This window comes from Anabrus simplex, chromosome 2, assembly GCF_040414725.1.
Source record: "Anabrus simplex isolate iqAnaSimp1 chromosome 2, ASM4041472v1, whole genome shotgun sequence".
Classification (NCBI taxonomy): domain Eukaryota; kingdom Metazoa; phylum Arthropoda; class Insecta; order Orthoptera; family Tettigoniidae; genus Anabrus; species Anabrus simplex.
Window position 1 is genome coordinate 426,407,469 of NC_090266.1, and position 1,153,433 is coordinate 427,560,901.

Sequence of the window (1,153,433 nt, forward strand, 5' to 3'; positions counted from 1 at the left end):
TCACCAGTATTGGTCAAACACTAGTTACAAAGATACCAGGAACAGTGTCTATTAACACTGAATACAGTTCACTTACTGTGTTGTTTTCATACCCCGCAGATAATGAAGTTCTGCTTAAAATTTAAAAAACCTAAAACATCTAGTTGTGACATTTATGGAATAAGCAACAACGTAATTTTAAAATAGGCTCCAAGCATTGTTTCTTGTATTACGAATTTGTTAATAAATACTTCAGCCAAGGTAAAGTCTCAAAGAAGTTTAAAAACTGCTGAAATATTGGTTATATATCAGGGTGCCCACCCGTCCCTTGCTATATAGTTTATGCAACCTGCCGCGTTTATTACAATTCTGAAAAGCATAGGTCCCGCACTCTAATCCGAGTAATATAATGAGATGTGTGATTACAGGCTAGAAGACAACAGAAATTGTGAGCACCACTATTAATTCATTACAGGTACCCTGAATGAACCCGTTGAACGTTCATATTCTTATGGACAGCATAGATAGCTGCCTTGCCTCGGGTATCATGAACGAGACCACATATGGCGTGCCATGCGATCTCTGAAAGTTACAAACTGCCCATCGTGGAATCCCTGACGACCACACGGAGCGAAATTCTAAAATAAAGTATGGACTTCTGAGGTATGCGCCGGGTTTTAACGCAGGAGAACCGTATTATTGTTCAGCAAGATGACGGAAAGCAGCTGCATATTGATATACCCGGTGAATTGAATTTACACATGAGGCGGCTAGGTGGTTTATCGGAGTGTTGAAACCGTTGTGATGTGCCTTCTCAATGTTATTGTTTTCATTACGTATATGTGCGTGCTTGTGTGTGAGTGTGATATGTTAACCAGCCAGCGGTCCAGTTAATAAGGAAATCGAGGTAATACTTCTGACTTAGTTCAAACATGTCTGCTAGACAGCTAATTACGGGATCTCCCTCTGAAAATGACCGTAGCTAGAGTCAGTGCTACTTTTAGGTTTGTAGAGACCGGTCTCATACAAAGTGTAATATTGATAGATGTATCTGTGTGCTCTACATTTTTGGGGATTTCTTTACTTGATGAATGCCAATTTTTATGCGATTTCTTTTTTACTGATAGACGATTAATTTCGGGACCATTGGCCAAGCATGGGTCGCGCTTATCTGTGATTACATCTCCGCGCTATAGTGGCATCTCAGTTTCCAATGAGTTAGGTTAAATTCATTGAAGGTTCGAGACCCTATCGTCATTTCTATTGACGCCGTTTGATTTGTAAATTGATATGTTATAGTGTAAATGTACATAATATTTAGCTTTTAATTCATGTACATAGATCAGTGTTTATTGCCATACTTGTTTTCCTGTTACTTTATTATATATATTGTGTTCTATTATGCATTGGCTTATATTTTTCAGTTTGTATTTTACAACTTTTCCATTCTGATTTTGAACTCTTTCTGTTTACTTTTATGCACCGAATTCCTTTTCTTTCGTTTGTCGAGGTCTCCTTTCTTTCTTCGATATCCTTTCTCCAAATCTGTTATTTATAGTACCTGACCACATTATTATAATCATTCCTCGATTTCTTTTCTTTCTAAGTTAATGAATTTATGCTTGTTCTAGGCACCAATTTATTCTTGAGGGAAGTTTATTAACTCTCCTGCACGTTTGTTTATAACTGTGCTATGCATTTTTAGCAACTCATTTGTTTTCGGGAAGTGTTAATAAAGGCGCTGAACAGTTTCAACCAGGATGTGACTGTTGTTGATATCCTTGTTACGGGTGCTTTGTTGGAGAACAGTGAATTTGTGTTTGTTTATTGTTACAGGCCATTAATGTATTACTATTCTTAGTTACTTCTGACGTAGATAGATACTAATTTTTTATTATTATGATGAAAAAAATAAGTGATCTTACACCAAGGAAAAAGGCTGCCATTTGCATGCTCGAGAAAAGCGATTGTCCGCAGCAGAAAATAGCCCGGAAAAAGGGCATATTCCAAGCGTCTGTGAGTTAATTCAAGAAAATGTTAGAAAGTGGGAAAGATTCAGTTTGCCATTGTGTAGGAAAGTGCGGTGCACATAGGAAGACATCGCCGCGTGAAAAGAGAACCATAGTGACAGCCTGTAAGGAAAATCGGAAGAAGTCCATTAATCAGCTAACTAGTGAACTCAATCAGCGGTGTGATGGTATCTGAAACACCTGTGCAAAGGGGATTGTTTGATCAGGGCTACAAGTGCCATCGTCCATCTAAACGCCATTACTCACCACTGCCATGATGAAGAAGCGAATCCTGTGGGGAATACAGCACAAACCATTCACTGTGGAAACTGAAAAAAGGCAAGTATTGCACAGTAAGGTCCAAAAATGTTCAAAATGGTGTAGTTTATAATGTCTTGTTCAATTCTGTGCTTGTTGCAACTTTCAATACTTTCTTACTCAGGTGTGTTTATCTGATGAATCAAATTTCCAATGTCTGATGGACAAAACAAAATTCATACAACGCAGGACAGAGGAGAATCGGAACTACAGGTGCATCGTTAAACTGTTAAACATCCTGCATCTGTTATGGTGTGGTCAGTAGTATCAGGGAAGGATTGTGGTTACCTTTACCTTGTTGAAAGAACGATGAAACAAGGCCAGTATATCAGTTTGCTAGAGAAGGGACTCATTCCACAGTTAAGAGACTGGTTCCCAAATGGCTAAGATTACATTTTCATGCAATATGTGACACATTGCCATGCGGCTAAAAGGGTAAAAAAATTTATACTGAAAAAGAACATCCAACTTCTGTCATGACCGAGTAACTCTGCTGACTTAAATCCCATCGAGAACGTTTGGGAACTTCTGAAAAGAGACGTTGCCAAAGAACACATAACAAGTAAAATCATAGTAATTGTGAAGGTTATCCAGGTGTAGAACCATCGTCCTAGGATCCAGGATGTAGTTCAGACCTGCATTGAAAGTATGTCGCGAAGAACTGAAGCAATAATCGGTGTAAAGTAGGACACACAAAATATAAACAATTGACATTGAGCTTCATAGAATTGAATTTTGATCTATTTTACTAACTAAAAGTTTTTAAAAAGTTAAAAACTGTCGCAATGTGTATGTATATTTGTATGTAAATCTTTATGTAGATGCTCTTTAGTGTTCATTGAAAAATTACATAAATATAAGCAAAATTTACAAAAATTGCTGATGGTTTTAATAATGTGGCCAGGTACTGTAGCTAAGTTAACTTTGATTTTGTAATAGAATAGGACATTTCTATTCCATACGTTCATCCGTTAATTTACGTGGCTAAGTGTAAGAGAGAGCCACGATCCATAACTTTGCCACGGCTTAAGTCAAAAATAAATAAATAAATAAATAAATAAATAAATAAATAAATAAATAAATAAATAAATAAATAAATAAATAAATAAATAAATAAATAAATAAATAAATAAATAAATAAATAAATAAATAAATTAATAAAACGAGCAGAGATACGAAGACCACGTACGTTACAATAGGAGGTGCACATGAATACAAGGAAGAGGTACTGTAAACGTTGGGAACTGCCCGCTGCATGTCAAGCCTCGCAATAGCTCACGGAAGTAATGGTTATTTTTTAACCGCTAATTGCCTGAGACGTGGCAAGGTTGCATACTTAATAGTTTCTATAGACTGATTTGCTTATGTGGCCCTGAAAATGGCAGTTGATATCGTTGCATAGGGTATGGAGCTAGATTGGACGAAGATGAGGAGGTGATGGTCTTTGGCTAGGACACCTGCAACAAATATTCCAGTTAGCTACAGTGTACGTGTTCCAAGCTTCGTAGCAAAGAGGTAGAGCAAAGTGAAATCAGAACGATAACAACGTGTGACGGTAGTAAGTCTGTAGCTCCGCACACTCCTCTCCTTTGAAGCAGGTCACAACACAATGCACAGCGTATTCACTCCCCGTGATGAATTCCAGCGACGAGTATATGGGTATGTTACTTATCTATGGAGAAGCTAGACAGAATGCATACCTGGCAAAACGCCCGTATCAAGAACGCAATCCGGATAGGCGACAACCGACAGGCATGGTATTTTGGAGTGTGGAAAAATGGCTGCGTGCAACAGCATCCCTGGGAAGGACACAGCTTGTTCGAGATCATCCCATGACGTCTGCTCACTATGAAAAGGTTGTGTTGGACCCATCCAGCATAATCCTCACATTAACACACGGACCATTTCACAGGAGATGAACATCAGCCGAACGTCTGTTATGTGGATATAGCACCGATCGGTTTCACCCGTACCATCTGCACTTACACCAGGAGCTCCATGGTTATGATTTCGAAGACCGGGTGGCGTTCCACCAATTGACCGTACAGCATGTGGACACTGATCCCGTCTTTCTAGCGAACACATTATGTACAGATGAATCGCAGTTCCACAACAATGGAACCGTTAATCGCCATAATATGCACTACTGGAGTGTGGATAATCCCCAGTGGGTACGACAGGCAGCTTTTCAGGTACAGTGAAGCGTGAATGTACGGTGTGTCATCGTGGGCGATCACCTCATTGGTCCCCATTTCTTTCAGCTGACGAGAGCAAGCTATTTGCGATATTTCCACGATGTTGTTCGAACATGTGCTGCTCCTTGATCGCTGCACGATGTGGAATCAACATGCCGGGGCTGCACCGCACGCGGCGATGGTCGTCAGGAACCATCTACATGCGACGTATCCTGACAAATGGATACGAAGTGGAGGATCGGTACTCTCCAGATCGCACGATCTTACGCCCCTAGAATTTTTCCTGTGGTTCTGTGGGGCAACATAAAACAACTAGTGTATGCACATAGCCAGGCACTCCTGGCCACCTTAGACAGCTCATCATCGAGGCATGCCGAACCATTGCTCCGGAGTTGTTGCAACATGTTAGATGGTCTTTATAACATCACACGCAGGCCTGCATCCACCACGGAGGTCGTTAGTTCGAGCAGATGCTGCGTTAAATGACGTAGGTAAACGAGATACTTTCACATGATTCCTGGCTCGTCAACCCAGCTCCATACGCTATACCACGATACCAACGGCCTTTTCAGGGCCACATAAACATATCAATCTCTGGAAACTATTAAGCAAACAACCATGCCACCCTCCAGGTAATCGTCGGTGAAGAACATTACTTGCGTGGGATGTGAACCTCCATGCTCTCCAGCACTGTCAACTATCATACTCCAGCCGCACTCGAACATTTTGAGCTATTGCGAGGCTGTGCATGCACCGAGCATTTCCCAGATTATACAATACCTGTTCTTGGTCTGTATGTGTACCTCCTATTGTAACGTACGTGTTCTTAGTATCTGTACTCGTCTTACGGGTTAAGTCTGGATATCTATAATTAATTAATAGTGGCACTCACTATTCTTGCTGTCATCTTGCCCGTAACCACACATTTGGTATTATTGCCCCTAATTAGGGAATGGGAGCGATGTTTTTCAGAATTCTAGTTAACGTCACGAGTTGCATAAAACTACGTCGCAAGGGGTGGGCGAGGCACACGGTATAAGGGATAAGATAAAAACCATGTGAACAGCTATAGATCTATTTCTATGCTTCCAATATTATCAAAGAAATTGGAGGCACTGGTCAAAGAAATGTCACGAATATTTCTCTCCAAGAATAGCTATTCCTACATATATTAGAATGGATTCCTACCTAAATCCAATACAAATAATGCCATTGAACATATATTTATTAAATTACAAGGTGCTTTATACTCAATAAATGTAGCCTCAGGATTATATATTGACATGAAATAATCATTTGATACTGTTGATCACGATCTTCTAATCAAGAAATTAGAAGCAATTGGAGTTAGGAGTATTGCATTAAACTAGTCCATTGATTACCTGATAGAGAGCAATTTGTCTTTAGCAATAATGTAAATAGTAAAACACTGCCCATAACAATCGGTGTCCCACAGGAATCTCTTCTTGAACCAATATTTATCCTAATCATTATAAATGATACATCATATATGGTTCACGGTGTGGGTTACTGTAGTTACGTCCTAGTTCGTGAACCATGGGGAACGGCTGAGTGACCTAGTAAGTGGTCCTAAGAATCAGGATACAGTGGCTATGAAATTGGAGTGGATATCTTGGACATATTCTGAATCATGACCCTCCTTGTGCTTATGGCGGCTAGGACTATACAATCCACCGGGGGTTCCTAACCCGTTTGACGAGCGATCCTCACTTGGAGTATGTGTAAGTATGGTAGCATCTTACTTCATAAATTTACCGAGCTCAAAATTTTTAAGCAAGCCTAGGACCTATGGGAGTAACGCCGTCCCCTCCCCTAATTAACTTAAAGTTGATAAGCAATAATCTTTTTTAAATCAAATTCAAAATTGGCTCCTAAACCCGCTATAAATATAGTAAGACCGGCTATAAGCAATAAAAATTTAGACAATCAAGTATCAACGAACGCTCTATTAAACCGAATTAATAAGTAGACCCCCGCTGTAACCAACGTCGACGAATGTACTAATGCTGATACGGGTGTTGGAGCAGCTATGGCTGCCGGTAATCATGAAGAAAAAGGAATCTGAGCACTCTTAGTTATCAGCCAATACTACTATAGTACTAGTTATTATAATAATGAAAGAATCCTTACTAAAATCGAAATAATATACATAATTTCAACTCCTATTGGAAACAACATGGTGAACGAAATGGAATTCAACGGGGAGCTATCAGTATCAATGGGGCTTATGGAAGAAAGAAAGTATAACTGGCTGAGTCAGCAAAGAGGATGCATCTGAATGTGCTAGGAGTAAATGCTATTCGTCTAAGGGGAGATATTAAGGAAAAGATAGGAGACTATAAAGTGTACTTGACGGGTTTAAAAAAGGGAAGGGCAGAGTGCGGGTTTGGGCTGTTCATCAGGAATACCATTGCACGCAACATAGTTTCTGTCAGGCACGTAAATGAGCGAATGACGTGGATAGATTTGTCAGTTGTAGGAATTAGGACGAGAATTGTTTCAGTGTATTCAGCATGTGAGGGTGCAGATGAGGATGAAATTCACTAGTTTTATGAAGCATGCAATAGTTGGAAATAGAACTGAAGGATACGAAAGGGTGATTGGTAAATGTGGGGAAGTTATGGAAGCTAACGGGAATGGTAAGCGTTTGCTGGGCTTCTGTGCTAGTATGGGTTTAGCAGTTACGAATATATTCTTCATGCATAAGGCTATACACCGCTACTCATGGGAGGCTAGGGGTACCAAATCCATAATAGACTATATCTTAACCGTCACTGAATTCAGGAAGTCTCTTAAGAATGTACGTCTTTTCATGGGATTTTTCGATGATACAGACCACTATCTGATCTGTAGTGAACTAAGTATCTCTAGGCCTAGGGTAGAGAAAGTGAAATTTGTCTGCAAACGAATAAGGGTAGAAAATCTCCAGGACGAGGAAATTAGACAGTTGTACATGGATATTATTAGTGGGAAGATTCGAACAGTGGACAATAAGCAAGTTAAGGATACAGAAAGAGAATGGGTGGCATACCGGGATGCTGTAGTTGAAGCAGCAAGAGACTGCCTAGGAACAACTGTGTGTAAAGATGGGAAAAGTGAACATCTTGGTGGAATGATGAGTTAAGAGCAGACCGAGCTCGATAGCTGCAGTCGCTTAAGTGCGGCCAGTGTCCAGTATTCGGGAGATAGTAGGTTCGAACCCCACTATCGGCAGCCCTGAAAATGGTTTTCCGTGGTTTCCCATTTTCACACCAGACAAATGCTGGGGCTGTACCTTAATTAAGGCCACGCCCGCTTCCTTCCTACTCCTAGTCCTTCCCTGTCCCATCGTCGCCATAAGACCTATCTGTGTCGGTGCGACGTAAAGCAACTAGCAAAAAAAAAGAAGAAGTTAAGAGCAACTTTTAAACGCAAAAAAGAAGGCTTATCAGAAATGGCTCCAAACAAGGGCCGATGCAGACAGGGAATCGCACGTAGATGAAAGAAACAGAGCGAAACGAACTGTTGTTGAATCCAAAAAAGTCCTGGGAAGATTTGGGTAATAACCTGGAAAGGCTAGGTCAAGCAGCAGGGAAACCTTTCTGGACAGTAACAAAGAATCTTAGGAAGGGAGGGGAAAAGGAAATGAACAGTGTTTTGAGTAATTCAGGTGAACTCATAATATACCCCAGGGAATCACTGGAGATGTGGAAGAAATATTTTGAATATCTGCTTAACGTAAAAGGAAACCTTTCTGGTGGTGTCGCGATCAACCAAGCTCATGGGGAGGAGGAAAATTATGTTGTTGAGATTGATGATGATGATGATGATGCTTGTCGTTTAAAGGGGCCTAACGTCGAGGTCATCGGCCCCTAATGGTACGAAATGAAATAACAAAAAGTTCGAATTCATCCACTAACCAAAATAAAATGAAAATATCATGAAGAATGAACGGATGGACATGAACCCAACAAAAAAAACAAACAAACAAACAAACAAAAAACAGTGGATCAGACTAAAAAAAATCGTGAATAATAGTATTAGACCAAGGGACCACTTATAAAGCACAATGATGCTTGATGTCTAAAGGGGTGCAAAATCCAATGCTAAGGCCCCACAGAATGGTACGTGTCGCGAGTAAAGTAGAACCATGGTATTGGTCATGTTGGGGTACTAATCAAAAGTAGCGAAGACTCACGGTGTTCCACACAAGATGGTACTACTCACAAGTATTGTACTTCGTACAGGGAACGCAGACCTATGGTGTTTCTCACACAATGGTGCCACCCACAGCCAACGCAAACCGATGACGCTCCTCACCTAGGTGTACTAATCACGGGCGCCGGTATTCCCGTGGTGTTCCTCACATAGTGGGTACTAATCACAGGCAACGCCGACCGACGGTGTCGCTCATATAGCGGTACAACTCACAGGCTACGCCCAGACCCGCGGTGTTGCTCACATGGGTACGATGCACGGGTACTGGAAACCACCAGGCCAGCCTCTTTACTGGTACTAATCACAAATCTCTTTCGTACCTAATTTAGTAGTACTACTCGTAAGGACAGGCAACCCATGGTGTTCCCCGGATGATGGTACGAATCAAAAGTAGTTTCATGGTTCTAATTCAATCATCCCTTGGTCGCCCCTTTTAGTCGCCTCTCACGACAGGCAGGGGATACCGTGGGTGAATTCTTCGTCTGCCTCCCCCACCCACAGGGGATGTGTGTTTGGTCCGCGAGAGGTATTTTATTTCCCTCAAGTCCGCCGGCAAGCTGGTTAGGACTTCCCTATCCGCCACCTTGGACGCGCCACGTGGGAGTATCACATCTCCCCCTGCTATGCCTGCGTAGCAGGTTCGTGGTTGGTGGGATTACGCTTGAGAAAGTGGAAAGGATGGTAAATAAATTCCATTGTCGTAAATCAGCAAGCATAGATGAAATTAGACCTGAAATTGTGAAGTATAGTGGGAAATCAGGAATGAAATGGCTACATAGAGTAATAAGATTAGCATGGAGTGCTGGTAAGGTATCTTCAGATTGGACAAAAGCAGTAATTGCACCTATCTATAAGCAAGGGAACAGGAGGGATTCCAAACACTATCAAGGTATCTCATTGATTAGCATACCAGGCAAAGTATTCACTGGCACCTTGGAAGGGAGGGTGCGATGGTTGAGAGGAAGCTGGATGAAAACCAGTTTGGCTTCAGACCACAGAGGGGCTGTCAGTATCAGATTTTCAGTATGTGCCAGGTAACTGAAAAATGTTACGGGAGGAATAGACAGTTGTGTTTATGTTTCGTAGATCTAGAGAAAGCATATGACAGAGTATCGAGGGAACAGATGTTCGCCATACTGGGGGACTATGGAATTAAGGGTAGATTGTTAAAATCAATCAAAGGCATTTATCTTGAAAATTGAGCTGCAGTGAGAATTGATGGTAGAATGAGTTCTTAGTTCAGGGTACTTAAAGGGGAGACACGGCTGTAGTTTACATGGATCATCTGCTGAAAGGTTTAAAGTGGCAGGGAGGGATTCAGGCAGATGGAAATGTAGTAAGCAGTCTGGCCTATGCTGACGACTTGTTCTTAATGGCAGATTGTGCCGACAGCCTGCAGTCTAATATCTTGGAACTTGAAAATAGGTGCAATGAGAATGGCATGACTATTAGCCTTTGGAAGACTAAATTGATGTCAGTAGGTAAGAAATTCAACAGAATTGAATGTCAGATTGGTGTTACAAATCTGGAACAAGTAGATAATTTTAAGTATAGTAAGTGAGATTGAATCAAGGTGTAGTAAAGCTAATGCAGTGAGCTCGCAATTGCGATCAACAGTGTTCTGTAAGAAGGATCTCCAGGACGTAACCATCTTCACATCGGTCTATTTTTGGACCATCCTTGCTTCATGGGAGCGAAAGCTGAGTGGACACAGGATAACTTATTCATAAGTTAGAAGTAACGGACATAAATGTAGCGAGAATGATTGCTGGTACAAGCTGGTGGGAACAATGGCAGTAGGGTATTCGAAATGAGATAAAGGCTAAGTTACGAATGAACTCGATGGATGTAGCTGTACGCATAAATCGGCTTCGGTGGTGGGGCCATGTGAGGCGAATAGAGGAGGATAGGTTATCTAGGAGAATAATGGACTCTGTTATGAAGGGCAAGAAAAGTAGAGGGAGACCAAGACGATGATTGTTAGACTCAGTTTCTAATGATTTAAATATAAGAGGTATGAAACTAAATGAGGCCACAGTACAAGTTGCAAATAGAGGATTGTGGCGACGTATTGTATTTTCACAGAGGCTTGCAGATTGAATGTTTAAAGGCATAATGGTCTATAATGATAATGTATGTATGTTTTCGTTGATAGTGGCTTTACATCGCACCGACACAGGTAGGTCTCATGGCGACGATGGGATAGGAAAGGCCTAGGAGATGGAAGGAAGCGGCCGTGGCCTTAATTAAGGTACAGCTCCAGCATTTGCATGGTGTGGAAATGGGAATCTACGGAAAACCATCATCATGGCTGCCGGTAGTGGGATTTGAACCCACTATTACCCAGATGCAAGCTCACAGCCGCGCGCCCTTAACCGCACGGTCCATTCGCCCGGTGTGTGTTGGAGTCATCAGTCCATAGACTGGTTTGATGCAACGCTCCACGCCACCCTATCCTGTGCTAGCCTTTTCATTTCTACGTAACTACTGCATCCTACATCTGCTCTAATCTGTTTGTCATATTCATACCTTGGTCTACCCCTACCGTTCTTACCACCTACACTTCCTTCAAAAACTAACTGAACGAGTCCTGGGTGTCCTGACGTTTATTCACACCATGGGTACGATCACGGCACGCTCACGCCACCGTCGCGGTCCAGTCAGATATTATTGAACTGATTTGATGGGAACTGTACACACTTGCGATCACAGTACGGTCACGGTACGAGCACGAGCAGGCTACGATCTTGCAAAAAGAATATTTGACCGGAGCGTGATCGTACCGTTCCATGGGCGGACCGACAGTGTGAACACACGACGTGCAAGCTACGCACATGCGAGCGTACAGTAGTGCTTGCGCATTTCAGTCCCCACCCCAGCTTCTGCCTTGGAGTTATGGCTTCTCAAATTGTTGACTTTGTTTTCTGAAGTTCGGAAGCAATTTTTTACAGGATCATTTCGAAGGTACCAATGTTCATACTAAAGTACGGTATAAATTTTGCTTCCATCGTCCAACAAATAAGGAAAGAGAGTATAATATTCCCCTTCATTTTTCCTATTAATTAAACTTGGATGTATCCAACATGTCCTCCTTTTACATTTTTGTTCACATTTCTTCTTTCTTTAGGCAATAATTGCCAACTCTCTCGTAGAGAACTCGCCTGACATCGTACAGCAACAACGCCCTGATTTCAACTGACTGGTCAAGACCGGAGCTTGCCCTTAGGCTGCTCGTCCCAATGTGAATACCTACTGCTTGTGATCGGACTGTGACCGTGGCGTGAGCAGACCGTGATCGTACCCATAACGTGAAGCATCCCTTAAGATGTGTCCTATCATTCTATATCTTCTTCTCTTCAAATTTAGCCAAATCGGTCTCCTCTCGCCAGTTCGATTCAGCATCTCTTCATTTGTGATTCGATCTATCCATCTCACCTTCAGCATTCTTCTGTAACACCACAATTCAAAAGCTTCTATTCTCTTTCTTTTTGAGCTAGTTATCGTCCATGTTTCACTTCCATACAATGCCACGCTCCACACGAAAGTCTTCAAAAACATCTTTGAAGTGAGCAAATGTTTTTTCTTAAGAAAGCTCTTCCTTGCTTGTACTAATCTGCATTTTATGTCCTCCTTACTTCTGCCATCGTTAGTTATTTTACTACCCAAGTAACAATATCCATCTACTTCCTTTAAGACTTCATTTCCTAATTTAATATTTCCTGTATCACCTGCCTCCGTTCGACTGCACTCCATTACCTTTGTTTTGGAGTTATTTACACTGACTGACAGAGCAAATGCAACACCAAGAAGGAGTGGTCAGAACTTTATGCCAATTGCAGGGTAGACTGACGTCACTGAGGTATGCTCATGATGTGAAATGCGCCGCTGTGCTGCGCACGTAGCGAACGATAAATGGGACACGGCGTTGGCGAATGGCCCACTTCGTACCGTGATTTCTCAGCCGACAGTCATTGTAGAACGTGTTGTCGTGTGCCACAGGACACGTGTATAGCTAAGAATGCCAGGCCGCCGTCAACGGAGGCATTTCCAGCAGACAGACGACTTTACGAGGGGTATGGTGATCGGGCTGAGAAGGGCAGGTTGGTCGCTTCGTCAAATCGCAGCCGATACCCATAGGGATATGTCCACGGTGCAGCGCCTGTGGCGAAGATGGTTGGCGCAGGGACATGTGGCACGTGCGAGGGGTCCAGGCGCAGCCCGAGTGACGTCAGCACGCGAGGATCGGCGCATCCGCCGCCAAGCGGTGGCAGCCCCGCACGCCACGTCAACCGCCATTCTTCAGCATGTGCAAGACACCCTGGCTGTTCCAATATCGACCAGAACAATTTCCCGTCGATTGGTTGAAGGAGGCCTGCACTCCCGGCGTCCGCTCAGAAGACTACCATTGACTCCACAGCATAGACGTGCACGCCTGGCATGGTGCCGGGCTAGAGCGACTTGGATTAGGGAATGGCGGAACGTCGTGTTCTCCGATGAGTCACGCTTCTGTTCTGTCAGTGATAGTCACCGCAGACGAGTGTGGTGTCGGCGTGGAGAAAGGTCAAATCCGGCAGTAACTGTGGAGCGCCCTACCACTAGACAACGCGGCATCATGGTTTGGGGCGCTATTGCGTATGATTCTACGTCACCTCTAGTGCGTATTCAAGGCACGTTAAATGCCCACCGCTACGTGCAGCATGTGCTGCGGCCGGTGGCACTCCCGTACCTTCGGGGGCTGCCCAATGCTCTGTTTCAGCAGGATAATGCCCGCCCACACACTGCTCGCATCTCCCAACAGGCTCTACGAGGTGTACAGATGCTTCCGTGGCCAGCGTACTCTCCGGATCTCTCACCAATCGAACACGTGTGGGATCTCATTGGACGCCGTTTGCAAACTCTGCCCCAGCCTCGTACGGACGACCAACTGTGGCAAATGGTTGACAGAGAATGGAGAACCATCCCTCAGGACACCATCCGCACTCTTATTGACTCTGTACCTCGACGTGTTTCTGCGTGCATCGCCGCTCGCGGTGGTCCTACATCCTACTGAGTCGATGCCGTGCGCATTGTGTAACCTGCATATCGGTTTGAAATAAACATCAATTATTCATCCGTGCCGTCTCTGTTTTTTCCCCAACTTTCATCCCTTTCGAACCACTCCTCCGTGGTGTTGCATTGTCACTGTCAGTCAGTGTATTTTCATCTTGTACTCCTTACCTAAGACTTCGTCCATACCATTCAGAAGCTTCTCAAGATCTTCTGCAGTCTCAGATGAAATAACAATATCATCGGCAAATCTCAAGATTTTGATTTCCTCTCCTTGGATTGTGATTCACTTTCCAAATCCTCTTTGATTTCCTTTACTGCCTGTTCTATGTAAAAACTGAAAAGGAGGGGGGACAAACTGGAGCCTTGCCTTACTCCTTTCTGGATTGCTGCTTCTTTTTCAAAGCCCTCGATTCGTATCACTGCAGACTGATTTTTATACAGATTGTAGATAATTCTTCGTTCTCGGTATCTGATCCCAATCACCTTCAGAATCTTAAATAGCTCGGTCCAATCAACATTATCGAATGCCTTTTCGAGATCTACGAATGCCACGCACGTGGGCTTGTCCTTCTTGATTCGATCCTCTAAGATCAGACGTAAAGTCAGGATTGCTTCACGTGTTCCTACATTTCTCCTGAAGCCATATTGATCTTCTCCCAACTCAGCTTCAAATTGTTTTTCCATTCTTCTGTAAATAATACGTGTTAAAATTTTACAGGCATGAGATACTAAACTAATGGTGCGGTAGTTTTCACACTGTCAGCACCGGCTTTCTTGGAAATAGGTATAACAACATTCTGCCGAAAATCAGATGGGACTTCTCCTGTCTCATACATCTTACACATTGAATGGAATAACCTTGCCATGCTGGTTTTTCCTAAGGCAGTCAGTAATTTCGAGGAAATGCCATCAATTCCAGGTGTCTTGTTCCTATTTAGGTCGCTCACAACTCTGTCTAACTCTGACCTCAAAATTGGGTCTCCCATTTCATCAGCATCAACAGCCTCTTCTTGTTCCAGAACCAAATTATCTACACCTTCACCTTGATAGAACTCTTGGATATGTTCCTGCCAACTTTCAGCTTTGTCTTAATTCCCTAGAAGTTGCTTTCCACTGGTATAAATTATATAGTATTTATAAAATTGAATGGGCAGCTACCTCTATTTGCTGAATACGAATGTTTTTACACAGGTACATGTAAATAAAATCTTGAAAATCAGATGCAGTCTGTCATAGATCTTCTTCAGTGAAATTCCACACACCAACGAATAAGGGGTTACTAGATGTTACACTCACCTTCTTCGATTATCCTGTACCTAGAGTTAGAGGGACAACTTTTCCAGGGTTAATCACTGATGAACTTGTTTCTCGAAGGTAGCACGTAGATGAACTATGTAGGCAAATTTTACACGCTATTCGACTGCTTCACAGACTTTAATGCAAGTTTGATAAAAGACCATTAAAATCAATCTTTCGTGGCTTGATTCAAAGTCATGAAACGTATACGATACTTATCTGGGCATGTAACAATGACTTTATGAGGGCGTAGTAATCTTGCATAAGAGCGTTAAAAATACTCTTTAGGCTACCTGTGTTGACTCCTACTGAGCAATTGTGTAAATATTGTATCATGCTATAACTCACATCAGTGCGGCGTGGGACGAGGTGGCAGAATATGTATGTTTCTGTCCTAATCGATTTCATGGCCACACACCTGGAAAAGGTCATGCACAATGGCGGTGCGTTGTCCTCTTTCTGAGAGGACCACACAATTGCTCTATTTAGGGCAACAAATAAGCCCACTCACTGTCAATAATGAACTGAAAAATCTAAGAAAGTTACGTGACCCGTCGTATAAGTCAGTGCAGGAATAAAAATAAAAATATTTTACCACACCGAGACTCGGAACTATTGACACTAGAAGCAAGCAGCGGAACTTATTATTTTGCACGCACGGTTACCACCTTGGCTGACACAGCTTTCAGGTTTGGAGGCACTTTGCAAGATTATAACAAGACCGTCGGGAAAAATAGAGTGCATATATTATACCATTACGACCAATGCGGCCACTGGACGGATATTATTTGTCTCAGGCCGAGAGACGTAACAACAGTATAAGGACAGCGAAATGGAACGTAACTCAGCAAGCCATCCATTCACCTGAATGTGTTGCGGGGATGCTCATTTTCTGTCGGCAAGTGTACTTCATGTGTTTATATTCGTTAACATGTTTAAAATTTTGTCGTGTTTTGGAAATATAAGGGGCGATCAAAGAGTTTCCGTTCGAGGGCACCCCCTGCGGGTGGGGGACGCACATATAGAATACACCCGTGGTATCCCCTGCCTGTCGTAAGAGGCGACTACCAGGGACGATCAAGGGATGAATGAATTAGAACCATGAAACTACTCTTGATTCGTACCATCATGCGGGGAACACCATGGGTTGCGTGTATTTGCGAGTAGTATCACTAAATTGGTACGAAATTGGTTTGTGATTAGTAGCAGTAAAGAGGCTGGCCTGGGGGGTTTCCAGTACCCGTGCGTCGTAACCATGTGAGCAACACCGCGGGTCTGGGCGCAGCCTATGAGTTGTACCACTATATGAGCGACACCGTGGGTCTGCGTTGCCAGTGATTAGTACACCTAGGTGAGGAACCTCATCGGTTTGCGCTGGCTATGAGTGGCGCCATTTTGTGAGAAACACCATAGGTCTGCGTTACCTTTACGATGTACAATACTTGTGAGTAGTACCTTAAAGGTTGGAACACCGTGAATTTACGCTACCTTTGATTAGTACCGCAGCTTCAGAAATACCATGATTCTACTTTACTCGCGACATGTACCATTCTGAGGGGCCTTACACCTGGATTTTGGACCCCTTTAGACATCAAGCATCCTCGATTCAGGATTGTGCTTCATGAGTGGGCCCTTGGTCAGTAATGAATTATCTATGATCTCTTTTAGTTGGATCCGCTCATTTTTGTTTGCTCGTTTTTTGTTGTTGTTTATTTGTTTTTGGTTCATGTCCATTCATTCCTTCTTCATGACCTTTTTTATTTTGGTCAGTGGATGATTTTGAATTTTTTGTTGTCATTTCATTTCGTACCATTAGAGGCCGACGACTTCGATGTTAGGCCCCTTTAAACAACAAGCATCATCATCATCGTTCTAGGGCCGTACAATTCTGAATAGGGATACCAATCAGGCAAAATCTGCATTAGCATTGAAGCACTCATCCCACCGACGCACCAAGTTGAAGATCCCCGTGTGGAAAAACACCGTGTCCTGCTGCGTGAAGAAGTCCGTAATCGCCTGCTGCACATTTTCGTCCTAGAGGAAGCGTCCACCCTTCAAGGCTTTTTTGAGGGGACCGAAGGAGTGATAATCGTATCGGGAGAGATCAGGACTATAGGCCTCATCCACCGCCCGCTTGTTGGATGAGGCTGGCCTTCCAGACAGACCGGCGACTTGTGCCAAAACGCGACCCGCACGGAACTTGGTGCACCATTCCACAACGGTGGTTTTCGACGGGCATGCTGCTCCATACACAGTCTTGATTATCCGGTGGATGCCCACCGGAGTTGGACCTTCGGCAGCCAAGAAGAGAATAACAGCACGTTGGTCCTGTTTGGACGAATTTGGTAATAACGTCACCATAGTTCATGTGACCGCATTTAACGCACGCACCTCGGCACGAGACGACTACCACATTGATCCCTTTGCCTACATGTCCGTGCTTATCTATCCGCATCGGAGTTGCACTGCGTTGCATGTCCGCTGCAGCAACCCCTCAAACGGACATTTTTTGATCGCGCCTTATACATTGCGTTGTCCCCAATGCGAGCTGGTATTATCCGCAAGAGTGTCTGAGACCATATACCATTATAATACAGCATTTAATGTAATTTACTAGCGATTGTTTGGTTTCAAATCACCTGTGAGTATTAAGACTCCTCCTTGCGTCTTCCTTCTTTGACAAAAATAAAGGAAAATAAAATGCTGTGTCGCTTAAAACTCACATATTTCGTAAGTATAGTTTCAAGTGCAGCATTTTCCATGTGGTTATAACTCTTCCCAACATTGACCTAGACCGAGCTCGATAGCTGCAGTCGCTTAAGTGCGGTCAGTATCCAGTATTCGGGAGATAGTGGGTTCGAACCCCACTGTCGGCAGCCCTGAAAATGGTTTTCCGTGGTTTCCCATTTTCACACCAGGCAAATGCTGGGGCTGTACCTTAATTAAGGCCACGGCCGCTTCCTTCCCACTCCTAGCCCTTCCCTGTCCCATCGTCGCCATAAGACCTATCTGTGTCGGTGCGACGTAAAGCAACTAGCAACAAAAAAAAACATTGACTTATGTTGTTTGCTATGTTTTGTTTGCTTCACAGTTTCCATCATTCAAGAATGTGGTTGATTAACGAAGTTGCCGGAATCCGTCGTTCCTGCTAGCATCTGCAGTTGTGTGACGGAGCTAAGTTAAACTTGAAAGTTTCACATGCACACACCAAGAATTAATTAAATTAAGAGGCACTCGAAAGAGCGATACGTAAAACTGAGGCATACGATGTAATTAGTTTTCACTATAGACTCTGATGGTTTTTGTTCCTTTTGCACACGTTATTAAGTGATAGCGGTCACACTTCCCTTTACACAATGAACATATACAGTCTTCGTTAGGTTGATGAAACCTGTGTGTTCGGCAGACCTTGCGAGGAATGCCATGAACAGCAAGTCTAGTTACAACATGTCTTTGGTCCTGCCCAGTCTCTGCCCATTGCCGATCTATCATTGAAGCTGTGCCATAGAATTCGGGGTCGATGCCATTCCTCTTCCTCCGCCGTAATTCGAGATGGGCTTGGTAGGGACCGATAGATGGTAGCATGAATTGCAGTCTCAGCTCCTCTATGAAGAAGCTTTCCCTTGCTAATTCATAGACAATCCTTGAGGGTGTTTTTATCCCAACTCTTAGAGTTCTCTTCACGTATCTTGCTTTCACACTTTCTAATCGTGTGAGGTCGCTGTTTGTGAGCTGCTCCTATATTAATTCTATTCCATATGACACAACTGGTATTATGACTGCCTTAAATAATGCCATCGCAGTAGGCAAAGTGAGTTTGGTGATATTTTTAATTCTATGTATTCGTCGCCATAAGGCCTATCTGTGTCGGTGCGACGTAAAGCAAATGGCAAAAATAATCTATGTATGGCTTCGTGGCTGCTGATACTCTCCCTTGAATGTGTATCCTGTAGGAAGACAAGGTCCTTTGTAGGTACACTCCTAAGTACCTGCATTTGTTCATAGTCATTAGTATATATCCTTGCAGGAATAGGTGGCCATCATTTTCACACCAGGCAAATGCTGGGGCTGTACCTTAATTAAGGCCACGGCCGCTTCCTTCCAACTCCTAGGCCTTTCCTATCCCATCGTCGCCATAAGACCTATCTGTGTCGGTGCGACGTAAAGCCCCTAGCAAAAAAAAAATAGGTGGCCATCAGACGCTAATTTACCTCCTTTTCTGAAGATCATATGCATTGTTTTATCTTTATGGATCTTTAAGTTGATTTCGCCAGCCCATAATTCAAGCTTCTGTAGCGCAGCTTGCAGGTCGCCTTTGCACTGTGATCCCAGTGCCATGTCATCTGCGTACATAATTAGTTTCACTGTGAGGTAGTCTCGAATTGCGTCCATAATGTCAGCTGTTAAGATGTTAAACAGTAGGGGACTCATGGGGTCGCCCTGGAGTACGCAATTCGTCTGCCTGACCTGCTCTGAAAGGACGACGCTATCGTTTATAAGTATGTGGTTGTATGCTAAAATTACCTTGACTATTCTCACCAGAGAGTGAGAGTCTCCCAGAATCCCTTTTAGTTTGTGTATGAGGGTACTCCGGTTAATTACGTCGGTCTATGAAGACCACGTGGTATTTGCCTTTCTAGTGCCTCAAGGCCTGTTCCACTCTGCTTGCAGTAGTGCCACTTCTTGTAGAGTGCTCCTTCCCTCTCGGAAACCGAATTGGCGGTTTGGTATGAATATTTACACTTCCTTGGTTAGTCTATTCGTTAAAATTTTGGAGAATAGCTCGACTATTGTAGGTTCTAGAACTATTCCTCAGTAGGAATTGGAATCTTCCGTGTAACCTTTGTACAGTATTGTCATTTGAGCCGTTCTCCAGCTGACTGGGAAAGTACCTATTATCAAACACTTATTGAACAGATCTGTTCATACTGGGAGACGTAGGTCTCGTGTCTCTATTATGTGTTCCACGAATTCCTTGTCAGGTGCTGCTTTACCCTTCTTAGCAGTCGTAATATTGGTTTGTATTTCCGATGGGGTAATTTAGATGGCCACTGTAGTGATGGTATATGTAGCTGTGATTGGATGGTCTGTTGTTGTTCTATTCTTGTTGAGGATCCCGGAGAAATGATTCACCCATGTCTCTATCAGGATCTCTCTCGCCTTGGGGACTTGTGACTTTCTTAGAGCCAAGAAGGGATCTGTTATCGCTAATTCTGCTGTTTCCCTAGCATCGGCTTCAATTTGTTCAGTTATTTTATTCTTAAAGGAACAGTTTATATTCTTTCCTCCTCTTGGCGTATTTTTCTATGTCTCTTCCGTCATTTGTGCACTTTGCTCTGTACAACGCACGCAGCGTTGCTTTCCGGGTGATGTAGCACTCTGTATCAAACCAGTTTTGTGTGTGTCTCTTTCTTCTGGCGACGAATGCTTTACTGATCCACCGACTGATACATTGTACAACATCATCTAATTTATCCTGAGCGATGAGGGCGTTTACTTCTTCTATACTTTTGGTGTCCAGCGATTTTCTCAGGTCTAAATTTCGGGAAGGACATGGATCTGGAGACGAGTTCACTAATGCTGCGTGTGGTGCTATTTCTATCGCTGTACGTACTGAGAAATAGAACAATCATGGACATGAGTTTTGAGGAATTTCAGTCAGCGGTTCTGTATACATTTGAAAATTTACCCTTTCATGATCTTGAGGTCTCTGCACCGGTCTAATCCTTCTTAACCTCTCATCCGTTCGAATCGATGATTCATCATTTGTCCCACATAGAGAGTATTAACGTGCATTTCTGTGTTTTTGTTCCCCCATATGTTACATGAGAGGCGCAGAAATCCCGGGCGCCAGGTCACCACGGCGACTGTGTTTTTGTTACTGGCGCCTACCTTTTGGCCCCCCGAAAATGTCTGTTTTCCGTGTTTTCATACTTTCTTTCTTCTACTACCCATCAATATGCAACAAAGGCCCCGTGACATACGACGGGACGTCACTGAACAAGTTTAAAACCACGTTACAGCAGCAGAACCTTTGGCGGAAGAACTGAGAACGAATTACTTCATAGTGACATGTAGTCAAAAGTGCTAAGAATCTGAACCACTGTGTTTACATGTTAGCGGTTGTACGCGTGTCCTTTGTTATTATTTAAGATTGAATAAATAAAAGGCATTGGCCTGTTAATCATAAATAGTGTGTTTTAGCGGATGTTTAATATTGTGCTAGCCTTCAAACATGAGCCGCAATAAGAGACCCGAGTGTGATGACCAATCAAACCAGGCTAATTTGACTTAATTCTTCACAGCTCCTAACAATATGTACTGATCTCAACGCTAAACAGCGCAACTCGATTATTTTTAGGTATCAGGTTGGTGGGATTCTTGCTGGTGCCTAAACTTTTGTGCTGACTTCCCAGTTCAGAGAAAATTTCTGCGTCCCTGAAGTTATACGACACTCTTCTTGTTCATCTCCTCATCTCTTCCTTCAGATTAATATTCATATGGCTGTGGACTGGTGGTTTCTCCCTCCCATCACGCCATGCCGTTGTCTAGAAGAAAGCTCTGGTGAAGTTAGCTGAGGAGTAAAAGGTTTGGTTCTTGTTATCTTTCATCCAATCGATGATGCAAGATACTTTTCTTTTGCTAGTTGCTTTACGTCGCACCGACACAGACAGGACTTTTGGCGACGATGGGATAGGAAAGGCCTAGGAGTTGGAAATAAGTGGCCGCGGCCTTAATTAATGTACAGCCACAGCATTTACCTGGTGCGAAAATGGGAAACCACGGAAAACCATTTTCAGGGCTACCGACAGTGGGATTCGAACCTACTATCTCCCGGATGCAAGCTCACAGCCGCGCGCTCCTAAGCGCATGGCCAACTCGCCCGGTACGCAAGATACTGGGACGGTTGTCAAGGAAATGGGTCACGTGTACGTGGGCGAGCGTATCAATGTTTGAGATCATATACCTTTATAATGCAGTACTTACTGTGCAGTAAATTACTAGAGATCGTTTAGTTTCTAATCAGCTGTGAGTTTTATTACTCCTCCTTGGGCAGTTTACGAAACGCTATTTGTAATATTAACACGACGTTCGACCTGGTATGTAAAGTATTAATTGGTTCTGCCATTGACATTTTGTAGTACGTTTTGCGCTCACTTCACAAAATTGACTTTTACGTAATTCCCATCCCATCGTCGCCATAAGACCTATCTGTGCCGGTGCGACGTAAAGCCCCTAGCAAAAAAAAAAAAAAAAAACCGTAATTCTGAGTCATTTCCTGCCCTGTGGGAAATGTCTGCATATACAGCTGTGCACATGTTCAGCGCTAGTTCATTGGAGTTTTGTTCGCACTTCAGGGAGCCGATAATCATCCATTGTTCCACCTGCTATACTGCTTCAAAGAATCACATTTAGCTTCCATATCTTCTTTCAGTTTGCGGATATCCACCTCCTCCCTCTCAAACTTTTCGGTTAACTTAGACAACACTTCGTAAAGGCATCCGGCCGTCAAACTATGCTAAATCCATACAACGTGCCAATCCCAGGTAATAGGGAGATGTCCAGGCAGAAGAAAAAATGTTAGTTGCTGTGTGTGTGGAATTTCAAACTAATGTTTATAAATACGCAAAAATCGGCAGCAGTATGGTGGTTGTTGATTTAATTCAAAGGGAGCTTTCTATATACTGTAAAAAGTGAGATAATCTTCTCTCGGGTAACATGTTATAGACTGTAGGTAAAAGAAAACATAACCGCAATTTATTCCGCACACTAATTTGCTGCAACTGTAAATTGTAGGGAGCTCCAAAAGTGCTGACTGACAAGGGATCAGTAAACAGTTCCTTAGTTTTACTATTCATTTTTAATATATATGAAAGCCTACTCGTAGTCTATGATCACACATAAATGCATTCGTTCATTTGATTATTATTATTATTATTATTATTATTATTATTATTATTATTATTATTGTACCGGGCGGTACACCTCCACGCCGCTAATTTAAAATGTGCGCCAATTGAAACTCCTCTGCTGGAGGAAGTCTGAACCTTATTGATGGTATTAATTTTCAAGTTTCTCAGAAGATGTCACTACCTGTAAATTTTGGAGTTTTAGAACTGTGTCATTTTTGATGTGTTTTTGTTTTGCTTGAAGTAAGAAGTGTGAACTTTCTCTTCTAGAGGACACTACTGAAGATCAACAATAGTGCACCCTAGTGCGGAGTGAAAGAACTGTTTTTTTGGAGAAATTTTTATTTCAAAAGTTTGTTTCTTGTTAAATTTCTTTCTGTTATTGTTTAAGTTGGCTGTATACCCCTCTCTTTCCCCTTGTTTTGTATGTATCCAATCCCGAATTTCTTCAATTTATTTCTGACCAATCCGAGGTATCTTCCCCCAACTTGAATATGTTGCTGTATCCTACCCAATAAAGTGATTGTGGGCGGGTGTTCTCATTCCCCTAACGCCTAGAACCTTCCGCGAGAGTATATAAACTGCTGATTTTAGGGTCTCCGGGCCACTTCTGTTCCATCTTTCTGTGTGTAAAGTTCATAGCAGGGGGCGGGAAGCGCCTCTTTCTCCGGCAGCGGTCAACAACAAGGTAATGGCCGATTAATTACTTCTTTTCTTGCTTGCTCAGCAGTTTAACCCTCGGGGCGGGTCCGAAGCTTTTTCCATTATGTAACCTTCCTTAAAATGTAAAGAATCTTGTATCTATTTCATCTTTTAAACTGCGTATTGGGATAGAGAGTGCTTAAACCTCTCGATCTCCCACTCATATTGTTTTGAGGTGAACCTTTTTTTTCTCAACCTATTCTTCCTTAACATTATGTAAATTTGGTTCTTTTCTAAAGTCACCTCCGTAGTATGGGATTAGCCCTTGCATCAGTGGCCTTAGAGCCAAATTAGGTTTTAAAAACAAAGTGTATTAGGAGTGCAGATCGCCTCCTCTCAAATTGTTATTTTTGAGGTCATGTAATCAACCTTCTTTTCATTTAATAGACCTCAGTAGGTTGGGTATTTTACCCCTGTGTCTATGTCCAGTGAGGACAACTCGAAGGTGGAGTTTGGTGTGGCCTTTGAGAGGCTTAAAGTTGAGAGCGAGTGGCTCTTTTTGAAAATTGAGTGTTGTATGCCTCGTGGAGGCTTTTCAGTGTAATTTGGAGCAAGGGCTCCTAGGCCTGAATGGGGTTTTCTGCCCCTCTGTTGAAACTTGTGTTTGGGGTAAAACTGAGCTGATTGCCCAAGCATTGTGAAGTCAGGGCGCGAAGCCCAAATCCTGTAAATATTGTAACTACCCTTTTGACTTGCTACTTTGTACCTGCCATGCTTGTTATTTCCTTATTTTGAAAAGAAAATATAACCTTGTTAAATTTTAAATTAATTTTACTCTCGTAGCTTGAGACCCGTTCACACCCGCACCTTCTTTCACCTCTACCTACCGCTAAAAAACGGTAACAATTATTATTATTATTATTATTATTATTATTATTATTATTATTATTATTATTATTATTATTATTATTATTATTATTATTATTATTATTTAGATAGATAGCCCTAAACATTAGATCTGCTGAGCATGTGTGCAAAGAAGGAAGTATGAAGAAGGTGCATGGAATTTAATATTCCAAAGGGTGGTGGGTGACGTGACTTAAAAGTTCGCAGACCATTGCTCTAGAACATAGAGCTGATTTAAATGTGCAATGTTATTTCCTTAATCCTTATTTCCCAGGGAAATAATATTACATATAACATTTTCCCCACTGAGCGAGTTGGCCGTGTGGTAAGGGTCGCGGAGCGAGTAGTATTAGCTTGCATTAGGGAGATAGTGGGTTCGAACCCCACTGTCTGCAGCCCCGATTACGATTATCCCTGGCTACCCATTTTCACACCAAGCAAATGCTGGTGCTCTACCTTAATTAAGGCCACGGTCGCTTCCTTCGCATTCCTAGCCCTTTCCTATCCCATCGTCGGTATAAGACCTATCTGTGTCCGTGCGAGGTAAAGCAAATTATAACAAGACTATATGCCCTTTGCTTACTCCGTGTGTAACCTGTGTTTGAATGTGGCATTACTCGAGTAGGCACCTGCTATTTAGACAAAGAATGGAAATAAAGCGGCCATGGTCGGATAAGCTGCAATTGACTGGAGTCGAAGGGGAAATCATTTTAAAGATCCATACGCAAGGAATATTGTCCGGAGTTTTCACAAAATTAACAGTCTAATCTATATATATATATAAAGTAACTTGTCCTAACTGACTGACTGACTGACTGACTGACTGACTGACTGACTGATTCATCATCGCCGAGCCGAAACTGGACATAGAGAAATGAAATTTTGGGGATGCATTCATATTAATATGTTGGTGCTCGCTAAGGGAGGATTTTTGGATATTCCGTCGCTAAGGGGGTGAAAAGGGGGGTTAATTTTTAAAATGAGAATATCCATATCTCAAAATCTTAAAGGTTTAGAGTAATAAAAATTGGTATTTGATTTCTCCTTTAAAAATAAAGAAACACGTATTTTTTTGTTTTCGGAAAATCCGATGAAAGGGGGGTGAAAAGGGGGGAAAATGGTTGAACACCTTTTATGTGGAGACTTATATCTCAAAAACTGAAGATGTTATAGTCATAAAAATTTAAATTTGGAACCTCCTTTAAAAATAAAAGAACACTTTTTTTGTTTTTGGAAAATCCAAATAAAGGGGGTGAAAAGATAGGGTGAATTTTTAAAATGAGTGTATCTATGTCTCAAAACTGTAAAAGTTTCCAAACGTAGAAAATGGTATTTAGTATCTCCTTTCAAAATAAAGAAACACGTATTTTTTGTTTTCGGAAAATCCCAATAGGAGGGGCGAAAAGGAGTGAAGAACGGGTTGAATGCCTTTAATGAGGATACTAATATCTCAGAAACTGAAGATATCACAGACCTGAAAAAAGGTATTTGGGATCTCCTTTAAAAATAAAGAAACATGTACTTTTTGTTTTTGGAAAATCCAAATATTGGAGGGTTGAAAAGGGGGTGAATTTTTAAAATGAGTTTATCTGTATCCCAAAACTTTCAAAATCTACAGATGTAAAAATTGGTACTTAGAATCTACTTTCAAAATAAAGAAACACATATTTTTTTGTTTTCGTAAAATCCCAATAGGAGGGTTGAAAGGCGGTGAAAAATGGTTGAATGCCTTTAATAAGGATTCTTATATCTCAGAAACTGAAGATGTTACAGACCTGAAAATCGGTATTTGGGATCTCCTTTATAAATAAAGAAACAGATATTATTTGTTTTTAGAAAATCCAAACAGTGGGGGTTGAAAGGGGGGTGAATTTTTAAAATGAATGTATCTATATCTCAAAACTGTAAAAGTTTACAGATGTAAAAATTGGTATTTAGAATCTCCTTTCAAAATAAAGAAACACGTAACTTTTTTTCGGAAAATCCCATGAAGGGGTGAAAAGTGGGGGGAAATAGGTTGAACACCTTTCATGAGGAGACTTATATCTCAAAAATTGAAGTCATGAAAATTTAAATTTGTAACCTCCTTTAAAAATAAAGGAAAACGAACTTTTTCAGAAAATCCAAATAATGGGGGGTGGGGTGTTAAAAGTGGGGTGAATTTTTAAAATGAGTGTATCTATATCTGGAAACTGTAAAAGTTTACAGACGTAGAAATTGGTACTTAGAATCACTTTTCAAAATAAAGAAACACTTATTTTTTGTTTTCGGAAAATCCCAATAGGAGGGGTGAAAAGGAGTGAAAAATGGGTTGAATGCTTTTAATGAGGATACTTATATCTCAGAAACTAAAGATATTAACAGACCAGACAGTTAGTATATGGAATCTCCTTTTAAAATACAGAAACATTTACTTTTTTTGTTTTTGGAAAATCTAATTAATGGGGGTTAAACAGGAGTGACAATTTGGGGTGATTTTTTAGAAAGACTATACCTATAGTATATCTCAGAAACGTAAAATGTTACAGACGCAAAAACTGGTATTTAGAATCTCCTGTTGAAGTAAAGAAACAGGTATTCTCGGAAAATCCAATGAAGGGAGGGGGGGTGTAAATAGAAAAATTAATTGAATTAATTGTATGAGGATACTAACATCTAATAAAAACTAAAGTTGTTACAGACGTGAAAATTGGTAATTAGATCTTTTTTAAAAATAAAAGGACGCGTTTGGGGGGGGGGGCTGGAATCATCTTTGGGGGCGGGTAAGGAGTTGAATTCGTTTCATGAGGACACATATCTCAAAAACTGAAGATAATCGGTATTTAGAAGATCCTTTACAATTAAAAATGAACACCTACAACCTGTTTTCCAGTCATTGGCGGGGCAGGGATGTAATGAATGAAACTTATATAGGCTATTATCAGAATGGGGTCGCCACTCCCAAGATGATTTATTAATGAGTGATAAATGCTATGAAATGATAATGGAGAGTGTTGCTGGAATGAAAGATGACAGCGAAAACCGGAGTACCCGGAGAAAAACCTGTCCCGCCTCCGCTTTGTCCAGCACAAATCTCACATGGAGTCACCGGGATTTGAACCACGGTATCCAGCGGTGAGGGGCCGACGCGCTGTGAGCCAAGGAGCCTCTATCCTTTACTATTAAAGAAACAAATATTTTTTCCCGGAAAATTCACTTAAGGGGGAGTGTGAAAGTAAGTGAAAAAAGTGAATTATTTTTATGGGAATACTTATATCTCAAAACTGAAGTAAACACACGTGAACATTGGTATTTGGAATCTCCTTTAAACAAAAAGAAACACGCCTTCTCTTTTTTGGAGGGGGGGGGTGTAAGTCAACTTAACCGCGGTAGGGTGAAAACGGAGGTGGGACCAATTGCTTTTACTGTTCCTAATGTACTTATAAGGAGCCTCCGTTCACTCCATGTGAGATTTGTGCTGGACAAAGCGGAGGCGGTACTCCCGTTTTCCCCGTCATCATTTATTCCAGCAACACTCTCCAACATCATTTCATTTCATTTGTCATTCATTAATCATTGCCCCAGAGGAGTGCGACGGGCTTCGGCAGCCGGCACAATTCCTATCCTCGCCGCTAACTGGGGGCTTATTCATTCCATTCCTGACCAGGTTGAATGACTGGAAACAGGCTGTGGATTTTCAATGTACGTATTCTGATCATAAACCGATCATTTTTAATCTTTCCTGGGTTCGTTTTCCAGAGCCATCTTTTCCTTTGGAGAACCTTCTTAGATTAAAGTAGATTCTTCTAGCATATAAATAAAAATTTAAACACATTTGAAATAAACGATAGGAATGAGATTGACCGTGCAATTGTTCACCTCTTAATAAGGTCAATAATGCACGGAAGTGTGTCATTCGTATCGCCAAAAGTCCTGCGCACTTGCCTACGGGTGACAATGGTGCTGGTAATACTGTCATCATTGACAATGGCAGCAGATGTAATTTACCGCCAAGTAGCGGTCTTACATCTTGCTGTGGAGTCCAGAACAACAATAATAATAATAATAATAATAATAATAATAATAATAATAATAATAATAATAATAATGTTCGGACCGCGCTGGAAACGGGTCCTGAACGGGTAATGACTACGATTGCAGTCCGGCCGCCGGTTCATTACTGCCAAGGCACCCAAGACGACACCACGCCGGATCTCCTCAAGGATATGATCCACATTAAAAAAGCTTATAGGAAAAGATGGCAAAGATTTAGGGACCCAACTGACCGGGTGGAATACCTGGACCTAGCCCGCGAAGTACGAAATCGATTGCTGGAAAGAAAGATTGAAAAATGGGAGGAAACTTGCCGTAATCTATTAGAAAACGAGTCAGATCGCGAATTTTGGCGAATTCTCTTAGAAAACCACTCAGATCGCGAATTTCGGCGGATTAAGTATAAAACAATAAGCATTCAATTATAAATTTCATTATAATGCCGTAGCGAAGCACGGGTATCTTGCTAGTATGCATATATAATTGTTTTTAGAATATGTGGAAAGTTCTCACCTGTGTTGTGAGCATTTCTTAGAGATAGTTCATAAAAATGTGTCTCTACCATTTGTGGCAAATCCAGTAACTGAGTGAAAAAAGGAGTCGATCCCGTTGAAAGAACATTTTGTTCGGTCACCTGTAGAAATGAACAAAGGGTGAGAGTGTACTGCATTTCAGTGCTGCCTAACGGAGACGATAAATGCCTGCTCGGTTCAACACATGGGTTCAATTCCCCATCAGAAAACTGAGACCTTATAAAAGGGGACTTCTGCTCCCAGAGGCACACATGGCCCAGGATTCACTCAGTCTACGACATAACATGAGTACTGATACCAGGTTTTTCCTGAGAGCAAAGGCGGCTGACCATTCTATTCCACTTAGTATCGTGGGTACGTGTAGAGGAAGTCTTCATTTTTCACTCTTCACCATGGTCTTTACGCTGGTAAGTAAACTCGTGTCCTCATCCCGAGATGCTGCAGCACTTTTCCTGCACACCTCCAAAGGAGGTGAGCTTCATGTACCATTTCAACCACATACCAGCCCTCCTGCCATTCTTAAATATCTGTAGTACCGGGATTCCAACCCGGACCTCCAAAGACGGCAGTTAACAACGCTATCCGTTACGCTACGGAGGCAGACTTTACGATGATGATTTCCTTCTTTCTTTCTTTCTTTCTTTCTTTCTTAGCCTGCTTACCCTCCAGGGTTGGTTTTTCCCTCGGACTCAGCGAGGGATCCCACCTCTACCGCCTCAAGGGCAGTGTCCTGGAGCTTCAGACCCTAAGTCGGTGGATACAACTGGGAAGGATGATGAGTACCTTGTCCAGGCGGCGTCACCTGCTATATTGAACAGGGGCCTTGGTGGGGGATGGGAAGATTGGAAGGGATAGACAAGAACGAGTGAAGGAAGCGGCCGTGGCCATAAGTTAGGTGCCACTTGCCAGGAGGAGAAGTGGGAAACCACTTCCAGGATAGCTGAGGTGGGAATCGAACCCAACGTCTACTCAGTTGACCTTCCGAGGCTGAGTGGACCCCGTTCCAACCCTCGTACCACTTTTCAAATTTCTTGGCACAACCGGGAATCGAACCCGGGCCTCCGGGGGTGGCAGCTAATCACACTAACCACTACACCACAGAGGCGGACACGATGATGATTTACTGTGTTTAACCCGTAACTTACATGGTTGGGTCCCTGGGACCCATCTGTGTAAGTTACGGGACATTCCGTAAATGTGTGTGTCTTAAATTCTTGCTTGAGTTTTTTTTTTTTTTGCTATTTGCTTTACGTCGCACCGACACAGATATGTCTTATGGCGACGATGGGATGGGAAAGACCTAGGAAATGAAAGGAAGCGGCCGTGGCCTTAATTAAGGTACAGCCCCGGCATTTGCCTGGTGTGAAAATGGGAAACCACGGAAAACCATCTTCAGGGCTGTCGACAGTGGGGCTCGAACTCACTATCTCCCGATTACTGGATACAGGCCGCACTTAAGCGACCGCAGCTATCGAGCTCGGTGCTTTTGTTTGGGGCATATAATGGTACTAACTAACGATGAAGTTCGTGTTTTATTAGAGGAGGATACAAGTGACATTTCGGACTGTGAGAGTGAGTTTAAATTCAGTGAACATGATTCCAACAGTTGTGAAAGTTTTGAAAGCGAGGACGATGTTGATACGGAAAGTGATCAAAACACACCGTCAAGTTCATTTTATGTTTGAAATAGGTATAAATGGTCAGCAACACCGTCAGTACGTGGGAGAACCCCTCAGCATAATCTCATGTTGAGTCGTTTCTATTTACCTGGCATCGCAGGCCCAGCTTTACGCCTTACATCAGCATCAACTGCATCTGAATGCTGGAGTCTTCTATTTTCAGATAATATGCTCTTTGAAATTGTCTCTTACACAAATGAAAAAATTAGGAAAGTCACCGCCGATCTACAAAAGAAGTCTTATCAGAGTGGAACGAATATAACAAATTACGAGCTTTTCTTGCATTATGCTATTTATGGGGTGTTTTCAAATCCCACAACGAAGACTTGTCATCATTTTATGCAACTGATGGCACTGGAAGGGATATATTTCGCGCAACTATGTCGTTAGATCGGCTCTACTTTTTAACTACGAGGGCCATCCGGAAAGTAGTACCCGTTAGCGCCGCATGAAACGCTGACGACTCGGGTAGCCGCTGGCAAGGTCAGACCGCGTCAGTGGCTTGTTTGCCGGCTCTGTGCGAGGTTGCGTGACGCTAGCATTGCCTGTGTTATGTCTGTAATCGTTTAAACTGTTTAAACAAATTGAGAACCCCGCCAGTTGTGAAGTGAGGGCCGTGATTAAATTTCTTAATGAAACGTTCGACCTTGTGTTATTCATCGCCAATTAACGGAGGTGTATGGAGACAGTGTGATGGACGAGTAGTATGTTCGGCGCTGGTGTCGCAACTTCAACCTGGGAAGGGGAAATACACACGATGAGGAGCGTTCAGTGAGACCATCTGTCAATACAGACCAACTGCTGAGCGCAGTAGACGAATGCGTGAGGGACGATCGGCGCGTCAAAATTGATGAACTCTGTGAACATTTTCCTAATGTGTCTCGAACAATTGTTCATGAAATTGTCAAAGATCATCTGCATTATTCCAAAATCTGTGCAAGGTGGGTCCGTCGCATGCTTACAGAGGAGCACAAAACCAAGCGTATGGCTGCAGCACTGACGTTTCTGGGACGTTATTCCGATGAAAGAGACTCTTTCCTGACTCGCATCATTACTGGGGACGAAACATGGGTTTGTTATGCATCACCTGAGAGTAAACGACGGTCAATGGAGTGGCATCATGCTCATTCACCAACCAAACCAAAAAATTTCAAGACAGTTCTGTCCACCAGGAAACTCATGGCAACCGTTTTCTGGGATCGCCGAGGTGTACTGCTCATTGATTTTATGGCCCGTGGAGACACAATTGATGCTAATGCGTATTGTGAAACATTAAGGAAATTACGGCGGGCAATATAAAATAGACAGCGAGATCTATTGTCTACAAGCGTCATTTTACTTCATGACAATGCCAGGCCTTATGCAGCTGTGATAACACGACAACTTTTGCATCAATTCAAGTGGGAAACCTTCGACCACCCCCCGCATAGCCCGGACTTGGCCCCTTCGGATTTTCATCTTTTTACGAAGCTTAAAGACTTTCTGGCGGGAAAAAGATTTGACAGCGTTGAAGAACTTAAACGAGCCGTGACTACGTATCTCAATACGCTGGCGGCGGAGGACTATGACGCTGGAATACAAAAACTCGTCCCACGTTATGACAAGTGCCTAAATTTGCTTGGAGATTATGTGGAGAAGTATTGTAAAATATGCTCTTTCCAATAAAAATGTGTACATTAATTAATATTTACTCCTGTGTCTTTATTGCGCAAACGGGAACTACTTTCCGGATGGCCTTCGTAGATGTTTCAGATTTGACGACTTTTCAACAAGAGATGAGCGCAAGAAGAATGACAAATTGGCATATATTTCAGGGCTATTCAACAAGTTTATAGCACACTGTCAAGACAACTACTCTGTGGGAGATAACACAACAACGGACGAGATGCTAGTAGGATTTCGAGGGAAGTGTCGATTTCGAATGTTTATACCTTCAAAGCCTAGAAAATATGGCATGAAAATTTTCATCTTAGCTGATGCCAAAATGCACTACTGCCTCAATGCAGAAATATACTGCGGCAAAAGAACAGAAGAAAGTTCGAACGCCTGTAAGCTCATAAACCCAACAAAGGTTGTCAAGATACTTGTACAACCCATTGTTGGTTCCAATATAAATGTGATCGGAGGTAATTGGTTCACTTCAATGGAGTTATTGGATGAACTACAAAAGATGCATCTAACCTATGTAGGGACTATACGAAGAAACAAGCGAGAACTGCCAGTAAAGTTTGTTCATCCTCGAGGAAGATCAATACCTTCAACCACCGTATTTGGCTTCTCGGGGAAAAAGACTTTGCTATAGTTTGTACCTAAAAAAGGAAAGATAGTAAATTTAGTGTCAACTATGCATCACCAGGCTTCTGTATGTCCTGAAACCAACAAGGCAGAGATGATTTTATTTTATACCGATACGAAAGGTGGTGTAGATGCCCTGGATGAAAAGTGTCATAACTACACACTCAGAGATAGCCGATGGCAATTTTCTTCGCTGTTCTGGATATCGCTGCTGTAAATGCTCATGTAATTTACAATGGTATTATGCCAAGAGGAAGGGATACACAACATAGGTCATTTTTGCTGCAGTTGGGAAAGCAGCTGATCTCTTCACTCCTGGAACGAACCCGAGACTCCCACGGAATTTACGAGGTATGGTATTCCACTGTCTGGGTAAAGAGGAGCCGCAAGGGATCTGTTTGGCGCCATCCAAGCCAGAAAAATCGAAAAGAAAAAGATGTTTCCAATGTCAAGTAAAGAAAGACAGAAAAGCCTGCCGAGTATGTGGCAAGTGCGAAACTGCACTCTGCGGGTCTTGTGGAACAGTGATTTGTTCAAAGTTCGCTAAAATGTGAAGATATTTTCAAATTGGTTTTGTTATTTGATATTCCAATGTCACTACCTTCATGTTTATTTGTTTTGCTTTTCTCATTGGTTGTATATCAACACTGTTGTGAGAACACTTCAAGCATACATTGAAATGTAATATTTTCTAGTATGAAGAAAACGTTTGTGAATTTTTTTTTTCGTGAGATATACTGGATTATTTCAAAGACGACCTAAAACTTGCGTCATTTTGTGACAAAAGTTTGTTAATAATATGAATTTCAATAAACAAATGACTCCAGGAAGAGAATTTTTATGGGCATGGTTTTCACAGTGAACACGTAACGTAAAAATTAATTAAATAAAAAATGTGAAAAGATAAGGAAATGTAAAATCAATATTTTCATTCCAGATTGAGCGTTATAACGCCTGAAATTGTAGAAAGTATCTGGAAAGTTACGCTTTGCGAGAAAAAAAGATAAATTTGCCCTCGAGTCCTTGGGACCCATCGGTGTAAGTTGTGTAAATTTATTTCACTGTGTAAGCTACAGGTTAAGTTTTCTAAGTACCTTGAGTAAATCAATACCAACAAGATCTTAGGATGTAGTTATAGTTCAAGGAGGCTTCTTTTGACAGGAATTAACAGCATCACCCTACGATGAGGAAGCAGCTGTGACAAGCTCTCTCCTGCACACTCCCACAAATCAAAATGCAGAATCGTTCTTCTAGTAATAAAATGACACATAAGACGACAGGCACTCTGATTAATTTGTGACATCTTGGAATTTCTGTGTACTTTCGTCTTTCTTTTTTTTTCACAATATTTCTTCTCAACGTATTTTCGTTCTTCCTGTACTTCCATTTTCTTTCTTCCTCCTTGTACTGTCATTATTCTCCTGAAGTTCGTTCGTACGTAATCTGTTTACCCTCCAGGGTCTGTTTTTCCCTCGGACTCAGCGAGGGATCCCACCTCTACCACCTCAAGGGCAGTGTCCTGGAGCTTCAGACTCTGGGTCGGGAGATACAACTGGGGAGGATGACCAATACCTCGCCCGGGCGGCCTCACCTGCTTTGCTGAACAGGGGTTGTGGGGGGATGGGAAGTTTGGAAGGGATAGACAAGGAAGAGGGAAGGAAGCGGCCGTGGCCTTAAGTTAGGTACCATCCCGGCATTTGCCTGGAGGAGAAGTGGGAAACCACGGAAAACCACTTCCAGGATGGCTGAGGAGGGAATCGAAACCCCTCAACTCAGTTGACCTCCTGAGGCTGAGTGGACCCCGTTCCAACCCTCGTACCACTTTTCAAATTTCGTGGCAGAGCCGGGAATCGAACCCGCGCCTCTGGGGGTGGCAGCTAATCGAACTAACCACTACACCACAGAGGCGGACATTCTCCTGAAGTATGTACTGTAATTAACGACATGCAAGGAGCTATACGAATTGACTCTAATGAATTATTGTAAGTTGGAAATTGAGTCCACATGTTTCAAACACACTCATCTGAGATATCGTGGGTGAGTGAGTGAGATGATTATTATGATGATGATAACAATGTTACGGTTTCTTCAATTGGTTTTGATTTTGACAGACGCCAAGGTGCCGGAATTGTGTCTATAAAGAACTCTTTAACGTTGCATAAGTCAAAATCACGATGTTGTCGAATTTGAACAACCAAACATTCCACTAATCACAGCTACAATCGAGCCCACAATCTTGGAAACAGAAAGACGTCCAACCCACTGCACCACTGCAGTTATTATTATTATTATTATTATTATTATTATTATTATTATTATTATTATTATTATTATTATTATTATTATCACCGGGCGAGTTGGCCGTGCGCGTAGAGGCACGCGGCTGTGAGCTTGCATCCGGGAGATAGTAGGTTCGAATCCCACTATCGGCAGCCCTGAAGATGGTTTTCCGTGGTTTCCCATTTTCACACCAGGCAAATGCTGGGGCTGTACCTTAATTAAGGCCACGGCCGCTTCCTTCCAACACCTAGGCCTTTCCTATCCCATCGTCGCCATAAAACCTATCTGTGTCGGTGCGACGTAAAGCCCCTAGCAAAAAAAATATTTTTATTATTATTCCGGGTTTTCTGTTGAACGCAGAGGTGAAAGAAGGTGCGGGCTGGAATGGGTCTATCGACGATAGTCAAAGATTAATTTAAAACTTTAAAATAAAGGTTATATTTCTTTTCGGATATTAAATGTTAACAATATTATTCACTAGTTTGGTACAAAATCGACAAACAGAAAAACCAAGAATTGGTAAGTTACAATTTTGAGCTTCAAGCTCCTAATTTACAAGGTTCCAACATCGCTAATGTTGCGTTTAGTTAGATAGAGAAGGAAAGAAATCTCCTAAAACACAATTTTCAAGAGCACTTCGCTCCAACGGTTACAGGTTACGGCATTCCAAAGGCACCACTCAATATTACACAAATAGCTGTTACATTACAAGGAAACAACTACAAATTCTACCAAGGAGACTGCGCTCCAAAACTCTTACGGCCTACTCAAGGCAACTTTTAACTTTTACCTTTGCACAATACTTTACAGGGGCTACCTGGCCGAGGCGGTAAATGCGTGATGGGTTCGAATCCCCGTCGTGAAGTCGTAAAATTTAAGAAACGAGATCTCCACTTCCGGAGGTGCATATGGCCCTGAGGTTCACTCAGCGTACACCAAAAATGAGTACCAGTTTAATTCCTGGGGGCAAAGACGGCCGGGCATAGAGCTAACAACTCTATCCCATCACGTGCCAAGGTTACGAATGGTGGAAGCCTTTACCTTCCACCCCTCCAAGAGCCTTCATGGCCTGTACGGAGATGACTTTGCTTTGCTTTTACAATACTTTACGATTTCTGGCCTCTCTTGGCACAACCTACATTTGACAAGACTGTAGCAGTTGTATTTAAGAACCAATACAGGAGTATCGAGTACCCATAATACCGGGCCTTCGTGAAAATGAACAGGTTAAATTACAGGCCCAAACTCAAAAATATATGGAGGCGTACACTTGCTCTCCTAGAAATCAAAGGTTAAAACCTTACTTGGGCTTGCGGCCCGATGATGCAGAGGCTAATCGCAAACTACTTACGTGACTAGATGGACAAGTTAGTTTACAATTTACAAGTGAAAGACCGTAATTAAAATCGTAGTCACCTCAAGGTTAATTGAAGGGGAATTCGAAAGGGTAACGCTCTCTCTATCCCCGATATACAGTTAAGTACGTCTGACTTACTTGAACTATTACATGGGCAGAAAGAAATGTTTACATTATAGAAAATTTACGGTTACATTACTAAAGATATTGAACCTTCCCCTCGGGTGGTCTTGCGGAGATAACTACTGTGTTAGAAAATAGTGGCCATTACCTTAGCTGATGTTCTGTCTGCCGATGAATGAGGGCCCCGCCTCCTGTCTTAGCACACACACTCAATAACGCGACGATCAGTAAGACAAGTTAACTCGAAAAAGCGACAGCTTTTATACCCGAGAGGAAGGTTCGAGAAGGCTCTGGACTAAATCCGGACACACCCTCTCATTTTATTGGACAGTAAAAAAGTTACAAGAAGCCTATGATTGGCTGAAAATTAAATACACAAAAATTATTATTGGCCAGACTCCCAAGCTGGCGGGATTAGTAAGAAGTGTTGCAAACCTTGAAGTATCAAAAATAAGGAAAGTCAATTCAGTTCAGAAAACTTATAACCCACAAAATTTCTTTAAATTTCTAGTTATTCCACTTTGTACCAGAGTGCATGACGTCAGTTCTTAAAATAGAGACATCTATGGAGAAAAGTCCAAGTTTCTTGAAATAGTTGTTGCAACCAATGATACATCAAAACAAAACAAAATAAATCCAGCCAGTTTAGGAACCTTAAGATAAAACATTACTCTATCACTTTAGTAGTGACCTCTTTGGGTCAACTTCTTGCACTAGGTGTTTCAAGTTTTGTAAGTTAGATAGCGTTCTTTAAGGTGCTTCCTTTAAATGCACGGGAATGAGGTGTACCTCCCGGGACAATTATTATTATTATTATTATTATTATTATTATTATTATTATTATTATTATTATTATTATTCTACTGCGTTTCCCCCACTTGTGGGGTCGGGATTGCGAACTGTGTCGCACATGTGGATTTGGCCCTGTTTTACGACAGGATAACCTTCCTGACGCCAATCCTATATGGAGAGATGAATACGAAGAGAAAAGTGTTGGGAAAAACACAAACACCCAGTCCCCGAGCCATAAGGATCAATCAGACGCGATTACAATCCCCAGCACAGTCGAGAATCGAACCTGGGACCCTCTGAACTACATGGCGTCCTAAACCTCATCCCTCCATGTGTTCCACCATTTCGTTCACACTTCGTAAATCCCCTGTTCTACAAGAATATCACTTGCTGAACCAACCCGCTGCTCTTGTTGACAATCAAAACGACTTAGGAGTGCATTTTGGCAGTAAATTTTTGTTTGTCTCGCACATAAACAGGGTTACCTCACGTGCTATGTCACTCATTGGTTTACGCTATACGTTTTCTGACAAAACAGATGTAAATGCCCTCAGAGCATTCTACGTTTCCTGTATCTTGCCTATTATTGAATACGCCTCTCCAGACTGGTCCATTCCTGCTTCTTCAAATCTCAGCCACCTTGACCGTGTACAGACTTTTTTCTGTGCTATCGTCAGAGCCAGGGTCCCTGCATGTCGCAACGTAAGCACTATCCAAGTGCTTGGGAAAATGAAACTTAAGACTCTTTCTACTCGGAGGAAAGTAGCCGACCTAAAGCTGCTATACAAAGCAGCTAATGGTCTATTTAGGTCTCCAGATTTAGTTTCCTTAACTCTCCACGTCCCATCCCGTAGTACCAGAATGAAAACACTATTCCATATTCCTTACTCCCGGCTTTCTCTCACCCAAAGCTCCCTTCCTATATGCAGTCCAGCAATGTTTAATAGATTATCTATCAACAGGTACCGTTTCCTTCCTTCTGTCATGATATTTCTCATATAACTTAATTTTCCTTCTTGTTCTTTCCTGTTCTGTTCCTGTATTTACTGTAAATGTATTTTCCTTGTTAATATCGTTGTTCATGTAAATATGTATTATATACGATTGTACTTTTTTACTGTGTATATTAGTGTTCTTTGCAAATTTTTATATATCTTTCATTTTAGATTCATATCTATTGTACATAGCTCGGATCTTTGTAATTCGGCGTTATGCTGTTGCTGATCGTGAACAAAAAATAAAAAAGAAGCGGCCGTGGTCTTAGGTTATATCCCGGCATTTGCCTAGAGGAGAAGAGGGAAACCACGGAAAACCACTTCGAGGATGGCGAAGGTGGGAATAGAACATTCCTCTACTCAGTTGACCTCCCGACGCTGAGTGGACGCCGTTCCAGCCCTCGTACCACTTTTCAAATTTCGTGGCAGAACCGGGAATCGAACTCGGGCCTCTGCGGGTGGCAGCTAATCACGCTAACCACTACACCACAGAGGCGGACTTGAACATATTATGTAAGAAAGAGTTTTATGTGGCATAGTGATTCGTTCTGTTCCTGCGTGTTTCCGATTTCAAATGTACTATGTAGTGTTGTAGAATACGAGTTCTAACGTGGAAATAAAGCGCTTTCGGATCCATGTCCATATAACATACTAGCAAGATACCCGTGCTTATCAACGGTATTATACTGAAATTTATAATTGGATGCTTTACGTTTTATATATTGAACACATGACCTTTGTGCCCTAAAAACATTATGCATAAATTGACAAATCATTTAGAGGTTCGATTCTTGATAGCATGGATTTGACACGTGACGAGGGGGTGATTACCTTCGGTCCCACGCTCTGGGATACGTGACGTCAGCCACACGTGTCGACGGCGGAAGAATCTCAAGTATTTTTGTGAACTATTTCAAAGCGCGTGTACATGGCGTGACCCAAACCACGTCAAAAAATATAGTGCCTATCAAAGGAGGTCAAGTATCCTACAAATCGAACCCGTATAAATTTTAAATGTCCATGAACACTACCGCCAGAAATGTAGCAAGCATGTAGTCACTTTCAAAACTCTTGAAATTACAGTTTAGTTAAGTCAGAAAACTTATAGAAATTTTCTTGGCGGCAAAGGGAGATTCCCGAAGAGAGGGGGTAACTGGTATAAATATGAAGGGACGCCATGACGAAGTCTCCTTCTCCGACATTTAGAGTACGAAGCGGACGAAAAACTGTTGAGCTGCTCTGTGAAATCAAACAACAAAAGTAGACTGAGTTCAACTGCAGATTTTAGCCAATGTGGCTGGGGTCTTGACTCCATGTGGAGATAGTTTCTTAAGTGGAAATAATTGTTCCAAATAGGACGGTCAAAGTACTGAATAAATTCTAATGTGATAAAGTAATTCGTGTGCGGAAGTAATTATAGTCCATCGTGTGCGCTCCACAAACAAGTGAAGGGTATTTTCTTTTTTTATGCTTTATTCCAGGAAACCTGAAGAAATATAATAATGATCTGTAAAGCCATGAATATAAAAATGGCTAAATAAAAATGCCAGGGTCACAGGTGAGCCCTATGACGAACAATGGTGTGACTACATAAAGTAATGTGACTTTCCATCTTACTACCTATTATATCTTGTTTCGTGATCTCTAAAGTATTTGAATGGGGATATACGACGCAGTGGTCACCCCTATTAAATTTTGTAAATGTGAGAATACGACTAAAAGAGTTATTTGTTTTATTTTTCACTTGGATAAAATTTTGAAGTCTTGCGAGTGCCGTATAATGTTGAAAAAAGTTATTGAATAGGGTTTCGAAGTGATATCACGTCCAATGTAGATCGCCATTTCCGTGTGTGTGTACTGCCTATAATTTGTGAAGTCAAATTAAGATGTTCATTCGACGTAAAAATTTTCTGTCTGTAATTTTGACGTTAATAATATAGAAATCCATGGTTACTCATTTTCAATCGAGTGGAAGCGCGCTGTCGGGTGAGAGAAGTGTGATGAGTTTGGTCACGGAGAGAAACGTTTTCTAGGCCCATTTTAAACTGTGTCTGACTGACAATAAAAAGATCTAGAAGAATGTTTCAGTCATTTCTTCGTAAAAATCAAGTTATTAAAATACGATATCATGTTATGCGAAGTTATTCATGATTAATGCATTGTGCGATATTAGACGTCGAGATTTCTAGTAAGGATTTTATTCCAGTTCTTTGTCGGTGATAGTTGTGGAGTTGGGAAACAGAGGTTAGTTTGTCGTATGAGTTGAGATAAGATTTGTGAATCAGGTTAGACCTGTCATTGAAGCCGGGACATGATAGCCCGAGGAATATTTATAATGTTGGGAATGGAAAGAAATATATAGAAATCCATAACGGTATTGATTTGCGACGCGTATATTTATTGTGGGCATCTTGAAGCATAATCTGTGCATTTTGTTGGTTAGAATATCGTATTTGTTTAATTATGTCGGCAGAGTTTAAAAGGGAGCATTTTGAGAAGCCAGTCAACTGGAATAAACCAGGTGTTTCATGTTACTGCCAAGCGAACTTGGGGACGAGAGGCCTCAGCTAAGAGGGTTACACCGTAGGATAACGGGACAGGCGTGGAATTGAGATTGTATTCTCGGCCGGGGAGAACGTTAAAATGCTGGATTTAGTTGAAATTCATAGCCGGTAATAACCTGAGTATTGTGGAATACTGTAAAATTTGTTTAATTGGGGACGTAACGAACATTTGAAATCACGAACTTCGAATATAAGGAACAGAGTAACCAATTCAGGGTTGTCCAAAATATAGAGCGATGGTTGTGATTATGGTTTGTCTTGGAGGGGTGTGCAAAATTTATAAATGGTACGACGAGATATGACATCGTAATTATATGGGGAGTTGTTTGGTTTGTACGTAGATTATTAGGATATCCATGTGTTAATAACGGTTAGGACTAGATTAGATTTAAAGTGTGAGATCATGAGACAAGATATATAACTGGACATGAATTATGTAACAATTCCTTTCCAGCCAGATAAATATCACAAGATTGAATTTACATCACAGCTGCGTAGGAATTTGTGAAGAAACCAGAGTCCACGGAGATAACATTTACTGTTCTTTAACATTTCGTTAAATCATTTAAATTTATTTAATTATTAAATTCAGTGAAACCGCATTTTGAAATAACTTTAATCAAGCAAATAACCTGGGGATTCATTCTGGAAATGTTAATTTGTTGTCTGGGGAATATTTAAATGGTAAAGAACGATTAAGGGGACATATCCGAAGGAAATGGATTTTACTGCCACAAAGTTTGTGAGCATTGCTATTGTTGTAATTATTGAACTTTGATTGATTGAGCAGTGAATGTGCTGGGGATAGTAAAGTGGAAACTTTGGTCATCACCGATGTAACTTAATTGTGTTTAGCCTTCAGCCTAGAAACTTGGATGGTCAGGGGGTCATCAACCTCAGTGACTTAGATTAGGGCCATATGCCACTGTAGCATCATTTTCCTTGCGGTCATCATCCACAATGACTTTAAAGTAACTTAGAAGTTTAGATGTCGGTCCATGACATAGATGCAGGTCACATCGATTCAATTAAGGGTCCATGCCGTAGAACCACTGTGTGGCACACACCAATTGGACTGCCTTAATTATACCCAGAGTCCAGAGTTCGTGTTACGTGGGCTGGACCATAACGAATCACTATGATGGTACATGTGGTCTCACATGGAAGCCGAATTTAAGGATTTCCAGACTTTCCTTTCTTAAATAATTAATAATTGAGACAATGGTTTCTAGTAAGAATGCCCATCAGGCAGTTACGTTAAAGTCTCACACCAGTGTTCTGACCTTTATGTAAAAAATGATTTTGGTGTCCAGTGGACACAATTGACTTCTATGATACCGTTGACATATCAGATTGCTTCAGAATTTTCCTGAATAAATAGGAATCTTTTAAACAGACCTTTCATTCAACTAGATAGATTATCTACTGAACCCCAGCTTATACCTCGGCAAGTAACGACATTAAAATGGCTTCCAACGTGGTGGCTTCAGTCACTTAAGGGAGGGCCTACGTACATCGAGAGAAGAACTACAAGTTAGGTTGACCGGGCGAGTTGGCCGTGCGCGTAGAGGCGCGCGGCTGTGAGCTTGCATCCGGGAGATAGTAGGTTCGAATCCCACTATCGGCAGCCCTGAAAATGGTTTTCCGTGGTTTCCCATTATCACACCAGGCAAATGCTGGGGCTGTACCTTAATTAAGGCCACGGCCGCTTCCTTCCAACTCCTAGGTCTTTCCTATCCCATCGTCGCCATAAGACCTATCTGTGTCGGCGCGACGTAAAGCCCCTAGCAAAAAAAAAAGTTAGGTTGGTTGACATCAGTGAAATGATGACCAATTGTAGGATTGTTATACGTTGGTCGACCAGTAAAATGGCGCCAAACGTAAGGGCGTAAGTCGCGATAACGATGATTGATCCTAAGTCACGATAACGATAAATATATTTTGGAAAAATCGTGTACTAGAGGAAATGAGAAATAATGTTGAGGCTATGCCACATTATGGTTGATAAAATCGTGCGCCAGAGTTGAGAGTGAACTCGAAGAAATAGATAAACGCCCGATGAGTAAGGCTAGGAGATACCACTATGAGAATAATTTATCTACTGAATGAAAGGTATAATTTAAGTATGTGTTAGAGTAATTTCCAAAAATTTTGAATACTGGTTTGAGGGTTTTGACCGATCACTTTGATCGAGTGAACATTGAATTTCACATTTTTATTAAATAAATTTTTAGAGAATTTTGCATTAACAGTGTGATGTGTTAGATAGGAGGATGTTGTGATGTTTATCGTTGAAGTCCTATTATACGCCGTGGAAGTCTCGGGCTCACCGATGACCTATCTTTTTCTGTTAAATACAGTATGTCTATGCAAGAGGGAGAATTGACCCAAGGGCAGGTTTTCCAAATTATGAAGGACATGAAGGAGATGGTAGAAGCAATGGAGGTTAGACTAGACAATATACTTGGACGGCTAGGTGACATGAAGTCTCTCAAATCAGCGTCACAACTAGTTAAGCATGTGGAAAACCAAGTGAACATCGTAAACCATATCCAAGAGAGTAGACCGGATAGGGATGTTTCGCAGGCAGTCATACAAGAGAATAATGGGCAACGGTTTGAAACCATACCAAACCAGGATAGTAAGAAATGGGAACAACATAGCTAACCGTACGGAAAGTGGAATGGACGCCGTGATCCATGTAGAAGGAACCAGGGTCGATGTCGGGCAGATTCTTATCAAAGACGCAGACGCCGTCGTGGAAATGAAGCCGATAGAAAATGGAATAATTACAAATCCAGACATTCTGATCTATAGCATGGGTCTGAAGAGGAAAAAGCAAAGACTAAACGATCTGGTGCCAATAAGAAGAAGAGGCCTAAGAAAAGCAGCAGTGATGACAGGGACGAAAATTCAGACGGGGATGCCAGCGATGACGATTATAGTCCGTCAAGAAAGGCTAAAGCAAATGCGAAGAAGTGTAAGCCAGCTGCTAAAATGAAGAAGATGAGGATGATGAAGAAGAAGAGTAAATCAGCTGCTAAAATGAAGAAGATGAGGAGGATGATGAATAAGGAGGGTAAGCCAGCTGCTAAAATGAAGATGAGGATGATGATGAAGAAGAAGGGTCAGCCAGCTGCAAAAATGAAGAAGATGAGGAGAATGATGAAGAAGAAGAACGGTAAACCACCTACAAAAATGAAGAAAGGCAGTGACAACGATAGTAATGAGGACAGGGATTTGAACCCAGAAACTTCGCATTTTGATGTGAATGCAAGTTCGTCGAGAAGTTGGAAGGACAAACCACCTAACTTCCAATAAGTCAACTACAATTCACTGGAGATCTACCCCGCAACCCCGAACTCGCCAAGTAACTAAGACCTACCAGGAAGCTGAAGGCATCAACCAACATCCGTACACCAGGAGATGAACAACTGCATAAGAGAGAAGAAAGGAATTTATGTTCAAACGTCATGTTTCATCAGACGTCGAAATTAGAAATTTCACCATCTGGTTTGTTTAAAGGAAATTCCTTGTCACTGTACGAAAGGAATTCGTGTCTTGGGGGAAATATGAACCCATGACCTTTGTGCCCTAAGAATATTATGCATAAATTGACAAATCATTTAGAAGTTCGATTCTTGATAGCATGGATTTGACACGTGACGAGGGGGTGATTACCTTCGGTCCCACGCTCTGGGATACGTGACGTCAGCCACATGTGTCGACGGCGGAAGAATCTCAAGTCACTTTTGTGAACTATTTCAAAGCGCGTGTACATGGCGTAACACAAGCCACGTCAAAAAATATAGTGCCTATCAAAGGAGGTCAAGTATCCTACAGATGGAACCAGTATAAATTTTAAATGTCCATGAATACTACCGCCAGAAATGTAGCAAGCATGTAGTCACTTTCAAAACTCTTGAAATTACAGTTTAGTTAAGTCAGAAAATTTATAGAAATTTTCTTGGCGGCAAAGGGAGATTCCCGAAGAGAGGGGGTAACTGGTATAAATATGAAGGGACGCCATGACGAAGTCTCCTTCTCCGACATTTAGAGTACGAAGCGGACGAAAAACTGTTAGCTGCTCTGTGAAATCAAACAACAAAAGTAGACTGAGTTCAACTGCAGATTTTAGCCAATGTGGCTGGGGTCTTGACTCCATGTGGAGATAGTTTCTTGAGTGGAAATAATTGTACCAGATAGGACGGTTAAAGTACTGAATAAATTCTAATGTGATAAAGTAATTCGTGTGCGGAAGTAATTATTGTCCATCGTGTGCGCTCCACAAACAAGTGAAGGGTATTTTCTTTTTTTATGCTTTATTCCAGGAAACCTGAAGAAATATAATAATGATCTGTAAAGCCATGAATGTAAAAATGGCTAAATAAAAGTGCCAGGGTCGTAAGTGAGCCCTATGACGAACAATGGTGTGACTACATAAAGTAATGTGACTTTCCATCTTACTACCTACTATGTCTTGTTTCATGATCTCTAAAGTGTATTTGAATGGGGATATACGACGCAGCGGTCACCCCTATTAAGTTTTGTAAATGTGAGAATACGACTGAAAGAGTCATTTGTTTTATTTTTCACTTGGATAAAATTTTGAAGTCTTGCGAGTGCCGTATAATGTTGTAAAAAGTTATTGAATAGGGTTTCGAAGTGATATCACGTCCAATGTAGATCGCCATTTCCGTGTGTGTGTACTGCCTATAATTTGTGAAGTCAAATTAAGATGTTCATTCGACGTAAAAATTTTCTGTCTGTAATTTTGACGTTAATAATATAGAAATCCATGGTTACTCATTTTCAATCGAGTGGAAGCGCGCTGTCGGGTGAGAGAAGTGTGATGATTTTTTTCACGGAGAGAAACGTTTTCTAGGCCCATTTTAAACTGTGACTGACTGACAATAAAAAGATCTAGTAGAATGTTTCAGTCATTTTTTCGTAAAAATCAAGTTATTAAAAATACGATATCATGTTATGCGGAGTTATTCATGATTAATGCATTGTGCGATATTAGACGTCGAGATTTCTAGTAAGGATTTTATTCCAGTTCTTTGTCGGTGATAGTTGTGGAGTTGGGAAACAGAGGTTAGTTTGTCGTATGAGTTGAGATAAGATTTGTGAATCAGGTTAGACCTGTCATTGAAGCCGGGACATGATAGCCCGAGGAATATTTATAATGTTGGGAATGGAAAGAAATATATAGAAATCCATAACGGTATTAATTTGCGACGCGTATATTTATTGTGGGCATCTTGAAGCATAATCTGTGCATTTTGTTGGTTAGAATATCGTATTTGTTTAATTATGTCGGCAGAGTTTAAAAGGGAGCATTTTGAGAAGCCAGTCAACTGGAATAAACCAGGTGTTTCATGTTACTGCCAAGCGAACTTGGGGACGAGAGGCCTCAGCTAAGAGGGTTACACCGTAGGATAACGGGACAGGCGTGGAATTGAGATTGTATTCTCGGCCGGGGAGAACGTTAAAATGCTGGATTTAGTTGAAATTCATAGCCGGTAATAACCTGAGTATTGTGGAATACTGTAAAATTTGTTTAATTGGGGACGTAACGAACATTTGAAATCACGAACTTCGAGTATAAGGAACAGAGTAACCAATTCAGGGTTGTCCAAAATATAGAGCGATGGTTGTGATTATGGTTTGTCTTGGAGGGGTGTGCAAAATTTATAAATGGTACGACGAGATATGACATCGTAATTATATGGCGAGTTGTTTGGTATGTACGTAGATTATTAGGATATCCAAGTGTTAATAACGGTTAGGACTACATTAGATTTAAAGTGTGAGATCATGAGACAAGATATATAACTGTACATGAATTATGTAACAATTCCTTTCCAGCCAGATAAATATCACAAGATTGAATTTACATCACAGCTGCGTAGGAATTTGTGAAGAAACCAGAGTCCACGGAGATAAAATTTACTGTTCTTTAACATTTCGTTAAATCATATAAATTTATTTAATTACTAAATTCAGTGAAACCGCATTTTGAAATAACGTTAATCAAGCGAATAACTTGGGGATTCATTCTGGAAATGTTAGTTTGTTGTCTGGGGAATATTTAAATGGTAAAGAACGATTAAGGGGACATATCCGAAGGAAATGGATTTTACTGCCACAAAGTTTGTGAGCATTGCTATTGTTGTAATTATTGAACTTTGATTGATTGAGCAGTGAATGTGCTGGGGATAGTAAAGTGGAAACTTTGGTCATCACCGATGTAACTTAATTGTGTTTAGCCTTCAGCCTAGAAACTTGGATGGTCAGGGGGTCATCAACCTCAGTGACTTAGATTAGGGCCATATGCCACTGTAGCATCATTTTCCTTGCGGTCATCATCCACAATGACTTTAAAGTAACTTAGAAGTTTAGATGTCGGTCCATGACATAGATGCAGGTCACATCGATTCAATTAAGGGTCCATGCCGTAGAACCACTGTGTGGCACACACCAATTGGACTGCCTTAATTATACCCAGAGTCCAGAGTTCGTGTTACGTGGGCTGGACCATAACGAATCACTATGATAGTACATGTGGTCTCACATGGAAGCCGAATTTATGGATTTCCAGACTTTCCTTTCTTAAATAATTAATAATTGAGACAATGGTTTCTAGTAAGAATGCCCATCAGGCAGTTACGTTAAAGTCTCCCACCAGTGTTCTGACCTTTATGTAAAAATTGATTGTGGTGTCCAGTGTACACAATTGACTTCTATGATACCGTTGACATATCAGATTGCTTCAGAATTTTCCTGAATAAATAGGAATCTTTTAAACAGACCTTTCATTCCAGTAGATAGATTAGAATTACTGAACCCTACCTTTACCTCAGCAAGTGACGAAGAACCCGATACGACCCAAGAGACAGATCTCATGAACTTTGCTGATAGGTAAGAAAGGTAGGTATCCCTCGATATGGACCAAAGGGTTCATTAAAATCCGCCAAAATTCGCGATCTGACTCGTTTTCTGAGAGAATCCGCCAAAATATGCGATCTAAATCGTTTTCTGAGAAATTACGGCAATGTTCCTCCGATTTTTCAATCTTTCTTTCCAGCAATCGATTTCGTACTTCCCAGATATTCCACCCGGTCAGTTGGGTCCCTAAATCTTTCCCATCTTTCCCTATAAGCATTTTTAATATGGATCAAATCCTTGAGGAGATCCGGCGTGGTGTCGTCTTGGGTGCCTTGGCGGTACTGAAACCGCGGCCAGACTGCATTCGTAGTCATTATCCGTCGAGGACATATTTACAGCGCGGTCCGCACATTTTGACGACGGTCCAGGACATTATTGTTATTATTATTATTATTATTATTATTATTATTATTATTATTATTGTTGTTGTTGTTGTTGTTGTTGTTGTTGTTGTTCTGGACCCCACAGCAAGATGCAAGATGGCTACTTGGCGGTAAATTACATCTGCTGCCATTGTCATTGCTGAAAATGTGACCAGTACCATTGTCGCGGTTAGGCAAGTGCGCGGGATTTCTGGCGATACGAATGACATACTTCCGTGCATTACTGACCTTACTATAGAGGTTAACAATTGCGCGGCCAATCTCATTCCTATAGTTTATTTGAAGTGTGTTTAAATTTTTATTTATATGCCAGGAGAATGCCTTTGCTGGCAGGACCAATTGTTTACAGTGCACTATGTCTTCTGGTATGGCTAGAGCAATTTTGTTACTTTCATTGATCTGTCTCTGTCTTATCCTTGATTTTGACAAAGTGAAAGTGACTGAGGTATGGGCGATGTTAGTAATGCCATTCCTTATGCAGCCAGTCCCTGGTATGAATCGTGTGAAAATGTTGCTCATAGGGGTCGGTTGGTGCATGCATTTCAGTGGGCTTGGCAGACTGATTTTAATAGCAACTTCTGGCTCGGTGAGGAAAGCAACGGGAAACTACCTCACTCCTCATTTCCCTAGTACGCCTCTTCAGCGATGCCTAGGCCATCTCTGACAGCTGATGGCAGAGCTGTTGAGAATCCAACCAGCCTTAGGGCTGAAGACTGAACATACATACATGCCAGGAGAATCTACTATAATCTAAGAACATTCTCCAAAGGAAAAGATGGCCCTTGAAAACGAACCCAGGAAAGATTAAACATGATCGGTTTATAATCAGAATAAGTACATTGAAAATCCACAGCCTGTTTCCATTCATTCGACCGGGTCAGGAATGGAATGAATAAAGCCCCCATCTAGCGGCGAGGATAGGAATTGTGCGCCGGGTGCCGAGGCCTGTCGCAATCCTCTGGGGCAATGATTAATGAATGACAAATGAAATGATATTGGATAGTGTTGCTGTAATGAATGATGACAAGGAAAACCGGAGTACCTGGAGAAAAACCTGCCCTGCCTCCGCTTTGTCCAGCACTAATCTCACTTGGAGTGACCGGGATTTGAACCACGGATCCCAGCGGTGAGAGCCGGCACGCTGCCACGTGAACCACGGAGGCTCCTTATAAGTACATTATGAACGGTAAAATCAATTGGTCTCACCTCTTTTTTCACCCCACCGCCGTTAAGTTGATTTACCCCCCCCCTCCCCCTCCAAAAAAAGGAGGCGCGTTTCTTTTTGTTTAAAGGAGATTCCAAATACCAATGTTCACGTCTGTCACTTTCAGTTTTGAGATATAAATATCCCCATAAACATAATTACCTTTTTTCACTTCCTTTTAACACTACTCCCCTTAAGTGAATTTTCCGGCAAAAATACTTGTTTCTTCAATAGTAAAGGATATTTTAAATATCAGTTACCACGACTGTAACATCTTCAGCTTTTGGGATATGTGTCCTCATGAAAGGAGTTTAACTCCTTTTCACTCCCGCCCCCCAAGATGATTCTCCCCCCCCCCCAAAAAAAAACAACGCATTTTCCTTTGTTTTTAAAGGGGATCAAAATACCAATTTCCACGGCTGTAACAACTTTAGCTTTAATTAGATGTAAGTATCCTCATACAATTAATTCAATTAATTTTTGAATTCTTTCACCTCCGCCCCCCTTCATTGGATTTTCCCAGAATACGTGTTTCCTTACTTTTAAAGCAAATTTCAAATACAACATTTCACGTCTGTAACATATTCAGTTGTGAGATATCAGTATCCCAATTAAAAGAATTCAACCACTTTTTCAGTCACTTCCCCCCCCCACCAAATATTTTTTCCGAAAATTAAAAATACACGTTTTTTATTTTTAATAGAGATAAAAATACCATTTTCAATTCTGTAACATGTTATGTTTATGAGATATACTGTAGAAATTCTCATTTTAACATTTCATCCCGTTTTTAGTTCCCCTTAAGTGGAGTTTCCAAAAACAAATGACTTATGTTTCTTTACTTTTAGAGGAGATTCCAAATATCAATTTTACGTCTGTAACATTTTACGTTTCTGAGATATACTGCAGATATAATCTTTGTGAACGTTAACCCCAATTTGTCACTCCTGTTTAAACCCCATTAATTGGATTTTCCTAAAACAAAAATACGTGTTTCTTTATTTTTAAAGAATATCCCATATACCAATTTTCAGGCGTGTAATATCTTCAGTTTCTGTGATATAAGTATCCACATTAAAAGCATTCAACCCCTTATTCACCCCTCCTATTGGGATTTTCAGAACACATATAAAGTAAATGTTTCTTTATTTTTAAAGGGGATTCTAAATATCAATTTTTACATCTGTAATCTTTTAAAGTTTTCAGATATAGATTCACTCCCTTTTAACTCCCATTATTTTAATTTTCTGAAAACAAAAAGTCATGTTGCTTTATTTTTAAAGGAGATCCCAAATACCAATTTTCAGGTCTGTAATATCTTCATTTTCCGAGATATAAGTATCCTCATTAAAGGCATTCAACCATTTTTCACCCCTTTTGACCCATCCTATTAGGATTTTCCGAAAACAAAAAATAAGTTTACTTTGTTTTTAAAGGAGATTCCAAATAACAATTTTTAGATCTGTAAATTTTTTAAGTTATGAGATATAGATACTCTCATTTTCAAAATTCACCCCCCTTTTCACCCTCCCATTATTCGGATTTTCCTAAAACAAAAATGCGGGTTTCTTTATTTTTAAGGAAGATCGCAAATACTAATTTTCAGGTCTGTAATATCTTCAGATTTTGAAATATAAGTAGCTTCATTTAAGGTATTCAATCCCTTTTTCACCCTTTCCCAGACCTCCTATTGGGATTTTCTGAAAACAAAAAAAATGCGTGCTGCATTACTTTTAAAGGAGATTCTAAATGGCAATTTTTACATCTGTAAACCTTTAAAGTTTTGAGATATAGATACACTCATTTTAAAAATTAATCCCCCTTTTAACCCCCTTAGCGACGGAATATCTAAAAATCCTCCCTTAGCGAGCACCTACATGTTAATATGAATGTATCCCCAAAATTTCATTTCTTTATATCCAGCAGTTTTGGCTCAGTCAGTCAGTCAGTCAGTCAGTCAGTCAGTCAGGACAAGTTCTTTTATATATATAGGTTTTCTTCCCCTACGTGTGAGGAATGTGTCCTGAAAGTTTGGCCGAATCTTATTGTTACACCCTTTATAGGGACTTAAAATAGTGTACTATTTCAGTATATTGTTCAGTTCAATATGGTTAGATACTGTTAAGACCACAAACAGGATAGCTTCTCTCAGTGCTGGGATTTGAATCTCAGATCTTTGAATAGTGTATTTGTCAGAGCTATGATGGAGCGTGAGTGAACTTGGTATAACAGTACAAGTACTACGAGAGCGCTCTCTATAATGATTACGGAAATATCTAGGCTTGCGGAAGGTGGTCTTATCATCGCTGGCCACGGTACACTTCCTATCCATCTTGATAAAGTACAGGGTCTCCGAGCGAGTTGGTGGTGCGGTTAGTGTCACGCAGCTGTAAGCTTGTATTCGGGAGATAGTCGGTTTGAATCCCACCGTCGGCAGCCCTATAGATTGTTTTCCGTGGTTTCCCATTTCCACACCGGGCAAATGTCGGGGCTGTACCTTAATTAAGGTCACGGCTCTGTCCTTCCCTCTCCTACGCCTTTCCTCTCCCATCGTCGCCATAAGACCTATCTGTCGATGCGACGTAAAGCCAATAACTGTAAATAAATATACAGATAGAGCGTTGTCAAAGAGACTATTTATTTTGAAACAGTGCTCAGGGATTTTTTTTACCCAATCTGTTGCACGAAATCTGCCTCCCCCGCGATTCGACATCACGTGAAGGAACATGGTTGTTATCATATGAACGTACGCACGGTCATACATAAATTAAGTATACACTACTACCAAGCTAAAATCTAGTGAAATGGAACATCAACTGTCCCAAGGTAGCGAGCGAAATGATCATACATTCTGTAAATACGGTTCTCTGTGAAATGAAATTCCTATTGCAAGCCTTAGGAGTTTCAAATTATTTTCGATGAACATTTTTGACTACAGAAGGTGCTACACCTAAATATACAGAGTGCTCTAAGGCAACGTGGAGTAGAAATTCGGCACCAGTCTATTTATTTCAAAGACAAGTAGAATGGCCTCAGACATGTAAGTTAAGCGGATAGATCATACACATATTAGGCCTAAATGTGAATTGTCTTGCACAACCCCCGTGGTGTAGCCTGCCTCTTAAGTGGATGTCCCTGGTTTGATTTTCGCCCAGTCCAGGGATTTAATTCTGGACTGAGGACTACAGTAGGGTTCACTTGGCTCAGTGAGACCAACTGAGGAGATCTCTTATACGAGGGACAGAGGACCCGGTCAAGAAAGCCATACCGGGCTGTGGACGTCACGTTGATTGTGTTTAAATCCAATAACTGTATTTATCTATCTGGGCAGCAGTCATTTGGCGGACAAAGAGCTAAATGTTTTCTTTTTAACTGTGTTGTGAGATGGAAGCAGTATTCATGCACTTTAGAAAATTAATGTATGCAATGAACATGTTTGAACAAGTCATAAAAATTAGCTTCTATGACGTTATGAAACAGAGGCGCAACAAGAAATGGTTTCAAGAATTATACCTGAAATTTTTGGATCATTTCTCCTCCAAGCTTGCTATTGGTTTCACGTCACATCGACACGGGGCGATGTGATAGAGCAGGGCTGGAACTGGGAAGGAAACGACAGTAAAGTAAACTATTTGCTTGGTGTGAAAATGGGAAACCACGGAAATACATTTTCAGGGGGTACCGGCAGTGGCGTTCGAACCCATCACCTTTCGAATGCAAGCTCACGGCGACGTGACCCAAACCGCGCAGTGAAATCGCTAGGTCTGCTTGCAAGCATAATGTATAATTCGCTCTCCAATAACAGGAAGTAAATTTGATCTATTTTGGCACTACTGAAATTTTCAGTAATTGTGTTATCGTGAAGTTTCCAAAACGGATTGGATTTCTTTTGGTTTCGTTTTTGCTGTACATCAAGAAGTTTGGACACTTTTCCATAGATATCCCTATCAAAAAACTATGGTCATGCGCTCTGGTGCAAGGTAAAGGAAGTTGTTTTTGAAAGAAATTTTGTGTTCATGGGTTTTCTTTAGTAAATTAACTTTCATTTGTTTTTCTGATATAGTTTAAGGTTTGTAACACTTATCTCTCAGTCCGCCAATTTTGAAGTTAGCCAATTGGAATTTTCTGTAATTAATTTTGAGCTCATCACAGGCTTCGTTTTGGTTCTTTGGGTGTAACTTTTATGTCTGCCAATAAAATTGAGAGGGTGTGTCCGGACTAGTCCAGAATCTCCTCGAACCTTCCCTGAGGGTATATAAATTGCGGCTGCTCTGGCTACTTTGTCTCATTGATCGTCGTCTTTCTGAGGGCCGATGACCTTCGATGCTGGCCCCTTAAAACAACAAGCATTATCATCATCATCATCATCACGTCTTTCTGAGTGTGTGTGTTAAGGCAGGAGGCGGGACGCCTCATTCTTCGGCAGGCAGAACATCAGCCAGGTAATGACCACCAGACTTAGTTTTCTGTAGCTACCTCCGAAGGCTTATCCGAGGGGAAGGTCGAATTTTTAACTATGCAACAAACCTTTTCTAAATGTAAAGTTTCATTCGACTAATGTAATATTTCATAAAATCCTTAAATGTAAATCGGGGATAGAGAGTGAGTTACCCTCTCTAGCTCCCCTTTAACTTGGTTTGAGGCGACTACGATTTCATAACTGTTTTCTTTCCTGTAATGTATTAAATTAACTTTCATTCGAGTCACCTCAATATCTTGGGATTAGCCCCTGTATCATCGGGCCGAGAGCCCTGATAGAATTTTAATTCCTCATTATTTAGGAGCGTAAGTGTACGCCTCCATTCACTTGGTTTTCGGGCCATTTATTTAACCTGTTCCTTTTCCGAAAAAGCCCAATAGGTTGGGTACTAGATACCCCAGTGTAAAACTATTTCCATTTGTAAATTGTGCCTTGTGAGGCCAGGGGGTGTAAGATTTTGAAGTAATGTTGCCTTGAGTAAGCTGTAAGAAATTGAGAGCATGTAAACTCTTTCATAAGTTTTGGTAATAGTGGAGGGTGCCTCTGGAAGGCTAAAGATTGTAATCTTTGGAGCAAGTGCTCTTGTATTTGAGAGACATCCCTACGTATATAACCAACGAAACATTTGAGAAAATTGTAAATTTGGAGCCTGAAGCTCAATACTCACGATTGTTAAATGCCTTATTCTGGGGTTATCTATTTTAATCCACAAATACCCCGGAAGAAATAGTGGCAGAGCGTGCTTGAATGGGTCTAACTTAAGCCCCTTTTGTCGGCTAAAAACAGGATCCGCGCCAAACTCTAAGAATTTTCTCGTTCGCTGGGTACTTGCGCAAGGAGGAATTGACTTACGAGTTATTACAAAGGTCCAATCTGGAGGCACGGTTGTGGCAGATAGCGCAAAACTAAAAGAATCCCTAGAATTGCCAATTTGTATCCCAATTTTTGGGGAAAAGGAAATTGATGAGGCTCTATCCACTATCACGGACAACACCACCGAGCTAGCATCTGTAGTAAGTTTTTTGAAGTAAGCGATCTACCTGCTAACCAACATAAGAGGGTACAGGCTAGGCTGTTTCACTTTTATAACAGGGCTACGGACCTATTGTCTCTCAAATTAAAAGAAGATCATGCTAAGGAGGCTAGTAATCTTGTTGAACACCTTTCACAAATGTCAAATAGAGTCAGTCAATTCTTGACTAGGGCAGCTGCTCCCAAAACTGATCAAGCCCCTTTGATCAACTTGCCTGCTGAGGAGGATTCTTCCAAAGTTGTAGAAAGTAGAAAATCCGTGGTTACTCAACAAACTTCTGCCCCATTGGATACTGAGTCTGGTCATCCTAAACAAATTTCACTTTTTGTTTTGAACAATGCTGTGGTTGAGACCTCTCAACCATCTATGCCGTCACCAATTATGTCACCGGGGTTCAGTAGTTTGCCCCATCCTTTGGCTATGTTGCTGAAGGAAATTTCAAAATTGTCAGTAAACTCCACTAATGACGTAATCTCTTTTCTAAGGTTCTTAGTCGAATTTCAAGATCACGCACTAGTGTTTTCCCCTCTCATTCTCAAATCCTTCAAATCATGTATCCATATTCAGTAGGCGTTTCTCGGACAAAATAGTTAAGGACATTGCTGATCGCTCATCCATAGAAGACTTCCACGCCTACCTTTTGGAAAATTTCGTTTCGGCTAGGGCAATGTCATCTTTAATAAAGAAGTTTTATTTCAGATTACAGCGATTGGACGAGAACCTTGCCGATTTCATCCAAGACATTAAATTCTACACTAGGATGTTCGCAATCCACTTTTGGGAAGACCAAATAGTGCAAACTATTGTGGAAGTTATCTCTCCGCCTTATAGGTCTTACTTATGTTTCGCGTCTCGTCCCCAAACTTTTGCAGAGTTAGAGGCTATGGCGGTGTCAGCAGAAGGAACCCCCACCGTCTCTAATAGTTTTCGACCTCCACTTCGCCGAACCTTCACCACCCGCAAATGATACGCTTGTGGGACAACGGAACATTTGTGCAGCGGGTGTCCATTGATAAAATCCGGTGGGACAAAAAATGGAGCTATTTTTGTTTGCTATTTGCTTTACGTCGCACCGACACAGATAGGTCTTATGGCGACGATGGGATAGGAAAGGCCTAGGAATGGGCTGTTGTGAAAATGAGAAACCACGGAAAACCATTTTCAGGGCTGCCGACAGTGGGGTTCGAACCCACTATGCCCCGATTACTGGATACTGGCCGCACTGCAGCTATCGAGCTCGGTAAAGAATGGTGCAGGGTCATTAAAAGGTTGTTTCAAATGTGGCTCGTTTACCCACCTCGCCAAGAATTGCCCTAATGTCAATAGCACCCCCTCCTGCTCAACTTCTGGTGCAACATCTCCTAACTCCAATAACAGAAAGTGACTAGTGTCATCGGCTGAGTCGGCATGTTCACCTTCCCAAGACTCAGCCCCTGTTAAACCCGGCGAAAGCTCTGGTAAGGTTAAAGGTTCTTCTAATCTATCGTTTGAAGGCCCGAAAGAATGCCTCAGAATTGCGGCGGAGACCCCCGCACTTGTACCATTTCTTAAAATTGAAGTGGATAGTGAACCTGCCACTGCTCTACTAGACTCAGGGAGCGTGTGTTCTATAATTTCGGCTTAATAGTATTCTAAATTAAATACTGTTTGTAAGTTTCCTGACCCTTGTTCGTCTTCTGTCAAATGCGTTTCGGCTAACTCGTCTCCATTAGAAATTTTGCGTTTCATCTTTGCTAAAATTCGTATTTCTGAATTCACCTGGAAAATAAAATTGTTTGTGGCTGAACACTTCTCTTGCCCTGTAATTTTGGGGGCAGATTTCATGTCGTCTACTGATCTCGTGCTCGACACTCAGAGCAAGTCGTGCACCTTCAAAATTTGCTAATAATTGTAAAGTTCCTTTGTTAAAGTGTAACTCCTTATCATGTTCATCTGTTTTTCCTACCCAGGATGAGATATTGTTAGAACTTAGACATCTACCTGAGGAGCAGGCTGAAGGTATTCGTAAATTTCGTAATTTCTGTCAGTCTCTTCCTGATGTTTTTTCGGAGACTCTTGGTGTTACTGACCTTATCGAATACAAGATTGAGGTTACGGATTCGATTCCGGTTAGGTTTCCGTCTTATAGACTGTCCCCACCTAAAATGAAGGCTCTTAAAGAGATCACCGATCAAATGTTAAAAGATGGTATTATATGACCTTCTACATCGGTGTATTCATCGCCCATTTTTCTTGTGCCGAAACCCCAAGGTGGCTTCAGGCATGTGATAGATTATAGGGCTTTAAATCGTAAGGTGGTGTTACAATCTGTGCCCCTTCTTGATCTTCATTCTTGTTTTTCATGGTTTCGGAAATCCAAGTTCTTTACCATCCTAGACCTTAATCAGGCGTACAATCAGATCCCCCTAGCTGAAGAATCGAAATATCTAACTGCTTTTGCCACGGATTGGAACCTGTATGAGTACAACCGCGTGCCTTTCGTGCTCCCCACGGGGGCAGCTGTTCTCACTAGATTGCTAGATAGGGTCTTCTCCGACATCAAATTTGAATACTTGTATCACTATCTTCATGTTGTGGTATTTTCTGAGACCTTTGAAGACCACCTAGATCATCTAAAGGAGGTACTCAATCGCCTTCGTAAAGCTGGGTTGACTGTCAAATTATCCAAGGTAGCTTTTGCGGAGCCTTCCATGTCGTTCTTAGGGCATATTGTGTCGCCCAGTGGTGTGTCCATTGATCATTCTTGAACACAGGCCATCCGTGGATTTCAAACCTCATAAGGACATCAAATGTATAACCAGGTTTATAGGCATGGTGAATTTCTTCAGGAAATTTATTCCTAACTTCGCTAACAGAGCGGCGCCCTTGAACTTACTCCGTAGGAAAGGTGTCAAATTTGAATGGGGGCCGTCTCAGCAAGCCGCTTTTCAAGATCTGAAATTAGCTCTTTGTAACGCCCCTGTATTAGCTATGCCAGATTTTTCGAAGAAATTCATTGTCCAAACCGACGCCTCGTCATTGGCGGTTGCTGCTGTCCTTCTTCAGGAAACGGAACTCGGAAGGCAACCCATAGCTTATGCTTCTAGGACTTTATCGGTTCAAGAGGCCAAATATTCCATCTATGAACTTGAGGGTTTGGCAGTTTTGTTGGCACTAGAGAAGCTACGACTCTATCTGGAACATGTCAAGTTCGACCTAGAAACAGATAACCAAGCTTTAAGTTGGATCATAGCTAGGCCTCGTCGTACTGGTCGTATTGCCCGCTGGGCCATCAGGATTTCCGCTTTCCAGTTTGATGTGAGGCATATCAGAGGATCTGAAAACGTAGTTGCGGACGGCCTAAGCCGCATGTTTTCTCATGACGTGGAGACCACCGAACAGGAAGATAGTTCTCTTCCCACGACCATGCCTTCGGGCATTAATGCCATTCTAACTGATGCCCCCATGTTATTTCGGGATATTGAAAAAACCCAACGTGAAGATCTAGTGCTGGCTCCAATTATGGAAACAATTTCTTCTGGGGAACATGTCGTCCCTTATGTGTTGAGAAACGGGGGTTTTGTGTTGCCCGTCGATGCATGATCAGAAAATGAAAGTAGTGGTTCCAGCTGTGCTTGTGCTTATGATCTTCAAGTACTATCATGAGACCCCATTAGGGGGGCATTTAGGCATCTTCATAACTCGGGAAAAAATCCGAGAATTGTTCATTTGGAAAAGTATGGACAGCGAAATTCGAGAAATGGTAAAAGCTTGTAAACCTTGTTTGCTTAGTAAACCTACCTTGTCCAGTAAGCTAGATCTATTGTCATTTCACCAAGCGTCGCGCTCCATCATGGAATGTCTATATATAGATTACGTCGGACCTTTCCCACAATCAAAGGGGAACGCAATAAAATTATTCTAGTGTGTGTAGACGTTTTCACTAGATTTTCTTGGTTATTTTCTACTAAGCTGGCAACCGCTCAGTCCACTATTTCTTGTTTGAATACCATATTTGCTTCTTTCGGCCCCTGTCAATACATAGTTTCCGATAATGCTAAGGCATTCACATCCAACTTATTCCGTAAATTCTGTTTTGACCTGTCTATATCACATGTAACTACTTCAGCTTTTTACCCTCAACCATCTTTGAGTGAGCGGGTCAATCGTAATCTTAGATCTGCTCTAATTGAATTTCATCATGAAGATCATGTGGGATACGTCCCTGCATTTGTTGGCCTTTGCTTTAAATTCGGCGGTTCATGAGTCCCATAAGTTCACGCCAGCTTCTTTCACGTTGAAATTTGTTCCAAACACGCCGCTCTCTAATCTTTGGTCACTTAATGATATCTTACCAGAGACAATATATCCCGATAATATTAGAGATGTATGGAAGAAGGCTAAAAACAATTTAAAGGTTTCACATGAAAAGGTTAGAGAAAGATATGACCGTGGACGGAGGCCCACCAATTTAAAAGTCGGAGAACAAGTCATGGTCAAAACTTTTGTTCGTACGGGCAAGCTTGCCCCCAGATTCTATGGGCCATGTGTTATTCTAGATTTTCTGACACCAGTTACAGTATTAGTCAGTAACCCAGTCACAGAGAGGATCTTTAGGGTTCACCTCTCTCAGGTGAAACCTGTGTAATTTCATTATTGATTAAGTTGGCCATCAAAATTTGCCATGAGTCGAAGGTTATGTTTCTTTGAATTATGTTAATTCGAGGCCTTCTGCCCCGTTTTTTAAAATAAAATTTTGTGTATTTCCGGATATATACGATCTTACCATCTGATTACTCCTGTCGTCAATTTCCTGGTTGCCATTACCAAGCCCTCGTCTCCTGCATCCACACATTAGTGGCACTCTCTCCTTCAACGCCACCCGCACCTCTGCCTCACACCAATAAAGATCGTACTCTCAAAACTCCCGCAACACTTATCTGTCGCCCAGTTATTATTGTTTCAGTATCCCCTCAGCCGTCAGCGGCCGTCGTTCTACATCTGGTGAGAGATACCGGAGTGGGGTATGGACCCACTCCAGTCTAGTGAAGACTCTTCGTGGAAGGTGGGCTGGAGCTCCAGCCCTCCGGCAAGGGCTAAAGTGCGGTATCAATACCGCCAACCCATCTGGGGACTGCACATCTACATCTTATCTGCGGCGACCATCACCACGACTATCCCTCTCATAGTAGCGGGAGTGATGTATCTGAGGGTAATTGCGTGGTCCAGGCGACCTCACCTGGGTATCGTCAGCGGCGTCAGGTCTTCCCGTCAAGCCTATCAACATGTATTTAACTTCTACGACCACAAGGACTTTTTAAATCTGGATTTACAAATTTTTCTACGAATCAACTTTGGGAAAAGACTTATAAAAAAGTTACTATGCAAACAAATTTGTTATCGCTCAAAATCTTTCTGCGTCACCCCAAGGAAGTACCCTTTTGGGGGGGGGAAGGTCTGTACTGGGAGGTACACCTCAACGCCGCACATTCAAAAGAAGCCCCTTACGAACCCCTCTATCGACCAAAACGTGAAATTGCTACTACAGGAAGTTGGAACTTTAATCAGAAGATGTCACTACTGAAATTTTAAGTAACTGTGTTATTGTGAAGTTTCCTAAACTGATTGGATTTCTTTTAGTTTCGTTTTTGCTGTACATCAAGAAGTTTGGACACTTTTCCATAGATGTCACTACCAAAAAAATTTGGTCATGCACTCTGGTGCAAGGTAAAGGAAGTAGTTTTTGAAAGAAATTTTGTGTTCATGGGTTTTCTTTGGTAAATTAACTTTCATTTGTTTTTCTGATATAGTTCAAGGTTTGTAACACTTATCTCTCAGTCCGCCAATTTTGAAGTTAGCCAATTGGAATTTTCTGTAATTAATTTTTAGCCTATCACAGGCTTCCTTTTGGTTCTTTGGGTGTAACTTTTATGTCTGCCAATAAAATTGAGAGGGTGTGTCCGGAATAGTCCCGAATCTTCTCGAAATCTTTCCTGAGGGTATATAAACTGCGGCTGCTCTGGCTACCTTCTCTCATTGACCGTCGTCTGTCTGAGTGTGTGTTTTAAGGCAGGAGGCGGGACGCCTCATTCTTCGGCAGGCAGGACATCAGCCAGGTAATGACCACCAGACTTAATTTTCTGTAGCTACCTCCGCAGGCTTATCCGAGGAGAAGGTCCGAATTTTTAACTATGTAACAAACCTTTTCTAAATGTATATTTTCCTTCGAATAATGTGAAATGTCATGAAATCCTTAACTGTAAATCGAGGTTAGAGAGTGAGTTACCCTCTCGAGCTCCCCTTCAACTTGGTTTGAGGTGACTACGATTTCATAACTGTTTCCTTTCCTGTAATGTATTAAATTAACTTTCATTCGAGTCACCTCAGTAGCTTGGGATTAGCCCCTGTATCATCGGGTCGAGAGCCCTGGTAGGATTTTAATTCTTTATTATTTAAGAGCGCAAGTTTAAGCCTCCATTCAGTTGGTGTTCGGGCCATTTATTTAACCTATTCTTTTTCCGCAAAAGCCCAGTAGGTTGGGTACTACTCGTAGATACCCCTGTGCAAAACTATTTCCATTTGTAAATCGTGCCTTGTGTGGCTGTGATGTTTGGGATATTACTGCATGTATTAAATTATTGAACTGTATAATTAATTGATAAGATGTATATATTTAACCACTGGTAGGTCATTTTTAAATTAATATATATAGGGTTTTAATCATCCATTTCACATCATCATTTCATTTCTTTGTATCGCGGCTATAACGTATTCTGAACGAACAACTTATTGTGTAAAGTATTTCAACATCATTCGTATTAATATCTTGCAGTAAATTTTCCAATAGCCGTAGTGAGGTGACCAGAGTCAGCAGGCTAATTTCAGCCCATTACAAGGAAATGTACGTCATCAAGCTTACGAGAGACCGTACCCCTTTCAAACTCTGAGGAGACAGTTTGAAACCTGGTAAAAGTCTATTTTTCGAAGTTCGCTACCTGACGCTTCATTTCCGCGAGAAAGTTCAACCTATGTGAATGGACGTAATGAAGCAACGTGATGGATTCATAGCAATGGACAGGAGAAGGGATGGTACATCAAATCTTATTGAACCATGTGATATGGTTGATGGAGGGAGACTTTGGTACCTATGTACTCTTGGACACTCGCACTTGGAACGATAATCAGACTCAGACACTCTTGGAAGGACACTCTTACGACGATTCTACGTCTGCACATCGGAGAAGATCTTAACTTAGATCACTTCTCATCTGAGGAGTGCACTACTAAAACGTTACTCTCACTGGGACCTGTTATCTCAATGACGAGAGGTAAAGTCAACGGGAGACCGGTTTTGACTCGTATAGGGCAGGAGAGATTTTGTTATGAATTTAGTTACGCTACTGTTCCGTAATACGGAAGAATACAAGTGTATTCTCTCCATGAACGGAACCCGTGGTGGTTTTGTTATTAAAATTAGGACTCATTACGACTTTATGTCAGGAATACAGTAGGAAGTGTTACAGGCAGGAAAGTCATAGTACAACTAGTGTACTATGCACAAAGCAGAAGTAGGACTGAAATCCACAACAAGAGATGACGCCGCCTGTACGAGAGATCCATCAATCATCAGCTACTACATAGATCGTATCCAGATAAGAGTTTACAAATGGTGAGCTAATGGCATAAATTACTGCAATTCTACGCATTACACTTATGTTCTTAGAGTTTATTTCATTCAATTTTTCTTTTGCTTCCGTAAGTTCAAATTACGTTAATACGCCGTTACGTCACGTTTCCATCCTAATAAATAGATGTTTTAATTTGTATTTTTCTGAAATTATTATTAATGATCTCTAACTTCCAAGTTAGTGTACTTAATGGATAGTGTTCCGTCACCCCGCCCCTGGGAGTCTTCAGAGTCTCATTACGTGTTATTATTATTATTAATTTTATTATTATTATTATTATTATTATTATTATTATTATTATTAATTATTAACTATCGTTTTCAAGCCATAAGCTTGAAGGTTGGCGCCCATAGGATATTGTTTATGGAGAAACAATGAGATATCATTTATTCATATTAATATTAAGGTGACCTGCCACGTCATAATTTTGTCACACATCTGTGGGCAGAGTGGGTACGTCACAAGGCCAGAGAGTGTAAGATTTTGATGTAATGGTGCCTTGAGTAAGCTGTAAGAAATTGAAAGAGTGTAAGCTCTTTCATAAGTTTTGGTAATTGTGAGGGGTGCCTCTAGAAGGCCAAAGATTGTAAGCTTTGGAGCAAGTGCTCTTGTATTTGGGAGACATCTCTCCTTATCTGATCAACGAAACATTTGCGAAAATTGTAAATTTGGAGCCTGAAGCCCAATTGTTAAGTTTGAAATTCTAAAAGAAATATAACCTTTATTTAAACTTTTAATAAAATTCTTGATATTGTAGTTAGACCCATTCAACCCCACACCTTCTTTCACCTCTCTGCGTTCCACAGATACCCCGGAACAATTATTATTATTATTATTATTATTATTATTATTATTATTATTATTATTATTATTATTATTATTATTATTATTATTATTATTATACAATTGGCTTTACGTTGCACCGACACAGATAGGTTTCATGGCGACGCTGGGACAGGAAAGGACTAGGAATCGAAAGGAATCGGCCATGGCCTAAATCAAGGTATGAAAATGGGAAACCACGGAAAAACGTCTTCAGGGCTGCCGACAGTGCGGTTCTAACACACTATCTCCAGAATACTGGATACTGTATTATTATTATTATTATTATTATTATTATTATTATTATTATTATTATTATTATTATTACTTCCGCCTCCGTGGCGTAACGGTCAGTGTTGTTAGCTGCCGTCCTCGGGGGCCCGGGTCCGATTCCCAGTACTGCCAGAAATTTTGAATGGCAGGAGGGCTGGTATGTGGTTCAAATGGAACATGCAGCTCACCTCCATTGGCGAACGAAACGGAATTCGATGAGGAGCTATGCAGCTCACCTCCATTGGCGAACGAAACGGAATTCGATGAGGAGCTACCAATATTAATGGGGCTTATGGAAGAAAGAAAGAAAGTCGAACTGGCTGAGTATGCAAAGAGGATGCATCTGGATGTGCTAGGAGTAAGTGATATTCGGGTAAGGGGGAATAACGAGGAAGAGATATAAGATTTATAAAGTGTTCTTGACGGGTGTTAGAAAGGGAAGGGCAGAGTCTGGGGTAGGGCTCTTTATCAGGAATACCATTGCACGCAACATAGTTCCTGTTAGGCACGAAAATGAGCGAATGATGCGGGTAGATTTGTCAGTTGGAGGAATTAGCACTAGAATTGTCTTCGTGTATTCACCATGTGAGGGTGCAGATGAGGATGAAGTTGACAAGTTTTATGAAGCATTGAGTGACATCGTGGTCAGGGTCAACAGCAAGGATAGAATAGTGCTAATGGGCGATTTCAATGCGAGAGTTGGGAATAGAACTGAAGGATACGAAAGGGTGATTGGTAAGTGAGGGGAAGATATGGAAGCTAATGGGAATGGGAAGCGTTTGCTGGACTTCTGTGGTAGTATGGGTTTAGCAGTTACGAATACATTCTTCAAGCATAAGGCTATTCACCGCTACACATGGGAGGCTATGGGTACCAGATCCATAATAGACTATATCTTAACTGACTTCGAATTCAGGAAATCTGTTAGGAATGTACGAGTTTTCCGGGGATTTTTCGATGATACAGCCCACTATCTGATCTGTAGTGAACTAAGTATCTCTGCGCCTAGGGTAGAGAAAGTGAAATCTGTCTGCAAACAAATAACGGTAGAAAATCTCTAGGACGAGGAAATTTGACAGAAGTACATGGATAAGATTAGTGAGAGGTTTCGAACAGTAGACAGTAAGCAGGTTCAGGATATAGAAAGAGAATGGGTGGCAGACAGGGATGCTGTAGTAGAAACAGCAAGGGAATGCCTAGGAACAACTGTGTGTAAAGATGGGAAAAGGCGAACACCTTGGTGGAATGAAGTGAACGTAAAAGGAAGGCTTATCAGAAATGGCTCCAAAAAAGGGCCGAGGCAGACAGGGATTTGTACGTAGATGAAAGATACAGAGCGAAACAAGTATTTGTTGAATCCAAAAAGAAGTCGTAGGAAGATTTTGGTAATAACCTGGAAAGGCTACGTCAAGCAGCAGTAAAACCTTTCTGGACAGTAATAAAGAATCTTAGGAAGGGAGGGAAAAAGGAAATGAACAGTGTTTTGAGTAATTCAGTTGAACTCATAATAGATCCCAGGGAATCACTGGAGAGGTGGAGGGAATAATTTGAACATCATCTCAATGTAAAAGGAAATCATCTAGGTGGTGTTGCGAACAGCCAAGCTCGTGGGGAGGAGGAAAATGATGTTGGTGAAATTACGCTTGAAGAAGTGCAAAGGATTGTAAATAACCCCATTTTCATAAAGCAGCAGGAATAGATGAAATTAGACCTGAAATGGTGAAGTATAGTGGGAAGGCAGGGATGAAATGGCTTCATAGACTAGTAAAATTAGCATGGAGTGTTGGTAACGCACCTTCAGACTGGACAAAATCAGTAATTGCACCTATCTATAAGCAAGGGAACAGGAAGGATTGCAACAACTATCGAGGTATCTCATTGATTAGTATACCAGGCAAAGTATTCACTGGCATCTTGGAAGGGAGAGTGCGATCAGTCATTGAGAGGAAGTTGGATGAAAACCAGTGTGGTTTCAGACCCCAGAGAGGCTGTCAGGATCAGATTTTCAGTATGCGCCAGGTAACTGAAAAATGCTACGAGAGGAATAGGCAGTTGTGTTTATATTTCGTAGATCTGGAGGAAGCATGTGACAGGGTACCGAGGGAAAAGATGTTCGCTATACTGGGGGACTATGGAATTAAAGGTAGATTATCAAAATGAATCAAAGGCATTTATGTTGACAATTGGGCTTCAGTGAGAATTGGTGGTAGAATGAGTTCTTGTTTCAGGGTACTTACAGCGGTTTGATAAGGCTGTAATCTTTCACCTTTGTTGTTCGTAGTTTACATGGATCATCTGCTGCAGGGGATAAAATGGCAGGGAGTGATTCAGTTAGGTGGAAATATAGTAAGCAGTTTGGCCTATGCTGACGACTTGGTCTTAATTGCGGATTGTGCCGAAAGCCTGCAGTCTAATATCTTGGAACTTGAAAATAGGTGCAATGAGTATGGTAAGAAAATAATCCTCTCGAACACAAAATTGATGTCAGTAGGCAAGAAATTCAACAGAATTGTATGTCAGATTGGTGATAGAAATTTAGAACAGGTCGATAATTTCAAGTATTTAGGTTGTGTGTTCTCCCTGGATGGTAATATAGTAAGTGAGATTGAATCAAGGTGTCATAAAGCTAATTCAGTGTGCTCGCAGTTGCGATCAACAGTAGTCTGTAAGAAGGAAGTCAGCTCCCAGACGAAACTATCTTTACATCGGTCTGTTTACAGACCAACTTTGCTTTTCGGGAGCGAAAGCTGGGTGGACTCAGGATATCTTATACATGAGTTCGAAGTAACAAACATGAAAGTAGCAAGAATATTTGCAGGTACAATCAGGTGGGAACAATGGCAGGAGGGTACTCGGAATGAGGAGATAAAGCCTAATTTGGGAATTAACTCGATGGATGAAGCTGTGCGTATAAACCGGCTTCGGTGGAGGGGTCATGTGAGGCGAATGGAGGAGAATAGGTTGCCTAGGAGAATAATGGGCTCTGTTATGGAGGGTAAGAGAAGTAGAGGTAGACCAAGACGACGGTAGTTAGACTCGGTTTCTAACGATTCAAAGATAAGAGGTATAGAACTAAACGAGGCCACAATACTAGTTGCAAATCGAGGATTGTGGCGACGTTTAGTAAATTCACAGAGGCTTGCAGACTGAACGCTGAAAGGCATAACAGTCTATAATGATAATGTATGTATGTATGTTTGTATTTATTATTATTATTATTATTATTATTAATAATATTATTATTATTATTATTATTATTATTATTATTATTATTATTATTATTATTATTATTATTATTATTATTATTATGCCATTACCGGCACATTTCAAATCCTCGCCGCTAGATGGATGCTTCATTCATTCCATTCCTGACCCGGTCGAATGACTTGAAACAGGTTGTGGATTTTCATTATTATGCCATTTATTGGATCTCTTCCTAAGTTTAAACTGCAGCCGCATCTCCGACTGTTGTGCTATCTAACACAGACCTGTCAAAACTTCATGTCCATGAAGTTCGCTATACTTTAGCAAGATGTTTCTACTGACGAGTTTGTAGTGCTATCTAGTGTTATGTTTTGAAGCTAATTTATAGGGAATATTTAAGTTTGGAGTTCTGGTAACCTGATCACTCTTCAGTTGTTTGTTATTTTTGAGTTGTTACCACTGTCTTAAACATTTTATACCAAACAGATCTGACTTATCACGTTAGATTCCACCAATGGGGAAGCACATTACGTCATTGTTGTAGAACTATATAAATAATGTGGGTTTTTAGAGCTAAGGTGTCAATCTGCATCGAACCTTTGAGTGTTTTACTTAAATGAGAAGGTCTCCGTTGGGAGATGCTGAGGCTGGGGGCTGGCGTGGGAAGGTGACATCACCATGTGAAGGCAGAATTTTCATCTATGTGAGCCTTATCTACGTGTGATAAAAGTGAAGATTCCCTCGTTCCCCTTTAACATTTGACAGTTAGATTGATCTGCGCTTCTTAAATTGTAATTCCCTTTGCACTTAAGATGTAGGTTTTCTAGGCAGTATTAGAAGTTAAATTAGTCAACCCTTAATGGGGATTTGTAATATGTAAGGACGCACGTGTGTGTGCCCTCGTTTCCCTTCTTCACTTTGTTTTCTGGTGAATAGTTTTCGATTTTTTCTAATTTTTTTTCATATTTTAACTTCTTTCCTTAATCACCAAGTAGTTTGGCTTACCCACTGCGTCATCGGACTTTATGCCCCCTTAAGTGTTATATTTCGTCTTATTCTAGAAGCATTTGTGTGGTTTCTTTAGCCTCCGACTTCATTTTGGGTTCTCGGTCGTTTACAATCACCTTCATTCTTGTCCACGGCCGTGTAGTATGGGCTTCAGCCCCTGTATATTTTCTGGATGTTTCGATCCATTTTGTATGATGGCTCCTCTACTACAATGGGATCTAAATAGCGAAAGCTGTTCAAGCTTTTACTCCGAGCTCGATAGCTGCAGTCGCTTAAGTGCGGCCAGTATCCAGTATTCGGGAGATAGTAGGTTCGAGCCCCGCTGTCGGCAGTCCTGAAGATGGTTTTCCGTGGTTTCCCATTTTCACACCAGGCAAATGCTGGGGCTGTACCTTAATTACTGCCACGGCCGCTTCCTTCCCATTCCCAGCCCTTCCCTGTCCCATCGTCGCCATAAGACATATCTGTGTCGGTGCGACGTAAAGCAACTAGCAAGAAAAAAAAAACAAGCTTTTTCATCTGCTGTAGGTGCACTCTTTTAGTGTTGTTTGACATAAGGTCATTTCTACTAATGCAATGTAAATTAGAGGCCTCTGAGGCCATTCTGAACTTTAAATTGCATATTGTGGTTCAGGGTTCGTGACTCTGCCTAGGTAACTTCATTCTAAAAGCTACGGCTTCTTCTTTGATCTGAATTATATTCCTCCTGCTAGGGATCTTTTGTAAAGGGTAGCCTATTATCTTATCTCTGTAAAATTACAAGACCTATTAGTCTGGGTTTCCACTGAAAGACATGTATTTAAATGGAAGCCCCTATCCCCTGATTGTAAATTGACTAAGCTTATACGCTTTCTTGTATTTCTTTCTTATGTTTACATCCTGCTAAATCTTTGTACGTGTTTTTAGAAAGATCGTCTTATTAGAACAATAAATAAAAATAATTTCAGTAGATTTTGTTATCAAAATTTAAACTTTGGTCAATTCTTTCTCCTTTTCCTCTTCTTTTCCTCTCTAGACCACGGATATACCCAGAACAAGTGGTTGCATAGCATGGTTGAATGGGCCGGGAAAGAGCACCTTTTGACCGTTTTTGACAACATTTTCGAATCGATCTCTGAAAATTTCAATTTTTCCAAATGTTTTAAATTTTCGAATTTTTCTACTTTCATCATGTCTAAATCTCGGGATGTTGTAGCTTCTTGGTATCTCCGTAAAGAGGAGTTCATTTACGAGCTGTGAGTTGGGAAGGTCCTAGGTCCTACGTGGACGTGGACGAGCCCGTCAATCGCAATCTTCGATCGGCACTGATTGCCTTTCACCACGATCATATTCGCTGTGATACTTCCTTGCCCTGGCTTTCTTTTGCGTTTAACTCTCTTATCCACAAGGCTCACAAGTTTTCACCCATGACTCTGAAGTTTAATTTTGTCCCGAACTCGTCACTGTCCAATTTGTGGTCAACTGTTTTGTTCCCTCTTTTACGCGATAAATGTGTGCAGATTTTTATATAGGGTGTCCAGAAATTAAGTTTCGATTTTGTAGAAACAGGAATGTGTGAGTAATATTAGTATGTCAGTGCATTGCAGGCGTATTGCAGATGTAAACTTTGCAGCTGCTGCTGGAATAGGGGCATTCATTTCATGACCGCAGCTCAACATGTGTTCTGCTGTTGCAGATACCTGAACGTGCATGCTGTTAAGTGTGCCAGAGACGGTACCCATTGCAACTTGGAGGTTACAAGGGTCCTCTTATGGTTAGATTCGGACGAAATTTTATCGCCGATTCCATAAACCTGAAACTACAGACAAAACAAACTGGTGTGAACAAGTTAAAGCGCAATGGCCCGCTAAGAAAAAGCCCGGACAAGGCCGTCCATCAATCTCTGATGACGGAATTGTGGACATAAGGACATCCATTACAAAATGAATGGCCCATTCGTTTTCCCCGAAAACACCGCTAATGAAATGATATACTTGGATATGCTGCAAGAGTTTCTGTTACCACAGCTTGGCCAGGATGAGCGTGTGAACACCGTCTACTTCCAGTAGGACGATGCACCACCCCTTTATGCCCTAGAGGTTCACACATACAGTATTTGAATTACGCAGGTTCCATGAGCAGCGTGTTCTCTGAATGGACACATTTTTTGCGAGGTTCTGTCAAGGGACGAATGTTTTGCCAACGCATTACCACATTGGCGGAGCTCCGAGACCGAATTCGACAAGCTGCTGCAGCCGTAACACCACGAGTGCTTCCGAACATCTTTCGTGCCACAATCGACATGTGTCACGATATGAATGGTGCTCATGTTTAATGTAACATGTGATAAACCCATATCATTATGAACATTAAAATTTACGTCACTGTTTCAAGGTAATCAGTACTTAATTTCTGGACATTCTGTATGATGTTCTGTTTCATTTAGGAGTGAGCGATATCATTGGAAACGTCTCAGTCTCCTTACCGTTTCCAACATGTCCGTTTCATATTCTGTATCACTGAAGAGCTGGTTTGAGAAATGTGCTTCGTGGGTTGAAATGAGATACTCTACGAGAAAATACCTGATGTGAGCGAGGAAAAACAAAAAAATCAACTTCAGAATAACCGCGAAAAGCAGCAAAGATCTGAGGTACCGCCCTTCAGCATTTCATGGTCCGTGTCTCAGATCGCACAGTTATGGATAGAGGTTTAATGTCTGCATATAAAGAAATTTAAAGTGAGCACAGATGGGACTGTTATTTTTAAGCCAGGATGGGTAGCTCAGACGGTAGAGTACTGGATTTTGAGCTCAAGTTCGTAGGTATTTTAAGGTGCTCAGACAAGTCACTTCTTGTCGGTAGATACGCCAGCACTTAAGATGACCTGGACGTGAACGTGGGGGCAAAAATAAATGTTTTAAATTTTGTTGTAAATGATAGAGGAGGTCTCCCTGAATCAGAATATTTATGGTTTGTATAGTTTAATATCGTCCGCCTCTGTGGTGTAGTGGATAGTGTGATTACCTGCCACCCCCGGAGACCCAGGTTCGATTCCCGGCTCTACCACGAAATTCGAAAAGTGGTACGAGGGCTGGAACGGGGTACACTCAGCCTCGGGAGGTCAACTGAGTAGAGGGGGGTTCGATTCCCTCCTCAGCCATCTTGGAAGTGGTCTTCCGTGGTTTCCCACTTGTCCTCCAGACAAATGCCGGGATGGTACCTAACTTAAGGCCACGGCCACTTCCTTCCCTCTTCCTTGTCTACCCCTTCCAAACTTCCCATCTCCCCACAAGGCCCCTGTTCAGCATAGCAGGTGAGGCCGCCTGGGCGAGGTACTGCTCATCCTCCCCAGTTGTATCCCCGACCCAGAGTCTGAAGCTCCAGGACACTGCCCTTGAGGCTGAAGAGGTGGAATCCCTCGCTGAGTCCGAGGGAAAAACCAACCCTGGAGTGTAAAAAAATAAATTAGAAGAAGAAGAAGTAGTTTAATGTCTATCCATTGACTGGAATAATTGATCATGTTCGATACATTACCAAGTCCTTTGAAAACATTTAAGGAAAGACGAGGTTAATAACTGATAGGGAATCTGTCACCTGGGCGACAGCACTAAATGCAGATCATCGAAGACTGATTGATTGATTGTCTGTGGTTGGTTAAAGTCCTTTAAATGACATGCAAAGTCATCCATGCTTTTGACACGCTCTTTTTGAAAGCCTTGAATCTTGAAATAAATTGAATGTTCTATAATTACATTAGATGGACTGTCATTGTGCTTTGTTAATATTCACCCTTTGCGTTATGATGTATTTTAAGCAATTAAGCCCATATATAGGGGTCATTCAAAACCCTCTCTGATCTCAAAGTTATTTGCATGGCAAAGCACGAAATCCAAACGAATTTATTTACATCATAATATGGGAACGTTTGCCAAAAACAGTCTTTGTTAGCCTCAAAACTACAGTTTCAATGATGGTGCCATCAATAGACTTAAAGTTATGGACTCACCGGGGATCAGGAGTAGACCTAACATGGGAAGGACACTTCGGGCCATTGACCTTCAGCCACTCCCACAGTCAGAGTAAGATGCCCTGCAAATGTCTAAGGATGCAAGACCTAGGAGAACCTTGCAAAGAAGGATCAGGAAATTGATGTGGAGTTCGAAGGACAAAAGAAGTATGGGGCGGGATTGTTCGGAAATTGATGTACGTGAGTTTACATTGGTGTCAATTGTCTTTCTCTATTTACCGAAAATGTATCATTCTGAGTTATAGGTACATTTTTCTCATGAACTACAAATGCTACACTACTGACATTTGGTACACCTACTTATCATGTTCCCGTAGTAAATGTATGACAATAGAAACAACGTTGCTCGATTAATATGGCATATTATTAAGCAATTTTATTTTGAATAAGTGAAAATAAATATTCACTTCGGTTTTGAATAGTAAATATTCAATTAAATTAGTAACATTGATACGGGGTATTAAATAATCTCACTTAGTTTCATGTTAAATTCTTAATTAGGTTATGGGAAAACTGTACCTAAATAATATATACAGTGTGATTCAGCCGCTCTTTCCAGTGTAGTTTTATGCAACCCACAATATTGATCATCATCATCATCATCTGTTTACCCTCCAGGTTCGGTTTCTCCCTCGGACTTAGCGAGGGATCCCACCTCTACCGCCTCAAGGGCAGTGTCCTGGAGCTTCAGACTCTTGGTCGGGGGATACAACTGGGGAGTATGACCAGTACCTCGCCCAGGCGGCCTCACCTGCTATGCTGAACAGGGGCCTTGTGGAGGGATGGGAAGATTGGAAGGGGTAGGCAAGGAAGAGGGAAGGAAGCGGCCGTGGCCTTAAGTTAGGTACCATCCCGGCATTTGCCTGGAGGAGAAGTGGGAAACCACGGAAAACCACTTCCAGGATGGCTGAGGAGGGAATCGAACCCACCTCTACTCAGTTGACCTCCCGAGGCTGAGTGGACCCCGTTCCAGCCCTCGTACCACTTTTCAAATTTCGTGGCCGAGCCGGGAATCGAACCCGGACCTCCGGGGGTGGCAGCTAATCACGCTAACCACTACACCACAGAGGCGGACCACAATATTGATTCCGTCCTAAAAACATCTGCCTTGCCGGTATGCTCGGACAACACAACCGGATATCTTGGCATTTACCGCCTCACCATGATACTACGCCGTAATGGTATACTCGTCTTAAACACTGGAAGACATGTGTGTGCTTTCTAGATCATACGGACATGACACAGCAGCGAAACACTAAAACTGTTATAGTGACGGCAGTAAACCTAATACTTCCTATAAGCTGCCCATTGCACTGCACGGAATCATAGTGTAGGTGGTAAAGGCGTGGGAGAGCGGGCTTGCATGTCAGGTGAGAGGTTCGAGTACGGGGCGAAGATCATAAATTTTTGAAACATTTTGTTTAATATGTACCGCACGCATTGTGAGTTCAATACCCACTTTCATGCAAATTGTGTCTGAATGAATGTGTTAGTGGCCCTAAATAGGGCCGATTAGTTAGCAGGCCGGACAAATACAGACCGGAAATAACAGGATCACAACTACCCCGACAAAGTTTTATCACAACAAATGCTCAATGTGATGACCGCTATGGTTTATGAACATTCGGGCCCGGTGTCCAATAGATCGTCTTGCGCGCTGAAGCAAAGTCGAACGTGGTGGAGCTCTATCCTGTTGCAACCATATCATCAAACGATCGTACAAGGGCACATCCTCCAGCAGCAGTGGGAGTTCCTTACGCAGGAAGTGCAGGTAGCGTGGGCACGTCCAATGACCCTCAAAGAAATACGGTCCAATCAGGTGATCCCCCAACATTCCACACCATACATTCACTCCCCATCGTACTTGATGGGCCGCCTGTCGCACCCAGTGAGGATTGTCCGGACTCCAATAGTGCATGTTCTGGCGATTGGCGTTCCCATTATTGCGGTAGCGCGATTCGTCCGAGGACAAGGTATGCGATACGAATGCTGCATCATTGTCAAGTCTGCGTAATAGCCACTGGCGGAACTCCATTCGATCTTCGAAATCCCGCCCATGGAGCTCTTGGTGTAACATAGCTGAAGATGGTATGGGTGAAATTTATGTCCATGCAGAATTCCCCAGACGGACGGCTGGCTGGTGCTCACCTGTCGTGCAATCGCCCTTGTACTGATGTGTGGATTATTACGACATGTCTCCAGAACGCCTCTTCTGTTTCAGCCGATGTAACGGGCCTATCGCGGACTGGTGGCTGGTTGGAAATCATGCCTGTTGTCCTTAGGCGTCTTTCAATACGGCGGAATGTCGAAGCAGCCGGGTGTCACCTGTCGGGATACCGTTCCTGGTACAGACGTAGTGCCTCGCACTCGTTTTGTCTTGCTTCCCTATAAATGAGGAGCATGTCAACGTATTCCTCTGTGAAAAACATGCCGAATAACAGCAGAGATAACAGTACATTCAGGCCCTAACCAGCGGAGTATGTGCAGGGTACAAGATAAATAGCAGCGTCATTCTGCTGTTCGAATGTGGCAAACGTGGGGCTGTGTTTACATATTCAAACATCATACCGATGCAAACATATTTGAATGATGCAGGTTTCGAACCGCCGCCGGCACATTCCGTCGATTGCCAGGAGAACGCCTAACCACATCCGCTACGCTACACTCCTGGAAACATGCTGGTAGTACGAGGAGAGCAGAGTACATACGCCAACCGGTTCGGTGATTAAGACATTAATTACTGCACTGTTACCTAGGTTTATACATTGATTCCTCATTTCGTTACACCCGGTCACGAGGCACGACACATTAACATACGTAGTTACATGGTAAAAGGACGTTGTTACATGATTTCAAGGCGTCATGTTTTGCGAACGGATTATATAACATTTTACTCGGGTTCAGAATCGTGTGCAAAATGTGCTCACTGAAAATTAGTACCATACAGTACGCCTGCGGAGGAGTAGGACACCTGTAACAATGTACACGTTAGTTGGGCTGCAGCAAACGATATTGGATGAGGCTGCTGAATCACACAGCAGCAAGTTGTCTAAGCCGTAATACACCATAGTCAACAAGTATAGGTATGAGTTCTTCCACATTAGTGCACAATAGGCCTACATTTTACGATATGTTTAATAATTTACACACCACTAGGTGCCACAGAACAAAACTTACATGCTCAGAAATCATCATCATCATCATCATCATCATCTGTTTACCCTCCAGGTTCGGTTTTTCCCTCGGACTTAGCGAGGGATCCCACCTCTACCACCTCAAAGGCAGTGTCCTGGAGCTTCAGACTCTTGGTCGGGGGATACAACTGGGGAGTATGACCAGTACCTCGCCCAGGCGGCCTCACCTGCTATGCTGAACAGGGGCCTTGTGGAGGGATGGGAAGATTGGAAGGGATAGGCAAGGAAGAGGGAAGGAAGCGGCCGTGGCCTTAAGTTAGGTACCATCCCGGCATTCGCCTGGAGGAGAAGTGGGAAACCACGGAAAACCACTTCCAGGATGGCTGAGGTGGGAATCGAACCCACCTCTACTCAGTTGACCTCCCGAGGCTGAGTGGACCCCGTTCCAGCCCTCGTACCACTTTTCAAATTTCGTGGCAGAGCCGGGAATCGAACCCGGGCCTCCGGGGGTGGCAGCTAATCACGCTAACCACTACACCACAGAGGCGGACTGCTCAGAAATCACTATATATATTTCAATACGTTCACAATTACTGTAGGTTCCCTTAAAAGAACCCTGCGAGCCATAATTACGGCACCTAGGCGTCTCCGAAAAACATAAAATTAGTTTTCTTCGAAACGGTTTAATATTTTGCTACCACATAGAAAGTTTTCGGTCGACGACGCAAGGATGGGATAAGACTGGGATTGGGAAGGTAGCAGCCACGGCTTTAGTTAAGGCTTAGTCCCAATATTTTATGGGTGTAAACAATGTGAAACCATAAAAAAATTCTTCAGGGGTGTGTACAGTGGAATTCGAACGAAATATCTCCCGAATGAAAGCTCAAAGCCATGCTTAGTATATAAGTAGTTAGCGTGAGGTACAACCGAAATTATTAATGTACCGGGCGGTACACCTCCACTCCGCTAATTTAAAATGTGCGCCGGTTGAAACTCCTCTGCTGGAGGAAGTCTGAACTTTATCTACGCTATTAATTCTCTACTTTCTCAGAAGATGTCACCACGTGGAAAATTTTGAGTTTTTGAACTGTGTCATTTTTGATGTGGTTTTGTTTCACTTGAAGTAAGAAGTGTGAACTTTCTCTTCTAGAGGACACTACTGAAGATCAACAATAGTGCACCCTAGTGCGGAGTCAAAGAACTATTTTGTTGGAGAAATTTTTATTTCAAATGTTTGTCTTTGCTAAAAAATTTTTTTAGTTATTGTTTAAGTTGGCTGTATACCCCCCTCTTTCCCCTTGTTTTGCATTTAACCAATCCTGAATTTCTTTGAGTTATTTCCGACCAATCCGATGTATCTTCCCCCAACTTGGATATGTTTCTGTACCCGAGCCAATAAAAAGTTTGTGGGAGGGTGTTTTCATTCCCCTAACGCCTAGAACCTTCCGCGAGAGGATATAAACTGCTGATTTTAGGGTCTCCGGGCCACTTCTGTTCCATCTTTCAGTGTATAAAGTACATAGCAGGAGGCGGGAAGCGCCTCTTTCCTCGGCAGCGGTCATCAATAAGGTAATGGCCGATTAATAAATTCTTTCTTTGCTAGCTCAGCAGTTTAACTCTCGGGGCGGGTGCGAAGCGTTCCTCCATGTAACCTTTTCCTAAAATGTAACGATCTTTTCTTCTATTCTCTTTTAAGCTGCATATTGGGATAGAGAGTGCTAACCCTCTCGAGCTCCCACTCACATTGTCTTGAGGTGAACTTATTTTCTCAACCTATTCTTCGTTAATGTAAAACAAATTGCTCTTTTCTAAAGTCACCTCGGTAGTATGGGATTAGCCCTTGCATTAGTGGCCTAGAGCCAGATTAGGTTTTTTTAAAACAAGTGTATTAGGAGTGCGAGTTCGCCTCCTCTCAAAATGTTATTTTAGAGGTCATGTAATTGCCCATTTTTATTTAATAGACCTCAGTAGGTTGGGTATTTTACCCCTGTGTCTATGTCCAGTGAGGACAACTTGAAGGTGGAGTTTGGTTTAAATTTTGATTGCGGGTGGCTCTTTTGAAAATTGAGGGTTATATGCCTCGTGGAGGCTTTTCTGTGTAATTTGGAGCAAGGGCTCCTAGGTATGAATGGGGTTTTCTGCCCCTCTGTTAAAACTCGTGTTTGGGGTAAAACTGAGCTGATTGCCCAAGCAGTGTAAAATCAGGGCGCGAAGCCCAATTCCTGTAAATATTGTAACTACCCCTTTTGATTTGTTACTTTGTACCTGCCATGCTTGTTATTTCTTTGTTTTTGAAAAGAAAATATAACCTTGTTAAATTTTAAATTAATTTTGCTTTCGTAGCTGGAGACCTATTCACACCCGCACCTTCTTTCACCTCTACCTACCACGGAAAACTCCGTAACAAGTGGTAGCAGAGCGTGGTTGAATGGGTCTCAATTTAGCCCCTTTTGACGGCTAAACATTGTTTGTTCCGAACTCTAACTATTTTCCCAGTTGCTGGAATTTTTTGAGTTTTTCAAAATTGTTCCGTCACCATGCCCGGCCCTCGCGATGTTCTCCATCTTAACTATTTGCGCAAGGAGGAGTTGATCTATGAATTGACTATTAGAAATGTACAATCTGGAGGCACGGTTGCAGTAGACACAAACAAGCTTAGAGAGTCCCTAGATTTGCCCATTTCCATCCCCAATTTGGGAGAGAAAGAAATTGACGACTCTCTTTCCACGATCACGGAGAATATTACTGGGCTAGCTTCTGTAGTTAGTTTTTTTGATGAAAATGATTCTTCTCCTAATCAAATTAAGCGTGTGCAAGCTAGGCTATATCATTTTTCGAATAGGGTTAACGATCTGTTGTCTCTAAAGTTGAATGACGTTCAGAAGAAGGAAGCTAGTACGCTGCTTGAAAATATGTCTGAATTATCTAGCAAGGTCACTCAATTGTTAACAGGGGAGGTTCCTCCCAAAAGCGATCTACCCACCACAGTGAATGCAGGTAGTGAGGAAGCGCCTCCCAAGGGAGAAGTTAATAGGATAACCGTTGCTGCTCAAACTATCCCTGCCCCATTGGACAACGAATCTGAACGTCGTGCATCATTGAGTAACATCCGTTCTGAATTAACTTCTTTGCCATTGAAACCTTTACCTACTATGTCACCCGGGTTTAGCAGCTTGCCTCATCCATTGGCAATGTTGCTCAGAGGTATCTCTAAGTTTTCCGTTAATACCACCAGTGATGTAATTTCTTTTTTAAGATTTCTAGTTGAATTTCAGGATCATGCCCTTGTGTTTTCTCTTTCTCCATGTCAAATTTTGCAAATTATCTATCCGTATGCTATTGGTATTCTCTCAGATAAAATCGTAAGAGCCATTGCCGAGCAATCATCTATTGAGGATTTCCATGCCCATTTGCTAGCTAACTTCATCCCGGCTAGGGCCAGGTCCTCCCTTATTCAGAAGTACTATTACCGTGTACAACGCTTGGATGAAAACTTGGCTGATTTCATACAGGACATTAAGTTTTATACTAGGGTGTTTGCTCTTCATTTCCCTGAGGATCAGATTGTACAGGCTATTGTGGAAGGGATTTCACCACCCTACAGGTCATATTTGTGTTTCGCGGCGTGTCCGCAAACTTTCTCTGAACTTGAAGCATTGGCCGTCTCAGCGGAAGGAGTTAGATACGCCGATTCTTTGCGTGTCGCGAAAGAACCCCCGCCTTCCTTTAGTAATACTCGGCCTCCACCTCGCCGACCAGTCAATCCCCGTAAATGTTATGCTTGCGGGTCGCCTGACCATCTGCGCAACAAGTGTCCACTGATCAAGTCAAGTGGGACAAGGAATGGAGCCGGGTCATCACAAGGCTGTTTTAAATGTGGGGCTTTCTCACATATCGCCAAGAATTGTCCCAATTCGAATAGCACCCCCTCCTGCTCAACTTCTGGTGCAAATTCCACCTATGCCAATAACAAAAAGTGACTAGTGGCTTCGGCTGAGTCGACTAATCCATCTTCCCGAGACTCAGCCCCGGGTAAACAGGTTGTAAATTCAGGGAACGAGCAATTTTCAAATTCATCTTTTGAAGGTCCCAAAGAGTGTCTTAGGATTGCGGCGGATTCCCCCGCACCGGTCCCCTTTCTCAAAATTGAGTTATAACGAGCCTATAACAGCTCTCTTAGATTCAGGTAGTGTTTGTTCTATTATTTCGGCTGATTGGTATTCAAAATTGAAATCTGTTTGTAAGCTTCCTAACTATTGTTTGTCGGCGATCCAATACGTTTCGGCTAATTCCTCTCCATTAGAAATTCTCGGTTCCTTATATGTCAAAATTCGTATTTTTCAATTCACATGGAAAGTTAAATTGTTTGTGGCCAAGCATTTGTCTTGCCCCATTATATTGGGAGCGGACTTTATTTCCCACACTGGTCTTGTGCTCGATCTTCAGAGTAGGTCTTGCACTTTCAAATTTGCCTCTAATTGTAATATCCCTCTATTAAAGTGTAATTCTGCATCATGTTCTTCTATTTCGCCTACCCAGGATGAGATGTTGTTAGACCTTAGACATCTACCTGAGGAGCAGGCTGATAGTATTCGCAAATTGTGTCAGTCGTTTCCCGAGGTGTTCTCTGACACTCTTGGTGTTACTGACCTTATTGAATACAAAATTGAGGTCACGGATTCGATTCCTGTCCGTTTTCCACCTTATAGGCTATCTCCACCTAAAATGAAGGCTCTAAAAGAAATCATCGATCAAATGTTGAAGGACGGTATTATTAGGCCCTCTAAGTCAGCGTATTCTTCGCCTATTTTTTTAGTCCCGAAACCCCAAGGAGGCTTCAGGCCTGTCATTGATTACAGGGCTCTCAATCGGAAGGTGGTGTTACAATCTGTGCCCCTTCCCGACCTTCATTCTTGTTTTTCATGGTTTCGTAAGGCCAAGTTCTTTACTATCTTGGACTTGAATCAGGCCTATAATCAAATTCCCCTTGCCGAGGAGTCTAAACATCTTACAGCGTTTGCCACGGACTGGAATTTATACGAATACAACCGCGTGCCTTTCGGGCTCCCCACCGGAGCAGCTGTAGTCACTAGGCTACTAGATAGGGTCTTCTCCGACATCAAATTTGAGTACTTATATCACTACTTGGATGATGTCGTCGTATTTTCAGAGACTTTTGAAGAACATCTAGATCATCTGCGAGAAGTTCTCGATCGCCTTCGTAAGGCTGGGTTAACTGTTAAGTTGTCCAAGGTTGCCTTTGCTAAGCCCTCTATGTCTTTCCTAGGGCATATTGTGTCACCGGATGGTGTAGCAGTCGATCATTCTAGAACACAGGCCATCCGTGATTTCAAACCTCCCAAGGACATTAAAGGTATCGCCAGGTTCATTGGGATGGTGAATTTCTTCAGGAAGTTTATTCCTAACTTCGCTAATAGAGCGGCGCCCTTAAACCTTCTTCGTAGGAAAGGCATCAAATTCGAGTGGGGACCTTCTCAACAAGCCGCTTTTGAAGACCTTAAATTAGCACTTTGTAATGCCCCTGTACTTGCTATGCCTGATTTCTCGAAGAAATTCATCGTCCAAACCGACGCGTCGTCGTCAGCGGTAGCTGCAGTCCTTCTTCAAGAGACTGAACTAGGGAGGCGCCCCATCGCCTATGCGTCTAGGACATTGTCGGCTCAAGAAGCCAAGTATTCCATCTATGAGCTCGAAGGTTTGGCAGTCTTATTCGCCTTAGAGAAGTTCCGTCTCTATCTGGAACATGTCAAATTCGACCTGGAGACAGACAATCAAGCCTTAAGCTGGGTCTTAGGTAGGCCGCGTCGTACTGGTCGTATAGCCCGCTGGGCCATCCGTATTTCTGCCTTCCAGTTTGATGTTAGACATATCAGAGGTACCGAAAATGTTGTTGCTGATGGACTCAGCCGTATGTTTTCTAACGACGTCGAGACCCACGATCCGGTCAACAGTTCATCACCTTCCGAGTCCATACTATCTAAGGTTAATGCCATCCTAACAGATGCTCCCATGCTCTTTAGGGATATCGAGAAATACCAACGTGAAGATCCGACGCTGGCTCCGATAATGGAAACCCTTTCTTCTGGGGAACATGTTGTCCCTTATGTTCTGAGGAATGGTGTTCTATGTTGCCCTTCGAGGCATGATAAGATGATGAAAGTTGTTGTTCCAGCGGTTCTTGTACCTATGATCTTCAAGTATTATCATGAGACCCCATTAGGAGGGCATCTTGGTATCTTTAAAACTCGTGAAAAGATTCGTGAAATGTTCATCTGGAAAGGTATGGACGGGGAAATCCGTGAACTAGTAAAGGCTTGTAAATCCTGTTTGCTTAGTAAACCGACCATGTCCACCAAGGTAGGCCTCTTGTCTTCTCATCAAGCGTCGCGCCCCATGGAACGCCTGTATATTGATTATGTAGGACCATTCCCCCAGTCAAAGGGTAATGCCAACAAGTTCATCCTTGTGTGTGTAGATGGTTTTACCAGATTTTCTTGGTTATTTCCGACTAAGCTGGCTACCGCTCAGTCTACCATTACTTGCTTAAATTCTATTTTTGCTTCTTTTGGTCCGTGCCAATATATTGTATCTGATAATGCTAAGGCTTTTACATCTAACTTATTTCGTAAATTCTGTTTTGACTTATCCATCTCTCATGTAACTACTTCTGCTTATTACCCTCAACCATCTCTGGCTGAACGGGTTAATCGTAATCTCAGGTCCGCACTTATTGCCTATCATCATGAAGATCATTCCAGGTGGGACACGTCCCTGCATTGGTTAGCTTTTGCCTTGAATTCGGCGGTTCATGAATCTCATAAGTTCACTCCAGCTTCCTTGATGTTCAAGTTTGTTCCCAACACGCCGCTCTCTAACCTTTGGTCTCTGAGTGACATTCTACCCGAGACAATAGATCCGGATAATATTAAAGATCTTTGGAAGAAGGCTAAAGCCAATCTTAAGGTATCTCATGAAAAGGTTAGAGAAAAGTATGATCGTGGACGGAGACCCACCACTTTGAAGGTAGGTGACCAGGTGATGGTCAAGAATTTTGTTCCCGCGGGCAAGCTTGCCCCCAGACTTCATGGGCCATGCATCATTCTCGATTTTCTTACTCCGGTTACATTGTTAGTAAGCAATCCAGCCACCGAGAGGATATTTAGGGTTCACCTGTCCCAGGTGAAACCGGTGTAAATCTTGTGTCAACTTGCTTCATATAATTTGATAGGAATATGAAGGTTATATTTTTTTTGAGTTCCACTCTTAAGGCATTCTGCTCCTTCTATTTTATTTTATATGTAAGCATTTCTGTAAAACCTCCCCCGATTTGTTAAACTGCCATCCTGTTCTTGCCACGGCCATTACCACGCTCCCGTCTCCTGCTCCACTACACACAGTGGCTGGCTTAGATGAAATGCCATGGATATCTGCACGCCGCTGGCCCCTCAATCTCTCTACATGCCTGTGCCCTCAAAAGAAACATGATGGTCCAACACAATTCTGCCGCCTAGCTTAAATGTTTCAGTGCCCCCGCAGCCGCGCGGCGCTGTGCCGCGGCTGGGTTCGAGGACGGGCCCCCTCGGCCCCAGCGAGGACGACATGTGCACGGCGAGCCGGAGCTCTCCTCCCGGCCAAGGCTGATGTGCGGCGCACGACCTGCTACTTGCCCGCAGCCTGTATATGTTCACCGCGGGCGCGGCGTGTTTCAACACCTCTGCTCCCCTCATAGTGCGGGCGAGCGGTATCTCAGGGTACTTGAGGGGTCCGAGCGGCCTCCTTTGGACGCAAGCTGCAACGGCCGGTCTGGCCATCCAACTTCATCAACATCAACTACATGGACAGTTACGATAAGCAATGACTACACTCGGGAATTCAACAGTAATATTTGGTGGACATTGCAAAATTTTTCATCACTTTTAAGTATTAAAAGTTTATCCTCAGAATTCTACTTCTACAAACTTAAAAACTATTCTTCATCTGCAACAACAAAATTTTGAAACTAAATCAAACCAAATTAAGAAAATTTTATAAATTTTTTTTGGCAATTAATCTCCATATCTACATCAAAACTTGGACCTTGTTTTCAAACAATTTCATGTGTCACCCCGGGAGGAACTTTTGGGGGGGGAGGTCTGTACCGGGCGGTACACCTCCACTCCGCTAATTTAAAATGTGCGCCGGTTGAAACTCCTCTGCTGGAGGAAGTCTGAACTTTATCTACGCTATTAATTCTCTACTTTCTCAGAAGATGTCACCACGTGGAAAATTTTGAGTTTTTGAACTGTGTCATTTTTGATGTGGTTTTGTTTCACTTGAAGTAAGAAGTGTGAACTTTCTCTTCTAGAGGACACTACTGAAGATCAACAATAGTGCACCCTAGTGCGGAGTCAAAGAACTATTTTGTTGGAGAAATTTTTATTTCAAATGTTTGTCTTTGCTAAAATTTTTTTTTAGTTATTGTTTAAGTTGGCTGTATACCCCCCTCTTTCCCCTTGTTTTGCATTTAACCAATCCTGAATTTCTTTGAGTTATTTCCGACCAATCCGATGTATCTTCCCCCAACTTGGATATGTTTCTGTACCCGAGCCAATAAAAAGTTTGTGGGAGGGTGTTTTCATTCCCCTAACGCCTAGAACCTTCCGCGAGAGGATATAAACTGCTGATTTTAGGGTCTCCGGGCCACTTCTGTTCCATCTTTCAGTGTATAAAGTACATAGCAGGAGGCGGGAAGCGCCTCTTTCCTCGGCAGCGGTCATCAATAAGGTAATGGCCGATTAATAAATTCTTTCTTTGCTAGCTCAGCAGTTTAACTCTCGGGGCGGGTGCGAAGCGTTCCTCCATGTAACCTTTTCCTAAAATGTAACGATCTTTTCTTCTATTCTCTTTTAAGCTGCATATTGGGATAGAGAGTGCTAACCCTCTCGAGCTCCCACTCACATTGTCTTGAGGTGAACTTATTTTCTCAACCTATTCTTCGTTAATGTAAAACAAATTGCTCTTTTCTAAAGTCACCTCGGTAGTATGGGATTAGCCCTTGCATTAGTGGCCTAGAGCCAGATTAGGTTTTTTTAAAACAAGTGTATTAGGAGTGCGAGTTCGCCTCCTCTCAAATTGTTATTTTAGAGGTCATGTAATTGCCCATTTTTATTTAATAGACCTCAGTAGGTTGGGTATTTTACCCCTGTGTCTATGTCCAGTGAGGACAACTTGAAGGTGGAGTTTGGTTTAAATTTTGATTGCGGGTGGCTCTTTTGAAAATTGAGGGTTATATGCCTCGTGGAGGCTTTTCTGTGTAATTTGGAGCAAGGGCTCCTAGGTATGAATGGGGTTTTCTGCCCCTCTGTTAAAACTCGTGTTTGGGGTAAAACTGAGCTGATTGCCCAAGCAGTGTAAAATCAGGGCGCGAAGCCCAATTCCTGTAAATATTGTAACTACCCCTTTTGATTTGTTACTTTGTACCTGCCATGCTTGTTATTTCTTTGTTTTTGAAAAGAAAATATAACCTTGTTAAATTTTAAATTAATTTTGCTTTCGTAGCTGGAGACCTATTCACACCCGCACCTTCTTTCACCTCTACCTACCACGGAAAACTCCGTAACAAGTGGTAGCAGAGCGTGGTTGAATGGGTCTCAATTTAGCCCCTTTTGACGGCTAAACATTGTTTGTTCCGAACTCTAACTATTTTCCCAGTTGCTGGAATTTTTTGAGTTTTTCAAAATTGTTCCGTCACCATGCCCGGCCCTCGCGATGTTCTCCATCTTAACTATTTGCGCAAGGAGGAGTTGATCTATGAATTGACTATTAGAAATGTACAATCTGGAGGCACGGTTGCAGTAGACACAAACAAGCTTAGAGAGTCCCTAGATTTGCCCATTTCCATCCCCAATTTGGGAGAGAAAGAAATTGACGACTCTCTTTCCACGATCACGGAGAATATTACTGGGCTAGCTTCTGTAGTTAGTTTTTTTGATGAAAATGATTCTTCTCCTAATCAAATTAAGCGTGTGCAAGCTAGGCTATATCATTTTTCGAATAGGGTTAACGATCTGTTGTCTCTAAAGTTGAATGACGTTCAGAAGAAGGAAGCTAGTACGCTGCTTGAAAATATGTCTGAATTATCTAGCAAGGTCACTCAATTGTTAACAGGGGAGGTTCCTCCCAAAAGCGATCTACCCACCACAGTGAATGCAGGTAGTGAGGAAGCGCCTCCCAAGGGAGAAGTTAATAGGATAACCGTTGCTGCTCAAACTATCCCTGCCCCATTGGACAACGAATCTGAACGTCGTGCATCATTGAGTAACATCCGTTCTGAATTAACTTCTTTGCCATTGAAACCTTTACCTACTATGTCACCCGGGTTTAGCAGCTTGCCTCATCCATTGGCAATGTTGCTCAGAGGTATCTCTAAGTTTTCCGTTAATACCACCAGTGATGTAATTTCTTTTTTAAGATTTCTAGTTGAATTTCAGGATCATGCCCTTGTGTTTTCTCTTTCTCCATGTCAAATTTTGCAAATTATCTATCCGTATGCTATTGGTATTCTCTCAGATAAAATCGTAAGAGCCATTGCCGAGCAATCATCTATTGAGGATTTCCATGCCCATTTGCTAGCTAACTTCATCCCGGCTAGGGCCAGGTCCTCCCTTATTCAGAAGTACTATTACCGTGTACAACGCTTGGATGAAAACTTGGCTGATTTCATACAGGACATTAAGTTTTATACTAGGGTGTTTGCTCTTCATTTCCCTGAGGATCAGATTGTACAGGCTATTGTGGAAGGGATTTCACCACCCTACAGGTCATATTTGTGTTTCGCGGCGTGTCCGCAAACTTTCTCTGAACTTGAAGCATTGGCCGTCTCAGCGGAAGGAGTTAGATACGCCGATTCTTTGCGTGTCGCGAAAGAACCCCCGCCTTCCTTTAGTAATACTCGGCCTCCACCTCGCCGACCAGTCAATCCCCGTAAATGTTATGCTTGCGGGTCGCCTGACCATCTGCGCAACAAGTGTCCACTGATCAAGTCAAGTGGGACAAGGAATGGAGCCGGGTCATCACAAGGCTGTTTTAAATGTGGGGCTTTCTCACATATCGCCAAGAATTGTCCCAATTCGAATAGCACCCCCTCCTGCTCAACTTCTGGTGCAAATTCCACCTATGCCAATAACAAAAAGTGACTAGTGGCTTCGGCTGAGTCGACTAATCCATCTTCCCGAGACTCAGCCCCGGGTAAACAGGTTGTAAATTCAGGGAACGAGCAATTTTCAAATTCATCTTTTGAAGGTCCCAAAGAGTGTCTTAGGATTGCGGCGGATTCCCCCGCACCGGTCCCCTTTCTCAAAATTGAGTTAAATAACGAGCCTATAACAGCTCTCTTAGATTCAGGTAGTGTTTGTTCTATTATTTCGGCTGATTGGTATTCAAAATTGAAATCTGTTTGTAAGCTTCCTAACTATTGTTTGTCGGCGATCCAATACGTTTCGGCTAATTCCTCTCCATTAGAAATTCTCGGTTCCTTATATGTCAAAATTCGTATTTTTCAATTCACATGGAAAGTTAAATTGTTTGTGGCCAAGCATTTGTCTTGCCCCATTATATTGGGAGCGGACTTTATTTCCCACACTGGTCTTGTGCTCGATCTTCAGAGTAGGTCTTGCACTTTCAAATTTGCCTCTAATTGTAATATCCCTCTATTAAAGTGTAATTCTGCATCATGTTCTTCTATTTCGCCTACCCAGGATGAGATGTTGTTAGACCTTAGACATCTACCTGAGGAGCAGGCTGATAGTATTCGCAAATTGTGTCAGTCGTTTCCCGAGGTGTTCTCTGACACTCTTGGTGTTACTGACCTTATTGAATACAAAATTGAGGTCACGGATTCGATTCCTGTCCGTTTTCCACCTTATAGGCTATCTCCACCTAAAATGAAGGCTCTAAAAGAAATCATCGATCAAATGTTGAAGGACGGTATTATTAGGCCCTCTAAGTCAGCGTATTCTTCGCCTATTTTTTTAGTCCCGAAACCCCAAGGAGGCTTCAGGCCTGTCATTGATTACAGGGCTCTCAATCGGAAGGTGGTGTTACAATCTGTGCCCCTTCCCGACCTTCATTCTTGTTTTTCATGGTTTCGTAAGGCCAAGTTCTTTACTATCTTGGACTTGAATCAGGCCTATAATCAAATTCCCCTTGCCGAGGAGTCTAAACATCTTACAGCGTTTGCCACGGACTGGAATTTATACGAATACAACCGCGTGCCTTTCGGGCTCCCCACCGGAGCAGCTGTAGTCACTAGGCTACTAGATAGGGTCTTCTCCGACATCAAATTTGAGTACTTATATCACTACTTGGATGATGTCGTCGTATTTTCAGAGACTTTTGAAGAACATCTAGATCATCTGCGAGAAGTTCTCGATCGCCTTCGTAAGGCTGGGTTAACTGTTAAGTTGTCCAAGGTTGCCTTTGCTAAGCCCTCTATGTCTTTCCTAGGGCATATTGTGTCACCGGATGGTGTAGCAGTCGATCATTCTAGAACACAGGCCATCCGTGATTTCAAACCTCCCAAGGACATTAAAGGTATCGCCAGGTTCATTGGGATGGTGAATTTCTTCAGGAAGTTTATTCCTAACTTCGCTAATAGAGCGGCGCCCTTAAACCTTCTTCGTAGGAAAGGCATCAAATTCGAGTGGGGACCTTCTCAACAAGCCGCTTTTGAAGACCTTAAATTAGCACTTTGTAATGCCCCTGTACTTGCTATGCCTGATTTCTCGAAGAAATTCATCGTCCAAACCGACGCGTCGTCGTCAGCGGTAGCTGCAGTCCTTCTTCAAGAGACTGAACTAGGGAGGCGCCCCATCGCCTATGCGTCTAGGACATTGTCGGCTCAAGAAGCCAAGTATTCCATCTATGAGCTCGAAGGTTTGGCAGTCTTATTCGCCTTAGAGAAGTTCCGTCTCTATCTGGAACATGTCAAATTCGACCTGGAGACAGACAATCAAGCCTTAAGCTGGGTCTTAGGTAGGCCGCGTCGTACTGGTCGTATAGCCCGCTGGGCCATCCGTATTTCTGCCTTCCAGTTTGATGTTAGACATATCAGAGGTACCGAAAATGTTGTTGCTGATGGACTCAGCCGTATGTTTTCTAACGACGTCGAGACCCACGATCCGGTCAACAGTTCATCACCTTCCGAGTCCATACTATCTAAGGTTAATGCCATCCTAACAGATGCTCCCATGCTCTTTAGGGATATCGAGAAATACCAACGTGAAGATCCGACGCTGGCTCCGATAATGGAAACCCTTTCTTCTGGGGAACATGTTGTCCCTTATGTTCTGAGGAATGGTGTTCTATGTTGCCCTTCGAGGCATGATAAGATGATGAAAGTTGTTGTTCCAGCGGTTCTTGTACCTATGATCTTCAAGTATTATCATGAGACCCCATTAGGAGGGCATCTTGGTATCTTTAAAACTCGTGAAAAGATTCGTGAAATGTTCATCTGGAAAGGTATGGACGGGGAAATCCGTGAACTAGTAAAGGCTTGTAAATCCTGTTTGCTTAGTAAACCGACCATGTCCACCAAGGTAGGCCTCTTGTCTTCTCATCAAGCGTCGCGCCCCATGGAACGCCTGTATATTGATTATGTAGGACCATTCCCCCAGTCAAAGGGTAATGCCAACAAGTTCATCCTTGTGTGTGTAGATGGTTTTACCAGATTTTCTTGGTTATTTCCGACTAAGCTGGCTACCGCTCAGTCTACCATTACTTGCTTAAATTCTATTTTTGCTTCTTTTGGTCCGTGCCAATATATTGTATCTGATAATGCTAAGGCTTTTACATCTAACTTATTTCGTAAATTCTGTTTTGACTTATCCATCTCTCATGTAACTACTTCTGCTTATTACCCTCAACCATCTCTGGCTGAACGGGTTAATCGTAATCTCAGGTCCGCACTTATTGCCTATCATCATGAAGATCATTCCAGGTGGGACACGTCCCTGCATTGGTTAGCTTTTGCCTTGAATTCGGCGGTTCATGAATCTCATAAGTTCACTCCAGCTTCCTTGATGTTCAAGTTTGTTCCCAACACGCCGCTCTCTAACCTTTGGTCTCTGAGTGACATTCTACCCGAGACAATAGATCCGGATAATATTAAAGATCTTTGGAAGAAGGCTAAAGCCAATCTTAAGGTATCTCATGAAAAGGTTAGAGAAAAGTATGATCGTGGACGGAGACCCACCACTTTGAAGGTAGGTGACCAGGTGATGGTCAAGAATTTTGTTCCCGCGGGCAAGCTTGCCCCCAGACTTCATGGGCCATGCATCATTCTCGATTTTCTTACTCCGGTTACATTGTTAGTAAGCAATCCAGCCACCGAGAGGATATTTAGGGTTCACCTGTCCCAGGTGAAACCGGTGTAAATCTTGTGTCAACTTGCTTCATATAATTTGATAGGAATATGAAGGTTATATTTTTTTTGAGTTCCACTCTTAAGGCATTCTGCTCCTTCTATTTTATTTTATATGTAAGCATTTCTGTAAAACCTCCCCCGATTTGTTAAACTGCCATCCTGTTCTTGCCACGGCCATTACCACGCTCCCGTCTCCTGCTCCACTACACACAGTGGCTGGCTTAGATGAAATGCCATGGATATCTGCACGCCGCTGGCCCCTCAATCTCTCTACATGCCTGTGCCCTCAAAAGAAACATGATGGTCCAACACAATTCTGCCGCCTAGCTTAAATGTTTCAGTGCCCCCGCAGCCGCGCGGCGCTGTGCCGCGGCTGGGTTCGAGGACGGGCCCCCTCGGCCCCAGCGAGGACGACATGTGCACGGCGAGCCGGAGCTCTCCTCCCGGCCAAGGCTGATGTGCGGCGCACGACCTGCTACTTGCCCGCAGCCTGTATATGTTCACCGCGGGCGCGGCGTGTTTCAACACCTCTGCTCCCCTCATAGTGCGGGCGAGCGGTATCTCAGGGTACTTGAGGGGTCCGAGCGGCCTCCTTTGGACGCAAGCTGCAACGGCCGGTCTGGCCATCCAACTTCATCAACATCAACTACATGGACAGTTACGATAAGCAATGACTACACTCGGGAATTCAACAGTAATATTTGGTGGACATTGCAAAATTTTTCATCACTTTTAAGTATTAAAAGTTTATCCTCAGAATTCTACTTCTACAAACTTAAAAACTATTCTTCATCTGCAACAACAAAATTTTGAAACTAAATCAAACCAAATTAAGAAAATTTTATAAATTTTTTTTGGCAATTAATCTCCATATCTACATCAAAACTTGGACCTTGTTTTCAAACAATTTCATGTGTCACCCCGGGAGGAACTTTTGGGGGGGGAGGTCTGTACCGGGCGGTACACCTCCACTCCGCTAATTTAAAATGTGCGCCGGTTGAAACTCCTCTGCTGGAGGAAGTCTGAACTTTATCTACGCTATTAATTCTCTACTTTCTCAGAAGATGTCACCACGTGGAAAATTTTGAGTTTTTGAACTGTGTCATTTTTGATGTGGTTTTGTTTCACTTGAAGTAAGAAGTGTGAACTTTCTCTTCTAGAGGACACTACTGAAGATCAACAATAGTGCACCCTAGTGCGGAGTCAAAGAACTATTTTGTTGGAGAAATTTTTATTTCAAATGTTTGTCTTTGCTAAAATTTTTTTTTAGTTATTGTTTAAGTTGGCTGTATACCCCCCTCTTTCCCCTTGTTTTGCATTTAACCAATCCTGAATTTCTTTGAGTTATTTCCGACCAATCCGATGTATCTTCCCCCAACTTGGATATGTTTCTGTACCCGAGCCAATAAAAAGTTTGTGGGAGGGTGTTTTCATTCCCCTAACGCCTAGAACCTTCCGCGAGAGGATATAAACTGCTGATTTTAGGGTCTCCGGGCCACTTCTGTTCCATCTTTCAGTGTATAAAGTACATAGCAGGAGGCGGGAAGCGCCTCTTTCCTCGGCAGCGGTCATCAATAAGGTAATGGCCGATTAATAAATTCTTTCTTTGCTAGCTCAGCAGTTTAACTCTCGGGGCGGGTGCGAAGCGTTCCTCCATGTAACCTTTTCCTAAAATGTAACGATCTTTTCTTCTATTCTCTTTTAAGCTGCATATTGGGATAGAGAGTGCTAACCCTCTCGAGCTCCCACTCACATTGTCTTGAGGTGAACTTATTTTCTCAACCTATTCTTCGTTAATGTAAAACAAATTGCTCTTTTCTAAAGTCACCTCGGTAGTATGGGATTAGCCCTTGCATTAGTGGCCTAGAGCCAGATTAGGTTTTTTTAAAACAAGTGTATTAGGAGTGCGAGTTCGCCTCCTCTCAAATTGTTATTTTAGAGGTCATGTAATTGCCCATTTTTATTTAATAGACCTCAGTAGGTTGGGTATTTTACCCCTGTGTCTATGTCCAGTGAGGACAACTTGAAGGTGGAGTTTGGTTTAAATTTTGATTGCGGGTGGCTCTTTTGAAAATTGAGGGTTATATGCCTCGTGGAGGCTTTTCTGTGTAATTTGGAGCAAGGGCTCCTAGGTATGAATGGGGTTTTCTGCCCCTCTGTTAAAACTCGTGTTTGGGGTAAAACTGAGCTGATTGCCCAAGCAGTGTAAAATCAGGGCGCGAAGCCCAATTCCTGTAAATATTGTAACTACCCCTTTTGATTTGTTACTTTGTACCTGCCATGCTTGTTATTTCTTTGTTTTTGAAAAGAAAATATAACCTTGTTAAATTTTAAATTAATTTTGCTTTCGTAGCTGGAGACCTATTCACACCCGCACCTTCTTTCACCTCTACCTACCACGGAAAACTCCGTAACAAGTGGTAGCAGAGCGTGGTTGAATGGGTCTCAATTTAGCCCCTTTTGACGGCTAAACATTGTTTGTTCCGAACTCTAACTATTTTCCCAGTTGCTGGAATTTTTTGAGTTTTTCAAAATTGTTCCGTCACCATGCCCGGCCCTCGCGATGTTCTCCATCTTAACTATTTGCGCAAGGAGGAGTTGATCTATGAATTGACTATTAGAAATGTACAATCTGGAGGCACGGTTGCAGTAGACACAAACAAGCTTAGAGAGTCCCTAGATTTGCCCATTTCCATCCCCAATTTGGGAGAGAAAGAAATTGACGACTCTCTTTCCACGATCACGGAGAATATTACTGGGCTAGCTTCTGTAGTTAGTTTTTTTGATGAAAATGATTCTTCTCCTAATCAAATTAAGCGTGTGCAAGCTAGGCTATATCATTTTTCGAATAGGGTTAACGATCTGTTGTCTCTAAAGTTGAATGACGTTCAGAAGAAGGAAGCTAGTACGCTGCTTGAAAATATGTCTGAATTATCTAGCAAGGTCACTCAATTGTTAACAGGGGAGGTTCCTCCCAAAAGCGATCTACCCACCACAGTGAATGCAGGTAGTGAGGAAGCGCCTCCCAAGGGAGAAGTTAATAGGATAACCGTTGCTGCTCAAACTATCCCTGCCCCATTGGACAACGAATCTGAACGTCGTGCATCATTGAGTAACATCCGTTCTGAATTAACTTCTTTGCCATTGAAACCTTTACCTACTATGTCACCCGGGTTTAGCAGCTTGCCTCATCCATTGGCAATGTTGCTCAGAGGTATCTCTAAGTTTTCCGTTAATACCACCAGTGATGTAATTTCTTTTTTAAGATTTCTAGTTGAATTTCAGGATCATGCCCTTGTGTTTTCTCTTTCTCCATGTCAAATTTTGCAAATTATCTATCCGTATGCTATTGGTATTCTCTCAGATAAAATCGTAAGAGCCATTGCCGAGCAATCATCTATTGAGGATTTCCATGCCCATTTGCTAGCTAACTTCATCCCGGCTAGGGCCAGGTCCTCCCTTATTCAGAAGTACTATTACCGTGTACAACGCTTGGATGAAAACTTGGCTGATTTCATACAGGACATTAAGTTTTATACTAGGGTGTTTGCTCTTCATTTCCCTGAGGATCAGATTGTACAGGCTATTGTGGAAGGGATTTCACCACCCTACAGGTCATATTTGTGTTTCGCGGCGTGTCCGCAAACTTTCTCTGAACTTGAAGCATTGGCCGTCTCAGCGGAAGGAGTTAGATACGCCGATTCTTTGCGTGTCGCGAAAGAACCCCCGCCTTCCTTTAGTAATACTCGGCCTCCACCTCGCCGACCAGTCAATCCCCGTAAATGTTATGCTTGCGGGTCGCCTGACCATCTGCGCAACAAGTGTCCACTGATCAAGTCAAGTGGGACAAGGAATGGAGCCGGGTCATCACAAGGCTGTTTTAAATGTGGGGCTTTCTCACATATCGCCAAGAATTGTCCCAATTCGAATAGCACCCCCTCCTGCTCAACTTCTGGTGCAAATTCCACCTATGCCAATAACAAAAAGTGACTAGTGGCTTCGGCTGAGTCGACTAATCCATCTTCCCGAGACTCAGCCCCGGGTAAACAGGTTGTAAATTCAGGGAACGAGCAATTTTCAAATTCATCTTTTGAAGGTCCCAAAGAGTGTCTTAGGATTGCGGCGGATTCCCCCGCACCGGTCCCCTTTCTCAAAATTGAGTTAAATAACGAGCCTATAACAGCTCTCTTAGATTCAGGTAGTGTTTGTTCTATTATTTCGGCTGATTGGTATTCAAAATTGAAATCTGTTTGTAAGCTTCCTAACTATTGTTTGTCGGCGATCCAATACGTTTCGGCTAATTCCTCTCCATTAGAAATTCTCGGTTCCTTATATGTCAAAATTCGTATTTTTCAATTCACATGGAAAGTTAAATTGTTTGTGGCCAAGCATTTGTCTTGCCCCATTATATTGGGAGCGGACTTTATTTCCCACACTGGTCTTGTGCTCGATCTTCAGAGTAGGTCTTGCACTTTCAAATTTGCCTCTAATTGTAATATCCCTCTATTAAAGTGTAATTCTGCATCATGTTCTTCTATTTCGCCTACCCAGGATGAGATGTTGTTAGACCTTAGACATCTACCTGAGGAGCAGGCTGATAGTATTCGCAAATTGTGTCAGTCGTTTCCCGAGGTGTTCTCTGACACTCTTGGTGTTACTGACCTTATTGAATACAAAATTGAGGTCACGGATTCGATTCCTGTCCGTTTTCCACCTTATAGGCTATCTCCACCTAAAATGAAGGCTCTAAAAGAAATCATCGATCAAATGTTGAAGGACGGTATTATTAGGCCCTCTAAGTCAGCGTATTCTTCGCCTATTTTTTTAGTCCCGAAACCCCAAGGAGGCTTCAGGCCTGTCATTGATTACAGGGCTCTCAATCGGAAGGTGGTGTTACAATCTGTGCCCCTTCCCGACCTTCATTCTTGTTTTTCATGGTTTCGTAAGGCCAAGTTCTTTACTATCTTGGACTTGAATCAGGCCTATAATCAAATTCCCCTTGCCGAGGAGTCTAAACATCTTACAGCGTTTGCCACGGACTGGAATTTATACGAATACAACCGCGTGCCTTTCGGGCTCCCCACCGGAGCAGCTGTAGTCACTAGGCTACTAGATAGGGTCTTCTCCGACATCAAATTTGAGTACTTATATCACTACTTGGATGATGTCGTCGTATTTTCAGAGACTTTTGAAGAACATCTAGATCATCTGCGAGAAGTTCTCGATCGCCTTCGTAAGGCTGGGTTAACTGTTAAGTTGTCCAAGGTTGCCTTTGCTAAGCCCTCTATGTCTTTCCTAGGGCATATTGTGTCACCGGATGGTGTAGCAGTCGATCATTCTAGAACACAGGCCATCCGTGATTTCAAACCTCCCAAGGACATTAAAGGTATCGCCAGGTTCATTGGGATGGTGAATTTCTTCAGGAAGTTTATTCCTAACTTCGCTAATAGAGCGGCGCCCTTAAACCTTCTTCGTAGGAAAGGCATCAAATTCGAGTGGGGACCTTCTCAACAAGCCGCTTTTGAAGACCTTAAATTAGCACTTTGTAATGCCCCTGTACTTGCTATGCCTGATTTCTCGAAGAAATTCATCGTCCAAACCGACGCGTCGTCGTCAGCGGTAGCTGCAGTCCTTCTTCAAGAGACTGAACTAGGGAGGCGCCCCATCGCCTATGCGTCTAGGACATTGTCGGCTCAAGAAGCCAAGTATTCCATCTATGAGCTCGAAGGTTTGGCAGTCTTATTCGCCTTAGAGAAGTTCCGTCTCTATCTGGAACATGTCAAATTCGACCTGGAGACAGACAATCAAGCCTTAAGCTGGGTCTTAGGTAGGCCGCGTCGTACTGGTCGTATAGCCCGCTGGGCCATCCGTATTTCTGCCTTCCAGTTTGATGTTAGACATATCAGAGGTACCGAAAATGTTGTTGCTGATGGACTCAGCCGTATGTTTTCTAACGACGTCGAGACCCACGATCCGGTCAACAGTTCATCACCTTCCGAGTCCATACTATCTAAGGTTAATGCCATCCTAACAGATGCTCCCATGCTCTTTAGGGATATCGAGAAATACCAACGTGAAGATCCGACGCTGGCTCCGATAATGGAAACCCTTTCTTCTGGGGAACATGTTGTCCCTTATGTTCTGAGGAATGGTGTTCTATGTTGCCCTTCGAGGCATGATAAGATGATGAAAGTTGTTGTTCCAGCGGTTCTTGTACCTATGATCTTCAAGTATTATCATGAGACCCCATTAGGAGGGCATCTTGGTATCTTTAAAACTCGTGAAAAGATTCGTGAAATGTTCATCTGGAAAGGTATGGACGGGGAAATCCGTGAACTAGTAAAGGCTTGTAAATCCTGTTTGCTTAGTAAACCGACCATGTCCACCAAGGTAGGCCTCTTGTCTTCTCATCAAGCGTCGCGCCCCATGGAACGCCTGTATATTGATTATGTAGGACCATTCCCCCAGTCAAAGGGTAATGCCAACAAGTTCATCCTTGTGTGTGTAGATGGTTTTACCAGATTTTCTTGGTTATTTCCGACTAAGCTGGCTACCGCTCAGTCTACCATTACTTGCTTAAATTCTATTTTTGCTTCTTTTGGTCCGTGCCAATATATTGTATCTGATAATGCTAAGGCTTTTACATCTAACTTATTTCGTAAATTCTGTTTTGACTTATCCATCTCTCATGTAACTACTTCTGCTTATTACCCTCAACCATCTCTGGCTGAACGGGTTAATCGTAATCTCAGGTCCGCACTTATTGCCTATCATCATGAAGATCATTCCAGGTGGGACACGTCCCTGCATTGGTTAGCTTTTGCCTTGAATTCGGCGGTTCATGAATCTCATAAGTTCACTCCAGCTTCCTTGATGTTCAAGTTTGTTCCCAACACGCCGCTCTCTAACCTTTGGTCTCTGAGTGACATTCTACCCGAGACAATAGATCCGGATAATATTAAAGATCTTTGGAAGAAGGCTAAAGCCAATCTTAAGGTATCTCATGAAAAGGTTAGAGAAAAGTATGATCGTGGACGGAGACCCACCACTTTGAAGGTAGGTGACCAGGTGATGGTCAAGAATTTTGTTCCCGCGGGCAAGCTTGCCCCCAGACTTCATGGGCCATGCATCATTCTCGATTTTCTTACTCCGGTTACATTGTTAGTAAGCAATCCAGCCACCGAGAGGATATTTAGGGTTCACCTGTCCCAGGTGAAACCGGTGTAAATCTTGTGTCAACTTGCTTCATATAATTTGATAGGAATATGAAGGTTATATTTTTTTTGAGTTCCACTCTTAAGGCATTCTGCTCCTTCTATTTTATTTTATATGTAAGCATTTCTGTAAAACCTCCCCCGATTTGTTAAACTGCCATCCTGTTCTTGCCACGGCCATTACCACGCTCCCGTCTCCTGCTCCACTACACACAGTGGCTGGCTTAGATGAAATGCCATGGATATCTGCACGCCGCTGGCCCCTCAATCTCTCTACATGCCTGTGCCCTCAAAAGAAACATGATGGTCCAACACAATTCTGCCGCCTAGCTTAAATGTTTCAGTGCCCCCGCAGCCGCGCGGCGCTGTGCCGCGGCTGGGTTCGAGGACGGGCCCCCTCGGCCCCAGCGAGGACGACATGTGCACGGCGAGCCGGAGCTCTCCTCCCGGCCAAGGCTGATGTGCGGCGCACGACCTGCTACTTGCCCGCAGCCTGTATATGTTCACCGCGGGCGCGGCGTGTTTCAACACCTCTGCTCCCCTCATAGTGCGGGCGAGCGGTATCTCAGGGTACTTGAGGGGTCCGAGCGGCCTCCTTTGGACGCAAGCTGCAACGGCCGGTCTGGCCATCCAACTTCATCAACATCAACTACGTGGACAGTTACGATAAGCAATGACTACACTCGGGAATTCAACAGTAATATTTGGTGGACATTGCAAAATTTTTCATCACTTTTAAGTATTAAAAGTTTATCCTCAGAATTCTACTTCTACAAACTTAAAAACTATTCTTCATCTGCAACAACAAAATTTTGAAACTAAATCAAACCAAATTAAGAAAATTTTATAAATTTTTTTTGGCAATTAATCTCCATATCTACATCAAAACTTGGACCTTGTTTTCAAACAATTTCATGTGTCACCCCGGGAGGAACTTTTGGGGGGGGAGGTCTGTACCGGGCGGTACACCTCCACTCCGCTAATTTAAAATGTGCGCCGGTTGAAACTCCTCTGCTGGAGGAAGTCTGAACTTTATCTACGCTATTAATTCTCTACTTTCTCAGAAGATGTCACCACGTGGAAAATTTTGAGTTTTTGAACTGTGTCATTTTTGATGTGGTTTTGTTTCACTTGAAGTAAGAAGTGTGAACTTTCTCTTCTAGAGGACACTACTGAAGATCAACAATAGTGCACCCTAGTGCGGAGTCAAAGAACTATTTTGTTGGAGAAATTTTTATTTCAAATGTTTGTCTTTGCTAAATTTTTTTTTTAGTTATTGTTTAAGTTGGCTGTATACCCCTCTCTTTCCCCTTGTTTTGCATTTAACCAATCCTGAATTTCTTTGAGTTATTTCCGACCAATCCGATGTATCTTCCCCCAACTTGGATATGTTTCTGTACCCGAGCCAATAAAAAGTTTGTGGGAGGGTGTTTTCATTCCCCTAACGCCTAGAACCTTCCGCGAGAGGATATAAACTGCTGATTTCAGGGTCTCCGGGCCACTTCTGTTCCATCTTTCAGTGTATAAAGTACATAGCAGGAGGCGGGAAGCGCCTCTTTCCTCGGCAGCGGTCATCAATAAGGTAATGGCCGATTAATAAATTCTTTCTTTGCTAGCTCAGCAGTTTAACTCTCGGGGCGGGTGCGAAGCGTTCCTCCATGTAACCTTTTCCTAAAATGTAACGATCTTTTCTTCTATTCTCTTTTAAGCTGCATATTGGGATAGAGAGTGCTAACCCTCTCGAGCTCCCACTCACATTGTCTTGAGGTGAACTTATTTTCTCAACCTATTCTTCGTTAATGTAAAACAAATTGCTCTTTTCTAAAGTCACCTCGGTAGTATGGGATTAGCCCTTGCATTAGTGGCCTAGAGCCAGATTAGGTTTTTTTAAAACAAGTGTATTAGGAGTGCGAGTTCGCCTCCTCTCAAATTGTTATTTTAGAGGTCATGTAATTGCCCATTTTTATTTAATAGACCTCAGTAGGTTGGGTATTTTACCCCTGTGTCTATGTTCAGTGAGGACAACTTGAAGGTGGAGTTTGGTTTAAATTTTGAGAGCGGGTGGCTCTTTTGAAAATTGAGGGTTATATGCCTCGTGGAGGCTTTTCTGTGTAATTTGGAGCAAGGGCTCCTAGGTATGAATGGGGTTTTCTGCCCCTCTGTTAAAACTCGTGTTTGGGGTAAAACTGAGCTGATTGCCCAAGCAGTGTAAAATCAGGGCGCGAAGCCCAATTCCTGTAAATATTGTAACTACCCCTTTTGATTTGTTACTTTGTACCTGCCATGCTTGTTATTTCTTTGTTTTTGAAAAGAAAATATAACCTTGTTAAATTTTAAATTAATTTTGCTTTCGTAGCTGGAGACCTATTCACACCCGCACCTTCTTTCACCTCTACCTACCACGGAAAACTCCGTAACAATTAATATGAAATGAAATGAAATGGCAGTCCGCCTCTGTGGTGTAGTGGTTAGTGTGATTAGCTGTGATGCACGGAGGCCCGGGTTCGATTCCCAGCTCTGCCACGAAATTTGAAAAGTGGTATGAGGGCTGGAACGGGGTCCACTCAGCCTCGGGAGGTCAAATGAGTAGAGGTGTGTTCGATTCCCACCTCAGCCATCCTGGAAGTGGTTTTCCGTGGTTTTGCATTTCTCCTCCAGGCAAATGCCGGGATGGTACCTAACTTAAGGCCATGGCCGTTTCCTTCCCTCTTCCTTGTCTATTCCTTCCAATCTCCCCATCCCCCCACAAGGCCCCTGTTCAGCATAGCAGGTGAGGTCGCCTGGGCGAGGTACTGGCCATTCTCCCCAGTTGTACCCCCGACCCAGGGTCTCACGCTTCAGGACACTGCCCTTGAGGCTGTAGAGGTGGAATCCCTCGCTGAGTCTGAGGGGAAAACCAACCCCGGAGGGTAAACAAATTAAGAAGAAGAAGAAGAAGACGAAATGGCGAATGGCTGTTAGTGTCGGGAGTGTCCAAGGAAATGTTCGGCTCGCCAGGTACAGGTCTTTTGGTTTCAATCCCGTAGGCGACCTGCGCGTCGTGATGAGGATGAAATGATGATGAAGACGACACATACACCCAGTCTCCGTGCCAGCGAAATTAACCAATCATGGTTAAAATTCCCGACCATGCCGGGAATCGAACCCGGGATCCCTGTGTCCAAAGGCCAGCACGCTAACCATTTAGTCATGGAGCCGTACATGATTATAATAATTATTATCATCATCACCATCACCTTATTTTAAGTATGCTCGTGCGTACCTTGTTCTCCAGTTCGGGAAACCAATGGTGATGAAATGTCCAGGAAGATGGGGAACCGATGTTACAGAGTGAAAACAAATCCATAAGGAATTCGGTCTGGCCCCGCTTCCTATGAAGTGTAGTACTTTGTTCTGGCAACGGATCTGCGTTAGTCACTACTTCCGGTTAGTCAAGATTCTGAGCTGTCCACATCCACACTGTCCAACTTCTCGAGTCTCATCATTTACACGATTTGGCACGTGTATCTGTGAGGAGACTGACGAAACTGACATTCCTTGGCTCGCTCTCACTTAACTTTCGATAGCATCACTCTATTGAGGCCAGGAAGTATTGAACTGCATGGTTCATTATTAGTATTATTATTATTATTATTATTATTATTATTATTATTATTATTATTATTATTATTATTATTATTATTATTATTATTATTATTATTATTATTATTATTATTATTATATTACGGAGATTCCTTGGCTCATAGAGGTGTATGGAGCGCCTGGGTTGAATGGCTGGACAAGGAATTAACTAGAGCAGAATTTAACACAACAAATTTGGACATTTTATTTCTTTCCTTTTCCAAAATTGACAGATAGGGAATCTGAATTGAACAACAATCAATATTAATTAGCTCGTCAGCTCTAACAATATCGGGGACTTAGAAGTCCGAACATCAGATACAAAACTTGCGATAATTACATGGAGAAGAGCATTGTTCCAGAAAGGTACAATGTTTTACAAGAGCAAACTTTGCTCCTACCAGTTATATTACACAGGAGTCTGAGCTTCAAAATACGCTGGTCTAGCCTCGCAGAGGCACTCAGCTTCATTAAATGCACTGCAATAACTAGGCTATCCATCGGGTGACCCCACTTTAAAGTATTCATCAATTGCTCCACAATAATAATAACTTTAAGCACTGTCCCGAACGGAACCAAAACGTAGAAACAGTTACAGAATAAGTAGGGCATAAATGTCCATACTACGTGGCATTAAAGGTAGAAAGAAAAATGTTACACATAATCGGCCATAAACAAAAGGCAAGGAGGCAAAACACCCGCACTCCTTACAGAAATTGCTAAAACCCTAAGTGGGCTTATGGCTCAATGATAATTAGGCTAATCCTATACTGCTAGGTGTGAATGAAGGAGGAGCATTTAACGCCGAGACAAGATTAATATATTTTGCGGGTAGAAAACTTTAGCCACCCAGTGCAAAGTTGAATGGAAGACAGCAGAGGGTCATCAACATCGTTCCCTTACATTACATATTTCCCAGTAGAGAATAGAAATAGGGTCCTCAGCCTTCGCCGATAATTCTACATTAAAACCACCAGTATACAAAATTACATTAAAAGAAGACGGGAGAACCTCCCCCATCCCTCAAATTATCAGCAGGCGCTATCACATATCTAGGAAAATTCTGCCATTGCCTTGTGTCGCAGGATCCTCCTCAAGCATGCCTCGCCCCTGCTTCCTGGGCTCATGTCAAGATGCACTCCCAACCACTGGAGCAATTGAAACGACCCTAAAGTGCCCTGACTTATAATTCCATAAGGGGAAGCTTCCAGAACACTTTGCTGATTGGCTGGATTCCTGTACATACCCCCGGATTTAATTGGATAGAGAACATATTTACAAGCCTCAGATAAGTAGATTACAATCGTGGAGGAATCAGCTGAGGTGTTGACAACTTCGGCATATTAAAAAAAACAGTCCTCGGAAAAAGGTTTGCCAGTAACAAACATGAAATTTCCTAAACTTTGGGTTAGTTTTTAGTCCGTGAGAGTGCACTAATAAATCGATAGCAGAACCATCTAACGGAAGAAGATGACAGTTTTTGGGAGTTTGCAAGTTCAAGTCAGTTGGCATAGATGGCCGTAGAGAAGACGCGCATTTTCAATAGCTGAGCAAGGTGTACCCCTGGTGCAATTAATATTACACTGACTGACAGAGCAAATGCAACACCAAGAAGGAGTGGTCAGAACTATATGCCAATTGCAAGGTAGACTGACGTCACTGAGGTATGCTCATGATGTGAAATGCGCCGCTGTGCTGCGCACGTAGCGAACGATAAATGGGACACGGCGTTGGTGAATGGCCCATTTCGTACCGTGATTTCTCAGCCGACAGTCATTGTAGAACGTGTTGTCGTGTGCCACAGGACACGTGTATAGCTAAGAATGCCAGGCCGCCGTCAACGGAGGCATTTCCAGCAGACAGACGACTTTACGAGGGGTATGGTGATCGGGCTGAGAAGGGCAGGTTGGTCGCTTCGTCAAATCGCAGCCGATACCCATAGGGATGTGTCCACGGTGCAGCGCCTGTGGCGAAGATGGTTGGCGCAGGGACATGTGGCACGTGCGAGGGGTCCAGGCGCAGCCCGAGTGACGTCAGCACGCGAGGATCGGCGCATCCGCCGCCAAGCGGTGGCAGCCCCGCACGCCACGTCAACCGCCATTCTTCAGCATGTGCAAGACACCCTGGCTGTTGCAATATCGACCAGAACAATTTCCCGTCGATTGGTTGAAGGAGGCCTGCACTCCCGGCGTCCGCTCAGAAGACTACCATTGACTCCACAGCATAGACGTGCACGCCTGGCATGGTGCCGGGCTAGAGCGACTTGGATGAGGGAATGGCGGAACGTCGTGTTCTCCGATGAGTCACGCTTCTGTTCTGTCAGTGATAGTCACCGCAGACGAGTGTGGCGTCGGCGTGGAGAAAGGTCAAATCCGGCAGTAACTGTGGAGCGCCCTACCGCTAGACAACGCGGCATAATGGTTTGGGGCGCTATTGCGTATGATTCCACGTCACCTCTAGTGCGTATTCAAGGCACGTTAAATGCCCACCGCTACGTGCAGCATGTGCTGCGGCCGGTGGCACTCCCGTACGTTCAGGGGCTGCCCAATGCTCTGTTTCAGCAGGATAATGCCCGCCCACACACTGCTCGCATCTCCCAACAGGCTCTACGAGGTGTACAGATGCTTCCGTGGCCAGCGTACTCTCCGGATCTCTCACCAATCGAACACGTGTGGGATCTCATTGGCCGTTTGCAAACTCTGCCCCAGCCTCGTACGGACGACCAACTGTGGCAAATGGTTGACAGAGAATGGAGAACCATCCCTCAGGACACCATCCGCACTCTTATTGACTCTGTAGCTCGACGTGTTTCTGCGTGCATCGCCGCTCGCGGTGGTCCTACATCCTACTGAGTCGATGCCGTGCGCATTGTGTAACCTGCATATCGGTTTGAAATAAACATCAATTATTTGTCCGTGCCGTCTCTGTTTTTTCCCCAACTTTCATCCCTTTCGAACCACTCCTTCTTGGTGTTGCATTTGCTCTGTCAGTCAGTGTATTCATATTATTTAGATAGGGAGACTGTATTAGCTGGATCTTTTCAAGTAAATAAGATGTGTTCTCCCATGATGGTAGTTTAGTAAGTTATATCGAACAAAGATGTAGCAAAGTTAATAAAATGATCTCTCAGTAGCCAGTATTCTGTAAGAAACAAGTCTACTCCAGACGAAACTACCTGTATATCACACTACTTGCCTACATGAGAGTGAAAGCTGGATGAAATTAGGATATCTTATTCATAAGCTGGAAGTAATATACATGAAAGTAACAAGAATGATTGCTCGTACAAATAGGTGGGAACAATGGCAGTAGGATACTCGCAGTGGAGGCTTAGTTAGGAATCAACTCAATGGTAAAGTTCTGAGTACTAAGTGGCTGTGATAGTGGGAATATATAAGGCGAATGGAGGACTATATTACAGTATTTACCCATAAGGATAATGGAGTCAGGCATGCAGGACAAGAAAAGAAGGAGAGACCAATGCGACGGTGGGTAAACTCAGTAATTTTGTGTGTTAATGTGGAACTAAAGCAGGTGTCAGAACTAGTTGCAAATAGAGGATTGTGAGGGCTCTCAGTTAATTCACAGAGGCTTGCAGAATGAACAGCGTAACAGTCTAAAATGAAGATGTATCTAATAATGTTATTGTTTTACGGCCCACTAACTACTTTATGACAGTTTTCGGAGATGCCTAGATGTAGGAATTTTGTCCTGCAGGAGTTATTTTACGTGCCAGTAAACCTACCGACACGAGGCTGACGTATTTGAGCACCTTCAAATACCACCGGACTGAGCCAGGATCGAACCTGCCAAATTAGAGTCAGAAGGCCAGTTATGTTATAATTTATTAATAATTCTACATGTTTAACGTTTCTTTAACTGCCATTAGATTTACGAGACGCCGGGCTTTAATGTTACAGTTAATCGACAGACACACGGGATTCAGTCTCTCAACCTTGAGCGTAGGAGTATAACGTCCAACCATCACGCTACCCAGTCGGGCATCATGGCATAATTAAAACGAAAGCAAGGATGGGTACCATCTCTCTGAGAGGTCGTTATATAAGTTAGCCTGTTATATACAGTATATTTATAGTTATATAATTACAATTTCATATTCGGTTAAAACTAATATGAAACCGATTGACGAAAGCGGGACCAGCGTGTACGGACACAATCGGAATACACTTAATAACGATTTTTTTTGCTTTACGTCACACCGAAAGGGCTTACGGTGAAGATGGGACAGGAAAGTCCTTGGAGTGGGGAGGAAGCGGCCGTGGCCTTAATTAACGTACATGGCTGCCGACAGTGGGGTTCGAACGCACTATTTCCAGGATGCAAGCTCACAGCTGCGCGCTCATAACCACACGGCCGACTCGCCTGGTGATAACAAATCACACTACTCCATTGTGTGCTCGAACTGTTCTTCAAAACTAATCTGGCATTAGCAGTTTTCTTCCGGAGGAGTTTCAAGGTGCTGAAATGATGTTACTTACTTTATCTGTTTACCCTCCAGGGTTGGATTTTCCCTCGGGCTCAGAGAGGGATCACACCTCTACCGCCTCCTGGAGCGTCAGACATTGGGTCGGGGATACAACTGGGGAGGAGGACCAGTACCTCGCCCAGGTGGTCTCATCTGCTATGCTGAACAGGGCCTGGGTGGGGGATGGGTAGATTGGAAGGGATAGACAAGGAAGAGGGAAGGAAGCGGCCGTGGCCTTAAGTTAGGTACCAACCCGGCATTTGCCTGGAGGAGAATTGGGAAACCACAGAAAACCACTTCCAGGATGGCTGAGGTGGGAATCGAACCCACCTATACTCATTTGACCTCCCGAGGCTGAGTGGACCCCGTTCCAGCCTTCGTACCACTTTTCAAATTTCGTGGCAGAGCCGGAAATCGAACCCGGGCCTCCGGGGGTGGCAGCTAATCACACTAACCACTACACCACAGAGACGGACACTGAAATGATGTTATTGGACATAATTATGAGGAAGTCTGCTCACACCGCCACTGGGCACCGTTTGTCCGGCGTTCGCTTTAAAACAAGATAAGATAACGATTTCCCCCGCGACCTGAATTTCTAATGGAACTGAACCGATTAGATTACGACTGGGTTTCCAGTCTGCCAGTACGCTACTTCACTATCCAAAATCGTACCATTTTTTAAAGTAGTATAACCACGGTAATGGAATCGCGATAGTACAGGCCTCATGACCATTTCAATCGGGTATTCTCTGTACAGTACTCAAAAAAAAGTTTTGCAAATCCTGGATTAGTGCAATTCTTTTATTTTCCTATATGTACCCTACGTAGATTATACACAATGAAGGGTATATACAAGGGAAAACACATGCATTCAGCTATCAGAAACGCAACAAAAGCACAAAGTTGGTAATGTGGGGCTTTCTCTCATTGTCCGAGAGACCAATACCTCGTATATCAAAAACCCTGTAGCATGATTCAACACGACGACGCATACTCAACACCAAAGAAACCAACTTGTTTTGGAGCAGATTATCCCACTGTTATATAGTAACTTCAGTCTGTTTCTGATAGCAGGTTTAGGACGGTGGGCAATTGTTCTCTACAGTTCATGCCATGCATGTTAAACATAGTTTACGTCCGCAGAATATGGCGGCTATTCCATTCGCTGTACGCCATGTGTCTGGAGGAACTGATGGGCTCGACCATTATCATCCACTAGCGAAAAGCCATCGCCCACATTGGCAGTGAATCCGTAGCTACAAGTTGGAGGATGTTGTCTCCGTATGCAGGATCAGTCATGTTATTCTGAATACGGAGAGTCGTCCCAGTTAAGTTTGGACGACTTTGACATACCTTTTGTCCTAGGCGATTCCTTTTCTCCAGACCCAGTTGTGCTCGATGTAATAGTCATGGGCACAGAATAGTGCCCTACATCTCAATTTCCACTGTAGAAGACTTCACGGAGTACATGAAGAGTAATATTGCCCCATACCTCCTTGCACACTTTCCGAAGACCCTCAATAGTGCTGGGACGTCTAGAAGTAAGCCCTCTTTTCAGGAGACCGAAGGCACAGAAATCCATCGGCGAGGCATCCGGGGATTTGACAGGGATGTTACTAAATGGTATGACACGGACACCCGTCACCGCTTCTTTTCTCTCGTAGTAGGTGACTGATGATTTGGCAGTATGACTGGATGTTTTATCCATGCGGATCCAGACATTTGAAGCATCCTGACCGTACAGCCGAAGGATATCTTCTTCGAAATAGGGTCCATGTCATTCTTCTTGAAGTAAGTAGCATTGATCTTCACACGTTTTTTCGACACTTTGAGGATTCTGAGTTTACCCCGGGCACAATACCCTGCCACTACCATAAATCACCTAGCAAACTTTTCTTTCTTTTCCTTGACAGGGTGAGTTGGCCGTGCGGTTAGGGGCGCGCGGCTGTGAGCTTGCATCCGGGTGATACTGGGTTCGAATCCCACTGCCGGCAGCGCTGAAGGTGGTTTTCCGTGGTTTCTCATTTTCACACCAGGTAAATGCTGGGGCTGTACCTTAATTAAGGCCACGGCCGCTTCCTTCCAAATGCTAGGCCATTCCTCTCCCATCGTCGCCATAAGACGTATCTGTGTCGGCGCGATATAAAGCCTCTAGGAAAAAAAGTTTTCCTTGACGAAGTTTGAGAGCCACTTTTGGGCCTTTTGGGCGATAGTAAATTGCCCGGGGCTTGTTGGCGTCATCCATATCAACCATTGCTTCATCCAGGGTAACAGCCGACTGCCATTTATCCCTTGCTAGGTAGTTTTCGTATAATTTTCTGGCATTAGTGAGCCGTTCTATAATGTCCCTTGCTTTCAAAACATGTCCACGTGCCTTATGCTGCATTACCAGGTTCATATCTTCTCTAATTATACCGTAGACTGTACCTTTAGATGTGTTTGTGTGGCTGGCAAGGTATGTTTGAGTTGGTGGATTTTCCTTCAGGACAGCAGCCGTTACCTTCTTAATGATGTCCGGAGTCCTGGATGGTCGAACTTTCCTCAGCGGCTGTTTTTTCGAAGTTGTTTCTGGCGGGAAACCATTCCGATGTAATTTTATCGCATTGCCTACAGAGGACGTACTAGTGTTGGGACCTTTCACTGTATACTGTTGTACAATCCTCGATAATGAGAAATTAGCATCGGAAAGGCCAACAACGTAACCCTGACACATATCTGTAATTCGGCAGGCCATGGGTGGTGTGAATAAAAATGAGCACGCACTCTTTACTCGAGAATTTAGACCAGGCACTCGCAATGACGTGAATAAAAAACGCCTGTCGGTAGCATTCACTCACAGCAGACCTCTGACCTTGAGCACACACTCCAGTCGCTTGAGTAGCAGAGTGAACGCTCCAGATTTCTGGTGAATAAAGATAAAGCAGGCACCGTTTTCGGTAAGCGCCTGCTCATGTTTCCTTGAGCTAATTCAGTAGGTGACTCCAAATGATAGTGTCAAGTTCAATGGCATGGCAGAGGTTATAGTGGTTAATCAGAAAAGAAAATTATATAACCTTCGCAGAGAATCATCTCAACCTGATTACAGAGAGTTATATAGGTCCAGTAAGGAGCATGCTGAAGAGCCTCCTTGGCTCAGGCGGCAGCGCACCGGCCTTTCACCTTTGGGTTCCGTGGTTCAAACCTCGGTCACTCCATGTGAGATTTGTGCTGGACAAAGCGGAGGCGGGACAGGTTTTTCTCCGAGTACTCCGGTTTTTCCTGTCATCTTTCATTCCAACAACACTCTCCAATATCATATAATTTCATCTGTCAGGCATTACTCATTGCCCCAAAGGAGTGGAGTGAGACAGGCTTCGGCAGCCGGCACGATTCCTATCCTCGCCGCTAGATGGGGCTTCATTCATTCCATTCCTGACCCGGTCAGATGACTGGAAACAGGCTATGGATTTTCAAGGAGCATGCTGAATGTTTAGCGGAGCATTTCCTTGTGCACTCCAAAGAAACAAGAGGTGGTGCACTAACAATACATACATTATCATTATAGACTCTTATGCCTTTCAGCGTTCAGTCTGCAAGCCTCTGAGAATTTACTAAACGTCGCCACAATCCGCGATTTGCAACTAGTGTTGTGGTCTCATTTAGTTCTATACCTCTTATCTTTAAATCGTTAGAAACCGAGTCTAACCATCGTCGTCTTGGTCTCCCCCTACTTCTCTTACCCTCCATAGCAGAATCCATTATTCTCCTAGGTAACCTATACTCCTCCATTCGCCTCACATGACCCCACCACCGAAGCCGGTTTATGCATACAGCTTCATCCATCGAGTTAATTCCTAAATTAGCCTTTATCTGCTCATTCCGAGTACCCTCCTGCCATTGTTGCCACCTGTGTGTACTAGCAATCATTCTTGCTACTTTCATGTCTGTTACTTCTAGCTTATGAATAAGATATCCTGAGTCCACCCAGCTTTCGCTCCTGTAAAGCAAAGTTGGTCTGAAAACAGACCGATGTAAAGATAGTTTCGTCTGGGAGCTGACTTCCTTCTTACAGAATACTGTTGATCGCAACTGCGAGCTTACTGCATTAGCTTTATGACACCTTGATTCAATCTCACTTACTATATTACCATCCTGGGAGAACACACAACCTAAATACTTGAAATTATCGACCTGTTCTAGCTTTGTATCACCAATCTGACATTCAATTCTGTTGAATTTCTTACCTACTGACATCAATTTAGTCTTCGAGAGGCTAATTTTCATACCATACTCATTGCACCTATTTTCAAGTTCCAAGATGTTAGACTGCAGGCTTTCGGCACAGTCTGCCATTAAGACCAAGTCGTCAGCATAGGCTAAACTGCTTACTACATTTCCACCTAACTGAATCCCTCCCTGCCATTTTATGCCTTTCAGCAGATGATCCATGTAAACTACGAACAGCAAAGGTGAAAGATTACAGCCTTGTCTAACCCCTGTAAGTACCCTGAACCAAGAACTCATTCTACAATCAATTCTCACTGAAGCCCAATTGTCAACATAAATGTATTTGATTCTAATAATCTACCTTTAATTCCATAGTCCCCCAGTATGGCGAACATATTTTCCCTCGGTACCCTGTCATATGCTTTCTCTAGATCTACGAAACATAAACACAACTGCCTGTTCTTCTCGTAGCATTTTTCAATTACCTGGCGCATACTGAAAATCTGATCCTGACAGCCTCTCTGTGGTCTGAAACCACACTGGTTTTCATCCAACTTTCTCTCAACGACTGCTCGCACCCTCCCTTCCAGGATGCCAGTGAATACTTTGCCTGGTATACTAATCAATGAGATACCTCGATAGTTGTTCCAATCCTTCCTGTTCCCTTGCTTATAGATAGGTGCAATTACTGGTTTTGTCCAATCTGAAGGTACCTTACCAACACTCGACGCTAATTTTACTACTCTATGAAGCCATTTCATACCTGCCTTCCCACTATACTTCACCATTTCAGGTCTAATTTCATCTATTCCTGCTGCCTTATGACAATGGAGTTTATTTACCATCCTTTCCACTTCCTCAAGCATAATTTCACCAACATAATTTTCCTCCTCCTCATGAGCTTGGCTGTTTGCAACACCATCAGGATGATTTCCTTTTTCATTGAGAAGATGTTCAAAATGTTCCCTCCACCTCTCCAGCGATTCCCTGTGATCTATTATGAGTTCAACTGAATTACTCAAAACACTGTTCATTTCCTTTTTCCCTCCCTTCCTAAGATTCTTTATTACTGTCCAGAAAGGTGTTCCTGCTGCTTGACCTAGCCTTTCCAGGTTATTACCAAAATCTTCCCATGACTTCCTTTTGGATTCAACAACTATTTGTTTCGCTCCGTTTCTTTCATCTACGTACAAATCTCAGTCTGCATCGGCCCTTGTTTGTAGCCATTTTTGATAAGCCTTCTTTTTACGTTTACAGGCTGCTCTCACTTCATCATTCCACCAAGATGTTCGTCTTTTCCCATCTTTACACACAGTTGTTCCTAGGCATTCCCTTGCTGTTTCTACTACAGCATCCCTGTATGCCACCCATTCACTTTCTATATCCTGAACCTGCTTACTGTCTACTGTTCGAAACTTCTCACTAATCATATCCATGTACTTCTGTCTAATTTCCTCGTGCACTAACAAATGAAGAAAAAAATGTAAATCTTCTTGCGTTATGTTGGTGACTCTTGGTTTCAGAGTGGAGTTGGTGAAGACATCTCGGAGCATTGTGTCAAAAATATTTTCGCAGGTTTTGACATGATCAGAAAAGAAAGCAGATTATTAGATGTAATTCCAACAAATGTTGCTTAGATGCAGGAAGCATGGGCTAAGTGGCAAGAACGTTTTAGCTTCCCTTACGCTGCCAGAACTGTGGACTGCACTCATGTACAAATTCAGAAGCCACATGTTCATGGGAATGACTACATTTACAGAAAAGGCGTCCCTAGCATTAATGTACAGGCCACTTGCATTGGAGAGGAATAAGTCAACCAGTGTAGATGTATCGCAGCCTGAATCTGTCGATGACTCCCGAATTTGGAGGTACTCCGATGTTTGCAGAGTTATGACGCCTCTGTTGGAAGTCGAAGGAATGACAACTTCTGCAGATCTTACAACTTGCTTTACGTCGCGCTGACACAGATAGGTATTATGGCGACGATGGGATAGGAATGGCGTCGGAGTAGGAAGGAAGCGGCCGTGGCGTTAATTGAGGTACAACCCCAGCATTTGCCTAGTGTTCAAGTGGGAAACCACGGAGAACCATCTTCAGGGCTGCCGACAGTGGGGACCGAACCCACTATCTCCCTGATGCAAGCTCACAGCTGCGCGCCCTTAACCGCACGGCCAACTCATTCGGTCCTGCAGATCTGACTCCTTAAAAATTACATCCAATTGGCAATATATTATTTGCATCATAATTCATTTTTGTTATTTACGTTAAATCATTTTCCTCAATGTATTTATGTTGTCGTAATATTCAAAGCTATGATTTCCTACCTTTCAGCCGGCCGATGGTGGGGTTATTCTCCCCCTGCATCAGATTCATCAGCCGCTTCTCCCATTATTTTAACGATATGCATTTGTTTTGCGTACGCATTAATTCGAATTTATATTTCAGTCTTTTTTCATGTTTTGTGACTTTTTACCAACAGTTGTTGGACGGAAATATTTAAGTTGAATTTAGTAAGTAGTTCACACTGAACTGAATTTATTGCACTGTTTTATTGTGCCCGTGAATTTGAAAACAGAATTGTATGTTCCTTTAAATGAAGATAAAAGCGGACTGGAATTCCACACTGTTCGAAAGTCATCGAAGTGTTGTATACATGGCACGTGCACGACTTTGATCAGTGACACTGAGTGGCTGCTCCAAACACTCGAATTTACGCTGTGCTTCCGCTCTACATTTTTATTCACCGCAAATGCGGAGTGGAAGCTCATCGGCAGGAAGACACTCAGGCACTGAGGGAGCACACGCTCACTCGTTTAGACTCATTTTTATTCACACCACCCCAATAGGCAACAATGTTATAATATGACTGTATGCGCACTTTTCTAAATCATACTGACCAGAAAGAACCAAAAAGAAGAAGAAAAAAGCGGCATGCAGCTGCTTCCAGGAGCGACACATACGCCAAAGGTCTCGCCCTGTATTAACTGGGGCAACCCTCTGTAGGAGTTAGAGGGGTTGTGTCTTGATTGCGAACAAGAGATTAGTGTTGACGTGAGATACATAAAACAGATACAATTTTCAAAACAGTCTCATATGTAATTTTTGTTCTAGTAGTATTAACATTAGCTGGTACATTCTGTTGCTTTAGATAACCTAACCATGTATTTAAAAATATTTTTCTTATTGAAAATGTTTAATAATTTATTTTGAGGTAATCTTACCACTTAAAAGATTATCTGTTTTATTGTATAAAATAACGGTTTAGTGAGAGTTGTATTATTATTATTATTATTATTATTATTATTATTATTATTATTATTATTATTATTATTATTATTATTATTATTATTATTATTATTCCTTTTTTGCTAGTGAGTACATCCCCAGCATTTGCCTGGTGTAAAAATGGGAAACCACGGAAAAACATCTTCAGAGCTGCCGACAGTGGGATTCGAACCCACTCCCTCCCGGATGAAAGCTCACAGCCGCACGCCCCTAACCTGAAAGAAGTGAGTGGTTGCATCGGCAAGTCATTAGCCTTTAGATTATTGATGATGATTATTATTATTATTATTATTATTATTATTATTCAAAATAATACTTCTTCTTCTTCTCCTTAATCTGTTTAACCTCCAGGGTGGGCTTTTTCCTCGGACTCAGCGAGGGATCCCACCTCTACCGCTTCAAGGGTAGTGTCCTGGAGTGTGAGACATTGGGTCGGGGGATACAAATGGGGAGAATGACCGGTAACACGCCCAGGCGGCCTCACCTGCTATGCTGAACATTGGGCCTTGTCAGGGGATGGGATGATTGGAAGGGATAAAGAAGGAGGAGGGAAGGAAGCTGCCGTGGCCTTAAGTTAGGTACCATCCCGGCATTTGCCTGGAGGAGAAGTGGGAAACCACGGAAAACCACTTCCAGGATGACTGAGGTAGGAATCGAACCCACCTCTACTCAGTTGGCCTCCCAAGGCTGAGTGGACCCCGTTCCAGCCCTCGTACCACATTTCAAATTTCGTGGCAGAGCCCGGAATCGAACCCGGGCCTCCGGGGGATGGCAGCTAATCACACTAAACCACTAAACCACAGAGGCGGACATATAATGCTTCACCTACTCTAATTCTCTGAGTTTTATTTTCTAGAAATATAGCCATCCATTTAGTCACTCTTTTGTCCTGTCCAATTGCACTCACTTTGGCCAGTAGTCTCCCGTGCACTACCCCATCAAAAGCCTTAGGTAGGTCAATTGCGACATAGTCCATTTGACCTCCTGAATCTAGGGTATCTGCTATACCTTGCTGGAATGCTACAATTTGGGCTTCAGTGGATAAAATTTCCTAAACCTGAATTGCCATCTATCGAACCAGTTATTCATTTCGCAAACTTGCCTAATATAATCAGTAGGGCTCCGATGTTTAAGACCTAAAAATAGCCCAAATAAGCAAGCAAATCTGACCTAAAAAGTGACGAAGTATGACATCAAAAGTGACTAAATATGACCTCAAAGGTGACAAAATATGACGTAAAAATGACAAAATATGAACCGGAAGTTATTAATCTAAATATAGCCATTTTAGAGGAAGTTCCTCATAAATAGAAACGGCAAATCCTTTGATACATATTTGTTAACTACTTTATTCTTACTTTCATATTCATTTTCTGAATGTACATGTTTATCCGTTATTCACAGTGTATTGTCCTCGATTCACTTATCAAACATTTGTGAATACGTACCTATAAAGTACTAAGTTCGCTAAGATTATCAGATCACACAACATTTTAAAAGTCAGCCTGTACCCTGCATTGGTGGTTTGAAATAGGGGAAAACTAGAAATTGGAACGTTTAAGGCCAGATTACATTAATATTAATGAAGTGCGTTTAAGTTTAAATTGAGCACCACGAAACGAATTAAGTGGAATTAAGTAGATGTCTTTCGATACATTATGGATACATATAACACAAACTCATATAACTTTTTCATTCTTTTCCGCGAGTGAAATTTAAGTGTATGACAAGATTCATCCTCAAAGCATCAGACGCGAAAGACCTCCACTTATCTCTTAACATACACTGACTGACAGAGCAAATGCAACACCAAGAAGGAGTGGTCAGAACTTTAAGCCAATTGCAGGGTAGACTGACGTCACTGAGGTATGCTCATGATGTGAAATGCGCCGCTGTGCTGCGCACGTAGCGAACGATAAATGGGACACGGCGTTGGCGAATGGCCCAATTCGTACCGTGATTTCTCAGCCGACAGTCATTGTAGAACGTGTTGTCGTGTGCCACAGGACACGTGTATAGCTAAGAATGCCAGGCCGCCGTCAACGGAGGCATTTCCAGCAGACAGACGACTTTACGAGTGGTATGGTGATCGGGCTGAGAAGGGCAGGTTGGTCGCTTCGTCAAATCGCAGCCGATACCCATAGGGATGTGTCCACGGTGCAGCGCCTGTGGCGAAGATGGTTGGCGCAGGGACATGTGGCACGTGCGAGGGGTCCAGGCGCAGCCCGAGTGACGTCAGCACGCGAGGATCGGCGCATCCGCCGCCAAGCGGTGGCAGCCCCGCACGCCACGTCAACCGCCATTCTTCAGCATGTGCAAGACACCCTGGCTGTTCCAATATCGACCAGAACAATTTTCCATCGATTGGTTGAAGGAGGCCTGCACTCCCGGCGTCCGCTCAGAAGACTACCATTGACTCCACAGCATAGACGTGCACGCCTGGCATGGTGCCGGGCTAGAGCGACTTGGATGAGGGAATGGCGGAACGTCGTGTTCTCCGATGAGTCACGCTTCTGTTCTGTCAGTGATAGTCACCGCAGACGAGTGTGGCGTCGGCGTGGAGAAAGGTCAAATCCGGCAGTAACTGTGGAGCGCCCTACCGCTAGACAACGCGGCATCATGGTTTGGGGCGCTATTGCGTATGATTCCACGTCTCCTCTAGTGCGTATTCAAGGCACGTTAAATGCCCACCGCTACGTGCAGCATGTGCTGCGGCCGGTGGCACTCCCGTACGTTCAGGGGCTGCCCAATGCTCTGTTTCAGCAGGATAATGCCCGCCCACACACTGCTCGCATCTCCCAACAGGCTCTACGAGGTGTACAGATGCTTCCGTGGCCAGCGTACTCTCCGGATCTCTCACCAATCGGACACGTGTGGGATCTCATTGGACGCCGTTTGCAAACTCTGCCCCAGCCTCGTACGGACGACCAACTGTGGCAAATGGTTGACAGAGAATGGAGAACCATCCCTCAGGACACCATCCGCACTCTTATTGACTCTGTACCTCGACGTGTTTCTGCGTGCATCGCCGCTCGCGGTGGTCCTACATCCTACTGAGTCGATGCCGTGCGCATTGTGTAACCTGCATATCGGTTTGAAATAAACATCAATTATTCGTCCGTGCCGTCTGTGTTTTTTCCCCAACTTTCATCCCTTTCGAACCACTCCTTCTTGGTGTTGCATTTGCTCTGTCAGTCAGTGTATTTTGGTAAGAAGAGAAGGTCCTCTCTACGTCACAAGACGTTATTGGTGCATATTTAATGAATGTTAAATCACTGCTGTCGAGTATGCACTCATCGTGAAGTGTACTGATACCTTCTCCTCTAAGAACATCATTTATCTTGCACACACAGCGAAAACCGTCACTTCAATTAAGCACATTTTGAAGTTTCCGTTTCACACTGACGCCAACTATTCCATGTGATTGTTGTACTGAAACTTCAACACTTCTCGCAATTTCAATACTTGCATGAATTTCTAAGCTAGCAGCTTCCAAACGAGCGAAATTAAATGGCGTATGACTTTTAGTGCCGAGAGTGTCCGAGGACTCCAAACGAGTAATTGCACTTCATATAATTCCAAATTTCAACTTAATACATGCCTGACTTTCTGAAAAACTGCTACAAAACAATTCCTGCACAATCTTGATAAAAGAGTCAGAGCATTCCACTTGTATTAACTACAGATGTGATACAGAAAAGCAGTTTTGTGAATACTAGTTTCATTCGGTAAGTTGATGATGATTTCGCACTGCTATAGCTGTCTCCAAAACGCCGAAATATGACGTTTCTACGAAAATTGCTAAAAATATGACATTATGACAAAAAATAGCCAAAATATGCATCTATATGACAAATAAAAATCACTTAATTGTGAAGATAATCACCCGATTTGTACCAAAATCCAATCAGGCAAGAAAATAGCGACAAAGAAAAAATATGAATTTTCCTAAACATCCGAGCCCTAATAATCAGAAATACTCCTTTCCCAAAGGTTACATGTAACACATGTCAAACTGACTGGCCTGTAATTTTCGGCTTAATGTTTATCAGACATTCCTTCATGGATAGGGGCTACTGTAGCAGCTCTCATTTCATTAGGTAGTGCTCCTTCATGCAAGTAGTAATCAAATAAGTACTTCAGATATGGTACTATATCCCAAAACATTGTGTATAGTATTGTACCCGGATGAGATGGGCCATAGTTATCATGATTTGATATTATAATATAAATTCAGACATATGGGAATATTACATTATGTACAATGTCAGTTTGGTGTGGACGGAAGAATTTCAACATAGTCAGACGTATTCTTGACAATCTGTCGCCAAGAGTTAAGCCTGTCAATTATGGGTAGTATTATTTCTTTGTCGAAAGCTAAGAGGATTAAATCTAAAACTCACACCAACAGTCCTAATTGCAACAAGGAAGTGAGAGAGCATTTATTTCTGAACAAGGTGCAGCCGGTGTGACACAAAATACGAAGGAGATGACGAAATAGAGTTTCCAACGCCTCGAGGCATTTTGTCGTCAGGTTGCAAGGAAGAGATATTTGAACTAACCGCTGCGGTGTTAGCCAATGACAAAATGTATCAGAGACTCGCAGATGCGCCAACATAAGAGAAACCAAGGCGAACTCCAGTTAGCTTCTCCGATAAAAATAATTAAATTATTCCAACCACAAAATTGAACAGAGGGGATTTTTGTGATATCATCCCAATGTTGATTAATTGTAATAAATTAAAGTAAAGAATTCTTGGAAATGGCCCACGCTAGCTCGCCATTGGTCAAGATGATCACGCCATCAGGGACGCCGACTTAGCGCGCGAAAAGTGGAGGACAGAAATCAAGTGATATCTCCGTGATCGCCGAACGATATGAGATCAGAATACGACACGTGAATGTGTATCGCCAGTTTATTAAGTGTGATAAATTAAGAGATCCAAATTCACCTGCAAATGCCGATTTAGGATAACTAACCCCCTCCCTCTGGTAAGACCACGGATGACCCACGCGCGAAACCAGGTCGACCATATATACTAGGGAGTCGAGCTTCACATAAACCAGTTTTTTTGAAATAATTTGATACGCTGACACGGTGACTCTGTAACTCAGTACCAGAAAACGCATTATAGATTCTGTTAGAGTTGAAAGTACGTTAGTAGTCATGAAGGTGAAGACGAACAGTGATAATTATTCAGAACATCGGGTGTAAATTATCAGTATATCTGTATGTGAAAATAATATATTTCTCAACATTTCATGTGTTGGAATTTTAAGGATCGACGGAATGCCGATGGTAATTTTTGAAGGCATTGTTCAGAGTCTGAAATAAATATTTCATGATAGACGGTGTAACAATTATTGTAGCAGGGAACTGTAGGAGCGAGGCGATCACGAGACGGCCACGTACACATCAGGAAGTGCCGGATAAAGAACGCAATACGCGCCGGTTCGAATGAAACGACACTTCGTCGTATTGTGTCACATCCTGTGGTTCGGGCTCAAGGAAGAATATATTGTGCAAATGTAATGGGTCTAGAGGCACCTATAAGTGTTTTTTATTCTTGTATAAATTAGTGTAAATTCTCTAGTAAGGTATTAATCATGGGTAGTCGCCCAGAAGTGTTTTATTGTGTTAAATTTATAAAGTGCGATATGATGTTCGAGTAAAATTACCATGGGGCCATGAGGCTTCTCATCCGCTACGAGACAATGGAATTCTACATAGGAATGAGTACACAAATTTAATATTTGGGGATGTTATCGCGACAAAACGGGGTTCAGTGTAGATTAATCATGGTTACTTAACATGGTTCGCCTCCCGAATCCATGATTTTTTTAATAGACGGACGAACTAATTTATATTAACGTAATAATGGGTTAGATTAATTGAGTATTTGTTTATTGTATATAATGTAAATATGGGATATTTCTTTCAATTAATGCATGCTGTTTGTGGATACTTTGATTTAAGTTCATTTCAAGTGTTAGATTTCTTTTTGTGCTAACCCATTTATTTGATTTCAATCACTGCGGTGATTATTTGTATGTTAGTATGAATATTTGTTACCAGACAGCCAGATTATGACAGTGCCACAGTATAAAATTTGTGTCGCCTACGGAAGGTCTTAATAATAATAATAATAATAATAATAATAATAATAATAATAATAATAATAATAATAATAATAATAATAATGCTTTATGTGCTTTGTGTGTTCGCAAGTTCTGTAATAATAGTAATACTGCTGGGTGTGTTTGCGAGTGAGAGATAATAATAATGTTTGTGAGTTGGCAAAGGAAAGTAAACTAATAATAATAATAATAATAATAATAATAATAATAATAATAATAATTTAAGCGTTTGCAAGTTAAAGAATAATAATAATGACAGTGCTTCGTGAGTTGGCTAGTGCAAATAATAATCGATGTGGAGATGACATGTAGCGTTAAAGAATTTAATTCGGGCAGTAAGTTTAATTTTACGTAAACTGTTGATTTCACGTTTTTGGACTTTATCTTAACCATTAAAGTTCGTTAAAAAGCGATAGAGGCACGTTAATTAGAATGGTCACGATATGTTGAAAGCCCAGAGTGGTTTGAGCCCATATTTAGAGTTGGAAGTAATGAGGGACGAAAATCCGGCATGAAGTAAAATTGAGCCGTACTGTTTGTAATGATGAAATAGATGAATCTCAAGGCCTAAGATGATATAAAATACCGATTCCGGTGTTATGAGTGGCAGAATCCACGCACCGAGGATTAATTTACGAATTAAATGTTTGAGGAGGTCCAATGAAGAAAAAGATGGACTTCAAATTAATTGGAAGGAATAGTTTAGCAATCGCCGGCATTGGAGGTATTTGCCCAGCTGCGATGTGCCATAGGTTGTGAGATGTGTCTTAGGAGGACATGTGTCCCCATAAAATTAACGGCAGTACGAAACTGAAGGTGCGATCCCGAATACCGTGTTGTCCCGACCGATATAAAGCAGATCTTGGTGGTTCATAACGGGATTTAACATATGTGACTGAATTCTAGAGAGTGGACATTAAAATATAAACTTTCCATTTTAATAATAATAATAATAATAATAATAATCCAAGTGAATCTTGTCTTAAATCAATTTCTTAGTGCCAAAGTAGACCGAAATTGTAAAAGCTTATGCATTAACCATAAATATCGCTAACGGTAGTGTAACACGTGAAATTAAGTTACCATAATAATAATAATAATAATAATAATAATAATAATAATAATAATAATAATATGAAGAGGAATAATAGGAAGAATTTATTCGATTAATTTGAGAATAATTATGGTGAGATCAAGGTAAAATATTAAATCCATGATGAATAAGTGATGCTATAATGATAATCTCCACTGATGAATATATTAATAATAATAATAATAATAATAATAATAATAATAATAATAATAATAATAATAATAATAATAAAAAAAAAAGTTGAAGAAGCAGAAGAAGAACTTGCAATAGTAATTTGAGAATAATAATTATGATGAAAGGAAATTAAGATATTTTATGGACGATGATTCATTGTCACGAATATAATAATAATAATAATAATAATAATAATAATAATAATAATAATAGTAATAATAATAATTTATTAGGAAACTGATCATTAAATTGTGCGGATAAATTGCGAGGAAGAACGACCCTTCGTTTGAAACGTCGGCAAGGGTTAACATATAACCATCCCGGATGATAAATGATAATAATCAAATATAGGATTCTAATTGAAATTAATGATAATAATAAAATAATTGATGGTAATCACAGAATATGATAATGATCAGATCAAGAATGATGAGATTATTTAATTATCATAGGAGGATATGATAGGGACAGTCGTCCTGTGTCGAACTGGTCGGAACCAGATGTTGGGTTTTCACGGGGGTAGATACGAAATAACCCACGGACGACACATGTCTTCATTGTCAGAGCATAGTATTGAACCTTTCCGTACGTCTTGTATTGACAAATGTAAATATTGAGACAAGCTTTGAGTTAATGAGCATGTTTGTGAATCTGGAAATATAGGCTAGAGTTTTTCCGTACTATAAATTCCCGTTTTTAAATACGATAACATTTCCACGGTGGGGGTCCGGCTCACCAGAATGTACATGCCGGAAGTGTCTCATGTACAACGGAACGAGGAGATGACAGTAAATAATTACTCTCATGCCTTCGTCTCCGAAAGAAGATCTCCAGCGGTGAAACGTCCACTCATACGGATGTGGATTCGATCCCCAATAACCAATGGGGCGAATTCACCAAATATTGTACACTACCAGAGTAGTGAGGTGAATCCAAGTATTATGTCATTTATTTTTCAGGATGGAAGTGTCCCAATGTAATAATTGTCATCTTGTGCAGTTTGAAAAATAAGTCAATAAATTGCTCCTCATTGCAATTTCAATAGGAAACAGTTTCCATATCTTTTTATTGTAGTTAGTCCAGTATGCCCATGAAATTAAAGTTGTCACTTCCCAGTCCTATTGTGGAGTCTGTAATTTGTATCCATGAATGAGCCGTCCCCCGTTACCTTAATTGGCATGCCCCGTTCATCCCTGTGTTTATTTGGTGCGCCGATATATATTTTGATTGGTTTTTTAATTAAAATGTTTTATCTTTTACGAACTGATCACCCCTGAGATTAAGGCTAGTCTGGGACTCAGGAGGTGAGTGGGTGCAGTATATCCACAGAAGTCAAAGCAAGCAAGCAAGTCATATCCGTACAGGTCATGAAGGCCCTTGGAGGGGTGGAAGGTAAAGGCTTCCACTACCCGTAGTTTCAGCACCTGATGGGGTAGAGTGGTTAGCTCTACGCCCGGCCACCGTTGCCACCAGGAATTAACCTGTTACTCATTTCTAGTGTAGGCTGGGTGAACCACAGGGCCATGTGCACCTCCGGAAGTGGAAACCTCGTTAATTACATTTTACGACTTCCTGGCGGGGAAACGAACCGACGTCCTTCCGGGCGAACCGAGCACTCCTTTACCGCCTCGCCCAGGCAGCCCCTATATCCCCAGCAATCTTACCGTTTCCAGCTGCTTTTCTGGTTTTCAACTTTTGTATCTTATTGAAATTGTTATGGTAGGTAAATTCCAAAACTTGTCCGCCTCTGTTGTGTAGTGGTTAGTGCGATTAGCTGCCACCCCCGGAGGCCCGGGTTCGATTCCTGGCTCTGCCACGGAATTTGAAAAGTGGTACGAGGGCTGGAACGTGGTCCACTCAGCCTCGGGAGGTCAAATGAGTAGATGTGGGTTCGATTCCCACCTCAGCCATCCTGGAAGTGGTTTTCCGTGGTTTTCTACTTCTCCTACAGGCAAATGCCGGGATGGTACCCAAATTAAGGCCACGGACGCTTCCTTCCCTCTTCCTTGTCTATCCCTTCCTATCTTCCCATCCCCCGCAAGGCCCCTGTTCAGCATAGCAGGTAAGGCCGCCGGGGCGAGGTACTGGTCATCCTCCCCAGTTGTATCCCCCGACCCTGAGTCTGAAGCTCCAGGACACTGCCCATGAGGCACTAGAGGTGGGATCCCTCGCTGAGTCCGAGGGAAAAACCGACCCTGGAGGATAAGCAGATTAAGAAAGAAGGAAAGAAATTCCAAAACTTCATTGTTATTAGTCACCTCCTCTATTTGGGCATTATCCTTGTAACCAACAATCTTTACACACTGCTGACTGAAAAGTTCTGCCTTCTCGAGGTCCTCACATACACATTGCCCTTGTTCATTACGATTCCTGTAATGTCTTTCTTGGAACCTGTTTCTGCCTTAAGGTACATATACGTACCCTTCCATTTTTCACTGAAATGTGTTATGACTGTCAGTTATGCTTGCCATCGTCTTATCTTGAGCTGACTTCTTCACTAGTTTCAATTTCCTAGTAAGTTTCTTCAATTTCTCCTTACTTGCACAACCATTTCTAACTCTTTCTTTCCAACCTGCACCTCCGTTTTAGGCTCTGTATTTCTTTGTTATAATATGGTGGGTCTTTACCATTCCTTACCACCTTTAAAGGTTCATACCGGTTTTCACATTCCTCGACAATTGCTCTAAAATCCACCCTAAAGTCCGTTTACATTTTTATTTACCGTTTTCCACCGATCAAAATTACTTTTGAAAAAACTCCCTCACGCCTGTCTTATCAGCCATATGGTACTGCCTAATAGTCTTTCTTCTATGACTTCCCTTTCTATCACATTTAAATTTATCTACGATAAAAACAGCTTCGTGTTCACTACTACCATCTATTACTTCATTTTCTCTATAGAGCTTATCTGATTTTAGCAGCACCATGCTCAGAATATCCTTCCCTCTAGTTGGTTCCATCACTTTCTGATTCAGCTGTCCTTCCCAAATTAACTTATTTGTCATTTGTTGGTCATACTTCCTACCTTCCTAATTGACATCTGGCGGCCAGTATCCAGTATTCGGGAGATAGTAGGTTCGAACCCCACTGTCGGCAGCCCTGAAAATGGTTTTCCGTGGTTTCCCATTTTCACATCAGGCAAATGCTGGGGCTGTACCTTAATTAAGGCCACGGCCACTTCCTTCCCACTCCTAGCCCTTTCCTGTCCCATCGTCGCCATAAGACCTATCTGTTTCGGTGCGACGTAAAGCAACTAGCAATTGACATCTGGTGAATTGAGATCACCTGCTACAATAACGTTCCCTTCAGAATCGTTTCCCACATAGCTGGTTATCTTATCAAATAATTCCGAATCAGCGCCTGTGTAATCCTTCCCAGGTCTGTACACTCCAATAACATCAAGTTGCCTATTACTTTTAGAGATGAGCCTTACACCTAGGATTTCATGTTTGTCATCTTTAATTCTTTCGTAGCTTACAAATTCTTCTTTCACCAGAATGAATACTCCCCCTCGTACCATTCCTCTCCTGTATCTACGATAAACACTGCAGTTCAGTGAGACAATGTCTGCATCCATTATATTATTCCTCAGCCAAGATTCTACTCCTATTATAATATTTTGTAAGTATACATCTACTAAATTATGTAATTCTATTCCGTTCTTTACAATACTTCGCCAGTTCAACATTAACATTTTTATTTCACTCCTACTTGACGTCCAAACAAGGGCCGAGGCAGGCAGGAATTTGTACGTAAATGAAAGAAACAGAGCGAAACAAATAGTTGTTGAATCCAAAAAGAAGTCTTGGGAAGATTTTGGTAATAACCAGGAAAGGATAGGTCAAGCAGCAGGGAAACCTTTCTGGACAGTAATAAAGAATCTTAGGAAGGGAGGGAAAAAGGAAATGAACAGTGTTTTGAGTTATTCAGGTGAACTCATAATAGATCCCAGAGAATCGCTGGAGAGGTGGAGGGAATATTTTGAACATCTTCTCAATGTAAAAGGAAATCATCCTGGTGGTGTTGCGAACAGCCAAGCTCATGAGGAGGAGGAAAATCATGTTGGTAAAATTACGCTTGAGGAAGTAGAAAGGATGGTAAATAAACTCCATTGTCATAAAGCAGCAGGAATAGATGAAATCAGACCTGAAATGGTGAAGTATAGTGGGAAGGCAGGGATGAAATGGCTTCATAGAGTAGTAAGATTAGCATGGAGTGCTGGTAACGTACCTTCAGATTGGACAAAAGCAGTAATTGCACCTATCTCTAAACAAGGGAACAGGAAGGATTGCAACAACTATCGAGGTATCTCATTGATTAGTATACCAGGCAAAGTATTCACTGGCATCTTGGAAGGGAGGGTTCGATCAGTCGTTGAGAGGAAGTTGCATGAAAACTAGTGTGATTTCAGACCACAGAGAGGCTGTCAGGATCAGACTTTCAGTATGCGCCAGATAATTGAAAAATGCTACGTGAGGAATAGGCAGTTGTGTTTATGTTTCGTAGATCTAGAGAAAGCAAATTACAGGGTACCGAGGGAAAAGATGTTCGCTATACTGGGGGACTAAGGAATTAAAAGTAGGCATTTATGTTGACAATTGGGCTTCGGTGAGAATTGATGGTAGAATGAGTTCTTGGTTCAGGGTACTTACAGGGGTTAGACAAGGCTGTAATCTTTCACCTTTGCTGTTCGTAGTTTATATGGATCATCTGCTGAAAGGTATAAAATGGCAGGGAGGGATTCGGTTAGGTGGAAATGTAGTAAGCAGTCTGGCTTATGCTGACGACTTGGTCTTAATGGCAGATTGTGCCGAAAGCCTGCAGTTTAATATCTTGGAACTTGAAAATAGATGCAATGAGTATGGTATGAAAATTAGCCTCTCGAAGACTAAATTGATGTCAGTAGGTAAGAAATTCAACAGAATTGAATGTCAGATTGGGGATACAAAGCTAGAACAGGTCGATAATTTCAAGTATTTAGGTTGTGTGTTCTCCCAGGATGGTAATATAGTAAGTGAGATTGAATCAAGGTGTCGTAAAGCTAATGCAGTGAGCTCGCAGTTGCGATCAACAGTATTCTGTAAGAAGGAAGTCAGCTCCCAGACGAAACTATCTTTACATCGGTCTGTTTTCAGACCAACTTTGCTTTACGGGAGCGAAAGCTGGGTGGACTCAGGATATCTTATTCATAAGTTAGAAGTAACAGACATGAAAGTAGCAAGAATGATTGCTAGTACACACAGGTGGGAACAATGGCAGGAGGGTACTCGGAATGAGGAGATAAAGGCTAATTTAGGAATGAACTCGATGGATGAAGCTGTACGCATAAACCGGCTTCGGTGGTGGGGTCATGTGAGGCGAATGGAGGAGGATAGTTTACCTAGGAGAATAATGGACTCTGCTATGGAGGGTAACAGAAGTAGAGGTGGACCAAGGCGACGATGGTTAGACTCAGTTTCTAACGATTTAAATGCAAGAGGTATAGAACTAAATGAGGCCAAAACACTAGTTGCAAATCGCGGATTGTGGCGACGTTTAGTAAATTCACAGAGGCTTGCAGACTGAACGCTGAAAGGCATAACAGTCTATAATGATAATGTATGTATGTATGTATGTATGTATGTATGTATGTATGTATGTATGTATGTATGTATGTACTTGACGTCCAGATCCCCACACCATTAAGACCGCTCCCTACTCCACCGTTTCTCTGAATTAACGTCCCTATAACCCTTCTAAACAATTCAAAACTCAGGGACCGAGCTCGATAGCTGTAGTCGCTTAAGTGCGGCCAGTATCCAGTATTCGGGAGATAGTAGGTTCGAATCCCACTGCCGGCAGCCCTGAAATGGTTGTCCGTGGTTTCCCATTTTCACACCAGGCAAATGCTGGGGCTGTACCTTAATTAAGGCCACGGCCGCTTCCTTCCCACTCCTAGCCCTTTCCTGTCCCATCGTCGCCATGAGACCTATCTGTGTCGGTGCGACGTAAAGCACCTAGCAAAAACAAAAACAAAAAACTCATGGCTATTAGTAGATTTAGAAGCACGTAAAATAACTATTGCAGGACAAAATTTCGGTACATCGGCGTCTCCAAAAAAGAGTAAGAATGTATTTAGCAGGACGTAAAACCAATAAAATAAAATTAATGTTTTAACTAATTAACGGCGCTGTCCATTTAACATATCTTCAGTAGCTAATTATGTTAAGACACATCACATTCTAGATGTTTGTTCAGGAAACTGTTAATTCTCGTAGGTATGATAACCGAAAATCTAACGCTTGTTTTTAGTTTTTAGTATCTGTTAAATACAAACCACCTCTGCCAGGATTCGGTCTTGCAAACTTGGACCATGCAGGTGTGCGCTTAAATAACTGGCTAATTCAGTAAGAAGAATGCACATATGCTATGAAAATCCACAACCTGTTTCCAGTCATTCGACCGGGTCAGGAATGGAATGAATGAAGCCCCCATCTAGCGGCGAGGATAGGAAATGTGCCGGCTGCCGAAGCCTGTCGCACTCCTCTGGGATAATGATTAATGAATGACTAATGAAATGAAATGATATTGGAGAGTGTTGCTGGAATGAAAAATGACAGGGAAAATCGGAGTACCCGGAGAAAACCCTGTCCCGCCTCCGCTTTGTCCAGCACAAATCCCACATTGAGTGACCGGGATGTGAACCACGGTATCCAGCGGTGAGAGGCCGGCGCGCTGCCGCCTGAGCCACGGAGGCTCCACATATGCTATATCAGAATAAAACATGACGGAAGATACACTAACGTGTGAGAAACACACAGATACAGCGCTCGTTCTGCTCCGACGTACGAATGAATGGTTACAGCCTTCAATCTTGAAGTGCTGAAGGAGAAGTTGGAAGGGATTTCAATCTCAATTTATCTAAGGAAATTATGCACAGAAATACAATTCAGCAGCTGATCTCATGAGACTAAATATAGGCTACTCTCTTCCAACCCTCAGACCAGAATTTAAGTCCGAGGACAAGCAGGATTTTTCTTTCCATTTTTACTAGTGGTTCAATGTTGAACCAACGCAGACAGGTTTTTGGCGACAATGGGATAGGAAAGGGCTACTACGACTAGCTAAGAAACGATTGTGACCTTAATTGATATACAGCCTCAGCATTTTCCTGGCATCAAAAGTGGAAATCACGGAAAACCATCTACAGGGCTGCCGATAGGGGGATCCGAACCCACCGTCACTATCAACCCGCCCGAGCCACAACGCACTCGGTGAGCAACCAGAAATGCCTACAACCTGTAGCCTTCAATGTAAGAGAGACGCTACGCCTACAGCAGGAAGCAGGAGACTAATGCAAAGAAATAAAGAACATCATTAAGTTTAACAAATGTACGGTATCACTGTAAACAGGGGCTGGCACTAATTCAACATTAGTCACCAACACATGACGGTTATCTTGCGAAGGGATTCATGGTTCCCTCGACCTCCTCAAACCCTCTCTTTCTGCCATACCGTAGCTGAATATGTTGAGGTGTGGTATTATAATACTAACCTTCAGTAACTTCCATTTGCAGGTTGAATATTGTATCTGAAGATGGATGCTGGAACTACAGGAACCTAAGGAAGATGAAACATGGCTTGCCTTATTTAAAAAGGTGATGAATCCAAATAAGATTATATTAATGTATAATTTACCAGAACATAACGAATGAAAGGGGAGAAAATAGAGAGGAATTTAACAGTTTTCATTGTATTTCAATAATACTTCAGTGATTTGAATTCACGTTCAGTTTATTTCTGAAAGTACATTTGTCCACTATACATCAGTATCGAGCAATTTTCAAGATAACCTCTCTGTAACACGCAGTTGAAATGGAATGCATTCAGCAGGAACGGAGAAAATGTTAAAAGACTTCCCATCACTCATCGTTTTTAAAAATACTTCGTACGTATGCACAAAAACTGTGCAATATATGGAAAGTGATATGAAAGTAACTGGTCACTCCATGGGAATATTTTCATTTCAGTCTTAAATTTGAGTCTTCACTTTCATGAATCAGTCCCAGTTTCTCAATTGGCGCTGCAAGCAGTCGTGGAATTGAGATAGTGTTGGTTATCCTTTCCATCGATCACTTCTAATCATTCTCGATTCGACGTTGATCAGGTTTTTAATGTCACCACCAGAGTGTGCCAAAATACGACGAAGCAGTATTACTCGTACCGCTTGGTGCCACGAGAGCGCAGCACGCTCCACGCGAGCTAGTACGAACCAAGAGATGGCAGCATAGTAGGTCAACACGGTGTTCTGCTATAGATCCGTTTCTTCTAATAGGAAGTGTGATTGACGCGTAAACATTTCCATAGATATCTCCTATGATAGTAACACTGGGAATGAAAATAGTTTATGTACACGAATTTATTTAGCTGGTAAGCTTCTTATATAAGTTACAGCAATTCATTTCTGAATGACCCTAACTCATATGAGAAATAAATACTCCAAAGTTGTTAAACACAATCACCAGTTGGATTTATCAACCATAATACATTCAATCCATTCTCAAGTATTCTACAGCATTCATACATTTCTAAAGGAAAAATTAACTGTCCGCAGTTTGTGACCGGGATTTCAGCTAAACTATTGCAATGAAAGGTACAGGTGGGAATTCTTTAAACGCAGGTTGAAAAACGAATAGTTTCCATCGCGTTCGAGTAATATATGGTCATTCTCTCTGCCCAAAAACTGTAGGTACTCTTAAGTTTTTGAGCACGAACAGTCGTCTGACAAAGGTCCAATATAGTTCACCCAATTATCCTTTATAAAAAAAAAAACACGACATAAATAATAATAATAATAATAATAATAATAATAATAATAATAATAATAATAATAATAATAATAATAATAATAATAATAATAATAATAATAATAATAGATCCTTGCTTATTGTACCAATAACTGACAAGAGGGGGTTCAGAAACGTTGGGTTGCCGAATTTGTTTCTCTGTAAGAGTAGTTTGACTTGCGAATACATTTTTACAAACAATACTAGCCTATCGCATTCGAGTCATCCGCTACTTATCGAACCTGCGATTAGGTATCTAGCACTTAGTGTCTGCACAAGTGGGCCCAGCATATGAAGATAATGCAGATTAAAGAATAACTTAATAACATTAACTCGAAAGTAAGATTGTCAAATAATTTTGTTTTAGCGCACCGGGAAAATATACACGCCTGTGCGTCATACTGTCTCCCGAAATATTTTACTTGTTCAAGAGATTACGTTAATAAACAATATGATATTTTGAAATCTATTCCACAAATTCATTGGAGGCGAACTTTTTTCCTACTGCTAAATGCTTTTCTTTTGTTAGTTTTTAACGTCGCACTAACACATCGAAACTTTTCGGCAACCCAAGGAGCGGAAAGTGATAGCATTGGAATGGTAGTGCCCATGGCCTTAATTAAGGTATATCTCCGATATTTGCCTGATGTTAAAATGAGAAACCATGGAAAACTCTCTCAGGGCTGCCGACGGTGAAATTCGAACGCACCTCTCCCTGAATACAAGCTCACAGCTACGCGATTCAAACCGCATGGCCAACTCGCTCAGTGCTGCTGCTGTTGCGGCATGTTCTTTTTGAGGATATAAAGTTGGTAACTACAAAATGTCCAGCGCAAATCATCATTAGACATGGTGACAGTAGTGCAAATAACTTGTGTAAAGGGGCAAAAGATCTTTCTAGGTCGACACCCCGAACACATAGCGTTACAAAGAATTGTGTAAAGTCTTCCAACTACCCGAGAAGAATATTGACGCTTTTAGGAAATTCATTGACACTTAGGCCTGCAACAAACAGAGAACTGGAGACATTATCGTAAGTTATTCATGATTCCTACTTTCATATCACAATGCGAGAGGTGGTTCAGTGCAATGAATGAAGTAATTACGAAGAACAGAAACTAAACTGTTTTTAGATCTGGTGCTTATTTTCTGTGTTGGGCCACATCAATTCAGTTCTTTATGTCCCTTGGCTTTTGAATGGAGAGTGGTGAGTGGATGAGTTGAACGACTTCTTTTTATTCTTCTACACTTTTCCCACACCTTGTGGGGACGGGGGTACGAACAAGTCGCACTGTTTGAGTGGAAGATTGGAAGGGATAGACAAGGAAGGGGGAAGGAGGGGGCTGCGGCCGTAGCCTTAAGTTAGGTACCATCCCGGCATTTGCCCGGATGAGAAGTGAGAAACCACGGAAAACTTCTTCGAGGATGGCTGAGGTGGGTACCGAACACCCTCTACTCAGTTGACCTCCCGAGACGTTTCAAATTTCGTGGCAGAGCTGGGAATCGAACCCGGGTCTCCGGGGGTGACAGCTAATCACACTAACCACTACACCACAGAGGCAGACTGGTTTTAAAATACACAGTGATATGTACTCATAAGAAAAATCGGATTTGCGTTGGTCATGCAACACTGTGCACGTTAATACTGCAATTAGTGCTAAATTGCACGCAAGTATGTGTACGTATTTTATTTGTCTAGAAACTTTCATTTTTGTGTCATAGTCATGTTGTACTAGCTGTTGGTTTTTTAAATTAAAAACCTCTTTCAGTTAAACCTTGTGGGGCTGGAGTGGCATGGACAACTTTCATTTTTGTTGAGTCACGTGTCTAGGAAGCCGAAATGAACCGAAAGTGTACGACTCTCACTTAGGAGGGGTAATTATTTACAGGCTGTTTGACACATAAGTCTGCTTTTAATACTGTATTACATGTTTGAATCCCGCCATATTTCGGTATTATGGTTAACAAAAGTGACTAAGCTGGTTGTCTTTGGGTCATTGCTATATGCACATTCATGCCAGAGTGTTTGCCTTTAAGTTTAAAATTCGAATGTGTCAAGAAAACATATTGGAACACCTAGTTCTCACTGGCATGCAGACTACATTCGGCATCGTATTGCCTGTGCACTGATATCTATAAAGCAGCTGAATCTAAATTCCACATTACTATGAAAACTGCTGCAAACAAGGATTTCGCATTCTTCGCTCTTCAAAAGAGTAGTTTTTTGCAGTATCTGACATCATATCTAGATTCTCTTTTCAGTTCCGACTCAGTTAATTTTTAACTCCGTTATTTTTTTTAGATTAGTGATCCAATACCAATTGCCAGGACACTGTGGGACTGCTTGATGAACCAGGGGTTTTGCGAAGAGGTTTCCTGAAGTTCAAAGAACACCTGCAATCATTTTTGTAAAGTTCGAGACCACTAAGTGAAATTTACGCTAATGATGCTCTAGACTGCTGTAAACTGAAGAATGAAGGATTTATACTACTGACACTCCAGCAATATTGTTTTCCTTTTATTTCATATAAACTTACAATTCAAGGTCGGTAGATGCAGAGTGGGTCTCGGCCCTCAAGTGGCCACGGGAGGTCCATGGTCCGACAGCTCTACACTCTGACCGGCCAACCGAGCAAAGGAAGGGTGGCCACGGCTCTACCGTGGCTCTACGCCTCTGCATTCGGGAGACGGGACAGGGCTGGACCTCACGGCTGGCCCCAACCGTCGGCTGTCCTGAGAAGAGTTTACCGTAGTTTTCCATTCTCCTGCACTAAGGCGAATGCCGGGACAGTTCCTAGTATAGGCCACGGCCGCCAACCGCCTCACCTTCTCCGAAAATCTCCTTCACCGCAACAAATCTCCCGGCCTGAGAAACGGCGTCACCGTCTAAGAGGCCCGCCTCCCTGTTTCAGGGGAGGAATGAAAACAATTTAGTAGTAGTAGTACAATTCAAAATGACATCACAGATGTTCCTTTTGTTTGGTAATGTACTAGTGTTCAGATATATCAAATAAGCAATGACAAAATATATTGTCGCTTCAAATTTGTGTTATATTTGAGAAGAAAATTTTCATGAAAAGTGGGAAGTAACCCCGTGCGACGCATTACATAGCCATTTCCCACACTCATTGTACGTCTCTGTGGAGGTACTCCACTCAGCATATACACTCGTATGGCCTGATGAAGAAGATGTCTCGTATATCTACTGCCAGGACACTGTGGGTCTGCTTTGTGCTTGTTGCAGACTAAAGAGCCAGCAATTTTAGTTGCCGGAGTTTGTGCCAAGATGTTTTCAAGATAGCTTGCATTCATTGTAACGTTATGTTACATTTCTTCGTAAGTACCCTGAAGGTGTACCTAAACTTGTTTCTGTGAATGAACTAGTATATTACAAAAAATAAAACGAAACTAGACACACAAAAATGTGTAATCAGGGGCGTAGCCGGGGTGGTGGTGGGAGGGTTACTTGGGGGGGGGGGTAGAATCCCCCACTGTGGAATTTTTACAAAAATAAAATAAACAGAAACTGACAATAAACAATAAACTAAATAAACATACAGAGACATGATTGGAAAACCAACGGATCTGTTCAATCTATTTTATAAGAAGCCTCGAAAATTGGATTTTAGATAGTAAACTGAACGTACAATTCGCTATAAAACTGTTGGCACTGATCGTATTGTTCTTAGACATATACACTCTTATGACCTGATGAAGATGTCTCGTATATCTACTGCCAGGACACTGTGGGTCTGCTTTGTGCTTGTTGCAGACTAAAGAGCCAGCAATTTTAGGAGCCGGAGTTTGTGCCAAGATGCAGACTAACGTGACAGCGATTTTGGGAGTCCAATTTTGTGCCGTATGGTCCCTTGATTAACTGGTTTGTATTTTTAACTTAATTTTAGTTGTTTACACAAACAGTGGGTTGGCCGCGCGGTTAGAGTCTCGTAGCTGTGAGCTTGCATTCGGAAGGTGGTGGGTTCGAATACAACCGTCGGCAGCCCTGAATATGGCTTTCAGTGATTTGCCAATTACACGGCAGGAACATTCTGTGGGTTGTACCTTAATTAACACTACGGCCAATATCTTCTCAATCCTAGCCCTTTTCCATCCTTACGTCACCGAAAACCTTCCATGTGTTAGTGCGACGTTAAACCACTAGCAAAAATATTGTTTTCAGTTGGTAAAGTTCCTCCTGAGAGCACCTCTAGCCAAGAATAACCCTTGTACTGTATTTCTACACCTTTGTCCCGTTTCTTGATAAGGAGCTAACAATAACCCTTATTTAAACTAAATATAAATGCAACCAATCCTATTTAATAAATTATAATGAAACACTGGCTGGAAACTTGGCATCTATACAATACGAAATGTTGCGCAAGCTTGTCCTTGCTGTAGAACCGATAAAGATCAATGTCGCCGCAAAACCGTTTTATACCCTTAGTAACCACAGCCAAAACTTAATTACTGCTAGAATGAATATTCCTAAACATCCTCTCTTTTTTTTTTGCCAGTGCCTTTACGTCGCACCGACACAGATAGCCTTATGGCGACGATGGGATAGGAAAGGCTTAGGAGTTGGAAGGAAGCGGCCGTGGCCTTAATTAAGGTACAGCCCCAGCATTTGCCTGGTGTGCAAATGGGAAACCACGGAAAACCACCTTCAGGGCTGCCGACAGTGGGATTCGAACCCACTATTTCCGGCATGCAAGGTCACAGCCGCGCGCCTCTAACCGCACGGTCAACTCGCCCGGTAACATTCTCGCTCTCTACACTTAGTGCAGTGAATTATTTTCCGGTCATGCTACTTCGCTGTGCAAAGGACACTGGAAGAAATATTAGGATTGAGCGTGCGGTTAGGGTAGAACCGGTATGAACTTGCAATCGGGACATAGTGGGTTCGAACGCCACTGTCGACAGTCCTGAAGATGGTTTTCCGTGGTTTCCCCATTTGTACACCAGGCAAATGCTGGGGCTGTAGCTTAATATTAAGGCCACGATCGCTTCCTTCCCAATCCTAGCCCTTTCCTATCCCATAGTCGCCATAAGCCTATCTGTGTCGGTGCCACATAAAGCACATTGTAAAAAAGCGATATGTATTGTTTTATCTATATTGCCTCTCGTAAAATGTATACAAATGTCTATTTTAAAGTAATTTTGTACTGTATATACTAACCTCTGCCCAAAAGTTTCTACTGTACTTTACCGCTTTTAAGTTACAGCAAAAATGCGTCCGATACAAAATAATCTGTGTGATATGCCTTACCATCGGAAAAAAGCAACTTTCTACATACATCTCGCAATTTTTTTGCTATCTCGCATGGAGCACAGTATATTCCCTTCTGGTCCAATGGTACATTTGAAAGCAGTGAAATTCTTGAAGGGCTGGCGGGTTGCATAGGTCCATGTATGTCACGAAGAAAATGCAACTGACAAAGGAACTGGCTGAATAGCTTCAGTAAATATCTCCCTAAATTAGTAACAATGCCTGCCTAGAATGACCATACTTACAACCACGTTACAGTCCCTCAACGAAAATGCGAGAATCGTGTAGCGGAACACCTTGTCAATACACACTACCTTATCAATGCAAATGTGTCTATGAAGCATGGGATAAAATGTTCCACTCTCTGGTTAAAACAAACAACTCTTATGTGTTTCAGTGAATGTGAATGGGATATCATCACAAAAACACATCAGCGTCATTCACTGGACAGTTCACAATCGTTTCAGGAAAAGTGTGATATTTACAGGGAAGGGATGAATTATTTAGAGCAAGGCAAGCGTAATATTATTGTATGTATGTATGATAATCGAAAGATTCCAAATACATCCGTTCAACAAATCCATACACTCAATGACATGCACGCTTTTCTAAAATTTATGGTGGAATATTCATCTTTTACTTTATTACAATCCAGTATATAATCTGCTTGCCTCAAATTCACTTGAAATCCATCCCTTGAGTTCGATGTGACGTTTGGTCCCAGGTGGTGCCTCACAACGCGTGACTTCGCATTATACTAGCACAAAAAATACACAATTAGATGCATTCCGTCAGTTACTTTAGGCACATTTATGACAATTAATATCAACATGATTACCTCTGAAAACGTAAGATACACCTTTCTTTAATATCTTTGCCCCGTATTTTCAAGAACTCAACTGAATTTGTACACATCATGCTGGGAATGGAGCAAACTGGATTTAGTAAAAATAATTTACAAAACATTTGACTGATGTTTTCAAAAGACATTCAATTAACATGGATTTAAATAATGCCTACAATTCTCTTAATATTTCACAAACACAAGTTCTAATAATTTCGTTATTCCTTCAGAGGAAGTCAATTTCACACAGTTGCTAGTTCAACAAGCACGGTGGGTAGAAATTCGAAATAACTGGGAAAAATTTAAGTCATGGAGATAAGTTCCTCCGGAAATGTTGCAGTTTCTTCGGTTCAGCCTATCCACTATTAGCTGCAGTAAGAAAGTTTTCTGTTTAGAGGTCACCCTGACTTAAAAACACAAAATTCCCGAATTGTTCATTTGGACCCACAGAGCCAGCAATAACAACAATGATATTAAAAGAACCAAAGTGTACAGCAGCGTGTGGCGCTATTTCCCTGGTGGTCGAAGCGTGGAATTAGCATCTGAATCTTCTGGCATGGGGACTCCGAATCTCCGTAGATCCCTTAGTGGTGGGAAAGGTCGCCTGGGCCAGTACCGAGTAGATTTCAACATTTGCGCATCTCGTTGAAGTTGTTCAAGAATTTTCAAGTCTGGATACAGTCGTTGTTCAATCCATTCTGCAATCGTGAATTTATCGAACACGTCTTCAAGGGCATCACGGGCGCTTCTTACGAGTGCCGTCATGGTGTGATAAACTCGAGGATGGTCAGCCATAAGTTCGTCCATGCGTAACGGGCTGGAAAATTTGTGACGTACATTGTATTCTGTCAACCAACCTCTGCTATGCGTCACTGACTCAAGGAACTCCTTCACCTCCTGTTCTGCTGCGTGAAGGCGGTGAGTAAGTTTGAAGAAAGGAGCACCAGGAAAGAAACAACGACCGAATTTCTCCCACAGGTAAGGATCGCTATTGAGACTGACGATTGAGTCTACGTTGTTGTAACGAGTGTTAGGTGCCGTACGTGCACAGCCAAGACTGGAGTACAGTTTAGCGCGCAGACTCTGGTTGAAGTAGCCATTAGAAGTGGCAATGAGGTTTACTGCCAAAGACGGAACAGCAGCAGGAAGAAGCTCGCAGAGGACGGCAAAATGGTCATACCTGCAATAAAAGGAAACAGAGTGTGAAATACAGGTAAGAAATGAATTATAAGAGGCTTCGCTCGACATTAGGTGGCCAAAAAGTTAGACACTTTCATAAATAAATACACTTGTTGAAACTACTCTCAGTTAAGATAATCACTTGAGCTTTCCAGTCTGGTCAGCTCGTAACATATTTTCAGATTACGTTACGTGAGTGATCGATTTAAAACAATCTAAAAAGCATTCGTTAGATGGAAATGGATGATAAAATTAATAACCTCGATAGCTTAAGTACTACTGGAGTTGGTGTCTGAGACATTTGGTCAGGGGTACAACTGGAGAGGAGGACCAGTACCTCGCCCAGGTTGCCTCACTTACTATGCTGAAAAGGGGCCTTGTGGGGAATGCGAGGATTGGAAGGAATAGACAAGGAGAGGGATGGAAGCGGCTGGTTGTGGCCTTAAGTTAGGTACCATCCCGACATTTACCTGAAGAAGTGGGAAACCACGGAGCACCACTTCCAGGATAGCTGAGGTGGGAATCGACCCCCCTCAACTCAATTAACTTCCCGAGGCTGAGGGGACCCCGTTCCAATCCTCGTAACACTTTACAAATTTCATGGCAGAGCCGGGAATCGAACCCGGTCCTCGGGGGGGGGGATGGCGGCAGCTAATCACACTAACCACTACACCACAGAGGCGGACATACCTGTGTGTCATCACTGTAAAATGATCCATAGACTTAGCAAAGGAAAAACTACCATGCACAATTCCGCGCCAAATGCTAAAGACCATGCTGCAAACATGTGATTTATTGTGCCTTGAAGTAAAAAAAGGTACCCGTAATAGATCGAATTAGGTTATGACACGTGTTCTGTAATGTAAAGAAGTTAAATGAATACTGTAAAACATTACTGAAGACTCCGACACGGATATTAACTTTCGAGGCGAAACGGTTATACGTAAGTATTAAACCTCTAGCAGGTATCATGTATGTTGACTTCGAGGCCGAATCGGTTAAGGGGTGGTGCACAAGGTGTGTGAGTATCGACAGCGTAGTGGTTCGAATCCAGCATAGGCGAGTTTTTCAAACGACAGAGATGCTCCATCTGAGCGGGGAAGCAATAATAATCAATATTGTTTTTCCTGTTCGTTTTAACCCACAATTGGTCGCTAGATGTATTGCAAGACGAGTGGTCACACGTGAGACTTTCTCTCACATTAAACTACATTTAAAATAAATACATCTTCCGCAATTTTGGGAAGCGTAACGGTGAAACGGTCCGCCTCTGTGGTGTAGTGGTTAGTGTGATTAGCTGCCACCCCCGGAAGCCCGGGTTCGATTCCCGGCTCCGCCACGAAATTTGAAAAGTGGTACGAGGGCTGGAACGGGGTCCACTCAGCCTCGGGAGATCAACTGAGTAGAGGTGGGTTCGATTCCCACCTCAGCCATCCTGGAAGTGGTTTTTCGTGGTTTCCCACTTCTCCTCTAGGCAAATGCCGGGATGGTACCTAACTTAAGGCTACGCCTACTTCCTTCCCGCTTCCCTGTCTATCCATTCCAATCCTCCCCACCACCGCAAGGCCCCTGTTCAGCATAGCAGGTGAGGCCGCCTGGGCGAGGTACTGGTCATCCTCCCCAGTTTTATCCCCCGACCCAATGTCTCACACTTCAGGACACTGCCCTTGAGGCGGTATAGGTGGGATTTCTTGCTGAGTCCGAGGGAAAAACCAACCCTGGAGGGTAAAGGGATTAAGAAAGAAAGAATTAAATGATTAGCCGTATATTAGAGAAACAAATTACTAGTCAACGGAAATTAGTCATTAGTTCAGTCACATGTCAGTACGTAATATTCGCAAGAGTGCCAGGCTGAATGGCTCAGGCGGTTAAGGCGCTGGCTCTCTGAGTCCAAGTTGGCAGGTTCGATCCTGGCTCAGTCCGGTGATATTTGAAGGTGCTGAGAAACGTCAGTCGTCGATTTACTGGCATGTAAAAGAACTCCTGTGGGACAAAATTCCGGCGCCTCCACATCTGCGAAAACCGTAAAATTTAGTTATTGGGGCGTAAAAGCAATAACATTGTTATTAACATAGAACTTTCTGACAGACGCAATACGAATGCAAGAATAAAGTACAATAGGTCTTCTCTCTAGCATTTGAGTTAGCTGGAGTTTGTAATAGCGCTTGTTATCCAGCATTCTTCCTCGACTCATTTTTTTGAAGACTCATTTATCAGTAGCTGCAAATAGAGAACGCTTCGCGCGCGACTTCAGTCAAATACTAATGCCTACAACCAACTACAACAGGATAAGGTTTCCCTCTCGACTTCAACATAACACCAACGCCACTGGTTGCGCGAGGAGAGAACCTCTTACTCAGGGCACACGAACGCATAGGGATCATTATTCCGACTAGAGGAGGGGATGCTTACCATTCAAATTTGGATCGCCTTACTCACGACAGCTATCAACTCAGCTAGAAGAGGGAACAGTCACCTCCCTTGTATCATCACTGAGAAGTAAACTCACAGTATAAGAAAGTGAGAGAAAATCTCATATAACGACCAACCGCGGGTTAAGGGATGCGCTCTGATTTGACGTCTTTCCCTTAAGGGTGGGTGGGGGAAAGATTGGGAAGGAAATCGGCCTTGGTCTTTTACTAAGGTACCGTCCCGGCATTTGCCTGGTGGTGAAAATGGGAAACCGAGGAAAACCATTTTCAGGACGGGCCTCATGGGATTCGAATCCACAACCTTCCGACTCCAACGCACACAAATAATAATCCACACATACCAGGTCATATCACAGCACTTATTCATTTCCTCACGATGTATTGCTATGAAGAGTACGTTGAGTTGTTGTTAATATTTATGGAGAAAGTACGGTCGAATGTATATGTATACCACGTCCTCCGTAATGGTAACATACAAAAATGAACACTGGAAAGCATTAATGGAGACTTTGACACGGATATTAACTTTCGATGTCGAACGGCCATTCTAAAGTAATATCCTTCAGCGAGCGTTTTGTATGTTGTATACTCATGTTCATAAAAAACAGAACACCTTGAAATACTAGACATAGAAAGTTCATATTCATAGGACATGTTCATTAGTATGTTCTGCATAAAAGATTGGCATTTCAGTCACCTAGGTTCAGCATGTGTCTTGTTGCCTAGTAGGCACTGGGTCCTCCATGGGCACTGATAGCTTGTTCCATGCGTGATGGCATCGACGCGTATAAGGCGCGAATGGCGTCCTGGGGTATAGCCATCTGTGCGCATTCACCTGGTTCCACAGTTCATCTTTGGTGGTTGGCATTGGGTCACAGCGCCGCACACATCCTTTCACCATATCCCACACAGTTTCGATCAGCGACAAGTCCGGTGATCGGGCTGGCCAGGGCAACAGTCTGACATCCTACGACAACAAGAAGGCACGTGTTCGCACAGCAACATGTGGTCGCACATTGTCCTGCTGAAATATGGCGTCTGGAGTGTCGTGCAGAAAAGGTATGGCTACGGGTCGCAGGATGTCATTCACGTAGGTCAATCTGGTCACTGTGCCCTGGACACGTACCAACTGTGATTTGCGGTTGTACCCAATAGCACCCCTCACCATAAGGCCTTGAGGTGGCACTGTATATCTTGTGCGAATGCAGTCAATGTTATACCTCTCCCCATGTCTGCGGCGAACCAAAATGCGGCCATCATTTTCAAACAAATAGAACCTGGATTCGTTCGAAAACACTATCTGCTGCCATTCCTCTCCCCAGTGACGTCGTTCCAAGAACCATTGCAGTCTTGCATGTTTATGCACATTAGGTAAAGGTAGGCGGAGAAATAGATGACGCGCCGGTAACCCAGACCGCAATAAACGACGACGGACTGTCACTCCTGGTAGTGTACGATGTGTTACAATGTTCCACCGTTGAGCCAGAGCCGAGGAGGACGCAGATCTGTCTTGCAATGCCATTCGGATGAGGTGTCGATCTTCTCGCGGGGGTGGTCTGAGTGGCGCGACCAGACCCATCTGGTCGTGTTCTACGGCCTTATGTGAACCATTTTGTTCACACCCACTGCACTGCCGACACACTTCGTCCTACACGAGTAGCAATTTCACGGATGGATGCATCACGTTCTCTCATGCCAATAATGCGCCCTTTGAGAGTCATTTGACGGTATGGTTCTCGTATACGTCTGTGAGGCATCCTGCACGTCTGCTTAAGTCACACTGATCCATTATCTTCGGTTTATAACGATAACGAGAGCCGCAGGCACATTTTACCAGTCGGCGGTGGTGTGTCGATATATCGACGTTGACCTTTAACCTGAGGGCCGACATGGTTACAATGCTAATCATTTCTTCACAACATACTAATGCACATGTTCTGTGAATATGAACCCCTTCTCTCTAGTCTTTCAAGGTTTTCTGGTTTTTATGAACATGAGTGTATTTGTGGCTGAGTCGGTTAAGGACCGGTGACACAAGGTGTTTGAATACTAATAATGCAGTGGTTCGATTCCAAACTTATGCTTTTTTAATTTTCGACCGACTGATCTTGCCCCATTTTTTTGCTGGTTGCTTTACGTCGCACCGACACAAATAGGTCTTATGGCGACGATGGGACAGGAAAGGGCTAGGAGTGGGAAGGAAGCGCCCGTGGCCTTAATGAAGGTACAGCCCCAGCATTTGCCTGGTATGAAAATGGGAAACCACGGAAAAACATTTTCAGGGCTACCGACAGTGGGGTTCGAACCTACTATCTCCCGAATACTGGGTACTGACCGCATTTAAGCGACTGCAGCTATCGAGCTCAGTTGCCCCATTTTAACGGACACACAATGTTTACGCACACTTACCAGGTTACATCATAGCACGTATTCATTCACTCACGATGTATTCCAGTGACGAGTAGATTGATATGTTTCTCATTTATGGGGAAACAAGACAGAACGCAATCCAGTCGCAACGTCTCTATCGCGAGCGTTTTCCTGACAGAAGCCTACCGACTACCAATACATTCCGAAAGCTTGAACGAAGATTGCGATCAACTGGGACGCTTGGAAGGGCAACTTCTTCTAGAGATATTCCTATAACGTCTGGACCAAATGAAAAGGCCGTTTCGGACGCTGTCCTTAATAACCTACGTATATATTAGTACTCGGACACTTACACAACAGATCAACATTAGCCGGTCATCAATCATGCGCATACTGCATAACAATAAATTTCACCCATACCATCTGCAGTTACACCAGCCGTTCCACGGACGTGATTTCGACGCTAGAGTAATATTTTGTCGATGGACATTACGCAGGGTAACCAATAATGCAACCTTTCTTCAAGAGTCCTGTTTTCATACGATTCATTATTTCACAACAAATGCGTCGTGAATGGCCACAATATGCACTATTGGAGCACGGAGAATCCCCATTTGGTAAGACAGGGCCCATTTCAAGTGCAGTGGGAAGTAAATGTCTGGTGTGGGATCTTGGGTGACTACCTCGTCCGACCATATTTCTTGGACGGATATCTAATGGGAGCCTGCTGCCTTCAGTTTCTTCAAAATGAACTCTCACAGTTGCTGGAGAATGTACCACTGCGCGAGCGATTACGAATGTGGTTTCAACAGGACGGGGCTCCATCTCACGGATCATTAGTCGTCCGAAACCTTCTTCATGCTTCATATCCAAATAAATGGATAGGAAGGGGTGGACCCATTCACTGGCCCGCCAGATCACCCGATCTAACGCCACTTGACTTCTTTCTGGGGTTTCATTCAAAGCAGGTAGTGTATGAACAAGAGCCTGAAAGTAGTGATGGGCGAATGATACGGAAGTTCGAGCAGGCTCGAGTCGGCCCCATATGCTACGTAGGACCGATGCCGTATCGAACCTGTTCAACACCACACATCGACTAAGCGGAGCGCGGACGGACCATTCGTCGTATTAGATTACTACTAGGTACACTCAGTATATTTATGCGTGTGAGGTGGTGAACACAACGTTCTCAGTGAACGGAAAGAGCATTTGTTTAAGTCTTTCTGGCAGTACGAACAACAGATTGGTAATATTTATTTCGTTGAAATGTCGTATGGCTTTTAGTGCCGGGATATCCTAGGACGGGTTCGGCTCGCCAGGTGCAGGTCTTTCCATTTGACTCCCGTAGGCGACCTGCGCGTCGTGATGAGGATGAAATGATGATGAAGACAACACATACACCCAACCCCCGTGCCATTGGAATTAACCAATTAAGATTAAAATCCCCGACCCGGCCGGGAATCGAACCCTGGACCCTCTGAACCGAAGGCCAGTACGCTGACCGTTCAGCCAACGAGTCGGACTTTATTTCGATAATATGTACCTTTACATTTTATATTTTGTCCGCTCTTCAGAAATGCGTTTCTGTATAACTTTGTCGTGTTTTGCAGGCTTAATATTGTTAATCATTACTTTCAAGTACCGATAGTTAACATGTTTTTCGTATGCTACGAGTTACTATTTTCTCATTAATAAATAGTAATACATTATTATAACAGACGAATTTGTTATTACTTCAGACAGAGCAGACAATGGCAGGTAGGAAAAGGTCATGGTCTTAGGACTACTTTGAAGAGCTTCCAGACAAACGAGTAAAATGCACACGATGTGATAAATTATTAAAAACGGTAGTAAAAATACATCGACGATGATAGGACACTTAAAAACACATAATCATCGTCCTTCGTCGAATGACACCATTCCAAATGAGGGGGAGACACCTCCACATAAAACGACGTCGACATATGCAGGTAAAATATTCTTAATAGGCTCCGTTTTGTTTTTCATGAATAACACAGTTGACGGCCGCTCGCAAGACTGGTGAAAGGCTCAGAATGTCCGCTTGGACAGGGTCTACATAGTTACTCTACTGTTGAGGTATACAGTTTATACGGATCTTACGTGCGTAAGCATTACGTTATGAAACCATCAATTTATTCATTGACTGGCAATTAGTCCGCCTCTGTGGTGTAGTGGTTAGTGTGATTAGCTGCCACCCCCGGAGGTCCGGGTTCGATTCCCGGCTCTGCCATGAAATTTGAAAAGTGGTAGCCTACGAGGGCTGGAACGGGGTCCACTGAGCCTCTGGAGGTCAACTGAGTAGAGGTGGGTTCGATTCCCACCTCAGTCATTCTCGAAGTGGTTTTCCGTGGTTTCCCACTTCTCCTCCAGGCTATTGCCGGGATGGTACCTAACTTATGGGCACGGCCGCTTCATTCCCTCTTCCTTGTCTATCCCTTCCAATCTTCCAATCCTCCCGCAGGACCCCTGTTCAGCATACCAGGAGAGGCCGCCTGGGCAAGGTACTGGTCATACTCCCCAGTTGTATCCTCCGACCGAGAGCCTGAAGCTCCAGGACACTGCCCTTGAGGCGGTGGAGGTGGGATCCCTCGCTGAGCTAGAGGGAAAAACCGACCCTGGAGGGAAAACAGATGAAGAAGAAGAAGAGACGGTCAATTAAAGAAAACGATGCCGAAAACCGAAAAAGTAGCTAGTGGGTCGTAAAGCCAATAACGAACAATGGAGTTCTTTACTTCTATGGTCATGACCCCAAACAGGAAATAAACACCCCTTATATCCTCGCTTTAAGGCGCTGGGGATATCGGGCTGGAGAAACATAAGGGCCAAGAAAGAATAATCTTTTTTTTTTGCTAATTGCTTTACGTCGCACCGACACAGATAGGTCTTATGGCGACGATGGGACAGGGACGGGCTAGGAGTTGGAAGGAAGCGGCCGTAGCCTTAATTTAGGTACAGCCCCAGCATTTGCCTGGTGTGAAAATGGGAAACCACGGAAAACCATTTTCAGGGCTGCCGACTGTAGGGTTCGCACCTACTATCTCCCGAATACTGGATACTGGCCGCACTTAAGCGACTGCAGCTATCGAGCTCGGTGAATAATCATTTTGTTGGCTTTACGTCCCACTAACAACTTTTACGGTTTTCGGAGACGCCAAGGTGCCGGAAATTAGTCCCGCAGGAGTTCTTTCGCGTGCCATTAAATCTATCGACACGAGGCTGACGTATTTGAGCTAGTGATAGCCAAACGATACCCGTGTTCGAGCGGGATCGAGCCGACCCGATACGTGCCGAGGTTCGAGACCGTTGAAGGAAGCTCGAGCAGTCACGTGACCGAAGGCGGAGTCTGACTCGGGCTACAGCTAGTGATGGGCAAACGATACCCGTGTACGTGCGGGATCGAGCCGACCCGATACGTGCCGAGGTTCAAGCCTGTTCGAAGAAAGCTCGAACAGTAACGTGACTTTAAAACGTCGTGCTGAAATCTGCATAAACCAAGGTGGTCGACATTTCGAAAACTTATTACACTGGATATGCAGGGTACCCTACTTCCTACCCACAGACCATCATGTCGTAGTCCAACCTGGCTACGTAACATCGGATAAAAACGGTCCTTTTCAGGACCAAATAGATGCGTGATTTAGCCACCTTAACTACCGCGAGCCGTGGTGCAGAGCAAGCACGTGGTAGTCCTTACAGACACTTCCTGCCCAAACGTAAGATAGCGTTATTCGCACCTGTGATCGTTTAACACATTCATTATAGTTTGCATAATAGAAATAACACTACCGCTAATGATTTCTACCACAATCGCGAGCATTGTATAAACGGCATAGTGGTACTAAGGCCATAAAAGAGCAGGTACTAATGTTTTTCGGATTACTATGATGTAGGCGTTAGTTGGGTTACCTTCTTCTTAATCTGTTTACCCTCCAAGGTCGGTTTTTCCTTCGGACTCAGCGAGGGATCCCACCTCTAACGCCAAAAGAGCAGTGTCCTGGAGCTTCAGACTTTTGGGTCGGGGGATGAAACTGGGGAGAATGACCAGTACCTCGCCCAGGTGGCCTCACCTGCTATGCTGAAGAGGGGCCTTGTGGAAGGATGGGAAGATTGGATGGGACAGGCAAGGAAAATGGAAGGAAGCGGCCGTGGCCTTAAGTTAGGTACCATCCCGGCATTTGCCTGGAGGAGAAGTGGGAAACCACGGAAAACCACTTCGAGGATGGCTGAGGTGGGAATCGAAACCACCTCTACTCATTGACCTCCCGAGACTGAGTGGACCCAGTTCCAGCCCTCGAACCACTTTTCAAATTTCGTGGCAGAGCCGGGAACCGAACCCGGACCTCAGTGGGTGGCAGCTAATCACGCTAACCACTATACCACAGAGGCGAACTAGGTTACCTACCACCAAAAAAATAAGGGGCTGGTGACCCACCCGGTGTATCCCAACCAAGCTTACATTGTACATAATCATGTCAAACTTGTAAATTGTGCACGGTATATTATATAGTGTCAACATGAAAAAAGGATGCAAGAAACATTCAAAATTGTTAAAAAACAACAAAAAAGAATTTCTTACATATAAAATTTTGTGTAATCTTCTTGTTGTTTCAGGTATTCCTAATGCAAATAGGTATGTACAAAGGAACACAATTATAACGACGCTTACCTAAAGCCTAAAAAAATAATTGACGAAGCTTATTTACAGCTGATTTTAAACACGCCAAAATGATTTTAATGCAATCATAGTGCCAGTCCAAAGCCTGGATAAAGTGTGATACTAATCAGCATTTTGAAACATATAATTTACTGTCGACCAAATTATTGTATGTATTCGAGTTTGGAGGTTTTGACCCCTTGTGGTGGGGGACGCAGACGAAGAATAAATCCACGGTATCCCCTGCCTGTCATAAGAGGTGACTAAATTGATCCCCGGGGGCTCACAATTTGGAAGCGTATGTTGGCAGGATCGAACATGCCAAGTTGGGGCCAGAAGACCAGCGCCTCAACCGCACCACTGAGCCACTGAGTCCGGCATTTCTAATTCTTTCCCATCCCATTTTCTCCAAAAAATATGTTAAAGAGGAAATTAACACGTTGAGGACAACCTTTGAGAGCAACGGTTACAGCAAAGCTTTGATCTCAAGGGTTCTGAAATCGACACATAATAGGACGTATGCTAAGGAAAAAGATGTAAAAGGAACTGCTTACCTACCTTACATATCACGACGTATCTTATTGCTAAAATCTTACGTAGGTACCATGTACGAACTGTTTTTTGGAACATCAATTAAGATTAGGCAACTCCTGCGACCAACTAAGGATAGTTTGCCTAAATTGCAACAACCTGGTATCTACAGAGTTCCCTGCACTTGTGGCAAGGTTTATATTGGGCAGACTTCGAGAACGGTGTGTACTCGCATCAAAGAACATACCAGATGTATCAGACTCAACCAACCTGATAAATCAGCTGTTGCTGATCATGCCTTAACACCTGGCCATGATACCTTGTTCCAAGAAGTGGATGTTCTTCCCCGTATAAAGCAATAAAGCCCAAGAATTATCAGATAGGCGGTTGAAATACGTAAACACCCAAATAATTTCAACCGCGATACAGGTTACAACCTCAGTGAATCATGGCTACCTATTATCAGAGCCATTAGAGAGTAATGCTTTGCTGTCGCCATTCGTTGTCTCTAGCATGGGGCTAAAATGGCGTCCCTTTTACATCTTAGGGCACCATTTCAAGTTACTTGTTCCTTTCTCCTATCAACCATTAATTCGTCGTATCATCTATTTCTCTGTTGTCTCCTGACGAAGAAAGGCAAGGTTCCTTTCGAAACGCGTTGAGTGTGTTTACAATTAATTAAGCCCAAAATATACCTCAATGAATAAATAAATACATTTTAATAAATTATCGATGACCGGGCGAGTTGGCCGTGCTCGTAGAGGCACGCGGCTATGAGCTTGCATCCGGGAGATAGTAGGTTCGAATCCCACTGTCGGCAACCCTGAAAATGGTTTTCCGTGGTTTCCCATTTTCACACCAGGCAAATGCTGGGGCTGTACCTTAATTAAGGCCACGGCCGCTTCCTTCCAACTCCTAGGCCTATCCTATCCCATCGTCGCCATAAGACCTATCTGTGTCGGTGCGACGTAAAGCCCTTAGCAAAAAAAAATTATCGATGGATTAACTGTTGTTTTTCTAAAAATGAAGAACTGGTGTGGAATAAAACAGTGTATTTTACCCTGGCCCACCTTTAACAATTATTCCACGATAAATCAAAGCAAGTTATTTTTTGAATTAGCCTCTGATGTTTGTATATAAAAATACACTTTGTGTTGTATTACAGTTTAAATATCAAATATACCAGCTTGTATATCTGCGGGAATGTTTATATCGTGGTAGCCACGGGACCTATTCGTGATGTTGGTGATTACTGTTCTTGTGAGAAAGTAGAACGGTGGCACCATTCTCCCTTAAAACTAACCAGAAAAAAAGTCGAATAGATCCGACTCTCTTTTAGAGAAAAAGAAGGGATAAGCCACGAAGGGCGTGAAAATGTAAGACTGCCTGGGCTTGGCAAACATCGTACCGTTGGGATCGGAAGAGAACAAGAGTTGACCAAGAGAGGCCGGATAGGAAATCGAATAGAATATATTTATTTATCATCTACAGAATTGTATTTTACCAAAAACATAACGCGAATTGTTCTTCTCCTTTAGACACACCCAGCTGACACTTTCATGTTGACCTTCCCTGTACTTTCCGTAACGTACATATAACCATTTCTTGCCTTGTTAGTAACTGTCAAATCCATTACAGCACACAACAGTAAATAAGTACACCAGGACGTTTCGATATAGAATTGTGTTTGTGTCTGAATAACGCCCGCGAGAGGAAAATGTTGATCTGCAAGGAGCGAGCAGGAGATCAGCCAGGTTAGCGGGGAATCCCGAGATTAAACTAATGAAACCCACCCCCTGCTGCAATGACCGCAAATGTCCTGTGGCAACAGGGGGAATGTCGGTGACTGGGCACAAGTTTATCTCGTTGACCGCAAATGTCCGTGATTTTGTGAAGACTGCAAATGTCCGTGACCGCAAATGTCCGGACACCTTCAAAATGACCACCTCCTTCGTTAATACCTATCTGAGTACGGTAGAGGTGAGTCATTCTTGCTTGCTGCAGCGTATGTGGTCGAACCTGCCTGCACCTTGTAGTAAAGATTACTACGTGCTGTTTCATGTGCCCTACGTATGAAGTCCCGTCATTCTTCGAGTTGAACGTGCGCAGTTGTTTGGTTGATTGGGTGTGATATAATGCTGACAGTAAGTGCAGTGCGCTTCATTCGTTTTAGCCGTTTACCACATAAAAGTCGCATGTTATTATTCCTTTCTGATGTATGCTTTCTTTCTAAAGGTGAAAAGTGACTATTGTGACTTAAGGAAGTTCAACCTTAATAAGTTATACCTAAACTACGAATGCCTTAAGAGTATAAAAATAAAAATGAAAAGCTTGTAGCTAGATTCGAACTCTGAATCCGTCGGAAAAATCAAATGCTGGCTACGATTAGTATTACGTACCCACTCCACGCGACGAAGAATAGGTCTCCTATCTCTGTACTGATGGAATAATCTACTATCGCGTCGAAACTGATCATGTATGTTACAAGTTCTGAACTAGCGCAGGTAGGATTAACTTGCTGCAAACACCACAGCGTACTAAAGAATCATGTGTCTCTTATCCCAGACAGTTGCAACCTTTCCCTACGAGTAGAGTATGTACCTATTCTTTCTTAATCTGCTTACTCTCCAGGGTTGGCTTTTCCCTCGGACTCAGCGAGGGATCCCACCTCTACCGCCTAAAGGGCAGTGTCCTCGAGCATAAGACATTGGGTCGGGGGATACAACTGGGGACGATGACCAGTACCTCGCCCAGGTGGCCTCACCTGCTGTCCTGAACAGGGACCTTGGTGGGGGATGGGAAGATTGGAAGGGATAGACAAGGAAAAGGGAAGGAAGCGGCCATGGCCTTAAGTTAGGTACCATCCCGGCATTTGCCTGGAGGAGAAGTAGGAAACCACGGAAAACCACTTCCAGGATGGCTGAGGTGGGAATCGAATCCACCTCTACTCAGCTGACCGCCCGAGGCTGAGTGGACCCCGTTCCAGCCCTCGTACCACTTTCCAAATTTCGTGGCAGAGCCGGTAATCGAACCCGAGGCCCCGGGGGTGGCAGCTAATCACACTAACCACTACACCACAGACGCATGTACCTATTACTTGGTTAAATAAGTCCAGCATTATGCTTCAGGTAGTATTCGCAAGGAACATAAATGGAAAATTGAAATATACACTCGAGTATATAATTGGTACATTATTTTATTTATTTTTGAGGAAGGTAAGGATCCCTTTCACCGGCCGGGCCACGCCTACTTCAGATATTATCAGGACAACGATTCTATGAATAAGGTACACATAGCGACGTACTTATAGATTGGCTTTTGCATAACTGTCCGAAAGTTATAGAAACCCCATCCCAATCCCCAGACCTCAACCCGTGGCGATAATTATTATGTCTTTTTACTATTATAACTTCCTCAGAAGACTTCAGAAAAGTCAAGTCTTCGTAAAGGTTGCCTAGAAGAGTACGAAATGAAAATTTAATATGGCATGACTCGATATATCTTTATATAATAAAAGAACATGTCGTGACTGACTGACTGACTGACTCATCATCGCCAAGCCAAAACTACTGGACAGAAAGAAATGAAATTTTGAAGATGCATTCATATTACAATGTAGGTGCTCGCTAACGGAGATTTTTGGACATTCTATCGCTAAGGGGGTGAACACGGGGGGTGAAATTTTAAAATGAGTGTGTAAAAATTGGTATTTAAAATATTCTTTAAAAATAAAGAAATACGTATTATTTTTGTTTTGGAAAATCCCAATAGGAGGGGTGAAAAAGGTGTTGAATGCCTTTAATGAGGATACTTATATCTCAGAAACTGAAGATATTACAGACCTGAAAATTGGTATTTTGGATCTCCTTTGAAAATAAAGAAACACGTATTTTTTGTTTTCGGAAAATCCAATTAATGCTGGTTAAACAGGAGTGACAAATTGGGGTGAATTTTTAGAAAGACGATATCTACAGTATATCTCAGAAACGTAAAATGTTGCAGAAGTAAAAATTTGTTTTTGGAATCTCACGTAAAGGTAAAGAAACATAGGTGATTTGTTTTTGGAAACTCCACTTAAGGGGAACTAAAAAGGGCGTGAAATTTTATAATGAGCATTTCTACAGTATATCTCAAACACTTAACATGTTACTGGAGTGAAAAATAGTATAGTAGGGGTTGAAAATAAAGAAATAAGGAGTTGAAATATGTTTATGAGATACTTTATCTTAAAAACTGAAGCTGTTACAGACGTGGAAGTTGGTATTCTGAATTTCCTTTCAAAATAAAGAAACGCGTATTTTTTGTTTTCGGAAAGTCCACTTAAGGAGAGTGAATGGTGGAAAGAAGTGGAGAAGAAGAAGTTGAATTATTCTTACGAGTATACATTTATAAAATATCTGAAGGTGTTACAGACGTACAGGCATTAAAACTGGAGTGTAGAATCTCCTTTAAAAATAATGAAACACGTTCTTTTTCTTTTCGGAAAATCCAGTTAAGGGGATGAAAAAATTGGAAAAGCGGGTGAATTTTTAAAATGTGCCGCTATAGCTACATTATATGTCAAAAACTTAAAATGTTAGAGACAAGAAATTTGGTATTTGGAAAGTCCTTTAAAAAATACCTCTTAGTTTTGTTTTTGTTTTCGGAGAAGGCACTTAACAGGGGGTGAAAAGAAGTTAAAAGTAGTTTAATTATTTTTGTGAGGATATTTATATCTTAGAAACTGAAGATGTTACAGACGTGAAAATTGGTATTTGGAATCTCCTTTAAAAATAAAGAAACATGTATTTTTGTTTTCGGAAAATTCACTTAGATGGGGGTGAGTGTGAGGGTAGAACTGATGAAGGGGTTGAATTATTTTTATGGGGATACTTATGTATATCTCCAGAACTGAAGGTGTTACAGAGGTGGGAATAGGTATTTGGTATCTCCTTTAAAATAAAGAATCATACATTTATTTTTCGACCTGAGAGAAGGCTGTTTCTCCCATGTACAGTTCTGTCTCAAGGTCGTCTTTGCCCCAAAAGGTAACACCACAAACATGGTTAACTAATAATTTCTTGGGTAAATGAAACTCAATTTTTGGATGAGTTTTTATAATTTAGGATTGTTCAGATAATGTCTTAGTACAATACCGAGGAACGATTACTTTGATCAAATTACGAATTACACGCGAGCGAAGCCGCGGGTAATTGCTAGTCTATATAAAAATAACTTGTATTGACTGACTGACTGACTGACTGACTGACTGACTGACTGACTGACTGACTGACTGACTGACTGACAGATTCATCATCGCCGAGCCAAAATTACAGGACATAAAGAAATGAAATTTTGGGGATACATTCATATTAACATGTAGGTGCTCGCTAAGGGAGGATTTTTGGATATTCCGTCGCTAAGGGGATGAAAATGGGGGGTTGAATTTTAAAATCAGGGTATCTATATCTCAAAAACTTACACGTTTACAAACGTTAAAATTGGTATTTGGAAACCCCTTTAAAAATAAAGAAACACATAGTTTTTTGTTTTCGGAAAATCTCATTAGGGGGGATGAAAAAGGGGGAGAGGGGGTTGATCACCTATTATGAGGAGACATATCTCAAATACGAAAGGTGTTACAGACATGAAAATTGGTATTTGGAATCTCCTTTGAAAATAAAGAAACACGTATTTTTGTGTTTTTGGATAATCCAATGAATAGGGAGTGAACAAGAGTGACAAACGGGGTGAAATTTAAAAGAAGACTATATCTGCAAATTATCTCAGACACGTAACCTATTACAGATCTGAAAACTGGTATTTGGAATTTCCTGTAAAATTAAAGAAACATAGATAATTTTTTCGGAAAATTCACTTAAGGGGAAGTGAAAAAAGGGGGTGAATTTTGAAAATTAGCCTATCTACTGTATATCTCGAAAACTTCACATGTTGCAGACGTGAAACTTGGTATTTGGAATCTCCTTTAAAAATAAGGAAACACGTATACTTTGGTTTTCGGAAAAAAATCTTAACGGGTGTGGGGTGAAAGAATTGAAAAATTAGTTCAATTATTTGTATGAGAATGTATGTATATATACCAAAAATCTAGGGATGTTATAAACGTGAAAACTGGTATTTGAAATCTCCTTTAGAATAAAAGAACACGCATTTGGTGGTGGTGGTGGGGGGGAATCAACTTGGTAGGGAAGGGGATGAAAACGGAGATGAATTCTTTTTACAAGGATACATATATCTCAAAAACTGAAGATGTTACAGTCGTGAGAATTGGTATATGGAAGTTCTTTTAAAGAAACTGGTACTGTTTATTTTTGGAAAATTCACTTGAGTGGGGAGTGTGAAAGGAAGTGAAAAAATTGAATTCTTTTTCTGGAAAGTTATACCTCAAAACTGAAGGTTACAGACGTGGAAATTGGTATTTGTAATCTCCTTTAAAAATAAAGAAATACGCATTTTTTGTGTGGGGGGATACCAATTTTACGGACGGAGTTGAATTATTTTCATGAGGATACTTATATCTCAAAAACTGAAATGTTACAGACATGAAAATTTATATTTGGAATTTTCTTTCAAAGTCAAGAAACACGTTATCTTTTGTCTTTGGAAATTCCACTTAAGGGGGTGAATTAATTGAATAATTAGTAGAATACTTTGTATGAGCATACTTATTTAAAAAATTGAAGATGTTACAGACGTGAAAATTAGTATTTGGAATCTTCTTTAAGAATAAAGAAACACGTATTTTGGGGGGTGGGAGAAATCAACTTAGGAGCGGGGGCGGCGAAAAAGGAATTTAATCCTTTTTATGATGATACCTATATCTCAAAACTGAAGATGTTACAGTCGTGGTAATGGGCATTTGGAAGCTCCTTTATAAATAAAGAAACAAGTCTTTTTGGTTTTCGGAAAATTCACTTAAGTGGGGAGGGTGAAAAGAAGTGAAAAATTTTAATTCAATTTATGGAGAAACTTATATCTAAAAAACTTAAGGTTACACACGTGAAAATTTGTATTTCGAATCACCTTAAAAAATAAGGAAACACGCATTTTTGAAGGGGGGAATCAACTTAACGGGCTGGGGTGAAAAAGTAGTTGAATTCTTTTTATGAGGACACTTACATCTCCGAAGCTGAAGATGTTAGAGGCATGAACATGTCTATTTGGAATCTTCTTTCAATGAAAAGAAACACGTGTTCTTTTATCTTCGGAAAGTCTACTTAAGGGGGGTGAATTCATTGGAAAATTAGTTGAATACTTTGTATGAGGATACTTACATCTCAAAAACTAAAGATGTTACGAACGTGAACATTGGTATTTGGAATCTCTTTTAAAAATAAAGAAACACGCACTTTTGGGGAGGGGTGAATCAACTTAACGGGTAGGAAGGGGGATGGAGGAGGAGTTGAATTACTTTTATGAGGATACTTATATCTCAAAAACTGAAGATGTTACAGACGTGAAAATTATTGGAATCTCCTTTAAAAAACAACACCACACATTTGTTTTTTTTTCTTAAAATTGACGAAGGGGCGTGGGGTTGAAAATAAAGAAGTAAGGAGTTGAAACATATTTATGAGGATACTTTATATTAAAAACTGAAGCTGTTAGAGACGTGAAAACTGGTATTTTGAATTTCCTTTCAAAATAAAGAAACATCTATTTTTTGTTTTCGGAAAGTGCTCTTAAGGCGGTAGAGGGGCGGAAAGGTCAAGAAGAAGAAGAGAAGTTGAATTATTCTTATGAGTATACGTTTATCTCAAAAACTGACGGTGTTACAGACGTACAGACATGAAAACTGGTATTTGGAATCTCCTTTAAATGTAATGAAACACGTATTTTTTGTTTACGAAGAATTTCTTGGGTAAATGAAACTCAATTTTTAGGTGAGTTTTTATACAATAGGAATTTTCTGATAATGGCTTAGTACAATGCCGAGGAACGATTACTTTGATCAAATTACGAAATGCACACGAGCGAAGCCGCGAGTAATTGCTTGTATATATATATATATATATATATACCAGGTGGCTCACGGACGCCGTACTTTCTACTTATAAATGTCCCGCATGCATAAGTGATGTGTGGGGTGTCTACCAACTGATTTTAACAGGGGAACTACTGCCAGCGGGCAGGTTACGTCAGAATATGAAGAGATAAGAAACAGATTTACACTCGCAGCATGTTACTCAGCGCTGCCGGTCGAATGCATCCCTTGCATTCGTAAACATCGTTTTCGACCGCATAGTTCTAGGCTGGTGTATGGTACAGCCGCACTATATTTGCTGTCTGCATATCGGCAATGGCTAGTGTGATCAGCAGCGGTGAATATATAGACATTATTTTAAGCTGGACAGCCTGCTCGGAATGCAACAGAAGCTCCAAACAGACGTACGCCTTCTACACACATATTTCGCCGAACAGTATTCGTTTTTGTTCCATGCAATCATCTTTTTTATCGAGTTGAATGTCTACACGTGTCTAAATTAATAAGTTATTAGATTTCATTTACTGCATCTTTGGCGTGTCTACAAACAGTAGCGCCGGTTAGGGGGTGGGGTGAGGAGAGACAGTGGTGGTGGTGGTGGTGGTGGTGGTGGTGGTGGTGGTGGTGGTGGTGGTGATAAACTCTCTTTCGTACTACCGTACTTATTTTCTAGTTGTTCGTCCGGTCATTCTGGAATAAGGGCATTATTTTCCTTCAGTCAAGTGTAAGAAACTTACTTTTAGCTGGGGACGTGATAGTCGAGTAGTATCGTCAATGGCTTCTCACTAAGGTAGTCGTGGTTTGAATCCCAGCCAACCCATATGAAGTTTTTTGAAATAGAAGTCGCCTCCGAGCTTTTTCACATTTCACATAAACTTGAGTCTATGTGGCTATAATCACGACATCAAAAGCCATGTAAAACTACAAGCTTACTTGTTAATACTCTGAGTTCTTGTAAAGGCATGCCTTCAACGTCGTCTTAAATCTGAATAGCAATGACAGATCGTTCCGAGTTTTACTCATGCATAGATATAATAACCTATATTTTATTCAAACTACCATAGAGCACCAGCAATACTGCTGCTTGGTTTAGTTTCCATGGCAAATAACCCGAGAGCAGCCATCTGTTACATTGAGAGGAAAAGAAGACAAAACGAATGTTTTCTCTCTATCTGCAATGTGTTCGCGGTAGACTTCGTGTCGCAGTCGAGCGCTTATTGCTATCGACAGTGCTACAGTCCATTAATTTCCCACTCTTTCTTGCCTTGTGGCATGTAGTCCAGATATTTGTCTCCTTCTCCTCAAAACGTTTTCACCAGCGTATTCTATTGACAATTATTTGAAATTTGAATCAGGTTATTATGGAGTTTCCGTAAAGAGACATGCCCGCGTCGTCATTTTTAGCAGGTTTTGGAGTAATATATTTAGTATGTCCTTTAAGAATAATAGATGGACATCGCACATTAGAAATTTCATTGACTTGTGTGATACTGTGCTACGTCAATCTCTCTCATCATCCCTGTCAGCCCTCTATTGGTCTACTCGAATTTTCTTACTTCCGTGAAGTGCTGGATAAATTTATAATAATAGAAGTATGATTTTTAGGTTCCACTAACATCTTTTACGGTTTTCGGGGACAATGAATTGCCGGAATCTTTCTCACGTGAGTTCTTTTACATATCAGTAAATCTACAGACACGATGCTGGGGTGTTCGAGCACTTTGAAATACCACCTGGCGGCGATTAGCGTAGGTCATCACTTTCATGTTCTCAATATGTTGTATTATCCTCCTTTTAAAAGACTCGATCTTGAATTTAGCTTTCGTTCTTGCGCAAGGTAGACGAACTCTCCGTACTGCATAAATCTGTTACTCTGGATGTTAGCTTGTGTTCATAATAATTTAACTGGAATGATTATAATGACAGCCGCGTTACCAGAGATCGACTGCGCTGCGTAGGCAGTTTGTGTTTGCTTTATATGTAGAAGATTGTAGTAAGGAACACCATTGCATTTGGTTGGATTTTAACATCGCTCAAATGCGAGAGGCCCATGTCAGTACATTTGAAAGTACGTTAAAAATATTTTTCACAACAAAAACTCGACGCTGCAACGTCTTCTAAAATGTACAGTGATTAAAATGGTAATTAGCATAACATTATTGTTATTATTATTATTGGTCTGGGAATATCGTGAAACGCAGAGGTGTAAGAAGGTGCCGGGGTGAATGGGCAGACAAGGAAATGATCAGAGCATAAGTTAAAGCACTAAATTTTGAAATTTTATTTCTTCCTTTATTTATTTTAAAATTTGATAGATAGAAGATTAGGTCTGTTAGACTTAAGATTTGGAACAAATAACAGTTAAATAGAAATGAGCTCGTCAGCTCTGAGAACAACAGCGGACTCTACGTCCAAAAATCGGGCACAAGAACTAGAGAGAATTATCAACACGATAATATCATGGGATGAGCATTATAGCTCTAAACCGGTACACTATTTTTTTTTTTTTTTTTTTTTTTTTGCAAGTTGCTTTACGTCGCACCGACACAGATAGGTCTTATGGCGACGATGGGACAGGAAAAGGCTAGGAATGGGGAGGAAGCGGCCGTGGCCTTAATTAAGGTACAGCCCCAACATTTGCCTGGTATGAAAATGCGAAACCACGGAAAACCATCTTCAGGGCTGCCGACAGTGGGGTTCGAACCCACTATCTCCCGAATACTGGATACTGGCCGCACTTAAGCGACTGCAACTATCGAGCTCGGTACACTATTTTATAAGAGCATGTTTGCTCCACTCACATATATCGTCTAGGAGTTTAAGCTCCTCTTAGAGGCACAAGTTTCTTACGAGGTGATGCCTGACAAACCTTACAGTCACTTCTGCTCAACAGTTTATTACACACTGGTTTATAGACAATTACAATTTAAACAGGGGCAATGAGTGCCCATTCTAAATGGCCTTAATGAAGGAAAGAAAGAAAGAAAGAAAGAAAGAAAGAAAGAAAGAAAGAAAGAAAGAAAGAGTTCAACATAATCGGCCATGAACAAAAGGCTAGGAGGCGAAACACTTGCACTCCTTTTAGAAAAAAAACTCTTAAAACCCTAAGTGGGCTTATGGCCCGAAGTTGCAGAGGCTAAGCCCATTTTACAGAGAGGTGACTAAACGAGAAATATTAAGTGCCAAAAATGTGTTAAGAATTTAGAGGTTTAGAAAATTTTGGTCACCCCATACCAAGTTACGGGGTTGCCTGGCCGAGGTGGTGAAGGCGTCCTCGGTTCGCCCGGAAGGACGTGGGTTCGAATCCCCGTCAGAAAGTCGTAAAATTTAAGAAATAATATTTCCACTTCCGGAGGTGCATATGGCCCTGAGGTTCACTCAGTCTACACCAAATATGAGTACCAGGTTAATTCCTGGGGGCAAAGGCGGCCGTGCGTAGAGCCAACCACTCTACCCCATCAAGTGCCGAGATTACGGATGGTGGAAGCCTTTACCTTCTGACCCTCCAAGGGCCTTCATGGCCTGTACGGAGAAGACTTTGCCATACCAAGCTGAATGGGAATCAACACAGGGTAATCACACTTTGTTCCCTTAGTTTACATGTTTCCCAGCCGGGATTTGAACGGCGTCCTGAGACTTGCTGAAAATCTACATTTAGACCGTTAAATTAGGACTTTCCATAAAATGACAGAAATTTAAAACCTTCACCTCAAGTTATCTGCCGGAGCTATCACATTTTTAAGAAAATTCTGCCATTACCTTGTTTCTCTGGGCCTTCCGAACGCCGACCTACGGCCCCTGGCTCCGAATAACACGCCGCTCTCACTGAACTCGAGCGATGAAGATGACAAGACGGCCTTCAAGCGCCCTGCTTTTATAGCATTTCGAGGGGAAGTTTCCAGAACTCTTTACAGATAGGCTGGATGCCTGTACACACCCCCAATTTTAATTGGCTAGAAAATATATTCCAAAATTCTTGATTCGTTAGTAACTAGAGAAGAAGGAAACAGTAGTAGTGTTGACAACTTTGATACCTGAACAAAATAATCATCGAAAACTAAGGTTAACCAACATTGGAAATTGAAATTTCGTTAATAATTAATCCCGCCAGATGGGTACACTTCAGCAGTTGCAACTCCAAGTATCTTGAGTTACATTAGTTCAAGTTCCATAACATAGATGGCCTTATAGAACGCGCGCAGTTTAACAGGACGGAGAAGGTGTACCCCCGGTAAAATTATTATTATTATTATTATTATTATTATTATTATTATTATTATTATTATTATTATTATTATTATTAGAGTGGCGTGAGCGAAAGGATATCAGTGAAAGCAAATTTGAGACATTCTACAGGTAAGCGCAGGTAAGCGAGTACAACTCTCGAAGTAATGGAAAATGATCATGAGCAACGTAGGGGAATGGATGGAATAAGTGGTTTGACTGTTTGCAGTAATGTCCATACTATGCACAAGAAATGAGCGAACTCCTGTACGAAACAAATAGTGTCATTATCTCGTCCATTATAGGGCTTTTCATAAAAGGAATATTTTTTGTTTTACTCCTTTATATGCATATGCCCAATAGCCTACTGCACTTGACCTGTAAACTTAATTCATTTATGTTAGGTACGAGTATAAGAGAAGAAGGACAATTTGTGGCGAAGCGTATCATTTAAACATTTTCTAAAAAGCATAGAAGTGCACTTTTTTACCGGGAAAGTGTAAACTTCCATGTGTTAACTAGCCACGGAATCTCTCGGATAATGTGCGCCTTCCTTTCGGTCAAGCTTGTACTCGGGCGATGAGAATTTTCAGACTATTGTTTTTTGTGTCAGGAAGCGTAAAAGTAAGTGAACGCACGGGGTAATTCATGACCTCTAACACACAAGTTTACATGAAAATATAAATTGTCCGCAAGATACAACTGAACGAGCATATGCTCATTCTTTGTAGAATAGGGCATTATTTTCCCATTATACATAATGCACAACCACGTCAGCACATTATACATAATATACCTCGTCTCCTTGCAGTGATGACCTCAGTGTTTCCTTATTTATATACCAACCACCAGCCCCTTCATGCCACTGTCGATCATCCAATGTGTCCCCTCCTTCAATGACGATCCGAGGCATGTTCAGTTGGGTTAATATCTGGATAGACGTACAAGTTGTAATCAGTGAAAGAAAATTATTCCCCTAAATACCAGCCATAGAGTACCACAATGATTTGGAGAATTTTAACCGGTATTGAGAAACCTTGACACCGCTTTGAATGATCAGGACAGTCGTATAGTGACCCCCATGTCCATACATCACTAAGCCTTCACCTCCATGCCCCCCTTCTGGGTGGGGGTGGTAGAATTAGATCCACGCTATTCCCCACCTGTCTTACGAGGCGACTTAAGGAGGGACCAGGGGCTCTCAACTTGGGAGCGTGGGTGGCGTCCACGGTACCCCTATATGAGTCTGGCATTGCTTCCACTTACTTGGGCCAGGCTCCTCGCCTTCATCTTCCCTGTCCGACCTCGCTTGGTCAAGTCTTGCTCTTTTCCGACACGACTGCATTAACTTTGCGAAGGCTAGGGAGTCTTTCATTTTCACGCCATTCGTGGTCATTGTCTTTCTTTTGGCCGATACCTTCATTTCTCGAAGTATCTGACCTCTTCCACTTTTTTAACAGAGGATGAATGCCCAGTCGTACTTCATCTTAAAACAATAATCAACACCACCTTCACCTTCATGTGCTCGCTCTACACTGTGTCTGAGAAGTTCAGTTTTTCCGGATTATCTACTAACTCCAAACACGTCGGGATTGCCGTTGCCGGCAAGTGAGCGATGCGTGCCACGCAATTTATTCTCTTAAGTACTCAGCCCGAAGGCTGATTAGATCTTCGACAGCTCCAGCATCAGCTGTCACAGATGGCCTAGGCGTCACTGAAGAGGGATACAACAGGAGTGACGAGTGAGGCAGTTTCCCGTTGCTTTCTTCGCCGAGCCAGAAGTTGTTTTTACATATCAGTCTGCTGAAATGCGCGTATGGGGTGTAAAATATATATCAATTAAGACAGGTATATAGCCTATGTATTTTTACAACTTCAATCACAGTTGGTTAGACATTCGCCTCCATATTCAAGACTGTGTGACTGAATCTCGTCGGCAAAGCCATTTGAAATTTTAGAGCACTTAAATGTAAGTATGGTAATTCTACTGGCATATTATGTAACATCTTTCTAGAACGATAATCTGGCATTCTTTAGACATGATAATTGTGTTGGATTTACGTCCCACTAGCTACTTCTACGGCTTTCGGAGACGCTGAGGTACTGAAATTTAGTCCCGCGATGAGTTCTTTTACGTGCCAGAAAATCTGCCGACACGAGGCTGACGTATTTGAGCACCTTCAAATACAACCGGATTGAGCCAGGATCGAACCTGTCAAGTTGGAGTCGAAGGCTAGCGCCTCAGGCGTCTGAGCCATTCAGTCCGGCATTCTTGAGACATATAGTAATTTGAGGGACATTTTATTATTATTATTATTATTATTATTATTATTATTATTATTATTATTATTATTATTATTATTATTATTATTATTATTATTATTATTATTATTACCGAGCGAGATGGTTATGCGGTTCGGGTCACGTAGCTGTCAGCTTGCAATCGGGAGAGGCGGCCCTGAAGAGATTTTCCGTGGTTTCGCATTTTCACACCACGCAAATGCTGCTGTGCCTCAACTAAGGTCACGATCGCATCCTTTCCATTCCTACTCCTTTCTAACCTCATCGTCTCCATATGACCCGTCTGAGTTGGTGTGACATAAAACCAAGAACAAAAGATAGGACAGAGCTAGGACTGGGAAGGAAACAACCGTGACCTTGCTTAATTTGCCTGATGTGGGAAATGGGAAACCACCGAACACTGTCTTTAGGATTGCCGAGAGAAAAGTTCGAACCCACCATCTCTTAAGCAAGCTAACATCTACATAGCCAGAACCTCGCAGCCAACTCACCCGGAATAATAATGATAATAATAATAGTAATAATAATAATAATAATAATAATAATAATAATAATAATAATAATAATAATAATAATATTAAAATTAATAATAATACCAGCCCCGTGGTGTACGGGTAGCGTGCCTGCATCATACCGCGATGCCCGGAGTTCGATTCCCTCCAGTTCAGCTATTTTAATTCTTGAATATGGTCTATGACGGGGTTCACTCAGCACCATTTGAACAATTTGAACTGATAAGAGAGGCAGCAGAACCGGCCAAGAAAGCTAAGCAATAGCCAGCGGCTGGGGATGTCGGCAAGCTGACCACGTAGCAATCCAGTACCTGCAGGCTATCTGGCTGGGCAGCAATCGTATTGGCAACCCAATGCCCTAATGTGTTGTTAAGCGACGGTCGCAGGTCCTCTTCAGAAGATCTGCGCCACATGTTTAATAATAATGTAGCCTATTCATTTCACGCGCCACTAACTACTTTCACGGATTTCAGAGACGCCGGGCAGACAGAATTATATCCCACTGGAGTTCTTTTACTTGCTAGTAAATCTACTGACTCGAGGCTGACGTATTTCAGCACCTTTAAAAACAACGGAACTGTGCGGTAATCGAACCTATCAGCTCGTGCTGAGAAGGCCAACGCTCTAACGTCTGAGCCACTTAGCCCGGCGAGCTATGGGCTTGCCATTTGTATTCTTCTTCTTCTCCTATCATAATCAACAACAACCACCTTCCTTGCACATATTCAGTATGAACTGGCAGTTCCTTTCGTTACAGTTTTGAGGCATCGATGAAGAAAGCAATGCAAATACATTTTCGAAATATTAATATAATTTGAGAAGACTAATGAACGGTCTTGTGTGATCTTTCATTATTGGGAGATAACTGTTCTCATGTACCTAAATATACACATGGAGAAATAAGAAATATTTATAGGAGACACCTGATGTTGTTAAGAATGAAAAGTAGACGTTTCTCCAGTAAATTTCTAATTTTTTTCTAAGACGCTGTCTGCACGTGTTCTTTTATGTACTCCGAAACCCACTGAGCCGAGACTATTTTATCTGAACGTCGTCAGCATTTCTCTTCGCAGAGAAATTACTAGTGTTGAGGTCTCTTCTATTCCTTTGAAACAGCCAATACTTCATGGAAGTGCAATTTCTTTCTAATAAGGTACGCCATATGCTTTTATTGGATATCTCAAGTAGCGCATGTACAATATTTCCAATTAGTTCAAACTAGGTTTGGAAAAAGAAATCGACATGACGTTGAGAAGTCGTCCGGCTCCTTGCTAAATGTTCAGTACAGTAGTCCTCAGAGCCCCAGGTTTGATTCCCGGTCAAGCTGGAGGTTTTAGCTGAGTTTGGCTGATTCATCTAGCTCGGGCACTGGGTGTTTGTTTTCGTCTTCATACAGATCTTAATTTACAAACAACATACCACACTGCCAACCTCCACAATAGTGAATACATCCCTCCACACAGGGTTGGGGTAAGTAAAGTCATCCCACCGCAAAACTGGGCTTAATCCACATAAAGTGCCAACCCCCATTAAATTGGCAAAAGGCCAGGAATACTAAAATAATAATAATAATAATAACGTTGAAAAACCATCCTAATATTTTCCTGGAGTATTCGAAATTCGATGGCCATTCCACAGCAGGTCGACGATGAGATACGGATTCCTTAGTTTCCACGGTCTGTGCCACCGACTATACTGATAGGTAACTTTGATAGCTTACTCAATAAGGCAAGCTTGTTTTACTTGACAGCTCACATCGTGATCGTAGCCACGAGACCTCCAGTTTTATGTGGAATCCAGATCACAGATACGTGACTTTTCATTCCAAAAATCCCACACTTAATGGTCACGTTAACTTACCCTTTGTATGAATTATTTTATTATCTTACTGTAGATAACATAAAGGGAGGGTGACTACACGTTTCTCTGTCACATCTGAGTGTGAAAGTAGAAGTTGTTGGGAAAGAAAGAAAGAAAGAAAGAAAGAAAGAAAGAAAGAAAGAGAAAAATAAGAAAGAAAGGTTGGCGAGGTGTAGAGAGAGAGAGAGAGAGAGAAAGGAGAAGAGCTAAATTGTAATGCATCCTTTTGTGAGCCAGCTTCGTAAGGGCTATCTCCAGAGACGAGAACAATGGTTGAAGCGCCGGAAGCCCATAGAAGAGCCAATTAAGTAGCCAGGAGCTCTGTTCTTCCAGAAAGAATCTTAAAGTGAGCCAATTAAGGTTTGCTGTTAAATTAGTCTTGGTTAGTAATGAATTATGCAATCTGATTCCCTTAATGCTCGACCACAAAGGAGATATTGTACGATAACATCCATACAGTAGTTCAAATGTTTGCGCCTGTAGCAAAGGAAACAGAGTGATTCCTTCCCTTGTGGATCGTCCGTGCTCTTTGAATTTAACAACTGTCAACAAAGTGAAATAATATAGTATATAATATGAAACAACCATCATCCACCTGTTAGTTGAGGAACACAGATTTATAACAAACTGTTGTCCGGCTCCGTGGCTAACTGATCAGCGTTTTGGTCGTCGGGCCTCGAGGGCAAAGTTTGATTGCCGGCCAGGTCATGGGATTTCCCTGGCTCATAGAGTCTGTGACATAAGACTTAGGAACTACTTTTCTTCTCGCATGAATGAGGGATCTGCGAGACAAATGGAAATATACAGCCGGGAGTGGGAAGCGTAAGGTGCTGCGAAAGGTGCTGACTACGTTTACCAGGTGTATGATATAAAGCGATGAAAATGTCAGCCATGAAATCCTTGTGCTACCTAATGTTTATTCTCATAGAGTACTGTAACCTTTACGGAAAATACTCAAAATATTCCTCTAGATTGTCTACAACACGTTGCCAACGATCCGAGAGACGTCGGTCACCAGCGGCCTCACCATGTGCGAATTTTACAATCTCATGTTTCACAGCGTTGGCTATGTCCTCTCGTGTCCCAAACCGTCTCTCACGCAACAGTTCTTTCACTTTAGGGATAAGGTCAAAATCGCACGGAGACAGGTCCGGTGAGTATGGCGGGTGTTCCCATACTTCCTATCCCCAGTGCTGAAGTTGCCTCCGTACAGCCTCTGTTGCATTTGGTCTGGTGTTGTCATGGATAAGGATACCATTGTTGAGAAAATCGTGGCGTTTGTACCTAATGGCACGAAGTAGCTGTTTCTGAAAGAAGGTTCTGTAGTACGTTGCTGTCCACTGTTGTGCCATCTGAAAAGAAGTGACACGCAACTATGCCCCTGACGTCCTACGCCTCAGTGACCATCCATTTAACGGGCGAAGGGTTTCGGATGGACTGAAAAAGGCCTAGGTCCTAAAGTGTTCATCCCCATACCAACTGTGAATATTTCCAACCCTCCTTGACCATTACCTAGAGTGCTAAATGTCTCAATCATAGCATTGTTCACTTGGAAAGTAGGAATCTGTGAATTATTATCGACACTAACCACACAGTAGTTCTTTCACAAGTTTACTCCACACATCACTATGTACTAAGGTGTAATTTAGGGGCCCAATATTAGAACACTTAGAGCTAGGATAAGACTCAGAAAACGAGTCGATTTTTCATTCTGAAACAGTAATAACTGGAGGCGGTAAGACACTGGAACGAGGAACCTCCTCACTAGGCCTCATTGGAGCTGTACCTGGCTTTACCTCCTGATATTTCCTTGCTCAATATCTAACTTTCGCAGCCAGAATTTCCTAGAAGGGCGTGTCCTTCCTGACCTATAAAAAGTTGTGGGCCCCTTCTCCATCATAACAGAGGATGTGTGCCTAACCTAACATTGTAACTACCAATATAGTCGAAACAAAGCACTATCCCGTTATATAGGCTACACTGAATGTAAAATATTCACACTAGATATATACAATAAAATGATCTTAGGGTACTGCTTTTCACTGGATAAATAATTTTATCACTCAGGCGAAAGATTTCTCGTATAAAATGTATACAAATTCAAACAGGAACATGCTTCCACCACGCGACGTAAATAAATATTCAGTAATAAATCTAAACCAAGATAGAAGATAAAATATGCAACCATGAAAATACCCTTGTGTTGCAAAAATAAATCTACACTTATTTTGCAACACATTTGTAGTTCCCTTTGTTGGGCTAGTAGATTATTTCACTTATTTTGTTATTTATTTTGACTACTTACATCTTCGAGCATGCACTCTATGTCTATGCTCGAAGACATACATAGTAAACAAATGAAAGAAGACTGCGTAGCTGAATATCTTGCATCCTCGGAAAGAAATGTTTCGCGCAATATTCAAAACTCCGAACAAACAACTCAACAACAACGAAGACTGTGGCATCTCAGTAGAAAGAGGGCGTCGACCGGACATAAAATTCCACGTGCTCTCCTTTTAAATAGCCGCTGGAAGAACATGTATTACATTTCTGACAGAGAAAGGATGGAGCTATTCTTTAAAGAACAAATCAAAAAGTGATTTTTCTCCCCAAATTCCACAAATTTTGTCACCCACCCCTAGTATTCCGATACTGTCTAGAATAAATATGATCTTCCAACGAGCATTCTGCTGTATTGAAATATGACATGATTTCCACAAGTATTTTTCTGTTCACTTTATAAAAACAAAGTATTTTGTACAAAAAACCTTTACACTTCGAAGAAATAGCCTGATCGTCTAGGACAGAGGTGCTCACGCTGAGCGTTCCGTCCCGCGGGCGCCCGGCACTGTAAGTGGGCGGGCTGGTAGACGATGAGCGTATACTATTCAACCAGGGACGTTGTGGCTACGTCACAGACCGTAAAGGTTGGGCGAAGTTCTCCCAGTCACTCTCGATCACTGCGGCGATACCCGGGTTTGAAATGAAGGCAGAAAATAATGAAAGAAAGAGGGCAGAAATCCACGTCATTTTCAATGTATACGTTGTAAGAAATAAGTTATTTTTGTTCATTGCAGTTTATGTGTTTTGATCGGATACAATAAAGAGTTAGACTTACAAACTCAAATATTTTTATAATGCACGTAATGAGTTACAATTTTCACTATTACATTTTAAAGTGTGCTTTAGAAGGTGTAGTTCTAATATAATACGGACTTAAGGTGGATAAGCTGTGGCTTGTGGTTGTTTGAGTTTAAATTATATGATAAACTCGCCAGCATCCAATCATGCTTACCGGGAATAAAATTAGTGAGGTTATTTATTTAAATTCATACTATACATCTATCTGGTAGATATGTTTATGTTGTTGTACTTTAATCTTGGATAGTAAATATCTATGCCCTCACTCGTGATGAACATCTCTCTCGCCATTTATAGGCTAGCTATTGCCAACGGACGCGTGTTAAATTTTAAATACTATTTTCAGATATTCATTGAACGGGGAAAGTCACACAACACTACAACACTGTGCAAAATCATTGTTGCATTATTGGAATTATATTACATTTTGCTTAATGAATAACAGGAATTTAACATTTAAAATATTGAAACAATGTCATTCCCATCCTGGGAATTGTAAACCGTAGCTTGTAGGATTAAAACCTGTATCTTTGTAGATTGTAACACAAAAATTATAACGTGTCAGTTTTCTTTTAATGAATAAATATAAGAAAATAAAACAGACTGCTTGTATCGAGCGCAGTATAAGTCCAACCGGAATATCTTAAAAAGGTAAATTTGTGTTTGTTCCTATTTTAAAAGTTTTATTTTAAATAATCTACCCCAATCAACACTTCGCTGAATAGTGGGGGAGAGCTTCGTAATCACAGTCGAACGTCACTGCTCCCTCGCTTCTCTGTAAAGTGTGTTCGCTCTCTCGCTTTACTGTGACGTATGCTTCTTACGTAAGCCGCCCGCAATTACGTCACGCCAGCTCGGCCGCAATGGGCTAGCCCATGGCCGACTTTACACAAGGACGCGGCGTTCGACCTTGCAATCCCGCACTTCTCTATCCTGGGATGGCCACTACCAGCTCTTGGCACGCGTTTGTTTCGCTACGAAAGGAATTGAAAGAAGGAAATAAAGTATTTGTTATTATCAGTATTAAAGTGAAAGGATAGAGAGGAGTGAGCACATGGAGTAACAAAACCAATTTCCTCTCAATTTTTATCGGACATTTTTACAGAAACACAATGCCACAGGTAGGCCTACTCTAACAAAGAATAGCGAGTTTTCTGTGATTAGTACGAGAAGTTACCCGTTCAGTCCTCAACTTCCTATAATTATTTAACAAAATGTTACTCATTGTTAAGACAATACTTGTAACTATTGTCATAACATTACATCCACAGGCACAAGTTTTCTCGGCAATTTCTGACAATCCAATATCTGATAAAATGCCAAGTAGACTAACGAGTAAGATGCTGAATTACTTGGCGTTGATCGTTACATTTCATTTTAAAAATTGTTCCTCAAACTTATCAGAAATTAGTGGCTGCGTCATTCCAAGAACATGTTTACACACTGATATAATAAAAATCTGCAGGAACTGAAAGTCAACCCCTATTTACAGTATTTGATTGAAGTAACTGTCATTTATTTGCTCTTTATTTCCCAGCAAACCCAAACATTCTTCACATTTTATTTTTGAGCATTGCTTGAACGAAATGTAACCACATACATAAATAAAACCTGACTCATCAAAATGCATGTTTTCGGTATACTTGTCTACTAAAATACTGAAAGGGTATCGTCAATGGTAATTGACGAAAAGCTGCTTGTACTTTTTCTGGAATTTGTATCGGATGAGGACATTATAATTTCTTTCGAAAAAGTAACTGCCCCGTATCTAGCTGAATGAAGGCCAAGTACGCTTTTAAACCTTATTTTCACCGAGCTCGATAGCTGTAGTCGCTTAAGTGCGGCGAGTATCCAGTATTCGGGAGATAGTAGGTTCGAACCCCACTGTCGGCAGCCCGGAAAATGGTTTTCCGTGGTTTCCCATTTTCACACCAGGCAAATGCTGGGGCTGTACCTTAATTAAGGCCACGGCTGCTTCCTTCCCACTCCTAGCCCTTCCCTGTCCCATCGTCGCCATAAGACCTATCTGTGTCGGAGCGACGTAAAGCAAGTAAAAAAAAAACAACCTTATTTTCAATTCGGCCTCCATTACCTGGGTAACTGATACATTATAGTTTACCCCTGTTAATTGGCGGTATTGGCCAAACCTGGATTCTAATTGGTCACTCTGAAATTTGCTAGTTAGCACATAACAGGGGTTCACAGTATGTAGAGCATAAATAATAATCTCACGTAATACGTAGGTTGTAAGTTTCATTGGTTAAACAATTCTTTTTTTTTTTTTGAAGAAAAGCCAACCTTTTATCTTCGAGATTTTTGAAAGGCATTTGAAGACTATTACGCTTAACAACATGGGCGAGAGGCCGCTTAATATTAACAATGGACCACCACATTAGGATTATTCTAACAAAAATTGCAGTACCTTTATTATAATACTTGTTTAGGACAGAAACTGCAGATTCGTGAAATACGTTTGTAATCCTTTGACGTTCAAGTGGATTTGGATAAACACTTTTAAATGTTAACTTTGGTGCAGACTTAATCAGTAAATCGGACTCCTTTTTATAGATCTCCCTTATGTCACTGAATGATGCTTGAGTTACCTCTTTAAAATCACGGTTACAATCAACTGAACTTCAAACATTTGAAAATGAGTCTAAACCTTCCCATACAGGTATAATAAATGACTTGTTAATGCCACTTGTCCGCCTCTGTGGTGTAGTGGTTAGCGTGATTAGCTGCCACCCCCGGAGGCCCGGGTTCGATTCCCGGCTCTGCCACGAAATTTGAAAAGTGGTACGAGGGCTGGAACGGGGTCCACTCAGCCTCGGGAGGTCAACTGAGTAGAGGTGGGTTCGATTCCCACCTCAGCCATCCTGGAAGCGGTTTTCCGTGGTTTCCCACTTCTCCTCCAGGCGAATGCCGGGATGGTACCTAACTTAAGGCCACGGCCGCTTCCTTCCCTCTTCCTTGCCTATCCCTTCCAATCTTCCCATCCCTCCACAAGGCCCCTGTTCAGCATAGCAGGTGAGGCCGCCTGGGCGAGGTACTGGTCCTACTCCCCAGTTGTATCCCCCGACCAAGAGTCTGAAGCTCCAGGACACTGCCCTTGAGGCGGTAGAGGTGGGATCCCTCGCAAAGTCCGAGGGAAAAACCGAACCTGGAGGGTAAGCAGATGATGATGATGATGATAATGCCACTTACATTCAGCCAATTATTTCGTGTATTTTTCAATACATGGACACTCTCATATGAAAGAAAGGTTTTTAGGGGGTTTCCATCAATATGGAACCAGTAATTACTATCAGAATGTTTGGTTAGTTCTTTGATCATAGCACGATTTACAGCATTATTATCGGCTATGATGGACAAAATATTTAGTCCACAATCCTGTATTTGCCTGATAACACGTTTTGCAATATCAGCTAGTTGGAAACCTGTTAACTGTTTCACTGGAACTAATTTAACAGCCTCTTTCAAATTTTCAAAAGCAGAACTAACGAGAAAGGCCAGAACTGTCTTAGCGAAATCGACAGATCTATTTGCAGCAACACCAAATAAATGCTCATTTTTGAAACCTAAAATTTGTTTGACATATATTTCATCAATATGTAAATTTACAACCCTTTCTAAACTTGATAAATCTTTGACAATGTAACTTAAAAGGTTACTGTTCTCTTCATCAGCTTTCGGAGATATGGCGAAGGAAGTTGACAATTTTTGTAAAACTCAGGAATGAGGTAGGGATAAAATATGGTTAAACCTAATTGCGTTTTAACACTCTGTAGACTGCATATACATGAGGAATGCATTTAGAGTTATAGTGACGTTGTATCTAGGTTTCTTTAAAAATACAAGTATAAACTGATCATGCAGAAACGTTAATTTTTTAAACCGAATCTCTAAAGTTTCATCATCTTAGTTTTCAAGTTCAGATTTTAGGTTATCTATTAAACTGTTAAAGGGGCTGCCTGGCCGAGGCGGTAAAGGCGTGCTCGGTTCGCCCGGAGGAACGTAGGTTCGAATCCCCGTCAGGAATTCATAAAATTTAAGAAACGAGATTTCCACTTCCGGAGGTGCATATGGCCATGAGGTTCACTCAGCCTACATCAAAAGTGAGTACCAGGTTGATTCCTGGGGGTAAATGCGGCCGGGCATAGAGCTAATCACAGTGGTGGAAGCCTTTACCATCCACTCCTCCAAGGGCCTTCATGCCCTGTACGGAGGTGACTTTGCTTTGCTTATTAAACTATTAATCTGCACAACTAATGAAATGACAGAACGTTCAGGTACCGTAAGAAAAAGTCGTGGGAAAATTCTATTGCTTGGAACAACTGGCTCCACTTACTTAATAATGAATTCCGAAATATTACAGAGCCAGAATGAAGAACATTTTCGTTAAGAATTACGCCACCGTTGATATGAATTCCAACCGTAAAATCGTTGTTTACCCTAATACTTGATCTTATTTCAGGTATGTTTGACACATCTAATTTATACAAAATACAATAGTTTCCACCAGTACATACAGACCACTCAATGCTATGCTCCGCCAATTTGTTTTGTATATTAGAAAGAAAGGACTCAAAAGTCTTAATTTTGTTCGCTTCCTCAGCTAGGGTCTTCTTACATTCCTCTGCAGACTTTGTCCGTTTTTCTTCTTCTTCCCTTCTTTCACCTGGGGATTTCCTTATCTTGGTGGAGCACTTACTGAAGTACGATGGTAAGTTTGGAAATACATTTGGAATCACACGAGGTAACACTGCAGGCTTCTTTCCGTGTGAATTGCCGATTGTTCCCATCACCATCCTTGTATTTTTCAACATAGCTTACCTCTTCAGGAAGAAAGTGTTGAATAAATACGAACGAATATTTGGTAGGTACCCAATTAGCTCGAGGAATGGCACGTTCCCATACGACTTTCAATTGAGGATTTTTAGGAAACCCAAACACTGTCACAAATCCTTCCGTTTTTATCGATGAACGATAGTTAGACTTACAATTCGGCACAACACAAGTCTTTGGCATTGTAACCAATCACTATTCATAGGTAAGCAACGGTATCATTGAATTTAGTTACAGTATTTTGAAGAGAACACGAGCGCGAGACACATCTCCCATGTAACTCACTGGGCTACACGGAGCAGACTAGCCATTCACTGCGGGGTTGCCAATTTCAACTGATGTCACATAAACACATCCAATATCTGCACAAATCACCGCTAATTACATAGAATATGTTCACACCATGATCAGATACGGTCAAGCTGTTATCAGGTAGATCTTCCACCACTCTCATGTCCAAATTAGTTGGTACTCAACAGACAACGTGCTGCTATAAAGAATATTAGGAAAATAATTGACGCAATAATAATTCTCCTTCGTCTTCTTTATCTGTTTACCCTCCAGGGGGTTTTCCCTCGGACTCAGGGAGTGTTCCCACCTTTACCGCCTCAAGGGCAGTGTATTGGAGTTTCAGACTCTAGGTCGGGGGATAAAACTGGGGAGGATGACCAGTACCTAGCCTAGGCAGCCTCACCTGCTATTCTAAACAGGGGCCTTGTGGGGGATGGGAAGAGTGGAAGGGATAGACAAGGGCGAGTGAAGGAAGCGGCTGTGGCTTTAAGTTAGGTACTATCCCGGCGTTTGCCTGGAGGAGAAGTGGGAAACCACTGAAAACCACTTTCAGGATGGCTGAGGTGGAAATCGAACTCACCTCTACTCAGTTGACCTCCCGAGGCTGAGTGGACCCCGTTCCAGCCCTCGCACCACTTTTCAAATTTCGTGGCAGAGCCGGGAATCGAACCCAGGCCTCCCGGGGTGGCAGCTAATCACACTAACCACTACACCACAGAGGCGGAAATAATAATAATAATAATAATAATAATAATAATAATAATAACAATAATAATAATAATAACAATAATAATTGTACCGGGCGGTACACCTCCACGCCGCTAATTCAAACTTTGCGCCAGTTGAAACTCCTCTGCTGGAGGAAGTCTGAACTTTATCTACTGTGTTAATTTTCAAGTTTCTCAGAAGATATCACTACTTGGAAATTTTGAAGTTTCTGAACTGGGTCGTTTTCGACGTAGTTTTGTTTTGCCTGTAGTAAGAAGTGTGAACATTCTCTTCTAGAGGACACTACTGAAGAACTACAATTGTGCACCCTGGTGCGAAGTGAAAGAACTATGTTTTTGGAGAAAATTTGAATTCATAAGTTTGTTCTTTGTTAAATTTCTTGCAGTCATGGTTTAAGTTGGCAATATTAATCCTTTCTTTCCCCTTGTTTTGAATTTAGCCAATCCCGAATTTCTCGAATTAATTTTCCACCAATAATGTGTTTCTTCTTCATCTTGTGTAGGGGTTTTCTTGGTTAACCAATAAAGTTCTTGTGGGTGGGTGTTCTCATTCCTGAAACGCCTCGAACTTTCCGCGAGAGTATATAAAGTGCTGATTTTCGGGTCTCCGCGCCACTTCAGTAACATCTTTCAGTGTGTAAAGTACGTAGCAGGGGGCGGGAAGCGCCTCTTTCTTCGGGCAGCAGTTCATCCACAAGGTAATGGCCGTTTAATAACTTCTTTTCTTGCTAGCTCAGCAGTTTAACTCTCGGGGCAGGTCCGAAGCCTTTTACCATGTAACTTCCCTTAAAATGTAAAAACACTTGGTATTTATTCTATCTTTTTAAACTACAAATCGGGATAGAGAGTGCTTAACCCTCTCGAGCTCCCACTCAGTTGCATTGAGGTGAACTTATTTTCACAACCTTTCTTCCTTAACGTAACGTAAATTGTTCCTTCTATGAGTCACCTCTTTAGTATGGGATTAGCCCTTGCATTAGCGGCCTAGAGCCAGATTAGGTTTTAAACAAAATGTATTAGGAGTGCAAGATCGCCTCCTCTCAAATTGGTATTTTAGAGGCCAGGTAATTAACCTTTTCTCACTTAATAGGCCTCAGTAGGTTGGGTATTTGTACCCTTGTGTCTATGTGCTTGGAGGACAGCTTGAAGGTGGAATTTGGTGTGGCCTTTGATAGGCTAGAACTTTAAGAGCCGGGTGCTCTTTCCAAAATAAAAATTGTGTTTTCTGCGCGCCTCGAGGAGGATTTTCTGTGTAATTGGGAGCAAGTGCTCCTGGGCATGATTGGGGTCTTCTGCCCTTTTGTTGACTTGTGTATATCGTAAGGTTGGGCTTATAGCTCAAGAATTGGGTGTCTGGCTCTCGGAGCCCAAATCCTGTAATCACTGTTATTGTACCTTTTTTCGAATTGTGTTACGGCTACTGTGTACCTGTTCAATTTGTTATTTCTTATTCTTGATTTTGAAAAGAAAATATAACCTTGTTAAATTTTACCTTAACTTTAATTTCGTAGTTTGAGACCCGTTCACCCCCGCACCTTCTTTCACCTCTGCTGTTCCACAGATACCTCGGAACAAGTGGTAGCAGAGCGTAGTTGAATGGGTCTCAATTTAGCCCCTTTTGACGGCTAAACATTGCTTTGATTACAACTCTAACTATTTTCTCAGTTGCTGGAATTTTTACCTTTTCCTTTTTCAAAATTGTTCTGTCATCATGCCCGGCCCTCGCGATGTTCTCCATCTTAACTATTTGCGCAAGGAGGAGTTGATCTATGAGTTAACTATTAGAAACGTGCAATCTGGAGGCACGGTTGCGGTAGATACAAATAAGCTTAGAGAGCCCCTTGATTTGCCCATTTCCATCCCCACCTTGGGAGAGAAAGAAATTGACGACTCTCTTTCCACGATCACTGACAATACTACTGAGCTAGCATCTGTAGTTAGTTTTTTTGAAGAGAATGATCCTTCTCCTAATCAAATTAAACGTGTGCAAGCCAGGTTATTTCATTTTTCTAATAGAGTTAACGATCTGTTGTCTCTGAAGTTGAATGACGTTCAGAGGAAGGAAGCTAGTATGGTTCTTGAAAATATTTCTGAATTATCCAGTAAGGTTACCCAATTGTTAACTGGGGAAGTTCCTCCCAAAACTGATCAACCCACTACGGTGAATGTAGGTAGCGAGGAAGAAACTCCTAAGGGAGAAGTCAATAGGAAAACCGTTGCAGCTCAAACAACCTCTGCCCCATTTGACGACGAGTCTGAACGCCGTATCTCGTTGAATAATGTACGTTCTGAATTAACGTCTTTGCCACTTAAACCTTTACCTACTATGTCACCTGGGTTCAACAGCTTGCCTCATCCATTAGCAATGTTGCTCAGAGGTATCTCTAAATTTTCCGTTAATACCACCAGTGAAGTAATTTCATTTTTAAGGTTTTTAGTTGAGTTCCAGGACCATGCTCTTGTTTTTTCTCTTTCTCCATGTCAGATTTTGCAAATCATCTATCCCTATGCAATTGGTATTCTCTCAGACAAAATAGTAAGAGCCATTGCCGAGCAATCATCTATTGAAGACTTCCACGCCCACTTGCTAGCTAACTTCATCCCGGCTAGGGCAAGGTCCTCACTTATTCAGAAGTACTATTATCGTGTACAGCGGTTGGATGAAAACTTGGCAGATTTCATCCAAGATATTAAGTTCTATACTAGGGTGTTTGCTCTTTACTTCCCTGAAGATCAGATTGTACAGGCTATTGTGGAAGGCATTTCACCATCCTATAGGTCATATTTGTGTTTCGCGGCGTGCCCGCAAACCTTCTCTGAACTTGAAGCATTGGCCGTCTCAGCGGAAGGAGTTAGATACGCCGATTCCTTGCGTGTAGCGAAAGAACCCCCTCCTTCTTTTAGTAATCCTCGGCCTCCACCTCGCCGACCAGTCACACCCCGTAAATGTTATGCTTGCGGGTCGCCTGACCATCTTCGCAATAAATGACCATTGGTCAAATCTAGTAGGGCAAATAATGGAGCTGGTTCATTACAAGGTTGTTTTAAATGTGGGGCTTTCACACATATCGCCAAGAATTGCCCAAATTCGAATAGCACCCCCTCCTGCTCAACTTCTGGCGCAAATTCCACCAATGCCAATAATAAAAAGTGAGTAGTGGCTTCGGCTGAGTCGACTAATCCAGCTTCCCGAGGCTCAGCCCCTGGTAAACAGGTCGAAAATTCAGGGAAAAATCAGTCTTCAAATTCCTCTTTCGAATGCCCCAAAGAATGTCTTAGGATTGCGGCGGATACCCCCGCACCTGTTCCTTTTCTTAAGATTGAAGTAAATAGTGAGCCTATAACAGCTCTATTAGATTCCGGCAGTGTTTGTTCTATTATTTCGGATCAATGGTATTCAAAATTGAAATCTGTTTGTAAGCTTCCTGACTATTGTTCGTCTTCGGTCCAATATGTTTCGGCTAATTCATCTCCATTAGAAATTCTAGGTTCTTTAAATGTCAAAATTCGTATTTTTAAGTTTACTTGGAAAATTAAATTGTCTTGCCCCATTATATTGGGAGCTGACTTTATTTCTCACACTGGTCTTGTGCTCGATCTTCAGAGTAAGTCGTGCACATTCAAATTTGCTTCCGATTGTAAAATCCCCTTGTTAAAGTGTAATTCTGTATCATGTTCCTCTATTTCGCCGACCCAGGATGAGATGTTATTAGACATTAGACATCTACCTGAGGAGCAGGCTGATAGTATTCGTAAATTGTGTCAGTCGTTTCCAGAGGTGTTCTCTGATACTCTTGGTGTTACTGACCTTATTGAATACAAAATTGAGGTCACGGATTCGATTCCGGTCCGTTTTCCACCTTATAGGCTATCTCCACCTAAAATGAAGGCTCTGAAAGAAATCATCGATCAGATGTTGAAGGATGGTATTATTAGGCCCTCTAAGTCGGCGTATTCTTCGCCTATTTTTCTAGTCCCGAAACCCCAAGGTGGCTTCAGGCCTGTCATTGATTATAGGGCTCTCAATCGGAAGGTGGTGTTACAATCTGTGCCCCTTCCCGACCTTCATTCTTGTTTTTCATGGTTCCGTAAGGCCAAGTTCTTCACCATCTTGGATTTGAATCAGGCTTATAATCAAATTCCCCTAGCCGAAGAGTCTAAACACCTTACAGCGTTTGCCACGGATTGAAATTTGTATGAATACAACCGCGTGCCTTTCGGGCTCCCCACGGGAGCAGCTGTTCTCACTAGGCTGCTAGATAGGGTCTTCTCCGACATCAAATTTGAGTACTTGTATCACTACCTGGATGATGTCGTCGTATTTTCGGAGACCTTTGAAGAACATCTAGATCATCTGCGAGAAGTTCTCAATCGCCTCCGTAAGGCTGGGTTAACTGTTAAGTTGTCCAAGGTTGCCTTTGCTAAGCCCTCCATGTCATTCCTAGGGCATATTGTGTCACCTGATGGTGTTGCAGTCGATCATTCTAGAACGCAGGCCATCCGTGATTTTAAACCTCCCAAGGACATCAAAGGTATCGCCAGGTTCATTGGTATGGTGAATTTCTTCAGGAAGTTTATTCCTAACTTCGCTAATAGAGAGGCGCCCTTGAACCTTCTTCGTAGGAAAGGCATCAAATTTGAGTGGGGACCTTCTCAACAAGCCGCTTTTGAAGATCTTAAATTAGCTCTCTGTAATGCCCCTGTCCTTGCTATGCCTGATTTCTCAAAGAAATTCATCGTCCAAACCGACGCGTCGTCGTCGGCGGTAGCTGCAGTCCTTCTTCAAGAGACTGAACTAGGGAGGCGACCCATCGCCTATGCATCTAGAACTCTATCGGCTCAAGAAGCCAAGTATTCCATCTATGAGCTCGAAGGTTTGGCAGTCTTATTTGCCTTAGAAAAGTTCCGTCTCTACCTGGAACATGTCAAATTCGACCTGGAGACAGATAATAAAGCCTTAAGCTGGGTCTTAGGTAGGCCGCGTCGTACTGGTCGTATAGCCCGTTGGGCCATCCGAATTTCTGCCTTCCAATTTGAGGTTAGGCATATCAGAGGTACTGAAAATGTTGTCGCAGACGGACTCAGCCGTATGTTTTCCAACGACGTCGAGACCCATGAACCGGTCGATAGTTCATCACCTCCCGAGTCCATACTATCTGATGTTAATGCCATCTTAACAGATGCTCCCATGCTCTTTAGGGACATTGAGAAATATCAACGTGAAGATCCGACGCTGGCTCCGATAATGGAAACCCTTTCTTCTGGGGAACATGTTGTCCCTTATGTACTGAGGAATGGTGTTCTATGTTGCCCTTCGAGGCATGATAAGATGATGAAGGTTGTCGTTCCAGCTGTTCTTGTTCCTATGATCTTCAAGTACTATCATGAGACCCCATTAGGGGGGCATCTTGGAATCTTTAAAACTCGTGAAAAGATTCGTGAAAGGTTCATCTGGAAGGGTATGGACGGTGAAATCCGTGAACTAGTAAAGGCTTGTAAATCCTGCTTGATTAGTAAACCAACCATGTCCACCAAGGTAGGCCTGTTGTCTTCTCATCAAGCGTCGCGCCCTATGGAACGCCTGTATATTGATTATGTAGGACCCTTCCCCCAGTCAAAGGGAAATGCCAACAAGTTCATCTTTGTATGTGTAGATGGTTTTACAAGATTTTCCTGGTTATTTCCGACTAAGCTGGCTACCGCTCAGTCCACCATTACTTGTCTAAATTCTATCTTTGCTTCTTTTGGTCCGTGTCAATATATCGTGTCTGATAATGCTAAGGCTTTCACATCTAATCTTTTCCGTAAATTCTGTTTTGACCTGTCCATCTCGCATGTGACAACTTCTGCTTATTACCCTCAACCTTCTCTGGCTGAACGGGTTAATCGTAATCTCAGGTCCGCGCTTATTGCCTATCATCATGAAGATCATTCTAGGTGGGACACGTCCCTGCATTGGTTAGCTTTTGCTTTGAATTCGGCGGTTCATGAATCACATAAATTTACTCCAGCTTCTTTGATGTTCAGGTTTGTTCCCAACACGCCGCTCTCTAACCTCTGGTCTCTGAGTGACATTCTACCCGAGACAATAGATCCAGATAATATTAAAGATCTTTGGAATAAGGCTAAAGCCAATCTTAAGGTGTCTCATGAAAAGGTTAGGGAAAGATATGATCGTGGACGGAGACCCACCAATTTGAAGATAGGTGACCAGATGATGGTCAAAAATTTTGTTCCCGCGGGCAAGCTTGCCCCCAGATTTCATGGGCCGTGTATAATTCTCGATTTTCTTACGCCGGTCACATTATTATTAAGCAATCCAGCCACCGAGAGGATATTTAGGGTTCACCTGTCGCAGGTGAAACCGGTATAATTTCTGTGCTAACTTGCTTCATATGATTTTGAAAGAAATATGAAGGTTATATTTTTTTTGAGGGGTTTCACTTTGAAGGCCTTCTGCCCTTTCTATAATACTTTTTTTATATTTAAGCATTTATTGTAAACCCTCCCCGCACAGTTAAACTGCCATCCTGTCCTTGCCACGGCCATTACCACGCTCCCGTCTCCTGCTTCACAACACACAGTGGCTTGCATATGAAAAGAATTTCTCCACGCCGCTGGCCCCTCAACCTCACCACAATGAATGTACCCTACTATCATTCTGGTTCAACAAAATTCTGCCGTCGAGCTTTAATGTTTCAGTGCCCCCGCAGCCGCGCGGCGCCGTGCCGCGACTGGGATAGAGGAAGGGCCCCCTCTACTCCAGCGAGGTCGACTTGTGCACGGCGAGCCGGAGCCCTCCTCCCGGCCAAGGCTGATGTGCGGCGCACAACCTGCTACTTGCCCGCAGCCTGTATATGTTCGCCGCGGGCGCGGCGTGCTTCAACACCTCTACTCCCCTCATAGTGCGGGCGAGCGGTATCTCAGGGTACTTGAGGGGTCCGAGCGGCCTCCTCTGGACTCAAGCAGCGGCGGCTGGCCTGACCGTCAAAGTCATCGGCAACTGATATATTTAGTCAGTTACATGGACGTTTCACATCAACAATTATTACCTTTTTGGATTTTACTGCAATATCTGGTGGACTTAGAAAATTTTCTTCTCTTTCAAGAATTTAAAGTTTTTCCTTCTGAATTCAACTTCTACAAACATAAAGACGTTACATCAGCAATATCTATAAAGAATTTGGAAACTGGATCAAACCAAATTTAGAAAATTTTTATAAATGCTTCTGCAATTATTCTCCATATCAACATCATAACTTGGACCTTGTTTTCAAACAAATTTCATGTGTCACCCCTGGAGGGACTTTAGGGGGGGGGGGGTCTGTACCGGGCGGTACACCTCCACGCCGCTAATTCAAACTTTGCGCCAGTTGAAACTCCTCTGCTGGAGGAAGTCTGAACTTTATCTACTGTGTTAATTTTCAAGTTTCTCAGAAGATGTCACTACTTGGAAATTTTGAAGTTTCTGAACTGGGTCGTTTTCGACGTAGTTTTGTTTTGCCTGTAGTAAGAAGTGTGAACATTCTCATCTAGAGGACACTACTGAAGAACTACAATTGTGCACCCTGGTGCGAAGTGAAAGAACTATGTTTTTGGAGAAAATTTGAATTCATAAGTTTGTTCTTTGTTAAATTTCTTGCAGTCATGGTTTAAGTTGGCAATATTAACCCTTTCTTTCCCCTTGTTTTGAATTTAGCCAATCCCGAATTTCTCGAATTAATTTTCCACCAATAATGTGTTTCTTCTTCATCTTGTGTAGGGGTTTTCTTGGTTAACCAATAAAGTTCTTGTGGGAGGGTGTTCTCATTCCTGAAACGCCTCGAACTTTCCGCGAGAGTATATAAAGTGCTGATTTTCGGGTCTCCGCGCCACTTCAGTAACATCTTTCAGTGTGTAAAGTACGTAGCAGGGGGCGGGAAGCGCCTCTTTCTTCGGGCAGCAGTTCATCCACAAGGTAATGGCCGTTTAATAACTTCTTTTCTTGCTAGCTCAGCAGTTTAGCTCTCGGGGCAGGTCCGAAGCCTTTTACCATGTAACTTCCCTTAAAATGTAAAAACACTTGGTATTTATTCTATCTTTTTAAACTACAAATCGGGATAGAGAGTGCTTAACCCTCTCGAGCTCCCACTCATATTGCATTGAGGTGAACTTATTTTCACAACCTTTCTTCCTTAACGTAACGTAAATTGTTCCTTCTATAAGTCACCTCTTTAGTATGGGATTAGCCCTTGCATTAGCGGCCTAGAGCCAGATTAGGTTTTAAACAAAATGTTTTAGGAGTGCAAGATCGCCTCCTCTCAAATTGGTATTTTAGAGGCCAGGTAATTAACCTTTTCTCACTTAATAGGCCTCAGTAGGTTGGGTATTTGTACCCTTGTGTCTATGTCCTTGGAGGACAGCTTGAAGGTGGAATTTGGTGTGGCCTTTGATAGGCTAGAACTTTAAGAGCCGGGTGCTCTTTCCAAAATAAAAATTGTGTTTTCTGCGCGCCTCGAGGAGGATTTTCTGTGTAATTGGGAGCAAGTGCTCCTGGGCATGATTGGGGTCTTCTGCCCCTTTGTTGACTCGTGTATATTGTAAGGTTGGGCTTATAGCTCAAGAATTGGGTGTCTGGCTCTCGGAGCCCAAATCCTGTAATCACTGTTATTGTACCTTTTTTCGAATTGTGTTACGGCTACTGTGTACCTGTTCAATTTGTTATTTCTTATTCTTGATTTTGAAAAGAAAATATAACCTTGTTAAATTTTACCTTAACTTTAATTTCGTAGTTTGAGACCCGTTCACCCCCGCACCTTCTTTCACCTCTGCTGTTCCACAGATACCTCGGAACAATAATAATAATAATAATAATAATAATAATAATAATAATAATAATAATAATAATAATAATAATAATAATACTATAATAATAATATAATAATAATAATAATAATAATAATAATAATAATAATAATAATAATAATAATAATAATAATAATAATAATACTGGGCGAGTTGGCCGTGCGGTTGGAGGCGCGCGGCTGTGAGCTTGCATCCGGGAAATAGTGGGTTCCAATCCCACTGTCGGCAGCCCTGAAGATGGTTTCCGTGGTTTCCCATTTTCATACCAGGCAAATGCTGGGGCTGTACCATTATTAAGGCCATGGCCGCTTCCTTCCAACTCCTAGGCCTTTCCTATCCAATCGTCGTCATAAGACCTATCTGTGTCTGTGCGATAAAAGCCAACAGAAAAAGAAGTAACAATAAAATAGACTTGTAATCATTGTCAGCAAATTAATTTTACATCTCAAATTCACTTATTAATGTAACAATAAAAGTTCGTTTAATGTTTGCAGCTGATATTTTCCCCTCCAGCATCAAATAAATGAGAGTTAAATGTCACTGTCTTGGAAGTGTTAACTCTTCCATATTTCTTTATCCTGTAACCCTGATAATAATAATTAATAATTTCGTGTGGCCATTTCTAGCCGAGTGCAGCCCTTGTAAGGCAGACCCTCCGATGAGGGTGGGCGGCATCTGCCATGTGTAGGTAACTGCGTGTTATTGTGGTGGAGGATAGTGTTATGTGTGGTGTGTGAGTTGCAGGGATGTTGGGGACAGCACAAACACCCAGCCCCCGGGCCATTGGAATTAACCAATTAAGGTTAAAATCCCCGACCCGGCCGGGAATCGAACCCGGGACCCTCTGAACCGAAGGCCAGTACGCTGACCATTCAGCCAACGAGTCGGACTGTAACCCTGATCAGAAATACGAGTCAAAACTAATAATGTTTTGCAACCTCATTTCATCAGACAATTATTGAGGAGGGTGTGTGCGCGCTGGTTGAACGTGATTCTAAATATTCATATAACGTTCTAAATGTATAACCTTAATGAATAAATATGCCGTATGAAAGTAATCAAAATTCACTGCATCGTTCGTTGGGACTATGTGTTCTTTTTAATAATCTAGAGTAACAATGAAGTACGTGAAGTGTCATATAAATTCTGCTATCCGAAAACATCCGTCCATAGGATACATTCGTTAACGAGGCAAAGTGCGCATGGAACACAACCTTTGGAATACTAAACAAAGCGTGACTTAATTACGTCTCTTCGACATAGCCTCACTAGAATTACTGCAGGCAATTTCTGTACGTACCGAGATGAAGTAGGAACCAGTCGAACGACCTCGGTTTGTGTATGGCTACTCTCACACCAATAGTCCATGATAAATCCTGTAAACGGATTAAATAGGTCATATTTGGTGACCTCACCACAATTCAAATATTCTCTGTCCTTTCACTTCTGATCTACAAAGTAATAACGAAATTACGGTTAACTTAAACGTGAAAATCCGTGTCTACAGATATCAGAAATAACCCATCCTGGCCAAGTATGCTCCAAATAACATACAGACGTGTACATGGGGTAATGATTGCTAACTGTGGCTGGAATAGATTAAAGATTCTGTAAACTTTTTCCACCCTTTCACAGATTTTCCACCCACCTCTTCGTTAACTTACATCTCTATTTACTGAGCGAGATGGTTGTGCGGCATGGTCGTGTAGCTGCGAGCCTGCATTCGCGAAATGGAGGATTCGAACCGCACCGTCGGCAGCCACAAAGGTGGTTTTCCAATTTCTACGCCGGGTAACTACGGGGGCCCTACTTTCAATAACTTCACGGCCGTTTCCTTCCGAACGCATAGAAAAGCAAAGTACTTTGTTTCTCTCCAAGGCTATATTTTTGTTTGCATTTCTCACAACATAACTGCATATTGTAGGTACGTGATCAATGACAGGTGGAGGGGCTCCTCTGTAGTGCTGGCTACTGTGTGTATGATTCGAAGCAGTGTATGGATTCATTTAGCTGTCCGAGTGAATCGAATCACAGCAAACGGTGGGCTCACGTCGTTTCTAAAGGCCTTTGTTGCCTTTCCTGAGAGGAAACAAACCCCACATTCTTCTAACGACACCGTTACCGCCTCGGATAAGCACCCTCTCCTTTCAGTCCAAATCCTATACATGTTAATTTTTTTTTGCTAGTTGTCGCACCGACACAGATAGGTCTTACAGCGACGATGGGACAGGAAAGGGCTAGGAGTGGGAAGTAGCGCCCGTGGCCTTAATTAAGGCACAGCCCCAGCATTTGCCCGGTGTGAAAATAGTGTACCCGCTCATAGCCTGAGTCACAACCAGCATTTATCTCAGGGAGTGTTACGGTCCGAATCCATCACAACTAATACTCAATAAAAAAAATACTTTGAGATATAAGATCTCAAACTAAATGTAAGGGCGCCATCCAATCAGTACTACAGGGTTGAACGGGACACTCTAATCTTTAACTTTAAGGCTCATCATAAAACACACAAATTATATATATTCAGATCAAAGGGAAATCATGAAGGCTCCGTCCTAGGAATGGGGACGGATATTTAAACGGTCACCAAGGGTTTACTATTCTACAAGAACGAGAACCTGGAACTGTTTCCTTGCAAATGCTAAAGGAGCATTTATTTAAGTAAACAAATGAAATTTTACACACAATCAAAATCTGTTGACCCTTGATTTGCCGGTAATTTGGCAAATTATTCCTGAAAAATGATTACATAATATTTGTCACTTTTGACCACCCTTCCATTTTGGTGGTAGAACCGTTGATATCTGAAGGTATCAGATTTACCTTCGTTAACACCATGACCACATTTGATCATGGACCAAATACCTGTTGGCTAAGTAGGCGCGATCACATGGACCATGTTATCGCCTCCACTTTGATTGAGATGAGACCAACCCGGGAAACTACAAACTCTCCCCGGGTTCCTAACCAAGATATGCTAATCGTTAGTTGAAGGAAGACGACAAAGGGACTCTAACCTAATTGTCCAGATGTAGGGATTTGCCTTCATTTTACACATATTAACTTAACTTATTATTTACAACCAATTGACATTATTACGTTAATTCACCAGCTGACTTCCCTAGTATCATCCATCATCAGCATCCGAAATAATAAGAAAAATAAATAAAATAAAAAAAATATTTTTTTAAATATTATTATTATTATTATTATTATTATTATTATTATTATTATTATTATTATTATTATTATTATTATTATTATCATTATGTTTTGTGGAGATCATGATTATCGTAACCCATAATCATCCTCGGACTAATATTTCAACTTTTCGCGATTTTATTTATTTTCATCTGAAATAAATAAAAGTACCTTCGTTGATTATTCTTCTTCTCCTTCTTCAAATATTCTCATTTTTATTATTATTAGTTAAAAATCTCAAATTTTTCATTTCAACTCCCAACATCATTATTATGTCCAAAATTAAAAAAAAGTAAATTCTTCTTCTTCCAAAAAAAAAGTATTTTTGTTTATTATTATTATTATTATTTTAAAAAAAAATAATTTTCGCCTGTTACACGGTAGTCCACTCTTAATATGTTTAACGCATAACCCCTTTTACAATTCCGATTTATTTTGGCACTAATCAATCCAGATATGATTTACTTGGAATATTATTATTATTATTAATAATACTATTATTATTTCGAGAATCTTTATTTTTATTCCCCATCTTTATAATTTAGTCACATACGTTCCCTCCCAAACAGAAATCACCAAGATCCGAATTCACATCGGTCGGGACATAATAGGTTCGAACCCGCAACCTTATTTTCGTACTGTCGTTAATTCATGGAGACCATATGCTCCTAAGACAATTCTCAAATCCCATAACACCTCGCAGTTGGGCAAATACCTCCAATCTCTGCAAGTGTTAAATTATTCCTTCCTTTTCCATTTTGAAGTCCATTTATCCATTGGAACTCTTCATAACATTTTCGCAAATTAACCCTCGGTGTGTGGACTCTATTCTGCCACTCAATACACCGGTATAAAAATACAACCTCTATGTGGGCCTTAAGATCCCTCTATTTCTTCATCAACATCAGTACAATTCATTCACTTTCATTTCGGGCCGGATTTCTGTCCCACAAAACTCCAAATCTCAACTTTTGGCTCAAATCCCTCTGGATCTCAAACATAGCGTGACCATATTATAAAAGTGCCTATCTCGTTTCTACCAAAATTATTTATGATTACTATGGAGTCCAAAAACGTTAAATTAAAAATTGGTGTTAAAACCGGATTCACTGCACAAATTAGAATTATTCACGGCACATGTGATCTCCACATTTAAATTACTTTAATTTGCAATCATTTTATCCAACTAGGCCCGTGCCTTTATTCTCAAAGATTATTATTAAACACGCCTTTACACATTACCAAATTCTATTGTACTACGACACTTGTACATATTATTATTATTTTGTCCACTGGCGAACTTCGCGATATTTATAAACAAATTAATGGACTTCATTCCGTCCCATAACAATTTAAATCTCTTGGCAGTCCTACCTCTGGATTATCTTAACAACATGCCTTAATATCTATAAAAATTCCGATAACGGAAAAACACTTTGGAAGCACTCTGAAATGAATATTTACATTATCTCTACGTGAAACGTGCTCCATATTATATCAAACAACTCAAGCACTTGAATGAACAACTCAACCCTACTATACTCTATTTAATAATCAAATTGATGAGTGCTTGGTCTAATCTACATATTAATTTGTCCCTTTGTCTATCTATCTTTGAACTTATACGAGCCGTAACGGCTCGTTTCACAATCAAGTTACCATGATAAAATATGATTTCCTCCCCCTAACGATAGCAATCTATAAATACATTAAAAGGTACTCAACTCTGCCATTGTAGTCTGCTAAAACCGGACGAGAAGCCATAGCCCCTCCGGTTTTTAGCAATGCATTCCACTGGTATCCATGCCAGCTTGAAGAATTAATCCTTGACCCTTTTCAACTTTACACATTTTGAATAAAAACAAATAAATTAACTGTTGCACTTTGGAATAATTTCCACCCTAAATTCTATTCACAAATTTTACACTCTCGGCCTTGTATCTAGCCCACTTAATGTAAATATACATTCTTCATTCCTTTCCCGGACACTAGGAACATGGGATACCTCGGGTTTCCCTTTACAACGGCCCGTGCGCGCACTTGAATTTCCCGTCTCACGTTCGTGTAGCTGACCAGGTATCAGTTTAGAATCGACTGTTTACTAGGTGACATAAACACTCGTGACCGTTCTCATGTAACGCACTTCCGAATCTGTTGGTAGAATCTCACACTCCGTAAGTTATGCTTTACTGAGTCCTGTCTATTTGAAACACTTCATACTAGTAGACTGCTCAAGACCGTAATATGAGCTACATCACGTCATGAATCACTGTACTATGTAACAATATAACACTTCGAACTCTACTTTGAGTAAGTACACACTCGCACCCCTGTCGTAGTCACGGCTCGAACGCTATATCAGAAGTACTTACGCACCACTGGCGTGGTGACCGCCCGAACACAATATCAGAAGTACTTACGAGTCCTAGTATACGACCTCATATTTATACTTGTATCCCCTCTCTTCCGAGTTCAACGGAGGTCATCTCGGAACGCACAGTCCCAATATCTTCATACGACAGTTTGCGGTTTGGCCCGTGGCTTAAATATATGATCCAATGATGTAATTATGTTCTCAAATGCTCCATACCAATTCTCAACTATTATCGTTCGCTGGTAATGGATATATTCGCGAATTTAGCTGCCGTATCCCGGCTCGGGGTTTCGCGCTCTATTGTGGCGTCCTTTGCCTTCAGCCAATCAACGAATAGCGTCCATGAATTCTCAGAATTACACCATGCAATCTCCCGCAATTATTAACTTTTTATAAGTTTTATGATATAGTAAGGCTCCTAAATTCCACTTTATTCTGAATTGATATTTCACTTCTTTCTATCAGTTTAATCCACGGAGTTAGCCTCGCTAGTGCTTCTTACAATACGAAGTTGTCACCTTGCTTTGGTCAAGTGAATTTTTCCATTGGTCCACCTTAACCACGTGACCGGGAAGGCTCGTATTTTTTCTTCCAGTGCCAACCCCGTTTTCAACTCCCGCGAGTTACATGGAGATACCTCGCCATCATTTCTCAGAAATTTGCACCCGGCTCCCTGCGCTGTTGCTACTACCAAGACTGTCCGGGGCTATGAAAACTTTGGCAACAAGTTACCCTTTCTCTTTCCTTCGTTGTCCCAAGTTCTGAGAAACCTATTTCTGCCCCTCATTGTGTTTGTTAATCTCACTGGAGACAACATTCTGTGGTATGGTGAAACCTGCCATCTCGGCCTGGCCTGTTCTTACTGTATGTACAGTAAGATACTATTTATTCTGAACATGAAATATATATTCCTCAATAATTCATCATAAATACAATTGCATGACGCTTATCACACCCCCACCAGGGTGCAATAGGAAACCACGGAAAACCATTTTCAGGGCTGCCGACAGTGGGGTTCGAACCTACTATCTCCCGAATACTGGATACTGGCCGCACATAAGCGACTGCAGCTATCGAGCTCGGTGATTCCATGTTAAGAAACCAGTATTGCTACAAGGAGTGAAGCCCCGTCTTGGACATCCATAATTCCTGGCGATTTAGGAATATTATAATATACTTTATATTGTATTATGAAAGAAAGAAAAATAGATGTGGCATTTTTTGCCCGTGCGTTATTAAAAACGGGAACAGCCATCGCCTTGTTGCCTTCCTTCATTTTTCTTCTGAGTCCCTTTGGTGCATGTAACGCATAATCCGTTACTGTGTGAATCCTGGCAGCTTATTAGGCCTACTGTTCGGCTCCATGGCTAAATGGTTAGCGCGCTGACCTTTGGTCACAGGGGTCCCGGGTTTGATTCCCGGCAGGGTCGGGAATTTTAACCATCATTGGTTAATTTCGCTGGCACGGGGGCTGGGTGTACGTGTCGTCTTCATCATCATTTCATCCTCATCACGATGCGCAGGTCTCCTACGGGAGTCAAATCAAAAGACCTGCCCTGGCGAGCCGAACTTGTACTCGGACACTCCCGGCACTAAAAGCCATACGCCATTACATTAGGCCTACTTTTGTAGAGGTCGTCTATTTTTGTGTTGCGTATGATTTTAGTCTTTATATCAGAGCATACTTGTCTTGTATCGAGTTAGTGTTTTGTAATTAATTAGCCTATGTGTGCGATTTCTTTCTTTAACATTAATGCAGTGATTTATTTATTTATTTATTTATTTAAGGATGAGGCTGAGGAAGAAACAAAAGTAAACTGTTCAATTTGGAGCTTATTTTCTTCCCCTTTTGTCTTGACCTTAAAACTGAGTTGCACACATTTACCGGACACCGTTTTCCTGTGATAGTGTTCAGCAGAGCTTTTCTATATGATAACCTTATTGTCATAAGAGCAATGACCGGGCGAGTTGGCCGTGCTCGTAGAGGCGCGCGGCTGTGAGCTTGCATCCGGGAGATAGTAGGTTCGAATCCCACTATCGGCAGCCCTGAAGATGGTGTTCCGTGGTTTCCCATTTTCACACCAGGCAAATGCTGGGGCTGTACCTTAATTAAGGCCACGGCCGCTTCCTTCCAACTCCTAGGCCTTTCCTATCCCATCGTCGCCATAAGACCTATCTGTGTCGGTGCGACGTAAAGCCCCTAGCAAAAATAAGAGCAATGCTGATTTACTAAAATGGAATGACCTATAGGGAGAATATCTGAAATGACAACAAATCACAGCCGTGTTGTCGCGGAGATAATGGTAGTTTTTATATGACCAGTCACATATTCAACATCGACCAGTACTTCAGAACAACTGTAGAGATGAACAAGACTTCTTAGTTTAAGAAGTATCGGCGTTCAAACTTCACTATTTTTCGTCTCAAATTTGGTGATCTGCTTTTGAAGTACCCTGCGTACTACCGCTCGGCTGGAATATAGTAGTTGAGGTGACTACATGCCGTGTAGTGCGGCGACTTCCGTAAGAATCAAGCTAGGGCAGGCCTCCACTTGCTAACTGCCGTGTATACTAGTTGAGGACAAAACCAGAAAATATACCCCAGTTGCGTACCCGCAATGATTATGGGACATCCGAATTGCGCCAATGCCTGCATATTGAGACATTAGAGTTGCGTCTAGCTACATCAATCATTTCCCTTTCCACTTAATGAGACTAGCAGTGTCCACCAAGTGTACTAGGTCTACGAGTTATTAGGAGTAGTACGAACTTCGTGTGACATGAAGTCGAGCGATTGCGGCAGAAATTTGAACGAAATGGCGTTAATATATTGTAACTAGTAGACTTCGCCTCGTCTAAGTTGGGCCATTTTATTTAGAATAAGTCCTTCTTGTCTATTGATTCCTTGCTTTGCTTGATGTTTCTCACAATCGCACTGTTCACTTTTATATAAGACGTGGTTTTAACCTCGTTGATGGCTTCTACTAATATAAATATGTTAGGGTGTGAATGGCAGAGCATACCGTTCAGCTCGGGATGGACACTTTCGTAAGCATTGTTCATTCATGTCAGAGTGCAGGAGAATTCTGTACATAGCGAGGGCGGAAATTTACAATCAGGCTCGATGTAATTTTCCAACACATAAGCTGCCGTACAGCTTCGTCATGTGGTTGAATTTACAAAGCAATCTCTTGTCTCGTTAAGTAGGAGGAAAGGAATACCAAAGAATATCTTTGGTCGTGTACGCAACTAGTAAATTTACGTTTAAGCATGTAGGCCTATCCCCAATTCGGATGTTTATTACAGCACCTACAGAGAGTCCGTCCGGAACTAGTATGCAGCCGTTAAAGTACACGGAAGGAAAGTGTGACACGGCCTTCCCAAGTGCGGATCGCCAACAGCCAGGAGATGGTGCAGTCGAACTGCCTCCTTCCTGTGCATGCCTTGAAAATATTTTCCAGGACCTACGTTTGTTATGAGCTGCGACATAATAATAATAATAATAATAATAATAATAATAATAATAATAATAATAATAATAATAATAATAATAATAATTGTTACGGAAATATCCGTGGTAGTTAGAGGTGAAAGAAGGTGCGGGCGAGAACAGGTCTCATCTACGAAATTAAAGTTAATTTAAAATTTAACAAAGGTTATATTTTCTTTTCAAGATCAATAAATAATAAGTATAACAGGTACTCAGTAGCACATCAACAAATTAAGAATGTACAATTGAAATTTGTTAATGGATTTGGGCTTCGAGCCCAGACACGCAATCCTTGAGCAATGAGCCCAACTTTACCTATGTACAAAGTTCAACAAAGGGACAGAAAACCCCAATCATGCCAAGGAGCACAAGCTCCCAATTACCCAGTTAAGCCTGCTAGAGGCACACAGAAACCAAATTTAAGAAAGAGCAACCCGCTCTCAAAGTTCAAGCCTATTCAAAGGCCACACCAAACTCCACCTTTAAGCTGCCCTCCGGGCACACAAGAACAGGGGTAATGATACCCAACCTACTGAGGCCTATTCAGTAAAGAAACAGGACAATTACATGGCCCAAAATTCTGATTAGAATGGAGGCGTAACTTGCACTCCTAATACCTTTTTAAAACCTACTTGGCACTAGGCCGCATACACAAGGGCTAATCCCATACTAAAGAGGTGACTTGTATAAGAAGACTTTATTACATTAAAAAAAAGAGACGGTTGTGAAAACAAAGTCACCTCAAAACAATAGGAGTGGGAGCTCGAGAGGGTTAGCACTCTCTATCCCAATTTATAGTTAAAGAGCCGAAGTTTTTACCGAGTGTCTATTATATTTTAAGGATAGGTTACATGAGAAAAGTTTCGAACCTGCCCCGAGGGTTAAACTGCTGAGCTAGCAAGAAATAAAGTTATTAAACGGCCATTACCTTGTGGATGAACTGCTGCCCGAAGAAAGAGGCGCTTCCCGCCCCCTGCTACATAATCACACTAGGAGAGATGTTACTGAAGTGGCCAGGAGACCAGAAAATCAGCAGTTTATATACCCTCGTGGAAAATTCGAGACGTTTCATGAATGATTACAACCCGCCCACAAAATTTTATTTGATAATGGCAAAAACTAATACACCAGACGAAGAAGAAACACCTTATTGGTGGAAAATTAATTACAGAAATTCCTTATTGGTCAAATTCAAAACTGGCGGAAAGAGAAGGGTTATACTGCCAACCCAAACAATGACTGAAAGAAATTTAACAAAGAACAAACTTATGAATACCAAATTTCTTCAAAAGAAAAGTTCCTTCACTTCGCACTAGGGTGCACAATTGTAGTTCTTAAGTAGTGCCATCTAGGAGAGAATATTCACACTTTTTACTACAGAGAAAACAAAAACAAATCGAAACCGACATAGTTCAGAACACTTCAAAATTTACAGTAAAGACATCTTCTGAGAAACCTTAGAATTAATGTGGTTGTTAAAGTTCAGGCTTTCTCCAGTAGAGGAGTTTCAACTGGCGCAATGTTTGAATTAGCGGCGTGGAGGTGTACCGCCCGGTACAATAATAATAATAATAATAATAATAATAATAATAATAATAATAATAATAATAATAATAATAATAATATGAAGCAGAAAATTTAGAGAATTAGAATACTGGATTTTATAACGTCATAAATGGCAATTTATTCAGGACAAAGTCAACTGAATAACAAACGTATAAATTAAAATATAGAATATTGCAACAATGCACTGAACATTGTGAAAAATGATGAACATACCGTATATTTAAAGAAGTTTGATGGATCTTCTATTGTATCCCTAAATAACAAATAAAATGCAAAACGACACGCAGTTTCAGTACTGACATACAGGGTCGTTGAAAACAGCGTGAACCGGGTATAAGAGTGTTAGAGGGTTCGTCGTACTGATAACTGTTTTGAAAACAATAATTTGATATTTCACACCGTTGTCATTTTATTAGCTGCTGAAATTTAAGAGGAGAAATTGGGGCAAATGTTCGTTTTTTAGGAAGTGAAGTTAGGGACTGGAGTAACTTACCAAGAGAGATTTTCAATAAGTTTCCAATTTCTTTGCAATCATTTAATTTTTTGCTAATAGCTTTACGCTGCACCGGCACAGATGGGTCTTTTTTTGCTATTTTGCTTTACGTCGCACCGACACAGATAGGTCTTAATGGCGACGATGGGACGATAAAGGCCTAGGAATGGGAAGGAAGCGGCCGTAGCCTTAATTAAGGTACAGCCCCAGCATTCGCCTGGTGTGAAAATGGGAAACCACGACAGATAGGTCTTATGGCGACGATGGGACAGGAAAGGCCTAGGAATGGGAAGGAAGCGGCCGTGGCCTTAATTAAGGTACAGCCGCAGCATTTGCCTGGTGTGAAAATGGGAAACCACGGAAAACCAACCTCAGGGCTGCAGACAGTGGGGTTCGAATCCACTATCTCCCGGATGCGAGCTCACAGCTGCGCACCCCTAACCGCACGGCCATCTCGCCCGGTTGCAATCATTTAAGGAAAGGCTAGGAAAACAACGGAATGGGAATCTGGCACCTAAGAGACTGCCCTGAATGTAGATTAATAGTGACTGATTGATTTTTGAACAATATATCGTGGATGTTATCATTTAAACTGTTTCTACGAGCATAGGAGCGCATTATTTTATTGGCAAAGTGAACATAACCCTTCGAGTAATAATTAGCTGAGAAATCTCTATGAGTGTGTGCTCGACTTTAAACTTCTAAGCCCACGAATACAGGCATGGCCACGTCCGAGCCGGGCATTTTAACCATTTCTCCACTTTGTTTGTTTTACGACACGCCGACACAGACAGGTCTTAAGGCGACGATGGGATGGGAAAGGGCTAGGAGTGGGAAGGAAGCGACCGTGTTCTTAATTACGATACAGCCCCAGCTTTTGCCTGATGTGAAAATGGGAACCACGGAAAACCATCTTCTGGGCTGCCGACAGTGGGGTTCGAACCCACTATCTCCCGAATGCAAGCTCACAGCCGCGCGCCTCTAATCGCACGGCCAACTCGCCCGGTATTATTATTATTATTATTATTATTATTATTATTATTATTATTATTATTACTATGTCCGCCTCTGTGGTGTAGTGGTTAGTGTGGTTAGCTGCCACCTCCGGAGACCCGGATTCGATTCCCGGCTCTGCCACGAAATTTGAAAAGTGGTACGAGGGCTGGAACGGGGTCCAATCAGCCTCGGGAGGTCAACTGAGTAGAGGTGAGTTCGATTTCCACCTCAGCCATCCTGGAAGTGGTTTTCCGTGGTTTCCCACTTCTCCTCCAGGCAAATGCCGGGATAGTACCTAACTTAAAGCCACGGCCGCTTCCTTCCCTCTTCATTGTCTATCCCTTCCACTCTTCCCATCCCCCGCAAGGCCCCTGTTTAGCATAGCAGGTGAGGCTGCCTGGGCGAGGTACTGGTCATCCTCCCCAGTTGTATCCCCCGGCCCAGAGTCTGAAGCTCCAGGACACTGCCCTTGAGGTGGTAGAGGTGGAAACCCTCGCTGAGTCCGAGGGAAAAAACCGACCGTGGAGAGTAAACAGATAAAGAAGAAGAAGGAGAATATTATTATTGTGTCAATTATTACAGTTAAGTGCCGCAGACCGCGCAGTCACTTGTTCGGTAAACCATACTTCCTGAGGCTCAGGGATCAGGCGTTACTCTTTTTAACACACACCGCTCTACTCATAGCAATCTACACTGCCATCCTCGTAATAGTTGAATATACCGGGAGAATTTTCCGTGCGGTTAGGGGCGTTCAACTGTGAGCTTGCATCCGGTAGATAGTGGGTTCCAACTCCATTGCCGGAAATCCTGAAGATGGTTTTCCGTAGTTTCCCATTTTCACACCAGGAAAATGCAGGGGTTGTATCTTAATTAAGGCCAATGCCGCTTCCTTTCCATTCCTATGCCTTTCCTATCCCATCGTCGCCATAACACGTATCTGTGTCGGTGCGACGTAAAGAAAATTGTATAAAACTAGTTGAACTTCACATAGGGTTGGCGTCAGGAAAGTCATCTAGTCATCAAACTTGGCCAAGACCGCATGTGTGACACAATGTTGTGAAAAACGTGACGGAGAAGGAGAAAGGAGAAGAGAGTGGGTAAAACAAGTAGAAGATAAAAGTGTTACTTATCAGGGGTTGTTCATCTCCGTCGAAAAACTGCACTGGTTTAATTTATCCTGCCGGGATCCAACGTGTCTTACCGACTTCTGAAACATCCGAACGGTGCATCCTTTACCCGTAAGGGCTGACGCCTTATTCGCCCATTCAAATTTCTGACAACCCACCTGGTTGCCATAGCGGATCTCCTTTTGATTATACACTCAATAGGACGTCTCTATGGCGCGAACCTTCATCAACAGAGCTTCATAACTGCGATGTTCGTATGTGTGTGAAATACATGGATGCTCACGTTCAAGGTTAGCAGAGCAGTCACCATGGGATTAGACGGACCAATGTATATATATGCTAATTAAATTCCAGTGATTATAAAAAAATTCAACGGGAAATCATACTCTCAACAAAGAAACGTACTTATCACTGTAAGTATTTAGTCTCAGAATTTTATGACTACGAGCTACTGTATCTCAGAAAGTCAGGTTAATTAATTTCACTGTTGGTGTTTTATGTTTCGTACATGAATTTCTAGAGCGATTTTTTTCCAAGCCAATTGACCTCTCCTAAGGACGAAGGATGCGATGACTATACACTCTAGTCTAAATCATGATTTTATCCTGCTGTCTCTTTCTTTCAAGGAGAGATCCCTTGAAGTCGCAAATCCCGTGTCCCCTAGTGACGCATGGATGCAAACAAACAGCGGTAAAGGAGCGCATTTTCTTCTGTCTCCTGATTAAAGATGTTAAGTTGTGGTGCAGGTATCGAGAAATATATCAGAATCGAACCACAGGAAGTCACATGAGTCACATGAGTCAGTTGGGCGCCCGCTTAGGGTAGCCCAGTGCTGTCAGTCTTACGTATCAAGCGCACGTCATAGCAAGAGAGCGAGAACACTCGGTACGGGAGAGGAGCAGTGACGTTCGATTGTGACTATGAAGCTCTCCTCGCACAATTCAAAAAATGTTGACTGGAGTGGAGTATATGTACAGGACATCAATCGCAAGAAGGAACCGACCTTTTAAAAATATTCGGGTTTGATTTATACTGCGCTCGATATTAATAGACATGGCATTATTTTTCTACATTTACTCATTCAAAGAAAACTGTCACGTTACAAATTTCTTACAATGTACAAATAGACAAGGTTGAAGCATGTAAGCCGTGATTTACAATTTCTTGGATGTGAAAGATAGAATTTCCACTAAGAAAAGTAAAATTCCTGTTATTCATTCATTTATTCATAATATATATACATACTTCAAAAAGTTCAATGCTTGACTTTGCACAGTTTTGTGACATATCCTGTTCACTGAGTTTCTGAAAATAGTATTTAAAACTGATCATCAGACGTCCATTAACAACAGCCAGCCGTTAAATAGCGAATGAGTTTCATCTCAAGTGAAGACAGACGTATTTACTATCCAAGTACAACAACATTGTAACTGCAATAACACGCAGATATACTGTATAAAATGTTGGTAATATCGTGGTATATTGTTCGTTCGTTGGTGTTATTGTTGTACTAATGAGTGAACAATCGCCTGCAAAGAGCAGATGACACTTTAGTATAGGTACAGTTCATTTCCTTCTTTTCTTACAATCTGCTTCACGTCGCACCGACACTGGTAGGTCTTATGGCGACGATGTGACAGGAAAGGCGTAGGAATGGGAAGGAAGCGGCCGTGGCCCTAATTAAGGTACAGCCCCAGCATTTGCCTGGTGCAAAAATGGGAAACCACGAAAAACCAGTATATAGGCCTATTTCAGAAACTAATATTCTCAAAACTGATTTGAAGTATTAAGATTAACGACAATTTAATCAACATTGTTAAGATGACACAGTTATACAATATCGTGATATATTCATTAATACCGCGATAACTGTTTTTGCTATTTGCTTTACGTCGCACCGACACAGATAGGTCTTATGGTGACGACGGGGCAGGAAAGGCGTAGTAATGGGAAGGAAGCGGCCGTGGCCTTAATAAGGTGCAGCCCCAGCATTTGCCTAGTGTGAAAATGGGAAACTACGGAAAACCATCTTCAGGGCTGCCGACAGTGGGGTTCGAACCTACTATCTCCCGGATGCGAGCTCACAGCTGCACGCTCCTAAAAGCACAGCCAACTCGCCCGGTATACCGCGATAAGAGGTTGGTCATATCGTGATATTATTTCATAAGAACAACATACATTTTATGAAATGTTAATATAGGCAAGCTAAAAATACTGGTGCTCCTCGTACCAACCAACAGATCTTGCCCATATTACCTGTTGAAAGCTACCGACTGACGTATGCACTGCACATCTGAGTGTGTGAATGGCGATAGACTGTGTTTCTCTGGTATATGTAGACATAGTTGATAGTTGTGTAATACGTGCATTCATTTTGTGTGTGTGTGTGTTTGAGCAATATTATTTCGTATTGGCTAATGTACAGTATAATATTACAATTCCGTTATAAATGTGAGAGTGAGAGCATGTGTGTTAGCGTAATGTAATTCTCCTAAATTATAAGGTAATATATCTGCAGAACAGTATTGTAATTGCGATTATTAAGTGTAAGACAGGGTCATGCACCCTAACGTCGCCACTTGGAAGAAAATAAATAAATAAATAAATAAATAAATAAATAAATAAATAAATAACCGAGCGAGTTCGCGAGTTCAGTGTAGAAGCCTTCTCTGACACATTTCTCCTGATTGCATTGGTAACAGTTTCCCTTGGTCTTTCACTTTTAGAAACAATCATTTCTATTAGCGAGCCATTTGAAATTTCGCGACTTGCATGATCCTGCACTATGCTCCACACAATCTTATTATATGCTTTGTACAATCTTCAATTGGCATCCTGGACTTCCTTTAGAGCATACCTTCGCAGCTCAACTGCTCATTGGGCAGCTAAGCTGCAAGTGAGCCGAGTAACTGACCTGAGCGAGACAGATATGACGGAGTGAGTGAACAGCACTGTCAGGCGGGTGTTCAGTGTTCACCCGAAAGAGGAATGTTGGAGAGCCTATCTCGCCTATAATTCTCGTTGTAAATATCTATTTAAACATAAAATGGACTTCTTTGACTCTTTGACTTTTAAAGATAAATGAAAATTAAATATTTAAAATATTTGCTCTCAAACATTGCAACAAAGCGATGCCTGTTCATGTAGCCGTGGGACCCTTGTTTGGAAAAATGTTCATAAAATCGTAGAATCGTAGAAGATCGTAGAATAATACTTATCTTTAAGGACTGTATGGCACTGCAACCTGGTCAACTCCCTGTGCTCTGTGGTAGCGGGGTAAGATGTGCTGATTGCCACACGGGGTAGCGGGCTTCGCCGCCGACCCGCTCCAGGGAAACAGGTAGATGTTCAAAGGAGCAAGCTGGCCGTCATAGCGGAAGGACGTATGTGCTTTCCGCTTAGTTACTCTCCTCGCCAGGCTTTCCCGTACTCATCAGTACAAGCCAGGCAACTTGTACTTGTCAGTACAGCCAAGAGCAAGTATATGTCTGCACCTGTGCAGCTTTAAGTGCGATAAAAGAGCACTGCCTAGTCGAGTCAGTACTTGCTAGTATACTTCTCTTACAGGATTTCATTTCAGGTAACTACAGGAATGCTAGCAGACGACAGGGAACCCGTGTACGGCAACACGGCCCGAAATTCTCTGAGGACTATATTTTATTTATTTACAATTTGCTGTAAGTCGTACCGACACAGATGGGTCTTATGGCGACGATGGCATAGGAAAGGGCTAGGAGTTGGAGGGAAGCAGCCGTGGCCTTAATTAAGGTAATGTATTAATGTGCATACTACACAACTATCAACTAGGTCTACATGCTTCGTATACCACAGAAACACAGTCTCAGCTGTACAGTGCACACATCAGTCGGTAGCTTTCAACAGGTAATCTCGTCCGACTCGTTAGCTGAATGGTCAGCGTACTGGCCTTCGGTTCAGAGGGTCCTGGGTTCGATTTCCGGCCGGGTCGGGGACTTTAACATTCATTGGTTTACTTGGTGTGAAAATGGGAAACCACGAAAAACCATCTTCAGGGCTGCCGACAGTGGGGTTCGAACCAACTATCTCCCGAATGCAAGCTCAGAGCTGTGCGGCCCTAACCGCATGGCCAACTCGCTCAGTTATTTATGTATTTGTCTTCTTTCAAGTGGCGACGTTAGTGTGCATGACCCTGTCTTACACTTAATAACCAGCATTACAATACTTTTCTGCAAATATGTATGAGGCCAACGGCCGTAGCCGTGTTCAAACACCGGATCCCGTGAGATCTCTGAAGTTAAGCAACATTGGGCGTGTTCAAGATCTGGATGGGTTGCCACGCGCTGTTGGTGGGGGTAAGGAAATGGAGGAGCGGAAAGGAACTGGCCACCCTACCGCACGTAAACTCCGGCTCAGGCACACCTCTGCGGAGGTTGGGACCTGCCTTCGGGCATAATACACCCTCACCTTACCTTATAATTTAGGAGAATTACTTTACGATAACATACGCACGCGCTTTCACTCTCACTCACATTTATAAAGAAACTGCAATATTATACTGTACATGAACCAATATGAAATAATATTACACAATCACACACACCATTAATGTACATACTACACAACTATCAACTAGGTCTACATGCTTCGTATACCACAGAAACACAGTCTCAGCTGTACAGTGCACACATCAGTCGGTAGCTTTCAACAGGTAATCTCGTCCGACTCGTTAGCTGAATGGTCAGCGTACTGGCCTTCGGTTCAGAGGGTCCTGGGTTCGATTTCCGGCCGGGTCGGGGACTTTAACATTCATTGGTTAATTCCAATGGCCCGGGGGCTGGGTGTTTGTACTGTCCCCAACATCCCTGCAACTCAAATACCACACATAACACTATCCTTCACCACAATAACACGCAGTTACCTACACATGGCAGATGCCACCCATCCTCATCGGAGGGTCTGCCTTACAAGGGCTGCGCCCAGCTAGAAATAGCCACGCGAAATTATTACATTATAACAGGTAATCTCGGCAAGATCTCTTGACTGGTACGAGGAGCACCTGTCCCGGGGACTGCAGGTCATCCGAACGCCTGGTTGGCAGACCAGGCCAGGAGATGGTGACAAACAGGAGGCAGCAACCCAGACGCTGCAAGAGAAGAAGGCAATGTCTACCACCATCGCGCAGGTTGCTAGGAGACAGAAGAACAAGCATGTGGGCACGAACCCGTGCTTCAAGGCTCCCACGGAGTCCAGGACAACGAGAACCGATGTGGACGGCGACGCCCCCGAGCGCAAACCAGGACTGCCCCAAGGAAGACAGTTGAATCAAGAGCGAACCTGCAGCTGTGGCAGTCAGGTGAGATCAGAACGTCCCTCTCTACAGTTCTTGCACAATTTCCGTTCTATGAGGTTGGGGCCTCAGTCATATTAGCTGTGGGCTCCAAGTTCGCTGCAACCGCTGAGCTGGTGACCACCACCACACAACTTACTGGGTACCCAGGGAGGCGCCGGTATGCGCCAACTGCGCGGGGGCCATCCGGCCTTTTATTGTAGTTGCCCGATTTACAGGTTCATGGCCCCAGTGGAGAAAAATGAGGCCCGCCGTCATGCGCTGCAACCATCCAGCAGGTCACCGACTCGATGGGCGTGGTCTCGTTTTCCGGGATCGGAGACTGGGTATCACGGACCACAAGGAGAACGGGCTCTGCGGCAGGTCTTAGTATTTGTCGCCTCATGCCTCGGTAACCCGCAAGGTCCGTGCTAGTCTCAACAGTGCCCAGAAGGACTGATCCCCTGAATAATTGGACTGGCGTGGAGAGGGCCAATGACTTGTGCATGATACCTGTTTCCAAATAACAATACCTGGGTCTTTCTAGAAAACATACCAGTTTCTACCTGTAGGCACTTTCTATTTCCACCTATGGGTTTTTCCCTAGTCCTTATTACAAACCTCCAGTACCACACAACCTAACACTTAATCTGCCTGGTAGCATGTTGGAGATGGGGACAGACTGATACTTCCATACTATCACATTTTCTCAGTTCTCCCAGCTGTCTCTTTCTTCTCAGAACTAACAGCATGTCGAAGGCGATGTAGATTTGTGCCGATCGCCACGCGGGTGTGTGTGTGTGGGGGGGGGGGGGGGAGTGGACTTTGGGGGACCATACGAAAAAGGAAAGTTAAAGTCAGATGTTGAATGATCACTGTGTAGGACACGGAGATGCCGTGTACTCGTGTAAGGCAGCATCTGACGGAGTTTGAAAGGGGCTTCATTATGGATCTCCATTTGGCCGGCTGGTCAAATCGTACAATATCCAGATTTGTGGGGTATTCGGATGTGGCAGTGGTCCAATGTTGGACTGCATGGGAATCTGCGGGCAGGAATACTCGTTGTCAAGTTTCAGGTCGACTACGTCTGACCATCACACGGGAGGAGCACTTCCTAATCCCTTCACATCTGCGCCTACCATCAGACAACATTATGCAACATTCTCTGTTATAGCGCATCATTGGTCGGAGACTAGCAGCACTTGGACTAGGGAATTACCACCCATGCGTAAGCTGTCATTAACACAACACAAGCGGCTGCGTCTGGAGTAATGCTGTGACCGGAAAGAATGAACTGCTAATGAATGGCGTCACACTGCGTTCAGCGAAGAATTGCGGTTCTGCACTACCCCGTATGGCATTCGTCTGCGAGTATGGTGGCGGCTTGGGAAAAAGTCCCGTTATTCCAATGTTTTGGAGAGGCACAGCGATGTTACTCCTGGCGTCATGTTGTGGGGAGCCTATGTGTATCACTTCAGGTCACAGCTGGTAGTGACTGAGGGAACTCTGATGGCACAAAGGTACATCACGGACATCTTGCGTTCTCATGTGTTACCTCTCATGCGATAGTATCGTGGTGCCAGTTTTCTACAGGACAATGCTCGTCCACACACGGCGCGTGTCTCTATGAACCGTCTGAGTAATGTTGAAGTACTTCCGTGGCCAACAAGATCCCCAGATCTGTCCGCGATAGAACATGTGTGGGACCAGCTCGGACGTCACCTCTGTCCCTGTGCCAGTATCCAGGATATCAAGGATCATTTACAACAGTTGTGGACCCGCCTGCCTCAAGAGAGGATACAATGGCTTTATGACACCCTTCCCAACAAAATCAGAGCATTCATCCCAGCCAGAGGGAGTGCAACGTCATACTGACAACTGGGCTCGTACTGCCAAGTTCTTTGTAAATTTGACCCAATTTTGTAATCACTGAAGAAACATCACATGCCCTCTTAACAAGAAGTTACATTTCATTTCGTCCTCCTCTTCGGGGTGCTTCAATTTTTGTCAGGCAGTGTATAAAGGAATGCCAATGTTCAATAATAAAGTGTGACATAATCAGACTTTGGAAATATCAGTATCAAATTGCTAATTCATTTGTACAACGTGAATTATTTGATCATTATTACGATGATACCGACTGATGCTCTACGGGAGACTAACTATTACATTTTTGGCTCTTGTCAGGTATTATTACAAATACTTGAGGTAAAGGATAAATTATTAATTTGTGGGATATGATGAAAAACTTACGGTGTGGTAAAAAGCACAATGAACCTCTAGACGAAAGATTTGCTTGAGAATGGGACTTGTTTACGGTTCAACAGTTCCTTTTCATAGTAAGCCCCAAAACAAGCACCGGAAGGTGGTTAATGATGATGGTGGTGGTGGTGGTGGTGGTGGTGGTGGTGGTGGTAGAAGGAAGTACAAATCGGCAGCCATCTTCAGGTTAAGAGATGCAAGGTAAGCAAGCAAGGGACTGATTACAACTGACCTTATTTCTTCCTCAACAATGTAACTATGCGTAATTATTTTAATGACAAAGGGCCGATTGCAGAAACAATTACTAGTTTTAAGCCTTAGACAACGTCTACCTAAAGAACGTGTAAGTTATTCACGAAGTTCCATTGCATAAACAATGTTCAAACGGTGTTTAGCTAGACGTCATTTAAAGTTTCAATATTGGTTCGAAAATGGAAATAGAAGTATCTTCCATGCAATTATTTGCTTGTAGCAACCAATGAAATTCGTTGTTAGTCAGCTGTAGTCTTCGCATGACTTGCCCACAGATAAGAATATCGCTTTCGGTGGAAATGAAATCTCATAATATTACTGAGACTAAAGCGACAGGCCACCGTACGAGGAAGTGTATTCTCCAATTGCTCTGAACTTAACAGCTTTAGAAAGTCGAAAATTCTTTTAAATGTTAACGTATAATTGGGAGAACTAAAATGACTTGAGTTATCTCAGGAATTCACTCCGAGTCGCTGTGTACTTCAAGAAAATGGAGGCCAACACTTAGTATCATTATATGATAGCTGACAGACGTTGGAAACATGTAGACCTACCCACCACATTCTATTCAATATTTATGCGCCGTTGAATCATAGAAATTTTAATATCTCAATTAACTTGTCAAACAATGTTAAACCGTAGCTCTCAGTAGGAAGGAAGTAATCATTTACCTCTGCCAGCCCGTGATGGCGATGCCTCGGAATCCACCCTTAAACTTCGGTCCCTCAGCAGTCATTACTTCAAGCCAGCGCAAGTTGTTTTCAAGATGCCGCTTTACGTTTGGTATGTACAGCGTTTCTCCAAATGCTCCCTTGAAAGCACTGGCCGACCAGACACGGGGGAACACAGCTGCGTACTTATCCCACACCATAGTGGGAACAAAGCGATAAACATCCTCAGCGTAGACCCAGACCTGGAACAATGATACACAAATTATTTCAATATGAGTATTATTCTATAATATAATATACGAAAGGTATACAAAATAATTATATTACTGTCGCAATAAACTTGAAGACTTCTGACACCATAATGCTCTTTGCGACGGTAGAAAAGCATTTAATTAACGAAGCAAAGGGTATGATGTATTCTAATTACAACATTTATGCAAAGTCGTGTAAGTCAATTACCATTTTAATATTCAATGTGAAAATCTGGTCCCTTCCAGATGTAAAAACTACGCTCACAATAGCGAGCCTCCCAGTATTTTCTTTTCCATGTCTCTTTGCCATCCCTTCGTACTTGTCAGAAGACAATACCATCTTTGAATATCCAACCGGAACGAAGTGAGTTTCCAGAAAATAAGAGAAGTTCGAAATATCCTTAAGTAAATTAAAGGAAAAGAATCGAATATCAAATAGTTTTTCCTGAAATAGACATATAAATCACAAACATGATGTTTAAATGAAAAGTTTGATTATTTTATAATATTGTTCCCAAATCTTAAACAGCAATAATAGCGACACAAATAAACTAAGAAAAATACAAATTATAGTAACTGAAGCATTTGAACTACCATTAAAATGAAGCGTGACTTCCTGATATCGGATAATACTGTCTCATAATATTAGGCAACTCTACAGTATGTCTTACATGGTTTCAATTAATTCTGTAGACATACTGGGCAAATAAAATGTCTCCAAGTAAACACATCGGCACATTTTTCATGGCAACACCTCACATATTTGGAACATCGAAGCCACGTTTTCCAATTATTGTACTTAGAAAATAACCTAGAGCAACAAATACATTCATTGTCTTTTCCTTCGCCATCATCATCATCATCATCATCATCATCATCATCATCATCATCATCACTATTTGATGGAACCTCATAGTTTGTAAAATCCCATTTTCTTTTTATTCCATTACTGGTTGTGTTCTATTTCAGTGCTGCACTTCTCTGAAGTTCTCTTTTGTACGGAGATCCTGTTATTAACGCTGCTCTACCTGAACGTGCACCCCGACTAGTTTGCCTTTGCAAACAAGTCGAAGGCTTATCTCTGGCGGAGCAATGCCGCACCTAGAGTACGAGAGGCTTACACGTTCTACATCAATACGACTGTATTCAATTTTAAAAGGGGTCGGGCCACACAAATTACTTTTAGCGTCATGAAATTTAAACTTTCAAATAACATTCGATGGACGATTTCTTAGTCAGCACAACTATTTCAATACGGGGTTGAGGGCACAAAGTATAAATATCTCATTTCCGGGCGAAGTCTTTATAAATAAATCATAATTAATATTGAATTTGCTTACGGGCAGGAACACAGGATGCATAATGTCAGTTGTCTAATACTGCGCTACCCTTGGTATCCGATACAGGGATTACTGGCATTTTTAAATGTGGTGATTTGGCTTTCCCACGGTATACTATAGTACAATGAGTTACAGTATTTATAAACTACTTCATAATACCTATTTAATGAAACAATATCACAAAAGCTCGATTAAATACCCTCTGCAACACAAAGGGGAAAACACGCGTCCAACACAATACATTCTCACCTGATCTTTTTCAACTCAGCACAACTGAATGACGTCGAAGTGAGGTAGCGATTCGCATGAAGAACAAGAGAGTGCAGAACTTAGGAGCCAAATTTCCTCCATCCGATATTAAACTACTTCCCGATATTTGGCTCCTTTCCTCTATAGAGGAATTGTTCCATAAAATACGAAAGTATATTTCTTTACACGATGATAGGCAGCTAATTATAGTCTCATACACGTACGCAAATCACAGGAGAAAATTTTTATCTTCTCCAAGATCTTATGGATGAATCATCACTAAATAATGTGAATTATTATATAAACTGGGATTCCCTAATGTTTAATCAAACGTTCCCAGCTCCTTTTTTATTATTATATATTTTACCTCTGCCAGCCTGCGACGGCAATGTCACGAAATTCGGTCCCTCAGTGGCCATAGCTTCAAGCCAATGAAGTCGTTTTCAAAATGACGCTTTACGTTTGGTATGTACATGGTTTTTCCGCATGCTCCCTTGAAAGCAGATAGACTCAATGGAGTTTTAATTTTCTAGGACTTTTAATGTGGAATTTTATAATTTTGAAAACAATATTAAGTTAAGGAAATACGAAACATTTGCTACAACATGCATATCAATTTATTTACAAATGCTGAAATCTCTATGGATAATAAACCAATAATAAAATTATAAGGAGAGGTGTAGCGCATCAGAGAAACTGATATTGTCCAGGTTACAGTCACTCAAAAAAGAATGAGGGTGTGGTACTGAATAAATTCCTCACAAGTACACTTTTCTCAAAACCAATTGAACCTACAGACGCGATGTCTGTACTGGGTATTCACAAGGTTTGTGTGTAATAGAAGGAGAAGTATATTTTGATAATAATTATAATTTTAAATTCGGTCTAATAAAATATTAAATGCGAGGAACATACAATACCATACGTTTATTCGCTCTTTTTTTCTTTTCTTTTCTTGAGCGACTATAAAAGTCTGTCATGGCGTACCGCTGAGAATTGCGCTCATTGCTATACTGCTATTAATTATCGCATTTCTTTACCTTAACTGGTACCGTAATAACAATCCGCATTTGAGAATCCGCTAGCAACAAGGAGTTTTGTGGTACGACATTAGGCGTACTCTCGTAGAAAGTCACTGTAGGACCCAACCTAGGTTGCATTCGGGAGATAGTGGGTTCGAACCCCACTGTCGGCAGCCCTGGCGATGGTTTTAGTGGTTTCCCATTTTCACATCCGGAAAATGCTGGGTGTGTACCTTAATTAAACCCACGGTCGCTTTCTTCCCACGCCTAGCCCTCTTCAATCCCATCGTCACTATTAAGACCTGTGTCGGTGAGACGTAAAACATCCATTTATTTATTTATTTATTTACCTAATTTCAAAAAACCTTTGCGTACTGAAGTTACAGGTACAATTTGAGGATATAGTGTTAGAATGAAGATTTGCAAATATCAATATGAAGCATGAGGGAATTTAACACAAACATACTTCATTTGTACGAACTTTGCGCATTTAAAATTTGAGGAAGTAGGGAGGTTAATTATGAACCTGGTGAGTGATTGTCGAGCTATTAGCTTGCCACTCACCATCAGCTGCTTATCTGGCGGCCTTATAGTAAGTATTTCGTAGGCGACGGTCTAAACTTTATAGCTGAGAGCTCATTTAAAAGGGCTGCTTGTGACCAGATAGAGAAATAGATTATGTACCTATACTAGTATGAACCACGTTTTTAGACTTCCTTCAGAAATGAATTCACATGAAATTTATGCCCATGCGTTAGCTTTCAAGACTGCATCTTTGGATGCTCTATGTTTCTTGTCATACAAGTAGGGATGAGTCTGATGAGCTACAACCAGATCTTTCAAGCAACGACGCCATTATGCACATACGAACATCTGAACTGCAGCGTGTTATAGAACACAAGTTTTTCTTACAGATACTCTACTTCAACACCTCTTGTGCTGATAAATGTAAATGACTATTTTTTTTACTATTTGCTTTACATCACACTGACACAGAGAGTTCTTAATGGTGACGATGGGATAGGAAAGGTCTAGGGGTGGGAAGGAAGTGGCCGTGGCCGTAATTAAGGTACAGCCCCTGCATTTGCCCGGTATGAAAGTAGGAAACCGTGGAAAACCATCTTGAGGGCTGCCGACAGTGGGGTTCTTTTCTTACAATTTGCTTTACGCTACACCGACACAGATAAGTCTCATGGTGACGATGGGATAGGAAAGGTCTAGGAGTGGGAAGGAAGCAGCCGTGGCCTTAATGAAGGTACAGCCCCAGCATTCGCCTGGTTTCAAAATGGGAAACCACGGAAAACCATCTTCAAGGCTGCCGACAGCGGGGTTTGAACCCACTATATCCCGGATGCAAACTCACAGCTGTGCGCCCCTAACCGCACGACCATCGCGTCCGGTCTTTAACAGGGATCAACAAAATAATATTCTATACCCACTCCTTATTCTTTAATATGATGCCACCCGCATTTCAAAGACAACCTACTATACTGTATTAGTCTTTGCTGATGCGGAAGTGCTGCAATATATATGCCATTGCTTATACTGTCTGGCGGTCGGAAGAAAAGACCTTAATATTACGAATAAAACACTCTCTGTTTTATCCATCTAATTTAATTCTAGGATGACGCCATTAATATACACACGCACAATTCTATTCAACCATGAATGACAGATTCTATAAATTGCTGTCTATTTAAACGTCTCTTTCCTTCTCACAGCAGGCGTCCGACTTGCCAGTATTACCTGGGAGATGGCAATCCTGATAGACAGCTGTCCTTACTTTAACTTGGTCACGTACCTACAGTAGCTGCGAATAGACAGATAGGTTTGAGCACAATGGTACTGGCCACAACACACGGCGACTGTTTCTCGCTTCGACTCCAGAGAAAGTCCATCACTCTCGCGTCCAAACACAGTGAACTACTCATTACAGAGAACTAACTGCGGTCACACAACAGCAACATCTGAACAGTACTAGCTAGCACTACAATATTCTTCACAACAACGGCAGTTAACACTGCTCCAAATCCACCCATACCAACTGTTCCATGCAATAACTTCACTACGGTCTACAGTCCTTGGTAGTATATTCTACACACAGTACTCCGTACTCAAGAACGATGGTGCTCTGAATCCGGTGGGACAATAACGACAGCCAGCACTGTTCCTTACCCAGTCCGACTACTCACTCGACACTCCAATACAACAAGAACAACAACAGACAACTCTCAACACTACTCCTACACATGGTGTACTACGGTCAGTACTCCAAGGCAGTACACACACAGTACTCCGCTCAGACTCCGGTGGGACTCTGGTGACAGCCACACTACTGCCGCCCCAGTACAACTACTCCAGTTACTGAACTGTTCGCAATTAGCCTCCTTTTTATATCCTGATGGTGGAGTACTAGAACATGCGGTCTTGGCTAGAGGCGGAACATTTTCGTTGCACCTTCCAAAAGGTACACGGGGAACCAGACGGAGAGAACAATAAAGGGTAGAGGCTGTCACAGTTGTGTGAACGAACGTACCCATGAAATTTCATTGTAATTTTTGTCCTAAATGGAGGATAATAATTGCATTCACACAAATCAACAGTAAAATTAGCGGTAGATTAATAAATACCATTTTTACTAGAGAAATATAGATACGTAACTATGGCGATTACTCCGCTGTAGACACGACTCTCTTCTGCGCCATTTCGCTTCATCGTACCGCCTTTTGTTTCCTTCCTGAAGTCCAGGGCTAGCACCGATGGTTGGAAGTGCTGTGGCTGTGAATTTTCAATATCTTTGTCCATCATGACTAGCGCGGGCAGTTTAGACGGGAAAATGGAGGTGAAAAGAATATCGTAAATAATAAAATACAAAAATGATTTTGTTGAATGAAAAATAGCATGATCCCTGGACCAATAATTATATTAAATTATGAGTTACGAACACAAGTCAAGAAATCGCCCCACCAAGTAACATCAAGCAAAGCCAAAGAGCAAAGCAGAGGAGTTCAAAGAAGTTAAGTGAGCAAAGACTTCACACACAAAAGTGTTCCATGAACAAATGACATACTGAAGCGCTGTGACGTAGTAGAATTCATAGTCGTAAGGTAGCAATGTATTGCGTATGTGTGTATATATTTCTCTAGTAATAATCGTATTTATTAATTTACCGCTAATTTTACTCTTAATTTGATAAAAAGCAATTATTATCTTCCATTTAGGATAGAAATTATAACGAAATTTCATGGATACGTTTCGTTCGCGTACGCGGCTGTCACTATGCTCACAGGCTGGGAGCTCCCAGTTTACTCACTAGTTTTTTTCCTGGAAATATGGAATAGAGTTACGGGAGGGCTGGCATGTAACAATAAGGCCCCTTCACAATCCAAATTAAACGTAACGTAAACATAAACAACTAGATATTATATAACATAATGGACCAGTTCACAATGGATCACGTTAATATATTTAAAAAAACATTGAACTGAGTGTTAACACAGAAGCTTCCAAGGTACAAACTTCTGCGCTTACATTCACATGGAGCATAAGAAATCATTCCTTTCCTATCCCATCGTCACCAATAAGAACTATCTGTGTCAGTGTGACGTAAAGCAAATAGTACAAAAATAGTCATTTACAGTTATCAGCACAAGAGGTGTTCAAGTAGAGTATCTGTAAAGAAAACTTGTGTTCTATAATCCTAAAAAGTGCTAGACGAAATTTTCAGGAACAATTTAAGTGTACTGTACTTCAAATACTTCAAATTAGGTCAACACAAGTTTTGTAGAAATCTGAACTACTGTTGAGGACAATGTATGTGCTTATGTAACGCGAAAACTGCATTATGTTGGGATGAGATTGGCAAATTTGTTCTGGCAATAGTTAATACTATATTACTCGAAGTTGGCACCACTGCCATAGTAATGAGATGGAACTTCCATCACCGAATATTCGAGCACATAAACACATAACTTCCCAATGCTCCTTTTAAAGAAAGTATCTTTAAGTAGTTTAACTTGAATGCCACGGAAATACTATATTTCCACTATGAGAGCCAAACTTGTTCACAAACTCAACGGAGACAGAAATAACTGAAACATACGAATATAAGACATTTGGGATATTCTCTTTCACAGAGAAAAGAGGACTGAATTCATTCTAGGAAACAGGGGCAAGAGACGTGGAGAGTGATATTGCATTAAGGGTAAGAGACTAGTGAAACATAGCTTTCTTGATCCGTCTTTGCAAATGGCTTTCTCCATCGGAGAGCTATCTCAGTAATCCGTTTGCTTTGGAGTTTGAATATAAGCTGCTGTAGGAAAACCTGATACGACCTTATGAAATGAATGAACTGAAATGCTTTTCATCAACATATGGAAAATACAGTGTACACTCTGCGACAAAGAATTACGATATGTTAGACATCTAATAAATAACGCTCTTCAAAATGGTAGTAGATGATGATTATGAAGGAGTACAAAGAAGAAGATAAAAAGGGAGGAGAACTTAGAATTCCGATTATAATTTTATCTGACCTTACATTGTTGGCTCGTTTTAGAGGTTTGGCGATTGTACGTACCAGTGGCGGTTCGTGACATTTTACACTGGAAGGGCTGTGCCACCATCTCTTCCTCCTCCCCAGTCGGTTCAGTTTTAACTGACACAACCACGAAATTTTTAGCTATAATAAAATTAATGACAATAACCCGATGACATTGGCTGAATAGAAATCTCCTTCTGAGACAGAACGATCACGTAGTGAAAATCAGATAACATCGAAAAAGCTTTGAAAAATACCTAAGTAGTCAGAAGATTCTGTCTGAGCACCAGTTTAAACTGCCACAGAACTTAACAGCATATATTAACTTACTAAGAATCCAGGATCAACAGCATTCATTGCCAAATAAGAGTAACAAAGGAACGCATTCCTTATTTCTCATCTGGACAGTATAGAGACATCTAACAGTTGAAAACCAAAGTATCTCGTCAAACACCAGTGCAAGCTTGTTTACGATGATGGCATTAAAGAAGGCACGCAGTTTATCTGGGCGGAGAAAGTGTACCCCGGAACATTTATTATTATTATTATTATTATTATTATTATTATTATTATTATTATTATTATTATTATTATTATTATTATTATTATTATTATTATGTCCGACTCGTTGGCTGAATGGTCAGCGTACTGACCTTCGGTTCAGAGGGTCCCGGGTTCGATTCCAGGCCGGGTCGGGGATTTTAACCAGCATTGGTTAATTCCAATGGCTCGGCGACTGGGTGTTTGTGATGTCCCCAACATCCTTGCAACTCACACACCACACATAACACTATCCTCCACCACAATAACACGCAGTTACCTACACATGGCAGATGCCGCCCACCCTCATCGGAGGGTCTCCCTTGTTAGGGCTGCACTCGGATAGAAATAGCCACACGAAATTATTATTATTATTATTATTATTATTATTATTATTATTATTATTATTATTATTATTATTATTATTATTATTATTATTGGAATTCGATGGAGAGATATCGATATTAATGGGGCTTGTGGAAGAATGTATAACTGACTGCGTCAACAAAAGGAATGCGTCTCTATGTGTTAGGAGTCAATGACATTCGGGTGATGGGAGGTAACGAGGAAGACATAGGAGATTATAAAGTGTTCTTAACAGGTGTTTAAAAGGAAAGGGCAGAGTGCAGGGTAGGGTTGTTCATACTATTTATTTAGGGCACTAAACTGAGCGAATAATTTGGGTATATTTAGAAGTTGGAAGAAATGTTTTCATCATGTGTAGGTGCAGATGAGAATGAAGTTGACAAATCTCATCAAATACTGAGTGGCATCGTCGTCAGGTCAACAGCAAGGACAGAATAGTGCTGAAGGGCAATTTCAATGCGAGAGCTGGAAGTTGAAATGAATGATATAATAAGGTGACGGATAAATATGGGGTATATACGGAAGCTAATAGGAATGGAAAACGTCTATCAAACTTCTGTGCAAGTGTGGGATTAGCAGTTACGAATACGTTCTTCAAGCATAATCTATTCACCGCTACACATGCGAGGGTAGGGGCACAATATTCATAGACTTTGAATTCAGGAAATTTGTTAGGAATGTGCGGGTATTCCGGGAATTTTTCGAACATACGGACCACTATCTGAACTGTAGTCAACTAAGTATCTCTAAGACTAGCATAGAGAAAGTGAAATCTGTCTGCAGACGAATACGAGTAGAAAATCTGAAAGATGATGAAATTAGACAGAGATATATGGATAGGACTAGCAAGATACCCGTGCTTCGCTGCGGTATTATACTGAAATTTATAATTGAATGCTTATTGTATTAGATATATAATCCGCCGAAATTCGCGATCTGACTCGTTTTCTGCGAGAATCCACCAAAATTCCCGATCTGACTGGTTTTCTATGATTTTACGGCACGTTTCCTCCCACTTTTAAATATTCCTTTCGAGCAATCGATTTCGTACTTCCCGGGCTAGGCTCAGGTATTCCTCCCTGTCAGTTGGGTCCGTAAATCTTTGCCATCTATTCCTATAATATTTTTAATATGGATAAAATCCTTCAGGAGATCCGGCGTGGTCTCATATTGAGTGTCTTGGCGGCACTGAACCCGCGGCCGGACTGCATTCTTAGTCATTACCCGTCCAGGAGCCGTTTCCAGCGCGGTCCGCACATTTGACGATGGTCCGGAATATTATTATTATTATTATTATTATTTTTTTGCTAGTTGCTTTACGTCCCACCGACACAGATAAGGTTTATGGCGACGATGGGACAGAGAAGGGCTAGGGGGTGGGAAGGAAGCGGCCGTGGCCTTAATTATGGTACAGCCCCAGTATTTGCCTGGTGTGAAAATGGGAAACCATGGAAAACCATTATTATTATTATTATTATTATTATTATTATTATTATTATTATGTGTTGCTGGAATGGCTGATGACAGGGAAACCGGAGTATCCGGAGATAAACCTGTCCCGCCTCCGTTTTGTCCAGCACGAATGCCACATGGAGTGACCGGGATTTGAACCACGGAGCCCAGCTGTGAGAGGCCGGCGCGCTGCCGTCTGAGCAACGGAGGATCCTTATAAGTACATTAGTAACAGTAAAATCAATTGGTCTCACCTCCTTCTACACCCCACCGCCGTTAAGTATATTTACCGCCATTTACCCCCCCCCCCCCCAACAAAATTAAAAGAATGCTTGCTTCTTTATGTTTAAGGGAGATTCCAAACACCAATGTTCACGTCTATTACCTTCAGTTTTGAGATATAAGTATCCCCATATAAATAATTCACTTTTTTCACTTCATTTCACAATAATCCCCCCCCCCCCCTTAAGTGAATTTTCCCGCAAACAATACTTGTTTCTTTAATAGTACAGGATCTTCTAAATACCAATTATCACGACTCTAACTTCTTCAGTTTTCGATTTATGTGTCCTCATGAAAGGAATTCAACCCCTTTACACTCCCGCCCTCCAAGATGGTTTCTCCACCAAAACGCGTTATTCTTTGTTCTTAAGGAGGTTTAAAGGAGGTCCAAATAATAATTTTCACGTCTGTAACAACTTTAGTTTTTATTAGATGTATGTATTCTCATACAATTCAGTCAATTAATTTTTCAATTCTTTCACCCCCCCCCCCTTCATTGGATTTTCCGAGAATACGTGTTTCTTTACTTTTAAAGCAGATTGCAAATATCAAATTTCACGTCTGTAACATCTTCATTTTTGAGATACCAGTAACCTAATTAAAAGAATTCATCACCATTTTCAGTCACTTTACTCCACCCCCCCCCCCTCCACCCAAGTGGTATTTCCGAAAACTAAAAGTACACGTTTCTTTATGTTTAATAGAGATAAAAAATACAATTTTTCACTTCTGTAACATGTTAAGTTTTTTAGATATACTGTAAAAATTCTCATTTTAAAATTTCACCTCTTTTGAGTTCCCCTTAAGTGGAGTTTCCAAAAAAGAAAATCACCTATATTTCTTTACATTTACAGGAGATTTACACCCACTCTTTACGTCTGTAAAATTTTACGTTTCCAAGATATTCTGAAGATATAGTCTTTCAAAAAATTCACCCCAATTTGTCACTCCTGTTTAACCGCCATTAATTGGATTTTCCAAAAACTAAAAAATACGTGTTTCTTTATTTTTAAAGGAGATCCCATATGCAAATTATCAGTTCTGTAATATCTTTCGTTTCTCATATATGTGTATCCTCAATTAAGGCATTCAACCCATTTTTCACCCTTTTACACCCCTCCTATTAGGATTTACAGGAAACAAAAAAATACGTGTTCCTTTATTTTTAGAGGAGATTCTAACTACCAATTTTACATCTGTAAATTATAAAGTTTTAAGATGTAGACACACTCATATTAAAAAATTCACCCCCTCTTTCACCCCCCAATATTTGGATTTTCCAAAAACGAAAAAAATACGTGTTTCTTTACCTTTAAAGTAGATAAAAAATACTAATTTTCAGGTCTGTAATATCTTCAGTTTCTGAAATGTAAGTAGCCTCATGAAAGGCATTCAACCCATTATTCACCCTTTTACACCCTTCCTATTGGGATTTTCCGAAAACAAAAGAATACGTGTTTCTTTATTTTTAAAGGAGATTCTAAATACCAATTTTTACATCTATAAACTTAAAAAGTTTTGAGATATAGATACACTCATTTTAAAAAATCACCCCCTTTTCACCCCCCCCCCCATTAATTGGATTTTCCACAAAAAGAAAAATACGTGTTTCTTTATTTTTAAAGGAGATCCCAAACACCAATTTTCAGGTCTGTAATATCTTCAGGTTCTGAAATATAAGTAGACTCATGAAATGCATTCGACCACTTTTTCAACCTTTACCGCCCTTCCTATTACGATTTTCCGAAAACAAAATATACGTGTTTCTTTATTTTTAATGGAGATTCTAAATACCAATTTTTACATCTATAACCTTTAAAAGTTTTGAGATATAGATACAGTCATTTTAAAATATTACCCCCTTTTCGCCTCCCTTAATTGGGTTTTCCAGAAAAACAAAAAATACGTGTTTCTTTATTTTTAAAAGAGATCCCAAACACCAATTTTCAGGTCTATAATTTCAGTTTCTGAGATATAAGTAGCCTCATTAAAGGCATTCAACCCATTTTTCACCCCTTTTCACTCCTCCTATTGCGATTTTCCGAAAACAAAGGAATACGTGTTTCTTTATTTTTAATGAAGATTCTAAATACCAATTTTTACATCTGCAAACTTTAAAAGTTAGGAGATATAGATTCACTCATTTTAAAAATTCACCCCCTTTTCACCCCCCCATTAATTGGATTTTACAAAAAAATACATGCCTCTTTATTTTTAAAAGAGATCAAAAGTACCAATTTTCAGGTCTGTAATATCTTCAGTTTCTGAGATATAAGTACCGGTATCCTGATTAAAGGCATTCAACCCATTTTCCCCCATTTTCACCCTTTTTCATCCCTCATATTGGGATTTTCTGAAAACAAAAAAATACGTGTTTCCTTATTTTTAAAGAAGATTCTAAATACCAATTTTTACATCTGTAAACTTTTAAAGTTTTGAGATATAGATACACTCATTTTAAAATTTCACCCCCATTTTCACCCCCTTACCGAAGGAATATCCAAAAATCCTCTTTTAGCGAGCACCTACATCATAATATGAATATATCCCCAAAATTTCATTTCTTTATGTCCAGTAGTTTTGGCTTGGCGATGATGAATCAGTCAGTCAGTCAGTCAGGACAAGGTATTTTATATATATAGACTAGCAAGATACCCGTGCTTCGCTACGGTATTATACTGAAATTTATAATTGAATGGATATCGATTTATATATAATCCGTCAATATTCGAGATCTGACTCGTTTTCTGAGAGATAACGTTAAGTTCCCTCCCATTTTTCAATCTTTCGTTCCAGCAATCGATTTCGTACTTCCCGGGCTAGGACCACGTATTCCACCCGGTCAGTTCGGTCCCTAAATATTTGCCATCTTTTCCTATAAGCATTTTTAATATGGATCAAATTCTTGAGGAGATTCGGCATGGTGTCTTCTTGGGTGCCTTGGCAGTACTGAACCCGCGGCCGGACTGCATTTGTAGTCATTACCCGTCCAGACCCGTTTCCAGCGCGGTCCGCACATTTGACGACGGTCCAGGATATTCTTCTTCTTCTTCTTCTTATTATTATAGATGTTCTGGACCCCACAGCAAGATGCAAGACCGCTAATTGACGGTAAATTCCATGTGCTGCCATTGTCATTTTTGACACTGTGACCAGCACCATTGTCGTGCGTAGGCAAGTACGCGGAATTTCTGGCGATACGAATGACATACTTCCGTGCATTATTGACCTTATTATAGAGGTGAACAATTGGACAATCAATCTCATTCCTATCGTTTATTTCAAATGTTTTTAATTTTTATTTATATGCCAGGAGAATCTACTGTAATCTAAGAACGTTCTCCCAAGGAAAATATATATATATATATATATTTTGCTAGTTGCTTTACGTCGCACCGACACAGATATGTCTTATGGCGACGATGGGACGGGAAAGGGCTAGGAGTTGGAAGGAAGCGGCCGTAGCCTTAATTAAGGTACAGCCCCAGCATTTGCCTGGTGTGAAAATGGGAAACCACGGAAAACCATTTTCAGGGCTGCCGACAGTGGGGTTCGAACCTACTATCTCCCGAATACCAAGGAAAAGATGGCTCTGGAAAACGAACCCAGGAAAGATTAAAAATGATCGGTTTATCAGAATAAGTACATCGAAAATCCACTGCCTGTTTCCAGTCATTCGACAGGATCAGGAATGGAATGAATAAACAGTAAAATCAATTGGTCTAACCTCCTTTTACACCCCACCGTCGTTAGTTTCATCCCCCCCCCCCGCAAAAAGAAGAAGGCGTGTTTCTTTATGTTTAAAAGAGATTCCAAACTCCAATGTTCACGTCTATAACCTTCAGTTTTGAGATATAAGTATCCCCAGAAAAATAATTTATTTTTTTCACATCTTTCACCCCCCCCCCCCAACTGAATTTTCCTGCAATAAACTCGTTTCTTTAATAGTAAAGGATCTTCTAAATACCAATTATCACGACTCTAACCTCTTCAGTTTTTGATTTATGTGTCCTAGTGAAAGGAATTCAACTCCTTTTCACTCCCGCCCCCCAAGATTATTCCCCCCCAAAACGCGTTTTTCTTTGATTTTAAAGGAGATCCAAATACCAATTTTCACGCCTGTAACAAATATAGTTTTTATTAGATGTAAGTATTCTCATACAATTACGTCAATTAATTTTTCAATATTTTCACACACCCCCCCCTCATTGGATTTTCCGAGAATACGCGTTTCTTCACTTTTTAAAGTAGATTCCAAATATCAAATTTCACGTCTGTAACATCTTCATTTTTGAGATGTCAGTAGCCTAATTAAAAGAAATCAACACTATCTTCAGTCAATTTTACCCCCCCCCCCTTTCCACCCAAGTGGTATTTCCGAAAACTAAAAATACACGTTTCTTTATTTTTAATAAGATAAAAAATACAATTTTTCACTTCTGTAACATGTTAACTTTTATGAGATATACTGTAGAAATTCTCATTTTAAAATTTCACCACTTTTAGTTCCCCTTAAGTGGAGTTTCCAAAAACAAATCACCTATGTTTCTTTACATTTACAGGAGATTCCAAATACACACCTTTTACGTCTGCAACATTTTACGTTTCTCAGATGTTCTGTAGATATAGTCTTTCAAAAAATTCACCCCAATTTGTCACTCCTGTTTAACCGCCATTAATTGGATTTTCCAAAAACAAAAAATACGTGTTTCTTTGTTTTTAAAGGAGATCCCATATACAAATTTTCAGTTCTGTAATATCTTCAGTTTCTGAGATATATGTATCCTCATTAAAGGCATTCAACCAATTATTCACCATTTTAAACCCCTCCTATTGGGATTTACAGAAAACAAAAAATTACGTTTTCCTTCATTTTAAAGGGAGATTCTAAATACGAATTTTTACAACTGTAAACTTTTAAAGTTTTAAGATGTAGACACACTTATTTTAAAAATTCACCTCCCTTTTCACCCCTCCCCCATTATTTGGATTTTCCAAAAACGAAAAAATACCTGCGTCTTTAGTTTTAAAGTAGATCCCAAATACCAATTTTCAGGTCTGTAATATCTCCAGGTTCTGAAATATAAGTAGCCTCATTAAAGGCATTCAACCTTTTTTTCACCCTTTTCCACCCTTCTTACTGGGATTTTCCGAGAACAAAAAAATACATGTTTCTTTATTTTTAAAGGAGATTCTAAATACCAATTTTTACATCTATAAGCTTTAAATGTTTTGAGATATAGATACACTCATTTTAAAAATGTTACCCCCATTTCAGCCCCACCATGAATTGTATTTTCCAAAAACAAAAAATACGTGTTTCTTTATTTTTAAAGGAGATCCCAAACACCAATTTTCAGATCTGTAATATCTTCACTTCCTGAGATATAAGTATTCTCTTTAAAGGCATTCAACCACTTTTTCACCTCTCCTATTGGGATTATCCGAAAATAAAGAAATACGTGCTTCTTTATTTTTAATGAAGATTCTAGATACCAATTTTTACATCTGTAAACTTTAAAACTTTTGAGATATAGATGCACTCATTTCAAAAATTCACCCCCCTTTTCACCCTCCCGTTAATTGGATTTTCCAAAAACAAAATAATACGGGCTTCTTTATTTTTAAAAACGAACAAAAGTTCCAATTTTCAGGTCTGTAATGTCTGCGGTTTCTGAGATATAAGTACCGGTATCCTGATTAAAAGGCATTCACCCCCTTTTTCACCCTCTTTCACCCATCCTATTGGGATTTTCTGAAAATAAAATACGGGTTTCCTTATTTTTAAAGAAGATTTTAAATACCAATTTTCACATGTGTAAATTTTTAAAGTTTTGAGATATAGATACACTCATTTTAAAATTTCACACCCCCTTTTCACCCCCTTAGCGACGGAATATCTAAAAATCCTCTCTTAGCGAGCACCTACATCTTAATATGAATATATCCTCAAAATTTCATTCCTTTATGTCCAGTAGTTTTGGCTCGGCGATGATGAATCAGTCAGTCAGTCAGTCAGTCAGTCAGTCAGTCAGTCAGTCAGTCAGTCAGTCAGTCAGTCAGTCAGTCAGTCAGTCAGTCAGTCAGTCAGTTAGGACAAGCTATTTTATATATATAGATTAGTGGAAGATTCCAAACAATAGACAGTAAGGAGGTTGAGAGAATAGAAAGAGTATGGGAGGCATGCAGGGTTGCTGCAATGGAAACAGAAGGGACTATCTAGGAAAAACTGCGTGTAAAGATGGTAAAAAAAGAACATCTTCCTTGAATGAAGAAGTGAGGGCAGCTTGTAAACGTTAAAAGAATACATATGAGAAATGGCTCCAAACAAGGAGTGATGCAGACATGGAATTGTACGTAGATGAAAGAAGCAGAGTGAAATAAATAATTGTTGAATCCAAGAAGTCATGGGAAGATTTTGGTAATAACCTGGAAAGGCTAGGTCAAACGCAAGGAAACTTTTCTGGACCATTATAATTTTGCAAAGGGAGGGGAAACGGAAATGAATGGGGTTTTTGGGTAAATCAGGTGAAATCATAGGAGATCGCAGGGAATTACTGGACAGGTGGAAGGAATATTTTCAAAATCTTCCTAATGTAAAAGGAAAGCTTTCTGTTGATGCGACAAACCAAGCTTTTGTGGAGGAGGACAGTGATGTCAGTGAAATTTCGCTTGGGGAAGTTGAAAGGATAGCAAATATACTACTTCTTCATAAAGCAGCAGGAATTGATTAAACCAGACCTAATATGGAGTAATACAGTGGAAAGGCAGATATGAAATGGCTTCATCGAGTAATAAAAATAGCATTGAATGTTAGTAAGGTACCTTCTGATTGGACGAAAGCAGTAATAGAACCTATCTATAAGTAGGGGAACAGGAAGGATTGCACCAATTATCCAGGCATTTCATTGATCAATATACCAGGCACGGTGGTCACTGGCGGTTTGGAAGGGAGGGAGCGATCAATGGTTGAGAGGAAGTTGGATGATAACTAGTGTTCTTTCAGACCACAGAGGAGTTGCCAGGATCAGACTTCCAGTATGCGTCAGGTAACTGGAACATGATACTAGAGGAATAGACAGTTATGTTTATGTTTCGTAGATCTAAAGAAGGCATATGATAGAGTACCGTCGGAAAAGGTGTTAGACGTACTAGGGCATTATGGGATTAAGGGTAGATTGATACAATCAATCAAATGTTTTTATGTTGACAATTTGGCTGGCGTGAGAATTGATGGCAGAATGAGTTCCTGGTTCAAGGCACTCACTGGGGTTATACAAAGCTGTAATCATTCACCTTTATTGTTTATATGGATCATCTACTGGAAGGTATAAAGTAGCAGGGAAGGATTTATATAGAAATGTAGTAATAAGTTTGACTTATGCTAACGACTTGGTGTGAATGGCCGACTTTGCTGAAAGCCTGCAATATAATATCTTGGATCTTTAAAATAGGTGTAATACGTATGTTATGAAAATGATCCTTTCCAAGACTAAAATGACATCAGTAGGGAAGAAACCTGCGAGAGACCGGGCGAGTTGGCCGTGCGCGTAGAGGCGTGCGGCTGTGAGCTTGCATCCGGGAGATAGTATGTTCGAATCCCACTATCGGCAGCCTTGAAGATGGATTTCCGAGGTTTCCCATTTTCACACCAGGCAAATGCTGGGGCTGTACCTTAATTAAGGCCACGGCCGATTCCTTCCAACTCCTAGGCCTTTCCTATCCCATCGTCGCCATAAGACCTGTGTCGGTGCGACGTAAAGCCCCTAGCAAAAAAACCTGAGAGAACTGAATGTCAGGCTGGAAATACATAACTCGAACAGTTGGGTCGTTTCAAGCATTTAGGACGTGTATACTCCCATGGTTGTAGTATAGTGAGACTGAACCAAGGTGCAGCAAAGCTAAAGCAGTGAGCTCGCAGCTGCGATGAACAGTATTCTGCAAGAAATTAGTCAGTTCCCGGACGAAAGTATCTCTACATCAGACTGTTTTCAGACCAACTTGGCTGTATGGTAGTGAAAACAGGGTGGATTCAGGATCTCTTATTCATAAGTTAGAGATAATCGACATGGAAGTAACGGAAGTGATCGCTGGTACAAATAGGTGTGAACGTTAACAGGAGGTTACTCGGAATGTGGAGATAAATGCTAAGTTAGGAATCAACTCGATGGATAAAGCTGTACGCACAAACCGACTCTGGTGGTGCGGTCATGTAAGGCGAATGGAGGAGGATATGTTACCTGGAGAATATTAAACTCGCTCATGGAGGTAAGAGAAGTAGAGGGAGACCAAGACGACGATGATTAGACTTGGTTTTTAATGATTTAAAGATAAAAGGTGTGAAACTGAAAGCGGCCACAGAGCTAGTTACAAATATATGATTGTGGAGGCGTTAACTTCACACAGGCTTGCCGACTGAACGCTGAAAGGAATAACAGTGTACAGTGGAGTTATATTATTATGGTTATTATTATTACTGGTCAGGCCCATGGTGTAGGAGTAGTGTAGTGTACCTGCCTCTTACCCTTGGACCCCCAGATTGATTCCCGGCTCGTCCAACGAGTGTAATCTCAGAGTGATTGCTAGAACGAAATTCACTCACCCTCGTGAGGCCAACTGAGAAGCTATCTGCTGTGATAGGCAGCGGATTCTGCCATTAAAACCTAGTAATGTGGCTTAGGAAGTCATGGAACTCCAATAACTTTAGGCCATCCGGCTGGACAGCAGTCGTCCTCGCAGGTTATAAGTTGATTTATTTATTTATTTATTTATATTTATTTTGCTTATTTATTTATTTATTTATTTATTTATTTATTTACAAAGTACAGCTACACTGAGTAAATTTCACTTGTAAAATTAACAAATGTAAACTTTCACGTTAAAATATAATAAACGTAAGAAATGTATAACAAGAACAGGTACACTGACAACAAACAACCACCCAAATCGAAAACCATGAGAATGTCCATGTTCATAGCCAAGTCGCCGTGAGTCAAGATGACGGCATTGCCACTACATATGTACCGCGGGTAATTATTATTATTATTATTATTATTATTATTATTATTATTATTATTATTATTATTATTATTATTATTCCGTCTTTTGAATTGCTTCAAGAAGACACCAGTTAATAGGAATTTTATTCCGCAGGTGTTCTTTAACGTGCCGGTAGCCGAACGATATATAGTTGCCGTCTTCAAACAAACTCAAACCCCACTGACATCTGCCGAGATGAAACCTGCTGTCGTGGGATTACGAGAATAACGACTAGCAGGCAATCTATCATCACTGAGATCTATTATTACTTATCTTTTTATGGACGAATAATGTTTGAGAGTCGGGGTACTGCAGCAAAGTGTAAAAGCAAAACCACCTCCGTTCAGACAATGAAGGCCTTTGAAGAAGAGAACATTAAGGCTTCCACAATCCATAACCGCGGCACTGATTGGGATAGAGTGGTTATCTCTAAGCTTGGCCGACTTTGTCCCCAGAAATTAACATGTTGCTGTCCGGTTCCATGGCTAAATGGTTAGCGTGCTGGCCTTTGGTCACAGGGGTCCCGGGTTCGAGTCCCGGAAGGGACAGAAATTTTAACCAACATTGGTTAATTTCGCTGGCACGGGGGCTGGTTTTTTTGTGTCGTCTTCATCATCATTTCATCCTCATCACGACGCGCAGGTCGCCTACGGGTGTCAAATCAAAAGATCTGCACCTGGCGAACCGAACATATCCTTGGAAACTCCGGACACAAAAAGACACACGCCATTTCATTTTTCAACATGTGTAACGGTTCAAATCCCGTTAAAAGATGGTATCTGTATTTTTATTATTGTATGATTTTATCTGTATTTTATTATTATTATTATTATTATTATTATTATTATTATTATTATTATGTCAGTATTATTATTATGTTATCTGTGATATTGTTACTATTATTGTAATTATCAGTCCTATTCAATTCGATTTTGCAATGCCTGTTGCTTGCAGGATTGTACTTAGATGTATGCATATATACGTATGTGTAGAATAACACTCAATACCTGTACAGTGAGAATTGTTGTATATATCAGAGATTGGATGTGACGTTGGTACATTGTGCGATATTGCTGGCATTTCTGCCAAGTCATTGCCAAGTCATGGCTACGTCATCGTATTTATTGAGCAATGCGCTCAGAGAGTCGGCCGCCCCAGGCCATTTCACCATTACATGCAACAGTTTGAGGCGTTGTGGGAGTATGTCATTGTTATTTCTGGAGATTGCGTAGCTGTGTCAACCAACGTCTATAAAAGGTGGATGCATATTGTAGCGTCAGTCATTATTTAAACGGAAGCAGTACAGTGAACAAGTCTACTAGATGAAGAGGCCTCAGTCGGTCAGTCAACGAGTGTGAACGAGAGATGGAGAAGACTCAGTGAGCCATTAATTATTGGTCATTGAGAGAGTGAGGCCAAAGTTGGTCCGTCACTTAGTTGAAGACACGGACGCAAGGGCTTACCATGGAGTCAGAGAGGGCAACCCTGGACCTGCCAAGAGGTAATCCCATATTGACTTACAAAGAAGTCAGATGATATGGAGAAGAAGCAGTCACAAGGATGTATCACCAAGTTAGGCGTGACACATCTACAGTAAACACCAGATCAAGGGAATACGTCATAATTACACTCAAAGTGTTGGAGGTACAGTCAAGTGAATCAGTGAGGGAAATATTTCGTATAAATTGTTAAATGTCCGGTCAAGAAGAATTCAAATTCATGCCTAGTTTCTTTCAGTTGCAATGTCATAATTTCATATTCTCATCTGTTTTATCGCAACAAGGCTCACTAATTTTTATATATTATTTAAAGAATATATTTTGTTCTATCAACCGAATTCATAGTTTTATTTCATTGACAGTAAAATATCTTAACCTCAAAATTAATGGGGAAATCCAACGCCAATCTCCTTTTCCCAGAACTTATATGGTATGTTGTCAAAAGTAAGCTTATTACCCCACACCCTAGAGATAGTCAAGAGTCTCATTCTATTATTGCTCCACTGAGTGGTAGCTGGCGCCCTTCAAATAACGTATGTGTAAGTAAGCAGGTAACAAGTAAGTGTGAGTACAAGGTCCAACGAGTGTGTATTTTATTTAATGAATGTTAATTTTCATAATTTTCATGTTAAATGCAGATATTCAGATTTTTCAATATAAAGCCGTTTTATATGTTTCAAAAGTTAGTCGACGAGTTAGGAAAGTCACAAAGTGTCGACGCGACGTGGGACTCGAATAAATTCAGAATTTGTTCTGAATGACAGCATATCATAGGTTCATTTTGGGAGGAGTATGCACAACTAAAGCCAGCGGAAGTATTACCGGTAAATGTCAGGAGTGTAATTTTGTGATATATATTTGTATTTTGGGGATATGTCAAGGGATTTGAAGAGGGAAATTAATTTGAGATCGCGTACTATCACTAGTGAACCAAAGATGGACAAGGAAGACAATAACAAGTCATGTGACGACGAGGTCATTGCTTCTGCGGACATCCAAGGTGAAATTCAGAGTAGGGAGCAGGTGAATACGATGGAAGCTTCTGAGGTAATTCAGGAAAGTGTAGAAATTGAGAAGCACACTGAAACTCAAAAAGAAATCGCGGTTGAATGAACCAAGATTTTATAAATTTGATGATGGCGAGATTTACCGAGATCAGTAATGAAAATAAAAAACTGAGTGAAAATAATGAGAAAGAGATGAAAGAGATGAAGGAATTATTTAGTAGTAGTAGTGAAAATAGTCAGAAACGAATGGAGGAAAAGATTGATAGTAGTAATGAAAATAGTAAGAAAGAGATAAGTAATAAAATGGAACAAATAATTAGTAGTAACGAAAATAGTAAGGAAGAGATGAAAGAATTAATTAGTACTAATAATGAAAATTGTAATAAACAGATTAACTCTCTAAGTAATAAAATGGAACAAATGATTGGTATTAGTAATGAAAATAATAAGAAACAAATGGAAGAACTAATTGGCAGTAATAAAGAAAATTTTAATGTGATCAATGAGAAAATAGATGGGTTAAGTGAATCACTAAATTCTAAAATAGATACTAAGATAGTAGAGGTAACTAATCAGATATCTAATTTAGAAAATAAGGTAAATAAAGAGTGTGTTGACCTTAGAGAAGAAATGGAGTCGAGTCGGAGCGATTTTCATACTCAAATTGAGCAGGTCAAAGAAACATGTACAGAGAATATCGTAGAATTAAGTAATAAAATTTCTAGAAGTCGGGAAGAAATTCATGAGGTAGTCGAGGAAGGATTGGACAGGATTTGCAATGCAGTTGGGGAAGAGACGAGGGAACAGATTAGTAGAAATGAACAGATTGAAAGCAAACTTGTGGAGGTCACTGAACTACGGAACGAACGGGAAACGCTATCACAGCAGGTGAAAGAGAGAGAGGAAGAATTGCAGGAAAACGTGAGAATAGTGGAAGAGAATGCTGAGAGAGCAGCGGAAGAAGAAGAAGAAGAAGAAGAAGTTGTGAACTGCGAGAAAGGTACAGGTAATAATAATAATAATAATAATAATAATAATCGTATGGCCTCAGCTACCGTGTGCAGACATTTCGATTTGACGCCATCTGGCTGTCTGCTCGTCAATTTCGACGTTCCGTTTTACTCTAGGTCCGCTAGATGGCAGACAGAGTAAACCGGATCTCTCTTGGGCGTCTATGGCTGAGATTTAATTAATTTTGTCGGGTAAATACCAAATGTATCACCAGAGATCTTTTACATGCCGACATCGTACGACATGGAGTGTCGAATGGACTTTTTTCCGCCCTTCAAAAATCCGACTACCTCTGCCGGGTTTGAACCCGCTATCTTGGGATTTGGAGGCCGACACTCTACCACGGATCCACAGAGGCAGTTAAAGGTATAGGTGAGACGGCGAGAGAAGTGGTAATAGCGAGTGGTTTGTTCAGTAGGGATTGTGATTTAAACAAGTTTTCTGGAAAACAGTTTAATTCGATAGAATTTGTAAAAGTAGTTGAGAAAAGATTTGCAAGAAAGTTGAGGAATAATAATACTGAATGGGAATATGTGTTGGAGATTTTGTCGAATGTTTTTGTCGGTGAAAGTAAAATATGGTTTCGAGTGTACTGGGATAATATGTCTAATTTAGGAGAATTGAAAGACAAGTTCATTGATAGGCTTTGGAAAGAATGTGTGGAAGGGCGCGCGCTCGCGATAGAGAGCGCATGATGTCTGGGGAAAGTAGTATAGTAGAGAGAGGGGAAAAAATGTTAGCCGTGTATCAGAGGAGAGCATGATGAGCAGAGGATTAATAGTAGTGTTGATGGTGATAGGGGTCAGAGGAGTAACCAGAGAGAATCGGAAGATGGGAGGCGTATGTATGTGAGTTATGAGAGAGGTCAGAAGAGTAATCAGAGAGAATCGGAAGATGGGAGGCGTATGTATTTAAGTTATGAGAGAGAAGGTCAGAGGAGTAATCAGGGAGAATAGGAAGATGGGAGGCGTACGGATTTGAGTTATCAGAGGGATTATGATAAGCCGAATATGAAGGTTATCAAGGTGTCGTTATCGAGCCAGAGTATTTCAGATTCACAGGGAATCGGGTAAGTTAAGTAGACAGGCTGAAGGTAGTAGATGAACAGGTATTTAGTATAAGTAGTTATGTAGTGAAAGTAAATTTAAGAATAGTGTGATTGTGACCTAAGTAGTGTTAAGTGAGATATTTAAGTAATGACGTAGTCGTAGATAATGAAGTAATTAATGGTAGTAGTAAGTTAGACGTAAGAAGTGTTTTGTTAAGTATATAAGTACTTGTAATGCCGAGAATATGATGTAAGTAGTGAGGTGATAACTCCGACGATAGAAATTGTGATGTGAAGAAGGTACTATTAGATTTTATAACAGCCGTTGGGTAAGTCACAGTGAGTAAATAAGATGATAGCGGTAGTAATCACGATAGAAGATGATTGTAAGTTTCATCTATGCGTTGTACCAAAACTTGTGTATTCAGTTGTTTTAGGAGCTGTCTTGGTTACAAATCATGGAGGTAGAATAGACTTTAATTTAGGTAGTGTGTGTTTGTTCTGGGAGTAATCTAGCAAAGAAGTACGTATTAATTATGATGGTCTGAGGTAAGTGTGTTGGTGACGTGTGTTCTTTGAAATATATAGGAGGTAAGTGAAGTTGTTCCTAGTGAGAGGAAATGTTTTGTTGGGTGTGTTACGTGCCTGTACGACCAGTATCCGAGGGATAGTCGGTATGAGGCAGTGACGTGAGGTAATTTGGGTGAATTACAGGAGGAGTAATTGTGTTCGATATTAGGTAAGCATCGAGATGTATTTAGTGGTAAGTGAGGAAGAACACGTATTTGAACATAAATTTGTAGTACATGACCATTCATCGTTTGTGGGAGGTAAGTACCCCATTCAACTTAAAAATGCTAGTGACGTCTAAGAACAAATAAACATTATGCTGGATTACGGAATAATTGAACCATCTTGTAGCTATGGTATTGAACCTTTAATTATTGTTGCCAAGAAGGATTGATTTATTGATATATGTAAGTCAATGAGGGCAAAATTGATTCAGTTTGAGTGACAGAGTGCTACTCAGAGTTCCATTTCATCATCTGCAGAGGCGGGAAATATCTCGAAGTTATTTTTTGTATCAGGGGTATTTCACTATTGTGAACCGTATCGGGGAGTGTGCATATTCTTATAAATTCAGGAAGGGGATATTGTCGGTATTTATAGTATAATGAATGTAAAGAAGTACTTCACGTGAGATTTGTTGAGATAATAATGGTTAATTTTTGTAAGAAACTGGCAAAATAAAACTAACATCTGCGATTTGCGTGTGAACCAAGTGTCGTATTGGTGTATTGGAAGAATAAGTGCTACATTGTCATGTGTTGTGTGGAAAAAGGCGGAGAACAAGACATTGAACAGTTATCTGCGATAACAATATGCGAGAAAAGTTCTCATATAAGTGAATTTTCACAAAATATTTTGATATGTTAAAAAAGGAGAAGAATGTTGTATATTGATTGAAAATTATCTGTGTGTGTTAAATTAAGGGCTATGCTCTTGTGTATTGTATGAGAATGGGACACTGGACAGTTAACTGCGATGACAATGTGCGAGAAAAATTCTCATACCTTTGATATTTTATAAAATGTATGGATGTTGAAAAAGAAAATTATTGTTGTATACTCATTTAAAGTGTTTATATGTGTCAGTGTTATATTTATATTATGTTGTTCATAAATCAATCGATTCTTTGTTCTTCGATTTATTTATGAGGGAGGCGAATTGTAACGGTTCAAATCCCGTTACAAGATGATATCTGTATTTTTATTATTGTATGATTTTATCTGTATTTTATTATTATTATTATTATTATTATTATTATTATTATTATTATTATTATTGTTATTATTATTATTATGTCAGTATTATTATTGTGTTATCTGTGGTATTGTTACTATTATTGTAATTATCAGTCCTATTCAATTCGATTTTGCAATGCCTGTTGCTTGCAGGATTGTACTTAGATGTATGCATATATACGTATGTGTAGAATAACACTCAATACCTGTACAGTGAGAATTGCTGTATATATCAGAGATTGGATGTGACGTTGGTATATTGTGCAATATTGCTGGCATTTCTGCCAAGTCATTGCCAAGTCATGGCTACATCATCGTATTTATTTAGATATGCGCTCAGAGAGTCGGCCGCCCCAGGCCATTTCACCATTACATGCAACAGTTTGAGGCGTTGTGGGAGTATGTCTTTGTTATTTCTGGAGATTGCGTAGCTGTGTCAACCAACGTCTATAAAAGGTGGATGCATATTGTAGCGTCAGTCATTATTTAAACGGAAGCAGTACAGTGAACAAGTCTACTCGATGAAGAGGCCTCAGTCGGTCAGTCAACGAGTGTGAACGAGAGATGGAGAAGACTCAGTGAGCCATTAATTATTGGTCATTGAGAGAGTGAGGCCAAAGTTGGTCCGTCACTTAGTTGAAGACACGGACGCAAGGGCTTACCATGGAGTCAGAGAGGGCAACCCTGGACCTGCCAAGAGGTAATCCCATATTGACTTACAAAGAAGTCAGATGATATGGAGAAGAAGCAGTCACAAGGATGTATCACCAAGTTAGGCGTGACACATCTACAGTAAACACCAGATCAAGGGAATACGTCATAATTACACTCAAAGTGTTGAAGGTACAGTCAAGTGAATCAGTGAGGGAAATATTTCGTATAAATTGTTAAATGTCCGGTCAAGAAGAATTCAAATTCATGCCTAGTTTCTTTCAGTTGCAATGTCATAATTTCATATTCTCATCTGTTTTATCGCAACAAGACTCACTAATTTTTATATATTATTTAAAGAATATATTTTGTTCTATCAACCGAATTCATAGTTTTATTTCATTGACAGTAAAATATCTTAACCTCAAAATTAATGGGGAAATCTAACGCCAATCTCCTTTTCCCAGAACTTATACGGTATGTTGTCAAAAGTAAGCTTATTACCCCACACCCTAGAGATAGTCAAGAGTCTCATTCTATTATTGCTGCACTGAGTGGTAGCTGGCGCCCTTCAAATAACGTATGTGTAAGTAAGAAGGTAACAAGTAAGTGTGAGTACAAGGTCCAACGAGTGTGTATTTTATTTAATGAATGTTAATTTTCATAATTTTCATGTTAAATGCAGATATTCAGATTTTTCAATATAAAGCCGTTTTATATGTTTCAAAAGTTAGTCGACGAGTTAGGAAAGTCACACATGTTACTCACTTCTTGTGTAGACTGAGCGAACTACGTGTTCCTCCAGAAGTGGAAAACCTTTCTAAATTTTTCGACTACCTAACGAGTAATCGAACCTACATGCTTCCGGGTGAACAGAGTACACCGTCGTCCCGTGAGCTAGTTAGCCCTTCTTTGTATCGAAGGATGAGACTAATTGACCGGTATTTGAGCTTCTATGTTTTCCCAACAATGTGTTTCTGTGAGTGGAAAAGAGTTTGGGACAGTACCAGTTAAAATAAACCCTCGGCTCGGCATTCAACCATACAGCTTCAGATTTCTCATTGTATATCTCTGACTGTAGGATTGTGTTGACAGGAATTAAGAATATGAGAACACATGAGAACGGATCCGAATGTTGCACAAGGAAAAAAAAAACATGATCAGCAAATGTATGTAACGGAAATGCGGATGCTTCGATGGTCAGTGGGTGTCACCCTCTTGGACCTAGTGCGCAATGAGCATATACGAGGATCATTTAATACTGCCCCCATCAGTGAGAAACTGGAGGAGCAGCAGTTACGCTGGTACGGACACGTACAACGTCGAGATGAAGATCATCCCGTTAAAAGAGCTCTATCAATCGAGGAACCACGGAGAAGACGCGGGCGTTCGAGATCAACATGGTGGCATACAGCCGAAAAGGCCTTGAATTGGCGGAGACATCCAAACGCAGGGAGTACTCTCTACGGATCCGAAGAGCCGACCCTGAGTGATACTTGGGAGTGTCCATTGTGGGCACACGTACTGCCAGGGAAGAAGAAGAAGACGAAGAAGAAGAAGAAGAAGAAGAAGAAGAAGAACTTGGTATCATCCTAGTAAGTATGTCTGGCCCTCGATACCTGATCATCTCGGCCTTGGCGAGATTATTATACATAACCCGGTAGTTCACCGTAAATAAACTTTACGGTGTACTTATCGGAGCAGTCATCTTTTGCGAGACTAAACGACACCCTTTGGTTTTCCTTAAGATTGCTCTGGAGTGGCTTTGTTGAAAAGAGCCTACGGAACGAAACACAGATTTTTAAAAGTAGAATGAGATATTTTTGGATTTATAAAAGGTGAGGTGAGGGTGTATTCTGCCCGAAGGCAGGTCCGAACCTCCGCAGAGGTGTGCCTGAGCCGGAGTTTACGTGCGGTAGGGTGGCCAGTTCCTTTCCGCTCCTCCATTCCCTTACCCCCCACCAACAGCGCGTGGCAACCCATCCAAATATTGACCACGCCCAATGTTGTTTAACTTCGGAGATCTCACGGGATCCGGATTTATAAGAGTAGAAACATATTAATGAGAATTTAATGAGAATTTTCCACAACAGCAGAAAGTTAATTACTTGATCATTCTCAACTGAACAAATTTTCTAGTATGTTAAAGGGAAACAAAATTAAAATTTTATTTTGAAACGCACGACTGCTTTGCTTTCGTACAGAAGTCTGGTCGGAAGCTATTATTCTGTCTTATTTGTTAATCGGTACATTCGAATAGTTCTGGGAGATTATAACTTGTGTGATAGAATGTTCTGTTTTAAAACACGTAACATTTTCTTACGACTTGAAAACAGATATTTACCCGTGTATCTCTGGTAATATTCGATCGTGATCGGTATAAACTATCGACGAAAGTGTCTGAACTGAGGAATCGCGGGTCGTTCTGGAATTGCGCGCGTGCGTGGAGTGAGCTCAGTTGGACGGAACCGTGACCAAGATTAATTCTGAAATTAACTTCCTCTATTACTAGAAGGCATAATTAAGGTTCACATGCTTAAATTGGCGCGTCGGTGAGGCGTGTTTGACTGGCTGCGCAAGAAGTCGCTTCCTTACTGTACAGTACTCCTCGTACTCCAGCGTTCAGTCACTTGATCAGAGACGGCAGGTAGGACAGTATAGTTCAGTTCTTACGAGTTTCGATTTAACATATGAGCGCTGCCTTTTGGCGGAGGCTAAGTGAATTAATAAACAGCCAATCATTGGCTACCGATCGGTCCGATAGAGTGCGTTAGAATCTACTTCTGGTTAACAGTGTTGCCGATCTGTTGTTTACTGAAACCACGTGCTATCAGCTGTGTGTTGTATTGTGCTCAGTTCTTTTAGCGGTCTTTGTCAATTCACAGTCATACTTGACAAAGAACCAACAATGCGGCTAGAAATAATGAGCTGAATGAGAGTTTGATGGAGCACACTATTTCGGTTTGCGCTGTCATGACGAAGGGGGGATCTCACGCATCATGTAAAACAAAACAAGCCCTAGTACCCAGTTTGCGTGGTGGATGAAATAGCCAGAAGGCATGGGCATAAACTAGTTTGCCTTCCACCATAACATTCCCTCGCGTTTACCTGTTCGAGCATTGATATATTTTTATCTTATAGCCTTATCATAAATATGTGGTGTGTTATCGTTAATTTTATGTGAGTTACGCATGATGCTACAAAGAATATTTGATTCTGGACTTATATTCGAGTATACACATTTTCGTTCGTGTTGTGTGTCGTGGATCAGTTGTTTGTGCTTGTAACAATTTGGCACCAATGCCTGACATCCGGTTAACTGTCAAGTCGAAACTCACAAGAACGGAACTATAGCTTATATTCGTACATGGAAGTGTCCATGTTTTGAATAATGAATGCCAACACTGGAAAAGTTTCCTTCGTCTAGAAGAAACATACAGACGATGTTTTGAAATGCCTCTCAGCATTCAAGAACAGGAGCTGTTCGACAGTTTGGATGGTACGTTTATTTTCTTCCATTTGTTTCTCTATCTTTACAAGTTGCTTCTCGTCCCACCGTCATAGATAGGTCTTATGGCGACGATGGGATAGGAAAGGGATAGGGATGGGAAGGAAGCGGCCACGTGGCCTTAATTAAATTACAGCCCCAGCATTTTCCTGGCGTGGAAATGGGAAACCACGATAAACCATCTTCAGGGCTGCCGACAGTGGGGTTCGAACCCACTATCTCTCGGATGCAAACTCACAGCTGCGCACCCCTAACTGCACTGCCAACTCGCTCGAATTGATTTTCTCCTTTTGTGGCTTTCATCTTTTGCAAACAATGTGTTTATGTGTTGTGCTTATTGATATTTACAGGTATCATAAGTAGTTGCATGGAGAAAATTAATATAAACGTGGACAACTATTCTATACTTACTGTCGCCTCAAAATGAGCTATCAAATGACAGTACCGCAAACAACTCTGATGACGATAATTTGATTGCAACTGATCGCTCATGCAGGAACATGACATGAACATGAAAGGTTGCTCAGTGTTGGAAAAGTGGCAAGAAGCACCTGCTTGCCACTTCAGCTGTTGGTTGGAATCCCACTGTCAGCAGCCCTCGAGATGGTTTTCCGTGGTTTTCTATTTTCGCACAAAGCAAATACTGGAGCTGTACCTTAATAAAGGCCACGGGCGCTCTCTTCTCGATCCTAACACACCCCTACCCCGTCGTCACCACAAAACTTGTCTGTGTCGGTGCAACGTAATGCAAATTGTATATAAAAATAAAATAATATGTAAATCAACGTAAATATAGGATCTTTGAAATGGAACAGGATCCTTGATATGATGAAGGTCGCTTACTAGACTATAACAATAAAAAGGGAATAATAGTGAACCCATAATCCTACAGATTCCACAGAATCGCCGTGGGAGTCACAGTATTTGCAGCGCGGGAGGGTGAGCTTCCATGTTATCATATAGCGGGCAAGAAATCGATAAATGAGTTCCCTGTCTGGTTTTCTTCGTTACGCGTCACGTGACTCGAACGCCGATGAAAGCGGGAGATCTTCGGAACATATTCGGGTGTCACATAAGTACGAGGGCGTATCAAAAAGTAAGTTACACTTCCAAATTATGGCCATTTATAAAACCACCTACACATAGGCAACACGGCTGTGACAACATTCAATGTAAGTTCGCTTTTCACATGGTTCCCAAGAGACTGTAAACATATCTCGGAACGGACAACCAAATTTTAGATTTCGGATGCGTAGAAATCTCCTCCAGCGCTATGTAACGATCCGGAGACAGCTGCTTTCACCTCCTCATCGTTTCGGAATCGTTATCCACCGCGATACTTTTTCGGCTTACCGAACACATGATAATCGCATGGCTCTAAGTCTGGACTGTATGGAGGATGTTGCCATACCTCCCATTTGAATCACTGAAGCAGTTCGGATGTTTGGCGGGTCGTGTGATGTGTTGCGTTATTATGCAACGAAATCACACCGGTATTCAATTTTCCCCGCCGCTTTTCTTTAATTGCCTTAAGCAACCGGTTCAACGTTTGACAATACGAAGCCGAGTTGATTGTCGCGCTTTTTAGCATAAATCCCACTTGCACCACACCGTTAATGTCAAAGAACAATGTCGCCATTACCCTTCCTGCCAAAGGTTGGACCTTGGCCTTCTTTCGTGATGGCGATATGGTGTGCACCAATTCCATCGATGTTCTCTTTGTTTCGGGGGTGAATTGATGGACCCACGTTTCATCCCCTGTGATGGTTCGCCGCAGAAACTCGTTGCCCTCCAAAGAATACAGTTGCAAAAATGACAGTGACGATTGGAAACTTTGTCCCTTGTGATTATCGGTCTGCAGACATGGGACCCATCTTCGACACAGTTTACGAAATCCAAGGTGCTGGTGTACAATGGAGAACACACTGCCATACGAAATGTTCAGCATGCTGGCAATTTCCTGCAGTGTTATGCACCGATTCTCCCTAATGATCCCATCCACACGGTCAAAATTGGCAACGGTACTGGTCGTTGCGTGCCTGCCTTCGCGATATTCGTCCGTGAGATCCGTGCGTCCGGCATTGAATTGCTTACGCCACTTTACAATACCTGGGCGAGAAATTGCACGCTCACCATATACAGCAGTGACTTCACGATGAATGTCCGTGCAATTGAGCCGTTTAGCCCGTAGAAATCTGATCGTTGCACGCACCTCACACTTGGAGTGACCATCCAGTTGACGCGCCATTGAGCTTAGACCGTTCTGCACACACAACATGACGGGATACCACACCAACCTTCCTATCGGACGTGTCAGCAGTTGCTGTGGCCTACTCTGCATTGGCCACGGTCACGATACACAACGTGCTCTCGCGGCGAGCTAGTGTAACTTACGTTTTGATTCGCCCTCGTACCAATAATTAGTAACTAATGATCTGGAGACATTTCGGCCTACATTAGAAATCAAATTATTATTAGGAATGTATTGGAATGTTTTACAAGCTTTCATCTTACAAGGAGATATATTAGTTAATATGTCCATGAAAGTAGTTCATCAGATAAACACCAGGGAAGAATCCACACGTGTCAAGATTTCATCACCAAGCCGCGGGAATATTAGCAAAGGACACTTTGTAATTGCATTCGCAGGAAGAATGCAAAAAATCTTTGAATATCACCATCACAATGAATAAAATTTAAGGAATTCCCGGGGTTAAAATCTGAAAAAAAAGAGGGTCCAACGGTGTAAATGATGACGTACTATGGTGAAACAATAGACGCACTGGGTAGCGTTCCCGGCAAAACTTACAAAAACCCAACACCTTGAGGACCTATTCATTCTATATGGATCAGCAAAAGAGCTCCAACATGCAACGGTTAGCACCAGGATTGGAAAGAACTCGTGTAACTTTTCAAATGTGTGAGGTGATGAGCTTTATAACTTCTATAGTTAGAATCGGAAGATTACTGTTAAGTGCTGAGTGTCGTTTAGTTGGCGTAATTCCCGAGAACACACAATATTTCTCAGCAGCATAGTGGTGAAATATACTGTGTAAGATTACTAACTTCCGGAGGAGAAGTATATGTCACTTCATCCGCTCGGGTTAGCAGGCAGTCGACCGTATTTTGCTACCTGGAATCTGTCATATTGTTTTATTTCGGCAGCTGGGGAGAAGAGAATCGACAAATCCCCACAGTGCGGGAGATACAGCCCGCGCGCGAATTTATCGGCTGCAAGATTTTTGTGGTGTTGTGGTGCCTATAACAAGGTGTATTGTAAGTACTCTTAAATTCATTCTATTTTATATTTTGTAAATTCTGTGTAAGATTTAAGTAGTTTATAAGAAGAATCACAAACCCATCATGAAGGAAGTGAACGTGAAAAGGTTTACCGTCATCAGTATTATGACTTAAGTCATATCGAAGCAGCTGGATTAATGTGTAGTCAGGATGACTTAACTGCCAACATGCAGATAAACAGGTCTGTGCTCTTCTGTATTTATTTATTTATTTATTTATTTATTTATTTATTTATGACCTTTTTGTGGCGAAGTTACTGCTCTTGGCCCTCTCTTACACTTAAGCACATTATACGGCTTGATACTGAATACATTTGGTATATGTTCAAACTTAATACATGTATATAATGTAATAATATAACATTACATAGACTAAAACTAAAAGATCTACATCCTGAGTCTAAAATGAGCATAATTAATTCGATATTAACTACTCTACGTCAAATTCGTATAACATAACAGTAATTTATGAAAACATTTGGGAACTATTTGGTCAAGATATTCACTCGCACATTCACGCATAACTATATACACTCATGTTCATAAAAAAAACAGAACTCATTGGGAAACTGGAGATATGAAGCTCATATACACAGAGCATGAGCATTAGTATGTTCTGAAGAAATGATTAGCATTTGAACCATGTCGGCCCTCAGGTTCAAGGTCAATATTGATATATCGGCGCAACACCACCGACTGGTAAAATGTGCCTGCGGCTCTCGTTGTCGCTAGTGAGTTTAAATGAGGGCGCATTATGGGCATGAGAGAACGTGATGCATCCATTCGGGAAATTACTGCTCGTGTCGGCAGTACAACGGGTGTGTACAGAATGGCTCACAGAAGGTCGTAGAACACGACGAGATGGGTCTAGTCGCACCATCCAGACCACCCCGCGAGAAGATCGACGCCTCAGTCGCCGTTTATTACGGTCATTTATTACATCGTCCACTTCTCCGCCTACCATTTACTAATGTGCATAAACATGCTAGACTGCAATGATGTATGGAACGACGTTACTGGGAACAGGAATGGCAGCAGATAAGGTTTTCGGACGAATCCAGGTTCTGTTTGTTTGAAAATGATGGCCGCATTTTGGTTCGCCGCAGACAGCGGGAGAGGCATCACAATGACTGCATTTGCACAAGACATATAGCGCCAACTCAAGGCCTTATGGTGTGGGGTGCTATTGGATAGAACCGCAAATCACATTTGGTACGTGTCCAGGGCACTGTGACCAGATTGACCTACGTGAATGACATCCTGCGACCCGTAGCCATACGCGTTATACGCATCGAGTCCATCACGCATGGAACAAGTTGTCAGTGCCCATGGAGGATCCAGTGCCCACTAGGCAACACGACACATGTTGAACCTAGGTGACTGAAATGCTAATCGTTTCTGCAGAACATACTAATGAACATGTCCTGTGAATATGAACTTCCTACCTCTAGTCTTTCAAGGTGTTCTGTTTTCTTATGAACATTAGTGTTTTATAGCCTACGTATTCAAGAGGAACATTTTAGACTGTCTTTTGCAGGTAAGTAATGAGGAACGATTTCTAATTTCAGGGGGTAAAGCATTCCATATTCTAGCGCCAGACACAAGTAAAGAATTACTGAAAGTATGATGTGGAGGTATTGCAATTATTGACCCAGATCGCGTATCACGGTTTTGACAGGAAGATAGAAAACGGAAATTACTGGAGAGATATTCAGGTATAATTTCAGTCAAGAGTTGATAGGTTATGGTTGAGACATGCTGATTTCTGTGCTGCTCTACTTCTAACCAAGAAAGTTGTGCATTAAAAGGGGATACATGTGAGGCAATGTTCAATGAAGAAATAAATCTAATGCAGGAGTTTAAAGCTCTCTGCAGTTTCTTATTTTGTTCACTGGTAGCATCTACCAACACAGCGCCACAATAGCTAAAACTTGGATGATTAGTGGTGGGGACGGAGCGGTTCAGTTCGGAGCGAGTACTATGACGTCATTACTCGGTTAAACCGAATACAGAACCAAGTACAACTTTATAGCGGTAAATTTAAAATTTATACTGACTTTCTAAGCTACAGTTTACAGTTATTAAGAGGATTATCAATTATTATCAGTGGTACTATATTCCGTACTTCCTATTATTGGTTATTTGTACAATTTTAATAATGCAATACAAATTAAAAACATAACAAACATTGTACTTGCAAATCTGTGCTTAATATGAGGCATATCAAATAGACATAAATAAAGAAATAGACATACAAATAAATAAAATAAAATAAACATTAATGCATATGGATAAACGTATTCCATAAAGCATGTGATTGACAGAAGGACATCTAGTTCTTAGTAATGTTCCTAAACTCATACAATGTCAAACATTTCATTGATAACTATATGGTAAAATGTTAAATGACAAATCTGTTAAGATAACATCCGTAATGGAAATAAGTAAAGTATACAAATGAACTCAATTCTTCATCGTTTGACAAGCATTAAGATCAGACACAATACGTTGTACACAGACAGTGTGCGAAGTACCGTTGGTGCTCTTTATTGCATGGAACAGGTGTTATAAGGGAGGAATTTCTATTCAAGTACCAGAGTCTCAGGTCGATTTGCAAAAAGTGACGACATTCGGTCTGGAAGAATTTGTCCACCACATGAAAACCTCCTCTGCGGGCACAGATGTAGCAGGTACACTAAAGTAAGCAAGAACAAGTTCACTTAAGATATTTAAATTATTGCTGGGCCAATACGCAACCGGATCCGCAATACCTGGCAGTGGTTGTATTTCCAGAAATTGTCTCATTAAGATCGCAGCATCTGGTTGTACCGTTGATGTTTTGCTTTACCTGTGCCACCTTTACTTTCATGAACCGTACGAGATCATCTGCAGCCCCTTCCAAATTTGAAGACAGCATGTATGTACTTGCAAAATCTTCTGGCGATTTTGTTGCTCGCTATTTGAGAACAATTCCTAAGTCGTTCTCCACTTGTTGGCGAGCTTCTTTAGCCTTTAAAGGGACTCGGAATGTTATTTTCTTCTAGCGTGGGTTGACGAGTGGAGCACCCCTAGTTACCGAGCGGCTTTCATAAGGAAATAGCCTCCTAGAAAATGGCATCCAAAATTTGTATTTGGAACTCGAGCGCCACTTCAGTGAGCGACTTCCTCTCCGAGACCTGAAGAAATAGTCCGCGAACTAAAGAAATGATTTGGGAAGAAGTCACATACCGAGTTGCTGACAGAACAACAGTGCAGGATCGATGTTACTTCCTTCATGATTTGTGATTCCTCGGCTTTCAGGGCTTGAAGTGCATTCAGTAGTTCACACTGAGCGAGAATAAGTTGCTCCTAAACTTCCAGCGGCCTACTTATCATATTAAAATTTCTGTTCCATCTTGTAGGACATTGTTGAATTAAACGCAATTATTGGACGCCTGCCGCAAGTTGAAAGGTCTTCAGCTTTTCTTATGCCGTCTTGTTGTGCTTAAAATATGTGTCAATTCTGGAGCAAAGATTCAGGATATCTTCAAGAGGAGGAGTACTTCTGATACCGTCGTTAAACACCAAATGTAATGTATTCGCCACAGGACACATGCCATAGATTTAGCTTTATTATAGCAGCAACCATGTTTGCTGCATTATCGATGGTCATGGCCGGCATTTTTCCTCTTACCCCCAACGACATATGATTTCAGATAGACGATCGGCAATATTATCTACTGCGTTGTTGCTGCAAACTTCAAACTTATGCTGGGTTACAGCCAAATATCTTGTAATAATTCATGTACCAAGATAAATCTATTAAGCACGTTCTTGCCTTTAATCACCTTGATTATATCGCAAGGCTGCGTGTTTCAAAGATTGTCCCCACTCATCTGAACGTTATTTACTGAATAAACATAAACAAGATATCTTAATGATGTTATACATCTGCACCGATCACCACTAGGCATGAGTTCAAAATGTGAGTTTTCTCATCAGAATGAAGATGATCTCATATTCACTCAAAGCAATATCGGAACCAGTCCTAAATTTGGGTTAAATCAACGCAACTACACCTGTTACCTTCTTTACTGTTTACAGATAAATTATCTGCTTTTTAATTACGATATAATGAGCAAAGCAAAGCAAAGTCATCTCCGTACAGGCCATGAAGGCCCTTGGAGGAGTGAAAGGTAAAGGCTTTCACCATTGTTAACCTCGGCACGTGTTGGGGAAGAGTGGTTGGCTCTACGCCCGGCCGCCTTTGCCCCCAGGAATTAACCTGGTACTCATTTTTGTTGTTGACTGAGTGAACTTCAGGGCCATGTGCACCTCCGAAAGTGGAAATCTTGTTTCTTAAATTTTACGACTTTCTGACGGGGATTCGAACCCTCGTCCTTTCGGGCGAACTGAACACGCCTTTACCGCCTCGGCCAGGCAGCCCCTGATATAATGAGCACATCACAAAGTTAATCCCATTATAATTTTGAACACACTATTTAAAATAAATTTACTCAAGCAGCTCGAATAACTAGTCATGAATACCACTCTACAATAATTGAAATAAACATGTTTAGAGGAAAATAGTAGAAAGAGAATCCGATAACTTCAAATAACAAAAGGGAAGCTATCCAAACCCCATTGTGCAATGGCGCCAAAGGACCATAGCCTACCAAGCGACCGCCGCTCAGTCCCAAGGCCTACAGATTACGAGGTGTCGTGTGATCGGCAAAACGAATCTCCTTGGGCATTATTCTTGGCTTTCTAGACTAACGCCGCTGTCTCACCGTGAGATACTTCGTCACTTCTAATCACGTAGGTTGAGTAGACATCGTACTAGCTCTCATATCCAGGTAAAAGTCACATATCTGGCCAGGAATCGAATCCGGGGCTTCCAGGTGAGAGACAGGTACGCTACCCCTACACTGAGGGGCCGGCTCAAGAAAAGGAAAAATAAAACAGCACGCAATTGCACTTATGGTTGACGCCTTCACCCCATTTTCTCAAATATGTCTTTGTTAACAGTCCTTCGTCTTAGCTCCCGAATGTCCGACACGTTGGCTGAATGGTCAGCGTACTGGACTTCGGTTCAGAGGGTCCCGGGTTCGATTCCCGGCCGGGTCGGGGATTTTAACCTTCATTGGTTAATTCCAATGGCCCAGGGGCTGGGTGTCTGTGCTGTCCCCAACATCCCTGCAACTCACACACCACACATAACACTATCCTCCACCACAGTGATACGCAGTTACCTACACATGGCTGATGCCGCCCACCCTCATCGGAGGGTCTGCCCTACAAGGGCTGCACTCGACTAGAAATAGCCACACGAAATTATTATAGCTCCCGAATGCATCAGAGGCTTATTAGGATATCTTGATTATGTTGTGGATTGGATTTGGGTTGAATTCCATTTTTCCACTATGACGTTTCTGAAACTGGCAAACATACTGTATGTGAACATCTACACCTTTTCCAGTGTAATATAATAGGCTTCAATCATAAGCAGATGAAATCAAATATACCGCTCTACACTCTCATATGAATATTACTTTGCTAATTTCGTTGAATTAGACTTCTTTTCTTTAATTACAATATAAATGTACTATTTGAGTAGTTCGTTTTATAACAAGAGTAGTATTTGTACCAGTTCTTCGCACGGGAATTTGCAGTGGATTACATGTTACCTTCAGGAATTTATGCGAAGTAACATGGCTCTATTCACACGTTTAATGCGACATGTTAAAATATTTTCCCACGAGAGCGCGTGAGAGTAATGTGAAATATGATGAAGCTGAACGAAGTCGAGAGAGATTGTTTCCGAATTTGTTGTACGGTACAGTTCCTGGTCCGAAGTTGTGCAAAATTCTCCATGGTTCACAGGTTGCATATTGTATCTCTGACCACTGACGTGGTGCTCTGACATTGATGATACCTCCTTTAATATTTGTCCTATCAAAAAGAGTAAAATGGCTCTGTAGATTTTCCCGTTTCCCACCTTGAAGGGACATGCATGACATGCCCCATGGGACTTGGACTAAAAGTCCAATATTTCGTAATCATCTGCGTTATTATCCGTCGTACGATAAATACGTATATGCCATAAAGGAACGGAAATAACGTATTCTTAAACGTTTGCTGTATACTGTCCTTTGATAGGAAAATATTTGAGAATAATCTTCCTATAAGTACAAACTCTATGTGATTACCAGGTAACACAATCCTGAGTGAGTAGAATCCAAATGCGTAGCTCGGTTGATATAAGACCAGCAGTTTTCCACTTTTAGGAATATACAAACAGATAGATTACCAGACATACAGACAGACACGCCGACACCAAAGGGAAAAGTTCTACCTCCTGTTACCTCGCCGTTTAGATACACTAGGTGGGGGTAATTTTAAAGCCCAGAGAAATACGATGCATCCTCTGACTTTCTCCTTTTATGGATACTACAAATAAAATCTCTGAGAGTGTCCGTAATTGGCTGCAGAGCATGAAGCCCGTAGAAAATTGTAATTTTCTCCGTCATTTGAAGAATAAGCGAAATTATGTGCATAAAAATTATTTAAAATAAAAGGTCGTTTCATATATAGTCCAGATTTTGCAAGTAATCAATATCGTAAGAGAAAATTGAATAACTCTTCTGGTCTTCCTATAAATTCCCAGTCTTTTCAGTGATGTTTAAATGATATGCCTATCGAAACCTGCTTCTGGATGAGTAGACTCCAGATATGAAGTTTAGCCGAGATATAACCGATAATGTAAGATAAAATTGATAAAAAATAGAACTCTTGTGGTCTTCCTTTAATACCCCTGTCTATTTAGTGATTTTTAAATGATATGCAAATTGAAAACTGCTCCTGGATGAGTAGCCTTTAAATATGAAGTTTTGTCGAGATATAATCAATAGTGTAAAAGAAAATGAAAAACTCTTCAGGTCTTCGTATAAACCCGTAGTCTGTTCGGTGGTTTTTAAATGATATTTATATCGAAAACTGCTCTTGGATGAGATGATTCTAAATATGAAGTTGGGTGGGGATTAATCAATAGTATAAGAGAAAATGGAATAAAAACTCTTCTAGTATTCCTATAAAACCCCAGTCTGTTCAGTGATTTTTAAGTGATATGTATATCGAAACGTGCTCCTGGATGAGTAGACTGTAAATATGAAATTTGATCTAGATCTATTAAGCCGTTTACCCGTGATGGTAGAACAAACACAGAGACAAACAAACGGACAATTTTGACGTCGTGTTTCGTGGCAACGCGTAGTACACCACTGCTTGTAGACATGTTGAACAGTCCACTGCGATACACCAAGAAAGCCAGCAACTTCATGCACTGTATGGCCATGGACATGGCCAAACACGATTGTCCCGTTTTGTCACTCTGTCACATCCTTACATCTACCCATGTTGATGTACACTGTCCGCTTGAAACATCAATGTCTCACTGATTGCGGCTGTCTTATGTTACTTAGAGGAAGTACGCGTGCGGTTGAGCACGGGACCCGTTCGTTGTGCCATCTGTACAGGCTTAACTCTCCATCTGTGGGTGCGCAATAGGGTGGCTAAATTTTTGTCCGGTGAACTTCTAAATAAAATAGGAACACAAAATTCCTGTTCGAGCAGAGAGACATCCCTCGTAAGTGTAAGCAGTTCTTTTGTATGCTTCTTGTTTGGTTTTGATTCTTTCATATAACAATGAGAAACAAATATCCGTCAGCGTGGTCGATAGGAAGACCAAAATGGCGTGGTTGTTGTTCATTAAAGGGGTACTATTGTTTCACATATGGAATACAGAGTTATGAAAATTCTAATTTTCAGGTGATAGCGAATTAGCCATTAAAAGTTCGAAGCTTTTCGAATATCATCGGAAATTTTTTGGTATTGCCACATACTTCTCCTGAAGCTCTCAGAATACAATGTTACAAAAATGATATGGGTACCGGGGCATACAGGAATAGAAGGAAATGAGAAAGCAGGTGAACTGGCTAGAAATAGATCAGAATCACCTTTTTTTGCTAGTTGTTTTACGTTGCACCGACACAGATAGGTCTTACGGTGACGATGGGACAGGAAAGGGCTAGGAGTGGGAAGGAAGCGGCCGTGGCCTTCATTAAAGTACAGCCCCAGCATTTGCTTGGTGTGAAAATGGGAAACCACGGAAAACCATTTTCAGGGCTGCCGACAGTGGGGTTCGAACCTACTATCGCCCGAATACTGGATACTGGCCGCACTTAAGCGTCTGCAGCTATCGAGCTCGGTGAATCAGCTTTTATGGTCCCAGAACCAGTATATGGGATATCATATGGGCATGCCTGATTATATAGGTAAATGGGTACAAAAGAAGATACTGGAAAACTGGAAAAGTGATCCAGGATGCAGACTTGCAAATGAATTAGTTCAAAGTCCAAACAAGAAGCTTACAAAAGAACTGCTGGCACTTACGAGGGATTTCTCTTAGCTTGAACAGGAATTTTGTGTTCCTATTTTATTTAGAAGCTTCACGTACCACTGCTGTTAGGACGGTAAAAACATTCGATTATATTACTCTTAGTTTTCCCAATGTCGGATTTTAAAAAAATGTACTTGAAGTTTCTCAACAAAATGCATGAAACAGTATGGTGATACACAATAGGCACATTTGGCAAAATCACTATCCCGACAATCCTCAATCACACTCTTGAGCTGGAAAGTCAAATGCCACTTTAATTCTTTAATTCAGCAACATGAGCGGGTGTGTTGTACACAGGCGTTTGCCAGGAATACTGAAGCATAGGGTGATACACTGCAGCAGACAACTGGTTATGAATAATAGAATGCATTTTCATTATGAAAATTCTATTTCCTAATTTAGTTTCGAAGTCAATGCAGAGAGTCCTAATATAGTCTGTTATACTTGTTACATATAGTTTATATTCTCGGAAGAAATCTATATATATAAAATAACTTGTCCTGACTGACTAACTGACTGACTGACTGATTCATCATCGCCGAGCCAAAACTACTGGACAAAAAGAAATGAAATTTTGGGCATAGATTTATATTAACCTGTAGGTGCTCGCTAAGAGAGGATTTTTGGATATTCCTTCGCTAAGGGGGTGAAAAGGGGGCTTAAATTTTAAAATGAGTGTATCTATATCTCAAAACTTTAAAAGTTTACAGATGTAAAAATTGGTATTTAGAATCTTCTTTAAAAATAAGGAAACACGTATTTTTTTGTTTTCAGAAAATCCCAATAGGAGGGGTGAAAAACGGTGAAAAAGGGGTTGAATGCCTTTAATCAGGATACCGGTACTTATTTCTCAGAAACTGAAGATATTACAGAACTGAGAATTAGTACGTTTGATCTCTTTTAAAAATAAAGAAACACGTATTTTTTGTTTTTGGAAAATCCAATTAATGGGAGGGTGAAAAGGGGGGTGAATTTTTAAAATGAGTGCATCTATATCTCAAAACTTTTAAAGTTTACAGATGTAAAAATTGGTATTTAGAATCTTCTTTAAAAATAAGGAAACACGTATTTTTTTGTTTTCAGAAAATCCCAATAGGAGGGGTGAAAAACGGTGAAAAAGGGGTTGAATGCCTTTAATCAGGATACCGGTACTTATTTCTCAGAAACTGAAGATATTACAGAACTGAGAATTAGTACGTTTGATCTCTTTTAAAAATAAAGAAACACGTATTTTTTGTTTTTGGAAAATCCAATTAATGGGAGGGTGAAAAGGGGGGTGAATTTTTAAAATGAGTGCATCTATATCTCAAAACTTTTAAAGTTTACAGATGTAAAAATTGGTATTTAGAATCTTCATTAAAAATAAAGAAACACGTATTTTTTGTTTTCGGAAAATCCCAATAGGAGGGGTGAAAAGGGGTGAAAAAGTGGTTGAATGCCTTTAATGAGGATACTTATATCTCAGAAACTGAATATCACAGACCTGAAAATTGGTGTTTGGGATCTCCTTTAAAAAAGAAACACGTATTTTTTTGTTTTTGGAAAAACCAATTAATGGGGGGGAAGGGGGGAATTTTTAAAATGAGTGTATCTATATCTCAAAACTTTTAAAGTTTATATGTAAAAATTGGTATTTAGAATCTCCTTTAAAAATGAAGAAACATGTATTTCTTTGTTTTCGGAAAATTCCAATAGGAAGGGTGTAAAAGAGTGAAAAAGGGGTTGAATGCCTTTATTGAGGCTACTTATATTTCAGAACCTGAAGATATTACAGACCTGAAAACTGGTGTTTGGGATCTCCTTTAAAAATAAAGAAACATGTATTTTTTGTTTTTGGAAAATCGAAATATGGGGGAGGGGTGAAAAATGGGGTGAATTTTTAAAATGAGTGTAACTATATCTCAAAACTTTTAAAATTTATAGACGTAAAAATTGGTATTTAGAATCTCTTTTAAAAATAAAGAAACACGTATTTTTTTCGGAAAATCCTAATGGGAAGGGTGGAAAATTGTGAAAAAAAGTGTTGAATGCCATAATGAGGCTACTTATATTTCAGAACCTGAAGATATTACAGACCTGAAAATTGGTATTTGGGATCTACTTTAAAAATAAAGTGGCACGTATTTTTCCTTTTTTGGAAAATCCAAATAATGGGGGTGAATATGGGGATGAATTTTTAAAATGAGTGTGTCTACATCTTAAAACTTCAAAAGTTTACAGATGTAAAAATTGGTATTTAGAATATCTTTAAAAATAAAGGAACACGTATTTTTTGTTTTCTGTAAATCCTAATAGGAGGGGTGTAAAAGGGTAAATAATGGGTTGAATGCCTTTAATGAGGATACATATATCTCAGAAACTGAAGATATTACAGAACTGAAAATTTGTATATGGGTCCTCCTTTAAAAATAAAGAAACGCGTATTTATTTGTTTTTGGAAAACCCAATTAATGGCGGTTAAGCAGGTGTGACAAATTGGAGTGAAGTTTTCGAAAGACTATATCTGCAGAATATCTGAGAAACGTAAAATGTTACAGACGTAAAAAGTGGGTATTTGGAATTTCCTGTAAATGTAAAGAAACATAGGTGATTTGTTTTTGGAAACTTCCCTTAAGGGGAAATAAAAGGGGGTGAAATTTTAAAATGAGAATTTCTACAGTATATATCAAAAAACTTAACATGTTACAGAAGTGAAAATGGTATTTTTTATCTCTACTAAAAATAAAGAAACGTGTATTTTTAGTTTTCGGAAATACCACTTGGGTGGAGTGGGGGTAAAAGTGACTGAAAATGGTGTTGATTTCTTTTAATTAGGCTACTGATATCTCAAAAATGAGGATGTTACAGACGTGAAACTTGATATTTGGAATCTGCTTTGAAAGTAAAGAAAAATGTATTTTCTGAAAAGCCAATGAAGGTATGAAGGTGGGGGGGGGGGGGGGTGAAAGAATTGAAAAAAAAATTGATTTAATTGTATGAGAATACATACATCTAATAAGTATAAAGTTGTTACAGACGTGAAAATTGTTATTTGGATTTCCTTTAAAAACAAAGAAAAACGCCTTTTTTTGTGGGGGAGGGGGAACCATCTTGCGGGGCGGGACTGAAAAGGAGCTGAATTCCTTTCACGAGGACATATAAATCGAAAACTTGAAGAAGTTAGAGTCGTGATAATTGGTATTTAGAAGATCCTTTACTATTAAAGAAACAAGCAATTTTTTGCCGGTAAATTCACTGTGGAGGGGGGGGAGTGTGAAAAGAAGTGGATACTTATATCTCAAAACTGAAGGTAATAGACGTGAACATTTGTGATTGGAATCTCCTTTAAATATAAAGAAACACGACTTTTTTAATTTGTCTTTGGGGGGGGGGGGGAGTAAATAAACTTAACGACGTGGGGTGTAAAAGGAGATGAGACCAGTTGATTTTACTGTTCATAATGTACTTATAAGGAGCCTCCGTTGCTCAGGCGGCAGCGCGCCGGCTTCTCACTGCTGGGTTCCGTGGTTCAAATCCCGGTCACTCCATGTGACATTCATGCTGGGCAAAACGGAGGCGGGACAGGTTTTTCTCCGGATACTCCGCTTTTCCCTGTCATCATTCATTCCAGCAACACTGTCCAATATTTCATTTCATTTGTCATTCATCGCTCATTGCCAGAGAGGAGTGCTTCGGCAGCCAACACAATTCCTATTGTCGCCGCTAGATGGGGCTTTATTCATTCCATCCCTGACCCTGTCGATTGACAGGAAACAGGCTGTAGATTTTCGATGTACTTATTCTGATCATAAACCGATCATTTTTAATCTTTCCTGGGTTCGATTTCAACAGTCATCTTTTTCCTTCGGGGAACGTTCTTAGATTACAGTAGACTCTCCTGGCATATAAATAAAAATTTAAACACATTTGAAATAAAAATAGGTTGAGATTGACCGTCAAATTGTTCACCTCTATAATAAGGTCAATAATGTACGGAAGTATGTCATTCGTATCGCCAGAAATCCCGCACACTTGCCTACGCGCGACAATGGTGCTGGTCACATTGTCAACAATGACAATGGCAGCAGATGTAATATACCGCCAAGTAGCGGTCTTGCATCTTGCTGTGGGGTCCAGAACATCTAATAATAATAATAATAATAATAATAATAATAATAATAATAATAATAATAATAATAATAATAATAATAATAATAATAATAATAATAATGTTCTGGACCGTAATCAAATTGTGCGGACCGCGCTGGAAACGGGCCCTGGCCTGGTAATGACTGCAAATACAGTCCGGCCACGGGTTCAGTACCGCCAAGGCACCCAAGACGACACCACGCCGCATCTCCTTCAGGATTTGATCCATACTAAAAATGCTTATAGGAAAAAATGGCAAAGATTTAGGGACCCAACTGACCGCGTGGAATACCTGGACCTAGCGCGGGAAGTACGAAATCGATTGCTGGAAAGAAAGGATGACAAATGGGTGTAACTTTGCCGTAATCTCTCAGAAAACGAGTCAGATCGCGAGTTTTGGCGGATTCTCTCAGAAAACGAGTCAGATCGCGAATTTCGGAGGATTAAATATAAAACTTTAAGCATTCAATTATAAATTTCAGTATAATACCGTAGCGAAGCACGGGTATCTTGCTAGTCTATATATATATATCCTGACTGACTGACTGACTGACTAACTGACTGACTGATTCATCATCGCCGAGCCAAAACTACTGGACATAATGAAATGAAATTTTGGGGATACATTCATATTAAGATGTAGGTGCTCGCTAAGAGAGGATTTTTGGATATTCCGTCGCTAAGGGGGTGAAAAATGGGGGTGAAATTTTAAAATGAGTGCACCTATATCTCAAAAACTTTAAAAGTTTACAAATGTAAAAATTGGTATTTAGAATCTTCTTTGAAAATAAGGAAACACGAATTTTTTTGTTTTCAGAAAATCCCAATAGGACGGGTGAAAAAGGGTGAAAAATTGGTTGAATGCCTTTAATCAGGATACCGGTACTTATATCTCAGAAACTGAAGATATTACAGACCTGAAAATTGGTACTTTTGATCTCTTTTAAAAATAAAGACACACGTGTTTTTTGTTTTTGGAAAATCCAATTAATGGGAGGGGGAAAAGGGGGGGTGAATTTTTAAAATGAGTGTATCTATATCTCAAAACTTTGAAAGTTTACAGATGTAAAAATTGGCATTTAGAATCTTCATTAAAAATAAAGAAACACGTATTTTTTTGTTTTCAGAAAATCCCAATAGGAGGGGGGGAAAGGGGTGAAAAAGGGTTGAACGCATTTAATGAGGATACCTATATCTCAAACTTAAGATATTACAGACCTGATAATTGGTGTTTGGGATCTCCTTTAAAAATAAAGAAACACGTATGTTTTTGTTTTTGGAAAATCCATTTAATCGGGGGGTGAAAAGCGGGTGAATTTTTAAAATGAGTGTATCTATATCTCCAAACTTTGAAAGTTTACAGATGTAAAATTTGGTATTTAGAATCATCATTAAAAATAAAGAAACACGTATTTTTTTGTTTTCAGAAAATCTCAATAGGACGGGTGAAAAAGGGTGAAAAAAGGGATTGAATGCCTTTAATCAGGATACCGGTACTTATATCTCAGAAACTGTAGAAATGACAGACCTGAAAATTGGTACTTTTGATCTCTTTTAAAAATAAGGAAACACGTATTTTGTTGTTTTTGGAGAATTCAATTAATGGGAGGGGGAAGAGGGGCGTGAATTTTTAAAATGAGTGTATCTACATCTTAAAACTTGAAACGTTTACAGATGTAAAAATTGGTATTTAAAACCTCCTTTAAAAATAAAGAAACATGCATTTTTTGTTTTCGGAAAATCCCAATAGGAGGAATGTAAAAGGGTGAATAATGGGTTGAATGTCATTAATGCGGATACATATATCTCAGAAACTGAAGATATTACAGAACTGAACATTTGTACATGGGATCTCCTTTAAAAATAAAGTAACATGTATTTTTTTGTTTTTGGAAAATTCAATTTCTGGCGGTTAAACAGGAGTGACAAATTGGGGTGAAATTTTTGAAAGACTATATCCACAGAATACCTGAGAAACGTAAAATGTTACAGACGTAAAAATTGGTATTTGGAATCTCCTGTAAATGTAAAGAAACATAGGTGATTTTTTTTGGAAACTCCATTTAAGGGAAACTAAAAACGGGTTGAAATTTTAAAATGAGGATTTCTACAGTATATCTCAAAAACTTAACATGTTACAGAAGTGAAAAATGGTACCTTTTATCTCTATTAAAATTCAAGAAACGTGTATTTTTAGTTTTCCGAAATACCACTTGGCTGGTTGGGGGGGGGGGGTGTTGTAAAGTGACTGAAAATGGTGTTGAATTATTTTAATTAAGCTACTGATATCTAAAAAATGAAGATGTTACAGACGTGAAATTTGATACTTGGATTCTGCTTTAAAAGTAAAGAAACACGTATTCTCGAAAAATCCAATGAGGGGGGGGGGGTGAAAGGAATGAAACATTAATTGATTTAATTGTATGAGAATACTAACGTCTCATAAAAACTAAAGTTGTTACAGACGTGAAAATTGGTATTTGGATCTCCTTTAGAAACAAAGAAACACGTGTTTTTTGGGGGGGGGGATCATCTTGGGGGGCGGTATTTAGAAGGAGTTGAATTCCTTTCATGAGGTCACACAAATCAAAAACTGAGGAAGTTAGAGTCGTGATAATTGGTATTTAGAAGATCCTTTACTATTAAAGAAACAAGGTTTTTGCCGGAAAATAAAATTGGGGCGGGGGGAGGAGTGTGAAAGGAAGTGAAAAAAGTGAATTATTTTTATGGGGATACTTATATCTCAAAACAGAAGGTAATAGACGTGAACATTGGTGTTTGGAATCTCCTTTAAACATAAAGAAACATGCCTTTCTGTTTTTTTTTTGGGGGGGGGGGTAGGGTGTAAAAGGAGGTGAGAATTGTTGATTTTACTGTTCACAATGTACTTATAAGGACCCTCCGTTGCTCAGGTGGCAGCGCGCATGCCTCTCACAGCTGGGTTATGTGGTTCAAATCCCGGTCACTCCATGAGACATTCGTGCTGGACAAATCGGAGGCGGGACAGGGTTTTCTCCGGACACTCCGGTTTTCCCTGTCATCATTCATTCCAGTAACACTGTCCAATATCATTTAATTTCATTTGTCATTCATTATCCATTGCCCCAGAGGAGTGCGACAGGCTTCGGCAGCCGGTACAATTCCTATTGCCGCCGCCAGATGGGGGCTTTATTCATTCCATTCCTGACCCTGTCGAATGACTGGATACAGGCTGTAGATTTCCGATGTACTTATTCTGATCCTAAACCGATCATTTTTTATCTTTCCTGGGTTCGTTTTCAATAGCCATTTTTTCTTCGGAGAACGTTCTTAGATTACAGCAGATTCTCCTGCCATATAAATAAAAATTTAAACACCTTTGAAATAAACGATAGGAATGAGATTGACCGTCCAATTGTTCACCTCTATAATAAGGTCAACAATGCACGGAGTATGTCATTCGTATTACCAGAAATACCGCACACTTGACTACGCGCGGCAATGGTGCTGGTCACATTGTTAACAATGACAGTGGCAGCAGATGTAATTTACCGCCAAGTAGCGATCTTGCATCTTGCTATGGGGTCCAGAACATCTATAATAATAATAATAATAATAATAATAATAATAATAATAATAATAATAATAATAATAATAATAATAATAATAATAATAATTGTACCGGGCGGTACACCTCCACGCCGCTTATTTAAACCTTGCGCCAGTTGAAACTCCCCTACTGGAATTAGTCTGAACTTTGTCTTATGTGTTAATTTTCAAGTTACCCTGAAGATGTCACTACTTGGAAATTTTGAAGTTTCTGAACTGTGTTGTTTTCGACGTATTTTTGTTTTGCTTGTAGTAAGAAGTGTGAACATTCTCTTCTAGAGGACACTACTGAAGATCAACAATAGTGCACCCTAGTGCGAAGTGAAAGAACTGTGTTTTGGAGAAATTTTTATTTCAAAAGTTTGTTTCTTGTTAAATTTCTTTCTGTTATTGTTTAAGTTGGCTGTATACCCCTTTCTTTCCCCTTGTTTTGTATTTAGCCAATCCCGAATTTTTAAAATTAATTTCTAACCAATCAGGTGTATCTTCTCCAAAGGGGATATGTTGCTGTACCCTAGCCAATAAATGATTGTGGGCGGGTGTTTTTCTTCCTGAAACGCCTCGAACTTTCTGCGAGAGTATATAAACTGCTGATCTTAGGGTCTCTGCGCCACTTCTGTACCATCTTTCAGTGTGTAAAGTACATAACAGGGGGCAGGAAGCGCCTCTTTCTTCGGGCAGCAGCTCAATAACCAGGTAATGGCCTTTTAATAACTTCTTTTCTTGCTAGCTCAGCAGTTTAACTCTCGGGGCGGGTCCGAAGCGTTTCCACCATGTAACCTTTTCCTAAAATGTAACTACTCTTAGCACCTATTATCTTTTAAAGCTACATATTGGGATAGAGAGTGCTTAACCCTCTCGATCTCCCACTCATCTTGTTCTGAGGTGAACTTAATTTTCTCAACCGATTCTTCCGTAACAGTAATGTAAATTGTTTCTTTCTTAAGTCACCTCTTTAGTATGGGATTAGCCCTTGCATTAACGGCCTAGTGCCAAGTAGGTTTTAAACAGTGTATTAGGAGTGCAGATCGCCTCCTCTCCATTGTTATTTTAGAGGTCAAGTAATTAACCTTTTTCTCACTTAATAGACCTCAGTAGGTTGGGTATGTTACCCCTGTGTATATGTCCTAAGAGGACAACTTGAAGGTGGAGTTTGGTGTGGCCTTTGATAGGCTTAAAGTTGAGAGCGAGTGGCTCTTTTTCGAAAACTGAGTGTTGTATGCCCCGAGGAGGCTTTACTGTGTAATTTGGAGCAAGTGCTCCTGGGCTTGATTGGGGTCTTCTGCCCCTTTGTTGAATTCTGTATATCGTAAGATTGAGCTAATTGTTCATGTATTGTGGGTTTGGCTCTCGGAGCCCATCCTGTAACTCTGTAATTGTACATTCTCGAATAGTGGCTTTGCTACTCTGTACCTGCCATGCTTGTTATTTCTTAATTTTGAAAAGAAAATATAACCTTGTTAAATTTTGAATTCACTTTAATTTCGTAGCCTGAGACCTGTTCACCCCCCGCACCTTCTTTCACCTCTAACTACCACGGAAAACTCCGTAACAATAATAATAATAATAATGTTCTGGACCGTCGTCAAATGTGCAGACCGCGCTGGAAACGGGTCCTGGACGGGTAATGACTAAGAATGCAGTCCAGCTGCGGGTTCAGTACCGCCAAGGCACCCAAGAGGACACCACGCCGGACCTCCTCAAGGATTTGTCCAAATTAAAAATTCTTATAGGAAAAGATGGCAAAGATTTAGGGACCCAACTGACCGGGTGGAATACCTGGACCTAGCCCGGGAAGTACGAAATCGATTGCTGGAAAGAAAGATTGAAAAATGGGAGGAAACTTGCCGTAATCTATTAGAAAACGAGTCAGATCGCGAATTTTGGCGGATTCTCTCAGATAACCAGTCAGATCGCGAATTTCGGCGGATTATATATAAAACGTTAAGCTTTCAATTATAAATTTCATTATAATACCGTAGCGAAGCACGGATATCTTGCTAGTGTACATATAAAGGCTGTACGTATTTTGTTGTTTTTGGTGGAATGATGATACTATTGTGTCCTTGTGAGCACTCCAAGAATCACATAGAATTATACACTTCTGGTTACTTGCGACTTTGTCGCTAAGGTCATTCAAGAAAAAGGATTTTAAATGGTCTTTTGACATTTTCCCACTTGTGCTAACCTCCAAATGTGTGTTTGGTGGAGGATTGTCTCCATTTTCCTTTTTAAGTTCCTGGCCGAAAGTTTTTCCCTGAAGACAAATATACAAAGAAAGTTACAGGTGTCCACTCACTGAAAGTCCAACGACTATTGTGTAACTATGAGTTGTATTGTTTGCAGGCTGAACCAAGGCAACTGTTGATTTTCCCGTTTTTTAGATGTCCCTGCAGAAGTTAGTTTATAATTAAATGCACATTGATCTTTATTCCAAATGCAGTGTGGCTGTATTTGGAAACTTACAGTTTTCTGGTTTACTTCTTCGACAAAACGGGCCCCAGACTGACGAATATATTGGTCTTCTTGTATATCTGTGGTTGGCATGAAAGCAGTGATGTGTCTACGTCACATTCTGTACTCTTTCTTGAAACGTGCTATGAAAGATACAGAACATTTAAACTTTGTGTGTCCAATTTCTTTTGCTCTTTTTCATTGCCGAAAATTTCAGGTGCCAGTAATAGACACATTTTCCTTCATTCCTTGCTATGTCAAATTGGAATAGAATGTGTTGTTTTACCGCCATTTCTCTGATTTCCTTGTTTCCGCGAAATTGATGTTCTTTACGTTTTTCTCCACATATTAAAACATTACTGTGATTGTCGATGTGCTTTTTATAGACGGATGTCTCTTCAGTAACTAGCTCTAGGTCGAAACTTTACGTGCAGGCGTATGATAATCATTCAAAATACGTTCAAGACGTTCTTCCAAAAGTTTAGAGGACTGTTAGCTTCCCTGTAAGGAGTACTGTTTCCTCCACTGACACTAGCACTACAAAGACTTTTTCCTCGTCCGCTATCCATCCAATGTGCTTTCAGTTAAGCAGTCAAATAAATTTTCATGTTCTGAATAATCAAAATCCATCAAAAACATACCGAAAGTGTAATCATCCTGTCCTACACCGTCTTCCGTTGGATAACGCCTTCTTATGTTGGATGTTACAATATTTAAAACGTTCCAAATATTAATGGTTTCGTACACTTTTGCTGTATTTGTATGGAAATACTGACACACGTATAGTAAACACGTCAACTACTTGCTGAGGTAACTGATGGTGTTGACTAGAGTTCAATCGCTGTCGTGTACAAACCAAGTGAAACACAATCAAATGCCTTCGATGGCTTGGTTAGAATTGTGAGATGGGTCTGTGTACAAATTAGTGATGGGTGGCTCGTGAATGAGTCGTTCAAAATGAACGTTTCCCCTGCTATGAAGTGTGAACTAACCACTCAATTTCAGTGAACTGATAGTTCGTACACTTCTCAGTTTTCACACTTCATAACATTCACAACTTATTGGATTCGTCTATCGTTCGCTCACTCGTTTTCTTCCCCCTGTCACTATCTGTGTTGCTAATTACCTCTTCACTCCGAGGCCCATCCTACCTGTCAACTATGTTTTTACATGCGTTTCCTTCTTTATATGGGACAGGCTTCTCTATTTATCTTCTTCTTGTCCCTATCAAACATCATCTGGATGTTGTAAGCGGGTAAGCCATAGGCTGCCCTGAACACATAGCTCTGACACCTCTTGGTAATACTATTAAGTGTTGTGAAGATTTATGAGCGAGTGAGACACTGTGAACGAGGTCGCTGCTGAGCGACATAGTGAGCAGCTTCCTCAGGCTTCATTACTTCATGAGCGAACTACTTCATTTGAACGATTCACAGTAAAGAGTGTGAATGAGTGAAGTAATTCATACGAATGAACTGGTTCGACCCATCTACAGTCATCATCATCATCATCATCTGTTTACCCTCCAGGTTCGGCTTTTCCCTCGGACTCAGCGAGGGATCCCACCTCTACCGCCTCAAGGGCAGTGTCCTGGAGCTTCAGACTCTTGGTCGGGGGATACAACTGGGGAGTATGACCAGTACCTCGCCCAGGCGGCCTCACCTGCTATGATGAACAGGGGCCTTGTAGGGGGATGGGAAGATTGGATGGGACAGGCAAGGAAGAGCGAAGGAAGCGGCCGTGGCCTTAAGTTAGGTACCATCCCGGCATTTGCCTGGAGGAGAAGTGGGAAACCACGGAAAACCACTTCCACGATGGCTGAGGTGGGAATCGAACCCACCTCTACTCAGTTGACCTCCCGAGGCTGAGTGGACCCCGTTCCAGCCCTCGTACCACTTTTCAAATTTCGTGGCAGAGCCGGGAATCGAACCCGGACCTCCGGGGGTGGCAGCTAATCACGCTAACCACTACACCACAGAGGCGGCCCCATCTACAGTACGAATTAAAAAAAAATCTTGTTCGAGCCGATAGATATCCCTCGTTAGCAGAGAGAATACAAGATGGGTTATGGGGCTCTCCACTGGCCAGTATAATCTTATAATCTTAAATAAACCCAGACCGAGCGCACGGTGTTTGTACACTGCGCTACGGCAGCTGCTTCAGCCCAACTTACGTCGCGCGCGCCCACCCTGCTTTAAGCGTGTATACAATCTTATATGAAATATTATCTTGTAAAGGATGCTGGAAGTGTCGTCCTTCCTGGGTTATACAAGCATTGTGTCTAGAAACCACATTTTGGCTGACGCGAGTGAATTCTGCCACTGAATGGTTCTGATTTCATTCGTAATGTTTTCTTTCCGTTCCTCCAATGTGTGAAGGTTTGTTCGATAGACTTTTCCTTTCACTTTACCCAGCAAGTACAAATCACACACCGTTAGATGTGGAGAACGAGGGGGAAACAGACCAGCACTGATCACTCTGTCTGCAAGCACTTGCGCGACTGTAAGAAGCGAACCTTGTGCTGTATGAGCAGGGTCTGAATCTTGTTGAAACCACCCACACGATTTTTCTTCTTTCGTTAACTGATGTAAGAATGACGTCAAAATGTCATCTTGGTACCTCTCTGCTTTTCCTGTCGTCTCGAAACAAATAGGCCCAATTATTCGTCTTGCACTAACAGCACACCAAACACCAATCTTCCTATCATAATGAGGGACTTCGCAAACACCTTCAGGATTTTCTGCACACCGAAAGCGAGAATTATGGCTGTCCACATGACCATTAAGATGCAACCAGGCCTCATCTCAAAAGAGCACACGCTGTGGGTCGAATAAATGATCATTCAATGATGCTACTGGCTTTTACGTCGCACCGACACAGATATGTCTTATGGCGACGAAGGGACAGGAAAAGTATAGGACTGGGAAGGAAGCGGCCGTGGCCTTAATTAAGGTACAGCCCCAGCATTTGCCTGGTGTGAAAATGCGAAACCACGGAAAACCATCTTCAGGGCTGCCGACACTGGGGTTCGAACCTACTATCTCTCGAATACTGGATACTGGCCGCACTTAAGCGTCTGCAGCTATCGAGCTCGGTGTTCGATGATGCAAGGTACCACTCACAATATCTCACACTTTTGGCTGGATGAGCAGGTTTTAAACAATGGGCCCGTGTAAACCTGTATGGTTTGATATGTAACAGCCTTGTAGCTCTGTGTTCAGGATAAACCGAAAACCCTACTTATTGTGCTAATTTTGTGAGTAAATTATTCGGTGACCGTTAAAGATTCGCACCAATGCCATCTAGCTTTTCCTCTGTTAAAACTGTTGGTTTGCGCGCATGTTATTTATTGAGCACTGAGCCAGTAGTTTCAAATTTATTTACAACTAGCTGATGAACCCGTGCTTCGCTACGGAATTCTACATTGTATACGGAATTCTAGTGTACACGTTGTGAGCAAGATTGTATTAAATTGCATAGCTCCTAATGTTACCCTAGAAACGCGACGGGGAAGTCACCAAACATGTTTTCTCATATGAAGACTGTATTAGGGAATTTTCACTGTAATGGTAGACCCGCTTCCATACCATCAGTCGCAATCAGGTTCGGGAGTTTTCATTATAATGGTAGACACTCACTGTCCACCTGCCTTTTTACACCTTCAGAAAGACTGTCTTAGTGGTATTCCCAACTGAAATAAACGTACATTACCATGACGTCAGTATGAATGGTGCGATTAAAGCAATGCTTTCATATGAAATAATCAAATGAAACAACACACATTTTCTCACTTTTAACGAACAGGACTACACTGCCGATCTAACAGTCCAAAGATCCAGAGCTGGAATGACCAAGCCGCAGACAGCCGTGATTCGTGAACATTCTTCGTCTTTTTTTGGCGGGGAGAGTGTCGAAAAGTGGAGACTCCCAGGGCAAAAACTATGCCCTTTTAATAATCTGTTCCTAGAAGTACCCGATGAGTCGGAAAATATCAATTCACTACACTGGCGGTGGAAAAATCTATCGGACTTGGAGGCAAATTTTTCCTCCAAGCCAGAGGAGAAACCCCTCTTCACTGATAATTTGCAATAAAATGAATGTAGAATTTAATACAAGTGAAGAGGAAGAAGCTTTCTTTAAGAAACGGCTCTCTTCAGCGTGGAATTTTGAGTTGTGAATTGTGGTGCTATGATTTGGAATAGGCCTAAATTGTCATTCCCCAGGTCATACTACTACTACTAGTAAGTCAGCCTGCCTTAAGTATGCACACTGCTCATTCAAAACAGCGCGTCAGAGTAGAGATCGAATAACTGGAGTACTATGAAGAATGAAGAACCAGTGTGTTACGTAGCAGCTGTATCAGAAAATTTATGAATCTGAGGAATGGCATGCTGAAGAAGAATGTTTCCCGCCAATATTCAGTCGGGCTATTTTACTCGGTACGCAGCAGTAATCCCATCTGTCGGAGTTGAGGGCAGCATAAGAGACAAATAACATCACAGCAAACAATGGTCAATGTAATGTTATTGTTGATGCGCTTGTTGATTTTATGCGCTTTCGATACTGTAGGCCTTCACATTTAGTTTTCTTCCGACTCTGAAATGCCACTCATCATAGATAGAACGGTAAAACTGAATACAACTTAAATGATCGGAAATTGTATTGCCTGTAACTTTTGTTATGTAGTACTTTTCGATAGGACCAAAAACATAGGTATTTAAAAATGAAATTTTAGGCGCCTTTCCCTAAACTACAATTTCATCCAGGGTGAATAAAATTGTTTATAGCTTAGACTGTAGTTTCTTATTCCCCGACTCTATATAGCGATTTTCATTACCCATTTTCTCGCAGGTCGCCGTCGGTATGGACATAGCAACAAAAATACAAATGCATGAATATCTATGTTATCATAGCAGGTAAAAATGTATAAGACATAAATGGTCGGAAATGTAATTCTATAAAACTTCGGTTATGCAGTATTTATCGATACAAGCATTAATAATATAAATATTTGAGAACTGAATTTTATTCCTTCCCCTAAACTACCATTTCATTCAGCGTGAATAAAATGGTTTATAGCCTAGATTATAGTGGCTCATTCTTCGAATTTGTATACCAGTTTTCAATGAGACAGGAGCACTAATGACGTAAATATTTAAGAATGAAATTCTAGGCCTTCCCCTAAACTATCATTTCATTCAGTGTGAATAAAATTATTTATAGTCTAGATTGTAGCGACTTATTCCCCGACTTTGCATACCGATTTTTATTAATTTCTCTTTAGCCATTTTCTAGTGATGCGTGTACAGACAGACAGACAGACAGACAGACAGACAGACAGACAGACAGACAGACAGACAGACAGACAGACAGACAGACAGACAGACAGACAGACAGACAGACAGACAGACAGACAGACAGACAGACAGACAGACAGACATTACGGAAAAGTAAAAATTGCATTACCTTGTTACTATGGATATGACCGATACAGAAATACCATTTTTCTTCAAATTCTGAGCAATGTACAGACAAAACTCTTATTTTATATACATGTATATAGATTACGTAAATATGTGCTCGTGAAGGTGACACTTCACCAGGAAATTGCCGAACAAATGCATCGTGTACCTGTCGAGCCGACTCGTACTTAAGATAAATTTTACACACGAAAATACGGTGTTGCAATGATAACTGTCTCATTATGTTAACAGGCTGTGATTCAGACTGATGCTACGTTGAACGCGTGCACTCTGCTTACGAGGTCATGAACTATGCGCGAGCGTCGCGTACAGCTGCTTGGGTCTCCGAGAGTAAAAACGCAGCTGGACGGTCTGAGTATATAAGAGAGACGCTCTATACCGAATTGGAATAGTAAGGGATTATTTATGTAAGAAATGCAATCAAGAAGAGGAATCTGCGGAACACATACTCTTTGAATGTAAGGCGCTGGGGAGAATCAGAATCTCTACACCGGTTCTTCCTGGTGAAAAGAGAGAGAGAGAGACATACCAAGAAAAACCAATAAGAACAAAGTGCAGCTTTATGAAGGGAGCTAGGTGGGAATATAGCAAAACGCATGGCAGGAAAAGATCTTAAGAAGTCGACGCTAAACAAGGAACTTTTCAAAAAGGTCAAATGGAGAGACGAAGAGGAAGAGGAAGAAGAAGGTTTCACATACAAATACGTCCTTTCTTCACAACCTTAAGAGTACATTCATTAATAAAAACCGTTGATTATGTGGAACCCAGCAAGTTGCCGTGCTCTTAGGTCAAGCAGCTGTGAGCTTGCATTCAGGAGATAGTAGGTTCGAACCCTACTGTCGGCAGCGTTGAATATGGTTTTTCGTGTTTTCCAATTTTCACACTAGGCAAATGCTGGGACTGTTCCTTCATTACGGCCACGGCTACTTCCTTCCCACTCCTAGCCTATCGTCGCTATAAGACCTATCTGCTTCGGGGCGACGTAAATCGAAATGTAAAAGAATGAAATAAAGATTAATTCAAATCCCAGTAAGATCCATTTGATAAAAGGAATTGGGAGAGGGTGGAATAATAATGTTTATTCTATTAGTAAAGTTTTTAAAAACTGAAATACAGTAGGCCTATACTATTCTCCTATTTAAAATCTGAAATGATTAATTTCATCCTTCGAGAGTGTAAAAAGGATGTTCATTCTATTAGCGAAGTGTCCAAATAAAAATATATTCTTCTATTTACAAATTCATATGAAGAATTGCGTTTTTCAGGTGGGGAAACAGAACTTCGTACTATGTTGTACCACGTTATTCCAACGCGGCCAGCCAGCCAACCAGCGAACTTAAAACGGTGCTGTGGATAAATTTTGTGGCATATTGCGATGAAAATTGCAGGGAATGTAATTTTTTGTTTACAATTTGCTTTACGTCGCACCGACACAGATAGATCTTATGGCGACGATGGGACTGGAAAGGAAGCGTCCGTGGCCCTAATTAAGGTACAGCTCCAGCATTTGCCTGGTGTGAAAATTGGAAACCACGGAAAACCATCTTCAGGGATGCCGACAGTGGGGTTCGAACCCACTATCTCCCGAATACTGGATACCGACCTCAGCTATCGACCTCGGTGGAACGTAATTTATTACACTAGTTTGAAGAAATTGTTTTTATTACACCGGAGGTCAGCGGAGCTTCATTTCATCCTAGTGGTTTAACTTCGCACCAACACATCGAAGGTTTCCGGTGACGCAAGTATAGGAATGGGCTAGGATTAGGAAGGTAGCGGCGGTGGCCTTAATTAAGTTACAGCCCCAGCATTTGTCTGATGTGAAAATGGGAAACCATGAAAGCCATCTTCGGGGCTGCCTACCTTGGGATTCGAACCCACTACGTCTCAAATGTAAGCTCACAGCTAGGCGACCCTAACCGCGTGGCCAACTCGCTCATTAGCGGAGCTTTTTTTAAAAATCCTAGAAATATATGCAGTTCCACAAAACATTCACTACTTTGCTCAAATTTTACCTCCTACATAAATTTTTGCCAACCAACTGTGCGTCGCATGCTTGATTGTTTTCACAATGGCCATATCTGAGTAGCTGAATTTTTCGAATAATATAAAACGGTACATTATTTTCCGATAAAGCACAATAAATTCTACGAAATTCAGCTTGCTTCCATATGAAATGCAATTTACCCATTACAAACACTTTTTCTTCGCGAAACCTTTAACACAGCCATAATCTACGGCTCATTTACTGTAGGAAACTTATACAGAATCGATAAAATTTTCACTTTAGCAATTCGATTATTTCCACCTTGTGTGACATGCGCTGATGCTCTCGAGTACCTCGTGGTACCCATTCCAATATCGGGCCATTTTGGCATTTGAATGCCCTACATGCCTGACAACTGAATGTCATGACCACTTGGCAACACATGGAGACTGAGAATGTGGCTCATATCAAACTCCACTGGACTGGTTGACGTTCTAACGCTCCGCACAACTGATAATTTTGTCTCCATATACGTAGTAACACAATTAATAAACTCAGGTGGTCGTTGTACTCATTACAGATCATTACAGTTGTAATCATTTACACACCTGTCGGTGGTATGTGCGTGTAAAGCTACCAAAGGACGTCCAAACTGGACCATTCCTTCTGGGTACATTTTTATGAGTAAGTGCTGACTAAGGGATATGTAGATAGATAGATAGATAGATAGATGGATGGATAGACAGATAGATGCACAGGTAGATAGATAGATAGATAGATAGATAGATAGATGGATAGATAGATAAATAGAGAATATATAGAAGCAGAATGATGCTTGTAGTTTTACGTGATCATCACATTGGGGTCCGACTCGTTGGCTAAACGGTCAGCGTACTGGCCTTCGGTTCAGAGGGTCCCGGGTTCGATTCCCGGCCGGGTCGGGGATTTTAACCTTAATTGGTTAATTCCAATGGCACGGGGGTTGAGTGTATGTGTTGTCTTCATCATCATTTCATCCTCATCACGATACGCAGGTCACCTACGGGTGTCAAATAGAAAGACCTGCACCTGGCGAGCCGAACCCGTCCTGGGATATCCCGGCACTAAAACCCATACGACATTTCATTTCATCACATTGGGACCTTTAGTTTTAGTTGGAATCCAAACCTCAGGGATATGAATATTAATTTCAAAAATCTCACTCACATTCTTCTTGCACCAGGCGAGTTGACCGTGCGGTTAGGAGCACGCTTCTGTGAGCGTGAATGCGGGAGATAGTGGGTTCGAACCCCACTGTCGGCAGCCCTGAAGATGGTTTTCCGTGGTTTCCAAATTTCACACCAGGCAAATGTTGGGGCTGTACCTTAATTAAGGCCACGGCCACTTCCTTCCCATTCGTAGGCCTTTCCTATCCCATCGTCGCCGTAAGATCTATCTGTGTCGGTGCGACGTAAAGGAAATAGCAAAAAATAAATAAATAAAGCATTCTTCTTGCATTCACAGAGAAGAAATAGAAGTATTTGCATAAGCTACTATGTGAAACACAAGAGTTCGAATAGTCTGCATTCGTTTCTTTAATGGCTTATTCCTCCTAGACACGCACATAACACGTGGTTGAAGCACCGCCGTTCACTAACGTTAGAGTAAAAGGTCGCCATATTGGAATCACAGGCGGTCTTAATGGGCCCTCCTCCAAGTTAATTAACGCACAGCTTCGTACGCTTCAGTTTGTGAACACTGATGGATTCTGGGCTCATTATATGGTGTCAGAGTTCAAAGGCATCACATTGCGTTCAAGAATCGATACAAAGGGCACGATCCAACGACTGGCCAACTGAAACAGTTATTATTTCCATGAAGGGGTGGAGAAGCCCCTGGCGAAACTCGGACTTTGAGAACTACGCGTCCAGAAGTCCGATATTGTAAACCCGAAACTAACAACGACTATTCCAACTGTTCTTTATTCGCGGTACCTTTATTCGAGTCGGCACACCCCCATTATCGCCAACAGCACTACCACTCTGTATGCCGTTATACCGGGTGGTACAGTTACCCCTATTTTTTCCGAACATATGCAACCTGCTAGAAATCAAATGTCTCGTAGTCCTATCTTGCGCAACATCTTCAACAATTTTATGTGCAGTTGGCCTGATATAGATTTCCCCGCGTAATGCAAAAATGGAACAAGAGGCAGTAAGTGAGGTCCATCTCAAAAACACTGTAATATTTTATGTAGACGGAGTCCAAAACTCTCGTCATTTTTATGAAATGTTACTGTACTGTACAAACCATATCCACTCCCACAGCTGTCAGTAGAGAATTGCGCACCTGATTGGGCAAGAGGTCATTTTCTTTTGAGAGAAAAGGGCGGTCGCGGTATCATACAAAACGTGATAGGTTAGGACCAGTTCCAGCCATGTCAGTTCACCGCCATTTTGTGTAGTCTCTTCACATCGAAATTGATAGAAACGTATTTTTCACAGTATTTTAGAATCTATGGCACGCAAATGCTGCACAGCAGATGTGATAGCTTTCTTTCTTGATCTGTTTACCCTCCAGGTTCCATCCTTACAAAGAAAGCATATATAAGGAAGGAATGAAAATGGAATGGCGTGTGGCCTTTAGTGCCGGGAGTGTCCGAGGACAAGTTCGGCTCGCCAGATGCAGGTCTTTTGATTTTACGCACGTAGGCGAATTGCGCGTCTTGATGAGGATGAAATGACGATTAAAACGACACGTACACCCAGCCCCCGTGCCAGGGAAATTAACCAATTATGGTTAAAATTCCCGATCCTGACTGGAATCGAACCCGGGACCCCTGTGGCCAAAGGCCAGCATGCTAACGATTTAGCCATGGAGCCGGACATAAGGAAGGAATAGTATCATTCAACTTTCATATGGCAAAAGACTGCAACGAATGAAGTGCACTGCACTTACTGTCAACATTATGACAAACCCATTCAACCAAGCAACTGAGCACGTTCGACTCGGAAAATGACTAACAGCGGTCTGGACTTCATTCGTAGGGCACATGCAACATCACATCGTAATCTTTGCAGCAAAGTGCGAACACCTACTGTGCGGCTAGCGCAAAAGCAAACATTATATTCACTGGATGATTTTAGGCAAACAAGGCAGAATTCGAGGGAAGCCAGACGCTTGTGTCAAGAACGATTTCCTAGACGAAGGCTGCTAACTGTAGATACATTTCGAAGTCTTGAAAGATTGTTGCGTGCAACGGGGTCATTCCAAACATTACCGCCCGTTCGGGGTCTGCTGTGAAGTCTGGAAATAATGAACAAGCTGCTCAAAATGCAATTGCGTACAGTCCGCATACAAGCTGAAGCGCCATTGGAAATGAACTGAACATCAGTTACTGTATGTATCTGTACTGCACATATTGCAACGCCATAAATTCCAACCCTACCATCAACAACTACATCTAGAACATCTCGGAGATGACTTTCAAAAACGGATAGAATTTGCAATGGATATTGCAAAGAGTTGAAGTTGATCCGGATTTCTTGACGGGCATTCCGTTTAGTGACGAATCCAGATTTCACAACAACGGAACTGTTACAACTTCCGTTACTGGAGCGTCGAAAATCCTCACTGGATAAGGGGAACTCCATTTCAGGTACAATGAGGCATCACGTGTGGTGGGGGATAATAGGTGACAAGATAACTGGACCACTTTCCTTCGAAGGAAATCTCACGGGACGACGCCATATTCACATAATCGATCATAATCTATGTATAGTTCCTTCGTGAATACCCCCCTCTCTTATTGGAGGATGTGCCCCTTAAGACACGGTTAAGGATGTGGTTTCAGCAGAATGGTGCTCCTCCACACTGGTCGATGGAAGTACGGAGCCCTTTTTTTTTTTGCTAGGGGCTTTACATCGCACCGACACAGATAGGTCTTATGGCGACGATGGGATGGGAAAGGCCTAGGAGTTGGAAGGAAGCGGCCATGGCCTTAATTAAGGTACAGCCCCAGCATTTGCCTGGTGTGAAAATGGGAAACCACGGAAAACCAACTTCAGGGCTGCCAATAGTGGGATTCGAACTTACTATCTCCCGGATGCAAGCTCACAGCCGCGCGCCTCTACGCGCACGGCCAACTAGCCCGGTGGGAACGGAACCACTTGCATATGATATATCCTGGACGATGGAATAAAGGAGGGGTCCTGTCACATGGCCGACTAGATCACCTGACTTTATTCCACTAGATTTGTTCCTCTGGTGTTATTTAAAAGAGTCTATGAACAGGAGAAAGAGAGCACGAATCATTTACGGCGGCTCATCACTGAAGTCTGCAAGCAGGTTCCACCACATATGTTTTGCAGTAAGCAAGAATGCCTCTACTCCATCTTGCTGAGATTTGTATTTACGAAGGAGGTGGTCATTTTGAACATATGCTTCATTAGTAGAATGGCCATACACAAGCCTATTGCACCTCTGTCGGTAAAGCTTACTTTACTGCAAATAGCCCTTTTAAGGGCTACTTAAAAAAGAGCATGGCAGAGTGCCTGCAATATGAGAACTAATAATGATTTAGTTTTGTCTTCAACAACGCGACTCAGAGGAACATAAACAACGAAATAAAAATATTCGCCCTACATCGGACTCGAACTTCCGACTAATGCGCACCGGTTTCCTCCTCTAACTTTCATCACGCATGGTTATCACGAGTTGTCGTTTAACGTTGTTATATCAATACTATTGCTAGTCATTCAACCATCATTCTCTGTACATGACGTTTCTGTGATACAGAATTTTCACGATTCTTTACCATCATTCGGTATTTTATCATTAATGCTGATTTCGTTGACACGAATAAACGAATTATAGAAACCGTAGTAAGACCAGACATTGCTGTGAGCAGCCGAGGTCAAAATTTTTAGGTTAGAATTTAATCTACGGGTTGCATAAAACTGAGTGAATGGGGACAGCTCTACCACTCGGTATAATGGAAAAATGTCACTACAACATGAAATATTGACTGGATGGTCTTTCATTTTTCACGGATTGCGGGTGTAATTTTATCACTACCCACCTATGAGGTCGTTTAAGTAATATAGTTTGCCATATGGTCTCACAACTGCTTAGATGCTGGTCTCCCAGTTTTACGAACACCTCCATTGATGGCACTGAATTTTCTTAATATGCTGCTGTCTCTTGTCTATAGATTTTCTGCTACTTGGAGAATAAATCCGTGCCCCGTTGTCCTTATAGGTAGTTAGCTCTCATCGGGGCATTACTACTAGTATCATCAGTCTGCAAAACAAACAAGCAAACAAACCTGTAATGAGTCTTGGCATACAAAGCAACCGCTGCTCATCCCGAATGCCTACAGATTACGAGGAGACGCGTGGTCAGCGCGGCGAATTCTCTTAGCCGTTCTTCTAGATTTTCTAGACCGAGTCCATTACCTCACTGTCAGTTATCTCATCAATTGTTCTCATGTACACTGAGTGGACCTCGAGCCAGCCCTCAGATCCAGGTAAATATCCCAGAGTTGGCCGGTGATCGAAGCTAGGGCCTTCGGGTAAGATACAGGCTCGCTAGCCCTAGAACGCGGGCCGACGACCTAGTTCCCAGGTCCTGTGTCCTGGCTGTTACAAGACCTTCACAAGTTTACCTGCTAACAGGCATAAATAAAACATCGCCGAGTTTCAGCACATACGAGTATTACTAGGCAGCGGATAAACATACGGTAATGTATACCGTGAAATTAAATTAATTCCTGGGGTAAAGGTGGGTGGGAATGTCGGTGACCACTATATCCCACTAAAGGCCGATCTTACGGAAGCCCTACCTTTAACTCTTCCAAGGGCCTTCATGGTCCGTATAGAGATTGCTTTTCCATATGGGTAGTCCTACCGGAGAATGACACGTGGTCCGTCATTGATAACGCAATGCTTACAACAACATTCACAACAATCATTTTCACCATCATCAAAATTTAAATATTCTTATATTTAAAGCAAGGTTATGTATGGCTGCCAGTAAAGATCGACGCAGTGGCAGACTGCCACACCACCGGCCACAAGTGCCAACACAATTATTGGAAATTGTTTATTCCTACTTGGACTATGGGCACGCACTGCCGCTGTCAAGATTTCCACGCACGTCATAACACCGGTTTGCATGCGTCCCGTTGTAGGCCTACTATGGGAAATTTACGTGGAAGGATTGAATGAGCGTTTATACTGTTTAGTTATGAGAACAGGTTCTCTTTATGCAAGGGATGGTCGTCTACGTGTGTGATGTTGACTTCAGGAGTGACGTCATCTAGAGAGCGTTCGCCCGCGGAGCATAAGCTTGGAGTCGCAGAGTAGAGTGCCGTGAACTACATCTATTGCTCGCAAAACCTGTTTATGCAAGGAGTATGAACCAACGCCAGGTACGCGCGGAGGAATATTTTTCTACCCTTTCTACTTCCGTTCACTTAACAGGGAGACGACTACTCTAGGCTTACAGTGCGTACGTACATGCTAACGATGTTACTCAACACGTTGTACGAGCTGTTCTGCAACTTCCTTGACCAGCTTGTTCACCACATTTCTCCTCATCGAACTTGTGTGGGACATGATAGATCGACGCCTGATCCATTTTTTTAAAGCCCACTCAGAATTCTTGCAGAATGATGCCAACGGGTGTATCACAGGTAGACGTTCACCACATCAATGGTCGTCTGCAAGCAAGAGTACCGGTGTTGTTGGAACACAAGGGGGATACGCTGTATGTTGTAATGATGTTAGAACATTGTTAGTATACCTGTACTTCCGATCATGTGAATCTCGTGACGATGACACTTGGCTATCACGCCCGCAATACTGTATTGTCGACATAATCTTTATTACACATACCACTTTACTGATGTTAAAATTCCATAGATTAAGCTAGCACTTGGCTGAAGTTCTATTAGGAGACAACCATATTAAGATAAAAGGAAATAAACCGAAAGGCTAAATTTGATTGGCTAGAAGTAAACCGGCTGCATGGCGTAGTTCGGCGTGCATCTTTTAAGCTCCAGGTTGTATGATCGAATCCTAGCGCAGTCGAATGAATTTAAGAGTGCTTAATTGCAAGCTGCCTGTGTCAGTATATTTAGTTTCCCGTTAAAGTAACTGCTTTATGGAAAAATTCTGGTACTCTCATGTGTCTTAAAATCTTCAGCAATTGAAGGAACGTTTAACAACGAAGAGACGAAAGCGCTTCTGCTCATACCATCCAGAATAGTCGTGTTCATTGATATACAGTATACTATATGTGAGGCAGATTAAGTGCTTTCTTTGGCGAGTATTGTGAGTAATCGTGCATCTCTCCTGAAGTTACTGACAACTATGGTAATGTACTAATTGACCATATTTTGTGAGTTCACTGAATCGCCGAAATGGTTTATATTAATGAGGAGTTATTCCTGGTTAAAAATTTGAGATCATTATCTGTAGACGATGCTAATTTTTCTCATACGAGAAATCAAAAGCCTGGTCGGGAACTATACGTAGACCTGCCAAAAGTTAGCCCAGAATTTAGTTCCATAGCTTCAATTGTTGGGGCACGAAGGCAGTTCTGATAAGATATGAAGTTTGAAATCGATTGCTGATGTCCCAGAGAGAGAGAGAGAGAGAGAGAGAGAGAGAGAGAGAGAGAGAGAACAAGGTGAACTGGTGGAACATCGAATGAATAAGAGAATAGCGATGGAGCGTCTCTCCCATTTTGCTTCTTCTATAGTCCGTAAAGGAGATATTCCTGCCAAAGCAAACCTCATTGTGGTCTCTGTGTACGCCTTACATGGGACCTCATTTTGAAATCCAGTACTGGAAATGACTCCAGAACTCAAAAGATTTCTCATAATTTTCTTACAAAGTGAACTCGCATTCATAGCCGAATGGAGAAAGAACACACTTCATGATGTAGAGACTGTCAGACATATCGTGACTGAATGTCCTCTGCTCCTATTCCCTGCCTATTTGGAGGATCATAACGTTGTGACTCTTGAGGCAATTTCCTGGCTGACAGGATTGGGCATCCAGTAATAGGACAGCAGCAGATTTGCTGGTAATTTCGTTACCTGCTCTTTGTAACTTCTGGTACATTTGCCTTGTAAGCAACATACGATAACATGCTTTTGAATAAGAATGAGAAGGGTTAGGTTGAGGGGATCGATTCTTGGCTATGCTGACTGTTGGCAGCTATCCTGTATTTTGTTTCTCATCTGGCCATTCCTCGCCCATTGTGCACAAATGGGACATTATGGGATCACAAATCCAGCGTCATCCGATACCAGCATTAACCTATGCTGATTTGATTGACTAAGTGCAACAGGCGTGGGACTCCGTCCCTCAACAGGACGTACGACAGCTGTACGTCACAATGCATGCACGTTTGCACGATTGCATTCAAAATCTTGGCGACTACAACGAGTACAATATAGCACCATGTCAAGTGTCTTCTCGCTCATACCTGAACCTGTCATCTGTAAACTTTAATCAAATAAATATGTTACCTAGAAAATTGCTTAGCCTAGACTGAGCACATCCTCGTTCACTGTCTAATGAGCAGCGACATCAGGACTGTACGCGTGTAAAGGTTTTGGAATTTCATTTCAGGACTGTACGCGTGTAAAGGTTTTGGAATTTCATTTTCCGCCAGTGTATTTGTCGTGAGAAAGGAAAATCAACTGTTCAGAGGTATGCTGGTGGGACTTCAAAGGTATTTCCCATAATGTGCTACTGTCACATAACTAAATAATCAGTTCAGATGAGTTCTTCCCCATTTGGAGATAACCCCAAAATATTTTCTCACAAGAGATCAGAACACATGAACAGAATGGGTGTCGAGCACCACCAAGCAAGCAGTCTGTGCGTTTTAATGACCCTCTAACAGTTAGTCGTACGAGCGGCATCACGATAACATTTGGACCTTCATAACTGTAACCATTCTGCCATACTCTTCAATTTATTAGCCCTACGCTTGGAAGCCTTCTTGTAACTTAACAAAATTTAATAACATTAATAATTGCTCTGTTAATTCTTGTACCACAACTTCATCGAGAAGAAAATCCGTGAGGTTCACGATCAATACAAACATAAAGCTTGTTCCTACACCGAAGATTATTATATGAAAGCTACTGAATAGGAACTGTGGTAGCACCGTGCACAATTTCTTTCAGTTTAATGAGAACCACATTTCTACACCTGCATATCCTCCTGTGAGTGGGAGACGCAGACGAAGAATACATCCACGGTATCACCTGCCTCTCGTAAGAGGCGACTAAAAGGGGCAAACAAGGGATGATCGAATTAGAACCATGAGACTACTTGTAATGCCGGCCCCGTGGTGTAGGGGTAGCGTGCCTGCCTCTCACCCGGAGGCCCCGGGTTCGATTCCCGGCCAGGTCAGGGATTTTTACCTGGATCTGAGGGCTGGTTCGAGGTCCACTCAGCCTACGTGATTAGAATTGAGGAGCTATCTGACGGTGAGATAGCGGCCCCGGTCTAGAAAGCCAAGAATAACGACCGAGAGGATTCGTCGTGCTGACCACACGACACCTCGTAATCTGCAGGCCTTCGGGCTGAGCAGCGGTCGCTTGGTAGGCCAAGGCCCTTCAAGGGCTGTAGTGCCATGGGGTTTGGTTTGGTTTGGTTTGGACTACTTGTAATTGGTACCACCACGCGGGGAACACCACGGGTCGCTTTTACTTGCGCGTGGTACCACTATGTTAGGTACATAATAGGCTTGTGATTAATAGCGACTCGGCTTTTACAGTACCTGTCATTAGTACCACTACATGAGCGACACCATGGTTCTGCCTTGCTTATGATTAGTACCCACTATGTGAGAAACACCACGGGATAGTACGAGTCCCTGTGGTTAGTACACTTAAGTGATGAACACCATAGGTTTGCGTTGCCTGTAAATGGCGCCGCAATGTGAGAAACACCATAGGACTGTGTTACATGTACGCATTACATTGCCTGTGGGTAGTACCATAATGTGTGGAATACCGCGAGTCTACGCTACTTTTGATTTGTACCGCAACTTGTCAAATACAATGGCTCTACTTTCCTAGCGATAAGTACCAATATGAGGGGCCGATGACTTGGCTTTTGGACCCCTTTAGACTACAAGCATCATCGATTCAGTACTGTACTTTAGAAGCAGTCCCTTGGTCAGTAATACTATTGTTTAACGTTAGTTTCTGGGAATGTGGGGCATTGCGGGTCGGATCCACTGATTGTTTTAAATTCATATCAATCCATTCATTCTTCGTCCTCACGTTTTGAATTCTGGTCAGTGGAGGATTTTGGACTTTTAAATTGGCATTACATTTTGTCTCATTTCGTACCGTTAGGGGCCGATGACCTAGGTGTTAGGACCCTTTGAACAACAAGCATCATCATCATCATCATCATCATCATCACACTTGCATATATAGTCCCGACATTGCAAGAACTGTAATTCGCAGGCACGATCAGGTGGTGACCTGTACTTGACAAACACAAACATTACAAGCTTACCTGTCACTATCATGCACTTCTCAGAAACAGTGGTAAGTATAAAGGCGGGTTTACACGGAATAGTCCCGACTTATCGTTGCGTGTAAACAGGACATTGTAGCGATTTATTGGAGATGGAATTGTATTGGATGGTTGGTGCCGGCCGGCATCAATTTCTACGAATCCTAACGACAGGTAGGAGCACGTAAACAGTTGCAGCCACATGTCGCTATAATTTGACTCAGTTTGCGTTGGCTGTTCACAGGAGTGGTTGTTTTGAAATAGTGTTTCTCTTCCTTGAGATCATGGCAGTTTCCAAGCAAAGTCCTCGTGAGTTCTTGAGGGAATTCATTGAACAATATAAGAGATTTCCGTGTTCGTGGCTCATTAAGAGCAAAGAATATTCCGACAGAAATAAAAAAAAGACCTGGCGTATGCAGAGCTTGTTAAGAAATACAAGGAGTTTGATCCGTCGGCAGACAGAAGCACTGGAGTGAAAAAGATCAATGCATTGCGTAGGATATATAAAAAAGAACGAGCCAAAATCAACAATTCGTTGAAATACGGGGCAGGTGCGGATACTCTATACAAACCTAGTTTATGGTACTTCAACAATCTGCCGTTTTTTAACAATCAGATCTCTGCAAGACATGGTAGGAGTCAATGGATGACGGGGTCGAAGAAAGACCACAAGATGTAAGTAAACCGAATTTAATTTTGTAGTAAAAGTAGTTTTATTATTTTGTCAAATTACTATAAACATCTCATGTCAGAAATCAGTAGGCCTACATTAACTGTAACACGCATTAATTAATAACGAATGACATAGATGGTTCAAATTAATTTTTTGTATACATAATTAAATGTTTGCAACGTTACAAAGTGAAAACATTACTCTAAATAAAACAAAATTATCGTAAATAATTATTATATGCTTTTCAGGAACTGTAACGTTCAAACGTTCAATGCACTTTGTCCTTCCCAAGCAAGTGACCCTCCCCGTTGAAATACGTACAGAAATTTTCTCGAACAATTTTTGCTTTCTCTAAAACTTGACCTCCTGAACGTCGTACGTCAGTACTTCCTCCATCGCAACAACAGCTGACTGCGTTGTACCGCGGTCGACAATAAATATTGGACAAGACATCGCTGCGTGTAAATAGTACTCACTCTTTCGATTTATTTATAACAATGAATTGTCAATGAATGTACTGTTACTATCACATCGTCACGATTTATCGCAGTGTGTAAACCCGCCTTAAGGTTAAGCTTGAAGGGAATGAGACCCCATGCTTCGAGCAGTCAAGACTACTGTATATACCCAGCCAACATTACTATCACATGCTGAGGCAGCGACACATCCCTCTCGCTTCGTTCTGAGATAAGTCAAGACTGGAACCGCACAAACCGCACAGATGTTCCTGTCTTGAGGAAATGGGACAATAATAATAATAATAATAATATAAAATGACTGTGGATTTTGAAGTAACAAAGGAAAATATATAAATATCGGTACGTTTTCTTATAAATACAGAAAATTATACAATATTCTTATAGCAATCGTGCTTATCAGTATCCGAAGAAACCGAGCTCGTTAGCTGCAGTCGCCTAAGTGCGGCCAGTATCCAGTATTTGGGAGATAGCAGGTTCGAACCCCACTGTCGGCAGCCCTGAAGAAGGTTTTCCGTGGTTTCCCATTTTCACACCAGGCAAATGCTGGGGTGTACCTTAATTAAGGCCACGGCTGCTTCCTTCCAACTCCTAGGCCTTTCCTGTCCATCGTCGCCGTAAGACCTATCTGTGTCGGTGCGACGTAAAACAACTAGCAAAAAATGTAAATGAGAATCGTTGTATATTACAAGTTTCAAAATTCGCCAGGACGTTACTCCTCTGACGTGGACAAATGTGGTGGAAGCATTCAGAAACACATCCAACGGGTTTTCAAACATGAATTCTGAAATTTCATTGTAATCGTATGAATTTTGATAAAATGTAATTGCCATTAGTTCCACAACGACCTGAAGGAGCGGAAGTGAGAAAATTACTGCTAGAATGTGCCTGAGTATCTTTTGAATCCTCTTCTCATAACATTTGTTTTCCTCAGGCTGAGTTTATCCTGATCCAGATCCTCCAAATTGTCCTAAATATATACCTGTAGTAGAGTAGAGAATTATAACCAGACAGCCAATAAAGAAGCTAGAAAGCTAACCCGGATCCAAGGAGGCGACAAAACAACAACACATCTGAGCATTATGAAAGGAAAGGTAGGTTGTAGTTTTACATGACTGTTGATATCGTGATCATAGCCGCGGGAAATTGAGTTCTACGTGGAATTCGAACCACAGGGATGTGACTTTCCGATCTCACTCACCAGTATATTGGTCAGGATTCAAACTACGACCTTCTTGGTGAGAAGCCTCTTGGCACGCCACTTGACTTCCACGTCCTCACCCCCACCACTCCCATTTAAATGTTCAAGACAATGACTTTGATGGCAGAACCCTGGCTTTCTAAACCCAAATTGGCAGTTTCGATCCCAGATCAGTCCAGTGATATTTGACAGTGTTCAAATACGCCAGCCTCATGTCGGAAGATTTACTGGCGCGTTAAAGAATTCCGGTGAGACAAAATTCCGCTGTCTCAGTGTATCTGAAAACCATAGATGTAGTTAATGAGAGGTAAAATCCAAAACACTGTCACTATAATGAAACATCAGGATTAATTTCTTCTAAAAATAGACAGTAAATGACCAGGAATTTACAGTTTATTCGAACTTAGGAAGGTGCTCCTTTTTTGCATTGAGAAGTTATAAATACTTTAGTTTCTTTAAAAATTGAATGGAACTCTCAAATCTCTGCCTTATCATCATATTACACTTTGTATATACACGTAGTAATTTACGAAAGTTATCTAGAGAAATGATCGGTTAGTTTGGATATTGCGTGATGCAAGCACGTTAGTTAATGATTCGTAGCAGTTTATTCTTGAATGAGTAGTTGGAGGTGTTAATCTGTGTACATGATCATTTTTATAGAACAGTTTCATGCACAGTGATCTGTTACATTGTAACTAATTACATCCTTAATATAATAACGGAAGGCGATTATTATTATTATTATTATTATTTCGTTATGCCCATTCATGGAGCACGTTGGAACTTGTTCATTGGCTTGATGACTTTCGCCTTTCTGTTCTTCCAAAAGCTCTTCATTCTTCTGATCACTTTGTACCAGTCCTGCTGCTAATTTTGGCCACAAATATGTGTTTATTTACTGAGGTCCTGAAAACTTTGCGATTTTTCATGATTTCTTCCCTGATGTTCAATTCATTCAGACCCTCTCTTATTTCTTCCAGCCAGTTTATTCTCCTGTTTTCGGAAATTATTACATTGAAAACACCTTTTCGTGAGAGTTTTATTATCCATCCTAACTATGTGTCCAAAAATTTCAAACTTCTCCTCCGTACAGTATTGATGAAACTATCTGTGTAACTAAAGAGGTCTGCAGTTCGCCTTTTGATCCAAATTCCATTTTCTTGTGTGGAGCCGAACATTTTCCTAAGATTTTTATGGTCTTGTTTTTCAATATCTGCAATTTCTGAAGGAGCAGCTTAAGTTAAGGTTACTGATGCATATAGAGCTTCCGATTATTATTATTATTATTATTATTATTATTATTATTATTATCGTTGTTGTCGTTGTATTTTCATGTGCAGTTCTTGAGACATCATGGTCAATATCATGGTGTGGTATTCGTTTGACCACATGCGGGTCTGTGGTGGATGCACTGGTGTATGTACCTGTAACTATAGAATGTGGGTCTAGGATTAGGAATGGAAGGGAAACAGTCATGATATGTTAGGTATCAGGATTGACCTCAAGTTGAAGTGGGAAGTCACTCAGAACCATCTTCAGGACGATCAAGAATGTCTTTTAACCAACTCCCCTTCTCAGTCGAAGGAATATATATTGTACCGGGAGATACTGAACCCATGACCTTTGTGCCCTAAGAATTTTGAGTCTTAAAGTTACCACATGAGGCCCCATCTCAATTGTAATGAGAAGCCCGAACATATTTTTTATATCGCAGAGCCGACACGAGGCGAGAAGGTGGGTGGCTACTGTGTTTCTCACGCTATGAGATGTGACGTCATCCGCACGTGTCGAAGGTGGATGGATACAGCAGAAAGTTTTGGTTGAATAAGTATATTTAAATAAAATAATTAGCAGTGAACGGAGTACAATGGGGGTCCTGTAATTATATGTAAGACAATTGGTCTTTAGTAAGACAGATTTGAGAGTGCTAAGCCATTTCCGTGGATATGTCATGAAAGACGCGCGTGTCTATTTTACCCACGCCGAGGCGTCAGAAAATAGTGCCTATCAAATGAAGTCATTTAAACAGTTAATTTGGTAAGGAATAATTTTAAATATTCGTGAAAGCTGTTGATAGCAAGTTAGCAAATACTTGGTTACAGCAAAAACTCTCTTAAATACAGTTCCACAAAGTCGGAAAATTTACGCAAATTTTCTGGGCGGCAAGGAAAAATGCCTGAGAGAGGGGATATAATCTATAAAATAAGAGGGGACGCCATCCTGAAATGCCTGCATTTGTATCATTGAGGCTCGAGTGAGAGGGTAGAACTGTTCAGTAAATCGACCGTCAAGAAGTAGACTAAGTCCAGCAAAAATAGATTTTGGCCGATGTGGCCGGGGTCTTGACTCCAAGTGGAGACAGTTGTTCGTTGCAGAAGTAATCTGATAAAAAGACGGTCAAGATACCGAAGTAGTATTTGTGAATTTATAATATTTATAATTCGCGTGCGAGCAACAAATACAATCAGTCGAGTGCAATGAGCGAAGACACCGAGTGAAGGGCATTCCTTTTTTTGCTTTATTTTCCAGGAAAACATGAATAAAACCAAATGTGAAGCCAGAAGTACTAAAATGGCATATAAAAATCTCAGGGTTGCGGGTGAGCCCAAAAATGGAAGTTGACGTGCAGTTAAGGTAGGTGGAATGCCATCTCAACGCCTTTTTGTATCTGTTTTATGATGTCACACTTATATGTATTTGTAATGGGTATTTATGACGCAGTTGGTCACCCATATGTTTCGTGAATGTCAAAAATATGACGAAAGGTCATTTGTTTTATTTTCTGCTTGGATAACATTTTGAAATGATTACGGGCACCGTGTGACATGTGTAAGAGGTAATTAATGAGGGTTACGAAGTGATATCACGTCCAAAGTAGATCGTCATTTCCGTGAATTTATTGCCTATATTCATTTTTGTGATGTCAAGTCAAGATGTTTTATTTGACCTAACATTTTTCCGTTTGATTATAATGGAATTGGTGCAAGATATCCGTGGTTACCCAGTTTCAATCAGGTGGAAGCGCGCTGTAGTGTTGAGTAATGTAGATCAGTGAATATTTTCTATGTCCGTTTAAACTGTGTTTGATTGGCAAATAAATAACTGTAAAGTTTGTCAGTCATTTTTGTGAAAATCCAGTTTTTTTAAAATACGAGGCCATTTTATGAGAAGTTGTTCATTATTAAAGTATTGTGCGAAATTTATGCGTCCTGGATTCTAAGGATTTTTATTCCATTTCTTTTTGTCAGTGAGAGTGGTCGAGTTGAAGGCAAGAGGTTAGATTTGTCGTATGAGATGAGATAGGATTTGCGAATCAGGTGACTGGAAGCCTTTATGTGAGCCCGAGGAGGATATTGTGTAACGTTTGGGATGGAAAAATGTGAGAGAATCCACGTAAGTGTTAATTTGCCACGTGTACAATTACTGAATGACGTTAGAAAGGTCAATCTATCTGCATATCTGTTTGGTCAGGAATATCGTATTTTAATTATATTTGCGAAGTCAAAGATTTCATTCTTGTAGATCAGTTAAGCGTGGCATAGGGCAGTTGTTTTCTTTCAAAGCTGAGAGCGAGGGTTGTCAGGGTCCCATACCGCCAGCTGATCAGGAGTTCGCCGCTCGAAGATAGCGGGAGTGTGCTGCCTGTTACGCGTAAAAAATGAGATTGTATTCTTTAGAATGGATCATTAAATTTGCAAGAAGTAGTTGAATTTTCATCCGGGAGTAACGTGTAGGTTATTAGATACTATTAATTTGTTTAATTGAGATCGTAAAATAGAGTTGAAACCACGAGGTTAGAGTATAATGAGCGAAGTTAGCCAATTCCAGGGCTGTCCAAAATATAGAGTGATGGTAGTGATGATTGATTTATTTGTGAGGGGTGCACAAAGCTTTATGGAACTGTCATGATGGGATATGACACCGTAATTGGCTTACAGTTTTACGGCGAGTTACTTATTCAGATTTGTTTGTACTCAATTATTAGGGTTATCCAAATATTAATAATTGCTAGTATTAGATTATACTTATAGTGTGATGTCATGAAACGAGATATAATACTGGAAATAAATGATGTAAATTTTCTTCCAGCTGCACGATAATAAATGACGATAAAAATTATAAGCATTTATAAAATATAACTACGTCAGAATTTGAGTAGGGACTTGTTAAAGAAACCATTCGTCTGCGGAAGTAGAATTTGTTGTTAATTAAGATTCATAAAATCATTTAAATTCATTAAATTATTAAACTCATTGGAAACCGTATTTGTGAAATAACTTAAACCCAAGTGAATAACTTGAAGGTGCATTCTGGAAATCTTAGTTTATTTTTCTGGGAAAGTTCAAATATTAACGTAACGTTTAAGGGGACATATCCGAAGGTAATAGATTTTACTGCCACAAAGTATTGTGAGCGTTGTTGTTGTTGTTGTTGTTGTTGTATTGTATGCCTTTGATTGATTGAGCATTAAATGTGCTGGGATTAGTAAAGTGGAAACTTTGGTCATCAACCGATGTAACTTAATTGTGTTTAGTCTTCAGCTTAGAAACTTGGATGGTCGTGGGGTCATCAACCTCAGTGACTTAGATTAAGGCCATATGCCACTGTAGCATCATTTTCCTTGCGGTTATCATCCACAATGACATTAAAGTAAATAATAAGTTTAGATGTCGCAGGTCACATCGATTCAATTAAGGGTCCATGCCGTACAACCACTCTGTGGCACACACCGATTGGACTGCCTTAAGTATACCCAGAGTCCAGAGTTCGTGTTACGAGGGCTGGACCATCACGAATCATTATGATGGTACATGCAGTCTCACATGGAAGCCGAACTGAAGGATTTCCGGACTTTCTTTTCTTCATTTAATATTTGAGACAGTGGTTTCTAGTAAGGATGCCCATCAGGCAGTTAAGTCAAAGGCTCAAACCAGTATTCTGCTCCTCTGTGTTGTAAATTATAGTGGCGTCGAATGGACAAGACTGAGTCCAAATTATATTGAATTTACTATTTTTTCATCGTGATTTCATTAATAAATATAAATATTTCTTGAATAGACCTTTCATTTGAGTAGATAGATTAGGATTACTGAACCCTACCTTTTACCCCAGCAAGTGACGAAGAACCCGTAACGGCCCAAGTGACAGATCTCATAAAAATTGCTGATAGGTAAGGAAGGTAGGTATCCTTCATTATGGCCCAAGGGTTCAGTAAACCTCAACCCCGTGCATTTAAATGAAGCGCCTGGAAGAACGCTATCTAACACTTAAAGTTTACAACAGCTATTTTAAGGAGTCGGGACTTTTCTCCATAGATGTCTCTATTTAAGAACTGATATCATGCACTCTGGTGCAAAGTGGAATAACTAGAAATTTGAAGAAATTTTGTGTTCATGGGTTTTCTGAACTGAATTGACTTTCTTTGTTTTTTATACTTCAAGGTTTGCAGCACTTCTTACTTATCCCGCCAACTTTGGATTCCAGCCAATCAAAAATTTTGTGTATTTAATTTTCAGCCAATCAAATGCTTCTAGTACCTATTTTATCTGCCAATAAAGTGAGAGGGTGTGTCTGGTTTTAGTCCAGCGCCTCCTCGAACCTTCCTGTCGGTTATTAAAGGTGACACCTTTTCGAGTTAACTTGTATTATTGATCGTCATATGATTGAGTGTGTGTGCTAAGAGAGGAGGCGGGAGCGTCATCCATCGGCAGGCAGAACATCAGCTAAGGTAATGACCACCATTTTTCTATCTCAGTAGTTATCTCCTGAAGCTGACTGGAGGGGAAGGTACCAATCTCTAACTATGGAACAGTCCATTTCCTAAAATGTAAATTTCTCTTTCTTCTCGTGTAAACGTTCGAGTAAATCAAGTGAACCGTACTTAACTGGCATTCGGGAACAGAGAGTGTGACACCCTCTCGAGTTCCCTATCAACTTGTATTTGAGGTGACTATGTTTCTGTAACCGTTTTCTATCTGTAGCATTGTAATTTAAATTTCCTCCATCTAGTCACCTCAGTAGTGTGGGATTAGCCTCTGCATCGTCGGGCCACTAGCCCAAGTAGGGTTTTAATCTTTGATTTCAAGGAGCGCAAGTTTCCGCCTCTATACATTTTGATTTTTGGGCCAGTAACTTTAACCTGTACTTTTTCACGAAGGCCCGGTAGAATGGGTACTCGATACGCCTGTATTATTTCTTAAAATATAACTGTTTGTTAAATGTAGGTTGTGCCTAGAGAGGCCGAAAGTGTAAATTTTATTGAGAAAGACGCTCTAATCACAAGTGTAAAAGTTAAAGGCTGCAAGGGTTTGGGAGCGCAGTCTCCTTGGTAGAATTATGGAGCATTGAGGCTCTTTTCTTCAAATGTAAAATATACTTGTGTGAATATTGAATGATGCCTTTGGAAGGCCATAACTTGTAACCTTTGGAGCAAAGTGCTCTTGAAAACTGTGATTTAAATATCCTGTAAAATAAATTGGGAGATTCCTCTCCTTTGTATATCTGTCTAAACGCAACATTAGTGATGCCGTGACCTTGTAAATAGAGAGCTGGAAACTCGAATTTTTTAACTAACCTTTCCTACGTTTTTCTGCTTTTCTATTACAAAACTACCTCTGTAACTGAAATCTTGTTGTTTGTTAAAATTTAATATCTGAAAAGAAATATAACCTTTCTTTTAAAGTTTTAAATTAATCTTTGACTATCGTAGATAGACCCATTCAAGCCAGCATCTTCTTTCACCTCTCTGTGATCCACGAAAACTCCGTAACATGCATTATTTGTTCTGTATTAAATTAAATTTAGGTATTCAACAACTAAATATTGTTTCATGCACCTCGGTTCATTTTAAGAGAATCGTTCAAAATCAAGCTCAATTGTTGTCCATTAGTACACGTACGGAGCAGCAGAGAAAAATAATGTGGTTAGATTACTGTTCCAGCTAGCTTACTTCGATTGCATTCGTATGAATGGACAATACAACACAGGAAGTTACGAAAATCTTGAAGAATATCGAACTAATACTAAACCCTGAATGTTATCTTAACCTAGCAGTAGAAATTTACTTTACATCGCACCGACACATATAAGTCTTACGGCGACGATGGGGTAGTAAAGGGTTAGAAGTGAGAAGGAAACGGCCGTAGCTTTAATTAAGGTACAGCCCCACCATTTGCCTGGTGTGAAAATGGGAAATGACGGAAGACCATCTTCAGGGTTGCCAACAGAGGGGTTCGAACCCACTATCTCCCGAATGCAAGCTGCGTGACCCTAACCGCACGGCCACTTGCTCGGTGTCCTAACCTAGAATCGAACCTTTCAACCTCTCAGTCTTACTGTCTTCATGACTAAATAAAGTTCGGTATCATTTAAAAGATTCATCCAGCTCGTTGGCTGAATGGTCAACATAGTGGCTTTCGGTTCAAAGAGCCCTGGATTCGAATCCCATCCGGGCGGGTGATTTTAACCGCGTTTGGTTAATTATTCTACCTTGGAGACTGGGTGTTTGTATTTCGCTTAGCACACATCATCATTTACATACATCACACTACAAACCACGAGAGAAACATGCGATAGTGAATACATCCTTCCACATAGCGGAATGGCATCAGTAAAGTCATCCGGAGGTAAAAATGTGCTAAAACAATACAAAAAGCCAAACCTAGGTAATTTTCTTTTTAATTTTTATTTTTTAATTTTTTTTAAAAATTTTTTTTCTCGCTAAATGTTACTTTTGCAGCACGAGTTCTATATTTAAACAAAGAAATATTTACGTGTACCTGTAGCAACAGCTATCAGTAACGCAACCCAATTCGAGGTTGGGAAAGCACGATGTTCTTTATGTCGTTGAAAGTGCTATACAACATGTAGTTCACATGCACAATATTAACTGCTAGTGAAAGGCCTAGGGCCAGTAGAACAAAAGGGAGTTTGGAGAGCTTTACAGTCATAAAGACCAAGAGGCTAGCGTGGGCTGGATATTTGCAAATGCCAGTGATAATAGGATGATGAAGAATATATTTAATACGTTGCCAGAAGTATCCCCGAAAGTTGGTAGACCAAAGCAGAGGTAGAGGAATGTTTATTTCAGGACATCAGGATCCTGAGAACTAATAACTGGAAGAGCATGGTACAGAACAGGAAGGACTGACAGAAACTCCTGAGGATGCTTCTTGTGATGATGATGCTTGCTGTTTAAAGGGGCCTAACATCGAAGGTCATCGGCCCAATTACTGAGGAAGGCCAAAGCCCACAAAGGGCAATTGTGATGATGATAATGATGATGATGATGATGTATGACCTTGTCTATTGAAGAGCAACGGAAAGTTTATCTTTGGGTGGTGCGAAACAGCATCTACTTCTGAGTAGGAAGATGACCTGTACATTCCACAAAGTGGTTCTCATCACAATTCACAAATAACCAAAGCGGACTTTTAGCTTCCACCGAGAGCAGAAAATGAAGACCCAGTCACTGCATTGATCACAAAAACAAACTCTTTCGGCGAGGTAAACTACTCAGGACGGTTATATTTGTATAGCATGGTGATTGACTATGAGATGCGCAAAATGGAAAGTGTCCATTTGTCGACTTTTTTAAAAACTGACTTATAGTAACATTCATTAAAAACGCACACATTTTCTAAGCATTTCGTACCAAATGCTGATTTCCTACAAATGGTCCCTTTTCATTTTCCACATTGCATATGTGTTTGTCAAGAATGTTTATACATTTGATCACGCGTGAACTGTTCACTTCACCAGAAGAATTCGCTTTTAATTTATATGAACTGAACTTTTGTTATCAGTTCCTAGACTCGTACTTCTACCCCACTGTCGACAGCCCTGAAGATGGTTTCCTGTAGTTTCCCATTTTCACACCAGACAAATGCTGGGGCTGTACTTTAAGTAAGGCCACGGCGGCTTCCTTCTCATTCCTAGGCCATTCCTATCCCATCGTCGCCATAAGACCTATCTGTGACGGTGCGACGTAAAACAAATAGCAAAAAAAGACCTCGTTCTTCATTCACTGTCCATGGTGCAAGTTAAATGTTTCCTTTGATCATTTTGTGATCTCCGACGATGTTCACACTGCGAAATGTAACTCCTTTCTCCTGTAGATCATCTTCCCATTCGGAGGAAGATGCTTTTCGCATCACCCCTTGTTAAACTTCCATACGAAGTTTTCCTGTGGTATATATCATTCCACACTAAAGTTAGATGTATGGTGCTTTCAATGATATAAACAGCATTATGCTTTCCGAAATGAACTCCCCTATTGGTGAAACAGTGAAACTGAAACTACACCAACTTAGAAATTTACTCAGAAGATGTCACCACTAAAATATGATGTAATTTTGTTATTGTGAAGTTTCCTGTACTGACTGTATTTCTACTAGATTTGTTTGCTATCCATCAAGAAGTTTGGACATTCTTTCACAGATATCACTACTAAAAAGTATGAACATGCACTCTGGTGCGAGGTATAAGAACTTATAAATCAAAGACGTTTTGTATTCATAATTTTTTTTTTACTGATTGATGTTCATTTATTTTTGGGTTGGCAATATTTCCTTTCTATTTCCTCCAGTTTTGAATCTAGCCAATCCCTAATTTCTGGAACTAATTTTCTACCAATCACAGTCTTCTTCTTCTTCTTCTTCTTCTTCGATTTTGAGTGTAACTTTTAAATTGACCAATAAGCGTGAGAGGGTGTGGCTAGTTTAATCTTGAATGATCTCGAACTTTCCCCGAGGGTTTATAAACTGCGGAGTTTTTCGTTTCTGGCCCAATTGATCGTCATCTTACTAAGTGTGTGTGTCAAAGCAGGAGGCGGGCGCCTCTTTCATCAGGCAGCAGTACATCTACAAGGTAATGGCCACATAACATCTTTCTTTCTTACTAGCTTCGCAGTTTAACCCGAGGGAAGTGTCCGAAACGTTAACTATGTAACCTTCTTTTCTAAAATGTAACTTCTGCCGGCTAATGTAAAAAGGTTCATAAAATCTTCGACTGTAAATCGGGGATAGAGAGTGATGTACCCTCTCGAGCTCCCCTTCATCTAGGTTTGAGGTGACTACGTTTTTATAACTGTTTTTCATTCTGTAATGTGGTAAATTACTTTCCATACGAGTCACCTCAGTAGTTTGGGAATAGCCCCTGTTTCACCGGCCTAGTGCCCTTTAGGTTTTTAAGTTTTCACTATCTTGGAGCACTGTACGCCTCCATTCAGTTTGTGTTTCGGGCCATTTACTTAACCTGTTCTTTCCGCAAAGGCCCTATAGGTTGGGTACGAGATAACCCAGTTTCAATTTGTAAGTTGGGCCATGGAAGGCCAAAGAGTGTAAGGTTGTTTTGGTGTTGCCTTGAGTAGGCTTGAGAAACTGAGAACACGTTAGCTCTTTTTCAAGTGTTGTAAAAGGTGCCTCTTGGAGGCTTGATATTGTAATTTTGGGAGCAAGTGCTCTTTGAATTAGGGGATTTCTGCCCTTGTATAAATTTGTGCTCTTTTGTAAATTTGAGCCAAGAGCTAAGGAAAAGTAAGGTGAGGGCTTGAAGCCCACGATCTGTTAATACCACTAATCTTGTCCTTCCTAGACTTGTTTAATGTTTGCTACTTGTACCTGTAGAAATTGTTAAGTTTGAAGTTTTTGAAAATATAACCTTCAGTTTAAGTTTTAAATTCAATTCTTGACATTGTAGTTAGACCCATTCACCCCGGCACAATTATTATTATTATTATTATTATTATTATTATTATTATTATTATTATTATTATTATTATTATTATTATTATTATTATTTTGCTTTACGTCGCATTGACACAGATATGTCTTATGGCGACGATGGGATTGGAAAGGCCTAGGAATGGGAAGGAAGCGGCCGTGGCCTTAATTAATGTACAGCCCCAGCATTTGCCTGGTGTGAAAATGGGAAACCACGGAAAACCATTTTCAGGGCAGCCGACAGTGGGGCCCGAACCCACTATCTTCCGATTACTGGATAATGGCCGCACTTAATCGACTGTAGCTATCGAGCTCGGTATTATTATTAAATAATAATAATAAATAATGATAATAATTAATAATTACTATAACGTTATGGATTATTAATAATAATAGGCCTAATCCATAACGTTGTAGTTTTACCGTCAACTCAAGGTGATTACTTATCAGTTCCCTGCTTTGTGAATTACCGAGCTAGTACGCAGTGTAGATCTTGAGAATGAGTTAGTATTCGAGAGATGGTGGTTTCGCACCCCACCGTCGGCACTTAACCGATGATCTTCCGTTGTTTCCCATTGTCACACCACTCACAATTCGGAGCTATGCCTCAATTGAGGCGACAGCCAATACCTTCCCTGTCCTTGCCGTATCCTATCACAGCGTCCCCTACCTCTGTTAGTGCGACGTTAAGTACTTAACGAAGAAATGGACTCTGTTAATTGCGAGGGATTGTTCGCGAGTATTTTACCAAATTACTTAACAGTGTAGCTCAACCACGTTAAGGCACCTACCAAACTTGAATACTTCCGAGGGCCGGAAATAAAAAGCAAGGTCCCCATGATAGTATACGCTTACTCTAACTTCCAAACTAGGATCAGATCAGTCACCATCATGGTTCAGTAATTAACATCCCACCCGTGTAGTCTTGATTCATTTCCCGAATTCCCGAATTATTTTCATTAATGAATATTGATATAAATGGTCTGGACCACAGACATGTGAATTAACTGAGAAGAATTGTGGATTCGCATCCCTCTCTCGCCCGTACATGATTTTTAGTTTTATGGAAATACGGATCAGCGAGGTATGTTCGTACTTTATCGATATTGTAAAAGATCGTAAGACGATATTATTTTGGAATATACAATTAGGCATTTTAAAAGTTCTAGTCTTCTTCTTCTCCTTAATCTGTTTACCCTCCAGGGTTGGTTTTCCCTCGGACCCAGCGAGGGATCCCACCTCTACCGCCTCAAGGGCAGTGTCCTGGAGCGTAAGACATCGGGTCGGGGGATACAGCTGGGAAGAATGGCCAGTACCTAGCCCAGGCGGCCTCACCTGCTATGCTGAACAGGGGCCTTGTGAGGGGGATGGGAAGATTGGAAGGGATAGACAAGGAAGAGGGAAGGAAGCGGCCGTAGGTAGGTACCATCCCGGCATTTGCCTTGATGAGAAGTGGGAAACTACGGGAAACCACTTCCGGAATGGCTGAGGTGGAAATCGAGCCCACCTCTACTCATTTGACATCCCGAGGCAGAGAGGGCCCCTTTCTAGCCCTCGTACCACTTTTCAATTTCGCGGCAGAGCCGGGAATCGAACCCGGCCCTCCGGGGGTGGCAGCTAATCACACTAACCACTATACCACAGAGGCGGACTAAAGTTCTAGTCATTGAGGAAAACTATTTTGTAAAAAAACGAATTACTACTAAATTGATTCAAACGAATCCGCATGTGAAACATAATTTAATTGCAGTTAAAAAAGGTGTCCGCAGTAGAATTTGGAGTTATGCAAGTGCCTCATGTTATCGAATCACGAGAAATTATTTTCATAAATGAAATAGCGTATGGCTTTTAGTGTCGGGACATCCTCTGTTCGCCAAGTGCAGGTCTTCTGATTTGACACCCGTAGGCGACCTGCGCGTCGTGGTCGGGATGAGGATGACATGACGATGAAGATGCCACATACACCCAGTCCCTGTGCCAGTGGAATTTACGAAGGATGGTTAAAATTCCCAACCCTTGCGGAAATCGAACCCGGGACCCCTGTGACCAAAGGCCAGCACGCTAACCATTTAGCAATGGAGCCGGACATTAATGAAGATGGTTGTCGTGAAATACTGCGAATGTGAAAAATATTACGAGAAACAGTACAGGTAGAATGCGGTGGTACCACAACTGTTGGGATCGTATTTCCCAGTGCGCAGAAAGTGTGAGGCCGTAGCGTAAACAATTACTCGCGAGTCATATCGTTATGAGGCTACGTGCTGCAATGCTGCATTTCCAATTACGTACTTTCTTCGTGGCTAAGGTATCCCGTGATTATTAATTGGTTACATATTCACGTACTCGTGCATATCTTGTTTACCTACTGCCCGACTCGTTGGCTGAACGGTCAGCGTACTGGCCTTCGATTCAGAGGGTCCCGGGTTCGATTCCCGGCCGGGTCGGAGATTTTAACCTTAATTGGTTAATTCCAATGGCACGGGGGCTGGGTGTATGTGTTGTCTTCACCATCATTTCATCCTCATCACGACGCGCAGGTCACCTACGGGTGTCAAATAGAAAGACCTGCACATGGCGAGCCGAACCCGTCCTGGGATATCCCGGCACTAAAAGCCATACATATTTTTTGTTTACCTACTTAAATCTAGCCAGTGGTACCTCACATACCCACCATGGCTGTTTTCCTCCGAAGCCTACATCCAATGATTTTGTACATGCATTAGTGCAAACACCACCGTCACATAGGTTATCTGTCTGATGCACTATGTACGTACGAGGGGCGACTGGTGCATGCAGGGTTTTTGGGTGCCACCCCGCCGCCTTTTCAAAAACACTCAACAAAATTTCACTCTGTAACTGATTACATAAGGAGATGTACAAATGTTGCGATGACGAAGCTATAGTAGTCTGCTATTCAGTTATAGGCCGGCAATGTTATCTGAACTATTTCGGCTGTAAACTTTTCTATTTTCAAAGATATGGCAAAGGCTTTCAGACCGTAGCAGACGTTCAACAAGCACGATGTTTTCTCTTTATTCTTGAGGCAGTCGGATCTGACAGCAGAGCCCTCAGTAGGTTCCTAGAGTTTAGCAAGTGTGCGGGGTGCGGGAGGAGCCTGGAAAGACGATATGGGTTGCCAGGGGAAGGAAGAGTGCAGGCGTGTGTATGGTCTGTCCGACAGGCCCGCAGCAATATCACCAACCACCAGTGGCGGCCGGTGTACTCTCTGGTCGGAAAGGGGGGGTGGCACAGTACTTTTTCCCACAACTCTTTATTTGCTACTGACCAGTACCACCAGGCGAAAACAAACTAATCCTCACAAAACCAGAGGCTCAATTTAAATAAAAATTCCTGGTCTCAAATGTTACATTTCAATATAATAATTATTTATTATTTCGCTTCTCAAAATATAAATAACAGCGCAAAGGAGATCATAAATTATTATTTAATTTTATTGTATGCGACCATGGAGATTTGGCTGGCGAATGCTCTTATAGGGGTTTGTGAGGACATCTTTATTGCTACACTGCTACGGACTCTGCCCAAGTGAAAGCCTCTTCCGACACCCTTCCTCCCACCGAAACCCTCCTCCGGCGCGCTTCACCCTTACACCTCAACCCCCTCACCCACACTATGTCCTCGGACGGAAGCTCGAGAGTCCGTGCCTTATCTTCAACCTGAAAACATTTACCAGTGAACATCGCGCTGAAAGTCAGTCACCTAAGTTTGACATTGCTGAACAGGCTTCCTTATTGGTGAGAATTTACAGTTTTGCAATGAAAGTAATTTTCTTAGCATTATTCTAGTCCAATATTTGACTTCAAATACGAGAGAAAATAAAAGAAACTCTTCGTTCTCTAGGGAGGACACCATCCGGGAGTCCTTCAGGGCCGGCCGCTACCGCCAACCACTTTACAATATACCTAAGATTTTCCCACGCGTCTCACATTAATTGTTGTTAGAGATAAAATTCCAAAACATTTTACAAAACAATGAATTCCATTATATTGACTACTGAAACAATTCCATTCTACAGAGAAGGTATAATAAAGATTAAAAATGTAACCATAAGATGACAGCACAATTTGTAGATTCGTCAAATTGATAAATATGTCTTCGTGGTTTGAGATTTGGGCAAGACGAGCGAAATTCGCGCGTGCACTGTTCATTTGTTTTCGCGAATGTCGTTATTGTCGTTTGTGATCGGTGAAACACTGCAGTGCTATAGTAGTCGTGATTGCAGTAGCTGTTAACCTGTTAATGTATGTGCCATTGTACAGTAGTGTAGCGCAAGTGTTCAACAGATATAAAACTACGGCACCATTCTAGTTGAAATAACTGTGTAAGTTCTACCGTCAGTATTTAGGTCTCGTGTTAATATCTTCATTCGTGTGCTTAGTGTTTATCTGTCCAGTTGGAAATTAAGTGTTACGGTCTTAATTTAAGAAGACAAAGAAGATGTATTCTGTAAGTAGCATTGTAAGTAGGTAGTGGCGGGAATTTAAGTTTTGAACATAAGCTAAAATTGAGGAAGTTAGGGACTCCTCGGACGAATTTAAATACTGCACAAGAACATATGGGTTATAACAACAAAAAATGCATAAACTAGGAAATTCTGTCTGTCGCGTTATAAGCACGCTGACTGATGGGTTTAAGTGCCCCCTCTAACGGGATCAACTATAATTCTTTTTTAAAGGAATGTTTACTTTTGCCGTTGGTAAACTTTAGATTTTGAGGATAGTTTTGTTCATATGCCACAGTTGTGAACACTTCTGCTGGTTCTTTCTTCAATAGCAATCAACCTATCAGAAACTTGTAAATATGTTTTCCAGCCAATTAAAACTGGGTGTGTGTACAGGAATCCAGCCTACTAGTAAAGTTTACTGGAAGCTTCCCCTCAAAGTACTATAAAAGCTGGACGCTTTAGGGCCATACTGTCTGAATTGCTCCAGTTATTGTGAGTGCGGTGTGTCCATAAGGAGGCAGGGGCGCGGGCGGCGTTTGCAAGGCCCAGCAACTCAAGGTAATGGCAGAATTCTCATAAACATGTGATAGGTCCTGCAAATAGCTTGAGGGGACGGTTTCAACCTCTTTTATTTATGCAAATTTCTAAATTTGTTGGTTTAAATTTAGAATTTTCGGCAAGTCTGAGGACTCTGTTCTATTCCCTACTGGGAAATATGTAACGTAAGGGAAAAAAGAGTGACTACCCTCTGTTGATTCCTATTCAACTTGGCATGGGCTGACTACAGTTTTCAAAACATCTAAATTCTTTTTACAATTTGCTTAACGTCGCACCAACACAGATAGGTCTTATGGCGACGATGGGATAAGAAAGGCCTAGGAGTGGGAAGGAAGCGGCCGTGGCCTTAATTAAGGTACAGCCCCAGCATTTGCCTGGTGTGAAAATGGGAAACCACGGAAAACCATCTTCAGGGCTGCCTACATTTGGGTTCGAACCCACTATCTTCCGGATGCAAGCTCACAGCTGCGCGCTCCTGACCGCACGGCCAACTCGCCCGGTCCTCGAAATTCCTTTAATCACGTATGGATTTAATATTTCTTTCTTAGTCACCCCGCACTAGAATAGGCTTAGCCTCTGTATCATTGGACCATAAGCCCACTTAGGGTTGCCGGGCTGAGTGGCTCAGACGGTTAAGGCGCTGGCCTTCTAACCCCAACTTGGCAGGTTCGATCCTGGCTCAGTCCGGTGGTATTTGAAGGTGCTCAAATACGACATCCCCGTGTCGGTAGATTTACTGGCACGTAAAAGAACTCCTGCGGGACTAAATTCCGGCACCTTGGCGTCTCCGAAGACCTTAAAAAGTAGTTAGTGGAACGTAAAGCAAATAACATTATTACCACTTAGTGTTATATTTATTTCTATCAGGAGGACAAGGGTTTCGCCTCCCACCCTTTTGTTGATGGCCAGTCCTATTCAACCTTTTCTTTTTACACTAAGGCCACTTAGGATGGGCAATTATGCCCCTGTAAATTTATTGATGTGTGTATAAATATTTCTGGTGTGAAGTTCCCTTGAGGAACAGAAAGTTATAAACTGTTGAGCAATTGATAAGCCCTCCTCGGAGCTACTTGCTGCAGACACTTTAATTGAGGACAACCGATGGATTGTCAATGTAACTTCATGCACAGTAAGAAATGTATGACTCTGCAGGGCTGGACTATAGTACCTTTTGGAGCTCAGAGTCCTATGTCGTATAAATGATCACAGAGAAACAAGCTCTTCATAAAATACTGTTCCTATCAAGAGCAATGATGCTCTTTTCTATGTAAATCAACCAAGCTATCAACAATTGTACATTTTGAACCTGATTTTCGGACTTTAAGTCATTGTTACTTCTAGAGCGGACGAGCTCAATAATATTGCTGTTATTCATTCAGATTTTTTATTTATCAGTTTTGAACTAGAGAGAAAAGAAAGAAAAGAAATACAATTTCAAATCTTGTTGTGTTAAGTTATGCTCTAGTTAATTCCCTGTCCACCCAATCACTCCAGGCGCTTCTTATCTCTGTATAAGCCACGGAAACCCCGTAATGATAATGATGATAATAATAATAATAATAATAATAATAATAATAATAGATCGAACGTGGACAATCTTTCCACAAAAGGCTGGCGTCGGGAAGGTTATCAGGCCATAAAACGGGGAAAAATCCGCATGTGTTACGATTCACACCTGCGACCCCACCAGAGTGTGAGAAAAGCGGTGAAAGATGAAGAAAAACATGGACCTATGACCTAGATATATGGTCCCCGAAGAAGCAATAGTCCTCATCAAGCCTGTGGTCTCGAAGTACATACGTGCTTGGCTACGAAGTGTTAAGCTGAGAATAGCAGTCTTGGTGGTAAAGTGCTTTGGCGCTCTTGAAAAGTGTCCGTGCTCACCCCAGTTCATATTGCAGCCCTTGGGCACGTGCTCGGCACAAGTAATCATCTCCAGTCAAGGGCTCGGGATAATAAGACAGCGCTTCTCCGCTATCCAACTACAGTACAGGCGAATCACGAGGCAATCATTACGCAAATCGATTTTACTCACTTTCGGTGGCATCGCTCGAGTAATTTGTGCGTGTAGTGCCCATGTACAAGCTATTAACTCTGCCCAACAGCTGGTTAACTTTCATTTTAATAAAACAGGCAATCTGTAGAGCAGGCGATAAAGACAAGTAATGCAAAAGAGCAACGCAAATAATAATAATAATAATAATAATAAATAATAATAATAATAATAATAATAATAATAATAATAATAATTTAGTTTGGTTTTAGGACTAGTCGTGCTAGTCCATTCCTATTGGTTTCAAAAAACCCCACTGTGCCGGAAGCTTACTCTGAAAAATGTTTTTTTACCTACTAGTAAATCTGAAAACACTGGTATCTCTCACTTAAAGCACTCGTACATGTCAACAGACTGTGCTGGAATTATTCGTCCCTGAGCACAGAAGACTATGAGTGAGTATGCACTAAACCCATTACCTAAGCTACGAGATAGAGTACGCTCAATTGCAACTTCTGGGAGGAGCCCAAGAGAGCGAGGACTAATTCTCTTTGCTTGCTAATAATCCTTGATCAGCATTTTCCCGTCCATCATCTGTCTCTAGTTTGTAAGAGAGAAGACGAAATATTTTAATCTCGTTGGAGAGATAAAATACTTTTAGATCTTATTCTCCATTCATAAACGCTAGGCGCAGGCTAGCAAGAATTTTTTTTTCAGATTGAATTAAATCTTATTTCGACATATTTAAAAGGCGCAAATAGATTAAAGAATAGTCGGTAGATATTTCGGTCTCGCATCAGCCACACCAACTGATGAACCATTTAACAGTATGTATGTATGTATGTATGTATGTATGTATGTATGTATGTATGTATGTATGTATGTATGTATGTATGTATGTATGTATGTATGTAACCCGTTACATAATTATTTCATGTTTAGTGTATCGTATTTTGAATTATGGAAATGACGGAACCCTTCTCTAGATCTACGAAACATAAACTCAACTGCCAAGTCCTCTATTAACATTTTCAATTACCTGGCGCATACTGAAAATCTGATCCTGACAGCACCTCCGAGTTCTGAAACCACACCGGTTTTCATCTAACTTACTCCCACCACTGGTCGCACCCCTCCCTTTCCAAAACCCCAGTGCCTTGTATACTGATTCATGGAATACCTCGGTAGATGTTGCATTCCTTCCTGTTCCATTGCTTAAAATAGGTGCAATTACTACTTCAGTCCAATCAGAAGGTACCTCACTAACATTCCATGCTAATCATATTTTTCTATGAAGCCATTTCATCTCTGCCTTCCATCTATATTTCATCATTTCAGGTCTATTTAATCTATTCCTGCTGCTTTATGACAATGGAGTGTATTTACCATCCTTTCTACTCCCGCAAGCGTAATTTCACCAACATCATAGTCCTCATCTTCATATGCTCGGTTGTTCGCCACGTCAACATAAGGATTTCCTTTTCGTTGAGAATATTTTCCAACTACTCCTTCCACATCTCTGCTGAATCCCTGGGATCTATTATGAGTTCATCTGATTTACCCAAAACACTGTTCATTTCCTTTTTCTCTCCTGTTCTGAAACCCTTTATTACTGTCGACAAACGTTTCCCTGTCGCTTGACTTGACCTTCCCAGGTTATTACTGAAATATTCCCTTCGTCTCCTTCTTATGCTTATTCTTCTCCTTGAATTCAACAGTTTTATTTTTCGCTCTGTTTCTTCATTCTAAGTAAAATTTTCCCTGTCTGCATCAGTCCTTGTTTGGCGCCATTTCTGATTCACCTTCTTTTTACTTCTACAAGCTGCTTTCACTGCAACACTCCACCAAGATGTTTGCTTTATCCCATCTTTACAGGCAGTTGGTCCCAGGTATTCCCTTAGTGTCTCTACTACATCATGCCTATATGCCACCCATTATCTATATCATGATCTTGCTCACTGTCTACTGTTTGGATCTTTTCACTGATCATGCCCAACTTCATCTGGCTAATTTCCTCGTCCTGGAGAGTTTCTATTCATGTTCGTCTGCAGACAGATTTCAGTTTCTCTATTCTAGGCCTAGAGATACTTAGTTCACTACAAATCAGATAGGGATCTGTATCATCAAAAAGTCCCCAGCATATGCGCACATTCCAGACGGATTTCCTGAATCAAAAGTCGGTTATAATATAGATCTGGTGTTCCTAACCCTCCCATGTATAGCGATGAATATCCTTATGTTCGAAGAACGTATTTGAAATTCCTAATCCAAAACTAAGCACGGAAGTCCAGTAAACGCTTTCCATTCCTATTACCTTATAAATATTCCCATATTTACCCATCACCTCTTCGTATCCTTCGGTTCTATTTCTAACTATCACATTGAAATCATCAATTAGCACTGTCCTATCCTTGCTGTTAGCCCTGACTACGATGTCACTCAGTGCTTCATAAAACTAGTCAACATCCTCATCTGCATCCTCACATGGTAAGTAGACTGAGACAATTCTTGTCCTAATTCCTCCAACCGCTGAACCTGCCCACAACATTCGCTCATTTACGTGACTATAAGAAACTGTGTTGCATGCAATAGTATTCCTGATGAACAGTCCTACCCCACACTCTACCCGTCCCTTTTTATCGCCAGTTATGAATACTTCACGATCTCCTATCTCTTCCTCTTTACCTCCCCTTACCCGAATATCACAAACGCTTTTTTGCTAGAGGCTTTACGTCGCACCGACACAGATAGGTCTTATGGCTACGATGGGATAGGAAATGGCTAGGAGTGGGAAGGAAGCGGCCGTGGCCTTAATTAAGGTACAGCCCCAGCATTTGCCTGGTGTGAAAATGGGAAACCACGGAAAACCATTTTCAGGGCTACCGATAGTGGGGTTCGAACCTACTATCTCCCGAATACTGGATACTGGCCGCACTTAAGCCACTGCAGCTATCGAGCTCGGTATCATAAACGCCTAACACATCCAGACACGTCCTCACTGCTGACTTAGTCAGCTCTACTTCCTTTCTTCCATAAGCCCCATTAATATTAATAGCTCTGTATTAAATTCGAATTCGTTCGCTAAGATGTTTCCAAGGAGTCCCTCGCCTGTCAAAAGGAAGTGGGTCTCCGTTTCTCCCATAGGTCCGAGGCTTGCTTAAAATGTTACGAGCTGGGTCAATTCTGTGAAGCAGGATGCTACTCTGCTTACACATAGTCCCAGAGAGGATCTCTTCTCATCTAACGGGTTAGGAACCATCAGTGGATTGAATAGCCCTAGCTGCATAAGTACAAGGAGGTCTACGACTCAGAATATATCCGAGATGGCCCACTCCTTTCCCACAGCAACTGGTATCCCGATTCTCAGGACCAATTACTAGGGCACTCAGCCACTGACCATAGCTCACGAACTAGGACGTGACTACATTAATCCACACCACGAACCAACCACGTCAAAATGGGCTAAATCTGTACAAAGTGCCGACTACAGGTAATTGAGAAAATGCCGAGAAGGAAAAGGAGTAGAAGATTTAGAAGAGTTAGGATGCAGTAAAGATACTGAGCTGACTCACCAATAGCAACAACAACAACTACTACAACTACAGCGAAAATGCTATAAGTAAAGCTATTCCAACACGTGACTACGAAGGGAAAAAGTAGCAGAAATAAATAACGTGTCCGACACACCGGACAACAATGGGACCGGTGAAAAAAAAACTGAGTTTGGATCACATAGAGCCTATACATGCCGACCTCACATAATATACATTTCTTCCCAAGAACGCGCCTGTATATTGCACTTCTTCACGGAGTATATTGGCCTAGTTCGTGATTCGAATTCAGGTTATTAAAGAGATCGGAATGGAACACAGGAAACGAGGATGGAGGGAAAGCGACAGTGCAAGTGCACATGTATAGCGAAGTAAAGCGAGAAATGATCTAAAAGAAACAAGGTTAACTACTTCATAAACAAAGACGAAATGCAATCTTCCTTCTACATTCAAATTCTGTGTTACTTGAATTCTTCATTCTGTACGTCTGAGGACAGTTTTAGATGATGTAGGAGCCCTTGGCTTTTCTAGTCCAGATTTACAACAAACTGATGCTGCAGCCTCCAAAGACGTAGTGTGCCTGAGGCAACATAATCAATAGAAGCAGACTCGGCAGCATGCCAAGGAGGTTCACTTCAGATAGCCACATACTCACCACAACTCTTTTACATGTTCAATCAATAGTTACTGATTTTCACTCGAAAGCTCTGTATAAATGTGATATGTTGCTACTGCCAACATAGATTGAAGAAAACGGTAAATTAATTACACATATTCAAAGGACATTCTTCAAGGTAGAATACAGTAAGGTAAGGGTTATTCTGCCCGAAGGCAGGTCCGAACCTCCGCAGAGGTGTTCCTGAGCCGGAGCTTACGTGCGGTATGGTGGCCAGTTCCTTTCCGCTCCTCCATTCTCTTACCCCCCACCAACAGCGCGTGGCAACCCATCCAACTCCTGACCACGCCCAATGTTGCTTAACTTCGGAGATCTCACGGGATCCGGTGTTTCAACACGGCTACGGCCGTTGGCAAGGTAGAATACAAGAGCGTGTCATTTTCATCGAGGCCAATAAAGTCCCCTGGACGAATCGATGCGTAACCTCGGCATTTAGACAGCACCTAGAACGAAATACATGTTCGGGGAAGAGAAAATGAAAGAGGTTTAAGGGCCTGCAACAGTCACACTGTCCCACGTTTCTATTCAAGTCCAATTGTTATATACATATTTCTGAATATCGTAAACGCTTCTATGAAACTAGTTAGCTGAGACTCTGTGATATTCTCACTTTATAACACGTACTGTTAATCTACTACCAGAGATTTCAGTGGTCTGATAATAATCGAAGTTACTGCACTATTACTGGTTTTATGTCCCAATAACTACACAGTTCCGAAAAGTAGGGGAACATGTTTTGTAACGTCTGGTATATGAACGTTCATTTTGTAGATGGGGTTCAAATGGTCATACAGCGTATCTTGCGACCTTAACTACTCAGTGTATGTCAAATCGAAGTTATACTCCATCTGTAGGCGTAGCCATGCATTAAACTGTCAGGTGACCCCTCAAAACAAAGTGAATAGAGGTGCGTTCGTGTGTCGTTGTGAGGTACACAGACTACTGCGGTCATTTGAGCACGTTGTACGTCAACCAGCACATCCCATGTGATATCTTAATGAGGTTCAAGTCGCAAGGGCCGTCACTCTGATCCAGGAAGGATGGACCTTTCTTCGTGTTGCTCTGGATCTGAATGTCTCTCCTTCAGTTATTCAACGCTTGTGGAATCGATACAATGAGTCAGACCAGTTCAAAAGGAGTGTTGGACAAAGTCATGGACGCAAGACAAACCTACAGGATGACCGATATCTGACCATCTGTGCATTGCGGCGTCGTTCAGCAACTACCAGAGAACTGCAAGAAGACCTCAGGAGGATTACTGGAGTCACGGTGTCTGACCAGACAGTAAGGAACAGGTTAAGAGAAGTGTCCTTACGATCCAGACGTTCTGTTCGAGTGCCCCATTTAACGCAGCAACATCGCGCAGCTCCTTCTGTTTGCCCGCACTCACGTCAACTGGCGACTTCGCCAATGGAGACCTGTGTTGTTCACAGACGAATCCAGATTTCCCCCGACACAGCGTGATGGACGTCAACGTGTATGGAGACGCCGTGGTGAGCAGTACATGCCAAATGTTGTCCAGGAAGGCGACCGATTCGGACAAGGTTCTGTAATGGTATGGGGTGTCATCAGTATTGATGGCCGTACGGATCTTGTCGTCGTCCGTGGTAATCTTACCGCTGCGGGATACATCGAGCAGATACTGCTACAACGTGTGTTGGTTGCTACATACGGTGTTGGCCCTGAATTCGTACTCATGCACGACAATGTCAGGGATCATGTAGCGCGCATCACCAGAGCTGTCTTGCTAGACCTGGAATTCAAGAGATAGAATGGCCAGCAGTGAGTCCCGACCTTAATCCCATAGAGCATGTTTGGGATAAGCTGGACAGAAGTGTTCGTGGGGTCCTATTATACCACAGACTCTCCAAGACCCTGAACAGGCTTTCATTAAAGAATGGGACCTGATACCGCAACGTGACCTCCATCGACTTATACGGAGCATGCCACGTAGGTGCCAAGCTGTGATAAATGCTCGTGGAGGACATACACCATACTAAAGGTTTCCAGCTGTAATTAAAATCCACCCTGGAGGACTGTTCTCATTTTGTTTTCGCCCCTGTTTGGACATTTTCGTTTGTATTCTGGAAATGAACGCGAATCGATCGAAGTTCTTTTGTGTACTTCAACGGAAAAGAAAAAAAGGTTTAGTTGGTAATATACCTGAGTGTGAGGTGTTGTTTCGTGGAGCATGACATAGTTCAAAAATATGTTCCACTTTTTTTTGAACTGTGTACTTCTACAATTTTCGAACAAACCGAGATACCGTAAAATTTTGTCATGTCTGGGGTTCTTTCAACGGCCAGCAAAATCTGCCTATACGAGCCTGGCGGATGTGAACAACTTTCGCGGTAAACTACAAGATTGTTTTGCACGCTTCTTGTGTGCAGGAAGGTAGGAAGCAAAGAGAAAGCAAGTTTGTATTATTTGTAAAAGACTATCGATATCGTGACCACGGTCACCGGACCTTCAGTTTTAAGTGAAATCTGAACTACATGAACCCTATTTTTCACTTAAGGAATCCGATGCGCATTGACCAGGATTCAAGTGACGATGTCACTTGGCTATCATACCTCCCGGTGTCTGCTTTAAGAGACGCCACAGAGCCAGATGTTTTCTCAGAAAAGGGATTCTTTAACGCATCAATAAATCTATTGACACCAGGCGCATGCACATAAGACTTTAAAATGATAATTAACAGTGCCGGTATTCAGCCCTACAACCTCGAGCACATACGGCGTGCAGCCAATCATATCATTCCACAAAAATAGATCAAAATATCAGCTGAATAGGCCTATGTCTTTACTGGGAGCTGAGAACACTGCAATAATGTTAGAAGTTAAACTCGTGTCCTCGTATTCCTCCAGGTGTACCAGTCCTCCTGCCAATCCTAAACTGCTGACAGTACCGAGAATCGAACCGAAGCCTCCGAGGACGGCAGCTAATAGCGCTGTTATAGTATGGACACAATAATTGTGAAAAGGTTTGTAGGCCTATAAAGCAATCACGTCGTAAGTCCTTTAGAGCTACATCAACACACATTTTATGTTGTTCTCTCTATGCTAGGGACCGATGACCTAGATGTTAGACTCCTTTAAACCACAAGCATCATCATCATCATCATCATCATCATCATCTCTCTATGCACCTGTCAAGTGTTGTTTGAGATGTGAGTCAGTGACATCTGTCAGCATAGTGGAATGATCTTCGAAGACCTATTGCCCGATCGGCAATTCCTTTGAGCGAGCCTGCCTGTGGATCATGATAGATCGATAGAATGTCGCTAAACTGTAGAACCGAAGGCTTTCGTAAGATAATTTCAGCGCCAATGATACATTCAAATACACACGTCAGAATGTTTCATACTTGAGACAGCAATGCTCGCATATTATTCCATGGATTTCTATGTGCGTTCAGAGGCTGTATTGGATGGTATTGTGTTATTCGTTATAGTTACTATGCGCATTTGATAGGCTGTGTGGCGTGAAAGGTTAACCGCTCGCATACTATACACAAGGTTGCGGGATAGATTCCTAGTACAATCAGTTAACACCTAAGGCTGATTCTCTACGAGCAGGTAAAACGCCGCTGTTCGCCCGCTACAAACCCGCTTGCGGAACAGAACTATGGAGTATTTGTAGAGCTGTCTACACGGGCGGTTTGCACGCCGCGGGTGGACGCGTCCATGAGCGGGCAGGCGGGTCTAACGCCAGCAGAGGCGTCATTCCAGTTAGCGGTAGAACAGCGAGTCATACTCCACGTGGCGGCAGTGAGCAGTTCACCCGCCTCTGTCGCACGATAGGAACTGCCTGAAGTGTAGTATATTCTTTACTAGCTGATGTACCCTTGCTTCGCTACGGAATTCTACACTGTATACAGAAGTATAGATTAGGTAGTGTACACGTTGTGAGCAAGATTGTATCAAATTCCATAGCTCCTAACGCTAACGTTACCCTCTAAACGCGACGGGAAAGTCACCAAACGTCTTTTCTCATATGAAGACTGGGTTAGGGAATATTCATTGTAACGATAGGCCCGCTTGGCTACCATCAGTCACAATCAGGTTGGGGAGTTTAGATTATAATGGCAGACACTGCCTTTTTACATCCTCAGAAAGACTGTCTTAGTCATTTTCCCAACTGAAATGAACATAGGTCATTACAATGATATCAGTAGGAATGGCGCGATTAAAAGCAATGTTTTCATATGAAATACTCGATCAAATGAAAAACCACGCATTTTCTCACTTTTAACGAACAGTACTACGCTGCCGATCAAACAATCCAAATTTTCAGAGCCTGAATGACCAAGCCACAGACAGCCGTGATCCGTGAACACTCTTCGTCTTTTTTTCGGCGGGGATGGTGGAGGGTCGAATAGTGGAGAGTTCCAGGGCAAAAACTATGCCCTTTTACTAATCTGTTTCCTAGGAATACACGATGAATCGGAAAATCTCAATTCACTACACTGGCGGTGGAAGAAACTATCTGACTTGGAGGCAAATTCTTCCTCAAAGCCAGAGGAGAAAGCCCCTCTTCACTGCCAATTTGGAATAAAATGAATATACATTTAATAAAAGTGAAGCAGAAGAAGCTTTTCTTACGAAACGGCTCTTTTCAGGGTTGAATTTAGAATTATTTAGTGAATTGTGGTTCTATAATTTGGAGTAGGCCTAATCTGTAATTCTTTGCTTTTGTTTTGCAAGTTGCTTTACGTCGCACCGACACAGATAGGTCTTATGGCGACGATGGGGCAGGAAAGGGCTAGGAGTGGGAAGGAAGCGGCCGTGGCCTTAAAGTACAGCCCCAGCAAATTGTAATCCTAGACCAGGTCATACTACTACTACTACTACTAAGTGAGCTTCTAACTTAAATTGTCCAGTGGTGAGCCGATTCGATAACGCAGGGTGAGTCCACCAACGTCTTTTCTTACCAGGCTTACTTTTTAATATTGCTAACAACTGTAGCTGAACAGCTCCGACAACACAACCTATTTGTACGACATTCATCATTACAGTATGGCGGGTTTATCGCTGATGGAGAATGGCTGCGCGTGTCGCCGGCGTTTTTGGCGCTGTTTACAGGCGTCAATTCAACCGCTCGTGTAGAATAGGCAAAAAGTTTGAGCGTTCAGGCGGGCGAACAGCGGCGTTTTACCTGCTCGTGGAGAATCAGCCTAAGAGTGCTTACACGCGAGTAGGATATAGGTCATCCACATGATTCTGACAGTTTGACATGAGTTTCATATTATTAATTATGTCAAGGTCCGCCTTGTCAATACAGTTCAAAATCTAGTATATATACTAAACTATCAAATACATTAACATATATAAGTACATGTTTCGAGAATTAAAATTCTCTTCTTCAGCTTGTAGATTAAAATCAGATGCATGTAAGAGACCTTATTTAAAACTATTTTTTGACCTAACAAAATACTGGATAAAAACAACAACACAACAACAACAACATTAAAGTTTCAAACATGAATATCATTCATGTTATGTCCAAAGTCGTGTAAAAGTTTGTATGTGGTATTAAAATTGAGCTGGTTGACAAGTTATCTAATGTATTGTGGTGTGGCGTTTGCATCTAAAAGAAAGTCCACTTTAACCTGGCAGAGTTGATCTCCAAAAAACAATACAATTATTTCTGTTAGATGCATCGAGATATTGTTTTGGATAGCAGTCCCATACTGTTTAACCCCATGAAGGGCGGTGGGACTATGAAGGCCATACATAATGCCACACCACAATACATTAGATACATTGTCAACCAGCTCAATTTTAATACCACATACAAAATTTTACAGGACTTTGGACATAACATGAATTATATTCATGTTTGAACTTTTAATCTTGTTACTGTATTGCTGTTTTATCCAGCATTTTGTTAGGACAAAATTAGTTTTAAATAGTCTTTTACATGCATGTGATTTTAATCTATAAGCTGTAGAAGAGAACTTTATTCTCGAAGCTTGTACTTGCTGTATTTGATGGTTTAGTATATATACTAGATTTTGAATTGTATTGAAAAGGCGGACCTTGACATGATTAATAATAATAATTAAGTCAATACGGACCACTTGTGGCCATCATCGTCAAGCTAATAGATACTGAGTTTTCGTTACAGAGAATTCTTCAGAGACTGAAACAAGTGCAAATTGATGACGCAAAGTGCGATGAATACGGTAGGTGCAGAAAGATATTCCAACTATACTCCTGTAACATTCGACAAGTGACCAAATATGTAATATTATGTTTCGTATTGTTTTGATGGAATATAACACTGCTTCTGCGCTCCTCTGTTCAAAGTTTTAGCATAGTTCTTCCAAGTATTTGTAGTTAAACACTTATATCGGTCCACGAAATATATTGGAGTAGTTTACAGTAAACAATAGCGTCGAAATATCTTAAAACTCACCGCATACTTTCTTTCTATTAATAATTGGCTTTAGTATTCTTGTTTCGATATCTAAATTGCACACTCGTTTATGCACTTTGCTGTAAAACACAACTAGAATTTTATATCCCGTCAACATTAGTTCTAGCTAGTTGCTTTACGTCGCACCGACACAGACAGGTCTTATGGCGACGATGGGATAGGAAAGTGCTAGGAGTGGGAAGGAAACGGCCGTGGCCTTAATTAAGGTACAGCCCCAGCATCTGCCTGGTGAGAAAATGGGAAACCACGGAAAACCATCTTCAGGGCTGCTGAAAGTGGGGTTCGTGCCCACTATCTTCCGGATGCAAGCTCACAGCCTTGCGTCCCTAACAGCACGGCCAACTCGTCCGGTACCATTAGTTCTGATTTGTTGCAGTCAGTAACATACTGCATATGGAATACCTATCCATTCAGTTTTCCTCGATAGGTTTTGTAGGACCTAAACATTATGAGACGTGTATCAAAGTTTCACTAAGTAACCGCGACCAATACTTAGGAGAATTTTCGTTGTTCCTACTGACACTCTTCATGTTAATTTTGGGTTGAACGCAATGTATACCGTAGTGAGGTCATTGTCCACTGTCGAAGGTCTCCCAGAACGAGCGGGCTGATAATTTCTGCTAAGGAGGTCGACACGCGAGAAATTCACGCTGGTATTGAACAAGCTGCGTATGTGTTAGAGATATCTGCAGGGTATTTGCCGGGCTCAGTGGCTGGCCTCGAAAGAGAACAGTAATGTTTCTTTCTATTCTTAGGACAGAGCAATCCACAGTTTGATGTCATACCTAAGGATTTGTGTAAATGTTGATATGAAGCAGACCTTTACGACGATCATCTGCATGAGCTATGTCATGTTACTGTTGTTTTACTTAAGGTATGCTGACATTCCTGGGACTGTGCACTTGTATGTGTGTAAAAGTCTGCGTAATTCTGGTGTCCGTGAAAATGTTTAAACGTGAATGTGTTTGTAATGAGCTAGAGTAAGCTATGCTTGAGCACCAGTTCCTTACCACACCGCTACGTGCTACAGCTTCGTGTAGGCTCCTAAGTGTCCTCACAAATCTCAACATACCATACCAGTGAACACGAAGAGCTGGGAATCGAGTTCACGGCCTCTCATTAGCAGTTATTGTAGTGTCCACAAGACTTGAGAGGAATTATCTAGTATCTAGTATCTAGTATCTAGTATCTAGTATCTAGTATGAGTTCACTAAAACACTTCAAATGATCCCACTGGGAAGCTTTAATTCTTCCTTCACCATAGCGCAAAAGCCCCGGAGGGCCAGGGCCTACTAAGCGACCGCTGCTCAGCCCGAAGGCCTGCAGATTAAGAGGTCGGCACGATGAATCCTCTGGGTCGTTGTACTGGGCTTTCTAGAACGCAGCCGCTAGCTCACCGTCGGATAGCTCTTCAGTTGTTATCAAGTAGGATGAGTGGACCTTGAATTAGCCCTCAGATCCGGGTAAAAGAACCCTGACGTGGCTGAGAATCGAACCCGGGACCTCCAGGTATGAGACAGGTACGCTACCCCTATATCGCGGAGCCGGCAAGCTCGAGTTAAATTCTTTAATTTAGGAACACTGTGCGTTCGACACAGGTTTCCATATTTCTAGTTTCCTCTACATGTACTTCAGAAAAGTACTGGTATGGAACTTTATTTCCTAGAGCACTTATTACAAGGCTAGTTCAGAACACCATAACTAAAGTGGGAGAAGCGTGCTTGGCTAAGAAACTAATAGCAGTCCCACGTTATCTCTAAGGACACTGATTTCCGACATCAGCACTTTTGGTCTTTCAAGTGTCAGCTCTGGTTTCGCTCCGTAGGTCATAACTGCCCGAATACAGGTTTTCCTTTATTGTTCTGGACGAAATCACTAACACCCCTATACTCTCGTTATTATAACTTTCTAATAATAATGGCTACTATTACACACCTATTGCCAATTATACTGTCCCATTATCGGTTGTAATATGGAAGGTCGTGTGAAAGATAAGGTGCAGGGTATGATGTGAGTTCTGTGTCTGAAGGGAATATCAAAAAGGGGAAAAGCCAGTTATCTTTAGGATATAGCCTAATTTTTAATACGGTTTATCATTCCTCAACATTATCGATAAGAAGAGGTCCTGAACAATCTGAACTGGTTGAACTGCTTCATAGTAAATATATCTTACTTCTTCAAATTTTACGATGTGTTTCAAGCGGTAGTTTATATAAATCACTCCTTTTATTTTGCTTTTGAGATAAATGCATTGACCTTTCCACTTCATGTCGCTATGTATAAGAGACCTAGATACTGATCTGTCTCTGCTTCAGCTATGTACCAAAATTGCAACTATGTTCAAACTGAACTGTGTATTCGAAATCTACTTTCAACCTATTAGGTCGTATAATACGTACATAGTACGTGTTGAAGAGAGGTTAAATACAGAACAAAAGTGGCCAACTGGACACTAGTGGGATCCGAACCCACAATCTTCAGTTCACTGAAGTACTCTGCCACAAATTTCACCATGAACCCAATGCTTTTCAATTTACCGTCTAACCACATTTCAATTCCGTTCATTATCATAAGTTTATGTCTCCTTCACTACGTCAATATTATTTTATCAATTTAAATGCCTGTCATTTGTACAGAACGCTTCTGAAATACAGGAAAAAACCTGCATTTTAATTATACTAGATTTCGTGGTGCTTGAACATGTTCAGGATATGTCACTGTAATATGAAATTCAGAGAACACTGAAGTGGATATAGTATCATTGCAGTATCATTTGCGTGTAATCTAACATTTGAATTTTCATTGGTGATTCAATACTATTGATGACAGTTAAATATAATAAACGACCAAGAGCATTACCATGAGTTACACCTTATTAGGTGAAGTTGTTAGAAGTATTTTTCAATCTTCATATTTGGTTTACATTAATAAAACAACTCTTATGTCTATGTATAGGATGGTCGGGAACAACGCGAACAGAGTACAGTGTATGGGAGTGTCTGTCTGTTAGATCATCAGCCCAGAGGCTGGTTGGATCCTCAATTAGCACCACCAAAGGTTATGCGGTTATAAGGAAACCCCAAAAACCAATGGCAGCACCAAAATGAGACGTACTAGGCAAGATGAGGAGTGAGGTAGTTTGCCATTGCTTTCCTCACTGGGTCAGAAAGTACTACTGCAGCACGACTGACCCTATGAGCAGCACCTTTCATAACACTCAGATGCACTAGTCATGCTCCGAATGTCATTACTCAGCACTACCCATACCCCCAGCAACTTCCATATTGTCACAGCCATGGATGTTGACTGGGACTTCTGTGGAAGCTACACTTTACTCTGGCCTGTGCCAAGAGATGGATGCAAAAGTACTGTATCCATCAATAAATGACAGCAGGCAGTATGGGAGTACTGACAAGTAATTAAAAAGACCTCGATATCTCGCCCCATTGTCTTTTTACCAGCTGCTGAAGTTAGCCAATTAGATCACTTTGCGGCGAATTCAAATGGACTTGACGACGGGGTATTGCTAAATCTGCACGTGGCTTGGCCGCGCTTGAGAGTCATGCCAAGAAATGAGCATCAAACACTTTTTTTTGCTACGGGCTTTACGTCGCGCCGACACAGATAGGTCTTATGGCGACGATGGGATAGGAAAGGCCTAGGAGTTGGAAGGAAGCGGCCGTGGCCTTAATTAAGGTACAGCCCCAGCATTTGCCTGGTGTGAAAATGGTAAACCACGGAAAACCATTTTCAGGGCTGCCGATAGTGGGATTCGAACCTACTGTCTCCCGGATGCAAGCTCACAGCCGCGCGCCTCTACGCGCACGGCCAACTCGCCCGGTGCATCAAACACTAATACACCGTGGGTTTCAGTCAAAGCCACCGTAGCGTGCTTGCTATGGGCCGGTCCTTGTTCATGAAACTCGCATGGAAAAGTTTATTTCCTCTATTGGTGCTCTCAAGCCGGTGATTATACACGCGCAGATTTAGAAACACCGCCTCGCAAAGGCCATCTGAAGCGATCTGATTGGCTTACTTCAGCAGCTAATAAAATTATAACGGCGAGAGATATCGAATTATTTTTTCCAATTATTTATCAGTATGAAAAACCCTCTAACTCTCATATAACCGCGTCACGTTGATTCCGACCACCCCGTATATTGAATAGTCAGCTAAATAAAATTCAAAATATCATCTTACCATAGGTTCGACCAATTCTCCGATGTGGAATTCCTCTAAACTCTGTGGAGACAGGTGGCGTAACATGTCGTCCCAGATGATGGGGGTCACGCCAGGATAGCGAGTGCGCACATAATTCGCCACACGGGATACATGCGAAAGGAAGAGAGCTTCACGCATCTGTGTGCGGCACAGCTGGCATTCTCCCATTTGGAAAACCTCGTCGCAACCGATGTGAAGGAACCGGGATCCCAAATGGTACTCCATCACCTATGCAACCAATTTTTGTATTGAAACATCACTATGTGCTGGGAATGTAATTAAATTGTAACTATCATACTGCATGCAGCAATGACACTCGTGTGAACTATTCACACTTTATGGGGACGAGAAGAAAACTCCTGTAAACCGAAACTTGAAAGAGGTACTTATTTAAGAAGAAATTATAGATGACACAACTTTCTATTCACTATGTCAATATTCTTTTATCAATTTAGATGCGTGTCGTTTCTATAGACCACTTCTGAAATACAGGAAAAACCTGCATTTTAATTATACCAGATTTACTTGTGCTTGAACATGTTCAGGAAATGTCATTGTAATATGAAATTCAGAGAACACTGAAGTGGATAGAGGACAAAACAAATGAAAAAAATAAGGCTCCTAGAACGAAACCATAATTTAATTTCATCGACTGCAAATGTTAAAAACATTAAGCTCTTTAGCCTAAAAAGCTTAAATGTTTTTCAAATGCAAACATGTCTTACGTTTGGGCAATACGTTTCTGAAAATAAGGGGAGGTATCCGTTATCATTTTACGAAAACCAAACATTGTAATGCAACTAATGTAGGAACATGCAAACGTAATATTTTATATTCAAACTCACCTGATCGATTAGTTTTCCCACGAATGCGAAAGAAGAATTGAGAGAAGGGCACAGAGCTTGAGGAGAATCTGGCACTTCTCTCAATCGGGAGAACTCATGGTGTTTCAGAGCAAACTCCACATGCCCGAATGTTTGTACGAGGGGGATGACATCAAGCTCACTGCCTTTCGCTGCTTCCAAAATGTCCTTCACTTCACTCTTTGAATAACAGTTGGTAGCTCGAATAGGAGCAAGAGTATCTGTGAACGGGAACATGTCTTCCCATTCCAGTAACACACCTGTAGCACCAAGCTGCTTCACCAGAGGGAAGATTCGTTTGAGAAAGCTTACTTTTGGTGGAGCACCCTTTAAATCCAGATGGAATAACCGGTGTTGTGGGACGTAAGGTCGACGTGGATCAATATTCACGTATGGAACTCCCATCTGGTAAAGTCCTTGCTGGTCGTAATTATTATACTGTCCTTGAGGTTGAGCTTCGGTGGTAGACACGCCCATGCGAGGTGCATGTTGCTCTGGATGTTGTTGCTCAATAACTCCATTTTCATTTTGTGGATTATAATTGTTAAATATTGCATTTTTTCGAGCTGCGATATCTTCCCGCGATGGTTGATTAGGAGCAACATCTTGTGCAGATTTGGTTGATTGACCAGATTCCTTAATATTTACTATTGCATCCCCTTGGGGAACATCTTGGTTGGAACTTGTGACACCGGATTTAGAATCACTTTGCACAAACTGTACGTTTCCAACCCCTCCATACCTCGAGTCTCGATTATTGGCATTTGGATCTAAGGAATTAGAGACGCCCTGCACAGGTGGAGGAGCGCCAACATGCCCGTTGGATCTAATAACGTTGTCTTTATTATGACTAATTCTTACTTCCCTATCGTGGCCTTGCATTGGCTTCATCATCGATAACTTGGCCGCTTCAATTTGACCAGTTACTTCTTCCACCTTAGCAGCGGATGCTTTTTCCATATTACTTTGGACAAGAGCTCCAGGTGATTCGGCACGAGACCCAGCATTATACTGAAGACAAAGTACAACGATTACTAAGCCGGCGGCGAGACCTAGCAGAGTTGACTTCCGACGCCAGGCCGTCAGCCCCAGACGACCGACGTAAGTGGCTGCAAGGTTCATGATTTTTCCTGTAACATAAAACATAACACAACGATCACAAACAAAATAAATTGTTTAATTTATAATACAAAATTAAATGAAAATGTTTATGTTAAAATTACTTTAGAAGAAGCATCATGATTATGTTTCTCTAGGCGATACTTATTTGGAAAATAGGGATGTGTGTTAAGCCACAAATATTGAGATTTATGCATGAAATCTCTAACTGAAATAAGCAATGTATCGTAAATCCTCCCATCCTCTCTCTCTCTCTCTCTCTTTCTCATTCTCTCATCGAACACGTTTCCTTCCATAACTTATTCTGTGTGGGGGTAGAATTGAAAACATTCCTGAAAACTGAATTATCACGTAAAACCTCTTCGTAACGTAACGAAGTACCTAAGTTTAGTGTTCCTTCATCTTCAGAAATCCTGATAATGTAGTTATCATCCCTGAATAATTACCGTGCAATAAATCGTCTGATAATTCGTGTTACTGATCATGTGCAAATCTATCAAAATGATAAGCAATAGATAGCAAACTTTTAGAAACATGATCAAATAGAGCTAAAGTTGATTTATTTCTCCTAAATTACAACATATTATCGTATTGAAAAATGTCGACATAAATGCAGACCTCCAAATGAATTCATAAAACGATAAAATGAGTTATATTGCTTTAAAGATTGGCAGATTTAAACGAAATCCCTCATCAGCAGAGCAAGTTCTATTATCCAATCCTTTCTTGAGCCGGCCGCGTAGGATGAACTCCAGCACAGCTATCACGTGCTATTTATGGATACGGCCGTACAAGAACAAGGAAATAAAAAATGAAGTACTGTGTACTTATAAAACACCTCCATTTTCTGGATATGACCGCCACTGTGGTATAGGGGTCAGCATATTAGTTTCCATTGGGAAGGTCAGATTTGATTACCGGCTCTGCCATTAATATAAGACTGGTTTTAGGGTCTGGAATGAGGTGCTCCCAGCCTCGTGAGACCATCAGAGAGGTTTTCCTCCTAGGATGGTCGAGATCAAGACTTTAAAATTTGCCGAGCTTTCTCATTTCATCCTCCGCTGACGTACGGCAGTTACCGATATACAGGTCACGGTTGCTTCCTTGTTAATCCCAGCCCCAATTATTCACAAATACAGCATTCACATAAGTTATTAAAAACTCCAAATTCGCTAAGTGCATGTGGCTGTCGGTTACGAAGCCGAAACCTCCAACATGAAACAACACAACCGACTGGCTGTTGAAGAAACCTTAAATACTGTTTACATGTTGTACGAGGGTAAACTTACTGTAAGTCAAAAAGAGAGCTTACGTGATATTTTAAATGTCAATATGACGTAAAGAAAATCAATCAATCAATCAATCAATCAATCAATCAATCAATCAATCAATCAATCAATCAATCAATCAATCAATCAATCAATCAATCAATCAATCAATCAATCAATCAATCAATCAATCAATCAATCAATCAATCAATCAATCAATCAATCAATCAATCAATCAATCAATCAATCAACATTGTGTTTTTCCTTTCCTTCGCGATAGAAAGTGGCGTCCTGTTCGTTAAACACCTCTAACTGATTCAGTGATACATGTCTGTTCTTCCCACACAATTTCATCCATGGCATTAACGAATATGTCTGTGATGATAGATGGCCATTCCGCTCGTTCGAGCCACTGCAAATTCATAGCATACCAATATCGTACTTGGTGGATCATTATACGAGCCTTCTCCTGTGGCTACCCATTCAGTAACTTCACCTTAGCAACAGTCGCTGCGCCAAGTTTCTGTTTTTTTTGGACCTTTACAATCTGTCGCTGTAACTACAAACTATTTGATACATAAGGTGGAGCAAGCTCCACTCATTTGTTTCTGTGCAATAAAGCAGGGAAACAGCATTTTATTTTCATTTACTCTTGTAGAAATGTCACACACTAACCAAATACTGTGTCACGTTTGAAATGAAGGCAAGATGATTTCTGAAGGAGGTATAACAACAACAACAATAATAATAATAATAATAATAATAATAATAATAATAATAATAATAATAATAATAATAATAATAATAATAATAATAATAATAATAATAATAATAATAATAATAGTATTCTACCGCTTTTCACACACCTGCGGGGTCGCGGGGCGTACTGTGACGCACATGGGGATTTGACCCAGTTTTACGGCCGTATGCCCTTCCTGACGCCAAACCAAAATATGGAGGGATGAAATAACTTTTGCATGTTTCTGTGGTGGTTGGCAGTTTGGTGTATTGTGTGAATATGTAGAGAATAGTGTTGGGACAAACACAAAGACCCAGTCCCCGAGCCAGAAGGATTAATCTGACGCGATCAAAATCTGCGACCCGGCCGGCAATCGAACCCTGGACTCTCTGAACCGAAGGCCTCAACGCTGTCATTTCAGCCAAGGAGTTAGACAACAACAACAACAACAACGATAATAATAATAATAATAATAATAATAATAATAATAATAATAATAATAATAATAATAATAATAATAATAATAATAATTGTGCCTTCTCCGGCCGGTTGAACTGCGCGCCGTCTATTAGGCCATCTAGGTAATGTATCTCGAACTGATGCAGTACAAGATAGTTTGGTTTTTAACTGTGAGATGTCTCTACCATCGTTAGAAGTCTGGCTGGATCAACGATAATTAATTCTTAAGGGAAATGCGTATTTTCACAGTTGGCTAACCCTAGTTTCTGAAGATTGTTTTGATCATGTATCAAACTTGTCAACACTTCTGCTGGTTCCTTCTCCAATATCAAACAACCTATCAGAATTTTATAAATATTGTCTCTAGCCAATTCTAATCGGGGGTGTGTACAGGTATCCAGCCTATCAGTAAAGAGTTCTGGAATCTTCCCCTCAAAAATACTGTAAAAGCTGGGCGCTTTAGGGCCGTATTGTCTTCTGCTTGCTCCAGTTTATTGAGTGGGGCGTGTTCTAACGCAGGCGGAGGCCGCGGGCGGTGTTCGGGAGGCTCAGAAAGCAAGTAATGGCAGAATGTTTATAAGCATGTGATAGCTCCTGCAGATAGCTTGAGGGGAAGGTTTCAACCTCTTTTAATTTATGTACATTTCTAAATCTGGTGGTTTAAATGTATAATTTTCGGCAAGTCTGAGGACTCTGTTCTATTCCCTACTGGGAAATATGTAATGCAAGGGAACAAAGAGTGATTACCCTCTGTTGATTCCCGTTCCTAACACTTATTAGGCCTTAAGATTTCTTACTTAGTCACCCCACTGTGGAATGGGCCTAGCTTCTGTGTCTTTGGGCCATAAGCCCACTTACGGTTTTAAGTATTTATAGAAGGTGTGCAGGTGTTTCGCCTCCTTGCATTTTGTTTATGGCCGGTTTCAATCAACCATTCCTTTTGCATTAAGGCCATTTGGCATGGGCTCTCATGCCCCTGTTTATTTAGTAATTGTTTCTGGTGTGAAATTCCCTTGAGGAACAAAAGTTATAAACTGTTGAGCAATAGATAAGCTCACCTTAGGGCTACTATATATATATATATATATATATATATACATTAATTAAGGACAACCGATGGGTTGTAAGTGCGCTGTTACAAACTGATGCTTCTGTGAGGCTGGACTAAGATATAGTTGGAGCGCAGACTCCCTTGTAGTGTGAAGGATAGGAGCAAATCTTGCTCTTGAAAATCTTGTTTCTGCCAAGAGCGATCCAGCTCTTTTCTGTGTAAATTAGCATTTGTTTTCTCTCACGTTTTATACCTGATTTTTGGACTTTAAGTCATTGTTGTTAGAGCTGACTAGCTCGATATAAGATTGTTACTGTTCTTTCAGAGGTTCTATTTATCAAATTTTAAATACAAGAAAAAGGGAAATAAATACAATTTCAAAATCTGTTGCGTTAAATTATGCTCTAGTGAATTCCTTGTCCACCCATTCACCCCAGCCGCTTCTTATACCTCCGTGACCCACGATAATTACTTAATGTTGATTATAAGCAACTTCTTTTATTTTTCTGATAAGCCACGTGGGTTTTAAACTTGTAGTACTGGTATGAACAAGCAGACAGACGTAGAACTTCTGGTGTGGCCTGCTCTCCTGTAATGGTTTAATTTGAAACATACCAGAATATTTTATGATAATTTTTCTCATTAACAGTGCAAGTAAACTTTAACTTAGTTACGATGCTCACATAATCCCTAGCTACACAGCTCTTTCCCGGCTGAACTCCGATAGGCGACGAAAGTTGATATATCGAACTCTGAAGAAAAATCTACCAAAATAGATTTTTACAAAATTGCATTTATGATCCTCATTCCATAACTGTAACACTAGATCTGGCACTTCCCTCGCTATTCCCGTCAACCACTCTTCAATGAATAATAGATCCTTCGTTGTGGCTGGGTCACGACTTTGGAATTCACTTCCAACTGCTTTCGGGAACTCGAACTCAGTATCAAAATTTAAGACAGATTACCTGTTCATTACCGCTATTAAAACTCGAGTCGTGTTCACGCAACATTAATACCATGCTTACCACTTGCATCGCCAATATCTACGAGCGGTATGACTGTCCTATGGTTATTTCTCGCAGATGACTCGCCGACGTGATCGAGCAAAGCCATTGGTCTGGATAGGTTAGGGTAGGGTCTGGACAAGACCATTGGTCTGGAATTGGTTACGGTAGGGCTTAACAATAATGATAATATCGACCTCGAAGTAAGGTAGGTGGTAGGTACTTCGTAAGAGCGCAGCGCTGTTGGATGTTAAACAAATGTCCTTATTATTCTCATTATCTATGGTAAAGTAAGAGCTTTGCAGAGCAATTCGTTATGCAAGACCAACATTGTGCGGAAATGTCGTTTGTTCGATCCTGAATGAATATTTCACCGCAGTGTCACGTTAGCCAGCAATGGTAGTATTTTAGTCGTCCTGAGGGACTACTACAGCGGCCTTCAAACAAGAGTTTACGACACTCAAGCGAGGCACACACAGCGAACTAACGGCAAGAACGATTCGCTTCCTGGCTGAATGATCAGTATACTTGCCTTCGGTTCTGAGAGCCCGGGCTTCGAATCCCGGCCAGATCAAAGATCTCAATTGTGCAAAAGTTCATATCGGGTCGTTTCAAAAATTATTATTTATAATTAATGAAAACGTACCGAGCTGCCTACATGTTCTAAGAGACCGAAAGTCAGTATATTTTTTAAGAAAGTAAGGACAGGCGGTTTTCCCACAAAACCCTACCAGTCCTTAACGCCGAAAACAGCCGCTGTTATCTTCAACAAGAAGGAGCTAGGAAAGACTCACTATCATTAAAAATTAAACGAAATGAAAAGCAGACAATCATTCTTTTTCTCTGTTACCTTAATGGCAAAGCAGGTGCTAAAAATATTTTGGCATCTTCGAAGGAAATTCTATGACACGCGTCGTTATTCATTTTCCGATATTGCAGGGCTGAGTGGCTCAGACGGTTGAGGCGCTGGCCTTCTGACTCCAACGTGGCAGGTTCGATCCTGGCTCAGTCCAGTGGTATTTGACTAAATTCCGGCACCTCAGCATCTCCGAAAACCGTAAAAGTAGTTAGTGGGACGTAAAGAAAATACAGTGGAACTTCGATATCTCGAATCACATCGGAAGCTAAATTTTATTTGGATTTACCGAAATTTCGAGATATAGAGAACATCGTTTTTGAGCATGTATAACATATGATTGAATCATACGTATCTACGGGCTTATACTGAATACACTATTTAAAAATATGCAAACAAACTGTATTTTACGGCATCACTTAGCCCTTATTATGGTAACTTTATAGAAGGCAGGATACAGTACATACAGTAGCGAAACTAGAAACATACCTCCGTTCTAGCATTTAAACATTTCTCTGGTCATACGACACGACACGACTTGACTCGATACGACTCGACTCGATACAACTCGATTTTGACGTGCATCCTGCTAATTAGAGCCATGTCTCTCATCATTACCAATATTCTCGTATTTTAACACCTTTGGAAAAATCCGTTAATCTCTTCTGTTTTTTACTGTCAACCTTTCCTCCCTTCACGTTGAAACTTCTCGTCAACACCACACAGCCGATATTCGTAAGTGGAGCATGTTATCCGCGACTTCGGGAGTTGCTTTCGTACGTGACCGCTAATGAATTCACACCCGAGAAACAGCGAGGCTTCGCCGAGATTCCGAATGCTAGAAGTTTTGTTTCTCGGTTCCCGCCATATTAGCTACCAGCAGCACCGTAATCCTTTCTTTACTTGTTAACTCTTCCTCAAAAACCACAAATGCCATATTGCACAGTTAATATTGTACAAAATGCCAGTTACAGAGTATGTTTCGCTTCAAGGGAGGAAAGGTTTGCTTCGAGAAATCGAGAAATTCGTGCAACCGAATTTCGAGTAATAGAAAAATAAATACACGTGAAGAATAGGACAAACGGCCGGGAACCGGGCGAGCTGGCCGTGCGGTTAGGGGAGCGCTGCTGTGAGCTTGCATCCGGGAGATAGTGGGGTCGAATCCCACTGTCGGCAGCCCTGAAGATGGTTTTCCGTGTTTTCCCCATTTTCACACCAGGCAAATGCTGCGGCTGTACCTTAATTAAGGCCGCGGCCGCTTCCTTCCAACTCCTAGCCCTTTCCTATCCAACCGTCGCCATAAAACCTATCTGTGTCTGTGCGACGTAAAGCCACTAGGAAAGAAAACGGCCGGAAAATTTAATTTACTTCGAGATACTGAAAATTCGAGTAGTGGAGGTTCGAGATATCGAGGTTCGATTGTAACATTATTTTTATGTTATTTCACTTATCACTCTCATATTTTTTTTTCTGGGCCTCAGCTGTAAGTGGAATTTTCATATAGACTTTCTCTTTATAATAATAATAATAATAATAATAATAATAATAATAATAATAATAATAATAATAATAATAATAATAATAATAATAATAATAATAATAATGCCGGGCTGAGTGGCTCAGGCGGTTAAGGCGCTGGTCTTCTAACCCCAACTTGGCAGGTTAGATCCTGGCTCAGTCAGGTGGTATTTGAACGTGCTCAAATACGACAGCCCCGTGTCGGTAGATTTACTGGTACGTAAACGAACTCCTGCGGGACTAAATTCCGGCACCTCGGCGTCTCCGAAGACCTTAAAAAGTAGTTAGTGGGACGTAATGGAAATAACACAATAATAATAATAATAATAATAATAATAATAATAATAATAATAATAATAATAGTAATAATAATACTATTATTTGCTTTACGTCCCACTAACTACTTTTGCGGTTTTCGGAGACACCGAGATGCCAGAATTTTGTCCCGCGGGAGTTCTTTTACGTGCCAGTAAATCTATCGACACAAGGCTGACGTATTTCAGCACCTTCAAATACTGCCGGGCTGAGCCAGGATCGAACCTTGCAAGTTGGTGTCAGAAGACCAGCGCTCTTACCATCCGGGCTACTCAGCCCGGCTCTTTCTGTTTCAAATTTCCCCACAAGTAAAAGTCACACATGCTAAGATCTGGAGAACAAGCTGGACACAATCCCCTGTTAACTATCCCGTCACCGAACACATTTCTAAATGCAGCCATAGACATACATGCAGTGTGGGCCGTAGCATCATCTTGCTGAAAGTCGGCTTAGTTTCTCTTTCCCTCAGTTAACATGTTAAATAAGGGATGCAAAATTGTGTCCAGCTATCGTTTGGAGGTCAGCGTCTCATTTTAAAAAATGAGTTCAATTATTCTTCATCCACTAATTGCACACCATACAACTGCGTTCATGTCATGAAGATGTATCTCTTGTATCACATAGAGATTTTCAATGTCCCGGTGACTAGTGTTCTGAGAATTAATGTAGCCACTGAGCTGAAACAGCCGGAATGAGTAGCTTAGACGGTAGAGCGCTGGCCTGCTGAGCCCAATTAGGCACGTTCGATCCTGGCTAAATCTAGCGGTATTTGAAAGTGCTCCAATACGCCAGTCTCGTAGCAGTAAATCTACTGACAAATAAATGAACCAACGAAGGACAAAATTCCGGCATCTCCCAGTTTCCGAAATCTATAAAAATATAGTTAGTGGGACGTAACACCAATTACACTGTTATGAGATGAAGTCGTCAGACATGATCAAAAGCGAAGGATCTAAATATCCGTAATGCACGGATTGTACCACCCACTACCAGAAGTTAATAGGAGGGATACGATCTGAAACATTTAACTCGAGCACAAAAGAAACCTTGGTGGGAAAAATTCTGAATTTTAAGCCCTGTCGGCAGTGAGGTGGGTGAGATTCCATACTCTTGTGCAATACGGCTGGACGGTTTACGAATGCTAGCCTGAAGTCTGGCTCGCATGTCTTCAAGTTTTTCGTCAGTTCTGTTTCAAGACGAATCTAATTGCGCGCCACTTTTCAAACAAACCGCTTCCCAGAAATCGTTTGCAAAGCCTCCGCAAACATGCATCATACGATTCTTTTAAAGGATATGTTTCAACAATAAACACTGTCGCTCAATGGTGTACTTAATCATGATCGATAACACTAGACTGCAATGAATTCCCTGTTTTGGTAAACATAGGTGGTTCATGTGGAAAACGATGTGCTGATTTCGAAAACACCAACCGATTTGCCGTAACACATACAGATTTTGTGAATTAGATATTAAATATATGTACATCGATGTTCGAGATTTAATGTAAATTTAAGGAAATTTGAATTCATTTCATCATGTTCCGAAATGTTTACAAGCATAAAAATACATTTCAGTGAAAAAACAGAAATGCATTATCATGAACCGTTTAAAAGATATTAATAGGAAAAATATCCTAAAATTCTTATATTATGCAAATTTACGGAAATATAAAAATAATTTTATCGCATACAAAAATTTCCTGTCATAATAATGTGTGGACTACCTAATATTATAACTTACTATCTTGAAAAAATCTTACGGAGGGGGTTGTGGGTGCGACATCCCTAGCACCCCTAGGTGAAAATAAATACAACCCCAGTGTTATATTTCATTGGATGCTTTGTATACTGTAAGAAAATCGGATTCAGGCACTGAATTCAGTGTGTTTAAATTATTTATAATCACGTTTAACATCTCAGACCTAAAAAAGGAGTTTATTTTGCTAGGCCATTTACTGTCAGCTATTACACCATTTCCTTGCAGATTTTTAAGGAGTGTCAATAATTAGTGAATAACATGATTTCATGATATAAAAGAAAAATCCTTAAGTGAGGTGAAAAAAACAGAAAGCAGATTTGAAATCAGTCCAGGAATTTTATTCAAGTTTATTTATAGACTTTTTGCAGGTCTTCAAGGGGTATCAAAATTTAATGAAATATCACAATATTAAAGGAAATTATGAGGGTACTGCGAAAAAACTTTACGTGATACTGGAAAATGGAAAGCAAATTTGAACTCAGCACACCTAATTTAGGTAAGTTCATAATTTTTTTTTTTTTTTTTTTTTTTGCTACGGGCTTTACGTCGCACCGACACAGATAGGTCTTATGGCGACGATGGGATAGGAATGGCCTAGGAGTTGGAAGGAAGCGGCCGTGGCCGTAATTAAGGTACAGCCCCAGCATTTGCCTGGTGTGAAAATGGGAAACCACAGAAAACCATATATTAAACCTTTTACCGGGGAATGGGGGGGAGGGATATTATTTTACAGGCTAGTGTAATTACTACTCTGCACGATCACTGACAGCGTCAAAAAATCAAGTTTCTCTCCAGCACAAGTGTAGATTTCTACTTACAACCGAGCCTTACAGGACAGCGGATGGGACAAAGAAGCTTTTGTCTCCCACCAGGTGGTTACTTGCTCGTCCCTTGAGTGGAAAAAAACCAGCCTGTTCTTCCAGTCAGTTCGCTATGCGCGCCTCGCTTGAGCTTACTGTAAATCCTTATAGGGTGGTCACTGTTATCTTACGATTTGTTTTACGTCGCACCGACACAAATAGGTTTTATGGCAGCGATGGGATAGGGAAAGCTTAGGAGTGGGAAGAAGCGGCCGTGGTCTTAATTAAGGTACAGCTCCATCATTTGCCTGGTGTGAAAATGGGAAACCACAGAAAACCATCTTTAGGGCTGCCGACATTGGGGCTCGAACCCACTATCTCCCGGACGCAAGCTCACAGCTGCGCGCCCCTAACTGCACGGCCAACTCGTCCGGTACTGTGTTATCTATCATCTGATGTAAGGACCGTCGCTTTCCTGTTCGGGAGCATGGCCTGTACTTGACCACGGCAATAGACTCGTCTACTTTAAGAATCGACTAATTGGCAAGTCATAGGTCGTTAAGGGAGATGGCAACAAGAAATAACTCAACAGATGGAGAAAGAAAACTTTACAGAGATACAGGGTTTAAGCGTATACGGTAGGATTTACAATTCCTTGGATGTGAATGACAGTATTTCCATTTAAAGAAAGTAAAATTTCTGTTATTCGTTCAGCAAAATGTAATATATTTGCAGAATTCAACAAGTTTACTGGATGATTTTGCAGTGTTGTAGTGTTGTGTAACTTTCCCTGTTCACTGAAATTCTGAAAATATTATTTAAAACTTATCAGGCGTCCGATGTTAATATCTAGCCTCTAAATGGCGAGGGAGTTTAATCACGAGTGAAGACATAGATATTTAATATCGAAGATTAAATTACAACAACAATGCAAATGTATCTACCAAATAGATATAGAGTTTGCCTTCAAGTATCTAACCTGACTGATTTTATTCCCGGTAAACATGATTGGATTTTTGGTGGGTTTATCAGATAATTTAACCCCAATCAATCACAAGCCACAGATTATCCACCGTCACTCCGTATTATATTAGAAATGCTTCTAAAGCATCTCTACCGGGCGAGTTGGCCATGCGGTTTGGGCCGCGCAGCTGTAAGCTTGCATCCGGGAGACAATGGGTTTGAACCCCACTGTCGGCAGCCCTGAAGATGGTTTTCCGTGGTTTCCCATTTTCACACCAGGCAAGTGCGGGGGCTGTACCTTAAATAAGGCCACGGCCGCTTTCTTCCCACTCCTAGACTTTTCCTATCCCATCGTCGCCCTAGGACCTATCTGTGTCGGTGCGACGTAAAGCCAATTGTAAAAAAAGGAAACTCTAAAAATACAATAGTAAAAACTGTAATTCATTACGTACCTTACAAAAATAAATTAGGTAATATTACAGGCCTAACACTTTCTTGCATCGGGTCAAAATACATAAACGGCAATGAACATAAATAACTTATTTCTTACAACGTAAATTGAAAATGACGTAGACTTCTGCCCTCTTTCTTTCTTTCTTTCTGCCTCCATTTGAAACTTCGGTATCGCCGCAGTTATTGAGTGTGATGGGAGAACTTCCGTCCAATCTTCACGGCGTGTGACATAGCCACGTGACTATGGCTGAATAGCATACGCTCTTCGCCTGCCTGCCCGCTTACAATGCTGTGCGCCCGCGGGACGAAATGCCCAGCGTGAGCACCTCTGGTCTAGCACTCCAAGGGATTGGCTACTCTAATCGACGTAAGGAATAACTCTTTCACACAGTGAACAGTAGACAGATGTAAATATTTTATTTCGTCGAGTACAAAATGGGCTATTGCGCTCAAGTATTCCATTCAGTAAGGAGCATGATCACCTTACGTACACCAGGAACCGTGAGTAAATAGTAATATAAATGTAAATGCAACAAATATAGTTATGAATTTACTGCACGACAACGACAACGATAACAAATGTTAGCACTCAGATATAGACATGTGTAAAACATGGTTTAAAAAAGAAAACGGGTAACAGGTCATGGAGGATTTGACAGAAAATGCAATAATATTATTAGATAAACTTAAATACCAAAGACAGCATACGGTCAATACTGTATTAATTTAGTAGATTATTTGTACACACGAAGTTGAATTACAAAATAATAAAATTCCACACAATAATAAAATTCCACACAATAATAAAATTCCAATCAATAACCAATCATCTGATATATAGTATGACTTTACCGATATTTCATTCAATTTCTCACTATAGACTTTAATGAATAATTTGCCATACACTATATAAAAGGCTTACGCTCTTCATTATTATGTATACAGTGAATACACGAAAAATTACAGTACGCAAGGAAGTCCCTGTTCCAGAATATGGAAATTTTATTCACACGTGTAATAGGTATTACACCATACACGTTCATTCACATGAAGCCATACTGCTGGAATGTCGAAATTCCATGTCTGCAATCCGACTATCCTCCCATAGCAGAAATCAAATGGAAATCGTAGAGGTTACGAATATCATCCTCCAAAATAGTGTTCCATGCACATTCCACCTTGTAGTAAACTTTGGCAAGACTTGTCACTAGAGTCGTAGACGGGAGAGATGCTGTTTATTTCAGTCCTACTCATGTTCAATGAGGGGGAGGTCTGGTGACAACCCGGTCAAGATTTGTAACGAACACCGCTGACATTATGGTGGTTGCACGAGTGATATGTGGGCAAGCACTGGCCCGTAAGGGATGATGATGATGATGATAATGCTTGTTGTTTAAAGTGGCCTAACATCGAAGGTCATCGGCCCCCGTAAGGAATGGCACAACAGCTTGTCGTTATACGAAAATCAGCAGAGCAGTTTTGGTGTACATGTGCTGTTCAGTATTCCCTAAACAGAAACCAGAGGCGAAAAAGGCATTTTAAGTTATGGCTCCCTACACCATGATTCCTGGCGTCAGTCTTGTTTGCTACTGCCCTATACGCTACAAAAGGTGTCTCAGTCTTGGTCAACGTCACCATACAACTGATCATAATTAGCACCGGGGCTGAATCCGCTATGGTTACCAAACTCAATGCTTTACCACTCGCCTTTACGGGCACTATTTTATCGACATCACTGACTCAGAGATGCACGTCGGTTAAACGTGAGTGAAACTGTACCTTTTTTTTTGCTATTTGTTTTACGTCGCACCGATACAGATAGATCTTATGGCGACGATGGGAGAGGAAAGGCCTAGGAATGGGAAGGAAGCGGCCGTGGCCTTAATTAAGGTACAGACCCAGCATTTGCCTGGTGTGAAAATGGGAAACCACGGAAAACCATCTTCAGGGCTGCCGACAGTGGGGTTCGAACCCCCTATCTCCCGAATACTGGATACTGGCCGCATTTAAGCGACTGCAGCTATCGAGCTCGGTAAAACAGTACCTAGTAGCACCAGTGACCGAAGCTCAGCTACGAGGAAACGGTTGGAAATGGTCATTACCGAAACTCTTGGTGCAATACTAACTCCAAACTGCCAGGCTCCTTGGCTGAATGGTCAGCATAGACACCTTCGACTTAGAGGGCCCCGCGTTCGACTCCCGGCCGGGTCGGAGAATTTAACCTTAAATGGTTAATTCACATGGGTGTTTGTACTGTCTTAAACATCAGTGCAACTCACACACCACACCTAACACTATCCTCTACCAGAACAACACGAAGTTTCCCGTACACGGCAGATGCCGCCCACCCTCGTCCGAGGGTCTGCTTTACAACAGACTACTAACAGCTACAAGAAACTATTATTTTACCACCAAACTTCTGTGGCCATTGTGCGGTCCGCAGTGGCGGCTTATACGTGCGAATCTGCATATCCTTATCCGGAATTGGGCATACGGCTATTATTATATTCCCATAACAGTAATAACATCTGTTCACAGTTTAGGATTTTCGTCCAATACGTAGTGTACTTCTCCTGCCACATGTAGACTCACAATTCGGCTTCTCCTAAATTCCGTTAATAGCACAAACCATCGGAACCTACGTCGTCCAACACAACTTCGGGGCACATAACGGGCCTGGAATTTGCAGGCTATTTTCCCTGCAATTTCATAACTGATGAAACACTTCAGATATCCGACAGATAACTTTTTCACACTGCTGCGATCTAAATCATGTCATTTACTGCACTCTATTAGTGCCACGAGTGAGTAAGTTCTCTTTACCTTCACAAAAGGCTTGAATTGAAATGTCGTATGGCTTTTAGTGCCGGGATATCCCAGGACGGGTTCGGCTCGCCAGGTGGAGGTCTTTCTATTTGACACCCGTAGGCGACCTGCGCGTCGTGATGAGGATGAAATGATGATGAAGACAACACATACACCCAGACCCCGTGCCATTGGAATTAACCCATTAAGGTTAAAATCCCCGACCCGGCCGGGAATCGAACCCTGGACCCTCTGACCGTTCAGCCAACGAGTCGGACTACACAAGGCTTTATTTCCTTCATCATCCTCTGGTGTGTCCTAGACCACATCAATGAGGCGAATAATATGTTGAAAGTGTTCTGTAGTGACTTTGGAGAGAATGAAATATTCGACAAGCATTTTCAATAGTAACATAACTAGTTCCAGTTGAGGTAGTTGGAGTAAATTGAGAACAGACTGTCCTAGTCCAAAGTACAGTGCGATGTCAGAATAGCGGATGAAATTTCAAGTTAGACTACAAAGTCATGATCTCTGGACTAAAGCAGTCCAGGGTCCTAGTCGACAGTAAACGATGTAAATCAACCTTAATGTAGTAGCCTATGTAATGTGCTGCAAGATAAAGCAAGAAGCACTCTTGGTCTGTGTAAACGAAATCTTGTATGCACTACACACACACGCGCGCGCTAGTAAGAACTAGCGCTAACAGGATAGAGTTCAAAACTAATGCTATTCCAGGTGTGCGGGCTGTTTGGGATTGGAAGTGATTGTGAATGCGCTGTGGCACTGGTGGGGTAGCTGACGGAGTGTGATAGTAGATTTAATGGCTAAGAAGACTTTTGATATGGTGTAGTTTTCAGTCAGGTTAGACTGTCCCGGAGTACATTTTCATATACAAGGTAAATGCACGAATTATTCTCCTATCAGATGGATCTGGAGATCAACGTGTGTCCGTGGACTGCAGAGTTCTTATGCAGCATAAAATTTTACTCTGGTACGAGCGTGAGAGTGGTCCTCTAAGGAATCAAACTGTTAAATGTTCAATGAAACAACGTTGTCGACCTGTCTTATAAGAGTATAAGATTGTGTCGATTCCTGCTACTGATACCGCAACTGAAAGAACATGTAAGTGTGAACATCCAAGTTTCTTCTAATGAGACAAAGATCACGAATGTCAATTGTTTTCACCTATAGCTATACATTATTTAGCACTGGTTCCTAATCATAGTTACGTAACTGCTAAGAAATATCTCGAAATACAACTCCAGGTGTATTAACATGATCTCCAACTTATAGTCTAGAGTTGTTTGATAGCGAGTCGTACGGGCAACAAGTTAAATCCTGCGAAATACAGCTAAATGAAGTGCTTATAGTGCTTACTTACAGTACTTATCCCAAATAATTAGGTAAGAAGAAGGGGAGTGAGGTAAGAGCAACGACTCGAATTCGATTCTCAAATGATGATGTATAAATTTAACTTATAATGTAACTTAAAATATTTTTAGTCTGTCGAACACACAAGTTCAATATAAATATTGCACTACCTATAACATACCTGTAAAAATCACAGTGTTAAACAAAGAATTACATGTTTCGTTCTTAAAAGAACAATAGCATATTCTATCAACTAGCACTCAATATTTGGAAATATTTATGTTTATTTCTGTCCCAACCCCTAGGAATTTGAAATTTGGAATTTATCTTAATGAAGTCCCGCTCTGTCTTCACTCCAGAATACAATGCGAGGCGTTTGAAAAACCGTTGCTCTTTCATTGGCCGGAATCCAACCGGATGCTAGTTCACTGACCCTGCATTTCGTCACGCCCCCACCCTCGTCAGGTCAGTGACACGCTGCACTTCCCCTCCATATGCTTTACCCCTTGTATTCCCTTAGTATTAACACTGTTGTTGCTATGATTAAGATTCTTCTTTTTATTATTTCTCGTACCACAATTGTTTTATAAAAATATGCTAGAGTTCTTAATGAGCATTTAATGGTCTGCCTATTACATCTGTAATTTTATTATTAATGTATTTTTAGAGAGTTTTTGTAAGATGTATTACTTTTAGTGATTAATGGTAATCTAAAAGATCGTCTCGAGTGGCGAAGGATGGTGTGTACATTCAGACAATTCACTACAGATATGAATATCCTAACCCTCATTCCAGACGTTTAAGTCAGAAATTACCTCCTGTGGGATTCATTAAGCGCTAATGCAGAAGGTGTATATGTTGTCCAGATGTTGATTAACTAAGACGAATATGGGGAATTTAAAATTTTATGGTAATTCAGGTTGGTTTCCCTGTACTTTTTTGCGATATAAATTTCGATTGCTTGTTTAATATTCAAAGACTAGCAGTTACCCGCGGCTTCGCTCGCGTGGATTTCGTAAAATAATAAAAGTAATCGTTCTTCGGTACTGTACTAAGACATCTGAAAATCCCTAAAGTATAAACATGCACCGACAAATTGAGTTTCATTTACTCCTGAAACGCTTTTTAAACCACGTTTGTGTTATTGCCTTTTGGGGCTAAGGCACCATGCAACATAGAACAGTACATATGAGAGACAGTCCTGTCTCAAATCGAAAAATAAATGTTTATTTGTTAAGTAGATTTCAAATATCTATCTCCACGTCGTAACATTTTCAGTTTTTGAAATAGGCTATAAAAATCCCCATAAAAAGAATTAAACCCCTTTATAAGACCTTCCCATTTTGCGAAAACACAAAGAAATACAGGTTCCTTTACTTTTAAAGGAGATTCCAAATACTAATTTTCGCGTCTGTAATATCATCCGTTTGTGAGATAAAAGCATCCTCATTAAAAATTATTCACTTTTTTGACTTGTTTTCACCCCGCGCTAAGTGCCTTTTCCGAAAACAAAAAGCACGTGTTCCTGTATTTTTAAAGGACTTTCCAAATACCAAGTTTCATGTCTGTAACATACAGGTACTCATTTTAAAAAATCACGCAATTTTTCAATTCTTTTCAACCTATTAAGTGGATTTTCTGAAAACAAAAAAATACGTGTTTCTTTATTTTTAAAGGAGATTCAAAATACAGTACCAAATTTCACGCGTGTAACATCTTCAGTTTTTGAGATATATGTATCCTCATAAAATAAATTCAACTTCTTTTTTCCTTTTTCGCACCCCCTCTCCCTTTAAGTGGACTTTTCGAAAACAAAAAAATATGTGTTTCTTTATTTTTAAAGGAGATTCAAAATACAAATTTTCACGTCTGTAACACCTTCAGTTTCAGAGACATACGTATCCTCTTAAACAGAATTCAACTCTTTCTTTACTTATTTTCACCCCTCCCTACCAAGTAAATTTTACGAAAATAAAAAATACGTGTTTATTTTTAAAGGAGATTCCAAATACCAAGTTTCACGTCTGTAACATCTCCTTTTTTGAGATATAAGTACTCTCACAAATATAATTCAAATCCTTTTTTCACACCACCCCTCGTTAAGTTGATTACCCCGAAAATGCCTGTTTATTCTTAAAGGAGATTCCAAAAGCCAATTTTCACATCTGTAACCATCAGTTTTTTAGATATAAGTATCCACATAAAAGAAATTCAATTTTTCACTACATTTCACCCTCCCTCCTTAAGTGCATTTTCCGGAAAACAAAAATACGTGTTTATTTATAAAGGAGCTTCTAAATACCAATTACCACGACTGTAATATCTTCAGTTTTCGAGATATGTGTCCTCATAAAAGGAATTCAATTGAGTTTATTTTTCCTCTAAAATGCGCGTTTCTTTATTTTAAAGGAGATTCCAAATACCAATTTTCACGTCTGTATCAACTTTAGTTTTCATAAGATAAAAGTATCTTCATACAAATAATTCAATATATTTTTCATTTTTTCATACCCCTTAATTGGATTTTCCAAAATCAAAGGAATATGTTTTACTTTACTTTTAAATGGGATTCCAAACAACAATTTTCCTGTCTGCAACATTTGTAGTTTTTGAGATATAAGTAGACTCATACAAATAATTTTACTAATTTTTCAATTTTTTCACCCCGCCTAAGTGGATTTTACTAAAACAAAAAAAATGCATTTCTTTATAAGATTCCAATCACCAATTTTTACGTATGTAACGTCTATAGTTTTTGAGATATCAGTATCCTAATACTAAGAATTCAAACCACTTTTCAGTCCTTTCTATCCGCCCTCCCCCCTTCCCCAAGCGGTTTTTCCGGAAACGAAAAATACGTGTTTCTTATTTTTGAAAGGGATTATACAAATTTTCACTTGTGTAACATGTTAAGTTTTTGAGGTATACTGTGGATATGCTCATTCTAAAAATGCACCCCTTTTTTGTTCCCCTTAAGTGGATTTTCCGAAAAAATGATCTCTCTTTACTTTTACAGGAGATTCCAAGTACCAGTTTTCGTGTCTGTAATATCTTCAGTTTTTGAGATATAAGTATCTTCATAAAAGGTATTCAACCAATTTCCCTCCCTTTTTCACCCTCCTTATTTAGACTTTTCGAAAAAAAACACGTGTTACTTAATTTTTAAAGGAGATTCCAAATGCCAGGTTTTATGTCTATAACATTTAAAGTTTTTGAGATATAGATATCCTCATTTAAATCTTTCACTCCCCTTTTCACCCCCTTAGCAACAAAAAAATACATGTTTCTTTATTTTTATACGAGATTCTATATACCAATTTTTACATCTCTAAACTTTTAAAGTTTTGAGATATAGATACACTAATTTTAAAATATCTAAAAATTCACCCCATTTGTCACTCCGATTTAACCGCCATTAATTGGATTTTACAAAAACAAAAAGTATGTATTACTTTACTTTTCAAGGAGATTCCAAATACCAGTTTTTATATCTGTAACATCGTCAGTTTTTGAGATATAAGTCTCCTCATAAAAGGTATTCAAGCCATTCTCCCCCTCTTTCCACCCCCTTAATGGGATTTTCCGAAAACAAAAAAATACGCGTTTCTTTATTTTTAAGAGAGATTCCAAATACCAAATTTCACGTTTTTAAACTGTTCAGTTTTCGAGATATTGATACACTTATTTTAAAAATTCACCCCCCGTTCACCCCCTTAGCGACGGTATATTAAAAATCCTCGCTTAGCGTGCACCTACATTGTAATATGAATGTATTCCCAAAATTACATTCCTTTATGTCCAGGAGTTTTTGTTGGGCGATGATGAATCAGTCAGTCAGTCAGTCAGTCAGTCAGTCAGTCAGTCAGTCAGTCAGTCAGTCAGTCAGTCAGTCAGTCAGTCAGTCAGTCAGTCAGTCAGTCAGTCAGTCAGTCAGTCAGTCAGTCAGTCAGTCAGTCAGGACAAGTTATTTTATATATATAGATTTACCTTTATTCCCGATGTGCAAGATTTTTAGATCTGTGTTGATGTCTGTGAATTGGCGTGAACTGTCACATATGTGCTCTCCTAAGGCTGAATGCCGATGGTATCTGATCACGTTTTTGTGTACTTAGTATCTTTTGTAGAAATTACGTCTTGTTTGGCCTATATATATATGTGGCATTGCAGTTAGGTTCTTGGCACTTGAGTTCATAGACTACTAACTTGGAGAACGGGTCTTTTTTGTTTAGGTTTCCTTTGCCGATGTGTTTTTGTAGTGTGTTGTTCGTTCTAAAGACCTACTTTTAGACCTTGGTTTTTGAAAATGTTAGCTGTTGTGTATGTGTTCTTGTTAACCTAGTTGATTACAATGTATTTTTCACTTTCCAGTGTGGTTTTTCTGCTGTTTTTATTGTTTATGTAATACGTTATCTACCGTGTCCAGATAGTGGTTGTTTTCTTCCGCTATTTGTTTAATTATCTCTATCTCTTGGTATAGAAATAGCTCTGTGTAACATTGTATTCAGTCCTGCTACATTATGTGTGCAAGGGTGATTCGACTCGTTGTCAATAGTGTGAGGTCTGAGCGGGCTTTCTGTGTATTTTTATGACAGGTTGTCATTATTCCTACTGACTGTATGTTTAAAAAGTTTATTTTATTCTTAGTTTCTGGTTCCATCGTGAATCTGATCGACTTGTGTAAAGAATTCGGTGTGTTTAATAACTGTTGCACATTTGTGACGTCAGTATCGTATATGCATATTACGTCATCTACATATCTGCACCAGTGTAAGATTCCTGTAGAATGCTGGTCGGTTAAGAAAACGTTTTCGAAGTTATATAGAAAAATGTTCGCTATTATACCTAATAATGGTAAGCCCATGGTCAACCCTTCTTTTTGAAAACAGATTTTGTCGTTGTGTGTAAAGCAATTTTGGTTTGTCACAAATGTCCATCTTCTTGGACACAAATTTACCAGGGTAATAATTACATTAAATTGTCAGTGAAATGATTTGCGAGAGATCTTCTGCTACAGAAATTGAATTCATGCCTCTCAATGAAGCCTTCCAATTGACAAAAAAGAAATATAATTCATTTTGCGTGCAACAACCGTTCGTACAGCAGTGAATGTGCTTTCTCAGTAAGTAATTTACTGTCAAAATTATAAATGTGTTCATGATAATTCGTTTTATTTTATTATGAACTGAAAACTGTGGGAGAGGTTTACGGCTCTGGCAATATCATAATGTATGTGAGTTGTTTCCATTGCGTCCCATAGCGTCTATGTCCGCTTGAAAAAATGTCTTGATAGACGCGGTAATTTGCACCTAACTCGTGGCACAAGTCAGAACGAAATGCAGTTTCTACTGAAATCTTGGTCTCATTTACGTCTGTGAATGTATGGTAGAAAAGAGATCTCAGAGAATTAGAGTAGGCAATACTTTACCAGGGCGGCATTATTGGATCTCTATGTTTAATTTTATATATATAGGAGTAAAGAACTGGAATGAGAGACAAGGCTTTTTGCGGATTACTATATACCATATAGAGTAATAAATAAGCTACAGAATCTTGACAATTTTTGGGAGATGGGCACAACGGTATGGTCGTAAACGGGGTGAAAAGCCAGGTTGTGTATTTCACCAAGATGAAATGTAGTCTCAGTTTTAATTACTGTTTTCATGGAGTGGATGTGCCTCATGGAGATCACTGTAAGTACCTACGTATTTATATATGGAAAGATCTTCATTGGGGTAATCAAAATAATGGGATTGTAAATAAAGATTACAGATTTCTCCATAGGATCATGAGGGTATTTATGGACTTCAGTAAGGATGTGAAGGAGAAGGCATTTAAGTCACCGGTAAGACGCTAATTAGTGTATAGTTCCACTGCATGCAACTCTCACCAAGATTACTTGATTGGAGAAGTGGAAAATATCCAAAGGAAAGAAGCACGATTTGTTCTGAGTGATTTCCGATAAAAGAGTGGTGTAACGAAAAATTTGCACACTTTGCTCTGCGACAACTAGGAAGTACGAAGATGAGCTGCTCGACTGAGCGGTATGTTCCGAGTTGTCAGCAGAGGCATAGCGTGGAATGAAGTTCGCAGACGAATAAGCTTCAATGGAGATTTTAAAAGTAGGAAAGATCATTATGTGAAGATCAAGTTGCAATTCAAAAGGACAAATTGGGGTAAATATTCATTAATAGGAAAAGGAATTAGGGATAGGACTAATTTATCAACAGAGATGTTCAATAAGTTTCCACCTTCTTTGAAATTACATAAGAAACTTGACTTGGTAAACAACTCATTGGGCGGGATAGCCGAGTGGTATAGTCACTGGCATCTCACGAAGACATCGGCGGTTTGAATCCTGGGCAATTCATCTGGAATATTTTATAACAAAAGGCTAGACCTCGATGGTTCCACGCAAAACAGGAGGTCACATATCTATGATCACGATATCAACAGTCGGTAAAACTAAAGTTCGCTGTGCTTGTTTTTACTTGCATTCTCAACTGAAAAGTGAAAACCCACAGCCTGTTTCCAGCCATTCGACTGGGTCGGGAATGGAATGAATTAAGCCCCCATCTAGCGGCGAGGATAGGAACTGTGCCGGCTGCCGAAGCCTGTCGCACTCCTCTGGGGTAATAATTAATGAATGAAAGATTAAATGAAATGATATTGTTGGAGAGTCTTGCTGGAATGAAATATGACAGGGAAAACCGGAGTACCCGGAGAAAATCCTGCCCCGCCTCCGCTTTGTCCAGCACAAATCTCACTTGGATTGACCGGGATTTGAACCATGGAACCCATTGGTGAGAGGCAGGCGCACTGCCGCCTGAGTCACGGAAGCTCATATTCTCAATTGTTTGTATTAAAAAAATCCCCTATTACCCCCCACACAAGGTTACTCTGTGCTGCTGGTAGTAGCAGTTGTTTTAACACGAGAACTACCGGGCGAGTTGGTCATGCGGTTAGGAGCGCTCAGCTGTGAGCTCGCATCCGGGAGATAGTGGGTTGGAAACCCACTGTCGGCAGTCCTGAATATGGTTTTCCGTGGTTTCCCATTTTCACACCAGGAAAATGCTGGCGCTGTACCTTAATTCAGGCCACGGTCGCTTCCTTCCCACTCCGCTCGGTGCGAAACACGTAAACATATTAATGAAACATTCTGTTGTAATATTTTACTACCGGACTTTACTCACTCCTTTTTAGAGGAACTTCCACTTATCCCAAGTATCAACTACTAAGGGCTTGAGCTCGCATGTTATTATTTTTTAATATTATGATTATGAGGATGATGATGATGATTATTATTATTATTATTATTATTATTATTATTATTATTATTATTATTATTATTATTATTATTATTATTATTATTACCGCTTTTCCCACATCTGTGGAATCGCGAGTGCGAACTGTGTCGCACATGGGGTTTTGGTCATGTTTTACGGCCGGATGCCCTTCCTGATGCCAACCTTATATGGAGGGATGTAATGACTAGGCCTACTGCGTGTTTCTGTGGTGGTTGGTAGTGTGGTGTGTTGTCTGAATATGAAGAGTATGGTGTTGGGATAAACACAAACACCCTCTCCCCGAGCCAGAAGAATTAATCCAACGCGATTAAAGTCCCCGACCCAGCCGGAAATCGGACCCGAGACCCTCTAAACCGAAGGCCTCAACGCTGACCATTCAGTCAAGGAGTCGGATAATAATAATAATAATAATAATAATAATAATAATAATAATAATAATAATAATAATGGCGTGACCGGGCGAGTTGGCCGTGCGCGTAGAGGCGCGCGGCTGTGAAGCTTGCATCCGGGAGATAGTAGGTTCGAATCCCACTATCGGCAGCCCTGAAAATGGTTTTCCGTGGTTTCCCATTTTCACACCAGGCAAATGCTGGGGCTGTACCTTAATTAAGGCCACGGCCGCTTCCTTCCCACTCCTAGGCCTTTCCTATCCCATCGTCGCCATAAGACCTATCTGTGTCGGTGCGACGTAAAGCCCATAGCAAAAAAAAAATAATGGCGTGTGGCCTCCGGAGAGTCCTGTTGCAGGTCTTCTTCTATTAAACAGCCTATGTGCGACCTGTATACCTTTGAGAATGGGGTCCTGCTAAGATGGTTTCTACTATTGAAGACGACACACACACACACACATTCAGCCCCAAGCCAGACGAATTAACCAGTTAAGGTTAAAATCCCCCAAGCCGACCGGGAATCGAACCTGAGATCCCCTGGACCAATGGCCAGAACGCTCACCATTTAGCCATGGAGCCAGGCATAATAATACTAATAATAATATGAATTTAACGACTTTACATCGTATGAGACACCAGAGTATTGCAAATTTATTATCGGCGTCGATATCTCAAAGGAAACTACAGCAGTAAGGACACTGTGTGTCACAGGAGCCACAGAGATGTATTGCCATGAGCTGGTAATAGAGGAGCTCTTCAATATTTATATGTCGAGTGGAAAGCAAAACCTACAGGCACGTAATTAAAGATAACAAAGCGGTAACCTCGAGCCTTATGCTACAGAGCACTTCTTTGTGGGGCGACCTCCTGCGGTTGGGATCAACGGAGCTCTTGTTATCCGAGACCACTGTCCTCACAGAAAGTGAAGTCGCTGAAGTAGACAGAGTGACTCGGTCGCTCGTCAATGATGTTCTGTTCCGCTAGACGCTGAGAAAATAATAATCGTGGTGTCACTAATCCAGCACGAGCAAATCGTGAATTATTAAACTCTTAACTGCTATAGTGGACACATTTTGATATACTCATTTACTGTGCTTATTAGAAAACTGTCCGACTCGTTGGCTGAATGGTCAGCGTACTGGCCTTGGGTTCAGAGGGTCCCGGGTTCGATTCCCGTCCGGGTCGGGGATTTTAACCTTAATTGGTTAATTCCATTGGCCCAGGGGCTGGGTGTTTGTGTTGTCCCCAACATCCCTGCAACTCACACACCACACATAACACTATCCTCAACCACAATAACATGCAGTTACCTACACGTGGCAGATGCCGCCCACCCTCATCGGAGGGTCTGCCTTACAAGGGCTGCACTCGGCTAGAAATAGCCACACGAAATTATAGCCACACGAAATTATTATTATTATTATTATTATTATTATTATTAGAAAACTGTGATTGTAGAGAGTGATTCTTCCACAATTTTTAATAATGATATTTGAATTACGTCCCACTTACTACTTTAACGGTTTTCAGAGACACTGAAGTGCCGGAATTTCGTCCCGCAGAAGTTCTTTTACGAGCCGATAAATCTACCGACATGTGGCTGATGTCAGATGGCCAGCGCCTCAACCGCATGAGCCACTCAGCCCGGCACTACAGTTTGTTTTACGTCACACCGACAGAGAGAGGTTTTCTGGCGACGATGGGATAGGAAAGGTCTAGGACTGGGAAGAAAGTGATCGTAGCTTTAATTAAAGTATTTGCTCGTTCGTAATCCGTTTACCCTCCAGGGTCGGTTTTTCCCTCGGACTCAGCGAGGGATCCCACCTCTACCGCCTCAAGGGCAATGTCCTGGAGCTTCAGACTCTGGGGATACAACTGGGGAGGATGACCAGTACCTCGCCCAGGCGGCCTCACCTGCTATGCTGAACAGGGGCCTTGCGGGGGGATGGGAATATTGGAGGGGATAGACAAGGAAGAGGGAAGGAAGCGGCCGGAGCTTAAGTTAGGTACCATCCCGGCATTTGCCTGGAGGAGAAATGGGAAACCACGGAAAACCACTTCCAGGATGGCTGAGGTGGGAATCAAACTCACCTCTACTTAGTTGACCTCCCGAAGCTGAGTGGACCCCGTTACAGCCCTCGTACCACTTTTCAAATCTCGTGGCAGAGCCGGGAATCGAACCCGGGCCTCCGGGGGTGGCAGCTAATCACACTAACCACTACACCACAGAGGCGGACTAAAGTATTTGTCTGGTGTGAAAATGGGAAACCAAAGAAAACCATCTTCAGGGCTGCTGACAGTGAGGCTCGATTCCACCATCTCCCGAATGCAAGCTCACCGCTACGTGACCAAAACCGCGTGGTCAACTCGCTCAGTGCGTGAAATTCTGTCCATGTTGTCAACATTTCATTTTCAGTACAAAGTGTTTTATGTAACTGTAAAATAGAACTATCGGTGTATCTCTAGAGTGCACACGTCATCATTAGCTAACAATTCCGATACGCTCAGCTATGGAAATAATGAATTTATTACTACCATCAATTTTAAGATTTGATAATTGCTAGTGGCTTTACGTCGCACCGACACAGATAGGTCTTACGGCGACGATGGGATAGGAAAGGCCTAGGAGTAGGAAGGAAGCGGCCGTGGCCTTAATAAAGGTACAGCCCCGGAATTTGCCTGGTGTGAAAATGGGAAACCACAGAAATCCATCTTCAGGGCTGCCGACAGTGGGGTTCGAACCCACTATCTCCCGAATACTGGATACAGGCCGCCCTTAAGCGACCGCACCTGTCGACCTCGGTATATGATAATTGAACATTCATCAAAGTTTCATTGAAATCAATCTGTTAAAACCGAGGTCTTTCCTTGTTTGTATCCGAATGGGATAAGTAAAAAATCCTTCACTATTTTACTAATACGGCACTGTGCATAAACATAGGAAACATTTATTTTACTCAAAAGTTATGTCTTAAAATAGATAAATGACCGACGTAGAAAACGTCATTTAATTCTACGTGTAAGAACCGACAAAATGTTTGAACAAATTAAAGATTTTACAAAACATCTTCCTGAAAAAACGAATGTGCAATTAAAAGTAAAAACATACAGTACGTAACAAAAGTTTAAGACCACCAACGAAAATCAGTTCATGAACTTCTGGTCCTACATCTATTGTACGAATTGGACTGAGAATATTTTTTGGCTTATTCGTGTTCATATACAACTTATGAACAAGAACCATTGAAATGTTGAATGATGTTTATAAGTTATAATTTTTGAAACATTTATAGAACCTATGAAAGTAACCCCCTCCCCCCCACCCCTTGCGTATATAGGTCATCCTGTTCACTAAATTACAGGAGGTATTATGGCTACTTTTTCTCCCAAATACCTATCCAATGAGGTGTATATTGTCGTAAAAGTCGACAGATGAAAATATCACAGGGTCGGGTTTTATGTGTGCATTTTCACGACACTCATTTTCCGGTTCGGACGGTGACTGTAACTTCAAAGGCAAGACGCCAGTCAGCGACAATTCTCCATCTGCAACATGTATCGACCCCTGCGGTCAGTTGAGCGAAGCCTTTACTACGCGAGGAGTGCAAGTTCGGTGACGATAGCTCATTCCAAAGATTTTCGAGCATTTCTAAATACTGTGTTAGTCTTTGTTATTTAAATGCAAAATTTTCAAAAGGACATCCCAGGAAAAAAAACCCATGATACTTTCAGTTTTCGCCTTTATGCCAATATATATTCTACAGGATAGTTACTTAAAAAATTAAGTGGCCGTATATCTTCTGTAGTTTAGTGAACATGTTGGTCTTTACACCCAAAAGTGCAGACAGCCGATGTGAAAGAAACAGCTTAAAAAGATCACGGTACTTGAAACTCTTATTTGCATTTACAGTTTCTGCCCTCTTGTTATAACGGCAAGTAGGGTCTGTAGATTATCTGGAGAAATTATATTCTATTCAGTTATCTGAAAGAAGAGGAGTTCTAAGAGACCCTTAGTAGTTTGATAGGTTACACCCTTTACGATGAGACTGTCCGCATTAATATTAACGTTAACATTACCTATCCGAAAACAGTTGTCTTCATAGCGAATACCGTAGATTTTGTCGGTTTGTCCTGTAAAGAGTTTTTGCTACGTAAGGAGAAAAGTGTTACCCTCGGTGTTTTTAATAAATGTCTTTAAATGATTACGATACTGTGGTGTGATCATAACCTCAGACAGTAAGGTACATATTCTTTTGATGGAGTATGTGTTTCAGCAATATCGTCTGTAGTTAAAAACTTATTGTTAAAGAACAAGATGGTTATAGCATTTGTGAGAAACAGTCTGTAGTGCTTTATCATCCTGTGATTGTAAAACACATAGGTAACATCACCCTTAGGCTTGTGAATGTATATAATAAACTCATTAATTTAGATCGTCACACCTACGTAGCTTACAAACTTCAGCTTATATCAGTATGAAACAAATCTATAAAACACGGTGTAGATCGAGGAGTCATACCACACGTTTGGGTTGAGTCATGTGTGCATAGGCAGATTCTCCAAACCTTGGGTTATACGCTACTACAGTAATATGGAATAGATGTTAGACATCATGAGGGTAGTAATGTCTCAAGTAGGTGTAGGCAGTACGAAGTGAGCTCAATTCTTAGAAAAAGTTTACGTTTGGACTCAAATTTCAATGAAGAAACCAGCAAGAGTATAGAACCTACCTCATGAAAGCTACCTCTATACCGAAGGACACATCGATAAGGCTAATAGGAGTAGACCGAGCACATCTTAACTAAACAAGCACGATCTAGTTTTTCTCTTTTTCGAGGTGCGTTTTGAAGCAAAGAGTGTAGAAATAGATAGATCCAAGAATTTGGTATTACAAGTGCAATGAAACTCTACCCACTTTTAGTCCTGGAGAAAGTTATCTCATACGGATGGCCGGATAGCGTCCAAAAGCTACTAACAACTGGATGATTAATGAGGACGGTAATTTTAAAGGCACGTTTTCATCAAAATGTCAGCCTCACTGAACACTATAGACGTATTATAATGAACGAAAAACAAGAGCTAATTCTGATCTGTGATCGAAGTGATGAAAATGAAATGTCGTATGGCTATTAGTGCCGGGATATCTCAGAACGGTTTCGGCTCGCCAGGTGCTGGTCTTTCTATTTGATGCCTGTAGGCGACCTGCGCGTCGTGATGAGGATGGAATGATGATGAAGACAACACATACACCCAACCCCCGGGCCAATGCAATTAACCAATTAAGGTTAAAACCCCCGACCCGGCTGGGAATCGAACCCGGGACCCTCTGAACCGAAGGCCAGTACGCTGACCGTTCAGCCAACGAGTCGGACATCGAAGTGATTACAATGCTCTTAAAGCAGAAGCAGCAGCGTATGTAAACCCAAAAAAATATGCTGCAACGTATCTTGTGGAGGATTCCGCATGTAACATCTAATCGAGAAAATCTCCGATTGTTCAAGATTGCAGAAAATTATACACCATTACCTGTACGTTTTCGAACTTGGGGGCTGCATGAGTAATCTGTCCTACCACCCACAAACAAGCATATAGATGGGGTGTAACAACATCACGTTTCACTGAAAAGCCTCTGTACATTATCTTCGGATTTCAAAAATCGTAAATTCAACCACGAGAAAGATATATGCCAGTTTGATCACTGAAAATTAAGAAATATCAGACTATACTTTAACAGATTGTTGTATGACACTGTTCGTATCATGACGAGCCATTCAAAGAATCTCCTGTCGATATTCGTCTGGAATTTGAAACATCTGAAAATATTCCTGCTAACGCTACAGCCTATTGTCCCATTATTCACAAGACGAATGTAACTTGCCATCCAGTGTCGAATATCGTTACAAGACTACACGTACGGATATTTCTACTTCTTTATCAGTGGTGTGCTTGTACATCGAAGATCATGGATGGGAAAGAAGAAAGCATGGCATCACAGTAAAATCTTGTATGTGTAAATCTTTAATTTAACCTAACGGAGCACTAGTGAGTAAAGCTATTACAGCTTCCTATGAACATAAACTCTTACGCCGTAGCCTCAGCATTTGATTGTATATTAACCATCTGGTTTTCTATCAACGTGCGCCGCTGACGATATACATTTCGCTTGGAAAATACTATCTTCCTACTGAAAGATGTCGTTATAAGTAGTTGCATGCAAGCGTTGTCACCGACGCTACAAGCAACAAAGTAGAAACGGAATTACCGATAGGTATAGACCCAATCGAATGATCAAAAACTGTGGACTTTGTATGCGTGAATTAATCATTACATTTTAAAGCTGTATCTGAGTTGCCTTAATACATATGATAAACGAAAAAAAGGTTGTTGATTTATTTCTTTGTTACAATAAGCCTATCGGTTTATTCGCCACTCCTAATACCTCAATCATCTACTTTCATGAACGAACATATGTACAGCTATCCAATTATAATTCTTTTTTGCATCGCGCTACAGGTATTACTTCATACATACGTCGTAAAGATTAAGTACCGAGCTCGATAGCTGCAGTCGCTTAAGTGCGGCCAGTATGCAGTATTCGGGAAATAGTGGGTTCGAACCGCACTGTCAGCAGTCCTGAAGATGGCTTTCCGTGGTTTCCTATTTTCACACCAGGCAAATGCCGAGACTGTACCACAATTAAGGCCACGGCCGCTTCCTTCCCACTTCTAGCCCTTTCCTATCCCATCGTCGCCATAAGGCCTATTTGTGTCGGTGCGATGTAAAGCGAATTGTAAAAAAAAAAAGATTATGTTCCTGTTACCTGTCTCGGAATCGTCATCAGTATACAATATACCGGTAAATCCTAACCTGATTCACTAGGCAACTAGCAAGAACGGTTTGCGGATCTGAACACAAGAATTTGGTCGCTGAATGATGTAAACAATACTGTAGGCTACTCTAAGACTCTACAGTTCAAATCTATAATCTCTAAAGTTAAAATCAGAAGCTGAGTGTTCCAGAGTTAGCGTCCTTCAGCCCTTTAGTGCCGTTGAGAAAGCGCTAACCACTGAACTACTTCAGCCTGTGTCAAACTCGAGCTCATAAGTTTAAGGTTAACCAAGGAGTCGAACTCTAGTCTGTTAAGTTAGCTAAGAATAGCCTGTAAGGTTAGAGTGAGCCAAGGCTTCGAAATGTAAGTTACAATATTAATATACGTAGGTCGAGTCATAAATCATGGCAACTATTCTTTTTTTATTGCGGACAGGAGACATCACGGAAAATCTAAGATATGCATTTGGAAACGTACTGGCGTATAATGCCACTAGATGGTGTATGTAAACAACAGTGTGGGTCTAAGCATGCCCCCAAGTTCAGTTTGTGAGTGAGAGCGTTACAAAATGGAAGTCAACAAGCAGCCAAGGTTCAGCGTCGCTTACAACGGTGGAGATGGGAGGTTCTTCCACACCCGCCGTATTTGCCTGATCTGAGCCCATGTGACTATGATCTAACCCCCAAAGTCAAGAAGCCATTACGTGGACAAAGGTTTTCCAACGAAGAGTACATCGTAACAGCATTTCGGAGAGTGGTGTCACACGTTAGCGATACACATGCAGCGAATGGTATTCAGCGCCTGCTCCACCGCTGGCAACGCACAATGGAAACCTTGGGTGACTATTTCGAAGGTCTGTAACCAGTGGAGACCTATCCTTTGTACGTAGTCTTGTGTATTTGCTGTCTATACCATAACAAAACAATGTTTACCAATGGCCTGTGTTCTGTCACTTTCCTACGAGAATCTCCTGAAGTCAGAATTTGTCTTCAGGCACTATGCATAACTACATGCCCTATATTTCCAAATGCATATCTTAGGTTATCCGTGTTATCTCCTGCTCGCGAGGAAAAAAAAGCAGCTGCCATGACTTCTGACTCGACCCTCGTATTTTACGTTTCCCTACATGAAGTGCGATGGGTTCCTCGTTAGTAAACGTAGTGTCAGGAATCAAAACCTGAAAAAACTGACCTTCACTACGAACTTTTCCTCTATAGAACACTTCATAGCGATGATTGGACGACTGAAGTAGAACAATTCATTTTTGGTGCCACTTTCTCCACAGTTAGACTCATTTTCAAGAACGGGTCATGCACCAAGAAGTAGTTGTCGCAATCGCATCAAATTCGATATAGGTAATCATAACATTGATATAAATAAACGATTACAATATCAGAGAAAAATAATAATTTATTGCGGGAAATCTAACGCCCGAGGAGAGACTCTAGTACCCTATGGGTACGCCTCAATCTTGGATATAAGACGAGATTTCTTAGCTTGTATTTTCACGCCGCATTAACACGTCAACGGGTTTCGACGACGCAAGGATGGGAAAGGGCTAGGATTTGGAACGTAGCGGCCGTGGCTTTAATTAAGGTGCGACACCAGAATTTTCCGGATGTCAAAATGAGAAACAATGGAAAACCGTCTTCAGGGCTGCCGATGATTGGGGTCGTACCCACCATCTCCCGAATGCAAGCTTCCAGCTACACAGTTCGTACTACGCAAAAACTCGCCCATTCCTCCTAAATCAACAGAACCAATCAGTTATTTTTGTTATGGAAGTGCGGTGTACCTTCTAAATACTCCAGAAGAGTTGGACCTGACGGCTAGGCCAACAAGGGGGTGATCTAAGTTTCATTCATGAAATACTCATTGAACATAATCATTTTAAAATTAATTTCACAATTTTGCGTGACGGTTGATATCGTAATCCAGTCCGCGAGATACAGTTTTGCGTTGAATCTGAACCAAGGGGACGAGAAATTTCATTTCAAAAATCCCTCATGCATTGACTGGGATTCAAACCGTGGCCCCTTTGGTGAGAAACCAGCAATCATATTACTTGGCTGTCACGCCCCACTCCCCCAATCCCCCTCCCTCACATGGCACCAGAGCCCTGATGGGTCTTGGCCTACCATAACAAGCAAACGGTTCCTCAGCCCGAAGTCCTGCAGATTACGCATTGGCATGTGGTCAGCATAGCGAATCCTTTCGGTCTTCATTCTTGCCTTACCGAGCTCGATAGCTGCAGTCGCTTAAGTGCGGCCGGTATTCACTATTCGGGAGATAGTAGGTTCGAACCCCACTGCCGGCAGCCCTGAAAATGGTTTTCCGTGTTTTCCCATTTTCACACCAGGCAAATGCTGGGGCTGTACCTTAATGAAGGCCACGGCCGCTTCCCTCCCACTCCTAGCCCTTCCCTGTCCCATCGTCGCCATAAGACCTGTCTGTGTCGGTGCGACGTAAAGCAACTAGCAAAAAAAAAAAAAAAAGAAAAGCATTCTTGCCTTTCTAGATATGAGCCGCGATCTCACCATCAGATAGCTCTTTAATTGTTCTCACGTAGGCAGAATAAACCTCAAATCAACCCTCAAATCTAGTTAAGAACCCCTGGTCTGACAGGGAATCAAACTTGACGCCTTCGGATAAGAAGCAGGCTCGTTACCACTAGACCACACAGCCTGCTCCCTCCCTCCCTCCCCCAGTAACTATTTATTACAATCAATAAACCAAGATCACTCAGATAGTCAAATTCGCATTTCTTCGTAATTTGAAATCTTGTGCGTTATGTTTTGGTTAAAAAATGGAAAATGGCAGTGAAACATCCGTTAAATGCCAGTTAACACGTCATGCCCACAATTTCGAAATTATAGAGGCTATTGAAGAGAGGGTTATCAATTATTTCGTAACCTAGTACATTAATACTTACCTTATTGGTTTTATGCACGACAAACTACTTCTATGGTGTTCTGAGAAATCGAGCTGACGTAATTTAGTCACGTAAGAGTTCGTGTCGATAAATGCACTGACACAAAGCTGGTGTTTTTTCTACAGCTTCAAATACCACCGGATTGATCCAGGATCGAACCTACTATGAAAACCACCTGAGCCACTAAGTCTGTCGTTATATTCATAGACAGAAGGTTCGGTTCGTTCAGGTAAGATGTTCTTTAACATTTCAATAAAACTGTTGGCATCTGTCCCTTGCTTTCAAGTACGGCGCACTTTAACACTAAATTAACTTCACCCAGATTCGGACCTGCAACTTTATGGCGAAGATGGTGTGTGTGTGTGTGTGTGTGTGTGTGTGTGTGTGTGTGCTAGTTGCTTTACGTCGCACCGACGATGGCGACGATGGGATAAGAAAGGCCTAGGAGTAGGAAGGAAGCGGCCGTGGCCTTAATTAAGGTACAGCCCCAGCATTTGCCTAGTGTGAAAATGGGAAACCACGGAAAACCATCTTCAGGGCTGCCGATAGTGGGATTCGAATCCACTATCTCCCGGATGCAAGCTCACAGCCGCGTGCCCTTGACCGCACGGCCAACTCGCCCGCTTGGCGAAGATGGGATAGGAACCTGGGACTGGGAAGGATCGGGCATGGCCTTAATTAAGCATTTGCTTGGTGTGAAGACGGGAAACCACGGAAAACCGTCTTCATGGCTGCCGAAAATGGGGTTCGAACCCAATATCTCAGGAATGCAAGCTCACAGTTGCGCGCCCTTAACCACACGGCCATTTGTTTATATTACGTTTGTCGTAAAGAACAAGGTACACTAAGCATAACCTTAACAACACACATGAACATTAAAACGTATTTTCGAATTTGAATGACAGTGACACATGCAACACTATTTCTGTTCCCTCATACTCGGCACTGAGGAATGTCGGGAAGACGGCAGAGCGTGGGCCAATGTTGTCTCGTGCTGGGACGCTATTATTCAGGAACGTGCAGCGTTTGCGTTCGACAGCTGGCGATGGGGCTATAATGTAAGCTTCACGTGTCTACTAGCCGTTACACATCCTGAATCGCTCTCCTTACGGCCGCTACTCCATGTGGGAGCCTATTGCATCCCGTTCCAGTTGATTTCACTGCCTCAGTTTCTGGGTGAGAGCACGAGTTAGTATTGCACTGGTTATTTATGACTTGAATCCCTGCGTGTCGGAAGGAGGAAGGACAGAGTAAAATCCAAGGAAATCCTTTGGAATACATTACGGACTGATTGCCTTTCAATTCGGGATCTTCAAGTAGGCCTATGTATTAGAAGGAAGAATGGCATAAACTTCTGAAGTCACATCTGTGTTTGCACCTCTTAAACTGAAGGTACTGCATATCTAACTTATCAGTGCCTTACTAGATCATAGTCTGGCTCCATGGCTAAATGGTTAGCGTGCTGGCCTTTGGTCAGAGGGGTCCAGGGTTTGATTCCCGGCAGGGTAGGACATTTTAACCTCCATTGGTTGATTTCGCTGTTATGGGGGCTGGGTGTGTGTGTCGTCTTCATCATCATTTCATCCCTATCACGACGCGCAGGTCGCCTGCGGGAGTCAAATCAAAAGACCTGCCCCTGGCGAGCCGAACTTGTCCTCGAACACTCCCGGCACTAAAAGCCACACGCCATTTCATTTCACTAGATCGTAGAAGAATAATCTAATAGAATTTAATACATATTCAATGGCGTATTTAACCTTCATGGGTGACAGCTTTGGTCGTAGAAATGTTTAATTTCAATGCGTATGTTATCCTATGATTATCCTGGTACTTATAAATTCACGCACAGCTTCATCTCTGTTGAGATATAGGCTGTTTACGGTGTATTTCTATATGAGGCAGGATAAGTTTGTTCCTTACGTCGACCTGCCTCAGTCTCGTCTTTGGCTTTGACAGCGTTAAAGTGACTAAGATATAAATTATTCTACTAACAGCATTCCCTGTACAGCTAGTCCCTGTGATGAACAACATGAAAGAAAGAGTGTATACGTATTAGTAGGCTTGGCAGACTATGCATTTACACTTTTCGGTTAACTGAGGAAACCAATCGGAAACTGCTCATTGCCCTTGTGCGCCTGAGCAGTGACATCCGTGTTTACTATGACAAATAATGGTGAAAGTGTAGGATCCAATCAACCTTCAGGCTAAAAAAATTCGTGTGGCTATTTCTAGCCGAGTGCAGCCCTTGTAAGGCAGACCCTCCGCTGAGGGTGGGCGGCATCTGCCATGTGTAGGCAACTGCGTGTTATTGTGGTAGAGGATAGTGTTATGTGTGGTGTGTGAGTTGCAGGGATGTTGGGGACAGCACAAACACCCAGCCCCCGGGCCATTGGAATTAACCAATGAAGGTTAAAATCCCCGACCTGGCCGGGAATCGAACCCGGGACCCTCTGAACCGAAGACCAGTACGCTGACCATTCAGCCAACGAGTCGGGCAACCCTCAGGCTAAGGACTGTACATACACACACACATACATATATTTAGAAATTCACTGGGATGCTGGGAGTAATGAGATAATTGTGATATTTTAAATGTTGGACCAGAAAAATAGCATAGGTAACTTAGTAAACTTCCAGAGACATGATGGAGCAGAGCTTACGGGATTATTTTCACAGGGGGAGTGTACTCATGCAACTCACAACTGACTTATGAGCGCAGATGAGCCATAATGATGTTGATGTTGTCAGGGGATTGGAACATCCTGATCATCAGCCTCGTGATCGGGTGATGCTTTACCTCTGTATTTGTAAATGACTGGAGCTAGAATAGGGAAGGAAGCGATCATGGCTTGAATGTTAAGAGCTGAAACGGGAAGCGACAAAACACTACTTCAAAATGGTCGGCTTTGGGATATTAACCTACTTCTCAACTCAATTCCTTCACCTGGAGACTAGTTTATTCCTGATGAGTATTCGGCAGAGACAGTCAACTCAGCCGAATACTTCCTCACTGACCGGGCGAGTTGTCTGTGCGGTTAGGGGCGCGCAGCTGTGAGCTCGCATCGGGGAGATAGTGATTTCGAACCCCGCTGTCAGCGGCCCTGAAGATAGTTTTCCGTGGTTTCCCATTTTCACACCAGACAAATGCTGGGGCTGTACCGTACTTAAGGCCAGGGCCGCTTCCTTCTTATTCCTAGGCCTCTCCTGTCTCATCGTCGCCATAAGGCCTATCTGTGTCGGTGCGACGTAAAGCAAAATAGCAAAAAGTACTTCCTCAATGTGAACGCTAAGTACAGTATTCAGCGGACTGATGTGACGAGAAAAATGGCACCGGGTGAGTTGGCCGTGCGGTTAGGGGCGCGCAGCTGTGGGCTTGCATCCGGCAGATAGTGGGTTCGAACCCCACTGTCGGCAGCGCTGGAGATGGTTTCCCGTGGTTTCCCACTTTTATAACAGGTAAATGCTGGGGCTGTAGCGGTACCTTAATTAAGGCCACGGCCGCTTCCTTCCACTCCTAGGCCTTTCCTGTCCCAATGTCGCCACAAGACCTATCCATGTCTGTGCGACATAAAGCCAATTGCAAAAAAATGGCCGAGCGATGGAATAGAATCCGTTTCTACCCTATGAGTCTGCTGTCCCTTATTTTTTTAGTTTTAGGCCTAATGCATTTTATAGACTTCTATAAAACCGTTCCCTGCTGGTGTGCAACAGTGTGCATTGTGCTGCGCTCACTCTCTCGCGGCATGAAGGCCTCATGCTACGGATTGTGGTACAATGTTACTCCTGAATGGACGAGACATACCACCACTACTGAAAACGTAAATGTGCATTAGGCCAACATACAGTGTATTGGATAAGCTAAAATCAGCCTAGTATGCACTATGAGCACAGTGAACTTAGTTGGGAACGGGGCGGACATGCATAGGTGATGGTTCACATCCCCAGTAGAGAAGTTTGACGTTTTTACATTTCTGTCTCCCCTAATGTCTTGCGGTGTTATTTCTTTACTTATTTACCTACTTATGTATTTACTTATTTATTTACCTACTTATGTATTTATTTATTTATTTATTTATTTATTTATTTACGGCCTTCGATTCCACTCTACCAGAAATGAAATATAACCACAAGAAGTAATTAAGATAATGGCAGTGTTGCCTCTAACATGACTGGATGCTTGCATGACAATGAAAAGAACCATTCAATAAGCAGGGCTGGACGAGGATAGAATGATCAGGTGACTTGAATCCGGGTAGCTGAGCACCAGCTTGGTAGGGAAGTAAGATTTCGAACAGGTGGCCTTCATCATTAATGCACATCCGAATACGCCGCTGAGCTGATATTCGGGCACAATGGAGCATGGTAGGCGTTATGGACCTGCAATGAGATTTCGAAGGCTCTCAGGATCTTCCAGCTGCTCAGCATATACTTTTTTCAAATGGCTGTACAGAAGGAAGTCCGGAGATCTCGCAGGCCAGGCGACAGTTTCTCCCGTTCTTATCCATCGATCGGGGTATGTGGCATTCTGGTGTTTGCGAAGAACTGCTGACATGTGGGGTGGGGTTCTGTCGTGTTGATACCACATGGTATCACGCTCACTTCGCGGCACATCACGGAGAAACTGTAGGTTGACTCCTCTCAAATGGCTCTCAAGGAAATGTGGGCCAGTTAGGTGGTCACCCTACATACCACACCAGGCATTTACGATTGAAATGCTACCTCCCTTACTCAGTGAGGATTGTGAACACTCCAATAGTGCAAGTTATGACGATTCACAGTGCCATTTTTATGCAATCGTGATTCGTCCAAAAACCAGGTTTCCGACACGAAAGCTCTAACATTCGCCAATTGCTTCAGTATCAATGAATAGAAATCATCCCGAGCTTCGAAATCTCACTCTTGGAGATCCTGGAGTACCTGTAAATGATATGGGTGAAAGTGGTTTGCATGTAAAATCCGTACAACGGACGACTGACCAATGTTGGCCTGTTGTACTACTGCCCGAGTACTAGTGTGAAGATTCCTCAGGATAGCGTCCAACAATTTTAGCAGTATCAACGGACGTCACTGGTGTCTCTCTAACAGGAAGTGACAATGTTGTACGCAAACGTTACTCCACATTCCTAAACGTACTTACGGTTGGTTGCCGTCTGCGTGGAAATCTCTGGTGATATTTCAGTCATTGTGCATATTGTGCGTTCCCTCCTGCTTTACCTAGATGGAGGCCATTCAATCACTCTTACAGACACATTAATAATAATAATAAGAAGAATAAGGATAAGAATAATAATAAGAAGAAGACTAATAATAACAGTAGTGCGGTCTTTCCCTGAGTTTAGGCAAACCTCAAAACATCTGTTGGCAGGGAAATCTCACGGAGACAAGTTGAACTGGACTATGACCACTTAATTTACTGGTGTATTACAAGATGTCATTACTGTTGTGTTTACTTGGTTGAGATTTCTTTCTATATTAGGTGTTCCATACTGGGCGAGTGTCTATTGTTTAAGTTGCCACTACTGTCTCATGATGCCATGATCAACCAATCAGCTTGCTCCTTGTGATGTCATTATCTACGAATAAGACTACAGCCAATTTATGTAATTTTTTATCTATCAGCACCCAATCAGTCCCTTTATATACAGTGAATTTGAACTGAATATGACTCTCTTGATCTGAACTTGGACAGTGCTACATAAAGTGAGGTCTCCCCTTGGGGGACGGCCGAGGCTGGGGTAGTGGCGGCAAAGTAGCGGCAACTAGGTACACAGAACATTTTCATGTAACTTCATCTGTGTGTGGCGAAGGGAAGATACCAGTGCTCCCCTCTAGCATGTAACAGTTCGGACGTGCTGCGTTTACCTTAATTTTAACGTAGGGTTCTAAGTCTATTATGTAAGATTCCTAGGCTTTTTACGGATATGGCTTAAACCTCTTATGCTGACTACCAACATTTAAGGACGTACGACTGTGTACCCTCGTTTCCCTTATTCACTTTGCTTTCTGGTGATTAAGATTTCTAACTCTAAATTTCCATCCTGTGTTTCGGAATTTAAATTTCATTTCTTTCTGGTCTGAGTCACCTGGTAGTATGACTTATCCTCTGTGTCATCGGGCCTTCCGTCCCATTAGGTTTTATTCACAAATTATGTCAGAGAATTGCCTGAGGTGTTCAGCATCCCTTTCATTTTATTCCCGGCCTTCCAGTTAACCTTTGTTTCCCATATATTGACCGTGTAGTATGGACTTCGGCTCCTGTATTTCTGGATCTTTCGATCCGCAAATTATGTGTGGCTCCCGTAACGAGTAAGGGCAGCGTATATAATATGAAGGCTGTTAAGCTTTTCAAAAGGTATTTTGAAGTGTATTATGAGTCTGGTAGATAATTAAACTAAATTGTAAACTCTATATTGTAAATTGTGGTTCAGGGTTCCAGACCAATATGACACACCGTAAAACACTTTAGTTGAGGGTTCAATTTCCCTATTTCTAACTTTGTTATGGAAGCTCCTGCTTCTTTCTCTATGTGAAAAAGGAGAGACTCCATTTCCTTCTGAGGAGGAACTTCATTTGTTAAGGCGTATGTCTCATTGTTCTATTTCTTAAGATACAACATACTTGTCAGCCCTACTGTCTGGTTTAGATTTTAAAAACTTATGCAATGAAAATGGGAGCCCTTTCCTCCCTGGTTGTGAAATAGTTAAGCTTCGAAGCTTGTCTGTTACTTATTATTCAAAATGTATTTCTTGTTATTGGTGTTGTTGCTTGAAAATATCATACAGGTCTATCAAAGATCAGAAAAGAAAATATTTTTCAGTAAATACAACCTTCAAAATTTAATGTTTCGTGTATGCTTTGTCCAACTATTTAACACTCAAGTATCTTTCCTATCCGACCCATGGAAACAACGCAATAATAATATTAATAATAATAATAATAATAATAATAACAAAAATTCATAGAAATATTTGAGGTGTAATAGGGTTTATTATTCTGCAGTAAGACGTACATATGATACCGAGTGAACTGTGTGCGCAGTACGGGTTTTGTAGATGTGAGTTTCCATTCGGTAACCACCACTAGCAGCCTTAAGGTGGTTTTCCGTGGTTTCCAATTCTCTCACAGGCAAATAAGAGAGATGTACACTGACTGAGCAAATGTCATGGTATAGAGGAGCACTGATGCGCAGGTGTGTTGCCTGCGCACAAAACTCCCCCTGTGACAGCGGTAGTTGTATAGGAGACCTTGTGAGCAGTGGCTGTGCATGTGACAGGTGTAACGTGGAACGTCGTCGTGAGCTGACACCGTTCGAACGAGGTATGGTGGTCGGTGCCCGAAAGATGGGAAGTGCGATTTCGGAAGTGGTGCGGGAATTCGGCTTCACACGATCAACCGTGTCCAGGGTGTATCGTGAATGGTTGAATGCGGGTGTCACCGTCCACAACAGACGAACGACCGGCCGTCCAGCCACCCTCGATGACCGTGACCGACGACATCTGAGACGGATTGTCAATAGTGACAGATGGGCAACCGTGCAACAAATCACGGCTCAGTTCAACACAGGCCATGCTAGACACGTCTCCCAGTGGACAATCCTTAGGAATATGTTTTCTTTGGGGTATGGGAGCCGGCGCCGCACACGGATGCCACTGTTAACCCAACGTCATCGGGCACAACGACGCGCATATGTCGCCAGTCACTAGGGATGGACACTGGAACAATGGCGTAACGTGATATGGTTGGACGATTCACGATTTCAACTGCAGAATGCCGATGGGAGGCACCGTGTATGGCGCGGACGACATGAAGCGATGGATCCCGCCTGCCTCGAAGGTGTGGTCCATGGCGCTGGTGTCTCTGTTATGGTCTGGGGTGCATTTTCCTAGTATGGAATGGGCTCTCTAATTATTCTGGAAGAGACTTTGAATGGTACGCGGTATGACGAGCTGCTCGGAGACCATCTCCACCCATTTTTGGCCTTCCAGCGCCCAGACGGATCTGCGGTGTTTCAAGATGATAACGCGCCGCCACATCGCTCCCACGTCGCCCGGGAATGGTTCCAGGAACATGCAGCGGAGGTCCAACGACTGCCATGGCTACCCAGAAGCCCCGATATGAGCCCTATCGAGCATATCTGGGATGCCCTGGAAAGCAGGCTCCGTGCCATGGATCCTGCACCCACGAACAGACCAGCATTGGCGGCCGCTCTGCAAACGATTTGGTGTCAGCTGCGTCCAGAGGACTACCAGGGACTTGTCGACTCACTTCCACGGCGTCTCACTGCAGTTCGCAGGGCCAGAGAAGGCCCCACACGCTGTTAGGTGACTATCCCATGACATTTGCCAAGTCGGTGTACTATACGAAAGGCACGGCCACTACTTGTCATTCCTAGGCCTTGCATCCCATTGTTGCCATAAATATGCATAACATAGAGTGATATTCAACAAGTAGCAGAAATAAAACGTAATCATATTATTACACATTGCATTTATAAGTGTTAGTTCAATGCTCCTTCCTTACCGACAGCATGTCCGACTCGTTGGCTGAATGTTCAGCGTCCTGGCCTTCGGTTCAGAGGGTCCCGGGTTCGATTCCCGGCCGGGTCGTGGATTTTAACCTTCATTGGTTAATTCCAATGGCCCGGGGGCTGGGTGTTTATGCTGTCCCCAACATCCCTGCAACTCACACACCACACATAACACTATCCTCCACCACAATAACACGCAGTTACCTACACATGGCAGATGCCGCCCACCCTCATTGGAGGGTCTGCCTTACAAGGGCTGCACTCGGCTAGAAATAGCCACACGAAATTAATAATTAAACCGACAGCATTCCTTCACTTTGAGTTTTCTTTTTTTTTTTTTTTTTTTTGCTATTTGCTTTACGTCGCACCGACACAGACAGAACTTATGGCGACGATGGGACAGGGAAGCCCTAGGAATGGGAAGGAAGCGGCTGTTGCCTTAATTAAGGTACAGCCCCAGCATTTGCCTTATGTGAAAATGGGAAACCACGGAAAACCATATTCGGGGCTGCCGACAGTGGGGTTCGAACCCACTATCTCCCAGATGCGAGCTCACAGCTGCGCGCCCCTAACCGCACGTTCAACTCGCCCGGTACTTTGAGATTTGAATTCTGCACTGACGGTAGGCATTCCCGGGATGATTTATAGCTGTTGTTGTCGTCATCATCCACCGTCGTCTAGTATTCAGCATAGTGGAGTAGCTTACTGCCCAACTGGCTTGGATTCAATTTTCGATTCTGTCGCGAATTTAAGACTAGTATGCTGCACTCAGCCTCATGTGATATAACTGTATGCCGAAGGGGATTAAAGTTCCATCCTTGGCCATCCTACAAGTAGTTTTCGACAGTTCCCCCCTCCCCATTTTAACTCCAAGGAAAGGCTTGGATGTTACCCAACGTTTAGTTTATACCCGTTTCGTCTCAAATCATAACCGCATTAATTATAAATGCACACACCGGTACGGACACCACATCGACATTGATAAAGTTATACCTCCCCGGTCTTCAGCAGTGTGTAAGAAGTAGCAATAAAGAATCCGTCGGGGGTCGGGGTCCCACAGGGTTCTGTCCTAGTATCACTTTTACTTTTGGTCCGTACCAACGACACTGCTTCATCGGTTAGCAGCTGTAGACAACACGTGCACGCTGACGATGGACATTATATCTGCAATGTGAATCGAAACGACTACTGATGAAATTCAGAATTTCAATGGAGGTTTACAGGAAGTTAGTGACTGGACTAACACGCATGGACGTAGACTAAATAAGATTAAACTGGCCTGCCAAGCTTTAATAATTTCTCAGCGAAAACTTCGTTCAGGAATTAATTAGGGTCCGGATTTTTATGTAATACCAAATTGCGAAATATATATATACAAATTTAGTAATTATCAGTGAATTAAATACGCAATATTCATAAAGTATGTAATAGTATTTGTTTCGTTCTTAATCCGTTTACCCTCCAGGGTTGGTTTTTCCCTCGGACTCAGCGAGGGATCCCCCCTCTACCGCCTCAAGGGCAGTGCCCTGGAGCGTGAGACTTCGGGTCGGGGAAAAATTGTGGAGGAGGACCAGTACCTCGCCGAGGCGGCCTCACCTGCTATGCTGAACAGGGGCTTTGTGGGGGGATGGGAAGATTGGAAGTGATAGACAAGGATGGGGGAAGGAAGCGGCCGTGGCCGTAAGTTAGGTAACATCCTGGTATTTGCCTTGAGGATAAGTGGGAAACCACGGAAAACCACTTCCAGGATGGCTGCAATGGGAATCGAACCAACCTCTACTCTGTTGACATCCCGATGCTGAGTGTACTTCGTTTCAGCCCTCGTACCTCTTTTCAAATTTCGTGGCAGAGCCGGCAATCGAACCCAGGCCTCCAGGGGTGGCAGCTAATCACGCTAACTCCTACACCACAGAGGCAGACATTTACAAGCATTAATGAATTAAATTTATAGAAAGTGTTCGTGTATTACTTTTATTATGAATTACCGTAAAAATACGAAACACTAAAATTGTTTTAAATACTTCCATATTTTACAACAATGTTATCCTTGTTGCTTTAAATAATCTACATAGAACAGAATATCATGCACTGTAAATCGCAGAGGGTGTATCCAACTCTTGTCCCGCTTCTCTATGGGGTCGGCTACGAGCGTTTTGAATAGTCGTAGCGAGTTTCTAAGACCGGATATCATTCCTGATGTCAACCTCAACAGAGGAATTAATGATAAAAAATGAATGACGTAATATATGATAGTAGTATGGTAGAGGGTGAAATACGGTGCAGGCACACAACCTACTGCTAGCAAATAGCACCAAGGGACCTGCTCAATGCTTAACGTCTCCATCTGACGGACGAATCACCACCAACAGAGTCATATTCCCTCACTTCTTGTGAACACTGGGGGGTTTCTGACACGCAGTCTAGTCATCAGAAATTTTATACCACCAGCTCTCTTGCCCAGCCAGCTACAATCTGATGGCGAAACGTTTTCGACCAAGGGGACTGGAATCGGCTGTTTAGGAATTTAAGAGGTTTCATTTGTATTTCTTTCATTTTTTATACACTGATTGACAGAGCAAATGCAACACCAAGAAGGAGTGGTCAGAACTTTATACCAATTGCAGGGTAGACTGACGTCACTGAGGTATGCTCATGATGTGAAATGCGCCGCTGTGCTGCGCACGTAGCGAACGATAAATGGGACACGGCGTTGGCGAATGGCCCACTTCGTACCGTGATTTCTCAGCCGACGGTCATTGTAGAACGTGTTGTCGTGTGCCACAGGACACGTGTATAGCTAAGAATGCCAGGCCGCCGTCAACGGAGGCATTTCCAGCAGACAGACGACTTTACGAGGGGTATGGTCATCGGGCTGAGAAGGGCAGGTTGGTCACTTCGTCAAATCGCAGCCGATACCCATAGGGATGTGTCCACGGTGCAGCGCCTGTGGCGAAGATGGTTGGCGCAGGGACATGTGGCACGTGCGAGGGGTCCAGGCGCAGCCCGAGTGACGTCAGCACGCGAGGATCGGCTCATCCGCCGCCAAGCGGTGGCAGCCCCGCACGCCACGTCAACCGCCATTCTTCAGCATGTGCAAGACACCCTGGCTGTTCCAATATCGACCAGAACAATTTCCCGTCGATTGGTTGAAGGAGGCCTGCACTCCCGGCGTCCGCTCAGAAGACTGCCATTGACTCCACAGCATAGACGTGCACGCCTGGCATGGTGCCGGGCTAGAGCGACTTGGATGAGGGAATGGCGGAACGTCGTGTTCTCCGATGAGTCACGCTTCTGTTCTGTCAGTGATAGTCACCGCAGGCGAGTGTGGCATCGGCGTGGAGAAAGGTCAAATCCGGCAGTAACTGTGGAGCGCCCTACCGCTAGACAACGCGGCATCATGGTTTGGGGCGCTATTGCGTATGATTCCACGTCACCTCTAGTGCGTATTCAAGGCACGTTAAATGCCCACCGCTACGTGCAGCATGTGCTGCGGCCGGTGGCACTCCCGTACCTTCAGGGGCTGCCCAATGCTCTGTTTCAGCAAGATAATGACCGCCCACACACTGCTCGCATCTCCCAACAGGCTCTACGAGGTGCACAGATGCTTCCGTGGCCAGCGTACTCTCCGGATCTCTCACCAATCGAACACGTATGGGATCTCATTGGACGCCGTTTGCAAACTCTGCCCCAGCCTCGTACGGACGACCAACTGTGGCAAATGGTTGACAGAGAATGGAGAACCATCCCTCAGGACACCATCCGCACTCTTATTGACTCTGTACCTCGACGTCTTTCTGCGTGCATCGCCGCTCGCGGTGGTCCTACATCCTACTGAGTCGATGCCGTGCGCATTGTGTAACCTGCATATCGGTTTGAAATAAACATCAATTATTCATCCGTGCCGTCTCTGTTTTTTCCCCAACTTTCATCCCTTTCTAACCACTCCTCCTTGGTGTTGCATTGTCACTGTCAGTCAGTGTATTAAATGCTGTATTTGAAATTTTATATTTCCTTGTTATATGGAAGAGATTAATTCCCTAATGGCCTTCATCTCGCCAGACGAAATAAATATAATCTAAAACGGTATGTTAAAAATCTTGCATATACTAAGTACAGGAAGCTGATGACCCAGTCCTTTATGTGAAGCAAAAACCGCACCTATTCTCAAGATAAACATTCAGATGCGTAATTTCAATGTATACTATCGTTTGATTGTAATCTTTCAGCAACAATTTCTGATAGAATAGGCTACACATCACGCTCGTGAATCATCAACTATTCTGCTGCCTGTCACGGTGAAGGTGGCCGGGGCGGCGGTGCAAATATTTTCCTGTCCGTAGAGGACCGATTGTTATGGAGAGACAATAAAGTTGTCTGCCTGGTTGTTAGACGTGTTCAGAACAAAATTCTCCCAAAAAATAGTGCTGGACTGACAGGAGGATTCTATTGTGCATTGAGAATGGCTCAGTGCGCAGATGCCCCATTTACCAAAAGAGGGAATTAATGTAGAGCATATTGTTCTACTTCCAACTCTGCAGCGTGGTCCATGTCATTCCATTAACGTCTCAAATTGTAAATGGGCAAGGTATATTATACCCTTTTCAGACACGGGGTACACATATGTGCACCTCCGGTTATTATGTACTGATAATGTACGGATTTATCTTCATTCTGACCTCGCATACACATTTCTGTACCATTGGGTTATTTAAATCTACTCCAGATCGCAGCAGCGCGTAGAACAAGCTTCTGCTGCAGACGAAGAAAGATGGCGGCACGACCAACCTCGCTTACTGGTAAGCCCATTTTTAATTAGTATATGGCTATTTTCAGCCAGGATAAAATTTATAAACTTTACTACATGCCTAATTATCACATTCATGTTATAATTTCACAGACGTTTTGTTGATGTGTGCATTATTTGAACGAAAATTATGAGGTACCGTACACAAATGTGCACCTCAGGTTCAAGTTAACAGAAAATGTCTGTATCTCCCTATTTATTCTGACAGATTGTGGCTTAGGTGATGATGATTATAATGCCCTAATGAACAGTAGTGATGGAGAATTTTCAGATTCTAGTGATGAGAAATACATAAATGAGCCCCTGGAAGTGCCAAGTAACGAGGAAGTTTCATCAGAACCTGAAATAAGTTATATCATGATCCAGATAGAAATGTCTTGGCTGATTCTAGTGTTACAACGTCTCCTAGAGAATTGCCGTGGATTTCTAAAGAGTGAGTCTTCAGAGTTTATTAATGTTTCTATAATATTGTTGCAATATTGGAGTAAACTAATTAGAAAATTAGAAAAAATAGAAACTATAATTATAAAAAAATCATTCCTGAATCATAAGTTCATTAACACCACGGGTATAATTCATAGTACTATAATGGCAATGTTATGCTGATTGAAGTGCAGACTTCACAGTTATAATAGTAAACTAATTAATTTGTTATTAGCTAATGATTTTTGTAACAGTAACATAGCGCATTGTTGTTCCAGAAGGACACCCCGTGTAGTGGCTACTGATGAGGTGCTACCTCCAGATTTAGATTATTCAAAGGGAAAGCTGTATTCAGTTTTTTAATATTTCACTTTACTGTTCTAGCAACTAGTAGCAGACCAGAGCAATCTAAATTCCGAACATCTGTGAGTACTACAGTGAAGGAGGTGGTGAAATTCACTGGGTTCCAAGTGCTAATAGGAGCACTGAAGTTTCCCCAGAGTAGAATGTATTGGTCACAAGATCTAGCAGTTGCACTTATGAGGCTGTGACAAGAGATCGATATTTTGAGCACAGAAATTATCTCCATTTTGCTGATAACGCGGTGGACCGTTCTGAGTGTAAAGATAAACTGTGGAAAATAAGACTGATTTTAGACTGTGTTCTAAGCAAGTGCCACTCCTTACCTCGAACAACCCATATCTTCACTGATGGGCAGATGATTCCTTTCTTCGGAAGGTGCAAATTTAGACCGTTCGTGCCATCAAAACCACACCCTATTGGACATAAGAACTTTGTTCTAGTGGCAAAAGATGGTACTGTACTTGACTTTCACTTGTATGTTGGGAAAGGTACAGTCGAAGAAAATGAACTGAAAGAAATTGGCTTTGGTACAAGCATTGTTAGGCTATTGTGTCGTACAGTTCCTAAGTTTAGTGACAGTACACTTCCCACCGACAGAATTTTTTACGAGCTTGAAGTTAGCTGATGTACTGCTTCAGGATGGAATTTACATTACAGGTACAGTTATGACAAACAGGATTGGTCCTGTATCGAAGAAACTGAAGATCGATTAAAGATATGAACAGGGGAGAATGTTATTAGAGAGTTCGACAGGACGAAAACATGTGTGTGCTAAAATGGAAAGACAAGTAAGTCCGTAGTGCTACTGTCGACTAGTGTGGGAAGTAGACCAGCAGACACGTGCCTACGGTGGTCAAAGAAAGATAACAAGAAGATTGATGTATCACGACCAGCGATCGTTAACATTTACAAAGTCTCAATGGGAAGAACAGGCTTGTGGCCTATTACAGAATTAATATGCGGACCTGCAAATGGCCAGTAAGGGTTAAAGCCACTTCATTGATCAAGTAATTGTAAGCTGCTGGCTTATCTACAAGCGCTTTTGTGCACAAGGAGAAATTCCGAAGAAAGACGTACTTGGACTCCTTGCTCACCGTCTGGCTGTCGCAAGAGCTATGATTTAGTATGAAGGGGGAACTCCGCATCAATCAGGAACAGTGCCTAAGCGAGGTCGACCAAGTCGAGAATCAGTATTGGAGATCAACACGGGTCAAGAGGCTGACCTTACACCAAAGAAGCAAAGAACAGTAGTGCCACAGCCCGATGTTGACGTTCGAACAGACGGTTTTGGACACCTGTCCCACTACAGTGACGAAAATTTTGCCTTAAAATTCCGTTTTCCTGGATGCAAGTCAAGATCACGAGTTACGTGCATGAAGTGCAAAGTGTATTTGTGCATCATTAAAAACAACTGTTTTGAGAACTATCACAGATGAGGTGCACCTTTTGTATATTTTATGAATAAAATAAATATTTCTTTTTACCACCAAATATGACTTACTGAGGTCATTTTAAAGTCAAAAAAGCAAAGAAATAATTTTTGTCCCAACTTCATTGATATCGAGTCTGAAGAGGATACAATAATCACATTTGCAACTAATGGATCGGAACAAAAGTCCACAGCTCTCTCATATTGGCAAGGCAATATAACTCTTTGTCTAAATGTCGAGCGAAGGCTAAAGTTAATGTACATTCTGCTGTGATATCAAGGTAGAATTAAATAAAAAGGATATATTTGAATAACTATGTAAGTTAAGATCCCTATTCTCGTATGGCATTAGTCTCATATTTTTCTTCTTGAAAAGAAAAGCCCCATACCGTGGTTCATATTCCACGTAAATCTGGAGTTTCTGTGGCTATGACCACGATGCTAAGGGTCATGTAAAACCACAAGCTTGGTTTTTCCACTTGTTTTCCACTCTATGCGTCTTCTTTTTAGGTCCCTTAATGTTGGCAACCAACTTGGCAAAATTATTTCTGTATCACTTAACTCTGAGGTTAGGGGCGCGTAGCTGTAAACTCTCATTCAGGAGATAGTAGGTTCGAACCACACTGTCGGCAGCCATGAAGATGGTTTTCCGTGGTTTTTCTTTTCTCATCAGGCAAATGCTAGGGTTGTTAAATTAATTAAGGCCTCGGCCACTTCCTTCCCACTCCTAGCCCTTTACTATCCCATCGTAGCAATAAGACCTATCTGCGTCGGTGCGACGTAAAGCCAATTGTAAAAAAAACTTTACTCTTAATATTTCTTCAGTAATTCTGACCTTCTGATCTCAGTCCATTGGAGGATGCTAAGGAGCTAACATATTGTCCGTAGGCTAACTCCACGCCACTTTTAGTCTTGTCTTGGAGAATGTTGAGCAGTTGATACAATTTATTTCTTTTTACATTTGACTTCCTGTTCTGCAGACACAGATAGGTCTTATGGTGACGACAGGATAGGAAAGGGCTAGAATTAGGAAGAAAGCGTCCGTGGCTCTGATTCATGTACAGCCCAGCATCTGCCTGCTGTGAAAATGGGAAACCACGGAAAGCCATATTCAGGGCTACCGACAGTGAGGATCGAACCCGCTATCTCCCGAATGCAAGCTGACTGCTATGGGGTCCAACCCTACAGCCACTCGCCCAGTACATTTCTTTTCTCACAATATGATCACTGTTGCTAAAAGCTCGTTCTTCGCAGGACTCCTTCGTTAGTTACCATAACCACTCACCAAATCCGAAACATCCTTCTCGGCTTATACTGTACATTCTGAACGCCTGCAGACTTTTATGGCATAAGCTTTCAGATCCGGAGTATTACAATTAATGAATTAATTGTCTTTCTTTCTTTGTAGATTTATTTATTTATTTATTTATTTATTTATTTATTTATTTATTTATTTATTTATTTATTTATTTATTTATTTGCTGTACGCCGGACGTGAAATTAAATAACAAATAGCGAGTATGAATTATCGTGATCCACAGCAGTGATTCTGGGCGCTGTCTTAATGAAACAGGATCAATCAACTAGAGTATTTTCCCATGAGAAGCTGTTTGCATTTGACTTGACTGCCGAACTCTACGGCGTGGAACGTAATACAGTGTTAGAAATATTGAACTGGCTAGGAAAACATTTCTATATAGCTACCAACTTGTTCCAAGATCAGCTCCAAGCTCCTTTAAGTCGCTTTCCAATGTTACGCCCCTATGAATAAAATCATACGTATAAAGCCTTATAACCGCCATCTTGTTCAGCCCCAAGCTCCTTATGTCTCTTTCCAATGTTACGCCCATATGAATGAAGCATACGTATTAAGCCTTAGAGCCGCCATTTGTTCCAAGTTTAACTTCAAGTCCTGGGAGGTTAAATTAGGTTAGCGCGAGGTCAGCATAACGTTAGGCCTGCAGTTAGCCCCGGTATCGAATTTGAAATCTGTTTGGTTAAGCTTCTACTCTTATGCGGTTAGCCCGTGTGTTGAACTTTGAATCTCTTAGGTTAAAGCTTATAGTCTTAGGCTTCGAACTAGGGTCTTAGGCTCTTAGGCCTGGTGTCGAACCCGGGATCTGCGAGGTTAAGTCTAGACACGTCATGCCAGGTTAAGCTCCGACCTCTTAACCATAATCACGTTGGCTGATGAGGGTGAGCTTGCACTTTTTGGCATCGAACTTAGATCTTAGGCCCTTAAGCCTAGAGTTGGAGGTCTGTACAGTTAAGCCTGGACACATACGTCGAACTAAGGTCTCTACGGTTAACGTCCTTAGGTCTGAAGTCTAACCCGGGGGTATGTAAAGTTAAGCCAGGTTGCGTGCTTCGAACTAGGGCCTTAGGCCCTTAAGCCTGGGGTCGAACCCGAGGTATGTAAAGTTAAGCCTGGGTATATAGTGAGGTTAAGGGTGAAGTATTAGTCAACCACCTTACTTTTCAAATCGCCCGCCAAGTAAGGTCATGTGCGGTTAAGCAAGCAGTCCTAGTCAGCACAGTCAATGAGGCCTCGTTCAGGGAGAAGCGGTGGCGGTGGCTGCAGAACCCCTGAAAAACCACAACTTACATTTTTACGAACATTAATGAAATTTAAAGAGCTCTAACAACAATTTATTTTTATCCTCAGTGAACAGGTAAGAGGTGGCCTAGAATCCTCGCTACTACATGGCTGACGCTTCCACTCTTCGCAAACCAGATGAATTAATTGTCTTGGGTACTGCACTTCTCTCAGTTGCCGCAGTGCACTGTTGTTATAAAGACAGTGGTGTACTATTGTACTTCTCGTGATAACGAAATCGTTGAGTTCTTTTATCAGTATTTATGAACTTTTATTTATTGGGATACCAAACAAATGTTTCTGGTATTATAATTTTCTGATTTACGTAAACTCAAAATATCGCTAAGAGTCAGTATAGAGACGATTTCTAAAATGGGGGCTTCATATTTATAACGACCGTTCGAGTTGGCCGTGCGGTTAGCGAAGCGCAGTTGTGAGCTTACATCCGGGAGATAGTGGGTTCGAATCCAACTGTCGGCAGCCCTGAGAATGGTTTTTCGTGTTTTCCCATTTTCACACCAGGCAAATGCTGGGGCTGTTCTTTAATTAAGATCACGGCCGCTTCCTTCCCACTCGTAGGTTTTTCCTGTCCTAACGTCGCCATAAGACCTATCTGTGTCGGTGTGACGTAAAGTAAATTGCAATATATATATAAAACGGACCGAGGAACAATATAAAGCGACAGTGTGTCATCTGTTGTTAAGTACTCAGTTATGAATCAGAACAAGCTAAGGAGGCACCTGTAAACTAAGAATAGTGCTTTAGTATAGAACTGAGTTTCTTTGAAAGAAAGGACCAGCAGTTGAAGCGACAACGTTTCGACATTGGAAATAGGGATGTTTTTCTGTCCCAAAAGTCACTCTTGTTTATTACCATGCCAATGAGCGCATTGCAAAACAGAAGAAACCTCATTCAATTGCAAAGTGCCTAACAGAACTGTAAGCAATAGACAAGATTCGCATGACCTGTTGAGATGAATATGCAAAAGCTTCGAAGAAATACAATTATCAAATGATACCATTCGTAAACGTATCCGCGGGCTGTGTGGCTCAGACGGTTGAGGCGCTGGCCTTCTGATCCCAACATGGCAGGTTCAATCCTGGCTCAGTCTGGTGGTGTTTGAAGGTGCTCAGATACGTCAGCCTCGTGCCAGTAGATTTAGTGGCACGTAAAAGAACTCCTGCGGGACTAAATTCCGGCACCTCGGCGTCTCCGAAAGCCATAAAAATGTAGTTAGCTGGACGTAAAGCCAATAACATCATTATTAAACGTATGCATGGCATATCTATTGATCTTAAGAAACAAGTTTTCAGCCATAAAAGCGAGTGGACAGTTTAGTTTACAAATGAACGAAACAACAGATGCAAGGAGTGACGCCCAACTCATAAGTTTAGTCTTCATACGCTATGGTGTTTTTGAAATGGAAGGTGATTTTCATTTGCTTCGCCACTAACTCACTACTACTTCTAAAGGAGTGGACGCTTTTTTTTTTAATTTAACGGACTCGTTTCTTAAAGAAGAAGGTTTGTCCTGGAATCAATACCATAGCATCGATACTGAAGAGGCGCTATCAATGCTTGGAGAACGCCAGGGCTTCTGTGCAAGAGTAAGGGAAGTTAATCCACCGTTATAATTGTATCATTGTCTTCGCCATACGGAAAACCTTGTTCGTAAGAGACTGTCAGAGGATTTCGATATTGTTATGGAATACGTTGTTTAGGTCGTCAATTTTATAAAAGAAAGGTAAATTAAGAACTGAATCTTTAGCTATATGCACTTAGGAATGTGTTTATGTACACCTACAGCACTTGTTGCGTCGTAATTTCAAAAAAAAAGTCAGCCACTATGTTCATTTTGGATAAGTAGGAAAAAAGACAATCAAGTTTAGGCATAAAACTTACAATTTTAGGCATAAAAGTTATGATAATAATGTTATTGTTTTTGCGTCCATTAGGCCTAACTACTTCTTTGACGGTTTTCGGTGACTCCAAAATGCCGGAATTTTCTTACGTGCCTGTAAATCTACCGACAGGAGGCTAACGTGTCTGAGCACCTTCAAATACCACCTTCAAATACCACCAGACTAAGTACTCGTTATTTAAATCTAAGAATTTCATTTTTGTCCGTATTGAACTGAGAATGGAAGATAGGAAAACTTAAAAGGGTCCACCTTTTCAATACAAATAAATGTTATAGTTTATTTACAACATATATTTACACTTGGAACTAGTTCAAGTGTTTATGTTTATCTCATGTTTATACAAGTTTGACTCACCCTTCATGACCACTTTGAAACTGACATTGTACTTCGCGTCTTCATGTTCTCTCATTTAATCACACTAATGTAACACCTTGTAATATAAATGTCTACATGCTAGCCTATTTCCCACATTTTGGCTGAAGATGACGCCAAACAGCGTCGAAACTAGTTCCAAGTGTAAATATATGTTGTAAATAAACTATAACATTTATTTGTATTGAAAAGGTGGACCCTTTTAAGTTTTCCTATCTTCTAAGTACTCGTTAGGCAATTGTATAACCTGCGAATTAGCAAAGTTTGCAAATGAAATATGAAATGAAAATACGAGTGTGTTTAAGTATTCTCTCATTTATAAACCAGAAAATGTCTAATCCAGTAATTTCCTTATATATCCTGACTGACTGACCGACCGACTGACTGATTCATCATCGCCGAGCCAAAACTACTGGACATAAAGAAATGAAATTTTGGGAATATATTCATATTAAGATGTAGGTGCTCGCTAAGAGAGGGTTTTTCGATATTCCGTCGCTAAGGGGGTGAAAAGGGGGTTGAAATTTTAAAAAGCGTGTATCTGTATCTCAAAACTTTAAAAGTTTACAGATGTAAAAATTGGTATTTAGAATCTTCTTTTAAAATAAGGATACACGTATGTTTTGTTTTCTGAAAACCCCAATAGGAGGGGTGAAAAAGGGTGAAAATAGGGAAAAATGGGTTGAATGCCTTCACTCAGGATACCGGTACTTATATCTCAGAAACTGAGATATTACAGACATGAAAATTGGTAATTTTGATCTCTTTTAAAAATAAGAAACACGTATGTTTTGTTTTTGGAAAATCCAATTAATGGGAGGGTGAAAAGGGGGTGAATTTTTAAAATGAGTGAATCTATATCTCCAAACTTTTAAAGTTGTAAAAACTGGTATTTAGTATCTTCATTAAAAATTAAAAATAAACACGTATTTTTTTGTTTTCGGAAAATGGTTTGACTCACCCTTCATGACCACTTTGAAACTGACATTGTACTTCGCGTCTTCATGTTCTCTCATTTAATCACACTAATGTAACACCTTGTAATATAAATGTCTACATGCTAGCCTATTTCCCACATTTTGGCTGAAGATGACGCCAAACAGCGTCGAAACTAGTTCCAAGTGTAAATATATGTTGTAAATAAACTATAACATTTATTTGTATTGAAAAGGTGGACCCTTGGAAAATCCAATTAATGGGAAGGTGAAAAGGGGGTGAATTTTTAAAATGAGTGAATCTATATCTCCAAACTTTTAAAGTTTGCAGATATAAAAACTGGTATTTAGTATCTTCATTAAAAATAAAGAAACACGTATTTTTTGTTTTCGGAAAATGGCAATAGGAGGAGTGAAAAGGGGTGGAAAAAGGGTTGAATGCCTTTAATGAGGCTACTTATATCTCAGAAACTGAAGATATTACAGACCTGAAAATCGGTGTTTGGGATCTCCTTTAAAAATAAAGAAACACGTATTTTTTGTTTCTGGAAAATCCAATTAAGGGAAGGGGGTAATATTTTAAAATGAGTGTATCTATATCTCAAAACTTTTAAAGGTTATAGATGTGAAAATTGGTATTTAGAATCTCCTTTAAAAATAAAGAAACACGTATTTTTTGTTTTCGGAAAATCCCATTAGGAAGGGTGTAAAAGGTTGAATAGTGGGTTGAATGCCTTTAACGAGGCTACTTATATTTCAGAACCTGAAGATATTACAGACCTGAAAATTGGTATTTGGGATCTACTTTAAAAGTAAAGAAACGCGTATTTTTTCGTTTTTGGAAAATCCAAATATTGGGGGGTGAACAGGGGAGGGGTGAAGTTTTTAAAATGAGTGTGTCTACATCTTAAAACTTTAAAATTTACAGATGTAAAAATTGGTAGTTAGAATCTCCTCTAAAAATAAAGGAACACGTATTTTTTTGTTTCCTGTAAATCCCAATAGGAGGGGTGTAAAAGGGTGAAAAATGGGTTGCATGCCTTTAATGAGGATACATATATGTCAGAAACGAAAGATATTACAGAACTGAAAATTTGTACATGGGATCTCCTTTAAAAATAAAGAAACACGTATTTTTTAGTTTTTGGAAAATCCAATTAATGGCGGTTAAACAGGAGTGACAAATTGGGGTGAATTTTTTGAAAGACTATATCTACAGAATATCTCGGAAACGTAAAATGTTACAGACGTAAAATGTGGGTGTTTGGAATCTCCTGTAAATGTAAAGAAACATAGGCGATTTGTTTTTGGAAACTCCACTTAAGGGGAACTCAAAAGGGGTGAAATTTTTAAATGAGAATTTTTACAGTATATATAAAAAAACTTAACATGTTACAGAAGTGAAGAATGGTACTTTTTATCTCTATTAAACATAAAGAAACGTGTATTTTTAGTTTTCGGAAATATCACTTGGGTGGTGGTGGGGGGGGGGGTGTGTAAAAGTGACTGAAAATGGTGTTGAAGTCTTTTAATTAGGCTACTGATATATCAAAAATGAAGATGTCACAGACGTGAAATTTGATATTTTCAATCTGCTTTAAAAGTAAAGAAACACGTATTCTCTTAAATTCCTAGGGGAGTACTGTGAAATGAAGTGAAAAAAGTAAATTACTTTTATGGGGATACTTATATCTCAAAACTGAAGGTAATAGACGTGAACATTGGTGTTTGGAATCTCCCTTAAACATAAATAAACAAGCCTTCTTTTAATTTTTTTCTGGGGGGGCGGGGGTTGGCGGTAATAAACTTAACGGCGGTGGGGTGTAAAAGGAGGTGAGACCAATTGATTTTACTGTTATTAATGTACTTATAAGGATCTCCGTTGCTCAGGCGGCAGCGCGCCGGCCTCTCACAGCTGGGTTCCGTGGTTCAAATCCCGGTCACTCCATGTGACATTCGTGCTGGACAAAACGGAGGCGGGACAGGTTTTTCTCCGGATACTCCGGTTTACCCTGTCATCAGCCATTCTAGCAAGACATAATAGTAATAATAATAATAATAATAATAATAATAATAATAATAATAATAATAATGATGATGTTTCGGACCGTCGCCAAATGTGCGGACCGCGCTGGTAACGGCTCCTGGACGGGTAATGACTAAGAATGCAGTCCGGCCGCGGGTTCTGTGCCGCCAAGGCACCCAATATGACACCACGCCGGATCTCCTGAAGGATTTTATCCATATTAAAAATGATTAAAGGAAAAGATGGCAAAGATTTACGAATCCAACTGACCAGGAGGAATACCTGAGCATAGCCCGAGAAGTACGAAATCGATTGCTGGAAAGGAAGATTGAAAAATGGGAGGAAACGTGCTGTAAAATAATAGAAAACGAGTCAGATCGGGAATTTTGGTGGATTCTCGCAGAAAACGAGTCAGATCGCGAATTTTCGCGGATTATATATCTAAAGCAATAAGCATTCAATTATAAATTTCAGTATAATACCGTACCGAAGCACGGGTATCTTGCTATTTTATACATAAATACGTACCTCTATCATGCAAAATGACCAGACAAATCACAAGAATTGTCAATATACCTGAAAGTTCAGAATATTCATACTACTAAAATTAAAATAATTGAGATCAAGTGTAGGATTTGTTATTTTCTACCGAATTCGCGCTTAGTCGCGATTCATTCTTCCACAAAGTCTTCATATCTATGTACCATTAGACAAAACTAACCCGAGAATTAACTTAATTGGGTTTATTGTGAGCTTCATAAATGTGTATCTGTGATTGTCATCATCATCATCATCATCATCATCATCATCATCATCATCATCATCATCATCACCATACAATGAGCTATCACAGTTATTAAAGCAGGATTAATATTCGAAAACCTCATTACAAGAACCGTCAGCTAATGAATAACGTTTGTATTTATGTTTGTCGATCACCTTATTGCAGATGGTTCTGAGACTTCTGCGTTGACCTTGGCGTTAAATGAAAGTGAACTATCAACAATAACTGGTGCATAGGGAAGGAGGATAAAAGGTTTGAAATGTGTCACAGAAGAACTTTAAAGGTGAGATGAGACAAGTGAATCACAAACTGGGAGATACTGAATCGAGTTGGTGAGAGAAGAGTTAAGAACGATTTGGAAAAATGTGACCAGAAGAAGAAACAGAGTTATATGCCACATTATGAGATACCCAGGACTAGATTCAATAAGTTTCTGAAGGAAGTACAGTAAATGGAATGGAGACCCCCAGGAACTAATAGAAAAAGAACAAATAGTGAAACAATATGGAACGCTGTGTTTTGCAGGCACCACGCACGACGTTTGTGTCCTGCGGACTGCATACTGCACCAGTTAAGGAACGCTCCTGGCGCGGCGGTTAGAGCAAATTTACAAGTTCAGGATGAAGTAAAGGATATAAAACAGTGTATTTTAGTTAGTACTTAGTTAATATATAATAATCTAATTTGAAAGTCGGAACGTAAACTTGCTGCTAGTATCGCTCAGTTTAAAAGGGAGGAAATGTTCATGTGCCAGTTGATATTCTATGTAACTCACAATACAGCAGGGATAATTGCTGGAAGTTCGAATATTCCCGTATCGGTGATCTTGGCGATCGTTCTCTACTGACCGGATATACACCGTATACAGTTTATTTTTCAGCTCTCCAGTGAGGAAGTTATAGGGGGAGGTCAATGCATGAATTTGGCAAACATGTAATAGTGACTTAGCGATGAAAAGATAATAGGCCTACATGAATTTGACAAAAAAAAGTAATATAGACGTATTAGTGACTTAGCGATGAAGAGATTATCGCAGGATAGGATGGCAAGAACAGCTAAATCCATCCAGTCTACTGGCTGATGACCCAAACACCATGAACGTTAATTATTTACTTTATTTTTGCTACGGGCTTTACGTCGCACCGACACAGATAGGTCTTATGTCGACGATGGGATAGGAAAGGCCTAGCAGTTGGAAGGAAGCGGCCGTGGCCTTAATTAAGGTACAGCCCCAGCATTTGCCAGATGTGAAAATGGGAAACCACGGAAAACCATCTTGAGGGCTGCCGACAGTGGGATTCGAACCCACGATCTCCCGGATGCAAGCTCACAGCCGCGCGCCTCTAGGCGCACGGTCAACTTGCCCGGTAACACTGGCACTTATCACTTTGGACGTAGAATAACAGGACAAATGACATTAGAGGGCCCCGGGAAACGAGATCGAGGAAAGTATATAAAGTGGAAATAATGTTATCATCCTTAAGGTGCTTGAAATAGCGGACTCTTAGTCCTAAATCGAGGTAAAGAGGCGTGGCTAATACAGAACGTGGTATTCCAGAAATTGAGAGAGATTACAAAAACGACTGGTAAGCTAACTTCATTATATGAAATATCGATGTAACTTTGGCACAGCTAGATTAGAATATCAGAGAAAAATAATTGATATGAAATACTCCGTAATATTATTAAGGGGGAACCTACTGAGTCCTAAAGCCAAAACTGTCCGAAAACAGGTTTTCAGGTTGAGGCATTTAAATGACAAAAGCACATCCCTTCGAAAGGCTACGCCAACTACCTTGATGAATACCTTAGGAATTTCAATGTATTTCATATTTCTGCTGTCAAATTCCCACCTATTCCTGGAGTACTGGTCTGCACTGCCATCTGTAGACAGTTTCCATAGTTATATGCTCAGAAAAAACATTAGAAATAGTCAAATTAAAATCATTTTAACGTGACAATTTTGTGCACAAATTCTGTGCTGACTGTAATGTTTATTACACACTGAACTGACTTTGATAACTAATACATACATTCTATCCCATTCAAGGATTCTCAATATTCTGTTATATTTGAAAACGCGGTTCCAGGACAGCTTCTCACAATCACTCATTAGTCTACAGCAGAGGTGCTCAGCAGGACGCCCGTTGAGGCTAGCCCAGTGCGGCCGGGCTCGCCTGATGTAAATGCCGGCAGCTTACGTAGAAAGCATACGACACAGTGAAGCGAGAGAGCGAACACCCTTTACAGGAAAGGGAGGGAGCACTGACGTTTGATTGTGGTTACGAAGCTCTCCTCCACTACTCAGCCAAGTGTTGAATGGGTACATTATTTAAAATAAAGCTCTGTAATCGCAACAAGAATGATGACCTTTTCAAGATATTACGGTTTGATTTATACTGCGCTCGGTATAATCAGTCAGTTTTATTTTCTTATATTTATTCATTCAAAGAAAACTGACTCGTTACAATTTTTGTTACAATCTACAAGGGTACACGGTTTAAGCGTACAATCTACGATTTACAATTCCTTGGATGGGAATGACAGTATTTCCAGTTTCACATAAATACACCCAAGTTCATAAAACAAAGAACACATTGAAAGACTAAAGATAGGAAGTTCAGATTCAAAGAACATGTTCATTAGTATGTTCTGAAAAAAACGATTAGAATATCAGTCATCTAGGTTCAGCATGTGTCCTGTTGCCTAGTAGGCACTGGATCCTCCATGGGAACTAATAACTCGTTCCATGCGTGATGGCATCGACGCGCATAAGGCGTGAATGGCATCCTGGGGATAGCCATCCATGCTTCATTCACCTGGTTCCACAGTTCATATTTGGTGGTTGGGATTGGGTCACAGCGTCGCACCCGTCGTTTCACCATATCCCACACATTTTCGATTGGCGACAAGTCCGCAGATCGGGCGGGCCAGGGCAACAGTGTCCTGTGACAACAAGAAGGCACGTGTTCGTGCAGCAACATGTGGTCGCGCATTGTCCGGCTGAAATTTGGCGTCTGCGGTGTCGTGCAAGAAGGGTATGGCTAAGGGACGCAGGATGTCATTCACGTAAGTAAAACTGATCGCAGTGCCCTGGACACGCACCAACTGTGATTTGCGGTTGTACCCAATGGCACCCCACACCATAAGGCCTTGAGTTGGCGCTGTATGTCTTGTGCGAATTCAGTCTACGTGATGCATCTCCCCTTGTCTGCGGCGAGCCAAAATGCGGCCATCAATTTCAAAGAAACAGAACCTGGATTCATCCGAAAACACTATCTGCTGCCTTTCCTGTCCCCTGTGACGTTGTTCCATACACCATTGCAGTCTAACATATTTATGCACATTAGTCAAAGGTAGGGGGAGAAGTGGACGACGCGCCGGTGACCCAGACCATAATATACGGAGACGGACTGTCACTCCTGATAGTGTACGATGTATTACACTGTAACACTGTTGCGCCAGAGCCGAGGAAGACGCAGATCTGGCCTGCAATGCCATTCGGATGAGATGTCGATCTTATCGGGGGATGGTCTGGGTGGTGCGACCAGTCCCATCTCGTCGTCTTCTGCGGCCTTCGGTGAACCCTTCTGCACACACTAGTTGTACTGCCGACACACTTCGTTCCACATGAGCAGCACTTTCGCGATGGATGCATCACGTTCTCTCATGCCAATAATGCGCCCTCTTTCAAACTCACTCATTAGATGGTACGATTCTCGCATACGTCTGCGAGGCATCCTGTACGCCTGCTCAGGTCACACTGATATATTACCTTCGGTTTATAGCGACAACGAGAGCCACAGGCACATTTTACCAGTCGGCGGTGGTGCGCCGATATATCAATATCGAGCTTGAACCTGAGGGCTGACATGGTTCAAATGCTAATCATTTCTTCAAAACATACTCACGCATAAGTCCTGTGAAAATGAACTTCCTATCTCTCGTATTTCAAGGTGTTCTGATTCACATGAACATGAGTGTTCATACATCATCATTATAGACCGTTATGCTTTTCAGCGTTCAGTCTGCAAGCCTCTGTGAATTTACTAAACGTCGCCACAATTCTCTATTTGCAACTAGTGCTAAGGCCTCATTATTTCTACACCTCTTACCTTTAAATCGTTAGAAATTAAGGCTAACCATCGTCGTTTTGGTCTCCATTCGCTTCACTTGACCCCACCACCGAAGCCGATTTATGCGTACAGCTTCGTCCATTCAGTTCATTCCTAACTTAGACTTTATCTCCTCATTCCGAATTCCTTCCTGGCATTGTTCCTATCTGTTTTTACCAGCAATCATGCTTCCTACTTTCATTTCTGTTACCTCTAACTTATGAATAAGATATCCAGAGTCCACCCAGCTTTCGCTCCCATAAAGGAAAGTTGGTCAGAAAACAGACTGATGTAAAGAAAGTTCCGTCCAGGTGCTGACTTCCTTTCTACAGAATACTGTTGATCGCAACTGCGAGCTCACTGCATTAGCTTTACTACACTTTGATTCAATCTCACTACATTACCATCCTGGGAGAAAACACATCCTAAATACTTAAAATTATCTACCTATTCCAGCTTTGTATCACCAATCCGTTATTCAATTCTCATGGATTTCTTACCTACTGACATCAATTTAGTTTTGGAAAGGCTAATTTTCATACCATACTCATTGCACCTATTTTCATGTTCCAAGATATTAGACTGCAGGTTCTCGGCACAATCTGCCATTAAGCCCAAGTCGTCAGCATAGGCCAGACTGCTTACTATATTTACACCTAAATGAATTCCTCCCTGCCACTCTATACCCTTCAGCAGATGATCCATGTAAACTACGAACAACAAAGTGTAAATATTACAGCCTTGTCAAACCCCTGTAAGTACCCTGAAACAAGTACTCATTCTACCATCAATTCTTACTGCAGCCCAATAATCAACTTAATGCCTTTGGTTGATTTTAATAATCTACACTTAATCCCATAGTCCCCCAGTATTGCGACCATCTTTTCCTTAGGTACCTTGTCATATGCTTTCTCTACATCTACGGAACTTAAAACACAACTGTCTATTCCTCTAGTAGCATCTTTCAATTACCTGGCGCATACTGAAAATCTGATCCCGACAGCCCATCTATGGTCTGAAACCACACTGGTTTCCATCCAACTTCCTCCCAACAACTGATCGCACCCTCCCTTACAGAATGCCAGTGAATACTTTGCCTGGAATACTATTCAATGAGATACCCCGACGGTTGTTGCAATCCTTCGTGTTCCATTGCTTATATATAGGTGCAATTACTGCTTTTGTCCGATCCGAAGGTACCTTACCAAAATTTCATGCTAATCTTATTACTCTATGAAACTATTTCATCCCTGCCTTCCCACTATACTTCACTATTTCAGGTCTAATTTCATCTATTCCTGCTGCTTTATAACAATGGAGTTTATTTACCACCTTTTCCACTTCCCCAAGCGTAATTTTACCAACATCATTTTCCTCCCCCCATGAGCTCGGTTGTTCGTGACGCCACCAGGAAGGTTTCCTTTTACGTTGAGAAGATTTTCAAAATATTCCGTCCACATGTCCAGTGATTCCCTGGGATCAATTATGTTTTTACCTGAATTACAGAAAACACTGTCCATTTCGTTATTCATTCAAAGAAAACTGACTCGTTACAATTTTTGTTACAATCTACAAGGGTACACGGTTTAAGCGTACAATCTACGATTTACAATTCCTTGGATGGGAATGACAGTATTTCCAGTTTCACATAAATACACCCAAGTTCATAACAAAAAAGTACACCTTGAAAGACTAAAGATAGGAAGTTCAGATTCAAGGGACATGTTCATTAGTATGTTCTGAAAAAACGATTAGAATATCAGTCATCTAGGTTCAGCATGTGTCCTGTTGCCTAGTAGGCACTAGATCCTCCATGGGAACTAATAACTCGTTCCATGCGGAAAGGTTTCCCTGGTGCTTGACATTCCAGGTTATTACCAAAAGCTTCCTGCATCTTCTTTCTGGATTCAATAACTACTTGTTTGGCTATGTTTCTTTCATCTATGTACAATTCCCTGTCTGCACCAGCCATTGTTTGTAACAATTCCTGATAAGCTTTCTTCTTACGTTTAAAAGCTGCTCTCACTTCATCATTCCACCAAGATGTTCTCTTTTTCCTATCTTCACACACAGTTGTTCCCAAGTAATTCCTTGCTGTTTCTACTATAGCATCCCTGTATGCCACCCATTCTCTTTCTATATCCTGAACCTGCTTACCATCCGCTGTTCGGAACTTCTCCTTAATCATACCCATGCACTTCTGTCTAATTTCCTCGTCGTGGAGACTTTTTATCCTTATTCGTCTGCAGACAGCTTTCACTTTCTCTATCCTAGGCCGAGATACACTTATTTCACTACCGATCAGGTAATGTTCTGTATCACCGAAAAATCCTCGGAAAACCTGTACATTCCTAACATATTTTCTGAATTCGAAGTTGGTTAAGATATAGTCCATTATGGATCTGGTACCCCTAGCCTCCCATGTGTAGCGGTGAATAGCCTTATGCTTGAAGAATGTATTCGTAACTGCTAAACCCTTACTAGCACAGAAGTCCAGCAAACGCTTTCCATTCCTCTCAGCTTCCATATCTTCCCCACATTTACCAATCACCCTTTCGTATCCTTCAGTTCTATTTCCAACTCTCGCACTGAAATCGCCCATTAGCACTATTATCCTTGCTGTTGACCCTGACTACGATGTCACTCAGTGCTTGATAAAAATTGTCATCTGCATCCTCATATGGTGAATACACTGAGACAATTCTCGTCTCAATTTCTCCAACTGCCAAATCTACCCACATCATTCGCTCATTTACGTGCCTAAGAGAATCTATGTTGTGCGTAATTGTATTCCTGATGAACAGCCCCACCCCACACTCTGTCCTTCTGTTTTTAACATCCGTTACGTACACTTCATAATCTCCTATATGTTCCTTGTTATCTCTCCTTACCCAAATATCACTTACTCCTAGCACATCCAGATGCATCCTCTCTGCTGAGACAGCCAGTTCTACTTTCTTCCATAAGCCCCATTAATATTGATAGCTCCCTATCGGATTCTTTTTCGTTCGCCAAGTTGTTTCCAAGAAATCCCTCGCCTGTCAAATGGGAGTGGGACTCCGTTACTCTCATAGGTCCGAGGCTTGCTTAAAATGTTCTGAGCTCGGTAAATTCATGAAGCAGGATGCTACCCTACTTACACATAGTCCAAGTCAGGATCTCTCCTCTAACGGGTTAGGGACCATCAAAAGAAACTAAATTTCCTGTTAGTCATTAAACAAAAAGTAATATAATTACTTAACGCAGTAATGATTTTTCACAGTGTTGTTATGTTGTGTGATTCCTTGTTAACTGAATTTGTGAAAAAGTATTTAAAATTGAACAGGCGTCCGATGACAATAGTAGCCTCTAAATAGCGAGAGGGAGTTTCATCACGAGTGAGAACATAGATATTTATTATCCAAGATTAAAGTACAACAACAATGCAAATGTATCTACCAGATAGATGTACAGCGTCCCTTTAAAACCTCACTGATGTTATTCCCGGTAAGTATGATTGGATTGCTGGTAAGTTACTCAGATAATTTAAACCCAAAGCCACAGCTTATCCACCTTAACTCCGTATGATATCACAACTGTTTCTAAATCACCTCATAAAATGTAATATTGAAAATTGTAATTCATTACGTACATTATAAAAATGTTTGAGGTTGTACTCCTAACTCTTTATTGTATCCGGTAAAAATACCTAAACTGCAATGTATATGCGGTAAATAACTTATTCCTTACAATATAGATTGAAAAGGACGTGGATTTCTGCCCTCTTTTCTTTCATTATTGTCTGTCTCCGTTTTAAACTTTGGTATCGCAGCAGTGATCGAAAGTGACTGGGAGGTCTTCGCCCAACCTTCATGGCTTGTGACGTAACAACGTCACTGTGGTTGAATACCATACGCTCGTCTCCTGTCAGCCCGCCCACTTCCAGTGCTGGGTGTCCGCGGGAAGGAATGCCCAGCGTGAGCACCTCTGGTCTACAGGATCTGCAATATGTCTAACTCTGCCATGAGAAAAAACGGTCTGTCTGGATCTCAATTAAATTTGTACTTTTTAATGAACAGTATTACGGGAACAATAGTATTTCAAGTGTATGTCTACTGTAATATAAATCTTCTGCATAAGTAAAATTAAATATAACATTTATTAAATTAGTTTCTAATCTTACACAAATGTAATGCAAATATTACCTAACACGTAGTTCATTAATTTACATCCTTAATTATTTTAGTACAGTTATGATAGTTTGTAGTCTGTGTACACGACCTAATGCTGTAATTATTATTATTATTATTATTATTATTATTATTATTATTATTATTATTATTATTATTATTATTATTATTATTATTATGTAATATATGTGTCTGTGTAGGAGCAATTCGGGACAACTCTGGCCTCTTGTACGTCAAGTTTATTAAATTAAATTAAATTAAATTAAATTAAATTAAAAACTGCACCAGCAGCTTCGCTCCTTCCCTACAGACAATGACTCTCACGCTTGCTTGTATCAGAAATAACCAAATATCTTCCGAATTCGGTTCATTTGCCTGGAATAAAATCAGAATTCCCTATATTCCCTCATATCTTCAAAGGGCGCGTAAAAATGTACTCTGTAGGGATTATGTTTGTTGATTTATGTGAGGCAACCTTATACAGTACGCTATAATTTCATGCTCTATGTCTACCTATGAACGTTTCACTGATGGAAATACTGTACATGAATATAATATAATAGTTTAGGACATTTTGATATAGAATATGGGGAAGACCTATTTAGAGTGGGTTGAATTATTGAACACACTCGCACGCGGACAGTAAGATGATATACTGGTAGATAAACTTAAGCGTTGATCCATATCTGGTGAGATACAGTGTTAAAAATGCACTTTGTCTTATAAAGAAGTTTCTTGCTTTCAACACCTTATGTCAATCCAACTGACTGCGGCATGAGCCATATTAGTAACACCATTCCTAATGCAGTCACTAATACGAGGGTTGTATAAGAAGCAGTGGCAACGTAGTCCAGACATTCGCAGGAGATCGGTCATGTGCAAATAGGATATGGGAGCGGTCAGGTGACGCTGTTGTAGTGTTCATTTGACGGGCATCCGGTTGGGAGTGTTGTTGCTGTGTGGCGTTGAAGTGAAGAATGTCGATTTAATCACGCTAAAGCAAGTTTCCAAAAGTGGATCAGCGTTCGTGGATTAAAATCGAGGTTGCCCATGGCAAAAATGCATCAGAATGCTATCGAGGATTATGTGAAGCCTGTGGCGAGAATGCATTACCGTATAGGACAGCTGCAAGATAGGTCAAGGCGTTTCATGCAGGCTTTGGAACACCTTCCGTACTCACCACACGAGTCCTTGTGACTTCGACCTGCTTCCAAAGTTGAAGGAACCCCTCCGAGCCCACCGATTTCTTGATGTGGCATCTGTACTCCGCGCAATAGAGCATCAACAGAGAACGCTTTGCCAACGGTCCCCAACGGCCCCCGTACATTTGGCAAAAGATTTTACTTGTGACTACAATGAACGAATGTAATATAATTGTACTTACTATTTTATTACGTTCTATCAATATTGCTACTACTTTATTTGCAGCCCTCGTAATAATAATAATGTTATCGGTTTTACGTCCCAAGAACTACTTTTGACGGTTTTCGGAGAGGCCGAGGAGCCGGAATTTTGTCCCGGAGGAGTTATTTTACGTGACACGAGGCTGACGTATTTCAGTACTTTCAAATACCACCGGACTGAGCCAGGATCGAACCTGCCAAGTTCGGGTCAGAAGGGCAGCGCTTCAAGCGTCTGAGCCACTCGGCCCGGCAATCAGTCAGTCACTGTGGTGAATGGTGTGAAGATACGCCTTGGAGGATTGGTCAGGGGGATACAACTAGGGAGAATGACCAGTACCTCGCCCAGGCTGCATCACCTTCTATGCTGAACAGGGGCCTTGGTGGGGGGATGGGAAGGTTGGAAGGTATAGACAAGGAAGAGGGAAGGAAGCGGCCGTGGCCTTAAGTTAGTTACCATTCCGGCATTTGCCTGGAGGAGAAGTGGGAAACCACGGAAAACCACTTCCAGGATGGCTGAGGTGGGAATCGAACACACCTCTACTCATTTGACCTCCCGAGGCTTAGTGGACCCTGTTCCAGCCCTCGTACCACTGCTCAAATTTCGTGAAAGAGCCGGGAATCGAACTCGGGCCTCCGGGGATGGCAGCTAACCACACTAACCACTACACCACAGAGGCGGACTAATAATAATAATAATAATAATACATTACTCCTACGGCTTTTGAAACAACGAGGTGCCGGATTTTTGTCCCACAGGCGTTCTTTGACGTGCCAGTAAATATGCCGACACGAAACTGACGTATTTGAGTGCTTTCAAATACCTGACCTAGCCGCAGTCGAACCCATCTAGTTGAGCTAGAAGGCAAGCGCTCTACCACCTGAAGTACTCAGTCTGGCAAGAAGCAATTCTAAGTACATCACTGCGTGCGATTGTACATATCACCTCACTGCGGCTCCAGGTAGTGTACATGTTAATGTGTAAGAAAACAAACCAAACCAAACCCCATGGCACTAGAGCCCTTGAAGGGCCTTGGCGTACCAAGCGACCGCTGCTCATCCCGAAGGCCTTCAGATTACGAGGTGTCGTGTGGTCAGCACGACTAATCCTCTCGGCCGTTATTCTTGGCTTTCTAGACCGGGGCCGCTATCTCACCGTCAGATAGCTCCTCAATTCTAATCACGTAGGCTGAGTGGACCTCGAACCAGCCCTCAGGTCCAGGTAAAAGTCCCTGGCCTGGCCGGGAATCGAACCCGGTGCCTCCGGGTAAGAGGTAAGCACGCTACCCCTACACCGCGGGGCCGGCTGTAATGTGTTAGAAATAACAATACATCATCACTGCACTGCAGTTTCAGGTACTGTGCATGTGTAAGGCGTATGAAAACGTTCTACGTACAAGAAACGAACGTTTTCACACTGAAAAATACTGTAATATAAAGTCAGCAGGGCACTACGTCTTTCATCATTAAAGACTACCTGAGCTACAAGCACAAAACTTTCAACTTCATTTCTTTTATTTTTGAAATACATTATTTTGACGTAATATCTATTCAGAGCCTTGCCAATAACCAAACTCCCTGTGTATGAAGTGGAGCACTGTAAGTTAGAGTTGTAAACTTTCAATACCGTGGAATATCATTTAATCAGTATTACATATCTTCCATATAGATCGTCCAAAAATTCTGCGAAGAGGCAAGTGGGATGTTACTCAGACAAATTTAAACAAATCGGCAATTATTTCCGACTTTCGCACGAGTCTCTCATAGAAAACCATTTAGCCATCCCCACTTTTCAACTACGAAACTTCAACCAAGATAAAAATGTCATCATACATTTGATAGTCTATAATAATAATAATAATAATAATAATAATAATAATAATAATAATAATAATAATAATAATAATAATAATAATAATAATAATAATAATAACAACAACAACAACAACATGATAGTACGAGGGTTGGGGAAAAAGTGATGGCAACTATTTTTTCTTGAAGATACCAGTCCGGTTGGAAAATGTGACATATACAGACGAAAGGACAAGGTGTTAACTACATGTGTGGACAACGAATAAATCTGAAATATCGTAACACACTAATTTATTAGGTACTATACAGGGAAATTTGGCCTTCCCGGTGCAGAAGAATCGCAACACAGTACACATAAAGTTGACATGACAAACCTGGGCCTAAAGACCCTTAAAGTAGCCCCTGCTACTGACACCACACGCTGCCAACGATGTGGGAGGCGCTGAATACCATCTGCCTCAGCATTTGCCGCACCATGTGTGAATCGGGTCACCTGTTGGCGTACAGCATTAGCAATGTCCTCTCGTGTTGCAAATCGCCTACCACGTAATGGTTCATTAATCTCTGGAATGAGATCAAAGTCACAGGGCGAAATATCGGGAATGTCGGGAGAGTGCGGAGGGTGCTCCAATTCTTCCCATCCCCAACGTCGCAGTAGCTGCCCTACACACTCTGCTTTATGTGTTTTTGCATTGTCGTGCAAGATTATTGTATTGTCCATAAGATCCGGACGTTTCTTCCGAACGCCACGTCGTACCTGTGGCACCAGGAAGTCCCTGTAGTACTGTGCGGTCACTGTTATGCCATGTGGAACAAAGTGGCAAACAATGACACCCCTGACGTCATACGCGACGATCACCATCAATTTGACTGGGGAAGGATTCTGACGGACCTTCTGCCTCCTTTGTGATCCAGCATGTCGCCACTCCGCGGACTGTCGTTTCAGTTCTGGTTCGTATGCCCTGGCCCAAAATTCATCGATGGCGATTATTTGTGACACGAATTGATCGCCGTCCTGTTGCCAGCTTGCAAGGTGGTTGGAGCATATTGCATAGCGCACCCACCTTTGAAATTCCGTCAGTGCATGCGGTAGCCACCGCGATGGGATTTTGCGCAGTTGCAGCTCATTACGCAATATCCTATGGACGGTGTGTTTCTCGATGCCGCTTGCCCTCTCTAACTCCAGTAGCGTCCATCGTCTGTCTTCATCCAAGAGCTGCTCGATGACGGCAGGTGCCACGTCGGTCCGCACAATGACAGGTCGTCCCGAACGTTCCTCATCACTGGTTGACACCCGTCCTTGCTGAAACTTTTCTACCCACCGTGCTACTGTACGGTATGGTAGGGCATTATTCCCAAGGGCTTCCACTAATTTGCTGTGACATTCTATCGCATTGCTCCCTCGGAGAACGGCTATTTTGATGTAAGCGCGTTGTTCAACACGGGTTACTTCCATCTCGCACGACATTCACCAACTGGCTGATTTCACAGCCCTCGCTGTGCTATCACAGAGCCATCTGTTGTTCTGCATACACACTATGCCTGCAGAACTTCCACACGACACATACACGTTTGTGATCCGTTCACATATCTACAAGAAGAAAAATAGTTGCCATAACGTTTGCCCCAATCCTCGTAATAATAGCCTCAACTATCGGCGGGTAGATAATCTTATTAAGTAGTGCAATTTAGGCATTAGGCCTACACGAACAGACTTCATTCTCATTGCATAGCAGTAAAATAGGAATCCTCCTGGGCGGTTTCTAGTATTAACTGGTTTAATTTGTCCGGTGAACGCTGAACCACTATACGCCCTTTAACATAACAACCATTCTGATATGAAAATCAACTGTATTGTCTGGATCGAACCCACGACCTTTTAACGATGTCGGACGTTCTACCTCTGATTTACTTAGACAATTAACCATCTTGATTAAATGAAACCAGAATAATACTCGAAAACATCGCGCTTGCAGAATGTTAACTTCAAATGTCCAGTCCTGATGAACAAGACAAAGAATATACAGCTTGTCAAGACATGGTCTAAAAGATGTTATAAGTTTACGTCTCTCCGAATTGTCTTCAATGAAATGCAGAGCACTTTGTTTCAGAAATAGTATTCTGAAAAAGAACTCTGCATCACTGAAGCAGACTGTGAAATAATCCTTGCCATAGTGGTTAGTATGTACATTTTCTGGCTTCTCCAGCAATTGTTATATTGCCATACAGCAAGGGGAATCGATGTATTATGTATCCTACTATTTTCCCAGCGAAATTTTCAGTTGATTTTAAAAGCTTACAATGGAACGTTGTCAACAGAAATGTTAACGAATAAAGTTTATTTGTACTTGTTTAACGTCGCACTAACACATGGAAGGTTTTAGGCAACGGAGGGATGGGAAAAGGGCTAGAAGTAGTGGTCGAGGCCTTATTTAAGGTACAGTCCAAGCATTCTCCTGATATGAAAACAGAATACCATGGAAAATCATCTTCAGGGTTGCCGACGGTGGGATATGAACCCACGAATAGTGTTCGACTGTAGTTCCATACCGAGTAGAAAATGTTATCGTAATACAGCAAATCGCTATGTTTTATGACTTGCATTCCCCGCTCATCTTTTCTTGCGAGCTGTCTCCTTACATGCGTCCTTATTCACGACCTCAGATGGTATTCATATGTATAGCTGAGAGAAATTTAGCACGTCCTATGTTGCATTAAAATCTGAAGAGACGAATACATTAGTTCTCCATGTTTGGAAACCTGACATTCAAAATAAATATAGAGTACATTAACCACCTAGAATCTTAAAAATGTAGAAAACTATCATACTGGCGTGTCATAAGAACATATAGCCCCATAAAGACTTCAATCTGCTGGGACGACTGACCTCCAGCCAGATGAACAGCAGAAAATGGAGGGTAACAAGAGTGATATCTTCAGCCATATGATTTGTCTTTCTTGATCTGGATAGCTGCCTCACACATCAGACAGCTCCTCAGTTCATCTCAGCCTTCAGTACAGAATCAAATCACTTGGAGAAGTCGGAAAACCAAGCCGGGGCGTCCAGGTAAAAGGCAGAAAATGTGAGTTTACATTACGAGGCTGGTTTCTGATACAAGATGTTATTTGATGAAATACTAGCCAAGCACCAACATTGCCACAAGGCAGAACTTTTATACAAGGAAATAGTGCGATCATAATCGGGTTACTTATAACGAAGCATACCCGTATATAGGCCTACCGTACTTCTAAATTTTCCGATTATGGCTCCAGCTCATACTAAAGAAGCTACCGCCCTTACTCGTTAATGTCCTACTATATTATGCCTCTTTGGAACTGTACTGTGTATATTGGATTCCCTTATACCCTTATGGTTTATAGATATGCTTTTTGTGACCCAATCACTTTTAGACTGATGATTCTACACTGAACCGTTCCCTATAATCTCATGTCCGAATCGTTGGCAGAATGGTCAGCGTATTGGCCTTCGGTTCAGAGGGTCCTAGGTTCGATTCCCGGCCGGGTCAGGGATTTTGACCTTCGTTGGTTAATTCCAATTGCCCTGGGGCTGGGTGTTTGTGCTGTTTACAACATCCCTGCAACTCACACACCACACATAACACTATCCTCCACCACTATAACACACAGTTACCTAAACATGGCAGATGCCGCCCACCCTCATCGGAGTGTCTGCCTTATAAGGGCTGCACCCGACTAGAAATAGCCACACAAAATTATCATTATTATTATTATTATTATTATTATTATTATTATTATTAAACTGACTGACAGAGCAAATGCAACACCAAGGAGGAGTGGTTCGAAAGGGATGAAAGTTGGGGAAAAAACAGAGACGGCACGGACGAATAATTGATGTTTATTTCAAATCGATATGCAGGTTACACAATGCGCACGGCATCGACTCAGTAGGATGTAGGACCACCGCGAGCGGCGATGCACGCAGAAACACGTCGAGGTACAGAGTCAATAAGAGCGCGGATGGTGTCCTGAGGGATGGTTCTCCATTCTCTGTCAACCATTTGCCACAGTTGGTCGTCCGTACGAGGCTGGGGCAGAGTTTGCAAACGGCGTCCAATGAGATCCCACACGTGTTCGATTGGTGAGAGATCCGGAGAGTACGCTGGCCACGGAAGCATCTGTACACCTCGTAGAGCCTGTTGGGAGATGCGAGCAGTGTGTGGGCGGGCATTATCCTCCTGAAACAGAACATTGGGAAGCCCCTGAAGGTACGGGAGTGCCACCGGCCGCAGCACATGTTGCACGTAGCGGTGGGCATTTAACGTGCCTTGAATACGCACTAGAGGTGACGTGGAATCATACGCAATAGCGCCCCAAACCATGATGCCGCGTTGTCTAGCGGTAGGGCGCTCCACAGTTACTGCCGGATTTGACCTTTCTCCACGCCGACGCCACACTCGTCTGCGGTGACTATCACTGACAGAACAGAAGCGTGACTCATCGGAGAACACGACGTTCCGCCATTCCCTCATCCAAGTCGCTCTAGCCTGGCACCATGCCAGGCGTGCACGTGTATGCTGTGGAGTCAATGGTAGTCTTCTGAGCGGATGCCGGGAGTGCAGGCCTCCTTCAACCAATCGATGGGAAATTGTTCTGGTCGACATTGGAATAGCCAGGGTGTCTTGCACATGCTGAAGAATGGCGGTTGACGTGGCGTGCGGGGCTGCCACCGCTTGGCGGCGGATGCGCCGATCCTCGCGTGCTGACGTCACTCGGGCTGCGCCTGGACCCCTCGCACGTGCCACATGTCCCTGCGCCAACCATCTTCGCCACAGGCGCTGCACCGTGGACACATCCCTATGGGTATCGGCTGCGATTTGACGAAGCGACCAACCTGCCCTTCTCAGCCCGATCACCATACCCCTCGTAAAGTCGTCTGTCTGCTGGAAATGCCTCCGTTGACGGCGGCCTGGCATTCTTAGCTATATACGTGTCCTGTGGCACACGACAACACGTTCTACAATGACTGTCGGCTGAGAAATCACGGTACGAAGTGGGCCATTCGCCAACGCCGTGTCCCATTTATCGTTCGCTACGTGCGCAGCACAGCGGCGCATTTCACATCATGAGCATACCTCAGTGACGTCAGTCTACCCTGCAATTGGCATAAAGTTCTGACCACTCCTTCTTGGTGTTGCATTTGCTCTGTCAGTCAGTGTATTATTATTATTATTATTATTATTATTATTATTATCTCATATCCTACAACGAGTTTCTGGAAATGACTACCATATCTAGGGCTACTGACTATACTGACTATAAAAGCAGCCCACACACACGTATAGGGGACCTGACTTTTATTTCATAGGCAGGAGTTAATTTCATGGCCTTTACATTTACACGAGTTAAATTCGAGTGTGTGTTTTGGATACTGGCTTATGAGGAACTGATACAGATAATACAAACACGTATTAAATATTACAGACAAGAAACCAAAGCTTATTTCCTGAGCGTGCAAACACATTTTGAATTGCTAGACATTGTGACAAGTTCAACTAATTGTAACAGTTGAATTTATTTTGTAGAACATTACGGCTGAGAATCTGAGAGTGTGCTTCTCAGTCTAACACCCCTGAATAAAATTCACCTGATCCTAGTAATAGCCATTCAGTTTTATTCTTAACACTCTTAAACACACCTCATGCTACAACAGCCCTGATGGATCTTCACCTACAAAGCGATCACTGTTCAACCCATAAGGTCTGCAGATTACGAGGTGTCACGTAGTTAGTGCGGCGAATCCCCTCGGCCGTTATACTTGCCTTTCTAGACTGGGGTTGTTATATCACCGCCAGATAGCACCTCTTCACACATAGGCTGAATAAACCTCAAACCAGGCCTCCCTTAACTGTCCAGGAATCGAACCCGTGCCCCCGGGTAAGAGGCAGCTTCTCCACCCCTAAACCGCGCATTGATCTTAAAGCCTTCAAATACCCTAAGTCCAAGACATGGAGTAACATCTCTTACCACATCCACACTCTGTCAGTTCGCGAAAGGAACATTAACAATAACTTACTATTATTAACTTGACGTCGCACTAATAATTTTACGGTTTTCAGAAACGCTAGGACCGGGCGAGTTGGCCGTGCGCGTAGAGGCGCGCGGCTGTGAGCTTGCATCCGCGAGATAGTAGGTTCGAATCCCACTATCGGCAGCCCTGAAAATGGTTTTCCGTGGTTTCCCATTTTCACACCAGGCAAATGCTGGGGCTGTACCTTAATTAAGGCCACGGCCGCTTCCTTCCAACTCCTAGGCCTTTCCTATCCCATCGTCGCCATAAGACCTATCTGTGTCGGGGCGACGTAAAGCCCTTAGCAAAAGAAACGCTAGGATGCAGGAATTTTGTCCTGCAACTGTTCTTTAACGTGCCGGTTAAGGTACCGACACGAGAATGACGTTCTTGAGCATCTTCAAATAACATCGGACAGAGCTGCGATCGAGCCCGCCAACTTGACAAAAAAGGCCAGCGATCTACCGTACCATCTGAGATAATCAGTACCGAGAACGTTGGCCGTGCAGTTGTGAACTTGCATTCGGGAGATATTGGGTTCGAATCCTACCGTCAGCAGCCCTGAAGATGGTTTTCCGTGATTTCCCATTTACACATGAGGCTGTCCCTTAATTAGGGCCACGGCCGCTACTTTCCCCAACCTAGCCCTTTCCCATCTTTCCGTCGTCCAAAACCTTCGCTATATTAGTGCGACGTTAAATAAGTAGTAGAGATGCAAAAGGAAGGACTGACGCTATTAGTTAATTAGAAAGTGTTCCGATAACCTAATAATAAAATGTTGTCTACTACTTTGTTTTTCTTCCGTTGCTATGTTTTGATAATATTTTTGCTTAAAAATTTAGCAGGATATGTGTATGCCAAGAAGTCCATTGAAGTAAATAAATAAATAAATAAATAAATAAATAAATAAATAAATAAATAAATAAATAGAAAATGGAAATAAAATGTGTATTTCAATCTGTTTTAAGAATGCTTACATAATAATAATAATAATAATAATAATAATAATAATAATAATAATAATAATAATAATAATAATACAATGTTCCACACCCTCCCTTTAGTTTTACCTAGATAGTTCCCAAATGACTACGAACAGGAAACATTGAAATAATAAATGCTAGCTGTGTGATAATCCAAACAGAGTGCAAGTAGTGCGAGAGAGGGTGTTCTTCAAACATAGAGTCGCTCAAAGGAATGAGCGCATGGTAATGTATAAGTTCCTCGCAGGTAATTTTACTGAGAAACAGCCCAATCCATAGCAATGTTTCTTGTGGGTATCCATAGGGTTTGTACCTACATCGGAAGTGAATTATGCTTTCATGATAATTAAAATTAAGTCTGATAAAATATTAAATGTGACGAGCATACAATACCACGTCACCGCTCTTTTTCTGAGCGGCTGTACAAGTCATATCTAGCAAAAGTGACCATCTAAACTCAAAGTTACTGTTCCAAATAATTTTAAACGACTAACTCATGCTGATGTGGCACTGTTTTTAATATGGTTTTAGCGGGACATCTTGCTCACCGAAAATTCCTTGACGCCTCACATCTCCAGTGGTGGTACCGCTCTCGGCAGCGCTCATGACCGAGATGAACTTATCCTTGTGTTGTGTAGCGGCCGCATGCACCAGCAATAGCACGCACCTGCAACAAGAACAGATATTCTATAGGCCTATCCATGAAAGGAAACCTCCTTAAATTTCAGAAAATACATTGAATGTACAGTGTACACTTCGGAATTAAACATATATATATTTACAATTTGATTCTCGTCGCACCGACACAGATAGGTCTTATGGCGACGATGGAATAGGAAAGGACTAGGAGTGGGAAGGAAGCGCCCGTGGCCTTAATTAAGGTACAGCCTAGCATTTGCCTGGTATGAAAATGGGAAACCATGGAAAACCATCTTCAGAGCTGTCGAGACAGTGGGATTCGAACCCACTATCTCCCGGATGCAAGCTCACAGCTGCACGCCCCTAACCACACGGCCAACTCGCCCGGTTATAATAATAATAATAATAATAATAATAATAATAATAATAATAATAATAATAATAATAATATACTAGTTTTAGGTCACAGTAGCTAATTTTTATAGTTTTCAAAGACGCTGAGGTTCCGGAAATTTATTTAAGTGCCGGTAAATCTACCGACCCATGGCTGGAGCATGGGAACATTTTCAAATGAAATATCAGTGGTAGAAAAGAAATACAAACATGTAAGCTGCATAATACTGCTATTGACTCTCGATGTGGGTGGTTATTGATGTATTCTTAGAAACTACACTTCACAATCGTACACATTATTTTAAAGTGTATAAGGCATGTGACAACGCTTAGCTTGTAACTATTTTAATTTGTTTTTCTTTTCCTGCACACCAACAAAATACCACTTCCTAAATGATCACAATGCAATACGATACACTATATGTATGCTTGTGATTCATTCGGGAGATACTAAATGTGATTCATAAACTGCAAAACTATAAGAATGCAAAATATTAGGACAGAAAATAATACAGGCGATTAATGAATGAAGTCGATATAAAGTGCAGGACAGCCAAGGAAGAATAGCTGAAAGACAGGTGCGAGCATGTTGAAGGTTGTACGGCTGTAAGGAAAGATAGATGTTGCACATAGTAAAATCAAGGAAACCTTCGGAGAAAGGAAAACTAGGTGTATGAATATTAACAGCTCAGATAGGAAACCACTTCTAGAGAAGGAATACAAGGCAGGAAGATGGAAGGAACATATTCAACATTTTAATGAGAAATATTGTTGCTGATGACACACTGGAGACTACATTTTGAGGTCAGAATTCAACAAAGCTTTGAAAAGCTTGAACAGGAACAAGACACTTGGGTTTGACGAACTGCTCGACTAAGGGGTATGTTCCGAGCTGTCAGTGGGCAGATGGCGTGGAGTACGTTTGAGTGGTGTCTTTAAACGTAGGAAAGATCAAAATATGAAGATAAAGTTGGAATTCAAGAGGACAAATTGGGGAAAATATTCGTTTACAGGAAGGGGAATTTTTTTTTTTTTTTTTTTTTTTTTTTTTTTTTTTTTGCTAGGGGCTTTACGTCGCACCGACACAGCTAGGTCTTATGGCGACGGGAAGGGGAATTAGGGATTGGAAAAACGTACCAAGGGAGACGTTCAATAAATTTCCAATTTCTTTGAAATCATTCAAGAAAAGGCTAGGGAAACAACAGATCGGGAATCTACCACTGGGCGACTGTGCTAAATGCAGATCAGTAATGATTGAGTGATTGATTGATTGATTGATTGATTGATTGATTGATTGATTGATTGATTGATTGATTGATTGATTGATTGATTGATTGATTGATTGACTTAGAACAAACCGACATGGCGACGTTATTCCATTTAATGTCTAAGATGTATGATACATAAGAAATGCCATCCGATTTTAGACAAAATGTTGTTTTTTCTATTCCCAAGAAAGTAGTTGCTGAAAAGCATGAAAAATATCGCACTATTAGTTTATTACCTAACGCTTGCACAATTTCAACACGTATTATTTACAGAAGAATAGAAAGACAAGTTGAAGTGGAGTTGTGAAAAGATTAGTTTCGCTTCAGAAGAATATTCTAAGAACACATGAAGAAATCCTGACTTAACGTCTGATCTTAGAGGATGGCATTAAGAAGGACAAGCCCGTGTACGTAGCATTCGTAGATCTAAAAAGGGAAATTCAGTTATGCTGATTGGACTAAGCTATTTGAGATTTGAAAGGCGATCGGAATCATATGGCGAGAAAGAAGTATTACTTACAATGTGTATAAAAATCAGTCTGCAAGGATAAGAATGGAGGGCTACGAAAAAGAAGCAGCAATTCAAAAACCCAAACCTCACGACGCAAGAGTCCCAAAGGGCCATGGCCTACCAAGCTATCTCTGATCAACCCGAAGGCCTGAAGAATACGAGATATCGTGTTGTCAGCACAACGTATCTTCTCGGCCGTTATTCTTGGCTTTCTAGACCGCGGCCACCATATCAACATCAGATATCTGTTCAAATGTAATCACGTAGGATGAGTAGACCTCGAACCAGCCCTCAGATGCAGGTAAAAATCCCCGACCTGGCCGAGAATTGAACCCTGGGCCTCCGGGTAAGAGGCGCGCACGCTACTCCTACACCGCGAGGCCGTCAGGAAACCAAAAGGCAGTGTGATAAGGCTGCAGTTTGTCTCCTGTTTATATAATACAGGCGGCAAATGACGTCAAACAGGAATTTAGAAAGGGAATCACAATCCAAGGACAGGTAATTAAAACACTGAGATCTTCAGATCCTATGGTTAATTTATCTGAGTCCGCAGAAGATATGGGTTGAATGTTATGGACATAGTCTTCGGGGAGTTGTATAAGGTGAAAATAAGTAAATCCAAAACAAAAGTAATGGAGTGCAGTCGAGCGAATTCGATGATGCTGGAAATATTAGATTAGGAAATGAAGTCATAAAGGAAGTACAGTAGATGAGTAGTGTTACTTGGGTAGTAGCACAACTAACGATCGCAAGAGGTAAGGAGGACATAAAATGCAGAACAGCACAAGTAAGGGAATTATTTCTTAAGAAAAGTAATTTATTCACATGGAACATTGATATAGAAATTAGAATGATGATTTTGAAGACTTTTGTCTAGAGCGTATCATTGTATGGAAGTGAAACACGGACAGTAACTAAGTTAGAAAGAAGGAGAATTGAAGCTTTTGAAACGCGGTTTTATAGAAGAATGCAGGAGGTGAGATGGATAGATGGAATCATGAATTTATTTCACTTTGTTGAAAGCACACAAGTAACGAAATCCAAAAAGTATTTTCTTTGCATAGAATATTTGTACATATCAAATATCACGAACAGGTGACTCCCAGAGCGTGTAAGGGAATCAGAATAACTAAGAAACGAAAAAGAACCATTAAGACTGTAAACCAGATGACAGCATAAGATTAATAGACAATGAGTAGGGCTCTTTGAACGGAAGGCTCTGAATGCTGACAATCCAGCCAAGGATACTGACTCTTTTTCTTCTTCTTGTTATTAACACTTTACAACTGAGAGCATTACGGCTCCTTCACCGTTTCCTGACACATAGAAGTGATTGGCAGAAAATTAAGACACCGAAGGGAAATAGTAAAATATCATAGTGATTTCTTAGCTCGTTAATACAGGGAGGTTCATCTGCAATTAAAGGATGAAATTCTCTGCTTTTAGAACGGCTTAACGATAACATTTCCTACACACTGTTCTAAATGCTGCTTATCACCTTCCTAATAGTAGAACTACGCATGTTTATTGGCAAAGTTTGTAATGAACGTATGCAAATCACGAAAAATTATATTTTATTACGAAAGACAGTAGTACAGGACGAGGTATACAATGTCTGAAGCTGATTCTTCGTATAGTGCTGGTATCACTCATCGACACCAAATTAACTGACATAATTTTCATTCGTGTCAGAACAACCAGGCACAAAGTACAACATTTAGTATTCATTTTCCATTTAGTAATAATGTAATTTGTTTTTACGTCCCACTAACTATCTTTACGGTTTTGGGAGACGCCGAGATGACTGAATTTAGTTTCGCAGGAGTTCTTTCACATGCCGGTAAATCTACCGACACGAGGCTGACGTATTTGAGCACCTTCAAATACCACCGTACTGAGCCAGGATCGAACCTGACAAGTTGGGGTCACAAGGCCAGCGCCTCAACCGTCTGAGCCACTCAGCCCGGCTTTCCATTTAGTGTTGGTCATCAATAGCTGTTCCAATTTCGACAGAACTTGATGAAATCAGGTACAGCTCATGAACATTTCATATTTTCACTACGCAATTGCATTGTGATCTCAGCTGATAGCAACGAATGACGAATATAATCACATCTCCCTTACTAACTAGGGAAACGTTTTTTATAAGCGTCTTAACGTTTCCTGAATGATGCTGAAGACGAGGACGATGACAAAAGGTAATGATTATAAAGGAACAGCACACTTGCGGGGTAAGAACAGACCTACATCGGAGTTTACACGACAACATATTCTAGCAACGGGTTATTAAATCTGACGAAAGATGAATTATAACACCTCTTCTCTGTTGAATGATGGATAATGTTCAATCAAGAGACAACTCCTCACGTCCCCTGAAGAACCTGTCGGTCTCTTTCACTTCATGTTTAACCGGGCGAGTTGGCCGTGTGGTTGGGACAGCGCAGCTGTGAGCTTGCATCCGGAAGATAATGGGTTCACACCCCACTGTCGTCCGACTCGTTGGCTGAACGGTCAGCGTACTGGCCTTCGGTTCAGAGGGTCCCGGGTTCGATTCCCGGCCGGGTCGGGGATTTTAACCTTAATTAGTTAATTCCAGTAGCACGGGGGCTGGGTGTATGTGTTGCCTTCATCATCATTTCATCCTCAACACGACGCGCAGGTCGCCTACGGGAGTTAAATAGAAAGACCTGCACCTGGCGAGCCGAACCCGTCCTGGGATATTCCCGCACTAAAAGCCATACGACATTTCATTTCATTACCCCACTGTCTTCGGCCCTGAAGATGGTGTTCCATGTTTTCCCATTTTAACACCAGTCAAATGCTGGGGCTGTACCATAATTAAGGCCACGGCTGTTTCCTTCCCACCCTTCCCTATTCCATCGTCGCCAAAAGACCCATCTGTGTTGGTGCGACGTAAAGACAATTATTAAAAAAAGTTGTACACTTTTATATAGCAAAGGTAACTCCGTAAGTTCGTAAGTCGCAGCTCGCAGTAACTTCACGCTACCGTCCTAACATTAGGCTACACTGATATACACCGCCTTATAACTGACTATTCTGCCGTTCCAGCACTAGATGGGATTATTGCGTAGCGCAGGGTCTTGGAAGTACTTGAAGAAAAAAAGAAACTTTTGTAGGGAAATCGACAATATTATAAAAACTACATGTTTCCGAAGACCTGCAGACTGTAGGCCTACGTTTTAAAATGAAAGGTTGTTCACTGAAATGTTCAACCATTTTCTCACAGTTTCCATTCCCGAAAACGGCTTATCAAATTTCATAAAGATTGTTTGCCTTGGTTCGAGGACAAAGAAGCTCAGTTACAGTCCATGAGTACTACATAATTGAGGAGTATTGATAATTTCTGGGCCATTTCAGCCAATTCCAAACTAATTATTTGGATTAAGCTGAGATACAACAACTTACTTGATGTGCTTAGACAATTTATCAGGAAATGTTCCCAACAGAGGGATGTTGATATGTGCACGTTTCTTGATAAAGCCATTTCCGTACAGGCCACGAAAGCCCTTGGAGAAGTGGAAGGTAAATGCCTCCACCATTCACAACCTCAACAACTGGATGACGATAATGTTTGTTGTTTAAAGGGGCCTAACAGCTAGGTCATCGGCCCCTGATGGTACAAGGTGCAACGAAATGAAAATTAAAACTTCGAAATGTACCCACTGATTAGAATCTAAAACGAATATTGATGAAAACACTATAGTGAAACAAAAACAATAAGCGGATTAAAATCACAATGTCTAAATTATTGGTATGGTGCTTATTATCGAAGGGGGTCCAAAATCCAGGTCACCGGCTCCTCATAATTGTACTAATCACTGGTAAAGCAGAACCATGGTGTACCTCGTATAGTGCTACTAATCACAGGTGACATAGACTGATGGTGTGTCTCGCATGGTGGTATTAATCATAAATAATGTATACCCATGGGATGTCAAGCACAATGGCAACACTCACAGGTAACACAAACCCATGTTGTTTCGCATATACTGTAAGTGTACTACTCACAAGCAACGCAGATCCATAGTGTTCCTCACACAGTGGCACTAATCACGGGCGCCGGTATTCCCGTGGTGTTCGACCATCTGCTGGTAAAGTGGCTGGCAGCCGCCCAGGAGGCAAACTACCTGGGGGTGTAAATCAGCTGGTACTTTGGCTTGCGTGCAACCACCTCCGCGCAAGCGCAAGGTAACTACCCGGAGCTAGACACCGATATACGGTGTTGGCTAGACTGATTTTCAGCTACTTCTCGCTTTCGAGTGAGGTGCTATCTATCGTTAGATGTATGAAGCTCATTTCGATTGTCTTCTTTTCCTGTGCTTGCATCTGCTGATTACCACCAAAAAGCATAATAAATGGAGTTTTAGGAGTTATGGACAATGATTTATGTCAAGCTTTCGTGACTTTAATCTATGAGCTTCAAAATCAATACCTAATTGGGATTAAAATCTCGAGATTACATTTTCTCACGCCAGTTATAACCTGTCATGTAAGGCAGCGTTTTTGGAAAGTAGTCTCGCAGTAGATTGGTCAAGTTGCTCGCTCCGTAATAGAAGGTACGCAGGTTCTCTTCGTTTTAAAAACGTACATTTAAAAAATTATTTTCGTTCCCTGCCGTTGTTCTTAACACTCCTTTACGTGCTGCCATATACGTATATACATACATATCATCCTCATGGACTTATTGCCTTTGACCATTCTATCTGCAGGCTTCTGTGATCTGATTAAGTATCTCCACGAGCCTGTATTTGCAACTAGCTCTGTGATCTCGTTTAGTTCCACATGCTTCCATTTATTGAAAATGCGTTACATTCTAATGTTTAACTTTATGACGATAAAGTTGGAAGGAACTGTAAATCTAATGAACTAATCGGGGTAAATGTCCATTCATAGGAAGAGGAATTCGGGAATGGAATAGTTTCCAACTTCTCTGAAATCATTTACGAGAAGACTATGTAAGGAACTGATAGGGAATCTGCTACCTGGGCGACAGTCTTATATGCTTTACTACTATAATGATGATTGGAATTAATCATAACATCTTTATCTATAAGTATCAAATAGTAGACACAATATTGTGATTAAATCTTTCACTGAAATATATTATTAATAAAAGAACGTATGAAAAGAGGCATACAGATGAATACAACACTAATAATGATTTTTTAAAAGAAATATTCGGTATAATGAAGACTCGAACCTGCATACCTCCTATTACGAAGCGAGCGCGTTAGCCTATATGCTACGAGAACGTATGGGGTAAGCGAGATACACATACTAACTTATACCTGGTGTCTGAAAACTGAAAAATTAAAATTCGAAAATTAAAGCCCATTTGAGATGATTTCCAAATAGGTTTTGATTTTGTATCCTTGTAGGGTTTCTTTGCGAAAGCTTGACGTATAAAATGTGTCCCCGATGCTGTCGATGCGAGAGGCTGGTGTGACTGTTGCAACCTAAGGGAAGCATTAATGTTCAAAATCCTGCAATATAATATCGATCACTGTTAAGGTATCATGCTTTTATCAGTATACTAAGCTAATTTAAGTTGTATGTCACCACAAATACAGCTAATAATATTCAGCTCTCAAAACTTGCCCGGCAGGTAAAGTCTTATCGGGCTTTCGAAGTGGCCGATAAATTACGCACCGGATAACTACGATGTATGCTGCCGTTAGCGCTACCTGGGAGTGGACGAACGGAAACATCCTTTTACGCGGATGGCAACTTAAGCGCTACTTTAACAGTAGGTGGTAGAACCGGCCCTTAGTGGAATTAATTACAGGTCACGTATACTAATCATAGGCACTGTAGACCCACGGTGTATGACACATTATGGCAACGCCCACAGGTAACAAATTCCATGGTGCCCTTCACATAATGGAACTAATCTCAGGTAACGCAGACCCATGATTTTCTGCACATAGTGGTACTAATCACGGGCGCCAGCCAAACCTGCGGTGTTTCTCACAGTGTTACTAATCACAGGCAACGTACACCCATACCGTTTCTCAGGAAGTGGAACTACTCACAGGTAGCGCAGACACATTCTGAACACAGGGCAACCGACACATTCCAGCACAGCGTTACGGCAAATGGACATTAGTCCGCGCAGCCCAAGCCCCCCCCCCCACCCACTCCTACCCGCCTTGGTGGAATACACGCGATAGTAATAACCACAGGCAACGCCCAGGCCCGTGGTGTTCCTTACCATAAAGGTAACGTAGATCCATAGTGTTCTTCACAAGGTGGAACTAATCGCAAGAAAAGTTGACCCATGGTGTTCCTCACGTAATGTAGTAATCACAAGTAGTCTCGTGCTTCTAATTCAATCACCTCTTGGTCGCCCCTTTTAGTCGCCTCTTACGACAGAACAGGGGATACAGTGGGTGTATTCTTCGTCTTCGTCCCCCATCCACAGGGGGTCTCAACAACTTGGATAGAGTGGTTGACTCTGTTCCCGGCATCCTTTGCCCTCACGTATTAACACAGTACTGTTCTGGTGAAGACTGGTGAATATCATAGTTGTGTGTCTCTTCTGAAAACTCATTTCTGATTTTCTCGACTTCTTGACCAGAAATGGAACCCACGTACTTCCGGGTAAACCGTTAAGGCCTTAGCTGTTTCAGCTAGGTAGCCCCCAAGAAGATTTCTTGCAGTAGGAAATAATCATACGCATACCAGCTTAGGCTTTCACAGCTGCCGTAACAAAGGGTATATAAACTCGAAGGAAGTATTGAACATCCAGGAGGATATGGAAGAACACGTGCAATGTTTACTCTGATACTGGAAATGATGAGAGAGTAGCTAAGATGGTAGAACGCTGGCTCAACGAAATCATGTTGGTGGATTCGATTGGTGGATTCGATCCTACTTCCGTCCGATGGAATTGAAGGTGCTCAAATATGTCAGCCTCGTGTCGGTAGATTTAGCAGCACCCAAAATAACGCACGTAGAATAAAATTCCAGGACCGCAGCGTCTCCGAAAATGTAAAAGAATTTAGTGTGACATTAAAACAATTACGTTGTTATTTTATTAACTGTGGAAGAAGATCGTAGCCGGAGTACAGCCAAGAGATTGAGTGACAGATGGAGCTAGTTTACCACAAAATAGTGTGTTTAATCCTCACAACACTACCTGTGGACGTCACACACAACGTATCGAGACAATCATTCTCAATCAAAGTCCCTGCTGACGCCACGGCAGATCAGTCAGTGTTAATTGGACCGATCGTATCTGCACGGTGCAGGGTAGGCATTTTGGTACCTGTTCTGAGAATCTGCCTGTGAACCAGCTAGTAAAACCTTATCATGGCCCAAAATTTACCTCTCATTTACCTCTGTTTACTACTTTCTCACTTTCTTTCAAAAGCCATTGAATCCACCTTTCATAGCAGGCTACGCTAATCCATGCTCAATGAAGGAATGATCTTCCCACAACACCGAAGTGAAAGAGTTCGAAGCTAGGTCACGATGTTTTTTCATATCTGCCTTCAGGGTAGTTTATCGATTTATTTTCCGAACATCCATCAGGTAAATGCTGATGTAGTATCATTTTTGGAGCACAGGCCAGCAATCACAATAGTGCACACGTTCATAGACATTGCATAAATATCTGACATCAGACAACAGTTTCCTTTCACGAATCCACAGGATTTAGGATCAAAATTGCTAATGGTTTTAGCACGGGTCGACATCATCACTACAAAGAGTGAGATTAATGCAACGTAATTAACATAAACTTGACAATGTGAGTTTATATCTTTGTCGCCAGTCGATTCGACAATTTTCTTGGATGTATGTCAACTAAACTTTCTAACAGCTGGCATTTCATTGCTTTATTACACGAACTCGATTATGAAAACGGAATAGAGTTGTATTATAAACTGTGATAACTGCCTGTTATTCACCCGGGGAATTTTTGTTAGTAAAACCCTCATATTTTCTTTTCATATAATTTAAAAGAAGAGAAGTATCATGGTTCTTATGTTGCCCAGAGAAAGATCTCGAGGAGGTGCACATGATGTTCTTCGTTAGTAGCACACAAGTTAATATTATAGCAGCCCGGGACCCACAAAATCTGGCGAACGGCATAGAAGCGAACTATCATAGCAGCTCGCACCGTATTGCTCCGAACACTGTTCATTGTTCGTCCTCCCCTTCCACATAGTTTTACCCCACAGTGATCGAATTTGTTAGAAATGTTTCTTAACTGTTTCTTACGACCTCTATGCCAAATTTCACTCTCACTGGTTTTGTGGTTCCTGTGATATCGTGATTAGTATATGGTGGTATTGATGATGATGCTTAATGTATAATGAGGTATAACATCTAGGTCATCGGCCCACGAATGTGTGACATTTGGCATTAATATAAAGAGATATGCATTTTTAAATAAAGAATAGCAGGCAAGCTTTTAGTTTTATGTGGAGGTCGATATCGTGGTCAAAACCACACGAGATCATTAGTTTTATGTGGACCCCGAATCACAGGAATGTGACTTCTGATATCAAAGAACCCATGTGCATCGACCGGAATTCGAGCCGCTACCACTAATGTGAGAAGTCAGTGACAAAGCCAGTCGGCCATCACGACCTCATATTTACAAGCATGAACGTAAGTATTCGTACATACTACTAGGAAACAACTAGAGTGTTTATTTGTGGAACTCTCAGTACATACAAACATAAATACTCCTGATATACATAAAGGTAACTAATGGCTTGAACGTATGGACACTAATGATGCAATTTCAGCATTCTTCATATAAAAACATTAACACTTCTCTCAACACGAATGTTAAGCCGGACAAAAGTATTCGTACACTCAGGTAACATTAATTTCCTCGAACGATAAACAATAGTGAATTCATTCCCTCGGTAATTTGTGTGCCTATCTCGTCTGTAAGTTGCATACCTCAGTTTCTTGCTGATCCTGTGCAGCAGATTTTCAGTTGCCTCTGTTGCAATATTATGCCACTCCTTCAGCAGCAATTCTCTTTTAGCTGAGATTTACTAGAGATGTGGTGTTTTCATACCCGTCATTCCAGTTAGTTCCAGAGGTGTGCAATAGGATTGAGATCAGGAGACTGTTCCGAGGTATTTTAAGCTTTGGGGCGTATTATGAAGCACCCATAGTCGGACAATCTCGGCTGTATGCTTGAGTTCGTTGTGCTGGAAGTAGTAATCGTTCCCCAAACCCAGTTTCTTTATTCTATACTTGTAATTTTCTATCAAAATATGCAAATAAACAAAACTGTCAATAGCTCCCGCGATTACAGAGGGAGTTGGCCTTGCGGTTAGGGGCACGCAGCTGTGAACTTGCATTCGGGAGATAGGGGATTCGAACCCCACCGTCGGCAGCCCTGAAGATGGCTATCCGTGGTTACCCATTTTCTCACCAGACAAATGCTGGGGATGTACCTTAAATAAGACCACGGAGCCTTATTTTCTACTCGTAGCCCTTTCCCATCCCATCAAAATTCTCTCAATGGCAACTAGCTCCGCGACATCACACGCGGCCATTTATCCGCAGACCATAACACTACCTCTACCATGTTTCACAGTAGCTGGAAAATTCTGGATGTTGAGAGCAGTGTTGGGCCTCCTCCAAACCAAACCACGGCCATCGTTATGAAACAGGTTGAATTTATTTTCGTCCGAGAAAACAACGTTGTTCCAGAAATCGAGGTCCTTTCCTACATAAGCTTTTGTGAACTCTGATCTGCTCTTAAGTATTCTTACTTATGTAGAGCTTCTTTTTGGGTATCCTAGCTCTATAACCTGCACGACTGATGAGACTCCATATTCCTCTGAACTGTTCTCCAATATAAGCACACATCGCACCAGATGAAGATTTTGGGTCCTTCTTGATCATTTGCATCACGTGCCTCGTTTCACTAGTGGTCAGTTTTCTTTCTATGCTTACTGGCAAGTTCGTTTTCTCTGAATCTCGTAATTACACTCCACACAGCATAACGACTTCTCCCAACGGTTTTCGCAATTTCGGAATACGACCAATTTGAACCACTTATATCCCACCAGTCACTCAATACAACTCGTTCAACATGCAGTCAATACCTGGGAAAGACTGAGTGTGGTAGACAACTAGTTTATTTCTTTGTTCACAGCCAAGAGTACGAATACATCTGACCTGGAAGAACTAAAAGTTACAATGTAAACACTTCTGGTTTTCACACACAAATACAGTTTTTAACTTGTGGATGATCTGTGGTATAATGGGAAGCATGTTTCCCAAGAGGAATGGAGTGTGCACACGAAATATTAATCGATTCATAAGTTGCTTGCTGTAACATCTTTTACTGTATGAATACTTAGGTTCGTGTCTGTATACTGGGTTAGTCACCTAAGACGAAAAGTGAAAAATCCACAGCCTATTTCCAGTCACTCGACCGGGTCAGAGATGGAAGGAATGAACGAAGCGGTGAATCTAGCGGCGAGGATAGGGACTGTGTCGGCTGCCGAAGAATGTCTCGCTCCTCTGGGGCTATGACAAATGACAGAGAGGAAATGAAATGATATTGGACAGCATTGCTAGAATAAAAGATGACAGGGAAAACCGGAGTACCCGGAGAAAAGCCTGTCCCACCTCCGCATTGACTAGCATAAATCTCACACCGAGTGACCAGAATTTGAACCACGGAATCCAGTGGTGAGAGGCCGGCGCACTGCCGCCTGAGCCACGAAGGCAGTCACCTAAGATAGTACACCGAAATAACATGTAATCAATTAAAGCTATCGATATCCTGTTTTGTATTCTTAAAAGTCATTCAGGGGCTCGTGAAACCTTGCCGTTGCGATTTAATGAGACAATCAGCCGCCTCATTTCCATTGTAGTTTCCTTTCCTTTGCGACCAATTTGAACCACTTATATCCCACCAGTCACTCAATACAACTCGTTCAACATGCAGTCAATACGTTTTTCCGTGGTATTATTAATAACGGAGATATTGACACCAACTTCGTTTAGAAAAAAATAGAACTGAAGTAATTTCTAACACTAGCAGGAATGTTCGTGCTATTACGAATATAAAAAGTATAATCAATTCATATATCGCACAATTACTTTCTGAAGTATCGTCGTTGTGCAAGCGAAAACCGCTGTGTGAAAACGCTGTGGGAGAAATAACAACCCGCACCGCATATATCACCAAGAGTGAGAATTCCTTGACCAAACTTCTAAGCTGAAATATTTCACATAGCGGTTTTCCCAAACGCAAAGGAGATGTAATAAATACCGCAACTAGCCATTTTAGTGGCTAAGAGTGGCCGCTGGTATCAGACAGCGTTCGCTGACACAAGGACGAGGTGACAGGCTAGCTGTTTCCTTATCGTGATCCCAACCAAAAAAGCTGGTACTGTACTGTATAGTACGCACAAGCATGTCTCATAAATACAGTGTGATAGATAACTTGGGCTTGCTAGGTGTTTGTGACAGCTGAACTAAAGACGGGATAGGGAGGTTTATGTTGGTGATAATCGTACAACCAGCTCCTGAAACTTCCTTTCCAGTTTTCACTATTTCCATTTCCAGTATGCCTCTAGAACAAGTAGATCATTTCCTCTATCCAGGAAGTATTCTCTCTAGTAACTGCTCAACGGAGAAGGACGTGGAGAAGAGCGAATGGAGAAGAAAAAAGACGGAGAAGAAGAAAAAAGGTGGTGAATTTTCATTTCAAATCTCCCATGTGGTATTTTTTTTACAAGTTGCTTTACGTCGCACCGACACAGATAGGTCTTATGTCAACGATGGGATAGGAAAGGGCTAGGAGTGGGAAGGAAGCGGCCGTGGCCTTAATTAAGGTACAGCCCCCAGCATTTACCTGGTGTGAAAATGGGAAACCACGGAAAACCATCTTCAGGGCTGCCGACAGTGGGGTTCGAACCCACTATCTCCCGAATACTGGATACTGGCAGCACTTAAGCGACTGCAGCTATCGAGCTCGGTACCATGTGGTATTTGAAATGTACCCACTCTGGTGAAAAGCCAGTTATGATGCCACTGTTACAGGACTGAGTATCTTAGTACGTTAAACGCTAGTTTTCTGGGCTCAGGCTATTGAATCTGAGTCTCGATACTCTAGAATTCTATGCGATAGTCGAATGCCTACTCACCTTAAACCCAAAGTCTATGAGACTGTCGTCGTCCGACCAGTCGTTCTGTACGGCTCTGCCCGCCAACTGGGGTGAGAAGCTGTGATGGTTAGAGGGTTGGGTTTTTGAGCCCAAGTTGGCAGGCTCGATCCTGACTTAGTCCGGTGGTATTTAAAAGTGCTCAAATGCATCAGCCTCGTGGCGGTACGTAAATGAACTCCAGCATGACAAAATTCCGGCATCATGACGTCTCCAAAAAACCTAAATGTTGTTAGTAGGACGTAAACAAATAACATTATTATCAAACATGAACAACCTCTGCAGGCCATGGAGATGCGCATGTTTCGCTGGTCACTTGACCTGACCTGACTGGAGCATGTCACGAACCATTTGGAAAATCATGGGTGTTGCTCCCACTGTGGAGAAAATGCGCGAAATCTGACCCAGGTGGTAAGGCCTCGTCTCGTATCACGACGAAACATCTGTCATCTGTCATCTCACCCTGTTTGGAAATCGACCACGTGATGGGCCTAAGAAACATTGACTTGATCGGATGCAGGAAGATATGCGCTACGCCAGCGAACACGCAAGACCAATAGCAATAACACGTGTATCTAACAAGCACTGCAGGTGGTGAAACCACCGCCGCCATCTTGAGGTAGGATAGAAACGGCGAGCTGGGCTTGGAAGAGTAGACATTTTTCCATGTCGTCTCAAAACTCACGAGTCCCAAAACTCACGAATTCCAGGAAGAGGATTAGTAAGAACAGGTTCCTCTACCTCGGCCAGTCTCAAAACTCACGAGCACAGCTAGTTCTTCTTTGAATGGATAAATGTCCACCCTATTACTGATGGGAAAATGGAATACTTTTAATAATCCAATAACTTCCATCCGATTATTTAAATAATCGAATGAGTTTCAAATATCATTCAGTTATATCGCAGAGAATAATCGGATGCGACATGAGTAATTTTTTTCGGTTTATGTCAGATAGACAATCTATTGAAATAAGCCAATAGATGAACTCTTACGAAAAATAGAAATGCGCCTTTTTTTCAAATTAATCTCCAAGTGTTGAAACTAAATGAGTGAATTAACTTTCTTGATCTTTAATATATCTAAATAAAACTCCTTATTCAAGTAAATGCCGCCTTCTGGCTGCATAATGGAACTAAGCCCCAGTACTACCAATTGACAGTTTCTTTTAACTAGCAGCGGATAATATACCTACTTTAATTTTACGTCGTCCGGCTGCATGCATAAATTGTTAGCATGCTGGCATTTGGTCCAAGGGGCCCAGGGGGTCCCGGGTTCGATTTCCAGTCGGGTCGGAGATTTTACCTTTCATTAGTTAATTCCTATGGCTCGGGGACTGGGTGTTCGTGCCGTCTTCAGCATTAGACTTCATCTTAAGTCGGGTCTCATCCTTACACACGTGGAGGTCACCTATACGGCGTCAGCTCTAAAGACCTGTACCAGACCTCCCCGGAGGCCACACGTCATTATTATAAATTTATGTGAAAGGTAAGAAAATGCATTATATTAGCTTTAAGACATCAGCAAAATATTTTATTATTATTAATAATAATAATAATAATAATAATAATAATAATAATAATAATAATAATAATAATAGTAATAGTAATAATAATAATACACCTCAGTCTCTTTCATTCACTAGCCATTATTTTTCCCCTGTGGGTCGGTGTGGTAGAATAACATCCACAGTATCCCCTGCCTGTCGTAAGGGAAGCGTGAGTCACCGGGCACCTCATCTCTCATACGGTCATCGCAAGCACCTGCTGTCCGGAGTCGTGAATTTTGAGACTCATTAGAATGTTTACTTTAGCTACCAGTTTGTAGTCGTGAGTTTTGATACTATTTGTAACCAATTTTAGCCCGTGAGTTTTGAAACTCGTGAGTTTTGAGACGTAACCCATTTTTCATACCCAGTACATGCTTATCAAATACACTATGATTTAGCATACTTAGGATTAAGATACCATTTAAAAACTGGGCTCGAGTAGATCTATAACATATTAGTTTGAGCATTAAAGGTATTTTTAGATATATTAATAATCGCTTCCCTGTATTTTGAATAATGAATTAATGTGGAATTGATTATACGACCTTCAAATCTCGACATGAAAAAGTTAGTTTGTTGTCTAAATGTTAGTTCTTTATGCCAGAGTGATGTAAGCGGGAAAACTCAAGTGAATTTGTTACAATCTTTCAAAAAAAGTGACTTCTAGTCTGCCACAAATGCAGGTAGAAGCAGCCAAGTATTGTGCGGCTGCTTGCCGGCGGGTGCACTGGTTAGACTGCCACTCGAAGACAGCTCGGCGTTGCCCCGCTTGCTTCGCGCTATTAATCACCACACCGTTTGTTACAGTTTTTCACAGAAGATTAGATTAGATTAGAATAGAATAGAATAGAATAGAGTAGAATATGAATATTCTTTATTGTCGTATGTATAATATTAGCATTACATAACACACCTCAATTAAGTAATTCTTACTCTTTCAACATACTATTCCTGTCAAGACACAAACAGATTGAACAGATTGAAAGCGTTGCGACAGAATACAGTTTAAAATCATTGTAAAACATTCATATCATCAGAAAACATGAAATTATATACATAAATGATAAAATGTGGCTGACATGAATTGTCTTACCAACTTAGTGGCCCATAAAATTACTGTTTTCATTCAGTGTTTTATTTGGTTTTGTGTAACGAGTCACTGCATGTCTTGAGCGATGATGTAACGTCACTGCGAAATATTTCTTACACAAAGCTTTCATAAGCAAGATTACATGATTTTGTTCTGGCTCCTGCTGAGGGCAGTTTCTCCTTGCTGAAAAACGTCAACTCCAGTACACGTATTCATTACAGCAACAGCCATTTCATCAATGAGGTTCTTTAATTGCTAATATTACCAGTATTAATAATAGACTTCACCACTTATTCAAATAATAAACGAAGTTTAACAACACCTTCACAGGGTTGAACACGTCCATCTCTGTTTTTGCAAATGAATCAAAAATTCATATCATCAAAAAATTGTATGGCCGCAAATTATGCTTATCGTGAAAAGTGGAAGAGTATGTACAGGTACTTTAAGGCAGAAACAGGTTCCAAGAGAGGCATTCCAGGAATAATTAATGAACAAGGGGAGTGTGCACGTGAGGATCTTCAAAAGGCAAAAGTATTCAATCAGCAGTATGTAAAGATTGTTGGTTACAAGGATAATGTCCAGATAGAGGAGGTGACTAATGCTAAAGAAGTATTAACATTTACATATGATAACAATGACACTTACAGTAAGATACAAAGTTGAAAACTAGAAAAGCGACTGGAATTGATAAGATTTCTGTTGATATAATAAAGATAATCGGATGGGATACAGTGCCATATCTGAAGTACTTATTTGATTATTGTTTACATGAAGGAGCTATACCAAATGAATGGAGAGTTGCTATAGTAGCCCCTGTGTATAAAGGAAAGGGTGATATACGTAAAGCTGAAAATTACAGGCCAGTAAGTTTGACATGCGTTGCATGTAAGCTTTGGGAAAGCATTATTTCCGATTATATTAGAGATGTTTGCGAAATTAATAACTGGCTCGATAGAAGGCAGTTCGGGTTTAGGCAAGGTCATTCCACTGAAGCTCAACTTGTAAGATTTCAGCAAGATATAGCATATATCTTGGATTCAGGACGTCAAATGTACTGTATCGCGATTGTTCTGTCTAAAGCATTTGATAGGGTGGATCATGGGATACTACTGGCAAAAATGGGTGCAATGAGTGACTAGATAAAAGAGTAGTTGAATGGGTTGCTATATTTCTAAACAATAGACCTCAGAGAATTAGGGTAGATGAAGCTTTATTTGACCCTGTAATAATTACGAGGGGAATTCCTCAAGGCAATATTGTTGGACCTTTATGTTTTCTTATATATATAAATGATATGAGTAAAGAAGTGGAATCAGGGATAAGGCTTTTTGCAGATGATGTTATTCTGTATAGAACAATAAATAATTTAACAATATTGTGAGCAACTGCAAAATAATCTCGATAATGTTGTGAGCTGGACAGCAGGCAATGTTATGATGAAAAACGGGGTTAAAAGTCAGGTTGTGAATTTCACAAATAGGAAAAGCTCTTTCAGTTGTAATTAATAATTTGATGGGGCGAAAGTTTCTTTTAGGGATCACTGTAAGTACCTAGGTGTTACTATAAGGATTGGGGTAATCACATAAATGGGATTGTAAATAAATGGTACAGATCTCTGCACATGGTTATGAGGGTGATTAAAGGTTGTAGTAAGGATGTAAAGGAGAGGGCATATACGGCTCTGGTAAGACCCCAACTGGTGTATGGTTCCAGTGTATCGGACACTCATCAGGATTACTTGATTCAAGAACTGGAAAATATCCAAAGAAAAGCAGCTCGATTTGTTCTGGGTGATTTCCGACAGAAGAGTAGCGTTACAAAAATGTTGCAAAGTTTGGGCTGGGAAGACTTCGGAGAAAGAAGGCGAGCTGCTCGACTAAATGGTATGTTCCGAAGTGTCAGTGCAGAGATGGCGTAGAATGACATTAGTAGACGAATAAGTTTGAGTGCTGTCTTTAATAGTAAGAAGGATCACAATATGAGGATAAAGCTGAAATTCAGGGAGACAAATTGGGGCAAATATTCGTTTATAGGAAGGGGAGTTAGGGATTGGAATAACTTACCATGGGAGATGTTCAATAAACGTCCAATTTCTTTGAAATCATTTAAGAAAAGGCTAGGAAAACAACAGATAGGTATTCTGCCAACCGGGCGACTGCCCTAAATGCAGATCAGTATTGATTGATTGATTGATTGATTGATTTATTTATTGATTGATTGATTGATTGATTGATTGATTGATTGATTGATTGATTGATTGATTGATTGATTGATTGATTGATTAATCAAACTGCTAACCTGTGAAACATTGCTAAGAGTTCTGAGCAACTTTCACATACAATTTTTCATTGTAAAGACATAACTGAATATCCCGCAATATATTAAACGTTATTAGAAGTTACGTTTGATGTGGTTTCGTGTGTGTTCTTTGAAAATACCTAAGATAACTTTGCCTTCATCTGGTTGATCACACGTTAACAAAGCCTGCTCATCATCTTGTAAAGATCTCCAGCCGGGTGTGGAAGAATTAATCTTATTTTCTTCACTTTCGTTTACTGACGGTACCTCGTGCAGTAGTGACTCGAATTGATGACATAGTTTGTCGTCGGTTTGAGTTACTCCCTGGAAGGCAAAAAGCGTTCGCTGGCAGGGTGACCTATCACCGGATTCAGCCTTCACGGCAGAGCTGTCGCTCACTGGCTGTCTTCACCTCACGCTCCATGCACTTTCTCTTTGTCTTACGTGTTCGCTGTGCTACACTCATCTGTACCTATGTCCGGCTCCACTGCTAAATGGTTAGCGTGCTGGCCTTTCGCGGGTTTGATTCCCGGCAGATTCGGAAACTTTAACTATAATTGGTTAATTTCGCTGGTACAGGGGCTGGGTGTATGTGTCGTCTTAATCATCACTTCATCCTCATCACGACGCGTAGGTCACTGACGGGCGTCAAATCCAAAGTCTTGCATCTGGCAAGCCGAACTTTTCCTTGGACACACCCGGCACTAAAAGCCATACGTCATTCAATTCCATCTGTACCAATCCTCAGGATATCGGTGGAGATCCGCGTGGCGAGCAGCGCGACCTGGACAAAGCAAGGCAAATGCTAGGATTAAAATTACTATTATTAAATAATAATCATCTTATTGGCTTTACGTCCCACTAACTACTTGTACGGTTTTCAGATACGCCGTGGTGCCAGAATTTAGTCCCGCATGAGTTCTTTACGTGCCAGTAAATCTACCGACACGAGGATGGCGTATTTGAGCACCTCCAAAGAGCACTGGACGGAGCCAGGATCGAACCTGCCAAGTTAGGATCAGAAGGCAAGCGCCTCAACCGTCTAAGCTGCTCTGCCCGGCATTGTTACTATTGTCTTTATTATTATTATTATTATTATTATTATTATTATTATTATTATTATTATTATTATTATTATTATTATTTTGAGTTATATTGTGCTCCAGACTTTTCCTCGTCATAACGTTTCTTGCTGTACTCTGCTGATGATTTTTTCCCCGCCAGTTAATATCCAGATCAGTAATTAAACCTGAAGCTCTTTATGCTTCAGAAATTTACATAATAAAATTTTAAGGGAACAATTAGAGATTAAAGAAAGGAAAATCATGACAAAAATCTTAGGGCCAAGAATTAAAAATGGAATACATTACCCCAAACCCAACTCAGAATCTATTTCAAAATATCTAAACATACTGGTACAATGAGACTGCGATGAATTCAGTTTTCTAAGCCATTTGGAAATAATGAATAAAAATAGACTTACTTATTGAATACACAAATATTTGCAGCTCAGAGGTACGAGATCAAAAAGGTATAAGCAAGTAGAGAAAGGCCTCACTGAATTAGAATCACCAAATCTGTAAGATACGAATATAATCAGGAAAATTGTTCACACAAGGCGACTTGAGGAAGACGGGAAGAAAACAACACGACGTACTTGTTCGGAGGAACAAAAATCACAACAATCGATGAAAATTAAGAACTAATTGGCAAGGAGGAAAGCTCAACAAGTGTTGATTCCGCGTGGTCCTAAGTGACCCATTCGCGCAGAAGAAGCAGAAGAAGATCCAGATCATGCCACAACATTTAACAATGGCTTGGAGAAAGAAGATTCAACAAAACATTGATCAAATTTCATACCATCAACAAAAATGAACTCTAACCTCTAGAAATTGTAATATTTTTGTATACATTTTGTGATATTCATCGATTTCTCAAGTAGTCACTATGGATTGCGGACCTGCACAAGTAAGTATAAATGTGATAGATAAGTGAACACTGGATAATTTACGCCGCGATGCGAATACCGTATGTAATCGTAAATTCAGCACTGCAGCATGATCACGTCTTACACTCATAACCAGTGCTGGATCTGTAATATTAGGCCCCAAGTACCAAAATTAACAAAACGCCCCCGTACACTAGAAGATAATTTTCTGTGTTCCCAAATAATGAATTTAACAAAAAAATTTTACTTAATTATTTAATGTTTATGTTCATATTTTAAGCTCGGCTTAGGATTTCTCCAAATATTAGGGAAAACAAGCAAATATCTATTGCACCCATATCCCGAATGGATATGTATTAGATGATCATTCTAATCAATATCTAGTCGCAAATATAGCCCGCGCAGCGAAATTCACTCAAGTGCGGCATGGTACTTCTAATAAACATTTTGGGACGGAAGCCTTAATCCCAGTAGGCAATGTTAAATCACGTAGCAGGAAGCTTCAAACCGACAGCACTTGCTGAGATCCCTCAAATAAAATTAAGATACCGACAGACTACCATTTCTGTTACTATGTTCTCAGGGAAACCGGATGTTGAGAGCAACAGACACTCCCAATAGCTGAACAAAGGCGGAGCCATAGACAAGGAAAGGAAATTTGCAATAAGGGATAGAGCAATACCAGACAGTCTTTTTTCACCGGTGGTTTCGCCCATACGGAGGCACGTCAGAAACCCCCAAGCAAAGTCAAGCCAATCACAACGCTCAAAATTACTCGTTTTAAACCAGCGCCTCAGATAATCAGTGAACCTTGGATGTGTGGAAAATGTTACGGGAGAAATAGTGTGATCCAGGCAGCAAGATAAAATGTCATATTTTCTGTACAGTTTCTGTTATTAATTATACGTGTTACAATTATATTTGAGAAAGTGCGTAGCTGTAACGCATATGCCGCGCTGTGAATCACGTATTGATATAATACACCAACCTAGAGTGCGTTCCCAAGAGAAGATATTGCTACCCAAGCCGATAAATTAATTAAGCACTCTACGATCGATTTCCGAGATAAACTTAATCGTCAGTAAGAAAGAATATTGTGAATTCAGAAATATCTGTGGTGAAAATACACTGACTGACAGAGCAAATGCAACACCAAGGAGGAGTGGTTCGAAAGGGATGAAAGTTGGGGAAAAACAGAGACGGCACGGACGAATAATTGATGTTTATTTCAAATCGATATGCAGGTTACACAATGCGCACGGCATCGACTCAGTAGGATGTAGGACCACCGCGAGCGGCGATGCACGCAGAAACACGTCGAGGTACAGAGTCAATAAGAGTGCGGATGGTGTCCTGAGGGATGGTTCTCCATTCTCTGTCAACCATTTGCCACAGTTGGTCGTCCGTACGAGGCTGGGGCAGAGTTTGCAAACGGCGTCCAATGAGATCCCACACGTGTTCGATTGGTGAGAGATCCGGAGAGTACGCTGGCCACGGAAGCATCTGTACACCTCGTAGAGCCTGTTGGGAGATGCGAGCAGTGTGTGGGCGGGCATTATCCTGCTGAAACAGAGCAATGGGCAGCCCCTGAAGGTACGGGAGTGCCACCGGCCGCAGCACATGCTGCACGTAGCGGTGGGCATTTAACGTGCCTTGAATACGCACTAGAGGTGACGTGGAATCATACGCAATAGCGCCCCAAACCATGAAGCCGCGTTGTCTAGCGGTAGGGCGCTCCACAGTTACTGCCGGATTTGACCTTTCTCCACGCCGACGCCACACTCGTCTGCGGTGACTATCACTGACAGAACAGAAGCGTGACTCATCGGAGAAAACGACGTTCCGCCATTCCCTCATCCAAGTCGCTCTAGCCCGGCACCATGTCAGGCGTGCACATCTATGCTGTGGAGTCAATGGTAGTCTTCTGAGCGGACGCCGAGAGTGCAGGCCTCCTTCAACCAATCGACGGGAAATTGTTCTGGTCGATATTGGAACAGCCAGGGTGTCTTGCACATGCTGAAGAATGGCGGTTGACGTGGCGTGCGGGGCTGCCACCGCTTGGCGGCGGATGCGCCGATCCTCGCGTGCTGACGTCACTCGGGCTGCGCCTGGACCCCTCGCACGTGCCAAATGTCCCTGCGCCAACCATCTTCGCCACAGGCGCTGCACCGTGGACACATCCCTATGGGTATCGGCTGCGATTTGACGAAGCGACCAACCTGCCCTTCTCAGCCCGATCACCATACCCCTCGTAAAGTCGTCTGTCTGCTGGAAATGCCTCCGTTGACGGCGGCCTGGCATTCTTAGCTATACACGTGTCCTGTGGCACACGACAACACGTTCTACAATGACTGTCGGCTGAGAAATCACGGTACGAAGTGGGCCATTCGCCAACGCCGTGTCCCATTTATCGTTCGCTACGTGCGCAGCACAGCGGCGCATTTCACATCATGAGCATACCTCAGTGACGTCAGCCTACCCTGCAATTGGCATAAAGTTCTGACCACTCCTTCTTGGTGTTGCATTTGCTCTGTCAGTCAGTGTACATAACGTGAGAAATGAAAATGAATTATGCTAAGGAGATCCACCCCCACAGCGGAGGAATACTAAGTGTAGGAACCCCCTGCAGTTAGGAAAGAGAGCCCTGTAGTATTCACGCAACTATAAAGGAGACCCGATCAACGCGCTTACTCTCGAGGACGAGCTCGACTGCGCTAGTGGAAGGACGTGTTCCTCTCACTCGCTCTCTCTCTCCTCGCCAGGCGATCTGTACTTTCGCAGTACTAGTCAGGCAGCTATACTTGTTAGTACATCTCCGAAAGAGCATTGTCTACTGTGTACTTTGTTACGATCGCCGGATTTACAACGTGTATTCCCTACCTTGCATGCTGCTGTTCTGTTCGATATTGACCTCGCCGCAACAAGCATTCCACTACTCCGCTCACCTGTGCTCTGCCTGCGCCATTCATCACGTGACTATGACGTCATCCTCTCTACGTTTCGCCTTCTCCGTTGTCAGTGCGTTGCGTGCTCACCTATTGGACACGTGATGATATGCTTCTCGAACTTGCTGGCTTGTAGCCTCCTCACCTTTCTAGATTTTTCTACATCACTATATATTTCCCAATCCGCTGCTCCACATTTGAGTCTGCTTTCGTTTCGGATCAATCAATCAATCAATCAATCAATCAATCAATCAATCAATCAATCAATCAATCAATCAATCAATCAATCAATCAATCAATCAATCAATCAATCAATCAATCAATCAATCAATCAATCAATCAATCCTGATCTGCATTTAGGGCAGTCGCCCAGGTGGCAGATTTCCTATCTGTTGCTTTCCTAGCCTTTACCGAAATGATTTCAAAGAAATTGGAAATTTATTGAACATCTCCCTTGGTAAGTTACTCCAATCCCTAACTCCCCTTCCTATAAATGAATATTTGCCCCAGTTTGTCCTCTTGAATTCCAACTTTATCTTCATATTGTGATCTTTCCTACTTTTATAAACGCCATTCAAACTTATTCGTCTACTAATGTCATTCTACGCCATCTCTCCGCTGACAGCTTGAAACATACCACTTAGTCGAGCAGCTCTTCTTCTTTCTCTCAATTCTTCCCAGCCCAAACATTGCACCATTTTGTAACGCTACTCTTTTGTCGGAAATCACCCAGAACAAATCGAGCTGCTTTTCTTTGCATTTTTTCCAGTTCTTGAATCAGGTAATCCTGGTGAGGGTCCCATACACTGGAACCATACTCTAGTTGGGGTCTTACCAGAGACTTATATGCGCTCTCTTTTGCATCCTTACTACAACCCCTAAACACCCTCATAACCATGTGCAGAGATCTGTACCCTTTATTTACAATTCCATTTATGTGATTACCCCAATGAAGTTCTTTCCTTATATTAACACCTAGATACTTACAATGATCCCCAAAAGGAACTTTCACCCCATCAACGCAGTAATTGAAACTGAGAGGACTTTTCCTATTTCTGAAACTCACAACCTGACTTAACACCGTTTATCAACATACCACTGCCTGCTGTCCATCTCACAACATTTTCGAGGTCACGTTGCAGTTTCTCACAAACTTGTAACTTATTTATCACTCTATAGAGAATAACATCATCCGCAAAAAGCCTTACCTCCGATTCCACTCCTTTACTCATATCATTTATATATATAAGAAAACATAGAGGTCCGATAATACTGCCCTGAGGAACTCCCCTCTCAACTATTACAGGGTCAGACAAAGCTTCACCTACTCTAACTCTCTGAGATCTATTTTCTAGAAATATAGCAACCCATTCAGTCACTCTTTCACAGGGGCTACTATAGCAACTCTCCATTCATCTGGTATAGCTCCTCCGACCAAACAATAATCAAATAAGTACTTCAGATATGGTACTATATCCCAACCCATTGTCTTTAGTATATCCCCAGAAATCTGATCAATTCCAGCCGCTTTTGTAGTTTTCAACTTTTGTATCTTATTGTAAATGTCATTGTTATCATATGTAAATTTTATTACTTCTTTGGCCTTAGTCTCCTCCTCTATCTCGACATTATCCTCGTAACCAACAATCTTTACATACTGCTGACTGAATACTTCTGCCGTTTGAAGATCCTCACATACACACTCCCCTTGTTCATTAATTATTCCTGGAATGTCCTTCTTGGAACCTGTTTCTGCCTTAAAATACCTATACATACCCTTCCATTTTTCAATAAAATTCGTATGTCTGCCAATTATGCTTGCCATCATGTTATCCTTAGCTGCCTTCTTTGCTAGGTTCAATTTTCTAGTAAGTTCCTTCAATTTCTCCTTACTTCCACAGCCATTTCTAACGCTCTTTCTTTCCAGTCTGCACCTCCTTCTTAGTATCTTTATTTCTCTATTATAATAAGGTGGGTCTTTACCATTCCTTACCACCCTTAAAGGTACAAACCTGTTTTCGCATTCCTCAACAATTTCTTTAAACCCATCCCAGAGTCTGTTTACATTTTTATTTACCGTTTTCCACCGATCATAGCTACTTTTTAGAAACTGCCTCATGCCTGCTTTATCAGCCATATGGTACTGTCTAACAGTCCTACTTTTAAGACCTTCCTTTCTATCACATTTATTTTTAACTACCACAAAAACAGCTTCATGATCACTAATACCATCTATTACTTCAGTTTCCCTATAGAGCTCATCTGGTTTTATCAGCACGACATCCAGGATATTTTTCCCTCTGGTTGGTTCCATCACTTTCTGAATCAGCTGTCCTTCCTATATTAACTTATTTGCCATTTGTTGGTCATGCTTCCTGTCGTTCGCATTTCCTTCCCAATTGACATCTGGCAAATTCAGATCCCCGCTACAATCACATTTCTTTCCATGTCGTTTCCCACATAGCTGACTATAGCACCAAAATAACCGTGCTACTTTGTATTATGTCAATTCCATCTGAACTGTATATCTTCAAATTATTCGGTGAGCAAGATTTATCATTATTTGGACATTAATTCTTCATCTGGGCCATTTGCCTGCTGAACTTTTCTTCCGCCGACTTAATACCTTGTATTTTAAAAGCTGATATGAAAGACTGCGCTTCTACACGAACTGCGCTATGGACAATATAAAATTAATTGTAATTACTTCAGTTGTCTTCTAAGACGTATGCCATTTGTAAATTCTGTTCTCGTAACATAGGAATACCCGGTGGAGATAATCCTTTCCCCGTTGTGATACTTATCCCACTTCCCTTTCCCCTTCCTTTCGTACTTCTTTTCTTTCAGGGTTTGCTCCCACTTTTCTTACTCAGTTTCTGTATTTATTCATTGTACGCTTGTATTTGTTCAATAGGCTTTTCTTACATGCATTTCGGTAATTCTATCTGTAAATGTGGCACACTTTTCTAATTTTTTCAAGTTGTACATATTTATCTTTCACCGCTTTTTAAACTTTGTCTTCGATTTATTTATCTTGTTACTATGTTTTATTGTTAAATATATTCTATTCATATTGTTAATTTTTGGTCTTCCTATTGGCCTAGCTCCTTCTTACTGCGCGTTTCCATGGTTTAATCATTTATTATTATTATTATCATTATTATTATTATTATTATTATTATTATTATTATTATTATTATTATTATTATTATCCATACCATATTATGTCACTTCGGTTGATACTATTTGTTTATCGTACGCTATCTCACTACAGTATTTGGTTTTCGGAGCTCCCTACAGTATTGGTAATCAAATATACACCACTGTATGATTGCAGAGCTCCCTCACAACAACTTTTAATTACGCAGTACGAGCTTGTCAGGAAGCAATTCTTAGTGCTATTTCTCTTTCAGGTTTTTATTTCAGGAAGCAACAGGGATGATGGAACTGCGAGACGACCTACCAGAGAACTTCAAGGAAGCAGTGGCGGAGATTATTCACTGGGTCGACCACAGGACCGGCCCACTGAACATGGCCCTCCCTGCTCTACTGGTGCAGTACCGACAGGGAAGCGACCCATATAGGGACGCATACCTCAACATCGACCTCCTCACCAGGCTGGAGGGGGCTGCAGGGAAGAACCTCTCTACGAACGTCATCATGGACATCCTGAACTGGGCGATAACCATTCGCCCCATGGACCCAGGCCAGATCAGCCGCTACAAGAGGAGCTTTTCTACTTACTTTCAGGTCACCCGACTACCAGGACTGAGAAACTGCCCTACCGGCATCGGCAGCCAGGAGACAGCCACCCAGACGTCACAGGGGACGTCTACAGTCGGGACGCAGACAGCCAGGAGGCAGAGGCACAAAGAGGTGGGAACGGATCCACGCTTCTTGGCTCCTCCGGAGCCAAGGACCGAGGACGACGGCGGCGTCCTGAGCGCTGCGACGGTGCGACTCAGGTTGATTTCCTGTACTTCACGACGTACACGCAGACCAACAAGGGCGCCAACCAGGAACGTCCACCATCTGCTCGGGCCACCCAGGAAAGGCCCACCACCCGGGCGCAGACTAGGAAGGCGACCCGGACGGCGGAATGCGGCACGGACACGGACGCCCTCGGGCGTTCAGAGTCTGGTACCCAGGCCCGGCCTACAAGCCACTCGTTCACGATGCAGACATCAATATGCACCCTACAGGACAGGGATCGCACAGAGATGTCAGCAACGAGCGAGCGGCCAGGAGGAGGGAGAAGACGGCGACACAGTGGGGCCACCCGCTATCCCGAGGCCTCGAGGCCGGGAGGAGGGTCACCAGGACGAGGCCTCTTCCCCTGCCGAGAAGAGATCCCCGGGAAGGAGACGCCGCCCCAGGACCAGGAGGAAGAAGAAGAAGACGGCCCACCAGGAGAGGGCCCCCCGAGCCGCAACCCAGGACAGCAGTCGACCGAGGAGCCAATCAGGAGAGGACCTCAACGGGTAGCGGCAATCAGGTGAGATTGAAACGTCCCCCTTCTGTACTTCTTGCAGTGGTTCCGCTGTCTGAGGTGGGGCCACCGTCAGGCTAGCTGTGGGCTCCAAGTGAGGTGCAACCACTGTGGTGGTGATCATGATTACACGGCCTGCGCTACACTTATGGAGGGGCCGGTGTGCGCCAACTGCGTGGGGGGGCACCCGGCCTCCCATCGCAGTTGCCCTGTATACCGGGCCATGGCGCGGGCAGAGAGGAAGGAGGCCCGGCGTCATGACCCACCCCTATCCAGGAGGCCTCCGCCCAGGCGGGCTTGGCCTCATTCTCCGGGATTGGAGACTGGGTACGAGGGACCCCTAGGGAGTTGGGCGGTGTGACAGGGTCTAGTGGCTATTGCCGCATGGCTCGGCAACCGGTAAGGCCCACGCTAGCCACAGCAGTGCCCAGAACGACTGATCCCCTGAATAACTGGCTGGCGAGGAATAGGCTTATGACTTGTGCATGATAACTATTCCCAACCAACGCAATTACCTGGACCTCTCCAGAACGACATCCTTGCATGTGCTATCTACAAAATGTCAGGTTTTACATGTAGGCATCTTTCTATTTCCACCTATGTCGTTTTGTCCTGACCCTTATTACCCGATTACACCACCATATCTGGCCTGGTAGCATGCTGAGCATGGGGACAGGCAGATACTCCTGTAGTATCACACTTCCACTCCTCCCTGCTCTCTTTCTCTTCTAGAACTAATAGCATGTCGGAGGCCATGTAGATTGAGTCGATGGTCACGCGGGGGGAGCGGGCTTTGGGGGCACCCCCGAAAAAAAAGCGCTTACTCTCAGTGTGCATCCTCAGTGTGTGCAGTCGACTCTCAGTCTATTTTCAGCGTTTATTCAGTTCTCAATGTCAGTTCGTCCATGTTACGAGTCACCTGTAATCGTCTCGAGTGAGTAAGTTACTTCAAAAATTTGAGTTTTTCTGTGTCAAGCTATGAACAATGATTAGCAACATTAACTTTAAATCAGTCATGCCGACAACTAACATTAGACCATCAGAGTTTCAGTGCTCATTGAGTTAAAAAATTCATTTAGAATAATAGTGTCCAGTGGGAAAATAAACAATCTAAGCCTAACTTTAACATATTAGTAATTCCACGCCTTGCCGCATAAACTATGTCATTGGCAAACGCAAAAGAAACTTATTTTCCAGTACGCCTGATGTAAATATCAGACTTGTAGATTACGAGGGAAGCAGACAGGCAGTTGTTAACGAAATAGACGCTTGGTCATAATTATTTGCTCGAGGGACAGGTAGCTGACAGAAGACGAATGTGTACAATTACCAAGCAGCTCGCTCAGGCCAGTTCATATTCTGAGAATAGCAGGGTAACCGACCTTCAAACGTAAACAAATGTTAAGCGACCTTGTGAGAAGTGAGCGGCACTAATCCGATATGACTGACTACTACTTTGGGGAGAATATCTCAATGCCCAGCTGATCAGGAGGTTATGGAGGAGTGTTCCAAAAGTAGTTTCATGATAGGAGCAATATTATACCCGCGTGTAGAGGCAATTATTCATAATCAAAAGTGTTAGTATAAGATAAATTGTGTAACTAGTAAGTAAGTTCGTCAAGATCAAGTTTCGTGTGTGTGACGAAGTGTACCTGAAGACGCCAATTATGTCTGGATACGGCGGTAACACAACGATGTCCCGTGTCTCAGTCGCCATGGGATAAACGGAACAGGACAGCCGGACGGACTTCAGATGACACGCCGGCAATCTTCAAATGAGCAAGTGAACTGAAATCTAAGATGCAGTTTATTCTAATAATGTAAGTAATACTTTTGTTTAAGACGCGAGTTTGTCAAAGGTAAATGTCAGTAGCATAACTTCAACTCATTGTTAGTCATGTAGTAATAATATCGCAGTTGCCACCTAGTAAATAGTTTTTACCATCGTCGAGTTGCCAACGAAGACTCAAATTTCAATACGGTACAGAGTTAAACGTATATTTCATGGAAAAAATTATTTTTTACACAATATCTTCAATTACAGTTAGATAAGTGAATTTTCATTCTCACGGAATAATAGTGATGATAATAATAATATTTCACACAGAGAGATATTTATGACGTTTTTACAGTCTTCATGTTAAGCTATCCCGCTAATTGTGATTTTTATGTTCATGGTTACATATTTTACGGGATTGTTAATAATCGCTTAAGTCCTGGAAACCAATGAGGTTGTTTTTGTTCTTTGAATAAAAGTAAAGGAGCCATTGTTGCTATATTGAAAGCGATGAGTTAGTTTTGGAAGGTTGTTGAACAATGATTGGTCCGTTATGATGGAGAATAACGAGCATTTGTTGTAAATTTATCCTGAGAGTAAACGAAGAGATTATTTCTATGTCAGCGGATAAGCTGAGAGATAAATGATATACATATTAAAAGTATAAGAAATGCGCGAAGCTCTGTCTACGAAAGAAAAGGGCAATAATTTTTATACTTAGGAACATGAATGTCAGTTGAGGTCTACGATGATATAAATAAAGATAAATGGAGAAATAAGGAAGTAAGAAAGTCCTCACTACAGTGATGAAAAGGACGTAGTTAAGAAAAGAGAACCCATGAAACTAATCATCGGACATATACTTATGTAACGGTTATAGAAGGCTCGCTGACCCTTGCAAGTGTGCTAGGATCATTTTTAACGAAAATAATACCAAATGGTTTTCATCTGGAAATTTTGTAAGAAATAGGATGTAGCAGGTATAAATATATTTTGGATTCTATGGTAACGTCATCCGAGAGGTTTTTTGTGCCATGTTTTGAATTGATAATTATAGTTCATGCTGTTATGAGAGATCATTAAATTGTATGCCAGGAGGCAGCCATGAATAATCCACATCAAGATCATGGACGACTTTGATTTCAATGAAACATCCATAGACATTGAAATCAACACGCGTCGTAGAACTCAGTAAATTAAATGTTCAGAATTTTTGTATTGTGAATAACCATGTGCGTGAATCGGCATGTATATAAGTTAGTGTAGGATATTAGCAGTGATGTTTTTTATTTCAACAGAGTTTTCCCTTCGATTATTTTATTTAGCATAGGTGGTGACAGACTGTGGTTATAAGTGTAGATAGATTTTCTTTTACTAAGATGGTAGATTTTCCGCTGTGTTTTGTAATAATGTTAGGTTCATGATAGCTCGCGTCAATTTAAATAGACAGCATCTTAGATTCACTTCTTGTTTATGTAATAACAGCAAACATAATTATAAACGTGACTGGACAGCGTGCCCCTTCGTTATCAATTTTATCATGTGTAAATGCAGACAAGGTTTATCTAGAAGTTATAAGTGAGTGTTATGTATTTTTTATATGATCAACGCTTGTCATATAAATGGAAACAATAGCTGTTCAGTTGACTAGAAACTCAATTAAACTTGAGGTGATCGACCTCCTATCTTGATGTTTTTATACAGTGATGCCACCATTAAATCTGTTCTTGTGATAAAGAAACAAATCAATCATAGACAATTAATTTTATGAATAAATTTTTGAAGTGTCAGATGAAGACATTCAGCCGTGGGAGGCCACTAAACCTATGTTGAAATCTCTGCAAGTGAAATATGTAAAGGAGAGCAGTGAATCCCAAAGACTATTGAATGTTCTGGATTATATAATTGTATGTGTGAACACCACTAATTGGCAATTGGTAATGAATAATGCTAAATTTTAGTTACCCATGTTCAGTCATTAATTCATATTCAAGGTTCATCTTAGTGAATAATAATACAGTTGCTCAAGCAACGAATATTATAGTGTGTCATGATTGTCTAGAAACGACGTAGTTAACTAGTGTAATTTGTTTAATTAGTTACATTCGGTGAATTAATTAGTGATGACACCTAATTTTGAGCCTCCATTATTTTATCAGTTAATTAATTTGGAGGATGAACAGTTGTCTTATTGTATATTTACTTTGAGTTGATGACTGTTACACTTGTTACACACATGCTTGAATCAGATTTTTATTTTATTTTAATTCAAAGCTTTTTGATGTTTGTTCATTTTTATTAGTCATTTTCTTTTAAAAATAAACACATTTAAACTTCAGACTGGGCCAGTATTTCTTTTATCTCAGTAGAATAGATTATCCTACAGCCTAATAGCCTCATATCCTCCTATCGCATCGCACATTGACAGTCTAGTGAAAGTGACCACCCCTGGAGAGAAGAGACCTCTGCGGTGAGTATATTTGATTACAGGGCAGCCGTGGCGAATTCAGAAAGAAGAAATCACCGCAGAGGAAGAAGTGCGAAAGGTGCACTATCTACGACAATAAAACATACAACAGACATTATACATGAACTAAAGAACTCACTCCTGCAGAAAAAAGGAGTAGGTGTCTTTGCAAAATCTGGTCTAACTCATTATTTTCTTCTTGGAACTATTGATTTCTGAATCCTGCAAATTATTTTCATGTCTTTTAGCTGCTCCACCTGTTTCACTCCCGCTGCCCTACACAGATACACTTTAACTTATAACATACATACATACATACATACATACATACATACATACATACATACATACATACATACATACATACATACATACATACATACATACATACATACATACATACATACATACATACATACATACATACATACATACATACATACATACATACATACATACATACATACATACATACATACATACATACATACATACATACATACATACATACATACATACATACATACATACATACATACATACATACATACATACATACATACATACATACATACATACATACATACATACATACATACATACATACATACATACATACATACATACATACATACATACATACATACATACATACATACATACATACATACATACATACATACATACATACATACATACATACATACATACATACATACATACATACATACATACATACATACATACATACATACATACATACATACATACATACATACATACATACATACATACATACATACATACATACATACATACATACATACATACATACATACATACATACATACATACATACATACATACATACATACATACATACATACATACATACATACATACATACATACATACATACATACATACATACATACATACATACATACATACATACATACATACATACATACATACATACATACATACATACATACATACATACATACATACATACATACATACATACATACATACATACATACATACATACATACATACATACATACATACATACATACATACATACATACATACATACATACATACATACATACATACATACATACATACATACATACATACATACATACATACATACATACATACATACAGTACACAACAGAGAGAAGTTTACTTCAAACCAGACTGGCCAACATATAGCCTGTCGTTCAGAAAAGAATATCGTAACTACCGCAAAACAATCGATATGAACTCCAGAATGACTAACCTACCACCTGCGGTCTGGAAAACAGGGCGTTAAATATTATGAACCAGAAGAAATCGAAGATAACAAAAACTGACGATATTAACCCCCTATGAAATACCTAAAAGTTTTGGACCCTAAGCGTCTAGGCGCCCTTTGCAGTTCATTCATCTTGGCATGCTTATAACGATGTGACTCAGGAGAAATTGTTTAGGACGGGCTGAGTGGCTCAGACGGTTGAGGAGCTGGCTTTCTGACCCCAAGTTTGCAGGTTCGATCCTGGCTCAGTCCGGTGGTATTTAAAGGTGCTCAAGTACGTCAGCCTCGTGTCGGTAGATTTACTGGCACGTAAAGGAACTCCTGCGGGACAAGTTTCCAGCACCTCCACGTCTCCAAAAACAAAAAGTTGTTAGTGGGACGTAAATCCAATGACATTATTATTTAATTATTTAGGCTGCGATCGGACATTTCTCTGCGCGCTGGCAAATAGGAATTGAACTGCTGGTGGATCCACGGCAATCTGCCGGGAAATTAACTGTATTCACAAGCAGTATACACATTCATGTGCAGTAGTTTTCTTATACTTCTCCTTTTTGTTTTTGTTTTGCGGGACTCCTTTTAATTTGTGATTTCATCATATTTCACATCGGTATTTTTTCGAGTTAATCTTGTAAACATTCATTTCTTTTATAAAATATCTTCCCAAAGGATATTCCAATAAGTCCAATAATTTCTCAGTGATTATTATTTTTATCTACAGTAATTCCATACCTGCCTCTTCTTCCGACATGGATACAATATCGATACCGAAAGGCGAATTTACCTCATTGCACCCGATTTTAATGAAAATAGAAGACTATTTTCTAGTTCGGTCCTTGGCTAAAAGTTCAGCGTTTTGGCCTTGGGTTCGATTCCACACCGAGTCGGGGATTTTAACGTCGTTTGGTTAATTCCTCCAGCTCGGGGGCTGGGTGTTTGTGATAGTCTTAATGCATATCTTCATTTAAATACAACAAATTATACTACAAACCATCGCAGAATCATGTAATGGTTAATAAACCCCTCCACATGGTGTTGGCGTTAGGAAAGGCATGAAATCGCAGAGCTGGGCTAAATTCATACAAGAGTGCAGACCCCAGGTAATTAAGCCAAGAAGAAGAAGAAGACATGACATTTGATTCAAGTGCTAGTAATATCTTATGCTAAAACACTCAAAATATAGAATATCAACGTAAACTTCATTGTTGAAGAACAATTCGTTTGTAGTACCCACTGGCAACTGCCCCTGATGATGTCAAATAATAACCCTACATTGATAGGTGTCAATTACCTTGTTCGACTCATTGGCTGAATGGTCAGCGTTGAGTCCTTCGGTTCAAAGGGTCCCGGGTTCGATTCCCGGCCGATTCAGGGATTTTAATCGCCTCTGATTAATTGTTCTGGCCCGGGAACTGGGTGTTTGTATTTGTCCCAACACTTTCCTCTTCATAAGCACACTACACTACCAACCAACACAGAAACACACAATAGTAATTACATCCCTCCATATAGGTTTGACGGAATGAAGGGCATCCGGCCGTAAACAGGGCCAAACCCACATGTGCACACAATTTGCACCCGCGACCCCACAGATGAGGGAAAAGCGGTAGAAAAGTAATAAGAATAATAATATATGTCAATTAGCAGTCATCAAAAACGTGTATGATTATTATGCTCTACAATACGCATCGCTATAATCATCAAATGAATATTTGTATATTACGTACCGACACGATGCGGCATTTACTCTTGCAGGTCTTTTGTTTGCATTTGATAATTTCACTGTTACTCGCCATGAAGGATAATAAATTATTTTGTTGCTAGAAACACTGAGTCTTATGTAAAGGGAAAGAAACACTTAAAATGTCCCGTCATTGTTAAGAGTTCAACACGCACACCTGGGTCAGGATCGGTTGAGGTGTGGGTCGGGAGATCGTCAATCAATGAAGTGCGAGACACGTTTCTACAGTAAGTGCTGATGACGTCGTGCAAGACCATGCCGCCTATGTGTTAACTCCACATAGTTCGAACAAAACTCTTCCTCCTCACACGAAAGAATTATATACAGCGTACTGTATATTCAGTGAATCCCACTGCGTGTGAGTAGGAAATGATGGAAAGGCGCCAATTACGCAACACGCACCTGTCCGGCCTTAGCTACACGTGTTCCTCGTGACAGGTGGGGCTCTGCGAGTACTCGGAGAGTTATTTGTTTCCCTGAAGCACGGAACGTTTCGTGTCGCACTGTCCTAACAGGTGCTTTTACTGAAGATATAGACAGAATCAAGCAAAAGGTGGTGGTTTTGGTGAATTTTGAGCGTGGAAACCATCCGATGAACAGTGATAATGTGGTACCTATAGAAACATGTGGATAAATAATATAATTAATGGAGCCTACAATTTGTGAAAGTAAGAAATAATTTTTGCGTTATAGATTGTACATTCCACTAGCTACTTTTACGGTTTCCAGAGATGTCGAGGTGCAAGAACTGTCTCTTGGGAGTTTTATTTTACGTTCTGGTAAATCTAACGACACGAGGCTGACGTACTTGAGAATTTTCATGTACCACGGACTGAGCCAGGTTCGAACCCACCAGATTAGGCTTAGAAGGCCAACGCTTCTGCAGTACGCGCCACTCAGCCCAGCTAAAATTAAGAAAGAACAAATCGTTAACTTTGCGTGATGATCAATGTCATGACCATAGCCATAGGACTTTCAGTTTTACGTGGAATCCAAACCACAGTGGTGTGACTACACATTTCAGTAATCTCACATGCACTACCTAGGACTCGAACAATTGCCACCTTGGTGAGAATCCATTTAATACGTTATTTAGTTATCATGGACTCATGATCTGGATTTTCAAATAACGTACTTATCCAGCAGTAGCATGAAGTAATTTAAACATATTCTCATTTCAGAATGGCTACCAAAGTTAGTCGTGATGCTGTTTACGACAAAGCAACATATAACCCTCACCCCCACCCTCACTCCTCTCAATCGGATGTACAGTACTCTCATTATACCTATCATAGTCCACAGAACCTGAGAGCCAGCCAGAAGTCACAGTCTATGATCTAAAATACAGTTAAATTAGATTTGTTCCAAAGTTTGGTGACAACCATATGAACCCAGTCTTTTGAGAAAACATTTGTGTACGTGACAGAAGAATTCATACATCTGTTAAGGCTTCATTATCACGCCCTGATCATGAAATACTGATACTGAAATGTGTAGTCACATCACTGTGATTTGGATTCCACGTAAAACTGAAAGTCCTATGGCTAAGGTCATGACATTGATCATCACGCAAAGTTAACGATTTGTTCTTTCTTAATTTTAGCTGGGCTGAGTGGCGCGGACTGCAGAAACACTGGCCTTCTAAGCCTAATCTGGTGGGTTCGATCCTGGCTCAGTCCGTGGTACATGAAGATGCTCAAGTACGTCAGCCTCGTGTCGTTAGATTTACCAGCACGTAAAATAAAACTCCTAAGAGACAATTCCGGCACCTCGACATGTCTGGAAACCGTGTTGGTGTACCAGCAGGGATACTGCATTTTAGCACAAAACGTCTTCCGAATGTCCACCACGCCCCTGAAAGCACGACTGAACACACCACCTCATTGATTGTCGGACACATTCGAACACTCCCGACATCGATGGCAACCTTGTTTGCCGGGCTGAGCGGCTCAGACGGTTGAGGCGGTGGCCTTTTTACCCCAACCTGGCAGGTTCTTTTCCGTCTCAGTCCGGTGGTATTTGAAGGTGTTCAAATACGTCAGCCTCGTGTTGGTAGATTTACTGGCACGTAAAAGAACTCATGCGAGACAAAATTCTGTCACCTCGACGTCTCCGAAAACCGATAAAAGTAGTTAGGGGACGTAACAACAATAACATTATTATTGTTATGGAACCCCTGTCCAGACGCTGGCGAAGTGCTGCAATGTTGGTAACGGCATGCCTGACTCCAAACTTAATCATAAATAAAAACTACCCCCTCATTCCAGCTAATAATTTTATGTTTGGTTTGTTTTGTTTTCGGGTGCACTAACCACCCCTCGATTACTTCCCAAATGTTTAGGAACATCCTGATATGACAGGTTTGCAACAAATGCAGTATTATTTCCTATAGTGAGAAACAGGAATTCAATTAGTTAAGTCCAACATTAAATATTTATGTTGTTAGAATGTTAAGTCTTATAAAAGTTTGACTTACCCGTGCATAAACTGAATTGCCCCGCTCTCCCTATATCATTTATTCTTCAATACCACACCACATGCTGTTATTCCCACGATGATCTGATTAAATGTTTAATACTCATGAACTCTTCGTATGTTCTGTATTTCGTTTTGCCCCTTAACTTCTTGGTTTAGATGGGACGGATTAAATTATTTGGTAAACGTAACTAATTATTTTAACAATTGTTGCAAATTCTGAAGCTATAGCTTAAAGTATTCAAGCTCTTCACGCTTTTTCAATAGTGAAATTACCAGTGTTTTACCGCAGTGTAGCAGTGGACTTGTCAGTCGAATTGCCACACCTTTCCAAGACACAGGAGGCTAGTGTGCGTTGAGACACTACGGGAAGGCTCCTTTGGAGATCAATGCAATGACGGAGCATTAGGGGAGGTATGTACCTCCACTTGTATACAAAGAAGGCTTGCAGTGGTGTCCCAACGGCGCACTAGCTGTCACCGTCTTCGAAAAGTTTGGCAATCCAACTGATGAGTCCACTGTCACACTGAAGCGAAACGCTGGTAATTTAACGACTGGAAAAGCCTATAAAGCTTTAATATATTCATAATGGATGAAATTCAATTATGGTTTCCTTCCATATACATCCTCAACAAATTTCTTTCCTTAGACCGAAGGTTCATCGGAAAATTGATGTAAACGTTCAAGTTACTGAGCAATTTGAGTCAGTGTAGCTTGCATTTGGTAGATCGTAGGTTCGGACCCCACCATCGCCAGCCCTGAAAATGTTTTTCCGTGTTTTCCCATTTCACACCAGGTAAATGCCTGTGGTGCTGCCTTAATTGATTAAGTCGTCGGCTTAAGTCTCTAAAAACTTATCTGAGTTGGTGCGACTTTAAAAAACTAGCAAAGATATGTGCAACATGTGGCCGGCCGGCTGTTCCTAGGGAGGCAGATATAACAAAGTGCGTGGACGTCCACATGATAGCCGTGTATCACAGAGCAACACTTGATTAGCATTCTAGGTAATGAAGCAATATCATTTTGTCATCCGGTAAGGTAGCTGGAAAAGACTGGCGTGCAAAAAGTACTTCTTAGTAGTAAAGCTGCTCATCGTTTCGGGAAAACACAATGCAGAAGTTTTATGACGATAAGTAGAAGACTACACGTTTGGTCCATATAAAAACTCTCGACCACTAAAGTGGCATTGTCACGTAAGGTACGCTATGGGATAAATTCTGTGTGAAAATTACAAACACATTAACGTTACCAAGTGATGTGCTTGTAATATTCAGAATAGCGTCAGTTGGGATTATAACAAATGAGAGATCTAGATACTCCAAAGTGGTTTGGTCTATTACGAGATCCATGTCCACTTGTTCTCTTGTCCTCTTCCCGATCGTCCCTTCGTCTGATCGCGCAAATACACTTGACTGTTTGCCATCTGCTTATGACAGGTAAACATGTGGCACAACGCAGTCTATAAGGGCGTTCATACATGCGTAGCGCTCGCATGTAAGGATTATGGTTACTGTCCACATTCCATGTGGTAACTCTTATACTCCTATCGTGTTGTTGAAAATTCAATGCGCTACGTTGCACATCATAATTATGAACGTGAAATGATAATAAATGGCCAGTAATCAGATGATTCTGGACGTAGAATGATGTGCTACACTTCTGGGTATATTCCGCCCTAAATTTCTTCGTAACGTATACGTATGAAGAAAATCCACAGCCTGTTTCCAGTCATTTGACCGGGTCAGTAATGGAATGAATGAAGCCCCCCCACTTGTAACGGTGAGGATGGGAATCGTGCCGGCTGCCGAAGCCTGTCGCACTCCTCTGGGGCAATGATTAATGAATGATTAATGGAATGAAATGAAATTGGAGAGTGTTGCCGGAATGAAAGATGACAGGGAAAATCACAGTACCCGGAGAAAAACCTGTCCCGCATACGCTTTGTCCAGCACAAATCTCACATGGAGTGACCGGGATTTGAACCACGGTATCCAGCGGCGAGAGGCTGGCGTGCTGCCGCCTGAGCCATATAGGCTCTCGTAACTTATACGTATGCACCTAGTATTTCTGTGCACCTGTTTATATATTGTCAACGCATATTTTTCATGCTGACTTAATTATAACTTGGTAGTGAATTTAGTTCCCCGTGGTGTAGGGGTAGCGTGCCTACCTCTTACCCGGAGGCCCCGGGTTCGATTCCCGGCCAGGTCAGGGATTTTTACCTGGACCTGAGGGCTGGTTCGAGGTTCACTCAGCCTACGTGATTAGAATTGAGGAGCTATCTTACGGTGAGATAGCGGCCCCGGTCTCGAAAGCCAAGAATAACGGCCGAGAGAATTGATCGTGCTGACCACACGACACCTTGAAATCTGCAGGTCTTCGGGCTGAGCAGCGGTCGCTTGGTAGGCCAAGGCCCTTCAAGGGCTGTAGTGCCATGGGGTTTGGTTTGGTTTGGTTTAGTGAATTTAGTAACGAGAACTAACATCGCCTTCATTCTCCTTTATAGTGTTCAAATTTGTTAGACCCTCCATCGTGAAGATGAAATAGATATTTACATTAGAATAGCTGAATGTAAGGTTTTCCATAATTGTTGAGATGTACGAGGCCGAAAATTCGAATCGAATGCGTGAAACACTTTCGCCTTTTTATTTTGTACCATAATGAATTCCCTTAATTTGATTTAAATAACATTAAGATGAACAAATTATGCTCAGTTCACGGCCCACTGTTCAATCAGTCGACATCCATGAAACAATCGATATCATTCAAGACGTAGTCGATAGACATACAGACGTACTGACTTGCCCATATGACGCGGTGTAGCCATCTGGTAATCTTTTACATGCACTGAAAAAGGTTTATGATGTTTTTATGTTGTTAGAAACTGAGCGTGTTAAGTTACTACAATACCGTAAAGATCCACTTTACACACTATTTTACCGGGCGAGTTGGTCGTGCGGCTAGGGGCGCACAGCTGTGAGCCCGCATATGGGAGATAGTGGATTCGAACCCCAGTGTCGGGAGCCCTGAAGATGGTTTTCCATGGTTTCGAATTTTCACAGCAGGCAAATGCTGGGGCTGTATCTTAATCAAGGCCACGGCCGCTTCCTTCCCATTCCTAGGCCTTTCCTGTCGTATCGTCGCCATATGGCCTACCTGTGTCGGTGCGACGGAACGCAAATAGCTAAACACATTATTTTGAAGAATGTAAACGTATCGACGGAGTAAGAAATAAACATACCGTATATTTCAAAGTCTATGCAAGTAAAGGAAATGCTAAAGCCACTGAAGCGCAGGATCAGTTGCCGTGTGGTATTGGTTTGTGTATCAGTGGACCAGTTGTAGATTGTCAGCCTCCAGATCCCAAGATCGCAGGTTCATATCCGGTAGAGGTGGTCGGATGTTTGAAGGACGGGAGAAAGTCCATTCCGTATACGATGTCGACCTGATGTCTAGTAACACATCCGGACTTTACCCGTAAAAATGAATAAAGACTCATGCATGAGTCACCCAAATGAGTTAGGATTTCTCAGCCATCTAGTAGAGTTAAATGGAGCATCAAAACTGACAGGCATGCAGCATAAATGACGTCAAAAATTGCTTGTGCATGGTAGCCGAGGTCATTCGATTATTATTATTATTATTATTATTATTATTATTATTATTATTATTATTATTATTATTTTTAATATACAGGGTGTATCCGTGTTGATGTTACAAACTTTCAGGGATGATGGATGACGGCAAATGGATCAATTAACCGGGCGAGTTGGCCGTGCGCGTAGAGGCGCGCGGCTGTGAGCTTGCATCCGGGAGATAGTAGGTTCGAATCCCACTATCGGCAGCCCTGAAAATGGTTTTCCGTGGTTTCCCATTTTCACACCAGGCAAATGCTGGGGCTGTACCTTAATTAAGGCCACGGCCGCTTCCTTCCAACTCCTAGGCCTTTCCTATCCCATCGTCGCCATAAGACCTATCTGTGTCGGTGCGACGTAAAGCCCCTAGCAAAAAAAATGGATCAATTTGAGATAAGAAACCGCAGTCTGGAAACGTTCGAGTCAAAAATTATTAATACTCAAAACTATGGGGGTACTAAAACAATGGGAGCTGAATCAGCATTTTCCCACCAGGTCATTGATCTCGGCCAAGGTCACTGACCCCATGACCATGTGGCTGTGTTTGTAAATAAGGCCACGTGCCTTTCGACAGATGTCAAGATGACAGCTGTCATCTTGACGAACCATAACCTCACTCTTTCAAGCATGTGGGCACTGCTAACCTCACTGCTGCCATCCTGACAGGGCCTAACCTCATTGTTGCCACCTTGAGCACGTGGGGACGCGGAATTTAAAATCCACGTGCTTTTGACAGCTGTCAAGATGACAGGTCCTAACCACGTGGGGGTGGAATTTAAACAAGTGAATGTGGCTAACCTCGGTGCTGCCATCTTGACATGACCTAACCTCATTGCTGCCACCTTAAGCACGTGCGGGAGCGGAATTTAAAATCCACGTGCTTTTGACAGCTGTCAAGATGACAGGTCCTAACCACATGGGCGGGGAATTTAAACAAGTGAACAGTAATTCCTTGTCTTTCTTCATTAGCAGAAACTTAACATGAAATCTCCTCTGTACGTTCTTCACTAGATTCCACGTTCCCTGATTGTCAACTCGAGGCCTCCTCTCAGTTATTGTTTAGTAGATGTTCCCCTACCCCATCATGATTAAATCCTCCAGCATTTGCAAGAATTGTAAGGAGAAATATTTTTAGATGTGTGCACATTCACAGACACCACAATAACACATTCCAGGACACATATCTCCTTCTCTTGTCAGCTGAATGGCTCAGATGTTAGAACACTGCCTTTCTGAGACCAAGATCGCCCAAATTCGATACCGGATCAGGTCGTTTGTATTCGAAGGTGCTCAAACACGCCAGCCTCCTACCCTATTGGTAAATTAACCAGCATGCAAACTTACTCCTGCAGGAATCTCTGAAAACCGTAAAATTATTTAGTGAGATGTAAAACTATTATTATTATTATTATTATTATTATTATTATTATTATTATTATTATTATTATTATTATTATTATTATTATTATTATTATTATTTCGAAGGAATTAGCCGCGATCTATGTGAGGATCCATCTCAGAATCCAGCCTAAGAAAAACGACTCAGCCTATAGTAAGTGTTTAACTCATTTTATCTCTGAATTATTTTGCCCGAGGTTAAGTGCATACGGTTCCAAACCTTTAAACATGTCTTCAATTCGAGGCAGAGCGAGCAGAGCCATGAATCGAATCCAAGACAACAGGCTGGGTGACTTTAAATCTAATACCCAACTCTGATGATGGACAAAATATGCGCGCACAAATATAAACTTAACCCAGATCTGTAAGTATTTCAGGACCAGGTACGTTGCATGGACAGGAGGGGGTGTCCTATAAAAAGGCCAGAGGGCAAAAAGGGTATGATAATCAGAAAAACGTGTACGTCATTCTAATGTTATATTATTCTTAATTTCAGTCTAATACAAGCAGTCTTATTACAGAATGAATTGTTAGAGTTTGAACTGAAGGGAATACAGTAAAATGGACCTTGGTGCTTCTACACGGCATGGTGGTACTTCTCAAAAATCTTCAGATGTAGCGTTATGTTGCACTTTTTGCACCTCATAGACGCCTTTTTGTGGCATACCATGCACCTTGTTTGCTTCCCTTGGGATTTAATGATGTGATCTATGTGGTCATATCTGGAATCAGCATTTTCTAGCGGCGATGGACGACTGCGCTTTTTTTGCCGTTTTTCGTCCACTGGATTGCAAGGGAGCAACAGCCACTCGTCTTCAGAAAGTCAGATGATCCAATTTACCTCTGTTAAGTTTATGGATCTGCCAAGAATTGTGCTCACACACATCAATACAGTGCGTGATAAGAAGAAAGTACCATTTTTTTCCTCGAACTGAAATGCGATAGAGACTGATGTTTTGGTCAGATCTATCAACGCCCTCCATTCCACAATTATACGAATTGAAAATTTCCGGTTGTTCTACAGTCACCCTCTTTTCCTCATTTCTTGAATACCTCTTGGCGAGACGAGCTGGAAACACTGACACTGCATTTGGAGCAGCTGATACCACATTGTTGCCGATCCACTTTTCCACTACTATTCTCTTATCATGTGATCTGAGATCGAAACTACCTCCGTTCTTATTCTTGAGCTCATCTTCAGACACGTGGGGGCATTTTGACATTCTGTTTTCTCTTATTGTTCCAGTGGTTTTTATTCCTCTTGAACTGAGCTCATCCAAAAGTGGAAATGTAGTAAAATAATTATCAAAGAACACATGATAAGGGAAGGGACCGATGTTAGAAAATATATCAACATATTGGAGAACTACAGCTGGCCCTAAGGAAAGCTCCTGTAATTTCCTCCTGAATTGCCTACTGCTCCTTGATATGGTTTCATCCATGTTACATATCCTGAACTGGTAGCCCCAACCCAAAGTTTGAATCCAAAACGGATTGGTTTCCTACGAATGAATTGTTTACAGCCATGCTTTCCAAAGTAGGGACCCATAGCCTCATCGACACTGTGATGTTCGTGATGAGGTACAAACTCCTGAAATTTTTTATTCAGCAGTGTAATGAGAGGCCTGACTTTGGCAAACCTATCATTGTTATCTAAATGCTCATTGTCACAACAATGAAGATGGTTCAGAATGAATTCAAATCGATATCTTAACATAGAATTAGCAACAAGTTCGTTGTAAGAATCGCAACTACCCTCCCAGTATATTCTCCCTCTTGAAAGAGACACCGGCACGTATCCACTTAAAAGCAAAATCCCTATAAATGTTCTCATTTCATTCTCAGAAATATCACCTAAAACGTTCTTTTGCGCTGAGTAACGGTTAGTATGAGTGACAAGAAGTTCAATTATTTCATCATCAAATAAAGATGAAAACGTTTCTAACGGAGTGAGATTATTAGGAACAAAATCCACACTGGGCCATTCAAAGTTTTCAGTTTCCACGTCATGTTTTGTCCACACATGCAGTTTTAGAAGACACGGTCAATTTCGGGTGATTTTCCTCAGTAATGTCGCAGTTCAGCATCAGCGCCTAACTGTGATCCAGGAAGATGTTTCACGTTCAAATCATCCCCTTCACCGGATTCCTCATCAGTAACGATGTCGTCCATGGAACTATGTGGTAACACAGCAACAGATTCCACAGTGCAGCCTCGTTCTTCCTCCAGAAATGACAAAATCTCGTTCAGAGACAAGCTGGAATAGAGGAGAAACAAATTATTTAATAGTACCCCTTATGCCCACTGTCCTATAAAGAGGACACTCAAATATAAATAAAAATCACATAGACAATTATTCACCACCAAGAATGGAGAGTTCATATATTCATTACTTGTACCTTGACCAACATATCACATCAATTGGATTATAAATATCTACAAAAGTTACTACGTATCTTACCTTGCATTGTTCCAGGTCACGAGCTTTTCCATGATGCCAAAGTCTGGTTGTTATAAAGCTATCAATAATGTACAGAAAATTCTTTAAACTGATTGGAACCAAAACAAATGACAGTTTATATCTTTTGTCTGTTACCAACATAACAATTAGCACCAATTCTTGCCTGACAGCTTAGGCAGCAGTAAAGATGGTGGTTCCGTGGTTTCCCATTTCCACACCACGCAAATGTTGGGACTGTGCCTCCATGAAGGCAATGGCTGATTCCTTCCAACTCCTATGACTTTCCAATCCCATCGTCGCCATAAGATCTATCTGTGTCGGTGCGACGTAAAGCCACTAGCAAAAATAAAGATGGTGGGTATGTTCTTCTGTCCTTAGAATAGGACAGTGGGCAACAGTGACCATTCATTAGAACTTAGTGTGGATACAGTGAACTTGTTAAAAGTACCAAATGTACGCTAATTTAAAAAGTATGATTAAATATTCTAAACCTATTGCCTGGTTTATCAAACACAACACTTCCCACGTTATTAAAAGCTGTTTAAATAATCCACTAATCCACAGCCGCACACAACAATACAAAGACGATACCCGCTTGCGTTTGTGTGGGATAAAATTCGCCCAAAATGCGTAAAGTCAACCTAGCGAACCGAGAACAAAATTAATTCCAAAGCTGAACACACGTCAGTGAGCTGATGGACGGATTGAATTATGCCTGTACATGGCATGACACGCCAGTTTTTAACAAAACCTGCTACTGTAACATCGCGTGAAATACTTCACGGACTCAAGTCTAGTAATTCACACAGCTGAAATCCTGGCGTGAAGGGTGGGGGTTAGCAGATTACATGATAACCTCCCTCAAACAAACGAAAACATAAACCAATAATAAATTGACCTGCATCGTTCTTCATTTTAAAAAATACCGACCAGGAACAATGTGTTTTGAATAGCTGACCTCATTGATTTCTGTCCATAACTCTGAGAAATCAGTGAGATCGAAACCCATCGTCGGCTAACCTTGATACGGTTTCGCATGGTCTATAATTTGCAATTTGTTTTACGTCGCACCGACACATATAAGTCTTATGGCGACGATGGTATGTGAATGGCCTAGGAGTGGGAAGGAAGCGGCCGTGGGCTTGATTAAGGTACCACGTAAAACCATCTTCAGGGCGGCCGACAGTGGGATTCGAACCCACTATCTCCTGGATGCAAGCTCACAGCTGCGCAGCCCTAACCGCACGGCCAACTCGCCCGGTGGCCTTAATTTGAAATCCAGGGAAATGCAGTAAGTGAGCCAACCTCTGAGACAAAGCATTTTCTTCTCACTGCTCGACCACATTCATTGAAGAGGATATATACAATACATCAATGCAAACATTACAATAACCTAGTTTAGATAGGTCTATAATAATAATAATAATAATAATAATAATAATAATAATAATAATAATAATAATAATAATAATAATAATAATAATAATAAAACCGAACAAGTGGTTGTGCTGTTTGGGTCACGTAGCTATGAGCTTGCATTCGGGAGATAGTGGGTTCGGACCCCACTGTCAGCAACCCTGAAGATATTTTTCCGTGGTTTCCCATTTTCATAGCATGGAAATGCTGGGGCTGTACCTTAATTAAGGCCACTGTCGCTGGCTTCCCAATCCTAGTCCTTTCCTTCCCTATCGTCGCCATGAGACCTATGTGTGTTGTCGTAGCACTGAATCCGGGTACAAGATGGAGAGATTCTGCGCGTTCGTATCAATACTAACGGAGAGAACTTTGAACATTTCATGTATGAAAAAGTTCCCTGTAGTTTGATGGTAAGTTCTGTCCATGTGTGTTTCCCTTAATTAATGTACGGCACTATGAAGAGTTGTAGAAAGTGAGTTCTAACGTGGAAATAAAACGTTTCCCGACCTGTATCCATAGCCTATACCGTATTTTCTTCTTGTAGGTGTGAGAAATCTTTCCTGAAAATTTGGCCTACCGTATTGTTACACCCTGTATAATTCCCTGGGAAGAAGCATAGCTGGACACTCTTCTCTCCTAGGGTCGAGTTTACCTTTCACTCCTCCGCTGGCCTTCTTGGCCAGTAAGCATATGGCTTGATTGCATAGTTTATAGATGTACTTGAATTAAAAAATGTATACGTGTCTTGTCGTGTAGACCGAACCAAGGATGGCTCTGACTGCATGAATAACTTCAGATTATGATGGACCCCTGCCTGATATCATTTCTTGATGGATACAGTACTTTTGCATCCATCTCTTGGCACAGGCCTGAGTAAAGTGTAGCTTCCACCGAAGTCCCAGTCAACATTCATGGCTGTGACAGTATGGAAGCTGCTGGGGTATGGGTGATGCTGAGTACTGACATTCAGAGCACGACTAATGCATCTGAGTGTTATGAAAGGTGTTGCTCATAGGGTCAGTCTTGCTGCAGTAGTACTTTCTGACCCAGTGAGGAAAGCAATGGCACCGAGCTCGATAGCTGCAGTCGCGTAAGTGCGGCCACTATCCAGTATTCGAGAGATAGTAGGTTCGAACCCCACTGTCGACAGCTCTGAAAATGGTTTTCCGTGGTTCACACCAGGCAAACGCTGGGGCTGTACCTTAATTAAGGCCACGGCCGCTCCCTTTCCACTCCTAGCCCTTTCTTGTCCCATCGTCGCCATAAGACGTATCTGTGTCGGTGCGACGTAAAGCAACTAGCAACTAGCAAAAAGCAATGGCAAACTAACTCACTCCTCATTTGCCTAGTACACCTCATTTTGTTGCTGTCACTGGTTTTTGTGGTTTCCTTATAACCGCATAATCTTTGGTGGTGCTATTTGAGGATCCAACCAGCCTCTGGGCTGATGATATACATGATGGACCCGTGGAATATTGTCCACTTCGCACAGAGAGTGGGCCTAAAAGTATTGGCACCTTTGGTCGCAACACATCATAAAGGACACCTTTTAATTATATCGTAGCACCAATGCTCAATGTAATGTTTCTTAACAAAATCATTATTTGTTCCTTGCAATCTCTTCTCTAGAATTCATGGTTGAAATGGCGCAGTACTTGTAATTTCTTTTTACTTCATGACGTCCCATTTTCAAATCAGTCCCCCAATTAACGCTACTGACTTTAGTCTAGAAATTTACTCGCTTGAAAAAAAATATTACCGAGCTCGATAACTTCAGTCGCTTAAGTGCGGCCAGTATCCTGTAATCGGGAGATAGTGGGTTCGAGCCCCACTGTCGGCAGCCCTGAAGATGGTTTTCCGTGGTTTCCTATTTTCACACCAGGCAAGTGCCGGGGCTGAACCTTAATTAAGGCCAAGGTCGCTTCCCCCCAATTCCTAGGCCTTTCCTATCCCATCGTCGCCATAAGACATATCTGTGTCAGTGCGACGTAAAGCAAATAGAAAAAAAATATTGCGCACTCAGATGGAACGGTGCGAGAACAGCAGAAGTGTGCACACAGTGTCCCCATATGCATTTGTGTCGCGGGTGTTCCTACATTCAACAAAAGTGCACTCGACAAAGTTTTCCACAAATACGAGAGTCTAAAGGGGCCCATAGACGTGCAATATTATTGCGCAATATCGGGGTTTGTGCAATATAATTGATAGTGTGTATTTAATATTGAAGGGTTGTGCAATATATTGTACAAAATCAAAAGTGTTTGAAATATATTGCGCAAATCACAAAATACTGTGTCGTGTGTTGGTAGTATTGTGCAATATCTCGTCCTCCCGCCAGTTGGTATCAACAAGTGGGGGAGAACGTATCGTGATGGCAGACAAACAGGTAGTGAAAAAGTTTATTTTGGAGCTTATCGAAGCCTTCCAGCTCTATGGGACGTTAAGAGCAAAGATTACAGTAATCGCGTTAAAAAAGGCGAACAGAACGAGGTGCTGATTAATAAATATCGCGAAAAATACCCGAACGCCGACAAGCAAGAAGTTTTTTTTTTTAAAGTTAATTCTCTGCGTACAAACTTCCGGAAGGAAGTGAAGCGGCATCGTGATACAGAAAAGAGTGTTCACCAAACAAAATACCGGCATGGACTCACTATATATTGCCACGCATAGTGTACGTCTATGACCGCTTTTGCACAATATATTGCACAACCAGCAATATTATATCCACACGATTTTATTTACTGCACAAACCCGATTGTTGTGCAATAATATTGTATGTCTGTGGGGAGCTAACGATATATTGTACAACCCATTTTGCGCAATAATATTGCACGTCTATGGGCCCCTTAAAGGAAGACGCAACGTCGGGCTCTTGTAAGAGAGGCAAGCCGGTCATTTCGGTAAATTGGCCGCCACTTGGGCAGCTTCCAATACATTATGTGACTGTGTTAGAAGAAATGTGAACACACGCACACACACACACACACACATGCACACGTTCGTTTCTCTCATACCCGAAAAGTAATAATCAATCCAAGTGTGCCACTGGTCACCATTAAGAGACAAGTCACGTCATCCCTGAATAATGCTGCGATGACCAGTATGTTATTAAGGTGTTTCGTAAAACGGAGCCATTCTTCTTGGCATTACTTACGTCGTTTCACATTAACACCTCAACAGTGACGGCTTAGAAGCAAACCTTCTGTTTGGGAGCAGAAAAAGATATCTCTTTTTTTCACTCTCTTCACGCTTAGGATATCGAAGTATGTAATTTCACAAATTATGGCTACAGAAGTGCAATTACTTTGGGAGATACATCGCAATAAATGAGGAGGGAAGTTGTGAGTACTGTATGTATAGGAAACAAGAATTCTTGAAATAGGATTAGTGTGGAACAAACAGACTGCAGTAATGAGAGTCTCTAAAACAGTGAACAAAACATCATTTCCCTTCACGAAGCACATCTCATTGTTGCTGCTGAGCCACATTTAATACAATGTCCTCTCAAATTCTTAAAACAAAGATCTCTAATATTATGAAAGTGATGTGGGTTTCTTGCAGTTAATCCAGCTAACACCCATCCATACTGATGGGCGTGCTCAAAGCACGGAGAAAGGAACTGCTGGAATGCTAGCGACCATAGTCTGTTGAAGTTTAAAGCTTGCAATTTTCATCACCAAGTGTAAATGAAAAATAATTCATGCAGTAGAGGGTTAATGAAGAATCAAGGTTTTGCCTGCATATGAATGTTTCGTGAATCCGAGTACAAAGACGTCGCGGGTAGCGCACAAACTTAAGGTCCAGTGTGAAACGGAACACTGTCAGGACAGATAGAGTCACAATGTGGCATGACGTCACCTATGGATCTGGTCCCGTCTAGTAATGATCTACGGAATAGTAACGGCACAATGTTACGTCCGGGAAATACCGCAGCAACATTTGCTACCCTTCCTAGAGCAGCCCTATAACCCCATATGCTAACACGATAATACCTGGTCAAAGAAAGTACAAGTGCCTTAATGAAGTCGGCGCGTGGTTCCCAGGCATGTCACATGTTGAGCACCTTTGGGACTTCGGTGGATGCAGAATGGGTCTCGGCCCACTGGTGGCCACGGCTCTACCGTGGCTCTACGCCTCTGCATTCCGACCGGCCAACCGAGAAAAGGAGGGGTGGCTACGGTTTTACCGTGGCTCTACGCCTCTGCATTCGGGAGACGGGACAGGGCTGGACCTCACGGCTGACCCCAACCGTCGGCTGTCCTGAGAATGGTTATTATTATTATTATTATTATTATTATTATTATTATTATTATTATTATTATTATTATTATTATTATTATTATTATTTATTTTCCTTAAATTGTACATGTACAATTTGGGGGTGGTAGATGGAGAAAGGGCAAGCCCCACATACACGGAAGTGCCTCCATCTCCACATGTGTACATAAACTCTACTGAATATTTACATACAAACTTGTGTAGACAATTTTAAATTTACATATTTACACTACAAACACTGTACCCTTAGAATAATAATTATCTTGATTTATCCTGAAAATATTAGAGTAAGAACACCCAGCCGTGGTTTTCCATTCCCCTGCACTAAGGCGAATGCCACGACAGTTCTTAGTATAGGCCAGGGCCGCCAACCCCATCTCCTTCACTGTAACAAATCTCCCGGCCTGAGACACGGCGTTACCGTCTAAGAGGCCCGCCTTCCCCTTCAGGGTAAGAATGAAAACATTTTAGTAGTAGTAGTCTTTGGGACCAGATGGGAAGGCAACTTTAGGCAATGCCAAATACCGCATATCTGGAGAATCAATAGCAGCGGTAATGTGTGGCACGATTTTCCTCAAGGCCACATCAAATATTTCTATACGACCATGCCTGACCGTATCGTCGCATGCCTTCATTTCAGGAGCAATATGGAGCCATACTACGCGCATTATTAAAGTGTATATTTCACTAAATATATGGCCATTGCGGTGGTGAAATCATAAGGATTCGATACTGAACCCATGACATTTGTGCCCTAAGAACATTATGCATAATGTAACAATTAAACTAAAAGTTGGATTCTTGATAGCATGGATTTGACACGTGACGAGGGGGTGATTACCTTCGGTCCCACGCTCTGGGGTACGTGACGTCAACCACACGTGTCGACGGCGGAAGAATCTCAAGTCATTTTTATGAACTATTTCAAAGCGCGTGTACATGGCGTGACCACGCCAAGTCAAAAAAAATATAGTGCCTATCAAAGGAGGTCCATCATCTCACAAATCGAACCCGTAAAAATTTTAAATGTCCGTGAACACTACCGCCAGAAATGTAGCAAGCATGTAGTCACTTTCAAAACTCTTGAAATTGCAGTTTAGGTAAGTCAGAAAATTTATAGAAATTTTCTTGGCGGCAAAGGGAGAGATCCGAAGAGAGGGGGTAACTGCTATAAATATGAAGGGACGCCATGACGAAGCTTCCTTCTCCGGCATTTGTGATACAAAGCGGACGAAAAATTGTTGAGCTGCTCTGCGAAATCAAACCAACGAAAGTAGACTGAGTTCAACTGCAGATTTTAGCCATTGCGGCTAAGTCTTGACTCCATGAGGAGATAGCTTTCTTGAGTGAAATAATTGTACCAGATAGGACGGTCAAAGTACTGAATAAATTCTAATGTGATTAAGTAATTCGTGTGCGTAAATAACTATAGTCCATCGTGTGCACTCAACAAACAAGTGAAGGGTATTTTCCTTTTTTTAATGCTTTATTCCAGGAAACCTGAAGAAAATTAATAATGAACTGTGAAGCCATGAATATAAAAATGGCTAAATAAAATGCCAGGGTCACAGGTGAGCCCTAAGACGAATACTGGCGTGACGACATGAGGTAGGTGACTTTCCATCTTACTACCTCTTATATCTTGTCTCGTGATTTCTGAAGGTGTATTTGAATGGGGATATACGACTCAGTGGTCACCCCTACTAAGTTTTGTAAATGTGAGAGTACGACTAAAAGAGTCATTTGTTTTATTTTCCACTTGGATAAAATTTTGAAGTCTTGCGAGTGCCGTATAATGTTGTAAAAAGTTATTGAATAGGGTTCGGAAGTGATATCACGTCCAATGTAGATCGTCATCCGTGTGAGTGTACTGCCTATATTTTGTGATGTCAAATTAAGATGTTCATTCGACGTAAAATTCTTCTGTCTGCAATTTGACGTTAATAATAATAATCCATGGTCACTCATTTTCAATCGAGTGGAAGCGCGCTGTCGGGTGAGAACCTAGGGTGATGAATTTGGTCACGGAGAGAAACGTTTTTATTTAATGCCCATTTTAAACTGTGTCTGACTGACAATAGAAGATCTAGTAGAATGTTTCAGTCATTTCTGGTAAAATCAAGTTATTAAATACGATATCATTTATGCGAAGTTATTCATGATTAATGCATTGTGCGATATTAGACGTCGGGATTTCTAGTGAGGATTTTATTCCAGTTCTTTGTCGATGATAATTGTGGAGCTGGGAAACAGAGGTTAGTTTGTGAATCAGGTTGGACCTGTCATTGAAGCCGGGACACGGAAGCCCGAGGAATGTTTTATATGAGTTGAGATGAGATGTGCGAATCAGGTTAGAGTCCTGTCATATATAGCCGGGACATGATAGCCCGAGGAATATCTTATAATGTTGGGAATGGAAAGAAATTCATAGAAATCCATAGCGGTATCAATTGGCGACGCGTGTAATTAGTGTGGGCATCTTGAAGCATAATCTGTGCATTTTGTTGGTTAGAATATCGTATTTGTTTAATTATGTCGGCAGAGTTTAAAGGGAGAATTTTGAGAAGTCAGTCAACTGTGAATAAACCAGGTGTTTCCTGTAACTGCCAAGCGAGCTTGGGGGGATGAGAGGCCTCAGCTATGATACCGGGAAAGGAGTGGAGTTGAGATTGTACTGTAATTCTCGGCCAGGGGAAACGTTAAAATGCTGGATTTAGTTGAAATTCATAGCCGGTAATGATCTAAGTATTGTGAAATACTGTAATTGGGGACGTAATGAACATTGGAAATCACGAACTTTGAGTATAAGGAACAGAGTAACCCAATTTCAGGGTTGTCCAAAATATAGAGCGATGGTCGTGATGATCGGTTTGTCGGTGAGGGGTGTGCAAAATTCATAATGGTAATGACGAGATATGACATCGTAATTATATGGCGAGTTGTTTGGTTTGTACGTAGATTATTAGGATATCCAAGTGTTAATAACGGTTAGGACTAGATTAGATTTTTAAGCATGATATCACGAGACAGGATATATATAGCTGGACATGAATTATGTAAAATTCTTTTCCAGCCAGATAAACATCGCAATATTGAACTCACATCACAGCTGCGTAGAAATTTGTGAAGAAACCAGAGTCCGCGGAGATAAAATTTGTTGTTCGTTAATATTTCGTTAAATCATTTAAATTTATTTAATTATTAAATTCAGTGAAACCGCATTTGAAATAACTTTAATCAAGCGAATAACTTGGAGATGCATTCTGGAAATTTTAGTTTGTTTCTGGGGAATATAAAGAAATAAAGTAACGATTAAGGGGACATATCCGAAGGAAATGGATTTTTCTGTCACTAAGTTTGTGAGCATTGCTATTGTTGTAATTATTGAACTTTGATTGATTGAGCAATGAATGTGCTGGGGATAGTAAAGTGGAACTTTGGTCATCAACCGATGTAACTTAATTGTGTTTAGCCTTCAGCCTAGAAACTTGGATGGTCAGGGGGTCATCAACCTCAGTGACTTAGATTAGGGCCATATGCCATTGTAGCATCATTTCCTTGCGGTCATCATCCACAATGACCTTAAAGTAACTTAGAAGATTAGATGTCGGTCCATGACATAGACGCAGGTCACATCGATTCAATTAAGGGTCCATGCCGTAGAACCACTGTGTGGCACACACCGATTGGACGGCCTTAATTATACTCAGAGTCCAGAGTTCGTGTTACGAGGGCTGGACCATAACGAATCACTATGATGGTACATGTGGTCTCACACGGAAGCCGAATTTAAGGATTTCCAGACTTTCCTTTCTTAAATGATTAATAATTGAGACAATGGTTTCTAGTAAGAATGCCCATCAGGCAATTACGTTAAAGTCTCACACCAGTGTTCTGACATTTATGTAAAAATGATTGTGGTGTCCAGTGGACACAATTGACTATGACACCGTTGACATAGTAAATTACTTCAGAATTTCCTGAATAAATAGGAATCTTTTAAACAGACCTTTCATTCCAGTAGATAGATTAGAATTAATGAACCCTACCTTTAGCTCAGCAAGTGACGAAGAACCCGAAACGACCCAAGAGACAGATCTCATGAACTTTGCTGATAGGTAAGGAAGGTAGGTATCCCTCAATATGGACCTAAAGGGTTCAATTCATTTGAACATTTTCTGTAGTATTAACTAAGTTCATATAAATGTACTACGGGTGGACCAAACCATCCCCCGTAGAATATTTATAAGGAGTTCTTTATGTTATCATGCCCTGTGCTTGCGCCTGTACCTGTGCCAAGTTTCAAGTCATATGATACATTTCGGAGGGTGAAATTCATTTTTTGCAAGTGGAAGTAGTTATCACCTTCTCAGGCGAGTACTTTACACAAGTCGTTTAGTTTCGGGACAGTAACAAGACAACAGGAACTGAATCACATACAGTTGTATGTTAACGATCAATATGCATTTATATGAAAATATTTCAAAATTTTACTACGGTTTCTTGCTGTTTACAATGAACTTTCGTAGATTTCTACCCGTTGATATACTGAAACGTTCAAGGAGAAAAGAAAAATGTACTACAGGGTGCGGCATAAGTTAGTATTTCGCAAATGTACAGTCAACGTTACAGTGGGGGTAACGACGTACGCCGCATTCTGTATAACGTACCATTTTGACGAAGGCCTTAGAGTGGTACAGAATTATAACAAGACGCCACTATAACTCACTGGTCATTATCACAGAGCCGACCTCAGTGGCGCACTTGGTTAGTTGTTGGGCTTCTGTTCCCAAGATGGTGATGATGATTCTTCTTCTTCTTCTTCTTATTATTATTATTATTAAACACAGCAAGGTCGGGTGACAATTTCGAGGGGGGACAAAAATCAGTGAAAACTTAAACAGAAGAGAGTGCGACGGGATGTGATTATTATGTTCATAATGTAGTGATAAAAGTAACCCCACGAACCGAAACCGTAAAGCATTCATGCAACTATCCGAGTTCCAAACAGGTCATGTTTTAAGGCTGCGATGGACAGGCTGGTCATTTTGAATCATTGTAGAGCATTGTATGCACGAGCGGCAACAATGCATCGATGTGGGCAGTAGTTATCGGTGAAAGGTGCTCATATTAATCACCAAAGTTGTGGGGAACAGAAATGTCACAAAAGTACAACACCGCACTTCAACGGTAAACAAAGGGACTGTGTTTTTTAAGAGAATAACGGTCGACAACACCATAACCACCATGATCTCTAAAACATGTATGCGACTTTATTAATCGATACCTCACTGAGTTAACGACGCCGGCAACAACCAATAACCTATTTCGTAGTCAGAAGTGTAACAAGACTGCATATCATGATCGTTGAAGTGGAATCCCCAGTTTTATGTGCAATCCAAACGACAGGGAACGACTTAGCTGTTGGTGAATATTGTTTTGAGAGGTATTACGTGTGTGCAATCATCTGCTCTTAACTCTAACCAGTGAATAAGGGGAAGCGGTCCGAATCTTTGAAGAATAAAATAACAATCAAAAGAATGGGAAAGGTCACGAAGGGTGGCCTTGTAAATCTGCTATGGTCGGTGTGCCAGACTGAGTGGCTCAGAAGGATGCGGCGCTGGCCTTTTGACCCCACCTTGGCAGGTTCGATCCTGGCTCAGTCCGGTGGAATTTGAAGGTGCTCAAATACGTGAGACTCGTGTCGGTAGATTTACTAGCACGTAAAAGAACTCCTGTGGGAAAAAATTCCGGCACTTCGGCGTCTCAGAAAACTGTAAAATGCGTTAGTGGGACGTAAAGCCATTAACATTATTATCATTACTGTCGGTGTATGAAGAGAACAAGAGATGACCACAGGAGGTTTGAGAGGAAGGATGAAAGTGAGGAGCGTGACACAAGTAAATGTAAGAAAAGCCAGACGTTGCTACGAGCCCCGCTGTCGCCAGTCCACATTCTCAAGTTGACTGCCCCTGGGGGTTAACAGTTTTTTAAATTACAATTGGCTTTACGTTGCACCGACTTACTGAACCCTTTAAAGCCCTTCAGACGATACCTACCATCCTTACCTATCAGCAATCGGCACGAGATCTTTCTCTTAGGTCGCTTATAGGTTCTTCGTTACTTGCTTAGATAAGAGGCGGGATTCAGTAATTTGAAACTAATGTCTACAATGAGAGAACTCGATTTAAAAATGTAGGTTTATTGACCATTGGAAACGAAATCTGAAGAAAACTTGACATTTCACAACAATTGATCAACGAATTCAATCCTGTACGTTTAGAAACAAACGAATAATAACAACGATGATGAGAAACGCTGGCTTTTGAGACCTTAACTCAATTGCCTGAGGGGCATCCTTACTACAAAACACCGCCTCAATTAAAGAATAAAATAAAGAAAGTCTGGAGATCCCTAAGATCAGATTCCATGTGAGACTGCATGTATCACCATAATGATTCGTGATAATCAAGCCCCCGTAACACGATCTCTGGGCTCTTGGTATAATTAAGGCTGTCCAATCGGTATGTGCCACACGGTGGTTGCACGGCATGGCCCCTTATTTGAATCTATGTGACCTGCGACTATGTCCCGAACCGACATCTAACTTTGTGATTTACGTTAAAGTCATTGTGGATGATTACCGCAAGGAAAATGATGCTAATAGTGGCAGATGGCCCTAATCTAAGTCACTGAGATTGATGACCCCATGACCATTCAAATTACGAGGCTGCATAATTAAGTTAAAATAGTTCATGACCAAAGTTCCCACGTTAGTAAATCGCCAGCACACCTGGTGCTCAACAAATCAAAAATCAAAATATACAACAACAACTATAAACATTCACAACACCTATGGCAGTAAAGTCCCTTGCTGTGGGACATGTCCCTTTAATCGTTACGTTAATAAGTTGATTTTTTCCAGCAAATAAATCTAAGATATCCAGAATACATTTTCAAGTTAGTCACTTGCTTTTAAGCTAATTCTCAAAATACGGTTTCACTGAATTTAACAAATTAATAAATGAAGTAATCGCATAATCCTAATTAACAACAAATGTATCTAACCCGGACGAAGTGGTTTCTTTAAACTCCCTAACTGTTCCAATTAAATTTACGTTATCACTTGGACATGTTTACCAGAAACATTCCTATAACAGAAAATATTTATCTAATGTTTATTCTTATAGCTTTCTTGTTTCGCAGCTGCAATACGAAAGACATCGTCATAACTACCGGTGAAATTTGTTTATTTCGTGATGTCACTCAACAAGTTTGCGTTATAACACTAGTAATTATTAAGACACTAGCTTGAATAATCCTAACACTAAATCCTATAATTTGCATAAATTTACACACAACGCAAAATGAAAAATCCACGTCAATCTCTTATAACGTCTACGGTTATCCTTTGGACTAATTCCGGTATCTCCTTCCGATATGATTTCACGCTGATGGGAATTATGTGTCCCAATGCACATCACCCAAACTCTAGGGTGAATGGAATACTGCACCCCCATGTGCTCCACAGGCATGAGATCATACCATACGAACCTACACTTGTGCCTTGGGCCAACAACACCACCACCTCATCCATCAAAAAACTCTATGGGTTGACAAGCTATCGTGACATTGAAATAAAATAATCGCAAGACCTTGGACGATCCTCAACAACATGAAGCAACATCACTACAGATTCTCAAATTTTGACACCCAAGAAAATGGTTATTTACAACATAACACAACATCGTATCATTTTCGTCGCACCTATAATGAATCTAAAGTTCTCTACCAAACGATTCTCTTCTTAAATAATGAAATCTATTTCCAAACATTTATTATAAATGACAATATTTCAGTTACATTTCCTTTCTGACAAATGAGCTGGCTCGCTTCCTGAAAACAGATGGTTCACTATCTGGAAGGAAGACCCTCCTCGTTAACTCTATGAAAGCAAACACGTTATATCCATTCTAACTGTATCAAAAATGAAATCTCGCCTCGTTGACAACTCGCGTGAAAGACAACACTTAACCAACACAGAATGTGCGAAAAGCTTTTATTTAAAACGTCAGTTGAAATGTTCCTAGCCACCACGGTTTCACGTGGGATCCTAACTATGGAACAACCCTCTTCCCATATCATTAAATTACACAAATAAATCTTCGGGTTCCTACAATGAAAAATCCCGACAAAAACTCTCTTCAACACTACATGATTTCAACCACCTGAGCCACATTTCCTCCTAACTCTGTAAGACTTGAACCACTTGCTACCTCAAATTCTCTACATGAGAATAATACGAAATATGTCTCTTACGCGATCCACTATGCTGTTACATAAAACAATCTGTGACAACTTAACCATCTCTTCTCGCATATCTGAGTCTGACAACAAAATATTTCAATACCGAAACTCACAACTTGACTTACAAAATTTTTACCCTTATTTTCTCCTCATCAATTCTACACATATTTTAATAGACCTTTGGAATAACACTTCCCTTCCACAAATCACACGCCAGTTTCGCCTCGTACACTCCTCTACAAACTTTACAGCTCATTAACACATTACGGCGTGCTTTCCGCAACAGCTGGCATTCCATCATTACCAACCATTCGCTCTAAATGGTAGACCACGGATTACACGGGAATTGCATCTTTACACAGGAGAGAATTTCGTGATAAATTAATATCTTGACTTAGGTAAACATCAAATATAGGATGAAAGTACGGAAATGATACTCTGCTATACATATTACATTCGTTTTACGACCATCCAATCTACCACTGTACAACATTTCACACGCTACTTTCGCCATTACTACCCAGTCGCTCTAAATGGTAGACCACGGATTACACGGGAATTGCATCTTTACACAGCAGAGAATTTCGTGATAAATTAATATCTTGACTTAGGTAAACATCAAATGTAGGATGAAAGTACGGAAATGATACTCTGCTATACATATTACATTCGTTTTACGACCATCCAATCTACCACTGTACAACATTTCACACGCTACTTTCCCCGCTCTACCGATTATCCAAGAAACATAAAATGACCTTTCGTCGTATGCCTCTGACATTTCCATGAAATAAAAAAGGTGACCAAAGTGCGTCACAGATACACAAAAAAATGGTGATATAATGAAATAAACAAATGCTCTTTTCAAAGGTTAGCTTACATACCTGGAAGTCGTACGTGGCCTTGCATAGTTACAGGGACACCAGCCTCTCTCAAACTCTTATCTAGCCATCCCGACGGATAATGGCTTTACAAACATACTCTTCCTTTCATTTGGATTCCTATCCTGGGTAAATTGTTTTATGGCTAATTTCATATCATTCATCTGAAAATAATGGCATATTACAATATATATAAATGCCCTTCACACGTTTTTTCCTTGCGCGAAACGAACACGTTTGTCAAACCACCGATCCGCACACGCAATACTTTATGATACAACAATGATATTTTCTAATTTAACTGCAGGATTTCGGCATTATAATGACCGTCTGTTGCCTGAACCTGAATCGGAATGATAATTCCACATTTTGGAATACCGTCGATTTACCTTCTAACATATCTCAACTTGGAGATGGTGTTATAGCCACCTTTGGCCAAACCTAACTGGGACTTAGTCTTCCCAACAAGTTTGCAATGTTATTCTGAAATGCGTGGAGTCGCCTCAAATTCACTGGACAAAATGGGCAATTGCAAATGGCGCGGCGTGGTTTTATACATTTTTCTGCCACTCCCGTGCTGTTTTCACTTACCGCCAAAAGTTTACTGACACAGTTTTTACCTCACGGAAAATGTAATTAGGGCTGATTCTGAAATGACACGTAATTGTTTAGTTTAGTAGCGGTTCTGATGATAAGCATTAAGGGTTTCTCTTAACAAATTTGAGTCTTTAAATTAACTCATAAGGTAGGCACTATATTTTGGTCGATGTAACAGAGTTTAAAGAAACAGGCGCGTCTTTTCATCAATTTTCCTTCTTGGGCTACTCAGCGGCCTAAAGTCTTTACCACTAACAACCAAATTGTTTCATTTATGACTTCCTGACGTTTACCACGGCGGTTTCGTCGCCAATTCTTCTTAAAACGGAATTTCAGCAAAAATAGTTCCACGCCAAATTACTTTATATCCCTGCACATTCTACACGTGTGGGTGACGTAGCTTCTGTTGCGTGAGAATGAGAATTATCTCACCTGTTCTCCAGGTGCAGTCTCTGGTCAGAAAATAAAAATGTAACTAGGACTCCTCATGGCCTGGCGCGCTGGAATTATATGGTGCCTCATGTAAAAAATTTAGGACTCTGGCTCTTTATGACTCAAATGTCATGGGTTCAATACATACGTCATAAGACGACGATGGCATAGGAAAGGGCTAGGAGTGGAAAGAAAACGGCCGTGGCCTTAATTAATATACAGGCCCCAGCATTTGCCTGGTGTGAAAATGGGAAATCACGGAAGACCATCTTCAGGTTTGCCGACAGTGGAGGTTCGAACCCATTATCTCCAGATTGCAAGTTCACAGCCGCGCGTCAGCAACCGCATGGCCAACTCGCTCTTAACCGTTTTAAGTGTGAATGTCCCTTTATTTGAAATGAAATGGAAACGACTTTTCACTTTAAAAAATATCTCGTACGCAATGATCAAGATTCTAACTGTGAGCAGTTTGGTAAAAAAAACAGAAAAGATGGATCGCAAATATCACACTAGGTTTATGAGCTCATCTTTCGGCAAATTGTTCAATTGTAGTTTTAACTCAAAACGTATTTATTCAACACACATAACTGTCTGGTTGGAAGAAAGACATTAAATACAATGAGAGTGACTTGCACAACTGTTAAGTAAGGAACGAGAACCGCTAATCTCCGGCTAACAGACGCGAGAAACTGGCTCAGTAGGAGTGTACTGGCTGAATGCCAAAACCAGGAATACAGGTGTGTCGGTTTTCAGCACACAATGAGCCAGTCCGCTACTCGACCTAACTGAAATGGGCACGGTGTGCTTAGATGAAGATGTCTAAACACTTTCCTTGTTATTGTTGTTTCATTAAGACATGGGGACTGTTTACTTTTAGCGCAGCAGGAACAAACTCTCTTCTGTTACCGTTTACCGTATGTACTAAAATCCATTCCGAAGAGATCGCGCTCCATGACGGGAACGAGGAATGATTAACTCAACGATGGCCAATAGTGGGACTCGAACACATCTGCCTTTCTAAGTCCACGATAATAATAATAATAATAATGGTGTATGGTCTCCGGAGAGGCCAGGTGTGCATCATTCAAGTTGACTCCTGTAGACGACCTGCGCTACTGTGAGGATTGATCCCTACCTATGTAGAACTCTAAGGTTGAAGGCGGCACACGAACCCAGTCATCAAGCCAGAGGAATTAACCAATTAATGTTAGAATCACCGACCCAGCTGGAAGTAGAACCCGGGAGCCCTTGGACTGAAGACTAGTATTCTAACCATTTAGGCATGGGGTCGGAAAAGTCAAAACTGACAAGTGTTTTATTTCACATATCAATTTTACGCTGTATTAATCAAGTGTAGTCGGCGAACACAGCCTATCATAAAATTAAATATGATGACATATTTTTCGAAGAGTTTTGGTGTTCACTTCGTGAGTTAGTTTTGCGGTACGGGTCATGTAACTTGCTTCGGGAGATGGTATGTTCAAAACCAACCATCGCCAGCCCCGAAGACGACTTTCCTTTGTTTCTCATTTACAAACCAGGCAAATGCCGGGACTGCAATTAAGCCAGCCCGACGGTCTAGGGGGTACCATGCCTGCCTCTGATCCGGAAACCCCGGGCTCGATTACCGGCTAGATCAGGGATTTTTACCTTGACCTGAGGGTTGGTTCGAAATCCAATCAGCCTCCGGGTTTACAATTGAGGAACTACAGTATCTGACGATGAGATGACGACCCAGGTCTAGAAAACCACGAGGATTCAACGCATTGACCATGTGTCACGCGCAACGGTCGCTTGGTAGGATAAGGTGTGTCACCTCAGAATTCATGAATCTCAAAACTCACGAGTATCATAATTCACGAATTCCAAGAAGAAGATTAATGAGAGTAGGTTTCTCTACCTGGGCCAGTCTCAAAACTCTCGAGTAGGGCCATACTTCTTTGAATGGATAATTGAATACTTTTAATAACAGAATAACTTCCATCCGGTTATTTAAAAATCAAATAAGGTTATCGAATGAATTTCAAATATCATTCAGTTATATCGCGTAGAATAATCGGATGCGTCATGAATACATTTTTCGGTTTAAGTGCGTCGGATGAATAATCGATTGCAATAAGTGAATAGATGAACTCTTACGAGAAATAGGTTCGCCTTTTTTCCAATCCATGAAGTTTAATGCTGAAGACGGCACGGAGACCCAGATCCCAAGCCATAGAAATTAACATATGACAATTAAAATCCCGGGCGGGAATCGAATCCGTGCCCTCTGGATCCGTTCGACCAAAGGCCAACTTGCTAATCATATATCCTTGGAGCCGGACGACATGCAATTAAAGGTATATTTCCTATTGTTAGTTAAAATAAATTGTCAATTGGTAGTATTGGGGCTTAGTTCCATTATACGGCCAGAAGACGTCATTTACAAGGAACAGATATCAAAGATTAAGACTGTTAATTCACTCATTTAATTTCCACATTTAGATATTCATTTGATGGGATAATCAAATACAAAATAATCGCTTATTCGATTATTTCATTTTTCGATTATTCGATTATTTTTCCCATTCTATTTATTTTTCGGTTACTCGATTATTATTTTCATTCAGTTATATTTTCGATTATTCATTTGAAATTCCACTAGAATGACTGGGGCAATTGAGTAGTGAAATAATCGAATTAAAAGTAATCCTAATGTTGTCATCAGTCTCATCACAGGGAAATTAAAATTGCCTATTTCCACTCCCTTACAGGAAGTGAGCGGGTAGGACGAACTGTCTCTGATAAGCTTTCGGAAAATATTATGAAAAGAATATGAACTCATGCTCCACACGTATGAATGAGTCATGCACTCTCAAATGTAGTTACTTAAAATGCATAGATTAATATATTGCATCATGCGCCCACGCGGTTACACGAAGCGCAATGCTATGTAGTATTGACTATTTGGCTCACCAAATTGATCAAGTCATAAATCAAAATTCGTCAGAATTTTATCTGAAATATGATGAAGTCGCTAAATGATATCAGAAAGACAGCAGATCGAAAATGATGGTGATGATATTTTGTGATAGTAGTTCTTTCCCCCAGCCAAGAAAGTGTGGACATGGTCAATACAAATCAGTGAGTGTTGAAATGAAATGTCGCATGGTTTTTAGTGCCGGGATATCCCAGGACGGGTTCGGCTCGCCAGGTGCAAGTCTTTCTATTTGACGGCCGTAGGCGACCTGCGCGTCGTGATGAGGATGAAATGATGATGAAGACAACACATACACCCAGCCCCCGTGCCATTGGAATTAACCAATTAAGGTTAAAATCCCCGACCCGGCCTGGGATCAATCCCGGGACCCTCTGAACCGACGGCCAGTACGCTGACCGTTCAGCAACGAGTCGAACAGTAAGTGTTGAAAACAATGAAGGAAAAGGTGGTGGCGGTGAGTATTGTTTTAAGAGGGAGAACAATTGGGGAGCCATCCATTATTAATACTAATCGGAGGGGGGGAAATAGAAAGTGTCCCACACTTCGAAAAATGAAGGATCGGACAAAGAAAGACAAGGGTCACGAAGGGCATGAAAATGAAAGGACTCCTTAGGCCTTGGAAATCTAATAACGTCGGAGTCGCAAAAGAACAAGTCGGTTAGGATGGATGAGAGCAAGGAGCCTGCCAGAAGTGAGTGGAAGCAAAGCTCGGACTCAGTTAAGGGCCCCGCGGTCACCAACTCCAGCTCAATCAATCAATCAATCAATCAATCAATCAATCAATCAATCAATCAATCAATCAATCAATCAATCAATCAATCAATCAATCAATCAATCAATCAATCAATCAATCAGCATTTAGGGCAGTCACCAATTTGGCAAATTGCCTATCAGTTGTTTATCTAGCCTTTTCTTTAATGTAAGAGCATCTGAAGCCCCTTTTAGTCACCTCGTACGACAGGCAGGGGATACTGTGGATGTTATTCTGCCGTCACAGGGGAAAATAATGGTTGGTGAATGAAAGATACAGAGGTATATTATTATTATTAAAATATTTTGCTGTGGTCTTAAAGATAATATCATTTTTCTCCTTTGACGTAAATTTATAATAATGGCGTGTGTTCTCCGGTGAGGCCTGGTGCGTGAGTCATATCTCACCTTATCCCCCCCCCCTGCGGTCATCACAGGCATCTACTATCCAGAGTCGTGAATGTTGTGAATCATTAGAACGTTAATTTAGCTACTAGTTTTTAGTCGTTAGTTCTGATATTATTTGCTACTAATTTTAGCCCAACCGGGCGAGTTGGCCGTGCGCGTAGAGGCGCGCGGCTGTGAGCTTGCATCCGGGAGATAGTAGGTTCGAATCCCACTATCGGCAGCCCTGAAAATGGTTTTCCGTGGTTTCCCATTTTCACACCAGGCAAATGCTGGGGCTGTACCTTAATTAAGGCCACGGTCGCTTCCTTCCAAATCCTAGGCCTTTCCTATCCCATCGTCGCCATAATACCTATCTGTGTCGGTGCGACGTAAAACCATACCAAAAACTTTAAAAAATTTAGCCCATGAGTTTTGACATTCGTGAGTTTTGAGACGTAACCGGGCAAGGCCCATCAGCGGTTCGGTGCCATGGGATTTGTTGTGGGTTTATTTATATTTTAATTAAAGCCACGGTCGCATCCTACCCTATTCATCTCACTATAACTGAAAACCTATTGTACAAGGTGTAACTGATACGTCATTTCAACTGGTGGGGGAAGACGGTACTCTAAGCAAACGTCTTCAAAACTTTTCCTCCTATTCTAATTAGTGTAAGAGATAATAAATCACAACGTTTTAATCAGTGTTTTAGGGAAATCAGCAGGCTCTGCATACTCCCATTCCGCTAAACAGAACATCAACACAGCTGCAATTTCCCCAGGTCGTCCTCCCCTCCAAGGCTGTGAAGTCAATGTGTCTCCAGGTCAGTGCACTGCAACCTGCAGACGAGCTCTGAGCACAGGCGAAATGGCTTTATCAAATCGTGAAATGTGTAATATGATTTTAATTTATGATGAGGCAAGATGTAATAGAGCAAGAGTGGGACGAATTTATCGGGAACGTTATCTCAATCGAAGATACTTTTTGTCCTTTAAATATTTAATGAATGAACGAATGAATGAATGAATGAATCAATCAATCAATCAATCAATCAATCAATCAATCAATCAATCAATCAATCAATCAATCAATCAATCAATCAATCAATCAATCAATCAATCAATCAATCAGTGTAGAAACACTTACCAGGTAGGCAGCACAGTACTACCGGCCCATATATCCCAATCTCTTATGTGAAATTGCAGCAACAACAACAGCAATTGGTTTACGCAGGAATTCTACAAGAAGAAAACCGTTATTCACTTAACAGTCGACTCTTCGCCTCCCTATCTCTGTCATGCCTGAATTACGCAACCTCTTTCCATCACCGAACTTGCCTCGCCCGAACCCCCTGTAGCTACAGCCACTGTCGCCTGAAGATTTACTGAAAACCTAAAAAAAACATTGACTTTCTAATACTTGATTTTAAATTAAAAGATAGAAGGCTAGTTATTCGCATAGCCTGCTTAAAATAGCCTCTTCTATCACTATGTTAGAAGGACGTACCTTATTTCAATTATACCCTGTAGGTTAGTGCGATTTTGAACCGTTAGAAAGGAATGATTTTGGGATATTTCGGGGATAGATAGACAGATATAGCTGTCAATTTCTTCGCTGTCTTACACTTGACTGGTGATACAACACCACTTTTTCAGTTGGTTTAATGCTACAGTAACGCAGATAGGTTTTCACCGACGATGGGTTGGGAAAGGTCGAGGACTTCGGAGGGACGAATTAACTAACTAAGGTACAACCTGGTGAAAAAATGGAAAACGTCGGAAAACCATTTTCAGAGCAGCCATCGGTAGAGTTTGATTGTGTCTTCTGCTGAATGCAAGCTTCAATACGAAATGTAGCGCGCAGACAACTTACTCGGCGATACTAGACTAAATTCAATCTACTACTTCATTACACGATCTAATAGGCATACATTAATTTCCAAAAAGAAACATTATGTAATGTAATCTCACAGAAGAAATCTAATAAAATAATGAAAATGAAAATCTACAACCTGTTTTCCAGTCATTGACCGGGTCAGGGATGGAATGAATGAAGCAGATATAGGCTATTAGTACGATGGGGTCGCCACTCCCAAAGTGATTTATTAATGACTGATAGATGCTATGAAATGAGAATGGAGAGTGTTGCTGGAATGAAAGATGACAGGGAAAACCGGAGTACCCGGAGAAAAACCTGTCCCGCCTCCGCTTTGTCCAGCACAAATCTCACATGGAGCGTCCGGGATTTGAACCACGGTATCCAGCGGTGAGAGGCCGACGCGCTGCCGTCTGAGCCACGGAGGCTCTAATAAAATAATAATAATAATAATAATAATAATAATAATAATAATAATAATAATAATAATAATAATAATAATGAAGGTAGTGAAATAACTGTTAAGTGAACAAGAGAAGAGTTTTATAAATTAACCGTAAAATAAATTCAGAGTGTACCGGCATACACCTTCTCCGTCCCGTTGAACTGTGCGCTTTATAGAAGGCCATATGTTCTATGAATCTTGAAGAAATGTAATACAAGATACTTGGACCTTCAACTATTAGATGTGCCGGGCTGAGTGGCTCAGACGGTTGAGGCGCTGGCCTTCTGACCCCAACTTGGCAAGTTCGATCCTGGCTCAGTCCGGTGGTATTTGAAGGTGCTCAAATACGTCAGCCTCGTGTCGGTAGATTTACTGGCACGTAAAAGAACTCCTGCGGGACAAAATTCCGGCAACTGGGCGTCTCCGAAAACCGTAAAAGTAGTTAGTGGGACGTAAAGCAAATAGCATTATTATTACTAATAGATGTCTCCACCATCGGCCTATATGCCCCTCTGGCGGGATACAGGACACTTCATTCTTAAGGAAATTTCAATTTTTTGAAGGTGTTGAACATTACGTTTCTGAAGATTGTTTTGTTCATAGGTTAAAATTGTCAACACTCCTATGGCTTCTTTCTTCCTTAGTTATTAACCAATCAGAAATTTCGTGTATATTTCTCTAGCCAATTAAAATTGGGGGTTTGTACAGGCATCCTGCCTATCTGAAAAGAGTACTGAAAACTTCCCCTCGGAACTGTTTTATAAGCTGGGTGCTTTATGGCCGTATTGTCATCTTCATCGCTCCGGTCTAGTGATTACGAGTTAGAGGGTGCAGCGCGGCGTTCGGAAGGCCTTACAATTCAAAGTAATGGCAGAAATTCCTTAACATGTGATAGCTCCAGGCAGATAGCTTGAGGGGAAGGTTTCAAACTTCGTTAATTTTATGTAAAATCCTAATTTAGGGTTTTAAATGCAGATTTTCGGCAAGTCCGAGGACTCGGTACAAATCCGTGCTAGGAAACATGTAAATTAAGGGAACAAAGAGTGTTCACCCTCTGTTGATTCCCATTCAACTTGGTATAGGGTGACTAAAATTTTCTAAACCTCTAAATTCTTCACACTCCTTCGGCATTTAATATTTCTCGTTTACTCAGCGCTCTGTAGTACAGGCATTGTTTCTGCTACCTCGGCCCATAAGCCGTTTTCGGGTTTTAAGAGTTTTTCTAAAGGGAGTGCAAGTGTTTCGCCTCCTAGCCTTTGTTCATGGCCAATAATGTTAAAACTTTTATTTTTACATTAAGGCCATTTAGTATGGGCGCTCATTGCCCCCGTTTAAATTGTAATTATTGATAGACGAGTGTGTAGAAGACTGTTGAGGAGAAGTGACTATAAACTCAGTACTTGAAGTTTATCAGACATAAATTTGTAAGAAGCTTGTGCCTCTGAGAGGGTGGCCTGTAGTAACTTCTGGAGCTCAGTCTCCTAGGATGTAAATTAGTGGAGCAAACATGCGCTTATAATAGTGCACCTGTTCAGAGCTATAATACTCGTACCTTATATATTATCTTGTTACTGTACCTGATTTTTGAACTTATAGTCCGCTGTTATCAGAGCTGACGAGCTCATTTGTTGTTGTTTGTTGGAAACCTTCTATCAAAGAAATTTAAAAATCAAAACAAAAGTTAATGAACGAAGCAACATTTCAAGATTTAGTGCTTTAACTTATGCTTTGGGCATGTCCTTGTCCGCCCATTCACCCCGGCATCTTGTTACACCTCTCTGTTCCACGATATTTTCTTAACACAGAGTATAAAACACGCTTGACTGTAGTTCTGTACGAATATCGATACGACAATAATAGCCATGGGATCTCCAGTTCTGATATAGGATTCTACGTCCCACTGATTACTTTCACAATTTTAGGAAAATTCAAGGTGCCGAAATTTTGTCCCGCAGGATTTCTTTCACGCGCCCACAAATCTACCGGCACCATGCTGGCTTAATGAAACACCTTCAAATACTATCGCACTCAACAAGGATCGAACCCACTAGCTTGGAGTCAGAAGGTCATGCTCTTTCATCTGACAAGTCAGTCACTCAGCCCTGCATCTTCAGTCCTATATTGCATCCGGACCACCGGTACGTGATACTTCATTTAAAATACTCTAGTGGAGAAGACGGCTTCTATATTTCTACGAGCATTTCTCGTATAAATATTTTGAATACACGTTTGTGGGTTACTGTAGTCACGTCCTAGTTCGTGAACCATGGGCAACGCCTGAGTGGCCTAGTAAGTGGTCCTGAGAGTCGGGATACCAGTTGCTATGGAATGGGAGTGGGCATCTCGGACATATTCTGAGCCGTGGCCCTCCTTGTGCTCAGGCGGCTAGGACTATACAATTCACCGGTGGTCCATAACCCGTTAGAGGAGAGATCCTCACTTGGACTATGTGCAAGTAGGGCAGCATCCTACTTCATGAATTTACCGAGCTCAGAACACTTTAAGCAAGCCTCGGACCTATGGGAGTTATGGAGTCCCACTCCCATTTGCCAGGCGAGGGACTCCTTGGAAACAACTTGGCGAACGAAATGGAATTCGATGGGGAGCTATCAATATTAATGGGGCTTATGGAAGAAAGAAGGTAGAACTGGCTGAGTCAGCAAAGAGGATGCATCAGGATGTGCTAGGAGTAAGTGATATTCGGGTAAGGGGAGATAATGAGGAAGAGATAGGAGATTATAAAGTGTACTTGACGGGTGTTAGAAAGGGAAGGGCAGAGTCTGGGGTAGGGCTCTTTATCAGGAATACCATTGCACGCAACATAGTTTCTGTTAGGCACGTAAATGAGCGAATGATGTGGGTAGATTTGTCAGTGGGAGGAATTAGGACAAGAATTGTGACCGTGTATTCACCATGTGAGGGTGCAGATGAGGATGAAGTTGACAAGTTTTATGAAGCATTGCGTGACATCGTGGTCAGGGTCAACAGCAAGGATAGACTAGTGCTAATGGGCGATTTCAATGCGAGAGTTGGGAATAGAACTGAAGGATACGAAAGGGTGATTGGTAAATGTGGGGAAGATATGGAAGCTAATGGGAATGGGAAGCGTTTGCTGGACTTCTGTGCTAGTATGGGTTTAGCTGTTACGAATACATTCTTCAAGCATAAGGCTATTCACCGCTACACATGGGAGGCTAGGGGTACCAGATCCATAATACACTGACTGACAGAGCAAATGCAACACCAAGAAGGAGTGGTCAGAACTTTATGCCAATTGCAGGGTAGACTGACGTCACTGAGGTATGCTCATGATGTGAAATGCGCCGCTGTGCTGCGCACGTAGCGAACGATAAATGGGACACGGCGTTGGCGAATGGCCCACTTCGTACCGTGATTTCTCAGCCGACAGTCATTGTAGAACGTGTTGTCGTGTGCCACAGGACACGTGTATAGCTAAGAATGCCAGGCCGCCGTCAACGGAGGCATTTCCAGCAAACAGACGACTTTACGAGGGGTATGGTCATCGGGCTGAGAAGGGCAGGTTGGTCGCTTCGTCAAATCGCAGCCGATACCCATAGGGATGTGTCCACGGTGCAGCGCCTGTGGCGAAGATGGTTGGCGCAGGGACATGTGGCACGTGCGAGGGGTCCAGGCGCAGCCCGAGTGACGTCAGCACGCGAGGATCGGCGCATCCGCCGCCAAGCGGTGGCAGCCAAGCACGCCACGTCAACCGCCATTCTTCAGCATGTGCAAGACACCCTGGCTGTTCCAATATCGACCAGAACAATTTCCCGTCGATTGGTTGAAGGAAGCCTGCACTCCCGGCGTCCGCTCAGAAGACTACCATTGACTCCACAGCATAGACGTGCACGCCTGGCATGGTGCCGGGCTAGAGCGACTTGGATGAGGGAATGGCGGAACGTCGTGTTCTCCGATGAGTCACGCTTCTGTTCTGTCAGTGATAGTCACCGCAGACGCGTGTGGCGTCGGCGTGGAGAAAGGTCAAATCCGGCCGTAACTGTGGAGCGCCCTACCGCTAGACAACGCGGCATCATGGTTTGGGGCGCTATTGCGTATGATTCCACGTCACCTCTAGTGCGTATTCAAGGCACGTTAAATGCCCACCGCTACGTGCAGCATGTGCTGCGGCCGGTGGCACTCCCGTACCTTCAGGGGCTGCCCAATGCTCTGTTTCAGCAGGATAATGCCCGCCCACACACTGCTCGCATCTCCCAACAGGCTCTACGAGGTGTACAGATGCTTCCGTGGCCAGCGTACTCTCCGGATCTCTCACCAATCGAACACGTGTGGGATCTCATTGGACGCCGTTTGCAAACTCTGCCCCAGCCACGTACGGACGACCAACTGTGGCAAATGGTTGACAGAGAATGGAGAACCATCCCTCAGGACACCATCCGCACTCTTATTGACTCTGTACCTCGACGTGTTTCTGCGTGCATCGCCGCTCGCGGTGGTCCTACATCCTACTGAGTCGATGCCGTGCGCATTGTGTAACCTGCATATCGGTTTGAAATAAACATCAATTATTCGTCCGTGCCGTCTCTGTTTTTTCCCCAACTTTCATCCCTTTCGAACCACTCCTCCTTGGTGTTGCATTTGCTCTGTCAGTCAGTGTAGACTATATCTTAACAGACTTTGAATTCAGGAAATCTGTTAGGAATGTACGAGTTTTTCGCGGATTTTTCGATGTTACAGACCACTATCTGATCTGTAGTGAATTAAGTATCTCTAGGCCTAGGGTAGAGAAAGTGAAATCTGTCTGCAAACGAATAAGGGTAGAATGTCTCCAGGACGAGGAAATTAGACAGAAGTACATGGATATGATTAGTGAGAAGTTTCGAACAGTAGACAGTAAGCAGGTTCAGGATATAGAAAGTGAATGGGTGGCATACAGGGATGCTGTAATAGAATCAGCAAGGGAATGCCTAGGAACAACTGTGTGTAAAGATGGGAAAAGGCGAACATCTTGGTGGAATGATGAAGTGAGAGCAGCCTGTAAACGTAAAAAGAAGGCTTATCAGAAATGGCTCCAAACAAGGGCCAAGGCAGACAGGGATTTGTACGTAGAAGAAAGAAACAGAGCGAAACAAATAGTTGTTGAATTCAAAAATAAGTCATGGGAAGATTTTGGTAATAACATGGAAAGGCTAGGTCAAGCAGCAGGGAAACCTTTCTGGACAGTAATAAAGAATCTTAGGAAGGGAGGGGAAAAGGAAATGAACAGTGTTTTGAGTAATTCAGGTGAACTCATAATAGATCCCAGGGAATCACTGGAGAGGTGGAGGGAATATTTTGAACATCTTCTCAATGTAAAAGGAAATCATCATGGTGGTGATGCAAACAGCCAAGCTCATGGTGAGAAGGAAAACGATGTTGGTGAAATTATGCTTGAGGAAGTGGAAAGGATAGTAAATAAACTCCATTGTCATAAGGCAGCAGGAATAGATGAAATTAGACCTGAAATGGTGAAGTACAGTGGGAAGGCAGGGATGAAATGGCCTCATAGAGTAGTAAAATTAGCGTGGAGTGTTGGTAAGGTACCTTCAGATTGGACAAAAGCAGTAATTGCACCTATCTATAAGCAAGGGAACAGGAAGGATTGCAACAGCTATCGAGGTATATCATTGATTGGTATACCAGGCAAAGTATCACTGGCATCCTGGAAGGGAGGGTGCGATCAGTCGTTGAGAGGAAGTTTGATGAAAACCAGTGTGGTTTCAGACCACAGAGAGGCTGTCAGGATCAGATTTTCAGTATGCGCCATGTAATTGAAAAATGCTACGAGAGGAATAGGCAGTTATGTTTATGTTTTGTAGATCTAGAGAAAGCATATGACAGGGTACCGAGGGAAAATATGTTCTCCAAACTGGGGGACTATGGAATTAAAGGTAGATTATTAAAATCAATCAAAGGCATTTATGTTGACAATTGGGCTTCAGTGAGAATTGATGGTAGAATGAGCTCTTGGTTCAGGGTACTTACAGGAGTTAGACAAGGCTGTAATCTATCACCTTTGCTGTTCGTAGTTTACATGGATCATCTGCTGAAAGGTATAAAATGGCAGGGAGGGATTCAGTTAGGTGGAAATGTAGTAAGCAGTTTGGCCTATGCTGACGACTTGGTCTTAATGGCAGACTGTGCCGAAAGCTTGCAGTCTAATATCTTGGAACTTGAAAATAGGTGCAATGAGTATGGTATGAAAATTAGCCTCTCGAAGACTAAATTGATGTCAGTAGGTAAGAAATTCAACAGAATCGATGTCAGATTGGTGATACAAAGCTAGAACAGGTCGATAATTTCAAGTATTTAGGTTGTGTGTTCTCCCAGGATGGTAATATACACTGACTGACAGAGCAAATGCAACACCAAGAAGGAGTGGTCAGAACTTTATGCCAATTGCAGGGTAGACTGACGTCACTGAGGTATGCTCATGATGTGAAATGTGCCGCTGTGCTGCGCACGTAGCGAACGATAAATGGGACACGGCGTTGGCGAATGGCCCACTCCGTACCGTGATTTCTCAGCCGACAGTCATTGTAGAACGTGTTGTCGTGTGCCACAGGACACGTGTATAGCTAAGAATGCCAGGCCGCCGTCAACGGAGGCATTTCCAGCAAACAGACGACTTTACGAGGGGTATGGTCATCGGGCTGAGAAGGGCAGGTTGGTCGCTTCGTCAAATCGCAGCCGATACCCATAGGGATGTGTCCACGGTGCAGCGCCTGTGGCGAAGATGGTTGGCGCAGGGACATGTGGCACGTGCGAGGGGTCCAGGCGCAGCCCGAGTGACGTCAGCACGCGAGGATCGGCGCATCAGCCGCCAAGCGGTGGCAGCCCCGCACGCCACGTCAACCGCCATTCTTCAGCATGTGCAAGACACCCTGGCTGTTCCAATATCGACCAGAACAATTTCCCGTCGATTGGTTGAAGGAGGCCTGCACTCCCGGCGTCCGCTCAGAAGACTACCATTGACTCCACAGCATAGACGTGCACGCCTGGCATGGTGCCGGGCTAGAGCGACTTGGATGAGGGAATGGCGGAACGTCGTATTCTCCGATGAGTCACGCTTCTGTTCTGTCAGTGATAGTCACCGCAGACGCGTGTGGCGTCGGCGTGGAGAAAGGTCAAATCCGGCCGTAACTGTGGAGCGCCCTACCGCTAGACAACGCGGCATCATGGTTTGGGGCGCTATTGCGTATGATTCCACGTCACCTCTAGTGCGTATTCAAGGCACGTTAAATGCCCACCGCTACGTGCAGCATGTGCTGCGGCCGGTGGCACTCCCGTACCTTCAGGGGCTGCCCAATGCTCTGTTTCAGCAGGATAATGCCCGCCCACACACTGCTCGCATCTCCCAACAGTCTCTACGAGGTGTACAGATGCTTCCGTGGCCAGCGTACTCTCCGGATCTCTCACCAATCGAACACGTGTGGGATCTCATTGGACGCCGTTTGCAAACTCTGCCCCAGCCTCGTACGGACGACCAACTGTTGCAAATGGTTGACAGAGAATGGAGAACCATCCCTCAGGACACCATCCGCACTCTTATTGACTCTGTACCTCGACGTGTTTCTGGGTGCATCGCCGCTCGCGGTGGTCCTACATCCTACTGAGTCGATGCCGTGCGCATTGTGTAACCTGCATATCGGTTTGAAATAAACATCAATTATTCGTCCGTGCCGTCTCTGTTTTTTCCCCAACTTTCATCCCTTTCGAACCACTCCTCCTTGGTGTTGCATTTGCTCTGTCAGTCAGTGCAGTAAGAGAGATTGAATCAAGGTGTAGCAAAGCAAATGCAGTGAGCTCGCAGTTGCGATCAGCAGTATTCTGTAAGAAGGAAGTCAGCTCCCAGACGAAACTATCCTTACATCGGTCTATTTTCAGACCAACTTTGCTTTACGGGAGCGAAAGCTGGGTGGACTCAGGATATCTTATTCATAAGTTCGAAGTAACAGACTTGAAAGTAGCGAGAATGATTGCTGGTACAAACAGGTGGGAACAATGGCAGGAGGGTACTCGGAATGAGGAGATAAATGCTAATTTAGGAATGAACTCGATGGATGAAGCTGTACGCATAAACCGGCTTCGGTGGTGGGGTCATGTGAGGCGGATGCAGGAGGATAGGTTGCCTAGGAGAATAATGGACTCTGTTATGGAGGGTAAGAGAAGTAGAGGGAGGCCAAGACGACGATGGTTAGACTCGGTTTCTAACGATTTAAAGATAAGAGTTATAGAACTAAATGAGGCCACAACACTAGTTGCAAATCGAGGATTGTGGCGACGTTTAGTAAATTCTCAGAGGCTTGCAGACTGAACGCTGAAAGGCATAACAGTCTATAATGATAATGTATGTATGTATGTATGCATGTTGAAAACCTCTAAACTGTTGTGGAAGCAGGTTCCATTCTCGGCAAGCCATAACGGTGGAGGAGTTGTAAATCTAGGATTTGTGTTTGAGTACAGCGTGTCGTGTCGTGTTCTGCGCTCTGCTGCTCTTCACAGGGCGCTCGTAAGACTATAACATCGTTCACATACTGCAGAATGGAGAATGTAGGTTTTTTTCTTTTTGCTAGCGGCTTTAAGTCGCACCGACACAGATAGGTCTTATGGCGACGATGGGATAGAAAAGGCCTAGGAGTTGGAAGGAAGCGGCCGTGGCCTTAATTAAGGTACAGCCCCAGCATTTAATGTAGTTTTTAGGAGTTCGGAGCAATATATTCAAGGCACATGGTGTGTGTGTTTCTTCAAGGTGTAGCCATCCGAGTTCCACCGTAAAGTCTGGTTACGTACTGTTCAAGTTACTACTCGAACAAAAAAATGAAAGCAGGCAATGCCAACTAAGCACATGATCTAGTAATAGAACAAGTATCCAGGCCAGTCAAATGGATAAGACGGCAGCACGAAAGTCCTTACCGGAATGAAAGAAGAACTTGCCTCATGTAAACGCGTACTCCACCATAAAATTTGAAATTTGAGTCTTTGATACACGAAAAAATTGTTGGAGACTTCTGTAGCAATTCCCTGCAGCGAAAGAGCATAATACCACTTCAAATTTGCTCTTGCTAAAGTAGCATCCTTCATGAAAATTTGTGATCGATGTTCATGCGTCGTAATAATTCCCAATGCATCCTCAAAATTAAGCAAGATTTGTATTCATTTGAATTCTCCAACATCAGCTCAGAAAGAAGTAAAGCGGAAATTCCACTGTATCTTCGCTGTAAGCATTCTTTCATCATCCAAAGTCCTTGTTTTCTCTTCGCTTCCCTTCAGTCATAGACCCCAACTCAGTACATATAATCCTAGTAACATTTCAAATCAAATCAAAAATGAAAATCTCTTTATTTGCAAATGAGGTGTCTACCTCGGTGGCAAATGGTACACTAAAATACATTATTGTCAAGCACTAAATTTTAAATTAACAGGAGACGAAGAAAATTTTCCTAGAATACAATATTATACAATTTACGCTAATAATTTTTTCTATTAAACACACACATCATCCTTAATAAATTTATATTGTTTACAAAATTCTACTTATAATATCTTACAAACATAGTCAACTCATATACAGTACGGTATGTCAAATTACTTCTAATAATACTATACAACTGGTATAAGATTAAAATTAACATTGAATTTATTTACATATTTATATTTTACCCGTTTTGGAACCTAAGTAGAATAACGACCTGCTGCGTCTTAACCAGAGCCCCTTTTGCCACCACTTTTCAGAGTTCCTGAAGGGCCTTCACAGCTACCGTAGCGGTCCCAGGGCCCTCGAAGTCCCCACTGTACTTCACCCCTACAGGCAGTCCCCTACTTGGGCATGTCCAAACTCCTTAGACCAGGGGATGGAATTAATTTAATCACACGCATTTTTTATTTACAATATCCTGCACTGGTCGAATGCCCTCTTACATTTAATTTATTATCTCTGTTGTTGTTTATTCTCTTCTTGAATATCTGTACAGATTTTGGAAAAGGATCAAACATACCCCTGGTAAACTGTTCCACTCCTTCACGCCCTTCCCAATGAAAGAAAATTTACCCCAATCGCTTCTGCTAAAATTTCTTCTAATTTTGAACTTGTGGTCAGTTCTACCACTAGAATTATTTTCCAACTGAAAATTATTTTCCAACTGAAAATTTTACACAGTACGTCGTCCATGGTCTACTTCGATGTCATTTGTACAATAACACTTCAATGTTATATCCGTAGAGGCTATGGAGGCCCATGGAGGGATGCAAGTCAAGGGCTTCCTCTACCTGTAGCTTCGGCAATTGGTTGGGTAGAGTGGTTAGCTCTACGTCCTTTGCCCCAGAAATTAACCTGGTTCACATATTTGGTGTGGGCTGAGTGACTCTCAGGGCCATGCGGATAAAAACACTTGAGCAAATGTAAATGCCTACTTGAATTACTTTTATTTCTTGAACACTTGATTCCCTTTTCTTGTTCAATTAATTTCAACGGCATCTTAACCCACATAAAACATCCTTAATATTGACAGATAATAGAAAGAAGAAACTGAAATCAAAGAAGTCACACGCTGGAGTTCTGGGGGTATTTTAATTCCTTTCCCAAAGCACTAACATTAGATTATAGGAACTTCCCGTGTTAGTTCAAGAAGTTTATATTTTGTACATTTTTTTACCCCTAAGCACATATCCTACATGGGTAGTTTTTCTACATTTAATGGCAGACAAGAGCTGAATTTCACTGTTTGTTCTTTTCAGGGCATTTTTTCGTCACTTGATCAGTCCAGCACACTTTTAGCATTCTTCGTCCGGCTCCATGGCTAAATTGTTAGCGTGCTGGCCTTTGGTCACAGGGGTCCCGGTTTTGATTCCCGGAAGGGTCGGGAATTTTAACCATCATTGGTTAATTTCACTGGCACAGGGGATGGGTGTATGTGTCATCTTTATCATCACTTCATCCTCATCATGACGCGGAGTTCGCCTACGGGAGTCAAATCAAAAGACCTGCACCTGGCGAGCCGAACATGTTCTCGGACACTCCCGGCACTAAAAGCCATACGCCATTTCATTTTGGCATTCTTCGAAGGAACCACTTGTCACATGCTTCTAGTTTCTTCATTGTGCTAAGCTTCAATGCCAAGCCTGTAGAGTCTAATCGCACGGCCAGTTCGCTTGGTAACATACAAGTACACCCAAAAGAGAAAATAAATAAATAGAAAGTAATCACTGCCACTTCAAGTGACAGGCACAGTCATACCGAGCCAACTAAGCTAGGGCCGAAACCCAAACGTAACAAAGTTACACCACTGGCATTGATGTAAGCTCTAGTCATCCTTGCCGTAATTTCAGGTTAAATTTACGTCAGCGGAATAATAATAATAATAATAATAATAATAATAATAATAATAATAATAATAATAATAATAATCAGCATCATCATCTGTTTACCCTCCAGGATCGGCTTTTCCCTCTGACTCAGCGAGGGATCCCACCTCTACCGCTTCAAGGGCAGTGTCCTGGAGCTTCAGACTCTTGGTCGGGGGATACAACTGGGGATAATGACCAGTACCTCACCCAGGCGGCCTCACCTGCTATGCTGAACAGGGGCCTTGTAGAGGGATGGGAAGACTGGAAAGGATAGGCAAGGTAGAGGGAAGAAAGCGGCCGTGGCCTTAAGTTAGGTACCATCCCGGCATTCGCCTGGACGAGAAGTGGGAAACCACGGAAAACCACTTCGAAGATGGCTGAGGTGGGAATCGAACCCACCTCTAGTCAGCTAACCTTCCGAGGCTGAGTGGACCCCGTTCCAGCCCTCGTACCACTTTTCAAATTTCGTGGCAGAGCCGGGAATCGAACCCGGGCCTCCAGGGGTGGCAGCTAATCACGCTAACCACTACACCACAGAGGCGGAATAATAATAATAATAATAATAATAATAATAATAATAATAATAATAATAATAATAATAATAATAATACCGAGCTCAATAGCTGCAGTCGCTTAAGTGCGGCCAGTATCCAGCATTCGGGAGATTGTGGGCTCGAACCCTACTGTCGGCAGCCCTGAAGATGGTTTTCCGTGGTTTCCCATTTTCACACTAGGCAATTTCTGGGGCTATACATTAATTAAGGCCACGGCCGCTTCCTTCCCAGTCCTAGCCCCTTCCTGTCCCATCGTCGCCATAAGACCTATCTGTGTCGGTGCGACGTAAAGCCAATAGCAAATAATAATAACAATAATGATGTTTTTACGTCCAGCTAACTAATTTAACGGTTTTTGGAGACGCCGAGGTGCCGCAATTTTGTCCCACAGAAATTCTTTTACGTGCGACTAAACATACCGACACGAGGCTGACGTATTTTAGCACCTTCAAATACCACCGGACTGAGTCAGGGTCGAACCGGCCAAGCTGGGGTCAGAAGGCCAGTGCCTCAACCATCTTAGCCACTCAACCCGGCCCACAGTAAAAGAAGGATGACATTTTTCTATATTCCCGGTGAATCAGCTGCCACTACAAATATTGTTTAATTCAAAACTGCAGTTTTTGAACGTACTGAAAATATGTATCCTTCCGGTACGCACAGTACACACAGTAAAATGGATAGCTTTATATTTACGGCTTACACAAAAATAGGAAGCTGATATGCCATAATATTGCCAAATAATAGAAACCGCGAGTGCGTTGTTATTTAGTTTTAACCGTCTCTTATTGTACGCGAAATATCGTCTTCATTGAATGAAAGTGTGCGTGGCCCTAGACGGGCCGATGTGTCATCAGAGTTGGACAAAGGCGGGATAACTTGTGGGGGTGAACCCAATTGCACTAGCTATGGTTAGTTACGTTAGAAAGTGCTCGAAGTGATGACCTGTTTGGTTTATGCACATCTGAACACGCCGCTGAATGGATATTCCAGTGCTATGTAACAGAGCCGATGTCACTGACCTGCAGATTAAGGCGCTGAATTGTCGAAGGCGCATTGGATTTTCTAGCTCCTGGGTGTAAAGTGTTTACTTCAAATGCCCCCACGGGAAGAAGTCTGATGACGTTAAATCCGGTGACCTGGTGGGCCACGAGACAGGCTTTCCTCTTCCTACCCATTACCCATTCTGAATACCATCCACAGAATATTAACACTTAGACTCGTTGACTGAATGGTCAGCATTCAAGCCTTCGGTTCATGGGGTCCCGGGTTCTTTTCCAGACTGGAACGGGGATTTTAATCGCGTCTGATTAACTCTTCTGGCTTGGGGACTGGGTGTGTGTGTTTGTTCCAACACTTTCCTCTTCATGTTCAGACAACAGATCACACTACCAATCACTACACAAACACGCAATAGCGATTATATTCCTCTACATAGGATTGGCATGAGGAAGGGCATCCGGTCGTAAAAGAGGATGAAATTCACATGTGCGACTCGGTTCACACCCGCGACCCTACAATACTTTGGAAAAGCGGTAGTTGAAGAATAAGTAGAAGAATATTAACACATAGCATTAGGTTGCTTGCACCAATTCCTTTTCATAATGTATTTTTCAACAATGAATGACTAATTACCGTATATCCTGTCATACGTACTGAGCCCAATTGGCTCATCTCATTGTCTTTAAAAATATTAGAAATTAAAAAAATGGCATATGAGGGAATAGCCGCAGTTACATTGTAGGCCGGATGTGTGGCGCCATTTCGCTTGCCCAGGTTTAAAGATAGTTCCACGTGTCAAGGTCATCTTGTGATGAAATGGAAAGCATTGGAATATTCCATGAGGTGTGATGACAAAAGTCACCAGATTTAAGTTGGCAACATTTTCAGGCAGCGAATCGCAGCAGAGCAGGTTTTGGAATGATGGGGGTAAATTAAAGATGGGTGCCACATAAATGACTTCTAAAATAATTAAATCCACCAGGGGATAAGGTGAAAACAAGATTAAACCATTTTGAGAACAATAATTAAAGACGGCGTATTTGCAACAATTTATTGGAATAAATAATCGCAGGCATATGTGACGGGATGTTACATCATTGTTAATGGGGTTCCCCGAGCTCCATATCCAGAATCCGGCGTGCATGGAGAGGACGCGAGCCGCTAAGAACAGGCACTCTGCTACGGAAATTTGAACGTGTCGGACGTACGTGTATGTGGTTCACGAGAACCCTAATCTAGAGCATTTCCTATCAAATAACTAGCTGTCGAAGATACTACGGGTCCGATAGACTTTGCATTTAACTCAATAATGACCGAAATTTTTGTAAATTCAAGAAGGTGAATTTTTACAACATTAACTGAAAAATTAGGATCGGAGCGAGATCAAACAAGGACGCATCGCAGTGCCACGTGTAAACTCGCGGAAAGCAGAGACAAAGTGTATATTACAATTGTGAATAAGTGTATGTGCTAGAATAATTTAACTATATCTGTGTTTTTTTTAATATGTATTTTAGTGTAGTAAGAAGTGATGAGCGTGTGATTTCATGAAAGCAACGAGAGTGAAGACCATGGTTGTGGAGAATGGTATGGGTTCAGGTTTTGAGGCCGTTAGCATGATGGCTTAAGTACATCATGGGGCCGACCTGAAACCATGAGGCCGTGGAGCTGAGTATGGAGCGTCGCCGAGTCGATAAGTACCCTGATTCATTATCTAGCATGTGCATGATTAGCTGTTAACTGTAAATAAATTAATGCATGATTATTTGTTTATTTTCCTTTATAAGTACTGTAGCAAGGATAGTTAGGTTTTTTTTTTAGGTTTTATTTTATGCTGATGCCTAGGGGGGTGTACATATTGTGATATTAGCGTGTGTTAAAATATGGTCTTCGCGAGTGTGGAAATAATGTGTGTAAATAATGATTTTCCATTACGGGTGTGAAACATGGTTTTTTTTTCTCAGTGCGTGATCTTCTAGCAAATATTAGCGTGTGCGTGTGTGAATATTTAATGACGTAGGAGGCATCAGTAAGGATTAGTTAGAGGGAATAGATAGATTAACCTGGCATGTCGCATGAAAAGTTCGTCAAGAAAATTTTCACTGACCCAAGTTTCGAACCCGGACTGTCTGGCACATTACAGTGGGATTTTGGAAAATATATGTCATCAGTAAGTAACGTGCACCGTTAATCAATGAGAAATTTTGTGCTATAGGGGATAATTGTCATCCTAAAATTTTTCCGAGAAGTAGTTAGCTAGTGTTGAAATAGGGACCTCTAAGACACAAAATGCCGACCGCAAGAGTCGAACCAATGATTGTGTAGCGCCATATATATATGTAAATACCGGCATAATGATATACGTGTTCCTGATAATGGAGTGAGAAATGTAGAATAATGCGTGAAATATGAAATGAATAAAATATATTGAGAGTATTATATAATTAGTAACTGTTCGCACAGGCGCATGATATTGTGGAGGAACATATGGCTTCATTTAGAGTAGAGAGAGAGAGAATTTAAGTGGGTGCGAACATGTTAGAATGCCGTGTCAATGAAATGAGTCGGACGTGAGATAAGGCAGCAGACCAGGACGGCGCGTTGTGTATTAGAGAGGCTATGGCAGCTGTAGTAAGGTCTTATAAGTAACAAAATATCGCATTTATCCGTAAGAAAATTCTGTTTGTGGAACTCAGGACAGCACAATTAGATTAAATAATGATAGCTAGACTTCGTGACAGATCATTGCGGCAAGTGTAATGATAGGTCACTGTAATGGTGCCATGTTGAGGGTCGGAGTTCGATGCCCGGCCGAGCCAGTGTATAATGATTTTCCCTGTGACTATTGATTGAAATTATGTTGTGTTTGTTTATGTTATATGTTCTTCAATATGTGGGCAATGCAAATTTTGATTTTGCAGTTGCAATATTTCTTGTGATGTTGAATTCAGTTCACGGTGGTTGTTTATACTTGCGGCAATGAGGTTCATCCCATTGTCTGTAGAATCAGTGTAGGTTAAGATGTATTTAACATTATAGTATAGGGTTTCTTGCTACAGGGTAGGCATATGTTTTGTGTATGATAAAACAGCTAATTAAGCATATGTGAGATATTTATCATTTTAATGAATCGGTAAATTAATTTAATTTATTTATGTCAGGGTTACTTTTCGATTTCGTGCGTGCGTTCCATATTATCAGTATTATATGAGGGGAGGATGGTACCGAGAAAGAATAAGTTAAATAGTTTCGGACTCAAATAATAATAGGGATTATTTTTAGATAAAATTTGTGATGAATAATTTTATGATATATAAAATTTTGGATTGAATTACCAAATCTAACAAACGTGATTGGATAAATTTATGATTTTCAAGGTAACAATTATACCGACATTGATAACTGCGAATTTGTAAATTATAATGAATTTAATGGATTTAATTAATTAAAAGTTGAGTTGTGAATTACACGGCGGATGTTGCTTAATGAATTTACACAGCCTCATACATTTCATTTTTAAGAGTGTATTTAAATAAATAATCTGGTATCTAGTGAATGGTAACTACAAGGTTTATAATGGTGAGGAAATAACTTAAAGGCATGGAGAGCAAATATGAATTTGTTATTCAAAGAATGAACGGAAGAAGTTTTGGTTGTATTAACATTTTAAAAAGGTACTTTGACAAATTAACAAAGGTCATGATGATAGATTATTATAATATTTTATTATTGAAAATTTTGAAATATGGTGGTACCAAAATATGAGTGGAATGGAATTGGATTAAAATTTTTGAAGTACTGAAGTAGAGTTGATGAATAAGATGAAAGGGAATTGTAATAAAGATGAAGTAATGTGTTTAGAAGGATTTGAAATCTATGAGTCATGAGGTTGATATGTTATAGTCGAGGGTGATAGAGGGTGTGAACAATATTTGGTCCGAAGAGTTTATTGTTTGTATAGAAGTATATTTGCTTTGCCAAAGTTTAGCCTTTTCAATAAATTTTGCATTCGTAAATGTTCTCATTCGGATTTTTATTTAATTATTTTATTTCTTCTCTTTTATCCTTCCCGCTTGATTAATTTAAGGTTAGTTTATAATATCTGAAGATATCTCCGAGGGTAGTACCCAGTCAGCGACCCTGGGATGTCTCGAGCCGGCACCACATTTCAAAGGCAGGAAGGGTAGAGGGTTGAGTTGTCGCCCGTGACGTGGGGCACGATTGTGTGTTTACCCATTAAGTGGAACCAAGTTGATCATGGTGATGATAGAAATTTTGGAAATTTTTTTGGAAAAATCCTAAATTTCGGGTTTCACGATTTTGTTAGATATTTTATGAGTGACATGTAAATGTAGATTATTTTGTGAAACTGAATGAGAACAGATCGTGAGTACCATTGTTATGGACATAGGCTCATGACAGTCACTTAATAGAAATGCCCAAAAGAATAGAGGGATTGTGTTAAATCTAAACGAGGTTAAAAATGTCTGGTTTATTCTTCAAATAAATTCAGCCAGGGGCAATAGTTAAGAATAATTGTAGATTTTCGTGGAAGGATGAGATGACCTCGATCTCAAGTTGTGGAAAATGGCAGTGACAAATGTTATGGTGTCAGCTTACGACGATATGGACCATTGTTTCGGTCATATCCGCCGTTATGCTGAGGGCATGTGTTTGTATACTGGCATGTACTGTATGTGAAGTACTTAATAATTCGAAAGCCCAATGATAGTAGCGCGATATTCGGTGGTTCGATGTTAAATTTCTTTGGGGCTGTGTTAATTAGTGGTTTGTGAATTTTTTTTTCCGGGTTTAGTTTTCTTTGTATAGAACTTTGGCAAAATGTAGATGAAATAGGGACAGCTTCTAGATGGCAATGTTTGGCCAAATTTTTGATTGATATTATCCACGTAATGTAAAGTAAAGAAGCTGGAATTAAATTATATGATAATAATTATGGAAATTTGAACTTATTCTTTCTCATATCCACGGCACATGGTTAGAGGGAAGGCCCGTTTTCTCAGAAAGATAATATGGTAGATGTGGAGGTGATGAAGGGTCTTATGACCGAACTCATGAATGAACTGAGGGAGGACATGAATGAACAATTTAGGGAAGCGAAGGAGAGCACTAATGAACAATTTAGGGAAGCGAAGGAGAGCACTAATGAACAATTTAGGGAAGTTAAGGAGAGTGCGAATGAACAATTTAGGGAAGTTAAGGAGAGTGCGAATGAACAATTTCAAGGTGTCAATGAACAATTTAAAGAAGTCAGGGACCAGATGGTCAGTATCAAGGATCAGCTATCGACAGAGATAACTATAGTTAAAGAGGGCTGCGATAGGAATGCTCAAAGGTTAGAGAAGCAGATAGAAGAGGTCCGAATGGAAGCAGTTACCCGCAGTGACAAGTTGGAAGAAAAGATAGATCAGGTCGCTTTAACAGTATCGCAAGTAGATGCCAGGTTGTCGGAGAAACTGAGTCAAGTCGAAATAAACGTCGAGGGTCAACAGAAAGCCGTAAATTCGATCAAGGATAAGATGGTTGATATCGAGGAAGCTATTGTATTGACAGACGCCAAAGTTACCAAGTTACAAATAGAAACACATGAATCGTTTGTTAAGACTGCCGAGGGATTCAATGACCGGTTGTTGCAATTGAGAGATAATGTCCATGGAGAAGTTAAGAAGGTAGAAGACCAACTGAAAGAAGAGATGGCTGAAAATAGGAAGGAACTCTTGGAGGAAATAAATGGAGTGCAAGCGGATCTTCGAGCTGAAGGTTGTGAAGTAACGAAGCAAATTAGTGAATGGGCTCATAAGTGCCATAAGACGGAAGTGAAGGTGGACATACATGAAGAATTAATGAAAGAAATGAAAGAGGAGATCGGACAAATCAAGGGACTTAAGGAAGATGTCGAGATATTGAAATTACAGGAGACTAAGGGAGAACTGCTCATGCGATCGATGATAAATAAACAAAATGTCTTAGAGCAAGCAGGAAGCCATTCTAGTAGTGTAGGATTGGGAAATGGAGTAGATCAGACCCGTTTACCTGAAACTACCAACCAACCATTTGAAGAACGAACTTCAACGCCACAGATTATGGGACCAATTCCATATTTTGAATTGATGAGATTATCAGAGGGAAAGCCAAGGAAATTCACTGGCGGACCCGAGATAACACCGAAAAGTTTCCTTAGAGAGATGACAGAATATATTCAGGACAATAGAATTCATCCGGATAGACAGTTGAGGATTGTAGAGCGATTTCTAGATGGACAACCATTGATCTGGTTTAAAGCATTCAAATATTGTTTTGATGACTACGAAGGTTTCAAGCGTGCCTTTTTACAAAAATACTGGGGTCAGGAGGTTCAACAAGGACTCAGACTTGAACTGTATTCACGAAAATACCAGAGCACAGTACCCACGAGATACGCAGACTTTTTCAGTGGGCAACTTTTGAAGCTTAGGGAGTTAGACTGTCCGCCTCCAGAAGAAGAGTTAATCGCATCAATCGAAAGACAGTTACCTGTGGATGTGCAAAGGACATTGATAGCTGCGAACGTGAAAACAGCTGTAGAGGCCGAAGTATTGTTGAGGCAATTAGATCAAACATCGAACTTGTATCATCCTAGGAATCGGAATATTGAAGCAGTCCATACTATTGACTTGACCAAGGAAGAGAATTCATCAGAGAAGAAGACCCAGGGAACCAACACGTACAACAATAAGAACGATGATAATCAGAACAGAGAGTATCGAGGAGGATACCAGGGAAGAAATTGGAAAGCTCAATCCTTTGGAAGAGGACGAGTCAACGATAGAAGTTATGAGTCAAATTATAATCAGAATTATGGAGGAAACAGAAGACAAGGGTACCGATATAGATATGGAAGGTTTGGAGAGATGAGAAGACCATATCCACCATATAATAGATCAGGTGATGCAAGAGGTCGACCAAGAAGAGAAGAAAATGACAGAATGGATCTTCAAGAACGCAGGAATGAGTCTAGAAGATATGTTGAGGAGTTGGCCACGAAAGGAGTATCGTCAGACCAGTGGAAGAGTGCGATTCAACAAGGGAATCAGGACAGAAGTCATGGAGCTGAGAGTAGGGAATATCAGGCTCATAGACGTAGAGAGGAATCTGGTGGATTAAATATAAATGCCCCGAGGTTTTCAATGGAGGGAAGTGGAGCTAAAAAAAAGCCGAAATGTAGTATTCCAAGATAGTGCAACCGCAGGACGTCGCCATCAGGATAATCATGGATGGGCAATTGCAACCATTGATTCTTGGATAGCTAGACCAGAAGATCTTGTAGAGGATAAAGATAGATTTGTAAATAATGAAATAAAGAAGTTACCTGTCATTTATGTCAGAGTTGGGAGTCTGAGGGTCAGGTGTTTGGTGGATACTGGAGCCAGCGTTAGTGTGGTATCACAAGTTTTAGTTGATGAATTGCAGAAGAAATGTCAAATACCAATTATACCAGTAGCATCAGTTAAAATTTGAGGCATAATACCAGACAAAGTTACAACATGTAAAAGTCAAGCTTATGTAAATGTAGAAGTTGGAAGTAATGTCATGTCTCACCCATTCATTATAATGAACCGAATGGAATTCAACATGATTATAGGGGCTGACTTTCTCCGAGAATTTAAGGCAGTTATTGATATGGAAAAGGATGTAATAAGCTTCAATCTCAGTGATGATCAGTCAGAAATTCAGTTAAACCAACTACCAAACGTTGAGGGAGAAGAAAGAATTTGGTTGGCAGAACAATCGGTGGAAGAGATAGTTAGAAACATACATCAAAATCAGGATGCTATTCTAGAAGAATTTGAGGAAATGATTTTCGCATTGGAAAGGGAGACTGAGTTACCAGATTTCGGGGACAAAGTCAAAAATAAAGTATCAGAAGCCATGATAGGAGAAGAAGATAAGTCAAAATTAAAGGGGATTTTAGGCCACCATAAAACAGTATTCGGATCCAAACCGGGGAAGATTCCAAATTATAAATATGAGTTGAAAGTAAATAGTTGGGAACCGTTTAAACAAAGACCTTATCCAGTAGCAGAGAAGTTTTACCCTAAAGTTAAAGAAGTAATCAAGGAAATGGAGGATAACGGTTTAATATCTAAAAAACCTACACCATTTTTGAATCCTTTGGTGATTGTTGAAAAACCTAATGGAAGCATCCGTGTGTGCTTGGACGCAAGGGCCATAAATCAACGACTTGTGCCTGAATACGATAAGGCCCCTCCTATCAAGGAATTGTTGAGAAAATTCCGAGGCAAACATTATTTTACGACTATTGACTTAACGTCATCGTATCACCATATTGAGTTGGATGAAGCTACTAAGGTTTTGACAGGATTTCTGTTCGACCAACAGACGTATATCTTTAAACGATTACCTTTTGGTTTGAAGACAGCTGGTTCTGCTTTGATCCGAGCCCTAGATAAGAATTTAACGCAGGAAGTCAAAGATTCTACGGTCAGATACGTAGATGATATCATGATTGCAACGGAGACTTTGGAAGAGCATTTTGATGTATTGCACAAACTTTTGGAAAATTTAAATCGTGCAAATTTTAAAGTAAATCTTGAAAAGTCTCACTTTTGTCAAAGAAGTATTATGTTTTTAGGTCATATTGTGGACGGTAATGGCGTCAAACCTAGTCCTGTAAAGATCAGATCAATACAAAATTTCCCCAGACCCATGAGAATCAAACATGTTCGTCAGTTCTTGGGAATGTGTAACTTTTTCTCAGACCATTGTCCTTTGTATACGGAAGTTGTTGCACCTCTTCAGGATTTGTTAAAGAAGGATAAGAAATGGAAATGGGATGAAAATTGTGAAAATGCATTTTTGAAGACGAAGGAATTATTGGCTAATAGTGTGAAATTGGGGTACCCAGATTTCGGAAAACCATTTATAGTTCAGACAGATGCTTCAGCTGTGGGAATTGGAGCGGTCTTATATCAAGAGTCGGAAAACAAAGATCACCAAGCAAATTATTTGGCTTTTATGAGTCGCAAATTGCGGTCTCACGAAATTAAGTACACTACGACGGAGTTGGAGATGCTTGCCATTGTTACAGCATTGGGACATTGGAGGAAGTATATTTATGGCTATCCTATTATCATTCGGACGGATCATAAAGCCTTAACCTTCCTTTTCAAGACAACTATGTCAAGCGAGAGGGTTAGCCGATGGGGCTTATTTGTTCAGCAGTATGATGTTACCCTTGAACATTGTGCTGGCAAGTTAAATGTGATTGCAGATGCGTTGAGTAGAAATCCTGAATCTGGAAAAGCAGAAGTAAATTTGATTGAAATTACACAAGAGGATAATCAGTTTTTGGAAAAACTTAGGAACATTTCGGAAGCACAAGAGTTGTGGGATGAGACCAAGAAATTGAGGGATTATTTTCAGAAGAAATTGCAGTCGGGAACAGTTGAATATAGAGAAGCAGAAAAACAAGCTATAAATTACAGTTTCTTCAATGGCATACTTCACAAATTCATTGATGAAGAGCACACGAAATTGAGAATTGTTGTACCACCACAGTTGAGATGTGAATTGATCTGGCTTACACATCATTCGATAGGACATGCTGGGATTGATAAGGTGACGGCGACCATTAAGGAAACCTTTATTTGGCCAAATTTGAAAGACATGGTGCGGAAAGTCATAATGACATGTGATATATGTCAGCGAATTAAACCTTGTCCATTTTTAATGAGACAAATTCCTAGGCCAGTGCTACCCTCTAAGCCTAAAGAGTTGTTTGCAATGGATTTCTACGGCCCTTTGCCACGTGCAAGTAGAGGATTAAAATACATTCTGGTATGCGTTGATGTGTTCACAAAATTTGTGACATTATGCCCTATCCAAAGAGCAACTACGAAAGCCGTTATTAATCAAATAAAGAACAAAATTATACCTCAGATGGGAAAGCCGGAATTTGTACTAACGGATCATGGGACTCAGTTTACGTCCGAAATTTTTAAAAGGGATACTCAGAATTTGGGAATAGGACATGTACTCAGTTCAATTAGAAATCCCCAGTCAAATCCTGCTGAGAGAATTATGAGAGAGATTGGGAAGTTTTGTAGAATTTATTGTCGGAATGAACATTGGAAATGGATCAGAGTATTGCCAATCATAACTGAGAGTATTAATTCAACGATACATGAATCTACTGGCCAGATACCCGCTGTCGTACACCATAATGAGTATCCAAAAAGACCATGGGAAGGTATAATCCCGTTACCAAGTGATCCAAGACCTTCACACGAGCTTTGCGTCCAGAATACATCTCAGCATCTCAAGGAACAAGCTGAACGACGTTTACGAAGAATGCGTAATAAGAGGTTCCACCGAAGTTTACGTGTGGGAGAATTGGTGCTCGTGAAGAAACCTGCAGTCTCAAATCCTAGTTCAAAATTTTATCATAAATTTGCTGAACTTTATATTGGGCCATATGAAGTCATACAGGACTATGAGAATAATTCTTATAAAGTCAAAAACTTAGAGACAGGAGTCGAAAGCACTTATAATGCTGGAAATTTGAAATTATATTATCCCACAAGGAGAAATATTGACCAGGAAACAATGGTTGACGAAGACGATCTTGAAGGACATCCTGAAGAAGATGAAGGAGGAGAAGAAGATGGTGGAGAAGACGATGAGATGGAAGATGAAGAAGAAGAAGATGTTATGTTAACCTACGATACTACATACGAGATGCCCAGAGGAGAAATGGATGAAAACGAAAGTTCTGGCGGAGAATGTGCCTGTGAAGAATTAATTGAATTAAGAGGAATGATGGAGAAGGTGGTTACTAAGTTAACAATGAATAATACTCGTCTTAAGGAAGAAAATTTGAGTCTAAAATCTGGATTTGTTAAGTAAATAATGGAAAGACAATGATATATTTGGAAGATGTGTGGTAGGAAAAATCCCTTGTCAGTAATTTTTCCAAAAAGAAAGTGGGGGAAAGATGAGCCCAATTGGCTCATCTCATTGTCTTTAAAAATATTAGAAATTAAAAAAATGGCATATGAGGGAATAGCCGCAGTTACATTGTAGGCCGGATGTGTGGCGCCATTTCGCTTGCCCAGGTTTAAAGATAGTTCCACGTGTCAAGGTCATCTTGTGATGAAATGGAAAGCATTGGAATATTCCATGAGGTGTGATGACAAAAGTCACCAGATTTAAGTTGGCAACATTTTCAGGCAGCGAATCGCAGCAGAGCAGGTTTTGGAATGATGGGGGTAAATTAAAGATGGGTGCCACATAAATGACTTCTAAAATAATTAAATCCACCAGGGGATAAGGTGAAAACAAGATTAAACCATTTTGAGAACAATAATTAAAGACGGCGTATTTGCAACAATTTATTGGAATAAATAATCGCAGGCATATGTGACGGGATGTTACATCATTGTTAATGGGGTTCCCCGAGCTCCATATCCAGAATCCGGCGTGCATGGAGAGGACGCGAGCCGCTAAGAACAGGCACTCTGCTACGGAAATTTGAACGTGTCGGACGTACGTGTATGTGGTTCACGAGAACCCTAATCTAGAGCATTTCCTATCAAATAACTAGCTGTCGAAGATACTACGGGTCCGATAGACTTTGCATTTAACTCAATAATGACCGAAATTTTTGTAAATTCAAGAAGGTGAATTTTTACAACATTAACTGAAAAATTAGGATCGGAGCGAGATCAAACAAGGACGCATCGCAGTGCCACGTGTAAACTCGCGGAAAGCAGAGACAAAGTGTATATTACAATTGTGAATAAGTGTATGTGCTAGAATAATTTAACTATATCTGTGTTTTTTTTAAATATGTATTTTAGTGTAGTAAGAAGTGATGAGCGTGTGATTTCATGAAAGCAACGAGAGTGAAGACCATGGTTGTGGAGAATGGTATGGGTTCAGGTTTTGAGGCCGTTAGCATGATGGCTTAAGTACATCATGGGGCCGACCTGAAACCATGAGGCCGTGGAGCTGAGTATGGAGCGTCGCCGAGTCGATAAGTACCCTGATTCATTATCTAGCATGTGCATGATTAGCTGTTAACTGTAAATAAATTAATGCATGATTATTTGTTTATTTTCCTTTATAAGTACTGTAGCAAGGATAGTTAGGTTTTTTTTTAGGTTTTATTTTATGCTGATGCCTAGGGGGTGTACATATTGTGATATTAGCGTGTGTTAAAATATGGTCTTCGCGAGTGTGGAAATAATGTGTGTAAATAATGATTTTCCATTACGGGTGTGAAACATGGTTTTTTTTTCTCAGTGCGTGATCTTCTAGCAAATATTAGCGTGTGCGTGTGTGAATATTTAATGACGTAGGAGGCATCAGTAAGGATTAGTTAGAGGGAATAGATAGATTAACCTGGCATGTCGCATGAAAAGTTCGTCAAGAAAATTTTCACTGACCCAAGTTTCGAACCCGGACTGTCTGGCACATTACAGTGGGATTTTGGAAAATATATGTCATCAGTAAGTAACGTGCACCGTTAATCAATGAGAAATTTTGTGCTATAGGGAATAATTGTCATCCTAAAATTTTTCCGAGAAGTAGTTAGCTAGTGTTGAAATAGGGACCTCTAAGACACAAAATGCCGACCGCAAGAGTCGAACCAATGATTGTGTAGCGCCATATATATATGTAAATACCGGCATAATGATATACGTGTTCCTGATAATGGAGTGAGAAATGTAGAATAATGCGTGAAATATGAAATGAATAAAATATATTGAGAGTATTATATAATTAGTAACTGTTCGCACAGGCGCATGATATTGTGGAGGAACATATGGCTTCATTTAGAGTAGAGAGAGAGAGAATTTAAGTGGGTGCGAACATGTTAGAATGCCGTGTCAATGAAATGAGTCGGACGTGAGATAAGGCAGCAGACCAGGACGGCGCGTTGTGTATTAGAGAGGCTATGGCAGCTGTAGTAAGGTCTTATAAGTAACAAAATATCGCATTTATCCGTAAGAAAATTCTGTTTGTGGAACTCAGGACAGCACAATTAGATTAAATAATGATAGCTAGACTTCGTGACAGATCATTGCGGCAAGTGTAATGATAGGTCACTGTAATGGTGCCATGTTGAGGGTCGGAGTTCGATGCCCGGCCGAGCCAGTGTATAATGATTTTCCCTGTGACTATTGATTGAAATTATGTTGTGTTTGTTTATGTTATATGTTCTTCAATATGTGGGCAATGCAAATTTTGATTTTGCAGTTGCAATATTTCTTGTGATGTTGAATTCAGTTCACGGTGGTTGTTTATACTTGCGGCAATGAGGTTCATCCCATTGTCTGTAGAATCAGTGTAGGTTAAGATGTATTTAACATTATAGTATAGGGTTTCTTGCTACAGGGTAGGCATATGTTTTGTGTATGATAAAACAGCTAATTAAGCATATGTGAGATATTTATCATTTTAATGAATCGGTAAATTAATTTAATTTATTTATGTCAGGGTTACTTTTCGATTTCGTGCGTGCGTTCCATATTATCAGTATTATATGAGGGGAGGATGGTACCGAGAAAGAATAAGTTAAATAGTTTCGGACTCAAATAATAATAGGGATTATTTTTAGATAAAATTTGTGATGAATAATTTTATGATATATAAAATTTTGGATTGAATTACCAAATCTAACAAACGTGATTGGATAAATTTATGATTTTCAAGGTAACAATTATACCGACATTGATAACTGCGAATTTGTAAATTATAATGAATTTAATGGATTTAATTAATTAAAAGTTGAGTTGTGAATTACACGGCGGATGTTGCTTAATGAATTTACACAGCCTCATACATTTCATTTTTAAGAGTGTATTTAAATAAATAATCTGGTATCTAGTGAATGGTAACTACAAGGTTTATAATGGTGAGGAAATAACTTAAAGGCATGGAGAGCAAATATGAATTTGTTATTCAAAGAATGAACGGAAGAAGTTTTGGTTGTATTAACATTTTAAAAAGGTACTTTGACAAATTAACAAAGGTCATGATGATAGATTATTATAATATTTTATTATTGAAAATTTTGAAATATGGTGGTACCAAAATATGAGTGGAATGGAATTGGATTAAAATTTTTGAAGTACTGAAGTAGAGTTGATGAATAAGATGAAAGGGAATTGTAATAAAGATGAAGTAATGTGTTTAGAAGGATTTGAAATCTATGAGTCATGAGGTTGATATGTTATAGTCGAGGGTGATAGAGGGTGTGAACAATATTTGGTCCGAAGAGTTTATTGTTTGTATAGAAGTATATTTGCTTTGCCAAAGTTTAGCCTTTTCAATAAATTTTGCATTCGTAAATGTTCTCATTCGGATTTTTATTTAATTATTTTATTTCTTCTCTTTTATCCTTCCCGCTTGATTAATTTAAGGTTAGTTTATAATATCTGAAGATATCTCTGAGGGTAGTACCCAGTCAGCGACCCTGGGATGTCTCGAGCCGGCACCACATTTCAAAGGCAGGAAGGGTAGAGGGTTGAGTACGAATAATGCTGCGATATGCATTGGGCAGCGAGATAACGTCTTTTGACAATTCTTGCTTACGAAATACAACACTCAGCAAAATAAGGCTTACAAAGACAAGTCTTTTATTGAAGCGAGCAGCTGCCAAGCTTAGTACCTATATTCATTCCTATTTGGCAGACAGAGTCACTCCAACAGCTCACCTTCTTGTCATTTAGAAGCAAGTCACGACGTTAGCTTGTGTTCCAATACAAGTCGCAGTACATTTCCTTCACAAGAAATAATGGAACACAAAATTGTCTTCAAGTACTTAGTATGGATCCTCACGAAACACGAAATTAAATAACTGTGACTGTTTTGTGCGCAATACAGCGTAAACAGTCTCCATATCGTTCAACACGCGAACAAGACATGTAATGCCTGTCTTTACAGCCGAGGACGCTAAAGACATATTCCATGATAGGACAAGGTTGTGTTCTGGACCGCGAACAATTCCCTGGCTGTCCACAATGGAATTTTATATATTATATCCATGTTCGCTCCAGCAAAACGCTTGCATTTTAGAACAGTTTTCCTATCTCTGTGTCCAACTAATTACGACACTTACTACAACATGAATCGTAATGTAATTACTTTCTACGAACGAAAAATAAATTTCGACCAGCCGCAATACTGCACTCAATTATTATTATTATTATTATTATTATTATTATTATTATTATTATTATTATTATTATTATTATTATTATTATTATTATTATTGTCAGGTAGTGATTCAGTTGGGTGAAAATGTAATATTGAGTTTCATCTACGCTGACGACTTGGTATTGATGACAGACTGTATTACGAACTTGTAATCTAATAGAATAACTTGGAATATGAAAAGAAGTGCAGTGAATATGATAAAACAAAATCAGCATTTCCAAGACCAGAAGGTTGTCGGCTGAAATCAAACATAAAGACTGAATGTCAGGTAGAGAGGAACACGTGGGCTATACAATATTCATTTATAGGAAAATAATTAGGAATTGTAATAATTTATCAAGAGAAAAATTGGATAAATTCTCATACTCTTTGAAATTATTTAAGGAAAGACTAGGTAAAAAACTCATGGGAAATCTGTCTCTTCGGCGATAGCTCTATATGGAGATCAGTGATGACTGATCGATTGATTTCACGTACTGAGGGACTCCCAAAGTATGGCAGTATACTTAAGTGAAATGGAATCAAGTAATGCGTGAGTTCACAGTTGCGATCAATGATATTCTGTGAGTAAGGAGCGAGCTCTCAAACGAAATTTAGCATCGCTTTGTTTTCAGATCGACTTTACCGTATGGGAGCGAGAGCTGGGTTGACTCAGGATATCTTACACGCAAACTGTAAGTAATGAAGATGAAAGTACCAAAAAGTTCGCTGGTAAATCAGATGGGAACAATGATAGGCGGATAGTAATAATGAGAATATTAAGTAAGGAGTGAAGCTGTGCGCATAGACTACCTTCGAGGAGAATGTATAAAAAAGGTTACGTAGGAGAGAAATGGACTCAATTGTGGATGGTAAGGGAAACAGAGGGAAACCTAGGCGATGAAGGCTACATTCAGTTTTATTGATTTAAAAATAGGAGGTGTGGAACTCGACGAGACTACGGAGCTGGTTGGAAATAGAGTACTGGAGTCACATTCTTCATTCACATAGGATTGCATACTGAACGATAATCAGTCAATAATGCAGATGTATGTACGTATGTATGTATGTATGTATGTATGTATGTATGTATGTATGTATGTATGTATGTATGTATGTATGTATGTATGTATGTATTATGATGGTATTCTTCCTGTCGCTGCTTTTTCTTTTCTTTCAAAATACCATGGAAAACAGTAATTTATAGTTCGAGAATCCTAATTGATAAGGTAATTTATTTTTGTGGTGCGTGTTAAAATGAGCTATGTTATAGAATATGTGTGCAGTGGTTCAGGTGAGCAAATACACACTTATAATAACTCGATGCAATTAATTATATTAACACGTTAATGAACTGCCAAATGTATAGGGTAAGTAATTCCATTAATGAGAAAAATGCTCTAGTGAAATAAGAAATACAAATTAGCACCCGTACCAATGCACCTAAATATAAAAGAAGGAATGAATAGCACCATCTAAGGACAGCTTGAAGACTAATCATGTTAATGCTACGTGGTTAACGTCCTTCATCAATTATTAGTCATACGAGATGCAAGAGAACCAGAGATATGCTCAGAAAACGGAATCTTTAAAATACCAATGAAACTACAGAAACACATTTGTTCACATTTAAGCACTCAAATGACGGAGTTAGAATTCGATGCCACGACTCTGAGTGTCACTACAAACTACTCTAGGCCTATATAGCCGGATGAGCTACCCAGAAGGTAAAAGTCTATTTTAACATTTTCGTAATATACACTTCTTCATTTATACCCATAAGGGGAAGACGATTAATTTAAAACTATGTATCTTAAGTGTGTTATTTGTGCACGTCTTACAGTTACTCTTCAAACTTTTCGTATTCTCTTTTGCTCTAACATACAGAGGGTTTATGCGACAGTGAGATGGGGAAGTTCTAAGACCTTCCATGATCCTAAGGATTCGACAGAGTGAGGACTTGGGTTCGTTAAAATGAAATTCACATGAATTAGAACAACATAAATATACACAGTAATTTATATTAAAATTACTTTTTAACTAAGCTTACAAAATATTTTCACATTAGACAATTCACTTAGAATGGTACAGAAACTGACTGCCTTCTTCCTTTTCTTGAGAACCCCGTGCCTCTCTTGAGATATGGATCTCCTCGATGATGCTACCAATTGTTCGATCGGAATCCTTTGGAGTCGACCTCTTGTCCATTTTTTACGAACTTAAGAAAGGATGTGGGTGTCCTTGGAATTCTTCGTCCACCAAGACGATAAACGGCTCTCAAGTAGTTACACTACAAGGCAAATAGGCTACTCTGTTCCATTAACTGTACCTCCAACTTACAGTAGAAGTCTTCTGCTCTAATCGCACCGTTACTTCAAACTAAGACTACATTTTGGACAGTCTCCATAAAAGATTAGCACAGACTTTACTCCTCACAGAAACTAGCAAAGTTCTATTCACGAACGACTCGGCAGAGAAAGCCCTTCTTTACTCTCAAACTGTTTATAAGTAAAGCCTTGAACCCGCTCACTCCACATTAACGAACGGGAGGACGCGTTGCGATTTTCCGGTCGCGACATATATTTTAGTTATACGATTGGAAATTTTATACTTTTAATGTAATTATCTACCCGAGGATGCAAAATAACTTTTGAGGGACAACATTCCAGCACCTCGACTTCTCCTAAAATGTGAAAGCAGCTAGTGGGATGAGAAACTAATATTATTATTTTCTACCCGAACAATAATTGAGCAAGTGTTATTTTCAAGACCACTTATACAACCGTGAAAATTATGATTTCTACACATCCTTCGAAGTATACTATTATTTAAATTGTATCATTCTTAAAAGGATTGTGGTAGTAATTGTTGCTTTTGTGAGTGAAGGACCGGGAAAAGAAACACACACACGCAGACCGTATAGAAGACCTAACTTCCTAAAAGTAGGGAAATGGCATTTTGCTAATTCCTAGCTATTGTTTCCATAGATTTTATGTCTACAATCGTACAAGACAATATGACAACTGTTTAAGACTAAACAGCATCCCATGCACAGAACGATTAGCTCGGCCTTAGGCTGGAAAAACGCAAACATGCGAAGCGGTATCTGCCAAAATTTCCTGTGGAAAGGAGACATGTTGAAGCTCGCCCGTGAAGACAGCACTCCCGCACATGTGTCGTGTTCAGTTATTTCCATGTCACGCAGTTTAACGTTCCTCAAATTCAGTCTCGTTCAATGATATCCTTCAGCGGGCAGTGAAATGTTTTTTACAAGTATCTTCACCGGGCTATTTCCCAATTGCTATGTATTTGTTAATAATAATAATAATAATAATAATAATAATAATAATAATAATAATAATAATAATAATAATAATAATAATAATAATAATAATAATGATAATAGTTCAGCGCGTGTATTAATTATCAAATAATCAGCGTGGCGAATAATCAAATTAATTTATTGTAATGCCAACGGATAAATTTACGCTTGAGCAAAGAGATTTTCTGTACGAAACCTATGTTAAAAACCGACTCGTGTAGAGAGGTGAGTAGACAATTTCAAATGAAATTCCTTGGTTCTTCAATTCCAAATAGAGAACCTGTTAGGATTCTTGTTAGTTAAGAACATCGTGATCGCTAATCACCAATATTCCTAAACCGAAACGATGAGTTCTGACTGATGGAAAAATTAATGAATACGATTCATCGTTTACACGCTCTGCAAATACTTCTCTACGACGTTTTGTGCAGAAAGTTGGTGTTTCAAAAGCTTCAGTCCATATAGTAACCAAACTTCTTGAAATGAAACTTTATAGAGAGACTACTGACTTTGAATTACGACCCCATGATGACGAAAAACGAACGATTTTCCGTAATTGGGTTTCAAAAAATATTGTTGGTAGATTTACTGATCCACAGTTGATAACTTTTCTGATGAAGCACGGTTTCATTTGCATGGTCACGTAGTTTCACAGAACAATAGATATTGAAGCAGAGAGAATCCCCGATTAATTCATGAAGTTCCATCACATGAAAGACAAAGCAGGTGTACGGTGTGCTGTAACTGATAAGCGAATAATAAGGCCAACATTTTTTAATGATACAGCAAATGGATACAGATAACGATATTCTGCTACATACTACCGATGATTCACTAGACGATATAAATATGTTTTGGAGACAGGGTTATTTATAAAGGATCATTGCCCCCGCGTTCCCCCGAACTAGCGCGTGTGACTTTTATTTTTGGGTAAATTAAAAAATAAAGTTTATAGGAATAATCCTCACAAAATAGAGGAACTGCAGGGGAATATTAAAACAGAAATTAGGAACACTACCGGAAAAAAGACGCATCCGTGTTAATGGTAAACATATGTCAGGAATGGGTGAACGCAGACGGACATCACATTCAGCTTCGCCTGCAGCAAGGTTAGAACATAAAAAGCGCATGCCATTAAAACATTGACATGCCGAGAGTCACTGGATAAGAATATTTGAAGGGAATTGTCGGTGACGTTACCGTACCGTGACGTTTTGGAGGTGATCTGGCAACTCGAGAATGAGTGTAAACACCATCTGTGCTGGTTGTGGCAAGGCGAAGTTAATTATCGTCCTACGAGCGGGGAATGATTGTGGGGGCCAGACAGATGGAACATTCCAGTGTCGAGATTGTGCGGACACTTATCATTCCTCGATCAACGGTGTCATGTATATATCGGGAATACCTCAAGGAAGGTATTATTACCCACAGTGAACAGCGCAGTGGCCGACAACGTTTGCTTAATTATCGCGATTAGCGGCATCTGGCTAGAATTTTCCGTGATGAAAGACAACCCACACTGGTTCAGACCACATCCACATTCAATACAGGAGGTAACAGACGCATATCCAAAAGGTCAGTGTAGCTTTCTTTAACATCAGTAGGATGTGGGACAGAATATCTACCAGAGTGCCCCTGTTAACAGCACGACACCGGGCACGGCATCTCACCTGGACGAGTGACGTTGCTAATTGGACCCTGGAGGACTGGATTGGTCCGATGAATCACTGTTCAAGTTCTTTCGAGCTCATGATGAGGTTCGGATATAGCACAGTTCCCATGAAGACATGGACGCCAGTTCTCAACAAGGCACTATACAGTCTGGTGGTAGCTCCTGAACGATGTTGGGTGTGTTCACGTGGCATGGGCTGGATCCGCTGATCCATCTGAACAGGTCGATGACCAGTGACTACCACGATGAACTGCTCGTTAACGGACTTCACGTACCTCTACAACTATGAGATATTCCAGTAGGATAATGCACCATGTCATCGGGCCCAAGTTGTCCAGATTTGGTTCAAGAGCGCTCTAGACAGTTTCAACGACTGTTGCAGACACCTCCTTAGCCTGATATGAAACCTGTCGAGCATTTATTAAACTTGGTGGTGACGTCCTGCACATAGCAGGAAGCTGTGGATAGCTATCCAAACGGCATGGGTCAGAATCTCTCCAAATGTGTTATGTAAACGCACGATGAAACTCTTCCAAGATGACTAAGCGCAAGTGGTTTACATCGTACTAACCACGGTAGCTGAAGAGAGACTGTAGGTGTCACGCGCAGCCAGCCAGGAGCGTGTTACGTCAGCGGACTCTAGTCTGCCAGGCGCTGTAACTTACTACAAATCAGTGTGCCAAGCGACCTGCTTATCTTCTTTATCACAAATACGTTTACGTTGTAATATAATATTTTCACACGAAAACCCCTAAGAAATATCATAAAACTATTATTTTGTTTGTGTGCTTTCGTAAATATTGCAGACCTACTTTAAAAGCCAGAATAGTTTAAAAATCATTTCTAAATATTCCAATACATTGGAAATTTTAGTAATTACAGTTCCCAATTACTTGAAAGAATTTTAGAGTAAGTACCCTACACACGTACAGGTTAAATAAATCAAGGTTTAACAATCAAGAACTAATATTAATCGATAAAGTCTAAATAAAATACACAAGATTATTTTCAACATGTTACTTTTCCTGAACATAGTAAGTACTGTACTAAAATTATTGCTTTTTTATTACTAACAAAAATCTATAATAATAATAATAATAATAATAATAATAATAATAATAATAATAATAATAATAATAATAATAATAATAATAATAATAATAATAATAATAATAATAATTTATTCTCTGGGTAACTGTTGTGGGCAGGGGCTGGTCATAAAACCGACCTACGCCCCTGATCATAGAAAAATATGACTCTAAAATGTATTGATTACATTTAGATGCTAGTAGATATTGCTATCCTTCAGATTTTAGGTTTCGAAATAATCCCTGCAAACTACGGATGGAAACCTATTTGAAAAGATAATAATAATAATAATAATAATAATAATAATAATAATAATATTAATTTAGGCCTAGCATTCTTAAATTTGTTGGTCTTCTTCGATTTTTTTTCCGTGCAGCGTTAGCATGCCCATGCGTAGTTCAGCTTTCATTCACTGACCTCTTGAGTGCTCTCTTTTTAATCAGTTCTTTCATTCTAATAAATGAACGAATTCTCACAAAACACGTAACAGCAAAGTCGTCGACTTCACTATACTTAGGCCTGATGATATCTATCAGTTCCTTCATCACTCTTGGACACTTCCTCAGACCATTTCCCTGGAACATTTGAAAATCTTTTTTTCTACTTCGCAAACAGTGTCGAACCACTGGGGAGATGGATTCGTTAGGCCTCCTCTAGATAAAGCCGAGATCCAGTCAGAGATCCTAATATTAATGCATTTTCCAGTTTTTCTTCCGTAGATGAAGCTGGTGGTGATTCCTTTTTACGTACCTAGGGTATGCAATGTACCCCACCAACATTTTCAATAAGTCCCTATTTTAATTATGTAAGCAAGCTTCGAGATTGTTATGCCCAGTAAATTGACCTATTAATGAGTCAACTATACAATTAAAGTCTTCATACTCTGAATCAAAAATTTCCAAGTTTCGACTGACTCTACTATGTCATTAGTAACAGCACTGTTTAGTCGGTCGAGGACATCTACAGTTAATGTTTCACACTCTTCTCCGTTGCAGTTTGCAGTTTTAATTATGTCATATGCACTTTTGCTCAGTAATAGGACTTTATTCTCTGAGTAACTGTTGTGGGCAGGGGGTGGTCATAAAACCGACCTACGCCCCTGATCATAGAAAAATATGACTCTAAAACATCTTGATTACATTTAGATGCTAGTAGATATTGCTATCCTTCAGATTTTAGGTTTCGAAATAATCCCTGCAAACTACGGATGGAAACCTATTTGAAAAGGTAGTAAGTCAGTCTTTCCAATAACTCTTGCTGATGAAAATAGGTGGAACATTTAATTCAGGATAACATCCTGCTTCTCTAAACTTGTTCCGTAAGCACTTTTCAACGTGTTTGTTGGATGATGAGGGATTCTGTTATTAAGAACATCGAATCCATCATTAACAGTTTCAACAAACTGTACTTCATGTTCATTCCCAGGAAAAAATATACGATATAGCCTTAGCCACAGTGCCAGAGAGAAGTTCAGCAGCTTTTCTTACGCTTGTCGTTCACTACCAGTTACTAGCAAATGTTATTCGGTTATTTTTTGAGTGAATTTTAAGTCCCCAATTTTCTGGTAAGTCTATAAAGATGTATTTTATAACAGTTTATTCCAGATGCAAGCGTGTAATTCTTGGTCTAAATATATTGTTTCCTATTAACTTAAGGATGTGAGGAACGGCACAAAATGCCCAAATCACACGTTCATCAGCACATGGATTTTTTATGGAAGACTTTTCTGGTCGTATGTTGACGCTTAACTTTCGGTTGGAACAACCCATATCATTCACAAAAGACCTTAGGCGAAATCTCGTTTTCTCAACAAGTTTCATCGTTTCATAAAATACATCGGTAGTGATGGTATGGTCGAACTGATAGTTAACAGGCTGTTTCGATTTAGTAGGCCATTTAGTAGGTTAAAACTGATATCCAAAAACCCAGATGGAGTTGAAAATTGTGAAAACCTCTGTGTAATTGTTATTTCACCAGGCAGGGTTATTTTAGAGTTTCCCCTAACATATGGCAAAGCTATTTTGGAGATACACTGAACAGTTATAACTGCTTTGGCTACAGGTTCAAGTGACCAGTTTGTGCACTTTCCCTTTAGTAAACATTGTGTTTGACATTTATAAAACAAATCCTCACAATTCTTTAAAATTGCCTCCAATTTCGTTATTTTGGTTTGGGCTCTTTTTTTTATATCTTCCGTAAGTAATTTTATTCTTTCTTTTAATCCTTCATTTTTGACATCACACCAGCTAGTTCACACTTCATGGGCAAGTTGTCTTTCTTTTGGCATAACTGTTCGTTAATTTGTCCTTCCTGAGAAAGGTCATCAATCTCAATTGATTTCTTTAGAGATTTGCTTATTAGCGATTCCAGAACTTTTTTTTTTTACAATCCCGCCTTTCGGTGCGTGTATTTCTCTCCGAATTGTCTATTGATGCAGTAAATGTGGGAATGTTTTGGAAGGAATTGTTCTTTTTTCCAACAAGCGCGCAGGGGAAGGGCCTAACAGTTCAGATTGTAAATCTCATTCAAAATCAGAGGACAGAAAATGTTCGGAGCATATACGTGCGATTTTAGAGTTAAAAGTATCTTCTCTTTTACAAAAATGTACCTATTGTTTGTGTAGAGTTGAGTCTTTTGGGAATCTATAAAAGGACAACTTACGATTCTTTGCATTGTTGGGATAGTTTGAGCAGCCCGCAACCGCACAGCGCGGCATTTTAACAGCACAAACACGACACATACACTGGAATTCACCTCACTCACGAACGATACGCACAAGTTCACGACTTTCAAAACATTCGCAAGCCTCGAAAGTAATTAGATCATTAAAGAAATAACGTGCGGACCGCAGACGAACTGCATTGCACCGAACTTCACTGCTTGAGTGAAATCACCGAAACCATAGAGTATATAGACTGATATTAGCGCGCCAAGCAATGCGTAGTGTAATGGGAGGGACGGTCCAGTGACGTCACGACCACGGCAGTCTACTGAGCATCCGTCTCGTGACACCCACCGTCTCTATTCTAGCTACCGTGGTAATAACAAATCGAAGATTTTTGGCGACGGACGGGTGGGAAAGTAGCGGCCGAGGCCTTAATTCAGGTACATCCCCAGCATTTGTCTGGTGTGAAAATGGGAAACCGCGGAAAGACATCTTCAGTGGTGCCGACGGTGGTATTCGAACCGACCATTTGCAGAACGCAAGCTAACAGCTACGCGCCCCTAACCACGCGGCCAGCTCGTTCGGTTATTTTAATATAGATCTCTACTGATAGGTCCTCGCGAGACCAAGAGAGAACCCTCATTTACAGTCGAAAGTAACTATGATAAACATCAATAGCTGCGACAGAAAAAAAATGAACAAGGCATATTTTTAGCCCAACGCTTACTTATTACACATACTAAAAACAGCAAAATTCTTTATACCGGTACTACAATGATATGTTTACTTACTGTTTACTACACTACTGAATTGTGAAAAAGTACGAAGAAACAGAATCCATACTGCTGTCATTCCAACCATATGTGCCGAGATAAGGATAAGGAATTTTAAAGGAACGTGTTTTTTCCGAGGTTAAATGGTACAATTTTATATACGCAGCCGAAGATAAAATTCTTGTTCTGATTACTGACAGATAGATATATTAGATAGATAGATAATGGCTTTACTTGTGGCGAAGTTATTATAGAACATTCCGTGAAAAAAGTGTCGACGGAAAATGGAGATCTCAAACAAAATCTGCTTCGCATCCTTTTTATATAGCACGAATTTCGAAAGCAGTCGCAGATATTTTAACAGGTTTCCGCGATGAAATTTTTATTAACAAATTCATCGCAATAATTGGGTGTCCGGCTCCATGGCTAAATGGTTAGCGTGCTGGCCTTTGGTAACAGGGGTCCCGGGTTCGATTCCCCTGCACGGGGACTGGGTCTATGTGTCATATTCATCATCATTTCATCCTCATCACGAAGCGCTAGTTGTCTACGGGAGTCAAATAAAAATAGCTGCACCTGGCGAGCCGAAGTCCTCGGACACCTCCCGGCACTAAAAGCCATACGCCACTTCATTTTATTGGGTGACAATGATCACTTACAGTGGTGTGATAATAAAGTTAAAACATAATTGAGGACTGGAAATTTCAAAGGGTCTAAGTGCCTTATTTTGGAAAAATGGTTTTTATGCACCATGTGGTTCCAAGTGACAACGCCAATAACCTGTATAGGTTCCATGTGCCGTTCATGACTACAATAGTTTCTATACGTGCGAACAGGTGGCAGCATGTTCTAACTCAACGCCCGTTGGCCCTGGTTGGGTCTAAGTGCCGTGCATACGTAGTCAGCAAGAGTTACGTCTTGACTCCGTTAACAGTACGCTGCAGCTGCGCGAGGTGCTTTTAAATATTGTGTATTATAATGAGTGAGCCTGCACCGAAAAGACGAAAGAAAGGCGAAGATTATTTCCAAAAAGAACAACACCTGTTACGTGTACAAGGGAAGGCATACACAACCAGGAAACGGAAGCACATGCACCCCTCATCACTAGCCAGTCCGAAGGTACGTTATAAACGGCCATACTGTCAATTCACCACTATTTTGAGGTACAGTGCAAACGGGATCATAAGTAGATAAACACGAATTTAAAAACATAGCATTGTACACTGACTGACAGAGCAAATGCAACACCAAGGAGGAGTGGTTCGAAAGGGATGAAAGTTGGGGAAAAAACAGAGTCGGCACGGAAGAATAATTGATGTTTATTTCAAACCGATATGCGGGTTACCCAATGCGCACGGCATCGACTCAGTAGGATGTAGGACCACCGCGAGCGGCGATGCACGCAGAAACACGTCGAGGTACAGAGTCAATAAGAGTGCGGATGGTGTCCTGAGGGATGGTTCTCCATTCTCTGTCAACCATTTGCCACAGTTGGTCGTCCGTACGAGGCTGGGGCAGAGTTTGCAAACGGCGTCCCACACGTGTTCGATTGGTGAGAGATCCGGAGAGTACGCTGGCCACGGAAGCATCTGTACACCTCGTAGAGCCTGTTGGGAGATGCGAGCAGTGTGTGGGCGGGCATTATCCTGCTGAAACAGAGCATTGGGCAGCCCCTGAAGGTACGGGAGTGCCACCGGCCGCAGCACATGCTGCACGTAGCGGTGGGCATTTAACGTGCCTTGAATACGCACTAGAGGTGACGTGGAATCATACGCAATAGCGCCCCAAACCATGATGCCGCGTTGTCTAGCGGTAGGGCGCTCCACAGTTACTGCCGGATTTGACCTTGCTCCACGCCGACGCCACACTCGTCTGCGGTGACTATCACTGACAGAACAGAAGCGTGACTCATCGGAGAACACGACGTTCCGCCATTCCCTCATCCAAGTCGCTCTAGCCCGGCACCATGCCAGGCGTGCACGTCTTATGCTGTGGAGTCAATGGTAGTCCTCTGAGCGGACGCCGGGAGTGCAGGCCTCCTTCAACCAATCGACGGGAAATTGTTCTGGTCGATATTGGAACAGCCAGGGTGTCTTGCACATGCTGAAGAATGGCGGTTGACGTGGCGTGCGGGGCTGCCACCGCTTGGCGGCGGATGCGCCGATCCTCGCGTGTTGACGTCACTCGGGCTGCGCCTGGACCCCTCGCACGTGCCACATGTCCCTGCGCCAACCATCTTCGCCACAGGCGCTGCACCGTGGACACATCCCTATGGGTATCGGCTGCGATTTGACGAAGCGACCAACCTGCCCTTCTCAGCCTGATCACCATACCCCTCGTAAAGTCGTCTGTCTGCTGGAAATGCCTCCGTTGACGGCGGCCTGGCATTCTTAGCTATACACGTGTCCTGTGGCACACGACAACACGTTCTACAATGACTGTCGGCTGAGAAATCACGGTACGAAGTGGGCCATTCGCCAACGCCGTGTCCCATTTATCGTTCGCTACGTGCGCAGCACAGCGGCGCATTTCACATCATGAGCATACCTCAGTGACGTCAGTCTACCCTGCAATTGGCATAAAGTTCTGACCACTCCTTCTTGGTGTTGCATTTGCTCTGTCAGTCAGTGTATGTTTTAATAGAGTACTTTTTTATTTTATGTCGTATGTAATCTGCAAATGTCGATTACCCGATTGGAAACTCAAGCTTTTTGAAGATTATTACCGGCTGCAAGATGAGAATACTCAGGGTACGTATTTACTTGGACTCATTCACGTTGCTCCAGTACAGGGGCGCCGTCATGGTAGTTATCAGGATCCAGCTGACAGTCACAGACAAACAGCCGTCCATTATACTGACCCAAGTGAAACAGTGAAGGGATTCAGGTTTGTAAAGCAACGTTCCAAAATACTTTTTCTCTTCGTCACAAAAAGTTCCAGGTGTTGCAGAGCATTCCAAAACATGGTGAACGTATTTATGAAAGCAAGAAAGGGAGAACGTCTACGTTCAGAAATTTCTCTTCACAGGACTGAGACCTTATAAAAACACAGATTGACTCATTTCCCACAGACATAAATCACTATGGACATGCCAAATCTAGCAAAGAGTATTTCAGCACAGATATGAATACCAACAGGATGCATAAAGCATTCATACAACAGTATCCGAACAGTAAAGTTACATACAAGTTTTACCGAAAGGTTTTTACAACAGAATTTCCAAATGCTTCATTTCATAGACCACGATTAGATACATGCCGAAAATGTGACCAGTTTGCTTGTAGTATTTCTGCAGTGAAAAATTACATCGAATCACTAAAACTTAAGGCTCAACATGACAAACATAATAAAAAATATAAAACAGCAATAGATGATATGTCTCAGGATTGTTACGATGCATGTTTCCCCCATTCTGACACGTCCGTAATGTCTATAGATCTACAGCAGGTATTTCTGGAGCCCACTTTCACCCATAGCAACATGTTTTACACAATAGGCAACTTATTTGCTACAATCTAGGCATACATATTGCATATTCTGATGATGGGGTGATGTGTTTATGGAAAGTGTTGCATCTCGTGGTGCTAATGAAAATGCATCTTGCAGTTTAAAGCTGATAAACAATGGTGATGTAAAGATAAGAACGCTTATAATAAGGTCAGACAACTGCGCAGGACAGAATAAAAATCGTGTCATGTCTTTTCTCATGCTTTTCATGATAGAGTGTGGTCATTTTCCTTGTCGGTAGCCACAGCTTTCTTAGCTGTGACCACGATTTCGGATTGATCGAAAATAGGAAGAGAGTTTCGATGACATACACTCCAGATGACTTGCAGGCAATTGTAACGACTGCTCAACCTTCTAATCCATTCAAGGTTATAGCAATGGAAGCATGCAACTTGTGTGATGTGAAACATGCTGCAGACTCAGTTATAGGTATTGCGAAGTGCAATGTATCAAAATTGAGCATTATTAAAGTATTAAAATACTTTCCTGGTAAACGTTTTACTAAGAAAACATTCGAGGAAACAGAGGACTGGAAGAAAGTAAACATCGTGAAACAGAGAAAGCGCCCTTCAGACATTACATCCACTTATCTCCATAGTGTGTCTCCCAGGAGTCTACCTCCAGCAAAGAAGAAATATCTCCTTAATATGCTGCCATATCTTCCTGTTCATGCAAAGTTATTTTATGAACGGTTATGCTATGTGTAACAGATGTTGTAAGTTAGTATTCGTTTGTAGTGTTCTGTTCAGTTTGTATTATAGAAAGAAAAGATATTTTTATATATTATTCAAAATAATGTCTTACGGCACTTGGAACCTTCTATAACTTTTGTGTCAGTACATACACAATAATAGAATTTGTTTTGTATAATGTATCCTAATATGACGTATCATAAAAGATATTCCCTTCAAGTTATGATGATAAAATAAAGGAAAATCAAAACTGTACTTACAGTAAATGCTAAGGTTTCTTCTCTCTACTGTAAAATTTTCTAAAAGGCACTTAGACCCTTTGAAATTTCCACTCCTCAATTAGCAAACAACAACAAAAAGAGTACAACAAGCTATTCCATGGAAAGAACATATTACACTACTAGTTTAATATTTTAAATCCAGCATCATCTTATACATTTGATATCTATTCGCCTCAGTCACGGAAGTTTTCAAAACACGGCTTCTAATAAGAACTGCATACAGCGAAGCCTCATTACAATGAAAAGACAATTCTAGCAGAAGGAGGAATCATTGGCCAATTAATTTTAGACGAGCCACCAGATACATCGTGCATTACAAAGGATAAAATTTTAAATCTTAGCGATGAGAGCTAAAGAACTAGGAAGGAAGAGAAAAATGAAGAAAATTAACAAGAAAGTACGTATAGCGAAATTAATAACAAACAAACTTGTGTCTCAGAGTCCCAGAGCAATTGGTTGATCTCACTCGAAGAGAAACACCATTACAGGAAATTGCTACGTAACAAGACCGTCACTGTCTGTATTCCAAGACCTGATCTAGAGAAATGGACGTTCATGTTGTCTCGTACTTTTCTTTAAATACCACTGCATTTCTGTTAGTAAATATGTATAACATGATAATCTATTTCCTTACAGAATGTGTCATTCATAATTCTTTTTTTTTTACAATTTGCTTTACGTCGCACCGACACAGATATGTCTTACGGCGACGATGGGATAGGAAAGGCCTAGAAGTGGGAAGGAAGCGGCCGTGGCCTTAGTTAACGAACAGCCCAAGCATTTTCCCCGTGTGAAATTGGGAAACAACGGAAAACCATTTTCAGGGCTGGCGACAGTGGAGTTTGAACTCACTATCTCCCGGATGGAAGCTCACAGTTGCCCGCCCCTAACCTCACTCGCCCGGTCATTCATAAATAAAATAACGTAGAAATTACACTAATTTATGGAAAACTAAAAAATTACACATAAAAATATATCCTGTATATAGAGAAAACATTGCCATTTGCACAATTCATCGGACAGCAAAAACAATGAATTAGTAGGAAATGAGTCCCTTGTTGCTAAATGAGTGCTATCGGACCCTGACTTAGAATTATACAACGTTGAAAATGCAATTGAATGCCTTAAAACCTACTGAGATAACAACTTATACTACTGCAAGCATTGCCAGTATTTGTAAGGAGAAACCATGTCGAGAACGCAGTACGACATTGTTAGGAATGCTGATCAAAAGCTATATCTCTGCTACTCAGTTTATAGCAGGCCTAAAAAGAATGTCGTCTAACTACAGATTCACACAGAATAACTAACACCTACCTATCTGATATCTAAGACATTTTTTGGATCACACCACATCGACACTACCGACCTACATAAACGAAGTCAGCACTAGTAAACGGGGTAAGCTAACAATATTTCTGACTCGGTAATCTACGTCTTACTGCAGGTTTGCAAGAATAAATGAACGTTTGGCTTCTCTGTGATGTTCTTTACTTCACACCCGTACTAAAACAGGGCGATCAATCGTTTCCCATCTTGACTGATGTCAACTTCAAATAAATGATGTCAGCATTTATGCTGCTTGAAAATTCAATCAATGGGAGGTTTTTGATACACGGTATAGGATCAGTTCATTTCAATAATACCATTTTAACATACAAATAAAATAAAATAACTAACGAACGAAACAAAGGAAAGAATAAAGGGAGAAACGCTCAAATGTGCTTCTGGGAACAATACATAATTACGTATTACGATTATAATCGAATAAGTCGGCAGAAAAAAAGATACAAGTTGGGGTTTTGCTCAAATAAATTTTTTTCGAAACACTCATTTGACGTAAGTAACAGCTCTTGTTCCTCGTCAGACTCAAAACGATCCCAAAATAAATATATAAATCTATGCAAGCTGGCAAATCAGGAGCTCCTGACTCATGCAGTCGTATGCTTTTGTACGGGTAGTGTTTGATGAGTTTATTTATGGCCGCATGACAACCCAATCTCTCTGAGCTGACGTAGCGTGGTCCGTGGCTTCTCCCACATAATGTCTGTCGATATTATCATCGCTGTTTATGGCGATTAATTTCTCCCCTTTTTCTGAGTCCCGGTAATTCGAGGTAATTAAGGGTGATGCTACCGCATGTCACAAACATCTCGGATTCCACAGAAATAACAAATCAAAAGGGAAATGCCTGTGTACAATTTTCATCAGCACGAGGAAAAGAGTACAAAAAGAGGTTAAATGATACAGTACATACCTGAATACCTGTGTTAGGTATGAGCTAACACGATCAGGTTTAAAAGAAATACGAATCTACATTTTAAATAAATTGTTCAGAATTTCTTGTCTGAAATAGAGCTTCGTTTTTGAGTAGCAAGTAGCACCGTTGGGCCAAGGTTGAACCAAGAAAATGCATGCAGACACCTCAAAAATCTATGTTTTTTTTACAATTTACTTCATGCCGCATCGACACAGGTAGGTCTTACGGCGACGATGAGATAGGAAAGGGCTAGGAGTGAGAAGGAAGCGACCGTTGCCTTAATTAAGATACAACTCCAGAATTTGCTTAGTGTGCAAGTAGGAAACCACGGGAAATCATGCTCTGGTCTGCCGGCAGTGGGTTTTTTTTTTTTTTTTTTTTTTTTGCTATTTGCTATACGTCGCACCGACACAGATATGTCTTATGGCGACGATGGGGCAGGGAAGGCCTAGGAATTGGAAGGAAGCGGCCGTGGCCTTAATTAAGGTACAGCCCCGGCATTTGCCTGGTGTGAAAATGGGAAACCACGGAAAACCATCTTCAGTGCTGCCGACAGTGGGGTTCGAACCCACTATCTCCCGAGTGCAAACTGGTAGCTACGTGACTCAAACCGCGCAACTGCTTGCTCGGTCCCTCAAACATCAGCCTGAAGGTGCCTGTCAATCTGTGGTGGCACTGTTCTTTATGTAAGTACACTGTAAACAAAGAGCATAATTGTGAGAAACTTATTTAAACAGGGTTTTGGTGTATTTTGTTAAAGTTTAAAAGTTAAATTTAGATCAAATTACACGGAAACTCTAACTAGTAGTGCTTGAATTAACTGGGGCTCTACTGTAACCGATTCAGTCGTGCGAAATAGGACAACGCGCATATGACAAGGGAAGTTCGGTGTTATATCTAAAAAATAAAAACAGCCTGGATAATACATAAATTAACTCACGAATAAATAAATAAATAAATAAATAAATAAATAAATAAATAAATAAATAAATAAATAAATAAATAAATAAATAAATAAATAAATAAACAAAAGAAACGCTACAAAATCATAGAACAGACAAATGTCATCATTAGCATATCAATAAATAAAGCAATAAACGAAAAGATTACGAATAAAGAATTTAGTTTGACAAATGAGTATTGCGTAAGAAGGAAATCAGTTCCCGGACGAAACTGCCTGTACACCGGTCAACTTTCAAACCAACTTTGCTTTGCGGGAGTGAAATCTGGGTGGACTCAGGAGGTCTGATCAAAAGTTAGATATAACAGACATGAAAGTAGCGAGAATGATCGCTGTTACAAATGGGTGGGAACAATTGCAGGAGTGTACTCGGAATGAGGAGGTAAGGGCTATGAAAGAAATGAACGCGACTGATGAAGCTGTATACATAAAACGGTGTTGGTGGTGGGGTAAAGTGTGGCGAATGGAGTAGGATAGGTTACCCAAGATAATAATAGACTCAGTCATTCAGGGTAAGAGAACCAGAGGGAGGCCAAGACGACGCTGTTTACTCATTCAGAGAGCGTTCCATACTGACAGCTCAAAGTCAAAAGAGTCCATAATGAATAAGTATGTATGTACATTAAAATAAATTCACCTAACCCGTTGATTTTTTAATGGTGTTTCGTCTGAAAATTGTAGTAAGAGAGGAGAAATTCATTTACACAGGGAGCAACATCTTACTAATATTCTCCTTGGGTTATCCTTCCTGATCAGAAATAACAAATACAGTGATCTGTGGTGAGTTCCACCTCGCTAAGAACGAACAAAGTGATATTCTGACCATAGGCCTACAATCTGATAATAAGCATTTTCTTTAAATGTATTAATTGGCTGTTGGCCCAATTACCACACAGCCAGCAAGATTGTATACAGGACAGACACATTACACACTGCAAACTACATATCTTGCTATACATATTCAAAACCCGTTATTTTTTAGTCTTTTCAACAAGAAATGTGTGCTTAAATATTTACTTTCATTTGCATAAAATAAGTTGTCGATATACAATACAATACGTAACTTATATTTTAATGTCACTGTCTTGTAAGAATTGTGCTAAGATTATGTAGATGCGCTGCTTGCACTAGGAGAGTAACACTCGTACACTTATTGGTAGTGGTGTTTCTAATTTTATAATCTTCGAGTACATCCCTTCCCGCGCATTGTGCATTCTAAGATAAGATGCAACATACGAGGGGTTTCTAGAAGTTTAGCCACCCATTCAACCATTCTTTCGTCTAGTTCAATAGCCCACATTTTGATCAGTACTCTCACACGGTGTACCCAGTCCAATTGACCTCTTGATAATATCTGGTATACCTTAGTGGAATCCTACAAGTTGAGCCTCACTGCAATAATATTTCCTAAACCCGAACTGCTTTCTACAAAACCAGTCAGTAATTTCGCACGCGTCTATAATACTGTATAATCAGAAAGAGTGCTTTCCCAGAGCTCACAATCAACCAAGCTGATTGGTTTGTAATTATCCGCTTTACGTTTATTACCCTTCCCCTTGTACACAGGGCCTACTATATCAACTCTCCATTTATTTGATACCGGAATTTCATGTAAGAAGTAATCTTATAAGTTACGGGATAAAGGTATCTATGTGAGAATGCATGTTGACGGAACTTTACGACGGGAACATTTTAGAAAGACAAATTCTTATTGTCTGTGTGACGCATTATGGTTTATGCAAGAAATGGGGTATCAGGCTTCTAGGCAAAGGATAATATATAACTCAAGTTAAGTAATTTTGATCAAGTGGGTATTTGACTTACACTTTGGATGAACAAATGGTAACGTGTGATTTTACATTTCAGCTCAAGAATAATTTTATTTTGACGAGGGATTTCCGTCGTAGGGATTTCAGAAGCCGTAGGGTGACTTATCCTAGAGGACTCGGTGCCACCAGCATGAAACCAACATTGTCGTTAGTGACGTGTCACTAAGATGCCATGCCGCCCTGACTCTATGGGGGACGCATCCAGGGATGTGGTAGCGGAGATTCTGAACCAACACCCATCAGGATAGAATAAGTACCGTTTGTAATATACCTACATATCAGTTGAAATGTCCGACTCGTTGGCTGAATGGTCAACGTACTGGCCTTCGGTTCAGAAGGTCCCGGGTTCGATTCCCGGCCGGGTCGGGGATTTTAACCTTCATTGGTTTATTCCAATGGCCCGGGGGCTGGGTGTTTGTGCTGTTCCCAACATCCCTGCAACTCACGCACCATACATAACACTATCCTCCACCACAATAACACGGAGTTCCCTACACATGGCAGATGCCGCCCACCCTCATCGGAGGGCTGCACTCGGCTAGAAATAGCCACACGAAATTATTATTTTCAGTTGAAATTTGTCTTCCTCTTAGATATTAGTAGTTAGACATCCATTCACTTCGATCTATATTTCTGTGTATGACGATTTTGATTTTTGTAGATCTATTTTTGGATTATTTGTGGTGCTGACTGGTGTATTTTTGATTTCAGAGATTTTTCTCTACGTGCGTGTTTAGTAATTAGTTAAAACCAGGGATCTCATCGTGGAAAGACACTTGTAATGGATGTCGGTCTAGGACCAAGTTATCACTTTCCTAATGACATTTCTTGTATTTAAGTGTTGGACTGTTCATCTGTTGGGTTGTTTCGCTAAAGATCAGGTTGCATTTTCATCTGAAGTAGGTTTCCTTAAATTTAAATTTATACATTTTCATGACCGCGACGGGTAAAGTGAGAATAAAGGATTGGGTGTTTAACTATGATGTGGAGATGCCGAAGCGTGCACGCTATTTTCTTCGCCTAATCGTATAATTTAACGGGGTTGTTCCACAGATATTAGTTGGATATTGTCGTGGTATTTACTACATTTTAGATGATAGGTGATTAATTGGTGCACGCGCGTGTTTTCAAGGATTAAATATTTCCCGTATACACTCAATCTACATTAAAAGCGCCGTGCGTGATTTTTCTACTAAATTTTCGTGCCTCGTGTTCAGCAATTACATGTGTTTAACGATGGCGATCTTTGTGTCACTCTTTTCTTGTTGTCAGGAGATTAACGTGCTGAATTCATGTAGATCTATAAAAGTGATCTCTTGGTAGATTCGATTACGAGTCTTCGAGAATGTGGGAAAAGATCCATAAGGGCAAGATTTTTCAACCTTTAGATCCGATTGCATAATAATAATCAAGTGTTTAAATAAGAGAACACTTTTACCGAATGTAAATTTGTGGTTGAGAATGTGTCTTATATATGAACTTTTTTGTTTGATTTACATTTTTCGAATTTTTCTTAGCGTTAATTGCCATTATACGGCTTTTTCTTATGTTTGTCGATAGATTCAAGGTCAACGTTGATTTGTTAGGTTTATTCATGAAAGGAATTCTATATTGGAATCGGAATAATGTAACACATTTGTTTTTGTTTTTTGTTTTTGTGTAATGTTTGTGGTTATGGTTTATGGTTCATGTTTGTGGGTTACTGTAGTCACGTCCTAGTTCGTGAACCATGGGCAACGGCTGAGTGGCCTAGTAAGTGGTCCTGAGAGTCGGGATACCAGTTGCTATGGAATGGGAGTGGGCATCTCGGACATATTCTGAGTCGTGGCCCTCCTTGTGCTCAGGCGGCTAGGACTATACAATTCACCGGTGGTCCATAACCCGTTAGAGGAGAGATCCTCACTTGGACTATGTGCAAGTAGGGTAGCATCCTGCTTCATGAATTTGCCGAGCTCAGAACACTTTAAGCAAGCCTCGGACCTATGGGAGTAATGGAGTCCCACTCCCATTTGACAGGCGAGGGACTCCTTGGAAACAACTTGGCGAACGAAACGGAATTCGATGGGGAGCTATCAACATTAATGGGGCTTATGGAAGAAAGAAGGTAGAACTAGCTGAGTCAGCAAAGAGGATGCATCTGGATGTGCTAGGAGTAAGTGATATTCGGGTAAGGGGAGATAAGCAGGAAGAGATAAGAGATTATAAAGTGTACTTGACAGGTGTTAGAAAGGGAAGGGCAGAGTCTGGGGTAGGGCTCTTTATCAGGAATACCATTGCACGCAACATAGTTTCTGTTAGGCACGTAAATGAGCGAATGATGTGGGTAGATTTGTCAGTGGGAGGAATTAGGACAAGAATTGTGTCTGTGTATTCACCATGTGAGGGTGCAGATGAGGACGAAGTTGATAAGTTTTATGAAGCATTGAGTGACATTGTGGTCAGGGTCAACAGCAAGGATAGAATAGTGCTAATGGGCGATTTCAATGCGAGAGTTGGGAATAGAACTGAAGGATACGAAAGGGTGATTGGTAAATGTGGGGAAGATATGGAAGCTAATGGGAATGGGAAGCGTTTGCTGGACTTCTGTGCTAGTATGGGTTTAGCTGTTACGAATACATTCTTCAAGCATAAGGCTATTCACCGCTACACATGGGAGGCTAGGGGTACCAGATCCATAATAGACTATATCTTAACCGACTTTGAATCCAGGAAATCTTTTAGGAATGTACGAGTTTTTCGGGGATTTTTCGATGATACAGACCACTATCTGATCTGTAGTGAACTAAGTATCTCTAGGCCTAGGGTAGAGAAAGTGAAATCTGTCTGCAAACGAATAAGGGTAGAAAATCTCCAGGACGAGGAAATTAGACAGAAGTACATGGATATGATTAGCGAGAAGTTTCGAACAGTAGACAGTAAGCAGGTTCAGGATATAGAAAGTGAATGGCTGGCATACAGGGATGCTGTAGTAGAAACAGCAAAGGAATGCCTAGGAACAACTGTGTGTAAAGATGGGAAAAGGCGAACATCTTGGTGGAATGATGAAGTGAGAGCAGCCTGTAAACGTAAAAAGAAGGCTTATCAGAAATGGCTCCAAACAAGGGCCGAGGCAGACAGGGATTTGTACGTAGATGAAAGAAACAGAGCGAATCAAATAGTTGATGAATCCAAAAAGAAGTCATGGGAAGATTTTGGTAATAACCTGCAAAGGCTAGGTCAAGCAGCAGGGAAACCTTTCTGGACAGTAATAAAGAATCTTAGGAAGAGAGGGAAAAAGGAAATGAACAGTGTTTTGAGTAATTCAGGTGAACTCATAATAGATCCCAGGGAATCACTGCAGAGGTGGAGGGAATATTTTGAACATCTTCTCAATGTAAAAGGAAATCATCATGGTGGTGTTGCAAACAGCCAAGCTCATGGGGAGGAGGAAAATGATGTTGGTGAAATTATGCTTGAGGAAGTGGAAAGGATAGTAAATAAACTACATTGTCATAAGGCAGCAGGAATAGATGAAATTAGACCTGAAATGGTGAAGTATAGTGGGAAGGCAGGGATGAAATGGCTTCATAGAGTAGTCAAATTAGCGTGGAGTGTTGGTAAGGTACCTTCAGATTGGACAAAAGCAGTAATTGCACCTATCTATAAGCAAGGGAACAGGAAGGATTGCAATAACTATCGAGGTATCTCATTGATTAGTATACCAGGCAAAGTATTCACTGGCATCTTGGAAGGGAGGGTGCGATCAGTCGTTGAGAGGAAGTTGGATGAAAACCAGTGTGGTTTTAGACCACAGAGAGGCTGTCAGGATCAGATTTTCAGTATGCGCCAGGTAATTGAAAAATGCTACGAGAGGAATAGGCAGTTGTGTTTATGTTTCGTAGATATAGAGAAAGCATATGACAGGGTACCGAGGGAAAAGATGTTCGCTTTACTGGGGGACTATGGAATTAAAGGTAGATTATTAAAATCAATCAAAGGCATTTATGTTGACAATTGGGCTTCAGTGAGAATTGATGGTAGAATGAGTTCTTGGTTCAGGGTACTTACAGGAGTTAGACAAGGCTGTAATCTTTCACCTTTGCTGTTTGTAGTTTACATGGATCATATGCTGAAAGGTTTAAAATGGCAGGGAGGGATTCAGTTAGGTGGAAATGTAGTAAATAGTTTGGCCTATGCTGACGACTTGGTCTTAATGGCAGACTGTGCCGAAAGCCTGCAGTCTAACATCTTGGAACTTGAAAGTAGGTGCAATGAGTATGGTATGAAAATTAGCCTCCCGAAGACTAAATTGATGTCAGTAGGTAAGAAATTCAACAGAATTGAATGTCAGATCGGTGATACAAAGCTAGAACAGGTCGATCATTTCAAGTATTTAGGTTGTGTTTTTTCCCAGGATGGTAATATAGTAAGCGAGATTGAATCAAGGTGTAGTAAAGCTAATGCGGTGAGCTCGCAGTTGCGATCAGCAGTATTCTGTAAGAAGGAAGTCAGCTCCCAGACGAAACTATCTTTACATCGGTCTGTTTTCAAACCAACTTTGCTTTACGGGAACGAAAGCTGGGTGGACTCAGGATATCTTATTCATAAGTTAGAAGTAACAGACATGAAAGTAGCAAGAATGATTGCTGGTACAAACAGGTGGGAACAATGGCAGGAGGGCACTCGGAATGAGGAGATAAAAGCTAATTTAGGAATGAACTCGATGGATGAAGCTGTACGCATAAACCGGCTTCGGTGGTGGGGTCATGTGAGGCGAATGGAGGAGGATAGGTTACCTAGGAGAATAATGGACTCTGTTATGGAGGGTAAGAGAAGTAGAGGGAGACCAAGACGACGATGGTTAGACTCTGTTTCTAACGATTTAAAGATAAGAGGTATAGAACTAAATGAGGCCACAACACTAGTTGCAAATCGAGGATTGTGGCGACGTTTAGTAAATTCTCAGAGGCTTGCAGACTGAACGCTGAAAGGCATAACAGTCTATAATGATAATGTATGTATGTATGTATGTAATGTATGAGCTAGTAGAAGATCGTGATTGATCCTCTGAGATATAAAAGGCAAATCAACAACAACTGGTTCAATCGAGTAAATTGGAATGTGTAACGGGGCCCATGGGAGTAATATACATATATTATGTATAATAGTGCTAAGGGAAAATCTAAGAATAGTTTACCTCAAGTAGTAAGATTTATGCAATGAACTATCAAATTAAGAATGGAGGCCGTGGTCTTAGAAATCTCCAACAAGCATTGCTGAGTAACAAGATATTGGGCAAAGGAAAGGATGCTACATAACCTGGAAAGTTAAAGAAAAATGTAAGGAGGAATAAGGGACATGATAAGTGAAAATAGATCAGAAACCAATATAAAATTTAGAAATAGATATATATAATAAATCAGACCTCTGACAATTTACATGAAAGGAGGACTATACAAATATAAAATTTTCCCAACCACTTACACGGATTACAAATTCATTATATAAAAGAAGAGATAAGATATCCAAGAGAAAGAAAGGAAAAAGAGAAAATGCTGCAGGAAAGGAAAGGGACAAACAAGGAAAGGATGAATACTGCAATAAAAAGAGAAACCCAGAACGACAAGAAAGGGAAGATGTTCAGTTAGCAAATTCAAGTATACCAGGTGAAAAAATATCTGAGCAAAATGCAAATACTATATGCAGGTCACCACCACTTCCGTTATCACACAGATTAACACTAGGTAACGTAGTTCTACAGCCGAATAATCACAATGTAGTTCCATTAAACCAGTTTCACAATATCCCGAAGCACTGAATGAATAGAAGTTTGTGTACAGTAGAAATCGCACAGTTGCCAATACACCACACGCACACTTCAAAAGAAAGTTGTTACGAAGGTCGTCAATGAAAAGTTTTAAATACAAAAGGGGCAAGTGAAATTTCGGCCTGGAAATGCCATGCTCCCAGTTTAATTTTGCAGGGAAAGTCTGTCCCAATGCAATTAAAAATATTTACAGTAAAGAAATCAGTTTGTCATACCTCATCATGAAGCAAATTGAACTGCCCACAAATGAAGACTTCTGGGCACATGTAATTAAGGACGAAGCTGGAAGATTCCAGAGATTAGTGAAGCATGCGCGAATAAACCAGGCGGTCACGTGACGTCAGCCGGCAAAAAGGAAGTTAGTTTATCGAAGATGGTGAAGATGAATAGAGTAGAGTTCATGCAAAGTATGAAGTATGCAAGTTCACAGAAGTATGCAAGTTCCAGTTGGAGAAAAATGCAGTTTATATCATGATGAGGGTAAGTCCATACTAATCGTAGAAAAGAGGTTATGTGCGTGGCGAATTTCATAACAGTAGTTGCCGATGAAGTGAAGAGTCCGTTACAAATGTTTAGTAATTTTAAGACTAAGATTTTGCGTTGTATGAATTTTACTCAGAGAACTGAACAGAATACTTCCAATTTCATTACGTAGTGATGTAACACAAATAATTCACGGTTGGTAAGCTTATAAATGGAGTTGCTGCATAATCTAGAGTAACATGGTGATGAATGTGACGCAAGCAGAAAAAATGACAAAAGGCAAACTTTGAGTTTGGTTGTACATAATAATTTTTTTAGTTCAAAGTTAGGGGATTGTAATTTTACACAATTCAAGTGAGAACTTGAAATACGTTGGTAATATGGTGACATGTTAAGTTATGGTGAGTTAGATTCCTTTTGAACCTGAAATCAAGTCTTGCTTTTAGTTATTGATTTTAGGTCAAGGAGGATAATCGGATGGCCAAGATAAGGGAATGGTACGTATTATGTTTATTTCCAGTGAAGCATTCTTATGTGATATTATGGATTATCCGAGTGTAATCTTTCTAGTTTGCACGGAGGCGCGTTTATAGCTGTGATAAAATTCACTGAATTGTGATTAAGAAATTAATTCAGAGTTGTTCTATCTTTTCCAGTTTGACATGACTACGGATATTTATATCTTTAAGCAGGAGGAAGTTGTTCTGGACTCAACTGGAACGTGCCATGTGGAGTTACGAGTGTTGACATAAGACTTGAAGGATTTTAACTATGTCATGCATCAAGATTCTCTAATATTTGAAGTTCACATCTCCTGTTTAATTAAGTAAATGTATTGCGTTTTTTGCTTGTGCCATTTGCCTGCTTTCCTTCCAAGGCCACGAAATTAAAATACCTATAGTGGTTATTGTTGTTGTTCACGAACGTACCACCCCTGGATACCTCGTGACCACCGATTTGGTAGCGGGTTGTTTGGGGGCAGGATGTGTGTATGTTTGTATGTATGTACTGTATTGTCCCCTTCAAAAGTGGTAATAATTTAGTAAAAAGGAAAATTATTTATTTCATCAGCGTGTTGGAACATTATTTAATCGCCAAGAGGGTGAGATTCTGTACTTCCGTGCTAGTGCGAGCCAGCCACTTGCGGACCGGTTTTTCCCGACCTACCAAGAGAACGAGGAAGCAGGGTGAAATTCCTGTTATGTGGCCTTCAAACACATGTGTGCGTACCACGTGACCCGGCGAGCAGCCTGATCTCAATCGATCAATAAATGGAAAGTCAAGTGACGTGAAACTGGAGCAGCCAATAAAAATGACAATCTTCACAGGAATGCAACAAATCCACCAATTAGAGGTAATTAAGGGACACACCTACGTCTTTAGATAGGAAATTAATGGTAATTCCAGAGGAAAATTTTATAGAGGCTTTTGTACTTCGGGACGCCAAATTTGAGCATTACTCTGACTGCAGCTACGGAAGAGACTGGACGTCGTTTGCTTCACTGGAAGACTTTACGTTAGAGAAAGCATCGAGGACTGTATAAACAGCAATTCAGACACTCGGAAAATTTAGCTACGATCTTATTTAGGGTTATCCTAAGATAAGTGTCTTCATCCAAATTATAAAGCATCGTGTGTGTATCCTGGGCTATTGCTAAGACTTTTGTTAGTTTCAGCTTTCTACGAGAACTTGGAAGAAGGAAGGTCCATGGTTCGAGTTCACTGCAAGATGGTTATCCAGTTCCGCAAAGAATACTACAAGTTCCTGTGTATCTTCAGCTCCTCCATGAGTCACTAAACATGTAAGGCGTCGGACATGGGCGAGACTTCGTTCGATGGAAGGTGATGTGACCACGTGCTAGGTCATCAGCCAGAATCCAGTTCACACCAGCCACATGAGTATTCTTTAAGAATTCAATTTCTTTCTATCTTTGTAAAATGTTTGTAAACGTAGCCTTACCTTATTCATTTAGATTTCTGTTAGTTTTGCAGTAGTTAGACTTTTCATTCTTATTTCTTTGGTGAGAGGTAGTTAGTGCTCTGGAATGAGTGTGTATTTGTTCTATTAGTTAGAAATGAGTGTATGTCATCGAGAGAGACCTCAACTGTCCTAAGAATTTAGAAGGCAGGAGAGATAAAAAAATAAATGAACCCCGCGTTAATTTTGATTGGTTTTGGAAATAATTTGAAAATTAATTGAGACAAATTAGGACAGTGTTCTAGTGTTTTTCTTAGTGTAGAATTTCATTCTACGATTGTACGACATGTTTGTGGGTTCGAGTTTGTTTAGAGTCATCCGAATAACTTCATACGACAGCTTTGCGAGTGAGATTATGCACGGTCAGGAATATAATAATAATAATAATGAGTAAAAATAATTAAACCTAATTACGGGCTAAAATGATTTAATAAGGTCATGGGTTTAATGTTAGTTATTCTTGGAAAGTATTATCGTGTGCTCACTTTATGTAAAGTAAGCCTGGGACATGGCAATTCTCCGGACGGAGTAATGACGAATTATATGTATGTTTTCTGCGCTATAAATTTGAGTATGACTTGCAGATGGGCATTATATTTTGAGTAATAATTTATGCATCCATTAGAGTCAAATTTTGGGAAGAGATGTGTCACTGGACATGATTTCTTCGAACTTCAGTGCAGAGTAATCGAGAGCCACGACATTATAGGTGAATAAAAATAAATGCCGCAACCCATGTACCGTAAGCGCGTATTCTAATATTTTGACCTGTGTTGTAGTTATTCTACTTGCTTAATTGGGATGATTTCTGTTTAAAATATTCCTTGAACATCGTCGTATAGTTAATTTCTACGTTTAAGTGATAACGTTAGTTCTATCACATTCTAAATTGATACCTGGGATGAGCGTGATAGTGTCATCTAGAGAATGATTTCCCTAATTTGCAGTAAATCCTGAATTTAATAATAATGGGTTAGTGTTCGTGTAAATAGTATTATAATAATGCCGTGTACCCATGTGTGAATGTGTGATGTGTGATTTGATCCTATTCTGTGTTTTTTGAATATTTCTTGTATGATTTTGTGACGATATTCTCCACTATGTGCGTCAAATTTTTGACCGATTTGTATTATTTCGCGTGTCCGTAATTGGATCAATTTTGAATCGTTAGAAGATTTTATTGTAATTTAAGGTAGATTAGGGCCTAATTCACTAAGTTAAAGTGAATAAGAGAAGGCAACGTCCGTGGACTGATGTCACGAGATTTAATTATTAGTTATTGTACAATCACTTTCTGCATAAAATTGAGTAAACTTTAGGTTGATATAAGTTCAAGTAAAAATTTATTACAAGACGTTTATTCAATTAATAATTATAAAAATGAAGTAATTGTTAAAGGGAAAGTCTAAGGAAGTGTTGCTAACCATAAATTGATGAATTAAATAATTTTCAATAATTTAAATAAGGAAAAGAAAATAATCATTTTCTTGTAAAAATAAGCGAAATCCAGATGGGATATTTTAATTTAAACAATTTTATTATCATTATAGGAGAATGATATCAGATATTATTTTGTTTTTCCATCAATTTTTCAGTAAATTAATGATTCCTATATTTATTATTACAGAAACGAACAGTCATTGAACTTTAATTTGAGCGAGATCCCTCATAAGTGATAGCACGAGGAGAAGATATTTCAAGAACCAAACCCAGATTTTGTGAATTTAATTGTTTTATTTAAAGGAGTGTCAGTTTTAATAAATGTGTAAACCTATTTTAGTATCCTTTCATTTGTCGCTAGTCCTTTATCTATCCCTGCCTTTAAAAATTTCTGCACAGCCGATAGCGAACGGTCCACCTCTGAGACCCTCGCTCTCCGGCGAGCTGAGCCCGGCATGATGGGGGCAGTATGTATGTATGTATGTATGTATGTATGTATGTATGTATGTATGTATGTATGTATGTATGTATGTATGTATGTATGTATGTATGTATGTATTGAGCCCATAATTCTCCATTGCTGAAATACCTACTGCGAGATGGAGAATAAACTCGCATCCATATTTTTATTTCAAGCACACCTCGTGTTCTGCGGCTTGCCAACTCACAGCGGGAGGCGATCCTCAAATTATTGAACGAGGTCGGAACATTCCGGAAGACCTCGGAAAATTAATAATGAAATTATGGCTAATAACCCTCATTGTGAGATAATTCGGCACTGTTATTAACGAGGAAAATAACTGATTAAGAACTTTGGGAAACATTTGATGAAGCTAACTTCACAGGGTGGAAATGTATTTAATAATGCTCAGAAAGAAGTTAGCATGCTTGAAGGCAAAGTGGGATTACACGTGTCAAGGACATACGGTCAAAATGCTCTGCAGTCATCGGGCATGGAATTGATTACTGTAATTACGCCCGTTAAAGAAGCGGAGAAGTCAGCGAACAACAGCATTGTGATTGGAAAAATAGGCGGAATATCTGGAGTGCGTCTGAAAGAAATCGCTCCAGCAATCATCAAATGGAACGATTGCACAATAATAGATAATGCAACGCACCGCGTCTCTATAAAATGCATAAATACCCCCTCTGCCAGCGAGACATTCAGTCATCATTCAGTTGTCTGAGAGGGTGAACCTACGTCTAGCGATAACAAGAAGAGGACTTCTAAAATTAAATTGTGTGAGATAGACTGGGGGATCTCAAAAGCCAGATGGCTTCAGAGACGAAAATTTTACAACGTGTTAATGGGGAGTGTAGACAACTTAGATATTGAAACATTGCATTTACGGCATCCATCCTGGTAGGTGGGAATATCATAGGAATGTATATGTAGGAAATATGAACTTCTGCGTAGGAAGACAGCAAAGTCACAGACAGCTTTTGGAATTCTGCGGGCAAGGTTATTTTGATAGTCTGCAAGGGATAACTGTTGGAATCTGGCAAAGATAACATAATTTGTCTCACTGTCATTCATATCTGTGGAACACCTGGTGATGAGGAGGTGGGAATTTTCCACAAACTGCATCAGTTGAATACTCGACACGAGTCTGTGTTGTTTCATTTTTGTGTATATGTATATTATAAAATTTCTTATTAGGTTAATTAATTCGAGGACATTCATGTGTGTTGCTTCAAGATGAGTGCAGAATCAGTACATTGACAAGGTAGTATGTAAGCGAAGAATGCCTCCTACCATCTTGAGGGGCTAAATTCAGAGGTTGCTGGTGTGCAAGCTGTAGCCAAGATAACGTCACATAAATCGGCATAATTACAGGTCTTTCAAATTCAAATATTAAGTTTTTGTAGTTAGAGATGTAAATGCTTGTCCGATTAAATTAATTAATAAATAATAACACCGCGTTGTATATGTGGCGTGTGTAGAATCAAGTATGTTGCGAAGACGGTGAAGTGTCCTATCGTTATTCTATTGTAGAGGCGAATTGTCTATTATTTATATCAGCGCGCGATGCGTCAAACTGTGTTAAAAATTTTCTTAAAAAGTGAAGTTAAATATTACAATGAAAATCATTTAAATAATGTTCGTGCCGGTAAAAGTTATAATAATGATAATAGTAATAGTCACGTCAGGATTTGAGATATTAATAATACATTCAGCAGTTAAGTAAGCGACATTTGCGGTTTATATCGAAATCCAGTGAAGCATAATAAAGTTTGGCAGTTTAGGAAATTTAAATTTTGTGATACCGTTTGTGATATAGAAAATTACGGCATGCAATTTTGCTCCTGAAGTCTGAAAAAAAATTGAGAAGTCGATTTTGAGATCATTATAAAGTTGTTTGGTTATGGGATTGCTTGTATTTAAAAGTTTCAAGCAAGAAGAAAGTTGACTGTAATCGAAATGAAATATTATGGGAATAATTATGAAGAAAGTTAAAAGAGAATAAGTCTGCATTTTATGAGTGATGTAGAATAAGCAGGACGCTGAGGATAAGAGGCCCTGTAGTTCGATGGAGAGGAATTTTTGTGATATAGTGTATATGTTGATGTGTAATATTTCTGAGACAGACTGTATAAGTGGAGCGTTGTCTTGTAGCAAACCAGAACAATTGAAGTGAGTTTGTTGTAACGCCTATATTAAGTACAAGTTGATGTTCTCCCATGATTATTATCTTATGTAAGATCGTAGGTAACGGCAATTACGTCAAGGTGACGATTCTATTTGATACCGACGAAGTGCATTTTGTGTTAGTTGACCTCATGAACAAAATCCACTCTGACACACGGTGAAGATAATACTTAATTATTGTAAACTGAATTTTATTCTGTATCTTTACGAGACGAAAACTTCGCAAAATGGAAACATTGGGGGCGAGAGAATGAATTTTATTAGATTGAGAGTTTAGCCTGCATATGTTGATGAAAAGTCACTTCACTGGACAGTTCACGATGATACGTGTTTGGAACGTTGACATTGCAGGTCAGTTGGAGCCTCACACTCGAGTTATGCCGTGAATATCGTGATAGTTGTGATTATTATTTTCAGTGATATTACGTAATATCAAACAAGATTTGAGTTTATTTTTATTTAGCGAACTTCACCGCATGTGTTTAAATTGTAATGAGGAATACATTAAACTATTCGAACCTGTGCTTTAATTTCGATTTCACGCTTTATCGTAGGAAACAGACACAGCAATATATCGAGATTCGAGTTCATTTCTGTAGCGAATGTCACTTCATGTGCTAGAGTTTCAACGAGGATCAGATTTATACATCTGGACATTGTGTTAAAGTTTCAATTTCACCTGGCAGTATGAGTGCAGTGTAGATACCATAACGTTGTCTCAACGATAGATTTAGGATGCCGCGTGCACCATATAACTTAAGAATGAGTAGACACTGTAACGTTGGCTCAGCGGCACGATTAGGACGCCGTCTGTACATAGCCAAGTCATAGGTTAGGCATTTTGCGAATCGACGTTAACGATGTTAGTGTCTGCAGTAGTGGATTCGAGTGTGGAAGATATTGGCAGGTACTATTTAGGCCATGTTTCGGCATAATCTTTACAAGCCGTAAGCTGCTTCGATAATAGCGCTGCATCACTAGCGGCATGAATGAAAGGGTTGTCCCACGTGGAACGTAGCTAATGGAGAATTATCCCTACTACTTAGCCACGTGCGTTCAAGTTCGATGAACGTTCGTTTCTATTTGTTCCTTTTTCTCTACTTTAAGATTTATTGTTCGGGTGTGGGGTATATTATACTAGTGCAGTGTGTTCACAATTAATTTTTGTAGGATTTACACTAAGAATGCGGAATCGATTCCTCAACTGTTATTATACTTTATTTTCATTTTTCGTATTCGCATTATTTATGTGAGACGTTGATCTACAGATCACTTGTAACTTGGTTTAAGGGGACAAGTGTAGATAGACATATTTGTAAATTGTAGTCGTAGTTATAAAGATATGTAAAGATTTCATGTTGTTTGTTTTATATTGTGGACTTGCATTTTAACGAATTTAACGACGTAACTGTTTCATAATTTGAAAGTTGGTTTAATAACATTTTTCAAGTGTCTTATCACTTTTATTTAACTTCAGTGCTAGGCGTTTCTTCTAAACGCATTATGAATTAATGTTTTCCTGCATTTCGAAGTTTTGTTCCTTCAGAACGATGTAACGTAAGATCCCCTCAGATCAAGTGTTGTTTATTCCTTCTGATCATCTGTTTGGGGTGATGCATGTTTCAGCATCGGGATTCCTCTGTAACTTAAGAGTGTCACAAGATAACAAAACACGGCGGAATTTTAATTTTGATTGTGGCGATAGTTGCTGACTTGTAATAAAGACCATGCTTTCAAGTAATATTTCACAACCTATCGAAAACAACTGATAGTCAATTTGGTTCGATTAAGGGTCCATTCAGGGGATTTTCCAATAACCGATAGGAAAGTCTACTGGTGGATAACCTTAATTAAATATAAATCCGTAATCCTACTTGTTGAAAGTCAGATTTTCCACGGATCGTGTGGGTAAACTCTCAGTTATCGTTTGGATCAATGTTGCCCGATTTTCAGGTTTTCTATCCCTTTTGTGGTTTTTGGTGTCCACGAATCTTACATTGCGTTTTCATTCTTTGGTAGACAGTAATATGAACAATTTCAAGATACCTTTATCGCTCATGTTATGCGTTGTGGCTTCGTTATAACATGTTATGACGTATTTAACTGATTTTTCTTGCCTACTTACTACAACAAATGTTCGTGATTTCATCGAGTACAATTTCTGTAAGCACGTTTTTTCTCCTCATTTGAAATAGCTATGCTTTCCTCTGAACCCCATCGATTGATCAATGAAGGGACAGAAAAATCGTAACGACCTCAAGATCCGAGAGATGATATTGCTCTATCCAAATAGCCGAGGAAGACAACCAACGATGGAACGGTAAATTCAAGGGTTCAGTATGTATGTATGTATGTATGTATGTATGTATGTATGTATGTATGTATGTATGTATGTATGTATGTATGTATGTATGTATGTATGTATGTATGTATGTATGTATGTATGTACGTACGTACGTATGCATTGGCTGTGGAATTTCATGCATGTACTGTACATAATCCACCAAATAATAGGGGTTCGGTAAATGAAAAAGAACTTCCGACAGATACTGGACAATAACGAGTGCTCTCATTTCAAATAACGTCTTAACACACGCCCATAGTGCATTATCTTCCTCGTTAAAGAGAACATGGTAGCAGTCTTTGACTGTAGATAATAGGCGACATCAAAGGAAAGAACTTGAATGCAACCCAAGGTAAAAGAAAATGTGCGAGAGATCACAAAAAAAAATAACAGACGGGTCTTACAAACACTCCCTGTATTCCTTGAAAGTCACTAAGATTTAAACAAGCAAGACCTATTTGTGGTAACAAAAAATATTCCTTATCTTATTCATTGCCGAGGCTTTCAACTTTTTTATATATAAATGGGAACATCAACAAAGAAATAAGTTGTTCACTAGTCTAAATCGTTTGTGCTTTCCTGCAAGTTAATATGATTTACCTGTAGTTTTATACCTCGATGAATGATATTCCACATTTAGGAGGATGTCACGTACAAACGCCTGTAATTTGTACCCCCCCCCCCCACACACGCACACACATAGCTGGCGGTAGTTCCTTGTGTCACGCAAGCCCGAAGCCACTTTGTAATATATGATCCAGTAACAGATTAACTTGTAAACTGAGGAAGTTTACGGTTCTTTTTCGATGGCATTAGTTTATTGATGTGCACATGCAATGGCTGACGGAAATTTACCCACAGTGAGCTACATGAAGCACACAGCTCAGAGATGAATACTAATTTCCACATAACTAAGTGCACAGAGACTTCTGTCGTAATACTGTCAGAGACATTAAGGTAATTCAAGTCAATGGTTAACCTATGAACCGAAAGCGATCTATCACGAGACAAGTGACATGGCAAACATGCGATGAAGCGAACCGACGTTCATGAGTCGTAATGCATATTCATTGCAGTCCTTCGCCTTCCCCTCTACTTGACGGCTGTTCGCTCGTTAACAAATAGCTAGTTACGATCCGTGTTCCAAGTTCGAGACCACATTAGTGTTCATTCGACAGCAGTTGGTAAGATTCTCTTCACGGAAGCGAATACATTATCTCCCTACTTCATATTCCGATATCTTCGAATTCTCACAACGAAATCTCTATCGAGAGGACAACTGTCCTAAACGAGTAATTTTACAAGTACAGTGAAATTTATACAACTACATTAGATAATAGTAATCACAATCCTCCTCCAATTACCATTGATGATAGCGAAGTGCCATATTCCAAGGTTGTTACAAACCTTGGGGTCATCTTAAATGAGACTCTGACCTGGAATGAGCATATAACCAATGTGTGCAGAAAAGTACATGCATCCATTTATCCATTGAAGCTTCATAAAAATGTTCTCCCAATGGACCTTAAATTAAAACTCATACAAACACGTCTATTTCCAATCTTTGACTACTGTGACAGTTTATTGACTGACCTAACCTGTGAACAAGCAACAAAGCTACAACGTGTACAGAACTCTTGCATTCGATATGCCTTTCAGCTCCGACATGATGCTCATATAACACCATACTACAAAAAGTTGGGATGGCTACGTTTAAATGACCGTAGAAAACCGCATCAAATGACTCTCGTCTATCGGTTACTTTCTTCAAACAGCCCCACCTATCTATAGTCCAATTTTAGACTTCTTTCTTCGTTCCACGAAATTAACACTCGTTCCGGATCACTACTGGAAATAGCACCGCATCGAACAAATACCTACAGCCATTCATTCCTGGTCTCTGCTTCGAGGTTATGGAATACGATCCCGGAAGATATGAAAAAGTCTTGCTCATCTAGGACATGTAAAGCAGCCTACCGTAAATTCCTCCAGAGTACATACAGTTGACTCGAATGAATGTAAGAGTGAATGACGTGTGAATGAAACCAAAAATTACGTAATAGATTTAAGTTCTTAGGCTATCCCATTTACGTTCTTACTACTCCCATTTAAGGCTATCGACTGTTCGTAGAAATAGACTACATAGTAACATCGATTTTAGTATACTCAGATTGTGACATACTAATATTCAGTTAATTTATTTTAACCTTATATTTGAATAAGTTCTCCTTTAAGCTAGTTGTAGATATATTCTTTAGGTTATAAGTTGATATATTTTTGTTATTATCCACTCTCTATTTATCCTATAATTTTTCATCAGTGGTAACCTTAATTAATTGTATTATTGTAATTCCTTATCTGACTTACATATCTCAATAACAGTAATTGATTACAATAATAGATTAATACTGTAAAAAAATATTGTATGTGGTTAAGTGTAAGAGAGGGCCAAGAACCTTAACTTCGCCACTTAATAAAGACACAAATGAATAAATAAATAAATAAATAAATAAATAACTGATTTATCTATTATGGAAGCAAATTTACAATGGCAGTTATACATTAAAATGAAAGATTCGAGATCAAAAGTTAATGAAGCTTTTTATACTAGTGGTTTAACGTGGCTCCAACTCAGACAGACCTTATGGCGTAAATAGGCGAGGAAGGGGCTAGGACTTGGAACGAGGTAACCATATCCCCAGCCAGCATTTGACTCGTGTGAAAATAGGAGACCGTGGAAATAATATTCAGGCCTACCGATAGTGGTATTCGAACCCAACATACCTCGAATACAAGAAAACAACTATACCGCACGAACCACGCAGCCAACTCGTACGATCCAATCAAGTTTACTTTTGAATGAAAGTGGGATGAACATGGAATTCTTATAATATTACATTTTCATATCGAATGGGATAAACAAATACTTCTACCAGGAACTGGAAGTTGTCTTAGTATGCGTATATCCCAGGTTTGGATATCATCAAGAAAATACTTTCTGAGCTTGAAAGCCATATATGGCAGGATTTCAAGTTTCTCGCCGTTTAAATCCATGTATCAACGCAACTATTTTGAGCTGATTGCAGTAGTAGCATCGTCAACAGTCTTCAAAGGTATTAAGAAATCAATACAGGAGACGTAAATCTCAGGCAAGTGGGAAAAATCCTAGGAATTGTACAGTGGCGAATCGAAATAAAATATGTAATGATGGTGATGATGGTGATGATGATGATGATGATGATGATGATTGTTGTTGTTGTTTAAATGGGCCTAACTCTAGGTCATCTACCCATATAAAATATGTCAAAACTGAAAAAAGTATATTGAATCTACTATTGCGAACTCTCGCTTGAAGTCCTTGTTTAAACGTTTAGCTAAAGGAGACAGAGAGAACGAAAAGTGTGACAGCGTCGACTGAAGCAAGAGATTCAGAACAAAGAGATTATAGTTGATAGAAACACTGTCTGTCGTGGCAACGTACAGCAACACAAACATGATACAGACATTATGTACACGGTAGAGAAAGTTTGCAAGTTTTCGTCGTCGTTGTTGCTGTTGTTGTTGTTGTTGTTGTTGTTGTATTTCTCATGCAAGGAACTTGAGAAAAGAAGGAAACAGCACTTAGTGCGTGTAAAGTCTGATCAGCTGTGGTGTCTGAAATTGCGTGAGTATTTATAAATAACTGGAAGTAGGATGGTGAGCTTAGCAGCCGTAATCCAATCAATCAATCAATCAATCAATCAATCAATCAATCAATCAATCAATCAATCAATCAATCAAGCAATCAATCAATCAATCAATCAATCAATCAATCAATCAATCAATCAATCAATCAATCAATCAATCAATCAATCAATCAATCATCCACATTTTGGACTGTCGTCCAGGTGGCAGATTACCTATCAATTGTTCACGTAGCATTTTCTCAAACATTTTCAAGGAACATGGAAATTTAGTGATTATTTCCCTTGATAATTTATCCCAATCCATAAATCCTCGTCCTATAAATTAATATTTGTCGTTACATGTCCTCTTGAATTCCAACTTGCCGTGCTGAGTGGCTCAGACGGTTAAGGCGCTGGCCTTCTAACCCCAACTTGGCAGGTTCGTTCCTGGCTCAGTCCGGTGGTATTTGAAGGTGCTCAAATACGACAGCCTCGTGTCGGTAGATTTACTGGCACGTAAAAGAACTCCTGCGGGACTAAATTCCGGCACTTCGGCGTCTCCGAAGACCGTAAAAGTAGTTAGTGGGACGTAAAACTAATAACATTAATTAATTATTAGAATTCCAACTTTATATATTATGATCTGTCCTATGTTTAAAAGCTCCACTCTAACGTATTCGTCACTTACGTTATCCCACGCCAACTCTCCAATGACAGATCGAAACATACCACATAATCGAGCATATCTTCTCCATACTCTCAGGTCGTCCCAGCCAAAAGTTTGCATCATTTTCGTAACACTACTTCTTTGTCGGAAATCACCCAGAACAAACCGTGCTGCTTTCTTTTGATTTTTTCCAATTCTCGTATAAAGTAGTCCTGGTGAGGGTCCCAAGCACTGGAGACATACTCTAACTGCGTTCTTACCAGAGACTTATCGCCCTCTCCCGTACATCCTTACTTTGATTTCTACAACTTCTCAATACTCTCATAACTACAGTACTGTCCAAAAGTTAAGCATAAGTTACGAGTAAGCAGGGCAACACGAAATCGCACATCGCACGACATATGCACCTACCAACCTTACGTGTTCGTTCTGTATAGGAAAGGAGTGTTCCCTGGTTTGACTAGCGGCGTAACCGCAAGGTAAACACAGCCAGTGCCTGCGTTCCTTATTCCGTAAGTCGTGTTTGCCGTGTTATAGTGTTCGGAGTGTAGCTTCGTGGTGAACGTGACAACATAATGGCACGACGACGCCATTTGGTTCCCGTTTTGCAGGTTCTCTGTGCAGGCAGACGGCCTGGAAGCAGGCTAGACAGACCGAAGTCGCCGTATCCTTGAATGTGCCACAAAGTGCCATTTCCAGGCTTTGGAGACGATTTCGAGACACAGGAGGTGTTAGTCGTAGGCCAGTACCAGGTCGACCAAGGGTGACCACCCCACAGCAGGACCGATATATGGCCTTAACCGCCCGATGAAATCGGAGTGCGACTGCAAGACAAAAGTCGGCGGAGCTTGCAGCCGTCTCAGGGGTTGCCGTTTCCCGGCAAACTGTGTACCGGAGGCTCAGAACAGCAGGGCTGTTTGCCCGACGTCCAGCGGTGTGCGTCCCGCTCACTCCAGCGTAGAGACGGGCCCGTTTACTGTGGAGCCGTCAACATCAAAAGTGGACCATGAATGAATGGAGGCATGTGCTCTTCACAGATGAATCCCGCTTCAGTTTTCAGAACGATTCCCGTAGCACATTAATCTGGTGGTGGCGCCATGTGTGTGGCGGCATCATTTTGAGTGGCCGTACGGACCTGCACATCTTCATGTGTGGTCCGAGGAACACTGTTAACGCTAGGAGATACAGGGATGAGGTACTGAGACCAAATGTTCGACTCATCAGCGGTGCGGTTGGTCCAGACTTCCTCTTAATAGACCATAATGCCTGACCGCACCGCGCTGCTCTGATGGATGAATTTCTGGCTGTGGAAGACATTCATCGCATGGACTGGCCGGCCATGTCTGCTGATCTGAACCCTACAGAACATGCCTACGATGCATTGGGGAGACGAATTGCATCCCGTCAGCCTCCACCAAGGACCTTCCAAGAACTTCGCATTGCCCTTTCGGAGGAATGGAACCGACTGCCACAAGAGATCTTGGACCATCTGATAGAGAGCATGCCACGTCGCTGCGAAGCATGTGTGGCAGTTAGGGGTAACCATACACCCTATTAACAGCATATTTTGTTGTGGAAGACATTGCCAAGTTTTTTAGTTGTTGCCAAAAGTGTACCTTATCTATCAGAACCTTTCTGCTAGAGTATATTTTGACAAGTTGTGTGACATACGGTGTGTGATTCAGCTTCCGCTTGTTCAGCAATCCGTCTGACATCCTTATCAGGCGGTATGGCCTCGTTTAGTGATTACGCTTAACTTTTGGATACTAGTGTGTGTAGCCTTTCTTAACTACGTCGTTAGTATGATTACCCCAATAAAGGCCATTCCTTATATTAACAACTGAGTACTTTTTTTTTGCTATTTGCTTTACGTCGCACCGACACAGGTAGGTCTTATGGCGACAATGGGATAGGAAAGGCTAGGAATGGGAAGGAAGCGGCCGTGGCCTGGTGTGAAAATCGGAAACCACGGAAAACCATCTTCAGGGCTGCTGACAGTGGGATTCGAACCCACTATCTCCCGGATGCGAGCTCATAGCTGCGCGCTACTAACTGCACGGCCAACTCGCCCGGTACTAGGTACTTACCGTGTTCCATGAGATACTACCACCCGCATCAATACAACAATTAAAACTTTTCCTCTTGGTGAAACTCGACTTTTTATTCCATTTACATTCATACCATTGTCTGCTCTCCAGATAAATTATTATGAACCACTCCAGAATTCACCTGGAGTTGAGGTGGGGAAACTCCACAAACAACTCCTTGGATGCCCAGTAGTAGGATTTTAACCAACCCCTCTTTTGAAACGTCTTTGTAGAGATCTTCGATTTTAAAACTGGAAACGTTCATTTTGTTACTGACATCGTATTTTTAGAATAATGGCCAAGAACATTCATGGTACTGACCACACGTCACATCGTAATCTGCAGGCCTTTGGTTTGAGCAGTGGTCGCTGGGTAGGCCATGACTCTTCTGGGCTGTTGCGCCAAGAGTTTTGCTTTGGAAAGACCACGGCGGAGGATAACGTGATCAAAATTTGACTCTAATTCTTCCATACAAGATCCAGCGTCGGGAAGAGTACAAGAACACACTTCACTACACTGCTGTTGTTTCGTTCAAGTGGTTTAGGAGCCGTCAACAGCCTCGACCTCTTGCCGAGCTCCCAGCCAGGAAACAGGTCACGTCTGTCGTGGATATGTTGGAGAAGTACTTAGAGTGGTAGCTATTCTTGTTCACCACACCACTTTGATCAATCAACATGTCAATGAAGTGAACCATACACATCCATCGGTGATCTCATCCACTCACACAAAGTGTTGCCAACTCATGAACACAAAAAGAAGCTAAACTTTTTTTAAAACTACAAGGTACCCGTACTTCGCTACAGCTTTTAAATTAAAGTTATTTTTCCACGTGTTATATATTGGAGGGTTATGTTCGTGCTTGAAACGGTTTCGGAAGAATGGATGTTGTGTTCTTGAGCGCCAACTACGAGTACCATCTAAACCTCATAGGGGAGAATTGTTTTGAAGTATACGGTATTATACACCTAGGACATAAAAGAAGACCATTCTCGTAAAATTACAACTTTGTACGCCAAACGGGTTTGGAGGGATGAATAATTTAGTTTACGAAGCTAAGCTCATTTGACGGTTTAGCGGTGGAACGTTTAAACATATTTCCTATTTCACATCTAGGATATACCGAGCTCGATAGCTGCAGTCGCTTAAGTGCGGCCAGTATCCAGTATTCGGGAGATAGTAGGTTCGAACCTCACTGTCGGCAGCCCTAAAAATGGGTTTCCGTAGTTTCCCATTTTTACACCAGGCAAATGCTGGGGCTGTACCTTAATGAAGGCCAAGGTCGCTTCCTTCCCACTCCTAGCCCTTCCTTGTCCCATCGTCACCATAAGACCTATCTGTGTCGGTGCGACGTAAAGCAACTAGAAAAAAACACCTAGGATATAAAATATATACCGCTATTATGAATTTTGTCTCCGTACGTTAAACCGTTTTGAAGGAAGCAATTCATATATTTGTTTTTCGGACTTTACCCACCATTTAACTCTCTGAGGGGTTAAATTTGTATCAAACATTTTGGTTATTAGACGTAGATAATCGAACTGTACTTCCTATAAATACACCTATTCGAATACTAGTCACCGCCGCTGATGTCCTCCATTCCTGAACAGTCCCAGCCTTTGGGGTAAAGGTTGATGCTACTCCAGGTCGATTAAACCAAACAAGTTTTTTTATAAACTGACCTGGGTTATTTTATGGCCAATGTTCAGAAATCTGTGGGGCCATCCATAGATTTATACCTATTGTAATCGAAAGAATTAATATTAACTCATTTATTAAATTGATTAATAGGATAATAAATTCATCATCAGATGACTGAAAGTAAGTACTGGTCTATTAAACCATTTTATAGTAATTAACACCTACTTCTGATGAAGAAATTAGTTAATTCATAACGTTAGCATGTCATGCTAAAAATAATTAAAAACTTTAATATTTCTTTATCCCTCAGATAATACCTATAAAGTGATTAATTTTATTCTTTATATTTTCAACCACCCATATCTTATTCGCCATTATATACTATTACATTTTTATATATAATATTCCCATACCAACAAATAAAACTTCATTAACTGCAAATTCCATAAACTCAAAATGATAAATAATCTCTTCTCAATTTTTAACTTTTAACATTTTAACTTCGTAATTCAAACGGTTTATTATAAACGTATATTTTTGTCATCGTCCTGCTCCATGGCTAAATGGTTAGCGTGCTGGCATTTGGTCACAGGGGTCCTGGCTTCGATTCCCGGCAGCGCTGGGAATTTTAACCATCGTTGGTTAATTTCGCTAGCACAGGGGCTGTGTGTATGTGTCTCTTTCATCATCTCATCCTCATCACGACGCGCATGTCGGCTACGGGAGTCAAATCGAAAGACCTCCACCTGGCGAGCCGAACATGTCCTCGGACACTGCCGGCATTAAAAGCCATACGCCATTTCTTTTTCATTTTTGCCATAATACCCCATCCCCAATCAAAACATCCTAGGGGGTGTATTGTTATATGTTCTTGTACCCTCAAAAAAGAATTCAACTCCTTTTAAGCCATCCTTCAGTCGTTGCCTCCCCCCCCCCCCCTAAAAATGCATGTTTCCTTTTTGTAAAAGGAGATTCCAAATACCAATTTTTACTTCCGTAACATCCTTCGTTTTTGTGATATAAGTTTCCTCATACAAATAATTAAACTCATTTTTCAATTAATATGTATGTATGTTCAGTCCGTCAGCGATGCCACTGGTGGGATCCTCAACAGCTCTGCCACCACCTGTCATAGATGGCCTAGGCATCACTGAAGAGACGTACTAGGGAAATTAGGATTTAGGTAGTTTCCCGTTGCTTTCCTCACCGAGCCAGAGTTGCTATTACATATCAGTCTATCAAGCCCACTGAAATGCATACACCAACCGACCCTATGAGCAACATTTTCACACCATTCATAGCAGGGACTGGCTGCGTAAGGATTGGCATTACTAGCATCGCTCATACCTCAGTCACTTTCATATTGTCAAAGCCAAGGATAAGACAGAGACAGATCTATGAAAGTAACAAAATTGCTCTAGCCTTTACCAGAAGACATAGTGCACTGTAAACACTAGGTCCTGCCAGCAAAGGCGGTTCAATTAATTTATCCACCCTTAATTGGATTTTGCGAAAACAAAAGAAAGCATGTTTCTTTATTCTTAAAAAGATTCCAAATACCAATGTTCACGTCTGTAACATCTTCAGATTTTGAGATGGCAGTATCCTAATAAAAATAATTCGACTCCTCTTTCAGTCCTTTTTACCCCGCATTCCAAGATATTTTTCCAAAAACAAAAAGTATGTGTTACTTTATATTTAAAAGAGATTAAAAATACCAGTTTTCACCTCTGTAACTTATTATGTAACATGTCTGTAACATATTCAGTTTGAGATATAAGTATTCACATAAAAGGAATTCAATCCGTTCTTCATTCTATTTTACACTCCCCCCCCACCCCCCTATGAAGAGTACTTTTATCGGAAACAAAGAGATACGTGTTACTTTTATTTTAAAGGGATTAAAATAACAACTTTCACGTCTGTAACGTGTTCAGTTTGTGATATATAATGTATTGGTACTGTATGAATTAACATTTTAATAATTTACCCCCTTTAACACTTCCACTTAAGTGGATATTCAGAAAACAAATTGTGCGTGTTCCTTTCATTTTAGAGGAGATTCCAAATACCAGTTTTCACGTCTTTAAGATCTTATGTTTTTTATATATATTCATTTTAGAAATCCACCCGTTTGTCACTCCTATTTACCACCCCTGAAGTAAATTTTCCAAGAACAAAAAATACGTGTTTCTTTATTTTGAAAGGAGATTCCAAATACCAATTATCATGTCTGTAACATCTTCAGTTTTTGAAATTTAAGTATCTACATAAAAATAAATTAACCCATTTTTCAGTCCTTTTTAGTCCCCTCCCCCCCCCCCCCCACTGAAGTTCTTTTTCCGAAAACAAACAAATACAAGTTACTTTTATTTTTAAAAGAGTATAAAAATACCAATTTTCACGTCTGTAATATGTTAAGTCTTTGATATATACTGCATATATGCTCATTTTAAATATTTACCCCCTTTAACACTTCCCTTTAAGCGGATTTTCAGAAAACAAATTATGCGTGTTCCTTTAATTTTGCAGGACATTCCGAATGTCAATTTTCACGTCTGTAACATGTTAAGTTTTTAAGTTATACTAAGTTTAAGAATTCAGCCCTTTTTCATTCCTGTTAAGTAGATTTTCAAAAAATAAGAAATACATGTTTCTTTGTTTTGAAAGGAGATTTCAAATACCAATTTTCATGACTGTAACACCTTCAGAGTTTGACATATAAGTATCCACATGAAAAGTATTCAACCCTCTTTTTCACCTTTTTCACTCCCCTTAACAGGATTTTTTGAAAACAAAGAAATACGTGTTTCAATTTTAAAGAGAGATTCCAAATACCAATTTCATGTCTTTAAACTGTTCAGATTTCGAGATATAGATACACTCATTTTAAAAATTCACCCCTCTTTTCCCCCTCTTAGCGACGGAATATCCAAACTCCTCCCATAGCGAGCACCTACATTGTAATATGAATGTATCCCAAAAATTTCATTTCTTTATGTCCAGTAGTTTTGGCTCGGCGATGATGAATCAGTCAGTCAGTCAGTCAGTCAGTCAGTCAGTCAGTCAGTCAGTCAGTCAGTCAGTCAGTCAGTCAGTCAGTCAGTCAGGACAAGTTATTGTAAATGTATAGATGTAGCTAAAAGTGGTTAAAGTTCAGACATAAATAATTTTAGAGAAAGCTAGATGAACTCACCCAGTTGAAAAATATGGTGCCTTCAACCTGCTCTTTGTCTCTAACAGCACTACCAGAGGTAGCAGAAGATAGTAGCAGTATAAGAAGGACACGTGCCAATTACTTTAAGCACACGTGTAGGGAGTTTGTACGAATGACAGCAGCTATTGTTTCTTCTGGGGCCAAAACGTACAAGCAGAATGGCATCTAATGTTTGTGTCATAATTCTATTTCTTGATATTGGTTTTACAATATTAACGTAATAGAAGACACGTTCCACATCAGCATTTGAATATGGTAGTCTTAATCAATGAAATGCCAAGAATACTAGTTCTTGATAAGGATTTTATTTACTATTATCTCCCTCAACCCAAAACTCTATTGTATTCAAGTATTTTGCTATTTTGTGTAATATTTTTCCACTGGGTTACCAGTAAGTCTATATTATCACAAACAACACCAAGGTCACATGCGATATCAACAATTGAAGGTTTCAGTACTTTGACGTTTTCCCCAACAACAACAAAATGATTGTCATTTGCGTAGTATTTATATCGTGTGGGAAGCGAGACTGCAGTTCATCGTTCAGTTTAATAGTAACATTTATTTATATTTGGCGTACGTCAAACTCAGTGTCAGTTATGATGCAATGCCTGGTCACTTGCGCGTAGAGCGAGATATTCTCACACAAGCATTTCTACTTTACCTCATAATAAGCTTGTAGTGTGGAAGTCTGTTGTTCACTGATGCAGATTGGTGAAGGGATCGACCGTCCTTTCAAAGATTATCACGTTGTGCATGTGATCTATGATTTTATTTCACACTTGCAAAACGAAAGATACCCACGAATCGTAAAGAAAAGTATTAAAATGGAAGAAGGCAAAAATGTCTTAGTCTAGTTAAAAGTGTAGCTAAGAGTTAAACTCAAAATTTTGTAGCAAATTGCGTTTCATCTAGCTATGAAATTGCTAAATTGGCAACACTGCTTACAGAGCAGCATAACCTAGTGGAAGTCTGCTGTCCTAGCCGAATCTTGTGCCAAAACACCACACTTCGACCCACACATTCTCAATGGAGCTTGATTTTGATGTCCCGGATGATGTATCGGCATCACGATGTCAGCCTACAAGGAAAACTAGATCACGATTTTGCATTTGGAAAGGACGGGCGAACGAAACTGAGTCACTCATGTCGACAAAGTTCCCTCAAACTGACGATCACGAAATTTTCCATGATGCATGATTTCATAGCAAAATTGTTGAACCATATGCGCCCATAGCATGACAAGAAAACGCAACTATTTCGCGAGTAAGGAGTACTTATTCTTTTTTTTTTTGCTATTTTGCTTTACGTCGCACCGACACAGATAGATATTATGGCGACGATGAGACGGCAAAGGCCTAGAAATGGGAAGGAAGCGGCCGTGGCTTAATTAAGGAACAGCCCCAGCATTTGCCTGGTGTGAGAATGGTAAACCACCGAAAACCATCTTCAGGGCTGCCGATAGTGGGGTTCGAACACACTATCTCCCGGATGCGAGCTCACAAAGGAGTACTTAGCATGGATTGAAACGAAGTTTCAAGTAAAAAATATAAACTCATATCCGCATCCCGAGGTGGAGCAGCCTTCCTGACATTTTACATGCCTGGCAGTACCCGGAATCGAACCCGGGCCCCCGAGAACGGCAGCTAATAATGCTAACAGTTACGCTGCGGAGGCGGACGGTTTAAGGTATGACATGGTCTACCTGGAGAGCAGCAACCCTTCTTAAGCCAACGCCCTGCTACATCCCAATGCCGCCCGTATCTCATAACTGAAATGAAATGTATGGCTTTCAGCGCCGGGATATCCCAGGAAGGGTTCGGCTCGCCAGGTGCAGGTCTTTCTATTTGACTCCCGCAGGCGACCTGCGCGTCGTGATGATGATGATGATGATGAAATGATGATGAAGACAACACATACACCTAGCCGCCGTGCCATTGGAATTAACCAATTAAGGTTAAAATCCCGGACCCGGCCAGGAATCGAACCCGGCACCCTCTGAACCGAAGGCCAGTACGCTGACCGTTCAGCCAAGGAGTCGGACATCTCATAACTGTTCAACCCAAGTCTGTGGTACAGTTGACTGCACGTTGGGCGATATATACAGCCTCAATAAGATCCACTATCCTTTCTCTAAAACCGAGCGTGTTGGCCGTGCGTTTGGCTTGCATTCGGGATATAGTGGTTTCGAACCCCACTGAAGATGGTTTTACGTGCTTTCCCATTTTCACACCAGGCAAATCCTGGGGCGGTACCTTAATTAAGGCCACGGCCGATTCCTTCCCACTCCTAGCCCTTTTCTCTCCCATCGCCGCCATAACACATACTATGTGTGTCGGTGCGAAGTAAAGCCAATTGTAAACATAAACTTTCTTTAACAAAAACCTGCCTTGTGGTTGCTCGTCTGACGATGGAGTCGGAATGTGAAAACGAGACTCCCACTTCGGGAGAGGCATATGACATACATTAATATAATATAAACTTAATTCTACCCATTACTTTTCTAAGTAGCAAAACCCATATTCAGGATTGCCACCAAAACACATCCTGATGTGATCTATTGCACCATTCAACTTCGGCATCAAAGTTCTATCATGGGTCATGCTGTGATGTTTCTGAGTAAGAATGCTATTTTCTCTTCACCGGTATGATGTCAAACTCCAGTCATATAGACCTGAGAACTACACCACCTCCCTTGTGTAACACATGGTCACACCCTCATGATACAATGAAAATGGAATTTGTCTGCTTATTCTGTACGTTCAGTTTCTTCTTCAGTTAATCTACTTTATAGAGATTAGCAACCAAAACAGCTCCATTTTCTCGTCAGGTCTCTTCCCCAGGGGAGGGAGGGGGTTAGAAACTAATTTCAGAGTGAAACAATTTCAAAAATATAGCGTAAAATGATCCTATCGGGAGGCTTAATGATTTAAAGATTTACTCTGTTTCACATCGGGTGGACTGGCCGTTGCCATTCTTACGGAACTGTTCTGAGTTCAAATTATGATGACTTCAAACGATATTTTTAAGAAGAACATACCTGTGATATCAGTATGTGTATCCGACCTCAGTCTCCTGACAACAATGAGGTAGAGCAAATGCAAAGCAAAGTGTAGGCCAGTGGCGTCGATTATGTTTTCTCTGCCTGACAGATAAGGTGAGAGTCCTAATGGATGTAGGATGGAATTTTTTACCACAAATGTCACATTATATTATGGAATTACTCCAAATAAAGACGTTGGTCAAAACCCAAATGATTCAGCGAGTTAAGAAATAAATGGGCTCATATGATGAAAAATGATGCTGACACTATCCGTAGGATATTAAGAATATAATTGTAATCGTAATTTAATCCCGATATTACACAATCTATAAAGGTATATTTCAAGGATGCTGTGAAGGTAGTGCTTACTATTAGGTTTTATTTAGGTGAAGATGCGTCATGAGATGCATCGCATGCTAAATTCAGACGCTTCCACGAAGAAATGTAGATCGAATTCTCGAGACTCTTCGCATTGTTACGTGCCAGCCCTGTCGTAGCCCTCTTCGTAATTCCTGGAAGGGATGACTAAGACCTCCCAGCCGGCCCGAAGGCACGCCGCGGTTTCTCTTCTACTTTTCTCTTCGTATGGTTTCCCCGGGGTCCTTTTGGAACGAGAAACTTCCCTCTGTAGCCCTCTAGTATTCCATCATCAGGCTATAAAAAGTAGGCTAGCCGTGAACAGGCAGATAGGTAGTTGGACTGGGGCGGTAGTAGTGCTGTTTGTCGTCACTGTTCTACCAGAGTCAGGATATCGTCGTGTATTGATCAGAATACTGTGTACCTTAGAGTTCTGAGTGTGTAGTACCGTTAACTGAAGTCTGACTTGGAATCAGTTTGTGGAATGATTGATTTGTCAGTGCTGAGTAGTCCACTGTGTGGAGCGGCCACTTTAATAGACTGTACTGAGTGTGTGGGTAGCGGAATTTTCTTGTAGTCGAGCTAAGATATAGCTGTCATGTGTTGTGGTGGTCAGTAGTCCCGTATTAAAATCTGTCTATGTAAAACTCCAGTGCGGCGTGACTGGACTTGCGAGAGGAAGTGAAAGGAAGACGAGCTGTCAATGAAATTTTATGAAAGTTTGCCCGTTCAAGTAAAGACTGTCCAGCTGGAGTCCTGCTGTGAGAAAGTTGGAAATAGACAGCAATTAGTGGAGTGTGGTCATTCATGGTTGAGTAATTGTGTGTACTAATAGGGCCATCCTAGAATTATATTCGATCGATAAAACAGTCAATGTTTTATTCGTAACAGTACACATTTTGAAGGCTTACGTGCATACAGTCTTTGCTTGTGAAAACGTTAATATGAGCAACTGTAGGTAGTATTTCCAGGATCACTTATCCCTGTGGCTGCTGAAAAGACTTCAGGAAGGATTTCTACCGTCCTCTGCCTTAGCCAAATGGAAGGTATGTCATAATATTACTCATGATTTGCCACTGTAGCTTTCAGATATCCAAAGCCAAAACGATAGGTAACATAAGGATATCATTCAGTTCCCATTTAGTTTGGTTTAATTTGATTGGATTTGATGTGATTTTATTCTATTTATTTGTTGATGAAATAATAATAATAATAATAATAATAATAATAATAATAATAATAATAATAGAAAGCAATATAGGCATAAACAAATGTTTACACAAACCTTATGAGCGAAATAAAATATGAATAAACAACGCGTACGCTATACATGCACATGTTTTCAATAAATAAATAAATAAATAAATAAATAAATAAATAAATAAATAAATAAATAAATAAATTATATTGCACCAATTAGAAGCGCGTAGCCTACCAAATGCAGTCAACCTAGAACGTCATCCTCTACCGGAGGTTATGCGAGCTGGAAACGAAGGGCGGGATACGAAAACACACGAAGGATATTTCTCAAATAAAACGTAATTAATTTGTATTCTCGCTACAGGAAAGAGAAGAGTGTAGTACATGGTGCTAAGGCTTTAACAGGACGTGTGTACTTCAAAAACTGCTGCTGTAAAAGCCATAGGCCTATGTACACCACATGTATACATTTAGCGTACGACAGTTGGAATAGGGTGACACTCTCCTGATTAATGAATAAGGACATGTTCGGCTCGCCATATGAAGGTCTTTTGATCTGACATCCATAGGCGACCTGCGCGTCGTGATGAGGATGAGATGATGATGAAGACGATACATACACCCAGCCCCCGTGCCAGCGGAATTAACAAATTATAGTTAAAATTCCCGACCCTTTCGGGAACCGAACCCGGGACCCCTGTGACTAAAGGCCAGCACGCTAACCATTTAGCCACGGAGCCGGCCTGGATAACTGAATAACCATTCGTTAACGTCTCTTTAACTGCTCCTCTTTTTTATCTGTCTGGCTCAGACCCGTGGTATTTGAAGGTGCTCAAATACGTCAGCCTGGTGTCAGTAGATTTACTGGTACGTGAAATAATTCCTGCGGGACCTAATTCCGGCACCTAGGCTCGGGAAACCGTCAAATTAGTTAGGAGGACGTACAAACAATAACATTATTCTTTTTATCTGTTTAACTTCGTTCCAACACAGAAAGGATTTCTGTGTCGCTGGGATACAAAAGAGGCAGGACTGTGCCAGTAGATGCCATGGACTTAATTTTATTACGGTACAGCCTCTTCAGGGCTGCCGCCGGTGGAATAGAACCCGTCAGCAACATGACTCCGTACTGCGAAAAAAAACATCACTTGTCTTTTTAAGTTCAAAAGGTCTTTCGAGAAACTGGAAATTTTGCCCTGAAAGTAGATACATTGATATACTAGAAAATACAATGAGAGACAATGAAAAGTTACTGAACTATGCAGGGGACGTCGGAGGAACAGATTGCCTGCAATCCATTGTTAGACTCACCGGCCCAGTTTCATTATGGTAAGATAAAATTATTAGTTAAGAGTTAATTATGAATGAAGTTGAAAACTAATATAGATCTTACATTTCATCAGAGCAGGTATTGAAAATGATATCCATTGTTCTCGATAAAAACGTTGCATCGGCATAAAAAGTTCCGAAATATAATCCTTGTCTCTCTGACTCTGAAGTATCACGTATCAGTCATTTGATTCCGTTCTCCAAGGCTTCAAGAGTATGTGGATTGTTCTTGTTGAACGCTTGTTTTACATTTCTCCATAAATAAAAGAATAACAGACAATTAAACGTCGGGGAAATTACGGAGGCAAAAGCTGGTCCTGTCATACGATTTCTTCTTTAGGCAAAATGTAATGTCTCAACTACAAATAGCAGTTGTCCAATATTAGAGGTCACCATACTGATGGCTAAAACAAACAACGTTCAATAATAAGTGTAGGAATGGAGCACAAACAACGCTATTAACGAGCGCTCAACAAGAACACCACTCGTAAACTAAACATTAATTTCGTACGCTCTCCGCTAACCATGCTGCTGCACTAAGCACTCTGTCCCCGCCACCAGGGAACGAAGTCCACTGTCCATGTCCACCTGCATGGTAGCACCGGCCAAAGTGCCGGTAACTTCTCGATGCCAGTCCCTGTACAATGACACGAGTATCTTGCAGTGAAGCACCCTTAAATGTAAAATGACAGCTTCAGGATTCATTGGTGGTGGTGGTTGTTGTTTACAGCAACGGTATAATCATCTCGGTGATGATAATACTGGAGTATGGAGTACAGTAATACATGATTATCCTGGAGGTAATAATAATAATAATAATAATAATAATAATAATAATAATAATAATAATAATAATAATAATAATAATAATAATAATCCATGTTTCGTTTACTTCCTTAATCTGATACATCTGCCCTCATAACGGGTGAGTTGACCGTGCGGTTAGGGGCACGTACCGGTGAGTTTGCATTCGGGAGATGGTGGGTTCGAGTCCCACTGTCGGCAGCCCTCGAGATATTTTTCCGTATCTTCCCTTTCACACCAGGCAAATGCTGGGTCTGTACCTTAATTAAGACCACGGTCACTTCTTTCCCACTCCTAGCCCTTTCTTATCCCATCGTCGCCATAAGACCTATCTGTGTCGCTGCGACGTAAAACAAATTGTAAGAAACCCTGCCCTTATAAGGCTAACTAAGATAGGTAGTGGGATGCTAGTGCCACGTATGAAAAACCTAACGTATAAATTGTTTCGTCGTATTGCATCATTGGTCACGTAAGTATTATATCACGTAAAATTGACGAACAAAACTAACTACCTCGAATGTTTACCTCCATATTATCAGAACGACTTCTTAATTTTACTTGGTGGTCACTAGTCACCACACTTACCGTCTTCAACAAGCACGCTGTGGAATGGATCGATGGACTTCATAACAATACAGTGACTCAGAGCCCGGAGCGTGTGTCCCATTGTATGCGTACAATACAAAACCAAAGTCCGTTGTAGAGAAAAGCTGCCAAACTCATTACCTACACACAACGATATGAGGTATGCTTAAGCAATAACTACCAATGGCAGTAAAGCGCCGTAAACTACGAGGTATTAACAATGAACCGTAGAGCGCGGCAAATATTATGAAGTATTACAGTGAAAAAATGGGGTATGAATGAACGAGAAAAGTAACCTGGTTGCACTACAGTAACTGAGAAATATAAAAAAGAGATAATAGAGATTTGGTAGAGTGTGGTTTCATTTGCACTAAACACAGCAAAAAATGCAGGCACCGTCCAGTTCCATGGCTAAATGGTGTTCGTGTTGGCCTTTGGTCACAGTGGTCCCGGGTCAGATTCCCGGCAGGGTCGGGAATTTTAACCATCACTGTTTAATTCCGCTGGCACGGGGCTGAGTGTATGTGTCGTCTTCATCATCATGTCATCACGACGCGCAGGTTGCCCACGGATGTCAAATCGAAAGACTGCACCTGGCGAGCCAAACATGTCCTCGGACACTCCCGGAAAAAGTAGCCATACGCCATTTATATTTCAATGCACGCACCTATGAATTAAAAATAGCAATGTGTGCAATGACAAATGCAAAGCAAAACAGGCCAAAGTCATCTCCGTACAGGCCATGAAAGCCCTTGGAGGGGTGGAAGCTAAAGGCTTCCACTATCCGTAACCTCGGCACTAGATGGGGTAGAGTGATTAGCTCTACGCGCGATCGCCTTTACCCCCTGGAATTAACCTGGTACTCATTTTTTGTGTAGGCTGAGTGAACCTCAGGGCCATATGCATCTCCGGAAGTGGATATCTCGTTTCTTTTTCGAGTTCCTGACAGGGAATCGAACCCACGTCCTTCCGGGTGAACCGAGCATGCCTTTACCGCCTCGGCCAGACAGCCCCTCATTCATATATGCACTATTGTTTACTCTGAAAAATACTTGTATTCCTTCCATGCAGGCCTATAAGAATGGTTCTCAATATATATACTGCTGAAGCAGAATAATAATTTTAGCTGTGTTTTTCCTTTCTTTCTTTCTTTCTTTCTTTCTTTCTTAATCTGCTTACCTTCCAAGGTCGGTTTTTCTCTCGGACTCAGCGAGGGATCCCACATCTACCGCCTCAAGGGTAGTGTCCTGGAGCTTCAGATTCTGGGTCGGGGATACAATTGGGGAGGATGACCAGTACCTCGCTCAGGTGGCCTCACCTGCTATGTTGAGCATGGGTCTTGCGGGGGATGGGAAGATTGGAAGGGATAGCCAAGGAAGAGGGAAGGAAGCGGCCGTGGCCCTAAGTTAGGTACCATCCCGGCATTTGCCTGGAGGAGAAGTGGGAAACAACGGAAAACCACTTCCAGGATGCCTGAGGTAGGAATCGAACCCACCTCTACTCAGTTGACCCCCCGAGGCTGAGTGGACCTCGCTCCAGCCCTCGTACCACTTTTCAAATTTCGTGGCAGAGCCGGAAGACGAACACTGGCCTCCAGGGGTGGCAGCTACTCACACTAACCACTACACCACAGAAGCGGGTTTTTTCTTTTGGCATGATTTCTAGTATTTACTAGTCTTCGTACAACGAATGAATGAAGTTATATGTTGTTGATCCAACGTGGTGGTGGCTCCGACGAGCTCACAATGCACTGAGCGGGCTTAAGAACGTCGGCGCATTATACACAGCTAGAGAATAACATGAAAAATGGTTGACGAAGATTAAACATAGGTTAGAGCTACAAAATATTGGCCTAGACAAGACCATTTGCCTGGATTGGTTGGGTCCGGCTAGTGTCAAGACGATAGGAACAAAGAAAATAGTGGCATTCTTTAGTTCCAGGCGTATAGTGGTAGTATCATCGATAAAACCTCAAAATACTTGTAAATTCCTTATAGATATAGTTTATAATAAATGGGTGTGGTAGTCGTCCGACTTGTTGGCTGAATGGTCAGCGTACTGGCCTTAGGATCAGAGGGTCCAGGGTTCGATTCCCGGCCGGGTTGTGGCTTTTAATCGCTTCTGATTATTTTTTCTGGCTCGGGGACTGGGTGTTTGTGTCCGTCCCAACACTATCCTCTTCATATAAAGACAACATACCACACTACCAACCACCAAAGAAACACGCAATAGTGATTACATCCCTCCATATAGGGTTGGTGTCAGGAAGGGCATCCGACTGTAAAACATGGCCAAATCCACATGTGCGACCTCACAGCTGTGAGAAAAAGCTGTTGAAGAAGGAGGAGAAGAAGAAGAATGGATCTGGTAGTCCTACGCTCTCATGTGTAGCGGTGTATAGCGAAACATAAGTTACCAACTATTAATTTTTTACTACCGCAGAAGTCCATTAATAGAGGTGGGTTCGACTCCCACCTCAGCCATCCTGGAAGTGGTTTTCCGTGGTTTCCCACTTCTCCTCCAGGTAAATGCTGGGATGGTACCTAACTTAAGGCCACGGCCGCTTCCTTCCCTCTTCCTTGCCTGTCCCATCCAATCGTCCCATCCCTCCAAAAGGCCCCTGTTCAGCATAGCAGGTGAGGCCGCCTGGGCGAGGTACTGGTCATTCTCCCCAGTTGTATCCCACGACCCAAAGTCTGAAGCTCCAGGACACTGCCCTTGAGGCGGTAGAGGTGGGATCCCTCGCTTAATCCGAGGGAAAAACCGACCCTGGAGGATAAACAGATTAAGAAGAAGAAGAAGAAGTCCATTAATCACTTATCGTTCCTATTAGCTTCCGTATCTTCTCCGCGCTCACCCCATCATCTTCTTATATGTATCATTCAGTTCTATTTTCAATTCATGCACTGACGTAATCCACTAACGCGCCAGGTTGAGTGGTTCAGACGGTTGAGGCTCTGGCTTTGCAACCCCAACTTGGCTGGTTCAATCCTGGCTCAGACTGGTGGGATTTGAAGGTGCTCAAATACGTCAGCCTCTTGTCGGTAGATTTATTGGCACGCAAAAGAACTCATGCGGAACTAAATTCTGCCACCTCGGCGTCTGCGAAAATCGTAAAAGTAGTTAGTGGGACGTAAAAACAAATAACATTATTACATATCGTTGCTGTTGACCCTGACTGCTACATCTCTAAAGGCCTCTACAACGACACAACCTCCTGGATCCAATCTGCTGGGTGGTTGACTGTTCTCCACGCGACACAATCTGCTCTGAAAACACACGTGATCATGGCTCCTTCATTTTTTAAGTTTCAAAAAATAGGAAATGGATTGACTTCGTTGTCACTGAAATCGATACAAAGGAGAAAATATTGGGCTATAAAGAGATTATTTCAGAGAAAGGAATTTCATAAATAAGTACAACCATTCGATTTTACAAATGGATACAGACAAATCGCCCCGAGATGCACAACCGCCCTACGCACGACCCAACTTGCAGAGTTTGGTAATAGTAAGTTTAACTTGCGAGGTAACGTAGTCGCCCCAACCAACCACCCGGCCCGACCCGTCCCGAGAAGCCTACACACCACACCCTACTGATCGGGCCCAGCAGACTGGGTCGTGTGTAGGGGCTTATTGCTTCATAAAAGTCGAGTGCTATATCTCTATCTGCTATTTCACAAGTTGAAAACAATCATTTATAGTCCTAATTACTACAACTACCAAATCTATCCACATCATTCGTTCATTTACGTAACTAGCAGAAACTATGTTGCGTGCTATGTTTTTTCCTTAAGAACATTTTCACTCGACACTCTACCCTTCCGCTTTCAGCGCCAAAGAGCACATTAAAATATCTTACCTTTTCGTCGTTATCTCCCCTTACCAGAACATCATTAATATCTTATAGGGTGAGTGTACTACAGACTCACGGGATATCAGTTAATAGCCAGATATAACTTTAAACGATCTTAATAAGCTTAACCAAGCTTCTAACCAATCACAGAGTATGTGTGCCAGTTTCACGTTTCGTTTTACTCTAATTCACAAATAAGGCAATCTAAATGATAGGTGCAATATACACCGACAAGCTACTGAATTAAAGCCACCCCAACGCGGGCACGTTTAGCGCGCCTGGAGCTGGGAGAGTATCACCTGAAATGCCGGTGGTATGGTATATAATAGAGGGCAGGTCTACAGCCTGTACTTCTACAGTAAGTACAACCAAAAGCATTGTCTGCGCAGTGTTCTTTTAAGTGATCACTTCCTAGTGTTACTCCACTTACAGGTCGACACTGCCGATACCTAGGAGAGATGGCAACTAACAAGCTATCTCTCAACTTCGACTACGAGGCCACACCGGGGATTTTCATTCAGAAGAGAAATGCCACATCCGATCCAGAAAATGTGTGCCTCCCGGCGCTTATGGTACCATCGCTGCGGCAAGAACAACCACAAGGAGACTATCTTAATGTTCGATCTCCTTGCCGAAATTCGTTTGAATCAAGAAGAATACGTGTGTGAAAGCAAAGCAAAGTCATCTCCGGTACAGACCATGAAGGCCTTTGGAGGGATGGAAGGTAAAGGTTTCCACTATCCTTTACCTCGGAACGTGCAGAAACTATGTTGCGTGCTATGTTTTTCCTAAAGAACATTTTCACTCGACACTCTACCCTTCCGCTTTTAACGCCGAAGGGCTCATTAAAATATCTTACCTTTTCGTCGTTATCTCCCCTTACCAGAACATCATTAATATCTTATAGGGTGAGTGTACTACAGGAATTAACCTGGTACTCATCTTTGATGTAGGTTGAGTAAACCTCAGGGCCATGTGCACCTCCGGAGGTGGAAATCTCGTTTCTTAAATTTTACGACCTCCTGACGGGGATTCGAACCCTCGTCCTTCCGGGCAGACCAAGCACGCCTTTACCGCCTCGGCCAGGCAGCCCCTAGAATATGTGAGTGATCAGATAAAAAAAATAAATTTTTAATCAGAAAGCTGTGTTTACTAATGAAGCTAAACAACAAGAAGAGTCTGTCGTGAATTACGAACTCGCGAATACTAAAAAACATCATTTAAGTGATAGTGGACTAATTAGGAATTGTGCGATAAAATTGCAGAAGCATTAAATGAAAATTAAGTATCAAACAAATTTCAGACATTGCCACTTTCAAAAGAAACTCTTCAAAGTTCGACCGAAGATTTCAAGATTTTGGAAAACTTCGTTCTGATATTTCATTTCACACTGCTTTGCATTGTAATATCGGATCTCAGCCAAGTCATCTACAATTAGATCTTTATGAACTTCATTGTGGTCCATCCACGAAAATAGGTTACTGGAGTTGACTTGTGGAAACTGCTCTCTCCAGAACGTTATCCATGTAGTTGCTTTACGTGGCACCGACATACATAGGTCTCATAGCAACGATGGGAGAGGAAAAGGGATAGGAGTGGGAAGGAAGCGGTCGTGGCCTTAATTAAGGTACAGCCCCAGCATTCGTCTGGTGTGAAAATGTGAAACCACAGAAAACCATCATCAGGACTGCCGACAGTGGGGTTCGAACCCACTATCTCCCGAATACTGGCCGAACTTAAGCGACTGCTGCTATCGAGCTCGGATTTCCTGTACTTTAACTGAGTTATGTAGTCAAGGATACCTCCTCACTAATTACACGTATTTTTTCTGTTTTCGCTTTCTTTATATTTTCCCCCATATTTCGCTGGTAATATTGCATAATGTTGGTGTTCTTCCTGGTTTCCTCCATTCTCTATTTAATAGCTTGGCAACTGTGTAAATTTCAGGTCAATTCTCTCTTTTACTTATCTCTTACGTATCCGTATATTTATCTTAGATTTTTCTCCTTTACCTAGTTCTTTAGCACATGTGCCACTTCAATACTTGTATGGCATAAAATGCATTGATTTTCGACCTTTATCAAATTCTTCTTCTCATTTTCCTCTTTGTTAACATTTGTGTCATTATTGCCATATTTTCACTTATTTTTCAAAATTCTACTAGTGTTCTTTTGCTATTACACAATGTCCTTATTGTTTGCCTTTCCACGTCTTTCACTCTTTGGACCACATTAGTAGTATAATTGGATGGTTCGGCGGCCACCTCCACCTCCGGCTCCCAGTGGCCACCTCCACCTCCACCTCAGCCAGAGGCCTCCCAGTGGCCACCTCCACCTCCACCTCAGCCAGAGGCCTCCCAGATGCCTCCTCCACCTCCCGCGGGAAATTTGAATTTGTAAACAAAGCCACGTGCTTTTTGACAGCTGTCATCGACAACAACGCATCGCTAACCTCAGTACTGCCATCTTGACGGGCCTAAACCTCAGTAGTGCCAACTTAACCTAACTAGCTCGAGATAAACAAAGCCACGTGTTTTTTGACAGTCATGTGCTTTTTGACAGATTTGTAAACAAAGCCACGTGCTTTTTGACAGCTGTCATCGACAACAACGAATCGCTAACCTCAGTACTGCCATCTTGACGGGCCTAAACCTCAGTAGTGCCAACTTAACCTAACTAGCATGAGGTAAACAAAGCCACGTGTTTTTTGACAGCCACGTGCTTTTTGACAGATTTGTAAACAAAGCCACGTGCTTTTTGACAGACAACAACGCATCGCAAACCTCAGTACTGCCATCTTGACGGGCCTAAACCTTAGTGGTACCAACTTAACCTAACTAGCATGAGGTAAACAAAGCCACGTGCTTTTTGACAGCTGTCATCCGCCATCTTTAAACCACAAAGCACTGTGCTGCCCTCTTTATCGCAGTAGCTGCAAAATTCGTCACCTGTCATCCGCAGTGCTGCCATCTTGACGGGTCTAAACCTTAGTGCTACCAACTTAACCTAACTAGCGTGAGGTAAACAAAGCCACGTGTTTTTTGACAGCTGTCATCCGCCATCTTTAATCTATAGAGCACAGTGCTGCCCTCTTTAGCTACTTACCTTTGAAATGTGGTGGCGGATAATTTGAAAAATGCTTTTTGACAGCAGCCATCTTTGTACACCGTGCTGCCCTCTTTAGCTAGATACCTGTGGTGGCAGACAATTTCACGTGACAGCAGCCATCTTTAATCAAGAGAGCACCGTGCTGCCCTCTATGTGGTGGCGGCAATTTGAAAAATTCTACATTCTCTTGTTTGGAAACAAACCCATGCGCTTTTTTTGACAGCTGTCATCCGCCATCTTTAATCCAGAGAGCACCGTGCTGCCCTCTTTAGCTACTTACCTTTGAAATGTGGTGGCGGCAAATTCCACGTGCTCTTGTTTGGAAACAAAGCCATGTGCTTTCTTGACAGCTGACATCCGCCATCTTTAATCTATAGAGCACAGTGCTGCCCTCTTTATCGTAGTAGATGTAAATTCGTCACAGCTGTCATCCGCAGTGCTGCCATCTTGACGGGCCTAAACCTTAGTGCTACCAACTTAACCTCACTAGCGTGAGATAAACAAATCCACATGCTTTTTTGACAGCTGTCATCCACCATCTTTAATCTATAGAGCACAGTGCTGCCCTCTTTAGCTACTTACCTTTGAAATGTGGTGGCGGATAATTTGAAAAATGCTTTTTGATAGCAGCCATCTTTGAGCACCATGCTGCCCTCTTTAGCTAGATACCTGTGGTGGCAGGCAATTCCACGTGACAGCAGCCATCTTTAATCATGAGAGCACCGTGCTGCCCTCTACGTGGTGGCGGCAATTTGAAAAATTCTACATGCTCTTGTTTGGAAACAAACTCACGTGCTTTTTTCTGACAGCTGTCATCCGCCATCTTGCATCACAAACCTCTGTGCTGCGCTCTTTAGCTAGATACCTTTGAAATGTGGTGGCGGCAATTTGAAAAAAATCTATGTGCTCTTGTTTAGTAAACAAAGCCACGTGCTTTTTTTGACAGCTGTCATCCACCATCTTTAATCAATAGAGCACTATGCTGCTATCATGCGGGTAATTTCATCACCTGTCATCCGCCATCTTTAATCTACAGAGCACCGTGCTGCTCTCTGTAGTAGCGGGCAATTTGAAAAGTTCTGTTAGCTGTCATCCGCCATCTTTAATCAAGAGAGCACCGTGCTGCCATCTATGTGGTGGCGGCAAATTCCACGTGCTCTTGTTTAGTAAACAAACTCACGCGCTTTTTTGTCAGCTGTCATCCGCCATCTTACATCGCAAACCTCAGTGCTACACTCTTTAGTTGAAATATGGTGGCGGATAATTTAAAAAGAAAAATTCTACAGCAGCCATCTCTCGGCGCTAATTGCACAAGATGGTGGCTATACATGACTCCTTAAAGGTGCTTATGCAAGATGGCCGCTATACATAGACTCCCTTGGGATGCTTGCGCAAGATGGCGGTTATACATGGCTCCTTTTGAAATATGGTGGCGGATAATTTAAAAAGAAAAATTCTACATCAGCTATCTCTCGACGCTAATTGCACAAGATGGTGGCTATACATGACTCCTTAAAGGTGCTTATGCAAGATAACCGCTATACATAGACTCCCTTGGGATGCTTGCGCAAGATGGCGGTTATACATGGCTCCTTATGAGACGCCCTAGAGATGCTTGCGCAAGATGGCGGTTGCTCTTATGAGGTGGCTTAAGGGTCCTTGCACAAGATGACTAGAGACGCCCTAAGGATGCTTGCGCAAGATGGCGGACACAAGATGGCGGCTATACACAACTCCTTATGAGACGCTTTAAGGGTGCTTGCGCAAGATGGCTGCTGCTCTTAGCTTAGAGGCTAACGTGTCGTGCTAGTTCGATTCATTAAATTTGGGGCTTAAATGCAAAATGTTAAATATCTCGAAAGCAGTGCATCGTAGAGCAAAACGGACAAAATTTTTCTGACCAATGATTTAACAGCTGCTGTTATGCATGCGGTGGAGGGCAATTTGAAATTCTATGTGCTTAATCAACAGAGCACCCTGCTGCCCTCTTTAGCTGAAATGTGGTGGTGGATAATTTGAAAAATTCTTTTGACAGCTATCATCCTTAAACAATGGCGACTATACATAGGCTGTTAAGGCCTTATCATGCTCCTCCTCCTCCTCCTCCTCCTCCTCCTTCTCTACCTCCTCCTCCGCCTCTTATGTCAAGGCATAGCTTTATATCGAACAAGTTTAAACCTGCATCGCGAAGGCAAGCGTGTGCAGCGATAACATTATTGTGCATGTTTAGACTTTCGAAACATAAGAAGAGTAGAATCAAACGCTGTACTAGATACGACATGTGATCAGAACATTGATTGATGCGTTCAGAAAACAAAATAAGTGATCAAGACTAGAATCGAACACTGTACTCAATACATCATGTGTTTAGAATATGTCATGGGATACCCTTGATCAGATTGAAACATAACAAGACTAGAATAGAACACTGTAATCGATGTTGTTAACTTCAACATGTGATCAGAACATTGATCGATGTGTTCAGAACACAAAATAAGTGATCAAGACTAGAATCGAACACTGTACTCAACACAACATGTGTTTAGAACATGTTAGGGGGTACTACAACCTCATCGATCGCTATCAGCAAGAACGCTTGTACTTTGTTAAGTGTAGAAAATTAATCTTTATTGGTAAATGGTTTTATGTTCAGAACAAGGAATGGAACCTAGGGGTTACGTCTTACCTAATAAAATCCCTGAGGTGCGATGAGTTACGTTTTTCGAACTAGTGTTTGGAACACTGAACTTTTCAAGATGGCAAGAGTGAGGTTAGCAATGTTCTGTTGTTGGATTTTAAATTCTACGCTATAACATGCATAAGGTGGCAGCCTTGAGGTTTACCGCCGTAAAGATGGTAAGAGTGAGGTTAGCAATGTTCCGTTGTTGGATTTTAAATTCCTCCGCTCTAACATGCATAAGGTGGCAGCCTTGAGGTTTACTGCCGTAAAGATGGCAGCAGTGAGGTTAGCGACGCTCTATTGTCCTCCAAAGTGAGGTTAGGGTTCGTCAAGAAGACAGCTGTCAGAAAAAAGCACGTGGCTATGTTTACCAAACAAGAGCACGTGGCCGTGACGTCACAGTCACGTAATCAATCCTTAGCTCGACGTCGTTAAGAGCAGCATTAAGGTGAGCTATGCTTAGATGTCTTGGGAACAGAGCAGCAGTATGAATTGCCATGTTTCAAAGCGTGTACACATCACCTATCGATTTTACATGCATCGACCATCGAACTAAACTTCATCCGCTAGATCGTGCTGCTATCTTAGCATAACCTAAAAGTACAATGAATAGCCATGTTTCAAAGCGTGTACACATTACCTATCGTTTTTGCATGCATCGACTCTCGTACTAAACTTCTTCCGCTAGATTGTGCTGCTATCTTAGCATGACCTTAAGGTACAAAGAATAGCCATGTTTCAAAGCGTGTACACATTAACTATCGACTTTGCATGCAACAAATATCGTACTAAACTTCTTCCGCTAGGTCGTGCTGCTATCTTAGCATAACTTATACACATGAACTTAAAGTACAAAGAATAGCTATGTTTCAAAGCGTGTACACATTACTTATTGATTCTGCATTCATCGAATCTCGTACTAAATTTATTCCGCTAGATTGTGCTGCTATCTTAGCATAACCTATACCAATGATCTTAAAGTACAATGAATAGTCATGTTTCAAAGCGTGTACACATCAACTATCGAATTTGCATGTATCGACTTTCGTACTAAACTTCTGCAGGTAGATTGTGCTGCTATCTTAGCATAACTAAGACGCATGAACTTAAAGTACAAAGAATAGCTATGTCTCAAAGCGTGTACACATTACCTATCGATTTTGCAAGCATTGACTCTCGTACTAAACTTCTTCCACTAGATTGTGCTGCTATCTTAGCATAACCTATACGCATGACCTTAAGGTACAAAGAATAGCCATGTTTCAAAGCGCGTACACATTACCTATCGACTTTGCATGCAACAAATATCGTACTAAACTTCTTCCGCTAGGTCGTGCTGCTATCTTAGCATAACTTATACACATGAACTTAAAGTACAAGGAATAGCCATGTTTCAAAGCGTGTACACATTACTTATTGATTTTACATTCATCGAATCTCGTACTGAACTTCTTCGCTAGATTGTGCTGGCATCTTAGCATAACTTATACACATGAACTTAAAAGTACAAAGAATAGCCATGTTTCAAAGCATGTACACATTACCTATCGATTTTGCATGCATTGACTCTCGTACTAAACTCCTTCCGCTAGATTGTGCTGCTATCTTAGCATAACCTATACGCATGACCTTAAAGTAAAAAGAATAGCCATGTTTCAAAGTGTGTACACATCACCTATCGATTTTGCATGCAACAAATATCGAACTAAACTTCTTCCGCTAGATTGTGCTGCTATCTTAGCATAACTTATACACATGAACTTAAAGTACTAAGAATAGCCATGTTTCAAAGTGTGTACACATTACTTATTGATTTTGCATGCATCAAATATCGTACTAAATTTCTTCCGCTAGATTGTGGTGCTATCTTAGCATAACCTATACCCATGAACTTAAAGTACAATGAATAGTCATGTTTCAAAGCGTGTACGCATCAACTATCGATTTTGCATGTATCGACTCTCGTACAAAACTTCTTCAGGTAAATTGTGCTGCTATCTTAGCATAACTAAGACGCATTAACTTAAAGTACAAAGAATAGCCTTGTTTCAAAGCGTGTACACATTACTTATTGATTTTGCATGCATCAAATATCATACTAAACTTTTTCCACTAGATTGTGCTAAAATCGTGTTAGTGTGCTGCTATCATAGCATAACCTATCGATTTTACATGCATCGACTATCGTACTAGACTTCTTCCGCTAGAGCATGTAGCAATCGCTTTTGTGTACCCCTAACCTATGTGCACGAACTTAATGCACAAAGAAGAGTTATGTTCTAAAGCGTGTACACATCACCTATCGATAATGTATGCATCGACTATCGTACTAAACTTCTCCTGCCAGAGCGTACGACTATCGCTTGTGTGTGCATGAACTTAAAGCTTAAAGAATAGCAATGTATAAAAATCTTGTAAACAAAGCAGCAGCATTACGTATAGTCAAGTTTAAATGCGTGCACACATCATGTATCCATGATGCACACAGTACTAAACTTATTCCATTAGAATGTACAAAGTTCGCATGTGTTTGTGCTGCTATCTTAGCATAGCCTATGTGCATGAACTTAAAGAATAAATAATAGTTATGTGTAAAAAATCCTGTGAACATAGCAGAGTGTTTACTACGTAGGTGTAGACATTGAACTTTGCATGCTGAGGCAACATACTACGTGACCGTGACGTCATGGCCACGTGCTCTTGTTTGGTAAACATAGCCACGTGCTTTTTTCCGACAGCTGTCTTCTTGACGAACCCTAACCTCACTTTGGAGGACAATAGAGCGTCGCTAACCTCACTGCTGCCATCTTTACGGCGGTAAACCTCAAGGCTGCCACCTTATGCATGTTAGAGCGGAGGAATTTAAAATCCAACAACGGAACATTGCTAACCTCACTCTTACCATCTTTACGGCGGTAAACCTCAAGGCTGCCACCTTATGCATGTTATAGCGTAGAATTTAAAATCCAACAACAGAACATTGCTAACCTCACTCTTGCCATCTTGAAAAGTTCAGTGTTCCAAACACTAGTTCGAAAAACGTAACTCATCGCACCTCAGGGATTTTATTAGGTAAGACGTAACCCCTAGGTTCCATTCCTTGTTCTGAACATAAAACCATTTACCAACAAAGATTAATTTTCTACACTTAACAAAGTACAAGCGTTCTTGCTGATAGCGATCGATGAGGTTGTAGTACCCCCTAACATGTTCTAAACACATGTTGTATTGAGTACAGTGTTCGATTCTAGTCTTGATCACTTATTTTGTGTTCTGAACACATCGATCAATGTTCTGATCACATGTTGTATCGAGTACAGTGTTCAATTCTAGTCATGATCACTTATTTTGTGTTCTGAACACATCAATCAATGTTCTGATCACATGTTGAAGTTAACAACATCGATTACAGTGTTCTATTCTAGTCTTGTTATGTTTCAATCTGATCAAGGGTATCCCATGACATATTCTAAACACATGATGTATTGAGTACAGTGTTCGATTCTAGTCTTGATCACTTATTTTGTTTTCTGAACGCATCAATCAATGTTCTGATCACATGTCGTATCTAGTACAGCGTTTGATTCTACTCTTCTTATGTTTCGAAAGTCTAAACATGCACAATAATGTTATCGCTGCACACGCTTGCCTTCGCGATGCAGGTTTAAACTTGTTCGATATAAAGCTATGCCTTGACATAAGAGGCGGAGGAGGAGGTAGAGAAGGAGGAGGAGGAGGAGGAGGAGGGGGAGGAGCATGATAAGGCCTTAACAGCCTATGTATAGTCGCCATTGTTTAAGGATGATAGCTGTCAAAAGAATTTTTCAAATTATCCACCACCACATTTCAGCTAAAGAGGGCAGCAGGGTGCTCTGTTGATTAAGCACATAGAATTTCAAATTGCCCTCCACCGCATGCATAACAGCAGCTGTTAAATCATTGGTCAGAAAAATTTTGTCCGTTTTGCTCTGCGATGCACTGCTTTCGAGATATTTAACATTTTGCATTTAAGCCCCAAATTTAATGAATCGAACTAGCACGACACGTTAGCCTCTAAGCTAAGAGCAGCAGCCATCTTGCGCAAGCACCCTTAAAGCGTCTCATAAGGAGTTGTGTATAGCCGCCATCTTGTGTCCGCCATCTTGCGCAAGCATCCTTAGGGCGTCTCTAGTCATCTTGTGCAAGGACCCTTAAGCCACCTCATAAGAGCAACCGCCATCTTGCGCAAGCATCTCTAGGGCGTCTCATAAGGAGCCATGTATAACCGCCATCTTGCGCAAGCATCCCAAGGGAGTCTATGTATAGCGGTTATCTTGCATAAGCACCTTTAAGGAGTCATGTATAGCCACCATCTTGTGCAATTAGCGTCGAGAGATAGCTGATGTAGAATTTTTCTTTTTAAATTATCCGCCACCATATTTCAAAAGGAGCCATGTATAACCGCCATCTTGCGCAAGCATCCCAAGGGAGTCTATGTATAGCGGCCATCTTGCATAAGCACCTTTAAGGAGTCATGTATAGCCACCATCTTGTGCAATTAGCGCCGAGAGATGGCTGCTGTAGAATTTTTCTTTTTAAATTATCCGCCACCATATTTCAACTAAAGAGTGTAGCACTGAGGTTTGCGATGTAAGATGGCGGATGACAGCTGACAAAAAAGCGCGTGAGTTTGTTTACTAAACAAGAGCACGTGGAATTTGCCGCCACCACATAGATGGCAGCACGGTGCTCTCTTGATTAAAGATGGCGGATGACAGCTAACAGAACTTTTCAAATTGCCCGCTACTACAGAGAGCAGCACGGTGCTCTGTAGATTAAAGATGGCGGATGACAGGTGATGAAATTACCCGCATGATAGCAGCACAGTGCTCTATTGATTAAAGATGGTGGATGACAGCTGTCAAAAAAAGCACGTGGCTTTGTTTACTAAACAAGAGCACATAGATTTTTTTCAAATTGCCGCCACCACATTTCAAAGGTATCTAGCTAAAGAGCGCAGCACAGAGGTTTGTGATGCAAGATGGCGGATGACAGCTGCCAGAAAAAAGCACGTGAGTTTGTTTCCAAACAAGAGCATGTAGAATTTTTCAAATTGCCGCCACCACGTAGAGGGCAGCACGGTGCTCTCATGATTAAAGATGGCTGCTGTCACGTGGAATTGCCTGCCACCACAGGTATCTAGCTAAAGAGGGCAGCATGGTGCTCAAAGATGGCTGCTATCAAAAAGCATTTTTCAAATTATCCGCCACCACATTTCAAAGGTAAGTAGCTAAAGAGGGCAGCACTGTGCTCTATAGATTAAAGATGGTGGATGACAGCTGTCAAAAAAGCATGTGGATTTGTTTATCTCACGCTAGTGAGGTTAAGTTGGTAGCACTAAGGTTTAGGCCCGTCAAGATGGCAGCACTGCGGATGACAGCTGTGACGAATTTACATCTACTACGATAAAGAGGGCAGCACTGTGCTCTATAGATTAAAGATGGCGGATGTCAGCTGTCAAGAAAGCACATGGCTTTGTTTCCAAACAAGAGCACGTGGAATTTGCCGCCACCACATTTCAAAGGTAAGTAGCTAAAGAGGGCAGCACGGTGCTCTCTGGATTAAAGATGGCGGATGACAGCTGTCAAAAAAAGCGCATGGGTTTGTTTCCAAACAAGAGAATGTAGAATTTTTCAAATTGCCGCCACCACATAGAGGGCAGCACGGTGCTCTCTTGATTAAAGATGGCTGCTGTCACGTGAAATTGTCTGCCACCACAGGTATCTAGCTAAAGAGGGCAGCACGGTGTACAAAGATGGCTGCTGTCAAAAAGCATTTTTCAAATTATCCGCCACCACATTTCAAAGGTAAGTAGCTAAAGAGGGCAGCACTGTGCTCTATAGATTAAAGATGGCGGATGACAGCTGTCAAAAAACACGTGGCTTTGTTTACCTCACGCTAGTTAGGTTAAGTTGGTAGCACTAAGGTTTAGACCCGTCAAGATGGCAGCACTGCGGATGACAGGTGACGAATTTTGCAGCTACTGCGATAAAGAGGGCAGCACAGTGCTTTGTGGTTTAAAGATGGCGGATGACAGCTGTCAAAAAGCACGTGGCTTTGTTTACCTCATGCTAGTTAGGTTAAGTTGGTACCACTAAGGTTTAGGCCCGTCAAGATGGCAGTACTGAGGTTTGCGATGCGTTGTTGTCTGTCAAAAAGCACGTGGCTTTGTTTACAAATCTGTCAAAAAGCACGTGGCTGTCAAAAAACACGTGGCTTTGTTTACCTCATGCTAGTTAGGTTAAGTTGGCACTACTGAGGTTTAGGCCCGTCAAGATGGCAGTACTGAGGTTAGCGATTCGTTGTTGTCGATGACAGCTGTCAAAAAGCACGTGGCTTTGTTTACAAATCTGTCAAAAAGCACATGACTGTCAAAAAACACGTGGCTTTGTTTATCTCGAGCTAGTTAGGTTAAGTTGGCACTACTGAGGTTTAGGCCCGTCAAGATGGCAGTACTGAGGTTAGCGATGCGTTGTTGTCGATGACAGCTGTCAAAAAGCACGTGGCTTTGTTTACAAATTCAAATTTCCCGCGGGAGGTGGAGGAGGCATCTGGGAGGCCTCTGGCTGAGGTGGAGGTGGAGGTGGCCACTGGGAGGCCTCTGGCTGAGGTGGAGGTGGAGGTGGCCACTGGGAGCCGGAGGTGGAGGTGGCCGCCGAACCATCCAATTATACTACTCACATTCTAACACAGTCTCCTTTCTTCCCTTAATACATTTCTTTCCTATGTCATCTAGTAACTCCTTGCACCCGATCGCACTTCATGCACGGCTTTCGATGGAGTGCAATCAGCAATCCGTGGTCCTATGCACAGCAGTGTTCGATGAACCACGTGCTGGGAAACATTGGCGTCGTTATCACTGATGTGCCCGTTATCAATTTTTAGAACTGTGGCCCCGCGGACGCTCCGAACAATGCGCGACAGCCTCCGTTGGCCTCTGTCATCAATGAACGCTGTAGACACACGGCTAGACAACGCATCGTTGTTTGCCCATCGTTGTACCACTTTCGATACGTGCTCACAACAGCAGCACGAGAGCAACCCACAAGCCGCGCTATTTTAGAGGTGCTGGTACCAAGGCGCCTTTATCAAGCGCGGAGAAATGAGCCGCTTTTCCCATTCTGACTCCGGGGACAGGCCCTTTTCTTCTTTCCTCCCCCCCCCCCCCGCTTGGCTATCATCACTAGCTACATCGCCTCCAACATGCTGTTACTTCTAAGAGGACAAGACAGCAGAGCGGTCTGGGAAGTAGTGATACAATGGAAGTTTCGGCCTGTCCCCATGTCAAACATGCTACCAGGCAGATTATGTATTACGTTGTGTGGTACTGGAGGTTGGTAGTAACAACTAGGAAAATGCCTTAGGCAGAAATACGAAGATGCCTACAGGTGAAACCTGTATGTTATACATAGTACAAAGGATGTGGTCTGGAAAACTCCAGGTAATGTTGTTAGGTAGGAACAAGTGTAATGCACAAGACTAAAGACAATTCCAAGCCGGTGCAGTTATTCAGGGGATCAGTCCTTCTAGGCACTGCTATGGCTAGCGTGGGCCTTGCCGGTTACCCAGCCATGCCGTGAGAAATCCTGATACCTGATGCACAGCCCGGTCCCCTTGGGGTTGCTGGTACGTAGTCTCTGGTCCCGCAAAACAAGGCCAGACCCACTACGGTGGGGAGCTGCTGGATGATGGTGGCTTATGACGCTGGGACTCCTTCCCCTCCACCCGTTCCACAGCCCTGAATACTGGGCAACTGCGATGAGAGGCCGGATGCCTCTTGTGTAGTTGGCGCACACCGACGCTTCCCTAAGTGCGGAGCAAGCTGTATGGTGGTGGTCACAAGCACAGCGATTGCAGTGCACTTGGAGCCCACAACTAACCTACAACGGAAACACTGCAAGAGCTTTAGACGGGGACGTTCAAATCTCACGTGACTGCCGAAAGCTGCTGAGTTCCTCTCCTGATTTGTTCCTCTTTCGACTGCCTCCCTGTGTTCAGTCGCGTCTTGCGGCACTGTGGCCCTCTGCTGATAGGCCGGTGTCTTCTTTCTCCTGGTCCGGCGCTGGCGTCGTTTCCCTGGTGGCGGTCTCATCGTGGCAGGGGAGGAGGCCTCCGCCTATAAGTCCCCCCGCCACTCTTCTCGGCCTGAGGATCGTGAGGGCGCGGGCTGCCCCGCTGTTGCTTCATCTTCTCCTTCTTGATAGGTACCGGCATCGTGTGCGGGCTTCCTGGTGTGGCACCTGTCCTGTAGGGCACATGCTGACGTCCGCATGATGAAAGAGGCGCTGCCCGGACGGGAAGCCTGAGTAGCAGCCTCAGAATGTCAGGGGGTGTCCATTTCCACCTCCGTACTGCCGTTCTTGGTCCAGGGCGCCGTCCTGGTTTGCGCTTGGTGATGAGGCCTTCCTGGGTGGCCCCCTGAGGTGGCGGTCGCGCCTGTATCCACTTCGGAAAGTAGGGCAGTGTGACCTGATTCGCGCTCGTTCTGGCCCATCCCCACAGCCGCAGGCTCCATAACAGCCGAGGTGCATGATTCCGTGCCCAGCTGCTTATGCCTCTACCTTTGGTGGTCTGCGTGTCAGCAGTGGTCGTCGTCCTTATCTCTTGCAGCGTCTGGGTGGCTGCCTCCTGTCTGTCGATGACGTCTGGGCTTTCCTCTGGCACCTAGTAGCCGGACAACGTGGAAATAACGAGAAAGCTGCTTCATGTAGAATCGGATGTTGTTCGGTTTTGTAGGGTGAAAGTTAATCGTCCAGGATAAGGCCACCTCGATGAGTAGGAGTGGATCTCCCTCTTGCGTGCAAGTGCTCAATTAGCTCGACATGGACGTCGACCATTAAGATATTCTCCTTGTGGTTGTTCTTGCCCCAGCAATGGTACACCATAAGCGCCGGTAGGCACACATTTACCGGATCGGATGTGTAATTTCTCTTCCGAATTAAAATCCCCGCTGCGGCGAGGCATCCGGGTATTTGACAGGGATGTCATTAAATGGAATGACAAGGAGACCTGTCTCTGATTCTTTTCTCTCGTAGTGATCTGGCGGAATGGCTGGATGCTTTAACCATGTGGATCCTGACATTTAAAGTATCTTCACCGTACAGCCAAGGGATATCTTCGTCGAAATAGGGGTCTGTGACATTCTTATGGAAGTAGGTAGCATTGATCTTCACATTTTAGGCACTCTGAGGATTCTGAGTTTACCTCAGGGACAGTATCCTGCCACTTCCGTGAACCCATTAGCAAACTTTTCTTTGTTTTCCTTGACGAAGTTTGAGTGCCTCTTTTGGCCTTGGCTTGTTGGTGTCATCGAAATAAACCAAAGCTTCATCCAAGGTAACAACCGACTGCCATTTATCACCTTCTAGGTAGCTTTCGTTTAAAAGTAGGTAAGCTCGTGTCTTCATACCGAGGTGGTGCAGCTCTTTTCAGACACACCCCCAACGGAGGTGAGTTTCATGTGTCATTTTAACCACATACCAGCCCTCCTGCCATTGTTAAATTTCTGGCAGTACCGGGAATCGAACATGGGCTCCCGACGACGGAAGCTAATAACACTAACCGTTACGCTACGGAGGCGGACCGTTTTTGTATAATTTTCTGGCATTAGTGAACCGTTCTTTAACGTGCCTTGCTTTTAAAGCACGTCCACGTATCTTATAATACTTCACCAGGTTGATCTTCTTTAATTATATGGTAGACTGTACCTTTAGATATACTTATGTGGCTGGCAAAGCGGCTCTGAGTTGGTGGATTTTAGTTCAGGATAACACCCTTTACCTTCTTAATGCTGTCCGGAGTCCTCGAGGGTCAAACTCTCCTTCGCGGCAGTTTTTTCATCACACTGCCTACAGAGGACTTATTACAGTTGAGGCCTTTCATTTTACACTTTTGTACAATCCCCGATGATGAGAAATTACTGCAGCGTCGGAAAGACCAACAATGTAGCCTTACCATATGTCTGAAATTTGGCAGGCCATGAGGCACCAATGGTATGATATGACTATTCGCAGCAATTCTCTAAATCACACTGACCAAACAGAACAAAAGGAAAATACATGCAGCTGCTTCCAGGAGTGACACGTGCGCTCAAGGACGCATCTTGTATTAACTGGTGCAACCCTCCGTTGTCCAGATTCGTTCTTTCTTATCATTTCTATTTTCTTCCCCCACGCTGGGGCGACTGACTCAGACGGTAGAGCGTTGGACTTCTAAGACTATGTTGGCGGTTTCGACCTCGGCTTAACCCGGTGGTATTTGCAAGTGTTCAAAACGTTCGGGCGATTTATTGGCACGTAAATGGTCTATCTCCTGTGGAACAAAATTTTGGTACCTTGGCGTCTCCAAAAATTGTAAAATGAATTAGTGGGATCTGCCCAATCCATTTCTGGTGAGATAGTGTGTGCTGAAAGGCTAGATCAAGTTCTTTACTTTCATTCATCTGTCTCTGTCTTATCGCTCACTTTGATAATGATGATGATAATGATGATGATGCTTGTTGTTGAAAGGGGCCTAACATCGAAGATCATCGGCCCCACTTTGATAATAGGAAAGTAGCTAAGGTATAAGCGATGCTAGTAACAAAGTTCCCAATGAAGTTCCTAGTGATGAATGGTGTGAAAATGTTGATCATCAAGTGAGCCGGCGCACAGTGCGGCGATCACATGGGAGTAGTGGACAAAAATCAAAATTAAGTTTTCTTTACGTATTTATTGTCTATGAAGGCGCTCACTGGCCAATTAGGTCTAAACAAATATGTTTGCCGTCGTTTAACTTTACAACTGAAAATATATAGAAAATGCTATCTCGTCTGAAAGTACCGTATCAAACTTTACAAGGCACTTGTAAACATAAGTAATAAGTAATAACACTGAAAATATAGTGGAAATTAATGAATTATATGATTTCAACATGTCTAGATTTTCCTCCTAGGAGTAATAACCATCACAGTCTACGAAATCATAATTATCCATAGAGGTATGCAGCTGGCCAGCATCATTTCTAAAATAAATGTTCAGATCTGTATCTATCGTCCTTTTCTTTGCGAACTTCTTTACCTGTGAGGATACAGTAGGGTCCGATACAATAAGCATCAGGTCTAAACACGTATTGGATCGAGACGTTTTCCACAAAAGCCTTAACCTAGTGTGGCGGAAGACATTGTGGAGGGCTTCTAAAGGCTCTTCCGAAAACAGTCTTACGGGTGACTCAAAAGACTGTAATATATCAACTCCATGGACTAGCAACTGTACAAACTGCTTGGCATGTAATTTCATTTGTATGACCTTAGGCATTAGTCTTTGGTCTCGCAAATTAGACTTTTAAGCCTGTCTACATCAATGAATCTGCTACTGACAACTAACCGTAGAATCACAGATGGGTTCCTAATAAGTGTTTCATCAATTCCTGTTATTCAGAAGACTTCCGAGGATCAGCGAAGAACCTTCTGACCGTATTACCATCTTTGGAGGAGCCAAAGCCTTGTTTAGGTTTATCAGCAAAGGGTGCCCATTTTCTCTTTAAACGCAGTTTGCATTCTCTTGTTTTATTTTTCAAAATTACCTTGCTTCCTTGACCACTAACCTGCCAGAACATGAAGGGTAGACGATACGCAATATATAATAAACATTCAAATGTTATTATCTTGGCACTAGGGGAGGTAGACCGAATGAAAAGAGAGCTTTGTTTGCAGGCTTACCACAAGGTTTAGTAGAATTCATTCCCGTTGGTTTCAAACCACAAATGAAACTTTTTGAGGCTGCGTTGGTTCCACTTAGAACGTTGCACATGCTGCATCTACCATAGTCAAACGCAAATTAAAGGTGACATCTAATATACAGTCACTAAGGACCATGGTACAGTTCACAAAATTCTCAATACGAGTTTTCATGTCATATTCTTCTCGTAAAACCAACTCCAGTGATTCTTTCGAGAATATGAATCTATTAGATCTACAGTACAATTTTGAACCTGGACGACCGTTGTCCCACAGAACTGTTCCCTATATTGCATAAATCAATTGAATAGGGACGAAATCAATCAAAAACATGTATTCATCCGTATATTCCACATCAAATCGTTGGATTTCTGTTTGTAAATACTGTGACCTCCACTGCCGTCAAATCCCCATTAAAAGATCAATTTCGCTGTTAGATCCTGTTCTACATTTAACGATTTGGAAATGATTCCAACACTTTTGTACAATAGTTCTCGTAGGTCTATTATTGCAGATGTTTCGGTGAATGATGTACCGGGAGGTACACCCCAACACCGCGCATTCAAATTTAGCGCCTAAACGAACCCCTCTATTAGTAAAACAGTGAAACTGAAACTACACCAACTTAGAACTTTTCTCAGAAGATGTCACCACAGAAATATGATGGAATTTTGTTATTGCGCAGTTGCCTACACTGAGTGAATTTATCCTTGTTTTGTATGCCATTCGTCAAGAAGTTTGGACATTCTTCCACAGATGACACTACTAAAAACTATGATCATGCACACTGGTGCGAGGTGTAAGAAGTTATAATTTAAAGAAGTTTTGTACTTATAGGTTTTTGTAACTGAATGATGTTCATTTATTTTTGGGTTGGCAATATTTCCTTTTTATTTCCGCGAGTTTTGAATCCAGCCAATCCCTAATTTCTGTAATTAATTTTACACCTATCACAGGCTTCTTGTTCGATTCTGAGTGTTACTTTTGAAATCTACCAATGAAATTGAGAGGGTGTGGCTAGTTTAGTCTTGAATGATCTCGAATCTTCCCTGAGGGTTTATAAGCTGCGGTTTTTTATGTTTCTTGGCTAATTGATCGTCATCTTACTGAGTGTGCTTGTCCAAGCAGGAGGCGGGCGGCCTCTTTCATCGGTCAACAGAACATCTACAAGGTAATGGCCACATAACTTTATTCTATCTTGCTACCTCCGCAGTTTAACCAGAGGGGAAGGTCCGACTCTTTAGTATGTAACAACATTTTTAAAAATGTAACTTTCTTCCGGCTGATGTAAAAAAATTCATAAATCTTTAACTGTAAATCGGGGATAGAGAGTGATGTACCCTCTCGAGCTCCCCTTCATCTTGGTTTGAGGTGACCACGTTTTGTAACGGTTTTCTGCCTATAATGTATTTAAGTAAATTATATACGAGTCACCTCAGTAGTTTGGGAATAGCTCCTGTTTCATCGGCCTAGAGCCCCTTAGGTTGTTTTAGTGTTCATATCTAGGAGTGAGAGTATACGCCTCCATTCATTTTGTGGTCGGGCCATCAATTTAACCTGTGATTCTTATTCTACGAAGGCCCAGTAGGTTGGGTATTTAATAATCCTGTGGAAATAAGTTCCATTTGTAAATGGTGGTTTGAGAGACCAGAGATTGATGCAATGTTGCCTCGAGCAGGCTTGGAAAACTGAGAGCCTATCAGCTCTTTTTCAAAGTTTTGTAATTGTAAAGAGTGCCTCTAGAAGGCTAGAAATTGCACTTTGGGGAGCAAGTACTCAGTGGTTTAGGGGATTTCTGCTCTTAACCAAGTAATTCTTCTTCCATTTGTAATATTGTAAAAATAGCGGCTTAAAGCCCAAAGTGTTAAGGTTCTAAATCTTGGACTTTTCCCAATCTTGTTTAATGATTGCTACTTGTACCTGTAACATTGTCATCAAAAAATTGTTAAGTCTGAAGTTCTGAAAATATAACCTTCAGTTTAAGTTTTAAATTAATTTTGATATTGTAGTTAGACCCATTCAAGCCCGCACCTTCTTTCACCTCTTTCCTGCTCCACGGGTATCCCCGTAACAAATGAAATACAGTACACTGGGACAAAAGTTCTTTGCTTGCCTTACAATGTGTAGGGAAGGGAAACAGTCTGCCTGAACACTGCTGACGACCGACCTCAATGTGGTGCATTGCTTTTCAGAACGATCCAGATCAACAAATAAGGTTACGGCTTGCATAATGGATAAGGATTTCGACTGTTTCCTAGTTCTTGGTGCGTTTTCTTTCGCTGCTGCCTGTTTAGCTGGAAAGGAATGCAGAGTTAGTCGCTTTGTTTTTAGCGAACTGGCCTCGAACTGTTTACAGGGCCTATCGCGATCAGAGCAAGCTCCATCGTTCTTCATTTTACACTGGCAGTTTTTTAATATCGTGTGGCTATTTCTAGCCGAGTGCAGCCCTTGTAAGGCAGACCCTCCGATGGGGGTGGGCGGCATCTGCCATGTGTAGGTAACTGCGTGTTGTTGTGGTGGAGGATAGTGTTATGTGTGGTGTGTGAGATGCAGGGATGTTGGGGACAGCACAGACACCCAGTCCCCGGGCCACTGGAATTAACCAATGAAGGTTAAAATCCCCGACCCGGCCAGGAATCGAACCCGGGACTCTCTGAACAGAAGGCCAATAAGCTGACCATTCAGCCAACGAGTCGGACACACTGGCAGTGAGTAGTTATCAATGTTGTTACGTAGTCAGGGAGCGTACACGTTCGAACGAGGCACTCTGCATGTTTAGCTAGAAACACCAAACGAACCCTGCGAGACGTCCGCCATTTTTGCTCGGAGTCGCGTGCAGTAATTCACTAAATTTACGTAAAGTGTTGTACACATCTTCTGTGCAGTTTTCAAGTTTATCAACACTACAAACAGCCTTCAGAATTTCCACTTTCTTTCGACTGGCAGCGGTGGTTGACATCCACCTTTCAAAAATGTAGCTATTGGTGTTTCTTGGTGCTTTCTCCTGAAAAATACGTTATAAAAGTCAAACTTGCGGACAATTGCACACAAAGTACTGATAAACCTAAAGAGAAATGTTAGAGAAAGATATTACTGCAGATATCCCGAGACATATTTTGGCTTTTTTTAAAGATATCACTGATATACCAGAGAAAACATGTTCACCAAATGTTCGTCGTAAGGGAAAGCACATACTTGTACAGAAACTGTCTACTAGTAACAAGAAGCCTCAGCCTTCACTGTGGTCTTAAACACCGATGCACACGCTGGACGAGTTGACTGGCAATAACGACTGGCGAGTAACGACTCGGGTTGGTCGAATAGTGTCGCTTGGAGCGCTCGCTATGCTGACTGTGGGAATTTTATCTGTTTTCGACGTGGGTTTTCTACCTTAGCAATCAATTGTAATTCATTCCGTGCTACTCACACATAATAGCCTATACGTATTTTTTATTTTTTTTATTTTTGTCCATTGGTCGACGCACTGTGCGGCGTATGCATTTCAGCGGATTCGACAGACTGATATGTGACAGCACCTTCTGGCTCAGTGAGGAAAACAACTGGAAACTACCTAACTCATATTTTCCCTAACATGCATCCTCAGAGACACATAGGCTATGTATAATATCTGATGGTTGATCTGTTGAGGATCCAACCAGCCTTTGGCCTCAGGACTCAACACACACATACAGTTAGTGGGACGAAGGACCATTAACATTACTATTAGAAAGATACCAATTTTATCACCTAAAGTAATTCACGGTTAGACAAAATGACGAAATCTAAGAACACGATGCTGTTTTGATTCACGTTGATGAAAGTAACGCCGGACAGTTAAAACTTTAATATTACGTGAATTTCAGAGGAGAGTGAAGAATGGGATTGTAACATAGGCTACATTTAGATAAGCAGAGAAAATTAAACTCGGAATTCCTGCTGAGCAAGTCATGTAGACAAGTGTCCCTTCGACCTCAGTAACGAGCAGCTATTTCGAGAACGAAAAAGTTTGGTTTGCGCGTTGAATATGTAAATGTATGTGAAATAACAGAGCTTGACATCAATCGATACGGTGCTAGCGAAAAGTACCGCAGAAGGAAAATATGTTGAGTGAACACAAAGCAGGACGGAAGTTTGAAAACATAGCGACCGAGAGATATATTTAATTTAATTATACATAGATCCAGAGAAGAACAAACACGGCGAGCGAACAAAACACGAACAAACAGCGTTCACTGTAGAATTACGTTAGAATATTGGTCAACACGCGTCCGCTTAGATAAACAAGAAAAAAAAAACAGCAATATTCCAGAGTAGTAAGCAAGAAAATACACAACGGCAAATACTCACCCATCAACGAATATGCGCTGGAATTATCGTATTTTTAATGTAATAGTTTACCCACTGCCGTAATAGCATTCTCCGTACATAACTAAACCAGTTGTGACTCAGATTACTAAACAAAATTACTAATTCTTCAAATGGTTTTAGCAGAGGAAGAAGAGAAGCCAATAAATTCGAAGAGAGTCGAAATTTTTTTTGTATAATAACTAATGCTAGGAAGTTTAGGGGCTACACATTATTTATATTTGATGTTTTGCTATTAAAATGAAAATATAAGCTTGTCTTGCAAAGAAAACGTTAAATGAATTGAATGACCACCCCTAACTATGTGTTGGTTGCATGTTTTTGCACCTTTTCTCAATGCAAGCATCGTTTTGCGCCTTTTCTTAATGATAGCACCTTTTCCACTTGTTTAACTCCCTTTTAGATACTTTGACATGTTTTATGCCTAAAGAAATTAAGCAAGAAAAACGAAACGTTACCGTAAGGGCCTGGAAAGGGAGAAGGTTTCGTCTGTAAAATTTGGTTCTAGGTAGTTGCTCAATTCGATGCTAGGAACGTAGGCTCCCTATACTACAGTAAATAGGAGCTTAAGTACAAACTTGGCGAGTGATTGTTGAAACTTGCCGCCCTTAGTTAACTGCTTATCTGCCGACCTATTACGTAGTATAGAGCTGCAAGAGAGCGATGCTTAAGGGTAATCTTCTTCTTATTCTTCTTCTATCGCTTTTACCACATCTGTGGTGTCGCGGGTGCGAACTGCGTCGCAATTGTTGATTTGGCCCCGTTTTATGGCCAGATGCCCTTCCTGACGCCAACCCTATATGGTAGATGATTGATTGATTGATTGATTGATTGATTGATTGATTGATTGATTGATTGATTGATTGATTGATGTTTGTTGTTTAAAGGGGCCTAACATCGAGGTCATCGGCCCCTAATGGTACGAAATGAGACGAAATGAGATGGAAAAAGTCCAAAATCCTCCACTGACCAGAATTCAAAGCGTGAGGACGAAGAATGAATGGATGGATCGATATGAAGTTAAAACCATCAGTGGATCCGACCTACAGTGCCTCACATGCACAGAAGCTGGCACAAAAATAGTAGTTCGGACCAAGGGACTGCTTCTATAGCACGATGCTGAACCGATTAGAATATACTCGTTCTCGAAACGGGTCCAAAATCCAGGTCACCGGCCCTCATAAAGGTACTTATCGCTAAAAATGTAGAACCATGGTATTTCCCATGTTGCTGTACTAATCAAGAGTAGCGTAGACTCGGGGTATTCCATACATTATGGTACGACTCACGGGTAATGAAATTCGCACATGTATTACAGACCTAATGTGTTTCGCACATTGCAGCGCCCTTGACAGGCAACGCAAACCTATGGTGTTCATCGCCTAAGTGTACTAACCACAGGGACTCATACCATCCCGTGGTGTTCCTCGTAGAGTGGGTACTAATCATAGGCAAGCTAGAACCATGATTTCCTGCATCCCATGGCGTCGCTCATATAGTGCTACTAATCACAGATACTGTAAAAGCCGTCGCGCTCACGGTTGCTACTAATCACAAACCTATTTGGTACCTAACATAGTGGTACTATGCGCAAGTAAAGGCGACCCATGGTGTTCCCCGCGTGCTGGTACTAATCACAAAATAGTTTCATGGTTCTAATTTGATCATCCCTTCGTCGTCCCTTTTAGTCGCCTCTTACGACAGGCAGAGGATACCGTGGGTGTATTCTTCGTCTGCGTCTCCCACCCACAGGGGTTTATATGGAAGGATGTAATCACTATTGCGTATACATGTGGTGGTTGATAGCATAGTATGTTGTCTGAATATGGAGAGAAAAGTATTGGGACAAACACGAACACCTAGACCCCAACCAGAAGAATTTATCAGAAGCGATTAGAATCACTGAACTGGCCGGGAATCGAGCCCGGGACCGATTGAACCAAAGGCCGCAAGTTTGACTATATAGCGAAAGAGTCGGACAGTGTTGCTTAAGGATAATGGCGATCGCTTTTTTCCGAAATCTCTTCGTGTGTTATCGCTCGCGTTCTGATGCGACCTTCACCCGCTCGGCATCGCACGGCCGATCGCCCTCCGGTGAAAAGGGACCCATTCGCATTTGAGTGAGTTCACCAACCGGTCCGTCACCTTGGTCACTCTGACCGGCTCTCGAATGTGTATAGTGGGGGAATGGGGTGGGGTGGGGTGGGGTGGGGTGGGGGGGGGTAGGTTATGTCCCTGTTGGCGGTTTGACAGATAAATCGGCGAACCTGACCGATCCCTCAACCCGTCAATGTGTGTGTACGGCTAACTATCCGACCAGCTCGCCGTGCTTTTGTCTGTAAATTCATCTAGTTTTCAAGTATTTATTGCTTTTTGCTAGTGTATTTTTACGTCCCACCGACACAGATAGGTCTTATGCCGTTGATGGGATAGTAAAGTCCCAGGAGGTGTAAGGAAGCGGTCATGGCCGTAATTAAGGTACAGCCCCAGCATTTGCCTGGTGTGAAAATGGGAAACCACGGAAAACCATCTTCAGGGCTGCCGACAGTGGGATTCGTACCCACTATCTTCCGGATGCAAACTCACATCCGCGCGCCTCTAACCGCATGGCCAACTCGCCCCGGTTAAGTATTTCTGAGTGAGTTAATTTGTGAAGTTAATTACCTCGAATAACAATTTGACTTTTGAGGAGAATAAGCAGTTATGGGAAGATTTTATTGAAATGTACCGGGCGAGTCCTTGTTTCCTAATAGCTGAAGAGATATTATACTACTAAATTTCATCTCTTCAAAACTTCTCCCTGTCGCTAGAAATCCCAATGTTACAATTAAAATTCCTTCAGCACTGATGACATCTCTCGCGTGAGTCTCTTCTTTGTCAATGTTTGCCGAATCAACTTCAACAATTTGGAAAAACTGTTGTTGCCCATACGCAGAAAGTTCTTGTAATCTGAAGGCTCTTGTACGTGCAGAATTCTTTAACATGTAAAAATCGTGGTTTATCCCTCAACCATTCCTTCATTCATACACGTTTCTTCTTCTTTCCTTCATCAACGCACGATAATGCTGGAACAGCGAAAGCTACTTTAGAATGTTTTCCTTGGGCCATAATGAAAACCCAGGCAATGCACATACTATTTTCAAGTCGTAGCGACCTTCCTATATAGGGATATACTTACAGACTGGAGGACCGGTGCGCCAGCCGATTCGCCAGTGTATGGTAACAGGCGAGCCAGTTGGGTTCGAGGCGGGGATTTATTTCGTGGACCGGCTCGCCAACCTCTTCGAATGTGAATGGGCCCCTTACGGGAGGGCTCCCATTTATACGTGTAAGCTGTACCACAAACACAGTCTGTTCTGAAATAGTGGTGTGACGTGTATGCACGAGCAGTAGAAGCTAACAGAAGTAGCTGACCGTAAAATGTATCATTGTATTTATTTATTCATTAATTCAATTATCATGATTTTCAATTCGAGCTACACAGTCTGACAAAAAAAATATCATGCACCCAGAAGAAATGGTCGGATGTCAATGTAATTTCGTGCACGTACGCACCATCGGCGGGTATGTGTATGATTACAGTTGCAATTCTATATTTCACGTAGAGCAGTCACCAGAGTGCAATAGTGCTGCTCGTGTTTAGTGTTGTTACCAGGACTGGTAGGGTATATAATGGGCATGAACAACGTCAGATGTTACAGATTGCAGTGACAAGTGTGTACCACCAACACCGCAAAGAAGGAGGGTCATCAGGCGAAAACCGAAAAAGCCCCTTACTTTAAGTAAGGCTTGGCTCTATTTCCCCTTCTCCTTAAAGGAGACTTGGCACCAGGGAGCGCTGGCTGCTGGACGAATGGACTAACCTGTGGCCAAAATCCCAGACGCTAGTGGACCTGAGCCGCACCAGGCTATGACAAGAAGGAATAACTGAAAAACGCAAGGAAAATGGTTATGACTGCATGACACATATTCCTAACTAACACAACCTCTGGATATTCCAGCCCACATCCTTGAATGTGCTATCAAAATATGTCAAGTTTTACATGTAGGCTCTTTCTCTTTTTCTGCCTATGTGGTTTTCCCTGACCCTTAATACCACGCCTTAACACCATCTTACCAACACAAACCTTGCCTGGTAATGCGTCTAACGTACAAACAGGCAGGTACTCTTGTAGTACCTTTCCCACTCCTCCCTGCTATCTCTTTTTTCTTAGACATTTGTAGCATGTGGGAGGCAATGTAGATTGTGTCGATTGCCACGTGGGGGGAGCGGGCTTCGAGGCCTCCAAAAAAAGAATCAGATGTTGAGGAGGACGAGCTTGGCACTCGTAGCGAGAAGACGGTATCAGCTTCCCGCTGACTCATCTCTCCTCGCCAGGCGATCTGTACTTTCCCAGTACTAGTCAGGCAACTGTACTTGTTGGTACACTTTCGAAAGAGCTTTGTCTGAGCTGTAGCACTTCTCAGTGCTCGCTTTCACTTTCAGGAGATTTATTTCAGGATTACTACGGCGGACAACGGCCAGGGCACCCAGATGGAGAAGATGACGCCCGCAGAATGTGCGATGGAGTTCGGACGCATGGTCAGAAACCTCTTCAGCCGAGCGCCACCGGCGCTGGAGAAAAATAAGGAGCCGGAGACGCCGGCACCAGAGCCGGAGCTGGAGCAGGAGGCGCCGGAGATCGACGTGGAGACGGAGTCGTACAGGGGCAGGTGTGAACCCCCTAACGGCTTTTCCTTTTCCGAGGGCTACACGGACCCGGAGTGCGAGGCTTTGCTTGTCTACTACAGGCCGGGGCGCCCTGTATCTTCTGAACGGGGCCTAGTTCTGAACAGAATGCGGCGCCCTCGCTACGGAGGCAGGATCATCTCGACGACCATTACCGTGGAGAGCTTCCTACCAGGAGGACTCATCATCAGGCATCACGACCAGGAGCGGATGCGCGACGCAGAGAAGGAGCTCTCTACTCTGTTCCAGGTCATCCGTCTACAAGGGAGAGACGGCGTGCCAGGGATGGACGCCAGCACCCTCACGAGGACGGCCGAGACGGAGACCAGGGAGGCCACCACCCAGACGCCGAGGAGGCTAAGATATAGGGCGGTTAACACCGACCTAGTCCAGGCAACCCAGTCGGAGACCAACGACGCCACCACCCAGGTGGTGTGCGCCGCCCAGCGGAGCCGCGACTGTGCGACCCAGGCCGAGCGGTTCGGCTCTGCCAGGTGGACGCAGACCGAGGTCCCGAGCCCGCCATTGGTGATGTGGTCGAAGTGGACTCAGACCAAGGCCTACCAGGAAGGGCCTACCACCCGGGCGCAATCCAGGAAGGCGCCCTGAACGGCGGACGGCAGCACAGCAGTGGAGAAGGACGCCGCTGGCGTTCAGAGGCTGCTATCCAGGTCCGGCCTCTCGGCGTGTCAGTCGAGGTGCAGACATCGATGTGCGCCCCGCAGGATAAGGAACGCAGTCAAGTGTCGGCACATACTGACGCCACCACCGCCAGCCAGGAGGAGGAAGACGCCGTCTTTACAGCGGGATCACCAGCAACCCCTGGGTCACCGGGCCAGGAGGAGGGCCACCAGGCCCAGGCCTCTTTCCCTGCCGAGAAGAGACCCCCAGCCCCGGGAAGAAGACGACACCCCCGGACAATGAGGAAGAAGACGACGCCGGCCCACCAGGAGAGGGCCGCCCAGCCGCAACCCAGAACTGCTACCAGGACAGCAGCCGACCGAGGAGCAAACCAGGAGAGGATCTCTGCGAGAAGCGGCAATCAGGTGAGACCGAAACGTCCCCTCGGCAGCTTGTGCAGTGTTTCCCCTGCCTGAGGTGGGGCCACCGGCAGGTGAGGTGTGGGCTCTTAGTGAGGTGCAACCATTGTGGGGGTGATCACCACTACACGGCCTGCCTAAAGAGGGCTGGTGTGGGCCAACTGCGCGGGGGCCACCCGGCCTCCCATAGCAGTTGCCCTGTCTACTGGGCCATGGCGTTGGCAGAAAGGAAGGAGGCCCGGCGTCATGACCTACCACCATCCAGGAGGTCCCCGCCTAGGCGGGCTTGGCCTCATTTTTCGGGATCGAGTCTGGGTACGAGGGACCGCAAGGAGGCGGCGCTGTGCAGCGTGCCCTAGTGATACTAGGGCTCCGCAACCGGCAAGGCCCGCGCTAGTCACAACAGTGCCCAGACGGGCTGATCCCCTGATTACTGGACTGGCGAGACTACGTTTTTTGGCTGGTGCATGATACCTATTCTCAACTAACAACACCTCTGGACCTTTCCAGCCCACATCCTTGCATGTGCTATCAAAAGATGTCAGGTTTAACATGTAGGCTCTTTCTCTTTTTTTGCCTATGTGGTTTTCCCCTGACCCTTAATACCACACCTTAACACCACCTTACCAACACATACTTGGCCGTGGTAGCGTGTTTGACATGGAAACCGGCAGATACTCCTTGTATCACTTCCCACTCTCCCCTCCTATCTTTTTTTCTTAGAAATAATACCATGTCGGTGGCAATGTAGATTGAGTCGATTACCACGCGGGGGGGAGCGTGTTTCGGGGGGTCCCCCGCTCACTGTGAAAGACACGAAAATGCCTCATAATCATCTGAAAGAGCATTATCAGCAACCTGACAAATGACTGAAAGGGTGAAAGGGGCCTCATTGTGGGTCTCCATTTGGCTGACTGGTCGAATAGTGAAATGTCCAGATTTGTGGGGCATTCGGATGCGACAGTGGCTCAATGTCGTACTGCATGGGAATGTGAGGGAAGGCAAACTTGCGCCTTCTATCGAAGAACAAATAATGGACTCCCTGCAACATTCTGTGTCATTCCGCAACATTTGTCGGAGACGAGCTGCAGCCGGACTACATAATTACCGTCTCATGCGTAGGCTGGCGTTAATACCACAACACGAACGGCTGTGATCTGAGAAACTCCGTGACCGGAAAACATGGACTAGTGATGAATGGCGTCGCATTGTGTTCAGCGATGAGTCGTGGTTCTGCACTATCCCGCATAACGATCGTCTGCGAGTATGGCGATGACCTGCGGAGAGGTCTTGTTCTTCCAATACTTTAGACAGGCATAGCGGTGTTACTCCCGGCATCATGGTGAGGGGAGCCATCGTGTATGACTTCAGGTCACGGCTCGTAGTCACTGACATACTGCGTTCTCATGTGTTACCTGTCATGCGACAGTATCTTGGTGCCATTTATCAACAGGACAATGCTCGTTCACACGCGGTACTTGTCTCTATGAACTCTCTGTGCGATGAGGAGGTTCTCCCGTGGTCACCAAGAACCCTATATCTGTTTCCGATAGAACATGGGTGGGACCAGCTCGGACGTCAACTGCGTCCCAGTGGCAGTATCCAGGGTATCAAAGACCAGTTGGGACAGCTTGCCACAGGAGAGGATAGAACGGCTTTATGACACCCTTCCTAACCGAATCAGTGTATACATCCAGGCTATAAGGGGTGCACCGTCATACTGATAAGTGGACTCGTGCTGCCAAGTTCTTTGTTAACTTGACTCAATTCTGTAACCACTGAAATAACATCACATGCCCTCTCAACACATGAAGTTCCATTTAATTTCCTCCTCCCCTTCTAAGTGTTTAATTTTTCTTCCAGGCAGTGTCTTATGTGCTATAGACCCTGAAATCAATATGGTATTTGTAATATCAGTATTTTTAACGTTATTCATTGCGAAGCGTCACGTCGCATAACAGCTGACTAACCGCAGTTTTCTTCTAATAAACTGCCAGCGCTACCCTTGTATATTTATGAATGTCATCTCATGGATAGAGCAGAAAATATACTTCTATTAGAAAATTAATATAATGAACCTGTAGAGTCAAAAAAATGGTTGTATAATAATATTCTGCTCGAAGATCTGTAGTAGCAGCTAGAACTCTGTTTTATGCAATATGTAATCTTTCTGGCTTTGTTTCCTCCCTAATAATGACATCTCGAGCATTTTAATTCTTTGTAATATGAACTTCCAAATGGTTAGAAGTGTAAAAGTTTAAATTTTTCATATGTTAGGTACATTTGGGGAGGTATTTGTCTCCATTCTCGCAACACTTGCCTAACTCACTTCTTTCACTCTTCCACCCCAAACACAACACAGGGTAGTTCGTAATATTTGCAGGTTTGGCGAGGTGTCTAGATCGCCAATGATACGATGTGCGCGTAGGATGAGACGTTTCTAGACTCCCCAAGGTATACTACTTTCGTATGGTAATTTATGGTAATGGAGAGGGTGCAGGATAGAGCAGGTTGCATGCCAACTTGAGCTAATCGGATTGGAGGCCTCTCTTAGCCCAGAACCAGCCTGCAGGCTCACTGAAAAAGCCATAGTTGTTTCAGTCAATTCTTCGGATAGACTCTCTATACAAAACAAGAAAATGAGCGACTTTATAAACGCTTTCAACCAGCCATCAGAGAGGCAAAATTCCTATCGTCTTTGATCGTTTACTTAAAATGCAAAATCTGAAAATCGGGAACGCTAAGTGACGGAGACTTCTGCAACGTCTAAATGACTCCAAGTTAAATTGATTTAGGCAGGCACTGGATCAACAGTAACCAACAATGCACCTTATCATACAGTCACTATCATAGCAAACGGTACAATTTACCGAAAGAGAATGTACATAGCCTACCTAAAAATCTGATGTTTGGACTTCAACAGCCGCGTGCCCCTAACCTCACGGCCAACTCGTCCGGTTAGACATCTCTAGGTTAATAAAATCCCTGTGGTATATTCCGGTCATTGAGGCCCCTAATCTACCAAAACGACAGCCAGATGGATAACCTGCAAATATGGGACAGCAACATAGTATGTGCCGACTTCCTCAGCCATAGTGCTTGGATTTCCCGAATAGGACCGTTGTCTCTAAGGTCAGACAGCATTTTAGATGAACTCACGATGCAGAATCTACCATCCTTCAGCAGTCAGTTCAGGACTAAAATCCTTGGACGAGCCGGGCAAGAGGAAAACACTCTACCTCTACCCCGGCCGGGTTAAGTGCCTCGGACGTTAGAGCGACGGACTACTGAGCCTAAGTTGGTGGGTTCGATTTTGGCTCAGTCGTATGTTATTTAAAGGTGCTCAAATACGCCAGCCTCATGTCGACAGATTTACAGGCACGTAAAATAACCCCTGCGGGTTAAAATTCCGATATGTCAGCGTCTCCGGAAACCTTCAAAGTCGTTTCTTTTTTTTTACAATTTATTTTACGTCGCGCCGACACAGACAGGTCTTATGGTGACGATGGGATAGGAAAGGCCTATGAGTTGGAAGAAAGTGACCGTGGCCTTAATTAAGGTACAGCTCCAGCAATTGCCTGATGTGAACATTGGAAACCACGGAAAACCATCTTCAGGGCTGCCGACAGTGGGGTTCTAACCCACCATCTTCCGGATGCAAGCTCACAGATGCGCGTCCCTAACCGCACGGCCAACTCTCCCGGTTTAAAAGTAGTTAGTGGGACGTAAGACAAATAAGATAATTGTAAGAAACCACACAATCAACTCCATGACATTGAATGGCTGTGTATGGAATCGTCTAATGGACAAAGACCGAAATATAGTGATTTAACTAGTAAATACTCCAGCGTGCTTCGTCAAGAAGCCAGGCTATATAACATACTAAAATTAAGATATGTATGTCAAAAAGCAAACAAGCAAACTTGCAGTTTTACATAACTATGCATACCATGATCACAACCAAGGTTCCTCCAACTTAACAAATTTATATGTAAATACATTTTACATGGCCTTTTCTCACTCAAGGAATTAATGTGAGGAATTCATTCATAAGTACGGGACATATATTTATTGAAACTAGTGTTGTTAGAAGTGCCAGCCTCGCGGTCTAGAGGTAGTGCGCCGGCCTGTTACCCAGAGTCCCAGAGTTCGATTCCCGGCCAGGTCGGAGAATTTTAACAGGATCTGAGGGCTGGTTCGAAGTCCACTCAGCCTATGTGATTACAATAGAGAAGCTATCTGACGGTGAGGTAGCGGCCCCGGTCTAGAAAGCCAAGAAGGACGGCCGAGAGGATTCGTCGTGCCTACTACACGACACCTCATAATATGCAGGCCTTCGGGCTGAGCAGCGGTCACTTGTTAGGCCATGGCCCGTCTGGGCTGTTGCGCCATGGGGTTTGTTTTGCTTTGCTGGAAGTGCGATTTCTACTCTCCAACGTATTTTTGGCTTGGCGTCAAAATCTAGGCCCATGCAATTGAAAGTTTCACCGACCGACCGACCGACAAACCGACCGACCGACCGACCGACCGACCGACCGACCAATCAACCAACAACTTCCCTACCTTGCATTTCTGTGCGTCTCTGGGATGAAAAACAAATAATCTACCACAGAAGAATTACATATGCGTAACACGCCTAGCAGTTAGAAAGATATCCACCTTAATTTACAGATAAATGTAATAATTGTTATTATCTATTACAGTAAGGCTACCCCAGATCCCTTTCTGGCGAGACATAGTGTTTACAGTGCACTATGTCGTCTTATATGGGCTAGAACAGGTTTGTTTCTTTCATTACCTTGTTTCAGTCTCATACTAGGCTTTGACATTATGAACGTGACTGGGGTATGAGCGATGCTAGTAGTGCTGTTCCTTAAAGAGCCAATCTCTGTGATGAATGGTGTGAAAACGTCGCACATAGGGACGGTTGGTGCATGCATTTCAGTGGGCTTGGCAGACTAATAAGGAGGTTAAATAGCAACTTCTGGCTCTATGAGGAAAACAACGAGAAACCACCTCACTCCTCATTTCCCTCGTACGCCTCTGCAGTGACACCTAGGTCATCTGGGACAGCTGGAAGCAGACCTGTTGAGGATCGAACCACCCTTCGGGCTGAGTACTCAACATAGGCTACAAACAGTCCTAGAGTCGTGGGCAATTCTGTGAAAGATAGTGAGAGTTAAATGACTGCAACTTCCCATTCCTGCATTTAAAGAACATTTGTTTTCGTTCCATAGGATCGCGTGTGCACTGGGTATGAGCCACTGGAGGGACTACGATTCATTGTGGAATAGTGAAGTAGCTGACCGCAGTTGCTTTATGATTGCCTGGCGTAAATTGTCCCTGGAAACAGAGCGACAACACTACTCCGAAACACAGTCGCGTTTAATGCAATTGGTACCCGACCCAGGCCCAGTGCAGGCCTATATCTAAGAGATCTGCGCGGTGCTCATTGGCTTCTATGATGTAGGAGGTACGTTAGGAATAAGTTCCGATGGACTGTAAAATGATACAAAAACATTAGAACATGATGATATTCATTTCTGTGGATTCAGTGATACATTACCTGCATTACTACAAATGCACAACCCTTCTTTAAACACCTGCCGTAGCGTGACACCAACTATTAAATGCCTGTCTCAGATGACTCTGCCGCCAAAGACCCGAACCACGATGTAACCGCCGTCTGAAGCGCAACGTCCCTGTCAAGACGTTGTCCTACCAGAAATCTCTTCAGTTAAAGAAAGGGATTAAAGTTACTGGGTGCCAGGTCGGGGAGTGTGAGGCCCGATACAGCGAGGAACACGCACGGTCTTCAGCAGCAATTCAGGTGGGGCATGACTGATCAACCGGCATACATCCCCAACCCTGCATCCAGAGACTTCCATCTCTTCCTGCAGCTAAAAATATTTCTGTCAGGAGAATGTTTCGACAGCGACACTGCACTTCAGACGACGGTTACATCGTGGTTCAGATTTTTGGCGTCGGAATCATATGGCAAAGACATTCCAGAGTTGGTGTCACGCTACGACAAGTGATGAAAGAAGTAGGCAATGTACCATTGAATGCACAGAAATAACTATCATCATCTTCTGATGCTCCTGTTTCCTTTTACTCGTTCTGCCAAGCCACGTCAGTGAACGGTGACCTCTACAAAACTCGCCTGTCAGTTAACTTAGTGTTTCCTTACAAATGTAAGATATTCCAACAGGATAATGTTCCATCTTCTCGGACAAAGTCTGTCCCGGACATATTCGAAGATAATTTTGGAGACTTCTAACAAATAGTGTATCCACTACATTCACCGAATATTACGCTAATCAAGGATTTATGCCACGTAGTGGAGAGGTTCAATTGTCCCGACTCATTGGCTGAATGGTCAGCGTTGAGGCCTTCGGATCCGAGGGTGCCGGGCTCGATTCCCGACCGGGTCGGGGATTTGAATCGCATCTGATTAATTCTTCTGTCCCGGGGACGGGGTGTTTGTGTTTGTCCCAACACTTTCCTCTTCATATTCAGACAACACACTACACTACCAACCACCAGAGAAACACGCAACAGTAATTACATCCTTCCATATAGGATTGGCGTCAGGAAGGGCATCTGGCCGTAAAAAGGGCCAAATCCAAATGTGCTACACTGCACCCGCAACCCCACAGATGTGGGAAAGGCGGTGGAAGAAGAAGTAGAAGTGAAGAGGTTCAATTGTATCCAACCAGCAAATACTAGGGATATGTTGGAAAATAAACAAGATAGCATTGCTTGATACCTCTGCAGAGCACTTCCGTTTGACTAGAATTGAATGAATGTGTTCACTGGGCGAGTTGGCCGTGCGGTTAGGGGCGCGCAGCTGTGAGCTTGCATTCAGGAGATAGTGGGTTCGAACCCCACTCTCGGCAACCCTGAAGATGGTTTTCCGTGGTTTCCCATTTTCACACCAGGAAAATGCTGGGGCAGTACCTTAATTAAGGCCACGGCCGCTTCCTTCCCACTCCTAGCCCTTTCCTATCCCATCGTCGCCATAAGACCTACCTGTGTCGGTGCGACGTAAGTCAACTAGCTCTAATGAATGTGATTTCCAAACAAAAGACGCACATGACAACACGGGACTGAACACAGTACGTGCATTACATTATTATCTTTATTTTATATTCAACCTTTCTCGTAATTATGGACTTCAAAATGTTAACTCATTTGTTCGATGATTCATCAGGTGTCTAATCCAGTACGCAATTGGTATTACTTTTCAAGAAAGAATGTAAAGTTCTTGCATTTTACAGCTCTGTCCACGACTTTGGAGCTGGTTGTATGCTGAGGTCTCCGCCCGAAGGCTGGTTTGATCTCCAACAGCGCCGCCGTCAACTGTTCTACATGGCCTAGGCGTCACTGAAGAAGCGCACCTGGTAAATGAGGAGTGGTAGTTTCCCGTTGCTTTCCTCACCGAGCCAAATACCAGTCTGCTAAGCCTACTGAAATCTATGCACCAATCGATCCTATGAGCGACGTTTGGCTCCTTTCAGATAGCGCGGGTGCACCGCTTCCGCTGACTCTTTCACACACAGCGGGTAAATAAGAGCCGCGCAAACCTCCCCGCTCTTTTCAGCAGATCAATATCCTCCTTTGATGAACTTCTGCATAAGCTACACAACAATCTCCTTCGGGAAAACACCAAAATGAGGGAGGGATTCCATACAATATTGAAAAGGATATCCAGTTGTATTTATCACTAACTTACCAAACGTATTTTTTCCTTGTCAGACATTCTCTCGAAATCACTAGAGATTTCGCAGGAAATCTGTCGCCATGCCTCTGTTGTGTGCGTCCTCGATTTGTTATCAAGTTCTCAATGTCTATATCGGGCTCCAAAACAATCATAGTAAATCACACAGACAAATGCAGGTGAATAAATTGAAAATAAATAATATACCACATTTAGCAACGCTTCCGATGAGTGGGTGTAGATCTACTCACCCGCTGTGTGTAATGAAATGAAATGAAATACCGTATGGCTTTTAGTGACGGGATGTGTCCGAGGACTTTGGCTCGCCGGGTGCAGGTCTTTTGATTTGACGCCCGTAGGCGACCTACGCGTCCTGATGAGGATGAAATGATGATGAAGACGACACGTCCACCCAGTCCCCGTGCCAGGGGAACTAACCAATTATGGTTAAAATTCCCGACCCTGCCGGGAATCGAACCCGGGACCCCTGGCTGTGTGAGATGACATTCATAAATACTAACGGCCAATAAGAACTAACCATGGGCCCGGAGTCACGTCTCACTACGGACCCCCGCTCGAACATATAGTCTCCGCCTCCGAGTAAACTGAAAGACTATTTGAACAATCGGTTCTTAGTTTAGGCTGACCCGTGGCTAAGCGCGGAAGCTGATCGAACCCGCGCCGTCTAAAAGAGGCCTTCCCACACAATTCATCACAGAGACTGGCATCATAAGGAATGGCATTACTAGAATCGCTCGTACCTCAGTCACTTTCATATTGTCAAATCCAATGATGAGACTGAGACAGGTCAATTAATGTAATAAACTTGCTCTAGCCCATATCAGAAGACAGTGCATTGCAAACAATAGATCTCACCAGCAAAGTTAGAAGGATAGGCTGGCGAAGGCTTTCCACGGGAAACTGACGACTTGTGTCAAAGTAGACCTTCTCCGTGTGCTAATATTATCCATAATCTAGTATTCAATCAACAGATCTCATTCACTAGCAGGAATATCCCATCGTTCTGTTCACGAATGAAGTTTGCTCTTTGTCAGGTTGCGTTCGGGAAATGATGGGCTTGAGTCCCACTGATGGCGTCTCTGAAGATGGTTTCCCGCGGTTTCCCATTTTCACACAACGTAAATACTGGGTCCGTACATTAATTGAGTCCGCATTCCCTTCCTTCCTACTCCTAACCTTCTCCTATCCCATCGTTGCCATAAAATCCACTAGTGCCGGTGCGACGGAAAAAAGGAAGAGAAAAGAAATTGCTCTGCTAGAGGACAAGATGCCCCACGATCACCAAACTTCACATCCGCAAGTCAGGCACATAATTAAAAGTAGAATAGGACATACGCACAAAAAAATGTATATGAAACTGATGACCTCATCAGTCGTTAATTATAGCCTAGAACCAATACCAACAACGATTTCAGCTTTATTCTACATAACATGCTCTCGTAATTAGACCACTACTAATTAATGGTATGAAGCGAATCTATAACATAAATAATATAAATGCTCTATTTGTGTCCATAAAGATACATAAGCAATGTGTAATGTGTACGAAGAAGCGTGGATGCATATTTACTTGTCGCATGAACTTTTGGCGAAGAAAAAGTTTCGCTTTTCTTGTGAAAAGGTACCTGATCATTGAACTAAATAATTGTTCCCCAAAGCAGAAGATCTCAGCAATAACTTCACGAAATTAGGAATACAACAAATCGCTTTACTGCATTAAATTGGGAACTATTTGAACAAAGAAACATTTGGCAATTTTCCAACCCATTCATTTAAATCTAATGGCCGCTTAATGAAGAGAAAATTACAACGCATTTCAACTCCGCTAACAGATAACATTGAACAGCAGTTTATTTCCGGGACTTCATGTGGGAACTCCAGTACTGTAAGAGCTGATCTGAGTCCCTATGGAACACTTCATTATACTTCATAATTGCTGTGAGAGCATGGGCTGGCCAACCGAACAGGGATCGTTCATTTTCATATCATCAGAAACCTATTCCGCATTTTCAGTGTGTTTTAAACAATAAGGTACGTCATAGCGCACCCCGTTTCCAAGGAAATACATGGTTGTTTTCAACCGGAGTCTGTTTGTTGGCACACTATAAACAATCTATAGTAAGGTAAGGGTGTATTCTTCTCGAAGGCAGGTCCGAAACTCCGCAGAGGTGTGCCTGAGCGGAGTTTACGTACGGTAGAGTGGCCAGTTCCTTTCCAGCGCGTGGCAACCCATCCAAATCTTGACCACGCCCAATGTTGCTTAACTTCGGAGATCTCATGCAAGCCGGTGTTTCAAGACGGCTACGGCCGTTGGCAGTCTGTAGTAGAGTTTCTCTTATTATTATGAGACTGCACCCCTCACTCATGGCTAAAATTTCAATGTACCCCCCCACGAAAAATCCCTAAATGATAGGTTTAAGGGGTGTCATGACTGAAATGTTGATACCAAAAATTCGAATTTTAAATTTTAACTTCAAAAATCCCTCAATTCTCCCTCTTACAACTCCCGTTATCACTTTTGCCCTAAAACCATTTCAAAGCACTACATGTCAAATTTAAAGGGTTGCGTCACGGCGAATATAGAGCAACCATACGCCACTTTCTCTCACGTGTCAGACAATACTATCCTCAGTGTTTCTTCGGACTACTATTTTGATAATCCCGTTGAGATATATTTACCTTGTAGTAGGCCTACCCTGTTCATAAGAGGAGATAGAAGTCTGTGGGAGTAACTTAAGAGTCCAGAGCAGTTTTAATGCAAGTATGTTCCTTAAAACTTTCAACAGCATTTTCCTAGCTTAAAATATTATCAGCTCATTGCCACGTGTAAAAGTGCTCCTTGCAATAGAGTTCTTATTATATTCGCATGAAATTTTTTGGTAACGTTTCAGTATGTACGGGAATTAAAGTAGTTCTGCACTTTGCTATCAGGTGAATATTACCTTCATATTTTTCAGCCCAAATTAGCACCAAACTAGAGCTCTGCCATTTGCATGAATAATGAAAAATTGAAAAAAATGGTCTGCAAAACGCAGAGTTATTATTAAGTATATGAGTATTTAGCAGGTGAGGTCACCTGGGCGAGGTACTGGTCTTCCTCTCCAGTTGTATCCCCAGATCCAGAGTCTGAAGCTCCAGGACACTGCCCTTGAGGAGGTAGGGGTAGGATCCCTCGCTGAGTCCGAGGGAAAAACCGACCCTGGAGGGTAAGCAGATTAAGAAGAATATATGAATATTGCTGATATGTGGGTGGGGGTTATTCTACCCGAAGGCAGGTCCGAACCTCCGCAGAGGTGTTCCTGAGCCGGAGTTTACGTGCGGTAGGGTGGCCAGTTCCTTTCCGCTCCTCCATGCCCTTACCCCCCACCAACAGCGCGTGGCAACCCATCCAACTCCTGACCACGCCCAATGTTGCTTAACTTCGGAGATCTCACGGGATCCGGTGTTTCAGCACGGCTACGGCCGTTGGCTTGCTGATATAAGTCTATCAAATTTTAACCCAAAAATATATATATTACAATCTGCTCTACGTCGCACTGACACAGATAGTTTTTATGGCAACGATGGGATAGGAGTAGGAAGGAAGCGGCCGTGGCCTTAATTAAGGTACAGCCCCAGCATCTGCCTGGTGTGAAAATGGGAAACCACGGAAAACCATTTTCAGGGCTGCCTACAGTAGGATTCGAACCAACTATCCCCCGAATGAAAGCTCACATCTGAACCCCAAAATAATGAAAACTGTGCCACCAGGAGAATTTTTCATGCAACATATAAAATAAATATTTCTTGTTAATAACTTTACAATAAATTAACTAATAACAATTTTTTTGTGTGGTACTCAATCTTATTAATATGTGCTTGTGTTCTAAATTTGGTTGTCATAAGTCATAAATTAAGTTCCAAATTGCAGTCATGACTCCCTTTAAAATATATGAGTAGATGGGTAATTAGATTAAGGCATTTTAATTGATTATAAGCCATTCTTTAAATACACATCGCAATAAGACGAGATTGTGAAATTAAATACATTTTTATAACACATCACAAGAAACTTAAGAGTCTGTGTCTGTATCAAGTATAATACTACGGTAGTAAAGTAACACGCGATACCCTGTTTGTATGAAAATTTCACAAAACGCTAGGTTTTAGCCTCAGTATCAAATTAATAATTAAGGCTGAAACATTTTCGATCTTAATTCTGTAATTCAGACTTTACGAACCATCTAAATGTCAATGGCATGGGTATACCTTCATGGAATGACACAGTTTCCTGATGTGTCGTAGTCCAGGTGAAACTTTCAAGCGAAGCGTGGCTCCATATATACAGTAATATATTTAACTTTCTTCTTATTTATTTCAATTTTTCTTCATTTTTTTCCCCGAAGGCTGCTCGCGCACCCCACTAAAAGTCTGCGGCGTATCGCTAGGGGTACGCGTACCATAATCTGATAACCACTAACCTATAGCTTTAACAATGGACGAAATGCCAGCACTATTAGCTGTCGTATCGGAGGCCCGGATTCTATTCCCGGAACTACCAGAAATGTAAGAATGGCAGGAGGCCTGGTATGTGGTTAAAATGGTACACCTGAAAAGAGATGCACCATCTCGGAATGGGGACTCCATGGCTAAATGTTTACCGTGCTGGCCTTTCGTCTCAGGTTCGATTCTTAGTCGAGTCGGGGATGTTAACCTTCATTGGTTAATTGCCATGGCTCGGAGGCTGGGAATGTGTGCCGTCATCATCATTAGAATTCATCATAAGTAGGGCAGGTCGCCTTTACTGTGTCAACTCGAAAGACCTGCACCAGGCCTCTTCGGAGGCCACACGTCATTAATGAATTAATGGAATTAATTCCTGGGAGGTACTCAGTGGTCAATAAACACAAAAGATAGATTTGGTAACGGTAATGGCGTATGGTTAAGAATTAACTAAGGCTTTCAACCAAAAATAAAAATAAAACAAGTGTTAGATAGAAATTAAATACAAAACTAATAAAACCAGTTGTTTAGATAACTCATTACACTGTTTACATTTACGAATAATAGAACAATATTGTGAAGATTCAGAAATGTAACTTCAGATAAGTAGGTATTTCGCTTATCAATGATCCAGGAATATAACTCAAAGGAAAATACATCCAATTATGAAATTAAATCACGTTTTAACGCAATCGTAACCTTTAACACGTAGCGATGTTTTATTTTTCAATGTGTAGAAAACTGCTTGTCCGCCTCTGTGGTGTAGTGGTTAGTGTGATTACCTGCCACACGCAGAGGCCCGGATTTGATTCCCGGCTCTACCACGACATTTGAAAAAGGGGTACGAGGGCTGGAACGCGGTACACTCAGCCTCGGGAGGTCAACTGAGTATAGGGGGTTCGATTCCCACCTCAGCCATCCTGGATGTGATTTCCAGTATTTTCCCACTTCTCCAGGCAAATGCAGGGATGGTACCTAACTTAAGGCCCCGGCCGCTTCATTCCCTCTCCCTTTTCCATCCCTTCCAATATTCCCGTGCCCCACAAGGACCCTGTTCAGCATAGCAGGTGAGGCAGCCTGGGCGCGGTACTGGTCCTCCTGCCCAGTTGTATCCCCGACCTAAAGTCTCACCCTCCAGGACACTACCCTTGTGGTGGTAGAGGTGAGATCCTTCGCTGAGTCCAAGGGAAAAACCAACCCTTGAGGGTAAACTGATTAAGAAAGAAAGAAAGAAAGAAAGAAAGAAAGAAAGAAAGAAAGAAAGAAAGAAAGAAAGAAAGAAAATTGCTTGTAAATTTTTTTTGCTAGTTGTTTTACGTCGCACCGACACGGATAGGTCTTATGGCGACGATGGGACAGGGAAGGGCTAGGACTGGGAAGGAAGCGGCCGTGGCCTTAATTAAGGTACAGCCCAATTGCTTGTAAATAGTAGGAGGGCTGATTTATTGAAGAAAAATGTAAACTATTTGTACGATAACAAAGTTATGTTAAAATCATTTTGAAGACAACCAGTTTATGTCAGCAGAGAAGAAGAAATTAGTATGGAATGCAGTTCCATTCCAAATAAGCCCCCGCAAATTTCTTCAAAACGAAAGTGATTAATAGGGTATGACCAACCCGTGTCAAAGGAGCACAACACAGTCATATGTCGCACCGACACAGATAGGTCTTTGGGCAACGATGGGATAGGAAAGGGCTTGGGGTGGGAAGGAAGCGACCATGGCCTTAATTAAGGTACAGCCTGGTGTGACAATGGGAAACCAGGGCTGCCGACAGTGGGGTTCCAACCCAGTATCTCCGGAATCCAAGCTGATACCTACGTGACCTAATCCGCGTGGCTACCTCCTCGGTTGTCAGAGGAGCAGGAATTATCTTGTAGGAAGTGGAGGAGAATTGAGAGAACAAGGGCCGTTGTTAGGAGTTTCCTGTATGTTTAAGGAGAAGGCTCATGAGCTTGGATGTGGTAAACTGTTAATCCCCTAATGTAAACACCTGATTTTCCATATTAATGCTGTGAAGGTACTTAAGTCATTAGTGTTGAAATTATCTGTGATCACATCACATTAGATTACATGGTGAAATTTCGCAATGAAAGTTTTCAGCGCCATAGAACAAAAAACCTCAATGCACTAAAAATTCAGTCATTTAGGTCGCCTAGATCTTTGAGTATTATTTGATTTGTTTGTTTGTTCATTATTTCTTGATGATTTATGTGAAATTACCAAATCCACTTCAATATTAGGATTTCGAAAATGGCTAAAACTTTAACCACAGTGGTGTGTTCCTTCGAAAATAAACTATTGTTGTTTTCCTTCGGTATGATACCCACGCTGTAGCAATAGTGTATCAACGTGTTTTCTTAAAATTTACGATTAATATAGTTGTTGAGGTGGTTACAGTTTATAATTCACGTGGGAAGGTGCAATCAGCTGTTGGGCAGAGAATTGTTCCTGACAGTTATAGCTTGCTGGCTGCTCCGAGCGCTAGCGTCGTTCCGCCTTTCAACAGGATGCCATTTCATCACTAAGGAGCATCGTGACCGTGTTAGACTGTGGCCACAAGCGAGAATTCTGTTCGGTGAGCAACAGCATATAGGCACTGATCTCTATACATGGATCGCTGATGGCAGGTCTCCGCTGCAGGAGAAAGTACGCCAAGTTGAACGCGCGGTTCGCCATGTTGGCGTACCCAACCTCGAGCTCTCCTTATGGGGAAGCAATGATAATATAGTCAATTTTAAGTCGCAATTAATGGCGCATTGGAATAATTAAAAATATAGAGACATGTTCACTCAAAGCATAAGGACATTGGGATCACTGACACGTCATTCCGAGGTCAGTAAATCTCCGGGATAGCAATAAAAATGAGTGTATAATAACGGCCGGCAAATATTAACTTAGGTGCTGAGTACATGCAATTAGCGATCGGTAACACAATACGAGTGAAAACCAGTTTCTGGAAACATTGCTGTAAATTGTATACGTGTATGCCACGAAATTATGCATTCTTAAAATGATGTACCTATAAACGTAGCTCACTATACAGGCCTAGATTCGACATCGTAATCGGTGCTTGATAATGAATTTATGTTTCCTGTTTCCATGAAATAACGCGCAGTTTATCAAATTAAAATATCATTGAAGCAAATGTACACATTTATAAAACCAGCAAATATTCAAAACTAGTCAATATATCACATTACCTGCAGCTTAATGTACTATTACAGACCTCTTTAATTAAATTCAGCTAGCAAAGCGATATTGATAGTCATCATCAGAAATATGTAACACCAGTTAAAAAGAGTCCCAAATACCACGAATAGTATAATGGAATAGCCCCAAACACCCACCACACTTTCCCTTCTCCCACCACTCCAGTGTCTGAAACCCATAATTATTACTGATGTAAATAAGGTCTAGAATTCCTCCAGACTTAATTTTCTAAGATTGTTATAAGGTCACGTCAATTATTTCATCGAAACCGTCAGTTTAATTATGAGAAAAAAAAATAAGTAAATCATTACTTTCAGTTAATGTTCAGCAAAATTGAAAACAGTTGGCTGTACATCACTCCTAAGGTGTACAGTTTGTCCATTTCTATCAAAACAGTCTTCCTCTAAGTGATCCGAGCAGAGAACAGCTGTTTTAGAAGGCTCCCAATTCTCCCGCCTGATACTCCTAATCGATGATCTTAGATGTTCGGGTCTCGAGAAAGGAAACCTACAAAAATTAATTGCCATTTTGCTCCCGGAATATGCGAAATAAGATACAATAAACCTAAAACTCAAAACATTACCCTAGGAAGATTCTTATGTACAGTATAAAACTCCCCGAGCCGGGCTGAGTGGCTCAGACGGTTAAGGCGCTGGCCTTCTAACCCCAACTTGGCAGGTTCGATCCTGGCTCAGTCCGGTGGTATTTGAAGGTGCTGAAATACGACAGCCCCGTGTCGGTAGATTTACTGGCACGTAAAAAAGAACTCCTGCGGGACTAAATTCCGGCACCTCGGCGTCTCCGAAGACCTTAAAAAAGTAGTTAGTGGGACGTAAAGCAAATAACATTATTATTAAAACTCCCCGATGAAATGATTGCTCCTTCTACTGATCGGTTCTGTTTGTACATCCATAAGCTGAATACTGCGGTATGTTAATACCCCGTAGAATGTTTCTTCATTCATATTTCAGATAAACATATACATATTTAAATTTAATCTTGTAATTCACAAGCATACTACAAGGCAACGAACCTAAATTCGTAAAATACATTAGTATTTACTTTGCAAAAACACAGCACAGAACACTCGTGAAACTACAATCAAGAGGCCTGGCGTCACTGAACTAAGCATAAACAAAGCAAGCGCGCTCCTCGTGGTCTATTGCACCATGCGCTCGCTGCCATCTAACGACGCCAGTCATCTTCTATTCGGCTTACTGCTACCCAAGCTACCAGCCATCCAGGTATAGAGATCAGTGCATATAGGCCAAGATTGTTCTACCAATACAGGCACGTGCAGAAATGTTACAAATAAAGGTGAGATATACTTTTGTAGCAAACCATGAAATAAATATGGCAATTAAAATGTTGAGTTGAAATATTATATCTATGTAATGAAAAATTATATATATATCTAGTCAGCGGTAGCTTTAATTATCCAATTTGAATCATTTAGCGTATCATTTAGCAAAATAAATAACTTGCGGATATTGAAAGGCTACCTTTAAGGACCCAGTGCCTACAACGTTGGTTACGTATTAGGAAATACGTTCCCTATCCTATTTCACACGATTTTTTTCTGTGCAAATGTTGTTGGATTATCACATGTAGGCCCTGTTCAGGGTTGAATTCGTAAACATTAATAATAATTTTAAATAGAAATACCGCATAAATATATTATGAAGTTGATTTTAAACAAATGACATTTACGTATATGAAATCGCATTTGTCTGTGTATTTTCGAATGACGCGAATCTGTAGGATCCGACCCGACCAGTTTACATCACGGCCTGACCCAGTTCGTAACCGAATGCGACAGGGCCGTGTGCATATTTCACTGGGATCGGGACGAGGTTAGCAGTGTTCTGGTGGCAGTTATCTGACAAAAGTATTGCTCACCTTTTAAATTTCAGGCAAGAGCGTTTGAAACAACCTAGGTATTTCATTCTTCGTGGAATCGAAACAAAATTATGTGATCTCTACAATAACATTTTCGAGAAACCACCACATTGCTAGCTGCTTAATATAGCTCAAACATAGAAGCTTGCAGGCTGTGTTATCGTCGAAACAAGGAAACCACCGGAAAACTATCTCCTTTTTTATATTTCTTTTTCATTACACCGACACGACAGGGCTCATGGCGACGATCGTACAGGACAGGGCTAGAACTGGGAAGGAAAGTACGGTTACATGGCGCTCCCACCCGAAGGTTTCCCGGGGTCACCAGCGGGCTTTCAAGCGTAATCGCAAACCTAAGGGGCCCATTTCCGAGCAGCACGTACATCAAGAACTTTGAATCGGTCTGAAACTAACCATCAAAAAGAACCAAAAAAAAAAAAAAAAAAAACAATGTGGGACCGATGGCTACACGACCCTTTTAGTTGCCTTCTACGACAGGCAGGTATTACCCGTGAATGTATTCAGTCCCTCCCATCCACAGGGGTCCAACAGCACCAACATTTGCTGGGAGTGAGAATGGGAAACCAAAGAAAACCATCTTCAGGGCTGCCGGCAGTGGGGTTCGAACTCAATCTCTTCCGAATGCAAGCTAAAAGGTACACAACCTGAACCACGTAGCCAACTCACTCGGTCAAACTATCTCAAATACTCAAATACTGTTGACGGTGAGATTCAAGTCTATTAAATCCATGTATGCTTTAACACGCACGGCTACTTTGGACGGTTTATGTACTGTGCCATTCGCACCTCCGAGCATTCTGAGAGAGCATTCAGGCTTTTCACCGTTGAATAATACATAGCATGAAAGAGTCGCACTAACAGGGACCGATGAACATACGTAGACTAAAAATCTATACTATAAAACTTTACTCCGAGAGATCTGAGACTACCCATAAATGCTATCCGATACGCTTTACCGCTTAATTTTAGCAACAGCATCTATGATGTTAACACAATTCCGAGTGTATACTCACCACTTCAACTCGTTGGCTCTGATAAAATAAGACTGGTAAAGAAATAACAGCAACTATCACCACAAATACAATGGAAACACAGCCTGATCAGTAAGTATCTTTTATCGTCCACTTCCGACGGCAGCGGCCAACACTCTACCAGTTCTGGTTTCCGTGGGACGTATTTTTTTCCCACTGAGTATCACACTTCGATCAGTGTTGCTATTATATGCAGCGTTATTATGTACTACAAAGCCGTATTGTTCGCGAAAAATATGAACATGTGTCTGATATAAATGAGCCCAAGTTTCCGCAGAGCCAATAATCTAGCGTTATGTTGTTCCGATTGATGCTTTATTTGACAGGCCAGCAAAATACTGAACTAACTGCATCATTGCAAGCTTTAATGAACGATACACAATTAGCGTGTACACAGAGATAAAACACGCAGAAGCACGATTATGATGAAAATAAATGTATTTCAAATTAATACATAAACCGAACCATTTTAGCGATATCCGTGAAATAATAATAATAATAATAATAATAATAATAATAATAATAATAATAATAATAATAATAATAATAATAATAATAAACTGCCTGCTGTCATTTCTTGATGGATACAGTACTTTTGTATCCATCTCTTGGCACAGGCCAGAGCAAAGTGCAGCTTCCACTGAAGTCCCAGTCTCACCCATGGCTGTGACAATATGGAAGCTGCTGGGGTGTGGGTCGTGCTGAGTAATGGCATTCAGAGCACGACCAGTGCGTCTGAGTGTTATGAAAGGTGTTGCTCATAGGGTCAATCGTGCTACAATAGCACTGCCTGGCCCAGTGAGGAAAGCAATGGCAAACTACCTCACTCCCCGTCTTTCCTAGTATGCCTCATTTAGGTACTGCCATTGGTTTTTGTGGTTTTCCTATAACTGCATAGCCTTTGGTGGTGCTATTTGAGGATCCAACCAGCCTGTGGGCTGATGACCTAACAGACAGACAATAATAATAATAATGAAATTCTTTAAAATGCTAACGAAGACACGAATTTGTCGAAGTGTTTTCCTAAAAGGTATTCTTTAACGTTCTAGTGAATCTACTGACACGGGCTTCTCTAATGTAAGTGTTCTAAATGCCCACCAGCCTGTGCCAGCATTCGATATCAAAAGACTGAACATGTATGTATGTATGTATGTATGTACACTGATCAGCCAGTACATTATGACCATCTACCTACTATTGATATAAACCCGTCCAGGCCATAGTAGCGTCACCTGGCGAGGAATGACTGCTAGTCAGACACACGCATGGTGCATGTAGTATCAGTGAGCGTGCTGTCCGTGTGTAGAATGGGGAAGGCGCGATCTATCCGAGTTTGATCGAGGGCAGATTGTGGTGGCCCGGAGGTTCGGCACGAGAATTTCGGAAACAGCACGACTTGTCAGGTGATCGACGAGTGCTGTGGTGAGTGTCTTCAACAAGTGGCGAAACCAAGATGAAACCACGTCCAAACGTCGAGGGGTTGGGCGGCCATTACAGATGTCGGACCTCGAAGGCTGGGCAGACTTGTAAAACAGGACAGGCGGCGAACTGTGGTGGAACTAACATCAGACTTTAGGGGCAAAATATCTCTATAGGTCGACGCCCCGAACAAATAGCATCAAAAACAACAGAGTTTCATGCTGGGCATAGTACAAGTGTTTTTGAACACACAGTGTACCGAACACTCCTAAGGATGAACCTCCGCAGCCGACGACCCATGCATGAGCCAATGTTAACACCACGACATCGGCAACTACGACTGAAATGGGCACGTGACCATCGTCACTGGACGTTGGCGCAGTCGCAGACCGTTGCATGGTTGGATGAACCCCAATACCTTCTTCATCATGCCGATGGGTGCGTGCGAATCCATCGTCTTACAGGGGAACAGCTCCTTGATACCTGTATTGCGGGACGGAGACAAGCTGGCGGCGGCTCGATTATGCTCTGGGGAACATTCACGTGGGCACCCATGGGTCCAGCGGAGCTCGTGCAAGGCACCATGAAGGCCGAGAAGTATCGTACACTGGTTACAGACCACGTACACCCCTTCAAGACGATTATGTTTCATAACGGCAGTGGCATTTTTCAACAAGATAATGCGCCATGTCACAAGGCCAGGAGTGTGATGGAGTGCTTCGAGGAACAGAGTGGCGAGTTGCAATTGATGTGCTGGACCCGCAACTCGCCGGATCTTAACCTGATCGAACACATCTGGGATGTGACTGAACGTGGCGTCACACCTCGTCTCCCCCCCTCCACGGAATTTACGGGAATTAGGTGACGTCTGTGTGTAGATGTGGTGTCAACTCCCTCCAGAGACCTACCTAGGCCTCACTGCTTCCACGCTAAGAAGCGTCACCGCTTTTATCCGTACCAAAGGTGGACATACCGGCTATTAGGTCGGTGGTTATAATGTTCTGGCTGATATGTATTGTACCAGAAACGCTGGTCCAAGACAGAGTTCCCGATGTTTGTAGTCGAACTACGCGCCGTGCGCTAGAACCCAGCCGGCAACAGGAAGTCAGCTGAGAGCAACGTGGAACATGTGACGTCACGTCCTGCATATCTTCACCAAGGCTAGATTACGTCAGCTGAGATAACAATCTAAATGTTCTATTACTAATAACTTTTTTGGATCGGAGTACAATTAAAAGCACAACGTCATCATGTTAACCAATTTTTTATCATCATAATTCCCAGGTTTGAAGAAAATTCAACCAAGGTTAAGGGAGATATTCAATAAAATGTAATAGATTTAATTTTCAAGAATCTGGTATAAAAGGAAGGCAAATTTGTATATCCATGTCAGTCAAATAAGTACCACAGTCGAGGCCGGACGGTCGACTGGTGGTCCTATATCGTCGTAATGTGAAGTACGGGTTCGGTTCGCACAAATGTTTGACAAATTCAGCGTGCTAAGAAAACTTCAATTCTGCGATAATCTGTGTCGGACTTATAAATTCTCAACACCATTCGCAAGTGAAAGAAACATTTCCAACGCGAATTAAAACAGTTCAATTTAACTTGTATTTCAAGTGACTATTTCTGAGACCAACTCAAGTGTTATTAGAACTTGTCTTATTTTCTCACGAGTGCAACATTCCTTCGAGTGATTGAAATATTTTGAATAACTCAGTATTCACATTCTAAGGTGATAGGAATATTTCTCCGATAATAAACTTCCAAATATGCGTTTAGTTTCATCAAGTGATTGAAATAGTTGACTAAGGATAACATTAAAATTGAACTTGGGATATTTCGAGTGACAAATAGTACTTTATAAATTGCCACGACTTTGTGATTACTTCATTAAACTTGTGTTTTGAGAGTGAAGGACATTTATCGCGTATTTCATAAATATTCTGAAGATTATTGATAGAACTTGTGCCTGTAAATAATAGTTACCTTTCGTATAAGTCGAACCAAGGACTGTCTTCGAACAGATGATATTTGTGTTACGACGTTATTGCTTGTAGTTAAGTGAATTGAACGGAACCAAATTCACGAGATAGAAATCTTGATTGATAATTTATTGAAGTGATTACTTTCATGTTATTTGAAAACTGCGTGAACTTATAAATAATCACCGAGTGAGGTACTTAATTTTTTTTTCAAGTATCACGTTATTCTTAGGTCGTTTTTATTAACACTCGACAGTGATAAGTGACATAATTTTGCAATTTCCTAAGTCGCTGTTTTGCATTACGAGTTCAGTTTCCATTTTACATTCGACTCGGTCTAATAACATTTTCAACTGTATAACTGAGTTGCGTGTTCAACTCTAGTAACATTCAACCTTATTTCATTTCTCTCAAGTGATTGATTTGCAAACGCGTTCACATTTCATTGACATTCTGTCGTGTGGAATTCATTAACTAATTATTTGAGTGTAAAATCTACCAATGTAGAGATTCGTTTTGAAGCCGTTGTTATTAATGATTTGTCTGTGCAAAAGCCATTTGCCTAACCAAATGCATTTCTGGCACAAGTACATTGCCGTGTTCTACCTCAACGTCTACAAGAACTTCTAGACCTCCTAGAATTTCGAGAACTTCGAGAACAACCAGACCTCCATCGGAAGACGATCCAGGGGTGAACGAGTATAAAAGCAAGACCGCAGTAGATATTACCAGCCCAGACGAAGGAGTGGGCATTCTCAAACTCTTCTGTACAGAGGTGATATGAAATCTAACATTTATTTTGTTAATAAATTCTTCGGTAATTTTAAATAATCCATTATACTTATTTCATGCAAACCTCTCCTTCTCTGTAACGCTTCAGTTAAAAACCGAACACACCTTGTGTCAGTCTTAAGCTCAACTAGCCAACCAGATCAATAATCATGGTTACACTGTGTATGTATTTTATTTATTTGATTACTTCATAATCATACGTGCCAATACGCATATCATGAAGAAATTCCAAAGCTGCGCTAAATGGCTTTGATCTTAGACCACAGCGGCTCTCGGTGGCTGTTCTAAGAAGTTTTCCTTCGTTTCACGACACTTACTCCAGTAAATGAATGTTTTACTTTCGAAAACCGTAAGGCAATTAATACCCCTTCTAAAATGTTAGACTTTCGCAGTACTGTCGGAAATATGTAGAAGAAAATCGATTTCTTGTTCAATTACGATATTTGGACTTAGCTGTTCACTGGGCCGATATATTTTTCAACGGTCAACACTTCTGTCCAAATGACTTACCTATACTTTCTATTATTCATAATACTGCAACGGTGATGAAATGAAATTTCGTACAAAGGACAAAGTACAAAGCCAGGACTGAAACTCGTTGCTGAGACAATACTCAACCCCACAGTTTCAGACACGGGTTTCAAGTAGTAGAGAAACAAAACCAATTAAAATGAAGTAGAAAGTTTTTCTTTCTACTCTTCCAAATTATTTCCATTCCTTTCATTTCGTTATATCTACTTTTATGTTAAAATAATTGGTGGTTCGTTTTCTGACCGGATGTCTGATTTTAATCACGTGTAGTTAATTCTTCTGACTCTGAGAATGGATGTCTGCCTTCGTCTCACGACACTCCTTTTCATATAGACACATCGACGAAGCACCAGAACAATACGCAATACTGAATACATCCTTCCACAGAGGGTTACGGCCATAAAACAGAACCAATCTACATGTGTGACAAAATTTTCACCCACGATCCCACCAAAGTTTGCGAAAAGCGGCTGAAGAAGGAGAAAAGCAAGATGTTTAATTTGGGAGAGAGCCCGCTGAAATTGAATGAGCTCATTGAAATAGCTCGTTTTCACGCTCGGAATCATCAAATTTTGCTTGGTACTCAAATATTAGACCAGAGAGACATGATATGATTACCAATCCCGTGAAAAATCTCTGTCCCACTCGAAAACATTCACCCCTAACACGACAGAGACCGGGCGAGTTTGGCCGTGCGGTTAGGGGCGCTCGGCTGTGAGCTTGCATCCGGAGATAGTGGGTTCGAATCCCACTGTCGGCAGCCCAAAATCTGGTTTTCCGTCGTTTCTCATTTTCACACCAGACAAATGCTGGGGCTGTACCTTAATTAAGGCCACGGCCGCTTCCTTCCAACTCCTAGCCTTTCCTATCCCACAGTCACCATAAGATCTATCTGTGTCGGTGCGACGTAAAGCCACTAGCAAAAAAAATGAAGAAAACACGACAGAGAGCTATGACCAACGCTTGAAAGTTACGCCGCATATTTTTGGTTGTGTCGTGATTCTCCTTGGCCTGAAGGTAAGTACTGGCTCGCTACTTATTGAGCTAAATGGAGACTCGTCTGAAAGGATGATGCGACCTCAATCACAGTGTTCATTCAACTCATAAATTGTTAGTCGGTAAAACATATGGTCATCAGAGCGAACTTCCGTTTAGCAATGTTTAACAATCCTATTGCAGCAGAGACCGGCACAAATTAACTGGCTGCCGATGGACCGAAACTATCCTGAGAATTCGTTCACTGCGTTGGACTGCGTTTTAAGACGGATTACTATATAGGGTAATAACCAACTAGGTCTCCTCCCTTAGAACAGACGTACTTTTCTCCTGTCAATTACTATTACATCTGGGTGCTGCGAGGTTGAAAGCGGCATCTGGCCGTAGTTTCACGAGTACTGAAACCATAATGCTGAATATATCCGGACAGAAACATTTTCTGCGTTCATGACTAGATCATCTGGTGTCAAACAACGTTTTCATAGCAACGAGGCACTGTACCAGTCTTCACCATAGAAGTTGTTAGTGAACACTTCTTGATACAAGAATTTTTTTTTTTTTTGTAAAAGTTGCTTTACGTCGCACCGACACGATGGGATAGGAAAGGTCTAGGAATGGGAAGGAAGCGGCCGTGGTCTTAATTAAGGTACAGCCCCAGCATTTGCCTGGTGTGAAAATGGGAAACCACGGTAAACGATCTTCAGGGCTGCCGGCAGTGGGCTTCGAACCCACTATCTCCCAAATGCTGGATACTAGCCGCACTTAAGCGACTGCAGCTATCGAGCTCGGTGTTACAAGAATCAATGTTAAACTTCCTTTAACTTGTCTCGGGCTATGATTTTTCGTAATAAACGGTTTCTTGTCTTCTCTTTGTTATACATCATTTTCCAAAAAGTTAAGTTACGTCAAGAAATTGAAAGGCGTCGAGGGGCAATTTACAGCAAGAGTTATCATTTAAACTCGTTCTAAAACGATAAAAATGCGCCCTTTTATTGATAAAATGTGGATAAACCCCGAGTATTAATTAGCCAAGAAATTCCTTTGTTACAGCCCTCCTTCCTTTCAGTCATGCTTGTACTCGAGGAGTGAGATCAATTCCTCAATAAGGCTAGGTGTGTCCCACGATGGTTCCATCCGTCATAAGGAAGGACTGCTAGTAGTTCAACTGTTCAAGCTTATGCTATTTCATTCATTTAAATTTGAGTAAGTCCAGTCATACTTACCGCGAGAAGAAATTATGCCTGACAGCATGCCTTACAAACGTCTCTGTTCTGATGTGCAAATTTTAATAATAATAATAATAATAATTGTTACGGAACTTTCCGTGGTAGGTAGAGGTGAAAGAAGGTGCGGGTGTGAACGGGTCTCAAGCTACGAAAGTAAAATTAATTTAAAATTTAACAAGGTTATATTTTCTTTTCAAAATAAGGAAATAACAAGCATGGCAGGTACAAAGTAGCAAGTCAAAAGGGTAGTTACAATATTTACAGGATTTGGGCTTCGCGCCCTGACTTCACAATGCTTGGGCAATCAGCTCAGTTTTACCCCAAACACAAGTTTCAACAGAGGGGCAGAAAACCCCATTCATGCCTAGGAGCCGTTGCTCCAAATTACACTGAAAAGCCTCCACGAGGCATACAACACTCAATTTTCAAAAAGAGCCACTCGCTCTCAACTTTAAGCCTCTCAAAGGCCACACCAAACTCCACCTTCGAGTTGTCCTCACTGGACATAGACACAGGGGTAAAATACCCAACCTACTGAGGTCTATTAAATGAAAAGAAGGTTGATTACATGACCTCCAAAATAACAATTTGAGAGGAGGCGATCGGCACTCCTAATACACTTTGTTTTTAAAACCTAATTTGGCTCTTAGGCCACTGATGCAAGGGCTAATCCCATACTACGGAGGTGACTTTAGAAAAGAAACAAATAGGTTGAGAAAAAAAGGTTCACCTCAAAACAATATGAGTGGGAGATCGAGAGGGTTAAGCACTCTCTATCCCAATACGTAGTTTAAAAGGTAAAATAGATACCAGATTCTTTACATTTTTAAGGAAGGTTACATAACGGAAAAACTTCTGACCCGCCCCGAGAGTTAAACTGCTGAGCTAGCAAAGAAAGAAGTTATTAATTGGCCATTACCTTGTTGTTGACCGCTGCCGAAGAAAGAGGCGCTTCCTGCCCCCTGCTATGTACTTTACACACTGAAAGATGGAACAGAAGTGGCGCAGAGACCCTAAAATCAGCAGTTTATATACTCTCGCGGAAGGTTCTAGGCGTTAGGGGAATGAGAACACCCGCCCACAATCACTTGATTGGAGAATAAAGAGAAACCCCTACACAAGATGAAGAAGAAACACATTATTTGTGGAAAATTAAGTTAAGAAATTCGGGATTGGTTGAATACAAAACAAGGAGAAAGAGAGGGGTATACAGCCAACTTAAACCATAACAGAAGGAAATTTAACAAGAAACAAACTTTTGAAATAAAAATTTCTCCAAAGAACAGTTCTTTTTCTTCGCACTAGGGTGCACTATTGTAGTTCTTCAGTAGTGTCCTCTAGAAGAGAAAGTTCACACTTCTTACTTCAAGCAAAACAAAAACACATCAAAAATGACACAGTTCTAAAACTCCGAAATTTACAGGTAGTGACATCTTCTGAGAAAGTAGAAAATTAATACCGTCAATAAAGTTCAGGTTTCCTCCAGCAGAGGAGTTTCAACTGGCGCACCTTTTGAATTAGCGGCGTGGAGGTGTACCGCCCGGTACAGACCTCCCCCCCCAAATGTTCCTCCAGGGGTGACATATGAAATTTGTTTGAAAACTAGGTCCAAGTTTTGATGTAGATGTGGAGATTAATTGCCGAAAAATTTATAAGATTTTCTTAATGTGGTTTGATTCAGTTTCAAAATTTTTGTTGTAACTGGAGAAGTAAAGTTTTTATGTTTGTAGAAGTTGAATTGAGAAGGAAAACTTTAGTTTTAAAATCGAGGAAAAATTTTTCTAAGTCCACCAGATTTTGTTGTTGAATTCCCAAGTGTAGTCATCTCTTATAGTAACTGTCCATGTAGTTGATGTTGATTAAGTTGGATGGCCAGACCGGCCGTTGCAGCTTGCGTCCAGAGGAGGCCGCTCGGACCCCTCAAGTACCCTGAGATACCGCTCGCCCGCACTATGAGGGGAGCAGTGGTGTTGAAACACGCCGCGCCCGCGGTGAACATATACAGGCTGCGGGCAAGTAGCAGGTCGTGCGCCGCACATCAGCCTTGGCCGGGAGGAGAGCTCCGGCTCGCCGTGCACATGTCGTCCTCGCTGGGGTCGAGGGGGCCCTTCCTCAAGCCCAGTCGCGGCACAGCGCCGCGCGGCTGCGGGGGCACTGAAACATTAAAGCTAGGCGGCAGAATATTGTTGGACCATCATCTTTTTTTGAGGGCACAGGCTTGGTGGAGAGGTTGAGGGGCCAGCGGCGTGCAGATATCCATGGTATTTAATATAATCAAGCCACAGTGTGTATAGCAGGAGACGGGAGCGTGGTAATGGCCGTGGTAAGGACAGAATGGCAGTTTAACGGTGCGGGGAGGGTTTACAAAAATACTTACATATGAAACTAAATTTTATAGAAGCGGCAGAAAGCCTTAAAGGTGAAACTCAAAAAAAAAAAATAACCTTCATATTCCTTTCACGATTATATGAAGCAAGTTGACACAAAATTTACACTGGTTTCACCTGTGACAGGTGAACCCTATATATCCTCTCGGTGGCTGGATTACTTACTAACAACGTAACCGGCGTAAGAAAATCGAGAATGACACATGGCCCATGAAATCTGGGGGCAAGCTTGCCCGCGGGAACAAAATTCTTGACCATAACTTGGTCACCTACTTTCAAAGGGGTGGGTCTCCGTCCACGATCATACCTTTCCCTAACATTTTCATGAGAGACTTTAAGATTGGCTTTAGCCTTCTTCCAAAGATCTTTAATATTATTCGGATCTATTGTCTCGGGTAGAATGTCACTCAGAGACCAGAGGTTAGAGAGCGGCGTGTTGGGAACAAACTTGAACATCAAAGAGGCTGGAGTAAATTTATGTGATTCATGAACCGCCGAATTCAAAGCAAAAGCTAACCAATGCAGGGACGTATCCCACCTGGAATGATCTTCATGATGATAGGCAATAAGCGCGGACCTGAGATTACGGTTAACCCGTTCAGCCAGAGATGGTTGAGGGTAATAAGCAGAAGTAGTTACATGAGAGATGGACAAGTCGAAACAGAATTTACGAAAAAGATTAGATGTGAACGCCTTAGCATTATCAGACACAATATATTGGCACGGACCAAAAGAGGCAAAAATAGAATTTAAGCAAGTAATGGTAGACTGAGCGGTAGCCAGCTTAGTCGGAAATAACCAGGAAAATCTTGTAAAGCCGTCTACGCATACCAAGATAAACTTGTTAGCATTTCCCTTAGACTGGGGGAAGGGTCCTACATAATCAATATACAGGCGTTCCATGGGGCGCGACGCTTGATGAGAAGACAAAAGGCCTACCTTGGTGGACATGGTTGGTTTACTGAGCAAACAGGGTTTGCAAGCCTTCACTAGTTCACGGATTTCACCGTCCATACCTTTCCAGATGAACATTTCACGGATCTTCTCACGAGTTTTAAAGATTCCAAGATGCCCTCCTAATGGGGTCTCATGATAATACTTGAAGATCATAGGTACAAGAACAGCTGGAACGACAACTTTCATCATCTTATCATGCCTCGAGGGGCAACATAGAACACCATTCCTCAGAACATAAGGGACGACATGTTCCCCAGAAGAAAGGGTTTCCATTATCGGAGCCAGCGTCGGATCTTCACGTTGGTATTTCTCGATATCTCTAAAGAGCATGGGAACTTCTGTTAAGATGGCATTAACATCAAATAGTATGGACTCGGAAGGTGATGAATTATCGACCGGTTCATGGGTCTCGACGTCGTTGGAAAACATACGGCTGAGTCCATCAGCAACAATATTTTCGGTACCTCTGATATGCCTGACATCGAATTGGAAGGCAGAAATACGGATGGCCCAACGGGCTATACGACCAGTACGACGCGGCCTACCTAAGACCCAGCTTAAGGCTTGATTATCTGTCTCCAGGTCAAATTTGACGTGTTCCAGATAGAGACGGAACTTCTCTAAGGCGAATAAGACTGCCAAACCTTCGAGCTCATAGATGGAATACGTGGCTTCTTGAGCCGATAGAGTCCTAGATGCATAGGCGATGGGTCGCCTCCCTAGTTCAGTCTCTTGAAGAAGGACTGCAGCTACTGCTGACGACGACGCGTCGGTTTGGACGATGAATTTCTTCGAGAAATCAGGCATAGCAAGTACAGGGGCATTACAGAGAGCTAATTTAAGATCTTCAAAAGCGGCTTGTTGAGAAGGTCCCCACTCGAATTTGATGCCTTTCCTACGAAGAAGGTTTAAGGGCGCCGCTCTATTAGCGAAGTTAGGAATAAACTTCCTGAAGAAATTCACCATACCAATGAACCTGGCGATACCTTTAATGTCCTTGGGAGGTTTAAAATCACGGATGGCCTGTGTTCTAGAATGATCGACTGCTACCCCATCAGGTGATACAATATGCCCTAGGAATGACATAGAGGGCTTAGCAAAGGCAACCTTGGACAACTTAACAGTTAACCCAGCCTTACGAAGGCGATTGAGAACTTCTCGCAGATGATCTAGATGTTCTTCAAAAGTCTCTGAAAATACGACGACATCATCCAAGTAGTGATATAAGTACTCAAATTTGATGTCGGAGAAGACCCTATCTAGTTGCCTAGTGAGTACAGCTGCTCCCGTGGGGAGCCCGAAAGGCACGCGGTTGTATTCGTATAAGTTCCAGTCCGTGGCAAACGCTGTGAGGTGTTTAGACTCTTCGGCAAGGGGAATTTGATTATAGGCCTGATTCAGGTCCAAGATAGTAAAGAACTTGGCCTTACGGAACCATGAAAAACAAGAATGAAGGTCGGGAAGGGGCACAGATTGTAACACCACCTTCCGATTGAGAGCCCTATAATCAATGACAGGCCTGAAGCCTCCTTGGGGTTTCGGGACTAGAAAAATAGGCGAAGAATACGCCGACTTAGAGGGCCTAATAATACCATCCTTCAACATTTGATCGATGATTTCTTTCAATGCCTTCATTTTAGGTGGAGATAGCCTATATGGTGGAAAACGGACAGGAATCGAATCCGTGACCTCAATTTTGTATTCAATAAGGTCAGTAACACCAAGAGTATCAGAGAACACCTCTGGAAATGACTGACATAATTTACGAATACTATCAGCCTGCTCCTCAGGTAGATGTCTAAGGTCTAACAACATCTCATCCTGGGTAGGCGAAATAGATGAACATGACACAGAATTACACTTTAACAAGGGAATTTTACATTTGGACGCAAATTTGAATGTGCACGACTTACTCTGAAGATCGAGCACAAGACCAGTGTGAGAAATGAAGTCCGCTCCCAGTATGATGGGTCAAGACAAGTGCTTAGCCACAAACAGTTTGGTTTTCCATGTAAATTAAAAAATACGAATTTTGACCAGTAAGGAACCTAGAATTTCTAATGGGGATGAATTAGCCGAAACATATTGAACAGGAGAGGAGACATAGTCAGGTAGTTTACAAACAGACTTAAATTTTGAATACCATTGGTCCGAAATAATTGAACAAACACTACCTGAATCTAATAGAGCGGTTATAGGCTCGTTATTTAACTCAATCTTAAGAAAAGGAATAGGTGCGGGGGTATCCGCCGCAATCCTAAGACATTCTTTAGGGCATTCAAAAGATGAATTTGAAGACTGCTCGTTCCCTGAATTTACAACCTGTTTACGAGGGGCTGAGTCTCGGGAAGATGGATTAGTCGACTCAGCCGAAGCCACTAGTCACTTTTTATTATTAGCATAGGTGGAATTTGCACCAGAAGTTGAGCAGGAGGGGGTGCTATTTGAGTTTGGGCAATTCTTGGCGATATGTGAGAAAGCCCCACATTTAAAACAGCCTTGTGATGAACCAGCCCCATTCCTTGTCCCACTCGACTTGATCAGTGGACACTTATTGCGCAGGTGGTCAGGCGACCCACAAGCATAACATTTACGAGGGGTGACTGATCGGCGAGGTGGAGGCCGAGTATTACTAAAGGAAGGCGGGGGTTCTTTCGCTACACGCAAAGAATCGGCGTATCTAACTCCTTCTGCTGAGACGGCCAATGCTTCAGGTTCAGAGAAAGTTTGCGGGCACGCCGCGAAACACAAATATGACCTATAGGGAGATGAAATTCCCTCTACAATAGCCTGTACAATCTGATCCTCCGGAAAGTGAAGAGCAAACACCCTAGTATAGAATTTAATATCTTGGATGAAGTCAGCCAGGTTTTCATCCAAACGCTGTACACGATAATAGTACTTCTGAATCAGAGATGACCTCGCGCGGGCGGGAATAAAATTTGCAAGCAGGTGTGCATGAAAATCTTCAATAGATGACTGTTCGGCTATGGCTCTTACTATTTTGTCAGAGAGAATACCAATTGCATAAGGATAGATAATTTGCAAAATTTGACATGGAGAAAGAGAAAACACAAGGGCATGATCCTGAAATTCAACTAGAAATCTTAAAAATGAAATTACTTCACTGGTGGTATTAACGGAAAACTTAGAGATACCTCTGAGCAACATTGCCAATGGATGAGGCAAGCTGCTAAACCCGGGTGACATAGTCGGTAAAGGTTTAAGTGGCAAAGACGTTAATTCAGAACGTACATTAGTCAATGAGTTACGACGTTCAGACTCGTTGTCTAATGGGGCAGAGATAGTTTGAGCAGCAACGGTTATCCTTTTGACTTCTCCCTTAGGGGGCTCTTCCTCGCTCCCAGCATTAATCGTGGCGGGTTGATCAGTTTTGAGAGGAACTTCCCCAGTTAACAATTGAGTGACCTTGCTAGATAATTCAGACATATTTTCAAGCAGCGTACTAGATTCCTTCTTCTGAACGTCATTCAACTTTAGAGACAACAGATCGTTAACTCTATTTGAAAAATGAAACAGCCTAGCTTGCACACGCTTAATTTGATTAGGAGAAGGATCATTTTCATCAAAAAACTAACTACAGAAGCTAGCCCAGTAATATTCTCCGTGATCGTGGAAAGAGAGTCGTCAATTTCTTTCTCTCCCAAATTGGGGATGGAAATGGGCAAATCTAGGGACTCTCTAAGCTTGTTTGTGTCTACTGCAACCGTGCCTCCAGATTGTACATTTCTGATAGTTAACTCATAGATCAACTCCTCCTTGCGCAAATAGTTAAGATGGAGAACATCGCGAGGGCCGGGCATGGTGACAGATCAATTTTGAAAATCTCAAAAAATTCCAGCAACTGAGAAAATAGTTAGAGTTCGGAACAGAACAATATTTAGCCGTCAAAAGGGGCTAAAATGAGACCCATTCAACCACGCTCTGCTACCACTTGTTACGGAACTTTCCGTGGTAGGTAGAGGTGAAAGAAGGTGCGGGTGTGAACGGGTCTCAAGCTACGAAAGTAAAATTAATTTAAAATTTAACAAGGTTATATTTTCTTTTCAAAATAAGGAAATAACAAGCATGGCAGGTACAAAGTAGCAAGTCAAAAGGGTAGTTACAATATTTACAGGATTTGGGCTTCGCGCCCTGACTTCACAATGCTTGGGCAATCAGCTCAGTTTTACCCCAAACACAAGTTTCAACAGAGGGGCAGAAAACCCCATTCATGCCTAGGAGCCGTTGCTCCAAATTACACTGAAAAGCCTCCACGAGGCATACAACACTCAATTTTCAAAAAGAGCCACTCGCTCTCAACTTTAAGCCTCTCAAAGGCCACACCAAGGTTGATTACATGACCTCCAAAATAACAATTTGAGAGGAGGCGATCGGCACTCCTAATACACTTTGTTTTTAAAACCTAATTTGGCTCTTAGGCCACTGATGCAAGGGCTAATCCCATACTACGGAGGTGACTTTAGAAAAGAAACAAATAGGTTGAGAAAAAAAGGTTCACCTCAAAACAATATGAGTGGGAGATCGAGAGGGTTAAGCACTCTCTATCCCAATACGTAGTTTAAAAGGTAAAATAGATACCAGATTCTTTACATTTTTAAGGAAGGTTACATAACGGAAAAACTTCTGACCCGCCCCGAGAGTTAAACTGCTGAGCTAGCAAAGAAAGAAGTTATTAATTGGCCATTACCTTGTTGTTGACCGCTGCCGAAGAAAGAGGCGCTTCCTGCCCCCTGCTATGTACTTTACACACTGAAAGATGGAACAGAAGTGGCGCAGAGACCCTAAAATCAGCAGTTTATATACTCTCGCGGAAGGTTCTAGGCGTTAGGGGAATGAGAACACCCGCCCACAATCACTTGATTGGAGAATAAAGAGAAACCCCTACACAAGATGAAGAAGAAACACATTATTTGTGGAAAATTAAGTTAAGAAATTCGGGATTGGTTGAATACAAAACAAGGAGAAAGAGAGGGGTATACAGCCAACTTAAACCATAACAGAAGGAAATTTAACAAGAAACAAACTTTTGAAATAAAAATTTCTCCAAAGAACAGTTCTTTTTCTTCGCACTAGGGTGCACTATTGTAGTTCTTCAGTAGTGTCCTCTAGAAGAGAAAGTTCACACTTCTTACTTCAAGCAAAACAAAAACACATCAAAAATGACACAGTTCTAAAACTCCGAAATTTACAGGTAGTGACATCTTCTGAGAAAGTAGAAAATTAATACCGTCAATAAAGTTCAGGTTTCCTCCAGCAGAGGAGTTTCAACTGGCGCACCTTTTGAATTAGCGGCGTGGAGGTGTACCGCCCGGTACAATAATAATAATAATAATAATAATAATAATGTTAATTTTTACGTCCCACTAACTACCTCTGAGTACCTTCAAATACCACCGGACTGAACCATGATCGAACCTGCCAAGTTCGTGTAGGAAGGCCAGAGAGACACTTATCCCGGTCATATTTTTATACCAGGGTTAACATTTATATGGTACTGTAGTGGCGTTCCGTAGAGTAGAGAAAAAATAAACTAGGGAAAACGAATTCATGATGTATGATGAGGAATTTGAACCGGTTTGCTATATCTCTTGAACATAAAAATACAATTCACACTGACAAGCGGCGAAACCCAGGACTAACAGAAAGACGGTTGCAACTCAAAATTCACGTTTCGTAGGTTCAGGAATTTGTGAGGAAACGAATTCCTGAGTCGAGCAAGTTTCTATTCCTTCATTAATCAGAAGCAGACTTAGTGGTCAACTGCCTTAATTATTCCAAATATAACATATCCCCTTTCACATATTTCTGTCGCAATTATTTAAGGGTTCAGTAATTAAATGAAATGGCGTATGGATTTTAGTGCCGGGAGTGTCCGAGGACTGGTTCGGCTCGCCAGATGCAGGTCTTTTGATGTGACCCGACACATACACCTAGTCCCCGTGCCAGCGAAATTAACCAATTAAAGTTAAAATTCCCGACCCTGCCGGGAATTGAACCCGGGACCACTGTGACCAAAGGCCAGCACGCTAACCATTTAGCCATGGAGCCGGACAAGGTTCAGTAATATTACAATTGAGTATGCTAGGATAATAGCGATCTTAATCCAATTTATCACAATATACCGCAAATTCTAATATATATGCATTCTATTTTCCTTCTTTTCAAACTGCGGCACTCAGTTGTCAACAGGTATTCATACTTCGTCCTTCTTTTTCTCATTTTATGAGTAATGAAATAAATATTCATACCGAAGAAATTACATTGAAGTTAATACATTGTCAGTACAACAGCAATGGTCGCAAAGTAAAATATGCATGTCACAAATAATTCTGTAAAACAATTCAATTCATTAAATGGGAATCGTAGATCTTGTGTGTTTCTCCCAGACAACCCTCACAGCTGCTGTCATTATGAGCTGAGAGAGACGGAGACTGAGGAGGAAAATCTCGAAGACAGAAGGGTGATAATGAAAGGCTGTTCTATTCCTCTCTCGTGCGAATGCCTTAAGGCGGACAAGCACTGTCTTTAAATGAACATAAGGAGTAGAACGTTCGTCGTAATACAGAATCTAGCATTATAAGAAGGAACAAAACTCTCCAGCTTCTACACCAAACCAGTAATGTTAGTGATTTTGAAATAATGATATTCTCTTTTAATTCCTTCTTGATACCTTATTTAGAACGTTGTGAAAGTCGCTATCGTATTCCCATTATGCTTAGGAGCAAGGTTTGTTAGAATAATATACTGCCGTTCAGTGTATGGACGATTTATTTATTTATTTATTTATTTATTTATTTATTTATTTATTTTTGCTAGTGCTTTAACGCCGCAGTAACACATAGAAGGTTTTCGGTGGTCCAAGGAAGGGAAAGGGACAGGATTGGTAAGGTACCGGCCGTGGTCTTAATTATGGTACAGGCCCAGCATTTGCCTGGCGTGAAAATGGGAAACCACGGTAATTCATCTTCAAGGCTGCCAACGGTGGGATTTGAACCCACTATCTCCCGAATGCAAGCTCACAGCTACGCGACCTTAACCGCACGGCTAACTCGCTCCTTAAGAAGAAATTATGAAAACAGAACCGAAAGAACAAGCAAAGTGACCATTTTCAAGCTGATGTTCCAGTCATCACCATCCCCGCCACACCAGGATTAAATTAAGGTTTTGGCACCATACGCCTTCCTCCTATTTCCTTTAATATGAATACCCTAAAAGTACAAGGTGATTGGAAGCACACTAAAATTAGTTTGTTGTCTATTTTCAAAGTTACTCTTATCCATCCAGTATAGCACACCATTATAGACCTATCACTGGTGTTTTACAGAACTTCAGTGATCGTTGTACACAAATCTTCCTGATTTAATGCGTGTTGCTGTTTCAGTATTAGCCTCTGACCCAAACATAAACAGTATAATAATAATAATAATAATAATAATAATAATAATAATAATAATAATAATAATAATAATAATAATAATAATAATAATAATAACAATAATAATAATGTTATTTGTTTTACGTCATACTAACTACTCTTTTACGGTTTTTGGAGACGCCGAGGTACCGGAATTTTGTCCCTCAGGAGTTCTTTTACATGGCAGTAAATCTACCGACACGAGGCTGACGTATTTGAGCACCTTCAAATACCACCGGACTGAGCCAGGATCGAACCTGCCAAGTTGGGGTTAGGAGACCAGCGCCTCAACCGTCTGAGCCACTCAGCCCGGCTAAACAGTATAAGCAACTGTCATAAATTTGCTAATAACGGCGTATGGCCTCCGAAGAGGCCTGGTGCAGGTCTTTTTCTCGTAGACGGCCTATTAGGTGACCTGCCTGTCTGTGAAGATGAGGGCCTTACCTAGGTTGATTTCTAATGCTGAATACGCCACACATACCCAGCCCCCGAGCCACTGAAATTAACCAATTAAGGTTAAATTCCCCGACCCGGCCGGGAATCGAACCCGGGACCCTCTGAACCGAAGGCTAATACTCTGACCATTCAGACAACGAGTCAGAAATAAATTTGCTAATAAACATATACTGTATGTATTGTCCTGTATTAGAGACTATATTTCTGTTTGACACTGATAACGATGTGCTTACCCAAAGCAAAATAGAGAGACATTCTAAGGGTCCTAAATGCCGTGACATGCCATTACCAAATGAACCTCTCTGAGTTTATTTAATTATTTATTCGTCGTGAATATTAAACAGAATCGTTTTTAGTTTTAACTATTGGAAGTTTTATATTGTGTTGCTCTACTTATTTTTATTCGTGAGTTGGTGACTATTAATGAAGGCATTTCTGATGTTGGACCAGAACTTTCTGTGAAACCAGAAAGCAATGTGAAAGCTTCCCCTAAAGGCAACGTGCATGAAAGGAAATACTGCTGCATAGAAAATGAATTACACAAAAGAAAGCCAGGTTTTCTTCTGAAAGACTTCATACACTTAAATAATATAATCATACAGGAAGCAAAGAACTTCAGTAAACTGCTACGGCGAGAGCAGATGTTCTACTCACGTTTATGTGATTGGGGCATTCTTACAGTAAATCAGGATAGTATTTCATTTTTATAACCCGCCGATCTATGTCGGCAAGTGAGAGAATAGCCCATAATCCCCTGAGACCGTAATAATCTTAAACTACACGCTGCAGACGATACCAGTAGACGATCGACATCCAAGGGTTCCAAACCAAACCCCATGGCACTACAGCCCTTGAAGGGCCCTGGCCTACCAAGCGACCGCTGCTCAGCCCGAAGGCCTGCAGATTACGAGGTGTCGTGTGGTCAGCACGACGATTCCTCTCGGTCGTTATTCTTGGCTTTCTAGACCGGGGCCGCCATCTCACCGTCAGATAGCTCCTCAATTCTAATCACGCAGGCTGAGTGGACCTCCAACCAGCCCTCAGGTCCAGGTAAAAATCCCTGACCTGGGCGGGAATCGAACCCGGGGCCTCCGGGTAAGAGGCAGGCACGCTACCCCTACACCACGGGGCTGGCTATCCAAGGGTTCGACAGTTTCTAATTGCAAACAAGTTAAACCATCTGAATTTTCGTACTCATTGTTTGCATGAGTTTGACCACCTGTAAATTATGTAATAGATAGCTCAAAACATACTCATTTAAGTATTTAATTAATATCTAAATTAAATATGATATGTTCTTGAATTAGCTAGTATGTATTTGAGATTTTAGTTTTAAATTTCTGTTTCACTTTGTTCCGAAATAATTGTTTAAGGTATTCAACGTAAATGCTACAAAACTGAGGCTCACTAGCCTCAGCAGCTATAAATAAACCTATAATTTCAATTCAATTATTCTTAGAAGCAGCAGAAACAAAAGTATTTTCAAGGACTTGTATTGAATTGCTCAATCAAGCGAATGTGATTTCAACTGTTTGGTAAAGTAGGTCCACAATCGCCATTGTATCTTTGAAATCAAGAATAATAATAATTTCGTGTGGCTATTTCTAGCCGAGTGCAGCCCTTGTAAGGCAGACCCTCCGATGAGGGTGGGCGGCATCTGCCATGTGTAGGTAACTGCGTGTTATTGTGGTGGAGGATAGTGTTATGTGTGGTGTGTGAGTTGCAGGAATGTTGGGGACAGCACAAACACCCAGTCCCCGGGCCATTGGAGTTAACCAATGAAGATTAAAATCCCCGACCCGGCCGGGAATCGAACCCGGGACCCTCTGAACCGAAGGCCAGTACGCTGACCTTTCAGCCAACGAGTCGGACGAAATCAAGAATGAAGGGAGGCATGAACTGTTAAGGGAATGTAGAGCATTTACCATTAGAAACTTAATCTCTGCTTGCATATCCATGTTGCAAAACTAATATCAGTAGCAATTATATGGTTTTAATATATATGAACATTGATTAATAACATGAACAATGTGGGCTGCTCCCTGGACAGAGAGTGAAGAGTTAAGTCGTACAACAATCCATTTCATAGAAACTCTCGTGGTATTTTAGAGCTTTCGAGACAATAAAATGAAAAGTATTGACATGAATTTAACCCGTAGCCTCAAACCATATACGCGTATAGCCTGCAAAGACTGATTTCATTCTCATGCAGAATAACTAAGATGGTAAATGCAAAAATGAATTATCATACTTTTATTTTTTGTTATTGATATAACGTCGCGCTTGGCGATGCAAGGATGGGAAAAGGGGTAGGATTGGAAAGGAAGCGGCCATGGCCTTAAGAACCATAGTCATTATCATCAGCATGATCAGTAATGAATTCTGGATACATTTCAAGACATTGAGGAGGCAATGAGCTAGAAATAAATGGTCTGAAACATAGCACAGTGTACAGTATGTGCAGCCCGTTTCTCCGGCAGACACTGCAGCTCGTTTATGGTCAAGTGTAGCCGCTCTTCGACTGTGCCACTGACTGAGTGAATGACCTGCCGCTAGACACTGTTCATCGCACTCCTTACAGCCCAGGGGTCACGGCAATGCTTTGTCTCATTAACGTTCGCGGTTAGTTAATCGATTTCCTCTTCAAAATCATACACCACTCTATTGGTCTAGTGGTTAGCCTTACACGCTCCTGTTCGGGAGGCTCCGGATTCTTATTTGCCTCTCTAATGGATATAAGGCTCAGATGATGATGATGTCTGTTATTTAAAGGGGCCTAACAGCTAGGTCATTGGCCCCTAATGGTACGAGATGTAACTAAATGAAAATTTAAAAATGCGAAATTTATCCACTGACTAAAATCTAAAACGAATGGTGATGAGAAAATGATCGTGAGACAAAAATAAAGAGTGGATCCAATTCACAATGTCTTAATTACTGGAATGATTCTTATTATCTAAAGGGGTCCAAAATCAAGGTCACCGACCCTTCACAATGGTACTAATAGTAAAATAGAACCATGGTGTCCCTCCTACAGAGGTACTAACCACACATAATGTAAACCCATCGTATGTCACACACATTTGCACCACTCGCAGGCAGCACAAACCCATGGCGTTTCGCACATAAGGGCAGCACCCACAAGCAAGGCAGACCCATGGTGCTCCTCACCTAGGTGTACCAATCATGAGCGCCGGCATTCCATGGTGTTCCTCATTTGGTGGATCTAGTCACAGGCCACGCATACCCATGGGGTCGCTCACCTAGTGGTACTAATCATAGGCAATGCAGACCCACGGTGCATCACACTTCATGGTAACGCCCTCAGGCAACACAATCCCATGATGTTCCTCACATAATAATTCTACTCTCGGGCAACGCAGAGGAATGATTTTCATCAAATAGTGGTACTAATCACGGGGGTGAGACAAACCCGTCGTGTTTCTCACATAGTAGTACTAACCGCAGGCAACGTTGATCCATGGCGTTGTACATAAAGTGGTACTACTCATAGGTAACGCAGACCAAACTGAACACAGTGGAACGGACCAATGGAATATACATGATGATCTCTTTTACAAGCAACACTGAGACCCATAGTATTCCGCACAGAATGGTACTACTGTTATATAACGTAGACCCTGGCAAGGTGGAGCTAGTCCAAAGTAACGTCGACCTATGGTTCTCCGCGTAAAGGTACGACTCACAAGTCATCTCATGGTTCTAATGTCATCATCCCTTGGTCGCCCCTTTTAGCCGTCTCTTACGCCATGCAGGGTATACCGTGGGTATATTCTTCGTCTGCATCCCCCACCCCTAGTGGGTAGAGAGAGGAAAAGAGAAGAAAAAGAAGTGATCCGTCACTTCGAAAAATGAAGCAACGGACGAAGAAAGGCAAGGGCCAAGAAGGGCGTGGAAATGAAAAACTCCCTAGGCCTCGAATACTCTATTACCATCCGGGTCGGAAAAGAAAAAGAGTTGACCAAGTGAGGTCAGACATGACAGATGAAAGTGAGGAGTATGGCAAGGTAAGTGGAAGCATTGCCAGGACTCAGCTAAGGGCCCCGTGGTCGGAACCCACGTTCCCAAGTTGAGAGCTCCTGGGGCCCATTTTAGTCGCCTCTTACGACAGGCAGGGAATGCCGTGGGTGTATTCTTCATCTGCGTCCCCCAGGGGGTAATATAAGGCTCATTTACGTACACTTTGAATGAGATACCAAAAGCCTCGTGAGGGTAATTAAGTGATGTCCAATCTGGAAAAGTAGAAGCCGAGGTCAAGTAAAATGACTCACTCGACAGCGAGACATGTGCTGGTGACCGCGCACCACCTCTTTACATCCCTCAAATGACAGTCAACAGTCACTAGGTCTATAACTCCATTTATTTTTGCAGATCTATGAGGATATCTTCGTTCGTACGTCATATCCCACTTCGTGTATCATGAGCAATGGCTGGATGGTCAAGAAAGATGTCCTAAGTGTCTGAATAACATTTAATATAGAGCAGGAGTGAGGATCTTACGGACAGAAGGCAGGTAATCACCACCATTCGGCAGTCTATTCTGGGCAAAATTTAAAATAATATAGCCAGGATCTTAGTTGTAAAATATTAACTAAATTCATACCACATATTTGTAGGATCCTCCTTACTGTTATTGTACAATTCCGAAATCATGAATTAACTTGATCACCCATAATCGATTTATTTTGAAAACATGTGAAATTCATTTTGTTTCATGCATGCTTGTTTTTAGGTGCACTTTTCTTCAAAAATAAAAATCTTACAGGTACAGAACTTTTTGATAGGATATAGTACAAGAAATGTGATATACTAAACACAAAATTATTTTTAAAGTGACCAGTTATTTTTCAGTTTTTTAAAGTACATACTTTAATTTACCATAACAAATTGCTAATTTTATTTTTATAATTCAAATATTTTCGATTGCAATAGCATAATTTTATGTTCACTTCTCTAAGGGTGGTTCCAAGGCACAGCATAGAAAAAAATCAGATATTTATCTTCAATAGTTACTGAGAAATGTGCACCCGAACGTCTGAAAACTCTATGTTTGAGTAAATGAAGAAAAAATAAAAAGTTCACTGACAAGTATCTAGAACATTTCTGCAATGTAATCAGATTGTATTTGGCATTCTTCTTCTTTCTTCTTTCTCCCCATTCTCTGCCTGGTCCTCGATTCCTTAGTCATGGCCTGAGCATCTTTTTCAGCCTTCGTGAGTCATTGTTTATCAGTGGCGCGAAGAGCTGTTGTCGAATTTTCCCCAGGATTTATCCCTAACTTCCTCAACAGTTTTTCTGGCTGCAGTTTCATCATTAAAGCAAATAACTGCATCCAGTACACCAATTTTAGAGTAATAAGTACAACAATTACTGTTTTGGGTACCCTTTCCCAGATACAATGATTCAAACTTTAATTTGGGTTTTGGGTATTCCCATGCAAGCACTCTCGAAGAAGGTTCCTATCAGTTAGATTCCTGTGCATTGCTTGATTGCTTCCATTACAGCTAATGGCAGAGAATGCTCATGATGGTATTCCATTCCTGTCACTTTTGACTTTTAGTAGCTACACCAAGAGGCAGCATCTTTTGGGCAAAGATAATGCTGTGGGTTACTATCAGCCGATAACTTATGAAAATAAGTAGCCCATACTGCCTCCCTCATTTCACGTTTATCTGTACACTCTGTGTGCCTCCTTATTGCCATTCATTAAGTGCGGCCGGTATCCAGTATTCGGGAGATAGTAGGTTCGAACCCCACTGTCGGCAGCCCTGAAAATGGTTTCCAGTGGTTTCCCATTTTCACACCAGGCAAATGCTGGGGCTGTACCTTAATTAAGGCCACGGCCACTTCCTTCCCACTCCTAGCCCTTCCGTGTCCCATCGTCGCCATAAGACCTATCTGAGTCGGTGCGACGTAAAGCAACTAGCAAAAAAAAAAATAATAAATTGCCATTCAATAATAATGTTGCAGCAGATCAATCTGCGCATCAGTTAGTCGACCCCGTCCAGACAGTGATTTCCCATCAGATATTTTTTTCCTTTGCATGTCTTTGCGCAGCTTTCGCAGTCTTGCTCCCATTCGTTTCTGAACATGGCAACAGCATTCAAGTTTGGTAATTTTCACCTCTGGCTCATATATATATGCCCCACTCGCCCTTACAAAGCCCTTGGAGTCACCATCCCCCAGGTAGTGTATGTACCTGACACCACGTGTGCTCTGTGATCTTTGAAATATATTCTCATTGCACCCTCACTCTCCATGCCCCCACTGTGCCCATCATAGTTCTTGAGACAGTTATGATTATGTTCCTTATCCCTTGTACAATTATGAAAATATTTGGTCAAGCAATCAGCGTCAATCACTTAAACATCAATCTAAACTGTGCGCACAAATGCTTTTGCAGAATTTGATTGGAACATTTTAGGGACAGAAGAACTAATCACTGCGAACTGCTGCGGAAATGTGAAAATTTGCACAAAGCTCTTGGAAAAACATTGCAGTTCTACCCCGATGACCAACTGAAATCCCAATTAAAATAATATTTTCTAATTTATACATAGAACTGAGATAGTCCCAAGATGGCGCATAGATAATTCTCTGCATTCTATTCTTTGGTTGTTCAGCAGCAGTCTGATGATGGAGTCACGCTGACCAAGAGGCACTTCAGTATTTGCAGGCCGTCTGCCAGGACAGCAGTCGTCTTGGCTTGACTAGGTCCTACTGGGATGTTGCAGCACGAGTCTGGTTTTTTATAATAACATTGTTTTCAATCCTTTCATCAACATTTCTCGGGACAAATGAGATTGTAAAGCGCTTTTTCCTCTCCTGAAAACTTCATTATCTGACATATTAATTTGCTACCAGCAATTTTTTAATTTCGTTACTACTGCTTCATATAAATTAATGTAGTTGTAAGCTTGGTATTTCTTAGCTAATACTGCTTCAATATTTTTACTGTGTTCTTTTTAAAATAAAAAATACTATCTTAAACTAAATACCTAGCATGATTTTTCAATATAGGCAACCATAAAAAGGAGAAAGCAAAATTAAGTTCCCTAAAAAGAGACAAATAATTGGCATTAAACTAAAGCCAAATCTCTCTCTCTCTCTCTCTCTCTCTATATATATATATATATATACTAACTGACAGAGCAAATGCAACACCAAGAAGGAGTGGTCAGAACTTTATGCCAATTGCAGGGTAGACTGACGTCACTGAGGTATGCTCATGATGTGAAATGCGCCGCTGTGCTGCGCACGTAGCGAACGATAAATGGGACACGGCGTTGGCGAATGGCCCACTTCGTACCGTGATTTCTCAGCCGACAGTCATTGTAGAACGTGTTGTCGTGTGCCACAGGACACGTGTATAGCTAAGAATGCCAGGCCGCCGGCAACGGAGGCATTTCCTGCAGACAGACGACTTTACGAGGGGTATGGTGATCGGGCTGAGAAGGGCAGGTTGGTCGCTTCGTCAAATCGCAGCCGATACCCATAGGGATGTGTCCACGGTGCAGCGCCTGTGGGGAAGATGGTTGGCGCAGGGACATGTGGCACGTGCGAGGGGTCCAGGCGCAGCCCGAGTGACGTCAACACGCGAGGATCAGCGCATCCGCCGCCAAGCGGTGGCAGCCCCGCACGCCACGTCAACCGCCATTCTTCAGCATGTGCAAGACACCCTGGCTGTTCCAATATCGACCAGAACAATTTCCCGTCGATTGGTTGAAGGAGGCCTGCACTCCCGGCGTCCGCTCAGAAGACTACCATTGACTCCAGAGCATAGACGTGCACGCCTGGCATGGTGCCGGGCTAGAGCGACTTGGATGAGGGAATGGCTGAACGTCGTGTTCTCCGATGAGTCACGCTTCTATTCTGTCAGTGATAGTCACCGCAGACGAGTGTGGCGTCGTTGTGGAGAAAGGTCAAATCCGACAGTAACTGTGGAGCGCCCTACCGCTAGACAACGCGGCATCATGGTTTGGGGCGCTATTGCGTATGATTCCACGTCACCTCTAGTGCGTATTCAAGGCACGTTAAATGCCCACCGCTACGTGCAGCATGTGCTGCGGCCGGTGGCACTCCCGTACCTTCAGGGGCTGCCCAATGCTCTGTTTCAGCAGGATAATGCCCGTCCACACACTGCTCGCATCTCCCAATAGGCTCTACGAGGTGTACAGATGCTTCCGTGGCCAGCGTACTCTCCGGATCTCTCACCAATCGAACACGTGTGGGATCTCATTGGAGGCCGTTTGCAAACTCTGCCCCAGCCTCGTACGGACGACCAACTGTGGCAAATGGTTGACAGAGAATGGAGAACCATCCCTCAGGACACCATCCGCATTCTTATTGACTCTGTACCTCGACGTGTTTCTGCGTGCATCGCCGCTCGCGGTGGTCCTACATCCTACTGAGTCGATGCCGTGCGCATTGTGTAACCTGCATATCGGTTTGAAATAAACATCAATTATTCATCCGTGCCGTCTCTGTTTTTTTCCCCAACTTTCATCCCTTTCGAACCACTCCTCCTTGGTGTTGCATTGTCACTGTCAGTCAGTGTATATATATATATATAATAACTTGTCCTGACTGACTGACTGACTGACTGACTGACTGACTGATTCATCATCGCCGAGCCAAAACTACTGGACATAAAGAAATAAAACTTTGGGGATACATCCATATTAAGATGTAAGTGCTCGCTAAGAGACGATTTTTGGATATTACGTCGCTAAGGGGGTGAAAAGGGTGGGGGGGTTTGAAATTTTAAAATGAGTGTATGCATATCTCAAAACTTTTAAAGTTTACAGACGTAAAAATTGGTATTTAGAATCTTCTGTAAAAAATAAGGAAACACGTGTCTTTTGATTTCGGAAACTCCCACTAGAAGGGGTGAAAAGGGGGTTGAATGCCTTTAATCAGGATACCGGTACCTTTATCTCAGAAACTGAAGATATTACAGACCTGAAAATTGGTACTTTTGATCTCTTTTAAAAATAAGGAAACACGTAATTTTTTGTTTTTGAAAAATCCTATTAATGGGAGGGTGAAAAGGGGGTTAATTTTTAAATGAGTGTATCTATATCTCAAAACTTTTGAAAGCTTACAGATGTAAAAATTGGTATTTAGAATCTTCATTAAAAATAAAGAAACAGGTATTTTTTTGTTTTCGGAAAATCCCAAAAGGAGGGGTGAAAAAGGTCTGAAAAAGGGGCTGAATGCCTTTAATGAGGATACTTATATCTCAGACACTGAAGATATTACAGACGTGAAAATTTGTGTTTGGGATCTACTTTAAAAATAAAGAAACATGTATTTTTTGTTTCTGGAAAATCAAATTAATTGGGGGGGGGGTGAGAAGTGTTTAATTTTAAAATGAGTGTATATATATCTCAAAACTTTTAAAGTGTACAGATGAAAAAATTGGCATTGAGAATCCCCTTTAAAAATTAAGAAACTCATATTTTTTGTTTTCGGAAAATCCTAATAGGAGGGATGATAAAGTGTGAAAAACGGGTTGAATGCCTAAAATGAGAACACTTATATCTCAGAAACAGAAGATATTACAGACCTGAATTTGGTATTTGGGATCTCCTTTGAAAATAAAGAAACACGTATTTTTTGCTTTTGGAAAAACTAATTAAGGGGTGTTAAACATGAGTGACAAATTTGGGTGAATTTTTAGAAAGACAATATCTACAGTATATCTCAGAAACGTAAAATGTTACAGACGTAAAATCTGGTATTTGGAATCTCCTGTAAAAGTAAAGAAACATAGATGATTTGTTTTTGCAAATTCCACTTAAGGGGAACTAAAAAGGGGTGAAATTTTAAAATGAGCTTTTCTACAGTATATCCCAAAAACGTAACATGTTACCGAAGTGAAAAATAATATTTTGTTTATCTCTATTGAAAATAAAAAATATGTATTTTTTGCTTTCTGGAAAACCGCTTGGGTGGAGGGGTAAAAGTGATGAAGATGGGGTTGAATTCTTTCAATTAGGATACTGATATCTCAAAAGCTGAAGATGTTACAGACGTGAAATTTGGTATTTGGAATTTCTTTTAAAAATAAAGGAATACGTATTTTTTGTTTTCGGAAATCCACCTAAAGGGAGGAGGGAAATTGAAGAATCAGTTCAATTATTTGTATGAGGATACAATTATCTCAAAAACGAAAGATTTTACAGACGTGAAAATTGGTATTTGAAATCTGCTTAAAATTAAACAAACACGTATTCTCGGAAAATCCAATGAAACGGGGGGGGGGACGTGAAAAATTGAAAAATTAATTGAATTAATTGTATGAGAATACTTACATCTAATAGAAATTAAAGTTGTTACAGACGTAAAAATTGATATTTGGATCTCCTTTAAAAACAAAGAAAAAAGCGTTTTTGGGCTAAATCATTTGGGGGGGGGGCGGGGGTGAAATGGAGTTGAATTCCTTTTATGTGTACACATATCTCAAAAACTGAAGATGTTATAGTCGTGATAATTGGTATTTAGAGGATCCTTTACAATTAAAGAGACAAGTATTTTTAACGGGAAATTCATTTTTTTTTGGGGGGGGGGGAGTATGAAAGGAAGTGAAAAAAGTGAATTATTTTTATGGGAATACTTATATCTCAGAAATGAAGGTAACAAACATGAATATTGGTATTTGGAATCTCCTTTAAACATAAAGAAACACGCCTTCTTTTTTGGGGGGTGTATCGAATTAACGGCAGTGGGGTGAAAAAGGAGTTGAGACCAATTGATTTTATTGTTCATAATGTACTTATTCTGATCATAAACTGATCATTTTTAATCTTTCCTGGGTTCGTTTTCAAGAACCATCTTTTCCTTTGGAGTACATAAAGTTAGATTACAGTAGATTCTCCTGGCATATAAATAAACATTTAAACACATTTGAAATAAACTATATGAATGATATTGATCGTCCAATTGTTCATCTCTATAATAAGGTCAATAATTCACGGAAGTATATAATTTGTGTCGCCAGAAATCTCGCGCAATTGCGCGACGATGGTACTGGTCACATCGTCAGCAATGACAATGGCAAAGGATGTAATTTACCGCCAAGTAGCGGTCTTGCATCTTGCTGTGAGTTCCAGACCATCAATAATAATAATAATAATAATAATAATAATAATAATAATAATAATAATAATAATAATAATAATAATAATAATAATAATGTTCTGGACCGTCGTCAAAATGTGCGGACCGCGCTGGAAACGGGTCCTGGCTGGGTAATGACTGCGATTGCAGTCCAGCCGCGGGTTGAGTACCGCCAAGGCACCGAAGACGACACCACGCCGGATCTCCTCAAGTATTTGATCCATATTAAAATGCTTATAGGAAAAGGCAAACATTTAGGGACCCAACTGGCCGGGTGGAATACCTGGAGCTAGCCTGGGAAGTACGGAATCGATTGCTGGAAAGAAAGATTGAAAAATGGGAGGAACATTGCCGTAATCTCTCAGAAAACGAGTCAGATCACGAATTTTGGCGGATTCTCTCAGAAAACGTGTTAGATCGCGAATTTCGGTGGATTATATATATCAAACGTTAAGCATTCAATTATAAATTTCATTATAATACCGTAGCGAAGCACGGGTATCTTGCTAGTATCGTATATACGTATTTCTCATCTAGGATAAGTGCTGAAAGTAGGATTGTAATAAAACATTATCATTGCTCCCGATTCCAACCTTGATCCTGTAATAATTAAGAGGGATATTCCTCAAGCCAGTATTATTGGGACATTTATGTTTTTTGTACATATAAATGATATGCGTAAATAAGTGGAATCAGAGACAAGGCTTTTTGCGGTTGATGTTATTCTGTATAGAGTAATAAATAAGTTACAAGATTGTGAGCAACTGCAAAATGACCTCGATAGTGTTGTCAGGTGGACAGTAGGCAATGGTATGATAATAAACGGGGTTAAAAGTCAGGTTGTGAGTTTCACAGATAGGGAAAGTCCTCTCAGTTTTAATTACTGATTTGATGGGGTGAAAGTTCCTTTTGGGGATCATTGTAAGTATCTAGGTGTTAATATAATGAAAGCTTCATTGGGGGTAATGACATAAAGTGGATTGTAAATAAAGGGTACAGATCTCTGCACATGGTTATGAGAGTATTTAGGGTTTGTAGTAAGGATGTAAAGGAGAGGGCATATAAATCTCTGGTAATGCCCCTACTAGAGCATGGCCCCAGTGTATGGGAACCCTCACCAGGATTACTTGATTCATGATCTGGAAAAATCAAAAGAAAAGCAGCTGGATTTATTCTGGGTGATTTCCGACAAATGAGTAGCGTTACAAATGTGTTGCAAAGTTTGGGCTGGAAAGACTTGGGAGAACGGAGACGAGCTGCTCGGCTAAGTGGTATGTTCCGAGCTGTCAGTGGAGTGATGGCGTGGTATGACATAAGTATGCGAATACGTTTGATTGGTGTCTTTAAAAGTAGGAAAGATCACAGTATGAAGATCAATTTGGCATTCAAGAGGACAAAATGGGGCAAATATTCGGTTATAAGAAGGGAGGTTACAGATTGTAATAACTTACCAAGGGAAATGTTCAATAAATTTTCAATTTCTTTGCAATCATCTAAGAAAAGGCTAGGAAAACAACAGATAGTGATTGACTGACACGAAGTCACCGAGCTCTAAAGGTACTCTAAGAAAGTTTCTCCTCTTTCTCCTTATGAACTATTTCACTGATGATCTTTACACTTCTTTCCTTTCCCCAATTTTCTGAGGTGGAAACTTATATAGATTAAGCCCAGTTTTACAGCCGGATGCCCTTCCTCACGCCAAACATATATGAAGGGGGATGCATTCAACTATCGCCTGCACCTGTGGTGGTTAGTTGTATGTTACGTTGTATGTAAATGAAGATATGTAATAAGACTATCACAAATATCCAGTCCTCCAGCTAGATGCTTGTTGTTAAAAGGGCCCTAATATCTAGGCCATCGGCCCTCCCTCGAGCTAGAGAAATTTAACAAATGTGATTAAAGTTTCCAGCCCAGCTGGGAATTGACCCGGGGACCTGTGAACCAACGGCCTCTACGCTGACCATTCAATAAGGAATCGAGCACAATACTCCCCAATTTCTATTTCTCTCATTCTTGCCGTGGTTAACGATCTCCGCTTGACAGATGGATATGTCCCGTTCATGACACCTACAGTCCTACACGCTCCAATACACAAGAATCTAGGAGTATTTCTCGAGACAAGTTTAAGAGTAGTGAGCTTCTACGATCGTTATATAACGTGTATGACTTGCTTATGCCCTGAGAACAAAGAAAGGCGAAGAAAGAACATTTGCTCGAAACGACCGTTTTCTAGGGTAAGGCGACTGAATTAAGATGAGTGTTAAAGCCCTCAAGGTCGACGGCTGTCTAGACTGCAGTAAGAATGCCCCGCGGTTGTAGCACTCGCGAGTGACCTCAAAGGTGGTTCCCGCTCCGACAAAGTCTGCTGCTGCCGGAGCCACTCGCCAACTTCATGACTGATTTTCCCGTTTTAAGTTCAAATTTAACGCCCTTTCTGTTTTCTGGAGAATAAACAAAATTTTGTGCAGTTAATACGACTTTTTATTCAAGGTCTACCGCGATAATATTTCAGCAGACTTTTTTCAACGTTCTCTTCAGCGACTCTTCACGTTTTTGTTTAAAAGTGGTTCAACTTCGCACTAAGTCGGATAGGTTTTCAGTGAGGATGACTTACGCCCGGGTGCACCATTCTCGGTAAATATCACGCGTTACGAAACCATGCTAAAACTCTTAGCGTGGTATTATCGTTAACCTGTTGTACCACTGTCGATCCTAGGTTTCAAAACCGCGGTTTCTTGACGCCCTTTTTCCTCGCTATTATTACCCTCGGAAGTAATTCAAAGTAGTGTTCGGAAGCCAGTGGTGAGTTCGACAGTCACCAGAATTCAGTGACCGAGCTCGATAGCTGCAGTCGCTTAAGTGCGGCCAATATCCAGTATTCGGGAGATAGTAGGTTCGAACCCCACTGTCGGCAGCCCTGAAAATGGTTTTCCGTGGTTTCCCATTTTCACACCAGGCAAATGCTGGGGCTGTACCTTAATTAAGGCCACGGCCGCTTCCTTCCCACCACTAACACTTTTCTGTCCCATCGTCGCCGTAAGACCCATCTGTGTCGGTGCGACGTAAAACAGCTAGCAAAAAAAAAAAAGAAAAGAATTCAGTGATATTTTCGACAGTCATGTGTCTCTAATTTATCCAGTTCCCAGTTGCTTACGTTTTGTCTGCAATCGTCAACTGTTCTTTTATTTCTAGGACGAATATTATTTAGATTATTTTACATTGGTATACAAAGTTTCGTAATCATTTGTCGCATTGTCAGCATCACTGTAAAAATTTTATCCTAATGTTCCATTACAGACCTTTAATTCTAAGATGAATTAATTTTCTTTCGTTAGGTTAGTTTAGGTTATCCGTATCAACCGATAAGGAAACGGAAGGGCGAACGAGAGCGCCAAATTTTAGCGCATTTGAAACTGAAATGCCCGCTGACTTAGTTTACTTCTTGGCGATAGGGCATCATTTCTGTGAGTTGGGAACTCGAGTTGGTCCCTGTTAATTGTAACAAGGACGCCACCGTTTCTTTCTCACTGCCCACAATCCTCATTATATTGTAGATACAAGGTAGGTGGTGCCAAATCCATTTTAGCGATAACATCACGGTACTTAGGATGCACGCAATGTGAGGTTATATCGCTCACTCACGACCGGTAAATTTTGACGCACGTAAAATACAACTTACTCGCGAGGTTATGTAGCGTACGTAGGCCTTAAAGCCTCCTTTAACTGCTTAACCGCTCGCTCACGACTGGATAATTTTTAACTGCGGTAAAACGTCACAAATGTCAAAACTGGGCTTGATGCAACAGAAATTCAACTTATCCATTTTTACCAAAGTTAAGTCGTAACCGAGGTTCACGCATCCGGGCATTCCGGCTAGACCTGGTAAGAAAGTGGTCGTGGCTTTGGATAAGGCACACACCCAGTATTTTCCTGGAGTTGAAATGAGGAACAATGGAACACCATCTTCAAAGCCCACCTTCTATCGAATGCACACCGACAGCTACGCGATGTTGATCAGCAAACTCGCTTGGCGATCGTAGACCTGTTTCTTACAGTTACGACTCTGCGGATGTAGAAAGAATCATATTAAATTATTCAGTACTAAAACTACAATCATCAGAGTTGACAAGCCGGCCGAATGAGTAACACAGAACACCACGCAGGTACTACAGAATTTTATGATTTCTGAATAATCATTATTGTCACTGCATTTAACACAGTGCAACACCCTTACCTACAGTGAGTTATAACATACCTCGGAGAATGTTCAGGATGATCTTCGAACTTTAGACTCCTGTCTTATGCATAGCCCGAGTTCCCATTCTGGTGACCAGGAAATTCAGTTGTAAATAATAATGATCCTGCCCCGAAATATACTTAATCATGTTTATGGGTCCTGATGTATAAATCTGTTAAACACACACGTAAACGACATTAAACACATTCCCCACTGTCGGCAGCCCTGAAGACGGTTTTCTGTGGTCTTCCACTTTCACAGCACGCAAATGCAGGGGCTGTACCTTCATTAACGCCACGGCCGATTCCCTCTCAATCCTAGCCCTTTCCTATCCTACCCTCGCTAGAAGACTTATCTGTGTCTGTGCGATGATGTTGATGACGATGATGATGATGATGATGCTTTGTTATTTAAATGGGCCTAACGTCTAAGGTCATCGGACCCTAATGATACGAAACGGACGACATGATATGATAATTACAATTAAAGAAATATCCACTGACTAAAATTTAAAACAAATGAAGATGAACAATGATTGCGAATTTAAAATAATCAGTGGATCTAATTCGCAATGCCTAATTTTCGGTAAAATGGTACATGATCGATTATGGTAGAATAAGACATTACCTTAAAATGCAATAATATATCATGCAAATTACTATTACAATACACGTTAAAATATACAAAACCGAGCTCGATAGCTGCAGTCGCTTAAGTGCGGCCAGTATCCAGTATTCGGGAGATAATAGGTTCGAACCCCACTGTCGGCAGCCCTGAAAATGGTTTTCCGTGGTTTCCCATTTTCACAGCAGGCAAATGCTGGGGCTGTACCTTAATTAAGGCCACGGCCGCTTCCTTCCCACTCCTAGCCCTTACCTGTCCCATCGTCGCCATAAGACCTATCTGTGTCGGTGCGATGTAAAGCAACTTGCAAAAAAAAAAAATACAAACACAAACTAAAACAGAGTCAAATTAATGAAATTAATAAAACGTAGTGAAAAATAATATAAAGACTAATCGGAAACACTACGTTCATATATATAATAAAACAAACCACTCTCCCTCGTAAAAAGGATTACGAGGTATGATGACAGCTCGTCATCTCGCAGGATGAGGGAGATGGTACTCGGCAGTTTTAGGCTACGGCGCAGACCGACCAGGTCCACGCACTCCGTAAGGATGTGCACCACAGTAAGATGATCGCCGCAAGTACATACCGGAGGGGATTCTCCTTTCAGTAAATATTATTAATATGATTAATATTTAATATCCAAAGTGCTGTGAACCCAATTTTACCATAAGGTATGTTAGGGTAGTAGTTTATACAAAATATACAATTTCTCTGATAAAATTCAATACATAAACAGCAAAGTAGACATGAACAGAAATGGAAAAATAAAAGCATGATATATACAATTAATACTAGAGTACTAATATTTAAAATACTAGATCATAATATATACAATACATATGTTAAACAGCTCATAAGCAGACAATATCAAATCATATATGTTTCAGTACATAATCAATAAATTCTGAAAATTGAAAAGTGCATCATTTTTTATAAGATATGAAATTTAGTGGTTTTCCAAAATAGCAACTGGAAGTTAACAAATGCATCTTAAGTTCAAAACGTGCTCTCTCAAAAGCAGGACAGTTGAACAGAATGTGTTCTACGGTTTGAATATCTTCAGTGCAGAAGCACATGAGCCATTTTGTGTTGGAATTTTGAATCGCTCGAAGTAAGCATTGAATTTACCATGACCTGATAGCACTTGAGTTAAATGAAAGTTGCACACGATATATTTACATCCCAGCCTACTATATACATTGGGAAAAAACAAGTCTTTGGTTACTGAGCCATTTTTACTTGCTAACCACAGTTCATTCCAGTGAGAGAGCATTTCATCCTTTGACAAAAGAAATTGGGCATTTAGTATAGAATTACAAGTTAGAATTACAAGCTTCTTTGGCCAATTGTTCAGCTCATTCGTTCCCTTTTATGGCGTAATGACCTCGCACCCAACCGAAACATATATGGTTATTGTACTTTGATATACTCCCTCTTACATGTACTGCCAAATTGTGTAAGTTATATTTATCTCTTATGGAGTTCAGCACCGCTTGTGAGTCACTGAGTATAGTCGCACACGTATTTTGGTTTATGCACCACTCGACTGCTTTCAATATTGCAAGGAGCTCGGTTTGAAACACGGAACAGTATTCCTGTAGTTTTATTTTCTCAGAATGAACTTCGTCTTCATCCTCATATACCACGAAGGCGCAGCCCACTAGTGTTCCGCTGCTGGAATTGCGCGAACCATCTATGCATATTGAATGGCTGTGATCTCTGGTACATGGTTTGTAAAATACAGAGCTCATATAATCTGCTGGATGTCCAGCGGCAGTATGATGTGCAGGAAGTTCATCTCCACTCCTTCCAAATCCCGCGCATGTATTCTGTTCTTCTTACAGTTGACAGAAGTTGACATGCTGAGTCCTGTGAGATGCAGAGGTTCTATACCAGAAATAAAAAGGGCAGCGTCAGTCGATATTGTACGGTAAGCGCGTGTGGAGTAAGGAGTAAGGAGTGCGTTACTATACCGTGGCCGATCAGAAGACGACATACACGACATACACATCCGCGAAATGAATGGCTAGATGATTAGCAATCCGGAGTGGTTGGTGACGATACTGCCTGTAATGGAAACTCCCGGTACTGATGATGATCCCTATATACCCCAAATACTTCGAATTTTAATCCAACTTGAGATGACGGTGTATGTGACGTCATAGATGACGTATATCTCTCCCACGAAAATTTCTTACTCTGCCGTATAAGAACTCGTGCTTTAGCAGGTTTTCTTTTAGTGTTCCCAAGTTGGCCACAGTAAGCTACCTACGATAGCGTTTACGAGCGCGACGGCGTTCTTTGATAGCTGCTGCAAATTTTTCGTTCCACCATGGAACGAGTTTTTGGCGAGGAGTCCCTGAAAAAGATGGAATAGACTCCTCAGCAGCAGCAAGAATAACTTGTGTTATGTAAGTTATATCGCCGTCGACGGTCCGCCTGGTCACGTTGTTAAAGACAGCTAGTGGTGTGAACTTTGGCTCATCAGCATGTTTAAGAATCCATCGAGAAGGAGCCTCGACAGATTTTCTGTTTCAACAAAGTAAGAACAATGGGAAAATGGCCACTGTCACATAGATCATCGAATGTATTCCACCGAAACAGCGGAGCCAACGTTCGGCTGCATAGACTAACGTCTATGCGAGAGTATGTGCCGTAACGTACACTGAAATGAGTTGGTTCACCTGTGTGCAAAATACATAAATCCAGCTCATTTACTAATGTTTCCAACTCCCTTCCCGTCGGACAAGGCGTTTCAGAGCCCCTTATAGGGGCACGGACTTTCAAATCTCTCAATAAGAGGAATGGAGGTAGAAGTTGATCCATAAGATCAGTGACATCGTTCATATTAAGAGGCTGGCCTGGTAAAAATCAAAGAATACACACTGTTGCTATGACAGGCAGCAGGACGTGAACTGCTACAGTCTCCAGAGAGGTTATTAATGGAGCCTCTTCTCTGTAGGTATCAGAACGGACAAAAATGTCAACGCCACTGGAAGTCCGGTTAGCATAATGTCGTTCTGTCGAGTATAGTCGAAAATTTCTCAACACCGTATGATGACCTGGTCTGAGATTTGTTTCCTGAATGCAGACTATACTCGCCGAATTCTCACTAAAAGATGCCTATCATAACCGTTACAGTTCCATGGTAACAGTACCATAGTTTGGGTGTGAACTTCTGGGTTTAGGTTAGAAGCAGCGAGATGCTACTTAACCTACACTCACATACCCATCCGAAGATGGAAGTACATGCTCCTTTTTTGTCCGTTATGATGCCTACAGCGAAGAGGTTCCACTAAGAACCTCGCTGCAGGCAGTAGCAGTTCGCGTTCTGCTGCCTGTCATACCAACAGTGTGTAAACTTTGTTTTCCACCAGGCCAGCCTCTTAATATAAATGATGTCACTGATCTTATAAATCAGCTTCCACCTCCATTCCTTTTGAACTCCTTGAACGCCTTGAACTTCTTCAACATATTCCGGGGGCGTGGTTTCTTCCTACGAGGGGAGCGCTCAGGTTTTCCAGGAGAAAAATCTGCTGGCGCAGACTCGGACCCTCCGGGTGAAGGGCGTGAAACCCCATTCGTAGGAGAGGTGGAAGAACGCCTTGTAAGGGTGCTCTTCTTTCCCGCCATCGATTTTTGTTTAGACGGGCTGGAGAAGTAAATTCCCAGCCCTGGTCGACGATGCCGCCTCCGCCAGCTTAGTTGCGTCTTTCGACGACCTTTTGAGGGAAGGAGACGTTGTCTTCTTCCACTGCTGTGCCAGCGTAGGTTTCTTAGCCTACGCAGATTTGTTTGTGGTCGAAGGCTAGGATGAATCCACCATCGAGCTTTTTCTCTTTATGGCGTTGCTCACAGGAGCAAACTGCCGTCTTGGGCGCAGCGATCTTCTGGGAAAGTGTTCCAGTTGTAAATGACGAACCTGGGAGAGACTGTGCTATCATGCTGAATTCTATTATCTTGACCGGGGCATTCAGAGAATTAAACATACCGCGCGCTTCCTGGTAGGAAATACCATCCAGGGTCTTGATATCTTGGATCTCCTTTTTATTCAGGTGCACCGGACAGTTCCGAACTCGAGGAGAATGAAGACCAGGGCAGTTAACGCACCTATATGGTGCTGTGCACTCTTCCGTGCCATGAGCTTCTCTTCCACACGTATCACACATAGATGGATTCGAACAGCGAGATACTATGTGTCTGAATTTCTGGCATTGATAGCACCGCATAGGAGGCGGGATGTACGGCCTCATATCGTAACGATCAGACATCGTCAGTGCTCAGAATGTGATCACGGTGGAAGATAACTCCACGAACCAGATTTAAGGTTTTGTGCTCTTCCACTTTGACGGGGATTTCGCCAAAGTGGTCGCACTTACGTAACCGATCTGCTTGGAGCGCAGATCTCGTCTTAAGAAGCAGACCACCATTGCGCATTTTCTTAAGATCCTCAAGTTCGCCATGTACACCTTCGATGTGTCGACTGAAATTTTGCCCATCGGTTCTGGTAGCAACCGAAAACCTAGGGAAGCTAGAACACAAACTAATACGCCTCGCTTGTTCCCTGAGGGTTGTACCCTTTAGGGAATAAAATGTTAAAGACTTGGGTAGCGAACTACCTGTGGCAGGCGGAAGTTGTTTCGACGCCATGCCCGAAACCATCCTCCACGAATGCCGTCCACTCCGATCAGGGGTCTCTGTAGCCGAACGAAGCAGCCAAGGCAATACCCACCTGGTCGTAGCAGGTATTTCCCAAGGTCCGATGTTAGACGATGCCTAATACGGAATGACTGAGGCAATGAAAACTACGACTCCCTTCCTCAAAATCACCCGCAATAGCATGTACCCAATAACGTGTATAGAGTAATAAAAAATTAATAAAAATTTATAGTAATATATCTTACTAACATTCGGCTGTGTTGTCAGGTGGATACTACTGCACGGTTACATGGCGCTCCCACCCGAAAGTTTCCCGGTGTCACCAGGGGGCTTTGAAGCGTAATCGCAAACCTAAGGGGCCCATATCCGAGCAGCGCGTACATCAAGAATTTTGAATCGGTCTGAAACTAACCCTCAAAAAAAAAAGAGAAACAAAGTAGGACCGATGGCCACACGACCCTTTTTGTTGCCTTCTACGACAGGCAGGGATTACCCGTGAATGTATTCGGTCCCTCCCATCCACAGGGGTCCAACACATGATTCCAAACCACAATCCAAGTCCTCGACTAGGTCGCCCCTTTTAGTCGCTTCTTACGACAGGCAGGAGATACCGTGGGTGTATTCTTCGTCTGCGTCCCCCACCCACAGGGGTCTGTGTCTGTGCGACGTAAAGGCAAATGAAAATAATCTACATTGATGAACGGTGCACTTGTGCAGTTGAGAGTTGAGCAATGTGAATTTTCAGTGTTTCAGATAACACTGTGAGGAAAATCTAAGGTATCACATCAACCGGATCTGTAGCTTACTTCCAGGCATTCTTAATTATGGTATTGAAATGGGGATACGTAAATGAATTCTGTAATAGTAGCGTTTTCAAGTTTCTTGATGAAACTGAATATAATGTTGGCAGTTTCTCTTCCCGCCTCATGTACTTCACGTGTTGAAGACGGGAAATCAATCAGGTATAAAACCTCTAACACCTTATTAGCGTCGTCAATTCACATTGTGCAAGATACAACATCAAATGTACGCACTGAAGAAGTTATTAATTAGAGATCAAAGTAGACATTCACAAATGTAAATAACTACTTAGGAGTCAGACAGAAGAACGTTAAACAACATGGAGTATTAATCACTTTTGACTCGAACGTTTCCGGACATCGGTTCCTTATCTCAGATTGACCCATTTGCCGTCCTCCATCATCCCCGAAAGTTTGTAACATCATCACGGATTCACTCTTTATATACAGCTGTTACAGGTGCTGAGCTCTTTACAGAACCATTGTTCGTTTCTTTTGATCTGTTCAATATACCATAGAGTTCGAAAAGACGACAAACTCTACCATGTCCTGCACAGGTTAAGTTACTGAGTGAAGTACACTGAATGGCCAAAAGTCACGGGAAGGGGTGTCCCATTAGAAAATGTGCCGTGTGTGACCCCTGAGCGTTGCGGCTAGCTGCTGCGTAGTTGAGCAGTCTGTCACAGACACCAGTGTCGTGAAGATGGCAATACATCGCGAGTTACCTGACTTTGAACGTGGGATGATCATCGGCGCACGGCGCATGGGTCATAGCACCGCGGAGATTATAAGCAAATTCGAGTTTCCAATGTCAATAGTGTCGAGGGTGGATCTTCAACATCGCAGAGAGAATGTTACCACCCCCGTAAACCACAGTACGGGAAGACCAAAGGTGTTCAACGAAGGAACATGACGTTGCCTCCGCAAACCATATTGGGCGCTCGACGGGTTACTGTGAATCAGATCTCTGCCGATTTGAATATTGGTTGGCAGGAACCCATTTCTACCAGATCTGCACGCAGGCAACTGCACCGCATAGGCTTCACCAGCCGACGGCGAACTCGTGCACCTTTGCTGACACCTCGACACACAGCTCAATGACGTGCATGGGCCCGCGAACATCGGCAATGGACCATGGAACAGTGGTGGCGTGTGGTATGGTGAATCTCGCAGTAATAAGGCAATCAGTGTACGTCTTTTTTCTCCTTCTTCTTCTTCTTCTTCTTCTTCTTCGTCATCGTCGTCACGAACGCGTCACTTAAGACCACGCGGAATTAATATTTATTGGCTTTTTTCTTTTATCACATTACACCTTCATACGTAGTGAATGGTTGTATTTTCGTTGCAAAGACCATACATGTCGGTTAGTCTTTCTCTCATCATCCTCAAAACATGGAGTGAGCGTAGTTTTTCTGATTTCATCTCGGTTCAGGAGAATGTGGCGTATGCCCAATGAAGCTATGGATTCTGCGTGTCAAGAAGGTTATGTCCAGGCTGGAGGTGGCTCAGTCTGGGTGGCGTTCTCATGGTCGCATTGTCCGGCTGCAGGAAGCGCTGACAGATGACGTTATGTGGACATTCTTTCAGACTATCTGCATCCTTTACTGGCCCTAGAGTACCCTGATGGAGATGCCATGTATTCAACAGGACAGTGCACCATGTCACCGTTCTGTGGTAGCATGCACATGGCTGGAGGAGCACTCCAGTGAAGTTACGACCTTGGATTGGCCGTCCAGATCCTCCGATCTTAATCCAAAAGAGCATTTATGGGATGCTGTCGATGCTGGTGCACGCTCCATGAACCCAGCATCAAGTACACAAGACCAACTGTGGGTAACAGGGCAAGATCCGAGCGTCCAGATCCCTCCAGAACGATTCCAACACCTTGTAGAGTCGAAGCCTCGCCGTATAGTATTCATAATACCAGGAGATAAACGACGGAGCGTCAATATGATTGATATATTCACTCATATAAGTTTAATTTAATTTACCTACCGTGTCCGTGAACTTACTTCTATGATCCCGAATATTATCACCATCGTTCATTCTTTTCAGGAATTAAGTAAGAACTGTAGCCCTTCGAACTGTCGATGTATCGTACATGGCAGGAGCAACAGAAGCAATTCATTTAAAGGTTTATCACAATCTCCTAAGACAACCAGGCAACTGAAAATCTTGCAATGAATTCAGTCGCTAGTTGCACGTCAAAGCTTATCAGTACGCGCAAACATTCATCACAGAAGGAAAAGGAGTAGAAGTGTGCTATAGAAGAACATGAAACATAAGTACCGATATTATCAGCAAAGAGCTAAATCAACTCAATCTTTTCAAGTTTGCTAAATTATTGGAAACTGCGACACGTAGGCCAACAGGCTAAATGATCCTTGATAGTTATACTTCGTCAGAGATGTACTTCAGACTAACCCTTGTCCTTTAGTATTGTTCTGTGATTTTATGTTGACATGTACTTATATATATATATGTTTCCTATGTTATTAAAGCAATCCCTGCAACTTCGTTGCTTCTACAGCAGGTCATTTAGGTTAGAACTACGCAGTAATATGGACTGTGAAATACTATGCTATTAATGTCAGTTGTGGTAAAAGGTGAGGCAGAAAGGAGTTAGTTCCACGCGTGACCTGGGATAGGATAAGAACTATGAGGCCGAGATGACGTATGGTAGAGCCATTCGTCTCTCGTGTCTTATACGGCTTCATGTGCTTGGAGATCACTCGCACTCTGTCATTAAGTACTGTACCTTACAGGCTTCTATTGTAAACATTCCAACACAGTGAAATAACGTCAAACTTGCAGCACATTAAAATGTTTTTGTTTTTGTTTGGGAAGTCGTTCCACAGACTGGTTTGATCGAATTCTCCATGCAGCCTTATTCTGTGATATCTTTTCAGTTTTACGTAATTAGTACATCCCGCATTTACTCTCATCAGACCTCTACTATTGTTAACTCAGAAAGGAACTGACCAAGTCCTGGATGTTTCAAAATGTGTCCAGTCAATCTATCTCTTCTTCTGGTCATATTTCACCAAATCGTTCTCCTCTCACCTATTCGATTCAGTATCTCTTCATTAGTACTCCGATCCACCCACCCGACCTCCATTGTTCTTATAAAACACCACATTTCAAAAGCTTACATTTTTCCTACCTTCTGTACTAGCAACTGCCCATGTTTAACGTTTCATAAAATGCCACGCTCCAAAAACGAAAGTTTCAAAGATATTTTAATAATACACATATCTAGGCTTGATGTGAGCAAATTTACCTTAAGAAAAGCGTTACCTGCTAGTACTAGTCTGCTTTGCGTGCCCTCCTTACTTCTGAAATCATTAGTTAATCTTCGAGACCTAACCATATGCTACTATTCATTCATCTACTTCAAGACTTCATTTTTTAACCGAATAGGTCTTGCATCACCCGACTTTTTCGAGTGCATTCTAATACTTTTTTTACAACATGTTTTACGTTGCACCGACACAGATAGGTCTTACGGCGACGATGGAATAGTAGTGGGAAGGAAGCGGCCGTGGCCTTACGGTACAGCCCCAGCATTTCTCTGGTGTGAAAATGGAGAACCACGGAAAACCATCTTCAGGGCTGCCGACAGAGGAGCTCGAACCCACTATCTCCCGGATGCAAGCTCACAGTTGCGCGCCCCTCGGCCAACTCGCCAGGTTTACCTTTGTTCTGGATTTGTTTCCGAAACATAAGTAATGGAATGCACTCGAATAAAGTCAGGTAACGCAGCAAAGCCAAAGTAATGAAAGTGAACTTGTGAACATAATATGTTGACAAGTAGGCCTACCGTACCAAGAAACACAGAAACACTCGAAACATGGCGCACCAGGAAAATGAACAACTACTTTTTGAATAGGGAATTGGATATCGTTGTTGTTCTTGTGTGAAATCCACCAAAACACCTTCGTTACTGTGAAAAACATTGATATGCGCAGCCGATTGACAAAAACAGTGGGTAGGATTCAGGAAACATGACTGTCACCTTCGAAAAGACACCATATTCATTCACATATGGAGTTTAAGTGGAAAATGAAATCCCAACCCCCAAGAAGAAGTTCTACTAGATAAATGAGGCGTGTTTGCTTATCTACAAGATGAAACCTATTCAAATTTGCGCGGTAGTCGACGGAAGGTGGTGCTAGTAATGCCACTTTGGTCTCGCAAGTTTGCTTTAAATACGCGCTGCACACTTCGTGACTGTCAGTCAACGTCCGGTGATGACATTGTGAGATAGGTGTGAGACAAATATGCCTTTACGAAGACAAAGAAGGCGATATCAGCAGCTTACTGAGTTTGAAAGAGGCTGTGTAATAGGGCTACGATAAAGTGGATGTACTTTTCGCGATATTGCATAAAGTCTTGGCAGGGATGTGTCCACAGAGCATCGGTATTGACAACAATGGTCACGGGGAGTCACTGTCTGAAAAAGACCGGGGTCTGGGGACACACGGGCCATTACGAAGCCGGAAGACCACCGTATTCGCCGCATGGCTGTGGTGGATCGTAATGCATCTGCAACAGTCAATACAGATTCAATTGGCACCAGATTGATACAGCGAACTGTAAAAATCGATTATTTGAGGAACGGCTCCGAGCCAGACGTCCAAAAGCATTGATGCCACTAACTCTGAAATACTGCCATCTGTGACTTCGATGGTGTCAAGCTTCAGCTCACTGGAGGCCGGTGTGGAGACCTGTTGTGTCCTCAGATGATAGCTGTTTCTGTCTTGGTGATGGACATAGATTGGTAAGACGGAGGCCAGTGGAGCGCCATGAACCAGGCTGTCTGCGGCGTCGAACACACTGGACCTACCTAGACAAGGAGTTATGGTCTGGAGAGCATTTCCTTTGACAGCAGGAGCACACTCGTCGTTATCCCAAGAACCTGGACAGCGGACTTCTACGTCAGACTGGTGGTGGAACCGGTTATGCTGCCATTCATTCCCAGTATTCAAGGGGATGTTTTCCAATAGGATAACGCTCGCCCTCAAAAAGATGCCGTCACCCAAATGCTCTAAAGGGTGTCGAGCAGTTTCCTTGGCCTACGAGATCACTAGGATGTGGGTTCCTTGGGTGCTGGTACCACGTATTCGTGTGCTACCACATGCTCGTATAACGTGGTGCCTTCCGTATCAGGCATTCAACAGCCCCAGCTTTCGTGTTTGGAGTTGATGTATCCAATTATTGTGTTCCTTGCTAGCACTATGAGTACATCAATGTCGCCTGTGTCAACAGCTTTCGGTGAGAAGTACGCTGCGATGACATTAATTAGTGTATTCCCCCTCAAAAGCTCTTCAGTGGTTCCGATGTATGAGGTGGGACCGGTGTGCGTGAATTGTGGAGGAGGCCATCCGGCCTTCCATCACAGTTACCCCGTCAACCGGGCCGTTGTGCGGAAGCTGAGTGGCTCAGACGGTTACGGCGCTTGCTTTCTGAGCCCAAGTTGGCAGGTTCGATCCTGGCTCAGTTCGATTGTACACTGACTGACAGAGAAAATGCAACACCAAGAAGGAGTGGTCAGAACTTTATGCCAATTGCAGGGTAGACTGACGTCACTGAGGTATGCTCATGATGTGAAATGCGCCGCTGTGCTGCGCACGTAGCGAACGATAAATGGGACACGGCGTTGGCGAATGGCCCACTTCGTACCGTGATTTCTCAGCCGACAGTCATTGTAGAACGTGTTGTCGTGTGCCACAGGACACGTGTATAGCTAAGAATGCCAGGCCGCCGGCAACGGAGGCATTTCCAGCAGACAGACGTCTTTACGAGGGGTATGGTGATCGGGCTGAGAAGGGCAGGTTGGTGGCTTCGTCAAATCGCAACCGATACCCATAGGGATGTGTCCACGGTGCAGCGCCTGTGGCGAAGATGGTTGGCGCAGGGACATGTGGCACGTGCGAGGGGTCCAGGCGCAGCCCGAGTGACGTCAGCACGCGAGGATCGGCGCATCCGCCGCCAAGCGGTGGCAGCCCCGCACGCCACGTCAACCGCCATTCTTCAGCATGTGCAAGATACCCTGGCTGTTCCAATATCGACCAGAACAATTTCCCGTCGATTGGTTGAAGGAGGCCTGCACTCCCGGCGTCCGCTCAGAAGACTACCATTGACTCCACAGCATAGACGTGCACGCCTGGCATGGTGCCGGGCTAGAGCGACTTGGATGAGGGAATGGCGGAACGTCGTGTTCACCGATGAGTCACGCTTCTGTTCTGTCAGTGATAGTCACCGCAGACGAGTGTGGCGTCGGCGTGGAGAAAGGTCAAATCCGGCAGTAACTGTGGAGCGCCCTACCGCTAGACAACGCGGCATCATGGTTTGGGGCGCTATTGCGTATGATTCCACGTCACCTCTAGTGCGTATTCAAGGCACGTTAAATGCCCACCGCTACGTGCAGCATGTGCTGCGGCCGGTGGCACTCCCGTACCTTCAGGGGCTGCCCAATGCTCTGTTTCAGCAGGATAATGCCCGCCCACACACTGCTCGCATCTCCCAACAGGCTCTACGAGGTGTACAGATGCTTCCGTGGCCAGCGTACTCTCCGGATCTCTCACCAATCGAACACGTGTGGGATCTCATTGGACGCCGTTTGCAAACTCTGCGCCAGCCTCGTACGGACGACCAACTGTGGCAAATGGTTGACAGAGAATGGAGAACCATCCCTCAGGACACCATCCGCACTCTTATTGACTCTGTACCTCGACGTGTTTCTGCGTGCATCGCCGCTCGCGGTGGTCCTACATCCTACTGAGTCGATGCCGTGCGCATTGTGTAACCTGCATATCGGTTTGAAATAAACATCAATTATTCGTCCGTGCCGTCTCTGTTTTTTCCCCAACTTTCATCCCTTTCGAACCACTCCTTCTTGGTGTTGCATTTGCTCTGTCAGTCAGTGTATTTGAAGTTGCTCAAATACGTCAGCCCCGTATCGGTAGATTTACTGGCTCGTAAAATAACTCCTGCGGGACAAAAATCCTGCACCTCGGCATCTACGAAAAGCGTATAAGTAGTGTGTGGGACGAAAAGACAATAACATCCATATTAATAGCGGGCCATTGCCCGTCCCCTCCAAAGGTCCCCTGTCCGGCGGGCGTGTCCACATTCTCCGGGATCGGAGACTAGGAACCACGGACCCCAAGGAGAACAGGCTGCGAAGAGTGTTTTAGGATTTCTCGCGGCATGGCTTGGTAGCCAGCTAGACCCGCGTTAGCAACGGTAGTGCCTAGAAGGACTGATGCCCAGGATAATTCGACCGGCTTGGAACTTGCTAATAGCTTGTGATTGATAGTTGTTTCTAAATAACATTACCTGGTCTTTCCCAGTTCACATCCTTGCATTTGCTATGTAGTAGTATTAGCCAGGTTTTACCTGCAGGCGTCTTTCTCTTTCTGTCTATGGAGTTTCCTCCTTGCCCTTACTACCAACCTCGAGTGCCACGCCAACCTAACACAAAGTCTACCTGTTAGCATGTCTGTCATTGGGACAGTCACGATACTTCCTTAGTATCATTATTCCCTCCACCGACCCACCCACACACACACACAAGTAAAAAAACGTTAGAGGGAAATGTAGTAAGAAGCAAAAACAGTAACAATATAAGCAGTAACAACATGAACACCAAAGCTGGTTGTAACTAGCGTACCTATTCCATATTACATGTAAGTTCCAATGATTCATCAAATATACAGAATAACGTAACAATTGTTTTGCAAGATTTTTTACGTCGCACCGACAAAGATAGGTCTCATGGCGACGATGGGACAGGAAAGGGCTAGGAGTGGGAAGGAAGCAACCGTGCCCTTAATTAAGGTACAGAACCAGCATTTACTTGGTGTGAAAATGGGAAACCATGGAAAACCTTCATCAGGGCTGCCGACAGTGGGGTTCGAACGCACTATCTCCCAAATACTGGAACGTAACAATTATTCCGGCTCATAGGTATTTTGTGGCCACAGATAAATAGAGACTAAAGGTAAACAGACTGCTTGATTTCCTATGCCGACGACTTAGTGTTAACCGCAGGCTGTGATGAAAGCCTGAAGTCTAATATATTGGAGCTTGAAAGAGAGGTGCAGCGGGTATGATAAGAAAAGAAGCATTTTCAAAACTAAAATGACGTCAGTGGGGAAGAAATCTAGGTGCAGTGAATGACAGGGAGGAAATATAAAACTGGAACAGGTGGATCAGTTCAAGTATTTGGGACTTGCATTCTCTGAAAAGCGAAATTGAACCAAGATGCATCAAAGTGAGTCCGATCGCAACGGTATTCGTAAGAGACAAGATCGCCCCTAGACAAAACTACCTTTAAATCGGTCTGTGTTAAAACAGCCTACCGCAAATCAACGGAATATTCCTTTTCCAAAGGCATTACTGTAAAATATACTTGTAATACACATATCCACTAAATACATAATATGTATGTGTGTACAACTCTGAAACATACTTATCAGCTAGCATCTGACGAAAGATGATTCATAACCGGACAACTTACTAGCATTCAACACCAGTACCTACATCAGGGGGAAGCCACCTTTCGTCTGTCTGTCTGTCTGTCTGTCTGTCTGTCTGTCTGTCTGTCTGTCTGTCTGTCTGTCTGTCTGTCTGTCTGTCTGTAAAATAATACTAGGATTAACAACCGAAAATGCCTTATGTCACTATGTTACAATCCTACTTTCAGTAAAGATTACATCAAATTATTTTATGCGTGGGTGAACTCAGAAATTCCTCTGACCCAATGCTGTGGGGTCCATGTTAACGAGGGTGGGAAATTTTCCATGAAGTCAATGGAGCCCTCAGAATTTTGCTCGTCTGCAGCAACAACACTTCATCGCTCGAGTATAACCAACTTCGTGTTATTAGGTCAGGAATTTACAACTTAATTCATCGCATTCGTAATTTGGACCTGCCCAACTGCTGGTGTTCAGGTAAGCAAAGATTAAGCACTTACCGCATCAATAGTAGGAAATAGCTTCTTGTAACCAGAGCCAACAAAGAAACTGACAACTTCTTACCTGAAACGAAACCATATTTAAAATTAGGAAAATTTTTCCATAATTGTGGTACACATAAACAGACTTACTGTTCTAAGAATGAAAATACATCCAATTATTGAAATAACCTAATTGATACTTCCAAAGACGCTGATGAAGATAAAAAATCATGCCTGTCATTATACACACTGGAAATGATTTAGGAACAATAAGATGGGGAAACTGCGGTACCGGTTTTTCAGTTATAAATTATGGTAATTTTACTTTTTTGAAATGCATTTATCGAGAATAGCTTTCACTAATATTAAATAATTAAAATTATTATTATTATTATTATTATTATTATTATTATTATTATTATTATTAAGCGAGTGGTTATGCGGTTTGGGTCACATAGCTATCAACTTTCATTCAGGAGATAGTGGGTTCGAATCCCATCGTCGGCAGTTCTGTAGATGGTTTACCGTGGATTCCTATTTTCACACCTGGCAAATGCAGGGGCTGTACCTTAATTAAGGTACCCTCATATCTTATCATCGCCATATGAAATGTTTGCGTTGATACGACGACGTAAAACAAATAGTAACATAAACATTTTTTTTTTTTTTTTTTTTTTTGCTAGTGGCTTTACGTCGCACTGACAGATAGGTCTTATGGCCCAAGTCCATGTCCGTTTATGGTGAGATGTAGTGCATGCAATGCATCACGTCTTCTTATACGGCTAGAATTGTTTGTTTCTTTCACTGACCAAGTTTAACCCTTAGCTTTGACAATATGAAAGTGATGATGGTAAGAGCAACACTAGTAACATCACTTCTTATGCAGCCAGTTCCTGTGATGAGAGGTGAGCACGTGGAGTCAGTTGAGCTTCGCAGACTGGTGTGTAATAATATCACACTCAGTGAGAACAGCAACGGGAAACCACCTTACTCTTTATCTCCCAAGTAGGCCAACACCTCTTCTGTGAGGTCTAGCTATCTGTGAAGCCGATTATTGTACTGATGTAGATGCAACCAGGCTTCAGGTGGGGACTCATTACCATTATTATTATTATTATTATTATTATTATTATTATTATTATTATTATTATTATTATTATTATTATTACTTACATTTAAAATGAAAAAACAAACAGACACCATGGTGCTACAGCCCCGATGGGCTTTGACCAACAGTGGGACCACTGCTAAGTCTAAAGCCCTGCAGATTAAGAGGTGACGGTCAGCGCGACTAATCATCTTGACCACGAAGTTAATTAATTAATTAATTTATTAATTAAATGTGGCACTAACAGAGACACACTCAAATGATAGGTGGCTTTTACAAATTATTTGACACCAATCTGCTTCAGTATCACCAAAATCTAACATTTTTCTTGATACTATAAAACCTCTATCAGCTATTAATGCCCCTCCTCCTTTCATTGTACCTCTACGATCCTTTCTATAAACATTAAAATCCCTACCAAACAGTTCGCTATTAGCAACATGGGATTGTAGCCATGTTTCCGTAATCAACAGAATATCGTATTCTGATTTACAATTGTTAACATAAAACTCAGAAATTTTAGTATTTAACCCTCTTACATTCTCGTAGTAAATATTAATTGCATTAAAACTTATTTTTCTCAAAATACAAAAGTAAAAAAGTCTCATTTAATACATTCACGTCGTCAAGGGATTTTAGATGAAACACCTGCCGATCACCCTCTCTTTCTCAGAGTTTAATGTTACCTCCATGATCTACCCACAGAAGAGCATAATTTCTATCCTTAATTTTTCGAGCTTGGCCAAGGACCTTTCTTCGTAGGGACGTCAAACTATGGTTGATATACACCGTCTCATACTCAGAGAATCCGAGATGAGACGCGTTTAAATCCCTTTTAACCTTACGTTTTCGAATGAGTTCATTCTTGACACTACGGTGTACAAACTTCACTACAATGGCACCTGAAGCTTGATGCAATTGCCTCTTCAGCCTATAACATGCATCAATCAATTCATTCTTGATCTCCACATCTAATACTCGACTTACATGCTTAACAATACTTCATAAACACCCTCATTAACACGTTCAGGTATGCCTAAAATTTCAACAGTGTTACGACAACCATACTCATCAAGTTCATCCAACTGTATTTGTGTATCTTTTAGTTACTTCTTAAGATTTAAAGTTTCTTCTCTCAATTTTTCCATTTTCTTCATGCATTGATTTATTACTTCCGACTCGACTCGACTTACATGCTTAACAATATTTCATAAACACCCTCATTAACACGTTCAGGTATGCCTAAAATTTCAACAGTGTTACGACAACCATACTGATCAAGTTCATCCAACTATATTTGTGTGTCTTTTAGTTGCTTCTTAAGATTTAAAGTTTCTTTTCTCAATTTTTTCCATTTTCTTCATGCATTGATTTATTACTTCCGACTGTTTTTAATAAAACTTGCATTCTCATCCAACTTTACCCGAGCTAACTCCAAACTTTTACCTAACTCTCGCTCAGGCTCTGCACTTGATTTCTTAACCTTTGCAGTTTCCTTCTTCACCTCAAGTAAGAGCTGATAGATGTCCCCAACAGATTGTGTTGTTGCTAGTTCCAAGCCATGTACACTATTTCGTCTTTTCTTTTTACAACGAGCACACCTCCAAACTTGATTTTCAGATTTTAAGAAATTTAATTCAGCGTCTCCTATATTAACACATTTGCAATGGAACCAACGTTGACAGTTACTACACTGAATCGTAGAATTTATATCTTGCCTTGAAACAGCCTTCTGACATGCTAGACAGGAGTTCATGGTGGCGAAGAATGGTATCACAATCGATATAAAAATCGATTGTGTAGGCTGACGGTAACTGCACTTCACTACTCTTTGGAAATACGTTCAAGATGGCAGCACTTCACCTTAATGTTTACATGCACACATTCTTCCTCAAATAACTTAAACTTGACCCGTAATACATCACTAATTAAGATCTAATAAAAATCTGATACGTACATCAGTTCTTCAAACCTTAGTAATCCAGCAGCACGCAGTTTCACTTCGTTATTCAAACTACGTACAATCATAATCACAAAATACTGCGGAGCGCTACCGTCAGACACCCACTACTTAGCCATTGCAAACTACGCTTTGCCACTTAGCTTCGTAAGCACTCATTCTTGGCCCTCACTGTCATACGTACGAATTATTAATAATCTTGACCATGATGGTCGGGATTGGATCCGTATTGACTTAGTAACAGTAAATATGTTGGAAGATAGTCCGCCTAGTCAATACAATCCATTTATTTACCTTTCACCTTAACATCTAGTACATGTTTCGAGAATATTATGCATTCTCTTCCTCAGCTAGTGGATTAAAATTCAGTATACAATAAGACCTGACTAAAATACGGGGGCCCCCATTAAAATTCAAAACAATGAGTATGACAATGTGACACTTAAAAATTTTGGATAGTACAAACATAGAATTAAAATCCCATTTTGTCAAGTACAAATTAAAAACACAATATAGTATAATTAATGTCTAATTAAATACAACGTCTTGTGATGATATGAATTCACTGTGTCCTTGAAGTTGCCTTGCGTAGTTCAAAAATGTTGAGTTAAGGATGAATGAAATTGCATTAAAACTTGAAGTCCTGCCGATATCCACCGTTAATGGGTGTTAAAATGATGTCTATTTAAATTAAAATATTGGACACAGCGTCGTATAATGATGTGACATTACGTTGTCCTAGGAATTATAATACTATCTTGCGTAGTTCAATTGGATTTGTACAAGAATAAATGAAGTTGCGTTAAAACTTGGAGTCCTGCCATTATCTTCGGTTGATAGATGTATTATGCAGCCAGGTTGAAAATAGGTTAGAATGGTCTATAAAAATATTTTAATATTTTAATATTTTAATATTTTAATATTTTTACCCCGCTGTATTCTCATTTGTTCATGTCGGAGCCTTTTGTTAATTTTTAATTCATTTCCTTTTTATAGACCATTTTAACCTATTTTCAACCTGGCTGCATAATACATCTATCAACCGAAGATAATGGCAGGACTCCAAGTTTTAACGCAACTTCATTTATTCTTGTACAAATCCAATTGAACTACGCAAGATAGTATTATAATTCCTAGGACAACGTAATTTCACATCATTATACGACGCTGTGTCCAATATTTTAATTTAAATAGACATCATTTTAACACCCATTAACGGTGGATATCGGCAGAAATTCAAGTTTTAATGCAATTTCATTCATCCTTAACTCAACATTTTTGAACTACGCAAGGCAACTTCAAGGACACAGTGAATTCATATCATCACAAGACGTTGTATTTAATTAGACATTAATTATACTATATTGTGTTTTTAATTTGTACTTGACAAAATGGGATTTTAATTCTATGTTTGTACTATCCAAAATTTTTAAGTGTCACATTGTCATACTCATTGTTTTGAATTTTAATGGGGGCCCCCGTATTTTAGTCAGGTCTTATTGTATACTGAATTTTAATCCACTAGCTGAGGAAGAGAATGCATAATATTCTCGAAACATGTACTAGATGTTAAGGTGAAAGGTAAATAAATGAATTGTATTGACTAGGCGGACTATCTTCCAACATATTTATTGATACGTACGAATGTCATTTGCCTCCGGGCTGCCATCGATCTCTAATGAAAACTCCGCATAGCTTGTACCTGTTTTTATCTCTCCAAATCTGTTCGTCCAGTTAACACTCGTAAATATCAAGTTATATGTAGGACTTAAGAGTTTAATTCTCCATGAAGTGTTAATGATACGAATATGAAAAGCGTCGTCAAAACTATTTTCCCTCCCTTTGCGTGGATACATCCACGGGTGCCCAACACTTGGCTCTGTAGGTACTAAAATCCCGCGCAATGGATCATGAAATACGAGCAACAAGCGGAGTTTGACATCTCTAGCTGGTAATTTGAATTATTCTGATGAAATTGCATTTATTTTCGATTAAAGGATTACTTCTGCTCTTGCGCAGATAATTGCACATCACGAATGCTACCGTTGGTTGTAATCCAGACAAGGAGAACACAATCTTGGATTTTTTAGACAGTCCGAAGTACAGTACTTTTTTGCCTCTTTCTTATAATCCATATAGATTTTTGAAAGGGAGAAATGCCTTATCCTCTTGCTTGCACTCCATAAATAATTAAATGGAATACATATACCTTACAGACAAACTGCACCCACTCACTAGTTCTGTGATAGACAGAAAGAAGAGCGGTTCATTCCCTGGTTTCCTTTCACTGCTTGGTTAGCAGCCATCTCTACCGACAGATAGAAGTACTGGTAATTATTACGCATTATACACGATGCATATTCTTCATTTGAATTAAGACCCATTTAGTAGTATTTTATTTAAATAATTCGTCATAGCAGGAGGGGAAGAATTGTGGATTATTTATAAACCATAAACAATGTGCGTCAAATTATGAGGGTGTTCTCCTATCTACAGAGCTGATAACTAGATCTTTCAAAACTAACGCACGTGTTATCGTTAATATAGTTTGGCATGAAGATGTGCCAAGGAAATAGAATGAAAATGTAAATATTCCACACGAAGACACTGACAAACATACAATTTTTAATTAAGCACATCGTAATTGAAACCTTCACAGTGATGAATGATCCACACGCCATTTCAGTCAATTTGAAGGCTTTCATATTGAAACTATCACTTTTCAGCGACATGAGACAGCATATTTTGTAAAATCGATATAATTACGCCGTGCGTCCTTTTGAAAGGGACAAACACACCTACTACTTTGAAAAAAATTGTCAATTTAGTGGCGTTACGAGGCAGTATTCACGTTGGTCATATAATACACTTAAATAATTTTATATTAATCCAGCATTCAGGACTTAGAACTTTTGTTTTAATACAAGGCTGTTCGAGAAACCACAGAGAAAAATTTGAAAATAAGCTTAACAATAAATCATACAAGATCCAAAGGAAATAGCATGCAAGCATTACATTAAATGATAAGATTAAGCAATAATCAAGCATTCCATTAAACATTCAACAATTCAACGTACTTCTATATACGTAAGTGATTAAATAGGATGCACTACGATACATAAAATAATGATATCTTTACTATTCACGATTAAAACTAAAACAAACATTGCACTGATATTATAACTATAAGTACTACGTTATGATGCTCTTTTAATTACGCAAATTTTTATTATTGGATAATGACGTGAAATCAATTGCATTCCTTATTAATAATTGATTGCTATAGGTTTAGCACATTCTAATCAGTGGGGATTTCTCATAAAATACGAACTCTTATTGTAGCAATAAAATAATTGACACAGTGGTAAAGAATATTTCAGTCTGATAAAATTTACCTTTCCAAGAAATTTGCGATTAGCAAGTACATCGCTGAATGTTTTGGAAAGGAAATTTTGTAGCCATACTTCTCTGTGGTAATATGAAGTTTCTTACTAAAATTCCCCCAGTAAACATTAGTGTGTTTATTTATCGGTACGTTGCGAGATAATACATTTTATAATGCAAATACCGTAGAAATTTACTCTTGCTGATATGTGACTGGTAATACGGTATCCAAACTACAGCAGTATATTATAATGTACTGCGAATGAGACAATTAAACAATAAAGTGAAGGTATGTATGTTGTGTATTCACCCGGAAGGCTGATTTTATCCTCCATATCTCCACGAATAGCTGTCATAGATAGCCTAGGTGTTACTGAAGAGGCACACTAGGGAAATGAGGAGTGAGGTAGTTTCCCGCTGATATCCTCACCGGGCCAGAAGTTGCTATTATTCATCAGTCTGCCAAGCCCACTGAAATGCATTCACCAATTGACCCTATGACCGGTATTTTTACACCATTCATAACAGGGACTGGATGCATAAGGAATGATATTACTAGCATCGCTCATACCTAGGTCACTTTCATATTGTGAAAGCCAAGGATGAGACCGAGACAGGTCAATGAAAATAACACATATATTCCAGCCCATGCCGATGACATAGTGACTGTAAACACTACATCTCCAGTGTATTCAAATTAGATCTTTGGAATTTCGTACTGAAAACATAAAACTGATACGACTCATCTGTAAGTTTTCTATGTGCCTACAAAACGATAGGCTATCCAACATGACAATTCCCGAATCTTTTACTGATCTCTGCCGCTGTATTTTTTCACCATTCAAATAGCCATGTTCGCTTCTTTGTAGAAAATGTTATTATAAACCATTTATTTACATTGAATATCAACGTATTTTCAATGTTCGACCTACGGTATAACAGTTATAAATATCAAACTGCAGTTTGAAGACGTCCCCATCACTACGATACCAATTTTCCAGGTACAAATTCATATAATCAGAAAAACTAGACACCTTGAATTCTTTACGTTGGGCAAACCCTTAATAAAAGTAATAAAAACCAATGGCCCAAGATTTGATCATTGAGGTACTCAATAACATACACATAACTGCAAAGATTAAAACTGGTTGTAGGTTAACCTACATATTGTTTGTGGTTTGATAATTATGATGGGATTATGTGTAGAAAGAAGAACATAGGCGGAGGTCTAGCTTCTATGTCAAAAGTACCATACAGACTCGTAAGCAGTAAGACGTCTATTAATTGAACCTGATATACAGGGCGTTGGCTTATGGATGGGGCCGGGAGAAACCTCACTTGCCTGGCACTAGCCACTTACGGGCTTGTGACGCGCCGGTCAAGGTCGAAGCATCGCTTGCTGGGCACTAGCTACGCTGCCAGGCGGGAATCAGCTCTATGTATCCTTCCACTGTCTATAATACAGTGCTAGAAACACAAATTAATTATTTAATTAATTAATTAGTCTATGTAGTACTTACCTTGTTACAGGCGATGTTGGAAGTGACGTCCGTCTGCTGCCACGCAGTTCTGGCATAGTTTAATAAAATTACGGTTCACACCGGTAAGTTCTTGCTCGGTAATTTTCCTCATTTCTGTTGTTACAGTATATTCTCCTTCAATTCATTTATGTTGTGAGGATTATTCCTATTAATATTATTTTATAGTGTTTGCCACAAATGGAAATCACACAGTGTGAGGTCAGGGGAACGTGACGGCTATAAACCCTGAGAAATGATTCTTTCTCTAAACACGTCAGTTTATACGTTCATGGATTCATGAACTGTATGGGCTGTTCCTGATTCTTGTAACATCTGATAACATATGGAAAAATGCCGCGAGCATTAGAGTGCGATATCTTTGTGCATTTATTTTATCCTGAAAAAGGGCCCAATAATTCGCCTCGCTTTAACGGCGCAACAAACACCATTTTTTTCGTCATGCAATTGAACCTCATGAATTCAAATATCGATTGTTCTGTGAGGCAACATGTTGTCGTAGAAGAAACCACGCCTCATCAGAACAAAAATAAATGAGGACCTACCTAAAATTACCTAAAATTCGTAGCTCATATCCCTAGGATGTTTTCAACACTGAGTTGCTTGCCTGAAGGGCTAGAACTGTGCATTTTTTAAGGTTCGAAAATAATTTCATTTGACACTCCATGCCGTACGATGTCTGCTGACACATTTGGTGTTAACCCGACAACATGAATTTAAAATCAGCCGTACATCACCCAACAGAGATCTACCAAGTAAAGTAAAATTTTGAAATCAGCCATAGATCGCTCAACAGAGATCTACCAAGTAAAGTAAAAAGCAACGTCGAAATTGACCCGTCATGATTGACTGAGATCGCGTCGGTTCGTACTCCGTATCAAAAGTAGTATTTTCTGGTGTATATTGAAGTTAGACGCCTAAAACATATTCCTACTGCTGCAGTAAGTTGCATAGGGCTATTTAATACATAAAATAGAGCGGTAGATATCCATATAGTTCCTCAGTCATGCAGTTTTACTGTCGTAATGTGTACGTAAATATTAGAACACTAGTGCTGCTAACCTAATTACCTCGAAGTGACAGGGTACCCTCATTGTAACGTTCTTTTTTCAAGTGAAGTCGTTATATCGAAATATTGTAGTGATTAGTACCTGCCTGGAACGTATAAAGGCAATGCCTAGGCAAGACTTAACAGCAAAAAGTCAGTGCACTGTTTGTAGTAATTGGTTTCATGGCAAGTATGTGAACGTTAAGAAAGCGGATGCGGGGTATATGTTGTCACACAGTCAGGTAGGGAGGTTTAAACAATACTATGGCAAGAAACATGGGAGTTTATATAGTGATGCAGCGGTGGTGCCATCTGCTGGTGATATTTATAAATAACTGCTAACTATGCAACAGATGCTGGACAGTTTAAAGGAATCTACTATTGACAATGCACGACAACCAGACAATTCGATTAATGTTTGTCAGGAGAGTGGGTGAAAGCAGTAAACTTATTGGCAAATAACAGAAAATAATAGAAGGGCAACAAACTATTTTACACAATTCGGTCACAGATAATAGGCACCTGACGAACATAGTGTCATGAGATGAGATGATCTTGAACAATATTCAAGGTCTAACACTGTGGAAATATTTGGTATTTCCGAATCCTCTAATGAAGATGTTATGCAAACTGTTATCAATGTAGCAATTGAACCTTTGACGGCCGGCGTTACAAATCATGTCAGCGTTTTCCGGGCTTGTAGGCCGTGGTCCAGGAGCGAGTGAATGTCCCGACGTTTCATCGAAGACTGCGTTCGGCATTGTCAAGGGTTCCGACTGACTTCGATAGCAGCGAAGCTCTCAGTCGAATGAAGTGCTGTTGTAATTCCACCTACTTATATAGTGCAGGATACGGTACGCTGCTCGCCTATTGGCCGCTATGGTGGGGGAGCGGTCACTGATTGGCTGTTCTTCGGCCAATGGTTGAAGCGTTAGGGAGCCCGATGTACACTGATCTGCCTTGGCGGAGACAGGCAGCTGATCACCCGTTGCTTTCTTCTGGTCTGCCGCGGCTATCGTGTCCTTCAGGGTTAGAGCTTTCAAGACTGGAAACCAAGCTTTGTTTACCCGTTCAGATTCCTCCTTACGGTTGAAGCTGTTGGTATGCTTTAGGATTTCAATGGCTTCCCTCTGTAGCCGGGCATGATAAGACACAGTAGTTGACAGAACTTCGGTGTTGTTGTACTGTATGTCATGGCCTGCTAGCAGCGAGTGTTCAGCGACTGATGATCTATCTGTCTGTCCGTCCCAGCCGGCTATGTCTGTTATGCTCCTTCAGTCGTGTGGCGATGTTGCGTTTGGTAGTCCCTATGTATACCTGGCTGCAGCTGCACGGGATCTTGTAGAAACCTGCTGTGGAGAGAAGATGGCGCTTGTCTTTGGCAGACCTAAGCAGTTCCTGGATTTTCTTCGTCGGCCTATATATGGTTTTGACCCCATGGCACTCCAGTAGCCTCCCTATTCTGTCAGTTACTTTCTCGATATACGGCAGAAAGGCTCTAGCTGCCGTCCGCTCCTCTTCTTTTTTCTTCTTGGTTGTTGGACGCCTGGGATGGAGTGCTCGCTGAATATCTTTAGGGCTGTACCCGTTAGTGAGTAGGGCCCTGTTGAGGTGGCTGAGTTCTTCGTTTAAGTGGTGAGGTTGACAAATTCTCTTAGCACGGTCGGCTAGCGTCTTAATCACTCCGTATTTTTGTCGTGAGTGGTGGTTGGACGTCTTCTGAAGATAGCGGTCTGTGTGGGTCGGCTTGCGGTATACTGTGTGTCCCAAGTTTAAATCGGTGGTCTTCATTACCAGAACATCGAGGAAAGGGAGCTTTCCCTCGTTTTCTGTCTCCATAGTGAACTGAATACTGTTGTTAATATTATTCAGATGCTGTAGAAACTGCTGTAGTTTTTCCTTTCCGTGGCTCCAGATCACAAAGGTGTCATCTACGAAGCGCAGCCACACCTTAGGTTTCAGCGATGCGGTCTCGAGTGCTTTTTCTTCGAACCTTTCCATATAGAAATTTGCTATCACCGGACTCAGAGGACTGCCCATGGCGACGCCGTCCACTTGTTCATAGAAATTGCCATTCCACAGAAAATAGCTTGTCGTGAGGCAGTGGTTGAACAAGTTGGTAATGTCCTCGGGAAAAATCCGAGCGATGTGGTCCATGGCCTAATTCACAGGTGCCTTAGTGAAGAGTGAGACCACGTCAAAGCTGACAAGCAGCTAGAAGCCGATGACCAGAAGTATGTTGACTGATGAATGAAGCTAACAATTACCTAGGATTGAGCAGTAATGGGAATAAGTAAAAATTAATAACAATAATTTAAGGCCCGCCTCTGTGGTGTAGTGGTGATTAGCTGCCACCCCCGGAGCCCGGGTTCGATACCCGGCTCTGCCACAAAATTTGAAAAAGTGGTACGAGGGGTGGAACGGGGTCCACTCAGTCTCGGGAGGTCAAAAGAGTAGAGGAGGGGTTCGATTCCCACCTCAGCCATCCTGGAAGTGGTTTTCCGTGGTTTCCCACTTCTTCTCCAGGCAAATGCCGGGATGGTACCTAGCTTACGGCCACGGCCGCTTCCTTCCCTCTTCCTTGTATATTCCTTCCAATCTTCCCATCCCCCACAAGGCCCCTGTTCAGCATAGCAGGTGAGGCCGCCTGGGCGAGGTACTGGTTATCCTCCCCAGTTGAATCCCCGACCCAGTGTCTGAAGCTCCAGGACACTGCCCTTGAGATGGTAGAGGTGGGATCCCTCGCTGAATCCGAGGGAAAGACCGACCCTGGGGAGTAAGCAGATTAAGAAGAAGAAGAAGAAGACGAATTTGAACACGTTATTCACCACGTGGTTTAATGAAAGTCTGAGTTAATTTGTACAAGTGAGGAAGCAGATGAAGTACATTTTTATTAGGAAATGATTCCTTAATTGTTTTGATTTTTGGAGTCAGTGGAGGCCTAATTTTGATTTTTTTATTTTTCCAGCATATAATCTATTGCCTACGGAACTGAAGAACAGTTCCAGATCAATTGTACGGTCAGATCCAATATTGTTTACGTGAAATGTTAAATTTTAGAGTCAGCTCGAATGTTTTGTAATTATATTTTAAAAATGACATATATTAAATGTAAAACCTCTGGGTTGGATTTGTGCTTCCCTTCGTCGTCAATCCTACCCCTTTTAAATGCCTCTAAAGAAGGACAGCCCCTGAATGAACGGTCGACCTTTGGGATTCCTCGTACACAAGCTGAGCTGGACCGGGAAACAGGGGGCAATACATATTCCTGACATACACGTAGGACAACGTTTAGCATGCATCACTTTAACCTGTTTTCGTTTTTTCAGTACACCGACCAGTTTACAATTCGTAAGTGCATCTGTACGGACATTTATGCTTATTTCCGAAGTAATGTTTATCATATGATCTGAATAATCTGGTTATAGCCACGTGATTGGATGGAAAATTAATTTTGTATTTAAAAAATACCGTTTATGTTCTAGATCCTATGGCTTTGATTTTATATATACACTAGCAAGATACCCGTGCTTCGCTACGGTATTATACTGAAATTTATAATTGAATGCTTATTGTTGTAGATATATAATCCGCCGAAATTCGCGATCTGACTCGTTTACTGCGAGAATCCGCCAAAATTCGCGATCAGACTCGTTTTCTAATACATTACGGCAAGTTTCCTCCCATTTTTCAATCTTTCATTCCAGCCATCGATTTCGTACTTCCCGGGCTAGGTCCAAGTATTCCACCCGGTCAGTTGGGTCCCTAAATCTTTGCCATCTTTTCCTATAAGCATGTTTAATATGGATCAAATCCTTCAGGAGAACCGGCGTGGTGTCTTCTTGAGTGCCTTGGCGGTACTGAACCCGCGGCCGGACTGTATTCTTAGTCATTACCCGTCCAGGACCCGTTTCCAGCGGGATCCGCACATTTGACGACGGTCCAGAAAAATTATTATTATTATTATTATTATTATTATTATTATTATTATTATTATTATTATTATTATTATTATTATTATTATTATAGATGTTCTGGACCCCACAGCAAGATGTAAGACCGCTACTTGGCGGTAACTAACATCTGCTGCCATTGTCATTGTTGACAATGTGACCAGCACCATTGTCGCGCGTAGGCAAATGTGCGGGATTTCTGGCGATACGAATGACATACTTCCGTGCATTATTGACCTTATTATAGAGGTGAACGGACGGTCAATCTCTTTCCTATCGTTTACTTCAAATTAGTTTAAATTTTTATTTATATGCCAGAAGAATCTACTGTAATCTAAGAACGTTCTCCGAAGGAAAAGATGGTTCATGAAAACGAACCCAGGAAAGATTAGAAATGATCTGTTTATGATCAGAATAAGTACATCGAAAATCTACAGCCTGTTTCCAGACATTCGACAGGGTCAGGAATGGAATGAATAAAGCCCCCGTCTAGCGGCGACAATAGGAATTGTTCCGGCTGCCGAAGCCTGTCGCACTTCCCTGGGGCAATGATTAATAAATGACAAGTGAAATGAATTGATATTGGACAGTCTTGCTGGAATGAATGATGACAGGGAAAACCGGAGTATCCGGAGAAAAACCTGTCCCGCCTCCTTTTTGTCCAGCACGAATGTCTCATGGAGTGACCGGGATTTAAACCACGGAACCCAGCTCTGAGAGCCCGGCGCGATGCCGCCTGAGCAACGGAGGCTCCTTGTAAGTACATTGCGAACAGTAAAATCAATTGGTCTCCCCTCCTTTTTCCAACCCACCGCCGTTAAGTTTATTTACCCCCCAAAAAAGAATGAAAAGATGGCGTGCTTCTTTATGTTTAAAGGAGATTCCGAACACCAATGTGGTCACGTCTATTGCCTTCAGTTTTGAGATACAAGTATACCCATAAAAATAATTCACTTTTTTCACTTCCTTTCAAACTCCTCCCCCTCCCCCCTAAGTGAATTTTCCGGCAAAAAATACTTGTTTCTTTAATAGTAAAGGGTCTTCTAAATACCAAATATCACGACTCTAACTTCTTGAGTTTTAGATTTATGTGTCCTCACGAAAGGAATTCAACTCCTTTTCACTCCCCCCCCACACCCCAAGATGGTTCCCCCCCAAAACGCGTTTTCCTTTGTTTTTAAAGGAGATCCAAATACCAATTTTCACGTCTGTAACAACTTTAGTTTTTATTAGCTTATGTATTCTCATACACATAAGTCAATTAATTTTTCTATTCTTTAACCCCCCCCCCTCCCTTCATTGGATTTTCCGGGAATACGTGTTTCTTTACTTTTAAAGCAGATTACAAATATCACATTTCACGTCTGTAACATCTTCATTTTTGAGATATCAGTAGCCTAATTAAAAGAATTCAACACTATTTTCAGTCATTATTAACTACCCCCTACACCCAAGTGGTATTTTCGAAAACAAAAGTACATGTTTGTTTATTTTTAAAGGAGATTCTAAATACAAATTATTACATCTATAAACTTTAGAAGTTTTGAGATATAGATACACTCATTTTAAAAACTTCGTCCCCCTTTTCACCCCCCATAATTTGGATTTTCCCAAAACGAAAAAATACCTGTTTCTTTATTTTTAAAGTAGATCCCAAATACCAGTTTTCAGGTCTGTGATATCTTCAGGTTCTGAAATATAAGTAGCCACATTAGAGGCATTCAACCTGTTTTTCACCCTTTTCCACACTTCGTATTAGGATTTTCCGAAAACAAAAAATATGTGCTTCTTTATTTTTAAAGGACATTCTAAATACCAATTTTTACATCTATAAACTTTAAAAGTTTTGATGTATAGATACACTCATATTAAAAATTCACCCCCTTTTTACCCCCCACCATTAATTGGACTTTCTAAAAACAAAAAATACGCGTTTCTTTATTTTTAAAGGAGATCCCAAACACCAATTTTCAGGTCTGTAATACCTTCAGTTTCTAAGATATAAGTATTCTCTTTAAAGGCATTCAACCACTTTTTCCCCCTTTTCACCCCTCCTATTGGGATTTTCCGAAAACAAAAAAAAAATACGTGTTCCTTTATTTTTAATGAAGATTCTAAATACCTATTTTTACATCTCTAAACTTAAAAACTTTTGAGATATAGATGCACTCATTTTAAAAATTCACCCCCTTTTCACCCTTGCATTAATTGGATTTTCCAAAAACAAAAAAATACGTGTTTCTTTATTTTTGAAAGCGATCAAAAGTACCAATTTTGAGGTCTGTAATATCTTCAGTTTCTGAGATATAAGTACCGGTATCCTGATTAAAGGCATTCAACCCCTTTTTCACCCTTTATAACCCCCCCTATTGGGATTGTCTCAAAACAAAAAAATACGTGTTTCCTTATTTTTAAAGGAGATTCTAAATACAAATTTTCACATCTGTAAACTTTTCAAGTTTTGAGATATAGACATACAAATTTTAAAATTTCACCCCCCTTTTCACCCCCTTAGCGACGGAATATCCAAAAATCCTCTCTTAGCGAGCACCTACATCTTAATATGAATATATCCTCAAAATTTCATTTCTTTATGTCCAGTAGTTTTGGCTCGGCGATGATGAATCAGTCAGTCAGTCAGGACAAGCTACTTTATATATATATAGATAATAAAATCGCTTCGATCGACTGGAAACCTTTCCCTTCCTCAGTTTTACAGTAAATACAGAAGACACTTTGTATACGCACAACAACTGAACTATATTTTACATGCTACCACTGTTATTTCTGTATTTTCCTAATTGTCGAATGCTTATAACATGCTATCGTAACAAAGAGAATGTACCTGTATCACAACCATATGGGATAGCGAAAATGAAGTATAGTCAAAGAGTAATGTGCACAGAATAACACAATGTTCAACCGAGACTATACCTAATCACAACCATGAAATTACTACAATGCCAGAAATGCAGTGAAATGCCAAACATTAATAATTACCGTCGAATGAGCCTATAAGACAGCAATATCTGCAAAAGAGTCTTTACAGCGAGTTACGTTAGGTACAGTCAATAGAAAAAGGAAAAAGAATATGAGAATGGCAAATGCTGCACTGAGTAGCTCAAGGGGTAGAACACTATGTTCCTGAGTTCAAGTTGGCGGTTTCAGTCCAGGCTTAGTCCGATGGTACTTGAAGGCGCTCAAACAGTCCAGCCTCATGTCGGTAGATTTACTGACACACAAAAGGACTCCTGCGAGACAACATTCCGGCTCCTCAGTGTCTCCGAAAAACGCAAAAGTTGTTAATAATAAAAATGTTATTGGCTTTACGTCGCATTAACTACGTTTGCGATTTTCGGAGACGCCGAGGTGCTGGAATTTTGTCGCGCAGGAGGTCCTTTACGTGCCAGTAAATCTACCGACACGAGGGTGACGTATTTGAGCACCTTCAAATACCACCGGACTGAGTCAGGATCTAACGTGCCAAGTTGGGGTCGGTAGGCCAGTGCCTCAACCGTCTGAGCCACTCAGCCCGGCGTAAAAGTTGTTAGTGGAGTGTAAAACAAATGCAATTGTTATTATGTTCACGGCATGTACACGGTAAGTACAGGATTTTTTTTTTTTTTTTTTTTGCTAGGCGCTTTACGTCGCACCGACACAGATAGGTCTTATGGCGACGATGGGATAGGAAAGGCCTAGGAGTTGGAAGGAAGCGGCCGTGGCCTTAATTAAGGTACAGCCCCAGCATTTGCCTGGTGTGAAAATGGGAAACCACGGAAAACCATCTTCAGGGCTGCCGATAGTGGGATTCGAACCTACTATCTCCCGGATGCAAGCTCACAGCCGCGCGCCTCTACGCGCACGGCCAACTCGCCCGGTAAGTACAGGATTAGAACTCGAGGGAATATTCTTAGAGTGCTAGAAGTAAGTCATGGCCCATCTCTTGCAATCATAAAGACCCATAGTGAATGTTACACGAGGCTTTAAATCCGTCGTGTTGAGGTTCACAGGGCAAATTCACACTAACATTAACGTGAACAATTTTGGTATAGGCTTACACACTGCAACTCAGACAGGTCTTATGGCGACGATGGAATAAGACTGGGAAGAAAGCCAACGTGGACTTGATTAACGAAGACCTTGTCGTGAAAAGGGAAGTCACCTTCAGGGCTGCCGACAGTGTGGTTCGAACCCACCTTCTCCCGAATGCAAGATAATAGATACGTGACTCGAATCTCGCAGCCAGCTCGTGTGGTCTGACAGACCAAATAAACTCAAGGTACAGGTGCTGTTGAGTACAATGACTAGAGTCTTTTACATGTAAGCTCACCGGACAAACAATTAGTCACCGGGCGAGTTGGCCGTGCGCGTAGAGGCGCGCGGCTGTGAGCTTGCATCCGGGAGATAGTAGGTTCGAATCCCACTATCGGCAGCCCTGAAGATGGTTTTCCGTGGTTTCCCATTTTCACACCAGGCAAATGCTGGGGCTGTACCTTAATTAAGGCCACGGTCGCTTCCTTCCAACTCCTAGGCCTTTCCTATCCCATCGTCGCCATAAGACCTATCTGTGTCGGTGCGACGTAAAGCCCCTAGCAAAAAGAAACAATTAGTCACTCCTGGAGAAATCATTACAAGCGTCACTTATGCCGCTAACTCTCACTCTGGACTTGGTTAAACGCCTGGATTCGGTTAGGAAGTGAGTCCACAAGGTTTTTCAGGTATGTCGCATCCAGGTCGCGTAATTCCACCAAATTGTGGAGATGCTGATGTCAGCTTTTCACCCGCTGTTCCAACATGTCCCACAGATTTTCAATTGGGTTCACGTTAGGTGATTTTATTGCCGATAGAGATGTAATAGGGTGGGGGAGTGTACATAAGACCAGTCACGTATGCACCCAGCCCAATGAAATTCGCTTGTGTCATCTTGAAAAATCGGGGTATCAACAGCATACTCATCATGCATATGTTAACCGAAATGTGACACATGATCATCCATAATGTTTAAATAAGCGTACTGGTTCGTGACTCAGTGAGCGGGCCCAATCCATGATACGAGAAACACGCCCAGAAGATCACAGACCCACCTCCGGCTTGAAGCTGACCTTGCACACGTCCAGGATGAAATGCTTCAATGTGTCTTCGGTGCACTCGGCGACGTGCGTCATTGAAATACCGGCAAAAGTGTAATTCGTTAGATCACATTACGTTCCTGCAGTCAGCTACTGTCCAAGTTCGATTATTTCTAGCCCGTTGGAGACGAGCATCTTTATGTGCCTGTGTCTGCAATGGCCTCTTGCGAGGTGACCGACTCCAAATGTTCAATGCATACATATCCCGTTGCTATGTTCTCTCACTAAAAGGTCGAGATGGACCTTCTCTCACTGACTGCAGCAATTCCTGTCGGGTTTGGAAGTGATTTTGATTCACAAGCCGTGATACGCGTCTCAGGTCCCTCTTAGTCAGGATATGTTTCCGACCACAATTCTGACGTCGGGTTTCGCGGCCACGTGTTGTACACCACTGCTTGTAGACATGCTGAACAGTACGCTGCAAAACACCAACAAATCCAGCAACTCCCCTTTTGCCACTTTGTCACATCCTTACAACTACCCATCTGACATACTATGCCCGCTTGAAAAATCAATGTCTCACTGATCGCTACTGCCTTATGCTCACGTGGAGGCAGTGTGCGTGAGGCTGAGCACCGGACTCGTTCGCTGCGCCACATGTATAGGCTTAACAATCCATCTGTGCGTGCGCACTAGGGTGACTAACTTTTGTCCGGTTAGCTTAGGAGCTGGCTGGGCTGAGCAGCAGTAGTCTGGCATACCTAAAGCCCTGGATTGGTGGGAACATAATCGAAATCTCAGCGAGTACGACTTCGGGAGGAAAGCAATTCAATTCACATTGTATATTCCTTTACTTTTCTTCGTGTGATGTCAATGCTAGCTGAGTTTCTACGTCAAGTAATATCTTCTGAAGTGGATCGTTAGGAACGGAAATTATCTCACCATTTCGTAAACACCAGCCTACTTCAATAACCACCGGCCGTAGCTACAGCATTTCTTAATACGACCATGCCACGGCAATGTATTTTTCCCCAATAATAACTCTCGTTTGTAAACCAAGACTAGTGAAATAACTTGCATATTTTTACATCAGTTTTCTTAATGTATTATATCTGTCATGGCTTTCAGTATTTCATTTGTATTGAAACTGCGGAGAATATTACTAGATAATTTCTCGTATTTCAGTTACGAAAATTGTTCTTCTTCCTTTCCTACCGCTTTTCCCACACCTGTGCGGTCGCGGGTGCGAACTGCGTCACACATGTGGATTTGGCCCTGTGTTACGGGCAGACGCCCTTCCTGACGCCAACCCTATATGGAGGGATGTATCACTACTGCGTGTTTCTGTGGTGGTGTTACGATCTCCGCTAATGCTACGTATATTTCCTACCTTCGTACGCTGCTTTTCCTCCGATCACGCCGCCGCTGCTTCACTCATTCTACTGACTGCTCTTTTCACCTGTCGTCTGCCTACTTCGTTCATCACGTGACTCTGATGTCATCTTCTCCACGCACCGCCTTCTCCACTTGTGTGTGCGCTTGTGCTTACCTCTATTGGACACGGGATTATGAGGTTTCTGGAACATGCTAGCTTTCAGCTTCTCAATTCTTCTCGACGTTTCTGTAGCGCTATATATTCTCGCTCCGCGGCTCGAAAAATTGAGTCTGCCCTTGTCTAGGAGTGGTGGAGCACCGAAACAACTGTGCTACGTTCTATATTGTCATTACCATCTGGACTGTTATTTCTTCAGGCTATTTGGTGAGCAAGACTTATCATAATGTTATTTTGACATTAAATTCTTCATTGGGCCATCTTCCCCAGTTGAACTTTTCTTTCGCCAGCTCATTCCGGCATCGAAATTAAATATGCAAGACATTATTTCTACTAAAACTTTTCAACCATGAACTGTACTACGGACAATGGAATTTTGAAATCACATTATCTGCTTCCTAGGACCAATGCTACTTTCTGCAATATTAATTGTACCGGGAGGTACACCTCTACGCTGCACATTTAAATCTTGCACCTAAAAGAACTCCTCTTCTGTAGAAATTTTGAACTGGAAACTACACCTACTTAAACCGTTAATCAGAAGATGTCACTACTGAAATCTAATGGAATTTTGTTATTTTGAAGTTTCATGTACTGTATGAAATTCTACGTGTTTTGTTTACCATTTATCAAGAAGTTGGGACTTTCTTCGACAGAGGTCACTGCTAAAAAACTATGATCATGCACCCTGGTGCGAAGTGGAAGAACTTTGATTTGAAGAAGTTTTGAATTCCTAAGTTCTTTTTTTACTAAATTACTGTATGTTCATTCAAATTTGGGTTGGCAATATTGATCTTTTCTTTCCGCCTGTTTTGAATTTAGCCAATTATGAATTTCTGTAATTAATTTTCCGCCTATCACAGGCTTCTTACTCGATTCTGAGTGTCACTTTTGATGTTAACCAATAAAGTGAGAGTGCGTGGCTGGTTTATTCATGAACGGTCTCGAACTTTCCCCGAGGGTTTATAAACTGCGGATTTTCACGTCTCTTGGCCATTTAATCGTCATCTAACTTTGTGTGTGTGTCAAGCGGGAGGTGGGAGGCGCCTCTTTCATCAGGCAGCAGTTCTTCAGCAACGTAATGGCCAATTAACATCTTTATTTCTTGCTAGCTCTGCAGTTTAACCCGAGGGAGAGGTCCGAAACCTTAACTATGTAACCTACTTTTCTGTAAATGTAACTTCCGCCGGCTTTTGTAATAACTTCATAAAACTTCAACTGTAAATCGGGGATAGAGAGTGATGTACCCTCTCGAGCTCACCTTCATATTGGTTTGAGGTGACTACGTTTTGTAACTGGTTTTCTTCCTTTCCGTAATGTCTTAAATTTTCTTTCGTATAAGAGTCACCTCCATAGTTTGGGAATAGCCCCTGTTTCATCGGTCTAGTACCCCTTAGGTTTTTAGAATGCATATTTAAGAGTGCATGTACACGCCTCCATTCAATTTGTGTTTCGGGCCATTTACTTAACCTGTTCTTTTCCGCTACTGCCCAATAGGTTGGGAACTAGATACCCCTCTTTCAAATTTGTAAGTTGTGCCTTGATGGCAAGTGATTGTAATTTTCTGATATCGCCTTGAATAGGCTTGGAAAACGGAGAGCACGTTAGCTCTTTTTCAAGTGTTGTAAAAGTGCCTCTAGGAGGCTTGATATTGTAAATTACGGACTATTAGGGGATTTCTGCCCTTGTAAAATTGTGCTCTTTTGTAAATTTGAGCCGAGTGCTCAAGAATTGTGAAGCAAGGGGCTCGAAGCTCTGATTACTAAACAGTCACTAAATTTTGGATCTTCTTGCTTTGTCTAAACTTTGTCATGGTACCTGATATGCCATTGTTATCTCACTAAGTGAGAATTTTTTAACTTGTTGCTTTTTGAAAATATAACCTTCCATTTCAGTTTAATTTCTTTCTTGACATAGTAGTTAGACCCTTTCACCCCGGCACCTTCTTTCACCTCTGCTGGTCCACAGATAGCCCCGTAACAATAATAATAATAACAACAGATCTTGCAGCGTAACTACACCCGGCGAAGAGAATCCTTTCCCAAGTTCGATCCCTACTTCCATTCCCCTTTCCCTTCTTTTCGCATCTTCTTTCAGGTTGCTTCCTTTTATTCCACTGTTATTACTCTTCATTGTACGCTTAATACTTATTCATACGGTTTTTGATGTATTTCTAATAATCTATATTGTAAATGTGGCACATATTCCTTGTCTTCTGAGGTTTCTGAGGTTTCTTGTCTGCGATTTACTATCTTGTTGAGAAGTATTTAATTATTCATTTATTTATTGTTAAATTTATCTTATTTATATTGTTAACCTTTGGTTGACATTGATATTCGAACACAGGACACTCCAGTCGGCAGGAGAGTAATCAAATAATTCCTCTATCAAGAACCAGAGTTGAAGCGTGGTTTACGGAATATTGATTTCCACAATGATTTCCTTCATAAATCACTAGCTCTGCAAACAGGTATTTAAAACTAGGGTGCACTTAAATAAGAGTGGTATAGTGTGGTAAGAAATGGATTAACTACAAACTGCCAGTTTTGGGGAATAAAGTGCAGAATAATGTTAAACAAACAGGAGTCCGCCTCTGTGGTGTAGTGGTTAGTGTGATTAGCTAATAATAACGGAGTATGGCCTCCTGAGAGGCCTGGTACAGGTCTTTTTCTAATAGACGGCCTATTAGGTGACCTGCATATCCGTGAAGATGAGGGCCCTACCTAGGATGAGTTTTAAAGTTGAATACGCCATTGGAATTAACCACTTAAGGTTAAATCACCGACCCGGCCGGGAATCGAATCTGGGACCCTCTGAACCGAAGGCTAGTACGCTGACCATTCAGCCAACGAGTCGGACAGTGTGATTAGCTACCACCCCTGGAGGCCTGGGTTCAGTTCTCGGCTCTGCCACGAAATTTGGAAAGTGGTACGACGGCTGGAACGGGGAGAGCTCAGCCTTGGAGGTTAACTGTGTAGAGGGGGTTCGATTCCTCCCTCAGCCATCTTCGAAGTGCTTTTCCGTACTTTACCACTTCTCATCCAGGCTAATGACGGGATGGTACGTAACCTAAGACTTCGGCCGCTGCCTTCCTTCTTCCTCGTTTATCCCTTACAATCTTACAATTCCCAGCAAGGCCCATCTTCACCACAGCAGGTGAGCCACCTGGGCGAGGTACTTCTCCTATTTCCCAGTTGTATCCCCTTGACCCAAAGTCTCACGCTCCAGGACACTGCCCTTGAGGTGGTAGGGGTGGGATCCCTCGCTGAGTCCGAGTGAAACTCAACCCTTGATGGTAAACGGATTAAAACAAGAAAAGAAAGAAAGAAAGACAAAGAGAAGAAGAATGAAGTAACAAATTAGATATGAGGAGAGATGTAGAATGGATTTTAATGGAAAGGAAGAAAATTCGACATGAAATGTTTACTTGTTTTATAATGAGAGTTTACCGAGCTCGATAGCTGCAGTTGCTTACGTGCGGTCAGTATGCAGTAATCGGGAGAGAGTGGGTTCGAACCCCACTGTCGGCAGCACTGAAGATGGTTTTCCGTGGTTTCCCATTTTCACACCAGGCGAATGCTGGGGCTGTACCTTAATTAAGGCCACGACCGCTTCCTTCCCTGTCCTAGCCCTTTTCTGTCCCATCGTCGCAATAAGACCTATCTGTGTCGGTGCGACGTAAAGCCAATAGCAAAAAAATAAAAAAATAATGAGAGTTAAATTTCACAACTCGAGAGGATAAGCACATCAAGAACAGTTATTCCCAGAAGAGCTGAAATTCGTACAAAAAAGACTTTCTTCAGGGTTTGCTGGAGCCACCGAGACTCATTTTGATTTTGGCCGGGGGTGTAGGAAAGGATGCCCTTCCTGACGACACGTGATTCACGAGATGAAAATCTCTACCCAGAATCGACCGGGTATTCGAAGCTAATCCTTTCGGGTGGGAAGCTAACAGCTAATCATTTAGTTCAAACCCGATAAAAAGTGAAAAAAAATTAAATTTCTTGGACCTCACATTAACATAAGACAAGAGTAGGATAGATTTCGATATTTTTAGGAAACCCACACAGTCCATCACCGCCATCAACAAAAACTCCAACCACCCAGGAACTCACAGACAAGCAGCTAACAACAGCTATATTAATAGAATATTAAAATTCCCATGAGTAAGTGAAACAAACTGAAAGAAATTAGAATAATAAAACAAATGGCTAAGGCAAATGTCTGCAGGCCAGAAATGATAGACAAAATTATACGTAAAAAAGAAAATGGAGAAAAAAGGAAACATGATGAGAGAAGAAAGAAAATCCCTGAACGCAGACAATTTGTAACATTTACTCACTTTGGAAATCAAGTTTTAGAAATCGCTAATATATTTAAGAAATTTCAATCTAAAACAGCATTTAGAACCATAAATAAAATATCAGAACATATAAATAATGCACATATTATCAACAAAAATGATGTCTACACCAATTCGGGAGTATATAGGCTCACTTGTATTGACTGCTGTATGTTTTATATAGGAAGGAATGGTCGAGCCTTAAATCGATGATATCAAGAATATTTCAAGGCAATAAAGTACAACATTCAGCTTTTTCGGAACACATTTATAACAGTTACCATAACTTTTTAGGGATCGAAAAGGGCATGAAATTAATATTGTTAAAGGTAATTATGGATTTGAACTAAATGCCCGCGAAAACATATATTCCTGGCGAAGATAACGGAACCTGATAAAATTTTAAATGAAACAGTTGCAGGCAACATATTATTCATAATCTTGAGGTGACGTATCATCATGTGTTTCCTGCGTGCCGCGTGATTAAAACTGAACGTTTGTATAATACTAGATCAACAACCAGAGCACGAGAATAAGCCAACCCTTCCTATGGTATGTCATATATATTTTTTACATCATTATTAAATTTATGTGTATTCTTTCATACATTTACACTTGTTTATTTTTTCTTATTTTACAGTTGATCCCAACAGGGCTCCATTTTAACTGTTTTAAAACTTGCTTTAACTCATTGTGACAACACACTCACGTGAAATCAAATGTTTAAATTTTTTTCTTAACACTAATGATGGGTCTTAGAGTCCGAAAACCGATTTTGAAATAAAATTTAGTGTGCTTATACGACTGTAGATGATTAAATATAATAATTATTCACTTATTATTATTATTATTATTATTATTATTATTATTATTATTATTATTATTATTATTATTATTTACGTAGCTCGGACACACATAGGTTTTATGGCGACGATGGGAGAGGGAAGGGCTAGAAGTGGGAAGTAAACGACCGTGGCCTTAATGAAGGTACAGCGGCAAGATTTGCCTGGTGTGAAAAAGGGAAACCACCACAAACCATCCTCAGGGCTGTTAACAGTGGGGTTCGAACCCACTATCTCGCAAATACATGCTCACAGCTGCGCTCCCCCAACCTCACGGCCAGCTCGCTTGGTGCAGTGATTATTAACCTGAATATACACTGTCTATTGAACACGATCATCAGACAGATCAACCATGGATAACACTCACTGAATAATACAGTAATAACAGTTTTATTGTCTGTCCCACAAATGTATAAATATTTCGGGAACAGAAATTAGCGGTCGCGCGTTGTACAAAATACAACAGCATCATATTTCCTGTTTCAAATCTCTAGCACAACTAATGAAATCCGTTAGCTACGAACCAGCCCCTCTACAATAAAGGAATAGACAGGGGTCACTGACTTCAGAGCCAATGATGTTGAAATGTTAAACGGAATTTGAAGTGTCTGTGGTACTTGCTACAAGTAGCGGGTCAGTTTGGAAGCCTTGAAAGATATTACCGGTATTACGTAAAGAATAAGAAGAGCAACGGAGACTGCTAAAATGAATGTCCTCTCACGCCTTAAAAACATAATATAATGGAGGTACAAAGAGAAGAAGAGCCGATGAAGTGAAGTCGCACATGAATGTTGAAAGAAGTCTGGCACAAGAAACAAAGACGCCATATGTGTCAGACTCAGCTCGAGTCCCGTGATCACCCATCACGGCTCATACGTAATGAGTGTCTGGAGAGAGAAAAGAGGGTACTCTAAGACTCTAAGACTCAATCAGGTGAGACAGACAGTGTAATAATAATAGTAATAATAATAATAATAATAATAATAATAATAATAATAACAATAATAAATTTATTCAATTAGTTTTTAAGTCCATGTTACATCCAATGATTCTACGCATTTGTATACACACTTCTTGCACACCATTTACGGTACCAGGACCGCCTCCATCTGGTCCATCATTGTTTGCAAGTCCTCCGTCCACAACTCGTTATCCAAGTTGCCTCGTCTGAAGTCGATTAGCACACTCTCACATGTTCTTTTTAGTACAATGGTCTGTAGGTAGGCCTGTAGCTGTTTGCTCACTTCCAATTTGTCCATGTGCTTCTTGAACAAGTTGGTAACTAGCCCGTCCCATGTTCTTACCACAGGGACCATCGTCACCTTGGCCCCATTGTACATAAGTGAGAGTTCGTTGGCTAGCATCTCGTACTTTCTTCCTTTAGTGGTTTCGGTCTGTTTCAGGATATTTTTGTTTGTGATTCCAACTTCAATTAATAGAATCTCATTCTTTACAAGGTCATGTATCATCAGATCCGGTTTATTGTGTTCAATGCGAAGCTCAGTCTGTATGATGACGTCTGACTTTATTCTAACTCGCTGATTGGATATGACATTTTCAACTTTATAGTTCTTTATTTTCTTAGAATTTTTCTGCCCATACTTTTTGGTGAACATGAAATGCAAGCATCTGACAACATCATTGTGGCGTTTCTTGTAGTCCAAATTAAGCATTCGTCCACATTGTGTTGCCAGGTGATCTAGTGTCTTATTGCCCTGGTTGCAGTGTGGGCACCTCTGGAATATACTCCCATGACTAAAGAAGATGTTTCTGTCTTGTATCTTACAGAACATTCCTTCTTCCTGTGGAGATATATTCCCCCCCATTAGCCATAACGATGACTGTTTTACGTCAACAAATTTCTCCTGTTGTACACGGAACAATGTGGAATGCATTGACTTAGCCATGATTCGATCCATTCGCATCTGTTTTTGTTTCTGTTTAACTACTTTTACCGTGACATCGTTTCCTTCCTCAATTAAGTACTTCCGTTTCAAATGTTCTTCAATCAGTCCAAGATGGGTTGAATTTCTTCTTTCACTTTCTGCGATAAACTTCGTTCTTGTGTTTGTTGCCAAATATTTACATAGTTCTAGTAAAATCAATTCGGTCTTCTCAGAAATATTTTGTAGTCCTCTTCCTAACTCATGTCTTTTCAGGTACAGTCGTTCCATATTACCTGCTGTTCTGACGATATTATGCTCTCTCAAGATTCCTCTCACCTTCAGATCAATGTTGTTAAATTCTTCGTGCTCGTACGGGATCAGGCCAATATAATAGTTAATAGTTGATAACGCATACTCATTTATTGCTGCAAACAGGTTTCTCGCGTTCAACTTTGTTTGGCATACATTTGTTACCCGTGATTCGATCTTGTTGGCTATGATAACTTTATTCTCGGGTTTAATTACATTTCTCGAGTCTTCTAATATTCCTAGGTATTTGTATCCTTCCACGTCATTTACCTTCTCTCCAAAGATATGGTTCGAATTGATATTGTTCGCTGACTTTTGCTGATTGATTGTAAAACCCATGTTGTTGAGACATTGATTCGTCCACTGGCTCAGCTCGTTCAATGTCTGCACATCTTTGGCGAACAATTTAATGTCATCGATGAAAATGAGGTGGTTGCACTCAATTCTTCCATGTTCATCTGCTTGGATCTTCTCGCAGTTCTTATTTAAAATTCTGCTTAATGATTCCATAGCAATTACGAACAACTTGGGTGATAGAGCATCTCCTTGTAATATTCCTCTATTTATTTTCACGTCACCGACCACTTTATTTCCACATATTAATGTTGTTCTCTGTTTGTCAAGTGTTCTATTGACAAATTTAATGATGTTTTCTGGCATATGTATCTTCCGTAGGCATTCAATTAGGTATTCATGTGACAACGAATCATATGCTTTCTGAATGTCCACCCAAGCAGTACACAATTTATTATTGTACTTTTCATTTATGGTAATAATAATAATAATAATAATAATAATAATAATAATAATAATAATAATAATAATGTTCCAGGTTTGCCGTCGATTAAATACTTTTACAACTTCCGGAGACGGCGAGGTTCCGGAAAGTTGTCCCGCTAGAATTCTGTTTGTGCCGGTAAATCTACGGTTGCAAAGCCGGTGTATTTGAGCTCTTTCGAATACTACCGGACTGAAACAGGAATGAAGCCGTCAACTTGGGCACAGAAGATCAGCGCTCTACCGCATGAGCCACTCAGAACGACAGACCGACAGGGACAGTAAGGAATAGATTCCTGCATTCGTGGGGATACCCTGACAACCACACATATGGCACAAGTCACGCAGTCAGTGGAAAGATCAGTTTAGGCAAGCCTACAGTAATGCGTGACCGCGTAACATGCCATCATTAGTTATGATACGCCAAAAATTGCTGGAACTCGAACGACGGGGATTTGAATTGTCATTTCAAATATCCTACGTATGTTAATCGTGAATCGATGCGTGGCTCCCTTGATGAGATAGTAGCGATGCTTTTCAGCTATCATGCATCTAGAGAAGACTTGTTTATCGATTGATATATTGAGCCATATCCTAGTATGCCTCAATTGATTTATTAGAACACTGTGGCATAATTTTTATTTAACGCATCGTAGAGTCGCCGGGAGTGAAGGCAAGAAACCTGGATGGCCGTACTGCAAGCCATGAGAACCCCGTATTGGTCCGGAAGGAATGAATTCCTCAAGTTGGAATTGAGCGGTAAGCCGTGATTTTATACATGGAGACCCCGACTATACCACCAAGCCCAACCGCTGTAATCTGGAGGGGGTGAAATTTAAACGTGGGGATCCACAGAAAAATTGTCTCAGGTTGGCAAACCTCACGTTCCCACGGCTGGAATCATCTGAATGTAAGTCAATATATCCGCCAGTAAGCTAAATTCCAAGGATCTGACTCTATACATAATTAAGAACAGAACTATCGTATGCCTGGAGTCGATGATAGTATTTTCTTGTGCTCAACTGAGATAAGTGCGTATTTGCAGGAGGAGCCGTTGACATCTGCTGGGCCGTTACAAAATAGGACTGTCTGTTAGCTGTGGGTTTACCTCGAACTCGGTGTCTTTTCAAGGGTATAAAAACTTGCTTCGAGGGTAAAGCGCTCTCATTCGAATTCAGTCGCTCGTTGTGTACGTATTTCTCATTCGAATTCATTCGCTCGTTGAGTACGTATTTGCTCATTCGATCTCATTCATTCGCTCATTGTGTTCAGCAGCATTGCTCGCTTAGTGTATGTCAGTCGCTCAGTCGTGTTACAGAAACGTATTCATTCTCAGCGCTTCGTAACCCTCAGTATTCAGTGATAGTCAGTTGCCTCTTCATTTTATTCACTGTTATGAAACGCCAAGTGCGGCATGGTGTAATTCACAAACTTATTAGATACACTTATTTGTGAGATTTGTAGGGTTATTATTCGATCGCTATGAGTTAGCTCACAAGAGCTAATAACGCTATCAAGTAGCATAAAACATTTATAACGCGTTTGCGGATCGCGATGCTAACGTGTGCGACCCGTGCAGATATAACCGCTGCGAAGGACTGATTTCAACCGGGCTAGTTCCAATAATTAGTGACGCACAAATCAGGACTAAAATTTGCGCGTAGGCTATAGTCAATGGTAGTCCGTCACTAAGGTTGAGATCTTGTGTACGATCACGCCAAGCGGTGAAGCAGATGTTCTGAAATATACCACCATTCCAGACGATTCCCCGATCAAGAAGACGACAACCATGGTGTATCGAGGACTCGAGGCGAGGACCATCAAGCCCGTGATGACTGCTGTTGCTATGGGCTAGGCACGCGTGACATAGTGTTCATGTGATTCGTCGCTGTTGGAGAGATGGCTGCTAAGTTAAGTCCTTAAGTTCTATAAGCCTGCAAAGTGATATTCATACACTTGTTTAGGGTTTCTCAAGTCAGTTAATTAATTGTTAAATGTAAGCCAGTGCGGCACTCGATTTGCTCAGTTTTAGTACGATTAAATACGTTCAGGGCTGCAATGCATTAGCCCCGAGCTAAGTGTATATTTCAATTAGATGGGAACAAGGGTTAGAATGGGTTAGTTATAGATATGTGTTTCTTTTATTTAATGGTATATTCATTCCTGTGTGAGTTGATTTGATAGAGAAGTTGGGCAGACACTTCGCTGTATCACATGGGCTCCACGCTATCAGCGTCGCGAGATTTTATTTATTTACTAATGCCTTTTTTACAGTGGCGACGTTAGTTTTCGTTGCCCTGTCTTACACTTAACCACTTACTAATCAAAATATTAAATAAAATACTGAGAAACTTGAAATAGTTAAAAATACATAAATTAACAGAATTGAAAATAAATTTAAATACATTACTAACTAAATTAATATTAAAATTAATATTAAAAACTCTTAATAATGACTAATCCTCAGGCACGCACACATTCATACTTCAGCCATTCAGTCAGCTGTGCTCAGCAGATAGTCTCGGTAGGCGACCTTAAATCTTGATAAAGAGCTAGTTTCTCTGACCTGAGCTGGCACGGAATTTTATAATCTGGTGCCGGTCACAAAAAAATGATCTATTAATTTTATTCGTGCGGTGCACTGGAATAGAAAGAAAGGATCTGGAATGTGCATTTAATTTGTGAAATGATGATTAAAAGTTGAATTTAGAAGAAATATACAGTGGCTAACTTTTAGCTAACACTCTAAGCACTATTGTTGAAATGTGTAGCTGTCGACGTTTATCAGTCTTCAGCCATGAGAGAGCCTGATAGTATGGGGTGATATGAACATCGTACCCGATATTGTAAATACATCGCAGGCAGGAATTCAGTGCTCGTTGGAGTTTCTTCTCTCGTCATGTCAATTAAAAGAACGTCACAGTAATCAATAATAGGGAGAACCAGTATCTGTATTCGTTTGGCTATTAGCCGTTTAAGAGGGCGAAGCACTCCGAAAATCTTTTTACAGATTTATTTCGTATTATGAGACAAATCACGTGTTTCATTCATAATTATGCCGATATTTTTAACCGCTTCACTGTAGGGAATAATGTTACAATTCAGTAGGAAAGGCGGGATTGCGACATTGTTTGAGCAGTTCAGTAATCTTCGTGATCCAATTATGATTGCCTGAGATTTTGTGGAGTTTAGCATAAGAGAATTTTGTTGCGAGTCATCGAAGGTCATTGTTAATATCTTGTATTGTTTCAGCTCAGTCCGAAGTCTTGTAGTGTCGATAAAATTGAAGGTCGTCTGCATAGATGTAGTGTGTGTTATTTTCTGTCACAGATGGTATGTCATTGATATAAATACAGAAAAGTAAGGGCCCTAGAATACTGCCCTGTGGTGCACCACTAAGTTTCGTTTTCCATTTAGAGGCCTTGTCGTTTACTGTTACACGCTGTTGACGGTTACTTAAATAAGAACTAAAATACTGAAGCGCAGCCAGGTCGAAATTTAGCACTTCCAATTTCTTTATCACAGTCTGAATTTCTATAGTGTCAAAGGTGCTACTGAAGTCCAGAAGAATGAGTATAGTGACTAGTAGTTTGTTCATAGCGTTTCTAATGTATTCAATAACCTTCAAAAGTGCTGTCGCGGTAAGGTGACCCTTCTTAAATCCAGATTGCAAAGGGTCCAAAAGAGCATTTTTATTTAGGTGTTCCAGAACTTGCTCGTATACTAGTGTATTGAGTATTATTTTCGCATCTAATGGACGGTTTAAAATCGAGCCTACCGGCAATGGACGTAGGGACTTAACGAAGCAGTCAAACAATTAAAACAATGTAACACACTCCAATTTCCATGTAAATTTGAAATCGTAATTTTGGGTCGTTCCCCGTGTTTCTTATGTAGAAACAAGAGTCAAAATTTCAATTCATGTATATGTGTGGATCACTTTTTCTGACCAATTTCACGACCGATTTTACGTTTATTTGATTTGTACGATCTCAATTCATGTTTTTAGATTAATAAATCTATCTTACCCGAATACCTGCGTTCTCATTCACTAGTGTTATATGTACGTATTTCCTGTCAACATACTGTAATTTTAGTATATATTAGTAATTAGAGATTTTATTGTTCACTTCCGGATGTTTCACGTGCTTTTCCCCTATGCTACGCCAAATTTGTGACAGGATATGGTACAATATACAGTAGTGTGTCCATTTTAAAACGTTCCTAACCTACTTTAGAGATATCGAACAAAACGGGCATTGTTTTAAACATGGGTTCACCGAGCAATTTGGCTACATGGCTTGCATCACGTAGCTGTGAACTTGCATTCAGGAGATTGTGGGTTCAAACCTCACTGTCGGCAGCCCTGAAGATGGTTTTCCGTTGTTTACCAGTTATCAAATCAGGCACATGCTTAGCCTGTACCTTAATTAAAGCGACGATGGGCTCCTTCCCAGTCCTAGCCCTTTCCTGCCCCATTGCTGCCGCAAGAAATGTCGGTATAGGAGCGACGTAAAACAGCCAAAAAATAAAGGTGGTGGTGGTGGTGGTGGTGGTGGCGGCGGCGACGGCGTCTCCCAGAAACTCTCGAGTTACTAATAATTAATGTTAATGGCTTTACATCCTAGTAACTATACTTTTTTAAGTTTTTCGGCGATACCGAGGTGCCATAATTTAACCCCGCAGGAGTTATTTTACGTGCCAGTAAATCTACCGACACGAGACTGACGTGTTTCACCACCTTAAGATACCATCGGACTAGGTCAGGATCGAGCCTGTCAAGTTGGGGTCAGAAAGCCAGCGCCCCAACCCCCTGAGCCCCTAAACCCGGCCCTTCCTAGTTAGGTCATAGTCTAAGGTTTCTTCAAAATGCGCTGCTAGAAGAACTCTAATGCCCTCCGAAGATATGAATTGAACGCCTTCGATTTTTATAATTTGCGTCACGTCGCATCGACACAGATATTTCTTATCTCGACGATGGGAAAGGAAAGGGACAGGAGTGGGAAGAAAGCGGCCGTGGCCTAAATTAAGGTACAGCCCCAGCATTTGCCTGACGTGAAAATGGGAAACCACGGAAAACCATATTCAGGGCTGCCGACAGTGGGGTTCGAACGCACCATCTCCCAAATACTGGATACTGGCCACAATTAAGCGACTGCAGCTATCGAGCTCGGTGAACGCCTTTGTGAAACGACAAATATTCAAACGGAAATGATTGTTGTTATAAGAAGCAACATGAAAATATTGTCAGTCTTCACAATATTAAGTGAAGGAGGGAAAATTGAAGATCGAAGACATAAGGTAAGATTATTTCTATTTGACTGAGAATATCTTCGAGTTTATCAATCAAATTAGGGTAATTTAATTTATATAATTACCGAAAAGGTTAGCTCAGTGCTTTGTGGCAGGGCCAGTTATCGCTGCTAGCTCTGTACTCGGAAGACATTCTCGCCGGTGAACTTTATGGAATATTTTTAAAAAAAGCTTTCAATACAAGAGAAATGATTGCAGCATGGGATTGCTTATGGAACGGTCAGACATCATAAGTATGCCTAGAAAGAATATGTTTTTATGTGCAATAAGGGACGCAAGGAAGGTGGGAAAACATATTGCGTTTCCGGTTGAAACTTGTTTGAATGTTAACCTCACACGTGAGAAAATGTGGTTGTTGGATTATGGAAAAAAACCCGGTTGGCAATTGTGCCCATATTACAATAGTACATGCCGATTCTGAAAGAGGTTTCGTTCAGGACACACTGTTAGTTTTTGAATCTACAAAAGGTTATTACGAAGAAGTGGACAGCGATGGTTTCACTATGTGGGTTTTAAGTTTAGGCGTACATCTCTGACAATTTCCTTATTTGCATAGATAACGACGCTAGTTATCACTCTCGTGAAATGCATAAAGACCCAGTATCCAGTACACGTACTGTAGATCAGAAATGCAGGCTAAGGTGCGGGAAAATAATGTGCCGTTCGATGAACGCATGGTTAAACCTACATTGTACAAAAAAAAATACATATCATCATAAACTTGAGTTTAAAACATATGAAAACTGACACTATTACCGAAGGATTACCTCCGTATCACCGCGAATTCAACCCTACAGAACTTATTTGGGTCATGCAAGTATTTGACGAAGCAGTTAAGGCTATCACAATGACAAACTGACAGGAAGCGTGTTGACATGCCAGGGAAAAATTGATTTTTACTGGTAGCATGGTGAGCTGAAGGGTCACATCAGTGACAGATTTGTCATTAATATCGGTCCAGATGGCTCGGGAGAAGCAGAAGCGGAAGGAGAAGAAAAATCACTGGAACTCCATCATCATCATCATCATCATCACCATCATCGAAAACTGTAACGCGTACTTTTCTGTGACATTTCGCTACTTCATATGACCTCATATTTCAGTTTGAGTAATTGTAGAATTCGTTTATGATAAAGGGATTTCACCCTTAATAGTACATTACGCAACAAGCCTATAATGGCAATAATTAAGACACCAGTAGGTCTATGGTTTATTTTATAATGTCCATACGAGTGTCTTAATTACCACTATAGGCGAGTTGCATACCACTGTTTATGCTCGACGAATTATAACTATATTTTTTAAATATTCATAAGTTTCTGTCGAGATGTCGCTTGGCAGTTGAGTTTACTGAACAGGCGCAGAGCGCATGCGCTGGATTATTGATTTTTCGTGAGTGGATCAGCGACCTTCACAGTGTCATATGTTTTCAAAGCTTTGATAGACGGTTATCATAACCTAGCTTAATTTCAAATACAAATTGTTTATTGTACAGTCGGTGAAGTGAATTTGCAGGAATGTGCCGTGTGGTTGTGGAATATTGGAAGTAGAAGGTGAATTGATGTTAATATGTGTATCCGACATGTTTGATTTTGCTATCTTTACCTAACTGGTCAAACAGTTTATCATAATGAAAATCTGAACTCTGATTGGAGGAGAACCTGTACCATAATGAAACTTCAACTATGATGAGCCTCATTAAGATTCAGTTTTCTGGCATATAATACTTAGCCTATATTTTGGCACTGTCGAATATAAATGTGTTTTCATAATTCGCATGTCCGACTCGTTGGCTGAATGGTCAGCGTACTGGCCTTCGGTTCAGAGGGTCGCGGGTTCGGTTCCCGGCCGGGTCGGGTATTTTAACCTTCATTGGTTAATTCCAATGGCTCGGGGGCTGGGTGTTTGTGCTGTCCCTAACATCCCTGCAACTCACACACCACACACAACACTATCCTCCACCACAATAACACGCAGTTACCTACACATGGCAGATGCCGCCCACCCTCGTCAGCGGGTCTGCCTTACAAGGGCTGCACTCGGCTAGAAATAGCCACACGAAAAAAAAAAAAAAAAAATTCGCATTCCTAAACATTAGCTGAAGACGATCGTACGTTACTGCCTGAGGGGTAACACACTGCTTGTGGTATTGTATTACTAAATGCCGGAAAGTCACTCCCCCTGCAGTCAGGGCGCGTGTCTGTCGTTCAAATAACTGGAGGGGTAATTCTCTTAACTCGCCGAACAGACTTTTAATACACGTATCTTCATCAACACCTACATCTATCATACCATGAAACATGCAATAGTGAATACAACCTTCCGGATAGGGTTGGCGTCAGTAAGGATACCTGGCGGTAAGACACGATAAACGAATGCACAAATTTCAGCACAATTTTCAGCATAAAACAGTAAGATATATCGTACTCGCATGAAATTCATTAGAGTCATCACTCCTTAAAAAAAAGTCAAAAAAAACAACCGGAATGTATGTGAATGAGAGTCATAAACCTTTTATTTTATCCCACTATTCCCGTACGTTTTTAACGCTGAGTTAAAAAAAGACGCTAGTTGAAAGTATTTCATAGAAGGCATTGACTACACAATTTGATCAAAGAGTAAATTAACAAAGGTTACCAACTAGTCCATTACAATGTTCTTGAGGGGGAGAGAGTTAGACCGCGAGCCATTAGGTAGGACGGTAAACAATCAAGAAGTCTACTTTTCGTTATGGGGGAACACGTTAAAATGTACGTAGCCAGTCCCGTGGTGTAGGGGTAGCGGCCCAGAGTTCAATTTTCTACCAGTCTAACATTAGTACTGGACTGAGGGCTGGAACGGGGTTCACTCAGCCTCGTAAGACCAAGTGAGGAGCTGGCTGATACGAGAGACAATAGATCTGGTCAAGAAACCCAAGATACGGTTGAAGATTTCATCACGTTAACCATGTGGCACTCTAGTATCTGCAGGCAGTTACCAAGGGCAGCAGCCGTCTTTGCAGAACATGGTCTGAACGGGCTGTTGTGCCACGGGTTTGTTCCTTTGTTTGTTTGTTTGTTTGTTTGTCTGTGTGTGCGCGCGCGCGTGTGTGTGTTGTGAAATGTATGCGTAAACTGTACCGGTATATATAAGAAGATATATGAAATAGCTTAACTAACGATGCCTTATAGCACATAGAAACGAACTAGAAACGTCCATCATAGTGAGCTATATTGCTAGTTGTGTTTTAAATTATCACAATGAGATCCAATATCATCTGTATTTCCGAACAAATGTTGTACTAAAGAGACATTTGCGAGCTTCGATTACCATTAACAAGTGTATCATAATGCAATTGAATGGATTTTTATTTTGTTGTAGGCAGAATTTAACTGCGTAGTGATGTAATTTTGTACATTTATTAAATCATTCCATAAATGCTGTTCAGGATATTTTCATCTGCTATATGTAACCTATATGTACTAAATCAATAAACACAATTTTATTGTGAATGTTGTAGAGGGGATGGTATTTGTTACGGACTTGAGATACCTTCTCTTTAATGCAAGATCACTGATAACCTGATTGTTGTACTAGCCTCAGTAATGTGCCCGGGACAACAGGTAAGACATTAGTGTATCTTGCATGGCATCTGGAGGAAGATACGGCATTGACGGCGGAATATTACAACACTCAGACACACTATATGATTTGGTACTGGGTACGTTCAAGTTCTAATCGAGTATCTAAGATTGGGCACAGTTGCAAAAAACAACAACCCACGTATGAACATGTGAAATAATCCAGTGGCCATTAATGAGCAGTATATTAAGTATTTTGAACTGAAACAGATTTTGTAGAAACTGATTAAGAACTTGTGACACGGCTGGAGAACTTCGCAGCAACTTGAAGAAGTGTATCATAGTGATGGGCCATTCGATTCATTTTACTGAATCGATTCATTTGATTCCGTTCACGTTACCGACACGATACAGTGATCCGATTCACGGCACATTAGAGTCACCGCTCCTACTGCATCTGTGTAGTATGTAATGGTAAGACAGCAGCAAAAGCACTCAATGTTCGCTGCTGCCATCTGGTCTTCATACTATGAACTCCTTTCTTAAGGTGCGTTTTCCAAGGTGCGATTGTAGCCGCAACGGCGATTGTAGCCGCACGGCGACAGCAGTCTCCATATTCGCGCATGCGCAGTTTGAATTTGGTCTGCTGCTCGCGGCAATTGCGGCTTGAGCCGCCACACTGGTGCAGTAAGCAGTGCTGGCGGCCGCAGTCGCTGCGACGGAAGTGACTATTGCTCAACACCTCCTCCGCAAGCATTCTCCACTGTGAATCAAGGGCCGATAAAAGCCGAGCCGTGCTCAGATGTAAACAGTTTTGATATCTTGTCATGATTACTGGGTCATAATTTATAGGAATGAATATACAGTGTAATAAAATGTACTTTTAAATAAAATTCAAATCCCACTCTGCATTATCATTTTTAGGCGTTGACATTGATTCATTCATTCCCTAGATTACTCACCGATGGAATGGCATGTAAATACACTGACTGACAGAGCAAATGCAACACCAAGAAGGAGTGGTTCGAAAGGGATGAAAGTTGGGGAAAAAAACAGAGACGGCACGGACGAATAATTGATGTTTATTTCAAACCGATATGCAGGTTACACAATGCGCACGGCATCGACTCAGTAGGATGTAGGACCACCGCGAGCGGCGATGCACGCAGAAACACGTCGAGGTACAGAGTCAATAAGAGTGCGGATGGTGTCCTGAGGGATGGTTCTCCATTCTCTGTCAACCATTTGCCACAGTTGGTCGTCCGTACGAGGCTGGGGCAGAGTTTGCAAACGGCGTCCAATGAGATCCCACACGTGTTCGATTGGTGAGAGATCCGGAGAGTACGCTGGCCACGGAAGCATCTGTACACCTCGTAGAGCCTGTTGGGAGATGCGAGCAGTGTGTGGGCGGGCATTATCCTGCTGAAACAGAGCATTGGGCAGCCCCTGAAGGTACGGGAGTGCCACCGGCCGCAGCACATGCTGCACGTAGCGGTGGGCTTTTAACGTGCCTTGAATACGCACTAGAGGTGACGTGGAATCATACGCAATAGCGCCCCAAACCATGATGCCGCGTTGTCTAGCGGTAGGGCGCTCCACAGTTACTGCCGGATTTGACCTTTCTCCACGCCGACGCCACACTCGTCTGCGGTGACTATCACTGACAGAACAGAAGCGTGACTCATCGGAGAACACGACGTTCCGCCATTCCCTCATCCAAGTCGCTCTAGCCCGGCACCATGCCAGGCGTGCACGTCTATGCTGTGGAGTCAATGGTAGTCTTCTGAGCGGACGCCGGGAGTGCAGGCCTCCTTCAACCAATCGACGGGAAATTGTTCTGGTCGATATTGGAACAGCCAGGGTGTCTTGCACATGCTGAAGAATGGCGGTTGACGTGGCGTGCGGGGCTGCCACCGCTTGGCGGCGGATGCGCCGATCCTCGCGTGCTGACGTCACTCGGGCTGCGCCTGGACCCCTCGCACGTGCCACATGTCCCTGCGCCAACCATCTTCGCCACAGGCGCTGCACTGTGGACACATCCCTATGGGTATCGGCTGCGATTTGACGAAGCGACCAACCTGCCCTTCTCAGCCCGATCACCATACCCCTCGTAAAGTCGTCTGTCTGCTGGAAATGCCTCCGTTGACGGCGGCCTGGCATTCTTAGCTATACACGTGTCCTGTGGCACACGACAACACGTTCTGCAATGACTGTCGGCTGAGAAATCACGGTACGAAGTGGGCCATTCGCCAACGCCGTGTCCCATTTATCGTTCGCTACGTGCGCAGCACAGCGGCGCATTTCACATCATGAGCATACCTCAGTGACGTCAGTCTACCCTGCAATTGGTATAAAGTTCTGACCACTCCTTCTTGGTGTTGCATTTGCTCTGTCAGTCAGTGTAATTGACATATTGGTGCAATTAATGTTGTATCACACAATTAAGTTGCGGGTTTATTAAACTTGAAGTTTACTGAGCCAGTTGCCTGTGCTGTTAGGGGCGCGCAGCTGTGAGCTTGCATCCGGGAGATCGTGGGATCGAACCACTGAAGATGGTTTTCCGTGATTTTCCATTTTTACACAAGGCAAATGCAGGGGCTGTACCTTAATGAAGCCACGGCCGCTTCCTTCTAGCTCCTGGGTCTTTCCTATGAATTGTCGCCATAAGACCTATCTGTGTCGGTGCGACATAAAGCCACTAGCAAAAAAATCTTGAAGTCTATTACGACCACAGATTTACTGATCGTTATGTCTTACTGTAAAAACACTTATTCAGCTGAGCTAAACACTGTTAAAATAAGATTAAAATACCCGTACCTGAGAGTGAGTGCAAGTTTCTCAGCTGGGCTGATAGGCATCTTGTACCGATTGCAAGGGGTTTTCAAAACTTCACTTTTTAAAAGTTAGAGAATATAACTAAACACTCAGTCTGAAATACTTCCTGAAATTTGTCTCATCACTTAGAAGATGCCTGTTAATTAAATTGTTATAGCGTCCTTCCTCATAGTGCGATGCAAATATAGGTACTGTTTACTTTCCTTCTTTTCGGGCCGAGATACCACATTAACTATTCTTCTTCTACTTATTCTTCTTCTTCCATTCAAATGTCAAGGAAAGCCCTGCCACTAACGAAATCGCCAGTGCTCTCGTCCATTTCTGACGGACTGGACTGCGCGACTGGCGGCTGGAGTCGTGTCTAAGAAAACAGCCCACGTGCGGCTGCTGTCGCCAACGAATATGGCGACCCCAGTAGTTGCGGCTCTGGCCGCCGTGGCGGCTACAGTCGCACCTTGGAAAACACACCTTTAGAAAAAAATGCTAGTCACTCTAATACATCGAAGGTTTCCGGCGAAGCAGGATGGGAAAGGTCCTGGATTAGGAAGGTAGCAGCCTTAATTAAGGTACAGTCCCAGGATTTCCTGGTGTAAAAATGGGAAAATTACGGAAAACCATCTTAACGGCTGCCGACGGTGGGATTCGAACCCACCATCCCCCGAGTGCAAGCGTATAGCTACGCGATACTAATTCCACGTGCAACTCGCTAAGTCATTTTTGAAAATATGTACTGTATTTTTCTATCAGCAGAGGATTTTTTTAAATCGTCATATTTTGTATAGGCTACCCGAGATGTAGAGTAGCCCACAGGTTTTCTGATTCAACATACTGTTGGTTAAGTTATTGCGTCAGTCAGCTCACTTACTGTCCACATATTATTGAAGTCTTGTGCAACGATGTGACATACGAACTGGGACAATACTGAGCCGTTCTTCCCAATATAAAACAGGTACTTTTGAGTGGTCATGAGCATGACTCATGGTCATAGGGCTGGCTAGAGTCGAGTTTAATTAATTGTCAAATGTCAACTAAGTTATAATAGTAAGATTCATTAAACTAATAAATAGTACAACCTAATAGCCTACCTACTTACTAGCTACTTTAGAAATATGCTTTGACTTATTTTTTAACACTGAAAATAAATACATCTATTATTTAAACCTCCCTGTAAGAAGAGGACAGTGAATGCAAGTGGGTATTATTTTCAAATGAGTTGAGTTCGGGAGTCCATTTGGCGTGCGATTCTTTCAGTATACCATGGCTCTGTATGTCTCGCTGCAGCGGAAGCTCGGCTCTCCGCCAACCGCCAGTGTCCAGTGAGCTGATAACGAGCCGTCTGTATATTGTGTCTCACTGAGCCGCGCTCGTTCGATTCTTTCGATGTGCCATGATTCACTGTCTCGCTTCAGCGGAAGCTCGGCTCTCCGCGTGTCCAGTCAGCCGATAAGGAACCGTGTGTATCTTTTGTCTCACTCAGCCGCACTCCTTCACGATTCTTTCGGTGTGCCATGGCTCACTGTATGTCTCGCTGCAGCGGAATCTCGGCTCTCCACGTGTCCAGTGAGCCGATAAGGAACCGTGTGTATCTTGTGTCTCACTGAGCCGCACTCGTTCACGATTCTTTCGTTGTGCCATGATTCACTGTCTGGCTGCAGCGGAAGCTCGGCTCCCCGTCAACGTCTAGTGAGTGTGCCACTCAGCACTGTCCGCTAGGAGTAAGCTGAATCGTGTTCCGTGAGCTCGCCGTTCCTATGAATCGATTCACTCGGACACTTGAATGAATCGATACACTGCTTCGAATCATGCATTCAGTAGCCAACACTAGTGTAACAAGGTCGCGAATTGTATCTTTGACGCACTAAGCTCGGTGGTACGTTAGCGGATGTCCAGCACAAGAATGTGTTTCAAGTATGGGTAGTGTGACATTTTCCTTCGAATTTCATTTACAATACTGTCACAGTTTTATGTCTGTTAGGTATTCACCGCCCCTAAACCTCATTATCCGCAACAAAACTGGCAAAAACAAGTAAAAACATTTAAAGATCATGAATGAACGGTGACCTAATCATGAAGTTCTGCATTTAAGCAGTAATCGGCATGTCTCAAACTGTGGAGTGGTAGGGGCCGACACTGTCAAAGAAAGGGCCGTAGTTCGAGTATCTCACACTCTCCACTTGGAGAGCTGGATTTAGGAGGCTATTTGAATTACACGCGGTCCGTAGAACGACCGTTATGTGGATAAAGTTAGTCTGAACTCCAAACTCCACTGATACTCATTACATCCCACATTTGTCGGGGAATACCGATAACCAGGTTCCGGAAAAAATTCACGACCTCTGACACATAATCCCTTGCCTCAGATATGTGACGAGAATGGCCCGGAGTTTGCAGAGCTATTTGCGGTCAAACTGACAACATACGGCTCTGTAACACATAAGTTATAGGCCCTAATTGTTATATTGCAGAGTTGCACATGGCTAGCACACACTTTGCTGACAAGGTGTATCAGACACAGGACACGCCTTCTTGTGCAGAAGGGATTTGTTTGCGTACGATCTAAAGGCATCAACAATGAAAGTAACTCTCACCCTTCCTGCGAACAAGTCGAGTTCATCCGACATATTCGTTCTCCGTAACTTAGAGGCTTATAAAGGAAGAGGTACGGGTGGCGAGTAGCAATTATATTTTCATTACGTTCATTACCTCCATAGTGTCCAGCTTCATGGCTAAATGGTTAGCGTGCTGTCCTTTGGTCGCAGGGGCACCGGGTTCGATTCCCTAAAGGGTCGGGAATTTTAACCATCATTGGTTAATTTCGCCGGCACGGGGACTGGGTATGTGTTTCGTCTTCATCATCATTTCATCCTCATCACGACGCTCACGTCGCCTATGGCCGTCAAATCAAAATACCTGCACCTGGCGGGCCGAAAATGTCCTCGGACACTCCCGACACTAAAAGCAATACGCCATTTCATTTCACATCCATAGTTTCAAAATACAGAACAACAATCTTCTTCCACCACTTTCCGCACATCTGTGAGGTCGCGGGTGCGAACTGTGTCTCACATATGGATTTGGTTCACTTTTAGGGCCGGATGCCCCTCCTGATGTCAATCCTGTGGCGGTTGGTAATGTAGTGTGTTGTCTGAATATGAGGAGAAAAGTGTTCGGACAAGCACAAACACCCCGTCCCCGAGCCGGAAACATTAATCAGATGCAATTAAAGTCAACGATACGGCCTGGAAATGAACTCGGGATCCTCTGAACCGAAGGCCTCAACGCTGACGATTCAGCAGAACAAGAATACAACACAATATCTAACAGCACGAATCGATCAACAAACTGCCTAACATTTGATCTCTCTGTGAGAATGAATCAGTGTATCTTAGTCACTACTTGCCCAGTTACAAAGTTTAATAATAATTAAACATTTTATTTGTGTACATTGATGCTTTCATGGCCCGTAAATTATTTATCTTTCCCTTTCACTCTGAAAGTCCCAAAAGGTTCATCATGCCTGATTTATTTGTTCCTTCTGAACCCAAAAATTATAAATATGTGTGAGGTCAGTATGTAAGAATAGATACTAAACTATGAAGTTTCAATTGTACAGAACTTATAGTTTACTCATAAGAATAAATAGGGTTCACAGCTTCCAGAAGACAATGGCTGCCCGGATAAGGGTCGAATGATAGAAGTGTCGCATGATCTACGCGCGCAAAGACGTAAGAAAACAGGCATTGAGGAAAGTCGCGACACAAAATAAGTTCGAATTTGAAGTACGCAAGTTTAACAACAGATTGTTTCTTTACGTTGCTTTACGTCGCACCGACACAGATAGATCTTATGGGGACGATGGGAGAGTAAAGGGCTAGGAGTTGGAAGGAAGCGGCCGTGGCCTTAATTAAGTTACACCTCCAGCATTTTCCTGGTGTGAAAAAGGGAAACAACGGAAAACCATCTTCAGGGTAGCCAACATTGTGGTTCAAACAACAGATTTCTTAGTAATGTTACGCCATTGACACCGATAACCACTATAAGGATATTCTGTACAATTAACTTAAATGCAGATATTTTGTTCACCGAGCTCGATAGCTGCAGGCGCTTAAGTGCGGCCAGTATCCAATATTGGGGAGATAGTGGGTTCAAACCCCACTGACGGCAGCCCTGAAGATGGTTTTCCGTGGTTTCTCATTTTCAAACCAGATAAATGCTGGGGCTATACCTTAAAAAAGCCACGACCGCTTCCTTCACACTCCTATCCCCTTCCTGCCCCATCGTGGCAATAAGACCTGTGTCGGTGCGACGTAAAGCAACATGGAAATATATATTGTTCTCGTCTAATTACACTTATAGAGAAGGAGATACACATCACAATCCTATTTTTTGGTCATTATAGTACCTATGGATTAAACTATGTATTTTCGAAACTCTTTGCCGAGGATGTATGAGGTCTTTCAACAAAAAGCTTTGAGACAGGGTAATGGCCCACAGCCAAAACAAGAACTTTCAATTCAAAAGGAGGTTCGGCTGATAATAAAATACAACTGGTTTGCTTTTACAATCCATGTGCATATTTTCGCTAGCGGTTTAACCCCGCACTAATACATCGAAGTTTTTCGGAGACGGAAGACTGGGACAGGGTTAGGATGGGAAGGTAGTTGCCGTGGTCTTAATTAACACGTTAATACTAATTATGCACGTTTATAATTTATATTTATACTTATTTATATTTATTTATATTTATTATTCGTTACATAATAGTCACCACTCCCATCAACAGGTTTACAAATTCAACAAGGTACGTAGTGCGCTAAAGTAACGGAAGTAAACAATACTGAACACTTTAACTTACCATTCCATCGTTGGTCGGCCACAGCTGCTGCAGTAGAGCAATATCGAACTCTTAAATCTTGGGTCGTAGCGGGAATATTTCGGTCACGACCTTAACCAAACGATGGGGTTCAGAAGAGAGCCTAACTACTTGAAATGAGGAGCAAATATGTGCTTACTAACTTTTATTGAATCAATTAAATGCAAAAATTTATTTACATAAAATCACTGATCAAGAAAAAATTAATTATTTAATGTTTCAAACGCAGTCACATTGCATGGCGTTAGTTTTATTAGATACAGTTATCGAAGAAATTCCTCCTGAGAAAAGTAGAAATATCATAGATCAGTGGACAGCGAAAACTAGAAAAGTGAAAGAAAACCTGAAAATCGGTCACCTATTGATCCAAACGATAACTGAGACTTAATCCACACGATCCGTGGAAAATCTGACCTTCAACAAGTAGAATTCCGCATTTACTTTTAACTAACCAGTCAAATACCCTGTCGGATATTGGAACATCCGCCGAATGGACCCTTAATCGAACCAAATTGACTATCAGCTGCTTTGGATAGGTTGCGAAATACTACTGGAAAGCATGGTGTTCACTACAACTTAACAGCAGCATTAATAATTGAAAATAAAGTTCCACCATGTATTGCCATCTCGTGACACCCTTAATTTATAGTATAATCCCGATGCTGAAACGTGCATCACCCAAGCAACTGTTCAGAAGGAACCAACAACAATTCGATCCGAGAGAATCTTACGATACGTCGTTCAGAAGGAACAAAACTGCGAAATGCAGGAAACACTTATTCATCACGCATTTAGAAGAAATGCCAAACACTGAAGTTAAATAAGAAGTGGTAAATCACTTAAAAATATTCTTACAAAACCAAAGTTCAGGTTATAAACGGTTACGTTAAGCTTAATAAAATTACAAGTCCACATGGTAAAATAAAATCAAAATCTGGGAATTCTTTCTTTTACAACAACGACTACCATTACAGATCCATCTACTTATTGTTTGTCCCAACATACTAACTACAAAGTTATTGATCGACCACAGTCAACTATATAAAAATGAGAGAACAAAAAAAAATGAAAATAAAATATATTCCCGGCTGACGAATCGAACCCGCATTCGTAACCCAAGTCTCACATAAATAAACCAAGTGTCAGCACGCACACTAGCAAAGCAATCGGTCGTCTGAACGACAAAACAATTTAGTCCGTAACTAAAATAAAATACTGAAGTTCAATGAACTCAAACGTGCATGGCAAACCGCAGTAAATACTCAATCACCGTTAGCTCAGTACCCAATATTGGACAACCCTCACGTTCATGCCACTAGTGGTTCCATAATCTTATGTAAGCACCTTCCAGCTCGTAAGGGCTTGTCGAAACATGGCCTCAATATTACTTAGCTAACACTCTTCGCATTGCATACAGTACTGCAGGCACTAACATCGCTCAAGTCACTTCGCAAAAACACGGAATCTAAGATTTGAGTATATAAAGACGACACCCTAAACCTATAGTCACCGAGCTCGATAGCTGCAGTCGCTTAAGTGCGGGCAGTATCCAGTATTCGGGAGATAGTAGGTTCGAACCCCACTGTCGGCAGCCCTGAAAATGGTTTTCTGTGGTTTCCCATTTTCACACCAGGCAAATGCTGGGGCTGTACCTTAATTAAGGCCACAGCCGCTTCCTTCCCACTCCTAGCCCTTTCCTGTCCCACCGTCGCCATAAGACCTATCTGTGTCGATGCGACGTAAAGCAAGTAGCAAAAAAAAAAAAAACCTATAGTCGGGCCTACCTAATGTATACACACCCGAACACTAACCTCTATGTACACACACGCACCATCCTAAACCTATCGTTGAGCGTAAACTGGGACGTCTTATCATCAGTATACTCCTATGGTAACGTGTGACGTCCTAAATCTATTGTCGAGCGGAAACTGGGTTGTCTACGCTTTCTCTAGAATGTCAGGCGAAATCGTAACTTCAAACACACTCTTAGATATTTTAGCTGGAAACCTTGTCGAAACTATAGCACACAATGAAACAAATCTTGCCACTGAATGAACGCAAGTCGGGAAATGCAACTAAGTCAATAAAACGTGAAATTGAAAATAAATCACGCGTGGCAAGCAATCCACAACTCATACACGATCTCGACATGCGCAATGAAGTTTGGAATAATGAATTTCAGCACATGTCTAACATTACGTGAATATCGCCAAAACAGTAATCATCACCACCGCAAAAATCCACACTATAATTCTAGGGTGAGGCCCAAACTTCGCCTACCATCTCACTATTCCAAACATCCATATCCATAAACTATCCAGTGAAGCGAAATTCATTGAAGCTACACAGCCAAACTATCGCTAATAACGTCCAATATCTCATCCCACAATTTTTCCGATTTAATGATAAATTATCGTCTCGTAATATATGAAATTTATTGAATGAAAATTTGTTATAACAGTCAAATAACACCAATCGTGTATTCAGAATGCTCTTCTACCCTTGAGGTCGCCTACTATAATATTCATTATGCTGACTTTACTTAAATCGTCACTTGGACTTAACTGCCAAGAGCTACAATCTTCTACAGAATTGTTTTTCACTGGGTGATCTTGACTTGAAATCTTAACGCGCATCACAAAGTACTCAAAGTACCAACCTTCACCCGGTCAGATGTTCCGGATTGATAGCGGAATTTCACTACAGCCTGCCTCAGAAATTTAATATACAACCTGTCTCAAAAATTCTTCGCCATCAACAAAATATAGTCTGTCTCAAAAATTCATCTTCATCGCCTATCACGGCGGCGTTACTCATTAAACATAGGCTTCCTCTGCCTTCAGCACCCATAGAAATATTCTCTCAACAAATCATTCCGGCACAATCCATTTCTTCCTGTTTCACAACTTTTCACCTCAATACTCTCATGACGAACAACTTTATAAGAATCCTCTTCATTCATTTTTATTTTTCCTACAACTTTCGTACCTCAAGAATACAATGACACACCGTGATTTCCTATATCACCGACACACACGATGTCACTAAAATTACCTTCCCACGAATAAATAGAAATTTATCAGACTTGACTGGATTTCGAGACGAACGCAAATCTTACTGAACATATCTGTTAAATACACTTTTAACATAGAAAAAATTTATCCCACCGTAATTATTATTATTATTATTATTATTATTATTATTATTATTATTATTATTATTATTCCGACAAAATTTTCTGAACTCATACGATATTCGAAATTAAGGCATTCACCACGACTATATTATCGTTGTCACCTTTCTAACTTTACTCAATTTGAACACTATCTCAAAGAATATTAACACATTATTCAAACTCCGCATTTTATAGTTTCTCGATGTGAATTTTACTGTCCTGAAGAGTTTCACACGAAGACCAGAAAGGTAACACATTCGCCTGATCATTATTAAATTTTCATTCGACACACGAATGGAAAAATTTATTGGAACAAACAAATTCTATACTACAACATTAATGAAAATATAGTCACAGACCTGTAATCGTAGTCATCCTGGAGATTCTGGTCACATTTAGCCAGCTGCCCTCTTATTTAACCTTTCATGGCTACAATAGATATCATCTTCTTATATATGTAACTTAAACTACACAGAGTTTACACTTGGTATCGATTAACACCGCAAATACCGCACTATCTTCGCGTTTAACGTGCGACGAGCACCCTTCTCAACCTGTGACTGCCACTGTTTTCCCAGGACTCTGCTTTCGTAACTCTAATGCTGTCCAGGTGTTTCAAATAGATAACAAAATTCAGCCCTCATCGGCTAGCCTCCAGACTCCCTTTGTCAAAAATGAAACACACACAATTGTAATACGGAGAGAAACTCAGGTACGTACTTTTAACATATTATCTAAGCCTTCACAGTTGTCATCGGCGGAAGCTCAGGAGAATTTCTATCACCTTCCATTTACTATCCTACTTGAACCATCGACACGAATATATATGACAAGTTATTTTGAGAACTAAACCCCGCACTTTCTTGCAGACGGGCGACGTAGGTTTCACCGTCCAGACCTTCAGACAGAGTGTGTAAAATAGGTGGAAGGGGTTTCTTATATACCCTCTGGGAGGACGCCACCCTCTCCACGAAGCTCGGTTGTGCAATCTGCTAATTCCACATCCACTGGACCAATTTTCTTTAAATTTATTCCATAAATTAATTTTATATCTTCCCCACACTTGCAACGGGCGTAATGAATTATTTCTGACATGTAGTTTTGCGGTCTTTCTTCAGGAAAATGACCTCGACACGTTTCGCAAATCCGCGAGGACGACGCCAACTTTTCTCCAGGCTTAACTGCATTTATATTTACCCTGGGGAAACTATCTTCACGTAAGGTTTATTAATAATTTAGATCCTTTATTCCTGGTAATATTTTATATCATTTATTCCTGGATTTACCATGTCGCCAAGATCTCTCGTTATGAAAGATTTTTCGAAACTGATAAATTATTCAATACTCGAGGTCAACCGAAGTATCCCGGCATTTCACGAGCTCGCGGCTCGCTTGTCACGGTGAGTTCGTTCTCACCAGATAGCGAGGCTCTTGAAATAAAAACATGGCTACTCTCAAAAAGTTGTTTGTATCTGAAAACAATATTTGGAGTTATTTTTCGTCGTAGAAATGTGGGTTCAGTACATCGGCAGGAAAGAAATAATGAGACCTAAAGCACATAATTCTTATTCATTAAATTTACATTTTGATCAGTTTCATCAATCGGTATGAGGAACTAGTTAGTCTCATAATTTTCAATCAATCAATCAATCAATCAATCAATCAATCAATCAATCAATCAATCAATCAATCAATCAATCAATCAATCAATCAATCAATCAATCAATCAATCAATCAATCAATCAATCAATCAATCAATCAATCAATACTGATCTTCATTAAGGGCAGTCACCCAGGTGGCAGATTCCCTATCTGTTGTTTTCATAGCCTTTTCTTAAATGATTGCAAAGAAATTAGAAATTAATTGAACATCTCCCTTGGTAATTTATTGCAATCCCTAACTCCCCTCCCTATAAACGAATATTGACCCCAATTCGACCCCTTGAATTCCAACGTTATCTTCATATTCTGATCTTTCCTAGTTTTAAAGATACCACGCAAACGCATTCGTCTACTAATGTCATTCCGCGCCATCTCTCAGCTGACAGCTCGTAACATACCGCTTAGTCGAGCAGCTCGTCTCCTTTCTCCCAAGTCTTCCCCAGCCCAAACTTTGCAACATTTTCATAACGCTACTCTTTTGTCGGAAACTACCCAGAACCAATCTAGCTGCTTTTCTTTGGATTTTTTCCAGTTCTTGTATCAAGTAATCCTGGTGAGGGTCCCATACACTGGAACCATACTCTAGTTGGGGTCTTAGCAGATACATACATGCCCTCATCTTTACATCCATTCTACAACCCCTAGATACCCTCATAACCATGCACAGAGATCTGTAACCTTTATTTACAATCCCACTTATGTGATTACCCCAATGAAGAGCTCTCCTTGTATAAACACCTAGGTACTTACAATGGTCTCCATACGGAATATTCACACCATCAAAGCAGTAGTTAAAACTGAGAGGACTTTTCCTATTTTTGAAACTCACAACCTGACTTTTAACCCCGTTTATCACCATACCATACTTGATTCCATTATATTCTGAATCAGCTATCCATTCCATATTAACTTATTTTCCATTTGTTGATCATGCTTCCTGTCGTTCGCATTACCTTCCCAATTGACTTTCCGTAAATTGAGATCACCCCCTACAATCACGTTTCTTTCCATACCGTTTCCCTACATAGCTGATTATCTTATCAAATAATTCCGAATCAGCGTCAGTGCTACCCTTTTCCGGTTTGTACACTCCTAAGACATCAAGTTGCCTATTATCTTTAGGGATAATCTTTGACTTTCTTATATTTCCCAGTCTGAATCAAATTTTAGCTACTTTTATACATCACATCTATCGACTTCATGAACTATCTCTATTTTGTGTCTTAGATCTACATCTTTGACGTTCAGTGCTCGAAAATCATCCTCTACGTCATATATTCCGTGATTTTTCCAGGCAGATCCAGCAGATATGCCTGCGACTCACAAGTGCTTCAGTCCGTTAAATCTACCCTAGCCAACAAACACAGTTGAAAATATCATATCCACGCAATTTCGCCCGAAGTTCCGCTTGATCAGTTTTAAATTTTCTTAACACACCATCCAAGATTAATCCCAGAAAAATGTCTCGTTGTACTTCCCCTTCCAGTCCACGTTCTCTCATCCGCTTTATGTGATATTTCTGTCTCAATTTTTAAGTAGACCGTTGATAGGATAAATGTATTTCACAGATTAGCAACTTTTTCCTGCAAACGTTCTCGCGCCATTTTCCAATCAAATTTTCTATTAGAACGTAATAAGAGTGCACAAATATTTGAATCAGAGTTCCACTTCAAATTCAGTATCAGACTAGAACGACTCCACAATCCAGTAAGTTCTTTGTGTTGTTACTTCTATTCCAGTTTTATTTTTCGTATCTCAATTCTTCAAGAGCGAAATTCAAACAACGACGATGATTGGTTTTCACAGAATAAGTGGAACTTATCATTTCTGAAATCTTATATGTATTGGTGAGGTTTCGACCATGACCTATTTTGTGAGATGCCATTAATAGCGGCATTGAACCACTAAGTCCACATTTATATCCATCCAAATCCTAGTCGAATTAAACAAAAAGACTTTACAGGAAATTTACACTTCCTGACACACGCACAGAGCTAATTATTGCACGGAAAAACCAGCGTAGAACTTCGCGTGCCTCTTCCTGTGTAATCCATCCCACATGGCACTTCAGCCCTGATGGGGCTTGGCTTATCAAGCGACTGCAGGTTAGCCTGAAGGCCTGCATATTACGAGGTGACGCACGGTCAGCGCGGGGAATCCTCTGGGTATTATTCTTGGCTTTCTAGACCGAGGCCATCCTCTACGCGACAGATAGCTTCTCAATTGTAACCACGTAGTCTGATTGGAACTCAGACCAGCCCTTTGATCCAGGTAAAATTCGCTGACCTTGTCGGGAATTGAACCGGGGCCTCCTAGTTAGAAACAGGCACTCTGCCCCTAGACTGCGAGGCCGGTTGTCCTGTGCTTTGGTCTTTCGTAAATAAATACTACTTATCATATAAGTGAGGAAACGAAATGATATTTAAATTTTCCGTTTTCCGACAATTGGAAATATTTTTATTATCATCATTCAGTACTACTAAAGCCAACACAAGCCTTTTCTAATGATGTATTAAATGCTCACCCAAACTGCATCGCTTCATTGATTTTGCACGGAGACATTCTTTTGTATAAAACGATGAAAACCCCGATGCGTACACTTGTTAGGAGGAAATTATTCCCCGAGCTCCAGTCGAATACTGGCCTGTCCTTACCACCGTAATCTACACCGAGATATCGGATTGCGACCGTGGAACAGAGTCACCTGTGAGAGACACCAAATAAAAGTCATCTTCACAGACACTTCCTTTTTCCTCTGAGAGGATTTACTTTTCTTCTCAACAAGGATTTGTCGAGAATATCAGCGCTGAAATATAATAAACACCGCCTTAAGTATTCGACATGGAATTTAAAAAGAAATTCAATGATGATGGGAGTATTAAATGTATAATATACATGAAATGTATTTTTGTTCTATGAAGAATTCTATTTTTATGGTAACATTATTAGTCGAACTATAAGTGTCTTCGTTAAAAACGCGGTGGGTATTGGTTATATTTCCTCTAGGAATATAGAACTCTACGCTACATTACATGGATTGTATTTAATATCAGATGCTCATATTGTGTGTAGGAACTAAAGGATCATATTTTCGAATTCCGTACGTATGATTACCATTAGGAAGATGTGACTTGGATTACGAACCGCAAAATCCCTTTCCATCATGTCGTAAGTTGAAATAAAAACGAATTTTCTGGGGGAAGTCATAATAAAGGGAAGTGGAGCTTTCAACCGACAAAGAAGTGTCATGTCGGTACCACGGCATCACTCAACCCCTAAGCCCATTTCACTACTTAGCTGGTGTACAATGATAACCTTCTCAAGGTAGCAAATATGTCTGCGAATTCCTGGAGCTTCTGTCCTGTCAACTTCAGATACGTTAGTGTTCTGGACGTCGCTTTAGAAGAAACCAAATAAAGTACCGGTTTATTAGTAAGTACATACATAGCTACGTGCATGCATACATACATCATACCAAACAGTAACTCCATTATTATGTAATCAGGTGGATGTAGTAAAGCCATGATTTTACAGACACGTCTACTGCGAACAGAAATTAATATTTGGAAAAAGTAATGAAAGCTGCTAGATTTACACGGCTCCTGATATTTTGATCATAGTCACGGAACCTCCAGTTTTATGTGGTATCCGTGACAACGAGGTACGTCATATCATAGTTTCCACAGGCACTGGAAAGAATACTGCAGTTGAATTATGCCATCCACTTTCATTCATTTTATTTGTAACAATTTTGTGTCAACGATCTGGAAGGAATGAAATAGCCTACAATTCTTATTCTGAGGAGAGACAAAGAAAAGTAACACAAAAGGTTTCTTCATCGTAGGGAGAAGTGTCCAGTGTAAGCCATAAAACAAGTTGCAGGGAGAAAGTGAAACTCGCTCCTGTTTCTTCTTCTCTACTAGAGACAATAGTTACATTTCCGACAGTGAAGTATTACCAAGCCGTCATTGTTCACGTTACAGATGCTTACGCACCAGCCATGTAGTAATAAGTTTGATAAATACGCCCCAAGTCTTCACTTATTTCATATTTCATGAAAGACTTAGTATACTGATGGCAAAACGCCAGATTTTTGTTTCAAGAGCAGCAAATGTTGCTAGACAGTATTCCTTAGCTATTCACGAGTGCCACTAGCCAACCATCTCAATAGAAGAGAGTGTTGGAAGATAGTCGGTGGAGATTCTAGTTACCAGTTAGGAAAGAAATGATAAAAACTCATTTGTTCATTTCTATATTTCATTTCCTCTCGTTTCTAGAAAACTCCATGTGCTGTTCACATCTCTTAGCAGTGTATTGAGTAACGGAGGATCAGTTTTGGTTCTTATCCTCGTACTCCTATTGACAGGAACGCAGCGCATAACATAATGTGGTACCCATGAAATCGACAGAGTCATTCTATGTCATGGAAAGCAGTGCTGTCTACCACAATGTAACTAACGCTGATGGTTTTTTGTTTGAATAATGTACATTGAAACAATATACTATCCATATTTGTTACAACTTTTCAACATAATTTCTTGGCCGGAAAAATGAGAGTTCTGTCAAATTCAAATGTTGAACAACTGATCTCTTTTAATGTTCACTTCTCTGCTGTTTAGCATTTCATACTTACGAAATCTGGCCCACAATTGAGGTGCCTAGAAGCAAAGTCAGCAATCTCCAATTTTTCAAAACTTACCTTATGGCAGTAATGGATTTTCCTTAATGTTTTCTAGCAATATCCAATGGTTATGAGAAGCAAAAGCATCATTAAGTGGATTAGTTCCCTTACTGAATACTGGGGTTAGAAGCAAAGTCAGCAATAAGATTCCATTTGGCCATGTGAATGTCAGCCAGAGCTATCTCTACAACTTCTCAATTGTTGTTGGTTCCTCTGATGACAAATTCAACCCTCGCAACTGCACCAGTTGTGTATGCGTGGTTTCCCATTTTCACACCAGGCAAATGCTGGGGCTGTACCTTAATTAAGGCCACGGCCGCTTCCTTCCCACTCCTAGGCCGTCCCTATCCCATCGTCACCATAGGACCTATCTGCATCGGTGCGACGTTAAGCAAACAGGAAAAAAAGTTGTGTATGGACAGAGAATGTTCATAAAAAGGGATCTAATGAAACTGCTTCCTGTCTATTCCATTCTCTGAAGAGCCTAAACCTGGAAGGAATTAAGAAGATTCGTTTATTTGCCGACGGCTGTGGAGCGCAGAATAAAAACAAATTCTCCCAGGATTTGGTATGGTATGGAGGAAAAAAGGAAGCATTTGGTACTTTAGGAATAATTTATGCAATAATAGCAATTGGTCTTCTCGGGTTCGTCGTATGGGCACATCACATATTCACTAGCTTGTAGAAAAATTACACTATTAAGAAGATTGAAGACAAGAATTCTTAAATTTAAGATTCAGAGGGTAGTTTAAGTATAAAATATTAATTTTGGGGATTAGTGAAAAGAATTTTTCTTTCCTCTGAGTTTTAGAAGAAAATCTTAATATTGGTTTACAAGACCAGTGTTTTTATTAAACTACTAAAACAATGGTAATAAATATAAGTTGAGTTGTCTTGATTTTATTGGCTACTCCAAACACCCTCAAATGTTCACGGGGTTGAGATGTATTTTCCAATTTGAGGCCACTCTTTTATCCCACCTGACTGACTCTTTGGGTCGTGTTCAGAAGATCTTTCAAAAAGACAGATAACAGAAAGCCCTGAGGAGTACATCGAAATAATCTCAAAACTTTCAAAAATAGTGAAGGTGAAATATTTGATTGGGAATCGGAAGAAGAGAAGATACTGAAGCCTCTAAATGCCAAGTTCTCTCCCTGAAAGAGATACATAATGAAAAGACCTACCAACAGCAAACGCAATATACTCGTGAGAAGTAAGAACTTCTACATGCTAGATATAGGCTTTTTAAAATATATAACAAGATAGGACACCCGTATTGCTCAAATGGTTCCGGAACTTATCTAACCACAGCAACGAAACCTTATCAGTGCTAAGAAAATAGCTGATGTCAAACGTCTCCTTGAAATTCACTTTAGTGAGAACTGGCGTCAGAATGAAAAATTGGATTTTTACAAGCCTCTAAATGACAATGTCAGTCCATCCGATTTGCCCAACGAGGCATGACTGTGCATGTGAACTAATGGAAGAGTCTTACATTTTAATATTTATGTAGTTCCAAAAAATGGGCGCAAAAACGTGGGAGTGTTGATTTTGTGAAATACTATTTCAGAATATGCTTTACTGAACCTGTGATAATCTGTTGTAATCCACGTTTTAATTTTAAGCCTTTAAATAAATTCAGAGCTCTACTAGAAACATTACTTTCTTCCCCATCTTAGGTGCAAAGTCAGCAAAATCCACATATGAGAAGCAAAAACAGCAATCTCTAAATTAAAAGCTTTATTATCTTGTCTCACAGTTGCTTTACAATAAAAATATTATGTACGATTGCTTTTCTGACGTCCATTCACGTAACCAAATAGTTACTGATCGAATTTTCATTCCATTAACACCTCTAAAATATTTTTGCTTCTACTGTAAAATTTTCCAAAGTGAAGATTGCTGACTTTGCTTCTAGGCACCTCAATTACATTATATTACCACAAGTGCAGCTATGCATGAATGTTTCCCTCACTTATTAATGTTTCTTTAATGTTCGCTACATGGTGGAATACCGAGCTCGATAGCTGCAGTCATTAACGTATGGCCAGTATCCAGATTTCGGGAGATAGTGAGTTCGAACCCCACTGTCGGCAGCCCTGAAGATGGTTTTTCGTGGTTTCCTATTTTCACAAGAGGAAAATATTGGGACTGAACCTTAATTAAGGCCACGGCCGCTTCCTTTCCACTCCTAGCTCTTTACCGCCCAATGGTCGCTATAAGACCTATCTGTGTCAGAGCGACGTAAAGCAACTTGTAAAAAAAGCATCATGGAATAAAGGTCGTTTTCCCCAAAGCGTTCCTTCTAAGATTTCATACATCTTGACATACACTCATGCCCGTAAGTTAAGGCATCTTCGAGATCGAGGAGAAAACATTGCGTCAAGGTGGTAATGTGCGGACTAAATTGTGGTTGGACAACACGGTAACTCAAGACATACGTGGCACGCTCAGTACGAGACCGATTATTGTGCCTGAAACAGGCCATTTCAAGGCAGAGATCTGGGGTACAGCGGTTCTGACTGCATCCTGTGTGCATTTGGCTCACAGTATTCGAGTTGTAGAGAAGCAGAATGGCACAGCGAACACATCTGTATGATATTACGAGAGGCCGACCACATTCAGAGAGAAGTGTGCCGGGAGTTGAATATCACCCGTAGCGTCATTTCACGGATGTGAAGAAGATTTAAGGGGGAGAGGAAACATTCAACTGCAGTACGGGAAAGGTCCACCACGTGCTATAACCCAGCGTTAAGATCATTATATTGCCCTAAGCGTCCGAAGACTTCCAACCAGCACAGCACCTGCACCGGCCTGATAAACCGTAGCAGCCTCTGGGTCACACATCTCCCGTCAGACTGTGTATCAGGGCTTCGAGAGGTTGCTCTGTTTGCTCGGCGACTCGCCATATGCATTCCCCCTCACACACAGGCACCTAATTACTTGTCGAATATGGTGTCTTCCCCACCGTAATTGGACCTATGAACACAGAGGTAGTTTCTTGTTCAGAGATGAGTCGCAGTTTAGCCCGGAGGGTGATTATCGTGGCCTGGTGGACGAATACCTGCAACATGAGGACACCACGCGTCTAGAATAGCCAGCTCACTTCCCGGACGCAAATCTGACGCTCTTGACCGAACGACTTCAGCCCTAACACCGCCACCACCACGGACCATTCTTGACCTGCAAAAGACGCTTCTCCATCCAGCAATGGGATGCGTTACCACAAGTCATAGTGGACGGCCTGACCCACAGTACGGGGAGCCGTGTGCACCCTGTATTGCCACGCCAGGTCATCACACTCCGTACTGACTTTGTGTATGCCACCGGTGGAGGAAAATCACACACGGTCAGTGCCATTCACTGTCCATGTCCGGTTTCCCTGGATACGGTACGTATATTACGGGTCACACTGCTGTCAGGGCACCTCTTAGTACATACATTATCGCCGTGCCCCATGCTTTTGCATATATCTCGAATATCCCTTAACTTATGGAGATGCGTGTGTAAACACTTATTTAGGTGATATGACATCAACAAAATAGTACCCCTGTGTAAGTGGTGCCATCTGGCAACAAAGTTCTTCGTACTTCATCTGGCTCAGGTGTTGGATTATAACTTTTTACTCCGCTGGGTTGCTTATGTAATAAATCTTCATATTTCTTTCAGCGAATCACAAATTTACAAAAGATCAAAGCTTTTTTTGTGATACAAAGATTATGAAAACCCAATACAACACAAACATAGCGTCGGTGATAGCCGAATTTGATCAGAGATTTTCTCATTTTGTGAATGATTTCTTATTGGACATCAAGCTGATCCTGACTTTTGAAAAATAATCCTATCGACCAATGAAACCTTATTTATACTAAATAGGCAAGCAAACCCGCACAACTGGGTTTACTATGCTACTGAAAATCCATAAGAAGTGACCTTGGATGAAGTAAGTCGCCATGAGGGCTGTCATAGTCGGTAGAACCTAAAATATACAATAAAAGAAGAAAAGCTCCTCTGTGACTTCTTTTTTTTTTTTGCTAGTTGCCTTACGTCGCACCGACACAGATATGGCTAGGCGTGGAAAAGAAGCGGCCGTGGCCTTAATTAAGGTACAGCCCCAGCATTTGCCTGGTGTGAAAATGGGAAACCACGGAAAAACCACTTTCAGGGCTGCCGACAGTGGGGTTCGAACCTACTATCTCCCGAATACTGGGTACTGGCCGCACTTAAGCGACTTCAGCTATCGAGCTCGGTTCTGTGACTTCTAGGGATGCAATTTGGAGAGGAGGTGTCATACTACCATTCCTTTTTTTTTTTTTTTTTTTTTTTTTTTGCAAGTTGCTTTACGTCGCAACGACACAGATAGGTCTTATGGCGACGATGGGACAGGAAAGGGCTAGGAGTAGGAAGGAAGCGTCCGTGGCCTTAATTAAGGTACAGCTCCAGCATTTGCCTGGTGTGAAAATGGGAAACCACAGAAAACCACCTTCAGGGCTGCCGACAGTGGGGTTCAAACCCACTATCTCCCGAATACTTGATACTGGTCGCACTTAAGCACTGCAGCTATCGAGCTCGGTACCATTCCTTTTTTGAAGGAATGGTCAACATCTTGAGATGTTACAAGAGGTGATTATACCAGAATTTGAAATCTTTTAATGACCCTATAGCCAATGAAGAGGCATTAAGCAAAGTAATAAGTCGCGACAAAAGCATGGCAATCAGGTTAGAAGTGAAACGTGAAGATGACAATTCCATCGTACAAGCAAACATCATACCCACTCGGTAAATGATAATGATGATGATGATGATGAAGTGGAGAGGAGGACTGTAAATTCACGGAGACCCAATTCGTATGAATACGAAGCGTTGCAGTTGCTCTTCTCTAGACTGAATATGTTGAAGAAGGCTGGCTATATACCGGGTGGTTCACCAGCGACTTATTTTTCGGAGATAGGCAACCCAAATAACGCGTATAACAAAGTTCCTTGTAATTTAATTTTATGAACAACAAACAACATGAAATTTCTCCTTATGATCAATAAGGCTCTCCGCTACCTGTGTGTCGTTACTGTAAATTGATCCATGCACCAAGGAAAGGAAAAACTACTATGCACAATTCCACGCCAAATACTAAGGGCCATTCAGCAAACATGCGATTTAATGCGCCTCGAAATAACACAGGTATCCGTAATACGATTGAATTAATAGGTCATGCCACGTGCTCTGTAATGTAAAGTAGTTAAATGAACACTGTAAATCATCATTGAAGACGTTGACACGGATATTAACTTTCGAGGCGGAACGGGCATGCTTAAGTACTAAACCTCTAGCAAGCATCATGTTTGTTGACTTCGTGGCTCTATCGGTTAAAGGCCGGTGTGCAACGTGTGTGAGTATCGGCAGCGTAGTGGTTACAATCCAGCATGACTCACTTTTTTTTTACAACAGGTGTGTTCCATTTGTCAGGGATACAATAATAATCAATATTTGTTTTCTATTGGCTGCGCTCTGATTTGGCGTCTTTCTCCTAAGGGTGGGTGGGGGGAAGTATTGGGAAATACATAGGACTTGGTCTTGTATAAAGGTACCGTTCCGGTATTTGCCTGGTGGTGAAAATGTGGAACCGAGGAAAACCATTTTCAGGACGGACAGCATAGGATTCGAATCCACAACCTCCCGAGTCCACCGCACGCAAATAGCAATCCACACCTACCAGGTCACATCACAGCACTTATTAATTTCCTCGTAATGTATTCCTAGGAAGAGTACGTTGACTTGTTGCTAATTTATGGAGAAAGTATGGTCGAATGAATATGTATGCCACGTGCTCCGTTAAATGAACACCGTAAAGTGGCCAATATTTCGAACACTTTTTACTCTTATTGTGCAGAGCACCCTATTTCGTAACTACAGACGATCATATCGCAGTCCAACCTGGCTATGTAAAATCGGATAAAAACCGTCCTTTTCAGGACCAAATAAAAATTCACTCTTCGGAACAGGATGATATGCGGCCATATTACAATCACCGTAAACGGCGTTAATAGAAAAGAAAAGAGTGTACCAGCCTGTGGAAAGAACCTATTAACACACAGCAGTGATGAATGATTTCACCACCTTAGCTACCGCAACCTGCGGTGCGTTGTTTGCACGTTCTACTTTAGTCCGTATAGACACTTTCTGTCCGAACGTAAGATAGTGTTATTCGCAGCTATGTTTGTTTTTCACATTCATTATAGTTTATGTAATAGAAATAACACTGTCCGCCTTTGTGGTGTAGTGGTTAGTGTGATTAGCTGCCACCCCGGGAGGCCCGGGTTCGATTCCCGGCTCTGCCACGAAATTTGAAAAGTGGTACGAGGGCTGGAACGGGGTCTACTCAGCCTCGGGAGGTCAAATATTAGAGGTGGGTTCGATTCCCATCTCAGCCATCCTGGAAATGGTTTTTCTGTGGTTTTCCACTTCTCCTCCAGGCAAATGCCGGGATGGCACCTAACTCAAGGCCACGGCCGCTTCCTTTCCTCTTCCTTATATATCCCTTCAAATCTTCCCATCCCCCACAAAGGCCCCTGTTCAGCATAGCAGGTGGGGCCACCTGGGCGAGGTACTGGTCATGCTCCCCAGTTGTATCCCCCGACCCAATGTCTCACGCTCCAGGGCACTGCATTTGAGGCGGTAGAGTTGGGATCCCTCGCTGAGTCCGATGGGAAAAACCAACCCTGGAGGGTAAGCAGATTAAGAAGAAGAAGAAATAACATTGACGTTAATGATTTTTACTATATTCAGGAGCATTAATAAACGGTATAGTTGTAAGACCATAAAGAAATAGGTACTAATGTTTATCGGATGACTATGCTATACGCGTTAGTTGGGTTACCTACCTCCAGAAAATAAGGGGTTGGTGATTCACCCGGTATATTCGGACAAGCATCAGAAGAAGAAAAGCTCGTCGAATTCCTTGACTTCCTCGTCGACCAATGGCTAAAAAATACTGAAGTGCCACCTGAATTATGGAACTGCTACCGGCGACGTAGGAGGACGAATAATTCAGTAGAAAAGTGGAATCGTAAACTGAACAGTCGGACTGGAAGTCCATATCCCAGGGTGAACTACCTCATGTTCTTAAAATCTGAAGCTGAGAAATCTAATCATAAGATTCTGTAAGTTGCTTTACGCCGCACCGATTCAGACAGGTCTTATGGTGACGATGGGACAGGAAGGAGGTAGGAGTGGGAAGGAAGCGGCCGTGGCCTTAATTAAGGTACAGCCTCAGCATTCGCCTGGTGTGAAAATGGGAAACCACTGAAAAACATCTTCAGGGCTTCCGAGAGTGGGGCTTGAACCCACGTCGCACCGACAATTAAGCGACTGCAGCTATCGAGTTCGGTCGGTAAGATTCTGAGGACGTCTTGAATTCAGAAGGAGTGAAAGGGAAAACGCTCTATCAGGATTTGGACAGAAGAACAGCAAGGGTTACTGGAAGTTATGAAGAAGATTCTGATGTTGAAAAGTTCGTAACAACGATGTCTTACGTTCTGAAACTTGACTAATGCCAAAAGGGCAACAGGAGGCACCAAGAAAGTTAAAAAAAAGAAAGAAAATCTGAGAAAGATAAAGCATGATTTCAGAAGGCAATTCAAATTGTTGCATATGGAACCAGGTCTTCAGCTGAAAATTGAGAACGGTTACTGGTGTGGGTCCTTAGGTCACTTGGCCTCCTGTCTTGAAGCTGGTGCGAGGCGGCAAGATAGGATCATCTCGAAACAGTGGAGGTACCAATTTATGAAGAAACCACGGGGTTTTCTTGGCGCTGGCGCTGGCACTAACAATTCAAATATTCCCACTATTATTATAGCATTATTATTTATTAAAATTAGTTTTAATCTAAACATCTTGATAAGTTTTGGACTTTTGTACATCTAATCAGAGCGTAAAGACTAAATTATAATTTTTATTATTTTTATTGGTGAAAGTAGACTGAGTACCCGCGCGCCCCGGCTATAGAGCTAATCTCTGCATTCGGCAGACGCGTTGGTTCGAACCCTACAGCCGGCTGTCCTGAGAATGATTTATACCGAGCTCGATAGCTGCAGTCGCTTATGTGCGGCCGTATCCAGTATTCGGGAGATAGCAGGTTCGAACCCCACTGTCGGCTGCCATGATGATGGTATTCCGTTGTTTCCCATTTTCACACCAGACAAATGCTGGGTCTGTCCCTTAATTAAGGCCACGGTCTCTTCCTTCCCATTCCTAGCGCTTTCCTGCCCCACTGTCACCATAAGACCTATCTGAGTCGGTGCGACGTAAAGCAAATTGTCAGAATGGTTTAGTGTAGTTTCACATTTTCACTTCCAGGCAAATGCCGGAACAATTCCTATTCATAGGCAACAGCCGATTCCTTCCACCTCCTTACCCAATTTCGTTCACCTTAATTCATTTCATCTTCATTAGCTTCTCAACTGAGGTTTGTATCAGGAAGGGCACCCGGCCGTAAAAGATGTCACCTAAATTCACCTTACCTCGTCCCTGACCCCCATATCAAGAAATGGGACTACGGGGTAGATATACATACAGATAGATGAAAGTAAGCTAATTGTGTTTTGAACAGTTCTTTACTTAATGTGTCAGTTTGAATAGTACGTAGTTTGCGCATTATTTACGTATGAATTTAAGTGTCCTCTACTGTATGCTGGGGAGAAGAAAGTGTAGGTTTACTTCTAAGTTGGAGATGAACTACAATTGTTTCAAAGGGGTCGCACTGTTAAGGAAGCAGAATGTTACAGCACAAATCTTTGTTTTGAATTTGAAAAGTGTAAAATTCAACAGTTTTAATATGTCTTGCGTTTCAAAAATTGATTTACCGCCTTTACACCCACAGCCATACGATAAACCTAAATAAAAGGCACATATGGGTCCTGTTTAGTCTCTGTTTGTCCCGATATTAGTGCATCAGCCACAAACGGCAAACATAAGTAATTTAGTTTCAGCATCAAAATCCTAGCACGCAACTTAGTTGCCGCCACTTACTTGAGGGCTGTCTCCCTGTACAAGGCCTTCAGTAGGGAATTCCCTCAGAGCATCCTGAATGTTTGAAAGTAATTATATTCTCAGAGTGATGATACTGATAAGAGTGATAATGCTTAACACGTCAAAATAAATTTGTCTTGCATTCTATCTGCGAGACAGCATATGGGACGACACCAACGGTTCTATCGAACTTCCTCCTCCTCCTCCTCCTCCTCCTCCTCGTCGTCGTCATAGACCTAGTAGCGTGTACGTATGTAGTCTCCTATTCCTCCTCCTCGTAGTACCTGGTGGCTAGCGCAGCGGGCCACGTGATCACTGCGAGAGTTCACTCTGAGCGTCAAGAAACACCTAGACAGAAAAGCCGCAACCTGTTATTCCAGCAAGCCCTGTGTGTTTACCTGTCAAATTCAAAACGGGCTCTCACATATGACTACCTTAGCCTCGAACTCTCTCTCTTGACAGCTTTCTCCAATTAATAAAACGCGTTCTCTGTGACAGCTGTCATCATTCAAAATTTACCGCCACCTTCGATGTTCCTGCCGCCCATACTTCTTCAAAGTAAGCTCCCTTGCCAGAGCAGTACCTCCAGGAGAGCATTTTCTGCAGTAGTGTACTTTTAAGTACACCCTAAGAGATTTGCCAGGCAGCACTTCTCAGTGCTACCTCTCTTACATGTCTTTTAGGTATTGTAACCGTCCAGGCTTATCCAGCCCTGATAATTTAATATAATATCATTTTACGCGATATCATTTGATATCAGGTTTATCCGCCATCGGCAAGTATTCGTAATAACATATTTATTCTACGTCAAGCATTTGTAAATAAGGTTTTTGCAATCATATTGTATATATTATAACATCATTTATTATTTTTTATTATATTATGAAAGATAGGAATTTGTTATGTATTGGATTTGGTTAATATGTTGAAATATAGTTGTTGTCATTTCATCTCATATTTGTGTATACGGAAAGGTTATTCTTGAACGTGGAAATTTGCACGACTCATGGGTTTAACTCATGAGCCAAGGGTAGTAAACAGTAACCCGCGCGCGAGGCTTGCAAGCTGGTCTGCTACATCATCGCCACGCCTACTGGACTTGTCAAGAAAGAAGAGGGGGAGTTCATGATTCGATCTACGAATCAGATACTTCGTTGTATATGTGTTTTGAGATTGAACTGTTACCAAGAGTGGGGGTGAGCCCGGATATATAGAGATTCTCACCACGAGAACGGCATCCTATCAACCTAACCGCGAGAACCTAACTACAACTTCTGCTGTGAACCTAACTACGAGAACCTAACTACAACTTCCGCTGTCATCGTAACTACTGTTAGAACATCTACTGTGAACATCTACTGTGAACGACGTTATTGATTTTGAGACGGTATGTGCTCGCTTCGATACAGTACTCAGCTGCGGTAATGTTATCAGATCTGCGTGAGACGAAACAAGCTTACGGCTTGTGTTATATTCAGTAAATCTTCTGGCCGAAGAACTATGTTTAGTTCAAGTCCATGGAATTTGGTACAATTCTGTACCGTATAAACAGTATAGCTCAGTTGGATTGAGATTTCTACTAACATGGAAGAATTCATATCTCTGAATTTTCTCCTCATACGATCAACGCTGATCAGTTTTTACAAGTATAGGGCCAATGTCTAATTTAAAGACTAGGCAATTAGGGAGTGTTTGTCCAGATAGCCCGTACCACATCAGAGAAGGAAGGATGTCCATGGAGCCAATTCTACATCGAGAAGAAGAGAACGAGTAACCACGGAAACCAGATGACTTCAACGGAAACTGCAATTGGTGAGCTTCAATTAGATAAAGCAAGCAATTAGTAAATTCAGTAAAGTAAATTCTAAATCCCTCCACGCTTTAAGGAACTTTTCCGATTCATTTCCTTTTTTTGTATAATAAATTCATTTTTATTTTATATTGCGTTAATTTTCTTTCTTAAGCGATACTTAATGGTTAATTATTTAAAATCCTACCCCTGTGATTTAGGTATAAGTCTCTATGCTAGTAAATATAAATTCTGGTTTACAGTTTTGTTTAAAACTGTAACCCTGGCGCCCAAACATCACATAGAGAAATGGGATACCATGGAATGTTAATTGTTTCTATTTGCCTGGCAATTTGCGGGCAGGCCACATATAGTTTATTTGATATTCGTGTGGCCCAAGGTAATAACTTTCAACTCCCCAAGTGTCTTGATGAGGAGAGCGAACAGTTACATTTGTCGCACCAACGTGGAGCTCGAATACCATTAAGTATTCGTGGAAAGAAGGCAGTAAAGTAGAGTCTGTGTTTGTGGGGGTTAAGTGAGTGTCCGTATAATTTATATGTGTGATTTTGTGGGAATCATGGCTGCACAAGGTGAAAAGGACATGAAATTACGTAGCGGAAAATTAGTAAAGGGAGGCGAGACGCTGAATTCTAGGAATGTTGTAGATGAAAGCATTGAAGTAGATAAAACGGTAGAATGTGGTGGGAGCATGGATAATAGTACAGAATCTGATGTAGCTAGGATGGAGGGCGAGAAAGAAAGTAATACGAATAGTGAAATGAATATTCGACAACTGTTTTAATGATGCAAGGGATATTACAGCAAACGGATGAAATTAGGAAGGAAACGAAAGTGATAGATGAAATTAAGAAGGAAACTAATGAAATCAGGAAGGAAGTAGAGAGAACGAAAACCGAAATTAGCAAGGAAGTAGAGAAAACGCAGACAGAGATTAAAGAAAATAGAAAGGAGATAGAACTGACGAAAACCGAAATTAGCAAAGAAGTGAATGCTAGGATGGGTGCTTTAGATCATAGATTAGATGAAGCACTAGAGCAGCAGAAACTTTTTGAGAATCGGTTAGCGGAACCGGAGATGAGACGTAGCCAGCATGAGAAAGTGATAGAAAGTAAGTTAACTGAACATAGGAGCGAACCAGACCAGCAGATCACAGCAATTAATTGTAAAATTCAGGAACAAGTAGGAGAATTTAGTAAAGTTAGAGAAGAAGTACAACAACAATACGATGATCTGTGTGGTAAGGTAGAGATTAATGCTAAAATATGTAATGAAAAGTTTAAGAAAGCAGAGGAATATGCTGTTGAAATTAAAGCCACCAAGGAAAGACAGGAACACATTGCGAATGACGTAGAAACTAGAGGGAAAAGAATAAATGAAGGTATTGATAGGTCGGAGGCACAAATACGTAAAGAAATCAGAGAAAAGCAAGGTAATATAGGAAGTCAGTGCCATGGTACAAATTTCATATATGAAACTGAACTACCAAAATTTAATGGGAGGCAGACAAACCCTTTAGATTTTTTAAACACTGTTAAGAAACGGCTTGAAATGCGAATCGAAGAAGGAATCATTGAATGGGAAGAAGCGTTAGAAATAATTGGTAAACCTTTTATTGGGGAAACGAAATCATGGTTTGCGGTGTATAAGAGCAGCATGACCAGTATGGTGCAATTACAGAAATATATCACGGAAAAATTTTGGAGTGAAGCTATACAAAGCAGGGAAAGAGAACGCATTGTCTTTGGGAAATTTAGGCCACACGAAGGAGTTTCTATGACCGAATATTTTTGGCCCACGTTATGATTTTTAAAAACGTAGATGGGATGTCAGCGGATAGAGATATTGTGAAGTTATTACTCAGACATTTTCCCAACAAAATCCGCGAAGCTAGCTGTATGCAACAGATAGAGTCTATTCAGGGAATGGAAACATTGCTAGTAAGTTTCGATGCGTTAGGAAGTAGTGATAGTACACGAGAGCACACAAAATATCAGACACCACCCAGAAGACAAGAACACAATCACCGTGGTCAGTTTCAACCGAGACAACAACCTGTAGGTAATCAGTCACACCAGCAAAATAGGAATGTTCAGAGGGAACGTAATGTTGAGGAAGGCACAAGCCGAAATCAGGATACAAGGAGACAAAGTAATTTAAACTGATATTAGACGGTAATGAGAGATCAGATTATCAGTCTTCAGTACATGTTGCGAGAAATTGTGTAATGACGCACATGGATTATGATCTCGATGTTAGAGATGAGTTATTACGGGAGGTGGAAATAAATCAAGTCGAAGTTGGTAGTTAAAGTGAGAACCCCGTTGTTACGATCGTTATATGGAGGGCGCAGTATCAGGCTTTATTGGATTCAGGCAGTCAAAGATCATGTGTAAGTTCGAAGTGGTATGAGGACAGAAATAAGGAGAACATTGAGATTGAAGAAGTGCCTGTGAAATCCACATATATCGTCACTGCGGTAGGTAAACGATCCAAGCAAATCTGTAAACAAGTTCCTATACCGTACCTATTTATATTAACGGGAAGTCGAAAATTCAGATCTGTCTTGTTATTCCGAATATTATATTTGATGTTATCTTGGGATCTGACTGGCTAAGTTTATACTCAGCTCGGTTAGATTACAATGAGGCGATAGTATATTTAAGGTGGGATAATGAGGATGTTAAAGTCACGTGGGATGCCGAAGTTCAGACGAAAATGGAGGTTTGTAACATGTGGTGTGTTAATGAGGTGTCAAAAGATGAAGAAGAGAGAGCGGATTTTAAGTTATGTGAAGTGTGGTTAGAGGAGAACCACGACGATGCTTTGGGAGAAGCGGTGGGTAATAGCAAGTTGGAAGAAGGTCAGAGGGACCGATTGTTGTATGTGTTGAGAGAACACAAGGAAGTATTTTCATTGAAACCTGGTAAAACACATGTGTATGAACACTCATTTTCAGTGCTGGATCAAAGTATATTCGCTGGACCGAGATATCCGATACCACATAAGTATGCTAAAACAGTAGACAATCAAACAGAAGTCATGTTAGAGGATGGTATTATTGAAGTTTTGAGTAGTCAGTGTGTCAATCTTTTATTGATCGTGCCAAAAGTGACAGGTCTTAGTTGCAGTAAGATTATGAGTGACCAGTATGTTCAGGAATTAGGTACGCCTAGTATGTTATTTTCTGATAGCGGATCTCAATTTACCCCGAAGAAGTGGAAGGCTGTGATGACAGAGTTAGGTATCACACGTGTTTTTTCCTCAATTAGGAATCCGCAAGGGAATATGTGTGAACGCACGATGAAGGAATTAGGTAGGATGTTTAGATCTTTAGTTCATGGCAAGCACACTGCGTGGGTTGGTTCTTTAGCGTTGATTGAGAAATGGATTAACATGGTTCAGCATGATAGTACGAAATTCACTCCATTAGAGGTTCATTTTGGCAGCAATCCAAGGAATGAGCTGACAAAAGAACTAGGTATTACACAGGAACCTCAGCGGGACTCTCAGATATATGTCAGATTAGCGAGAGAGAATTTGATTAAAGCGGATGAGAAGCGTAGCAAACAGCAGAAACGTCAAGTGTTAGACGAATTTCAGGTAGGAGATTCTGTTCTGTTACGTGTTCCCATGCTCTCGTCCAGTGAAGAGAAGGTGACAAAGAAATTCTTTTTGTTGTATCACGGTCCATTCCAGATTCATTGTCGGGTTGGTCCTTGTGCAAACAGATTGAAAGATGGTAATCGTGTCATGTTGGGCACTTATAATATTCGCTCTCTGAGACGATATATTTCTGCGAATTAAGTGTAATGTCTCCCAGATGTTGTTTTGGTAATATTAAATGTACTTGAGTTAGAAAACGTGAATTCATGTATAGGTTGTGGACCTAGACCTGACACCATTGTAGAAGCCATGAGTAACTTGGGATTTTGTTTTGAAACTGCAGAAGGAAATTATTGCAATACTTTTCTAAGTACCGGTATATATATTTTCTGCAATGAAAACAAGAAATTGCTTGCGGCCATCTAAGAGAGGTAAGCCACGTGTGATTACGTGTGTGTGTAGTGTATATATAATATAACCTGGAACTGCCGAACACTTTGATGGTGAAGTGCAAAGATAGTGTTATTTACCTGTTGTTATGTTGTAAATATTATGAGTGTTGCTGACAAACTTTCGCAAGAAAATCGGCAGGAATTATTACTAATGTTATCTGGTATCGTTGAAACAGACACTCTACAGTGAGATACAAGATTTGATTATGTATGTTTTATATTAAGTGTTTGTAAGATGTAATGATGGTGTAGTGTGTTATTTTCATATATGTTATATCTGTAAATAACAGGAGGGCGTATGTAACCGCACAGGCTTCTCCAGCCCTAATAATTTAATATAATATCATTTTACGCGATATCATTTGATATCAGGTTTATCCGCCATCGGCAATTATTCGTAATAACATATTTATTCTACGTCAAGCATTTGTAAATAAGGTTTTTGCAATCATATTGTATATATTGAACCCGAGTGACTTAGGCCCATAGTCAGTCATGATTTGATCGGTAAAATAATATGGTACATTTATTGAAATACAGAGGAGTGTATTTGAAAATATTTCGTTTAGGTAATGTCGAAATCAGAGCGAAGGAAGGACGACAGACTGGAGCCTGACGGATTAGCTCAACACGACAACTTTTAGCTACTTCACAGCAGGGAGTATCATTAGTTGGCGTACAAGGAAATACAGAGTCCACAAATAAGTCTTGGTCAGAAAGAGGAAGGGGGAGAGTCATACAAAGGAAACTCACCACATGAGTAATACCTTGGGATATTTTTGGCAGGACGGAAAGTCCGTGACCTCATGGAAAATTACAGCGGCTGAGTGTACGTTCGCTAGCCTAAGTTCGAGCAGGTGGAGATTTAAATCACGTGACCGCTTGCCGGCCAATAGTAAAAATTTGATGGGAGACTCAGGGATACCATCTTAAGGAATGATGGATGAGATATTTTCGTGACTACAAAAGTATTCAGTAATAAATTATTATGAGTACGCGGATGAATGTACTGAATTTATTAGATGTCACGCATGGAAAAATAATCAATACTTATTGGCAAATTAATTAAATTGAAGGCTGGATTTCTTGGAAACCAGACAGCTTGAATCTCATTGGCTGAAAGAAGACCACGTTGTCAGAGACGCTTACGAAGGCGCGAAATGTGAGGAGCTAAATCCATCCATATCTCCTAAATCTGTGATCACCTGGAGTTCATATTTTATCCATCAGATATGCTAGCGGAGTGGATTGATTTGATGTAAATTTTAACTTCCAATTCGGGGTGCAAGTACCGATATTAAAAATCCACCCCCTCCCTCAGGGGTATGACGTCAACGAATCCGCGGGAAAAAGGCTTCATCCATATATACGGGGCAAGGGATCCTCGCCTGTACACTTGTCTTGAATCGTTGGAGCTGAATTGACGGTCGCCAGCACACGTGAATTGAATATCGGGAGCTGAACTGTTGGTCGCCGGTAACTTAGAATTCTACAGACGTACAGTCATTTAATGGCGCGAGCATCCGCCAGTGTTTGTAAAGTGTGATCGCGCTCAAGCAACATGTTAAATCTGGAAATAGTTAACGTAGGATAGTGTTTGTTATTTATGAATATCAGTGACGTAAAGTAATTACCCTGCAAGAGAGCAGTATAAAATATATCACCATAAGTACGTACATAATAGACTGTGTGACGAACAGTACTTTAAGGAAGTAGTAGCCTGTACTTAGCTATACCGAACCGATGTCATGAACACGTCAAGAATGCCGTATAAATCGGGCGTATCGCGACGGGCGTAATAGTTGACACCTCGTCGTACGTGTCCAGGTCCATTGTGCGGTAGGTGGACGAAGATTAAATAGTGTAAATATATTAAATTCTTGGGTCTAGGATAGTAATTTGTTGTATCCAATTTAAAGTATACAGTGTTAACGTTGTAAATGGTGAAGGTTTGTGGTAATCAAGATAGGAGTGTAAAATGATAATGTGCCAGGAAATCTTTTGTGAAACTACGCCATCAAGAATGGAGGAGTAAAACGCAGAGAGGGGCCGAATGGAGCCTCTCGTCTGCAAAGCTGCAATGGAATACCGATAACTAAGATGAGTACTAAACTGTAAATAATATTTGGGAAATGTTATCGTGATGGGAAAAATGGGAATAATTTGGTCATACTTGGTTACCTTCTGTAACAAGATGGGTCGCTTAACGACCCCATCCTAAATTTGTAGCACGGACAGTAGTAAATCATAATAATGTAAATAATCGGGTCTTTTATGTATTCAGTTTGTTGGAGATGTAAATTTGTATATATAGTGTAGTACGTTAAGTCATGCATGCATTCATATTTTCTTTGTAGTCAATAATTCTCTTTACATTTTGATTTTGATTATGCTAGTTAAATAAGACCCGATATGTGCTTTTATGTTTTGTCAATTTTAATGAGCCATTTAATGACATGGAAGGAAAATCCAGCTTCGCCATACCAAGTGTGTTTTGTTGTAATTAATATGGTCATATTTTCAATGTGAAGTTGTTAAATTTGTGAGATGCGATTAATATAATAATTTCCAAGTAAATCATATCTGGAGTGATTAGTGCCAGAATAAATCGACTTTGTGAAAGGGGTTATGCGTTAATCATATTACGAGTGGACTACCGTATTACAGGCGAAATTATTTTTTTTTAAATATTAATAATAATAATAAATAAATAAATAATATAACTATTTTTTTTAAAGAAGATATTTTGTTTTTTTTTAATATGATTTGGAGATAATAGTAATTTAGGTGATCAGGTGTTGAGTTTATTGGGAATCATTTAATGACGGGATGTCGTTTTTTTTATTCGGAATTAAAGTGCGTGATAATTTAATTTGGTCAATTAATAATACTGAAATGTAGATCGGTGCTAATAATCCATACATGTTAATGAACGTGTGGTTTAAATTACGGTCCAATATTTTTTTACGTATACATGTCGCGTTTTGAAGTTGCGATTTATTAGCCGGAACATGTAGTGCTAATATTACGAGACCATGATTGTCAAAATTTTGGTAAATATAATTTCAAGATGTTACGATTATTTGTGGAGAATGAACTAAAGCGTAGATCAAAATGAGATATGAAAATGTTAAAGAATCTGCAGTCAGATAATAAAAGGTCGTATGATGTCAGAAATGAATAAATAAGTCAGTTGATAATTCTGTGTGAAATAAATGAATCGAGGAATATTGAGATAGAGAGGAAAATAAATTCCGTACGAGAGACACTTAGGATATTGATATGAGTGTAAAATGTACGGGCAGTGTCACAGAGAAATACTGAGTTACGCAGCGGGTAGCATTCGAACCCGTGACAGCATGTACGAAATAAATAGACTGCACAGCTATTCGTTGAGATACAACGGATCTAAGGATAATGAGAGTTCAGAGTCCACATAAATGGTCGTATATTGTATTCATTGTAATGACGAGCGAGAACAATCATGATGTCGTGATAATAATAATAATAAATATTGCAGATAAAGGATTGGACCGCCTTAATTAATTGAGCGTTGATAAAGATGTTAAACGGGAATCTAAATGAGAATATGCAACCGATAATAATAATAATAATGTAAGGACGATGTTAAATCATCGCGATCAGATTAATAATAATTGTCATAATAATAACTGTAATGATGTCGTTGGTTGATCAGTGAATTAATTTGTAATTGCGACCGATATCTTAATATAATTATTTTGGCGGAAGTGACCGGTCCATTAATAATAATAACCTCTTAAGTGACGTGAATAATAATAATATCTTGAGTCACCTATTCATTAATAATAATAATAACCACGAGAGGGATATAATAATAATAATAACAGTAATAACCATTTGTGTTTGCATCCCGCATAATAATGATGATATTAATCAAACGTGACAGTGCCAGGAACCGTTGAATAATAATAATAATAATAATAATAATAATAATAATAATAATAATAATAATAATTTCAAGGATGATAATTTCATGAATATTCTGACGATCGTAGAGTTATTTGTTTGGTGACAACATCCTTCTATTCGTATGTTGAATAATGAGAATGATAATATTAGAGTCATTTTGGTATCTCTTTATTGTACGGTTTCCGTATGGGACGATGTTACAGTCATACGTGGCGTGTTTGTTTACTTCGCTCGCGATGCGAGGGGGGTCACTGGCACGGTATTTCCCACCGCTTCTCGTTATCTCATCTGTGGCAGTAGTCTACTGAGGCTAACTGGTGACAATTCAGATCACATGTAAATAATATATAAATGCTAATTCATTGGTATGGCATCAGCTGGATATCGTAAGATAGGGACTGTCCGTGGAATCCAGTTTTCGCAATTCACGAGAAACATTACCCAGTCTGAGTACCGGTCTCGGAAAAATGTACATAGCCGGAGTACGTCATCTTAGTTAAATCGGGAAGCCGACCGTAACATGGGTTATGCTCGGGCTCCCGATAGAAGGAAGCTATATCTTTGAGTGACGGTTCGATTCAAATGGAATCGATCCGTAAATTATACCTCCAAAATGTCATTTTATTTCAGAAATAACGCAGCAAGATATTGATACCACTTGCGGTATGGCAAGTGATTTATATATGTAACATGTGTGTAAATTCAAATATTGTTGCCACGTGTATCAAAGTTTCATACGTCAAATGGCGTAATAAACCGCTCCTTCTGGCAAATTATTTCAAAGGAAACCACTCTCATAATCTTTTTATTGTAGTTAGATGATGCCCTTTTTAAAGTAACAGTCACTTCCTAGTCCTATCATGGAGTCCTTAAATTCAAGTTACAGTCGAGCCTTCCCCCTTTTAATTTTAAGTTGCTCCGTTCATCCCCGTGTTCTATTATGCCGTTATATTTATATTTGATGACTTAAATAATGAACCGACACCCCTGAGATAAATGCTAGTCTGGGACTCGGGAGGTGGACGGGTGCAAAATGGCTGGCCCAAAGTGGGGCTTTAAGAACGGCAACGTGTTGCTTTAAGAACGGCAGAGAGGCCAATTTTATTGCTAATCAATTTTTATATTTTTATACTTTTTTTTCAAATTTTATATGTTTAAATTTTTGATTTTTATTAATTGATGACCGCATCACGGTCAAGTGTGTGTTCACTTGTAACGTAATATCATGCTAGAGTAAGGTTAGTTTCGAACGGAGCTAGATTTGGCTAGTATATTAATATAATCCATTGCTAATCTCTTCAAGTTTGGCAATGATTCAAAATTCAATAAGCTCGAAGATTTGATGTTTCTCTGTTTCCCATATGGAATTTAATATTATTTTGGTAATTCAAGACTCCATTTAAATGTCATTGGACATGAGATGAATATTATAAACAGCTGTTTAGGAAGGCTTGAAATGGTAAAAATATTACTGAGCACCAGTTCAAGTTATTATTTAAAAAGAGGTTGAGATGGTATAAATTAAAATTAACGTATTTCAGGGCAGGAGATTTCCAACTTCATCGTTGTTTTTAATGTTGTTGTTGTTGTTATATTGGAGCGGTTTATTGTGAAATCTTAGGCACAAGCCAGCATTCAAGTTGAATGACCGGCAAATGTAAACAAGTTTTAAGTCAATTTTTTTTTTGTTAAATGAAAGTTAGTGTAGGGGTATAATGTCATAGGATAGGGCCTAGACCCAATAGCGTATTCCTTCGTGTGCAGCAAGGTGAGAGGCCGATCGGCCTTTTGCTTTCTCAAGAAAAGTTATAATGTCTGACGACGGTGGGGAGCGATCCCAGGACATAGTGGTAGAAGGACAAGGAGAGATGAAAGATACAACGTTAGAGAAATTAATGCAAGCGTTGGCTTTGAATAATGTTGCGATGGAACGTAGGCTAGATCAAATGCGGGCCGATAGTGTTTCGGAAATTGTTCAACAAATGAAGGCTGATAGGATTTCAGATAAACAGGAAATTATTGAGCAAATGAAGGTTAATAGTGTTTCATTAGAAAACAAAATAGACCAAGTACAGGCTGCGTGTCAAGTTAATAAAACAGAACTCAAGGCACAAATAGATGCAGTTCAGGCCGCGAGCGTAGCGATGGGACAGGAACTTAGGGACAAATTAACTCAAGTCCAGGAAGCATGTCACTTCGCGAAAGACGAATTAAAAGTGCACATGGATGCGTACATTACCATCGTTAATGAAAAGGTTGACCGCGTTAGAGATGAGGCTCAAATGGAACGCGCAGAAATTAAGGAAAAATTGAACGCTAGTGTCAAGGAACTCGCCGCTCTACGATTAACTGACAGAAAAGACATAGAATCACACATAGAGGAAATTCGGGATGAATGTCGGAAGGAGAATGACATCGTCCGGGGACAAGTCGAAGAAAAATGCGCGCAGATAGCTGGCACCTTGGACAAGCATGACAAGGGCATGAACGAGTTACGTGGGGAAGCCGCACGTACACTTGTCATCGTAGCAGGACTGAAAAGCAAAGTCGAAGAACTAACTATAAATTTAGAAGACCGTAGCCAGAGAATAACTAAATGCGAAGACGCAAACTTAGCGTTATTCCAGCGGACGGAAGACTTAATCGAACAGGGCCAATCATTTGCCGACACGGAAGTTCGCCTATTAGAACAATGCAAGGCGTATAATGGGCAAAATTCCGGCACAAAAGAAATGTCAAGTTGTAATCCCGACGGAATGGATGACATGCGAAAAGACTTGGAGATGTTGAAGGCTAGGTTGGAACCATCAGCGTCTAGCCAAGATTTTAACCTCCAATATCGCGAATACGAACCCCATGATAACCAGGGGATTCATAAGAAAGGAGGCCTATCCCAAGCTGACACAAACGGTTTCAAGTTTGAGAACAGAGATGGGTCGTCTACGTCATCAAATGCTATCCCGACATCGGTGGTACACGTCATTAAGATGTCTGATGACAAGCCACCAAAGTTCGATGCCCGCGGGCATATCACCCCGAAAGGTTTCATCCGGGAAATCGCCGGTTATATAAATGAGAATAAAATACCAATAGAGCGACAACTGCGAACGGTCGAGAAATTCCTAGACGGAGCACCAGCTGTATGGTTCAGGGCTTTCTTGTATACTTTTGAAGATTTTGAAGGATTTCGGCGGGCTTTTCTCCAAAAGTTCTGGAGTATTCAGGAACAGCAGGAGTTAAGGCTGGAAGTATACTCCAGACGATATTCGACATCTTCACCCACGAAATTCTCTGATTACTTTGTGGCACAATTTCACAAGCTACGGGAGCTTGATAATCCAATGAGCGAAACAGAATTGATTAGCGCCATTGGAAAACAATTGCCATTCGAGGTCCAACGAATGATGATAGCGTCAAATGTCCAGACAGCTGTCGATGCGGAGGCCTTATTACGTCAATTAGACCTCACAACGCATCATTCGAACCCAAGACAAATTAGGAGCAGGGACCAACAGGTGAATAATATCGAACGGACAATCGAACCGAAGACCACTAGTACGAAGAACCAGGGAACTAGTACTGATCCGGAACCTCGTCGAGCATATAATACGGAGTGGAAGCCGCGACAATGGACGAGACCAAGGAATTTTGCGGAAGGCAACCGGCAAACAAACCAAGGGAATTTTCGAGCCGACAGGGGATACCGTGGATGCCAGAGAAGTAATTACAGGCCGTATCCAGCTAGGAATCAAGGGAACCCGAGATATTACCAGGGAGGATCTCGTCAAGAGAAGGATGACAGATACCAAGAGTCTAGACGGTACATAGAAGAGCTGAACAAGAGAAAATGGAAGGAGGCGATCCATGATCGGGGCCGTGATGAGGAAGCGACAGGAGCGGAGAGCTTGCAATTCCAAAGAGCAAGGAAAGGGGGCAGCGACCTGAACCCGAATGCACCGACGTTCGAATCTGAAGAACGGTTCGGGGCGAAAAAAAAACGCCGAATTTTAACTGAAGAATGGATCATCGCAGAGGTCGATACATGGGTTGTGACCTCTGACGAATTAATTGACGATCCCGAAATCCAAATTTCAAAGGAAATTAAGAGACTACCAGTGATATACACTAGGATCAACCACGTGAGGGTTCGATCACTCATTGATACAGGCGCCAGCGTATCAGTAGTATCCCAAGTTCTGTTAAATGAACTACAATCCAAAGTAAACATCCCGATTATCCCAGTTTCAAATTTGAAGATTCGTGGAATTATCCCGGATAAATCCGTCATATGTAAGAACCAGGCATTATTGGACATCGAAATTGGAAATTCAAAATTTGCTCATACATTTATTATCATGAATAAAATCAACTATAACTTGATCCTAGGGGCTGATTTTATGACCGAATACCAGGCTGTGATTGATATGGGGGATAACTCTGTCAGATTTAAGCACAGGGAAGGTATTGAGGATACAACCATGAACCCTCAGTCGGAGATAGGAGAGCATGAAGAAATTTGGAACACCGAAGTCGTGAATCCGCTTAGGACGGACGAAAGTGTCATGAGTGAGAAGGATGATCATGTGACCTCTGATGATTATAAGCTATTTGCGGCAGAATTGCAGGAAGGTGAAATCAACTGTGGGAAGGTTATAGCAGATAAAGTTAATGCAGCTGTAATAGGTCCCGAGGGGAAGGAAGAGTTATTCAAAATTTTAACAAAGCATAGCGACACGTTTGGCTCAAAACCTGGAAAAATTGAAAATTTTGAATACGAATTAAACGTGAATGATTGGTCCCCGTATAAGAAGAAATTATATCCAATTGCCGAGAAATTTTATCCCCAAGTCCGCGAAGCTATTAGAGAAATGGAAGCAAGTGGATTGATATCGAAGTCACCGACGCCATTTTTAAATCCTTTAGTGATAGTAAGGAAACCGGACGGATCAGTGCGCATTTGCCTTGATGCGCGTGCTATCAACGAGAGATTAGTCCCAGAGTATGAGCAGGCCCCGCCTATTAAAGAGATCTTGAAGAGATTTAAAGATATGGAATATTTTACCACTTTTGACCTGACGTCATCGTTTCATCATATACTGTTGGAAGCTAAATCTAAGTTGTTGACGGGATTCTTATTCGATCAACAGACTTATGTCTTTAATCGTCTCCCGTTTGGTATCAAGAATGCGGGTTCGGTTCTCATTCGAGCTCTTGACCGCAATCTAAGTCCAAAGGTCAAAGAGGCGACTATCATGTATGTGGATGATATCTTGGTAGCTACAAGAACACTTTCGGAACACTTGGAAAATATTAATGAAGTCCTCACCGATTTAGGAAGGCATAACTTCAAGGTCAACCTATCGAAATCACATTTTTGTCAGAAGGAGGTGTTATTTTTGGGTCACCTTGTAGATGGAGATGGTGTGCGACCAAACCCAGTCAAAATTGAGGCCATTAGGATGTTTCCTATGCCTACTAAAGTAAAACATGTTCGGCAGTTCCTTGGAATGTGTCAATTCTTCGCTGATCATTGCCCTGATTACACAACCGTAGTAGCACCATTGCAGGACCTGCTTAAGAAAAATAATCGATGGAAGTGGGACCATAATTGTGATGAGGCGTTCGCTCAGACCAAGCAACGATTACTGCATAATGTTAAGCTCGGATACCCTGATTTCAGCCTCAAATTCATAATTCAAACAGACGCCTCAACCATAGGTATAGGAGCCGTATTACTGCAGGAAAACCCCGATGATCCAAGCATAAAAACCTATATTGCCTTCATGAGCCGGAAATTGCGGAAACATGAGATAAAGTACACTATCACGGAATTGGAAATGCTGTCTATCGTGAGCGCTTTGCAATATTGGAAGAAGATCGTGTATGGTTTTCAGATTGTTATCCGTACCGATCACAAAGCGCTGACGTTCATTATGAAGACCAATATGGCAAGCGAGAGGGTTAGCCGTTGGGCATTATTTATCCAGCAATTTGATCTAACAGTCGAACATTGCCCCGGGAAACTCAATATTTTGGCAGACACATTGAGTCGACATCCAAACCCGGAGGAAGTCGTAATCCACCAAATTGGGTTGATAGAAGAGGATCAGGAGGTCTTAAGGAATCTGAAGGACATCGGAGCGATACAGAAGAGAGATGGGTTCACTAACTTGATGATAGAATTTTTTAACAAAACATTGCAGCCAGACAATCCACAGTATGACAGAGCTAGTAAATTATCAGCGAGCTACCATTATTTGAATGGGGTTCTTCATAAGTTTTTGGATGAGGAACACACGAAACTTCGCATAGTCATACCATCTGAAATGCAAGTACCGGTAGTCAACCATGTACACCGGGTCATTGGACACGGAGGTATAGGGAAGGTTTTGGCAACTATCCAAGAGACATTCGTGTGGGCCAAGATGAACCAAACAGTCCGAAATGTACTACGATCATGTGACGTCTGCCAAAGGATTAAACCTAATCCATACTTACTTAAGCAATCTCCGCGCCCACTGTTACCTACTGAACCCCGCGAGATATTCGCAATGGACCTGTACGGACCACTCCCCAAGGCCCGTAGGGGAAACCAATTCATCCTTGTTAGTTTAGATGTATTCTCTAAATTAGTAGCCTTGTATCCGCTGCAAAAGGCAAATTCTAAAACTGTACTACGAGGAATTACTTCACATATCATTCCACAGATGGGGAAGCCTAAGAAGATCCTTACTGATCATGGTAGTCAGTTCACATCTGCTGCGTTTGCAAATCAATTACGACAACTAGACATTCAGCATGTACTTAGTTCGATTCGCCATCCCGAATCGAATCCATCAGAGAGGATCATGCGAGAGATTGCAAAATTTTGCAGGATCTATTGTTCCGAGGCACATTGGCGGTGGATTGACGTGGTGCCCATTATAACTAAATGTATTAACACCACGATCCACGAAGCAACGGGCCAGATACCGGAAGTGGTTCACTTTAACAGATATCCGGCCAGGCCATGGCATAATGCAGTAGCATGTCCTGCAGATCCACGCGTATCCAGCGAAATTTGTATCAGAAAGACACGGGAACATTTGGAGGCACAAGCAGAACGACGATTGAGAAGGCTGAGGAATAAGCGATTCCACCGTCCGTTGAGGGTTGGCGAGCTCGTTCTAGTGAAGAAGCCTAGTGTGTCTAACCCAGAGCAGAAGGTGTACCACAAGTTTTGTAAATTGTTCGTGGGCCCTTTCAAGATTATACAAACTTATGACAACAATGCTTACAAAGTTCAGAGCTTGGATGGAAGTTCAGAGAACATCTATAACGCTGCAAATTTAAAGCTTTACCACACGCCAGCAGACCAAAGGGAAGCAGAGGATGAACGAGAGGAAGCAGATGACGAGCCGGAAGAAGATGATGTCGAAGAAGATGATGAAGAAGATGACGGAAGGGAAGAAGAAGTCCAAGTAATCCATACACCAATTGAAGCAAGGCCATGTCCAGAGTGTGGAGAGATAGACAGCGACGTGCAGGAATTTGTCAATACGATCCATCAAATCGAAAGACAGAACGAGGAGTTAAGGTTCAGGAACCAGATGTTGAGAGACGAAATCAATAGCCGTCGCAGAACAGAGGATCCGATGTCAAATCATGATAGTGATGATATGGACACATCTTAAAAAAAAAATCTCATGATACTCACTAGATTTTTTTTACCTGGGCAAGAGGAAGATGAACCCGAGTGACTTAGGCCCATAGTCAGTCATGATTTGATCGGTAAAATAATATGGTACATTTATTGAAATACAGAGGAGTGTATTTGAAAATATTTCGTTTAGGTAATGTCGAAATCAGAGCGAAGGAAGGACGACAGACTGGAGCCTGACGGATTAGCTCAACACGACAACTTTTAGCTACTTCACAGCAGGGAGTATCATTAGTTGGCGTACAAGGAAATACAGAGTCCACAAATAAGTCTTGGTCAGAAAGAGGAAGGGGGAGAGTCATACAAAGGAAACTCACCACATGAGTAATACCTTGGGATATTTTTGGCAGGACGGAAAGTCCGTGACCTCATGGAAAATTACAGCGGCTGAGTGTACGTTCGCTAGCCTAAGTTCGAGCAGGTGGAGATTTAAATCACGTGACCGCTTGCCGGCCAATAGTAAAAATTTGATGGGAGACTCAGGGATACCATCTTAAGGAATGATGGATGAGATATTTTCGTGACTACAAAAGTATTCAGTAATAAATTATTATGAGTACGCGGATGAATGTACTGAATTTATTAGATGTCACGCATGGAAAAATAATCAATACTTATTGGCAAATTAATTAAATTGAAGGCTGGATTTCTTGGAAACCAGACAGCTTGAATCTCATTGGCTGAAAGAAGACCACGTTGTCAGAGACGCTTACGAAGGCGCGAAATGTGAGGAGCTAAATCCATCCATATCTCCTAAATCTGTGATCACCTGGAGTTCATATTTTATCCATCAGATATGCTAGCGGAGTGGATTGATTTGATGTAAATTTTAACTTCCAATTCGGGGTGCAAGTACCGATATTAAAAATCCACCCCCTCCCTCAGGGGTATGACGTCAACGAATCCGCGGGAAAAAGGCTTCATCCATATATACGGGGCAAGGGATCCTCGCCTGTACACTTGTCTTGAATCGTTGGAGCTGAATTGACGGTCGCCAGCACACGTGAATTGAATATCGGGAGCTGAACTGTTGGTCGCCGGTAACTTAGAATTCTACAGACGTACAGTCATTTAATGGCGCGAGCATCCGCCAGTGTTTGTAAAGTGTGATCGCGCTCAAGCAACATGTTAAATCTGGAAATAGTTAACGTAGGATAGTGTTTGTTATTTATGAATATCAGTGACGTAAAGTAATTACCCTGCAAGAGAGCAGTATAAAATATATCACCATAAGTACGTACATAATAGACTGTGTGACGAACAGTACTTTAAGGAAGTAGTAGCCTGTACTTAGCTATACCGAACCGATGTCATGAACACGTCAAGAATGCCGTATAAATCGGGCGTATCGCGACGGGCGTAATAGTTGACACCTCGTCGTACGTGTCCAGGTCCATTGTGCGGTAGGTGGACGAAGATTAAATAGTGTAAATATATTAAATTCTTGGGTCTAGGATAGTAATTTGTTGTATCCAATTTAAAGTATACAGTGTTAACGTTGTAAATGGTGAAGGTTTGTGGTAATCAAGATAGGAGTGTAAAATGATAATGTGCCAGGAAATCTTTTGTGAAACTACGCCATCAAGAATGGAGGAGTAAAACGCAGAGAGGGGCCGAATGGAGCCTCTCGTCTGCAAAGCTGCAATGGAATACCGATAACTAAGATGAGTACTAAACTGTAAATAATATTTGGGAAATGTTATCGTGATGGGAAAAATGGGAATAATTTGGTCATACTTGGTTACCTTCTGTAACAAGATGGGTCGCTTAACGACCCCATCCTAAATTTGTAGCACGGACAGTAGTAAATCATAATAATGTAAATAATCGGGTCTTTTATGTATTCAGTTTGTTGGAGATGTAAATTTGTATATATAGTGTAGTACGTTAAGTCAAGCATGCATTCATATTTTCTTTGTAGTCAATAATTCTCTTTACATTTTGATTTTGATTATGCTAGTTAAATAAGACCCGATATGTGCTTTTATGTTTTGTCAATTTTAATGAGCCATTTAATGACATGGAAGGAAAATCCAGCTTCGCCATACCAAGTGTGTTTTGTTGTAATTAATATGGTCATATTTTCAATGTGAAGTTGTTAAATTTGTGAGATGCGATTAATATAATAATTTCCAAGTAAATCATATCTGGAGTGATTAGTGCCAGAATAAATCGACTTTGTGAAAGGGGTTATGCGTTAATCATATTACGAGTGGACTACCGTATTACAGGCGAAATTATTATTTTTTTTAAATATTAATAATAATAATAAATAAATAATATAACTATTTTTTTTAAAGAAGATATTTTGTTTTTTTTTTAAATATGATTTGGAGATAATAGTAATTTAGGTGATCAGGTGTTGAGTTTATTGGGAATCATTTAATGACGGGATGTCGTTTTTTTTTATTCGGAATTAAAGTGCGTGATAATTTAATTTGGTCAATTAATAATATTGAAATGTAGATCGGTGCTAATAATCCATACATGTTAATGAACGTGTGGTTTAAATTACGGTCCAATATTTTTTTACGTATACATGTCGCGTTTTGAAGTTGCGATTTATTAGCCGGAACATGTAGTGCTAATATTACGAGACCATGATTGTCAAAATTTTGGTAAATATAATTTCAAGATGTTACGATTATTTGTGGAGAATGAACTAAAGCGTAGATCAAAATGAGATATGAAAATGTTAAAGAATCTGCAGTCAGATAATAAAAGGTCGTATGATGTCAGAAATGAATAAATAAGTCAGTTGATAATTCTGTGTGAAATAAATGAATCGAGGAATATTGAGATAGAGAGGAAAATAAATTCCGTACGAGAGACACTTAGGATATTGATATGAGTGTAAAATGTACGGGCAGTGTCACAGAGAAATACTGAGTTACGCAGCGGGTAGCATTCGAACCCGTGACAGCATGTACGAAATAAATAGACTGCACAGCTATTCGTTGAGATACAACGGATCTAAGGATAATGAGAGTTCAGAGTCCACATAAATGGTCGTATATTGTATTCATTGTAATGACGAGCGAGAACAATCATGATGTCGTGATAATAATAATAATAAATATTGCAGATAAAGGATTGGACCGCCTTAATTAATTGAGCGTTGATAAAGATGTTAAACGGGAATCTAAATGAGAATATGCAACCGATAATAATAATAATGTAAGGACGATGTTAAATCATCGCGATCAGATTAATAATAATTGTCATAATAATAACTGTAATGATGTCGTTGGTTGATCAGTGAATTAATTTGTAATTGCGACCGATATCTTAATATAATTATTTTGGCGGAAGTGACCGGTCCATTAATAATAATAACCTCTTAAGTGACGTGAATAATAATAATATCTTGAGTCACCTATTCATTAATAATAATAATAACCACGAGAGGGATATTATAATAATAATAATAACAGTAATAACCATTTGTGTTTGCATCCCGCATAATAATGATGATATTAATCAAACGTGACAGTGCCAGGAACCGTTGAATAATAATAATAATAATAATAATAATAATAATAATAATAATAATAATAATAATTTCAAGGATGATAATTTCATGAATATTCTGACGATCGTAGAGTTATTTGTTTGGTGACAACATCCTTCTATTCGTATGTTGAATAATGAGAATGATAATATTAGAGTCATTTTGGTATCTCTTTATTGTACGGTTTCCGTATGGGACGATGTTACAGTCATACGTGGCGTGTTTGTTTACTTCGCTCGCGATGCGAGGGGGGTCACTGGCACGGTATTTCCCACCGCTTCTCGTTATCTCATCTGTGGCAGTAGTCTACTGAGGCTAACTGGTGACAATTCAGATCACATGTAAATAATATATAAATGCTAATTCATTGGTATGGCATCAGCTGGATATCGTAAGATAGGGACTGTCCGTGGAATCCAGTTTTCGCAATTCACGAGAAACATTACCCAGTCTGAGTACCGGTCTCGGAAAAATGTACATAGCCGGAGTACGTCATCTTAGTTAAATCGGGAAGCCGACCGTAACATGGGTTATGCTCGGGCTCCCGATAGAAGGAAGCTATATCTTTGAGTGACGGTTCGATTCAAATGGAATCGATCCGTAAATTATACCTCCAAAATGTCATTTTATTTCAGAAATAACGCAGCAAGATATTGATACCACTTGCGGTATGGCAAGTGATTTATATATGTAACATGTGTGTAAATTCAAATATTGTTGCCACGTGTATCAAAGTTTCATACGTCAAATGGCGTAATAAACCGCTCCTTCTGGCAAATTATTTCAAAGGAAACCACTCTCATAATCTTTTTATTGTAGTTAGATGATGCCCTTTTTAAAGTAACAGTCACTTCCTAGTCCTATCATGGAGTCCTTAAATTCAAGTTACAGTCGAGCCTTCCCCCTTTTAATTTTAAGTTGCTCCGTTCATCCCCGTGTTCTATTATGCCGTTATATTTATATTTGATGACTTAAATAATGAACCGACACCCCTGAGATAAATGCTAGTCTGGGACTCGGGAGGTGGACGGGTGCAATATTATGTTTTGGATTTGGTTAATATGTTGAAATATAGTTGTTGTCATTTCATCTGATATTTGTGTATACGGAAAGGTTATTCTTGAGCGTGGAAATTTGCATGACTCACTGTGTTTAACTCATGAGCCAAGGGTAGTAAACAGCGAACCGCGCGCGAGGCGTGCAAGCTGGTCAGCTACATCATCGCCAGGCCTACTGGACTTGTCAAGAAAGAAGAGAAGGGGAGTTGATAATTCGATCTACGAATCAGATACTTCGTTGTATATGAGTTTTGAAATTCAACTGTTACCAAGAGTGGGGTTGAGCCCGGATATATAGAGATTCTCACCATCAGAACGGCATCCTATCAACCTAACTACGAGAACCTAACTACAACTTCTGCTGTGAACCTAACTACGAGAACCTAACTACAACTTCTGCTGTCATCCTAACTACTATTAGAACTTGTACCGTGAACGACGTTATTGATTTTGAGACGGTATGTGCTCGCTTCGATACAGTACTCAGCTGCGGTAATGTTATCGGATCTGCGTGAGACGAAATAAGCTTACGGCTTGTGTTATATTCAGTAAATCTTCTGGACGAAGAACTATGTTTAGTTCAAGTCCATGGAATTTGGTACAATTCTGTACCGTATAAACAGTATAGCTCAGTTGGGTTGAGATTTCTACTAACATGGAAAAATTCATATCTCTGAATTTTCTCCTCATACGATCAACGCTGATCAGTTTTTACAAGTATAGGGCCAATGTCTAATTTAAAGACTAGGCAATTAGGGAGTGTTAGTCCAGATAGCCCGTACCACATCAGAGAAGGAAGGATGTCCATGGAGCCAATTCTACATCGAGAAGAAGAGAACGAGTAACCACGGAAACCAGATGACTTCAACGGAAACTGCAATTGGTGAGCTTCAATTAGATAAAGCAAGCAATTAGTAAATTCAGTAAAATAAATTCTAAATCCCTCCACGCTTTAAGGAACTTTTCCGATTCATCTCATTTTTTGTATAATAAGTTCATTTGTACTTTATATTGCGTTAATTTTCTTTCTTAAGCGATACTTAATGGTTAATTATTTAAAATCCTACCCCTGTGATTTAGGTATAAGTCTCTATGCTAGTAAATATAAATTTTGGTTTACAGTTTTGTTTAAAACTGTAACCCTGGCGCCCAAACATCACATGGAGAAATGGGATACCATGGAATGTTAATTGTTTCTATTTGCCTGGCAATTTGCGGGCAAGCCACATATAGTTTATTTAATATTCATGTGGCCCAAGGTAATAACTTTCATCTCCCCAAGTGTCTTGATGAGGAGAGCGAACAGTTACAGTATCAACAGGGAAGACCTTTCTCCCGGAAGACATCGACTATGAAGGAGTGGTAAAATCGTTCGTTCAGCGGTTCACCGCCAGGAAACAAACCCAGAATTCGGCACTGATGGGGCTACGACAGCTACATGGAAGCTGTCCATATCATGAGATTCCTCGCTAATATGGAGGACGAGCACACACGGAGAGGGACAGAGAGAAATCTTTCGGTGCTTCCTACTCTGGATATTAATCTTTCACCCCAAGGACCTGGCCTTGTCGACTACTACGAGGAGAGCCTATCTCTGTTCTTTCAGGTCGTCCGGCTACCAAGATTGAGAGAACATCCAGCAAACACCGGCAGACAGGAAGCAGCCACCCAGACTGCCAGGAGGCAGAAAAACAAGAGCAGGTGAGCACGAACCCCTACCTCCTGCCTCCCACGGAGCTCACAACCAAGAAGACCAACGTAGGAGACGACGCTCCCGAGCGTATCGACGGCGCTACCCAGGTCGTACTGACAAGCTTTTCGGAGTGAACGCAGAAAACAAAGGCCACCAACCAAAAATGACCGCCAACTGCACGGGCCACCCAGAAAGGGCCCGCCACGTGGGAACAATCCAGAGTGCTACTCAGGACCAAGGACCGCTGCACGGATGTGAAGACGGACGCCCCATGGCGTTCGGAAGCTGCCATGCTGGCCCAGCCTGCAAGCGCCTCTTTCGCAATGCAGGCGTCTCCGAGATCCTCACGGGACAGGGACAACAAAATGATGCCTGCACACGCCGTCGACATCTACCAGGAAGGAATAGCCGACGCTGCAGCGCCCCCCCTCCAAAAGTTCTCTAGCCTTGGGGGAGCGCCAACGTCAGGACGAGGCCTCCGCTGCCGACGAGAAGAGACCGCCACCAGGAAAACCACTCCGGTCCCTCACCAGGAAGAAGACTCCGGCCCCCCAGCAGAGGGCCATCCAACCGCAACACGCGACTGCACCAGGGGAAGCAGTCAAGCGAGTAAAAAATCGGGAGAGGTCCTCGACAGGTAGCAGCAGTCAGGTGAGATCTGAACGTCGTCCTCTACAGCTCTTGCAGTGTTTCCTTGGTATGATGCGGGGCCACCGTCATGATAGTTGTGGGCTCCAAGTGCGCTGTAATCGCTGTGCTGGTGACCACCACCATACAGCTTGCCCCGCGCCTCGGGAGGCACCGTTGTGCATCAACTGCGTGGGCTGCCATCCGGTCTCTCATCGCAGTTGCCCGGTAAAGAAAGGCCATGGGTGCGGCGAAGGGGAAGGAGGCCCGGCGCCATGTGCCACCTACATCCAGCGGGTCCCCACCTCGGTGGGCGTGGCCTCGATCTCCAGGATTGGAGACTCGGTACCAGGGACAACAAGGGGACTAAGCTGTGGAGAAGGTCTTACGATTTCTCACGGCATGGCTTGGTATCCGACAAGGCCCGCGCTAGTCACAGCAGTTCCTGGAAGGACTGAACCCCCGAATAATTGGATTTTCATAGAACGGCTAATAACTTCAATAGTATGAATCACCTACGATCCTCCATGCTGTCTCTTCCTTCTCAGAACTAACAACATGTTGGAGGCAATGTAGATTTGTGCTAATTGCTTCGGGCCGATGACCTTCGATGTTAGGCCCTTAAAACAACAAGCATCATCAGAGCAAGCTAATTGCTTCGAATCCCGCGAGAAAGAACCACACTGTCACTTTGCCCCTTTTCGGGGCAGAGTGACCACTGCTGATCTCCGGCAGTCCACCACCGTCGGGCATCAAGCCTGAGGGGAAAGAGGGCACCCAAGGAGACAGGCAATTTTATGGTCGACCGAGGAAGTGACGCCTCGTCCCCTCGGGAGAGGTAATTAATATTGTTCTGAAAACAGCAACTCAAAGTATTATATTACTAGAAAACATATGGTTGCCCCTGTCAATAAAGACTATGTAGAAATCAGACAATAAAATTAAGGGGTGGGAAACATACAAAATCCAGTATCTTCTCTATAAAGGATGGTCGGAAACAACGTGAACCAGGTAGATGAGAGTTGGATGGTTAGTCATGCTGATAAATAATTTAAAAGAAATAATTCGATATCTCGCACCACTGTCATTTTATTTTCTGCTGAAGTTAGCCAATCAGATCGCTTTGCGGGCGAACTCAAGTGGGCTTAGCGCGGCACTGTAGCTAAGTCTGTGCGTGGATTAAGACCGGCTTGAGAGCCACGCCCAGAAATCAGCATCACCCACATACACACTGTTAGTTTCAGCCAGTTTCAGAGTAGAGTACTTGCTATGGCGCGATCCTGATAGCTTCGGAGGTCTACACTCAAAACCTTCCCATGAAGTTCTATTCTTCGACTGGTACTACCATGCCGGTCTTAAACCACGTACATATTTGGCAAGAGTGGCGCGCAAAGGAAGGAGCCAAGAATTAACCATTCGGTTCCAACGAAATTTCTTTACTCATGTGGGTCACGGTACAGATAAAATAGAATCAGTGATTATAACACCATCGCATCAGACCAATGTCAATTTTAGTACCTCGTAACTTCGCATCGCGCCTGAATAGATGCCCGGCAGGTCACGCAAGCAATGAAACAATGTATATATCCTCCGTCAGAACCCGAAATCTGTGCAGGTGGGTGTTATCATTCTGAAAAATTGTTCTTCAGCACTCAGTCAGGAAAGTTTCAATTACAGTCGTGCAGTCAATCACTACTAGAAAGGAATGATGACGTTAAATGTTATCCTTTCGAGGTATTTTCTAAATTTTATTTAATCATGAATTATTTTCAACAGAATAAAGAACCCAACAGTTATAGATTGCATGTTTGTGACAATTCACGATATCTTCGTGACTACTCGCACATCTGAAACTGACTCAGCCGCACTTTAGTGGTAATTCACGTACCGATGACATCATTTAACAAGTTAACATTTAACAATTCATTTTTCCTGAAAATATAACAACGTCAGCTCCCCAGACTAAGACCCCAACATCTGGGAACGTGGATACTGTAAAGTGCGGCAGGTATAGTAGTGCTCATCTGCAGCCTTCCAAATTCTGGCACGGTGGTCCTCTGTTCCCAAAGAAAACCATGATTCGTCGCAGCAAAGAATACGTCAGCAGGACGTAGCATTCCACGACGGTCTCTGCAGACACCACCGCAAACGAAAGTGGCTGTAATGGTGATGATGTGTTAATGGCAGAGAACGTAAAGGTTATGGAGGTAAGAGATTTGCCTGTGAAAGACGTCTGGAAGCGTTTGTGGTAGAAAAATAGGAGCCCTATTCAAGCTGCTACAAATCTCTAGCTGGTGGATGAGGTCACCGTTGGATCTGTTCGAGCCTATCTGGCAGCCAAATGGTCCATCTTCCTTGTGGTTTGTATAGGTCGTCTAAAACCGGATTGACAATATACAGTATGAGTAAGGCCTGATGTTCGGGGTCCGCGATATGCTATTAAAGCGGGGTGCGAGTTGACACGGAGCGAGTGGACTTACATGATGCGTGCGCATGTTTGGCCCGCCACTTGCATCATGTGAACAGATGTTGCGAGTCCAGTTGCCTGAGTTTGAGAGAAGCGAGTCAACTCGGACCGTGTCCAACTTTCTACAAGCGAGTAACAGATTTAAGATGGCGGAAAGCTTGAAGACGGTGCAAGGAAGGAAGTAAGTGGAGCGATACGCAGAAATAAAATTTGTACAATTGTTCGATTTTGAAGGATTGTTGTGAAATGCTAGGATTCCCACTTATAAAATAAAAGATGCCAGGGATTGAGCGTTGCTACGGATTGCTGAAAAAGGAATATTCCTGGGGTAGGCGTCAAAGAAATCAACCAAAAGATTAAAAACATTCGTAGCACGTACAGGCAAGAACTATTACAAATTAAGAAATCCAAGAAGTCAGGCACATCACCCGAATAAATTTATTCACCTAAAATTCAGTGGTTTAACATCGCTAATAGATTCCTAAATGGAGTAATGAATACGAGAAACAATTTTACCAACTTGGTAAGAGTTTGATATTTATTTATTTATTTATTTATTTATTTATTTATCTATTTTCATTCATTCATTCATTCATTCATTCATTCATTCATTCATTCATTCATTCATACCATTTTTGCCCTTATGGACAGTGTTTTAACTCGAACATCTCATGATGACACTATTTTCACTTCATTTCATTCTTCCTCTTCTCTTCCCAAAATATCTTCATCCTTTGGCTGTGCTTCTGTTTCCTTTGTTCTGTCCACAATGTTCCTGCCTTCTTCTCATTTACTATATTACTCATTTACTATATTCCTAATTTTGTTTCAGGATTCTTTTCTATCTCCTATCGTTTGCTTGTTGATCCCCACCTGCCTTAAGTCTTCCTCTGTTTCATGATACCAATTTGTTTTCTTGCTTGAACTGTTTACTACATCAAAGATTTTATTTGTAAGTCTGTTGTTGTCAATTCTCTGTATGTGCCCATATAAAGTTAGTCTGCGTTTCCTGATCATGTCTGTGAGTCTGTCAGTGTGCTGGCACAGCTCTTCGGTAGGTCGTTTCATCCATACGCCATCTCTGTGTATTGGTCCAAATATTTTTCTGAGAATTTTACGTTCTATTTTTTCTGTCTCTATGATACCTGATGCTCCAATTCTGGTCGTTTCTGACGCATACAATGCTTCCGGTAATACGACTGTGTTGCAGTGTCTAGGTTTGGCCTGTCTTGATATGCTTTTCTTATTATAATGTGACCATGTGAGTTTGGTTGCTTTCTGGAGTTTTTCCGTTCGTTCTATGTTAGATACCTTGTTTGATCCTCCTGTTTAAATTTTTCGAATCTTTTTACGGATCCATGTACAGTATGCATGATGTTCACATTCTTGATCTGTCGTTCCATATACTGGGTCTTCTCGTGAAATATCTGTAGATCTGTTTTGGCAGCTATTTCATGCAAGCATTCCAGTGCTTCCTTTGCCTCCTCTGTATTACTGCTGAGTATGGCTATGTCATCTGCAAATGCCAGACATTTTATGATGGTTTATGTTTCACGTGTTCTTCCCAGCTGTATTCCTTTAACTTGTTCCTCCCACTGCTTGATAATTTTCTCTAACACCATGTTGAACAAGATGGTGAGAGCCCGTCTCCTTGTCGGACACCTGTGTGTATCTGGAAGGGTTTCGAAATTTCTCCCATGAACGTGATCTTGGAGGTGGTGTCTGTAAGTGTCTGTTGTATAAGTTCTCTGGATTTTATTTATTTATTTATTTATTTATTTATTTATTTATTTATTTATTTATTTATTTATTTATTTATTTATTTATTTTGTTACTCTGTTGTCATCTATTATTTATTAAAGGGCCAAAGAATATAATGCATTTTAAACCATTCAATATTGCCGGGCTGAGTGAATGTTTAACAATGTATTATATTCTTTGACCCTTAATAAATGATACATGCGAACACATTACAATGCAATTCCTTCAGTGCATCATAGATCGCACTCAACACAGCCGGCAAAAACGTGGATATTGTAATCTTCGGAACTTAATATAAAGATTCCAAAGATCTGAGGCACTCACAAGTCGCCAAGTACCGTAGTGAAACCTGGAGTTTCAGACGGGCAGGTGAAACCGCTCTCATATTTTTGTCGCGTTTTCGTATTTGTACTTTAATTATCTATAGAAGCTGATTGAACTAGATAGCAGTGAGTCGTGATTTTTAAATGGCCCTTAATCCTTCTCTGGAACTTTACGTAAAAATAAATGTCGACGCACCGAATGCACTACGTCGTAGAATCAACTCTCGCGCCCACATTTCTTTTTTCTTTATTCTTATTTTTCCAACAAAATTCACTAACTTGACAATTAACGTATCAGCAAGAGCTGATATCCCTTCCCTTACGAGGTCCGCCATCTTAATTCCGACGCGAGTGCAACGTCGTGTGAACACCCATTACATGCGAGTAGCTGGCCAGGAGATGCGTGCGCATCATGCTATTCCACTCGCTCCGAGTCCACTCGCGTCGTGTGAACACCCATTACATGCGAGTAGCTGGCCAGGAGATGCGTGCGCATCATGCTATTCCACTCGCTCCGAGTCCACTCGCGTCGTGTGAACACCCATTACATGCGAGTAGCTGGCCGGGAGATGCGTGCGCATCATGCTATTCCACTCGCTCCGAGTCTACTCGCGTCGTGTGAACACCCATTACATGCGAGTAGCTGGCCAGGAGATGCGTGCGCATCATGCTATTCCACTCGCTCCGAGTCCACTCGCGTCGTGTGAACACCCATTACATGCGAGTAGCTGGCCAGGAGATGCGTGCGCATCATGCTATTCCACTCGCATCGTGTGAACCCAGCTTAAAGTGCGATTGAGTCAGTTTGAGATGTGCGAACTGTCACAAACATGTTCTCTATAACTGTTAGGTTCTTCATTCTGTTGAAACTAATGCATGATTAAATAAAATTTTAAAAATACCTGAAAAGGAAAACATTTTACAATTCATTTTACCTGAAAAAGTAACAATTTTATAAAAATATAATGACATGCTTCGTTCTTGAAAACACGTGTGTTCACTCTTCTAATGATTGCTGAAAATTATAAGTTAATGGAGTACCGTACTCCAAATGTGCTTCTCTGCTCACAGACAGATCTTAACATGATTAGTTTTACACTTCTTAATAATAAGTCATCAATTCAAAAAAAAATGTCTGATATAATAGAATCTGACTATGATCTTTGAAGAACGAATCATTCTTCTTCATTGCTACCGCTATTTCCCACACCTGAGGGGTCGCGGGTGCGAAATGCATCGCACATGTGGATTTGGCCCTGTTTTACGGCTAGATGCCCTCCCTGACGCCAACCCTATGTGGAGGGATGTAATCACTATTGCGTGTCTCTGTGGTGGTTGGTAGTGTAGTATGTTGTCTGAATATGATGAGGAGAGTGTTGGGACGGACAAACATACCCAATCCCCAAGCCAGAAGAATTAATCTGAAGCGATTAAAATCCCCGACCTGGCCGGGAATCGAACCCGGGACCCTCTGAACTGAAGGTCAGTACGCTGATCATTCCGCCAACGAGTCGGACTGAAGAACGAATCATTGTGTTTTAATTAAAATGTTCTTTGAAGGTATAATCTGTTGATGAATGTTTTCCTTTCCGGGTATTTTGAAAATTTTTATTTCACCATAAGTGTACCTCCGCGGCTCAGGCGACAACGCGCCGGCCTCTCACCGCTGGGTCCCGTGGTTCAAATCTCGGTCACTCCAAGCAAGATTTGTGCTGGACAAAGCGGAGGTAGGACAGGTTTTCATCTGGGTACTCCGGTTTTCTGTGCCATCTTTCATTCCAGCAACACTCTCCAATATCAGTTCATTTCATCTGTCAGTCATTAATCATTGCCCCAGAGGAGTGCGATAGGCTTCGGCAGCCGGCACAATTCCTATCCTCGCCGCTAGTGTGGGCTTCATTCATTCCATTCCTGACCCGGTGGAATGACTGGAAACAGGCTGTGGATTTTCATTTAATTTCATGACACGTAGTCATAAGCAGCAAGGCGGATGCTGAATGCAGTCCTGTCAGCGTATTAAAACATTAAATCTTATTGTATTTTAAAGAATTCGTTTCTGAACGGGAGTTTGTTTATAAATTCAAAACTTGTGATTTGTTCACCAGAATACTCAGGCATGATCTTATCTAAACGTTCTTAAATAGAGCTCCCTCCTTAATGTAATTATTCTGTAGTACTTCGTATTTTTGTACAAGGCTTCATCTAAAATCATCTTAACACTTCTAGAAATTTCAATATATGAGGATAATGATGGTCGAAGTTCGCATTCACATCTAAGTGAAAAGACTCGCACACTGGTAGAATGAAGTGAACGAAAAGCATAGCCACATTTCCGGAGGAAATGTGCTGTCTTCACTTACACAAGTGCTCAAGTGTCGCTATATTTCTCCAGAATAGAGTCGTTAGGTTTTATTGACACTGGACTCTCGACGAAACAATTACTTACATTTCTCCTGGAAGAAGAAACGGTAGGCCATGAACATATGTTTTCATATTCATTGCTGGCGAACAATTAACAGTAGAGAGTTCGAGTTGTTGTATACATTTGTGCTACATTTACCCTAAGTGAAATGAGCAACCTTGAAATACGGCTTCAATGGCTGTATTCGTAGCAACCAAGTCAACGACAAGTTTAAAAGGGCCAATTGTAAACATTTTTCGAAATATTGAAGAGGCCCATATGTTCCAAGCACCTTATCCGGTAAAAGCGCGAATAACACAGGTACAGAAGTACGATTTAGCAAACAATGCACCCTGTATAACTGCTAAAATTGACGGGCACAGTACTGAATTATTCCTTCTATGTAGACTATTTCTGAATGCTTCAGAGCGGATACACAGGATGTTCCAGTAAATGCTTGCAAAAAATATACAGGAAATAGGGGATGCTTAGCTGAACATTTTGAGATAGGGAATCTTGAGTCGAAGAAGCCAGATTAAGAAGATATAGGCTCATCACTAAAATTAATGTAAAACAACACATGCAAATATTAGCTATAAATAAAGTAACTTTAAACTATGCAAGAACTATATGCAAATAAATACATGCACTTCTTCTTGTTCACCTTCCTTTCTTACCGCTTTTCTCACACATGTGGGGTCGCGGGTGCGAACTGTGTCGCACATGTGGATTTGGCCCTGTTTATTTATTTATTTTTTTTGCTAGTTGCTTTACCTGCACCGACACAGACAGGTCTTATGGCGAAGATGTGACAGGAAAGGCCTAGGAATGGGAAGGAAGTGGCCGTGGCCTTAATTAATGTACAGCCCCAGCATTTGCCTGGTCTGAAAATGGGAAACTACGGAAAAACATATTCAGGGCTGCCGACAGTGGGATTCGCACCCACTATCTCCCGGATGCGAGCTCACACCTGCGCGCTCCTAACCGCACGACCAACTCGCCCGGTGGCCCTGTTTTACGGCCGGATGTCCTTCCTGACGCCAACCCTATATGGAGGGATGTAATCACTATTGTGTGCTTCTGTGGTGGTTGAATATGAAGAGGAAAGTTTTGGGACAAACACAAACACCCAGTCCTCGGGCCAGAAGAATTAATGAGAGGCGATTAAAACACCGACCCGGCCGGGAATCGAACCCGAGACCCTCTAAAACGAAGGCCTCAACGCTGAGCATTCAGCCAATGAGTCGGACAAATAGAAAAATATGCATTTAGCTGTAAAGAAAGTAACTGCAAACAATTAAAAATTTGTAAATAAATACATGTCAAAATTAGCCGTAAATTAACGGGAAAACCGTAATACTGATAGGTTTAATCCTTCATCTCCTTAAGCTGTCTTTACGGACCCCAGATTTTCTACCCCGATGTTCAGCAAAGCATCCATCCCCTAATTCATGTTTAAGTTTGGCACATTTTTACTGAAACACTTTGTCTTTTTTGCGCACGAAATAATCAACTCACTCCCCACGTCTTTTCCAGAAGAAAATATTTGGTTCTCTTTGTCCGTATATTAAATGAACTTAACACATCGCGGACCTTTCGTCTTGTTGTAGGCAGTGCACGATGTTCACCTAATCTAGTGAAACGTAGATCTCACCTCATACGTAAGTTCTAGGTTTGCTGATGTCAACTCATGTTCATTGTCCTGCTTCATTAATTCAACACGAATTATGTTTGAAGGTTTTTCATAAAAATGTTCTAAAGATTTACTTTTGCAAACATTGCTAACTTGAAGGCCCCACACCGCCGGCTGCGCAGTAGCGTGCGACTAAGGAAGACATGTCCATGCGCGTACCGCCATGTTGCGGGTGCTCCTCAGCTTGACGCGGAGATCGTATGGAATACGTGCTTTAACTTAAATTTCGCACACATGAAAACATCCACCCTACAAAATTAATGACAGCCTACACCGACTACCGTGTACACACGCAATAAATATACATAGTATGAAGACTGTGGTAATATTAAAATATATTTCTGTGTAAAAACTGAACAATCTACACAAATCCTTTGGATAGCCCATAGGTGGCGCACCTAAAAAAATCTTTAGCAGACAATAAGAAGACTGAAAAATACACTACTACAAAAATACACTAGCAGTACCTTGAAAATTATCACGTCGCTCACTTTAATACTGTATAAGGGTCATGTTTGTAACTAATTTGTTCGAACATTGTACGTATCGCAAGAAGGCCAGACTCAAACGACGAGGATCACGTGACAATCTGTCTCTTGAGAAACCTAGACTCTACAATTTAGCTTTATTGAAAATAAAAAGACATGTTCAAAAAGCAGTCTACAACTTAGATATGATTACATATCGTGAGATAAAAATTGCCTGTCTCTCAGCGGACTGCAGAACACATAAATATATACAAACTCCTGTACTGATAACAATAATCTTCAATATCAAAAAAAAACGGAAACCTGTGAAATAAAATCTTTCTATGAAAGGTAACATAGCTTACGATTCCTCTCTGAGAAGTCATTTTTTTGCTAGGGGCTTTACGTCGCACCGACACAGATAAGTCTTATGGCGACGATGATAAGTCATTATCCTCAAAGTTTAATTTACTCTCCTCCTCTCATGAACACAACACACGATCGACTACGACACTCTCAATTCCTGTGCATCGCTCATCTGCATTTAACCGCTCCTTTCAAGTGTCTGGTGCAAGGCTATGGAATTCCCTTCCAGTTAGTGTTAGGAATTGCACTTCCTTAGCTTCTTTCAAGCGGTCTTGCCGAGATTACCTATTAAATGTATAACCAGCTTGTATGAATGGCAGTATGAATGGAAGAATGAATGAGGTTAGGATTTATATTTTGTTAAATTATTTCATTATTCTGTTTTATAAAGTTTATTAGATATGTGGTTATTTCATTATTCTGTTTTATAAAGTTTATTAGATATGTGGTTAAGTGTAAGAGAGGGCCGTGAGCCTTAACTTCGCCACAAATGAAGGCATGAAATAAATAAATAAATAAATAGACATACAGCAAATTTTACTCAATTCTCTGAACACATTGTTTAAAAAAGTACATGACTGCAGAAATCATTATAAAACAATCAGATACATGTTTTATCATTTTCTGAATATGAAATGCCGGTTCTGCGGTGTAGGAGTAGCGTGTCTACTTCTTACCCGGAGGCCCCGGGTTCAATCACCGGCCAGGTCAGAGATTTGTACCTGAATCTGAGTGCTGGTTCAAGATCCGCTCAGCCTACGTGGTTACAATTGCGGAGCTATCTGACGGTGAGATAACGGCTGAAGGGATTCGCCGTGCTGACCACATGCCTCGTAATCTGCAGGCCTTCAGGCTGAGCAGCGGTTCCTTGGTAGGCCATGGCCTTTCGGGCCTGTTGTGCCATGGGATTTGGTTTGGTTTGGATATGAAATAACGTGACTGGATGAGCAGAAATTAAGTTATCATTATTGTGTGATTTGGATTTAGGTAAATGCTGCCTGACATTTGTTACATTAGTGCTAGTCTTCTATTGTGTATTTCTTAAAATGAAATGAATGTCTAGGGTTAGTGTGAGTTTCTCTGCGTGGTTTAGGCTTAAGTTTTATTTTTACCAATTTGCTTTACGTCGCACCGACACATATATGTCTTATCGCGACGATGGGATAGGAAAGGCCTAGGAATTAGAAGGAAGAGCCCGTGGCCTTAATTAAAGTCAGCCCCAGCATTTGCCTGGTGTTAAAGTGGGAAACAATGGAAAACCATCTTCAGGGCTGCCGAGAGTGGGGTTCAAACCCACTATATCCCGGATGCATGCTTACAGCTGCGCGGTCCTAACCGCACGGCCAACTCGCCCGGTTAGGCTTAAGTAAGAATTGTATCATTTAAGATGTAAAACCCTCCTCATAATATTATCTTCTTGAATATTACTGCTTTTACAAACTCATTCTGAATTAACATTATCTGAGCACATAAAAATTGAAAGTGCATTCTAATTTTTCCCTGATATGAGCACCATGATTTACACCAGAATGAAAATAGATGAAAATGAAAGTAAAGCACTTGCAAACAAAAATATTAATATCATAGTGGACAGTTATTTTGATTAGCGTTTTATACTGCAGACTAGGATTGACAAGATTGTAATGAGCTTTATATAGATTTTATATTGTCAGATCTTTCTGGAATAGCGTACTAATAATTGAATTTTTTTATTATAAAGCAAATGGGAAAAATTGGAGAAATGAAGACATAAGACACTAATAAATCATTTTTCAGATAATTGATAATTTGAAGAAATATCTTAACCTAATATTAAAAGGTTTTATCAAGTTGTATTAATCATATCTTTCGGATTCTAGGCCCAGGTTTATCAAATTTGTAATACCGCAACACTGTTTGTGTGAAAAATATGTGGCCTTTTTCAGAACAGCTGTATAGTTCTAAACAATTACATCTCCGATGAATTGGAAAAAGGCAAACAAAAAATAAGAAGAAGCCTAAATATTATAAATTTAATGTCCATGCGTTCTCTGAATCAACCACCCTATAACCTGTTTAGTTTTCGATTAGGCCCTATGGTAAATTAAAGTTATTTTATAACAGTTCTATTTCTACTCACATGTGAAAAGAAATACCAGATCCGTTCCGATAGCAACCTGTACAAATGAAGGCTGCACATGAATTGACCCTCGTGAATAGCTTTCCATTTTACAGGTAAGGCCTAACTTTAGGCCTAATATTGCCGAAACTACTGTAATGTATCAGCTCCCACATTCCTTGAAAATATTTGACAATATATTATCACTCCGTCACATATAATACTAAAACAGATCCACTAACAGGCATGATTCATATCAAATCGAAAACATGCAAGGGTCTGTAAACATTACCACGTGCTAGGCATGATTCGAAGCTGAAGCGCCCGCAACATGGCAATGCGCGAAAGTGTTCAATATTCCGCATAACATCAGCGCGCTCTGTGAGTCTAGATAAGTAATATTAAAGTCTTTGGCTAACTTCCGGTGGTGTACGTTTCTCTCATCTGTGGTTATATGATTTTCAGCAAAATTGCACTTATTCATCTTGCCTATTTCTTCACTTATGCCTTTTGTGCCTTCCTTTGCTGTGCAGTTACTTCGAGAACACTGCCACGAATACTTGTTACTTTTAGATATAACACAGCCAACGGAACTTTGCACCGTGAGTGAGGAAGTTCCCATCGCTGTTAGCAGTGGTGTCAGGAAATACGGCCAGGTAGACAGGTAGGCTGCAGCGGCTGTGATGCGGAGCTAGAGGCATATAGCCCGTGCCCATACAGTCATGTTACGTTGATTTATTTTTAATAGCGACACAGTTATCAAAGCCAGTAGCATTATCATTCGACGAACAAATCAAGTAAGAGATAATTCGCCATTAGAAAACAGTATTTGGAATATTACCTTTTCTCTAGCAATGTCAGATAAGATGCCATCCTCGCTGCTAGCAGAGCCAGTACTATCTACATTGGTGTCTCCAAGCTGCATTAACATTTTCTCAACTTCCTCTTCTATCAGGTGGTTTTTTCCAAGTGCTGTTGCTCTAAATCACATGATCACACGCATTTTGCCACTCTTCTACGCTCACAAATTCGATAGTGTCCACTGTATGGCTTCGATTTCTTTCATCCACGGGTTGATGTCCGACTCGTTGGCTGAATGGTAAGCGTACTGGCCTCGAGTTCGATTCCTGGCCGGGTCGGGGACTTTAACCTTCATTGGTTACTTCCAATGGCCCGGGGGCTGGGTGTTTGTGCTGTCCCCAACATCCCTGCAACTCACACACTACACATAACACTATCCTTCACTATCCTCCACGCAGTTACCTATACATGGCAGATGTCGCCCACCCTCATCGGAGGGTCTGCCTTACAAGAGCTGCATTCGGCTAGAAATAACCACACGAAATTAAAAAATTCATTTCGGGTTGATGATTTTGTCCACTACTTTATCCCTCACAATATTCCATAGTTCTATGGGTTTTAAATCACAGTGGCATGGTGGCAGTCTTACAATTTGAAGCCCATGTTTCTTGAACAGTTCGACAAACTGGTATGTTAGCTGAAGTTGATGGATTTTAACTACTTCTAATAATTCACTTTGGCTGAGGTTGTACGCTACCGTTACATTGTCCGTTCCCAGCTAATCAATGACGTAAAATTTCTTTGTAAGCTTGTGTTGGTGACTTATTTGGTAGGATTCTGTGATATGGAGTGTTGTCCATAACTATCAACCCGTCTTGTGCTATATGCACGGGTGTTTATCTACTTCTTAGTCCCATCTCTCGATACGGGGTCCGAGATGAGATGAGATGAGATGAGATGAGATGAGATGAGATGAGATGAAGTTATACGGCACATATTTACGGCCAGTTAACCAGTTGTGTGCTAAATTTGTAAAATATAATTTCTTCAGCCCGCCTTTTAAAATGTTCGGAATTCATTTCATCATTATAATCGCCGCACTGTCGGGCCGGGTCGGTGATTTTAACCTTCATTGATTAATTCCAATGGCCCGGGGGCTGGGTGTTTGTGCTGTCCCCGACATCCCCGCACCTCACACACCACATATAACACTATCCTCCACCACAATAACACGCAGGTAACTACACATGGTAGATTCCGCCCACCCTCATTGAAGGGTCTGCCTTACAAGGGCTGCACCCGGCTAGAAATAACCACACGAAATTATTATTATTATTATTATTATTATTATTATTATTATTATTATTATTATTATCGCCGCATTCGTATTTCGCCTTGAACATAGGAGGAATCAATGTTGTCTAATATTTTTGAAGATCACAGTTTTCTTTTCTCGGCTGGAGTTGATAACTCGGAGCCTGTAACTTCAGCTATTACGTTTTCCTTCCTGATATGACGTATTGTTCTTTAAAAAACAGCAGTAGCGACTGCGTCCTTCATTGTACTGTAGCACATTCATTTGATGCTATTATATGCCCTGTTTGTCACAATGCTTTATTAAATTCCAATAAATCACCATTCTTGACTATGGATAATTTTCTTTGAATACATTGTACCGCTGATGTGAACGAAGAGAGTAGAGTAATATCGTATGGTTATTGCTCACTTGGTGCAGCCCTTGTCTGCAGTCCCCCCGACGGGGATGGGCGGCATCTACCGTGCATAGAAATCTGCGTGTCATTGTGGTGGAGGACAGTGTTGTATGTGGTGTATGTAATGCCATAACGTTGGGGACCGCACACACAACCAGTCCCTGAGCCAAGGTAATTAACCATATACGTAAGCTTCAAGTTCCCGACATGATCCGGTATCGAACCCGAGGCCCTCTGGAGTGAAAACGACTACGCTGATGTCGGACGGTTAACGGAAAACTGTGCGTCATTCACAAGCTGTCAGCTAGATAGGTTAGCATTACCAGTCTTTCCAGCACAGGAAGCAAGACGGATGGGTAAGGGCGAGAGGAGGTAGAAGTTCGAGGTTAGATTTTCATTCTTTCTGAACGCTAAGTTGGCCGGTTAGTACAAAATGAATATATAATTTAAAATTATTAATCTCTTAAAGTCCTTTAACTCTTTCACTGCTCATTAGATGCACCTACATCACGAAGCAGAACACGAGCAGTCAGTGAGCGACGTACAACAACGCTATCTCTGGCAGGTATCCCTCTGCCGGTACAACGCCACTTTGGCACAGACAGGAAGGTACTTCATGTCAATTCACATACAACTCCGCAAGTAATTTTCTGGCATATAACATAATTATATCCATTCGAAAATGTTTGTGAAAATTCGCCGGGCTCGCTCGCGTCTATTGCTTTAACGCGTTCAAATTGTTGCGTACGAATGGCCCAAATGATGAGCAATTTGGCACGCCACCCGCCCTGGCATTTGAATAGAAATTGTACCGAATCCATCAATTGTTCGTAATGATGTATCACAGATCCTTTACGCATTCGATCATTCATGGATCACGACTGGCAAGAATCCAGCAAGTCAAATTTCAGCAGTGACAAAAGCGCACTCGTATAACACACGAAACATCGATCGTTTACATATTTTCCATAGATGTTGCTATTTTCCCACTTTCTTGGTTAAGAATATTTCTTTTACAAGATTATCAGTCTCACTAGCTTGTTTACTCCTGAACATGGAAATAATCTAAGTTAATGATATTTGTTAGCGAATTCTTTAACCAATGCACGATCAGATTTGTGATTAAAATCACTTTTAGAGAGAAAAGCACACGTATTTTAATGACGAGAGACACACCATAACATTAACCTCATTTACAGCGATATTTTCAATTATTGATAAGTGTTATTTCACGGAACCTCTGATGCAGCCGATAGTGGATTATCCAAATGTTGGGGGTAAGTGGTAGGCAGCTAGCCAGTGTCGACTCTGAAGCTGTGTACATAAGCTCACCGGACAAACTGTTAGTCACCCCTGGAGAAATCGTTACAAACATAATTAATACCGTGCAACTCCGCTTCTGGACTTAATGCTAGTTGTTTTACGTCGCACCGACACAGATAGGTCTTAAGGCGACGAAGGGACAGGAAAGGGCTAGGAGTTGGAAGAAAGCGGCCATGGCCTTAATTAAGGTGTGGTGCCTGGTGTGAAAATGGGAAACCACGGAAAACCATTTTCAGGGCTGCCGACAGTGGGGTTCGAACCCACTATTTCCCGAATACTGGATACTGGCCGCACTCCAGCGACTGCAGCTATCGATCTCGGTCTGGACTTAATGACCGCCTGGATTCAGTTAGGAAGTGTGTCCACAAAGTTTGCAGATACGTCGCATCCAGGTTAAGCCACGCGCTGAAGATTTGATGGCGCAAATCTACCAAATTGTGAGGAAGCTGATGTCGGCGTTTTACCCGCTGTTCTATAATGTCCCACAGATTTTTTTACAAGCTGTTTTACGTCGCACCAACACAGATAGGTCTTGTGGCGAAAATGGGATAGGAAAGGGCTAGGAGTGGGAAGGAAGTGGTCGTGATCTTAATTAAGGTACAGTCCCAGCATTTACGTGGTGTGAAAATGAGAAACCACGGAAAACCATCTTCAGGGCTGCCGACAGTAGGGTTCAAACCCACTATATCCTGAACACTGGATACTGGCTGCACTTAAGCGACTGCAGCTATCGAGCTCGGTATGTCCCACAGATTTGCAATGGGGTTAAGTCAGGTGATTTTGCTGGCCAGTCGAGATGTAATAGGGTGGGGGACTGTTCATAAAACCAGTCACATATGCATCCAGCTCGATGAACACTGCTGCTGTCATCTTAAAAAATCGGCGTTTCAATACATTACTCATGCCGACGTTGAATGAAATGCAACATCTGATTATCCAGAATGTTTAAATAAACATGCTGTTTCATGTTAGTGGTAACCTCAGTGAGCGGGCCCAATCCATGATACGCAATATATCCCCAAAACACACAGACAGACAAAGAACTTGCACACATCTGGAATGAAATGTTTCATTTGGCCTTCGGTGCACTCGACGACGTGCGTCATTATAATACAGGCAAGACCACATGACATTCCGCCACTCAGCTACTGTTCATGTTCTATGATTTCTAGCACATTGAAGACGCGCAGCTTTAGGCCTATTTGCCTGAGTGAGCAGTGGCCTCTTGCGAGGTGACCGACTACAAATGTTCACTGTATGTAGTTCCCTTCGCGAAGTTCTCTCGCTAATAGGTTCGGATGGACCTTCAATCACTGACTACAGCGTTTTTGATTCACAAGACGTGAAACGCGTCCCCGGTCGCTCTCAGTCAGAATCTTTTTTCCGACCACAATCCTGACGTCGTGTTTCGTGGCCACGTGTAGTACACTACTGCTTGTAGACACTTTGAACAGTGCAATGCGATACACCAACATATCAGGCATTTCACGCACCTTGTGGCCATGGGCACGGCTAAACACGATTGCCCTTTTTTGCCACTTTCTAACATCCTTACAACTACCCATCTGACATACAATGCCCGCTTGAAACATCAGTGTCTCCCTGTTCGCTATTGCCTTATGCTCACGTAGAGGCAGTGTGCGTGAGGTTGAGGATGGGACTCGTCCGCTGCGCCAGACTTAACAATCCATCTGTGCGTGCGCACTAGAGCAACCCTTTTATTTTTTTTTAATTTTTTTTTTTGCCGGTGAGCTAAACTTTCTGTAAGTGCGTCTGGAGAACGATAACGCATTAAATAGAACCAGAAGTACTAGTAGAAGTATGCTACTTTTTTTTGCTAGTGGCTTTACGTCGCACCGACACACATAGGTCTTATGACGACGATGGGATAGGGAAGGCCTAGGAATTGGAAGGAAGCGGCCGTGGCATTACTTAAGAAACAACCCCAGCATTTGCCTGGTGTGAAAATGGGAAACCACGGAAAACCATCTTCAGGGCTGCCGACAGTGGGATTCGAACCCACTGTCTCCCGGATGCAAGCTAACAGCCGCGTGCTCCTAACCGCACGGCCAACTCGCCCGGTTGTAGAAGTATGAAGCTAGGATCATCCTTGGTCTTTGATCACGTGTATTCTGATGTAATTGTGGAACATGCCTGATGACCATCATTATCGATGTACCAATATATTTAGTTCTAGGTCCTTTGTTGTTGTATGGTTCTGAGAAGAACCGTTTGTACTCATGATCATGTTTCCTCTATTTGCTGGGATATCCTCAAGAAAATTTCTTTTGGTCCAGCAGCCAATATTGTTGCTTACTTAGCACCACCCGGGGGACACGTGTAGGGCACTTTAAGGTTATACCTACGGACGTAAAGCAACGATGACCATCGATTGATCCTTTGTCCGATTGTTGTTTTTAATCCACTTTAAGTGTATATAGTTTTAAGTGTGCATATATATAGTTTCTCTGTACCCTCTAAACGCCATACGAAATAAAATAGATGTACCAATAGCAGTTAATTTAGCTCTGAAAATAATGACGGGCTGAGCACCTCAGACGGTAGCTGCTAGTCAAACGATAATAATAATAATAATAATAATAATAATAATAATAATAATAATAATAATAATAATAATAATAATAATAATAATAATAATAATATATATTTATTTCGTGTGGCTATTTCTAGCCGAGTGCAGCCCTTGTAAGGCAGACCCTCCGATGAGGGTGGGCGGCATCTGCCATGCGTGATACTGTGGTGGAGGATAGTGTTGTGTGTGGTGTGTGAGTTGCAGGGATGTTGGGGACAGCACAAACACCCAGTCCCCGAGCCATTGGAATTAACTAATGAAGGTTAAAATCCCCAACCCGGCCGGGAATCTAACCCGGGACCCTCTGAACCGAAGGCTAGTACGCTGACCATTCAGCCAACGAGTCGGACAAAATTTCTAGTGTGATGTGTGTGTTTGTAAATGAACATGTGGGACTAAGATGAACCCAAACTCCCAGTCCCCGAGCTAGTGGAATTAATCAGGCTGAGAATCGAACCGAGATCCTCTGAACCGATCGCCACTACGCTGACCGTTCCGACAAGGAGCCAGAGCAAGTTCAAACGGCAACATCCCCTACGGATTGTGATGTCTAAAGCGATCATTTTCTTGTTAGTTTCTGGTTCCATTGTGAATTTGACTGAGTTGTGTAACTAATTCAGTGTGTTGTTGTGCGCTTGTGACGTCATTACCATATAAGCATATTACGGCATCTACATATCTGCTCCAGTGTAAGATTCATTTAGAATGCTGGTTGGTTAAGAAATTGCTTTGAAAGTGATTGAGGTAAATGTTCGCTCTTATGCCTGATAATGGTTAATCCTTGGCTTTGAAATAAGATTTTGTCGTTGAATTTAAAACTGTTTTAGTTTAATGTTATTCTACGGAGGTCAGTTATTTCCTCAGTTTCTTGTACTGAATTGTTATATTTTAGAAGGTTTTCTATAATTTTAATCGATCCTTTTATTGGTGCATTAATGTACATGTTGGTGATGTCAAAGTATATCTTTCCTGCGCTCTCTGTTATTTTTAGTTTGTTTAGATCTTTGATTAATTCTAGGATGTTTTTAATCGACCTGTCTTCTTTGAGTGAGATTTTTCCTCTAAACTTTGGTGGGGTATTTTGCTTACATTATACGTTGCGCATCTTTGAAATTTACGATGGGTCTGCTAGGAGATGAGATTTTATGTAGTTTGGGTAGGGCTCTTAGTATGGGGAGTTTGGGATATTTTATGATAAGCCTTTCATTTTCTTGTTATGTGAGAATAAGATCTGTTTTCATGATCGCTTGCTTTATTTCGTTTAGAGACATATTTGCTGGATCGCGTTGCAATTCTTGAATCCCGTTGATGCTGATGAACTTTTTTCTATGTACTCGACTTTTTACATTCTGACTGTTGTGTTCCCTTTATCTGATTTTGTTACGATTAGGTTCTCATTCTTTTATTTTGTTCTTTATTGATTTTAATACCGAATGAGTCCCATAATTCGGTTGTTTAATGGAATTGCCACATCTAGTTATTTTAGGGCTACGTTCTTTTATTATTTACCTTTCTGTTGCGGGTATATTTTCGCACTCTATTTCTACGTCAGCGATTAGTTGTTTAATGTTATTTTAGTTATGACGGTCATGTCAGTTGAACTTGAAACCTTTTCCTAGACGATTGTTTTCTTTATTTGATAAGGTATTGTTTGATCTATTAATTAACCTAGGGTGAACATTAGCGAGTTTTTCGTGGTGATTTTTGTTTAGTAGCTTACTCTGTCTATTTAGGTTACAGATTTTGCTGTCAATGGTCTTTTGTTTTTCATTGTTTCATTTTTAATGCAATCGTGTTAAAGTTGATGCAGGATGTCCATTGAGAGGGATGCCAGAAATAGCTTAGTTTTAAGTGGATGTGTATAATTTTTTTGTTGATTTTTCGTATTTTTCGTTATCCAAATAATAACTGCGACTGGAATGTTGATTTTTTTCCGATGTTGATATGGGTTTAGTTTTTATGGGAATGTATTTGGAAATGAGCTTCAGTTCTAGACAATTCTTAATAAATACAATATTGATTTGTCAATTTGGATTATGTTAATTTTTAGTGATTTGAGTCTTTTGGCTTCGTAATTTGCCTGATTGGCTGAATAATATTTTAAGAAGGAAGCCATATTTTTCTGTGTCGACTCAGTTAATGTGACATGTTTGCAGTCTGCCGGAAACACTAATTATAACATATAATATTATAACATACCTGTGAAAAATACACACTATTAATCAATGCAAAATTTTACACACATTGTACATGCAGACCCCTAACTTCATGTCTATGCAAATACAGTTAGTGTGAAAAGTATTCGGACAACCGCGGCTATCGCGAGGAGGCGCCTTAGATCCGTGAAGGTAGGGATATAGCGGTTTAAGCATTGCGTTTTCTGTCCACTGATATCTGCATTTATTCATGTATTGCAAAAAAAGAATACAAACAGAGCAGTAAAAATGCCTGGTAAATCAAATACGAAAGAAAGAGCCTCTTCTTGCGGCGACAAAATGTATTCGGACACTTCAGTATAACTACGATTCAATGCAGGGCAGGGTCCTGATATTGTCCAAATATCACAAACTTAATACTTTGCTGCGTGGCCCTTGGCCTTTATTACAGCCTCAAGACGGTTCGGAATTGATCTGACGAGGGATTTGGTTAACCATGTTGGTATTTTATCCCATTATTCCTTTAGTGCTGTTATCAGGCTTGTTTTACTCGAAATGTCTCTTCGGGATTGCCCTCTCGAGAAAACTCCAGAGGTTCTCGATGGAGTTTAAGTCTGGCGACTGAGGCGGCGTGTGTAGTTGTTTGGGCCCCAGGATACCGTTACTTTTTCTGGAGAATAAGGGTACTGTTCCAGGGAAAACATTAAAATAGCTCTCAGGATTTTCCCGCCCACCTTGAAGTGACATGCACGACATGTCGCACGCGACTTGGACAATAATTTTTTTCGTAATCATCTGTATTATTATCCGTCGTACGATCAATACGTACATGGCATAAAGGAACGGAAATAACATATTCTTAAACGTTTGTTATATACACACTTTCCCACTTTTAGGAATATAAGAACAGACAGACAGACAGACAGACAGACAGACAGACAGACAGACAGACAGACAGAAAAGGGAAAAGTTATACCTCATGTTACCTCAGTGTTCAGATACAGTAGGTGGGGGTAATTTTAAAGCCGAGAGAAATATGATGCATCCTCTGATTTTCTCCTGTTATGGATCCTTCAAATAACTGTACGTCCGCAAGGGTGTCCGTCACTGATTGCAGAGCATGAAGCCCGTAGAAAATAGTAATTTTCCCCGTTATTTGTAGAGTAAGAGAAATTATATATAAAATATATTTAAAACTAGCTGATGTACCCGTGCTTCGCTACGGGATTCTCAGGAAGACTGACTTGGTGGTTTTCCTAACTGAATTCTACATAGGTCATTACGAAAACGTCAGTAGGAATGTAGCGATTGAAAGCAATGTTATAATATAAAATACTCGATCAAATGAAAAACCGCACACTTTCTCACTTTCAACGAACAGTACTACGGTGCCGATCTAAGAGTCCAAAGTTCCAGAGCTGGAATAACCAGGTCGCAGACAGCCGTGAACACTCCTCTGTCATTATTCCGTTAAATATGCACACTACTCATTCCAATCAGTGCCTCAGAGTCGGGATTGAATAGCTCGAATACTATGATGAACCAGTGTTTTACGTACCAGATATATCAGAAAATGTATGAACCAGAGGAATGGCATGCTAGAGAAAGTTATCTTACTCCCCAGCTACTTCCCGCCAATATACAGGCAGGCTGTTACAGTCGGTACGACCAGGCGTGTTGCCGTGTGGTTAGGGGCGCGCAGCTGTGAGTTTGCATCCGGGAGATAGTGGATTCGAACCCCACTGCCGGCAACCCTGAAGAAGGTATTTCGTGGTTTCCCATTTTCACACCAGTCACACCAGGCTGTACCTTAAAGCCAAGGCCGATTTCTTCACACCACTACTCATTTCCTATCCCATCGTCGCCATAAGACCTACCTGTGTCGGTGCGACGTCAAGCAAATTAAAAAACCTCGGTACGCTGCAGTAATCCTATCTATCGGGGATGAGAGGAAACAGAAAACAAAAAGCACATCACAACAAACAATGGTCAATGTAATGTTATTGTTGATAAAGTTTGAGCTTTCTATATTGCAGGCCTTCACATTACTTTTCTTTCGATTCTGTGACATTAGGGTGTCCCACAAAATTATTTATATCGTAGGCTGTAGTTCCTTATTCTCAGACTTTACGTACCGATTTTCACTAAATTCTGTTTACCCATTTTCTCACGACTCGGCGCTGATATGGACTTAGTAACAAAAATCCAAATTCATGAATATCTCTGATTATATGCGGTACGGTAACAATGTATAAGACATAAGTGATCGGAAATTTAATAACTTCTTACATAACTACTAACTTACGACATGACTAAAGTTATGTTAGTTATGTAGTATTTATCGATACGACCACTAATAACATAAATAACTTATTTGAGAATTACATTTCAGGCCTTCCCCTAAACTACAATTTCACTCAACGTGAATAAAATAATTTGTAGCCTAGATTGCAGTGGTTCATCACCCGACATTACATACCGATTTTCATTAAATTCTCTTCGGCCGTTTTCTATTGATGCGTGTACAGACAGACAGACAGACAGACAGACAGACAGACAGACAGACAGACAGACAGACAGACAGACAGAAATTACGGAAAAGTAAAAAATGCATTTTCGTCTTACTGTGCACATGACAGATACAGAAATACCATTCTTTTCAAATTCTGAGCAATGTACAGACAAAACTCTTATTTTATATATATAGATGAAGGGACGTTTCACATATAGTCGAATGAATTTACATATAATGAATAGTGTAAGAGAAAATTGAAAAGAATACTCTTCTGGCCTTCCTATAAACTCCCATTCTGTTCAGTGATTTTTAGATTATATGCATATCGAAACCTGATACCCGATGAGCAGACTACAGATACAAATTTGGCCGAGATATAGTCAATAATGTAAGGGAAAATTGAAACCAACTCCTGTCGTCTTTCTGTAAACCCCCATTCCATTTAGTGATATTAAAATGATATGCATATTGAAACCTGCTCCTGAACCAGTCGACTGTAAATATGAAGTTTAGTCGACATATAATCAATAGTGTAAGAGATAATCGGAACAAACTCTTCTGGTCTTCCTATAAACCACCAGTTTATTCAGTGAATTTTAAATGATATGCATATCGGAACCTGCTCTTCGATGAGTAGATTCTAAATGTGAAGTTTGGTCGAGACGTAATCAACAGTGCAAAAGAACATTGAAAAATCTCTTCTGGTCTTCCTATAAACCTCCAATCTGTTCAGTGATTTTTAAATGATTGTACATCGAAACCTGCTCCTAAATTAGTAGAATTTAAATGTGAAGTTTGACCTAGCTAAATTCAGCCGTTTACCCGTAATGGTGAAACAAACAAACAAAGAAACAAAGAAACAAACAAACAGGCACGAAAGCTAAGAAATACTGGTACGATCTTTAATTGACCTGAAACGGATAGATGTATCAAAATTTGGCGAAATAAATGACATTACAGACAACGGACACCCTAGAATTATATTTACAAGATTTCTACACTAAATATAATGTATTTTGTCCTAGACGTTAACAATATTATATTGTCTAGGACAACGTGCATCTTCTCTTTCCTTATCTTCGGATAAATGTATCAAAATTTGGCAAAATACATGACATTACAGACAACGTACACCCTAGAACTTTATTTATAATATTTCTACACTAAATATAATGTATTTTGTCCTAGACGTTAACAATGTTATATTGTCTACGACAACATGCATCATCCCTTTCCTTAGCTCACTGAATGCTTACTTTTGTTTTGCATGTCTTTTGGAGTATCCTACCATTAACAACCTGCAGTACTTAACGGCTGAATTATGAATAGACAATACAACAATTTATACATTACTACATTACCTACTAGTAAATATATTCATTATTCTAGGACACGCAGGCCTCTTATCAATCGTATCCTTATCCTTCATTATTCTCGTTTGTACTTGTTTTGATTTTTTAAAATTCCTTTTTTCACATACTTTTTAAAATACAATACATTTTGCTATTCTTCCCGGTGTACTCTTTATTTAATAGTTTAGCAATTGTATAGAATTCTCTCGCTCTCTTTTTATTTGTAGTCTATTTATTTCCCAGGTATGTTACTCTCAGTGCTTCGGTTACCCTAAAAACTTTTAACAGATGCGCTTCTTCCATTTCTTCTCCACAGAGTAGACACGGTTTATCGTTATTTCTCTCTCTCTGACCTTTACTTTTATAAATTCCCATTAGCCACCACACCAATCCTCTCAATTCTCTGTTAGCAAGCCTTTCTATCCTTATTGCCATATTATGTAACATTTTACAAAATTACAGCAGTGTCCTTTTAGTTCTACATTCTGCCATAATCGTCAGTTTCTCAATATCCTTCACTCTGACCATTACTTTCTTTCTGAATTCCTTACGTTTATACTGAATCTCTTTGCCCTAGTAGCTTCCCATTCCTATTCCATCGAGAATCCTTTTCATTTTCGCTAGCCAGTAATCATCTTTTACTGTTCCATGTGTTGTTTGTATGCTAAATTCAGTATTTCCTCCCCTCTCCCCTTCTTAACCAATATTGTATTACTTTCCTGGCTATATCTGCTTGAATGCTTATACACTTACACAGTCTTCTAACTCCACAATTGCCAGACTGAGCGGTTCAGACGGTTGAGGCGCTGGTCTTCTGATCCCAACTTAGCAGGTTTGATCCTGGCTCAGCCCGGTGGTATCTGAAGGTGCCCAAATACGTCAGCACCGTGTCGGTGGATTGAATGGCACGTAAATGAACTCCTGCAGGACTAAATTCCGGCACCTCTTCGCCCCCGAAAACCGAAAAAGTAGTTAGTGTGACGTAAATAATTAACATTATTATTTAACTGTACAATTGGCCCTGCAATCTGGAAGCCCCATAATTATTTTGCATAATGTGTTATTTATTACATCAAATATTTTGCTCTCTACTTCTTCTTCTTATTCCTCTTCCTCTTCTTTTCTTACATTCTACCACTTTTCCCACACCTGTGGGGTTGTGGGATTTGGACCTGTCTTACAGCGGATGACCTTGCTAACGCCAACCCTAAATGGAGGGACATAATGATAATTGCGTATTTCTGTGGTGGTTGGTAGTGTAGTGTGTTGTTTGAATATGGAGATAAAAGTGTTGGTACAAACACAAACACCCAGCCCCCAGGCCAGAAGAATTAATCAAAGGCGATTAAAATCCCCGTCCCGGCCGGAAATCGAAACCGGGACTCTCTGGACCGAATGTTTTAACGCTGACCATTCAGCCAATGAGTTGGACTTTTTCTCTCTACTTCAATGCCCCGTATGTCTGCCTTGAAATCATTACCACATTTAAAATATTTGTATGTACCTAACTTGTATTCAGTATTAGGCATATTCCTCTCTAAATACCATGTGCTGGATAAAGCGGCCAACCCTTTCATTTTAACGCGCTTTATTTGTTCATACCACTCCCCATTCGATGTCATTATAATCCAGATATTCTATTTTATTGACAACTTCTTGTTCTATACCCTCTCATCTCCAGCCTCTTTCAGTTTACTTTAATTTATTTCCTTTTTAACACATCATTACTTTTATTTTCTTCATATTATTTTCAGATTCCATTTTCTGCAATATTCAGCAGTTGTGTTGAGTTCAGTCTGTTTTGCATACCGTCTGGTGTTAGTGAGAGCAGGAGGATGAACGCAAAATCTAGGCCAGGAATTACTTTATTATTCATACAAGGGCATGTTCTATCATCCTTCCCTTGATTATCTAGTACATCATTAATGAAACGTATGAACAATATTGGTGATAATTTACATCCCTTCTTAAGTCCAATATTTGAGTGTATCTCTCTCTCCTACTGCCAAGTTTTCCTTTACTTCTTTAATCGTGCATTTTACCTCTGTGTATTGTTCTTCTATGGCCCTGATCATTCTATTTCATAACCCTATTCTAGCGAGATTCGCAACGACAACCCATGTGCTCAATGAATCAAAAGCCCTTTGGAGATCTATCGCTGCAATATATAATCTCTCACCTTTTCTCTTTAAATATTTGTCTATTATTGTTTTGATTATAAATATATTATCTGCGGTTCTCATTCCTTTCCTAAATCACGAATGGTATGTTGAGAGTATAGAGTAATCTGCCCATTTCATACTTCTTTTTGCCAGAATCCCGGCATAAATCTTACTAAGTGTATCCTATAGTTGCTGGCATTAGATCTCTCCCCTTTCCTTTTGTATATTGGACATATAATTCCTTCCTGCCAAGAACTTGGAATTTTTATACCATCAAAGGTGTTGTTGAATATTCTAGTTATTATTTCCAGCATCTGGCTGTTTTTACCTAACTCGTTCCAAAATTCATAAGTGATCCCTCTCATAGCACTTGCTTTTCACCTCTTACATTTTCCAAAGTGTCTGCTAGTTTACCTGTTGTTATTGGGTCGTCTAATAGTCCGACTTGTTGGCTGAATGGTCAGCGTACTAGCCTTTGGTTCAGAGGGTCCCGGGTTCGATTCCCAGCTGGGTCGGGGATTTTAATCGCTTCTGATTAATTCTTCTGGCTCGGGAAATGGGTGTATGTGTCCGTCCCAACACTCTCCTCATCATATTCAGACAGCATACCACACTTCCAGAAACACGCAATAGTGATTACATCCCTCCATATAGGCTTGGCGTCAGGAAGGGCATCCGGCCGTAAAACAGGGCCAAATCCCCTCGTGCGACGCAGTTCGCACCCGCGAACCCACAGGTGTGGGAAAAAGCGGTAGTAAAAGAAGAAGATTGCGTCGTCTAATACAGGCAGAGGGCACTTCACATATCTAAGCATACCAGTCCGGATTTCGCTCATTTTCCATGTATCTTTATCTCCTAACAAACCTTTGAAATATATTAACCATTGCTTTTGCTTGCTTGTATATTACCTTTATATTCTTTACAGATTTCGCTTATTTTGTTCCATACTTTCCTAGTGTCGTTTCGTTTTCTTCACAATGCCTCTTTCATAATTCTACCGTTTGACCTGCCAGGGGCTGCCTGGCCGAGGCGATAAAGGCGTGCTCGGTTCGCCCGGAAGGACGTGGGTTCGAATCCCCGTCAGGAAGTCGTAAAATTTAAGGAACGAGATTTCCACTTCCGGAGGTGCATGTGGCCCTGAGGTTCACTCAACCTACACCAAAAATGAGAACCGGGTTAATTCCTGGGGGGCAAAGGCGGACGGGCGTAGAGCTAACCACGCTACCCCACCGCGTGCCGCGGTTAACAATGGTGGAAGCCTTTATCTTCCACTCCTCCAAGGGCCTTCATGGCCTGTACGGAGGTGTCTTTGTTTGACCTGCCAGTTCTTTTTATTTTCACTCAATAAAGCTTTGTACTCTTTACTCATTTTGCAAAAAGCTATCCCTAAGTCTTGCGATCCCTCATTTCTGTATATTTTTAGTGCCATTACCACTTCGATTTTCTTTTCCTTACACTCAACATTCTGCCATGTTTTCTTTATTTTCCCTACTCTTTCTTACAATCATTTTTTGCCTGCTATTGTTATTGATATTTCGACCATTTTTATTGATTTTTATATGTCATTATTCTCTATCACTTCTGAATACCCAGCTTCAAAATTTCAAAAGTTCCCCCCCTGTATTAGTTCCTAAATTCGTCTCTATGTTCCTCCCTCCATCTATATCTGACTAGTTGTTTCTGTACACAGTTAACGTGGTGCTTTTCTTTTGGTTTTCCTTCATATCTCATTAATCGAATAACAACCGGGAAATGATAGGATGCTGTCCAGTTCTGTACCTGCATGTCTTTGATACAAGTTAGCGCTTCCCCCTGACTCAAAATTATATGTTAAGTGTCCTGTTGTATCCCCCGCCCATAACCATTCAGAATGTATAATTCCTCTATTGCACACATTTCTAATAAGTTCTCACCATTCCTATTACATACTTTATATTTGCTTCTATTAAAATTTCATCTATTTATCTATAGTACTTTGATTTCTTTTCACCCACCCTTGCATTGAGATCGCCCATTACAGTTATTCCTGCTTCTTCATTCTTTAATTTGTTTTCGTTTATTTCTCCAACAAGATCATCAAAGAAGGATTTTTCTGAAATGGGGACCCCAGTGGATGGTTGTAGCCAAAATCTCCGAAAATTTCTCTCTTCTCCTGCTTTCTTTTAGTTATTTTTATCCAAATCATTTCATCCATTCCTGCTTCACATAGCTCTATCTGGTTACATATTTGATCTCTTATAAACAAAGATATCCCTCCGGGATAGCGCCTTTCAGGCTCCTTATTTGCTTCGTTTTACTACAGATTTTATATCCACCATCCATCCACGTTTCAATCAGCCGTGTAATCCCGCATTAAATACCTGACCTTATCAATTCCCAATTTACTCAGTATTCCCTCTGTATTTATTATTTCTAGATATTTATTTGTGAGTAGGCCTATATCTGCTGAGCTCGCAATTCTACTCCTGGTAAATCTTGATTTTTCTAACTAAATAATAGATCCACTTGGAGAACTCATGATTCTTTCTTCCACACCCCTGCTTTCCTCAGTAACTCGTCGGCCTTTTTTTAGCCAAATGTTCTTTAAGTTTAACGCTAGCTTACGTTCTTTTATTCTCTTCTTCCTGAGCTGGTATCCCACCTTGGAACCACTCCTTCCTGTGCTGCTTGTCTGGATTGGTGATGACTAACTTTCGTCACTGGGTCGTCGTGGCCTCCATTTCCGCACTGACCAGCTACACCTGTTGCTGCTGCTGCTGCTGCTGCAGTTTCTTCTTCTGCTGACTCAGCTGGGCCTTACTCGCTGTCCTTATCCCTGACCTTCCGCATAGCTGACACATCAGGCGGTTGCTCCATCTCGCGTAGCTGGTTCAGCGACCACTATCTCCTCCACATGTCACTCACAACCACGGGTCTGTTTCCACGGATATGCTGTAAGCTTGTATTTCTGATTACCACGCTTTTATGAAAGCAACGCGTTTTCTTATTTCTTACTTCCTCTTCATCAATTTCTTTCTTGATCCATATTTTTGACCCTTTCAGCTTCTTCGCACCCTCCAAAGTTTTTTTAGCCTTCAAGCTCGATACCATGCATACTTTGATCGGTCTTCTTCCCATATATTTCCCTAATCAGAATACATAATAATTTCCACTGTCACAGAATTCAACCTCATGTTTCTCCCTGATTAAGGAAAGTACTCTATCCAACAATTCATTTGGATTCTCTTTTATCTGTCTCTACCAATCCACAGATTATTGTATTTTTCCTCCCCTCTGCCTTCTCTCGAATCCGTTCCTTTAGTTTCTTATCCTTTCTTCGAATCCAAGGACTGTATTCTTAATTTCAACCATCTCAAGCTTCTCCTGTAACAGGGTCTCTTAGATATCAGCTTCTAAGGAGGTGCTCAATTCCTTAGATTGTCTACTTTGTTCCATTATCATTTCCCGAGTCTTCTCCACTTTCAGGACCTCCTTGAGCTTCTCCATATCATCTCAATACAGCCCAGACCCTGGGTTTAGTTCAATACCACTGATCACCAACAGCACCACTACTACCACTAATGTTAACGTCATCTGCATGATGTTATGGTTATTGATTCCGGTCTGTATTGCTTATATTTTAATTCTGCATTGCCACCTGCCTATAGCACACCGATATTGCTCTATTGACACTCCCATGTTTCACTCGCCTTCGCACCTCCTACACTTGTCACTCACTTAACACTATTGCGTCCTTTCACCTTGTCACCCGCTCAGCACTATTGCGTCCTTTCACCTTGTCACTCACTCAGCACTACTCCGTCCTTTCACCTTGTCACTCACTCAGCACAATTGCATCCTTTCACCTTGTCACACACTTAGCACTATTGCGTCCTTTCACCTTGTCACTCACTGAGCACAATTGCATCCTTTCACCTTGTCACTCACTCAGCACTATTGCGTCCTTTCACCTTGTCACACACTCAGCACTATTGCGTCCTTTCACCTTGTCACACACTCAGCACTATTGCGTCCTTTCACCTTGTCACACACTCAGCACTATTGCGTCCTTTCACCTTGCTGACTGAAATGCAACTGAAACATGATAGTATAATTGCATCGAATGTTAGAATTACGTTTCAGCAACCCTGGTTACTGCTGGAACACATGCATGCACGTTGCGGTAAGGCACGCACCCAACCACTGACACTGTTCAGGGATGTCCAACTGCTGCTAAATCACTGCTGTATTCCAGATCCGACTTCGAAACATTCCACTTAAAACTACCAACTAATTTGTGGTAAGTGGATATCCTATACAACGAGATAATTTTAGAAAATGTTCAATGTAGGTTTCGATGTAAGGTCATTGAGAGTTCCCTTGTTAGATATGAAATTCCGCTACGTTCTAGCATTCTGACACATAAAGCCTGCTCTTCTGATCCAATACCCCAATTCTGCTGAGCATAGCAGAATTCTGCTACGGTTGGCAACGCCGAATATGCGCTAAACATACGCACTGAAGTGTAGATATGAAAGGAAAATACCTTCCTTCATTCTTCTTCTCCCACCCCTTCCCACACCGAGGTGGGGTCGCAGGTGCGAGCTACATTGAACATGTGGTCTTAGCCCTGTTTTACGGCCGGAAGCCCTTCCTGATAATGCGTGTAGAGGGATGTATTATCTTGTTGCGCGTTTCTGTAATACTTGGTATTGTGTTGTGTGTATATGAAGAGGAGCATGTTGATGCAAACACAAATACCAACTGCCCGAATCAGAAGAATGAACCAAACGCAGTTAAAATCTTCGACCCCTCCGGGAATAGATATCAGGACACGCTGACCATTCAGCTAAGGCGCCGGACAATATAAATTATTAAATAAATTTGCTAATTTTTGAGGCATGAGTTCTGAATTGAACGGCAAAATTCGTTTACATATATCAGCAAGTTGTTCTTTAGAATCTATATTTCTGATAAAATGGAAATAAATAATAAAACTCACACATATTCACGAATAACTCTCCATATTTTAAGACTAAAACGTCTCATGTTGAGACGAGGAATATAAAATAGCAACACTGAGCATACGAATTTGCAATTCATCTTTACTTCATCAGAGTGCTCTGTCAGCATACAGCAATACCACTGCCACTTATTTCTGAACGTAAGAAAGATTTTTGAAGGGTACGGTGTTCAAAACATGACAGGCCGTGATTATTCGATGGCAGTATTGTTTAGAAACTTCATAAAGTCGTGGTAACATTCTTTGGTAAAATAATTGTTCATGTAAGAAAGAGAGAAAGAAAGAAAGAAAGAAAGAAAGAAAGAAAGAAAGAAAGAAAAGTAATGCCCTTTACCCAAGAGGAAGGCTGGACTTAGAAATAAATTAGGACGAATAATAATAATAATAATAATAATAATAATAATAATAATAATAATAATAATAATAATAATAATAATAATAACAACTCGAAACCGTGAGATTTTTTCGTCACGACGTCTCATCGAGTAAACTCTAGAACTGAAAATGGTAGCTCATTCCTTTTTTCTAGTGTATTTATAGTCGTACTAACATATCGAGGGGAAAATTGGAAACCTCGGAAAATCATCTTCAGGGCTGCACCATCTCCCGAATGCAATTTCACAGCTACGCGACCCTAAACCACGCGGCCAACTTGCTCGCTAGCATTTTCTTTCTTTCTTTCTTTTTCTCAGTAGGATATTTGTTGGTCGGAATTGTCCTATTCTGCAGTGCTCAGGATAAACGAATCGTATAATGCATCAAAGGATTGTTGTCTTTCCAGTCCAAACTGGTTGCTGATATGACAGGAAATTTAATTCCTAAGATAAGGCGCCTTTTATGAATGTCCCACTGGTCCTTATCTTGTACGTGAAATGTTCGCACTCTTTCTCTTCCACTTATTCAAATCACAATGGATAAATTGGCTGCTTGCCCTATCGCAACCCCGGAATCTTTCTGCGACCATTTACTGCTGACGTCCTAGGGAATGAATGGAGTATGAAGGCGTGAACATAATTTTACCGTGGCATCCATTTTACTACATTTTCAGTAACAGAATCCTTATTTCATCTATGTAAATGAAAAAGTCATCAGTTTTCTTCCACTCGCTGAGCGAATAGAAAGATGTAGAATCTTAATCAACTCCACTGAACAGTAGACAATGGTGGCCTTAAACTAGTGCAGCATTGATACACCTTCCGTATTTCTTTAATCTAAAGTTGATACCAGCTCTGTACTGTAGTGTCCAACACACAGGGAAACAAATTGAGAGGTGTAAATATTTACCCTAAAGGGGGCCTTAATTTCAAATTTCAGGATGTTGAATGGCAATATCATTAGGGATACATCAGGCCAATTCTGATCATCAACCTGGTTTTCATGACAGGTTTCCACGATAAGCCATTCTGAGGCTGGACCACTAGCCTTACCCAGGTATGTTTCCTATCTTGTATGTCAAAAGCGAGGAATCTCTCTCTCATGGTATATCGACTCGATAGGATATAACGTGGAAAAATGCATCGAAGAGGCGAGTTAACATTATGCTAATATTTAATGACACTTCGGGTGCTATCGATTTTAGAACACACAGCATTGCTGTAATTCTCCCCTGGGAAGGAGTTATTTAGCGTGACAGTAAATCGAATGACATTATTATTATTATTATTATTATTATTATTATTATTATTATTATTATTATTATTATTATTATTATTATTATTATTATTATTATTATTATTATCAGAAGCACTTACAATTATTGAAGTTAATTGGTAATAATAATGGATAATATGAAAAGAAAGGGAGATTATGCAGAAGTGAAGAAAAGGGCACAAGATCGAGAGATATGGAGATCACAGCCATGATTTGACTTGACGGATGGCAGAACAACCTATGATGATGATGAATATGTACATGATACAATATTCTATTGAATTGATAGTTCGTTTACACTTTTTCCGCCCAGAAGTTATCTACATCGATTGCATCTGGTGTAGCACTAATCAGGTCCTCCAGAGTACATGATGCCGGACACTGACTACACTGGAGCAGGTGGGAGGGTGTCTGCACCTCGCCACGCTCACATAGCGGCGACTCCGTACGGAAACCCTACTTCACCAAGTCATTCCAGCATTTAGTAACACCTGAACATAATCTATTGAGCGATCTCCATGCGGTCCATTTCTCTGTGTATCCAACGGAAGTTTTTCACAGGGCGTGAGACATCCCTCAGCGCTGTTAAACCTTGCACGCCAGAGATCGGTTCGGGAATGCTGTCGTCTCCCGATAAGAACCTCTGTTGTTCTGAGGAAGCTGTTCCTTGATTATAGTCGTGGAGTTTCTAGTTGATATCCATGTAAATTATGTGCATGAGAAGTTTGCACCTTGTACATCTCACGTTTTGCCGCTACCTCTCTACGGATATCAGGAGGTGCAATACCAGCTTGTTAAGCGGAGTGGGCTTTAAGCACCCGGTGATGATTCGACAACTATCGTTTAAAGGGGACCTTGTAGGTAACGAATGTCCCATTTAATTCAATGCTAAAAGTGAACATATTTAGGTACACCCTGTAGACAATATAACCACGACATTGCCTTTAAAAAATTCATGGATGTAGGGTAGCTCATGCTAAACAATGCCATGCATATATAGTACATTTGCACTAATGAGGTCTGATAAATAAAATAAATAATTAGCTGATGCATTTCTTTTCAAAAATTCAAAATTTTCAATGCTTTTCACACAAGTATTTAAACTTCTACAAAACATATTGACCTAAGTTCGTATCACATTCATTATTAGGGTATGGAAAGTAAGTTCAGTAAGTTTCATTGTTATAGCTCTCTTACTTTTCAAGAAATATGTACCTAAAACAGAAAAAATCACTTTCTTGTAATTTAAATTTAAATATTTACCAATGAAAATACTGTATTGTCTTCATAATTAGAACAATCATGCCCCATATTCTGGATCATCTGCATCATTGGCTTCTTCACTCTGCCTTTTAGTGTTCCTCTGATACTTTCTGTCATCTTGCCAAGCAACGTTTGTTCTTTTTGCAGCCTTGATCACTCGCTAGTGGTCTATATCATTGCGGATTGATTGTGTGTTGACACCTGGTTCAATACCTAACAGCTTTAACACTTTCTTCTTGCCAGATACTCCTTCATTGAATCACAAAGCTGCATCATACACATCAAATTTCATTGTTTCCAATCCCACATACACAGTTTTTGGTAACCTTGTCCATATTACAGAATTGAAACATGCATTTGGATTCTGTGTGGTACCATGCAAGCATTATTTTAGGAGATCCGGCTTGCGTAGTTCCACGTAAATAGGCTTTTTTGCCTCAATTCCTTGACCAGGTAAAGGATGTTTGTGGTCATAGGTGCTTCCTTCTCTTTAATTTTATCGGAACCTGCACCATGTATATGTTAGTTCAACTTTTCTTGGAAGCACTTGGTTTGTCTTGGAGGCTAGGTTCATTTTTTCACTGGATGTTTCTTATGTTAGAGGTGTACTGATTACCACTAAATTTAGCTTTGGGGGAGAACTTCTTTATCCTAGGCATTGTAAGATCTATATTTGTAACACAATTCAACACATGCACACAAATTACGAACAAGCTGAGAACTGACATGTATTCTCGTCCAAACTCTGTATCCAGAGAATAAACAAGGCAACTGCACATACAGTACTGCCAATACACGTGTTTAAATATTACCTTTGTGAGAAATATGCTTCTGTGACACTGCTTTACAGAGATCTATGTCTTTTAGTTTCGGCATATATAAAATGGGCGGGACATCCATTGTGCACTATGGCACAAACTCATTTATATTTCAAAAACTAACAGTCCGATCTTCATGAAACAAACTAAGATTTATTCAGAAAAGTATACGTAATTAAACTAAACGATAAAATAAATATCCCAAATTCGACCCATTTAGGCTACAAAGTCCCCTTAGAGCAACATCTACTAATTTGGCATGACTACATCGAGACCACACTGGACTTGCGTATTCCCCGGCAGGGTAACAGGGTGCAAGAGAAGACGTTCTTACAGTGGTAGGGTTAACTCATTATGTTGTGAGATAGAATGACATGAGCCTGCCATATTTAAGCACTCTTAAATACCAACCGACAGTGCGGGCATTCGATCTCACAACTGTCAGAATAGGAGATGGGCGTCTAACCAACTGAGCTACGCTACTGATCGATATATGATAGCGTGATTTGTTTTATAACTACTCGAGTTTCAGAACAGTTCTAGGACAAACAGTTGGACTTCCGAGCCTTCCTAGATATTTTCCGTTCATTAATGCCGACTACAATTTTTGTAAAGGACTGAAAATGTTATGTAGAAGTTCCCTCAGCTGGAAATCTAATTTGGGCTCAACTACCTGAAAGATATTAAATTTACGCTTTATTGATCCAGCAGACCAGTGATCCAACATTCATTTTGTCTTAGGGGCCAAGCTGTGTTTTCAAAATACGTTCGTCGGCTAGCTACAGATATCATTCAGCCCAAAGTTCATATTAGTATGTGATGTTGTTTGAGTCATCAGTCCATAGATTGGTTTGATGCAGGTCTCCATGCTGCAGTGTTATCCTGTGCTCACCTTTTTATTTCTACGTAACTACTGCATCATATATCTGTTCTAATCTGCTTGTCATATTCATACCTTGGTTTCCTACCGTTCTTACCACCTACACTTCCTTCAAAAACCAACTGAACAAGTCCTGGGTGTCTTAAGATGTCTCCTATCATTCTGTCTCTTCTTCTCGTCAAATTTAGCCAAATCGATCTCCTCAGGCCAATTCGATTCAGTATCTCTTCATTTGTGATTCGATCTAGCCATCTCACTTTCAGCATTCTTCTGTAACACCACACTTCAAAAGCTTCTATTCTCTTTCTTTCTGAGCTTGTTATCGTCCATGTTTCACTTCTATACAATGCCACGCTCCACACTAAGGTCTTCAAAAACATCTTTCTAATTCCTATATCAATGTTTGAAGTGAGCAAATTTCTTTTCTTAAGAAAGCTCTTCCTTGCTTGTGCTAATCTGCATTTTATGCCCTCCATACTACTGTCATCATTAGTTACTTTACTTCCCAAGTAACAATATTCATCTACTTCCTTTAAGACTTCATTTCCTAATTTAATATTTCCTGCATCACCAGCCTTCGTTCGACTGCACTCCATTACTTTTGTTTTGGACTTATTTATTTTAATCTTGTACTCCTTACCCAAGAATTCATCCATACCATTCAGCAGCTTCTCGAGATCTTCTGCAGTCTCAGATAAAATACCAATATAATCGGCAAATCTCAAGGTGCTGATTTCCTCTCCTTGGACTGTGATTCCTTTTCCAAATTCCTCTTTGATTTCCTTTACTGCCTATTCTATGTAAACAATGAAAATGAGGGGGAAAACTGCAGCCTTGCCTCACTTCTTTCTAGATTGCTGCTTCATTTTCAAACCCTCGATTCTTATCACTGCAGACTGATTTTTATACAGATTGCAGACAATTCTTCGTTCTCGGTATCTGATCCCAATCACCTTCAGAATCTTAAATAGCTTGGTCCAATACACATTATCGAATGCCTTTTCTATATCTATGAATGCCATGAACGTGGGCTTATCCTTCTTGATTCGATCCTCTAAGATCAGACGTAAAATCAGGATTGCTTCACGTGTCCTGCATTTCTTCTGAAGCCAAACTGATCTCCCAACTCAGTTTCAACTTGTCTTTCAATTCCTCTCTAAATAATGCGCGTTTAAATTTTGCAGGCATGAGATACTAAACTAATCGTGTAGTAGTGTTCACACTTATCAGCACCGGCTTTCTTGGGAATAGGTATAACAACATTCTGCCGAAAATCGAATGGGACTTCTCCTGTCTCATACATCTTACACACTAAATGGAATAACCTTGCCATGCTGGTTTCTCCTAAGGCAGTCAGTAATTCAGAGGGAATATCATCAATTGCAGGTGCCTTGTTCCTACTTAGGTCTCTCACAGCTCTGTCAAACTCTGACCTCAAAATTGGGACTCCCATTTCATCAGCATCAAGAGCCTCTTCTTGTTCCAGCACCAAATTATCTACATTTTAAACTTGATACAACTGTTGGATGTGTTCCTGCTATCTTTCTGCTTTGTCTTCTTTCCCTAAAGGTGGCTTTCCATCTGAGCTCTTAATATTCATACACCTAGATTTCCTTTCTCCAAAGGTTTCCTTGATTTTCCTGTATGCAACTTTATCTTTCCTAGGACCATACAACCTTCGACATCCTTGCACTTCTTCAGCCAGCTTTCCATAGCTACCTTGCACTTTATATCCACTTGATTCTTTAATCGCCTGTATTCCTTTCTGCCCTCTTCATTTCTAGCATTCTTGTATTCGTCGTTCATCAATCAGGTCTAGTATCTCCTGAGTTATCCACTGACACATAGTTGATTTTTTCTTCCTTCCTAGCATTTCTTCAGCAGTCCTGCCGACTTCATTTTTCATGACTATCCACACTTCCTCTATTGTGTTTCCTTCAGCCTTTTCATTTAGTCCTTTTGCAACATGTTCCTTGAAATAATCCCTCACGTTCTTTTCTTTCAACTTGTCTAGATTCCATCTTTTTGCATTCTTTCCTATCTTCTGTTTCTTCAGCTTCAGATGGCATTTCATGACCAACAAGTTGTAGTCAGAGTCCACATCTGCTGCTGGGAAAGTTTTGAAATCCAACACCTGGTTTCTGAATCTCTGCCTAATAATAATGAAGTCTATTTGATACCTTCCAGTCTCTCCAGGTCTCGTCCACGTATACAGCCGTCGTTTGTGGTGTTTGAACCAAGTACTGGCAAGGACTAAATTATGATCAGTGCAGAATTCAACCAGCCGACTTCCTCTTTCGTTCCTTTGTCCCAATCCGAATTCACCTACTGTATTACCTTCTCTTCCTTGGCCTACCACTACATTCCAGTCTCCCATCACAATTAGATTCTCGTCACCTTTTACACATTGTATTAAATCTTCTATCTCTTCATATGTTCTTTTGATTTCCCCATCATCCGCTGAGCTAGTAGGCACAGAGGCCCGCACTATTGTGGTGGCCATTGGCTTGGTGTCTATCTTGACGACAATAATTCTTTCACTATGCTAGTCGTAGTAGTTTACCCGCTACCCTATTTTCTTATTCATTATTAAACCAACTCCTCCATTTCCTCTGTTTGATTGTGTGTTGATAATTCGGTAGTCGCCTGACCAAAAATCATGTTCTTCCTGCCAACGTACTTCACTTATACCAACTATGTCTAACTTTAGTCTATCCATCTCCTTTTTCAGATTCTCTAATCTACCACAACGATTCAAACGTGTAACATTCCACGCTCCGACTCGCAGAATGTCAGTACCCATCTTCCTGATGATCGCCCTCCTCTCGTGTAGTCCCCACCCGGAGATCCGAATGGGGGACTAGTTTACCTCCGGAATATTTTATCCGGGAGGAAGCCATAATCAGTATCGTACATCATTCATACAGAGAGAGCTGCATGTCCTCGGGAGTTAGTTATGGATGTAGTTTCCCGTTGCTTTCAGCCGTGTAGCTGTATCCTCACAGCTAAGCCATGATGAGTATTATTACAAGGCTATATCAGTCAGTCATCCAGACTGTCGCCCTTGCAACTTCCGAAAGGCTGCTACATCCCTTTCGATGAACCATTCCTTAGTCTGGTCTCTCAACAGATACCCATCCGATATGGTTGCACCTGCGGCTCGGCTATCTGCTTCATTGGGACACGCAAGCCTCCCCACCGCGGCAAGGTCGCATGGTTCGCAGGGGAGGCAATAGTATGTATACAACTATAAGTAATATGATTGCTCTGATTGTCACTTTTATTGCTAATACTCCTATAAAACCCACTTAAAAATTACACACAAAATTCCTTTTTTTAGCCTGGTCAAAGAAATTCCTTCCACTAGGAATATATATATATATAGCAAAAATCCATTACTTTATGACCACCTACCTAATACCACGTAGGACAAAAAATGAAAACATTTGTCCGCAGAACCGTGGCCACTCGGCGAGGCATCGATTCAGCGAGGTGGCGAAAGTTACCTCGTACCTGGGGTCTCTGGAACCACAAGCGCACCAGCAGGTCTTCCAGCTGGCGTACACTGCTGAGCGGTGATGTAGCAGTGACCCGCTTCTCCAAGTCGAACCAAAAAAATGTTCAATGTGACTTATATCGGAGCTACATTGGGGGCCACGGCATTAAATCAAATTATTCTACATTACCTAGAATAATGGACTCGCTGATGGAGAGTGAGAGAAGTAGAGGGAGAGCAAGATGACGATGGATAGACTTAGTTCCAAATGATTTAAAAATAAGAGGTATATAATTAAACTAGCAAGATACCCGTACTTCGCTACGGTATTATAAGAAATTTGTAATTGAATTCTTAACGTTTTATATATCATCCGCCGAAATTCGCGATCTAACACGTTTTCTGAGAGAATCCGCCCAAATTCGTGATCTGACTCTTTTTCTAAGAGATTATGGCAAAGTTCCTCAAATTTTTCAATCTTTCTCTCCAGCAATCGATTTCGTACTTCCCGGGCTAGGTCCAGGTACTCCACCTGGTCAGTTGGGTCCCTAAACCTTTGCCATATTTTTCCTATAAGCATTTTTAAAATGGATCAAATCCTTCAGGAAATCCGGCGTGGTGTCGTCTTGGGTGCCTTGGCGGTACTGAACCCATGGCCGACCTGCAATCGTAGTCATTACCCGGCCAGGACCCATTTCCAGCGCGGTCCGCACATTTTGACGTCAGTCCAGAACATTTTTTTAAAATTATTATTATTATTATTATTATTATTATTATTATTATTATTATTATTATTATTATTATTATTATTATTATTATTATTATTATTGATGGTCTGGAACCCACAGCAAGATGCAAGACCGCTACTTGGCGGTAAATTACACCTGCTGCAGTTGTCATTGCTGACAATATGACAGGCACCATCGTCGCGCGTAGGCAAGTGCGCGAGATTTCTAGCGACACGAATGATATACTTCCGTGCATTATTGACCTTCTTATAGAGATGAAGAATTGCACGGTCAATGTCATTCCTATCGTTTATTTCAAATGCGTTTATATTTTTACTTATATGCCAGGAGAATTTACTGTAATCTAACTTTACGATCTCCAAAGGAAAAAGATGGTTCTTGAGAACGAACCCAGGAAAGATTGAAACTGATCCGTTTATGATCAGAATGAGAACATTATGAACATTAGATAAATTGGTCTCAACTCCTTTTTCATCCCGCCGCCGTTAAAATGATTTACCCCCCCCCCCAAAAAAAAGTAAAGGCGTGTTTCCTTATGTTTAAAGGAGATTCCAAATAACATTGTTCACGTCTGTTACCTTCAACTCTGAGGTTAAGTATCCCCATAAAAAGAATTCACTTTTCTCACTTCCTTTCAACCCCCCCCCCACTTTAAGTGAATTTCCCGTTAAAAGTACTTGTTTCTTTAATGGTAAAGGATCTTCTAAATACCAATTATCACGACTCTAACATCTTCAGTTTTTGAGATATGTGTCCTCATAAAAGGAATTCAACTCCTTTTCACCCCTGCTCCCAAGATGATTTCCCCCCAAAACGATTCTTTTTTGTTTTTAAAGGAGATCAAAATACCAATTTTAACGTCTGTAACGACTTTAGTTTTTATTAGATGTAAGTATCATCATACAATTAAATCAATGAATTTTTCAATCCATTCACCAGAACATTATTCAGAATACCAAATTTCACGTCTGCAAAATCTTTCGTTTTTGAGATAATAGTAACCTCATACAAATAATTCAAATACATTTTCAATTTCCCACCGCCCTTTAGGTGGATTTCCGAAAGCAAAAAATACGTATTCCTTTATTTTTAAAGGAAATTCCAAATATCAAATTTTACGTCTCTAACATCTTCACCTTTTGAGAAATCAGTATCCAGATTAAAAGAATTCAAGCCCATCTTCAGTCACCCGAGTGGTTTTGCAGAAAACAAAATATATATTTTGAATACAGATAAAAAATACAATTTTTCACTTCGGTAACATGTTCGGTAACAAGTTTTTGATATATACTGTAGAAATACTCATTTTAAAATTTCGCCCCCTTTTAGTTCTCCTTAAATGAAGTTTCCGAAAACAAATCATTTATGTTTCTTTACTTTTACAGGAGATTCAAATACAAATTTTTACGTCTGTAACATTTTACGTTTCTGAGATATACTGTAGATATAGTCTTTCTAAAAATTCACCCCAATTTGCCACTCGTGTTTTCATTGGATTTTCCAAAAAAAAAAAAAAAAAAAAAAGAAATACGTATTTCTTTATTTTCAAAGGAGATCCCAAATACGAATTTTCAGATCTGTAATATCTTCTATTTCTGAGATATAAGTATCCTCATTTAAGGTATTCAACCCCTTATTCACCCTTTTTCACCCCTCCTATTGGGATTTTCGCAAAACAAAAAATATACATTCCTTTATTTTTAAAGGGGATTCTAAGCACCAATTTTTACATCTGTACACTTTAAAAGTTTTGAGATATATATACATACTAATTTTAAAATTCACCTCCCCTTATCACCCCCCATTAATTGGGTTTTCCAAAAACAAAAAATTCGTATTTTTTATTTTAAAGGAGATCCCAAATACCTATTTTCATGTCTGTAATATCTTCAGCTTCTGAGATATAAGTATCCTCATTACAGGCATTCAACCCCTTTTTTCACCCTTCTTCACCCTTCCTATTGGGATTTTCGGAAAACTAAAAAACACGTGTTTCTTTATTTTTAAAGTAGATTAAAAATACCAATTTTTACATCTGTAAACTTTCAAAGTTTTGAGATATAGATACACTTATTTTAAAAACTCACCCCTCCCTTTTCACCCTCCCACTGATTGGATTTTCCAAAAACAAAAAATACGTGTGTTTCTTTATTTTTATAGGAGATCCCAAATACTAATTTTCAGGTCTGTAATATCTTCAGTTTCTGAGATCTCAGTATCCTCATTACAGGCATTCAACACCTTTTCACCCTTTTTCACCCCTCCTATTGAGATTTTCCGAAAACCAAAAATACGTGTTACCTTATTTTTAAAGAAGATTATAAATACCAATTTTTACGACTGTAAAATTTTAAAGTTTTGAGATATAGATACACTCATTTTCAAATGTCACCCCCCTTTTCACCCCCTTAGCGACGGTATATCCAAAAATTCTCTCTTAGCGAGCACCTACATGGTAATATGAATGTATCCCCAAAATTTAATTTCTTTATGTCCAGTAGTTTTGGCTCGGCGATCAGTCAGTCGGTCGGTCGGTCGGTCGGTCGGTCGGTCAGTACAAGTTATTATATATATATATATATATATATATATATATAGATGAAGCCAAATAACTAGTTACAAATAGATGATTGTGGCAGTGTTTAGTCAATTCACAGAGGCTTGCAAACTGAACCCTGAAAGGCAAAACAGTCTTTAAAGAAGATGTATGTATGTATGTATGTATGTATGTGTGTATGTATTACTCGCGCAACTTTTAGTGATATTTGGTGTTACGGAGCTAATAATATAATAATAATCGTATGGCCTCAGCTACCGTTTGCAGACATTTCGATTTGACGCCATCTGGCTGTCTGCTCGTCAATTTCGACGTTCCGGTTTACTCTGCCATCTAGCGGACCTAGAGTAAACCGGATCTCTCTTGGGCGTCTATGGCTGAGATTTAATTAATTTTGTCGGGTAAATACCAAATGTATCACCAGAGATCTTTTACATGCCGTCATCGTACGACATGGAGTGTCGAATGGATTTTTTTCCGCCCTTCAAAAATCCGACCACTTCTGCCGGGTTTGAACCCGCTATCTTGGGATCCGGAGGCCGACACTCTACCACGGATCCACAGAGCTGAGGAGTATGAAGAGAGTTCTCCCGGTTCCGTTAATACTGCCAAGTGAATGGAAATAAATTCTGCATTGAATCGATAATACGATCGAACGATGCGAATTTTCTAAACCTTTATTATCTTAAGCCAGGGATGGCGAACCTATGCCACGCGTGTCATTAGGTGACACGCGAACACGATTTAAGTGGCACACAACATGAACATACCAATGTTTTTATATACGTCTTGTACTACGGACAGTACATACCTTACGAGTATATTGTTTTACGTGCAAGAAATAAATATCGAAAATCTAAATACTTGTTATATTCGGACGTGCAATATGATATGACCGAAAGTCAAGTGAGATAAGTATCATTTTCTGGTGGTTTTGTATATGGACCTTTCAAACGCTTTCGGTGCCGAAAAGAACAGAAACTTAATGGCGGTAGTGACCGGAGTTTCAAGAACAGTGAACAGGGTAATTCGCACTGATAGAATGATGTATTGCCTGTGTTCGAAAACCATTTTATCCCCCACTTTTAAGGAAAAGCGCCATTTCGAGACTATAATTTTAAATGTTTGTTCCATGCCAAATGAAGAAAGAAGAGAGTTCCTTTCACAAAATATTGAACATTACACAAAACGAACTAGTTCTTTTGTATCATATTTCCACCCTAGGAATAATATCAGTGCGGTTGTTTCCAACTGTCTCACTGCATAGTACAGCATGCATGGGAAACCGCTTTCTGACGGTGAGTTCCTAAAAGAAACTTTATATTGACGTCCGACACATCATTTGAAAATTTCCCTAACAAACAACAAAAATTTACCAGAATTAAATGAATGCCAGCTACCTGAACTGCTGTCAAGGATAGAATAATAAGAATGAGTGAAGAAGATTCTCAGCAATTGAAAGCCGATTTCGATAACTCCCATATGTATGCAGTATGTTTTGTTGAAAGCACGGATGTGATTTTACAAGCGAGGATAGCTGTTTTTTCCGATTTCCTTGTGGAGATTTGATGAGGGAAAATAAGTTAAATTGTTGAGCATACGAACTACGACAACATGGAAAGACAATGAAGCTAATGGAGGAAGTGAAGTCCATTGGCAATATTAGTATTTTTTTTTTGTCTAACACTTCGTTTAAAATTTGTTTTACGTAGCACGACACAGATAGTTCTTATGGCGACGATGGGATAAGAAAGGCCTAGGAATGGGAAGGAATCGGCCGTGGCCTTAATTAAGGTACAGCCTGGTGTGAAAATGGGAAACAACGGAAAACCATCATCAGGGCTGCCGACAGTGGGAATCGAACCCACTATCTCCCGGATGCAAGCGGACAGCTGGGCGCCCCTAACCGCGCAGCCAACTCGCCCGGTAATCATATTTAATGGCGAAGTGTGTTACAATGAGAGCTTATTAATTTTTTTTACAAATTATATTAGGTATTCTCAAAAATTACATATTTAAACATTTATATTTTGCATTATTTGCAAAATACGACCACGGAATATGCAATAATCAATTGTATTTACAAGATATATATATATATATATATATATATATATATATATATATATATATATATATAAAATATGCAGCCGGTCCCTGTTTTAATGGTGTGAAAATAGAGTCAGTTGGTTCATGCATTTCAGTGGACTTGGCAGACTGGTATGCAAGAGCAACTTCTGGCGCGGTGAGGAAAGCAACGGGAAACTACCTCACTCATTTCCCTAGTAAACCTCTTCAGTGACGCCTAGGTTGTCTATGATAGCTTTTTGGTGGAGCTGTGGAGGATCAAACCAGCCTTCGAGCTGAATACCCAACATACACATATATAAAATAAATAAATCAGTAAATAAAGAAATGAATAAATACCATTATGAAACATAATTGGGAATTTGGAAAGGAAGTCGCGGTTGGAGGGGGGGGGGGGGCGTAATAGGTTGTAACCATTTCTTTAAGGAAAATAACAAGTGGCACAGTAAACAGTTGATAATAAGAAACCAGTCTTAAAATGGCACACTAGTTGGAAAAGGTTCGCCATCCCTGTCTTAAGCCAACAACTGTATCACACACACATTACATAACATTTCTCGATGCGAATCTTGTTCCTAGCATGAATTCCATAGTTTGGCTTTGCTGTGTAAACAACAACAGTACTAGTACGTAAAGTGTACGCGAGATGTCTCACAGCGATGTATAAACGATTCACAGTTTTTGTGTTTCAAAGGTTGCCAATACGAATCTCGAAGATAACCGAGGTCTACCGATTCAGCACTAGGGCGCCCATGTATCACTAAAAGTTGCGCGAGTAATATGTATAATTATATAGTCTGACATAAAGAAAGTGTATATAACTAATACGACTATAGCACTCACCACTGTTATGGTCAACCCTATTCCGCCGCCTGCTTGTGTGTGTGTGTGTGTGTGTGTGTGTGTGTGTGTGTGTGTGTCACTGAGCTATTGTAGGTGATACCTGTTTACATGTCTTCGGAGTAGGACTTCTGTTCCACAAGCCTGGTGGTGACACGCTTTACAAGGCAGTGCACTTTAACCACTCAGGTTTATATTTTCATGACTCCTCCCCTTTCACTTCTTACCGAGAGCTGACCTTTGCTCATAGGTTAGTGTTTTAGTGTCGGAATTACTTCAAACGAATAAGAGACTGGCCTATCAAGGGGCTGCTGCGGCTAATTTTACGTTAAGGTGATTCTGCCAACATTAGAAATGGGAAATTGCTATTGGAAACTGGATGCATCGGACTATTCCGTGGCCTTGACGGTAGATGGTAGGGTAGAGCTGGAAATTTGTGCAGTACCAACTACCATATGTGGTTGAAGTGGAAGATAATAAAAATAATAATGTTGTTTGTTTTACGTCCCGCTGACTATGTTTATAGTTTTTGGAGACACCGAGGTGCCGGAATTTATCCCGCAGGAGTTCTTTTACATGCCAGTAAATCTACGGCACTAGACTGATATATCTGAGCACCTTCAAATATCACCGGGATGATTGTGAGCCAGGATCGAACCTGCCAAACTAGGCTGAGAAGGCCAGCGCTCTACCGTCTGACCTAATCAGGCCGGCTATAAGTGGAAGATTAAGTTTGAATTTAAACATGGAATAAAATAAATACTCCCTTACATTATTGCTTGAAGTTATCTCCGTTCAGTATTGAACTATTTAACTATAAGTCATTTTACAGGCGTTCTTGAATGTTTACTATTGTTACTATTACTGCTGATCAAGTTGCAACCTTTCAAGAGCAGAATAACAAACTTTGACACCAGGAGATCTAAGACAATGAAATAAAGTAAATGTTAGAGAAACATAAACAAGAAAACCAAATATAGCAATTTCTTTATTTTCAGTCAGTTTCTTCAGTCTCATGGCACCGAGAGAGTGGCTGTGCGGTTTGGGTCACGTAGCTATCAGCTTGCATTCGGGAGATAGTGGGCTTGAACCCCACTGTCGAGAGCCCTGAGGATGGTTTTCTGTGGTTTCCAATCACCACACCAGGCAAATGATGGGGCCACGGTCGTTTCCATCCCACTCCTATCCCATCGCCGACATAAGTCCTATCTATGTCGGTGCGACGTAAAGCCAATTGTAAGAAAAAATGAATAGATTTCTATATAACAACGGTAACTCAGTAAGTTCGTAAAATCAAAGCTTCAAGTCGCTACTCGTAGTAACTTCATGCTACCGTCCAAACATTAGGCTACGCTAACATGTACACCTTGGTTCAATTGTTTCTGCGAAGTGCATCTGCGAGGAACTTATAAAATACCATGAGCTCATTATTTCTTTTGAGCGACTTTACGTAATCATGATAGCGGGGACCTAGTTACTGCGAAAGAACAATAAGACTCAAATACAGGCAGAAGGGATGGAATTTTTAAAAGTGATGTCGTAAAGATAAAGAAAATTGTACAGGTACCACGTTTGCCCCAAGCTAGCTGCATATTGATAGGGAGAAATGATGATGATGATGATGATGATGATGATGATGATGATGATTATAAATACGAGCTAATTGCGATCAGTAAATTCGAGGCTGGAATTTATTGTGGCGTACGTAAGGCTGTTGATTTATACTTGAAACTAAAGGAACTTTGACTGTATGCCCCTGAGTATAGCACCTACGTAACGTAGATACTACGCAGAGGAACCATTCTGAAATTCGATTGTACAGGGGAGTGGTTGAAATTAACGGGAGGAAAAAGTTCTGTTTGAGGGAGAATTGGGAGCTAGGAGGATACAATGTCCATATGTGGGCTATCCAAGTTTCATCTATCTAGCAATTTTGCCTCTGGGATATGTCGCAGCGTGGACCACCAGACATCCGTCTGGAGGCAGTGAAAACGTACAGAGGCAGGCTAAGATTCACTCGCTAGACAAGGCAAAACAGCCTCGAGAGAAAGTAGTCGGTTAGCGGTTAAAATGAAAATACGAGTGAAATTAAGCAGTATTGAGAGTGAATCACGTAGTGATGGAAGAGCTCCGAGTAGACTACGAGTCCTAGTTTGAAAGTGTGGTTGAATTTACAGGTTTGCCTATAGACGCCTGTCATTTTTAATCGTTTAGCTTCACCGTTAACTTTCCGTAAAGATGTTACTCCTTAAGTCTGTGCAACACGCTAAGTACAGAGTGTACTGCGGGTTAGGGCAATTCTTTGCCAGCAATTACTGCAGTGATCATTTAGTGATTTAATTTTAGGTTACTCAAAGTTGAATGAAATTCGAAGCCTATCAATGCCTGATGATTCACCGGCGGGAAATTCTGCAGAGAACTACAGTCCTGTATATATGCCGAACGGACTGGACAAAGCTGTTTTTAATTTAAAAAATTATATATAGAAAATAATTATTACTAACATATTACTGAACTACTTCGACATATTTTCTAACTCAATGTGGAGGGATGTATTCACTTTTGCGTGCTCGTATGATGGTTAGTAGTGTGATGAGTTGTGTATATAATAATAATAATAATAATAATAATAATAATAATAATAATAATAATAATAATAATAATAATAATAATAACCAGCGTATTCACCGTCCAGGGACATGAAACGTTAATACTCACGTTGGTTTTTGAGGGGAAGGTCACAAGACTGATCGCCATTAACAAAATCCTTATAATTATCCCAGTCAGCAACAATTTTTGCAACAGTGTGCAAACGCAGCTCACGATGGCGTTCTACGTGTTGACACAGACAGTACGTAACTGCTCTAAATAAGCAATTTCCATCACCTCGTCTGGGTATAATCCTTCGGGTTTCCATGACAGTAAATTAGACGGACAATGTGTGTGACAGAGAAATGAGAGAAAAAAGGACCAGTAGGAAGGCCAAAATGAGAAATGAAAAGATGCAGATGAACTGAAACTCTACTCTGACAGAAAGAAATGGAGAGCGTGAACATCACACCCGGGAAACTGGAGTTGGAAGGTGATAATGATGAGTATACGTTCTGTCCCTATCTGATCTCCCTTGGTCAACCCTTGTTCTTTCTCGACCCCGAAAGTATTAGGTTTGCGAACCCATGAGAGTCTTTCATTTTCATGCCTTTCGTGGACTTTGTCTTTCTTTGGCGGATACCTTCATTTTTCGAAGTGTCGGACCACCTTCCATTTTTCCCTTCATCTTAAAACAATAACCACCACCAATCACCACGTAATACAATAATGTGTAAGGCGTAATACGTACAGTCACTCAAAAGAACAATGACCATATGGTATTGTAAGTTCTTTGTATTTAATATTTTATCAGACTTCATGTTATATATTTTCACTCTCAGGACAGTCGCCGATAGAGAAAGTGGGCTGAGATCAAATCATCCAACTTATGATTCCTCATCCTCCTGTAGAACAGGTACTAGATTCAACATCAATAGAATAAGAGAGAAAGTATCAGTAAAGAAGCTAATCAATGAAGTTATCTACTGTTTCCTTACCCATAGCTTGATGCCTAATCTGGTGAGAAGGTTAGTAGCGGTGATTGTGGGGCTTATTTAACTCATCATCCCAACCATCACCTCTTATTTCAACAAATAGAAGAAGTGTTGCAAGAAAAAATTCTGAATTTGACGGATGAGTGTTGGACAGCAGTTGCAATGATAATAGTTACACAGAAAACAATGCTGTCAACCAGACCAATGAAAATGTACACACCTATGCATATTTTATATATTTTGGAGAGATATGTAGTTCAAATAACAATTTACGTACGTTATCTCTCCTTGGTTTCAGGTCTCTATAAACTGTTCTTGCTCCAGAAACCATTAACGCTACTGAATACGCTTTAGGATTGTATCAGTCACTACTGATCTCCATTCAGTGCTGACCCAGGTTGACAGATACCTTATTGAATGATTTCAAAGATGTTTGTTTTATATTGTGGACTTGTATTTTAACGATATTTTACTATTTGTTTTACGCCATACGGACAGAGTTAGGTCTTATGGTGACGAGGGACGATGGGATAGGAAAGGCCTAGGAGTGAGAAGGTAGCGGCCGTAGCTTTAATTAAGGCACAGACCCAGCATTTGCCTGGGACGAAAATGGGAAACCACGGAAAATCATCTTCAGGGCTGCCGACAGTGGGGTTTGAACCCACTATCTCCCGGATGCAAGCTCACAGCTGCGCGCCCTCTAACCGCACGCCCAACTCGTCCGGTTTTAAAGAATTTAACGACGTAACTGTTTCATAACATGAAAGTTGGTTTATTAACAACATTTTAAAGTTATTTGTCACTTCTCTTTAACTTCAGTATTTGGCGTTTCTTCTAAATACATAATGAATTAATGTTTTCCTGCATTTCGCAGTTTTGTTCCTTCAGAACGATGTAACGAAAGATCTCCTCGGGCCAAGTGTTGTTGGTTCCTTCTGAACATGTGTTTGGGATGATGCATGTCTCAACATCGGGATTCCTCTGTAACTTAAGGGTGTCACGAGATAACAATACACGGTGGAATTTTATTTTTGATTGTGACAATTGCTGTTAACTTGTAATGAACACCATGCTTTTAAGTAATATTTCGCAAACTATCGAAAGGAACAGATAGTCGATTTAGTTCGATTAAGGATCTATTCGGGGGAAGTTCCAATATCCGATAGGACAGTCGACTGGTGGATATCCTTAATTAAATGCAAATCTGGAATTCTACTTGTTGAAGACCATATTTTCAACGGATCATGTGGGTTACATCTCAGTTATCGTTTCGTTCAATGTTGCCCGATTTTCAGGTTTTCTATTCTGTTTCTGGTTTTTGCTGTCCACGAATATTACATTGCGTCTTCATCTCTGGAAGACACTTAATAAACAATTTCAAGATAACTTTACCACTCACGTTATGCATTGTGACTGCGTTAAAACATGTAAAAATTTTAATTGACTTTTCTTGCCTATTTAATAAATAAATTATCGTGATTTACATTCAATAAGTATTTTAGCAAGCACAGTTTTGCTCCTCATTTGAAGTAGTTATGCTCTCCTCTGAACCCTAACGTTTGGTCAATGAAGTGACAGTACAGGACTCGGAACGACCCCAAGATCCAAGAGTACGACATTGCTCTACCGAAGCAGCCGAGGCAGACCAGCGATGGAACGGTAAGTTCAAGGGTTCAACTCATTGCACCTATTTTCAAGTTCCAAGATATTAGCCTGCAGGCTTTCAGCACAAATGCCATTAAGACCATATATATAAGAAAAGTAGCCACCGAATAAATCACCATTTTGTGTGTTCCAATAGCCCTCACTTTCGTCAGTAGTCTCCCATAATCTACCCAAAAACAGAAAAAGGTTACTGAAAGGACATTCTAGGGATCATTACTGAACCAGAGGAGTTTTTATGTAAGGACTTAAAGAAGACAGAAATATTCAGTCAACAGTATGTATAGTTCGATATAAGAATACAGTACAGGTGGAGAACGTGACTAATCCATGCGATGTACTGAAATTTAAATATGATAAGAAAGAGAGTTACAAAAACGTACAAAAGTTGATACCTAGAAAAGCAGCTGGGATTGATACGATTTCAGGGGATATACCGAAGGCAACGGGTTGGGATACAGTGCCGTATCCGAAACACGTATTTCATTACTGTTTGTATAAAGAAGCAAATGAATACAGAGTTGCTATAGCAGCCTCTGTGCACAGCGGATTTTGTGTTAAACAGAAACGGATTACTAGAGGCCAGTCAGCTTGACATGTTTTCCATGTAGGCTCTGGGAAAGCATTCATTCTGATATATTAGACACAATTGCGAAATTACTAACTGGCCGGTTTGATTAGATGGCAGTGCGGGTTTAGGAAAGCTTATTCCAGTGAGGCTCAACCTGAAGGATTCCAGCAAGATGTAGCAGTTATTTAGATTCAGGAGGTCAAATGGACTGTATATCTAATGACCAATCGAAGGCCATTGACGAAGTAGATCATAGAGGATTACTGACAAAGATGAGAGCTCATAGCCTAGATAAGAGTGACTGAATGGTTAGCTAGTTTACTAGAAAACAGAACTTAGATAATTAGAGTAGGTGAACTATTATCTGACTATGTATTGAATAAGAGATGGGTCTTTCAAAGAAGTATTGGCACATATCGTTTTCTTATTTATATAAATTATATCAGCAAAATACTGGAATTACAGACAAGGCTTTCTGCGGATGATTGTAAGCGACTGAAAAATAATATCCACAACGTTATGAGGTGGACAGCAGAAAATGGTGTGATGGTTACTGGGATGAAAAGTCTGATTTTAAGTTTCAGCAAGAGGAAAAGTCCTCTCAGTTTTGATTACAATGTCGATGGGATGCATGCACCCCCGCGGAGATCACTGTAAGTACGTAGATGTTAGTATAACCAAACATCGTCATTGGCGTATTTACATTAAGGAAGATGTAAATAAAGATTACAGATCTCTGCATATGGTTAGGTGTAGAACTGGGATTCTTATGTTGTATGAGTGGTAATATATATATATATATACATATATGCTTAACAAGAAAGCACCAAAATATGCAATAAATAGCGTGGAATGGTTAAGGTATGCAATAAAACATATTTTTTCTTCTTCTTTCTTTCGATACAGCCAAATTTTGACTACGTATACACCAGCTACCTGCCACGTTTCTTCTCTTCACATTCTCTCCAAAAGTTCTTTAACCTTTGGCTCCTCCTTTGTCGTTCTTCCACCGAGATATTCCGTGGTTTAGCAGGTAATTTTTCTGGATTATCCCTCAGTTACGCAGCTTTCTGTCTTAATATATTTCTATTTTGAATTTCTGTGGGCGTGATACCTCCTTCGTTGAGATCTTTATGCACTTCTTTCAACCAGCGGGGATGAGTTTTCCATTTTTCTTGAAGAATCGTTAATTTACATGCCAGTCTGTCTGGACTCATTCTCTTCAAATGTCCATAAAATGTCAATCTCCTCCTCGTCATGTTGGTGGTTATCTTCTCAATCCTCTCATGCACTTCCTTGTTCGACCTCAGATGGAAGGTAAATTCTTCAGCAACTTTCTTTGGTCCAAAGATCTTCCTGAGTAACTTTCTTTCTTTTTTTTCTCAATTAAGGGGTCTTCTATCTTAGTAAATGTCTCCGCTGCATGGAGAGATGCTGGTGTGACTACTGTGCTGTAGTGTCTCAGTTTTGCCTCGAAAGAGAGGGATTTGGATTTTTAAGTATCCAGACTCAGTTTAAAAGCCAATTCCATTTTCCTAGCTCTTCCCTTCAGTGCTTCATTCTCATTACCATTGGGGGTTAGAAGTTCACCAAGGTACTTGAATTTCGTAGTTCTCTCGACATCTCCATGTGGTGTCACTATCTTACGGTAGGATCAATCTTCTCGGAGTTCATGTACGCAGTTTCCTCGAACGCGATCTTTAGACTAGTCTTAGCAGCTACTTCTTGGAGTACTTCAGTCTGCTTTGCTGCTGCTTAAGGATCATCTGCAAATAGCACAACATCATGAGCAAAGTTCAGGCAATCAACTGTAATATACCGGTAGCTTTAAAACCAATTCTCACTCCGTTTTGATAGTCTCTCTTAGACAATTCCTTCCTCCGTTCCCGGACGACTTTCTTCAGCACGCAGTTGAAAAGTAGTGGGGAGAGTCAGATAAAAAATTAGATGTTGGCTTTTCAGGCGTTTGCTCTATTAACCAGCATTTCGTCTTAGGTCTGACACTAGACTCGTCAGAGTGGGATGTGTCAGACCCTACCCACTGATGCTGGGGTGTATGCAGGTGAACTTATCAGAAGCCTCTTATGTGGCACAGTCTGATAACTGCATACGGAAGATAAAACTCCACAATGGAATTAATGCCCGCCTAGCAATTCCATTTGGAATTGCAGTTATCAGACTGTGCCACATAAGAGGCTTCTGATAAGTTCACCTGCATACACCCCAGCATCAGTGGGTAGGGTGTGACACATCCCACTCTGACGAGTCTAGTGTCAGACCTAAGACGAAATGCTGGTTAATAGAGCAAACGCCTGAAAAGCCAACATCTAATTTTTTATCTGATTTTTGATATGCTCTATTGGTGGAAAAGTATCTAATTCTCTCCATGGGAATTTAGAATTACCACCGTAGTGGGGAGAGGTCATCCCCCTGTCTGAGCCCTGTTATGATCTCAAACTGTTCTGAGAGCTCCCCATAAATTTTACTCGGGAGTATGTGTCCGTGATAGCCTGTTGTATCAGAGCTACGGATTTATCATCTAATCCTAATTCATTGAGAATACTGATAAGAGTTGTACGGTCTACAGAATCGTATGCTTGCTTGAAATCTACAAAAGCCATGACCAAGCTCTTCCGTCTCATCGCCCTTACATTTATCAGTGATTTCAAGATGAAAATAGGTTCTGCACACGAGCGTCCTTTCCGAAATCCTGCTTGGTATACACCTAGCTGCTTGTCCAGATGAGGCTCTACTCTATGATGGAGTGCTTTTGAAAATATATTATATTCGACGGAGAGAAGTGAGATTCCTGTGTAATTACTAACGTTCTTTTTGCCCCCTTTCTTGTGTAGAGGGTGATTGAGCGCATTCTTCCAAACTTTTGGAATATGTTCTGTTTCCCAAATATGCCTAAAGTGTCTTTCCAACTGTTTGACCATGTTTTCACTAGCATATTTATATAATTCTGACGTTATGAAGTCTTCCCCAGTGCCTTGTTGTTTTTCAGTCCCTTAATTACAGTTCTTATTTCCTTTCTATCAGGGGAAAGGAGTTCTGGACAATTCCTCTAGGTGTTTCAAAGCATAGTCCTTCCTCAGGGGGATTACATTTCAAAAGTTTTTAGAGGTACTGAGCCAAATGTTCATAGTTTTTCTTGTTGCTCATGATGAGCTTTCCCTAATCATTAGTGAAACATAGTTTTCTATGGGTGAAACCTTTAATTTTGTTCTTGAAAACTCGATAGAATTCTCTGGTGTTATTCTCCTGAAAATTCTCTTCAATATAGTTCAGTTGTTCCTTCTCGTACTTTCGTTTAGCATTCCTAAAGATTACGGCTGTATATTTTCTCTGCTCTTTAAATTCTTCAAAATCCTTACGGTTGGAGCACCATCTGTTCCATGCTTTCGATCTTTCCTGCAGTGCATCTTCGCACTCGTCATTCCACCACGGGTGTTTTTTTTTCTTTTTTGCAAAGCATAATGTATTTTCAGCTGCTTCTTGTATTTTTCCAGCCATTTCATTCCACTCATAACGTTCCAAGGTTTCAAGCTCTTTCTGATACTTCTCTTCGATTTCTTGATTGATTCTGAGCTCATCTATCTTGAACCTTTTGAATTTTGGTGGAGTTCTCTTGGTGTTGCGGAGGATAAACCTGATCTTAACTCTGGTCTAGTATTGTATTACTATAAACTTACCATTCTGTCAGTTACAACACACAAAACACGCTATATATTAAATCTTGTAGTACAGTGAACAATTATGTGTTACACAATGTTCTCTGGAGTCATATGAATATACCAGACACATATTCAATATAAACTTATAATTTTCTTTGTTACAACACTCCTTGCATACATGAACACATTAACTTTTTGTAGCATAGTGAATATTATGTATTTTTTAATGTTCTCTTGGATCACTGAAAGACGTTTTTTACCCAGAATGTTGGTAGGCCTACATTCAGAGAAATACCTTTCAACGACACATTATGTAACCGGGGAAAATTTAAGAACAGGACTTTTTGCTGGAGAAATGTCCTCGAATGGATCAACATTATCTCCATTTGGAATTCGGCACACGCTCTGAAATGTTGAATAACCAGGATTTCTCTTCAACACTTTTTGTAATTTACTGAATCCCACGAATTTCCATATCCACAGCACTTAGTATTTTCCATAGTATCCTCTAAGACAATAATATAATTTTGGTCCGGCAGAGCGGCTCAGATGGTTAAGATGCTGGCCTTCTGACCCTAACCTGGCAGGTTCGATCCTTGCTCAGATCGGTGGTATTTGAAGGTGCCCAAATACGTCAGCCTCGTGTTGGTAGATTTAGTGTCACGTAAAAGAACTCCTGCGGGACTAAATTCCGTCACCTCGGCGTCTCAAAAACTGTAAAATTAGTTAGTTGGACGTAAAGCCATTAACATTATTATTATTATTATTATTATTATTATTATTATTATTATTATTATTATTATTATTAATTGGAACCTTTGGAAGAACCGATTTATCAGGTGCCTTTACCTGCACTTGTCACCACTTAAATACCTGTCACTCATAAATATGTTATACAGTATATTAATCCCCCCTGTTCGGGCAACTGAAAATTGCCCCCCATTAAGTGTGAAACTTCAACACAGCAATTTGCATAATACGAGAAAACGAAAACGCTAAAATATATAATTTTTTGTATTATAATTAAGAATATATGGAACATCTACAAATAGAAAATACCTGTAAAATGAAATTCAGTTATAATAACCCTAACGTTCTGGTTTATGAGTATATAACTTTTTGCAGCTTCTAAATAGCAAGCAATAAAAGATGTAATTTCATAGAAATCGCAGTTCTAATTATGAGGGCACTTACTGGTTGTGGTAAGGATGTAAAAGAGAGGGCGTATAAATATCTGGTAAGACCCCAATTAGAGTATGGTTCCTGTGTAATGAACCCACACCAGGATTACTTGTTGCAACAACAGGAAAAGGTACAAAGAAAAGCAGCACGACTTGTTCTGGATGATTTCAGCAAAAAGAGTAGTGTTGCGAATATGTCGAAAACTTTTGGTCTGGGAAGACTTTGTTGTAAGGAGGCGAGCTTCTCGACTAAACAGTATGTTTCTAGCTATCCGTGTAGAGATAATCTGAAATGACACTATTAGACGAATAAGCTCCTGTTGAGATTACATTTGTAGGAAAGATCACAATATGAAGATGCTTTTAGAATTCAAGAGGACAAAATGGGCAAGTATTCATTTATATGAAGAGGAATTATCCATTGGAATAATTTATGAAAGGGATTGTTAGATAGATTTCCATGTTCTTTGAAATTATTTAAAATACTATGTAAACTACTGATTACCGGGCGAGTTGGCCGTGCGCGTAGAGGCGCGTGGCTGTGAGCTTGCATCCGGGAGATAGTAGGTTCGAATCCCACTAACGGCAGCCCTAAAAATGGTTTTCCGTGGTTTCCCATTTTCACACCAGGCAAATGCTGGGGCTGTACCTTAATTAAGGCCACGGCCACTTCCTTCCCATTCATAGGCCTTTCCTATCCCATCGTCGCCATAAGACCTATCTGTGTTGGTGCGACGTAAAGCAACTAGCAAAAAAAAAAAAACTACTGATTGGAGATCTGCCACCTCGGCGACAGCCGCAAAGGAGGTCAGTGATAACTAATTGACTGACTGACTAACTCACTGATTGATTGATTGATTGATTGATTGATTGATTGATTGATTGATTGATTGATTGAATTACTGATTGATTGACAATAACAACGAAAAGAACAAAAAATAAACCGTATGAAAAGCCTGGGATTGGTTAATAGCGATACAGTACATTTGACCTGAATCTAAAACACATACTCTGAAACACATACATGCTAAACCTAGCTGCAGTCCTACAAGTTGAGCCTCACTGAAATAATTTTTCTTAATCCCAAACTGCCGTCTATCAAACCAGTTAGTAATTTCGCAAATGTGTCTAAAATAAACAGAATGAATGCTTTTTCAGAGTTTTCATGCAACGCATGTCAAGCTAACTGGCCTGTAATTATCTACTTTATGTTTTACCACCCTTTGCTTTGCACACCGGGGCGACTTGAAGCAACTTTCCATTCATTTCGTACAGCTTCTTCATGCAAATGGTAATCAAATAAGTAACTTAGATACGGTACTAAATCTCAACCCAGTAAATTCGGTACATGCACAGAAATCTTAAGAATTCGTGCTGATTTTCTAATTATCAATGTTTGAACCTTTTTGTAAATATCTACGTTATCATCGATACATTTGAGTACTTCGGTAGTATAAGTTACTTCCTCTACATAGACATTACCTCATATCCAAGTATCTTTACACACTGCTGACTGAATACTTCTGCCGTCTGTAAGTCCTATGCTCCCCTTTATTCATTAATGATCCCTGATATGTCCCTCCCAGACCGCGTTTCTGCTCTTAACTAAAATACTTCTTATTATTATTATTATTATTATTATTATTATTATTCGGTTTTACCTCCAGGGTCGGTTTTTCTCTAGGACTCAGCGAGGGATCCCACCTCTACCGCCTGAAGGGCAGTGTCCTGGAGATTCAGACTCTGGGTCGGGATACAACTGGGGAGGAAGACCAGTACCTAGCCCAGGCGGTCTCACCTGCTATGCTGAACAGGAGCCTTGGTGGGTATGGGAGGATTGGAAGGGATAGACAAGGAAGAGAGCAGGAATCGGCTGTGGCCTTAAGTTAGGTACCATTCCGGTATTTGCCTGGAGGAGAAATAGGAATCCACAGAAAAACACTTCCAGGATGTCTGAGGTAGAAATTGAACCCACCTCTACTCCGATGACCTCCCGAGGCTGAGTGGACCCCGTTCCAGCCCTCGTACCACTTTCCAAATTTCGTGGCAGAGCCGGGAATCGAACCCGGGCCTCCGGGTGTTGCAGCTAATCACACTAACCACTACACCACAGAGGATGCAACTACAAATACTTACGCTTCTATTTTCCGCTATAACTCATATCACTGCCTATTATGCTTGCCAGCATGTTATACTTACAGACTTCTTCGCTAAATTCAAGTTGCTTCAATCATACCTTACTTCCACAACAAATTCTAAATCTGTTTCTTTTTAAAGGGCACCTTTTCTTCTTAATCTGTTTAGTTATGTTATATTGCGTCTATTACTTACCACCTTTACGACCAGCTCCATGGCTAAATGGTTAGCGTGTAGGCCTATGATCACAGGGGTCCCGGGTTCAATTCCCATCACTGGTTAATTTCACTGGCGCATTGGCTGGCACATCCTCATCACGACGCGCAGGCTGCCTACGGGAGTCAAATCAAAAGACCTGCACCTGGCGAGCTGAACGTGCCTTCGGACATTCCCGGCGCTACAAACCTTACGCCATTTCATTTTTACCACCTTTATTCGCTCTTCTCATATTGCTTTAAATCCATCCCATAGCCTGTTTACGCTTTTGTTTACCATTTATTAAAGAAAATATTATAATTCAGACCCCCACGTGTGTCTTATCAACCACTTGGTCCTGCCGAACAGTTCTGATTTTTACAACCTTCCTTTCTATCACATCTACTGTTAACTACAACTAAAATTGTTTCGTGATCACTTATACCATCTATCACTTCACTTTCTCTATAGAGCTCATCTGGTTGTATCATCACCACGTCTAGAATATATTTCCCTCTAGTTCGTTCCATCACTTTCTGATTCAGATGATTTTCCCACGTTAACTTATTTATCATTTGTTGATTATGCTTTTTGTCATTCACATTCCCTTCCCAGTTAACATCTGGTGAAATGAGATCACCCGCAACAATCCGATTCCTTTCTGTGTCGTCCCCACAAATATCGGAGTATTTTATGAAACAATACTGCGTCAGACCCACCCCTTCCCAGTCAGAACACCCCCAAAATATCAAGTACCCTATTATCTTTAGAGATGAGCCTTACATCTAGAATTGCATGTTTCTTACCTTTAACTTTTTCGTAGCTTACAAATTACTCTTTTGCCGGTATGAATACCCCTCTACCGTTCCCATCCTGCCTCTGCGATAAACACTCCAGTTCAGTGAAAAAATAACTGAATCCATAATATCATTTCTTAGCCACGATTCAGCTCCTAATATACAATGCGAGGCTTCAATCCTGGAGAGGAGGCAAGGCAGGACTTCATTAAGATAAGTTCCAGATTTCACTTTCGTAGGTGATGAATAGAAATAAACATTTTTTTCCAAATATTGGGAATGACTTCATATAATATGATGACGTACTTTTAAGATCGAAACAGGTCTTTCTTTGCTTGCTAGTGTGTATTTTTACTCCTTGTTCAATAGTGTGCCTTTTTTTACAGGTAGCGTATTTTACAGTGTAATATTAATTTTGAACTTGTGTGTTCGAGAGACTGAAAAGATTTTAAGTTATGTTTAACTGAGTCGACACTGGAACGTATGGCTTACTTCTTAACAAGGAAAGAACATACATACATACATCATCATTATGAACAGTTATGCTTTATAACGTTGGGCCTGCAAGCCTCTGAATTTACTATAAGTCACCACAATCCTTTATTTGCAACTACTGCTATGGTCTCATTTAATTATATGCCTCTTATCTTTAAATCGTTAGAAACTGAGTCTAATTATCGTTGTCTTGCTATCCCTCTACTTCTCTTAGCCTCCATAGCAGAGTCCATTATCCTCCCAGGTAACCTATCCTCCCCCATTCACCTCACAGCTCCCCACCACTGGAAATAGTTTATGCGTACAGTTTCATCCATAGAGTTAATTCCTAACTTAGCCTGTATCTTCTAATTCCAAGTACCCTCCTGCCATTGTTCCCATAAATAAAAACATAAATATAACTGTATATTCCTCTCGTTGAATTTTTCAATTACCCGGTGCATATTGAAAGTCTGATCCTGGCAGCCCCTCAGTGGTCTGAAAACCACACTGGATTTCATCCAACTTCATCACGACTACTGCTCGCACCCTCCCTTCCAACATGCCAGAGAATACTTTGCCTGGAATACTAATCAATGAGATACCTCGATAGCTGTTGCGGTCTCACCTGTTCCCTTGCTTATACTGTAGATAGGTGCAATTACTGCTTTTGTCAAATCTGAAGGGACCTTACCAACATTCCATGCCAATCTTATTACTCTATGAAGCCAATTCATCACTGCATTCCCACTACCGTATATTTCACCACTTCAGGTCTAATTTCATCTACTCCTGCTGGTTTATGACAATAGAGTTTATTTACCATCCTTTCCACTTCCTCAAGCGTAATTTCACCATCATCATTTTCCTCCTCCCCATGAGCACGGTTGTTCGCGACGTCACCAGGAAGATTGCCTTTTACGTTGAAAAGATTTTCAAAATACTCCTTCCATCAGTCCAGTGAAATCCCTGGGATCTGTTATGAGTTCACCTGAATAACCCAAAACACTACTCATCTCCTTTTTCCCTCCCTTCCTAACATTATTACTGACCAGAAAGGTTTTTTGCTGTTGCTTGACTTTGCCTTTCCAGGTTTTTAACCAAAATCTTTCCAAGACTACTTTCTGTATTCAACAACTACACAGTTCAAAAAATTAGAGGAACATATATTTGAACGTATGCCATGCTCCACAAAACAATACCTCACAACCAGGTATATTACCAACTAAACCGTTATTCTTTACCGTTGAAGTATGCAAAAGAAAATCGATGGATTCGCGTTCATTTTCAGAATACAAACGGAAATGACCAAATAGGGACGAAAACAAAATGACAAATGTCATCCAGGGTGGATTTTTATAACAGTTGGAGAGCTTTAATATGGTGTATGTCCTCCACGAGCATTTATCACACCTTGACACCTGCGTGGCATGCTCCGCATAAATCGACGGAGGTCACGTTGCGGTATCAGGTCCCATTCTTCAATGAGAGCCTGTTCGAGGTCTTGGAGAGTCTGTGGTGGAATGGGACGCTCACGAACACTTCTGTCAAGCCTATCCCAAACATTTTCGATGCGATTAAGGTCGAGACTCACTGCTGGCCATTCCATCCCTCGAATATCCAGTTCTCGCAAGACAGCTCTGGTGATGCGTGCTACATGGGCCCTGGCATTGTCGTGCATTAGTACGAATTCAGGGCCAACACACTATGCAGCAAACAACACATGCTGTAGCAGTATCTGCTCGATGTACCCCGCAGCGGCAAGATTATTACGGACGATGCAAGATCCGTACGGCCATCAATACTGCTGCCACCCCACCCCAGCACAGAACCTTGTCCAAATCAGTCACTTTCTTGGACAACATTTGGCATGTACCGCTCACCTCGGCGTCTCCATACACGTTGACGTCCATCACGCTGTGTCAGGGGATATCTGGGCTCGTTTGTGAACAACACAGGTCACCATTCTCGAAGTTGCCAGATGACGTGGGTACGGGCAAACAGAAGGCGAGCTGCGCGATGTTGCTGCGTTAAACGGGGCACTCGAACAGGACGTCTGGGTCGTAAGGACACTTCTCTTAACCGGTTCCTTGCTGTCTGGTCAGATATCGTGACTCCAGTGACCCTTCTGAGGTCTTGCTGCAGTTCTCTGGCAGTTGCTGAACGACGCCGAACGCACAGATGGTCAGATATCGGTCATCCTTTGGGGTTGTCATGCGTCCACGACCTTCTCCAACCCTCCTTGTGAACTGGCCTGTCTCAATGCAGCGATTCCCCAAGTGTTGTATAACTGACGGAGAGACATTGAGATCCACAGCAACAAGAAGAATAGTCCATCCTTCCTGGATCAAAGTGACGACCTTTGTGATTTGAACCTCGTTAAGATGCCTCAAGAGATTTTTTGGTTTACTTAAAACGTGCGCGAATGACAGCAGCAGTCTGTGCACCTTACAACGACACACAGACGCACCACCATTCACTTTATTTCGATGGGTCACCTGATATTTTAATACATGTCTACACCTACAGATGGAGTAAAACTTCGATTTGACATACCCTGAGTTGCTAATGTCTCAAGGTATGCTGTACGACCATTGGAAGCCCATCTACCAAATTAACGTTCACATGCTAGACGTTATAAAACATGCTTCTCTAATTTTTTTTAAAACTGTGTATTTGTTTCACTCTGCTTCTTTCATCTACGCCTGCATCAGCCCTTCTTCGGAGTCATTTCTGATACGCCTTCATTTTACATTTATAATCTGCTCTCACTTTATCATTCCAACAAGATGTTCACTTTTTCCCATCTTTACCCACAGTTGTTCCTAGGCATTTCCTTGCTGTTTCTACTACAGCATCGCTGTATGCCACCAATTCTCTTTCTCTATCCTGAACCTGCTTTCTGCCCGCTGTTCAAAACTTCTCACTAATCATTTCCATGTACTTATGTCTAATTTCCTCGTCCTGGTGATTATCTGACCTTATTCGTTTGCAGACAGATTTCACTTTCTCTGTCCTAGACCTACATATATTTTGTACACTACAGATCAGATAGTGTTCTGTATCACCGAAGAATCCCCGGATAACCCGTTCTTTCCTAACAGATTTCCGGAATTCGAAGTCGGTTATACATATTCTGTTATGGATAGGGTACCCCTACCCTCTCATGTGTACCGGTGAATAGCCTTATGCTTGAAGAATATATTCGTAACCGCTAAACCCATACCAGCAAAGAAGTCCGGCAAACGCTTCCAATTCCTATTAGCTTCCACATATTCCCCACATTTACCAATCAGCATTTTGTATGCTTCAGTTCTATTTCCAACTCTCGCACTGAAATCACCCAGTAGCACTATCCTATCCTTGCTGTTGACCCTGACTACGATGTCACTCAATGCTTCAAAGAACTTGTCAACTTCGTCCTCGTCTGCACCCTCACATAGTGAATACACTGAGACAATTCTCGTCCCAGTTTCGCCAACTGAAAAATCTACCCACATCATTCGCTCATTTACGTGGCTAATAGAAACTACAGGCACGTTGCGCTCAATAGTATTCCTGATGAACACCCGTCCTGTACACGTTATGATCTCCTGTCTCTTCTTCGTTATCTACCCATACCCGAATATCATTTACTCCTAGCACATCCACATGCATCCTCTTTACTGACTCAGCCAGTTCTACTTTCTTTCTTCCTTAAGCCCTATTAATATTGATAGCTCCCCATCGCATTCCATTTCGTTCGCCAATTTGTTTTCAAGAACTCCCACGTCTGCCAAATGGCAATGGGACTCCATTACTCCCATAGGCCCGAGGATTGCTCAAAATGTTCTGTGCTCGGTAAATTCTGTGTATCAGGATGCTACCCTTACTTACACATAGTCCATGTGAGGATCTTTCCTCTAACGTGTGTAGGACCAAAAGTAAAAGGTAAAAAATAGAAAACTAGAGAGCTTGCACTGAGTGATTTCAAAGCTGTATCGACCTAGGTTTGGAATTTCAAGACAGTTCACAAGACTGTTAGTCGCGAAGTTAAGCACTTTGTAGCTCAATCGCAAGAAGAGATTGAATTTGGTATTGAATTCACTGACAAGATCGTTCCTAATTATTCATCTGCTGCACTATTGAATACCGAACAATCTGGATTTAAATATCAAGTTCACATAGGCCACAAACTGTCCAACATCTGTCAAAGAGACAGGTTTGTCGGAGCGAAATCGCCGTCAGGAACATCACATTCGTATACAATTTACCCCTTTGTATCCATAAAAGGTAAACTTATCTCTCTCTCCACTTCTCATTATCTTACATGAAGCGAGTGCCACATTTGGTCCCCTTATGCAACTGAACATAACCCGATATCCTAGAAAATATACAGGGTCTCTCATATAAACTAAGACCGTCGAAGCGGCGTTTTTATTCTCCGATAAGTAAGCTGCAGTATGTGAGGTGCGCACATAGTTCTTGACCATGCAAGCAGCTTGTACATGTTCGACCTGGCAAGCATCAGTCACCAGTCTGAATCTCAGATGTTAATATGTTGAGACAGTTTTCATTGCAACACCGTATTTTCTTATGTAAAAGTTCTGGTTTCACCTTAGTGGTCGTGTGAACAGTCATAACTCATAAGTTTGCCGGCCCCGCTGTGTAGGGGTAGCGCGGCTGCGTCTTACACGGAGGCTCCGCGTTCGATTTGCGACCAGATCAGATGGATCAGAGGGCTGGTTCGAGGTCCACTCAAACTACGTGATTACAACTGAGAAGCCATTGACAGTGAGATAGCGGCCGCGGTCGAGAAACCCAAGAATAACGAGCGAGAATGTTTGTCGTGCCAATCACACGATACTTCGTAACCTGCAGGCTTCCGCGCTGAGCAGCGGTCGCTTGAAAGCCGCAGCAGAAAGTTAAATATCAATCTTTCTGCTGTGGACAAGGTTATCCGTCAGCAGGTAGTATTGTGCATGTTAAGTATATATTGTGTGACGCTTTTTAACAATATCAACGATAGTGTGCCTTTCCGACCTCGAAGTGGGACGGGTTCAGGTTCCTTGTAAGTCAATGGTGTTTATGACCCTTTATAGACTACTACTAGGTCACAAATGACGCAACACAAAGTTACAGGTATTCGTCGTTTTTATATACAGTACTACTGATGCAAGCAAAAGTGAATTGGAATTGATGATCTCCAGCTTGGTGGTGGTGGTGGTGGTGGGGGTTCCAGTGGTTTAACGTCGTATTATCACATCGAAGGTTTTCGGCAATGGAAGGATGGGAAAGGGTAATGGATTGGGAAGGTAGTGGTCGTGGCCTTAACTAAGGTTCGGCTCCAGCATTTGCCTGGTTTGAAACTTGGGAAGCTATAGAACTCGGAATATTTCTACATCTCCGTGTCTATACAGGGTTCTGGCTCTTTATTCATGCCTAGTATCGGATAATATTCATCGCGCATAGAAACTATCACTGCAAGAGGAGCGGCTACCCAGTATGGGTAATGTAGCAGCAAGTTCGCGTTCGAGAGATGGCAGGTCCGAGTCCGACTGTGGGCAGCCCTAAAGATGATTTCCACACCAGGCAAATGCCGAGGCTTTACCTTAATTAAATCCACAGCTGCTACCTTCCCAGTACTGGCCCATGTTGGTCACCGAAAAACTTTAGATGTTAGAGCAACATTAAAATTCAGTAAAACATAAGTTAAACCGAAGCACTTTTAATAATACTTTAAGTTAGTGGCTGACAACTCACCTGAGCTGTCAGGAGGAGGAAATCTAGGCCAGCGCCCCTGTGTTGACGTCAGAGACACACATGGGCCGCACCTGAAACAGACACCATCATCTTCTGTCAATGAATGGATCATGACACAACAAAGTAATTGAAGAGTAAACACTCACTAATGAACATGTGCCCTCAAATCTTTAATAACTTATGTTTCTCTACAAGCTAATGATAAGTATCATATTTGCGTAGCCCATTAGACTCTCAATGCTGCTGAAGTGTGATGGGTGCAACATTGCCAATTATAACATTTTTGTAATGGTGCTACTGCACTAAACCAAACACGGGCGGACTCCAAGAGAGGCGAAGTTGACAGAATTTATTCACTCCACTTATTTCGGACGTAGCTGCGCTTGTTTTTATCAAGAGGACGGCGTCAAGCGCTGCCTTCTCTTACGTCTAGGGTGGGCTGGATAAAATCGGTGTTTACATTAACGTTGTACGATTGAGGCGTGAAAATTTGCCGTGATGAAGAGCTGTGACCAAGCTGGAAAGTGGCGTATTCACATGCCTCTTCTTAAAGGTTTGCAACACTCGAGTGTTTTGGATATATTACACGCTTGGGCTCATGAGCTTCAATTGAATGACTCATTCAGTACTGTCATAGCGTATAGAAGGGGAAGTGAGTTACCGTGGACCACCGCACTGATGGCACTGCCAACACCTGTGTCGTGCCGTACAGTACTACAGTTGCTTATATCTACGTAATAAACTGATGCATGCAACACACGTTTTAAGATGATTTCAGCAGCTGGAAATTTTGGAGTATTTTTCGAGATGATTTATTTGTCTTGGAGGTAGCCGGCTATCTTCGTATCTCCTTTGTACGGAAGAAGAATCGACACTTCAAGAATGTAAATACAAGTTTAGGTAACATACACAACGCATCACAGCATCCCAATTGCGACGATTTCACTTTTGATACCTTCTGAACTATTCAAATACCAAAAAAAAAAAAATCCCTCGACAAACTATTAGTATACGATAGCATTTCCGCAGTGACCATTTTCTCACGCAACAGCACATTATAAACACTTTCCGATGCATAGGCTACATAAGACATGTGCCTCCCTGTGTATATCCGTAATCATTAATTAGTGTTAGCGAAGCACGTACCGGTACATTATCAGTCCGTTTGACGTGGAGGAAAATGAAAACCTACAACCTGTTTTCCAGTCATTGACCGGGTCAGGGATGTAATGAATGAAGCAGATATAGGCTGTTAGTAGGATGGGGTCGCCACTCCCAAAGTGATTTATTAATAAATGATAGATGCTATGAAATGAGGATGGAGAGTGTTGCTGGAATGAAAGATGACAGGGAAAACCGGAGTACCCGGAGAAAAACCTGTCCCGCCTCCGCTTTGTCCAGCACAAATCTCACATGGTGTGACCGGGATTTGAACTACGGTATCCAGCGGTGAGAGGCCGACGCGCTGCTGACGTGGAGGAAATGCAGGCTTAATGAACACTGCGTCACTTTTGAAGTGTCCGGCCCCATTGCTAAATGATTACCGTGCTGGACTTTGGTCACAGGGGTCCCGGGTTTGATTCCCGGCAGGGTTAGGAATTTTAACCATCATCGGTTAATTCCACTGACACAGAGGCTGGGTGTATGTGTCGTCTTCATCATCATTTCATCCTCATCACGACGCGCATGTCACCTACAGGAGTCAAATCAAAAGACCTGCACCTGGCGAGCCGAAAATTCGGACACATCCCGGCGCTAAAACCCATACGCCAATGATAATAACAATAATAATACGTTTGATGTATTTCGCACTTTGTATCCGGCTAAATGATACAACAAGCATTCTTTGCCAAAACTCTGCTGACTTCCGTCAGGTAAACTGTTTTCCCAGTCCGGTATTTGAATTTCATCTTCCAGATTCACAACTTTTTCTCTAATTTTATCTTCAGCTTTTGCTCACTGCACGATTTCTGTAATCAATTGCTCTTGCAAGAATATGCATATGATCAACAAGAGACGTAAAGGAGGACTCATCTCTGTACTGACAGTTTCCGCCAAAGGATAAAGCAAGTTTGGTTGGTAAGTAAGTGGGCAGCAACATATGCAAGGTAGGAAGTCAGTAGTGGAGAGATGGTTGTCACAACATAGTGATCGCAGGATACAAAAATGGCGATCTTGATCTAGATTAAAATTTTCTGTCAAAACGCAGCTGTAATTGTTTCCCTATAAATATTCACACACTTCTACAGTGCTTTCTAAGGTAACTCCCAAGGGCTCAAGTGTTTTTGCGAAGCGAATGTATTTTGGGTATCTGTGAGGATATTCCGACACTTCACTAAAGTGACATCTGCCTGTGATCCTTTATACAGTGCTTGAGTAGGGATGGATGAATTTAATTCGTATATCAGGCAGTTGAAATCTCTTGTGAAATTTTTCGTTGCTTCATGTCTTTAAAATCCTCTGAATTAATATCCTCATAGAATTATACACCATTACCGGGAAATCTACTGAAAATTTGAAATTCCAGCTTCACATTAGTTCGTTAAAACGAATTAGGATTCAAATGGGCAGATTTTAATTTATAGCAAACTAGCAAGATACCCGTGCTTCGCTACGGTATTATACTGAAATTTAGAATTGAATGGATATCGATTTATATATAATCCATCAAAATTCGAGATCTGACTCGTTTTCTGAGAGATTACGGCAAGTTCCCTCCCATTTTTCAATCTTTCTTTCCAGCAATCGATTTCGTACTTCCCGGGCTAGGACCATGTATTCCACCCGGTCAGTTCGGTCCCTAAATGTTTGCCATCTTTTCCTATAAGCATTTTTAATATGGATCAACTTCATGAGGAGATTCGGCGTGGTGACTTCTTGGGTGCCTTGGCAGTACTGAACCCGCGGCCGGACTGCATTTGTAGTCATTACCCGTCCAGACCCGTTTCCAGCGCGGTCCACACATTTGACGACGGTCCAGAATATTATTATTATTATTATTATAGATGTTCTGGACCCCACAGCAAGATGCAACACCGCTAATTGGCGGTAAATTCCATCTGCTGCCATTGTCATTTTTGACATTGTGACCAGCACCATTGTCGCGCGTAGGCAAGTACGCGGAATTTCTGGCGATACGAATGACATACTTCCGTGCATTATTGACCTTATTATAGAGGTGAACAATTGGACAGTCAATCTCATTCCTATCGTTTATTTCAAATGTTTTTAATTTTTATTTATATGCCAGGAGAATCTACTGTAATCTAAGAACGTTCTCCGAAGGAAAAGATGGCTCTTGAAATCGAACCCTGGAAAGATTAAAAATGATCGGTTTATGCTCAGAATAAGTACATCGAAAATCCACAGCCTGTTTCCAGTCATTCGACAGGGTCAGGAATGGAATGAATGAACAGTAAAATCAATTGGTCTAAACTCCTTTTACACCCCACCGTCGTTAGTTTCATTACCCCCCCCCCCCCACAAAAAAAGAAAAGAAGGCGTGTTTCTTTATGTTTAAAAGAGATACCAAACTCCAATGTTCACGTCTATAAACTTCAGTTTTGAGATATAAGTATCCCCATAAAAATAATACACTTTTTTCACATCTTTCACACCCCCCCCCCCCCCCCCAAGTGAAATTTCCTGCAACAAACTCGTTTCTTTAATAGTAAAGTATCTTCTAAATACCAATTATCACGACTCTAACTTCTTCAGTTTTTGATTTATGTGTCCTCATGAAAGGAATTCAACTCCTTTTCACTCCCGCCCCCCAAGATTATTCCCCCCCAAAACGCGTTTTTCTTTGATTTTAAAGGAGATCCAAATACAAATTTTCGCGCCTGTAACAAATATAGTTTTTATTAGATGTAAGTATTCTCATACAATTAAGTCTGTTAATTTTTCAATAATTTCACCCCCCCCCCCTCATAGGATTTTCGGAGATTACGCGTTTCTTTACCTTTTAAAGCAGATTCAAAATATCAAATTTCACGTCTGTAACATCTTCATTTTTGAGATATGAGTAGCCTAATTAAAAGAATTCAACACCATCTTCAGTCAATTTTAAGTTTTAAGATGTAGACACACTTATTTTAAAAATTCACCCCCCCTTTTCACCCCCCATTATTTGGATTTTCCCAAAACGGAAAAATACCTGCTTCTTTAGTTTTAAAGTAGATCCCAAATACCAATTTTCAGGTCTGTAATATTTCCAGGTTCTGAAATATAAGTAGCTACATTAAAGGCATTCAACCCGTTCTTCACCCTTTTCCACCATTCCTATTGGGATTTTCCGAAAACAAAAAAATACGTGTTTCTTTATTTTTAAAGGAGTTCCCAAACACCAGTTTTCAGGTCTGTAATATCTTCAGGTTCTGAAATATAAGTAGCTACATTAAAGGCATTCAACCCGTTTTTCACCCTTTTCCACCATTCCTATTGGGATTTTCCGAAAACAAAAAAATACGTGTTTCTTTATTTTTAAAGGAGATTCTAAATACCAATTTTTACATCTATAAGCTTTAAAAGTTTTGAGATATAGATACACTCATTTCAAAATTTCACCCCCTTTTCAGCCCCACCATGAATTGTATTTTCCAAAAACAAAAAAATACGTGTTTCTTTATTTTTAAAGGAGATCCCAAACACCAATTTTCAGGTCTGTAATATCTTCAGTTTCTGAGATATAAGTATTCCCTTTAAAAGCATTCAACCCTTTTTTCACCTCTTTTCACCCCTCCTATTGGGAATTTCCGAAAACAAAGAAAGACGTGCTTCTTTATTTTTAATGAACATTCTTAATACCAATTTTTACATCTGTAAGGTTTAAAAGTTTTGAGATATAGATGCACTCATTTAAAAATTTTACCCCCCTTTTCACCCTCCCATTAATTGGATTTTCCAAAAACAAAAAAATACGTGCTTCTTAATTTTTAAAAGCGAACAAATGTTCCAATTTTCAGGTCTGTAATGTCTGCGGTTTCAGAGATATAAGTACCAGTATCCTGATTAAAAGGCATTCAACCCCTCTTTCACCCATCCTATTGGGATTTTCTGAAAATAAAAAAATACGGGTTTCCTTATTTTTAAAGAAGATTCTAAATACCAATTTTCACATCTGTAAACTTTTAAAGTTTTGAGATATAGATACACTCATTTTATAATTTCACACCCCCTTTTGACCCCCTTAGCGAAGGAATATCCAAAAATCCTCTCTTAGCGAGCACCTACACCTTAATATGAATATATCCTCAAAATTTCATTCATTTATGTCCAGTAGTTTCGGCTCGGCGATGATGAATCAGTCAGTCAGTCAGGACAAGTTACTTTATATATATATAGATTTTCAATCCGGAAAATTCACAAACTCTCCTGTAAAATGAATTACCAAGCATATCAGCATCATATTTAACATGTACATTGTCATGGAAATTATTTCGTATACTGTACACTCTATATGAGGCGCATCAGAAAATGCTCACACTTTTCTGCTCGAGTCAGCTGGATTGGAAACCGAACAGTTTAGATTCTTTATGTTGCCCTATAGTCATAAGCATTTTTAAAACTTTTTATACCGGGCAAGTTGACCGTGCGGTTAGGAGAGCGCAGCTGTGAGCTTGCATCCGAGAGATAGTTGGTTCGAACCCCTCCGTCGGCAGCTCTGAAGATGGTTTTCCGTGGTTTCCCATTTTCACACCAGGCAAATGCTGGGGCTCTACCTTAATTAAGGCCATGGCCGCTTCCTTCCCAATCCTAGGCCTTTTCTATCCCATCGTCGCCATAAGACATATCTGTATCAGAGCGACGTAAAACAAATAGCAAAAAACTTTGTATGCGACTGGCTACCATACAACGTGAAACCAATGATTCTTGCTCTAATTATATGACGATCTGAATGAGTATTTTTGCAATTATGTCACCAGGGGTGGCCTTCCGGCTAGTATATATTGTTATGGGTTGGATCCAGTTGTACAGGAAGGGAACAAACATGAAAACTAGAATATGATTTGCCAACTGATCCTTGCTTTAATCTGAAGTAAATGCTCCCTAATCAACAACACCGTTCACTTGTAACGAATTTGTGTTAAAGCTAATTTCTTCTCTAAGCTTTGCCTCATCAAATATCAGCATCCCTAGACGTTCATGCTCCTTCTTCCCAATAAAAATTGTACTGTGGCAGCAGTAGTATGATCATTTATGCCATACGGAAATTTAAGGCCCTTCACCAATTTTTTCGAATGGGAATGCTGGTTTTAATTTCCATCCCAGTCTTGGTATCTCTATTCTTTCACCGTTCGCCATAAATGCGTGTACTTTTATTAAGAAGTTATCGAAAAAAATGAATATCACACACGAACTAATTATGAGTCAGCTTTCTGTATTTCCCTCGGGCAGCCTTTTCACATTTCAGTAGAACACTACTCTCTCCAGGGAGTCTGATGATGATGATGATGATTGTTGTTTAAAGGGGCCTAACATCGAGGTCATCGGCCCCTAATAGTACGAAATGAGACGAAATGATACGACAAATTAAATTAAAAGTCCAAAATCCTCCACTGACCAGAATTCAAAGCGTGAGGACGAAGAATGAATGGGTGGATGGATAGGAATTTAAAACGATCAGTGGAACCCACCCACAGTGCCTCACATGCACAGAAGCTGGCACAAAACAATAGTATTACCGACCGAGGGACTGCTTCTATAGCACGATACTGAATCGATTATGCTTGTAGTCGAAACGGGTCCAAAATCCAGATCATCTGCCCCTCATAATGGTACTTATCGCTTAGAAAGTAGAGCCATGCTATTTGTCATTTGGCGGTCTAATCAAAGTAACGTAGACTCGCGGTATTCCACACATTATGATACTATTCACAGGTAGTGTAATGCGCACATGTAACACAGACCTACGGTGTTTCGCACATTGCGGCGCTATTTACAGGCAACGCATACCCAAAAAGGCAACGTAAACCTATGGCGTTCCTCACATAAGTGGGCTAACCACAGGGACCCGAACTATCCCGTGGTATTTCTCACATAGTGGGAACTAAGCACAGGCAAGGCAGAACCATGGTGTCGCTCATCCCATGGTGTTGCTCATATAGGGGTACGAATCACAGGTACTGTGAGACCCTCATCCTGATTCACACACTGTCGCTCCTAACCACAAACCTATTGCGTACCTAACATAGTAGTACTACGCGCAAGTATATGCGACCCATAGTGTTCCCTGCGTGATGGTACTAATTACAAGTAGTCTCAAGGTTATAATTTGATCATCCCTTGGTCGCCCCTTTTAGTCACTCCTTACGACAGGCAGGGGATACCGCGGGTGTATTCTACATGTGCGTCCCCCACCCGCAGGGGGTTCCAGGGGGCCTACAGAAATACCTACTGAGGAGACTGGTCATATCGAGATCTACATCCGGGAACGAAACATGTGAATATGTTGCGCCAGTACCTCTCGCACAGTTTACAAGCACAATTGCGATGTAAACTACTATATTTACGACGTTACAAAACTCGTACTATTCCCTAATGAATACACGAATAATTTAAAATGCCTAAACCTCTGAACAGTGACAATGAAGAGCAATATAAATCCCGATAACTTGACACAAATGTAACGTGCACTAATGACAAGTTTCAACTGCTGTCGACTCAGCCGATTGTGCTGCCGCTGGTGGAAGGACCACCACACTCTTCAGTCGTCTTGTGGGCGAAAAGAGGAGAGCACACACTTCATCTTCTCTACGATACGGTACTGTTTCAGCAGCGCCATAATGAAAGGAGTGTTACTGATGTGCAGTGCTGTTGATAAAGTTATTAAACTAGAATTATTGCTTGATGCAAAGACTTCGAAATGTCAAAAGTGTACAGGGAAAGGAAGAGACTTGGAATACCTTTGGGACGTAAAGATCGTCGGCTGGCGCGCTGGACGTTTCACTGCTGGCAATCTTCAATTCTTGTGAATAAGAATTCCTTATAATTCTTCATTTTAATACAACTACCTTAGCACCGAAGCCGTCAACTGACAGTGTTGCCACAATGATAAGTTTCATTGCTGCAGCTGGTATATCACGATTTCTGCAGTCATCTGAATTAATATCATACAAACAAGGTTAGCTTAATACAGTTGAATCAACCGTACGGTATTATTCTCAGCTAACTTCAAGGAAACTTTGTTGGGAATTTGTTTGGACATTTCAGATTACCTTCCCTCCATATGTGCAACACAAAACTGATAAACGCCTCCCTATACGCCAGGTTAAGGTGAAAAATCGAATACACTTTGATTATTTGCTACGCCTGATTGGCAGAAGCGTGGTGACTATGAGGCGTCTGTTCACGCCTGCACACGCACGGTCGCATTGTTTATACAAGGAGTGATCATGGCTTACCTACGTCCACACCCGTTTTCAATCGCGGTACCACGCTAATGTAAATCCCGCTTAATGCAGGCATTCCACTGTACTGAACATGTCTGTCAAAAGTATGAATTTAGGAAATAAAATGGACTGTATCGCTATTGACCTAACCAAGGCTTTTGATAGAATAGACCGGGGGTGGGGGCACTAAGGAAAATGAGGGCTATTGTACTAAAAAAGAGTAACTGAATCAGCGGCCATATTTCTAGAAAATAAAACTCCGCGAATTAAAGTAGGTCCGCCTCTGTGGCATAGTGGTTAGTGTCATTAGCAGCCAACCCCGGAGGCCCGGATTCGATTCCCGGCTCTGCCACGAAATTTGAAAAGTGGTACGAGGGCTTCCAATCTCCCCATCCCCCCTCCCCAAAGCCCCCTATTCAGCATAGCAGGTGAGGCCGCCTGGGCGATATACTGGTCATTCTCCCCAGTTGTATCGCCCGACCCAATGTCTCACGCTTTAGGACACTGCCCTTGAGGCGGTAGAGGTGGGATCTCTCGCTGAGTCCAAGGGAAAAACAACCCTGGAGGGTGAAGATATTAATAATAAGAAGAATTAAAATAGGCAAACCATTGACTTATACAGTAAAGATTAAGATGGAGTTCCACTAGTTAGTTTTATTGGATCCTTATGTTTTATGCATAAAATTATATGATTATAGAACTGGAATCACATACCGTATAAGGATTTATGCGGATGATATCATACTGTATAGAGTAATACGTAAGTTACAGGATTGTGAGCAACTGCAAAAAGACTTCGACAATATTGTGCGATGGACAGCAGACAATGGTAAATGGGATGAAATGTCAGGTTGTAAGTTTCACCAGGGAGTAAAGTCCTTTCAGTTTTAATTACACCGAGCTCGATAGCTGCAGTAGCTTAAGTGCGGCAGTATCCAGTATTCGGGAGATAGTGGGTTCGAGCCCCACCGTCGGCAGCCCTGAATATGGTTTCCCGTGGTTTCCCATTTTCACACCAGGCAAATGCTGGGACTGCACCTTAATTAAGGCCACGGCTGCTTCCTTTCACTCCTAGCCCTTTCCTTCCCCATTGTCGCCATGTGACCTATGTGTGTCGGTGCGACGTAAAGCAACTTGTAAACAAACATGTTTTAATTATCGTTTTGATGAGGTAAGAGTACCCCCACGAGGATCACGGTTAATGTAACGAAAAATCTTCATTGAGGTAATCACGTTAACGAGGTTCTAAATAAAGGTTACAGATCTCTTCATATGCTTATGAGGATGTTTAGGCGTTGTAACAAGGTTGTAAACACGAGGACATACCGGTAGGCCTAAAACTCACTGGTAAGACCGCAACTAGAGTATGGTTCCTGTGTATGGGACTCGCACAAGAACTACTTGATACGTGAATAGCAAGAAATCCACAGGAAAGCAGCACGATTTGTTTCAGGTGATTTCCGATAAAAGAGTTGAATTACGAAAATGTAGGAATCGTTGGGCAGGGAAGACTTTGGAGTAAGGAGACAGGCTGCTCAACTAAGCGGTATGATCCGTGCTGTCTGTGATGAGATGGCGTAGAATGATACTAGTAGACGAGTAAGCTTGAATGGAGTTTTTGAAAGTAGGAAAGATCGTTCCACGAGCATGTTTGTAATTCAAGAGGACAAATTGTGGCACGTATTCATGTATGGGAATAGGAATTATGGTTACATTGATTACTATCAACCAACTTATCCGTATTAAGAAGAATAAACGTAAAGGTCTAAACCTAGTTCAGTTTTGAAGAAATATTTTACGCAGACATAAACACAGGTAAAAATTAGCCATAATTCTTAATACAAAATCGTGTAACATAGGAAAATGTTCGTTAGATCATGATTCGCACAGTTACCTGCAGGATTTCCATAAACTTTTACGAGAAGTACTGATCTGTACATTAATAACCTTCACTGGCTGCGTGGTTTGGGTAACAAAGCTGTGCGTTTCCATTCGGGAGATGGTGGGTTCGAACCTCTACGTCGGTAGGCCTGAAGATAGTTCCTTGTGATTTCCCGTTTTCACACCAGGAAAACCTGGCTGTACATTAATTAAGGCCAGGATCAGTTCCTTCCCAGTCCTAACTCTGTCCTTCCCCATCGTCGCCACAAGACCTAACCGAGTCGGTGTCACGTAACACCAAAAAAAAAGAAAAACACACAAGTCATTAGCTGTAACTTCAAACTGAAGCCAGATTTAAAAGTGCTGACTGGCAGGGGTTCAGCAAACAGCTTATTTCTGTTTATACACAGAGGTGTCCGTCAGCCACTTAAAATTATTTTTATGGAACCCATCGTTTACATAAAATCTAGAAATATCGATTCTTGTTACTATACACGACTAGTACAACGATATGTTTGTGTTTAACTTCGACAATACGAGCAGAATCATTAGAACAAATAGTAATTCAACTACAGAAACTCTAATGGATGCGTGAAACACTAACAGTTCCGAATAACACGTTTGGATTGGAAGCGTACGTTAAGCTTATGAACAGATACCGTACAGACTGCGAACTTTCTGCCCGGTGCCAGGCCTCGCACTAGCTAAGGCAGCAAAAGCGCCATTTTAGCTAATATTGATAGCTGTATTAAGGTCTGTTATTGTAAACGGTCTTGGTCCAAGCTATACAACAGACCACGGATGGGAGATAGCAAGCAAACATTGCGAGTTATGATATCGTCATATAACTGTCTAGTGTTAGCATCCGCTGCACTACTTTTCTCTATTATCTTAATGTTTGCATCGCGAACGTCCCGAAAATCCTGTCGTGTGCCTCTGAAATTCCATGACGGTGGTAGCGTCCATCTTGGGAGTCTCCACACGGGTGATCGAACGATCTACCAGACGAGGATGAGTCTCTTCATCATGAAAATATACTATTGTCGCGGCCACGAAATTGGGCGGGTCAGAGAAATTACGCTGTGGCCAAGGTTATGTAGCAACTGGCGAAGAAATGTCTAACAGAACACATCATTTCGGAGCGCGAGGCAAGTTGTTCTCTCCCAAGCTTCTGATGTTACTTCATACAATGTTTCGAGACAAGTTATACTACAAGCTTCAGAAAAGACTGCTGATTCCAGTGGTATAACTATTTTCCATATAAACCACTTTAAATAATTATGAAAAATAAAATCTTGAACGAGTACGTTTAAATCCGTAGAATCATGTACGGTATTGAAAATTTCAGTAAGCGGCCAAGTTTTTATTTCTTCAGCCAATAAAATTTTATCTGCGGGCAAAATGTAAAAAATCGCCTGACTTATATTTTTTATCTGAAACATATTTCCGTGAGTCTTGTAATTTTCCTGGAAAATGGCCCGGAAAGCGATCATGTAAATGTCGCTAGCTGAGGCAGTTCGGGGCGCGCGCACCAGCACAGGCTGCAGGACCCCGTAAATACTTTCGGATTACATATTAATCCGTATCAGTTTTATTACATTATAAATATTTGAATACTGTATATTGTACCGAGTAATATAGGAAAATAACTACTTTAAAGAATAGGTTTTCATTAATTTACAATGAAGTAAGAATCGGTTTCCGGCTTCAAGGCAGTCTTAGTCACTGTCATCACTCATCTCACTATCTGTCGAGTCGTCTTTTACACTGATAATGAATGGCTCCTTTCTTTCGTCCCTTACTATTTCCTTGGCCCAATCGTCTGTTTGAACATTTCCGCGCGATTGAAGCACGTTTCCCAATCTGCAGCAGTCACACGGTCGATGGCTTCTGACGTGAGTTTTTCTACGCCCTTTATTTTGAATGTCTTGTTCCTCTCTGCCACTTCTCTCTTGACTTGAGCCCAAATCAATTCACATTCACTATCCATCTTTAACTGCACTTACGATGTGAGCTCAACAGCTGCTTGACAGGGAATGACTCGGGGAAGGTGGCCTGGAGCGGATGGGCTTCACTTTGACAGCACTGCACGATAAGCGTTGCCAATCCGTGCCCAGGGGTAAGCGACTCTCGACCATCTGTTGCTTCGCCGTTCGCATATCTGACGACAGCGCAGTTTTCCTCATCCGCCTAATTTGGTGGCCGCGACAATAGACACTACAGTGAATTGTGAGTGTGTATTATTGAGTCCATAATAGGTATTCTCCAGACGTATTATGAAAGTCAATACTCGGATCACATTTCTCTGAAGGTCACTAGACATGCTCTCATGTATCCTAAGGAATATCAGTGATCGAGAACGGTTGTTGCTGATTTTGAGGCTACTAATGCTTCATGTAAGAGGCTTGGGACCTCATGTTCAGTAGTCCTGTATACTGTATCTAGTGCGCATGAAGTCAAACTGAAAAACTCTGAAAGTCCATTATCTATATCGGAGTGTGTCGTAATTAATTAGGGCCACCAAATACTTATCCTCAGAATGGCTAACGTTGTGGCGGGAATCCACCGAAAAAAAATTCTGAGACGACCGACAACGTCTGTCGGATACGACAGTATTCCAAAGAGTGAACTCTTAAGGACAGGCACCCGGAAGGACGTCACTGATATACACCTGATCCTGCCAGATCGCATTGCCTTTGTGTGGGTCGATACTTGATCCAGAAATGGTGTAACTGTTCGCTGCCTTAAATATAGTTCTGTTGACGTAATTGTCATGGAGAGATGACCTATTGTAATAGGGGTGGTTTTGTAACGATCAATGTTTTCCAAAGGGGATGTCTACCTTGATGTATCCCCTGGCACAAATAGCGCCTCACAGCCATAAATTGTGAAAAAAGTGGTAGCTAAACTAATTCCCTCAATCCAGTAACGGGAATCACAAATTCTTAGGAATTAACAATAATTGCGTGTGGCATCCGGAGAGGTCTGGTGCAGGTCTTTTGATTTGACTCCCGTAGGCGACCTGCACGTCGTGATGAGGATGAAACGATGTCAAGGCGACACATACATCCAGTCCCCGTGCCAGGGGAATTAACCAATTATGGTTAAAATTCCCTACCCCACCGGGAATCGAACCCGGGACCCCTGTGACCAAAGGCCAGCACGCTAACCATTTAGCCATGGAGCCCGACAAAAATCTTGGAATTAAACACTCCTCTCAGTTTCTCATATTCTCCCCAAGCCGTCATCAAGTCATTCTTAACAGTAAATAAGTCCAATAAGGAGAAAACAAAGGCTAGAAGGCTTCAATACTAGCTTGGATCAGACGGCCTAGAGAAAAGTGTTTCCTATTAATTCCTAGGAATTCAGGAAAAAGGATCTGAAATGGGACACTAATGTGGAAAATATGGTATTACTAAAGTATAAACGCCTTCTAATTTCAAAAGGAGGGTACCAAGGAGCAGAAACCTAATTCCCGTGCGAAGACGCTGGACTGTCTATCGCTCTTGAGTCGATTCCTGAAAATGGATCAGCCAGTAGCGGCTCGTGGCTCAAATGGCAGGTGGGACTATTACTTTGTTATATGTTATTATTATTATTATTATTATTATTATTATTATTATTATTATTATTATTATTATTATTATTTATGTAGTTTTTGTTGCTTCTGCTGTGGTATATACACCCATATTAAACCTTGTCATTATATTTTATCGGCAGTATCAGTACAGTTAAGCATGCTTGATTCTAATTCGTGTTAATAGTAAAATACTTTAAAAGTTACCTCATTTATAAAGGAACTACGCTCATCGATTCTCCTGCGATGTAAAAATGATCAATAACTTTTCGTTTGAATTCTAGAATCTCTGCAATGACGTCCTTATGACTACTAAGCACAGCTAATGCGTTTAACCGTTCTTGTCCCATTGAGTTCCTTAGACAAGTTTTAACTCCTTTTAGAGTACTGAAACAACGTTGTGATTTTGCGGTTGAAATTGGGGCTGTAAGTTCTATTTCTACCAGTTTGTGCACTTCTTATAAGGCTGTTTCCAGATTGTTTTCTTTCATTAGGGTCCAATGAGAAAGTACATTCCTTACACTCGCAAATATATCATTCCTATATAGCACAGTTAGTTCACTTTGTAACTTATCCTTCATAAGCATGGGATGATATTTCACTGCACTGATTACAGGTACCCTGGGAAAACCAACTTTATGTTCTACGAAAAATTATGAATCAATTAAAGAAAAGCATTGTGTGTGCTGCGCTTCTCCGAAACGGCGTTTCATCTGATTCATAATTATGTCACATGCTTCTTTAGCATCGGCACTTATGTTCACTTCTTTCCCCGCACGTTTTGTTGGGCGTTCAGAATTTCGTTCCAACTCAGGCAAATTCCTTCCGATGTCATTTATTGCAGCTTCAAAATTCTGAATTGCAGTACGAACATTAAGGACTTTGGCTGATGATTTCTGTAGAGTGCTGTACAGAATGTCTACGTGTATCAGAACGGAACTGAAAAATCAGAGAAAATATACGAATGCGTTATCATTCAGAAGATTACATAGTCCTATTGCCTCTCTAACTGTAACGTCATCCCAACCACCGTCATTTTGAATTGTGTCAAAACGCTCAAGAATAGCATCCTTATTGCTGGGAACAGCATTAACAACTCTGCTATGAAAATTCCAGCGCGCTTCTACAGTTTTCGGAACCGCACTGCCACAGACAGATCATAACAAATCAGTGCACTTGGAAGAAACAGAAAAAAAACGATGAAAATCCCGATATATTGATGAAAAACAACTGCACTGATTTCACAGTCGAGCACGCTTTCTTTATTACCAAGTTTAGCTGATGGGCGTAACGGTGGATGAAATGTTCATGAGTAAATGTATCTCTTACCTTTACCTGCAGCCCATCCCCCCCTCCTCCCGTTAAACACGGCAGCACCATCATAAGACAGAGCGATTAACTTCTGTTCTAGCTTGTACGGTTCTAATTGTTGTTTCAGAAGTGACGTTAAACCGTCTGCAGTTCGATCTTGAATACGGAAAAGGGAGATGAATCTCTCAAGTGGGCCACTACGAGCAACATATCGCAACAATATACATTAACTAATTGTGACATGCATGATATATCTGAAGTTTCATCTCCCTGAACGGTTACATATTTAGCTCTTTGTATTTCCTGTACTATCGTCTTTCTACTGACCGCAAACATACAATCCAGTAATTCATTCTGAATTGTTTTCGAGATAATTTTTGATAGGCCTCCTGTAGAATGGAGAAGGTGATCGTGTAGAGTGCTGTGTAATGCCACTATTTCCGACAACAGATCCAAGAATACCCCCGATTGTGTGAATTATCACCTTCGTTATGACTTCGAGGAGGTAGTTCATGTGTTTCACAAAACATAACACAGTTAATTATCCTGTTTAACATGTGTCTGTTCTTATCTACAAGTTCGTTGTGACACTGATTAGGAACACGGTATTCATTATTTAATTGAGTCAAAATGTTCACAGAACCAAAAATATTATATTTTACGTTATTTTCAATAGGGCCTGTGTGTTTCTGAAGTTTCGTGATGATAATGCTTGTTGTTTAAAGGGGCCTAACATCTAGGTCATCGGCCCCTAATGGTACCAAATGAGACGAAATGTAATGACAATTTCAAAAGTTAAAAATCAACTCACTAGAATAAAAATGTGATTAGGAAGAATCAATGGATGGTTATGAATTTAAAACAATCAGTGGATCCGACCCGCAATGCCCCACCTTCCCAGAAACTATCATAGACAATAGTATTACTGACCAAGGGACTGCTTCTAAAGCACAATGCTGAATCGGGGACGCATGTTGTGTAAAGGAGTCCAAAATCCAGGTCAACGGCCTCTCCAAATGGTACTTATCGCTAGTAAAATAGAACCATGGTATTTATCATGTTGCGGTACAAATGAAAAGTATCACGGTGTTCCACACATTATGGTACTACTCACAAGTATTGTAAAGCAACATTAGTGTCCTTTCCCAAAAATGCAGGACGCTTAAAACATGGACTCCAGTATCCTGTAAGATCTGTGGAATATTTTATGTGCCACTTCTGTAAAGCAAGATGAAGCTTGTACTAAGCCACTGTACAGTTCAATCTATTGTTAATCTTAGTGTTAGGGCCAATGTGACTGAGTTGTAATAATTATGAGAACTACTTTCAATGGTATATTTTCCATTATATTCCCAAACTCTTGTGTGAAGCCCATGAGGCTGCGTTGTATTTGTTTCTTTGCACCCCTCGTAGTGGAATAAATTGAGTTATATGATATCCTGTAAACTTAGTGTGAATCCCAATTACACGATAACGCTGCCTGTTAGTGAATATTTTAAGTAATATTATGTAAACATCATGTGAATTCCTACGCTTGTAATTCCAGTTTTTAGTTCCATTTGTAAGTATTTTGTAATTGTCATGGTTTATGCATTTGACCTGCAAGTATTTTTCGTTCTTTATCATTAATTATTAAGTAGGCTAACTTGGATTCGTGATTATTGTTTTGCTACTTGTTTAACGTCGCACTAACATATCGAATGTTTACGGCAGCGGAAGGAGGGGAAAGGGCTAGGATTCGGAAGATAGAGACCATAGCCTTAATTAAGGTACAGCCCGAATATTTGTCTGGTGTGAAAATGGGAAACCACGGAAAACCATCTTCAGCGCTGCTTCATGAAACTTCTTGGGACATTACGAGCTTTTTTATGTCATGTCATCTTTTGCTATATAATAAGTTATTTATGTAATTCTTCATTTAAATACGGTAGGGAACAATATTGCATTACAATTTCAAAAACATGGTTATCCTACTGTAAGCGGACAATGGCACTGGGTTAGATAATAATAATAATAATAATAATAATAATAATAATAATAATAATAATAATAATAATAATAATTGTACCGGGAGGTCACCTCTACGCCGCACATTTAAATCTTGTGCCAATTAAAACTCCTCTACAGGAGAAACACTGAACTTGAAACTAGACCTATTTAAACATTTCCTCTGAAGATGTCACTACCGTAATTTTGTGATTATGAAGTTGCCAGTACTGTGTGAATTTCAACTTGTTTTCGTTTTCCGTTCATCAAGAAATTTGGACATTCTCTCAGAGAGGTCACTACCAAAAAACTATGATCATGCACCCTGGTGCGAAGTGAAGGACCTTTTTGAAGAAATTTTGTATTCATAAGTTTTTCCTTTACTAAATTTCGTTCATTCATTTTTGGGTTGGCAATATTTATCCTTTCTTTCCGCCTGTTTTTAATTTAACCAATCAAGAATTTTTGTAATTAATTTCCAACCAATCACGTATTTCTTCTTCGATTTTGAGTGTAAACTTTGTATTCTCCAATAAAATTCTGTGAGTGTGTCTTGATTATTCATGAAAGGTCTCGAACTTTCCCCGAGGGTTTATAAACTGCGGATTTTCACGGCTCTTGGCCACTTGATCAACATCTAAGTAAGTGTGTGTATGTGAAGCAGGAGGCGGGAGGTGCCTCTTTCATCAGGTTTTCAGCAAGGTAATGGCCGTTTAACATCTTTATTTCTTGCTAGCTCAGCAGTTTAACCCGCGGGAAAGGTCCGAAACTTTTACCATGTAACCTACTTTTCTAAAAAAGTGTAATTTTCTGCCGGCTTATGTAAAAACTTAATAAAATCTGTACCCGTAATTCGGGGATAGAGAGTGATGCACCCTCTCGAGTTCCCCTTCATTTTTGGTTTGAGATGACTACGGTTTGGTAACTGATTTTCTTCTCTTCCTTAATGTTTTAAATTTCTTTCTTATACGGGTCACCTCCATAGTTTGGGAATAGCCCCTGTTTCATCGGCCTAATGCCTTTTAGGTTGTAAGAATGCCTGTTTAGGAGTGCAAATTCACGCCTCCATTCTATTTGCCGTTTCGGGCCATTTACTTAACCATTATTCGTGTCCCATGAAGGCCTAGTAGGTTGGGTACGAGATACCCCTGTTTCAATTGTAAGTTTGGCCATGGAAGGCCACAAAGTATAAGATACTGTTGGAAATGCCTTGAGTAGGCTTGTGAACTGAGAGCACGTTAGCTCATTTTTCAAGCGTTGTAATAGTGCCTCTGGGAGGCCTGAAATTGTCATTGTTGGAGCTAGTGCTCCATGTATTGGGGATTTTCTGCCCTTGCATTGAAATTTGTGCTTTGGTAAAATTGAGCTAAGAGCTCAAAATTGTAAAACTAGGGGCTTGTAGCCCAAGAGTGTAAAAATCTTTCTTGTCTTGTTTCTAGTTTGTCATGGTACCTGATATATTATTGTGTTCACTTAGCAAAATATTGTTAAGTTTGAAATTCTAAAAAAGAAAAGAAAATATAACCTTGGTTAAAGTTTTATATTCCATTCTTGACTTTGTAGTTAGACCCGTTCACCCCGGCACTTTCTTTCACCTCTGCGTACACGGGTAACCCCGTAATAATAATAATAATAATAATAATAATAATAATAATAATAATAATAATAATAATAATAATAATAATAATAATAGTAATTGTACCGGGCGGTACACCTCCACACCGTTTATTTAAAAGTTGCGCCAGTTGAAACTCCTCTTCTGGAGGAAGTCTGAACTTTATCTACGGTCTTAATTTCCAAATTTCTCAGAAGATGTCACTACCTGGAAAATTTTGAGTTTGTGAACTGTGTCATTTTCGACGTACTTTTGTCTTGCTTGTATTAAGAAGTGTGAACTTTCTCTTCTAGAGGACACTACTGAAGATCAACAATAGTGCACCCTAGTGTGGAGTCAAAGAACTATTTTGGTGGAGAAAATTTAATTTCAGGAGTTTGTTCTTTGTTAAATTTCTTTCTGTCATTGTTTAAGTTGGCAATATTTACCCCTTTCTTCCCCGTGTTTTGAATGTATCCAATCACGAATTTTTTCAATTAATTTCTGACCAATCTGGTGTATCTTTCCCCAACTTGAATCTGTTGCGGGGTCCTACCCAATAAAATCTTTGTGGGAGGGTGTTTTCTTTCCCCTAACGCCTAGAACTTTCTGCGAGAGTATTTAAACTGCTGATTTTAGGGTCTCCGAGCCACTTCTGTTCCATCTTTCAGTGTATTAAGTACATAGCAGGAGGCGGGAAGCGCCTCTTTCCTCGGCAGCGGTCAACAATAAGGTAATGGCCGATTAATAATTTTTTTTTTTTGCCAGCTCAGCAGTTTAACTTTCGGGGCAGGTTCTAAGCGTTCCCCTATGTAACCTTTTCCTAAAATGTAACTTCTCTTTTCTTCTATTCTCTTGTAAAGCGACATACTGGGATAGAGAGTGTTAACCCTCTCGAGCTCCCACTCACATTGTTTGAGGTGAACTTATTTTTCGCAACCTATTCTTCAGTAATGTAAGTTAGTAGTTTCTTAAGTCACCTCTGTAGTATGGGATTAGCCCTTGCATCAGTGGCCTTAGAGCCAAAAAAGGTCTTAAGCAAAGTGTACTAGGAGTGCCAGTTTGCCTCCTCCCAAATTGTTATTTTAGAGGTCATTTAATTAACCTTCTTTTTCATTTAATAGACCTCAGTAGGTTGGGTATTTTACCCCTGTGTATATGTCCTTAGAGGACAGCTTGAAGGTGAAGTTTGGTGTGGCCTGTGATTGGCTTACACTTTGAGAGCAGATTGCGCTTTTGGAATTCAATTTTTGTATGCCTCGAGGAGGCTCTACTGTGTAATTTGGAGCAAGTGCTCCAGGGTTTGATTGGGGTCTTCTGCCCCTTTGTTAAAATTTGTATATCGGACAGTTGGGCTAGTTGCTCAAGAATTGTGAACTCAGGGCTCGAAGCCCAAATTCTGTAATCTCTGTAATTGTACATTTCAAATTGTGTTTCGGCTACTAAGTACCTGTTCTTTGTTATTACTTAATTTTGAAAAGAAAATATAACCTTGTTAAATTTTACAGTAACTTTGATTCCGTAGTTTGAGACTCATTCACGCCCGCACCTTCTTTCACCTCTACCTACCACCAAAACACGGTAACAAGTGGTAGCAGAGCGTGGTTGAATGGGTCTCAATTTAGCCCCTTTTGACGGCTAAACATTGTTTTGATCCGAACTCTAACTATTTTCCCAGTTGCTGGAATCTTTTGAGTTTTTCTAAATTGTTCTGTCATCATGCCAGGCCCTCGCGATGTCCTCCATCTTAATTATTTGCGCAAAGAGGAGTTGATCTACGAATTAACTATCAGAAATGTGCAATCTGGAGGCACGGTTGCAGTAGACACTAACAAGCTTAGAGAGTCCCTAGATTTGCCCATTTCCATCCCCAATTTGGGAAAGAAAGAAATTGATGACTCTCTTTCCACGATCGTCGAGAATATTACTGGGCTAGCTTCTGTAGTTAGTTTTTTTGATGAAAATGATCCGTCTCCTAATCAAATTAAGCGTGTGCAAGGCAGGCTATATCATTTTTCAAATAGAGTTAATGATCTGTTGTCTCTAAAGGTGAATGACGTTCAGAGGAAGGAAGCTAATACGCTCCTTGAAACTATTTCTGAATTGTCTAGTAAAGTCACTCAATTGTTGACTGGGGAACTTCCTCCCAAATCTGATCAACCCACCATAGTGAATGCAGGTAGTGAGGAAGCGCCTCCCAAGGGAGAAGTTAATAGGATAACCGTTGCTGCTCAAACTATCTCTGCCCCATTGGACAACGAGCCTGAACGCCGTGCATCGTTGAGTAACATCCGTTCTGAATTAACTTCCTTGCCATTGAAACCTTTACCGACTATGTCACCCGGGTTTAGCAGCTTGCCTCATCCATTGGCAATGTTGCTCAGAGGGATCTCTAAGTTTTCCGTTAATACCACCAGTGATGTAATTTCTTTTTTAAGATTTCTAGTTGAATTTCAGGATCATGCCCTTGTGTTTTCTCTTTCTCCATGTCAAATTTTGCAAATTATCTATCCGTATGCTATTGGTATTCTTTCTGATAAAATCGTAAGAGCCATTGCCGAGCAATCATCTATTGAGGATTTCCATGCCCATTTGCTAGCTAACTTCATCCCGGCTAGGGCCAGGTCCTCCCTTATTCAGAAGTACTATTACCGTGTACAACGCTTGGATGAAAACTTGGCCGATTTCATACAGGACATTAAGTTTTATACTAGGGTGTTTGCTCTTCACTTCCCTGAGGATCAAATTGTACAAGCTATTGTGGAAGGGATTTCACCACCCTACAGGTCATATTTGTGTTTCGCGGCGTGCCCGCAAACTTTTTCTGAACTTGAAGCATTGGCCGTCTCAGCGGAAGGAGTTAGATACGCTGATTCTTTGCGTGTCGCGAAAGAACCCCCTCCTTCGTTTAGTAATACTCGGCCTCCACCTCGCCGACCAGTCACACCCCGTAAATGTTATGCTTGTGGGTCGCCTGACCATCTGCGCAATAAGTGTCCACTGATCAAGTCTAGTAGGGCAAATAATGGAGCTGGTTCAGCACAAGGCTGTTTTAGATGTGGGGCTTTCTCACATATCGCCAAGAATTGCCCAAATTCGAATAGCACCCCCTCCTGCTCAACTTCTGGTGCAAATTCCACCTATGCCAATAATAAAAAGTGACTAGTGGCTTCGGCTGAGTCGACTAATCCATCTTCCCGAGACTCAGCCCCGGGTAAACAGGTTGTAAATTCAGGGAACGTGCAATTTTCAAATTCATCTTTTGAAGGTCCCAAAGAGTGTCTCAGGATTGCGGCGGATTCCCCCGCACCGGTTCCTTTTCTTAAGATTGAGTTAAATAACGAGCCTATTACAGCTCTCTTAGACTCAGGCAGTGTTTGTTCGATTATTTCGGCTGAATGGTATTCTAAATTGAAATCTGTTTGTAAACTACCTGCCTATGACTCTTCTCCTGTTAAATATGTTTCGGCTAATACATCTCCATTAGAAATTCTAGGTTCCTTACTGGTCAAAATTCGTATTTTTAAGTTTACATGGAAAGTTAAATTGTTTGTGGCCAAGCTCTTGTCTTGCCCCATTATATTGGGAGCGGACTTTATTTCTCACACTGGTCTTGTGCTCGATCTTCAGAGTAGGTCTTGCACTTTCAAATTTGCCTCTAATTGTAACATCCCTTTATTAAAGTGTAACTCTGTGTCATGTTCTTCTATTTCGCCTACCCAGGATGAGATGTTGTTAGACCTTAGACATCTACCTGAGGAGCAGGCTGATAGTATTCGCAAATTGTGTCAGTCGTTTCCCGAGGTGTTCTCTGATACTCTTGGTGTTACTGACCTGATCGAATACAAAATTGAGGTCACGGATTCGATTCCTGTCCGCTTTCCACCGTATAGGCTATCTCCACCTAAAATGAAGGCTCTAAAAGAAATCATCGATCAGATGTTGAAGGACGGTATTATTAGGCCCTCTAAGTCGGCGTATTCTTCGCCTATTTTTCTAGTTCCGAAACCCCAAGGAGGCTTCAGGCCTGTCATTGATTACAGGGCTCTCAATCGGAAGGTGGTGTTACAATCTGTGCCCCTTCCTGACCTTCATTCTTGTTTTTCATGGTTTCGTAAGGCCAAGTTCTTTACTATCTTGGACTTAAATCAGGCCTATAATCAAATTCCCCTTGCTGAAGAGTCTAAACACCTTACAGCGTTTGCCACGGACTGGAATTTATATGAATACAACCGCGTACCTTTCGGGCTCCCCACGGGAGCAGCGGTACTCACTAGGCTACTAGATAGGGTCTTCTCCGACATCAAATTTGAGTACTTATATCACTACTTGGATGATGTCGTCGTGTTTTCGGAGACCTTCGAAGAACATCTAGATCATCTGCGAGAAGTTCTGAATCGCCTTCGTAAGGCTGGGTTAACTGTCAAGTTGTCCAAGGTCGCTTTTGCTAAGCCCTCTATGTCATTCCTAGGGCATATTGTGTCACCTGATGGTGTAGCAGTCGATCATTCTAGAACACAGGCCATCCGTGATTTTAAACCTCCCAAGGACATTAAAGGTATCGCCAGGTTCATTGGTATGGTGAATTTCTTCAGAAAGTTCATTCCTAACTTTGCTAATAGAGCGGCGCCATTGAACCTTCTTCGTAGGAAAGGCATCAAATTCGAGTGGGGACCTTCTCAACAAGCCGCTTTTGAAGATCTGAAATTAGCTCTCTGTAATGCCCCTGTCCTTGCCATGCCTGATTTCTCAAAGAAATTCATCGTCCAAACGGACGCGTCGTCGTCGGCGGTAGCGGCAGTCCTTCTTCAAGAGACTGAACTAGGGAGGCGCCCCATCGCCTATGCATCTAGGACTCTATCGGCTCAAGAAGCCAAGTATTCCATCTATGAGCTCGAAGGGTTGGCAGTCTTATTCGCCTTAGAAAAGTTCCGTCTCTATCTGGAACATGTCAAATTCGACCTGGAGACAGATAATCAAGCCTTAAGCTGGGTCTTAGGTAGGCCGCGTCGTACTGGTCGTATAGCCCGCTGGGCCATCCGTATTTCTGCCTTCCAATTCGATGTCAGGCATATCAGAGGTACTGAAAATGTTGTTGCTGATGGACTCAGCCGTATGTTTTCAAACGACGTTGAGAACCATGAACCGGTCGACCGTTCATCACCTCCCGAGTCCACACTATTTGATGTTAGTGCCATTTTAACTGATACCCCCATGCTCTTTAGGGATATCGAGAAATACCAACGTGAAGATCCGACGCTGGCTCCGATAATGGAAACCCTTTCTTCTGGGGAACATGTTGTCCCTTATGTTCTGAGGAATGGTGTTTTATGTTGCCCTTCGAGGCATGATAAGATGATGAAAGTTGTCGTTCCAGCTGTTCTTGTGCCTATGATCTTCAAGTATTATCATGAAACCCCATTAGGAGGGCATCTGGGTATCTTTAAAACTCGTGAAAAGATTCGTGAAATGTTCATCTGGAAAGGTATGGACGGTGAAATCCGTGAATTAGTAAAGGCTTGTAAATCCTGTTTGATTAGTAAACCAACCATGTCCACCAAGGTAGGCCTTTTGTCTTCCCATCAAGCGTCGCGCCCCATGGAACGCCTGTATATTGATTATGTAGGACCCTTCCCCCAGTCGAAGGGAAATGCCAACAAATTCATCTTTGTATGTGTAGATGGTTTTACCAGATTTTCCTGGTTATTTCCGACTAAGCTGGCTACCGCTCAGTCTACCATTGCTTGCCTAAATTCTATTTTTGCTTCTTTTGGTCCGTGCCAATATATTGTATCTGATAATGCTAAGGCTTTTACATCTAATTTATTTCGTAAATTCTGTTTTGACTTATCCATCTCTCATGTAACTACTTCTGCTTATTACCCTCAACCATCTCTGGCTGAACGGGTTAACCGTAATCTCAGGTCCGCACTCATTGCCTATCATCATGAAGATCCTTCCAGGTGGGACACGTCCCTGCATTGGATAGCTTTTGCTTTGAATTCAGCGGTTCATGAATCTCACAAGTTCACTCCAGCTTCTTTAATGTTCAAGTTTGTTCCCAACTCGCCGCTCTCTAATCTCTGGTCTCTGAATGACATTCTACCCGAGATAATAGATCCGGACAACATTAAAGATCTTTGGAAGAAGGCTAAAGCCAATCTTAAAGTGTCTCATGAAAAGGTTAGGGAAAGGTATGATCGTGGACGGAGACCCACCCCTTTGAAGGTAGGTGACCAGGTTATGGTCAAGAATTTTGTTCCCGCGGGCAAGCTTGCCCCCAGATTTCATGGGCCTTGTATAATTCTCGATTTTCTCACGCCGGTTACATTGTTAGTAAGCAATCCAGCCACCGAGAGGATATTTAGGGTTCACCTGTCCCAGGTGAAACCGGTGTAAACTTTGTGTCAACTTGCTTCATATAATTTGATAAGGATATGAAGGTTATATTTTTTTTTTGAGTTTTCAATTTCTAGGCATTCTGCCCCTTCCATAATATTTTGTCTTATATGTAAGCCTTTTGTAAAACCTCCCCCGATTTGTTAAACTGCCATTCTGTCCTTGCCTCGGCCATTACCACGCTCCCGTCTCCTGCTGTACACACTGTGGCTTGCTAAGATTAAATGCCACGGATATCTACACGCCGCTGGCCCCTCAACCTCTCCATAATGCCTGTGCCTTCAAAAAGACGATGGTCCAACACAATTCTGCCGCCTAGCCTTAATGTTTCAGGGCCCCCGCAGCCGCGCAGCGCCGTGCAGCAACTGGGGAGGGGGATGGGCCCCCTCCTCTCCAGCGAGGACGACATGTGCACGGCGAGCCGGAGCTCTCCTCCCGGCCAAGGCTGATGTGCGGCGCACGACCTGCTTCTGGCCCGCAGCCTGTATATGTTCACCGCGGGCGCGGCGTGTTTCAACACTCTGCTCCCCTCATAGTGCGGGCGAGCGGTATCTCAGGGTACTTAAGGGGTCCGAGCGGCCTCCTTTTGGACGCAAGCTGCAACGGCCGGTCCGGCCATCCAACTTCATCAACATCAACTACATGGACAGTTACTATAAGAGATAACTACATTTGGGAATTCAACAGCAATATCTGATGGACATTGCAAATTTTTCCTTCACTTTTAAGTAGTAAAAGCTTATCTTCAGAAATTCAACTTCTATAAACCTAAAGACTTCACTTCACCTCCAACAACAAAATTTTGGAACCGAATTAAGAAATTTCTCAAATACTTCTGCAAGTTATCTTAATATCAACATCAAAACTTGGAACTTATTTTCAAACAAAAGTTTATGTTCTTCTGTGTTACCCCGTGGAGGAACTTTTGGGGGGGGGAGGTCTGTACCGGGCGGTACACCTCCACACCGTTTATTTAAAAGTTGCGCCAGTTGAAACTCCTCTTCTGGAGGAAGTCTGAACTTTATCTACGGTCTTAATTTCCAAATTTCTCAGAAGATGTCACTACCTGGAAAATTTTGAGTTTGTGAACTGTGTCATTTTCGACGTACTTTTGTCTTGCTTGTATTAAGAAGTGTGAACTTTCTCTTCTAGAGGACACTACTGAAGATCAACAATAGTGCACCCTAGTGTGGAGTCAAAGAACTATTTTGGTGGAGAAAATTTAATTTCAGGAGTTTGTTCTTTGTTAAATTTCTTTCTGTCATTGTTTAAGTTGGCAATATTTACCCCTTTCTTCCCCGTGTTTTGAATGTATCCAATCACGAATTTTTTCAATTAATTTCTGACCAATCTGGTGTATCTTTCCCCAACTTGAATCTGTTGCGGGGTCCTACCCAATAAAATCTTTGTGGGAGGGTGTTTTCTTTCCCCTAACGCCTAGAACTTTCTGCGAGAGTATTTAAACTGCTGATTTTAGGGTCTCCGAGCCACTTCTGTTCCATCTTTCAGTGTATTAAGTACATAGCAGGAGGCGGGAAGCGCCTCTTTCCTCGGCAGCGGTCAACAATAAGGTAATGGCCGATTAATAAATTTTTTTTTTGCCAGCTCAGCAGTTTAACTTTCGGGGCAGGTTCTAAGCGTTCCCCTATGTAACCTTTTCCTAAAATGTAACTTCTCTTTTCTTCTATTCTCTTGTAAAGCGACATACTGGGATAGAGAGTGTTAACCCTCTCGAGCTCCCACTCACATTGTTTGAGGTGAACTTATTTTTCGCAACCTATTCTTCAGTAATGTAAGTTAGTAGTTTCTTAAGTCACCTCTGTAGTATGGGATTAGCCCTTGCATCAGTGGCCTTAGAGCCAAAAAAGGTCTTAAGCAAAGTGTACTAGGAGTGCCAGTTTGCCTCCTCCCAAATTGTTATTTTAGAGGTCATTTAATTAACCTTCTTTTTCATTTAATAGACCTCAGTAGGTTGGGTATTTTACCCCTGTGTATATGTCCTTAGAGGACAGCTTGAAGGTGAAGTTTGGTGTGGCCTGTGATTGGCTTACACTTTGAGAGCAGATTGCGCTTTTGGAATTCAATTTTTGTATGCCTCGAGGAGGCTCTACTGTGTAATTTGGAGCAAGTGCTCCAGGGTTTGATTGGGGTCTTCTGCCCCTTTGTTAAAATTTGTATATCGGACAGTTGGGCTAGTTGCTCAAGAATTGTGAACTCAGGGCTCGAAGCCCAAATTCTGTAATCTCTGTAATTGTACATTTCAAATTGTGTTTCGGCTACTAAGTACCTGTTCTTTGTTATTACTTAATTTTGAAAAGAAAATATAACCTTGTTAAATTTTACAGTAACTTTGATTCCGTAGTTTGAGACTCATTCACGCCCGCACCTTCTTTCACCTCTACCTACCACCAAAACACGGTAACAGTAATAATAATAATCTGAATTGTAGTGTGCACAAGAATAGTGACATTGTACGTCATATATTCAGGGACGATGATGCCCTTCGGGGTTCGGGATTGGATATTTAGCATGAGAAAATCTTAAATAATTGGTACAACCGTATTCATAATAATAGGTTGCAGGTCCTTAAAGTAAACCTGTCGGTATAGATTGGAGTGCTTGTTCGCAGATTCTGATAAATTCCTCAAATTTTGGATGCTCAATACTTATATTCACAGGACAAAATCAACCATTATATTATGAACATTTCAGCTTCAAACTCTTCAATAATAAACATTCAGAACACTCGACGAAAACATGAAGAAATCTCAAACTGTCCTAACCAGAGCTCAAACAGGTGGACGATTCATTATAAACAACAGTGACGGAAGTCTGAACAAGATGGACCCCAATTGAGGGAAATTTCTATGAGGAGATTTCTGGCAAACCCCTGGATTTTGCTTATTCTGATCACTTTTATCAATTTCATCTTAATGTGCACCATATAATCAGGATTTACTTCCTAGATGTTAGGCCCCGTTAAACAACAAGCATAATCACAAGCAAACAGGGTTTATTTCATTTCCACAAATCTACTTTCTGGGCAGACTCTCGAGTGCTCTCAATGAGAAGAGCAAGGATACTCGTCCCTTACAGAGTTATATCCGTTCAACCCATGTATTCTGGCCTTTATTGAGTCATAGATCAAGCGGACTCTTATCTGAAGCTGTTCTAAGTGGTAATGTTCTCGGTATGGAACTCTTGTTTGATTTAGATTGCAGTACTTGAATTTAGTGTACGACCCATAACTTCCTTTATTCCTCGGACAGATTTCTCCTTTTTTACACGGATTGCGGGGGTGAAAAAACGTTGCCTTGTGTCTTGAAATAATAGCCGTTAGTATAATAATCTGGTACTGAAATTTCTTTGAACGGAACAAGTAATAAACATTTCATTAGTTGAACACTCAATTCATGAAGAATGAAAACCTACAACCTATTTTCCAGTCAGTGGCCGGGTCAGGGATGTAATGAATGAATCATATATAGGCTATTATTGCGATGGGGTCGCCACTCCCAAAGTGATATACTAATGATTGATAGATGCTACGAAATGAGAATGGAGAGTGTTGCTGGTATGAAAGATGACAGGGAAAACCGGAGTACACGGAGAAAAACCTGTCCCGCCTCCGCTTTGTCCAGCACAAATCTCACACGGAATGACCGGGATTTGAACCACGGTATCCAGCCGACGTGCTGCCGTCTTAGCCACGGAGGCTCTATTCAATTCATGACAACATGCATATTCTCAGTATGTTTTCAGCTGCACCCTAAGTATGACCACTCTCTCTGAGGATAAACCAGGTGAATCTGCTGTCCTTATCAATATTATTTTTCTGCAAAGCGTAGTTTCAATTAATTCCTTAAAACATCTTCCCTTCCAGTACACACAGTAAACACGTTAAAATAAATCTTTGTATTTACGGCCTACACAAAAAATAAGAGGTTGTTATGCTATAATATTATTAAATAGTAGAAAGCACGAGTGCGCGCCCTAAATGATCTGATATGTAAATGAACGTCTGTGAAACACGAACTAGACGTTGCGACCGTGTTGAAACTATCACGTGAGCTGTAATCTACACGCCTTGTACTGCGGTGCAGTATAGCGTAGGTGGTAAGAACAAGCCGAACGCTACGTTGCGCTAGTATTATGTATGACAGGCTCGAGTCAGGGCCAGGAATACTCTTTTATTTTTATTTATTTCGTTTGTATTCTTATTCTGCTTACTCTCCAGGTTCGGTTTATCACTCGGACTCAGTGAGGGATCCCACCTCTACCGCCTCAAGGTCAGTGTCCTGGAGTTTCAGACTCTGGGTCGTCGGATACAACTGGGGAGAATGACCAGTACATCGCCCAGGTTGCCTCACCTGCTATGCTGAACCGGGACCTTGTATTTCGTTTTTACTGTGTCTTAATTTACGCGAGATAGCCTCCTTCATGTACATTTTCAGCGAATGAAAGGTGAGAGGGGATAGATAGTGGCGGCAGGGTGGGCAAACTGTACTAACAGTCAATGGTTAGTTACGTTAGCAAATGTGGTGTTTGCACATATGGGCACTTCACTTAATGGATATTCTACTACTCTGTAGCATTGCCGGGGTTATTGATCTGCAGGTTTCGGTGATGAGTTTTCGAAGGCGCTCGAGATTTTCTGACTTCTGGTGGTAAATTGTTCAAATGCCCTCACGTGAAGAAATATCAAAGAAAGCAGTCATATCCATACAGGCCATAAAGTCCCTAGGAGGAGTGGAAGGTAAAGACTTCCACTATCCGTAACCTTGGCACTTGGTGAGGTAGAGTGGTTAGCTTTACGCCTGGCCGCCTTTGATCCCAGGATTTTTTTTTGCTAGTTGCTTTACGTAGCACCGACACAGATAGGTCTTATGGCGACGATGGGACACGGAAGGGCTAGGAGTGGGAAAGAAGCGGCCGTGGCCTTAATTAAGGTACAGCCTGATGTGAAAATGGGAAACCACGGAAAACCATTTTCAGGGCTACCGACAGTGGGGTTCGAACCTACTATTCCCAGGAATTATGATGTAGGCTATGCGTATCTTAGGGCCATGTGCATCTCCGAAAGTAGAAATGTCGTTTCTTACATTTTTGAATTTCCCGATGGTGAATCGAACCCTCATCCTTCTAGTTGCATCGAGTGCGCCTTTACCGTCTAGGACAGGTGGCCCCAACAGGAAGAAGTATAATCAGGTTGAATCCGGCGCACTGGCGGGCCAAGAGACAGGCCCTCCTCTTTCCATCCATTTTCCTGAATGTGTCTCTTTCAGATGATTACGACAGATAATATCGAATATGGTGGAGTGCCATCCTGTTGAAAACACATCGTTTAACATTCTCCAAGTGGCACATCCTCCAACAGAAATGGGAGTTCATGGCGTAGAAAGTGCAGGTAGCGTGTGCCTAGTAAATGGCCCACAAATAAGTACGGTCCAATAAGGCTATTGTGGAATCGCGATTCGTCCGAGAACAGGATTTTCAATAGGAATAAAAGCAAAAACAAAGCAAAGTCTTCTCCATACAGGCCATGAAGGCCCTTGGAGGGGTGGAAGGTAAAGGCTTCCACTATCCGTAACCTCTGCACTTGATGGGGTAGAGTGGTTAGCTCTACGCCCGGCTTCCTTTGCCCCCAGGAATTAACCTGGTACTCATTTTTGGTGTAGGCTGAGTGAACCTCAGGGCCATATGCACCTCCGGAAGTGGAAATCTCATTTCATAATTTTTACGATTTCCTGACGGGGATTCGAACCCACGTCCTTCTGGGCGAACCGAGCACGCCTTTACCGCCTTTCATTGAGAATACTGTGACATTTCCCAGATTTCATAACAGCCACAGACAGAAATTCATTCCAGCTTTGATATTCCTCTCATGGAGCTCCTGGTTTAGCTGTACACAGTCATCATCATCATCTGTTTACCCCCCAGGTTCGGCTTTTCCCTCGGACTCAGCGAGGGATCCCACCTCTACCGCCTCAGGGGCAGTGTCCTGGAGCTTCAGACTTTGGGTCGGAGGATACAACTGGGGAGAATGACCAGTACCTCGCCCAGGTGGCCTCACCTGCTATGCTGAACAGGGGCCTTGTGGAGGGATGGGGCGATTGGATGGGACAGACAAGGAAGAGGGAAGGAAGCGGCCGTGGCCTTAAGTTAGGTACCATCCCGGCATTTGCCTGGAGGAGAAGTGGGAAACCACGGAAAACCACTTCCAGGATGGCTGAGGTGGGAATCGAACCCACCTCTATTCAGTTGACCTCCCGAGGCTGAGTGGACCCCGTTCCAGCCCTCGTACCACTTTTCAAATTTCGTGGCAGAGCCAGGAATCGAACCCGGACCTCCGGGGGTGGCAGCTAATCACGCTAACCACTACACCACAGAGGCGGACGACTGTCAATACTACGTTCCGTTAATTGATAGGCTAGCGTTTGACAGCATGTGCTACACCACAGCTGTGAGTAAGGTTTGTATTCAATATGCCTTACAAGGGGAACACCAGATGTGTTTTTTTAATCAATTATATCCCCAACGAGAGGTAATTACTCCAATTATAATTTTCCGAAATAATTACAACACAACATTCGGTCAGCTGCGATAAAATGAAATGGCGAATGGCTTTTAGTGCCGGGAGTGTCCGAAGACATGTTCGGCTCGCCAGGTGCAGCAGGTCTTTCGATTTGACTCCCGTTGGCGACCTGCGCGTCGTGATGAGGATGAAATTATGATGAAGACGACACATGCACACAGCCCTCGTGCCAGAGAAATTAACCAATGATGGTTAATATTCCCGACGCTGCCGGGAATCGAACCCGGTACTCCTGTGACCAGAGGCCAGCACGCTAACCATTTAGCCATGGAGCCGGACAAGTCAGCTGAGATAAAGAAGGCGCTGAACACTACCACCTGAGCTATCTGGCCAGTTGGAACATTATCGCGTAATCCTTAAGACCGGCTTCAAAATTTTCAGCGCCTTCCTTCTCACTGACAGAATGAAAACGAAAGCCTACAACCTATTCTCCAGTCTTTGACAGGATCAGTGATGTAATGAATGCACCATCTATAGGCTATTATTACAATGAGGTCGCCACTCCCAAGGTGATTTATTAATGACTGATAGATGCTACGAATGCCTTTGCTGACAAGATGTAGTGATTACAGTGTGCTATGTCTTCTGATATGGGCTAGAATAAAATTGTTACTTTCATTGACCTGTCTCAGTCTCTTCGTTGGCTTTGACAATATGAAAGTGCTGAGGTATGAGTGACGCTAGTAATGCCATTCCTTATGAAGCCAGTCCCTGCTATGAATGGTGTGAAAATGTCGCTCATAGGGTCGGTTGGTGCAAGCATTTCAGTTGGCTTGGCAGAATGATGTGTAATAGCAACTTCTGGCTCGGTGACTAAAGCAACGGGAAACTACCTCACTTCTCATTTCCCTAGTACGCCTCTTCAGTGACACCTAGGCCATCTATGACAGCTAATGGTGAACCTGTTGAGGATCCAACCAGCCTTCGGGCTGAATACCCAACATACATACAGATGCTATGAAATGATAATGGAGAGTGTTGCTGGAATGAAAGATGATAGAGAAAACCGGAGTACCGGGAGAAAAACTGTCTCACCTCCGCTTTGTCCAGCACAAATCATACATAGAGTGACCGGGATTTGAACCACGTTATCCTGCGGTGAGTGGCCGACGCGCTGCCGTCTGAGCCACGGAGGCTCCTTCACTGACCGAATATTGGGTTGTAAGATGTTGGCAAATTTACATTGATTTAAAGACCTCTCATCAGGTAAAAACCAAACCGAACTCCATGGCCCAATAAACCTGGAAGGCCATGGCCAACGAAGCGACTGCTGCTCAGCCCGAAGGCCTACAGATTACGAGGTGTCGTGTAGTCAGCACGATAAATCGTCTCGGCCGTTATTCTTGGCTTCCTAGACCGGGCCCCCATCTCACCGTCGTATACTGTAGCTCCTCAATTGTAATAGGACCTGGCCTTGTATTGAACCCGGGGTCTTCGGGTAGAATGCAGGCACGCGACCTCTACACCGCCGGGTCAGCTCTCGTCAGGTAAAGTATGAATAATAATTGTAGAAAGACGTCTGGTGTTCTACTTGTTAGAGTACATTACTCCTCCTGTTCGCTGTTTCGTACGCTCACCACGTCACTCTATCGTAGTTTTATGTGTTAATATCGCGTTTTACTATTGATTGAAGAGATATTATATTTTTCGAACGGTCTATAGCCACATTGCGAGAACGATAATAGTGTTCAGAATCGTTTGTAGGATATATTTACAATGCATTACTGCAATACGGGATACTAGCAGAGGAAGATCGATCGCATGAAGATCTCACACGTTTGTTGGGTTGCAGAACAAAATATTGGTAAAGGAAGCTGATTCACCTGGCATTTCTAACTCGGCAATAAAATGAGTGACACACCGAAAGACACAGAGTGCAATGAAGGTATGAATTCCCATAATGGAGAGAGACATGTAACATGTGGATCCATTGGTTTTTAAATAACCAATTTTCAGGATGTAATACAGGCAATGTGACATCTCCCAGGGCATATTACCTACAGCGTGTGGGTAAAAAGTCATCCAGTAACAGCAGGTAGTGATAAATGGAATAAGGACAATTGATATTAGGATAGTAACCAACGCAGTAACTCAACATTTCCATTTAGATTCAAACAGGGCAACCAACGTGAGGTCTTTTTAGACGAGGACTGCAGCCCAAATATCTGAAGAGAGCCCACACGTCGCGTCGTCTTAAATCAGAGTTATGTTTCAAAACTTGTTTTTGTTGTTTGGTGGTCTTGAAACGTCAAGATCCGTCAAAAACCGGACGTAGAAATTTTACACTGTAACTTTTTTACTCTAGAACCGAAACCAAGCAGAACCACCCCGTAGAGTCTCACTTCATAAATTACGGTCGCAATACTACTGTACATTACCTTTTCCCCCAGTTGACTCGGGTAAGAATTGCGAGTTAGACGATTGTTTCCTGTTCTCATTATATTGTTATTGAAACTAGTTTTACTTTTAAAGGTTTTTGGAGACATCGAAGTGACAGAATTTTGTCCCGCAAGAGTTGTTTTACGTGCCGGTAAATGTACCGACACAGGGCTGACGTATTTGAGCACACTCAAATACGACCGGATACCACAGGACAACTTGAGATCAGACAGCCAGAGCCGTATCCGTCTCAGCCATTCAGCCCGGCTGTCCTCACTTTCCTTGCCCTGATCCAGTTTACCACCGCCAGTGATTGTTTAGAAGCCATTTCTCCTACAGCCTGTATAACTGAGTGGTGAACATACAACATTAATGTTGTCATCACCGAGCTCGATAGCTGCAGTCGCTTAAGGGCGACCAGTATCAAGTAATCGGGAGATAGTGGGTTCGAGTCCCACTGTTGGCAGCCCTGAAGATCGTTTTCCGTGGTTTCCCATTTTCACACCAGGCAAATGCCGGGGCTGTACCATAATTAAGGCCACGACCAATTCCTTCCACTTCCTAGACATTTCCTATCCTATCGTCGCCATAAGACATATCTGTGTCGGTGCGACGTAAAGCAAATAGCAAAAAAAAAGTCATCACGCACGTACAGAGGCGGACAGAAGTATTCAAATACAGCTTTAAACGTTGAATTAATCGACACAGAAGGCGGAAGTATGTATTAATATTTCATGATTCCAGTGATGTGTTATCGTGTGTTTCAAACACACACACTGTACACAAATGATAAGAATATGTGTGTGTTATTTAACATGTGATTTCCCTTAACAACGTTCATGACACAAGTATTCAAGCGCGCTCTATGATACAGCAGTAAATAAACAAAGTAAATATTGGAAATGTTGATATTTGTACCTTCAGAACTCCTCCTTCGTATCTGCTGTCATACAGTACACAAGCAACTTCAGTTACTAGAAGTAGAACGCAGCCCGGAAGACGGTTTCGTTGCGCAGAGAGAGACAGAAGTATGAGGTGCGGTGATGCCAATGTGGCTACTCATAACAGCATGTATGTGTAAACATATTTTCATCCAGTTATATCTTGAATTCCAAAGCGATGACCTATATGTTTTGTGGGCTTAAACGTTTCGTGAAAGTCCAAATTAATTTTTAACATCAAACCCCGAGAATGTGTTGAGTGAAATTTTTGAGATATTAAAGAAGTTATATGGAAGTTGAGAGAAATGAAGGCGAAGTGCAGAGAGCATAACAGCATGAATGTGTAAACATTTTTTCTTTCAGTTATATCTTGAATTCCAAAGCGATGACCTATATTTTTTGTGAGCTTAAACGTTTTCTAAAAGTCCAAATTAATTTTTAATATCAAACTACGCGAAGGTGTTGAGGAAAATTTTCCGAGATATTAAGGAAAGTAAAAATAAGGTGAGAGAAATTAAAAGCGAAGGGCAGACAGCATAACAACATGAATGTGTAAACATGTTTCATCCAGTTATATCTTGAATTCCAAAGCGATGACCTATATGTTTTGTGGGCTTAAAAGTTTCGTGAAAGTCCTAATTAATTTTTAACCTCAAACCCCGCGAAGTGTTAAGGAAAATTTTCGAGATATTAAGGAAGGTAAATGGATGGTCCAGTTTCAATGCCGTAGGATATTCGCCATTTTTATACATATCAAATATTGTTGTACGCAGAACATTTTTTATTGAAATAATGGAGGAGCGTCACTGGCTTCTTCCTCTAAGGGTTCTTCTCTGGCGACCTGAACACCGCATTATTTTTATTTCCGAAGCTTGTTTTATCCTCTGTACTGTTTGCAGGCCGATACCACACGCGAGTGCTGTCTTCTTTTGAAGCGTGGCAACATGGCGTTTCTCGCCTTCTCCGCCTATGAACGCCTGCTGCTGCATGCTTACCAAATACAAATACACTTTAAATACTATTTCCCTCGCCTGTCGACGGAATACTTGTATTTTTGCTCTTCCTGGATCTATCGTACACATGCAAACATTTCCCTAAATTCGTTGATTATGATATTTACAAATAAAACTCTAAACATTCACTCGTGACCCGCACAAACAGGCACCTCTTACTGAAATGATTCTATTGGCTCAGCGGAAAACACGTCATACTACAAAGCGCGCGAATGTTACTGCGCAACCCTCTTCAAACCGCCTTCCGGGCTGCGTTCTACTCTAGTGGCCACAGCCCAACTGGGGCGGAAAGGAACAGAGACGACTCTAGAGGAGAGAAATATCATCTTGCGTATGCATGAACAAAATAAGACAGGTAAAGAAATTGGAGAAGCTGTTAGCAGAAATCCGTGTGAATCCAACGCTATTAAAACGAGGAAAACCATTGTAAATCAGCCTAGGAATGGTGAACCACCAAACTTACTTCTAGAGATAAAAGACAAGTGCTGAAAATGGTGAAACAAAATCCCGGAATAACAGCAATAGAAATTAGAGCGCATCCGGAAGAATATTTTGGGAAGGGAATTAATGAAGGAACAGTTCGTAGGGTTCTGAACAATAATGGGTACAATTCCAGAACACCAAGGGGAAAGCCATAAAGTAAACAAGAAAAAGCGTTTACTATTTACCAGTGGGTATGTAAGGAAGAACAATGAGCTTTGGGATCCTGTGTTATGGTCAAATGAAAGCAAGTTCAATGTATTCCGAAGTGAATGCCGATTGAACGTGTGGAGACAGAAGAATACTTTTTTTTGCTAGTTGTTTTACGTCGCACCGACACAGATAGGCCTTACGGCGACGATGGGACAGGAAAGGGCTAGGAGTGGGAAGGAAGCGGCCGTGGTCTTAATTAAGGTACAGCCCCAGCATTTGCCTGGTGTGAAAATGGGAAACCACGGAAAACAATTTTCAGTGCTGCCGACAGTGGGGTTCGAACCTGCTATATCCCGAATACTGGATACTGGCCGCACTTAAGCGACTGCAGCTATCGAGCTCTGTCAGAAGAATACTGAGTGGGATCCTAAACATATGGAAGCTACGGTCCGGCAGAGTAATGGGATACGGATTTCTTGCGTCAGGTGGTGTGGGTGAAGGGAGCATTTATTGATGGCAACATGAACAAGTATGATTATAAGAACATACTTCAAGAACATCTGCAGAGAAGCGCTCAAAACCTAAATCTTGGAAATAATTTTCGTTTCAAACAAGACAACGATTCTAAGCACACCTCAGAAGTTGCTAGGTTATGGATCATCTACAACACAGCCCACACACACAAAACTCCACCCCAGTCACTCGACTTGAACCCGATCAAGAATATCTGGCAAGAATTGGATGATAGAATCAGGAAGCAAAACAAGACTGAAAGACATTATTCTGCAGGAATGGAATAAAATTTATTCGGACTTAACTAACAAGAACGTACATTCAATACCAAGACGTTTGGCAGCAGTTATTCACAGGAAAGGCATAATAATCAAGTACTAGAGTGCTGTGTTTTGTTTATTTGAATACTTATGTCCAAATGTTGGGAGAAAATGTTTCATTACGAACACGTCTTTATGTTTAATTTACGTATATACTATATATATATGCAATATAAAAATGAAGTAAAGGTGTGTTAAAAACATAAAAGAGATTTATTTTATTTTATTGTGTATGTTTTGGTAGTTAAATGTCCTCTTGTAGCATAACATTGCGTTTGCTTACTTCATGTATGTGCAAGTGGTTGTGGAGGACATGTCCAACGTGAATGAAGGATGTCCGGTCAACTATTTTCAGTTTTAACAGACGTACCTGGCAGTACTCGTGACTAACGGTTTAAAAATCAGAAGCTCTTAACCAATTTTACATTTGCCGATATGTACCAGGCACCAAATCGTCACGTTCCAATAATAAAGTGAGAGCTACTGTAAAAGGGCATATTACTAAAGAGTTCATTCTCACAGATAACCACATTTCACAAACAGCATTTCTTGACTAAAAGTTCTCATTGCACCCAGTTCCTCGTAGTCTTACGAGATCAATCATACGCCTCAGTTCCACTTGCTATCTGCTTATGAATACTACAACAATAGTAAGTTCGCTTGCAGTGAGACTGGCATAAACTTCTTCTTCTTCTTCTTCTCGGCATTTTCCCAATCACTTGGAGTCGGTACTATACGTGGATTACGCCAAGATTTATGGTCGGATGCCCTTCCTGACGTCAACCTTACGTGGAGGGATATATCCATTATTGTACGTTCCTGTAGTGGTTGGTAGTGTGATGCGTTATATAGAAATGCAGATTTGTATTAAGACAGAGGCAAACACCTATCTCCTGATCCAGAGGAATTATCAGACGTGGCAAAAATCCCCGGCTCACACAGGAAATGAATCTAGGGTGCTCTGAACCAAGGGCCGCTTTGCTACGTATTTTCTGTAAGAAGGAAGCCATTGCTTTTCAGTGTCGGCTTAGTTAGTATAATTTTTAAGTTCCTCAATTTAGAACGAAATATGCAATAATGTTAGTAATATAGGTACTATTATAATAATAATGTTGTTTGCTTTACGTCCCACTAACTAGTTTTACGGTTTTCAGAGACGCCGAGGTGCCGGAATTTTGTCTCGCAGGAGTCGTTTGACGTGCCAGTAAATGTACCGACACGAGGCTGTCGTATTTGAACAACTTCAAATACCACCGGACTAAGCCAGGATCGTACCTGCCATGTTGTGGTCAGAAGGCCAGCGCCTCAACCGTCTGAGCCATTCAGCCCGGCGAAATGTATTCTTTAACAGCTATGTTATAATGTTAACCTATACGTGGTGCATTTCGTACTTCGACAGACTGAAAAACTTAGTAGTTATATTATACTTCACTGACCATTCAAAAAGGAACCGGTGAGACTGACATAAATATAATAATAATAATAATAATAATAATAATAATAATAATAATAATAATAATAATAATAATAATAATAATAATGTCCGCCTCTGTGGTGTAGTGGTTAGCGTGATTAGCTGCCACCCCCGGAGGTCCGGGTTCGATTCCCGGCTCTGCCACGAAAATTTGAAAAGTGGTACGAGGGCTGGAACGGAGTCCACTCAGCCTCGGGAGGTCAACTGAGTAGAGGTGGGTTCGATTCCCACCTCAGCCATCCTCAAAGTGGTTTTCCGTGGTTTCCCACTTCTCTTCCAGGCGAATGCCGGGATGGTACCTAACTTAAGGCCACGGCCGCTTCCTTCCCTCTTCCTTGTCTATCCCTTCCAATCTTCCCATCCCTCCACAAGGCCCCTGTTCAGCATAGCAGGTGAGGCCGCCTGGGTGAGGTACTGGTCATTATCCCCAGGTGTATCCCCCGACCAAGAGTCTGATGCTCCAGGACACTGCCCTTGAGGCGGTAGAGGTGGGATCCCTCGCTGAGTCCGAGGGAAAAGCCGAACCTGGAGGGTAAACAGATGATGAATAATAATAATAATAATAATAATAATAATAATAATAATAATAATAATAATAACGTTATTGGATTTACTTTCCACCAAATAATACTACGGCTTAGTTAGTATAATTTTTAAGTTCCTCAGTTTAGAACGAAATATGCAATAATGTTAGTAATGTAGGTACTATTATAATAATAATGTTGTTTGCTTTACGTCCCACTAACTACTTTTACGGTTTTCAGAGACCCCGAGGTGCCGGAATTTTGTCCCACAGGAGTTGTTTTACGTGTCAGTAAATGTACCGACAGGAGGCTGACGTATTTGAGCACGTTAAAATATCACCGGACTGAGCCAGAATCGAACCTGCGAACTTGGGCTCAGAAAGCCAGCGCCTTAACCGTCTGAGCCGCTCAGCCCGACTGGCATATAAATAACAACGGTAATGTTTTCTCCCACCTCTCATTGTTTCAGTGTGCCAGCAACATGTAAGTACGGAATGCCAATGCCACTTAATTATCCATGAACATATATACTCATTACACTCACGCGATATGCGATTAGTGTTTCTCATGGAAGAGATAATCACACGATACAGTAAGCAAATCATGAAAATGGCCGAGTAATCATTCCCTTTGGAAAGCATGTAAAAGGGATTAATCATGCATTATTCCAATCCCGGAAACAACGCTAGAAAATAGTTGAAGATTCATTCTCACTGACAGAAGATTCCTATCATCTACAGTCGTAAATCCACCCACCTTGTAAATCAGTATCATCAAACGACAAAACTCTAAGGATACGATTTTCCTTCAATCCTCTCCAAATTGCAGAGTGTGTTATTCTCTCGGAATGAGAAAGGTGCGCTCAAGTGAGCATTTCTACATAAGTATTTCCTCGCTATATTCAGTTACTAATTTTAGGCTATTATTGCACTTTGTTATGCGATACGTTTCACAACTCTTCCCGCACAGCCTGCGAACACAGTATTTGTAGCATTTGTGGTATCTTGTGTTTACACAGATTTTGATCGTGAAAGACCGCCTTTGGCCAGTCGGATTGGCAGCAAGAAGACTATAATAATAAATGAGAAAGGTGCACTTAAGTTTACATATATACATAGGTTATTGCTGGCTATATTCAGTTATCGATTTGAGTCTATGTACTCTGAATTCGGTTTTATGATATATGTATGTTCGTGTAGTCTGTCTGGTAAGCCTTCAGCCCGGAGGCTGGTTCTATCCTCAAAAGCACCACCAAAATTTATGGGGTTATAAGGAAACCGCAGAAGACCGATGTTGGAGCCATCGTGAGATGTACAAGGCATGGCGAAGAGTGATTGTTTCTTTTACTGTTACCATTTGTGCTGTTTCTTTTACAGGTGTAATCCTGTTACCATATGTTTCCTCTTTCAAGTAGTTTATAAATGTATTTACTCAATGTTTGCAATTAGCCATTGCTTCCCTTACTGGGCCATAAAGCACTATGGCAGCACGACGGTTCCTATAGGTGCACAATTCATAATATCCAAACAAACTAGGAGTGTTTCCGACGTCATTAGTCAACACTTGAGCAGTGCGATGAACGAGTGTGAGCTCCTTCCGTCAGATTATACCTCTCTACTTCTACAGCTAAGCTAGGTTGGTCAGAGAACGAGCCTGCTGCTAGAACGAACAAAGAAGAGAGACTAAAAAATGGACGAGTCTGGACAGACGCGAACCAGATTCATTGCTGTTCAGCCAATTTGGACGACATTGAGCTGTGTGAGTCAACTTAAACTCGAATCTCGATAAGAGGCTCGGTATACCAGTCGACTCAGTAGCTCCGTCACTCAGTCAGTGGTCAACACTGACAGTGACTGAAAATCTGCGGGACATGTTAGAACATCGGGTAAAATGCAGACATCATCATCCCCGCAATTTGGTGGAATTTCGAGATAAAATCCACAGCGAGTGGATTAGCCTGGATGCGATGTACTTGCACAACCTTATAGACTCACTTCCTAACCGAATCTAGACGGTTATCAAGTCCAGAGGCGGAGATAAACGGTATTAAATTATGCTTATAATGATTATTCCAGGGGTGAGTAATTTTTTGTCCGGTGAGCTTATTACAAGTGGACGATCGGACATCATGCAGGAACAAAATCCGGTCCCATGTTGCACCTGCTGTGTTACCAAGGATCAATGAAAACCGTCTACTTCAACAGGATTACGATCACGTATGCCTCTAGCTAGGCTACCACTGACACCACGATACCGCCAAGCACGGCTACTCTGGCGACGTGAATGACTCGACTGGAGAGAGGAATGGCGCTTTGTTGTCTGCAGTGACGAGAGTAAGTTCCGTCTCCATTCAACTGATGGACGTACACGCGTACGGCGTAGACCTGGTGAGCAGCCTATTCCAGAGTAAATTTGCCCATGAGACCCAGATCCCACTCCAGGCTTCATGGTGTGGGGGGCCATCAGTTACAACTCGTGCTCACGGTAACGTAACCAGTGCCCTCTACATTGCACAGCAGAATGTCCCCGTGCTACTGCCGATTTTCGACAGAAAGGTGATGCGCTTTTTCAGCAGGACAATACACGTCCACATACAGCTGCTGCGACGCAACGTGCTCTACGTGGCGTACAACAACTGCTCTGGCCAGCAAGATCACCGGACCTCTCGCCAGTTGAACACGTATGGGACATGATGTAGCGGGAAATTACGCGTTCTCGACAGACTGCAAGAACCATTGCCGAATTGCATCAAAAGGGCATGATGCTTGGGCACAATCTATCGCAGGATGCCACTCGGCACACTTATGATCGTTTTCATGTGCGATTACAAGCCCGCATTGCCGCCAGAGGGGAGTTACACTGTGTATTGAAGCAACTGTTTAGGCACACTTTAGTGTGACGTGTGTGTTTCATTTGGTCAGAATTTGTAATCATACACTCCTGCAATGATGAACTACCTGTCACTTCGCTTGTGAATAAAATGACCTTGTCCTTGAGGATGTTGCATGCTTTTCTCCGGCAGTGTATATCAGAAAAGCTGTCAGACAGGAGTGCAAATGATCATGTCAATTCTGCTGGACCAGTTTTGGATACTGGGAAGCAGGCAAACTGTGAGAGTGGTTCTTAACTCCTCTGTTCTGCGTAAGAGGCACACTCCCAAGAAGGATGAAGAAATACATACTATTCTCCAGAGTATAGAGTGCGTAACGCAAAGGTATTTGAAATAACAGGAGTGGACATGACCGGTATCTTCGTTGTATACTGACAGCTTTGTGCTGGCTTTCAGAAGATTTTAGAGCCGAATAGGGAGACCTCACACAGTACAAAGTGATAAAGGTGTCAACTTCATTGGAATACAATACACTACAGAAACTTAATTGGACCATCATTCAAGAATACAGTTCCGTAAGGAAAACTGGATAGAAATTCAATCTACCAGTTGCCCCATGGTGGGGAGGTTAGTGGGAGCGCTTAGTTACTGTTGTCAAGAACCTTCTGCGGAGAATGCTGCGTCGTGTTCCTGTAGATTGCGAAGAGATAAAAACCATCTTTTGCGACTGCGAGAACATTATGAATTCTCGTCCACTGACCTATGTCTGCCAAGATCCCATGGATTTCAATCCTCTCGCAGCCAGCATGTTCTTGCAAGATGTAGAAGACGCAGGAGTTCCTGATTTTGACTTGCAAGCAGCAACTGATCTCAACCGTCGGTTGCAGAACCGAAACAAGTTGACGCAAAATCTGCGTGAACGATTTCGTTCAGAGTATTTGGTTCAGTTGCTGTTCTTAGCCAACAATAATATAACAAGAGAAATATCAGTGGGTGAGATTGTGTTGATTGGCTGTGACAATAAGAACAGCTCCGATTGCCCATTAACTCGATGTGCCGAATTTATTAAGGGAAGGGATGGGCATGAGAAAGTTGTCCATGTCAAACCTACTGGCGAACTGGTATGCCCTGTTTAGTAGTCTTACCCTTTGGAGCTAGAGTTGAAGCCAGACAGCAACAGTCAGCTCATTGAGGGACGATTGCGAGATGTTGCAGGAGAATCCACAGAATACAAATGCATGTCGTCGAAGAAGAAGAAGAAGAATAAGAGGAGGAGGAAGAAGATTACTCTAACTCCAAGCAATGAAATGGCGAAGATTGGTAACAAAACCGTGGTTGCACAAAGTGGTGGGCTGGTGAAAATCCTACGAGACTGGATCTCTGAATCTTGACAGTTAATAGAAGAGTTAATTTATTTCTGTGTTTTCCTTTAGTGCAAATTTTATTGTAAGTTTATTAGAAGAGTGACTTAAATTAACTTAGGTGGGAAGATACCAGGTTAGGTGGTCAATCGGGTGACAAGATGGACGCTTGTTCCAGATATTGCTTACTACAAATATGTGAAACTTTGACACGCTATTTTTTCTCTTGTTATGTTTTGCCAGTCTCATAGTTTGTAAATTATTTTCTGTTGATAGGCTGTGTTGATAAACAAAGGAATCGGCCGTATGAAGATATTGTAGAACTGAATTCTTGTGTATAATAATTTAATTCATTTTCCAACTGTAGGTTTTATGGTCCATCAAGTGCAGAAGGAATCTCAGTGTAAACTGTGCTGTAGGCTGATCGGCAAGAGTAAAATTAGTTCCCCACTGACCGATTTAATTTACATCAGAGACGCTTCATATAAGCCGCATTATCCAAACTGAGGGACTTAGTGTGAATAATTTCAATAATATGGTAATTCGTGTGCGAAACTGCAATGTTTGTAGTGTGTAAAACTATGACAGAAATTTGTTCTGCCTGTACTTGCAACTATCCCCTTGCTAACGTGAACCTCATCTTCTGACAGCAGTCATAACGAGCAATTAAGCAAGCAGTTATATAAAATAGCAGGCCGGTGGATGCCGAGTGGCCTTCGGTCTATAGATGGCGACGGCTGGTCCGTGGTTTGCCGGCTCTGCACTCCAACCGACCAACCGAGGAGAGGAGGGGTGGACGCGGCTCTACGCCTCTGCATTTGGGAGTCGGAGAGGGGCTGGTCCCCACCGTCGTCAGCAATGAAAATGGTTTTCCGTGGTTTTCCATTCTCCTACCCGAAGGAAATGCTAGGACAGTTCCTAGTATAGGCCACGGAAGCCAACCCTCACACCGTTTCCGAACATCTCCTTCAAGGTATCACATCTCCCTGGCCAAAGAGAAGGCGTTACCGCCTAGGAGGTCCGCCGTCCCCTTCAGGGAGGAAATGAAAACGTTTTAGTAGTGATTTAAAGTAGTAGGTATACATCCTTCACCAACCAACGGCATTCTTCACCACAACTCGGGCACGTAGAGTATTCCCTATTAAAAACGGTTGTGACTATAGTAGGTGGACAGAAGAAAATCCTAGAAGTATCACCTCAGAGCGAGCCTATCGTCAGCAATACCATATCCCCTAAGTTCCAGTAAGATCAATCGCCGTCATGCATCGCTATTCACCTTACTGTTTGGTCACCACTACAACAACGGCCAGCAAAACCACGACCATCAGCGCCTCCGCCACTGAGTTCAGTCAAACAGACGCAGCTGCTTACCACTCATCCGTAATATCTAGTTTTGCATCTCCTGATTACCAGGCCAGATTTCTTCCCATGACACCAGCTCCGTAATGGAACAAAATTACAGTTCAATTCACGTTTAAGGTATTTTCTCCACTGTCTGCTCCCGAGGAAGAACAAGCTCCACGACGCGTTCCTTTGGACCTGGAACCTGCACCATCGACAGACATTACAAGTGTGCCGCCGCCGTCCAAGGACATCATCAATCAACGCATTGCTCCCAATTCTACCCCTGCCACCACCACCCCTTCTCAGCTCGCATTCTCATCTGTATCCGGCACAAGTCATTCCATCAATCACTCCCGTTGTCTTCAACCTAACCCCTCAGAAACACATTCATTTCTACTCTCCAACACTGCCCCCGAGTTCAAATCTCCCCACGCCATTTTTTTCAACCCTTGTCAGATTTAATATGCGCCGTGAGGACAGAGCGGGCATCGGATGAACGACAACTGGAGTCGTCATTCAAGTTAATGGGGACACTGCGGCCACCCATCTCACCACTGCAATAAGAACCCATTAACTTTGATCAAGTACCCCTTTTCAACTAATCCCACCCCTAACCATCAAAACTCCCTCCTCCCCATAGCGCTACTCCCTTCTCAGCTGTGTAATACAAGGTGTTGACCTCTCTATTGCAGAAGAAACTACCACCTCAGATCTCAATGCGGAAGGCATCCCCGTCAGGAAGGCTTTCAGAATCAATAATTCAACAGGTCCCAACTATACAGTGAGAAATATTCTTCCATCACCCGAAGATGTCGAGCTAGCGGAGTCTCCATTCATCTACATCACTATAAAGTGGAACGATCTCACGCCAAACCACCACAAGCCATCCAGTGTGAGTGCTGTCTCATTTACAATAATCATACCACCATTCAGTGTACCGCAAAGACTCCTAAATGTGGCCGTTGCAATCAAGATCACTCTACACCCAGGTGTCCCAACAAGCACCAAACCGCCCACTGCCATACATGTAGAGGAAATCACACAGTGTATTCTCGCCGTCGCCGTCGCCGCGTGCAAAATCAACCAGAACTCACAGTCACTATCAGAACCAATGATCCACCTACATCGTCTAGCCATTCCCTTTTTCAGTTACCTACAGTCGAGGATTTAATTCGTTTTGTCACCACTTCATTACTAAATATCCACCCCTATAGCAGACCCTCAGTTCTCACTCGCTTACAAGCCGCAGCGAATCAAGCAAACCAAATATTTAATCTTCATCCTAAACACCCATTTCGGCCTAAATACGTGATTCACCTTTACACCATTGAAAAACCTTGTTTGAACACATTCATAGCCCCCTGAGTTCAAACAACTCGTTCATAGAATCGGATCCTCTCCAGTCTGTGCAATCACCGACTGAACTTACATCATGTTAAACGTAGGCTTGTGAGTGTACCAGGTTAATTATATGCTATTCTTCACATATTTGCTACCCCGCCATTAAAATACAGCACCTCAGCGAAGGAACAAACGAAAAACTCTTTACGTGATGTTAATATCGTAAGTACGGTTAAACTGTAAAACGTATATATAAATTCTCATGTTAAGACCTCCTTTTAAATAATAATGAAATAAAATGAACTTGCAAACAAAATAGCTAAGAGGCCACCCCCCCCACCCGTCACAGTCTCCTCCTTCTTCACATCCTATAACCACTTTCTTCCTCCATTACATCTCCCCAATCCGCCCGCACATCTTGGCCAGAGGGAGGGCGTAACCCTCTAGATGGCCCGCCCCTCACCTTCAGGTTAGGGAATGAAAACATGGATAGATAGATAGATAGATAGATAGATAGATAGATAGATAGATAGATAGATAGATAGATAGAGAGATAGAGAGATAAAATAGCAGGTCGGCAGATGCAGAGTGGGTCTCGGCCCATAAGTGGCAACGGCTGGTCCGTGCTCCGACAGCTCTCCACTCCGACCGGACAACCAATCAGAGGAGGGATGGTCACGGCTCTACCGTAGCTTTACGCCTCTGTATTTGGGAGACGGAGAGGACTGGTCTCCGCCGTCGGCCGTCTTAAGAATGTCTTTACGTAGTTTTCCATTTTCCTGCACTAAGGCGAATATAAGGACGTTCCTAGTTCAGGTGACGGCCGCCAACTCTCTCACCTTGTCCGATACAAATCTCCCGGCCTGAATGAAAGCATTTAATAGTAGTAGTAGTAGTAGTAAATTAGCAATTACAATCTCACTTGCGAAAAATGCTTCCGAAACAACAGAACACAGAACCTGAACACCCTAAGTCCCTAAATGGAAAACCTTTATGTCGGAGGATATTAAGTGTTTTAGCTGCCTGCATCATACTGGAAGACAGCAAGGGACATCCTTCCTGCACTACGAAATCAGCAGCGGAGGATTGTAACACTACTGCGTGTCCAGGGTACCGACTGAAGTGACGAGGCGTTATGAGCATAGCAGACGGCAATTGTTGAACGAACAGCGTTGTGGTCTGCGGTTCAGAGGGCTTTTGGTTTGATTCCCGACTGGGTGGGAACTTCAGAGCGTCTCGTTAATTTCTCTGCTTCGGAGGCTAACTGTTCGTGCTCGTGTATTAACGAACATCACTGTCGGCAACCCTAAAGATGGATTTCCGTGGTTTCCCATTTGCACATATTCATCACTCACATCACATCACATCACACCACACTACCAGCCACCAATAAAATATGCAATAGTGAATATATCACTATATATGCATGTAGGATTTTTGCAATGAAGGGTCACATCCCGGTGGTTCGGATTTCACGTAAAATTGAAAGACCCATGGCTATGATCACGATATCGACAATCACCTAAAATGAAATGCTTTCTTGGATATCGTCAGGAAGGGCATCCGGCCATAAAATCGGACCTAAACTTACTACCACCGAGCTAGTTGGCCATGCGGTTAGGGGCGCGCAGGTGTGAGCTTGCATTCGGGAGATAGTCTTTTCGAACGCCACTGTCGGCAGCCCAAAAGATGGATTTCCGTGGTTCCCACTTTTCACACCAGGCAAATGCTGGGGCTGTACCTTAATTAGGGCCACGGCCGCTTCCTTCCGACTCCTAGCCCTTATCTATCCCATCGTCGCCATAAGACCTATCTGTGTCGGTGCGACGTAAAGCAGCTTGTAAAAAAAAAGAAAAACTTCATACCGTACCAACCTCAAGTAATTGAAAAAAAGCCAGAAATAATAACGATCCTGTTGCGTTCTTTAACCTTAAAATGTCCAGTATTTTCTGTTTATTTGGTAACATGATCGTTCATATCCTCAGCATAAACTTAATTAAAGTAAGCTGCAACGGGGATAATAATTGTACAATTGGATGTACAGTACGTAAAAATTAACGAACCGGTTGAAGTATTCTTTTGTAAATTCGTGTTCCACTGAAGACTGTCGCCATAGAATCAGTTGAGTGGAAAATTTTTAACGGCTTAATTTAACCGTGTAATTTGCCGATCTTACATTTGTAATTCTGAAACGGAAGTATGTCTGACTGGGTCAGCTGCGGGTAACACTTCGTCGACCTCACTACAAAATTCATGAACACATGAGTTCAGTCGCTTAAGCCACACTTACCCCTTTTTCCATATCTATCTATCTATCTATCTATCTATTTATCTATCTATCTATCAATCTATCTTTATTAATCCGTTTACCTTCCAGGTTGGTTTGTCCCTCGTACTGAGCGAGGGATCCCACCTCTACAGCCTCAAGGGCAATGTCCTGGAGCGTGAGACTTTGGGTAGGGGATACAACGGGGAAGGAGGACCAGTACCTCGCATGCTATGCTGAACAGGTGTCTTGTGGGAGGATGGGAAGACTGGAAGGGATAGACAAGGAAGAGGAAAGGAAACGGCTGTGGCTTTAAGCTAGGTACCATCCTGGCATTTGCCTGGAGCAGAAGTGGGGAAACCACGATGAGCCGTATGCTGACGGCCCATAAGAGATACTCACATTATTATTTGACATAATATATAATTTTTATTGAAATAAATTTCAGTCATGTATGATAAAAGTAATGAATCGCAGGCCAGCTGAGACCGGAAGTCCATGGAGACATCAAGTCGCTGGATATTGCGCGATATTTCCTCGGGACCGTGAGAAAGGCTTAGCGTCACCAGAAGTTAGCACATCTCGGCACGTGTAGAAGATGTTGGCCAAGAGAAATATTCACCCAATGAGAACGCGTGGGTGTGGCAACTATGGAGTCTAGATTGCGCGAAGTCATAATCCCAGGTTAACCAACATGGACAATTGCTTGAAATCAGTTCTGTTATTTGACGGATTTCCACAGGTCTACAAGTGAAATATAATCAGGAGTACGCTATAGAAATAATCTGAAGAAATTCTATGTTATTTGGAGAGTGTTTTATGGTGTGTTGTAATTAATATCAAGTCATTGTGAATGGCAAGGACGCTGATTGGCTGTTCTTTTAAACATGCGGGAATCCCATAGGTACAACGGCGCTAGCCGCGCATCCGTAGATTCCAAGCTTTGGAGAGCGTCACTCTGATCGTGGAAGCCGACGTGATGTGAACGTTGTTCGGTAGTGCTCCGATATTTGTACGTGAATGTTGCCACGTAGATATTGTGCCCTACTGCACTTTAAAGTTCCGTCCAGGCGAAAGCCGGTCTCGAACCCAGAGTACAGTAGTGAAAGAACTCTCACAGACGTGAGCTGGTGCACATAGTCTTACCTGAACACAGTCCTCTTCATTCAGCCGGTAAGCGCTCTTCTCAGGGATAACATGGGTATAACGGGGCAACATAAAGATAAAACACTAGGACATGTGCCTACTCAGGTAAGAATTCGTTAAATCAAATAAAATAAAATATCTAACAGATAACACCGCTGCATTCAAAGTTTAACAAATAGGGATTTATTAAACAAAATTGAATGATATACAAATGAAAGAGCTTTTCAATATGATAGGGTAAAATGACGCTGAGCCGATGACAACCAGTTCACTGCCTTCACGAAACAGCTGTACTGCAACAAGCATGTTACAATAGTGTAAGTAACGAAGTATAGAAAGATGGATCTCTGCTTAACTACTCATAAACAATGATTCCCATAAAATTTACAATGCCTCGCGCCGTCGAACCCCGGTGCAAACAAAAATCACCACAAAATTTACAATGACCTGACTCGGTCACGAACCCTAGTCCCATGACGTGTAAGGCGTCAAAGATACCTATGCAAACAATATAAAAGGACACAATCAACATATACATGGGTGTCAGTATAAAACGGGTCAGTGTTAAAATTTTACGTAAAACAAATAGGACATAGAAAAAAATAGATCTCTTCCTGCTTTCAAGACATGAAGGTCGTTTCTTCCCCCCAGGCACACTTGACAAACTGCAGACGACAATAACCAACTCACAAGCCTGTGACGTCAAGCTCAACGACCTCCACCCTCACCACTTCACTTGCGGCAGCCCCCTAATTTATGAGCTCAAATGGGCGACAGGCTAAATTCTCGCCTTTCAAAAGAACACCTCACGTAATCAGCTGCTAAAGCCCTCTTTTAAATATACCTGGGCTATCTGCCCTCGTCTCAATATCTCCAGCAATCTCGCTAATATTACTTATGCCTCTCATGGGCTAAATCCTGGTGCTACAAAAACACTAATCATTAAGCGATCATCACATGGCCATACTAGGCACTTCCAAAATATATTCAATAAACTCTCAATTGTTGGGCTCTCTCATGTCAACTGCAAATCTTACTTCTGCCTCTCATGGGCTCAAATCTCTTAAATATTCGGACTCGCTCGCTCTATCAGTGAATCTGGGTGAATTACTGGTCACGTCTTGGTCACAACTATACACATCTACGTCTGCAGAAACAAATGCCTAAATGCGATCTAATAAAAGTACCTATCTGTTAGACTAACCTCCTATGACCAAATGAGTTCGATCAGACCCTTACAAATACTCGTACGTTATAATAACACAATCAAAATGAAATATGAACACGCTAACAAGGACTCAACAAATAACATCTATCTTAAAGTACGGGGTTCGAGTTTGAGGCCTAGCTCTAAATTACAAGGAAAATTTTCCTACCACAACAAATCTGTGGACTGACGGCCCCCATATTCCTATCTAAATTTAAATGACATGCTTGAAACAGAATTGGAAAGCTCTGACCTTATTTATCGGGACATAACGGAGCGGCCATCCCTGTGGACCACTGGATCTACCACATCATGATAGACTGCGGAGCTGGCAGCAGATACTGTTGACCACTTGGAGACATTCTTGCTTGTGTGGCGTCTTCGTACAGCTCCCTCTGTAGTTGGAAGGTGTCCCCTTCGATGTCGTGCTGATCAGGTGCTCCCAATGTTCCTGGATCGATGCCCGTTGTCGTGTTGGCTTCAGCTCCTGGTTGTGGCTTCTTTGCAATGATGATGTCAAACACTCGTTCTGACTTGATGCTGGGGTAATTCCTCGCAGATCTAGCTGTACTCTTCGTCTGTTCTGCTCGAAGACAAAGCGTTGTTCTCAGTACCGACACGCAGTATGACGACTCGTTCAAGCAGTCTTCTTGTCCACGAATGACTCTGATATGCCAGGCTGCCTTATTTTATAATCCCGGCTGGCGTCATCAAGCCGCTTGGTTGCGTGCAATCCGCGCGCGCCCGCGAAATTTTTTTCCCGCTCTAAGTATATCATGAGCTCTAATTAACGAATACATTAATGAATGCAGCCCTAATGCATATCAACATAAAGCAGAAATTATACAGGTTGCAATTCTTGTCTCAAATCAATGCAACTCCTCCGTAACCAAAGATATTAATTTAATTCTTTCTTCCCTCCTCATATACGTTTTGCCGGGATCTGGGAAGCGTCCCCAATCTTCATCAAGAGGCTTGGCTTGGGACATAACTCCTTTTAATGGGTTTCTGGAGATTTCTCATCATGACGCTCGCACACACTTCACACAAGAACGCTTCTTCTGGACTTCTTTATGACATTTACTGTAATACACTGGCTTCGTGGGTGGCCTTGTGTGATTCCAATATCCAATACTAAAATTAATCCAATTGCCCCAATGAACAGGATGGTTCATAGCCCCCCGTGAACGACAAAATAAAATTTTGCTAAGAATTTTATTTTCCTAAATGCTGAGATCATCTACTCATTGCAATCATATATGCTGTCAATATTCACAACTTCATGGCACGGGACTATCTTCAGTTACAGCCATGATAGCCTCCCTATCCTTCCTAACTTGGTAATAGGCATCCAGCCGAGCTAGAAATCTCCGGTGGTTACTCTCGCAGTCTTGACACTTCGTTTCTTCGCGCCGCTCAGATAGCTGTTTCTGGTTCCCTGGAGATATCATATTTACTTCTTCTTCTTCTTCTTCTTCACCATCGGGTCCTTCTGGTTGTTCTTCTTCGTCGTCATGTTCATCTTCTTCCGGATTGACCACCTCCTCTCTGGCAATATCTCTGGTGTCTTCCTCCCCAAATTCTTCTTCCTCTTCTTCGCCTCCTTCTTCTTCTTCTTCTTCTTCCTGATTGTCTAATTGATATTGGCCTGGTTGGAAAAAAGGCTTAAGATTTGATGAGTTAAAGACCTTAGTCACAGTAGCGTCCAAGCTTTGTACCTTGTATGAGTTATTCTCATAACTATGAATTATTCTATACGGTCCAGTGTATAGCTCAGCGAACTTATGATAGTATCTCTCCGTAGGGTTCGAGACAGTGGGTGTCTTAACTAACACCAACTCGCCCACTTGTCTTCCGGACTAATCTTTGCTTCTTCGATTTTACTCGGCAACAGTTCCAAAAATTTTTCTTTCTCTCGCTGTTCTTCCAATTCGGATACCATAATTTCGAACTCCGGAATAATTTCTTCGTGACCCTGTAGCCACCTTTCTGACTCAAGTTCTTCCGTCTGCATGTCCATTGTCCAAATACGTTCACCGGGTTGGTAATCCTGGTTCTTGTTTAACTCTATTCGTTCCTGGTTACCATTTAATTTCAACTGGATAGAGTTTGTACCCATGTCAATAACAGCTTCGTATTCTCTTAAGAAATCGGCTCCTAATATAAGATTGTATTCCATTTTAGGAAGCACAATACATGGATGGGACACCAGTAAATCTCCAATCTGGATGTCAAGTAGTACCTGCTCCTTACAGGACGTTACTTTGTCAGGTATAATCCCCTTAATCTTGACCTTTGAAATAGGTATGGACGGGATACGAACTCTGCTTTGAATTTCCGAAACTAAGGCCTGTGATACGACACTGATCGTGGCTCCAGTGTCCGCCAGACAGCGTATGTTTAAATCGTGAATTCTCGTATAAATTACAGGTAATTCTTTCGGTCGGGGCAATTTACTTTTATTAGGATCCTCTAGTAGATCATCAGGAGTGATAACCCAATGATGAATAGCTATAGTCATCCAACCAGCATCCTTGCGAAATATTCTATCTCCTGGCACTAAATTTCTCGTTTTTTTTATCCTCCCTCTCGATCTCGGCAAAGCTGGGTGCATTTGGGTTGAGACCCTTCTGCCTAGCTCCATTATGAAATTCTTGGTATGCCAAGCTCGCAGCTCCAGGAGAGTTGGCAGCACTGTGAGTTCGGATTGCTTCCTGCCATGTGTCGCGTGTTGACATATCCCCTGATTCTCTTACTCTCGAGTGGTAGGCGCCTTCTTGTCTCTCACCATTTCTCGGGCGCAGTGAACTCTCCCTAGGCCTGTCATATCTCGCTCGGTTCCCATTCCACCGCTGGCTGTTCCTTCTGGGGTTGTAACGTTCACCGTCTCGTCTCCAGTACGGCCGGTCATTCCGCCGCTGTTCGAATGAATTTCTTCGGCGTTCTTGCCCTCTCCATCGGTCTGGTTCCTCCTGCCACGTGCTCCATCTTCGAGGTCGCCAGTTCGTATCTCCTCTGGGTCTAGGATTTTCTTCATCTCGTTCCCTCCGGGTCGGTGTTTGAGTGCCGGAATTTTGACATTCCTTGTGGCTTCTTTCTCCTGTCTGCTGTTCTGCCTGTACGTTCACATTATGGACAGTCTCTATGGCCCGTATACGTGGCTGATGCAGTGCAGACGTCTGGTCCCAGAGCCTAAGCATTTCTTCCGCGGCCACCGCCGTCGTAACATTTGCCGCGATAAGAGCCCTCTGCACCTCTACAGGCAGCTGTCTGATAATGGTTGTGACGATTTCCATCTCTTCGGGCTGATGATCTAGCTCTTGCAAACGTAAATATTGGGAAATGAAGAACTCGCTTAGTCTAGTGGGAGTACTATTCGCATATCTTCGTGCGTAGAGCTCCATTCTCAGCGCCAACTGATGCCCCTGATTCCAGAATTTATTCAGGAATGCCCGTTTAAACTCATCATAATTCTTAAATGACTGCCCAAACGCCTTAACCCAGGCTCCAGCAATCCCTCCAAGATACTTTTCTGCCGTGCGTAGTCTGCGCTCAGGTGGTATCTGGCCTTCGTCCATGTAGGTCTCTAACTCTTTAAGGAATGAACGGGGCGTGACCTCTCCATTCCCCTCAAATTTCTTCGGTTTCTCCTCGGGTGCCCTCATCCAATGGTAACCCGGGAAAACGCTGTCCTGACTGAATAAGATTGAATTTCCTATCCTTGGCTTAGCCCTAAATGATTCTCCTAGTATCTCATGTCCCTCTTCCTGACTTTGATTCAGGCTGTCATCTCCATACTGGCGTTCCATCGGGCTATGAGTCCTACTCAGCTTCCGCTTCTTTACTCCGTTGTCTTCCTCAATTTTTAATTGGTCCAACTTATCACGTATATTCTCCATTTCATGTTCTAACCCTAGTATACGTTTCTCAGTTGTCCGTTGTTCCTGCTCACGGCACTTTTTCAAACCCTGGACCTCCGCGCTGATTTCCTTCCTAGTTTGTTGTAAATCCAATTCTAGTCCAGCAATTTTAGCCTTATTTTTCTCGGTCGTCCTTTCATATTTGTCTACCACTTCTTGAGTCCTAGCCTCTAGTTTTTCTTCTATTTTGACTAGTTCTTCTTGAGTATAGTCTATACGGACTACTAATGCCCCCAAGTTTTCTCTAAATGTTCCTAGTTCGGACTGGGTCTCCTTATCTTTTTCTTCCATCCGCTGTTCTATTCCCTCGATACTATTCTTGACTTCCCGGATTTGCTTCTCTACCGTTCTGTGCGATTCTTCCATCTGTTGACTCAACTTCTCGGTCGTGGTAACACAGCACAGCCGCACATTCTCTATTTTAGTATCTAATTCTGCTATGGTTTCCCTAGTCGCTTCATTTTCAGAGGCCAATTGCTCCAAACTAATGCTAGTGTGTTCCTTTAGCTCAGTTATTTGGTTAGCTACCCGTGTTTCGGTGAGTACTAATTGTTCGGTCACCCTTTCTTCGCACTTCGCGAATTTCTCCGTGAGTTTCGCGGTTAAGTGTTCTTTAAGTCCCGTCACTTGCTCCGAGATCCTAATTTCCTGCTCTTTAAAGTTTCTACTGACTTGCTCGTTCAAACGTTCACCGTTCCTATCCGCTTGTCCTTTAACCTCTCCTAGTTCCTCTTTAAGCGTCACAAACTGTTCATTGAATCGCTCACTATCCCTAGTCTGTTGTCCTTTAATCATTCCTATCTCCTCTTTAAGTTCCTCTTTAAGCGCCACTAACTGCGCCTCACTTCTGGCACCCTGTTCTTTTATCTGCTCGCTGAGTTGCCTCAGCACCTCTCCTATGTCTACCGACATTCAACTCACTTGTCATAAAGTCCGGCGGGAAAAACCGCTCCATATGTCCTCGATTAAATTTCAAATACTATAAATTTCCTACACTTTCTAATTTATCAAAATGTTCCTACTGCTAAACTCTCGAACTTTCAAAGCCTAAATTGGCTACCTCAATCTAATATCATGTCATTCAAACATCGGGTAACCGTCAGCACCGCACTATGATACAACATATATATACAACACAAACAAAAAAATTCTCCAACAGAATGTCATAAAAACAGCAAAACTACAACATGCAAAAATCCTAGCTATCCGATTATACACTTGTAAAACACAACACCCTGCAGGTCAAATGCCCGCACGAATATCATCCATCACTTCAAGGAAACAACAAAATCAGCACATCCTCGCTAAAAACCATCAACAGCAATATCCATATACTAATGGTAAGACCAAAGACATAACATCACAAAATACCTCTCTGAACTGGCAGTCATTCAACCTTACAAGTTTAACAACATACTCCAAATATATCATCAAGCTAACAGTACAGATCATAGACCAAACCATGGTATACCTGCACAACACATAATTGAATGCAGCTATCATAACATCTGCCTGAAATCAAGCCTTGCACGACCTTTATTTACCGAAATATCAGGTCCTGCTTCTATAGACACACGTTATGACCTATAGCCCTATTCTATTGGGAAAATCAGTAAAATACAACTTGGTTGTGTGAGCTCGTTTACACAAATATCAAGCATCACCTGACGGCATAATAAAACAAGCTGTATGACCCTCCTTACTGCAATATCGGGTCCTCAGTTAGCCACACCAAGTTCACAATGTAGACAAAGGCGCAATGATCCCTTTTACTGAAATACCGGGCCACTCGTTGCTTGGCCATAAATACTATAACGCTATCCTTACACTATCTGGGTAGCCCTCATTTACAGAAATCTCGAGCCCCACGATGGCCCGCGCCAATTATACTATGTGCCCTACTGCACTTTAAAGTTCCGTCCAGGCGAAAGCCGGTCTCGAACCCAGAGTACAGTAGTGAAAGAACTCTCACAGACGTGAGCTGGTGCACGTAGTCTTACCTGAACACAGTCCTCTTCATTCAGCCGGTAAGCGCTCTTCTCAGGGATAACATGGGTATAACGGGGCAACATAAAGATAAAACACTAGGACATGTGCCTACTCAGGTAATAATTCGCTAAATCAAATAAAATAAAATATCTAACAGAAAACACCGCTGCATTCAAAGTTTAACAAATAGGGATTTATTACACAAAATTGAATGATATACAAATGAAAGAGCTTTTCAATATGATAGGGTAAAATGACGCTGAGCCGATGACAACCAGTTCACTGCCTTCACGAAACAGCTGTACTGCAACAAGCATGTTACAATAGTGTAAGTAACGAAGTATAGAAAGATGGATCTCTGCTTAACTACTCATAAACAATGATTCCCATAAAATTTACAATGCCTCGCGCCGTCGAACCCCGGTGCAAACAAAAATCACCACAAAATTTACAATGACCTGACTCGGTCACGAACCCTAGTCCCATGACGTGTAAGGCGTCAAAGATACCTATGCAAACAATATAAAAGGACACAATCAACATATACATGGGTGTCAGTATAAAACGGGTCAGTGTTAAAATTTTACGTAAAACAAATAGGACATAGAAAAAAATAGATCTCTTCCTGCTTTCAAGACATGAAGGTCGTTTCTTCCCCCCAGGCACACTTGACAAACTGCAGACGACAATAACCAACTCACAAGCCTGTGACGTCAAGCTCAACGACCTCCACCCTCACCACTTCACTTGCGGCAGCCCCCTAATTTATGAGCTCAAATGGGCGACAGGCTAAATTCTCGCCTTTCAAAAGAACACCTCACGTAATCAGCTGCTAAAGCCCTCTTTTAAATATACCTGGGCTATCTGCCCTCGTCTCAATATCTCCAGCAATCTCGCTAATATTACTTATGCCTCTCATGGGCTAAATCCTGGTGCTACAAAAACACTAATCATTAAGCGATCATCACATGGCCATACTAGGCACTTCCAAAATATATTCAATAAACTCTCAATTGTTGGGCTCTCTCATGTCAACTGCAAATCTTACTTCTGCCTCTCATGGGCTCAAATCTCTTAAATATTCGGACTCGCTCGCTCTATCAGTGAATCTGGGTGAATTACTGGTCACGTCTTGGTCACAACTATACACATCTACGTCTGCAGAAACAAATGCCTAAATGCGATCTAATAAAAGTACCTATCTGTTAGACTAACCTCCTATGACCAAATGAGTTCGATCAGACCCTTACAAATACTCGTACGTTATAATAACACAATCAAAATGAAATATGAACACGCTAACAAGGACTCAACAAATAACATCTATCTTAAAGTACGGGGTTCGAGTTTGAGGCCTAGCTCTAAATTACAAGGAAAATTTTCCTACCACAACAAATCTGTGGACTGACGGCCCCCATATTCCTATCTAAATTTAAATGACATGCTTGAAACAGAATTGGAAAGCTCTGACCTTATTTATCGGGACATAACGGAGCGGCCATCCCTGTGGACCACTGGATCTACCACATCATGATAGACTGCGGAGCTGGCAGCAGATACTGTTGACCACTTGGAGACATTCTTGCTTGTGTGGCGTCTTCGTACAGCTCCCTCTGTCGTTGGAAGGTGTCCCCTTCGATGTCGTGCTGATCAGGTGCTCCCAATGTTCCTGGATCGATGCCCGTTGTCGTGTTGGCTTCAGCTCCTGGTTGTGGCTTCTTTGCAATGATGATGTCAAACACTCGTTCTGACTTGATGCTGGGGTAATTCCTCGCAGATCTAGCTGTACTCTTCGTCTGTTCTGCTCGAAGACAAAGCGTTGTTCTCAGTACCGACACGCAGTATGACGACTCGTTCAAGCAGTCTTCTTATCCACGAATGACTCTGATATGCCAGGCTGCCTTATTTTATAATCCCGGCTGGCGTCATCAAGCCGCTTGGTTGCGTGCAATCCGCGCGCGCCCGCGAAATTTTTTTCCCGCTCTAAGTATATCATGAGCTCTAATTAACGAATGCATTAATGAATGCAGCCCTAATGCATATCAACATAAAGCAGAAATTATACAGGTTGCAATTCTTGTCTCAAATCCAATGCAACTCCTCCGTAACCAAAGATATTAATTTAATTCTTTCTTCCCTCCTCATATACGTTTTGCCGGGATCTGGGAAGCGACCCCAATCTTCATCAAGAGGCTTGGCTTGGGACATTAACTCCTTTTAATGGGTTTCTGGAGATTTCTCATCATGACGCTCGCACACACTTCACACAAGAACGCTTCTTCTGGACTTCTTTATGACATTTACTGTAATACACTGGCTTCGTGGGTGGCCTTGTGTGATTCCAATATCCAATACTAAAATTAATCCAATTGCCCCAATGAACAGGATGGTTCAATATATATAAATAACAGTGTATGGTTTCAAGACCGATAAACAGTGTTTTTAGTCGTTCAATTGACTGTATTAACTGGTGCAGTGTTAAATTGCAGATTATATTATGGCGCAAAGTTCACTACAGGTAAATAGACGGTAATAATTAGCCGCAAACTGGAAAGTGAAGAAGAGACGCTCAGTTGTTTTACATTCTCCTGTGGGTCGCGTTTCACGAAGAACTTACGATCCGTACCGCGAGCCGCTCTTAACAACTGTATATAGAAACCCTAATTGTTAAATTTCAAGTGCATTTGTTTGTCAGTGTGTTGGCTGAGTTCAGAGCTAACAAGGGTTTGTTCGGCACGTGCAGAATTGAGCGGTGAAGAGACATTCATCAAAAGCCTTCTGTGTTGCAGTGTTCAGTAACTTTCAGCAAGAAGATGGCACCGCCCATGGAAGAAGGAAGATTGTTTCTATGTGTTAGAGCAGTGATCAACTTGGAGTAACCACATACCAGGGCGAGGATGTGAGCCGTTGCCAATGTCCTGAGAGTCGTCGAAGATAAGACGCATGTTTTAATTATGGCACGTTATATGGGTTATGATCAAATACTACTGCAGTTTAGTGTAGGGATTTTTCTTTAACGTAAATTAAGCCTGACGGCATGTGTTTATTTCACCTTTGTAATGTTGTAAATACGGATAAGAGAGGAATGCATGATATCTATAATTTTATTTTAATTTACGATTAGTTAGATGGGATAATGAGGGAGTTGTTAGGATTATTTTGTTGTTATATTATGCATGGTAATTAGCTTAGTATTATTCCGATTTTTCCTTGTATATTAGTGATAGGAGGATTAGATTGACAAGATCATCCAATTTCCAAGTTAAACACTTGCTACGTTGAGAGTAAATTTAAATTATTTTGGTCATTTAGAAAGTTAGTAACAGTTAGAGTGCATGACGCATGGTATTTCAGAAACTAACACGTGTTGAGCTGCATAGCAACGTTGAATGAATAGGATCTTCTAGTGTGGGTTGGAAACTGTTTCGCACAATGATTTGTACGGGAATCGAACCGGGATTCATAATGGAAAAGGCTCATGAGAATTGAAAGAAATATGAGAGGTTTTAATGCATGCCAATTTATGAAGTTGATTATGCAGGCCGATTGCATGCCTGATGCAGTGAAAAGAATGATGAGCAGTGAATATGTCCCTGCTATTGTCTTCTGAGAGAATATTAATTATGAGAATTGACGGAAAATGATGCCAGACCAGTGAGTCTGATGTGTGTAATAAATTATTGAAGCATGCTAGGAAGAAGTACGATTGTACGTGAGTTTCCGTGTAGTCGAGGAAAGATTATATCACCTCAAAGGCCTACTTATTGGCCGTGTTTACATAGACAGCGTGAATGAGATGGTATTTCCGTGATACAATCTTGGCGAACAGAAACCAAGCCTCAGTACAGTGTTGAGTTCAACATTTCCTTTCAGCCCACAGCACAGCAGGAAATATGTGACGGATAATCGCGCTTTTGAGTGCGCAAATGCAGTAGAAGATGGCAATGTTGCTTATTGCTTTCCACATGTATAATAAAGGATAATAATATGTTTTCTCTTACAGGATGGTATTTTGTGATATTTCATGTTGTTTGGATATGTTGTCTTGTTGTTTAATGGGGATCAGCCCGAGTGCTGAGTAATATTGATGGTCAATCTAGTTCTCACTAGATCTTTTGGTGAACCGCGTTTCACGTCGAGTCAGTGTAGTATGTAAGTTCTCCCTTTCTTTATCCGATGTAGATATGTGTGATACTTTGCTTATTTTGTGTTCATTGTACATATAGCGTAGGGAAATGCCACTAGTATTTTTCATAATTCTTATCATGTTCCATTGCGTCTTAATTTTCTTTTTATCGTAATTTTCTTTTATCTTAATTTTCTTCTTTAATGTTTAATCTTGCGACGACTCGATATAATCAAAACCCGTATCAATGTGATACTTTAAATTGTGGTACTCCATGCGAAATGAATACGTATCAGTATATGCGTGCGTATACTATTATATAAAATGAACAATGGACAATCAGATGAAGAATATTTCTAAAAGTTCACAAGTATTCATTGTTGTGCTTGAAATTTCATTTCACATTTAATTCTTTGAGTAATTAACGTTTATAATGTCCAGTTCTTTCTTCAATTTTTGAGATTATATCAATGTCATCTTTATTATTTGATTTACTTGGTTTTCTGTTAGTATGATTCGGGGTTATTTTGTGAATAAACTCATCGTACCCCATATTATTGATTCTCATTCGAGTTATACCTCCATTTTCCTGTCATTTACTTATAATTAAGTGAGAAACTTCGACTTTTAGCCTGGCCCATCGACAACCAACCCACATCTCTGCCCAACCCTGAGTTAGTCGGATGTTTACACAGGAATGGAGGCATCGTCCTAGTGGGTTACAACCCTTGGGTACGGTACAACGTAAAACCACTTCGAGGATGGATGAACTGGGAATCGAACCCCTCTGCTTACTTCACCTTCCGAGGCTGAGCGGACCCCGTTCTAGCCCTCGTAACACTTTTCAAATTTCGTGACAGAGCCAGGAATCGAACACGGGCCTCCGGGAGTGGCAGCTAATCGCAGTAACCACTACACCACCGAGATGGACCCTATATAACTTCCGTCTATTAATAAAACTCCCGAAAGACCAATGAGCTGCTCTCTTTTTCTGTGTTTGATTTGCATTCACATATTATGACGGCCGATCCATTTCCTGTCACGTCCCCCTTGTAAAACATGAATTAACTAGACCCCCCCCGCTCTCCCCTTTGTCTTCTTTCCTTCCTGAGCACTTCTGATAGGCTACTTTGCACAAATACTGATCACGAGATCTACAGTACTTGCCTCTGTGTAATTACTGCAACTACCAGTAATAATAATAATAATAATAATAATAATAATAATAATAATAATAATAATAATACACCATTAGTATTTGAGAGATAGTGGGTTCGGAGCCCAATTATCGGCAGCCCTGAAGATGGTTTTTTGGGTTTCCCACTTTCACACCAGGAAAATACTGGGTTTGTACCTTAATTAAGACCACGGCTACTTCCTTCCCATTCCTAGCCCTTTCCTGTCCCATCGTCGCCAGAAGATCCATCTATGTCGGTGCGACATAAAGCAACTTGTAAAAAAAAAAAAAATATTATTCTTAGAGCAAATCCGAGTTCAACAACTTTTTGTAAAAAATTAATGCATTTGTATTAGTCCAAATTGTTGAAAGTTAACTATTACAACTGGCTTATAAAAAACAGTAGTTGCATGTGCAGTTATTGGAAGTGAGCAATTTTTGTTTATTTCACTAATTAGCTCTTAAGCTGCAGCGCCTGTGTTGGTTTTAGTTCACTTAGAATGTATTTCATATTTGAAATCTCGTGAATTAAAAAACAAAATATAATATATACAGCTTTCAACTGTGTTTTTGGAAACTGTTATGTTTAAACATTTCACCCCCACGAAAAAGAGTAAAACAGAAGAATAAAAATGTACGTCGTTCAGAATTCGGTAATTCTCTGACACTTACTTAGTGTGATGGGTGAGCTTGTGATGAAAGTGGATACAGGCTTGGTTGGATATTTGAAACAGTAAACCGCAGATCCCCTTCCGGCTGCAGTCGAAACCGATGCTTTGTCTTGATGGATGCCATTGAGGAAAATATTGACTCACAAAGGTAAGTTGAAGCGAAGGGTAATAACAGGTCCATTGCTTTCCTTGATAAATCGGGATATTCATTCCGAATCTACAAACGTTTTCAAGAGACTTCAACTTAAATTCATTTCGAAGCGTTCTGTCGCTTGAGAGTTCTACTAGCTCCTACTGTTCTACCGTTGACAAGTGGGCTGTTATGTTCGTATCGAACGGACCGCGAATCCAGTCATACTCAGCTGAAGGTTTTGAATATTTATCCTGGAATTGTTGACGAAGGTTTTCGAGGTGTGCTACGGCAATTCCAATAATCTTAACAAAATCTAACTAATTTTCCTCCAGGAATTCAATCAGACAAGAAAACATCTCACAGTTAGTTTTTTTCCATCTGAATTTCCAAAGTTCAAGCTTTCTCTTAAACGCAATTACTTTCTTGTTTTAAAGACAATATTACTATTTCGTCCTTGAAGTGACACGTAAAAATTATTCAGTTTCTCAAATACGTCAGCCAGGTAGCACAGTATTAGAAGTCATATTTCATCCAGAAACAGAGCTGCGAGAGTAGGACATGTGTCCAATAGGAGAAAAACGAAGTTCATTCTTCAGTTCCACAACGAGACGAAGGTCTCGACCACAAAACAACCAACGAAACTCCGTTTGCAATAGAAGCGAACCATCTCCTCACAAAAAGTGGAAAAGGGAATACTGTTTAAAGCTCTTGCTGCCGGGCTGAGTGGCTCAGATGGTTGAGGCGCTGGCCTTCTGACCCCAAAGTGGCAGGTTCAATCCTGACTCAGTCCGGTGGTATTTGAAGGTGCTGAAATACGTCAGTCACATGTCGGTGGATTTATTGGCACGTTAAAATACTCCCGCGGGACTAAATTCTGGCACCTCGGCGTCTCCAAAAACCGTAAAAGTAGTTAGTGGGACGTAAAGAAAATACATTATTATTATTATTATGAAAGCTCTTGCTTTCAGACAATTTACAACACTGACTGCATTGTTCAGAACTTTATTGACTTCTGATTGTAGGGCCTAATACTTTTGAAGTCAATGCCTCCCTGTGAACAATGCAATGTGTGAATTTTACAGAATTGGTAACAGCACTCACTCGGGCTCTAAACCCTTTTCTAGCTCCAGTAAATGCCGCCGCCCCATCGGTACATATGTCAACAAAAAAATGTCCATGACAGATTACTGGCAATGAAAATGGAATTCACAAGAGAGAAAATATCTTCGCTTGTAGTCCTCCCTTCCAGAGCTTTACAAAGTAGAAAATCCTCGTGCATTTCATTTTCATGACTGTAGCGTACAAAAGCAAGCAGCTGGGCACTATTTACTATACCAATACTGCCATCAAATTGCAGGGCAAATTTCGGGCTATCATGAAGACGTGGTAGAATATGATGTTTTATGTCAGAGGCAATATGACGAGCCACTGTGTCATCTGTCCGACTCGTTGGCTGAACGGACAGCGTACTGGCCTTCGGTTCAGAGGGTCCTGGGTTCGATTCCCAGCCGGGTCGGGGATTTTAACCTTAATTGGTTAATTCCTACGGCATGGGGGCTGGGTGTATGTGTTGTCTTCATCATCATATCATCATCACGACGCGCAGGTCGCCTACGGGAGTCAAATAGAAACACCTGCACCTGGCGAGCCGAACCCGTCGTGGGATATATCCCGGTACTAAAAGCCACACGACATTTCATTGTGTCATCTCAGAGCAGTATCGACTTCACACACTCGCCGAACTTTTCTCCATGGATGATCACGTACATTTTCATGGCTACAAACAAGAAGAAAGCAAAGCAAAGTCATCTTCGTACAGGCCATGAAGGCCCTAGGAGGGATGGAAGGTAAAGGCTTCCACTATCCGTGACCTTGGCACTTGGTGGGGGTACAGTGGCTGGCTCTACGGCCGCCCGCCTTTACCTGGTACTCATTTGTGGTGTAGGCTGAGTGAACCTCAGGGCCATGTGCACCTCCGGAAGTGAAAATCTCGTTTTTTAAATTTCACGACTTCACGACAGGGATTTGAACCCACATCCTTCCGGACGAACAAAGCACGCCTTTACCGCCTCGGCCAGGCAGCCCTTCGAAGGAGGGTAAGCACTCGATAAATCACTTCCACGGAGTCTCTTTTTACTACTACTAATGGCGATACTTATATCAGTTTATTGCAAAACGGACTAACCACTTCCACTAAACACCTGTCCACTCACTGCCTGTGGAGTTTGAACTGACTGCAAAGACCTGGCTGAAATCGAGCCGAACGGCAGAAACAGAATGATCTATTCTTGTAAGGAAGTGGCGTTCACGTTGTCAAACGGTTTATTGTCATCATGAGTGGACGTTAAGAGCTTGGTAAAGTGATATCGCTGCGGGTGGCGAGTGAAAGGGTGAAAGGATGCTGTGTAGGAAATGTTACTCGCACCTTTTCTCAGAATACGTGCTGGCAGGATCTACTAGTCAATTCTTGTGAAATAAGACAGCAAAAGTACGAATTTATTATTCCTGGATGGGGTGGAAGAGCTTCCCGCCTAGGTTATGCGACAATCTGAAAATAGCAATATTTGTTACAGAATATGAAATGTAAATATTTCAGTCAGAGCCGGCGCCCTCGTTTATCACTCTCTGTGACCCCCACTTTGAGGACCTCTGCCTTAGATGATGGTAAGTTTAGAGGCCTTTTATTCAGAGAGTGCCGGGTTCGATTACCGGTCGGGTACGGGATTCTAGCAGCACCTAATAAATTCCTCTGGCTCGGGGACGAAAGGTTTGTTTTTGTCTTAATACACACCCAAATACAATATACAATAAAACGTGCTCAAATCGGAACTTGAATAAAACGGAAACTTGTCCACTGCGGAAAATTTTCGCGGTCCCGGCGAAGCTTACAATGTTATAATGTTCTTAATTTTTGTATAATGTGGAATCTAGAAAACACGGAAACAGAAACGAAAAAATGAAAGATTTTTTTAAAAATCTACTTGTACAATGCAGAAAATATACTCATTATCATAAAAACCAGAACACCTTGAAAGACTAGAGATAGGAAGTTCAAATTCACCGGACATGTGCATTAGTATGTTCTGAAAAAATGATTATCATTTCAACCATGTCGGTCCTCACGTTCAAGGCCCACATCGATATCTCGGCGCACCATCACCGACTGGTAAAATGTACCTTCGGCTCTCGTCGCTATAAACCGAAGGTAATGGATCAGTGTGACTTGAGCAGGATGCCTCGCAGACGTATGCGAGAACCGTATCGTCAAATGAGTGAGTTTGAAAAAGGGCGCATTATTGGCATGAGAGAACGTGATGCATCCATCCGGGAAATTGCTGCTCGTGTGGGACGAAGTGTGTCGGCAATTCAACGGGTGTGTATAGAATGGTTCGCAGAAAGCCGAAGAACACAACAAGATGTGTCTGGTCGCACCACCCAGACCACCACCCGAGAAGATCGACACCTCACCCGAATGGCATTGCAGGACAGATCTGCGTCCTCCTAGGCTCTAGCGCAACAATGGAAAAATATAACACATCGTACACTATCAGGAGTGACAGTCTGTCGCCGTTTATTACGGTCTGGATTACCGGCGCGTCGTCTACTTCTGCGCCTACCTCTCACTAATGTGCATGCTAGACTGCAATGGTCTATGGATCGACGTCACTGGGGACAGGAATGGCAGCAGATAGTGTTTTCGGACAAATCCAGGTTCTGTTTGTTTGAAAATGATGGCCGCATTTTGGTTCGCCGCAGACAGGGGGAGAGGCATCACAGTGACTGCATTCGCACAAGACATACAGCGCCAACTCAAGGCCTTATGGTGTGGGGTGCTATTGGGTACAACCACAAATCACAGGTGGTGCGCGTCCAGGGCACTGTGACCAGTTTGACCTACGTGAATGACATCCTGCGGCCCGTAGCCATACCCTTTCTGCACGACAAACCAGACGTCATATTTCAGCAGGACGATGTGCGACCACATGTTGTTGCACGAACTCATGCCTTCTTGTTGTCACAGGATGTCAGACGGTCGTCCTGGCGCGCCCGATCACCGGACTTGTCGCCAATCGAAAATGTGTGGGATATGGTGAAACGGCGGGTGCGGCGCTGTGACCCAATGCCAACCACCACTCTCGAATCAGGTGAACGCAGCTTGGATGGCTGTACGCCAGGACGCCAATTGCGCTTTATACGCGTCGATGCCATCACGCATGGAACAAGTTATCAGTGCCTATTAGGCAACAGGACACATGCTGAACCTAGGTGACTGTAATGCTAATCGTCTCTGCCTAATGAAGATGTCCTGTGAATATGAATGTCCTCTCTAGTCTTTCAAGGTATTCTGTTTTTATGAACATGAATATATTAGGAACTGATGAAGTCCTATGTACCATATTTGTGCATTTCTGGTGCTGGTATGATCAATGTCACTGTTTGGACAAACTGACGCACTTGTTTGGAGAATGTGATAACACGAATGGTGGAAAGAATGAAGTGCTTGAAGACGCATCAGCAATATCCAACTTGTGTCAAGCAAGAGCTTACAACATACCACATTTTCAAATCAGCTACAGCCCTTCTAGCATTGAAAAAGGACGAAAATGAGGAGAAGATAAAGGAATAAGGAGACGACCAAGAAGATGAAGATCAAAACAAGATCCGGACCCACAAACAGGCCCACAGTCCATTTGTGATGTAAAGCAATTTGCCAATATATATAACTCTTCTACTCTTCTCGAACTAATGTACTCAGTTCAGGACTGCATTCAGAAAGGCACGATTGGAAAGAGGAGAAAATATGTTTCTTTGTTTGATCTGTGGAAGAAAGCTTATGCTGTGACGTACTGTGTTGAGGTTTTTGTTGGAAATAAACTTAAAGATCGTATAGTCCGGCCCCGCGGTGTAGGGGGCAACACGTCTGCCTGTCCCCCGGCAGCCCCGGGTTTGATTTCCAGCTGGGTCAGGGGTTTTTGATTGTAAATGATTAATATCCCTGGCCTGGGGACTGGGTATTTGTGTCGTCCTTAACGTTCCTTTCCGCACATTGAACACTCTACACTTCCTCCATTCCAATCACACGCAGGTTCATATCACATGGTGCAAGTAGGGGCAAAAGATCTCTATAGGTCGACGCCCCGCACAAATAGCATTAAAAAAAGGATCGTATATCCAGTGTTCTGAAACAGTATAATATAGTGTTGTGATAGGTCAAAATGATTTACTATCAATCTGTATATAATAAAGTGCAGTGATAATTAACAAATCGGTGTACTAGAGTACTACGCACGTCAATCTGGATAGCCAAGCGACATTGGTAGCCAGATACAGTAAGCTCTGCATAATATTTAAAATGACTGTTTACTGTTTTAAGGCATAAAACGATGTTTTGTATAAAGCAGAAACTTGTCCAATTCGGAAAATATTTTTGGTCCCTTGCGATTCCGCTTTGAGCAAGGTTTGCTATATTACAATACCAACCACCAAAGAAGCCATACAATAGTTAGTACATTCGTCCACATAAGCTTGGTGGCGACCGTAAAACTGGGCCAAGTTATCTAATAGTACCGACTCCAAATAACTAGAAAATGGTCAGGAAAAAGGAGAATACTCTGCATGGTATCCTCCATTTCAGCTGCACATTCCAATACTATATTGAAATTGATGGTTAAGCAGGTAATAAAAAGGCCATGCTGAATAAAAGAGTTTTTTCTTGTTATTTGCTTTACGTCGCACCGACACAGATAGGTCTTATGGCGACGATGGGACAGGGAAGGGCTAGGAGTGGAAAGGAAGCGGCCGTGGCCTTGATTAAGGTACAGCCCCAGCATTTTCCTGGTGTGAAAATGGGAAACCACTGAAAACCATCTTCAGGGCTGCCGACAGTGGGGTTCGAACCCACGATCTCCCGAATACTGGATACTGGCCGCAATTAAGCGACTGCAGCTATCGAGCTCGGTGAATAAAAGAGTACAAATAGTACTATGATATTTGTTGGTAATAATAATAATAATAATAATAATAATAATAATAATAATTATTATTATTATTATTATTATTATTATTATTATTATTATTATAATTATTTTTACAATATCCTTTACGTCGCACAGAAACAGATAGGTCTTATGCCGACGAAGGTATAGGAAAGGGCTAGGAGTGGGTAGGAAGCGGCCGTGGGCTTAATTAAGATACAGTCCCAACCTATGCTTGGTGTCAAAATGAGTAACCACGGAAACCCATCATCAGGGCTGCCGGCAGTTGGGTTCGAACCCACTATCTCCCGAATGCAAGCTCACAGATGCTCGCCCCTAACCGCACGGACAACTTGCTCAATAATAATAATAATAATAATAATAATAATAATAATAATAATAATAATAATAATAATAATAATAATAATTTCGTTTGGTTGCTGGCTATTTAAGCCACGTGCAGTCCATGTAAGACAGCCCGACTGATGAGAGTAGATGGCGTCTTCCATGTGATATTGATTGTGTGCAGTTCTAGTGGGGAACAGTCCAACAAAGGCTACTTTAAGGGCTGCCAACGGTGGAGTTCGAACCCACCGCCTTCCGAATATAAGATACGACCTGCATCGCTTAACCATCTCGTCCGGTAACAAAAGCTGCAAAGTGGTAAATTCCTACAGTTGAAGGCTTGCCCAAATACAGAAGCAACGTCCACTGGCCACGAAGCTGAAGTGTTTGGAAATGTGTGCAAAAAGTGAAAAGGAGAACAGCTGGCTGACATGTATGTTCTGTGACATTATGTGAAAGGCTAAGTTTCATTTCAGTCATGGCATTTTACAAACCACGGTAGCGAGCTACCATTACAGAAGAAAATCCTTGTGGTTATTTATCACTTGCACAGTGCGAGCCTGAGTCGAGTTGCCGGGTTTCCTTGTGCTGTATCTGGTTGAGTGGATGATGCAGTAGCCACCTGACCCATATACCTCTTCCAGGGATGTCATGGTCTCAGCTAGTCTTCTTATACTGCAGTAATTGATCAATTTAATGCGTTTTATGGTTTCCGAATTAAGTATTGAACAGCGTGTTTTCGTGTGTTGTAGATTTTTTAATGCAGTACCGGTACGTACCGACATTTTGAACATTCTTGAGGCCAAATTGCTTAGATTAGTCGGAATATCATCACACGCTACAAGATTGTCTACAGGCTGGGGAGTGCATTTTTAGCGCTTACAGTAAAGAAGTAAGTTGTATTGTTTTTCTATTTGTTTTCCAGTCCGATTGTGCATTCATGGATGTTCATGGTTTTTCTATGGGCATTCGGGAATGGCGTGACTGTGACCATGTCCTCGTTTATCGAACGCGGCATGCAGGAAGAAAGGACGACAATCTTTCGGGAATCGCCATTTAGCCTATATTTGCGCCTGACAGTGAAAAGTTATTTCTGAAAGTACCGAATGAGAGTTGAGTAACATTTCTATGGTAATTTTATTTCCTTCTCACATGGCGCGTTGAACTTGTGTACATGTTCACAAATAAACATTCCTTCTGCACTGTTAACTAGAAAGCATTAAAATGACTAAAGCTCCCATTCAGTGTTGAGGCTAGCCCAGTGCGGCCGGGCTGGCGTGACGTAATTGCGGGCAGCTTACGTCACAGTGAAGCCAGAGGGCGAACACACTTTGCATGGAAGCGAGGGAGCGATGACGTTCGACTGTGATTACAAAGCTCTCCTCCAATATTCAACAAAGTGTTGATTGGGGTACATTATTTAAAATAAAACTTTACCGGGCGAGTTGGCCGAGCGGTTAGAGGCACGCAGCTGTGAGCTTGCATCCGGGAGATAGTGGTTTCGAATCCCACTGTCGGCAGCCCTGACGATGGTTTTCCGTGGTTTCCCATTTTCACACCAGGCAAATGCTGGGACTGTACCTTAATTAAGGCCACGGCCGCTTCCTTCCAACTCCTAGCCCTTTCCTCTCCCATCGTAGCCATAAGACCTATCTGTGTCGGTGCGACGTAAAGCCACTAGCGAAAAAAGAACTTTATAATCGCAACAACAAAAGCGGACCTTTTCAACATATTCCAAACCAAACCAAACCAAACCCCATGGCACTACAGCCCTTGAAGGGCCTTGGCCTACCAAGCGACCGCTGCTCAGCCCGAAGGCTTGCAGATTACGAGGTGTCGCGTGGTCAGCACGACGAATCCTCTCGGCCGTCATTCTTGGTTTTCGAGACCGGTTCAACATATTTCGGTTTGAATTAAACTGCATTAGATAAAGACAGTCTTGTTTTATTTTCTTATATTTATTCATTCAAAGAAAACTGGCACGTTATAATTTTTCTGTTACAATCTACAAAGGTACAGGGTTTAAGCGTATAAGCTATGATTTACAATTCCTTGGATGGACATGACAGTATTTCCATTTTTTAAAATGTAAAATTACTGTTATTCATTAAGCAAAAAGTAATATAATGACATAATGCAACTATGATTTTGCACAGTGTTGTAGTGTTGTCTGACTTACGCTGTTCACTGAATTTCTCAAAATAGTATTTAAACGTTAACAGGCGTTCGGTGATAATAGCTCGCCTCTAAATGGCCAGAGGGAGTTTGATCATGAGTGTGGATATAGATATTTCCTATCCAAAATTAAACTACAACAACAATATAAATGTATCTATCAGATAGATCTACATCATGCCTTCAAATAAATAACCTCTCAAATTTTATTCCCGATAAGCATGATTGCATTGTTGGTGAGTTCAGATAATGTAAACCCATACAACCACAAGCCAAAGCGTATCCACCTTAACTCCGTATTATATTAGAACTACGCCTTCTAAAGCACATCTTAAAATGTAATAGTGAAAATTGTAACTCATTACGCACATTATAAAAATATTTGAGTTTCTCTTTATTGTATGCGATCAAAACACATAAACTGCAATGAACATAAATAACTTATTTCTTACAACGTATACATTGAAAATGACGTGGATTTCTGCCTCCTTTCTTTCATTATTTCCTGCCTCCATTTCAAACTCGGCTCTCGCCGCAGTGATCGAGAGTGAGTGGGAGAACTTCGCCCAACATTCACGGCCTGTGACGTAGCCACAACGTCACTGTGGTTGAATAGCATACGCTAAGCTCATCGCCTACCAGCCCGCCCACTAACAGTGCTGGGCGCCCGCGGGACGGAATGCTCAGCGTGAGCACCTCTGGTTTTGAAAGTTACGAGCTTTGCTGAATGATAAACTTATAGTTAAAGCGCTTACATGTATTTATTTCTGGGCTTCGCTTGCAGAGGAGCACAAACGCCCGCTTGTTACTACGAGAGCAAGCATGGTGTCTATAGCATTAGCTTTTTGGAGTCTATTACAGCGTCAGTTTTATTAATTATGGTATAGAGTGCACCGAAAAGTTATCACTAGATGAGATTATTTGTTATGTATGATATCTGTGTCATAACACTTCTGTGTAAATATGGGTGTAGTTGACTATTAGAGAAGTGATCCTGCACCACACAGGTATACAGCAAATTGGTAAGTCTAATCTAGAAATTTCCTAAAAGAAAGTGTCGTCTGTGAACAGCAGAAAAACTTGGGCCAAATTGAAGAAGTTCAGAACAATACCCAAAGAAATCTTGTTGTCATCTTACACAGGAAACTAGTGTCTAAAAATTAAGAAATGCAACTTATAGGATTACGTAACTGTTGACGTCGTGATATAGCCACGCGACATCCAGTCTTACGTGGAATCCGCACCTCAGAGACGTGACTCCTCATCTCAGAAATCCCACGTGTACAGGTCGGGATTCAAACCATAGTCACCTTGGTGAGAAACATCTCAAAATTCTCAGCTTATAAAGCAACTAACCGTTATAAATTGATACCTTACAGAGTTTCCATGGTCCAAGAAAAACAATGCAAGTCATGTGAATTCTTTACACTGGTTTATTCCTAACACTGCTAATGACTTTTTTCATTCGGTATTCATAATTTTTAAATAAGAAGCATGGTTTCATTTATGTGGTTACATTCATTCATGGAAGAGAACAGTACGCAATGGAGCACAGAAAATTTCCGAATAATACCGTACACGAAATGTCACTCCACGATATAGAAATTAGCTATAGTGTGGCATACCGCAGGAAGGTCCGGCTCCATGGCTAAATGGTTAGCGTGCTGGCCTTTGGTCACAGGGGTCCCGGGTTCGATTCCCGGCAGGGTCGGAAATTTAAACCATAATTGGTTAATTTCGCTGGCACGGGGGCTGGGTGTAAGTGTCGTCTTCATCATCATTTCATCCTCATCACGACGCGCAGGTCACCTACAGAAGTCAAATCGAAAGACCTGCACCTGGCGAGCCGAACTTGTCCCGGACACTCCCGAAACTAAAGGCCATACGCCATTTCATTTTTACCGCAGGAAGAAAAAATAGAGTCCATATTCCTTGAGTTACTGTAAATTCAGTGTAATACCAGCACTGTTTTATGAAAAAGTGTCTGGTAATGAAAGACGGTACACATAACTTCAACGAGACCCTGAAGCAGATCACCACGCCATAGGCCTACTCTTTGGAGTTCCTTGGGATTAATAAGGAAGGTTTATTTATGACACGGGCATTAGTACAGGGTTAGAATCCGCACGTTCCCCCGAACTTAGCGCGTATGAATTTTATTCATGGGGAACAATAAAAAAATATAATGGAATAACCTGCATACTAGGCAATAGTTTAAAAGGGAAATGTATAAGTAGAAAAGGGAATAATTAGTGAATCAGAATTGTCGCGTACTAATTTCATATTAAAGGCGACAAACAAGAGCACTTCGAACATCTTCTATAACACGGGTTAGTATTTATTACAAGATAACAGCCGGGATAAATAGCTCACAGGGTAGACCGATGGATTTCTGAGCACAACTTGGTGAGTTCAATCCCAGCTAAGTCCGGTGGTATTTGAAGTTTGTCAAATACTCCAGCCTCATGTCGAGAGATTTATAGGCACATAAAAGAACTCTTGCGGGACAAAATTCTGACGTCTCAGTGCCGGAAAAAGTTAGCGGGACATAAAACCAACAATACTGTGAACGCAATAGTATTTTAATTTAATAATAATATATTTTACTACCATATGTACCCGTTCTTCGCACGGGAATTTGCAGTGGATTGCATGTTTCCTTCAGGAATTTATGGCTCTATTCACACGTTTTATGCGACATGTTAAAATGATATTTTCCTACGAGAGCGCGTGGCAGTAACGTGAAATATGATGAAGCTTAACAAACTCGAGAGAGAACGGGGAAGATTTCCGAATTGACTGTACGGTACAGTTCCTGGTACGAGGTGCGAAATTCTCCGCGGTTCTCAGGTTTCATTTTGTATTTCTGACCACTATCGTGGCGCTCTGACATTGATGATATCTCCCTTAATATCTGCCTTGTCGAAAAGAGTAAAATGGCTCTCTAGTTTATCCCGTTACCTACCTTAAAAGTGACATGCACGACATGTCCCACTCTTTCGTAATCATCTGTATTATTATCCGTCGTACGATCAATACGTACATGGCATAAAGGAACGAAAATAACATATTCTTAAACGTTTGTTATATACAGTCTTTTGATAGACCTAATGTTAACGGAAAATATTTGAGAATAATCTTCCTATAAATACCAACTCCAGGTGCACGCCGCCCGCTGCAACAGATGTGGAGGTCCCCATCGCCTTTCTGACTGCATGGTACCCAGAGACCAGGCCAAGTGCGCTCACTGCAACGCTAGCCACGCCGTTTCGTTTCCCGGTTGTCCATTTATTAAAAAAAGCAATCAAAGCACGTTACAAGCAAGCCAAGCGTCTCAACTCCCGTAACCCACTACCCACGCTCCTAAATCTTAACATCCCAACACCTATCAGTAAAACTCAGCTCCCCCCCCCCCCACCAACTCAATCTGGACTCCTCTTCTCTTCTCCGACTAGTACTACACTTACTCTCCCCCACAAGCACCCCTTTTACCTCCAGCCATGCCTGACAAACAACTCATCATCCACTAATCCCACTAAGCAACCTACCTCCGAGATAACCGCCTCGTAAAGCCCTATTAGACATTCCTTCCATTATCCTCCCTTCTTCTTCTGAATGGTCTTCACTCCGCCATTTCTATGATAGTTAAGCAACAGTGGTCATGGCTAATACTTGGATGGGTGACCATTCGCCATCCATTTGCTTTACTAACCAACCCAATAAGATATCACGAATTCCAAATTATATATCCTTCAACGGGAAACTATGACACCCTTGGGCTCATCCCTAGGCCATCTTTCACCCCTCGGGGTTGTAACTGTACCACCTCTTCAAAACACTTGAGGAGATGAAAGTTATTATCTTGGGACACATGAATATTAAATAAACTATATGTGGCTTGCCCGCAAATTGCCACGCAAATAGAAACAATTAACATTCCATGGTTCCCCATTTCTCTACGTAATGTTTGGGCGCCATGGTTACAGTTTTAAAGAAAACTGTAAACCAAAATTTATATTTACTAGCATAGAGACTTACACTTAAATCACAGGGGTAGGATTTTAAATAATTAACCATTAAGTATCGCTTAAGAAAGAAAATTAACGCAATATAAAATCCAAATGAATTTATTATACAAAAAAAAATGAGATGAATCGGAAAAGTTTCCTTAAAGCGTGGAGGAATTTATAATTTACTGAATTTACCATTGCTTGCTTTATCTAATTGAAGCTCACCAATTGCAGCTTCCGTTGAAGTCATCTGGTTTCCGTGGTTACTCGTACTCTTCTTCTCGATGTAGACTTTGCTCCATGGACATCCTTCCTTCCTTCTCTGGTATGGTACGGGCTATCTGGACTAACACTCTCTACTTGCCTAGTCTTTAAATTAGACATTGGCCCTATACTTGTAAAAACTGATCAGCTTTGATCGTAAGAGGAGAAAATTCAAAGATATGAATTTTTCCATATTAGTAGAAATCTCAAACCAACTGAGCTATACTATTTATACGGTTCAGACTTGTACCAAAATTCCGTAGACTTGAACTAAACATAGTTCTTCGTCCACAATATTTACTGAATATCACACAAGCCATAAGCTTGTTTCGTTTCACGTAGATCCGATAACATAACCGAAGCGACAACACATTGTACAAAAGTAACTATGTCGCGGAGCGACCACACACTGTTTCAAAAATCAAATCACGTCGTACAAAGTAGATGTTCACAGTAGAAGTAGTAGTGATGGAGTACACGTAGGTTGTAAGGTTGTAAGACTGTAAGGTCTTAAGATCTTAAGGTCCCGTTCTCGTGTTGAGAATCAGTATATATCCGGGCTCACCCCCACTCTTGGTAACAGTTCAATCTCAAAACTCATATACAACGAAGTATCTGATTCGATAGATCGAAGCATCAACTCCCCTTCCCTTCTTCTCCGACAAGTCCAGAAGGCGTGGCGATGATATCGCTGACTAGCTTGCAAGCCTCGCGCACGGGTCGCTGTTTACTAGCCTTGGTCATAAGATAAACCCATGACTAACGCAAAATCCCAAGCTTCAAGAATAACCCTCCGTATACACAAACATGAGATGAAATGAAAACAACTATGTCTCAACATATTGACCGTATTTACAACATAATGAATTCTTATCCTACATAATATAATAATTTAAATACTAAAACGATGTTATTATATATACAATATGATTCCAAAAAGCCTTGATTACAAATGATTGACGTTGAATAAATATGTTATTACAAATAATTGCCGATGGCGGATAAACTTGATATCAAATGATATCGCGTAAAATGATATTATATAAAATTAGTAAGGCTGGAGAAGCCTGGACGGTTACAGGGTGCAGGTCACACTCTGACCAGCGCGATATCTTACAAGGTACCACCACCACCCAAACCATCCAGTTCATTCGTTACCTGTCGAAAGCAGCACTCAAGACCGAATAGGTCGAAGGGCTAAAATTGCACAAAGGATCTGGGCTCCGCCCACATATCCATTGTGACGCGTGGTCTGTGTAACACAGTCCTGAGTGAGTAGATTCCAAATACGTAGTTTAGTTGAAGTAAGTCCTGCAGTATTCACTTTTAGGAATTTACATACAGATAGATAGCCAGTCAGCCAGCATGAAAGCCAGCCATCCAGACAGACAGACTGGCAGACAACAAACGGAAAACTTCTACCTCATGTTTCCTCGGTGTTCAGTTACATTGGGTGGGGGCTAGTTTTCAACCGAGGAAAATAATATTCATCCTCTGATTTTCTCCTGTTATGGATCCTTCAAATAACTGTATGTCTGCGAGGGCGTCCGTCATTGGCTGCAGAGCATGACGCCCGTAGAAAGAGTAATTGTCTCCGTCAATTGAAAAGTAAGCGAAATTATGAACAATTATTTAAAATATTCTAAATGGTCTACATATTTTACATATTATTAATAGTGCAAGAGAACACTGAAAAAACTCTTCTTGTCTTCCTATAAACCCCCAGTGTATTTAGTGATTTTCAAGGATATGCGTATTGAAACATGCTCCTAGATGAGTGGACTATAAATATGAAATTTGGTCGAGATATAATCAATAGTGTAAGGGAAAAAGAAAAAAAAAACTCTTCTGGTCTTCGTATAATCCCATAATTATCAATTCTGTTCGGTGATTTTTAAATGATATGCATACCGAAACATATCCTGGATGAGTAGACTCTAAGTATGTAGTTTGGTGGAGATATAGTCAATAGTGTAAGAGAAAATGGAAAAAAAATCTCTTCCGGTCTTCGTATAATCATCCAGTCTGTTTGGTGATTTTTAGGGCCTTTGCCGGCAAGATTTACTGTTTACAGTGCACTATGTCTTCTGGTATGGGCTAGAATAAAATTGTTACTTTCATTGACCTGTCTCAGTCTTATACTTGGCTTTGACAACATGAAACTGGCTGAGGTATGAGTGACGCTAGTAATGCCATTCCTTATGCAGCCAGTCCGTGCTATGAATGGTGTGAAAATGTCGCTCATAGGGTCGGTTGGTGCACGCATTTCAGTGGGTTTGGCAGACTGACGTGCAATAGCAACTTCTGGCTCAGTGAGGAAAGCAACGGGAAACTACCTCACTCCTCATTTCCCTAGTACACCTCTTCAGTGACACCCAGGCCATGTATGACAGCTAATGGTGAATCTGTTGAGGATACAACCAGCCTTCGGGCTGAATACCCAACATACATACATGTATATCGAAACCTGCTCCTGGATAAGTAGACTCTAAGTATGAAGTTTGGTCGGGATCTATTCAGCCGTTTACCCGTGATGTTGGATCAAACATATACGAAAGCTAAAAGCTATTGATATGATCTTTAATTGACCTGAAACGGATAAATATATAACAAAACTGGCGAAATAAATATCATTGCAGGTAACGGACCCCTAGAATTTTATTTATAAGATGGCCTTGTGCTTGTTTCGAAGTTCACATATTGAGAGAATTACACCAAGAGATTGTAATATCTGGTAACTACTGTATATAGTCAGTTTCAGAATGCTGGACTGGCTCTATATTGTCTGCTCACTTGCCCCGACACAGAGCAATTAAAACGCCTCAGAATTTAATCCACAGTTAGACGAGGACATTAACAGCACAAAACGCGTGGCTTAGAAAGCTAACTAGAATCGCAACGCAGAGTAATGCGCACCGAAACGAACCAAGCTTAAACATATTTTATGCCAGACAGGTCGATGTTATTTCATTTGCAAGGGACATTCAACATCATTCACTATGAATAGGTGTGGTTCACCACAACAAAAGTGGCTGAAGTAAGGAACAGGAGGCTAATTTAATAAATGACCACAATTACATTCCAGCACCAAGGAACTCTAATTCTCACATCAAATTAGTTACAGCAACTAAATAATAATTACGTATAGTGGGTGAAAGGGATCCGCATCCACAAGCTTCAGAAAAATAGAGGATTAAAGTACAATGAGCAAATATTCACAGGAAATACTTAGCTATTGTGCACGGTCAACGAGCAAGTTGAATTCAGGGAAGTGTAACTTTAAGCAGTAGCAACTATGTAGCATGCTCGTCAAATCTTATTCTCGAGTGTATTGCTCTAAAAGGCACAGTTTTGTCTGAGAGGATGTATGTCTCATTATACCTTAGCCCCTATCACACAGAGCATCGAACGATCAAGAGTAACCAACTGCCATCGAGTACTAACGACTAAATTCATTTACCTTGTCACACTGGTCATCGATCGAGAGGGATTGACTGCACGGAAACAGCTGATACTCCCGCCCAGTACCGTACAGGCTACAGACATATTCATATTCACGAGCGGAAAACGAATGAGTTGTGAAAGCGATAATTCGGATGAAGATATTATTCTAATGTATGAATATATTAGGAGAAAGGAAAGAGCCAGACGATCGCAGTGGACAATGCAAATTTTCCATAAACGTGAGAGCCTTGAAGAATTCCACCAATGTGTGCCTTCGTTATGGAATGACGAATAAAAATTCAGGAACTAGTACCGAATGCCCATCAATACTTATAAATAATTAGTGGAAAAAATGAAGTCACTAATAGACATCAAGTAAACAAATAACAGAAAAAGTATAACTTTTGAGGAAAGGCTGGCAGTAGCTTTAAATTCATTATTCACGACGATTTTTTTAAGGTTTAAAGTTAGAAGTGATGTTCAACTCCGAAACAACCATATGAATGGCAAAATATATCAAATAAAATATTAGTGGCAGGTACATTTCTTTGTATTCTACAGGTATCTAATAAAATATTGATAAAAAAAAGGACAATGAAGGCATTTGTGTACATCAATTTGAATTCATAATTTGAAGTTTTTTAAAATGCTATTTGTTCGGGGCGTCGACTCATGTGGATCTTTTGTCCCTACTGGCACCGTATTGTACGAACCTGCGTGTAATTGGAATGGCGGTAGTGTTGAATGTTGTGTGTGAGGAAAGGAAGATTAAGGACGTCACAAACACCCACTCCTCAGGCCAGGGATACTAATCATTACAATTAAAAACCCCTGACCCGGCCGGGAATCGAAACCGGGGCCGCCGGGTTACAGGCGAACGCGCTGCCCCCTACACCGCGGGGCCGGACTATAATTTGAAGGTACTACAATTAACAGTGGAAATATATTTATTTAGGCCTACAGGTTTCTGAACATTGGTGCCTCATACATGTCTGCATCTTACAGATTTAGGATTGCTCTCAATACAATCAGTGGGTTTGTTCCTATTATATCTGATGCCATTCATAGAGCATCACAGCCAGAATTCTTGACTGGGTGAAAATTGCAAAAAAAGCCTCACAACAGTGGCTCATTGTACTTCAAATATAAGACTATATTACCATTTATGCTTATTTCCTTAACAATGCTGGGTCTTGGGACATAATTACTGTCTTTTCAAATGATATTTTGAGGTGTTTATTAGATGGAGGTTAACAGACTTTTAATTTTTTTCATACCACTTGGTGAGACCCCACTTATCAAAATAATAGACATATCAAAAAGTCAAAATTTACATTACCTAATTTAGCAAATAGAATGTCAAGTTTCATCCCAATCCTGTAAATAATTTTGAAAGAAAGAAGAATGCACATATGTTCTGAATATTTTGAAAATGAAAAAAAAAAAAAAAAACAAGGAAAAGCAATGGAGTTCCTTTCACTGTTTAATATCCCCATTAAATGTATTCTTTCTCTCCCTCATGATCCTCTGCAAATCTCTTGTTGCCTCTCCTCTTCTTTGTTATTGTACCATGTTCAGAATAGTAGTAAATCACTTTCATGACAAGCATGTTGCTGAATTTCCGTACTGTCTTCTGTGCAAAGAATAAAGGCCCAAATCCAAACTTTGCAAGAATGACAATCCTGTCTTAATTTACACCATTGAAGACTACAACAGCTTCAAAAGCAGCTGTGAAGAAAGGTTTTATATGGACATCTCTTCCAAAGTAGAAAATTTAAATTATCATTAGGGTTCTGTGTATGCAGATATGTGTACATTTCTTGGGGAGTTCAGTTGAGGCTAGTGCTCTGTACACCGGCTTTATAACTAAAGGAAAGCTTCTGGAATATTGTTCTAATGAGTAAGTTGGTAGTGTAATAGACTGATACTTGTCACAACTACATGTAAATGACACACATCACCCTCATCACATCACATTACCCTCATCACTATGCATAAACTACCGACTTCCCATACATTGCACTGGCAAGCTCATCTAATTGCTTACTTGGCAATAATAAACCTATCAATCTAAATCCTGAACTTCCGTCCAAGTTACTGGTAAACTCCTTGGTACAGAGTGACAAATTGTCCACAAATTTTTCTTAACTCAATGTTGATTTTGCCTTTCTAACAACTAAATACTATGGCTGTCTACAGTAGAATGTTATATAGGGCTGTTTCTCAGGTGGTAAATTATTTCAATTTTCTGTATCTTACATTGCCTGTCAAAATTGTTCATAAATCTATATAAATATAATAACTTGTACTGACTGACTGACCGACTGACTCATCATCGCCGAGCCAAAACTACTGGACATAAAGAAATGAAATTCTGGGCATATATTCATATTAAGATGTAGGTGTACGCTAAGAAAGGATTTTTTGATATCCCGTCGCTAAGGGGGTGAAAAGGGGGGTGAAATTTTAAAATGAGTGCATCTATATCTCAAAACTTTTAAACTTTACAGATGTAAAAATTGGTACTTAGAATCTTCATTAAAAACAAAGAAACACGTATTTTTTTGTTTTCAGAAAATCCCAATAGGAGGGGTGAAAAGGGGTGAAAAAGGGGTTGAATGATTTTAATGAGGATACTTATATCTCAGAAACTGAAGTTATTACAGACCTGAAAATTGGTGCTTGGGATTTCCTTTAAAAATAAAGAAACATGTATTTTTTTGCTTTTGGAAAATCCAATTAATGAGGGGTTAAAAGAGGGTGAATTTTTAAAATGAGTGTGTCTGTATCTCAAAACTTTTAAAGTTTATAGATGCAAAAATTGGTATTTAGAATCTCCTTTAAAAATAAAGAAACACGTATTTTTTGTTTTCGGAAAATCCCAATAGGAAGGGTGGCAAAGGGTGAAAAAGCGGTTGAATGCCTTTAATGAGGCTACTTATATTTCAGAACCTGAAGATATCACAGACCTGAAAACTGGTATTTGGGATCTACTTTAAAAGTAAAGAAACAGGTATTTTTTCGTTTTGGGAAAATCCAAATAATGGGGGGTGAAAAGGGGTGTGAATTTTTAAAATGAGTGTGTCTACATCATAAAACTTTAAAAGTGTACAGATGTAAAAAAAATGGTATTTAGAATCTCCTTTAAAAATACAGGAACACGTACTTTTGTTTTCTGTAAATCCGAATAGGAGGGGTGTAAAAGGATAAATAATGGGTTGAATACCTTTAATGAGGATACATATATCTCAGAAACTGAAGATATTACAGAACTGAAAATTTGTATATGGGATCTTCTTTAAAAATAAAGAATCACGCATCCTTTTGTTTTTGGAATATCCAGTTAATGGCGGAAAAAAGGAGTGACAAATTGGGGGAAGTTTTTGGAAAGACTATATCTACAGAATATCTGAGAAACGTAAAATGTTACAGACGTAAAAAGTGGGTATTTGGAATCTCCTGCAAATGTAAAGAGAGATCGGTGATTAGTTTTTGGAAACTCCACTTAAGGGGAACTAAAAAGGGGTGAAATTTTAAAATGAGGATTTCTACAGTATATCTCAAAAACTTAACATGTTACAGAAGTGAAAAATAGTATTATTTATCTCTATTAAAAATAAAGAAACGTCTATTTTTGTTTTCGGAAATACCACTTGGGTGGAAAGGGGGGGGGAAGTGACTGAAAATGGTGTTGAATTCTTTTAATTAGGCAACTGATATCTCAACAATGAAACGTTAAATTAGACATTTGGAATCTGCTTTAAAAGAAAAGAAACACGTATTCTCGGAAAATCCAATGAATGGGGGGGGGGGGGCGTGAAAGAATTGAAAAATTAATTGACTTAATGGTATGAGAATACATACATCTAATAAAAACTAAAGTTGTTACGGACGTGAAAATTGGTATTTTAATCTCTTTAAACAAAGAAAAACGCATTTTGGGTGGGGAGGGGGTAACCATCTTGGGGGGCGGGAGTGAAAAAGAGTTGAATTCCTTTCATGAGGACACATAAATCATAAACTGAAGAAGTTAGATTCGTGATAATTGCTATTTAGAAGATCCTTTACTATTAAAGAAACAAGTATTTTTTGCCGGAAAATGAAAATGGAAAGTGTAAAAGGAAGTGAAAAAAGTGAATTATTTTTATGGGGATACTTATATCTCAAAACTGAAGGTAACAGACGTAAACATTGGTGTTCGGAATTTCCTTTAAACAAAGAAACACGCCTTCTTTTAATTTTTAGGGGGATGGGGGTAAATAAACTTAACAGCGGTGTTGTGTAAAAGGAGGTGAGACCAATTGATTTTACTGTTCATCATGTACTTATAAGGAGCCTCCGTTGCTCCGGCGGCAGCGCGCCGGCCTCTCACAGCTGGGTTCCGTGGTTCAAATCCCGGTCACACCATGTGAGATTCGTGCTGGACCAAACGGAGACGGGACAGGTTTTTCTGCGGATACTCCGGTTTTCCCTGTCATCATTCATTCCAGCAACACCGTCCAATATTTCATTTCATTTGTCATTCATCGATCATTGCCCCAGAGGAGTGCTTCGGCAGCCGGCACAATTCCTATTGTTGCCGCTAGATGGGGCTTTATTCATTCTATTCCTGACCCTGTCGAATGACTGGAAACAGGCTGTGGATGTACTTATTTTGATCATAAACCGATCATTTTTAATCTTTCCTGGGGTTCGTTTTCAAGAGCCATCTTTTCCTTCGGAGAACGTTCTTAGATTACAGTAGATTCTCCTGGCATATAAATAAAAATTTAAACACATTTGAAATAAACGATAGGAATGAGATGGACCGTCAAATTGTTCACCTCTATAATAAGGTCAATAATGCACGGAAGTATGTCATTCGTATCGCCAGAAATCACTCACACTTGCCTACGCGCGACGATGTTGCTGGTCACATTGTCAACAATGACAATGGTAGCAGATGTAATTTACCGTCAAGTAGCGGTCTTGCATCTTGCTGTGGGGTCCAGAACATCTCATAATAATAATAATAATAATAATAATAATAATAATAATAATAATAATAATAATAATAATAATAATAATAATAATGTTCTGGACCGTTGTCAAATGTGCGGACCAACCTGGAAATGAGTCCTGGACGGGTAATGACTAAGAATGCAGTCCGACCGCGGGTTCAGTACAGCCAAGGCATCCAAGACGACACCACGCCGGATCTCCTGAAGGATTTGATCCATATTAAAAATGCTTATAGGAAAATATGGCAAAGATTTAGGGACCCAACTGACCGGGTGGAATATCTGGGAAGTACGAAATCGATTGCTGGAAAGAATGATTGACAAATGGGAGGAAACATGCCGTAATCTATTAGAAAACGAGTCAGATCGCGAATTTTGGCGGATTCTCGCAGAAAACGAGTCAGACCGCGAATTTCGGTGGATTACATATGTAAAACAATAAGCATTCAATTGTAAATTTCAGTATAATACCGTTGCGAAGCACGGGTATCTTGCTAGTTTATATATATAAGAAAACATAAAGGTCCGATAATACTGCCTTGAGGAATTCCTCTCTTAATTATTGCAGGGTCAGATAAAGCTTCACGTACTCTAATTCTCTGAGATCTATTTTCTAGAAATATAGCAACACAGTCAGTCACTCTTTTGTCCAGTCCAATTGCAGTCATTTTTTCCAGCTGTCTCCCATGATCCACCCTATCAAATGCTTTAGACAGGTCAATCGCGATACAGTCCATTTGACCTCCTGAATCCAAGATATGTGCTATATCTTGCTGGAATCCTGCAAGTTGAGCTTCAGTGGAATAACCTTTCCTAAAGCAGAACTGCCTTCTATCGAACTAGTTATTAATTTCACAAACATGTCTAATATATATAATCAGAAAGAATGCCTTACCAAAGCTTACATACAATGCATGTCAAACTTACTGGCCAGTAATTTTCAGCTTTATGTCTATCACCCTTTCCTTTATATACAGGGGCTACTATAGCAACTCTCCATTCATCTGGTATAGCTCCTCCGACCAAACAATAATCAAATAAGTACTTCAGATATGATACTATATCCCAACCCATTGTCTTTAGTATATCCCCAGAAATCTTATCAATTCCAGCCGCTTTTCTAGTTTTCAACTTTTGTATCTTATTGTAAATGTCATTGTTATCATATGTAATATTTAATACTTCTTTAGCCTTAGTCTCCTCCTCTATCTGGACATTATCCTTTTAACCAACAATCTTTACATACTCCTGCCTTCTGAAGATCCTCACATACACACTCTCCTTGTTCATTAATTACTCCTGGAATGTCCTTCTTGGAACCTGTTTCTGCCTTAAAATACCTATACATACCCTTCCATTTTTCACTAAAATTTGTATGACTGACAATAATGCTTGCCATGATGTTATCCTTAGCTGCCTTCCTTGCTAGATTCAATTTTCTAGTAAGTTCCTTCAATTTCTCCTTACTTCCACAGCCATTTCTAACTTTAGTTCTTTCCAGCCTGCACCTCCTTCTTAGTCTCTTTATTTCTCTATTATAATAAGGTGGGTCTTTTTCTTATGCCCTGTCTGCGAAGCGCAAACAACCACTTTTTACGGAAGGGCTCCTTCGTATGAAATTGACGGTATGAATGAGATTGAACTTGATTTTGAATCATTGGAATAGTGCAATAGTCAGGCAAAACAGTTTTCTTGTTTTCTTTCTGCCATTGCGATATATTAAAACTTTAAATTCATCAGTTAACTAGGCAACTTCCATTAAAAATATAAAGGAACAAACGACGATCGACAAGTGTATACCGTGTACCACTCGTGAGACTTCTATCGGCAGTGTTTCAGTACATCTCTATTGAAATACGTTTTGTCCATTAAGTTGGTGGCAGAGGGGGTCATTCTAAGCAAAGTATAGGATGTTACTAATATTAGGTCTGTCGTCAACGTTAAACATTAACCACGGAAAGTTTATGTTTGCTGGTGAATAATAATAATAATAATAATAATAATAATAATAATAATAATAATAATAATAATAATAATAATAATAACAATAATTGTACCGGGGCAAACCTTCTCCGTCCAGTTGAACTGCACGCTTTCTAGAAGGCCATCTGTGCTGGGAATCCTAAACAATGTATTTGAATATACTTGAACCTTTAATCTTTAGATGTCTCTACTATCGGCCTATGTACCCCCTCTGGCAGGAGGACGGACAATTCATTTTTAAGGGAATTTTCAAGTTTCAATATTGGACAATCTTAAGTGTTTGTAGATTGTTTATTTTATGTGCTAAGGTTACTAGCACTTCTACGTCTTCCTTCTTCCTTAAGTTATTATTCAGTCAGGAATTTTCTCTAGCCAGTTAAAATTGGGGGTGTGTACAAGCATTCTGCCTAGGACAAGAGAGTTCTGGAACTTTCCCCCCTGAGTTTCTTTAAAAGCTGGGCGCTTTAGTGCCGTATTGTCATCTTCATCTCTCCGGTCTGGTGTGTGTGTGTACGCCGTAATAGGAGGCAGGGTCAGCCTTGGCGTCGTCGGAAGGCCCAACAACTCAAGGTAATGACAGACATCTCTTAACATATAACAGCTCCAGGCAGTTAACTTGAGGGGAACGTTTCAAACGTCTTTTCTTAACGTAAAATTGTAGAGTTGCTGTTTAAATGTACATTTTCGGAAAGTCTAAAGGACTCTGTTCAAATCCCTGCTGGGAAATATGTAAGTTAGGGAATAAAGAGTGTTCACCCTCTATTAATTCCCACTCAACTTGGTACGGGGGTGACTTAAGTTTTTCTAAAACTCTAAATTCTGCAAAATATTTTGGTACTTAATATTTCGTATCTAATCACCCCTCTGTAGTATATACAGGCTTAGCCTCTGCAACTTCGGGCCATACGCCAATGCAGGATTTTAAGTGTCTTTCAAAAGGAGTGCAAATATTTCGCCTCCTAGCATTTTGTTCATGGCCGAACGTTTTAAACCTTTTATTTTGTACTTTAAGGCCATTTATAATGGGCACTCATTGCCCCTGCTTAAATTGTCATTATTTATAGACGACTGTGTAACAGACTGTCGAGCAGAAATGACAATAAATATAGTGTTTGAATTGTAAATTTGGCAAGAAGCGTGTGTGTGCCTCTGAGAGGCTGGACTTCAGTAAAATTTTGGAGCTCAGTCTCCTAGAATGCAAATGTGTGGAGCGGATATGCTCTTGTAAACTTGTGTACCTTTCGAGCTACAATGCTCATTTCTTGTAAACTATTGTGTCTATGGTCTTCTCTATTGTACCTGATTTTTGACTTTAAGTCATTGTTATTGTGGGAGCTGACGAGCTCATATTTAACTGTTATTTGTCGTTGTTGATTCAGAATTTCTAACTACCAGATTTGAAAAAGAAGGGAAAGATATAAAATTTCAAAATGTCGCGTTTTATCTTATGCTCTGATCTTTTCTCTGTCCAACCATTCATACCAGCACCTTCTTACACCTCTATAAACCACGGAAATCCCGTATCAATAAAATAATAATAACAATAATAATAATAAGAAGAAGAAGAATAAGAATAATAATAATAAATGTTATTGCAGCCAATGGCCATACAGACGTAAGATCACGTTACAAGAGGCAATATCGAGTAAACTACGTTTGCGTATTTAGTCAGTTTTATGTGAAAGTACACTTCCATAAGTCCTGTTCAGCTAGGTCTGCTTGCTCTTTCCTCGCGTGCACTAATATTACACAACAACACACCATGTATGTGTCATGTCTCAAGGTTTACAATGTATGCAGTTTTTGGCGTGTTAAAAGGTAGATCTTTGACTGGCTTTTCGTAACACTAGTGCAGACAGAAATATTTCGGAGCGTACATGTCCTTTGGTTCAACAATGGAATAAATTGTGTCGTGTTCTCCTAGCATGAACGGATGTAATCAACAGCCCATCACAGTACTGTTCTTTTGACAACACGATATACCGAGCTCGATAGCTGCAGTCGCTTAAGTGCGGCCAGTATCCAGTAATCGGGAGATAGTGTGTTCGAACCCCACTGTCGGCAGCCCTGAAGATGGTTTTCCGTGGTTTCCCATTTTCACATCAGGCAAATGCTGGGTCTGTACCTTAATTAAGGCCACGGCCGCTTCCTTCCCATCCCTAGGCCTTTTCTATCCCATCGACGCCATAAGACATATCTGTGTCGATGCGACGTAAAGCAAAAAAAAAAAAAAAAAAAAAGAAAAGACAACACGTTAACAGTTCTGAGTTTCATAAAGTACACCAGTCACGGAGTGAGACCGTTTTAACAGAACAGTAGACGGTAGATGAAGTGTTCGAGGCTGACGTATTATTTTGACGTTATAGCGGAAACTTTTAATGCGTGGTCTCTCTTTTTTCACCTGTACAGAGTTTTTTCTCTCTTGGATAAATCTCATCCCTCAACCTGAAGGTTGTTTGGCTCTTTCATTTAAACCTCTTTCATGAATTTTGAGAAATGACCTGTAAATCTTTCGAATAAGGCTTTATACACTGGGCACGTACAGTCACTCAAAAAAGAATCAGCGCGTGGTATTTTTGAAGTTCCTCGCAGCTAGGCTTATACTTTTCTCCGGAACCACTCTAACCAGAGATAAAACATTTGTTGTGGATATCCGCAGGGTTTGTGTCTACATGGGAAGTGAATAATTATATTTTGACAATTAAAATTCTGGGAAAATGTTAATTGTGAGGAACATACAACATCATGCGCTCATTTTTTGAGTGACTACATATCGCTCATGAAGTAGGCGAGTTGATCGTAAGGTTTGGGGCGCGCAGCTGTGAGCTTGCATCCGGGAGATAGTGGGTTCGAACCCCACTGTCGGCAGCACTGAAGATGGTTTTCCGTGGTTTCTCATTTTCACACCAGGCAAATGGTGGTTCTACGTTAATTAAGACTACGGCCGCTTCCTTCCGACTCCTAGCCCTTTCCTATCCCATCGTCGCCATAAGACCTATCTGTGTCGGTGCGACGTAAAACCAATAACAAAAAAGTAAGAAAGGAAATAGGCCTGCGATGGATAACGAGTGGAAAATGAAGTGGTATAAACTGAGTAAACGATTACGAAAACATCTTAAAACACCAACATTCTGCATGTAATTTACGAACTCATTCATCCCGGCGAAGATGTCCTTTTAAGGAATAACTATTCAAGTACAATAACATGTTTTTACATTAATGTGGTTATTTTAAATGCATTTATCACTGCGGCGAACGTTGAGTCACTTGGATATCTTGGATTAGGAAAACATTCTTGGTACAGTCGTCTTGCTCCGTCACTTCTTGCTTCACCGTAAATGAATAACATGTTACACGTTTCATGGTTCGAGTAAGCTACATCCCGTTCACTGACTCCCTGTGTCGTACCTGAACTGAAGTTGTCTGACAACACACGCACATGCTTGCCCTTGAAGACAATGCGGAGACGTCCTGCACGGGAGGGGAGAGCACGTGTCACGAGGACTGACAAGGTACTTCCATGTTAACATACTGTTCGCGATTTGCTACAGAACTTTCGAAGATATCAGGCGAAAACTGGTGGCTAATTGACCTCTATAATAGTAAAAATAGGCTGTAATTGTTTCAAATATTCGCTTAGAGTAGTGTCTACATTCACCAGTTTAACGAAATAGAAGTATTTCAATTACACCATGCACATGTGTTAAGAAGAAAACCATGCATTCCGGTGTCGACGTAGTTAATTTTTTTTACAACTTGTTTTACGTCGCACCGACACAGATGGATCTTATGGCGACGATGGGATAGGAAAGGGCTAGGAGTGGGAAGGAAGCGGCCGTGGCCTTAATTAAGGTACAGCCCCAGCATTTGCCTGGTGTGAAAATGGGAAACCAAGGAAAACCATCTTCAGGGCTACCGACAGTGGGGCTCGAACCTGCTATCTCCCGAATACTGGATACTGGCCGTACTTAAGCGACTGCTGCTATCGAGCTCGGTATTAGTTAAATGTAACTTAAAAGATTTTCAGTCTGTCAAACACACATGTTAAAACATAATATATAACACTATAACATACCTGTAAAAATACACAGTATATACAGAGCATCCTCAGATCCTATTAAATCACCTTAAATCATGTGCATACTCGTATATATACAATATTGTTTACTTTTCGTAAACTAGTCAATGATTAATCCAGATACAGTTGCGGAAGATAATGGACGACAGCAGATGCGAAAAGTGACAATAGGGGATTAATACATTCATTATTTGCCCATTTTTCTTCATAAAATCACCAATTCATAATCACTGATTACCTTACGCAAAGTAAACAATGTTGTACATATATGCACAAGATTTAAAATTATTTGATAAGAGTCCTTTAGAACGAAATATGCCTTCTTTTTGACAATTTGCTTTACGTTGCACCGACACAGATAGGTCTTATGGCGACGATGGGAAGAAAGCGACCGTGGCTTTAATTAAGGTAGAGCCCCAGCATTTGCCTGATGATGAAAATGGGAAACCACGGAAAACCATCTTCAGGGCTGCCAACAGCGGGGTTCAAACCCACCATCTCCCAGATGCAAGCTCACAGCTGCGCGCCCCAAACCGCACGGACAACTCTCCCGGTATTCTTCGTTTAAGAGTGCGCAGGCCTATTTTTTTACAGGTATGTTACAGTGTTATGATATATGATGTTCGAATTTGTGTGTTTGACAGGCTGAAACGCTTTTAAGTAGCATTTTGCCTTGCACAGGTATCTTGCTTACATTGTCCCAAGTGATCAGTAGCTCAATTATTTCCCTAGCTGAGGTAACATTGACGTACGCTCGTCTTTCCAGTCATTCTTAAGTGGGCAGTTGCCGTGCTCGGCTCTGGGCTGCCACGGGCTCCTATTACTGACAGCGAGCCTCGAATAAGAGATAGGGAGCGTGCATACATTTTATGACACAGAAGAAATTCAAGAATTACAAAGTGATCCTTTAAGAAAATAATCCTACACAATAAAACAGTCTGCATTTAGGACGACAACTGACATTTCTTTGATTTCAGCAACTTAGTGATATAAGGGAAAGTTATTTGAGCACAATGAATGCGGAACCCTGCTTCCAATACAACCATCGGACAAATATGACCTGATTTTACTATTAATCAGGTTCCTTACTGACAAGGATCATTCGCTAAGTCCTTGACTGATAATAGTATGAAATCAAATACGACAGAAGCGCGGCACTGAGTGTAGAAAAGGGAGGGGCTATTTTGAATAGTTGTTGTGGTGTACTTTAAAATAATATTTATACATATTACGATTTTCCTTTCAATATGAATGCGCCTGCCAGGTGAACATACTGCGGAATATGTGTCTGAAGCATCCGAAACATGCCCTTGCTTGCTCCTTACTTCATCTACCTCGTGGTGTAGGGGGTTTGCAAAATGTTTCCAGGAAATTCAATCATTTGTCTCGTCATAGCAGCAGACCCGGAAATTCCTCTTTCCTGTAATACTGACTGGCATTCCACCATGGCGTTCTTCTCATTCCACGAGGCCCATTTCCCTAACAGAATGCCTCCAGAGTTTTCTTCACACATCGCGAGTCTTCCATCGCAGTTGAGTACCATTTGCATGGTTATTCCACATGTAAATGATGCTCGTATAGCAGTATGACCAAGACCACCATAAGCTCAAATGGGAGAGCATCGAAAGTGAAAACTGAAGATCGTGGGTTCGTTTTCCACTGGTGTCCGGTTGACGAGATTCTTTTGTGTTTTACATCTCTTCGGTAAGTAGCCTATTATATGTACTAACACGACCAAATAAGCTGGAAGTCCCTTTCACTGTTTTGTACACTGTCATCTTTGCCTTTGTGACACTTCCTCCCTGCTTAAAATCATTAATTTTTAATGGCGTGCGGCCTCCGAAGAGGGCTGGTGCATTTCTTTCGAGGTGACGCCATAGGCTGTAGGAGCCGATAACCTTACATGGTAGGCCCCTTTAAACAACAAGCATAATCTTCATCATCATCATAGGCTGTAGGCAACCCGCGCGTCTATGAGAATGGAAGCCTACCTATGATGATTTCTAATGATGAAGACGGACACATATGAAATCCCAGAGTCATCGGAATTAACCAATGGAAGTTAAAATCCCTGACCCGGTCGGGAATCCAAACCGGCACCCACTGAACCAAAGGCCAGCACGCTAACCATTAAATCATGCAGCCGGGCGTTAAAATCATTGTATTCATAGCATGGAACGTCCTACCTGCTTTCATGTGGCAATGAACTCACTTAAACATCCCTCAACCAGCTACTGAAGTGGTTCAAGACATTGTGTATATTCATAAACTCAAGAAAAACTGGTGCAATGCAACCTTACAGAGGCCCACCATCACTTAAAATTAACAACGAAGGAATCAAATGGCTAAATTCAACCACGTCTGTGATATACCGTGTAGTTGTCTTAGAAACACGTCTAAAATTGCACTCGCATATCAATGTGAACCTCTCCTGCGTCTAATAACCACTTACAACTGCCCCTATCCAGGCAGTTACTATAAAACAATTAAATGCAACGCCCTTAAACATTTCAGAATTTCGTGAAGCGTTAGTAACAAGCACCTACTTAATGAAATGAATATACAGTATTACCAATCTGCCATTTCATTAATCTGTCAGCAACGTACTTCTTCAGACGACTTAACCAAGATCCTGAAGCTCAATTTTATAATGAAGCCGCCAAATTCCGTCACAATACGCGATGAGACGATGATTACCTGAACTTATCCTGCTGAGCGTCTCAGATTTCGGTTTGAAATATTTACAAATTTAGTGTTTTAATTCTCGAAGTATTCACCAACACAATAATGAATTACAATTCACAATTATCCGACAGGTGAACTATCAAACCTCTCATGCTGAATCCTACCTTGAAACTCCAGGGGCAAGAGCGATGTATCATAAAAGGACATACATACTGCACCCATCTGATATACCTGTATAGGGTGCAATACATACATACATACATACATACATACATACATACATACATATACATACATACATACATACATACATACATACATACATACATACATTCATACATACATACATACGATGATACTGGATTTAGAATGTTAAACTAGTAGTATTTCCTGTAATATTTTCTTTTAATGAAATTGCTTGTACTCTTGTTGATGTAGCTGTTGTTGGGTAATTATGTTTCAAGTTTATGATCACACAACTGTAACTGATCATTGCCACAGGAATATTTACCAACTGCGATGTACTTGTCAATAATAATAATAATAATAATAATAATAATAATACTGTTGTTGTTTGAGTCATCAGTCCATAGACTGGTTTGATGCAGCTCTCCATGCCACCCGATAATGTGCTAACCTTTTCATTTCTATGTAACTACTGCATCCTACGTCTGCTCTAATCTGCTTGTCATATTCATACCTTGGTCTACCCTTACCGTTCTTACCACCTACACTTCCTTCAAAAACCAACTGAACAAGTCCTGGGTGTCTGAAGATGTGTCCTATCATTCTGTCTCTTCTTCTCGTCACATTTAGCCAAATCGATCTCCTCTCACCAATTCGATTCACTATCTCTTCATTCGTGATTCGATCTATCCATCTCATCTTCAGCATTCTTCTATAACACCACATTTCAAAAGCTTCTATTCTCTTTCTTTCTGAGCTAGTTATCGTCCATGTTTCACTTCCATACAATGCCACGCTCCACACAAAAGTCTTCAAAAACATCTTTCTAATTCCGATATCAATGTTGAAGTGAGCAAATTTCTTTTCTTAAGAAAGCTCTTCCTTGCTTGTGCAAGTCTGCATTTTATGTCCTCCTTACTTCTGCCATCGTTAGTTATTTTACTATCCAAGTAACAATATTCATCTACTTCCTTTAAGACTTCATTTCCTAATCTAATATTTCCTGCATCACCTGTCTTCGTTCGACTGCACTCCATTACTTCTGTTTTCGACTTATTTATTTTCATCTTGTACTCCTTACCCAAGACTTCATCCATACCATTCAGCAACTTCTCGAGATCTTCTGCAGTCTCAGATAAAATAACAATATCATCGGCAAATCTCAAGGTTTTGATTTCCTCTCCTTGGATTGTGATTCCCTTTCCAAATTTCTCTTTGATTTCCTATACTGCCTGTTCTATGTAAACATTGAAAAGGAGAGGGAACAAACTGCAGCCTTGCATCACTCCTTTCTGGATTGCTGCTTCTTTTTCAAAGCCCTCGATTCCTATCACTGCAGACTGATTTTTATACAGATTGTAGATAATTCTTCGTTCTCGGTATCTCATCCCTATCATCTTCAGAATCATAAATAGCTTGGTCCAATCAACATTATCGAATGCCTTTTCTAGGTCTACGAATGCCATGTAGGTGGGCTTGTCCTTCTTGATTCGATCCTCTAAGATCAGACGTAAAGTCAGGATAGCTTCACGTGTTCCTACATTTCTTCTGAAGCCAAATTGATCTTCTCCCAACTCAGCTTCAACTTGTTTTTCCATTCTTCTGTAAATAATACGTGTTAAAATTTTTCAGGCATGAGATACTAAACTAATGGTGCGGTAGTTTTCACACCTGTCAGCACCGGCTTTCTTGGGAATAGGTATAACAACATTGTTCCTAAAATCAGATCGGACTTCTCCCGTCTCATACATCTTACACGCTAAATGAAATAACCTTGCCTTGCTGGTTTCTCCTAAGGCAGTCAGTAATTCAGAGGGAATGTCATCAATTCCAGGTGCCTTGTTCCTATTGAGGTCACTCAGGGCTCTGTCAAACTATGACCTCAAAATTGGGTCTCCCATTTCATCAGCATCAACAGCCTCTTCATGTTCCAGAACCAAATTATCTACTTTACCTTCATACAACTGTTGGATATGCTCCTGCCATCTTTTTGCTTTGTCTTCTTTCCCTAGAAGTGGCTTTCCATCTGAGCTCTTAATATTAATACACCTAGATTTCCTTTCTCCAAAGTTTTCCTTGATTTTCCTGTATGCAGCATCCACCTTTCCCAGGACCATACAGACTTCGACATCCTTGCACTTCTCCTTCAGCCATTCTTCCTTAGCTACCTTGCACTTTCTATCCACTTCATTCTTTATCGCCTGTATTCCTTTCTGCCCTCTTCATTTCTAGCATTCTTGTATTTTCGTCGATCATAATTCAGGTCTAGTATCTCCTGAGTTATCCACTGATTCTTAGTTGATCCTTTCTTCCTTCCTAACATTTCTTCAACAGCCCTACTGACTTCATTTTTCATGACTCTCCAGTCTTCCTCTATAGTGTTTCCTTCAGCCTTTTCATTTAGTCCTTGTGCAACATGTTCTTTGAAACAATCTCTCACACTCTTTTCTTTCAACTTGTCTAGATCCCATCTTTTTGCATTCTTTCCTTTCTTCAATTTATTCAACTTCAGATGGCATTTCATGACCAACAAGTTGTGGTCAGAGTCCACGTCTGCTCCTGGGAAAGTTTTGCAATCCAACACCTGGTATCTGAATCTCTGCCTAATCATAGTGAAGTCTATTTGATACCTTCCAGTGTCTCCAGGTCTCGTCCACGTATACAGCCGTCGTTTGTGGTGTTTGAACCAAGTATTGGCAAGGACTAAGTTATGATCAGTGCAGAATTCAACCAGCCGACTTCTTCTTTCGTTCCTTTGTCCCAATCCAAATTCTCCTACTGTACTACCTTCTCTTCCTTGTCCTACCACTGCATTCCAGTCTCCCATCACAATTAGATTCTCGTCACCTTTTACATATTGTATTAAATCTTCTATCTCCTCATATATTCTTTCGATTTCTTCATCATCCGCTGACCTAGTAGGCATATAGACCTGCACTATTGTGGTGGGCATTGGTTTGGTGTCTATCTTGGCGACAATGATTCTTTCACTATGCTGGTCGTAGTAGCTTACCAGCTGCCCTATTTTCTTATTCATTATTAAACCAACTCCTGCATTTCCCCTGTTTGATTATGTGTTGATAATTCGGTAGTCGCCTGACCAAAAATCTTGTTCTTCCTGCCAACGTACTTCACTTATACCAACTACATCTATCTTTAGCCTATCCATCTCCCTTTTCAGATTCTCTAACCTACCACAACGATTCAAGCTTCTAACATTCCACGCTCCGACTCGCAGAATGTCAGTATCCATCTTCCTGATGATCGCCCCCTCTCGTGTAGTCCCCACCCGGAGATCCGAATGGGGGACTAGTTTACGTCCGGAATATTTTACCCGGGAGGAAGGCATCATCAGTACATCATTCATACAGAGAGAGCTGCATGTCCTTGGTAGTTAGTTACGGCTGTAGTTTCCCGTTGCTTTCAGCCGTGTAGCAGTATCAACACAGCTAAGCCATGCTGAGTATCATTACAAGGCCGTATCAGTCAATCATCTAGACTGCCGCCCTTGCAACTACCGAAAGGCTGCTACCCCCCTTTCGATGAACTATTCCTTAGTCTGGTCTCTCAACAGATACCCATCCGATATGGTTGCACCTGCGGCTCGGCTATCTGCTTCACTGGGACACGCAAGCCTCCCCACCGCGGCAAGGTCACATGGTTCGCAGAGGATAATAATAATAATAATAATAATAATAATAATAATAATAATAATAATAATAATAATAATAATAATAATAATAATTGTACCGGGCGGTACACCTCCACTCCGCTAATTTAAAATGTGCGCCAGTTGAAACTCCTCTGCTGGAGGAAGTCTGAACTTTATCTACGCTATTAATTCTTTACCTTCTCAGAAGATGTCACCACGTGGAAAATTTTGAGTTTTTGAACTGTGTCATTTTTGATGTGTTTTTGTTTCGCTTGAAGTAAGAAGTGTGAACTTTCTCTTCTAGAGGACACTACTGAAGATCAACAATAGTGCACCCTAGTGCGGAGTCAAAGAACTATTTTGTTGGAGAAATTTTTATTTCAAATGTTTGTTTCTTGCTAAATTTCTTTCTGTTATTGTTTAAGTTGGCTGTATACCCCTCTTTTCCCCCTTGTTTTAGATTTATCCAATCCCGAATTTCTTTTAGTAATTTCCGACCAATCCGATGTATCTTCCCCCATCTTGGATATGTTTCTGTACCCTAGCCAATAAAGTAATTGGGGGCGGGTGTTTTCATTCCCCTAACGCCTAGAAACTTCCGCGAGAGGATTTAAACTGCTGATTTTAGGGTCTCCGGGCCACTTCTGTTCCATCTTTCAGTGTATAAAGTACATAGCAGGAGGCGGGAAGCGCCTCTTTCCTCGGCAGCGGTCATCAATAAGGTAATGGCCGATTAATAACTTCTTTCTTTGCTAGCTCAGCAGTTTAACTCTCGGGGCGGGTGCGAAGCGTTCCTCCATGTAACCTTTTCCTAAAATGTAACGATCTTTTCTTCTATTCTCTTGTAAGCTGCATATTGGGATAGAGAGTGCTAACCCTCTCGAGCTCCCACTCACATTGTCTTGAGGTGAACTTATTTTCTCAACCTATTCTTCGTTAATGTAAAACAAATTGCTCTTTTCTAAAGTCACCTCGGTAGTATGGGATTAGCCCTTGCATTAGTGGCCTAGAGCCAGATAAGTTTTTTTTAAAAACAAGTGTATTAGGATTGCAGATTGCCTCCTCTCAAATTGTTATTTTAGAGGTCATGTAATTGCCCCTTTTCATTTAATAGACCTCAGTAGGTTGGGTATTGTACCCCTGTGTCTATGTCCAGTGAGGACAACTTGAAGGTGGAGTTTGGTGTGGCCTGGGAGAGGCTTAAATTTTGAGAGCGAGTGGCTCTTTTGAAAATTAAGTGTTGTATGCCTAGTGGAGGCTTTTCTGTGTAATTTGGAGCAAGGGCTCCTAGGTATGAATGGGGTTTTCTGCCCCTCTGTTAAAACTCGTGTTTGGGGTAAAACTGAGCTGATTGCCCAAGCTGTGTAAAATCAGGGCGCGAAGCCCAATTCCTGTAAATATTGTAACTACCCTTTTCGACTTGCTACTTTGTACCTGCCATGCTTGTTATTTCTTGTTTTTGAAAAGAAAATATAACCTTGTTAAATTTTAAATTAATTTTGCTTTCGTAGCTGGAGACCTATTCACACCCACACCTTCTTTCACCTCTACCTACCACGGAAAAACTCCGTAACAAGTGGTAGCAGAGCGTGGTTGAATGGGTCTCAATTTAGCCCCTTTTGACGGCTAAACATTGTTTGTTCCGAACTCTAACTATTTTCCCAGTTGCTGGAATTTTTTTAGTTTTTCAAAATTGTTCTGTCACCATGCCCGGCCCTCGCGATGTTCTCCATCTTAACTATTTGCGCAAGGAGGAGTTGATCTATGAATTGACTATTAGAAATGTACAATCTGGAGGCACGGTTGCAGTAGACACAAACAAGCTTAGAGAGTCCCTAGATTTGCCCATTTCCATCCCCAATTTGGGAGAGAAAGTAATTGACGACTCTCTTTCCACGATCACGGAGAATATTACTGGGCTAGCTTCTGTAGTTAGTTTTTTTGATGAAAATGATCCTTCTCCTAATCAAATTAAGCGTGTGCAAGCTAGGCTATATCATTTTTCGAATAGGGTTAACGATCTGTTGTCTCTAAAGTTGAATGACGTTCAGAAGAAGGAAGCTAGTACGCTGCTTGAAAATATGTCTGAATTATCTAGCAAGGTCACTCAATTGTTAACAGGGGAGGTTCCTCCCAAAAGCGATCTACACACCACAGTGAATGCAGGTAGTGAGGAAGCGCCTCCCAAGGGAGAAGTTAATAGGATAACCGTTGCTGCTCAAACTATCCCTGCCCCATTGGACAACGAATCTGAACGTCGTGCATCATTGAGTAACATCCGTTCTGAATTAACTTCCTTGCCATTGAAACCTTTACCTACTATGTCACCCGGGTTTAGCAGCTTGCCTCATCCATTGGCAATGTTGCTCAGAGGCATCTCTAGGTTTTCCGTTAATACCACCAGTGATGTAATTTCATTTTTAAGATTTCTAGTTGAATTTCAGGATCATGCCCTTGTGTTTTCTCTTTCTCCATGTCAAATGTTGCAAATTATCTATCCGTATGCTATTGGTATTCTCTCAGATAAAATCGTAAGAGCCATTGCCGAGCAATCATCTATTGAGGATTTCCATGCCCATTTGCTAGCTAACTTCATCCCGGCTAGGGCCAGGTCCTCCCTTATTCAGAAGTACTATTACCGTGTACAACGCTTGGATGAAAACTTGGCTGATTTCATACAGGACATTAAGTTTTATACTAGGGTGTTTGCTCTTCATTTCCCTGAGGATCAGATTGTACAAGCTATTGTGGAAGGGATTTCACCACCCTACAGGTCATATTTGTGTTTCGCGGCGTGCCCGCAAACTTTCTCTGAACTTGAAGCATTGGCCGTCTCAGCGGAAGGAGTTAGATACGCCGATTCTTTGCGTGTCGCGAAAGAACCCCCGCCTTCCTTTAGTAATACTCGGCCTCCACCTCGCCGACCAGTAAATCCCCGTAAATGTTATGCTTGCGGGTCGCCTGACCATCTGCGCAACAAGTGTCCACTGATCAAGTCAAGTGGGACAAGGAATGGAGCCGGGTCATCATAAGGCTGTTTTAAATGTGGGGCTTTCTCACATATCGCCAAGAATTGTCCCAATTCGAATAGCACCCCCTCCTGCTCAACTTCTGGTGCAAATTCCACCTATGCCAATAATAAAAAGTGACTAGTGGCTTCGGCTGAGTCGACTAATCCATCTTCCCGAGACTCAGCCCCTGGTAAACAGGTTGTAAATTCAGGGAACGAGCAATTTTCAAATTCATCTTTTGAAGGTCCCAAAGAGTGTCTTAGGATTGCGGCGGATTCCCCCGCACCGGTCCCCTTTCTCAAAATTGAGTTAAATAACGAGCCTATAACAGCTCTCTTAGATTCAGGTAGTGTTTGTTCTATTATTTCGGCTGATTGGTATTCAAAATTGAAATCTGTTTGTAAACTTCCTAACTATTGTTTGTCGGCGATCCAATACGTTTCGGCTAATTCCTCTCCATTAGAAATTCTCGGTTCCTTATATGTCAAAATTCGTATTTTTAAATTCACATGGAAAGTTAAATTGTTTGTGGCCAAGCACTTGTCTTGCCCCATTATATTGGGAGCGGACTTTATTTCTCACACTGGTCTTGTGCTCGATCTTCAGAGTAGGTCTTGCACTTTCAAATTTGCCTCTAATTGTAATATCCCTCTATTAATGTGTAATTCTGCATCATGTTCTTCTATTTCGCCTACCCAGGATGAGATGTTGTTAGACCTTAGACATCTACCTGAGGAGCAGGCTGATAGTATTCGCAAATTGTGTCAGTCGTTTCCCGAGGTATTCTCTGATACTCTTGGTGTTACTGACCTGATCGAATACAAAATTGAGGTCACGGATTCGATTCCTGTCCGTTTTCCACCTTATAGGCTATCTCCACCTAAAATGAAGGCTCTAAAAGAAATCATCGATCAGATGTTGAAGGACGGTATTATTAGGCCCTCTAAGTCAGCGTATTCTTCGCCTATTTTTTTAGTCCCGAAACCCCAAGGGGGCTTCAGGCCTGTCATTGATTACAGGGCTCTCAATCGGAAGGTGGTGTTACAATCTGTGCCCCTTCCTGACCTTCATTCTTGTTTTTCATGGTTTCGTAAGGCCAAGTTCTTTACTATCTTGGACTTGAATCAGGCCTACAATCAAATTCCCCTTGCCGAAGAGTCTAAACACCTTACAGCGTTTGCCACGGACTGGAATTTATATGAATACAACCGCGTGCCTTTCGGGCTCCCCACGGGAGCAGCTGTACTCACTAGGCTACTAGATAGGGTCTTCTCCGACATCAAATTTGAGTACTTATATCACTACTTGGACGATGTCGTCGTATTTTCAGAGACTTTTGAAGAACATCTAGATCATCTGCGAGAAGTTCTCGATCGCCTTCGTAAGGCTGGGTTAACTGTTAAGTTGTCCAAGGTTGCCTTTGCTAAGCCCTCTATGTCTTTCCTAGGGCATATTGTGTCACCGGATGGTGTAGCAGTCGATCATTCTAGAACACAGGCCATCCGTGATTTTAAACCTCCCAAAGACATTAAAGGTATCGCCAGGTTCATTGGTATGGTGAATTTCTTCAGGAAGTTTATTCCTAACTTCGCTAATAGAGCGGCGCCCTTAAACCTTCTTCGTAGGAAAGGCATCAAATTCGAGTGGGGACCTTCTCAACAAGCCGCTTTTGAAGACCTTATATTAGCTCTTTGTAATGCCCCTGTACTTGCTATGCCTGATTTCTCGAAGAAATTCATTGTCCAAACCGACGCGTCGTCGTCAGCAGTAGCGGCAGTCCTTCTTCAAGAGACTGAACTAGGGAGGCGACCCATCGCCTATGCATCTAGGACCTTGTCGGCTCAAGAAGCCAAGTATTCCATATATGAGCTAGAAGGTTTGGCAGTCTTATTCGCCTTAGAGAAGTTCCGTCTCTATCTGGAACATGTTAAATTCGACCTGGAGACAGATAATCAAGCCTTAAGCTGGGTCTTAGGTAGGCCGCGTCGTACTGGTCGTATAGCCCGCTGGGCCATCCGTATTTCTGCCTTCCAGTTTGATGTTAGACATATCAGAGGTACCGAAAATGTTGTTGCTGATGGACTCAGCCGTATGTTTTCTAACGACGTCGAGACCCACGAACCGGTCGACAATTCATCACCTTCCGAGTCCATACTATCTAAGGTTAATGCCATCCTAACAGATGCTCCCATGCTCTTTAGGGATATCGAGAAATACCAACGTGAAGATCCGACGCTGGCTCCGATAATGGAAACCCTTTCTTCTGGGGAACATGTTGTCCCTTATGTTCTGAGGAATGGTGTTCTATGTTGCCCTTCGAGGCATGATAAGATGATGAAAGTTGTCGTTCCAGCTGTTCTTGTACCTATGATCTTCAAGTATTATCATGAGACCCCATTAGGAGGGCATCTTGGAATCTTTAAAACTCGTGAAAAGATTCGTGAAATGTTCATCTGGAAAGGTATGGACGGTGAAATCCGTGAACTAGTAAAGGCTTGTAAATCCTGTTTGCTTAGTAAACCGACCATGTCCACCAAGGTAGGCCTCTTGTCTTCGCAGCAAGCGTCGCGCCCCATGGAACGCCTGTATATTGATTATGTAGGACCATTCCCCCAGTCAAAGGGTAATGCCAACAAGTTCATCCTTGTGTGTGTAGATGGTTTTACCAGATTTTCTTGGTTATTTCCGACTAAGCTGGCTACCGCTCAGTCTACCATTACTTGCTTAAATTCTATTTTTGCTTCTTTTGGTCCGTGCCAATATATTGTATCTGATAATGCGAAGGCTTTTACATCGAACTTATTTCGTAAATTCTGTTTTGACTTATCCATCTCTCATGTAACTACTTCTGCTTATTACCCTCAACCATCTCTGGCTGAACGGGTTAATCGTAATCTCAGGTCCGCACTTATTGCCTATCATCATGAAGATCATTCCAGGTGGGACACGTCCCTGCATTGGTTAGCTTTTGCTTTGAATTCGGCGGTTCATGAATCTCATAAGTTCACTCCAGCTTCCTTGATGTTCAAGTTTGTTCCCAACACGCCGCTCTCTAACCTTTGGTCTCTGAGTGACATTCTACCCGAGACAATAGATCCGGATAATATTAAAGATCTTTGGAAGAAGGCTAAAGCCAATCTTAAGGTATCTCATGAAAAGGTTAGGGAAAAGTATGATCGTGGACGGAGACCCACCACTTTGAAGGTAGGTGACCAGGTGATGGTCAAGAATTTTGTTCCCGCGGGCAAGCTTGCCCCCAGATTTCATGGGCCATGCATCATTCTCGATTTTCTTACGCCGGTTACATTGTTAGTAAGCAATCCAGCCACCGAGAGGATATTTAGGGTTCACCTGTCCCAGGTGAAACCGGTGTAAATTTTGTGTCAACTTGCTTCATATAATTTGATAGGAATATGAAGGTTATTTTTTTTTTTTGAGTTCCACTCTTAAGGCATTCTGCTCCTTCTATTTTATTTTATATGTAAGCATTTCTGTAAAACCTCCCCCGATTTGTTAAACTGCCATCCTGTCCTTGCCACGGCCATTACCACGCTCCCGTCTCCTGCTCCACTACACACAGTGGCTGGCTTAGATGAATTGCCATGGATATCTGCACGCCGCTGGCCCCTCGATCTCTCTACATGCCTGTGCCCTCAAAAGAAACATGATGGTCCAACAATATTCTGCCGCCTAGCTTTAATGTTTCAGTGCCCCCGCAGCCGCGCGGCGCTGTGCCGCGACTGGGTTCGAGGACGGGCCCCCTCGGCCCCAGCGAGGACGACATGTGCACGGCGAGCCGGAGCTCTCCTCCCGGCCTAGGCTGATGTGCGGCGCACGTCCTGCTACTTGCCCGCAGCCTGTATTCCTTCACCGCGGGCGCGGCGTGTTTCAACACCACTGCTCCCCTCATAGTGCGGGCGAGCGGTATCTCAGGGTACTTGAGGGGTCCGAGCGGCCTCCTTTGGACGCAAGCTGCAATGGCCGGTCTGGCCATCCAACTTCATCAACCTCAACTACATGGACAGTTACTATAAGCAATGACTACACTCGGGAATTCAACAGCAATATTTGGTGGACATTGCAAAATTTTTCATCACTTTTAAGTATTAAAAGTCTATCTTCGGAATTATACTTCTACAAACTTAAAAACTTTACTTCATCTGCAACAACAAAATTTTGAAACTAAATCAAACCAAATTAAGAAAATCTTATAAATTTTTTTTTGGCAATTAATCTCCATATCTACATCAAAACTTGGACCTTGTTTTCAATCAATTTCATGGGTCACCCCGGGAGGAACTTTTGGGGGGGGGAGGTCTGTACCGGGCGGTACACCTCCACTCCGCTAATTTAAAATGTGCGCCAGTTGAAACTCCTCTGCTGGAGGAAGTCTGAACTTTATCTACGCTATTATTTCTTTACCTTCTCAGAAGATGTCACCACGTGGAAAATTTTGAGTTTTTGAACTGTGTCATTTTTGATGTGTTTTTGTTTCGCTTGAAGTAAGAAGTGTGAACTTTCTCTTCTAGAGGGCACTACTGAAGATCAACAATAGTGCACCCTAGTGCGGAGTCAAAGAACTATTTTGTTGGAGAAATTTTTATTTCAAATGTTTGTTTCTTGCTAAATTTCTTTCTGTTATTGTTTAAGTTGGCTGTATACCCCTCTTTTCCCCCTTGTTTTAGATTTATCCAATCCCGAATTTCTTTTAGTAATTTCCGACCAATCCGATGTATCTTCCCCCATCTTGGATATGTTTCTGTACCCTAGCCAATAAAGTAATTGTGGGCGGGTGTTTTCATTCCCCTAACGCCTAGAAACTTCCGCGAGAGGATTTAAACTGCTGATTTTAGGGTCTCCGGGCCACTTCTGTTCCATCTTTCAGTGTATAAAGTACATAGCAGGAGGCGGGAAGCGCCTCTTTCCTCGGCAGCGGTCATCAATAAGGTAATGGCCGATTAATAAATTCTTTCTTTGCTAGCTCAGCAGTTTAACTCTCGGGGCGGGTGCGAAGCGTTCCTCCATGTAACCTTTTCCTAAAATGTAACGATCTTTTCTTCTATTCTCTTGTAAGCTGCATATTGGGATAGAGAGTGCTAACCCTCTCGAGCTCCCACTCACATTGTCTTGAGGTGAACTTATTTTCTCAACCTATTCTTCGTTAATGTAAAACAAATTGCTCTTTTCTAAAGTCACCTCGGTAGTATGGGATTAGCCCTTGCATTAGTGGCCTAGAGCCAGATAAGTTTTTTTTAAAACAAGTGTATTAGGAGTGCAGATTGCCTCCTCTCAAATTGTTATTTTAGAGGTCATGTAATTGCCCCTTTTCATTTAATAGACCTCAGTAGGTTGGGTATTGTACCCCTGTGTCTATGTCCAGTGAGGACAACTTGAAGGTGGAGTTTGGTGTGGCCTGGGAGAGGCTTAAATTTTGAGAGCGAGTGGCTCTTTTGAAAATTAAGTGTTGTATGCCTCGTGGAGGCTTTTCTGTGTAATTTGGAGCAAGGGCTCCTAGGTATGAATGGGGTTTTCTGCCCCTCTGTTAAAACTCGTGTTTGGGGTAAAACTGAGCTGATTGCCCAAGCTGTGTAAAATCAGGGCGCGAAGCCCAATTCCTGTAAATATTGTAACTACCCTTTTTGACTTGCTACTTTGTACCTGCCATGCTTGTTATTTCTTGTTTTTGAAAAGAAAATATAACCTTGTTAAATTTTAAATTAATTTTGCTTTCGTAGCTGGAGACCTATTCACACCCGCACCTTCTTTCACCTCTACCTACCACGGAAAAACTCCGTAACAATAATAATAATAATAATAATAATAATAATAATAATAATAATAATCACATATTTAATATAGACCGTTATACCTTTCAGCGTTCAGTCTGCAAGCCTCTGTGTATTTACCAAATGCCACCACAATCCTCGATTTGTAAGTAGCTCTGTAAGCTCATTTAGTTTTATACCCCTTAACCTTAAATCATTAGAAACTGAGTCTAACTATCGTTGTCTTGGTCTCCCTCTGCTTCCAAATACCCTCGCAGTCTGTACTATAATTATTTCGTTAACAGTAAACTGAATGCAAACAAACAGCTGAATCTTTCGTCAACACAGTTGCTTCTCTTATTTACTTCCTCCCGGATGGCCTGTCCGATCTCTACGCTCCTTTCTCTCAAATTCCACGTGACCTTCAGGTAAACTGTCAGTAAGTTAAAGTGTTATTTGCCTTACTTTAAAAGGGCGGTTTGGCGCTAGATATTCATTCCTTCAAATTTAATTTATCAGCTATCTTTTATTAATATGGCCTTTTAGAACACCGTTTCCAACACTGGAACTTCACAGTAGGTTTCTGTACGAAAAGTGCCGAGTTAGAGGTGCCATCGAACTAACCACAAGGAGTTAAAGTAATGTTTAAAACTGTTTGATTTGTTGTTATGTTTTTGTCTATCATCACTTACACATCGATCTGTATAATACAGGTGTTGATCGATAGTTAATAAATTATTACAAAGGTACGATAAGTGAAACTAGAGGGATATGGAAACATTCAAGTATCTATTCTACATGCCATTTCCGAGAGCATTCTCAATTTATTTCCATGATAATATAGCACACATACACCAACCCTACCCCCCGTTCTATACAGGATATTTTAGGAGAAAAGGGCAATATTCTGGGAGGTTTTGGTACTAGTCATTGTGAACAAAAACGTTCATATAAACATGAATTATATAGCGAACGGCTGAGATAGAGCTGCTTCAATACAAACGTTGAAAAAGCAGTTTATTTCGTGTTCTTGTGTAAATAGCAACATGATTTTACATTTTCTTTTACAATCTGCTTTACGTCGCAGACACAGGTAGGTTTTATGGAGACCATGGGATAAGAAAGGGCTAGGGGTGGGAAGGAAGCGACCGTGGCCTTAATTAAGGAACAGCCAACATCATTTGCCTGGTGTGTAAATGGGATACCACGGAAGAACATCTTCAGGGCTGCCTACAGTGGGGTTCGAACCCACTATCTCCCTAATACAAGCTGATAGCTACATAACCCAAAATTACAAGACATTCTCAATAATAAAACCTTTTCGTTTCATGTCGGGTCACCCGGTCGTCCGGTGACAAACGATTTTAAAATTTCTCAAAATTCCACCTTCTGCCTCAATACATTTTTCAACTCATTGAAGAAGACGCCATCTTGCTCGTCGAAGATCATAGTGACGTTTCTGTACGAGGGAAGAAGCATCTATCGTGCGAGCAACTCTAACGGGTTGAGATCAGAAGATCTGGTTGGCCAGGGAATAGTATTTTCAGGACAATCCACCTAATATAAATGTGGTAATGATCCCTCATCTGGTGTCAGTAATAAGCAGGGCCTCCACCATGGTCTCGGTACACAGTAAGACGTGATGTCAAAGGAAGGATTTTCAACTTTGACATTCAAACAGATCTACCTCGACAACCATTCGATATAGACCCCACGTTCATATGAACGTTTTTGTTCACAGTCATAGTAAAAACATCCTCCAGAAGATCGCCCTCCCCACTGGGACTTCTGCAGGTGTGTATCCCAACTTATCATTCAAGTAAGAATACAAATGGAACGGACTGACCTAAAATATCCAATGTATACTCAATTCCTTTTAATCCTACACTGCATGAATGTATTTACACCCACAACTTTGACGTGCAAAAACTGATTACGGGGAGAATAGATATGCAAGAACACACTGGCAACAGATTTTTGATTTATTTGATCATAGCTTACTGGTGAGCAAATAGGTAAAAATTGAGAAGTGTGCAAAAACGCTACGTCATGCATTGTAGGCTACTTACATACAAATGTTAACCCAGTAGGGCCTACAGTATATGAGAAGAAGTATTGTATATTACTCTTAAGAACGTAGACAACAAATAAATTGATTTTTAGACAGTTAAAATAGGTTTAATACTCTGATGGAATTCGATAATAATAGCTCGCTTAAATGGATAGGTCATGCCCACAGTTCAACTGCTGTGATAGCATTTCAAACAATCTGCATTATTCTTCAAACATAGTGCTTCTCGTTCGTGGCCATCCATCCATACCTTACATCACATTACACCTCTGTCAAGCTAACTTCCGTACCGCATATTTTCAGATAGTCCCCAGCAGTAAGACATTTATGTCAAAAGGAATTACGAATATATTCGCTAAATGTAAACAACTCCATCCGGAGAAAACACAATACATATTACAATACAGTGCACATTATTATTTTTATTATTATTGTTATTATCTGGACATTTTAAAATGCTATTTGTTCGAGGTGTCGCGCTATGGAGCTCTTTTGCCCCTACTTGCACCATATGCGAGGAACCTGCGTCTACTATGTAAATGGCGGAAGTGTAAAGTGTTGAATGTGAGGAAAGGAACGTTAAGGACGACGCAAACACCTAGTCCAACGATATTAATTATTTACAATTAAAGCACCCTGACCCGGCCGGGAATCGAACCCGGGGCCGCCGGGTGACAGGCGGACATGTTGCCCCCCCCTACACCGCGGGGACGGACTTTATTTAGACTTAGTCCTGAAGCATTAATGAAATAATTATCAAATAAAACACTATCAAGAAATACTTTAAGTCATTGCTGCTCATAACCTTCTTAAATGCATCTGAAAGTGCCTTAGCTGCAAGATGTAGCAATAACGCTGCATTGATATTTCATGAATTTTTAGTAACAAATATCATAAATTGAATATTATTAGACATGTTTGCGAAAAGATAGGGCAGTATTTTTTTAAACTTCAATAATCAGCAAATGACCTAGAATTATATTTTAATGCTACTCACACATATACAACCGCCATGGCACCTGCCCAACTGCCTCAGGCAAAGATAACATTACATATAGATGAAAAAATATTCCTCCAAGGCCCCTGTAGCATCATTTCTGGGAGTACCAGATGTCAAAGATATTATGCACATAGTTAGGTTTGTCATACACTGACTGACAGAGCAAATGCAACACCAAGAAGGAGTGGTCAGAACTTTATGCCAATTGCAGGGTAGACTGACGTCACTGAGGTATGCTCATGATGTGAAATGCGCCGCTGTGCTGCGCACGTAGCGAACGATAAATGGGACACGGCGTTGGCGAATGGCCCACTTCGTACCGTGATTTCTCAGCCGACAGTCATTGTAGAACGTGTTGTCGTGTGCCACAGGACACGTGTATAGCTAAGAATACCAGGCCGCCGTCAACGGAGGCATTTCCAGCAGACAGACGACTTTACGAGGGGTATGGTGATCGGGCTGAGAAGGGCAGGTTGGTCGCTTCGTCAAATCGCAGCCGATACCCATAGGGATGTGTCCACGGTGCAGCGCCTGTGGCGAAGGTGGTTGGCGCAGGGACATGTGGCACGTGCGAGGGGTCCAGGCGCAGCCCGAGTGACGTCAGCACGCGAGGATCGGCGCATCCGCCGCCAAGCGGTGGCAGCCCCGCACGCCACGTCAACCGCCATTCTTCAGCATGTGCAAGACACCCTGGCTGTTCCAATATCGACCAGAACAATTTCCCGTCGATTGGTTGAAGGAGGCCTGCACTCCCGGCGTTCGCTCAGAAGACTACCATTGACTCCACAGCATAGACGTGCACGCCTGGCATGATGCCGGGCTAGAGCGACTTGGATGAGGGAATGGCGGAACGTCGTGTTCTCCGATGAGTCACGCTTCTGTTCTGTCAGTGATAGTCACCGCAGACGAGTGTGGCGTCGGCGTGGAGCAAGGTCAAATCCGGCAGTAACTGTGGAGCGCCCTACCGCTAGACAACGCGGCATCATGGTTTGGGGCGCTATTGCGTATGATTCCACGTCACCTCTAGTGCGTATTCAAGGCACGTTAAATGCCCACCGCTACGTGCAGCATGTGCTGCGGCCGGTGGCACTCCCGTACCTTCAGGGGCTGCCCAATGCTCTGTTTCAGCAGGATAATGCCCGCCCACACACTGCTCGCATCTCCCAACAGGCTCTACGAGGTGTACAGATGCTTCCGTGGCCAGCGTACTCTCCGGATCTCTCACCAATCGAACACGTGTGGGATCTCATTGGACGCCGTTTGCAAACTCTGCCCCAGCCTCGTACGGACGACCAACTGTGGCAAATGGTTGACAGAGAATGGAGAGCCATCCCTCAGGACACCATCCGCACTCTTATTGACTCTGTACCTCGACGTGTTTCTGCGTGCATCGCCGCTCGCGGTGGTCCTACATCCTACTGAGTCGATGCCGTGCGCATTGTGTAACCTGCATATCGGTTTGAAATAAACATCAATTATTCGTCCGTGCCGTCTCTGTTTTTTCCCCAACTTTCATCCCTTTCGAACCACTCCTTCTTGGTGTTGCATTTGCTCTGTCAGTCAGTGTATTTTAGCACGTTACTGAACTACAAGAAGAATATTATATTCTAACGTTCGTCTGAAAACAGTGGGCACCCGTATTGGTTAATGACGTTAGAAAGGGTTAAATGAAACTTCTTGCGGAATAATGAAGAAAGTCGTGTATGAATGGGAGACATTGGGAGACATTTACACTCCAATGACTACTATACATCACAATATACGTGCAGAATTATTCCCAATAAGTTACAATATTACAAATTTGATGTCACTGATCACAATTCATTGGTAGACATATTTATTTATGTCCCGTTATTATTTATTTATTTATTTATTTATTTATTTATTTATTTATTTATTTATTTATTTATTTATTTATTTATTTATTTATTTATTTATTTCCATGGCGTGGCCAAGGCTAAGAAGTCTGCTATTCCGAGAAGTTACAATGCCCATACTATTTTACAGTACAATATATTGTATTACATACACATTATAATACTAAATTGTGCATAATTATAAAGAACACATTGAAGGAAAGAAAACATCAAACTTACATAAAATAGCACAGAATGAAGAAATATGTCAATTAAAAATTAACACGAAACTTCCTAACATACGGAAAGAAATAACAAATCAGGAAAACACAAACTCATGTATTTACATTCAACGTAATCCGTCAAAGTATCTCTGCCAACTTTTCTATTTAAGTACTGATTCAGGTATGGTATCCCTGAGATAATTGCGCAATGAATCCCATGCTACCAGGTGAGTTGCCGGTGCGGTTAGCGTCGCGCAGCTGTGAGCTTGCATCCGGGAGATAGTGGGCTCGAGCCGCACTGTCGGCAGCCCTGAAGATGGTTTTCCGTGGTTTCCCATTTTTACACCAGGCAAATGCTGGGGATGTACCTTAATTAAGGCCACGGCCACTTCCTTCCCACTCCTAGGCCTTTCCTATCAAACCATCGCCATAAGACCTATCTGTGTCGGTACGACGTGAAGCAGATAGAAAGAAAAAGAATCCCATGCTCGAATTTCCGACTAACAACAAAATAATATTCAAATCATATAGTTAAATGTTCTCCTGAACAATATTTCCAAATTATTTTAGACACTTTTAATCGATTATATTTCCTGTGGTCATGTTAACAATTGTTTGGTTGCACCCACATCGTTCATTTCAGGTCAACCTTTCGAAAGAAGTACAGAGTTAGGTAATATAATGCCAAAATTCCTTCATATTTCACAATGCATAAGCTCACCTCAACTCTCTTTTGTAAATTAGACAGACCTATATTATGTTTTGTTCTTGTTCGAACATGCATTGAGGGTAAGGTTAGCAAAATAGCCAGAGAGAGGATTACAGTGGACCAGAATGTACGGGGATTAGTAATAAATTGCTTGAAACGTGCTGCTACTAGCTGGTTAACTTGTAAGCAACGTGGAACAGGCTCCAGCCCGTAAAACTGAGGTAAATTATCCTGTTATTTCGCGGTCGGGGATATTGTGTTGGCCAGCTTCGTATACTCGTTTTGAATGTGAGTGAAATATGCCAGTTAGATCATGATTTCCATGATCTAGCGAGCCAGGATAATTTCCATAGCTACTCAACGTGAGCTTTTAATACGCTCGGCTATAGATAACAGTATAGCCTACCTATAGTTTCCTTGAACTGGGAACTGCGTAGCCGAGACGCCAAAAGTGATCTTTCATCTCGGGAGGACGCGGGTCGAGAAATTTGGAAACGAGATTTCCATTTAATAGGCGGCACCTGATAAACGGATTCACCGCTCGCACTGGTGTCAGGTTAACGCAGCCCAGCATCCCACTTAGTGTCACATGTTCACTCCTCCATAGGATTTCATGGCTTATGCAGAAGTGGCCTTTATTTGCTTTGCTACGGTCTTTGACGCACAGCCCTTTGACGAGCCTGAGGTATCTGTGAAAAGCGACTATTATGACCTTTGGTATGAATTTTACTTCGTCGCTAATTATATTTTAATTAACTTGTAATAGCTTTTGGTAAAAGTTTAGTTCGTTAAATTATGCAGTACTGTTTTCAGTTCTGTTTCGTTTACGAAGAGAATGCAGGCATAGTACGTTTGAGTACTTCCTTTTTTCTTTTTTTGCTAGTTGCTTTACGTCGCACCGACACAGATAGGTCTTATGGCGACGATGGGACAGGAAAGGGCTGGGAGTGGGAAGGAAGCGGCAGTGGCCTTAATTAAGGTACAGTCCCAGCATTTGCCTGGTGTGAAAATGGGAAACCACGGAAAACCATCTTCAGGGCTGCCGACAGTGGGGTTCGAACCTACTATCTCCCGAATACTGGATACTGGCCGCACTTAAGAGACTGCAGCTATCGAGCTCGGTTAAGTACTTTCTGGTATAACAAAGAGGTTAATTAAGGAAGATATACTGCATCATCTGGCGACAAGTTCTGAAGACGGTTCCATTAAAATAATATCACACAGGAGAGTGATGACTTGATAGTTTTCATTTTGATCTAATCTTGCTCATAAGTAGGGTTCGGAAGTTTACGACCTAACGAAGTACAAAATATGCAAGAAAATAGGCCCGAAAGCTAGCTAAATATGACCTAAAACGATAAAATATTATAAGAATTTTACTCACTTTACAAGTTGTTTTATGTCGCACCGACACAGATAGGTCTTGTGGCGACGATGGGATAGGAAGGGGATAGGAGTGGAAAGGAAGCGGCCGTGGCCTTAGTTAAGGTACAGCCACAGCATTTGCCTGGTGTGAAAATGGGAAACCACAGACAAACATCTTCAGGGCTGCCGACAGTGGGGTTCGAACCCACTATCTCCCCAATACTGGACACAGGCCGCACTTAAACGGCTGCAGCTATCGAGCTCAGTGATATGAATTTTAGGGACAAGTAGCAAGTATTAGAGTAGGCCTATTATTAACATTAAACATCATAAGTAAGAAAACTAAACACATTTCATCATATAAACTGACAGAGAGCTAGTACGTTAAAACTTTCAACATTCATTCCGCATCATAGCTTTTTTTTTTTTGCTAGTTGTTTTACGTCGCACCGACACAGATAGGTCTTACGGCGACGATGGGACAGGAAAGGGCTAGGTGTGGGAAGGAAGCGGCCGTGGCCTTAATTAAGGTACAGCCCCAGCATTTGCCTGGTGTGAAAATGGGAAACCACGGAAAACCATTTTCAGGGCTGCCGACAGTGGGGTTCGAACCTACTATCTCCCGAATACTGGATACTGGCCGCACTTAAGCGACTGCAGCTATCGAGCTCGGTCATCATAGCTTTGAAGTGCAACTGTCGCTAGGTTTTTCGTAAATAAATCCAATAAATTAAGTATTAGCACGCTTTATTGTATTTTTCAGCGTATGTTAGAAGACACTGGCTAACAGGAAGTTTATCGAGGCCCCCTAACTTGGCAGGTTCGATCCTGGCTCAGTCCGGTGGATTTTGAAGGTGCTCAAATAAGTGAGCCCCGTGTCGGTAGATTTACTGGCGTGTAAAAGAATGACTGCGGGACAAAATTCGGGCACCTCGGCGTCTTTGAAAACCGTCAGAAAGTAGTCAGTGGGACGTAAAAACAACAACATTATTATTATTTATTGAGGCCAGTCTGATGAAATTCGTTGCTAGTGGAAGGGGAAGGGAATTTTAATTGGACCCTTCAAGGAGTAACTAGGAGAGAGATAACATGGAATTTATTTGTTTGCTAATTGCTTCTGAGCTAATTATACCTACTGCTGTGTCTGAAACTCGATGCAGATATCACGTACCTTTTTAACGACTTCTCAATTTAAACAAAAATGCTGAAATTACAACCAAATATGACCTTATATCACTAAATTGAGCAAAATATGACCAAAAACAATCAAAATGGCCGAAATATGCATTTATATGCAACACCAAATTGCTTTAAACGCGGTCAGGAACCCATCATTCACACTTAATTTTCAGACTTCGGGTAAAATAAGTCCAGGAAAGAAATACGACATTTTCATAATTTCCGAACCTTACTCGTGAGCAATGATTGGTGGTTCAGTCTCAACGTGGATGACAGTCTAAAATTAAATCCCAAGTTAAAGGAACTTCGTCAATAGCAGCAACAATACCTGTGCAAACTAAGGAACAATTTGAAGAAAACCTTAGTGTAGTGAAACAAAAACATGTGAAATCGAAAATTTCTAATATTTCCAGTTCCCAGCACAAAGTATTACTCAGGAGATTTGACGATAATGCAACGATAAACCCTTCATCCATATTCTTATTCACACAACATGGAAGTAGTACATAAGATTCCTGTCGGGCCAATAAAAATGTACTTGCATGCACCTTGTAACACTCATATCTATTCATCTCTTTCTTATTTTCCTGTCTTTTTTCCCAATATATCTGGGGTTGGCAATTTTATGCGGAATTTCCCTACTTTTACAGTCGGATGCCCCTCCTGACGCCAACCCAATTTGGAGGGATGTATTCACTATTGCGTGTTTCTGTGATGGTTGGCAGTATGATGTATAATAGCAATAATAATATTTGCTTTACGTCCCACTAACTACTTTTACGGTATTCGGAGACGTCGAAGTGCCGGAATTTATTCCCGCAGAAGTTCCTTAACGTGCCAGTAAATCTACTGAAACGAGGCCGACGTATTTGAGCACCTTCAAATACCACCGGACTGAACTAGTATCGCACCTGCCAAGTTGGAGTCAGAAGGCCAGCGTCTGAACCGTCTGAGCCACTCAACCGGGCAATGTGATGTATTGTTTGTAGACTAATCGAAGAGTGTTAAGGCAACCTAGCGAGCTCAGTCCCCCAACCCGCAGTTAAAATCCTCCACCCTGCGAGGAATCAAACCCGGCGCCATCGGAACCGAAGACTAGTACCCGCTGACTTTTCAAACAAGGAGCCGGATTTGACATGCACATTTACTATGTTCATGTAAAATAGAATTTTAAGCTTTTTTAAAACATTTAAAATAAACTAACTCTCTGACTCCTTGGCTGAATGGTCAGCGTTGAAGCCTTCGGTTCAGAGGTTCCCGGATTAGATTCCCGGCTGGGTCGGGGATAATAATACCGTCTGATTAATTCTTCTGGCTCGGGGACTGAGTGCTTTTGCTTGTCCCAACATTCTCCTCTTCATAGACAGACAACACACTACACTACCAACCACCACAGGAGCACGCAATAGTGGTTACATCCTTCCACATACAGTAGAGTTGGCGTCAGGAAGAGCACCCGGCCGTTAAACAAGGCTAAATCCACATGTGTGACACTGTTCGCACCAGCGAACCCACAGGTATGGGAAAAGCGGTGGAAGAAGAGGAGGAATAAGAAGAAGAAGAAGAAGAAGGAGAAAAAAGGAAGAAAAAGAAGAAGACTAAGAAGAAACGAACTCTGTCTGAATGATAGCGAGACAAATGTAAATAGTACTCTTCCAGGCCGGGAACTCGTTGGTCGTGAATAAATAGCGGAAGTTCGGAGTTTCAAGAAGAGTAGTCGCAGTGAGGTTAGGAAAGGAGAAGGTCGAGATATGTATTGACGTCTTGATTCATAAATTGCTGAAGTTAATCAAGCAGGAAATTAACTTGCATACCTCTGACTGGTTTTCCTATCCTACAGATTGCCCTCACCTCAGTTCAGCTAACTGCGAGCGTAAGTATTGATATTGGAGGGTAATTACAATAGATTAACAGTCTGTTTCTAGGGTTCACGTTTCCACTATTGACCTTCGTACCGTGTCCATTCTGCAGCAGCGCACAAGGCGAGCACAATGCAAATTTAACTGCACCCCATTAAGCAATTTACTAGTGGTTCGCACGGTACGGCATTTAACCGTGCATAGACAGGGTTATCACCGCAGCACACAACATAAAATGCTAATTGAGCTTTTAAACAGTGAAGCTTTTGATCGTTCAGTTCCAATTCATTTCGTTCTCTTATTTCTGTGCTATTAATTTCCACCCGCCGTTCTATACGCTTGCATTATTATTATCTATATATATAAAACTAGCAAGATACCCGTGCTTCGCTACGGTATTATACTGAAATTTATAATTGAATGCTTATTGTTTTAGATATATAATCCACCGAAATTCGCGATCTGACTCCTTTTCTGCGAGAATCCTCCAAAATTCCCGATCTGACTCGTTTTCTATTATTTTACAGCACGTTTCCTCCCATTTTTCAATATTCCTTTCCAACAATCGATTTCGTACTTCCCGGGCTAGGCTCAGGTATTCCTCCTGGTCAGTTGGGTCCGTAAATCTTTGCCATCTTTTCCGTTAATCATTTTTAATATGGATAAAATCCTTCAGGAGATCCGGCGTGGTGTCATATTGGGTGATTTGGCGGCACTGAACCCGCGGCCGGACTGCATTCTTAGTCATTACCCGTCCAGGAGCCGTTGCCAGCGCGGTCCGCATATTTGACGACGGTCCGGAACATTATTATTATTATTATTATTATTATTATTATTATGTGTTGCTGGAATGGCTGATGACAGGGAAAACCGGAGTATCCGGAGAAAAACCTATCCCGCCTCCGTTTTGTCCAGCACGAATGTCACATGGAGTTACCGGGATTTGAACCACGGAACCCAGCTTTGAGAGGCCGGAGCGGTGCCGCCTGAGCAACGGAGGATCCTTATAAGTACATTAATAACAGTAAAATCAATTGGTCTCACCTCCTTCTACACCCCACCGCCGTTAAGTTTATTTACCGCCAACCCCCCACCAAAAATTAAAAAAAAGGCTTGTTTCTTTATGTTTAAGGGAGATTCCAAACACCAATGTTCACGTCTATTACCTTCAGTTTTGAGATATAAGTATCCCCATAAAAGTAATTTACTTTTTTCACTTCATTTCACACTACCCCCCCCCCCCCCCTAAGTGAACTTTCCCGAAAAAAATACTTGTTTCTTTAATAGTAAAGGATCTTCTAAATACCAATTATCACGACTCTAACTTCTTCAGTTTTTGATTTATGTGTCCTCATGAAAGGAATTCAACTCCTTTACACTCCCGCCCTCCAAGATGGTTTCCCGCCCAAAACGCGTTTTTCTTCGTTTTTAAAGGAGATCCAAATACGAATTTTCACATCTGTAATAACTTTAGTTTTTATGAGATGTATGTATTCTCATACAATTAAGCCAATTAATTTTTCAATTGTTTCACACACACACACACACACACACACACACACACCCCGCTTCATTGGATTTTTAGAGAATAGGTGTATTCTTACTTTTAAAGCAGATTGAAAATATCAAATTTCACGTCTGTAAAATCTGCATTTTTGATATATCAGTAGCCTAATTAAAAGAATTCAACACCATTTTCAGTCACTTTTACCCTCACCCTCCACCCAGGTGATATTTCCGAAAACTAAAAATACACGTTTCTTTATGTTTAATAGAGATAAAAAATGCCATTTTTCACTTCTGTAACATGTTAAGCTTTTTAGATATACTGTAAAAATTCTCATTTCAAAATTTCACCCCTTTTGAGTTCCCCTTAAGTGGAGTTTCCAAAAACAAATCACCTACGTTTCTTTACATTTACAGGAGATTTCAAACACCCACTTTTTACGTCTGTAACATTTTACGATTCCAAGATATTCTGTAGATATAGTCTTTCAAAAAATTCACCCCAATTTGTCACTCCTGTTTAACCGCCATTAATTGGATTTTCCAAAAACTAAAAAATACGTGTTTCTTTATTTTTAAAGGAGATCCCATATACAAATTTTCAGTTCTGTAATATTTTTCGTTTCTGAGATAAATGTATCCTCATTAAAGGCATTCAACCCATTTTTCCACCCCTCCTGTTGGGATTTATAGGAAACAAAAAAATATGTGTTCCTTTATTTTTAGAGGAGATTCTAACTACCAATTTTTACATCTGTAAATTTTAAAGTTTTAAGATGTAGACACACTCATTTTAAAAAATTCACCCCCCCCTTTTCACCCCCAATATTTGGATTTTCCAAAAACGAAAAAATACGTGTTTCCTTGCTTTTAAAGTAGATCCCAAATACCAATTTTCAAGTCTGTAATATCTTCAGGTTCTGAAATATAAGTAGACTCATGAAAAGCATTCGACCCCTTCTTCAACCTTTTCTTCCCTTCTTATTAGGATTTTCCGAAAACAAAATATACGTGTTTCTTTATTTTTAAAGGAGATTCTAAATACCAATTTTCACATCTATAACCTTTAAAAGTTTTGAGATATAGATACACTCATTTTAAAATATTACCCCCTTTTCACCCCCTCCCTTAATTGGATTTTCCAGAAACAAAAAATACATGTTTCTTTATTTTTAAAGGAGATCCCAAACACCGATTTTCAGGTCTGTAATATCTTCAGGTTCTGAGATATAAGTAGCCTCATTAAAGGCATTCAACCCTTTTTCCACCCCTTTTCACTCCTCCTATTGCGATTTTCCGAAAACAAAAAAATACGTGTTTCTTTATTTTTAATGAAGATTCTAAATACCAATTTTTACATCTGCAAACTTTAAAAGTTTGGAGATACAGATTCACTCATTTTAAAAATTCACCCCCTTTTCACCCTCCCATTAATTGGATTTTCCAAAAACAAAAAAAATACGTGTTTCTTTATTTTTAAAAGAGATCAAAAGTACCAATTTTCAGGTCTGTAATATCTTCAGTTTCTGAGATATAAGTACCGGTATCCTGATTGAAGGCATTCAATCCATTTTTCCCCATTTTCACCCTTTTTCACCCCTCCTATTGGGGTTTTCAGAAAACAAAAAAAATACGTGTATCCTTATTTTAAAAGAAGATTCTAAATACCAATTTTTACATCTGTAAACTTTTAAAGTTTTGAGATATAGATACACTATTTTTTAAAATTTCACCCCCCTTTTCACCCCCTTAGCGACGGAATATCAAAAAATCCTCTCTTAGCGAGCACCTACATCTTAATATGAATATATCCCCAAAATTTCATTTCTTTATGTCCAGTAGTTTTGGCTCGGCGATGATGAATCAGTCAGTCAGTCAGTCAGTCAGTCAGTCAGGACAAGTTATTTTGTAAATATAGATAGCTTGTCCTGACTGACTGACTGACTGATTGACTGACTGATTCATCATCGCCGAGCCAAAACTACTGGACATAAAGAAATGAAATTTTGGGCATAGATTAATACTAAGATGTAGGTGCTCGCTAAGAAAGGATTTTTGGATATTCCTTCGCTAAGGGGGTAAAAAGGGGGTTGGAATTTTAAAATGAGTGTATCTATATCTCAAAACTTCGAAAGTTTACAGATGTAAAAATTGGTATATAGAATCTCCTTTAAAAATAAGGAAATACGTATTTTTTTGTTTTCAGAAAATCCCAATAGGAGGGGTGAAAAACGGTAAAAAATGGGGTTGAATGCCTTTAATCAGAATACCGGTACTTATATCTCAGAAACTGAAGATATTACAGACCTGAAAATTGGTACTTTTGATCTCTTTTAAAAATAAAGAAACACTTATTTTTTTGTTTTTGAAAAATCCAATTAATGGGAGGGTGAAAAGGGGGGTGAATTTTTAAAAACAGTGCATCTATATCTCAAAACTTTTAAAGTTTACAGATGTAAAAATAGGTATTTAGAATCTTCATTAAAATAAAGAAACACGTATTTTTTTGTTTTCGGAAAATCCCAATAGGAGGGGTGAAAAGGGGTGAAAATGGATTGAATGCCTTTAATGAGGATACTTATATCTCAGAAACTGAAGATATTACAGACCTGAAAATTGGTACCTATGATCTCTTTTAAAAATAAAGAAACACGTATTTTTTTGTTTTAGGAAAATCCAAACAATGGGGGTGAAAAGGGGGGTGAAATTTTAAAATGAGTGTATCTATATCTCAAAACTTTTAAAGTTTATAGATGTAAAATATGGTATTTAGAATCTCCTTTAAAAGTAAAGGAATAAGTATTTTTTCGTTTTCTGTAAATCCCAATAGGAGGGGTGTAAAAGGGTGAATAGTGGGTTGAATGCCTTTAATGAGGATACATATATCTCAGAAACTTAATATATTACAGAACTAAAAATTTGTATATGGGATCTCCTTTAAAGATAAAGAAACGCGTATTCTCGGAAAATCCAATGAAAGGGGGGGGGGGGGGAAAGAATTCTAAAATTAATTGACTTAATTGTATGAGAATACATACATCTAATAAAAACTAAAGTTGTTACGGACGTGAAAATTGGTATTTTGATCTCCTTTAAAAACAAAGAAATACGCGTTTTGTGGGGGAAACCATCTTGGGGGCGGGAGTGGAAAGGAGTTGAATTCCTTTCATGAGGACACATAAATCAAAAACTGAAGAAGTTAGAGTCGTGATAATTGCTATTTAGAATATCCTTTACTATTAAAGAAACAAGTATTTTTTGTCGGAAAATTCACTTAAGGGGGGGGGGGAGAAGTGTGAAAGGAAGTAAAAAAAGCGAATTATTTTTATGGGGATACTTATATCTCAAAACTCAAGGTAATAGACGTGAACATTGGGGTTTGGAATCTCCTTTAAACATAAAGAAACTCCTTCTTTTAATTTTTTTTGGGGGGGAGGGGTAAATAAACTTAACGGCGGTGGGGTTTAAAAGGAGGTGAGACCAATTGATTTTGCTGTTCATAATGTACTTATAAGGAGCCTCCGTTGCTCAGGCGGCAGCGCGCCGGCCTCTCACAGCTGGGTTCCGTGGTTCAAATCCCGGTCACTCCATGTGACATTCGTGCTGGACAAAACGGAGGCGGGACAGATTTTTCTCCGGATACTTCGCTTTTCCCTGTCATCATTCATTCCAATATTTATTTATTTATTTATTTATTTATTTATTTATCATAAGTCTGTACAGAGTTCTCCTCCATTTTCACAGACACTATACATAGGTGTACATAAATGCATGAATGAGGTTTTTTTTGAATGATTCCATGACCGAATAATATTGTCATGCATGCATGCATGAATAAATGAATAAACACTTCCCTCCCAGTCACGGATAGCTACCAACTGAGGAGAGAGCATTCTGTTGGCAGGATAAATGCATGGATGGGATTATGCATGACTACTGCCCGGTCGTGTTATCCACCCCTGTTGAGAAAAAGGAGCCACCTTCCCAAGGATAACACGTCCGACCCTTTCCTTTGAGGCCCAAACGGAAGACCCCACCTGATCTAATAGCTTTCAAACACTAATTTCTCACCATTCCCTAATTTCTGCGAGGCACACGTAAGCGGAAATCCCGCACCCCATGTGCCCCCCTCCCTATTCTTCTTTGTTGCATTTAGATCACTCTACAAATTCGATTGGGATAGGCCCGTCCTATCCCGTCCTACTTCGGTTATAGCCCTTCATAAGTGTATGAATTGATGAATGAATTAATTAATTGGCTATGATTCCCTATCTAAAATAGTGCCCTTTGCACAGGCGGATCGCCATTCCACATGCACGGGCCACGCCTACGATTATCTACATGAGTGTATGAATAAATGAATTAATTAATTAATTACCAATTCCCTAACTGTATTAAGAAAACACGTATGGATGGATTTATGAATGGGTATATGGATATTCATGCATGCATGTTAGGAAAAAATACTCATCCCTCCCAGTACGGATAACCAGTAACTGGGGAGAGAGCCCTTGTTATGAATTAAATAAATGATTGAATGAATAATATATGTGGAATGAGTGGTGAATGAATGAGTGAATGTTATCAACCTACAGCCACGGATCGCCAGCAGCTGAGGATGAAACATTATATCCATTGGGCCCTGTCTCCTTACAAACAGTTTGACAGTTAATTACGTTATGGCTTACTAACATATCGACTTTACAGTGCTACATATAGTAATATTCCTTTTACTATAGCCCTATTGGCAATTTCTTAACTAATCGGTTCGCAACACAATCATCCATCCGTAATATGACCTACCCTCATTGTAGGCTCTTTCAACACTCTTCTACACGAATTTCTAATTACAATTAACAGTTTACTGAGATTACCAGGTTTATACCATTCTTTGCTTATCATCTTAATAATCCTATAGCCATTCTCATCCTCATTTATCATACATTGTTCCTTGTTATTCAAAAATTTCCTTCTCACCGCTATGGTTTCTTTACATGATTTCAACATGTGAAATTCTTCTCTGTTTTCACCACAGAGAAGGCACCTTGTTGCATCTTTCACTTTAATCCATCCCCTATTCTTGTAAATTCCCATTAACCACCATATCAAACCTCTGATTTCTCTTCTATTTACACTCACAATATTTATGTTCATATCCTGCCTTATCCTAATATACTCTGAGAGGGTCGCCTTGCTTATACACTCGGATACCAACCACTGTCTTTGAATATCTCTGAGTCGTCTAATGATTAGTTTATTCGTTGATCTTTCCAACCTCTCCCAATAACTTCCATATCCCAACCTATCTAATATACTTCTGATTTTCGTTAACCAATACTCTCCCTGGATATTATCTCTCTGATGTTGATATGCGATCTGCAGAAGCTCGCCACCCTCTCTTCCTTTCAATCTCAACAGATATTTCAGAACTCTCTTAAGAACATCTACTTGGATATTTTCTTCACATATTAATCTTACTCCACAATTTGCTGTACAATTTGGTAACCCCATTACAATTTTACAGAACTTACTTATAACCTGATTCAGCATCTCACACTCTTTCTCAACACCCCATAGCTCAGCTCCATAAAGCATTCGATTTTTAACTACGGCTTGCAGGACATTTCTCTGAATCTTATAGTCTATATTTGGGAATTTATTTTCAAGAATTCTAATTACTGATAATGCTGCAAGACCTTTCCATTTGGCTTGTTTTATTTGATGGATCCACTTCCCGTTGTTCGCTATATATATTCCCAGGTACTCTAATCTATTTGTGACCTCCACTTGACAACCATCAATCGTCCATTGTTCATTCTTCGCTCGTTTACAGCCTTTCTTACAGATCAGAACTTTCGTCTTGAAAATGTTAATTTTTAATGACCACGTTTTAGCAAACTCTGTTACAGCATTAATTCTCTTTTGCATGCCTCCGGCCGTTAACGTCATCAGCAGGACATCGTCCACGAAAATTAGGCCTGGTATTTCTTGATTTACTAAAACTGGACTCATCCAGTTATCACCTCCATGTCCATTTAATATATCGTTTATAAATAACAGAAATAAAATAGGAGATAGCTTACATCCTTATTTCAAACCCAATAAAGATTCTATTTGACCACATGCTACCCCATCACCTACCCTTTTACTGCATTGCACCCTTCGGTAAACTGCCTCCAATGCTTGTACCATCTTACTAGATACCCCTAATAGGCGTAATTTTGCGAACAATGCACCCCTGATGACTGTGTCAAAGGCCTTTTCAAAATCTATAGCCGATATATATAATTTTCCTGCTTTCGGTTTTATATACTTATCTATTATTGTTTTTACAATCATGATGTTATCTATTGTTCTTCTGCGTTTTCTGAAACCACTTTGATATTTCGAGAGGATGGAGAATTCTTCCGCCCATATCATCAGTCTATTTGCCAGAATTCCTGTATATAATTTACTTAGGGAGTCCAATAGTGTTATACCTCTGTAGTTGTTTGGATTACTTCTCTCGCCACGCTTCTTGTAAATTGGACATACTATACCTGTCTGCCATGCCTTAGGAAACTCCAAAGAATCAAATATCCTATTGAACAATTTTACTAATATTTCCAGCATTTGTTGACTTTTTACTGCTTCTTTCCAAAATTCATTAGTTATACCACTGAAGCCCCCCGCTTTCCTACATTTGACCTTTCTAATCATTTCTAAAACCTCACATTCTGTTATTTCTTCATCTAAGCAGGGGATACAAATCTCTAAGCCCCTCGAGATATCCATACATGTTCTATTATTTATCCAAGTATCCTGTCTTCCTAGCAATTTATTAAAATAATCAATCCAGACTCCATTCTCAATTTTAACATTGGCATATCCTCTCTCACCTCTACTTATTTTGTTAATTCTATTCCATACCTTATCACTTTGATTATTCTTACAGTCTATGTTTATTAATTTTGCCTCCTCCTGTTGCCATATCCTCTTTTGCTCTACTAACAACACTTTATATTCTTTTCTTAGTTTACAATAGTGTGCCCGAACCTTAGGCTCCCCCTCTTTTCTATATACCTTTAGGGCTCTAATCACCTCCATTTTCTTTGTTTTACACACATCATTGTACCATCCTTTCCTTTTACCTTTATTATTAATATTCTGTTTCCTTTTCACATGAGCTATAGTTTTAAAGGGTTTCTCTACCAGTTCTACCGCTAAGTCCACCTTACTACTCAGTAACGCAACCTCTATTCCACTCTTAATTATCTGGAATTCTTCTCCCTTTAAATATGACTCTACTCTTTTTGGGGTATTCTCGCACCACTTGTATTTATTAATTATCTTAATATTATCTTTTTCTGTTACAGTGTTACGTTCCTCCTGTTCTTTCTCATACACTTCTAGGGTAACAGATACCGGGGAATGATTTGATTCGGCCCATTCTAATATCTCTATTTCCTTTACCATCTCTAAAATATCTCCCGTACACACAACCAAATCAATTACACTACCTCCCTGCGCTCTAATATATGTTAGCTTTCCCGTTTCATCTCCCCGCCACCATCCATTTAGAATATATAAATTCTCTAGCAGTTTATCCCCATATACATTACGTTCCTTATCCCGACTGTTTCTGCTACCTCTCATTGGCTCTATTCCTTCTTTTCTATATGCGGGAATTGACTCTCCAATTCGTGCGTTCCAATCCCCCAACATAATGATTCCTGCTTCTTCATATTTACCTCTCATTAGGTTAATCTCCTCTATTAAATCCTCAAGAAAGTTCACATTGGTATATGGTGACCCCATCGGATGGTTATATATAAAGGCTAAGCATATGTCTCTGTTTACTCCCTTCCAGTTTAAGTTTGATCCAAATTACATCTTGCATATCGTTAGGCAATTCTTCTATCTGACTACTAAACTCTTCCTTTATCAGAAGTGTTATTCCTCCCGGAATTCTCCCTCGAGTCCCTCGTTTTCTTTTTATTACACTTCTCGTAACATAGCCCTTCCATGTTAAACTCTTTCCTTCCGGCATCCATGTTTCTAAAAAAGCAAATATCTCAAAATTTTCCACAAGCTCAGACACTCCATCATTCCCCAGTTTACTTAATATGCCTTCTATATTTACAAAACCAATTTTCAATGCTAGTTATTTCACTTTCCTATTATCTGAGACACTACCTGTTTTACTACGTGTGTTTATTGTTTTATCAATTTGTACTATACTTCCATGAGTGGAACTATAAATTTCCCCTAACTTCTTTCCTTCCCGTTTATTACCTTTTCCATCTGAGAACACTCCCTTCTTAGCCCATAAGTCCTTCAAGCTCTGTCCCTGCTTCTTTTTCTTATCGTCCTCTGTCCTGCAGCTGCTTTTTTCAGCTACCGGAGTAGTACACGAGCTATTACCCGGTTCCTCATCAGGTGTTAGACATTTACTTACAGGTCGCCTCTCCGTAGTAGTGGCAACGCCCTCACTGTCAGTAGGTGTCAGCAACCTTGGCGACACGAGCTCTGCTCCTGTTTCCTGCACGTCATCATTCTTTCTTCCGTGTTGCGCCGGTACCGCACTTCCTCCTCGCGCCAGGGCTTCCAGCTGGGATGGCGTGTAGTTCTTTCTCCAACCATCGCCTGTGATGAATAGTCTCTTGCCTCTAATAAACGCTGTAAGGCCCTCCCTTCTTGCTCTCCCCAAGTGGAATCGTAGGATTTTCATCTCTTTCCTTTCTTCAATTCCCAGGTCTCTCTGAATCCAGACTTCCGTCCCTTTTAAATTCCTGGCATTCCGGAGAATTTGGTGGGTTTTCATTCCAGATACCAATTGTACTTTAATCGGTCTCTTCCCTTGGATCCTTCCTATTCTCTAAACGTCGTCCACATCGGATTCCGTGCAATTTACTTTCACTCCTTGTGTGAACACTTCCAACACAGCATCTAGTAACGCCAGTTTGTCCTCGCTTATATTGTCCTTAATCCCATGTATGACCAGACATCTGCTACGTTGGGCAAGCACTGATCTCCGGACCTGCATCTCCAGCTCCCGTGTGCGCTGCTCCAATACCAGTCGGTGTTCCTTAGCAATTTTCATTTCTTCCTGGTATTTATCTAGAGATTCTTTTATACCTGCCATATCACCCCGAAGGCTGTATTTCATATCCTGAATATCTTTATTCTGTGCCATAATGAGCTCCCTCGTTGGGTCTGTTTGGCTGCCCTCTTTTATCACCTCCTTGATCTTAGCTATATCTTCCCAATTCAGTGGCCCAGGGTTGCTTTCCACTCCTCCAATTACTAATAATGCAGCAATCACTAACGCTGCCAGCACGATTTCAGAGTATTTTATATCACATTTTAAACCACATACCTGATATTTTATTCGATTGTTACATCGGCCGATGACCGCTCGGTAGAGTTCTATGCTTATTCCCATTATGCTTACGCCACAACACTGAGCACTCCGCACACACGTCTGCTTCGTTTGCAGGGCTCCAATCGACTGTCATCATTCATTCCAGCAACACTGTCCAATATTTCATTTCATTTGTCATTCATCGATCATTGCCCCAGAGGAGTGCTTCGGCAGCCGGCACAATTCCTACTGTCGCCGCTAGATGGGGCTTTATTCATTCCATTCCTGACCCTGTCGAATGACTGGAAACAGGCTGTATATTTTCGATGTACTTATTCTGATCATAAACCGATCTTTTTAATCTTTCCTGGGTTCGTTTTCAACAGCCAACTTTTCCTTCGGAGAACGTTCTTATATTACAGTAGATTCTCCTGGCATATGAATAAAAATTTAAACACATTTGAAATAAACGATAGGAATGAGATTGACCGTCCAATTGTTCACCTTTATAATAAGGTCAATAATGCACGGAAGTATGTCATTCGTATCGCCAGAAATCCCGCACACTTGCCTACGCGCGACATTGGTGCCGGTCACATTCTCAACAATAACAATGGCAGCAGATGTAATTTACCGCCAAGTAGCGGTCTTGCATCTTGCTGTGGGGTCCAGAACATCTATAATAATAATAATAATAATAATAATAATAATAATAATAATAATAATAATAATAATAATAATAATAATGTTCTGGACCGTCGTCAAATGTGCGGACCGAGGTGGAAACGGGTCCTGGACGGGTAATGACTAAGAATGCGGTCTGGCCGCGGGTTCAGTACCGCCAAGGCACCCAAGACGACACCACGCCGGATCTCCTGAAGGATTTGTTCCACATTAAAAATGGTTATAAGAAAAGATGGCAAAGATTTAGGGACCCAACTGACAGGGTGGAATACCTGGACCTAGCGTGGGAAGTACGAAATCGATTGCTGGAAATAAAGATTGAAAAATGGGAGGAAACTGGCCATAATCTATTAGAAAACGAGTCAATCGCGAATTTTGGCGGATTCTCGCAGAAAACGATTCAGATCGCGAATTTCGGCTGATTATATATCTAAAACAACATTCAATTATAAATTTCAGTATAATACCTTAGCGAAGCACGGGTATCTTGCTAGTTATATATATATATATAATTCGCTGGGGCCATCAAGGACCACGTTAAGTCTTGTTGCATTTGACACTGAACTTGGCCTTCTTTAGAGCCCAAATTTCCCTCATTCTTTGAGAGTGGGCCTGCTTACGCTCCTCTGTCCAAGGAGCACCGTGTCTTCTCTTCGGTTGCTCGTCTCGGTTTAGCCCGTTCGTCAATATTTTCTTGCGGAAGAGATCTCTGTTAAGGGCGTCTTCAGCTGAGATATGTAGCATTTGCAGGTCTTCTTTGGTATTTCTAAACCAGGGAATTGTGGTTTTGGGGTTTGAATCAAAAAAGTGAAAGATTTCTTTAGTTAACTTTCTTCCGTCCATTCTTTTCAGATGACCGTAAAATCGTGCCCGTCTTTTTCTGATTGTGTCGGTAATTTTCTCTATTTTGCTGTAGACTTCCTTGTTGGATCTCTTTTGATGGATTCCATTTCTGTACTTTGATCCCAAGATTCCTCTCACAATTTTGCGTTCTCTTTTCTCCAGTTCTTCAAGGAGTCCTTTGTTGGCATTTAGAGACAGGGTTTCGGCTGCATAGAGAACTACTGGCTTCAGAACTGTTTCATAGTGACGTATCTTGGTGTTTTGGGAAAGGCATTTTTTGTTGTAGATTGTGCGGGATGTTTGGTAGGCTATTTCCAGTTTGCGTACTCGCTCCTGAAGTGCTTCTTTGTCCAGTCCATTTTTCATGATGATCTCAACCAGGTATTTGAATTTGTCTACTCGGGTGTTGTCCCCGTATTTGGTATGGAGTTTTGGTGGAGCCTCTTTGATGTTAGTCATTACTTCTGTTTTCTCAAACGATATCTGCAAACCAGTTTGTTCGGCAATTTCCTTTAAAATTTCAACTTGAGCTCTAGCGGTTTCTATGTCGTTTGAGAGAACAGCAATATCATCGGCAAATGCTAAGCAGTCTGTTGCGATCCCCTTGGATTTTGTTCCTATTCTCAATGGACTGTAGTTGGTTTCCTGTAATCTCACCCGCCAGGCTCTGATGATATTTTCAAGAACACAGTTGAAGAGTATCGGGGATAGACCATCACCTTGTCGGACTCCTGTTTTGATGTCAAAGGAATGCGAGAGACATCCGTGGAACTTCACCTTGGATTTTGTATCGGTCAGGGTGGGTCTAATTAATGCCAGCAGTTTCAAATCTACTCCAAATTCATTTAAGATGTTTAGCAGGACTTCCTGGTCAATGGAGTCGTACGCTTTCTTCAAGTCCACAAAGACAGACACATACTGCTTGGACCTTAGTGTACAATATCTGATGATCGTTTTGAGATTTTGTATCTGTTCAGCTGTTGAGCGACCTTTTCTGAACCCTCCTTGGTATTCACCTATTTGATGTTCGAGTTGTGTTTCCAAACGCTCCAGGATGGCAAGTGATAGAATTTTGTAAGTCACGGGTAGCAAAGATATTCCTCTGTAGTTGTTGATGTTCTTCATGCTGCCTTTTTTGTGTAATGGATGGATCAATGCTATTTTCCAATCTTCGGGTAGGGTCTCCTTGTTCCAAATTTCTTCTATTTGCTTTTGCAAGATATCAAGTGATTCCTCTGGGGCATATTTCTATAGTTCTGCTACTACTGAGTCTTCCCCCGGCGCTTTGTTATTTTTGAGACGGGCAATGTGGCGCTTGATTTCATCTCTGTCGGGTGGTCTGGAATCTGGGTACCTGAGTAAGGGTCCCCTGGTCTCAATGGCGCTTTGCGGTTTAGAGCAATTAAGTAAATTCTTGAAGTAATCTGCCAGAATGCTGCAGTTTTCTTCATTTGACGTCGCCAGTGTGCCGTCCTTTCGCTCAAGGCATAGAGATGGTGGTTTATAGCCAGCCTGTTTGCGTTTGAAGTCTCTGTAGTACTCTCTGCTTTCATTCTTCCTAAAGTTTTGTTCTATCTTTTCAATGAGAGATTTTTCGTATTTACGTTTCTCAGTTCTGAACACCCTAGTTGCTTGGGCACGTTGGGTTTTGTAGGTTTCCCAATCATTTTCTGATTTCGTAGAGTAGTACTGTTTCCACGCATTGAGTCTTTCTTTGAGGACTGATTCGCAGGTACCATTCCACCAGGCATGCTTTTTGCTTCTCTTGATTTCTGCAACGTCTTTGGCGGCCTCAACAAGGAGACCTTTGGCGTTGTTAAAGTCACAGTCATTTGGTCTAGGCTTCTCCTTGAACTCCTCGACCCTGTGCCGAAGTTTATCATAGTCGAAGCGTGTGATCTGTTTGGTTGTCTTCCTTGTGTTTGCGGGAATTGGTTTGAATTTGATAAGAGACATATAATGATCTGAGGCCACATTGATGCCTTTCTTTACCTTGACATTCATAACTCAGGGCTGTTTCTCCTGGAGATTGCAACATGATCAATTTGGAACTCTCCGAGAGCTTGGACGGGAGAACGCCAAGTCATTTGCTTTCTGGGTAGATGGCGATAGTGGGTCGACATGACCTGCAGGATGTGATTTTCGCAAATGGACACCAGTCTTTTGCCGTTGGGATTGGTTCTTTTGCGAGCAGGGTAATTCCTATATCTTTCTTGTACTTCTGTTCACGACCTAGTTGGGCATTGAATTCACCCAAAAGAAGCTTGACATGGTGTTTGGGGATTTTGTTTAATTTTTCATCCAGTAGGTCCCAGAAATTATCAACTTCGTCTGGATCAGACTTGTTCTTATCGTTTGTAGGAGCATGTGCGTTAACTAGGGCATAGGTTTTGTTCGCGCATTTATTTGTGAGTATAGACAATCTGTCATTCACAGGTTCGAAATTTGCAACCGATTTAAGAATCTTGGTTCTAACAGCAAACGCGGTTCCAAGCATCACAGCTCCAATGAGGATTCCTCTTTGCGCTTTGCTCTTGAAAAATCGATAGCCTTCGGATTCAAAAATCTCTTCATCTGGGTACCTTGTTTCCTGTAGGGCCATTATGGATATCTGATTTTCGTGAAGAGCCTTGGTGAGGGTTTTTCAGCTTGCCAGTTTGTGTAAGTGAATTTATGTTGAAAGTTGCTAGAAAGGTTTTAGATTTTGGCCTGAGTTTTTGACTCTTCGGGGTACACCGAGACGCTCCGACTCGTCTCTTGCATGATGTCGAGTCTCCCCCAGAATGCGAACGAGACTCGTGCGCCGTGGCGTTCACGACGAGGGATTTATCCGAAGATTTACCCCCTGGGGTATGTTTCTTGAAATGTTGTGCCATCATGCTTTTTGACTTGACTTTGCTTTGGACGGGTACTCATCCTTTTACAACTAGGGTTGTTAGCCCTAGAGGTTGCCTCAAGATGTTTTCTGGCTTCTGGTCATTTACCAGTCTTCGCCGTAACCCTGGCAAGGGACCAGTTTTATTTTCACGGTGGTATTTTATTTCCCTACTACCCTCTGACTCTGCTGGCGGCAGAGCCAGCGAGCTTCCCCAATTCCAATGGGACGCGCCCGATGGAGGTAATATTATTATTATTATTATTATTATTATTATTATTATTATTATTATTATTATTATTATTATTATTATTATTATTATTATCTATATTTGACATACTCTTACATAATGTTGGTACATGTCTACAATAGCACAGTTCGACCTAAGTCTGGGAAGGTAGCGACATTTCTTTTACGTGAAAGTTACTTTAGGAAGCCATCGCAGAGCATCTTCGGGACTACCGAGGATGAGGTCCATTCTTTTGCTGTGTGTTTTCCGTCGCGCCCACACGGACAGCTCTTCTGAAAGCAAAGGTTAGGACTGAGAAGAAAGCGACCTTGGCCTTAAATAAGGTACAGTCCCAAGATTTGCCTGGTGTGAAAATAGGAAACCACGGAAAAACATCTTCAGGGCTATAAATAGTTGGGTTTGAACCCACTACCTCCCGAATGCAAGGTGACAGCTACGTGACCCAAACTGCGTAGCCAACTTGCTCGACGAAGGGGTTCACACCTACCATTCACCGAATAAATATGTACAGCTGCATGGTACGCGCCGTGTAGCCAAATCATTTGGTTTCGTAAAATAATTTTAAAAAAAGCCTTGTTATTTTAAGTGTGTAATTATATCAAACAAGTAGATATATTTTCTTATTACTATTTGAATAACGTCGTACAAATTCATGTACAGTAGGTCTTCCGCAACCATGTCAGATCACCAGGACTACAAAAGAAGCGACCGTGGCCTTAATTAAGATGCAGTTCAGCATTTCGTCGCTGCCGGGACAAAATCTCCTATGTGAAATATTTTAGCTCAGAACTTTGGCCGGTAAGGTTCTGTCATCTAAGGTGCAATATTGTGTGAATATTGTCAAGGCATTCTCGCTCTTCATAATGTGTGTGCTGCGTGTCAGTATACCTCCAAAAATATTATCACATAGGAGGTTTTGTCCCGGCAACGACGATATACATTATGTGAAAACAGAAAATAAAATGCAATTGAATAGTTACCTTTATCATTCAACAAAGTACAGAATAAGGATACTTGACGTAATAAAATATTAAATTAATTTACAAGTTCTTGTTCCAAAATACAAACAGTCTGGTGGTATCTAGATCAAGTGCACTTTTTTCTCTGGCGCATTTGAGATCTGCAGGTAGATAATGAAGTACATACATACTTCGAGCTAATTCTCTGGACTTCGTAACCTAAGTACAGTATTATTTTTTTCAAGTAGTAGAAACATCTTGAGAGAGGAGATAATACATCCCCTTTGAGGTACATTATCACTTCTTCCAGGCTGGGATTTACAAATGGCAACAAATTTCATGAACCACTTTTCTGTATTATATGTCGTACAATTATCACATTCCGGACAATTTCGCAGACTCTGCAGTACGGACGATTTAAAGTAATTCCTTCTTTAATTTAGCCTACTTTTCCTTTTAGCGATTATCATTTCTTGGGGTGGGAGGCGACGATTTGAATACACAACATAATAAAAAGGGAATGAAAATCTTCCCTCTCAATTTGGAGAAACTAGACACTCATGTTGATTTATCAACTTCTAGCAATATTTTCTTAGCAGCATTTCAGAGCTGTCTGTTTCAGAAATGCCGGGCTGAGTGGGTCAGACGGTTAAGGCGCTGGCCTTCTAACCCCACCTTGGCAGGTTCGATCCTGGCTCAGTCCGGTGGTATTTCAAGGTGCTCAAATACGACAGCCCCGTGTCGGTATATTTACTGGCACGTAAAAGAACTCCTGCGGGACTAAATTCCGGCACCTCGCGTCTCCGAAGACCGTAAAAGTAGTTAGTGGGACGTAAAACAAATAGCATTATTATTATTATTATTATTATTACTATTATTGTTTCAGAAATCTTATAGTTTCAAGCATTAGTGCTGAGTATATTTCATCCAGTCATAAATCTCCAATCCATTTTAGATGGGTTATGAAGCTCTAAAATGTCAATGTTAGCAATGGGGACCAACTAGGATACTGTCTCCACTGTTGTATTACAGTGCTGGAAGAAGGAGGTACTAATAAAGTTTATATTACCAGGTCATAAATATGTAGATCCTGGTAATAAAGTTGGCGATAACGTTAAACAGTTTCTTTGTAACAGTGATTCTATAGCATATGAGCATGATCATGCTTATGGTTCGGCACTTAATGAAGAAGGTATTTGTGTAGCAGATAGAAAGCGAGTCGTGATTTTAGTATAGAATTTTTAGATAATTCTACATGGTATAGTTTTATATGTGCTGCAGGGTTAGTAGGTAAATACGTTCTTGGAATTGTTATAGGTGTTTTATATCCTATTAAAGCATCTATCACATTTTCTATGGATAAATAACAGTGGACAGTCCGGCTCCATGGCTAAATGGTTAGCGTGCTGGCCTTTGGCCACAGGGGTCCCGGGTTCGATTCCCGGCAGGGTCCGGAATTTTAACCTTAATTGGTTAATTTCGTCGGCACGGGGGCTGGGTGTAGGTGTTGTCTTCATCATCATTTCATCCTCATCATGACGCGCAGGTCGCCTACGGGAGTCAAATAAAAAGACCTGCATCTGGCGAGCCGAACTTGTCCTCGGACACTCCCGGCACTAAAAGCCATACGCCATTTCTTTTTTTTTTCTTTTTTTTTTTCAGTGGACAAAAAGTATTATGCTTCAATACGTCTTACTGATATAAAACGCAGTTATAAACACAATCAAAATTAAGTTTTACTGCTCAGAAGAAGAATCGAAAACCTGCTGAAGAAGAGAACGCAGGGCCTGCTCAGCTAGTAGAATTGGAAGAATTCGAGTCTCCATTTTGTTCACCAATAAGTGAAATAGGCGTAGAAAGAGGAGATGTTGTTGATTCACATGAGATATCCTCACTATTTACCTTGCCGTTATACGGCTGGTTCTACAGTTCCAGGCAGAACAGAAGAATCAGGTGAATGTTGCTTGATTGGAAGTATCAAGAAGCTCTCACAGCCCCGTGCCTATATATTTTCCGGAAAATAAATTAACCCCTGCGGGACCAAATTCCTACACCTAAGCGTCTCCTGAAATCATCAAAGCATCAAGTGAAACGTAAAGCCAATAACATTCACATCAAGAAGCAAGCACTGTGATTGAGTAAGATAAAGGGAAAGTGAAATAAATGTCATTACAATGGCTCTCTTATTAGACAGGATTTTGTACTTTAACCCTTAGAACTCACGCGGCGGGCCATGCCCGACAACGAGAATATCCCGCATAGGTCCTATGTCGGGCAATGCCCGACATGACATTGTTCCATATATAGCTCCTTTGTCGGGTTACGCGTGCATGAATTACAGGTACAGTAAGGTTCTGCAAACCTTCAACGAAAATTTGAAGCCATGTATAGCTATAATCTCTTTGAAAACAGGCTTTGGTCAGATTCTTTGCAGACCATGTGAGTTTGTAAATAAACATTGCTTAGCAACATGGCGTCGTTCGAGCAGCGTGAGAAAGAAATCGCCAGAATTTTAGGTGAAAGGGACGTTGATTTCAGCGACAGTGGGAGTGATTTTCGATTAAATGGTGAGAAAGATATTGCGGAATGAGATTGTGTTGGTGAGTTTATTGATAAAATTCCCGATAATGAGAAAATTATGCTGAATGGCAATGCTGGTACCTCTTCTGATGGATGGAGGAAATACCGCGACAATGACTTGGATTTCAAAAGCTCATTCCCAGGTACATCAGGTTATAAACAACCGCATGGTTGAATAAACTTGACTTTTTACAATTATTACCTTTGACTGACGAGTTATTGTCGGAAATTGTGCGCGAAACTAACCGGTATGCTAGTGTAAACATTCAAAAGGTTACGCCCCTCACACGTGAGTCTAATAGGGGGTCGTGGATAGATGTTACTTTTCCTGAATTCAAAGCATTTTTAGGCGTAATCCTAAATATGGCAATGAACAGTAAGCCTAAATTACGATGCGAGAGTGGTTTTTTCAGCAATACCTGCAGAAAAAAGCCTGGATTACATCCCGGCGAGTGTTTTGGGAAGTTTCACACAATGCACTATTACAGACAATATGTGACTGTCTGAGATAATTTTAGGTTTGAAAATGCTGAAAATTGCACCTGAATACTGTATTGAACTTGTATTATATTTATTTTGTGTTTGCTTTAGCTGATTTTTATAAATATGCTGTCAATATGTTTGTGCTCTCTGTTATCCCTCTGCAAGCAGATTCTTAAATGGAGCTCGAGTGTCAGCAGTGTTCAGAAGAATAAGAGGGCTAAGGGTTAAAAGTTGACTTCCATTAAGTAGGTTCATCTAAAATCATGCGATGTTGTGGTAAAGGAAGATGCATTTCATCGCCTAAACCTCAGGTAGAACATCTACGTTGAACTCCGGAAGATAGTGGTGTTTGAAACCTGCAGTATTTGTTTGGTATGTACTGAATTGTTATTTGAAGGATCCATAGTAGGAAGAAAATCAGGGGATGCATAATATTTCGCTCGGGTTGAAAATTGATCCCACCTTAATGTAACTGAACACCGAGAAAACATGGTGTAGAAATTTTCCCTTTGGTGTCTGTCTGTCTGGTTATCCGTCTGTTTGTATATTCCTAAAAGTGGAAACCTACTGTGTTTATTTCAACCAATGTGCGTATCTGGAATCTACTCATTCACGATTGTGTTATCAAGTGCATATGATTTGATGGTCATAGCATGGAGTTGAGATTTATAGGAAGATTATTCTCAAATATTTTTCTTAACATTAGGTCTATCTGAAGACTGTATGTAACAACCGTTTAAGAATATGATATTTCACTTCCTTTATGCCATATACGTATTTAACTTATGACGGATAATAAGGGAGATGCTTAGACCCCTCTTTTTAAATGTTATTTGTTCGGGGAGTCGACGCATGTGGATCCTTCGCCCTCACTGGCACCATATTGTATGTACCTGCGTGTTATTGGAACGGCGGTAGTGTGGAATGTTGTGTGTGAGGAAAGGAACATTAAGGACCGGGACAAACCCAATCCCCAGGCCAGGGATATTAATCATTACAATTAAAAAACCCTGACCCGGCCGGGAAACGAACGCGCGGCCGCCGTGTGACAGGCGGACGCGTTGGCCCCTACACCGCGAGGCCGGACTGCTTAGAACCCTACGAAATAATGGGTTTTTAGTCTAAGTCCCGTGGGACACTTCGTGCACGTCATTTCAGGTTGGGTAACAGGAAAAGCTAAAGATCCATTTTACTGTTTTCGATAGGGCAGATGTTAATGAACTTCAGAGCACCATGTCAGTGGTCAGAGATGAAATATGCAATCTGAGATGCGGGGAGAATTTTGCACAACTTCGGCAATGAACTGTAGCGTACAATAAATTCGCAACTCGTCCTTATTCTCTCTCGACTTTGTTCAGCTTCATCATACTTCATGTTACTGCCACGCGCTTTCGTAGAAAAGAAAATCAGTTTAACATATATTAAACTTGTGAATAGAGCTATGTTACCTCGCATAAGTATATGTAGGAAACATGCAATCCACTGCAAATTCCCGAGCAAAGGACGGTTTCATAAAAAGATTTCTAGTGCCCCCGGGACCATCGATGAAATATGCATTCTTGACCTTTGTGTTGTTTTGTTGGACCACGTCAGTGATTTCATTAATAACAGAAAGTTGTTGCTAGTTTGTTAAGAGTACTATATCGACCGAATATAAATAAAAAATTAGCAGATTAATATGACACGGAGAACCGACTCACTTTTCTAACTACTGGAATGGAAGAATCTCACAACCTCAGTGGTAAAATTACGACATGAAAAAGGAAGACGTCTGACTGCGTATGCGTACGTACACCCCTCCGCCTCCTCTACCATGTTACATACCTCAGCATTCTCACGGTTCAGGCGGCCTTGAAGTACAGGTGAGCGCTTTAGCCAATCAGAATTTTACATTTTTCTTTAATAATTTAAAGATATACGGCAAGAAATATTTATGTTTTTAAGATACTCTGTGAAACAACAGGCTAAGAGCTTTCGTCAGAATGCTTTACGATGTCAATCGGTTCAGTCATTCTCTCAAATTCGCGGTCACAAACATGAGATTAGTGTTTAAATATATAGAAAATATTTCACAGGTTTTCTTGGCCGACGTCATTACCAGCTATGAACAACACCACATCCATTGTGTCCCGCGTATTCACAGCGTCATGTTTCGCCAAGACTATGATGTGGTATTGTCGAAGTTAAGGATCGGATGGTAAATACGTTTTTATATTTTTTTGAAATCGCACCGACACAGACAGGTTTTATGGAGACGATGGACTAGGAATGGGCTATGACTGGGAAGGCAGAGATCGTGGTCTTAACTAAGATGTGGCACTAGCATTTGCCTTGTGTGAAAACAGGAACCCTCGGAAAATCATCTTCAGGGCTGCCGACAGTGCTGTTCGAGTGCACTATCTCTTGAATTCAAGCTCACGGCTACGTGACCCAAACTGGGTAGCCAACTAGCTCGGTTCCGGCGTAAGTGTGGCGCTAACTTCTTACTTGTATTCTGTATACAATTATATTATATTGAGCTAAAGATTCAAGTCTTGATTTTGAGTGTGGTATGAAACCTTTGGAGAAAGGAAAACTAGATGTATTAATATTAAGAACTTAGCTGGAAATCCACTTTCGGGGAAAGAGGAGAAGGCAAAAAGATAGCAGGAACATACTCAACAGTTGTATCAAGGTAAAGAAGTAGATGATATGGTTCTGGAACAAGAAGAGGCTGTTGATGCTAATGAAACTTGAGAACCCATTTTGAGGTCAGAATTCTACAGAGTATTTGGAGACATAAATTGGAAAAAGGCAACGGGAATTGATGACATTCTCTCTGAATTACTGACTGTCTTAGGAGAAACCAGCATGGTGACGTTATTCCATTTCGTGTGCAAGATGTACGATACAGGACAAGTGCCATCCGATTTTGGACAGAATGTTTTTATTTATTTATTTATTTATTTATTTATTTATTTATTTATTTATTGCGCACTACAGGATATCTAATCCCAATTACAGTGGCAAATATTTACATGTGTTTTTTTTTTGCTTCTACTTAGTCTAATAACCTAATATCTAAAATATACTAATATTATACATATGTTGAGTATGAAATATTACATACCTAATCCTTACAAGAAACAAGTAGATAAAAAACACAATTTCGTATCTAAACTAGTCTAATAACCTAATATCTGAACTATTCTTATATTTACAATGAGAAACGAACAGTATTTCACATCTAATCCAATTTAATCTTTACAAGAAGGAGTAAAATAAAAATTAACAAAATTAAAATCGTAATATCTATCTAAACTATTATTTTCTTCTAGTTCTAACACTTATAATTACATTTATGGGATATGGCTTAATGATGAATGTTTATAATATATTTTGTGGTTCAAATTAGCATTACTAATTAGAAAGTTTTCACGGAGATGGTGAAGTGTTGTTTTCTGAACTGCAATGTTGTAGACATTGCATAGCCTGTAGAGTGGAAAATTTTTATGAGCGGTTGTTCCAACTTTTTTATCATGAAAAGTTACATTTGTCCTTGCATTAAAGCGGGGGACGTGGAAGCTCAAGAGGCATAAAAAGTCAGGGTAGTCAATAATAAAATTTAAAGTTTTGTACAGAAACTTCATGTCATCATTTTGTCTCCTCTGTTCCAAGCTTTGTATTTCAAAATTTAGAAGACGTTCGTTGTATGCTATGTGTGGGCAATTACCAGTCTTTTGGAAATGTAAGTATTTTAAACATCTCTTTTGGATGTTTTCGATCTGTGCAATATATCGTCGCTTCACCGGTAAAACGTTGTATCCAACAATACTCTTCCTATCCATTATTCTCCTTAAGACTGGTCACGCCTCCCAGCCACATATGGATACGCAGTCCATAAGAACAATGTCCGTTGTGTTCGTTTTCCTATGTCGACGATTAAACGGAAATGAACCTTACATGCATTGTACACTAGGAGTGCGTAAATACGTAATGCAAACGTACATTCCTACAGTACGGTACTGTAAGGTTCATTTTCCTTTACGCATGGGCATAGGAAAATGAACACAACAAAATTTGTTCTGATGGACTGCATATCCATACGTGGCTGGGAGGCGTGACCAGTCTTAAGGAGAATAATTGATAGGAATAACTTTGTGGAATACAACCTTTTACCGGTCGAGCGACGATATATTTTGTTTGCTGGATTCCATACAACGCTTGCGTATTCTACTTTGGCCTTGACGAGAGAGCTGTAGAGATGTATACAGGTTTTTAGGAGTTTAAAGGGTTTGACATTTCTCATCACAAATCCTAATGTCCTGTTTGACTCAGCAACTACCTTCTGTATATGTGGGGTGAAGGTGAGTTCTCGGACTAATAATATCCCGCGGTCTTTAACCTCATTTACTGGTTTCAGGTCGTGGTGACCTAGTTTATAGTTAAAGGAAATACACGTTTTATTTTGGGTGAACTACATCGATACACATTTCTCTATATTTAGATATAGTTAATTACTTAAGTCAGCCTGGAGAAGTTCGCAGTCGTTAATTGTGATAATGGATTTGAATACCTTAATGTCATCGGCATATAAGAGAGATTTCGGGAATTTTATTCGTTCAGGTAAGTCATTGATTAGTTCCAGGAACATCCACGGCCCTAGATTAGAGACCTGGACTATTCCTGAATTTACAGGGTATTCTCTGGATGAGTTTCTTTAATAAATTACAAACTGTTTTTGTTTTTTGCTAGTTGCTTTACGTCGCAGCGACGCAGATAGGTCTTATGGCGACGATGGGACAGGGAAGAGCTAGGAATGGGAAGGAAGCGGCCGTGGCCTTAATTAAGGTACAGCCACAGCATTTGCCTGGTGTGAAAATGGGAAACCGCGGAAAACCATCTTCAGGACAGCCGACAGTGGGGTTCGAACCTAGTATCTCCCGAATACTGGACAATGGCCGCACTTAAGTGACTGCAGCTATCGATCTCGGTTTACATACTGCTTTCTATCTCTTAGGTAGGAGCTGAAAAGATATAGTAGTGGGTAAGATAACCCAAGAATATTTAATTTTTTTCAGGATTATGCCGTGGTCAAATTTGTCAAAGGCCCTTTCGAATTCGGTAAATATTGTATCTATCTGGCCACCTCTATCAAATTAAATTTAATAGAGAAATGTACACTCAAGTTTGAGCATTAAATAAATTTCACATTTCAGTCTTTGCTATAGTCTGTAATTGTCCTGGTTCTTTTCGTGCAAGTTATGATGTGGTATCTACTACACTTCTGCCCACACAAAGTGCATTTACAATCTTCGTCTGGCTCATGGAACTTCTGGTTTACGCATATCTTGTGGTGAAACCCATGTCGTGGTATCACGTGGCGCTGTGTGTTGCACTCTCTAGTTCATCTATAGTCCGTCATCGCTGGTGAGGTGTAGAAGTCTAGGTCAATTTCACTTTTCTTCCTTTCCCTGATGTTTACTAGTGCCCTGCTTGCTTCCGTTGATTGTAGATAGAATTGTGATCGTATGTCTTCTATGAAATACGTCTCCCGCATCATTTCGTATACCATCCGGGATGGCGCTGTCTTTCCAACTCGGGTAATCCTCTTCATGAACATTGCTTTTATTCTTTCGATTCTCATCAGGTCTCCGATCTTCAGCTTTTCCCACACGATCTCAATTCCATATGTTATCACTGGCGCTACTGTCGTCTTGAAAAGTCTCATCGCCGTGCTGATTGATAAGTTTGAAATGTTTTGGATGCTGCATGAGGCTCTGATTGCTGCTGCCGTTCTTTCTTGAATATGTATACCAAAGGACGCCGCCGTTGTCTGTAGTGTTATACCCAAATATTTGTAATTTCGTACGTTTTGTAATGGCTTTTGGTGTAATGTTATGTTGTCTTTGGGCGTTGATTTCTCACCTTTTGTGAAGGTCATTTGTACTGTCTTTTCTTCATTTATCTGTAGGCTGTTTTCCTCCGCCCAGGTCTCTAGTCTCTAGATTACCCTTTGCACCTCCTCCTTTTCTTTCGCTCCGATCAGCATGTCATCTGCGGATAGGATCAGCTCTGCTTTTGATCCTTCCTCTACTATGCGGTTCACATACATCTGCTGTATAAATGTTGAAAAGTGTGGGCCTCAAGGGATGCCCTTGCATAACTCCGTTCGTCTGTATTATGTCTTCAGAAATTTCTACGTTGTTGTTTATTCGGATTATGTTCCTCTGTAGACATGCTTCAACTATTCTCACCAGTGGGTCTCTCTCGCCGATTGTCAATTTCATTTTCTCGATTAGCGTTCGCCTGTCGATTGAGTCGAATGCCTTCTTGAAATCAACAAATACAGCGTGATATTTCCCTCCTTTGTGTCTTAAGGCTTCTTCTACCTGATTTATTAGGTATTTCACTGCCTGGACCGTGCTCCTGCCTTTCATAAAACCGAATTTATTTTCTGGAATGTACCCATTGAAGGCTTCTAGTAATCTTTCATTTAGTATCTTCCTGAAAACTTTAAAGGATGCATTTTCTAGTGCTACTCCTCTAAATGAGTCTAGTGATGTTCTGCTCCCTTTTCCTTTGAACAGTACCTTTAGAGTCGCTGTGTTACATCCCTCTGGTATTTTTCCAGTCTGTATACATTTGTTCATTAGGTCTTTCCACAGTTCTTCCATCTCGTCTATCAAATTCTGCGCATATTGATTGCGTAAAATTTATGATATTTGTTATTGTAGATCGTCCTGAAATAAATCCATTTTGCTGTTCTGATATTAAAGGTCTTGTACAGACTGTAAGTCTATGACATAGTATAAATTCGAAAACCTTGGCAATAGATGGTATACCTACTCCCAAGAAATCAGCTGCTGACAAGTGTGAAAAACTACCGCACCATCAGTTTAGTATCTCACGCCTAAAATAAAATTTTCACGTATTATTTACAGAAGAATGGAAATACAAGTTAAAACTGAGTTGAGAGAAGATCAATTTGGCTTAAGAAGAAAGGTAAGAACACGTGAAGCAATCCTGACCTTATGTCTGATCTTAGATGACCGAATTAAGAAGGACAAGCCCAAGTGAATATCGTTCGTAGATCTAGAAAAGGCATTCGATAAAGTTGATTGGACCAGGCTATTTGAAATTCTGAAGGTGATGGGGATCAGATACCGAGAACGAAGGATTATCTACAACGTGTATAAAAATCAGTCTGCAGTGTTAATAATTTAGGGCTTTGAAGAGGAAGCAGCAATCCAGACAGGAGTGAGGGAAGGTTGCAGTTTGTCCGCCATCCTTGTCATTGTCTATATAGAACATGCGGTAAAGGAAATCAAAGAGGAATTTGGAAAGGGAAACACAACCCAAGAAGAGGAAATTAAAACCCCGATATTTGCCAATGATATTATTTTATATGGGACTGCAGAAGGTCTGGAGGAATTGCTGAATGGTATGGTCAGAGTCCTGGGGATGGAGTACAAAATTAAAGTAAATAAGCCCAAAACAAAAGTAACTGAATGCAGTCGAACGAAGTCAGGTGATGCGGGAAATATTAGATTAGGAAATGAAGTACTAAAGGTAGCAGATGTACGCTGTAACTTGGGTAGTAAAATAAATAACGACGGCAGAAGTAAGGAGGACATAAATACAGATTAGCACAAGCAAGGAAGGCATTGTTTATGAAGAGAAATTTGCTTTTTTGAAGATTTTCACCTGGAGCATAGCATTTATGGAAGTGAAACACGGACAATAACTAGCTGAGAAATAAAGAGAATACAAGGCTTTGAAATGTGGTGTTACAAAGGAATACTGAAGATGAGATGGATAGATCGAATCACGAATGAGAGGTACGGAATCAAATTGGTAGAAGAAGATCGATTTGGTTAAATTTGATGAGAAAACAGATAAAATGACAGGACACATCTTAAGATACCCAGGACTTGTTCAGTTGGTTTTTGATGTTAGTGTACGCGGTATGAACGGTAGGGGTAGACCAACGTATGAATATGACAAGTAGATTAGAGCAGATGTAGGATGTAGTAGTTATGTTTAAAAGATTAGCACAGGATAGGATGGCACCTAGAGCTGCATCAAACTGGTCTATGGACTGATGACTCAAACAAGAACAATAACACTATCACCATCATCATCATCGTCATTCATCATCGTGGAGAGAATCTATGTCGGTTTAATTTCACAGAAAAAAGTTATCGATCTTCGAATGGTAGTTGTAACTAGTTGAATTTTCAGAGCTATGTAGAACTTTTGAGGGTGTTTTATTCTGAGTGCCCATTAAATTAATATGACAGAATGGTATTGCATTATATTACGTTAAACTAGCACTCAGTAGAGTAGAAATTTCCACTCCAAGACTATGCAGGTGTTTACTCGGTTGCAGGGCTTCATAGGCACTCTGTACCACCAAGGATATTCCCACGTTCACGCTGCTGCTCTCTTCGCTACCCAATTGCATACCGTACATTCAACACTTCTATTTCCTGCTTGATCTGACTTCATTCCAGCTTTGAGGCGCAAATTAACTTCAGTGGGCGAATAATTCAGGCGCAGGCTTACTTAACATTATCAATTCAGTTAATTTTAGAGGTTATCAGTCACACTTCCTTATCCTGGGATGAACCGAAGTCCCACGTTTTTGTGAGACTGTTTTCATTGTGTGCACATTAACTTGAATATTTTGGAATACCTGTAGCATTTCCACTGATGCCTTGGCACTTGAATTTACTAGGACGTTTTATAGATGCAGGCCTGTCAAACATGTCAATCGCGACTTATTGGTCGTTTCCGGCATACGTTTAGGTCAATCACTAAACGGTTTTTGAAAGACAAATATTGAAATCTCTAACACATTGAATTTCCATTTACCATTTACACTGATAGAGCAAATGCAACACCAAGAAGGAGTGGTCAGAACTTTATGCCAATTGCAGGGTAGACTGACGTCACTGAGGTATGCTCATGATGTGAAATGCGCCGCTGTGCTGCGCACGTAGCGAACGATAAATGGGACACGGCGTTGGCGAATGGCCCACTTCGTACCGTGATTTCTCAGCCGACAGTCATTGTAGAACGTGTTGTCGTGTGCCACAGGACACGTGTATAGCTAAGAATGCCAGGCCGCCGTCAACGGAGGCATTTCCAGCAGACAGACGACTTTACGAGGGGTATGGTGATCGGGCTGAGAAGGGCAGGTTGGTCGCTTCGTCAAATCGCAGCCGATACCCATAGGGATGTGTCCACGGTGCAGCGCCTGTGGCGAAAATGGTTGGCGCAGGGACATGTGGCACGTGCGAGGGGTCCAGGCGCAGCCCGAGTGACGTCAGCACGCGAGGATCGGCGCATCCGCCGCCAAGCGGTGGCAGCCCCGCACGCCATGTCAACCGCCATTCTTCAGCATGTGCAAGACACCCTGGCTGTTCCAATATCGACCAGAACAATTTCCCGTCGATTGGTTGAAGGAGGCCTGCACTCCTGGCGTCCGTTCAGAAGACCGCCATTGACTCCACAGCATAGACGTGCACGCCTGGCATGGTGCCGGGCTAGAGCGACTGGGATGAGGGAATGGCGGAACGTCGTGTTCTTCGATGAGTCACGCTTCTGTTCTGTCAGCGATAGTCACCGCAGACGAGTGTGGCGTCGGCGTGGAGAAAGGTCAAATCCGGCAGTAACTGTGGAGCGCCCTACCGCTAGACAACGCGGCATCATGGTTTGGGGCGCTATTGCGTATGATTCCACGTCACCTCTAGTGCGTATTCAAGGCACGTTAAATGCCCACCGCTACGTGCAGCATGTGCTGCGGCCGGTGGCACTCCCGTACCTTCAGGGGCTGCCCAATGCTCTGTTTCAGCAGGATAATGCCCGCCCACACACTGCTCGCATCTCCCAACAGGCTCTACGAGGCGTACAGATGCTTCCGTGGCCAGCGTACTCTCCGGATCTCTCACCAATCGAACACGTGTGGGATCTCATTGGACGCCGTTTGCAAACTCTGCCCAAGCCTCGTACGGACGACCAACTGTGGCAAATGGTTGACAGAGAATGGAGAACCATCCCTCAGGACACCATCCGCACTCATATTGACTCTGTACCTCGACGTGTTTCTGCGTGCATCGCCGCTCGCGGTGGTCCTACATCCTACTGAGTCGATGCCGTGCGCATTGTGTAACCTGCATATCGGTTTGAAATAAACATCAATTATTCGTCCGTGCCGTCTCTGTTTTTTCCCTGACTTTCATCCCTTTCGAACCACTCCTCCTTGGTGTTGCATTTGCTCTGTCGGTCAGTGTATAATCTATGTGCCGCACGCTCGTACCACGCTTTGTAACATTAATGCCAGCGATTGTTGTATTTAGCGATACAAGAAATTATACGGTACTTTTTAAAATAACAAGACATGGTATTTTTAATGATTAGTTCTTTCTTATGATAAGAAACAAATGTCGCTGCCTAACGTGTTCCATCTCAGAGAAAATACTAAAAAGAAGGATTTTCAAGCGGTACTTCCACACTTTACACAGAAAATTTCACCTGTGCTTTTCACCCAGTAGTGAACTTGGACAATTCAAATTGATAATCCGTATTATCTTCACCATGATAATGAGATAATACTTCCTCCGAATGATCTGTTCTGGGGCCCAGTCAACAGGAGAAGAATTCTGAAAGTGTATTTCCTGAGAAAAATATAATATCTTTGGAAAATGGAGTAAATTGCTGCATTCCTGTTTAGGATCGACATATTGAACCCATACTTCTACATTGCTAAAAAAATGCAACTACAAAATGGAGTGCAACCATATTTTTTATTGCAAGCTCATCTCGCGTTCTGTGGCGTGACAACCCACAGTGGGGAGCGAGCCACCAAACATTTGAACGAGGTCGGAAATTTTCGGAAGACCTCGGGTAATTAAAATGAATTTCTGGATAATAACCTCACTGCGAGATATTTCGGCCCTGTCACTAACAAAGAAATAAGTAATTAAGAATTTTGGGAAATATTTGAGGAATCTAAAGTCCACAGGGTTGAAATATGTTTAATTAGGCTTGGAGAGAAGCTGGAATCTATGTTGGCCGTGTGGAAAACACGTGTCAAGGGCATACAATAAAAATACGTGGGAATTCTCCTGCTCGAAATTAATTACGCTCGTTAAAGCAACAGGCCTACTTTAGTCAATCATGACTGGAAAAGTAGGTGGAATCTCTGGGGTGAGTCTCGAAGAAATCGGTACAGTGGTCGTCAATTGGAATGATTGCACCACAGTATATAACGCCAAGCAGAGCGTCCCAAAAAAGGCTTAAATACCTCCTACTCAGGCAAGAGAGTCAGTCGCCATTCTATGTTCCGAGGGTGTGAACCTACGCCAGGAAACATTAAGAAGAAGACTTAAAGTGGGCGAAATAGACTTGTTAAATCTCTAAAGCCAGTTGGCTTGAGGGATGACTATTTTACCAAGTGGTAAATGGTGAACGGGGACAAAATTAGCAATTGAAACATTGTAGTTACGACACCTAAAATGGTCGGGGAGAAATCATAAGTTTAATACATGTGAGTTCCTGAACTTCTCATGGGGAGAGAGCAGATTCATATAGCTTTTGTGAATTAATGCGGACAATGTTATTTTTGTAATCGGTAAGGGAGCACGAAAGTCTGGAGGAGATAAGCTTTGTGTCTCACGGTCAATCACACCTGTGAGACATCTGGATAGGAAGGAGTTGGGAAGATTCTGCAAACTGCATTAGTTGAGTTCTCGACACGAAGAGGGACGGTTTAATTGTTATATGTCTACAGAATAATTTATGATAACGTGTGTTGCTTCAAGCCAAGTGTAAAATCTGTGTATTTATAAGGTAATGTTTAAGAGAAGAATGTGTCCTGCAATTATGGAGGGCTAAACTGGAGGTGGCTGGCAAAAGATGAAGCCGAGATAATACCATGCAAAACGACTACAATTACAGGTCTGCCTAATTTAAATGTTATGTTTTTTAGTTAGAAATGTAAATGCTTGTCCCTTTAAATTAAGTAATAATAAATCAAAACATCGCGTACTATATGTGGCGTGTGTAAATTTAAGTGTTGCGACAAAGAGGATGTGTCTTGTTGTTATCCTAGTGTGGAGGCGAATTGTCTGTTGTTTATATCAGTGCGCGAGACTTTGTAAGATGTGTTCAAAATTCTTTAAGAAATTATATTAAATGTGAAGTTAAATATTGCAATGAAAATCAACGAAATAAAATTAGGGTCTGTAAAATTTACAATAATGATAGGGATAAAATAGCCCTTATGAGTGTGATAAAGTCGAATGTCAAATTATCTAATAATAATAATAATAATAATAATAATAATAATAATAATAATATTCACGTCAGCAAAAATTGTGATGATAAATTATGTGTTCAGCAGTAATGTCAAACGAAATTTGCGGTTTATATCGAAATCCTATGGAGTAGGGAAAAGTTGGCATTTTTGGAAAACTTAAACTTTGTGACACCGTGTGTTTGTGATGCAGAAACTCACGGTATGCTATTTTGCTCCTGAGTTCAGGAAAAATTTTGGGAAGCTAATTTTGAGATCATTATAAAGTTGTTTGATCATTATATCGCTTGAATTTTAAAAAGTTTAAAGTATAAAAAAATGGATTGTAATGGAAATGAAATGTCATGAGAATAGTTAGTAAGATGGTAAAGCCTGTATTTTATGAGTGAAGTAGAATAAGCAGGATGCTGAAGATCAGAGGCCCTGTATTTTGACGGAGAGGAGTTCTTGTGACATGATGTATAGGTTGAGATGTAATATTTCTGAGACAGGCTGTATAAGAGGAATGATGTCATGTAGCAATGCATTACGATTGATGAATATAAAGGTTGTCAAATCCATGAGAGTGCGTTGTAATGCCTATTTTAAGTACAATTTGTTGTTCTCCCATGATTACTATTTGATGCAAGACCGTAGGTAACGGCAATAAAGTCTATGTGATACCAGCGAAGTGCAGTTTTGTTATTGCTGACCTCACGAACAAAATACGTTCTGACACACGGTCAAGATAATACTTGATTATTGTAAACTGAATTCTATTCTGTATTTTTACGGGCCGAAAATATCGCTGACTCGAAACATTGCGGGTTGTGGGTGTGGAAAATGAATTTTATTAAAGTGAGAGTTTAGCTTACGTAGATTGATGAAAAGTTACTTCACTGGACAGTTCACAATGATACCTGTTTGGAATGTTGACATGGGAGGTCAGTTGGAGCCTCACACTCGAGTTATACCGTGAATGTCGTGATTGTAGTGATTACTGCTTTCAGTGTTATTACGTAATATTAAACGAGAGTTGAGTTGACTTTATTTAGCGAACTTCACTGCATGTGTTGAGATTGTATTGAGGAACAGATTAAACTATTCGGGCATCTCTCCTCTGAAGCCTATCGTTTGGTCGATGGGGCCTAACTCACTTGACGAGGAGATTTTGACAGAGTTGTTCGCTAGTAAAGTGGCGCGCCAACTTTGGAGCCTATGTCACGATAACGATGTGGGAGACTATGTCACGATAACGATGAGGGAGCATATGTCACGAAAAACGCTAATGAGGAAAATGATGAGGCCTAAGCCACATTATAAATAATACAAGTCAGATGAAGACTAGAGCTGAGCCACAGTTAAACAAATTATGCCCAATGAGAGTGCTACAATTTATTACGTTTAACTACTTAGTAAATAATAATAACACTCACAATTCATTAAAGGAAGCCGATACTCAAAACTTTATTACATTTTAATCCATGTAAGAATTATAAATGTTGGTAATGATAAATTTAAATTACATTCAGGACTTATGCTTTGGCATGTTGAATAATTAATTACATGGAAGCAAAACAATTTTTGGATATTTATCCGTATTACATTACAATAACGTCAGCATTTTCTTTCATTAAATAATTAGTGATACAAGCCACTGTAATTAAATTTAAATATGGCAACTGCAGAAAAAAATGTGTTTCATTTATTAAAACTTAATAGCGTTTGTATGTGAAAACGCAGTAGTGAATTCTTTCCATAGTTATGTGGGGTATCTTGGCTTCATTGAACAGCCAGCGTACTCATTTCTGTATTTGTTGTTGTTGTTGTTGTTGTTGGTGTGAGGTAAGGTCAGGTGACAATGGATCTGCTGAAGCAGATGATGGAGATTTTAAGGGAAGATATTAAAGCCCAGAAGGAGAGTTTGAGGGAAGACATGAAAGTTCAGAGTGAATGTTTGGCGGATGAGTTAGAGGCTAGGATTCAGGACTTCAGTAATGATTTAAAGTTTACGATTCAGGATACTAGTGATGATTTAAAGATTAGGATAAAGGACTGGAGCGATGATGTAAGGAAGACTGGAAATGGTGTGAAGTTTGGGGCAGGTGAAAGGACATTTAGGTCCACAGAACCAATAAATGACAATCAAGTCGAACTTCACGAAGATTAATGAGTGAAAAAGTTCGTTGCACTGAGTGAACAGTCCAGTACTTCTCAAATGGAGGTACCCACCAAGAAGAATTGCATTGCCTTAGAATGCCATGCAAGCAATGAGATACAGCCGAAATTAGACTCTAGCGAAAGGAACGACTTGTAGTGTAATGACTGGAATAGGGCAGATAAACAAATGGTGGACATAAACAGTGTAGTTCAGGTGAATAAAACTGAACAGCTTAAGTTACCATCGACAGAAGAGGTAGAAATAAGTCAGGAAGTCACTAAAACGACGTAAAAGAGCAAAATTACGAGATGAAGACACATTCAATTACTATTGCGTTCTCACCAGGGAAGTGTCAGAGTTGTGAATCGAATGTTGCGGATGATCATGTTTCTCAATACCTTCAGTATGCCTACAGAGAAGAAGGTGAGTGTAGGATGATGGTCAAGGAAGGAATTCACGTATTCGTCAATGGGTATGTTAAGAAGAGTTTGACCAATGAAACAAGGATCGATGCTAGGGGGAATCTCAAAAGAAAGAAGAATACAAGTTCAGGTATGGGAAGGAGAAAAAGGAAGAGAAAGCTTCGATAGTTAGGGGAACTCATGGCCTAATGTCAAACAAAAAGGAAGAAGATAAAAGTGAAATTGATGCCGAGGAAACCGGTTAGAATGAAGAGTAGAAATAGCCATGCTTCTGGTAAGAAGAGAGGTAGAATGAAAGAACAGGATTATGAACTCCATGGTACTGTCAGATTTAGATCCAGGGGAGAAAGGAGTCTACATTCCAGTATCTATCTAACCAGGTTACGACCGAGAAGAGGAAGGACACGATGCCCCGGGAAATCCGATGATGAAAGCATCCGAGATGGGGTATAATGACGTCAAGAATTTGCGAAGAATGAGAAGACAAAAGAAAAAATGACTGTAACACCGCTACCCTGAAGTGCATGAACGAGAAGGAAGAATAACGTCAATAAACCTGGATGAAAATAAGGAGAACCATGATGTCTGTACCACAGGAAAATGTCTACGCGAAATTTGCTCCCTTTTGCATTGGACCATTTAAAATTGTTAAAAGTTATAGGAACAACTCCTATAGAATTCGAAGTTTTGACGGCAGAAGGGAGACCATATTTAATGCAGCGAACCTGAAGATATACCATGTTCCAGAAGAAAGAATTCCACAACCCGAAGACGTCGCCATACCAGCAGGAGAGATGACCGCCGGAGAAGGAGAGGTCCGAAGGGCCACTCCAAGGAACTATAAGTATCAACAGTAGTCCGGATAAAGACAAGGAATGCCCAGAATGCATGTCCTTATAGGAGATGTTGTCGATGACGTATGCAAAGAAATCTTGTTGGTGGCAGAGAAATATCGGAAGATGCGCGAGAGCATTGATGTCCTACGCCAAGAACGAGATCGATCAGAGAATCCGCTGTAGAATTATGGTTCACCTTTGATGTCAAAATTCTTCCACACCTTTAAAATGTTTAAGAAATATTTAAATGTTTCCACTGTATATGCAAACATTTCGCCATTGTATGTGGATTATGAACCCATAATTCTACCTTGCTGGAAAACTGCACCTACAAGATGGAGTACAAACATATTTTTATTGCAAGCTCATCTCGCGTTCTGTGGCATGACAACTCACAGTGCGGAGCGAGCTACCAAACATTCGAACGAGGTCGGAACTTTCCGGAACACCTCGGGTAATTAATGAAATTGTGGCTAATGACCTCATTGCGAGAGATTTCAGCCCTGTCACTAACAAAGAAATATGTAATTAAGAATTTTGGGAAATATTTGAGGAAGCTTATGTCCACACGGTTGAAATATGTTTAATTAGGCTCGGAGAGAAATTGGCATCTATGTTGGCCGTGAGGGAAACACGTGCCAAGGATATACGGTAAAATACGCGGGAAATAATAAAAAATGAAGCCAATGAAATCAATCCTGTTAATAACTACATAAAATCAGACCTGTATGAGTAATAGGGCTTGAGAAAAGTGTACCTAAATAAAGAAAATATAAACTTTTGGAGAAACATAAAAAACTCAAACCATGCCAATTTAGCATATACCAATGGTGTTAAAACTCCCCAGAACCATACTCATCATCTTTCCTGGCCTCCCCATATTCTTTTCCCTTTTTTGTCTGCCCTCCTTTTCAACCTAGCTTCCTTGGTCATCTGCTGAACAGTTTTTTCAGCTTCCATGACTCGCTGCAAGTCTATCTTCCGGAGGGCACTCTCCACGTTCTCCCCTGGTTTGATGCCAAGCTTCTCCATAACTTGCAGTCTTTTAACACTTCCATCGTTAAAACATATGGCAGCATCAAATACTGCAAGTTTTAAAGATTTTATTCCTATGAAAACAGTTTTGGGTACCCTTTCCCATATGCAATGGTTGAAGATTTCATTGGGGTTCTGGGTACGACCATGTAAACATTTAGCCAGCAGCTTTGGATTGCAGAGTTCTCTGTACACAGGCTTTATTTCTGACAGAACTGGTTGAGATAATGAGTGCTTACGTGAAAAGGTGTCGCCTGTTATCTGTGCCTTTTGGTACCCACACCAGGAGTCAGCACCTTTTGGGCAAAGTTCATGGAGGCACTAACAGGTCTTCCCAGCCAACAACTTGCTACACTAACCGTAAGATCGGACAGTTAATCAGCATGTCAACAAACAGGAAGGTTGATGAGCAAATAACCAGTCGGTGTGGACAGAGACACAACTAGAAATTTAGCTTAATCTTCCTCAGAGCAGCCTCTACGCGAAATTGAATTCGAGTTAGATGGTCAATTACTTTTAGTAACTCGACAAATATTGAAAAGTCATTCTCACAATCACTTTTTCCTTATATATTTCAGACACAGAATTAAAATCCTGTTTAAAATTAAATGAACTCCAAAGGAGCAACACATAGCTCTGCAACAAAATCATGACTACCGAGGTAGCTATCACTCACCTGAGATTCAACGCTTCGTGGCATACGAATGCAAGACTGTGTACTTCACAATAGATCCATGCAACTTTACCTAAAAACAAAAAAAAAGCCAAAATGAACACCAGTACCATTCAAGGACGTAAATAACAGAATTCATTACAACAAATTTCGAAACAGGACCTCAAAAATATCGTGTTGTTCCATTTCCCGAGGTAGGGACTGTGTTAGCACCATACTCAAAGCAAGCTGGTAGTCTACTAGTCGCTATTGCATCAGTATACATATTAGCATGGTAAGATACAAACATTGTCACGAAACAGTGATGCTGATGATGATGATGATGATGATGCTTGTTGTTTAAAGGGGCCTAACAACTAAGGTCATCGGCCCCTAATGGTACGAAATGGACGACATGAGATGATAATTAAAAAGTAAAATATATCCACTGACTAGAGTTTAAAATAAATGGTGATGAAAAATGATTATGAGATTAAAACAATCAGTGGATCTAATTCGCAATGCCTTATGTTTTAATAAAAGTATAGAAAATAGAGGTGATAATGGAATAACGCATTGCCTGGACATACATCTATATATATATTTCATGTCAGAAATTGAATCAATACATTAAAATACGCAAACACGAATTAAAATATAGTCAAAGGGATAAAAGCGCAGTTGACACTAATACACTAAGACAAAGTACATTGTTAAACGCGATAAAATAGACCACTATACCTCATAAAACGGATGACGAGGTCTGCTGACTGCTCGTCATCGCGCAGGATGAGGGAGATGGAACTCGGCAGTTTTAGGCTACGGCGCAGACCGACCAGGTCCACGCACTCCGTAAGGATGTGTACCACGGTAAGATGATTGCCGCAAGTACACACCGGCGGGGAGTGCGTGAGGATACCGTGGCCGATCCGAAGACGACATAATAGCACTGCTTCCTCCGAGAAGCCCGAAGGGAAGTCCTCCATACCTTAGTTGTACCTCTTCTCGCTCTCAGCTTATTTGGAAGAGGAGTGGCCTTGCTACTCCATCCCCCAATGGGACATAACCAGATGTCTCAGCTGGGAGCGAATATCACTTGCTGGAACCTTGTAAGGCAACGGGGGGCAGTGTTACTGCCCCCTTGCCAGCCTTATCTGCTAACTCTTTTCCCTTTACATCCATATGGCTTGGGAGCCAAAGAAACGTGATTCTGGAGCCGACAACCGAACACCCGGCCAGCAGGTCCTGTATGCGCTGCACCAGACTGTAGCGAACTCAAGAAGCCAGTACGCAGAAGAAAGTGTCGGCGCTCATCGGACTGTGCGTACCGCAGATCTTCACAGATGGCACAGAGCTCTGCTGTGTACACACTGCAAGTTTACGGGAGAGCAAAAAGAAACCTATCACTTTCGACAACGAACGCACAGCCCAATTTCGTGGCTGTTTTCGAGCCATACGTGTAAACGACGACTGAACCTGGATGCCGGCCAACAACGGACAGGAATAGCCTCCGATAAATCGAAGCGTCCATGTTGTCCTTCGGGCCAGTGTGCAGATCCAGGATTATTTCAGGTCGTCGTACTACCCATTAAGGTACCCCACTTAGTTGTCTGACAGGGCAAGGAACCGAAGGTACCTAGACAATCTCTGACTGCTATCCAAGCGTATTCCAACCGGCCGCGTTGCTCGAGGACAAGCAGCGTACAGCCAACGGATTCCATTGTTGAATATGCAAGGGTAGCTTGAGTGAAGTGGCAACTGTCGCAAATTTGCAGCATACGATGGAAGCATTTGCTGGCGCCTCAGGTGTAAAGGCGGCACACCAGACTCAGCGAGCAGGCTAGCAATGGGGCTTGTACGAAAAGCACCCGTCGTCAACCTAACCCCGCTGTGGTGGATGCTGTTCAGCTTCGCAAGGACGCTTGGTCTGGCTGAACCATATGCTGCACTGCCGTAGTCTAGCCGGGATACAATATGTGTCCTATAGAATCGTAGGAGCACCGTGCGGTCAGCACCCCAATTAGTGCTGCTAAGAAACTTCATGATATTCAGCTTCTTAATGCATTGCACTTTTTCCTGCCGCACATGTGGCTCCCACGTTCATTTGCTATCGAAAAAGAGCCCAAGAAATCGGTAAGTGTCAACAACGGGAAGAACATTTCCTAAATAGAGCTCAGGTTGAGGGTGAAGAGTACGGAGCCGACAAAAGTGGACAACAGAGGACTTTGCGGTGGAACACCGAAAGTCATGTTCTAAGGCCCAATGTTCCACTCTTTTAACAGCTTGTTGTAATTGTCGCTCTGCGACTGCCATATTACGCGACCTATAGTGGAGAGCAAAATCATCCACATATAGCGACGGTATTACTGCTGAACCAGCAGCAGCGACAATACCGTTTATGGCAATTGCAACTAAAGTGACACTAAGGACCTATCCCTGTGGGACTCCATTTTCCCGAACGTGGTATTGCGAATATGCCCTTCCGACTCGGACACGGAATAGATGGAGGGTCAAAACATTCGCAATAATTACCGGCAAGTTACCTCGGAATCTCCATTGATGCAGGACTGAAAGGATACCATGTCGCCATGTGGTGTCATGGGCCTTTTCTAAGTAAAAGAAAACAGCCACCAAATGCTGTTTGCGGAGAAATGCATCCTGGATAGAACTCTCCAGGCGTACCAGGTGGTCAGTGGTCGAGCGAGCGGCTCGAAAACCACATTGGTACTCGGACAAAAGTCCTTTTTTCTCCAGACACCACACACGTCGGCGATTTACCATCCTCTCAAATAGCTAACACAAGCAGTTTGTGAGACAAGTAGGTCTATAGCTTCTTGCATACTTGGGATTTTTGTCAGGCTTCAGGACAGGAATGACTATGCCCTCTTGCCACTGAGACGGAAACTCACCCTCTATCCAGATTCGGTTGAACACTCGAAGGAGATATAATAGACTATCCTCACTAAGGTGTTTCAACATCTGGTAATGGACATTGTCTGGCCCGGGGGCGTGTCCTTGCAAAGCGCCATGGCGCTGCGGAGTTCTAACTCCGTAAAGGGCACATTATAGTCCTCTGAAGCTTGAGTGGCAAAACTGAGGTGATGACGTTCTGCCTCCCGCTTCAGAGCGAGGAAGTACGATGGTAATTCCCGGAGCCAGACACATCCGCAAAATGGCTAGCTAGATGATTAGCAATCGAGAGTAGTTCAGTGACGATACTGTCTGCAATGGAAATTCCCGGTACAGAAGATGAACCTTGGATACCCGAAATACGTCGAAGTTTAGTCCACACTTGAGATGACGGAGTATGTGACGTCATAGACGACACATATCTCTCCTACGAAGCTTTCTTACTTTGGCAAATAAGAACTCGCGCCTTAGCGCGGAGTTGTTTAAATGTTACCAAGTTGGCCACAGTAGGCTGCCTACGATAACGTTTATTAGCGCGACAGCGTTCTTTGACTGCTGCTGCAATTTCTTCGTACCACAAAGGAACTATTTTTGGCGAGGAGTCCCTGAGAAGGAGGGAATGGACTCCTCAGCAGCAGTAAGGATAACCTGTTTCATATAAGTTATATCGCCGTCTCGTCGTTAAAGATAGCACGAAACTGCGAAAATTACAAATTGTCATCTCTAACTTTGACCAAGACGTCATTTATTACTGACAGCAATTCCTACAGGACAAAGATTCGTCGTGAGCCTTGGAGATTAGGTAATAACATTTGTCAGATTAAGGCAAAAGTGTCCTTGAACTGCCAACACCACCCACTGAGGGACGAAAAAAATGCATACAATACGAGTAAGTAACTCGGGCACAACATGCATTGTCGATAGGTGGAATAACGAGAATAATCTGATCGGAGAGACAGTGGAACGAACCTTGAATTTCTCGGTGGTCTGAAAGGTTTGTAACGTGTCTGGTAAATGCTAGTGCACTCTATATACTATACACTCTCTGAAAAAGTATGTATTGCAACCATTTAGAAAATGACATTCGATCGTTTGTATCAATAAATCTGTAGCGAACGGAGTACAACGAATGATGTTACTGAGTTCCAAGTATGGACGAACAATTGGCGAAAATATGGATTAAACTGAAGAAAATAATTCATCGTATTTTTAACATACGTTTCAATTTCATTTAAGAAATCTGGAATCAAATTCGCATGCTAGCACTTCTACGTGTCCAGATTCTAGAGAACGAAGGATGCGTTTACGAACGTCATAACTCAAATAGACTACTGTCATCTTGTAGAAATTACTCTATTTCTACTTCGTCACGTAGACGATCGGGTACATTATGCACGCACTGTTTATCACGGGCGAGTGCCTAGCATCCTAGATATCAAAACTGCTGCTGCTGCTGCTATAGGAGGCAAGACACAAGGGTAATCATTCCTATGCACTGTACCTGGTATAATTTAAAGCTGTGTGAGAGAATGTTGTTATAACTCTACAACTCTGTGTCAATCTGTTCAACTTACCCTGCAACCGGAGCATGCCTTGTGCATGTTTACACTGTAGTGATTCATTTGAATACTTTCAAAAGTACTAACGATTTTTGTTGTGACTGCAGTAAAATTTGCACTTGGTCTTGAAAACCAACCATTAATACTGGCGAGGAACCTTCCCCGCTATGAAGTCGGGAATGCTTTTGATATTGTTAAAAGCGTCATTCAATGTCTAGCTGGTATGCACAATGTTAGCTACTAATGGAAAACCATGCCCACGCGACAAAGATTGCTTTCCTTTAATTTTACAACAGTTATAAAGAGATTCGTTTAGAAGCGTATTTGTCAGGTATAACCTTATCTGATTTTAATGCTGATATCTGTTTCAAAATATAATAGGCCTATGAGAGATACAAAAACTGTAGGAAAACTTTCAACGACTCAACCTGGACAAACCAGCAGGAAACAGCAAAGTATCATAATTAAACTGAAGTTAGTCATGTTTAGTTTTTATCGTTTATTTCGTTCATTCGTTTACCGTCAATAGTTTTAAGTTATTTTGACAGGTGTGAACCGAAAATTAGGAGCAAATACAATCTACACAACAGCAAAATCCAATTCCGAATATAGCAGGTACACAGTTATAAACAATCATTTGCCGAGTTTTCTTATCACCGATATTAGATTAATTTCTGCTGATCTAAAGGTGATTTCTTGACAACTGAAGTCTCTTTTCCCTCATTAATGTACGTTTAAAGTGAATATCCTCTAATAAACCGCCATTTTCTTCCAAGCGGCTATCATTTTTCTGTCATTTGTTTTACCCCCCACACTATTTTAATCTTTCATTTTAATTCCTCCTCAGTTACTTAAATAATCATAGTTTTTGATATTTCTTTGTAAGAAGGTTTCTTACTATCCTTAACTTGATTAACCATTCAAATTAATTCAGACGTCTGGCACGTGTTGTCTAACTGAAAAGTTACAGTGTTTCGTTCAGTTAAGTCATAGTGAACAATCCGAGCGCCATTACGAACCTCCAATAACAGATAACGCTACTAACAACGTTATGTGTACAAAGTCTCCCTAACTGCCGATGTCTTGTGGCATGCTGCATTACAAATGACTTTGACGTGCCTGTAAATACACTTACATTGGACTTACCGCATTTCAGTATGAACACTTAAGAGCAAGTGTAAATTATTGCGTTTCTCAAGCCCCCTAAGATTACCTCAAGGTGCTAAAGTATTTCTCCCAGCAACATTGGGCACAGGAAATGAAACTTTGACCACCAATAACGTTCCTGCAATTTCTTCCTTAACGACCGGCAAGCTTTTGAAGCCTAGCTGGCTTTGTTTACATTCCTTGTCCGCGGGGTGCCACGATTTCCTCAAATCGGGACACAGCGTGGTCAACTCTCCGTATTAACCACTTAGCCTCTGAGAGCGAGCAGCGAGACTGGACAGAACTGAGTGCAGCTGTGCAACACTAGAGACCTGACAAGTAAGCCGGCTTCAGGACAGGCAAGCATTCGAAGTATTCCATGTGGACTATCACTGACCGCTATTGGTCAAGATAAACGAGCTAGAAAGGGGACTATAGAGTGGCTATTTGACCGCCATATTTGAATCTACTTGAACACCACGTACGTCATCTTTTAAGCCATCAAAACAAGTGGGCGTGGTGATGAAGCAAGTACACAGGTAGCAGGAATGAAATACCGTTTCACAGTTTTCTTAATTAGGAAAGCATTCAAAGATGCATGATGTGTTTTTAAAGGGCATTAAAATGCAAGGTATAGGCTTACATATTGTATAAAAATGGAAAACTAGGACATGCACAGTAATTACAAAATAAATCACAATACATTGCCATAAACAAATTTAGCCCCACTTGCAGAGAATTAAAGTATAGAACAGAAAACCTTGAACAGAATAATATATCAACATGAAGAACTGATTCATAGCCTCTCACTTCAATAATAATAATAATAATAATAATAATAATAATAATTGTTACGGAGTTATCCGTGGAAGGCAGAGGTGAAAGAAGGTGCGGACTGGAACGGGTCTAACTACAAGTCTTAAGGATGAATTTAAAATTTAAATAAATGTTATATTTTCAACAGATAACAACGGTTAACAATTCTCACTAGGTGAAATAACAAAGAACAATCAGGTACAATGCAACTTTACAAATTCTGGGCTACGAGCCCTAAAGTCTGAGCTCTCAGCTCACAACCACAAATACCAAAGGGCAGAAAACCCTTAAATACATGGAGCTCTTGCTTCCGCTTAGTAATGTCAAGCCTCCTAGAGGCACCTCCCAAAATACCAGAAAGAGCTGACCTGCTCTCAATTTTACAAGCCTACCAAAGGCCACAACAAACTTTACTTCTAACTGCCCTCAAGGCACACTTACAAAGAAACAGGGGTATTTGTACCCAAGCTATAGGGCCTTCGTATGAAGAAAAAAAAACATCAGGTTAAGTTACTGGCCCAAAGTACAGAAAGGACTGGAGGCGTGAACTTGCACTCCTAAATACATATTTAAAACCTAAGTGGCGCTAGGCCTATACACAGGGGCTAATCCCAAGCTAGGGAGGTGACTCGCATGAGAAAACTTTAATACATTAAGGAAGAGAAGAAACGGTTATGAAAACGTAGTCACCTCAACTTCAAAATGAAGGGGAGCTCGAGAGGGTAAAGCACTCTCTATCCCCGAATTACAGTTCAAGTTATGTGTTTTTACAAGGGTAGAAAAGGCTTACATATTTAAAGATATAGGTTACATATTAAAGATTTCGAACCTTCCCCGAGAGTTAAACTGCTCAGCTAGCAAGAAAAACAGATGTTAAAAGGCCATTACCTTGTTGAAGAGCTGCTGCCTGAAGAAAGAGGCGCTTCCCGCCCCCTGCTACATATTCACACACTGAATTAGATGTTATAAGAGTGGCCCAGAGACAAGAAAATCAGCAGTTTTAAACCCTCGTGGAAAATTCGAGACCTTTCAGGAATGAGTAGACACACCCACTTAATTTTTATTGGTTGACTAAGAGTTACACATGGAAATTCGAAGAAGAAAGCTATGATTGGAGGAAAATTAATCACAGAAATTACTGATTGGCTAAATTCAAACCAGGCGGAAGGAAAGGATTAATATTGCCAACCCACAAACCACAGAACAAAATTTAGTAAAGACAAAACTTATGAATACAACATTTCTCCAAGAAGGTTCATTCCTTTACACCAGAGTTCGTTATCATAGTTTTTGGTAGAGACATCTGTTAGAGAATGTCCACACTTCTTGATCAATGAAAAACAAAAGCAAATCAAAAACACACAGTGACATCTTCTGATAACCAGTAGAGTTAGTTCAGTTGTTAAAGTTCCTGGATTCTCCAGTAGAGAAGTTTCAATTGGCGCAAGTTTTGAACTTGCGTCGTAGAGGTGTACCGCCCGGTACAACAACAACAATAATAATAATAATAATAATAATAATAATAATAATAATAATAATAATAATAATAATAATAATAATAATAATAATAATAATAATAATAATAATAATAATAATTGTACCGGGCGGTACACCTCCACTCCGCTAATTTAAAATGTGCGCCAGTTGAAACTCCTCTGCTGGAGGAAGTCTGAACTTTATCTACGCTATTAATTCTCTACTTTCTCAGAAGATGTCACCACGTGGAAAATTTTGAGTTTTTGAACTGTGTCATTTTTGATGTGGTTTTGTTTCGCTTGAAGTAAGAAGTGTGAACTCTCTTCTAGAGGACACTACTGAAGATCAACAATAGTGCAACCTAGTGCGGAGTCAAAGAACTATTTTGTTGGAGAAATTTTTATTTCAAATGTTTGTTCTTTGCTAAAATTTTTTCAGTCTTTGGTTGAGTTGGCAATATTAACCCCTTCTTTCCCCTTGTTTTAAATCTAGCCTATCCCAAATTTCTTGAATTAATTTTCCACCAATTATGTGTTTCTTCTTAGTATTGTGTAGGGGGTTTATTGATCTACCAATAAAATCATCGCGGGAGGGTGTTTTCATTCCCCTAACGCCTAGAACCTTCTGCGAGAGTATTTAAACTGCTGATTTTAGGGTCTCCGGGCCACTTCTGTTCCATCTTTCAGTGTATTAAGTACATAGCAGGAGGCGGGAAGCGCCTCTTTCTTCGGCAGCGGTCAGCAATAAGGTAATGGCCGATTAATAAATTCTTTCTTTGCTAGCTCAGCAGTTTAACTCTCGGGGCGGGTGCGAAGCGTTCCTCCATGTAACCTTTTCCTAAAATGTAACGATCTTTTCTTCTATTCTCCTTTAAGCTGCATATTGGGATAGAGAGTGCTAATCCTCTCGAGCTCCCACTCACATTGTCTTGAGGTGAACTTATTTTCTCAACCTATTCTTCGTTAATGTAAAACAAATTGCTCTTTTCTAAAGTCACCTCGGTAGTATGGGATTAGCCCTTGCATTAGTGGCCTAGAGCCAGATTAGGTTTTTAAAAACAAGTGTATTAGGAGTGCAAGATCGCCTCCTCTCAAATTGTTATTTTAGAGGTCATGTAATTGCCCATTTTTATTTAATAGACCTCAGTAGGTTGGGTATTTTACCCCTGTGTCTATGTCCAGTGAGGACAACTTGAAGGTGGAGTTTGGTGTGGCCTGGGAGAGGCTTAAATTTTGAGAGCGAGTGGCTCTTTTGAAAATTGAGTGTTGTATGCCTCGTGGAGGCTTTTCTGTGTAATTTGGAGCAAGGGCTCCTAGGTATGAATGGGGTTTTCTGCCCCTCTGTTAAAACTCGTGTTTGGGGTAAAACTGAGCTGATTGCTCAAGCAGTGTAAAATCAGGGCGCGAAGCCCAATTCCTGTAAATATTGTAACTACCCTTTTTGATTTGCTACTTTGTACCTGCCATGCTTGTTATTTCTTTGTTTTTGAAAAGAAAATATAACCTTGTTAAATTTTAAATTAATTTTGCTTTCGTAGCTGGAGACCTATTCACACCCGCACCTTCTTTCACCTCTACCTACCACGGAAAACTCCGTAACAAGTGGTAGCAGAGCGTGGTTGAATGGGTCTCAATTTAGCCCCTTTTGACGGCTAAACATTGTTTGTTCCGAACTCTAACTATTTTCCCAGTTGCTGGAATTTTTTGAGTTTTTCAAAATTGTTCTGTCACCATGCCCGGCCCTCGCGATGTTCTCCATCTTAACTATTTGCGCAAGGAGGAGTTGATCTATGAATTGACTATTAGAAATGTACAATCTGGAGGCACGGTTGCAGTAGACACAAACAAGCTTAGAGAGTCCCTAGATTTGCCCATTTCCATCCCCAATTTGGGAGAAAAAGAAATTGACGACTCTCTTTCCACGATCACGGAGAATATTACTGGGCTAGCATCTGTAGTTAGTTTTTTTGATGAAAATGATCCTTCTCCTAATCAAATTAAGCGTGTGCAAGATAGGCTATATCATTTTTCGAATAGGGTTAACGATCTGTTGTCTCTAAAGTTGAATGACGTTCAGAAGAAGGAAGCTAGTACGCTGCTTGAAAATATGTCTGAATTATCTAGCAAGGTCACTCAATTGTTAACAGGGGAGGTTCCTCCCAAAAGCGATCTACCCACCACAGTGAATGCAGGTAGTGAAGAAGCGCCTCCCAAGGGAGAAGTTAATAGGATAACCGTTGCTGCTCAAACTATCCCTGCCCCATTGGACAACGAATCTGAACGTCGTGCATCATTGAGTAACATCCGTTCTGAATTAACTTCCTTGCCATTGAAACCTTTACCTACTATGTCACCCGGGTTTAGCAGCTTGCCTCATCCATTGGCAATGTTGCTCAGAGGTATCTCTATGTTTTCCGTTAATACCACCAGTGATGTAATTTCTTTTTTAAGATTTCTAGTTGAATTTCAGGATCATGCCCTTGTGTTTTCTCTTTCTCCATGTCAAATTTTGCAAATTATCTATCCGTATGCTATTGGTATTCTCTCAGATAAAATCGTAAGAGCCATTGCCGAGCAATCATCTATTGAGGATTTCCATGCCCATTTGCTAGCTAACTTCATCCCGGCTAGGGCCAGGTCCTCCCTTATTCAGAAGTACTATTACCGTGTACAACGCTTGGATGAAAACTTGGCTGATTTCATACAGGACATTAAGTTTTATACTAGGGTGTTTGCTCTTCATTTCCCTGAGGATCAGATTGTACAAGCTATTGTGGAAGGGATTTCACCACCCTACAGGTCATATTTGTGTTTCGCGGCGTGTCCGCAAACTTTCTCTGAACTTGAAGCATTGGCCGTCTCAGCGGAAGGAGTTAGATACGCCGATTCTTTGCGTGTCGCGAAAGAACCCCCGCCTTCCTTTAGTAATACTCGGCCTCCACCTCGCCGACCAGTCAATCCCCGTAAATGTTATGCTTGCGGGTCGCCTGACCATCTGCGCAACAAGTGTCCACTGATCAAGTCAAGTGGGACAAGGAATGGAGCCGGGTCATCACAAGGCTGTTTTAAATGTGGGGCTTTCTCACATATCGCCAAGAATTGTCCCAATTCGAATAGCACCCCCTCCTGCTCAACTTCTGGTGCAAATTCCACCTATGTCAATAATAAAAAGTGACTAGTGGCTTCGGCTGAGTCGACTAATCCATCTTCCCGAGACTCAGCCCCGGGTAAACAGGTTGTAAATTCAGGGAACGAGCAATTTTCAAATTCATCTTTTGAAGGTCCCAAAGAGTGTCTTAGGATTGCGGCGGATTCCCCCGCACCGGTCCCCTTTCTCAAAATTGAGTTAAATAACGAGCCTATAACAGCTCTCTTAGATTCAGGTAGTGTTTGTTCTATTATTTCGGCTGATTGGTCTTCAAAATTGAAATCTGTTTGTAAGCTTCCTAACTATTGTTTGTCGGCGATCCAACACGTTTCGGCTAATTCCTCTCCATTAGAAATTCTCGGTTCCTTATATGTCAAAATTCGTATTTTTGAATTCACATGGAAAGTTAAATTGTTTGTGGCCAAGCATTTGTCTTGCCCCATTATATTGGGAGCGGACTTTATTTCTCACACTGGTCTTGTGCTCGATCTTCAGAGTAGGTCTTGCACTTTCAAATTTGCCTCTAATTGTAATATCCCTCTATTAAAGTGTAATTCTGCATCATGTTCTTCTATTTCGCCTACCCAGGATGAGATGTTGTTAGACCTTAGACATCTACCTGAGGAGCAGGCTGATAGTATTCGCAAATTGTGTCAGTCGTTTCCCGAGGTGTTCTCTGATACTCTTGGTGTTACTGACCTTATTGAATACAAAATTGAGGTCACGGATTCGATTCCTGTCCGTTTTCCACCTTATAGGCTATCTCCACCTAAAATGAAGGCTCTAAAAGAAATCATCGATCAGATGTTGAAGGACGGTATTATTAGGCCCTCTAAGTCAGCGTATTCTTCGCCTATTTTTTTAGTCCCGAAACCCCAAGGAGGCTTCAGGCCTGTCATTGATTACAGGGCTCTCAATCGGAAGGTGGTGTTACAATCTGTGCCCCTTCCCGACCTTCATTCTTGTTTTTCATGGTTTCGTAAGGCCAAGTTCTTTACTATCTTGGACTTTAATCAGGCCTATAATCAAATTCCCCTTGCCGAAGAGTCTAAACATCTTACAGCGTTTGCCACGGACTGGAATTTATACGAATACAACCGCGTGCCTTTCGGGCTCCCCACGGGAGCAGCTGTACTCACTAGGCTACTAGATAGGGTCTTCTCCGACATCAAATTTGAGTACTTATATCACTACTTGGACGATGTCGTCGTATTTTCAGAGACTTTTGAAGAACATCTAGATCATCTGCGAGAAGTTCTCGATCGCCTTCGTAAGGCTGGGTTAACTGTTAAGTTGTCCAAGGTTGCCTTTGCTAAGCCCTCTATGTCTTTCCTAGGGCATATTGTGTCACCGGATGGTGTAGCAGTCGATCATTCTAGAACACAGGCCATCCGTGATTTTAAACCTCCCAAGGACATTAAAGGTATCGCCAGGTTCATTGGTATGGTGAATTTCTTCAGGAAGTTTATTCCTAACTTCGCTAATAGAGCGGCGCCCTTAAACCTTCTTCGTAGGAAAGGCATCAAATTCGAGTGGGGACCTTCTCAACAAGCCGCTTTTGAAGACCTTAAATTAGCTCTTTGTAATGCCCCTGTACTTGCTATGCCTGATTTCTCGAAGAAATTCATTGTCCAAACCGACGCATCGTCGTCAGCGGTAGCTGCAGTCCTTCTTCAAGAGACTGAACTAGGGAGGCGCCCCATCGCCTATGCGTCTAGGACATTGTCGGCTCAAGAAGCCAAGTATTCCATCTATGAGCTCGAAGGTTTGGCAGTCTTATTCGCCTTAGAGAAGTTCCGTCTCTATCTGGAACATGTCAAATTCGACCTGGAGACAGATAATCAAGCCTTAAGCTGGGTCTTAGGTAGGCCGCGTCGTACTGGTCGTATAGCCCGCTGGGCCATCCGTATTTCTGCCTTCCAGTTTGATGTTAGACATATCAGAGGTACCGAAAATGTTGTTGCTGATGGACTCAGCCGTATGTTTTCTAACGACGTTGAGACCCACGAACCGGTCGACAGTTCATCACCTTCCGAGTCCATACTATCTAAGGTTAATGCCATCCTAACAGATGCTCCCATGCTCTTTAGGGATATCGAAAAATACCAACGTGAAGATCCGACGCTGGCTCCGATAATGGAAACCCTTTCTTCTGGGGAACATGTTGTCCCTTATGTTCTGAGGAATGGTGTTCTATGTTGCCCTTCGAGGCATGATAAGATGATGAAAGTTGTTGTTCCAGCGGTTCTTGTACCTATGATCTTCAAGTATTATCATGAGACCCCATTAGGAGGGCATCTTGGTATCTTTAAAACTCGTGAAAAGATTCGTGAAATGTTCATCTGGAAAGGTATGGACGGTGAAATCCGTGAACTAGTAAAGGCTTGTAAATCCTGTTTGCTTAGTAAACCGACCATGTCCACCAAGGTAGGCCTCTTGTCTTCTCAGCAAGCGTCGCGCCCCATGGAACGCCTGTATATTGATTATGTAGGACCATTCCCCCAGTCAAAGGGTAATGCCAACAAGTTCATCCTTGTGTGTGTAGATGGTTTTACCAGATTTTCTTGGTTATTTCCGACTAAGCTGGCTACCGCTCAGTCTACCATTACTTGCTTAAATTCTATTTTTGCTTCTTTTGGTCCGTGCCAATATATTGTATCTGATAATGCTAAGGCTTTTACATCTAACTTATTTCGTAAATTCTGTTTTGACTTATCCATCTCTCATGTAACTACTTCTGCTTATTACCCTCAACCATCTCTGGCTGAACGGGTTAATCGTAATCTCAGGTCCGCACTTATTGCCTATCATCATGAAGATCATTCCAGGTGGGACACGTCCCTGCATTGGTTAGCTTTTGCTTTGAATTCGGCGGTTCATGAATCTCATAAGTTCACTCCAGCTTCCTTGATGTTCAAGTTTGTTCCCAACACGCCGCTCTCTAACCTTTGGTCTCTGAGTGACATTCTACCCGAGACAATAGATCCGGATAATATTAAAGATCTTTGGAAGAAGGCTAAAGCCAATCTTAAGGTATCTCATGAAAAGGTTAGGGAAAAGTATGATCGTGGACGGAGACCCACCACTTTGAAGGTAGGTGACCAGGTGATGGTCAAGAATTTTGTTCCCGCGGGCAAGCTTGCCCCCAGATTTCATGGGCCATGCATCATTCTCGATTTTCTTACGCCGGTTACATTGTTAGTAAGCAATCCAGCCACCGAGAGGATATTTAGGGTTCACCTGTCCCAGGTGAAACCGGTGTAAATTTTGTGTCAACTTGCTTCATATAATTTGATAGGAATATGAAGGTTATATTTTTTTTTTTGAGTTCCACTCTTAAGGCATTCTGCTCCTTCTATTTTATTTTATATGTAAGCATTTCTGTGAAACCTCCCCCGATTTGTTAAACTGCCATCCTGTCCTTGCCACGGCCATTACCACGCTCCCGTCTCCTGCTCCACTACACACAGTGGCTGGCTTAGATGAAATGCCATGGATATCTGCACGCCGCTGGCCCCTCAATCTCTCTACATGCCTGTGCCCTCAAAAGAAACATGATGGTCCAACACAATTCTGCCGCCTAGCTTTAATGTTTCAGTGCCCCCGCAGCCGCGCGGCGCCGCGCCGCAACTGGGTTTGAGGAAAGGCCCCCTCGGCCCCAGCGAGGACGACATGTGCACGGCGAGCCGGAGCTCTCCTCCCGGCCAAGGCTGATGTGCGGCGCACGACCTGCTACTTGCCCGCAGCCTGTATATGTTCACCGCGGGCGCGGCGTGTTTCAACACCTCTGCTCCCCTCATAGTGCGGACGAGCGGTATCTCAGGGTACTTGAGGGGTCCGAGCGGCCTCCTTTGGACGCAAGCTGCAACGGCCGGTCTGGCCATCCAACTTCATCAACCTCAACTACATGGACAGTTACGATAAGCAATGACTACACTCGGGAATTCAACAGCAATATTTGGTGGACATTGCAAAATTTTTCATCACTTTTAAGTATTAAAAGTTTATCCTCAGAATTCTACTTCTACAAACTTAAAAACTATTCTTCATCTGCAACAACAAAATTTTGAAACTAAATCAAACCAAATTAAGAAAATCTTATAAATTTCTTTGGCAATTAATCTCCATATCTACATCAAAACTTGGACCTTGTTTTCAAACAATTTCATGTGTCACCCCGGGAGGAAAGTTTGGGGGGGGAGGTCTGTACCGGGCGGTACACCTCCACTCCGCTAATTTAAAATGTGCGCCAGTTGAAACTCCTCTGCTGGAGGAAGTCTGAACTTTATCTACGCTATTAATTCTCTACTTTCTCGGAAGATGTCACCACGTGGAAAATTTTGAGTTTTTGAACTGTGTCATTTTTGATGTGGTTTTGTTTCGCTTGAAGTAGGAAGTGTGAACTTTCTCTTCTAGAGGACACTACTGAAGATCAACAATAGTGCAACCTAGTGCGGAGTCAAAGAACTATTTTGTTGGAGAAATTTTTATTTCAAATGTTTGTTCTTTGCTAATTTTTTTTCAGTCTTTGTTTAAGTTGGCAATATTAACCCCTTCTTTCCCCTTGTTTTAAATCTAGCCTATCCCGAATTTCTTGAATGAATTTTCCACCAATTATGTGTTTCTTCTTAGTATTGTGTAGGGGGTTTATTGATCTACCAATAAAATCATCGCGGGAGGGTGTTTTCATTCCCCTAACGCCTAGAACCTTCTGCGAGAGTATTTAAACTGCTGATTTTAGGGTCTCCGGGCCACTTCTTTTCCATCTTTCAGTGTATTAAGTACATAGCAGGAGGCGGGAAGCGCCTCTTTCTTCGGCAGCGGTCAGCAATAAGGTAATGGCCGATTAATAAATTCTTTCTTTGCTAGCTCAGCAGTTTAACTCTCGGGGCGGGTGCGAAGCGTTCCTCCATGTAACCTTTTCCTAAAATGTAACGATCTTTTCTTCTATTCTCTTTTAAGCTGCATATTGGGATAGAGAGTGCTAATCCTCTCGAGCTCCCACTCACATTGTCTTGAGGTGAACTTATTTTCTCAACCTATTCTTCGTTAATGTAAAACAAATTGCTCTTTTCTAAAGTCACCTCGGTAGTATGGGATTAGCCCTTGCATTAGTGGCCTAGAGCCAGATTAGGTTTTTAAAAACAAGTGTATTAGGAGTGCAAGATCGCCTCCTCTCAAATTGTTATTTTAGAGGTCATGTAATTGCCCATTTTTATTTAATAGACCTCAGTAGGTTGGGTATTTTACCCCTGTGTCTATGTCCAGTGAGGACAACTTGAAGGTGGAGTTTGGTGTGGCCTGGGAGAGGCTTAAATTTTGAGAGCGAGTGGCTCTTTTGAAAATTGAGTGTTGTATGCCTCGTGGAGGCTTTTCTGTGTAATTTGGAGCAAGGGCTCCTAGGTATGAATGGGGTTTTCTGCCCCTCTGTTAAAACTCGTGTTTGGGGTAAAACTGAGCTGATTGCCCAAGCAGTGTAAAATCAGGGCGCGAAGCCCAATTCCTGTAAATATTGTAACTACCCTTTTTGATTTGCTACTTTGTACCTGCCATGCTTGTTATTTCTTTGTTTTTGAAAAGAAAATATAACCTTGTTAAATTTTAAATTAATTTTGCTTTCGTAGCTGGAGACCTATTCACACCCGCACCTTCTTTCACCTCTACCTACCACGGAAAACTCCGTAACAATAATAATAATAATAATAATAATAATAATAATAATAATAATAATAATAATAATAAAAATAATAATAATAATTCCTGATATCTTCCCAGTTCACTGGTTTCGTTATTTAGTATGCATTCAGCCCAATTTTATGGACGGATGCCCTTCCTGACGTCAGCCCTGGGTGGAGTGATTTATTCACTACTGCGTGCTTCTGTGGTCGTTTTTAGTATGTTCTTTTGTGTGTAGATGAAGATGGCTATCCAGTCCCCAATCCAGAGGAATTAACGATCGACTACCGAGTTAAAATCCACTCTCAACTTGGATTCGGGAGACAGTGGGTTCGAGCCCCACTGTCGTCAGCCCTGTAGATGGTTTTCCGTGGTTTCCCATTTTCACACCAGGCAAATGTCGGGGCTGTACCTTAATCAAGGCCATGGATGCTTCCGTCTTACTCCTAGCCCTTTCCTGTCCCATGGTCGCCATAAGACCTATCTGTGCCTGTGCAACGTAAAGTAATATGTAAAAAAAGAATTTAAAAATATTCGACCCGATCGAAACCGGGGCCCTCTGAACCGAAGGACAGCACGCTGGTCATTAAGCCAAGGAGCCGGACATTAAGCATTAATAATATTAATAATAATAATAATAATAATAATAATAATAATAATAATAATAACAATATCAGAGCAAGAATTTGTAGAATAAAAAAATTAAAATATTTTTTTAAACAGGACAGTCCTTCTTGCGTTAATGATCTTAAATGATCTTAAATAATTCACTTCCGCATTTTTGGTAATGCCAAATCTTTATATTTTCTTTATATTGGACCCACTCAGAAACGTCTTATGGCTACTATTGGGCAGGACAAGGCTAGGACTGCGAAGAAAGTTGCAGTGGCATTAATTACGGTACAGAACCCCCGCATTTGCCTGATGTGAAAAGGAAAACCACGGAAAACCATATTCGTTCCACGGTGGGATCCAAACGCAGTACTGTAGGCTATATCCCAAATGCATGATAAGAGCTATATGCCCCGAACCACGCAGCCATCCAGCTGAGCAGTAGTGCTGATGTGACTAGGAGACTCAAAACTTTGTAGGGGTGGTGTTGGACAGCAAGCGTTTTGTATCATCGTTGTTCTCTAAATATATATTTTCAAAATGCCGCGTACTGTGCTCTGTAGGATCGCATTTAATAGTAAATTGTGTCATGGGGTTTTCGTCATACCAACTATTGTATACGGTTTTCGGAGAAGCTGAGGTGCCGGAGTATTGCCCATTCGGAGTTCCTTCACGGCCGGTAAATCTACTGACACAAGGGTGACGAGCACCTTCAAATATCAAATATGCCAACTTGGGCTCAGAAAGCCAGCGCTCTACCTTCTGAGCCACTCAGCCAGGCAGGATACCGTTTATCGTGTTTCACTGTTTGGTCAGTTCCTACAAGGAAATAAAAGTGGGCCTGCAGCACACATGTTAGATTGTGTTACAAGCACAGGCACCGTAATTCTGCTAACCGCCAGTAACTCAGTACTTTACTAAAAAATCTTAATTGAAATATGATACATCCTTTGTTTTCCTATACAGTTTATGCAATTGCAAGCCGCACACATGGAGAGCATAATGTATACAATTAATTTATTTGATCTGATCTATTAAAAGTAACGCACTGTAAGTGGAGGAAACTATATGGATGGCACTTAAACTGTGGCGTTGTTATTTCGCCTTGGCACCACCCAGAACGCTGTAGCAGCCATGTTAGCCACTATATAGTCTTCTTTCTAGCTCGTTGGTCAAGATCCATCTGCTATTGGTCACAACAGAGGCAGACAGTCATAATTCTGCTTACTGTCGGGGGGTGGTTTTGCTTAACGTGTGAGTTGCCGGTCGTTTACGAGGAAATTCAGATAACTATAAGACCACACACTCTTCTACTTCTACCCTTCTTATCGCGAAATCAGCAACGACAGGCACAAACCACGTTCCACTGTAACCGTTCATGTTTTTCTTGCTTCATCATCGGCTTTGTAGATATTCACAGCTCATCCATTCGTATTACATGGACTCAATCCTAAAGCTGACCTCTTTCACAACTTTATCAAACCTTCATTCAAGTCCAGAAAATATATTTTCTAGTTGCCATTGTAAGTAAGAGCAGTTACACATACAGACTATCATACAAAATATGATACGTGCTTAAAGTACTGAGCAAGACTGAGAAAGAACTCTTCACCTAATTTGGAAAATAATATTTCCCCAAATAACAGAAAGTACATGTACGGAACATACGGCGCATCTGAATACGACTATGTTTCTCATAGCTGGTGAATGGAGCTATTGCTGTTTCATCGACTAAAGCTGCCAACAAGTCAAGAAACGTGACAACAGAACATGATACCAGCAGCTAGCCAAACATTTTCGAACGGAACTGAAGGATTTACGACCAGATCATTTACGAGGGTCAATATTAACAAATACATGAAATGCATTCATGAACGTATTCTATAGAACTGTACTTCAAGTTGATACATTTTAAAACACTTTGGCTACGAATTAAAGAACACAGTTTCGCTATCGTAGTAAATATAAGAAGGGAATCCCTAGATTTCCTTCCACGTTTCGTACATTAATAAATAAACGACAACGGTGTACAATGCACTGGGGCGCTACCTGAAATGATCTGTATTCGGAAGACCAACGGGTTCGAATCTTACCGTCGGTTATCCCCAAAATATTATCGCGTGGTTTCTGTTTTGCAACGTGCATTCGCAAGCATAAAACATCTTTCTTTTTTTGTTTTGCTAGTGGCTTTACGTCGCACCGACACAGATAGGTCTTATGGCGACGATTGGATAGGAAAAGCCTAGGAGTTGGAAAGAAACGACCGTGGCCTTGATTAAGGTACAGCTCCAGCATTTGCCTGGTGTGAAAATTGGAAACCACGGAACCATCTTCAGGGCTGCCGACAGTGGGATTCGAACCCACTATCTCCTGGATGCAACCTCATAGCTGCGCGCCCGTAACCGCACGGAAAACTCGCCCGGTGCATAAAACATTACCGATCGAGATGAGAGCAACTGTAACAGTCCTATACAACAATGACGTAAATCAATTGCAAAATATTTCAATTTTTCGACCTCGCATGTTCACAGCCAGAATATTGATACTGTATAATCGTATGTTGTGTATTAGTCACTTTAATATTTCGGTGCTTCGGTTTGTTGTGCAAATTATACTTCGTCAAAGCGAAGATATGGTCTGGAAGAGTTAACAGACAACAAGTGGGATTATTAGTTGTAAGGGAATGTTCCAGCCCAGGAAAATTTGCATTTTATGTTTTTGATATTATTTTCCCCGTAATTTTACTCCCTTAATTCCCAGCGTATTTTTAAATAGTCTATTCGTTTCGAGGCTTCCGTGTAATTTTATGTCACGTCAGTGTGTTATGTCTGTGTATCGACCATTCTACGCTAGGCACTGACAGAACACGTGCGAATAACAAAGACATGTACCACAACCTTTAGGCTCTACACACATATTTTTCTGTAATTAAGACACTCCGTTATGAAAATGGAGTGCAACTTCTATATTAACTCCGCTTCCGAGAGCTGAGGGACTGACTCACGTTCGGAGCGCAAGCAGACCAACAATGGATGTAGTACCTCTTACCTTTGACTGGCTACGATCATCTATAATGGTCTTCAATACTATTAGTTCAACAGTTAGAAAATAATTTAGATATGACTCACTGTATGCCTATCACGAGATTTTCTTGAATATTGTCTCCAGTTTGAGTGAACATCAGGTCCACTTGATTAGTCACTGAATAATGTGCAACAACGTTCACGCACTTAATAATATAACTGGAAATATTTATAGAGGATAAAGTCAACTGGAGGGAAGTAAGATAACGTAGTTTTGCAACCATGATATACCATGATTCTTCGCGGACATTCTGCTTGGCCTCTGTTCCATTTTTCACGTTCGAATAAGGATGTGTGTAAAGGGAGCATTGTATTCGTGCAAAAACAACGTCGTTTTTGAGGATCTTGATGTTTCGTGACCGATAGACACAGAGAAAATTTACTTCACAGCATCAATGCGAATTGAGACGTCGTGAGAGCTCCTCTCCAGGCATTTGGGTCGCAATCCTCGTCTAAAATGACATGATAATACTCGTCCAATTTCAATTTGAAAGAAAATTGCAATTGCTCCCTATTCTCACTTTTTGTTCTGATGCCCTGTTACTATTGAACGTCACTTCCAACTACAATCTATGTATAGACCACAGGATAGACGTTTCGACTCAAGTATGTCACATCGTCTTCCGTTGATTCAGGATGCTTCGTAAAGTACACGGTTGACTTGATACGGCGCAAGTGTTTACAGTATGAGTGATAATTATTCACCATCAGGAATAACTGTATCCCCAGCGCGACAAAATCTCTAGGATCTGCTGCAACATTCCCAGAAGACGAGTTAACGATGGTGTAAGAATAGAACCAATAGATATTACTCTTATCGACGGATTTATAGAACTGCTTCTGTACTCTTCAAAGATTCAATTTCTTGCCCAATGCAGATGGTTATAGACATTAAAAGATATTTGGCACCCTTTTACTCGTATGGAAAATCATGTGCCATATTTTACTCAGGGCTCAAATATAGCAAACGTTTCGATTCCCCCAGTGTCTATTCCATATTTATGGAAATTCAAATACGTTAAGATGGTTAGAAAGGAAATAATTTTTACATTCTGCAAATATAACCTTACCTCTCTCATATCAACGAATTTCTTCCGTAGTGTCTATACAATTACTACATAAATTCCCAGATATTTTTAGAAATTCTGCTTGGTCCTTGAGTGCACTTCAACAGTTTTGTATGAAAATTTCACGTGTTTCATAACAATCCATATACGTATAGAAAGAGTTCATCACAGTTACATGTACAATTAATCATTTTAATCTGTTACCGTAATTACCTAAACCTCAATGAAATAGGGAACATAAGCTATCCGAGGCTATCACAAAGAAAGTATCTGAAGTGGTATTTAAAAGGAATCGCATAGATCAGTAATCGCAAGGACAGATAATAACTGCATAACTAATATTAAGAGTGTAATTGTTTATCCTTTAAGGACTTAAATCTGTGCAGATTTAGTAACATAATTTTAGTAATATTATTGTAAGACTATTATGTCCTGTCGCCCCCTTGATGGTCAGCTTTCAAGTCTTCGGTTCAGAGTGTCCCAAGTTTGATTCCCGGCTGGTCAGTGGCATTAAATCGCTTTAGCTAATTCCCCTAGTTTAGGGACAAGGTGTTTGTGTTTGTTCCAACACACCGCTCTTCATATTCAGACAATATACACTCACCACACTACTAACCAGCATTGAAACGCACAATAGTGATTACATCCCTCTGCATAGGGTTGGTGTCAGGTAGGGAATCCGGCTGTAAAATAGGACCAAATCCACACGAGCGTCAGAGTTTACACCCGTGGCCACACCAGAATGTCAGAAAAGTGATTAACTACAGCAGCGGCTGTCAAACTCCTCAGTATGTAGACCCCCTTTTCTTGGATCTGTAGGCTACCTAAGACATTTTAGAATTCCCTCAAAGTAACAAATGGGTCAATTAGGTTTTGGGGCGAGTGGTAAGTGAATATGAGTAGTTAAAGTTCTTTTATACTTAACAAAATTCAATCTATTGTATATTTCCACTAAACTAAATTTCAAAACTGACACTTCATACAAAGCAAACGCTTAGCTGATTCCCGATTCAATTTTTCTATAGTATTTCTTACTTGTTTAATTTCCTCATACTTTTTTAAATCCAACTGTTTTACTAAAATGATCAGAATCTTGTTTTAAGATGCCTACGAAGCTTAGCAGGTTTCGCACACTCACTCGACAGAACGTCAGGACATAACTCACTGAAGTTGATGTTGATGGTCGAGTATATAAATCTGTACTGCAGATATTCATCACAACATTTATTTAAATTTCTTTCTTATTAATGTCATTCTTAATCCGTATTATGATAATGTATGGTATTGGTGAAGTTTTATCGTCACTAAAAGCTAAGTATTTTGGGGAATATATTCCGTTATTGTACTCAATAATGGAAGACTTCTATACTGAAAACAATGTGCAAAATCAAGAAAACTCTTTGTTATTTTAATCTGACATTTGTAATTCTCTGAAATTTATGTTAATGTTCTGGCTCTGTAATGCCAGGAAGAGTGTGTTGCTATTTTTATTTATTTGCATCTTAACTGTTATACAGTAATGCTTACTAACAAAATTTCAACAGTGCCACGTTATAAAGGCGAAATGAGAACTTTTAATTTTTCAATAACATGTATATTTTTACCAGGATATTGTTTGCAAATTTTGTAATGTAATCTATATTATTATTGGTGTTATATTTTTATTGGTACCAACAGTGCCGGAGGATTGGGCGCAAGAACTATTCGTTGTTTTTATCCTAGAACAAGTTGTTACTGGTAATCAATTATTGCCATAGCAATCTAAGAATGTTCAAGAAGCAACAAGATAGTTGGAGTGGAAGGGGCTTATTATAGACAAGGAGACATGTACTATGTAAAACTACCAAATGTAAAACTTGCAAAAATGAATTTTTATCAATAAAATATTAAAAAGTCATGTGAATGGAATCAAATAATTCAGATATCATGGCAAATTCCTGGTAGTATTGACTAAAAAAAGTGTACAATTCTACCAGACGACTTCCTCTTTCATTCCTTTGTCGCAATCCATATTCTCCTACTGTATTACCATCTAATTCTTGGCTTACCAATGCATGCCAGTCTCACATTATAATTAGATTCTCATTTCCTTTTACATATCGTATTAAATCTTTACTACCTTCGTATATTATTTCGATTTATTCATAATCGGCTGAACTAGTAGGCATATAGACCTGTACTACTGAGGTGGGCATTGGTTTAATGTCTAACTGCTTGTGGTTTAACGTCGCAATAAAACACTGAAGGTTTTCGGCCACGCAAGCATGAGAAATGGCTAGGATTCGGAGGGTATTGGCTGCGGAATTAATTTAGGTACAGCCCCAGCATTTGCCTTGTGTGAAAATGCAAACCACGGAAAACCATCTTCAGGGCTGTCTACGGTGGGATTCGAATCCACCATCTCCCGAATACAAGTTCACACCTACGAAACTCCAACCGCATGGCCAACTCACCCGGTCCCAGGCCCTTTTACACAACGGTAAACTAAAGGAGATGTTCACAAGGAATGTATTTCTTTGTTACCACACAAGTACGTGTAATTAATTTTCATTACTAAATAAGTCCCAGATCAGGTGTAATGCAGATTCATGTGACATAATCTGCGACAGTATCAATTTCAACACTGCATTACACTTAATACTGATTATCATGCTATACCAGACGAACAGTGGAAAAATAATACAAAGCATGTACTAACGGCGGGAAATGTAACTATCCTACTCCCTTTCGAAGTTGTTTGATTTCGCTACAAAGTCTTCATTAAATTATGAGGGGATAAAATATGATTTAGTAAGTTATACAATCAGCTTAGAAGGACAGGTAACGGTGTGGTTTGTATCTATTTACGTTTGTGTAACAGCTACGTTCGCAGAGATCATTAGGAAGAGTGAATATAAATAATGGAGTATGCAATTCTCTGAGGATCTCAGGAAATTTACGATATTGCTGAAAGCAAATGGTAAACTGAAACGCACTTATTTCAACTGATGAATGATAAAGGCTGAGGATGAAAACTGAGTGAATTAGAAGAGGATTAAGTTATATGTGAAACTAGCAGTTACCCGTGGCTTCGCTCGCGAGGATTTCGTAATTTGATAAAAGTAATCGTTCCTCGGTTCTCTACTAAGACATTATCTGAAAATCCCTAATGTACATTAGTGACCAAAAGTTAAGCATAAGTTACGAGTAAGCAGGGCAACAGGAAATAGGCCGCAAATCGCACGACATAGGCCTATGCATCTACCAACCTCACGTGTTTGCTCTGTATAAGAAAGGAGTGTTCCCTTCTTTGACTAGCGGCGTACAAGCGAGGTAAACACAGCCATTGCCTGCGCCCCATATTCCCTCAGTCATGTTTGCCCTGTTATAGTGTGCGGAGTGTAGCCTCATTTTGAACGTGACAACATAATGGCACAACGACGCCATTTGAACCCCGTTTTGCAGGGTAGTATACTCGGCCGCCTGGTACCAGGCCAGACACAGGCCGAAGTCACCGCATCTTTGAATGTGCCACAAAGTGTCATTTTCAGGCTTTGGAGGCAATTTAGAGACACAGGAGATGTTAGTCATAGACCAGTACCAGGTCGATCAAGGGTAACCACCCCGCACCAGGACCGGCATCTGGCCTTAACCGCCCGACGAAATCGGAGTGCACCTGCAAGACAATTGTTGGCGCATCTTGCAGCCGTTTCAGGGGTTGCCGTTTCCCGGCAGACTGTGTTCTGGAGGCTCAGAACAGCAGAGCTATTTGCTCGACGTCCAGCGGTGTGCGTCCCGCTCACTCCAGCGTAGAGACGGGCCCGTTTACTGTGGAGCCGTCAACATCGAAACTGGACCATGAATGAATGGAGGCATGTGCTCTTCACAGATTAATCCCGCTTCAGTTTGCAGCACGATTCCCATCGCACATTAATCTAGAGAGCGGGTAGCCGATACAACTACAGGAACATCATGGAACGGGACCAGTATGGTGGTGGTGGCGTCATGCATTGTGGCGGCATCATGTTGAATGGACGTACGTACTTGCATAACTTCATGGGTGGTCCGAGGAACACTGTTAACGCTCGGAAACACAGGGATGAGGTACTGAGACCACATGTTTGACTCTTCAGAGGTGCGGTTGGTCCAGACTTCCTCTTAATTGGCGATAAAGCCCGACCGCACCGCGCTGCTCTGGTGGATGAATTTCTGGCTGGGAATGACATTCATCGCATGGACTAGCCAGCGAGGTCTGCGGACCTTAATCCTATAGTTTATTCCTGGATTGCATTGGGGAAGCGAATTGCATCCCGTCAGCCTCCACCAAGGGCCTTCAAAGATCTTCGCATTGCCCTTTCGGACAAATGCGATAGATTGCCAAAAGAACTGTTGGATCACCTGATAGAGAGCATGCCACGTCATTGCGAAGCACGTGTGGCCTTTAGGGGTAACCATACACTCTATTAACAGCATATTTTGTTGTGGAACACATTGCCAAGTTTTGTTAGTTGCTGTCAAAGGTGTACCTTAGCTATCAGAATCTTTCTGACACTATATCCTTGGACAAGTTGTGTGACATATGGTGTGTGATTCAGCTTCCGTTTGTTCAGCAATCCGTCTGACATCCTATCAGGCAGTATGGCGCTGTCTAGTGATTATGCTTAACTTTTGGACACTAGTGTATAAAAACTGTCTGAGAAACTTAGTTTCATTTACCCCAGAAAATCGTATGTAAAGCAGGTTTGTGGTATTGCCATTCGGGGCTAAGATGACCAGGCGACAGAGAAATGTACAGTATCCTCTCAAGTTCGAAACATTTTTGTACATGTTTCTTTATTTTCGAAGGAGATTCCAAATACCTACTGTATTTCTACGTCTGTAACATGTTTCGTTTTTGAGATACAAGCATCCCCATAAATATAATTCAACCCTTTCATCAGTCCTTCCCCCACACCCACCTAAGTGGATTTTACGGAAACAAAATATGCATGTCACTTGACTTTTAAAGAAGATTCCAAATACCAATTTTCACGTCTGTAACATCTACAGTTTTGAGATATAAGTATCCTCATAAAAAATATTTCAACTTGTTCACTTCTCTCCACTCCCTGCCCCCTTAAGTGGACTTTCAGAAAAAAGAATAACAAGTGTTTATTTTTAAAGGATATTCCGAATACCAATGTTCAGGTCTGTAAGATATTTGGATTTTTAGATGTAAGCATCATCATACAAATAATTCAAGACATTTTTCAACCCCCCCTTAAAGGAGATTTTTAGGAAAGTAAAGAAGACGTGTATCTTTATTTTTAAAAGAGGTTCCTAATATCAATTTTCACGTCTGTAAAATCTTTAGTTTTTGAGATATAAGTATCCACATACGAAGAAATCAACAAATTTTTCAATTCATTAACCCCCCTAAGTGAATTTTCCGAAAACAAAAGAATACGTGTTTCTTAACTTTGAAAGAAGATCCCAAATACAAGTATTCAGGTTTGTAACTTCTTCTGTTTTTGAGATATAACTATCCTCATAAAAAATTATTCAGCTTCCTTTTAACCACATCCCATTAAGTTCAAACCCCCCCCCCCAAATGCGTGTTTCTTTATTTTAAACATAGATTCCAAATACCAATTTTTACGTCCGTAACATTTTTTTGAGATATAAGTATTCCCGTAAACAGAATTCATTCCTTTAGCTTCCTCTCATCTTCCCACGTAAGTGAATTTTTCGAAAAAAAAATACATGTTCCTTTATTTATAAAGGATCATCCAAAAACGAATAATCACGATTGTAACATCTTCAGATTTTGAGATTTATGTATCTGCATGAAAATAATTCAACTCCTATTTCACAACCCCCTCAAACTGATTTTCCCCAAAAAATACATGGATTTTATTTTTAAAGAAGCAACTTCCACGTCTGTAAAATCCTAAGTTTTTAACATATAAGTATCCCCATACAAATCATTCAACAAATTTTCAATTATTTCAACCATTCTTAAGTAGATTTTCCGAAAGCATACGAAAATTTGTGTCTTTGTTTTTAAAGGAGGTTCCAAGTACCAATTATTACGTCTGCAACATCTTCAGTTTTCGAAGTATAAGTATCTGCATACAAAGAATTCAACTAATTTTCCATTTCCTTCACTCTCCCCCCACCAAGTGGATTTTCTGAAAACAAAAAATACGTATTTTTTTAAAAGCAGACTCCAAATACCAATTTACACGTCTGTAACATCTTCAGTTTATGAGATATCCATATCCTAATAAAAATAATTCAACCTCGTTTCCAATACTTTTTACCCCCTTAAGTGTTTTTTCGAAAACAAAAATACATGTCCTTTTATTTTTAAAAGTGATTAAAATACCAATTTTCACATTTGTAAAATGTTAGGTTTTTGAAATATACTGAAGGTACGCTAAATTTGAACTTTCACCCCAACCCCTTCTCAGTCCTTTTTAGCCCCCTTATGTGTTTTTTCTGAAAGCAAAAAATACATGTTTATTTTTTAAAGATTTAAAACACCAATTGTCACGTCTGTAACATATAAAGTTTTTGAGAGAGATATGCTGATTTTAAAAATTCACCTTTTTTCAGTTCCACTTAAGTGGATTTTCCGATATATATATGCATATATACACACATTATCATTATAGACTGTTATGCCTTTCAGCATTCAGTATGCGAGCATCTGTGAATTTACTAAACGTCGCCACAATCCTCTATTTGCGACTAGTGCTGCGGCCTCATTTAGTTCTATACCTCTTATCTTTAAATCGTTAGAAACCGAGTCTAACCATCGTCGTCTTAGTCTCCCTCTACTTCTCTTACCCTCCATAACAGAGTCCATTATTCTCCTAAGTAACCTAACCTCCTCCATTCGCCTCGCATGCCACCACCACAGAAGCTGTTTTATGCGTACAGCTTCATCCATCGCGTTCATTCCTCAATTAGCCTTTATCTCCTCATTCACAATACCCTCCTGCCATTGTTCCACCTGTTTTTACCAGCGATCATTCTCGCTACTTTCATGTCTATTACTTCTAACTGATGAATAAGATATCCTGAGTCCACCAAGCTTTCGCTCCCGTAAAGCAAAGTTGGTCTGAAAACAGACCCATGTAAAGGTAGTTTCGTCTGGGAGCTGACTTCCTTCTTTACTGTTGTTGATCGCAACTGCGAGCTCACTGCATTAGCTTTACTACACCTTGATTCAATCTCACTTACTATATTACCATCCTGGGAGAACACACAACCTAAATACTTGAAATTATCGACCTGTTCTAGCTTTGTATCACCAATTTGACATTCAGTTCTGTTGAATTTCTTACCCACTGACATCAATTTAGTCTACTGAGGGCTAATTTTCATACCATACTCATTGCACATATCTTCAAGTTCCAAGATATTAGACTGCAGGCTTTCGGCACAATCCGCCATTAAGACCAAATCGTCAGCATAGGCCAGACTGCTTACTAAATTTCCACCGAACTGAATCCCCCCTTGCCATTTTATACCTTTCAGCCTTTTCTAGCCCCTGTAGGTACCCTGAACAACGAACTCATACTACCATCAATTCTTTGTCAACATAAATGCCTTTGATTGATTTTAATGATCTAACTTTAATCCCATAGTCCTCCAGTATGGCGAACATCTTTTCCCTCGGTACCCTGTCATATGCTCTCTCCGGATCTAAGAAACATAAACACAACTGCCTATTCCTCTCGTAGCATTTCTCAATTACCGGGCGCACACAGAAAATCTGATTCTGATATCCCCTCTGTGGTCTGAAACCACACTGGTTTTCATGCAACTCCCTCTCAACTACCGCTCGCACCCTCCCTTCCAAGATGCCAGTGAATACTTTGCCTAGTATACTAATCAATGAGATACCTCGATAGTTGTTGCAATCCTTCCTATTCCCTTGCTTATAGATAGGTGCATTTACTGCTTTTGTCCAATCCGGAGGTACCTTACCAATACTCCATGCTAATCTTACAACTCTATGAAGCCATTTCATCCCCGCCTTCCCAATATACTTCACCATTTCAGGTCTAATTTTATCTATACCTGCTGCCTTATGACAATGGAGTTTATTTACCATCCTTTCCACTTCCTGAAGCCTAATTTTACCAACATCAATTTCCACCTCCCCATGAGCCTGGCTGTTCGCAACACCACCAGAAATTTTCCTTTTACTTTGAGATGAAGTTCAAAATATTCCCTCCACCTCTCCAGTGATTCCCTGGGATCTATTATGAGTTCACCTGAATTACTCAAAACACTGTTAATTTACCTTTTCTCTCCCTTCCTAAGATTCTTTGTTACTATCCAGAAAGGTTTCCCTGATGCCTGACCTAGACTTTCCAGGTTAATACCAATATCTTTCCAAGACTTATTTTCGGATTCAACAACTATTTGTTTCGCTCTGTTTCATTCATCTACGTACAAATCCCTGTCTGCCTCGGCCCTTGTTTGGAGCCATTTCTGATAAGCCTTCTTTTTACGTTTACAAGCTGCTCTCACTTCATCATTCCACCAAGACCTTCGCCTTTTCCAATCTTTACACACAGTTGTTCCTAGGCATTCCCTTGCTGTTTCTACTACAGCATCCCTGTATGCCACCCATTCTCTTTCTATATCCTGAACCTGCTTACTGTCTACTGTTCGAAACTTCTCACTAATCATATCCATGTACTTCTGTCTAATTTCCTCATCCTGGAGATTTTCTACCCTTATTCGTTTGCAGACAGATTTCACTTTCTCTACCCAAGGCCTAGAGATACATAGTTCACTATAGATCAGATAGTGGTCTGTATCATCGAAAAATCCCCGCAAAACTCGTACATTCCTAACATATTTCCTGAATTCGAAGTCGGTTAAGATATAGTCTATTATGGATCTGGTACCCCTAGCCTCCGATGTGTAGCGGTGAATAGCCTTATGCTTGAAGAATTTATTCGTAACTGCTGAACCCATACTAGCACAGAAGTCCAGCAAACGCTTCCCATTTCCATTAGCTTCCACATCTTCCCCACATTTTCCAATCACCCTTTCGTATCCTTCAGTTCTATTCCCAACTCTCGCATTGAAATCGCCCATTAGCACTATTCTATCCTCGCTGTTGACCCTGACCACGATGTCACTCAATGCTTCATAAAACTTGTCAACATCCTCATCTGCACCCTCACATGGTGAATACACGGACACAATTCTTTTCCTAATTCCTCCAACTGACAAATCTACCCACATCATTCGCTCATTTACGTGCCTAACAGAAACTATGTTGCGTGCAATGGTATTCCTGATAAAGAGCCCTACCCCATACTTCGCCCTTCCCTTTCTAACACCCGTCAAGTACACTTTATAATCTCCTATCTCTTCCGCCTTATCTCCCCTTACCCGAATATCACTTATTCCCAGCACATCCAGATGGATCCTCTTTGCTGACTCAGCCAGTTCTACTTTCTTTCTTCCAAAAGCCCTATTAATATTTATAGCTCCCCATGGAATTCCATTTCGTTCGCAATGTTGTTTCCAATGAGTGGCTCGCCTTTCAAATGGGAGTGGGACTCCGTTACTTCCATAGGTCCGAGGCTTGCTTAAAATGTTCTGAGCTCAGCAAATTCATGAAGCAGGATGCTACCCTACTTACGCATAGTCCAAGTGAGGATCTCTCCTCTAACGGGTTATGGACCACCGGTGGATTGTATAGTCCTAGGCGCCTGAGCACAAGGAGGGACATGACTCAGAATATGTCCGAGATGCCCACTCCCATTCCATAGCAACTGGTATCCCGACTTTCAGGACCACTTACTGGGCCACTCAGTCGTTGCCCATGGTTCACGAACTAGGACTTGTCTACAGTGATACACACCATGGACCATAAAATAAAAATCTATATTTCTTTAATTTTACAGGTTATTCCAAGTATCATATTTTAAGTCTGTAACATGTCTCGTTTCTGATATATACTGTAGGTACAGTCTTTTAAAAAATATTCCCTGGTTATCACTCCCGTTCGACCACATTAACTGGATTAAAAAAACGAAATTACGTGTTCATTTATTTTTAAAGGAGTTTCCAATTACTAATTTTCATGCGTATAACATCTTTAGTTTTTGAGATATTAGTATCCTCATAAAAGGTATTCAACCCATTTTCGCCCTTTCTCACCCCCCTTAATGGTATCAGAATAGATGGAGATCAGAAGTGAGTAATTTTAACATTTTTTTCCTGGTTAAATTAAATTCTCATATAAAAGTATCACGCTGTAAAGGGCAAGACTACGCTGGAAACTGTTCCCTGCATTTCCAACATCACCAGGGAAGTTGCACATAGCCATATTACAATTTGCTGCCAGCATTGCGCACCACGTACACGTTTCCTTCAGACTAACCTCCGTCTTGCTAATCACTTAATTCAATCGTATTTCAGTTTAAGTGCTATAGGTCTACAGCACACACACTAACGTAACCTTGCCGAAATTACAGTAACTTGATTATAAAAACACAAGGCACAAACATGTAATTGCAGCTGGCCTCAGACGCGCGGTCACATAGTGGTTGTCCTGTTCTGAAGATAACAAAGTTGATTCTTGCAGAAGTCAACGGCATTTGAAGGTGATTAAATGCGGTTGCTCCGAATTAACGGTTATCGGCAAGTTGAAGAAATCTTGCGGAACTAAATTCCAGTAATCTGACGTCTATCGAAATCTATAACAATTGTAGGCACAATTATCATTATTATTATTATTATTATTATTATTATTATTATTATTATTATTATTATTATTATTATTATTATTATTATTATTATTATTATTATTACGGGGCTACCCGTGGACCAGCAGAGGTGAAGGAAGGTGCCGGGGTGAATGGGTCTAACTACTATATCAAGAAAGTAATTAAACTGAAGTGGAAGGTTATATTTTCAAAAGGCGACAAGTTAACAAATTCTCACTTAGTGAGATAACAATGACATATCAGGTACCATGACAGAGTTTAGACAAAGCAAGGAAATCCAAAATTTAGTGACTGTTTAGTAATCAGGGCTTCCAGCCCCTCACTTCACAATTCTTGAGCACTCGGTTCAAATTTACAAAAGAGCACGATTTTACAAGGGCAGAAATCCCCTAATACATGGAGCACTAGCTCCGTAATTTACAATATCAAGACTCCTAGAGGCACTTTTACAACACTTGAAAAAGAGCTAACGTGCTCTCCGTTTTCCAAGCCTATTCAAGGCGATATCAGAAAATTACAATCACTTACAAATTTGAAACAGGGGTATCTAGTACCCAACCTATTGGGCCGTAGCGGAAAAGAACAGGTTAAGTAAATGGCCCGAAACACAAATTGAATGGAGGCGTGTACTTTCACTCCTAAATATGCATTCTAAAAACCTAAGGGGCACTAGGCCGATGAAACAAGGGCTATTCCGAAACTATGTAGGTGACTCGTATACGAAAGAAAATTTAAGACATTACGGATTGGAAGAAAACCAGTTATAAAACGTAGTCAACTCAAACCAATATGAAGGGGAGCTCGAGAGGGTACATCACTCTCTATCCCCGATTTACAGTTAAAGTTTTATGAAGTTATTACAAAAGCCGGCAGAAGTTACATTTACAGAAAAGTAGGTTACATAGTTAAGGTTTCGGACCTCTCCCTCGGGTTAAACTGCAGAGCTAGCAAGAAATAAAGATGTTAATTGGCCATTACCTTGCTGAAGAACTGCTGCCTGATGAAAGAGGCGCCTCCCGCCTCCCGCGTGGCACACACACTAAGTTAGATGACGATCAAATGGCCAAGAGACGTGAAAATCCGTAGTTTATAAACCCTCGGGGAAAGTTTGAGACCTTTGATGAATAAACCAGCCACGCCCTCTCTTTTTATTGGTTAACATCAAAAGTGACACTCAGAATCGAGGAAGAAGCCTGTGATAGGCGGACAATTAATTAAAGAAATTCATGATTGGCTAAATTCAAAACAGGCGGAAAGAAAAGATCAATATTGCCAATCCAAAAATGAATGAACATAATTTAGTAAAAAAAGAACTTAGGAATTCAAAACTTCTTCAAATCAAAGTTCTTCCACTTCGCACCAGGGTGCATGATCATAGTTTTTAGCAGTGAGCTCTGTTGAAGAAAGTCCCAACTTCTTGATAAATGGTAAACAAAACACGTACAATTTCATACAGTACATGAAACTTCAAAATAACAAAATTGCATTAGATTTCTGTAGTGACATCTTCTGAGTAACGGTTTAAGTAGGAGTAGTTTCCAGTTCAAGATTTCACCAGAAGAGGAGTTCTTTCAGGCGCAAGATTTAAATGTGCGGCGTAGAGGTGTTCCTCCCGATACAATTATTATTATTATTATTATTATTATTATTATTATTATTATTATTATTATTATTATTATTATTTAACTTCACGTTATGCCTTCCTGAAATAATATAATACTACCCTGTGGTATAGAAGTAGCAAGCCTGTCTCTTATCTGGAGGACATGAGTTCGATTCCTGGCCAGTCCAAGTATTTAATTCTCGATTGAGGGCTGAAATGGTATTCACTCAGCCTTGTGAGACCTTTAGAGGAACTGTGTTGTATGAGAAGCAACAGTCGTCTTGGTAGACCAAGTCTTAGTGGGCTGTTGTGTCTCGGGTTTGTTTGCATATTATAATACTAGTATGAGGGATGGAGGGGTGACTTACAGTAGCTGCTGGCTTTCCACCCGAACGACCTATTGTGAAAATTTTCATTTGGAAATCACGTGGTGGCAGGAAGGGCATCCGACCAAAACGTAACATGAGCCAGATAGCTTCCTGGGATAAGCTAAAGAAAGTTAATACAGTGTGATTCAGCAGCCCCTTCCAATATAGTTTGCTGCAGGCCAACTAACGTGATCATGGTTATATGGGTGCTATTCCCCTGCAGGCGTACTGTATGGTACTAATGTTCAGTGAGCACATTTTGCACACGATTCTAAACCCTAGGGAAATGTTATATCCTCCGTTCGCAAAACACGACGCCTTGAAATCATGTAGCAACGTCCTTTTACTATGTAACTATGTTAATGTGTCGTGCCTCGTGACCGAGTGTAACAACGAGGGGAATCAATGCATAAAACTAGGTAACAGTGCAGTAATTAATGTGTTAAACACCGAACCGGATGGCGTATGTACTTTGTTCTCGTCGTACTACGAGCACGTTTCCAGCAGTGTAGCGCAGGGGATGTAGTTTTCGCCTAGTAATCGACGGAATGTGCTAGCGGCGGTCCGAATCCTGTATCGTTCTAATATTTTTGTATCGGTGTGTATGTTTAGTCCTCAGCTCGAAGGCTGGTTGGATCCTCAACAGCTCCGCCATCAGCTGTCATAGATGCCCTAGGCATCACTGAAGAGGCGTACTAGGGAAATGAGGAGTGGGGTAGTTTCCCGTTGCAGAAGGAATGACATTGCTAGCATCACTCATACCTCAGTCATTTTCATTTTGTCAAAGCCAAGGATAAAGCTGATATATATCAATGAAAGTAACAAGATTGCTCTAGCCCATACTGTAAATACTAGGTCCCGACAGTAAAGGCATTTTGCATCGGTATGATGCCTGAATACGTAAACACAGGCCCACGTTTGCCACATTCAAACAGTAGAATGACGCTGGTATTCATCTTGTGTCTTGCGCATACTCCGCTGACTAGGGCCTGAATGTACTGTAATCTCTGCTGTCGTTAGGCATGTTTTCCACAGAGGAATACGTTGACCCCCCCCCCTCCTTATTTATGGGGAAGCAAGACAAAACGCGTGCGAGGCACTACGTCTGTACCAGGAACGGTATCCTAACATGCGACACCCAGCTGCTACGATATTCCGCCGTGTTGAAAGATGCCCAAGGACAACAGGCGTAATTTCCAACCAGCCACCAGTCCGCGATAGGCCCGTTAAATCGGGTGAAACAGAAGAAGCCGTTCTGGTGGCAGCTCGTAATAATCCACACATCAGTACAAGGGCGACTGCACGACAGGTGAACACAAGCCAGCCGTCCGTCTGGCGAATACTGCATAAACATAAATTTCACCCGTACCATCTTTAGCTACACCAAGAGCTCCATGGGCGGAATTTGGAAGCTCGAATGGAGTTCTGTCGGTGGCTATTAGGCAGGATGGATAATGATGCAGCATTCGTATCGCATATCTTATTCTCGGACAAATCGCGCTTCCACAATAATGGGAACATCAATCGCCACAGCATGCACTACTGGAGTCCGGACAGTCCTCACTGGGTGCGACAGGTGATCCATCATGTACGATGGGGAGTGAATGTTTGGTGTGGAACCTTGGGGGATCGCCTGATTGGACCTTATTTCTTTGAGAGTCATTCGATGGGCCAAAGCTACCTGCACTTTCTGCATTAGCAACTCCCAATGCTGCTAGAGGATGTGCCCTTGCACGATCGTTTGACGATGTGTTTGCAACAGAATGAAGCTCCACCACATTCGACTTCGCCCGTTCGTAACCATCTGAACGAGGAATTGCCAGAGAAATGTATAGAACGAGGAGGCCCTGTTTCTTGGCCCGCCAGGTCGCCGGATTTAACGCCGTTAGACTTCTTCTTGTGGGGATCGTCGTTTACACTCAAGCGCCGGAAAACCTCGACCAGCTCCGGCAAGTCACCACGAACACCTGCCGAGCAATTACACCTGGAATGCTTCAGCGCGCCAGACGTTCTATTGGACACCAAGCCCAAATGTGCATAAACGAAAACTGTCACCACATCGAGCACTTGCTGCGATAAAACGTTGTCAGGGCAGTTGTGTTCTTATTATTTACGGTGTGTGTATGTCCGGGCTGCTAACTAATCGGCCCTTTATAGGGCCACAAACACATTCATTCAAGCACAATTTGCATGAAAGCGGGTATTGAACTTACATTGAGTGCGGTACGTATTAAGCAAGTATTTCAAAAATGTGTAATCTTCGCCCCGATCTCGAACCTCCCACCTGACATGCAAGCCCGCCCCGCCGCGCCTTTACCAACTACACTACGGTTCCGTACGGCCTACTGGGCAGCTTATAGCACGTATTAGGTTTACTTCCATCACTTTTTTTTGCTAGATGCTTTACGTCGCACCGACACGGATAGGTCTTACGGCGACGATGGGACAGGGAGGGGCTGGGAGTGGGAAGGAAGCGGCCGTGGCCTTAATTAAGGTACAGCCCCAGCATTTGCCTCGTGTGAAAATGGGAAACCACGGAAGACCATCTTCAGGGCTGCCGACAGTGGGGTTCGAACCCACTATCTCCCGAATACTGGTTACGTCCATCACTATATCAATTTATTGCTTCGCCGGCGTGTCAGGTCCATATGATTTACAAAGCACATGCATGTCTGCCATTGTTTAATACGAGTATAACATTACGGCGTCTTATCATGGTAAGGCGGTAAATACCAAGATATCCGGTTGTGTTGGCTGAGCATACCGGCAGAGCAGATGTTTTCAGGACGGAATGAATATTGTGGGTTCCATAAAACTACAATGGAAGGGGCGGCTGAATCACGCTGTATATATGTACACTGCCTAAAAAAATTAAGCACCCAGAAGGGGCGGTTAACACGAAATGAAACTTCACGTGTTGACAGGGCATGTGCTGCATTTTTCAGTTATTACAAACTCGAGTCAAATGTACAGAGAACTTGGAAGTGGGAGTCCATTTATCAGTATGACGTTGCACCCCGACCGGCCTGGATTCATGCACTGATTCCGTTGAGAAAGGTGTCATAAAGCAACTGCATCATCTTCTGAGGCAAGATGTTCCACAACTATTTTTTTTTTTGCTAGCTGCGTTACGTCGCACCGACGCAGATAGGTCTTTCGGCGACGATGGGATAGGAAAGGGCTAGGAGTGGGAAGGAAGAGGCCGTGGCCTTAATTAAGGTACAGCCCCAGCATTTGCCTGGAGTGAAAATGGGAAACCACGGAAAACCATTTTCAGGGCTGCCGACAGTGGGGTTCGAACCTACTATCTCCCGAATACTGGATACTGGCCGTACAACTATTGTAACGGGTACTTGGATGGTGCAGACGTCCGAGCTGGTCCCACACATGTTTTATCGGGAACAGATCTGGGTATCTTGCTGGCCACAAGAGTATCTCAACATCACGCAGACCGTTAATAGAGGCATGTGGCGTGTGTGGACGAGCATTTACTTCTTGAAAAATGGCACCACGATAGTGTCGCATGAGAGGTATCACATGAGGACGCAGGATGTCCGTGACGTACCGTAGTGTCCTCAGAGTTTCCTCAATCACGACCAGCCGTGAGCTGAACTCATAACCGAGGGCTACCCATACCATGACGCCAGGAGTAACACCGCTGTGCCTCTCCAAAATATTGGAAGAAAGGGACCCCTCCCCAGGTCGCCGCCATGCTCGCAGACGATGGTCATGCGGGGTAGTGCAGAACCGCGATTCATCTCTGAACCTCTACAGTGCCGAGTACATAGTTTTGGAGCAAAACATGAAAACTGCAATATCTGCACTATCTACGAACTCAACATGGAATTTTCACGATGAAAATAATTCTGCAGTTTCGCGTACTCGGGAGGATATGTATCACATTTGATACAAGTACATAGGGTCTCTATCAAGACGAACCACACCCAAAAATACATTTTGTTTAAAATATAATTTACTGTAAGACCACAAATACATACATTTTACAAAACAATTTTTATGATAGTATTTCTGTCACGTTTTTATAACTTTTTAGTAGAATGTACAAATATTTATCAACTTAGCATCATCTTCTCATCTCCATCATCTGCAAGAAGTGTTGGTACTGAATATCAACTTTATTGTTGTCATTATCAAACCCCAAATCGGAATTGCAAGGGTACCACGCATCCACCAATTCAGATAGTTCATGCAGTTTCAATACTGAAGACAAAAATCAATACAATCTTGATATTTACGGTAAACATAACCTCAGATATGAACGTAGTATATTAAATACAAAAGCCATAGTAATGTCAAGCATACTACATACAAGTATTCGAAGGCTTTTTTGATTAAACAAATGAAGAACCAATCTGGTGTTGCCGGTATTGTGATAACTGACTAGAAAAAGTTGTACGGTCTCAGTGCACTTAAAAATCATGCAAATTTTTCAACTTAAAATGCATTATCTGGCGGAGATGTGATATTTATGTTATCTACAGGCGTCACATTACATGATTATCAAAGTGAGATCTAAAAAGAAAAGATTGTTATTAATATTTACCTTCTTTCTTGTGACTCATCTTGATTTAGCTCCAATAATAGGTGGTGAAACGTAGCGTTGTCGGTGGTATGACAAAACAATTGACGCACAAACAGCGGAAGGAAAGTGGAAGATGATACAATAGGTCACGTAGCAACATGAGGCCTCGCTTTCTTGCAAAATAAATAAAGAACGACTGTATCATATTTGATACAAGAGGACGCTAGAGGTGAAGATAACGCCATTCATCAGCAGTCCTTGCTTCCCGGTCACGACACCGCTCCAAATGCAGCAGTTCTGTTGTGGTGCTAACGGCAGCCTGGACATGGGGCGGTAATACCCTAGACTGGCTGCTGCTAGTCTCCGGCCAATAGTGCGGAATGACAAAGAAAGTTGCAGGGAGGCCCTTATTTGTTCTCGGATGGCAGGCGCACATATGAAAAGGTTACGATATGCTCGGTGTACAATACGGCGATCCTCCCTTGTGATGGTCAGACATGGTCGCCCGTAAACTTGACGACGAGTATGTCTGCCTTCATGTTCCCATGCAGTCCAATATTGGGCCACTGTCACATCCGAATGCCCCACAAATATGAATATTGCACGATTCGACAAGCCGGCCAAATGGAGACCCAAAATGAGGCCCCTTTCAAACCAAACTCAATCAGGTGCTGGTAACGCTATCTCACACTAGTGCGTAGCATCTCCATGTTCTTCACAGTGAACACTCAACATCTTAGACAGCTCACGCTCCTTACAGTATATACCCTACCAGGCCTTGATAAGATCACTAAACACGGACAACACTCTGGTGGCCGTTCTATCTGTCACAGAAAATTGCAACACTAGTCATTTGCATACCCACCGATATTATGTACGTGTAGGAAGTCACATTGACATCCAACCACTTCTGGGTGCTTCAAATTTTTTGTCAGGTAGTGTACTGTAATCTAATACTGGTATATCAGAAAATACTGAGTGGAGCGGCCGCGCGTGTTAACGAACTCACTACTACCGAGCTCGATAGCTGCAGTCGCTTAAGTGCGGCCAGTATCCAGTATTCGGGAGATAGTAGGTTCGAACCCCACTGTCGGCAGCCCTGAAAATGGTTTTCCGTGGTTTCCCATTTTCACACCAGGCAAATGCTGGGGCTGTACTTTAATTAAGGCCACGGCCGATTCCTTCCCACTCCTAGCCCTTTCCCGTCCCATCGTCGCCATAAGACCTATCTGTGTCGGTGCGACGTACAGCAACTAGCAAAACGAACTCACTACCGCTATGGATCCAACTCTGCATTCGGGATGCGAGTGGTTTCGAACCCCACTGTCCGCTGACATGAGAATGGCTTCCTGTGATTTCCCATTTTCACTTCCATGCAAATACCGGGACAGCTGTTATCCATAAGCCACAGCCGATTCCGTTCACTTCTTTACCCAACTTATTTCGCAGTTATTAATTTCATCTTCACTAGCTCCTTGACTAAGGTGGGTGCCAGAAAGGGCATCCGGGCGTACAAATGCCATAAAATATCATCTAACCTTATCCTTGATCTCGCATCAGGAAACGTTTTAAGTTTCCCTGAAATTCCTTGTATTTGACAATGGTATTTACGTGTACACACACTTATGTGCTGCCTTACGCTGTTGACATTCCAAGGCACCTAACCTAATCCAAGGCCATGTATACCAGGTGTATGCATAAGTTTAACCGATTTTTTGGTAAAGAAAACACGTAATTTTCAAGGGAAAGTCATTTCTTGTTTATCAAACATATTAGCCATCGGCTTCTACACACTTCGTCCATCTACCTGGTAAGTTATGAATACTATACCAGAAATTAGCTTGTCTTTTACGGCAAACCATTCGTCGAGACATTTTTCAACTTCCTCGAAATTGCTGAAGTGCTGTTCTGCGAGCGCGTGCCCCATTGATGCGAAGAGGTGATAGTCAGATGGTGCCAGGTCGGGGCGGTACGGCGGGTGCGGAATGATGTCTCATCCAAGCGATTTCAAGGTGTCTTTCATTGGTTTTCCTGGGTGAGACGGCGCATTGTCGTGTAACAAAATTACTTTGCTATGTCTTCTGGTCCATTCCGGTCGTCTTTCGATCAAAGCGTGATTTAAATTAATCATTTGTTAGCGGTAGCGTTGGACATTGAAGGTTTCACCGGGGTTCAAGAGCTCCTAATACACGATATCGCTTTGGTCCCACCAGACACAAAGCATGGTCTTCTTGCCGAAGCTATTTGGCCTTGGTGTTTAAGGATCGGCTTCGCCAGGCGACAGCCACGATTTTTCCCTGCTTCGGGTTTTCAAAATAAATCCATTTTTCGTCACCCGCCCACAATTCGGTACAGAAATGATTTTCTTTCATGGCGTTGAAGCAGCATTTCACAAGTGACTTTGCGATTTTCCATTTGCCGTTCATTCAAATCCCGTGGGACCCATTTACCGAGTTTACTGATTTTTCCATTTCTCGTAAACGTCTGCTAATTGTTTCTTGTGATACATGTAATGCTTGTGCCAATTGCTGTTGAGTTTGAGTTGGGTCAGCATTCAGAGCGCGCACTGTCTTTCACATTGAAATCACCACGTTTAAATTGTCGAAACCATGTCGTCTCAAATGTTCTAATCGATGGAGTATGTTCAACATATGTTTCTACTGGCAAACGATGGCTTTCCACAGCCTTTTTCATTTAATTAAACAAGAAAATCAACACGTGCCGTAAATGCTTTTTTTCCGGCTCAAACGTCGACATGATCACTGACCGACACAACACAGATGCTACCTACATTGGTAGGTGAATGTCAATCGAACGAACTGACGTATATGTCAAAATTGATAGGCTGCGTCTGTTCACTGGCGACATCTCATATTGAAACCGGGAAAGACTTACGCATACACCTGGTACTTATGAATAATACACCAAGTCCTAAATTCCAGATGTTACTCAACATCATGTTCAGTCCGAAGTTCGATATCGATGGTATTATTGATCAGATTAGTTTAATCAGCAGCTTTTGCGTTGGTCATCAAAGATGTTCCAAACCTGAACCGTTAACATAGTGTAAAATACAGTACAAACAACGTAAACTTTCAGCCAGCTGACTTACAGCTGAATAAGAATTTATTTCGAGCAACACGTAAATAATAACGTAAAAACTCTCAATGATCCAAATGGCGCGACGTTTGTGCTGGAATTTTTTTTATTGCTACTGGCTTTACGTCGCACCGAGACAGATAGGTCGTATGGCTACGACGGGACAGGAAAGGCCTAGGAGTTGGAAGGAAGCGGCCGTGAGCTTAATTTAGGTACGGCCCCAGCATTTGCCTTGTGTGAAAATGCGAAACCACCGAAAACCAACTTCAGGGCTGCCGACAGTGGGATTCGAACCCACTATCTCCCGGATGCAAGCTCACAGCCGCACACCCCTAAACGCACGGCCGACTCGCCCGGTAGATAATGGCTTGCTTAAGGAAATAACGTTTCAGAATCATGCCTAATAGTCACTAAGGAACAACTTTTTTTTTAAATTCTATCTTACAGATGACAGTACACAGCATGCTTAATTTCAGCTCCATGTCTCTAACATTTGCTTGCTACTTTCTGTTATTAACGCATTAATAATAATAATTTCGTGCGGCTATTTCTAGCCGTGTGCAGTCCTTATAAGGCAGAACCTCCGATGAGGGTGGGCGGCATCTGCCATGTGTAGGGAACTGCGTGTTATTGTGGTGGAGGATAGTGTTATGTGTGGTGTGTGAGTTGCAGGAATGTTGGGGACAGCACAAATACCCAGCCCCCGGGCCATTGGAATTAACCAATGAAGATTAAAATCCCCGACCCGGCCGGGAATAGAACCCGGGACCCTCTGAACCGAAGGCCAGTACGCTGACAATTCAGCCAACGAGTAGGACATTAACGCAATAACTGATACATATTAAATGCCTGAGACTCTCTTTGTAACTCATCACCTTGGGATAACACAGTATACGCATGGAGAAGTGAAGCAGGAAGAATGGGAAACCTGTTCGGTAACCAATCATATTCCAGTTACACATAGGTAAAAATTTCAATGGCCGCGGTATGGCTCTCTCTTGTCTCGTCTCCTAAATTATTGTTCGTTTCTGTGTGCTGTGTTTAGTTCAGGTTTCGGCTACTCTACATATAGGAACACAGCGCTTTCCCTAGTGTAGTGGGTCAATAACGTGAATAGCCATAGGTAGTACCGCAAGTCGCATCTTATAAAACGTGCATCATCGATTTCGTACGAAACGTTATAAATTTAGACTATGAATGTCTTGAGGAATTGTTCCAGGCCCTACTTTACTTTTATTTTTGGTAATTAGTTAACATCGTACTAACTTATAGAGAGTTTCGGCAATATTGGGATAGGGAAGGACAAGGACTGCAAAAGAAGCTATCGTGGCCTTAATTATAAGGTACAACACACCGATATTAGCGAAACCACAGACAATTACTTCCCTAATGCAAGCTCACAAATTACATGGCCTGTACCACGTAGCCATCTCACTCCTTAATACTAAAATACTTTACTATTAACAGCATAGGCGTGACAGCTAGGGGAAATTTTCACGGGGTTCTCACAAAGGCAGCTCCGATTTCAATTTCCGCCAATACATGTAGATTTCTTAACTGAAAAATCACATCCCTGTGTTTCGGATTCCTAGTAATACTGGAGGTCCAGTGGCTATGATCACAATGTCAAGAGTCACGCCAACCTCTAGGATCGATTGCTTACTTGCTCATAATGACGCCCGTGTTACATCTCTCCGACATTCCATGCCTATAACTTTAATAAACTGTTAACAAAACCGCTAAACAACTTGAATTGCTCAATATAAAAAGGTTGAAGTCCGTAGAAACAAACAACTTTTACAATTCGCTTTACGTTGCACCGACAACGGTAGATCTAATGGCGACGATGGGATAGAAAAGAGCTAAGAGTGGGAAGAGACGAATGTGGCTTTAATTAAGGTACAGCAGTTTCCTGGTGTCAAAATGGGAAATAACGGAAAATCATTCCCAGAGATCCCGACAGAGGGGTTCGAACCCATTATCTCCGAAATGCAAGCAGATAGCTACGTGACTCAAACCGCATAGACCGGGCGAGTTGGCCGTTCGCGTAGAGGCGCGCGGCTGTGAGCTTGCATCCGGGAGATAGTAAGTTCGAATCCCACTATCGGCAGCCCTGAAGATGGTTTTCCGTGGTTTCCCATTTTCACACCAGGCAAATGCTGGGGCTGTACCTTAATTAAGGCCACGGCCGCTTCCTTCCAACTCCTAGGCCTTTCCTAACCCATCGTCGCCATAAGACCTATCTGTGTCGGTGCGACGTAAAGCCCCTAGCAAACCGCATAGTCACTTGCTCCGTGAAACAGATTTTCCTGGGGATAAAAATAACATGATATTTCCTGACCTATTAGTACAATGCTAACCAATATTTAAATGTGTCTAATTTAGATCATGATAAGTCTACACTTATGACAATTGGAGAGAGCTGTCGTTCTGAAAAAATGGCGCCGTGAACGACCCTGCAAATGTAATAGTACGGCATAACACGTGACTACTATGTCGTCAGACCTCGTTATGACCGTGTGAGTAACAGTTTATCACAGGATGGACAAGGCATGATATCTATGCGCATTTGATTACGGCCAGATTATCAGCGCCAGATGTATAGGTCATTCCACCTCAGCAGTCGTCTGGGCTTTCCACGGGCGACCATGTCAAGAGTGTTATACGAGGGTGTCGTTGCGACTGCGAACAGGCTCGATTGTGGACACCCTATTTTACGGTACTTTCCTTTTTTCTTTTAATTCCTTTTAGATATAAGTCCATCCCCATAACTGAATGATCTGAATTCTCTGCTTCCAGCTTTAGACAGGTGATGAGTTATGAAATCTCTTATTCTTGTGTAAGGCCTTCCAATTTTACTATTTATTTTGTGATTCCACCCTTCAATAGTATTGTTTGTTCTGTATCTATCATTAAAACAGTTCCACATCTCCAGCGGGATAGACTCATTCTGCAGCATAATAGTCGAAGAATTCTGTCAACTCCACATCCGGCGGAGCTTGACTGTGAATTCGAATACGTCCACTATCTATATCTTCAGGCTTCAGGAAAGCAAGTGCAGCGCATTTTATTACATTTCGTCTGATTTTTTATTTTCCTTGTAAAGAATCACCATTGCTATTTACTGAACCTTCCTTCACAGAAATTGCGTGAAATGGAAAACACATCCGTGAATCTCAGATTGAGGGAAATTTTTCCCTTAGAGTGCTCACTCATTCACTCACTCTCCTGGCGCTGGAGTCCATGCAGGACCCTGGCCTCTCCTACAGCTGTCGCCCAACCATCTCTGTCTGCTGCACACCTTCTCCAGTTCCGTATTCCCAACGCCAGCACATTCTCTCTGACGTCATCCCACCTTCTCTTCCTAGGTCTTCCTTGCCTCCTTCTGCCTTCAGAGTGTTGCTCGAGAGCCTTCTTGAGAGCCCTCTCCTCCTCCATTCTCACCACGTGCCCCAAGTAGCTCAGGTATCTCTTCTTCGCTTCTGCAACCAGGTCTATTGCAGCTTAGAGCTGGTACACCTCTTGATTTGTTGGGATGCGCCATTCGCCTTCTTCACATACAGCCTCAAGGATCTTCCGCAGCACCTTTCTTTCCCACATCCGGAGCCTGTTCTTATCACTTTCCGTAAGCGTCCAGGCTTCACATCCATAAAGAACTACTGGCCATATTACGGTGCGGTACACAGTGAGCTTAAGCCTTCTAGATAGACTGGAGGACTTCAAAAGTTTGTGAAATGCATAGAAGCATCTATTGCCTGCTGCGATGCGTGCTTGTACCTCTGCACTGACTACATTGTTTTCCATTACTATGATACCCAGGTACTTGAATTCTGCAACTCTCTCATGCTTTCCTTTTTCCCATTCCAGGCCTCTCACCCCTTGGAATCTTCCCTTCTCCCTCGTGCCCACCATGTACTTTGTCTTCATTATTCATTCTCAGCTTCAGGTGTCTCGAACTTTCGCACATGCACCGCAGAGCCTCCGGCAACTCTCTTGAGTCCCTACCAAGAAGGACAACGTCGTCTGCAAATGCCATGTACTGAAGCGACTTGGTGTAGGGTTCAGTGGTATTTTCCTAATGACATGCTCCAGGCAAATATTGAAGAGGGTAGTCGACATAGCATCTCCCTGCCCAAGCCCTCCTTACACTGGGAACTCCCTGGTCAGCTTTTCCTGGATTTTCACTTTAGCTATGGTATTTCTCAATGTTATTTTGCACAAGATTGATGATCTTTCTTGGCACCTGCATTTCCTCCAACACCATTCGTTGCTTGGATCCATGGAAACTGCCATAGGCCTCTTTATAATCAACGTAGAGTTGGTGTACGTTGAGGTTATATTCGTGGCACTTCTCCAGTGTTAGTCGTAATGACAGGATGTGATCAATTGTTGACCTGTTCCGTCGAAATCCACACTGGTATTCACCCAGTTCTTTCTCTGCATATGCTTCTAATCTCCTTGCTAACACTTTTGAGAAGACCTTGTACGTTACATTGAGAGGTGAGATCCCACGGCAATTGTCACATACCGCCTTGTCGTTATTTTTATGGATGGGGCAGATGACCACTGTGGTCCAATCCTCTGGTATGTCTTCGCTTTCCCACACTGCACAAATAAGGTTATGCAACTTCCTCCCCACCATACTTGAAGAGCTCAGCTGGAATGGCATCTTCTCCTAGCGCACGGTTATTATGCATGAGGGATATTGCCTCCTTCACCTCTTCTTAAGCCACTTCAGGCACGTTTTCCTCCTCGGAATGTACAATCAACTGACCATCTCCCTCCTCCTCTTGCGATACCTGAAGTTTTTCCTTTATAGGGTTCAGAAGGGCTGCAAAATATTCTTCCCACCTTTCCATTATCCCATTCTTATCCCCAATCAAGTGGCCAACATCATCCTTACTACATATTGTCCTTGGCTGGAATACCTTCTTGATTTCCCTAGCTCCCTGGAACAAGGCTCTGACCTCCTTTCTGTTCTGCATTTCCTCTATCTGCTGTAACTTCTCTTTTTCCCACTCCCTCTTCTTCCTGAGCGTAAAAATAGCACCAATCTCAAAGTGTACTATAAATTTCCCAGGTTTTTACTCTGGAAGAGCTTGCAAAATGCTTTCGAGCATCCGAATATATGTCTCCTTATTCATGCCAGGAAGAAGTGCAAATACAATAGGAGTGATGTTAGTTTCACTTTCACTACTCCCCAAGTCCACCTGTATCGTATATAGTTGGGCGAACTGCCTGCTTACACTCTTAAAATGTACCGTCAACGAAAAATAACTTTTTTTCTCGCAACATTTCCTTAGCAAAATAACTAGCGAAAATTAAAATTCTGTCATCTGTGCCATCACCTGAAAGAAGAAAGCTCTTTCCATCAATCATCTTCAACAATTCTTCATTGAGGATGATTTCTGACGCTAACTTCGGTTATTTCAGCACTCCATGCTACTTATTCCTTCCATCGTACATTGAATGTTTAATATTTGCGAACTGAGGAATGTGTGTTACAAGTTCATATCCTTTATTATGCAAGTTTTGAAATTGTTCAGAATAAATCTGAGGCTCTTCTCTAGCCCGTTTCTTTGCACGAAATCTTGCTTGTTTTACATCCAGTTGAGTCTCACCAGGTTTGCAATTATAATTCACAATTCTCACTACTTCATTACCTATAATATGTGAACAAATAAATAATAATGAATAATTAAATATTAAAAATAAAAGTAAGAATGACAAATATTTAACAATAAAAAGAAATACTTAATATTTACAAATGTTTAATAATAAATACAGCCAAATTAAGTTTAAAAATTTTCTACATGCTTCATGACGCGTGCAGAGAGACTTTAAGTTTGTCTATTTGATAAAAATGAAATTTGGTCCTGAATAGTAAATATAATGTATTTTAACACATTTGCACCTAAAGTTTAAATTGATCAGAGTTGAAAATGAATGGAAAGGTATATATATCAAAATTATTAACATCTCTTAAAATTACGTGATTTTTCCTAAAACCAAACCCCACGGCACTTAACACCCTTGAATGGGCCTTGGCCTGCCCAGCGACCGCTACTCAGCCCGAAGGCCTGCAGTTTACGAGGGGTTGTGTGGTCAGCACGAAGCATCCTCTCGGACGTTATTCTGGGCTTTCGAGACCGAGGCTGCCATCTCGCCGTCAGATAGCTCATCAATTCTAACCACGTATGCTGAGTGGACCTCGAGCCAGCCCTCAGGTCGAGAGAAAACTCCACGACCTGGCCGGGAATTGAACCCGGGGCCTCCGGGCGAGAGGCAGACTAGTTACCCCTACACCACGAGGCCGGCGTACTGTTACGTACCTTTAGTAAATAATTTTCCTTTGCAATTCTTCGTTTTCTCTTTCAAACAAACCCTATATTGTAACATCATTTTTACTCATTCTAAACTGTTCGTAACTATAACCATGCAATAAAGAACATGACTTACCTTTCTCCGTCTCAATAAATCCTCTTATAGCATAACAAGGATTAATGAACAGAAGGAGGCAAACGAACTAAAAACTCTAAACAGTGGTTGAAATAACGTTCTGAATGACAACTAGAGCAGAACTGGTAACACGGCTGGGATAGGGGCGGAAAGGAAAACCCTGGGAGGAGCTGGCACTCTTCACAAAATTTTTTATCTGCAATCGAGATTATTAACGAAATGTCCGCAATCAACATACAATCCTGGGAAACCACCACAACCTGTCAATAGCCGCGGCTTAGAAAAGATCACTAACAAATTCGATGCTAGACAAAAACGAAGTATGAGCAGCAATGTCATACAGAACTATCTCCTGGAAATGAGGTACATAATTCATTGTCCCACAGGGATACCTCTGCTCACCACACGTCAGAAGGCACAATGACTTACATGGGTAAAGGATTTTGGACTTTCGAAGAGCGAGAAAGTTCAGATGAGTCGAGGTACCAGTTGGTACACGACGATGGCTCGGTAAGCGTACGTCACCTAGCACAAGAGACAATGTGTTCCTCTTGCCAATAGATTACAACTCAGGTGTTCTTGGTGGCGTTGGTATCCTCGTATGATGACTGTTCACGTGGGATGAAATGGAACCCTTGGTATATCTGCCAACGTCCCTCACATGAACCTGCTGTCAGATCATGTCCACCCATTTGTTCGCCACCAGCACCCTGCAGGTCACCTTTCCCTGCAGCAAGAAAATTCGCCACTTTACTGCCTACTAACTGTGGCTCATTGGTTGAAAGAACTCTCCACAGACATGCTTGCTTAGTCCCGAAGATCACCCGACCTCAATCCTCAAGCCAGGTGTCTCTAATTCAATTGCTCCTCAGAGTATACGCTTTAGAAATAAGCTGAAGATTTTTAGGCATCAAATATCCTGTTTTAGGCAGCATACATAGACGTAAAATTGGAAAAATAGGCACGATCAAAATGTGTATAAAATTGTGTTAATTCTTCGTCTTTTTCTACTTCTACCACTCCCTGATGAGGTCACTGTTGCGAACTGTATCATATTTGTGAACTCAGCCCTGTTTTACGGCCGTATGCTCTTCGTGTTGTGTGTATCTGGAGGCGACTGTGTTGGTACAAATTCAAAAATCCAATCCTCGTGTCAGAAGAATTAAGTAGACGTGGTCAATATCACCGATCCACCCCGGAATTGAATATGGGACCCTCTGTATTATTAACAAATATAATATGAATAAAATAAATAATAGCCTCACGATTGGGCGTCTCTGATGTCTTAATATAATTCAATGTAACAAACATGGAATAATTAACTGAAATGTCCGGAATTCTGGGCACCGGAGTTCACCTAAATATATCCCTCGAATTTTGATAGAGCATGATAATTATTTCTCCCAGGGCGTGTACATAAACCTGCGTACTGGTGCACTCGAAATTTTCAGTATCTCGTGGCCAGAAACATTCATTTCAGGAAAGAAATCAGTACAGCCGTCAGAACCATCCAGTACCTGCTTACACATTCTCTCTCTCATTGGTCACATCCATGAGACGCGTTAACACATGCACGCATCTGAAGAGGGGAAGTGGAGAAACTTAAGTACGAGGATATCTAGCATGAACGAAACGCACGCGGAGGGGAAGGTACTTGCTTCCCCGTCTGCGTACACGTCTCAGCGGCTCGACATGAAGGGAGGAAACACACGCCTCCTTCAAGGCAACAGACGTAACTCCAGGTGGCTGTTTGGTATGTAACTGATCTCAAGCCAAATAAATTTAAAAAAACAGACGTAATGTGTATATCAACTCACTGAGGGTCAAATTCTCCAGTTTGTTTGAAATTTTTGTGTGCGAGATCTGGCTGAAATGTTAGGGGTCTCAACTATGACTTCATTTACAAATGGCATCGCGCTCAACCAGCGTAAGAAAGAATGACGCTTATTTTCGTCAATATAGGCCCTGTTAAATACTACTACTACTACTACTACTACTACTATTACTACTACTACTACTACTACTACTATTAATAATAATAATAATAATAATAATAATAATAATAATAATAATAATAATAATAATAATAATAATAATAATAATTGTTATCCTCAAAAACCAAAGTAAAAATAACCTGGCATTAAATAATTATGATTATCAGAGACGCAAGGCCGTATGGAAAACCGTTCCCATGAAGTTATTTTCAGCGCTGATCAAACAAAAAATGCCATATATTGGGGTGGGGTTACATCGTGCACACTTCATCGCAATTAAATTACAGTTAATTAATTGCTTTCCTTGATTAGTAAAAGCTAGTATAGCCAGAATGTTCAACCATAGAACATCTAAATGAGTTCCCGAAAAAAAAATGAGTTGGGAGTGGCCTCTGAGTGCGCAATGTCGCAAGCCACACCTCCTGGAAGACGAACACATGTAACATTGCCTTGGCTACTTCTACTTCATCCTCAGGGCTGGCCAAAATCTTCACACAAACGTTACCTGTTTCATTTTCCACCCGGAATTCTAGTAGTCGAGAATGTACATCTGCTTCGAGCCTTACATAACCATCTGAAAACGATTAAAGAGGTACGAGGTGCACCTAGATTCCTCAATCACTTTACACTAATTTAAAATAATAAACTATCTATATTCTGACCTAACCATAATCTGTACATTCGCACTCCATCAACGCACACAATAAATATTTACAACTGCTGGAAGACTTCCTATGCACATTCAATAATCCCAGAACCAAAATAAGTGAGAAACGACGGCGAGGACTGCACTGCCATATGTAGTGAGCTCCATGATTACAATGCATATAAAAGTTTCACTGTTTTTGTGTATCAACACAAATTGTCGGCTCTCACAATCAACACATGGTATACCACTTTGATACTGTACCTCTTTAAACACTGACCCCATCACTTGGTTTCAGAGACACTTTCGCTTGCACAAACACACGCTGTTTGTCTATGCCTTGAAACCAGGCCACAGATTATCGAAAGTTGCCATGCGATACAGAAGACCAAGTACATGTAGTAGATCAGTACACTAGCACTAGAGCTGTATAAGTACTAGCAAGTAAACTATATCACTGCTCCTTTCGTAAACACCCGATCGTACACTCGTTAATGTTCACAGTAATAGAAAGTTTTTCGCTGGACCGTGTCCTTCCGAAGTATAAGTAGAATTCTTCATCCCCACTCCGTTTCGATATCTCCAACCTCGTACAGGCCTTTCTGTCCATTCATAAGCGAGGAATTTCTCGTGGTACAGCGACATATGGCTATTTCCCGACCACGCCTGAACCTATGACTTCAGGATATCCATGTCTCTTGACCTGAACTCTTCGTATGATTCACCAATATTTCCATGGATGTTTTCCAAACCTGGAAACAGCTGTGTGTTTCCAAACTGCCTGTACAAAATAAATTACTCGTATATAATATGGAGACGTTCCAGCTTCCAATATTCTTATATTAATACGCCAATAAAAATAATACATTATAATAAATACACCCCGGGAGTGTGATATATGTACCATCACACCTTTAAACCGAAGGTTTCCACCGCCACCATACAGATGAAGAGTGGGACTCTCTATAAACTACTTAACCATTTAAAATTTAAATTACCGAGCTCGATAGCTGCAGTCGCTTAAGTGCGGCCAGTATCCAGTAATCGGGAGATAGTGGGTTCGAGCCCCACTCTCGGCAGCCCTGAAGATGGTTTTCCGTGGTTTCCCATTTTCACACCAGGCAAATGCCGGGGCTGTACCTTAATTAAGGCTTCATTCCAATTCCTACGCCTTTCATATCCCATCGTCACCGCAAAACATATCTGTGTCGGTGTGACGTAAAGCAAATAGCAAAAAAAAAAAAAAAAAATTAAATTATCTCATGAACAATGTTAAACAGGAATTTCACTAAATTTGGAAACGATTTCGTTCCTTAGCTGAACAGTCAGGATAATGACCCTCAGATGAGACGGCCCCGGGTTCAATTCCCGGTCGGGACGGGGATATTAGCCTTGTTTGGTCAATTATTTTAGCTCGGGATCGTCTTAATACACACATCTATCTACCTAAGTGCCCCTGCTAACGAGACCTAGCGTTTACAGTACACTATATCTTCTGGCATGGACTAGAGCAAATTTACTACTGTCTCCGTCTCATTCTTGGCTTTGACAATAGGAATGTGGCTGGTGTATAAGCTATTCTCGTAACGCCACTCCCTCTGCAGCCCAGTATATGTGATGAAGGGTGTGAATACGTCACTCATGGAGTCTGTTGATGCAAGCATTTGAATGAGTTCAGCAGAATGATATGTAATAGCAACTTCTGGCTCGGCGAGGAATACAACGGGGAACTACCTCACTCCTCATTTCCCTCACACGCCTTTTCAGTGACGCCTAGACCATGTACATACATACATACATACATACATACATACATACATACATACATACATACATACATACATACATACATACATACATACATACATACATACATACATACATACATACATACATACATACATACATACATACATACATACATACATACATACATACATACATACATACATACATACATACATACATACATACATACATACATACATACATACATACATACATACATACATACATACATACATACATACATACATACATACATTCATACATACATACATACATACATACATACATACATACATACATACATACATACATACATACATACATACATACATACATACATACATACATACATACATACATACATACATACAACACAACTCATCACGCTACTGACCCCTACAGAAACTCGCAAAAATGAATGTATCCCTCAACAAAAGGTTGGTGTCAGAAAGATCATCCAGCTGTAAAATTTGGCTAAAAGCTCATTAGCGTCGACCCCAGATCACTGTGAAAAGACCACGAAAGGAGTTTATTTTCAAGTGCCAGTTTGTTGTTGTTCTTCTTCTTCACGTTCTTAATCTGTTTACCCTCCGAGGTTGGCTTTTTCCTCGGACTCAGCGAGGGACCCACCTCTACCGCCTCAAGGGCAGTGTCCTGGAGCGTGATACATTGGGTCGGGGGATACAACTGGGGAGAAAGACCAGTACCTCACCCCGGCAGCCTCACCTGCTATGCTGAACAGGTTCCTTGCGGGCGATGGGAATATTGGAAAGGATAGACAAGGAAGAGGGAAGGAAGCGGTCGTGGCCTTAAGTTAGGTACCGTCCCGGCATTTGCCTGGAGGAGAAGTGGGAATCCACGGAAAACCACTTCCAGGATGGCTGAGGTGGGAATCGTACCCACCCCTACTCATTTGACCTCCCGAGGATGAGTGGACCCTGTTTCAGCCATCGCACCACTTTTCAAATTTCGTGGTAGAGCCGGGAATCGAACCCGGGCCTCCGGGGGTGGCAGCTAATCACACTAACCACTACACCATAGAGGCGGACGTCAGTTTGTTTTTGATCTAAATTCTGTGAAGACAGAGTGAAACTACTGAAACAACTTATACCAGGTACACTGCAGTTGACTCCTTGGTATTTTTCCAAGGTTTTCTTGTGTAAATACCGGGTGGTTCACTAACCCCTCATTTTCTCTAAGACAGGCAACCCATATAAAGCGTATGACCTATGAATCCTTATAATTTAGTTTTATGAACACCAAATAACTTTGAATTCCTCCTTATGGTCGATAAGGCTCTCCCCTATCCCTGTGTCATTACTGTAAATTGATCCATGGAACTAGCAAAGGAAAAGCTACTATGCACAATTCCTCGCCAAATGTTAAGGACCATTCTACATATTTACATGTGATTTATTGCGCCTTGAAATAACACAGGTACCCGGAATAGATCGAATTAACAGGTTATGCCGCGTGCTCTGTAACGTAAGGAAGTTAAATGAACACTGTAAAACTTCATTGAAGACATTGACACTTATGTTAACTTTAGAGGTACGGCCGTACTTAAGTATTAAGCCTCTAGCACAAAAAATGCATGCTGACTTTGTGGCTGCATCGGTTAAGTGATGGAGCAGACGCTGTGTGAGTATCGGCAGCGTAGTGGTCCGAATCTAATATTAGGCAAATTTTTTGAAACGCAGAGGTGCTCCATTTTAGCGGGGATATAATAATCAATATTTTTTGCTCTATGTTTTAAGGGGTGTGCTCTAATTTGGCATCATTCCCCCAATGATGGGTGGGGGAAGGATTGGGAAAGAAATCGACCTTGGCTTTTTATTAAGGTACCGTCCGGCATTCGCCCGGTGGTGAAAACGTAGACGAGGAAACGTTTTCAAGACGGCCAGTATGGGACTCGAATCCATAACCCACCGAATCCAACGCATACAAATAATAATCCACACTTATCAGGTCACACCACAGCACTTATTCATTTCGTCACGATGTATTCCTATGCAGAGTACGTTGAAATGTTAATTTAAGGAGAAAGTACAGTCGAATTAAAATGTATGTTCACATGCTCCGTAATAGTAAAAAGTTAAATGAACACTGAAAAGTGTTCAATATTTAGAACACTTGTTACTCTGAACATGCTGGGTACCCTACTTCCTATCTACAGACCATCACGTCCTAGTCCAACCTGGTTACGTAACATTGGATAAAAACGGTCGTTTTCAGTACCAAATAAAGATTCACTCTTCGGAGCAGGATGATATGCGGCCGTAATATGGTCACTCTAAAAGTCGTTAATCGAACGAAAGAGTACCAGCCTGTGTTTCGAACCTACCAACACATAGCTTGGCTAATACAACAGCAGCGATGCGTTCTTTAGCCAGCTAAGCTACCGAAAGCCGTGGTGCAGCGCTAGCACGTTGTAGTCCTTATAGACACTTCCTGTCCAAACGTGATATCGTGTTATACGCAGCTGTGATCGTTTTCCACATTCATTATAGTTTAAGTAATAGAAATAGCATTGCCGTTAATGATTTCTACCATATTAGCGAGCATTTTATAAACGGTCTGGTTGTACTAAGGACATAAATAAGCAGGTACTAATGTTTTCCGAATGACTATGATATACGCGTTAGTTGGGTTACCAACCTCCGAAAAAATAAGGGGCTAGTGAAAAACTCAGTATATGCCTCGATTCTTCTTTTTCTTTTCTTCTCCTTTATCTGTTCACCCTCCAGGGTCTGTTCTTCCCTCGGACTCAGCGAGGGAGCCCACCTCTACCACCTCAAGGGCAGTGTCCTGGAGCTTCAGATTCTGGGTCGGAGGATACAACTGACCATTACCTCGCCCAGGTGGCCTCACCTGCTATGCTGAACAGGGGCCTTGTGGGGAGATGGTAATATTGGAAGGGATAGACAAGGAAGACGGAATAAAGTGGCCGTGGCCCTAAGTTAGGCACCATCCCGGCATTTGCCTGGAGGAGAAGTGGGAAACCACGGAAAACCACTTTCAGGATGGCTGAGATGGGAATCGAACCCACCTCTACTCAGTTGACCTCCCGAGGCTGAGTGGACCACATTCCAGCCCTCGTACCACTTTTCAAATTTCGTGGCTGAGCCGGGAATCGAACCCAGGCCTCCGGGGGTGGCAGCTAATCACCTTGACCACTACACCACAGAGGCGGACATATGCCTCGATTCAGTTAGGATATTTCAAAATCTTGAGAATATCCTCTCAGACTGAAGGAATGTGATCGGGTTATACACCCGGACGACCAACAAAGCAAGAAAAATAAAGTTTAAAAAGTTTTAAAAAGTTATTAGGCACGAGTAAGTACACTGTATAGTCATTGTAACATGTAACTGTAACAAAAGTAAGACTGTTTTCTTGTTTATTAAAAACAACTGCACTTCTACCCAAGTATCTAATAACTTTATTTTTGATGTTGTGCCAGTACCTTTTTCCTAAATAGGATGACGTTTACACACAATCAAGTCAGTGGTGGCAGGTAACCACAAATTCTAAATGCTCTCGCAAATGGCGGACTCACGTTTACTAAGACTATTTTGCTTCTAGTATCGTATGCATACAGCTGTTTAAAAATGTGCTACTAATTATGATACACCATGTATACATTATTGCTTTTTATTTTTATTTTTTTGTTTTTACCACTAGTGACTGCAAAACTACGTAACCAGTATTGCCTCATGGGAGGTTGGTGTAATGCTCTCAATCGAATAATGCCCAAAATCCAGGGCTCCGGAACTTGCTTCATCGTCTAAAATTTTCAAGACATTCTAATATGGTAACGAGCAAGGACATCGGCCATTTTAGTAGTGCATTGTATTCGACTTCGACAAATACCACACACAAGAAATATCAATAACATTTTCACTTCCTCCCTAATTCCTTTGAGCGATTCAATTTTTTTTTGACCTTCTGGAAGAACACATGATGGATGCTATTTTAGTACAGAAAGGCAGGGTCGAAATGTTTGTTCTCGTTTCATGTTAGGAAAGTGTGACGTTGTGGTTAACACCCTTGTACATTTACTGTGTGTGCGAAATCTGTCCACCTTAGTCATACTGATATATGTACTAGCGATAAAATAGAATAGTTTAATTCACGGGAGATAGAATAGCAATACAAGTGGTACAGTATACTTCTTCAGATGAAATGTCCAACTACACAAAGATACAGCCTATCATGGATTACAGATGCTAGAATCTTGAAACACCTGTATTAATTATGTGTAGATATTGGCTACTGTGGCCAGAAGAATTAAGCACTATTAACTTATAAGTTAACTGGTTATTTCATCACAATGGGAAACATTACAGGCATAAAAGTCCAGTGAAATCACGAAAGTGTCGATATGGGGATTAGTGGAGTATTTTTCAGATGGTCCAAAGAAAGGTCAAATCCTCGACAAATAACATATAGTTTGGTTAACTGAAGTTGTGATTCTCCCGTGTTACACAAATTCTGCCATCTCTGTACGAACACTTCAAACGAAAGAGGCATCTTCGTTCGCATCAGCGTTGTGTTGGTTGCCTACATTCTGGCTGCAAGCCGTTCAGTCACCCGTTACCATACAACAGTCGACATGTAGATTTACAGAAATAATTTCTAGGAGAGCACGCTCTCGTATGCGTACAATACACTCTGAGTATTATTTAAATAATCCTCATTTGACGTAGACAGGGTGTGGAGTATTTTCCATTCGTTCAACCTGTGAGGAGTAGGGAGTGTTTGCGTAAAGTGAATGGACGGTAAGTAACTCGCAAACAGGCGGAAGAATGGTACCGAAATACGTACTATGATTTTCATAATGCCCAGAAAACAAAGCACAGAATGTACACTAGTTTAAAGCTGGAATACGGAAAGTCAGATCGCACCAAATTGTGTCCACTTATTTGTGGTCGGCACACCATGAGGATTAAGCACTGTTTGACAGTTGGAAGCCTTTCCTGTGGCCAGTTCTCTGAGTGGGGATGTATTCACCATCGCGTGCTTCTGTGGAGGTTGGTAGTGTGAAGTGTTGTATGTAAATGAGGCCATCGAGCAAGGAGAATGAACCAGACGCAGTATAAATCCCCGTCCCGGAGCGAGCGGAGTGGCCGCACGTGTTAACGTGCTACGGCTATGGAGCCCAGCTCTGCATTCAGAAGAAAAGTAGGTCCGATCCCCACCGACGGCTCTACTGAAAATGGTTTTCGGTAATTTCTCATTTTCACTTGCTGGCAAATAAATGTAGGGACAGTTCATATTCATAGGCCACAGCCGATTTCTTACACCTCCTTACCTAATTCCATTCACCATCATTCATTTCATCTTCATTAGCTGAGCTTGGCGACAGGAAGGACATCCGAATGTAAAATATTCCATGCAATTTCACATCACCTCATCCCCGACCCAGTACCAGGAAACGGGACTAACAGGGTAGACATACAGGGTCATAATCACCGGCGCGGCAGAGAATCGATCCCGGATCCCTTTGAACCGAGAGCCACTACGTCGATTATTCAGCCAAGGATCCACACTCACACCATACTATGTAAAAAATATATATAAATGACGTAACAGCCACAAAGTGCCATGGCTTACCAACCGAACGCTGCTCAGCTAGAAAGGCTGAAGATTATGAGGTTTCGTGTGGTCAGCGCGACGAATCCTCTCGCCCATTATTCCTTGCTTTGCAGACCGAGGCCGCCATCTCACCATCAGATAGATCCTCAATTATAATCACGTAGGCTGAGCAGAGCTCAAACCAGCGCTCAGATCCAGGTAAAATCAAACCTGGGGCCTCCGGATAACAGGCAGGCGCGCTGTCCCTATACCACGCGGCCGGCGCACCATACTATGTAAAGACAACCAAAATATGGCATTTAGAAATAACGAAGCTAAAATAAGCTAAGCTTATAATTTTATGTGACAGCTAATTTTGTAATCATGGTCACGCCACCTCAAGTTTTGCATGGAACCCGAACCACAGGAACGTTATTTTATATTAAAAATCATACATACTCTGGCGGGATTTAAACGGCAGCCACCTTAGCGAGAAGCCCGCGACAATGCCACTCGCCTATTACCTCCCCTGGAAACGAAGACTGATCTACATAAGGGAAAATCTGTTCCACACCATTGATGTAGTAATACCCAGACCGTCCGGCCCCACAGTGTAGGGGGCAACGCGTCAGCCTGTCATCCGGCGGCCCCGGCTTCCATTCCCGGCCGGGTCAGGGGTTTTAAATTGTAATTTATTAATATATATGGCCTGGGAACTGGGTGTTTGTGCCGTCCTTAACGTTCCTTGCCTCATATTCAACACTCTACACTTCCGCAATTCCACTTACACGCAGGTTCCTCTCAGATGGTGAAAGTTGTGGCGAAAGATCTTCATAGGTCAACGCCACGAACAAATATATATATATATATACATAAAACACCCACACCAGTTACAGAATGAGGGAAACATTACTAGTGCTACACCAAAACAATTGTAGTTAACCATTAATATGTAACATAAAAATGCGTTCGTTAATTGAGAACAATTCAGGCAACAATATACACAGGGAATGAATGTCAATTGATTAGCTCCGTGGAAGAACAACCCATCCCAAATTACAGTCGATTTGCAGTTTTCTGCGGTATAAGTTTCCTAGCATCACCTTCTAGCAAACGTTCGTAGCTCATAGTTGTATTTTTACTCGTTGCATGGCGGCAGCGGGTTACTTTGATACTGAAATTCCCAGTATTATTGTGCGCGAATGGAAGGGTTCCCCATCCCAACTCCAGTCACATGACCGTCCACTACCGCATACTGTCATGCTACATATTATGTTTGTGGAACACCCGCGCAATAAACGAAAGAAAAAAATATGACTCCTTCGCAATGAGCCACTATAATATGCAAAGGGAAACACAAGTGCTTACGCTCCTAGACAGTGGGATAATTTGATACTGAAGATTCGTGTGGAGAAACTTTTCAAAGCTTTTGTCATGAAGGCTGACAATCTTAAATATCTCCGGATCCAGAAACCTGGATGTGTGCAGACTGCAATCTTTACACTTCACGGAATTGCTGTTTAACAACTCTCAGAGGTGAGTAGAATTTTTTTCTTTTTATTCTTTTTTTTTTTTGCTAGTTGCTTTACGTCGCACCGACACAGATAGGTCTTATATCGACGATGGGACAGGAAAGGGCTAAGAATGCGAAGGAAGCGGCCGTGGCCTTAATTAAGGTACAGCCCCAGCATTTGCATGGTGTGAAAATGGGAAACCACGGAAAACCATTTTATTCTTTTATCACGAATAATATTCTTTCACGAATATGTACGTAAGGAGAAGTGGTTAATAAAATGTCTTTATTGCACGTAACACGTGCATAAAATCCTCGTCTGATCGGTATTTTAATACGCCTCCTACAGACAGAAGAGAGATACATAGAAATATACCACATGAGATATCACAAGATAGAAAAGATTTTCTAAAGAGGAAAGTAGATGGTTTCTACAGATCCAATTCTCTTTATATATAAATCGTATATAACGTGCGTTCACTCTATGTCAGAAATGTAAAGAGTTTACGTTCCAAAATGTAAAAATGATGGTAAAGAGCCAGTTAAAGAGCACATCTTCCGAGACATAGTCAATACAGGATATAATACAGCGTTCAGGTTATGCGCTACAGACGCATGTAAGGTGTGTGTTGAAGCGCGGCAAATGGGTACTCAATCGCCAGAGTGCAAACTTCATCTTCGGAAAGCTGAAACTGCATTAGAGTCCCTAAACAGAGACAAAAGAGTCAACAACCTATCAGACAGCGATTCTTTGGTGATCACCATGGACTTGCAACAGGGAGTTCTAACTCCACACTTATACACTGATTGTGCCTTTTTATCAGCGAGAAGTGTGTATCATTAATTTGCATCCGTATTTGCAACAATGATGATGCAATCATGTGTGTTTTGGTCTGAGCCTGTTGCTTCAAGAGGAACTGATGACATAGCCAGCTGTTTATTGAAAGCTGAGCTTCTGACTAAAGAAGGTGCAAAGCGAAACTAATATGGTACAGTGATTCTTGTGTTGACCAGAACAAAAAATTCACAATAATGTCATTATGGATGTACACGATCGATTGCGGTTTGTTCGAAGAAATTCAGAATACATTTCTCGTGCCAGGTGATACATTTCTCTTCCTTGTGACACCAGCTTTGGTATCATAGAGAAACTTAAAATGGAAACACAAGTGCTTACACTCCTAGACAGTATGATGATCTGATACGGAAGAGTCGTGTGAAGAAACCTTTCAAGGCTATTGTCACGATGACTGACAATTTTATCTCACGAACTTAAATACGATGTTCATCAATCGAAATGTGACCATGGATAAGTGGAAAGTTCATATAAGGAAGGCATCTAAATCCCTATTCAAGAAGGCAATCATAATGTGCATGAGATATACGCTATCAGTGACAGCTGCTGAAGACGTCAGCCTACAGAGAGGAAAGGGAAAGTGCCCTGTCCCACGTGATATAACGTTCGCTACAAAGTACCCTAATGGTAGAACGATAAAGAAGGAAAAATATCATGACACTATAAAACAAATGATTTTAACTCCTGTATACCAAGAATAATTGTACATTGACCTTCAGTCAGATGCCGATGAAGGCTGTAGTCCATAATGCTGAAGATATAGAGTAATGCACGGTGACGTTGTGATATTTTCTGTATTAGAATGTGTAATTGGATCAGTGACTTTTCTTGCCACTTTATTGTGATAAAAAGAAGATTAATATTTACTATAATTTTTATTACACCGGGTGAGTTGGCCGTGCGGTTAGGAGCGCGCAGCTGTGAGCTCGCATCCGGGAGATAGTGGGTTCGAACTCCACTGTCGGCAACCCTGAAGATGGTTTTCCGTGGTTTCCCATTTTCACACCAGGCAAATGCTGGAAGCTGTACCGTTAATTAAGGCCAAGGCCGCTTCCTTCCCATTCCTAGGCCTTTCCTGTTCCATCGTCGCCATAAGACCTATCTGTGTCGGTGCGACGTAAAACAAATAGCAAAAAAAAAATTATTATTATTATTATTATTATTATTATTATAGGAGGATGACCAGTCGTTTGCAGGAAGAAGGACCATGACATATACTAGAATTCTTATTAATATCAATAATATGCCACTTCTAAGTTTCATGCTGTAGATTTTAATAAAAAGTATTTATCTCCAAATGTACTCCAATGTGGATGGGCAGTTCTCCAATGATGAGCCTCTTTTGAATATTCGTTCATGACTTCACGCAACGTCGAAAATTGTCTTTCATGTTACAAGCATGGGCTACTTAATCAGAGGAAATTCACACTATCCGAATGTGTAGCGTAGTTGGTTAGGCACTCAATTTCTAAGCTAAAGTTTGCATGATCAAATTCCGGCGCAGTTGGTCTGCTTTTATGAATAGCCAAATGCGAGTGAACCATATGTGCAGATTTACTGATGCGTCGAAGTCCTATAAGAGCAAAGTTCTATCATTTCGGCGTCCCTTTATATCTATAACAATTGAAGGTACGTTAAACAATTCTTCTTTTTATTATTTAAAATCAGAAATTGTATAATGGAAGTATCCATATTAGGCCTATAAACATACGTTATTCCGATGGAAGCGTTCGTTCGAAAATCAACCTCATTGGTTCAGTTCATTTGTCGTAGGTTTTTACTTTGGCGGAGGCCACTGGAATCTGAAGAAGCTAAAATGTGACACCTCCCTGCTTTCGGCTTACAACACCTACAATGGAATCCTACGAGACTAACATACTGCAACTCTGGTGTCTATTGAGACCGTTTGATTGTTCGTAATGAAGGTGGGCAAATATTGTAAAGCAATAATTGCCACTTACACCCCTATGCATATTTATGTGGACGAGTTAAGGTGTATAACAATTGTAAACTTCGTCTGGTACAGGGCTACAAATCAATACGCAGCACATGCCATTTAATTCATTAACAATCTTTCACAATACTGCCAGTTCACAGCAGTCTACGCATTTGATGTCATACAAACACTTTCAGGATTTACTGAAGTTAGGATGAGTTTTAATCTGCAACACCCTGCCTTCTTGCTTACGTAAATTATAAAGTTGGTGCCAGTGAACTTATTAAATACAGGTACTTTATTACATGAATGCATAATTTATGAAGTTGAGGAAATCAAACTGTGAAGAGGGTGGTCAAAATCTACCAAACTCTTAATTGACTAATATTTTCTCTACAGATACCATGAAAAATTCAACGTTCTAACAGCTGAAGAGTTGAAGAATTTCTTCGTTTTATTAGAGGTACAGAAACGAAGAGGCTTAACGTCTTCAAATACTATGTCGTAGCTAAATCTGATATTTTACGCTGATCGAAATTCCTGATAACATCGACATATTTTTCTATTTATCTTTTGTTTCGGAATTATAAATCTAATGCGCATTTTTATCATGCTAAAATTCAGTTTTACTTACATTATTCACAATCAATCAATCAATCAATCAATCAATCAATCAATCAATCAATCAATCAATCAATCAATCAATCAATCAATCAATCAATCACTACTGATCTGCATTTAGGTGAAAGATTCACTATCTGTCATTTTCCTAGCATTTTCCTAAATGATTGCAAAGAAATTGAAAATTTATTAAAAATCTCCCTTGGCAAGTTATTCCAATCCCTAACTCCCCTTCATATAAGCGAATATTTGGACCGATTTTTCCTCTTGAATTCCGACTGTATCTTCATATTGTGATCTTTCCTACAGCACTCAAATTTATTCGTCTACTAATACCATTCCACGCCATCTTTCCACTGATAGCTCGCAACATACCACACAGTCGAGCAGCTCGTCTCCTTTCTGCCAAGTCTTCCCAGTCGAAAATTCGCAACATTTTTGTAATGCTACTCCTTTGTCGGAAATCACCCAGAACAAATCGAGCTGCTTTTCTTTGGATTTTTGCCGGTTCTTGAATCAAGTATTCCTGATGGGTGTCCTGATAATTCTTACCACATTCAAAGGTACAGACCTCTTTTCACATTCCCCAACAATTGCTTTAAACCCATCCCAAAGTATGTTAATTTTTTATTAAATTTTCCACCGATAATATTTTCATTTTAGGAAATTCCACATGCTTGTTTTATCAGTATAATAGTCCTACTTTTAAGACCTACTTTTTATTACATTTATTTTTAACTGAGATAAAAACAGCTTCGTGATCACGAATACCATCTATTACTTCGGTTTCTCTATAGAGCTCATCTGGTATTACCAGCGCCACGTTCATGATATTCTTCCTTCTAGTTGTTTCCATCATTTTCTAAATTAGCTGTCCTTCCCATACTAACTTATTTGCCATTTGTTGGTCATGCTTCTTGTCGTTTGCATTACCATCCCAACTGACATTTGGTAAATTAAGGTCACACGCTACAATCACGTTCCTTTCCTTATCGTTTCCCACATAGCTGATTATCTTATCAAACAATTTCCGAATCAGCGTCAGCGCTACCCTTTCCGGGTCTGTACACTCCAAAGGCATCAAGTTGCCTATTATCCTTAGAGATGAGCCTTACACCTAGAATTTAATGTTTGCCATCTTTAATTTTTTCGTAGTTTACAAATTCTTCTATCACCAGAATGAATGTGCGGCTCCATGTTTAAATGGTTGGCGTGCTGGCCTTTGGTCACAGGGGTCCCGGACTCGATTCCGGGCAGGTTCGGGAATTTTAACCATAATTGGCTAATTTCGTTGGCACAGGGACTGGGTGTATGTGCAGTCTTCATCATCACTTCATCCTCATCACGACGCGCGGGTCGTCTACGAGAGTCGAATAAAAAGACCTGCACCAGGCCTCTCCGGAGGCCACACGGCACTTCATTTACCAGAATGAATACTCCCCCTCCTACAATTCCTATACTATCTCTACGATACTCACTCCAGTTCCGTGAGAAATTTCCGCATTTATTGTCATGTCTCATGATTCCACTCATATCTGGTAAGTATACATCTATTAAATTACTCAGTTCTACTCCTTTCTTTACAGTACTTCTCCAGTTCAACACTAACATTTTTACGTCATCCCTACTTGACTGCTAGATCTCTGTTCCCTTATCATCGCTCCCCAGACCACTCCGTTTCCCTGAATGTACCTCATGGTAACCCTTCTAAACAAATTACCTAACTTATATGTACCACTGTCGTTTGAGTGAAGGCCATCTGAGCGCAGATGCCTATCTCCTACCCATCCATTAGGATGTAGAAATCTCACTCCCAGTTTCACACATACCCACTCCATAGTCTGATTTAAATCCCCAATCACATTCCAGACAATATCCCACCTAAACAGTTTTCCACTCATAACAATCTTCGCTTCCTTAAATTTACCCGTGCTGCATTTACCTGATCCCACACATCCCCAATTATGTTGGTACTTATACCTGCTTCCATTACGTTGTTGGTACCTATGTGAAACACTACCACCTTCTCCTTCCCCTCCTGCTTATCTTCTACTTTCCTCAACATCTGCCACAACCTACTATCTGTATATCAGTCTACTCTGGTTCCCTTTCCTCCACACACTTTCCCCACATGTCTAATAATGGAATATCCCACGACCAGAGCTTCAACCCTACCCACCTCATTTGATACCCTCCCCTCCTGAGCAGCCTTATCTTTCCCGTTGGCTGCAGAAGCTACTTCCTCCTCGCTATTCTCGCTCCCATGAACCTGTTCCATCTGCCTTTTCCTATCCTCTACCCTACATTTCCCTTTCCTCCTACTTCCGCACATCTCAGCAACAGTTCCCTGTTCTTTATCTTCCCTCTGTTGTTCTACCTGCAGTGAGTCGTACAGATTTCTCACAGACATATGTCCTGAATTCTGATCCCGAATAGAGCCCTTAGCCTGCAATGTCTTTCCCCTTAAAATATTACACCATCTGTCTTCGACAATTGCCCCTTTCCCTTTCCTTCCCATTCCTCTTTTACACCTACTGTATCCTGTGCACTGTTTGAGAGAGGCATACTTTCCTTCCTGTCCCCTGAGAGAATACTAATTATCTCCCTCAAACTCTCAAACTCCTCCCACACACTCCTTAATGCCTGGACACACCCACAGTTCCTACACTTTCATTCCTTAGCCATTTTTTGCGGAATAATGAAAAGGAAAGAAAAATAAAATAACCTTTTTTGTGCACAAAAAATGAAAGGAAAGAAATATTGTCTAGATTAGTACACAAAGAACACACGAGAATAAGGTGATTAATATACTACTACACTACAATAGTACTCAGTCGTAATCCATTTTTATCCTGCAGCAACCAAACAGGATGAAAACTGCCGTTAGTAACTGAATACCGAAAGGAATACACAAGAATTACACAATGCTAAAGTGCAGTTAAGCCCATCCTAATTACAACAACATAATTGTAGTACGAGAGTTTCTACAGATACGTACTTCTATTACTGAAATATTTCACAATAGTAGAATAGTATACAGCATATAACGGCCGGGCTGACTGGCTCAGATGTTTGAGGCGCTGGCCTTCTGACTCCAACTGGGCAGATTCGATCCTGGCTCAGTCCGGTGGTATTTGAAGATGCTCAAATACGCCAGCCTCGTGTTGGTAGATTTACTGGCACGTAAAAGAACTCCTGCGTGACTAATTTATGGCATCTTGGTGACTCCGAAAACCGTAAAGGTAGTTAGTGGGACGAAAAGCAAATAATGTGATTGTATTATTATTATTATTATTATTATTATTATTATTATTATTATTATTATTATTATTATTATTATTAGAGCATAAAACGTTAGATTCAAACAACAGTTATTCAGTACATGGCGAAATGAACTTATAACTAAAGGAAACAAACACTCCTGCTCTTGACTGAACTCTAACTAGCAGTAGACGTATTTCTCAGTTCTTTAGCCTTACTACTTAGGCCTGCTTTACGATTTTAACAGACAACAACTTGTTTGCTGAAACCTTTCGATTATGAAACTAGGAATAATATGCATGTGACCTTTCTTTCAAAATTTGGAAGATCAATAAAACCCATTTGGATCGTGAAGTAAGCAGAGGTTTTTATCCAGGCTAGAAATTATAGACGATTGTGTGCGATTTTTGTTTTGTTTTTATACAAGGTATTCAACAACTTTCGCATACATACATACATACATACATACATACATACATACATACATACATACATACATACATACATATACATCTTTAGAGACTGTCATGCCTCTCAACGTTTTGTCTGAAAACATGTGAGAATAAACTAAGTGCCTCCACAACTGTATTTGACAGGGCGAGTTGGACGTGCGGTGCATCCCAAACATAGTTGGTTCGAACCCCACTGTCGCCAGCCCTAAAGATGCTTTTCCGTGGTTTCCAATTTTCACATCACGTAGGCTAAATGCTAGGGATGTACCTTGTTTATGCCACGGTCGCTTCCTTCCCACTCCTAGAATTTTCGTATCCCATCGTCGCCATAAGACCTATCCGTGTCGGTGAGACGTAAAGCAAATTTTAAAACAATTGCAACTGTATCCGTAACTGGCTTATTCCAGTTCCACAACTCTTGCCTTCAAATCATTCAAAATTGAGTCTAAAAATCCTCTTTTACATGGAGCGTGATAGGCGAGTGACACCGTCACCCGTTTCTTAACAAAGCGGTCGAAGTTAAAATCCCGGCCAACGCAGGGGGTGAGGGGTTCTTGAAATGAAGTCATGATCCTGTGATTAGGATTGCATGTAAAGCTTTAGGACCGTTGGCTTAGGATTTCGGATTAATATTTACACAAAACTCTAAGCTTGCATTCATTTCCCCAGAAAAGTGCAATATATGCCATGTTGCACCAATGTGTAGTGAATAATCCTTTTTTGTTTCCTAAACGAACTGAACCTTGGTTCTAGATCAACAATAAATTTTCGTTAAAAATAGAATGAAATCGACAAAACGGGCAACTTTGTATTGCACCGGATGTCTATAATCCACAATGTAAACTCTACTGTATCACCAACTCAGGAGGACGTAAACTGCATCGTTTTTATTTTCGTGAATTTTGTCAAATGATTTGTTCAGACTGTGCTGCACATTGGCCAGCACTGCCAGTTAAAATTTGGACCCAGATGAAGTAGGTGATTGATTTGTTTACGATGGGATGCCATTGCAATCAAAAAATGAGAACGTAGTAAACTTTCCTTCTTCCTTCGTTGAACAGTTTATTGATGGAAGTGCCCCTTTTGCTCCCAGCATGTAGGCATCCAAATCAGCAGAAACTGGACGAGCTACGAATGCGTAAGAATCTTTCCATTCGTGTATCAATGCAGGCTTTCGTATATGTCATTCATCTGTGTATGTTTCTGTGGAAGAGTGTACGTCTTGTTACAATGACAACTAAGTCAAAGTAGACAGCGCCGAACATCTGCACACAGGAAACCAGTCTTACACGGTAAATAAGAAACCAAATCAATTCCTATGAACAGGACCAAACTGGTTGCTCCTCATGAGTTAAAAGAATTTTTAATTCTTTTATCAAAGTAAAAAAAAAAAATGTTATGATGAGTTTTCTTGTTTGAATGTGTCTAATATCTAAGTCATAGACCCCTAATGGTACGAAGTGCAACGAAATGAAAACTGAAACTTCAAAATGTATCCAATGACTAGAATCTAAACGAATGATTAAGAAAGAGTGATGTGAAACCAAAACAATCAGTGGATCCGATGCACGATGCGTTATTTACTGGAATGATACTTATTATCTAGAGGGGTCCAAAATCCAGATCACCGTCCCCTCATAATCGTACTAATCACTTGTAAAACAGAGCAATGTTGTTCCTCCTATAGTGGTACTTATCACAGGTAACGCAAACTTATGGTGTTCCTTGCACGGTGGTACTAATCATAGGTGATGGAGACCCATGGTGTATCACACATAATGGCACCACTCACAGGTAACGCAGACCCATGGTGATCCTCACCTAAGGGTACTACTCACAAGCAACGTAGACTCGTGGTGTTCCTCGCATTGTGGGACTAATCATGGGCGCCGGCTAGATCCGTGGTGTTACTCACATGGAGGTACTACGCACAGACCAAGTATACTTATTGTGTTGCTAACATAGTGGTACTAATCACGGGTGATGCACAAACCCGTGGTGTCCCTGGTGTTCCACACACAGTGGTACTAATTACAGGCAACATAGACCCATGGTGTTTCTCATATAGTGGTACTAATCTCAGCCAACGCAGACCCATGGTGTTCCTCAAATAGTGGTACTAATCACGGGTGATGCACAAACCCGTGGTGTTCCAAACACAGTGGTACTAATTACAGGCAACGTAGACCCATGGTGTTTCTCATATAGTGGTACTACTCTCAGGCAACGCAGACCCATGGTGTTCCTCAAATAGTGGTACTAATCACGGGTGATGCACAAACCCGTGGTGTTCCACACACAGTGGTACTAATTACAGGCAACGTAGACCCATGGTGTTTCTCATATAGTGGTACTTCTCTCAGGCAACGCAGAACCATTCTGAACATTGTGGAACCAACCCATTCGAGCGCAGCACTCGGCACCTACGCTCGCTAGACAAGCTAGTCTATACAACCGAGCGTCCGCTCCCCCGCCACAGTGGAATGCACACGATGGTACTAATCACAGGCAACGCCCAGACCCGTGGTGTTCCTCCCATAAGGGTACTATTCCTAGGTAACATAACCCCATGGTGTTACGTGGGGGTACTGATAGCAAGTAACGTCGACCCATGGTGTTCCGCATGTAATGATACTAATCACAAGTAGTCTCATGATTCTAATTTCATCCCTTGGGTGCCTTTTTTGTCACCTTTTACGACAGGCAGGGGATACAGTGGGTGTATTCTTCGTCTGCATCCCCCACCCACAAGGTAGGGGGTAAGAAGGAAAAATGAAAAGAAAGAAGAAATAAAGGAAGAAAAAATGTATGAATTGTATTGAATAATTTATTTTAGATATTATGTACAGATTATTTTCAATATTTTCATGATACTGAAGTAAAATAGTTATTGTTCTGTTTTATGCCTCACAAACACAGACAGATCTTACGGGGACGATGGGACAGGACAGGGCTGGGAATTGGAGGGAAGTGACAAGTGACCGTGGTCGTAATTAAGTTACAGCCTGGTACAAAAATGGGAAACCACAGAAAAGCATCTTCAGGTCTGCCAAGAGTGGGTTCGAACCCACTATCTACCGAATGCAAGTTCACAGCTACGTGACACAAATCGCGTAGACAACTAACTCTGCGAAGTAAAATGAATTGGAAGTTGTTCAGTTTCAAAGCTGCAATGGAATGGTACAGTCCGTGAAAAAATTATCAGCAAGCTTCTCAGTGCAATTTGTATTTGGAACTCTTCGCTTCCCAGTGTAGTTTATATTGTATGTAATTTTCTGTTTTTTCGGTGAAATTTCTCATTTTCAGTGCAATTTACTACTTCCCGAAAGAAAACTAAGTTGTTGCTTATATCATCGCTATGTAATGGACACCAAGGTGAAAGAAGGAAAGAAAGAAAGAAAGGGAAAGAAATAAAGAAAGACCAGGCGAGTTGGCCGAGCGGTTAGGCGCGCGCGGCTGTGAGCTTGCATCCGGGAGATAGTGGGTTCGAATCTCACTGTCGGCAGCCTTGAAGATGGTTATCCGTGGCTTCCCATTTTTCACACCAGGTACCAAGCTGTACCTTAATTAAGACCACGTCCACTTCCTTCCTAATACTAGGCCATTCCTATCGCTTCGTCGTCATAATACCTATCTGTGCCGGTGCGACGTAAAGCCAATAGTAAAAAAAAGGAAAGAAAGAAAAAAAAAAGAAAGAAAAAGCGAAAGCAGTTTAACATCCATTCAGTTATTATCGTACTTAATGGACACCGAAGTACCGAAAATTTAAACTATAAAGATGACCCTTAATCTTTCAGAATATCTCGGGTCTCTCACACTTAAACCAAACCATATCCCATGGCACAACAGCCTCGAAGGTCCATGGCTTCCCAAGCGACCTCTGATCAGCCCGAAGGCCTGCAGATTACGATGTCGTGTGCTCGGCACGGCGAATCCTCTCAGCCATTATTCTTAGCTTTCTAGACCGGGCTTTTATACTTATGAATTCTTAAAAAGTAACAGACTACGTCAGGCATCGATCCTTCGGCCTTGAGTAGAGAATGCGGGAGCCTAAAAAGTTAAGACATGTAACCAATTTCATGAATTCGATACTTCCAAAACAGCTCATGGGGGGGATATGCACAAGACTTCCTGAGGAAAGCAAGCTATGGAAATGCCCATTGTTACAGTCATTTAATAAGGTCAGACATTTTTGTGGTATTAATCCATCTATATATAATTTCCTGCCTGATCGGATATGCACCAGATTGTAAAAATTACGTGGGGGCGATGCAAAGTAACCTTCCTACATCGGCATTACAGCTGATACTAGGGAGTAGAGTGAATCATCTTAACTAACGGCATTTAATCCTGATTATTTTGGCAAGTTGCTTTGCGTCGCACCGACACAGATAGGTCTTATGGCGACGTTGGGACAGGGAAGGGCTAGGAATGGGAAGAAATCAGCCGTGGCCCTAGTTAAGGTACAGCCCCAGCATTTGTCTGGCGTGAAAATGGGAAACCACGGAAAACCATCTTCAGGGCTGCCGACAGTGGGGTTCAAACCCACTATCTCCCGAATACTGGATACTGGCCGCACTTAAGCGACTTGAGCTATCGAGTTCGGTCCTGATATTCAGGCTCATAAATAACACTGAAGGAAACATTCTCCTCCCGATTTTTATGTAAGAAGTGTGTTTTTGTTATTGGATTTACGTCCCACTAAATACATGTTATCGGTTTAGGGAGACGCCGAGGTGCCGGAATTTAGTCCTCCAGGAGTTCTTTACATGCCAGTAAATCTACCGACACGAGGTATTGGAGCACCGTCAAATACCACCGGAATGAGCCAGGATTGAACCTGCTAAGTTGGAGTCAGAGGGCCAGCGCCTCAACCGTCTGAGCCACTCAGCCCGGCAAAATGAAATTGATATAAACCGCCATGTTGGACATGTAGGGCGTTTCAGAACGAAACAGTGTTCTGCTATATTACTATACTGTGAAACTAAACTGAACAATCTCTTATACACCATCTCACCTGCCACCTTTGAAATCAGGGACAATAGGACAACAGGCCTACAGTTATCAAACACAATGTTGTCTCATTCCTTAAACACTGGTATGACGTAAACCTTATTCCATTCACACGAAAAATACCCTGACAAGCATGACATATTCTTTATGATGCTAAGTAGCCTACTTAGCTCAGATGCACATAATTTCAAAACAATTGCGTGTACGTCATCCGGACCAAATGATCAAATATTAAACAAGGATCGTTAATGCAACATTTGTCCGGAAACCTCTTGAATAATGATGATGAGGATGATGATAAAATAACATATTTAACTTTACGTTCCACTAATTTTTTTAGCATTTCCGGACAAGTAGAGGTGCCAGGATTTTGTCCCACACGAGTTCTGTTATGTGCCGGTAAATTTAGTGATATGAGGCTGGCTAATTTGAGCACCATTAAATACCACTGGACGGAGCCAGGATCGAGCCCACCAGCTTGAATTCAGAAGGCCAACGCTCCACCATCTGAGCCACTCAGTCCGGTTAAATAACTTGTTGAGAAATAGTATAAATGCTATTAACATATTATTTTCATTTATAGCCATGCTCATCAAAACTGTAAAGGTATTCTATGAAAGACGTCGGAAGAGTAGGCCTAAGTTAAATGCTAAATTTACCTCACTTCGTTCGAGGTTAGGATATTTTTATAACATGATCAATAACGTTCTGTTGGTGTAGATTACGTAAGAGATACGACGATCTCACATGTAGGGAATAAAGATCACGCTACCAATCGATTCAAGAGCATGCCATGTCCTTTCCTGCAAGGGACGAGGCAATAGGGCTCCTGGACCAAGTTGTGAAGGAGGGTGTGCCAGTCTGGAGTGTTCCCAGACAACGTCCTACACAAAGAATGTACAATACAACATGCCCCAATTATCAGACAACTCAGAACACCTATTTGTGATAGAGTAACAGAGTTTAAAATAGATATCTATACAGCATATTCAGTTAGGTGCTTGTATCATTGCAGAATAAAATCCTGGAGCAGTTGGTTGCATTGTTTAAAGGTAAGAGATTCGTCTCTGTGTCAGCAAGTTTACTCAAATGTTAAATAGCTCATATTTACAGCAAAATTCAGGCATGCTGACTCCTCTTGTGATCAGCAGTAATCTAAGAGACGCTGAATTCACAATATGATGCATTTTTAATATTATCTTACCACATATGTGGCCATTATATTTTAGAGTGATAATTCCTCTCTGAATTGGTTGCCTACTCTAAGCTATGAGTGTGATTATGCAGGGTTGCCAGATGGCTACTTGAGTTCGCATTAACAAATAAAATACTAACCAAACTAACCCCATGGCACAACATCCCCGAAGGGCCTTGGCCTACAAAGTGACCTCTGCTCAGCTAGAAGACCTGCAGATTACGAGGCGTCATGTCGTCAGCACGAGAGTCCTGTCGATCGTTTTTCTTGGCCTTATAGACCGGGGTTGCTACCTCACCACCAGATAGCTCCTCAATTCTAATCACGTAGGCGGAGTGGACCTTAAACCATTCCACAGAACCAGGTAAAAATCCCTGACCTGGCCAGTAATCGAATCCGGGTCCTCCGGGTAAGAGGCAGGCACGCTGCACGTACACCACGGGGCCGGCCGCATTAACAAATACAATCAGAAAATATATTCAAGTTAACACTTCTCCTAACAGGGTAACATATGCATTGGTGTATGTGCATTAGAAATAATGGATTTGAAAAAAATACCGGATTCTGAAAGAAATGTGATGTGATGCGAAAAAATAACGCCGGATTCTGTTTCAGGATGCAAAAGGCATCCTAAAAACTATACAGGTTGGGGGCAACGAAACCATCGGAAGGCAGAGTCATAATCTTTGAACTGCTGAGAGTTACAAATAGCAACAGAGTCTTCAATTATTATCTCACTAGTATCAACTATCTTATTATGAGTATTGCTGCACTTAGAACCAATGTGGCAGCAGATTATTCATTACCATTATCTTGCAAACTTCCAAACAGTTACAAATGGTAGCAGAGTCTTTTTCCAATATTTATATATTTTTTAATAACTTTCAAGTCCGCCTCTTTGGTGTAGTGGTTAGAGCGATTAGCTGCCACCCCCGGAGGTCCGGGTTTGATTCCCGGCTCTGGCACGAAATTTGAAAAGTGGTACGAGTGATGGAACGGGGTCCACTCAGCCTCGGGAGGTCAACTGAGTAGAGGTGGGTTCGATTCCCACCTCAGCCATCCTGGAAGTGGTTTTCCGTGGTTTACCACTTCTCCTCCAGGCCAATGCTTCGATGGTACCTAACTTAAGGCCACGGCCGCTTCCTTACCTCTTCCTTGGCTATCCCTTCCAATCTTCCAATCCCCCCACAAGGCCCCTCTTCAGCATAGCAGATGCGACCGCCTGGGCGAGATACTGGTCATTCTCCCCAGTTGTATCCCTCGACCCAATGTCTCTCGCTCCAAGACACTGACCTTGAGGCGGTATAGGTGGGATCCCTCGCTGAGTCTGAGGGAAAAATCAACGCTGGAGGGTAAACAATTTACGAAAGAAAGAAGAAAGAAATAACTTTCAAACAGTAACAAATGATAGCAGAGCTTTCTAACTGTTCTACTGTCACCTAACATACCATGTTGTAAGACGTCTTGCATCGACACCAGGGTCCTCAGCACTACTACATCTCCAATTGTTCTCGTTGCTACCAACCTAACAACTGGGACCAGGTCATTATTTAATTTTTTTTTGTTAAAGGCCTGTATAGCCTTTTCTCCCCTTAAGATGGCATATTTTTCCGACAATTTTCCTTTACATAATTCTAGTGATGTATTTCTTCAGGTAGACTCTCGTTGTCTATAATTACCATATCCGCCCTGTACTGATTTGATTTCATTCATTGAGGGTACAGTCTCATCTTCGAATCAGCCTACCTACACTTTACCATCCCTTTATCGTTACACTTCAATATCCATGGAACATTTCCAGCCACCTAAAATTTCAGTAAGTTCTCGCCCCTTTCAACCTAATTCACATCATTTTCACCCCTTTCGTTAATCATCGATTCCCCAACCCAAACCGTCCCATAGCGCACTTAACGTTCAAATTATTATCCAGTCTTTAACGCAAGTTCCACAGTTAGTAAATATTGATCCTCGAAATTTAACCATCTGTTTATTTACGGTAATTAAAGTTTTATATGTAGACTTGGCTTCCTTTCCTTAGTTGATTGATATACAGTATTATCTTCTAAGACTACGGGCCTTTAACTAATTTTTGGCTTGAAAACGTGATGTATTATCAAGATTGGATGCAGTTTCGTACAGCTATCCGTAATTATTTCTTACCACATGAAGTACGTCCTAAATTATCCTCAGAGGTTGTCCGCCAACGTCCTGATGAACCTACTCAAGTTAACCTACACTGCATTACCACATTCAGTGACGTGTTGAATATTGTCCATAATCCACAGGAGTTCATATATATTGAATATTCTATGCTGATCCAACTTTTCGGCAAATGATTAACACAAATGATCCATAGAATTTCATAATTCATCTCTACAGCAAGCCCAGGCTCATACTAAATTCTTACGGTGGTGGTTCTTATTTAGCCCATGTACTTCCACCTACTCAGCCTTCATGAAATTCACCATCAACTTCTAATACTTGTTTAATTTCTAGGGCTATTCCACCCAGAGTTAATAGACCTTCAGTGACATGTCCGCTGTATAGGAACTGGTCATATTGCAAAACATTGCACAACTCCCAGGCAAGGAAACGCTTATCACCTTCGCCGTTAGGCACCAGGCGAACTCAGAGTGTAAATCTGCTTTCACACTCTTATGACACTAATGATATTTTTCAACCTACGTCCTCTTTCGTGCCTAACGCCCATAAATATCATAATTTTCTTACGACTGGCTTTACGTCACACCGACACAGATAGGTCTTATGGCGACTATGAGACAAGAAAGGGCTAGAAGTGGGAAGGAAGCGGCCGTGGCCTTAATTAAGGTAGAGCCCAAGCATTTGCCTGGTGTGAAAACGGGAAAACACGGTAAACCATCTTCAGAACTGCCGACAGAGGGTTCCGAACCCACTATCTCCCGAATGCATGCTCATAGCTCCGCGCCCTAACCGCACGGCCCACTCGCTCGGTAAATGTCCTCTTTCAAGGGATAGTATGGTTAATAACTATAGACATTAACCTCACGTTCTTCCTCACTACTTAAAAGGTCACATAATTTATTATCACTTAATAATATTCCTTCTATTTCCTTGCTGGATTCGGGATCTACCACTACCTTAATTAATTTATCCTTTTTTCAATCACTTCAAAACATTAAGTTTTCTTAATCTGTGGTTAATTGTACTTCTTAATATAACAATTTAATCAATGGACATGGTCAACTTACACTTAAAGACAAAATTCAACATTTTTTTTGGCAATATTCGTTTCATGAGGTTAAAAATTTGTCATGCCCGGTAATTCTTGGCTACGATTTATTTTTTCACACCGGTCTAATACTTCACTTTTTCATTTTCTGATATACGTATCCTAGTATTGAACGATGAAGATTTTCCTTCTTAGCATTTATCCAAATTTTCTCAACATCCGGTTTACTGTACCAGCATTCAAACTGATCAAATTGCTAAATTAATGCATGAATTCTCCGATGTTATCACTCTTACTTTCGGAACGGTCGAAAACTTTAAAGATCATATTGATCTCACCGACTCTGCACCTATTCATTCTCCATCATATCATTGAACCCTTCCCAGGATGAAAAATTTAAACTAATTAATTGAGAAAAGGGAAGCTGACTAACGAATTGTTCCTTCCTCTTCCAGTTACGCCTCACCCGCCTTTATTGACGGTAAACCACATGGGTCTACTCGATTTGTTTTCGATTTCACAAAGCTTATTCTAAAATACTTTACGATGCCTACGTAATGCCAAAATTACAAACTGCACTTCAATATTTTATTAATGCGAATCTCATTTCAATCTTAGAATTAATATCCGTGTACAACCAGATTCCTCTGGATGATATAAGCTCTAGATATACTGCTTTTATTACTCCTACAGGTTACTTCCAGTTTACCAAAGTTCCCACTAAATCTGGGATCACAAATCATTTTCCTGATTCTCTTTTTAGTCGGCGTAAAACACCAATACTTATTTCCGTATGCCTGATTTTGATATTCATATTCAACATTGGCATGACGTTCTTCCCGTTTAGGTTCTGTTAAATTGATTGTAAGGTAAGGGTATATTCTGCTCGAAGGCAGGTCCGAACCTCCGCAGAGGTGTGCCTGAGCCGGAGTTTACGCACGGTAGGGTTGCCAGCTCCTGTCCGCAACTCCACTCCCTTAACCCCCTACCAACAGCGCGTGGCAACCCATCCAAATCTTGTCCACTACCAGTGTTGCTTAACACCGGAGATCTCACTGGATTCGGTGTTTCAACATGGAATTCGACTGTAAATCTCTCAAAAATTGTCATTCCCCAACCTGCTATAAACTTTTTGGGATATATTCTTTCCGCCTACAGTATTACAGTTGATCCTAAACGTGCCTCTGCTGTAGACCATATACTAACAACTAAAATTTCGAACAATTAACGAAATTCTTGGGGAGGATCGTATTTTATACCAAACATATCCCTCACGTTCCTCATATTTCACAGCCACTTAATATACTCAAACGTAAACAGATCAAATATAACTGGGAGAATGGGAGAACGCCAACAAAAAGAGTTTAATTATTTAAAACCTGCTTCAACACAAGTTCCCATTCTACACACTCCTGATTTTGATTTGCCATTTTAAATTCCTACCGATGCCCCTAACTCTGCAATTGGTAGCGTTTTAAATCAAAATAAGGACGGCAAGATTCTTCCTATTACTTATTTCAGTCGGTTCCTGTCATTTTTTGAACGCAAATACGCAATTTATGAAAGGGAAGCATTAGTATCAATCTTAACGATAGAACATTTCTCTGAATATTTATACCATAATGGCGTGGGTTACTATAGGCAGTCCTCGTTCGTGAACGGGTGAATGGCCTAGCAAATGGTCCTGCGAGTCGGGATACCAGTTGCCATGCCATGGGAGTGGGCATCTCGGACATACTCTGGGTCATGGCCCTCCTTGTGCTCAGGCGGCTAGAATTATACAATCCACCGTGGTCTCTAACCCGTTAGAGGAGAGATCACTGGGGCTGTGTGTGAGTGGCATCGTGCTTCACAGAATTTTCACCGAGCACGCTCAAAATGTTTTAAGCAAGCCTCGGACCTATGGGAGTAACGGAGTCCCGCTCCCATTTGACAGGCGAGGGACTCCTTGGGAACAACTTGGCGAACGAAATGGAATTCGATGGGGAGATATCAATATTAATGAGGCATACGGAGGAAAGAAAGTAGAACTAGCTGAGTCAGAAAAAAGGATACAGCTGGATGTGTTAGGAGTTAATGATATTCGGGTAAGGTGAGATAACGAGGAAGAGATTATAATGTGTACTAGACGGGTGTTGAGCGCGAAGGGCGTGTGGGGTAGGAATGTTCATCAGGAATAGTAATGCACCCAACACAGTTTCTGTTAGGCACGTAATTGAGCGAATGATGTGAGTAGATTTGGCAGACGGAGGAATTAGGACGAGAATTGTCTCAGTGTATTCACCATGTGAGGGTGCAGACGAGGACGAAGTCATACCACTGCACTCCAATTTGTTCCATGTACGACAAAAAGTAAGTATGCCAGTAAGTAGAAACGTTCCTATTCAACCCTTGCCTCGAAGAATGCTTGCGATGAAGTACGTATGTTGAACGACAGAATAGGCGCTGCACGCACTGGAGCAGGAGCATTTCACATTTTATTTGTGATAATAAATAAACTATGATATATTCATGCATCCTCGATTATGCCTACACGGATAATCTACACGGTCACTGAACATTAAAGCACCATGAAGAGGTTAAATAAAGTCCTAAAAATATATACTGTATATACACTGAGCATCGGTACCTGATCCTAGTAGATACGACCCGATGTGTGATGAAGGTCCCAGCAGCATAAAGTGATACAAACCTGAAAGAAGAAAATAACAGTGAGTTCCATACAAATGAATCGATACTAGCTGATAGAATATGTATTGCACTCCATCAGTGCCAGAAAAATATTCCGAAAAATGAGCTTAAAACATGAATATTTTCATTTCTGAACGTTCTTTACGCCAATCTACAACTGCCTACCACATATCGATTGAAGTAAAAACTCATAAGGAATATATAAGATGTAATTAATTTTTAGACATAAACAGTGCGTACTACACTTATATTTTATACTCTTTTATAATTGAAACGCCAAGGAGGTAAATGAGTAATTTTATCTAGGCTCATCTTAACACAGTGATACACTTAACATATTCAATTTTGTTTCCTGTATACAATCTTTGTATATTTTATTGTAGGACTGCACTGATACTGTTTTATAATTGAAATGCCAAGGAGGTAAATTGAGTTATTTCATCTAATCTTAACACAGAGATACTCTAAACATATTGAATTTGGTTTCCTGTATACAATCTCTGCATATTTTATTGTACGTAATTAGAATCCAAATAGGATTCACCTTAAAGATTAACGGTGAGGTTAATAATGCAGAACTTCAGTATTTTCAATATCCACAGACCGAAATCATTTTCCAAATGGGATGAAATGAAATGGCGTATGGCTTTTTAAGTGCCGGGAGTGTCCGAGGACAAGTTCGGCTCGCCAGGTGCAGGTCTTTTGATTTGACTCCCGTAGGCGACCTGCGCGTCGTAATGAGGATGAAATGACGATGAAGACACATACACCCAGCCCCCGTGCCAGCAAAATTAACCAATGATGGTTAAAATTCCCGACCCTGCCGAGAATCGAACCCAGGACCCCAGTGGCCAAAGGCCAGCACGCTAACCATTTAGCCATGGAGCCGGATTCCAAATGAGATCATTCCATTTAATAGGAAGGTGTAGGATACACTCGAATGATTATCGATGAGGTTTATAACGCACAAATACAGTATAGATTCATCATCCACAGTACAAAATTCCTTTTCTAAAGAAGATCAATTCATTTAACAGGGAGGTGCCTCACACATATCAAGAGAACCCAGAAAGCACATTTTATGTGGTAACATACATCTTCATTTTCCTTTCTTCGATCGTTTCGATGACGTTGCCTGGATGCTTTTTTTTTTGTTATTTGCTTTACGTCACACCGACACAGATAGGTCTTATGGCGACGATGGGACAGGGAAGGGCTAGGAGTGGGAAGGAAACGGCCGTGGCCTTAATTAAGGTACAGCCCCAGCATTTGCCTGGTGTGAAAATAGGAAACCACGGAAAACCATCTTCAGGGCTGCCGACAGTGGGGTTCGAACCCACGATCTCCCGAATACTGGATACTGGCCGCAATTAAGCGACTGCAGCTATCGAGCTCGGTGCCTGGATGCTGAATTGGGTTCAATACTTGGTTGTGCCTCAAGTTCAAGGGTGTATTCAATGAGTGGGATGGAGTGATTCAGTTTCATGTAAGTCAAATGAGAAGAGACACGGGTGAAAATCCCATTCTTAATAATTCTTACCGGGCGAGTTGGCCGTGCGCGTAGAGGCGCGCGGCTGTGAGCTTGCATCCGGGAGATAGTAGGTTCGAATCCCACTATCGGTAGCCCTGAAGATGGTTTTCCGTGGTTTCCCATTTTCACACCAGGCAAATGCTGGGGCTGTACCTAAAAAGGCCACGGCCGCTTCCTTCCAAATCCTAGGCCTTTCCTATCCCATCGTCGCCATAAGACCTATCTGTGTTGGTGCGACGTAAAGCCCGTAGCAAAAAAAAAAAAAAAATCCAAGAAGTCCGTGGTACTCTTTCAACTCCAAGTGATCTATTCTTAAATTCAGTTCTTTGGCTATTCACATAATAGAACGTACAATACAATATGGATACAGGTAATCAGACACACAGGACTGCTGACAGCAATCCCTAGCTCCAAACATGTATAAACAAGAACATCAAGAACAACATAGTCTTCACCTAAGGTCGCATCTGATGAGGTATCAGTCCCACTTCTGGATAGGGGAAGCACAATGTCTTCACCGTTCAAGGAGCCTACACGTGAGCTTAGTATACGCTGACCGATCGACATAGAGAGATCGATGCTCCAGTGTTGTATACATCCGATTTGAAAGTTGTAGCAATTCGTCTGCAGCGCTAAGTTGGTTGTTCGCTTGAATAGAGCGTTCTACACCTTAAAGAATGCGTGAGGCGTTCCGTGGTTTCCCACTTTTCCTTCAGGTTCACGTGCATACTATTAGCCGCTAATGAACACCCTTATCCGCAGGAGAATGGCGGAAGTTTATCTTTGGGTGGTGCGAAAGCAATTCTACACATTCTTTAAGGCGCTGCAGACGAATTGCTACAACTTCCATATCAGTTGTACACAACACTGGAGCATCCATCTCGCTATGTGGATCGGCTAACGTATACTAAACTCACGTGTTCAAAATCGAAAGTAGTGGTTTCACTTTTAAGGATGAAAAGAACTTATTTCGGCACTCCACGTCGTACTGTGACGGAACCTAAAATATCTCTGGTGGCACATCTAGAGTTTACCCAACAAAAGTAATTGAAACTCAATCATAGGTCAGCAATCAGATTTCTCTGCTTTCTGGTAGAGGTAGAGTAAATTGGAAAGTCGAAATTAACAAGCAAGCAGCCTAAATGGCGCCACATTAAAATGATTGAGCAATGTTATTACACTTTAAAATATCCGGCTCCATGGCTAAATGGTTAGGGTGCTGGCCTTTAGTCACAGGGGTCCCGGGTTCGATTCCCGGCAGGGTCGGAAAGTTTAACCTTAATTGGTTAATTTCACTGGCACGGGAGCTGGGGGTTTGTGACATCTCCATTATCATTTCATCCTGATCACGACGCGCAGGTCGCCTACGGGAGTCAAATCAAAAGACCTGCATCTGGCGAGCCGAACTTGACCTCGGACACTCCCGGCACTAAAAGCCATACGCCATTTCATTTCATTTCATTTCATTTCATTTCATTTCATTTCATTTCATTTCATTTCATTTCATTTCACTTCATTTCATTTCATTTCATTAAAAAGGTGCTATTCAAGTATGACTCACATATTGCAGGTTGTCTTCTCTTTAATTATATATTCTCAAATGCCACACCCATTTCGTGCTGTAAAGATCATTATTTTAAAATGCTACGTAAGTGAAGTGCAGTCGAGGATACTATGAAAATGGTGTTGGGAATTTCAAAATAATATTAACTTGGAAAGGAATAAAAAAAAAACAGCTCTCTTACACGGCAAGTGTCAAGGACAACACACAACAAATGAATCCAGAAATGAGAGCTTCCCTTCAAAAAAATACGTAAAATAAACGTAATATTTGTAAGCGTAGCAATTTCATTGTCTCAAGATTCAAAGAACCCTCCTGAATGTGCATCCCATAATAAGACTAAAAGTTGCAGACAGAGTCCACCTCTGTGGTGTAGTGATTACCGTAATGGTCTGTTACTGGACATTATGTCAGACTCCTTGGCTAAATGGTTAGCGTGCTGGCCTATGGCCGATTCCAGGGGGGTCGAGAATTTTAACCATCATTGGTTAATTGGGCTGGATGTGTGTGCCGTCTTCATCATCATTTGATCCTCATCACAACGCGCAGTTCGCCTACGGAAGTCAAATCAAAAGACCTGCATCTGGCGAGCCGAACTTGTCCTCGGACACTCCCGGCACTAAAAGCCACACGCCATTTCATTTCATCCCATTTACCATCATATCATTATCCACGGTCCATATCGCAACATTGTCTAGGACCCTCTGCAGTCGCTCACACTCCTGCAACTTATTTACTACTCTATACAGAATAACATCATCCGAAAAAACCCTACCCGTGATTCCAGTTCTTTACTGATATCATTTATACATATCAGGAAGCCTTAAGGTCCAATAATACTGCCCAGTGAGACCCCACCTCTGAAATCATTACACGATCAGATAACACTTCATCTCCTCTAATTCTCAGAGGTCTATTTTCTGGAAATTTAGCCACCCATTTAACCACTCTGTTTTAAAGTCCCACAGTCCTCATTTTCGTCAGTAACCTCCCATGCTCTACCCTATCACAAGCCTTGTAGAGGTCAATAGCGATACAGTCCATTTGATCTGAATCTAAAATACCTTCTTTATTTTGCTGCAATTCTGTAAGTTAAGCCTCCTTGGAATAATATTTCCTCAACCCGAACTGTCTTCTATCACACCAGTTAGTCATTTCGTAAGCTTATTCTACATAATAAAATCAGACACAGTGCTTTCCCGGAGCTTACAAACAACACACTGTCGTTGCAGGAATTGGTTAGAATTGTCAGAATTGATTAAAATAAATTAGCGCCAGGAGAATCTGAATGGCTGCCACTATGAAGTGTACACATATATTAAATAGGTTAAATCCCACAAAATGTGGCTTAGCAATTTTATTGATGGGAAAAATCTCCAATGTGCATGAAGGATCAGTATTATACACCATCACACGCTGTTCACGCTATCGGAAAATATCTCCTATGCGTTGAGTCAAACACACGGGTGTTATACTTCACCGCCTTCTGCTCGACAATGACAACTCTATAAAGCCAGTCCACACTTGTATCAGATCAGCGTATCTGTTATAATGATCGGCCTTGCGAAAGAAGAGTTCTATTTTTAAGATCGTGTATCAAATAGGATACAATGATCTGGTCGGGAATGTTCCCCGAGAGTCGGTCTTTTGCCGTCGCATCAAAGGGAAGACACGTGATACAGACACAGACAGTGTAGACGGAGCGTTTCGCCAATCAGCACTCCGTATCATCGCCTCGTCTGCTGCGCATGCTCCGAGCCCCCATCACTCTTCCCCTCGAACCTACACTATTCAACGTCCTTCTGACTTCGTTTGGTTTTGCATCAACCTTTCTTTGGGGATCTTCTGGAGAAAAAGGGATTCCGAGTGGTCCAAGGAAAATGTTCAATAGTTGATATGTTATTGTCAACTAAAGACCGGTTTGTGAGAACCATAGGATCTGCACCATTGTAATCCGTTTAAAAAAGAGAATGATTCTGGGAGCCTTATAGAATCGTGCAAAAGGAAATGGAGTATCTGTTCGCGGCTCTTAGAAGAGCTGGCAGCAGGCAACTCTACCCGGAGAGCCATTGTCACTATATCGGAGCCAACACTGATGGTACGCGGGCGATGGGTGGAAAACTAAACAGATATGCATGGATGATACGGATACGTGATACAGATCGGACAGCCTTGTCAAAAGACGGCTGTATCATGATCGCGCATCAATTCTTGATGCGGATACGCTGATCTGATACAAGTGTGGAGCCGGCTTAAAGCTTGTTTGCACTGTATGGCGCCAGATTGACCAAGTAGGCGTGTGGTGGTTTTCTGCCTCTGCTATTGTTATTGCTGCAGGAACTTCATTGTGAAGAGTCCTAATAATGGCGTGTGGCCTCCGGAGAGGCCTGGTGCACTTGTTTCGAGTTGACGCCATACAGGCGATCTGTGCGTCTGTGAGGATGGGACCCTACCTGTTTTAATTTCTAATGATGAAGACGGCACACACACCCAGTCTTCCAACCATCGGAATTAACACATTAAGATTAAAATCCCCGATTAATACTGGTAAGTTACTGAAATTTAAATATGATAATGTCCGACTCGTTGGCTGAATGGTCAGCGTACTAGCCTTCGGTTCAGAGGGTCGCGGGTTCGATTCCCGGCCGGGTCGGCGATTTTAACCTTCATTGGTTAATTCCAATGGCCCGGGGGCAGGGCGTTTGTGCTGTCCCCAACATCCCTGCAACTCACACACCACACATAACACTATCCTCCACCACAATATCACGCAGTTACGTACACATGACAGATGTAGCCCACGCTCATCGGAGGATCTGCCTTACAGGGGCTGCATTCGGCTAGAAATAGCCACACGAAATTATACCTATGATAATAAAGACAATTACAAAAAGACACAGAATTGAAAGCTGGAAAAGCAGCGGGGATTGATAAGATTACTGGGGACATACTAAAGGCAATGAGTTGGGATATAGTGCCATACCTGAAACACCTCTTTGATTACTGTTTGCAGGAAGGAGCTGTAGCAGATGAATGGAGAGTTGCTATAATGGCCCCAGTGTACAAGGAAAAGAATGATAAACATAAAGCGGGTAATTACAGGCCAGTCAGCCTGATATGACGTCGTTGCCGGGAACAAACCTCATATGTGCAAAATAACAAATTTTTCAGGAGAGACAGAAAGCTATTTCTTAAAATAATACTCACCTTCATAACAATTAAAGTAGTCTGGATCCCTTCCCTACCTGGCTTTTTATAACCTTGTTTACGGAAACGATCAATTAAGTCGTTCCTTTTTTTCGGATATAATTCGGTTAGCATCGGTTAGCATATGTTTTTGGTACTTTATAAATGTAGTAATTCAAAATTTAGTTTTTGCAGACTGAAGAACCCAACAGCTATAAAATTATCACTTACAGTAAATTTAAAACATGATGTGTCACAAAGAGAGCATTTTTCTTGATCGGAGACCGTGACCCTTTTTAAAATTATCTAGCTAAGGGGAACTTAACTTAAACTTCTGTTCACCCATCTATACATCAAACTCTAGGACAATCTGTTGAATGTAATTCGAGGCTCCAAATGTAATTCTTGAAACCAGTCGTAGGTCCTCTTGTTTGTTTTCTTGCTGATTTCACATAACTTACTCGTTTCTTCTATTTCTGTTCTACATCTCTACAGCCGTCGCTCTTCTATCGACTAGGCGAAATTATGTTTCGTGTAATACCATGATCTGAAAATAAATAGCATATTCTCATGTTTGGGTCTTCCAGGTAGCCAGCAGCGAATCGACTTTTCTTTTCTGAAAATTGTATTAATTTCTGCTTCCGCTTTGCATTGGGACGATATGAACTTTACGAGATCTATTCTGATTTTTCTGTGTCCGACTGAGTGCTGCTGTCAATGACTGACTAAATCAAAGTCAACTTCTGCTCCGGTCTCGAACTGATCACCGCTGTCATCGATATACTGTTCACAGCTGTCTTCCCTTATTCCCCAGTTTTCACGTTTTGGCAATATGTTTAAAATGATTTCTGCAATATTACGCCCTTTTCATCTATTTCATTTTTTCTTGCGTCCTCTGTCTTTAAAGAACTGCACTAGAATACTTCACGTTTAGCGAATTCATCCTCACAGAAAAACTGCTGCAAATACACACAGCACTACACAACACAGTACTAGTCTAATGACTTACAATACTGGCCACCAGCTGCTTCCACGCATACTGTTGTTTTCACACCAACATATCAAGGGACGTTGTTTCCTTCCCAGTCCTTGGGCTGTCCTATCCCATCGTCACCATAAGACCCGCCTGTGTACGTGCGACGTAAAGTAAATAGCATTAAAACACTCTGTTGCGAGTGCCGTAACTGACAAGGTTAATTCCTTCGAGAGGTACTGCTATAGCGTTTCGTTTATATTTTTACTGCTAAATTTAAATATACTTCAATCATATTTATGACACTACAAGTAGTTTACTTGTAAGTGTTTAAGGCACTGGACCGTACTCCACCGGCAGAGAGTGAATAATTAATTAATCACATAGGAGGATAGACAGCGAAATTCATGTTAAGTTCAATATTGTAAGAGATAAGAAGGGCTTCATTTCAAAAGTGGTCCTTAAATGGCTATTTTTTAATATCGAGAATTAACTGGTGAAAGGACATTCTTCCAGAAATCACATCCCATGCTCCGAAGCAGAACTATCCTAGTACCGTACAACATGGATCAAACAACACTAATTCAAGCCATTCACAGAACGATGGAATCGCGTCCTTCTAATCTGAAAGAAGCTTTATAGATTACACACAGGAAGCTTTATATGCTAACGGTCTAAACAGACCAGGCGAGTTGGCCGTGCGGTTAGGAGCGCGCAGCTGTGAGCTCGCATCCGGGAGATACTGGGTTCGAATCCCACTGCCGGCAGTCCTGAAGACGATGTTCCGTGGTTTCCCATTTTCACACCAGGTAAATGCTGGAGCTGTACTTAAATTAGGCCACGGCAGCTTCCTTCCCATTCCTAGGCCTTTCCCGTCCCATCGTCGCCATAAGACCTATCTGTGTCGGTGTGACGTAAAGCAAAATAGCAAAATTAGGTCTGAACAGGCGCTGGGTGTCACCAGTTATTCCGCAGGAATTCCTTAAAGGACGCGGAGTTGTCGGATTTCAACACTAACCCTTGGTACCGACGACTTCTAAGTTCAAACTCGTTATCTTTGGAACAGAAATCCAACGACTAGTTGATTACGCCCCTGAGGTCAGCTATTATATATATAGGATCTATTAACCTAGGTTATTGTGGGGATAGGATCTGTTGTTATATCTTGGGACATGAAATAATAAGCAAGTTTGTAGTTTTACTTGCTTGTAAATAACGTGATTTCCAGTTTTACATGCAATACGAACCAGAGGGACGTAACTAATTTAGAAACGCGCATACATTGTCCGGTGTACGAAGCCAGTGCCAGTATCCAGGATATCAAGTACCAGTTACGACAGTTGTGGAGAAGCTTGCCTCAGGAGCGGATACTACGGCCTTAGGACATCCTTCCCAACCGAATCAGTGAATGCATCCAGGCCAGAAGGGGTGCAACGTAGTGACGATAAGTGAAAATCGAAATATTTTTTAATGAATTTCCAAGAAGTAATAGTTGCACCGCAATTTTGAAAAGCCTGTGCTTTCAAATGGGAAGAATTTTCCTTCAAATATTCCAGAGCAGTAATGATCTCTGCAGAGAATACTTCTTTAGGTCTTTTTGCATCCACCTTCTCGAAGAGTGTATGTACAACATGTTTCCTTTTTAGGAAAGGAACAGGCCTAATTATTTCTTTTGATTACAGTTCATACAATTTTTCTAGATGCCTTCGTGTAATTTTTCCACGTCCATCTGCCATTACCTTTCCTAGAAGAAAGATCCTGTCATCCTTTAATATGTGGCACTGGTCGAAAGCTAGAAGTAAATGTGTACTTTGATCTTCCAGATGGCAAATGTGTGGCTTTATTGCTTTTCCTTGCGACAATCGTCTCATCATGTTTGCATTAGTTTTGTGATTGTTAGTAACTAACCTCAATATTACAAAACCACACGTCTCCACTTGTCTATCTACTGACAGCGTTAGGGCGTGAAGTTCAAGGCCAGAAAGTTCCTTTGAGAAGAAGTATGCCACAGGAATTCAGCAGTTGGTTGAAAAGCCGTTTATTAGGAAGCACAATAGATGGCTCGCAAGTACTGTGCTATTTTCTCTCGCAACTTGAAGAATAGGTACGTCATCGGATCTGTTTTCACATCTAAGAACTTTTGTATGTGGTGAAGTGTTCTTACGACCAAAGAATATATCTACATTCTCGCCGTATTGTAGCTGCTGTTTTATAGACATCTCATCAATAATTACAGAAAACATTCTTTCGACATCATTCAGTCTGTCCAATTCTAGTTGGAGCTTGGCTTTCACAAGGTCTTCTACATTTGTTTCACATGATCTTTCCCCTGTGTAGTAGTTAAGGGTGCTCATAACTGATAATTTAAACAAATTGCTTCTAGAAAATCTGTATATTTCAGATGAAATAAATTCCCAAATTACACATCGTTTTAAATAATTTGCTGTCCATTTGGATAATTTTTTATTAAAGCTTGCAATTTGATCCAAAATAAACGAAAATGCTGTGCTGAAAGGGTTGCGTTCATTATTTTCTTGCATGATTTTTATACAAGTGTAGTGCTGGTTGTCATATTCATACTAGTGCCTCCTCTGGAATTGTATCACCATCTCAAATTTTAACTGTTTTATTTGCACGCAAGAGTTTTATTCTTAGTGACAACAATCGCTTTGCAGCACTTATATTATTCTTACTATTATTTCCGTCCGGACTTCAATGGACGGTCAAATTGGTACATTGCGGGTCGTATGGGTTTTCATCACCTATGCCTGTAGTCCGGCTACATGGCGAAGGGGTCCCGGGTTCGATTCCCGGTAGGATCGGGAATTTTAACCATCATTGGTTAATTTCGCTTGCTCGAGGTCTGGGTGTATGTGATGTCTTAATCAATATTTCATCCGCATCACGACGCGCAGGTCGCCTACAGGTGTCAAATAAAAAGACCTTTACCTGGTGAGCCGAACATGTCCTCGGACACTACCTGCGCTAAAAGCCATACGTCATTTCAATTGTTTACCTATTCCTCTTTCTGCCATAGCAGTAACGTCATTATTGCCCTGAACTATGTATCCATAGTCTAAATACCTCTTCTTTCCACGGTTCACATTATGTAGTACAATATTTTTATCCTTTCTGAGGTTATTTTAGGTATTTTATATGCAGTATAATCTTCAAACGCAGTGGGGAAAACTTTATACTTCAATTATTTTATTTTCAGCTGAGGGCGAAAATCAGAAACTCAGATTCAAGAATATGTCGCCCACGTACGGACGATTATCTTGAGTGAAAATTGGGTACAAATTCATCTCTAGAAATAGACTTGAGCCATTTCTGTCTGAGCTATGAGTTGCATGGTAGTTCGTGAAATAAAATCCTCTTTACTTTGTCGCTCTTACTCCTGCAGTACGGCGCACAATAGTATACCATTGTAGCTAACCACCACATAAACAATATCAACATTTTAGGTTTGCTATAAACAATTTTCTTTACGTTGCACCGACACAGGTAGGTCTTAGACCTATGGCGACGATGGGATAGGAACGGGATAGGATTGGGAAGGAAGCGGCCGTGGCCGTTGCCTAAAGCCAACCTAACATGTTTAAATGTCATACGTGGTGGTTAGCTACAATGGTATACTATTGTGCGCCGTACTGCAGGGGTAAGAGCGAGAAAGTAAAGAGGATGTAATTTCACGAACTACCATGCAATTCATAGCTCAGGCAGAAATGGCTCAGGTCTATTTCTAGAGATGAATTTGTACCCAATTTTGACTCAAGATCATCGTCCATACGTGGGCGACATATTCTTGAATCTGCGTTCGTCTTGTGTCAAACTGGGAAACTACTGGAAACCATCTTCAGGGCTGCCGATAGTAGGGTCGGAACCCACTATCTCCAGAATGCAAGCTCACAGCTGCGCGACACTAACCGCATGGCCGTCTCGTTCGGTAAACATTATCAATCCCCCCCCCCCTTTCCCACCTAGACCTACGTATGAAAATAATAATTAAAATAATTACAAATATGGAACAGAGTTTACACGATTGAAGCCACGCAACAGACATGCATACCTTAGGTGATACTTATGCAGTCGTAGCTAATGAATAAGAAATTCATCCACACTCACAAACACTTAATTAATCATTAAAATATGTGTATAAACAAGGGAAATGTTCCCTACTGGAACTCGACGGTTGTAGAAAGGGACATACTACTACCGCTCCTGTGAGTAAAACGTCAACTACGACCTGTTCGCATTCCTCATTCGTTATTTATCCATGCCAACTCTGGATAAAACGATAAATTTGTTGGTAGCGGTTAATCTCATACAAGCCGGCCCCGTGGTGTAGGGGTAGCGTGCCTGCCTCTTACCCGGAGGCCCCGGGTTCGATTCCCGGCCAGGTCAGGGATTTTTACCTGGACCTGAAGGCTGGTTCGAGGTCCACTCAGCCTACGTGATTAGGAGCTATCTGACGGTGAGATAGCGGCCCCGGTTTAGAAAACCAAGAATAACGGCCGAGAGCATTCGTCGTGCTGACCATAGGACACCTCGTAATCTGCAGGCCTTCGGTCTGGACAGTGGTCGCTTCGTAGGCCAAGGCCCTTCAAGGGCTGTAGTGCCATGTGTTTTTTGTTAATCTCATACTAATTATATATATAAGGGACAGTCGAACGAAAACAGGTCTGCCAATAAAGTATAGCACAAAATTTTGTACTTCGAAAGCAATCACCAGAACGGTTAAGATAATTATCCCACTGGGTGACGAGATGGCCAATCTCATTCTTGAAAAAGCTGGCGATCTGTCGACAGAACCAATAAGTCGTCGTTTGATGCTAACCGACATCCGCGTATGTCCGTCAGCTCCCAAAGATGTGAAAATCTCATTTGAGCTGTAGGGAGGTCGTTGAAGAGTTTACCAACAAAATATGTGGAGCGTATTCCTCACGGAGTTGGCAGAGTGGGGGCGGACGTTGTCATGAAGAAGGATAATGCTTTTCGACAGCATGTCCGGATGTTTTACTAGATGACGCGCTAAATTTTCTGCAACTTATCTTCATAGCGCTCTGCAATGATTGTGGCTCCATGCTCGAGCTGGAGAAGGACGTTCGTGGACACCGGTTTGCATCGGAAGACGACGTGTGTGACCGGGTACAGATATAATTCCTTCGACAATACGCCAGTGCATTAAATAATGGGACTGATCATCTCATCACGCAGTGAGATAAATGCCTGAACAGTTCCGGTGATTGCTTCCGAGATACGAAATGTTCTACTATATCTTTTCGCGGGTGACTCGTTTTCATTTGAAAGTACCTTATGCATCAAACATCAACTTCGATTGGCTGGTATATCGCTTGCGCATCGCCCGCATGCCTAAAACACATCTATCAGAGCAACTAATATATTCTAAATGCACAATGAAGTAACGGAAGACATAAAATCGATACAAGGATATTCTGAATTTCAAAATGTAGAAGGACCAACCTGACTTCAGTAACTGGGAGGATGTACAGTTTTATTGGCTGACATGGAGACGTATTGTTCACCGAAGCCCACGACGTGTTAAACAACAGCGACAAAAAATAAATGGATGAAGAACCGACTGCCAGGTTTTACAGTAACAGTGAGCTTTGGTAGATTCTATGTGCCAGCATTGCGGCAGAACTTTTGTTTCTACCATTGGTCTATGTATCAGTCCACTGTAAGAACATATAATCGGCAATAACAATTTACTCAGAAGACAGCCAGAGTATTGAGTGAGTTCCTTGGATGAATGCATACAGGTTTTCACCGACAATGGATAAAAAGAGGACTAGGATTGGGAAGGTGGCGGCTGTAAGCTTAATTAAGGCATTGAGAATTCTTGTCGTGTGAAAATATGAAGCCATAACAATTATTTCCAGGGCTTCTGACGGTTTCGAACCCACCATGTCCTGAATAGGAACTTACACCAACACAACATACAACACGTAGCCAACTTGCTCAATGTTGATTGATGCAAATACATACATCAATGCAGATACAATATTCGGACAGACTACATACTTCACTTCACAGCTCCTCGATGTTTCAAACTCCTTGCATTAAGATACAATAACAATAGCAGACCACACAGGTAAGTCAACAAATGTTATTGTTTAGTATCACTTCAACTGGTAGAGATTTTAAAATAGTCTAGGATGTAGGAATATTGTACCACAGGAGATTCTTAAAAATGCTCTAAGTCAACGACACCCAGCTCTTATATTTAAATATCCGAAGTGCCAATGACATCAGCTGGGATCAAATCTGTGTTGTATTAAATAAAAATATGAAAATGTTTTCGCCCTTTGCAGGATTCCATAGTGCATAAACATCAAGCTACTACTCACTGTCCCTTTAGAATACAAAGGAAGAGAACACATACACTGAAAATTCCCGCCACTGTCATTGAGGAAAATTAACTGATATTCCTCAAAACAGCCAGAAAATCTACACGTCTTGAATCTCACAATTATACAAAACTATATTTGACTGGCATGCTGTTAATTGTGGGATATATTCCTAACTAAGTTCCCATGGACATTTAATGTAATTTCTCACGCAAATGCTGACTTATTTTACCTCGAGCTGCAGAACAAATAGAAATAACCTTGACTGAATGTTTTATTGCTATCGATGTAAGGATACAGTAGCGAATATCTGCAATTCTAATAAGCGTTGTTGCCTTTCATCGAGGGCGCTCATCCTTTGCATGTTCAAAACTATGCGTGGTACAAGCTCTATTACAGTAAAGATACTCTATATAACTTACTTCCATTTGTAAAGCTGAATATTATTGAAGCACATTCAAGAATCCAGGTGCTGTTTTCAGAAAAGTAAGTAATTGCAAACTGTAAAGTACACAGAGAGAATTCACCATCAACCGCGAAACATTTCCTTCTGTCACTCACAGATTGTTGAATACACTTGTAAACAACTAGCCCGAAAACTTTCCATGCATGATCTGCTACACATTTTGTATGCTCTTCTACACCTTGATAGCTGATGCCGGAACAGGTACGTGTGATTTACTTTGTTAAGAATAATGAAGTTTGTAGATGTCTTGACAACAAAATTCTTCCCCTTACATCGAGTCCATTGGGAGCATTTTATCGCTCCGAATAATTGTATTATATTTTTACATTCAGGAAGTCATAATTTTTAAAAAAAGCACGTCACCGTCTCTGGCTAGAATGAAATGTACATTTGAGGACCGTTTTTTCAAAACTCGTTCATTGCAAAAATGGGGTGAATTGAGTTATATACAGGACGTGAATGTTAGGTCACTTGGCTTTCATGTCCTTAAACTGGTTTTAGCAAAAGTTGTGTATTGTCATCACAACAAGCCGCTAAATATGGGTCGTTTTCCCAAAACTCGCTCATTACTACGATATGTGGTATACCAAAACTCGCTCATTACAGCAAACGTCTCTAGACTGCTGGATATTTTGCTGACATGTAAGAAAACTACGGACGCAGTTATTCATCACATAGTGAAATATAAGTGTAGGCAAAGCCACTATAGTCGCAATAAGTGTACACGAGCGTATTTGCCTCCGGACCTTAATATCAATAAAATGTACATTCAGTTCTATAAAGAAAGAGATTTAGAAGGGAAATCAAAATGTTCAATCTCAAAGTACAAGCAAATTTTCTATACGAAATTCAATTTAGGTTTTGGGAATTCACACTCAGATACATGTTCGACGTGTAAAGAACTTTTATTGATAATTAATGATACGAAAAATGACGTAAGAAACAAGGCTCGAATTGATTGTAAATTACACAAAGCACGAGCTAATAAATTTTTGCCATACTTAAAGAAAAGGATGATAGTCATGTTGATGTTATATTTGACATGCAACAAAATCAACCCATTCCTAAAGTATCTATAGGGGAAACATTTTACTGAGACAAGCATGGTTATATAATCTCAGTGTCATAACAAATGAAAAACGACTGGACAAAAGTAAAGTTTTCTTTTATACGTGGTTGGAGACAGAAGGGGGTCATGGAGCGAATGAAATAGCTTTGGGTGTAAAAGACTATCTTGAGCACTTAGAAAATAATCTTCGCAAGGAAGGGGCTAGATATAAAAAAACTCAGGCTATTTTCAGACTCTTGTGTATTCCAAAATAAGAATAGTATTTTATTAGCATCTGTGGTACGTTTCCTCATAAAGTCTAAAGTTTTCACATCAGTTGAACATTATTTTCCCATTCGAGGTCATAGCTTTTTGCCGCCAGATTGAGTGTTCGGGAACGTAGAGAAAAAATATAGAGTGATAGAAGAGATTGTATCGCCTATGAAGTATCATAGCCTAGTCAGTGATCACGGACAAGTGAGAATATTGCAAAAAGATTGGAACATCTATGATGTGAAGGCAAAATCAAGAAAGATTTTAAAAGGGAAACTACCTTTCAACATCACGAAAATTCGCATCATTCGTTACAGGAAACATGAAAACTTCAAGGTAGAAGTCACTATTCGATACACATACAGTGGTGAATCAACCATTGTAGAAATACTCAATAAAGGAAAGAAATGGACTTGGCTCCAAAAATTGAAATAGTAAATCACGTTAGTAAGGAAGAGCCAAGATATGGCAAAATTAATGAAATTCATACAAATACCTAGGGAAGCTAAGGAGTTCTATGAAGCCGTTCTTCAGGGAAAACATACCAAGAACAAGCTGAATGTAAGCAATATGATGGAGGATACAGAAGTTGGGGAAACTGATTGAGAAATAAAAAGGTCTAGTCAATAAAGACAGAGATTCATTAATTATATGTTTGTTAAATTTTGGAACACTGGTATCGTATATACTATTGCCACTACCATTCTTCATTTATAGTATTGCGATAATGTCTGTGTGTAAATTCTGACATTTTATGTTTTTAAATTTGTTTTATATATGCTGTGGAGGAAATTTTTACTCAATAGGATTATGCAATGAGCGAGTTTTTTAAAAAAACTAACATTTTCCCCTACCTTTTTTGTAAAAAGTATTAAAATTTGTGCTTTTGGCTATACTTATATCAGATTGTAACTAACAAATAAACTGTTTAAGATGTACTTTGTCAAATTATCCTTTTTACTCTATTGTCTAACCAGTTTTTTATCTCTCCTGAAAAATTATGATTTTGCAAGGAGCGAGTTTTGAAAAAATGGTCCTCAATTGGAATCATGAGTAGATAACAGTTTCTTAAATAGTGTACGACACCTTGTGGGTCTACTTTCATTTTATTGCAATTTAAATACTTAAGAGTCAGTCATCGCATCCTAGTTTCCAATGTCACCTATCACTTTAATCACAGTCGCTTAGGTTTCTTTGTGCTACGGCAGTGCTGAACTCCCTTAGTCAGGATTTTCGCGGCCTAAGTCTGTGACCCATTTTGTAAAGGATCCAATGTAATCATTTCTTTGGCAATCTGTTGCTCTCAATTTGGCACAAGTGTCTATACAACCTCGAACTCTACGCATCAATAGTGTCAGTAATGGAGGTTCCAAAGATCATTCTTTAATTAGTGTTCATATCTGTATTTCCTGTTTCTATTGCCAATAGTCTCTTGGATATAACGTCGGTGGCCATGTGTTACAAAGCCCACTAAAACAGTAATATATATTCTCCAGTTAGTTCTTTGTTTTATTTGGGTGCTACACAATACCGAATTTGTTTTGCTATTCGTTTACCTTGTCTTATCGTATTTCCTATCTTACTCCTACCCCCTTTTGTAACAGTAACACCAAGATATTAGTAAAAATAGGAATAGAAACAATCTCGGTGGCACCGAGCTCGATAGCTGCTGTCGCTTAAATGCGGCTAGTATCCAGTATTCGGGAGAAAGCAGGTTCGATCCCCTCTGTCGGTAGCTCTGAAGGTGGTTTTCCGTGGTTTCCCATTTTCACACCAGGGAAATTCTGGGGCTGTACCTCAGTTAAGGCCACGGCCGCTTCCTTCCCACTCCCAGCCCTTCCCTGTCCCATCGTCGCCATAAGACCTATCTGTGTCGGTGCGACGTAAAGCAACTAGCAAAAAAGAAAAAAATCTCGGTGGCATCGCTCCTCTCTTCTCACCAAAGCAATCCGGAATTGATTCTCGGCCAATGCATGGTAGGATTTACGAAAGAAACGTCGCGTCGCATGGGTCGGATTCCACATAAAAATGGAGGTCCCATGGCTTATGATAACAAAAATAAAGGTCACGTAAAATTCTGAACGCAGTTTACCTTCCTAATATTAAAAAATGAGAAAACAACGGCAAAGCATTTATGTACTTTATAGAGAGTGGTACACTTGACCAGATTGTGAGAAATGGTGCACACTGTTACAACAGGCGTTCGAAATGTCCAACATTGGCGGTAACACATGGTCGGCACCTCCCGGGAAAATTATTTTGAGCTTACCTCAGCACCTCGTTGTTCTGATTGATGTGCTGAGCAGATTCCAAGGCACTTTTCTGGAGGTCTTCCATTTCTCTGTGATACTCCCTACATTTCATGTACGCCCAAAAGAGGTGATCTACTGGGCTTAGACGGAGCTTCTTGTCGGCCAGCCCATAGGGCCCAAACACCCAATCAATCGCTGTAGATAGGTGACATTCAAGTGGCAGCGCAATGCGTTGGTAATGTGCGAGGGTGCTCCATCATGCCGGAACCACATCTGCCGTCGACTATGGAGTGGAACATCCTTTAGCAGTAGTGCTACAGTGCCTTCCACATATTGTAGACAAGATACACCAGTCAGTCTATGAGGTAATACCACAGGTCCTATATGATGTCACCAAACATCACTTTCCAAACATTAATGGAAAATCGAATCCAGTGGTGGAAACATCTCATAGCATGGGATTGTTCTCCGACCAAACATCCGTTTTGTGAAAGTTGAAGATGCCGCTCCTCATAAACGAGGCCTCGGTTCGTGAACAAGATATGATTCACGAAGTCTTCGGGTTGACGTTGGACACATTCACAGAAGGCATTACGCGGTGAACAATCTCTCTCCGATAGGTGCTGAATACGCCGCAGATGGGCCACAGCCCTAAACACAGATCAACGGTTACCATTCATCGTACGTCGATACGGATGTCTTCTTTGACGAAATCGTAGGGCAGTCCTATGGGACACTCCTACTGCTGAAGTGATTTATCGAGTACTCCTGCACGAAGATCATGACTAGGTTCACCAGCTTCACGCCTAGGCACGGCATTTTCACTACCAGCTATTCTCTGTACAGTTGCTACAAGCCAACCTCTCACCCGAAGGGACGGGAATGAAGCGAAGCTGTTGACCTAGATATTTTAGACTGAATTATTCTAGACATTCCCTCATAGGAAGAAACGGGAATGACTTGATATAACGTGGGCAGGCGCGATTCTCAACAAAACCAGTTTATTTCGACTTTCTGTATTCCTTAGAACTAAACTATATGTTAGAGATCAGAACATTCAGCCTGAGCGATCGTCGGGTAACGTGAGCATCATTCATAGTCAGTCGTCTGCACTTTTTGTCCTACGTTTATTTCTATACTCTTCGGGAAGAATTTTAAGTTTGGCAGGAAGGCTGGTATGTACATGTAGCTCACCTCCAACAGGACAGTACCTAAAAAGGACTGCGCAACATTGGGACGAGGTCATGAAGTTGCTTTTTCGAAAAAGTTGCAACTTTGGGGTGGGAAGTCCTGGGAGCGAGGAGGCGGGCTGCTCGACTAAGCGGTATGTTCCGAGTTGTTAGGAGACGAATATGATGGAATGGTTTTGAAGTAAAAAAATGTGATATGAATATAGAGATGGAATTCAAGAGGGGAGATTGAGGTAAGTATTCGTTTATAGGAAGAGGAATTAGGGATTGAAATAATTTACCGAGGGAGATATTCGGTAAATTTCCTATTTCTTTGAAATCATTTAGGAAAGGAGAGGGTAAACGACTGATAGATATCTGTTAACTGGGCAACAGCCCTAAATGCAGGTTTGCGCAAACTGATGGAATGATTGGTATTAATGTAGGAAAGATTGAAAGAGGAAGATACAGTTGGAATTCAAGAGGACAAATTGTGATAAATAATCGTTTATTACGAGGGTTAATTAGGGACCGGAATAATTTATCAATGTAGGCGCTTGATAAATTTCCAACTTCTTTAAAATAATTTAAGAAAAGTACAGTTAAACAAATGACAGCAAATCTGCCACATGGACGACAGCCCTAAATGCAGATCAATGATAAATGAATGATCGTACTCCGATATGGGGCTTTTCTTTAAGGAAATCTTTCAGCGTACATCTTCGCAACTGCACGAGTAATCTGTGCTACTTCGCTGTAAATTATAGTCATGTCCAAATATTCCCTCGATGTGAACTATGCCATGGCTGACTGGCATTTGTTCACCAGTTACACACTAGTCATGTCCGGGTAGTAAATATTACGTCAAAGGTCGTACCTCCCCTCCCAGCGAGGCTAATGACCTTGTCCATCGTTCGTCTTACCGTTTTTGCGTTGCCACATGTTCTGTACTTCCACAAAATTTATATTTTTCAAATTCTTTCACCCCTCAACTTATCGAGATACAAGAAAAATAATCAATACGAATTTGTTCCGACAGTTATTCCTAGGTGTCTGTACACTACATCGTCTTGCGTGTCGAACCATAATCCCTTTACCTGATTTCATTGTGATACTGAGGCATAAAGTGAAAGCTAAAGACCAAACTTGCGATACTGTGAGCATCTCTCCCAGATCTATTACTTGTGTTAATTTCGATCATCTGAGTATGATACCTTGGAGCAATTCATCTACCCGAGGAGATCAAAACATCATTACACTTTCTGTCTCCCGCGTGCAGAGCAGTAAAGAGGTGACACTCGGAAAAGTATTGATCGCTCAATATCTGGCAAGGAGAAAATCATGGATAAAGGGTTGTAGTGTCCTCGGATACTAGAGTGGTATCCACGGACTTCGGATAATGGGTTCAGCCTCAAATTTCTTACATTGGAGGTAAACAACAACTACTACTAAAGCAAAGCAAAGTCACCTCCGTACAGACCATGAAGGCCCTTGGATGAGTGGAAGGTAAAGGCTTCCACCATTGTTAACCTCGGCACGTGATGGGGTAGAGGGGTTAGCTCTACGCCCGGCCACCTTTGCCCCAAGGAATTAACCTGGTACTCATTTTTGGTGTAGGCTGGCTGAACCTCAGGGCCATATGCACCTCCGGAAGTGGAAATCTTGTTTCTTAAATTTTTACGACTTCCTGACGGGGATTCGAACCCACGTCCTTCCGGGCGAACCGAGGACGCCTTTACCGCCTCGGCCAGGCAGCCCCTACTACTACTACTACTACTACTACTACTACTACTCATTATAATTATGTTTTCGTCAACTTCTATTTGGCTTGCAGTGGGATTTTAACACGTTCCCTTTGTCAGTTGCGCTCTTCTTCCAGCCTTTCAAATCAGATCTGCGATTCGAACATGAGAACTTCCTATGCTAATCCTAAACTATGAGGTGGCTATAATAACAAGAATTTCATGAGAGTAAAAAAGAACATCGCCGCCTCTGTGGTGTAGTGGTTAGCGTGATTAGCTGCCACCCCCGGAGGTCCGGGTTCGATTCCCGGCTCTGCCACGAAATTTGAAAAGTGGTACGAGGGCTGGAACGGGGTCCACTCAGCCTCGGGAGGTCAACTGAGTAGAGGTGGGTTCGATTCCCACCTCAGCCATCCTGGAAGTGGTTTTCCGTGGTTTCCCACTTCTCCTCCAGGCGAATGCCGGGATGGTACCTAACTTAAGGCCACGGCCGCTTCCTTCCCTCTTCCTTGCCTATCCCTTCCAATCTTCCCATCCCTCCACAAGGCCCCTGTTCAGCATAGCAGGTGAGGCCGCCTGGGCGAGGTACTGGTCATACTCCCCAGTTGTATCCCCCGACCAAGAGTCTGAAGCTCCAGGACACTGCCCTTGAGGCGGTAGAGGTGGGATCCCTCGCTAAGTCCGAGGGAAAAACCGAACCTGGAGGGTAAACAGATGATGATGATGATGATGAAAAAAGAACATCTCGATATAGGCGTTACCGTGTTGATGAGATCCCCTTCACAATTGCACTACAGCCTTGGCCTACCAAGCGACTGCTGTTCTATCCGAAAGCCTGAAGATTACGATATGACGCATGGTCAGCGCGACGAATACCCACGGCTGTTATTCTTGGCATTCTAGACTGGGGTCGCTAAATCACAGTCATATCACACCTCAAGTGCTCTCACGTAGGCTGAATGAACCTCGAACCAGGTTGAGATCTAGATAAAACGCCCTTACTTGGTCGGGAATCAAACCCGGAACCTCGGGGTAAGAGGCAGCCTTACTACCCCTACAGGACGAGGCCGGCATACTTATAAAATGAGACTTTTAATTCAGCCATAACAGTATTTCAGAGAGAGTATCTGATTTTGTAATGCTTCTTGGTCATGTAAACATCATCATCATCATCTGTATCTGTTTACCCTCCAGGTTCGGTTTTTCCCTCGGACGCAGCGAGGGATCCCACCTCTACCGCCTCAAGGGCAGTGTCCTGGAGCTTCAGACTCTTGGTCGTGGGATACAACTGGGGAGAATGACCAGTACCTCGCGCAGGCGGCCTCACCTGCTATGGTGAACAGGGGCCTTGTGGAGGGATGGGAAGATCGGATGGGATAGGCAAGGAAGAGGGAAGGAAGCGGCCATGGCCTTAAGTTAGGTAACATCCCGGCCTTCGCCTGGAGGAGAAGTGGGAAACCACGGAAAACCACTTCGAGGATGGCTGAGGTGGGAATCGAACCCACCTCAACTCAGTTGACCTCCCGAGGCTGAGTGGACCCCGTTCCAGCCCTCGTACCTCTTTTCAAATTTCGGGAATCGAACCCGGACCTCCGGGGGTGGCAGCTAATCACGCTAACCACTACACCACAGAGGCGGACCATGTAAACAACAAAACGAAATAATCTTTATCATGAAAATTCTCCGATAACACCCATGGCATTGTCCTTTGATGGTAGCCGGTGTTCCATTTATAAACCGACGATAACGCTGTCATTAACCACACCTGCCATATGAATGTGTAAAAACTGTCTGATATTCCGAGCATTGTATTGCCAAAAGTGATGATGGAATAATACATGAATCATATACCCGGGTGAGTCAGCCGCGCGTGATGTTTAGGCATCCCACCGAACGTCACTGGTGTCGTTATGGTCCATTCTCCTTTGACGTATACCAAGCAACAATCGCCTATAATCATTCACTGCACCATTACCTTTGCAAAAACATGTACCGTATGCGACAGGCATTTACACAATGCATCAAACTGTCATACGGTTATGCAAAAAGTACGTGCCAATTATGAGCTTTCAGTAGGGTATGAAATGAATGCTAAAAGCGATGGCATACTGATAGAAAACGTGTGCGCATTTGTGAAGCGGAAGTAGTAGTCCATGTAGTACGCTTTCTGGAAACCTACTCGTTGGAGAGGCCGTGGTGTCATAGGTTAAGTGCGGTGCTGTTAATATATCTGAGTCTGGTAGGTGGGTTCGAATCTCACTTGAGGCTGTAAATTTTATTCGCATTGTACTTCGAGAATCAACCACTGATCCAATGTATCCGAATTCCCTTATGTCGTCGATTATTTATTTATTTATTTATTTATTTATTTATTTATTTATTTTAGCACTCTTCTAGGCCATTAGGGCTGCTTATGTGGATGTTTTATAAGCAGGGCTGGACGAGGATAGAATGGTTGGGGGTTTGAATCCGCTTGACTCATCAACAGCCTATTAGCGCAGTAAGTGTTCGAATAGATGGCCTTCTGGAGTAATGCACGTTTCAGCACGCCGATGAAACGCCATTCCGGCTCTTTGTAGCATTGTTGGTGTTACGGGTTCACAGGCTGCCATAATAAGTTTTCGAAGGCTTTCAAGATTTTACGGCTGCTGAGCGTATACTACATCCTTCAACTAGCCCTATAGGAAGAAGTACAGTGGCGTCAAGTCTGGCGATCTAGCAGGCCAGGTGACATGTCCTCCCCTTCCTATCCATCGACTGGGATGTGTATCATTCCGGTAGTTGCGAACATCTGCTGGCATGTGAGGGAGAGCTCCGTCGTGTTCATACCACATGGTAACACGCTCACCCAGGGGCACATCCTCTAGCAGCAATGGTAGTTGGTCTTGAAGAAAATGTAGGTACCGGGCTCATGTCAAATGATCCTCAAAGAAATATGGTCCAATTAAGTTATCACCCAGTATACCACACCAGACATTTACTCCTCACCGTGCCTGAAATGTTCCTGCCTTACCCAGTGGGGAATTTCAACAATCCAGTAGTGCATATTATGACGATTCACAGAGCCATTATTATGAAATCGTGCCTCTTCCGAAAATAAAATGTGAGATACAAACGCTAGATCATTTGCCACTTGCGTCGGTATCCACGCAGAGATATCAACACGAGTATCGAAGTGTCGTCCGCGAAGTTCTTGATGAAGTTGCAGGTGATACGGACGGAAAAAAATGGAATGCAATGTCCTTACAACATACGACTTGCTGATGTCGGCCTATTTTGCTACTGCCCGGATACTCGTGTGAGGATCCTCCCGGAATGTGTCCAAAACTATCTCAACAGCTTCGCCGGACGTAACTGGTGCCTCTCTAACAGGATCTGTTCGGGAAAGTGACGAAGTTATACGCAAACGTCACTCCACCCTCGTAAATGGCTCAATATATAGCAAAGAAATTATCAGGACTGCTAGGTTACACCAAGTGTCAGGCCACAACGCATTCAGCATGCATGCTATTGGTCGGATGTGGCATGAATAGCCTCTTATTTGATCCTCAAAGGTTAGAATATGAATAAAAAATGTATCGCTCGTGGGACTCGAACCCATCTACCAACGCAACATGTGTCAACACGTCTGTGGTTAGTCCATTAAACAACGGTGACTGTTGCATCCACTTTCGCAGAAATCTTACTTGGTGTAAAACTACATCCCGTTTCACAAACTCGCACACGTTTTCTATCAGTATGCCATCGCTTTTAGCGATAATTTGCTACCCAATCGAAAGCTTATAATTGGCACGTACATTTTACGTAACCTTATGGCAGATTGATGTATTGTGTACATACCCGTCGCATACACGTTTCTGCAAAAGTGATGATGCAGTAAGTGCTTTAAAGGCGACTCTAGCTTGGTATACGGCAAAGGAAAATCGAACATCACCCCACTGACGTTCCTTGAGATGCCTAAAAGCAGAAACGTCAGGCGCGGCTGACTCACCCGTTAGCTATAGCAGTTGATTTTAAATACTGTAATAACAATAATTGTACCGGGAGGTACACCTCTACGCCGCACATTTAAATCTTGCGCCAAAAGAACTCCTCTACAGGAGAAACACTGAACTTGAGTCTAGACCTATTTAAACCTTTTCTCTGAAGATGGCACCACTAAAATTTGTTATTGTGAACTGTGTGAATTTCTACTTTTTTTTGTTTTCCATTCATCAAGAAGTTTGAGTCCGCCTCTGTGGTGTAGTGGTTAGCGTGATTAGCTGCCACCCCCGGAGGTCCGGGTTCGATTCCCGGCTCTGCCACGAAATTTGAAAAGTGGTACGAGGGCTGGAACGGGGTCCACTCAGCCTCGGGAGGTCAACTGAGTAGAGGTGGGTTCGATTCCCACCTCAGCCATCCTCGAAGTGGTTTTCCGTGGTTTCCCACTTCTCCTCCAGGCGAATGCCGGGATGGTACCTAACTTAAGGCCACGGCCGCTTCCTTCCCTCTTCCTTGGCTATCCCTTCCACTCTTCCCATCCCTCCACAAGGCCCCTGTTCAGCATAGCAGGTGAGGCCGCCTGGGCGAGGTACTGGTAATTCTCCCCAGTTGTATCCCCCGACCAAGAGTCTGAAGCTCCAGAACACTGCCCTTGAGGCGGTAGGAGTGGGATCCCTCGCTAAGTCCGAGGGAAAAACCGAACCTGGAGGGTAAACAGATGATGATGATAATGATGATGAAGAAGTTTGAACATTCTCTCATAGATGTCACCGCTAAAAAACTATGATCATGCACCCTGGTGCGAAGTGAAGGAACCTTTTGAAGAAATTTTGTATTTATAAGTTTTTCTTTACTAAATTTCGTTCAATCATTTTTGGGTTGGCAATATTGATCTTTTCTTTCGCCAGCTTTGAATTCAGCCAATCCTTAATTTCTGTAATTAATTTTCAGCCTATTACAGGCTTCTTCTTCGATTGGGTGTGTAACTTAAATTTAATCAATAAAATTCTGTGGGTGTCTTGATTATTCATGAAAGGTCTCGAACCATCCCCGAGGGTTTATAAACTGCGGGTTTTCACGGCTCTTAGCCATTTGATCAACTTCTAACTTAGTGTGTGTGTCAAGCAGGAGGAGGGAGGTGCCTCTTTCTTCAGGCAGCAGGTCATCAGCAAAGTAATGGCCAGTTAACATCTTATTTCTTGTTAGTTCCGCAGCTTAACCTGAGGGAAAGGTCCGAAACCTTAAATATGTAACCTACTTCTCTACAAATGTAATTCTCTGCCGGCTTATGTAAAAAGTTCATAAATCTTTAACTGTAAATCGGGGATAGAGAGTGATTCACCCTCTCGACCTCCCCTTCATCTTGGTTTGAGGTACCGCATTTGTTTCTGCTAGGTGCTAAAGTTATCTCCATGCGCGCTACCTCAGTAGATTGGGATTAGCCCCTGTTTCGTTGGCCTAGTGCCCTTTAGGTTTTAAAATTCAAATCTAGGAGTGCAAGTATTCGACTCCTTTCATTTTGTGTTCGGGCCATTTATTTAACTGTTATTTCTTGTGCACGAAGGCCCAGTAGGTTGGGTACAAGATACCCTTGTTTCATTTTCCTTTAAGTTGTGCCTTGATGGCAAGTAATTGTAAAGACTGATATTGCCTTGAATAGGCTTGAAAAACTGAGAGCGTGTCAAATCTTTTCAAGTGTGGTAACTGAGCCTCTCGGAGGCTTGATATTTGAAGTTGGGAGCAAGTGCTCCAGGGACTAGGGGTTTTCTGCCCTTGTGTAAAATAGTAATCTTTTGTAAGGTCGAGTTGAGAGCTCAGGAAATGTAAAGCGAGGGGCTGGAAGCCCGGATTACAAAACTGTCACTAAATTTTGGATGTACTAGCCTTGTACACTGACTGACAGAGCAAATGCAACACCAAGAAGGAGTGGTTCGAAAGGGATGAAAGTTGGGGAAAAAAACAGAGACGGCACGGACGAATAATTGATGTTTATTTCAAACCGATATGCAGGTTACACAATGCGCACGGCATCGACTCAGTAGGATGTAGGACCACCGCGAGCGGCGATGCACGCAGAAACACGTCGAGGTACAGAGTCAATAAGAGTGCGGATGGTGTCCTGAGGGATGGTTCTCCATTCTCTGTCAACCATTTGCCACAGTTGGTCGTCCGTACGAGGCTGGGGCAGAGTTTGCAAACGGCGTCCAATGAGATCCCACACGTGTTCCATTGGTGAGAGATCCGGAGAGTACGCTGGCCACGGAAGCATCTGTACACCTCGTAGAGCCTGTTGGGAGATGCGAGCAGTGTGTGGGCGGGCATTATCCTGCTGAAACAGAGCATTGGGCAGCCCCTGAAGGTACGGGAGTGCCACCGGCCGCAGCACATGCTGCACGTAGCGGTGGGCATTTAACGTGCCTTGAATACGCACTAGAGGTGACGTGGAATCATACGCAATAGCGCCCCAAACCATGATGCCGCGTTGTCTAGCGGTAGGGCGCTCCACAGTTACTGCCGGATTTGACCTTTCTCCACGCCGACGCCACACTCGTCTGCGGTGACTATCACTGACAGAACAGAAGCATGACTCATCGGAGAACACGACGTTCCGCCATTCCCTCATCCAAGTCGCTCTAGCCCGGCACCATGCCAGGCGTGCACGTCTATGCTGTGGAGTCAATGGTAGTCTTCTGAGCGGACGCCGGGAGTGCAGGCCTCCTTCAACCAATCGACGGGAAATTGTTCTGGTCGATATTGGAACAGCCAGGGTGTCTTGCACATGCTGAAGAATGGCGGTTGACGTGGCGTGCGGGGCTGCCACCGCTTGGCGGCGGATGCGCCGATCCTCGCGTGCTGACGTCACTCGGGCTGCGCCTATACCCCTCGCACGTGCCACATGTCCCTGCGCCAACCATCTTCGCCACAGGCGCTGCACCGTGGACACATCCCTATGGGTATCGGCTGCGATTTGACGAAGCGACCAGCCTGCCCTTCTCAGCCCGATCACCATACCCCTCGTAAAGTCGTCTGTCTGCTGGAAATGCCTCCGTTGACGGCGGCCTGGCATTCTTAGCTATACACGTGTCCTGTGGCACACGACAACACGTTCTACAATGACTGTCGGCTGAGAAATCACGGTACGAAGTGGGCCATTCGCCAACGCCGTGTCCCATTTATCGTTCGCTACGTGCGCAGCACAGCGGCGCATTTCACATAATGAGCATACCTCAGTGACGTCAGTCTACCCTGCAATTGGCATAAAGTTCTGACCACTCCTTCTTGGTGTTGCATTTGCTCTGTCAGTCAGTGTATAAACTTTGCCATGGTACCTGGTATGTTATTGTTATCTCACTTAGTGAAAAGTTGTTGAAGTTTTGTTATGGTTGATTGTTGAAATGAAAAAAAAAATATAACCTTTGTTAAAGTTTTAAATTAACTTTGATTTTGTAGTTAGAGCCATTCACCCCGGCACCTTCGTTCACCTCTGCTGGTCCACGGGTAACCCCGTAATAATAATAATAATAATAATAATAATAATAATAATAATAATAATAATAATAATAATAATAATCAGAATAATAATCAGAATAATAATAATAATAATAATAATAATAATAATAATAATAATAATAATAATAATAATAATCCCGTGTGCTTAACGAACCTTCCAGTCCCTGTCACTCTTGTGAGACGACGGAATGCCAGACATTTGTCACCAAAAGATGTTTTTTAATGAGCTAATAAATGTACAGACAAAAATTTCTCACATTTATAACATTCTTTAAAATGTTAATCGAATGTGCCAAGATTCAGTCCCAAAACATGGAGCACAGAAGGCGAGCACCTAACGGACTCTGCTACTTAGTCGGTCACAGTTAACTTTTGGATAAATAGTAATTACTTCTCCCCATTTATGCGACATCTCGAAACGTTTCATTTGCATTCATGTGCTCCTTTAAGGTAAATTTATATACACATTTTGTCTCTTCTACAAACCACTTAGGCATATTCAAAGACATCAGATATTTTATCACGCATAGAGTAATTAGCATTAAATGATTATTAAATAAGAAATTCTTTATAACAAATGGTAATTTAACTCCAAACAGATTTGAAGTTTTGAGGATTTTAAGATTGTTCATATGAATCTCTCATTCAAGGAAGACACAATATCGTACCGCTAAAAATGAATTAAAATGCGAGGCATTGCTCCTTTACTTGTCTACATAGAGGAGATACAACTGGCAGAATTCATTTAAAACTTTTCTGATTGTCTCTTTTAAGAGGAAAAATACATTGAAAGCAGGGTGCACGTAAAGATATGTTACAAACACAACTGTCAAAAGCATACACTACATTAAGGGCTTTTACCTTCCAGGACGACTAAGGGGGATATTATAAGATGGCCTGCAGATCGTACACTGCTACATTGTCAGCGTATTGCTCATCTTTCCTTAATAATAATAATAATAATAATAATAATAATAATAATAATAATAATAATAATAATAATAATAATAATAATAATAATAATAATGATAGCACCAGTTGAGTTGGCCGTGGGGTTAAGAGCGCGCATCTGTGAGCTTGCATCCGGGAGATAGTGGGTTCGAGCCCCATTGTCGGCAGCCCTGAAGATGATTTTCCGTGGTTTCCCATTTTCACACCAAGCAAATGCTGGGGCTGTACCTTAATTAAGGTCATGGCGGTTTCTTTCCCACTCCTAGCCCTTCCCTATCCCATCATCGCCATAAGACATATCTGCGTCGGCGCGGGGTAAAACAAATTGTAAAATAATAATAAATAGTCTGTTTCCAGTCATTCGACCGGGTCAGGAATGGAATGAATGAAGCGCCATATAGCGGCGAGGATAAGAATTGTGCCGGCTGCCGAAGCCTGTCGCACTCCTCTGGGGCAATGATTAATGAATGACAGATGAAATGATATTGGAGAGTGTCGCTGGAATGAAATATGACAGAGAAAACCGGAGTACCCGGAGAGAAATCCTGTCCCGCCTCCACTTTTCCCAGCACGAATCTCACATGGAATGACCGGGATTTGAACCACGGAACCCAGCGGTGAGAGGCCGGCGCGCTGCCGCCTGAACCACGGAGGCTCTAATAATAATAATAATAATAATAATAATAATAATAATAATAATAATAATAATAATAATAATAATAATAATAATAATTTCACGTCATGCTAACAAGTTCCACGGTTTACAGAGAAATAGATAAATTCTGTTCTGTTCCCTAGAGTTCTTTTATGTGCCAGTTAATATGTCGACAGAAGGCTGGCGTATCTGAGCCCCAAATACCACCGGTCTGAGCCAGGATCAAACCTGCCGAGTTGGCTCAGAAAGCCAACGCTCTACCGTCCGAGCCAATTATCTACGTCCTACTGAACTACGTTTATGTTTTTAGAGACAAAGCATCTCTTACTCTCCACCTGGGTATCGCAATTTTGTCCCACAAAGCGTACTTTAACTTGCTAGAAGTCAACGACACGTTCAAAACACGACAACCGCAGCTGGGATGAAATCCACTGTCGCGGGAGCAAAAGAACAGAATCAGATAGTAGACCAAAATAATTAGATATTTACACTCTGCTACAGTAGACCAAAATAATTAGATATTTACACTCTGCTACAGATGCCACAATAAGGAATGACTTCAGAACATTCTCGATGTATACCAGTACAAGCGAGTGGGAAGAAGGAGGCTGACATCAGTTATTCGTTGTTCTTCTGCTCCCATGATACACTATTTTGTATAACATGGTGATTAAATGCCCTATACGTTTTTCATAAAATGTTGCATATGTGATCGCCCTGAATGGTTTTCCACGCCGAAAGGGTTCGATTTGGATTTACTTGATTTGGATAAAGTGAATTTCCGTGATTAGTTCTTCATTCACCGCTCATGGCGCTACTTAAAATATGCTGTGATTATTTTGTGAATTCTGACGGTGACCCGTCCTACCTCGCATAGACTATATTTCTATGACCCGTTGCCCTACATGTCACACCCCTTAAAACAACAAACTTCTTCCTTCTTCTTCGCAGTTAGAGGAAGATGCTTATCACACCACCCAAATGTAAACTCCCCGTCGATTTCCTGTGGACAATATTATCCATTAAGAGTTAATACTGTGCATGTGAAATCGAGGATGAGCGACACTTTCAACGATATCAACAAAACTGTACTTTCGTGAGCTCGAAATGGGATGGATTAGATAGTAGTAGTCGTAGTAGTAGTAGTAGTAATAGTAGTAGTAGTAGTAGTAGTAAGAGGAAGAAGAGGAGGCGCATCGTAAACACGAAGATAGCTTTGGTTTGCATTTTACTTTCCTTACTCAAGGCGAAAAGATGTCGTTAATTTCTACCCAGTACTAAAGATGCCAAAGTAAGTCATTACAAGCGGAAAATTCAAACAATGATTATAATTTGATGTTTCAAAGAGTGATTGCAATGATATTAGGATGCCTATTGTTGTAAAGGTCATCGACCCCTATCAACATGAAATTCAAAGAAAAATAGTAATTGCAAAATTCAAACAGTTATTCTTGATACGATTTGTAGGTTCAACTTTAATAATTACACTGGTCAACAAAATTAAATTTTTTGATCATCAGAAATGAAAATATGCGTCTATAGATCAGTTTTTCATGCTGATTACGAAGATACATGCTAATTTGTTTGTAGTACGTATAATGTTTACAGTACAGTATATAATATGTTAATGCGGAAGATTTTATTGACATATGTAAATTTAGGACATAAATCACGATGATAAACGTACCTTCTCCGACTAAAATTTAGTTGACTTCCTCCTCCTATGGAGTCTAGTTTCTCGAACCTCCCGTTTCAACTTCCAGCAGTAATCTGCCATCACGGAATCATATCAAAAACCTTGGTACCGCTCTCCATTGAATTTACATCCTGGTGGAAACGTTCCCTTGCTCTTCGCTTAATACGCCAAGCTTCCTGATGGGAACGCAGAAAATGAACCTTTAATATCACGCGACACCCAAGGTTCTTGCATGAGTGTAGAAGATCACCGATGCCATTTTTAAATCAGGGTCTTTCTTCATACCTAAGTAATTGCTGCAAATCCATTTGGAATGTGTCCAAGCTGCTTGCTCTTTGTCTGTCAGAGCATTAAAGAAAGCTTCATCTTTAAGTATTTATCGAATCTGAGATCCAATAAAGATACCTTCCTTTAATTTTGCTTCCCTATTTCGAGGAAATTTGTCTCTCAGATTTTGAAATCCTTCTGACATTGTCTTCGCCACTGTCTATACTATTAATCTAATGATTCCCAATTTTATACGTAGAGATGGAAGAAGTATCTTCTTGGTATTCTCAAGAATGATCTCTTGGTGCATAAATTTCCTTAGTTCCCAGTCACTCTTAATATAATGCTGATTTGTACTGCGGCTATCCCAAAGGCACAGGAAACAGCAACAACTTGTGAAGCTCGGTGATGATACAGAATAAATGTTCTTCTCCTGTTCATCCAATCACGCAATCCGTTTGAACATAAAATATGTATTACATGTTGTACTCAATCTTTGTCCTGGTCCCCTATTGGTATCTGAAAATAAAATTTATATAGCTGCTTTAGAATTGCAATGACTGTATGCCATTGAGACGTTGGTGTGAATGAACCATAAACATGGCGGAAATTGTTCGAATGATATCTTACACTTAAAGACGCATTGTGTTAAATAAGCCTATGGTTTCCATGTCTTAACCTCAGGAATATCCGTGTTTATTACCAGAACTCTTATCCCAGATTTAATCATTAAAAATGAATGACAGTTTTAAATAGTAACGGTGAAAATTGACCACCCCGAGGCAATTAACTTCTTACAGGTATTCTTCAAGTTCGCTTTCAAGCTACTTCCATTTGTATAGTATCCTCCATTAACAAGCCTGCTATTAAATGTTTTCTAAGCTAGTGAAACACCTTGTGCTGTAAGCGACTTTTCAATATGAACGTGAACAATCTTATCAAATGCCAGAAAAACATCCAAGAATGTGACAACACACCCTATTTCTTCTTTGCATCACTTAGACAACTGTTAATCAGTCTAGAATTAATGTGAGAGTCCACCAGTCTTAGAACAAATCCGCGCTGACTGGGGTTGGTATCTACTTGGGGACGTAGTTCTGAGTCTAAACACGTTCAATTACGCGATGAATAACCGAATATATTTCTACAGGTCTCCAAGAGGTCAGATCATCCACACTTGCTTTTCCTTCTTTAAGTTTCTGAGGAACGTAATCAGTTTCCAGCATAGTACAAGGTGTGTCTAAAAAGTGTTAGTCAGCAGTCACAAACGAAATAACTTTAGTCACCTTAAATACACAACGAGCTTTTGACAACATATATACTGCTGTTGGAATATGGCAGCGAAGGAGACTTTTGGAATCGATCAAGCATTGATATTGCACGTTGTAGATGTCCAGTATGCCAGCACAATGTGTACCTTTAAGGATTCCCTTCAGGCGATGAAATAAAAAGTAACCTGCAGGCTTCAAGTGTACGGTGGATATTCGAAAACAGTTACGCGCCGCTTAGCCCCGAAGTTGCGCACATGGATCGCGTTGTGTGTCATAGTGATGGGACATTCGATTCATTTTACTGAATCGATTCATTTGATTCCGTTCACGTTACTGAATCGATGCAGTGATCCGATTCACGGCTCATTGGTCACCGCTCCTACTGCATCTGTGTAGTATGTACTGGTAAGACAGCAGCAACAGCATTCAGTGCTCGCAGCTGCCATCTGGTCTTCATACTATGAACTCCTTTCTTAGAAAAAATGCTACTCTAATACATCGAAGGTTTCCGGCGACGCAGGGTGGGAAAGGTTAGGATTAGGAAGGTAGCAGTCATGGCCTGAATTAAGGTACAGTCCCAGCGTTTCCTGGTGTGAAAATGGGGAAACTACGGAAAAACCATCTTAACGGCTGCCGACGGTGGGATTCGAACCCACCATCCCCGGAATGCAAGCGCAATTAACCGCACGACAACTCGCTCAGTCTTTTTTTAAAAGTATTTTTCTATCAGCTGAGGATTTTTTTAAATCGTCACATTTTGTATAGGCTACCCGAGATGTACAGTAGCCCGCTGTTTTTCTGATTCAACATACTGTTATTGCGTCTGTCCACATATGATTGAAGTCTTGTGCAACGATGTGACATATGAACTGAGAGAATACTGAGCCGTTCTTCCCAATATAAAACAGGTATACTTTTGAGTGGTCATGACTCATGGGCATGACTCATAGTCATAGGGCAGGCTAGAGTCGAGTTTAACTGTCAAATGTCAACTAAGTTATAATACTAAGATTCATTGAACTAATAAATAGTATAACCTAATAGCCTACCTACTTACTAGCTACTTCAGAATTATGTTGTGACTACCTTTTTAACACTGCAAATAAATCCATCTATTATTTAAACCTCCCTGTAAGAAGAGGACAGTGAATGCAAATGGGTATTATTTTCAAATGAGCTGAGCTCGAGAGTCCATTATAGCATACGATTCTTTCAGTCTAGCATGGCTCACTGTATGTCTCGCTGCAGCGGAAGCTCGGCTCTCCGCGTGTCCAGTGAGCCGATAAGGAGCCGTGTGTATCATGTGTCTCACTGAGCCGCGCTCGTTCACGATTCTTTCGATGTGCCATGATACACTGTCTCGCTGCAGCGGAAGCTCGGCTCCCCGTCAACGTCCAGTGAGTGCGCCACTCAGCACTGTCCGCTGGGAGTAAGCTGAATCGTGTGCCGTGAGCTCGCCTTTCCTGTGAATCGATTCACTCGGACACTTGAATGAATCGATACACTGCTTCGAATCATGCATTCAGTAGCCAACACTAGTTTTTTTTTTTTTTGCTAGGGGCTTTACGTCGCACCGACACAGACAGGTCTTATGGCGACGATGGGATAGGAAAGGCCTAGGAGTTGGAAGGAATCGGCCGTGGCCTTAATTAAGGTACAGCCCCAGCATTTGCCTGGTGTGAAAATGGGAAACCACGGAAAACCATATTCAGGGCTGCCGATAGTGGGATTCGAACCTACTATCTCCCGGATGCAAGCTCACAGCCGCACGCCTCTACGCGCACGGCCAACTCGCCCGGTGCCAACACTAGTGTGTCAGGCGTTATCGTGGAGGAGACTCCACTTTCCAGTCCTGTACAACTCTGGCCGAACACTCCGGATGAGTAGCAGCAACCGTTTCAAAACTTTCTCGTAGAATGCAGCGTTGACAGCTTGACCCTCCACTACGAATTCCTGGTGGATAACGCTATTGCTGTTGGACAAGGTCATCAGCAGTGTCCTGATGCAAGGATTTTGCTTACAATGGTTACAGGGAGGTACATTCAGGGAAATGAGCTGGACTAGGGAGCGGTGATAAGAGCTTAGCGTACTGGACGGCAAGTAAGGATGACAAAGTTGTTAGTGTTAAACTCTAGAAGTATTGTAAAGAAAGGAATATATTTAAGTAATTTAATACATATATATACCAGATATTATAATAGGAGTTGAATCTTGCCTCAGAAGTGATATTACGGATACAGACATTTTCTCACGGAACAGGAGTGTCTATCGTAGAAATAGGATTAGAACGGCAGGAGGGGGAGTATTCATATTGGTGAAAGAAGTTGTAAGCTACGAACAATTTAAGGATGAGTAAAATTAATTTCTAGATGTAGGGACTATCTCTAAAAATAATACGCAACTTGATTCTTTTGGGGTGTACACACCTGGCAAGGGTAGCACTGAAGCTGATCAGGAATTATTTGCTATTTGCTTTACGTCGCACCGACACAAATAGTTCTTATGGCGACGATGGGATAGGAAAGGCCTAGGAGAGGGAAGGAAGCGGCCGTGGCTTTAATTAAGGTACAGCCCCAGCATTTGCCTGTGTGAAAATGGGAAACCACGGAAAACCATCTTCAGGGCTGCCGACAGTGGGGTTCGAACCCACTATCTTCTGGATGCAAGCTCACAGCTGCGCGACACTAACCGCATGGCCAAATCGCCCGGTAGGAATTATTTGAAAATATAAGCAGCTATGTGGCGAATGTCGCAGAAAGAAACGATATTGTAGCAGATGACCTCAATTAACTAAATGTAAATTGGGAAGGTAATGCGAACGACAAAAATCATGATCAACAAATGGTAAATAAGTTAATGTTGCAACGACAGCTGGATCAGAGTGTGACGGAAAAACTAGAGGGAAAGTATTTTAGACTTCGTGCTCAAAAAATCAGATAAGCTCTATAGATATACGGAAGTGATCACGAAGCAGTTCTTGTCGAACTTAAAAATGAATGTGACAGAAAGTAAATAGGACTATTAGGCAGTACCAAATGGTTGATGAGGGGTCAATGGAAAATGGTAAACAAAAATGTAAGCAGCCTATGGGATGGGTTTAAAGCAATTGTTGAGGACTGCGAAAACAGGTATGTATGTACCTGTGATGGTGGTTAGGAATGAGAAACACGCACTACATTATAACGGAGAAATAAAGTGATTAAAAAGGAGATGCAGGTTAGAAAGATATAGAGTTAGGAATATTTGTGGAAGTAAGGAGAGATTAAGGGATCTTACTAGAAAATTGAATTTAGCAAAAAACTCAGCTCAGAATAACATGATGGTTAATAGAATTGGCAGTCATACTTAGTTTAGTAAAAAATGGAAGAGTGCATATAGTTAATGAAACAGTTATGTAAGGCCTACTTGTGCAGAGCACCAGAGCTTGAGTAACTGAAGATTACGTAATCCTTTCTACATAATTTCTTTCATGACATCTCTCAAACCGATCAATACTTGGTCGGATGTTAAGTGTCTACTGTCTGTGTGAGTAAGAAAGCACGAGATTCCGATCTCCTTGGGGAAATTGATCACTCCACATTTTCTATCTCCAAGGAGTCGCAAGCTTGAGAAATTCTGAATTGTTCGTGATGTTTCGTGTTGTTCAAGAACTACTTTTCGAGAAATTAAAGCAATTGAGGTATACTTAAAACCACAATTAGAAATGCGGAATGTTAGCTTTATATGTGATTTTCCTGGGCCAGAAGTTTGTTTTAGAACAAGACCTATGCAAAGTGCCAGTTCAGCGTCAAGCAACAGGTGGTCACAAGTGCCGAGTGCGTGGCGCTTCTGCTTAATATGTTCGCTGCTTCGAGATGAGAAAATCAGTCCTACAGACGCTTCTACAATTTCTACCAGTGTCCGTGGAGTGAAAATTACAATATTAGCACCAGTGCGGTAGTATGTATTTTAGGAAAAATGCAGTCCAAATTTTAAATTGTGAGACTCTGAAGTAACCGAAGAATCACGCGGGAAAGTTTGCCGCCACGTATTGTGCCTATTCAAGACCAAGTGCGGAAGACTCATTACTCATATTGTGATCCACTGACTGTGTCTGCGATACTTGGGATCGTCTTAATCGTATCGCGCCGGGAAAATTGCACTTAAACATTTTTCACTGGTGTTTGGTAAGATCTTCAAAGTTATACAGAGTGATTTAGTACTGTATTCTTATTATTTTACGGAGGTGTTGTTCGTACTTGTTAAATCTCCAGACTTCGGAATTTTATTCAAGTAGATCGTCGGTAAAAGGCTCAGATAATTTACAGTGAGGTTTCCTTCAAGGGATTTGGTGTTGTAGACACTTGTATTTGAACTTGTAAATTTCGTCGGTGATGAAAAATATTCTTATGGTTGACAAATGTATATTCAGTGTTAGAGAAGCAGGGCTAACAAATAACATTTTTTAGCCAGACATCCATTGTGCTTGGCGAGACATTTGTTTTAACATATGGGAAATAGTAGCGGAGAAGTAACATATGGATGATCGACCACATCAGGCAGTTGAAAATCCCGTTCGCCACGCAAAGAACGTGCTAAACTTTGTGGGGCGCCCGTGAGAGGATTGTATAAGAAAATACGAATTCGATAATATATCGATTCGAGTGTTAGAAGGATGTGTTTTTATGTTGGAAGTGTAAATAACGTCAAGTGATTAATAAAATAGTGTACAGGGTTTGACAATAAATGGCAAATATGAAGGGGAAAGTCTGTACATCAAGAATAACCAGTGTATTGCTGGATATGGAAAAAGAAAATTCGGAAAGCCGGTGGGTGGATTACCATGATGACGGGGACAACACATTTCAAGGTCTGTCTAAAAATCTAATATTAAAATATATATTTTGTCGGTGTTATGTTTGTTCTTTTAGTTGACTAATGGCTAGGGACCTGCGTTCTTCGTTTTAGTTTTTGGTGGAAATCGGGGATAATTTTGAAGTACTTCGCGTAATTTTCTTTAGAATTTGGCGTTTTTTTAAAATAATTTTATTATAGTATTTTGGGATTCTTACGGCTCTGAAAAACAGGAAGCGGACTGTGCACGCGGACTGGCCGCTTTCGTTCGCGCGGACTGTGTGATATTACATCATCCTAGCTACCTCAAAAGCGGTCACAATTCGGCCCAATGAGCAGCGTTCCAGCTCAGGCAGGTGAAGTATGCGCTCTGACGGAAGGTAAAGCCTAGCAGCTGCGTGCATGGTTCTTAGTTAACTAGTAAATGGGCTCGTATCTAAACAGATTTGAACTTGCAACCGTTTTTATTGTGCCTAATATCTCGTTCTTTTCAGCGCAATAGATTATGGTGAGAAAACAAAATAAGTTTTTTGTTTACATACGGCCTGTGCTAAGTTAATACGTTTAATTATATTCATTTAATTAGGCTATGCGTGGGAAACAAAATTAATTAGCCGGACTGAGTGGCTCACACTGTTAAGACGCTGGCTTTCCGAACCCAATTTGGCACGTTCGATCCTTGGCTCAGTCCGGTGGTATTTGAAAGTTCTCACATACATCAGTCCCGTGTCGGTATATTTACCGGCATGTAAGAGAACTCCCACGGGACTTTCCGGCACATCGACGACTCAGGAAACCGCTAAAGTAGTTGGTGAGACGTAAAACAAATAATATTATTACTTTTGGAAGTTAATTATTTTGACATGTGATAAAAAATAAATATCACTTTGACTTTTACCTGTACTCATAGAATTACTGCAGGCAAATATAAAATTTAGTTTAGGAATAAAGTATGAAAAAAGAACAACAACGAACAATACGACTGTATTATGTAAACATAATATACTCAGCCAGGTACATTGCTGTGGTTTTGCTTGCACTATGACTCTGCATATCGCCATCTAGTCGTTATAACACAAACTATTAGATGTGAGCTACCATCGGCTTTTCCCGCGCTCATGCAGTTAGCTCAAGGAGCAGGCCCTATGATCTAACCTGTCACAAGCCTTGGACAGTAAAGGTTTTGTATTAAACGTTCGCGGTCGGTCGAGCGAAGGTAGTCGTGTAGTTAAAACCTACTCCGCTAGTGTGCGTGACCTTTTCGACTGCTTGGACTAAAACAATCTGAGTGAACGCACAATATTTTTAAATACCAGAAAAACATTCTCTATTTTATCCCTTACAGAAAGTTTTTCAGAAAAGACACAGTACTGCAACAACACTAATTAAGATAACGGATGAAATTAGATTGGTAATGGTGGAACGAAAACTGACTACACTTACCCTTCTAGGCTTCGGCAGTGCGTTTAACACTGAAAATATAACAAGGGCATAACCAGGAGGGGTTTCTGGGGTTATAACCCCGAATGGAAATTTTACAAAAGGAAAATTAAGAGAAACTGACAATAAACAATAAACAAAATGAAGAATCAGAAACATAATTGTAAGATCAACAGATATACTGAATCTATTTGCTAAGAAGACTCGAAAATTGTATTTTAGATTGTAAACTGAACATACAAATCATTGTAAAATTGTTGACCTTCATCGTATTTTTCTTGTTCTGTATTTTATGTAAGATTTTGTAGTGTACTGCAATCTAGACTAAATATCAACATAATTTACCTGTATCAGTGTCCTTGTAATGACAAGTCATGCATGCGCGCACCACACACGCACCTTCATTATGTTCTCTCAGCATTTTGTTACTGTAACACACACACACACACACACACACCCATCGGCCGATCCTGGCCACGCTACTGAAGTATATATATACTGTTAGGTAAGTTACATCTTCGCATGGTTTATTCTGCTATTCGTCTCTTGTGCTCGTACCTCAAAAATAGACGGCAGCGAGTTGTATCAAACGCGACGACTACAGTTTGGAGGAATAGGTTATCTGGCGTTCCTCAAGGGTCTATTCCTGGACCTTTTTTATTCTTAATCTATATTAACAACATTTATTCTCAATTGAATTGACTGCAAATATCACCCTTATGCCGACGATCTTCAGATGTACTCGCACGTTTAAGTGTCCGACATTGGCAATGCAATCCAGCAAATGAACTCGATTTTAAATTCAAATAACTTCTATGCAAAAGAGAACTGCCTATTTATTAACCCGAAGAAAAGGCAAGCAATCATAATAGGAGAGTCTAGGCTCTTAAATACACTAAACATCACACAACTGCCTACTCTGATGTTTTGTGGTGAAGCTATAACTTTTCAGCAGTCTGCAGAAAACCAAGGCATCGTCATGAAAGACACATTAAACTGGAATGACCACATAACAAGTGTCTGCAGAAAGGGACATGCATCTCTTCAGCGCATAAAAATTAAACAATCCATTCTTCTACATAGTATGAAAGTAAAAACTTATTCAAACTCTCATTTTTCCAATAATTTATTACTGTGATGCTGTACTCCCCGATGCCACTGCATAACAAACAATGAAACTGAAGTGAACTAAAATGAAACAATGAAAGTGAAATATTTTTTGAATCTTAGGGCACATATCTCCCCTTATTATGAGGAGATAGCCTGACGGGAAATCGGTAAGTAAAGAAACCTACATACTGCGACACTAATATTACGACTTCTGAAAGAATCTACACCAGAATACCAATCCTCAAATTCTAACTTCCTCTCGTCTATCCATGGTCGTAATACCAGATCGACTTCTACCCTTATGATAACGGTTAGTCACTCATCTGTATATAGGCGCTCGTTCCAGGCGCCGGAGGCAAGGCTATGAAGTACTCTCCCTTTCAGTATAAGTAATAGCAATAGCACTTCAATAGACGCATTTAAGCGGTTTTGCCGATATATGCTTTTAAATACGTGAAGAGCATGTATGAACGTTGGAGTACCTAGCTGTGTCGGTGCGACATAAAACCAGTTGCAAAACGAAAGAGAATGTTAGAGTGGATGTGAGCAAGTATGAATTAGAACTACTGTTAGGTAATGTAGATGGAGACTATTAATCATTAACAAAATAACTATTATAATATTATTTTACTCCATTAACTTACGTGCTGACCCCGTGGTGCAGGGGTAGCGTGCCTGCGTCTTACCCGGAGGCCCCGGGTTCGATTCCCAGCCAGGTCAGGGTTTTTTACCTGGACCTGAGGGCTGGTTCGAGGTTCACTCAGCCTACGTGATTAGAATTGAGGAGCTATCTGACGGTGAGGTAGTGGCCCCGGTCTAGAGAGCCAAGAATAACGGTCGATGCGATTTGTCGTGCTGACCATACGACACCTCGTAATATGCAGGCCTTCGGGCTGAGCAGCGGTCGCTTGGTAGGCCAAGGTCCTTCAACGGATATAGTGCCATGGAGTTTGGTTTGGTTTTATAAACTTAGGTAGTTTCTATAGTCTATATGCAGTGTTATTTTTCAAAATATATGACTATGTACTGCATGTTGTGATTACGTGTAAGAGAGGGCCGTAAGCCCTAACTTCACCACATATAAAGGCATAACATAAATAAATAATATTCGGTCCGATTGATTCTGATTCGCAGTACCTATGACATAAGTTCCGACTTTCCGACTATAAGGGGCGTCCAAATACACAGTGAAAGCGAATTTGAGAGGAAGAAATGTGAATTAAAGAGGAACGAAAGGCTGAGGAGTGAAGTGTGGGAATCCTTTTCGTTAGTAACAGCTGCGAATTGTCAACATGTAGGATATGTGTCATATAAACGTTGTCCTTCCTTATTGACTTTTGCATCTATCACCTCACAAATGAAAACACACACGTGTAAAGTGCGGCCTAATATAGTGCATCCATCAAGTACAGTACCACATGATGTGAATCAAAACATTAGGCCTACACAGAAGTGCGTCAACATGTCAAAATATGTTTTCGGAAACAGGGTTCCAAGAGCTATGTTAGTGCAGACTATAGACGAATAAACTTTGCCGAGTTCCCCCCATCACCGTCAGAGCACCCACCACCACCACTAAAACAATTTTATGAAACACTGAACTGCAAGCCACAGGGTAACGACCTAAAATGTTGCCTGAAAGTGTTACAGCTGCAGACAATGGTGACTGTGCATGCAGAGCAACCGAAACTTTAAGAGTCTGGAAGAAAGAGAGGAAGTATTAATTATCCATCGTGTGACACCTGTGCTCTGAATGTTCATCTAATAATACCCACACAACGCATTTGGATTCACCGACGAAGAAGATGTAGGGTTTTTCTGATACGCATGAGAAACTATAATCAATTATTTAAGTTGATATACATTTATTAAAATATCATCATTTCAATTATCCTTGCATGATGGAGAAAAAAGATCAGAAACTATCCAAAGCTTGCTCTGCTAGCGAACAAAATATTGTCTATTCCAACCTTCAATGCGGCAACTGAAAGAAATATCAGCTTAGTTGGTAACCAAATCAGTAACAAAAGCAGCTCACTTAAGCAATATAGAATAAATGGTGCTCTCCTGACACATTCTGTACTAAAACAAGCGAAACAATAATTGTGAATGCTTGCGGCGATGTGAGACACAGAAAAAGTTAATATTTCGTGTCAAGTAACGTATGGGTTGATCTCACAGCTTGTATAGTAAATTATGTTTGTAATGAAATAGCTTCTAAGTGTAAAGTCCAGTTAATATTTCTTTACAATATTTGCAAGTGTCCAACATTTCATAGGTAGCCACTCCACCTTCCTGGCTCCCTTCATGTTTGTTCGTCGTAAACTCGTCGACACTGTCCGTAAGCGCATCAGCGGCCTTACATCGGACTACGTTCTGCTAGCCAATACGCACAAGGTCGACCGACCGTATAAGGATCGAATGAGGCTAAGCGAACGAGCTGAGTGGTTTGCAGACGTCTATTTGGCAGGTCAATAGTAAGAGAGTCCATTTGACTTCAGGAATCTAAAATATCTGCTACAGCCACTCGCAAAATTATTCGTCCGCGCTCTTCATGTGAGGATAATAGCCAGTAGCACCAATATAATAAAGAAGTTAATTGCAAACAAGTAATCGTATGTTTTATTTGCCATCTGAACATCTGAGGACATAATTTATAGCACCCTAAGCACTGACATTTGGAACAAATATAAAACAATCACACTGCTTGCAGAAAGGTCACGTTGCAAAAGTATTGTCCACAATAAGAAGTCAAGGAATGTTCAGTCGTTTTATAAATATCAGTAGTGTGTCGAACGTCCTTTGGAGCCAATCATGGTTTGAAGGTGTTTCGGCATGGATGTCACCAGTTTTTCTCTAACTTCCGGGCCTATTTCGTGCCATTCTTTTATGAAGTATTGCTTCAAAACTTTTTTATTTGGAATACGCTGCTTGCTCAGGGTACATTTTAATTCCACCCATAAATGACGTATGGGGTTTAAATCTGGGGAGTGGAGTGGTGTCTGCAGCACATGAGGTGAATTGTAGAGTAGCCATTCCCTAACAACACGAGCAGTGTGCTTAGGGTCACGATCTTGCTGGAAGAAGCACCCACAACTAAGACCTAATTTTGCCACGCTGGGTGTTAAGTTTTGCTTTAATATACTCAAATATACCATCTTATCCATCCGTTCAGGTATTATATGGCAGTTCGCTACCCCTGCCGCCGACATACATCCGCATACCATTATGGAACCTCCTCTATATTTTGCGGTTGGTTGCAGATTTTGACTTTGGAGCACAGCGTTCTTCTTTCTCCATACTCGTCGCTTTCCAGAGCAGTTGAATAAACAGATTTTGCTCTCGTCCGTAAACAACAAGCGTTTCCATAATGCTGGTGGCTTCATAACGTACTGTTTGGCGAACGCCAGCCTCTCTTTATGGTTCACCTCACTTATCCAGGGCTTCTTCCGGCTTGTACGCCCCTGCAAACCAGCTCTGTGTAACACACGTCGTACGGTGTCGGTGCTGATGTTCTTCCCATTGGAGGTTTGTACTTCTGTTCGAAGCACAGGTCCAGACACATGGGGATTTTTCTGGACGGTGCGTATAATGCTTAGCTCCTCGCGTGTTTTCAGCTTCCTCGACCACCTAGTTCTTGCTCTATTGATTAAGTTGCACTGGTCTTGTATCGTTGAATGATACTTGCGACTGTAGTTGGCGGTATTCCTTTTTCAGCAATTACGGTACTCTTCACAAATTACCAAGTATGTGGAGTTGGATAATTCGTTGGCGTTCAACAACAGTTCGTTTCCTTATCTTTCCCATCGTACTCGGGGCATGCACTAGATGTTGTCTCACCGACACTGTCCGTATCACTGATGGACTGAGCTTGGTGATGTGTCCCCCTTCCTCAATGCTGTGTTCGTTACACAAGATAATGCACAAGGCGGACGAATACTTTTGCGTTGCCATATCCTAGCCCAACCACACTCATTCTTTATTATTAAAGAGTACTGACGTGCAAGAGGTATATTCTACCGGTATTATAGTACATATATATTGCATATTCACTGCGTATTTGTTTCTGTACGTATCCGAAGCCTTGTAATGCAATTTTGGTGTGCAGTATATGAAAAGGACACATGGACGAATACTTATGTGAGCGACTGTATATCTTGCTGGAATACTACACGTTAAGGCTCACTGGTATAACCTTCCCTAAATCCGAATTGCTTTCTATGAAACCAGTTAGTAATGTCGCAAACATGTCTAATATAATCAGAAACAATGCTTTCCCGGAGCTTACAAAGAACAAATATCAAGCTGACCGACCAGTAATTATCCTCTTTATGTTTATCATCGTTTCCCTTGTACACTGGAGCTACTATTGGAACTCACCTTTCATTTGACATTTGCTCACTCATGCAAACAGTAATCAAACAGTTCAGATATGGGACTATATCCCAATCAAAAGCCTTCGGTATATCCCCAGAAATGTTATCAATTCCAGCTGCTTTTCTGCTTTTCAAATGTTGTATCTTTTTGCAACTGTCTTTATTTTCATAGATAAATTTCAGTAACCCAATTACCTTTATAAACTGCTGATTGAATGCTTCTGCCACGTTTAAGTTCTCACATATACACACCCTTTTTCGTGAATGATCTCTGGAATGTCCTTCCTGGAATCTGTTTTTGAATTAAAGTATCTATACTGATACATACATGGTTCCCTAAAAATAATACGGCTGCCAATTATGTGTGTCATCATGTTATCCTTGGCTGGCTTAATTTTCTTAATCCAATTTCTTAGTAAGCCCCTTCAATCTCTCCTTAAGCCCTTTATTTCCTTGTTATGACATAGTGGTTACTTACCACCTTTAAGTGTATACAGCTGTTTTCACGCTCCTGAACAATTACTTTAAACCCATCCCATAGGCTGTTCACATTTGTATTGACCATTTTCCACTGATCATTATTGCTTTTTAAAATGCCCCCTTGCCTCTCTTATTTACCTACCTAGTCCTTCTTTCACAACCTTCGTTTCTCTCACTCGTTCTTTTTAACAGCGACAAAAATAGCCTCGTGATCACTTATACCATCCATCACTTCAGTTTCTCTATATAACTCATCTGGTTTTATAAGCACCATGTCTAGAATACGAGTATTTTTCTCTCTACTTGGTTTCAACACTTTCTGAATGAGCTGTCTTTCCCAGATTAACTTATTCACCATTCGTTAGTCATGCTTCCTCCCTCCCCAGTTAATATTTGATAGGCCTACATTGAGATCACCCGCTACAATAACGTTCCTTCCTGTATCATTCTCCACATAATTGATTATCATATCAAATAATTCCGCATCAGCTTCAGCGCCAAATGGCCAGGTCTGTACACCCCAAGATATCAAGTTGCCTATTGCGGGTATCTCCACCTCGAATTTCTAGTTTCTCATCCTTAATATTTTCGTAGCTTACACATCCTTCTTTCACATGTATGAAGATTCCCCCTCCTATTCTTCCTAACCTGTCTCTATGATAAACATGCTAGTTCCGTGAGAACATTTCCGCGTCAATAATATCGCTTCTCAGCTATGTTTAATTCCTATTACAATATCAAGTAAATATACAGCGTAGCACAGCTGCACCTAAACACTCAGTTTTATGCAACCTGCAGATTATAGTCTAACCTAAAAACATTGACCTAGGCTGCTCATAGCAATGTCTGGTCTTTCTTCTTCTTCTTCTTAATCTGGTTACACTCCAGGTTCGGTTTTTCCCTCGGACTCAGCGAGGGATCCCACCTCTACCGCCGCAAGGGCAGTGTCATGGAGCTTCAGACACTGGGTCGGGGATACAACTGGGGAGAATGACCAGTACCTCGCCCAGGCGGTCTCACCTGCTATGCTGAACAGCGGACTTGTGGAGGGATGGGAAGATTGGATGGGACAGGCAAGAAAGGGGGAAGTAAGCGGCCGTGGCCTTAAGTTAGGTACCATCCCGGCATTTTGCCTGGAGGAGAAGTGGGAAACCACGGAAAACCACTTCCAGGATGGCTGAGGTGGGAATCGAACCCACCTCTACTCAGTTGACCTCCCGAGGCTGAGTGGACCCCGTTCCAGCCCTCGTACCACTTTTCAAATTTCGTGGCAGAGCCGAGAATCGAACCCGGACCTCCGGGGGTGGCAGCTAATCACGCTAACCACTACACCACAGAGGCGGACTCTGGTCTTACTACGCCTTCTATAATTCGTTTCTTCGTGGCAACGAAGTCATCATTAGTAATAAAACACTGAATGATGGTAAAGAATCGTGAACATTCGGTATCACAGAAACTTCACGTGCACAGAATATGATGGCTGGATGACTAGAAGTAGTGTACCGTACCCAGGGGTAAATACCCTCTAGGATGATGCCTCCATTCCTATATGAACATCCGACTAACTCAGGGTTGCGCAGAGTGTGGGTAGGTTGTCGGTTGGGTCAGGATAAAAAGTCGAAGTTCTACTCTAAAATATCAATCAATGACAGGAAATGGAGGTATAACACGAATGAGAAACAATCATAGGGGGTAAGATGGATTTATTGATAAATATCCCCGATCATATTACGAGAAAACAACTGAATCAAGAAAAAATAAATGTCAAAATGAACTCAAAAATGTAGAAAATAAATGGAAATCAAAACGTTACTTGAATGAGACAAAATTTGAAATCAAAGATCAAGTTCAACAAAGAACATTATATACATCAAGACTGAGCTGCTTCTTATAGTCCATTGTTTATATTGTCTGGCAACAAGTGTACGCAAACTCTGACATGTGGTATTTCCGTATGGAGTTACACACTATCGCATCACAACGATACGGTTTCCAAATTTAAGTTAAATCCGAGAGTCGCCGAAATACAACTGTTAAATAAATATTACATAATAAAGAAAAGTTACGACGAAAAGGAAAATAATTAAGACGCAATGGACGCTATGTAAGTTATGCAAAATACTAGGGGCATATCCTACACTATATTTACAACAATCCAAATAATTAAACTAAACACATCTATATACATCGGATATCGAGTAAAGTCTTAAATGCTACACAGATTCTAATGTGAAACCCGGTTCACTGAAAAAGATCTAGACAGAACTAGATAGACCATCAATACTTCAGCACTCGGGCTGTTTCCTTTTAAAACAACGAGACAAGGTATACAATCACAAATAAAAACGTAAAAACATCAACCTGTAAGGGAAAGACATACAAATAACCCTTGATATGGGCAACATTGCCTCCTTCTACTGCATTTGAGCGCTCAACAGCGCGGTCATCCGTCATGTACTTCCAGGTAGATTACGAGCTGAAAAGAAATGTTGAACTCAACACTATGCTAAAGTTTGGATTCTGTCCCCCGAGGCTGCCACAAAGAAATCTCGTCTCATTCGCGCAACACCAGGCCAATAATCAGCTTCTCATGAGATAACGTCTCTCCCCGGCTACACGGAAACTCACGTATATTTATTCCCTCTTAGCATGCTTTTTTACCATATAACATCAGACTAAACAGTCTGGAATTAATACTGTCCATTCTGATCACAAAATACATTCAGAAGACACTTGGCAGGCAAACACATCTGCACAATATCCTTTCTCTTGTCAGGCATACCATCAGCCTGCACCAATACATTATAATTCAGCATGCAATCTTTATCCCACATTTCTCATAAATCCCATTGGCCTTCACAAAATGAGACTCAGTTCGTTTCCTTTCCAAACCATCAGGCAAAACAGATTCCAACTCAACTTCAAAGATCTTATTCTAACAACGATGTTCTGCAGCTCCTTCAGTCAGCTTCCGAAATATCATGCGTCATGCAAATTAGCTATACCTGTCTCTATGAATAACCGAAATGAAACGAAATAATACGTATTTAACGTTGTATTGAGATGAACCTGTCCATCTAGCCCTTCTAGCATAAATATATATAAAAACTCGGAATATCCTACACTACATGCATAAATGAACAACAACTAATCCTATCAATCCCTCATTTTCCCAATCATCTAATCATAAATCAAAATGAAGATAAAATAAACATGCATTATTCTCGTATCCGAATCTATCATAGTAACACAATTAAACCAACACATGCCGTCAGGCTTACTTTATATGAAATTAAAAATCCTATCTACACTGCCCTAGTACCTTAACATAATTTACATATCATGCCATAAATAACACATGCGCCTTAACTGAATCGACGACTCTCGGGATACCAGGATAGCAGCTTACATCCCCGCTGATTTAGGGATCTACACCATGTTAATCACAGCATTAACATGTGGGAATGAACTTCCTTCCTCTGCAGGCGTATCCATCATCTTGCTAGAAAATAATTCACTGGAACACAAAAGACTTTGGTTGACAATATCTTCGCTGCTCAATGCTACGAGCCGAAATACCCTTTCTCTTTACAAGATCAGCTAAACACACTGATTCACATATATATTACACACTTCACTTAAAGGGTGAGAATACAGTTTAAAAAGCAGCACACGGTTCGCTACGGAAGTTCATCGCGAAACGCGCCCGTCGCGGAATAGTGAAACAATAGCACGTTTCCACTACACTTGTTACTCAGCGGTCACTAAACACCGTCTTTATATATTGAAATTAAACTCTGCCAAAATATACTATTCCATTTACTCAAGAACAGTAAAATCTTCCAGCTGCATAATTTAAAATATCATTTAAAATCAGTTACTGTTACTGGAATAACACCACGTTAATCACGATCACCAATTCAGTTTGTGCTTCCGCACTATCCAAGCATTTAACACAGAGTGACGCTCTTCAGAGCTTGGGTTACTGAGGAGGCTTTGGTGACGCCATATCAATAATGGGGTTCCCGGGTGTCTGAACCAACCACCAATCAGAAAATTCGTCGTATATGATGACACAATATTTATTGTGATATATTTACAAAACACAGCTCAAACACTAGCAAATCGCTTCCACCAATTTTTATATTACATTTCCAAATATATCTGACTTCTGAAACAGTGGAAAACCGATTAACTGACATAAACTGACTTTAGCAACTGAGCACGTTGGTCATTCTGGAATTAAGATTTGGCGCGGTGTAGCCTCCATGTTACCAAAGTCCTTAACTTCCATTGGCTGAAATATATTGCTTAGTCAGCATCTACTACACATGTCGATCCTTGCCAGCGCTTGGTTACGCCATCCTTTCTCACGGTCATACGGAAATATGAAGCAATATCCAGCGACTCACTGTCTTGCTCAACATCCGGTATCAACTATCTTGGGATACGATGCTTTAACATGTCAGACTGTAACTTTTATGAATAAATTTGACATATTGGGTCAAATAATATTCTCATTATTATTATGGGCCGGCAGGATACGGCTCAGTAGTGTTGACATAACAATGGTACGTGACAGCTCGTGACAGTCGAGCGCGCTTGAAGTTAGCGGAGCTTCGAATCCGGAATAGGACGATTATTTTTATTTCGTTGTTAATGTTCGTGTGAGTCGCGTTGTTGAAGATATATCTAAATCATGATCAGTTCTCATGTTGCAGGTACTCTGTTATGTTCGTTTCTAAGTAGCTCTTAAAAGAGCTATTTGCAGTAAAATAAGCTATTACCGACAGAGGTGCAATGGGCTTTTGAATGGAAATACGATAATTGAAGAAAATGTTCAAAATCACCACTTCGCTCGTTGATGCAAATCTGAGCAGGATGGGTGAGTCAATCTTGCTTGTTGCAACGTATCAATCAATCAATCAATCAATCAATCAATCAATCAATCAATCAATCAATCAATCAATCAATCAATCAATCAATCAATCAATCAATCAATCAATCAATCAATCAATCAATCAATCAATACTGATATGTCATTTCGCAGTTGCTCACAATATAACTTATATATTACTCTACACAGATTAACACCTTCCGCAAAAAGCCTTATCCCTGATTCAACTCACTTACTCATATCTATATATATAAAATAACTTGTCCTGACTGACCGACTGACTGAATGATTCATCATCGCCGAGCCAAAACTACTGGATATAAAGGAATGAAATTTTGAGGATACATTTATGTAGGTGCTCGCTAAGGGAGGATGTTTGGATATTCCATCTCTAAGGGGGTGAAAAGGGGGTGAATTTTTAAAATGAGTGTATATATATCAAAAAACTCAAAAAGTTTGCATATGTAAAATTTGGTATTTGTAATCTATTTTTAAAGTAAAGAAAAACGCTTTTTTTGTTTTCGGAAAATCTCAATAGGAGGAGTGAAAAAGGGTGAAAACGGGGTTGAATGCCTTAAATGAGGATACTTATATCTCAGAAACTGAAGATATTACCGACCTGAAAATTGGCATTTGGGATCTCCTTTAAAAATAAAGAAACCCGTACTTTTTTGTTATTGGAAAATCCAATTAATGGAGGTCAAACAGGAGTGACAAATTGGGGTGAATTTTTAGAAAGACTATCTACAGTACATCTCAGAAACGTAAAATGTTGGAGACGTAAAAATTGATATTTGGAAACTACTGTAAAAGTAAAGACACATATGTGATTTGTTTTTGGAAACTCCTCTAAAAGGGGAACTAAAAAAAGGGTAAAATTTTACAATGAGCATTTCTACTGTACATCTCAAACCTTAACATGTTACAGAAGTGAAGAGTGGGCATTTTTTATCTCTATTAGGAATAAAGAAACAAGTATTTTTGTTTTCAGAAAAACCACTTGGGGGGTGGTAAAAAGTGAATGGGGTAGAATTCTTTTAATTAGGATACTGATATCTCAAAAACTGAAGGTGTTAGAGACGTGAAATTTGGTATGTGGAATCTCCTTTAAAAGTAAAGAAACCCGTATCCTCGAAAAATCCAATGAAGGGGAGGGGACGAGGTGACATAATTGAAAAATTAATTGAATTAATTGTATGAGGATACTTACATCTAATAAAAACTAAGGTTGTTACAGACGTGAAAATTGGTATTTGGATCTTGTTTAACAAGAAAGAAGAATGCGTTTTGGGGGGAAATCATCTTGGGGGCGGGGGTGAAAAGGAGTTGAATTCCTTTTAAGAGGACACAAATCTTAAAAACTGAAGATGTTAGAGTCGTGATAATTGGATACTTTACTATTAAAAAACAAGTTTTTTGCCAGAGAATTCACTAAGGTGGCGGGGGGGAGGAGAAATGTGAAAGGAAGTGAACAAAAAAGGAATTATTTTTATGGGGGATACTTATATCTTAAAACTGAAGATAACAGACGTGAACATAGGTATTTGGAATCTCCTTTAAACATAGAGAAACACGCCTTCTTTTTTGGCGAAAGGGGAGGGGGTGATGAACAGCGATGGGGTAAAAAAGGGTCGAGACCAATTGATTTTACTGTTCATAATGTACTTACTCTGATCATAAACCGATCATTTTAAATCTTTCCCGGGTTCGTTTTCAAGAGCCATATTTTCCTTTGGAGAACTTAATGTTAGATTACAGCAGATCCTCCTGGCATATAAATAAAAAAATTAAACACATTTGAAATAAACTATAGAAGTGATATTGGCCGTGCAATTGTTCACCTCTATAATAAGGACAATAATGTACGGAAGTATATCATTCGTACCGCCAGAAATCCCGCGCACTTGCCTACGCGCGACAATGGTGCTGGTCACAATGTCAACAGTGACAATGGCAGCAGATGTAATTTACCGCCAAGTAGCGGTCTTGCATCTTGCTGTGGGGTCCAGAACATCAATAATAATAATAATAATAATAATAACAATAATAATAATAATAATAATAATAATAATAATAATAATAATAATAATAATAATGCAGGTAGCAGGTAGGCACCCTCTTCGGAGGCAGCCCTATCCAGGGAGTAGCGTTCCTGCCTATGCGAGACCCAGAGCACACTGAACCGGTGTGTATCATCTGGTAAGTGTCCCAGCTCAGGGTTATGAGTGAATACCTCAACGGAATCTACAGCGGAGAAGTTGAACTTCGGAACGGTGGAGATTGCGGAAGAGGCAGCCCAGTACTCAGGGAATTGTATGAGTACACTATTTATCAGCAGCGTTTGTCTCCCATGTTATTGGCGGCTGCAAGGTGTTCGGTCAACGGTCTCGAAGGCGGAAGAGGAATCTTAACTCCCAACGGCAATGAGAGCGGAAGAACCTAGTGGAGTAAACCACGAAAAAATAATAATTTCGGACTAACAATCCGATCTTATTTTGGAAGTTAATTCCATCCTTCACAAATCACAACTTCATTCGCAAGATGGAAATGTCGCTGAAAGAAAGCACTACCCCAGGTGGCAGTTCCGCAGAGAAATCCACCATTGCACTCTGCAATGCAACGGGACCTAGGATTCTGGGGAGTCCCAACATCTGCGAGAAAGATGAGTCGGAGCGTCTTGAATCACCTTCCAAACTCAAATTCAAGAAGAACTATTTCATTGGAACAATAAAGGTCAACTCACCAGAGTCGGAAAACAAAAAGAACTAGAAATGCTTTTGGAAAATATCAAATCCAGATCCTAGCTGTACAAGAGACAAGATTCCTGGAAGAAAACATCATAGACATCAACCAATACGGAATATTCAAAGGAAAGCCGGCGATTAGAACAACCACCAACATGCCTCTGCTCGGAACCTGCTTCTACGTAAACAAGAAGGTAGTAAACAATGTCAAAGACTTCACATCAAAATATGAAAGATTGTCTCTACTAACTATTAAATGCAAGAAAAAGAGGTACACTCTCATCAACTGTCACGCCCCGATCACCGAAGAAAACAAGAAGAACCCACAGAAAGTTGATGACTTCTGGGATCTTCTGGAAACTGAAATCACCGGGATACCCAAGAGCAACATAAAAATTCTGCTGGGAGACTTCAACGCACAGATTGGGAAGGAACGAAAGTACAGGGACATCGTAGGGGAATATCCAGCACATAGGAGGACAAACAAGAATGGGGAAAGGCTCATTGGACTCTGCAAAGCTTTTCAGTTGAAATTTATGTCAACACACTTCAAGAAACTCCCGAGAAAATCAAAGACATGGGTATCTCCGAATCCCGAACTAGGGGAATTCCAATTGGAGCACCTAGCGATAACAAGGAAAAACTCAAAGGAGGTGATGAGCGTCAAAGTGATTAGGAACGGTGAATTCGATTCAGACCACTATCTCTCCAAAGTTAAAATCCGTGTTCTCCCAATAGTACAAAAAAGAGACCCACCTAATATAATGAGATACAACACAAATAAAATGAACATCACTGAAGACATCATTAGAAACTTCAGGGACGAAATCCGGACCAGCAGAAAGGGGAACTAGCAAGAACTATGCACAGGAATCAATGAAGCTGCAAAGAAAACACTCGGACAGGCTAGGAGGGAAAGAGATATATGGTGGAATGAAGAGTGCGAGGAAGCTCTCAGAGAGAGGTCCGAGAAATGGAGAAAATGGAAATGCTCCAGAGGAAAGGAACAAGTAGAACAATTCAGGCAACAGAGGAAAGAAACATCCAGGATATTTCGAGGACTAAACGATCATTTGAAAGAACTCAACTGGAAGAGATCCAGACCGACTTTGTCAAGAACAATTCCAGAGACTTTTATCAGACCTTCAAGAGAAAACTCTAAGGATAACAAGCGCCAAGTTTGAGCTTCAGAAACGAACAGGGTAAAATCGGACTGAACAACCAAGAAAACTGTGAGATATTAGCCAGATACTTCCACACTCTCTTGAATTGTCCTTCCCCGACCTTTAAACTAGAATTTCCAGACATACCAGAGAACTCAGAAGATGACGAACCACCAACAAAGGAAGAAGTCAAGGAAGCTCTTGAAAACCTCAAAAACAACAGGGCAAGTGGAGAGGACTCAATAACGGCAGAAATGTTGAAATGGGTAGAACCGGATACCTTAGATGATCCTCACCAAATCATGAAGGAACTCTGGGAGAAGGAGACAGTCCCAGAAGAATGGAAAACCGCACTTATCCATCCGCTGCATAAGAAAGGGGACAAGCAGGATGTCAAAAACTATAGGGGCGTGTCCCTCCTTCCGATCGCCTATAAAAATTCTCTCAAAACTGCTTCTTAATAGAATAGAAGCGAATCTGGACCAACAACTAGGGGAATACCAAGCAGGGTTTAGGAAAGGCCGCTCCTGATCGAACAAATATTCAACCTGAAGTCAGTACTACGCCACAGAATGTTGAATGGTAAGAAACTTGTGGTGTCGTTTATAGATTTCAAAAAAGCCTTCGATTCGGTGGACAGAGAGACTTGGATAAGATCATTAGGGAATTTGGAGTCAAAACCAAACTCGCAAATATAAACAAAGAGACCCTAATAGGCACAACCTCCAAGGTAAAATTCTTCGGGCATCTCTCACAATCATTTGATATCAAGACAGGCGTGAGGCAAGGGGATGGACTATCCCCACTCCTATTCAACTGTGCCCTAGAAAAGATAATGAGAATATGGAACTCAGAACTTGAACATCAAGGGATAATCCCGATCTGTCTAGGGAGAAAATCAGGTGGGATTAAAGTCAACTGCTTGGCTTTTGCTGACGACTTTGCTATACTATCAGAAAGTCGAGAGGTCGTAACCATCTTGGAAAGAATCGCCACTCAAACAGGACTGAGGATCTCAGCAGAAAAGACCAAATTCATGACGAACATCAAGGATGGACCAAAATTCCTGGAAACAGAAATAGGACGGATAGAAAGGGTCAAGAAGCTCAAGTACCTCGCTAAGACGATACAGGAGAATGGACTAGAAAAAGCTGCAGTGGAAGATCGGACCTCAAAAATGGAGAGAGCATATAGGTAAGGGTTATACTGCACGAACGCGGGTCCGAACCTCCGCAGAGGTGTTCCTGAGCCAGAGTTTACGTGCGCTAGGGTGGCCAGTTCCTTTCCACTCCTCCATTCCCTTACCCTCACCAATAGCGCGTGGCAACCCATCCAACTCCTGACCACGCCCAATGTTGCTTAACTTCGGAAATCTCACGGGATCCGGTGTTTCAACACGGCTACGGCCGTTCGCAGAGAACATATGGCTTGACAAAAAATATCTACAATAAGAAGTGCTTATCTTGGAATTCAAAATTAAAACATTACAACACCGTGGTTAAAAGATAATGCCTGTATGCCAGTGAATGCCTGTCCATGAACTACAAGCTAGAGAAGCTAGAGGTCCTGGAAAGAAGAATCCTCAGAAAAATTATGGGAGCTGTCCAAACTGAAAGCGGATGGAAACTTCGGAGTAACAAAGAAGTTTACTAGAAGGTGGAAAGAATCTCAAAGACCATGAAGAAAAGGAGGCTGGCGTTTCTCGTACATCTATACAGAATGAACGGAAACAGACTTACCAAACAGATATTTTATTACTTCTGGAGAAAAAAGACCACTACAGCATGGATTAAGGAAAAGAAGAAGGATATGGAAAGGTTAAGAATCTTGGAAGACCAGCTGTTAGAAAGGAATACGCTTAGGAACACACTGAAGTATCTGGAAGGTGTTCAAGCCGCAGGAAGAACTAGGAAGACCGGAAGAGCCTGGACAGATGAACAACGGAAGCAGGCCAGCGAAAGCATGAAGGAGTATTGGACACACAGAAAACTCCGCACGAAGAGAAAGAAATGAAGTTGTAGCGTGATCCTTAGTGGTCCATTCGCTTGTAAAAAAATAATAATAATAACTTAAATTCAACTAATATCACTCATCCTAAAAATAATAATGTTCTGGACCGTCGTCAAAATGTACGGACAGCGCTGGAAACGGGTCTTGGCCGGCTAATGACTACGAATGCAGTTCGGCATCGGGTTCAGTACCGCCACGGCACCCAAGAAAACACCACTTTGGATATCCTCAAGGATTTGATCCACATTAAAAATGCTTTTAGGAAAAGATGGCAACTATTTAGGGACCCAACTGACCGGCTGGAATACCTGGACCAAGCCCGGGAAGTACGAAATCGATTGCTGGAAAGAAAGATTGAAATATGGGAGGAACTTTGTTGTAATCTCTCAGCATTTTGGCGGATTCTCTCAGAAAACGAGTCAGATCGCGAATTTCGGCGGATTATATATAACACGTTAAGCATTCAATTATGAATTTCAGTATAATATCGTAGCGAAGCACGGGTATCTTGCTAATCATCTACACATATAAATAACTTATCCTGACTGACTGATTCATCATCACCGAGCCAAAACTACTGGACATAAAGAAATAAAATTTTGGAGTTACGTTCGCTAAGGGAGGATTTTTGGATATTCCGTCGATAAAGGGGGTGAAAAGGAGAGTACATTTTAAAAATGAGGATATCTATATCTCAAAAACTTAAAAGTTTACAGACGTAAAAAGTTGGTGTTTGGAATCTCCTTTAAAAATAAAGAAACACGCATTTTTTGTTTTCGGAAAATCCCATTAAGGGGGGGTTAAAAAAGAGGGGAAACTGGTTGAACACCTTTTATGAGGAGACTTATATCTCAAAAACTGAAGATGTTATAGACATGAAAATTGATATTTGGAATCTCCTTTGAAAATAAAGAAACACGTTTTTTTGTGTTTTTGGATAATCCGATGAATAGTGGGTGAACAGGAGTCACAAGAGGGGCGAATTTTTAAGAAGACTATATCTAAAATTATCACAAACCCTTAATATATTACAGATTTGAAAACTGGTATTTGGAATTTCCTGTAAAGGTAAAGAAACATAAATATTTCAATTCGGAAAATCCACGTAAAGAAGGGGGTGAAATTTTTAAATTAGCCTGTCTACAGTATATCTGAAAAACTTAACATATTGCAGACGTGAAATTTGGTATTTGGAATCTCCTTTTAAGAATAAGGAAACACGTTATATTTGGTTTTCGGGAAAAGCCACTTACCGGCGGGGGCTGAAGGAATTAGATAATTAGTTGAATTACTTGTATGGGAAGCTATGTATATACCAAGAAATCTAAAGATGTTACAAACGTGAAAACTGGTATTTGGAATCTCCTTTAAAAATATCGAAACACGCATTTTTTTGGTGGGGTGGGGCGAAACCAACTTAACGGGCGGGGCGGAGTAAAAAAGCGTTGAATTCTTTTCATGAGGATACTTACATCACAAAAACTGATGATGTTAAAGACATGAAAATTTGTATTTGTAATTTTCATTCAATGTAAAGAATATTTTGAGTATTTTGTATGAGGATACTTATATCTCAAAAACTAAAGATGTTACAGACGTGAAAATTAGTATTTGGAAACTTCTTTAAAAACAAAGAAAGAAACACCCATTTTGGAGGGGAATTAACTTGGGGCGGGGGCGGTAAAAAAGGAGTATAATTCCTTTTTGTGCGGATACATATATCTCAAAACTGAGGATGTTATAGTCGTGATAATTGGCATCTGGAAGCTCCTTTAAAAATAAAGAAACAATATTTTTTTTGTTTTCGGAAAATTTAATTATATTTATGGAGAAACTTATATCTAAAAATTTAATGTTACACGTGAAAATTTGTATTTGGAATCACCTTAAAATATTAAGAAATATGCACTTTTTGGGTAGGGGAAACCAACTTAACGGGCGGGGGTGGAGTGGAAAAAGAGTTTAATTCTTTTTATGAGGATACCTATATCTCAAGAAATGAAGATGTTAGAGGCATGGACATTTGTATTTCGAATCTTCTTTTAATGTAAAGAAACACGTGTTCTTATTGTCTTCGGAAAATCCACTAAAGGGGGTGAATGAATTGAAAAATTAGTTGAATTCTTTGTGTGAGGATACTTATATCTCAAAAACTAAAAATGTTAAAGACGTTAAAATTGGTATCTGGAATCTCCTTCAAAAATGAAGAAACACCCACATATGGTAGGAAGGGTATAAGTATACTGTACCAGGAAGGCCTAGGTCCTGGTCCATATTAATTGAAAGAAATGTTATTTCCAGCATTAAAGATACGACCGACGTACGAACATCCATGTAAAGAATGTTCCAGTATGTGCCAGACCCTACGAGTACGCTAGGCGGAGTCAAGTGACGTCACCTGTCGCTCGAAGCTCACCTCCCCTAGAGATATTTCTCGAAAGAATTTTTCTTTTAACAGCTTTTTAACACCTTAACCAATTTCAACGGGACAAACGCTGAATTATAGCAAAAGTTAATCCCTGTAAATTTCAAATTAATTCATCAAACGGTTGTTGAGTTATAACAATTTAAAGTCTCAACGAAATTACGTAATTACGGTCACATGGCCGAGAGAGAGCTGCCACCCCTCCCTGCGCTGGTATCTATATATGTCAAGGCCAGATAGCCCGCAAACCAGTGCAGTACAGTACAGTACTGTGTGAGTGAGATAGTGAAGAGACCGGCCCGCGTACAGTATGTTCGCGCAGTCACGGTAGACGTACTTTCGTCGTATCTCCAGAACGCGAAATTCTATCGCCGATAAAGGACGTCGCACTGCAGTTAGTATGTCGCGTCGCGATTACAATATAATCCTAAAAAGACATTTAAGACTGTAACACGAGTGAACTTATTGGAGTACAAATATTAACTATTTCATTACGTGTGGACTTAGGCAACGTCAAGTAACATTAAACTTCTACAGAGCCTAATACTTAAGAATCACCAGAACTGATTTTTTTTCCTCGAGTATTGCATTATATTTCTTTATTCACGTCACATCAATATTTTGAATGAAAAAGTAAGAACTTTTCTGAGTTAATATAACAGGATTAGCAGAAAATCTAACTTAATGACTGTGTTCACAGACTGTGCTTATCGACTTGCTTTCTTTTTTTTTCTTTCTTCAAGTGTGAACTGTGTGATTAAGAACGTTTCAATAACGACTGTAAATAGTATTTAGTACAGAAAGGACTGTGATTCTTCATACGCCATAAATAGTGTTCAACAGTGTAAGTGATAACCAGTCGCACTAAATGAATTTTCGTGTGCGAAACTCAACAGTTCCAGCTGTCATCACCTCATCGGGAACGTCAACATCGCCGATCCTGATTCTACATGGAACATTCCAGATGTCCATCTTTCGACATTTGGTAACAACAGTTCTTGTCATAAGTGAGTAACAAACTGACTAAACTTTTTCATTTATTTTGAACAGTGAAACTTCAGTGTCGCGTGTGAACAATTTCCATAATTTCTCAAAAGTGATAAATTTAATTTCAATTTCATTTCTCGTAGAAAGACTGTAGGATTTCAAGTGTGTTGTATAACGAGATTGACGAACTGAGAACTGAAAACTTTTAATAATTTCTCATATCCATTTACCATTATAAAAGTGTGCTTAGGTTTAAAAAGACTTTAGGTGGAAATTCACACATATGAAAGACTTTGAAACCAATGATATTTATGCCATTTTTTTTTCAAGAAGATTATTTTCAACATTTAATTTCAATATAAATTTTGAGTCAACAATCATACCGCAGGGTGAGAAATTAATAAATTGTTTTGAAAAAAATTTATTTACCACCTATTATTCGCTCTGCGAGACTATCCTTCTCTGTATCGGCTCCAAAACCCAGTTCCACTCCCTGAGGTCCTACTCATGCCCTTTGCCCACAACTTTTCCTGGTACAATACTTATATCGCAAAAACTGAAGATGTTACAGAAGTGAAAATTAGTATTTGGAATCTCCTTTGAAAATGAAGAACCATGCATTTATTTTTCCGGAAAATCGACGTAAGGGGTGTGGGTTGAAAATAAGTAAATAAGGAGCTGAAATATGTTTATGAGGATACTTTAACTCAAAAACTGAAGCAGCCACTCCAGGCGACAAAGAGTAGATTCGTATCTCTGTACTAATGAAATAATCTACGCTATCGCTTAGAAACTGATCCTGTATGTTCAAAGTTCCTTTTCTTTACAATTTGTTTTTACGTCGTACGGACACAGAAAGGTCTTATGGCGACGATGGGATAGGAAAGGCCTAGGAGTGGGAAGGAAGCAGTCGTGGACTTAATTAATGCACAGTCCCAGCATTTGCCTGGTGTGAAAGTGGGAAACAAAATAACCATTTTCAGCGCTGCCGAGAGTGGGGCTCGAACCCACTATCTCCCGGATGCAAGCTAACAGCTGCGCGCACCCAACCGCACGGCCTACTCACCCAGTGTTTCAAGTTCTGAAGTCGAATGTGCAGACATGTTTACATTGCTGCAAACACCTCGGTGTGCTAAAGAATCATGTCTCTCTTAAGGCCAGATAGTTACAACCATTCCCTACGCGTAGAGTGTGTTCCTATTACTTGGTTAAATGAATCCAGCTTAATGTTTCAGGTGGTATTCACAATGAATTTGTTCATAGACGGTGCTCTCATGGCAATAATTATTATGTCTATTTGTTATCACTTCCTTAGAATGTAGAAAAGTCAAATCTTCGTAAAGGATACCTAGGGGATCGTGAAATGAAAATTTAAAAACAGGCATGACTCAATAAGGTTTCGAACCCTCACTGCTTCATGTAGCATATGCAAACACATCTACTATGCCTAATTCCGCGCAGCTACTTCAAGCGTGCTGCATGGTACTAATCGTAGACAGCATGTGATTTTTCGAGGGGTTCAGAGTTCGAGTCTAGGTAAAGGTTTTCATTTTTGTTTTTATATTCTTAAAGGCATTCGTAATTAAGATTTAACTTATTAAGGCTTAAGTCCCTTAAGTCTCAAAAGTCACTTTTCACGTTTACAAAGAATACATGTATCAGAAAGGAATAATAACATGCGACTTTCATATGGCAAATGCTACAACGATCCGCCTCTGTGCTGTAGTGGTTAGTGTGATTAGCTGCCATCCCCGGAGGCGCGGGTTCGTTTGCCGGCTCTGCCACGAAATTTGAAAAGTGGTACGGGGGCTGGAACGGGGTCCACTCAGCCTCGTGAGGTCAACTGAGTAGAGGTGGGTTCGATTCCCACCACAGCCATCGTGGAAGTGGTTATCCGTGGTTTCCCACTTCTCCAGGCAAATGCTGGGATGGTACCTAACTTAAGGCCACGGCCGTTTCCTTCCCCTCTTCCTTGCCTGTCCTTTCCAATATTCCCGCCCACCACAAGGCCCCTGTTCAGCATAGCAGGTGAGGACGCGTGGGCGAGGTACTGGTCACCCTTCCCAGTTTTATCCCCTGCAGTCGCTGAAGTGCGGCCAGTATCCAGAAAATAAAATATACGTGTTTAATTATTTTAAAAGGAGATTCCAATTACCAGTTTTCATGCCTGCACGTCTGTAACCCCTTCAGTTTTTTAGATAAATGTATACTCATAAGAATGATTCTAGTTTTTCTTCTTATTTACTTCTTTCCACCCCTCTCCCGCGTTAAGTGGACTTTCCGAAAACAAAAAATACGTGTTTCTATATTTTGAAAGGAAATTCAAAATACCAACATTAACGGCTTTAATTGCTTCAGTAATCGGGAGATAGTGGGTTCGAGCCCCACTGTCGGCAGCCCTGAAGATGGTTTTCCGTGGTTTCCCATTTTCACACCAGGCAAATGCCGGGGCTGTACCTTAATTAAGGCCACGGCCGCTTCCTTCCACTTCCTAGGCCTTTTCTCTCCCATCGTCGCCATAAGACATATCTGTGTCGGTGTGACTTAAAGAAAAAAGAGACAAGGCTGTAGAAGTAAGGAAAAATTGAAGAAACTTACTAGGAAATTGAATCTAGCAAAGAAGGCAGCTAAGGATAACATTAAGGCAAGCATAATTGGCAGTCATACAAATTAAGTGTAAAAATGGAAGGGTATGTATATGTACTTTAAGGCAGAGACCGGTTCCAAGAAGAACATTCCAGGAATAATTAATGAAATAGGAGAGTGTGTATGTGAGGATCTTCAAAAGGCAACTAATTTTCACTTCCTTTCACCCCCTGTTAAGTGCCTTTTCCGAAAACAAAAAGGTAAAGGTTCCTGTATTTTTAAAGGACTTTTCCAAATACCAACATGTTAAGTTTTTGACTTATAATGTAGGTATACCGGTACTCTTTTTAAAAATTTACCCGCCTTTCCCGCTCCTTTTCAGCCCATGAACTGGATTTTCCGAAAATAAGAAAAAACCTTACCTCTGATTCCACTTCTGTAATTATATCATTTATAAATATTTTTCACGAGAAGAGCAAAAGTTCTCGCATCGTAAAGTTTCTGATGTGTTACAGCCTTATGGTCCGGTTTGATGACTTTATTAAACGCTGTAACGGTAGTAATGAAATGGCGTATGGCTCTTAGTGCCAGGAGTGTCCAAGGTCAGATTCGGCTCGCTAGGTGCAGGTATTTTGATTTGACACCTGTAGGCGACCTGCGCGTCGTGATGAGGATGAAATGATGATGAAGACGACACATACACCGAGCCCCCGTGCCAGCGAAATTAACCAATGTTTGTTAAAATTCCAAACCCTGCCGGGAATCGAATCCGGGACCTCTGTGACCAAAGGCCAGCACGCTAACCACTTATCCACGGAAATGAAATAGCGTATGGCATTTAGTGCCGGGTGTGTCCGAAGACATGTTCGGCTCGCCAGGTGCAGGTCTTTCGATTTGACTCCTGTAGGCGACCTGCGCGTCGTGATGAGGATGAAATGGTGATGAAGACGACACATACACCCCGCCTCTGTGGCAGAGAAATTAACCAATGATGGTTAAAATTCCCGACCCTGCCGGGAATCGAACCCGGGACCAAAGGCTAACACGCTAACCATTTAGCTATGGAGCCGGACATAGCCATGGAGCCGGACTGTAACGGTAGTAATTGCATGGCGTAAACTATCACATCTGCTGTACAGGATTTGTGTGCCATAGATTATACAATACTATGAAAAACACGTTTCTATCGATTTCGATGTTATGAGACTATCCAGAAAGGCGGTGAATTGACGTGTCTATAATTGGTCCTAACCTATCACATTTTCTATGAAAATGCGACCATCCTTTTTTATCTATATCAAAAGAAAATGGCCTTTTCAAGCAATCAGGTGCGCAATTCTCTACCGACAGCTAAAGGAGTGGCTATGGTTTGTACAGTACAGTAACATTTCGCAAAAATGACTGGAATATTGGACTCCGCTCTACATAAAATTGGTACAGTGTTTTTCAGATGGGCCTCACTTACTGCTTCTTGTATCGTTTTTTCATTATGCGTGAAGTCTATATCGGGTTAACCGCACATTTCTGTAGGATGTTGCGCAAGATAGGACTAAGAGACATTTAATTCCTAGCTGCTTGCTAAGTTCGGGGAACCACCCGGTATATCACTTAAATTGCTTAATTCTTTTCCTTTCTTCACATAATTCTACTGTTTAACACTAACAATTTTCTGTCACCCTTTTTTGACTTCCTGCTTCCTATACTGTCATCGCCGCTCCCTAGTTCAACCCGTTTGCCTGAATATACTTCCAAACAATCCCCCTACCTTGTATGTACCATTGCGGTTCAAGTGAAGGCTGTTTCGGCGTAGATCCCTTCTGTATCTCCTACCCACCCATTAGGATTTACAAACCTCACTCGTTATTTCCCCCACACGCACTCCATAATTTCATTTAAATTCGCGATAACCCTCCAGTGCCCCGTCAGTATCCCTCCTACATCATATGTCAGTGATAACAATCTTCTTTTTCTTCCACCGCTTTTTCCCACATCTGTGGGGTTGCGGGTGCGAACTGTGCCGCACATGAAGATTTGGCCCTGCGTTACGCCCGAATGCCCTTCCTGATACCATCCTATATGTCCGACTCGTCGGCTGAATTTTCAGCGTACTGGCCTTCGGTTCGGAGGGTCCCGGGTTCGATTCCCGGCCGGGTCGGAGATTTTAACCTTCATTGGTTAATTCCAATGGACCGGGGGCTGGATGTTTGTGCTGTCCTCAACATCCCTGCAACTCACACACTACACATAACACTATCCTCCACCACAATAACACGCAGTTACCTACACATGGCAGTTGCCGCCCACCCTCATCGGAGGGTCTGCCTTACAACGGCTGCACTCGGCTAGAAATTGCCGCACGAAATTATCATAAAAATCCTATATGGAGCGATGTAATTGTAATTTCTATTACGTGTTTCTGTGGTGGTTGGTAGTGTAGTATATTGTCTGTCCCCGGGCCAAAAGAATTGATCACACGCGATTAAAATCCCCGACCCGACCGGGAATCGCACCCGGGACCCTCTGAACCGAAGGCCTCAATGCTGACCATTCAGCTATTGAGTCGGACCCACTAATAACAATCTCTGCTTCCTTGAACTTCTCCTGTGCTGCCGTAACCAAGCCCCACGCACCCCAACTATGTTGGTACTCATCCCTACTTGCGTTACGTTGTTCCTGACACACGTAGAAGAGGGATCAAACCCAAGCTAACCGAGCGAGAAGTAACCGTAGTAAACCTTGAAAAAAAAAGCGGTGTATTAACATAGTGAATATCTGGTGGTCACAAAGCAGTAGCCTACTCTAACGAGGACAAACTGGGAAACACAAGTGGGGCGGTAAAAGTAAAGAAGTGGCTGTGTATAACACGGGCCAAAAACTACTGCATACTGCCAGGGTCGTCGACGCCATATTGATTTATGTTTCCATGACAACAGTGGTGGCTATAACAGCTCACACTTTCACCCATTGTAAAGTCCGAGTAAAGTTTCTCCATTCACTTTAACCTGTTACCGATCAATTAGTTGGAGTACATCGTTAGCAACCTAATTCATTTAAATGGAGACAATATAAACTTCTCCTGCATAAGCTCTAAAGCGATACGAAAGAGCACGGGGAGTTCAAGTGGGAACTCTCACATTATACTGAAGAATCGCAGCTTGGAATTTCTGTGAAAAGCATCACAGTGGGCGGACAAAAAAGATACTTTTCTCTAATAATACACAAAGTTAAGCAGCTTACATTGTTCATTCCTTTTAATGTATAGTCAGCAATTCATTGTGGACGTATAATTGTCCACTTCTGCTATTAGCGCTAACATCTGCAGCGTCCTCAGGGAACTGGGTTCGATTCCCGGGACTGCAAGAGATTTAAGAACGGCACGAGGACTGATATCTGGTTAAAATGAGGCATTATGAAGGGGTTTTGGGTTATTTTCCACCAAAAAACCCTTAGGGTATAGATTGGAAGATCCAACGGGTAATAGGCACGTAGTGGATAACAAGATAGGAAAACTCGATCCACGCGTAGGAGATATTCGTGAATTCAAATGTTTACTGCTAAGTTCATCAACGGTGAGCATTGGTGAGGTGGAAATATTCTTTCCTCCTCGTGGTAGGAGTTCTAAGGTAAATCACTACTGATCTGCATTTGGGGCAGTCGCCCAGGTGGCAGATTCCCTATCCGATGTTTTCGTAGCCTTTTCTTAAATGATTACAAAGAAATTTTCAATTTATTGAACATCTCCATTTGGTAAGTTATTCCAAACTCTAACTCCCCTCCCTATAAACGAATATTTGCCCCAATTTGTCCTCTTGAATTCCAACTTTATTTTCATGTTGTGATTTTTCCTACTTTTAAAGACACCACACAAACTTATTCGTCTACTGATGTCATGCAATGCCATCTCCCAATGACAGCTCGGAACATACCACTTAGTCCAGCAGCTCGTCTCCTTTCTCCCAAGTCTTCCCAGCCCAAACTTTGTAACACTTTTGCAACGCTGCTGTTTCGTAGGAAATCAACCAGAACAAATCGAGCTGCTTTTCTTTGGATTTTTTCCAGTTCTTGAATCAAGTAATCCTGTTGAGGGTCCCATACACTGGAGCCATACCCTAGCTGGGGCCTTACCAGGTGAAAGTAACTGGTGACGATTATTGTCATGATTGCTTTCTTAATGTGCAAAACCGTGTGGTCATTGGCCCCTGTTGATCAGGAGGATAATGAAGATAACTATCGAAATGAAAGGAAAAGCACGAGGGAACGATCACTTGAAGCATGAGGATAAAGGAAACATGAAGTGTTAGGAGATTTAACGTCCAGACCTCGAATGCGTTATTTTCGTCGAGCTGGAAGAAAACACAATCTGATAGCCTATAATGCCGCAAGTCCTCAAAAGTTATCAGCAGTAACATCACTCTGACTGTTGTTGTTGTTGAGGGATACTACTTGCCGCTAATCTATGGCTGCATGGCATTACTGCTGCAATCACAAAAAAAAATATCGAAAGGCATACTGCAGCTACTAATGATCTATATGCACGTAGCATTACGGCTATATTTCATTGTACACTGCTAAAAATGAAATCCGATCACGCCTTCAGAAGTTCCTACTACATTGTATGAATAGTGCGATGGGGATTGGACTATTACAGCAAAAACAACATGTCTCGTTTATATAAAAAGAGGACGGCACTCTCATAAAGAGTTTGGGAAGTGTCTCTGTCAGTTGAAATGCACGAGTGTCTCAATTCAAAAATTGTGTCCAAAGGTTCGTTTGTAGGGAGTGTAGTACTTTCAAGTCAAGTTACCGGGAATTTAGAACCCTCATGGAAATTATGCGAAAAGAAACTGACAATAAACAATAAACCAAATATACATTCAGGCATATAAATATAGAACTAACAGCTCTGTTCTATCTACACAGTTAAACAAATTGGGGGAACATGTTTTGTAAGGTCTGGTATGTGAACGTTAATTTGGTAGATGAGGATCCATTCGTCGTACAGCATACCTTGAGAACTAGCTACTCAGGGTATGTCAAATCGAAGTTATACTCCATCTGTAGGCATAGCGATGCATTAAGACGTCAGGTGACTCCTCAAAACAAAGTGAATAGCGGTGCGTCCGTATGTCGTTGTGAGGTACACAGGCTACTGCGGTCATTTGAGCACGTTGTACGTCAACCATCGCATCACATGAGACATCTTAACGAGGTTCAAGTCGCAAGGGCAGTCACTTTGATCCAGAAAGGATGGACTTTTCCTCGTATTGCTGTGGATCTCAATGTCTCTCCGTCGGTTATTCAACGCTTGTGGAATCGCTACAGTGAAACAGTCCAGTTCACAAGGAGGGTTGGACAAGGTCGTGAACGCATTACAACCCCACAGGATGACCGATATCTGACCATCTGTGCGTTGCGGCGTCGTTCACCAACTGCCAGAGAACTGCAACAACACCTCAGGAAGGTTACTGGATTCACGGTGTCTGACCATAAAGTAAGGAACAGGTTAAGAGAAGTGTCCTAACGACCCAGACGTCCAGTTCGAGTGCCCCATTTAACGCAGCAACATCGCGCAGCTCGCCTTCTGTTTGGCCGTACGCACGTCAACTGGCAACTTCGCCAATGGAGACCTATATCGTTCACAGAGGAGTCCATATTTTTCCCGACACAGCGTGATGGACTTCAACGTGTATGGAGGCGCCTTGGTGAGCAGTACATGCCAAATGTTGTCCAGAAAGGTGACCGATTCGGATAAGGTTCTGTGATTGCTTGGGTTGGCATCAGTATTGATGGCCGTACGGATCTTGTCGTCGTCCGTGGTAATCTTACCGCTGCGGGGTACATCGAGAAGATACTGCTAAAGCATGTGTTGGTTGCTGCATACGGTGTTGGCCTTGTATTCGTACTCATGCACAACAATGCCAGGGCTCATGTAGCGCGCATCAACAGAGCTGTCTTGCGAGAACTGGACATTCAAGAGATGGAATGGCCAGCAGTGAGTCTCGACCTTAATCCCATCGAACATGTGTGGGATAGGCTTGACAGAAGTGTTTGTGGGCGTCCTCTTCCACCACAGACTCTCCAAGACCTCGAACAGGCTCTCATGGAAGAATGGGACCTGATACCGCAACGTAACCTCCGTCGACTTATACGGGGCATCCCGTGTAGGTGCCAAGCTGATAAATGCTCGTGGAGGACATACACCATACTGAAGCTCTCCAACTGTGATAAAAAATTCCACCCTGGAGGACTGTTATCACTTTGTTTTTCGCCCCTACTTGGACATTTCCGTTTCTGTTCTGAAAATGAACGCGGATCCATCGATATTATTTTGTATACTTCAACGGTAAAGAAGAAAGGTTTAGTTGGTAATATACCTAGCACCGAGCTCGATAGCTGCAGTCGCTTAAGTGCGGCCAGTATCCAGTAATCGGGAGATAGTGGGTTCGAGTCCCACTGTCGGCAGCCTTGAAGATGGTTTTCCGTGGTTTCTCATTTTCACCCCAGGCAAATGCCGGGGCTGTACCATACTTAAGGCCACGGCCGCTTCCTTCCAACTCCTAGGCCTTTCCTATCCCATCGTCGCCATAAGACCTATCTGTGTCAGTGCGACTTAAAGCAAATAGCAAAAATATATATATACCTAGGTGTGAGGTATTGTTTTGTGGGGCATGGCATACGTTCAAAACCATATTTCCCTAATTGTTTTGAACTGTGTATTTTGTAAGAAGCTTTGAAAGTTACATTTTAGATTGTAAACTGAATAGACCATTTGCTTTATAACTGTTGATATTGATCGTATTATCTTGTTCTGTATTTTAATGTAAGATGTTGTACCGGCACTGCAATCTAAATATCAACATAATTCTCTTATACTAGTGTCGTTATAATGGCAAGACCTGCATGCGCACACCACACACGTACAAGCACGTTCATCGTGTTCTATCATCATTTTCCAACTACGAGCCCTCCCAACATCGGCCGATCCTGGCTACGCTACTGGATCTTTCTGACCGAGGTAGGCAACGGGCAAAGCAGTTGTCGTCGAACGAAGCTAACTCTGTTCAAGACGCTACTCGCAGAGGTACGTTGCCAGAATGCTAGGGATTACACAGATCAGGTTTAAATGAGACTGGAAGTGATGCAAGGTACCCTGGTGCGGGTCTTTAAAGGAAAATAATCCCAGGACAGAATAGTTTTGCACGTCTACGAGATCTACGAAACCGCCGAGTTACAGAATGTGCACTGAAGGTATACCTAGAGTAGGCTTCTGGAGAAAGATTTAGAGACCAGAGTAACAGACATAGGCTTCGAGAGGTCAATTTCAGATCCCGACGACCCCATCAAGTACCTGTGCTAGACAGACCGGCTCCATGGCTAAATGGTTAGCGTGCTGGCCTTTGGTCACAGGGGTCCCGGGTTCGATTCCCGGCAGGGTCGGGAATTTTAACCTTCATTGGTTAATTTCGTTGGACGGGGGATGGGTGTATATGTCGTCTTCATCATCATTTCATTCTCATCACGACGCGCAAGTCGCCTACGGGTGTCAAGTTAAAAGACCTGCATCTGGCGAGCCGAACTTGTCCTGGGACACTCCCGGCACTAAAAGCCATACGCCATTCCATTTTTCACTAGACAGACGGCATCATGACGGGAGACTGTAGTCTGCTAGAAATTACTTGCAGCTGAGATGTTCGCATCCTATGTAGTTCTCGGAAGGCAGGAGGTCGACATGTAGTCTTTCAAGAGCTCCATATATCCTTGTTGTTTCTAGCGTTTAAACGCGTCTCGTGTAAAAGTATCTTTTATTTTTTATTTCTTATTTTTACTATTTGCTTTACGTCGCACCGACACCGACTTGTGGCGACGATGCGATAGAAAAGGGCTAGGAGTGGGAAGGAAGTGGCCGTGGTCTTAATTAAGGTACAGACCCAGCATTTGCCTGGTGTGCAAATGGGAAACCATGGACAACCATCTTTGGGACCGCCGACAGTGGGGTTCGAACCCACTATCTCCCAGATGCAAGCTCACAGATGCGCGGCCCTAAGCGCACGGCCAATTCGCCCGGTGTATAAAAAGTAACGAGGTTATCTTCATCGATAGGGTGTTCAGTGAGTGTACTAGCAGTTCGAACTTCCAAGAGAATTCACTAATTGTATATTATTGTAAAATATCATGTTTAACATGGTTCGCCGGTGAAAATGTGTACGAGACCGCTGGTACGGGCAGTGCGCTTCAAGCGAAGCACACGGTTGCCATACCAGCCGCGTCAACATCTCACCTCTTTCTCCAGACCACTGCTGCGTGTGGAGACATAGAAACAAACACAGGGCCTCCAGATAAAAATGTGAGCAACATAGAATGTCATATTTGTTGTTCTAAGGGCCGTATCAATCAGCTGTACGTGAAGTGAGTGTTGTGTGAAATGTCCAGGCATAAAACCTGCACCAACATAACCCCATCTGATTACCAAAAATTAAACGTGGCTTGTCGTCTCGACAGTGCTGGAAGTGTTGCCTCCTGGTACCATCAGACTCGTTCTTTGAAGTGAAAACCAAAGGAAATAATGTAAATAATTCTGTAAATATTTATTGGTGATTCGTGAGGTTAAAAGGGTTTGAGCACAATTATTTAGGCCTTTTATAGCAAAAAAGTGAATTAGTTAATTGATAACAATACATCCAATCCCATTTTCGTATATTTTTAAAAGTGCTTATTATAGGTCTATGTTCTATTTTCATTTCATTAAACACCTGAGTTATACAAAGGTCGGGTCGTAGTCGAGCTATTTCATTTTCAAGTAATCAATACTCCTAATTTAGAGTGGTAGCTTAAAAATATCTCACCCGATTCATTTCGCCTATTATAACTGACGAATCACACACAAATAACACGTAAATGTTCAGAATTTTTTTTCTAAATCACATCGAATAGAGACATACACCGTAACCCCTCATTAGGATAAAGAGTAACCACGTGTTTACTTCCCGTTTATCACTTGTATTTGGTTCAGCCTGACCAACACAACTGCATGGAAAACTGACAAGCACGCAACGAAAATCTGGTCAATTTCTTTGTCATAAATGAAAATAAATGTTTCTATGCCGCTTGAAGTAATTGAAATAGCCACTAAATCCCTACATGAGCATACATTGTTTTAACTCACCCTACTAAAAACATCTCGAATCCGCTAGATCTAGTTGAGATATTGCTACACTGACTAACTGAATGACTCAACAACTTTTCATTCCCCAGCCTGAAGGAGTGGGGCGGACCACCTAGAGGGTTACGCTCTCTCTTTGGCCAAGGGGTCTACATTGACACCACTGGTTTTCATCACTCTAAAACACTGAAAGCTAATACTGCACGAACATTTCACTTTTCTTTCATATGTTTCCTCATATTATTTTGTTTCTAGTTTCATACATTTGGGGAAAAAGGAATTTTCCTTCTATCTACGAGACTGCTCTAAAATGTTAACAAAACTGTTCCTGTCACCGTATAGTTGACAGAATATCAACTATGTGGAAGATTTTTGTTCAGCGCCGAAGTGTTCGTTCTCAAAATCTTTATGATCCTAGTGAATTTCACCGTAACGCCCCTTCCTCCTCACGCAGCCGTAGTGACTGTTTAGTGCTGGCAAATGAGAGAGGAAGTCCACAACTAGAATGCAACCACTGCTATGTTGCCAAGTTTCTTCCAATATACGAGAAGGAGCGTAAGGCATAAACGACACAAAAAAGCATATTTTAAAGAAAAATAGCATCATAAATAAGTGTTCTCTTGAATTATTTATACATGGTAGAGCATGTGACCGTGTTACCGAAGGGTAGAACCGTGCCTGTAAATAATAGTGACTTGGTTACCAATGTAGAGGGCTCCCGAAATGTCACCATTCCGTCGTTTAATGCCCGTAGCATAATGCGTTACAGGAAACAACAGGAAGTAAGAGCGTCGCTGTCCGGTATCGAGCCGTCAATCGTGAGTGCCTGTGAGACGTGGCTGTGCAGTGGTAGCCTACTTATGAGGGTGAAGTATTTCCCACCGAGCTCGATTGCTGCAGTCGCTTACGTGTGGCCAGTATCCAGTATTCGAGAGATAGTGGGTTCGAACCCCACTGTCGGCAGCCCTGAAGATAGTTTTCCGTGCTTTCCCATTTTCACACCAGGCAAATGCTGGCTGGGGCTGTACCTTAATTAAGGCCACGGCTGCTTCCTTCCCACTCCTAGCCCCTTCCTGTCCCATCGTCGCAATAAGACCTATCTGAGTTGGTACGACGTAAAGCAACTTGTAAAAAAAGTATTTCCCCAACCATACCTGGTCTTCAGGAAGGATAAAAACTGGACACATGGAGTAGGGTACTCTCCTGGGTATACGACCGAAACTACAGCCAATTCGGCTAGGATACATGGAAACTGACAGTGAAGCTTCATGGGTGGAGGTGACATGTAGGGGCAACGTTTTTTTACTACTGGCTTTACGTCGAACTGACACAGATAGGTCTTATGGCGATGATGGAATAGGAAAGGGCTAGGAGTGGGCAGGAAACGGTCGTGGCACTAATTAAGGTACAGCCCCAGCATTTGCCTGGTGAGTCAATGGGAAACCACGGAAAATCGTCTTCAGGGCTGCAGAGAGTGGGATTCGAATCCATTGTTTCCGGAATGCAAGCTCACAGCTGCGCACCTCTATCCACACATCCAACTCGCTCGGTCAGCTAATTCTTGATAAGTAGCATATACCGGGCACCGAAAATCAAGCCCTGTATAATGATGTTGCTGGAATCTCTAAGACGAGTGTATCTCATTCAACATACGTAAAATGCACTCTACCTCACAGGGGACTTTAATCTGGACTTCATATGGATCCGTCATTTGTTTAAACATGATAACCAAAATAATTTTTCACCATAATTACCGGTATGAATAATGATGAAAGGTTTAATACATTTTTCAAAAATCTTCCAGAGGATCAAAAACACGAAAACATTTATCTACGTTTACTAGAAATGTGTTATTTAAATTAAGAAAAGACCACCTGAGTGTCATTTAAAAAACTGAATAATTCGTTGCTGTTTACATGTTAGGCTTCTATGCGAATTTCATTTTCATATAACCTGCATGTATGAAGTTATGTATAAAAAACACAACATAAAACTTCATTTGTTAACTGCTTTTAGAATATTCTGATTTTTGCAAAGGTATGCCCAAGTATCTTTCACTGTGTAGGTCTATTATCATTATCGTTATTATTATTATTATTATTATTATTATTATTATTATTATTATTACTTTTATTAGTTAAATAGAGAAGCAAACCACATATTTCGACTCATTTACACTGACTGACAGTGACAATGCAACACCAAGGAGGAGTGGTTCGAAAGGGATGAAAGTTGGGGAAAAAACAGAGACGGCACGGACGAATAATTGATGTTTATTTCAAACCGATATGCAGGTTACACAATGCGCACGGCATCGACTCAGTAGGATGTAGGACCATGACGAGCGGCGATGCACGCAGAAACACGTCGAGGTACAGAGTCAATAAGAGTGCGGATGGTGTCCTGAGGGATGGTTCTCCATTCTCTGTCAACCATTTGCCACAGTTGGTCGTCCGTACGAGGCTGGGGCAGAGTTTGCAAACGGCGTCCAATGAGATCCCACACGTGTTCGATTGGTGAGAGATCCGGAGAGTACGCTGGCCACGGAAGCATCTGTACACCTCGTAGAGCCTGTCGGGAGATGCGAGCAGTGTGTGGGCGGGCATTAGCCTGCTGAAACAGAGCATTGGGCAGCCCCTGAAGGTACGGGAGTGCCACCGGCCGCAGCACATGCTGCACGTAGCGGTGGGCATTTAACGTGCCTTGAATACGCACTATAGGTGACGTGGAATCATACGCAATAGCGCCGCGTTGTCTAGCGGTAGGGTGCTCCACCGTTACTGCCGGATTTGACCTTTCTCCACGCCGACGCCACACTCGTCTGCGGTGACTATCACTGACAGAAGAGAAGCGTGACTCATCGGAGAACACGACGTTCCGCCATTCCCTCATCCAAGTCGCTCTAGCCCGGCACCATGCCAGGCGTGCACGTCTATGCTGTGGAGTCAATGGTAGTCTTCTGAGCGGACGCCGGGAGTGCAGGCCTCCTTCAACCAATCAACGGGAAATTGTTCTGGTCGATATTGGAACAGCCAGGGTGTCTTGCACATGTTGAAGAATGGCGGTTGACGTGGCGTGCGGGGCTGCCACCGCTTGGCGGCGGATGCGCTGATCCTCGCGTGCTGACTTCACTCGGGCTGCGCCTGGACCCCTCGCACGTGCCACATGTCCCTGCGCCAACCATCTTCGCCACAGGCGCTGCACCGTGGACACATCCCTATGGGTATCGGCTGCGATTTGACGAAGCGACCAACCTGCCCTTCTCAGCCCGATCACCATACCCCTCGTAAAGTCGTCTGTCTGCTGGAAATGCCTCCGTTGACGGCGGCCTGGCATTCTTAGCTATACACGTGTCCTGTGGCACACGACAACACGTTCTACAATGACTGTCGGCTGAGAAATCACGGTACGAAGTGGGTCATTCGCCAACGCCGTGTCCCATTTATCGTTCGCTACGTGCGCAGCACAGCGGCGCATTTCACATAATGAGCATACCTCAGTGACGTCAGTCTACCCTGCAATTGGCATAAAGTTCTGACCACTCCTTCTTGGTGTTGCATTTGCTCTGTCAGTCAGTGTATATTACTTTAACCACTTCATTCTTCAACTCTGTCCGTTCAACAAATGCCGGGCTGTGTGGTTCAGACGGTTGAAGCGCTGGCCTTCTGAGCCCAACTTGGCAGGTTCGATCCTGGCTCAGTCTGGTGATATTTGAAGGTGCTCAAATACGTCAGCCTCGTGTTGGTAGATTTGCTGACACGTAAAAAAATTCCTGCGGGACTCAATTCCGGCACCTCGGCTTCTCCGAAAACCGTAAGAGTAGTCAGTGGGACGTAAAGCCAATAACATTATTATTCGTTCAAGAAATGCATTTTATTTGTCTAGATGACGTTTTTTTTATTTTTGCCTTAATTACCTACCTAGTGTTGCCTTTTGACATTGTTTTGTAATGGATATGTTCATTAATTTTTTATATGTTCATATAAATATATTCACTAAAACGTACTTTTTTTAAATGGGAAAGAATAACACTTTTGCTCCTACGGAAAAAAATTCGGTAAGAAAGCCTTCATATTTCACACATCATAAAAATATTTTGCACCACCTCGGAACACTGCGTTCCTGACTCTTTATGTAAAAACGAAACATACATACAGAGGTACCCTATCAGCATTATCTATTGCCCAAAAGACAACAAATCGAAAGCCTAAATTCACGTTGGCATTCTGTCTACTAGTTAATCAATAAAATGTTGGTCCAGATTTTCCGACTCTTCAATGGTGATTCGATACAGATGTCGCTGAGTGATTGGTGGGTCGTGACGTCTATAAACAACGTTCCTTAATTTATCTCAGGCATGTTCGATAGGGTTCATGTCCGGGAACAAGGCGGCCGCTCTAGTCGACCGATATCGTGATCATGAAGGAAGTCGTTAACGAGATCAGCATGAGAGGTTGCGGTACATTATCGTCCATTAAGACATATTCTCCTCCAAAATGCTGGCGATGCGGTGTCACTATGGGTTGGAAGATAGCATCCCTGTATCGTACAGCCATTGCATTGCACTTTATGGCCGTTTATGACTAGGAGTGGCGTACGGTGGCCCCACATAATACCACCCCAAAACATCAGAGAACGACCACCTTGCTGCAGTGCTGGACAGTGTGTTTGAGACGTGAAGCATGACCAAATTGACTCCAAATACGTTGCTGACGATTATCAGGAACAAGGCATATGTGACACACATGGGTGAAAAGGATTTAAATGTTACAGATAATGAAGGGACCATTCAGTGTAATGTTGGGCCCATCTTCTCCATGATGTCTAGGTTTGAGAAATGGGCCTCGCCATGGGCGTCGAGAGTGAAGTTGAGCCTCATGTGACCAATCAATTATGCAAGTCGTCTCATTTCTTAAACTCAAGGATTAGCATTGATTTACATTTTAAACCAAAAGGCAAACAGTGTAAGAGACCTATATGTCACATTGTAACATTGTAAGGAATTTTGCACTTACGATACCTTTCCATATTATTCCTTATAATGTTTTTAATCAAGTTGAAAAACTGCAAACAGCTAAGTCAACCTAAGTAGCTTAAAGCTGTTTCGACAATCCGTTTGCTCTACAGCAGCCCAGCTCTCACCAGCGAGCTGGGTTTCGTTTCGTTTCGTTACAGCGCGAAAGAGAGCTACCCCAGCGTAATTCAAGTCGCTGAGTTGACGCATACGCTTTAAGCCCCGTGTCTTGGCGTGATTCACAGTATGGCGACTGACCACCTAGCTAGGTAAAGTAAGGCACCACACACAAGAGGCTTCAATGAAAAGAACATATGTTAAGAGCTTAGCTATTTCATGAAATCCATTGTAAAAAAAGGGTATTTATTTTAATTTTTTGGATTTCGGCGTGTACAAAGTTTTTGGCATGCATATCTATTCATTGATGGCACGTGTAGAGGATGTTTTCCAATACACGCGAAAAATATTTAGTTTGCCCAGCATAAACACAGCGCCAAGCGCGAAGTGCAACAATTTTGCATTTTGTTGCTGTGCACGCGTGGTTTTACCTGTAATGGTGATAGGGATTGAGAATTTTGGAATTGTTCTTCTTAGATGATAGGTAAAGTTTTGGCGCGTTCTGCTTTTTTTTTTTTGCTAGGGGCTTTACGTCGCACCGACACAGATAGGTCTTATGGCGACGATGGGATAGGAAAGGCCTAGGAGTTGGAAGGAAGCGGCCGTGGCCTTAATTAAGGTACAGCCCCAGCATTTGCCTGGTGTGAAAATGGGAAACCACGGAAAACCATCTTCAGGCCTGCCGATAGTGGGATTCGAACCTACTATCTCCCGGATGCAAGCTCACAGCCGCGCGCCTCTACGCGCACGGCCAACTCGCCCGGTGGCGCGTTCTGCAGCATTCTTTGTCAATATCATAGTGTTATACATCGTGAGGGATACTTTCTCATGTCTGTCATCGGTGTATCTACACGCAGTAAGCGAGTGAAACTGAAGAACTTCGGCTGCGGTAAAATACCCGCTAACGTTTGCCAAACCAGTTTAGTTTAAGATTTTCAGTTAGAAAACAAAAAGTAAGTCCTAATATATTTCTATGAAAACATTATTGTGAACTTACGAAGCGTCACCGGGTGAAACTGTCATTATTTAAAATCTGCTCTAGCTTATTTTATGATGGTGCCGTGAATACCAATTCGGAAATTAAAATGTGGTGGGGCTGCGATTACTTATTTTTGCAGCTGGGGTAACGAACGTGTTCATCATCTACCATTAAATGAAACATATAAATGACTGGGATTTAAAGCAATGAAAGGCAAAAAGTTCTAATAACACTCCATATCAACCCTTTTAAATTCCTTCATAGGGAATCAGTTTCAATACGCTGCTGTAGTCTGGATGCTTTTTTATACATCTTAATATCAGCAATTTAGACACACTACACAATAAGTGTTAAGATGTCTGTATGTCAAGCAGTACAATCGCTCATCATCTTATAAAAAGTAGTAGATCATATAGAAACCTTGTGATGGAATGTAGTGAGTCTTTATAAAAGCGTATGTAAATATCAAGAAATGTACCTATGTGGCTAAGACACCTTTGTCAGTAGTACCTTGCACTCAGTGCATAAGTGAAATGTGAAACAACACTTCAGAGAGCTATTAAATTCGCTGAGAATAGTGTTGTAACCAAGGTTGAGATTTACAAAACACAACTTCTTTATTCACTTCAAATGCAAAATACACTATTTACACAAATAAAACTGAAATTTGACTTGAAGCAAAATGAATTAGGAATCTTGAGAAAGAGTCTATCTTTTGTACACTATATACAAGTTTGCAGTATTTACATCCACTACTATCTCGAAAAGATAGTCCTTGTGATATGAAAGTTGATAGTCGAAAACTATCCGAAGCACTGACATAAATGTCTTTGAAAGTCCTTCCTTGCAGAGTTCATAAAAGCAAGTTCAATGTTGGAATAATTCTTACTTAGCGAAACCAAGGGAGCTTGCATTAATTAGGGAAATATAAAAGCATGTAATAGTATGACTGGACATGGGCAGCGGAATAGGCAAGAGGAGCGGTGACCAGAGGTGAGACCTCGTACTGCCAGAAATTCAGTCCACCTGGCCGAAGCACATTTTCAAGAGGAGTAGCCTCCGTGCTCGACGTAGGGTTTATTCTGGAGCTGGACACCGAGGCAAGTGGGCGTCTGGACAGGCTGGGAGTCCCTCTTTATAGTACACACACGACGGTCCAGGCACGCGCACTGAGGGCTGCGCGTCGAGGCTAGAAGAATGACACACTGGCGCGCGTGTAGCTGGCAGGCGGAGCGAGAAGGGAGCGACGGACATACAACAAATAGAACCTCAGCCGTCCGGAAAAAAAGGCCAGCAGCTAAGTTGCCACACAAATCACGCACACCCCCACCACCCCGCGAAAAATAAACTTCTTCAACACGAGTCAAAAATACAAGTTGGGCTCTTTGTACAGTGAAATAAGAACATATGCCAAATTATGAATACAAATATGTATATGATATCAAGAATTTTATTAAAAGTTGTGTTTCCTCCAGACCACAAAGTAATTCCATAAACACAATACGGGGAATACGAATGTAGATGAGGATCAATGCCCCGTTAGGAGACACGTGCTCAATCCCAGCTCTTAAATCCTCCCTTCTTACGCCTCACCGAACTAACGCCCTGGTCTTTGAGTTTACATATATCAACTGAAATCAAAGAAGTACGCTCACTTCAGTCTAGAAGTCAAATGAGGAAATTACACATTCTTAGACAACTTATGATATACTGGAGAAGAAGCAGAAGAAGGAGACTGATGATGTTCCGCAGCATGACAAAAACAGAACTGTGCGTACAGCCGAGTGATATCGTAACTGGCTTTGGCCAAGGTGATCGTAGCTCAAGATCTGGCCAGTGTACTTGAAATTCCTCGCAAAACTGCACCATAGAATGTCACCCCTAGACTAATCCACCACTTAGCAATAGTGACATATCTTTTAGTGGGGTCTATGTTTATTTCACTTCGTGCCTTTGCTCATGCCCAAGTGATGGCGGAAAATTCTCAATATTTTCCTATGGCTCTAAATCCAGGATCACCAGACCTTGTCACTATAGGAAAGGATTTAGAATCTTTCAAAAATGCGAGGTCAAACACCAGCGCTAAAAATGATTATTTTGAGTGTCGTTATTTTCCGGATTCAATCGGCATTAACTTCGGGCAGACGAGAGGATTGTACATGATTACAAAGAAACCACTACCCAACTCTTGATCCAAATAGTAGCAATTACACAGACTCCACAGTAATACAGCTCATTAAACATTCTAAACTCGAGCGAGCATGCAAGCAAGCAAGCTTGTAGCTTCACCTAACTGCAGCCACGGGACCTCCAGTTTTACATGGAACCCGAATTACAGGGACATGACTTTTTCATTTCAGAAAGCCCATATGCATTACTCAGGATTCGAACTACGTTTACCTTGGTGAGAAACCACTCAGCTATCACTACCCATTCTAAACTCGCAAGAATATCGGGACGATGAACAAATCCTACATCACCAGCAACCACTCTAAGGAATGCTTTACTTCCTTTTGCCTTTTATTCGTTTTGAAGTTGAAGTTGAGAAGAGAGTGCCTCTGGTCTTGAGATAAGCATCGTTTCTTCATATGCATGGAGCTGAAATGAGGGAAACTCGAAAAATCAGTTTAAGGATGGCCGACCATATGGCGGGAATTGAACCCGTCTCTCACCTGCGTCCTTGAGTGCTCTTAAACGTATTGGCTATCGGCATAAACATTTCCTTACTCCACCAAATCGGTGAGGGGAGGGTTCTAAGAAAGTGAAAATGTGTCCTCTTCGTAACCGTTTTATGCGGTTACCATCATTTCTCTGAAATGTATTCCAACAGCTGTGAACAACAATTATTAGTCATCGCATCCAAGTGAACATGAAAGCGTTTCTCTAACGCCCAGCGACTGATGTGGAAATTCTACAACCTTCACGGCTAAAAGCCACATCGCAATGCTGGTTTCCGTCTCACTACCTTCCCTCATCTAATTTAATGTTTTGTCCCGTAACACCAACATACCAAGCGGTCAGGATTCCCCACAAGCCTCTAGACTCATACTTTCAGAAACCAGTGGAATTCCTCTAGCAAGGGAATGTTATTGTTTAGAAATTTCAATCTCGGAACGAGGTTCCTTACGCTGAGCTCGTATGACGTTCAGATGCCAAAGCGGTTTTATCATTTTATTCTTAGCTATTCGAACTCGTTCTTACATTGCGTTTCGTTGACGCTGGTATAATGTAACATGTACCACGTTACACGCACGGTTGTCTAGGTTGTTTTATATTATAAATGTATAAAAGTTTATTACCTAAGTAAATATTAAGGCAAACATGTTATTACTATGTCAAAATTAACTTCTAATATTGTAATGTACATATCTGGGTTAATAATTAACTTAGGCATTTCGAGTATAATTTTTGCTAGGGGCTTTACGTCGCACCGACACAGATAGGTCTTATGGCGACGATGGGATAGGAAAGGCCTAGGAGTTGGAAGGAAGCGGCCGTGCGAGTATTTATTTGTAAACATTATATCTATTAGTGGTAAGAATCAGACACCCTTTTCTGGGACTTTCAACTTAGCCTACTTGTGTAATCTTGGGCAAAACCATGGATATGAAAAGAGCCACATGCATGTTACGAATACAGAACGAAACATTCGACAGGCTGGGTTTATCCAACCACCTGACTATGAAAAGGTGGTATTATGGATCGGAAGAAATTTCGTTTTGAGTGAAGTAGAAAAGGTGAATAGCAAGGACATAAATACGTAAAAGTTTCAGTCCGGGGATGATAGTTATTCGGATTCAGAGGAGTCAGTGATTGTTGATTATGATTCACAGGACGCATGACGTTCTCATTTTGTTCGGTGGATACTTCTTCTGTGGTGTCTCTCGGTCCATACTCATTGATTGTGGACTATTACTGTTGTCAGCGGATCGTAATGCCAGTCCGTTATTTATGAAGTTTGAGTGCGTATACGTTATTTATTGCACCAGTGTTGTAAAGTGAGGAATAGCCTGTGGGCTACTGTCTCCATTCTTTCGCACATGAACTATCGTCAGTCTATCGGGCTATGTGTGAATAACTCGATAAATACTACCAAGTGCATCGAGAGGACGAGGATGTAGATATACTAGCTATAATACAGCGCAAGTTTGGATACATATCTTCGCAGCGAGGTCGAACTGAGGATGTTTCTGCAGTTCCAGAACATGAGGCTTCAAATCGACGCGCGGAAGCAGGAAGCTATGGGAGTGAGTAACCATCAATTCTAAAGATGGGAAGTAAATTGAGAATAATATGTTGCATTAGGGTTATTTTGATTCTTACAGAAGATTATAAATAGTAATTTGTAAAATTGTGTATGATCTTTTTTCCTTTTTGAATATATGGATATATTAGAGCCAAACAGTTGATTGCATTTATTTATGGTAGCCTTGTATGCATGCTCCTACCATTTTATAACGTGTCTAGAGTGTAGTAGGTAAGGTGGAGTCAGCATAGTACCAGTTTTGCAACTCTATAAACACGACCTCAGTAGAATCTTCTATGCTATATCATTTATCATTATTTATTTATTTATTTATTTATTTATTTATTTATCTACTCACTTACCTTAAATTTATTTATTGCAAGTGGTCAAGTAATAATTCCATTCAGTTCTGGTACGACAATTAACATTATTATGAATATATTAGTTTAAATGTTTAAACTAATGCTCGGTTTAGGAGCGAGTACATGTGTTTATGTTAAGTTACAATTAACGCCCTAGCGTGAGTCAAGTAAACTAGATTACAGTTGTTACATAACAGTGGGGTAATGGTTATTGCTTTATTATAACATGAAATGAATAATAATGTAATTAGTTCTACGTCCCACTAAATTCTCTTACCATTTTCGGAGAGAGAATATAGCGATCGTGACTATGACCAAGGTAACCCCGGATAAGCCAGGGATAAAAATGAGAAATCAGGGAATACGATCTTCAAGTGAGTTGTAGGTATAGACCAAACTCCCTCACCTTCCAAATATTACCATACAGCTGCACGAACTGCACCGCGAAACCATTTCGATCTAATAGGGAGAGACTACAGTTATCACTTTCTCGGGGTATGAAGTTGAAGTTGGTCTTTCTTCGCATTCCTATTTTTCTTCCACTCTAATGGGACGACTGTAACCTCCACCGGTATTCCGCAAATATACCTCAGAATGGCAGCTTCACGCATCTCTCGCTTCTCCGTACGCATTCTACACAAGGAAAAACTACGAGTTGACAGTAATGATGAAGAAATGCAATACGTTACTTCGCTGGTGGCAAGCAGACTGAGACGTTGCCATGGCAACCGGTAGGTCTGCGAGGGTGTCCGTCACTGACTGTAGAACACGAAACCCGTTGAAAACAGTAATTTTCTCCGTCATTTGAAGAAGAACCGAAATTATGTACATGTCAAATATGATTTAGAATGAAGGGGCGTTTCGCATATAGTGAAACATATAACCAATAGTGTGATAGAAAATTGAAAATAACTCTTCTGTTCTTCTTGTAAACCCCCAGTCCATTCCGCGATTTTTAAATGAAATGCATATGAAAACATGCTCCTGGATGAGTAGACTCTAAATATGAAGTTTGGTCGAGATCTATTCAGCTGTTTACCCGTGATGGTGGAACAAACAAACAGACGAACAAACAGACACGAAAGCTAAAATATACTGACACGATCTTCAGTTGACGTAAACTGGATAAATATATTAAAATATGGCGAGATAAATTACATTAAAGACAGTGGACCCCGTACAACTTTATTTATAAGATAACAGGAACGGAATGTATTTACTGGACTTCTGCGCTAGCATAGGATTAGGAGTTACGAATACTTTCTTCAAGCATAAGGGAGGGTAGCAGCACCAGATCCATAATAGACTGTATCATAACCGAATTTGAATACAGGAAATCTGTTAGGACTGTGTGGGTATTCTGAAGAATTTTTAACGATACAGACCACTGAACTGAAGTGAACTAAGTACCTCCAGGCCTAGGATAGAGAAAGTGAAATCTGCCTCAAAACGAATAAGGGTAGAAAATCTACAGGACAAGGAAATTACACAGAAGTAAATGGATACAATTAGTGTAAAGTTCCAAACAACAGACAGTAAGCACGTTCAGGATATAATAAGGGAGTGGGTAACGTACAGGGATGCTGTAGTAGAAAAAGCAAGTGATGCCTGGGAAAAACTGTGCGTAAAGATGGGAAAAAGCGAACACCTTGGTGGAACGATGAATTGAGAGAAGCTTGTAAAGACAAAAAGGAGGTGCATCCGAAATAGCTCCACATAAGGACAGACGCAGGAAGGGAATTTTACGTAGATAAAAGAAACGGAGCGAAAAAAAATTGTTGAATCCGAAAAGGAAGTCTTGGAGAGATTTCGACATTGACCTGGAAAGGCTAAGTCGTGCGGCAGGGAAACCTTTGTGGACAGTAATACAGAATCTAACGAGCGGAGGTAAATAGGAAATTAATAGTGTTTTGGTCAAATCAGGCGAACTCATAATAGATCCCACGGAATCACTGGACAGGTGGAAGAAATATTTTGAAAATATTCTCCACGTAAATGGAAGTCTTCCTGTTGACGTCGCGAACAACCGATCTCGTGGAAAGGGGGACAATGATGTTGGTGAAATTCAGCTTGAAGAAGTAGAAAGGATGTTAAATAAACTCCATTGTGATCAAGCTGTAGGAATAGATTGTAACAGTCCTGAAATGGTGAAATATAGCTTCATTGAATAATAAGATTATCATGGACATTTAGTAAGGTACCTTCTGATTGGACGAAAGTATTATTTGCACCTACAATAATGATTATAACAACTATCGAGGTATTTCATTGATAAGTATACCGCGTAATGTGTTCACTGGCATTTTGGATGGGAGGGTGCGATCAGTGGTTGAGAGTAAGCTGGATGAAGACCAGTGTGGTTTCAGACTGCAGATGGGCTGTCAGGATCAGATTTTCAGTATACGCTAGTTAAATGAAAAATGCTACGAGAGGAATGGGCAGTTATGTGAGTGTTTCGTAGATATATAGACAGTATATGACACGAGTACCGATGGAAAAGATGTTCGCCGTACTGGGAGATTACGGAATTAAGGGTAGATTATTAAAATCAATCTAAGGCACTTATGTAGACAATTGGGCAACAGTGAGAACTGATCGCAGAAAAAGTTCTTGGTTCAATGTACTTACACGGGTTAGACATGGCTGCAATCTACACCTTTGTTGTTCACAGTTTACATGGATCATCTACTGATAGGTATAACGTGGCAGGGAAGAATTCAGTTAGGTGGAAATGTAGTAAACTGTTTGGCCTATGCCGACGACTTGGTCTTAATGGCAGATTGTGCTGAAAGGCTGCAATTTAATATCTCGGAAAGTGAAAATATGTGCAATGACTATGATACCAAAATTAGCATATCGAAGACCGAAGTTATCTCAGTAGGTATCAAACATAAGAGAATTGAATGTCAGGTTGGGAATAAAGGGCCGGATCATATAGACAATGTAAATATTTAGGATGTGTATTTTCGAAGATGGTAGGATTGTGAGACTGAATCAAGACGCAGCAAAACTAATGCAGTGCGTTCGCAATTGCAATCAACAGTATTCTGTGAGAAGAAAGCCAGCTCCTGAACGAAAATACCTTTGCTGTACGGGAGTGAAAGCTGGGTGAACTCAGGATACCGTATTCATAAGTTAGAAGTAACAGACATGAAAATAGCGAGAATAATCGCTGGTGCAAACATGTGGGAACAATGGCAGGAGGGTACTCATAATGAGGATATAAATGTTAATTAAGGAATGAAGTCGATTGATGAAGCTGTACACATAAACTAGCATCGTTGGTGGGGTTTTGTGTCGCAAATGAAAGGGGATAGCTTATCTAGGAGAATCTTGGACTCGGTCATGGAGAGTAAGAGAAGCAGAGGAAGACCAAAACGACAACGCTTAGACTCAATTTCTAGCGATTTAAAGACAATAATAATGGGGTGTGACCTCCGGAGTGGTCTGGCCTTTCGATCCCCCTCGATTCTCAACACAAGACCCCACCAACGAAGCCGGGTTATGACTTTCGATTTGACGCCGTATAGGCGACCTGCGCAACTGTGAGGATGGGGCCCTGCTTAAAATGAAAATAAATGCTGAAAAATTCACAAACACCCAGCCCCTCCCTACTGAGCCATATGAATTAACTAATGTAAGTTAAAATCCCCGGGCTAACCAGGAATAGAACCCGGGAGCCCGTGAACCAAAGGCCAGCATGCTAACCATTTAGCCATGGAGCCGGACAATGAGGGGGTATAGAACTAAACGAGGCCACAGGTCTGGTTACAAATAGAGGACTGTGGTGTCGTTTAATAAATTCACAGAAGCATGGAGAGTGAACGCTGCAAAGCATAACTCAAGAATAAAGAGCTATCCATGTGTATGTATTTTGCTACATGACCCACGTAAGTTCAATGGGATTCATATCGCTGTGATGGGAGGGGGGTGGGGGAGCCGTAACACCGTACATCCCTCATTCGCTGCAAGTGTGTCCACGCTATAGTTAATAAATTTTTATTTATTTTATTTTACTAAATCGTAAAGTTTGGGTTTGATCACGGCTTCGCCAAATGGCACGGTGTTTAATTAGCCAAGCTTGCATATCACACCTTTTTTTTTTAGAAGTAGATGTCGGAGCCCAGCCAATTTTTTTAAAGATAAAATACATTGTCCATGATAACAACAGAGTGTTCAGGAATATTCGATAAGAGCATTTTTCGAAACCCATCTGATCCTATCTTCATGGTCATCTTCTGAGGATTTGGAATTTAATTCAAGCAGAGCGTTCGGCACGAACCCCTCCTCGCTCCCGCATGTACTGTATTAAATTACTATCCTTTTTCTAACGAGATTTTAACCGGGGTGTTGACCTTTCAATCTCAAACAATATTTGTATGGCGAGCATTAATCCACGTTTCGTCTAGGTAAGTTAAGTATCTATAGTCTCATTAGGTGCTAGAAATCTGTCCTTCGTACAAACAACGCCAGATCTTTCCTCCCTCATTCTTAGAGTATTGACAAAATGGTATATAACCAGCCATGTACATTCCCAGAATTGGCCTGCGAATTCATTCCCAGTCAAAACTATCAACATTTTGTTTTCGTAACAGGTTCTTTTCTCTCTTTACTCGATGTTTTAATTGGCGAATCACGTTCGTCCGATAACTTCTTCTGTTTCAAAATATTCAAAATACTTTGTTTGAAAGACCGGAATTAGCTCATGTTCTAACAATCACGTGACAAAAAATTCAATCTCACTATTTTTTACAGCATTTCATTCTTCCACGAAGTAATTTCAAACATTCCCGAAAATTACCCTCACATCGGCGTACGATTTTCCGACCTACTCCAGCAATAATTGTAATACTTACTATACATAGAATAAAATAATCAGTACAAGAAACCCATGTCAAACACTAGAGCTATGCTTCTCAGGACTCCTATACAAAGGGCACTAGGAAAGTTTTGCAATACGCAAAAACTGTTGGCTGGACACCCCTGTTATGGTGAAGGATGAAAATCGGTCTAGAAGACAGCAAGGCGCGACTTTCACACCAGTTATTACCAAGCAGTGGGACTGAAAGCAAGTTAAGATGTCAGTGTGGTCTAAAGGTGCATATCGCGCCATTATAGGCTACAAGTTTGCTTGTGGATTAACTGTTGATCAGTGCCTGGAGGAAATGACTCCTGTGCTGGGGAAAGACCGTCCACATCGAACAACAATTTTCCGCTGGTACAAGTGTTCCAGAGGGGAAATTTTGGGGTTGAAAACGATCCTCGTTCTGGGCGACCGTCTGAATCAGTGACTGAGGAAACCATTGAAACTGTGAGGAAAATGTTCCAGCAAGAGAGGCGGTTGACATATCGGCACGTAGAAGAGACCCTCAACATCCCTGCACCAGCTATTCATTCAATTCTACACGACCATCTCCATGTTAGGAAGGTTTGTTCCCTTTGGGTGGCCCATTCACTTTCAGAGGAACAAAGGGCACATCGAGTGAAATGGTGCTGAAAAATGCTAAAAGAGTTTGAAAATGGAACTTCGCGTAACGTCAATAGCATCACTACAGGTGAAGAAACTTGGATTTATTATTACGATGTCCCAACAAAATCCCAGAACAAAATCCCTGTTTGAAAATGAGGGTACTCCTGTGACTGTGCGAAAGTCAAGGTCAGTGAAGAAAAGGATATCGCAGTATTCTTCACTAAACGGGGGATCCTGACTCGTGTTTTGCTAGAAACACAAAGGACAGTTACTGTGAAGTGGTAGAGTGAGACTTGTCTGCCTCAGGTCATCCAGGTTCTCAAGCAGCTCCGTCCATGGTCACGGCTCAACACTTGGCTCTTGCATCACGACAATGCTCCAGCACATCGTACTAATGTAACAATGGATTTTCTTGCCAGATCAGGGTTGACTGCGCTTGATCACCCTCCATACAGTCCTGATCTTGCCCCATGTGACTTTGCACTCGTCCCAGAAATGATGAAGCTGAAAGGGCGGCGTTTTGCATCCGACGAGGAGCTTCTGGGAGCATGGTATCAAGAGTGTGAAAATGTAACCGAAGAAAAGTGGCAGAGTTGGTTCAGTGACTGTTTTCGACGTATGGAGAAGTATATTGAGCGTGGTGGAAATTATTTAGAAAATCTAAAGCGTTCACTCACATTGCAAAACTTTCCTAGTGCCCTTTGTACATACGATTATGTCTGTAAAATTCACTTCTAGCTGCAATTTATAACACATCACACGGAACACAACAGACAGAAGCAAGGGAGTGGGAAAGTGACAAAAGCGCGCAAGATTCGCAGCGTGATTACAGGACTCAAGGCCACGCCTTGCGTCCAAGCCAGTGTAGCTCCCATTTGCGATCACTCCCATTACAGTGGAAGAAACGAATGCGAAGATTGACTAGTCCGTGTCTTATTTGCGATCGCGTATAGTTATCAGCAGCCTATCACGGTTTTCCAACGTCCATGCAGCAGGTGGACTGCTAATACAGGGCGAACACCAGATAACCGTGTGATAAGGCTAGACTGAGGGATTATCCGAACCGTCACTTCTCCCTTTAACGCTTTTTGAGGTAATATTAGTCTACAGGTTTCAACACACTTCTTGCAGCTGTAGACATCCATCGCTGATGCGGCTTTTATTGTTATCTGCGTGCCCATGGCATGGTGTTCAAAGAGGCGAAGAGATGCAAACAAGCCATGTGCTTTATAGAATGGATATTCTTACTGAAATTTACGGGAAAGTCAAGGATATTTGGTGACATTTGTATGTTTAAAACAGAAGAAATCTCAGTGTACAGGAAGACTAGTGTGTAAAAATGATACAGTGGCGAGAATTATCGATCAATAGTACGTTCCTGACGAGGCGAACTTAGACGTAAAGAAAGCTATATTTCTATCGAAGAAGCGATCCCTCGAGGACAACTGCGCGGCAGTTCCTCAAGTATTTGACGAAGTAATTCAGCCTTTACTGAACACGGGTTTCGAATTCGTTTCAAGGGCGCCGCAGTCCTATAATTTAAAGATTACGCTATACAGAAACAGAAGCCATGCTCAAGGAGTACAAGAAGAGCCAAGAAGTTCCAAGGAGGTTGTTCTTCGTGAGGAAATCCTAAAAATGCCTGACGGGGAGAATTTTCTCTTGGCCGATGATGGTCTAAAAGATATGTTGTTGTTGTTCGATGGTGGCAATGGAAGGGAGATTTTGAGAAGAAAAAAGTCTTTTCTCATGGACGAGACATTCAAAAGCTGCGGTAGTCAGTTTACTCAAATCTGTTCCATACATGTCGACCTTGGAAGCACAAAAAAGATAAAACAAACGCTGCACCAGTTGTCTTTGCTTTTCTTCCTTACAGAAAGAAATATACTTATTTGCGGATGCTACGATTGCTTCTACGTGAATTACCTGATTGGCAAACTGAGACGGTATATACTGATTTTGAAACGTCGACTATCTCAGCCTTAAAGGAGTTATTTTCCTCAGTTGATATCCGCGATGTTACTTCATTCTTTTTGATTGTAGGCAATGCCCCTGGAGGAGTTTTCAGCATATTGGTTTGACTACACTATACAAGATAAATGAAGACGTCAGACTGTGTAAATATGTGTGCTTCCCTCACTCTTCTCAAGCCTGAACATGTTGAAGAAAGCTGACTATATATCCACGGCCGAGCACAAAAAGAAGGACAGCTCGTCGAATTCCTTGACTACGTCGTGGAACAATGGCTATAAAATACTGAATTACGCTACCTGAATTATGGAACTGCTACTGGCGACGCCATAGGACAAAGAATTCAGTAGAATGACGGAATCATAAACTAAACAGTCGGATTGGTAGAACACACCCCAGAGTGAACGACCTCATCAAGTACTTAAAATCTGAAGATGAGATATCTGATCATAAGATTCGAGGACTGACTTGAATTTACGAGGAGTGAAAAGGAAAAGGCTGAATAGGGAGTTGAATGGAAGAAAGTAAGCATTACTGGAATGTGCGAAGGAGTTTCTGAAGTTGGAAAGTTTCCTACGACGATGTCTTACTTTCTGTAACTTGATTAATACAAAAAAAGGGCAACAAGGTCTTCAATTGAAGACCGAGTACGGTTACCCGTGCGGGTACATGGCGTCCGTGGGTCACCTGACCTCCTGTCTTGAAGCTGGTGCGAGGCGACAAGACAGACTCACCTCGAAACAGTTAAGGTGCATATTTACGAAGAAAGAATGGAATGCTGGCTGGCTGGTGCTAACAATGGATATTTTTGCACTATCATAATTATTATTTCTTAAACTTATTTCCATCTAAACATTTTCTTATGATTGCATTTTGGAATTTTGTACATCCATTCCGAGCGTACAGACTAAATTATAAGTTTATTTATATACGTGAAAGTAGGCTGAGTGGCCGCGCGTGTTAACGCGCTACGGCTATGGAGCCAACCTCTGTATTCGGGAGACGCGTGGTTTCAACCCCCCACCGTCGGCTGTCCTGAGAATGTTTTTCTTTCTGTCTTCATGTTTTCACTTCGAGGCAAAGACCGGGACAGTTTCTATCCATAGACCACAGCTGATTCCTCCCACCTCCTTACCCAGTTTCATTCAACATAACACATTTCATCTTCATTAGCTCTTCTACCGAGGTTGGTACCAGGAAGGACATCCAGCCGAATAAACATGTCGTATAAATCCATCGCATCACATCGCCGACTCCGTATAATGAAACGACACTAAGGGTGGTACACATACATACATTTAGATGATACGTCAGAGCAGCTATTTACTTAATATGCTAGGATGAATATTTGAACGGTTTGAGCACTAATCAAGCATTAATTTAATAGTGTCCCCTATTGTATAAGAAAGTGTAAGTTTGCTGCTAAGTTGGAGACGAGCTACAATTGCCTCTAAAAGTGTCGCACTGTAAAAAGAAAATGTTACAGCAAAATCTTTGTTTTGAAATTGAAAAGTGCAAGATTCGCCGGTTTTAAAACTCATTTGACCTCCTTTACATCAACAACAATCTGGTAACCCTAAATAAAAGGTCTATTTGAGTCCTATTTAGTCTGTCTGTCCCGATATTAACGCATCAGACTCGAACAGTAAATATAAGTAATTTACTGAGTTTTAACATCAGAATCCTAGTACGTAGTTTTTGCCAGTTACTTGAGAGTAGTATAATGGGAGAGTTCGGCGGCCACCGCCACCTCCGGCTCCCAGTGGCCACCTCCACCTCCACCTCAGCCAGAGGCCTCCCAGTGGCCACCTCCACCTCAGCCAGAGGCCTCTTCCAGTGCTGCCAACTTAACCTAACTAGCGCGAAATTTGAATTTGTAAACAAAGCCACGTGCTTTTTGACAGCTGACATCGACAACAACGCATCGCTAACCTCAGTACTGCCATCTTGACGGGCCTAAACCTCAGTAGTGCCAACTTAACCTAACTAGCTCGAGATAAACAAAGCCACGTGCTTTTTGACAACCACGTGCTTTTTGACAGATTTGTAAACAAAGCCACGTGCTTTTTGACAGACAACAACGCATCGCTAACCTCAGTACTGCCATCTTGACGGGCCTAAACCTCAGTAGTGCCAACTTAACCTAACTAGCTCGAGATAAACAAAGCCACGTGTTTTTTGACAGCCACGTGCTTTTTGACAGATTTGTAAACAAAGCCACGTGCTTTTTGACAGACAACAACGCATCGCTAACCTCAGTACTGCCATCTTGACACAGGGATTCGGCCGCCACCGCCACCTCCGGCTCCCAGTGGCCACCTCCACCTCAGCCAGTGGCCTCTTCCAGTACTGCCAACTTAACCTAACTAGCGCGACAGTACTGCCAACTTAACCTAACTAGCGCGAAATTTGAATTTGTAAACAAAGCCACGTGCTTTTTGACAGCTGTCATCGACAACAACGCATCGCTAACCTCAGTACTGCCATCTTGACGGGCCTAAACCTCAGTAGTGCCAACTTAACCTAACTAGCTCGAGATAAACAAAGCCACGTGCTTTTTGACAACCACGTGCTTTTTGACAACCACGTGCTTTTTGACAGATTTGTAAACAAAGCCACGTGCTTTTTGACAGACAACAACGCATCGCAAACCTCAGTACTGCCATCTTGACGGACCTAAACCTTAGTGGTACCAACTTAACCTCACTAGCGCGAGGTAAACAAAGCCACGTGCTTTTTGACAGCCACGTGCTTTTTGACAGATTGGTAAACAAAGCCACGTGCTTTTTGACAGACAACAACGCATCGCTAATCTCAGTACTGCCATCTTGACGGGCCTAAACCTTAGTGGTACCAACTTAACCTAACTAGCGCGAGGTAAACAAAGCCACGTGCTTTTTGACAGCCACGTGCTTTTTTGACAGCTGTCATCCGCCATCTTTGAGCACTGTGCTGCCCTCTATATCGCAGTAGCTGCAAAATTCGTCACCTGTCATCGACAGTGCTGCCATCTTGACGGGTCTAAACCTTAGTGCTACCAACTTAACCTAACTAGCGCGAGGTAAACAAAGCCACGTGCAGCTGTCATCCGCCATCTTTGAGCACAGTGCTGCCCTCTTTAGCTACTTACCTTTGAAATGTGGTGGCGGATAATTTGAAAAATGCTTTTTTGACAGCAGCCATCTTGCATCGCAAACCTCAGTGCTGCCCTCTTTAGCTAGTTACCTTTGAAATGTGGTGGCAGGCAATTCCACGTGACAACAGCCATCTTTAATCAAGAGAGCACCGTGTTGCCCTCTATGTGGTGGCGGCAAATTGAAAAATTCCACGTGCTCTTGTTTGAAAACAAACTCACGTGCTTTTTTTTGACAGCTGTCATCTGCCATCTTTAATCAACAGAGCACAGTGCTGCCCTCTTTAGCGATTCCACATGACAGCAGCCATCTTTAATCAAGAGAGCACTGTGCTGCCATCTTTAGCTAGATACCTTTGAAATGTGGTGGCGGCAAATTGAAAAATTCCACGTGCTCTTGTTTGAAAACAAACTCACGTGCTTTTTTGACAGCTGTCGTGCAGCTGTCATCCGCCATCTTTGAGCATAGTGCTGCCCTCTTTAGCTACTTACCTTTGAAATGTGGTACGTCATCCGCCATCTTGCATCGCAAACCTCAGTGCCGCCCTCTATGTGGTGGCAGACAATTCCACGTGACAGCAGCCATCTTTGAGCACAGCGCTACCCCTCTTTGTGGCGGCGGGAAATTCCACGTGCTTTACAAACCTATATGCTTTTCTGACAGCTGTCATCCGCCATCTTTAATCCAGAGAGAACAGTGCTGCCCTCTATGTGGTGGCGGTAAATTCCACGTGCTTTACAAACCTATATGCTTTTTTGACAGCTGTCATCCGCCATCTTTAATCCAGAGAGAAGAGTGCTGCCCTCTATGTGGTGACGGTAAATTCCACGTGCTCTTGTTTGGAAACAAAGCCATGTGCAGCTGTCATCCGCCATCTTTAATCACCGCGCTGCCCTCTATGTGGTGACGGCAAATTCCACGTGCTCTTGTTTGGAAACAAAGCTATGTGCTTTTTTGACAGCTGTCATCCGCCATCTTTAATCACCGCGCTGCCCTCTATGTGGTGACGGCAAATTCCACGTGCTTTACAAACCTATGTGCTTTTTTGACAGCTGTCATCCGCCATCTTTAATCCAGAGAGAACAGTGCTGCCCTCTATGTGGTGACGGCAAATTCCACGTGCTCTTGTTTGGAAACAAGGCTATGTGCTTTTTTGACAGCTGTCATCCGCCATCTTTAATCACCGTGCTGCCCTCTATGTAGTGACGGCAAATTACACGTGCTTTACAAACCTATGTGCTTTTTGACAGGTGACATCTGCCATCTTTAACCAACAGAGCACTATGCTGCTATCATGCAGGCAATTTCGTTAGCTGTCATCTGCTATCTTTTAATGAACAGAGCACCGTGCTGCCCTATGCGGGGCAATTTCGTCAGCTGTTATCCGCTCACATACCCGCAGTGACACATGTTTAGACTTGAACACACACATACTACTGTTCAAAACTTATTACAACTTGAACTGCATACTAGTGCTCGATGTTGCAGAACACAGCATTGCGAGACTAGAATCAAGCACTGTTTAGAAAAACAAAAAATTCTCTTCTCAACATACTTACTGAGCTGCTCTTCCTGCTCAGTGAAGGTACATCTCTATCGAACGTGCATTGCAAAAGCAAGATTGTAAAACATAACAAGACTAGAATCGAACACTGCACTTGATGTTATCTTCAACACGTGATTAGAACATTAAATCAGGTTCAAACATAGCAGGACTAGAATCGAACTCTTCCTACTCTTTCAAGGTACACCTCTATCGAACATGCATTGCAAAAAAGAAACAAGATTGTAAAACATAACAAGACTAGAATCAAACACTGCACTCGATGTTGTTAACTTCAACATGTGATTAGAATATGAAATGAGATTAAAACATAGCAAGACTAGAATCGAACATTGCACTCGATGTTGTTAACCTTAACATGTAATCAGAACATTAATTGATGTGCTCAAAACACTAGATAAGTGATCAAGACTAGAATCGAACACTGCACTCGATGTCGTTAACCTTAACATGTGATCAGAACATTAATTGATGTGTATAACTTCCTTTACCTTTACTTACTCTGTCAAGGTACATCTTTATCGAACATGCATCGCAAAGCGAGAGTGTGCAAGTTTAGACTTGAATACATACCACTGTTCAAAAAAACATATATACACATACTATAGTGCGATGTTGTAGTACACTATATTACAAGACTAGAATCAAGCACAGTTTAGGAAAAAAATCTCTTCTCAACATACTTACTGTGCTAGACGATAACATACTTACGAATTTAATCAACATCTTCTTTCTTGCTCTTATTCTTCTTCGAGAGGAAGGAGTAGGAGGAGAAGGTAATACCTAATCTAAAATAAAAGAATATGCCAATTCTACAGTATTTATTCACATCTTGTATGTACTAGTTTTATCATGAATGATTTTACTTGTAGTGATGTTTGCATACTTTTGCTTTCTCGATGTAATTCTTGTATGCACATGCTTTTACGCATCAGTAAAACTAATAACACAAGATTTGTTCTCTATGCCGTGATATATAATGAAAATAGAACGTTGATTTAGTTCTTCTATTTCTAAATCAGTTAGCATGCTAAATCTATTAGGTAAAAAAACTTGAAAGTCTTCGCAGACACATAAAATCCTTTCTACAAATTTCGTTTTTAATCTTCGTAGTGAAATTACTTTAAATTGCTCATTTAGCGGTAGACTTGTTAACGGCTTGGTAGTTGGAGTTGAAATATGACCTAGCTGGTTAATCTTCTCCATGGTTTTTCTAAAAAGAATAAATGTAGCGTTAGCACTTGCATCACACATAGTAATAATAGGATATAAAAGGGTAAGTGTGCTAGCCTAGAGTTACGATGTTCGGAAGAAAGCAAGTTTCAACCTATAGAGGTCAGACATGGCTGTGAGTTTGAAATTATAAGATTAACCTCTTCTACAGCATGAAAGATTGAAGAGAATAACTATTTATCTATAGACTAAAGTTGCTATGTTCGGAAGAAAGCAAGTTTCAACCTATAGAGGTCAGACATGGCTGTGAGTTTGAAATTATAAGATTAACCTCTTCTACAGCGTGAAAGATTGAAGAGAATAACTATTTATCTATAGACTAAAGTTGCTATGTTCGGAAGAAACCAAGTTTGAACCTGTACAGGTCAGACATTGCTGTGAGTTTGAAATTATAAGATTAACCTCATCTACAGCATGAAAGATTGAAAGAGAACAACTATTTATCAATACTCTAAAGTTACGATGTTCGGAAGAAACCAAGTTTCAACCTGTTGAGGATAGACATAGCTACGTGTGCGTGTTTGAAATTATACCCCGTCTATAGTATGTAGATTAAAGAGAACAACTATTTATGATTAGCTTAAAGTTACGATGTTTTAGATGAAACCAAGTTTCAGCCTGTTGAGGACAGACATAGCTATGTGCGCGTGTTTGAAATTATACCTTGTCTATAGTATGTGGATTAAAGAGAACAACTATTTATCAATTGCTTAAAGTTACGATGTTCGGAAGAAACCAAGTTTAAGCCTGTTGAGGATAGACATAGCTACGTGTGCGTGTTTGAAATTATACCACGTCTATAGTATGTGGATTAAAGAGAAAAATTATTTATGATTTGCTTAAAGTTACGATGTTTTAGAAGAAACCAAGTTTCAGCCTGTTGAGGGTAGACATAGCTATGTGCATGTGTTTGAAGTTATACCACGTCTATAGCGCGAGGATTAAAGAGAACAACTATTTATCAAAAGACTAAAGTTACGATGTTCGGAAGAAACCAAGTTTCAACCTGTTGAGGGCAGACATAGCTATGTGTGCGTGTTTGAAATTATACTACGTCTATAGTATGTAGATTAAAGAGAACAACTATTTATCAATAGACTAAAGTTACGATGTTCGGAAGAAACCAAGTTTCAACCTGTTGAGGGCAGGCATAGCTATGTGCGCGTGTTTGAAATTATACCACGTCTATAGTATGTAGATTAAAGAGAACAACTATTTATGATTAGCTTAAAGTTACAGAAGAAACCAAGTTTCAGCCCGTTGAGGATAGACATAGCTATGTGTACGTGTTTGAAATTATACCCCGTCTATAGTATGTTTATTAAAGAGAACAACTATTTATCAATTGCTTAAAGTTATGATGTTCGGAAGAAACCAAGTTTCAACCCGTTGAGGGCAGACATAGCTATGTGCATGTGTTTGAAATTATACCACGTCTATAGTATGTGGATTAAAGAGAACAACTATTTATCAATTGCTTAAAGTTACGATGTTTTAGAAGAAACCAAGTTTCAGCCTGTTGAGGGCAGACATAGCTATGTGCATGTGTTTGAAATTATACCACGTCTATAGCGCGAGGATTAAAGAGAACAACTATTTATCAATAGACTAAAGTTACGATGTTCGGAAGAAACCAAGTTTAAGCCTGTTGAGGATAGACATAGCTACGTGTGCGTGTTTGAAATTATACCACGTCTATAGTATGAGGATTGAAGAGAACAACTATTTATGATTAGCTTAAAGTTACGATGTTCGGAAGAAACCAACTTTCAACCTGTTGAGGGCAGACATAGCTATGTGTGCGTGTTTGAAATTATACTACGTCTATAGTATGTAGATTAAAGAGAACAACTATTTATGATTAGCTTAAAGTTACAGAAAAAACCAAGTTTAAGCCTGTTGAGGACGGACATAGCTATGTGTGTGTGTGTGTGTGTGTTTGAAATTATACCACGTCTATAGTATGTAGATTAAAGAGAACAACTATTTATTATTAGCTTAAAGTTACAGAAGAAACCAAGTTTCAGCCTGTTGAGGACGGACATAGCTATGTGCACGTGTTTGAAATTATACCACGTCTATAGTATGTAGATTAAAGAGAACAACTATTTATGATTAGCTTAAAGTTACAGAAGAAACCAAGTTTAAGCCTGTTGAGGACGGACATAGCTATGTGTGTGTGTGTTTGAAATTATACCACGTCTATAGTATGTAGATTAAAGAGAACAACTATTTATCAATAGACTAAAGTTACGATGTTCGGAAGAAACCAAGTTTAAGCCTGTTGAGGACGGACATAGCTATGTACGCACCTCGTCTATAGTATGTAGATTAAAGAGAACAACTATTTATGATTAGCTTAAAGTTACGATGTTCGGAAGAAACCAACTTTCTGCCTGTTGAGGGCAGACATAGCTATGTGTACGTGTTTGAAATCATACCACGTCTATAGTATGTAGGTTGAAGAGAACAATTATTTATGAATAGCTTAAAGTTACGGAAGAAACCAACTTTCAACCTGTTGAGGGCAGACATAGCTATGTGTACGTGTTTGAAATTATACCACGTCTATAGTATGTAGATTAAAGAGAACAACTATTTATCAATAGACTAAAGTTACGATGTTCGGAAGAAACCAAGTTTAAGCCTGTTGAGGACGGACATAGCTATGTACGCACCTCGTCTATAGTATGTAGGTTGAAGAGAACAATTATTTATGAATAGCTTAAAGTTACGGAAGAAACCAAGTTTAAGCCTGTTGAGGACGGATATAGCTATGTGTGCGTGTTTGAAATTATACTACGTCTATAGTATGTAGATTAAAGAGAACAACTATTTATGATTAGCTTAAAGTTACAGAAGAAACCAAGTTTAAGCCTGTTGAGGACGGACATAGCTATGTGTACGTGTTTGAAATTATACCACGTCTATAGTATGTAGATTAAAGAGAACAACTATTTATGATTAGCTTAAAGTTACAGAAGAAACCAACTTTCAGCCCGTTGAGGGCAGACATAGCTATGTGTACGTGTTTGAAATCATACCACGTCTATAGTATGTTGATTAAAGAGAACAACTATTTATGATTAGCTTAAAGTTACAGAAGAAACCAAGTTTAAGCCTGTTGAGGACGGACATAGCTATGTGTGCGTGTTTGAAATTATACCACGTCTATAGTATGTAGGTTGAAGAGAACAATTATTTATGAATAGCTTAAAGTTATAGAAGAAACCAAGTTTAAGCCTGTTGAGGGCAGACATAGCTATGCACGCACCTCGTCTATAGTATGTAGATTAAAGAGAACAACTATTTATCAATAGACCAAAGTTACGATGTTTTAGAAGAAACCAAGTTTCAACGAATAGAGGTCAGACATACCTTAAAATCTTCGCGCTGCAAACTGTTACTCGGATGTATAAAATGCGTGCGTTCAAGCCTGAAACTCGAATGATAATATTCCGGTCGTACCTAAAAAAAAAGAAGAAACATATATGAATGTAGTGTAGGGTGCATCATCTAACCTAATTATCTTTACAACTCAAAGTTCGAAAACATACCTTAAAAATGCACGTGCTGCAGACTGTTACTCGGATGAATAAAATTGTTGCGTACTTTCGAACGGTACCTAAAAAAGAACAAACATATATGAATGTAGATGTCTAGCGTAGAAGTTGCTTTGCAAATAAAAAAAGGTAATTAACAGTTCTAGCTTACCTTAAGATAAAGGCTGAAGAATAATATTCACAGCAGACGGGAGATGTGTGTGTACGTAATAAACGCATACAGAGAACTGTGAGCACTTCGCGCAGACTGCAGCGGCTAAATATTCTGCTTGTTACCAACCGGATGTGAAAAAATCGCTGACAAACTGCGGGTACAGTCGGGACGAATGCAAACAAGAGCTCCTACCTGCAGGCTGACGTATTCGAACCTCCTGTTGATGCCGAGGTGTCAGAATTTAAGAGTTCGAGCCTTAGAAAGTTAGCGTGTGATCCTCGACTTCTCGAGGGTACATACGCGGTATTCCTTACCTGTAGGTATTGAGCTAAAGTTAGATCATGTAATGACGATCGCGCAGACCCCTCGCCTAGCATTTACGGCTTCTAGTTCGAACCCGCTATCTTCTGAAGTAGCGAGAATGATTGGAGAGTGTTGAGGGTGATTCATTCGTCGGATGGAGGCGTTAAGCTATGCGCAGGCTTCTTCTAGTCGGGGGTACGCGATTCAAATCCTGGTAACTTATGCCGTCGGGAAGGGCATCTAGCTAGATCATGTTATGACGATCGCGCAGGTCCCTCACCTAGCATTTACGGCTTCCAGTTCGAACCCGCTATCTTCCGAAGTAGCGAGAATGATTGAAGAGTGTTTGAGTGTGATTCATTTGTTGGATGGAGGCGTTAAGCTGCCTTCTTCGGTAGGAGTAGGCTATGTCGGGATATCGATTTAAAATCCTAGTCAGGAAGGGCAGCCGGTCGTATGAAACTATGGTGTGAGGCGGGGCGTGCAAAAAAAAAAATCTAGCAATAAGTAAGGGCTGTTGATGGGGACGTTAAACCTTGTGCAGACTCCTTCGAAAATGATTTTTTGAGTACAAGAGTGTTGATGCTGATTCATTTGTCGGATGGAGGCAATAAGCCTTGTGCAGGCTCCTTCAGTGGAGTAGGCTATGTATCGGTACCGGGATATCTAGTTATAAAACCCGCTACAACAAATTTATCACGTATACTGCGATTTAAAATCCTAGTCAGGAAGGGCAGCCGGTCGTAAAACTATGGTGTGGGGCGGGGTGTGCAAAAAAGCCAGCATTAAGTAAGGGCTGTTGATAGGAGGCGTTAAACCATGTGCAAGCTCCTTCACCAGGAGAAGCCTACATGCCGGTACCGTGCAGGTTCTTTCGATAGGAGTAGGCACTGTGTGTGTTTTAACCTCTCCGTACAATCATGATATTTTACGTTAGGAACTTACATAGGCTAAATGCTACACATTCCGTGGCAGAGCCAGGAATCGAACTCGGACCTCCGAGGGTAGCAGCTAACTACTGCACTACAGAGGAGGACTATTTCAGAATATTTTACAACCTTAATTAGTACTGTGTTTTAAGAGCTTGAATGGTACTCAGCTAAGAAGACGTTCGCGAGTTACAAGCCGCTTGTCAGCATGTAGTGTCCTCGCTCAAGGTCGAGCCGGAAGATACGTGTACAATTTCAGCTAACACGCGCATTCCACACAACTCGCTCAGAATGACTGTGCCGATACTTCGAGGACTGTAGAACAAATCTATAGCCTACAGTATGCATGCCTCTCACCCGGTAGTCTCGGGTTCGATTCTCTTGGGAATAAAAATATGTTTAAATCACATGAATGTGTTGAGTTGTCCTTCCTGATGCAAAACTAGCAGTATCTAACCTCATACACTATAGTTTTACGACCGGTTGCCCTTCCTGACAACTCGGATTAAGAATCTGTTTTACAACGTCTAACACGGGAATCGGGGATTTACAGCTAGATCCACTTCTTAGATTTTAAATCACGAACTATTGTTTTACGGCCGGATGCCCTTCCTGACGCAAGTTCCGACAAGAGCACGTGGAATTTGCCGTCACCCGGCAGCACGGTGATTAAAGATGGCGGATGACAGCTGTCAGAAAAGCGCATAGGTTTGTAAAGCACGTGGAATTTACCACCACCACATAGAGGGCAGCACTGTTCTCAAAGATGGCGGATGACGGCTGTCAGAAAAGCGCATAGGTTTGTAAAGCACGTGGAATTTGCCGTCACCACATAGAGGGCAGCACGGTGATTAAAGATGGCGGATGACAGCTGTCAAAAAAGCACATAGCCTTGTTTCCAAACAAGAGCACGTGGAATTTGCCGTCACCACATAGAGGGCAGCACTGTTCTCTCTGGATTAAAGATGGCGGATGACAGCTGTCAAAAAAGCACATAGGTTTGTAAAGCACGTGGAATTTGCCGTCACCACATAGAGGGCAGCGCGGTGATTAAAGATGGCGGATGACAGCTGTCAAAAAAGCACATAGCTTTGTTTCCAAACAAGAGCACGTGGAATTTGCCGTCACCACATAGAGGGCAGCGCGGTGATTAAAGATGGCGGATGACAGCTGCACATGGCTTTGTTTCCAAACAAGAGCACGTGGAATTTACCGTCACCACATAGAGGGCAGCACTCTTCTCTCTGGATTAAAGATGGCGGATGACAGCTGTCAGAAAAGCATATAGGTTTGTAAAGCACGTGGAATTTACCGCCACCACATAGAGGGCAGCACTGTTCTCTCTGGATTAAAGATGGCGGATGACAGCTGTCAGAAAAGCATATAGGTTTGTAAAGCACGTGGAATTTCCCGCCGCCACAAAGAGGGGTAGCGCTGTGCTCAAAGATGGCTGCTGTCACGTGGAATTGTCTGCCACCACATAGAGGGCGGCACTGAGGTTTGCGATGCAAGATGGCGGATGACGTACCACATTTCAAAGGTAAGTAGCTAAAGAGGGCAGCACTATGCTCAAAGATGGCGGATGACAGCTGCACGACAGCTGTCAAAAAAGCACGTGAGTTTGTTTTCAAACAAGAGCACGTGGAATTTTTCAATTTGCCGCCACCACATTTCAAAGGTATCTAGCTAAAGATGGCAGCACAGTGCTCTCTTGATTAAAGATGGCTGCTGTCATGTGGAATCGCTAAAGAGGGCAGCACTGTGCTCTGTTGATTAAAGATGGCAGATGACAGCTGTCAAAAAAAAAGCACGTGAGTTTGTTTTCAAACAAGAGCACGTGGAATTTTTCAATTTGCCGCCACCACATAGAGGGCAACACGGTGCTCTCTTGATTAAAGATGGCTGTTGTCACGTGGAATTGCCTGCCACCACATTTCAAAGGTAACTAGCTAAAGAGGGCAGCACTGAGGTTTGCGATGCAAGATGGCTGCTGTCAAAAAAGCATTTTTCAAATTATCCGCCACCACATTTCAAAGGTAAGTAGCTAAAGAGGGCAGCACTGTGCTCAAAGATGGCGGATGACAGCTGCACGTGGCTTTGTTTACCTCGCGCTAGTTAGGTTAAGTTGGTAGCACTAAGGTTTAGACCCGTCAAGATGGCAGCACTGTCGATGACAGGTGACGAATTTTGCAGCTACTGCGATATAGAGGGCAGCACAGTGCTCAAAGATGGCGGATGACAGCTGTCAAAAAAGCACGTGGCTGTCAAAAAGCACGTGGCTTTGTTTACCTCGCGCTAGTTAGGTTAAGTTGGTACCACTAAGGTTTAGGCCCGTCAAGATGGCAGTACTGAGATTAGCGATGCGTTGTTGTCTGTCAAAAAGCACGTGGCTTTGTTTACCAATCTGTCAAAAAGCACGTGGCTGTCAAAAAGCACGTGGCTTTGTTTACCTCGCGCTAGTGAGGTTAAGTTGGTACCACTAAGGTTTAGGTCCGTCAAGATGGCAGTACTGAGGTTTGCGATGCGTTGTTGTCTGTCAAAAAGCACGTGGCTTTGTTTACAAATCTGTCAAAAAGCACGTGGTTGTCAAAAAGCACGTGGCTTTGTTTATCTCGAGCTAGTTAGGTTAAGTTGGCACTACTGAGGTTTAGGCCCGTCAAGATGGCAGTACTGAGGTTAGCGATGCGTTGTTGTCTGTCAAAAAGCACGTGGCTTTGTTTACAAATCTGTCAAAAAGCACGTGGTTGTCAAAAAGCACGTGGCTTTGTTTATCTCGAGCTAGTTAGGTTAAGTTGGCACTACTGAGGTTTAGGCCCGTCAAGATGGCAGTACTGAGGTTAGCGATGCGTTGTTGTCGATGTCAGCTGTCAAAAAGCACGTGGCTTTGTTTACAAATTCAAATTTCGCGCTAGTTAGGTTAAGTTGGCAGCACTGGAAGAGGCCTCTGGCTGAGGTGGAGGTGGCCACTGGGAGGCCTCTGGCTGAGGTGGAGGTGGAGGTGGCCACTGGGAGCCGGAGGTTGCGGTGGCCGCCGAACTCTCCCATTATACTACTCTTGAGGGCTGTCTTCCTGTACCAGTCCTTCAGAAGAGAATTACCTCATAGCAACCTGAGTGTTTGTAGGTCAACACGTTCTCGCTGATAAGAGTGATCGCAAATGGGACAATAATTAATACGTCAAAAAATGTCTTCTACTCTACCTGAGTGTATTTCAAATGGGAAGACACTCCAGTGTGGTGCGGGAAGTGCCGGAAGTTATACCTTCTCAATTATAACTGTACTTACTTTTTTCCTCTGAGTTCCACTAACTCCTGCCTAAATGTTTCTATTTCTGTTATACTCACCCCAGGAGAGAAGGTATCTTCCTTCTGAGATAGCTCTTCTTGGAAGTTTTACTCCACTACCTGAACCCGCACCTTCCTTCTGAAAGAAGTCTCAAAATCACTGGCTTACAGTATAGGGGGCTGTCACATTGGATCGATCGAACTACTGTGATCAATCGACTGAAGAATTAAACCTTCAGAGGGCAGTCGTACCAGTCACACAGTATCGATCGTTAGCAATCAACTACGAACGATGAAGATCGTTTGGTTTGTGGAAACAAGCGTGTTCGTTTTTAGTGGCAGCCGATTGATAATGGCGGACGTTAACATTGTGGTCTGTTATTGAAATCGAAAAATTAATTTGCCTAGCGCATTAAAAAGAAGTGTTGTATAATCCTAGACTCCCTGGATATAGAAATAGGGAGACCGTGGATTTTGTATGGCATTCTATAGCGTCGAGAATCGGGACGAAAACTGGTAAGTAATTATTACCTTTATTATTGTTATGATGGGAGCAGTAGTGTTATCTCAGATTAATTATTGGTAAAATAGGGTATATTACATGGAATAGATTGGTAAAGAAGGTTGCACTAGGGTAAGTAGTAATTATTGTTCTCGTGACTTAATTGAAGAAAGGTTTGGAGAACATAAGCAGTGCTTACATAACCTCCATCTCGTACCTAATGGAATGAACACCATTGTTCGCTTTAATGACAAATAAGTGTATGCAATAAGTACTACATATATATTTTCGTTGTTACAATATTGTAATTCTTTTTTCAGGAACACGTTGTGCCAACAAACTGCAAATTCTAAGGGCAGGGTATCAAACTCGGTTCTACTGGACAGAAAAAAGGGTCTACCTCGATGCCCTCAACTTTCTGGAACCCTTCATTGCTGACAGAAGGTACAATTCTTATATATTTATATTTAATAGTTGGCCTACAGTACAGACCAGTGTTCGAGTAGTGAAAGAGAGAGGGGAAAGTGCAGTTCGTAGATGATTGCTAACGATCGATAGTGTGTGACTGGTACGACTGCCCTCTGAAGGTTTAATTCTTCAGTCGGTTGATCGCAGTCGTTCGGTCGATCCAGTGTGACAAGTCCCTAAGGTGTAAGACAGTGATTTTGAGACAGTGATTTCTGCCATATGTTCTAACCATCTGTCCATTAAGGTATCAGAAATAACTGAAACTAATATTATTTATTTATTTATTTATTTATTTATTTATTTATTTATTTATTTATTTATTTATTTATTTATTTATTTATTTGGGAAACCAAAACAGCGAGAAGCCGAATTACAGAGTTCCGCAATGAAATACATATTTACAATATAGTAGCACAAGGCAAGCATAAAGAAAAGTGGAAGAATAATGACGAAAAAACATCTAACGATAAATATAGAGGAAAAAATTAAAAACTAACATAATTAGAGACACAACATACAAAAACAAAAAATAAAGGCTAAAGAAACGAGAAAAATTGTTGAACGTAAAACGAAGAGAAGAACTTATAGCTAGGCACAATAAGATAAATACAGACATAACACTTAATTAATGGTATAGTACAGTAAAAAAAAAATATTATATTATGTACAAAAGAGAGGACAGCAATGAGAAGAGAAAAAAGGAATATGAAGAAAATGAACTAGGTTAAGTTAAGGAAGAATCGATTAAAGGAGGCATACGAAGAAAAAACGTCCAAGTTCCTGTCAGAAGATAAAGAGTTAAGGAGGGTTGGTATGCGGATAAATAAACTTCTTTGAACGAGAGAGAGGCGGGAATACGGAATATGAAGGGGCGTATTAATCCTGGTTTTGCGAGTTGGAACATATATGGAAAAGAAGGATGCAGGTTCAGGAGAACGAAATAAACCGTTAACAGCGTTATATAGGAATCTAAGGTCGGCTACTTTCCTGCGACTAGATAACGGGTGAAGGTTTAACTTGTCTAGTGATTACTGCTCAAGTTTCGACAATCAGATACTCTAATAACCGTCTTACTAAAATAATTTATTGAAACTAATAATTTCTTAAACAAAAGGTTTTTACCGAGCTCGATAACTGTAGTCGCATAAGTGCGGCCATTATCCAGTATTCGGGAGATAGTGGGTTTCGAACCCCACTGTCGGCAGGCCAAAATATGTTTTTCCGTTGTTTCCCATTTTCACATCAAGCAAATGCTGGGGGTGTACCTTACTTAAGGCCAAGGCCTCTTCATTCCCACTACTATCCGTTTCCTTTCCATCCTCGTCATAAGACCGATCTCTGTCGGTGCGACGTAAAACAACTTGCAAAAATAAAATAAAAACCGGAAGGCTTGTGTGCAGACTAAAATGTAGCTCCAATTTAGAAGAATTGCATTAATATTTTGTTCAATTTTTCAGTTCTATAACTAACACACCTATGCAAGTGGCACCTGGTGTAGGAGAGCCTTCTCACCAAACTGAAATGGAGGACGAGTCAGAAACTGAGTTTGTGCTGGAGGGGTGTAACTCCTGCAATTCAGGTATTATTGAAGGTACTTCAACTTCCAGTCCAGTGACTTCCGATTTTGCAAAAAGCTCTGTCAGCCGTACAAAAACAGGAAATGTTAAAGTGACAGAGATGTGTTAAGTAAATATTTAGAAGAGAAACTGAAACCTGAAAACAAAACATCATCAAAGTTATTTTTATAGAATCTTCATGATGGCCTGGAAAGACTGAGTGAACCAGGTCGAAGGGTTTTCAGAGTTAAAATTCAGGAACTGTTGTACACAATGTTAGATCAAAAAAGAATATAATAAAATACATGTCCTTGAGAAATGTTCTACTTTTTAAATGAAATCTGTTTTCCTTCAACTTATCTGTCAACATTCATTAGATTATGCATACTACCACCCCATGGGAAACTAGCCTTAACTCCAATTTCCATTAATTATAAGGTAATGGCATTATTACAATATCTTAACGTGTATATTTCATATGGTGGAACATGTATGGTTAACAAAAATGTATTTTGAAATACCAGTAATAGGCCTTTTCTGTGTGTGTGTAGTAAGCAGACCGGTGGAGAGATAGTTTTATCCAGGAGCTGACTTCCTTCTTACAGAATATTGTTGATCGCAACCGCAAGCTCATTTTCTATTTCTATGAAATGACACGCCTCCTCACACAAGTAATATCAAAATGGTGTCCGGCTAGTGACACCATGGGTAAGCGTATCACAACAAGGAAGCGACAAAATCAAAATGCTACCAAAACACAAAAAATTAAAAATAAATGTGGAAGAGTGTATATTGAATACAAAGGACCCATTTCCCAAGGAACTAAAAGGGGTGGGATCAATAAGGGAACCAGAACAAGCATCTACAAGAAAAATTTATACACCCCTTTTCAAAAAACAACTATACTATAATTATTTAATTTATTTTCCGGGTTGAACCGTGACGTACAACACGGTTCAACCCGGAAAATAAATTAAATAATTCTTCACACCGTGGAAGCTTCACTTCTAATATACTATAATTAATTCAAAAATTAATACAAACTACTGCATCTTTAGCAGCAAATAAATAGGTGAAATCAACTTTATCTAGTTAGAAAAAATATTTGAAATTTCAGGTAAATAAAAATAAATACATAAGTCATATCTACAATTCTGTTTTTTTAATTTTTTTAAAGGAAGAGAAATTTGGTTAAATATTGTGCTTTTTAAATTATAATAAATTATTTATAAATTCTAAGGTGAGGTTTAAAAAATACTATATCTTAATTTAAATAAAAAATTTAGGTAAATAGTACAAAATTTAAGAAAATATAATATTATTTTACGAGAACTAATCCTAGAGACCTAATTAAGAAAGGAGCTCCTTGAATAAACCTAAAATATACCGTACAACACGCTATCTACACTTAAAATAAATAAATTTTCTAAGGACCATTCTTAATGGAGGGTGCACCACACCGAACGCATACCAGAAAAAGAAAATGTAAAACGCGTCGCACGAAATGAATCACCAAGACATATCTGGCGAAAAATATCAGTAATGTACCAGAAGGAAAGATTATGCCCAAGTGGTCAACTATATGCTGAAGCAACTATATTTAATGTAAAGCAGCTCCATGCCCTAGAAATATACAAATATATTAACAGTAACAAAAATATAATTGAGAAAATTAACCACTAACATTTAACGCGCAGTAATATTTACCACCGTTGAACATAATACAAACCAAAACTTAGTTTAACAAAACAGAATTTCTTATTCTACAATAAAAAAAATATTTAATGCTCTTACTGATTTTTTACAAATAACTACATTAATCAAGAAATTCTGTCTGAAGCGCCTTACATACTTTATCACGAATAGTAACAATATTATTGATGAAATAACTACATTAAAATACCAAGTCATCGTATTATGTTTCCATTTGAAGCTCCACCATGTGCTGTATCATACTCGTACTTCAGGCAATCATTGTTAAATATACACTGCCTGACCAAAAACGGCAAGCACCCAGAAGGAGTGGTTGAAAGTGAATGAAACTACATATGCTAAAATACCACGTGCCTTTTTTTTTGAACTGATTAAAATATGAGATGAAGGAGACAATGCAGTTAGCAGTTACAGGTGGAATGTTGGCGCCAGGTCAGTAGGGTGTCGCACCCCACCCTGGCTGCAATGCATGTCTTTATGCTGTTCGGAATGGTGTCAAAAAGCCTCTGGATCCTCTCCTGAACCAAGATCGTCCACAGTTATTGCAGCTGTCCCTCCAGATCCCGCAGGTTGGTACTGGGACGGAGTCCCCTTCCAATGTCATCCCACACGTGTTCAATGATAGAGAGTTCCGGGGATCTTGCTGGCCACGGGAGGACCTCAACATGCTCTAGGCACTCCTTAGACATACGTGCTGTGTTTGGACATGCATTATCTTATTAGAACACAGTCGCAGGGTGCTGTGCCATAAGGAGGTACGACATGCGGACGCAGAATGTCTGTGACGTATCCCTGTGCCGTCAAAGTCTGGTGAAGTACTGTTAGAGGGGACCTGAATGCATATCCTATGACTCGCCACGCCATGATGCCAGGAATTACGCCTGTGTGTCTTTCCGCAATATGGACAGATTCTTCCCTCTGACCTAGACGCCGCCAAACCCACACACGATAGTCATCGGAGGTTATGGAGAAGCGACACTCATCACTGATCATGATGCGACGCCAGTCGTCCTCTGTCCATACCTCCCGCGCATGGCACAACTCCAAACGCAGGCGTTTGTGTTCTGGTGCCAATAGCAACCGACGCATGGGGCGGTTGGACCCCAATCTGGTGGATGCGAGTCGCCGAGACACTGTGCGGGAACTCACAGGATGTTGTAGATACTCAGTACATGTTCGCGGATGGCGGGTGCCGAAGTTGTAGGACCGCGCAATGCTTGGCGCACCATACGACATCTTCCTTCAGGGTGGTGTTTACTGGTCGACCTGAACCTGCACGATGTGACTGGCTGCCCTCATGTACCCATTGAGTCCAACATCGGGCCACTGTGACATCAGAATGGTCCACATGCCTGGCAATTGCACGATACAACCAACCAGCCTCATGCAGTCCCACATTGCGGCCTCCGTCAAATGCTGTCAGTTGGTGGATAGGCTGTCTAACGAATCTGCGAGGCATCGCGGGTGCTTCGTACTGTTCGTAGTCTTCTCTGCACGTCTTGCTGAACTGTCTGACACACAGGAGTTGACTGGTAACAACTTATCAAAAACAGAGTGGTGCCATCAGGAATGCGCTCTGGTGCGTGTTCTACACATTACAGATCCTTGTAAATACAATCATTTACTCGGCCATCAATGGTATGCATGTATACAGATATGGGATAAGATTCAATCATTACTTCTGGGTGCTTAACATTTTGTTTGTCAGACAATGTATATTTTTAAATTACAGTTCTGAATTACCACACACAGGTTTTCACCTTACATGGTATTACCGCCATCGTGACTCGACTCGGTTGTGGTTGGTATGATTCTGTTAATAATAATAATAATAATAATAATAATAATAATAATAATAATAATAATAATAATAATAATAACGAAGTATTTAATGTGTGTAATAGATAGCTACGAGTTTAATCTTAGACTTCACACAATAATGATTGCACTACTGTAATATAGTAAAATATGCAATAGTTACTTACGAGATTATTCTTTTCACTATTACTTACTAATGTTAATAGAAGAGCTATGTATATCAGAAACAGAGGCCTATAAATATACAAACAATGTAATGAGCGAATAAATACTACCATTATCTTTTTTTGCGAGTGGCTTTACGTCGCACCGACACAGATAGGTCTCTTGGCGACGATGGGACAGGGAAGGGATAGGACGGAAAAGGAAGCGGCCGTGGCCTTAATTAAGGTACAGCCCCAGCATTTGCCTGGTGTGAAAATGGGAAACCACGGAAAACTATCTTCAGGGCTGCCGACAGTGGGGTTCGAACCCACTATCTCCCGAATACTGGTCGCACTGGACTGCAGCTATAGAGCTCGGTACTATTAAATCTACCTCTCTGGGTTAGCATTATACTACTGCAGGTATTCGAGATACATTTAGTCATAAGAATACCGTACTTGTGTGATAACTATTTTAAATCCTTTATACTGATGCGTTCACGGTCCTTATTAATTATTTCAGAATTCCTACTATTCATTTCCTTGATACGGCAAGAACTCAAAAGATCACTATATCTATTTTAAATAATTTCTCTCATAATTGGTATTCCTGAGACTGGATGCACCTCGTCCCGAACCCTGAAACCCATTTTTAAGTCATTGTAGACCCGGAAATCGAACCTATATCTATCGAACGGGAATCTACTGAGGCAGTAAAGAAAAATAGTTTACAGTGAACAATGTTATTGGAAAAATGTTACTAGAATTAATTTGCACTATCAATCAAGAAAGTCGAAAGGAAATTATTCCACTAAGACTTATTATGTATTTCTAAATCAACGGCGTATAATGTATCTTCATGCTCCGAACGGCGACCCAAATGAGATAATCCCTGCCAGTGGAGGGCAGATGTTCTCAGATGAGTGTAAATTATAACTTTGTGGGCGCACAGTGTGGAAATATGTCGGAGGCCTCCAATCTGGAACAATGCTACTGAACAGCTTCTACAAACCTAATGATAAAATATTATCGCCCATATAACTTACCGGGAAGATAAACTTTCCGAATCCTCTCCCTAACTCTATTCTCGATAGTCAACCTCAGTTTCACAGACTTTGCCAGAGGGCTAAAGTTCTGCTTCACAAATTATTGCAAAGTCAGTAGCCAACTACTATCTACATGTTCGAGCGCTAGCCCAATATAAACCACATCCATGGCGATGGGATATTGTGAGACGAGGTATAAACTTGGGTTGTTTAAAACACAACAGTAATACATAGAAAGAATAAGTCGCAATCAATTTGCTTTGTAGCGTAGACACTTGATATATGATCCACATAGTAACTTTAAAGCCTCGCAGTCTGTCGAGAGCACTACCTACTGTATAACATATATAACACAATAATAAACTTGTAAAAAATACACACTATTATACAAAAAATGACATAGGCTATTTCCTCAGACTCTACCAAATCACTTGAAATCATGCGTATATATGCGCAAAATTGTTTATATTGAGTAAACTTGGCAGTGATTGACATGTTTTACGTTCCGCTAACTACGTACTCGTCCGGTTTTCAAAGACTCCGTGGTGCCAGAATTCCATTTCGTGGGAGTTTCTTTACTTGCCACTAAATGTGCATTGTTGAAATTACTGGCAAGTTTACTCAAGGCAACCTAAACAATATTGTACGTATATGCGTAGGATAAAAAGTTATTTGATAGAATATGAGGATGTTCTTGTAGAATGAAGCATGTCATTCTTAGTTTAATAATGTGTATTTTTTGTTACAGGTATGTTATAATTAATCCATTCGACAGATCGAGAAGCTTTACAGTTACAGTAAGTAAGTCGACACAAGAAAATATGGCTTCCTTCTTAGCAAGAGATACACATCGTGGGAGGAAAGCGCGGAAGAAATACACAGCCTGACAAAATAATTTAAGCACCCAGAAGGGTAGGAGGAAACGAAATGAAACTTCACGTGTTGAGAGGGTATGTGGTGTTATTTCAGTGATTACAAAATGGAGTAAAATTAACAAAGAACTCGGCAGTACGAGACCACTTATCAGTACGACGCTGCACCCCTTCTGGCCTAGATGCACGCACTGATTCGGTTGAGAAGGGTGCCATAAAGTCGTTGTATGCTCTCCTGAGGAAAGTTGGCCAACAACTCTTGTAACAGGACCGTGATATCCTGGATACTAGCACTGGGACAGAGCTGACGATCCAGCTGGTCCCAGGCATGTTCTATCGGGGACAGATCTGGGGATCTTGCTGGCCACGGGAGTACCTCAACATCACGCAGACAGTTCTTAGAGACAAGTGCCGTGTGTGAACGAGCACTGTCATGTTGAAAAATAGCACCACGATACAGTCGCATGAGAGGTAATACATGAAGACGCACGTATGGGGGTAAAAAAGAGCATAGGCACATTCTTTTAGTGGAATGAAAAAGAGCATTACTATGTTCACATTATACGGTCACAGTACGGTGCCGTTGCAGAGCCGTGTAGCAGCCGTGCGTTGCGACTGAAATCGACGCCTACCTTTGACTCGGTGGAGCACGTAACTAAATGCATGCTTTCACACTGAACGTTCTTCAGCTTAGGCCATGCATGTTCAACACAGTTCATGTCCGCCGAATATGCTCAACGCACCATTCGCTGTACACCGTCTGATATGAGTCATTCACTCTGGTGGCTCTCCGAAGATCCTGGTGGAAAGAGGTGGGAGTAACAGTAGGCATACGACATGTTGAAAGTTAAAAATACCGATCCGCCGTGCGAGTTGTTTGCGTGAGCACCCCGTCCATTGTCGATCAGCAGCGCATTTTCTCCTTTAAACTTTTTCCTACCGAGCGAGTACCTGTGCGGTTTCGATCACGTAGCTATTAGCTTGCATTCGGGAGATAGTGGTTTCGAATATTGTCGACAGCCCTGAAAATAATTTTCTGTGGTTTCCCATTTTCACCCGAGGCAAATGTTGGTTCTGTACCTCAATTAAGGCTACGGTCGCTTCCTTGTAATTCCTAGCACTGTCCTAATCCATCGTCGCCATTAGACCTATCTGTGTCGGTGTGACATAAAACAAATTGTAGAAACAAAAACAAAAACTCTTCCAACCTCCCGAGACTTTACTCTCACTCACTCCGACACGAGTGGCTATATTAATTTTTTGCCATGCTTCTTGGAGCAGTGTCACGAATCGAATGCAGTCAGTACCCCGATTCTACACGTCCTGCCTTTACACCACCGATCTTAAAAGTGATATTAAAACTGACCGACAAGACAAATGCCTCCTATCGGACTTTCGAAAAACCTAATCTGGGTTTAGCGTTACCATGTGTCTCAGACATTCTTCATTGGTAAACATGTTTGACGCCGTATAGCAATAAACTGTAAGTGGATAATGTTCGCTCACCACCCAGGAACATGCTTTCTACCTAGTTCAAAGGGCAAATTCATTTTACACAAGGACGACGACCCATCTACGATGACAAAGAAAGCAGATTTCAGCAAAGGATGCAATGATATTCACTCCCCTAACATTGAAATACAATAGTCCAAAAAGCTCTACGCGAGCCAATGAAATTTCGCCATTTGGAAAAGCGTGAACCGGAACAGCGAGATTATTTAGTTCTTTCTTGATATTTGCTTTACGTCGCACCGACACAAATATGTCTTACGACGACGATGAGATAGGAAAGGCCTAAGAATTGGAAGGAAACGGCCGTGGCCTTAATTAAGGTACAGCCCCGGCATTTGCCTGGTGTGAAAATGGGAAGCCACAGAAAACCATCTTCAGGGCTGCCGACAGTGGGGCTCGAACCCACTACCTCTCGATTACTGGATACTGGCCGCACTTAAGCGACTGCAACTATCGAGCTCGGTAGTTCTTTCATGAACCCGGCAAGGTATTACACGGAATTCGAAGTATATTACAACGGAACAAATTACTATATAATTTACGAACTATGTGCATGTCTGAAGCTGATCTCAGAAATATTATTTTAACATATTTAATGTGTTCGAGTATGCGCATAGGAATACCGGTGACACTCGAGGACTGTATAAACGCGCATCATTATAGCAGCGCCCACGCTTCTGATATAAATTTAAAGCGTGTGATTGAATCCTTGAATCTAATCCAGCCGTGAGAGTGTTAGAAAATTATGAACTCAGGACACCGTTTGGTGACGTGATTAAGCGATGGGCAAGGAAAATTGAGTTCGGACAGGTCCCCACCCCTATTGAACAGAAATAGTGCCAAACCGACTTTATAAGGAAGATCAGGACTGAACTGTCACACACAGTCCTCCAGTTTTATCGCTTAACCCGAAGTGCGAAGACGCGCCTTTCGTCACGTTGAACCCGTGTGTTAAACAGCCGCGTCGCAGTACTGTCTTACCACAGAGGAGACAAGAACATTGGTTAAGACGTATGTCAAAAGCATTATGAGCACTTAATGAAAATTTGTTACGGCACATGAGGACAATTTCTGCGCGTATTATCTGCAAATGATGTCACAAAGTTAGATGCAGCTATAATATTTACCTGATATTGGAAAATATCACAACAGTATTACTAACAGTATTAATCATATTTCTTTGCATTATTTTGAATTAAGGAACTAAGTGAAAGGAAAAAATGAAATGGCGTATGGCTTTTAGTGCCCGGAGTGTCCGAGGACATGTTTGGCTCGCCAGGTCCAAGTCTTTAGATTTGACACCCGTAGGTGACCTGCGCGTCGTGATGAGGATGAAATGATGATGAAGACGACACATACCCAAAGCCCCCGTGTCAGAGAAATTAACCAATGATGGTTAAAATTTCTGAGGCTGCCTGGAATAGAACCCGGGACCCCACTGACCAAAGGCCAGCACGCTAACCATTTAGCCATGGAGCCGGACTAAGCAAAAGGAACTTCGTACGCATTTATAAGTAGCCAAAAGAAGACCGTAGCCTGTAGAACAGATTTGTCAGTGGATGTTGACTAACGGAGCATTACTCACCATACACTAATAAGCAGAGAGGGAGGACATTGACCACTCCGGTGTTTACAAACATTCAAGGGTAGCTTAGTTCAAGAAAAAGTTAAAGCCCAACCGAAGCCACGCGGGTGAATTGCCGGCAGTGTTATCGCAGTTGGCAGCGAGTAAATCATTGTTAGGGCCTTGAGGCAGACAGAGCCTAACATAAATGTATATTTCATTGTAGTGTGAGGTTTAGAATAAGTGTCCTTCAAGAAACACGTGTGCGCCATAGTCATCATCATCATCATCTGTTTACCCTCCAGGTTCGGCTTTTCCCTCGGACCCAGCGAGGGATCCCACCTCTACCGCCTCAAGGGCAGTGTCCTGGAGCTTCAGACTCTTGGTCGGGGATACAACTGGAGAGTATGACCAGTACTTCGCCCAGGCGGCCTCACCTGCTATGGTGAACAGGGGCCTTGTAGGGGGATGGGAAGATTGGAAGGGATAGGCAAGGATGAGGGAAGGAAGCGGCTGTGGCCTTAAGTTAGGTACCATCCCGGCATTCGCCTGGAGGTGAAGTGGGAAACCACGGAAAACCACTTCGAGGATGGCTGAGGTGGGAATCGAACCCACCTCTACTCAGTTGACCTCCCGAGGCTGAGTGGACCCCGTTCCAGCCCTCGTACCACTTTTCAAATTTCGTGGCAGAGCCGGGAATCGAACCCGGACCTACGGGGGTGGCAGCTAATCACGCTAACCACTACACCACAGAGGGTGCGCCATAGTAATAAAAAAAAGTGTATAAAGTTCGGAGTTACGCAGGATGTCACTTGTGGATTATTTCAAGCTAGAAGTCATCATAGTTTATAAAGCACTAGGCATGTGCTAATTTGCTGTAATGGAGGAGTGGGAAAATGGAACATGATCGAGAAATCATCAAAATATAAGTAAAATGAAATGTCGTTCTTTATACCTTTGTAGATTTAGTTTAAACCTAACCTGTCATCCGGAAGGTAATTTATCTCTGATTGTTTGACATCTGCGCTTTGGAAGATCTATAAGAATATTTGAGATGGTAGGATTTTCACGTACAATTGATAAAGAACCTTAACATTGATTAATTAAATACAACTGAATTAGCGGCGTCAATCGAGGTTCCATTTATTTAATTTATCAAGACATTAATACTGAACACTAAGCCTTTACCGTGACCCAGACAGGATTAATAATAATAACTGTGGATATGTAAATAAGTAATGATAGTAATACGCTTTCAATGATAGGTGGTGCCATCCCACCAGATAAATAACAGTTGGGAAGCTACTTGTAATATGTTTAATTATGTTCTTTACTAGGAAGTAATAATAACATGATAAAATGAGCGTTAGGAATATTTTCTTGGAGGCGTAACAGGGTCGGATTATTAATGGGAGCTAATTAGAAAGGCTCGATGGTTGACTTGCCGATGGTAGAAAATTTTAACATGTGTGTGCGGTCCAGAAAAACGTTGAGGAAGGAGCACATAATATAATTATTATCCCAAGCGTTGAAGGCACAAATCCCCATAATGAAGAGAATTTAAGTTCATGTTACAAGATTAGCAAAGGAATGCTATGTACGAGATGTAAGGAAACATGATGGACATGATAAAGTGATATTAATGGGCTCCTGATATGAGAACAATATTCATCATCGTTAAAAGGAATTTGCGCGGAAGGTGCAAGAAAAAACTGGGAATAAACTATTGTGAAAGAGATGAAGTTGACAGGAAAATGTCAATGCGCAAGTAGTGAGTGCTCAATGCTATGTGAAAGGACCAAATTATAGTGATGTGACCAGAGACAAATAGCAATCAAAAGTTTTATGATTATAGTTGAATGAAAAATAGAATTCCTAACATAGATTCCAAGTATTTGAATGTGAAAGTACCTTAGACTCCGTTTTTATCACTAGAGAAATAATAATAAGTGAATGAATATAATAAATAAGACACTGAACTCCATACATTTGAATGTTATTCCTGGGATAATCAAACGTTGAGCGTGTAAATTTATTGGGGTAAATTTTGAGGTATGGTTGAGTGATCATGATTTACAAAATGGAGGAGTGGTTACGCTGCCCTCCTCAGTTAAAACTTATTATACTAGCAACTGAGACGCAACCCAAATTTAAGAGATAGCTGATAAAAATGATAATATGAATTTTACGTGCGTGAAAGAATTTTGTTAAAATAGACCTTGTAGAGTAGATTTAGGATATGTGTGCTTCCAGTTTTACGTGTTTAACTGTGTGGTAAAATTAGGCAGTTATATATTTTCTACTCCTGTTATTACTTATGCAAGGCCACAGCCGCTTCCTTCCCAGTCCTAGCCCTTTCCTGTCCCATCGTCGCCATAAGACCTATCTGTGTCGGTGCGACGTAAAGCCAATAGCAAAAAAAATTACTTATGCATATTAGCAATGGTGTGGTATGTGCAGCCACACATTCTTAGCATGGGGAATAGGATGATACATTAGCATAAATCTAATAATAATGTTATTTGCTTTTACGTCCCACTAACTACTGCTTTTACGTCCCACTAACTACGTTTACGGTCTTCGGAGACGCCGAGGTGCCGGAATTTAGTCCCGCAGGAGTTCTTTTACGTGCCAGTAAATCTACCGACACGAGGCTGTCGTATTTGAGCACCTTCAAATACCACCGGACTGAGCCAGGATCGAACCTGCCAAATTGGGGTTAGAAGGCCAGCGCCTTAACCGTCTGAGCCACTCAGCCCGACTTAGCATAAAGCGTAAAGAGGACATTTCACACTACATTTCACTACGAAGAAGGATGTTATAATAAGTCAATTCATTTGAATAAATCACTGAACAGACGATGCTGTTACACTGTAAGTCGCGCATATTGCGCATGCGTGAGTGATCATACATAGAACAATTTTGCTGTAATTTAAACGAAAATAAAGAGGGAGGTGTGCAGTCATTTTAGATGGTAAAGTTTCCCATATTACGTTTCATTCGCACATTTGAAAAAATATTTGTTTATTTATCAGTACATTTAATTATTTAGGAATTAGCTTTATCCACAAACATTTCTGTAATACCTTAGCCCTTAATAGTAGTTCTCCCAAGGTACCAAATCACGAGAAGAAAAGGACGCACCGCACCCGAGGTCTACGACGGAGAGTATATTAAAGAGCTAAGGAAAGAACCAAGAGGACCCAGACACAGAAGACTCCTCCTCTACGAAGGGTACAGCAAGACCTATCTGTGTCAGTGCAACGTAAAGCAAATTAAACAAAAAATGAATGCTTAGGATTAAGGAAAGTGATAGTTGTGCACTGTGACGTCGTAAATCACTGAAGTGAAGATGTTAAAAATATTTTCCAGTGCGTGGAAAATTTGTGATTAACAAAAATTTAAGACATAGCAGCTGACGAAGAAGTGTTAGATAATAATAAGTCAAGTCCGTGTAGTGGAAATGTAACAAATAATGAAACCCTCCGTTGTTGTGGAATCCGTTGTAAAATTGAAATTATATAGGTCCAGGTTTGGACTAGGTGTACCAAGATTTGAAAGAGAAACAATAGAAACACTCATCGAAAATAGCTGCTGTCAGAGCCGAGGTACGAACGTAGATCCTTTGAGCAATATCCAGTTCTCGCGTGAAGTGATATAACTGGCTAAGTATAAGAATAAACGGAATCAATATCATATAAAATGAAAATATAAAATTTTCGGTTTTGAAGGGCTCTCGTCCTTTGAGACTCATTTTATTGCGGTCCGTTAGTTTTGGCGGTTTTCTTGAGCATTTTCATAACAGAGTCATTATTCTAATACTGTGTAACTATAACAAATAATCAGCATTAAGAAGCTTGAGGAACCTACATATTACTGCAGAGCTATTTTATGGTGACTGTAAAGATAAGCCTTTGACGCTGGAATGACGTGTTCATTAGTGTGAGAGGCACAAAGGGAATGATATAAGCTCTTCACGCGGAGCTTACTTGGACAATCGTTAAGGGAGCTTACATCCAAATGCAGGACTCTTATTTAATAAAAGCTTGCGTAGAATATTGGTTATACTAGGCCTATGACTACTTACAGATTCGGTAGACTTAGAAACGTAATCTCATCACAGGAAAGTTTTGAGCGTGATACTGCAACTCTACAGAATTAACTCAAATTAAAACTTGCTATATATTATTTCTCATGAAAAAGTAATTAACGTCAAATTCTTGAACATTCTACAGAACTGCCTTAAACAAGCTCATGGAAAGAATAAATAAAGTATCATATTATTTAAGGATACTTAACAACATATCCATTTCACTGTTAACCTAATTTCAGAAGTTCTTAAATATTTCAATTTAAATGTAAGTTTATTTAAGTGAACTATAGCACTTGGAGGTAAATAAATAATAATAAGGGTACTTAAGGTTTGTAGGCATTATATATCCTTGTGTAACTGTGCACCTTAACACGCACATAATGATAATATAATTTCTGGAGATATACATGGTAACGTTTCAATCCGACATCATGACGACTTCCAGTACTATCTTGGGAATAGTTTTGCTCCAAATTCTTCTGCAAAAAACTACCAGAAGAGGCTAGAATAGTAACTCATCAGAAGCTATTGGAACGTTCTTTTAGACCTATCCAACTTTGAATCTTGTTTAACATTAATAATAATAATAATAATAATAATAATAATAATAATAATAATAATAATGTTATTGGCTTTACGTCTCATCTAACTATTTTCTCAGTTTCCGGAGACGCCCACGTGTCGGAATTTTGTCCCGCAGGTGTTCTTTTACGTGCCAATAAATCTATCGACACGAGTCTGACGTATTTGAGCACCTTCAAATATCACCGGACTGAGTGAGGTTCGAAACTGCCAAGATGGGTTCAGAAAGCCAGCACTCTACTGTCCGCGCTACTCATCCCGGTTGTTTACCATTCTTCCTAATTTAGGGATAAATGAAATACGTGACCTTTTCGAGTAACATAACGTACATTAATACAATATTTGATCTTAGTCAAATGTCTGCTGGAAGGTACAGTTAAAGATTTAACTGTTGTTCTTCAAATTAAGCGATTTTTGAAGTTGTAAATTCCCATCAGAAATGATGGTGTAAATTGTACATAAATACTGATTAATGTAAAAAGTCACAGCCCAAAATAGGCGGTTCAAGGCAAGAAAATTATAATTTAGACTGAACATGCTGAGGCACAGCTGAATTGGAAAGACCGAACACGTTATCTACGCTATACGAACCACGTAGTCGAATACTTGCATTCGGGAGACGGTGGATTCGGACTCCACTGTCGGCAAACGTGAAGATGGTTTCGGTGATTTCCCAGTTGCACACCAGGCAAAGGCAAGAGCTGTTCCTTAATTAGACCACGGCCGCTTCCTTCCCAGTGTTTTTGCTTGCCTTGTCCTCCGTGGTTACAGGCCTACAGACTGTAGAGTTTCAGACACACGATACAACCAAGTTTTCAATGTGACAGCTGCTCACCTAAGTACATTGGAGATAACTTGTTTTCCAAGAACTGCGAAATGTTTTTTAAACCTTCTGAACTAACCTTCTCCTCACTTCTATTATTTCAAGAAATTCTCTACATACATCCCGAATCGAATATCCTACAAATATATTCTTTTAAGTGAATGGGAGGAATGTTCCCCCTTAAGTACTTGGGGACATCGCACACTTGGTTAATTGCGTTTATGAAGCAAATTGAGCAACTTAGTTTGAAGTAAAAATGAAACTTCAGAATTTCATAGAGACAAACTATGGCTAATTTTGGACCACCTCTATAATCAGCTGAAATATTTTCTGGCAGACCAGATCTGTAGCCTTAGTGTACAGAGAAGTACGATGTCCACAGTCCCATTCATTAATAAACTGACAATGGCTAGTACATCCCTGTATCGTGTGTACGCCTTCTCTGTCATGTTAAACTGCGCCCCTTCTACAAGTCCATCTGTGTTATGGAACGTGACCTACTGTTATATATGATATTTGGATTTTCTACCGCTAGATGTCTTTAACATCGGGTTTGTTGTTCCCCCTAGCGGGTCGAACTCTAGCTAATTTATTAAGAAATTTGTATTGCGACAGGTTGGAAACCATATTATTTTGTAGATTGTTTTTTCTTCATGTATCAAAGTTGTCAACACTCCTACTGCTTCCTTCATCCTTAATTATTAACCAATCAGGAATTTTTGGAATATTTTCTCTAGTCAATTGAAATTGAGGGTGTGTACTGTACAGTGATCCAGCCTATCTGTAAAGAGTTCTCAAACATCCCCTCGAAATGCTATAAAGGCCGTATTGGCATCTTCACCGCTCCAATTTAGTGAATGCGGCGTATTACTCGGAGGCAGGAGCCATAGGTCGGCGTTCGGAAGGCCCAGCTAAATAATGTAATGGGAGAATTTTCTAAAACATGTGATAGCTCCGACAGATAACTTCCGGGGAAGGTTTCAAACCTCTTTCATTTTATGTAAAGCTCTAATTTAACGTTTTAAATATATTTTCGGCATGTCTGAGGACTCTGTTCAAATCCCGGCTGGAAAAACATGTAAACTAAGGGAAGAAAGTGTGATTACACTCTGTTGATTCACGTTCAACTTCGTATGGGGTGGCTAAAATTTTAGAAACTTCTAAATTATTAAAACATTTTTGGCATTAAATATTTCTCGCTTATTCACCCCTCTGTAGAATACGCTTAGCATCTGCAACTTCGGGCCATAAGCCCACTTATTGTTTTAAGAGTTTTTCTAAACGCATACTGGGATTTTGTTCATGGCCGATCATGTTAAACCCCTTTCCTTTTACATTAAGGCCATTTAGAATGGGCACTCATTGCCTCTGTTTAAATTGTAATTATTTATAGCCCAATGTGTAATAAATTATTGAGCAGAAGTAACTGTAAAGTTTGTCAGGCATTTGTAAGTAACTCGTGCCTCTGAGTGGCTAGACTATATTAACCTTTGGAGCTCAAACTCCTACACGATATGAGTGGAGCAAACGTGCTCTTATAAATAGTGTACCTGTTGAGAGCTATAATGTTCATCCCTTGTATATTATCGTGTTGACAATTCCCTCTAGTTCCTGTACTTGATTTTTGGACTTAAAGTCCGTTGTTTTTATCAGAGCTGACGACCTCATTGTTTAACTGTTATTTGTTCCAAGTCCCCTATCTATAAATTTTAAAATTAAAACCACGAAGGAAATAAATCAAATATCAAAATTTAGTGCGCTAAATTATGCTCTGGTCATTTTCTTGTCCGCCTATTCACCCCGGTACCTTCTTACACCTCTGCGGTCCACGATATTCCCGGAACAGGTGGTAGCAGAGCGTGGTTGAATGGGCCTGGACAAAGCCCCTCTTGACGGCTTTTCATAGAATTTGAAATTGAACACTAGACTTTTTTCTTTCTGATTTTTCAAAATTCCGTGAGAATTTTCGTTCATTATGTCTAGTCCTAGAGAGGTTGTAGCACCTTGGTATTTGCGCAAGGAAGAACTTATCTATGAACTAGCTATTAGAAAGGTCCAGTCTGATCGTACGGTTGCAACAGATGCATCTAGACTGAAATATTCTTTGGATTTTCCTATTAGTATTCCTGTGTTTGGGGAGAAGGAAGTTGGTGACGCTTTATCCACGATCACCACTAACATTGCTGACGTTGCTTCTGTTCTGAGTTTTTTTGAAGGAAGTGAACCCTCCGCTAACCTACTTAAACGTGTTCAAGATAGATTATTTCACTTTTACAATAGAGTGGGTGTCTATTGTCTCTGAAACTTAGTGATGAACATTCTAATATGGCTAACGCCCTGGCTGAACATATTTCCGAGCAATCTAATGAAGTTAATCAATTGTTGTCCGGGTCTACGAGTGGAAAGGGTGACTACGCTGCCTGCCCATTTAAGTGTCCATACAGAAGAGGAACCCAATAAGTTTTCTGATAGTGGGGAATCGGTTGTACAACAACAAGCTTCTGCCCCATCCGAACAAGCTGTAAAACCCGTTGGTAATCCACAACATCTTCCTTCCTTTCTTTATTAGTATTGCCGCTTTCAAAACTCCTCAACCTCCGGCGCCCTATGCGCTCATATCACCGGGCTTTAGTAGCTTACCCCATCCTTTAGCCTTATTGCTTAAGGGGATTCCGAAAATTTCCCTTAATTCAACTAATATCGTCATAACCTTCCTAAGATTTCTAGTAGAATTTCAAGATCATGCCTTGTTGTTTGTCCTCTCACAATCACAAATCTTACAGATCACTTACCCTTACACTGTTGGAGTTTTATCAGATAAAATTGTTAAGGCGATATCGGAAAGGAATTCCATCGAAAGCTTCCATGCCAACATGTTGGCAAACTTTATCCCTGCGGAGCCTTGAGATCTCTGATTAAGAAGTATTACATCCGAGTCCAAAGGCTAGATGAACATCTAGCGGACTTTGTAGAGAACATTAAGTTTTAAACTACAGTTTTTGCCTTGAATTATTCCGAAGGTCAAATTTTACAGACTATCACTGAAGGGATTTCGCCATCTTACAGATCATTTTTATGTTTTGCTTCCCGTTCGCAAACGTTTGCTGAACTTGAGGCCATGTCCACTTCCGCGGAAGGAGTAAGATATGCAGATACTCTGCGAGTCATTCGGGAACCACCACCTTCTTCTATTATTTCTCGACCACCACTTCGCCGAACCTTCTCTCCCTGCAAATGCTATGCGTGTCGGTCGACGGACCATCTAAGAAATAAATGTCCTCTATTGAAAAATAATGGACCTAAAAATGGAGCGTCATCCTCTCAGGGATGTTTCAAATGCGGGTCATTCACACACCTCGCTAAGAACTGTAACCCATCAAATAGTACATCTTCTTGCTCTACATCTGGTTCTACTCCTGCTAACCAAAGAAATAAGAAATAACTAGGATGTCCGGCTGAGTCCTCGCCACTATCTGCTTCTCAAGACTCAGCCCAGTTTAAATCTGACATCGTATATAGCGAAATACCATCGTGAAGAGCCGATGCTGGCTCCTATTATGGACACCCTTTCTTCTGGGGAACATCTTTTCCGTTATGTTTCGAAGAATGGGATTCTGTGTCGCCCTTCGAGGCACGACCAGAAGATGAAAATTCTGTTTCCAGGTGTTCTAGTGCCTATTAATTTAAGTATTACCATGAGACTCCGTTAGGGGGACATCTGGGCATCTTCAAAACTAGAGGGAAGATAAGAAAAATGTTTATCTGGAGGAGTATAGACAGCGAGATTAGGGAACTCGTTAAAGCATGTAAGTCTTGTTTGATTAGCAAGCCCACGTTGTCTACTAAGATAGGCGTATTGTCATCACACCAAGCATCTCTCCCTATGGGGCGATTGTCGGACCCATCCCTCAATCTAAAGGGAATGGGAATAAATTCATACTTGTGTGTTTGGATGGTTTCACACGGTTCTCATGCCTGTTTCCTACTAGGCTTGCCACTGCTCAGTCTACAATTTCTTGTCTCAATACTATTTTTGCATTTATATTGTTTCTGATAACGCTAAGGCATTCACCTTTAATTTATTTCGTAAATTCGGTTTCGATTTCTCTATCTCACATGTCACGACGTCAGCGTACTACCCAAAGCCATCTCTGAGTGGGTCAATCCTAATCTTCGATCAGCCTTGATTGCTTTCAACGCGGAAGATCATTCTCGTTGGGGCACATTTTTACACTGGTTATCATTAGCCTTTAATTCGGCCGTTCACGTGTCACACAAGTCTTCTCCATATCTCTTATGTTTAAGATTGTTCCAAACACTTCCTTGTCGGTCCATTCAACCTAGCACCTTCTTACGCCTCTGTGATCCACGATATTCCCGGAACGATTCCAGTTGCGTGATTAATAGGGGCACAACACATTTCACATTTTAGTCATCATCATCATCATCTGTTTACCCTCCAGGTTCGGTTTTTCCCTCGGACTCGGCGAGGGATCCCACCTCTACCGCCTCAAGGGCAGTGTCCTGGAGCTTCAGACTCTTGGTCGGGGGATACAACTGGGGAGAATGACCAGTACCTCGCCCAGGCGGCCTCACCTGCTATGCTGAACAGGGGCCTTGCGGGGGATGGGGAAGATTGGAAGGGATAGACAAGGAAGAGGGAAGGAAGCGGCCGTGGCCTTAAGTTAGGTACCATCCCGGCATTCGCCTGGAGGAGAAGTGGGAAACCACGGAAAACCACTTCCAGGATGGCTGAGGTGGGAATCGAACCCACCTCTACTCAGTTGACCTCCCGAGGCTGAGTGGACCCCGTTCCAGCCCTCGTACCACTTTTCAAATTTCGTGGCAGAGCCGGGAATCGAACCCGGGCCTCCGGGGGTGGCAGCTAATCACGCTAACCACTACACCACAGAGGCGGACTTCACATTGTAGTACAATTTAAAATCATAATATTTGATTGAACTAAAAGTTCATAATTTTCAGAAGACACTGTCATACCAACAGCATACCCAATTGGTATTGAAGGAAACTCAATCCAGACAGGATGAACGGTTGTCATACTAAACACAGTTCATAGACTGTCTAATCTTATTATCTAGAGATCTGTTTTTCATTGGTACAGGCATGAATCGGAATGGGATTTTCGGATCATCGGTCATATCCAGTGACGATTTCAATATAAAATGCAGATTTGAATGAATATTTTGTATTTATACTTATATGTATTGGTGGCACCTGGCCGCGCGGTCCAGGGGTAGCGTGCCAGCCTTTCATCCGGAGGCCCTGGGTTCGAATACCGGCTAAGTCAAGGATTTTTACCTGGACCTGAGTGTTTGTTCAAGGTCCACTCAGCCTATGTGATTACAATTGGGGAGATATTTGACGGTGAGATTGGTGACCCCGGTCTACAAAACAGAGAATGACGGCCGAGAGAATGCGTCACCTCGTAATCTGCAAGCCTTCGGGCTGGGCAGTGGTCATTTGGTAGGCCAAGGACTCATCAGGGTTGTAGCGTCATGGGGTTTGTTTTTTGTATTGGAGGCAGGTAACTTTCAATCATATGGTCATAACTCAGCGCACCGAGAGAGCTGTCTGCACGGTTTGGGTCACTTAGCTGTGAGCTTGCATTCGGGAAGTAATGGGTTCGAATCTCAACATCGGCACCCCAAATATGGTTTTCCGTGGTTCCCCATTTTCATACCAAGCGAAATGCTGGTGCAACGGCCACTACCTTCCCAATTCTAGCCCTTCCCCAGTATTTGATCGCCGAAAGTCTGAATTAGTGCAACGTTAAACCACTACAGAAAACAGCGTGACAATATGCAGTACTGATTCTTGATTTACATATACCAGCACCGGGTTGATTGGCTCAGGCGGTTGAGGCACTGGCCTTCTGACCCCAACTTGACAGGTTCGATCCTGGCTGCGTCCGGTGGTATTTGGAGGTGTTCAAATACGTCAGCGTCATGTCGGTACATTTACTGGCACGTTATAGAACTCTGCAGGACTGAATTCCGGCACATTGGCGTCTCTCATAAAAGTAGTTAGTGGCCCGTAAAGCAAATAACATTACTAACATATAACAGCTGCCTACCTTCCTTCCGTAGAGGTTGCTGAGTCGGACTAAAAACCGAAAATTCTTCCTCGGTATAGGTCTATTCCTAAAATGGTTAATATTACGCATTTGTCTAGCCCAAGCTAAATTTAGCTTACATATATTACTTTTTTTTGCTAGTTGCTTTGCGTCGCACTGACACAGAGAGGTCTTATGGCGACGATAAGATAGGAAAAGGACTAGGAGTTGGAAGGAAGCGGCCGGGGCCTTAATTAAGGTACAGTCCCAGCATTTGCCTGGTGTGAAAATGGGAAACAACGGAAAACCATCTTCAGGGCCGCCGACAGTGGGATTCGAACCCACTATCTCCCGAAATCAAGCTCATAGCCGCGTGACCCTGACCGCACGGCCAACTCGTCCGGTACATATATTACTCATTAAATCCTTCATAATAATAAATATATATAATTTTCCTTTTTCTACTTGTGTTTTTAAAATCTTCTGTCAATAACTAGGAACTAGACCTATACCGAGGATAAATTGTCCTGTTAACCAGAACTCTATCTCGCGAATTTTCGGTTTTTAGTCCGATTCAAGAACCTCTACAGAAGGAAGGTAGGCAGCTGTTATATGTTCCTAATGTTATTGGCTTTACGTCGGTTTATCGATATGCATGTCTTCCATTTACGATTTTCAAATATATGTAATGCAATGCTTTACTGCAAGGAAATAAACAGTAGTTCCTGGAATTCATCCTATTAATTTCGTTTTAATTATAGTATGCTTGTGTTTTAAATAAGTATAAGGCCATCGAATTAGTGAGCATGACTTATCGATAACGCAGTTCAGTCTTGAAATGAGTCCTGGACTTGAGCGTGATACGTTAGTGTTACTCACTGGCACTGTAGATGTATGCTGGTGGTATATGTCACTCAACTTATTGCAGAAACCCACCATCCACCGGTCGTAAAATGTAAAGAAGAGAGGAGTTTATTCATCCAAGCATCTTTATTATTATTATTATTATTATTATTATTATTATTCCTCGCCTTTTCCCAACTACACGGGGTCGTCACTAATGTGAATTAAGCTTAGTTTCAAGGCCGGATCCCTTTCTTGATGCCAGTCCTATATAAATGGATGTATTTACTATTGCGTGTTTTCATGATGATTTGTAGTGTGAAGTGTTGTTGGTAAATTAACTCCTATATATAAAGACAAATACAAATGCACATCCCCCGTGCTGCAGAAACTGCCCGGACACGGTTAAAATCCATGGTCCGTTTGGCTCCTTGGCTGAATGGTCAGCGTACTGGCCTTTGGCTCATAGGGTCCCGGGTCCGATTCCAGGTAGGGCCGAAGGTTTTAACCACGTTGGTTAAATCCTGTTATACTCAAGGGATGAGTGTTAGTGATCTTCTTAACACATATATTCACTTGTGCACAACATATAGCACTACCAACCGCCACAGGAACAAACAACATTCAATACAAACTTCACATACGGTTTGAGTCAGGAATGGCATCCGATCGTAAAACTAGACTTAATAAACATAAATTCCTATACCAGATAACTAGTTTAAAGGGCCATGAAAGAAGCAGAAGGTTAAAATCCATGATCCAACAGGAAATAGAACACGAGACCCATTCAGTAAAGGAATCAGGCTCATTCTTTCTATGAAGTATATTCGGTGAAGATACACGAGAAATCTGATGTAGTTGCACTATATTAAAAATAAGCATACGCTCTCTCTCTCTTTCTCATATGTAGAGACTACATAGGAATATCAGTAACGGTGCATTATTTGAATAATATAAGAGTACTTACGCATTATAAGGAAGCACGTTGTATGTCTCGCAGAACTGCTACTCTTAAACAGAAAATCATGGGAAAGTAATTTCGATGGTTATCAACCGTGGAAGTTATACATTTTTAGTTTTGCCGACAGTGGGGTTCGAACCCAGTATCTCCCGAATACAAACTCACAGCTACTTGACCCGAACCGCGTAGCAAACTCACTTGGTAGAGGAAGGTTCTAAAATGTATTAGGGTCAGAGGATTTGGGGACATCAAATATTCCCACATTAAATGTCAGCACACGCACTGAACTGAGAACTTTGAAGATCTCAAGCTACCAACAGCCCAAGACCTCATTCCCTGTGTAATGCACCGGAATTGGAATGCGGGCTGCGGTAGAATTCCGTGATTAAATTCCAAGTCACCGGCAGGGTTAGAAGCCGCGGGCTTGTACTCCCGACAGTCGATACTGCCGGCATATAGACCAACTAACTAACCCCATGGCACTACAGCTCTGAAGGGCCTTGGCCTACTAAGCGACCGCTGCTCAGCCCGACGGCCTGCAGATTAGGCTGTGTCGTGTGGTCAATACGACGAATCCTCTCGGCCGTTATTCTTGGCTTTTTAGACCGGGCCAGCATATAGGCCTACGGAAAATGATGTGTATTTAACAATATACCACCGACAGTTGTGTATCGAGTAGATAATCCTGTATATTTCATATAGACGGATGCTTCGGTCGTTAATAAGTAACTTTTTCTTTACAACTGGCCTTACGTCACAGCGACAAAGATAGGTCTAATGACGACAATGGTATAGGGAAGGGCTAGGAGTTTAAAGGAAGCGGCCGTGGCCTTAATTACGATAGACCCCTAGCAATTGCCTGGTGTGAAAATAAGAAAACACGGAAAACCATCTTCAGGGCTGCCGAAAGTGAGGTTCGAACCCACTACCTCATAAATGCAAGCTCACAGCTGCGCGTCCCTAACCGCACGGCCAACTCGCTCGGTAAGCAACTTGTCTGACACCACGTTTGAGAGAGTGAAGTACTGTATATCCTTTTAAATTCGTCTTCAGCCAGGCGTATCGTCAGGTCTATTTTCATTAAATGCATGTTTTTGAATTATACACATTCATGGTTGTTTATAGTGAGAACGAACTTATGAATGAAAATGAATGATTGAAACCTTATTCTACGGCTACAGATGGTCAGAACCTGGAGAGGAGACAATCTGTTTAGTGAAATCAGAAACCGAAATATAATTAGTGAAGCTGAAATGTTGCAGTCTGTTTTATGCGACGTAATGCGAACACCTACAGCATATATTGTATAAAACTGCATTTAAAAAAAATTATATATAATTTATGACCTAGCTACACAGCCCGAATTACACTACAGTCAGCTCACGTATCTTATTTTCAGCCAGTTTAAACTGTTGTTGATTATTAAAACGTAAGTACAGTCTACCTGGGGTTCTCTATTCTCGATTTAATTCCTGATTTACTATTACGGCTCGTGGTGTGCGTTACTGTAGTCACGTCCCAGTTCGTGGAAGCTATGGACGACGGGTGAGTGGCCTTGTGAATGGTCCTGAGAGTCGGAATAGGAGTTAGCATCTCGGATATTTTCTAAGTCATCCCCGTTTATGCTCAGGCGGCTAGGACTATATAATCCACCGATGGTCGCAAACTCGTTAGAGGAGAGATTTTCGTACGTTCGTAATCTGTTTACCCTCCAGAGTCAGTTTTACCCTCGGACTCAGCGAGGGATCCTACCTCTACCGCCTCAAGGGCAGTGTCCTGGAGCGTCAGACTCCGGGTCTGGGGATACAACTGGGGAGGATGACCAGTACCTCGCCTAGGCGGCCTCACTTGTTATGCTGAACAGGGGCCTTGTGGGGGATGGGAAGTTTGGAAGGGATAGACAAGGAAGAGGGAAGTGTTGTTGGTAAATTAAGTCCTATATATAAAGACAAATACAAATGCACATCCTCCGTGCTACAGGAACTGACCGGACACGGTTAAAATCCATGGTCCGTTTGGCTTCTTGGTTGAGGAGGGAATCGAACCCCCCTCTACTCAGTTGACCTCCCGAGGCTGAGTGGACCCCGTTACAACCCTCGTACCACTTTTCAAATTTCGTGGCAGAGCCGGGAATCGAACCCGGGCCTCGGGGGGGGGGGCAGCTAATCACACTAACCACTACACCACAGAGGCGGGCGAGATTTTCACTGGGACAATGAATTAGTACGTTACCTAGCATCCTACTTCACAGAATTTACTGAGCTCAGAATATTTTATGCAGGCATCGGACCTATGAGAGTAACAGGATTCTCACTTCCATTTGACAAGCGAGGTGGTCCTTGCAAACAACTTGGCGAACGAAATAGAATTCGATGGGGAGCTATTTATAATGGAGCTTATGGAGGAAAGAAGGAAATTGGACCTGGCACCCATATCGCACCAGTACCATTCATTATTTTAGAGAGAGAGAGAGAGAGAGAGAGAGAGAGAGAGAGAGAGAGAGAGAGAGAGTGTTATTTGAGGATCATGAAATATCACCGCAAGAGTCGGAACTGAACCCGCCAACTTAGGTTCAGGTAAGCGATCAATCGTCTGAGCCACTCAGCCCAGCATTTTATAATGTCTTCTGACTGAGATATTTCTCTTCCCTCTTTCTTTTTGAGTCAGTCTACACACCTGCTGTTAAGCAACACTCTCTCGCAGGAATTGTGGTTGACTTTGATCCCATTACTGATATACAGGCTGAACGAAAATTCAACCGGGTGTTATTCAGACAGAAATCGAAGTTCCTCCGACTAGCTCAGAAACAGGCGGTCTCTCGCACGAACCCGGATGCTAGTCAAACTGTCGCCAATCTTTCCAAGAAATCCTTGGACGAGACCCAAACGGCAGTTCTAGCTAGGGGTCTTAATTTCGCTGTCGCTCACTCTAAAATTCCCACTGAGGTGTTAATTACTTCCGTTCAGGCGGCCATCCACGAACTACCTACGGATGAGGCTGTGGAGTTACGACAGAGAGACTCACAAAGTCCGCTGATGTACACGCGGCCCAATTTAACAAGAGGCGAAAAGAGAGCTCTGAAGGAACTTAGAAATGATTCTGAACTGACCATTCTCTCAGCTGAAAAGGGTAATATGACAGTGGTTATGGGCACTGACGAGTATAAGAATAAGATCTCGGCTATATTGTCAGAGCCTGTTTACAGACTGAGGTCACATGACCCCACCACTCATGTGTCCAACGCCACCGTGAAGCTCTTAAGGCAATCTTCATTTCCAAAAGAGGAGGCTAAACATCTGTGCAGTGCCACCTAGATTATATGGACTGCCTAAGATCCATAAAAAAGATGTTCCCCTCAGACCTATTGTAGTGCGATAGGTTCTCCTGCGTATGCTCTGGCTAAATACCTAAGCAAATTTCTTCAGCCACACATAGGACGTACTGAATCATACGTCAGGGACTCTCGTTATTTCGTCAACGAGCTGTCAACGATAACCCTTCAACCTAATGCACTCTTGGTCAATTTCGATGTGGAGTCCTTGTTCACTAAAGTGCTGATTGACTCGGTCATGTCTCTCATTGAACACCTGTTCCCTGAGGACATTACTAAGCTATTTTACCACTGCATGACTTCCAGCTATTTCTTGTGGGATGGGAATTTTTACAACCAGACGGACGGAGTGACTAGGGGAACTCCACTTTCGCCCGTAGTGGCTAATTTCTTTATGAAGCATTTTGAGGAGGAGGCTATTGCTTCGGCGCCCTTCACCTGTGATAAGGTGGAGGTATGTTTACGGTGCATATTTGGTCTGGGCAAAAGGTCCTGGGAAACTTCATCTATTTATAAACCACATAAATCAGCAACATCCTTCAATTAAATTCACTATGGAGATGGAGTCGGACGGATGACTTTCTTTCTTGGATGTTCTAGTAAGAAAGAGACCGGACGGCTCCTTAGGACATACCGTCTATCGTAAGCCTACCCACACAAATCGCTATCTTCATGCGGATTCTCACCACCAAACAGCACAAAAGCAAGGCATTCTCACGACACTCGCCAAGAGGGCGAGACGAATTTGTGAGCCATCAAATATACAGACGAAGATGGACACGCTCAAATTCACGTTCAAGGGTAATGTTTACACGGATTTACAGATTCATAGAGCGCTGCATCCCAGAGAAACGACCAAGCAATGCTCACAGAAGGAATACGTGAAAGGAAATGCCTACTTGCCTTACATTCACAACACCACAGATCGAATTGCCAAGGTCTTCCGCAAACACAATATAAAAACTGTGTTTGGCACCGCCACTAAAACTGCTCACAGTGCGAGTCCCCACTTTTACATCCTGGGGTATACGAAATTCCCTGTACTTGTGGTAAGGTATACATCAGCCAAAAATGCCGGTCCATTGGTATCCGCATCAAGGAACATGAACGTAATATTCGTCTCAACCAGCCAGACAAATCGGCAATAGCTGAACACGCTCTATCGTCGGGTCATAATGTCTTGTTCCAAGATACACCCACACTAAACACTAAACACTACAGGTCCAGGATTATACGGAAAGCTGTGGAAATACGTAGAAATCCTAACAATTTCAACAGGGACACTGGCTATCAATTAAGTAATACCTGGTTGCCAGCCATTGAGGATTTACGTGGGTAGTTCCCTTCCCTGTCCCTTCACTATTGTTATTTCGTCTCGGCGTTTCCCACATTCGTACGTTCCTCATCGCCAGATGTTTCACTCCAGGCTTGTGTCAATGTCATACACCTGTCAATATCATATGTTACGTACACATATTATGTGAACCTCTTAGACCCTCAGCTTCCGTTCCGAAAGCTGTGCCATGTCCGGGGAGCCATCTGGTGACGAATGAACGTACCATTTCCACTTCTATTATAAAGTCTAAATTTCTAAAAGTCATTGTTTAAGAAGCCTTTCTTGTGGACAGTCGAGATTTTCTTCTGATGACGCAGAGAACAGTTCTCTGCGAAACGTAAAGAATTTCACCTTATTTTCTTGACACGCCATAAGCCCAAAAGCCTATACAGCATCATGTCTACAAGTACGCGCCGTGAAAGCATCAATGACAATACAATAATAGTAATAATGATACAGATACAATAATAATAATAATAATAATAATAATAATAATAATAATAATAATACAGATGAATGTTTATAATGGGATTTGAACCGTTACAATTCGCCTCCCTCATAAGTAAATCGAATAACAAAGAATCGATTGATTTATGAAAAACATAATATATATAACAATGACATTGGCACATATAAACACTTTTAAATGAGTATACAACAATTATTATTATATTTTACACATCAATACATTTTATAAACTATCACTTATTTGAGAAATTTTATAGCACATTGTCATCATAGATAAGTCTTTAGTGTCCCGTTCTCTCCTTATCATACAATTCATAACAATATAGCACTTATTTTTCCATGTACTGGAGTTCAGTGCACCAATACGACACATGATTCACACGCAAATTCACAGATTTTAGATTTATTTTGCCAGCTTCTCTCTCGCGATCTTGTACATTTTCATCCCATAACTTGTCAATGAACTTCACTTTAAGTTCTCCTAAATCTGTCATATTATTCCGGTACACTCGAAACCATATTTTACTTTCACCGATAACAACATTCGACAAGATCTCCAACACGCATTCCTAATCAATAATGTCATTCTTTAACTTACTTGCAAATCTTTTCTCAACTAGGTTTACAAATTCTGTAGGATCGAACTGTTTTCCACAAAACATAGGTAAATCTTGGTGCCTACTGAACAATCCACTCGCTACTACCACCTCTCCCGCCGTCTGACCTCTAAATTCATGCCATATCACTCTCTGGCAATTCAAAACTTCTTCTTCCGCTACTCTCTCAGCATTCCCTTTCACTATTCTCACTTCTTCCTGTAATTTTTCTTCGTTCTCTGTCCCCTCCTGTGATAGCGTTTCATGTTTGTTCCGTAGTTCACTGACTGCCCCCCAAGTCTGATTTCAATCTGTTCGATTCTACTAACCTGTTCCCTCGTCTCTTGCCCAACTGCATTGTAAATCTTGCCCAATCTTTTCTCGACTACCTCATGAATTTCTTCCTGATTACTAGAAATGTTATTGCCTAACTGTACGATATTGTTACTGTCCTCTGTACCTTTTTCCTTGATTTATTCGGTCTGAGCATGAAGATCGCTCCGACTCAACTTCATTTAACCTGTAATTTCAACACAGTCTTTATTTGACTCATTTACTAACTTAGATGTTTGATCTGTTACCTCTAATAACGTAGTATCAATTTCTAGTATCTAGACCAGGAGGTAAAACTTTACGTCTGGTCGCCTGTTCCTGACTGATCCTGACAGAAGACCTCAAGACACCGGCACACTACTTTAAAGTATGGGGACTCCAACCAAACATAAGCAAAACTGAAGTTTGTTGCTTCCACCTAAACAATAAAATGGCTAACAGGGAGTTAAATGTGTACATGGACAACCAGAACTTGAGGCATGACAGGTACCCTAAATATCTAGGAGTCACACTGGGTAGAACACTGTCTTATAAACAACATCTCCTGAACGTCTCTGCCAAAGTAAGAACTCGCAACAATATAATTCATAAGCTGCGTGGAACAGCTTGGGGATCTACAGCTGCAACTCTGAGATGTTCAGATTTAGGATTGGTGTACTCGACTGCTGAATATTGCGCGGCTGTTTGGTTGAATAGTGCCCACACAAACATCATAGATACCCAGCTGAACACTACAATGCGTCCCATCACTGGCACAATTAAATCTACTCCCACGCAGTGGCTACCAGTGTTAAGTCATATCTCTCCTCCAGATCTCAGACGTTATGATGCTCTTGTAAGAGAATTCGGTAGAATAGTGAATAACCCAGAACTCCCGACACATAATGACATCGGCGATGCGAACATTAATCGTCTGCGTTCGAGAAAACCACCGACCAGAGATGCCATGAACTTGTGGAACAGCAACTACCAAACTTCCGCTGAATGGCAGAAGAGACTCAACGACAAATACTGCCCGACAATGCCTTCTGTGAAAAAGACGCCGCCACCTGGTTTCATCCTCCCTCGTAGACTATAGTCCGCACTGAACAGGATCCCAACAAACCACGGGAACTGTGCAGCCTTCCACTAGAAGTGGAACAGAATCCCAACGCCTGAGTGTGACTGTGGAGCTACACAACAGACAGTGAAGCACATCATCGAAGAATGCAGGACTAGAAAATACAACGGCAGTGCTAGTGACTTTGCTTTTGCTACCCCAGAGGCTATAGACTATATAACCAATTTGGACATACGTATATAGTGTAGATCTTATAACAATAGACGCTGTATCTCTAGCCATACACTAAATAAATACATAAAATCTATTTTATTAATGATCGCATTAAAATTTTCGTTACTGTCTGTTAGGTCATCAGCCCAGAGGCTGGTTGGATCCTCAAATAGCACCACCAAAGGTTATGCAGTTATAAGGAAACCCCAAAAACCAATGGCAGCGCCAAAATGAGGCGTACTAGGCAAGACGAGGAGTGAGGTAGTTTGCCATTGCTTTCCTCATTGGGTCAGAAAATACTATTGCAGCACGACTGACCCTATGAGCAGCACCTTTCATAACACTCAGATGCACTAGTCATGCTCTGAACGTCATTACTCAGCACTACCCATACCCCAGCAACTTCCATATTGTCACAGCCATGGATGTTGACTGGCACTTAGTTGGAAGCTACACTTTACTCTGGCCTACTACTCGTTACTACTGATAGTTAATTCTTCCATTTGATTCTTACTATTCTCGTTACTACTAATTATTTCTTCCATCCGTTTCTTACTATTTTCACTGAGCTCGTTTATTCTGGACAACAGCAAATTAAGAAGTTGTCCGTCCATCCCCCCTGAGACTTCCTTTTGAGTTTAAGTGTGCTTCTCAACTTCTGCACGTTCCTGAATTACCTCAGAACCTTCCATCGTGTTCACCTGTCCTCTATTCTCAACCTTACCTTGGATGTCCCTAGAAGCAACAGCCTCCTCGCCACGTGACTTGCTATTGCTTTCCTTGTCCATCTTTGGTTCAGTAGTAATAGTACGCGATCTTAAATTGATTTCCCTTATTAAATACTTTGACATGCCCCCAAAATACAAATACGTATATAAGATAAAATTACACTCCTCACATTTACCAGTTG

At 41.4% G+C, this 1,153,433-nt stretch overlaps 1 protein-coding gene across 2 annotated transcripts; it reads right to left on the reverse strand.

Moving 5' to 3' along the window:
- Positions 1–134,615: 134,615 nt before the first annotated feature.
- On the reverse strand, positions 134,616–785,433 carry LOC136864179 (hexosaminidase D). 2 transcript variants are annotated; one of them, XR_010859282.2, is made up of 7 exons: positions 785,353–785,433; positions 385,118–385,236; positions 307,908–309,055; positions 307,042–307,290; positions 202,567–202,808; positions 134,908–136,093; positions 134,616–134,826 (listed from the first exon to the last, which is right to left on the reverse strand). XR_010859282.2 is itself a non-coding variant. In XM_067140836.2 (6 exons), the coding sequence occupies exons 2-6, from the start codon at positions 385,173–385,175 to the stop codon at positions 135,421–135,423; spliced, it is 2,370 nt and encodes a 789-aa protein (XP_066996937.2). In that variant the 5' UTR covers positions 385,176–385,236; positions 785,353–785,433; the 3' UTR covers positions 134,616–135,420. The 2 variants fall into 2 exon arrangements, 1 of the variants encoding a protein (XP_066996937.2); XM_067140836.2 differs by having other exon boundaries at positions 134,616–136,093.
- Positions 785,434–1,153,433: the final 368,000 nt, after the last annotated feature.

What these genes read in the sequence shown, in the direction of transcription:
- LOC136864179 (XM_067140836.2), bottom strand. Translation starts at nt 385,175, where the DNA reads ATGAGCGCTGCCGAGAGCGGTACCACCACTGGAGATGTGAGGCGTCAA. An exon ending in GAGAATTGGTCGAACCTATG is followed by an intron (nt 202,809 to 307,041) that starts GTAAGATGATAT and finishes TCATTGTTCCAG; the next exon opens with GTCTGGGTCTACGCTGAGGA. An exon ending in GCCATCACGGGCTGGCAGAG is followed by an intron (nt 136,094 to 202,566) that starts GTAAATGATTAC and finishes CTTTTATTGCAG; the next exon opens with GTATGACCATTTTGCCGTCC.